Genomic DNA, 995,948 nt, shown 5'->3' on the forward strand with positions numbered 1-995,948 from the left:
GGCAATAGAGTGAAACGGCATTAGGTTTAATGACTTCAGTCTCATAGTACACAGACTTGTGAGTTTTGCGGGGATGTTTCACTGTGATCAATGGCATATTTTGTTGCATTGAATTAACACTTACGGTGCTGGTCTTGTACGTAGCTGCCATTACCTGTAGATTGGCTGAAATATGTGGTTTTTTCAAAGTTATAACTTGTGTGCGCGAATGTATTATTGGCATTTCAAAACATTTTTAGGTTTATTGGATTTTATATTTTAAATGTATATGTTCTGACATTGTTGGCGTTAAATCTGAATCCATAGATGAAGCTTCAATTTAGTAGTTATTAGAAAAAATTGGAAAGCAGTTCTGATACTCAAAAACATTTCTCGGTGAGCAAACAAGTGTTCTTTCTGTTTAAATTTCTTTTACAGCCCATTTACATATAAAGAGACATGCAAAACACATTAACAAACCAAAATTTAGCTTTCATAGTGTACAGCGTGATAGATATTGAAACATGCAGCGATAACACAGTCCAACATCACACTCACTTGAATTATAATTGAACGGATTGATTTCCTGGTTTACTTGCTGGCAAATCCTTCATAACAATACAATCTGTGAAAATAATACGATAAACGTGTAATCTGACTCATCAAAAATTTTTCTCATCATTCCAGACTCGTCAAGTATTTTGTAAATCATTTTCTCCAGAAGTTTCTCCATTTCAATTAATATTTTGAACACAAAATCAATAAAAAAGCAATAAACGCACGAAACAGAGAGAATTTGAAAGTCAACTAACGCCTGCGAATGACGAGACGATAACAAAGGTTTCAAAAACGACGAATTCTTACAGTGATACCGCTACTACCATTCAGCAAAAACTACGAAGCCTGCTCACCTAGCAGACTTTTACGGGAACGGTACACATACGTTTGACACTGCAGAGAATCGTCATAATTCGTGTGTCAAAATCGTCATAATTGATGTGTCGTAATATTACGTCCGCGCACATTCCCGTTTCCCGAAGTGCAGTGCTACAGTCGCAGATTCGAATCCTACCTCGGGCATGGATTTGCGTGATGTCCTGAGGTTAGTTAGGTTTCAGAAGTTCTACGTCTAGGGGACTAATGACCTCAGATGTTAAGTCCCATAGTGCTTAGAGCCATTTGAACCGTTTTGAACCGAAGTGCAGTAATATTACGTCAAGCGCATGTTAAGTGTTAAAAACAAATGTCTTTTTTCACCAACTGCGACATTGTCTTTTTGATTTTGCAATGTAAGGAAGACTACGAATATTAATGACACAGTGAAACTAAGAGCCTATTGCGTAGTGTTACTTGCGAAAACATGTTTCAATATCTTAGGCCATTCCTGAAATATCTGTGATGGCTACATTGCCTGAAAGCTTCTGTGTGAGCAGCACTTACAGGAAAGTATCATCGTTAGCCAACTCTAGATGGGATTCAGAACGAAGTGATTAAAACATACGCTGGGCGAAATAAGTGCCAGTTTCCTTCAAATGTGGACAAATACATGAACCTTTTTTTTTGATACATTGTTAACTATACGTTGCTGCATCCTGTCACACTTATTAAGTATCTAGGGGCAGTTCACCAAAATATTATGATTTAGGACGCACACACAAAAACAATTTCGTTGTTGTCATTGTTATGCTCTTCAGTCCATAGACTGCTTTGATGCAGCTCTCTACGCTACGCTATCCTACGCAAGCCTCTTCATTTCCGAGTAACTACTATAACCCACGGCCGTTGAAGTTGCTTGCTGTGTTCATCGCTTCCTCTCCCTTTAAAATCTTTAGCATCCACACTTGCCTTCATCACCAAATTGACGATTTCTTGATGACTTAAGACGCGTTCTATTAACCGGTCCCTTTTATTAGTCAAGTTTGCCATAATGTTTTCCCACATGTCGATTGAGTACTTCTTCATTAGTTAATCCACCTACCCGTCTAATCTTCAGCATTGGTCTGCAGCGCCACATTTCAAAAATTTAAATTCTTATTTTCCCTAAATTTTAACGTTGGGTCTTGCACATTCTTTGCGTGTAGGGTGCCTAAAGGATACTGCGTACTCGGAATGCTATACAACAATTCAAGCAAATAGCATTAGCATTTTTATTTCAATAAAGGAAATTGACAATAGTTAACTTTATTTACAGCGAAATTCACAAGCGATTGGCGACATGCAAACAGTAAGATTCTTCGTTATAGACGAAGTCCAAACCAGCAATGGATAGGATCACAAGTGACAGTTCTCGTAGCACTCTCTGCTAGGTTGTGCTGATGCTGTCCACTAATGTCCGGCGGAGGCTGTTTTTTTTTTTTTTTTTTTCTTTATTGTGATTTCATTCCCCTGCCCCATACGGGCAGGGGAGGGCTGTCAGCAGCACAATCCGCCGCTCTTCAGCCGAGTGATATGACAATTAAAACAAGAATAAAATAATACATACATAAGGAGGTAAAAAGGGGGAACATAAAACAGAGTAAGGGGAGAAAATGGAGGTAAAAATACACTGATATGTAGACGTTCATTGGGGACAGTTAAAAAAGTCACCAGAAAGTTAAAAAACACAATTGGTGATTCTTAAAACACATGGAAGTCGTGCATGTCTGACGCCAGTCCCGGCGTTTCTTTGCTGTAAGGAGGTTCCGGATATGTCGCTGTAATTGCCGGTGGCGGGTGAGAGTATCCCGGTCACGAGTGCGGAGGAAGGAGCGGTAGAGCCTGCGGGATTCACGCAGAAGAAGGACGGCCTGCGGAGGAAGCGTAGGGCGGTGAGGGTGGATGAGTTTGGTAGGGACATGAGCCTCCACAGCGTCAGTGATGGTCTTCTGGAGGAAGGAAGAGGCATGGGTGATGTCATCAGGGTGGTGGAAAGTGAGGGGGTGGCTGTCGACCTGTAAGGCAATGGATTCCCGGTAGGCATCCCAATTGGCACGGTGGTAGTCATGGACAGACTTTGGAGGGGCAGGGGGGCGGGTGGCTGCAGTGGCAGGACGGGTAGAGGAGATGGTGAGAAGGACAGGGAGATGGTCACTACCGACGGGATCGAGGACATCAACGGCAATGCGACCAAGGAGGTTGGGGGAAGCGAGGATAACATCGGGGGTGGAGTTACTTTCAGGACGGGTGTGCTGTGGGAGAGGAACAAGGTCACCATGGAGGGTGGCAAGGAACTGATGCCACCGCCGAAGGGTGGCAGGGTCACGGCTGTGGATGTTGAGGTCAGCGGCGATCACATAGGTGGAGAAGGTACGGTCAACATGGGAAATGAAGTCAAAGGGGAGAGGAGCTGCGGGGCGAATATAGATAGTGGCACAGGTGACGGTGAGGGAGGGAAAAAAGAGGCTGAGGAGAAGGTGTTCGGTGGGGTCATTGAGGAGGGGTTGTGGCCGGACAGGGAGATGCCGGAGGTGGCCGATAGCAACCCCGCCTCGAGCGAGGGGAAGGGGATTGTCAGTGCGGTGAAGGAGATAAGGGGAGATGCGGACCACATGGTGGGGTTGGAGGAAGGTTTCATTAAGGATGAAGGAGTCAACCTGGTGCTGGGAGAGGGTATGCATGAAGAGGTATTTGTTTGCAAGGAGGGAGCGAATGTTGAGGTAGAGGAGACGATACTGTTGACGAGCCATGAGAGTGGGTGCGGGAAGGGTGCGGGAAGGGGAGAGGGGCTTAAACGAGGGTGTCTAGACGGGTGAAGGTAAAGTGGGCCTGGTTGTGGGAGTATGTGGCGTAGGTGTTTAAGTGGAAAACAGAGCGGGCAGCGAGGGAAATCTGCTGGAGTGTGTGGGGGCGCTGGAAGGGGTGGATGTTCTGCAGGACGACGGTGAGGAACCGGATGATGTCTTCTGCCGTAGGGGGAGGGCGGAGGGAATTGTTAGGGTGGATAGGTGGGTCAATGGGGCGAAGGGGGACAGTGAGTTCAGGGTTAGTGGGAGGGGGCTTGGCTTTGCATTTGGAGGAATAGGTGGGGTGAGGTTCATTGCAGGTGTTGCAGGATGGGGGGGAGGCGAGGTTGGGACACTGTTTGAGGAAGTGGGAGGCTTTACAATGGGGGCAGGTGGGTGGGTTCTTGCAGTTCTGGGTGAGGTGGTCATTGTACAGAAGACAACGCTGGCAGCGGTAAGATTGAGGAGGGGAACGGGACGGGTCAACAGGGTGGCGGCGGTTGAAAATCAGGGCTCCCTGCGTGAGGAGGTGGTCGATGGAGGAGGCGGACTCTGTAAAGATACGCATGAGGAAAGTAGGGCCAGAGGAGTTGTAAATACGGCGGGCAGAGCGGATTTCCAGGGAGGGGTGGGCATTCAGTTCCGCCAACACCTCAGCCTCCGTGACCACAGGGCTGAGTTTTGTGATGACGGCAGTGAGGGTCGGCGGACGACGTGGCGGTTGGGGTTGGCGAGGAGAGGAGGATGTAAGGAATGGGGTGAGGGATGCGTGGGGCCCAAAGGTGATGCGGGGAAGGCGCCGGAGGAGATCAGTATGGAAGGATGGAGAGGGAGACTTGATGAGAACAGAGTCTCTGCGAGGGATAAGTTGGGTGATGGGTGCACTGGGGATGTACTTCCGGATTTCAAGGGTGAGGGTGCGGGCATCCAGGAATTTCGGATCAGGGTTTGCTAGGACAAAGGTATACAGGGAGGGGGCTGGAGAGGAGGGAGGTGGGGTGGTATCCATAGTGGGGTCAGTGGGAGGTGGGGGAGGCGGGGCAGGCAGTGGCCTTTTGGAGGAAGGAGTAGAGGAGAGGTCGCCACTGGGCCGTTTGGAAGATTTTTTGGCGGGTGTTGCCTGGGAGGAGGGATGAGGGACTGGATGGATGGGGAGGTGGTGGGAGGCAGGGCCCTCCTGTGAGGCAGAGGCACCGGATGAGAGGGTAGGGCGCTCTGTGGCGGCGACTGTGGCGCGGCGGGCGGAGACTCCGGTAGGGGAAGCAGCGGTAGTCGCAGGGGGTAGAGGGGGGAAGTCGTCTCGGCGGGCGACAGGAGTGGGAGGGGGGTTGGGAGCAGGGGCAGAGGCAGTAGCGGGAGAAGTAGCAGGGGCAGTAACAGGGGTAGGAGCAGGAGTGACGTACAGGTGGGGATACATCGATGGAGAGGAGATGGATGGGGAGGAGACTGTGAGTAGGGGAGGTGCATGAGACGGGTGAATCCCAGAGGAAGCACTCCATGACGTTACAATGGGGGCAGGTGAAGGAGAGGTGTAGATGATGGTGGTAGTTGGGGCGTCCATGATCGCAGGCGGCAGCGAACACCGAGAGACGGCGGCAGAAGAAGCGGCGAGCACCAAGAGACGGCGGCAGAAGAAGCGGCGAGCACCAAGAGACGGCGACAGCGGCGGCGGCGGCTGAAGAAGCGGCGACCAGGCGGCGGCGGCAGAAGAGGAAGCGGCGAGCACCGACAGACGGCGACCAAGCGGCGGCGGCGGCGGCGGCGGCGGCGGCGGCGGCGGCGGCAAGCACCGGGCGGCGGCGAACAGACGACGGCGGCGGCGGCGGCGGCGGCGGCGAGCACCGACAGACGGCGACCAAGCGGCGGCGGCGGCGGCGGCGGCGGCGGCGGCGGGCAGCAGTGACGGCGTGCAGACGGGCAACAACGCGACAAGCACGAGTGGGGCTCTTCCACGTCGAAGGTACACCCTGAGAGTAGCCCAGGCAGTGCGAGTCCTCGATGAGGAAGTGAGGGAATCCAACCCTCGAATGGCGGAGGCTGACAGGAGCGGCGCTTATATTCACTTCTTGCAGGTGTCGCTCCTGTCTTGGCGCGCTCCTAATCGGCACACCATTGGCCGACGTCGTTTCACCGCCTTCTCTGGTCTTGTGTTCTTCGTCTTCGTTCCGGCGCTTGTGGTTACGGCAGAACATTCCAAGTCGTTTACGTTCTCTAACAGAATTTAAATGTCATCGGTAAAACTAAAAGTTTTTATTTATTTTCGCTGGATTTACATTCTAGTTCTTAAGTTCTCCCTTGATTTTCTTTACTGGTTGCTCAGTGTAAGACAAAATACCACTGGGGAAGGGCTACAGCATTCTCTCATTCCCATTTAATTACAGTTTCCCTTTAATACCAGGTCTTATAGCGTCCGTCTCTGTTTAGGCAGGAACCATTTTAACAGAACATAGACTCCTCTTACATTCTACAAAGACGCAGTAGATACATGGTCTCTATGGAAATGGCATACTTCTTACAAGGGAAACTCCCCATCGCACTTACCTCAGATTTAGTGGTGAAATGATCCAGTGGATACCCATTAAAAACTGAACACAGATCAAGCATGAAAACTGGAAAAAGATGTACTGAACTGCGAAAAAAGAAGCAAAATAGAAGTAATGAACGATCCAAGCTCAAGTTGTGCAACATCGAGCGAACTACAAGAATTACATCTTCGTGGTTGTGTGGTGATGGAGTTGGACTGCAAAGTGTTCAAATCACCTTCGTATTCCATTTTCTTCGCAATATTATGAACTTTCTTTCTGGTCATTGATGTGTTTGTTCTCCTCTTGTAGTCCTTGCAACTGTAATACTATACATTAGCTATAGAAATTGAGTCGTGATAAGAATATGTTACAGTCGCAAGTAAGTGAGATGAATAGTGAAAGAAGGCGAGATGCCGCATAGACCTCTCACAGAAATGAAAACAGCAAACAAATGGGTGTGAACTGTGTTGCAACAAAAGAATTCAGGAATCGAAACTTCCAAAACAGAACTCAAGAGTCATAACATGTAGTATTTGTTTAGAACCAATAGGAGGTATGTAACCTCGCTGTTGCAAACGGACTTACACCACGACAAAGAGACAAATTTGAATACAGCGAACAGACACACCAGTGACCGGATGGACAATTCACAAATATGTGAAAAAAATGGGGAATGTGGGAGATTTGAACACTGACATCGTGACCACATGAACACAACGACATAGCTATTCAAATTCTTTCGTTGTTGCACAGCTTGAGCTAAGAACATTCGCTCTTTTGATTACAGTTCTTTTTTCACAGCTCAGTACAGTAGTAGGGTAAGGGCGATGCTAGGACACTTTTGATATCAAATTGATATGCAAATTAATGGTATTGATCACGTCGCCATGTCCTAGTTGGAGCACAGCTGCGTCGAGCAACCACACGCACTAGGCCCACCCACAATGCCTGCCATTCTGCTAGGAAAACACTTCACTGTAACAATTGTATTTAACGTCAACGCATCTCTTACAAGCGAGCACCTATTAAAAAACAAGAAAACACAATCGCGACGATAATAAATGTTCTGTTTCCACGAAAATAGGCGCAGTCCATTTTCTTTTAGTTTTATGAACAAAATCGCTAAAGTTTGAGAACATTCATTATGTTAAAATTATAAACTGTTGTGCATGAGGGCATTACATTCTTTTAAGATGGCTGACTTATCAATATAGAAAAGTATTTATACAGTCATTCTTTTACGTTCGATTGCAGGATACAATTCGCATATCTCCTCCCCCCACCTTCCGTTATTATGCGACATCGAATAAAGTGAAAAAAAAAACTGCAACACTGTCGCCTACTACAGATGACCAAACTGCAGAGGTCGGGGTACACACCCCCTACACATGTCCACTCTGCGTAATATCGGTAAAGAAACTTCCACTGTTTTTCTGCAAAAACTACCGATCACTGCCGAATTTCCTCATTATTTTGAAACCGTAATTGGAGTAAAGAAAAAGTGAGAATTGAATCTCTGAAGAATAAAAACTATCTTAAGCGATTTATTTCAGCTTGATGGACAAATTACATGGTTTCAGGCAGTCCCTCACGCTCAGAACAGTGTCCATAAGGAACTTGTCACACATGTGTGTATTACAAACACTTCAGAGACGTGAAATAGCATTACAGAATACAAACATTCATACCATTTGCTCACATGTCGGAAGAAACATAATCATTTTATGTTCAACAACAGGAAGCTATCATTTCAGAGGAAATTGCTGTTTTGTGCTCTATGGCAATATCCCGTTTTACCAATGTGATACTATATAACACTGGCGTTTATGAAACAAACTGTGAGTGCCGTCTGGTAATCAAACCCCCTATAAGACTTTACCGCACCTGTCTCTCTTACGATACACCGACAACAAATACCGTCTGCATGCTTAAATTTGATGTTTTTGCTCCATAATTTTCCTCAACCGACGTGCCTATAAAGTTTCTGTCATCCAGCAGAGAATCATTCTCAATAGTAGCAGATTCTTGTGTTCTAGTTTTGTAAGGTTTTGTAAGCAGTTTGATCATCACAGTCTCTTTGACGCAATCTTTTCGCATGTCGGGAAAAACAATATCATTTCTAGGTTCCACAACGAACTATAATTCAAGTGGTGTCTACTTTATAATTGGAGTTTATGAAGTATGAAATAGCGCACTACTTTTAGTAACACCTATTTTTAAACATATTAAAACGATAATAATAAAAACAGTTATTTTCCCACGAGAACAGATACAGCCGATTTCTACAGTTTTATGAGCAAAATTGGTGTAGTTTTGAGAGAACTATCTGCATCTAAACTTTAACCAGTTATACCACTCATTTTAATGGAACCTCCTACAAGATTTTACTGCATCTCTCTCATCTAATATATCGAAAATCAAATATCGTCTGCGCCTTGACATTGAGCATATTACATATACACTCATCACTCCACTGGAGCAGGTGGCCAGTGTTCGAAATCGCTTGCACAGACCTGTGTAAGGTTTTGTCGACTGTACTGTAGGAAGACCATTTCCAAAAGACTATCAATCACAAGAGATTGTTCCTGTATTGTTCATTTATAAGCAGTTTAATACATTGTTTTTCAGTTCTAACACATCTAAGCAGCGTATGACTACAGCTTCGTTCACTGCCATACACTTCGTTTCTCTACCATGACTTCGAGGTTTGTGTCAGGTGATAAACCGACATTAACACGTTTCGATCCATTGGCTCTCACAGAAACATCGCATGGTGTAAACTGTGCTGCTCCCACAACATACAGCTTGGCAGAAATGAAACACAGAGGCGACGTTTCTCACTGACAAAAATGTGAAAGGCGTCGCAACATATAGAAACTAGACGAGATTGCGGCATTATAGAGCGTTTCCAAACAGCTATCCGAAGGTGATGACGTATACAGTTAATCTCATCTTCCACAGTGATGAGAAGATGACGTTCTATTTCGAAGAGCACTGTTTCCTCATTTTGCAGTCATGCACATGATTACTGTTCTGGTGTTGACCAACGCCGGAAGGTGTTGCTCACAACAGGGACGAGGTAGTAGAAATAAAAAGAAGCACTGTTATCTTACTGGTGAAAAAATTATGGAGGGCATTGCAGCATATGGAAATAAGACGAGTCTGCAGCGTTGAGGAATGATTTCAAACAACCGTCTGAAAGTGATGACCTTAACATTTAATCCCATGCTCCACAGTGACAAGTAGCACGGAGGGAATGGGGAAGACACCATTGATACGAGACGATGCACTGTAATACACACCGCCGTTGACAGCGTGATTCGGTTTAGGAATTTTACCAGTTGTTCCGTAAATCCATTGCCAACCAGTTACACAGCAGAATGCTTCCCAATTTCTGTATCATTGTTAAATCACCCCCCCCCCCCCCCCCAGTACTTTGCAACTACCATATACTAGATTGAGAATGCACATAGATGACTGTGCAGTAAATTCATTCGGTTATATACACCAAGGTGTACCAGTTATTTCGTAATATCAACGTCGGCCAATGATACGGCAGAATGTTTCCTAGTTTCTGTATCACTGCTAAGTCAACCATCCACAACTTTGCAAGTACCATATACTACACTGAGAATGCAGGTAGATGACTGTGCAGTACGTCCATTTGGTCATATACACCAAAATATACCAGTTGTTCCGTAATTTTAATGCCAGAAATTTACACAGAGCTTTCTGAATACTGAAGGAAACACTGCGCGAAATACTAACCCCATAACCTCCTACTTCGTCACTGTAATAGTGTTTAGGAGAAGGTCCACCGATAGCATGAGCTTTTCAGCTACACTTAAGACATTTATTAGCACGGCTGGTTTCTTTTAAGCGGAGACAACAGATATCAGAAGAAGAACGATTTTCGGTAACCACGGAAATGGATGATGGTTCGATAACCACGCCTTCATTACTGTTTTGGTTTCTTCCATTATGGACTGCAGTCTCATCTATGCCTTCAGCAGGGAGTTGTGTGTCTCGCATTGATTCATTTCGTATTTCTTTCTGCTGTTGTGTTGTCTGATACGCTCTCTGTTATTTTTCCCAGCACTTTCTCAGTCTCTGCGTCTCGAAAAACTTCCTTAGGAAGGGACGACGTCGACAGATCTACTCAGCTTTGCAGCCGAACAGAGCTTCGTACGGTGGTGGTGGTAAATTCCTACGGGACCAAACTGCTGCGATCATCGGTCCCTTGGCTTACACATTACTTACTTTGACTTAAACTGACTTGCGCTAAGGACAACACACACACCCATGCCCGAGGGAGGACTCGAACCTCCGTCGAGGGGAGCCGCGCGAACCGTGCAGGCGCCCGAGAGCTTCGTGTGGTGACCTGGTAATCCCAGAATGAAAACCTCTGTTTTTCATAAATTGGTCGAACCGCAGTCCATCACTCGAGCAGCTATTTTTTTCATCTTGCATCCAACTGCACAGAATATTTTCAATGTCCCGCCTGATTTGCTCTTTCGACGCTTCTCTGACTTCGTGAGTGGAGCGGCTTACCATGGACGATCTTCTGGGTTGGCCAATACTCCTTTAGGCTGTTTACAACAGTTTGCAAATTCTCAACCGTTATCGGACTGTAGAATCGTTGGAGCACCAAGCAACATAAATATGTCGATGAGGTTGAGGCTGTAGACTACTTCTTCCGCTCTCTTTGATTTCAGGGCCCTGAGAACTATAAAGTTAATAAGAGGATCTTGGTAGAACATTATAAGCTTGTACTCTATATCAGGTAGGACCAAAAGTCGATGAGATTGACCTGACGACGGGAACTGAATTCCAAGAAAACCATCGGCTTGACCACAACACCTTTTTTAACACTTTTTCTTCTTCTTCTGGCAAGACTCACAAAGGTGAATGTGCAACTCAGCATCCCATGACCAATAGCCAAATGGAGGGGTGTGTCAAATAACATGGAACCTGCGACGTAAAATTGAATAGCATTCGTACCTTCTTCAACACGATAATTCAACTTAGTTTATTTCTTGACAATCACTACACTATAGTGTTTCAGAAGGCAACAGTCCTGTGGTTCCTTCTTCATAGTCGTCTTAGCCTTTTTCACATCTTTGACTAACTTTTGGTAATTATTTGAGATAATGCATCGCAGAACCGTCGTTGCATGTCAGCATGGCTTGATAGTGATTACTGTCCTGACACTACACTCCCTTCCGACATGGTGATACAACAACAACGGGAAAGGATGACGGGAGAGCTTCTGTGAAACTTCAGCCGGATTCTATACACTGGAGAACTACTGTAGCTGTGTACGTGGGGTGATATAGTTGAACATGATACAACTATACGCTGTCTTCCCAACCATTAAACAAAGACCTGAACGTTTGCCAGCAGACAATCCGGCAAAGTAAACAGTGCCTTTACGGTGTATATCACTCTTTTCATACTTTGACGTTCGATTTTAGGCATTCTATACATTACCTGAGCGTTATATAGAATGCCGGATTTCTCACAATCCCGGTAACATATAAGTGATATACTGGCTTTCGAAACGTGCCCATATAGCCATCTCTGTAATGGAATATCAGTTAAGACACTACGAACGTGAGGACAGCACAACACAACACCCAGCTACCGAGCGGAAAAAATCTCCCCAGTAATCGAAGGAGGACCCCTTCAATTAGTAATTCGTAGCTGACCGCGCAGCTACCGAGGCAGACTAAGTATATCTTGAGTCTTCGGAGTTCTCTCTTATATATGGAAGGATACCTAGAAAGCTCGTAAATAGAGTGGAAACTGTGTGTGGATAATCATTAGAATTAGTTCAGTTGGGAAAGTTTTCACATTTGCGGTAAACAATCTCATTTAAGCTTATTCATAACTTAAACATTATATCTCTTCAGATCAACACGTTCTAAAAAGGTGCAGTGACAACTTCTGCGGTTCCACTGACACTGATGTTTTATATTACCTCTATATCGAGTTAGTGAAAAATGTAGTTCAGACAACTGTGAGCAAAAGACGGTTAGAAGCCGTATTCCAAGTACGAACTCGTGCTGTACTATATGGAAATTTATAATTCTCAACATCACCCTGTAAGTATTTTCACACTTGTTTCATTAGTACTAAATATAAAGCCAAGGGAAGAACAAATGCAATAGTTACTACAGACAGTTTTGTTGGGATGAAATTTTCGCTGTCTCTTTCTCATGATTTTTTTTTTGATCATATAAGAACTGAGGAAGAATAGTTGCAGATAGTAACAGTTTCATTTTACGTAACTTCTTGTCAGCTTACCTCAGGCTCTAACAAAGTAATACCCATTGCAGACGAGAACATATCTCTTATGTTGTGTGTCAGGTTCAGTCGGTCGGATATAGCATTTGGCAGGTAGACTTAACAGTGCCTGTTAGTTTTTGCTTTGACTAATAAAACTGTAACAGCTACGGTGGTAAATAACAGCAGGAACATATTAATGATGATGGAGTGCAGAGTGATACAGGATGTGAATTCCTAAAACGTGATTTAGAATTGTAACAAATCAAAACAAAATAAATTCTAGGGAATAAAAGGACACACCAAGAAGAAATTGCCCGAATGGTACGAAACTGGTAGATGTGATGTACATGTACAGACAAGCAAGTAATTGGAGTTTCAGAAAACTTGGATGATTTATTCAAGAGAGATAGCTTCACAAATTGAGCAATTTTGGAACGCGTTGGTCCTCCTCTGGTTCTTAAGCATGCAGTTATTCGGCTTTTCATTGATTGAAAGATTTGTTGGATGTCCTCCTGAGGGATACCGTGCCAAATTCTGTCTAACTGGTGCCGAGCTGGTTGGTGAGTGCTGCCCATAATGCTACGAACGTACTCAACTGGGGAGAGATCCGGCTGTCTTGCTGGGCAAGGTAGGGTTTGGCAGGCACGAAGACAAGCAGTAGAAACACTTGTCTTGTGCGGGCTGAAACAGAAGCCCAGAATGCTTTGCCACGAAGGAACATGGAATATCGTTGATGTACCGCTTTGCTGTAAGCGTGCTGCAGATGATACCCAAAAGGTGTTGCATCGGAATGAAAAGGCGACCCACACATGCCGGGATAGTTCCTTTGAAAAGGCACGGCCGACTTCCTTCTCCATTCTTCCCTGACCCAATGGGACAGATGACCTTGCTCTTTCGTCCCCTCCCACAGATCAACCAACCAGCCAACCAGCCGACAACCCAGGCCGTCACTTCTGGTTATCGAGCCGTATGCTGGGCGACAGTTAGGTTTGTATCCCGGCGGCACTAGTCGTAAAAGGCGCCGTGAGCTCAGCCCCCGTTCTATGAACCACCTACTAATGATCGTTGTGGTAACTGAAGCACCAGTTGCACGTAGGATCGATGATAATGATGAATCTGGGACGACAGCTCGGTTCTCTCGTTCTGTCGTCTCTCTCGGTCGACCACTTCCTTCTTGACGATGTGCTCGGCCATTCACCCATTGCTGCCAACATCTTAGAATAGGGATTCTCCTATTACTCCAACCGGTTGCTTTGAGCCCAACTACACGTCCTCTCTCAACTGCTGACGTCTGCGTGAATTGTTCACTAGCCTGTGTGCGAGACATCGTTCCGGTACAACAGAGTACACGCAATTAAATTCGCCAAGACTTTATTCTCTGGTTTCGATATATCCCTCGTTTACTGTCCTTGCCAGTTACGTGGTGAAATTGCGCTGCAGCGTCACACATTAAACCATCGGCTGTCGAAGTTAACAGTTTCGGATTTTCTGTTGACATCTTTGTGAATATCAATTTATGGCCAATTTGCATAACTCCTTCGTCGTGCGTCGTTTTTTTTTTGTCTTAGAGTGTATACCAATTATATAAAAGTAAAATTAACAGATATCACAGTTATTGAAAAATAGCTCACAAAGTGTTCTACCAGTGTTTCCTGCAACAGAATTTGATGTCCCACTCATTGACCAACATCACCGAAAAATGGAAGTTAAATTCTTCCAGTGTTTCCTGTAACATAATTTGATGTGACATTCACTGACCAACTTCATGGAAAAATCGACGTTAAGCCTATCTCACGCGGGACGAGTTAGCTAACACTGACTTGGTGCTGTACGAGTTTTGTGACGTCACTAACTGGTATTACCTCGCGTGAAACACAAAATAATATCTGCGATTTTTCCGCATGATGCTACGAAAGCCTGAACCAATAAGACTCAAGGAGGCTCTGTACGTCACAAGCAGAACTTTCGAGACGCTGGATTGTAGTTGTCGTTTCCAGTTGGAGCCCATATTTTGGAAGATTTGGTATTGTGATTTACACCCTACGAATAAATGCTGTTTCTAGCACCAGCGAATTGAAGATCTCTCGAAAATGCGTCGTTATTACTACGACTTATTATAACAAAATGACAGGAAACGTCATACTGGTGATTAAAGTATTATCGTATTTAGTTATTCTCGTGTTATAATAGGAAACGTCAAGTTGAGTTGTTGTTGTTGTTGTTATGATCTCCAGTCCAAAGACTGGTTTGATGCATCTCTTCATGCTAGTCTATCCTACGCTAGCCTCTTCCTCTCCGAATAATTGCTGAAACTTACATCCATATGAATGTGCTTATTGTGTTGATCTTCCCTTCTGCAGTTTTACCCTCCAAACTTCTCTCCAGTACTAAACTCGTGATTCCTTGATGTCTCAGAATGTGTTGTATCAACTCGGGTTGCGCCACAAATTTCTTTTCTCCCCAATTCTATTTAGCACCTCCTCATTAGTTACTTGATCTACCCATATAATCTTCAGCATTCTTCTGAAGCATCACATTTGAAAAGATTCTATTCTCTTCTCGCCTAAATTGTTTGTCGTCCACATTTCCTTCCATTCATAGCTACACTCCACACAAATACTTTCAGAAAAGAGTTCCGAACACTCTAATCAATATTCGATGTTAACAAATTTAGGTTCTTCTGAAACGATTTCCTTGCCATTACCATTCTAAATTTTATATCCTCTCCCCTTGGCCATATTTGTTAAAATTGTCGCATTTAGTTATTTTCGCGTTATAACTATCGTGTTATGAAAGTAAGTCCCTATGGCGTTTTAAAGTGACGACACAATGAAGATTCATGAAAAACGCGTCGTTCTTGGTAGGATTTGTTATTATTAAATGTCAGGTAATTGGCGATTAAAGCCTATAGAATACCGTAGCATAAAACAGAAGGCCATTGTTTTGTACAAGTTCAGGTTAGTGTAGTTGGTAGAGGTTGCAATACAATGTGAAACAGGTTCCCGCCTTGCTGTATCGAATATAAACATATTTTTTATCTTTGCGTTTTCTGAAAAGTTTTGCGACTTATTACATTACTAGAAATATTTTCTGCAATATTATATGTTACGTAAATGTAAAGGCGCTCTCTCTCAGGAGTGTGTCCGTCCAGTTTTGTGAAGTCTTATAAAGTGATCTCCTCACCGACGGGGCATGGAACTTCTCTTTTTGTCTAATAAAATGTTCATAGAGATAAAAGTTTTCATTTAATTATTCTACATACAGATCAAAACGACTAACAAAAAAAAATGTGTGTGAAATCTTATGGGACTTAACTGCTAAGGTCATCAGTCCCTAAGCTTACACACTACTGTCCGCCGGGACCAGCCGCACAGTCCATGACTGCAGCACCACAGACCGCTCGGCTAATCCCGCGCGGCAACACGACTAACATACAGACAAGGAGGGAAATGAGTGTTTTGGGCACGTCTACTTTTATAAACAAACTGTGCAAATCTCGTTAATTAGCAAGTTCCATGTGACGTGGGCGCCGTGCCTAAGGATAGCGGTTATCGCTGAAATAACGAGTTTTCGGGGATATCGTTCTTTTTTTTTCACGTCAAATTAACCTGACTGTTAAAACCACTCAAAATAACCGGTTTCTGAAACAACCGATTTTAGGTGTTTATTCCTTTTATTTCCTGTAATGATCGTGTAAATCGAAGAAGGATTGAAAAATTATGACTCTCTCAGTTTCAAGAAACATAGAATCAAAATATTAAATTAAATAGGCAAAGAAAAGAAAAGTTAGTCCGTCCACCGTCCGCTGTTTTACTCGAAAAGTGAAAAGTGGGTGAAAGCTACTAAAAAAATACAAGATTTCTCATATTGATTCTAATTTTTTGAAACTCTACTCAATAATCATGTTTTAATCGGGGATCATATCACTATTTAGGCATTACGAATAGTCAGTGATAAATATTGAAAACTGGGAATGAAGAACTCTATTTTTCGTGTTAATTTGTCCGTTTTCAAAGTCGACAATAGATAAAGGCATATTATGTAGACACATGCAGCAGATCAGCTACATTCTATTTTTGTTCTATACTATGTTTGAATTGTTGTTAAGTTTTTAATTTGTTACTGGTACCATAATTCCCATTCTCTTTTATTACTTCACAGAAATGGCAGACAAATCTTTAATCTTTTGAGTCAAATGAAGCTCTTTACTTCCTTGAGACGTCACTTCGTAAACATATCTCCAGACTCGGATTTGTACGAGTCTGCATTACAACTGATGTCCGGCAACGGCAGCGAGAAATTACCGTACAGACCAGATGAGGGCAAGTAGACTACAAGCGTACCTCAAGCCACAACAAACGGCTAAAAGGATATTACAGTCCCAGCAATGATGTACCAAAACTTACGCCACGTGTTTGTTGCTCGTTTATGTCGGCATTGTTATTAAAATAATACTGATCGTTTTTCCCATTTTCTGTAGTAACGCAATATTTGAAACCAACGCACGTTCTACGAATAAAAATTACTCCTCTTTTAAAAAAGCTTTACTTAAAAACTTTTTAACACTGTTGCTGTGGCTAACTGATATTTCTGTTTTTTATTCTGTTCGTAGTAAAATTTAAAAAAAAATCTGTTGTAACCGAGATGAAGCAAATACTGAAAAATACGAGTTATTTAGAACTAAAACACTGGTATCGGTTTTGGCCGGTCGGTTATTACAATCCCTAACTGTGCCTCGTGAGGTTCGATTTTCCGTCGGCGTCAACGTTAGATGCCTCGTCCTTTGTGTATCAACGCTCGTGTGTCTGTTGTCCAAAGACCATCCTGCTTCAGGTAGATCGGCTGTTGCAAGGTATCTTTGCTTCAAAAATATTTCGTCAGCTGAAGACTGATGTAGCACTAGTATCGTGACGAAAGTTAATGTGACCAATGTTTATTCCCTTTTATACAGGCAACTCAGCTAACTTTCAGTGTAAATAGCGTATTAAATATGTGTAGCTCATTTATGAATGAAAGGTTTTTTATCGGAAGGGAACTTCGCAACTCCACCGCCAGTAAATATCGAAAGCCGCGTTTCCTGGTAGTGGCCTCAGGAATTCCTCGGGGGCGCCGGTGCGGGTGCTAGGCGGTACGCCGTTGACGAAGGCTTAGGGGGCCAGATATAGCCGGGGTTAGGGCAGGCTAGGGTAGGGGACAATTTGCAGCTTCATAACTCGCACAGCAACGAGGCCGGCGCCGGCTCGAATCCCCGCCGCAAATAGCGGCCAAAGTAAATAGCCGCGTGTTGACTCAAGCTTTATGGCCGCCGCCGTGTCCCGCCTCCATTTTATTCATTTAACTGCTCCTAAATTAATCCGACGCGCCTCGGCGCCGCAGCAGCCCGCCACATCGAAGGAGGTACTTCCAGCTTAATCCCCTGCGACGCGAGGTGAGGCGAGAACGCCGGAGACAGCTGAAAACAAGGTTCTAAACTGTCGAAATGGATAGCAGCACATTCAATCTGTGTTTCTAATGCGCTGGATTAGCGTCTCGATGTCGGAATAGTTCGCTGGATTACTCGCTTTCGAATGATGGTCGCACTAAGCGTTTGGCTGTACCTGTTTGTCCAGTATCGGCGCGTGAAATTTTTTCTGCCACTTTGCAACGGAACGGGTACGATTGAAAGATGGCTGTGCTTGCTTTCCAGTCGTTATATAGCCTTGAGCGCACGACAGTGGAGGTACACTTTTCCGGAACAGCAAACCATCGGCAGCTGTCACTATTCCATGTATAAACATAAGGTCGTCGTAAAGCATCCATTGGCTGAGAAGTAACACGAGGGGCGTTCTGTAAGTAAAGCAACACCTTTTTTTCCGAAAACAAGTTAGTTTTATTCATGATTCCAGTACACCATATTATTCCCCATTCCTTTCGCTACAAAACCCAATTTTTGAACATAACCTCCTTTCCATGCGACCTTGCCTTGCGACATATTTCTAGGAGGACCTGTATGCTCGCATGGTACCACTCCACTGGTCGACAACGATGCCAACGTCTTGCTGCATCATCCACGTACTACTTCCCCTGGAGTGCATACTTCTTTGGGCTAAACACATGGAAATCGGGAGGTGCGAGATCCGGGCTGTAGGGTAGATGTGGCAGAAAGGTCCAATGAAGTTTTGTGAGCTCCTCTCGGTTGCGCAGACTTGTGTGAGGTCTTACGTTGTCATGGTGAAGGAGAAGTTTCTTTGCATTTTTGTGGCGACAAACACGACGAAGTGCTGGTAGTACAACATATCTCCGAGTTGATCGTCACACCATAAGGGAAGATATCGAACAGAATAACCCCTTCAGAGTCCTAATTGTCTGTCACCATGATTTTAGCGGCTGAGGGTGCGGCTTTGAACCTTTGTTCGGAGGAATGGTGGTGTGGCGTCACTTCATGAATTGCCATTTTGTTTGCGGTCTTAGAACTGCAAACAAAATGGCAATGGTGATGAACCCGTTTTTTCACCTGTGACGATGTTCGACAAACAATTGTCGCTATCAGTCTTGAAACGTGCAAGCAATTCCGGACAGACGGTTCTGCGTTGCTCTTTATGATCTGCTGTTGGGCAGCGAGGAATGCAACTGATGGACGAGTGTGTCAGTACTACCAACGGAGACGTCCAGTTGTGCAGCTGGGTGTCCGATGGTGATCCCTCGATCAGTTCCAATAAGACTGTCTTCACGTTCCAACATTGCAGGAGTCACTGCTGTTTGCGGCCAGGCGGCATGCAGGAGGTCGGATAGGTTTGTGTGCCCGTGTTGAGTTGATGACAGACGCCTTGCCCAACGACTCACCGTGCTTTTGTCCATTGCCAGGTCTCCGTAGCCATTCTGCAAGCGCCTGAGAATATCTGCGATGCTCTAGTTTTTCCGCCAGAAGAAACTCAATGACAGATCTCTGCTTGGAAGGCACTCTCGTTACAGACAACATTTTGAACGATACTTATAGCGTGATCACCTATCGGAACTTCATGAAACTATAGGATGCTGAAGCGGGTATAATCCACGATATCCCATAACAAATTTCACATTGAAATTGGTGGAGAAAAAATGAGTAGCGTTACTTATTGAAGGCCCCTCGTACTTAATTCACAATCAACAAATTTATTGAAATACTTGTAAGGGCACTATTAGCCCATGCCAAATTCTCTGGTATCCGAACGGAAAACAGCTGCGTATTACAGTTTCGACAATGTAGGCTTTTCGTTCGAGCACGCACGCGGCTTTTACTGGAGTAAGGTAGTTTTGAATCGTTGTGCCACATGGGTTAGAGTCATGCAAGTGGCGTTGTGTGGGAGTCCACATTGAACAGTAACTGATATGAAATGTGAGAACAACGCAAATGGAGGATGAAAGTAAAGCAATTAGTGATATTGAAAGGGTATAGTACCGCCCGACATTGAAAATAGGTACAACATACTTCATTATTTTTGTCAGAACAACACATTTTTTTTGTAAAATAACTCAATTTCAATTAATACAGCGAAGCCGGATACCAGTGTGGGGAAGAATGACAATTTATTTATTTAATTGATCACATGTGCACTCCCACAAAGTAAATCCCTACATCCAGTTTGGTGAGATCTGTGAAATGAATGAATGTATGGTCGTCTGCTAACCGCAGATAGTGAATGTGAATATATCATCATCTTTGAGTCGATCCTTTGGCCACCTTTGGTGGGACCAAAGAGATGAAATTTACCTGAGCTTTGAGCGCCTGAAATGTGGCTGACCAATACGGTAGCTAGGTGCTCCCCCACTTCGACAGAGGTGTGAGAGAACCTAGAGAACGGCCATGTTTCAGCACTCTGCCGCTGGATCTTGTGCTGTTAAGACCTGTTTTAGTTGTGCTCCGTAATGACGAAAGAGTGGAGACATGGTATGCATGTGGAATATTTAAGAGTAGTTTGAAATAATAATTTCTCTATTTCAGGAACTTTTGTGGAGAGAATTAAATGTCAGGCAGGTAATATTAATGGGATTGTAGTAATCTTCGGAAGTGACCAACGGTCACTATGAAACCACGTGTAGCAATAAGTTGAAATACTTCCGTGTGCTTAAGTTAAGCTGAATTACTAGCGTGTGTACAATAAGTTGAAATATTTAAGAAATAGCGTGTGTACCATAAGTTGAAATATTTAAGAAATGGCGTGTGCAGGACTTGAAATTAGAGACGAGTACTTCCACGTGGTGAGTACTGTGTGAGTCTCAATCTGTGTATGAGACAAAGGATAAAGAGAAGTACTCGTCCATGGTATCAGTTGAGGACTCGCGTGTGGGATGAATATGTTCTTAATATTACTTTGCGTGATATGATTCCGTGTGACGCTAGATTCAAACTCTGAGAGAGAAGCAAGGTGAGTGGGCCGTCTATCCAGCAACGCCACTTGGCTTGCATTGCACAGGAAGACGTGCATATATCTCCAGAGTTCATAGTAGCAAAGTAGAATTACAAAGTGGGGCAGTGTCGTGTGAAACTGGGATAAATATTAATTGAAGTGGGAAAGCTGAAAGTGATAGTGTTGTGACTATTTAGTGTTTTGTATTTCATATTGTAGTGTGATGTATGTCATGTAATTTGGGTATGTGTGGTTTGCATGGGAGAGTAGCAAGGTAGTTTCAAAAGATTAGTGGGTTATGCTTGTTCCTTCTGTACTGCTCGGTCTGGAGGATAGTTTCGTGATGATGATTGTGAGAGTCGAAGTGTGATAAATAATAAAAGATCCACCATCCTATCCAGAAAGTGCACTGTAGCGTTAAATAATTACGAGACCATAATATAGAGATTCACCAATGTAAAGCCATGCCCACTGGGCGGAATTTCTCATGTGTTATTGTTGTAGGTTATAGAATTTGTGTGTTTAGGTTAGAGAATTTATCGGAATAAATAAGATAGTGAAAAGAAAAAGATTGGTGGACTTTTCCTTCGAATTGTATGTTGTCATAATGTCCCGAATTTATAATGTGTGCGCCATTCATATTCAGTGCGGTGGCCACGTGTTGACAAAAGCCGTTAAATAAAAGACAAAAAGAAAATGTGGTATTGCCAGTGCGTAGTGTACAGTCAGAGTTCTGTAAATTACTGATAGTCAGATGCGTGTTTCCGTTGCGTGTTAATCATATAGGAGGATAACTTGTAACTTAAGTGTGAGTACTAGAGTTCATGTTACTCGATAAAGAAGAATGAATCCACTCGCTTGGCAGACCACTCATCTTGCAGGTCTGACTGCATGATGCCACAGTATGAGCTAGGCATGTGGGTGCCTCTCAATATATGTGCAAATTTTGTGATAGGAAATTGTTAAAGATCCATCATTTTAATTAAAATTGAATCAAATAATGAAAGCAAACAGTAATGTGTGCATAATGAGAAACGGCTACATGTTTTTCTCCGTTACTTTTGTGGCGTAGAGGACAGTGGGAGTGGAAAATGCGTGTGGATTTTGTGGGCGTAAACCCTTAACAATATTTAAATACGTTTATTAACCAATTTCAACAACTCCGAGTACATACACAAGACAACATAAATAAGGAATTCAATGCCTAATTTACCGAAATGCAGATCTTAATGTCTGTCACAAAAGAACACTTGATACAATAATCTGCTCCTTTGAATTTTTGCCTACTCTATAAAAGGGGGTTAGAAACGGTGTACAAAATACAATAACAGTGAAAGCAGAGCGAGAAAACAAACAAAAATCAGTCATATCACACAATATCAAAGCCTATAATATACTCAATCAAAGCCAACAGACTACCTGACACTAAACAAGCAACTAACAAGAGAGCAGAAATCAGCAATAAAATACACCAGCCCGACGTATTTCTCTTCTGGGCGCAATAAATGAGAACAAAAAAACGGCGAATACCACCATCAAGGAAACATTAAAACTTGACTGAACTCACTAACAATAAAATAAAATTTTCCAGTTTTATTACACAAGGCCCTCAGTGGCCTCACCACAATTGAATATTGTGGTCTCTTGGTAACTTAATTTGGCCAACCAAGACCCAATTGTTTCCATTACAAGACTGCACTGATCGCAAGCAGCAAACTTCGTTTAAAGATTGGAGCCAAAAACGCACCGCAGCTGACAACACTAGTCTCCTTGCGTGTTGTGTTCTCTGAATCCACGAAGCCCAGCACAGACCTCTGCCTCAGACTGGGTCGATGCTCGTATTGACAGCACACCAGAGCCAGCCCTGACTGTGTCCACCAGACTGCATCCCTGCTTTGCTCCACGTCTCCCTGCATTGCCTCTTCCAGCGGGCTCACCTCTCTGGAGGTTGCTAGATGCGTTGCCATACTGGCTGACCGTTTCGATGCTGTCTTCATTCCACGGATGCCGCTAAGAGCGGCAGCAGCCACTCCGTCCCGCATACAGGGGGCTGCTGTCGTGGACAGTGTCCTGGGCCATCCACACCAGGGGATAAACAGGGTTAGCCCACGTGCCAGGCATGGCCCGGGGCACAGGGTGGACCTCACTATGGTCGCACAACGCTCCACGCCTCCTCGTGGCGGTAAGAGCGGAGATTTTGCTGTTCCAGGTGCATCCTCTCATGGCGGAACGCAACGGCAGCCGTGGCGTGAACACCCAAGCGAGATCAGAATACGACTGTGCTGTGAAACGCTGATTCACGAAAGACTTTTGAAGGAGAATTTTATTAGAAGTTAGTGGGTGGTTATACACTGAAGCACCAAAGAAACTGGTATAGGCATGCGTATTCAAATACAGAGATATGTAAACAGGCAGAATACGCCGCTGCGGTCGGCAAAGCAGTGTGTGGTGCAGTTGTTAGATCGGTTACTGCTGCTACAATGGAAGGTTATCAAGATTTAAGTGAGTTGGAACGTGGTTTAATAGTCAGCGCACGAGCGATGGGACACAGCATCTCCGAGGTAGTGATGAAGGGATTTTCCCGTACGGCCATTTTACAAGTATACCGTGAATATCGGGGATCCGGTAAAACATCAGATCTCCGACATCGCTGAGGCTGGGAAAAGATCCTGTAAGAACGGGACCAGCGACGACTGAAGAGAAACGCTCAACGTGACAGAAGTGCAACCATTCCGCTAACTGTTGCAGATTTCATCGCTGGGCCATCAACAAGTGTCATCGTGCGAACCATTCAACGAAACATCATCGATATGGGTTTTCGGAGCCGAAGGTCCGCGCGTGTATCCTTGATGACTGCACGACACAAAGCTTTACGCCTCGCCTGGGCCCGTCAACACCGACGTAGGCCGGTTGATGACTGGAAACATGTTGCCTCGTCGGACGAATCTCGTTCAAAATGTATCTAGCGGATGGACATGTACGAGTATGAAGACAACCTCATGAATCGATGGACCCTGCGTGTCAGCAGAGGACTGATCAAGCTGGTGGAGGCTCTGTAATGGTGTGGGGCTTGTGCAGTTATAAGGGACCCAGATACGTCTAGATACGACTCTGACAGGTGACACGTACGTAAGTATCCTGTCTGATCACCTGCATCCATTCACATCCATTGTGCATTCAGACGGACTTGGGCAATTCCGGCAGACAATGCGACATCCCACACGTCCAGAATTGCTACAGAGTGGCTCCACGTACACTCTTCTCAGTTTAAACACTTCCGATGGCCACCGAACTCACCAGACATGAAGATTATTGGTCCCATATGGGACGGTTTGCAACGTGCTGTTCAGAACAGATCTCCACCCCTCGTACTCCCACAGATTTATGGACAGCGCTGCAGGATTCGTAGACAGGTGTACCAGTTTCTTTGACTCTTCAGTGTAATTAACGTGCAGCTACCCACAGAGGTCCATTGTGGACAATAATACTTATCGTATGGCAGCGAAACTTGGTAGGTATGCTAATGCGTTAATGCGGAACCGATTGAAGTTGAAAAAAAATAGTTCCAGTTTTGGTCGCTAGGTGCAAATGTGATGCCATGAATGCAAGAAAGACGTATAGAAATGTTTCCCCATGTAATGGATTACGAACGGACATGGGTGGAATAGGTCAAACAAGTGAGAAGGCATAACATTGATTTTATTAATAAATGTTGTGTTTGTCAAATGACAGTACGGATGTCATATCGTCACAAAAATAAAGCTCTGAATAAAGAAAGTAGCGACAAGGTTTTGTGTTGGGATTGCCGACAACTGAGCACTGTCACTGGTCATTGCACGTCACATGATATAATGCAGCCATTTTGGACGTAAGTAGTACATGAGAGTAAACGAGATAATTGATCTAATTACCGGTTATCTCAGTATATAGGAGTGTGTGAAACATACAGACTGATTTTATATTAGCTTAAGAGCCTAACAGCCGACCGGAGTGAACGAGCGGTTCTAGGCGCTTCAGTCCGGAACAGCGCGACTGCTACGGTCGCAAGCTCGAATCCTGCCTCGGGCATGGATGTGTGTGATGTCATTAGGTTAGTTAGGTTTAAGTAGTTCTAAGTTCTAGGGGACTGATGACCTCAGAAGTTAAGTCCCACAGTGCTCAGAGCAACCTGAATTTTTTAAGAGCCTAACAATACGTGTCAACTTTTCTGTAAGGAACAATGCCGCAGACCTGCACAATTAACTGCTATTCGAGGGCAGAGGGTGTATCAGGTTTTTCCGAATTCTTCAGGGCGAAAGGACTGCAGAGAGATGCAAAACATGGCTGTATCGAGTTGAAAGAAAGATACATTTCCATGTGAGTCGGCTAGACTATGTGAAATAAATAAACATTTCTCATTGTAGACTACTTGACAAGGTGGTGTATGTTCTGCTACAGCGCATCTACAACGTGTAAACTCTTGTAGCAAGTTGAACTACAAATGCAACGTTCGCAAGATCGATCGTAATTCAAGCTTTTTTCTCCTTTCTGTTCTCTTCGCTTAATACTGCTGTCTTCCTAAGTTTACGTAAGAAATTTAAATTACATATCATATTACATTCTAATATCTATTTTCATTTATTGGCTTCATTTTATACCCGAAAAATTTGAAATGAATCACAAGGATTGTGTTAAGGAGTTATATTTCATGCCTGATGTAGGTTTTACTCTGAAGAATCTGAGAAACCATCTAATAATTTCCGATCACCTTATTCTTCACAAACACGTCGCTCAAGATAATAATTTTCCACCTACAATTGCCTCCATTGAGCCTGTTGTAAAGCTGTATCACTTTGACAAGAGCCTGTTGTAAAGCTGTATCACTTTGACAAGAGAAGAAAACTGAACATTGCTTAGAACCTACGAGAAAATGCTACAAGTCCAGGGCATTACGATTAAATGAGAGTGCTGCTTAAGCCTTATTCTTCCAGCAGCAGTTAAGTATGCAGTCGATCAACAAGTACTTCAATGTTCTGCCATGTCAACTGTGTAATTTTCCGGTGGTTTAAACTAATAACCTACAGGAACAGAAAAATTAAAACGTAGAAAACTGTTAAAGGCAAACACGATAATGCTCTGCCGTTCCTGAAGAGGGCTATTACGCTGTTTGAGAATTTTAAAAAATTGGAAAAGCGGTATCTGGAAAAACAGTAGTATTTCTAGCAACAACCACCCCAACAAACAATCAGAATTTACTTTTGTACGAAAAAGGTTTCCACTGTATTTTATTATGCTGGGTTTCTCAAGAGTCACTGGAAAAACTTTTCGGCCTGTTTCGAGCATATAATCCACTATCAGATTTCTTCAGTTTTACGATAAATTCTGCGGCTTATTGCTGTGTGACACTGTTTTAGTTTCAGTCTCATGAAGCTGACGATTAAGGAAGAAAGATTTGACTTTTGCTGGCCATCTTTTAGCGAAAGACCATCCATATGCTGTAGAACTGTAGAATGTGAGGTTTTACGTTCTGTTAATAACAATAATAATTAAAAAGCAGATTCCAGCTTATCAGACTGGCTGATGGCAGGAGTGATTGCTTGGAAATGGACTTGCGAACCAAAACTAGTCAAAATGAGAGAAAGATAGATAATAAAATGAAATAAACTCAGAGTAAGCTAAAGATGCTTTATTCTATGATAACCCTAATATCATGATAATTGGTACGACAGCCTGTTTAAGTGTTATGCTCCATGAGTGAATCTTTCTGTAGTGCAGAACTGGAAATCAGGTGACTTGGGGTATCTGTTGGATACTTTGAATGTTTTAACTCACAGAGCCTAACATCATGGCGCGCTGTTGTACCAATTATCACGGTAATAGGAGATACCACAGAATTAGCTGCAGAACACCCATTTCCAAAACAAAGTTATTAATATATGTTGTAATCATGTTCAAACAAAATCTCGTTGACTGAATCGTATGTTATTAAATAAAGATGAATAATTATGTAACTCCTGTAAAAAATCATGTGGAATAATCCAGAACGACACTGCCAGTAGTAATAGGTGTATTATGCGAAGAACGCAAGTGAAAACTTGAAATGTTATAGGTTTAGTTTTCATGATTTACAAATAAAAAACAACGTCATTACGTGCTCGATTCACTCCGAACTATAAACAGCCCAGGTAGCTGTGCATGTTAAAGTGCAGCTTCTGGGACGGGGAGGCGTGCTGGCCACGCACGGAATCCGCTCGGCAGATCAGTGATTAGGGTTGGTGTGGTGGGCAACCTGGATGTAGTTATTAGGCGGTTTTCCACATACCACTAGGTGAATACTGGGCTGGTGTCCACGTCTTGCTTCAGTTACACGACTCGCAAAGATTTAAAAACTTTCGCTCACTTTCACATGAGTAGCACTACACGCAGACATTTGGGGTACACACATTCCACCCTGGCAGGTAATAAAGGTACTAGGAACAAGTAACTTTTAAGCGTTTGCATTTACGTCTATACTCCACAGGTCAACTTACAGAATGCGGCGGACGGTACTGTGTGTACCACTCTCATTTCCTGTTCAGGCACGAATGGTGCACAAAGCGAACGACTGTTGGTAAGACTCCATGTGACCTCGAATCTCTCTAAATTTACCTTCATTGTCTACTCGCGAGATATACAAAAGAGACAGAAATAGATTAGTTGCCTTCTAGGAAAGTACGCTCACAGAATTTCGATAGTGAACCACACTGTGCCTCACTTGTAATGTCTGCTTTTGCACTTACTAAATGAACCTGTGACAGCACGCGCTATTCTTCTTTGGATGTTCTCTATTTCCTCTATAAGTCCCTTCTGCTACGCGTCCCAAACTTACGAGTAATATTCAAATATCTGTCGGACGAAGGTTCTGTCATTAATATCTTTTAGTCGCTCCACTTTAAATTGCTCCGTACGCTTACTCCCAGATAATTAACTCATGTGACTAATTCCAGTGGTTGTCCGACAACGGCAAATGGGTCTTCCGCCTACAAATGCGCAATTACATTTGTTTATGTTAAGTGTCAGTTGCCAATCCTTGCACCAAATGTCGATCCTCTACAGATCTTCCTGACTTCGCTACAGTTTTCTGGCGTTCGGGCTCCTCCGTATCTACAACAAACTATCCACGAACAGCCTCAAGGAGCTTCCAACGTGATCCATTAGATTATTTGTACATAGTGTTTTAGGGGTATAAGTGCAGATGTTTTTCTTGGTGACTGGACTAACAACATTGCATCACTACTTACTTCATCTTCAGACTAATAATTGTAGCTATTAGGAGTAATACGTTTTCACATTGGTTAGTAGTTCTAGCACATGAGGGAAGAGCAATCCTCTGGGCTCTAGGTCAGGTGTTGAAGTGTGGACGCATGGAAGCAAAACAGTTAGTTAGTCTGTACTGACAGCCGAAGTCCACTTAATGATGCAGTTACGACTGTGCAGAAAACATCAGGTAGTGCATTATGTGACGTGTTTGCGGGAAGACAGTTAGACGCAGAAAAGAAACAGTTAACACACTCATGTGGGTACATATTAAAGTACCAGTGATCACAATATTTGCACTTATACTCCTAACACCTTGTATAGTGCGTAGTAACAGTCCCACAACACTCCTTTCCCACATTGATTTGTGTGTTAGCTTTATCTCCAAAATAAATAAATTATGACTGCTTTTACGAAACTTGCGACCGATAATGTTATTGAAATATATAATGAAATGGGGTGGTGAGGGGAGGGTGAAAGATTACAACTAATTTTCTGCACAGAAGCTAACATCTACTGATGACTCAGTGAATGTCTCCTGGTGGCCTCGTGACACGTGGCGTGGTTAGAAATTATTCAGGGCGACCCAGAAGGAATGTTCAATGTTCAACGATACGAGAGGAATGCTCATTTGGAGCAAAAAACTTCATATGAACGCCTACTCCCTTCCGAATGGTTCCCGAGGTTGTTGTTGTTGTGCTCTTCAGTCCAGAGACTGGTTTGATGCAGCTCTCCATGCTACTCTATCCTGTGCAAACTTCTTCATCTGCCAGTAACTACTGCAATCTACATCCATCTGAATCTGTTTAGTGTATTCATCTCTTAGTCTCCCTCTACGATTTTTACCCTCCACGCTGCCCTCTAATACTTAATTGGTGATCCCTTGATGCCTCAGAATGTGTCCTACCAACCGATCCCTTCTTCTAGTCAAGTTGTGCCACAAATTTCTCTTCTCCCCACTTCTATTCAATAGCTCCTCATTAGTTATATGATCTGCCCATCTAATCTGCAGCATTCTTCTGTAGCACCACATTTCGAAAGCTTCTATTCTCTTCTTGTCTAAACTATTTATCGTCCACGTTTCACTTCCATACATGGCTACATTCCATACAAATACTTTCAGAAACGACTTTCTGACACTCAAATATATACTCGATGTTAACAAATTTCTCTTCTTCAGGAACACTTTCCTTGCCATTCTCATTCTACATTTTATATCCTCTCTACGTCGACCATCATCAGTTATTTTGCTCCCCAAATAGCAAAACTCATTTACTACTTTAAGCGTCTCATTTCCTAATCCAATTCCCTCAGCATCACCTGATTTAATTCGACTACATTCCATTATTCTCGTTTTGGTTTTGTTGGTGTTCATCTTATATCATCCTTTCAAGACACTGTCCATTCCGTTCAACCGCTCTTCCAAGTCCTTTGCTGTCTCTGACAGAATTGCGATGTCATCGGCGAACCTCAATGTTTTTATTTCTTCTCCATGGATTTTAATTCCAACTCCGAATTTTTCTTTTGTTTCCTTTACTGCTTGCTCAATATATAGATTGAATAACATCGGGGAGATGCTACAACCCTGTCTCACTCCCTTCCCAACCACTGCTTCCCTTTCATGCCCCTAGACTCTTATAACTGCCACCTGGTTCCTGTACAAATTGTAAATAGCCCTTTGCTCCCTGAATTTTACTCCTGCCACCTGCAGAATTTGAAAGAGAGTATTCCAGTCAACATTGTCAAAAGCTTTCTCTAAGTCTACAGATGCTAGAAACGTAAGTTTGCCTTTCCTTAACGTATTTTCTAAGATAAGTCGTAGGGTCAATATTGCCTCACGTGTTCCAACATTTCTACGGAATCCAAACTGATCTTCCCCGAGGTAGACTTCTACCAGTTTTTCCATTCGTCTGTAAAGAATTCGTGTTAGTATTTTGCAGCCGTGGCTTATTAAACCGATAGTTCGCTAATTTCCACATCTGTCAACACCTGCTTTCTTTGGAATTGGACTTATGAGATTCTTCTTGAAGTCAGAGGGTATTTCGCCTGTCTCATACATCTTGCTCACCAGATGGTAGAGTTTTGTCAGGACTGGCTCTCCCAAGGCCGTCAGTAGTTCTAATGGAAAGTTTTCTACTCCCGGGACCTTGTTTTCACTTAGGTCTTTCAGTGCTCTGTCAAACTCTTCACGCAGTATCATATCTCCCATTTCATCTTCATCTACATCCTCTTCCATTTCCATAATATTGCCCTCAAGTACATCGCCCTTGTATAGACCCTCTATATACTCCTTCCACTGTTCTGCTTTCCCTTCTTTGCTTAGAAATGGGTTTCCATCTGCGGTCTTGATATTCATGCAAGTGGTTCTCTTTTCTCCAAAGGTCTCTTTAATTTTCCTGTAGGCAGTATCTATCTTACCCCTAGCGAAATAAGCCTCTACATCCTTACATTTGTCCTCTAGCCATCCCTGCTTAGCCATTTTGCACTTCTGTCCATCTCATTTTTGAGACGTTTGTATTCCTATTTGCCTGCTTCATTTGCTGCATTTTTATATTTTTTCCTTTCATCAATTAAATTCAATATTTCTTCTGTTACCCAAGGATTTCTACTAGCCTTCGTCTTTTCACCTACTTGATCCTCTGCTGCCTTCACTACTTCATCCCTCAAAGCTACCCATTCTTCTTCTACTGTATTTCTTTCCCCCATTCCTGTCAGTTGTTCCCTTATGTTCTCCCTGAAACTCTGTACAACCTCTGGTTTAGTCAGTTTATCCAGGTCCCATCTCCTTAAATTCCCACCTTTTTGCAGTTTCTTCAGTTTTAATCTACAGTTCATAACCAATAGATTGTGGTCAGAGTCCACATCTGCCCCTGGAAATGTATTACAATTTAAAACCTGGTTCCTAAATCTCTGTCGTACCATTATATAAACTATCTGAAACCTTTCAGTATCTCCAGGCTTCTTCCATGTATACAACCTTCTTTCATGATTCTTGAACCGAGTGTTAGTTACGATTAAGTTATGCTCTGTGCAAAATTCTACCAGGTGGCTTCCTCTATCGTTCCTTACCCCCATTCCATATTCACCTACTACGTTTCCTTCTCTTCATTTTCCTACTATCGAATTCCAGAATTAAATTTTCGTCTCCCTTCACTATCTGAATAATTTCTTTTCTCTCATCATACATTTCATCAATCGCTTCGTCATCTGCGGAGCTGGTTGGCATATAAACGTGTACTACGAGCTTCGTATCTATCTTGGTCACAACAATGCGAGGTAGAATACATGTAATGCACGTTTGAGTTTGGGCTACTGGTGTGTGAATATACTTGTCTTAGCCAACCAACCTCTTTGACATCTTATGCTAGCCCAGCCCACTTTGTTGGTTTCCATCTCTCTGCTCGGGCGTCTTTCTCCGTAGGAATAGGAGCAGACCCGAAATTGAAACCTGTGGGTATCTCTGTGTGCTTTCTCCCCAGTCGCTAAAATGTTCTACGATTCTAACAGTGTTTGAATTATTTAGCGCAACTTCCTGCATTTTGTTTGTTAAGTACGATTCAAACTAGTTGTGCCTAAAGTTATCAGTTCCAGAGATACCATTTTTCTCGACCAATTTCGTTTTAAAAAATCCTAAATTTGCTGTGGAGCCATTGCGGAATATTCCCGCTTCAGCCCATATAGTTCATGAAGAATGCGGCTCTATACGTAGCCGTTCCAAGGAGAGATCACTGAGTTCCTTTTCGGGAAAACCATAGCAGCGCAGATATTCATAGGCGCTTGCGGAGATCTGCAGTGAGCAAAGGCACGGTGAGTCTTCGGAACAAGCATCTGCCATAATCGTAAACAAGGTCGCGCAAATTTGTCAGATCTCCCACTTGCTGGCCGGCTGCACACAGCTGTGATACCTGCAGTGTTAGAACGTGCAGACACTCTCATCCGAGGTAATCGACGAGAAACGATCTTCTCTTTCTCCGTGACAACGCAAGGCCTCACACTTGTCTCCACACCCAGGAGGAGCCTACGAGACTTCCGTGGACTGTTCTACCTTATCTACCCTATAGCCCGAATCTCCTACCTTCCAAAATTCATCCGTTTGGCCCAATGAAGGATGCACTACAGAGGCAGCAGTATGTGAATGACTGTGAGGTTATTGATGTACCAAGACGTTGGCTCCCAAGTCGACTTTTAGTGTGGTACCATGCGAGCATAAAGACCCTCCCAGCAAGGTGGCGTAAGGCCGTCGTATTCAACGCAGATTATGTTGAAAAATAAGGTTTTATCTAAGAATAGTGAGAAACAATATGGTGATTTTGAATCCTGAATAAAATCAACCTGCTTACAGGAGAAAATGTGTTGCATTACTCATTGAACGCCTCTCGTACACTGGATGTGTTTTATCTCGGAAATCATTCGGAATAGGGCCTATAACCATACGAAATTTTTTGCTTCAAACGAGTGTTCCTGTTATATCCCTGAATTTTGACCATTCCTCCTGGGACACTCCGTATAAGCGGAACAGAGACGAATGGCGAATCATTTTAGCTACGATACAGCAGCACATGAGCAAAACCACTGACATAAGCGCCTTTGACAAGGGACAGATTGTTGTGGCTTGGCGCTTGGGAACCAGCATCTCGAAAACGTTGAAGCTGGAAGGACCTTTCGCATGCTACTATGGTGAGCAACGATGGAAAATAGTTGTAGTACGCTGAAACCACGAGTAACAAACAACGCTATGGTTGGCCCCCTAGATGGCGCTGCTATAGGTCAAACGGATATCAACTGCGTTTTTTAAAATAGGAACCCCCATTTTTTATTTCATATTCGTGTAGTACGTATAGAAATATGAATGTTTTAGTTGGACCACTTTTTTCGCTTTATGATAGATGGCGCTGTAATAGTCACTAAGGTATAAGAACGTGGTATCACGTAACATTCCTCCAGTGTGAACGGTATTTGCTTCGTGATACATTACCCGTGTTAAAATGGACCGTTTACCAATTTCGGAAAAGGTCGATATCGTGTTGATGTATGGCTATTGTGATCAAAATGCCCAACGGGCGTGTGCTATGTATGCTGCTCGGCATCCTGGACTACATCATCCAAGTGTCCGGACCGTTCGCCGGAAAGTTACGTTATTTAAGGAAACAGGAAGTGTTCAGCCACATGTGAAACGTCAACCACGACCTGCAACAATTGATGATGCCCAAATAGGTGTTTTACCTGCTGTCACGGCTAATCCGCACATCAGTAGCAGAAAAATTGCGCGAGAATCGGGAATCTCAAAAACCTCGCTGTTGAGAATGCTACAGCAACATCGATTGCACCCGTACCATATTTCTACACTCCAGGAATTGCATGGCGATGACTTTGAACGTCGTGTACATTTCTGCCACTGAGCACAAGAGAAATTACGGGACGATGACAGATTTTTTGTACGCGTTCTATTTAGCGACGGAGCGTCATTCACCAACAGCGGTAACGTAAACCGGCATAATATGCACTATTGGGCAACGGAAAATCCACAGTGGCTGCGACAAGTGGAACATAAGCGACCTTGGCGGGTTAATGTTTGGTGCGGCATTATGGGAGGAAGGATAATTGGCCCCTATTTTATCGTTGGCAATCTAAATGGTGTAATGTATGCTGATTTCCTACGTAATGTTCTACCGATGTTACTACAAGATCACTGCATGACAGAAAGGCGATGTACTTCCAACATGATGGATGTCCGGCACATAGCTCGCGTGCGGTTGAAGCGGTATTGAATAGCATATTTCATGACAGGTGGATTTGTCGTCGAAGCACAATACCATGGTCCGCACATTAACTGAATCTGATGTCCCCGGATTTCTTTCTGTGGGGAAAGATGAAGGATATTTGCTATCGTGATCCACCGACAACGCCTGACTACACGCGTCAGCGCATTGTCAATGCATGTGTGAACATTACGGAGGGCGAACTACTCGCTGTTGAGAGGAATGTCGTTACACGTATTGCCAAATGCATTGAGGTTGACGGACATCATTTCGAGCATTTATTGCATTAATGTGGTATTTACAGGTAATCACGCTGTAACAGCATGCGTTCTCAGAAATGATAAGTTCACAAAGGTACATGCATCACAATTGAACAACCGAAACAAAATGTTCAAACGTACTTACGTTCTGCATTATGATTTAAAAACCTACCTGTTACCAACTGTTCGTCTGAAATTGTAAGCCATATGTTTGTGACTATTACAGCGCCATCTATCACAAAGCGAAAAAAGTGTTCCAGCTAAAGCATTCATATTTCTTTACGTACTACACGAATATGTAATAAAAATGGGTGTTCGTATTTAAATAACCGCAATTGATATAAGTTTAACCTATGGCAGCGCCATATAGCGGGCCAGCCATAGAACCATCTGGTTTCCCGTTTCAAGCTAGACAAGTTTCGTTCCTTCTAGTTTTTTCGTTTGACGCTTATTTCTTGAGATATTTGGCCCGGTCACGATCAATGGACCACCCTGTATACTGACTGGGTGTCGATATTATCCGATGACAAAGAGTCTTCATGAGAAATGTTAGTCAACGTTCTGTTGAATTTAAGATTATTAGTGAACGATCACTAGCTTTGGTAGATAAGGCTTGAGAAGAAGTAGGCCAGCATTTGCCTGGCGTGATTTCGAAAACCAAATAATTGTCTTGAGTCTTTGGTGAGATTATGATGGTAGCTAGTACATTCTTGACACTAATACGGTCAGAATGGATGTATAGGCTAGTAGAAGGATCTGTATCAAAGTTTAGACGTATACACAAGGTAACCAGTGAGGAAGTCGAGAGCTCTGGTGGCTCATTACCAAGTAATTGCATTTTGTTTGATTTCTTACAGCATCTCTGTTGCACTTAAAATATCTGCTCAACAGTGCACAGTATAAGCTCTGCCTTTTGTTAGGGAACAGAATTGTTGCCTTTACTGACGGTACTTGCTGTTGACAACAGTAACTTCCCCTTTGCTCTTCAGTCTCAGGCCTGCTTTCTACACTACTGCGTTCTTTCTCGTGACTGATTTTTCGGTAGTGTTAGCTTACATCAATATTAACAAGCGAGAGTACATACTTAGGTTTACTATGAAGAATTGGCCGAATTGGAGAATAGGTACACTAAATACAATGGAAGAGCGGTATAACGATTCTGTTACGGTAGCGACGGCAACCACGTCACAATACTTTTACATCTCAGTGTAGACGTATGACTCTGTGCTGTAAATTTGGTAACGAAGTATTACAGGCTTTTATTTATTGTTATGGAAATTAGTAGAACAAAATGAATGAATCATAATTACATTACTACTCTGTAACGACCCTCTGGAAACTATTGGTCCCTTATACCAAAATAGAAAATTTCAGTAAACAAGCTCCAAAATTATGTCAGTCAATTTCGAAAAATACAAGACGCACTTAAAGAGTCTGAAAGTAAAATTGTATCTACCGACCTGACACGCAACTCTAAGAAGACTTGATCTGAAGTTATCTCAGTAAACAGGTCGCAGCCATCTGAACAGACGCTCTGTGACGGTAATGGCATTGCAACGGAGGATGACAGAAAGAAGGCTGAAATACTAAACGTATTTTGCCACAAGCCTTTCCGCGAGGAAGAGCGTAAATGATTCCACCTTTAAATCGTCGCACGAATTTAAAATTGATAGATATAATAATAAGAGCTCCCGGGACAGAAAAAGAGCTGAAATCACTCACCAGAGCAAAGACAGATGGACCTGACGAGGTACCAACACGATTCTACGTAGAGTAATAGAAAGAACTTGCTCATCTTCCAGCAGAAGTCTTCCGTAGGTCACTGGGGGTGCGAAGCGTTCCTAATGACTGGAATAAAGTTCAGGTCATTTTCATTTTCAAGAAGGGTCGTCCAGTAGACGCACAGAACTATCGACCTGTATGCTGACGTCGGCCTGTTGAAGAATTTTTGATGTTTTATGTTCACATATTATAAGGTTTCTGGAGACTGCAAATCTCCTCTGTAGGAATCAACACTCGTAGATTGGAGAAATAACAATCATATTAAACTCAGTTAACTCTCTTGACCCAGGGGATATAGAAAGCAGGATCGTGTTGTTAACATTTGCGAAAATTCATTCCAAGTCCACAGTAGCACTCTCTGGTGGTGTCAATATGAACTAGGCTTCATGGTGAACACAATGTATGCCGCCATCTTAAATAACGGTAGTCGCGTCATCAGATGGCTTTACGGGTGACAGCGCCCTCTGGTGCCGGTACTGTGTACGAAGTCAGTTGGAGTCTGGAGCTCTTGTTGAACACACTGTCTGCTGCCATCTTGGATAGCGATACTTGCGTCATCACCTGATGTCACGGTAGCACCCTCTGGCAGTGGCGATGTGTTCTAAGTCAGTTGGGCTCTGGACCTTGTGGTGAACACACTGGGTGTCGCCATCTTGGATTAGGTCACAGATGAGAGCGCCCTCTAGTGGTTACGCTGTGTACTAAGTCAGTTGGAGTGCGGACCTAATGGTGAACACACTGGATGACCATACTGCATGGAATTGTTTAAATAAAGACTTATGTCCAAGTCCTTTTCCCATGAATCCTTAGGAGGAGGTGGCGGTCGGGTGACTGAGGTTAGTCCATGTGTTTTTTTCTTTCGCTCTTTCGCGCCATTTTCTTAGCTTAGTAGAGATATGCGAATTGTGTTTTGTTTACTGCCAAAATTCAAACTTGGCGCCAGTTCATAGGAAGATGTTACAGTCTGGTGACTTAGGTTAGTTGAGGTAGGCTAAGTGAGCTATCTTCCCACAATTTTCTTTGCTTTGTGGAGATAACAGTGGTGTGATGCATTATACTGTTGGAATTTGAACTTCCCGCCATTTTTTCTGGAGGAGGGGACGTGGCACTTTCCTGCCAAAAGCCGCGATCTTGGATAACGGTACTTGCGTCATCAGCTGACGTCATGACTGCCATCTTGGATGATGGTATCTGCTGTTGCCAAGTCTACACAACGCCATGTTGGATGACATCATCGCCGCCATCTTGGCTATATCTGGCAACAATGCAGAGTGGCTCAGAATTCGCCTTGTCCCAATACTGGCGGTTGGTTGGCTTTTGAGTAGTTACTTTTCAATAGCCAGAGTTCTAAATGGACAGCCCAGTAAATTACAATGAAGTGTACTAAGTGCTGGTTGAACACGGCCTGCGAGTCTCATATGTTGCACCCATTGCATTCGAAAATCCGTACTTCAACAACACGCATTGTTTTAACCTTGTAGAAAATAGGACTTACCGTGTACGGAGGTGACCTTGGAGTGAGAAAATAACCTTGAGCAGGGATATTGGCCTGTTTGATGGTGTGTCTCAGTATGAGACAATTTTTCATTGCTTCTTTACTTAGTATTCTTTTTATTTAATTAACTTTATTTCTGTTGTTTGAAACACATATATTTTATATATGTGTAAATGACGCACATGTAGATTTTTTTTTGTGTCATCAGTCTTCTGACTGGTCTGCTGCGGCTCGCCACGAATTTCTCTCCTGTGCCAACGTCTTCATTTCAGAGTAGCACTTGCGACCTACGTCCTCAATTATTCATTGTATGTATTTCAATCTCTGTCTCCCTCTACAGTTTTTATCCTCTAGTAACATGGAGGTTAATCTTTGATGCCTCAATGCATGACCTCTCATCCTGTCTCTTCTTCTTGTCAGTGTTTTCTGTATGTTCCATTTGTCGCCGATTCGCCAGAGAAACTCCTCCTCGTTCCTTACCGTATCAGTATACCCGATTTTCAACATTCTTATGTAGCACCACAACCCAAACGCTTCGGTTTTTTCCAATTAAAGTTTTTCCACTGTTAGTAATTTACTATCATATAATGCTGTGCTCCAAATTCCTCAAATTAAGGCCTATGTTTGCCACCAGTAGATTTCTCCTGGCCAAGAATGTCCTCTTTGCCTGTGCTAGTCAGCTTTTTATGTCCTCCTTGCTTCCAGCGTGGGTTATTTTACTTCCCAGGCCATAGAATTCCTTAACTTCGCCTACTTCGTGACCACGAATTTTGATACTAACAAGGGAACCTCCCCATCGCACCCCCCTCAGATTTAGTTGGCACAGTGGATAGACCTTGAAAAACTGAACACAGATCAATCGAGAAAACAGGAAGAAATTGTGTGGAACTATGAAAAAAATTAGTAAAATATACAAACTGAGTAGTCCATGCGCAGATAGGCAACATCAGGGACACAGGAAGGCAAGCTGCTCCGTGGTCTCGTGGTCAGCGAGAGCAGCTACGGAACGAGAGGGCCTAGGTTCAAGTCTTCCGTCGAGAGAAAATTTTAATTTTTTATTTTCAGTTTATATGACAAACTCTTACGTTTTCATCACTATTTTGGGAGTGATTATCACATCTACAAGAAAACCTAAATCGGGCAAGGTAGAAGAATCTTTTTACCCATTCGCTAAGTGTACAAGTTAGGTGGGTCGACAACATATTCCTGTCATGTGACGCACATGCCGTCACCAGTGTCGTGTAGCATGTATCAGACGTGTTTTCCCGTGGAGGAATCGGTTAACCTATGACCTTGCGATCAAATGTTTTCGGTTCCCATTGGAGAGGCACGTCCTTTCGTCTACTAATCGCACGGTTTTGCGGTGCGGTCGCAAAACACAGACGCTAAACTTATTGCAGTGAACAGAAACGTCAATGAACGAACGGACAGATCATAACTTTGCGAAAATAAAGCAAGTAAAATTTTCAGCCGAGGGAAGACTTGAACCAAGGACCTCTCGGGCTGCAGCTACTCACGCTAACCACGGGACCACGGCGCTGCTGAGTTCTGACTTTCCTTGATGTTGCCTATGTTGCCTATGGACTACTCAGTTTGTATATTTTACTAATTTTTTTCACGGTTCCACATAACTTCTTCCTGTTTTCTCGATTGATCTGTGTTCAGTTTTTCAAAGCCTATCCACTGTGCCAACTTATAACTAAATCTGAGGGGGGGTGCGATGGGGAGGTTCCCTTGTAAGTTTCTTGTTGTTCTCATTTCTGCGACTTATCATTACTTTTATATTTTTCCAGTTTACTCTCAGTCCATATTCTGTACTCAGCAGACTGTTCATTCCGTTCAACAGATCCTGTAATTCTTCTTGACTTTCACTAAAGATAGCAATTTCACCAGTGAATCTTGTCATTGATATCCTTTTACCCTGTATTTTAGTCCCAAAAATGTTCAAATGTGTGTTATTTCTTAAGGGACCTAACTGCTGAGGTCATCGGTCGCTAAGCCTACACACTACTTAACCTAACTTAAACTAACTTACGCTATGGACAACAACACGCACACCCATGCCCGAGGGAGGACTCAAACCTCCGACGGGGGGAGGCGCCCGGACTGTGACAAGACGCCTAAGACCATGCGGCTACCCCGCGCGGCCATATTTTAGTTCCTCTCTTGAAATTTTGTTTTGCGTCGTTGTTTTTTCGACATACAGATTGAACAGTAAGGGTGAAAGACTACATCCCTCTCTTCCACTCTTTTTAATCAAAGCACTTTGTTCTTGAACTTCGAATCTTATCGTTCCCTCTTGGTTGCTGTACATATTGCATACACCTGTCATCCCATTTAGGTTACTCTTTTTTTCAGAATTTCGGACAACTTGCACCATTTCACATAATCGAACGCTTGTTAAACATCGACAGATCCTTTGAGTGTTCCTTGGCTTTTCTTTAGTCTTGCTTACATTATCAAGCTCAAGTCAGAACTGCCTGTCTGGTGCCTTTACATTTCATAAAGTCAAACTCACCATAATCTAACAGATACTCAGTTTTCTTTTCCATTCTTGTGCATATTATTCTTGTCGGCAGCTTGGAGTGCGATAGTTTTCTCCCATGTCTGCTCCTGCACATGTATATGTTACGTGAAGTAAATACGACGCCCCTGCCTCCGTAGTTGCTCGGTCGGCACACAGTTGTAATCTGCCAGGAAGTTTCAATATTGCGCCGGCACGGAAGGTCAGCGTGTTCGGTCAGAGAGCTGGCTGGTCTCTGGAAAAACTGAGTTAAGGGATCAACAACGAACGTCAACGGATATCACGTGACGTGCGCTACGACCAAAAGCAACGAGCAGTAACTAATAAAATGTTTAAAAAAAAGGTCACCGTGGCTGGCTGCCATCCGGCGGACACAGGATCTGTTCCCCGCATTGCTAGCGATTTTTTTCTCGGTGGAAGGTCTGGAACAGGGTGCACTCAGCCTCGTAGGCCCGCTGAGGAGCCACTCGACTGATTAGTAGAGATTCCAAGTTCAATAAACCCGAAAACGACCGGGACAGCGAAGTTCTAACCACGTGCCCCTCAATACTGCACCAAATGACGCTGTTCATAGAGGATGAAACGGCGGTCGATAGGGCCCGAATGGCTCATCTAGGGCCAGAACGTGAAACTTTATTTTTCAGTACGATGCTCCGGAAAATTAATATCGACGTAAAAATCAGAGCAACAGGGAAATGGTGAGAATTGAAGTGCAGTAGAGTCGAGAGAGTATTAATGGCGTTCGTGAGACTGGTTTCGGACGCGTTGCACTGGAACCAGCTACAGTTGCAACAGAGGACGTTAAAAATTCCTCATGTGTGTGCGGCGTCGTTTAAAACGAGCGTAGACCGAGTTCGAAGGGAAACTTTTAAGAGGAACAGCTACAGAGCATGTGGACCTAGTGTGCTACGCATAAACAAGTAGTATCTTTACAAATAGGATAAAAATTGGCCTGGTCCGAATGGAGCTCGCGCACTGAGGGTTTCGTACAAACATAATTATCTATATAGACAGTTCATCCATTCCGGGAACCGAGAAACTCGACCATTTTTGCCTGATGTCGACGTTGATACTTGCGAGATATCGGTTCCAGGAATTCCAAGGTTTTCGATAACGTTTTAATTTCAATAATGTATGTAATAAGTAGTATAAATAACATAATCGAAGCGTTTGAAATGTGGTGCTAGAGAAAAATGTTGAACATCAGGTGGACTGATAAGGTAAAGGACGAGGAGGTACTCGGCAGAATAAGCGACGAAACGAACATATAGGAAACACTGAAAAGAAGAAGAAACAGGATGGGAGGATATCTGTTAAAACATCAGGGATTGACTTCTATGGTAACAGACAGAGCTGTAGAGGGTAAAAATTGTAGATGAAGAGAGGCATTGTGATACATGCAGCAACTAACTGAGCACCCAAGTTGCAAGTGCTATTCTGAGAAGAAGAGGTTAACACGGAGAGGACTTCGTGGCGGGCCACAGCGACCGTTATTACAATAATCAGTAGTTCGGCATTCGAGCTGACTGGATTGCAACGGCAAAGAATGTCTTTATTACTCACATGACGCTTTTCGGAATACGTTCATCAACAGATTTCCAAGAGCGATTGCTGCACATAGATATGGCGTTTCGAGTTGTATGTGGAACAAACATTTGTATACGGTTCATACGGACAATGCCATATGTGGGTGAGCACAGTCCTGTTGAAAAATGTCACCACGATACTATCAATCAGAGGATGCAGGATGTCTGTGACGTATCATTGTGCCGTCAGAGCTCTGTCTACCGGCCACAATCTGTAGCAATACCGCTACGCTTCTCCAAAGCATTAGAAGAATGAGACCCCTGCCCTTGGTAACAACCATATTCGACGACGATGAACATCGGGATAAATGAGGAACCACAACTCATCGCTGAACACAAGGCGATGTTATTCATCAGCTGTTCTTTTGACGGTCACAGCATGACTCCAAACGCAGCCGTTTGTGTTGTAGTTTTAACAACAGCCTTTGCATGTGACGGTAATTCCCTAGTACGGCTGCTGCTAGTCTCCGGTCAGCAATGTGGAACGACACAGAAAGTTGCAGTTGCAGGGAGTCCATTAATAGTTCTCGGATGGCAGCACAGATTTGAAGGATCTGCGATGTGCTTTGGTGCGCAGTAGGGCGATGATCCCTTGCAGTGGTCAGACGTGTTCGACTGGAACCTTGACATTGAGTACGCCTGCCCTCATATTCCGGTGTACTCCAACTTCGCGATCCGGTCGCATCTGAATGCCTCACAGATATACAGGGTGGTCCATTGATAGTGACCGGGCCAAATATCTCGAAATAAGGATCAAACGAAAAAACTACAAAGAACGAAAATAGACGTATTATAGGGCCTCGTTTCAAACTCCTTTTCACCAGCATATACTGTGTGTTGCATGGTGCTATGGTAAGTTTATTGGTTTCGCACCAATGATGCCTTTTCAACAGGGTGCTAAAGGCTCTGTTTTCTATCTCGATTCTGTATTTGGCTTATACTACTACTAAAATATCGTCTGCGTGTGCCACTATACCATGTGCATCACGGTCTTCCTTCATGAGGTTAAGTAAAGTTTCAATGGTCAAGTCCCAGAACACTGGTCCCAAGATCGAGCCTTGTGGACACCCTTTCGCTATCTTCTTCATTACCTGTCGGTTTCCTGCACGCCATTGTGTTACTGTATCCCGGCCGTAATCTCTCAGGCTGTGGTATAGTGACGCTGGAACCTGAAGCTCTCTAAGACGTGCAAAAAGTGCAGGCCACCACATATTATCAAAGACCCCTTGAATGTGTATGAACATGGCAATGAAATACTTCTTTCCTATGCTCTGAACTATTTGAAGCACTCGATTTATAGCGTCGTCTGTGGACTTTTTCTTCCTGAATCCATTTTTTGTTACATATTCGTGTAGTACGTTGAATGTTTTAGTTGGACCACTTTTTTCGCTTTGTGCTGTCATTCATTCCAGGTGGTATTTTCCAACAAGATGACGCTCATGCACACACCGCTGTTGTAACCCAACATGCTCTGCTGAGCGCTGACATGTCGCCTTGGCCTGCTCGATCACCAGACCTATCGCCAGTGGAGCATATATGGGACATCATCGGACGAATCCAGCGTCATTCCCAACCAGCACTAATCGTCCCACGCAACTCCATCCGGCGCCTGTATAACACAATGCATGCACGTTTGCATGCTTGTATCCAACGTTCTGGCGGCTACTCCTGTTATTGCTGTATCAGCGTTTCACATCTGCAATGGCTCATCTCGCGCTTAGATTAGCCTGTGACCTTGCAATGTTGACCACTTAAGTATGTTACCAATAAAAAATCATTCCTGAAATTTCATTACTCTACAATAATTCTTTTTTGGTGTTGCGATTTTTTCCGTCAGTTTATACATACCAGTGGTGTGTACTTGTATGAAGTTATACAGACATCCAATTACGTCTTCTGGGTTCATCTACATCTACATCTACCTTTATACTCCGCAAGCCACCCAACGGCGTGTGGCGGAGGGCACTTTACGTGCCACTGTCATTACCTCCCTTTCCTGTTCCAGTCGCGTATGGTTCGCGGGAAGAACGACTGCCGGAAAGCCTCCGTGCGCGCTCGAATCTCTTTAATTTTACATTCGTGATCTCCTCGGGAGGTATAAGTAGGCGGAAGCAATATATTCGATACCTCATCCAGAAACGCACCCTCTCGAAACCTGGACAACAAGCTACACCGCGATGCAGATCGCCTCTCTTGCAGAGTCTGCCACTTGAGTTTGCTAAACATCTCCGTAACGCTGTCACGCTTACCAAATAACCCTGTGACGAAACGCGCCGCTCTTCTTTGGATCTTCTCTATCTCCTCCGTCAACCCGATCTGGTACGGATCCCACACTGATGAACAATACTCAAGTATAGGTCGAACGAGTGTTTTGTAAGCCACCTCTTTTGTTTATGGACTACATTTTCTAAGGACTCTCCCAATGAATCTCAACTTGGTACCCGCCTTACCAACAATTAATTTTATATGATCATTCTGCTTCAAATCGTTCCGTACGCATAGTCCCAGATATTTTACAGAAGTAACTGCTACCAGTGTTTGTTCCGCTATCATATAATCATACAATCTTCCCTTAATTTGTCAGGCAGTATATTTACTACCTCAAACACGACATCAGGTATACTTTTATTTAATTGTAATCGATCTCATCAGCATGCAGTCGGGAACAGCGTGTTTGGGGGCCATGAGCACAGTGGGAGACGCGTCGCGAGCGCAGTACAGTGCGTGTGCCGACAGCGGCAGCGGCAGCGGCAGCCGGCAGGCGGCGGCGTCTGTGGGCGCTGGCTGAGCGCGTGCTGGTATTTCCGCCAGCCGGTGACGCGTCGCAGCCTGCCGCTAGACCACATCAACGGGATCCCGGCCACACGGGGAGGAGGCGGCATTCCTGTCCTCTCACACACCACTCCGCGCCCGGCGGTACATTTCAACACGCGACTCTAGCTAGTCGCCTTTATGTGAGACAAAACAAGCGACGGCGCGGTTCCAGCTGTCACAAACATGATGCATTATTGCAAGAACCCGATAAGGTAACTAGACTGCTGGCCATTGAAGTTCCAGCGGAAACCCTCGACCAGATGTTATCAGTGGCTCAGTGATCTCGAGATTGGGCCGCCCATGACAACAGTCGAACACCCTTCGTATCGTTCTGTTGGGATCATGCAAAAATTCGTTGCGTTTTTTCATAACTTTAATAAACAAAACTGATACACATACAGTGACTTTTGTCGTCAATAGTATATTCTCCTTCGCTATTACCGACAGTCTGCCAACGCTAGGGTAACTTTTCGATACTCCGACTGTAGGAACGAAGTGGTTTTGAGGCAAAGAGCCCTTCGGGCTATATTCGGAGAGCATGTTCATCCGGAATGGAAATTTCTTGAAGATTGTTCGATAGAAGTCGGAAAATTGAAAATATGAGGGAAAAAGATCAAGTGAATAAGTAGGACGCAGGATGACTTCCCAAACCAATTCCTGTATAGTGTTTATTGTCAGTCGAGTAAAACGCGGGCAGGCGTTATCGTGGAGTAGCACCCAATCTTCGTAGTCGATGTTTTTGGACTGTGTCTGCAGGACGTCGCACTTGTTGACAACAAATGTCAGCAGTAATGGTTACTCCTCAAGGAAGCAATTCGTAGTACACCATTTCTAAAGGCGTTCTGTATTGAAACGTATTTATCTTTGCTAATTTATGTATCACTGTGATTGCTTTCTCAGTTGTTATCCTTACGTGGTTGCTGAATGTAAGTCGGTCATCTAGTTGCACTCTGAGGCGATGTTGTTGTTCATGAGACGTATTATAGGGCCTCGTTTCAAACTCCTTTTCACCAGCATATACTGTGTGTTGCATGGTGCTATGGTAAGTTTATTGGTTTCGCACCAATGATGCCTTTTCAACAGGGTGCTAAAGGCTCTGTTTTCTATCTCGATTCTGTATTTGGCTTATACTACTACTAAAATATCGTCTGCGTGTGCCACTATACCATGTGCATCACGGTCTTCCTTCATGAGGTTAAGTAAAGTTTCAATGGTCAAGTCCCAGAACACTGGTCCCAAGATCGAGCCTTGTGGACACCCTTTCGCTATCTTCTTCATTACCTGTCGGTTTCCTGCACGCCATTGTGTTACTGTATCCCGGACGTAATCTCTCAGGCTGTGGTATAGTGACGCTGGAACCTGAAGCTCTCTAAGACGTGCAAAAAGTGCAGGCCACCACATATTATCAAAGACCCCTTGAATGTGTATGAACATGGCAATGAAATACTTCTTTCCTATGCTCTGAACTATTTGAAGCACTCGATTTATAGCGTCATCTGTGGACTTTTTCCGGCCGCTGTGTTCGAGCGGTTCTAGGCGCTTCAGTCTGGAACCGCGCGACGGGTACGGTCGCAGGTTCGAATCCTGCCTCGGGCATGGATGTGTGTGATGTCCTTAGGTTGGTTAGGTTTACGTAGTTCTAAGTTATAGGGGACTGATGACCTCAGAAGTTAAGTCCCATAGTGCTCAGAACCATTTGAACCACACTGTCGCTGTTCCATCAGATGAATAATATTATTTCTTATAGATGCATGCAGGTCTTTGTACAGGGAGTTGCTGCTTTCTTTGGGCTTAACCATTCCTTTCATTTCCTTATGTTAACGTAAAGACACCAGTTTTTGTCACCAGTGACGATACATGATAGGAATGGTCGATGTTGCTCACGAGCTAACTGATGACGAGACAGCAAAGATGCACATATGGCCACCCGCAAATTTTTTGTGATTTTGGCTTAGAGCATGTGGTAGCCGTATACCCGATTATTGAACCCTCCCCATTGCATGCCAATGTCGCACGATTGTAGAAATATAGTTCATCACATTTGCCAGTCCTCGAGTACTCTGGCGTGAATCATTGTGGATTAATGGATGTGAGCGATCGTCGTCAAACCCCAAAGGTCTTCCTGAACGTGGAGAGCCACTAGTGTCAAAACGATCCTCCTTAAAACGAGAAAATCAGTTTCTTCCCGTGCTTTGTCCAATGGCACTATCCCCATACACGGCAAAAATGTTTGCGGCTAACTCTTCTGCTGGCACCCCTCTATTGAACTCAAACAGTAGAATTATGAAACGTCCCCTTAGAACAATTTATACATGACTGTGCTTAAACTGACACACAATATTTTTAGCGCAACGCAATCTGACTATCAAAGATCCCTGCAAAAGAATGGCCCTGAGTAACGTTAAACTATACCTTTCACAAATCACTTACCTCACAAAAATCTTCATTACTCGAACTACTGCAATACAGCGAGCGCCACTACTGCCAGCTAAATAAAAGATTCAAACCACGGAAGGCACTAACTACTGATAGGGATAGTCAGCAAATGAAAGATATTCATAGAGAACAAACAATGTATTTACCTTAATAGTCATAATATATATAGCCGTTCATGACAAATTATAAAACTCCGCCATCTCTCTCCCCACATCCACCACTGCTGGCGGCTCACCTCCAACTGCGCAACGCTACGCGCTGTTCACAGCCAGCTGCCTAACACTACAATGGCGAGTATTACAACAATGCAAAGCAGCCACAGACTGCACACAGCACAGCCAGTGATTTTTATACAGAGGTGGCGTTACCAATAAAAAAACCTAAACAGCCTACTTACAGAATATGTTGGGAATGTTCCGATTTCTCCACTTAGACATCACTTTCTAGCTTCCACGGCTCCATTCACTATCTGCAAGTGACAAACTGTAAACTCAAATAGTAAACAGTGAACTACAAATAAAAAGTGATAAACGATAAACATACCCATAGCAACCGGAATACCGACATGCAAAACAAAAACGCTACGAACTTACGCATCAACCTAATAGGTTACAATAACGTGGACAGCATACTTCCCTGAGTTATCTTACTGAAAGAAGACCTCGAAAGTAGCTCACAGCCAGCGGTCTGAATACGTCAGAACTGTAGCGTCCGCCTTCCAAATTACCGTCTATGCGAACGTGTAGTGATCATGTTGCGTCTACTGCGGCACCGCACACCATAGCGCCAGGTGCTGGGCGCATACGCGTATGGCGTTGATGAATTGCAGCCATATGACAAACTTCGTCCTTCTCGATGCCTCCATCTATGGATCAAGAGCGAACAAAAATGATGGAAAAACAAGCGCATTACAATTCCTAATGCGGCATAGGAAACCCTTTGCCAGTCAAAACAGGTTACAGCTTACAATCACTCTTGCTCTCTATACAACTTTTTTTTAAATATTAGTTGATAAGGCAGGGGTAAAATACAGGGAGCGAAAGGCTATTTACAATTTGTACAGAAAGCAAATGGCAGCTATAAGAGTTGAGGGACATGAAAGGGAAGCATTGGTTGGGAGTGAGACAGGGTTGTTGCCTCTCCCCGATGTTATTCAATCTGTATATTGAGCAAGCAGTAAAGGAAACGAAAGAAAAGTTCGGAGTAGGTATTAAAATCCATGGAGAAGAAATAAAAACTTTGAGGTTCGCCGATGACATTGTAATTCTGTCAGGGACAGCAAAGGACTTGGAAGAGCAGTTGAACGGAATGGACAGTGTCTTGAAAGGAGGGTATAAGATGAACATCAACAAAAGGAAAACGAGGATAATGGAATGTAGTCGAATTAAGTCAGGTGATGCTGTGGGAATTAGATTAGGAAATGAGTCACTTAAAGTAGTAAAGGAGTTTTGCTATTTGGGGAGAAAAATAACTGATGATGGTCGAAGTAGAGAGGATATAAAATGTAGACTGGTAATGGCAAGGAAAGCGTTTCTGAAGAAGAGAAATTTGTTAACATCGAGTATAGATTTAAGTGTCAGGAAGTCGTTTCTGAAAGTATTTGTATGGAGTGTAGCCATGTATGGAAGTGAAACGTGGACGATAAATAGTTTAGACAAGAAGAGAATAGAAGCTTTCGAAATGTGGTGCTACAGAAGAATGCTGAAGATTAGATGGGTAGATCACATAACTAATGAAGAGGTATTGAATAGAAGCAGCGTGGAGGGTAAAAATCGTAGAGGGAGACCAAGAGATGAATACACTAAGCAGATTCAGAATTATGTAGGCTGCAGCAGGTACTGAGAGATGAAGAAGCTTGCACAGGATAGATTAGTATGGAGAGCTGCATCAAACCAATCTCAGGACTGAAGACCACAACAACAGTTGATAAGTAAAAGTGAGGAAGGGTGATTATAATGTTAGCGGGAGCAGTCAAATTCGGGGAAGCCTGTGTTTGTAGCCCGTCTTTAACACAATGATGCGTGACGACGAAAAGATAATTGTAAGTTTTTTATCGGTATTGAGATTGTAATAAGGTAATATTCTAAAAAGGAATCGGATTTCGTAGTGGAGCTCACTTAAGTAGGTTCTAAAAATGATCGCGCAATATGCACTTAACCGACGTAGAAAAATTACTCCGAATAATTTGATGAAAAACATTTTTAAAAATCAGATCAGGACAAGGAATGAATCAAATGACAAACGATTAAAGTAAATATTCTCAACTGTTTAATTTAAATCAAATATTACATCATAAAAAGACATACCTTTTATAATTCATCCGATCAGGAGGAACAGTACCAAGAAAGAGAGTAGAAGACGATGTTGAAGCACCAGCATTTGTCTTTAAAGCAAGCAACTAATGAAACACAGTCAGAAGACATAGATAATATTAACACTGTCTTTGAGATCGGGAAGCTGTGGGTATGATGACAAAATGTGGGACTTCAAGCCGTGTGGGAATGGATGAACATAGGCCGCATATTGTTTTCAAGAGGATCTTATACCTTTCCTCCTGCAAAATAGTGGCAAATCAGGCAACGACGATGAAGATCGATAGCGATCAAGAACGCTTCTCTCCAAAGCAGACCACAAGTGCTCTATAAAACTGAGATATGGTGACTGTGGTGGTCAGGGTAGATGTGATAATTCGTCCTTGTGCTCACAAAACCAGTCCTGGACGATGCGAGCGGCGAGGTCATGTGGTCTTGGAAAACTGCATCACCATTCGGGAACAAACATTGTACCTTGGGATAAACCTAGTCACCCAAAATATTGTTGAATATCGATGTCTGTTTGTTGTCATAGTTACGTGAATAAATGCTCTGTGAAAGTGATTGGCTTGTTCTTCCTTAGGCTAGTATAACACTATCAAATTTCTTTGTGCAGTATCTTTGTCAAACATCATTGTCAAAGAAATTTGATGGTGTAATAGGAAACTTTGTCAAATGTCGTCAAATATTTGATCAAATCTAGGGCCTCGCTGTAGATTTGATCAAAGAAGTCGCTTGTCTTCTGTTCCCCGCAATGTGACATGTTACCACATGGAGCGCTAGCATCACTGCAGCGTTCTGTTATCTGTAGTGTTTTTATAAACATTTCCGGTAAATACAATTGGTGTGTTCCGACTGCTACAAAATCAATAGAGATGTATGAAGCTGATGCGGCTCTTTACAACGTAAGGCACCCTGAATATAAAAATAGATTAAGAAGATTGGAGAAATGGCCTGACCTAACCTAACCTAACCTAACCCTCTCCCGTAGCAAGGAATCTTGAGTGTTACAGTGAGTCCGTCTTCTGCAGATATAGCAGTTCTTGAGTGAGTATTGTGCTTTGTGATATGAGGATACACTTCACTGAGCACATACTGAAATGCATGCTCATCCATTCTTAAGTAATTAATGTACGACTTGACGCCCTCCACTATAAGCTCTCATAACAAGGGTTGTTGAATACTTTTATCATGTCGTCGTAAAACCCACGGCTTCACCCAGGTACGTTCCCTTTTTTTTCCCCACTTCTCTTCCGCATATGCACACAATGCAATTGTGGTACATTCAACTGCTGCAGTTAATAACAAGTTGTTGTCCGCCATCGTGAACTTTGACGAAAAATATGATGACCGTGTAATATCCCTTTTTAGCGCCACGTCAAAGATCTTTGTCAAATAAATTTGACGAATATTTGATCACATCTTTGATCAAATCTTTGACAAAGAAATTTGATAGTGTAATACCGGCCTTACATCGGGAACTCGACGGCGACAACGTCTATCATGAAGCTGTACGCAGAACGAGGACTCGTCTAAAAAGTGCAAGTGGCACCACTCTTGTCTCCATTGTTTTTGGTTAGACGACTAAGTGCCACGCTTCTCTCTTCTGCCACGTCAAGGGAAGTCACAAACATGGTCGACGAGCCGACAGTCCGTGGTGCTCCGATTTTGTAGTACTTTCTGTGTGCTTACTCGTCTCGCTGCAGACAATCCCATTCTCAGGCTGAAGATACGTGACGTGGCTGTCCGATTTTGCACAGCGTACCAAACAATTTGTCTTCCTCTGCTGACTCATGGTACATGACATAACTGTACGTTTCTGCACTGCCAAGCTAACAGTTTGTCTGTCATATCAGGCCACATTCCCGCTGTCCCTGACGATGGCAACATCACTGCTTTTGTGTTCTCCACATGTGGCCGTGTTTTAGTGGTTTTTTGTTGATGTTTTCTTTTTGAAAGTGTGTGGATGAACCTAAACTGAAGGTACTGTATCCTGAGATGAAAATCCTGCAAAAATCTGTGGTATGTTGGTCCTAGAAGAGTAATTTATGTCTTTTGTATTGAGTGACGTTTCAGAGCTGTGTTTCGTGTTAAACCTAACAAATATAGTCTTCCTGGTGATTTTTGCTATAAATTAGGCTTAATATTTTCATTAAAATCTTGCTAAGTTTTTACAAAACCAGTGCGTTAATGTACATACTCTGAAATAGACTTTTTAGGAAATATCTGTAAATTCTACTTTTTTTTGGAGGGAAAATAGTGCTCTGATTGGCTATATTCGGTGTGTTGTTACAATGCTGGGAAATGGTGCGATTGGTTGACGTTTTGTTGAGAGGCGATTCGCTGCTTGTGCAGTGACGTCATCATGGAAGAAATAACATTCACTGGCTGAATAGTTGAAAGAATGTGATTTGTCGAAGGGATTCGGATGTAATCAAGGCGGGAAAAATTTACATTGGACAATACGCAGGATTCAGGTAATTCGCTGTATGCAGAAAGATGTGTCTTGGTAGAAGTCCACTATAGGCAGGACGAAAGCTGCTTTGGAGGGAAACACTCCAACTGACTGTTTGGCTGCCCTCAGATGATTCGCTGTATTTACAACTACGTAATTCTGGCGGTAAACATTGCTACTGGCTGAAAGTGATATTCAGAAACAGCGCAGTTAGAGTGCAAACAACACATAAAAGCTGCAGCAGAATCCGTAAGACATCGGCGGAGTAGACCAGAAGTATCGCCATACATCGCCGAAAAAATCTTAGGGTAGAGGATGGCAACCTGTGATACCTTGAGATGCACGACAAAAGCAGAAAAAATTGCCGCAGTAGAGAAAATACTAAATTAATTATCCCTCGAGCTTAAAAGTAAAAGAGTCTCAGGTACAGTCTCCCCTAATGTGAGGAGCAAAGTATGGTCGCTAGTATTAACTCAGTCGAGTCTCGAGGGACAAGTAGAGATACTGAGCACAATAAAATAAGACTGAAACAACAGGTAGAGGTATTGACTTCAACACATGCAATATAGGATTCACAGTCTTTGGAAGTCCTCCGTCAGTCAAGGCTAGAAGGTCAAATTGATATATTGAGAGAAGAAAACGAAAGATTACGTCAACAAGTTGAAGAACTCTTAAATAAAAGCGTACCTAATGCAAAAGAGAAAATCAAAGCCTTAGAAGACGAACTGATAAATCTCCAAGAGGAAAACAGCAAGCTGCACAACACTGAAAAGGCTAACCTTCCGCAGTCTTTCGCGACTGTAGCGCAACTGGAAGCTGGAAACAACGCAAAATTGCTGTGGAAATACACTCCTGGAAATGGAAAAAAGAACACATTGACACCGGTGTGTCAGACCCACCATACTTGCTCCGGACACTGCGAGAGGGCTGTACAAGCAATGATCACACGCACGGCACAGCGGACACACCAGGAACCGCGGTGTTGGCCGTCGAATGGCGCTAGCTGCGCAGCATTTGATCACCGCCGCCGTCAGTGTCAGCCAGTTTGCCGTGGTATACGGAGCTCCATCGCAGTCTTTAACACTGGTAGCATGCCGCGACAGCGTGGACGTGAACCGTATGTGCAGTTGACGGACTTTGAGCGAGGGCGTATAGTGGGCATGCGGGAGGCCGGGTGGACGTACCGCCGAATTGCTCAACACGTGGGGCGTGAGGTCTCCACAGTACATCGATGTTGTCGCCAGTGGTCGGCGGAAGGTGCACGTGCCCGTGGACCTGGGACCGGACCGCAGCGACGCACAGATGCACGCCAAGACCGTAGAATCCTACGCAGTGCCGTAGGGGACCGCACCGCCACTTCCCAGCAAATTAGGGACACTGTTGCTCCTGGGGTATCGGCGAGGACCATTCGCAACCGTCTCCATGAAGCTGGGCTACGGTCCCGCACACCGTTAGGCCGTCTTCCGCTCACGCCCCAACATCGTGCAGCCCGCCTCCAGTGGTGTCGCGACAGGCGTGAATGGAGGGACGAATGGAGACGTGTCGTCTTCAGCGATGAGAGTCGCTTCTGCCTTGGTGCCAATGATGGTCGTATGCGTGTTTGGCGCCGTGCAGGTGAGCGCCACAATCAGGACTGCATACGACCGAGGCACACAGGGCCAACACCCGGCATCATGGTGTGGGGAGCGATCTCCTACACTGGCCGTACACCACTGGTGATCGTCGAGGGGACACTGAATAGTGCACGGTACATCCAAACCGTCATCGAACCCATCGTTCTACCATTCCTAGACCGGCAAGGGAACTTGCTGTTCCAACAGGACAATGCACGTCCGCATGTATCCCGTGCCACCCAACGTGCTCTAGAAGGTGTAAGTCAACTACCCTGGCCAGCAAGATCTCCGGATCTGTCCCCCATTGAGCATGTTTGGGACTGGATGAAGCGTCGTCTCACGCGGTCTGCACGTCCAGCACGAACGCTGGTCCAACTGAGGCGCCAGGTGGAAATGGCATGGCAAGCCGTTCCACAGGACTACATCCAGCATCTCTACGATCGTCTCCATGGGAGAATAGCAGCCTGCATTGCTGCGAAAGGTGGATATACACTGTACTAGTGCCGACATTGTGCATGCTCTGTTGCCTGTGTCTATGTGCCTGTGGTTCTGTCAGTGTGATCATGTGATGTATCTGACCCCAGGAATGTGTCAATAAAGTTTCCCCTTCCTGGGACAATGAATTCACGGTGTTCTTATTTCAATTTCCTGGAGTGTAGAAGAAGCAAAAGAGAGACACGCAACGACACTTTTTATCAGCGAACAATCAGACGGCACTACAAGTCAGACACTACAAGTCCTACTTACGAAGGAAATCGATGCGAAACAAGAAAAATTGAAAATAAAAGGAATAAGGACAACGCCAACCGTTGTAATAGTTGAGACAGCGACGCAACAAGATTGCAAAAAGTTTTTGGAGATAGCAGAAACCATTCAGAGTATAAAATGTGAGGAAACGAAAAAGCGGAGACCTTTAGTAGTAATTCACAGAGTTCCAACAACCTTAATTCACAGAGTTCCAACAACCTTAACTGACGACGAACTGGTATCCCAGCTCTACAAATTAAACTTGGAAGGCCTCTTATCTACAGAGGAATTTTCGGAACACGTGAAAATTAATTTCAGAACAGCACCCAAAGGAAGAAGTACGACAAACTTGGTTTTAGAAGTGACACCGAAGGTGCGCACGCTGTTCCTGAAACAAAAGAGAATATTCATAAATTATCTAGCATTGAGTGTGGAAGACTTCGATACAGTCACCAAGTGCTTCAAATGTTGCGGTCTAGCCCACTTAACAAAATCCTGCAAGGAGACAACACAAAATGTGGGGATAAAGGCCACAAAGAAGCAGAGTACAGATCAACAGATTCTCCACTAGGGTGCATCCCGTGTTAACAACGGAACAAAATTTGCAATAAACGAGGAGGACCAGAGTGCCCTACATTCCGACAGCTCCGTGACAGATTTTTAGCTAAGACTGAGTAAGAGTAGTTACAACATCAAGAATGGCAAGATGAGGATATTACAATTGCACATGAGGCACATGAAGCTTGTGAGCTAGGAGCTTTCTAAAATTATGGCAGAAGAAACAACAGATACTGCGCTTGTACAAGAACCATACTCACTCAATAATAAGTTGATCTGCATTCCCGAAGGTAGTATGGCTATAACTGGTAGGCCAGAACCTATGGCGGTCATAATTGTCACAATGAATGTAACAGTCACCAAAATAACCCAGCTGTGTACCAGGCACACGGTAGCAGTCGAGATAAGGACAGGAAACAATACCTGGATAATAGCCTCACTATATGCCCATGATATAAACCCATATGCAAAATGTATTAAAACAGCAACCGAATATGCGACAGGCACCAAGCTGGGGGGTGGGGGTGGCGACGACATCCTAGCTCTCACGGAAAGAAAAAAAAAGTGTTGTTGTCAAGTGTTTTTGTTGCAAGAATGTGATTTAAAGGAGGGACTGGGACTGCTGAAGTTTCTAACATGGTCGGAACTGGAACTGTTTTATGGATACTTACAAATCGCCCCCCCCCCCTCGCGCCGTCTACAAACTGTTGTATGATGGGCGCCCTTACGCCTACATACTTTGTGCTGTTGCGCTGAAGTTCATTTGCAAGCATGTAGTAAACTTCATGCCAGTTTCACGTTTGTTATATGCTATCTTCATAAAGTAACTATTATAATCGTCTGCTGTGCGTCTGGAGTCTGGAAACTGACTCTGCATAGCACAACCACATTGCTGATGACACATATACCATCTGCCAAAAATATCCGGACACACCCGTGTAACGCGGAATTGACCACTAGATTTCAAGAGAGGCGAACCTATCGGTGTAAAACATGGCGGGGAGTATGCCAATTATGACGATACAAACATAAGGACAACCCAACGCCTAGTTTGCGAGCGGAGAAAATCTCCGACCCGGTCGGGAATCAAACCCGGGCCCTTTCGCTTGGCAGTCCGCCACGCTGGCCGCGTAGCTACCGACTTTTTTCCCTTCATTTTGTTCGGTATTGTTCGTTGCGTTTGGCCTGACTGAACGTCACAAGACACCCGTTCAAGGTAATCATTGATTCCTTTAGTCCCTCTGACCGAGCACGCTGAGCTACCGTGCCGGCCAAGGGTGGGCTCTTCAGTGACTTCGAACGTAGACAAGTATTGGACGTCAATTGACAAACAAATTCATCAAAGATAAGAACATAGGCTTCCACTGGCGGTGTCATAGTGATCAAAATTCTTCTGGGTATTATGCCGCGTCATTGCTAAAAACTAACAGGGAACCCCTGAGGAAGGCCGTTGCAATTCGGCCGAAACGTCGGATTTAGTTTATTATTGTTGTTAGTTTCTAGCAATGACGCGGCATAATACGCAGAAGAATTTTAATCACTAAATTCATCAGAGATATTTCTAAACCGACCCAGGTCGACTGTTGGTGACGTGACTGTGACGTGGTCAAGCGAAGGAACAACCACAGCTAAACCAGGACCAGGCAAACCTCACGTATTGGCGGACAGATACTACGGATCACTGCGCAGGGTGGCTGTAAATAGTTGCACGAAATCAGCGGAAGTAATGTCCGCGGCTCGTGGTCTTGCGGTAGCGTTCTCGCTTCCCGCGCACGGGGTCTCGGGTTCGATTCCCGGCGGGGTCAGGGATTTTCTCTGCCTGAAGATGACTGGGTGTTGTGTGTCTTTCATCATTGACTCGCAAGTCGGCGAAGAGGCGTCAGCAAAAAAGGACTTGCAATTCCGGCGGCCGAACACCCCGCTTGGGGTCTCCCGGCCAACAATGCCGTACGATCATTTCATTTCAGCGGAAGGAATCACTCATGAGCGGAAGGGATACAGTGGTTGAGAGGCTCCTCATAAGCCACAGATTCCTGTATGCAAAGCTAGGCGGCGCTTGAGATGGTATAAAGACCGATGCCAGTGGAAGAGGATGACAGAAAAAGAGTGATTTGGAGTGATGAATCACGCCATACCCTGTGGCAATATGATGGAAGAATATGGGTTTGGCGGATGCCTGTGGAACTTTATCTGCCTTCATGTGTAGTGCCAATAGTGACGGACGAAGGAGGTAGTACGAGGTGCGGCTAGAAAAAAACCGGACTGATGCTGGAAAAAACATTTATTTACAATTATTTACAATTTCATGTTATCTCCTTCAATGTGCTCTCCTCCTCGGTCTCTACACCGCTCCATACGAATTTTCCACTGTTCATAGCAATGCTGCAGATCATTTTCGGTAAGTCCATACATTACTTCCGTCGCTTTTTCTTTTACTGCTTCAACAGTCTCAAATCTAGTTCCTTTCACAGCTGACTTGACTTTAGGGAAAAGAAAAAAGTCACAGGGGGCCAAATCAGGTGAGTAGGGTGGATGATCTAAGATGGGAATGTTGTGTTTTGCCAAAAACGTCTTCACTGACAACGCACTGTGAGCTGGGGCATTGTCTTGGTGAAGGATCCATAACTTTTTTCTCCACAAATCGTTCCGTTTTCTCCGTACTCGTTCACGTAGGGTAGCCAGGACGCTAATGTAGTAATGCTGATTCACTGTTTGTCCCTCTGGTACTCAATCAATGTGCACAGTCCCTTTGATGTCAAAAAAATAATCATCATTGCCATGAATTTCGATTTTGACATTCGTGCTTTTTTTTGTCGTGGGGAACCAGGAGTTTTCCAATGCATCGATTGGCGTTTAGTTTCGGGATCGTAAGTAAAAAACGACGATTCATCGCAAGTAATAACATTTTGTAAGAAGGTGGGATCACTTTCAATGTTTTCCAGGATGTCAGAACAAATCATTCTTCGGCGTTCCTTCTGTTCAATTGTGAGGCACTTTGGAACCATTTTTGAACACACTTTGTTCATGTTGAAACTTTCATGAAGAATCTGCCTAACACTTTCCTTGTCAACTCCTGTTAACTCAGACACTGCTCTGATTGTTAAACGGCGATCTTGTCGAACAAGTTTACCGATTTTTTCAATGTTTGCATCAATTTTTGCTGACAATGGTCTGCCAGTGCGAGTGTCATCACTGGTGTCTTCGCGGCCATCTTTAAATCGTTTAAACCACTCAGACACTTGTGTTCGCGATAAACAATCATCGCCGTACACTTGTTGTAACATTACAAACGTTTCACTTGCAGATTTTCCTAGTTTGAAACAAAATTTGATGTTAACACGCTGTTCTTTCTGTACACTCAACATTTTCCGACGCACAGACAAAACGTCAACTACTTAAAACAGACGCCACGGGCAGACTGAGTGCAGGAGGCAGATGAAACTCGAGCAGTAGGCGGAGCGAGAGTCACGTGACAGGCCACGCGACTTTCAGCCTTATTGCATTCGTTTTATTGTTTCACCAGTACTAGTCCGGTTTTTTTCTAGCCACACCTCGTATTCCATGTGGGGGTGTTTCTTTGTGGTTAGGTGGTAATCCCTTTATCATGCTTAAGAAAATATTAAATGCTGAAGGATATGAATACATTTTACAGCACTGTGTATTGTATACAGCGTGGGAATGGTCTGGAGACAATGATGATTGTTTTATCAGCATAACAACGCACGCTGTCATATAGCAGCACTGTGAGATAACGGTTTGTGGATGGAGTGTGCTGGCCTGCCAAAAGTTCCAGCCTGAACCCAATAGTACCTCTGGGATGAGTTGCAATGTCGACGTCGATCGACCCCGACGTCAGACATAACTACCTTCTATAGTTTCGGCTCTTGAGGATATTCAGAAGCTTCGTTCAGTGTGCCCAGCAGAGTTCAAGCCATCATAAAAAAGGAGGGTGAACGCACCTTATATTGATGTCGACCAATAGATGCCCGGTTACTTCAAGATCAGATAATGTAAGAATACGACGCATGGTTGGCACCTCATTTCGGTACAAGGCACACAACTCAGGAATACTGAAAGGGCCAAGACAGATAACATTATCCATTTACAAGATGTCTCTCTTCGGCAAGTGAATCGTTCTATTGTCCATAAGCGTGAAGTGCTCTCCTCGAGCACCATACCGTAAGAAGGAAGGGGTACAAATACTGAGGCGAAGAACGCCTGCGTGGGGCGCTTGTTTTGACAGAAGTAGGCGCTGTGACGCGAGCTGTATGAAACGGTAACGAACGGCCTGGGAGAGTGACACCCTACCCTTCCCTTTCCACCCCCGTGGCCGCCGCTGCTTTTATTTTAGCACTCGACGCCGGCTGCCAGACAGCGCGGCCGCGTCGTGACGTGACGTCACCAGGTGCATTAAGGGCGCGCCGGCGCACAATGCGGCCAAGACAGGAAGCCGCTGACAGCTGAATGCGCGCAAATGAGGCGGCTGTCCGCGGGCGGCCAGCCCACGTGTGTCCGCCATCGCCGGCTCGTCCGTGGGAACGGCTGCACCTTCCCAACCTGCTATCTGCTGTTGTGACGAGATGGATCTGTTTCATTTTGTAATACAGGATGAATAAAAAGTCGCTATACATTTGTGTGGAAACGCACCTTTATTAATCACATGTGGTGATTGCTGCAACTTGTATCACAACAGAACCTCAGTTCAGTACATCTCGTTTTGATTGTCCTCCAAGTCTTAGCATAATTTTCACAGATCGAAACACTGTTCAACGCAGTTAATCTTCGGCTGGTAGATATTAGTCTTGATGAGCCCCTACGCAAAGAAATGTTTTAAATCCCTACACAAAGAAATCTTTAAGGCTGAGGTCTGGAGGAAGAGGGCCTCAAAGCCTATGAGAACCAAGTAACTTACAAACTCTTTACCAAAAGAAATTGCAGTCAGGTAATTACAGACATGAAAGGCAAAATGAGGTTCTGCCCCATCAGGCTGGAAAATAACTGAGTCGTTAATCCCATCTTATACCAACCGTGGCTTCAGAAAGATTTCTGATATATAGGGTGTTACAAAAAGGTACGACCAAACTTTCAGGAAATATTCCTCACACACAAAGAAAGAAAATATGTTATGTGGACATGTGTCCGGAAACGCTTACTTTCCATGTTAGAGCTCATTTTATTACTTCTCTTCAAATCACAATAATCATGGAATGGAAACACACAGCAACAGAACCTACCAGCGTGACTTCAAACACTTTGCTACAGGAAATGTTCAAAATGTCCTCCGTTAGCGAGGATACATGCATCCACCCTCCGTCGCGTGGAATCCCTGATGCGCTGATGCAGCCCTGCAGAATGGCGTATTGTATCAGCCGTCCACAATACAAGCACGAAGAGTCTCTACATTTGGTACCGGGGTTGCGTAGACAAGAGCTTTCAAATGCCCCCGTAAATGAAAGTCAAGAGGGTTGAGGTCAGGAGAGTGTGGAGACCATGGAACTGGTCCGCCTCTACCAATCCATCGGTCACCGAATCTGTTGTCGAGAAGCGTACGAACACTTCGACTGAAATGTGCAGGAGCTCCATTGTGCATGAACCACATGTTGTGTCGTATTTGTAAAGCCACATGTTCTAGCAAAAAAAATGGCTCTGAGCACTATGGGACTCAACTGCTGAGGTCATTAGTCCCCTAGAACTTAGAACTAGTTAAACCTAACTAACCTAAGGACATCACAAACATCCATGCCCGAGGCAGGATTCGAACCTGCGACCGTAGCGGTCTTGCGGTTCCAGACTGCAGCGCCTTTAACCGCACGGCCACTTCGGCCGGCCATGTTCTAGCAGCACAGGTAGAGTATCCCGTATGAAATCATGATAACGTGCTCCATTGAGTGTAGGTGGAAGAACATGGGGCCCAATGAAGACATCACCAACAATGCCTGCCCAAACGTTCACAGAAAATCTGTGTTGATGTGATTGCACAATTGCGTGCGGATTCTCGTCAGCCCACACATATTGATTGTGAAAATTTACAATTTGATCACGTTGGAACGAAGCCTCATCTGTAAAGAGAACATTTGCACTGAAATGAGGATTGACACATTGTTGGATGAACCATTCTCAGAAGTGTACCCGTGGAGGCCAATCAGCTGCTGATAGTGCCTGCACACGCTGTACATGGTACGGAAACAACTGGGTCTCCCGTAGCACTCTCCATACAGTGACGTGGTCAACGTTACCTTGCACAGCAGCAACTTCTCTGACGCTGACATTAGGGTTATCGTCAACTGCACGAAGAATTGCCTCGTCCATTGCAGGTGTCCTCGTCGTTCTTGGTCTTCCCCAGCCGCGAGTCATAGGCTGGAATATTCCGTGCTCCCTAAGACGCCGATCAATTGCTTCGAACGTCTTCCTGTCGGGACGCCTTCGTTCTGGAAATCTGTCTCGATACAAACGTACCGCGCCACGGATATTGCCCCGTGCTAATCCAGACATCAAATGGGCATCTGCCAACTCCGCATTTGTAAACATTGCACTGACTGCAAAACCACGTTCGTGATGAACACTAACCTGTTGATGCTACGTACTGATGTGCTTGATGCTAGTACTGTAGAGCAATGAGTCGCATGTCAACACAAGCACCGAAGTCAACATTACCTTCCTTCAATTGGGCAAACTGGCGGTGAATCGAGGAACTACAGTACATACTGACGAAACTAAAATGAGCTCTATCATGGAAATTAAGCGTTTCCGGAGACATGTCCACATAACATCTTTTCTTTATTTGTGTGTGAGGAATGTTTCCTGAAAGTTTGGCCGTACCTTTTTGTAACGCCCTGTATAGAAGTGTATGTCTTTTGTTAATTGCATAACAAAGGGTCCATAGAAGGTAATTCTTTTGTCATCCTTCTGCAGTTGTGTCTATTCACATACCCACATGTCTGGGACGTTGCTACTTTACAGAACAACAAATGTGTCAATATGCCGCGAGATTCACATTTCCCACAGACACAAAACATCACCTGTCCAGCTGCACAAGCCTCAGTTACGAGCTTATGCAGGATCTATGGTGGTAGGCACGTTTCTTCAATATGTACCGCAGGGTTTTCCGAACTGTGGATTGTGACTACCTACCTCACTTCTCAGTCTACGATAGCATTGTGTATGCGTCCCATAGCTTCTTGAGTTATGGATGGCCTCTCAAAACGTTCCTTATCACCAACATTGCCTCTGCGTTTCGGTTGGGTAACAAAGTACTTTTTTCCAACCTAGAGGGACCTGGCTTTCTAAATTTGTGGATGAAATCCTCCGGCACTTCTCGTATGTCAACCCTTGCAGGTGGGTACAAACAACAACGTTGTGTTCTTTTGTGCGAGCAATCTTCCAGATCACCTGCAGCTAAAATGGGTTTAGTTAAATCACAGACATATATACAGACGTTATTTTTACGCTGTACGTGTTAAGCTAGCGCCAGTCAGTGTTTTTATCTGAAAGTCAGTTTTTGGCTTTATAACAGGAGAATCCAGTACAGGTTGTATTTCACGTACATCACTCTCTATTCAAAAACATAAAGAAGTTGCAAAAACTTCGCTAACCTAGCCTATAACATTGCTAATTAAATTCAAACACTTCGCATATGAGCAGTGGTCTTCGTAATTTACAGATACACTGGCCAAAATCCCAAAACCATTAGACTGAGGGAGGCAATGTGTAATTCATCCTTGAATTTACCTCTTGAGAAAGCGGTTAGACATTCTCCCAACCTGGCCTGTGTTCAGATGATGTCCCTCGTAGTAACCAGTGCTGTAAAACAATAAAGCATGGGTTCTCGCGAAATCGGTGCAATTATCGTAAGTAAATGAAAAATGGGGCTGCTATCACAGTCAGTTTATTGTCAAAAAAGTGAAATGATCGTGTGGCATTGTTGGTCGGAGGCCCTATCCGGGGAAGTTCGGCCACCGAGTCTTATTGCGATCGACGCCACATTGGGCGACTTGCGTGACGGTGATGAGGATGAAATGATAATGAGGACAACACAATACCCAGTCCACGAGTGGAGAAAATCTCCAACCCGGCCTGGAACCGAACCCAGGCCCGCTGCATACGTGGCAAACATGTTACCACACAGGTAAGCAGGCGGGTGATTTAATATAAATAGCCGCTCTAAACTTTATGGAAGAATCCTTTTGATATTAACGAATGTAATTAACTCGTTAATGGAATATGTTAAGATCATAGCTAAGACGGAGATCTCAGATGATCCGTATGTAATTGCCGAATCTCAGTGTTGGCGAGCTACAACAACGAACTTTTTCGTACTTCTTCGTATATTTCGTGTGATTCTGTCCCTGTCATTTATTTGCGAAACTCGAAATTTCCTACAATGTAATAGTGGCACAATTATGGCCAATGATAGGCTTCCCATAATATCTTGCGTATCAAACATGAGTAACTTTCCTCAATATTTTTCTTTAACGTTTATAATTAAAATCATGTCTGCCCCCGGTAGCTCAGTGGTCAGCGCGAAAGAATGTCAATCCTAAGGGTCCGGGTTCGATTCCCGGGTAAGTCGGAGATTTTATCCACTCAGGGACTGAGTGTTGTGTTGTCCTAATCATCATCATTTCATCCCCATCGACGAGCAAGTCGCCGAAGTGGCGTGGAATCGAAAGACCCGGCGAACAGTCTACCCGAAGGGAGGCCCTACTCATACGACGTTTACATTTTTATTAAAATCATGACTGTCAGGCAGCATTTTCCGAATCATTCCCGCCCTACATTGTCTGGCAGAAAAAGTGAAGCATCCGAAGCACATGATCAGATGCATGAAGTTATCAATTTATTGGAACTTTTGAACATAATTCCCTTCGCTTCTCAACCCAAAATAGCCTCATGTGGAAAAAGAGCTAACTTCTGCGACATTTTGTTCTGTTCAGATTTAATAGACGGCCAGACAGCAGATGCATCTCGAAGCGTTTGTATTATGAATGGGGAGAGTGCATCGTGCCAATATAGAAAAGTATTTTCTTCATCAGCCGTCATCTAATACTGGCATTTTATTCTTCTTCAATCCTTGTTTGACAGCTTTAACTCAGAACAAGTTTTCTACATGGATGTAATCAATAAACTGCTTGTGCATTGTCAGACTGTTATAGATAACATCAGAGAATTCGCATGTATCATTGATGATTAATTTCTCTCTCATGTTTAGTATTTCTTTTACAACACTAAAAGAAATCTTACGAAAATTGTGGACTGTATTATAAGAAATGAAATAAAACTACCCACGATAACCTTATGACGAAAGTCTGTTTTAATAAGACTGAGTATCTGTACACAAGCGTGCCTCTATCGGCACGAATTAGTAAATTACTACTCACTTAGATTTCGATTGTGTCTGTGTTTAATTGCTATGCTGTGTCAGACTCAACAGGTATGCAAATGTGGCATTTCATAAATAAAGTTATGTATTCCTGGAAACCAAAAATTTGCTTGTCAGCAGCAGAAAGAGGTGTCACGTGTTGTGTAGCATTGTAAGTTTTTCACCATTGCAGTATGAGCTGAAAGTATTTAGTCACGATTTCCTTATCGATGTTTGATCTGTGTACTTTTAACTCTTTCGCAGAAGGGATAGAAACGTTACCCTCTGCGAGACTGGAACCGCGAACCATAACAGACGCTTATTCACAACTCAACACGTCACCACACAGCTAGCGAAGAGGTATGTGTTGGGCCTTTCTCTTACAAGGCCAAAAGGGAATCCAACTCGTAAACCGCTATTTAAAGGACGAGATTAGTTGCTATTTCCACTTGCAACGGCTTTCCTGGGCTGAAAATCGTAAATTTTTATCTTTTGTTACACCTCAAGCGATAATAAGTCAGATTATTCAGTGGAAATGACAGGAAATATCAAGGAAACTTTGAGGCTTAATTCCGTGCACACTAGGAAGTAACTCGTCGATCACAGAGTTGCCAAACATACCTTGCCTTGTTGCCAAATCTCAGTTACAGTACTAGCAGGAAGAAAACGAACCTATGTGATCCTACAGCGGGCTGGCAAGTGACAATAGCTGGCGTCTCAAAGACGCGGCTGCTACGGACTGGTATACGTAATGCGTCTGATCCGCATTTCTGTAACTAGGTTTAGGGTCTGGAGTGTATTTACTAATAATACTCAGAACTGACTGCAAACTAAGCATTATAAATCAGTACCTCTCATACCTGTTTTTGTATTTTATTCATAACTGTACTCAAAACTAAGAAACTGATTCACGGACGTTTTCGTGCCTCGCCGATAGTTGAGCACACCAAACAAATAAAAATAAAAAAGAACGTGTGTGTGTGTGTGTGTGTGTGTGTGAGAGAGAGAGAGAGAGAGAGAGAGAGAGAGAGAGAGAGGGGGTAAAAAATTGTTGTAAATGAATTGAATACCGCTATGTAAAGAAATCTTACATTAAAATGACACGTTCCACATCATTACGAAATGTCGTATTCATGATCTATGGAACAAGTATTAATCTAACCTAATCTAATCATATCATATTGCTGTCTAGCTGTGAACAGACATGAATTACCGTAATTTTCGCCAGTATCAGTAAACAAAACTAAATTTGAAAATAAAAGACGACAGTTTTTGTAATAAACAAGGACTCCTATCAAGACCCTTTCATCCCTGTTAACTAACCACGGAAGATGTCTGATATAACTCCATCCAGGAGTAACAAGACAACAGTAATGTGCTTATACTGACAACCTCACCGTTCGCTTTACCTGATTTTGTAATCATTTAAATAAAACAACATGACCTTCCAGTGGGAGACATTTCGTCCCCATTTTCCTTCTGTGAAATCTGTCAGTAAGCGTTTTGCTTTCCAACCAGCGACATGCGGCAGAGTACGGCCAGTAAATGATTCACAAACCACGATTTAATGCTGTTAAGACGATTTCTTTAATCATTGGCGTAGCTGAAGTAATTTAGTTTCTTCTTAAATCGTCTTATGCAGCAACATTCACAGATATCTCAAATCGGAAAAGCTCTTTACCCTGGTACGAACGTTGTAAAACAAACTTCCCACAGTTTATGTCAGGTTGATCTTCTCGTCTGATAGCACTGCGTAAGTATTTTGTGTAAGAGGTGTCACAAGTAGTGTTCCTGTAGCTGTGGGAATCATTGGTTGAAAACGAGTTTAACACTAGTGAGTACAGCACTGCTAAATATTCAAAATGATTATCAACATAAGTCTGAGTTCATCCACAAACTGAGGTGTATTTATATGATTGAAGCTAGACTGTGTGGAGGATTTTGAGGAAAGAGCACTCGACTCTGCCACTTTTAAACCGACAGTATTTTGGCGGTACGTTGACGACACTTTTATAGTGTGGCCTCATGGTCTGGACCGTCTCCAAGAATTTTTACGTCACATGAACTCCATACACGAAAACATAAAGTTTATCATGGAGATAGAGAGAGATGGTTGTCTGCCATTTTTAGACATCTTGGTGCGACGGAAGAGTGACGGCACACTTGGTCACTCGGTGTACAGAAAGCCCACTCATACAGACCTGTATCTACAAGCTACTAGTTGCCACCATCCAGCACAAACAATGGGCGTTCTCAAAACCTTGGTCCACCGTGCCCATACTATCTCTGACGCCGACAGTCTTCAAGCGGAACTGGAACACCTGCAAAAAGTATTTTTGAAGAATGGCTTTTCACCTAGGCAAGTGAACAGAGTGATGAAGACCTACAAACGACGGAACAAGGAAGAGGAAGAGGCCTTCAGGTCGACTGTTTATCTACCATTTATTGGGAATATTTCTTCACAGATAGGCAGAATATTGAGAAATTATCAAGTGAGAGTCATCTTTCGCCCTCCTTCCAAAATTTCATCACTGGTGGGATCCGTTAAAGACGACCTGGGCTTGCGTAAACCAGGTGTTTACAAAATTCCGTGTGAATGCGGCAAATCAAATATAGGGCAAACAACACGAACTGTGCAGGAACGTATTGTGGAACACCGACGGCATACTCGCCTTCTCCAACCCACCAAGTCCGCAATCGCCGAACATTGTATTTCCACAGACCATTCCATGAATTACAACGACACAAAAATTTTGGCCCATACATCAAACTTTTGGAGCTCGATTATCAATGAATCCGTGGAAATAAGATTGTCTGACAACGAGACTCTCATCAATCGAAATGGCGGTTATCAGCTGAACTCTGCTTGGAATCCTGTTATAGAGAAACTCGTAATCGACGTAGTTATCTGCATAAAGATGGAAATCGACCTGACACCGATACGCCAGGCTTTCACAGTGGAGGGCGCGAGGCGCAGCGCACGGAACCGTTATGAACGGGCACGCTGAGCAGCGCATGCGCAAAGTCACCTCAGAAGGCTTTAAATAGCGGAGCTCAGCACGTACTCGCCAGTACTACTACAGTGGCATTCACCTGAAGATGGCCAGAAGACTCTGCGCCGAAATATCGTGGCAGGAAGTTACTGATATCCGGCAGTTCTCCCGTGTTTTTATGGAACAACGTTGCTCTCATAAACTAATTTTGCTTCTTTAATTCTTCTTGTTCTTAAGCGTGCAATATGTGTTGTGGCTTCAGTCATAGAGAAAAAAACTGACCGCCGAGTCTTTCACGTAAGCTGAACAATACAGGTGTGCTCCCCTCAGAATTCTATGTCCGGCAATTTGCTCAATCTGGCAACATTGTAGACTGCTTCACTTCCTGGAGTAACTCTTGACTGCAGTCTGAGTACATCACTCTTGTGTACGACCCTAGTCTTGAGGTAAAACGCGAGAGTAGCTAATCCGACGTCTGGTAACCAAAGCACACGTCGACAAGATTTTTATCGCCTCTTTCCTCTCGGTGCTGAAGTTATGACTATAATTCAAGCGAATCTACAACGTATTTCACTTTCTGTCACATTGGTAGTAACAGTTTGGTTCAACAATATTTTAACGAGAGATTTCTTCACCGACCATCTGCCTCTGAACACCGCATGCGTCTGAGTTTTCTGGGACCCGTTTGCTGCCTACCGGCGGGGGCTGAGGCACTGCGCTGCTTCGCCTTCTGCGACAACGTCTGCTCCTCACTCTCAACGGTGTAAAGACTACAATCTTGTTGAGTGGTGACCCATAAAATCATTCTACGGTTTGTGTTTCATACTCGATAGCAATGGAGGCACAAAACCGTTTTTATTTGATGAGTTCTAAATGGCTCTGAGCACTATGGGACTTAACATCTGTGGTCATCAGTCCCCTAGAACTTAGAACTACGTAAACCAAACTAACCTAAGGACATCACACACATCCATGTCCGAGGCAGGATTTGAACCTGCGACCGTTTCAGTCGCGCGGTTCCCGACTGAGCGCCTAGAACCGCTAGACCACCGCGGCCGGCTATTTGAGGAGTATTTTATTACACTAGTATGCAATACATCAATGTGGCACAGAATTAATTTCATTGTTTCTGATCCAGTGCGCTATAATTAAAGCGTCACACCCAGTTCTTTTTCTTTTCACAGGAGATTCTGTAAACGTTTTATTTTTGTCATGGATTCATATGTGTTAGTCAAGGCACAGAGAGTAAATGCAATGTAATGTGTTTGGTTTCCTTCTTTTATTCGCTATGGTAAATGGATGTGGAACATTGTGTCAATACCTTTCAGAACCTGCTCTATAGCTACTAAGGCAAATTGCTTGTTTTGAGATCCATACATTTAATAATGGAGAAGTGAACGCTGCTCAAAAGTGATATTTAAAATATTCAATTGGATTTAAGGCGACAAAATTGCCCATATTTGAAGGTACCCAGAGAAAAAGTAAATTGTTGGAGCCGCTGTTAGCAAATGTCTGCAGAGAGTTCCTAATTGCTACTGTGAAAATTTAGCAGAAAGGCCCTATAGTAACCAAGACGTTCCTTTCCTTCATACTTATCACCCAGATATGTGAGTTTTAAGTGAAGAACAATATTGAATTTCATGTCGTTGTTGGTCGATTCGAATTTCTTCAGAGACGCTTGCATTGTGTAGCAGCTTTGCAGTCAGAAAGCCGAGATCTATGACCATTAACACAACTTACTGTGTTGAGCTACCAAGAGGATTTGATGTGTGAAGGTTTTCTCCTGATTTCGTTACAGAATTTTTTCTGGAAATTCGCAGCCCCATAAAATAAATCAGAAAAAAAGCTGGCAGATGCTGGCCCCTACCACGATTAGAACTGACGACTCATGGAGCTGCTGCGACACGAGACATGGGCGGTACCACGGGGCTACGGACACACTGCTGCAAGTATGCCACTCTCATCATGGTGTTGGTCGCTCAGCCTCATAATGCATCGTGAAAGATAATAAAAGTTGTCACTTAAGTGAAGAATAGCATTTCTTTAGCCAAAAAATTGAATTTTCTGTCTCAGTGTCTTAGATTACATGAGGATTATACAGCACGAGTCATTCAAATTGAAAGGGAATATCAAGTAAATTTAGCGAGTCAGTTCAGTACCATACGTGGAAGTGATTGCACTGTCACAGTGTTGCCAAATGTTTATGATGGTGGTGCCAATTCTCAACTGTGTTAGGAACAGCTCTGTAGCGTTATGGGAGGAGAATCCCGTGCTCGTGTAATAGGAGGATACGTAGAGGAGGTGCGGGGTTTGGTTAATAAAAAAAATGGCTCTGAGCACTATGGGACTCAACATCTACGGTCATCAGTCCCCTAGAACTTAGAACTACTTAAACCTAACTAACCCAAGGACATCACACACATCCATGCCCGAGGCAGGATTCGAACCTGCGACCGTAGCAGTCGCGCGGTTCCTGACTGAGCGCCTAGAACCGCTAGACCACCGCGGCCGGCGTTTGGTTAATATGTAGCATTTTCTCCTACCAGTAGTATCAAACACTCAGGCGTGTAATCTTCCATCACGATTACAGTTTCCCACAATATATATATACGAATAAAACACTTACCTTGTTAGTTTGTGACAAAAGATTATTTCAGTATAATAGAAAGTCTTTGGAAATCAACTTCGCCCGCACCTCGAAATCTATTGTATCTATGTGCAGTCTTGTGATCATACAAGTAGAATTTCATGAATTTCACGAGAATGTAGAAAAATGTTGGTGCAAATGGAAGCTGTAAGGAACACAGTTAACTAATTATTCTGTACCACGTAATAATCAATTAAATTGAAAATTCAGAAGAGAACAAACTAAAAAGACACAAACTAAAGTGCAGATGCGGGCACTGTGCAGACCTGCGCTTTCTCATCTTCAGATCTATACAAATAATGTATACTCACCAGCGTATTCATTGCTTTCGTATTGTTTCCCTGTTGTTTAGTCTTCTAGTGATGAACTGGATCCACACCCATGAGTCTGATTGTTTCTTTGTATCCTTCCATCTACTATCTTTGTGTGTTATTGTTCGGTGTTCCAAAAGCAAAATATTATGCCTGCTCGCACGAGTTATTAAAACGACGTCGCATGAAGGATAACGAATTATAATCAAAATACACTAAGACGCCAATTTGTTTGTCGTCACGGTGTTAGGTCGATAGAAATAGTTGGGTGTTATAGTCTGCATCACCGGCATTCCGATGTCGTCTTATCTTACTCAGATTTTCATATTACCCTGAACACAAGACGCCGAGATAAATGTGCATATTCTCCGTGACGAAACATCCCACATTCCATTCATCCTGATCCACTCTTTACGTGCACCGGCAGCAATGAGTGATAGGAAAGCTGTTGTGAGACGAATAACAGTGAAAATGGTAATAATAACAAATCAGTAACCAAGGATGTTTACTGCATTATAGACGATTAACAAAATAACCAAGAAAGGCTCAGTGTTTAATCGGCCCACTGCATAGGTGTTCTTACCACTTTGTTACTCAATTCGGTTCTGGTTGTTTGCAGAGAGAAAAGCCCTATAGCCATACATATCCCTATTACAACGAGATATTACCTATCAACTATCCTTGCTTTACATCACGAGACGAACATGGCGTCACCGAGCTGATATTTTAAATACATTTCTGTTTTCTCTCTCTGTCTCTCTCTCTCTTTTCATTTTTCTTTTTATATTTTGAGGAAAGCATCGGGAAGCGCGAATAATAAGCAAGTAGGAATATAACCTGTTTACAGTTATTTTCATTGGAATACATAATGTAAAAAAACAACTTCTAAGTGTATTATTGCGCAATTCCAGTTATTGACTGTCTATTCGTGAGCTTCCTCGCATTCAGTTGGGTGAAACCTATCAAAGAAGCAAGCAAAACACAGACATTTCTTGCACCATGCGCAACACACAAACGAAATGTCGTTGCTCTGACGTGTTGTCTGCTATATTGCACGGAAAACATATCTGATTCATGTTGCTAAATACAGCTCTATCAGATACCAATATGGATGCGTAACAAGTGTTTAAAAGTATACTTGAAATACGCAGAAAGTCACATAGAGGTATTCAACTGAAACATAGCCACGACCAAGATTGTAACTGGGGTCGACAGCATCGTCGTCTACCACCTTGACAACTCGAACGGTAACAGTGCTCGGCCGGTTAATTACGTTTACTGCTATCAAGGCTACAGCATGAAAGCACAAAAATGTTAATAACCCGAAGATAATTAACTTTTGAACCCACAGAAAGCAAAGCTGTCATCAGTTGGAAGAGTGGTTTGTACACCACAGTGCTTTAATAGGCACGGTCTTGTTGGAGGTGGTATGCCATTGCTTTCCTCCGACCTTTGAGTTGACTTACCTAGCCAGTTAATAGGGGTACCTACAGTTTAACGTGGCTTTTGGTCCACAGTGCAACCGGCCAGAGTGGCCGAGCGGTTCTAGGAGCTACAGTCTGGAGCCGAGCGACCGCTACGGTCGCAGGTACCAATCCTGCCTCGGTCATGGATGTGTGTGATGTCCTTAGGTTAGTTAGGTTTAATTAGTTCTAAGTTCTAGGCGACTGATGACCTCAGAAGTTAAGTCGCATAGTGCTCAGAGCCATTTGAACCACAGTGCAACTCGGCATTTTTCACATCAACAAACACTGCCCGATGGGAAATAAAAGTAAAATGGCACATAAATATCGTGGGCCTGGCGAGGAATTGAACTTCTTCGTATCCGTAGTCTTGCCATTTATGACTTTGCCACCATGCAGCTGGTACTATGGTTTCTGCTGAGCATTAAAATTAAGGATCTCTCGTTTGTGCCTGCGTTGGCACTTGGAGACCTTACTTTTGGGATTACTTTTGGGATTACCCTCGTATACGTATGTGTAAACGCCTTCCGATGCCCACTCAAGGAAGACAAGGATACACAGTCTAGCTTCAATCATATAAATACACCTCAGTTTGTGGATGAACTCAGACTTATGTTGATAATCATTTTGAATATTTAGCAGTGCTGTACTCACTAGTGTTAAACTCGTTTTCAACCAATGATTCCCACAGCTACAGGAACACTACTTGTGACACCTCTTACACAAAATACTTACGCAGTGCTATCAGACGAGAAGATCAACCTGACATAAACTGTGGGAAGTTTGTTTTACAACGTTCGTACCTGGGTAAAGAGCTTTTCCGATTTGAGATATCTGTGAATGTTGCTGCATAAGACGATTTAAGAAGAAACTAAATTCCTTCAGCTACGCCAATGTTTAAAGAAATTGTCTTAACGGCACTAAATCGTGGTTTGTGAATCGTTTATCGGCGGTACTCTGCCGCATGTCGCTGGTTGGAAGGCAAAAATCTTACTGACAAATTTCACAAAAGGAAAATGGGGACGAAATGTGTCTTACTGGAAGATCCTGTTGTTTTATTTAAATGATTGCAAAATCAGTTAAAACGAACATTGAGGTTGTCAGTATAAGTACATTACTGTTATCAGTATGATGTTGCATCGCCCAGGGCCTGTAATGATAAAGGGCCCGTTTAGGTCAGGCATATTGTATACAGACGTGTATGCATTGCATACACACAGAAATTACTGTTACAGTGTACTTATGGTGCCCTATGATTGAATTGCATATTTTCCGGTGAGAAAGAGCACGGGCAAACAGTCTTCGCTACATTAGGTTACATAAACTGGTGTCACTCTGAGCTAGAATTTATGGTCAGCGACTAAGTGTAAGGACAATGAGTCGGCTGCAAGTTTGGCAACTGTGAAATACTTTTCTACATTATAGAAGCGAATATTAAATGTGAACTAATACTGCGAAAATTTTCAACTTGGGTAACTTAAAATGAAAATCTCTCTGTTTATTGCAAAGGAAAACAACTGATTTTCTAAAACATTCTCTGTCATACACAACTCGAAACAGGTCACGTCGACCAAATCATATGGAAGAACTGACAGTGACGTATATCGGAAGGCAGTATGATCCCAAAGCTTTTGGTTTGGCAGTTTTCGACAGCCATTTCTAGGGGTAAGTAAATGAAGAAAGGGAGGACGTTTTTGTTATCAAGTAACGTCTTTATCAATTACTTTAGTTTTAATGTAATCTACGAGTAATTGCTGATGTTTGATATTAACGTGAAAAGGATTCCGTAGACAGGGAACTTCTTCTATAATGACCAAAAGGCCATAAATGATCTTCAAGCACATGTGTTCCAGCATCGGTATGAAGAAAATGATAGCAATAATGATGGTAATAACCGAATTATCCGGTAACTTCACACTTCATAGGAGATATTCTCGGACTAAGAAATTTCCTTAATTAGTTAAAATTTCAAAATGGCTTCACATCGAGGCTATGATGCCTAGAAGAGTCTTTACATCCTGCTGACGTGAGAATAGCATAATCTCCGCGCCAGAAGCTTGCTTCTACTTAACCATTTGATTGACTAGTATTTTTTCCAACGTGACTAATTTTGTAAGCTAAGCACATCATCCGTTACAGCACACTCCTGGGGCTGGGAAATGTGGCTACAATGGTCTGGTGGAACGAACTGTCACAAGTGCAATGCGTGGGTTCAGCCATTTACTTTTAAGAGGCACAAACAGATTTTCTTTACCTCTGATAACCTCAAGTGAAAGACGTTATAATCCAGAATCCGCATTAAACATCACGTTCATTCATTCCCAACTGGACAGAGCCGCTCTACTTTGGGAAATGACATAGGTGGAGGTCATGGTAAACAGATTCACTGTCGCCAGTAAACTTACTTACATTAGAAAATTTTATTTTATTTGATGAACCGATAGCCATTTAAAGGAACAGGGCTCTTATTTTACTTGTACTTGATTGAACTAGAGACGTTGAAAAATTTGGTGCTGGAGTGTGATTCGAATTCGTATCACCTCTTTCGATGATCTGAATATCTCGGAACAGTATAGTTCAATCATTTTGTTACTTTCTCCAAGACTTCAATCTTCTGTAGGTCTCTTCCAAAGGTGAGTATGTGGGTCCGATTCCTGATCCAGTACATAAATATTCATAATTTCATTTCAAGTTCTATCACGTGCACACTGGCGTGCTAGTGAAAATTACCGTGCATTTTTTATGTCTGTTCATGTGTTGCCAGCAATTTCTGGTCAAACACGCACACATCTTACTGTTGGTGAATAAGCAATTGATACTTAAGCTATATTCGTGGACGATAAAGAAGAACGATACGAGTGCGGTCCGATTGTCGCTCAGCCACCAAAATTTGTATCCTTATTTTAGATTCAAACACCTAGCACCTGGTAAGAAAAACCAATACGTGACATTTGATTTTACTTAGTTAACAATCCGATTACGTGTTGGGTTCGTATCTCTGTCACAGAACTTCACATCACGTGATTCATCTTTAAATGCAAACACACTTTGTTACTTCCGAATGGAGGTATATCAGACATCTTTCGTAGTTAGTTAACAGGGATGAAAGGGTCTTGATAGGAGTCCTTGTTTATTACAAAAACTGCCGTCTTTTATTTTCAAGTTTAGTTTTGTTTACTGATACTGGCGAAAATTTCGGTAATTCATGTCTGTTCACAGCTAGACAGCAATATGATATGATTAGATTAGGTTAGATTAATACTTGTTCCATAGATCATGAATACGACATTTCGTAATGATGTGGAACGTGTCATTTTAATGTAAGATTTCTTTACATAGCGGTATTCAATTCCTTTACTCAACTATCGGCGAGGAACGAAAACGTCCGTGAATCAGTTTCTTAGTTTTGAGTACAGTTATGAATAAAATACAAAAACAGGTATGAGAGGTACTGATTTATAATGCTTAGTTTGCAGTCAGTTCTGAGTATTATTAGTAAATACACTCCAGACCCTAAACCTAGTTACAGAAATGCGGATCAGACGCATTACGTATACCAGTCCGTAGCAGCCGCGTCTTTGAGACGCCAGCTATTGTCACTTGCCAGCCCGCTGTAGGATCACATAGGTTCGTTTTCTTCCTGCTAGTACTGTAACTGATATTTGGCAACAAGGCAAGGTATGTTTGGCAACTCTGTGATCGACGAGTTACTTCCTAGTGTGCACGGAATTAAGCCTCAAAGTTCACTTGATATTTCCTGTCATTTCCACTGAATTATCTGACTTATTATCGCTTGAGGCGTAACAAAAGATGAAAATTTACGGTTTTCAGCCCAGGAAAGCCGTTGCAAGTGGAAATAGCAACTAATCTCGTCCTTTAAATAGCGGTTTATGAGTTAGATCCCCATTTGGCCTCGTAAGAGGAAGGCACAACACATACCTCTTCGCTAGCTGTGTGGTGACGTGTTGAGCTGTGAATAAGCGTCTGTTATGGTTCGCGGTTTCAGTCTCGCAGAGGGTAACGTTTCTATCCCTTCTGGGAAAGAGTTACAAGTACACAGATCAAACATCGATAAGGAAATCGTGACTAAATACTTTCAGCTCATACTGCAATGGTGAAAAACTTACAATGCTACACAACACGTGACACCTCTTTCCGCTGCTGACCAGCAAATTTTTGGTTTCCAGGAATACATAACTTTATTTATGAAATGCCACATTTGCATACCTGTTGAGTCTGACACAGCGTAGCAATTAAACACAGACACAATCGAAATCTAAGTGAGTAGTACTTTACTAATTCGTGCCGATAGAAGTACGCTTGTGTACAGATACTCAGTTTTATTAAAACAGACTTTCGTCATAAGGTTATCGTGGGTAGTTTTATTTCATTTCTTATAATACAGTCCACAATTTTCGTAAGATTTCTTTTAGTGTTGTAAAAGAAATACTAAACATGAGAGAGAAATTAATCATCAACGATACATGTGAATTCTCTGAAGTTATCTATAACAGTCTGACAATGCACGTGCAGTTTATTGATTACATCCATGTAGAAAACTTGTTGAGTTAAAGCTGTCAAACAAGGTTTGAAGAAGAATAAAATGCCACTACCAGACGACAGCTAATGTAGAAAATACTTTTCTATATTGGCACGATGCGCTCTCCCCATTCATAATACCATCGCTTCAAGATTCATCTGCTGCCTGGCCGTCTATTAAACCTGAAAAGAACAAAATGTCGCAGAAATTAGCCCTGTTTCCACATGAGGCTATTTTGGGTTGAGAAGCGAAGGGAATTATGTTCAAAGTTCCAATAAATTGATAACTACAGCAGACAACAGAACTGCGTTTTAAAAAATGTAGCAGCAAATGTCATAGAACTGGCGACGTTTTATCTACAGTGCGCAACGCTTACCATTACGCTACTACCTTGCATGTGGCTACCTCAACTCTAGAAATCAACAACAGTTCTTCCAGAACTTCCTTATTCCACAGTGTCATGAGATAATGCGTATGGCCGGATCTAGACTTCTGAGAGACAGACAGTTACAGCTTTTCTTTTGCAATGCACGACGTTTTCAACAAACAGATAGCACAGTAGAGTAGCTCAAATGGAAAGGAACCCTTGCTATTTAAATTTCTGCGTCCTACACTGTTGACAGTTTTGTGTAGGTAGCAGTTACGTGATTTTATTGCGGTGATTACAAAATAGAGTCGAATGTATTCACTGGGTAGCTGAGGCAGCTAGTTCATAGCGATTCGGTCAACCAAGTAAACATGCTGCAAACCACTACAGGGAGCCTGTGTGTCAGAATTCTCATCGAGTGTGCCGCAACGGTGTTATGATAGAAAAATGTGTCGCACCGCCGAGGATTTCGTGGTCTGTTGGATTGATGATAGGTTGCTGTGCTGATGGTCTGGGTTCGATTTCCACATTTGCCGATGATTTTTAATAGGGAGAGACAGATTCTATTCCCTTCTGGCTACGCCAAGTGAAGAAGGTATAATGGCATTGTGGTCTGAAATTCACATTAAACATGATATTCCTTCTCTACCAAGTAGACGTCAGGTTGAACCACAATAAAGTCAGGAGTGGCGAAATGTGGGAACTCTATCACCAGTAACCTTTCTTATACTGGTTATTTATTTCTAGTGACGAAACAAACGCTATGTAGGGTCACATGACACTTATTCCATCTTTTATTTGAGCTTCTGTGTGTCGATGAAATTGGTTCTGAACTTGGAATGCAACTCAGACCGCCCTTAACGCGGAATTTGATCCCTTCGTGACAATACAGCTGGACTACTATTTGTTGTTTGTTCAAAACTGCAGATTCCTCAACATCTCCACATATTGCACGTGAATGGGTTCGAATCCTGGCCAGGCACTAAAGTTTTCATTATGCATTATCAATGTCTAGCATGAGAACATCTACCTGCTGGTGGATAATAATTTTGATTTGTAATGCATTTTCATTCGCTGTCAACACTAACGAAATCTGACGTTTTTGACTCCCAGTGGGACACAGAACTATTTGAGAGATCACTGTAAGTTCAAGGATGTTATTTTGAGCTGTTGGCGGAGAAAAATTCGGTAGCTGACGTCTCTTTGTGTGTAGTCAACAACCATATGTGTGGGGTTCGATTCCCAGTCAGCACTGAACTCTTCGTCATATTATTTCTAGTTCAAACATGCTCACATATCGCTGCTGGTGTAACAAACCCATATTTAACGTTCGTTTTCTCTAGAATACAACAGCGATAGGTGCCGGGTTGGAGTTCTGGGAAGGCAAAAAGTAATGTTTCATGTCGTCATTTCAGTTAAAACATCTAGCTACTGCCGAGAAATTCGGATATATCACAGTTGATTGTGCTTCGATAAAAATCCGATTAGGTTGTGGGTTCGAATCCCTGTCCAACACAAAGCTTTACCTCACAGCATTTCAAGTAAGTTACTTGTGAATGAGCGATATTTAACATTTCTCGTAGTTCGTTAACAGGGACAATAGATGCTGTCTAGGAATTCGCGTCCGTTAAAAATGTTTACGTTATGTAATTTAAAGTTGATATTTGCTAACTGATACTATCTAAAATCGAGGTATGTCACTCTTTGTACGTCTAGTCAGGAATTACTGTTAGTTTCCGTCAGTTGCGAAATCTTAGTCTGCATGACCTGGGTTTGAATCTATATGCAGAACGAGACGGTTCGGCGTGTCATTTGAAGTTCATACATATTCTCAACTACCTGCTCGTGAATAACTTAAATTTTTTATGTCATTTTGTGTTAAATAACAAGTACGATATGTTACTTTGAAGAGGAAATCATGAATATGACGAACTTACTACGTGCATTACGTATCTGACGTAATAATGGGAGTGGTAACATTTCAGGTATGTCATTTATTTCAGTAAATGTGAGCTTACAAGCCTTAGGGACAGTCTTATCTGTGATAAGATGTTCCCTGATATTTCTAGTATCGTGATATAACTTTACATCTTGAGTTATTGCGATACAGAGCAGTGTTTTCTAGTGGTGACTTGTTCGGACCATTTTCAATAGTCAAACGACTGTACCAAGGAGCGAGTAGAGGACCTGCTAGACAGCTACGTTATGTGGGTTGCATGCGAATCAGGCGAAATGCAATTCAGGTCGTTCGGATACTTTTGAGCATGAATGTACTTTTAAATGATTAGAGTTCTAGTTCGTTGTAACAGGCAGAACAGCCACAAGATTGCATTAATGTTAATACTGTTTAGTGTTCTTACCAGGCCTAGTAGGATATATAACGGGCGTGAATAGGGCCAGATAATGAGTGATAACTGTGAAGGACACGGGAATGCCTCGTACTCTTGTAAGGCAGTGTTATCAGCACCGGACGGAGTCTGAAGTGGGCCTCATTGTGAGTCTCCATTTCGCCGACTGGTCGAATCGTACGATATTAAGATTTGTTGGATATTCGTATGTGACAGTGACCCGATGTTGGACCGTATGGGAACGTCAGGGCGTCAAAGTTCCAGTCGAGCATGACTGGCCACCACAAGGGAAGACAGCTGTACGGTGCTCCAAACACATCGTAAGCTCTTCGTATTAGCACATGCCGTCCGAGAACAAATAATGGACTCTTTGCAACATTCCGTACCATTCTGCACCATCGTTCGGAGACTAGCAACAGCCGGACTATGGAGTTGGTGTCTGTAACACCACAACACAAACGGCTGTGTTGACGTGGTAGCCTGATCGCATAGCATGGGCTGATAATGAAGAGTGTCGCATTGTGTTCGTGATGAATCACGATTCTGCATTATCCCAGATGACCGTCGTCGGCTGGTATGGTCGCGACCTGGGAAGACGTTCCATTCTAACAGTGTTTTGGAGAGGCACAGCGGCGTTAATCTTGACGTAATGGTGTACAAAGTCATCGGGTCATGAATGGTAGTGGCTGAGGGTGCTCTGATGGCATAACGATACGTCAAAGACATCCTACGTCTTCATGTTTTACTTCACAAGTGATAGTAACGTGATGCTATTTTTCAACAAGACAGTGGTAGTCCACCGAAGACACTGTCTCTATGAACTCTCCGTCTAATGTTGGGTACTCCTGTAGCCAGTCAGATCCTCAGGTCTTTCCCTGATAGAATATGTGTGGTACCAGCTAATGTATTAGTTCCGTCACAGTATTAGTATCTAGGACATAAAGGACCAGTGAAACGTCCCCTTTGGAAAATTTTATAAATGACAGTGCTGGAAAACCTCTTGCGTTATTTGATTTTCAAACATCTGAACAGAACTGAACGTACTCAGACATTTCTCTCGTTACTTAATCTGATCAACACTAAACTGACACACAATATTTTTAACGCAACGCAATCTGACTCTCAATAATACCTACAAAAGAATGGCCCTGACTTACAATAACCTATACCTGTCATGAATCACTTACCTCACAAAAATCTTCGTTACTCGAACTACTGCAATACAGTGCGCGCCAATACTGCCAGCTAAATAAATCAGTTCATGACATCCAAAACTCCGCCATCTATCTCCCCACATCCACCACTGCTGGCGGCTCACCTCCAACTGCGCAACGCCCGCGCTGTTCCCATCCAACTGCCCAACACATCCAACAATGCCAACCATCCACAGACGGCACACAGCACAGTCAATAATTTTCATACAGAGCGCTACGTGGCGTTACCAACATAAAAACCTAAACAGCCTACTTACACCAGTTACAACATCTCTGGGCTGACTTCCCTCAGGAGAGGATACAACAGCTTTATGACACCTTTCACAACCGAATCAGTGAACCCATACAGACTAGGAGCGGTGCAACGTCATATTGGCAAGTGTGCTCATTCTACCAAGTTTTCTATAAATTTGACTCGATTTTGTAGTCACTGAAATAACATCAGGCACTCTCTCAACTTAGGAAGTTTCATTCCGCTTCCACCTCACCTTCTGAATGCTTCACTTTTTCTTTTTCAAGCCGCATGCACTCCTGTTACCGTTCTATAGCTCTTTAAGCTACAGCTTGATAAACTGCTGCTTTGTATAAATCGCCATAACATGTTCAATTCTAATTAAATAAAATATAAAGTGATCAGTTAGGCCAGGCATGTCACAAAGTCAATAGACCAAATTTATTACCTTCATAGACTACGTTAAAATTTTTGACAGAGTGGTTGAACGTAAAGTATGGGAAGTTAATAAAAGAGAAAGGAGTGTTAGCCCGCCTGCTAAATTCTGATAAAAGCTTTTATCGAAAATCAAACACTGAAGCGGTGATAAATGGGCAAACAAGCAAGAAAATAGCCGTAAACCGATGTGTCAGATAAGAGCAGCTGCATTATTTACGTTTTATATAGGTTACATCAGCCATAACTGAAAAAAATGCCTGTTTCTGAATATAAAATAGAGCTACCAAAAGCGAACTTATTTTTTACAGATGTCCAAGTACTTATAACACTGAAATTTCAAAGAACAGAACACCAAGATTCCAAGATAAACATAGAAAAAAGTTAAAAAATGTAAGTTTCTAGTCACAGATAGAGAAATTTACAGAATGTCCACAATGACCCATTGGGCCTTAGATTAAGAGAACAAAGAAAAAATATGAAGATGATGCACCGACTAGGCCCATAGTGAACTCCGTCGGTACCTCAGCACATTAGATATTGAAAATGTTATACACACTATTGACAACAGCATATACGTACGAAATAGTTCACACAGTTAAAAAGAGTTGCGAAGTTGTTTGAAGAAAATAGGAACATACAGTTACCTACAAAAGTCAAGCTTGAATCCTAAGGCATAGTCACACTTTAACATAAATTATTGAACTTACCGAAATTTTACAAATTGTACTATTCCACAATTGTTTCACACTCAATAATAAACTATACAAACAAGAAGAAGGACTAGGAAATGGGAGTCACTTAAGAGGCTTCCGTCCAAATATTTTCAGTAATCCCATTTGAACTACTGATTAATAACAAATGCTATGCTGCCAAAACAATTCCTCACTCAAGCTATGTAGATGACACATTATTTAAAGACTACGTGGAAGAACTCAATACGTTACTTCTAAATATATCAGTCTGCATAACAACTTTAATTCCATAATGTAACATCAAGAAAATCGAGCTAGTAATGATCTGGACACGACAATATCAACACACATTAAATCTTCCTTCAAAGTTTTAATAAGAAAGCCAACTACCACAGACATAACCATAGCCGCGAACATCGCACATCCAAACTTACATAAAGAAGCGACATTCAAGGCTTAACCCAAAGATACAATAAATTCCTTTTAAACCCAGGAAAATTTTAGCCAAAAAATGAAGGCAATTGGTAAGATACTTACAAATAATGGATGCAGCTAAACTAAGTTCAGCTCTGTCTACAAGAATGTAAAGAAAAATTCAGGTTAAAAACAAAAACGCACTTAGCTACACAACGAAAATAGTATAAATAAATATATAAGCATACTATATTTGTAAATAATTTCAGATAAAACTGGAAAACTTTAAATAAACTCTCACATCACAATACTCCAGTACTAGCATTAACCTTAGCAACACAATGGCGCACAAGATCAAGCAAACATAAAATAAACTTGATCAGCCTAGAGTGCACAAAATTACTTGCTCCCAATGGCAGTTCCTTTACGTAGGACAAACTGAGAAGAAATTCAAAAAGCTAATTCAAAAATATGTTGGTTGCTTCAGGCCTGATAAAGCTCACACATGCGCAGTAGCTACCTACATCCAAAGCAAATGGTCTCCAGTAACAGAAAGGGAGAAAACTACACCTGATGTAGAAACTGTTGATATACATTTTGTTCATAGTAATTCGCAAAACAAGAATATAATAAATGAAACGGTTTATTTCTGTAGGTGCAATTTCTTCAATAATTTGAGGGACCATATAAAGTAAATAGAAATCCGCACATGTCTTAATGGGCTGGAGAGAATCGTAGCTTGATATATTGTTAAATGCAATTCTCTTTATACGGGGTGTTCAAAAAGTCTCTCCGTAGTGCCGTATGATAGCCGTGCGTGCCGTATGATTGTTCGTCTGCCTGAGTTACTTCCCTTCAAGTGGACTCTCCCACCATTCCTCTGTTTCGTTTATCTCAGCCAGCGTCAGTAGTATCGTTGGTGTGTGTCGTTAAGTATTGACGTGAACGTTTAAGTTTAGTTCCTTTGTTCGTTTGTTTCGTTTTTGTCACTGTTAAAATGCTAACCATTGAACAACGTGTGTTTTTAGTCGAACAAGTGTTCAAAGCTGGCGGTAAATACTGTTTCAGTTTGTCAAACATTTAATTCAGTTTTCCCGGAGACAACACTCCCACATCGTGATACTGTGCAAGATTTGATTAACAATTTTCGAAGTACCGGTTCAGTGACAGATGCACCGAGAAGTGGTCCTCCTAGCGTTTTGTCTGAGGATAAACTACTCGATATTTCCGATAAAATGTCCATGACTCCGAACAAGCCAGTATGAAAACTCGCCCAGGAAATCAATGTTAGTGTCGGAACGGCCCACCAGCTGTAAGGAAAAAATTAGAACTTTTCCCATACAAAGTGACAGTCGTGCAAGAACTGAAAAACACTGATCGTGGCAAGAGACTGCATTATTGTCGATGGTTCACAAATTTCGTTCAACAAAATGGAAGGGATATTCTTAATGAAACGTTTTTCAATGATGGGGCATGGTTTTATTTATCCGGGTACGTGAACTCGCAAAATTCTCGTCTGTGGAGTACTGCAACTCCATTGTGTATTCATGAGGAACCACTTCATTCTGTGAAAATAGGAGTTTGGATTGCAATTTCTAAACGTCGGATTGTGGGTCTCATATTTTTCAACGAAACAATAAACGCACAATGATACTGCAGTGATATTCTGTACCCATTCATAGGAGAACTTGTGTTAAGTGGAACACTGAATTGTTATTTTCAACAATATGGTGCAACCGCGCATAAAGCTAGCGTTTCAATGTCACTGCTTGCTGATGTTTTTGGTGATCGCATAATTTCACAGGGACTCTGGCCTCCACGATCACCTGACCTAACACCACCTGAGTTTTTCTTCTGGGTGCATCGAAAGCAACTGTCTATAAAAACCGTGCAAAATCCATCGATGATTTGAAAACTGCAATACCCACTTTCACTGCTTCTGTTACAGAAGAAATGTTACAGCTTGTGTTTGGAAACATGATTAGACGAATTGAATTGTGTATTCAACAACAGGGAGGACAATTTCAACATTTAATGTGAAAATTTGTAAGTAGAAATGAATATTCAATAAATTAATAACTTGTATTTCACTGAGTTTCATTTCGGTATATTCACTGCGGCACACGGCACGCGCGGCTAACAATCATACGGCACTGCGGAGAGACTTTTTGAACACCCCGTACATCCTTCTGTTGCTCATAAATCCTAGTTTTTAAGAGAACATCAAAGAAGGAAGACTAAAGTCACACTGTTAAACGTCACATCTTTGATAAACTTAGGGATGCTGCCCCCATGATCTTTTGGTTGTAAAATATAACTTCAGTGTCATTATACTGATGATGCAGAATCAGCTGAAATTATACATCTGCTGCTACAGAAGAACAGACTTCAGCGACGGCAAACAGACAGCATCAGTAAGTTAAATTAGGATACGTTTAACTTCATTTTACATCATGGTTGCATTTTGTGTTAGCCTTAAGTAAATGAGCCACCGATGTCCAAAACGTGTAGTTCAATGCGCATGCAAGCTATAAAACTATTTTAATTAATGTTGTTATGTTACTGGTCGCAGTCATAAACAAACTGATGTATTTTCATCACAGTCACGGACAAACAAGAGCCAGTCCTGTAACTGTGTTATAGACCTATCTGTCTCCATTAAGTAACGCAAAAGATACTTACTAAAATTATCAGGATCGGTATAGAAGAAACGTTGGATTTTAATCAGGCAAAGAAAGAAGCCGCCGTTAAGGAGGGTGTATCATAGTGGGCCGTATGTGTAACTATATAATTAATTTATTACTGATGTAATCCATTATATTGGTTGCCAATAACATTCAAATAACACTTTTCAGTAATAAAACTACAGTAGTTATATCTAAAATAATTTAGAAAAATAGTAAAATATCTAACCGCATTCTTCAAGATAATGGGCAACAGCCAAGCAGGAACGACCACTGATATTTTCATTGATGACACCAAGAACAAATGCTCCCTAGGAAATATCAATGTATTGGAGTACACTATATGTGCAAAACGTATTTAGATTATATTTTTTTATTTTATAAAGGAAATGGATGGTAAATCAATCAGGTAGCAGAAAAATTTAAGTAGCGTAAACCCAAAAACGGAGATCAGATTTGGGCATGGAGAAGAAGAAGGATTAAATTTTTTGGATCTATGTGAGAAAAGGCAAGCATGAATCTAGAATATTTAAGAGGCCAACATATACAGATGCAAAAGTTATTGGCAATTTATGTCGCTTATAGCAACGAAAATGTTCCTAAGTTAGAAGGAAGGAAATGGAGGTGTTCAATCATGTTATAATAGCAAATAATCTCAAAATAGAACAGACTGAGAAACTTTAGAAAATGATTAAAACGTGTCTGAAGAGAGCGAGAAAATGTTGTAATCATAATTTATAGAGGCACATTTGCCAATAAGTACGTCTAACCTTAACTGATTTAAAAATGCAGACTTGAAGGTAGCTCTTTGCACTTTTGTAGAATAAAAAGTAAACTAAACAAAAACATAGAAAGGAAATACAACTGGACGTTTAAGAAATCCTGCAGATAAAACATTTTTTCAGTTTAAGAGAAACAATGCATCGGACAAAGGCGAAGAAGTTTCGCCACCAGCAATAAAGAGTGACATAAGGGGCGAGCGTCGCGAAGCCTGCTTTTCGTGTGTTCTTGAAAACACTATCACAAGCATTGATGGTAACCATAATAGTTTGGTTTTACAAAGGATTAAATATTGGTATTTAATGTAGTAGCTAGAAGGTATAGAAATTAGGTTGGATTCCTTTGCATTGTTAGTACTGTAAACAGGAAAAACGGCACCCTCTGCCGTAAGGGGTTTGAAATCATTTATTACCGAGAATCGGTTTCAGTCACTGTGTGACCATATTCAACGTTAAAAAACTGTAAGGCATAAAATCAGACTTGAAGACCATACAACACAGGCGTAAGTCACATCGAGTACATTACAGCTATGAAGTCTGGTATACACCAAATGTTAATGTCTTGAAGACTAAAAGCATATACTACAACTTCTTCATGGCGTCAACACAGAAGAACAAAGCAGTCAGCGAACAAATTTTGAACTGAGCTTGCAGATTACAGTCACATGCAGCCAGGCTCGGTACGTGGCGTAGGCATCACAGTGGCCTCTTTATTCAAACAACCCACTACAGAGGATATATTTTATCAAAAAAGGGGACAAATATTTTATGCAAAAGAACAGTAAAAACTAATGAAAAATAAAAACATGACCTTTTTAACTCGAAAAATCAAGAAATGTAAATGATATAAAAATACAATAATAAGATAAATTACTCCCTCTGACGTACCATTCACAGGTATTAACAAAATTTGCATGACTGTAGTTTAATTAATAAGTGGACACATCCAACAAGCAATAACAATTTGCACAGCACCATTTTATATTAAGATTCTTTTTGTTTTTGCTTTACCTGTAAATGACGACTTCTAAACCAAATGAGTGCAGTGAGAAGAGATTATGTGTACTAGTATTATGAGAAATCGTATCGTTTTAATAAAATATGTCCTGTGTTGTGGGTTATTTGGATAAAGGGGGCGTTGTGATGACTACGCCATGTACCGAGCTTTGCTGCATTTGACTGTAAGCTGCAAGGTCAGTTCAAAATCTTTTCGTTAGCTGCTATATTCTTCTGCACTGACACCACATTGAAGTTGTAATATGTCCTATTACACGAGCTTTCAAGAGTTTAATACCATACTTCATAGCTGTATGTACTCAATGTGGCTTACGCCTGTGTTATATATAAGCTTCAGGTCTTACACTTTTTTAGCACTCATGATGGTGAAGCAGGGACCGAAATAGATTTGCTGTAATAAATGGTTTCACACCTCTTACGCCCGACACTGCCATTTTATCTGCTTACGACAGAAGTAGAGATATTCAGTGCAGTGAAAGCAGGTTCCATTCTTAACGGACTATGGGAGGTTTATCACAACTCCTTTTGTGATTTGTTTCAAGAATAAATTTAAAACTTTGGTTTCCTGAATCTGGCTCTATTATTTATATATTTAATAATTGTATTGCCCATCTATTTTTTACATAACTTGGCTGGCTCTGAGCACTATGCGACTTAACTTCTGCGGTCATCAGTCGCCAAGAACTTAGAACTAATTAAACCTAACTAACCTAAGGACATCACACTCATCCATGCCCGAGACAGGATTCGAACCCGTGACCGTAGCGGTTACGCGGTTCCAGACTGAAGCGCCTAGAACCGCACGGTCACACCGGCTGGCTTACATTACTTATGAGATACTTTATCATATTCGGAGTGCAGATTAACGTACAAAGTAAACAGCCTTAACAGCGTACTATTGGTTTTCTTATGCTGGATTTTTTCTACTGTTCAGAGAATACATCGATCCTTTACTATTGGTTTTTTTCTACTGTTCGGAGAATACATCGATCCTTTACTAGAGTGTAAGCTGTTGAAATACACAGCGCGAGAAATATTGCTCATGGTTTATTCGCATGGATAGGTTAGTTACTCAAATTTCTAGAACTTCTGTCGACCGAGGACGAGGGAGCCGATGGAGAAACAAAATGACCGGAATGGTAGATACAAACAGCGTCGAATCGACGTAGTGCTTCTTGTCACGATGGTATACGCACTAAACGTTTTGCATTACGATTTAATGAGTGGAGGGCTGTTTTATCCGCTTGCGAGCCAGTAGTTTGTTCGCATGAGCCCGGAGCGAAAGCACAGCAATGCCATCACGCACTGCGTGTGGGTCGCGTGAAATGCAAAACAGGCCAGGCCATATGTGCTAATTGTCGCGTTAATGAGTACGTTCTCTCAAACAGTAAATACAACTTCTACTGTGTCACTAGCGATTCACCTGTTAAAGGGCGGTGGATAACCTAAGTGAAATCATGGCACAGTACAGAGAATTTATCGTATATACGCGAACGATAAATAAGTACTCAACAAATAAAGCACAGTACGTGCGTGTTATAGGTTGCAAATAAATATAGAAGGCGTTTTTCTAACTCCAGGAATGAGAGTTCTTGCAGTAATAAAAGTATGTAAAACATCAGATTTAGAAACAGTGGTGTTAGAAAAAATGTAACTTAAAACTAAAATTCAAGACAGGAGAAGATATTAATATAAATATATTATAAGAACGTGAAGCGGTAGACTACTTCTGCTACTTCTGAAAAATTATAGACCAAAAAGGCACAGGGGTCCGTGCAAGACGGAAGATCATGGGAAAATATCTGTAACATCAAATGTAAAATAAGTGCTTTTTTTAAACATCTATGCTAACAAAATACGTTTTGTTTGCACGACCACATTCCGTAGCAGCCATTCTGACGTATGAAATGTCGATATCAAAGCAGATACTATTAAAATATACTGCTGTTAATTTGCATTTTAAACTTGTTTTGGAGGCACTTCCGTAGTACGTTGATCATGATGACAATGGATGTAGTTAACAGCCGCGTCGTCAGCGCCCTTACACGATGTCCACATACACATCTCAAGCTTTGAAAGATGTCTGTCCTCACAAGCGAAATTGCTGGGACGATTCCCCAGGAAGCCATATTGGCAGTTTTTTCAGAATGTGGATCTAGACATTAGACACAAATACGTGGATCGTCACTGATAAAATCAATTTATCAGTTATTTTGTCATGTATTAAAATCCACCAATCGTTTGCAACAACGTCCTTATGACACACTAATTGTTTCCAATATAGTTGGTTAGTTGGTGGTGAGTTTAGTGTATCTAAAAGCTACGTTACCGGTTTCTAGCATACTTTCTTGAAAATATAGATAAAAGATTGCTAATCATTCAGTTAAAATGGAGGGTATCGCAAAAAATTAATGAGAGGCTTGGTGTCTCCACTCGCTCTGTCGGGTTCGTAGATGAATAAAAGTGAACTGGTCCTGACGTGAGATGCTACTTAATTGAACGAGAAGCAGCTGCGTAAAAAATTCTGAAAGTGCCTCTTAGACTGTACATACTTGACATTAATCCACTCTGGGGTGGCCTAGACTGATATGAAGATAGAGACAACAAACCTGAAAATATAGTGGTCGCTTTAGTAAATCATTTACAGAGATTACCGGTTTCGGAAAATTATGTTGCCATCTTCTAATTTTATGCACTACACTTCAGAGAATCTTGTTCATGTGTACAATAATTTATGTCACATAATAAACATAAATTTCAAGAACATGCATGGCACAATATATCGCCATGTCAAAAGTAAAACAAACAATATAAACGAGTAAAATATCATACACAGTACACCAAATATACATGCTCATTCTCGCTTAAAAGCCGTATGCAGACTCTGTATACAGAAATATGTGTATGATATTTTAAATAATAAATGTTGTATTTTCGACATGCCGACACATTATGCCATGCATGTCCTTAAAATATCCATTTATTATGTGGCACAAATTATTGTACACATGAACGAGATCCTTAGAAGTGTAGTGCATGTCAATGTTGGTAAATTGAATAAATGCTCTAATAAAGCGATCGTAACATTTTGAAGTTCTTTACTTCTATGTTCATGCTGGTTATATTTGGGTTGATGATCGCTTTGTATACAAAAAGGGCCTAGCCAACCACTCAGAGCTCATTGACTTTCTCTTCCAGACACCTTAGACAAGAGGCTCTGTGCTGTTTAAGATGGCGATCAGGTCTCCAACCCATCCATGTGTTGCGCTTATGAGAGCACGCGAAACACATGTAGTTGAAATAATGTGGTACTCTACAAGCTTCATATATTGGTGCATTGGCGCGACGGTGTCACCGCCAGACACCACACTTGCTAGGTGGTAGCCTTTAAATCGGCCGCGGTCCGCTAGCTTACGTCGGACCGGCGTGTCGCCACTGTCAGTGATTGCAGACCGAGCGCCGCCACACGGCAGGTCTAGAGAGACTTCCTAGCACTCGCCCCAGTTGTACAGCAGACTTTGCCAGAGACGGATCAATGACAAATACGCTCTCATTTGCCGAGACGATAGTTAGCATAGCCTTCAGCTACGTCATTTGCTACGACCTAGCAAGGCGCCATTACCAGTTTATATTGAGATTGTAATTATGTATCATCAAGAGCGATGTTCTCCAATTATGGATTAAAGTTAAGTATTCCAGCCGCTACGTTCTTTTCTTCATAGTATAACTCCTTTAACTGTTCCAGACCTCACGCCAGTCTGCCTGAGCTTAAACGCGTGCATTTCGGCCTCCTCTAGCAACACGGTGTTGGCTCTTCTGCCAACACATCAACATATATATATATATATATATATATATATATCTTAATTATATGCTCACCTATTATATGAAATGGAAGTAAAAAGCACATGACAACTTTATTCTATGATTATTCTGCTGGGGCAGCGGAAGAGAAGTCAATTTAGTCCAACTTGCTTGTTCACTTACGAACTATATCGTTTCAATTTTGGTAAACATTTTTGGAAACAGTGATCAATAGAGTATTATATTTCAACTAAAGTTCAGTCTTGATCACAACACTTACGTCTCGATAACATAGGTGACCGGTTTCGGTTGTATTTATATAACCATCCTCAGACCCATGGCTTCCTTGTAGAATGGTAGGCGGAGCTCTCCTCAGCTGCTACAAAGTCAACTGATGACAGACCACTCAGCTACCAGGGGCGGACTTTATCAGCAATAACATCTTTTCAGAATTATTATTTTCCTAACACAAGTACAATCACGTACATGTAAAATTAACATAAGCATTTTCAGAAAAGAATTGCTTTACAGGTTGGTTATTATCTACATCTACATCTACATTCATACTCCGCAAGCCACCCAACGGTGTGTGGCGGAGGGCACTTTACGTGCCACTGTCATTACCTCCCTTTCCTGTTCCAGTCGCGTATGGTTCGCGGGAAGAACGACTGTCTGAAAGCCTCCGTGCGCGCTCTAATCTCTCTAATTTTACATTCGTGATCTCCTCGGGAGGTATAAGTAGGGGGAAGCAATATACTCGATACCTCATCCAGAAACGCACCCTCTCGAAACCTGGCGAGCAAGCTACACCGCGATGCAGAGCGCCTCTCTTCCAGAGTCTGCCACTTGAGTTTGCTAAACATCTCCGTAACGCTATCACGGTTACCAAATAACCCTGTGACGAAACGCGCCGCTCTTCTTTGGATCTTCTCTATCTCCTCCGTCAACCCGATCTGGTACGGATCCCACACTGATGAGCAATACTCAAGTATAGGTCGAAGGAGTGTTTTGTAAGCCACCTCCTTTGTTGATGGACTACATTTTCTAAGCACTCTCCCAATGAATCTCAACCTGGCACCCGCCTTACCAACAATTAATTTTATATGATCATTCCACTTCAAATCGTTCCGCACGCATACTCCCAGATATTTTACAGAAGTAACTGCTACCAGTGTTTGTTCCGCTATCATATAATCATACAATAAAGGATCCTTCTTTCTATGTATTCGCAATACATTACATTTGTCTATGTTAAGGGACAGTTGCCACTCCCTGCACCAAGTGCCTATCCGCTGCAGATCTTCCTGCATTTCGCTACAATTTTCTAATGCTGCAACTTCTCTGTATACTACAGCATCATCCGCGAAAAGCCGCATGGAACTTCCGACACTATCTACTAGGTCATTTATATATATTGTGAAAAGCAATGGTCCCGTAACACTCCCCTGTGGCACGCCAGAGGTTATTTTAACGTCTGTAGATGTCTCTCCATTGATAACAACATGCTGTGTTCTGTTTGCTAAAAACTCTTCAATCCAGCCACACAGCTGGTCTGATATTCCGTAGGCTCTTACTTTGTTTATCAGGCGACAGTGCGGAACTGTATCGAACGCCTTCCGGAAGTCAAGAAAAATAGCATCTACCTGGGAGCCTGTATCTAATATTTTCTGGGTCTCATGAACAAATAACGCGAGTTGGGTCTCACACGATCGCTGTTTCCGGAATCCATGTTGATTCCTACATAGTAGATTCTGGGTTTCCAAAAACGACACGATACTCGAGCAAAAAACATGTTCTAAAATTCTACAACAGATCGACGTCAGAGATATAGGTCTATAGTTTTGCGCATCTGCTCGACGACCCTTCTTGAAGACTGGGACTACCTGTGCTCTTTTCCAATCATTTGGAACCCTCCGTTCCTCTAGAGATTTGCGGTACACGGCTGTTAGAAGGGGGGCAAGTTCTTTCGCGTACTCTGTGTAGAATCGAATTGGTATCCCGTCAGGTCCAGTGAACTTTCCTCTGTTGAGTGATTTCAGTTGCTTTTCTATTCCTTGGACACTTATTTCGATGTCAGCCATTTCATGTCAGTGATTTCATAGAAAAACTAGTAACCCAGGGACAGTTCACTTTTTGTGTTAGCCTACATAACATTTCTATTATTGAAAATGTAAATTTTCATGGTCGGAAACCACACACATTAAAAATTTCCACGCTATTATGCAGCGATCAAATGAATTTCTTATTAAAACCCGATGTGTCGCCACCGCCTTCAAGACGGATGGTACCTTTAACGAAGGTTCGATGCACACCCCGTCTCCATTGACTGAAGTAAAATTCTGTTTCCGCGTGCTCCCGTCCAGACGCATGACGTCACCTTACCGTAAACAGAAGTATCGGCACGTGGCTGCATGTCCGAGTCTTAACAAATCGTTTCCGATGACGTCGTTGTTATGAAGCATATTCCCCAACAGCTGTGTTTCTTCCCTTCTACAGTTGCCATCCTTTTAGTTGTTTTTTCGACTGTTTTCTAATAGCACCCACGTTCACTTCTCTACAAGTACACGGCGTTCTGTGGTTTCCCTCTTTTTTCCAGAGGGTTGCGACTACACTTGGGTAACTTTAGGTTTACCTATATCTTCTGGGTGGGTTGTAGATTACGAAGATAGTCTGTTTCGTCTAGTTCTTTCCTATGGAAACAGTAACGTATTTAATGAAAGGCATAAAAACCTCAGAATTTTTAGACGCCTATACATCAGTATCATCTTTTCGTGGCTGTCTTAACGCTCTGTAAATATCAGAGTTCTAATATTCACTTTTCAACAGCGCGTTGGTGAGATATTCCACGTTGATCAGTTCCGGTACACAGATGTTCCTCGCTCCATTCGCTAAAGTATTTTTTCTCTCCGTGGTACCTTGCTTTTTGTCCTTGTGGTTATCTGAATCATGATGTTGGTTCGTGCGCGTGGGTTTTCGGTATACCTTGTGGCCCGAGCTATCATCTTCTTCACTGGAAACTAGCACGCCAAGGAATTATAATGTATCGTCTACCTCCTCCTCCATACCGAGCTGAATCTTCCTATTAATCTCAATGAAGGGGTCATGAAAACTACATCGTCCCTCTCTTCCATGTCTACACAAAAGTATCATCCAGGTAAGGGAACAACACAGCCTAATTGTTTTTTTGTTGTTGTTCCTAATGTCTGTTCTTCAAAGCTTCTCGTAAAGAGATTAACTATCACTGGACTTAAGGGGTACCCCTTAGCTACGACAGGCGGTTGTTCGTAAATCTGATTGTTCCTTTCAAAGTATGTGCTAAAGAGACAATATTAATCAAATATGATCAATTTCTCTGTCTTAAGGTTATTGCTGCTAAAGTATATCATTCAGCAGACGCGTTTCACATTTATTTATAATGGATCTTCTGTGCTCATTCAGGAATTATGCACCATATACGTAGTACGTCGCTAGTCATTGAAAGGTTAAAAACAGGATTTGCTTATAAATTTGTAGAACAGTTTACTTATGGTGTTTTTGTCATTTATTACATGTATTGAAACCATCTGATTTTTCCTTAGTTCTTAACGTAGGCTGAAATCGAAAAAAAGTGGTTGCACCTTCAACTGAACTTTATACGCAAGCGATGGCATGTGATTTGTTGGATTACTTTACGGTAACATCACAGAAATGGCTCGTACTGAGGACGGTATGCTACGAGAAGCCTTCCTCTGTGCTCTTTCTTTATCAAGTGCAGGCGTCCATGCATTTCTAAGTGCATAACAGGCGTCGCTATTGAAGTTTTTATCACAGAGAATACTTTCCACGGCTTCTCTAATCACAGAGCGCCAGTAGTACGAAGCGTGGGACAGGATTCTTGTATGTTCAAACATAATCTTCTGTTTATTTTAACAGACTGTGCTCAGCCACCGATGATTTTTCAAAACTCGTGTACTTAAGGTGACGCCGATGTTTAACACATCGATCAGTCCCCATAGACTGCCCCACGTAACTGCTGCCACAGTCGTAATGAATATTACAAATCCCTGGCACTCTCATAACGAGATTATCTTTAACAAGTCGCAACATTTCGCTATTTTTTCGAGGTCTGCGAACAAACGGTATGATTCGTTGTTTGCTTATGAGACTACCTATCTTAGTAGTTGTTGCACGGCAGAATGGAAGCCACGGTATGTGTTGGTCCTCCAGGCTTTATTGAACGGAATCGCGTCTTGGTTTTGTCGACAGCGTTGACTTAATACCACTGGCTGAATATCTGTTCAGAATGTCAAATCAAACACCTTTCAGCCGTCTACTTTCCAGACTGTTACTTTATTGGGCTACCAGTTTCTGCGATTTATTACGGCATCATCAGGCCCCCTTACCGACATGTAACATTGCAACCTAAGTTCCAGTCAAAATGTGTCATATGTAGATTTCTGCTTGACACAGCGATCACTGTATCATGCAGAAATCTACAGATACCATCTTTGAATGCTGGCCCCTATGTTGACCGGAACCGAGATTACAATGTTCTTACACGTCGGTCAGGGAGCCAGAAGATGATGTAATATGTCTCCGAAATTGAAGCCCAATAAAATAACAGTTTGGAAATTAGACGGCTCAAAGATGTTTGATTTGGCATTTTGTACTGAACAGTCGAGTCCCGCAACCGTCTCTGAAAAGATGGACATACAGAGAATATCTTTTCCTTCTCAGCACGCCGTCAGGTGATTAATTTCTGAGTCGAGGTGTTCCGTGTTCGAAATAGACTTGGCTCTGTGAATTAGAGTGTTCAGCATAGCTCTCTTACAAGCCACATGGTGAAAGCTGTGCCCTTTAAGAAACAGGTCTGTATGTGTCGGTTTCCTATTCTCGTAATGGTCGAGTCGTCAATCTGCTTTCCGTTCCAACAACACATCAAAGAAAGGGAAGTTTCCGCCCTTCTCCATCTCCGTCGTAAATTGTGTTGGGACGCATACTACACATATGGTCAATGATCTGTTGCGGCTCCTCACATATCCTGAAAGATCAGGATAGACAGGGGGGAGGGAGGGAGGGCGAAGGGGGGCGCTATTCAACTCTCGTTCTTCTAAATCTTCCACGAAAAACATTCCCAACTAAAATGTATTACACGTGATCCAGATTTACGGAACAAACCAGGAGTACCAGAGACACAGATATGAAAATCATAACGATAAACAACAAGAAAAACCGTCTTACCCTACAAGTAAACTACCACATTCATAAAACTATATCGGAAAAGCAATAACTCATTCTTAGCAAGCTGCTAACTAAGTGATTACGTATGACCCTACCTGTACCTATGTCACATACTCAGTACCGCCATGACCATCCTGCTTTCAGCCCACTCATTTCCCGTTGCCCACTACCACCTCTTCGCAGTTGCCCTCCCTATAATCAGTGTTTCGCCCCACCCACTTCCCCTTTTTCACTTACAGATCTGCTAAACGTCTAACACGTCTTCTTTGATTCATACCCATTCAAACCCAAACACAAGTGCATCACACAGCGGCTTCATAAAAGGCAATAAATTACGAAAAGTCAACGTGTAACCCCTTTCTTTTCGATTTCAGCCTACGGTAAAAACGAAGGAAAAAGCAAATGGCTTCAAAACATGTAACGAGTGACGAAAACCCGGTAAGTAAACTGTTTGCCACTTTTATAAATAAATCGTGATTTTAATCCACAAAAACCTAAATGTAAAGAAGAATTATGTACATGGTATCATATTTACTGCATGACCACAGAAGATCCTTCATAAGTAAAAGCGAAATGCCTCTGCTGAAAGATATTCGTTAATTGCGATAAGCTTAAGACAGAGAAACTAACAGTATTTGCATTAGTGTTGTCTTACTACCACATAACTTGAAAGAAGCAATGAGTTTTACGAACAAACTGATGGCTTAGCTAAGGGAAAGTCCTTAAGCTCGGTGATAACAAATTTCTTTACGAAAATCTCCGAATAACAGGCATAGGGAACACACAACAAAAAATCCGATTAGGCTGTATGCTTCCGTTATGTGACTGATTGTACAGACCTGAAGGAGAGAGATTAATGCGAAGATTCAGCTCCCTGTGGAGGAGGAGGTAGAGGACACATTATATTTCCTTATTATGCTAGTCTTCAAGAAAGCAGAAGGTAGCTTCACCACACGATATACCGAAAATTCTTGTACGTGTACACCCGGAATCAAATCACCACCCACGACAAAAACCAAGGTATTATTAAAAAAAAGTTTGCGGATCCAGCGAGGAACATCTGTAAACCGGAGCTGCTCGACGTGAACTGCAATATCTCCCCAATGCATTATTGAAGAACAGATATTCGTACGCTGAGACAGACGGGGTGAACAAAAAATGCAGCACTTAGTGGTCGGCATGCGATTCTTCATGCCAGTACAAGACAAAAGTGTGTCTAGTAAAACTTAGTCCCGTCAACAGGTTTAATAGAAATGCAATTTAAAAAACAAGGCCCTGGCAACACTGTAATTGCGTGCAGCGTGGCCTAGAATGGGTAGCATGTACTCTACACCGCACCGGTGCTCTCCCAGTTGTTAAGTGAGACGAGATAATATTCGTGTGTCGTTCCAGCAAACATTTTTCTACGGTTAAGACATCAAATTGTATCCAATTTACACCTCCACAATACAGTAACTTGCGTAATTTTTTGTTATTATTATCTTAATTTAAACATTGAGAAATAGCATCAATTTCTTACAGTCGTAAACGACCCCTTTGTTTCATCCAAGGCACAAATAAAGGCAATAGAATTTAATAGTAGATGCAGTAACATCGTCTGTATCCAGTGAGGTAGAAGAAAACACAATAGGAAGGTTACACTAGATTGCACAATAATGCCACTCTGTAGTTATCTTCTCAGACCCGGTACGTAGTCGTATGAGAGACGTTCACATTAGAGAAGATGTTCAACGCTACCACCTTGCATTTGTAGACATGTTGCCACTCGCTGGGTCACGCTTTGTTCGACCCCACGCTACACACCTGCATCCATCATTGACGAACCGCCATGCACACGAGTTATTAGGTCGAGTATATCCATGACTGAAGTACTAAAACGTGTTCCTTTAAGTGTCCCCAAAAATAAAAGTCTAGTCGATTTAGGGCCGGGGAACGTGGAGGCCAAAACACTGGACCTCCACGACCAATCTATTTCCCTGGAAACGTTTCTTTTAAACAGTTACGCACGTTGATTCCAAAGTGTGTCGATGCATCATTATGCTAAACTATAGTTGTCGCCGAGCCCCAGGTGGAACCTTTTCTAATGCGTCAGGAAAAGTAATGGAAAGAAACGTGCGATATAGAGGCGCATTCAACTTTTCCAGCAATAGGTAAAGAGCTCAAAAGCACTCCTCCCACGATTCCAGCCCACAACTTCATCCCAAAGCGCGTCTAAAAGCTACGTTCACGGGTGAATTATGGATTGTGTTCTGAGCAATAATCGATGTTGTGGAGGTTGAATGCACCTTGACGAGTGAAGCTAGATTCGTCAGTCTATATCACGTCATTTATAAAATATGCGTTGGCTTCCAGTTGGTGAAAAAAGTCATTCAAAAAACTGTACTCGTCGAATGCGGTCTTCTGACCTCTGGTGTTGAGTTAACGTGTAATGATATGGTTGTAGTTCTTCATTGTCTAACTCTTCAACACCCAGTCTTTGGGACATTTGGAACTGCCTTGCAATATCACAGGTAATTCGTGGAGGTGACTAGAAAACCGTTTCTGTTCGTGGAGCCTGGTCCTTGGACGACCTCTCCATTACTTGTGGACGAAGATTAGCGGTTTTCCGACGGCGTTTTCCAAGCAACGAAAAAAAATTGTTATCTTGATGGTGCCTCTGATGGTACCATGCAGCATTCGCACGAGCAGCAGCAGCAGCTTGGTTATCGGACGCACCCAGCATCAAAAGCATATCGACGTATTCATCGTTTGTGTACTCCATCGGGGAGCCGCCCTACATGAACTTGACAGGACCAGGCACGGTTGTATACTGCGCGGTTAGTAGACACATGCATGCATATTAATGGGTCCCACTATCATGTGATGGGCTGTTTCCATGTGACAAAAAAATGCCCTACTTATAAACGACGAGGACTAGGGAACGGACGTCTAAAAAGTAAAAAACGGATCCGACGACGATTCGAACCATGGCTCCATGATGGATCTGGGTGTGATATGTCAGTAGACTACTCAGTGAGACGACGACTGATAACAGATGCCAACCGAATACGCTTTCCTCTGTACATTCCGATGCGATGCACAATGTAACTGCTGCCAGCTCCTCCTTTTGATACAGGTTTCAAAATGCACACGATATAATTTTGCTAGATAAACTTTTGTCTTGAATATGGATGAGGAATCGCAGGCCAACCTCCAAGTGCTGCATTTTTCTTCGTTGTATATGGAGCGTTAAGGCAGCCATGATAAGATGCCACCTATGAACAGGCGTCTGCAAATTCATAGGTTTTCCTGCCGTTCACTAAAGAGGTTACTGACTGCATAGGGAATATCTAGACGAAACGGACTATCACTGTCAGCCATAAATCCACCCGGAAAATACAAGAACACATAAAGCTGGCCACGGATGCTCGTAAACCGCTGGAGAAAGCGAGAATTTACGGGATACCGTTTGGGGACGTGTTCGTGGGTACTACCAAAAGAACGGTTGAAAATCGACTAGAAGAACACAAGGGCAACTGTGGGAGTCAGAAGCAGACAGATCAGCTGGTCGAAAAATGCTTTACAGCAAGAGGAATACCGGATTCTATTTAGTAAGACTCCGTAACGGCAGCCACAAGCGAATACTACAAAAGGCCATAGAGATTGCTACGCATGCGAGTAATTTTAGTCGAAAAGAGAATGGGTGGAACTAAATGGTAACTGTATTACGGGGCTGCAGAAGGCGGGTACCTGTCTTCCACCATGGGATGTTAGCAATAGCAGTCGACAGTAACCGACAACGATCAGTTTATCTTCTTCTTTTTTCTTTTGATTCATCAGTCTTCTGACTGGTTCGATGCGGCCCGCCACGAATTCCTCTACTGTGCAAAGCTCTTCATCTCAGAGTAGCACGTGCAGCCTACGTCCTCAATTATTTGCTGGATGTATTTGAGTCTTTTTCTTCCTCTACAGTTTTTGCCCCCTACAGCTACCTCTAGTACCATGGAAGTCATTTCCCGACGTCTCAACTGATGTCATATCATCCTGTCCCTTCTCCTAGCCAGTGTTTTCCATATATTCAAAAATGGTTCAAATGGCTCTGAGCACTATGGGACTTAACATCTGAGGTCATCAGTCTCCTAGAACTTAGAACTACTTAAACCTAACTAACTTAAGGACATCACTCACATCCATGCCCGAGGCAGGATTCGAACCTGCGACCGTAGCGGTCGCTCGGTTCCAGACTGAAGCGCCTAGAACCGCTTGGCCACACCGGCCGGCTCCATATATTCCTTTTCTCACCGATTCTGTGCCGAACCTCCTCATTTCTTACCTTATCAGTCCACCTAATTTTCAACATTCGTCTGTAGCAGCACATCTCAAACTCTTCGATTCTCTTCTGCTCCGGTTTCCCCATAGTCCATGTTTCACTATCATGCAATGCTGTGCTCCAAACGTACATTCTAATAAATTTCTTTCTCAAATTAGGGTCTACGTTTAACACTAGTAGACCTCTCTTGGGCACTAATGCCCTTTTTGCCAGTGCTACTCTGCTTTTGACATCCTCCTTGCTTCGTCCGTCATTGGTTATTTTGCTGCCTACATAGTAGAAATCCATATACTTCGTGACCATCAATTCTTATGTTAAGTTTGTCGCTAATCTCATTCCCGCTTCTTCTCATTACTTTCGTCTTTCTTCGATTTAGTCCCAACTCATATTCGGTACTCCAAAGCTCTCTTAAATTCTTATTGTAATACTGGATCCCATATCACTTCTAAATCGTCTTCTGTTTCTTCTTCTGTCACATGACACAAATCTTCTGTTACATCAGACAAATCTTCTCCCTCACAGAGGTCTTCAATGTTCTGTTTCCACCTATCCGCTTTCTCCTCTGAATTTAACAGTGGAATAGCCGTTGCAGACTTAATGTTACCACCTTTGCTTTTAATTATACCGAAAATCATTTCTTTTTCGATTTCTTCTCATTTTCCATGCAGCCATTTCGTCTTGGCTTTCCTGCACTTCATATTTACTTCATTCCTCAGTGCCTTGTATTTCTGTATTCCTGAATTTCTTTGAATATTTTTGTACTTTCCTTCTTTCATCGATCATCTGAAGTATTTTTTCTGTTACTCACGGTTTCTTCGCAATTATCTTCTTTGTACGTATGTTTTTCTTTCCAACTTCTGTGATTGCCCTTTTTGGAGCTGTTCGTTCCTCTTCAATTGTACTGCAAACTGAGCTATTCCTTATTGCTTTATTTACATCCTTAGAGAACTTCAAGTGCATCTTTTCATTCCTTAATACTTTCGTATCCCACCTTTTTGCGTATTGATTCTTCGTAACTCATCACTTAAACTTCAGCCTACTCTTCATCACTACTACATTGTGATCTGGTTAATTACGTTCGTGTTTTAAAACGTATGCCGTTCCTCGATTTCACAAAAGCATGCAGAATGGAACTTTAGGTCAGTCAGTAGTGAGCCAAGGTGTGTATCGGACCTTCGGAAAACGTACAACCCCTCTGAAGATGTCCTTCGCAGAGGGGAAGAAACGTTAACTTTCAACAAAAAATTCAATTCGACCACGGCATAATAGTCATGAATATTTTAATAAGAGTTCTTATTATCACTCACGCAGTATCCAAAACTACAAATCTAAATAATCCGTTTAGTACAATGCGGGTGGCTAATTGTGCTACCCGGTACACACCTCCAAGATGTTCCATTTGCAGGCACATATAATGCTTCCTTTACCTGTTTATCAAGTCAAAAGTAAGGACTATAACTAATGTGTTTTCTGTTCGCAAGTACATTGATGACCCCAAAACCCTGTAAAGACAGCAAATCTAAACTACTTCTTACTCACTGTATATTCAGCATTCATTTCGATGAAAATCATACTGGCCAGATAGTACACTGCCACTATTTCACTTTCATTGTTACTATTCGGTAATTCATCCGATACCTGATATCGCATGTCACTGGTTACATCAGCAGCTAGCAGATTCCACGGTCCCGTCACTGTATGGAGGAGATGAAACGATCCTTGCTTGCTACTGATTACTGACAGAAACCGCACTTGATAACCTTATTTAGTGCGAAAGGTGAACGTTCTAATAAACTGTTGCATACAAAATGTAATTTTAAGGGCACATGAATGCTTAGCATCAACAAAAACTGAAGTTATTTGAAGTGCATACTCAGTAAACAAGAAGAAATTTACGGACGGCGGAGCACATGTGAACCATGTGCTACTGTCATAATCTCAAAACTTTGAAAAAAGAAACATCTACTATTCAACGCCAAGTACAGGAGGTGGTGTCCAAAGGTCAACAGCTACCAATGTATATCATCGTGTTGCTATCACACTACTGGTACGCTAAGTACTTGATGTTGATGTTGTGGTCTTCAGTCCAGAGAATAGTTTGATGCAGCCCTCCATGCTATTCTATCCTGTGCAAGCTTCTTCATCTCCCAGTACCTACTGCAGCCTACATCTTCCTGAATCTGCCTAGTGTATTGTAACCTCCCCACAGAAAAACTAAAATAAATTAAATATGAATAATGAATGTGATTCTAATCTAGTGTAACCTCTCTACAGAAATTCATTCACATTTAACCTCCACATAAAATGTGTTTCCCGTTAATGTACCCACAAAATTCTTTTCTCATTTAATGTAAGCTCAAAACAGAAAAATTCCTAAACCTCGTAATAAAAAAAATAAATTCAGTAACCTGGTAAATTTTGGACGACAGCAGTGCTGCGTCATGGCCTTGTAAGATCATTCTGAATAAAAAACAAAAATTCTTACCTCGATAAAGTCGGCAACTATCTGCTCTTACAATAACTTTTTCCGGCACAGCTCTGTGCAATGCTGGCCTATACATTTGTCATTTATGAAAGGAAGCAACTGATTTTTCTTTTTGCAACAATCGGAATGATCAAGGATTGGAGAAATTAGTAAATTCTTTAAATTGAAATGAATGCTTGTTGGAAATTACTTTATATGACAAAAATTATTATTAGGACTTATTTTTAAAGATTTACATGGGAGCTCACATAACATTACTAGATATGCGCGAGGCTGCTTTTACCTTATACTATAACGCTCAGGCTCCGCAATTGCTGCACCACGACCGGCCCAGCCAACACGATACACCAGACTGCTCGCTAGCAACAACTTACTGCTACAGCTACACAGTTCCTACTCAGTCAACACTGCTCTCTGGTCAGCGATTCTCTTATACCTTGCATATCGCAGGCAGCGCATACCTCTTACATAACCCTCCACTGGGGGGGGCAAAAATTTGGCAGCGATGGTGAGTCAATTGGACTTGCCATGAGCAACAAATTTTTCTTAATTAACTAAGTTTACAGTCACAGAATATATACATATATATAAGTGCAGGACATGAAATGAAATAGAGTGCACATGCACTGAGTACAGAACATATCAAGAAATGACCAAATGTATACGCAATGAGTACAAATCATATTAACAAATGACATAAAGTGCATACACACTGTAGTACAGAACATATCAAGCAGTGACAAAATGTATACGCAATGAGTACAAAACATATTAACAAATGACATAAAGTGCACACGCACTGTATATATTTTTACCATTTTACAAGAACTAGTATACGCAATGAGTACAAATCATATTAACAAATGACATAAAGTGCACACGCACTGTATATATTTTTTACCATTTTACAAGAACTAGGATAGGAAAGGGAAGGATTGTATCATGGTTGTAGCACAGTAGGTTGCACGTAGCTGCACTGAAAGTCCATATCTTTCTACAGAAGCACAACACCAAGTGAGACAATCTGAAGTTCTCTTCCCTGAAGTATTAATTAGTGTAGCCAAGACACTGAAATGTCGTATTAATATTCAATGTTATCAATTTGGTAGTACATTAGGTACACCAAATAGTGCGACCATAATAACATCTCCGTCGTTCAAGGTGGTGGACAGCATGATGTGTCAACACCACACTCCTGCAGAATCCATACTCTTTCACCAACGTAGAATTAGTGCAAAAACCAAGTATAGTGCTCCATGATCATGAGGATGGACAGCACAAACGGATATTGCAGCAATTTCTGGTAATTAGGTAATTAGGTTAGAAGGTGAAGGACATTAAGTCGTATGCTAGTCATAATTGAGAATTACACTAGTCTATCAACCGATTTGAGTAATTGGTGGCACTCATCGCCTAGTTACTAAACATTTCTGTACTATGTATGAAGTATTACAGAATAATGTGCATAAATCATCTGATTACAGTGAATATTGGCACTCATTGGCCAGTTACAAACCATCAGAAGTCATCATTCAAAACAGGAGCTAATGAGTGTAGCATCAAGCTACTGGTATTCATATATAATAGCATGTAAGTGACATAATACAAATTTAAAATATAAGAAACAGTGGCATTCATTGGCCAGTTACTAAACACATAGCAAGTATTGAATATTACAAAACATTTTTCATCATTCAAGTGACATACGACATATTTAAAATATAACACACTGTAACTATTACTCAAGATCTGTGATTAGAAAACATCATTCAGTATTACTCAGAACTCTCTTAAACTGGTAGCATTATTTGGGACTGGTAATACATTTTTTTTGTGCTAGCAATGCATTGCGTTGGGATCGATAATTAATTGCTGGGGCATAAAAATATTTGCTTTTGACTTATTGCTGCAAATGAGGATAGGTAACGTCATTCGTCATGAGGCAGCTGTAGCAAGATTATGAAACAAGTAGAGTATATGTGATTACATTCATGAATGACACACATAAATGGGTAAAAAGGTGCAAGTACTAGAACAGGTTTAATGACTAACTGCTTATAGCACATTAATTTCATGAATAACTTCTTCTAGAAAAAATACAAAATGGATTATTAAGCTGAAAGAAAAAACGCATATTATGCTGAAAAGTAGTGAACTTCGAATTAACAGGTAATGAAACGCATACTCAATATGTATGTACTCTAGCTGTCATTTCCAAAACACTCAGTCATTATACCATGCGACATAAGACATACTGTCAAAACGAACTGCAACAAATACTTAAATAACTACATAGCATCTCTTAACTAACAGCAAATATATAAACTTCATCATTATTCTCATCTGCAAAGAAAAACTTCATTATTCATTTTACCATAACTTCGTTACTATCATCACCTACAAAGAAAAACTTCATTATTCATATTACCATATTCTTTATATAACTATTCATCGTCATTCAATATCATCTGCAAAAAGAGACTTCATTATTCATTATTCATATTACCATTTACTTCATACAACTATTCATAGTATAGAATTTCATATTTCTAGCATATTTCATCACTAAAACTAAGATGTGTAGTTCTGTCTGACAGTCTGCATCAATCGCCTCGTATTCTGAAAGAAAAATAATTAGTTAAGACTGCTATCATACGATGTGTATAGTATACTCTTGTTAATGCTTGTTAATTCTGATCCATTTACTTTTCGTGACGAGGTATTGCATCTTATTTCGTTCATTCCGAAGGTGAAATTACCATTTCATAGTAATCGACTGTGGTTTGTTTAATTTATTTCTTTTACACGTTATTGCTTTCTGAAAATGATGAATAAGGATTAAAATCTTGCATTTAAATCATATACCCATTAAATAAAAACTGGTTTCTAGTGATATAATTAAGCATACAGCATAGCATGACAGAAAACGTATTATGTCAAAAACATAGCCAGTGTTCAGGTGCAAAAATGTACACAGAGTATCATAATGTAGTAGCAAAAAAAAAAAAAATGTAAAATAGTCACGATGTTGAGATATCATAAGGCAAAATGTCAAAGTCAACTGGTGTTTGTTACATCTTAAACATTTCATAGTGCATACAAACAAAACAGGAAAACAATCATACATACACGAAGAATGCAAAATGTGCACGGTCTGATGTGTAACGACAAGAAAAGCGACCTGCTAACCTTACCTTGCCGGGCACTTGCCAAGAAAAAATATGATAATCATCAGTAAGTAGTCACATAAATATAATTGCATCATTGGTCATATAAAAATCAGGAAATGGCATTACAGTGTGATAAATCATAAAGTATGTTCATTCAATAAAGGGTTTAATATTGGAGACATGGTGATTGCCTTTACTTTTTCTGGTTCTCAAAGTTTCGACGTGTACTACATTAGGGTGAGGAATGCTGCGAATTCGATATGGACCTGCGTATAGAAGCTCAAACTTACTACATCTATTCTTTCCTCTGTTGGATAGATAGTGTGTACGTACTAATATCTTCTGTCCAATGTGAAAGTCACGGCGTGTACAAACCTGTTTTTGCTGTCTTCTCCGGCGCTCTGCGGCACGTTTGATGTTGTTCAGCGCAATGTCAATTATTTCATGGTGTCGTAGTCGACGAGATGTAGGAAAGGATACTAATTCTTTAATTTTGTTAGGTGGTTCAACATTTTTCAGTATAACAGTCGGAGATAGCATAGTAGATTCATTTGGTATGGAATTAATTACATCCTGGAATGACAGTATGTGTGTGTCCCAATCAATATGTCTTTTATGGCAGTATATTCTACACAATTTACCAATTTCTTTCATTAGTCGTTCACAAGGGTTCGAAGAAGCATGGTACCTGGATATATAGATCGGAGAAATGTTTCTTGCTCGTAACATACGTGTCCATATAGCAGATCGAAACTGTGATCCATTGTCGGAAATTACTTTCATTACATGTCCTACATGAAATAGAAAATGTTCTATAAATGCTTTCGAAACAGATTTAGCAATAGCTTTGCGTAACGGAGTGAAGGTAACAAATTTTGAAGTGAGTTCAACAGCGACAAAGATGTAGCAAAAACCTCTATTAGTTCTGGGAATCGGACCAAAAATGTCTACAGCCGCCATGTGTCTCAATTTAACAGGTACAATGGGATGTAACGGAGGAATATGTGAAGTCGCATCTGACTTAGCTTTCTGGCAGATTTTACATGACGCTAAAACTCGTCGAATACGTTTCTCCATGTTGGCAAAATAGCAGTTCTGTATCAGTATAAGAAACATTTTCTGGCTCCGTAATGTGCGTAACTTAAATGAGTATACCAAATTAATTTGTTAACAAGCTCGTCAGGAATACATAGTAACCAGTTGTTGCTGTCAGGGCGACAGCGGCGACACAGAATATTATTGCGTATAGTGTAATGGTTTCTAATGGTAACATTATTCCTATCTTGCCAAAGGTGTTTAATTTCTTTCCACGCGTTGCCTTTACTCTGCTCTTGCGCTATGTCTCGTAATGACGACGAAATGAAATTTTCAAATGCAACTTGTTGAATGTACATGAAGCTGAAATTTGCTTGGCAGATGTTGGTTGCGATGTCTTGCTGATTGTTGCTGAGAGAACGGCATAGTGCATCTGCTACAATATTTTGTGTACCGGGAATGTGAACAATTGTAAAATTAAATTCCTGTAAATAAAGTTTCAATCTGCTTAATCTGTCGTGTGTAAATGTAGCGGAAAGTAAAAACTGTATAGCTCTATGATCTGTGTAAACGGTCGTATGTCTTCCATAAAGAAAATGCCGAAATCTCGTAAATGCCCATACAACACATAATGTTTCAAGTTCTGTGGCAGAATAATTATGTTCAGCAGGTGACAGAATGCGACTCGCAAAGGCGATGATTTTAATTACTGTAGGACCATCTTCTTCAATTTCCTGAAAAATGTGTACGCCTAAAGCGGTGTTAGAACTGTCGGTGGCAATGGAAAAATTTCTAGTAAGATCTGGATGTGATAAAAGTGGTGCATTCAACAAAGCTTCATTCAGGTTCACAAATTCAGAATGTGCTTGGCTATCCCAGGACCAAATAGTGTTTTTACCCGTCAATTGACACAATCTAGGGGTGTCTAAAGCAGAGTAATGAATAAATTTACGAAAAAAGTTAATTAAACCCAAAAAGCTGCGTAGTTGTTTCTTCGTCGTAGGAACATTAATGTCACGTAAAGCTTGAAGTTTTTCCGGGTCAGGCGCAATGCCTTCTGCTGAAATTACATGTCCAAGAAATTTTATAGAAGTTTTGCCAAAGTGCGATTTACTGAGATTAACTGTGAGTCCTTGTGAACGAAAAGTTCGTAACAGTTGTTCAAGAATCAGATTGTGTTCAGACCAGTTAGCTTCTGCAATAAGAATGTCGTCTACATACGTTGTGATTCTGTCTTTAAGTTCTGTCGGGAGTATAGTATTCAAACCGCGAATAAATGCTGCTGAAGAAATAGTTAAATCGAACGGTAATTTACAAAATTGATAACAGTCACCAAAACAGAGAAAAGCTGTGTACTTTCTGCAGTCCAGATGGAGCTGAATTTGCAAAATCCCGATTTCAAATCTAATGTGGAATAAATAGCAGTACCATCAAATTTCTGTAGAAGTTCTTCTAGTGTCTGTGGGCGATCTGTTTCATTAATAATAATGTCGTTGATGTGACGCGAATCAAGTACGAGACGAAGTGAACCATCCTGTTTCTCAACAACATGGAGTGGGTTTATATACGGACTAACTGCCGGTTCAATAATACCTTGGTCAAGCATAGCTTGCAATTCTTTCTTAACTTGTTCTCTGTGAATACAAGGAATGGGATAATGTTTGGCTTTAAATGTGTCGTGCTGTTTAACTTGAAATTCATACATAAAACCGGACATAGTATCAGGCACGTTGTCAAAAACTGGAGCTTGCTGTAAAAGAATTTTGCATAGTTGCGTGCGTTCGTCGTCTGTATTTGCACTGCTCTGTTTAATTTTATCAGTAATCATCTGTATAACGTCATAATCGCCTTCGTCTGGAGAATTATAGTTGTGTACGTACGTATCTGTGAACAATGTGGAATGACTGTCTATATTACGTGATGCGAAAATGACCTCTGTACGATTAATTGTTTGTTCTTCTATAGATAAAGAGTGCTGAAATTCTGAAGCCAGTTGTACATTTTCATCCTTTAACATTAAATAAGAGTTTTGAAAGTCAATAATTGCGTCGTGTTGTACCAGAAAATTCGTACCTAAAATATCGTCTGTTGTCAATAAGGGAACAATCCAAAAATTTGAGTGAAATGTATGACCTGCAGTACAAAATAATAAATGTGTCTGTAATTTTACATCTACTCCTTTACCAATACTGCTCCTTTTACTTTAGTTTTGCCTAATGGTAACGTAGGATAGGTATTCTCTTTGTTACATTCGTTGAAAGTTTCCTCATTTATAACTGACATAGGTGATCCAGAATCGATTACTGCTGAAAATTTGGATGATCCAATCTTTACTTCAATGACAGGGTGTGAAATGGTTTTTTGAATAACTGGTCTTTCCTGCAAAAGAGTGTCTCGGATGTCGTCAAAAGTAATAACATTTTCGTGAACAAAATTCTCTGTGTCAAAAGTATTGCTTGCGTTGCTGGAAGATTCATTCTGCACTGTATCTAGTCAAAATCTTTCTGACGTGCTATTATTTTCGGGAGGATGCTGTGGCATTTCCACTATTTGTACTGTTCTGTTATTTCTTCCTGACGTATTACGTTCGGGATGATATCTACTGTCTGGTTCATTCAAGATAATCTGTTGTTGCGGATGATTTTGCTGCTGGTAAAACCGACTGTTATTAAACGTACGCTGAAAATTGTGCTCATTACTTTTACGTCTGTCATGACAGTCATTCCTATATGGCGCGTTGCGATAGGAATTGAAATGATGTGTTTTCTGTACCTAGTGATTTCCTTGTTGCGGTGCGTTACTATTTGGTGGAGCCGACTCTATACGTGTAGGCGGCGAAACATTAAAGCTTGGTTGACCTTGCACATTACATTGTTGGTTAGGTATGCTAACCGGCTGGTTTTGTTGCTGTTGTTCGGAAAAACCTCTATTGTTACCAAAATGTGGTTCCTGTTGCTGATAATTTTGACGATACTGATAATTAAAATTTTGTCTGTTATTAAAGTTCTGGTGGTTGTCGTTCCTGAAGCGTCTATTAGCTTTGCTATTGAAATAGCGTGGCTGATCGTAATTGCTGTATGCTTGTTGATCTTGGTTATAATGTGAAAAATTTTTGTTTATGAAGGAATAATCTGATTGCTGAACTTCCAAAAGCTGTAACAGATCTCTGAATGCCGAAAGATTTTCTTTCTGCTGACCCGTTAAAAGTGATACTCTTAATGATCGTGGTAATTTAAAAATACATAATTGAATAAGTGCAGATTCACTGTATGGTTCACTTAAGTACTGGTTTTGTTGGACCATGTGTTCAAAAAATTGCGTGACAGTGGAAAAATTTGAGTTCTCATAATTCGGTAAACTAATTAATTGATCCTTGATTCCACGCTGTGTCGTCTTCGACCAATACGCTGACAGAAAAGCATTCTGAAATTCTTCTACCGAATAGCATTGTCTCGCGATCGGTCGCATACAGTCGTGTGAAGTTAGCACCCTTTTTTTTCAGAAATCTATATTTTTTTCAGAGTTCTTGATAGATATGAAATAGTTCTAGAGTTCTTTGTACAAAATTTCAATGGTTCTGCAGAATTTAGCGAAAAAAAACAACAATACTCGAAAAAATTTTCGTATCGAAAACATTCTTTGTCAATTTCCGCAAAATGTAAATAAGTTCGACAGTTCTGAGCACAGTTCTGAATAGAGCTCCAAGAGTTCTATCGAAAATCCCAGTAACATTTTTTTGTGCAGCTAATAGTTTACGAGATAATTGCAATTTAAGGAGAAAATCTTTTCACTTACTGTGAAGTTGGCACCCTTTTTTTCAGAAATGTATATTTTTTTCAGAGTTCTTGACAGATATTCCATAGTTCTAGAGTTCTTTGTACAAAATTTCAATAGTTCTGCAGAATTTAGCGATGAAAACGACAATACTCGAAAAAATTTTCGTATCGAAAACATACATTCTCAATTTTCGCAAAAATTAAACTCGTACAACAGTTCTGAGGACAGTTCTGAACAGAACCCCAAGAGCTCTATCGAAAATCCCAATAACATTTTTCTATGGCTATAATAGTTTATGAGATAAATTGATTTAATGTGGGACACACTTTCTCTACAGAAAATATAAATATATTCGTACAGCAGTTCTGATGACAGTTCTGGACACCACGTGAAGAGTTCTAACGAAAATCCAGGTAGTCTTTTTTTGTGCAGGTAATAGTTTAAGAGGAAATTGCAACATAATTAAGAACTCTATAAGAGCTCCCACTGTGAAGCTGGCACCCTTTTTTTCAGAAATTTATATTTTTTTCAGAGTTCTTGACAGATATGACATAGTTCTAGAGTTCTTTGTACAAAATTTCAATAGTTCAGCAGAATTTAGCGAAAAAAACAACAATACTCGAAAAAATTTTCGTATCGAAAACATTCTTTGTCAATTTACGCAAAATGTAAATAAGTACGACAGTTCTGAGCACAGTTCTGAATAGAGCTCCAAGAGTTCTATCGAAAATCCCAGTAAATTTTTTTTGTGCAGCTAATAGTTTACGAGATAATTGCAATTTAAGGAGAAAATCTTTTCACTTACTGTGAAGTTGGCACCCTTTTTTTCAGAAATTTATATTTTTTTCAGAGTTCTTGACAGATATGCCATAGTTCTAGAGTTCTTTGTACAAAATTTCAATAGTTCTGCAGAATTTAGCGAAAAAAACAACAATACTCGAAAAAATTTTCGTATCGAAAACATTCTTTGTCAATTTCCGCAAAATGTAAATAAGTACGACAGTTCTGAGCACAGTTCTGAATAGAGCTCCAAGAGTTCTATCGAAAATCCCAGTAATTTTTTTTTGTGCAGCTAATAGTTTACGAGATAATTGCAATTTAAGGAGAAAATCTTTTCACTTACTGTGAAGTTGGCACCCTTTTTTTTCAGAAATGTATATTTACATGGCATAAAACAAAATCAGAATGCGTTTCAGCAGTAGCAATTTGTTTTAATGGTGGAGTAAAAATGGTTCAAATGGCTCTGAGTGCTATGGGACTTACCTTCTGAGGTAATCAGTCCCCTAGAACTTAGAACTACATAAACCTAACTAACCTAAGGACATCACACTCCTCCATGCCAGAGGCAGGATTCGAACCTGCGACCGAAACGGTCGTGCGGTTCCAGACTGTGGCGCCTAGAACGGCTGGGCCACTCTGGCCGGCCTGGTGCAGTAAAGATTAAAAACAATGAGCAGAACAGGCATCAAAACTAGGAACAACATGAACATTGTGCTGGTATGGGCGGACAGGCAACATGTCACATCAACTGAAAAAGCTGCTGAAAGCATGAAATGGAGGCCAGAATAACAAAGAAAAGAAGTAAAAATAAAGAAAATGAAAAGGACACGAAAGGTATCAACAAGATTATGGAGCAGGAATGGTTTGCAATGTCGTCATTGAGAAGAGAATGACATACAAATCTTTAGTTTCAGTTTTCAGTAATCAACGTTTTGCATACCGAGATACTGTTACCGGTATCTCATCCACTATTAAAGCTACATAAACAAAGCTATGGATGAATAATAATATAGTGCTTGCCTACACACTGAACCACATTATTCAACAATGGATTAAGTATTTTAAGCTGCAGTATCTCATATTATGTTCTTAAATCATTAGGAGAAAAAATTTACTCTTAAAATACATTTTTTTTTAAATAATCAAAACATGAAACGTAAATATTACTGGTTTGCTGTTTCAACAATGTAATAATTCAAAGAATAAAATTTGTTTTTTATCTTTTATTTGGAATAGCGTTAAGTACATTGAACCTAAAATAACATTTACGTGTAATTCAGTATGTAAGAAAACATCAATATTCATTGCACAGTGTATTCCACAGATTTACAATTTTCTTCACCTGGAGCTCACAATATACCAATTCTTTGATAAAAGTTTCATTCCTGAATCTATTGACAGTCTTGCATTATTAAATTTCAGAGTACCAGTAAAAACTACAGGCTGTGATGTACAGGTCCCGTTAACAGCTCTTCTTCAGGATACACTAAAACCTAGAAGGAAATACATATGTAGGGAATTCAGTAATAAATAAGCATAGAATTTATGAGGTGTGAAACAACTAAGAAAAATAAGTACAAAAAATATATACGTGAAATTTAGGGCACAAAATGCTCTTATTCTAGTAACCAAAACAGGAGGCTGTGATACCAGAAACAAAGATACTAAGAATTAACATAAGAGCTATATTTGTAATATTTAGATACCAACTTTTAGCAGTTGCTTACCTTATAAAGCAAAGTTCCTATGTAGGAACTACTTGTTTCGTCTCGTCGGTCTTGTAGCTGCCATTTGAAAATTTTCCTGTCGTGACATACATGAACAGGTGCGGAGAAATTATCGTTTCTTTTGAAACTTTCTGTACATCTTTAAACACGTCATCGTACTGCTTCCAGTAGGTTCCATCGAAGACATATGCCGTGTAGTGTTTGATGCAGATATTAGAATGAATGGCTCCAACGAGATTGTACTCTTGATTGTTGACTACGATTTCTTTCGTGATCGTTTGCAAAACACAGTTCTTCCTTTGATTCGGAGGAAACTGATCTTCAGTTAGTGGAAAAGTTGTTATACTAGTATCCATCATCAAGTAGCATCCGAATTTCTTTTCTTCGACTGCTTCTCCTTTACATTTCTTGCATTTTAAATAGTCTTTAGAACTCCATTTGTTGCATCTACAGCCTCTTGCATGAAATTATAACCAAGTCTGAAAAGAACATACGTATCAACGGAAATATAATGTCGTTTCACGTAGCATGAATTTAGGCACGTCAGACACGATATATTTTTGTTGCAAATCGGGATATCTTTTAATATTTTCTCGTATAATTCCTGCATTCAGAGACAATATTTTTCGAGACATTACTTTCTTTTTTTTAGGAGTATAAAATATCAAATCTCTGCTTAAAATGCTGGGAGTTTATAATTTTTTTGTCCAAAACATCCAAAGCCAGATCCAAAAATGGATAGCCCACCATTTGAATTTTACTTTTGAAATCATCACTGAGTGATATTGCTTGCATGAATAAGGTCATCAAAGAATCGAAACTGCACGTTCCCTTCAAGTTGTAGGTAGCAGATTTGAATTTGCTTGAGGACCCATTTAGGAAAAGTGGCAAATTAATATCTATGAATTTCTTAGTCGAATTCCAGTTTGGGCAATCATCTAAGTAGTTTTTTCTTGCTCTTAGCTTGTATGCTCGATGTGACAACGATTTCATTTTGAAGCTTTTTCAGCATTGCACTCTCCTCCATTTTATTGTTACAGGTCTCTCTGTTTTCTTCTGTTTTCGAACCACAGGATGAAATTTCAGTGACATCCCTGTTGAAGTATGATTCTTGATAGTCTTTTGTGGAATGAAATATCTCTTTAGAGTCCAAATTGGGCAGTAAATTATTATCTGAAGAGCGCTGAAAACACACACTATCACTCTTGACTGTTGTTCTACGCATTCATAATAAGTGAGCTCGAAGTAGGAGAAAATCTGTATTCAAAACTATTAAAATTTTGTCTAACTCTGTCTCATTGCCATCTTCGTGTTGGGTCTCACTTCGTAAGGTATTGTTCAGTGTGCTCTCAGAATTATCGAGTATATGATTGCTTTTGGGGTTTGTTATCTTCAGCTTCTTATTTTTTCCTCTCCAGTTTTCTTCTTCATGGTAAGGCAATGATGCTTCAGTTGGTTTGTGCTTCACAGTTTGCTTTGAATCTTCTTTTTCCATCATAAGTAGCGCTAACTGTTTTGTTTCCTCATGCAGCCACTTCAAATGTTGAAAAATCAATTTGTCTACTCGTAAAGGCAGCTTGTCAAAGCCTATTGTCTATAATTATGAAAATTGTCCTTCCATCGCTGCTGATGAACGAATAGATGAAGGAATACAGGAAGAAGGATACATCACAGCTGTCCACAGTCGTATATAGTTCATCAACTCTTTCAGCATCTCTGCAGCATTAGGAATGTTGTACTGATTCACATCAAAGAGATTGTCATCATTAGTCTGATTCGTGATGACTTCAGCTTCATTGTAGATACGTTTTGCCTTGTCAACCCACGAGTTTGCAGTAGATTCCTTAGAGTTCAAAATTGATTCCAAAAGCCAGTCATCATTGTTTTCAACATCATCAGTTTTCTTGTCATCATCTTTCTATTCGTCAATATATGAATGACGTGGACCACCTCTGATAGTGATATCAAGATGGCACTGATGTTCCATTGATGAATATTCTTGACCGCACTCATCAATACCAAGCGTTCACTCAACGCAACAACCAAAAGTGAGCGCAAAGCACTTTCAATATCACGAAAATGTATCATCATGCAAATATCGGCCAAAACTCGAAGATAAAGTTGTTTGACTTGTTGATTTACTTCTTGAGAAGCATTTCCACCTCGAAATCATGACCATAAAATGGTTTAAATCTATTCTCAAACAACACGAGGGTAGAATTACTCTTTCATGCATGACTATAACACCTATTCAAATAATCTGTTAAGTCCGAGCAATTGGCTATTGTTCTAGAAATGGCAACCAACAAAGCCTTACCAAAATCAGTTACCATGATTTTTGGTATGGGAGCTCCAGATCTGACGATTTCCATAAAGAAAAATGACAATAATTATGTGTCATGCCTAGAGGATATCATCTGATAAGTTGGGCAACTGATTGATGATCGATTGACGATATTTGGATCTTTACTAGTGACATTTACTTCGCGGATGCACATGTACTGGTACAGGCATATGTACTTTGACTTAATTTACACTCAGTCAGCCCTGTTTGACAGATCCCCAAATCGTGAAATAACTCGAATTGCAACGCCACCTGTAGCATCTATTGAATCGTATACACTGCTATTGATTTGATGACAATATTTGTGCAACTGACTTTGATCTTTCAGCCAATATATACAGAAGAATGGGTCCAGTTCGACTGCGTGAATTTCGTCCCGATGGGTTGTATGCGTTGCGATTTACAGGTTTTCAAAAGGCTTACTCGTTGTTATACCAAATCGTTTGTCCCTTTCACGTTCTTTAGCATTTCTCAAGACATCAGCATTTAGTAAATTTGGAGGAATCATGTCTCCGAAAGACATATTTTTCGCTTCATCATTTCGCCAAAGAGTTGCAGGCATCCTGTAATCAACCAGTTTAGCAGCTACCTGTTGACTTCTCGTGCCACGAAGTTGTCTTCTTTTCAGGTGATTACTATCATCTGAAAAGTTTGAAAGTCTGCAGTTCAGAATAATATCGTTGTCCTTTTTTCGCTTCTTCAGAGTAATCCCTTCGAAAGTGTCTCCGCATTCTGTACATCTTCCTTTGATCTTCAAGAAGTACTTTGAACATTCACACACTTTCGCATATTTGAAAGAAAAGGCACATGGAATTTTGTGATGTTCATAAATGTTATCACCCATCAAATCGGTCCATTTCCCTATTTCCAGTCTTGAAGGCTTTCAAAGTTTCCTCTTTGTTGGTTTTATGCAAGACCATTTTCCTGCTGACAGTAGTAAGTCAAATTGCTTTGTCATGTCCTTGTTGCACGAAGAACCAAAAACATTCCACGACTCATCTTTGCTGTCGTCGTCTTTTTCTTCAACGAAACATTCCAGCCTGAAGGTGTTTCTAACAAAAGTAAGCAGGCCATGGCGATCTTCTTTAATTGTTGTATAAATATGTTTTGAAGACATTTTCGAGCCGATGTCGGCCATGGCATCGGACAGTTTTTGGAAGACCGGATGAGACGGAGTGAATTGAATGCCTCTATCATCGATTACTTTAAATTCCTCCATGCTGAGAAGACGTTTCAATTCTGGTAAATTGTACATTCTTATGGTTATTACGGTTCATAAATATCACTTACACAACAGCACCGACTGCACAACAGGCACCGACTGCACAAGAGCTCTGACTGAACGAGCATAATGATAATTCGCATGAGAGTGAGTAGTATTGTTACGTATAGTAATTAGGGGCAGATCAAAGAGTGAAATGCAGCGCTGGCGGGCGCCTTCACACGACGCGGCGCGCGCGCCACCCAAAAAGTGCAGCTGTTGTTGTCATTAGCTTTGATGCTACCGCGAGAAGCTTTCATGCTACCTCTATTGTAACTGCTACGCTGACGTCATTTGTCGATTGTTTAAAAGACGCAGTTCCCGAGTTCATTGTTTCCAGATGTAGTTCCACGACTTTTGCATTGTTGGTGTGCTTTGTTTATGATTTTTTGGTCTTGAGAGGTCTCAGGGACGTATCATAGTTTTTATTATCCTTCCATCGGGCGCAGCTATTCAGATTGATACATGCCGAAATTTTCCGTAAATTGCTTTTCAACAATTTGCAGTATTGGCGCCTTCTCGTTAATAGCTTCCCTTTTCCGTATGCCTTTCATTGTTGTGTGATTCTGTAAATTACTTGTCAACAATTGGCAGCACTGGCGCCTTCACGTTATAGCTTCCTTTCTGTGTATGCCTTTCATTCTAGTATGATTCAGTATCGACGCTAATGCTCTCTTGATGAGATATGAGCCGATTGCTCGTTTTTATCCACTGTGCCCTTTCGTATTTCATTTCAGCAATTAATTTATTTCTTTATCAACGTAGTAAGTAGTACAAAGCTAATCCATAATGTAAAATGCACTTAAATTCTGTTTGAACTGTTTAATCGTCATTGTCCGCTGTCTGAATGTCAGATATCAAATTAATACACTGCGCCTGGTTGCGTTATGTAATAGGAATTTTATTATTTTAAGTGGGATGTACCAGATCATGTTGAAGAAATCCAAAGCATATTGTTCGAAGAGGATAATATTATTAGAAATTTACCTGGACAATAGGCGCAGCCAAAGCAGCCTTTGTGAGGCTGTAATTGCCTCATAGATGACGACATTTGTCTATAGTAGTTTTGTATTCCATTCAGCATTTTGAGAGCGTCAAAGCTTCATTTCAGCGTGAGAGAGCGATAAAATCAATAGATGTTATTGAATTGAAAGCCTTCATCAGTCTCTTGTTTTTAATTGTTGTTAACAAAAGTAACAGATAAAGCCTGGAAGATCTCTGTGGAATTGATATGGATGGAACTGAAAAATTTCACCTCGCAAATGAACTTAAAACGTTTCAAATTTATTCTGGAGTGCCTTAGATTTTACAGTCGCGCTATTCGTGATGAAAGGAGACAAGTAGACAAGCTAACAGCAACTCGGGAAATATTTACTGTGTTTGTACGCAACAACCAGAAATCTTATACCCTCGGGGAAAATGTTACAGTAGACAAGAAGCTGGAAGGATTCTGAGGAAGGTGCAGTTTTCACCAATATGTACCTATCAAAACAAACAAATATGGATTTAAAATCTATGATTTTGTGGATTCTTTAAGTATTTTACCTGTACAATTTGGAAATATACACTGTGTTGCAACCAGAAGGATTTACCAACTGAGCAATAAATATTTTGATGTTGTTCTGTGACTGTGTAACATATATATCAGTCAGGTCGAAATGCGAAAGCGGACAACTGGTATACTAGTATTGGACTGATAATAGAGCTATGAAGGGAGAATTTTTCTTTTGTTGCCACGATGAAGAAAAACAAGCGTGAGATTTCTCTAGAGTTTGCTATCAGTAAAAGAAGGGCTGCCCACAGTTCCCTTTTTGGCTTCCACAAGACTGAACTCTAGTTTCCTTTGTACCTAAAACAGGGAAGTGTGTGATCCTGGCATCACTTTTGCATGAAAATAATTCGATAGATGCTGACACTGTAGATAAACGGAAGCCATCCATCGTAAATTTTACAATACCGTAAAGTGTGGTATTTTCACAGCGGATAAGCTGAATGCTTTGTACAACGCTGCAAGAAATGTGCGCCGTTGGTCACTGGTTATATTTTTGTAATAATCAATACGGTTGGAATCTATGGACAAGTGTTTTATTGTGGCAACAGTAAGAATTGTACCAGAAGGAAAGGGCTCCTGAATCAGCTATGTTATACATTTTTGTTTTCTTCGCTAATTTCTGCAGAAATATTGAAATTTTGTACAACGAACTCTAGAACTATGGCATACTTATCAAGAACTCTGAAAAAATATACATTTCTGAAAAAAAGGGTGCCAACTTCACAGTAAGTGAAAAGACTTTCTCCTTAAATTGCAATTATCTCGGAAACTATTAGCTACACAAAAAAATGTTACTGGGATTTTCGATAGAACTCTTGGAGCTCTATTCAGAGCTGTGCTCAGAACTGTCGTACTTATTTACATTTTGCGGAAATTGACAAAGAATGTTTTCGATACGAAAATTTTTTCGAGTATTGTTGTTTTTTTCGCTAAATTCTGCAGAACTATTGAAATTTTGTACAAAGAACTCTAGAACTATGGCATATCTGTCAAGAACTCTGAAAAAAGTATACATTTCTGAAAAAAAGGGTGCCAACTTCACAGTAAGTGAAAAGATTTTCTCCTTAAATTGCAATTATCTCGTAAACTATTAGCTACACAAAAAATGTTACTGGGATTTTCGATAGAACTCTTGGAGCTCTATTCAGAACTGTGCTCAGAACTGTCGTACTTATTTACATTTTGCGGAAATTGACAAAGAATGTATTCGATACGAAAATTTTTTCGAGTATTGTTGTTTTTTTCGCTAAATTCTGCAGAACTATTGAAATTTTGTACAAAGAACTCTAGAACTATTTCATATCTATCAAGAACTCTGAAAAAAATATAGATTTCTGAAAAAAAGGGTGCCAACTTCACAGTAAGTGAAAAGATTTTCTCCTTAAATTGCAATTATCTCGTAAACTATTAGCTGCACAAAAAAATGTTACTGGGATTTTCGATAGAACTCTTGGAGCTCTTTTCAGAACTGTGCTCAGAACTGTCGTACTTATTTACATTTTGCGGAAATTGACAAAGAATGTTTTCGATACGAAAATTTTTTCGAGTATTGTTGTTTTTTTCGCTAAATTCTGCAGAACTATTGAAATTTTGTACAAAGAACTCTAGAACTATGGCATATCTGTCAAGAACTCTGAAAAAATATACATTTCTGAAAAAAAGGGTGCCAACTTCACAGTAATCGAAAAGATTAAGCACAAAAATGAAACAAAGACAAAGCAAAAATGGAACAAACACAATCACAACAAAGAGCAATAAATTGCCGATGATCTGTGAAAGAAAGAGTGACAAATTAGTAAATGCGTTGCGCCAGATGCAAACTACATTTAAGTAAATAAGCTCAAAACAGAAAAATTCCTAAACCTCGTAATAAAAAAAAAATAAATTCAGTAACCTGGTAAATTTTGGACGACAGCAGTGCTGCGTCATGGCCTTGTAAGATCATTCTGAATAAAAAACAAAAATTCTTACCTCGATAAAGTCGGCAACTATCTGCTCTTACAATAACTTTTTCTGGCACAGCTCTGTGCAATGCTGGCCTATACATTTGTTATTTATGAAAGGAAGCAACTGATTTTTCTTTTTGCAACAATCGGAATGATCAAGGATTGGAGAAATCAGTAAATTCTTTAAATTGAAATGAATGCTTGTTGGAAATTACTTTATATGACAAAAATTATTATTAGGACATTTTTTTTAAAGATTTACATGGTAACCATCACCTAGACTGGACTGAACACACAACTGCAGCCTGTAAGAAGGTGTCAGCACCACTTCATTCATTACAGAGATATCGCACAATATTTCCTCTCGAGTATGAGAAGAAATTCGTAGAGTAACTGATACTTCCTATTTTTGATTATTGTGACCCTAATCTCCAAGAACTTTCGTATGGGAGCTCACATAGGCTGAAAATGGCGATGAATATTTGTGTGCGATACATTTGGGATGTATGCTATTTCGACCACTGCCTGCGAGCAGTCATCATGGTTAGGTGCCTGTAAGCCTAGAAATTATCACACTCAGTTTGCTCTATCGTCTTCTCATTCATTGGGCTCCTTCCTATTTATCTTCATGCCTTACACTACTTTTTCCCAACAAAGCAATATTCTCTCTGCCCCACTACACAACACTACACTGTTCTCTAAATCATTTTCTGTACCAGGATCCTGACTTTGTAACAATATTCATCAAAATATTAGAGAAATTAAAAAACTTCAAAAGACAGCTAATGGCTCAGCTTCTATCACGACAGCTGTTTCTTCTTGTATCTCACTCTCGCCAACCGTCCCTCCCCCAACCTCTTTTTCCTCATCTTGTTTATTAAGTTCTCTATTGAAATTCTTTTCTAGCAACCATTGTTACTTCCATTTCAATCCTCTCCTCTTTCATTATCCGATCCACTTCTTCTAATACCAAACAAGGCTTCACAAGTGTTGAACTAATCAATATCATTCTTAATGTCTCCATAGTTTTATTATTTTTATTTTTATTATTATTATTTTCACTATTGTCATTGTACACTCCTGGAAATTGAAATAAGAACACCGTGAATTCATTGTCCCAGGAAGGGGAAACTTTATTGACACATTCCTGGGGTCAGATACATCACATGATCACACTGACAGAACCACAGGCACATAGACACAGGCAACAGAGCATGCACAATGTCGGCACTAGTACAGTGTATATCCACCTTTCGCAGCAATGCAGGCTGCTATTCTCCCATGGAGACGATCGTAGAGATGCTGGATGTAGTCCTGTAGAACGGCTTGCCATGCCATTTCCACCTGGCGTCTCAGTTGGACCAGCGTTCGTGCTGGACGTGCAGACCGCGTGAGACGACGCTTCATCCAGTCCCAAACATGCTCAATGGGGGACAGATCCGGAGATCTTGCTGGCCATGGTAGTTGACTTAAACCTTCTAGAGCACGTTGGGTGGCACGGGATACATGCGGACGTGCATTGTCCTGTTGGAACAGCAAGTTCCCTTGCCGGTCTAGGAATGGTAGAACGATGGGTTCGATGACGGTTTGGATGTACCGTGCACTATTCAGTGTCCCCTCGACGATCACCAGTGGTGTACGGCCAGTGTAGGAGATCGCTCCCCACACCATGATGCCGGGTGTTGGCCCTGTGTGCCTCGGTCGTATGCAGTCCTGATTGTGGCGCTCACCTGCACGGCGCCAAACACGCATACGACCATCACTGGCACCAAGGCAGAAGCGATTCTCATCGCTGAAGACGACACGTCTCCATTCGTCCCTCCATTCACGCCTGTCGCGACACCACTGGAGGCGGGCTGCACGATGTTGGGGCGTGAGCGGAAGACGGCCTAACGGTGTGCGGGACCGTAGCCCAGCTTCATGGAGACGGTTGCGAATGGTCCTCGCCGATACCCCAGGAGCAACAGTGTCCCTAATTTGCTGGGAAGTGGCGGTGCGGTCCCCTACGGCACTGCGTAGGATCCTACGGTCTTGGCGTGCATCCGTGCGTCGCTGCGGTCCGGTCCCAGGTCGACGGGCACGTGCACCTTCCGCCGACCACTGGCGACAACATCGATGTACTGTGGAGACCTCACGCCCCACGTGTTGAGCAATTCGGCGGTACGTCCACCCGGCCTCCCGCATGCCCACTATACGCCCTCGCTCAAAGTCCGTCAACTGCACATACGGTTCACGTCCACGCTGTCGCGGCATGCTACCAGTGTTAAAGACTGCGATGGAGCTCCGTATGCCACGGCAAACTGGCTGACACTGACGGCGGCGGTGCACAAATGCTGCGCAGCTAGCGCCATTCGACGGCAAACACCGCGGTTCCTGGTGTGTCCGCTGTGCCGTGCGTGTGATCATTGCTTGTACAGCCCTCTCGCAGTGTCCGGAGCAAGTATGGTGGGTCTGACACACCGGTGTCAATGTGTTCTTTTTTCCATTTCCAGGAGTGTATATTATTGTTTCTATTAACAACGAAAATTATTATTATTGAGTCTGTCACATAATAACTAATTAATATCATTCTTAATTCTTTTATCGCCGTTATTAGTGTCACTATTATTATTACTGCCAATTATTATTTTTATTAATAAAGTAAATTATTAGTATTGTGATTGTAATTAAGTAACTGTTGTACGTGTTGTTCCTGGTCTGAGTTAAGAGGGGGCCTGAAGGCCCTAATCTGGTCAGGCTAAATAAGCAAAAAATAAAATAAATATAAACTGAAAAAAATAGAAATACTTGAAAGACGATTTATTTCGAAAATAATGGGTGCAATATGATCCAAAGATATTTGGAAAATGAGAAGCAGTGGGGAGATCTACCAATATATACAGCAAGTATCAGAAGTAATGGCAAAGAGTATTTAACATTCCTTAGACACTCCTACTTAATGAACAAGAACGGGCTAACAAAACAAATAATCCTTTATTTCTGCAAAAAGAAACGGCTGCATTAATTACAGAAAAAATAAAACTAGAAAACAACATCAGATAATCGAAAATAATAAAAGAAACCTTTTCAAGAAAGTAATACAAAATTTAGAAGGTTTTCAGTGCAGAAGAAATAACAAATCACGAACAACGTGGACAGAAGAATGGTGAAGTCCTATTGGAAAGAACAAAGAAAGGAGAAGTTGTTACGTGATACTAGTTGGTCAATGCGAAGATAAAAAAAGTACAACTACAGGGAGAAATCGCCGACGAAAAACGACGATTGCATCATAATAGCATGTTGGTGCATTAGTTCGTAGTGTTTTTGTTTTGCATGTTGGTATTTCGGTTGCAATTGATTTATTTATAGATTGTCATTTTTTATTTGTAGTTCACTGTGGCTATTTGAGTTTATATATTGTCGTTTTGCATTTGGAGATAGCGAGTGGAGCTGTGGAGGCTAGGAAATTGAGTGCCAAATGGAGAATTCGGAATATCTCTGACATATTCTTATGTTTGAGTTCAGTAGAGGGGTGACAGCAGCTTAGGTAGCAGAAACATGTGTGGGGACCGTGCCATTGGACAAAGCACAGCAAGAGAACTGTTTTCTCGTTTTAAGGAGGACCGTTTTGATGTTAGTGGTTCTCAACGTTCATTAAGACTTTCGCTTTTTGATGAAGGTCATTTAAAACCTTTAATCACAATGATACACGTCAGTGTACTCGAGAACTGACATATGTGATGAATTGTGATCGTTCCATCATCGTTCGACATTTGCATGCAATGGGGAAGGTTCAAAAATCGAGTGTGTGGGAACTGCATGCTCTAAGCCAAAACCACAAAAATCAGCCAGGTGGCTATATGTACATTTTTCTGCTTGTTCGTCATCAATTGGCTCGTGAACGACACCGACCACTCCTACCCTGTATCGTCACTAGTAACGAGAAATGGTGTCTTCATGCTAACATAAGGAAAAGAAAGAAATGGTTGAGCCCAAAACAAAGCAGCAACTCTCCTACAAAGATATGTGCGTATTCACTAAATATAATCTTCTGTATATGGTGTAAGAGCGGCGGTGTGGTGCACTACGAAGTGCTTACCTGGTATGTAACTATCACTGAAATTTATTATAAACAACTGAGACGTCTAGCAAACGCAGTCCAAGAACAACGACCAGGTAGACTGCGTGACACGATGCTACATCTACATCTACATCTACATTTATACTCCGCAAGCCACCCAACGGTGTGTGGCGGAGGGCACTTTACGTGCCACTGTCATTACCTCCCTTTCCTGTTCCAGTCGCGTATGGTTCGCGGGAAGAACGACTGTCTGAAAGCCTCCGTGCGCGGTCTAATCTCTCTAATTTTACATTCGTGATCCCCTCGGGAGGTATAAGTAGGGGGAAGCAATATATTCGATACCTCATCCAGAAACGCACCCTCTCGAAACCTGGCGAGCAAGCTGCACCGCGATGCAGAGCGCCTCTCTTGCAGAGTCTGCCACTTGAGTTTATTAAACATCTCCGTAACGCTATCACGGTTACCATATAACCCTGTGATGAAACGCGCCGCTCTTCTTTGGATCTTCTCTATCTCCTCCGTCAACCCGATCTGTACGGATCCCACACTGATGAGCAATACTCAAGTATAGGTCGAACGAGTGTTTTGTAAGCCACCTCCTTTGTTGATGGACTACATTTTCTAAGCACTCTCCCAATGAATCTCAACCTGGTACCCGCCTTACCAACAATTAATTTTATATGATCATTCCACTTCAAATCGTTCCGCACGCATACTCCCAGATATTTTACAGAAGTAACTGCTACCAGTGTTTGTTCCGCTATCATATAATCATACAATAAAGGATCCTTCTTTCTATGTATTCGCAATACATTACATTTGTCTATGTTAAGGGACAGTTGCCACTCCCTGCACCAAGTGCCTATCCGCTGCAGATCTTCCTGCATTTCGCTACAATTTTCTAATGCTGCAACTTCTCTGTATACTACAGCATCATCCGCGAAAAGCCGCATGGAACTTCCGACACTATCTACTAGGTCATTTATATATATTGTGAAAAGCAATGGTCCCATAACACTCCCCTGTGGCACGCCAGAGGTTACTTTAACGTCTGTAGACGTCTCTCCATTGAGAACAACATGCTGTGTTCTGTTTGCTAAAAACTCTTCAATCCAGCCACACAGCTGGTCTGATATTCCGTAGGCTCTTACTTTGTTTATCAGGCGACAGTGCGGAACTGTATCGAACGCCTTCCGGAAGTCAAGAAAAATAGCATCTACCTGGGAGCCTGTATCTAATATTTTCTGGGTCTCATGAACAAATAACGCGAGTTGGGTCTCACACGATCGCTGTTTCCGGAATCCATGTTGATTCCTACATAGCAGATTCTGGGTTTCCAAAAACGACATGATACTCGAGCAAAAAACATGTTCTAAAATTCTACAACAGATCGACGTCAGAGATATAGGTCTATAGTTTTGCGCATCTGCTCGACGACCCTTCTTGAAGACTGGGACTACCAGTGCTCTTTTCCAATCATTTGGAACCCTCCGGTCCTCTAGAGACTTGCGGTACACGGCTGTTAGAAGGGGGGCAAGTTCTTTCGCGTACTCTGTGTAGAATCGAATTGGTATCCCGTCAGGTCCAGTGGACTTTCCTCTGTTGAGTGATTCCAGTTGCTTTTCTATTCCTTGGACACTTATTTCGATGTCAGCCATTTTTTCGTTTGTGCGAGGATTTAGAGAAGGAACTGCAGTGCGGTCTTCCTCTGTGAAACAGCTTTGGAAAAAGGTGTTTAGTATTTCAGCTTTACGCGTGTCATCCTCTGTTTCAAAGCCATCATCATCCCGGAGTGTCTCGATATGCTGTTTCGAGCCACTTACTGATTTAACGTAAGACCAGAACTTCCTAGGATTTTCTGTCAAGTCGGTACACAATAACGGCATTCTGCTAGAGTGACAAAAAGCACTGTACAGGAGTTGGGTTGAGGAAGTCATTCCACACTCACCTTATTCACCTGGCCTTGCGCCTTCAGATTTTCACCTTTTCCCCTCTCTATCGAACAACCTTCAAGGAACTTCCTTTCCGGATGAAAATGCGCTCCGAACATGACTCGACGAGTTCTTCGCGTCAGAAACATATGATATCTATAATCGGTGAATCGAAAAGTTACTCCATCAAAATGGTTCAAATGGCTCTGAGCACTATGCGACTTAACTTCTGTGGTCATCAGTCGCCTAGAACTTAGAACTAATTAAACCTAACTAACCTAAGGACATCACACACATCCATACCCGAGGCAGGATTCGAACCTGCGACCGTAGCGGTCACGCGGTTCCAGACTGAAGCGCCTTTAACCGCACGGCCACATCGGCCGGCCGTTACTCCATCGTTGCCAGACTGTTGTAAATAGTGAAGTGGACTATATTACAGATGACTGAAGTCTCTTTTATGCGAATTAGTTGTGTTTACTAAACTTGTGTAAAAATGCTACGAACTTATCGACCACTTCAATATGTCCACTATAACACCGTTATTTCTATTATTGGAGACTCATTTACTGTATATTTAAATTTAGTTTGTCTCTCGTAATCGTTCAGAGAGCCAAAAAGACGCGAGCGTGTTTGTACGAGGATTTACTTTGCTGGGGCGACCACCATTTTATTCAGTGCCTGGGCAGAGCAGGTGCCGCGACTGTACCTCGTGTGTGTGTGTGTGTGTGTGTGTGTGTGTGTGTGTGTGTGTGTGCACTCAGGGGACGCACTCGGCGCACGTTAGCGGTCGCCGGCGGCGTCGCGGCGGCGGAGGCGGAGGTGGCGGCGCGTGGCGGCCGGCGGCGCCATTTTGGCGGCGTCAGTGCGGGGGTGGTCGGGGCGGCGGGGGCGGCGGGGGCGGAGGCGCGCGCATCGATCCCGCGGCCCGGCCCGGGTAATCTGCGGCCGGCTGCCCGCGCCGCCTGCCGTTATTAAACCGCCTGTGTCAACACGCGCCTCTGGACAAACACACCGGCGCGTCGCCACGGCACGCCGCGAGGCCGCGCTGGCGACGACAGCCGAACCGCGAACAGGCGCCACTCTTTCTGTATACTCGTTTCCTACGTCTGGGATGCTCACAAAATAGGGCCACAAAGGAAATTTCAAGCTTTGTACGTGTGTTCAGGACGCATCTAACTGACTTACAGTCGGGCGATAGTAAACACTAGCTCTTACTTTTCACTTTGCAAACAGCTCTTGCAACTACGTTCTTCGTTTTGAGTATTTAAAAAATTAATTGCTTTCAAGATCGTTTCGTTTTGTTTTTCGTTTAATTTATCAGGCACATGACGTATGTGGACACCTTGCTCCATTCGAAATGGGTTTGGTTTGCATTATGAAATCTTAAATGAAGTGTTTGTTTTTTTATGAGCTACAACACGGCTTTGGTAGCTGTACTGCAAGACAAACAAACATGCTTTAATATGTCAGTTACGAACTCATTTTTTGATAAGTAAAAATTCTTAAAAAGTATTGCATCTACACAGGGTGTAAACGATAGCTGTTTACAACGTACCACGGTGGTGTAGACGAAGTTGCGTCGGACAATTTGATATAGGGCGCTTGTGATCTATCAAGCCTACAAAAGCCACGTAAACGTAAGCTCATGCACGTCAAGCAAGAGTTTACGACAAAACGAATCATTCACAAGAACAGGTTAGCTTTATCGTTATTGTCACACACACACCTTACTCTTCTTGATACGCCTAATAATGTAACTGTCACTGGAATCACCTCAGAACGATAAAAATATTCATTCGCACTGTCATCCGGATGCTCATTCACGTTAGGAACATCTGTAATCGCCGTCTAAAACGTCCAAAAGTATTTCATATTCGTTCATTTCCTTCCTTTTTCTGAACAGGGTTACCTCTAAAGGCAGGCAGAACCTCCAGACGATAACAGTAACTATTTGAAATATTAAAATACAATAAAAATGCTAAATAAGCAAACAGCACGTGAAGGCAATGAAGTCTGTTACACTGACTACTGGCGTAAACATGCAAATAGATGAAGTGGTTAAAATATATCAAAACAGATGCCATGTACAGACAACGTGTAGAAAACACGAATTTTCTCGAGATTCGTCCGTATTGTGTTAATATCGTCTTACGTCACTGGCTTATTCGGTCGTAACCCTTTGAAGCTCATTTTTTTTCTCGCTCGAATTTTAACAGCGTAAAATTAAAAACAAGTAGATTTGCTTCTCTGGCCTTCTTACTACAAGGATGCTGTGCTTCTAATGGTTTAGTACAGGTCGAATAGTAAAAGTAATTAGTTTTGCATAATCTTTACTCATGCCTTTTTTCTTTCATTACCCTCGTGGGAAACTTTAAATCGGTAACACAAACGACATAAGAAATTTCAAAAATCTGACCCTCTAAGCCTATGGAGTAAGAGGGCGAGAGAATATTAAAAATCTCGCGTAGAGCCCATGCGCCATACCATGGTGGCTTTTTTAGGCCTATTTGACGCTGTTTCTCGGATTAACGGACCACAAATATAAAGTATCAAATTGCTCGTTTCGACTTCCCTTACACCACGACGGTATGCTGTAAACAGTTATCATTTACAACCTGCATAACTTTGAGTGATTGTAACTTACAGACAGGAACAATCATCTAGTTATTTATTTATTTTTATTAATTTATGTGCTATCATATCTCTGGTTTGCTACCTAGATAAAAATGCAAACCGTACAACTGCTGCTACATTCGTATAAAGGAGGATAATTATACAGGGCCAGTCAGCTGCCCCTACTAATTATGCAACCCACAACGCCTTCAATAACCAGACACGACATCTCCATAATCTATCGCTCATTACGCATGAACTGTTGGTCCTACAAGAAAACATTAATACAGTTATGTTTGTACTGGGATACATTTTCGCTGGAGGCCACGGTTTTCGAGATATTAAACGAGTTTGAAAATCACTTTTGTTAGTTCTGCTTCAGTAATTCGAACGCTATGGACTCTAGCGAAGACATATACCAATACCAAATTTAATTACATTAAATTTCAAACATAGGAGTTACACTAGTCTGGTGTGAGACGTTCCCCAGGGGGGGGGGGGGAGTCCACCGGGGGCCAAACCGCACAATAACCCTGAAAAAACGGTTCAGTGTGGGGCGACGGAGGGGTGAAGCGGACTGTAGTAGTCGTCGTGGGGTTGTGGACCACTGCGGCTGCGGTGGGGACGGAGCCTCTCCGTCGTCTCTAGGCCCCCGGTAACATACCGTACAATACATTAAATTTCCTACAAAAATATCCTGTTAATTTTTCTGTGGGACTAATAGTTTGTGTGTAGCGAACAAGAGGACATGAAAATCCTGTACGTGGTATTTAAAGATGTTGCAGTTTGTATAAAACCCATCAGTAGGGGCAGATGAATCAGGCTGTGTAATGGAATAAATCCTAGCAATAAAAACTTATGGTCTTAAAAAAATTCAAATTAATCTATTTCTAAACAAACACTAACATTCATCTCCATCTGTGTATCAGCCTGCAGTTTAGTCGTTTTGTCATTTCATAGTCTCATGCTGTGGTTCTCTGTGCCGCTGTCATGCCGCTGGTTCCCAGATGTGCTACCTGTCTTTGTATACCATGTAAGGTGGCTATAATTTCGCACCTTACAAGCACTCATCTACATACTTTGCCATGATTATAGCCGGAATTAGGTATCATTTGATAGGTTGTACATGGTATATATAAATAATTAAAGAAGACTGTCATTGTCATGTACACCTTGTAAATAGTTGCTAACGCTTACTGCATGAAAGGTGATGGATTGTCTTTATTATCAAAACGCCCTAATGCCTATACTAGCAGAGGTTGGGATGCCAGAGGAACTGAAACAGGCGTAACTCAGGCCCTGGGTGGAAAAGCCCGCACAGGTGTGTTGGTTTGTTTAACACAGGAAGTATCCCAAGTCGGACGGTCGGGGCACCTGAGCGCTGGAGCACAATACAGCGGCGGCCGGCCAGGATTGTAGCGGGGCCGGAAGGATAACCGGATAACAGTTCGGAAATTCTGAAAATCCTCGACGTCACAGAGAGGATCGAGGAAGCGTTACCTCAGAAATCACGCAGGCTGGGTTATTTCCGAGGATTTTTACACTGACAAGCGTACCATGAATTTCCTCGTAAACTTTCCGCGCTGGACGACAAAAGTCTAAAATATGGTTGGTCGGCGTTTGGAAGGTTCTGTAGAGAGGGAAAATATTCCGTGGTTTCGAGAATATGATAGTTGGTCGGCGTTTGGAAGGTTCTGTAGAGAGGGAGAATATTCCGTGGTTTCGAGAATATGATCCGCCTTCTGCAGTTATGAGGGAGGGGAGCCGAGCTGTGCTGGGAAGCCAGCGGTGGAGAGAAAGAGGTCTTCCGTTTTGAGTGCCCGTGTCTGACGGTCGCTCAGTTGCAGTTTTGTTGCTACAGACGGACTTGCTGTCTTTGTTCTCAGGAAATTTTATAGTTAGAACAGCTAGGCACTGTACTGTTACGAACTTATACGATTCTGGACTTCACCTCCGGGTAGGGAGTCGTCATTGAGAATGCAGCGTTCAGTGATTGAGAGCACTTCTGCCTATAGTTACGTTGAGACGTTATCTGAACTCTGTCCTTGTGGCTGGGAGTTCGCGTTTCCCATCTGTAGAACACAGAGAGGAGAAGACAGTATTATATTATACTAGTCAGAGGACTGTCTTCTGCTGTCTTAGTGTCTGAATGGTTTTTTTTTTTTTATATTTTGTGGCTGGAGTTCTTCCGTCGTCGCGGACGCGTACAAGAACAATCACTCCGACGCACCGGACGCAGTACATACGGTGACATTGCTAATTCCTTCGGCTTAATAAGGCTATAAAGCTAAACAGCTGTGATCACGTAATATTTATTTCCACTGAGGTGGCACATCACTGTAGATCATCTTTGAAAGTAGTGTCTTCTAGTGTTAGGTATGTAGATGATGTCAGTCATCTCGCGTTATTTGTATTAGATCGTGTAACCATAAAAAGGGGCAGATTTGGGCAACTGATCAATCATATTAGTTAGAAAATTTATTTGTATCTCTTTATGTCCATTGAACATTGATATATCAACATTTGTAATATATAAAGGGGTTTTAATCTACGGTAAATGTACAAGCAGAAACAGCATGTATCATTTTGTAGTTACTAGTTCCCTTAATCATTCATTTATGCTTATGTTCTAATTTATATGTTAAAGAGCAAGAAGGAGGAGATAATATCACAATTAAGAGATCCTAATATCTGATTCAGGGGGTAGTCAGACAGGGCCAAATCTTCATTTTCGCGATCAATATTTTCCGTTGCACACATTCATTTTACGCCAGCCTGGAGTAGCATCTTGGAACCATATATCTTGTTTTCATATAAAAATAACTTTCTTGAACTTATGCGGTGTAATAAGATACATCATGGTGGTTGCCTTGCACATAATGTGGACAATCGAATTTTTTTATCAGCCCCCCTCTGCGTCTACGGGGGGCTCTGTTTTCATAGCACTCGCAGCCTGTTTCCAGAACGTGTCACAGCTCTCATGTTTCCCACTTACATCCGAAATGCGCGTGGAGCGATGACTGTTAATAATTAAGATTTCCTCGTGTTTTTCCCAACAACATAAACAGAAACACAAACAAAACAGTTAGAAGCACTGGTTGTTATTCGCCAACAGACGATGAAGGATGATTCCGACCTCTACCGACGAAACTACAGAGTTTGTTCAGCGACGTTTTTTGAGTATGTTGTTGTAAAGGACTCGTGGTCTCCAGGGATCTTTGTACAGTAATTACATTTCATGTGCTTCTTATCCTCATTTATCTCCTGTATCGGTTAGGCCCATGAACCCCGGACCTTGCCGGCGGTGGGGCTGCTTGCGTACCTTAGCGATAGAGATAATCGTGCCGTAGGTGCAACCACAATGGAACGGTACCTCTTGAGAGGCAGACGTATGGATCCTGGAGAGGGGCAGCAGCCTTTTCAGCAGTTGCAGGGGCAATAATCTAGATGATTGACTAATCTGGCCTTGTAACATCAGCCAAACCGGCCTGGCTGCACTGGTACTGCAAACGGCTGAAAGCAAATGGAAACTGCAGCCGTGATTTTTTCCGAGGTCATTCATGGTTAAATGATGATGGCGTCCTCTTCCGGAGGTAAAATAGTTCCCCATTCGGATCTCTGTGCGAGGACTACTCAGGAGGATATCGCCATTAGGGTAAACAAAACTGGCATTCTACAGATCGAAGGGTGGAACGTTAGTTCCCTTAATCGGGCAGGTGGGTTAGAAAATTTAAAAACTGAAATGGATACGTTGAAGAAGTCTGATATAGTGGAAATTAGTGAAGTTCGATGACAGGAGGAACAGGATTTCTGGTCAGGTGAAAACAGGGTTATAAATATAAAATGAAATAGGTGTAATGCAGGAGTAGGTTTAATAATGAATAAGACCATAGGAATGCGGGTTAGCTACTAGAACAGCATAGTGAACGCATTACTGTACCCAAGATAGACATGAAACCCTCCTCTACCACAGTAGGGCAAGTTTATGTGCCAACTATCTCCGCAGATGATGAAGAGATTGAATGATGAGATAAAATAAATTATTCAGATAGTTCAAGAAGAAGAAAATTTAATTGTGATGGGGGACTGGAATTCGATACTAGGAAAAGGAAGAGAAGGAAAAGTAGTTGGTGAATATGGGCTGGGGAAAGGTATGAGAGTGGAAGCCGCTGACGCTTGGTTCAAGAAACACAAAAGAAGGCTGTATACGTGGAAGAGACCTGGGGTCATCGGAAGGTTTCAAATTAATTATACAACGGTTAGACGGATATTTAGGAACCAGATTTTAAACTGTAAGACATTTCCATGGGGAGATGTGGACTCTGACCACAATTTATTGGTTACGAACTCTTGATTCAAACTGAAAAAAATTGCAAAAAGGTAGAAAATTAAGGAGATGGGAGCTGGATAAGTTGAAAGAACCAGAGGTTGTTGAGGGTTTCAGAGGGAGCATTAGGCAACAGTTAAGTAGAACAGGGAAAAGAAATACAGTAGAAACAGATGAAATAGTGAAGGCAGCAGAGGATTAAATAGGTAAAAATACGAGGTGCGGCTAGAAAAAACCGGACTGATGCTGGAAAAAACATTTATTTACAATTATTTACAGTTTCATGTTATCTCCTTCAATGTACTCTCCTCCTCGGTCTCTACGCCGCTCCATACGAATTTTCCACTGTTCATAGCAATGCTGCAGATCATTTTCGGTAAGTCCATACATTACTTCCGTCGCTTTTTCTTTTACTGCTTCAACAGTCTCAAATCTAGTTCCTTTCAAAGCTGACTTGACTTTAGGGAAAAGAAAAAAGTCACAGGGGGCCAAATCAGGTGAGTAGGGTGGATGATCTAAGATGGGAATGTTGTGTTTTGCCAAAAACGTTTTCACTGACAACGCACTGTGAGCTGGGGCATTGTCTTGGTTCTTGGTGAAGGATCCATGACTTTTTTTCTCCACAAATCGTTCCGTTTTCTCCGTACTCGCTCACGTAGGGTAGCCAGGACGCTAATGTAGTAATGCTGATTCACTGTTTGTCCCTCTGGTACTCAATCAATGTGCACAATCCCTTTGATGTCAAAAAAAAAAAAAAAAAAAAAAAAAAAAAAAAAAAACAATCATCATTGCCTTGAATTTCGATTTTGACATTCGTGCTTTTTTTTGTCGTGGAGAACCAGGAGTTTTCCAATGCATCGATTGGCGTTTAGTTTCGGGACGACCTCCGTTATTGGGTGGAGAACTGTAGGGCCCCCCTAGACAGGTCAGGCGTGCACTACACACCGGAAGCAGCTACTAGGGTAGCAGAGTACGTGTGGCGTGCACACGGGGGTTTTTTAGGTTAGAGGGACCCCCCCCCCCCTTGGGCGAAACGATAAAATACCTGACGGCTTACCAGAGAGAACATCATCATCGTTGATAAAGAACGTCCGTCCTCAGAGACCAAAAACAGGAAAAGTTAACGTAATATTGGTAAACTGCAGGAGTATCCAGGGCAAGGTTCCTGAATTAGTATCTCTTATTGAAGGAAATAGTGCGCATATAGTATTAGGAACGGAAAGTTGGTTAAAACCGGAAGTGAACAGTAACGAAATCCTAGACACAGAATGGAATATATACCGCAAGGATAGGATAAACGCCAATGGTGGAGGAGTATTTATAGCAGTAAAGAATTCAATAATATCCAGTGAAGTTATTAGCGAATGCGAATGTGAAATAATCTGGGTTAAGTTAAGTATCAAAGGTGGGTCAGATATGATAGTCGGATGCTTCTATAGACCACCTGCATCAGCAACCGTAGTAGTTGAGCGCCTCAGAGAGAACCTGTAGAACGTCGTGAAGAAGTTTCGTGATCATACTATTGTAATAGGGGGAGACTTCAATCTACCAGGTATAGAATGGGATAGTCACACAATCAGAACTGGAGCCAGGGACAGAGACTCTTGTGACATTATCCTGACTGCCTTGTCCGAGAATTACTTCGAGCAGATAGTTAGAGAACCAACTCGTGAAGCTAACGTTTTAGACCTCATAGCAACAAATAGACCGGAACTTTTCGACTCCGTGAATGTAGAAGAGGGTATCAGTGATCATAAGTCAGTGGTTGCATCAATGACTACAAGTGTAATAAGAAATGCCAAGAAAGGAAGGAAAATATATTTGCTTAACAAGAGTGATAGGGCACAAATCGCAGAATATCTGAGTGACCACCATCAAACGTTCATTTCTGAGGAAGAGGATGTGGAACAAAAATGGAAAAAATTCAGAAACATCGTCCAGTACGCCTTGGATAAGTTCGTGCCGACTAAGGTCCAAAGCGAGGGGAAAGATCCACCGTGGTATAACAATCATGTACGAAAGGTGCTACGGAAACAAAGAAAGCTTCATCATAGGTTTAAGAGTAGTCGAATCATAGCTGATAAGGAAAAGCTGAACGAAGCGAAAAAGAGCGTAAAGAGAGCAATGAGAGAAGCATTCAACGAATTCGAACATAAAACATTGGCAAACAATCTAAACAAGAACCCTAAAAAGTTTTGGTCATATGTAAAATCGGTAAGCGGATCTAAATCCCCTATTCAGTCACTCGTTGACCACGATGGCACCGAAACAGAGGACGACCGAAGAAAGGCAGAAATACTGAATTCAGTGTTCCGAAACTGTTTCACTGCGGAAAATCGTAACACGGTCCCTGACTTCAGCCGTCGCACGGACGCCAAAATGGAAAATATTGAAATAAACGATATCGGAATTGAAAAACAGCTGCTATCACTTAGTAGCGGAAAAGCATCCGGACCAGACGAGATACCCTTAAGATTCTACAGTGATTATGCTAAAGAACTTGCCCCCTTTCTATCAGCAATTTATCGTAGATCTCTGGAAGAACGTAAAGTACCTAGCGACTGGAAGAAAGCGCAGGTCGTTCCCATTTTCAAGAAGGGTCATAAATCAGATGCGAATAATTATAGGCCTATTTCGCTTACGTCAATCTGTTGTAGAATAATGCAACATGTTTTATGTTCTCGTATTATGACGTTCTTAGATAATACAAATCTCCTTCATCATAACCAACATGGATTCCGCAAACAGAGATCATGTGAAACTCAGCTCGCCCTATTTGTCCAAGAAATTCACAGTGCCGTAGACACTGGCGAGCAGATTGATGCCGTATTCCTGGACTTCAGGAAGGCATTTGATACGGTTCCGCACTTACGTTTAGTGAAAAAAAATATGAGCTTACGGAATATCGGACCAGGTTTGTGATTGGATTCAGGATTTCCTAGAGGAAAGAACACAACATGTGATTCTTAACGGTTCAAAATCTGCAGATGTAGAGGTAATTTCGGGAGTACCGCAAGGAAGCGTGATAGGACCTTTATTGTTTACAATATACATAAATGACTTAGTTGACAACATCGGTAGCTCCGTGAGGCTATTTGCGGATGACACGGTTGTCTACAAGAAAGTAGCAACATCAGAAGACTCGTACGTACTCCAGGAAGACCTGCAGAGGATTAATGAATGGTGCGACAGCTGGCAGCTTTCCCTAAACGTAGATAAATGTAATATAATGCGCATACATAGGGGCAGAAATCCATTCCAGTACGATTATGCCATAGGTGGTAAATCATTGGAAGCGGTAACGACCGTAAAATACTTAGGAGTTACTATCCGGAGCGATCTGAAGTGGAATGATCACATAAAACAAATAGTGGGAAAAGCAGGCGCCAGGTTGAGATTCATAGGAAGAATTCTAAGAAAATGTGACTCATCGACGAAAGAAGTAGCTTACAAAACGCTTGTTCGTCCGATTCTTGAGTATTGCTCATCAGTATGGGACCCTTACCAGGTTGGATTAATAGAAGAGATAGACATGATCCAGCGGAAAGCAGCGCGATTCGTCATGGGGACATTTAGTCAGCGCGAGAGCGTTACGGAGATGCTGAACAAGCTCCAGTGGCGGACACTTCAAGAAAGGCGTTACGCAATACGGAGAGGTTTATTACCGAAATTACGAGAGAGCACATTCCGGGAAGAGATGGGCAATATATTACTACCGCCCACATATATCTCGTGTAATGATCACAACGAAAAGATCCGAGAAATTAGAGCAAATACGGAGACTTACAAGCAGTCGTTCTTCCCACGCACAATTCGTGAATGGAACAGGGAAGGGGGGATCAGATAGTGGTACAATAAGTACCCTCCGCCACACACCGTAAGGTGGCTCGCGGAGTATAGATGTAGATGTAGACGTAAGTAAAAAACCACGATTCATCGCAAGTAATAACATTTTGTAAGAAGGTGGGATCACTTTCAATGTTTTCCAGGATGTCAGAACAAATCATTCTTCGGCGTTCCTTCTGTTCAATTGTGAGACACTTTGGAACCATTTTTGAACACACTTTGTTCATGTTGAAACTTTCATGAAGAATCTGCCTAACACTTTCCTTGTCAACTCCTGTTATCTCAGACACTGCTCTGATTGTTAAACGGCGATCTTGTCGAACAAGTTTACCGATTTTTTCAATGTTTGCATCAGTTTTTGCTGACAATGGTCTGCCAGTGCGAGTGTCATCACTGGTGTCTTCGCGGCCATCTTTAAATCGTTTAAACCACTCAAACACTTGTGTTCGCGATAAACAATCATCGCCGTACACTTGTTGTAACATTACAAACGTTTCACTTGCAGATTTTCCTAGTTTGAAACAAAATTTGATGTTAACACGCTGTTCTTTCTGTACACTCAACATTTTCCGACGCACAGACAAAACGTCAACTACTTAAAACAGACGCCACGGGCAGACTGAGTGCAGGAGGCAGATGAAACTCGAGCAGTAGGCGGAGCGAGAGTCAGTCACGTGACAGGCCACGCGACTTTCAGCCTTATTGCATTCGTTTTATTGTTTCACCAGTACTAGTCCGGTTTTTTTCTAGCCACACCTCGTACAAGGCCTAGTAAAAATCCTTGGCTAACGCAAGATATATTGAACTTAATTGATGAGAGGAGAAAATTTAAAAATGCAACGAATGAAGCAGGCGAAACGGAATAAAAACGTTTAAAAAATGAGATTGGCAGGAAATGCAAATGGCTAAGCGGAAATGGCTAGAAGACAAATGTAAGGATTTAGAAGAATATTTCACTAGGGGAAAGATAGATACCGCATACAGAAAATCTAAAGAGGCTTTTGGGGAAAAGAAAAGCAGCTGTATGAATATAAGGAACTCAGATGGAAAATCAGTCCTAAGCGAAGAAGGGAAAGCTGAAAGGAGGAAGGAGTGTATAGAGAGTCTGTACAAGGGAGATGAACTTGAAGGCTATATTATAGACTGCGAGAAGAATTTGAGGGATCTCTGAAAGATCTGTCGAAACAAGGCCCCATGGGTAGATGATATTCCGTTAGAACTACTGATAGCCTTGGAAGAGGTAGCCATGACAAAACCCTTCCATCTGGTGTGCAAGATGTATGAGACAGCAAAATACCCTCAGACTCAAGAATAATATAGTAATTCCAGTTCCAAAGAAAGCAGCTGTTGACAGGTATGAAAACTGTCGAAATATCAGTTTAATAGGTCACGGTTGCAAAATACTAACACGAATTCTTTACAGAAGAATGGAAGAACTGGCAGAAACCGACCTCGGGGTAGATCAGTTTGGATTCCGGAGAAATGTGAGGAACACGAGATGTAATATTGGCCCTACGACTTATGTTAGAAGATAGGTTAAGGAAAGGCAGACCTACGTTTAATGCAGTTGTAGATTTAGAGAAAAATCTTGACAATGTTGACTGGAATACTCTCTTTGAAATTCTACGGGTAGCAGAGGTAAAGTACAGGGAACGAAAGGCTATTTACAGCTTCTACAGGAACCAGGCGGCAGTTATAAGAGTCGAGGTCATGGAAAGGAAGCAGTGGTTGACAAGGGAGTGATACAGGGTTGTAACGTATCTCCGATGTTATTTAGTCTGTACGTTGAACAAGCACTAAAGGAAATCAAAGAAAAACTTGTTATAGGAAGTCAGGGAAGAGAAATAAAAACTTTAAGGCTTGCCGATGAAAAAATGTGTGTGAAATCTTATGGGACTTACTTGCTAAGGTCATTAGTCCCTAAGGTTACACTCTACTTAACTTAAATTATCCTAAGGACAAACACACACACCCATGCCCGAGGGAGGACTCGAACCTCCGCCGGGACCAGCCGCACAGTCTATGACTGCAGCGCCCGAGACCGTTCGGCTAATCCCGCGCGTCTTGCCGATGACATTGTAAAATTATAATATCATCAGCAGAGACAGCAAAGGACTTTTTCTTATCCATTGTTTCATATGTCCCCCTCTTCGCCGATTCTGTGGAGAATCTCCTCATTCCTTACCTTACCGGTCCACCTAATTTTCAACATTCGTCTGTAGCACCACATCTCAAACGCTTCGACTCTCTTCTGTTCCGGTTTCCCCTGAGTCCTTGGTTCACTACCATACAATGCCGTGCGCCAGACGTACATGCTCAGAAAGTTCTTTCTCAAATTAAAGCCCAGGTTTGATACTAGTAGTCTTCTCTTGGCCAGGACTGCCCTTTTTGCCTGTGCTAGTCTGTTTACGTAAGTCATCCTTGCTTTGTCCGTCGTGGATTATTTTGCTTATGAAGTAGGAGAACTCCTTGACTTTGACTATTTACTGAAGACCAATTTTAATTTAAGTTTTTCGACATTGCTATTTTTGCTATCTCTCATTACTGTTGTCTTTCGGTAGTTTATTCCCAATCCATATTCTGTAATAATTAGATTATTCACTCCATTGAACAGATTCTGTAATTCTTTTTCGTGTTCACTGTGGATAGCAGTATCTCAGCGAATCTTACCACTGATATCCTTCCACTAACCTTTAACCTCAGTCTTGAACCTTTCTTCTATTTCCATTATTGAAAGCACAATTAGGTTTTAGTTTTAGCCTATTTGTATTCGTCGGTAGTGGAGTGTTTTTACTGTAGGAGAGGAGGGATGCGTAAACTGATACTGAGAGCGGTCTTTACAGAAGGTGACGATCGTGTCCTGTTCCCAGTAATCGACCACGCTCTATGAGTCGGTACCATCAGTAGAGTATACGGAGATTATGGACGTTATCATCGATTATACCAGTAACGATAACATCTCCACATCTGACAGCATGGTCGACGGTCTCGAAAAAGAACTTGACGCTCGAGTGAGAAGAAGAGAAGAGGGACGAGCATGCAGGAGTCGCAATGGAACCAAGCAACGAAGTCGTGGAGAAGGCAGACTATCCCTGCAATCAAAGCGATATGTAACCTGTGGACCACTTCTGAATCAACATATATTATCTGGCCAAAAGCAGCCGGTCGCCCCTATGTATTGCGGAACTGATCAATAGGTTACCCGCCAGTGTAAAGGGAGGCGGAAGGTATTGTGTTGTCAATAGAGAAGCAGTACAGCAGACTGACAATGAGTCAGTTAGGAGAGCTCAGTGACTTCGAACGCGGACTGGTCACTAGATTCCACCCGAGTAACGAATCAATCACGGACATTTCAATCCTTCTAAAGTGGCCAAAGTCGACAGTTGGTGGTACGACCGTGAAATGGAAACGCAAAAGAACAACCACAGGTAACCAACAGACAACGTGACCGAGGGTGGCTGTAAAAAATTGCGTGAAATCAGCAGAGGGATCCATTCGTGAGATCCAAAATGTTACCAACAGTCCAGCTAGCATAATGACTATTCATAGGAATTTAAAAACAATTGGGTAGGGTAGTCGAGAAGCTCGTCATAAGTCACACATTTCTGCAGGTCAGAGCTAAGCGACGCTTGAGGTCGTGTAAAGAGCGAGGCCACGGGACGGTGGATGACTGGAAACTAGAAACTTGGAGTGACGAATCACGCTATCCTCTGTGTCAGTCCGATCGAAGGATTTGGGTTTGGCAAGTGTCTGGAAAATGTTATCTCCCATCATGTGCAGTGCCAACAGTGAAGTACGGAGAAGGTGGGGTAACGATCTGGGTGTGTTTTCCATGGTGAGGTTGTAGTCTAATTTTTGTCTTTAAGTGTGTTGCTTTAGTATAGTTCTTCTACGTATTTCGTTCACCTTTCATCCCTCTCTTCTCTGGCTGTTTTAACATACTATTTGAGCTCTTGATGTTCATACAGCTGGTGCTTTTTCTCCAAGATTATCTTTAGTTTTCCGGAACTCGCAATCAGGAAGTGGGCGGTTCAGATTCCCGTCCGGGCTGTCAGATTTAGATCTTTAGTGGTGTCATAAAGTCGCTTAAAGGGTATCCAACGATGTTTCCTTTGAAAAGAATATTGCGGTTCCTTTCTTCATCCTTGCGCAATTCGAACTTGAGATCCGTTAGAAATGACCGCATCATAGATGGGATGTTAAACCCTCGTGTTTCATCCTGACCAAATTTCGAATCTCTAGCGCTGGACAAATGTGTTCGTCTGCAATTTTTCATTTCATATATTGTCCATTTAAAGACCTATTATCCAGTGTTTTAATAACATGTTGTACATTTTACATTTTTTCGTGTAATTACGAGGGCCGTTCAGAAAGTAACCTCCGGTTGATTTAAAAAAATACACCAAGTTAAATAAAAATATTTTAATATATACATCTTACAACTACATCTTTGCACTATTTTTCTACATAGTCTCCATAGCGATTGAGGCACTTATCGTATCTCTTCACAAGCTTTGAAATTCCTTCTGCATAAAAATCACCCGCTTGTGCCTGGAGCCAGCCTGTGACCGCATCTTTGAGCTCTTCGTCGTCATCAAACCGCTGTGACCCGAGCCATTTCTTCAAATGCATGAAGAGGTGATAATCACTTGGCGCCAGGTCTGGGCTGTAAGGTGGATGGTTAATAACGTCCCACTTGAAGGACTCAAGAAGGGCCGTTGTTCTGCGAGCAAAGTGAGGACGGGCGTTATCGTGTAAAAAAACGATACCGGAAGTCAGCATACCACAGCGTTTGTTCTGTATAGCCCGTCGTAACTTTTTTATTGTTTCACAGTACACGTCTTGATTAATGGTCGTACCACGTTCCATGAATTCAACCAACAACACCCCTTTGGCATCCCAAAACACCGTTGCCATCAGTTTTCTGGCAGAAAAATCTTGCGAGGCTTTTCTTGGTTTGGTAGGCGAATTTGAATGTGCCCACATCTTTGATTGTTCTTTTGTCTCAGGGTTCACGTACTTAATCCAGGTTTCGTCACCGGTCACGATTCTGTTTAACAATGGTTCTCCTTCGTCCCCATAACGTGACAGAAAGTCTAATGCAGAGGCCATTCTTTGAGTTTTGTGGTGGTCGGTAAGAATGTTGGGCACCCATCGTGCACAGAACTTACAGTAACCCAATCTTGCTGTCACTATCTCGTACAAGAGAGTCTTAGAAATCTGTGGAAAACCAGTAGACAACTCCGACATTGAGAAACGTCGTTTTTCACGAACTTTTGCATCAACTGTCTGAACGAGTTCGTCAGTCACCAATGATGGTCTACCACTCCTCTCTTCATCATGAACGTTTTCTCGTCCACTTTTAAATAAACGTACCCATTCACGGACAACTCCTTCACTCATAACTCTTGGTCCGTACACGGCACAAAGCTCACGATGAATAGCTGCTGCAGAATATCCTTTGGCTGTAAAAAATCTTATGACAGCACGCACTTCACATTTGGCGGGGTTTTCTATTGCAGCACACATTTCAAACTGCCACAAAAACTAAACTAGCGCAGGTACGACGTTCACTCGACCACGGCTTGATGCCGACTGACCTGTTGAGTGCGTGAACGCACAGATGGCGTCGCTACTCCCCCCACAACCCGCACTGTGACCAATCGGAGGTTACTTTCTGAACCGCCCTCGTATATAGCTTGTTCCACATTACAGATGAATATTGTTTTCAGAAATAAAAAAGTGAGGCCGGCCGCGGTTGTCTCGCGGTTCTAGGCGCGCAGTCCGGAACCGTGGGACTGCTACGGTCGCAGGTTCGAATCCTGCCTCGGGCATGGATGTGTGTGATGTCCTTAGGTTAGTTAGGTTTAAGTAGTTCTAAGTTCTAGGGGACTGATAACCACAGCAGTTGAGTCCCATAGTGCTCAGAGCCATTTTTTGAACCATTTGAGCCATTAAAAAAGTGAAGGAAATGGCAATGAGTAACAAAGAAAATGAAATTAGCTAAACGAAAGTGGGGTCGTTATAAAAAAGTTAGTAATTTAGAAGAAAATATTGGAAAGATAGGAAAGGTAAGATTTGCAGCTTTTTCTTTCACTACTGGAACAATGCATAAAACATAAATTATATCTACTGTAAATTTGAAACTTTCAGTTTGCAGTTTAAAGACGATCGGAAAGATTAGAAGGTTAGATGTGAGACGTAGATTGCCTCCCACCACAAAGGTCCAGCAGCGGGGTCGTGGATGGGGGTGGGGTGGGGAAGGGAGATACCTAGGCAGGTCGGAAAGAAATCGAGTCATGTTCCTACCGCTGGCTCGTGTTGTTACTATGCTATATGGTGACTTGTACTTTACACGTTTTACGTGACTCTAGGTGCAATAATCTGCCACGGCTTATCTACCATGTGATTTCGTAAAGTAAATTGTCGTTATCACCGACTATACTGTTGTTTGAGTTAGTGTCGCCATCTTTCTCTGAGATGTCTGTCATATCGATTGATTTTGTGTCCTGTGTCTCACGTCGTGTCTATTTTATCATTCTTTTGTGAACTAAAGATGAACGGCGCTTGAGATCGAGTTCGCGGTGTTATCAGTTCATTTACATGCAGTTTCATCTATAATCTCATAAGTCCTCGTATGTGTACTCTATACGTCTGGGCTGTGTGAGTAGTGTGCAGTGTATTACACAGTGCTCTGAGGTGCCTCTCTCCCCACAAATACTTTCATCCCTTTCAGTGAGATGCATCCGGTGTAATTTCACTGGGCAAGGGCCATGTACAGTTGGGAAGTGTACGAGAGTTGTACAAAAAACAGCCGACATCATTTTTTATTGTTGAAACCTACAATGGTACCGGGGCACGCGTGCTCTGTTTGTAGGCACACGTAGTGCGCATGCCTGATTTTCTTCACGACTGTGGAACAACCAGTCTCTGGGTAGCCGTGGTAAGTGAAGACGTGTATGTGATAGTTGTCTGATTTTGTGTTCTGGGCAAACTAAAGAGTGGAAAAACGTTATCGCATCAAATTTTGTAATAAGCTCAGCTGTTGTCAAGTTGCAACAATCCGCATGGTTCTACAAGTGTTTGGGGACGAAGCAATGGATACGACACAGATGAAAGAGTGCTACAACGGCTTCAAATATGGCCGTTCATCACCGAAGAGTTCAGGTAGCCCCTCAACAATTTCAAGCCGGCCGGAGTTGCCGTGCGGTTCTAGGCGCTACAGTCTGGAACCGAGCGACCGCTCCGGTCGCAGGTTCGAATCCTGCCTCGGGCATGGATGTGTGTGATGTCGTTGGGTTAGTTAAGTTTAATTAGTTCTAAGTTCTAGGCGACTGATGACCTCAAAAGTTAAGTCGCATAGTGCTCAGAGCCACTTTTGAACAATTTCAAACTAGATTGTTATTGAAACTTCCTGGCAGATTAAAACTGTGTGCCCGACCGAGACTCGAACTCGGGACCTTTGCCTTTCGCGGGCAAGTGCTCTACCAACTGAGCAACCGAAGCACGACTCACGCCCGGTACTCACAGCTTTACTTCTGCCAGTACCTCGTCTCCTACCTTCCAAACTTTACAGAAGCTCTCCTGCGAACCTTGCAGAACTAGCACTCCTGAAAGAAAGGATATTGCGGAGACATGGCTTAGCCACAGCCTGGGGGATGTTTCCAGAATGAGATTTTCACTCTGCAGCGGGGTGTGCGCTGATATGAAACTTCCTGGCAGATTAAAACTGTGTGCCCGACCGAGACTCGAACTCGGGACCTTTGCCTTTCGCGGGCAAGTGCTCTACCAACTGAGCTACCGAAGCACGACTCACGCCCGGTACTCACAGCTTTACTTCTGCCAGTACCTCGTCTCCTACCTTCCAAACTTTACAGAAGCTCTCCTGCGAACCTTGCAGAACTAGCACTCCTGAAAGAAAGGATATTGCGGAGACATGGCTTAGCCACAGCCTGGGGGATGTTTCCAGAATGAGATTTTCACTCTGCAGCGGGGTGTGCGCTGATATGAAACTTCCTGGCAGATTAAAACTGTGTGCCCGACCGAGACTCGAACTCGGGACCTTTGCCTTTCGCGGGCAAGTGCTCTACCAAGTACACTCCGCTGCAGAGTGAAAATCTCATTCTAGATTGTTATTGATTACATAAGGACCTTGGTGATGCAGAATAGACGAATCACGAGCAGAGAAATTGCAGGTGAGGTTAAAATTAGTATTTGGTCCATTCATTCGATTTTAAAGAAACATTTGAACCTTAGGAGGATTTCGGAGAAATTTGTGTCAATGTTACTGACAACTTAGCAAAACCAATTTCTTTCGGAGATCGCATAAAAAAATGGTTCAGATGGCTCTGAGCATTATGGGACTTAACATCTGAGGTCATCAGTCCCCTAGAACTTAGAACTACTTAAACCTAACTAACCTAAGGACATCACACACATCCATGCCCGAGGCAAGATTCAAACCTGCGACCATAGCGGTCGCGCTGTTCCAGACTTAAGCGCCTAGAACCGCTCGGCCACAGAGAGCCAGCTCTGAGATCGCATAGGACATACTGGATAAGGTGAACAATAATCCCAACTTCCCTAACATACTGATCACTGGTGGATCCTGTGTTTATGGGTACGACCCAGAAATAAAGTTCCAGTCGTCGCAATGCAAGCGTCCATCATCCACGAGACCCAAAAAAGTAAGGAAGGTCGGCAGCAATGTGAAAGTCATTCTGACCGTCTTTTTTGTCTGTAATAATGATATTGCACTTGCTCATCGTTATCAATTAACTGTGAGGTTTTTGGGCAACCACAACACGGCTATGGTTTGTCTGACTCTCTGTTCTCCTGACCTAGCACTGGGTGATTACTGGATTTTCTATACTGAAAGACACTCTGATGGGAGCCAGATTTAAGAACAGGAAAGGCATTACGCAGAATTCGTCGGAGCAGCTACGCAGCATCCTAATGAGGCTTTCCAGCCATGCTCCCATTAGTGGCAGCAGCGTTGGGAAATCTGTGGAGAAGCTGATGGTGATTATTTTGAAGGTGACTAGTGTCAAACAATTGTATCTGAATAAAGATTGATGAGATGCTTTTTGAACAGCCCCTGTACCATGATTCTATTGCGATTGTAACACCCCACCTGTGACTTATCTGGTTTTGGTGTGTGTTCACCCCAGGTAATTCACTAACAGATCAACAGAGAGTGCAAAACTGCCGCAATGTCGGATAACGCAAAGAAAGTAATAAGGCCCTGTGACTCCTGATTGAACTGCGGTGGCAGTCTTGACATTAATTGATTCAGAATTGATCCCTTTTAATTAAAAAGGGGTGCACATTAATGTTATATTCAGCTATTGAACACCAGATGCAAATGTTGAACATAAAATTAATTAAGAAAGTGACTTGGGATTTCAACTACTTGATTGAAAACAGATGCAGTCGATTAGCACAGATTTATTTTGACTCCCGACCTTCAATCATCACATTACATGACTCTCGTAATGGGCAGTGGTAATAAATTGCGTTTGCGTGAAGTAAAGCGCGATAAATCAAAAGTAATTCCTATCGACTGACCTAGGCGTAATGCGAAGTGCGAGAAGAATTCTACAATACACGGCCCATGAAACCCTCGTGGCAACTTTGCCGACGTGATCCAACAAATTAGTGGCCGGAGCGGGCGCAATATCACCGAATTCAGCATGGCGGGGCGGCGTCGGTATGTGGACGTCAGCCGACCTCGTGGTGCTGCAAGGCTGCGCTCGTCTATTCACTTCTAGCTATCTTGCTCAGTAGATAGCTGAACGAAAACTTTCTATCTCCAAGCTCCATCGTTCCGTTTGCTAAGTTCTAAACTGCAGAGATGCTCACTCTCTCTCAGGCAAGCTGAGTAAAGAACGCCACGTCCGCACTCTAGGCAAGCTCGGAACGGAAGACTCTTACGGAGACTTCTCCCAGTCCGCTCTTCGCCTCGGTTTCCCCTCCAGCAAAATCACTTACGCCAATTGCAGCGCAAGTCGCGTTAATTATGCATCGCTTTCCAGCGCCGACCAATGCCTGCTCTGGGAAGTGAACAAATTCCCACAAAATTTCTCTTCCTCTCAACTTCTGCTATTTAGATCCTCCCAGGCTGTCCATCAAGGTTAGCTTCTGCACAAAACACCAATTTTTCCGGAATTCTGACTCCCAGGAGAGTACTTCAGATTCCTCGGTCCTACGTTCCCATCGGAGGCTGGCGTATTTCATTCTGTCGCTCTTCACCTGATTTACTTCAGACTCTGCGGACCGTGAATTCAGCGTGAAGTTGCTATAGTCACAAACACGCATATTTTGGCTTCTGTTGACTGCTCCACCGTAGCTTTGCGCGGCTTTCTCGCATATTTCACTGAAAACGGGACGACGGACATTTATCAACAGGCGTACAAGTTCTCCGTCTGCTTCCCGGTACACCAGCATGGGGTCAACCACCCACTCACTGTCACTCATCTTAAGGCGTCTGGAGGCCGTGCCCCGTTACCGCTTTCTCAGAGCCTGAGCCGCCCTAAGCTGCCTATTGTCACTTCCCTTCGCCGCTCCCCAGCCGACCACGGTCAATTCTGAATACTTCCCTGGGATAAACTAGCCTCCAGTAAATCGACGTGTTTCCACAAAGTTTTCATGTCGTGTGAATTACTTTAAAACCATCACCCGACATTAATTATTCCAATACGTCCATACTATACCCTCTACAAGAGGCATTGTGCCTTGTCAGTTAGTTTTGTTCAGCCCTACTGTTCGCTGAACGTGAGTTAGATGATCTTTAATGACTTCATGTAAGGGGCATAGTTCTTGCCATCTTACAAGATAAATTTGTCTCATCCCTAATTGTTCTCTGATATTGGTATAGGCTCCCAGGCCCTTACGCTGCGATTCTGTTCCCGTTGCCTGCTGTTTCACTGCCATCTCTTTAAGTGGTGTTGTTTCTTGTTTCCTCCCCGGTTATTTTGTCCAGTCTTCCGATCTCGAGCCAGTACGCTGCGGCCCGATAACTGGTGTTGACGTCTACTGTGCATATCCGCTTCTCCATGTACAGGTTTCCAATGGCAGGATGCAGTGGCAGCGAGTGGCGGCTTGGTGTGCCCGCTGCTACGGTGTAGCCGGCGGGTCGGCTTAGCCTGGCCGTGTGGCGCAGTATTGATTGCGTGGGCCACGCAGCCGCCGCCGCCACCGTCAGCGCCGCTAATTACTGAAACACAAGTGAGCTTTAATGAGATTGCTGTCTGGCAATCCGCTTTCAGTCGTCCGCCAGCTGCGTGCCCCCCCCCCCCCCCCCCCCCACCCGCACTCTGGCACGCCGCTTCGCTTCCCGATCGAACGGCCGCTTCTCCGGCAAGCGGCCAGCCAACCAGGCCGCGAGCACTCCCGGGGGAAAGCCGTGTCCAAAAGCTGGAAACATATTGGCCTACCAGCAACCGACTTTTTGTCTTTGCGCTACGTTGCCGGTTCAGAAAATTTCATCCCCGTTCATTAAGTGATCCTCAAACTACGCGGTCGAATTATTTTATATTTCTTACTTTTTATTTTTATTTGGCGAGGGCATATTAGTAATAACTTTCGACAAACGATGTTGATCATCTGCGTCAACACTTTCGGTTTTTGGAATTTGTCTGATGAAGTGTTGTTTCATGTAATCAGGATGACAGCTTCCGGTGTTAAGGTCGAATAACAGGTACACCGTTTTTCTTTTACTGATTTTTGTTTATTTCGAACTAGCATTCACCTTATTGGGCCATCTGCAGGAAACAACTCACTCTCGTCTGAAAAGGACACTAGTTCTTAGTTTCCAAACATATAAACGAAGATGCAATCCACTTGGATAAAGTGTCGTGCATCAAACTTGTTTCTTAACTTTGAAATTGTACGTTACACAGTGGACAATATAAACACAATAAATAATTAAACTATAAAATATGACAGGTTAAATGGTTGTAATTCTAAAATTTTCGGTATCTTGAAATTGCCTGAGAAGATGTTAAAATGAGCACTCTTTCTTTACATTGTGCAACAGCCACGTTTTAAACACAGAAAATTAAACTTTAGGCAATGGACAATGTTATATACAATAATTAAAATACACAATTTTTCTGCATTACAGTTCATATGGGTATGTTGCCATTGTCTATGAGATCGTGACATTGATAGAGAACTGTCTAACTGAGCGCTAGAAACTCAAGTTGTGCAAGAACAATGATTTACATTGTAAATTGCATTTTATACAATGGGCAATGTTAAACACAGTGCATGGTAAAAATATACCTGCTTTATTCATCCGAAAATTAATTAAACCAATTCTGTTGAATATCGAATGTGCATACCCTCTGTGCAATCAAGAGGATTACTGTTGTAACTTGTAAAAGTTTTATCCAGATAATGTGGGTGGCCCTATAACAAAATTTCTATAATAATATGGTAACTATACAGTCAATTTTCAAAAATGTAATAATTTAATCAAAAAGGCATCGAAATAAAAAGTTCTTTTTTATTTTCGTCTACATGCACTCCCACTTAAGTGCGGAAAATTACCTACACTGTCTCTGCAGGCAGTTACATTGACCTATAAAGTTCGTGATGACGCTTTCGCAGACATCTCTGTTGATGTCGTTTATAACACGTTGCTTTTTTTCTTTAACTGGACAGCTGTTTGTGGTTCGTTCTCCTAGACCTTAGACTTCATGTAACCCCATAAAAAGAAGTCACATGGTGTAAGGTCATAAGCTCTGGGAAGCCATTCCAAGGCGTCAGGAAGTGAGGTCACAGACAGAGGGAGTTTTTCATGGATTAGGGTTATTGTCTTGCGGAATGGGTGACACGTGGTCCCGTCCAGCCGAAACCACATATTGTTTGTATCCACTTCATCCAGAGCTGGCCAGAAGCTGTTTCTGACGATCTCAGCCGGCTGGAGTGGCCGAGCGGTTCTAGGCGCTTCAGTCTGGAACCGCGCGACCGCTGCGGTCGCAGATTCGAATCCTGCCTCGGGCATGGATGTGTGTGATGTCCTTAGGTTAGTTAGGTTTAAGTAGTTCTAAGTTCTAGGGGACTGATGACCTCAGAAGTTAAGTCGCATAGTGCTTAGAGCCATTTGAACCATTTGGCCATCTCACGATAAGGCTCACGGTTAACTGTTAGTGCATTACCGTCGAAATCTTCTTAAAAGAAGCGGCCTATCACACCACCTGCTCCGAAACCACACCAGACTGTGCATCGCAGTGGATGCATGTGGCTCTCTTGGATCATCTTACGCTTTTCTTGATACCAAATGTGGCAGTTTTGTAGGTTAACGAACCCACACTGATGAAAATGTGCCTCGTCGCTGATGAAAATTCTTTCTGCAAAATTGTTTTCCTCTTTTTGTTTTGTGAGAATCCACTCGGCGAAATTTCTCTATTTCAGTTGCTCTGTGAATATAAGATATTGCGTCAAATGAATCTTGTATGGGTGCATATGAAGATCCTTTATCAAAATTCTATGGAAACAGGCTGTCGAAATTCCCAGTTGTTGAGGATGACATTTAAGCGGCTTATGAGGGCTCACAGCCACACTACTCTGCACCAACGTAATTTTTTGTTCAGTAAGAACCGTACGGTTTCGTCTGGGCGATTTTATGGTTCCAACGGACCTGGGTTCCTCGAATTTCTTTATCGATAGCAGAACTGTTGATGCTGTAGGAGCAGTATTACGTCCGAAGATCGCACGTAGCCTACGTACAGTCTCTATGTAGCACTCGCCGGTTCTGTAATGGCTTTTCACAATGAGAATAAGCTATAAGGAAAGACGGGTAATGTACAAGAACCAAGAGGGAACCATACGGGTTGAATACCACCCGCTGTGGTCATGTGGGTAACTCTTCAATGAGAGGCATTTCAATCGAAGGGTCAGAACACATATATTCGCTAGTTAAATTCTTCATGTATAATCCATCACAATTCGAGAAGAATAGTGACGCCCATAACTACAACACAAGGGAAAAAATGACTATTATTACCCATTTAAAGGAGTCAGTATCTCATAATGGCGTTCAATATGTAATAACAAAAATTTTTGATCATTTGCCCAATAACACGAAACGTTTGACAATTATTATTCCACGACGAATTTCTATTTAAAGACTAGTAGCCTATATATACACGTATAAAAAATACCCTAATATTTAAATGTAGTTACATTAATAGGACTAATCATACACATAGCCTGACACATCATTTCGATAAAACGGTCGTTCAAATGACGTGTGGAACATGTAACTTGAAGCAATGATATATTGAATACTAACAACTTAGCTGCTCTTGTAAATAATTTATTTAGCGTCCGGTCTCGTAGCCTTGAAGCCACATCATCACGTTAGGCATGGTAAATCACGACATTAAAGTTTCAACACGGTCGGGACCGAACATACATAAGCGGATCGTCAGTTAAGCGGAAAGTACGGGTCGAACATAACCGGTTAACACTTGAGGAACAACAAACCTGTCGATGCTGAAAGTTTAATGACATGATTTACCATATCTAACATGATGATGTGGGTTCTGGACAACGAAACCGGTCGTTAAACGTTAGGTTGGTAAATAAGTTCGTAGCGCTTTTGTTTTGCATGTTGGTATTCCGCTTGTTATCTGTATATTTATCGATTGTCAGTTTTTATTTTGTAGTTCACTGTTGCTATTTGAGTTTTCATTTTGTCATTTGGAGCTGTGGACACTAGAAATTGGAGTGCCAAGTGGAGAAATCGGAACATTTTCGGTATATTCTTCTGATTGAGTTCAGTAGATGGATGACAGCAGCGGATACAGTCAGAAACATTTTCGCCTTGAATGGGGATAATGTCATTGATAGAGCAGGGCAAAAAAAAAAAAAAAAACAAAAAAAAAAACAAAAAAAATGATTGCCGGCCGAAGTGGCCGTGCGGTTAAAGGCGCTGCAGCCTGGAACCGCAAGACCGCTACGGTCGCAGGTTCGAATCCTGCCTCGGGCATGGATGTTTGTGATGTCCTTAGGTTAGTTAGGTTTAAGTAGTTCTAAGTTCTAGGGGACTAATGACCTCAGCAGTTGAGTCCCATAGTGCTCAGAGCCATTTGAACCAAAAAATGATTTTCTCGTTTTAAGCAGGATCGTTTGGACATTAGTGAATCCACACGTTCAAGAAGACATTTGGGGTTTGATGAAGATAGTTTAAACACATGAATCTACAATTATCCGCGTCAGTGGACTCGACAACTGGCAAATGTGATGAAGTGTGATCAATTCGCCATTTTCCGACATTTGCATGCAATGGGGAAGTTTCAAAAATTGGGTGTATGGATACCGCATGCTCTAAGCCAAAAATCAATAAAAGCATCTCTGCTTGCTCGTCATCAGTTGGCTCGTTAACATCATCGGCTGTTCCTACACAAGGAAAAGAAAGCAATATTTGAGCCCAAACAAAGCAGTAACTTCCTGTAAAAAGTCCTGCGCTCATCCACAAAATATAATATTATGCATCTGGTGAAACAACGACGGTGTGGTGTACAACAAATTGCTTTCGCGAGATGTAACCATCACTGTTGACATTTACTGTCAACAACTGAGACGTCTTGCAGACGCAATCCAAGAACAACGACAGGAAAACTGTGTGAAATACTACTCCACGATAACACCCGCCCGCATTCTGTTAGGCTTACAAAGAACACTCTACAGGACTTGAGTTAGGAAGTCATTCCGCACCTACCTTATTCACATGATCTTGCATCCTCAGATTTTCACCTTTTCCGCTCTCTATCGAGAAACCTTTCAGGAACTTCCCTTCCGGATGAAAATGCTTTCCGAACATTACTCGACGAGTTCTTCGACTCAAACTCACGTGTTTTCTGCAGTCGGGGCATCGAAAAGTTATCGCAGCGTTGACAGTCTGTTGTAAATAGTTGAGGTGTCTATGTTATTGATGACTAAAGTCTCTGTTAGATGTATCTGTTATGTTTATTAAGGGAAGTTGGAACGCCCTATCTCGACCATGTTAAATTTAGTGGCTTGGCTTCCCTGTATTTCAGGAACCACTGTGGCGATTGAGATGATTTTTTACAGGACATTAAACTGTATGTTCTACTGAACTACAATAATTGTATTTCAGCTACTGCTTTCGGAAACACAATTTTTTAATTACTCGGTTAAAATTTTGTCTACTTTTTTGTACGTTATCCTAAGTAATTTTAATTATACATAACATGACGTTCTTCTTTTAGTTCAGTAGACTTAGGATATTTATGTTATTACTCTCTGAAAATTTGAATACTCTACTCGAAGTGGTTTCTGAGATTTAGGGAAAAATGCAACAGAAAATGTAAATTTTCAAGGGGCGGCTTCTAAAGTTTCAAAAGACTGTAACTCACTTAATATATGCTTAATTTTTTATTTTTAGTCACTCACAGGCACCCTGTACCGTACTGTATACCATCCTCTTTATCTTTTTCCATGTTTTATCTTGTTTTCTTCTTTCTGGACTCCTCAGTGGCCAACTGTGATGCATAATCTGTTTTATCAATGCGAACCTCGTACATCAGTTCAAGTTCTCTGATACAGTTTGTTCCAGGATTAATTCCCATATGCTGTAACACTTTCACCTTACCAATGTTGCCATCATTAAAAGCGATAACAGCATCACTGACCACCGCCCCCCCCCCCCTCCCCACAAATTTAGTGTCTTCATTCCAACAAAAGCATTTTTTGGTAAGCGAGTCCATATAAGATTATTGAACGACTCATTGGGATTTTGAGTCTGACCATGCAGACACTTCTTCAGTAATTCAGGATTTGCCAGGGCTCTGTAAATAGGTTTTGTGATATCCATGACTGCTGCTGGGATGGAATGTTTATGGCTGTATGAACTGTTTGAGTACTGAGCATTGCGTTAATTGCACCATGAATCACGTCCAGGAGGGCAAAGGTGGTGTACTTGTTTTTCGTCAGTTGACAGTCTGTGGAAGAAGGTAGCCCATACTGCCTGCTTCATTTTCAACAAATCTCAGTATTATTTCTACTGGCCATCCCATAATACTGCTGTAGTTCATCAACCATTTTGTCTGTCAGCCTGTGTCTTATGGTATTACCATCAGAAAGTTTATTGTTTCTCAAACTTTGTTTCAACTTCCTCAACCTGGTGCCCGTCCTCTTCTGGACATGACCAACACATTCCAGTTTTGTGATAATCTTCTCACCATAAGGCTGAGCGGCTAGTACACTGTTATATGCTTTTGAGTCTCCATCACCTAAGAACTTAGTGTAACGCACTCCCCTCTCGTTCTAAGATCGAGTAAAAATTTCAATAGCTGCAGAGGCCTCCATGCTACCACTTGTTCCTTCATACTTTCTGTCACAGATATGAACTTCTTCATTCCCTGATTTACACTTATAACAATGTTTGGTTAAAGTCTGGAAATCTGTTACCTTTCCAGTATACACACTGGTCACCGTAGCAACAGAATTATTAGAACTGTAGCTGCGCCTCTACCACGTGCCATCAAAAGCTATTGGCATGTCAGTCATACCATCATTTATTTCAACAGCTTCGTTTGCAGCACCCTTCATTGACTCACATTCAACAAATTCCACAGCAGCTCCAATAAATGCTGCATACTTGTCGACTTAACAAGGTGGGAGTGGCATGTTCATCACAGCACACATTGTTTCTGCTGCAGTGGGGCCGCGCCGGATTAGCCGAGCGGTCTTGGGCGCTGCAGTCATGGACTGTGCGGCTGGTCCCGGCGGAGGTTCGAGTCCTCCCTCGAGCATGTGTGTGTGTGTGTGTTTGTCCTTCGGATAATTTAGGTTAAGTAGTGTGTAAGCTTAGGGACTGATGACCCTAGCAGTTAAGTCACATAAGATTTCACACATATTTGAACATTTTTTTGCTGCAGTGTGTACTTTTCCAATAGCTCTCAATCCATAAAACCACCTAGCATTTACTTCAAAATAATTGTTTTTACACTTATCAGAATTCCAAAATGAATGAGTATATTTACAACTGGCACAATTAATGATAAGTTTCCTGGCTAGTCCATTTGATACTTCACTGTCTTCATCTAAAGTAACTGGCCCCCCACACATTTTACGACACACACATTCACCTAACATCCTTGTTAGGATGTGTAAATCTATCAGAATATAACCTAACCTACCATTTACATCACTTTCGTTTTGAGAAAACTGTGTATCACAACGTTTTATTTTAATCTTCTAAGCACTAATGGGTGTTTCTCTAGATGCGGACGAGTTTGCCTGTATTTCACTGTCTGTAACTGCACACAGCATATGTCGAACACAGTGTTTCCCTTTATTCGAAACTCTATTACCATGAAACCCACGTTTCTTAAAAACACTTCGTTTTGACGTCATACTTTACTTTTTGAGAGATTTACCAATCTATTTGCCACTTCTCCTCTGAAAAATGTTAGCACTTCGACATACCCCGCGTGTTTACACTACGCAACGATACGGTACTGTTTCTGACAGTGCTACAAATACAAATATGTAGTTTAACCTTTTTAACACAGCAATCCACAGCCTTCTATATAAAAAAAATTGCCGATTTTATTAGACCTTTAAGTAATGAACGTAAATATTTTAACCTTTTCAACTGGCATAGATTATATTTTAAAAAATAAAATAAAATACTTCCCATGTGAGTTTATAAGTGATATATATATCATTTTATTCGGAAAATTGTAAATTTTATAATGAGATAAAAATCCGAAAACGTGAAATTTTTTTTCCGTTCTAACTATCCTTAAACGTGTGGAAAAACGCTACGATCTTGTGCACCAACCCAATAAATTATTTACAGGAGGAACCAAATGGTTATTATTCAAGATGTCTACTTATGGCTGTGGTTTTCCCTCATACAAAATAGTGTGTTCAAGCAGGGAGATCACACAGCGTTGAAATTTGTTGCGTGACAGCTTCAGGCGTTACATTTTTAATGACGACCAGCATATGTTCGCCACTTCTTTTCCGATCTAGACGTCGACGGAACCCAAAACTGGAACCTTTATCCGACAGCTACGCGCAGAATGTGGAAACTTGTGAGATATCGCCCCGGAGCAACAGCACTGTGCCTCACAGGCTGGCCAGTACAACGGCGCGCTGCAGACAGATACAAGTGCGCCAGGGGTGACGGTCGTGACAGCTGGGTTGACGTGTATGGGGCTCGTGAGCGGTGACACGCGGATCAGCGCCGACGTGGAGAGGCGCGCGGAATTTCGGGTCGGAGCAGAGCGGCCGCGCTGAATAGGAGGGCCCTACCGCAGAATGTGGCGACGAGGGCCCACCGCCTCGCCAGCGCCGGGCGTCGCTCGATTAACTGGCGCGCATTTCCATTCCCATTGAGGCGAGGCGAGGCGATGCATTCCCGCGCAGGTGCACACTAGGGCCCTGGGCTGGGGAGACGGGCCGCGGCCGTGGCTGTAGGCGTGGGTGTGGGTGTGCGAGGCGACACTCGAGGCGAGGCGACGAGCCTTTGTGGTGACCACGAGTGTCGGCCGTGGGCGCAGCTGCCGGTGCGCCGGGGCCCCCCGCGCCACACAGATTGGCGCTGTTTGCCCCTCCGGAATTAATGACGGGCCGAGCGTGCCGGCGCAGCTACTGCCGCGTCCTCCTGTGGGTGGCCACTGTATTCACTCAACCTACCAGCATAGCCAAAATGAAGCGTCCCCTTTGTGATTTCAAAATCTGAACTGGATAGTCCCCGATTTTCACGCACAGTGAAAATTCCTTTGCGTGCCACTGACAAGGGGACCATACCGACTTGATTCATATTGACAGACTGCGTGGTGCATGACTAAGACTTTAACAAATGTGAATTGGAAAGAAAATGAAGCTTAAAAATTTTACTCCTGCATGTACACTATGGCTACTAAAATTGCTACACCAAGAAGAAATGCAGGTGATAAACGGGTATTCATTGGACAAATATATTATACTAGAACTCAGATGTGATTACATTTTTACGCAATTTGGGTGCATAGATCCTGAGACATCAGTACCCAGAACAACAACCTCTGGCCGCAATAACGGCCTTGATACGCCTGGGCATTGAGTCAAACAGAGCTTCGATGGTGTGTACAGGTAGAGCTGCCCACGCAGCTTCAACACGATACCACAGTTCATCAAGAGTAGTGACTGGCGTATTGTGACGAGCCAGTTGCGCGGCCGCCATTGACCAGACGTTTTCAGTTGGTGAGAGATCTGTAGAATGTGCTAGCCAGGGCAGCAGTCGAACATTTTCTGTATCCAGAAAGGCCCGTACAGGACCTGCAACATGCGGTCGTGCATTACCCTGCTGAAATGTAGGATTTCGCAAGGATCGAATGAAGGGTAGAGCCACGGGTCGTAACATATCGGAAATGTAACGTCCACTGTTCAAAGTGCCGTCAATGCGAACAAGAGGTGACCGAGACGTGTAACTAATGGCACCCCATACCATCACGCTGGGTGATACGCCAGTATGGCGATGACGAATACACGCATCCAATGTGCGTTCACCGCGATGTCGCCAAACACGGATGCGACCATCATGATGCTGTAAACAGAACCTGGATTCATTCGAAAAAATGACGTTTTGCAATTCGTCGTTGACTACACCATCGCAGGCGCTCCTGTCTATGATGCAGCGTCAAGGGTAACCGCAGCCGTGGTCTCCGAGCTGATAGTCCATGCTGCTGCAAACGTCATCGAACTGTTCGTGCTGATGGTTGTTGTCTTGCAAACGTCCCCATCTGTTGACTCAGGGTTCGAGACGTGGCTGCACGATCCGTTACAGCCATGCGGATAAGATGCCTGTCATCTCGACTGCTAGTGATACGAGGCCGTTGGGATCCAGCACGGCGTTCCTTATTACCCTCCTGAACCCACCGATTCCATATTATGCTAACAGTCATTGGACCTCGAACAACGCGAGCAGCAATGTCGCGATACGGTAAACCGCAATCGCGATAGGCTACAATCCGACCTTTATCATATTCGGAAACGTGATGGTACGCATTTCTCCTCCTTACACGAGGCATCACAACAACGTTTCACCAGGCAACGCCGGTCAACTGCTGTTTGTGTATGAGAAATCGGTTGGAAACTTTCCTCATGTCAGCACGTTGTAGGTGTCGCCACCGGCGCCAACCTTGTGTGAATGCTCTGAAAAGCTAATCGTTTGCATATCACAGCATCTTCTTCCTGTCGGTTAAATTTCGTGTTTATAGCACGTCATCTTCGTGGTGTAGCAATTTTAATGGCCAGTAGTGTATATATTTTGTATGGCCGCTAGTACTGAAGAGCTCCACAGCTGAGCGTGTTAAGCGGGTAGTTTCAGGAACGCACAGTCCACGGATCGACTATCCCTGTCTGGACTTCCTTTTTTCTTCCCACGTAATTATTATGACTGTGCAAATTGTCATTACTGAATGATTAATTTATTATTTTCATCATAAGCATTCTGAAAATAAAACAGAATAAAATTTCGTAATGGAACTGGAAAAAATGGATACAAAAGAGCTTTCAATCAAATCTGTATACTTATTTTATTTATATTATTTTCTCTACATATGGGGCAAGTAACCTATGGAGCCCTGTAGGTTCAAATGGTTCAAATGGCTCTGAACACTATGGGACTTAACATCTGTGGTCATCAGTCCCCTAGAACTTAGAACTACTTAAACCTAACTAACCTAAGGACATCACACACATCCATGCCCGAGGCAGGATTCGAACCTGCGACCGTAGCAGTCAAGCGGTTCCGGACTGAGCGCCTGAACCGCGAGACCACCGCGGCCGGCGAGCCCTGTAGGAATCAGGATGATACTGATCATAGAAACATGGGAAACATTAATTATTGCGACATAGATCACTTGTAATGAGTTTTTTCAGTGTGTCTACATCAAAACATATTTGGGTTACATTCGTAAGCGGTGTTTGGTCATCACACACAATTTCGCGGCGTACCATGCATATGTATTGTTAGAATTACGTAGGGATTAAATTTAAAAAAGAGTACCATGTTCATATCCTATTCGATCCCTACACAGCCTGTCAATACGAACAAATTGGTGACGGGAAGTTCGTGCGGTCCCCTTGCGGCATTATGTATCAAGGGAATTTGGTTTTACTCTGTTAGTACAGGCTACTAGAACTTCATGTATCCATAAAAAGTTCGATGTACGAAGGATACTACATCTTTCACCGCCATATCTTAGCAAAAGGTATCCCGGTGAACGCACATTGGAAGCGTGTATTCGTCATCGCCATACTGGCGTATTACCCGGCGTGATGGTATGGGGTGCCATTGGTTACACGTCTCGGTTACCTCTAGTTCGCACTGACGGCACTTTGAACAGTGGACGTTACATTTCAGATGTGTTACGAACCGTGCCTCTACCCTTCATTCGATTCCTTCGAAATCCTACATTTCAGCAGGATAATGCACGACCGCATGTTGCAGGTCCCGTACGGGCCTTTCTGGATACAAAAAATGTTCGACTGCTGCCCTGTCCAGCACATTCTCCAGATCTCTCACCAATTGAAAACGTCTAGTCAATGGTGGCCGAGCAACTGGCTCGTCACAATACGCCAGTCACTACTCTCGATGAACTGTGGTATCGTGTTGAAGCTGCATGAGCAGCTGTACCTGTACACGCCATCCAAGCTCTGTTTGACGCAATGCCCAGGTGTATCAAGGCCGTTATTACGGCCAGAGTTGGTTGTTCTGGATACTGATTTCTCAGGATCTATGCACCAAAATTGCGTGAAAATGTAATCACATGTCAGTTCTAGTATAATATATTTGTCCAATTTATACGCGTTTATCATCTGCATTTCTTCTTGGTGTAGCAATTTTAATGGCCAGTAGTGTCGATGTACTGATAACGGCTTCAACGTCATCCGCCAAGAGATAGCGTAGGGCCATAGCTACCAGGGCGCCATCCGTTTGTACTCTTTAACAGGGAATGCTAATAGCTGGAAGGCTCAATTTGGTGCAGACGTGTGAAGCAAGCAGGCAACCATGCCACGGAGACGAGCCGTGGTTCCTACAGCCAACTGAGCGATTTTGAGATGAGTCAAAATGTTGCCCTCCGAGTGGCAGGATGGTCCTTTCGGAGAACTGCCACACAAGTTGGACGAGCCGCATCAGTCGTGCGATGCTGCCCGTCAGGATCACATTGTAAGGGCACCAGTGACAGATCGTACAGCTGCCACAGTACAGATAAGAGTGCTTGTGAGCCAAGACGTGTCAACACGAACTGTTGCGAACCGGTTATTAGCAGTGGGGACTACGGGCACGCACACCTCTAGCCCGTCTTCTACTCACGCCACAACATCGCCGTGCACGGCCCGACTGGTGCCGTCAGAAGATCACTTGGAAGATGGAATGTCACGGCGTTGTCTTCAGCGATGAAAGCAGATTCTGCGTGCACGCAAGTGATGATCGTTTTCCACGCACGACCTGGTCAGCGCTGTCTCATAGAGTGCATTTGTTCAAGACACATTGGTCCCAACCCAGGACTTACGGTCAGCGGTGCAGTAAGTGATAACTCTCGTTCACCATCGGTGTTACTGGAAGGAATGCTAACAAGCGCTCTGTACGTCTAGAATGTTGTTAGACCCGTTCTTTTACCATTCTCGAAACAGGAAGGCGATGTGTTGTTCCAAACAGGATAACGTTTGCCTACACTGCCAGTGCAAGTCAATATTCCCTGCAAGACGTGCAGCAACTTTCCTGGCTAGCAACTCTGGACTCGTCTCCAATGAAACGCGGGAGGAATGTGATGGGACGAGAAACGACTTGTGTGGCTCTCAACCAACAACATAACTACGTGAACAGGTCGAGAAGGCGTGGAATAACTTATCCTGGTACTGTAACCTCCCAGCAAAAATTTAATAATGAAAAATAGGAAAATGGAGCCAAGCATAATCTCCCCACAAAAATTAAGAAATGAAAATTGACCAAAAACCCACAGTAATATCAATTAAATAATGAACCATGAACGAAATGTAACCTCCCAAAAGAAATAATAATATCTGGTAAATTTTATAAGGACAGCAGCGCTGGCCTTCGGCCCTGTATTCTGAATAACAAAAGCAAAAATTCTTACCTCAATAAAAACTGCAACTATTTCTGCTCTTATTTATCGACACAGCTTCGTGCAATGCTGGCGTATATATTTTTTTGATTCTTGGAATCAATGATAATGCATTGGAAAAATTCTTTAAATTGAAATGAATACTTTTCTTTAAAAGAGTTACTTTATAAAAAATTATTATTGGGGCATTTTTTTGAACAAATTAATCACAATTAACATACATTATTAAATATGCGCAATGCTGCTTCTTTACCTTCTACAACAATACTCATCCTCCAGAGTCCTGACCAGAGTCGCGACCAGAGCACACAGCCGACGCATGCCGCCTCCCGCAGACTACTCCTGTCCACTCGCTACTAAAGCCGACCGACTACTACTGTATCCGACTGACTACTACTGCAGACTCGCGCAGACAAGCGCAGACTGACTTCCACTGTCGACTCGCGCAGACTAGCGCAGACTCGCGACAAGCAACAACTAACAATAAACTACTCTCTGGTCAGAGATTCTGTCATCCCTCGCCCATCGCCGGCGAAGCATACACCTTACAGTACAACATTCACCATGTGTGTAATTGACTGGAGGCCAGAGTCAGCGCCTGGCTACACTGCGTACTAGTAGGCATGTTTCAGCATGGGTCGATACCTGATACCTCTGAACCGTTTGTGCTGTTGATCTGTAAATGTAATCATTTCATGTGCTCCAAAGGTAGTGTTGCAACAATAAATCTTTAGTGAATTGGAAACCTCTAAAAGGATGCACTAATTTTTTGCCTGCAGTGTACATAGAAAAAAGTATGCGTCAAAAAAACGTAATGAAGAGCATTGTGAAGGAGGACGGTGACTTCCTAAATATCACAATTCTGGAAGACACAAAGAAAGAGCAAGTGAAAGAATTATGCTACCCAGAAAAGACACAAGAAGATAGGAGCAAGAAAGAGATTACAAGTTGATTGGTGGAAATCTTTGATGCAGTTCTCCAAGCTAGTCTACCCTGTGCAAGCCTCTACATCTCCGAGTAACTACTGCAACCTACATCGATTTCAATGTGTTTGCTCTATTTATCCGTTGGTCTCCCTTTACAATTCCTCTGCCTCCCCTCCCAGCTTCCCTCCATTACCATACTGAGAATCCCTTGACGTCTTAGAACGTGTCCTACCAAACGGCCCCTTCTTTTGATTTAGTTGTGCTATACATTTTTTTTCTTAGAATTTGATTCAGTACCTCGTTATTAGTCACGCCATCTACCAATCTAAACTTAAGCTTCATTCTGTAGACTCAAATTTAAAAACGTTCAATTCTCATCCTGTGTGAAGTGCATCTCGCCCACTTTTCACTTCTGTGCAAGGCGGCAATCCTGACAAATACCTCCATAAAATACTTCCTAACACTTAGATTTGTTATCGATGTTAACAAATTTTTCTTATTCAAAAATGGTTTTCTTGCTATTGTACGTCTGCATTTTACATCCTTTATACTGCGGCCATCATCATTTATTCTGCCCCCGAAATAACAAAATTCATCTTCAAACTTTTAGTGTCTCATTTCCTAATGTAATCGCGCAGCTTCGCATGATTCAATTCGACTACGTTCCATTACCCGTTTTATTTTTGTTGGTGCTCATCTTATAATATCTTTTCAAGACGCTATCCATCCCGTTCAACTGCTCTTCAAAGTCCTTTACTGTCCTTCACAAAATTACAGTGTCGTCAGTAAATCTCTAAATTTTTATTTCTTTTACCTGATTTTTAATTCCTGTTCCAAATTACTCTTTGGTTAGTCTATTGCTTGCTCCAAGTATTGACTGAATAACATTGGGGTTCAAAAATATCCAGACACTTATCAGTGGCCGTTAAACTGGGTTACATCAACCCGACGTCTTTAAGACGGCTTGAAATTTGCCGGGGAGAGTTTCAATGAGACATCTGAATGCCTTTGGAGGAACGACAGCCCATTCTACCTCAAGAGCCGGAGCCAGAGAAGGTAGTATGCCTGACGCTGGGGTGTGGAGCAAAATCGACGTTCTGACTCATCCCAAAGATGTTACATTGACTCCAGGTAGGGACTCTGGACAGGCCAGTCCATTTCATGGATGTTATTGCCCACAAGCCATTGCGTCACACATTCTGCTTCATGACATGGTGAATTGTCATACTGATACAACCATCGCATATCCTCTGTACTTTACTGCCGGTATTGCACATGATGGTAGCAACGTTCTCCAGTCTTTCGCCAAAACCAAATCCTTCCACCGGATTGCCGCAGGCTACAGCGTGATTCATCACACCAAATTACGATTTCCTGTCATCCACTTTCCAGTGTCGTCATTCTTTACACCACGTGAAGCGTCGCTTAACATGGACTACAGAAAAGTTTCCTCATGGGTCACTCCTTCTATTCTGTCGTAGAGTTCCTTGAAAAATTAAGCTGATTTTTGTTGTATTGTTGTTTGCGTTTATTTAAACTTATGGCTTGACTTTTTTCGGATTCATAAACATATCTGTTATTACTTTTATGTTGTAATTTCATGTACTGACATGTTCCATGACTTTGGAGATTTGCTCCTCAATTTTGTCCTACGGAACATGACGTGTAAAAAAAAAAAATGTGTGCCTTGGTGCTGCTTGACCATTGAAGCCATTCTTTTTAAGTCCCTATGACAGCAATTAGCTGTACTGCTGGCAGTACTTTGTAACTTACGAGTGATTCGTTCGCTGATTTAATGCGATTTTTGCAACCAACTTTCGCAATGCTCGTCGAAGTGTGTCCGTCGTGTCATGAGGTCTACCTGGTCTTAGTTTAGGTGTGCTCCTTGCTTCTCGTTTCCATTTCATAGTCGCATTATCAACAGTCATCTTGGGCTGCTTTAGAGGGGTTGAAATGTCCCTGGTGGATTTGTTATTTAGGTGACATCCAGTGACTAGACCACGGTCGAAGTTACTGAGCTCTCCTGACCGATCTATTCCACTGTTACTGCTGACTGACAACACAACACTCCCTGCCTACTTTCATACTGGAGAGTCCGCTTCTCGTGATAACTAATCGCCAGTTTCGCATCACGTTGGGGTTTGCGAATTCTTCTGATCAGATAATATGTATGTCCGGTATGGAAGAGTTGTCAGTTTTACTGACTTGCAAGTAGAATGTCCAGCGGTACAGAAATTCTGAAGTTGTCCTCGTAGACGCTCTGGAATCCAGAGGAGTGCGGGGGAGAGTACGAGCGCCAGCAGGGTGACGTCACGCGCCGCATTCTTTGCGTGGCCCTGAGGCGGGATCGGTTTGCGTTGGCCGCCGTGGCGCGGACCCAGACCCGGCCAGGAATGTTAAAAGCCGTGGGAAGCTCTACTTTTGCCGCTAATTTGTGTGTAAGGCAGCGACGCGGCTTAGGCGCGGCTTATGACGGAGTTGGCCAAACAAGTTAGAGCGCGTGACACGCATAATGAGCGGGCGTTCAGCGGCGGAGGCGGGGGCGGCGCGAAGTGGCCGCCGCCTAGGCCCGGGCATTTAGAGGTGAGCGCTTCCTGCACCCGAGCTACCGGCTGAGCAAGAGTGGGCGTGTTATTCACAGTTGTGGACAGCTGCTACGTCCTAAGGAAACTTCTTGCGCGACGCGCGCGTCAGAGATTATACACTATCTGAAAAAAATTGAAGCACCTAGAAGTCACTGCCGGAAGTCAATGTAACTTTGTAAACGTAGGAAAAACTCGGGTAAGTTGGCGATATTAAGGTACACTATGATTTTCCTGGCCTTTAGTCTGAAGTCAAATAGTTTATTTTTGGAAAAAACTATTGCTTCATCTATGTCCTTCAGATACTAGCTCTTGATCATTTCATAAGATTTTTTTTTTTTTTTTTTTTTTTGCAATAGACCATTTTTTGTTGGTGACGGTACCATTCGTCAACTTCCCTTTCAGGGAGGGTAAGATGACTTTGGGGTTGGGTAACATGACGAAATGAACATTTCATTTAGAAAACAAAGAATTACTATTGATGGTTGTCTATTTATCGCGAAAGTCACAAATATAACATTTCTGCTTTACTTCACTGTAATTTAAGCCCGTACACTGAGATGAGTCCAGTCTTGGCGTCGAGAACATCGAGACCATATTTCTGTCTTTCCAACCTCACCACAAAGGATGCGGTCTCTTCTACCTATATAATCGGAAGCACTGCCGGCCCACTCAATTTCGATGGATGAGTTTGAGCATGAGTTGCAGAAGACTCTCCTAGGATCCTTTCTTTGTTTCATTCCAAAACCTCCGCCGAACGCAACTTTACGTGTAGGGTCTTTGTTAATTTTTTTCTTGTCTTTGTATTAGGACTCTCTTAATTTTTTCTCTCTCTTCATTTGTCTTCCTTGTTTCTTCTTCTCATTGTACTATTTTCTTTGTCTTTTTTCTCCTAGAGCTATTTTCAAGGATGCGCTGGCTTATTTATTCGTTTCTTGGATCTTCTTTAAGTGCAGCGTGAGGTAACGGAGCTAAAACAGGGGTAGATGTGAGTTTAGAGATAGGTGAGGGCACTAATGATGCACCAAGTTCTACATGGGATAATGGAGATAAAATAGGGGAACGACTGGTACAGGTTCTGGTTGGGGTAACGGAGGTAAAATAGGGGGAGTTGTAGAGTTAGATGAAGGGCCTGGTTGTGCATCAAGTTCTGAAGTTGGGTTTGTTGATATCCCAAGTGGAGCATCTATTTCTGGCGAAATTTTATTGACGGCATTGTCCGTTGGTAGTGATGGTACGAAGTCTTCATCATGAAATATCTATGAATTTAATGCTTAAATTCTTGTGTATATAAACCCCTTGATCACATTATTTAAAGATGCAGCTTTGTTAAAGGCAATGTAAACAAGCTTGCAATAACTTCTACTGTTATCACTTGGCCTGGATTACTAACAATACAATCAGTACAAGCATTGCTATAGGCGGTCTTCAGAGGTCCGCAAAATCACACATCCAGTGGCTGCAGTCCGTGGCTTGTGTGAGGTGGGAAACGTAGAACAGTTACGAAATGAGATGTCAAATATGATTAACCGTAAACAAAAGGATTGGATTTCTTTCTGACGGTCTTTCTTGTTTAATGAACTGCTCCAGTCATTTTACAAAATTCTCAGCATTCATCCAGGCAAATTCATGGCCAATTCCAACGGATCCAGGTGTGTACCATTAAGATATGCTGGCTGCGTTATAACCCTCGGATGGATAAGAAGTGGAAGTATGAACTGACCTGTGACTGTCTGTATAGGAAACCTATATTTCCTTTCTTTTGCCAATAGAGCTCAGTACTGGTGGTACCTTTGTGGGAAAAGTTGAACGCCCTGACACATCAACATTAAAAATCTAGTGCTGCTCAAATTCGATTTAATGTGGCTGACGACGTAGGTCCTGGTTTACGAAAATAAAAATTGAACTGTGACATGAAATTTTGAATAAAATATTTCCCTCTCATCTTCTTAGCTTTGCTGAATCCGTGTCTATATTCTATATTTAGCGTAATCGTAGGTAATTGGAGCGAAGTCAGGGCTTGTAAGTCCAGAAGCTCTTCTGTCCAAATCGATGACATATTGAAAGTAAGCAGTGTGAGTTATTAGGTACACAGTGAAATTTTCGAAAGATTAAATGAAAAAGATTTTATTTTAATTTTACTTTTAATGAAATCTGAATAGATGAAATATTAATTTAAAATGAGATTTTCAAATATATTTAAATATGAATAAAAGCAGATCATGAACCATGGAGGAGAGAACTCGATCCGGTCTTGGAGAATATATTTGGTTTTGGACTGGGAGCCTGGGTGAGAAGGTGGATCAGAACGAGGGGAGGAGACAAGGGTCCACAGATCCTACGCCAAGGCGCACTGGACACCACATCTCGACATTTCTACATGCACATAGCAAGCATTCCACAGCATCGGCACGAGGAATCTCTACAGAGAATTTCATCTCGTGCTCACAGCAGCACTCGCTTTCCGATATAACAACATTGTGGTAGTTTGTTTCAGGGTACAGTTCACAATCACTGTCACTTGTATTAACCAAAATCAGATCGCGTTATCGATTTTTAAAGTCAGAATTAGAGTGAAGTCACTACCCATTGTTCGCTTTCATTCTATCAGAACAGTTTGCTTTATGGACATGAGGAAGAGTATAATCGAAGTGTTATGTTGACCTAAGTCCCATTTAATTCATGTATCTTAGAAATAATCTGTCGTGGTATCTGATCCTGTCTGTCATTTAAGTAGACAAGATACCTTGATAATGGTTATTAATTTTAATTTTCTGTGTGATAGATAATAGGAGTGGTCTTAGAATATAAATACAATTTGTCATCTTCAGTTGCACTACACATGGCCGCATTACTTGTCACTATCATTTAAAATACATTGCCTATAATTTTCACCGTAATATCAATGAAGAGGTGCTTCTGTGACTTAAGATATTGAGACGAAGAATGCCATTAGAGGTACGCACATACCTGTCCACCAGAGAGACACTTTGTAGGTCTTTTAGGTGATTCTTCAGCTTTTTTTGAACGTGATTTTCAAACGTCCTTCGTCGATAGTTTCAGGAGAGGAATCAACAAATGTGGCACCATTTTGCACACATCTTCTGCAGGTGCAGAACTTTATGCAGGATATTGTCTACGCTAATGTTATCCATTAGAGATTACTATAGTTCGTTTCGATTACTCTTAAAATGTCAGCGGATGCCAGGTTTGGCTGAAAATACTCCAGGTGTTACACAGTGTTGCTTCCATATCATCATTTGCCCAGCCGCAGCCTCATAAGTAGGTTTTCTAGGGGTCTATAACCCTACAGTATTTTTCCTACATAGTAAACCGTAAGTGTACAAGTTTCGTTGAAAATCCCCGACATATTCCAGATTCATGTTGTACACGGCGACTTCTTCCTCCCACCAACTACACACCTAATGTGAAATATCGTCACGACCGACATCAAATGGCGCAGGAAACGCAAAAACTAGGCATTCGCCACTATTATCGTTCATTTTTATTTTATTCTATTTTTTTGCTTGTGCCACCTTCACGCTCCCACAACATCCGTAAGTCTTCTAGGGGTGTCATATTGCAACACCAAATATTACAGACAGTAAGCCATGTGTTTTCCAATTTTGGTTGAAATTGCTTCAAGCATTCCATCCAGACTGATGCTGTGAACACACACACACACACACACACACACACACACACACACACACACACGGTTCGTTTGTGGATAGTTAAGATACGCCCTTGAGAGATCCTAAGCGAGCAGGCAATGATTCATGTAACAGGACAAGACTACGAGAAACATAGACACCGCCTACAGGAAAATTAGAGATCTTTGGAGAAAGGAGAAGCAGCTGGATGAATATTAAGAGCTCAAATGATAAGCCAGTACTCAGTAAACAAGGAAAAGCTGGCAGGTGGAAAGAATATATAGAAGGGCGGTACAAGGAAAATTAACCATAATACAATATTATAGAACGGGAAGAGGAAGTAAATTAAGATGAGATGTGTAGACGCCATCTTCGAGAAGAATTTGAAAGCACTAAAATACCTGAGTTGAAACAAAAGTCTGGAGTGAATTACATTTATTCATAATTATTCATATCCTTGGTAGAATGCACAACTACTAAACTATTCCATTTGGCAAGTAAGATTTGTGAGACAGGTGAAAGTATCTCAGACCTGAAGAAGTATCTAATAATTTCAGTTAAAAAAAAGATAGCTGCTGACATATGTGAATATTACCGAACCAACAGTTAAATAAGTCCAAGTTACAAAATATCGCCACGAATAACTTACAAAAGAATGGAAAAACTGTAAAGGCCGAACTCTGGGAAGATCTGTTTTTGTTCCGGAGAAATGCAGGAACATGGGAGGCAGTACAGACCCTACGACTTAGAAGGTGCATTGAAGAAAAGTAAACCAACATTTGTACCATTTTTATATTTAGAGGAATCTCTAGACAATATTGACTGGAGTACACGCTTTGAAACTCTGGTATCAGGGATAAAATACAGGGAGTGAAAGGTTATACGGCTCATATAGAAACGGGATTACAGGAACAACAGTCGAAGCACAGGAAAGAGACACAGTAGTTGAGAAGGGAGTGAGACAGGGTTGTAGCCTATCCTAGATGTTATTCAGTCTGGGCAAGCTGTGAAGGAAAGGAAGGAGGAATTAAGGGTCCGGGAAAAGAAATAAAAACTTTGAGGTTTGTCGATGATATTGTAATTCCCTCAGAGACGCCCAAGGACTTGGAAGAGCAATGGACAATGTCTTGAGAAGAAATTATAAGATGAACACCAACAAAAGTAAAACAATTAACTGTAAGAGAATTAGTAATAGAAGGGCGACATCAATGACATTGAAACTTCGGATCAGTCTTCGAGGCATGCTCGAATAATGCGAATAAAAAGAAGACTGATTACATAAGCAGGATATCTGGAATTAATTACGGTCTGTCAATAATTTTCATTTGTGAAGGCACAGTAAAAAGATTTTACTTCCAAAAATAGCACTTATCAATAGTCATTCTTTTAACAAAGTACCTAACTATTTTGTAGAATCTGTTACGTCTTAATTGTCCACTGAGGCATGGACTACTATAATAACTGATTACACTAAAACAGTTCGATTAATTCAATAATTTGTGCTCCATGTCATTAGTACGCGCCAAATAAACCATCTTCAGTGTGTATAAAATCTTACAAGAGTAAATGCCAGGAAAGTGATATGGAAATACAGGATTATCAGGCGATGAAAGAATAGAATTTATAAGGTTAGTTGATGAACCATTTCTAAAAAGCGGAAATAGCATCTTAAAACCTTTACAACGAATGCCTGACAAAAGAAAAACAAATATAGACTTGAATGAGACAACAAGTTTACTGTTACCAGTCACTGTTTATTTATATCTACAACGCAAGCCTCTATCATGACATGGATTTATGAGTGTTAGCGACGTGTGTGCGTTCTGTTACGACTTCGGGGTAACCTATGGCACTGTACATACAAGACGACTTAGACAAGATTTCTGGTTGGTGTGATAAATGGCAACTAACCATAAATGTGGAAAAATGTAAGTTAATGATGATGAGTAGAAGGTTAAAACTTGTAATACTCGGATACAGTATTACCAGTGTCCTACTTGACACAGTCAAGTCTTTTAAATACTTGGGCGTGACGCTGCCAAGCGATATGAAGTGGAATGGTTCAAATGGCTCTGAGCACTATGGGACTTAACATCTATGGTTATCAGTCCCCTAGAACTTAGAGCTACTTAAACCTAACTAACCGAAGGACTTGACACACATCCATGCCCGAGGGAGGATTCGAAGCTGCGATCGTATAGGTCACGCGGTTCCAGAGTGAAGCGCCTAGAACCGCACGGCCACACCGGCATGAAGTGGAATGAGAATGTGTGAACTGTGATAGGGAAGACGAATGATGGACTTCGGTTTATTGGGGGAATTTTAGGAAAGAATGGTTCACTCGTAAAGGAGACCGCATTTAGGACGCTAGTGCGTCCTATTCTTGAGTATTGCTCGGGTGTTTGGGATCCGTACCGGGTCGGATGGAAGGTACACATCGACGCTATTCAGAGGCGGGCTGCTACATTTGTTACCGGTAGGTTCAGGAACTCAAATGGGAATCCCTGCAGGGAAGGCGACATTCTCCTCGAGGAACAGTATTGACAATATTTAGAAAACCTGCATTTGAAGATGACTGGCGAACGATTCTACTCTCACCAACCCTACATTGCGTGTAAGGACCGCGAAGATACGAGAAATTAGTTCTCTTTCGGAAGCATATAGATAATCGTTTTTCCCTCGCTCTATTTGCTAGTAGAATAGGAAAGGAAATGACTAGTTGTGATAAAGAGTGCCCTCCGCTACGCACCGTACTGTGGCTTGCGGACTATCTATGTAGATGTAGACATTATGTATTACCATGCAGTTATTCTGGGTTATGCCGTAAGGGAAAGTTAGGAAAAGTAGTATCATTGGCAAGGAGCAAAAACTTAAGTAGGAGCACTGTCTCAGAACGAGCGTGTGACGTCAGAGCAGAGCGCGCAGGAGGCTTACTCAATTGTGAGACGTCGGTGTGAACACACGCAAGAGGCATGTACTGTAGAAAGTCAGGTCTATGTGAGCCGGGATTGTTACTAGCGAGGTACAAAGATCATGACAAGTGAGGGGAGATGTAAGCAGCTCCAATAACGTCAAGATTCTGCCCCATAATTGGCCATGGCTGATCAACGTGTGGCCACAATATTATGGTGAGCAACGGGGGCACTGTCAACGACAAAGAGGATGACGGCTTATCATCTGCATCAAAGTGTGAGATCGTCTGATTTGCGTTCATGTTGGGAACTTTCTGAGGCATTGCCCAGTGGCATAATTTGAGCGATTTTAATTGAATAATGAGTAACGTACGTAAAATCTGTAGGTATCTTATCTTGACAGTATCCTGAGTCTTAGGCACCAACTTATGGCTCAATTCTTTTCCAGTTAATTGAATACCCGAGTGTCGTTATTTAAAGCTAAAAGAAGACTAATAAAATACTATCATTGCCAGTTTTGATTGCTTGCTGAAAAGATAACTGAAAGTTATTGATGACGAAGCCTCAATAAGTTAACTATGTTGTTCAATAATACTCAGATGCAAAATTATTCTTGTCAATTATATGAAGACGAAGTTAAGTAAAGTAACCTAAATGAAAATAATTCTGGCAATCTTAAATCTAAAAAAAAGAATAATTTAAGTTTATGTATTTAATTTCTGAGTGTATTATAAAATGCTGCTGTGGGCCGGCTTAGTTCGTATTTCGGCGTTGTCAGTCTGTTGAAAGCCAATACGTAGCTGCAGTACATTTTCGTAGTAATTACAGTTCACTCAAAGTAAGTAGCCTGCGATGTCTAGGAATCTAGTAAGTGTAAGTGAACATTAATCTGAGATTACGCAAACTGTAGTCACAACGAAAGAGCTGTCGCCAGACAACCAATTGCTTTTCAATAACGAATTTAAATATCTTATTACAAAATAAAATATCTCAGTATTAATGATGGAAGACAATTTCTTTCTTTGCTCATTATTATTTCGTTCATGTCGTGTTGTCAGAAACCTACGTATTCATTGTTGTCTGCATCATCGCTTGGATGTTGACAGATAGTACCAAAACGGGCAGGCGAACATTGTTTCAGTTATACCCCGGGGTGACAAAAATCATGGGATACCGCCTAAAATCGTATCAGGCTTTTTTTGCCCGAAGTAGTGAAGCAATTCGACGTGGTAAGGACTCAACAAGTTGTTGGCAGTTTCCAGAAACACTGAGCCATGCTGCCTCTATAGTCTTCCGTAATTGCGTAAGTGCTTGTAGCGCAAAATTCTGTGTACCAACTGACGGCTACACTGTGTTCCATGTCGGGCGATCGGGGTGGCCAAATAATTCGCTCGAATTGTCCAGAATATTCTAAACCAGTCGCAAACAATTGCGGCCCGGTGACTATGGCGCATTGTCATCCATAAACATTCAATCGGTGTTTGCGAACATGAAGTCCATGAATGACTGTAATTTGTCTCCAAGTAGCCGAACGTAACCTTTTCCAGTCAATAATCGGCTCACGGGGAGATGAGGACCCAGTCCAATCCATGTAAACACAGCCCACACCATTATGGATCTTGCGCAGTGTCTTGTTGACTACTTGGGTCCTTGGCTTCGTGGAATCTGCGCCACACTCGAACTATACTATCAGCTCTTATCAAATGAAATCGGGACTCACTGACTAGGCCACAATTTTCCAGTCGTTTACGGCCCAAAGGATATGCTCAGAAGCCGAGGAGAGACGCTGTATGTGACGTTTCGTGCTGCTACCAAAGGCACTCGCGTCGGTCGTCTGCTACAGTGTAACCCATTACAGCCAAATTCCGCAGCGCTTTCCTAACGGATACGTTCGTCGTACGTCAACATTGATTACTGCGGTTATTTCACGCAGTGTCGCGTGTCTGTTACGACTGACAACCCTACACAAACGCCGTTGCTCGCGGTGAAAGCATCGGCCACGGTGTTGAATGTGGCGAGAGGTAATGTCTGAAATTTGGTATTCTCGCCACACTCTAGACATTGTGAATCTCGGAATATTGAATTCCCTAACGATTTACGAAATGGAATGACCCATGCGTCTAGCTCGAACTACCATTCCCAGTTCAAAATATGTTAATTACCGTTGTGCAGCCATAATCACGCCTGAAACCATTCACGTTAATCACCTGAGTGCAAATTGCAGCTGCGCCAATGTACGTGCATATCGCTGCCCCATGACTTCTGTCACCTCACTGTAGCGTCCACTAATAAGTTTTCGGATAATTTAGAGGGTGCATGCATCTTATAAAAACAAAAACAAAACAAAAAATAATAGTTATGTAACTAGATTTATCGAAGTGATCATCGTTAGCTTATGACTACTTCTGGTACGTTCACAACATTATCTAGGCCATGTTACAGTGTCGGGACGGAGGTGACGATTTTACGTGACTTGGCGGCTTTGCGTACGCACTGAGGCGCGCCATCGCGTCCCTGGAGCGGGCCCCGCCCGCGCATAGGGCAGGCCCTCTAATAGGCCAGCAGGTGGCCGGCATTCCAGGCCGTCGGCGCAAACAGCGGCAGAGCCAGAGGCCAGGAATGCACCTGGTCCGGTATTTGCCGCAGCCGTATCCATTACGAGAGCGCAAACAGGCGCGGGGTGGGGAGCGGCGGTTATCCGCCTCATCTGGCCGTGTTTGCTGCGCACACAGCGCGCGCAGCCGCAGGTGGGAAAACGGCTGTCCGCGGCCAAACCGTGGGAGCCGCGCTATTACAGCAGCACTCGCCACTCGCTACTTCGGCATGCGCCTCCTCGCCTGTGTACAGACTCTCGGCACTCCCGTGCGCACACCTCGCTCTCTTCCTTTCTCCAGCCTCCGAGTCCGAGACATCGACTCTGGTACGGCAGCGTCTGTGGAGTCCGAGAGGAAGCCAGAGCTACGGTATGAGGGGAAGACGACTGCAGATGCCAACGCTGCCGTGGGCAGAAGCGACCTCCGTAGCTTACAAGGGGAGGGTCTGGCATGTAGGTCAGATTTGATCTAGTTTCGCAAGAACGTTCTACACTGAAAAGAAAGAGATACTTCTTTTGGCGTTTAGCTAGACACTCCCCAGAGTTTGACAAAAGTCGAAGTCAAAGTTGATGACACAATAGCGTATTTTCAAAGCTAACGTCGAAAGATCGTATAAAAACAAACATTTGTTATTAATATAATACGGAGTCTAAAGTTAATAATGTTGGACTCATTAATATTTTCATGCCGTAGCTAGGGTACCGGCCATTCAATGTGTCTAGTAGAGCGATGTCGGTGGTCGAGCGGTCGAGACGGGAGACTATCAAACCGCTGGTCCGTGTTTGATTCTTGGTCACGGCTTTTCTTTTCAATCGATATTTTTTTCAATGCATCTGGTAAAATTCTGATAATGAGAACACCTCTCTTTACCTTTTTTCTTTTCGAATTAAAACATCAGGAAATGTGATTAAAAATCAGACAAGTGTGTATAATGTATTGACAGTTATTTTCATCGTTGTCATATCCCCCGACGTACTACGACAGGACTTCCACAGATATTGCTCAACCAACCTTCAACCTGAAAGTGGTACCCCCGAAAGGTAACTCTGTTTGTCAACCGCGTGACGTTTACTTTTCCCAACAGGAAAAGAATTTTATTGTTACGGCGTAAAGTTAAGCGCCGGCACGCCAGTCGGGAACGATAGGGAAGAGATGGCTGTGAGAAGACGTCAGCCAATTGCTCGTTCACCGACCCCTCTCCAGGACTACAACGCGACAGCAGCGGCTTCTATGTGAAGAGAACATAAGCGCCACCACCGACTGGTGACGGCCCAGTTGAATAGTAGCTTCGAGACTAGCGACTTGGGTAGAAATGTCAATGCTCGTTACCTAGCTTGTACACACTGTGTAGCATAAAAAAATGCTTCAAATGGCTCTCAGCACTATGGGACTTAACTTCGGAGGTCATCAGTCCCCTAGAACTTAGAACTACTTAAACCTAACTAACCTAAGGACATCACACACATCCATGTCGAAGCAGGATTCGAACCTGCGACTGTAGCGGTCGCGCGGTTCCAAGCTGTAGCGCCTAGAACCGCTCGGCCACCACGGCCGGCTGTGTAGCATATACTTGGAATTGTTTACACTGAAGAAGATTTAATATTTCGTATGCTGCACTTTGCTTGCGACACGTCTGTGTAATTGCAAAGCTAAATATTGTATCTTCTGCTTTAGTAACAAAACTCATTAAAACGAGGTGTTTGAATGTTGTCTAGCGATTCGAGTAAGCAGGCTTCCTAGACATCCCATATTTGACGACAAGTATGGAGACATAATATTTATTGTACGACTTCAAAATCCTGCGACACCACAGCAGAGTAGAGAACTACAAGGTAGGGTGGATGTTATCAAAATTCATCCGTTGTGCTGTCTTTCAAGATAGTCTTTTATACGCTTGGTAAGCATCCATGTCGATATTTGATAGGTCTTTTTTTAGCAACGTATGTTTTCCGCGAAAAAGTACGGGAGAACATGTCAATGTGGAGTGATTTCGTTCATGTGCATAGTGCGAGAAACACACTGAAGCGCCAAAAAAACTGGTATAGGCATGCATTTTCAAATACGGAGATATGTAAACAGGCAGAATACGGCGCTGCGGTCGGCAGCGCCTATACAAGAGAACTAGTGCGTGGCGTGTTGTCATATCGGTTACTGCTGCTAAAGTGGCAGGTTAATATTTAAGTGAGTTTGAATGTGTTGTTATAGTCGGCGCACGAGAGATTTGATGCAGCATCTCCGAGGTAGCGATGAAGTGGCGATTTTCCCGTACGACCATTTCACGAGTGTACCCTGAATATCAGGAGTCCGGTAAAGTATCAAATCTCCGACAGCGCTGCGACCGAAAAAAGATTATGCAAGAACGGGATCAACGACGACTGAAGAGAATCGTTCAACGTGACACAAATGGAACCCTTCCGCAAATTGCTGCAGATTTCAATTCTGAGCCATCAACAAGTGTCAGCGTGCGAACCATTCATCGAAATATCTGTATGGGCTTTCTGAACCGACGGCCCACTCGTCTACCCTTGATGACTGCACGACACAAAGCTTTACGCCTCGCGTAGGCCCGTCAACACCGACATTGGACTGTTGATGACTGAAAACATGTTGCCCGGTCGGACGAGTCTCCTTTCAAATTGTATCGAGCGGATGGACGTGTACGGGTATTGAGATAATCTCATGAATCCATGGACACTGCAAGTGAGCAGGGGACTGTTCAAGCTGGTGGAGGCTGTTCAATAGTGTGCGGCGTGTGCAGTTGGAGTGATGTGGGACCCCTGATACATCTAGATACGACTTTGACGGGTGACACGTACGTAAGCATCCTGTCTGATCAACTGAGTCCATTCATGTCCATTGTGCTTCCGACAGATTGGGAATTCCAGCAGGACAATGCGACACCCCACACGTCCAGAATTGCTACAGAGTGGCTTCAGGAACACTCTTCTGAGTTTAAACACTTCCGCTGGTCACAAAAATCCCCAGACATGAACATTATTCAGCACATCTGGGATGCCTTGCGACGTGCCGTTCAGAAGAGATCTCCACCCCCTCTTACTATTACGGATTTATGGGCGGCACTGCAGGATTCATGGTGTCAATTCCCATGCCATGTCGTGTTGCGGCACTTCTGCGTGGTCGCGGGGACCCTACATGGTATTAAGCAGGTGTACCAGTTTCTTTGGCTCTTTCTTGTATTTATGTTTCTCCTGTTTCTACGATAAGTTTGATCCCTTTCATTACGAGAACGCTCACGAATAGACGATCAATTAGTATTACGCAATAATGTACTTATGTTTTACTTTAAGGAAAGTCAAAGAAACTGATTCATTACCAGATATATCGAAAAAAAATTTGGATGAAAAGCACAACAAGGGATCAGATACGGTCCAAAAGTTTGGCAGTATAATACCTTGACCGCTAGACTGTTAACCTCCCTCTTCCAGACACCTCCAATGACGGGTTCCCAGTTTACACCAGGAAAATACAAAAACATTAATAACTCGAACAGTGTTAACTTTGGACCCGATATTATATTAATAAAAATGTTCGTTTATAGACAGTCTTTCGATGTATAACATTGAAAATACGCTATTGTCTCATCAACATTGACCTCAATTTTTTTCAAAAACTTGGGAATGGCTAACAAAAAGCGGAAACACGTGTCTCTTTATTTTCAGTTTATATCCTCCTTACAAAACTTGATCATAAACAGTGACTCGCATGTCAGACCATCCCCTTGTCAGAAAAGGTCGAGGAAGGGTCCACTAATCCTCCAACGCGAGCTCCGAAACTTGCCGTCCAGGTAGAAGAATGCGTTTTCCGCCAAGTAGGGGTGTTCAACAACGTCACCTTATCCCACCCTTACGCGGGACGTGCAAAACTGGCTTACATCGTGGTTGCTGCACACTTTAGACACAATCTGGAGCATCTCAGGGAACGTGTCACTCATCATAATTTGCGACCGCAGCGGTCTCAAGCGGCAGTTGACGTCCCCATCAGGACGTAAATCGCACGATTTGTTTATGAAAATGGACGCTTGCAAAGTCGCTTAGTTAGCTCCATTAAAATGCCCATTTCTTCCCTTGTTCACAACCTACCCATGTTCTTGTGTTTATAATATATGTAGATAAAATATTCAGTACCCTAAGGCAAAAAGGGAAGTTCTATGTCCTGTTAGTAAGGTCATCAACTTTTAAAAGTTCCATTATCTTGTGATACAAGTAGGATAAAAATTAGATCATCATTCTAACTTCTTAGCAAAATCTCTAAAGTCATTCTTACTAGATCGCTGCTTCTATTCAGTAGCAGAATTTTTAGAACATATGAAATGCAAGGATACAAAAAAGAATGTGCAAAGTATCCTACTGCAAGTAGTACAGTCTCTGTTGTATGTAAAGCCTAAAAAGTCATTCATTACTGCAATATTACTGTTAAATTTTCTGTATTTCATATACCTTTGTGTGCGTGCGTGCGTGTGTGTGTGTGGGGGGGGGGTGCATGTGAGTGTGGGTGGGTGTGTGGGTGTGAGGTGTGAGTGGGTGTGTATGTGTGGGTGTGGAGGTGCTGTGGGTATGAGGGTGCGCAGGTGTGGTGTGTGTATGTGTGTGTGTACACATTTACACATATCCATTATTGAATGCTTATGCACACAACCACAACACTTTTTAGGAAGGTATTATGTATCCTACAATCTTGAAAATTTTTTGAATGAATAAATGAATACTGATAGCAATCTTGCAATTTATTGGTCAATATTCCTTGGCATACTCAAAAAATCGAACAAACTCACGCCTGAGAAAGAGCACTCTTATATGTACATAACATCGAATATTAAAGAACATAATTCTATTAAATTAATAAAAAACAAAACCTCAAAGAAGTGAGACAAGGGTATCCTCAATCACTCACTTCTTTCAGCTTTTAGTTTCACGTTGGGCTTAGAAATTGTTATTCAGGTAATAATGCAGGAAATAAAATTAGGTACATTAACCTGTGTGCATTAGTGTTTTCAGACAAAGTAATAACACAAGAAAGTAGATTATCTCCAACTGTGTACACAAAACATGATTTTCAAAAATGTTCAAATGTGTGTGAAATCTTATGGGACTTAACTGCTAAGGTCATCACTCCCTAAGCTTACACACTACTTAACCTAGATTACCCTAAGGACAAACACACACACCCATGCCCGAGGGAGGACTCGAATCTCCGTCGGGACCAGCCGCACCGTCCATGACTGCAGCGCCCAAGACCGCTCGGCTAATCCCGCGCGGCCATAATTTTCAAATTTCATAAAGTAAGACTAAAGTTATGTTCTTTCAAGGTAAATACATCAATAGGGACGCAATAGTGATCAACAACAAAATAATTTTACGGGCATCACATTATAAATATCTGGGTTGCAACACGTGTTATAATTATCATAATTACATAAATAGAATGCTGCACAATTTTCAACCAACACGTGGAACAATGAACAGAAAGTTGAATTATAAACTCTAAAATATACAAAAATTCAGTTTTGTACAGCAATGGCGAAACCAATTGTTGTGTGGAAGTGAGAGTTGGATAAACAGGAAGAAAGATGAAGGCAAAATACAAACAGCAATAGGAAGATATTTGCCAGACTGAACCACCGAACAAGAAGAGTTTTAGGGGGAAAAAAATCGAAATTACTTGAATGTACTCATACTTGCTACTAATAAAAAACTGAGTACAGAGACAGTTGGAAACAACACATGAACAGAATGAGAGACTGTGTTGTTGTTGTGGTCTTCAGTCCAGAGACTGGTTTGATGCAGCTCTCCATGCTATTCTATCCTGTCCAAGCTGCTTCATCTCCCAGTACGTACTGCAGCCTACATCCTTCTGAATCTGCTCAGTGTATTCATCTCCTGGTCTCCCTCTACGATTTTTACCCTCCACGCTTCGCTCCAATACTAAACTGGTGATCCCTTGATGTCTCAGAACATGTCCTACCAACCGATCCCTTCTTCTAGTCAAGTTGTGCCACAAACTCCTCTTCTCCCCAATTCTGTTCAATACCTCCTCATTAGTTATGTGATCTACCCATCTAATCTTCAGCATTCTTCTGTAGCACCACATTTCAAAAGCTTTTATTCTCTTCTTGTCCAAACTATTTATTGTCCATATTTCACTTCCATACATGGGTCCCATTTCCTAATCTAATTCCCTCAGCATCACCCGAGTTAACTCGACTACATTCCATTTATCCTCGTTTTGCTTTTGTTGGGTGTTCATCTTATATCCTCCTTTCAAGACACTGTCCATTCCGTTCAACTGCTCTTCCAAGTCCTTTGCTGTCTCTGACAGAATTACAATGTCATCAGCGAACCTTAAAGTTTTCATTTCTTCTCCATGGATTTTAATACTTACTCCGAATTTTTCTTTTGTTTCCTTTACTGCTTGCTCAATATAGAGATTGAATAACATCGGGGAGAGGCTACAACACTGTCTCACTCCCTTCCCAACCACTGCTTCCCTTTCATGCCCCTCGACTCTTATAACTGCCACCTGGTTTCTGTACAAATTGTAAATAGCCTTTCGCTCCCTGTAGTTTACCCCTACCAGGAGAGACTATCCAACAAAATCCTGAACTGAAATCTGAGAGGCAGGAGGGACTCGTACAGGCCCACCAAGGACTCGATGGACATAAACTTTGTGAGACGGATGTGGCAGATGCCTAATCGTCGTATGCAAGTATGTAAGGCGAGGGCGACGAAACCAAATCACATCTTAGTTTTTTCTAATGTTACTCATAATCCGTCTTGATTGCAAAAATGTTTATTCACTTGACCGGTTTCGTTTCCTCTAGAACACTATGCTGCGTCACGCAGCATGTGATGGTTGCTGCGTGTCGACGGGTAACTCCTGTAACCGAAAATGCAGATCTGAAAAGTGTTCTAGAGAAACCGAAACCGGCCATGTGAATAAACATTTTTGCAAGCAGCACGGATTATAAGTAACACTGTATAACCAGTGATTGCGGTATCCCATCAGACATTATGTCTGTTTTTGCTTAGTTTTTTTCTGTCGCGTAAAGCTATACTACAGCATGACTTGGCTATAAACTAGAAATTAGCAATGTCAACGGAAACTTTTACTTAAGTGTAAACGTGGAAACACTTCATTATTAAATAGGAATTGAAAAACCTGACAGAAAACAGTGAACACCCAGAGGACATAGTCGGAGATCGATATAACTCCAATTCTCCGTCAGAGGTAGAGTGGCCACCAGACTGCATTAGTTCTGCTCGAGTTTAGTGTCGTTACTTGACCTGGTAAGGTATCTAAGAAGTTAGAACAGCGTCGGATGTTGAGCGATCATTGTGAAAGTCATGGAGATGCTGCATACTCGTATGAGACAGCGTTATCAGCACATGAAAGACATTGAAAGGTGCTTCGTTACGGGTCTCCATTTGACCGGCTGGTCGAATCGTGCAATTTCCAGATCTGTGAGGCATTCGTATATGACAGCGGCCCAACGTTAGGACTAAAAGGCAACGTGAGAGCAGACATACTCATCGTCAAGATTCCGGTCGACCAGTTCTGATCATTACAGGGAAGTAACGCCGTATTGTGTACTAGGCACATCGTAAACACCTTATGAGGTGTTTACGATGTGCCTCACGTGCACGTGTCACATGATAACAAGTGATACACTCCCTGCAACATTCTGTATCATCCCGAATCATTGATCGAAGACGTTCGGCGCCCGGAAAAGGAAACCGCTGTCCCACGAGTAGGTTGTCGTTAACACCACAACTAGCCAGCTGCATTTGGATTGGTACCGAGACTGGGAATCATGGACTACTGATGAATGGTGTCGCATTGTGTTCAATGCTAAATAGCGATTCTGCCTTATTCTGGATGACCAGCGTCAACATATGTAGCCGAGCCATGCGGAGAGGTCTCGTTTTCCCAATGTTTTGGAAAGGCACAGCGGTGTGGATCCTGCCGCTATTTTGTGGGGAGCCACATATGGCACGTGTGTCCCTAAACTATCTGCGTAATGCTGAGGTACTCCCGTGGCCAGTAAGATCCCCTGTTATGTCCTCGATAAAATATGTGTGGTACCAGCTCGGACGTCAACTCAATCATAGTGCTAGTACCCGGGATAACAACGCCCTGTTATAATAGTTGTGGGCCAGCTTGCTTCAGGAGAGGATACAACGACAGGAGACGATACAAGCGATTCAGTGCATGCATCCTCCCCAGGGTTGGGGGGAGGTGGCGGGGGGGGGGGAGAAAATCATACTGATAAGTGGGCTCATTCTGCCAAAGTACTTCGTAATTTGACTGCAGTTTGTGATCACTGAAATAATATCATATACCCTCCCAAGCCGTGAAGTTTCATGTCGTTTTCCCTCTACCCTCCTTTCTAGAGGCTTCCCTTTTTGTGTCAGGCAGTTGATACAGGGTGTTACAAAAAGGTACGGCCAAACTTACAGGAAACATTCCTCACACACAAAGAAAGAAAATATGTGGACATGTGTCCGGAAACGCTTACTTTCCATGTTAGAGCTCATTTTATTACTTCTCTTCAAATCACATTAATCATGGAATGGAAACCCACAGCAACAGAACGTACCAGCGTGACTTCAAACACTTTGTTAGAGGAAATGTTCAAAATGTCCTCCGTTAGTGAGGATACATGCATCCACCCTCCGTCGCATGGAATCCCTGATGCGCTGATGCAGCCCTGGAGAATGGCGTATTGTATCACAACCGTCCACAATACGAGCACGAAGAGTCTCTACATTTGGTACCGGGATTGGGTAGACAAGAGCTTTCAAATGCCCCCATAAATGAAAGTCAAGAGAGTTGAGGTCAGGAGAGCGTGGAGGCCATGGAATTGGTCCGCCTCTATCAATCCATAGGTCACCGAATCTGTTGTTGAGAAGCGTACGAACACTTCGACTGAAATGTGCAGGAGCTCCATCGTGCATGAACCACATGTTGTGTCGTACTTGTAAAGGCACATGTTCTAGCAGCACAGGTAGAGTATCCCGTATGAAATCATGAAAACATGCTCCATTGAGCGTAGGTGAAAGAACATGGGGCACAATCAAGACATCACCAACAATGCCTGCCCAAACGTTCTCAGAAAATCTGTGTTGATGACGTGATTGCACAATTGCGTGCGGATTCTCGTCAGCCCACCCATGTTGATTGTGAAAATTTACTATTTGATCACGTTGGAGTGAAGCCTCATCCGTAAAGAGAACATTTGCACTGAAATGAGGATTGACACATTGTTGGATGAACCATTCGCAGAAGTGTACCCGTGGAGTACAATCAGCTGCTGATAGTGCCTGCACACGCTGTACATGGTACGGAAACAACTGGTTCTCCCGTAGCACTCTCCATACAGTGACGTGGTCAACGTTACCTTGTACAGCAGCAACTTCTCTGACGCTGACATTAGGGCTATCGTCAACTGCACGCAGAATTGCCTTGTCCATTGCAGGTGTCCTCGTCGTTCTAGGTCTTCCCCAGTCGCGAGTCATAGGCTGGAATGTTCCTTGCTCCCTAAGACGCCGATCAATTGCGTCTTCCTGTCGGGACACCTTCGTTCTGGAAATCTGTCTCGATACAAACGTACCGCGCCACGGCTATTGCCCCGTGCTAATCCATACATCAAATGGGCATCTGCCAACTCCGCATTTGTAAACATTGCACTGACTGAAAAACCACGTTCGTGATGAACACTAACCTGTTGATGCTACGTACTGATGTGCTTGATACTAGTACTGTAGAGCAATGAGTCGCATGTCAACACAAGCACCGAAGTCAACATTACCTTCCTTCAATTGGGCCAACTGGCGGTGCATCTAGGAAGTACAGTACATACTGACGAAACTAAAATGAGCTCTAACATGGAAATTAAGCGTTTCCGAACACATGTCCACATACATCTTTTCTTTATTTGTGTGTGAGGAATGTTTCCTGAAAGTTTGGCCGTACCTTTTTGTAACACCCTGTATGTTCGTTGGCTTATACTGTGGACGCAGACGGTGTTAGCAACGCGTACATGAGGTTTAAGAGGGCACTGCTCTGGCAGAGCTGTCATTTATACCCAGGTGATTCACATGGAAAGATTTCCGATGTGATTATGGCCGCACACCGGGAATAAACACATTTAAAACACGGAATGGTGGTTGGAGCTAGACGAATGGAACATTACATTTCGGAAATCGTTACGGAATTCAATATTCCGAGATCCAGAGTGTCAAGTCAGTTCCCGAGAACATCCAATTTCAGGCATTAACTCTCACCACCGACAACGCAGTGACCGACGGTCTTCATTTAGCGATCGAGAGCAGCGGTGTTTGCGCAGAGTTGTCAGTGCTAACAGACAAGCAACACTGCGAGAAATAACCGCAGAAGTCAATGTGGGACGTACGACGAACGTATTCGTCAAATCAGTGCGGCGAAATGTAACGTTAATGGGCTATGACAGCAGACGACCGACACGAGCGCCTTTGCTAATAGCATGACATCGCCTGCAGCGTCTCTCTTGGGCTCGGTTGGACCCTAGACGACTGGAAAACTGCAACCTGGTTAGATGAGTCCAGATTTCGGTTGCTAAGAGCTGATGGTAGGGTTCGATTGTGTCGCAGATCCCACGAAGCCAAGTTGTGAACAAAACAATGTGCAAGCTGACCGTGCTCTATAATGGTGTGGGCTGTGTTTTTAGACGGGATGGGTTGGGTCCTCTGCTCCAACTGAACGGATCATTGACTGGAAATGGTTATGTTCGGCTACTTGGAGATCATATGCAGCCATTCGTGGACTTCATATTCCCAAAGTACGATGTCATGTCACTGGGCCGCACTTGTTCGCGATTGGTTTGAAGACCATTCTAGACAATTCGAACGAATGATTGGCCAGCCAGATCGCCAGAAAGGAATCCCATCGAACAATTTTAGGACATAATCGTGTCTGTTCGTGCACAACAACCTGAACCGGGAACGCTTTTGCAATTATGAACCCCTTAAGAGACAGCATGGCTCAATATTTCTTCCCACGACTTGTTGAATCCATGCCGTGCAAAAGGAGGTCCTACGCGGTATTAGGAGATATCGCGTGACTTACGTCACCTCAGTGTATTTCCCTTTTCTCTTCTTCTTACAGTGTCTAATGTATTTTCTCTTACGATGATTTACCTCTTGTATGTCTCAATGAAATTACCAGCAGTAGTCCCCTATCATACAGGTATTCCAATGTCTTTTCATCTTGATCCAAACGATCATTTTGTTCCTGACATAGGGCAAATTATCAGAAAGCAAATCACTTTGACTGTTCATCGTTTGAATTTTGCACCTCAACAAGCAACATAACTTCTTGACCTTTTTCGAAATGCTGTGGACAACAGAAATACAATATGTCCTTTCGGTTGCCTAAGAACTTAATAACAATTCCAACGAATTATTGTCAATCCACCCTCACATTCACAATAATTTTTGATTCAAATTTTCTATCAAACAACATGTTTCGAATGTTAGATCCAAGAAACACATTTAATTTCGCTTCTAATAGATGAGGAAACTTCTCACAGAGACATTTCAAGCATTCTATATATATCAATAAGATTTTCGTAAAGTATTTCATTAGGACCAACTTAATGTGTAGTGACGTGGTAGAAAATCAATTATTTGTTTCGGATCCAAGACATTCTTGAGGAAAAGGTTCTTCTCTTCAAGCCACAGAGTTTTCTTGTAGGCCAGTTTACTCTGGATCGGTGTTGATCACTTTCCCCACTATACTATTCGCATATGATTGAAAAAAAAATGATGAGTGATGCAGCATTTTCATCATATTAAAATTAAGCACAATAGAACTACAATAAACCACGCTTATTGAAATATTTTCACTCGCCTCTTTGGTCATTAGATTGTACAGCTGACGACTGGTTGATCTTGGCAGCTCGAGAGTGATAGTGCCCCCACACCTTCTCCCACCCCCGCTCCACCCCTTGCGATTATCAGTTTCCGTCTCCCTCCCTCCGTTCCTCCTGCCGTATCCTGAAGAATGGTAAAGGTTCAGTTGGAGGATTACACAAGTTTGATTGCGAGTTGGCAAGGCCAACAAACACGACAACTACAGTAAATAATGATTGTGGTAACACAATGATCTGCAGCGTAGAGTGAGGTCTATGTATATTGGTGCAACATTCGCTTCAGATTTAATACGCTTCAGTATGGCTGCAAGTGAGCCCTGCTTTGTAGATGGTTGACTCGTTCCTAACGTCAGACAGCGTCCGACAAGTCCACATCCAACGCATTTTTCTACAACTATATCTATACTCCTCAAGTCAGCTTCCGGTGTATGGCGGAGGGTATTTTGGGTGCCATTGTCTCTTCCTCCCTTTCCTGTTACAGATCGATTGCCCGTAGGCCTCTGTGTGAGTTTGAATATCTTTAATTTTGTCTTCAAGGTCTTTTCGTGAGGTATACGTAAGGTTTGTTAAATGTTATAGGAACGAACGCTCTCGGAACACTTTTCTTTGCAAATAAATAAACTCGCAAGATAAGTACAGAAACGTTGAGCTATTAATGTAGAATTCTCCAACGAGTACTTCGGTGCATTTTACGTCAATATATCTTACGTTAAATATGAATAATACAAGGTGGCCCACCGCGTAAATAGTACCAATATTTTTTGCAGTGTAATATTCCTTCGACGGATTAATCGAAGTGGCATTTTGAACTGATTTTATGGAAGAAATAAAACTTTTAGTAGAACAATTTTCACAACAATGATTATTAAACGTAACGTATTTAGCAAAACAATGTGCCATTTGTGATCCGTAAAGCATTTGACATTCAGATCGATGTTTGTTGAGCAATAAGCCACATATCCAATAAAAAACCTGGTTGCAGCAGTAAAATTATGCTTCTAATAATTACGTAATTAATTCTAAAGGTAATCTGTTCGGCAATTCCTACAGTCTATTATGAACAGTCACGACATTTAGTGACGTGAAATCTGTTATCGTCTGACAGTTGGAAAGACACTTGCGCCCCTGGCGAGGAAAAGGCAACCATAAGATTAATGTTTGTTTTTAATTATATTCATACTTAGTTAAAGACATAGTTATTATATTTTTCTGTTCAAAGCATAAGTAAATAATCATGAATGATCGTGAAAGAAATGTAAAAAGAGCAGACTCTCACTGATTTCGTGACAGAAGCTACAACTTATTCATGAAGAAATACTTTCGAATGTATGACTAACTGCATCTTACTCCGCTGAAAGCAACAGAATATAAACAGAGTATTTCATGCATGAGAAGCATATATTTCCGCTGCTGTCTGTGCTCATCATAACAGCCACTTTTTTTGGCCCGTAACAAAGTTTAATAATTTGAGCTTTGCTACACTTCTCTCGACTTTTTAATCACGAATATTTTCGTAAATCTATTTACTTTTTCTTCGAAAGACAACCGTTTAGAGGGATCTTGTCGTTTATGTCTCAGGCATAGCAACAATTGCAGAATTGATTTCTTTTGTGAAGGGAAACACACGATGTCTTTCTGCAAAAGGTCAGGGCTTGTGCTGTTTACTAGCCTGATTTTTTTTTTGAGGAAAACAATATTCCTTAATAAATAACTGTACGTTACATGAGATTCGTAAATTGCCTGACCTGCAATGTACCGTTTCATATCTCCCAGGGTACTTAGGAAACTAATGAAGAACGAATTTGATGTAATGTTTTGGTTATTGTTGATTTTTGTTGCTCCCTTTCGTTAAAACCATGTTACAAATCAATATAAACAACACTGTTCGCACTCAACCGATATCTTATTCAGAAGTGCAGAAGTGTAGTCTACGTCCGCTTGGAGCGCTGCTGTCGCAGTGCATAACACAAATGAGCAGAAGTGTCGTTACTGTAAGTTTTACACTGTGATATCGCCATTACAGAGACTGGACATGTTGAGTTTATACGTTAAAGACAGACTGAGAGAGAGAAAAACTTGTCGATACACTCGATTGTTTAGTTACCCACTGACCTCTAAACGAAAAATCTGCGGTATTAAGGTAAACATCATTTTATTCTCAGCACCTGAACACCTGTGCCGCAAAAATAGAAAAAAAACTGACTCTCTCTACCATCACACATTTACTTCTGACAGTTATTAACACTGCCATAGAGTAAAAGATCTTTGGAGTGATCATTTAAATGCACAAAACAGAAGTTTTGTGACCAACATAAAATGACTCCAAAAGTCACATGATTATGACGCGGCCAATGTTTATTGGCAACACCTCTGCAGATTGCGAATGCCATTACAATGCCAACATAGACAGATTACATTCAAGAAAGTATCGTCGCTTTTGTACTTATTTATAATATGCATCTTAATAATTTGCGTTCGTTACCTGGAACGTATTGCCGGCCGCGGTGGTCTAGCGGTTCTGGCGCTGCAGTCCGGAACCGCGGGACTGCTACGGTCGCAGGTTCGAATCCTGCCTCGGGCATGGGTGTGTGTGATGTCCTTAGGTTAGTTAGGTTTAAATAGTTCTAAGTGCTAGGGGACTTATGACCTAAGATGTTGAGTCCCATAGTGCTCAGAGCCATTTGAGCCATTTGGAACGTATTAGGCTTAAAGTTTTGAAGAGGTTAATGCAAGAGCATTCTGCTTGTTTGTGACAAGTATCAGCTCAGTTTTCGCTATTCCTTGTAAAAGAAGATGAGATAACAAACGCTGTTTTTAAATGTTGTACTGCTCTTTATCATATTTCAAAGTCTCTGTTTTAATAAAATATGCTGCATCGGCATTATTAAATTGCATCATAGTATGCGAAGGGGAAAGTATCTCGAAAAACAACGAATGTGGAGCTGTGAAGCGAACGAATTAGCGATTTATGTTTGTCAATTATTTTTATCGATGTTTCTTGTTCATTTTCTCTGTTTATAATAGGCACATTAGCTCCATTAATATGGTGTATTTTTGGTACACAGATGTCCAGTACATTGCAGAATAAATATCTCCCTCTAAAACATTCTTCTGTAAAAAATTTTTAGCACACTTTCAAATACTTTTACTGACGAAATGCGGATATATTCAACAAAACTGATGGCAGTACACCATCTAATTCATCTAGCGCCTCTCTCGTAAATGTGTAAGCGTAAAGCGACATAAATTACCCCGCGATGTTAACTACTTATTACAATGTGTCAATATTTTTAACACATAAAACCTCTCTTACTGGTGCAATAATTTGATCTTTGTGATACTTGCCCGTAAACAGTAACTCTTCCTCCACTGACTTCCGTAGCAACAAGAAGTCTGCACCACTACTGTTAATGTGTGGAAACAGGGCATTAGGTATTAACATAAAAGTTTCTGTCTTAGCGCCATAAGTAATCGACAACGTCATACCAACGCCAAGCGATATTTCGGATTGATGTTGCGCTGTACTCTATGCTCATTCCAAAGATATTCTTACTGCATGCCTACTAACAAAAGAAGAGAGGAGTATGAAATTACTAGTGAATCTGAAATACTATGGTTAACACAATAGATCCGTGTAAGTTATTCGGTGATTTAACGTGCTGTTTTCATAGTACTAAAGAACAAACAAAAGTGTTAAAAGAGTGCAAAATTCTGTTACACGCAACAACAAGCAATTTAAAATCTTTGAGTATCTCAGAGTCAACCTTAAACAAAACGGTAACAGTGAATGTTTTATTTTCCATAGATGCAGCCTGCATCGCAGAGTTATGCTGATTCAGGTAAGACATTTATTTCACAGTGTGATCTATGTGTCAATAAGTCCAAGCTGCAGCTTCTCAGGTGCCGTGTTAATACTGGTATCAACAATGGTGGGATAAGAGAGCAAATTGAACTGAGTCTCAATTTCCTTAACGTCCTGAAATATTCTAGTGAACGCATCCTCCAAACTCTGCAGATGATCCCCAATCACGGTACAAACACTTTCAATCGCTTTCTGTTTCCCTAATAAAGGGAAGTGACAAAAACTGCCTTCATCTGCTTGCGTTTCAAATAGACTTAGTTTTGATTTGAGCTATTTTACATGCGTCCACAGTTCATGTACAAACAAGCGCTTTTCCCTGCAATGTCACATTCATTTCATTCAGTTCCTCAAAAATATCAGCTACAAGCATCGTCTCATATCTCCATTTCACACATCCTATTTTTGTAACAAAATCATGAGATATCTCATTGTGTCCTGAAATAAGAGTTTTTCATTTTGCAATGCTAGGGTGACCATACGTCCCGATTAATCGGGATTGTCCTGTTTTTTTTTTTTTGAGTCTCAAAAATTTGTCCCGACTTTTTTTTTAAAACAAGCAATTTGTCCCGATTTTCAAGGATTATTTTCAGACATTTACAAAGTGGTTAAAATATTTTCTTAGTGTCGATTTTATAAACTATCAATTGAAACTGACATTCCGTACGTTGGTACCCCCTGATAATGTACAGCTGAAGCACTATAATTGTTGTGTACTCTTATTTTCTTTGCTTTTGCTTGCCATTTTTGTCAGCACTCAGTATCAGTTTCGTGAAGTGCTAGCATGTCGTTGCGATGCCGAAACGAAAATCAAAGTTTACGGAAGAGTTTCAGAGGAAATTTCCTTGCTTCACTGCTACAGACAATGACTGTTCAGCAAAATGTAACTTATGTAACTGCTGTATCCGTGTCTCATGGTGGTGCTGCAGATCTCAAGCATCATATGGAATCAGAAAAACCCAGGAAGAATCTTCGATCGGCAGGTTCCTCGAAAAAAAAATGACGAGATATTTTGTAATTTCAAATACACAGGAACAGAAAAACGTAGCTGCAGCAGAAGGAACCCAGTCATTCCATGTTATTAAACAACACCAAAGCTATCGTTCTAATGACTGCAGTGTTCAACTACAAAAAAAAAAAAAAATTATTCCTGATTCTAAGATTGCAGAAAATGTTTCGTGTGGAAGAACAAAGTGTGAAGCAATTATCAACAATGTTATAGCTCCACATTCCCAGAAACAGGTAATACCTGCTGTAAACAGTGCAAAATACGTTTCAATATCTACTGATGCTAGCAACCATGGGCATCAGAAAATTTTTCCCGTGATAGTTCAGTATTTTTCTGTAAGTGAAGGTGGACTGCAGACGAAATTGCTTGATCTTGATGAATTGCAGAACGAAAAGTCCGAAACAATTTCCAGTTATCTTTCTCATGTTATACAGTCATTCAGTATCATCTCAAAGTGTGTTGCATTTAGTGCAGACAATACTAACTGTAATTTTGGGGGGTTAATGAAGAAAGAGGATAATAATATTTTCACACATCTGAAAGAAAAATTAAAAAACTCTAACATTGTTGGCATAGGTTGTCCAGCACATGTTGTTCATAACACACTTCAAAGTGCTTGTAATGTTTTACCTGTTGACACTGACTGCATTGTCATGAAGTTGTACAACCATTTTCATATTTTTTCTCTTCGTGTTGCATAACTCACTGAATGCTGTGAATTTGTTGGTGTCACTTGCAAAAATTTACTTTCCTTTTCCAAAAAAAGGTGGCTTTCATTTTTGCCAGCCATAGAAAGGATCTTGAAAATGTATGAACATTTGAAATCTTACTTTTTGTCACAGTCTAACTCAAAGTGCCCTGCAATCTTAAAGAGTTTTTTCAGTGATCCTATAAATGAATGTTATTTATTTTTGTACATTCACAAATGAGTGTTTTCCAACAATCCATTCTGAGCATTGAGAAACAGAATAATTCCTTATGTGAAGTATTAGCAGTCTTAAATAAAGCTCTGACAAGTCTAAATTCAAGGAAACATGATAATTTTGTACCACTAAGTGTAAAAAAACTGCTGAATGATTGTGATGACCGGTCTGTTAAGAAATTTGACATAGCAGTATCAACGTTTAATGATGCTTCAGTAGACTATTTATCCTCATGATTACAGGGAATAGCTGCGTTTTCTGTATTCTCATGGATTATGCTCACAGAGCCACCAGAATGGTCAGTAGTTGAAAATACTTTAATGTGGCTAAATGAAAAGGGCGTTCTAGTAAATGACAGCCTCTTATTTGATGAAATATTTCATATACAGTCATTTGTAAAACAACAAGTGGAAACAGACAGTGAACAATGGAATCAGTTGATGGCAGATGAAAAATGGTGTAGGTTTTTCAGATCTTGCCAGTGTAATGAACAGTTCAGAGAATCGCTTAATATAGCGCAGTACTTCTTTTCACTCCCTGCCCACAATGCAAATGTTGAAACAGTTTTCAGCTTACTATCGTCACAGTGGACAGATGAGAGGAACACATTTACGGTGAGGAGCGTTAAGTGTATTTTATTGACCTGTTTAAACTTCAGGAAATACAGTTGCACTGACTTCTATTCGTACCTATTAGGCAAACCTGAGTTGCTGAATGAAATTTCATCTTCGAAGAAATATGATTGCACTGTGGAATCCACAAAACCATAAATTCCTTGTGTTCACTAAGAACTTTTTTTGTAGTGATTGTTACTGTATGTCTTTCTACATTCTGTGTTATAAATGTTACATTTCTTAATAAGTAAATTTCTGAAAACTTGAAATGTACTTCTTTCCAGTCTTTCCATTCTTTGTTTGGTTTGGTTTTGTACACACACACACACACACACACACACACACACACACACACAAATATCAGTGAAGGCTATATTTGCAGATGAAGAAGACATGTTAGCATCAAAAGTGATATTTAACGAGAAATAAAAATTGTCGCACTTTTTGGCCAAGAAAATGTATGAAAGTCCCACTTTTGTCCGAAGAAAATATGGTCACCCTATGCAATGCCCAGACTCTTTTTAACACTTTGTCCCAGCTCACCCACCTCACGCTGTTGTGGTAAATTACATCTTCGTATTCTGACCCACATTCATAAGAATAGATTCGAACTGTTGATAGAGGAATGCTATTGCTCTGATTGTGTTCACAAAACCAACAACAGGATCTGCAACAACAGGATATGCTCTAAGCCCAGCTTTACGAAGACTCTCCCGTGCAAAAAGCAACGAAAGGACAAAATTTTATTCTCTGTGTCTAGTCCTTGTAACACTTTTTTCAAAAGCTTTAACATAACTACATTTTTCCCCACTGAAAACTGTAACCCCGTCGTCTGCTGTAATGTTTACCATCTTTTCCAGGACAAGCCACTTTTCACCGCACAATCCACAGCCCACTCAAGCAAGTCCTCACCAGTGGTTCTATCCTTAATTGATACTAGACCAAGTAATTCCTCTGTGACGACGAAATTTTCTTTAATTTCACGAATAAAGATGGGTAATTGTGTAGTGAATTCGTTATCTATGCTCTCACCCATTGCCAAGGAAAACCAAACAAAACCTTTGCTCGCTGTCTTCAGTTCTATGTGAGTTCGTCACTGATTAGGCAACTGCGCCGCACTATAGTTCTTCTTGGCAATGAAATGCTTTCAAATTTACTTCTAACATCAGGACACAGTATGCTTGCACACTCTGACATATACTGTTTAATAGACTCGCCATCCGAAAGAGGCTTGGTGCGTTTAACAAGGTTATAGGCTACCACGAAACTTCCTTCTGTAGTGCTATTTTGAAATGTTGATTGCTTTGTAAATAATGTTTCTTGCTTCTTCAACCTTTTCACATGCTCTGCAGCTTTTTATTTTGAGTTTTTCCTGTTCTCCTTCAACATGGATATTGTTTCAGGACACGGTGTTTTCTTCCCTTCATTAAACACGTCATTCAACACTGATTTTATGTTTTTTCATGGCTCCACTGAAGTTGAAAATTTATATATTTACTGTTGCAATGGCAAAATGTAAATAAACCAGACCAACCCGAAAATCAGTGCGCGCCGTACTGTTCGCCCAAACCAAGTAGAGCGTACGTCGTAGAAGAGTCTAGTAATATTTTGTTTCTTCCTATATATCTCTCACGAAATGACCATCAAGGTAAAGTTTGAAAAAATCGAGATGGTACGAAGGCTTATCAACAGACGTCGTTGCCGCGCACCGTTCGTAACTGGAGCAGGAAAGAGGAAAAATGCCGGTGGAACATGAATTACCCTTCGCCACTTACCGTAAGATGGCCTGTGGAGTATAGACGTAGAACGAGTATAAGTCTGTATGAACGGAAATGAAGTTGACCCGATATCACTCTCATTAAAACTACTAAGACAAGAAACTATACCATTGTTAGTGAGGACTCTCCTATAATGTCCAAACAAAGAGATCTGTGGCACTAACTACAGGTTAGAAACCGTGCATTTTCCCACGATGAACGAAGTTCGTTATCAGTTTCAAAACAGTGTTTCACTAGATGTTCAGAGTGATCTGGCCGGTCACAAGAGTAGCCACATCGATGCCAAGCTACTGGAAGATTGGCCAAAATACTGGTGCACACAACTGCCTGCAAAGAAAAGACTGAATTTGAAGGATGTTATTGTGCTGCCCGCCGTTTACATCGACGCTCAGAAGTCGGACAAAACACTTGAATACGCCGAAGCCAAATACACTGATGGGAAAAAATCGCAACACCAAAAATTAAATAATGTAGAGTAATTAAATTTCGGGAATAAATTTGTGTAGGTAGCGTTTTTAAGTGATTAACAATTCAAGAACACAGGTTAATGTAAGCGCGAGATAAACCACTGCAAATATGAAATACTGGTAAATTAATAACCGATGTAACCTCCAGATTGTTGAATGGAAGCATGCAGACCTGCATACATTGTGTTGTACAGGTGCCGGAAGTCAGTTTGTGGGATGGAGTTCCATGTCTGTCGCACTTGGTCGGTCAATACAGGGACGGTTAATGCAGTTTGCGGATGATGTTGTAGTTCTCCGATGATGTCTCATATTGCTCGACTGTAGACAGACCTGGTGATCGAGCAGGCCAAGGCAACATGTCGACACTCTGTAGAGCAAAATTGTTAAGGCTTTCGTGGCCACTTGTTGACAAACTGCCTATTGGCTTCTGTCTCGGGTTCTTCGGCCGACGTTCAACTAATGATTTTTCTGACGTTTCGCCAGCACGAGTGGCTGGCATTGTCAAAGCTTCACCCTCCATTGCCGGTGGTGAACTGGAGGCGAGCTTTGTATAGAGATGGGGCCCCTCCACGCCCGCACCAACGTGGTGACCAAACCAAAAGTTCTACTGTCACCTCCGTAAAACATGTTAGTTATCTAGTAAGTGGATCACAGGATGCTGGGCTGTGATGTTGTCCGTGCGTCTGGGTAAGGCTACGCATTAACACGGTCCATCAGGTGATAGATAGTGGACGAAACGCGAGTGAGGGTAGCGATTTGAAGAGCAGAGGGAAAAAAGTGCCATGGCTCGTGCCGTGGGAAAAAAACCTCTGCGACAGTGGGATGGGTAGTAAGAGGAGTAGTGGCTTACTAGCTGCGATAGCTCATGCAAGGTTGGATTTGTTAGTATGGGTATCATGCATCATTACCGTGACAAGCGATGGCGATGTATCCCAGTGGCTGCAGCTGCTACATTCCTGGAACATTCAAGATCGTTATACAGTAGTGGGAGATCGGCCATAGATCGTCTCACTGTGTGGGGGATGTGTGGAGCTAGTTTGCATGCGGTGTACGGTACGGCTTCCCTGTGTGGTGCCAGTTATTCGGCAGTGTATTTCAGCTGGATATCCAGTAATAGCGTCTGATTAACAGGGGCTCGCCTGTGCCGTTATGTTTGCGTATGCTTGGCCATAGATGTTATGCCCTTACAAGTATGTCTTTTGGTCTTTTATGTTTCCATCTATGGTTATGGTCGTAGTTCCCCAGATTCAGAATAAACGGGTTCTGCGAATGTCTGGAGTTTCTGTATAGTCTTGTGGTGAGTTTGTGGATTACCTCCGTGAGAGTCTCAAGTCGGTATTCCCGGTGAAGGTCCGCGATGCGTGTGTATCGTGGAGCATTGCTTATGATTTTGAGTACTTTGTTTTGTATGAGCTGCAGACGGCGCAGGCGTGTAGGCGCAGCGTATCCCCAGACAGGAGCTGCGTACGTCATCAGGGGTCGGATAAGTGTCATGTACATGGACCTCGACACCCTTCTGTTCAGTGTGCTACGCCTGTTGAGCATAGGATAGAGCTGTTTGAGCCTCGCGCTAGCTCGGTTGGTCATGTGTTGTATGTGGTCCCCCCAGAGTAATTTCCGGTCCAGCCAGACACCGAGGTATTTGACTTTCTCGCGGAAACGTATTGGACGTGCATGTAGGGTTATTGGTCTGCAGTAACGGTGTTTGCGCAGTTGCTTCGGTCTTCTAGTGAACAGAACGGCTTCGCACTTGTCGACGTTTACTCTAACACGCCATTTCTCCAACCAAGGCTCGGCCACTCTGAGTGCAGTCTGTAGGCGTGACGTAATGTTTGATGGTTTCCAATCTTGCGCAAGGATGGCTGTGTCATCCGCGTAGATTGCCATCATTGTGTTGTGTGTGGTTGGGAGATCGTTTATGTAGAGGTTAAACAGTAGGGGCCCTAGGATGCTTCCCTGGGGTACTCCCGCGTGTATACCGTGTCGTGTTGATTGTTTTCCCTGCACATCAGTGTTGAAACTCCTGTCTGTGAGGTATGAGTGTATTAGACGCAGCAGCCCGTCGGGGAATCCCGCGTCGCTGAGTTTGCGGATGAGGCCGTTGTGCCATAGACGGTCGAAAGCCTTTTCGATGTCCAGGAACACTGCCCCTGTAGCTTTGTTTATGTTGAAACCATGTGTTATATGTTCAACGACCCGTAGGAGTTGTTGTGTTGTGGAGTGGTGATTCCTGAAGCCGAATTGCTCCGGTCTCAGGATGTCATTTGTTATGCAGTGCCTAGTGATGCGTTTGAGAATCACCTTCTCAAAAATCTTACTGAGCGAGCTCAGAAGGCTGATGGGTCGGTAATTTTGTGGGAGGCTGTGGTCTTTCCCCGGCTTCCTGAACATCAGGACCTTGGCCGTCTTCCAAAAGGCGGGGAAGTGTTGGTGTTTTAGTATGGCATTCGTTATGTGTGTTAGGTACTCAGTTGCTTTATCCGTGAACTCCTGGAGGACACGGTTTTGAATGCCATCATGACCAGGGGCTTTCCTAGCGGCGGAATGCATTATAGCCCAGGAGACTTCGGTTGTGCTAGCATGTCGAATGTCGTCGCGCGATGGTTGGGCTAGAATGCGTGTAACCTCTTGGTCAGAAGCAAGTGTGAACACTGGATCTCGCGGCCGCAGACTATATGTACCTGGCGCGCCAACGTCCGAGGGCTTCTCCGCGGTCATTTCCGGTGCGGTTCTCCTCTTGCTACCTGCGACGGTCGTTCACTGCAGTACGGGAAGCCAGGATCCGTTTACCTTAAGGCTTTCCTCTTTCTTGTAGAAACTGTTCGCGTGTTTTTTATTTCTACAGCTTCTCTGAACAAGCGGCATGATTAGTACGCTCGTAACGAGAGCAGGACGAATATGTGAGCCGCAACACCTCAAACGAGAAATGCAACACCTGGAAACTGTTCTGAGGAGCAATGGGTACTCCACAACTTACATTAGAAGTGTAACAGAGCCCAACACTCGGCGAAGTAAGGAACCAGAAAAAGAAATGTCGGGTACGGCCTTTCTGCCATACATTCCCAGAGTGACGGACAGAATCGGCCGTACATTGCGCAAACATGGCGTAAAGACGATTTTCAAACCGACAAGGAAGATCAAAGAGTGTCTTAGATCGGCGAAGGAGAAAAGAGACCCACTTGCAAGGTCGGGAATATACCGTATACCATGCACATGCGGAAAAGTTCATGTCGGAATGATTGGACGATCAATTAACACCAGGATCAAAGAGCACAAGCGACATTGCAGGTTGGGGCAGGTGGAGAAATCGGCCGTGGCAGAGCATGCACTGAATGGGACCGACCACGTAATAAAATTCTCCGACACGGAAGTTCTAGCTGTAGAGAAGCACTATCACACGCGCTTGTTCAGAGAAGCTGTAGAAATACAAAAACACGCGAACAGTTTCAGCAAGAAAGAGGATAGCCTTAAGGTAAACGGATCCTGGCTTCCCGTACTGCAGCGAACGACCGTCGCAGGTAGCAAGAGGAGAACCGCACCGGAAATGACCGCGGAGAAGCCCTCGGACGTTGGGGCGCCAGGTACATATAGTCTGCGGCCGCGAGCTCGCCTCCAGTTCACCACCGGCAATGGAGGGTGAAGCTTTGACAATGCCAGCCACTCGTGCTGGCGAAACGTGAGAAAAATCATTAGATGAACGTCGGCCGAAGAACCCGAGACAGAAGCCAATAGGCAGTTTGTCACTCTGTAGAGCATTTTGGGTTACAACAGTGGTATGTGGGCGGGCGTATCCTGGTGGAAAACTCCCCCTGGAACGCTGTTCATGAATGGCAGCACAACAGATCAAATCACCAGAATGACGTACAACTCTGCAGTCAGGGTGCATGGGATAACCACGAGAGTGCTCCTGCTGTCACACGAAATCACATACCAGACCATTACTCCAGGTGTAGGTCCAGCACGCAGACAGGTTGGTTGCTGGTCCTCAACTGATTTCATTCTGTCCAACACGGGGTCATCACTGGTACAGAGGCGGAACCAGCTTTCAGCAGAAAACACAACAGACCTCCACCCTGCCCTTCAATGGGCTCTCGCTTGACATCACTGAAGCCGCAGATGGCGGTGGTTTGGGTTCAGTGGAATGCACGCTACAGGGTGTCTGGCTCGGACCTGTCCTTGAAGTAACCGCTTTATAACAGTTCGTTGCGTCACTGTGGTGCCAACTGCTGTTCGAATTGCTGCTTCAGATGGAGTACTATGCACCAGAGCCAAACGCCGAACACGATGGTCTTCACTCGCGGTAGTGCCACGTGGCCGTCCGGAGTCCGGTCTTTTTGCGACCGTACTTTACCGTGACCACGGCTACCAGCAATCACGTACAGTGACTACATTCTTGCCAAGTCTTTCTGCAACATCGTCGAAGGAACATCCAGCTTCTCGTAGCCCTATTACACGACCTCGTTGAAACTCAGCGAGGTGCTGATAATGGCGTCTTTGTCACTTCAAAAGCATTCGACTAACTTCAACTCACCATGTCCAATCTCAAAGGTAACTAAGGTTTGCGACCGTTAGAGCGTGTATTTAAAGCAGACCTGATTTGCATCTTCATAGCGGCGCTACGAGCGCCTCTCTTTTGCGACTGGCGCGAAACTGGAACAGACATTACCTTTCAGATTTAGAAACACCCCTACCAAAGTTCGTTTATGACATACACTTTTTCTTGGTGTTGCAGTTCTTTTCCGTCAGTTTACATACAACATTTAACAGTAATTTGTTCCGTCTGGTGGTATCGTCAAAACAGAAACGGCAGTGTCTTCTCCTCCGCGTTCTTCATGCACTGACAAGCTCTTGTGGTCTGGAAACGTGTCCACAACTAAAACTGTTCTGTTGTGTTGTGTTATGCTGTCTGACGGACTGCACGACTGTGTCCTCGCCTTTCGTCCCTTTCTTGGCAAGATATCTACCGGACGATATTTCTAAGTTAAGCCCGCTCTGATCTACATTGCACACATTCTGCCTACCGATCGTTTCCATAATGGTTCTGGTGTTAGCGAAAATCTCTTCAGTGCAGTAAGAATGGCTGTGTCGTTACCCAACTTGTTAGTAAAGTAACATGGATTATTTTTCGTGTAAAAATACCATACTCCTTCTTGAAAGCGTCCACCCACCAAACAAACGGTTTAAACAGTTTTACGATCAGTCCCAGTGGGGCTCGAATGCTCCACTGCTGTATCTTAACGGTGTGGTTCGTCATCTTTTCCCTATATGCATTATTTAATTTATCTAACCAGTTTGTGCTCACCTTGGAAGACATTTGTTGTGCGTACGTATTTACTCCAAATGTACAGACCACTTTTTTGCCTTAATAATTCAAAGTTCTTCTTTATGGTTATGAAAGATAGATTTCAGTTCTTTCCACCATCACTTACTTCCTAGTTTTTACAACCCGATCCCATTGTACCAATGATGCTCTCACTGTGGTGAAAGGGCAGCCCCATTATGCTCCTTACTTCGTGAAGTTATCTACTGTTTTCGGCTTGAAATTTAAAAGTTTGAATAACAGCACAAAGAAAGCCCCATACGTTTTCGTTTACCTTGTATAAAAGTTAGTCGAATAGCCGCGTACTTGTAGTGATGCTTATAAGTCACGTATTTTCGGAACTCTCGTTCTTTGACGTTTAAACGTTGCTATTTGGTCGTCATGCCGTACCGCCCGTGGGGGTGCCTCACTATCACCTATTGTGAACACGAACTTCTTAGTCACTCCACCATACAGTACTTCGCGCTCGGGCATAAAGCGGATGGAAAGGAACGGAACGAGCGACAAACCACTGGTGCGTGCGCAGCTTTAAGCTTCATGAAAAACACAGGTTTTTAAAAGATGCATCAGATCCACAATTTTGAAGACACGGCAAGAAAATTTTGTACTATGCTTCAAATGAAATTAACACTTTTACTGATAAGTTCTTAGATTATATGGATTTAACGTTTTATACAATTCAAAAATTTAATTTTCAAAAAACAATATATGTACCTTTTTCCCAGAAAGTATTCAAGAGATTTCAACTAAATTTTCTCTGTTTAATTTCTTTGCATATAGTAAACTTCTCTCATGATGTTTTTTGAATATATAGAATAGGAAATTTTTTATATATTTTAATAATAAGTCTGAAAGTATTACATAAAATTCAAGCATAATTCCAAGCACTTTGCTCCATACCTCAGTTGACACTCAGAATTTCAAAACTCACCCCTGAGACAACATTTATTTGGGTTATAGGAATGACTGTACAAAATTTCATAGTTATATCCTTCACAGATTCTGAGAAAACGGTATATAAACTTTAAAAAACATAATTTTCAGGAAATGCAATTTGTAGTTCACCCTAACATCTTTTATTGCACAATCTCTTCAGAATGAAATTACAATGAAATCCTGACCATTAGCTGCTTACAGGCGTTAATAAATATCCACGGGGACAGTTGAAAACGTGTGCTTCGACCGGGAGTCGAACTCGCGATCTCCTGCTTACATGGCAGACGTTCTGTCCGACTGAGAGATCGAGGACACAGAGGATAGTGCGACTGCATGGATTTATCTCTGGCACGCTCCCCGTGAGACCCACATTCCCAACTTACTGTCCACACACTACATTTGTAGTGCCCCTGACTACTATAGTCACTACTCGCTCATTACTCGCGGCAGTCAATCTACCGATTCCCGTAAGAGTTTGAGCAATGTGAATGCTTTCGCACAGGAGAAGATCATTGGCCATGTACATCTCTTCAGAAGCCCTCAGATTTGTACTCAGGGTTCTCTGTCCCTTTAAGGTTTCTCTTCTGGTTTCTCGTTTTCTGTCTTCTTTTATTTACCAGGTCTTCAACTGACTTTCATCTGCAGAAAGCTGCTGTAAATCTATTTTTCTCAAGATGACTTGGTGAAATTTCCTATCTTAAAGCCCATTCTCCGAGTATCTTCACCCTCCCTACGTTTCCACCATTAAATACAAGAAATGCATCATAAGTCTCAATTCTGACACCTGCAAGTGATGAAAATGTGGTTTTAGGGCATCGTTTCCATATGAGTGAATTTAGAAACTCATTTGAATTCTGGATTTTGCCGTAAACACACCTTTTTAGAAGTTCAGGATCGGCCAGAAATCTGTAAGTGGGCTTGACAACATCCAGGATACAATTTGGAAGCCTCTCCTTGTGAATGTAGGGTTTGTTATACCTCTGAGCCTGTAGCTGCTGCGGAAAATGGCCACTGAAACAAAATTACACCAGTTAACGTGGCCAGCTGATGAATGATACGTTCATCTGTTGTCCGACCATGTGGAAATATGTATCCCATACCGCACTTTTCGTGTCACTTGCACTGGATATGTTCTATGTCTACGTCTGCGTTTTTACTCTGCTATTCACAATAAAGTACCTGGCAGAGGGTTTAATGAACCACCTTCAATCTGTCTTTCTGCCGTTCCACTCTCGAACGGCGCGCGGGAAAAGCGAGCATATAAATTTTTCTGTGCGAGCCCTGATTTCTCTTATTTTATTGTGATGATCATTTCTCCCTAAGCAGGTGGGTGCCAAAAGAATTTTTTCGCAATCGAAGGAGAAAACTGGTGATCGAAATTTCAAGAGAAGATCCCGTCGCAACGTAAAACGCCGTTGTTTTAATGATAGCCACTCCAATTCACGTATCATGTCTGTGGCACTATCTCCCCTATTTCACGATAATACAAAACGAGCTGCCCTTCTTTGTACTTTTTCGACGTCATCCGTCAGTCCCATTTGATGCGGATCCCACAGCGCACAGCAATACTCCAGAATAGGGTGTACAATCATAGTGTAAGCAGTCTCATTAGTAGACCTGTTGCACCTTCTGAGTGTTCTCCAGTGAATCGCAGTCTTTGGTTTGCTCTACCCACAACATTATCTATGTGATCGTTCCAAATTAGGTTATTTGTTATTGTAGTCCCCAAGTATTTAATTGAATTTACAGCCTTCAGATTTGTGTGATTCATCGCGTATTCGAAATTTAGCGGATTTCTTTTAGTAATCATGTGAATGACTTCACACTTTTCTTTATTCGGGGTCAATTGCCATTTTCTGCACAATACAGATATCTTATCTAGATCGTTTTGCAATTCGTTTTGGTTATCTGATGACTTTACAAGACGGTAAATGACAGCATCATCTGCAAACAATCTAAGACAACTACTCAGATTGTCTCCTATGTCGTTAACATAGATCAGGAACAATAGAGGGCCTATAACACTTCCTTGGGGAACGCCGGATATTACTTCTGTTTTACTCGATGTCTTTCCGTCTATTACTACGAATTGTGATCTTTCTGACAGGAAGTCACGAATCCAGTTGCACAACTGAGGCGATATTCCATAGGCACGCAGTTTGGTTAGAAGACGCTTGTGAGGAACGATGTCGAAAGCTTTCTTGAAATCTAAAAATATGGAATCCATTTGACATCTCCTGTCGATAGCACTCTTTACTTCATGAGTATAAAGAGATAGTTCTGTTTCACAAGAACGATATTTTCTGAATCCGTGCTGACTGTATGTCAATAAATCGTTTTCTTCGAGGTATTTCATAATGTTCAAATACAGTACAAGTTCCAAAATCCTCCTGCAGGTCGACGTTAGTGATATAGGCCTGTAATTCAGCGGCTTACTCGTACTTCACTTTTGGGTATTGGTGTGACTTGAGCAATTTTCCAATGTTTAGGTAGGGATCTTTCTGTGAGCGAGCGATTGTATATAATTGCTGAATATGGAGCTATTGTATGAGCATAATCTGAAAGGAACCTGACTGGTACAATCTGGACCGGAGGCCTTGCCTTTATTGAGTGAGTGTATCTACTATGTTTCTCCTCTTTGCAGTTGTTTTTGATTGGAATTCAGGAATATTTACTTCGTCTTCTTTGGTGAAGGAGTTTCGAGAAACCGTGTTTAATAACTCTGCTTTAATGGCACTGTCATCAGTGACTGCACCGTTGTTGTCGTGCAGTGAAGGCATTGACCGCGTCTTGAGACTGGTGTGCTTTATGTATGACCAGAATTTGTTAGGGATTTCTGCCAGATTCCGCTGTATTTCGAACTTCTGAAAGACTTCGCCAATCTTGGGGATTTTGCGTTCTTTTACATTTGGCATGTTGTTTTCGTTGCTTCTGCAACAGCGATCTGACCCGTTTTGCGTACCATGGGGGATCAGTATTATTAATTTATGTGGTATGCATCTCTCAATTGCCGTCGATACTATGTCTTTAAAATCATTCCACATCTTTTCTACACGTATATGATCAGATCGGAAGGAGTGAAGAGTGTCTTATAAAAAGGCGTTAAGAGCGTTTTTGTCGCCTTTATTTTAAATAGATATGCTTTGCGTTTCTTTTTGATGGTTGTAGGTGTTACAGTATTCAGCCTACAGCTAATTCCTGTATTTGTCACGATATTCCCTATTTGTCCTGGATTATTTGTTGCTAAGAAGTCAAGTATGCTTCCGAACCATTTAAGCTCCGACTGGGCTCCCGAACTAACTGTTCAAGATAATTTTCTGAGAAACCATTAAGTACAATTTCGGACGACGTTTTATGCCTACTGCCGGCTTTAAACTTATAATTTTTCCAGTATATCGAGGGTAGATTGAAGTCACCACCGACTATAATTGTATAAGTGGGATACCTATTTGAAATGAGACTCAAGTTTTCTTTGTACTGTTCAGCAACTATATCTTCTGAGTCGGAGGGTCTGTAAAACGATCCACTTAGTAGTTAAGTCCGACTGTCAGGTATAACCTCTACCCAAACTATTTCGCAGGAACTATCTACTTCAATTTCACTACAAGGTAAACTACTTCTGATCGCAATAAATACTCCACCGCCAACTGTATTTAATCTATCCTTTCTGAACACTATCAGATCGTTTGAAAATATTTCGGGTAAACTTATTTCCGGCTTTAGCCAGCTTTCTGTACCTATGACTATGTGAGACTGAGTGCTTTCTGTTAGGGCTTGGAGCTCTGGTTCTTTCCCAACACAGCTACAACAATTTGCAACTACAATACCGATCGTTTCTACAACAATCTTACTGTGTTTTACCTGCCCCCTTTTAGACAGACGCCCTTTCTGTGGTTTCCTGAGACCTTCTATCGTAAAAAAAGGCCCAGTCCCTTCCACACAGTCCCCGCTACCCGCGTAGTCGCTTCCTGTGTGTAGTGGACTCCTGTCCTATTAAGCGGCACCCGGAAACCCACCATCCAATGGCGCAAGTCAAGGAATTTGCAGTCTACAGGGTCACAGAACCGCTTGAGTCTCTGATTCAGACCCTCCACTCGGTTCTGCACCAAAGAACCACAGTCGGTTCTATCGACGATTCTGCACATGGTCAGCTTAATCTCGCAAGCAAGACTGGCAGTCTTTACCATTTCCGCCAGCCGCACGAAACGAGAGAGAATCTCCTCCGATCCAAAGCGACACACGTCATTGGTACCGAGATGAGCCACCACCTGATGTTGGCTGCACCCTGTACTCTTCATGGCATCCGGAAACACCCTTTCCATATGCTAGTGCCAAAATTATCCCGCCACCCCAGCCCCCTGGTGGTAGGATGGGAGGCAACCTTAAAATTTCAAATGGGAACCCCCATTATTTATTGCAGAATCAGATTCTACACAGAAAACTATATACATTTTGTCTTCAACATCTGTTTTGATTCTTGGTAGTTGGCGCTGTAATTCAAGAAATTCCATGTCCTCATTTTTGCGTGGAAAATGGTTACGGATAAATAAAAAATACTTATTTACTTCGTAAATTTTTATTCGCTAAAACTAAAACTCTCCCACTCTCCCCATAGGATAGGGTTTGAGAGAGAGGAATTACAATTTTACAAATGTTGACCCAAATTTAATTTTTTCCTTAGATTCAGATACGTTTTGTTTGTTTCGTGGTCATGAGGCTACTTAACTTTCAATTATCAAACAAATCATCTGCCAAGCTAACTAACCAACCTAACATTCTACTTACTAACGAGTGAACTCATTAACTCACAGAGTAAACAAAGTAAAAGATTAACTGCGGAAAAGACTAACCCACTCACTAACTAAAGATGAACGTATTCCCGTTTAAGATTTGGTGGTCCTGAAAAGGAACGATTGGTTTCGTTTTATTGTTGATTATCTGCAAATACTTGCAAGTAAATGAATTTCGGGGTGCTTGTTACCAGTGAGTCCCCTCGCCTCTCACTTTCTGCCTGCTTGTTGTCCGTAAATCCCTTGCACCTCACTGTTTTATGAAATCATATGTTCAAAGTGATGATCTCCAACCTCGATGCATTTATTGACTCGTGCTGTAAATCCCTGCACACATTTTGATAACATGTCCGGTGTAGTTGCAGCGCAAGCATCTCTTATTCTTTGCAGCATGTTTTCGCGAGTGGTAGGCGTTTCCTGATAAACGGTATCTTTTAGATAACCCCATAAGAAAAAAAATTGACGACTTTAGGTCAGGCGATCTGGCTGGCCAATTCACAGGACCTGCCATGCCGATGCAGCGACCATGGTAAAGTCGATATAGTACATCGCGCGCTACTAATGAATAATGCGCTGGACAACCATCATGTTGAAACCACATGTTTTGTCGAAGTTTGATGCTCAGGTCTTCAAGTAGATCTGGCAGTTCATTTTCAAGTAGGTTTCGATATTTGTTGCCATTCAGATTACCGTCGATGAAATATGGACCGATCAGTTTATCGCCAGTTATACCAAACCAAACATTGACTGGCCAAGGTCGCTGATGGTTGACTTCTCGAATCCAGTGTGGGTTCAGTTCACTCCAGTAATCCATGTTATGGCGATTAACTTCGCCGTGGTTTGTGAGTGTTGCCCCACTGGAGAAAAGTACTCTGGCAAAAAAGTTTTGGTTTGTTTGCGTCCGCTGAACTTCCCAGTGACAGAACATTAGACGGTTTTGGAACTCGGCACCATGTAGTTCCGGATGCATGGATACATGGTATGGATGAAATTCGTGTAGCTTCAGAATTTTCCAAACACTCATGTGTGAAATTCCTGATTGCCTTGAAATTTCTCTTGTGCTCGCATGTGGATTATGAGCCACAGCAGCTAAGACTGCCACTTGATTGTATTCTCCACAAACAGTAGCTGCACGAGTTCTTTTTTTCTGGTTCACACTACCTTCCCCAGTAAATTGTTTAATAACTCGAACAAGAGAGGACTATGATCGTACTTGACCACGAAAACACTGCGCATAAAGCGCGACTGCATCTTCAAAATTTCTCACATTTTCTCCATAAATGTACACCATCTCAATTTTTTCTTCTACAGAAAGATAATTCATAATGACGTATGCCACCTGTTAATGTCAATAGAGGATAGATAAGGGGCGTCGAGAAAGGCAGGGTTAGAATTTCTATGAGAGAGAAGCGGCCCGCTCGGCGTAATTCCGCCTAGCAATACTAACTCCGCGTCAAACGCGACTGGCAGCGAGCTAAAGCCGCGAACGCAGTCACACAAGACAATCGTTATAAACGACGTATTGCTGTCTGAATGATCAGACGGGTAAAAGATACAGTGCGTTTATTACATTAATACTTATAATTTCTAAAGCCCAGTCTTCTTACGAGAAAGGGCGAATTTCTCGTCCCTGCGCTACTTATCGGCGGCACTCCGAAACATTACGCCGCTCATCAGCAAGGGCTGGATAAGAGCATCGACTATCGATCAGGGCTGAGTGGGATATCGATTATCGCACATAATGTATGCGACGTAACAGTCGCGATATTCCGAAATAAAATAAAGGTGTGATCAATGTGATTTAAGTCAATAAATTTATGAATTTGTTTTTTACGTTTTTCCACCCTAAACTAAACGATTCAAATTAAGCAAGCAATCCAGTTGTAAGGCTTATCGACAAACAAAAGTGATTACTCCGAATCTAATAAAAATTAGGTTCGTGAGTCATTTAGTTTTTTAGTTAATGAGTTCACTCGTTAGTGAGTAGGATGTTCGGTGAGTTAGATAGGCAGATGATTTGTTTGATATTTAAAAGTTGTGTGGCCTCATGACCACGAAACAAACAAAACTTATCTGAATCTAAGGAAAAAATTAATATTAGGCTAACATTTATAAAACTCTAATTCCTCTCTCTCAAACCCCACCCTACGGGGAGAGAGGGAAGGTTTTAGTTTTAGCGAATAAAAATTTACGAAGTAAATAAGTATTTTTTCTTTATCCGTAACCATTTTCCACGCAAATATAAGGACATGGATTTTCTTGAATTACAGCGCCAACTACCAAGAATCAAAACAAATGTTTAAGACAAAATGTACGTAGTTTTTTTTATGTACAATCTGATTCTGCAATAAGAAGTGGGGGTTCCCATTTGAAATTTTAAAGTTGCCTCCCGCCCCACTCCCAGATTGCTGGGGGGGGGGGGGGGGAGGGCTAATTTTAGCACCAGCAGATGCCCCCCTCGAAAATAATCAACTTTGGATTCTACACATTTTTTTCGTGTGAAGCTTATTTTTCGAGTTATTCTGGTTTCTCAGCTTAAAATTTACACCCTGTATAACAAGCGAACGGTATACACCGCTTATTAGCAGCAGGAATTCTAAGTGCTCTCTCACATAACCGATGCTGAGCTACGCAAAGCTGGCAGCTGCGGCCGAGCGGTTCTAGGTGCTTTAGTCCGGAAACGCACTGCTGCTACGGTCGCAGGTTCGAATCCTGCCTCGGACATGGGTGTGTGTGATGCCCTTAGGTTAGTTAGGTTTAAGTAGTTCTAAGTATAGGGAACTGATGACCTCAGATATTAAGTCCCATAGCGCTTAGAGCCATAGCCATAGCTACGCTAACAGAAACAAACTGTCTGATAGCCTCGTCATAGTACACTTTAAGAGTATCTATCATCTTCTTTGTGAGTCTATTGTGTTCACCAATGCACTTCCCATCTTTCAATGGAAGAGTCACAGATGGTCTGTCAAACCACAGTGTATACATCACAACCTTCTATATGTATCCAGTGCAAGTTTGCTTGAAAGTAATCCTCGGGATCTTTGTTCACCGAGCTAATATTAATGTGTTGCTTCAAAAAGTAGGCGTGACAGGAAGGTCGGTTCACACATTTAATTCTTTTTCAGGCACTATGGATGCGATTTTATTTTTGGGAACTTATTGTCCGTGATTTCTAGTAATAAATAAAAAATAAATTGAAAATTTACGTTTCCGGTTAATTTCATGAACCTCCCCCTTAAAACCTGTAGCCTACTTTCAGATCATAAGTGCGTACAGTCAGAATTGTGACCCAAATTTTCGCGCGGTATCTATTTCTGGAGCTGAAAGCTCGCTGGTGTGCTTTTTTGTCCTTAAAGTATGAATTCACGTTGGTGTGATGGCTAATAGTGGCATAAAAAACAGAAATTGTATTATATTTTGAATATTACATATCTGTTGTGGTCTGTGAAAGTCTCTTCATCTCTGCATAATTACTGGAACCTATATGTGCTTGAACCTATTCGCTGCAGTGATGTCTTGCACTCCTTTTACAATTTTTGTTCTCCGTGCTTCTCTCCGTTACCAAATCAAGTATTCATTTGTGCCTCTGGGTGTGTCCTATGAACCGTTTCCTTATTTAAACAAGTTTTTATTCCCGATTATGTTTGGTACCTCTTCATTAGTTATTTCACCTGCCCATCTCCAGCACTCGTCTAAGGCACCATACTACAAAGGCTCTTGTCTGTACTGCTTATAGTCCACGTTCCGTGTCTATATGAGGCTATACCTTAGAAAAGACTTCCTGACACTTAAATTTACCTTAGATGTTGACATATTTACTTTCTTCAGAACCCCCCCCCCCCCCCCCCCCCACCATGGACCTTGCCGTTGGTGGGGAGGCTTGCGTGCCTCAGCGATACAGATGGCCATACCGTAGGTGCAACCACAATGGAGGGGTATCAGTTGAGAGGCCAAACAAACATGTGGTTCCTGAAGAGGGGCAGCAGCCTTTTCAGTAGTTGCAGGGGCAACAGTCTGGATGATTGACTGATCTGGCTTTGTAACATTAACCAAAACGGCCTTGCTGTGCTGGTACTGCGAACGGCTGAAAGCAAGGGGAAACTACAGCCGTAATTTTTCCCGAGGACATGCAGCTTTACTGTATGATCAAATGATGATGGCGTCCTCTTGGGTAAAATATTCCGGAGGTAAAATAGTCCCCCATTCGGATCTCCGGGCGGGGACTACTCAAGAGGACGTCGTTATCAGGAGAAAGAAAACTGGTGTTCTACGGATCGGAGCGTGGAATGTCAGATCCCTTAATAGGGCAGGTAGATTAGAAAATTTAAAACGGGAAATGGATAGGTTAAAGTTAGATATAGTGGGAATTAGTGATGTTCGGTGGCAGGAGGAACAAGACTTTTGGTCAGGTGATTACAGGGTTATAAATACAAAATCAAATAGGGGTAATGCACGAGTAGGTTTAATAATGAATAAAAACAATAGGAGTGCGGGTTAGCTACAACAAACAGCATAGTGAACGCATTATTGTGGCCAAGATAGACACAAAGCCCATGCCTACTACAGTAGTACAAGTTAATATGCCAACTAGCTCTGCAGATGATGAAGAAATTGATGAAATGTATGACGAGATGAAATAAATTATTCAGGTAGTGAAGGGAGACGAAAATTTAATAGTCATGGGTGACTGGAATTCGTCAGTAGGAAAATGGAGAGAAGGAAACATAGTAGGTGAATATGGATTGGGGGGAAGAAATGAAAGAGGAAGCCGCCTTGTAGAATTTTGCACAGAGCATAACTTAATCACAGCTAACACTTGGTTCAAGAATCATAAAAGAAGGTTGTACACCTGGAAGAATCCTGGAGATACTAAAAGGTATCAGATAGATTATATAATGGTAAGACAGAGATTTAGGAACCAGGTTTTAAATTGTAAGGCATTTCCAGGGACAGATGTGGATTCTGACCACAATGTATTGGTTATCAACTGCAGATTGAAACTGAAGAAACTGCAAAAAGGTGGGAATTTAAGGAGATGGGACCTGGATAAACTGAAAGAACCAGAGGTTGTAGAGAGTTTCAGGGAGAGCATAAGGGAACAATTGACAGGAATGGGGGAAAGAAATACACTAGAAGAAGAATGGGTAGCTCTGAGGGATGAAGTAGTAAAGGCAGCAGAGGATCAAGTAGGTAAAAAGACGAGGGCTAATAGAAATCCTTGGGTAACAGAAGAAATATTGAATTTAATTGATGAAAGGAGAAAATATAAAAATGCAGTAAATGAAGCAGGCAAAAAGGAATACAAACGTATCAAAAATGAGATCGACAGGAAATGCAAAATGGCTAAGCAGGGATGGCTGGAGGACAAATGTAATGATGTAGTGGCCTGTCTCACTAGGGGTAAGATAGATACTGCCTACAGGAAAATTAAAGAGACCTTTGGAGGGAAGAGAACCACTTGTATGAATATCAAGAGCTCAGATGGCAACCCAGTTCTAAGCAAAGAAGGGAAGGCAGAAAGGTGGAAGGAGTATATAGAGGGTTTATACAAGGGCGATGTATTTGAGGACGATATTATGGAAATGGAAGAGGATGTAGATGAAGACGAAATGGGAGATAAGATACTGCGTGAAGAGTTTGACAGAGCACCGAAAGACCTGAGTCGAAACAAGGCCCCGGGAGTAGACAACATTCCATTAGAACTACTGATGGTCTTGGGAGAGCCAGTCATGACAAAACTCTACCTTCTGGTGAGCAAGATGTATGAGACAGGCGAAATACCCTCACACTTCAAGAAGAATATAATAATTTCAATCCCAAAGAAAGCAGGTGTTGACAGATGTGAAAATTACCGAACTATCAGTTTAATAAGTCACAGCTGCAAAATACTAACGCGAATTCTTTACAGACGAATTGAAAAACTGGTAGAAGCGGACCTCGGGGAAGATCAGTTTGGATTCCGTAGAAATGTTGGAACACGTGAAGCAATACTGACCTTACGACTTATCTTAGAAGAAAGATTAAGAAAAGGCAAACCTACGTTTCTAGCATTTGTAGACTTAGAGAAAGGTTTTGACAATGTTAACTGGAATAGTCTCTTTCAAATTCTGAAGTTGGCAGGGGTAAAATACAGGGAGCGAAAGGCTATTTACAATTTGTACAGAAAGCAGATGGCAGTTATAAGAGTCGAGGGGCATGAAAGGGAAGCAGTGGTTGGGAAAGGAGTGAGACAGGGATGTAGCCTCTCCCCGATGTGATTTAATCTGTATATTGAGCAAGCAGTAAAGGAAACAAAAGAAAAATTCGGAGTAGGTATTAAAATTCACGGAGAAGAAGTAAAAACTTTGAGGTTCGCCGATGACATTGTAATTCTGTCAGAGACGGCAAAGGACTTGGAAGAGCAGTTGAACGGAATGGACAGTGTCTTGAAGGGAGGATATAAGATGAACATCAACAAAAGCAAAACGAGGATAATGGAATGTAGTCAAATTAAATCGGGTGATGCTGAGGGAATTAGATTAGGAAATGAGACACTTAAAGTAGTAAAGGAGTTTTGCTATTTAGGGAGTAAAATAACTGATGATGGTCGAAGTAGAGAGGATATAAAATGTAGACTGGCAATGGCAAGGAAATCGGTTCTGAAGAAGAGAAATTTGTTAACATCGAGTATAGATTTAAGTATCAGGAAGTCGTTTCTGAAAGTATTTGTATGGAGTGTAGCCATGTATGGAAGTGAAACATGGACGATAAATAGTTTGGACAAGAAGAGAATAGAAGCTTTCGAAATGTGGTGCTACAGAAGAATGCTGAAGATAAGGTGGGTAGATCACGTAACTAATGAGGAGGTATTGAATAGGATTGGGGAGAAGAGAAGTTTGTGGCACAACTTGACAAGAAGAAGGGATCGGTTGGTAGGACATGTTTTGAGGCATCAAGGGATCACAAATTTAGCATTGGAGGGCAGCGTGGAGGGTAAGAATCGTATAGGGAGACCAAGAGATGAATACACTAAGCAGATTCAGAAGGATGTAGATTGCAGTAGGTGTTGGGAGATGAAGAAGCTTGCACAGGATAGAGTAGCATGGAGAGCTGCATCAAACCAGTCTCAGGACTGAAGACCACAACAGCAACAACAGAAAAAACGTTTCTTACAACCGCCAGTCTATATTTTATGTCCTTTTTACCTCTGCCATCGTCATTATTTTGCTGTTCATTGAAAAACTCAGCTACTAGTTATAGATCTCACTTCCTAATCTATTTTCTCCAGTGTCATTTCGTTTCATAGGTACACATCATTTTCCATATTTTACTTTTATTGTTGTTACAGGCGTACTGCTCAGGTCAATAATTCTTGTCTTTGACACTGTATACGTCTGTTGTTGAAACTTCAAGAATCATAACATCAGAATTCGCCACGAGATGGCATTGCAGTTTGGAATTTCACACTGGCAGTCCTAATGAAACTGGGACACACTGTGTATTTTAACCTGTCTAGGGGGTTTTGTTCAAAAAAATATTCGCCATGCTCTCGTACCCTTACAGGAAATTTATTCCCTCTATTAATATGCTGTGCTTTTCTCAACATGTTTGTGCTCGGTGTTAATCAGGCCAAGTTTGTCGACAAGAGATGGCTGTGGTACATTAGATGTAATCAAAGAAGCTACGTAGATGGCAGCTTTTGAATACACATCTCGAGACAAATGTCGGGTAGCTCAGTGCGCTTGTCTGCTACCGGCTGAAGAGAGAGTGTGTTCTGATATTCAGAAGTTAGGGCGCAGAAAAACGAAATTATGAATGACCTCGCGGCGCTAAGAGGCGTGTTTGCGGCAATGGTCGGAATTCCGGCGGCCGGGCGGGCAGCCAGGCAGTGTAACGGAATAGGAAGGTATCGTGAGAGGGCATGCATGTATTTACCAAACACGTCAGGCGGCGTTTATTTTTGTGTGGCGACACGGCGCGCATGGCGTGGAGACCTACCCGTCCCGTCCTTTGTCCCGTCGTCACCACAGCGGAGCTCCCGCGTAGCCAGCACGGGAGGTCCCGGCACGGGCCTGTCCTAGCGCTGCGCCAGACCCAACTTCACACTAGACCAGACATCGTTTTACTATTAAGTAAAAGTGCTGATGGAGCATGTATCGTGACGAATATAGGGGGTCAGACAAGGGTATATCATTGCGCCCACGCATTTTAATATACACTCCTGGCCATTAAAATTGCTACACCACGAAGATGATGTGCTGCAGACGCTAAATTTAGCCGACAGGAAGAAGATGCTGTGATATGCAAATGATTAGTTTTTCGGAGCATTCATACAATATTGGCGCCGGTGGCGACACCTACAACGTGCTGACATGACGAAAGTTTCCAATCGATTTCTCATATACAAGCAGCAGTTGACCGGCGTTGCCTGGTGAAACGTTGTTGTGATGCCTCGTGTAAGGAGGAGAAATGCGTACCATCACGTTTCCGAATTTGATAAAGGTCGGATTGTAGCCTGTCGCGATTGCGGTTTATCGTATCGCGACATTGCTGCTCGCGTTGGTCGAGATCCAATGACTGTTAGCAGAATATAGAATCGGTGGGCTCAGGAGGGTAATACGGAACGCCGTGCTGGATCCCAACGGCCTCGTATCACTAGCAGTCGAGATGACAGGCATCTTCTCTGCATGGCTGTAACGGGTCATGCAGCCACGTCTCGATCCCGGAGTCAACAGATGGGGACGTTTGCAAGACAACAATCATGCACGAACAGTTCGACAACGTCTGCAGCAGCATGGACTATCACCTCGGAGACCATGGCTGCGGTTACCCTTGACGCTGCGATGGTGTACTCAACGGCGAACCTGCGTGCACGAATGGCAAAACGTCATTTTTTGGATGAATCCAAGATCTGTTTAAAGCATCATGATGATCGCATCCGTGTTTGGTGACATCGCGGTGAACGCACATTGGAAGCACGTATTCGTCATCGCCATACTGGCGTATCACCCGGCGTGATGGTATGGGGTGCCAATGGTTACACGTCTCGGTCACCTCTTGTTCGCATTGACGGCACTTTGAACAGTGGATGTTACATTCCACACGTGTTACGACCCGTGGCTGTGCCCTTCATTCGATTCCTGCGAAACCCTACATTTCAGCAGGATAATGGACGACCGCATGTTGCAGGTCCTGTACGGGCCTTTCTGGATACAGAAAATGTTCGACTGCTGCCCTGGCCAGCACATTCTCCAGATCTCTCACCAATTGAAAACGTCTGGTCAATGGTGGCCGAGTAACTGGCTCGTCACAATACGCCAGTCACTACTCTTGATGAACTGTGGTATCGTGTTAAAGCTGCATGGGCAGCTGTACCTGTACACGCCATCCAAGCTCTGTTTGACTCAATGCCCAGGCGTATGAAGGCCGTTATTACGGCCAGAGGTGGTTGTTCTGGGTCCTGATTTCTCAGGATCTATGCACCTAAATTGCGTGAAAATGTAATCACATGTCATTTCTAGTATAAAATATTTGTCCAATGAATACCCGTTTATCATCTGCGTTTCTTCTTGGTGTAGCAATTTTAATGGGCAGTAGTGTATATACAGGTTGCAAACGAACTGCGTATTCAGCATCTTACAATGTTCAGAGGACGTGAAAAGAAACACTTTTTTATGCGATAAGAATGTCAAGGGGACACATCTTCCCCTCTAGGGGTCGTTGAAGGATTTAGCGCTGGTCGTCCCTTAGGCGAACGTTGTTGTTTGCACTGCTTCGTATGCAACATGTTGAAATAGAATATGATTTCGAAAAACAATTACTTCTTACTAAAATGGAAGCTATGTCTTCATTACTGCTAGTAGTGTCCATCTCATTGTGCGTTGTCTTCTGCCTGACAAGCTAGGTGAAGAAAATCACGGTATCTGTCTTTGTGAAGTACTACTGCTAGCAGTCAGGCAACGAGTCCGTTTACTGTCCAGCATGACGGGGTTCCACCTCACTGTACCGCTGATATTAGAGAACATTCAGACAATATACTATATTTCCCAGTTATTGGATTGGAAGAGGCCGACCGATGTGGCCGAGCGGTTCTAGGCGATTCAGTCTGGAACCGCGCGACCGCTACGGTCGCAGGTACGAATCTTGCCTCGGACATGGATGTGTGTGATGTCCTTAGGTTAGTTAGGTTTAAGTAGTTCTAAGTTCTAGGGGACTGATGACCTCAGATGTTAAGTCCCATAGTGCTCAGAGCCATTTGAACCATTTGGATTGGGAGAGTACCTTTCGTCACATCAGAGGGGATGGGGAGTGGGAGTTCAGACAAAGATTTCGCCCACGATTTTAACATACGCTACTGGCCACCGTAAATGCAACACCCTGAAGCAAGCATCCGAATCGAGTGAAATTTACACCATGAGTTTGCAGCGAAGAGATATGCAACTGATTAGAATTTCAGCGCAGACGCACATCACGCGCGCCTGTGGCGCCACCTCAAAGCGCCATTTAAGGCTTGGCGATTTCGACGAGTGTACGTTCGGCACGTGTGTTTACCTTGTGGTTGTTTCACAAGACGATCAGTTATGCCTCGTAGACAACAGCGAACATCTTTTGATCAAGTATCCGAGTTCGACAGAGGAAGGATAGTGGCTTACCGAGAATGTGGATTATCATACAGAGAAATCGCTAGTCGTGTTGGACGAAACCAAACAACTGTAATGCGGATATGTGACCGTTGGATGCAGGAGGGTACGACGGACCGACGTGGTCGATCGCATTCACCTCGGTGCACCACTGCACGTGCTGATAGGCAAATTGTGCACATGTCAGTGACGGATCGCTCAGTGACATCCCGAACCATAGCACAGCACATTGCGTCTGTAATGCATCATCCAGTGTCTGCGCGTACCATTCGACGCCGTTTACAGCAGAGTGGTCTGTCCGCAAGACGTCCACTGCTTCGTCTACCATTGACGCAGAACCACAGACGTCTCCGTCGCCAATGGTGTGATGACAGACGGATGTGGACGGCAGAATGGAATGACGTTGTCTTTACTGACGGGGCACGCTTCTGTCTGCAGCACCACGATGGTCGGATTCGAGTGTGGAGACACCGTGGAGAGAGGATGCGGGACAGCTGCATTATGCACCGCCACACTGGTCTTGCACCGGGTATTATGGTATGGGGCGGTATTGGATATTACTCTCGCACGCCTCTAGTACGCATTGCCGGTACTTTAAATAGCCGGCGCTACATATCCGAGGTGCTGGAGCCAGTTGTCCTTCCTTACCTTCAGGGCTCGGCCACAGCCATATTTCAACAGGATAATGCGCGACCACACGTGGCACGCATTGTCCAAAGGTTCTTCGTCAATAACCAGATTGAATCGCTTCCCTGGCCGGCTCGCTCTCCGGATCTTTCGCCGATAGAAAACATGTGGTCCATGGTTGCTCAACGAGTGACCCAGATTACATCCCCAGCTGCCACACCAGATGATCTTTGGCAACGTGTGGAAGCTGCTTGGGCTGCTGTACCCCAGGAACACATCCAACGTCTCTTTGACTCAATGCCGAGACGTGTGGCAGCGGTGATCTCCAACAATGGCGGCTACTCTGGCTACTGATTCTGGCAGGAACCACATGTCACAGACGTCTGTAAACGTAATCATTTGATACTTGGTCAACATGTTATCTACAAAATAAATTTTGTTGTGGTACCTCTTGTCTTTCTTGGTGTTGCATTTACGGTGGACAGCAGTGTATATATGGGGGGTATAAAGAACTGTGTGAACAAAATTTCAGAGAGTTTAAAGGAGATAACTACTGTTTTACGTAACAAAGATGTCACAGGGGCACCGTTTCCCCGCTAGGGCTCCATGAAAGTTTTAACACTAGTGATGATCAGACGTGTTGTTCATTCTGCCATTTGATGAATATTGTTTTAGTGAGGCTGCTGAATATACCTTCCGTTTACTTTAATGCACAGCTGGTACCTGCGTGCTAATGATCGTGTAACATGCTCAAAACAACCAGGTATTTCACGAGTAATGGCAGCAGCTTCATTCAAATGGCAAATCAGGTGTTCTGGAGAGTCTGCCGGTGTTTCTTACACTGATGCTTCAGAGAAAGTCGTAGGACACAGTTTTGAAGAACGTGCTGGCCACAGTACAGACCCCCCCCCCCCCAATCCCACAGCTGGGCAAAGCACTGTCTACATATTATCTAAGAATAATTGCTTACAATAATCATTGCTTGACTGCTGGTGGGACATTTTCCAATAATTCCGATAGTGCTTCACAGTGGAAGGTACAGTAGTTTGGGCAGAAGATACAGCCCAATAAGATTGTCGCAAACAATACAATTATTAGAACACAGATGCCAGTTGCGCACTCATGTACACGTACGACATTTTCACTTACATGTCTAAAACAGTCATCACATGGCAGTTTGTAAACCGTATGCAGATATCACTAAGCTCAAAATCTTCACGGACGTTTAAGAGAGAAAGGGTGCAGCTATGAATTTTTGTCACATAAAATAAGTATTTCTTTTTATCTCCTCGAAGAAGTCAAAAAAATTGTACACGTAGGTTTTTACACTCTTAATTGAAGATCTACTTCGTGAGCGGGAAACAATGTTGCTGGCAGGTATTGTAATAGACAATGAGACTACTCTGAATTGTGTTTAATATGCAGGCGACGTCGCAATTTTTACAGAGAAAGAGAAAGAAATGCAAAAAGGAATTTACTTTATAAGCAAAATAATCAAAGTTTACAATATCAGTATACCACAAATAAAACTAAAACAACACCTTTTATGGAATTGGACCCCACAAGAACTGAAATACTAACGAATAATACAGTAGTACACAGAATCCTTCAGGCATTTTAATCATCTGGGACGTGATATTACATACGGGTATGACAAAGATATAAACTAGAAAGTCTGAAAATTTGGACACATATGTGGAACAATAAACATCACTTTAGAAACAGAAACTTTTGACACAAAAAATAGCACGAATTAAGCTGTAGAAGGTAACGGCCGTCCACACACTACTCTACGAAAGTGAGTCGTCAGTCATTTACAGACGAGAAAGTAAGAGCCAGACAGCTGAAATGAAATTTCTTAGGGCTGTGGAAGACTGAACCAGAGTAGACAGATTAAGAAACAGCGACATGAAGAAGGAATTAAACATATTTAACATAAGAAACAATATTGAAGACATCAGAAGAAAATGGAGTGAACACCTCGGCGTAAGGAACAGTGGTTGACTATCATGCAAAGTGAGAAACTATAATCCGGCAGGCCAAAGGAACACCTGGTGAGCTCAGAATTGACAATACCATTGTATTACATATTAAAAAATTTAGATATTTAGGTAGATCACTTCAAGCACAAAAGTTTTTGATGAGTATTAAATAAAAGATTTATTTTGTCACACTAACTTTCTTTTTATAGAGGACGAACCACAATGCCCCACAACAAAATTTCGGAGGTTGTACAGGAATATTTAGTGAGAACTTTGGCATAAAGGATCTTTTGTCTCTCCGGTGGGTCGTTACACAGTAATTGTATTTCGCGTGGACAAAAATGAATTGGACGTGGTGACACAGTTCACTGGCCTGCTCGGTCACGAGACATTACATCAATGTACTTCTTCTTCTAGGCCATGTGAAGAGACCTAGTCCACGAGATTCCGGTCAATACTGAAATGTACCTGGTTGCTAGACTTAGCACAGCCGCGGAAATAATACTCCAAACGCTTAGAATTCTTGAGCGTGTAAGACAGTCGACATTACATCTCTGCACACAGTACCACCATCCTGGTGGTCGACATTTTGAACAAAACCTGTAAGGCAATAGTTCAGCGTATGGTACTATCCGCACTATACACAGACAGAACAGAAAGGACACATTCTGACGGAAGTTACGTGTTTCGTCCGAGGGTTGTTTCATTACTTTGTGTCTTGTATCTGAATGTAGACTTTCGCGGCGTATACTGCTCATGAAATCGTCTCGGGCTTCCAAGTGTGCTGTGTTGTACAATTTGGTGATTGCATACTATGGACATTTTCGCTGTTGTTAAGGTACTTCACACTACAAAAGTAATTCAGGCAACAAACCGAATAAATCATACTTATATTATTACTCTACAATTAGCCACAAGAGATCGTGTGTCCATTATACCAAACTACTCAGATAATATCGTTGAAGGAGCTCCGATATTTTGAGGCGGAATTCCGGTTCAACCAGTATACTATGGTTGTAGTGTATTCCTGGAGATACAAGCTCTGGTGACGGTACGTGTAATGGTGGTAATCTGACTTTGAACTCATACTACACATACCTGGCGACTCATCCTTTACTTTCTGCCACAGTAGCCAAATACACACATAAAAAAAAGTTTTACATCACCTCGGTTTCCAGAACTCCTGAAGATAGACGTTGACTGTGGATATTGTACCACAGACACAGTCCCTTTGACTGTTCAGAAATGTCACTAAACCCGCCCACAGACGTAAACAACCAAGCTTGAGCAGTGCCTATTAGACAGAGAGGGTCCGACAGCCGATCAGTTCCAGTCATTCCACCAGGAAAGAGGTACACGGCTCGTGTTGTCTGTAGTTCAACCGTGCCTACACGGTCAATACAGCGGTTCGATCGTGTCCGCATTGTTACTTTGTGCCAGGAAGGGCTCACAACAAGGAAGTGTCCAGGCGTCTCGGTGTGAACCAGAGCGATGTTGTTCGGATATGGAGGGGATACAGAGAGACCAGAACTGTCGATGACATGCCTCGCTCAGGCCGCCCAAGGGCTACTACTGCAGTGGATGACCGCGACCTATGGATTATGGTTCGGAGGAACCCTGACAGCAACGCCACCATGTTGAATAATGCTTTTCGTGCAGCCACAGGACATCCTGTTACAACTCAAACTGTGCATAATAGGCTGCATGATGCGCAACTTCACTCCCGATGTCCATGGCGAGGTCCATCTTTGCAACCATGACACCATGCAGCGCGGTACAGATGGGCCCAACAACATGCCGAATGGTCCGTTCAGGACTGGCATCACGTGCTCTTCACCGATGAGTGTCGCACATGCCTTCAGCCAGACAATCGTTGGAGAAGTGTTTGGAGGCAACCCAGTCAGGCTGAACTCCTTAGACACACTGTCCAGCGAGTGCAACAAGGTGGAGGTTCCCTGCTGTTTTGGGATGACATTATGTGGGGCCGATGTACGCCGATGGTGGTCATGGAAGGCGCCGTAACGGCTGTACGAAACGTGCATGCCATCCTCCGACCTATAGTGCAACCATATCGGCAGCATAATGGCGAGGCATTCGTCTTCATGGACATCTTGTGGAAGACTTTCTTCAGGATAACGACATCGCTCGACTAGGGTGGCCAGCATGTTCTACAGACATGAACCCTATCGAGAATGCCTGGGATCGATTGAAAAGGGCTGTTTATGGACGACGTGACCCACCAACCACTCTGAGGGATCTACGCCGAATCGCCGTTGAGGAGTGGGACAATCTGGACCAACAGTGCGTTGATGAACTTGTGGATAGTATGTCACGACGAATACAGGTATGCATCAATGCAAGAGGACGTGCTACTGGGTATTAGAGGTCTCTGAAGGTCTCGCTGTATGGTGGTACAACACGCAATGTTTCGTTTTCATGAGCAATAAAAAGGGTGGAAATGATGTTTCTGTTGATCTCTATACCAATTTTCTGTACAGGTTCCGGAACTCTCGGAACCGAGGTGATGCAAAACTACCTCTGTAGCCACTCGTGTTAACACGACCGCTTACGGGACGATGAGGGATGCCGGCTCCGCATCGAATCTGCCGGGCGGATTAACGAACAGAGGATGGATGGATGGATATGGTGTTAACGAACAGAGGTCGGTGTGCCGGCCAGCCTGGCTGTACTTTTTAGCCTGTTTCCTATACCTCACTAGCAGAATACCAGGCCGGTTCCCATGTTCCGTCTCAGATACGTGCTACACAAACATTTAGAACACGCTCTCATACTTGCAGACAGGTTTTACTTTACAGGGTTGTTTTTTCCACCGTGCACAAACTCTAGGGATTCATCGACGAGAGGATGCTGAATAAAAAAAGGTCTAATGAACTTGCGTCCGAAAATGGATGGTTTCCATTCTAGAGACCATTACGTTGTTACAGAGACTACGGTCTAATACGCGCTGTTCCATGCAGCCACACAGTATGGGTTTCCACGTGCCTCAACGCATACGTGTACGCACCGTAGCATGTTCTGTCTCACGCGTTCACATCTGCCAGACTGCATCCGAACAGCATGAAAGGCAGCACGAATATGCTGCTCCAGAGTCTCCACATCTTGTCCGTGGGCCCTTACTATAAATTTGCACTCGGCACAGGTCGATAGGGCAAACAATCGATTGTGTCGTGTTGCGAGAGCGAGTGTGGAGTTGAGGGAGTGCCATGTTGCGGGTAGAAGTGTGTGGAGGGTTTTGTTGAAATACAACGCTTTTAACGGAGAACGGAGTCGCCATCGCCGCGGTTAGACCCCTTTGTACTAGAATAATACCGGGAAGGTGAAGAAGTATTATTACGAAAGTGATCAGTGATATTTCTAGGGCCGATATTTGGTTTCGCGTCTACCGCGCCGGCATCACCTTGGATTGCAGTGTTGGATTGCAGTGTTGGAAGCAGTGATGGATTAGCGTGTGACGATAATGGAAAATGAAGAAGCCTGTGCTGAGATTAGCCGTAATTAGATATGTATGACGAAGGCAGTGGCTGTCTCCTTTTTTTTGTGTTTTTTGAGATGAATATAGGTTCGTAATTAGTGAAACTGTGTTGGTGCTTTCTTGTTACCAGACATTTCATTATCACAGTATTGAACAGGACGAACTGGAAAGTAACAACTTCCGTAGCAACCAATTCCGATTACCAGCCCCATTAGGTACACGGTCATATTAATAATAAATATTGGGCTGCTATTCGATCAGATCAGGTCGGGATGAAACGGAGGTGCTACAATCTCCAATGGGCTCTACATACACGATACTTTTGAAATGGTCCCGTAACCAAAAATCGCACGGACTGAGATCTGGTGAACGTGCAGGCCATGCAACTGGGCCCCCTCGTCCGATCCATCGGCCAGGGAAGACTCGACTGAGATGCATCCGGAAGATAACGGCGAAGTGGGCTGGAGCAGCACCATGTAGCAGCCACATAAAACTTCATCAATGGCACTTCTTCCAGCAGGGGAGGCACAGTTACTGGCAAGAAACACCGATGGTTCCGGCCTGTTAGGGGACGTGGAAGGAAGACTGGTCCCAACATACAGTCGCCAATTATCTCGGCCCACACATTCCAGCTGCACCGTTGCTGGTGATTCGCTGTCACCATACCATGGGACATCTGCGTGCTATCCCACAGATGACTGTTACGAAAGCTGAAGATACCGCTGCACGTAAAGGTGGCCTCATCTGTGAATAGGATGGATGACACAAATTCCGGACTCGTGATTGCCTGGTGAAGAAATCAGTGACAAATCTGCTCCCGATGTGGAAAGTCTGTCGCTAGTAAGCCCTGCACACGCTGTAAGTGATAAGCGTAGTAGCAGTTGTGGAGAACGTTCCACACGGTAGTTTGGCTTACCCTGTACTGGCGGGGCAACTGCCTGGTGCTGACACGGCAGTCGCCTTCCGCAGTGTTAACCACATTTTCCTCCAAGTCTGGTGTCCGAGCATTTCCGGTACGTCTTTCATGATTTCCTGCTTCCTGAAACGACCCTGTCGCAGACAAACGGCGAAACATTGTTGTAAACATTGAAAACTCTGGCTGTTGTCGGCGGGGATAGGTCTCCTGGTACAAACTTGCTGCTCGCCGCCTGTTGCTATTTGCCTTTCCATAAGTAAACGCCATGTCGGCAAGCCTTCGATTCGAATATAGAACCAATGTGTACAACGTTGTACCACATGCTCTACAGGGTGAGTCAGCAAGAGAAGTGAATCTAACACAACATGATCAATTACTATGGCATGAGCGAGCGCTGGGGCATGACGTATGAGGAACGGTACCACGCTGTTCGAGGATACCATGCATACTGTAACTGTGGCTGCATGGTACAGAGCGTATTAGAGCGCAATCTCGTAACAAAATATGATTGAATAAATGGTCTCTAGCATGGAAACCATAAGTTCCGGACATAAGTTCATTGCCGGCCGCGGTAGCCGAGCGGTTCTAGGCGCTTCAGTCCGGAACCGCGCTACTGTTACGGTCGCAGGTTTGAGTCCTGCCTCGGGTGTGGATGTGTTTGATGTCCTTAGGTTAGTTAGGCTTAAGTGGATCTAAGTTCTAGGGGACTGATGACCTCCGATGTTAAGTCCGATAGTGCTCAGAGCCATAAGTTCATTAGACATTTTTTGTTCTGTATCCTCTCATCGATCAATCCCTAGAGTTTGTACACGGTGGAAAAAATGACCCTGCATATGCAGACAATACACTGCTTCTACCCTGTGGGGTGAAAAGGAGACCGATGACCTTAGCTGTTTGATCTCCTGATCACCTTAAGCACTTACTCAGCATCGTGCTCATTCTTCTTGACCGTGTCCCTCTGTGGGATTACAATGAAACGTTACAAGACCCAAATTACAGCTTCTGCGTGCTTCGTCTCTTCGATTTTGGGGAAGAGACTTCATTCTTTCCCTGTTTCTTTCTCCTCCTTAACTGTTGTTGTTTATCTAGTTCTCTGTTTCCATTTGAAAATACTCTAATGCTAGTGTCTTCCTTCTATAATATCTTCATGTTGTTCTTCCCTTCGATCTTCTCTTTTTAGTTGCAAAAGAAAAAAAAGTTCAAATGGCTCTAAGCACTACGGGACTTAACATCTGAGGTCATCGGACTGAAGCGCCTAGAACCGCTCGGCCACAGCGGCCGGCTGTTAGTTGCATTCCTTCTCGAAATATAGCAAGTAAACTTTCTCTTTGTTCTTCTGTTTCGTTTCCTTGCGGCAGCTTAACGCTTTCCAATTTTGCCTTAGCATGTACACTCCTGGAAATTGAAATAAGAACACCGTGAATTCATTGTCCCAGTAAGGGGAAACTTTATTGACACATTCCTGGGGTCAGATACATCACATGATCACACTGACAGAACCACAGGCACATAGACACAGGCAACAGAGCATGCACAATGTCGGCACTAGTACAGTGTATATCCACCTTTCGCAGCAATGCAGGCTGCTATTCTCCCATGGAGACGATCGTAGAGATGCTGGATGTAGTCCTGTGGAACGGCTTGCCATGCCATTTCCACCTGGCGCCTCAGTTGGACCAGCGTTCGTGCTGGACGTGCAGACCGCGTGAGACGACGCTTCATCCAGTCCCAAACATGCTCAATGGGGGACAGATCCGGAGATCTTGCTGGCCAGGGTAGTTGACTTACACCTTCTAGAGCACGTTGGGTGGCACGGGATACATGCGGACGTGCATTGTCCTGTTGGAACAGCAAGTTCCCTTGCCGGTCTAGGAATGGTAGAACGATGGGTTCGATGACGGTTTGGATGTACCGTGCACTATTCAGTGTCCCCTCGACGATCACCAGTGGTGTACGGCCGGTGTAGGAGATCGCTCCCCACACCATGATGCCGGGTGTTGGCCCTGTGTGCCTCGGTCGTATGCAGTCCTGATTGTGGCGCTCACCTGCACGGCGCCAAACACGCATACGACCATCATTGGCACCAAGGCAGAAGCGACTCTCATCGCTGAAGACGACACGTCTCCATTCGTCCCTCCATTCACGCCTGTCGCGACACCACTGGAGGCGGGCTGCACGATGTTGGGGCGTGAGCGGAAGACGGCCTAACGGTGTGCGGGACCGTAGCCCAGCTTCATGGAGACGGTTGCGAATGGTCCTCGCCCATACCCCAGGAGCAACAGTGTCCCTAATTTGCTGGGAAGTGGCGGTGCGGTCCCCTACGGCACTGCGTAGGATCCTACGGTCTTGGCGTGCATTCGTGCGTCGCTGAGGTCCGGTCCCAGGTCGACAGGCACGTGCACCTTCCGCCGACCACTGGCGACAACATCGATGTACTGTGGAGACCTCACGCCCCACGTGTTGAGCAATTCGGCGGTACGTCCACCCGGCCTCCCGCATGCCCACTATACGCCCTCGCTCAAAGTCCGTCAACTGCACATACGGTTCACGTCCACGCCGTCGCGGCATGCTACCAGTGTTAAAGACTGCGATGGAGCTCCGTATGCCACGGCAAACTGGCTGACACTGACGGCGGCGGTGCACAAATGCTGCGCAGCTAGCGCCATTCGACGGCCAACACCGCGGTTCCTGGTGTGTCCGCTGTGCCGTGCGTGTGATCATTGCTTGTACAGCCCTCTCGCAGTGTCCGGAGCAAGTATGGTGGGTCTGACACACCGGTGTCAATGTGTTCTTTTTTCCATTTCCAGGAGTGTATAAACACACTCCTACCTGTTGCCATTATACCGACAAAGGATCTGTTTGTATTCGCTGTTAAAATGATACTGACGCAATTGCGCCGAATTTCACAGTACCTTCGAGAATCAAATTTCGTAGAACATAGCATCTACAGTTTCTGGTTCCATTACATTTGTAGAGCATTCTGTAACCTTCTAGAATATTTTTACCCTCACGCGGGTCTTTGCCTTATATATTTTCGACAATCGAAATTTATAGTACATAGCGTCTACAGTTTCCGGTTCACTGTCATTTCTAAAAAGTTCTACAATTTTATAGAGCATTCTGGCCTACTCGCACGTCTTCTGTCTCGCTCGCACACCTCTGCCACTCACACGCACACTCCTCCACTAAACACATTTCGAAGCATTCTCGATCTTCTCTTAAGAGATCCAATGTGCTAGAAAGAGATAGATTCCATTCCACCACATTTTTTCACCACCCGCGCTCAGGCATCAGTACTAAACTTGCTAACTATCGATGGGAGGCCGATGACTATCTGCCTATAACTGATAGAGTTAGGAACCTCAGGCAACGATAAAAACTCTAAAAAAGTAAGAATTGATCAAATGAGGTATGGAAATGCCAGGTACAGTACTGATATTTTTCGACACTACCATAAATCCGATAGCCATGACTTCATGACGCTTATGGGTATTTCGAGGATAGGACAGAGCGGAGCCTTGGATCTTTCACGTATTGTCATCACGACAACAATTACCTGAAGATACCCTCGTTCTAGAGTGTAACTAGTAATAAAGGAAATAATAGGCGACCCGTGCCGGTTTATCTGTACATTGATTTCTAGCGATCGCTGTGTCTCCTGAGCTGTGCCTCATCGAAATTGACACCTTTACACGGAAATCAGCACTTCTTTTAAACACAACACTGCATTCTGCATAAATCCGCTATTCAGTAAATATCGTGCGTGACACATGCTGATCCAAAGGACACTTTATAACTTTACTATGCAGTACTGTGGTCTCCAGGAAATGTCGGACAGTCGTTAAAGCCCTGCTTTATGTACCAAATTGGAAATAATTGCGTATGTTGGAAATAACCTTAATAGAGCGTACTGGCTTCAGTATATGATTAGTGAAATGTGTGAAGTGTGTGCTGAAGCGACATCAGGTGCACCAGTAATACGAAATGAGAGTACCACTGGTACTGTGCGGATATTAAACATCATACTGGCTAGCCTGGAACAAGAAATAGCAACATGGACGTGATACAACTGCCTCTCCTATGTTCCACACAGTAACTTTTTCTGAGGGCTTCATGAAACTGCGAATCCTTCGTTCGAAAATACATAGTATTCCGAAAAGTCTTCTGTGAATCCCTTATTGACTGCAGGTACTGCAGATAATTGAAGAATGAAGGACAAAAAGACATTCAGTTTTCTGAGAGTGAAACTCTTCTACAGATGGAGACATTTCTTGGTAAGCACAGAAGTTTATATGCAACGTTGTCGCATGATTGATCACATCATCGGAACTTCAAAAAACGCGGCAGTCAATTTTGCACAGCATCTTGACATGATGGAGTTGAATCCGATATCTCAGTTAGCTGATAAGTTTTCGTATAAAATGGTGCATCCGCGATATATTTCTTTTATGGACACTTGACTGACCAGGTTCTCTGATCCAATAACCTGAATATTTTCTCTAATATTTTGTTTTATACAGCATTTATCAAACTCCTGTCAAAGTCGTCGATGATTTGAAGTTCATAATCAGCCATAAAAATACTTCCGTTGATGAAGGCATGTTGCGTCGAATGTGGACAGAATTAAAATGCAGATAAGGTGTTTCATATGCCACAACATCTGCACATATTGAAGTTGACTTGTGACGTAGATAACATTTAGAGTTGGTGCGTCAGATTACCTAAAGATTGTCCTACTGCTATTCGTATGATGTTACTGCATTATAAAGTTGTGGAACATTTTTAGGACATCCTATTGGCTGATGCATATTATAAAAAAACAAAACTCAACAATTATGGGTAATGGTAGCAATAACAATATCTGAGGGAACAGTTTAAACAGTGTTGCGTTGAAGAACTAAAATTTTGTAAGAAAGAAGAAGGGAAAATTTGGGTTTAACGCACTGACGACGGAAGCCATTATAGATAGAGCACTAACTCATATTGGAGAGGTTGGGAAAGGAAGTAGTCCGTGTTCTTTCCAAGGGAACCATCCTGCCACTCGCCTCAGGCGGATATCCTAAATCTAGATAAGGATTTGAACCTCCGTTTCTCAAACATGAGTCCAGTACGTTAACACTGCGCCAGGGCGGTCAACAGAAGGTTAGAAATTTACGCTTAGACGACATCGAAATCAGACAAGCTCAATTAGGCAAAAATTATGATGGAATTGTAGTGGTTTAGTCGGAAGTACGATACTGATATCCAGAAAAACCACAGACACTAAATTAGATTCGGCCCACAGAAATTTATACCTGCTCCACCAGAAAATGGTCATCGCACCATCACTCACTGATGGAGCAAAACTGATAATAACAACAGTAATAAATATATAAATCTATCTAGAAAAATATTACGTCTTGTTTAAAAACAGCACTGGGTGAGTTCAAAATTGATAATAAAAAGCATTCCGCGTTAAAAGGTTTCAAATATGTAGTCGTTCGACGGAATGCTATAAAGATAAGATGGCTATCGTATGCTGACTTCAGAAAATATAAACCGCGTTGCAACCACGAAAAAATGCCTTTCCTGGAATTGAATTCGATATCAGCTATCAAAAAATGTTCAAATGTGTGTGAAATCTTATGGGACTTAACTGCTAAGGTCGTCACTCCCTAAGCTTACACGCTACTGAACCTAAATCATCCTAAGGACAAACACACACAGCCATGCCCGAGGGAGGACTCGAACCTCCGCCGGGACCAGCCACGCAGTCCATGACTGCAGCGCCGCAGACCGCTCGGCAGACCGCGCGGCTATCAGCTATCGGTGATCAAACAGTCCGTATCAGAGATTTGCTCTCCAACACAAAACTTTAAAAGAGCAATAATTATTAGAAGCAAAAGAACGTGAAATTATGAGAAAAATCTTAGAATAAAAAACAATAGGTGCCGTTGTGTTGTGGTCTTCATTCCGGAGACTGGTTTGATGCAGCTCTCCATGCAGCTCTATCCTGTGCAAGCTCCTTCATCTCCCAGTACCTACTGCAACCTACCTCCTTCTGAATCTGTTTAGTGTATTCAACTCTTGGTCTCCCTTTACGATTTTTACCCTCCACGCTGCCCTCCAATACTAAATTGGTGATCCCTTGATGCCTCAGACCATGTCCTACCAATCGATCCCTTCTTCTAGTTAAGTTGTGCCACAAACTCCTCTTCTCCCCAATTCTATTCATAGGTGCCGTATGCCACCCAAAACCCAACGCAGAGACCTACAGGTAAATCACGGTTACAATGCCTATGCAAAGAAAGCAACCTATAGGACACACAGAAAGAATGGGACCAAACAGGCTTAACCTATGGGATTCATACACCCTTGAAAAACAAGATTACGAGGCACAGCTGGGACCAACAAATACAAGACCCTAAGGAGTTAGCGTCGTCAATTTTACAGGACCGAGATACAGTCAGGGAAGTCACACAAACATTGTTCGGAGAAGAAGAGAGAAGACCAATAACAGACGTTGTGGGAACAACGGAATCACATTCACTCGGTCCGTATAAAATAATAGTGCACTAAAAGGAAGGCAAACAAATGTCGATTTCGCATGGTCCTAAATGACCCATTCGTGAAAGAAGAAGGAGATAAAAGAAGAATTGTCGAATGGCGTTGTGGCGAAAGAAAAGCATGCAAAACGAAGGACAGGAACAGTAGAGTAGAAGAAGAAGATATTTGAAACAGGAAATTTGCAAGAGTTAAGAAAAGTATTTAGTGGGGTAACTGAATAGAAGAAGAAAGGGAAAACATTAAGGGCAGGGAGAGAAATCTTGCTGTTGTTCAGACTGAAGCTACTGTTAGTACGGCAAAAAGTGGTTCGGCCGCTTAATCAGTACTGTGAGAACTGGGTTACACGTATATTCTCCTAAGAGCGCCATTGCAGTAATCGAGAACTAATTCGGAAATGTTATAATATTAATCTAGAGATACGCTCAGAACTAAAGCCAGACCTTACATTGTGTTACGATTATAATACGTATTTCAAATATGAAGCGATATACCGGCAAGAATTTGGACAGAGCAAATGGTGTATGTAGGCAGTAGCTTTTGACACATTGCCTGTCTGTTCGCATTTACCGATCATGTAAGACCAGTGAATAGCCGAATAGGCATATTCTGCAAACATGCAAATATCCACGAGTAGCCTGAGTCGATGTGGACTTACAGCACATTTGAAATTCTTCAAAATGTCGCCTTCTACATCAGAAACGCCCCAGAAGTTTCTTGAAGCGATTTAGGTCAGTGTAGCACGCGGCGTGGTACAGGATGTCTGCGTTGTATCGTGACAACAGCTGAGCAAGCGCCGGATGCGGCCACATTTGTAAACACTGTGCACGCCAAGGAAACGACTGTAGTCATGTCACGGACACTGCATGCTTTCTCAGCTAGCTTGCTTATGTTTTAGAAAAATTTCACGCCCTTACTAAAAGTTTGCTGTATAGAAATGGACATGCAGAAGTATAATTGGTTGAGGCTAGGTTCCAACACGATTAACTGACGATCAAATGAGTTCGGTTACTTTTTTCGTGTGTTTGAAGCATAGAGGAGATACGAGTATCAAGCAGTACCATTTACATTCGTCCAAAATCAAAAATATTAGAAACTTAACTTACTGTGATAAGTTATTTATTTTAAAAAGTAATTTGCATTGAATCTTGTCAAATGGAAGGCACTTCGAAATACTTGTGTAATAGGAAATAGAATACAATATAAATAAACTACACTTGCCAAAAAAGGTTCAAATGGTTCAAATGGCTCTGAGCACTATGCGACTTAACTTCTGAGGTCATCAGCCGCCTAGAACTTAGAACTAATTAAACCTAACTAACCTAAGGACATCACACACATCCATGCCCGAGGCAGGATTCGAACCTGCGACCGTAGTGGTCGCTCGGTTCCAGACTGCAGCGCCCAGAACCGCACGGCCACTTCGGCCGGCTGCCAAAAAAGAATTGAATGGACTGACATACATTATATATAATACAATTAACAATGAAGTTTTACAGTTTGATAAGCTCATTTTATTTGGAGAAATCACAAACACAATCTTCTTTCTCTGAGGCAGCACCACCAAGGTAGACCCACACAGAGCAAGCCAAGCATTGCGCTCACATCTCACTTCGGAAAATTTTTATTCGCAGAAGAAAGAGTCAGCGTCGTTGTCTTCTGACACATGTTGTATAAAGATCATTTAGACGATACATCGGAAAGGAATGATTCGTCATCGTCGTTTGATTCACCTTTCGAACTGAATTGTAATTTCTTGAAAAATTTCTGATTCTCCTTTTCTTGTGTGTTTTTCGGTTTCTTGCATTTTAGGTTTTCGGTCTTAGAACCTCTTGTTGCCTTTGAGTTTTCCCTGCCTGTTAGTTCGACATCTAACTTACTTTTATGTGAAGAATAGGTTAGTGCAAATGATGTCCCAGCTTTTATAGTTTTATTGGACGTCTCTTTTTTGGTGATATTTCCAAGGACACAACAAAAGTTTTTGATGAACAAGGAGCGGATGCATAAGAACTCTTAGAACGAGGAACGGTTTCCTCAGAACTCGTACATGTTTCATATATCCTGAGTTGCCAGTTTCGAAAAAAATATGTTTCCTGCCGCTAAAGAAAAAGTCGCCTGCTCAACAACGGCACCTGCATAAGAAACTAATTTTCTTTGAATGAGCATTATACTTAATCTCAATGCCTAAATGCACATACAATAGCTGATAAAAATTTTGAAAAATTACTTGTACAAATTTCAGAAAACTAAACAGACCTTCTTGAATAACAAAAAGAAGGAAATATTGGAAAGTGCTCGAAACTCACCACAAAAAGACAATTCCATTTTAGAGCTTGACAGTTATGTAGTCACTGTCATTTATACCACGATCAGCTGATTTTAGCTGTTCTCCATTTGAAAGCGCATACTTCCGTACTCTGTACAACTGTACTTCTGTCATTTTATTACGTAACCGCCGTCGTAGTAAACACGAGGGAGAACAACGTTCCATATTCGTAGCGCTTTATAATAACATAGCTGCCGTAGTGGGGTACGTATCTAAACATGTACGCACCGCACGGCGCTTTCACTGACGATGAGTAATGTAATTTAATAAACAGAAACGCTAATGTTATGATGTGGATCGAGAAATGTAACACCGAAGATTCGAGAGGAGCGAGAAAAGCCTTGTGCATGGTGTGGCCAGTACCGTCCGACATATGGACACAGCAGCCAGAGCAGACAACTACGTATATTTCCATCAATCAAGATAATCACTAAAATAAGTGTAACAAAGAACGTTTTGTGCCGAATGTGACAAAACTTGGTTAAAATATTCAGCACATGACATGACATAAATTAAACATTATCGTATATTTCCACATAACAATTTTTTTGTTGGACCTTATAATGGGTTTGAAATGTACAAGATGGGTGTATCAGTTGCGCATCACAAAAGTAACGTCGATGTATACCGTAATAACCCCGAGCAGCACTGTAACATTATACAGGGTGATTAAAAATTACTATTACAGGACTTTAGGGGTTGTTGGGTTGACTTAGTAGATGAAGTTTTGGTAAGGAACCCACGTCCGGAAATGTAGCATACGGCTATAAAATAAGTTTGAAGATCGGATCACTTTCAAATCTCCTGCTTCACGGTATACACACAAGAAGAGAGGAGGGCGCCGTTGCCAGTCCCTGTTGTAATTATGACATCACGTAACACCTTCGTACGACTACAAAAAACAGTCGCAGAAACTGGTACGTTCGAAACTGTGAGGGTTGGCTGTGGTGTTCCACGGACGCACTGCTCTCTCGAATTCGAAAAGGACATCATTCACCTTGTAGAAAAGAACCTGAGGACACGTACTCGAAATAGTTTGCATGCCAAGTGCTCCTCTAGCACACAGGTCAGAACTGAGTGTTTTCGTCGTGTGCTTGCTGTGAAGCGGGCAAGCGGGAGATTTGGGAGTAATCCGATCCTCAAACTTATTTTACAACCAAACGGTACGTTGCCGGACATTGGTTCCTTATCAGAACTTCATCTACTACTCGTATGTCCTCTACAACTCCTAGAAGCCTGTATTAGGTATTCTGAAACAACCTGTAGTTGAGTTGATGCTACTGACAAGGGAAACTCCACATCGGAACTTCCTCAGATTTAGTGGTAAAATGGCCCAGTGCATAGCCTGTCAAAAACTGAACACAGATCAAGCATGAAAAGAGGAAGAAGATGTATTGAACTGTGAAAAAATAAGCAAAATGGAAACAGTGAACGGAGCAAGCTCAAGATGTGCAAAATTGAGCGAATGAGCAAGAACCACGGCCTCATGGTTGTGTGGTCACGGTGTTGGACTGCAAAACGAGAGATCAGTGTTCAAATCTTCCTCAGGACCAATTTTCTTTGTCACAAAATTATGAAGCTTCCATCCGGTTACTGACGTGTCTGTTCTCTTTATGTAGTCTTGGCAGTTGTCATACTATACACTGCTTACAGAGTATGTAGTAAGAATATACTACCGTCGAAAGTTAATGTGAAGAATAGTGGGAGCAGGCGAGATGTCATATAGACCTCTCACAGAAATGAAGACAACAAACTGATGTGGATTGTGTCACAACAAAGGAATTCAAGACTCAAAACTTCCAAAACGGAACGAATGGGAGGCGCGTACGTCTGGAGTTCCCTTCCAAACCGACGTTACACCACGACACAGACACAAATTTGAATTCAGTGAATAGACATGTCAATGATCGGACGGATAGTACATAATTTTGTGAAAAAAAAAACTATGGGGACACGAGGGAGATGTGAACATGTATCTCCCCTTCCGCAGTCCAAAACTATGGCCACATAACCACGACGCCGTGTCTATTCAAATGCGCTCACTGTAGCAGATCTTAAGCTTGAACCGTTCGCTGTTTCTATTTCGCTTTTTTTTTTCGTAGTTCAGTACACTTTTTTCCTGTTTTCATGCTTCATCAGCGTTCGATTTTTGACGGACTGGGTCATCTTACCACTAAATCTGGGGGGGGGGGGGGGAGGGGGGGTGCCATGTTGAGTTTCACTTGTGGGAAAGTGGATGTCACTCTTTTCGCAGAGCTGCTCTTAGAGCGGGAAGGGTCTACGCATGCAAACTGCGAGCAAAATTCGCCGCCACAACCTGTTTCGAACAGTCTCTATCGGACGCATTCCAGGAGTTAAAGATGGCTACTCTATGCGATGTATTGGTTGCTTCTAAGGTTTCTGACTTTTCGTCATTTCATAAACGGTCTTGGTTAACTTTTATAGAGCTACTGCTAGAAACTCAGCAAAAATTGGTTCTGCACCGATATACAGTTCAGAATAAATGCCAGTATGAGCACAGTAGTTCAACATCTCTGTTACACATCGCGTTTACCGATTCTGCTGCGCCCGTTACTGGATTATACTGTTCTTGTGGATGCTGTAGCAAGGACAGACCGTGTGTGGGATGAAACTGTGGATCTGTTGTTTCCTTCATATGACAATTAATATTGGTTATTTGGCGTGCTCTTGAGTTTTCTTGTTCTGTATGCCGAATCTGTGGTTATACGTTGGAGCCATGGCCTATGAAGTACAGCAGGACGAAAATCAAAGCGACCATCAGGCATGTTAACGACGGATTTTGATGAATCTTAGATATATTGCAGAGGGACCCGTTCTGAGCACCTGCCGAGCAGCTTTTCACGCAACGGTCCCTAATTTCCGACAAAATCGAAGTTGAAGTTTTATGCGTATCTCCTACATACGTGATGTTAAATCCGTCTCGACCTAGTGAGCGTAGTACAGGTGATAAGTTTTACGACTACCACACTGGCGGTACGGGTTCAAACCGGACTCGTGTACTTTTTCTTTGTTTTTACTTTTTAAATTTCATCGAACAGAATTTATTTAAATAGTATATGTCGGCAATTTTATTCAAAAGTAGTCATTTTCCAGTTAGTAACTTCATTAATAGATAAATCATTACAGCAAGCATCCTTCAGATTACGTTTGTTATAGAATAGATAAGAGAATCGTCTTGCTCCATGTCGCTTGCTTCACTTATTGTGATAGAACAGAATTCCGGATGGTACTTGTCGCAGAAGCAACCAAAATACAAATTCGAAGAGCATCACGCAAATTTAATGAAACCTACTGCCCTGGAGATACACGGATGTTTCAGAAGCGAAAGAAGAGATACCAATAAACACAGTTCATTTAAATTAAAAAAAAAAAAGTTCTTTCTTTAATCAGCTTCGATGCGAACCATGTGTATTTGATCATGGAAAAAACTAAATTTTGTCTATGGAGTGCGTGATTGATTATTTTGTAAAATAAGCGTGGTTAAATATTGCACTTATTTTTAGGTTTTAATGTAATTTTTTTTGTATTGTTTTAGAATCTGAAGATAGTCATTGTACGGCCGAAACCGGTTATGACTGTCTCATAAACATGTGACTGCGTCTTAAACAAATAAAAAAAAATTACGTATTTGATCATTCCTGTGACAGCAGGTGTACTAAATTTATGCAGAGTTTAAGAATTTATTTTTATAGAATCTTCCACTTGGAACGATTCCTCTATTAGTCTTTAGCAAGTCGGCAGCATTTTCAATTCTTTTTGTGAGAATTTTAATCTGTCTGTAAAAATAAACATCACAGGGTTAGCAAAGTGTGGTGCGTCTGGATGGGATAATTTACACGATGCAGGTGGATGTTTGTCTTTCATCTGCAAAGATTTGATCGTAAGTGTCTGATGAGTTTACTCTTCCCAAGAATCAATAATTTAAAGATTATTTCTTTTCCCACGCACGGAAGAAAGACAGATTTCAAAAAAACCTTCGATTAGCTCTTCCGTGAACTTCCTTGATTTCGTGCAAGTCACAATTACATATTTTAATTTATGACTCAACTCTTGAACTCTGTTTTGAACATTGCCACCAAATTTACCGGATGGTCCTTGCATACATAAGAAAACGTAATTGAACATCTTCCCTGGCCCAGTTATTGTGCACTGCGCAGTAAAGGAATGACAAATCTGATTCAAATCAGTTTTCGCTTCTTGCTTCGGAAGGGATCTATTGTACGTCGATTTGCACAGGCAGCCAGTTTGATCTGCACTAATTACGTAATCGAGGACAAAATTAGGGATGAGAACTTTCGTTTGCTCAAGGAATCCTTCCCCAGCTGCTAATATCTTCATCCAACGTTGAGAGGTCTATGGAGGTGACTAAATACTTTGAATTTTAACTACAAACCACAAACGAGATTCACGTTTGAAGAAAGTGTGCTGTAATGATTCATTTGTTAATGAAGTTATTGATGAGAAAATGATTATTTTTGAATAATTTTGCGTAACATGTACTGTTAAATGATATTCTGTATGACGAAATGTAAAGAAAAAACAAAAAAGTAAAAAGAAGTATACTTACTGATAGGGTTTGAACAAGTACCGCTAGCGTGGTAGCCGGGAACATTACTCTCTGCAGTTTCTCGGGAGGCACCCATACTTGGCAGAATACATTATTTTCTTGGCATCTTCAGGCGTTCATTGTGCGCTCAGAACTGAGCAGATCGACGTGACACTATCTACGGGCATACTTGAGACACTGCCCACCACATCTGAGCAAAGTTTCATCGGATTTTCAGTGTGGTTTCCATTTTGCGACCGATCGTTCCTTGCTTTCCAAATAGCCTCCATATTTCTTTTTGTTCTGTCATATTTTTTATCTTTGTTCCTATTATTATAACTCTGACATTTAGATAGCTAGGCCTATGCGCCAATAGATGACTGTCGAAATAGTTCCACAAAACAATGTCATGGCTAATTTCGTTCCCTATATTTATCGAAACCGATATTTCTCTCCACCTTTACATGCAGCTTTCCTATGGCATATTTTTTCACCCTCAAAAATGATTCAAATGGCTCTGAGCACTATGGGACTTAACTTATGAGGTCATCAGTCCCCTAGAACTTAGAACTACTTAAACCTAACTAACCGAAGGACATCACACACATCCATGCCCGAGGCAGGATTCGAACCTGCGACCGTAGCGGTCGCGCGGTTCCAGACTGTAGCACCTAGAACCGCTCGGCCACTCCGGCCGGCTTTTCACGCTCAGTCCGGTTTCTCCTTACTGCGACAGAAGAAAAACCATGTTGTTGTTGTCTTCAGTCCTGAGACTGGTTTGATGCAGCTCTCCATGCTACTCTATCCTGTGCAAGCTTCTTCATCTCCCAGTACTTACTGCAACCTACATCCTTCCGAATCTGCTTATTTGTATTCATCTCTTGGTCTCCCTCTACGATTTTTACCCTCCACGCTGCCCTCCAATGCTAAATTTGTGATCCCCTGATGCCTCAGAACATGTCCTACCCACCGGTCCCTTCTTCTTGTCAAGTTGTGCCACAAACTCCTCTTCTCCCCAATTCTATTCAATACCTCCTCATTAGTTATGTGATCTACCCATCTAATCTTCAGCATTCTTCTGTAGCACCACATTTCGAAAGCTTCTATTCTCTTCTTGTCCAAACTATTTTTCGTCCATGTTTCACTTCCATACATGGCTACACTCCATACAAATACTTTCAGAAACGACTTCCTGACACTTAAATCTATACTCGATGTTAACAAGTTTCTCTTCTTCAGAAACGCTTTCCTTGCCATTGCCAGTCTACATTTTATATCATCTCTACTTCGACCATCATCAGTTATTTTGCTACCCAAATAGCAAAACTCCTTTACTACTTTAAGTGTCTCATTTCTTAATCTAATTCTCTCAGCGTCACTCGACTTAATTCGACTACATTCCATTATCCTCGTTTTGCTTTTGTTGATGTTCATCTTATATCCTCCTTTCAAGACTGTCCATTCCGTTCAACAGCTCTTCCAAGTCATTTGCTGTCTCTGACAGAACTACAATGTCATCGGCGAACCTCAACGTTTTTATTTCTTCTCCATGGACTTTAATACAAACTCCGAATTTTTCTTTTGTTTCCTTTAGTGCTTGCTCAATATACAGATTGAATAACAAAGACTTGCCCTATTTAAATCATTTTGCCAAATTTTATAGGCATTGTCATCATCGACTGCTATTAGTACTGTTACAACAGCTTCTAGTGCTACCAGAATAACAAACAACGGTGGACTCATACTGGCAGAGAATCAGGCATCAAAGACGACAGTAACTCGCGTATACGCATCGTACGTTGGGTGCGTAGCGCTCGCTGTGTCCTGGGCGGCGATGCAACGGGACAACTCCGGAAGGTGCTTTGATGTCGGAGAGCGGCTGCAGCGGGTGGGCCACCTGCGATGAAGGAAGCCTCCGGCTCAAAGTCCGCCTTCTGGGAAGGCAGGGGGCAGTCCGCGGCGTTTGCTCCATCTGCCAACAGTCAAATAAACACTCGTTTCCCGAATAAGAGCCGCGCTTGCGCCAAAATTAACTGCTCCATAACAAATCATTAGAGGCAGCGAAAACCTCTTCCTGTGTCACTTGTCCGGTCTTCCTAGAATCCGATACAAACACTTGCCGTCGCACCACTGTGGCAAATGTTGTTCTCGGTGTGCGAGCAACGTGGTTCCACCCTTTGCGAAGATCAAACGATTGCGTGAACAAATGAATGAAAACGTCAGTAATGGTCTTCGTCTTAAACTCGTATGAAACATCATACGTAAAAAAGCAGAAAATATAAGGACCACCATTCCTATTTTCGATAAGCATGAGCATATCACGAATAAATGTCAGTATCGTTTTTGGGTTACTGGAATATTAGAGCTGTGTTTATCGCTAAAGAGAATGATGCACAAGTACCGACTGGGTCTGTAGACAAATTTTCTGTCGCAAGTAAATAAGAAAAAAATTATAAGCTAGGGGACTAGTGGCTGTGCCAAATTAAATGTCGCACATAAAACTTTTGCAAGTTTCTTGAATACGGGGCTACATTCAACCACAGAACAAAATCAGGAGAATTGGATTTAGACTGGGAAGATCGGGTACGAATGCCATCTGCTAAGGTAGATGAAACGTTTCCTTCAAGATCGTCGTCAAACTATTCATCATTGGGAAAAATGTATCGCATTTAAGGCTGAATATGTAGAGAAGGGCGAGCACTATCAGCGAGTGTCAAGGGCGCAGCTTGATTCTGGTAAGGTGATAAATAAAACTTCGTGACCAAACCTCATAATAATATTCACGAATTCCTTTCTGGTGAAGAAGGAGGCGTTAAGGAGAAACGACTTTAATCTACATTTACTGTCTGTCAGACATACTGATTACATAGCAAGATCATCAAAGAGTGTTATCGGTATGAGTTTCTCTCGTTTAAGTGATAATTACGTTCACTAAATGAAAATGAATGGGACTCAACTTCTGAGGTCATTAGTCCCCTAGAACTTAGAACTAGTTAAACCTAACTAACCTAAGGACATCACAAACATCCATGCCCGAGGCAGGATTCGAACCTGCGGTTCCAGACTGCAGCGCCTTTAACCGCACGGCCACTTCGGCCGGCTCCTTGTAGTTTTGTATTTACGAAAATTACCACTGCTGTCAAACTGCAATGAACTGAGGACAACAAATTCTGTTAATGGGTAAATGTATGGTAAGGCTATGTTTAATATTCCCAATTACTTAAACGGACACTTACGAGTTGTATGTGTGTGAATGCCACACATAATTACTGTCTTTTCTGCAAATGATACTTTTTATCTAAGTAGGGATTAACACCGGAAATTGTCCTGTGGAGCATCGGTAAATGGAACTACCCGGCGGTTATACGGTTAATTAAACAGCCGCGCGGAGTGGCGGCGCGGTTAGAGGCGCCGTGTCAGGGATTGCGCGGCCCCTCCCGCCGGAGTTCGAGTCCTCTCTCGGGTATGGGTGTGTGTGTGTGTGTTATTCTTAGTATAAGTTAGCTTAAGTAGTAAGTCTAGGGACAGCAGTTTGGTCCCTTAGGAATTCATAAACATCTGAACAACTTTGAACATGGCTGACGTTTACAGCAACCGTATACAAAAATTTGAAAAATATGTAAAAATCAACCAACCGGTTGCATAGGTTTTCTATATACCTTGACCAGGTTTCGTCACCACTAAGGGTGACTTCATCAGAAGGTAAGGTAATTACATGAAGAACATTGAAAGGTCTCTGTTGGATTCCTTTCGTGTTAGTTTCTGAAATCTGTTGTCATTTACGGCATAAATTCCTCTTCTAAATTTACTGTGGTGCTTCTCACTATCTGGGAGGAGACTGAGCAGTGAAACGTGTTACTTTTACACATAAACAAGAACGATCTGTCACACTACTACACTTTAAAACACAGTTTATATGTAATTCATGTCACACAGTCTCATACGGAACCTACATCTGCTTTCTTTTATATACTGTATATGATAAGATACTGTCATCCCCCTTCCCTTCTGTGTGAATGAATGAATGAATGACCAAATGTATTTCTAGTTGCATGCTTGAGGGTAGCTGACAAGCCTGTCTGCTAGAGAACAGTAGGACCAACGTCGGAACAGGTATCTACGCTTTCTAAAAGCAGAGAGGTTTCTATGCTTAGTATGGTCCTGTCCGTCCCTTGTCATGTTGGTATAGGAAGCTGCCTCTCTGGCCACTTCCGTTTGTATTTGTGAGCCGCCCTCAGGAAGGGGCCACGGCAGTCTGTCTGTGGCGAGCGTCTGAAATGGTAAGATCTCCGGCTAAGCGCGTGTCTACTAAGTCCGTAGGACAATGGATTTCTTAAGTTCAGCCTAACTGAAAATTTAATCACCTTTATTTCAGGTTTAGCTCTAAAATATCTAATGTTATCTTAAATTGCAACGCAGTGTAATTCGAGTGTGAAGTTCAGAATAATATTCCGGTAGTTGCTTTGTCACTACTTTGTGAGTAAAGCGGAACCACGTGTTGATCAGTAACTCTAACTAGCATCATCAATCTTCAATGCGAATGTGCGTGAGATTATAACGTCTCGTCTTGACAATACTTTTCAATATAGCAACTTTTCTTTATGTTCAACCCACGTGGGGTGTACTTTGTGAGACGAGTACCACGTGCTTATACAATTGTTTACCCATCAGGTTAATAGTAAGACGATAGTAACCAGTTCGAGGTTTTCTTTTGTAAATTGCTTTTCGATATAATTTATTTTAATTACCAAAATTATTGTGGAGTTACACTCTTTGTGTAAACCAAGTTGACCACGTGAAGCATGTGGTGTAATCATCAAAGTAGCCCTCAGCTATTCTTTTCGCGAAGATTTCACAGAGAGTTAGTATGAATTTAGTATACCAGTGTGTGGTAATTACATGACGGACAGGATTGCGCTACGAACGTAACTTCTTTGGGTGAAAATTGAATCGGTTGTTTGTGGTTAATTTCCTCTTGCATATGTTTCAACGTTCTTCGTGTGTTATTTTATGAATGCAGTGTTGTATGCAGTCTCCCAATCTTGGCTCCATATTTGATGTGTTCCGTAAGATTACAATCTCACATTTTCACAATCCTAAATAAGGCACCAGTTTAGTTATGAATCAAGTTTAATATGCTGAAATTTCAATGATCAATGTTAAAATAAATTTCCAAATATAAACTGATTTATTTCTTTTTATTTAAATTTTTTGTATACATATATATCACCGGTTATCGTATGACTATTAAAATATTATAATTAATGTTAGTCTGGTTGGGAATTTGGTAAGCTAGACTGGATACCTGGTGAAACAGTTGCGCAGTAATGCAAGGTTAACTTCCCCAGACAGCTCACAGCTTTTAACCCGCTTTTATTGAATATCAGCACCGTAATCAGAACAAATTAAAGCAACAACATTACAACATATAGTCAAAACCTTGACCAGGTTTCGTCACCACTAAGGGTGACTTCATCAGAAGGTAAGGTAATTACATGAGGAACCTATCGCCAAAGATGTACCTTCTGATGAAGTCACCGTTAGAGGTGACGAAACCTGGTCAAGGTATATAGAAAATCTATGCAACCGGTTGGCTAATTTTTACATATTTTTCAAAAATGAGTAGATTACGTTTCTATATTCAAAAGAGTGTGTTAAGGGGCAAAATTATACCGTCACCTTACAAAGTGTCATCTCCGCGAGAATGCAGGAGCTTGTTAAACCACATCACACAGCCACATAATCTGAGTGCAGTGGATGCCCCTGCACAACAAGTGGCGGAAAAGAACACCATATACTACAGTTCTGTGCATTCGTGACACGAAGCAGAGTAAAATGTGCCTTGTCTGTCCAAAGAATATTCCTCAGCTACGTGTCAACCATTTCCACGCGTGCCAAAAAACCGAAGGCAATGTCATGGCGTTGTAGCCTGTCTTGGATTTTCATTTGATGAATTTTGTAGGGATACCAGTGTAAAAAGGGCCGTAAAATCTTTTGAACTGTTGACCAGGTGAGAGGCTGCAGAATTACGAGACAAGTGCTGTATGGTCGAGTGTAGCTACAAGAACTTCATCAAAAACTGCCAAGGAAATGGGCCACATCCATGTTCCTGCTGCACCACCTAATTCAATTGTTTCTTCGAATTGCTTGATCTTATTCTTTGGCGCCTTTATTGACATGAGGCCCCTTCACAGCTCTTTCTGATATCGATATTCCCACAATGCAACAATGCTACTGCTGCCTTTCGCATAAAACAACTTTACCGGCAGCGCACGGTATTTCTCCTCAAACACCATTGCGTTTCGTGCAGAAAGCTTCAGCCTTTTTAACCCTTTACTCCAACAGTCATTTCACAAAAGAAATCAAGACACGTCACCAAGCGACAAACAGCATACTGACGCCAAAATAGGAAACATTATACATTCTGAATACTTACAGCGCCATAAATTTACCTGGTGGTAGAAAGTGGAACTATTATGTTTTCAGCATCCTACGATGTGTATAGCTTGCACTGCAGCACTTGGAACAACATCAGTTTAATTATTACTACCTGGTTTGTTACCTTACTGATTTCTAGAAATATTTTCAGTGATTATCTAAAATATTATTGTACCAGCAACAACAACTATGATAACTTTTATTACTGCTCTCTGTTTCTATTATTAAATATTGAAATCAACCACAAGACGTTGATCAATCGTAATTTCTGTGTGGATATACGTATAATGTTCCATTGCATCCAACCTGTAGGTACGTATAATGGGCCCGTCCTGTTAGCCGTGCGATCTAACGCACTGCTTTCTGGGCGGGAAGGTGTGCCGCTCCCCGGCACGAATCCGCCCGGCGGATTAATGTCGGGGTCCGGTGAGCCGGCAAGTCTGTGGATGGTTTTTAAGGCGGTTTTCCATCTGCCTCGGCGAATGTGGGCTGGTTTTCCTTATTCCGCCTCACTTACACTATGTCGGCGATTGATGCGCAAACACTGTCTCCACGTACGTGTACATCATAATTACTCTATCACGCAAACATTTGGGGATACGCTTGTCTGGTGTGAGACGTTTCGGGGGAGGCGGGGGGGTCCACTGGGGGCCGAACCGCACACTAATCCTGAGTTCGGTGTGAGGCGGCGGTGGGGTGAGTGGACTGCTGCAGCCTGTTATGGGGTTGTGAACGAGTGAGGGCTACGGCGGGGACGAAACCTCTCCATCACTTGTAGGTCTCGTTCCATACAATACAATACGTATAATGGGTAGGAAAGTCACTATTATACGTAGAAGTCGCGACACATCGGATCTTCTGAACGATGTATAAATCCTGTTGAGATGGACACGTCAGCTCCATTTTCCGTATTTTTCTGCTATTCTTTGTCATTCCTCTTTGGAATTGCCTCTATCTGTCCTTGAAGGTAACATGCCTCTCAGAAGGAGATAAGTTGTTTTTATTCTCAGTATATACATTAATATTTGGGTACCTGTGTCCTTCCTTTATGCTTTTCCTATTGCTTAATCCAATTTGTGTGACTGACATGGTGTAATCCCTGACACAGTACTCGTTAAAGCCTGTGGCGGATTTCACTTTATGAGAAAGGATTTTCGCATAGATATCGACCACGTGTACCTGGATGGTGGCAAATCAGACTTACATCCAGTCTGTAATAACAATGATCCGTCAAGTAAGTCCGAAATGCAATCACACGTCAGGATGGATCGAAAGCAAACCAGAAGATGCTACCAATGTGACAATAATACGATCGCCAGCCTAATTAGGCATTAACTGAATTTCTTCCCTGTACAAGTTGGTATATATTCATGCAAAACAACAAGTTGTAACACTGCATAATATAGTAGAATTTTAGAACCAGAAAATCTATTGAACTGATAGTTTCACGTTCTGTACTGATATGGAAAATCATGAATACATAACACTATACTATAATGTTTGCTGGAAAACTTTATACTGTCTATTAATCTGATTAAAATCGGGCATAGGTTACCTTACAAATTGTACTTTCATGCCACACACAAAATGTAAATTTTCATGAAGATAAGACACTGATAAATTTTGACTTTTATATTGACTTTAACTTTTGCTGGTCGAACCAATTTAGAACACTTCAGAACTCAAATGAATGAAGGAGGGACCCTGAAACTGTTATGATCGCTGTATTTAAAAAAAAAATGATTACTGAATTCATTATTCATTCAAGATTTGCAGTATATAAGTTACTAATCTTTTCATCTTATGTACTGCTCATTTAAATGCCTTTAAATCTGTCTCGAAATAATAAACTTCATTATTATATCAATACTTAAGTTATCTTTCGACTTCGTTAGACCTTCGCTATTTATTTACTGGTTCATTAACAAAACATTTCTTTAAACACCATTCTAATATAGCTAGTTCTGCAAATAATTATTATTAACACAATTTTTAATTTTCATTTCGGGACACTCGGATTGCACAACCTTTGGAAAGGACCCTGTCTAGGTTAGTTGTGAGGATAATTAAATTATGGAAAAGTTCTGGTAAAATTTAGGTTATTATTGCACCAAACAAACACAGTTCACTCTCTGATCCATACGAATACAGTACTAAAAGTTTCAACCTGGCTCTTGACGTATCGGCACTTTAATTCTTCTTAGCGTCGCAATACTTTTCCATTTCGTACCTATGGAATTTTGCCATGCTGTGTGGGCGTTGGAACGGCATACCCGAGGCTCAGTGAAGCTATGTCTTCCAGGAGAGCCTCCTCGCTCCAGAAGGTGTTGCTCAGACCAGTGCCAAACTCCAACTACAACTGTCCCGTCGTGCCGTGCAGTGCCCGCGCGCATTTCCCCGCGCTCGCCTGCCATCCTCCTTTTACCGCTCCCTGACAGACCGGGTATTCACCCGAGGTTTTGCATTCTACATATCCTAACACATTGCCTACGTATGGACCAGACACACAGTTATAGTTTTAAACATCTTACAACAGTTTCAAAATTTGTTACATTTCAATTCTATTACAATATTACTTGTCATTTGACATAAACATTAATATTCACATTGAAACTTATTTACGGTTTTCTTAACATAATGGCATGAAACAAAAAAGAAATGAAATCAGAACATCAATTACACAAGTATATCGTAAAATCAGATGAAAAGAATTACTTATATGTACAATAGTACAGAGTCGTTGTTGTTACAATGGGTCAGGAAGAGTTTGAGTCTCATTTGCACATTGTTGATAGAGGTATTCAGATGTACTTATTGTGTAATATTTAACCGTCTTTACTTCAGCCTTTTGGATATTAGTGGGAAATGTTTGTAGGGGTAGTTTCAGATGTTGATTTACCAGTATATTTGAAGGGAATATTTTGTGTGTGTGTGTGTGTGTGTCTGTGTGTCTGTGTGTGTGTGTGTGTGTGTGTGTATGGGTGAGTTGGTTACTACGTGATGTGGAGTGCGAAGAAATTGCTCCAATATAGTTAGTAAAGTGAAATTGTTCTCATCGTGTAAAGTAACTTGACGGAATGTAATTGTGTGAAGCGAAGCGTTTAACTATGCGTTTTTCATAAGTTTTCGGGACTTGAAAGTAGATGGATTTGTTCAGCTACTATGTCATGTAGGCAGTGGTAGGATTTGAGCCTTTTCCTTATTTAGATTTCAGTAAACGGTGTACCTCAGTGCTTATCTGAGGTATGTGGAGGTTTGTTTAGTATTTAAACCGATTTTTATGTTGAAAATAAGACAGTCATGGTTGAAAAGTCATTTTTCTTTCAAAATAACGCTTTTTGCCTTGGTTCGGCATAATCAGATTATGTAAAACTGTCAAATGAAGCTAATGGCAACTACCAAAGCACTCTGTCAACCACATACACATAAAACCGTCTGGATGATAATCCGGTCGTCAGAATAACTAAAAGGAACTGTGGGAACGTGGCTGCCAAACAGCTGGGCTGTCTAGCCGGTGGCGACACTCGTGTGAACCATGTGTCACTCAAAATCTATCAAAATTCAGTTCTTTGTTAATCATTGTACAGATATAAATTTACAGAGTAGAGCGAATAACTACATGGGTGATTTGGTTTTGTCATTTTGGAGTTGAGTAATTTAATGGGTTTTTCTTGGATTGGGGGCTTGTCCACATTACGTATGTTCCTTCACTACTTCGGTAACAAGCATACACCTTCAGTGCTCAGAAAATGCATGTGCATTTTTCCTGTTTCAGTTGAATTTTCTTGTGGAAGAGATACGGTTTCTTTGTATGCAAAGCAGTGTGTCTAATCACGTGTCACGTAGAATACTTTGAAATTCAGTTCTTTGCTAATCATCGGGCAGTTCTAAATTCATGGGATAGGTTGAATATCTGCATGTGAATTTTTTTTTTTTTTTTTTAAATTTGCGTCGTGGAATTCAATAAATTTTTCATGGTTTAACTCTAGCTCAGGGTTGAATTAAGACCGTTCTGCCGAGTCTGCAGCAGACTTCGTAGTGGCTATCAGTAGTAAAAAACTACTTTCTTGATGCATGAACAAGTGTATGATTAAGGGATTTCTATTCTAAATGAAATGTCCTATTGTAAACATGTCCCAGCTATCCCCTGTCACTATTCGGTATTGATATACTGATAAATTTAATTTGAATTTTCTATGTAGTAGGAGACCATGCCAATGTAGTACGTTGATGAGCGTGTTTTCATTTTGTACTTTTGATTCACATTTACTGATCATTTGAACTGAATGTTTAAAAGATAACCGTGGCTTATATATTAAAATAACATCTTGTCCTTCATGTATTCATGAAGTAATAGGATAAAATTTCTTACGAGTAAAATTAGGTGTGGTATTCTGATCTTTTGATTGAATGATTTACCACTTCCAGTGCCACACCCGTAATATTACGTTGTCTTCAGTGTTGGGAAGAATGTCGTGTTCGTAACATTTCGGGCACAACATCTTAGTGAGCCTTGCCGTGTCCATAATATTACTAGCGTGGCAGTCCTATTTAAGATGATGTGCCAGTAATGTTAAGACATTCTTTCCAACACTGAGGACAGACTAATAGTACGGATATTGCACTCAACGTGTTTATGAAATTCGGTTACCCACTGCATTTTATATTTGTTCTATAACGAGAGTGTAGAGTAAATACACTATGTGATCAAAAGTATCCGGACACCTGGCTGAAAATGACTTACAAATTCGTGGCGCCCTCCATCGGTAATGCTGGAATTCAGTATGGTGTTGGACCACCCTTAGCCTTGATGACAGCTTCCACTGTCGCAGGCATACGTTTAATCAGGTGCTGGAAAGTTTCTTGGGGAATGGCAGCCCATTCTTCACGGAGTGCTACACTGAGGAGAGGTATCGATGTCGATCGGTGAGGCCTGGCACCAAGTCGGCGTTCCAAAACATCCCAAAGGTGTTCTATAGAATTCAGGTCAGGACTCTTTGCAGGCCAGTCCATTACAGGGATGTTATTGTCGTGTAACCACACCGCCACAGGCCGTGCATTATGAACAGGTGCTCGATCGTTTTGAAAGATGCAATCGCCATCCCCGAATTGCTCTTCAACAGTGGGAAGCAAAAAAGTGCTTAAAACATCAGTGTAGGCCTGTGCTATGATAGTGCCACGCAAAACAACAAGGTGTACAAGCCTCCTCCATAAAAAACAGAAAAACCGAAAATTACAGGGACCTCGTGGTCGAACTGGTTCATGGTTATAAAGTCATTGGTTGCAAAATGACCCGAAGATGCTTTTCCTTTACTCCCACATCGATATTTTCCCGGAGATCAGTGGTGCATTCACTGATGACAATGACGAGCGGTTCCACCAGTACATTTCTCTGATGGAACAGTTTTACACACGACAACAGTCTATTTCTGTGTTGGCTGATTTCTGCTGGAATCTGCAGAGAGAAACTCCAGACATCACCAGCAAGAGGAAGGCAAAGAAACGGCGCAAATAAACTTGTCGACTGATGTATATATCCTGTTAACATTAAATAAATTTTCTGGTTATACTTGGAAGAACACGGTAATAATATTAAAAGGAAAAGCGCTTCCTAATGTTCTGTAAAATTATATTTATTTGGTCACGAACCGGCTTTCGATTTCTCAGGCCATCTTCAGGTGACAACTGAATGTCGCAAACAGAGATAAATGTGATGTGCAACTTACCGAGGTATTATATGTACAGAAGATAAAAAATGACAAAGTGTTTACATAGGAAAATATTACAGTAATTACATTAACTAAAAAAGGGCAAACCAAGTTTTTATGTGGAGATTCATGTAACAAATGATGAAAAATAAAATGAATTTACAGTCTGAATCTACTCTTTGTAACGAAAACATAATTTAACATGAGGGAGAATGGCAATTGAGTCTCATCATTTAATAAAATGGCTCTGAGCACTATAGGACTTAACATCTATGGTCATCAGTCCCCTAGAACTTAGAACAAACCTAACTAACCTAAGGACATCACACACATCCATGCCCGAGGCAGGATTCGAACCTGCGACCGTAGCAGTCGCGCGGCTCCGGACTGAGCGCCTAGAACCGCTAGACCACCGCGGCCGGCGATCATTTAATACTAGGCTGGGATTGTGTATCATGTGTTTGTTGATTTCCATTATTTATGGCAGGGCCACCTTTCTGCTTTTTTTGGCGGAGTGTACAACTTTACATTCTCCACCATAAGGATGGTTTTCTGCTAAAAGATAATCAGCAAAGGTAGACTCTTTCTCCCTTAATCACCAGCTTCTCTCGTATTCTCGTAGCCTAATTGCCACAGCTCTGCCTGACTGACCGATATACACTTTTTCATTCTGCTTGCAAGTGATTTTATGTAAACTGCTCTGTGTCAAGAGTTGCATTTTGTATTTACTATTGAATAAAAATTTTGATATGTTATTTTTATTATAAAATGTAGGTCTGTAGTTGCTAGACTTTACCGTTTTTTTGCAAAATTGCCTGAAATGTTGCCAATATACGGAATTTTGTGCCAGTCTTTGAGACTATCGAGTGATTGCTGTTGGCTAGCGTAGACAAGTGGTGTAATTTTATTAATTTTCTTTTTTCGTAGAATATTATCAATCAGTTCAGAGGTATAGCCATTGCTGGAAACAATTTGCTTCATGATTTGCAGTTCTGTTTGAAAGGCTGATTTAGATAATGTAACAGATATGAGGCGATGCACCAATGAATGGAAAGCTGTATGTTTGTGGCTGTGTGTATGCTGGGCGCTTGCTAGTATTAGTGTCTCTGTAGCTATGTTTTGTGTACTAATATAAGGTCCAATAAACTTATAGAAGAGCCTCCCAGCTCCATTGTAAACTGAATTTTCTTAAGTTGTGAATTTAAGTGCCGTAGTAATGCATCTACCTGTCTAGTGGTACCGGTCCACAAACACAGCACATCATCGACATATCTGAACCGTACTTAATTCTACAATTCAGTTGCTCTTTCTGTAAGAAATTTGGTTCGAAATTTTCCATGAAAATTGTGGATAATATGGGAGTAAGAGGTCAACCCATAGCTAGACTATCAGACTGGCTGTATTACTTGTTTTGAAACTGGAAGTAATTCTTTTTTACTCGCATTTGAGTAATATCAGTTATTTCATGTATTTCAACAGCATTTACTTTGGATTTATGCAAAAGATATGTTAATATGTTTATGGATTCATCAGTAGGAACATTTGTGAATAAGCTAGTGACTTCAAACTGGGTGGGATTTTCATATTTTTACTTTAGTCAACAAGAGCCATATATTTTTGATACCAAGCTTGTGTCTGAAATTGGGTTCTTTTTAATGATATAATCAAGCCCTTTCGCTCGTAGGTAACATGGAGCAGAAAAGGATGACACTACTGGGCGGTTGGAACCCTATCTTTATGTAATTTGGGTAAACCATATAACCTGGGAGCCATGGGATTCATATTAATTAGCATAAGATTGTAGCTTTCAGATATGATACTTTTACGTGATTTGATGGTACTTTTTTGTTAATTGAAAGCTGCAGTCGGATCTTTTTATAGATGTTGGAAATTGGAAGTGTCAAGGAACTGGTTCAATTTTGTAACGTAATCACTTTTGTTCGAAAGAACATGAAGTTTGATTTATCATCTTTAGTTGCGATGACATTGTTGAAGATTATTTTCTTCGTAAACTTGCTTAACGTACTGATTACATGAGAGTTCGTCACTGACAGCAACAGCAGTTTTTAATTGATGGGCTACCAAACGTTTCGTAGAAACGTCACCTAACGCGAGATCTAAATCTATTTTTAGCACATCTATCTGTTTTTCAAAAACTGTGCATGGTGGTGCATATTTAATACCATTATTCAACACTTTGAGCTCATACACAGTAATTACACTCCTGGAAATTGAAATAAGAACACCGTGAATTCATTGTCCCAGGAAGGGGAAACTTTATTGACACATTCCTGGGGTCAGATACATCACATGATCACACTGACAGAACCACAGGCACATAGACACAGGCAACAGAGCATGCACAATGTCGGCACTAGTACAGTGTATATCCACCTTTCGCAGCAATGCAGGCTGCTATTCTCCCATGGAGACGATCGTAGAGATGCTGGATGTAGTCCTGTGGAACGGCTTGCCATGCCATTTCCACCTGGCGCCTCAGTTGGACCAGCGTTCGTGCTGGACGTGCAGACCGCGTGAGACGACGCTTCATCCAGTCCCAAACATGCTCAATGGGGGACAGATCCGGAGATCTTGCTGGCCAGGGTAGTTGACTTACACCTTCTAGAGCACGTTGGGTGGCACGGGATACATGCGGACGTGCATTGTCCTGTTGGAACAGCAAGTTCCCTTGCCGGTCTAGGAATGGTAGAACGATGGGTTCGATGACGGTTTGGATGTACCGTGCACTATTCAGTGTCCCCTCGACGATCACCAGTGGTGTACGGCCGGTGTAGGAGATCGCTCCCCACACCATGATGCCGGGTGTTGGCCCTGTGTGCCTCGGTCGTATGCAGTCCTGATTGTGGCGCTCACCTGCACGGCGCCAAACACGCATACGACCATCATTGGCACCAAGGCAGAAGCGACTCTCATCGCTGAAGACGACACGTCTCCATTCGTCCCTCCATTCACGCCTGTCGCGACACCACTGGAGGCGGGCTGCACGATGTTGGGGCGTGAGCGGAAGACGGCCTAACGGTGTGCGGGACCGTAGCCCAGCTTCATGGAGACGGTTGCGAATGGTCCTCGCCGATACCCCAGGAGCAACAGTGTCCCTAATTTGCTGGGAAGTGGCGGTGCGGTCCCCTACGGCACTGCGTAGGATCCTACGGTCTTGGCGTGCATCCGTGCGTCGCTGCGGTCCGGTCCCAGGTCGACGGGCACGTGCACCTTCCGCCGACCACTGGCGACAACATCGATGTACTGTGGAGACCTCACGCCCCACGTGTTGAGCAATTCGGCGGTACGTCCACCCGGCCTCCCGCATGCCCACTATACGCCCTCGCTCAAAGTCCGTCAACTGCACATACGGTTCACGTCCACGCTGTCGCGGCATGCTACCAGTGTTAAAGACTGCGATGGAGCTCCGTATGCCACGGCAAACTGGCTGACACTGACGGCGGCGGTGCACAAATGCTGCGCAGCTAGCGCCATTCGACGGCCGACACCGCGGTTCCTGGTGTGTCCGCTGTGCCGTGCGTGTGACCATTGCTTGTACAGCCCTCTCGCAGTGTCCGGAGCAAGTATGGTGGGTCTGACACACCGGTGTCAATGTGTTCTTTTTTCCATTTCCAGGAGTGTATTATGCCTAATAAGTTCGTTATTCGATCAGCAATATACTGACTGTGAACATTTATTGTCAAAGGTTTCACTTCGTTAACTGCAACAGTTTTTCTTTTTGGCGTAGATACATTTGGCGGACAGTGGCATTTACGTCTTCGCGGACATCGCGATCAAAACTATCGAACTCGCACGGATGTGAGACGGTCGTAATAAGTATGTGGCGAACTTTTAAATGTGAACTTATGTTATCATGGATTCTGTAACAGTTTCTCATTTCTTCTCTTATGCACATTCTCTCGCCGACCTTGATAGCTTTCATTGCAGCTGACGAAGTGCACTTTGATTTAATGTTGATGTATTTCAGAGTAATGTTCCGATGTAACCACTCTCTGTTGAATCAAATATGTTGCGTGACCTTAGCCTCTGTTTCAGCTCTCTCCAGTAAGTGACGGTTAACTGCAATCTGTTAGCACACTTTATAATATTAACAGAATTTTCCGTTGGTGCTTAGGAGAACGTGATAATAGTATTGAAAGAAAAACCTTCCTAATGTTCTGAAAAATAGTCATAAAATAGGGAAGAATATTCCACATTTTTAGGTGGGCACCCAGATTAAGACTTGAAATAAAAGTAACATATTATATCTTATAAAATAATTTTCTGTATTAACTAATCACTAAATTATTGATTTCACAAAAGCGAGCAGTAAGAATAACACGAGTATTAGCCTACTTATGTAACCTGCATCTTACCCAAAACCACTCTGCATTTCAGAGGAAATTAAACCGTCATCTTTTGTCATCGTCGTATCTTGTCGAACAGGGGACCAGTGCTTGTGTCACATTTAAATCACTGTATCTGAGTTTTTCTAGTATCTTTGCTTTTTTGTTTTCTCTTTTCCATCTCGTCTTCTAATTTTACACTATTGTTTGTCGTGCTTCCTCTGCGCAGTCAATTTCTTCTCCAAGTTGATTTCTTTGTAATGTAGTCATTGATTTCCGTTAAATGCCACTACTCACATTCGGGAAGAACGAAATGAAAAGAGTTTTTCTCTCTTGCGTCCACGCCTTCCCTATACTCAGCTTCGGCTTTCCCTAGAAATCTTTCTGCGTTCATAGTTTCTCCTTAACACGATCACGCTCTTGGATAACGGTAGAAGAAATTTCCAGTTCTCGTAGATCATTTTTCAGCTTCTATACTCCTTTGGTTTTCGTATCTCGAATGTAGGTTAATATCCTTTTAGATATTCTTCCTAGGCTGATTCTTGTCCCTTGTCCATAAAAGGCAATCCTTTTCCAAATGGTGTCACTTTTCTTCTCCAAGTGCTTATACTGTATGCACTGATGGAAAAAATCGCAACATCTGAGACATGTTTCTACATCTGAAAAATGATGTATATTCAGAATTCGTGCCAGTTGCATAACAGTGGCGCTAGTAGCCCCACTATGAGGACGCAAATCAGGTTTGCTTCAAATACATGCTGCGACAGTGATGAGCATTAGTCACGGTTGAGAGTGGACGTGGTAAGTTGAGCTCAGTCAAGAATGCCTTTGAGGCGACAAATACAGCATTACCAACATCTCACAGAGTTTGAACGTGATCGTGTAAAAGGGCTACAAGAAGCCGGGTGTCGCAACTACGACACTGCAGAAGACTTTGCAGGAATGTAGACACTGTACATGTTTGCTGGAAGCGGTAGTCACGAGAATGTACGGTCCCAAGAAGGCCGGGCTCCGGACAGCACTACCGAGAGGGAAGACTACCATGTTCGGCTTATAGCTCTGATGCATAGAACTACATCTGCTGCAGCAATTCTAACAGCAGTTGGCACCACAGTGATACAACGAATTGTTACAAATCGGCTACTTCAAGGACATCTCCGACCCAGACGCCCTGTAGTGTGCATTCCACTGACCTCAAACCACCGGCGTTTGTGACTTGATGGGTGGCAAGCCAGAGCTCATTGGAAGGCAGGATAGTGGTCTGTTGTGTTTTCTGATGAAAGCTGGTTCTGCTGTGTGCCAGTGATGACCAGTGTTGGTTAGAATGAGGCCAATTGAGGGCCTGCAACCAACCTGTCTGCGTGGTAGACGCACTGGTGTATGATTTCATATCCAACGCACCTTGACTGCAATTTCGTGCGTCATTCTGGGGCTTCGACCTGCTGTGCTCCCATTCATGAATAGCATTCCAGGTAGTGTTTCACAACAAGATAACTCTCGCCCACATACTGCTGTTGTAACCAAAATGCTCTACAGAGTGTCGACATGTTGCCTTGACCTGCTCGATCACCAGATCTGTCTCCAAACGAGCACACGTGGGACATCATCGGACGGCAAATCCAGCGTCATCCACAAAAACAGCATTGATGATATTGGCCGACCAAGTATAACAGGCATGGAACTCTATCCCACAAACTGACATGTGGCATGTTTGCAAGCAAGTTCAACATTCTGGCGGTTACCCGGTTATTAATGTATCAGCATTTCACATTTTCCATGACTTATCTCGCCCTTACGTTAACCTACGATTTTGCAGTGTTAATCACTTAAATATGTTACTTACACAAACGTAGTACTGAATCTCATTACTCTACATTAAATTATTTCTTGGTGTTGCGATTTTTTTCCATCAGTGTATTTAATGATTGTGATGCCTTCCGTACTCAATGTCTGATGAGGCTCAGTATTTGTCTCAAAATCTGTCTTTATTTCCAGAAGGGTTTTGGACATTGTACCACACAAGCCAGTTGTAGTGAAATTGTGTGGTTACGTAATATCGTCTTAGTTACGTGAATGGATTCGTGATGTCCTGTCAGAGAGGTCACAGTTCGTTGTAACTGACAGAAAGTCATCGAATAAAAAATGAGTGAAGGCATTCCCCAAGGTACTGATATAGTCTTTTTGCTGTTTCTTTTCTACATAAATGGTTTAGGAGGCAATCTGAACAGCCGTCATTGGTTGTTCGCAGATTACACAGTCGTTTATCCACTAGTAAAGTTATCAGAAGATCAAAACAAATTGCAAAACGATTTAGAAAAGATATCTGTACGGTGCAAAAATTGGTGTGAAGTCATCCACATGAGTGCTAAAAGGAATCTGTTAAACTTCGGTTACACGATAAATCAATCAAATCTAAAAGCCGTAAATTCAATTAAATACCTAGGAATTACAATCACGAACAACTTAAATTGAAAAGAACACATAGAAAATATTATTGGGAAGGCGAACTAAAGACTGCGATTTTTTGCCAGGCACTTAGATGGGGCAGGGCAGGGAAGTGACCAGAGGCTGAATAATACTGCATTAAACATTTATTTATTTGGTTGTACGACGTAGCAAATAAGATCTGCAATAAGGATTCGCAAATGCTAGAATGCGTGGGTAGAACAGACGACAAAAATTTATGTTTTGCGAGATTAAGCCAGCCTCCTTTCTGACATTGTTTATGAAAACATTTACGTCACACAGTATACTCTTTGTATAGGTTGTCACTCTGATGATGGGCATTTGTAATAGTTCCCGAAACGTCGGACTATTTAAATTTTAACGGAGTCACACATCATAAAAAAATTGTTGAGACTATCTGTAGCCGTGAAATCAGAAGATGCAACAGATCAATTAAAGAGACTGCCTACACTACGCTTGTCCGTCCTCTTTTGTACTACTGCTGCGCGGTGTGGAATCCTTACCAGATAGGATTGACGGAGTACATCGAGAAAGTTCAAGAAGGGCAACATGTCTTCTATTATCGCGAAATAGGGGAGAGAGTGTCACTGAACTGATACAGGATTTGGGGTGGACATAATTAAAACAAAGGCATTTTTGGTAGCGGGGAATCTTCTCACGAAATTTTAGTCATCAACTTTCTCCTCCGAATGCGAGAATATTTTGTTGAGGCCGACCCACATAGGGAGAAACGATCAGCATAATAAAATAAAGGAAATAAGAGCTCACACGGAAAGATATATGTGTTTGTTTTTTCCGCGCTGTGTACGAGATTGGAATAATAGAGAATTATTGTGAAGGTGGTTCGATGAACTTCTGCCAGGCACTTAGATGTGATTTGCAGAGTATCGATGTAGATGCAGATGTAGATGTTAAGCGAAAGTAACACTGCACTGTAAGAGTAAGAACGTCTGCGTAAGAAATGAGATCTGAACTGACCCTGAAGATAATTATGAAATGCAAAACTTAAGTGTGAATAATCAAACTGTGTGCTGTGATATTAAACCTGCCCTAAAAAATTGTCATGACTTACCTTGCGGCTATGAAACTTGGTATTGCTCGAAAGTGTTTAATATTAAAATATAGTGAAGCAGCAAACTAGCTAAAGAAAAACCTTGGCAAGTCCAATACGAGGAATCACAGGTATGCTAAGCACATCATGCTTCACTCTGTATGACTAAGTTCCGCTCAGTGCGATATGGCGACGCACAAATACAAAACAAAATTTTCATGAATAATTGAAAAAAAGATTAGCATTTACGATTGTATTATGAAAGGCATTCCTTAATAGTTGTAATATCCTTAGAGAAATCACTTCTTCTGAAAAATATGAATCTGCTATGAAATTAGAAAAAAAAAATTGTTAAGGATTGGTGAATCCATAAGAATGAGTCCAACCTATCTGAGCAGATAAGTCTAATTAATCACGTCTCGATAGTCAAATTAACTAGCCCGAATCAACGAAGAAAAAATCATGCTAAATATTTGCCTTTTTCTAACTCATGATAAATTACACATCAGCAAGCAGTGCAGTGACAACGTTAACCGGAATGCCTTCACACTTTTTCAGTCGATCTTTTCAAAATCATATTTCCCAAAAGCAACGTCCTCTGCATTTGTAACTCTGTGTTCTGCTAATTATTTCAAGAGCGACTCTCTCTCTCTCTCTCTCTCTCTCTCTTTCTCTCTCTCTGATCTCTCAGTGAATGCTACACTGGCAACGACAATTCTACTGACTACCAAAGATCACATTACTTGTTCTCAGAACATCTGAGGCGTAACAAAGACTATTGAAGACTTCTGTTTGAAAAATATGCAGCGTACAAATATGAAATCCTACACATCGGATAAAAAGAGAGTTCACATCATATGTATTGAATAACAAAAATGAGCTAGAAACCTTACAGGTTCTCATCTGGTATATAAATGGCAACGTTTACTTACTGAATAGTTATATGTGAGATGGGGCCTGAAAGCGTAAATACTGACAGATGAAATAAATACATAAACACATGACGTAGTCAGAATAACTGCCGTAATTGGTGTCATAATGCTGAGTTTGCGTCCGTGTTTTATGTGAACGGGTCAGTTTCTTAGTATTTTTCATGAGATGTGGTCTACAATTTCCCGGCAGGTGCGATGAGATCAGTCCACTTGTTTTTGTCTTTGCCTCTGGACACTTTAAAAGGGGTGAGTAATATTGTGGGTTTCCAAAGATTTGCGAACACCGCAGATTTGCGGACATCCGAGAGTTGCAGACACCCACCTCTCAGCCGGTATTTTGCCTCTCTTCCCCGCCCCTCTACAGCTGTGTGAACGTCAAAAACACAAATCCAAGGGAAACAAATCCTATTAATTACTTTGTTCCTGAAGCAAGGGCAAGACAAGGTGCTGTTCAAATGGAAGAAGATAACATTTTCATATAATATTTCATGTTTTCTAGTCTATAAACAAGCAGAAAACATTGTTTGGCCTCAGAATATGCCCGAAGTCGCAGTATATGCACCCACGAAATAAAAGTGTAGCTCTTCGGATGACATTTTTTGAAACGTATTTTAATACAGAATTCATAGGCAGTGTACTTTTATGCGATTAAAATTGTATTCAACACTTCGGAATGTGGTTTATAAATGATTCTCTGAGACGTGGCTTTCGCTTTAAATATCGAAACACCGTTTCAGCTCGTCGAATTAAATCACAGCAGTGCTCCACATTACAGATACGGAAAACTGCTTGGCATGTAATAAATTCTTGGGGACGTCATGGTCGCAGACAAATTTATTTATGATGGCGCTTTTCGATACATCATCTTCAGAAAACTGTGGCAATAGAAGATAATACAAAAAATACCATTCAAACTACTATGACACTGCTTACACTTTACGGTGTCTGTATGCCATAATGTTCTAGGCGCGCAGTCCGGAACCGCGCGACTGCTACGGTCGCAGGTTCGAATCCTGCCTCGGGCATGGATGTGTGTGATGTCCTTAGGTTAGTTAGGTTTAACTAGTTCTAAGTTCTAGGGGACTGATGACCTAAGATGTTAAGTCCTATAGTGCTCAGAGCCATCTGAACCATTTTTTTGTATGCCATAATAAGCTTTTATTCATGACATATATGCTATTTATAAATGCTGATGTAACATTGAAAAGGATTTTTAAGATTATGTTTCACAAACTGTGAACTTTACTGTGTCGATATGTCATGCTTTCGGTCTTTGATATCAACGCCATCTAGCGCCTTCTTGAGTTTACTAGGTTCGCGAGGTTGCTGCTAAAGGCCGTTTGGCTTGCGATGTCTCATGGGTAACAGCTTTTGGAATTGCATTTAACGTGTGTATCTCAAATTAGAGTCTATAGTTACTTGTACTGCTTGCTAGCGTGAGCACTTAAGACCACTCTGTTCAGGTCGAGTTTCGTTATTGCTGTTACTTGATTTGTCTTTGGCATGTTCTGTTTATTGTTTTTGAATTGTCTTTGTCACAGTTTTCTGAAGACGGTGTATTGAAATGCGTCACAATAAATAAGACTGTCTGCGACCAAGCTGCCTCCAAGAATTTATTACAGGACGAGTCAGAAAGGCCGCATACCTTAAACACGGATGAATTCGTCAGTCAAATGGAGAAAAGAGTTTCCATTTCGAACACTTATCCAGAAACTAGTAGTCTAAAATATACGTCGGTCTCACGAAACTGTCACAAATGTTTAAGAAACCTTAACCTTCTGCTGTAGCAATACTTAGTTACCTGTTAACAAAAATCTAAATCTATATGTGTTTTAAGACTTTTGTCCCTATTTGTTCGTGTCAGCTGTTGCTCTATGGTAGCACTGCTCTTCATGGTATACGAAATAATAAACACAAAATAATTTGACAAACTGCCTATTGGCTTCTGTCTCGGGTTCTTCGGCCGACGTTGATCTAATGATTATTAGATGAACGTCGGCCGAAGAACCCGAGACAGAAGCCAATAGGCAGTTTGTCAACGAGTGGCCACGAAAGCCTTAACAATTTTGTACAAAATAATTTCTTTACTTTCCCTCGAAAGCTTAACTAATGCTGTGCAGCTTTTCGTATCAGTTACACTTCTGATTTTTGGTGATATAGCACACTAAGCGTCACACGATCGACATTCCCGTCGTCAGAAATTTCAGTTACTACTAACCTTTTATTGTCTTCAATTTCCTCTCTAATTACCATTTTTTCTTTCTCTATTCTGTCCAGTGACGTCGTTAATAGTTTTTCGTAAGCCACAAGAGACATCGGATTTCAGTAAGCAAATTCAAATGAGATATGTTGTTCTTTTTTCTTAAGCATTCATCTATCTATTTTTTCTGTTGTTATTATTTTTGGCACATATTGTTAATTAAATAGCGACAAACGCTTACCCGTTCTTAGGCTTCTTGAAATAGCGGTTCCAAATAAAAATAGCAACTAAAAATACATAACTATTGATGATGTGATGTGGCTCTAGTATATTGAAGAGCAATAGATTTCCTTGGTAATGGAAAGTCTCCAGATGAAGATTGGATCCCTGTAGAGGTTATTAAGTATAACAAGTCTGTCCTTCTGAAACATCTACACTCACTTCTCACAACCAGCAGGGTAGGAGGTTAAGTTACACCAAGTATGCGGAATTCGAAGATCGATATTCTGCATAAACAGAAAGGGGACGGAAGTGACTGCAGTAATGACCGAGGCATTTCACTGATAAGTTTAGCCAGGAAGGTATACGCGGTTACAAATCCTAGCTTTCAAAATCCACTCTTAATTTCAGTGCCACTTCAGACCTGGCCGATCAGCCGTGGGTATGATCTCTCTATGACAGGTACCGTGAGTAGCAGAGGCCACTTCATATGGCTCTTATTGTCCTTGTTAAAGTATTTGATTTAGCGAGCAGAAATGGGATCTTCAAGCTACTACAGAAGATAGGATGCCAACTACAAGTAACTATCTCGTTCCATGAGAAAACCCAAGTAACAATCTGCTTCAACGGTAAACATCGGAAGTATTCGCTGTCAATAGAGATGTAACGCTGGGATGTGTGTTAGTTCCTAATCTACTTAGGATTTTCTTTTCCCTTCTGCTGAGATTTACCTTTGAAGACTGTGAGGAGGGACTGTATTTACATACTAGGTCTGATGGAATCTTTTCAACGTTGCCGCCTAAAGGCCAAGAGCAAAGTAAGTACAGTCGTTAGTCGTGAGTAGTTATATGCAGAAGACACATCTCTACTAGCAAACACAAAAGATGAGCTTCAGTATCTAATCACACGCATGTGTAAAATTTGCTCTTACCGTCAATCTCCAAAAGGTTCACATCATGGAGAAGAGCACCAAGACCTTCCATCCATCAGCACTGGCGGAAGTTCTCTCCAGCAGTTGATCACTTTACCTACTTGGGATCTACAATATGTAGCAACCTGTCCGTGGACGCTGAGATTGCTAACAGAATCGCAAAGCATCATCTGTCATGGCTAGATTGAAAAACAGACTATGGAACAATGGACTGCTCACAATGAAAAATAAATTACAAATATACCACGCCTGTGTTATCAGCACCCTTCTATATAGCTGTGAGACGTGGGCAGTTCTTGCTAAGAACGAATCTCGACTGAACAGCTTTCATCTCTGCTGTCACAGGAAGATTCTTCAGATGTCTCGGAAAGATAGTGTATCCGACACCGAAGTCTTACATCTCGCATGCACGACCAGCATTCTGGCACTCCTGAGCGTCCGACATCTAAGGTGGCTGGGATATGTCAGACGCATGGATCCTGAGCGAATACCGAAAAACCTGCTGTAAGGAGAGCTTGAGGAGGGTGTGAGGCCAGTGAGAAGGCCGCAAGGATGTCTGCAAGCACGGACTGCCACTCTCGAGTGGCACACCAGATGTTGTATATTCTGAACCAAGTACGCTACACCATCATCCTCCGAGGGGGGACGGGTGCCACCGTACAGAAGAACTGACAGTGTATTATTACTAATAAATACCGAACGTCTGGAGACCCCTTACTGGCGGTGTTGGGAGAAAGGGATGTGTACCCAGACTACCTAACAGAAATGTTTGTCCGCAAATTTCCGTCATACACTGGAGTCCGTGTATATCCGTGTCCGCATTTCTCTGCCGTTCAGTATTTTGTCTGGTGACATTATGTAGAGTTACGGTTAGGAAGACAGGAACGCGGGAGTGAGAGCGAAGAGCCGGCGGCACTGAAAGAGAAGCGCGAACTGGCTACAGTTTTGTGAGAGTTGCAGGGAGGGGGCGGTTGGCCGGATGTCGCGGGGCAGCGTGTGACGGGCCGCAGCTGGCCGCAGCCACGGGGGGTCCTCCTTGCGTTACAGGAAGGCAGCAGGCCCACCGGCCGCACCCCGGCCCGTCCCCGCCCAGCCCTGTTTACGACAGCCGGGGGTGTGGGGGGCGCCCCGGGTAGTTAGCGTCGGCGTCCCTCACTCCCCCTGACAGCGCGCCCTCATCCAACCTCCCGCGGTTCGCCTCACTCGTCGAATGAAGCGTATCATTAAAACACAGTTCCATTTTCATTTTGGCTGGGTTGCGATCGCTATCATTCACCTCATTGTTGTTGTTGTGGTCTTCAGTCCTGAGACTGGTTTGATGCAGCTCTCCATGCTATTCTATCCTGTGCAAGCTTCATCATCTCCCAGTACTTATTGCAACCTACATCCTTCTGAATGTGCTTAATGTATTCATCTCTCGGTCTCCCTATATGATTTTTACCCTACACGCTACTCTCCAACGCTAAATTTGTGATCTCTTGATGCCTCAGAACATGCCCTACCAACCGGTCCTTTCTTCTTATCAAGTTGTGCCACAAATTCCTCTTCTCCCCTATTCTATTCAATTCCTCCTTATTAGTTACGTGATCTACCCATCTAATCTTCAGCATTCTTCTGTAGCACCACATTTCGAAAGCTTGTATTCTCTTCTTGTCCAAACTAATTATCGTCCATGTTTCACTTCCATACATGGCTACACTCCATACAAATACTTTCAGAAACGACTTCCTGACACTTAAATCTATACTCGATGTTAACAAATTCCTCTTCTTCAGAAACGCGTTCCTTGCCATTGCCAGTCTAAATTTTATATCTTCTCTACTTCGACCATCATCAGTTACTTTGCTTCCCAAATAGCAAGACTCCTTTACTAATTCTCTCAGCATCACCCGACTTAATTCGACTGCATTCCATGATCCTCGTTTTGCTTTTGTTGATGTGCATCTTATATCCTCCTTTCAAGACACTGTTCATTCCGTTCAACTCCTCTTCCAAGTCCTTTGCTGTCTCTGACAGAATTACAATGTCATCAGCGAACGTCAAAGTTTTTATTTCTTCTCCATGGATTTTAATAAAAACTCCGATTTTTTCTTTTGTTTCCTTTACTGCTTGCTCAATATACAGATTGAATAACATCGGGGAGAGGCTACGACCCTGTCTCACACCCTTCCCAACCACTGCTTCCATTTCATGTCCCTCGACTCTTATAACTGCCATCTGCTTTCTGTACAAATTGTAAATAGCCTTTCGCTCCCTGTATTTTACCCCTGCCAACTTTAGAATTTGAAAGAGAGTATTCGAGTCAACATTGTCAAAAGCTTTCTCTAAGTCTACAAATGCTAGAAACGTAGGTTTGCCTTTCCTTAATCTTTCTTCTAAGATAAGTCGTAGGGTCAGTATTGCCTCACGTGTTCCAATATTTCTACGGAATCCAAACTGATCTTCCCTGAGGTCGGCTTCTACCAGTTTTTCCATTCGTCTGTAAAGAATTCATATTAGTGTTTTGCAGCTGTGACTTATTAAACTGATAGTTCAGTAATTTTCACATGTGTCAACACCTGCTTTCTTTGGGACTGGAATTATTATATTCTTCTTGAAGTCTGAGGGCATTTCTCCTGTCTCATACATCTTGCTCACCAGATGGTAGAGTTTTGTCAGGACTGGCTCTCCCAAGGCCGTCAGTAGTTTTAATAAAATGCTGTCTACTCCCGGGGCCTTGTTTCGACTCAGGTCTTTCAGTGCTATTTACCTCATACGATCATCACTTGAAAATCGTAAATCGCCGAAATTAGCTGATTTACCTCATACGATCAACTAATTTCGGCGATTTACGATTTTCAAGTGATTACTTATAGCTTTAAGTCAGACATACGATGGGCGTTTGAAAAGTCCGCGAAAAGTCCGAGAGATGGCACCACCGGCGCATATCGAGGTCATTTTTAGTTAGTAGCATCTTTGGAAAGAACACACACCAAGCTTCAGCCATGTTTCAGCCATATTGGTCTACTTGTTTGTATTTGGCATTTGTGTGAATCAGGGAAGTCGAGTGATTGTCAAAAAAATGGACGAAGAAGGATTTAGTGTGGTGATTAAACATTACTTTATGAAAGGCAAAACACCTCAGGAGACTAAAGAGAAGCTTGATAAACATTACGGTGACTCTGAACCTTCGATTATAACAGTTTATAAGTGGTTTCAAAATTTTCAGAGTGGCCATATGGGCACAAGTAATGCTGAAAGTTCTGGAGGCCCTGTGGAGGTTACGACTCCAGAAATCATTGATAAAATCCGTGATATGGTGATGGATGACAGAAGAGTTAAATTGCATGAGATTGCTAGTGCTGTCGGCATCTCGAATGAACGGGTACTTAACATTCTGCATAAAAATTTGGACATGAGAAACCTATCCGCAAGATGGGTTCCTCGATTGCTCACGCTTGACCAAAACGGAACCGTGTGAAATGTTGCAAGAATGGTTTGCAGTTGTTCAGGAAGAATCCGCAGGACTTTAAGCGTCGTTTCGTCAATGTGGATGAAACATGGATACATTACTACATTCCTGAGACCAAACAACAATCTAAACAATGGGTTACCAAGGGAGAATCTGCACCAAAAAAGGCAAAGACCATTCCTTCGGCCGGAAAGGTTACGGCTACTGTCTTTTGGGATTCGCGAGGGATAATTCTCGTCGACTATCTGGAAAATGATAAAACTATTACACGTGTATATTATTAATCATTATTGGACCGTTTGAAAACCGAGCTGCAAGAAAAAGGCCGGCGATTGGACCGCAAAAAAATTCTTTTCCATCACGACAATGCACCAGCACACACCTCAGCAGTTGTGGTCGCAAAATTAATGGAAATACGTACGATTCCAACTCGTTTCAGTTCCCCCCCCCCCTCTATTCTCCAGACTTGGCTCCCTCGGACTACTATTTGTTTCCCAATTTGAAGAAATGGCTGGCGGAACAAAGATTTTTATTCAAACGAGGAAGTGACTGCAGCAACTAATAGCTATTTTGCAGACATGGACAATTACTATTATTCGAAAGGGATCAACAAATTAGAACAGCGTTGGACGAAGTGTGTATGTCTAAAACGAGACTATGTCGAAAAATAAAAAAGGTTTACCCCAGACACGTAAGTAGTTTTTATTTTTGCACGGACCTTTCAAACGCCCCTCGTATATACACTGCCAGAAAAAAATTAGAACACCTGGAAAGACGATGTCGATTTTGATCCGATGACAACAGATGCCACCTGGGAGATAGTAGATGTACTGATAATAGTTTCAACGTCATCTGCCAGCAGATAGTGTAGTGACATAGCTACCAGAAAAACCTTCTGTCTCTGCCCTTTACTAGAGAATGCTCACAACCAGAAGACTCAGTGTGGTGCAGACGTGTGAAGCGAACAGGCAACCACTCTATGGAGAAGCACTCGTACTTGCTACAACCATCTGAGCGAGTTTGAAACGGATCAAAATGTGGGCTTTCGACTGGCGGGATGGTCCTTTCTGATAACTGCCACACAACGTGGACGTGATGCGTTAGTTGTGTGACGATGCTGGTATCCGTAGTTACGTGAACATTCTCATTCCCGTAGAAGAGGCTCTGGACGTCCGCGCAGCACAGATGCCCACCAGGATCGTCGTATTGTAAGGGCAGCAATGGCAGATCGTACAGCCTTCACAGCATAGATAAGAGGGCTTGTGAGCCTGCATGTATCAACACGAACTGTTGTGAAATGGCTGTCACCAGTGGGATTATGGGCACTCACGCCTCTAGCCCGTCTTCCACTTATGCCATAGCATCGACGTGTACAGCTTGACTGGTGCCGTCAGAGGATCACTTGGAATGGCGCGTCGTGCTTTTCAGTGATGAAAAAGGTTTTACCTGTACAAAAGTGATAGCTGTTTACGCTTACGATGTAGACCTGGTGAGCACTGTCTCGTACAGTGCATTCGTCGGAGACACACTGCCCCACCCTAAGTCTTACGGTCTGGGATGCTTTAAACTACAACTACTGTTCACCTTTGTTGTGTGTATGGAGGGGATGGTAACCAGCGCTCGGTACGTGAAGAACGTTGTTAAATCCTTTCTATTACCTTATTCGCAACAGGAAGGTGATATATTGTTTCAACAGGATAATACTCTTCCACACACTGCCCATGGAGCTCAACGTGCTCTGCAAATCGTGCAGCAACTTTCCTGGCCAGCACGATCTCCGGGCTTGTCCACAATCGAGCACGTGTGCGATAAGATGGGACGAGAAGTTAGTTGTTCAACTCTTCAGCCGACAACTCTTACAGAACTACGTGAATAGGTCGAGCAGGCGTGACGTAACATACCCCAAGACAGTATTCGCCATCTGTGCGACAGATTGGGTGCCAGAGTCAGTACCTGCATTGCAACCCGTGGCTACACTGTGTAATAACACGGGTGTTTCAGCATGGGTCTATACCTGGTACCTCTGAACCGTTTGTGCCATTGATCTGAAAATATAATTATGTCATGTACAACATATTCATTGTTGCAACAATAAATCTCGAGTGAATTGAAAACATCTGAAAGGGTGTATTAATTTTTTCTCCGCCGTTTGGCTTAATTTCGGCTGTAACGGCGTTCCAGCACCTCCCAGGAAATTTGTTTGAAATCATTGCTACCAATTCAGCTGCTACGCGCCGATCTGCTGCTATGGTACAGATGATACACGGAATTTCATGAAGACGTATTATATGAATGTTCGTGTTCAAATGTGTTGCTTATTTGTACTTATGAATTTGCACTTAAATCAGTCCAACTGTAATACATCTCAATGAGTAGAGGAAAAATAAAATTTAAAGCATTTGCTAAATATCTAACTCCATGCCTCACGTCACATCGTGTGCTGGAAGTCAGAACTGCAAGCGACCCGATGGGGCAGGAATATTTTAATCGTTATTCATCGCTGGATGCTTTATTAAATAATACCGGACACACGTTCACAGAGCAACTACGAAGGAGCTGTCTGATGGTTGCAGCTAGCAGCTAGTTGAAAACATGACGTCATAGTCAAGAAGAGTATCGGCTTGTGGCGATATACACTCCTGGAAATTGAAATAAGAACACCGTGAATTCATTGTCCCAGGAAGGAGAAACTTTATTGACACATTCCTGGGGTCAGATACGTCACATGATCACACTGACAGAACCACAGGCACATAGACACAGGCAACAGAGCATGCACAATGTCGGCACTAGTACAGTGTATATCCACCTTTCGCAGCAATGCAGGCTGCTATTCTCCCATGGAGACGATCGTAGAGATGCTGGATGTAGTCCTGTGGAACGGCTTGCCATGCCATTTCCACCTGGCGCCTCAGTTGGACCAGCGTTCGTGCTGGACGTGCAGACCGCGTGAGACGACGCTTCATCCAGTCCCAAACATGCTCAATGGGGGACAGATCCGGAGATCTTGCTGGCCAGGGTAGTTGACTTACACCTTCTAGAGCACGTTGGGTGGCACGGGATACATGCGGACGTGCATTGTCCTGTTGGAACAGCAAGTTCCCTTGCCGGTCTAGGAATGGTAGAACGATGGGTTCGATGACGGTTTGGATGTACCGTGCACTATTCAGTGTCTCCTCGACGATCACCAGTGGTGTACGGCCAGTGTAGGAGATCGCTCCCCACACCATGATGCCGGGTGTTGGCCCTGTGTGCCTCGGTCGTATGCAGTCCTGATTGTGGCGCTCACCTGCACGGCGCCAAACACGCATACGACCATCATTGGCACCAAGGCAGAAGCGACTCTCATCGCTGAAGACGACACGTCTCCATTCGTCCCTCCATTCACGCCTGTCGCGACACCACTGGAGGCGGGCTGCACGATGTTGGGGCGTGAGCGGAAGACGGCCTAACGGTGTGCGGGACCGTAGCCCAGCTTCATGGAGACGGTTGCGAATGGTCCTCGCCGATACCCCAGGAGCAACAGTGTCCCTAATTTGCTGGGAAGTGGCGGTGCGGTCCCCTACGGCACTGCGTAGGATCCTACGGTCTTGGCGTGCATCCGTGCGTCGCTGCGGTCCGGACCCAGGTCGACGGGCACGTGCACCTTCCGCCGACCACTGGCGACAACATCGATGTACTGTGGAGACCTCACGCCCCACGTGTTGAGCAATTCGGCGGTACGTCCACCCAGCCTCCCGCATGCCCACTATACGCCCTCGCTCAAAGTCCGTCAACTGCACATACGGTTCACGTCCACGCTGTCGCGGCATGCTACCATTGTTAAAGACTGCGATGGAGCTCCGTATGCCACGGCAAACTGGCTGACACTGACGGCGGCGGTGCACAAATGCTGCGCAGCTAGCGCCATTCGACGGCCAACACCGCGGTTCCTGGTGTGTCCGCTGTGCCGTGCGTGTGATCATTGCTTGTACAGCCCTCTCGCAGTGTCCGGAGCAAGTATGGTGGGTCTGACACACCGGTGTCAATGTGTTCTTTTTTCCATTTCCAGGAGTGTATATCGAGGAGAACGGTGACGCGCAGTGACAGTGCCACGGGGACAGATGGTAGCACCTGTTGTTTGTATTAAATCTTGTGGTTTTATTGTTTTGATTGTAAGAAATTATATTTTAAAACTTGAAATTTCGGGACAGTATTTTGTAAAATATGATTTGCCATTGTAAGTTTTATCACAAGTTATCAAAAGTCGAAACATGCGATTTTTGTGGCTGGCAAGAAGGGGGTCGTGACTTGTGGAAAGAGGTTGTATAGTTGAAGACAAGCATTGCGGCATCTAAAAGATTAGAAACTAAGCACTATGTAACTGCTGCACTAGATCCAAACGAGATCATGATATCGCTTTTGTCATGCAGTATCAAATCAACCCATGGAGAGTAGTGTTCTGTGCAAATACACGGGGCATCCTTAGCTTGTACTTATGTGTTGTATGTTAACTGGGGGCCTAGAAACGACGGAGAGGCTCCGTCCCCGCCGCAGCCGCAGTGGTCCACAACCCCACGACGACTACCGTAGTCCACTTCACCCCTCCGCCGCCCTACACCGAAGCGCAATCCGACATAGTGTAGCCGAGGCGGAATATGGGGAACCAGCCCGCATTCACCGAGGCAGATGGAAAACCGCCTAAAAACCATCAACAGACTGGCCGGCTCATCGGACCTCGACGCAGGTCCGCCGGGCGGATTCGTGCCAGGGACCAGGCGCTCCTTCCTAATCCGGAATGCTGTGAGTTAGACCGCACGTTAACCGGGCGGGCCAACCTTATCTTAATTGCCCTCAGCGACGAGCTGTACTCGCATAAAGTTTCTACAGCATTTAAATCTTACGACGAGCTCAACTCGCGGATGAGCGGTTCACTATATGACTGCACGAAGTTTAGTTTCAAGCTAATATATGGTTCTTAAATGTATTCTAGAACGTAACAAAGGGCGTAGGTGTCACATGGGTAGCTGGTCTTAGTAAACAGCCTGTGACGGTTCTCCATTTCCTTACTGAAATCCCTTTTTTTTAACAATTTAAGTTCTAATGTACACTTGACAGCAAAAAAAGTGGGTCATTGCCGAATACAACCAACATAACGTAGGTGTGTTGCAGGTCCTCTAAACACCAAAACCCCGTGGGGTACAGTCGTTTGACTACACACAATGGGTACCGCAAGAGGCTACTAAGAGACCAAAGGTCTTTATGGCAGTCAGTCTAAGTGTCAACTAATATCGTCGTACAAAACATATTAGAAAACACGTTCTTAGCGATGAGACACCCCATAACACTCATAAACGAACCTTAATTACAACAAGTGACATTCCAAAAGTTCTGAGAAAACGGATTATTTTACATATATCGTACAGTAATCCTTAGTCAAAATTAAATACTTGAGAAAATATATGGAGTTACAAAGCTGTACGGCAATTGGAAAAAAGTTTTTTGCTCTCTAAAAGGTTTTCCATCCACGTGCTGAAGGTCGCTCAACGGCGAGTGGCTTTGGAAATTGGATATTGGACGAACCAGTAGAAAAACGCGATTAACGGCAACAAGCACTCTAAGGAAATCTCAACATTAACAGCGAATCACCAGTAGTATCATTGTTCTCGTAACACATCAACAGCTACGTGTACACAAATTTGAACTTTCAATCACATGACCAACGTCGTCGTTCTGGACCTGGATTCAAACCCAGCACCTATAGCCATTGCTAACCAAGCTAAGCTTTGTTTGTGCCTTATTGAGACCGGATCACTAGGCATAAAGAGACGTGAAGTATAGAAGTTTGCACCAGTATCAGTTATCAATTCAGATCCTGAAAATAAATGACGAAAATGTTTGTACTGCAATGGGAATCCTGTCATAACAGTTACCGTCCTGGGAACTACCCCCAACGACGTTTAATATGGTGTCATTCACAAGGAACAAGGTATACTCATGTTTAAAATTGAAATGCCATCATATAAAGCTTGTGACAGGGATGCGAACCCAGCAACTAATCGGATTGTTAACGAAGTACAGTCATGCTCAAAAGTATCCGAACGACCTGGATTGCATTTCGCCTGATTCCCATGCAACTCACATAACGCAGCTGTCTAGCAAGTCCTCTAATCGCTCCTTGATACAGTCGTTTGACTATTGAAAATGATTCCAACAAGTCACCACTAGAAAACACTGCTCTGTATTGCAACAACTCAGGATGAAAAGTAATACCACGATACTATAAATAACAAGGAACACCTCATCACAGATAAAACTGTCCTTAAGGCTTGTAAACTCGCATTTATTGCAATAACTGACATACCTGAAATGTTAGCACTCTCATTATTTCGTCATATAGGTAATGTACGTAGTAAGTTCGTCGTATTTATGATTTCCTCTTCGAAGTAACATACCATACTTTTTATTTAACACAAAATGTCATTAAAAATTACGTCATTCACGAGCAGCTAGTTGAGAATATGTATGACCTTCAAATGACACGACGAAACGGCTCGTTCTGCATATGGAATCAAACCCAGTTCATGCAAACTAAGATTTCGTGACTGACGGAAATTAACAGTCATTCCTGACTAGGCGTAAAGAGAGTGATATACCTCGATTTTAGACAGTATCAGTTAACGAATATCAACTTTAAATTACATAACGTAAACATTTTTAACGGTCGCGAAATCCTACCAAACATCTATTGTCCCTGTTAACGAACTACGAGAGATGTTAAATATTGCTACTTCACAAGTAACTTACTTGAAATGCAGTGAGGTAAAGCTTTGTGTTGGACAGGGACTCGAACCCAGAACCTAATCGGATTGTTATCGAAGCGCAATCAACTTTGACATATCGGATTTTCTCGGCAGTAGCTAGATGTATTAAATGAAATGACGAGACGAAACATTAATTTTTCCTTTCTAGGACTCCAACCCGGCACGTATCGCTGTTATATTATAGAGAAAAGGAACGTTAAGTATGGGTTTGTGACACCAGCAGTGACATGTGAGCATGTTTGAACTAGAAAAAATATGACGAAGTGTTCAGTGCTGACTGAGAATCGAACCCCAAACATATCGTTGTTGACTACACACAAAGAGACGACACTTACCGAATTTTTCTCCACCAGCAGCTCGGAATAACATCCTTGAACTTACAGTGATCTCGCAAATAGTTTTGTGTCTCACAGGGAGTCAAAAACGTCGGATATCGTTAGTGTTGACAACGAATGCAAATGCATTAAAAATAAAAATTATTATCCACCAGCAGATAGGTATTCTCATGCTAGCGCTTGATAATACATAGTGAAAAGTTTAGTGCTGGTCCAGGATTCCAACCCAACCATGCGCAATATGTGGAGATGTTGAGGAATCTGCAGTTTTGAACAAACAACAAGTTGTAGTCGAGCTGTATTGTCACGAAGGGATCAAATTCCGCGTTAAGGGCGGTCTGAGTTGCATTCCCAGTTCAGAACCAATCTTATCGACATACAGAAGCTCAAATAAAAGATGGAATAAGTGTCCTGTGACCATACACAGGGTTTGTTTCGTCACTAGAAATAAATAACTAGTATAAGAAAGGTTACTGGTGATAGAGTTTCTACATGTCGCCACTCCTTACTTTATTGTGTTTCCACCTAACGTCTACTTGGTAGAGAAGGAATATCATGTTTAATGTGATTTTCAGACCACAATGCTATTATACCTTCTTCACTTGGCGTAGCCAGAAGAGAATAGAATCTGCCTCTCCCTATCAAAAAACAACGGCAAAAGTTGGAATCGAACAGAGACCATCATCATATGAAACTATCATCAGTCCAACAGACCACCAAACCCTCTTCTCTGTAGCACTTTTTCTATCATAACACCGTTGCGGCACACAAGATGAGAATTCTGACACACAGGCTCCCTGTAGTGGTTTTGCAGGATGTTCAGTACATTCAATGACTTGGTTGACTGAATCGCCATGAACTAACTGCCTTGGCTACCCAGTGCATACATTCGACTCTATTTTGTAATCACCGAAATAAAATAACGTAACTTGCACCTACACATAATTGTCAACAGTGTAGGATTCAGAAATTTAAATAGGAAGTGTTCCTTTCCATTAGAGCTACGCTATTGCGCTATCTGTTTGTTGAAACCATCGTGCAGTGCAAAAGAAATGCTGTAACTGTCTGTCTCTCAGAAGTCTAGATCCGGCCATATGCATTATCTCACAGCACTGTGGAATGCCGAAGTTCTGGAGGACGTGTTATTCACTTCCAGAGGTGCTGTAGCTACGTCACAGCTAGTAGCGTAACGGTAAGCGTCGCGCACTGTTGATAAGACGTCGCGTGTTCTATTACATTCGCTACTAAATTTTTTTAAACGCAATTATGCTGTATGCTGAAGTTATCAATTTAATGGAACTTTCAACATAATTCTCTTCACTTCTCAACCCAAAATAGTCGCATGTGGAAAAAAGGCTAACTTCTGCGTCATTTTGTTCTTTTCAGGTTTAATAGACGGCCAGGCAGCAGATGCGTCTCGAAGCTTTTGTATTATGTATGGGGAGAGCGCATCGTGCCAAAATAGTCAGAAAAGTATTTTCTACATTAACTGTCGTCTGGTAGTGGCATTTTATTCTTCTTCAAACCTTGTTTTCCAGCTTTAACTCAGAACAAGTTTTCTACATGCATGTAATCAATAAACTGCATCTGCATTGTCAGACTGTTATAGATAACATCAGAGAATTCGCATATATCGTTGATGATTAATTTCTCTCTCATGTTTAGTATTGTTTTAACAACACTAAAAGAAACCTTACGATAACTGTGCACTGTATTGTAAGAAATGAAATAAAACTACCCACGATAACCTTACGACGAAAGTAAGTCTGTTTTAACAAAAATGAGTATCTGTACACAAGCGTGCCTCTATCTGCACGAATTAGTAAAACACTACTCACTTAGATTTCGATTGGGTCTGTATTTAAATGGTATGCTGTGTCATACTCAACAGGTATGCAAACGTGGCATTTCATAAATAAAGTTACGTATTCCTAGAAACCCGTGTCTCGTGGTTCACCAGTAGCGAGATGGGCGCATGTTTAGTTAGACATCGGGCGACGAAAAGTTCTGTGCTGAATGGAATTCAAACACCGCACACGTGGTCATGAAGAAACTTTAACTATCAATTTCTTTTCCAATAATAGCTAGGAATGGCATGTTTGTACTTTCAGTGATGTGATGGAAAATACTCTGCTGGCTAGAAGTTGAATCCACATGTCGTCGTTGGTGATCACAACGAACACAACGTCAAACCCAAATCCGTTTTCACCAGTAGGATGGAGAGGAATGTTTGAACTTCAAAAGATGTAAGGAAATGTTTGATCTTGTAATGTTGTGATAAAAAGCTCATCATGTGGCTGTGAGTTGAAACGAACACGTTACAGTCGACAACGCACGAAGAGACGTTGAAAATGCAACTATTTTTCACCAGTAGTTCGGAGTGCACATGCTAGGGCTTGAAATGAAATAATGAATATTTTGTGCTGATCAGGATTCGAAACCAGATAGGTGCCTTTCGAGGACGCCTAGAAGAGTTTGCAATCTTCGGGAACACAGTGAAATCGAATTCTAATCCCAGTCCAGCACCACAATTTTCAACGTCTCAGTTTCAAATAAAGTAAGAGCCTTGGAACTTACATGGCCATTGGTTCATTAAATGAAATACGTTTTCTAGTTTACGACGGCTTGTTGGTGACAGAGTCTCTGCCTTACGGGGTTTCTACATCTGTCACAGCTCAAACGAATGCCCAGTCGGCAGCGAAGGGATGTTATCTTCACTGCGGATATTGAACTACGGAGCTTACTGGCGTTCTGCACTTGGTGTTACTAGGGGTGAAGGAGAGCTACTTGTGTGTGTTAAAAATCTACGCCTGACGTGAGATGTGAACCTACACGTTTTACACATCAATACAAGATTAATCCATGAGACCACAGAACCCCCTGCCAAGCACATAATTATGAATTGCAGATTATTCATTTAGATGTAGATGCAGATGTCAAGGGACGCGTAACAGGAAGGAGGGCGGGATCTGGGAATGGATAGAAGTGTAGAAGTGCAAAATATAAGCGTGAAATGCTTGCAAAGTATTGCTTACTTAGATGTGTGCCACAGTTCGTTTTATCTTAGGACCGAGAGATAAGAAAGGACTGTTCTCAGAACGAATAATGGGTTATAGGGAAGGGGAGATCAAAGAATACGGTTTCATAGGTGGTGAGAGGAATGATAGAAAGACAGCAGAAATTAAAAGAGAAAATTTGACGTCATTGGAAACCGCTAGATTTGTTTACAAAGTTTTGGGGGAGTGCAATAGAAGGGCACTTGTGGCGATAGTGTCAGAGAGAGAGAGAGAGAGTGAGAGAGAATAGAAGAGATATTAACAACGAGTAAACATGAATATTCAGATGTGTGTGAAATCTTATGGGACTTAACTGCTAAGGTCATCAGTCCCTAATCTTACACACAACTTAACCTAAATTATCCTAAGGACAAACATACACACCCATGCCCGAGGGAGGTCTCGAACCTCCGCCGGGACCAGCCTCACAGTCCATGACTGCAGCACCTAAGACCGCTCGGCTAATCCCGCGCGGCTAGTAAACATAATATGAAATCGTTGGCGTATTGTGTGGAGGACGGAGGGTGTATTCATGGATGGAGGGGAACAGAAAGACGTATTTGAAATAACAAAAACAACTGTGACAGAGTCCATCTACGCTGATTTGTTTGTAAGTATGTAGATAGGGTATAAATGAAATCAAAATAGAATACTTAACAAACTGTATATTCAAAAGAAACCCCCTTGAATTAAAAGGGCAACTCAAAGGAGAGCTAACCCATATTGTATCTTTTCTGTTGCCACGCGATCTTCCACTAGCTCCCAATGAGGATAAATGACGAAAAAGAAGACATAACAAAACATTTTAAGAACTAATATTTTATCCAGAATCCTTCCTTATTTTGTACTTCTATCACGCGTCTTGACATAGACTGTATAAGCCGTCGGACGTAACAGTTTGAAGAAGCAACTTCCTCCCAGGCTTCCAGGACGCAGTCCCAAAGAGCGTCCGCAGTAGATGGTTGGTTTCGTGGCCAGTTCTCTGTTAATGTTCTGGCGACCTCAGCCCACATGTTTTCCATGGAGTTCATATCAGCCGCCCGTGGCGGCCAGTCCATGACGTTGCCGCCAATCGTGGTGAGCCGCTACTTAACAAATGCAGACTTGTGAATGGGAGAATGGTCCTCTTCCAATGTGACGTCCCCTTCTGCGTACAGCATTGGCACTGACGGAAGCATCACATTTTCCAATATGTGGGCAAACTGCGCGCTGTCCAGAGTTCCTTCTATCCTGTGAAGAATTCCCGCCCCTCTCGCAGAATTCCAACCCCAGCAGGTAACAGATAGCCGGCAACTTCTCGTCGTGGTTACATAGTCGCATCGATGGCGAGTCCCTTGCGGCCTGTAAACGATTCGTGGACCGTCGTTATTGGTGGAAAACACCTTCTCATTAGTGAAAATGACGTTGTCCCACGACGCCCTCAGATGGAGCTCCGCCAATGCTAGCCGGTATAAAACGTTGTCTTCGCTGTGCTCTTGTTTCACGGCGGATCGTCGTGCATGCAGTCCAGCGTCCCTCAGCCTTCCGCGAATCGTGTCACTGGAGCCGGGGAAGTTGGTCTCCCGCCGCAACTGCTTCGCGTTCAGAAAGGGATTTTCTCTGCTCCTAGACACTAGGTCCCTGTCTTCCTGCTGTGAGATCACTCTCTTCCTGCCTGAGCCAGGAGCCCTGTTGGTGGTGCCTCTTTCAAGGCAGATCCTCCACCATCTCGTTGCAGTGGTATGTGGTACGCCATACCGTCTGCCAGCTTCTCTGATGGAACATCCTCCTTCCTCAATGAGAGCGAAGACTCTACCTCGGCCGGCCGGAGTGGCCGAGCGGTTCTAGGCGCTTCAGTCTGGAACCGCGTTCTAAGTTCTAGGGGACAGATTACCTCAGATGTTAAGTCCCATAGTGCTCAGAGCCATTTGAACCATTTTTTGACTCTACCTCGAATAGACCTCTCCCAGTGAGCCATTACGGCAGTCAGCCTGATGTGTATTTCTGCTTGCCGCTCTTATACTGATTCCAGGAGAGGAGGTAAACATATTTACGTCAAACGGAGCGGCAGAGGCATGCGGCGCAGCCGTGCTGGCTCGTCCCGGGCTGTTGGCCCACCAACGCCACCGCCAGCTCGCTCACTTACGTCTCGCCTCGGCCAGCCTGGCTGGCCTGTAGCTCGCGAGCCGCGGCTAGTACAGACCCGGGCCGCATGGCCACGATCACCTCTTGAAGGATCAAAAGTTACACCTAACCAACCCAAGTCTGTAGTACAAACTAACGCAGCTACAGCTATTATGCTATAACATGTGCTGGCACACCTACAGTTACGATTTATTCAAATATTTGACGAACACTACTTTCAAAAATACATTCATTTTAAACATAGCTACCACAAAATATTTCACCTAGCTAGCAATAGCATGACGCAGGAAACTATACTTTCTTGTAAGCGCTGTGCATTAGATGTAGCCTTAAGAAAACCTGTATTCAACGACGACAACTTAGCGGAATGTAAAAGTAAACAGGTTTGGCGGCAGCTTCTCCAAACAGTAGTATATACTTAGTATATAATACACGATTTGTGCACTTATAACATGTACTCAGTGTCTCTGAAACAATACGTGCTGCACGTCGGAAATGACTTTCTGCTGAGGCACTTCATTTACATCTCAATGTTACACGACTACTAGAGAACATTGCTCTTTACGGCAGTCAATCCACTTGTAAATTAACATCATGATATCGCAGATATTAGGCAACACGTTACTAGGGATGAGTAAGGCCTTAAGGTTTGTAACTAAACATGCTACTCCTAGCTACTACTGAATATGAAGTTGATTATTAACGTGTCTTCGTAACCAAGTGTGCGGCGTTCGACTCTCAGTCAGCATAGACGTTTTCGTCGCCTTATTTCTAGTTAAACGTGTGCACATCTCGCTGATGGTGGACCAACATTGGACATTTCTCGTCTGTTCCTGGTTAGACAACGACGGCGGTAGGCGCTGGGTTCGAAACCCGGTCAGGCAATACAACTTCAGTCGTCATTTAAGGTTCCAGCCCCACTACTGGTGACAAACTGTGATATCTACAGTCTTATTTTACGTACTTATTCAACAATCCGATTAGGTGCTGGGTTCGCATCCTTGTCCCCAGCATTACATGATGGCATTTCAATTTTAAACATGTGCATCATTTATTCCTTGACAATGCAACACTATACAACGTCTTTCGAGGTTAATTACCAAGAAGGTAATTGTCATGTTAGGGTTCCTGCTTTCGTACAAACATTATCGTCATTTACGTTCAAATTGAGAACTGATAACTGATACTGGTGCAAACGTCAACATTTGACGTCTCTTTCTGCCTAGTGATCGAGCCTCGATAAGGCACATAGCTTTGCTTGGTTAACAATGGCTTTACGTTCTGGGTTTGCATCCGGATCCAGAATGAAGTCGTTGGTCATGTCATTTAAAGTACAACTTCGTGTACAAGTAACTGTTGATGAGTATTGTGAACAATGATATTACTTGTGATTCGCTGTTAATGTAGGGATTTTCGTAGAGTGGTTGCCGCCGTTAGTCACGTTTTCAGTTAACTGCTTAGTATTACATAAAGTTGATGCGAAACCACTCCCCGTTGAACGTTGAACGACGTTCAGCATGTGTTGGGTAAACCTTTTAGACAGCAAAGAACTTGTTTCTAATTGACATACAACTTTATAAATCCATATACTGTCCCAAATATTTAATTGTACCTAAGGATTACTGAACGATTTATGTGACAAAACTAGTTGTCCCATAACATTTGAAATGTCATTTATTGTAATTAAGTTTAGTTTACAAACGTTAAGGACTGTCTGATCTCTTCTGTACTATCGTGGTGTTACTTTACATCTGGACGGACTGTCATAAAGACCGGTGTTCTCAAGTAGTCTCTAGCGGTACCCATTGTGTATCTTACAATGACTGTACTGTGGAGGGTTGCGACTATGTGCAACACAGATATGCTATGTTGGTTGCATACATTCAGATGCAGCCTACACGTTCGAATTCAGGGGTGACCCACTTTTTTTGCTGTCGAGTGTACGGTTTCCGTCTGAGTTATTCTCTGTTTTAGCGCACTACACGTGGACTGTCGACCGCGTCTTACTTTTTATCCATCATAGCAGCATGGCGAAAAACATTTGAGCTTTGGTTCGGGATGTCTGCTGTCTCTATAGCGAATTTTATGGAGCTTTCTCCACGAGGAAGTCTTTGTTCTTAGCTCGCTTTCCTTCCGTCGATTGGTCCTAACGAATAGTCGCTTTTAAGTTCTTTTATTTCTTGATGATCTAAGGTTATCACGTGGGCGCTGATGACCTTCGTTATTTTTGCGCCCTAAAACAAACAAAATAAAGCGAAACAAAACAGCAACGGCTAGAGAGTGTACAGCTACCTGAGCACTCTGTTCACGGGCGACCATCAACGAGTACCACCACTATGAAACTGCAGGCAAAATCGTGGACTCATAGACTACTTCCCATTGAGAAGAAAAAAAAGTCACTGAACGGAGTGCTATATCCTACTTAAGAGGCAAAAGAAGTGAGACATCATGCCAGTGTAAAACGTGTGGTTTTGCTCTATATTTAGAAGATTGTTTTGAGGTCAACCATACCCAACAACCATAATAGATGATGTATAAAAAAATCATACTAGCCAGCAGGCTATTTAAAAGCGATGTCACTGGGTTACAATCCCATTAATACTACCTATTACAGGCAGAGCATCGTGGTGTGTTGTAAAACGTTTAGCAGCTCTAAGAGCTTTTTTTCTGTTATACCAAAATTTCAATGTGTGTCCCACTCGCAGCTCGTAGAACGTAAAAGCGATAGGCGAGTTTTGCGCATTTACAGGTCAGCATTACAACATCGACAGTTCTGCTTGCTTCATTCACTCGTGCACGGGGGTAGAAATGTCACTGACTGATGTTGTGCAGACAAGATCCTTCCCTCAAAAGGAAGTCTAATAACACGACATCGGGTGGCGCAGTGGCGTGAGATGGGACAATCATGACACCATCCAGCTCGCAGGAAATGTGTCATTCCGCAACTTGGCTTCTGGGGGACTGCATTGGAATGCAGCTTGCACTTTGTCAACACGTGACTTCAGACACAGGGGGACAGCCACACACAGGTAGGTCTTCGACGCTGCCTTTCTCTTTACAGTTTTTGAATCACACCATTATGCTTGTTTTTGTCGGCGGTGCCCTACCGTACTGGCTTAATAATTCCGATGTCAAGATCTGTATTCTGCAGGTTACGATTTTTAGAAATGATAGCAGCACTTGCGGGCTTCCTGTATCGTGAGTTTTTGTGTCCACACACGAATACCTGTTCGGTGGCAGCATTCCTTAAATCGTTGATGAGTATGAAACGTTGTTCTCGTCCGAGTCTACTTTTTTTCTGTATCGTAATTTCATCCATCTTTCACGGGGTCTGCTCTCAGCAGTTATAATTCGCCACTCTTCAGCCATATTGTCAAAATTTTAAACATTGTAAAATTATTTAAATGGCGTTAAAATTCAAAGTTTTCATAGAAATAAAACGCAGATGATGATCTGGGCTGGTTAAGAGATAAAAGCCTGATTTTTTATTGTTTAAAATATTACACAGAAGAGAATCTTCCCTTGTTGTTCTGTGTCCTGGCCATATCCCGTGTTCTCATAGTGTCTGCATGTTATTTTGCACGTGGCAATGTTAGTAGTAGAGAGCGTCTCTCTATTCTACGCTCTGTCCCCCACTCCACGACGGAATTTGTACCCCGTCTCTCTGCATCTAATGTTATCCCATTTGCAAACGTTCCCGAATCGTGTAACTGAAGCGCGAAGTGAGTACCAGCTCGGTATTCGCCTAGTTGGATGTGGGAACCCGCCTAAAAGCCACATCCAGGCTGGCCTGCATCCGTCTGGAGGATTCGATCCGGAACCGGCGAACCTCCCCGAATGCCGGAATCGGTGTGCTAACGCGAATAGCTATCCAATATTCTGGGACATTGCCATCGAACCTCTGATGGACAAAATCTGTGAAGATAACAAATCAGAAAGAGTGGTGGCATATGCTGACGACCTGCTGGTTGTCGTGTCAACAAATTCAAGACTAGAATTAGAAACAAAGATCACAAGTATTAACAATTGGTGTACAAATAATAAACTGTCTATAATAGCTAACAAAACAGTGAACCTATTATTAAAGGGGACTCTTAAAAGGAAGTCTAGAATGGAACTAAACAATATCTCATTTAAGAATAGGGATGCAACTAGATATCTTGGAATACATCTGGACAGTATATTTAACTTCAATGAAAATAAAACTAAACAATATCTCAGTTAAGAACAGGGAAGTAATTAGATATCTTGGAATACATCTGGACAATAAATTAAACTTCAATGAACATGCAAGACTAATTACTGACAAAAAGAGTGACAATCGTATATAAATTAGCTAGACTAAAAAGGACCCAATTTAGACTTCCACTACAGACTATGCGGATCTATCACATGGCACTCTTTGAGTCAACGTTTAGTTTTGCTGTGAGCACTTGGCCACACCGTCACAGACTCACCACATACAAAAACACTGTAAGACGGGGACAAAGGAGCGTGCTCATCAGAATATCCGGAGCTTTTAGAGCAACATTCATAGAGGCCCCATTGATATCACTATTCGTCACCGAATTGCGATATCCTTGTTAAAGGAAAGTAGACCAGACAAAATGGAAGACAACTGCACACAACATAGCAGATCGAAGGCTGACACTGAGACATTGCAGGAGGAATGGGACCAGACAGACAAAGGACGACGTATCTGCCCTTTTTTCCCTAATATACGAGAACGCATAAGACCAAAATACATTGACCTCACAAGGAGAATGACGCATCTCCTGACGGGACATGACCCATATGCTGTCCATCTCCATCGTGTGTGTCTAAACGAAATGTGTGAATGTGGTAAATATGTCACCGCTGAACATGTACTTCTCCACTGCAACACATTAACACACCTTAAGACCGAATGTAGAATTAAAAGACTTAGGAAATACAGTAAGAGATCAGAACAAATGGCACATCCTGAACAGACTAGCAGATGACGTATCTCAAACACTTGATGAAGGTTACAGACAAAATTGACCATACTTAAGAACACTACAAAACGCAACACATGCAAGGCAACAAAACACATGGCACGAAACAGACAGAGATACTGACACTGAATCGGATGAAACAACAGATACAGAGAGTGAACGTGACGCCGACACTGATTCTGACACTGAATCGAATAAACAACTGATATAGAAAGTGAAATTAACATTCAAATATTAATATAACGACCCATGAAAGATCAAAAGACGAATGTGATATAACAGAAATTAACAAAAGAACAAATAAAATATTGTAACAATGTGTAATTGACGTTAGATCAGGATTAATTCATAGCACAATTAATGAAGCAAAACTATTATGTGAAGCAAAAGATATCAGTCGTAAAAGCAAACACTTGCAACGCTGTTTCAGTGACGACAGGCTCGAAGTTTTCCCGAGACCTCCTCACTGAAACAGCTACGATGTTAGGGACAAATTTTCTCTTTCGCTAACTTTCCCCACACCTTTCTTTATTATTTGTATTCTCTTTAATTATTATTTATTTGTTTTCAAATCTTTGTATTTTATTTTATGACCTTCATTTATATTAACAAAGAACTAAAAATAAATTCTAATTGTTAACACATTATCGCAGAATTAATTGTATTAGTAATAATATTGCTCACAAACTGTTATATTGATAGTGGGCTAATTGTTTTAAATAAATAAATAAATATCCGGAGGGGGGGTGGGGGGGTGGGGTACACAGTGGAGAGTGATGTGGTGGCGATTGTTTTGTAAACTGCCAATGTTAAGGGCATTATGAGGTTTGCGACTCCGGGTCATGAAAACTGGCAACGGCCGATAGAGCGCTATACTGACCCCACGCCCTTCCATACTGCATCCAGTGACGCCAATGGCAGAGGATAAAACAGCGGTCGTTTGGTACCGATGCCCCCGCCAGGTCCGGTGGGCGGAGTTTTACGTTTAGTAGTATGGGCTTGATGTGGGTAGATGTTTGGGTGTTCGGGTGAGGGATTTGCGATGGTGGTGAGGAAGAAGTGTCGAACCAAGCCTTAGGTTGTGGGTGAAGGGGGATGGTGAGGACAGGAGCCCTGACGAAGGGAGTAGGGGTAGGTTCAGCTACATCTGGTACAACGGGTACATATCTGAGCGGATTGCATGGTCGGGTAAGGAGAGGTGATTAAAATTTCGTTGGGACAGGATGTGGAGAGCGTGTAGGTATAGTATTGGGGGAAAGTGTTGATACAGGGGCGGGGAGGGGGGGAAGCTTCTGGGTTCGGGCAGCAGTGGGAAAAACTATAGTGTGGCTAGTGGCAACTTTCCGAGTAATGTTAGGTACTTGTATGTCTACAAGATGGAAGGGAAGGATGGGAAATTTTAGGAGTTGGCAGAAGATTCGTGAGTTACTGATGTTAAGCAAGAAAGCAAGAATGTTTACAACAGACTAGACAATGTGTATCTGTTGACGCTGAGAGCGAAAAGCGTCTTAAGAAGTAAAAGCTAAGAAGAAATGTTGGCAATGAAGAAAAGAGTAATTTATTAGTAACAAAAATGGATCGCTCAAATTAGATGATGAATAATAATTTTAAAAGTGAAACACATTGCCAACGGAATAAAATAACAAACAATGAAATACAAATGAAGATAAACTTTTTGTCAGTATTTGTTGCATAAATGTATTAAATACAGAAGACCAACAGGAAAGGGCCGTCCACCCAACATGCGCACACGGCAAGCAGTCGTCAGCCCGCCCCCGCTGCTCGGCATTCGGCGAGCACTCGCATCGTGCTCTCACGTCTGGCATCTTCTTAATAAGTGGTAATGCCCGACTTTTTCACCTCAAATGGCTTCATAATCGTTAAAGATATTTGTAATCTATTTTCAGCTACATTAATAGCGATCAAGGGCTCATCTAACACTCTCGTCTTGCACGATGATAAGTGCCGTATTCACAGCACTGCACACATACTTTCATAGTTTGACAAAATCTCACTCAGCGTATCGCACTTCGTCGGGCAAGTCAAAACACCCGATCTTAATCCTGCAGCCTACATCTGCGACTATTTTGAACAGCAGGTGAAACGTAGCGGTAGCATCTCCGTCGTTTAGTGGTTCTTTGGGATCTAATCATCAATGATTTTCCGCAGCTCGGCGTGATAGCTGAGCGCGTTCAGTTAGCGTCGCTGTCTGTGGATCCTATGGTCCTGATTCCGATTCCCGACCTGGTAAGAAAATTTCTTCCCTCGGGGACTGTGTATTTGTGTTGTCCTCATTTCGTCTCATCTTCATCGACAGCCAAGTCGCCAAAGTGGCTTCAAATAGATAGCCTTGCACCAGACAGCCGAACCACCCCAGACGGGGTCTCCCGGCCAATACAGCCACACGATAATTTCATTTCCTCAACGAATGACTTCATCTCGGTATGGCACACCAGAAGAAACTTGTGGGCCCTCTTCCTCGTCGAACTGAGGCCATTATCAAAGTGTTACACGGAATTAGAGCGATGTCTCCTGGCAGTGACTTTTGTTTTGTGCGATGTTTTGAGTACCATTATTTTAGGCAACAGAATAACACTTAAAATCCACTCGCTTAGAGAGCAGATTGGACACTAAATACTCAAACCTTTTGCGAGGAGCATATCCTACTTTCCATGTAGTGCTGGGATGTAAAAACCACTTGAGATATTCGCATCGGCACTGTGGTGGGTCCTAGCAAGCCTGTACTTACCTCTGGAGGAGATCGTGCAGATACTACAACATAAACAAAATATTAAAATATTTTATTAAAGCCTAAAAAACCTTAAATACGAAACTTGAAAGCAATCCACCTGCTAAGGAACGAAAAATTTATATGTTACTGACTCTGCACACTAAAACATATCATTTGATGCAATTCAGAATGATAACCATCTCTCAGTGCACAATTGACTATAAAGTTCGAGTCAGTTATGACTTCTAACACAACTCACGCTGTTCTATCTGACTACGGTGATGCTGTCATCATAAGCGATGATTTCACACGGAGTTGGGCGACGCTGCGCTCTGACGTAAGTAGTCTTCCAGAAGCAGCGGCGTATGGAATCTCTTAATGGCGTGTCTACGCCGACGTTTCTCAGTCGTTACTGCGCGAAGCAGCGACTGTCGTTCTACTTGTGGTTCCATCGTGAGGTACCAGCGTTGACATGGGATCTCGTCCTTTCGACGACGCTACATATCGTAACATAGATTCAGTTTTAGACGTAGGAGTGAGGTCCCAGTAAGTGTTTCCCATAAGGAAACATTGCTGTTCGATGGAACATTAAACTCGATAAAAATTGCTCCTATAGCACAAACAGCCAAGTGTCCTAAATCCCGAGAAAATGAACCTTCTCCCTTATTCGTCTGCACTATCAAACATGCAATAATCAACTAGCTGCACATGTGTATCGGAACCGTTCTAATGAACGAAGTGGTTGAAAAACGGTATTTGTATTCTTCAAAAATAAGAGAAAAAGTGGGTAATTAGGAATTATCGTCCCATCGATGGCGAGGTCATTAGAGACGGAGCACAAATTCAGGTTGCGCAAGGACGGTGTAGGAAATCGGGTATTCCCTTCTCAAACGGATCATTCTGTTGTTTGTCTTAAGCGATTCAGTGAAAACAAGAAAAATGGATTCTCAGATGCGGTATGTTAAACATCTGGCTACCCTGAAGCAGATTTGAAGAAGGACACAATATACATTTCTATATATTTACATTTACACTTCTTGCATACATACTCATATACTCTATATCCTCATAATACTGGGCTAAAATTAGTTGGCCACCTACGATTTGTATTATCACGTTTTGCTGTCTTAATATTTTTAAATTTTTTCTTTCAACGCTTTATAGTTACTCCTGCGTATATTGTATGCAATATTTTTGGAATGCAACTTCCCTGACGTAATCATTTTACAACTACGACTACAGGTGCTAAACATTTGCTAATTTTGATTTTTGATAGAGAGTTTTTGTATAATTTTGAAACTGCGTTTATTATTTTTGAATTTATTCCAGCTGATTTCATAACCTTGCTCAGATTGACCTCTAGAATAATAATAATTACTTTTTTTAAGTTACTTCAACAAAGAAAGTCGGTTGCGTCCTGAGCTCCCCTGCGTTGCTGCCACTGCGCCTCACACCCCACAACTAAGCAATCCTGAGTGAACTTGGGAGCAGATTTATTGTGGATGCGTGTTTATTCCCGCAGCTCCGCGCAGTATAAATCGGGGTTACTGCCGACAGGCGGCAGAGAAATCGCTGCCAGCCATCTCTCTCTGGCGGCCCGGGCGTAAATTGTGGAAAACAAACAAGCGTCGCGTCGCGCTCTTCGCTCTTCGATACGGATGTGCGCTGGCGTCGGTTGAACTGTTTCGCAGTAAATGAAAGCCGGCATTAGCTGTTCAGTCCACTGCACAGTTCCATTTTTACTGATATTCGTACTGTGTTGTTGTGAGCCTCAGTCCAAAGACTGTTTTGATGGAGTTCTCTCTGTGCTAGCTACCCTGTGCGTAACTACTGCAACCCAGTACCCCACTGCACGCGGTCTTTATAGAAAAATCAAAAACATTCGACAGTATCAACAGGAATATCCTCATGCACAAGTTAGAGAGTATACAATGAGGTGACAAAAGTTAAGCGATACCTCGTAATATCGTGTCGGACCTTTTTTTGCCAGGCATTGTGCAGCAACTCGACGTAGCGTGGGCTCAACAACTCGTTGGTAGTCTCCTACAGAAATATTGAGCCATGCTGCCTCTGTAGCCGTCAATAATAGCGAAAGTCTTGTCGGTGCAGGATTTTGTGCACGAGCTGACCTCTCGATTATGTCCCACAAATCTTCGATGGGATTCATGTCGGGCGATCTGGGTGGCCAAATCATTCGTCAAATTGGGGCGCGGTGACATGGCGTAATGTCATCCATAAAATGCCATCGTTGAATGGCTGCAAATGGTCTCCAAGTAGCCTAACATAACCATTTTCAGTCAATGATTGATAGAGTTGGACAAGAGAGCCCAGTCCACTCCATTTAACATAGCCCACACACATTATGGAGCCATCACCAGTTTGCATAGTGTCTTGTTGACGACTTGGGTCCATGACTTCTTAGGGTCTGCGCCACACTCGAACCCTGCCATCTCCTCTTATCAACTGAAATCAGGACACATCCGACCAGTCTACAGTTTTCCAGTCGTCCATGTGTGCAGCTTAGGTACCTTCACTTTAGGACATCTGAATTCTCCGTGGAGCATGCCAAACTTTTATCGAGATAGACTGATTTGGTAGTTTTAAGGCCACAGTCTCTAAAATCAAATCACAGGTGCCTTTGAAAAAGAGAGCCTATTCTTTTTTCCGGTACTGTCGCCTCATCAAGGAAAATCAATCGTTAAGTAGTACAGAAGACTGAAGGTTCCTGAGCATTATGATGTGATTTCAGCCACCTAGAATGATCTTGCTATGTTTCCTAAGAGACACCACCATAGGCTGTAGCAGGTTCCCGTAGCTATGTTCTGAAGTAGAGTAGCTTTCCACAACATCTTGTTAAAAAATGTTCAGATGTGTGTGAAATCTTATTGGACTTAACTGCTAAGGGTATCAGTCCCTAAGCTTACACACTACTTAACCTAAATTATCCTAAGGACAAACACACGCACCCATGCCCGAGGGAGGGCTCGAACCTCCGCCGGGACCAGCCGCACAGTCCACGACTGCAGCGCCCTAGACCGCTCGGCTAATCCCGCGCGACTCTTGTTGTTCCTTTTGGCGTAAGAGTGATAACTACAGACTCTGTAGTTGCCAGCACGCCACTGCAGAGAAGTACGTGTGAATTTGGCTGCCCTATTCTTCAGCTTATTCCTCATTTTGCCATGTTTCCATAGAATGGCAGCCGCAGGGTCAGTGGCGGCTACCTGCACAAAGTATCGTTTTTGGTTGAGTTATGGACGTGACAGACAGAGAATAAGGTTGTTTGTACTGTTCTCGTGTCTCCAGCCGGGTGCAGTCGTTTTCAAACCACGATATTTCGACAGCGTTGTTTGCCGTCATCTTCAGGTGATACCTGCAGAATGAGCGTCTCTGCTGGATCTCCTCCCCTTTATATTCTGATCGCTCCCCACCTCTTTCCCCGCGTCCTTTCTCACGCGGTGCTGCGTGGAGGGGTGGTGGGGAGGGGCGCGCTGCTGGCCGCTGGATGCGAACTGTGGACTATCAGATGTCCTGTGGCCTCTGTCGGGCGCGGAAGTCGCTTCGGGTCGGCGCTGTGCTTTTAGTTGGCTGATTGCTGGGTCCCAGACTTTGCTGAGGTTGAACCCGGCGTCTGTTGATCAGCCCATCAGCTACACGTATTTCAATCGCCGCTTTCAGAACACAGTCCCAAAAAGACGAGGCCTGCCGTAAAACTTCCGTTTTCGCGTACTCCATAGTATCTCCAGTATCCATGTAATGTTCCGCAACCGCAGATTTTGTACGCTGCTTCAGTTCAGTGTGCCTTCTGTGTTCCTGGCATTTTTCCTCGATTGTCCGTACAGTTTGCCCGATGTATGCCTTACCGCAATTACACAGAATATGGTAAACACCCGGTTTGAGGAGCCCCAGGTCATCTTTTACTGCACACGTTTTCGGAGGTGGGCGGAAGACACATTTGATGTTACATGGAGCCAGAATTCTGCCGATTTTGTTGGATACTTTGCCGGCGTAAGGCAGGTACGCTATTGTCTTCTCGCCCTCTTCGTTCTCTCTCTGCTGGGCTTGTGCATCCTGCCTGAAAGCACGTCGAATTTGATTCTCTCGTTATATCCGTTCTTCTTGAGAACGACCTTAAGGTGGTTAAGTTCTCCTTGTAGGCTTTCCTCATCTGATATTACGCGGGCCCTGTGTACCAGTGTTCGCAGTACACCCTCACGCTGTGAAGGATGATGGCAGCTGGTAGCGTGGAGATACAGATCAGTGTGGGTTTCTTTCCTGTATACACTGTGTCCCAAGGTGCCATCCGCTTTGCGCTTTACTAGGACATCAAGAAACGGGAGTTCACCATTCTCTTCCATCTCCATGGTGAATTTGATGTTAGGGTGCAGACAATTCAGATGTTGGAGAAACTCTTGAAGTTTTTATCTTCCATGTGGCCATATCACAAATGTGTCATCAACACTAAGGTTATTTGAAGAAGACTTTACTGGTGCCTGGTGGATAAATCATACGTGGCTATTACTGAGAATAATTCCCTGTTCATTGTGTGGTTACTGCTTCTAACCAAGAGATTCATTCTCAAACGGCGGCGGAAGTTTCACTTCAAGGGTGACGAAGAGATGTCGCCAGGTCCTTCCTGATGTCAAAGTCTCTTAGAGTCGTGGGAACGGATCGATGTTAGACAATTCATCAATTTTCGCAAGATGCGTACGAACTATAACTACTGCGCTTTAATCACGTTCCTAGCTACACCAGGTCGACGGTCGCGTCCGGAAACGCCCTCAGCCAGGCCAATGGTTGTTCGAAACATTCACTGCACCACGGAAGCAAGCCGGTGGGAACAATACTATGGTATGGGACCTGTGATGGTAATCGAAGGCACCGTGACAGCTGTGGACTACGTGAGCATTATTGCGGACCACCTGCATCCCTTCATGCTTGATTTCTTACCTGACTTGGCATCTTCCAGCGGAATAATTGTTCGTGTCACAAGGCCAGAACCCCCGTACAGTGGTTTGAAGAGCATGATAGTGAACTTAAGTTTATCTCTGGCCACCAAATGCCACGATATTAACCCCGTGGAACACATTTGGGACGCTATCAGACGCTAGCAGCTTTCGGAGATTTTTGTTAAGCGACCTCTATTACAGAAAATGAAACAGGAATGATTTAGAAATACAACAGGTGCCGGTTTGTCGGAAACAGGATGCGTTTTTAGTTATGCGGAAAACCACGAAAAATATCGTGTTGCAATCTTTAGTCCCTGCATTTATCAACAAATCATCACTCACAATCTTCCGGATAAGAGTGCGTTGAAGGCAGTGAAGTGGAACTCCATTCAAATCACTAATAATAGTGACTTAGAGCATTTTTAATATTGGGCCTACCCCGTTTATTTCCATGCCTATCTTCCGCAGTAGCTGTTATACGCTGTTTTTATTGTTTCCATACCGCATGAGAACATTTAACACCAGATACAGAGAACATGTCAGAGCATGGAAGTACAGAATAAATCACTTAATTTTTCCTGGGCACTTACACCAACATCAGCATAAAACTACTACTAGAGACACCGACAAAGAAATAATAAGAATAAAAAAAGGGTGAAATCTGTGGCCCAAGGCCCATGGACCACAGCGCTAGGAGCGCGAGGGTAGTGGACCCATTATCCCGGCTGCCTTTTAATCCCGGTACTCTTCTGACATGCTGAATTGACCTGTGGATGTGTTTGAGCGATTGGAACGAGGAAAATTCCCAGCCCCTGTCGAGCGCTGAAATCGTAAGAATCAACAACAAAAAACGCCTTCTCATTCTACTAGAAAACAACACTCATAAAACCATAACAGGAAAAAGTTGGTAAACGATCGGGCCAACCTAGCAAACCACACACTTTATAAGGTAAAAGACCACATTCTGTAATATTAAATACGCTCGTGCTTCTGCCTGTGTCATCGAATCACTACCATCTACCCATCCCCTACCAAACCATACAATTCCCATTCCCCACTACCATCTCCTCCCAGTTGCTTTCCCCATGCAGATTGTCCTTCTCTCCCCTCCAATTGTAACCCCCCCCCCCCCAACGACACTCCCTTCCCTCCACACTCCACTCACATCTCTGCTGAAAATCTAACACAACTTCTGAGTTCACTATCTCTCTCCGCCTGCACCCGAACAATTTCACTGTTTCTCTCTCTCTCTCTCTCTCTGTCTTTCTCCTCCACACACACACATGTGTCTTTGTATTCACACACTTGAATACAAAAAAGAAATACATTCACAAGATTCGTTGTAGTCACAACGTACACACGAAACGAAATGAAGATACAGAGGCGCTGTACTGAGTGATGATGGTGATGATGATGATGTTTGGGTTGTGGGGCGCTCAACTACGCAGTCATCAACGCTCTTACAAAGTCCCAATGTTGACACAGCCCAATTTTTACACAGTCCAGTTAGCCACTGTCACGAATGATGATGATGGTGATGATACGATGAGGACAACACAAACACCCAGTCCCCGGGCAGAGAAAATCCCCAACCCGGGCGGGAATCAAAGCCCCGTGATCCAGGGGCAACAACGCTTGCGACTAGACCACGAGCTGCGGACGTACTGAGTGAGGAAAAGAGGAAACTGCAGTAATATTTCTGTGAAGACAACCTTTGTGAAATTTTACAAAATTGAAGCGAAGTGTAGGAAACACCAATCCAGCAACTGAGATAAGGCGAAAAGTCACGAAAGGTCAAAGTCAAGATGCAACAAAGCTGTCTTCGACTTTAAGTGCCATTAACAACGAGGGAAGAAGCTATTGGCTACAGAGACGTAATAAAGAGAAATACACGGCGTAAGAGTATTGTATACCAAATTTATGATCTATAAAGATCAGAATGTAGAAACGTATACCATCTATACTTTATTTACAGAATGACAAGTGAAGATGCTTTGTAAATAAGAAATTGGAAATTGTGGTAAGGACTTATAGGACCAAACTGTTGAGGTCATCGGTCCCTAAGCTTACACACTATTTAATCTAACTTAACTTACGCTAAGGACGACACACACACCCATGCCCGAGGGAGGACTCGAACGTCCGACGGGGAGAGCCACGCGATCCGTGTCAAGACGCCCCAGACCACGCGGCTACCCCAAACTGAAGTAAGTTTAAGACGGAATAAACAATAATAAATGATTGTTATTATCAAATATCGCACGTAAAGCAAATAGACAAAACTCGTAATACTGAGGTTGTCCTTAGACGTGTAACCTCAAAGTAATTACTATTGGTGGTACGTCCGCGGATGTCCGCATCGGCGAGAAACAACATACAAACGGCTAGAGCGCACAGGACTTGTACACGATTCGTTTACCGATGACGAAGGCCACCTTCCATCCCGGGAGGATGTGGCGGCTCTAAAGTTACGAGTCGCGGAAATAACATTACAACCAGATCCGTAATGGGTGACTGCCATCAGAAATCAAATTTGCTTCAGTAAAGAGAGATTAACATGCGAAATAAAGGAAACCTCTTTAATACTTGTCCTCTGGAAATACAGCACGGAAGTTCCCCACTTGCAGGAAGTTTGCGTAATGAAATTGCCCCCCTTAGAGCAACCTACAAGGACTGGAGGAAAATAGGGAAACACCGCGAGAAATGCTTGTTTGAACGTAAATGCAGATGCTAGCCAAGCGTTCTTGCGGCGTTGTATTTCAGCACGAACGGCGCCCGTACGCCTTTGCAGGTGTCAGTCGTCGTCGGAACAGCTGAGTCCATTATGACGGAACTGACAACCAAACCTCCAGATGTCAGACACTCAGATGCGTACCAAACATTGTATCTCGATCGAAAAAATGGTTCAAATGGCTCTGAGCACAATGGGACTTAACATCTGAGGTCATCAGTCCCCTAGAACTTAGAACTACTTAAACCTAACTAACCTAAGGACATCACACACATCCATGCCCGAGGCAGGATTCGAACCTGCGACCGTAGAGGTCGCGCGGTTCCAGACTGTAGCGCCTAGTACCGCTCGGCCAGTCTGGCATTCCCTCCATGCACAGTCAGCAGTTACACGGGCGTCGAGGGTCGACGGAACTCATCTAGCAGTGTCCATCCACCGCTCCGGGTATAATTTATTACTATTTATGTTATTTTTATATATTTTTCATATGTCTATTATAACGTCTATACTATTTTGGCAATATATCTTTACAGAGTCTGAAGATGGCTCTTTCATAGAGTCGAAACCGGTCACTTACTCCAATAAAAAAATATTTTAACAAGATTGCGATCGAGACTGTTTTAAGTTTTAATTTTTGCCTTGAGTGATTTAGGGAAATCACGAAAGCTAGATGTCGATGCCGGACGGGGTTCGAACCGTCATCATAACCAAGCGAGCCGAAGTGTTTGGTATTTAAAGAGGCACCATTTCGAAGATTTATGCCGCATACAGGGAAAGCGGAAAAACATCATCTGATAAGTCGCAACGTTGACGAAGGTGATAGTGACGAACGGTCATACAAGAGGATTTTGACTGGAAATAAGAGGACTACAGCTGCAAAAGTCACTGCAGAACTGAATGTGACAGTTGCAAACCCTGTCAGCACCAAAACAAGAAGAAGGGAAGCAAGAACCGCACGGTGCCATGGGATTTCAAAATCAGTGATGCAGATGTCCGCAATAGGAAAACGTCGTGCCGGATCCATAAAACCTAGGTTTTAGAGCATTGGAAGAAAATAATGTGATCGGAATGGTCTTGTTTCACACTGTTTGCGACTTTTCGCCGAATTTACGTCCAAGAGTGAAACAAGGCGGAGGGTCGGTGATGACTTGGGCAGCCGTATCGTGGTGTTCCTGTGCAAAGTCGAACTACTATCAAGGATTTTGTGACCGTTTTGACTGAACAGATCAGGCTCATTGTGCAATATGCGTCAATGGAGTGCTGCGTTCCAAGACGACAAGGCTCGCATCGTCGAGGACTGGTTTTGTGAGCACGCTTATGAGTTGCATCTCTCCTGGACACTACTTTATTATCGGGCCTTTATGATCTTTGAGTGATCGGTATCCACGTCCATCATTATTACCTTAACTTACCAATATTTTGCAGGAAGAATGGTATAAGATTCCATTGAAACCCGTACAGTATCTATATTTACCCGTGCCAGGACGACTAGAAGCTGCTTTGAATGCCGACGGTTTTCCTGTACCGATTAGGTATGATAATGTACTGTGCTTTTGGTGTTTCCATATTTCTGTCCAGCACCAGTATATCCTGCAGACGACTGCGCTTTAGTCGAGATAACATTGCAGTAGCTCCTGTCTTCTCAGCTCGCCAGAAAGCAACCAGACGGTAGTAAGCGACAGCAGGCTGCGGTATGCGGCGTGCGGTGTGCGCACAGCTGCGTCTAGGCAACAGACAATTTAAATCGCGTGCCTGCTGCCGTGGCGGAGCGGCGGAACACGTTTTCCCTACCAGCTGCCGGCAAGGCTGATGGGTCGTAGACGAGGAAAATTTTGTAGCAGATGGTAAAAGTAATTTTATAGGACGGAGAAAGTCACAATTATTTTTACACGTCACGTGCTGCAATCTAAACATTTATGCAGTGAACATAAATACAGATGGAAACTTCCTGGTAGATTAAAACTGTGTGCCAGGAAGTTTCATATCAGCGCACACTCCGCTGCAGAGTGAAAATCTCATTCTGGAAACATCCCCCAGGCTGTGGCTAAGCCATGTCTCCGCAATATCCTTTCTTTCAGGAGTGCTAGTTCTGCAAAGTTCGCAGGAGAGCTTCTGTTAAGTTTGGAAGGTAGGAGACGAGGTACTGGCAGAAGTAAAGCTGTGAGGACGGGGCGTGAGTCGTGCTTGGGTAGCTCAGTTGGTAGAGCACTTGCCCGCGGAAGGCAAAGGTCCCGAGTTGGAGTCTCGGTCCGGCACACAGTATTAATCTGCCAGGAAGTTTCATATCAGCGCACACTCCGCTGCAGAGTGAAAATCTCATTCTGGATAAATAAAATACAGATGACTGCGACCAGTACTAATGAGATTTTATTTTTATTTCCAGAAACTATGTTACGAGTCTTCTCATGTTCGCCTTCAGATGGAACATGCAGAAGTTAAATAATAAGTGTGCAGATACTCATAGAGGTCCAGTGTGGGCTGTAATTATCGTATGGCAGCGAAATTTGGTGGATGCGTTAATGCAGAGACGATTTACGCTGGAAAAAAATTGGTTTCAGTTTTGGCCACCAGGTGCAAATCTGGCGCTGTACAGCATCTCGTCGATGTCTCCAGTGCTCATATTGAACAAATTGCGTATAAGAATATTAACGTGACGCCTTCCTCACTTGTTTGACATTTTCTGCCCATGTCCCGTGACTAATCCATTAGGTATGGAAACATTTGTATATACCTTCCTTACATTCACAGCGTCAGATTTGCAGCTGTTGTCCAAAATTTTAACTAATTTTTTTCAGCGGAAATCGGTTCCGCATTAACGCATAGGAACATCTACCAAGTTTCGTTGCTATGATTATTACAGCCTGTATCGGACCTCTGTGGGTTGCTCCATTTTAACTATCCGATACTAATCTCCATAGTGTAGTGCTGGGCAGCAACAAGGTGGTTGGAACTGTTGTTAATACCCATCTGGTAGCTTCCATTTTAGTTGGATATTGGCCAAAGAATTAAATCCTGTGCGACTGAATACATAAGAATCGTTTACTTCACAGTGTGAATAACAGGAACTGAAAATTTTGCATGAGTTTTGGGAAGCCAAACCCTTATATTAATCAGCAATTTCACACCATTTTGAACGCAAACTTTAACGGAATATCGTGCAGCAGATATCTTACAATGTCCGAAAACCTCGAATATGTTAATAAAGAAAATTAAGGAATTCTGAGTTTTACCGGGCAGCAAAACTGAAATTTGGTGATAAAGATTTTTATTAGCACCGCAGAGCACTTATTTTTAGTGAATAATTCTTATTAACCCTTTATTTCATTCTGATTCAAAATTTCGAGAAAAAAATTATGTGACTGTTACTTTTTTTTTTTTCGAGGGGATGCGGTGTGAAACTGATTCTGCCTACACGTATTTACACAAATTTCTTTCTACTTGTTCAAGAAGATTAACTATAAACAAATAGGTGGCAACAATTAAGTCCTTCCAGTGATTAAAATATTACTTAATTTATGTCAAAACCAATGTGAAGCATTCATGCATATTGCACTGATTGACTGTTCCATCGGTTCTTGGTAGAATATTTTATACATTATGAATGAAATAGACACAACATTGGCGTAATATTCTACAATATCTATTATTTGTTACACGAACCGGTTTTTGACTGCTAAACCATCATCAGGTACAACGACAAATATGTGGTGCAGCGAAATTTTGTTGAATCAGAGATTTTAAACTAATGCATGTACAAAGAATCTCAATTTCCAGAGAGGCAAAATGTTAATCTTAGAATTACGAACAAGAAGCGGGATTATTTCAGCGTGCCCGCTTCAAGGAACACAACAGAAGTTGGAAACTTAGAAAAGGAAACTATACTTTCGTAGACCTCCTGCTTAAAGAAGGCCATAGTTACAGATGAAACATGAAGTACTGCATCACATTCATAAAGGAAGGAAGATAAACTATCTTGAAATAATGTAAATTAACACACACACGTCCATCAACCCGAACTTAATACCAAATGACCAGACACTACTCGCCACTTCTAACTGCAGATACTACTCATAATCCCACCCAGGCCATGCTGCAAATTACCCCTCTTATTCACACGGCCCATTTCCTTTATTTCAGTTACAAAATTCCTCTCGTTGTGTTAAGACACTTTTACTTTGCACAATCGCAGCTATTTCACTCACCTGCTTAATGTTACTATTATATATCATCTGTTTGTAATTTAGTATCTATTAACGGCAAGACTATTTTGTTCAGCAGATCTTTGGAAGATATCAAAACTTTATTGTTCAATTATGCTCTTCTATGTACAACAGTTGTAATTTTCTATAGTGCATCAGTTAATGAGTCACATATTTTATTTTAGTGAAATAAACTTACATCGCATTTGCATTGAAATAATCCTGCTTGTTTTATTCCTAATTCTAACATTAACATTTTTCTTCTCTGGAAATGAAGGTACTCGGTACATACACTGGTTTAAAATCTTGGATCCAACAAAATTTCACCGTACCACATGCCTATCTTTGTATCTGACGGTTGTGTAGCAGCCTAAAACAGGTTCGTGTAACAAATAATAAATATTGTAGAATATTACACCAGTGTTTTGTATTTCATTCATAATGTTCATGAAAATGTTTCATAAAAGTGAAGTAATACTTATAATGCCTGCATGACAGTCTCCTCTCATACGCGATCAAACGAAAAAATTATAATAATAAACAAATAAAATAAAGAAACAAGAATTGTCTCGTACCATCCGGACGCTGACAGTTTTCGTGTAACCCACCTTTTACGGGGATAGGTGCCTTCTGGTGATACGTGCTTTCTGGTGACTACATGCCGATGTGGAAAGAAAAGGCACCACCCCCCCCCCCCCCCCTTAGTATGAGTGGCTTAGCCCCCTTTAACACGATCGACTTTCTGGCCTGAGTTGACTACTCGAGACAAGTGAGTCTACTGCAGCGCCCCTGGCTCTTCATTCTTGTACTGAGTTCCATCCGTCTCGAGTGGTCATTTCCGTTTATAAATCAGCGCCAAATACGTGTGTGTTGTGAGAGCTATCTACGGTGCGGCCTGGTATCTGAACGGTGAAAGAGAGTTTATGAGAGACCGTCCTTTTTACGAAAAAATCGAAATATAATATCAAAATGTAAGAACAAGTAATGACAATAGAGTTTATTAGTAACCAAAGCAAAATCCACAGTTAAAGTTCTTATCAAAGGTTGTGTGGTAAATTCTCTACACTCCTGAGAACTGAATTAATAGGAGAAGTCTCATCCAAATATTTCAAAACATATGCATTTATTTGCAAACATATCGAGCAACATCTAGAAAGCAGTAAACAGCACCGCTTTTCTTTAGCATTTGTATCTGGTTTTCTTGCTAAGTGCCAAATAATATCGAAAACAAGTTTTCTCGTCGTATAATTAGACTTTTTCACTGTTGAAATAATTTTCATCAAACCACCTTTGCCTAATTAACTTCTTTGTTTATGCAGAGTGTAGGCTTTTTTTCTGAAAAATGAAGATACCTTTTTTCTTTCAGATATTTCGTCTCTCTTGTAGGAGAACACTAGTCGGCAAATATTAAGACCTCCTCCACCTTTTCAGTGTGTCACGAAAACAAAGGAAACAACGCAGGAACTATTAAGAAAAAACGAAAGCACATCAGTAGGCCAGAACAGAATAGGTTAACTTCTGATGTTAGCAGAAGGTGCCACATTCTCCTGTTATGAGCACGCGCAGAGTGCAGCATACTCGGATATTGAGGACTCCACACGGCACAATCTATCGATCATTGATGTCAGAGACGCATTCGCGAGGTGGTAGGCTGTTGATTTACACGTAGACACGGCAGGCGCACCCACATCGAAAAGTTGATTTTGACCAGAAAGTCACTCATGAAACGACCTTAGGGAATGACCGATAGAAACACTGTCTGTTAAAATATGTTATGATTATCAGTGTTCGTACAATGATAATTGGAAACCTGTCTTACTTGAGACTAATGTTGTCAATAAAAGACTTACGCGCTTTCATTTTGCGTTCTGCCTATAAATAGTTCACAACTATTTAAGAAAACTGTAATGATAAAAATTAAAGTGCTCGCTAAAATATATTCTTAATTTTTGAACTGTTAGGACGTACGTACGAGGAAGCGACTGTCGAACGGGAACTGTCGTCTCAACTTCTAATCCTACCGCACGCATTTATCCGAAGGCATGGACCTTTTGTACAGTGTCATCAGTGCTGTTCGGTTACGCCATCCACTTAACGGCTATTAAGAAGTAATTATTGGCTAGAAGAAAAACAGACAAATAAAGAAAATAAAACATTCGAAATCTTTTCGCTGTATCGGAGAAGCGCTTCTGTAAGAGAGATTGAGATCTGCTAACATATCTAAAATGGCTACAATTATGTCACAATGTGTTGTATTTATAGGTCACTGTGAGTTCTGACGCCTTGAATTCCATCTCATGAGGCACTTTTCTGACAGAACTTGAGAAAGCAGTCGGTTTTGCTAATCTCCGTAACATCTTACGGACGATCTGAAAAACCAAGAATGTCACATAAAGAGTGATTACGAAATACGTGGTGAACCCGAACTAATTTCGGAGGCTGTTCCATGTAATTTTCTAAGAAATCTGGTACAAGCGACCCATGGACTCTGATGATTCGCTACAGAGTAAAAACTGAGCTAAGATTTATTTGGTTTGTTACCCTATTTACCTTCGTGGTGCTATTGAATGGTGGGGGAAGGCTATTGCCTTCACTAAGTACAACCGCCTTCAAAGTTTTTAGTGACAGGCTAGAAAGTGGCGCCACTGTAGTGACGCCCTCAAAGACTAGGTGTTCGCACAGCACACATGCCAATTTTTCAAATATTGGAGTTCTATTGATGTATGTCGTAGAACTGTGACGTATTTGTGTGTTATGTGGAGAACATGGTACTTTTTGGTGTCAGTTGCCTCGACAAAGACAACTGTTAACTAGGGTACGACGTTTTACTTGTTGGCCTGTAGAACCAAGATGTTTTAAGTATAATGTCGATTTGCAAATCGTACTTCCTGCCCAAACTAGTTATCAATAGTCCGTTTACCAAAAGTAGCTCATGGTGGTAACATAAATTCATCAAAAACTGAAAGGACTGAATAAATACTTCTGGAAGTTGAAGCCGCGTCAGCTTTATCAGTGTCGAGCTCTGTACGAATTCCTCTGTCCTCATCGTCTGAAGATATTTCAGTAAGGCGTTATGTACGTACTTGTGTGAACCGAATTATGCATGGAGACGTCACGGAATCATGGAACTCCCATATGACACTAGAGTTTACGTCGATAGCGATGTAGATTTCATCAGATGGTGATGACTCACTTATTTATCTGTTGCCTTTCAGCGTCAGGTGCCCGTTTCCAAGCAGCAGATAGAGTGCAGCTGCAGTCCAGGTTAAATTTCTTGTTACACATTCTGATTTCAACAGCTCCAGTGTTGGCAGAAACGGAGTAGGTGGAAGCATGGATAATATTTCCTCTTCATCAAATATAACATTATGTTTTTCATGAGCCTGTGTGTGGTGACAGCAGATTTGTCGAGAAGTGCAGAAAATCGTGAAGCTTTTATTCAAGAATACATCAAATGGACAACCATCAGCTTTATAATCGAATGACGACGATGAAAATTTGTGCTGGGCCCGGAGTCGAACCCCGATATCTCGCTTATCGCAAGTGGTCGTCTTTCCATAGAATACACGAGCACAAGAGCGTGTCTCACAGCCGCACCCAAACTTTCATGTGATGTCAACCATATCTCTACAACCTGCACTCGTGCATTCATTATGTATGTTCCTGTACAGAGGAGACAGTTTAATTGAAAGTCGCTTGCCCGGTGTCGACGGATAAATACGATATTGCGGTGCCTATATTGTTCTTAAGTACGATGCAGTGCTCCTTGGCCGATGCATGCATGTCCGAAGAAACACTGCAGCGTATTTCTGAACAATACAGGCACTACAATATCTTATTTATTCAAGAATGTCGCCACGAACATTACGTTCGGAAACTGAAAGGATATGTCGCAACTGTCATCAATGATGTGACGCAATAACTGAAGACGTGAACTGGAAACAGTAGACGTAGAACAGCAGTTGAAGCGAAAAGGTACGGTGCTAGAACGGAGTGTGCAGCTCGTGGCGACGGAAGACGCGGGGCGGTACTGCAGCGGCCGTAAAGACGCGGCCCGCATTGTCTCCCGGCGCGCGAACCTGCCCCCTCTCCCGTCGCCCGCAGCCACGCCGCCGGTAATCGGGTTACGATAAAATTCAATTTAGATTTGGACGCGGCGCGCTCCCCCTCCTCGAGCAGTGTGGCCCGCCGGGGGGAGTGGCCTGCGCCGCGATTGGCGCGCAGCGGCGGCCCGGGGCGTGGCCCGCGCCGGCGCGGCCAACGGCGTGGCGCGGCGGGGCGCGGGCGCGGGAGCGGCCGGGCCGGGCGCGCTCAGTCGGTCGCCGCCGCCGCCGCCGCTCCACGGCTCGCGCTCGTGTTGTTGTTGTGTGACACAACAGGGCGAGAGCGGCGCACAGGCGAGGCCCAGCCAGCAGACGGCGACGCTATGCACGCGCTGTTCGGGGACCAGGGCGCCTACTACCGGCATCCGGGCGCCGCCTACCACCACCAGGCGGGCGCCGCGCCGCCCCCGCCGCCCACCTACCAGTACTCGGCGGCCGCCGCCGCAGCGGCCGCGGCGGGCGACCAGTACCCGCGCTACGGGTACGCCGCCGCCGGGTACCCGCTGGCGGCGGCGCAGCACCACCACCACGGGCCCGCCAAGGATATGGTCAAGCCGCCCTACTCATACATCGCGCTCATCGCAATGGCCATCCAGAACGCGCCCGAGAAGCGCATCACGCTCAACGGCATCTACCAGTTCATTATGGAGCGCTTCCCGTACTACCGCGAGAACAAGCAGGGCTGGCAGAACTCGATCCGGCACAACCTCAGCCTCAACGAGTGCTTCGTCAAGGTGCCGCGCGACGACAAGAAGCCGGGCAAGGGCAGCTACTGGACTCTCGACCCGGATTCGTACAACATGTTCGATAACGGATCGTACCTGCGCCGGCGGCGGCGCTTCAAGAAGAAGGACGCGCTCAAGGAGAAGGAGGAGGCGCTGAAGCGACAGCAGGAGCAGCAGCAGCAAGGGGCGGCAGCGGCGGCGCAGCAGAAGGCGGCTCTGGCCGAGCCGCACAAGCTCAAGACGGAGTGCGTCGTGGCTAAGGCCCCCAAGCGCGAGCCGCTCGAGCTGAGCACGTGCAAGTACCCCGACGTGAAGCCCGCCGTGCTCGAGCAGCAGCAGCAGCAGCAGCAGCAGCAGCAGCAGCACGAGGCGGCCGCCTTCAGCGTGGACAGCCTGATGACGGCCGGCAGCGTGGCCGGCAGCGCCGCCATGTACCCGTACCACCACCACCACCACCATCACCACCACCAGTACCACGCGCAGCCGCCACCGCCCGTCACGGTGGCGGCGGCCGACCACCACGACCAGTTCCGCACGCCGTGGTACGGCTCCCCGGACGCGGAGGCGGTCGCCGTGGCGGCGGCGTCGCTGTTCGACGGCGGCGGCGGCGGCGGGGGCGGCGGCGGGGGCGGCGTGGTGTCTGCGGCGCCCAGCTGCCAGCTGCAGCCGGCCGTGGCGGGCGCGGGGGCGGCCTTCCGCGCCACCTACTACCACCAGCCGGCGCCCGACTGCCCGGCCGCCGCCAAGTACTGAGCGGCGCCTCTCCTTGCGGTAGGTCGCCGCTGCAGCCACAGCTCTCGCTTTTTGCTTCACGCCGCTAACAGCGCAGAGGCTCGACAGTTCTCACAAATATCGTGTACGTACACGTCGAAGATGAAACAAAAACTCTACCGCCGTTACCTCACTTAGAACCATCACACGAGACTGATTAACCTAAAAAGTGAAATGGTGAATTGGTGTGACATCACATTCTCCAAGCACTTCGAAACAGCAATACTAAGTGCGAAATCGAAACAAACTGAAGAGGTCGATGAAATAGTGTTAACCCGAGAGAACGTCATTTTGATTTATTGTCTGTTCTACCTTGGGTAAATTCAGAGACAACATCGTAAATACGATAACACAATTTAACTAGTAGGCAGTTCTTTCTAGCGATAAAATGCAACTACTTGTTACTAGCTGTGGTGTATTCTAAAACACGAAGGATAATGTGGTCAGACTAAAACGATATTGACAGTTAGCAATTTTTACTGCCAACACCTTTCAGTCTTTCAGTTCCTGTAACGGGTCGTCAATATACACAGTGCCCCCCCCCCCCCCCCCCCCAAAAAAAAAAAAAAAGAAAAACCATCGACAGGTTCCGTATACAGAAACGTCTACTAAACATGCTGTCTAAAATGCATACCTTAAGAGATGTAAGCTCTTGTTCATCTTCGATACTATGAAACAGATCTCCTCTATTGCAAGATCTTTCCTTTCCATATTTCGGGAGGAGGAAGTATTGACCAAAACAAGAGAAAAAGTTTAGTAAACATGGGATGTGAAATGCATACTTCAAGAGCTATGAACACTTGTTCATTTTCGTTAGTGTGAAACATATCTCTTCTAGCGAAGAGATTCACGTAGCTCTTAAGGTACGCATTTCAGACCAAATGTTTACTACACCTTTTTTCTTTTCTAGGTCAATACTTCCTCCTCGCTAAAAACAGAAAGCAAAGATCCTGCAGTAGAAAAGAGTTGTTTCATACTATCGAAGATGAGCAAGTGCTCATATATCTTAAGGTATGTATTTTATAGACCATCTTTATTAGACTTTTTTTTGTAATGACAGTCTCGCTGACATAGACTGCGTGAAATAAAGACTGAAACGCTGAAACATTCTGAGTCAGGTCAGACGACAAAGTGAAGCTTTTTTTATTGAAAATGAACCGATCCATTGCAGATAAAATAGCTTGTTAATTAATATTACCGTTAAAAATGTAATAAACTTAATCGCAGTACACTCCAGCACAAACTAGATAATCAGCGGTTTCGATTGGCCAAGTGCGATCTGAAGATGGCTGTTGGTCAAGACTTTTAAAATTTTTAATGGTAGCCTAGTAATAAAAAAGTTATTTTACATCCAGTGGATTTTCTGTGCGTTTCTAACCGACTAGTCTTATAGAATGGTGGAGCGATTTCACTGTCTGTTCACGGTGGTGTTTCTCAGCGAGGCGATATATGTATAACGGGTGTCTCTCCTAACAGGCGTCAGGCGCATTTCCTCTGATGTTTTGGCAGATATTTGTAATCCAGTTTTTGCAGTATGTAGATGGAGTTGGCACAAACAGTTCCTACTCATCACGTCCTTCATGCGACGCACTGTGTCAACAAAAAGCGGCGGTTTATTTCCGATTACAAATAATATGATTTTTAAATAGGGATTTTACGTGCTCATTCGATAGAGCGCTCCCAAATTAGTCCAGTCTGATATTCGTTGCATCGACTTGTGTTGACAGGGTCAGTAAAAAACGAAAAATTTAAACGGCAATCCAGCAGTGACTCAGTAGTAGCGCTGCCTGTATGGCCGGGCCAGGGCAGAGCTATCCCTGCTAGAGTACCGGTCACTCTTCTGGTTTTACTGTCACTGTTTATACATCTCGATAAAACAAATATTGCACTAGACTAATGTGGGAGCGATCTGTCGAATGGGACGCAAAATTCCGCTTTAAAAGCAATTCTGTTTAAAAAGGCAAAAAAACCGACACTTTCCGCCGACACTGGAGGTCGCAGGAAAGAGGTGACGAGCAGGAATTGTTTGTGCCGACTCCAGCCACAAAATGCAAAAATAAATTCCAGATATCTGCCAAAACATGAGAGAAAATGCATATGATGTCCCTTAAGAGAGACACGCCCGTCTTATATATATATCGACAAACTGCAACAGTGCGCAAAAGATTGCAATATTTTACGATGTGGAACAGGGAAACTGTGTAACATGACATTCATAAAACTATCCAGGATAGTAGTAATAATGAAAAAAGTTATTTTATCTGCAATGAAGTGGTTGAATTTCATTGAAACTCCTCTGTGTGTGTCCTGACCGAAAGGGTTTCGCGTCCTCGACAACATGCAGTAAAGACCAAAACATTTCAATATTTTTACCACATGATACGTTCACAACCCCACAAAACCTATGCCGATTGTTAACGTCCTGTGCTCATATGGGTTGACAGAACGCCCGTAACATCTATAGTAAGCGATGAAATAGTTATAAAAAAGATGCCTATTGATAGTTTCATTCACTCAAGTAGATTTTTGATATGATACCCATACTTAGTTAATTATAGTGCTTCATTTGCATTTCTAGGTAGCTGAAAACGCAACAAATCTTTTCAGATGTGCGCCTGTCAGCTGTCATTACTGCACCGTGCAATAAAAAAAGTGGTGTCCTTAAGAATTAACAGTTCCTTATATACACAGTTCAAAATGCAGAAAAGTATACATACATAGGCCTAAGGTGAGCAGTTCTGACTTTCATAGTGCATTAATTTTGAGCTGTAATTCCAATGCCACCCCTAGGACTCCCTGCCATCTAGTGTGCTTCATCTCTTTGCTGTGAGACTTATACACGAATCGTAGTTGCTAATGTACTCATAAGCCAACATGTGTTGGTAGACAAAATGCTATGCGTATTGGAATACCAGCTCACAATAAATGTCAAAAAATGACTCCTTGAAAGCGAACTGATTGAAACCTATAGTCTATCGCTTTTTTCCTAGTGTTGTGCCTTCGGAATTATATTCTGATTTAGTTCTGGGCATTAACAAAGGATATTCTTAGCTCTAAAAACGATCGTCGCGATGATATGTGCTGTCAGTTCGTAAGATTCGTGTAGATCGCTGTTCAAGTGTTTTACTTTGTAACTCTGCTATCCAAATACATACACCACACAGTTGTATCAGTGGTTAATAAATGGACTGTTTGGAAAGGAACGACACTATTCACTTACTGGAAACTAGTCATAAAAATTATTTGCTTCTCTGAGTGTCATTTTTTTAACATTTGTAAAAAAAAAAAGTGTTCCATCAGTATGTAGGTTTTACTGTCAACAGACCTCCAGCACTAAAAGAAAAATGTGAATGATAAGCCTTTAATTTTCAAATTTAAATTCGAAGTTTTGCTTGAGGTACACGCCTTTTGTAGTGTACAGACGTTCCTCGAAGTTGTGTAGAGACATTCACAGTGTTGTGTTACTCATATGTATATATAATATATTGTTTATCGTTGTCTTTTTAATCAGTATTGTGTGAAATATGTATGTATTAACTCGCTCTGTGAGCGAGTATCTCTATCTCAGATGGTTCCATGGAACCTGAGAAAATAAATAAAGAATAAGTAAATGTATCTTTCTGTGTTTTTGACTGTATATATAATGAACTGTTATTCCAACAAAAGATTAAGGAATGTAAATTTGACGTGTCTGAAGTTATGATGATCTTACACGCATAGGGATCTGTTTATATTCTCAGTTCTTGTTTCGTCGCTATTGATTCCAAAATTTCTTGTTCCATGTCACTTAAAATTAGTACTCACTTATTACCAAGCATATTTTGTACCTACCGCCATATGCTTCTAGTATTATTTCATTACAAAGAGTTTACAGTAACACACATAATGTCACCTTATACAACTGTTGTGGAAAGTATTCGATTATATGCGAAACATATTACGCAGTTCTACGAATAGACATTGCTGTCGCTAGCTAAATTTTAGATTCTCTTTACTGTTCTCGGCATAACACGTTCGTGTATTGATTATCATTTTAAGGAGCTTAGCGTTTAATGTAAAATCCAAAATGCAAACACTTCAAGGAGACAGATCTCGAAACACATCATGTAGAGCATACTAAGCAAAACCTGAAAAGTGATTAGCGAATATTTATTGTGGTCAAAAACTTAATAACACATGTACAAGAACTTACTCAGCACACCTGGGAATTTATACACATTAACATTTTACGTTATAGAGTAACTCAGACGACTGGCGTGTGATTCAATATCATTTGGCAACGTCAAGAATGTTAAATTGATTATTGAATGTCATTTGGCGAACTTAAGAATATTAGATTGGTTCAAGACCACTGATGATTTTTTTAAACGAATCAAACGAGGCGCATATGATAGAATACATTAATTTTTCAGAAGTTCCAAACGCGATTTTTAAGTAATAATTATGTAATAAGTAAAAAATAATATTATTACGTAGTCGACTTCTTGCGTGACGTCTCGTATCAAAGCTGTGCTGCGAGAGACAGCAAATAAGTTTCAGTTATATTACATCAGCACGCTTTCTTTGGTGAAATCTACAGTTTTGGCCCGAATCAAGGTTTCTTACGGGAAGTCTTAAGCATTACGGGCGGAAGAAGAAAGAGTAACGGAAATCTTCAGTTAAATTTTTGCTCATCTAATGGGTTGTTTTACTTCTGGAGTGATACTGAAGCTTAAGACACGTAGTTTCAGTACGTGTCGATAATATTTTGTTTTCAAGCATGAACCTAATACCGTTTAGCATAAAATTTGTGATTTTTTCCGTCTCGTCGCTTCTCTCTCCTATCTGTGGTTTCTTATAAAAATTTCCAGCTTTTATTTAAAATATTATAAAGATGAAAATCCGAAATGTCACAAACACTGCTCGAGAGTTTCTGTCCATTTGTATACATTTAATTCTCACGGAATTTTCAAAAGAAATATTATTTTTTTCGTTGTCTGTAGCACACACAACAACCACACAACACCTGGTTATTTTCCCTGTAGCGAAAGCTTATCTCAGTTTTGGTCATACCAATGAAATACTGAAATACACTTTCCTGAGGACGGCCTAGAAAGCCGAAAGCCGCTTCACACCTAACTTTAAAATGAACATTATTGTGCAACATAAATACCGCGTATTTTAGTTTGTAATATGTCTAGGTTTCTCCAAGTATCGACGGAACATTGCGTACATGTTTAATCGCATCAGCGCAACAGAAAACTTATTGAAAAGTATCATAATCTTTATAACAAGGAAATTCGTTCTTCGAAGTATGCGGGAAGCAAATGCAATGATCCGTATCTTTGGGAAATGATTTCCATACGAATAGTTCATGGTACGTGAATAAAGGTTATGTTTTGTCAACACAAAGAATTAATTGAGAAGTGGGATTTAGTGATTGCAGCCTTTGTTCCTAGCAGACGTCGATGTTTATAGAACGTCTGTACGGTCTGAAAAAATTCTGCATAAATATTCAGTCAGATTTTGATAATATTTCAAAGGGGTTGCAACTCGATTCAAATTTTCGGGAATGTAAAATTATGTACTTCACAAAACGCAGTAAAGCAATGTCCGATGGCTACAAAATCACTATTGGAATCAATCAACTCGTACTGTCACCTGGATGCAACAATTTGTAGGGATATGAAATGGAACCTTCACATATAAAGTAGGTAGCAGTCTTCGGTTTATTGGCAGAATATTGGCGAAATGCAATTTTCCAAGGAAATTTCTTACGAAACACTCGTGCGATCCATCCATTGCTGAAGTGCGTAGGACCCGAACCAAATGGGATTACCAGGGAATATTAAACATATGCAAATAAGGGCTGAACATTTGTCACAGGTTCTTTGGTCTACTGGAGAGCTTCTCGGAGATGCCGAAAAATCTGAATTGATTTTCGAATATAGTACGCTATCAACCTCACTAAAGGCAAAATTTTGAGGACCAGATTTAAGTGAGGAATCTAGCGATATACTGCAATCTACTACGTATCGATCCCGCAGGGCTACGGAGATAGGATTAAACTTATAGAGCGCGAACAAAAATATTTTAGTAATGAATCCTTCCGCGCTTCACACGCGAATGGAGCGGAAATAACCTGTAATGAATGCTGAATCGAAAGTATCCTCTGCCATGTACTTCGCAGTGGCTTGCAGAGTACAGATGTAGATCTCCCAGCGCCAGTTGCGCTCCGACACCCCCAGCACTTGAGGCCGCCTCGTGTTTGAAGAGAATGTGTGACACGCGGTAACAAATCGGTTAAGAAGGCTTACACGCACGTTGCGTCTTGTAAACGAGAGCATCAGGCCCCTAACTCCGTCGCGAGTTTCCTCTTTTTCTGTTTGTTTTCCAGTGGCGCCCGTCACGTCCCGACATTAGGCGTTAATTTATAACTGACGCCGTACTTGCCTTATTTTAGAAGGGTGCGATCCTTCATTTCAAGACACAGATCGTAAAACAACGAAGCCTCTGTTTCCATAAAAGAATATCTAATTGAAAAAGGAGGAAAGCCACGTACGCACGGTTTGCATCACTAACATATTAGCACCAGTTCATCTTCTAGTGCAAAAATGTACTCTTGTGCCTTATATTAATTAAATAGAAATTCTTAAACTTGTACTTTTTTCAAAATCTTTCTTTCTAAATCGTTGCAAACAGACTTATCGGGACGGTTGAAGGCGACAATAAAAGCATTACGAAAGGTACTCATACATTGAAACAAATTTCTTATGCGAATACTTGCGGGACAGAGGGATTTCAGGCCGTTTTTGATCTATTACAATCTTTGTATTCAGGTCAGTGATCAGGTTCCTACTTTATTTACGGTAAAAGTACGGAATTTGTAAGTGTGATAAATGAATGCTGCTGGTCTGTTTGTAACGAAGTATATTCCTCGTTTACATGTTGCGAAGGACCAGGGCAGTGCGTATTTTGTCGAAAAAATTTGCTTATTATTTGCCAAAACGCGCTGCTTAATTGAAACGGCGACACACAAACTACATGGATGTACGTTGGTTAATGCCTACATTATTTTGTCTTTACATGTAAGTAGAACAAAGGAGGGCGTACGTAATTTCCCCTTTAGAATATTTTTGTCTGTTCTTCTCTCACTTGTATCATTTCCTTCACGCTATATGGAAAAGCTCACTGCAAGCTTAAAGAACGTGGAGTATCGTCTTATGCCTCTTAGTGGCAATGCTGGATTAACTATGACAAGTTTTACTGTCAACGTTATTAGTTTATATTAGTTGTTACTTGGTGACAATATGTCAAAGAATAAATTTGTAAGTAATATATGGCGCACTCGGATACGAACCCAAAAGGAGAAACATACTAGAAAATAAACAATTTTTTTTTCTCCAGCCTTCAGTATTATTTTCTATACATATACGGTTGCTGACGCGCTGCATTATGTTAAAGAAACATACTAGACCAGAATAAACTGAATAATCCAATACAGGATTGACTTCCTTTTTCAACTCAATATGTGTTACATGTTGCCAATTTCGCCTTTATCAAAGTACAGTTTCTTGAATTTCAGTACTTACCCATATATGTTACTCACGGTACACTATAAGCAGCAGTTTTCATTTTATTCTGCGACTCTTAACAACACGTTTAGTCACTCACGTACCTGTCTGTGTATGTAATATAAGGATTAGTTTCATAGATTTTATGATTGTTGCGGTTGCCGGTTTTCAAATTGTCACAAGTTTGTGAACAAAGAAACCATCACCAACAACAGCAGATTTATAGATGACAAATTGTATCAAAACCTTGTGTACAGAACAAGACAGATACCAACATGAACAACTGAATGTGCTGTTAAGTAGAATAAAGAGAAACCCACTGACGATGAAAATACCGGAAACGTATAGGCGATGGGAAAATAGTGAACGACAAGAAATTGTGTTTACCTCAAGCAGAATCTTCAAATTATAATTATTGATCAAGCGAACACTGACGAAGGTAGGAGCTTTCTGAAGAGAAGTACCTCATCATAAATGTACTGCAGTAGAAAGTTACCTGTTGTTATACTCGGCGTTAAATTTGAGCGTACTTTCTAAGACATGAGAGAAGATTGTTATTAATAAAGAAGCTCTTGTAACAATTTACTCACTTGAACCCTGAAACGCTTAATTTTGTGAATTTTCTGAGATATGATGAAATATTCCGACAAAAACTGTTTTTTTTTTTCAAATTTCATTACTTCCAAGTTCTCATATTGGCGAAAGGGATAAGTGTTTACACAAGCCATTAACAGCACGTTAAAAACATGAATTTTGACGGCGGTAGTTTCTTACTTGCAGCAACTACAAGGACATGTAAAATGTCTGTGGTGGTACGTCAACTATCCAAAAATCACTGGTACTGAAAACTGTTCCTGTCTTCCAACAGAGATCTCGCTCCAATTTAAAGCGCGAATGGAGAACGGGAAACACATATTCACGTTTCATTCCAAAAATTAACTCGTCCGACGCGCATTATGTTGCGGGATTGCAGAACAGAGCCGCGCTTGAAAACTGAGAACTGCTTTCATTTCAAGACATATATTTCTACAGAGAAACATTTTAATTTCAAACTAATACTGCGTTGTGTGCGTTGTGTGTCTACAAATACTTTTATTACACATAATGCTGGTTTTCTCATAGTACTGATTTCTACGTGAATAGTGACTCCTAGAAGATGTGCTAAATGTCATATTAACACGGTTACTGCATTAAAAATAGTGGTTAGCGCGAAAACTTTCTAAATCAAATTGGAATTAAATGCGATGAAGTTGTTTAGCAACTGCGCCGTTTTAGAACACCACAATAGACGCGAAACTCCATCGCGAGTTCATTGCAGGAAAAAAAAAATACTGGTATATTTTCTCCGAGACGTATTCAATTTTGCCCACAAGTAATACCGGAGTCTTACTAGTTAGTGTACCGAGTTGCCTGCAGATCTGCTGCATCAGGTATGTGATCATGGCGCGGAACATCATCTCTGTCAGGGTAAAACTTTAGTTTTGATGTTGCGGGGACAGCTTAGAAATACCATTCCCGTCATGGTCACATAGATGATACAGTTTTCTTTAAAACCATTGCGGGCTTATATCCATAAAATACCTGTATCAATATCACCAGAGACCGACAGCTGGCCGTCAATATAAACAAATATAATTCACTGTTCCTGAGTACAAGGAAAGTACCGATATTGTTTTATTACATTACAAACGATCAGTCTGGGCTTAGATTTTTCAAAAATTTCGTGGTATCTACACGGTTAAATGACTATCCACACAAAGTCTTCTAAGATTAAAAGAACACACAAATGTAGTTACGGTACGGGAAATGTGTATACCGCACTGAGATTCATGGAAAATCCTTGAAGAATGTAGGGATGTGAAAGGTCAGTTACGAAACATTCTTCTGATCGATTCTGAGAATTGTTGGTCAGTAAAAGGGTATGGAATGAAGACGGAACGATTTAACGAGAAAAATTGCCTGGTAATGAAACGAAGTGTTAAAATGATTGGTCATACGTTACGACGTGGGTAGTGGTTGAAATTCCAGGTGGGAGACAGAGCTAGATTCGAATACGTAATTTAGATCTCGATGTCATGGACATAGGAATGGAGAATTAAATCAAACCATCCTTAGGGTGGATAACCGAAACACATATGGATCTTCACGTGGTTAAACTACCAGAAAAGATAGCACTATCGGTAGCCGAAACTGATACGGGTGAAAATACACATTAAAAACAAGAACGTCAGTAAACATGGGTCCAAGAAGCAGCTATTTATGTGATTATTGTGGATGTGTGATTACGAACCGCCACTAACTTATAAATGGTATTTAAGTTATACTATTAGTTAGCAAAAATCAGTTTCAACTGTAAACTATCTAGTTGGAGTCCATTTTCATCCACAGCTTACCTTAACAAGTAATGTAATGCAGTTTCAGCACATAACATACTGAGGTTTAATGTATTATCCTATCTTTTAAAGCAGTAGTCATCAGACTAATGAAGTATTCGTGCGGCCCGCGGTTCTCAGACGTATTTTCATAGCAATATGTGTGTAGCAACTAACAGCCGAATCCAAAAAGTCAACTAGCTTTAAGAGCTTCTTAATTGTGTAGTTCTCCTACTCAGTAGCAAACATACATATTTACAGAGACAGCAGTGTTTTAAGATGTTATCAATTTTACGGTGAATTCGGCCCTGAACTAATTGAAGTTGGCCGCTTATATCAGAGGCCGAGGGGCAAGTAGCACGGCCACTGCAGGGTTAGTGGGTGTGAGAGGGGGAATGTTTCATTGTTTGTCTCGCTGTAATGACAACTTACGGGAGTAAGCGAATTGTACCGACGACTCGCAAGTAACATGTATTCGTAAATGCGCATCACGCAAACTGTCATCTTCAAATTCGGCACTTATTGTAGCAAGGACCTGTAATTAAGACTGTTGCAATGCAGTACAGTGAGTAGAAAAAAGTAGTATTTATATCATTTACGAAAGTCTTCTTATGGTGTCTTATATTCAAGAATGCATTTAAATATATTTACAAATACTATTATTAATCAGAGTCATTTGCACACATAGTAAAACCAACAATACTCCAGCACGCAACTGCAGTATGGCACGTGTTACATCGCTGAGGTTGGAAGCAGTCTGAAACAGAGAACAACCGACACGAAGTGTTCCGAATGATGACTTCTAACGGTCAGTACTCGAGGGCCAGCGGCCAACTTACCGCTCCCTTAGATAGTTAGTCTTTTGGAATTGATAATATTCTAATTTATTTAGGTTACCCATTAATAATAAGATCGGTACACGTGCGCCCCACAATGCCAGTACTGGTTGTTGGGCAAAATAAGTTTGACAAGCAGCGCGTTAAAGGAATTGTTCCACTGTCTTCATCTCATTTGGATGCAGTACAGCACAGGTCTCTCAAGTGAGATACGACTTTTCTTTTCTTTTCTTTCTTTTTTTTTTTTTTTTCAAACGTCTTCGGAACTTCTCGTGAGCCATGACAAGACCGTGCAATTTGCGCCTCCAGTTCGTGAACCGTATGAACGGTAGTGCGGCAAGCTCCACTTTTGAATGGACCTCAGAGAGAAAAATCCTGGGCATTGAGATCATGTGGCCTTGGAAGTCAAAGGACAAGTTTTGCTCAATCTATCCGTCTAGGACGATATTGACGCCTTCGATATCGTCTCAGATCAGTAGCAAAATGTGTCGGTGTCTCATCATGCATCTGTCACATTCCCAAATCATGGAAAATAGTTTAAATTTGAACGCATTTAAATAGAGGCTTAATCGAAAAGTGTAGATTTCAAAAACAATTTTACAGCCTAGGACGGTATTTCATATTGAAGTCGGTGAAGACTCTTACGCAGAAATTCGCTACTATTGTGGAAACGACTTGTTTGCGGACGTCTACTGGAAAGTTTTTGCCACGAGATAGGGATACTTCAGAAAGTAAGTTCCACATGCCGTTGCACACTAACAGCGAGACCAATGCGCAACACGAATGGCGCTGTCAGCAGGGAGTAGGCCTACATGTTCCTGACTTCCTGCAGACAGTTTTGCAGTGGTGTGGGTAATAGATGCATCACAGTGGTCGAGTGAAATGGCACGAAAACTGGAAAGGCACTCCAAAGCTGAAGTACAGAATCCGATTACTAATTTTGGAGTGTTTAGAACCTAGGATTTATCTGCTTTGGACATGAAACCGATTGCTGTCTTATCTGGAAATTCATGTTGTTATACGAAACTGTCACATCAAGCTCTTGGGGCGCTCTAGACTGGCGCAGCTAAGACGGTCAACTTATAAAAGCGGAATACTGCAGGAAAAGGTTAATTTAAAATTGGTACTAATCACACCTGGCTATATGTCTTCGGACAATTATTGCGTGAAAAACTTCTCAGTTGCGCTCAGAGTCGCATTAGAATTCTGACAGTCTGTGGACCAAATGCAATGTCACAGCAGCAGTGCAATATTGTCAACAGTTTGATGCAGGCCGCACAGACGTGGCTGATCTGGGGAGAAAGAAATTTTCCAGTGATTAAGCCGTCCACACAGTGGTTCTCGAATGGCTCGTGATCAAGGAGCGGATTTCTGTCGTCGAGGAATTGAACGATTTGTAGAACGCTCCGACCGTTGTTTACGGAGTCTTGGCGTCTACGTTTAAAACTAGTGTCTTGTATTTATGTCACTTTGACGTGTACTGCAGCATTAGTAAAAGTTACTTGTTTCACTCAGAGCCTTGAAAGAAACCTGTAGGTCAAATATAACTTACTTTTTGGAATCCCATCGTATTGTCTGCTTTCGCTATGAATTATAACACAATCCGCATGTGGTTCTCCCCGCACTGCATGTGAAAAAGATAGTACAGTGAACTGTGAACCACGGATCTATATGAGTGGTTAAGGAGCAGTCCTGAACGTCCTCGACGTATAGCATCTGTCCTGGGTTCGCCTCTGAACGGGGGCAGCGTAGGCAGTTGCATCAGGGGCAGATGCAGTGGCGGGGCGCTCTAGTAGGGGCCGTTACAATTTGGCTGGTAAAGGCTGGCACAGACCCTACGGCTACAGCTGGGATGCCCTGCGGGCGCATTCTGTGGCTTCGGGCGCTGTCAGCCGCCGTTCGAAGCTGACGATGGGGGGACGCGCTAATCGGAACGCCTTGTTCTCGTCCGCCGCGGTGTGGATCTTGGCGGAGCCGATGTTGTGCCGCGCCTCACTCCTGTTGTCAAGGCTCGGGACTCACCCACACGCGTGTTGTCCATTCTGTTACAGTGTGAAGAACAGGCGCAGCTCGCCCAAGACAAGTGTGTTTCTAAAACGACAGTAGCACATTTCGGAGCTAATTTTAAAAAAATCCAATATACAAGTGATACATCTGTTCCATATTATTTTATGATAAACTTTTTGCTGATGTTGCCGACGTAATTTTGCAAAGTATCTTGACACAAACTGATGACGTGGAGTTGATATTTAACAATGTTTATGCTCAATTCACTGTTTTATATTTGACATACAAGTTTCTTTCAGGGCTGTGACAGAAACAAGAATACAACGGTTGCCACAGATAACTGGTAGATTATTCTTAGACTCGATGCACACGAGTGCGTAAAAACCGTGCAAGCTCGCAGGGCAAGAAATAGTGCGATACACACACGGCGATATCGCAGCGATAATCGCGCAGCAGTGCTAGATTAGAAGCAACTGGCATGGAGGTAGGCAGAAGGAAGCAGGCGGTGTGGTTGCTGTATAATAAAACAGAGATTGCACTCATCCGGGTGAAATAAAAGAATATACGAAGTGGTCAAAACCAGTCTGAAAAGCTTGTAAGGCTCTTGCAGGGCAGGCTATGGTTAGAAGTAATTGTTAAGAAAAAAATCGATATGCTGCTCCGTTTCAGAGTTAATTAGCACTGAAGTTAGCCGATCAGGCCGTTCCGTTGCGCGCGCCAGTTGCAATTAGTGTCGGCTGTTCTAGTAGCATAGATGACAGCGCACGCGAATGCTCAGTCTTTGGCTGGGGTTCGATGCTTACTACCGCTCTATGTCCAATTTGTGTGTAGCTCTTTCGTTTGATTTTAGAAGGCCAAGAAGGAAGGCATTTGCTGATTAGGACTATTTGAAATTTTATATGACCACACCCGAGCAAAAACATCGAAACCGGACACAAACACATTCAACGCAGCAGTGATTCTATTGCATATGTCATTCCCCTCTTGATTCGATTTTGTTGCAAAGCCCTCACAAAACTTTGACGCACGTGAAACAATGCGGCTATTTGCTTGATATTATCGTGGTACTCCATGCGAAATATGTCTCATATTTCAGGGTATTTATTCACTTCCTCATTAGACAGTTCCACATCCGTACCAGCTGCTCACGGCAGGCTTATGGTAGCCTTTCCTAGGGTTCCGCACATGTCTGTACCGCCCGATTCTCTGACAATGACTGCTGTTTCGAAGCAATTCTCTGACGGCGCCCTCGGGACGAGTTCGCAGCTTCCTGCCGTAGTTGTATTGCTCCATTAATTCACAACTAATGCTTAAACGAGCGAGGAAATGACGTAGTCAGCTCGATGTGATAAATCGCTTGTGTGCATTGAGCCTTAGATGACGCGTCCTTTGCCTGATAGTAGGTGCTACGGTCCAACGACATGTAGCCCGGTGTGATTAGTACCAATTTAAAATTATCCTTTTCTCCAGTATGCCGCTTTTATAAGTAGACTCTCTTAGCTGCGTCGATTTAGAGCAGCCCAACAGCATGATGTGACAGTTTCGTATAACAACATGAATTTCCGGATAATACAGCAATCGGTTTCATGTTGAAAGCAGATAAATCCTAGGTTCCAAATACTCCAGAACTAGTAATCGGGTTGTGAAGATCGAAACGCCATTGAACTATGATACAAATTACTATAGCTCCATTTGAAAAAGAGATTTTGATACAGTTATCTCTCTAACTGATATAGCTATGAAAACTACAGGCCATTTAATCAGAACTTTTTCACAATTCATCTAGGTGGAAAAGAGTTACGATATCTTAACCGGCATCAGACATGTTTGAGGTAAACAGTTTCGCTGCATCACGCCTAGCCTGAAAGGATGAATAACACCGAAGTTTAAAGATTATAGTTAGCGGGAAGAGATCTGTTCGGATGTTATAAGAGGAATGATATCCTCATCTGCAAGTCCCTCAGTCTTACTTAAAAGTCTTGTATCCGCATATTTGGTCACTAAAATGTTTTAAACCATTTTAACTCGTTCAGTACGCTGGAGCTGTAACGGCACGACTTCTCTTGGTTTAAATTTTCGTCTGCTGAAGTCAGGCTTGGTAATTTACGTTCCATTGGCTAAGAATGTACAGGCCGATGATCACCACATTTTAATACGTCATAGGCTGTCATATTTTATTATTCCAGAATGAAATTTTCACTCTGCAGCGGAGTGTGCGCTGATATGAAAGTTCCTGGCAGATTAAAACTGTGTGCCGGACCGACACTCGAACTCGGGGCACTTGCTCGCGAAAGGCAATGGTCCCGAGTTCGAGTCTCGGTCCGGCACACAGTTTTAATCGTCAGGAAGTTTCATATTTTATTATTGTTAGGTGACATTAGACCCTATCGAATCACGCAAAACTATTACGTTCCAATCTTCGGAGTTTCCACACAGCTCTCATTATTTCTCCCTGAATTCTTTTTCTGTCTTCAGTCCACTTTTTTCCTGGTTTGGTGGTGACTTCTTTCCCTGGCGATACTACTCATCTGCTAATTTTTTAGCTGTATAAGTTTCTGTTGAAAATGTCAGGTGGGCCTATACGAGCCTGAAGGTTTTCAGTTATTCTATGTACGTTGCAATTTTGTGAGTGAGTCTTGTTCTTAAGAGTGAATATGCAAATAAAGTTTCAATCTTCTTCTTTTTATCACTGCCGCGACGTTTGATAGTTTTTTAGTTGTTTTTCAGGTTTTTAGTCTGTATTCCTCTTTTGTTGTTTCGTTGTGGAGTATCTTTCTTAGAATTTTGCGTTCTTTTTTTTAGGATGTATACCAAAACACCTTTTCGCCAGCGTGCAAAACGTCAGGATTGATAACTATGTTATAGTGTCTGATTTTTACCCTAGTGCAGTGCCTGTGTTGTCAAGAAGAACGACGCAGTGCTCCTTCGGACATGCATGCATGCCGTGCATGGACAGCCAAAGCGGATAACGCCACCGCTCGCGTGAAGCCCGATATCTGGGTTTGAGTCCCGGTCGAGGGCAAATTTTCACTGTCGACATTCTCTTGTGCAACTGGTGGTTGTTCGTATTCGCAATTACGAATACATTTCGCGTATTTCATAATGGCTGTAGTCACCGCAGTACCTATTCCTTCGGGCATGCATACGTGTCTTAAAGAAAGCTGCATTGTTCTTCTTAACAACAAAGGCACGGTAATATTGTATTTATCTGCCAAAATCGGGCAGCGGCTTTTAATTCAAATATCGTCACTTGTACGGGAATTACACAATGTGGGCACGAGTAAAGGCTGTGACGTAGGAACGACGACACATCGAAGTTTGGGTCTGGCGGTGAGTGGTGTACGGTTAGCTAAAGCGGTTAAAACGACTGCTCGCGTAAAGCGAGAATTCCGGGTTCGAGTTCCGGTCCGGCACAAACTGTCATTATCGTCATTATCTTATACAGCTGGTGGCTGTCTCATTTTTGTGTGTGTGTATATACATTTTTTTGTTGCTGCAGGTTGTAGGTTTTATCGTAAGCACTCGTAGGTTTTTGCATTCGAATTTCCTGTGCAAATTCTCCCTGTAGGTTGACGAATTTCGCCTAAACACTAGAAGTATGAAACCTTCTCCATTTGTCCATATTTTATAAGCGGGTTTTGAGTGGAATATTTTGAGCAGATGTTCTTAGCTCTTTGGAAGGAGATTTGGAGACCAACTCTTTCTGCACATTCCTTGCGAGTTTATATCTGTTAATTGCTGTTTCCTCGTTGTCTGCTACTATTGCCAGATCATCTACGAAAACTAGACAAGAAATCTGGATGTCAGTTTCAGATCTTCCTAACCGTATGTGTTTCCGACGGTTTTGGTTTTTAAGTTCTTTTTCCTACTATTATGTTTCTGATGAGATACATTCCATGAATTATAACTTTCTGTCGTACATACTGAAACGGGTTCATTCTGCATAACATTTCCGCAACATTGGGAAGTCAGATGAAGTGTTGAACGTTGTCACAAATTGCATCGTATTTAGATAGTCATGTAGTTTATTTAACAAATCTATGCTAACAGAACATAACGTTACATCGTGTTACGTTGCTACATCTCTTAATGTAACAAGTTTTGCATTGTGTATTTGTGAATTTATTGGTGGATTCACTCATTTTATAGCGAAAATTACTTATGATGTTAGTGAATGTATGTGATCCGCAAATAGGAGCCAGACAATTAAGCGAAGTTCCAATGGATACAGTATCATAGATGAGCTTTCAGTTGGCCTTGTGGCAGCTTTCGGCAACTGTTTAAGCTAACCTAGGTACTGCAAACGAAACAAAAATGACTCAGACGCAAGGCAGTTGCTGTTAGGGCAGAAACATTAAGGACGCGTAATTGTGCGAAAACAGGAGAGTATATCGACATTTTAGCCTTCGCAAGTGTTAGTACCACATCTTTCCTCTACAGAACGCTGCAGGTTGAGGCCAGTATATTATCACTCGGTCTCGAATGGGAAAAAATTGTAATACAAAGCAATAATAATTATTACTGCATGTAATGAAAATAGATAACAACCGTAGTACTGACACAGTCCTCTCACTTTTAAACAAAAAGTAATAATTATAACGGTTATCCGTATATATGTCGGCGTATATCCGAATCGGCGCAGTCTATTATCCGCAAAGCAGTAATTACTGCGGAAAGCCGTGCGACATACGCATCTGCGCAGCCGTTATTGATGGGGCTATTCACGCAGTATTAAGTGCGCAAACAGTTTGACTCCCTTTCGTACGAAGCACAACACGGAAGGAGTGCTGCAATGATTGCCATCACACGCTTTTCTTTATCGGGCAAAACATTATCGTCCAGTTGTACTCTAAAAGTGATTACCTGTACACGACGCCATACCGTGTATGTGAAACCCCTTACCTCCTTTTGTATTCTGAAGATGAGTTTACTCGAAACGCGTAAACAACGTTGATTTGTTTAACATCAAGTGACAAAATTTTTCTCCAGCTATCATAACGGCAATGTATAAATAAAAAAAAATTACATTTATAAAATGGTCGCATGCCTCTTACGAGGCTTTATGTCACACCGCAAAAGCTACATTAAGAACATACCACAAGAAGGAATTGGTTTGTGGGACGTCTCCCTCTGCGGCCAAGTTATCATTGCACTGGAAGCAGAAAACTAATATCAGAATCCATAAAATAGAGTTTTGAGGATTTTACATTTAGTGGATGAAATGAACTGAAAATATTAGGTTAAACAGGAAATCATGAAGAAACGTATTGTTCGGTAGTGACGCTCCTACACGATAGCTTCCCGTACGTAATTCAGTATATACCACTCCCAGAGACCAGAAACGCTGTTTACACTTCTTACTCCTACGCTACTCTTTAACTTGAACATTTGAGACACAGCGTATCAAATGGTTACTAATCGCTCGAGGAAAATACCTCTATATAATACTTTCATTTGGTAAATATTAATTGTCGTGAAGAACAAATCAGAATTCGATATCACCTTTGTTGGAAGCAATTCAAGATAGAAGCTGCATTTTAGGCCCATACCACGCTAATATTCTAGATGTCGCGATATATGCACAGCTTGGTCAATGTGTTCTTCATATACAACACCGCCAAAATAACGTTCCCTCGAGAACTGAAAGAAGATTCATAGGAAGCATCTTTGACATGCTTTACTCCGCATTTTTGGACAAGACTTAGTACTACTGTCCATCGTCTGATCATTGGGAAACTGAACACGAGAACAAGGAAATAATTTTGAAACTCGTAGTAGGGAGGAAGAAGAAAGTTTTATCAGAACTGTTAATTTCCGTGGACCAAAACGGATTTTATTAATTTTTCTAGAAAGTTTCAGTGTGTGTTTGGTGCTCACTAAGTTGTCATAATAACTACCAGGCTAACATACGACTTTGATAATTTTATGTTTTGTTATGGAGATAAAGTGTTGCTATTTCATGGAAGAACTCTGCTTTCGTGAATAAAGCCGTGGGGAAAAATGCTATTGCTACATTATTCGAAGCATGAGCTTCTATATTTTCAGTCCTTTTTGTCAGCTCGAACCTGAAATACTATTATGCACTACCTTTTTTTAATTCGGAAGATATCGTCCATATTTTTGCTGTCGGTAACATCGCAGCATAGACATAGAATACTTTGAGATCGGTGGAATTTGAGGTAAAACCAGCTCTTCCGAAACGCTAATCCAATCATCAGTTAGGCCACTCGAGACTTATGTTACAAGTGAAGCGTTAAAACTTTTCTTCCACCAAAGCCGTCATGTCGTTCATTTCCAGATGAGAAAGTTAGTCTTTCTAACTTCGCTACGTAACAGTTGAGGTACAAAGCTCTATTTCACACGCAAGTGTGTCCCTGGCAAATAAACCCAAATCCACTACATAGTGGTAATTAGAACACAAGCTGTGAGTTATGACAAATGATAAGAACACTGCGTATGCTTATAGATTGAGGCGTTTTTGTCAATATGACGCCAAGAAGGTTGTTTTCTTTCTGCTTAGAAATATTTGTGTGTAGAACATTCATTTAGAGCATTGGAAATGTTTGGACATTAAAATATATATTTTTTAAATATACGAGTATTTCTGACAATCATGTTCGTAAAGACCATAATTAAAGCAGTCATATGAATATCGTTGAAAAACAGTGCACAGCAGGATATAAAATTTTGTGGCACATTTCTAATGAATATGGGACGCAATTTTACCACCAAACACAAATGTCAGGGTGTTAGTATTGAAATGCACGGCCGATTTCTTTCCTCATCCTTCCCTACATCCGAACTTGTACCCCGTCTCTAATGACCTAATTGTCGACGGAACGTTAAACTCTAATCTTTCTTCCAGCAATTCGTATATTACTTTCTACTACGTCCTTCCCCCATCACACTAACTCAATTTTTTTTTCAAAGATAGTGGTCGAAAATCTGTCGTGTCTAAATATATGCCAAAAAGTGCCACTTTATAGCAGGTGAATGTAACTGAAAAAAATACGAGTTGTGATGCAAATGTAATTATGTTACTCCAAATCGCGGTTAAATTGCAGTATCACTCTCTTAAAGTCACTGTCCACAGTGTCTTTTATTTGGTTTAATATTAGTTTATGTGTGTTATATTAGAGGCAGTTTTTTATTATATTTCGATTTATTTCTCTACAATGTGGTCTTTGACGGCGGTCACCGTACAGTGGCATTGTAAGCAGGGATCAAGGCTGCAAAGTAAAGGAAAAAAAGCCATTAAGCCATTTAGAATTTTCGGATTCGTAAGTTATTTTACGCCGATAACTAATTGAGTGTGAATAAAAAAAGGGGGTGTTTTATGCGTATATTTGACGTTCATAACCGGTTTTGAGCTGACATATCTCTTCATTTTCAGGTGGATATTCCGATTACAAAGATAAAAGTCAGATTTTATGGAAAGTAAATATCATTTGGCGATGAAATCATTTGGCTGCACTAATAATATTATGCCTAAAATTGTAAACACAGCTGTGCCACCACTCTTTGTTTATTAACTCTTATAATTATGAACCAATGTTTAAAAATGCGTGTGATTATTGAAGCGACACAATCTCGGATGCACAATTCCCTGTGAAAATGAGCATATGGTATTTGATTGTGCAGTTACATTTTATGGAGCCTAATGTCGTGTGGAATAGAAAGGTCACCAACACTACACTTTGGTGCGCATTAATAGTGGAAGTGTACCACAACTAATTTCTCCTACAGCTCTAGTGCATTAGGTTTTTCGCCAGTGAAAAATCGTTACTCAAAAGCAGAGTATTTCAATGCTAAATGACGCGTGGCCCATACGAAAACTATCTTCGCTACTCGTAGCTAACGCTCCTTTTGAAGAAGACCCATTTCGGTCTGAAATTAAAATAAAACTAATAACATGTAGTATTGGTTTCATTCAGAGAATACCAACGAGTGCATTCATGAAATGAAAAGAAATGAGATACAGACAGTCTACAACGGCAGTAGCGTGGTTCATTTTTGTCCACTACGATGGAATAACGGAGCAATTGAGGCTAAGTTGAAAGCAGGCCGACACCATAAATAAACATTTTATTTTCCTATGCACGTATTTGCTACGTTATTAGTGCAGAACAGCAATGAGCGCATTTCTTTTAACAATACTGTTTATTGGTGTCAAATGCAAGCACAACATTTTAACGGTAGTTAAACCAATTTCAACAGATCGTTTTCTATTGCCCATGGAATTATACAATCTAGTGGTAGCAGTTATGCACATGTGGTGCCATTCAATACATTTCGAAGCAGCGTTAGACCAAGAATAATTCCGTGCGCTATTGTAAATGACTGATAAGTCAAAATTGCTTCAGCCACTGTAATACTTTATGGAAGTATCTGATCGTACTAAAGTTTATTATTAAAATTTATTTTATTTGTTATTTGATAGACGCATTACAATATTGGCAAGCGAACGTTTCAGTGGGATTTCCACGGTTTTGTCTTCCTCTTTCTTAAACGGGAGTTTATTGTACAAAAGCGAAATGGAAGAATGCACCAGAAACATAGTTTGATAAATCTAAAGTTGTGTGAAATAATACTTTGGTACTGATTCCAGCTCGCTTTAAGGGAAAGAGCAGAAATTAGCAAAATGGCATTAAAATTCCACCACTATATTATGTGGTGAGAAGCTTATTGTAAAATAATTTTTCACAAACAGATCAAGATGTCGAAATAAGTTTTTCGGCAAGTAAGGTTAAGCTAGAGAGGAGTAGCTTTCTTTGTCTTTAACACTGGTTACTTTCTCATCTGCTGAGATAATCAAACGAAAACGTTTCATAAACGTTACATGTTATTTAACAGCTTTCGATAGCCCTAGAAAATGAAGAGTATTGTGATACAACACACTACCACAACCGCATTTGTTTCTTCAGAATAAACGGTTAATATTTCCATGCGAGGGCGAATTTTGCTGACACAGTGTTGATGCAAATTAATCTACGATGTTTCTGTGGAACTGTAGGCGAAACGATACGAATGAATTTAACGTGACAATTTCTTTGGTAATACAGCATGACTAAACATGCATTTCAGGAATTTGTTTTAGCTTAATAATGGAGGCATATGAACGCTTACTTTTCATCTCCGTTTCGGAGACTTGGCAACAAAATCTTTACCATCACGGTATAAGACGTTAACGAATTTTCCTTCCAAATTTTTGAATTACCTCGAAGACAACGCTCTATTGACACACAACACGGATTTAGAAAACATCGTTCTTGTGGAACATAACTAACTTTTTACACACACGAAGTACTGAGTGATACAGACAAGGGATTTCAAATTGATTCCCTAGTCCTAGATTTCCAGAAGGCTTCTGTCGTACGACACAAGCCGCTTCTGGTGAAATTTCTTATGGAATATCATCTCAGTTATGTGACTCGATTCGTATTTTCCTGTCAGAGAGGTCACAGTTCGTAGTAACTGACGGAAAGTCATTGAGTAGAACAAAAGTGATTTTTAGCGTTCCCCAGGGTAGCGTTATAGGCCTTCTGCTGCTCCTTATCTATATAAATGATTTAGGAGACAATCTGAGCAGCTATCTTAGGTTGTTTGCAAATGACGCTACCGTCTAGTAAAGTCATCAGAAGATCGAAACAAATTGCAAAATGATTTAGAAAAGATTTTGGCAATTGGCAATTGACACTAAATAATGAAAAGTGTGAGTTCATCCACGTGAGTGCTAAAAGGAATCCTTTAAACTTCAGTTACACGATAAATCAGTAAAATCTAAAGACCGTAAATTCAACTAGATGCCTAGGAATTACAATTACGAACAACTTAAATTGCAAAGAATACATAATTAGAAAATGTTGTAGGGAAAGCAAACAAAAGACTGCGTTTTATTGGCAGAACACTTAGAAAATTTAACAGATCTACCAAAGAGGCTGCCTACACTACGCTTGTCCGTCCTCTTTTGGAGTACTGCTGCACGGTCTGGAATCCTTACCAGATAGGATTCAAAGAAGAGCAGTACGTTTTGTAATATCGCGAAATAGGAGAGAGAGTATCATTGAAAGGATACAGGGTTTCAATCACTAACTTTCTCGTCCGAAAGCGAAAATATTTTGCTGACGCCGATCTGCATAGGGAAAAAGAATCATCAGCATAAAATAAGGGAAATAAAAGCTCGCACGGAAAGATACAGGTGTTGGTTTTTACGCGCACTGTTCGATGTTGAAATAATAGAGAATTATTGTGAAGCTGGTTCAATGAACCCAGGCACTTAAGTATGATTTGCGGAGTAGCCATGTAGATGTAGCTGTAGAACTTACGTACTCGTGACGGTGTAGTGATATGAGGGATCGTGTTATTAGAATCTAATAATGAGTAACAAATGGAGGATAGGTGAATGCTCACCGTTTGGAGACTCCCAAAATGGGAATACTGCCGGGAACGGGAGAACTATTTATTGTTTAAATAAAAATGGAAAAGAAAAAATGCATAGGTATATGATTACACGGCCAGGAAAAAAGTTATAAGCTTGCAACAAAATACTGGCCCTTTTGCAAACTATTACCTGCCGAAATCTTTTTCAACATATCGAGACTTTAAACAAGTAGTAGCACTGTTGTAAGTGCGCGGGACCTGCTGCGGAATTAGTATCTGAGAAATCAGCTTACTTTCTCACTTTATTTGCTGCATGTGAGAAATCTGTGAAAAAAAAGAAAAAAGTAAAGAAAACAATGAGAAAAGATGCACAATTTATAAACAGGGTTTCCAGACGCCGCTACCAGTCATGACTGTTTGTTAATTTGTTTCAATTATTTAATATTATAACATGTTATTAGACCAAAACTGACAAAACATTTAACATGACATACAAATATCTCAAAGTAAAAGTTTTCTAGCCGGCCTCGGTGGCCGTGCGGTTCTAGACGCTGCAGTCCGGATCCACGGGACTGCTACGGTCGCAGGTTCGAATCCTGCCTCGGGCATGGATGTGTGTGATGTCCTTAGGTTAGTTAGGTTTAAGTAGTTCTAAGTTCTAGGGGACTGATGACCTCAGATGTTAAGTCCCATAGTGCTCAGAGCCATTTTTTAAAAGTTTTCTCTCTCAATATGTGCTGATGACAGCCTCTGTCGAGACAGAGAGCGTTTACTTCGTTTGTCGGTACATTGCTAAAAAAGAAAGTAAACAATCATTCACTCTCTTCGTATCAAATGGACAATAGAATCCAGGTAGCCACAGCAATGGATGAAATTGGGTACGACACAATTAAACAGACATTTGAGATGAACAGAGCGAGTTACTATTTAGTATTTTTTTTTTTTTTTTGTGTTAGCAGTAGACATACGAATTACATTTCTCTGTCTTCAGAACATATATTAAGACAGAAACTACTAAATTTAGATCTTTGTTTATTTCATTTTTAAATGTTTTGTATTGCCATTTTTTGCCTGACGTTGAGGTTACACTTCGAAACATGTGGTTTTCACTAAATAATAGTGCAAGTTAACAAACAATTGTGACTGATAGATGTCCCTGGAAAAGCCGGCCGCGGTAGTCTCGCGGTTCTAGGCGCGCAGTCCGGAACCGTGCGACCGCTACGGTCGCAGTTTCGAATCCTGCCTCGGGCATGGATGTGTGTGATGTCCTTAGGTTAGTTAGGTTTAAGTAGTTCTAAGTTCTAGGGGACTGATGACCACAGCAGTTGAGTCCCATAGTGCTCAGAGCCATTTGAACCATTTTTTGTCCCTGGAAAAACTTTTTACAAATTTTAAGACTGAATCATAGTCGAATAACAGGACGTCTTTGAAAAGTAGTACGGACCTGAACAAAGTGACGAAGAACTTTTACATTTCATGGCAGGACGATACGGCAATCAGCGATAAATATTTTGAGGAGATAAACATTCTTGGCTGCAAAACATGCTTTATCATTTTATATTTTGGCAATATCGCGCTTCGCTTTGTTGAAGACATCTTCAGTTTGGCCTACTTAGAAAATGCAAACTTTTGTTAGAAACGGCATGACCCCGATGTAGTACAACTTTGGTCTACCAAGAAAAATATTTAAACCAACTTATTGGCACAACAGGTATTAATCCATAGGCTGCCGTCCGTGCAAATGTCTTAGCAGGCAAAGACCGTTGTCAATATTTTAAGAACATTACATGATGCCTTTTTAAAATTAAAATAAATGGGATATAATAGCCGACAGTATTCAGAAGCCAGTAACTAATGTTGTCCATCGAGTACACCAATACACAAAACAGCAAAATCGACAGTAATGGGAAATGGGAGAAGACCGTGAACGTATGACACATATCGTACGAAAACTTTCTAAAATAATTGGTATTATCTAGTGTCTATTGTGTAAATGGAACTGATCAAAACTTCGTGTAAGCTGTACAGTGGTAGGTTGATGCACTGTTGATTAAGTACTTCGCTCACGAAGGATCTTAATTTTACTCGGAAGCAGCCACACGCGCCTCATCGTAATGTATGCGGGCTAATTACGAGGTGGTGAGCCGAGCGACCGTTTAGCCGGCAAGCGGAGCGTGTTTGTATTAGCGACTATTTCCTAGGTGGCGTCCGTTTCAGCACCGCACTAAAACAGCTCGGGACAAATTGAGGGGGGCTCGCAGTTGATAGACGACCTTCCAAAATATTATCATTGGCAAGAGCGGGGCGTCGGCCGCGCGCGGCGCGTCACGGCGCGGGCGGACGCTGCTCCGTGGCGGCGCGACGCCTGGCGACGCCGGTGGCCGGACGCCTCCGCCACCCACACCTGTCCGCCGCCGACGATCCATTAGCCGCCCGTAAACGTCGCCCCCGCCGAATAAATGCCTCGTAATTCTGCCGCAACCACAGCCGCCGCGGACAATTCAACACAACGCGGCTATGGTCGCTCAGGAACGTCCGCGCCGCTTAGTTAATACGTTGTTGCGTAAGTTCGTAGAGTTTTTATTTTGAATGTTGGCATTACGGTTACTATGGGTTCGCTTAGTATGAAACGTCTCCTTAGAAAAATTATACATGACTGTGCTTAAAATGACACACAATATTTTTTTAGAGCAACGCATTCTGACTTTCAATAATCCCTACAAGAGAATGGCCCTGACGAAATTAACCTATACGTTTCACAAATCACTTACTTCACAAAAACCTTCGTTACTCGAACTCCGGCAATACAGCGAGCGCCACTACTGCCAGCTAAATAAAAGATTCAAACTACTGAAGGCACTAACTACTGATAGGCATAGTTAGCAAATGAAAGATTTTGATAGAGAACAGACAATGTATTTACCTTAATAGTGTTCAAAAGTCATAATATATATATCAGTTCATGACATCCAGTATTACAAATTTACTGTCTCTGATGAACACACGTCCAGATCATCCGCTCTCAAAACTCCGCCATCTCTCTCCCCACATCCACCACTACTGGCGGCTCACCTCCAATTGCACAACGCTACGCGCTGTTAACAGCCAACTGCCCAACACTACAATAGCAAATTCCAACAATGCAAAACAGCCATAGACTGTACACAGCACAGTTAGTGATTTTCATACAGAGCGCTACGTGGCGTTACCAACATAAAAACCTAAACAGCCTACTTACAAGTATCCTGCTGTCATTTGGAGACTGTGAATGGAGCTGTGGACGCTAGAAAATGGAGTGCCAAGTGGAGAAATCGGAACATTACCGACAGATTCTTCTGTTTGAGTTCAGTAGACGGGTGCCAGCAGCGGAGGTAGCCAGAACATTTGCGCCGTGTACGGGAATAAATCCACTGGACACAGCAAGGCAGGAAAATTGTTTTCTCGTTTTAAGGAGGATCGTTTTGATATTAGTGACTCCGCACGTTTAGGAAAATGTCGAATTTTAATGAAGTTCGTTTAAACGCATTAATTCACAATGACTCATGTCAGTCTACTCGAGACCTGAAAATTTGATCAAAGGCGATCATTCCACCATCGAGCGACGTTTGCATGAAATGGGGAAGATTAAAAAATCGAGTGTATGGATATTGCATACTCTAATAATAATAATAAAAGAAATATGCAGGTGGCCATATGTGCATCTCTGCTGGCTCCTCATCTACATCTACATCTACATCTATACTCCGCGAGCCACCTTACGGTGTGTGGCGGAGGGTACTTATTGTACCACTATCTGATCCCCCCTTCCCTGTTCCATTCACGAATTGTGCGTGGGAAGAACGACTGCTTGTAAGTCTCCGTATTTGCTCTAATTTCTCGGATCTTTTCGTTGTCATCATTACGCGAGATATATGTGGGCGGTAGTAATATGTTGCCCATCTCTTCCCGGAATGTGCTCTCTCGTAATTTCGATAATAAACCTCTCCGTATTGCGTAACGCCTTTCTTGAAGTGTCCGCCACTGGAGCTTGTTCAGCATCTCCGTAACGCTCTCGCGCTGACTAAATGTCCCCATGACGAATCGCGCTGCTTTTCGCTGGATCATGTCTATCTCTTCTATTAATCCAACCTGGTAAGGGTCCCATACTGATGAGCAATACTCAAGAATCGGACGAACAAGCGTTTTGTAAGCTACTTCTTTCGTCGATGAGTCACATTTTCTTAGAATTCTTCCTATGAATCTCAACCTGGCGCCTGCTTTTCCCACTATTTGTTTTATGTGATCATTCCACTTCAGATCGCTCCGGATAGTAAATCCTAAGTATTTTACGGTCGTTACCGCTTCCAATGATTTACCACCTATGGCATAATCGTACTGGAATGGATTTCTGCCCCTATGTATGCGCATTATATTACATTTATCTACGTTTAGGGAAAGCTGCCAGCTGTCGCACCATTCATTAATCCTCTGCAGGTCTTCCTGGAGTACGTACGAGTCTTCTGATGTTGCTACTTTCTTGTAGACAACCGTGTCATCTGCAAATAGCCTCACGGAGCTACCGATGTTGTCAACTAAGTCATTTATGTATATTGTAAACAATAAAGGTCCTATCACGCTTCCTTGCGGTACTCCCGAAATTACCTCTACACCTGCAGATTTTGAACCGTTAAGAATGACATGTTGTGTTCTTTCTTCTAGGAAATCCTGAATCCAGTCACAAACCTGGTCCGATATTCCGTAAGCTCGTATTTTTTTCACTAAACGTAAGTGCGGAACCGTATCAAATGCCTTCCTGAAGTCCAGGAATACGGCATCAATCTGCTCGCCAGTGTCTACGGCACTGTGAATTTCTTGGGCAAATAGGGCGAGCTGAGTTTCACATGATCTCTGTTTGCGGAATCCATGTTGGTTATGATGAAGGAGATTTGTATTATCTAAGAACGTCATAATACGAGAACACAAAACATGTTCCATTATTCTACAACAGATTGACGTAAGCGAAATAGGCCTATAATTATTCGCATCTGATTTATGACCCTTCTTGAAAATGGGAACGACCCGCGCTTTCTTCCAGTCGCTAGGTACTTTACGTTCTTCCAGTTCATAAACAACACCGACCATTTCTATCTTCTATCGTTTCTAGTGACGAGAAATGGTGTGTTTATGCTAACATAAGAAAGGAATGGTTGCGCTTAAACAAATCAGCAACTCCCTGTACAAAGACCTACGTCCATGCACAAAGATAATGATATGCACCTGGTGGAACACCGACGGTGTACTGTACTACGAATTGATTCACCAAGGAGTTACCATCACTGCTAACAACTGAGACGTCTTGCAGGCGCAATCCAAAAACAACGACCAGGAAAACTGCATGAAGTGATGCTACTCCACTATAAGGATGGTGGCTATCGCTGAAACAACCGGTTTTCTGTTACGTCGGTTTTTTCCACGCCAGTTTAACGTGCCTGTTAAAACCGCCCAAAACAGCCAGTTTTCGGTTTTTTATTCCTATTATTTCCTGTAATAAACGTAGAAATCGATAAAAGATTGAAAAATGCTGATTCCTTCAGTTACAAGATACACACAGAATCGATATATTAAATTAAATAGGCAAATATAAGAAAACATAGTCAGTCTACCATTCACTGTTTTTCTCTAAAAGTGATAACTGGTTGACTACTACAAAAAGTTACAAGTATTCTGCTATTGACGCAAATTTTTTGAAACTCGGCCCAAAAATCATGTACTAGTCCGGGATCATTCCACTATTTTGGCATTACAAATAGTCAGTGCTAAGGTGTGAAAACAGTGAATGGCGGTTACCGCTGAAACTAACATTTTTCGATTATATTAGATTTTTTTCAACGCCAGTTTGACATGACTGTTAAAACCGCTCAAAATAACGTTTCTGAAATAATCGATTTTCGTTTTTTTTATTCGTGTTATCTTCTGTAATAAACTTAGATATCGGACAAAGATAATATTTTGACTCCAACAGTTTCAAGATTCATAGAAACAAAATATTAAAGAGATAATGAGAGAAAATTTGACTCTATCCACCGTTTGCTGGTTTTATCGAAAAATAAGTGGTTACCTATTACAATATAGACCAGATGGGACAAGTCTTGCACTTTACCTGTACAGTTGTAGCATCTAATAGGCGGTGCCGCGTTGTAACAGGTACATTATTGTCTCACCAACGCTGTACCAATTTTTATGCCATGTATTTTTAGCTCGCTTCTGTCGGCATTGTTATTGAAATAGCACTGATTGCTTTTCCCATTTTCTATAATAACGCAGTATTTCAAACCAATGCAAATTTTACGAATAAAAATTACCTCTTATCTTTTAACACAACGTTCATTTAAAAACAAAAACTGAGCACTGCTACTATGGCCAACTGATATTTCGGTTTTTTTACTCGGTTATTAGCAAAAAAATCTGTTATAACCGAGACTAAACAAACACTGAAAAATACCGGTTGTTAACAACTAAAATACAGGTACCGTTTTTAACCTGTCGGTTTCTCCCATCCCAGGAAGCTCAGGAATGACTGCGCTGCTTTGTTATTCATGCAGCGATTACATATATGAGCGAAAATCTCGGTAGGGAAAAAGTTTGCCCACGTCACCCTAAGATGTTTTTAATTTTACCCAGGGTGATTCAGTTGCCCCTACTGAAATTGTCTGATGTAGCCCAACAAACGTGTGAAGTCGTCATTAAGGTCGATATTCCCCTACCGTCTTACTGCGTGTACCTAACGCCCAGTTACCTCATCTTGCAAACGATTCTGAACACACCTGATAGACGGTATAGTCCGTTCGAAAAACATCAGTCTTTTAAATCGTTTATCTGCGCCCGTCTACTGCTAATATGTTGTGCCTAGTGACCAGGTTTAACAAAGAGCGAAATTGCTGCTAAAAACACGGTAATAGTGACGTAAATAATGTATTAAACATCGAACTGAGCAAGTATGTGCTTTAATCTGTTCGTAATACAAGCATGTTGCCTGCAGTGTTGCGTGGCGCTTGTGGTTGGGCGTTCGCCAAGCAGTCAACGAAACACTGTCAGGGCAGTTTTGTTCCCTTTACTTCTGTTACACATTTGTCTGGCCTACTGACAAGTCGGTCATTCTTTGGCACACAAACACTTTCACTCACACACAATTTGCATATAAAGAGGATATTTAACGTGCATTATGTGCATTAAAAGCTGAACAAACACAAAAATAAAGGGAAACCTCGACCCAGATTCGAACCTCGCACCTCAGACACAAAACCTCTTCGTAATGATCAGTCTATCTTTAAGAACTACACTACAGTTCAGTACAGCAAAAATGATGCTAATTATATCATGTATTAGTTGTAAAGTGGTCACAACATCACCTCAGTGTTTCGGTATGATATTCTTTAGAAAGCACACTCATGACATACAATGTTTAATACACTCCTGGAAATGGAAAAAAGAACACATTGACACCGGTGTGTCAGACCCACCATACTTGCTCCGGACACTGCGAGAGGGCTGTACAAGCAATGATCACACGCACGGCACAGCGGACACACCAGGAACCGCGGTGTTGGCCGTCGAATGGCGCTAGCTGCGCAGCATTTGTGCACCGCCGCCGTCAGTGTCAGCCAGTTTGCCGTGGCATACGGAGCTCCATCGCAGTCTTTAACACTGGTAGCATGCCGCGACAGCGTGGACGTGAACCGTATGTGCAGTTGACGGACTTTGAGCGAGGGCGTATAGTGGGCATGCGGGAGGCCGGGTGGACGTACCGCCGAATTGCTCAACACGTGGGGCGTGAGGTCTCCACAGTACATCGATGTTGTCGCCAGTGGTCGGCGGAAGGTGCACGTGCCCGTCGACCTGGGACCGGACCGCAGCGACGCACGGATGCACGCCAAGACCGTAGGATCCTACGCAGTGCCGTAGGGGACCGCACCGCCACTTCCCAGCAAATTAGGGACACTGTTGCTCCTGGGGTATCGGCGAGGACCATTCGCAACCGTCTCCATGAAGCTGGGCTACGGTCCCGCACACCGTTAGGCCGTCTTCCGCTCACGCCCCAACATCGTGCAGCCCGCCTCCAGTGGTGTCGCGACAGGCGTGAATGGAGGGACGAATGGAGACGTGTCGTCTTCAGCGATGAGAGTCGCTTCTGCCTTGGTGCCAATGATGGTCGTATGCGTGTTTGGCGCCGTGCAGGTGAGCGCCACAATCAGGACTGCATACGACCGAGGCACACAGGGCCAACACCCGGCATCATGGTGTGGGGAGCGATCTCCTACACTGGCCGTACACCACTGGTGATCGTCGAGGGGACACTGAATAGTGCACGGTACATCCAAACCGTCATCGAACCCATCGTTCTACCATTCCTAGACTGGCAAGGGAACTTGCTGTTCCAACAGGACAATGCACGTCCGCATGTATCCCGTGCCACCCAACGTGCTCTAGAAGGTGTAAGTCAACTACCCTGGACAGCAAGATCTCCGGATCTGTCCCCCATTGAGCATGTTTGGGACTGGATGGAACGTCGTCTCACGCGGTCTGCACGTCCAGCACGAACGCTGGTCCAACTGAGGCGCCAGGTGGAAATGGCATGGCAAACCGTTCCACAGGACTACATCCAGCATCTCTACGATCGTCTCCATGGGAGAATAGCAGCCTGCATTGCTGCGAAAGGTGGATATACACTGTACTAGTGCCGACATTGTGCATGCTCTGTTGCCTGTGGCTATGTGCCTGTGATTCTGTCAGTGTGATCATGTGATGTATCTGACCCCAGGAATGTGTCAATAAAGTTTCCCCTTCCTGGGACAATGAATTCACGGTGTTCTTATTTCAATTTCCAGGAGTGTATTAGAACATTGTGGCTTCCTGTTAAGGTGAAGCGGTAAATATCAGGAAGTACGTTTGGGCTTGCTGAGCCTATCAGATAAATGAGTCGAGAATGAAATTTTCACTCTGCGCCGGAGTGTGTGCTGATATGAAACTTCCTGACAGACTAAAACTGTGTACCGGATCGAGACTCGAACTCGGGACCTTTGCCTTTCGCGGGCAAGTGCTCTACCATCCGAGCTACCCCAGCACGACTCAAGACCCTCCACACAGCTTTAATTCCGCCAGTACCTCGTCTCCTACCTTCCAAACCTCACCAGACCTTGAAGGACTAGCACACCTGGAAGAAAGTATATTGCGAAGTCATAGCTTAGCCACAGCGTGAGGGATGTTTTCAGAATGAAATTTTAACTCTGCAGCTGAGTGTACGCTGACATGAAACTGTATATAAAGCTGTGAGGAGGGGTCATAAGTCGCGCTCTCTCGGCTGGCAGAGATCTTGCTCCCAAACAGCAAAGGTCCTGAGTTCGAGTCTCGGTCCGGCACATCGTTTTAATCTGCCAGGAAATTTCAGACAGATAGACGTTTTCGGGACAGATGTAATACTGCGGGTTGCATAAAGCGATATCGGGGCAGCTGAATCATCTCATATATTGGCATTTCCGCTACATACCATGCAACCAGCACCTTATGGCACAGGTGATACATCTGACGATAAACAATTGAGTAAGTGCATTCGGAGCTCATAGTAGTTGTTGTTGTGGTTGAGCTCCTCAGGTCGAAGACTAGTCACATGCAGTTCTCCACGCTAGACTATCCTAAGCAAGCCACTTCATCTCCAAATAACTCCTATAGGCTAAATCCATTTGAACCTGGTTACTCTGCTGATACCACGCGTTTATAATTTAAGTGCATCTACTCAGAGAGGTCCGGTATGACAGCTAAACTGTGTAGGTATTCCAATGCGTTAGTGCGGAACCGATCTGCGCTAGGAAAGGAAATTATTTCCAGTTTTGGCCAGAAGGTGGAAACTGGCTCTGTGAAAGCAAGAACGATGTATAGAAATGTTCCTATACATAATGGCTTAGAAACTGGACGAAGTTGGTTGGTTGGTTTGGGGAAGGAGACCAGACAGCGAGGTCATCGGTCTCATCGGATTAGGGAAGGACGGGAAGGAAGGCGGCCGTGCCCTTTGAAAGGAACCATCCCGGCATTTGCCTGGAGTGATTTAGGGAAATCACGGAAAACCTAAATCAGAATGGCCGGACGCGGGATTGAACCGTCGTCCTCCCGAATGCGAGTCCAGTGTCTAACCACTGCGCCACCTCGCTCGGTACTGGACGAAGTCAGAAAAGGTCAAACAAGTAAGAAAGGTATTATGTTGATGTTATTTTTAACCACCGCTTACACGCAGTTCGCTCAATATGAGCACCAGGGACGTCGACGAGATGCTGTATACCGCCGGATTATCGTCTGATGGTCAAAATTGGAACTAATTTTTTTCCAACGTAAACTGGGTCCACATTAACACATAAGAATATCTACCATGTTTCGCTGCCATACGATAATTACAGCCCACACTGGACCTCCGTGAATAGTTGCGCTTTAGTTATAACCTCTCGCTACATTGGTCCCCATCTAAAATGTCTGTTTCCTCCTTGATGCCTCAGAACGAGTCCTATCAACCAACTCATTTCTTTAGTAAATTGTACCATAAATTTCTTTTCTCCGCAAGTCGATTGAGTACTTCATCAATTATCTGTTCCATTCATTTTATTTTAGGCATTCTTCCATAGCATCACATTTCGAAATCTGGATGGTGTCCAATTACGACAAATCGTGAAAATTCTTCTGCCTGACAGAAAGACTGTGTAGCGACGAATTTTTTTTTTTTTTTTGCTGTTGTACCTGGTGCGCAAAAACAAAAGCAGCAACGTGACCATGTGATAGTTTTATTTATACAGGTTTCTCACAAGTGACTTGTGATGAGGACTTGTTAATAACGCATGTTTAGAATTTTTGACTCAGCCTACTTTATTTGTGACGTTTATATTTGCTTCACGTTATTGATATTGGAGTTATGCAGCTCCGGTCTTAGAATTCTTGTTGTGTTTTTGCTGACGTGGCCTTTAGTAAGAATAGGTGTTTGGTCCACTCACTTCTCCACGCTAGCCTATTCTGTGCAAGCAACTCTGCTTACAGTCTGCAGCCCACATGCGTCTGAACCTGTTTGCTGTAGTCAGGCCTTGGCCTCCAGCCCCCTCCCCCCCCCCCTCCCCGCTTCACGTCCCCGCCCCCGCCAACATACACTTACTTCCATTACCAAATTGACGATTTCTTGATGCCTCGTCATGTGTCCTATCAATCGATCCGTCCATTTAGTCAAACTGTCTCACGTACTTCTTTGCTCCCTAATTCAATCCAGTGCCTCTTCATTACTTCTACGATCTACCTATTTGAAGTTCAGCATTCGTTAGCTAATAATAACAACTGTGTGTGGCTCAATTTGAGGGAGTAAGATTTTCAGTCGGACGTCATTTCGGAGACTTGCGTGTCCTTGCTCTACCCCAGTTATCCATCCGGCAAAATGGGACCTACAGTTCAACGTGGAACCGAACGTGTCGTTCCTGCCACCTGCTCACGTCTTTGAGAGCTGGAGGCTGGATTGCGGCAGACTGAAAATTTCCGTGGTCCGACTGGGATTCGACTCAGCGACCTCTCGGTTTCCATGTAGAGCTTTACTACTGGACCAACTGGCCCGACATTTATTAGCTGACGAAAGGTAATGACACACGTGGTAACTTAACACTACTCTTTTCAATTACAGAGCAAAACAGATAAAGACACACGTTTTTAATTTAACTTAGCTTATACTGAACGCAAGATGTCGACTGTTCTTTGTCGTGGCTGATGTGTCTTGCGGTCTTGGCGGCACCGAAAATTCTGCATAATTTTATGGTACAGTTAACTGTTTCCGAAGAAGTTTATATTACATGTAATAATAAGGAAGATTCAACACTTTTCTGAATTTTGGGGAGACAGACAGTGTAGTAGAGCACCACACACACACACACACACACACACACACACACCTCAGTATTTCATGTGCGTTTGTATACAATGATGACGATTTGTAAAGACAAAACAGTCCCAAAGAACGTATCCGTCACAGATATAACAATATTGACATGCATGTTACAGCATTATGGCTTACCAAGTTTCAGATGTGACATTTATGAATATACTGTAACATATCTGACAAACACATTCTTTGCCAATGATATGTTTCTGTAGATAGCCATATTTGCATACATACGGCCTTGTTACTGATATATATATATATATATATATATATATATATATATATATATATATATATATATTGTGTGTGTGTGTGTGTGTCTATGTGGTGCTGTACACTGTCTGTGTCTATAAAGATGCTTTAAGTTCTGAGTCTTGCTTATTATTACGTTGAATATGATATGAACTTATTTGGAAACTGTTAACAGTGCCATAAAATGACGTGACAGCTTCTTCGAAAACTGTCAACATAGCCATAGAATGACGCAGGGTTTCGATGTCACCATAGCTCCAAGAACATTTCGAAACAACAAAAAACAGCTAACATATCGTGTTCAGCATAATCTAAATGATAATGAACAGTTCTAAACCGGAAACTGCACCATTTTTCATAAATAACATTATTAACAGTGGCTATTTCCTGTTTTTTACTCTTTTTGTGAATTAACCTTTATCGATACACAGCAACGGCCTCCCCATGGCAGCTTCCGACAAAATAGTAAAACGATAAAGCAAAGTACAAATACACAATTATGAAATATACTCTTCCGGTTTACCATATGACAAAGATTAAACAAAAAGTGGATGTGGTACCATACACTTTCAGACAGTATATGGTGTAGTAAAGATCCTCTCCGTGGGAACATTCAGATGTGTATGTAGGTGGACGCGAATTAGTTCTTCGGGTACCTATTCTGACTGATGTATATTCTACGGGTCCAGGTTACTCGTTACTGTTCTACAAAGCGAACTAAAGTTCCTGCTAAGGTGGAGACTGACGCGTCAACGTGGTTCTTACAAGGAGATAATAGTTCACGGTAAAAGTCTTACGGAGACGTAGGATAGTTGTAAGTTTTGTTATTTAACGTAATGACAGGTAGAAAGAAAAATAAAACTGTAACGCCAGCAGTGGAACCAACGGAATCTCCATACGAAGTATTAAAACTATTTAGATGCCGAGGGGAATCGGATGCGAGGATCTGCCACAAAGAAGGAGAAATGAACATTGCACTGCACAATGTTACAAGTTACTTGTAATTTTTCTCTTAGGAAAGTTCTTATCTCCGTGAATAATTCCATTGCCAAATTTATTTGCCACTCCACCCGTCCCTATACAAGATAACTTTAAAAAAGCTATACGAGCTTTTTCGTTTAGCGTTACACAGGGTGATTCAGCTGCCTCTAACGATGGGTTTTATGCAACCTGCAACGCTACCAGAAACCGGATGTTCATACTCTCGCTACACGCAAATTGTTAGTCCTACGGAAGAAACTGCATAGGACCTTTTGGTAGGAAATTTAACGAGTTAAATTTTGTGCTGGACACGTTTTCGCTGGTGGCCACAGTTTTCGAGTTATTCAAGAAAAACACGTTTGAAGGTCAGTTTTGTACTTTTTCTTGAATTATTCGAGAATCTCCAATACAAAATCCAGCTTATATAAATATAAACTAATTATCTGAAATAATGAGGCTAAAATGTACGTTTTAGCTCATTACCTCACACAAATGTACCTGTATCTTTACATAACTTGGTCCTGTGTTGCATGTTTACCTTTTGTGTCATATTGAATATAAAAGATATAATCGCGTATATTTGTACGTGTTTCTTTGTATTACATGGTTTTACGTTATACATTGTGCTTTATAGTTTGTTAATGAAGTCCGACAAATATCTTGTATCAAATGGGCGTTACTTAAAACGTGTATAAATGTGATGTCAGGCAATAATTTCAGCTGTACTATGAATAACATAACGAGATACTGATTTGAGAAAACGTGACAGATGTTGACGAATAGAACTAGGCTTCAAAGCCAGTGAAATTGGACGTCCGTCCGACAAGACAGCAGTTCAGGTGTCCTTTCCAAGGAAAAGTTTGACGAGAATTGCAGCCACAGAATTAATGCCGGCAAAGCTATAGTGGCAGGTTTGGTCAAAAAGAATAGCCAGCCAGCGTCTCACTGTTGCTAGACGTTTAGCACGCAAACTACACCTCATTTTTAACAAGTCTCGTATCGAAGTTTTCCCTGTTTCAAACGCCATCGCTTTCTCTCTCGTGCGTACGCTTGACAATGCTAGGAATTGAAATTCTGACTGGCTGAATTTGCTACATTTCTGGTTCCCATTCGATGATTTCGACATACAATTTGAAATTGACTGGTCACCTTTTTCGAGAGAGCTTGAATAATCTGTCCAGTTCCAACTGCCATCGTGAAGTGTAATACAGTGCTTCGAGAACACGGTGTTAAAAAGTAAAGAAAACCCACGATGTTAAGAGGTCTTTTCTATGTTATCAGTCCTTTCACTGTTTCGATACAACCCGTCACGACTTCTATTCCTGTGCCAACCGCTTCCTCCCAGAGTCGTACATGCTAGAAAAAAAATATGAGGAAAGTTGCATACGGAAAAAGTTACTAGAAGAAAAAAGAGATTCTAATACTGTCCATCTTAAGGACAGAAGGTAGCAGTTATGGAAATAATCATTGTAATTAAACTAGTGTACAACTACTAGTGTTAGGAACATAATTCTCAGCAGTGCATTTCGGCTGTCAAGCTCCCATCATCTGGCTGTTCGTGTTAACTTTACATAAACATGCACTTAAGAAGCACACAAAGCGAGAAAATAAAAAAAAAAATACAGTTATTTGGGTATGAGGTCTTCGTCGTTCCGGTGCACGGAGAGGAAACTGACAGGACTTGTAACTGGTGTGACCGGTGCTCCGCTAGACGAAAGGAACGCTTCCGTGGATGAGCTGTAACGTGGATAATCGGAACAGAGAATCTGGAGCTGCCGTTTTTAAAAGTAAGACGAGGATTTCTTTTCCGAATAACTTTATACGCACAGCGCGCTTTATATTGCGGAATGAAGCAAGTATTCGTTAGCCTTCAATTGCTCTGATGAAGATGACGCAGTTGCTTGATGAAATGTCGTGGAATGTAATAACAACGACCCGCTGCAACCCAGAATTTGTTTGAACATTCAGTTCGCCGGGAAAATTTTAAAATTTACAGCTTTGTTTTTATTTTTGGCTTTTTATACGTTTCAAGTCCACTTTGTGTACGTTTTAATTGCATGTTTATGTGAGGTTAACACAGACAGCCAGGTGATGGGAGCTTGACTCCCGAAACACTTTGCTGAGGATTATATTCCTAGCATTACTGGTTGTATGCTAAAGTAATTATGACAAGAAAAGACAGATCTGCGGTACAAAACGTCATTCCAAAAGAAAAAAGAAATTGAGACTGGATTAATAAAAAAACAGAGATAAGTTAAGATTGTGGTGTTAATGCTTCAGATGTTATACACAGTCTCGCCCTACTTGAGTACAACGCACAGAACGGTCATACAACCATATCAATCTGTAAGAAAAGTCCGTATTTAGGATGTCGCATTGGCTTGAATATCGGTTATGTCGTAAAAGCGTTGACCACTCATGTGAATTTCTGTACATCGTTTTGTGGGCGGTTCGTTATGATAACATCATCTCGCGCCACCAGTGATCATATTCTTCAGAAAAGAGATGTCCGCGTTCTGCATTTCGGTTATGTCGCGGGAAGCGACCGTGCGTCGACATTTTTGCTTGTAAGTCAAGATGTGAGGGACAGGTTTTGCACTTTTCCAGTACTCAAAACATACTGGAGAATATCTTCAACATTTAATTTAGACATATTCCTCCATTACGATTTGTGAAAAAACAACATTGACACATTACGGTCGCCCGTCCGCTACTTAACACCGCCTGCTTACAACTGACTGGTCAAATGCACGCCTATTTTTACATTTCTTAGTTCAAGCTTCCAATGTAGTTACCGTGCTGACGTCACTTATACACCAAAAATAAAATCAGTCTCGGAACTTTTTGATGGACACTGCATATTTCGACGCTTAGGAATAGTTGACTTGGCATCTGGAGAAGGGGTAGCGAAGACAAATTGTAAATGTGGATGAAGATTATATCATGTAAGCCTGGAAGGTACCTGATATGTCCGTCTAGCTACAGCGAAAAATCTTCAAGCTATTAGTGATATTAGATGGGAAATTTGGAAAAATAGGTGTCAATCTTTTCATAATTCAACTGAGCAACCAAGTGACTATGCCGTTTGTGGAAGTTTTCATATAATCTTCCACGGTGGCGTCGAAAAGAAAGACAAAGAGAAAGAGACAGAATAATACCTGAGAAAAATACCCTCCTCCATGCGTCGTATGATTCCATGCCGAGCGTGAATGTAGGTGAAAGCTAATATATATACATAAGCAGAGCGATTTTCTGATACCACCGAAATTGAAATTAGTGCAACCTTTTAGCGGTGTACCGTTTGTTCGAACATGAGGGCGTTCTTACTGATAGGAGCAATATTTTCTCACTGCATTTCGTTACTGCTCCGATAGGATGTCTTCATACGCACGCATATGGCTTATTATACGTTAGTGCGGAGCTTACCAACTGCTTTCACAGTCTAAAGTATACGACTGCACTTTATTCTATTTAATATTAGAATGTTAAAACATGGCACGAATAGGTTTTCACAGTTTCACTGATCACGGTTTACATGATTGTTGCATATTTTTTGATGAAAGACCTCAGAGCGAAACGTAATGGAATAACATAAACATTGTTGTTTGTGAATATGTTAGGTTTAAAAAATAATGATAACTCGGATTATTATAATTTCTTGAGATGAAAATCCTCAAGCCTTTGCTTTTATTGTCTCTTACGACCCATTTTCTACACGTACTGGCGGTCTGTTTTTCACATTCCTAAAAAAAAAAGCAATAGTAATAACTTTAGGCCATTTCAGTTAATTATTTATTTTACAAAATTACATTTACCATCTCGTCTTACTTCACGGCTAGAAAATTTTAAGATGATTGAGTTGCATGAGGCTCATAATAAATTGTGAAAGTGTTGAATAAAGCCAGAGAATCACAATAATGTTTTTCCCATTGTCAGATTTTCCTTTCAGTTCTGCAGCTTGTTCTCCATTTATATGAAACGATAAAGGAGCTTTCCATGAATACTCAACGCTTTTTCTGGTCTGCTATTTTAAAATATGATTGGCTATAGCAGCTTGTTCCACATGTTACGTAACTCACAAAAAGAAAGCAATATCAATGGTGTCTGCACTGAAGTGAAAGATGCAAAATCGTTGTAATGGTTAGTAACGTAAAACATTAGGCTACCAAAGTGAACAGGAAGACTCAGATAAGCGATAATTAATACTTGCATTCTCTTCCACGATTTTCTCCTTCTCTAAGTGATTAGATTATCTTGCAGCTAAGGAGTTCGTTAATGAAATCTTTTCAGTAAATTTCGTAAAAATAACATATAAAACGACAGTGTCTTATTCAAAACCCTGAACTAAAGAAATTAAGTCAGATTCCAGGGACGTTTTTCAATGTACAAAGATATCCACTGTTTACCCACCACATAAGTGACAGTAAACGGGGGCTGTTGTAGTAAATTTCATTAAGCACTCGCAAGTAATTAACTTATATGCAGCTAATGTCTATATGTATGGTTTTTCTGTCACCGGCTCTCTGATTGTTGCCATGTAGAGACCAAAGTATCACCAGCTTACTTGGCTATAGTCAATTCGGTTGTCTTATATTTACAGTAGCCTTAGAATTTTACAGACTGTTGATGTTAATTAAGTAATTAGAGTTAAATACAAACATATGTTTCACAGTTATTTGCAGCAGAGGAACAATTTTAGACCTTTTGAGGCACTACGTTCCACAACAAAATAAAAAGAAATTTATTATTTGAGTTAATTAATTACTTCGCTATGGTATTTTCACCAAGCGGAAAAATGTTCTGTTACAAATATACAAGTGACTGCCGAGATTGTGTGAGCAAAAAGCTAATTTTGATTGTGTTGATGTTATGTTCTAGAAAGCATGGGTGTCACAATAGCTAAATTATTCGGGGGAGGAGGACGACTCAGTAGATAGGGTACAGATCACTATAGGGTCTAAAAAGGAGGAAAAATAACATGTAAGAACGTAATGGGCCATATGCTACATTTAGATCAGCTTAAAAATCAGTTGATAAATTCCTATAAACAAGGTATTCTACTACATTGTAGTGGTAAAACTGAGTAAACTGGAATACATTTCGTAATTATTTAGTTACCATCATCCCTTTGTCTTTTTTTTAAAAAAAAGCTATGTTGATGAACTGCCTTAAACTCTCTTTATACTATATAACTGTAACTTTATTATTACATCGACCCCAGACAGTAAATGATTGTCGCATGGCGTTAGATTGTTAGCCGTCTGTCTCCTGGCCAATCCTCCTAGAAACTTGCAGAAAAACCAAGCAGATTACTTATCTACCCCCTCTTTCAAAACTCGTAGTCGTACCAACACTTAGAGTATTGTCCTCTTAGTGAATAACATAAGTGGATTTGATTTACTAGCACGTCAGTAAACCCAGCAAATCATTAATTCTTACTGCACAAGAGCTTTTTGTATGTGCAGTTAGTTAAGCTTGGATATATTCGTTCAACGAAATAATTTTTCGTCAACTAAGACTAAAAAAAAAAATGAACCTGATTTTAAAAAAATATTGGGGGTGACACGGCCCCCACCCTCGCCTTCCACCCCCGCCCAAACCAGCGGTGACGCAATGCTGGAAAGTGTTACTGTTGAATATCTGTACGTAAATTCCGAAGGGCTGAGACAAAACTTCTTCTCATTATAGGGAATGACGGATACCTCAATATGCAACAACCTAAGTCATTCACTTTATAGTGACTTACCTAGCTTATGTTTGTATCTAGATATGCATCCTACTATGCCAGTGAATAACGAGAGAAACACTTCCGGAAAAATTCAGAAAATAGTACCCGAAACAGGATGTAAAACAATTTTTCTGTATCTTTCGGGTGGAACAAAGACGACAGGACGCGTACGGGAGCACACACATTGCCTCACCTTCACCTGAATGTGTGGCGAGACGGGTTCAAAAATGGCTCTGATCACTATTGGACTTAACATCTGTGGTCATCAGTCCCCTAGAACTTAGAACTACTTAAACCTAACTAACCTAAGGACATCACACACATCCATGCCCGAGGCAGGATTCGAACCTGCGACCGTAGCAAGGCGAGACGGGAATGATAAACCATAGTACCTTCCACTATATACAGAATATTTATATAGATTATTAGACCTATGTCTATCGGTGACGTTTATGAATTTTTCTTATGTTTCTGTCCATGGAGGCTTTAGTCTAAATGCAAATCCTGTGGCTTGATTTTGGTTATTGGAGGAAATATAGCTATGAGAGATATCTATTTTTACATACTTCTTACACCAGACAGAAAACTGTAGGCATAAAACAAATGCGAATTCAGCGTTTACTAATTAAAGTAGTCTATATGTGCTGTATAGGTGTTACTTTATTCTGTGTCCGTGGTCGTCTGCCAAGTACCTTGTAGCACCTTTGATGTTCATGCCGGTTTGACATCACCGCTTTCAATTTCACTTCCGTTCTTGTAATTCACACACTACAGAAGCCGGCAGAGTGAGTTTTTTGTAAAAAGACTTTTAATCTCTTAAGAACTTGGAGATTTACCTGCAACGTTATTAATTCCAGCTGAAATTGGTGGATCTCTTTACCGAAGAAGGTAGATCGCTGTAATTTATTGTCTTTTGTAGCTTCCTGCTGTACACGTAACCATCCAGGACTACACATTCAAAATTTCGTTCTTTTCTGTAGGGGCAACGACCTCTGTGAATGACCTTCTTGCAGTCTGTATACGTATATGGATATAGGGACCGCGTCCTTTAAGGAAGAGAACTGTGCCACGACTGGATCAACTACAAACTATTTTTAAGTGGTCACTAATAATCAAAATAAAAATTTCTTTTATGAAAACAATATTATGGTGCTTGGCGAGGCCAAGTCATGTACCACTATCATCTCCCCTTCTCCTCAACACTATTCACCTACTCTTCCAGCAGCATTCGCGAATGGTACACAAAAGCCAACGACTGTTGGGAAATCTCTGCTTTTGCTAAAAAATATTTCATCTGAATTTTATTGTCGTTTGGTGAAATGTATGTAGGAGGAAATTATTTATTGCTTGACTATAGTGCCTATCTGGTCAGTAATGACCAGCCGCGGTTGCACAATTTTTAAGTCTGTGGACTCAAATTCGCGGAAGGAAGACAGATTTGGATTTTCTGTCATTTCCCTAAAACAAGGTGAGCGTCCCGATGTTTCCTTTCCAATGAATACCGCCGATTCCTTACCCGTCTTTGTAATATCCAAACTTGTGCTCCATTTCCAATCAGCTACTTACCATCCGAACGTCAAACTCAAATCATCCTTTTAAATGTGCGTCACAGTGACCCTCTCGCTTTGACCGAACGAAGCTGTCCCGTAACGCAAAATTCTTCCTTTAGTCCGCTCTATCTTCTCTTGTTACACTACGTGATCAAAAGTATCCGGACACATGGCTGAAAATGACTTACAAGTTCGTGGCGTCCTCCATTAGTAGTGCTGGAATTCAATATGAGCCCACTCTCGCAGGCATACGTTCAATCAGGTGCTGGAAGGTTTCCTGGGGAGTGGCAGTCCATTCTTCACGGAGTGCTGCACTGAGGAGAGGTATCGATGTCGGTCGGTGCGGCCTAGCACGAAGTCGGCGTTCCAAAACATCCCAAAGGTGTTATATAGCAATCAGGTCAGGACTCTGTGCAGGCCAGTCCATTACAGGGCTGTTATTATTGTATAACCACTCTGCCATTGGCCGTGCACTATGAACAGGTCCTCGATCGTGTTGAAAAATGCAGTCGCCATCCGCGAATTGCTCTTCAACAGTGGGAAGCAAGAAGGTGCTTAAAACATTAATGTAGGCCTGTGCTGTGATAGTGTCACGCAAAACAAGAAGGGGTGCAAGCCCCTACACGAAAAACACGACCACACCATAACAGCACCGCCTGCGAATTTTGTTGTTGGCACTACACACGCTGACAGATGACGATCACCAGGAATCAGCCATACCCACACCCTGCCATCAGATCCTTACATTGTGTACCGTGATTCTTCACTCCACATAACGTTTTTCCACTGTTCAATCTCCAATGTTTACGCTCCTTACACCAAGCGAGGCTTCGCTTGACATTTACCGGCGTGATGTGTGGCTTATGAGCAGCCGCTCGACCATGAAATTCAAGTTTTCTCACCTCCCGCCTAACTGTCATAGTACTTGCAGTGGATCCTGATGGAGTTTGGAATTCCTGTGTGATGGTCTGGATGCCTATTACACATTACGACCCTCTTCGACTCTGCCAGTCAACAAACGAGGTCGGCCTGTACACTTTTGTGATATACGTGCCCCTTCACGTTTCCACTTCACTATCAGATCGGAAACAATGGACCTAGGGATGTTTAGGAGTGTACAAATCTCGCGTACAGACGTATGACACAAGTGACACCCAATCACTTGACCACGTCCGAAGTCCGTGAGTTCCGCGGAGCGCCCCATTCTGCTCTCTCACGATGTCTAGTGACTAACCAGGTCGCTGATATGGAGTACTTGGCAGTGGGTGGCAGCACAATGCACCTAGTACGAAAAACATATATTTTGTGGGGTGTCCGGATACTTTTGATCACATAATGTATATTTTCAACTCGTTAAGGATCACAGGTGAAATGCTACGGAACACTATAATACCAAGCAAAACTGAACTAAAGAACAACGGTGCGTCCCCAATCGAAAATCATGCTTCGCATAAGGCCAAGCAAAGTTTTATGACATACATCCACGAAGTTTTCACTGAATCTGTTAATTTCTTCATCTGTATCTATAATTGTCAAGTCACTTTATGCTTTGTGGCGGAGAGTAATGCTTGTGCCACAATCAATTATCCTCTTACATGTTTCATTTGCGAAAAGTACGAGGGAGGAAAAACTTTGAGATCAATTGCTAGTCTCAGTGACAAGCCCCGATCCTCCGCCTGTCTACCTACACTTCACAGCAGTGTTCTGGCGTAGTGACTTACCTATATATGACAACATCGTCCGCGAAGAGCCCCACGGAGCTTCCGATATTAGTCACTAGACCCACATCTACATCTACGTAGTTACTCCGCGAGCCATTGTACAATGCGTGGAGGAGGGCACACTGTACTAATACTTGTAATTTCCCCTCCTGTTCCACTCGCAAACAGAGCGAGGGAAAAACGACTGTCTGTACGCCTCCGTATGAGCCCTAATTTCTCGTATCTTCGTGGCCCTTACGCGTGATGTATGTAGAATCGTTCGGCAGTCAGCTTCAGATACCGTGTGTTTCTCGAAGTAGTGTTTCTCGAAAAGAACGTCGCCTTCCCTTCAGGGATTCCCATTTGAGTTCCCGAAGATTCTCCGTAACACTTACGTGTTGTTCGAATCTATCGGTAACAAATCTAACAGCTCATCACTGAACTGCTTCGATGTCTTCCTTCAATCAGACCTGGTACGGGTCCCAGACACTCCAGCAGTACTCAAGAATAGATCACACCAGCGTCCTATGTGCGATCTTCTTTACACGTGAACCACTCTTACTAAAACTCTCCCAATAAAACGAAGTCGACCATTTGCCTTCCCTGCCACAGTTTTCACGTGTTTGTTCCACCTCATATCGCTTTGCAACGTTACGCCCAGATATTTTAACATCTTGACTGTGTCAAGCAGGACACCAATAATACAGTATCCGAACATTTACACGTTCCTGTTGCTGTTTTTTGTGGTCTTCAGTCTGATGAATGACGCAGCTCTCCACATGAGTTTGTTCTGTGCAAGCCTCCTAATCTCTGCGTGACTACTGCAACCTACAGCCATCGGAACCTCCTTACTGTATTCATCCCTTGGTCCGCCTCTGCAATTTTTACCCATCCCTCCCCCTCTCCGTCAAGCTTTCCTCCAATACTAAATTGGTGGTCTTTTGATGGCTCACGATGTGTCTTGTCAACCGATTCCTTCTTTTAGTCAACTTATGATGTACATTTCTTTTTTCTCTAATTTGATATAGTACCTCCTCATTACTTACTCGACCTACCCATCGAATCTTCAGCATTCTTCTGCAGCTCCTCATTTCAAAAGCTTCTATTGTTCTTTCCTCTGAACTCTTTATTGTCCATATATCACTTCCATACATGTTTACACTCCATACAAACACTTTCAAAAGAAACTTCCTTGTAATCAATGTTAAACAAATTTCTCTCTTCCAGAAACACTTTTCTTGTTATCGTCGAGCTTGACTCTCACCTCTACATCGGCCACCATCAGTTATTTTACTGCTCAAATAGCATCTACTATTTTCAGTATATCGTTTCGTAATTTGATTCCCTCAATATCACCTGATTTAATTTGGCTACATTTCATTATCATTTTCATCTTGTATCTTGCTTTCAAGACAATCTATTCCGTTCAGCTGTTTTTACAAGTCCTCTGATGTCTCTGACAGAATTTGTGTATAATCAGCAAACATCGAAGTTTTTACTCCTGCTCTCTGAGCTTTAATATTCTCCACGTATTTCTTCTGCTTACCTTTACTGATTGCTCAAAGTTCAGGTTGAACATAATGGAGAACAGTCTGCAAATCTGTTTCCAGTTACTTCTCACCTACTGCTCTCCTTTTCCTGTCTTTTGACTATTATAGCTGCAGTCTGATTTCTGTAGAAGTTTTAAACAACCATTCGCTCCCTGTGTTTCATCCATGTTACCTTCAGAATTTGATGGAGTTTTTCCAGGATCGGATAGTAGCACATAATAATTTTTTATCCCCTAGTATTACAGCTGGAATGCTGAAATTTTGCGACTGGATAGTTTGAAGTTCGTGGTACAGAGGTTTCTTTTCATGTGCAGCTCTAGCTAGAGAAGCCTGAACTACGAAACAAACATGGCGCGCATTTTACTGTCGTCAGCATATGAAGGGCGGCGAAGTGTAGTTTGATAATTGTGGGCCAAAGGGCATACATCTACATGACTACTCTGCAATTCACATTTAAGTGCTTGGCAGAGGGTTCATCGAACCACAATCATACTATCTCTCTACCATTCCACTCCCGAACAGCGCGCCGGAAAAACGAACACCTAAACCTTTCTGTTCAAGCTCTGATTTCTCTTATTTTATTTTGATGATCATTCCTACCTATATAGGTTGGGCTCAACAAAACATTTTCGCATTCGGAAGAGAAAGTTGGTGACTGCAATTTCGTAAATAGATCTCGCCGCGACGAAAACGTCTTTGCTTTAATGACTTCCATCCCAATTCACGTATCATATCTGCCACACTCTCTCCCCTATTACGTGATAATACAAAACGAGCTGCCCTTTTTTGCACCCTTTCGATGTCCTCCGTCAATCCCACCTGGTAAGGATCCCACACCGCGCAGCAATATTCTAACAGAGGACGAACGAGTGTAGTGTAAGCTGTCTCTTTAGTGGACTTGTTGCATCTTCTAAGTGTCCTGCCAATGAAACGCAACCTCTGGCTCGCCTTCCCCACAATATTATCTATGTGGCCATTCCAACTGAAGTTGTTCGTAATTTTAACACCCAGGTACTTAGTTGAATTGACAGCCTTGAGAATTGTACTATTTATTGAGTAATCGAATTCCAACGGATTTCTTTTGGAATCATGTGGATCACCTCACACTTTTCATTATTTAGCGTCAACTGCCACCTGCCGCACCATACAGCAATCTTTTCTAAATCGATTTACAACTGATACTGGTCTTCGGATGACCTTACTAGACGGTAAATTACAGCATCATCTGCGAACAACGTAAGAGAACTGCTCAGATTGTCACCCAGGTCATTTATATAGACCAGGAACAGCAGAGGTCCCAGGACGCTTCCCTGGGGAACACCTGATATCACTTCAGTTATACTCGATGATTTGCCGTCTATTACTACGAACTGCGACCTTCCTGACAGGAAATCACGAATCCAGTCGCACAACTGAGACGATATCCCGTAGGCCCGCAGCTTGATTAGAAGTCGCTTGTGAGGAACGGTGCCAAAAGCTTTCCGGAAATCTAGAAATAAGGAATCAACTTGAGATCCCCTGTCGATAGCGGCCATTACTTCGTGCGAATAAAGAGCTAGCTGCATTGCGCAAGAACGATGTTTTCTGAAACCATGCTGATTACGTATCAATAGATCGTTCCCTTCGAGGTGATTCATAATGTATGAATACAGTATGTGCTCCAAAACTCTACTGCAAACCGACGTCAATGATATAGGTCTGTAGTTAGATGGATTACTCCTACTACCCTTCTTAAACACTGGTGCGACCTGCGCAATTTTCCAATCTGTAGGTACAGATCTATCGGTGAGCGAGCGATTGTATATGATTGCTAAGTAGGGAGCTATTGTATCAGCGTAATCTGAAAGGAACCTTATCGGTATACAATCTGGACCTGAAGACTTGCCCGTATCAAGCGATTTGAGTTGCTTCGCAACCCCTAAGGGATCTACTTCTAAGAAACTCATGCTAGCAGCTGTTAGTGTTTCAAATCCTTGAATATTCGGTTCGTCTTCCCTGGTGAAGGAATTTCGGAAAACTGCGTTCAATAACTCCGCTTTAGCGGCACAGTCGTCGGTAACAGTACCATCGGCACTGCGCAGCGAAGGTATTGACTGCGTCTTGCCGCTTGTGTATTTTACATACGACCAGAATTTCTTCGGATTTTCTACCAAATTTCGAGACAATGTTTCGTTGTGGAACCTATTAAAGGCATCTCGCATTGAAGTCCGTGCCATATTTCGCGCGTCTATAAATTTTAGCCAGTCTTCGGGATTTCGCGTTCTTCTGAACTTCACATGCTTTTTCCGTTGCCTCTGCAACAGAGTTCGGACCTGTTTTGTGTACCACGGGGGATCAGTTCCATCTCTTACCAATTTATGAGGTATGAATCTCTCAATTGCTGTTGCTACTATATCTTTGAATTTGAGCCACATCTCGTCTGCATTTGCATAGTCAGTTCGGAAGGAATGGAGATTATCTCTTAGGAAGGCTTCTAGTAACACTTTATCCGCTTTTTTAAATAAAATTATTTTGCGTTTGTTTCTGGTGGATTTTGAAGCAACGGTATTGAGCCTAGCTACAACGACCTTGTGATCACTAATCCCTGTATCAGTCATGATGCTCTCTATCAGCTCTGGATTGTTTGTGGCTAAGAGGTCAAGTGTGTTTTCGCAACCATTTACAATTCGCGTGGGTTCGTGGACTAACTGTTCGAAATAATTTTCGGAAAAAGCATTTAGGACAATCTCGGAAGATGTTTTCTGCCTACCACCGGTTGGCCAACCTATCGAAGGAAGGTTGAAGTCCCCACCAACTGTAACCGTATGAATGGGGTATTTATTTGTTACGAGACTCAAATTTTCTCTGAACTGTTCAGCAACTATATCATCGGAGTCTGGGGGTCGGTAGATGGAGCCAATTATTAACTTAGTTCGGCTGTTAAGTATAACCTCCACCCATACCAATTCGCACGGAGTATCTACTTCGACTTCACTACAAGATAAACCACTACTGACAGACACAAACACTCCACCACCAATTCTGCCTAATCTGTCTTTCCTGAACACCGTCTGAGACTTCGTAAAACTTTCTGCAGAACTTATTTCAGGCTTTAGCCAGCTTTCTGTACCTATAACGATTTCAGCTTCTGTAATTTCTATTAGCGCTTGAAGCTCAGGGACTTTCCCAGCACAACTACAACAATTTACAACTACAATTCCGACTGTTCCTTGATCGAAGCACGTCCTGTATTTGCCATGCACCCTTTGAGATTGCAGCCCACCCCGTACTTTCCCGAGGCCTTCTAACCTAAAAAACCGCCCGTGTAGCCGCCAGCTGAGTGTAGTGAACTCCTGACCTATTCAGCGGAACCCGAAACCCCACAACCCTATGGCGCAAGTCAAGGAATCTGCAGCCAACACAGTCGCAAAACCGTCTGAGCCTCTGATTCAGACCCTCCACCCGGCTCTGCACCAAAGGTCCGCAGTCGGTTCTGTCAACGATGCTGCAGATGGTGAGCACTGCCTTCATCTCGTAAGCAAGACCGGCAGCATTCACCAAATCAGATAGCCGCTGGAATCCAGAGAGAATTTCCTCAGATCCAAAGCGACACACGTTATTAGTGCCGACATGTGCCACCACCTGCAGCTGGCTGAACCCTATGCTCTTCATGGCATCCGGAAGGACCCTTTCCACATCAGGAATGACTCCACCCGGAATGCACACGGAGTGCACACTGGATTTCTTCCCCTCCTTAGCCGCCATATCCCTAAGAAATTCAAAGTGACTCACTGTGCTAGGAAAGTGCTTGTGACAGTGTTCTGAAACACGCTTGATGCGTTATTGGCGATCTTTGCTGAACACAGAATCACTGTGAATGCTTCAGCCTAAATTAAAACTTTAATTAAGTTGCGTATTGCCCTTCGTGAAAAACCCCACAATATTAATGGTAACACTGTTAAACTTCTTCATGACAATGCTCGCTCCTATGTTACTGCCCCTGTTCGTGAAAAAATCGCCAAATTTGGGTGGGAGATGCTCCAGCATCCACCTTACAGTCCGGACCTCACACCGTCGTACTTTCACCTGTCTGGTCCCATGAACAAACTCCTAGCCGGCCAACGATTTGCGACAGATGCACAAGTGAAATCAGCAGTCCGCAGATGGTTATTCTCCAATCAAACGGACTTCCACGAACAGGGCATATTGAAACTGATACCACGGTGGAAGAAATGTGTTGAGAACGTTGGCGACGGCCGGCCGAAGTGGCCGTGCGGTTAAAGGCGCTGCAGTCTGGAACCGCAAGACCGCTACGGTCGCAGGTTCGAATCCTGCCTCGGGCATGGATGTTTGTGATGTCCTTAGGTTAGTTAGGTTTAACTAGTTCTAAGTTCTAGGGGACTAATGACCTCAGCAGTTGAGTCCCATAGTGCTCAGAGCCGTTTGAACCATTTTGAACGTTGGCGACTATGTAGAAAAGTGGGTAGAATATGTAAGTTCATTTGTGATTTTTGTTACCTATTACACTTTTTGGTAATGAAATCACTGTGCGTTACTTTCCGATCCTCCCTCGTATTTTTAAATCTACAAAATACTGTAAACGTAGGTTTGCCTGACTACAACCTATTTCCTAAAATAAGTTATAGGGTCTGTGTTGCCAAGCTTGTTCCTCCATTTCTTCGAAAGCCAAACTGCTCTCTCCCAAGGTCGGCTACCATCAATTTTGTTGACAGTATTTTGCAACCATGATTTATTAAACTGGTGCTTCCATAATATTCATACATGTCGACACCCACTTACTCTGGAATTGAAAATATTACAATTTTGTTTTAAAATTTTAGTGGTATTTCGTCTTTCTCATTATCTTGCTTACCAGGTGGATTAGTTTTGTCATGGCTGGCTCTCCCAAGGAGCTCTGTAATTCTGAGAGAATTTCGTCTCTCTCTGGGACTTTGTTTCAACCTAGGTGTTTCAGTACGCTATCACATTCTTCTCGCACCGTCATACCTCCCATCTCAGTTTCACCTACGTCCTGTTCCCTTCCTAGTATAATACTACCTTCAGGCTGAGTTTTCTCGCACAGCCCTTCTACGTATTCCCTCTACCTTTCTGGTTTCGCTTCCTTGCTTAATACTGGCTTGCCATCTGACATGCTTTAATTATCTTATTTGACCACAAAGACTGGTACATTGAGCAAGTCACGACGGAAGGGAGTTTTGGCTGGGACGTGTGTGTCGTGTTGGCGCAAAGTGACTAATAGCGGGGCGGGCCGCTATTTCTGTGGAGCGTGACACGTATAAATAGGCCCGCCAGCCTGGGCTGTCACGCCAGCCGCCGCCGCCGCCACTGCGCTATTGTCCCGTGCTGGGCGCACACGCCTACACCGGCCTTTGCAAGTCGCCGCTCGCTTATCTCTTCATGGAAGCTCTTTACAAGGGCAAGGCCAAAAGTCAGCCGTCTGCCAGGCAAAAGACTACTTTTTACAGAATTATTCTCTCGTACGTCAGTCTACACTCACACGTCTGCGTTGTGTCTCGTTGGCTCAGTGAAAAAATGCCCCACTTATACGTCTCCGGTTCTTTCTTCAGCCTCTACTACTATTTTATCTGCTATCACTTCTTTCACTTCCGAGGATGTCTGTTAATGTGAAAATCTGATTCTGAACTCAGCATTTCCCCTTTTTTTTTTAACGCGGGGTTGAGAAAAAATGGGATGTTTAAAAAACAGTGAGTAAAACTGGATTTTTATGGGTTTTGTTGGGTATTTGGGAATTTTTTTCGTATTGACGATTAAATAGTTGAATTAAAATTCCTCTGATTAACTTGTTTAAAACATTAACCCATTCTTACAACTATTTTATTAGAGCCTCACTTATGGCCCTGCCAGTGCTGCATCCATTGATAGAATCTTCTCCATCTATAGTTTTGTTTGGCCAAAATTAAGAAATAATTTAGGAAAGAAAAAACCCTGAGAAATTAATAAATTTATAAATTTCTTCATTTAGAATAAATTCCATTATTCCGGCCATTGCTGTTCTACGTAAAATCAAAGTTTTTCTTTTGGAAGTGTTGTTATTTAAGTGTGTTTCTTATATTGCGAGAAAAGTGAAAATAGATATTAATAAAATAAATTCTTGTGAATATAAATAGTAGTCTTCAATAAATATGGTGGCCCTTTTTAATCTGTGTAATGCTAACTATCTACCGTTTTATATGTTAATTAAACTTTCATAATGAAACATAGCTGGGTTTATTGGTTTTTAATTCTTTTTTTTAAATCAGGCGTTTCTTTGTGTCGGGTTAAATTAAAACAACCGTGCCCGTAACTGGGATTTTTCTGGTTGGCTTGATGCCGTTCGCCACGAATTCCTCTCTTGTGCCGACCTCTTCACCTCACAGTAGCACTAGCAGCCAACATCCTTAATTATTTGTCAGATACATTCCAATCCCTGTCTTCCCGTACAGTTTCCGTTATTGATCTAAGGTTGTAAACAAATATCTACTCGAATATACTCGAGCAATGGCTGGTGCCACAGCTTGATACGGATTACATTTTTGTACAAGACAGAGCGCCCGCACGCTGATGTATGGAGGTACGCATTTTTTAAATCAACACTTCCGACCATTTTGTATTAGTCATCATGTAGCTGAAGTTTTTTTTCTAACTTTTTAAGATATTGCATGTTTCGACTGAGAAAATGGCAGTACCTGAAGGGGATGGCTCGGTCATTCCTCTGGAAGCAACTCGGCAGAACACTTGGTAGCACTCTATTACATTAGACGTGTTCTCTATTACTCCACTTGGTCACACCGACAACATCTAAGCGATAATCCATTTCACGTCATACATCCTGAAGCATAACTCAAATCAGCGAGGCGACCGCAGTAAATACGTGCATTTTGAATTCTGGAATTGTTTTCGACAAAGGAGGCACAGGCATAATAGGTTTTGCTGTGGCCAAAAACGGAACAAAGCATCCACATGCCCAGTACGACTAGTCCAACAGTTTAGACGTGTGTGTGTGTGTGTGTGTGTGTGTGTGTGTGTATGTATAGTTTGTTCTCGCGCCGCTATTTGTAGCTGAGTTCGATTCCTACGGTTACTACATCCTTTTCGCTCTTTTTTCTTTCAGAGCTAGCGCTGACGTTCCCTGAAGCGCAACTTTTCTCAGACGCTTCCGGCTCTGGTGGATATGATAGCCGGTGACGTTTTAATAAACTGCGCGCTAAGGCCCAAGCGTAATTTAATCTGAAACTTGCGCCACAATTTATGTTTCCTGACGTCTTTATTTCCATAGACCAATAATAGTGCCTCTGAAACTTGGCGTTTGCACCATGATAATGATCTCGTCCATTTTATTTCATTATTATAATCGACCTCCCCCCATGAACCATGGACCTTGCCGTTGGTGGGGAGGCTTGCGTGCCTCAGCGATACAGATGGCCGTACCGTAGGTGCAACCACAACGGAGGGGTATCTGTTGAGAGGCCAGACAAACATGTGGTTCCTGAAGAGGGGCAGCAGCCTTTTCACTAGTTGCAGGGGCAACAGTCTGGATGATTGACTGATCTGGCCTTGTAACATTAACCAAAACGGCCTTGCTGTGCTGGTACTGCGAACGGCTGAAAGCAAGGGGAAACTACAGCCGTAATTTTTTCCCGAGGACATGCAGCTCTACTGTATGATTAAATGATGATGGCGTCCTCTTGGGTAAAATATTCCGGAGGTAAAATAGTCCCCCATTCGGATCTCCGGGCGGGGACTACTCAAGAGGACGTCGTTATCAGGAGGAAGAAAACTGGCGTTCTACGGATCGGAGCGTGGAATGTCAGATCACTTAATCGGGCAGGTAGGTTAGAAAATTTGAAAAGGGAAATGGATAGGTTAAAGTTAGATATAGTGGGAATTAGTGAAGTTCGGTGGCAGGAGGAACAAGACTTTTGGTCAGGTGATTACAGGGTTATAAATACAAAATCAAATAGGGGTAATGCAGGAGTAGGTTTAATAATGAATAAAAAAATAGGAGTGCGGGTTAGCTACTACAAACAGCATAGTGAACGCATTATTGTGGCCAAGATAGATGGTGGTGGTGGTGGTTAGTGTTTAACGTCCCGTCGACAACGAGGTCATTAGAGACGGAGCGCAAGCTCGGGTTAAGGAAGGATTGGGAAGGAAATCGGCCGTGCCCTTTCAAAGGAACCATCCCCGCATTTGCCTGAAACGATTTAGGGAAATCACGGAAAACCTAAATCAGGATGGCCGGAGACGGGATTGAACCGTCGTCCTCCCGAATGCGAGTCCAGTGTGCTAACCACTGCGCCACCTCGCTCGGTCCAAGATAGACACAAAGCCCATGCCTACTACAGTAGTACAAGTTTATATGCCAACTAGCTCTGCAGATGATGAAGAAATAGATGAAATGTATGACGAGATAAAAGAAATTATTCAGGTAGTGAAGGGAGACGAAAATTTAATAGTCATGGGTGACTGGAATTCATCAGTAGGAAAAGGGAGAGAAGGAAACATAGTAGGTGAATATGGATTGGGGGGAAGGAATGAAAGAGGAAGCCGCCTTGTAGAATTTTGCACAGAGCATAGCTTAATCATAGCTAACACTTGGTTCAAGAATCATGAAAGGAGGCTGTATACATGGAAGAAGCCTGGAGATACTGACAGGTTTCAGATAGATTATATAATGGTAAGACAGAGATTTAGGAACCAGGTTTTAAATTGTAAGACATTTCCTGGGGCAGATGTGGATTCTGACCACAATCTATTGGTTATGAACTGCAGATTGAAACTGAAGAAACTGCAAAAAGGTGGGAATTTAAGGAGATGGGACCTGGATAAACTGAAAGAACCAGAGGTTGTAGAGAGTTTCAGGGAGAGCATAAGGGAACAATTGACAGGAATGGGGGAAAGAAATACAGTAGAAGAAGAATGGGTAGCTCTGAGGGATGAAGTGTTGAAGGCAGCAGACGATCAAGTAGGTAAAAAGACGAGGGCTAATAGAAATCCTTGGGTAACAGAAGAAATATTGAATTTAATTGATGAAAGGAGAAAATATAAAAATGCAGTAAATGAAGCAGGCAAAAAGGAATACAAACGTCTCAAAAATGAAATCGACAGGAAGTGCAAAATGGCTAAGCAGGGATGGCTAGAGGACAAATGTAAGGATGTAGAGGCTTGTCTCACTAGGGGTAAGATAGATACTGCCTACAGGAAAATTAAAGAGACCTTTGGAGAGAAGAGAACCACTTGTATGAATATCAAGAGCTCAGATGGCAACCCAGTTCTAAGCAAAGAAGGGAAGGCAGAAAGGTGGAAGGAGTATATAGAGGGCTTATACAAGGGTGATGTACTTGAGGACAATATTATGGAAATGGAAGAGGATGTAGATGAAGACGAAATGGGAGATAAGATACTGCGTGAAGAGTTTACAGAGCACTGAAAGACCTGAGTCGAAACAAGGCCCCGGGAGTAGACAACATTCCATTAGAACTACTGATAGCCTCGGGAGAGCCAGTCATGACAAAACTCTACCATCTGGTGAGCACGATGTATGAGACAGGCGAAATACCCTCAGAATATAATAATTCCAATCCCAAAGAAAGCTGGTGTTGACAGATGTGAAAATTACCGAACTATCAGTTTAATAAGCCACAGCTGCAAAATACTAACGCGAATTCTTTACAGACGAATGGAAAAACTGGTAGAAGCCGACCTAGGGGAAGATCAGTTTGGATTCCGTAGAAATGTTGGAACACGTGAGGCAATACTGACCTTACGACTTATCTTGGAAGAAAGATTAAGAAAAGGCAAACCTACGTTTCTAGCATTTGTAGACTTAGAGAAAGCTTTTGACAATGTTGACTGGAATACTCTCTTTCAAATTCTGAAGGTGGCAGGGGTAAAATACAGGGAGCGAAAGGCTATTTACAATTTGTACAGAAACCAGATGGCACTTATAAGAGTCGAGGGGCATGAAAGGGAAGCAGTGGTTGGGAAAGGAGTGAGACAGGGTTGTAGCCTCTCCCCGATGTTATTCAATCTGTATATTGAGCAAGCAGTAAAGGAAACAAAAGAAAAATTCGGAGTAGGTATTAAAATTCATGGAGAAGAAGTAAAAACTTTGAGGTTCGCCGATGACATTGTAATTCTGTCAGAGACAGCAAAGGACTTGGAAGAGCAGTTGAACGGAATGGACAGTGTCTTGATAGGAGGATATAAGATGAACATCAACAAAAGCAAAACAAGGATAATGGAATGTGGTCGAATTAAGTCTGGTGATGCTGAGGGAATTAGATTAGGAAATGAGACACTTAAAGTAGTAAAGGAGTTTTGCTATTTAGGGAGTAAAATAGCCGATGATGGTCGAAGTAGAGAGGATATAAAATGTAGACTGGCAATGGCAAGGAAAGCGTTTCTCAAGAAGAGAAATTTGTTAACATCGAGTATAGATTTAGGTGTCAGGAAGTCGTTTCTGAAAGTATTTGTATGGAGTGTAGCCATGTATGGAAGTGAGACATGGACGATAACTAGTTTGGACAAGAAGAGAATAGAAGCTTTGGAAATGTGGTGCTACAGAAGAATGCTGAAGATAAGGTGGGTAGATCACGTAACTAATGAAGAGGTATTGAATAGGATTGGGGAGAAGAGAAGTTTGTGGCACAACTTGACTAGAAGAAGGGATCGGTTGGTAGGACATGTTTTGAGGCATCAAGGGATCATAAATTTAGCATTGGAGGGCAGCGTGGAGGGTAAAAATCGTAGAGGGAGACCAAGAGATGAATACACTAAGCAGATTCAGAAGGATGTAGGTTGCAGTAGGTACTGGGAGATGAAGAAGCTTGCACAGGATAGAGTAGCATGGAGAGCTGCATCAAACCAGTCTCAGGACTGAAGACCACAACAACAACAACATTATAATCGAGGCAATGCGTTTCAGGTATTTTGGCAGCTGGTATGTAGGTGCGCGAAAATTACTAACTCCGTCCTTGCAATGGCACCACGACTATATGGCCTTCCTAAGGACACAAGGAAGGAATTCCGCTGAGAGCCATAGTTAGTAATATTGGCGCACCTATGTACCAGATGGCAGAATACGTGAAACGCATTCTCAGCGAATATGTGGGAAGCGCGAACACCCCATTTTCAACTACGCTGATTTTGGACACCGCCTCAGTCAATTGCGGATCCACGTCACGGATCGTATAATCAGTTTCGATGTAGTCTCCCTCTTTGCGAGAGTTCGACTTCTGATACCTTTAAGCCGACAGCGGAAAACTTTGACGAATGCTTCACAGAACTTTTTAGATACGTTCTGACAGTTTAGTTTAGTTAGTTACGTGTTCCATTGATCAATAGCACGGAAAAACCGTTATGATGTGTAACGTGTCAAATGCACAAGAAATACTCACAGGAAACATTTTTTCTGTTTTGTTTACATTATTGTGTTATACCTAAATATTTCCATTATCCATCCCATTACCTTAAATGGCACAAAATACATATATTATATCTCCAGATTTATTTACTCATATTCAGGAATTCATCTATGGTGTAGAAGAAGTTGTCAAGGAGGTATGAGTTCAATTTGTTTTTGAAACTATTACTGTTGTCTGTCAGACATTTTATTTCATCAGGTAATATATCAAAAAGTTTTATAGCAGCACATTTCACCCCTTTCTGTGCCAAAGATAGGTTAAGTAAAGGATAGTGTAGTTCTTTCTTTTCTCTGGTATTGTAATCATGAATGTCACTGTTGATTTTAAACTGGTCCATGTTGTTGAGAAAAAATTTCATTACTGAGTAAATGTACTGTGAAGCAGTTGTAAGACTTCCTAACCTTTTAAACAGATGCCTACAAGATATGCGACTATGAACCCCACACATTATTCTAACTACTTTCTTTTGAGCAGTGAATACCTTTTGCCTAAGTGTTGAGTTGCCCCAGAATATTATTCCGTATGACATCAGTGAATGGAAGTATGCAAAGTATGTTGGCTTACTAATTTCTAAATCCTCAAAATTGGCAATTATTCTGATTGCAAAAGTTGCTGAACCTAGTCGTTTTAGGAGATCCAAAATATGAATTTTCCAATTAAGATTCTCATCTATATGTACACCCATATTTACTGTTCGACAGAAAATATTATGAACAAACTGATGGTATGGCGACGTGCAGTAGATTATCGGCCGTCGTGGTGAACCTGTACGTGGAACTCTGTGGTGCAAGGGCTCTAGGATTCGCCAAATTGTAACCAAGGTGCTTCTGACGGCACGTGGACGACACTTCTGTTGTAAGGCCTCATGAAGTGGAAAAACATCAAGGCTTCTTGCAATATTTAAACTTTATCCACCGTAAAATAAAATTCGCGATGGAACTTGGAAACCAGGGCTAACTACCTTAGCTCGACACGTTAGGTAAAGAGAAGAACGGACAGATCCCTGGGTCACAGTGTATATAGGAAACCTTTGCATCCTCACCTCTTCCTCCTCGCCTCCAGCCATCACCATCCGTCCCAAAGCAATTCGGTGATAAAGCCTCTGGTCCATAGAGCTCGAACCCCTTCACACAAAGATAGCCCCACCGAAGAACTAGAACACCTACGAATAATGTCCGGCACTCAGATCATCAAATTTAAAAGGCGATGCAGTCAAAATCAAGAACGCCCGATAGAGAGGTTGAGACTGCAACCAAGGAAGAGAACCAAAAATCGCTTATCTTACGCTGGCCTTATATCCGGAAAGATCAGTAGACACCTACGGAAACACGGCATCTTTTGTATGTCGTTCCACGTAACTGGGATAAAAAGTATTCTTCGCAAAGTTAAAGACGATCTAAGTCTCTGAAAACCGGGTGTGTATCGCATTCCATGCGAATGCGGCATGTCTTACTTGGCACAGACTATCAGAACAGTCGAGGAGAGATGCAAAGAACGTCAGCAACACCAGTCAAGCAAATCAGCTGACGCCCAGCACTGCCTCGAACACAATCATGAAATGAAATATGATGAGTCCAGTATCGTGGTGCAAACACCAAGTTTTGTACAGCATAATAAAGGAGTCTGTCGAAATAAAGATGTCAGGAAGCGTAATAAAGAGGGACGGAGGTTTCAACGTAAACAACGTTTGGCGTCTGGCACTCAAACGATTAAAATCTCACCGGCCATCATATCCACCAGAGCATGAAAATGCTGAGAGAATTTGGGTTTCACAGAATATCAATGCAACCTGTCAGAAACAAAAGAGTATCAAAGGGCGTAGGGAGGGTCGGCAATGGAACTCTGCTATAAATAGCGGCGCAACACCAATAGTTCACTGTCTGGTTGAAGACCAGGCAGCGAATACACATAACAGCAAAACTCTCTGCACCTGAGGAGGACTGTTGGCTAGGTCGTCGAAATATTTCACATAAACTGGAAACAAAAATCTAGCAAAACACGCCGAAGTACACGGTTAACAAACACGCCGAGAAAATCTGAAAGATCACCTATAAAGTAAGTAAAAGAGGTTTTTTTTTTGGACATTCAGTTACATTCTTTGTAGTTCGTATCGATGCAACTCAGTGCATTATAAAGTTACAGCCACTGATAGCCGCTATATTCATTGTAAAATGCCCTGTATTTCCACGGCATACGTCCACAAGATAACGGTTATGTACTACAGAACTGGGTGAGGAATTCGTTGAACACAAAGTACACGCATATACCAATTTTTTTCACACTAAGGCAATTATGAAATGATAGGGGCATCGTGTTTTTGCCTTATAGGTTTGGTTTTGTTGATATGAGGAACAAAGAATGTAAATATTGCTGCAAATGAAATCTTTACAAATGCCTTGTCTTCTGTTTCACCAGATATTTAGACGTAATAAATTTCCCAGATCACGACCGATTGCGATCAAACTCTCACACGAACGCAGCTCTAATCCTAGGAGAATTATTATGCATTTTTCCATTACCAGGGAAAGAATACTTTCTTTATGTCGAGAAATTTCGGTTATATTCTTTATGAGACTGCAAACTTGTGTACAATGCATACTGACAGTAACTGGTAAGAACATTCAGATAATGCTATTGTGATTCTCATTTTCAGATTCTTAATGCGTTATTTATTCATTTCAGTTAGATCGCCGACGCGTATTACCTCAAGATTGAGGCTCTGTATTTGCTGCTTCACCCTACTTTTACTGCACGCAGTGTCTAACTAACTATTAATAGGGCTACTCATTAAGTCATATTAAAAAAACGCTAAGAGCTTCTAATAAAATAACTTTTTATTTACTATTCGTTTCGAGATTTTTATCATTTTATTGTATAATAAAAGTATTCACATTAACCAGCATGGAAAGGTTCTTATTGTAACTGTAGGCTGTTGTAAGTAATTTAATGTTAGCTCAAAATTGTCAGATGATCAGAACTGCTCTTGGCCGTTTTATCAATTTTTTTCAAGTACTGAGGAGCTAGGTTACGCAAAATATATTGGTACTCATAAAGTTGCTGAAAACAAAAACAAATTTCATAAGAAGCGTTGTAATTGACATAAAAAACGATAAAGTAATTTTTGTTGTAAATGGGAAGTGACTATAGGCCTGTAATCAGCGTATTATTCCAAAAGTTCTTCGCTTCATCCCGGTAACGCAACACGGAAGATCCTGCAACAGATTTCTGTCCAGCAATAAAGCTATCGGTTTCAACAAATAAGAATGCATTTATTTTCGTCTTACAAGGCTATAATAAGACTTTAACTGTCTGTCGTCGCCAAAGAAGTTACAATGTTTGTAAACAACATTGGCAAACATGTTACTCAAATAGACTGAGGCATAAACACACGATAAATGTCATCTTAGAAAGTACGGTGGTAATGCAATTTAAAAAGTAAAAACTTGAACAATATAAGGGGAGAAAACCAGTAAAAATGTTACACTAAACGAGAGAAACAGTCCCTACATAACAGTTTGCATTAAATAAACAAGGCCAATAAAATAAAATAAAATTAGAGTTTGACAAGACTGCTTAAAGAGGTATTACACATGTAAAGTGTACTCAAACCAAGTTAAAGGAAGAATTAACAATTGTAACAACATAACATGCGGAGTACATAGGCATTTTACAATCAAATAAAAAAATGAATAAATGCGGTATAATGGTGGAACAAGAAGAGACAGACAATGTGAGAAGTAATGGAAAACTGAGAGGATTATGTGAAGTTTAAAAGAGGGGAAGTAATAAGCTGTATTGAGTCATTTAAGGTTAAATAATGACTTTGTGCTAGATGTTTTCGTCTTACAAGGCCGCCATTAGACTTTTCATGTACTATTATGTTGTTCCACCTAGAAGCGAAGTAAGAATCAGTTAAGATGGTACATATACCCTTGATAAAGCATTCAAGTACAAGCGAATTCTTGACTGTATTGTGCTAGCGACACACAGCGTGCTGCATATGTCGACTACAAAAATTGAAAACGATATTTCTCCTTGAGGTAACTCTGCAACTCTAATTGGGTTCCTTTCCAATTTGCTCCGATTTTCACGCTAAGGAAATTTCCGCGTTCGAATCTAAACCTCTACAAGACAGATACAATTATAGGCAGCCACAATAACGGACATCATAATACCTTACTTGTACGAAACGTAGTTCACAACTTTTTTTTCAGAGTAGGACCGAACAACTGTCAGTTCACTGACGACTCCCTGTCATCTCTTCGCATTGCGCGGAAGACAAGTCGCTGCGTGCTCGTCCAGCATTCTCCTTTCTGAAAGAACATATCTGCCTGCCAGTGGAGCTTGGAGCGTAAATACGCGCACTAGATTTAGATCGGCAAACAAACGGCTGTCACGGATTAATCTTCCCCATTGTTGACCGCGCTCGCTGACAGAGAGGCGCGAGCCGATAGCATAGATATCTGCTCGCCGCAGTGGCGCCGCCACGGGCGAACCGCCACCCAGCGGAACTACACGCCCGTTCTACTGCGTGCACGGCTTGAATTCCCATAGGGCAGAAAGAAAAGCAGAACATCCATTTGCTGCGCAACGCTAATGACAGTTGTCTCTTGTTGAATTTAATTTCGCATAAAATATTCAATACATCCCAAGATAACCGACCTGAGCTCACTGCAAAAACGTTTAGTTTACATCTGGATCGTAGGCTGTTTGACTTTATAGAAGAATAGTTACTTTTAATATGCAGAGTGTAAAACTAACAATTGTTCGAGGAAACTGTTTACGGGATGGAGATTCTGACAGGAGAGTAATAGACACTGTACAGTCTGCACATTGTCTATTGCAGACTAGAATTGGCATGTTTCGGATCCCACTTTATACTGTAGGTCTCCCTATAAATACCTGATAGGTCAGTTCGAAAATCGAAGGAAGGCTTCGGCGTACACCGTCCATGCCTAGTAAAGCATTGTGGGGTTCAAACCAACTTTCGCGTTGTTTACTGCTTTTACCTTAAATGCACCGAGCGAGGTGGCGCAGTGGTTAGACACTGGACTCGCATTCGGGAGGACGACGGTTCAATCCCGCGTCCGGCCATCCAGATTTAGGTTTTCCGTGATTTCCCTAAATCACTCCAGGTAAATTCCGGGATGGTTCCTCTGAAAGGGCACGGCCGACTTCCTTCCCCATCCTTCCCTAATCCGATGAGACCGATGACCACGCTGTCTGGTCTCCTTCCCCAAAACCAACCAACCAACCAACCAACCAATCCACCAACCAACCAATCCTTAAATGCAACGCAGTACTAACTGTTGGCTGTAGAATCAATACATATGAGTTCTAATATACATATCGATTCCGCCGAAGACAGGGACTGTTGTGTTTCACTACAGTGTTTGATCAAAAGTTCCTTGCCAAATAATCAGTCGAATGGAAGTAAAAATGTAAACGTTTTTCTCGTTTGGAGGTCACGAATACGGGATTGATTCCACGAGTACAATTCTCCAAAGTCTATACACTAGCTACACTCATGATTTATTAACTTACATTAGAGGCCTGGTAATAAAATATAATATACGCTAATAAATTTTGACTAGATTTCACCAAAATGTATAGTGAGAGATTTCGAGAAATGAGGACATACAGAACAGGTCCAAATGGCGAAAAAGAAACAAGGTGAACCCGAACTCTGTCTATAAAAATTATGACGTCGTTCAGCGAAATTTTCGTAATATTTTTTTGTAAGAGGCCTGTGTTATCTTGTGGCTCGTTACAAACTATTAGTGTAACTTGTTCAGTTTATTGCCCCAGCTACCTTCGTTTCTGTGAAAACATCACTATAACACTGTAAAAGCTTGTCATGTGTGATCGCCAAAACGTACAACACAAAACAGATGTACAAAAGTACTATGTATGATGTGGTTACCTTTTCTGCAGGAACATCTCAGTAGAGCATTGTAGTATTGATCTTCCTCTATATTCAGTAAATCTTACGTGAAGAACATATCGACCAACTTATTAACAGTAAACTTGAAGAAACTGATACCTAGAATCTTTTTTTTTTTGTTCCTTTGATGTACAATTCAGAAAAAACAGATGCCTTGTTCTTATAACTCTATGAGGTACAATATACGGTATTTCAATGAAACAGCTACAATTCCGCAGCGTACTCAAAGCGTAAGAGCAAATGCAACTGCTAACTTAAAAGCGTATTCCTTCTTGAAAGCAATCTGTGTTACAGTTCTGCTACTTTGCATTAGACGGTCAGTATAAGGCTAGCATTAATCGTGATGAAACTTCTTAAACAATTGTTCATTCAGTTAGAAAATGCATTTTCGTTTTCTCGTATGTTTCCAATTTCTCTTCTCATTCCATATTGGCTAAAGCCGTATGATCTTTGTTGATAGTTATTACAATTAGCCTTTGTGTTTCTCACCTTTAATATGATATCAATTTTTTTGAAAAGTTTAACATGTCTGTAACTTCATGGCAATATTACATTCTGTATTATATTTCATAAACTATAGAAACAATACAGCTCTGTAATGCCAATCTAGTGTCAGTATTACATTCTGTATTATATTTCATAAACTATAGAAACAATACAGCTCTGTAATGCCAATCTAGTGTCAGTTCTGTGTTTATACCTCATAAATTTTTTATATTTACGATAACGGAATATGTGAATGACTATGTTCTTCGAAAATAAACAAAGAAGAAAATGGTTCAAATGGCTCTGAGCACTATGGGACTCAACTGCTGTGGTCATAAGTCCCCTAGAACTTAGAACTACTTAAACCTAACTAACCTAAGGACAGCACACAACACCCAGCCATCACGAGGCAGAGAAAATCCCTGACCCCGCCGGGAATCGAACCCGGGAACCCGGGCGTGGGAAGCGAGAACGCTACCGCACGACCACGAGATGCGGGCTAAACAAAGAAGAATCTGATTGTGTATCTTAGTAGCACTCATGCATTGTAACGAGTGCTTCTGAATATATGGTAAATATATGTCACCCCCTCTGTAGACTGATACAAATAATTAACGGTACGTGGACGAAATACAAGCAAAAGCCATATTTTAAACAATGGGTTATGAACAGCGATAACATCTCAGGTAAATTCACATGAGACATGTACAGAAAAGTACACATGCAAAAGAGAAGGAAACCTATCAAAGATATGGCCAATTAGAAGTTTAGAATTTCTCAACTTATCTGAGAATGTTACACTGATTAATAGAACTAAAGTTATACAGTAAATAACTGGGGATCAAGAATCAATGGCAGATGGCGCTATTATCCCTGCTATTTCTTTATAAGAAAAGTATGGGTGAAATCGGAAGTCTGTTAGTGCATACAATTTTTTCATTTCATGCGTAAGGAAATCAGCGCTTTACACTGTAAAAAGGTGGTGACTGTTTTCAAGGTGTCCTGGCGCACTCTCTGATGCTGCAACTTTTTTTTACGTTGCTGTGCTCCATTCGAAACTTTTGCCAGCGTGCTACGTGCGGTAAATACGTCGCTGCTATGACACGACAATAAATATCGCACTGGGTAAATAATGCGTTGCGCGGGGCTATTATTTAAGCCACTCAATACTGGGTTTATGCTGCACAACGCAGCGTACCGCCGACACCTAAACAGCTAATAGACTGCACGTATCATAACAATTTTCGACTTGCATTTGTTCAACGACGAAACTTGCACAGAATTGTTAAAGGTGAACCTATTTCGGGTTTTCGCTTTTCAAAGTAAATTTCATGTGTGTTGAAACATTTTTCAAATTGGACACACTTTTCTTTATGGAGAATGTATTGTCTGATTTAATGCACAGAAAAGTAGTGACTTTTGGGTTAGTTTATAACTTCGGAGTGTACATTCTGTCCATCACATATGAATATTTTCTTTTGATGCGAGGAGGCGTCGAACTGAATACTGAAACAGTTTTCCTGATCATGGGAATCTGTAATTATTATTAGTCAGTGGTAAAAAACAACAATCAGATTGACAATAGCAGTGATGAGTTGTAAGAAAACGTTAGTAAGTTTATCAGTGCAATGCGAAAGAGGGTGTTAATCTTCTGCAGACATTAGAAGAAAGTAAAATAGGAAATATTGGCATATACACGATTCAGTCTTGGGAAAAGCGGACGCCCACCGATCGCAGGCTGAAGGAGGTATATGATGAAGCTATTGAATGCAAGCAGCATAAATGGGCAGATAAAGACAAAAATTACAATTTATCATGCCTTCATTTGTTCGTGATTCAAGACAGGCACGTTGGGTGTCGTTAATATGATCACAAAATCAGTCAAACTGACGGAAAACGTCTCAATAAATTAAGACTATTTCTGATATTTAGGCTTCCTTTAATGGAAATTTCTGCTAGCAGGAATAATGAGTATTACTTTGAAGTTTAGCTGTAGTTTGACATTATTTTCTCTTCGTCACATTCATCTCTGAGAGACACCCACCCACATACACACACACACACACACACACACACACACACACACACAAAATTTAAACTCGAGAAATCTAGAAAACTATCAACATAAACAAGTGGCTTAATTAACCAATCTAGACTGTCTGTTTACTTCAGTCTCCTTAGCTGAATGCTTTGGTCGGATGTGAGCGGTCAGTGACCTTGAATCCAGGTAGAGAAAGGATAGAGTAAGCCACCTTCCAATTTAATTATCCATCCTTGGTCACCCCAGTCGCCTATTACATCCCACGGAAGGTTTCAGATGTAGCCAGTACAATATCTTTGTCTTCAACTGGTTTAAGGTCGAAAAGTTATTTGCTCGGATATTAGTCGCATGAAATAACTGGAAGCCGAGCCAGAATAGCTCTGCTATTATTGGTGATTCATCACTTTCTGGACTGTCTTTTGTTTCTCCAGCGGCTACCCATCATGCATGGTGGATGGCGAAAGCTACTTATTACTTCAAAATGTTTATTTCCCTCCATAAACACGAATTATTTCCACAACAAGAGAGTGTAATTAGAGGGATTGTGTCCCTTCAGTAGCTGAAGCACAATATTTGGATTTCGAATTTCTTTTAAATCTTTATAAATATCTGGTTGTCGGTCGTGGTATCTCTCGTGTGGGTTTATGGAAAGTGAAAAATCATTTGTGGTACTTGCACATTGAATCCGCCGCCTTGGCGTTCTGTTATCCTAATTTATCTGCTGACTGAAAACTGAGAATGACCAGCGCATCGAATAGTGAGGCAGAAACATCAAATGAAATGTTAAAACAGTTCCTGCAGGAGATGAACAAATTCCATAAATTATCATTAATGTGATTGAATACACTAGAGTGAAGAATGACTTACTACTGATCCTTCACAATGGCCTGAAAGCGATGATTACACAGACGCTCCATGTGTAGCTAATGAAATGAAAGTCATCAAACTTATAGAAAACAACAATAAACTATTGACCAAAAATGAAAATTTGGAACACTATGCGCTTACCCGAGTATCACCTTTAGTTTCAAGTGCATAAAAAGGAGTCTTTATCAAAGACTTTTTTAAAAGTCATTGTGATGTTTTTAACACATTTGCCTCACAAACGGTATACGTAGTAATTTTGTGGATTTTATTAAAGATAATACCTCAGCACTAACAATTAATTCGGAAGTAATTTTCAACACTTTTACCTCACAAACGAAGTACGTAGTATTTTCATAGACATTATTAAAGCTAGTATACCAGTACAAATAATTAAGTTGGAAGTAGCCAAGTTATAGGTTAATCAGCCACTTCTGTATAATATTATTGAGAAAATAGTTGATGAGGGATCCCTGTGGCTTATTAATGCGAGTGCCAAGGAGCATTAGTTATTGAGCCCAAATGAAATATAACTCATTTACTCGAACACAGAGGCAAAGTGGAGGTAGAACAAAGAAATACATACATATTTCTTTGTGATACCCCGACCTTGCTAGTACGAACGAAAAAACGAATTACATCATTCTCATCGATCTCTTCATTAAAAATCTTAGCGCGTGCGAGCGTGTGTGTGTGTGTGTGTGTGTGTTTTTGTATGCAGAGGTAGAATGTAGGAGAGAGAAATAGTGAAGTACACTTGGAAGGGGAGAAGAAAGAGACAAAAAGACGCATGCTAATATGACGATTTGCTTTTAATACAATACGTCCTTAATTGTCTAATGATGTCCCAAGCATTAAGCTACTTGATATAATGTGAATTTTGACGTCAAAGTTCATACAACTCTCCACGCCAAAACAAACAGATCACTGTCGACTCGCTGACCACGTATCAACTGAGCTTTTCGGTTCGGCGGCCGGGCAGTATAAAAGCAATAAAAAAATGCCAAGAACAAACGGTTTGTCAACCATTCCGTGTTTCCGTTAGGCGAAGAACAATTAAGTCAACACTGTGCGACGCACGATGCTGTTTTTGTTCGACTTAGCAAAAACAGTTGCCCTGCTAACAGTATTTATTCATTGATTGATGCAGTGCCCAGGAAGCGGTATTTGGTCACACGTCGCGTTCATATTTTCTTTGACTTCCCTTGCTGAGCCGACAATAGGTCGTGTTATCTTTAAAAATATTCGTCTTGTTTATATCCTTTGTTTGTTTTGCAAATGCCTTTTAAAATATTCATATTGGGGAGCAGGAGGAGTAACCTGGTACAACATTGACAGAATGCAAGCTCATAAAAGCGTCGCCGAATTTTGTTTTTTCTTGACAACGCACAGTTCTTTGAACGTACTAGCAGCGTCAGATGTACAACCGTGCAACACGACACGGTCTCAATACATTTTACTGCCAAACAAGATACTGCTTCGTAAATAACATTCGCTTTGCCATCTGTGTTTTTTCTGTGAACAATCTGTATACGACACTTTTCATTAAACGTCTTTCTCCCTTGTTATGAATAAGTTACTTTGCTGTGGGGTGTACGACGATCGCTTACCGGAATCTCTCCGTGTTCTCGTATAAAAATGGCAGTGCTGTTATCATGCCCCATCACCCCATAATATTGTCGGCGGAGAGGTCATTTGGAAATATGCTACTTGCTCAGGTTCGAAGAACAGCCGGTAGGAAAATGACAATGTCTACGCTTCATGAAACATTGTTGACTTCTCGATCAGCGTTACGGCAAGAAATCACAATCATAGGACTCCTATTTGTTTTGTGGCCATCTGTATGCGAGGTAAGCTTCAAACCATTGTGTCAAATAAATGAAGGGGTCTGTGGTTGGAAGTGATAATCCACAAAAGCTTTAAATGTTCGGTTAAATTCAAAGACAAAAACATAAATACAGTAAAACGCAGAGTGTGTAGATTAGCAGTACAAATGGAACTACGTTTCCAGTGTGTTCTAAAACACAACAAATAGCGCGATCAGACTAATCCTTGCTGAATTGAGGGTTAGCACTTCATCCCTCTGATCTCATAAATTGCCAGCGGTGACCTTTGGCACTGGCTCCTATGCCGTCAAACAGCGCCTACGACAGACTTGCGTATGCAACCCGTGAAACGAGAGGACGCTTTGCGAAACAACTGCAGGATATCCCCCAGTGCCAGAAGCGTATATTTTCGGAAGCTTCAGTTGTCGAAAGTGGAGCTTTACAGACGGTATTCGCTCCACTCAATAACTGTAGCTAGAAAAAGATTTACAAATCTTCGTATTTTTTAAAACTATGTGTGCTACAGGTACACTCAAAAAACATTTACGTTCAAGATCTACTGAAAATTATTTATCGACACAATAGATAGTTTATAGTTAGAAGAGTAAACAAAGAACAGATGAATAACGAGAAGCATTTGTAATTTGTACACTCAGACCTGGAATACTTTAACAGGTCGACCCTACCGAGACTTGTATAGATGCCATCCATAAATAATAAATAGCTCGATTTTTTTCTACGATCAAACCCCTTCTTTAAATTATTTTATGCATACTAATTTGTAAATGTGTGGAATTGATAATTCAACTTTTAGCTTCATTTACCATTCACATTCGGTGCCCGAAATAAAACCTTTCTTTTCTACCGCAGTAATTACACTCATTTTCTTGGGTGGTTCTCATGTGATATGTATGGACGCGGGGATGACAGATCGTTAGAGCTCTTTATAAGGCTCAGTCCCCAGAATCTTAGCTGTCCGCGTGATAAATGTAGCTTTTGTTATACCATTACTCATTACAGATTATTGAAGAGTGCTGTCATAAATTGCGCACTACAATTTGTAATGCTCTTCAGCGCGTCTACATCGCTCATATTATTCCAATAAAATATTCAACAACAGCAAGAGAATTGTTGTTAATTTTTGTATGTAACCGTAACTGTTGTTTTTAAAATACTATAACACGCGGGGGGGGGGGGGGTTCAAAAATGGTTCAAATGGCTCTGAGCACTACGGGACTTAACTTCTGAGGTCATCAGTCCCCTAGAACTTAGAACTACTTAAACCTAACTAACCTAAGGACATCAAACACATCCATGCCCGAGGCAGGATTCGAACCTGCGACCGTAGCGGTCGCGCGGTTCCAGACTGTAGCGCCTAGAACCACTCGGCCACCTCAGCCGGCACACAGGGGGGATGTTTACGCGATCCAAAGACAGTTAGCTGCTGCAGACGACTTTCCTGTCTAAGGTTAACTTGCCGACTCTGGCGTCAGGAAGGGCGTCCGACTACGAAGTTAAATACTGATGTATAATTTTCCAAACGCTGAAAAAGCGGACCCTGTATTAGATGGGACAGACGCCAACAGAAAGAAGATCTGTTAATTGTTGTGTACCATAAGATTACAAACTGTTTTTATTGGATTTAAATTTTGTAGTGTGAAACCAATATTAAAAAATTTCGTCTGTCTTATAAAAGTAGTTCCAGAACAATTATTTTTGCAAATAGCAGTATCTCAACTCCACAACGTCATGTGTACTATCCTACGATAGGAAATGAAAACTAAAAAAATTATTTTATTTGGAGCAGAATAAATAATAACATAGCGGTGGGCTTGAAAAAGATAATCCGTTGTTGTAAAAACGATTATGAATGAACTCTCTATGCATGGACACTATGTGAAAATTTGTCGTCGTTGTTACAACGCCGCGTGGGATTAGCCGCGCGGTCTATGGCGCCGCAGTCATGGACTGTGAGGTTGGTCCCGGCGGAGGTTCGAGTCCTCCCTCGGGCATGGGTGTGTCTGTTTGTCCTTAGGATAATTTAGGTTAAGTAGAGTGTAAACTTAGGGACTGATGACCTTAGCAATTAAGTTGGTTCAAATGGCTCTGAGCACTATGGGACTTAACTTCTGAGGTCATCAGCCCCCTAGAACTTAGAACTACTTAAACGTAACTAACCTAAGGACATCACACACATCCATGCCCGAGGCAGGATTCGAACCTGCGACCGTAGCGGTCGCGCGGTTCCTGACTGTAGCGACTAGAACCGCTCGGCCACCACGGCCGGCAGCAGTTAAGTCCCATAAAATTTCACACACATGTGAACATGTTACAATATTTTGTAAATTATCTGATGACACTACAGGAAACAGTCTAAATGAATCGGTGTTATAAATCTCCATGAAACTTCAGAGTTGTCATGGCAGTGCGAATGTCAACAGAGCTAACTGCTGTCAGTTACATAATCTTGACGCAGCTCCTTACTCAAGGACAATAAAAAATAATTGTGGTATGGAGACGTATATGAATGATATAATATGTATAGGTGACAAATAAATACATTCTACTGTCCAGACTGTGAGCTGTTACCAGAGTTAATAGTGACGCGTACGCTTTACGTCTGTTACTCTGTAGCAAGTTATACCTAACTTAACCTTAGCAGTGAGCTAGCTGAATATCCTGAAGTGAGATGAGGAGACTTCACAGCACCTCTCACGCCCTTCAGCTGCAGGGCCTTTACATTTAGGATACGCCTATAACTGTCAGAAAGACTTATAATTTATGAAGTGTAGTTTCTAGTCGAATACAGCCTAAACGAAAAATATGAGAACAGAATGACGACATACTAACATACTCTTTCAGCTACTGTTTATGACATTAAAAACGGTACAACGTACTGTCGAAGAATCTGCTTACCTCGGGAAGCGACGCCAGTCACTCTCGTAGACAGATTCCAAATGCGAAGCTGCATCTCCTTTCACTGACTACTTGCTGCTTTCAATACGATTTTCTGGCGGCCACATGGGGCATTACGAAGTGGAATCGTCTTACGTCCAGCACAAATATCAACAACATGTGTCCTGTCTTGTGTGTTGCAGATGAATCAGTTCCTAAAGTTTGACATGAAACATACTTGTTATCACGGAGGTCGTAGGAAACAATTTAGCCAACCTTCTACACACATCAACAAAAGCTTTGTATCATCTCCATACGTCGTACAGGTGTGTTACTATTGTGACTGTTCCAGTACCGATCGTAAGATCATACCTGCCGTACTTTCTAAATATACACAAAGTTACTATGAGTGCTACAAACGGCTACAATGCCGCGCTCAGATGGATTGCAACATTTTAGCTGAAAGTAAAGCAACAGTAGGGATGCGTTAGAGACGTCCGTGGAGCAGTAGAGCGAACATTCATCACACCATGAAGGGCAGTCGCGACCACTGATCGGGTACGCACCGTCACGTTACGTACAGAAGGCTTGTCAACCAAGGAAGTTGTACAACGTGTGCATCGCAATCAAAGTACGTTGTCGGACACGGAAACGATTGTAATTGACAGGTACTGCTGAGGACGTACAGCGCACAGGCCATTGACGTTCGACAGGCACACAGGATGATCGATATCTACGACTTCTGAGTCAAATGAAACCTGGGGTGCGTGCACCACAACTGAATTCATCAAACTGTTAGGAGGTGATTGCATGGTGCGAATCTCCATTCCCGACGACCATGGCGAGCATCACGTCATACACTACAACACCATGGACTCCGTTACAGATGAGCAAGAAATCATGCGGAATGGACGCCTGGTTTGGCGTCGGGTGATTTTCTGAGGAGAGTAGGATATTTTTGTGTTCCGGCGTACCATCAAGTGTCGGCACGTCGGCCTAAACGTAACAGCTGAGAAGGCCGTGAGACGACGTCAGCCAATAGCACGCTGACTAGGACGACACCACGACAGGAGCGGCCGCTGGACGAAGAGGACAGAGACGCCGCTCCGCATAGCCTCTGGCGCACTAGAATACGGGCACTAGAAGACGAGCCGTCATCCTAACTCTTTAGTCGTGACTTACGTATTGCTTGCGTGGAAATGGTATAAGGGTGTCCCATTTATCTTGACCACCATAAATAAATGTTTGTCCAGACGCAAATTACAAAATGTTTCAAGCAAATGTTCTTTAACCATCAGCGGGACATCAATCAGCATGATTGCCTTCATTGTAGCTTTGTTTTTTTACAAAGATATGAACAGTGGTGTGACTTTTTTAAATGGCACCCTGTATTTTTTATTCGGTAACTCATTTCCTTGCCTAAAGACTTATTAAAAAATGTATAACAGTGTATCATTCACTGTGACCCAACGTTATTAACTACACAGCGTAACACTGACGTTGACGCTCCCAGCGCTTAGTGCAGGTACTCGGGGTAATGGAACGCATCCAAGTGCTGACGGTGACAGAGGACAAATGTAGTCATACGTAGAATGCACACCTGTCATTCCGTCAACCATCGTCAGTTGAAGAGTTGTGTGAGTAGAATGTACACCAACGAAGAGAAGGCGGAAATGCTACTCATCTATGGGGAATGTAAGTTAGCAGAACAGTAATTGCAATGCTGTTTTCTTATTTACGGGTACTTTTAGTAAAGTAGTTTAGTCCTTTTAAACACTGTTGTGTAGAGTAGGCTGTCCTTCCTACAAACTGCATCGACATAACGTTTCTCTTATTATTGTTGTTGTTCAAAGTAGGCGAAATGCTACGCAGGCAGCGGAACTGTACAGAGAGCGGTATGCTGACAAGAACCCACCTTACCGACGGATGTTTCCTCGTCTCGTTGCGACGCTTCAGGAAACGGGAAGTTTCAGCCCACGACAACGCGATCGTCGAAGCACTCACACAGACGAAGCTGACGAAGTTACTGTTCTCGCTTCCTTTGCTGTGAATCCACATGTGAGCACACTATAGCTTGAACCCGAGATTGGCATTCCTAAAACCATTTTACATCGTATTTTTACTCGTCACCCGTTCCATCCTTACCATGTACATCTACATCAAGAACTGCATGGGAATAATTTCTAGAATCGTGTACAGTTCTGTCAGTGGGCACAGCAGCAACTTCTTCTCCAATGTTCTATTTACTGACGAATGTTCCTTCTCAAACAAAGGACAGGTAAATACAAGGAACACGCATTATTGATCCATTGGCAACCCACGATGTCTTAGACAGGTGGAACATCAGCGTCAATGGAGAGTTAAAGTCTGGTGTGGGATGCTTGGCACTACAATTATTGGCCCTTATTTCATCAATGGTAGTCTAAACGGCACAGTGTATGCCAACTTCCTCAGACGAATTCTTCCTCCTGTTCTGGATGAAGTGCCGCTAAGAACCAGAATGCTTATGTGGTATCAACACGATCGATGTCCAGCGCATAATGCCTTGCGTACACGCCGTGTTCTGAACAGAAGGTATCCTGCCAGTTAGATTGGTCGAGGAGGAACAGTTACTTGACCTGCTAGGTCTCCTGATTTAAATCCTCTGGGCCTTTTTCTTTGGGGATGCATCAAAGACGTTATCTATCGCGGTATTCCAACAACCCCAGAGGACATGCAGGAACGTATCGTGCTTGCTTGTAATTCTCTTCAGCAGGCAACACTGGAAGCAGTAAATAATTCTTTCACTCAACGAGTGCACCGGTGTATCGGTGGCCAGGGTCACCACTTTCAGCACCTTTGAATGCTCTACTCCTGGGCAATGCTACAGGAGAGTCAAAGTCAATTTTGTGTTATGTTTTTACTTGGTTTTCATTTGTTTTCTGACAACTCCAGCAAGTGGACGTGTTTGTGATCCCGGGCTCAAACTCAATATTGTGTTGTGTACTTAATAACGTTGTGTTTCAGTGAATGGTTCACTGTGATACATTTTTGAATAGGTCTTTAGGACAGGAAATGAATTGCCGAATAAAAATACAGGGTGCCATTTACAAAAGTCATACCGCTGTTCATATCATTGTAAGAAACAAAGCTACAACGAAGACAATCATGCTGATTGATGTCCCCCTGACGGCTAAAGAACATTTGCTTGAAACATTTTGTAATTTGCATCTGGAGAAACAGTTATTTAGGGTGGTCAAGATAAATGGGACACCCTGTATATCGAAGGACATTAATTATTTGTATGTCACCAATTGCTTGCGACACCTGTTTGTGAAGAGTCACAGTTAAGTATCGTCAATTCAATTTATTGTAATAAACTCCTTTAATAAGATTTACTTGAATGTTGCCTAGCTATCCGAGAAAACAGCTTCCTAGGCACCCTATATTAGACGAGTGGGCAGGATCCCAAAGTTCGTACCTGCTATTTGTTTGGAAACAGTATCGTAATATCGAGCGCCTGCAACACTGTGTCTCACGCATGCAACAAGGTGGTGATGGAGTAAATTTTTAGGGTGCCATTACATGGGACCACCTCTGGTGGTTTTAAGGACAGCCTCGTTGCTCTTCGGTACAGGGATTGGGATTCTGCAGCCAATGGCGGGACCGTATCGCCGACGTTTTAGTGACAGTGCTCACTGTCCTTTTCTCGTGAACATGTTCATTCAACTTGCTAGGATTTCCAGTACACAGTGACCTACCTGTTCCCTGGACACGAACCCAACTAAAAATGTGTGGAATCGATTGAAACGACATTTTTGAGACGTCGACAAAAATCACGAACCCTGTGTGACTTACGCAGACTCCCCTCGAAGAGTGGAACAATTTGGACCAGAGCTGGCTTGATGATTTGATCGATGGTATGCCACGATGGATTCAAGACTGCATCCGAGTAAGGGGGCGTTCCACCACATACTGAAGTTTGGTCAGGTGTGCTGTGAGAAACCCTCATGGGAGCAGATGATTTTGTCTTTGCATAAATCTTTTTTTTAATCTGGGGGCATTGCAAAAGAAAATATATGCATGCCTCAGAATCAGTTTTTGTTTTCTGTGCCACAAATTTCGAAATAATGGGGTGGTGCAAAACTTATGTTGATGTGGATAGTTTGTACTTAGGGAAAAAAAGAAAACTTAAAGATAAGGTCGGAAGGAGATTCCTACAGTACAAAATCCTCGAAGTACAAGGTATTTCACAAAAGTAATCCGATTTCACAAGACTATATCTTCTACACTCCTGGAAATTGAAATAAGAACACCGTGAATTCATTGTCCCAGGAAGGGGAAACTTTATTGACACATTCCTGGGGTCAGATACATCACATGATCACACTGACAGAACCACAGGCACATAGACACAGGCAACAGAGCATGCACAATGTCGGCACTAGTACAGTGTATATCCACCTTTCGCAGCAATGCAGGCTGCTATTCTCCCATGGAGACGATCGTAGAGATGCTGGATGTAGTCCTGTGGAACGGCTTGCCATGCCATTTCCACCTGGCGCCTCAGTTGGACCAGCGTTCGTGCTGGACGTGCAGACCGCGTGAGACGACGCTTCATCCAGTCCCAAACATGCTCAATGGGGGACAGAGCCGGAGATCTTGCTGGCCAGGGTAGTTGACTTACACCTTCTAGAGCACGTTGGGTGGCACGGGATACATGCGGACGTGCATTGTCCTGTTGGAACAGCAAGTTCCCTTGCCGATCTAGGAATGGTAGAACGATGGGTTCGATGACGGTTTGGATGTACCGTGCACTATTCAGTGTCCCCTCGACGATCACCAGTGGTGTACGGCCAGTGTAGGAGATCGCTCCCCACACCATGATGCCGGGTGTTGGCCCTGTGTGCCTCGGTCGTATGCAGTCCTGATTGTGGCGCTCACCTGCACGGCGCCAAACACGCATACAACCATCATTGGCACCAAGGCAGAAGCGACTCTCATCGCTGAAGACGACACGTCTCCATTCGTCCCTCCATTCACGCCTGCCGCGACACCACTGGAGGCGGGCTGCACGATGTTGGGGCGTGAGCGGAAGACGGCCTAGCGGTGTGCGGGACCGTAGCCCAGCTTCATGGAGACGGTTGCGAATGGTCCTCGCCGATACCCCAGGAGCAACAGTGTCCCTAATTTGCTGGGAAGTGGCGGTGCGGTCCCCTACGGCACTGCGTAGGATCCTACGGTCTTGGCGTGCATCCGTGCGTCGCTGCGGTCCGGTCCCAGGTCGACGGGCACGTGCACCTTCCGCCGACCACTGGCGACAACATCGATGTACTGTGGAGACCTCACGCCCCACGTGTTGAGCAATTCGGCGGTACGTCCACCCGGCCTCCCGCATGCCCACTATACGCCCTCGCTCAAAGTCCGTCAACTGCACATACGGTTCACGTCCACGCTGTCGCGGCATGCTACCAGTGTTAAAGACTGCGATGGAGCTCCGTATGCCACGGCAAACTGGCTGACACTGACGGCGGCGGTGCACAAATGCTGCGCAGCTAGCGCCATTCGACGGCCAACACCGCGGTTCCTGGTGTGTCCGCTGTGCCGTGCGTGTGATCATTGCTTGTACAGCCCTCTCGCAGTGTCCGGAGCAAGTATGGTGGGTCTGACACACCGGTGTCAATGTGTTCTTTTTTCCATTTCCAGGAGTGTATATAGTCCTAAGTGAAAGTAAAAACTTGGGAAAATCCTACCTTACACAAAGTACTACAAGATTTGCATTTTCATACTAACCATCTGGTCTTACAAGGAGTGAGCATGCTGCAATATCGCAGCCTACACCACTGCAGTGTCGACAGGCGGCTTTGTCGAGAACGCAGAGCGTAATTGTTAGGAAATAGCACGTTTGATTTCTTGGCAGACGTGACATCCAGTGCCGAGTCCTGGCCTGCAAAATCGAAAACTGCCTTATTTGACGAAAGTAGTTACAGTCTTTGTAGTGTCGGCAGACTTGCCAACACTACGCACACTAATTGAAAGAGGCGGCCAAGATGCACGCGCTAACTCACGAAGTATGGAGTGAGGTCTGAAACAGGAGACTTAATGAAGGCTATAAAGAAAAGATACGTAGCTTCTGAACTACTTAACTTTTAATCCGTCCTTGTATACATCGTTCTTGATGAGACATCTGGAGATTGTGGCGATACAAGTGAGGCTCTTTAAATACAAGCTATCTAAGGCTAATGGCGCCTTGCTAGGTCGTAGCCATGGACTTAGCTGAAGGCTATTCTAACTGTCTCTCGGCAAATGAGAGCAAAGGCTTCGTCAGTATAGTCGCTAGCAACGTCGTCGTACAACTGGGGCGAGTTCTCGTACGTCTCTCGAGACCTGCCGTGTGGTGGCGCTCGGTCTGCGATCACACAGTGGCGACACGCGGGTCCGACATGTACTAATGGACCGCGGCCGATTTAAGCTACCACCTAGCAAGTGTGGTGTCTGGCAGTGACACCACAGTCTTCATCAGGAAAGTTGTGTGTCTTGCAACATTTACAACAGTTCAGTACAAGTGAGTTGTTATGAAGAGCGAAATTTTCGCATTTTGTGTCGCATATCGCGTGGTGAACCATCAGCGGTGTCGTGACGGTTACGGGACCGACAAACGTGAACTTAATCGTAATTCAGTGATCATTCTATTTACGAGAGACATATAATCTGCGTGACTGAAATTCACGATGATCAGTCAGCTGCATCGCGAACGGTCACACATGCACACGTGAAAATATTTTGTAGCACCGTTAGCATGAATTAATGTCAATCGCGGGAACAGTACCACGTATAAGAACTACACTATCCGAAAGTGATTTTGCGAGACTGTGGAGCAAGTAATCGAACTTAGTGACTAAACGCCACGACGATTGACCTCATTCTACTCCAGCCAGACACAGGGTTGAAGCACCAATTAATGTTTAGCTTGGTGTGTGATCATATCAGTTGGAACAATGTAATCGACATGATGTTGATCGTAGAATATATTTGGCTCTTTGTCAGATATGTGTGGTCATTGTGCGAATGTTTCCCCAACCTGCAACTAATTACAGAACCTTACGGGATTAATTTTAGTTGTCGGTGGCAGTAGCAAGAGAACAAGCGACGAGTGGAACGGTACGAGAGGTACAGGAGCACCGTTATAAATTATCCGATCCATGCGCCAATGTATTACGTAACATTTTGTACAGCAGTAGCGAGTTCTTGTTTGTTAAACCTCCGATACTGCCTACAACTTTATATCTTTTACATGTCTGCAAACTTGGGGCAACTTTTATAACTACATAAAGGTAGGATCGTTACCTAAACCTTGCGAGAAAGTCTGGAATTATTGCATTCCCTGCTGTTGCTATGCGGTGTCACAGCTGGCTCAAAGTATTTGGGTGGAGAGCCACTTAAATGGAGTCCTTCACAAAGAAATTACTCCGAGATCAGGCGATCTTGGAGGTCAATGGCAAAATATGAGATCGGTGCGTCCTTTAAGACCGATGCATGGTTGAGGCAGCCCATTGTTAAGAAAATGTTCTTACATACTGGTGTCAGTGTGGTGGTGCTCCATGTTGCTGAAGAGTGAAATTTGCAACAAGTTTTCAATGTTGTGGAAATAAAAAAACCAGATTAACATGTACAAGTACGTGTTTACTGTGAGCGAGCGAGAGGGCTAGCTGCACCAGACAGACCGCTAATGAAACTATGTAAACTGGCAATCTACAACTGGCACTAAGGTAAACTTTTAGTTTCGATGTCTAAGTTAAATTAACCTCAAGCTTATTTTAATTCATTTAAAGATACTGTTTTGCTGAGTAGTCTTCCTTATGCATTGTGCGTGTTGTTGGGGTGTAAATAACAATGCATGTTTATTACTCGTGAAACGCTTCTGCACAAGTAATACCGTCCCATTACATGCTACTCAACACTTGCACCGCGGCACAAGAATCAACGCGTCGGCACACAGTCACGCCAAACGTGGTAAGCATTGCGCAGTTCCCGTTTATGTAGTCACGGTACTGTTGTTGTTTACAACGGCAGCTAACTGTTGGCCTCGCAGCGGCATAAAACACTCTTATTGCAGCAAGTCACTGCAGTGAAATAATAACTATTCCACAGCAAGGCCGGTGTCTGCTTACAGTAACCTTACAACCGTTTCAGGGCTCGTACAAATCGCTTCTCAAAAACAGGGCCGGCGTTTTCACTCTCCTATGGTTTCAGTTTTCTCTGTGGAAGACTATAGAACACGCAGTGTTAAATATTTTATACCATCTTCAGTTATCTGAACCATCACCAAAACTCTCAGAATACAAGACCATGACATGTAGGATTATTTCGGATGTAGCAGGAGTGGAACGCTTACATCCCGATAGAAAAATGCCCACATCGTGAAAAGCGTCGCATATTTCTTTTCGATTTTTTACGTGCACATACCGTCTAACAGTTATAACTATCTTTATCACTACATTCGAATCCACATTTGCATTAAACAATGATATGATACAGGAAGGACGAACTTTCTTAGAATTTTGAGAGTAAAACACAATTCTAGGTTGCATTTTTACCTGTTCTGAGCACTTGACGACGTTCACCAGCTGATACCGGTGATAGCGTCCACTGCACATCTTATATTTGACGAAGAAACTGAACAATAAAATAAAAATGTGAGACCTTGACACCTAGCCTGCGTTTTCCTCATAAAATAGTACAAAATTTAAATTTAATGGCTCTGAGCACTATGGGACTTAACTTCTAAGGTCATCAGTCCCCTAGAACTTAGAACTACTTAAACCTAACTAACCTAAGGACATCACACACATCCATGCCCGAGGCAGGATTCGAACCTGCGACCGTAGCGGTCGCGCGGTTCCAGACTAATTTAATACAAAAAGAGATAAACGGCAGCATTTACGAGGTGTTTTCAAAAAGTATCGAAAATTTCTACTTTTTGGAAATAATTTCATTTATTCGTTTACATTACAGTGTTCTCCTTCAAAATAGGCCCCATTACATATCATACACTTATGCCAGCTCTTCTTCCAATCCCAAAAACACTTATGGATTTTAACTTTGGAATAGCTCTTTCAGCGATACGCTTTTAATCTCATCTGAACTTGCAAAACAGAAAAATGTCACACGGGGCTACATCTGACAAATATTGAGGCTAGTGCATTATTATAGAGTTGTTTTTCGCAAAACATTTACGAACAAGCAATGGGGTGCATGCAGGTGCATAATCGTGGTGCAAAAATCGTGCATTGTTTCAACACAAATCCGGGTACTTTTCTGATTGTTTCACACAAACGGCGTTGAACTTGTAGATAGTACTCCTTATCGATCGTCTGACTTTTGGCAAGAACTCGTGATGCACTATCCGTGGAAATCAAAGAACAGTACCTTCACATTCGATTGCACTTGCCGAACTTTTTTCGGTTTTGGTGATCCATAATGCCTCCACTGAGTCAAATGAGCCATAGTTTCGAAGTCATACCTGTACAGTCATGTTTCTGTATTTGTTATGACACATTACAGTAGTTCTGAATCATTGCTGACTTCATTTAGGGACAGTTGTGCAACTTGTATTCGCGGTTGTTTTTGCACGAAATTCAACACCTTTGGCACAAGTTGTGCTGTCACACGTCTAGTGCCCCAACCACCCATAAAGACTTCATGGAATGAGGCAACTGACATGTCAACATCACCAGCAGCTTTTCTGGTTGTGATTCGTCAATCGTTCATAATCATGTCTTCCATTTTTTTCCATATTTTTATCGGTTTTTGTTGTGCTGTGGCGTCCAGAACGTTCGTCATCATCAACTTCTTCATATCCATTTTGGAAACATTTATACCATTCGTAAACCCTTGTTTTACTCATAGCGGACTCACCGAAAGCAGCATTCAACATTTTTAAAACTTTGTTACGTTTTATTCCATTTTTATAGCAAAATTTAATGCAAATTCTCTGATCCGTTTTTAAAACATATCAGTAACAGCCACACGTAATGGGACTTGTGTATCCTTCTTGAGAACTGACGACAGGCTAAACATCCAATATTATTATCGTGTACAGATATGTTTCAGACGTGTTTACTAACACAACAACGAAAAATCGCGCGAATCGAACTAACACAGCCCGCGAAATTACAAAATTCCACATACTTTCTGAACTCGCCATGTTTTAAACCGAACCATTATGGACTGCTTGGACATGTTTAAATGTGTAACAAAAGGCTGAAAGTTATTATGACGGTCTATATTGCAGGGAGACTAAGACACTGAACTGATATAAACAACAACTAAAGTTCATATATCCCTTGGACCATCCAGATTTAAGTTTCCTGTAGTAGTTTCCGACGGCAAAGACGGTTCCTTCGAGCACGACACAGCCGATTTCGTCTCCCCACCGTTGTGTATTCCAAGCTTGAGCTACGTAATCCGACGCTAATGACCCTGCTTTCGACGGGGCGGCAAACTCTAACGCTTGTTAACTGTTAAAAAATCAAGAATAAAAATGTACTAGTTGCTACAATTAAATACGTAGTATGCACTGGATGAACAAAGAAAATAAGTGCAAAATAAAGATATATGTTACGTCAGTTTGTTTTATGCCTCGTCTGGACCTTGCCCTGTGTATACAGCTTACTGCCGCTAGGGTGTGTTCTGCTGTCTCACAACGCAGCTGCTACCCGGTTCCTCTCTCGCTTATGCTGGCATCAGCTGTCGGATCACACACCATCCTCTGTTCTGTGACGCTGAAGATATCCTACATCTTTTATTTCCTTTAAATTTTTCCATTGCGCTTCGTTTCTTGTTACTTTGTGTACATTGCTTGCTGCTAGTACCTGTCTGGTGGCGTGTGACCCTACACACCTCTCGATGTGGTTGAATCCATCCATCACCTCTTGTAAATCTTTTTATTTACCTTCTCAACTGCTCTGTTTTCCAGTTTACTTGCTGTAGATTGAAAAGCAAAATGACTCCATCTTCGAGAAGAAGGAGACAGGAATCGATATACACCATAACACATGCTGTGTCATCTGATAGAAAGCACCGATAGAGATGTACTCGTGCTTATTGTTACACGGATGGGTCATCAGTTTTCTCACGCTCTCTATGAGGTGACTTACATTGTGAACGTACATTTCTTCCAGCTAAAGTATTCCTGAAGATGGATCCATTTGGCTCTGAAATCCATAGCATGTAAACTGGGAAACAGTAAATACAGTGAATAAAGGAAAGGAAATCAAAAGTGGGAATTAAAAAGTATCAAGTTTTCTTCATAAACGTCCCAGCAGCTGACATCCCAAATCTTCCATCACTGTGAAAATAAAAAAAATAATAAAAGAAAATAGCAAATTAAGAATTTTGCATCTGAAAAATGCTGAAACAAATCCATGTTTCCTGGTAACATTCTGTTTCCGATTCGTATAACTTCCTGTTTCCTTTACCGATCGAGGTGGCGCAGTGTTTAACACACTGGACTCGCATTCTGGAGGACGACGTTTCAAATCCCCGACCGGCCAACCGGATTTAGGTTTTCCGTAATTTCCCTAAATCACTGCCGGCAACTTCTGGGATGTTTTCTTTGAAAGGACACGGCCAACTTCGTTCCCCCATTCTTCCATAGCCCGAGCTTGTGCTCCGCCTCAAATGGCCTCGCTGTCGACGCGTCGTTGAATTCTAAGCTCCCCCCCCCCCTCCCCTCACCATCCTGCTTCTCTTAATTTTTACAATGTTTGCAAAGACATGTTGAGAGAACTTGGCACGATTAGGATACCATTCAACACACAAACGCACCGCTGCTCTATGAGTTTGCCGATATTCGCCATAGATGTAGTGTCGTATACGCTGTGAAAGTGTGAACAACTTCATGAGTAAGTTGTCTGATGGCTGCAACAGCAGAACACGGACTAATGGGATTCAAGTACACAGGTAAACACACCGAACCGTACCTGCATTCCATGTTTGCTTACGTTTGGAACAGTAGGGCAGCCATTTGTGGAGCCTCTCCTCCTGACAACGGTACAGCGCTTTGCGACGCTATTATCTTGCTTCTCTTCGATCAGTTACAACGCATGTTATATCGCTGAAGTCCGCTTCGATAGCTCTTTCGAATTTCACAGAAAAATGATATAGTTCCATTCAGAAAAAGAGATCATTGTCTTATTTCGGCAGCTATAAACATTAAAAATACCTTCCATACGTCACAACATTCGCCACCTTGTCCGTTATAACGGAGCCATAATTTCACCTAGATAGAGTCTATATCTACTCGTTCCGGATGCATTTAGGGTGACCTCTCATAGCTGATTTACCCTATATATGGTGTTGTATCTGAGAGTTCAAAACTGGTATTTAGAGGTAACAGAATATATGTTAGTATTATTCTTTATTTTCTATTTTTGGTTATTTCATTAACTATTGAACATTGTATTATGTTTAACTACCCTATTTGTTTAAACTGTAATGGTCTTGTTGGTGTAAGAAAGAAAGACAAGACGAAAAACAAGTGAGTAAGGTGCTGTTATAAATCGCAGCAACGCAACACTGCGAGATATACTTCTTCTCTCCAGCGTTTAGATTTGGTTTCGTACGTTAAAAATCATACGACAGCAACAAATTAAAACAAGACTTTCGATTTAAACATATTCATTTCCTTTTTTCCGTACGGAGAAAACTTTGGTGGGTCCACGTTTGCAAGCAATCGACGAACAAAAATTTAGTAATATTGTGTGAGAGTTCTAGAGTTTTAAAATTAATAACAATAAGTAGGTGGGGATTCTGATGTAGTGGTTAGCATACGCGCCTTATGTTTAAGGAAGGGGTCGTGGGGTCGTATCTCGTCATGCGCACCACTTTTTTTTATTTTTAAATCTATATGGAGATGACTTCGACAGTTGTTTTTATTCAGTTAATTGGTTCAAATGTATTTTTTTATTTCTACTCCTTCATCATATCATTTTAATCACCGTATTAATTTTTTCATTTGGCCTCACTTTTTCTTCCTGTCATCTATATTTTCAACCGTGTTATTGCATTTACTATTTCTGTTCCTGAGTTTGCATGAATGCCGTTTTATTTATAATCTTTTCTTTCGTTTGCATGTTTATCTACGTCATTTTGCCCATAGTCCAACAAGAATTTATGTTTTAATTATTTGTATGACGATTATCATCCAAAAAATCTTATTTGTAACAAAAAATACATTTTTGGCAACATTGCACAACTAATACAAATAGATTATTTCGTATTTTGCTTCTTAACCGGTAGATTGTCCACTTTCAAACGTTTAAATAGTGTGATACATAGTTAAAAAAATAATCGACCAGTGTGGCCAGAGCGGTTCTAGGCGCTACAGTCTGGAACCGCGCTACCGCTACGGTCGCAGGTTCGAATCCTGCCTTGGGCGTGGATGTGTGTGATGTCCTTAGGTTAGTTAGGTTAAAGTAGTTGTAAGTTCTAGGGGACTGATGACCTCAGATGTTGAGACCCGTAGTACTCAAAGCCATTTGAACCATAGATAAAAATAATCAAAATCACATGCACAAAGATCCCAAATGAAAAAATGGCAAAAATAAAAAAATAGAAACAAATGGAAATGTTACAACGACGATTAAAATGACATGACAAAGTATTAGAAATTACAAAAATAATACATTTAAACCAATTATCTGAATAAAAACGAGAAAGTTACTCCTATAAATATTCAAAAACTAAAAAAAAATTGTGAAGCACCGTCACACATCGGGATAAGCATTACACCACAGCACCCATAACGTTATTGCCATTAGTTTAATGCTCTAGAACACTCACGCAAAATTACAAAAATTTTTTTGGCGCTTACTCGCAAGCGAGAGCCCACCAGCTGAATGGCTGCAGGGTAAGATACCGTGGAACCCTAACATACATCACTGTATATATGATTTCAACAAGTCGATCCCACCCCTGTGGACCTCCCCTTGTGAGCAAAAATTGGTGTAGCGTTGTTCTCCTTAAATGCAGAAAACGAATTACCTCACGATACTCGACTTTCTTAATGCGCTGCGCCATTTTGTTTCAATGTCTACCAGAAATACAGCCATCTGCTTGCAGACAAACAAGAAATTAATTACATGATTGTAATTTTTGAATGTGATAATTAAAACTTGATTATTATTGTTGTTGTGGTCTTCAGTCTTGAGACTGGTTTGATGCAGCTGTCCATGCTACTCTATCCTGTGCAAGCTTCTTCATCTCCCAGTAACTACTGCAACCTACATCCTTCTGAATCTGCTTAGTGTATTCATCTCTTGGTCTCCCTCTACGATTTTTACCCTCCACGCTGCCCTCCAGTACTAAATTGGTGATCCATCGATGTCTCAGAACATATCCTACCAACCGATCCCTACTTCTAGTCAAGTTGTGGCACAAGCCCCTCTTCTCCCCAATTCTATTCAATACCTCGCCATTAGTTATGTGATGTACCCATCTAATCTTCAGCATTCTTCTGTAGCACCACATTTCAAAAGCTTCTATTCTCTTCCTGTCCAAACTATTTACCGTCCATGTTTCACTTCCATACATGACTGCACTCCATACAAATACTTTCAGAGACGACTTCCTGACACTTAAATCTGTACTCGATGTTAACAAATTTCTCTTCTTCAGAAACGATTTCCTTGCCATTGCCAGTCTACATTTTATATCCTCTCTACTTCGACCATCATTAGTTATTTTGTTCCCCAAGTAGCAAAACTCCTTTACTACTTTGTCTCATTTCCTAATCTAATTCCCTCAGCATCACCCGACTTAATTCGACTACATTCCATTATCCTCGTTTTGCTTTTGTTGATGTTCATCTTATATCCTCCTTTCAAGAGACTATCCATTCCGTTCAACTGCTCTTCCAAGTCCTTTGCTGTCTCTGACAGAATTACAATGTCATCGGCAAACCTCAAAGTTTTTATTTCTTCTCCATGGATTTTAATACCTACTCCGAATTTTTCTTTTGTTTCCTTCACTGCTTGCTCAATATACAGATTGAATAACATCGGGGAGAGGCTACAACCCTGTCTCACTCCCTTCCCAACCACTGCCACCCTTTCGTGTCCCTCGACTCTTATAACTGCCATCAGGTTTCTGTACAAATTGTAAATAGCCTTTCGCTCCCTGTATTTCACCCCTGCCACCTTCAGAATTTGAAAGAGAGTATTCCAATCAGCATTGTCAAAAGCTTTCTCTAAGTCTACAAATGTTAGAAACGTAGGTTTGCCTTTCCTTAATCTAGCTTCTAAGATAAGTCGTAGGGTCAGTATTGCCTCACGTGTTCCAATATTTCTACGGAATCCAAACTGATCTTCCCCGAGGTCAGCTTCTACCAGTTTTTCCATTCGTCTGTAAAGAATTCATGTAAGTATTTTGCAGAAGTTCACATTAAACTGATAGTTCGGTAATTTTCACATCTGTCAACATCTGCTTTCTTTGGGGATTGGAATTATTATATTCTTCTGGAAGTCTGATGGTATTTCGCCTGTCTCATAAATCTTGCTCACCAGATGGTAGAGTTTTTTCAGGACTGGCTCTCCCAAGGCTGTCAGTAGTTCTAATGGAATGTTGTCTACTCCCGGGGCCTTGTTTCGACTCAGGTCTTTCAGTGCTCTGTCAAACTCTTCACGCAGTATCGTATCTCCCATTTCATCTTCATCTACATCCTCTTCCATTTCCATAATATTGTCCTCAAGTACATCGCCCTTGTATAGACCCTCTATATACTTGATTAAGATGGGGATTACTAAAGAGCGACTCAAAAGTCCGCATGGTGACGCCTCCTTTTCGGCAAGAAGTGTGTTCCGTGGAAGCAAAATATCAAGGCCGGAGGGACGCAACATCCTGCGCGCCACTGCGGGCAGGAAATTACGCAAAAGCTAAAGGTTAGCACAACAGGCGCGCGCGCACATGCGGCGGCGGCGGCTGGGCGAGAGCGGAGTGAGGCCGGCACTTCCTGCGCCAGACTGCGGGGCGCGCTGCAGCGGCCGCCTCGCCGCTCGCCTTGCAACGACAGCCACGGCCGCAAAAAACACGCGGCCCGGCAGGCGGCGCGTCTATAGGGCGCCGCGGCGCGGGCGGTCCATCACTGATGCGCATAATCGAGAACTTTTCCGAAAACTATTGGCTATTGTTCCCATTATGGTCTCGACACGAGCCCATGCGAAGCGTGAAACTGGAAGTATTACACTACTGGCCATTAAAATTGCTACACCACAAAGATGACGTGACACAGACGCTAAATTTAACCGACAGGATGAAGTTGATGTGATATGCAAATTATTAGCTTTTCAGAGCATTCACACAACGTTGGCGCCGGTGGCTACACCTACAACGTGCTGACATGAGGAAAGTTTCCAACCGATTTCCCATAAATAGCAGTTGACCGGCGTTGTCTGGTGAAAAGTTGTTCAAAAAATGGCTCTGAGCACTATGGGACTTAACTTCTGAGGTCATCAGTCCCCTAGAACTTAGAACTACTTAAACCTAACTAACCTAAGGACATCACAAGCATCCATGCCCGAGTCAAGATTCGAACCTGCGACGTAGCGGTCGCGCGGTTCCAGACTGCAGCGCCTAGAACCGCTCGGCCACCCCGGCCGGCGAAACGTTGTTGTGATGCCTCGTGTAAAGAGGAGAAATGCATACCATCACGTTTCCGACTTTGACAAAGGTCGGATTGTAGCCTATCGCGATTGCGGTTTATCGTATCGCGACATTGCTGCTCGCGTTGGTCGAGATTCAATGACTGTTTTCAGAATATGGAATCGGTGGCTTCAGGAGGGTAATACGGAACGCCGTGCTGGATCCCAACGGCCTCGTATTACTAGCAGTCGAGATGACAGGCATCTTATCTGCATGGCTGTAACGGATCGTGCAGCCACGTCTCGATCCCTGATTCAACAGATGGGGACGTTTGCAAGACAACAACCATCTGCACGAACAGTTCGACGACGTTTTCAGCAGCATGGACTGGCTGCGTTTACCCTCGACGGTGCATCACAGACAGGAGCGCCTCAGATGGTGTACTCAACGAGGAACCTGGGTGCACGAATGGCAAAACGTCATTTTTTCGGATGAATCCAGGCTCTGTTTACAGCATCATGATGGTCGCATCCGTGTTTGGCGACATCGCGGTGAACGCACATTGGAAGCGTGTATTCGTTATCGCCATACTGGCGTATCACCTGCCGTGATGGTATGGGGTGCCATTGGTTACACGTCTCGGTCACCTGTTGTTCGCATTGACGGCACTTTGAACAGTGGATGTTACATTTCAGATGTGTTACGACCCGTGGCTCTACCCTTGATTCGATCCCTACGAAACCCTACATTTCAGCAGCATAATGCACCACCGCATGTTGCAGGTCCTGTACGGGCCTTTCTGGATACAGAAAATGTTCGGCTGCTGCCCTGGCCCGCACATTCTCCAGATCTCCCACCAACTGAAAACGTCTGGTCAAAGGTGGCCGAGCAACTGGCTGGTCACAATACGCCAATCACTACTCTTGATGAACTGTGGTATCGTGTTGAAGCTGCATGGGTTGCTGTACCTGTACACGCCATCCAAGCTCTGTTGACTCAATGCCCAGGCGTATCAAGGCCGTTATTGCGGCCATAGGTGGTTGTTCTGGGTACTGATTTCTCAGGATCTATGCACCCAAATTGCGTGAAAATGTAATAACATGCCAGTTGTAGTATAATATATTTGTGCAATGAATACCCGTTTATCATCTGCATTTGTTCTTGGTGTAGCAATTTTAATTGCCAGTAGCGTATTTTAATTTTTTTATATTTAGCACCTGAGCAGGACTCATACGACAACCATTATACTCACTGACATAGCAAATATCGTGGGAAAGGCACCTAATATCGCATAGGGCCTCCTCTGGCCCTGCAGACTCCAGTGAGGCGCCGTGGAAGTAAGTCAACAGGTCCCTGGTACTCCTCTGAAAGCAGTTGACACCAAATCGTTTGCAGAGGAGCAGCCAAGTGTGGGTTGTTCGTGGGTGTAGAATCCATGGCACGGAGCCTGTGTTCCGTGACAACCCAGATATGCTCGACAGGGTCCAAATGTGAGCTCCGGGGAGGTCACCTCAGTCTTTGGACCTCACCTGTGTGTTCTTGGAACCATTCCCGGGCGACGTGTGGGCAATGTGGCAGCGCGTTATCACCCTGAAACACCGCAGAACCGTCAGGATGTTGTAGGATGTGTGGAGATGGTGCCCGAGCAGCTCAAACTACCGCAGACCATTCAAAATTCCTTCAGAGCAGCTAGGAAAATGCAGCCAGGAAAATGCAGCCCAGACCATAAGAAAGACACCACCTCCTAGGATCACACCTTTTAGGCAGTCGGAACCCATCGATTCGTGTGGTCTGCGCCACACACGGTGCCTACTATCTGGATGGTGCAGTTGAAATCTTGATTCGTCCGACCGTATCACATTTAACCATTGTTCCCGTGTCCAACCCAGGTGACTGGCGACAAATGCAAGCCGTTGTGCCCGATGACTTTGGGTTAACAGTGGCTCCCACATCTAATAGAACCCCTGTTTCCACGGATTATCCACTAGCAGACGTGTCTAGCACGTCCTGTGTTGAATTCAGTCGTGATTTGTCGCACTGTTGCCCTTCTGTCACTACCGACGGTCCGTCTTAGATGTCGCTGGTCACGTTTATCGAGGGTGTCTGGACGGCTGGTAGGTCGTCTGTTGTGGACTGCGACACCCTCATTCAACCATTCACGATACACCCTGGACACAGTTGGACGTGTGATGAATTTCTGCACCGCTGCCGAAATCGAAATACGCATACGTCGGGCACCGTCCGCTATACCCCGTTCGCACGGCGGCAGCACACGGCGACTTGGCGTGTTACACAAATCACTTACACAGCCTCTTCTCAGAAGGTATCTTATATGACCGCAACTGGCACAGGGGAAGTGTGCGTATACGACACACCTGCGACATCTGTGCACCATTATCCCACGACATTTGCTAAGTCTGTGTATATACAGGTTGTTCCAAAAGTAACGATTCATTTTCATGAAACAAGAGCACATACAAGGCATTATAAACCATTAAAATTTAAAGTGGCCGCCTTGCCTCTCAACAAAAAGAGCTCGCCCTTTCACCAACGAACAGAAAACCTTCCGTAGCTCATCTGGTGTGATACTGTTAACTACCTCCCCAGTCCCATCACGCAGTCTATGCAGGACATTGATTTTAATCCTATACTTCATGTGACCCCTGGCAAAAAGGCTAAGGATCGCACAATCGCGGTGAACTTCTGTCGATACGCCGTCCAGCGAGCACGTGGTTCTCGTAGTCTCGAACAATTGCAGCGAAATGAGTAGGAACGACGTCCTGATTGTACACAACGGAATTCAGAACTCTAGCAGACTCCAGTTTCGGTTTCTGCAAAAGCTCAAGCGCGTCAGGACAAGCGGTACATGTTATCGTTTGATCTGCAGAAAAGAATGGTCCTTAAATCTAGGTCTTGGTCATCCCTAGCCATATTTGCACTGCGGAATATTATTCTCCCTACCTGCACTTCATTAGACTGTTGTCGGCACACATCTGGAAGTTGTGACGGTTCAAAAAACTACAGAAGTGAAATGGGGGCTCCTGTGAGATGGTTATCTGACACGTTTTCATTTCCCACCTCCAAACCGTCAGCCTACGTTTCCATAAGGATATATAATCTTCCTCCTCCAGTTTGCGCTATGCCTCCTTCTTCAGCGTTAAACGTAGAGATTGGGACTGTGATTCCTGTGTTCGGATGAGGGCTGAGTTGGCATCCCTTCGCTCACAGCTACAAGCGGCGCTGACTTCGGTCGCGCAGCTTGAGGCTGTTGCCAATGGGCACCACTGTGGGGAGCCGGACTTGGGTATCACGGGGATATCAACCTCGTCCTGTCTGTCCCCAGATCGGTCTGCCGCTGTGGTTGCCCCGGTTGCTGCCCGCAGTAGGGCTGAGCCCTCGCCTGTGTTTGGGAGGTCGTTCCAAGGCGTGGCAGGCAGCAAAAGACGTCCCCGGAGGCTGATCAGAAAGCCTCCCCGGTGCGTCTGACAAACAGGTTTCAGGCACTGTCTCTGGCTGAGCCAGATGCAGCTGCCTGCCCTGTTTCAGAGGATGATTCTCAGTCTTCAAGGTCCGGGCAATCACAGAGGGTGGGCTTATTGGTAGTTGGGAGCTCCAATGTTAGGCGCGTAATGGGGCCCCTTAGGGATATGACGGCTAAGGAGGGGAAGAAATCCAGTGTGAACTCCGTGTGCATTCCGGGTGGAGTCATTCCTGATGTGGAAATGGTCCTTCAGGATGCCATGAAGAGCACAGGATGCAGCCAGCTGCAGGTGGTGGCACATGTCGGCACTAATGACGTGTGTCGCTTTTGATCTGAGGAAATTCTCTCTGGATTCCAGCGGCTATCTGATTTGGTGAAGGCTGCCGGTCTTGCTTACGAGATGAAGGCAGAGCTCACCATCTGCAGCATCGATGACAGAACCGACTGCGGACCTTTGGTGCAGAGCCAGGTGGAGGGTCTGAATCAGAGGCTCAGACGGTTTTGCGACCGTGTTGGCTGCAGATTCCTTGACTTGCGCCATAGGCTTGTGGGGTTTCGGGTTCCGCTGAATAGGTCAGGAGTTCACTACAGCTCGCGGCTACACGGGTAGCGGAGGCTGTGTGGCGTGGACTGGGCGGTTTTTTAGGTTAGAAGGCCTCGGGAAAGTATGGGGTGGGCTGCAATCTCAAAGGGTGCATGGCAAATACAGGACGTGCTTGGATCAAGGAACAGTCGGAATTGTAGTTGTAAATTGTTGTAGTTGTGCTGGGAAAGATCCTGAGCTTCAAGCGCTAATAGAAAGTACAGAAGCTGAAATCGTTATAGGTACAGAAAGCTGGCTAAAGCCTGAAATAAGTTCTGCAGAAATTTTTACGAAGTCTCAGACGGTGTTCAGGAAAGATAGAGTAAGCAGAATTGGTGGTGGAGTGTTTGTGTCTGTCAGTAGTGGTTTATCTTGTAGTGAAGTCGAAGTAGATACTCCGTGCGAATTGGTATGGGTCGAGGTTATACTTAACAGCCGAACTAAATAATTGGCTCCTTCTACCGACCCCCAGACTCCGATGATATAGTTGCGGAACAGTTCAGAGAAAATTTGAGTCTCGTAACAAATAAATACCCCATTCATACGGTTATAGTTGGTGGGGACTTCAACCTTCCCACGATATGTTGGCAAAAATACTTGTTCAAAACCAGTGGTAGGCAGAAAACATCTTCCGAGATTGTCCTAAATGCTTTCTCCGAAAATTACTGCGAACAGTTAGTCCACGAACCCACGCGAATTGTAAATGGTTGCGAAAACACACTTGACCTCTTAGCCAAAAACAATCCAGAGCTGATAGAGAGGATCATGAGTGATACAGGGATTAGTGATCACAAGGTCGTTGTAGCTAGGCTCAATACCGTTTCTTCCAAACCCACCAGAAACAAACGCAAAATAATTTTATTTAAAAAAGCGGATAAAGTGTCACTAGAAGCCTTCCTAAGAGACAATCTCCATTCCTTCCGAACTGACTATGCAAATGTAGACGAGATGTGGCTCAAATTCAAAGATATAGTAGCAACAGCAATTGAGAGATTCATACTTCATAAATTGGTAAGAGATGGAACTGATCCCCCGTGGTACACAAAACAGGTCCGAACTCTGTTGCAGAGGCAACGGAAAAAGCATGCGAAGTTCAGAAGTACGCGAAATCCAGAAGATTGGCTAAAATTTACAGACGCGCGAAATTTGGCACGGACTTCAATGCGAGATGCCTTTAATAGGTTCCACAACGAAACATTGTCTCGAAATTTGGTAGAAAATCCGAAGAAATTCTGGTCGTATGTAAAGTACACAAGCGGCAAGACGCAGTCAATACCTTCGCTACGCAGTGCCGATGGTACTGTTACCGACGACTGTGCCGCTAAAGCGGAGTTATTGAACGCAGTTTTCCGAAATTCCTTCACCAGGGAAGATAAATCGAATATTCCAGAACTTGAAACACTAACAGCTGCTAGCATGAGTTTCTTAGAAGTAGATACCTTAGGGGTTGCGAAGCAACTCAAATCGCTTGATACGGGCAAGTCTTCAGGTCCAGATTGTATACCGATTAGGTTCCTTTCAGATTACGCTGATACAATAGCTCCCTACTTAGCACTCATATACAACCGCTCGCTCACCGATAGATCTGTACCTACAGATTGGAAAATTGCGTAGGTCCCACCAGTGTTTAAGAAGGGTAGTAGGAGTAATCCATCTAACTACAGACCTACATCATTGACGTCGATTTGCAGTAGGGTTTTGGAGCGTATACTGTATTCAAACATTATGAATCACCTCGAAGGGAACGATCTATTGATACGTAATCAGCATGGTTTCAGAAAACATCGTTCTTGTGCATTCGCATGAAGTAATGGCCGCTATCGACAGGGGATCTCAAGTTGATTCCGTATTTCTGGATTTCCGGAAAGCTTTTGACACCGTTCCTCACAAGCGACTTCTAATCAAGCTGCGGGCCTATGGGGTATCGTCTCAGTTGTGCGACTGGATTCGTGATTTCCTGTCAGGAAGGTCGCAGTTCGTAGTAATAGACGGCAAATCATCGAGTAAAACTGAAGTGATATCAGGTGTTCCCCAGGGAAGCGTCCTGGGACCTCTGCTGTTCCTGATCTATATAAATGACCTGGGTGACAATCTGAGCAGTTCTCTTAGGTTGTTCGCAGATGATGCTGTAATTTACCGTCTAGTAAGGTCATCCGAAGACCAGTATCCGTTGCAAAGCGATTTAGAAAAGATTGCTGTATGGTGTGGCAGGTGGTAGTTGGCGCTAAATAACGAAAAGTGAGAGGTGATCCACGTGAGTTCCAAAAGAAATCCGTTGGAATTAGATTACTCGATAAATAGTACAATTCTCAAGGCTGTCAATTCAACTAAGTACCTGGGTGTTAAAATTACGAACAACTTCAGTGGAAAGACCACATAGATAATATTGTGGGGAAGGCGAGCCAAAGGTTGCGTTTCATTGGCAGGACACTTAGAAGATGCAACAAGTCCACTAAAGAGACAGCTTACACTACACTCGTTCGTCCTCTGTTAGAATATTGCTGCGCGGTGTGGGATCCTTACCAGGTGGGATTGACGGAGGACATCGAAAGGGTGCAAAAAAGGGCAGCTCGTTTTGTATTATCACGTAGTAGGGGAGAAAGTGTGGCAGATATGATACGCGAATTGGGATGGAAGTCATTGCAGCAAAGACTTTTTCGTCGCGGCGAGATCTATTTACGAAATTTCAGTCACCAACTTTCTCTTCCGAATGCGAAAATATTTTGTTGAGCCCAACCTACATAGGTAGGAATGATCATCAAAATAAAATAAGAGAAATAAGAGCTCGAACAGAAAGGTTTAGGTGTTCGTTTTTCCCGCGCGCTGTTCGGGAGTGGAATGGTAGAGAGATAGTATGATTGTGGTTCGGCGAACTCTCTGCCAAGCACTTAAATGTGAATTGCAGAGTAGTCATGTAGATGTAGATGTAGATGCCAGACATTGGATCGTGGAATGTTCAACTCACGGCTCAAGCGACGCACGGAAGCGTGTGGGTTCCTTTCAGTGGCCTCCTTAGTGCTCCGTACTCCATCGTCAGATGTTTATGGTTGTCCAAGACGTTACACACACTTCCTCTTCGTCTGAATTTGCTCACAAGAAGCTTGATAGTGGTCCTTGTGGTGGCTCTATTCCTTGTCTTAGACGTTCTATCTCATGCACCTCCTGAAATGTTTTACCACTAAGTTTCCAGGAAACAATGGCTATTCTTTCTACTACAAATGACAGACATGTGTAAGAAGAACTGATTACACTAAAGTTTTCATGAAAATGAATCGTTACTGTTGGGACACCCTGTATAAGGTTTAACACATTGTATACCAAAGCGCATAAAGGATTTAATATGTTGTACATCATCAAAATTTACCGTAGATTTATATTAAATGTTAACTTGCTCTTCTAACAAAAATACGTATTTCCAGTCACTCGCTGTACATTCTGCTGTGGCAGAAGGAAAGCTGAAGTTTTAAATTCCAAGTTGAATAAGAAATCATTCACGCAGGAGAATCGTACAAACATAAAATCGTTTCGCTGTGGCAGACACTCTATTATGGAGGACATAGTAATAGTCATCCCTGTTGCAGAAACGCAACAGAAGTATTTAAAAACAAATAAGTCGCCGGGTCCGGATTGAATCCCAGTTCGAATTCTCAGAAAGTACGCAAAATTACAGACCAGTATCTTTAACATCAGTTTGCTGCAGAATTCTTGAATACGTTCTAAGTCTGAATATAATAAATTTCATTGGGACGGAAACGCTTCTGTCCATAAATCAGTGTGGATTTAGAAAGCATCGCTTGGCCGAAACTCATCTTGCCCTCTTGTCGCACGATATCCTACAAACTGTGAATGAACCAACAGGCAGATTCCGCATTTCTAGATTTCCGGAAATCGTTTGACGCGTTGCGCCACTTCAGCTTGTTTATGAAGGTACGAGCACACGGTGTACGTTCCCGGATATGTGAGTGGCTCGAAGACTTCTTGAGTAACAGAACCCAGTACGTTTTCCTGGACAACGAGCGTCAATCAGAGATAAGGACAACGTCACGAGTGCCCGGTAAGGAATTGTCGTTGAGTGACTGTAGTAGAATGCAAGATGACTTAGACAAAATTCCTAGTTTGTGTGGTGAACGGCAGCTTGCTCTAAATATCGAAAAATGTAAGTTAACGCAGATGAGTAGGAAAAACAACCCCGTAATGTTCGAGTACAGCGTTAATAATGTGCTTCTTGACACATTCAGCCGGCCGCGGTGGTCTAGCGGTTCTAGGCGCTCAGTCAGGAACCGCACGACTGCTACGGTCGCAGGTTCGAATCCTGCGTCGGGCATGGGTGTGTGTGATGTCCTTAGGTTAGTTAGGTTTAAGTAGTTCTAAGTTCTAGGGGACTTATGACCACAGATGTTGGGTCCCATAGTGCTCCGAGCCATTTGAACCATTTTTTTGACACACTCAGATCAAGTAAATATCTAGGCGCCGACCACGTGAGGCCGGCAGTAAGGAAGGAGAATGAGTGTCTTCGGTTCATTGGAAGAATTAAAGCTCGGATTAAAGAAAGGCATCGAAGCAATTCAGAGGCCGGTTGCTAAAGGTGTTACAGTAGGTTCCATCAACATGCAAGGTTTACGGAGCTACTTCTTAAACTCAAATGGCAATTCCTAAAGAGAAAACGACGTTCTTTTTGTGAAACACTATTGCGAAAATTTTAGAGAAATGGCATTTGAAGTTGACTGCAGAAAGATTTACTGCTGCCAACGTACATTTCGCATAAGGTCCACGAAGGTAAGAAACGAGTAATTAGGGCTCATACAGAGGCATATAGACTATCGTTTTTCCCTCGCTCTGTCTGGGAGTGGCACAGGAAAGGCAGTGACTAATAGACGATACCTTCAGGCATGCACCATGCAGCGATCTTCAAACTTAGCAGTACGGTCACAACTATCGACAAATGCGAACCGATGGTGACCAGACGTTGTAGAATGAAGAAGCAAAGAAACTGGTACACCTGCCTAATATCGTGTAAGGCCCTCGCGAGCTCGCAGAAGTGCTGCAACACGACGTGGCATGGGCGTGACTAATGTCTGAAGTAGTGCTGGAGGGAACTGACACCGTGAGTCTGCAGGGTTGTCCATAAATCCGTAAGAGTACGAGGGGGTGGAGATCTCTTCTGAACAGCACGTTGCAAGGCATCCCAGATATGCTCAATAATGTTCATGCCTGTCGAGTTTGGTGGCCAGCGGAAATGTCTAAACTCCGAAGAGTGTTCCTGGAGCCAGTCTGCAGCACTTCTGGACGTGTGGAGTGTCACACTGTCCTGCTGGAATTGTCCTAGTCCGTCGGAATGGAAATGAACGGATGCAGATGATCAGACAGGATGTTTACGCACGTGTCACCTATCACAGTCGTATCTACAGTATCAGCAGTCCAACTGCACACGACCACACGGTTGCACAGCCTCCAACAGCTTGAACAGTCCCCTGCAGACATGCAGGGTCCATGGATTCATCAGGTTGCCTCCGCTCTATACAATTTGAAATGAGACTCGCCCGACCAGGCAACATGTTTCCAGTCATCAACAGTCCAATGTCGGTGTTGACAGGTCTAGGTAAAGCTTTGTGTCGTGCAGTCATCAAGGGTACACGAGTGGGCCTTCGGCTCCGAAAGCCCGTATCGATGATGTTTCGTTGAATGGTTCGGACGCTGACACTTGTCGATGGCTCTGCATTGAAATTGATCCCGTTCATGCAGGATATTTTTCAGGTCGCAGTGATATCGGAGAACTGATCTTTTACCCGACTCCTGATATTCACGGGACACTCATGAAATGTTCGTACGGGAAAATCCCCACTTCAACGGTGCCTCGGAAATACGGTGTCCCATTGCTCGTGCACTGACTACAACGTCACGTTCAAACTCATTTAAATCTTGATAACCTGCCATTGTAGCAGCAATAACCGATCTAACAATTGCGCCAGACACTTGTTGTTTTATATAGCCGACCGAAGCGCCGTATTCTGCCTGTTTATATGTATTTGAATACCCATGCCTATACCAGTTTCTTTGGCGCTTCAGTGAAGTAGACAACTTGTAGCGCAGTATGATGTGGCTGACATACTCTTCCCTACCGTAGTCACACAACTGGGATGCGACAGCTATATTTCAAAACGGGGCTATCTATAGTGTTCTGAAGTCTTCTGGAGTATCGACGTTAACCTATTCCAGAAGATAGTAATCTTTTACATAATCTTTGCCTTTGTGTTTGAAGTTTTCTTGCCATTCTGTGTTCTTCTTCTCTCTGATTACTGATTTCATAAGTTTTGAAAAATCTCTAGTGGTAATTCTCTCTGTCGTAGACGGCTGATTTGGCTAGCCTGTCTACTGTTTCATTGCCACAGTGTGCTTTTGCTCAGCACATGATAACCTCCTGATTCCTGGTTATGACCTGTGATACCAGGTTCGTGTTGTTATGCTTCTGGATAGGTGAGTCGTCCACTGCGCAGACGTTTCTGAACCTCTAGCGCTGGTCTGGATTCAAAAGGGATTACGACCTTAGAACCCGCGTTCTTCTTGGCTCGTTGTATAGAAAAAGTCTTGGTTGTCATAATCTTTAGGTCGTCAGACACCTTGAATTTAATTCCAATATAACAGCTGCTATCCCAGTAAGCGCAAAGTCATTCACCTTCATTTTTCGAAGCTTCAGTGTAGATGAACCTTGCGTTTCTGTGTTTGGACAGATACTCCTTCAAAATACAATCATCGGAATAATCAGAGTACAGGTGTTACAAAAGTGTGGTTTCCATAAATTCGTGCGGCCATCTACTTCAAGACAGAGGAATCTTTGTACAGAAAGGCTTCTGTTGAGAAATGGACTATATTCGGCAACAGAAGAGGGAAGATTTTTCTTGAGCTAGTATATGGACGTGTAGCATACTCCAGTTACTGTATAGCGTCTTGTAATACCTGATAGTGTGCGAACTGCGACCGTTTTAGTACTCGCGACGAAAGGAGCTCATTTGCTTCGACTAAGTGTGTGGCGTCCTCCGAGGAACGAGGTGCCAAGGCAAGTTTGGTACCTCGCGACGGAACCGCAAGTAATCGAAGTCGCTTCCAGAAGCAACTACTAATGAGAGACAATGGCGTAGACACGAACAGAAGAGTTTCCATACAACACCGCATCAGCTCGCTTACATACGACTGAGTGCCGTGCCACATCCCAGTCAACAGTCATCGTCGAAGACGACAGCATCGTCTGTCTACCGAGCCAGCAGTGCGACAATTGTGTTAGACAGATCTCTGCATAAGCGTTTGTAGACAATTGTATTCTGTGGGAGGAGACTAGAATCTTGTTCTGAATCAAGTGATACGTTAATGTTCAGTGACAATAATAAATAGTCGTGACAGTCCTGTAGACATGGCTTGTAACGAAGTTAAGTATTTGATCTTTTTCAATCTGTAATATAGTTATCTAATGTTTCGTATGTAATAGTATCATATCGGCTACCTCCTGCAGTAAAGCTAAGAAGCCACCAGTGTACCGTGTTATTTCGTCCCGTACAACAAAATGAGTTTTAGCCGGTATAGACTTCATTGCTTCCAGGAATACTGTAAGTGCTTCGTACCGACATTTGTCAAGTCGTCTTAGACACACATAAGGAGCCGACCCAAGCAAAGAAACGTACAATACATGTATGGACGTACGTAGTAAGGGACAATACAATATTAATCCAAGTCTACGACCGCTCCACAAACTGGAAATCTTGTACATTGCATGTCGACTTCGAACGTCGCAGTTCTCGGTTGTCGATGGCTTCCGTTATACTCTAAACAAAAAACCGGAACAATTAACGCAAATTTATTGGAAAAATCCTCACTTACAAATCTACACGAGATCGTGCTGAAAGATAATGTCTACGAGTCTCAAAGCTTTTGAAATAGAACAAACGTTATTAACGTTCTATATCTTTATTCTTCATGTATACATAGTTCTATTTATTTTCCAATGTAGTCACCCTGGAGACGAACACATTTCTCCCAACGAGAGACCAATTTGTTGATACCGTCACTGCAGAACGTTTGACATGTTGACGGAGCTAAAATCTTTGCTTGCAACCCCTGCTTGCATCGCTTCATGGCTATCAAACTGAAGTTATCGAAGGTGTCCTTGAAGTTTTGGAAACAGATAAAAATCGGATGCGGCCAGGTCGGGACTGTGTGGAGCATGACCGATGACGACGATCCCAAGGCGTCGGTTTTCTGCACCCGGACACGGTGTTTATCGCATATACGCTGACTATCTTGGCACGATATCCGGCGGACTACCACTCCCAACCAGGGCCACCTATCGACAGTCCCTGTCCATGTCCTCCATGCTCCCTAATTTGTAGATTCCCGGTAAAAGTCGGACGTAAATGACATGTTAGAAAGAGCAGACACCACATATTCATATAATTGATTCGCCTCGATGGACAATGAAGACACCACCTCCAGTGCGGTGAACATTTATGTTGCACACATTTTAACTGATTCCGCACAAAGTCTCTACGCAGCTGATATCATTAACGTCTTCCCTTTCCTTTCTCCCCCCTCTATCTTCAGTTTACGTAATATGTATACAGCTGTGATCTTGCGTGATGTCTGTTCTCTCAGACAAGGCCGAAAGAACAGACCCCGCATTCATATAATTTCTCACCATCGATACTCTAAGTGAAGTAACCTGTTGCATGTCAAATAGTGACTGTTCCGCTCGGCTCAATACTTCCCATCGTAAAAATACATCAAAACTGTAATCACTACCTGGGTAAGCGTCGTGTTACAGCCATGTATGTCAAAACAGTTCAGTATTTAGTCGTATTAAAGCAGAATCTATTTTCTTCCTTACTTTTTGGTGTTTCAGTATCAGGTTCTGTTCTGGACACTTGTAATTACTGTATCCACAATACTGGTTGCGTTCACCTTTGTACAAGATGTGAAAAGAAAGCAGACTTACAGCACTCATTACCGATACAGTTACTTCTGTGATCTTTTAAATCTACACTTTTATTCACTGTTTACATACTTATTGTTGTTGTGGTTTTCAGTTGAAGACTGGTTTGATGCAGCTCTACGTGCTACCCTATCCTGCACAAGCCTACATTCCTTCAAACCTGTTTACTGTATTCATTCCTTGGTCCGCCCTTACAGTTTTTACCACCGCACACTTCCCTCTAATACTAAATTGGTGATCTACAGACTCCTTCTGTAAGTCAAGTCCTTAATATAAATTTCTTTTCTCCCCACATATATTCAGTAACTCCTCACTAGTTACGTGATCTACCCATCTAATCTTCAGCGTTCTCTGTAGCGCCACACTTCAAAAGCTTATATTCCCTTCATTTTACAATGGTTATCACACACGTTTCACTTCCATACACCGCCACATTATAGACAAATACCTTCAGACAAGACTTCCCAAGAAATAAATCTATTTTCGAAGACAACAAATTTCTCTTTTTCATAAATGTTTTCCTTGTTATACCCAGTCCGCATCTCCTCTCTGCTTCGGTCATTATCAGTTAGTTTTCTGCACAAGTAGCAAAATTCATCTACTATTTTTAGTGTCTCTTCTCCCAATCCAATGCTCTCAACATCCCCCGATTTAATTCGACCACATTTAATTTTCCTCGTTTTGCTTTTCTTGATGTTCATTTTATATTCTCGTTTCAAGTCACGGTCCATTCCAATTAACAGCTCTTCCAAGTCCTCTGTTGTCTGTGACAAAATTACAAAGTCATTGGAAAAACTTAAAGCTTTTTATTTTTCTTCCTGAACCTTAATTCCTACTCCAAATGTTTCTTTGCTTTCATTTAATATTTGCTCAATGTACATATTGAATAACGTTGGAGATACAACCCTGTCTCACCTACTTCTCAACCATTGCTTCTCTGTCATTCCCCTCGATTCTTATAACTGCCGTTTCGTTTCTGTACAAGCTGTAAACAGCCTTTCGGTACATGTATTATACCCCTACTACCTCCAGAATTTCAAAGAATACATTCTACCCAACATTTTCAAAAATTTTATCTCAGTTCACAAATGCTATGCATGTAGGTTTGCCTTTCCTTAACCTATCTTCTAAGACCAGTCGTAGGGTCAGTATTGCCTCAAGTGTTCCTACGTTTCTCCGGAACCCAAAACGTTCTTCGTCGAGTTCGGCTTCTAGCAGCTTTTCCGTTCTTCTAAAATAATTCGTGACAGTATTTTGCACTCATGACTTCCATAATTTTCACACCTGTCACCATCTGGTTCCTTCGGAGTATGACATACTATATTCTTTTTGAAGTCTGAGGGTATTTAGCTTTTCTCCTACATCTTGCACACCAGGTGGAATAGTTTTGTCATGGCTGGCTCTCCCAGGGATAGAAGTAATTCTGAAGGAATGTCGTCTACTCCAGGTGCCTTGTTTCGACTTGGGATTTTCAGTACTCTGTCAAATTCTTCTCGCAGTATCACATGAGTGCCACTGTTGCAAAACCTGCTGATTGTAAAAAATATGAGATAGTGATAACCATATCTTCGGTTCGCCAATAGCTAGGAAAAGAACAACACTTCCGTTTCTGGGACCAGCTATAACACGTTTGAAATTAGAAAAGAAATTTGTTGACTGTTGCAAACACTGCTAAATGTGAGATGGGCTAAGTGCACCACGCGATGTTTACTTTTACAATACCATCTAAAGCCATTGAGACAAGATGTCCGTCCTTACAGTTTCAGATGCAAAAGTTGTTGCTTAACGCTTTATAAGGATTACATTGGCCAAACAAAAATACCATATGATGTGTTACTGCACGCTGATTATGTAGTGTTGGCAGAAGAGCCAACACCGTGTTACTAGAGGAGGCCGAAATGCACGAGTTTAGCTCACGCAGGCTGGCGTGAAGAGGGAAGAACTATACTGACGTGAGGTCTGGAACATGACAAGGGATGAGAATTCAGAAAGTGGACGTAATTAGTTTCATACTTAACTTTAATCCATTAATGATGAACGTCGCTCTTGACGGTACATGATTCACAGTATTATCTGTTCAGAATAGTAACTGAATATGGCGCCTTGCTAGGTCGTAGCAAATGACGTAGCTGAAGGCTATGCTAAACTGTCGTCTCTGCAAATGAGAGCGTATGTAGCCAGTGCACCGTCGCTAGCAAAGTCGGCTGTACAACTGGGGCGAGTGATAGGAAGTCTCTCTAGACCTGCCGTGTAACGGCGCTCGGTCTGCAATCACTGATAGTGGCGACACGCGGGTCCGACATATACTAACGGACCGCGGCCGATTTAAAGGCTACCACCTAGCAAGTGTGGTGTCTGGCGGTGACACCACAGATTATGAAGCTAGTACACTATGTGATCAAAAGTATCCGGACACCCGGCTGAAAACGACTTACAAGTTCGTGGCGCCCTCCATTGCTAACAGTGGAATTAAATATGGTGTTGGCCCACCCTTAGCCTTGATGACAGCTTCCACTCTCGCAGGCATACGTTAAATCAGGTGCTAGAAGGTTTCTTGGGGAATGGCAGCCCATTCTTCACGGAGTGCAGCACTGACGAAAGGTATCGATGTCGGTCGGTGAGGCCTGGTACGAAGCCGGCGTTCCAAAACATTCCAAAAGTGTTCTATAGGATTCAGGTCAGGACTCTATGCAGGTCAGTCCATTACAGGGATGTTATTATAGTGTAACAACTCCGCCACAGACCGTGATTTATGAACAGGTGCTCGATCGTATTGAAAGATGCAATCGCCATACCCGAATTGCTCTTCAACAGTGGGAAACAAGAAGGTGCTTAAAACATCAATGAAGGCCTGTGCTGTGATAGTGCCACGCAAAACAACAAGGGGTGTAAGCCCTCTCTATGAAAAACACGACCACACCATAACACCACCGCCCTCGAGTTTTGGCACTACACACGCTGGCAGATGAAGTTCACCTGCTATTCGCCATACCCTCACCCTGCCATCGGATCGCCACATTGTGTACCGTGATTCGACATTCCACACAACGTTTTTCCACTGTTCAATCGTCCAATGTTTACGCTTCTTACAACTAGCGAGGCGTCGTTTGGTATTTACCGGCGTCACTTGTGGCTTATGAGCAGCCGCTCGACCATGAATTCCAAGTTTTCTCACCTCCCGCCAGCTGTTATAGTACTTGCAATGGATCCTGATGCAGATTGGAATTCCTATGTGATGGTGTGGATAGATGTCTGCCTATTACACATTAGGACTCTTTTCGTCTCTGTCAGTCAACAGACGAGGTCGACCTGTACGATTTGTGCTATACGTGTCCCTTCACGTTTCCACTTCACTAACACATCGGAAACAGTAGACGTAGGGATGTTTATGGTTCAAATGGCTCTGAGCACTATGGGACTCAATTTCTGAGGTCATCAATCCCCTAGAACTTAGAACTACTTAAACCTAACTAACCTAAGGACATCACACACATCCATGCCCGAGGCAGGATTCGAACCTGCGACCCTAGCAGCCTCGCGTTTCCAGACTGTAGCGCCTAGAACCGCACGGCCACTCCGGCCGGCTAGGGATGTTTAGGAGTGTGGAAAGCTCGCGTACAGACATATAACACAAGTGACATCCAATCACCTGACCACGTTAGAAGTCCGTGAGTTCCGCGGAGTGCCCCATTCTGCTCTCTCACGATATCTACACTCCTGGAAATGGAAAAAAGAACACTTTGACACCGGTGTGTCAGACCCACCATACTTGCTCCGGACACTGCGAGAGGGCTGTACAAGCAATGATCACACGCACGGCACAGCGGACACACCAGGACCCGCGGTGTTGGCCGTCGAATGGCGCTAGCTGCGCAGCATTTGTGCACCGCCGCCGTCAGTGTCAGCCAGTTTGCCGTGGCATACGGAGCTCCATCGCAGTCTTTAACACTGGTAGCATGCCGCGACAGCGTGGACGTGAACCGTATGTGCAGTTGACGGACTTTGAGCGAGGGCGTATAGTGGGCATGCGGGAGGCCGGGTGGACGTACCGCCGAATTGCTCAACACGTGGGGCGTGAGGTCTCCACAGTACATCGATGTTGTCGCCAGTGGTCGGCGGAAGGTGCACGTGCCCGTCGACCTGGGACCGGACCGCAGCGACGCACGGATGCACGCCAAGACCGTAGGATCCTACGCAGTGCCGTAGGGGACCGCACCGCCACTTCCCAGCAAATTAGGGACACTGTTGCTCCGTGGGTATCGGCGAGGACCATTCGCAACCGTCTCCATGAAGCTGGGCTACGGTCCCGCACACCGTTAGGCCGTCTTCCGCTCACGCCCCAACATCGTGCAGCCCGCCTCCAGTGGTGTCGCGACAGGCGTGAATGGAGGGACGAATGGAGACGTGTCGTCTTCAGCGATGAGAGTCGCTTCTGCCTTGGTGCCAATGATGGTCGTATGCGTGTTTGGCGCCGTGCAGGTGAGCGCCACAATCAGGACTGCATACGACCGAGGCACACAGGGCCAACACCCGGCATCATGGTGTGGGGAGCGATCTCCTACACTGGCCGTACACCACTGGTGATCCTCGAGGGGACACTGAATAGTGCACGGTACATCCAAACCGTCATCGAACCCATCGTTCTACCATTCCTAGACCGGCAAGGGAACTTGCTGTTCCAACAGGACAATGCACGTCCGCATGTATCCCGTGCCACCCAACGTGCTCTAGAAGGTGTAAGTCAACTACCCTGGCCAGCAAGATCTCCGGATCTGTCCCCCATTGAGCATGTTTGGGACTGGATGAAGCGTCGTCTCACGCGGTCTGCACGTCCAGCACGAACGCTGGTCCAACTGAGGCGCCAGGTGGAAATGGCATGGCAAGCCGTTCCACAGGACTACATCCAGCACCTCTACGATCGTCTCCATGGGAGAACAGCAGCCTGCATTGCTGCGAAAGGTGGATATACACTGTACTAGTGCCGACATTGTGCATGCTCTGTTGCCAGTGTCTATGTGCCTGTGGTTCTGTCAGTGTGATCATGTGATGTATCTGACCCCAGGAATGTGTCAATAAAGTTTCCCCTTCCTGGGACAATGAATTCACGGTGTTCTTATTTCAATTTCCAGGAGTGTAATAACTAGTGAGGTCGCTAACATGGTGTATCTCACAGTAGGTGGCAGCACAATGCACCTAATATGAAAAAAATATGTTTTTGTGGGTGTCCGAATACTTTTGATCACATAGTGTATTTACTCTTGGAGATAACTTGACCACATTGCTTCCGTTGATAAATGAGCGTTGCGGATTTTTCCAGCTAATTATCGCGGAATTCTAACCTTTTAAGTTAGGTATGTTTATGTATAGACGTGGTCAGTTAGTTTATCCTTGAGATTCTTTGAATTTTATCGAACTGTATGAGTATGGGTATGGTGAATCCAGTTCGCATCCTTACAATGTTGAAGGAGAAGATACAATTAATGAAGAGAGTGGTGTAGGCGGAAAGGAAATTTTGTTGAAGTCGAACGCATGAGGTCTAGAAAGAGAAAGAGATTTTCAGGACGACGGAAAAGCTTAGAAAATAAAAAAAAGCAGGGTGAGTTTAAGAATGTAAAGAAACCTATAAACAGACAGATAATAACCTAATGATTATTTCATTCTGAGATAATGATGTGTCGGTGCAGCATTGATTCGTTAGCGTAAATTTTACGTCTAGTCCCCTGAAAGAGGAGGGTATGAGGTCAACAAATTGTTCATTTACTTGGTCCTCTTTTGTTACAGATTGGCTATCAACCGAAAGCAGTATCATATCTCCCTCCTCATTTGCATCTAAGTCCTCTCTCTTTTCATAACACTGTCTTCAAGTTCATTTCCCTCGTATAGTCCATCTATGTACTCCTTCCACCTATCAGCTTTCCCTTCTTTGTTTAGAACTGGTTGTTTGTCTGAACTCTTGATATTCATACAGCTGCTTCTCTTTTCTCCAAGAGCTTCTTTAATTTTCCTATAGGCGATGTCTGTCTCCAGTCATTCCTGCTTACTAATTTTACAGTTCCTGTCATCTCCTTTCTTAGACGATTGTATTCCCTTTCGCCAACTTCGTTATGTACTATACGCTTGAACAAATTTGTGACTAGCGCAGTGAAGACATAAAGATATTTACATTCACAACTTAGCTGCCTTTAGCCAGCTAAGAGCAAAACTACAGATATTTATTTTCCTGACAAAAAAAAAGGGACTGGATTTTCACTTAAGAACATTGCTAGATGTTAGATGCAGTAAATCTAAAAGAAAGTGTATTTGGAACTGTATTTATTTAAAGAAAAAAGACATAAAATAAGTGGAAACGACTGTGGACAGATCCAGCAATCCACGGTTGTAGTTTTCGATCAACTAATACTACTGGGAGAACTGGAGAATCTCGTCCGTGGACAGAATCCCCCGCTGCGATGTGAAACGCACCCTGCACACTGAAACAGCTCGTTCCGTAGTTCCTGCAGAGACGGGTATGCCGACAGCGCCTAAGGCGTTCCTGCTGCAGCTTCTGCTTGAAAGGTGACGTAACCATTGTGATGAGGCAAATTAGAGCACATTTAACCGTTAGCGAACGAAATGCTTCCTCAGAGTAACATGGACTTCTAGAAACTACCTTACTATGCTAACTTCGTGGACATTACTGGAACAAACCGAAAGGCACTAATCAAGAGAAAACATAGTAAAAATATTGCCTATCGATTTTGTATACTGCGAAAAATACACAATGTAGTCAACATTACATGAATATACGTTCTTTATGGTAGCGACAAACACATCTGAAACATTTACATCGGCCGCAGGATTGGATTATTTACTAATTTATTTTATTTCCTTGTTTCAGTAACATCCATATGCCTCCGCAGAGCATTCTATATCGAGTTATCCATCAACAATGATAACAGACTCCTTAATGTAAATATGGGAACTGTTAAATCGAAAAATCACCATATTCAATACGATTTTTATTTACTTCTTATTTAGTCTCAGGCATTAGCTTTTATGCGTCCTCAAGTGTTAGTGTGTTTGCTTAAATCACGCGGAAGTTCTAACATTTTAAGATGTAACCCACACAGCATCTCAAAAAATTTGGGATGTTACGGCCTTGGAGGCGTTTAATTTCTTACTATTTTGCCTTGGCTCAAATATTTTGTCACTGTGCCTGCAAACATCATGAGCAGTAGCCAGAATTTCTGTAACTTTGATGAGCAATGCCGGGAAATATGGTATTGCCTAAGTAACAAAGAAAATTCAGCAAGTAAATGTGACGAAAGCAATGAGTATTAGGCAAACGCTATACTAGTTTCAGTGAATAGATTATTCGTTCCTAAGAATCGAATAGAAAAGATTCAAATTACTCATTTCACAGTTAGAGAAAATCCAAAATGGCGCTGGAACTGTCGCTAGACGCTATAACAGACATGAATAAGAAGTAAGCCTTTCTTCCTCTATGTACTGTTATCGCCATCCTTAAAGAAGTCTAATTTTATGAAGTGCGGTGGTGAATAATAGAAGTAGTTGTATTTCACATTTAATTTTGTCTCCGGCTGTTCATAAAAGTAGGTGAAATATTCATTCTTCTATATTCTGCCTACGTAGTACTGTTAAGTTAAAAACATAAATACCAACCGCCAGACGCATTTTGCCTCAATTTATTACGGTGTCATCAGTGGCTGTGTACGCTGATTTTTCTTCTTCTTCTTCTTCTTCTTCATCTCTTCAGGTATTAGGCGAAATTGTCTGTTGCGATACGCGTCGTTGCCGAGGTCTTCCTCTGTCTCTTCTTCCTCGGCACCTATAATTTCTAATCTGTAAGGGGAGTCTGTCACTCTCCATTATTTCTAGATGTTCTTTCAGTTTCCTTCTGTACTCTAGAGTTTTATCATCTAAACTACAAATTTCTATTTCTTCCCTTCCTTGGTCTGTCTTCTATTGTGCAACCTTCAACTCGTCTCAGGAATTTCATTTCTTGTTCCTGAATACAACTTTCTTGCTTTTTGCTAACGACGCCCGTCTCGCTTCCGTAGATAAGTGTGGGGACTGCAAATGTTTAGAAAAATTTAATTTGGGTATGTTTCCTAGTTCTGTTTTTAAGTTTTTTTTAACTGTTTCACATAGGCCACTAAATTTACTAAGCTTAAATTGTATATCTTTGCTGTAACCGTACGTCTCCTGACATCCTAGGTAAGTGAAGTGGTTTACTTGCTCTAAAATCTTATCATCAACCCCTATTTTCGTCGTAATCTATTCTTTCACCACAAAGGCCATTGTCTTAGTTTTTTTCTATAAAAATCTCCATGTTAAATTTCGCACTTATTGTTTCAGTAAGTAAATTCCTTTCCGAAAATCTTCTTCTTTATCTGCTAGGATCACTGCATTGTCAGCATATAGTACGTTATTTCAGAGAGTCTTACTATCTAAATATATACCTCTTTGAAATTCTGTCGTCATACCTGCATCTTTTCACGTATGTAAATGTTAAAACAAAGCTTGGGAGGTACAGCAGTCTCGTCGTACTCTTTTGTTAGTTGTTATCTCATTAGTCATTTTTCTGCTGAGATGTAGAGTGACAGTCGTGTTCCGATAGAAACTTTTTATCGCATATATTAGATGTTTCGGATATCTTGTTTTTTTATTATTTTAAAATTTGTGACTTTTGGCCTGCGCTCTTGCTGAGATGCTGGTGAAGCTGGTGTTCTTGTTGGTCTTCAGTGATTCAAGCAGAAGATCAGCTTCATCAGCATTTCAGCAAGAACACATGCAGAACAGTATCAACATATACCGCCCTAACAAACTGAGGGGAAACGCGACTGGCAAAACAAATACTACCCTTATTCAGTTGATAACACAGGGTCCGAGCCCAAGACTCGTTAATATAATTTGAACTGTTACTTAAACAAAATCAGAATCTGTACATGGTTAATATTTGAAATGATCATCGAATGGTATTATTGTAATAACATTTCGCGAGATAAATGTTTGATGTGGTGGTGGTGGTGGTTAGTGTTTAACGTCCCGTCGACAACGGGGTCATTAGAGACGGAGCGCAAGCTCGTGTTAGGGAAGGATTGGGAAGGCCCGTGCCCTTTCAAAGGAACCATTCCGGCATTTGCCTGAAACGATTTAGGGAAATCACGGAAAACCTAAATCAGGATGGCTGGAGACGGGATTGAACCGTCGTCCTCCCGAATGCGAGTCCAGTGTGCTAACCACTGCGCCACCTCGCTCGGTGTTTGATGTAAACCACCTTCAGTAGAGAACATTATTGTTTTGCTGCTCTGCCAGTTTCGACACGTTCCGTGTCTCAGCTTTGAAGGTCATTGTGATCTATGGAATACGCTGCCTGCAAAACTAATCTTTAATAAGGTACAAATATTAAAAGGTCGTATCGGCTAACTAATCATTATAAGCAGTTCAAAATGTAAATATTTTCTTCTTTTTCCTTCTCACTCAAAAGCCGTTTTGTGGTTGTGTCAATCTTTTTTTGTGTAATTTGGCTTCCAGAGCGGACGTGGAATGTAAAAAAGCTGTCGTGCCCTTATGATGAAGCATTTTTGTGTTCTGAAGAATATTCGTAGTATCATCTACCAGTTTGTGTGCAGCGTCTTATGACCATCTAAATATTTGTTAACTTGCGGACTGGTTCAATTGAGAAATCTGATACTGACACCAGAAACGACTTCTGAGACGTTATCTACCTGTTATAACACTCTCGCCCCAAACATAATAAATTTTTATGGATAATGTATGCAATTATTTTTTAAATTTTTATTTCTCCCAGAGAAAACGAATTTCTTCATGCACTCCACAGAGAGCAGAATTTGTGATTGCGGTGGGTATTGCAAACCTCTGGACCACAAGCCACCACGTCGGAACGATCTCCCTCCTCGCAATACCGGATGAATCTAGAAGCAGCTGTACGGTCGGCATATAGGGGTTGGCCAAAAGTATCGAAACACAACAACAGATCCACGCCTGAACATAAATGCAGATGCCAGCGAAGCCTAAAGGTCGCGCTGTTGTGTTTGACCACGAACGGCACCTGTGAAATATCCTCAATAGGTTGCAACCGTTGTCAGAACAGTGTTCTGTGTAGCTGTGAGTGCATTATGTCGGACCTAAGTGACTTCTAACGTGTACCAATTGTTGTTCCTCGTCTGGTGGGTGCCTCCGTAAAGGAATCGGAAGTGTTAGGTGTTTCAAAAGGCACCTTATCAAAAATTTATACCATATACAGCGAGGGTAGGATAATATCATCCGCTAAGTCACACCGCGGAGTGATCGTGACAGATGGTCACTGAAGATGTGCTGTAAAATACACCGACGCGCCAAAGAAACTGGTATAGCCGGCCGGTGCAGCCGACCGGTTCTAGGCGCTTCAGTCTGGAACCGCGCGACCGCTATGGTCGCAGGTTCGAATCCTGCCTCGGGCATGGATGTGTGTGATGTCCTTAGTTTAGTTAGGTTTAAGTAGTTCTAAGTTCTAGGGGACTGATGACTTCAGATGTTAAGTCCCATAGTGCTCAGAGCCATTTGAACAATTTGAGCCAACTTACAGTCAGCAAACATCACATACAGTTTAAAACGTTTTAAAAGTATTCGTATTGTTTTAGTTTTACCTTTTTAATATTTCTGTTTTAAATTAAAAACGAAGAAAGTAAAATTTCTTACTTTCAGGGTGATTCATGTGAAATGTCACATCATTTGCGAGGTGGTTCTACGTGTGAAAACAAAACCGAAAAGTCCTATGAACATGAGTCCGATTTTAGATCATTACTGAACTGGAGCAGGTTGAAAACTACACATATCCACGAATAACTATGAGGACAATTGTGAATATTAGCTACCGAAATACTGTGTGAGCGATATGGTGGACAGAATGATGATAGGACTGATGCCATCCTACAAGAGGTGTTCAGAAAGTCCCCCACCGATCTCAATGCACTTTTCAATGCATTGGAGGGTGCGTTGTGTTGCACATCGAACATAATCTTGGCGGGCTTTAATATGGGCAACAGCGTCGGTAATGTGGCCACAAGTTCTTCACGTGTATCCACATTAGTAGCGTACACGTCCCCCTTTAACCAGCCCAATAAACTGGAGCCTAATGGAGTTAGATCGGGTGATCTGGCAGGCCATTTAATGCGTCCGCCACGGCCAATCCACCATACTGGGATACTTGTCTGCTGTAGTGAATAGGTCTTCCATTAAGCTTCAGGTACATTTTCGGTCGTTGCTCTAATGTCACATCTTCCAAAAGTGCAGGTAGGTCTTGTATCAGGAAATGTGCGTATGCTGCTGCTGTCATCTGATTTGGTGGGAACACACGCCATATAACCAGGTCATCGATAATACCACGCCAGACGCTCACGAGACCCAAACTTGGAATCTCGTTTTCCTGATATTGTGTGAGTTCTTTATCGCCCATGTACGAGAACTGAGAATGTTCATGATACCACTGCTTGCAAATGTAGCTCAGCTTTAAATAAAGTGTATTGCATGACATCTCTGAGTACAGCCAACGATTTACAAAATTGTTATCTGCTTACTGAGTCACCTGAATGCAAGTGTTGCACGGGATGCATATAAATAGGGTACAAACCCTCGGAACGTAACGTACGCCACAGTCACGCTTGTAGGACATCAAGCTGATGGCTAATGCGCGATGAATTGTTGGTGGGACTTCATTGAACCATTGCAATAGTGTCTTCCCTTTCCACAACTGATTGGATGGCGTCACATTCTGTTGTTACGTGAACAGTGGGAAATGTTCCGGATTCACGTAATGTTTGAAAAACTCTGGGAAATACTATGGCACAGTGGGTTCGTCGATCAGGGAAACGCCTCCGGAATTCTTCGCAGCCGCATGGGCACTTCCATTACAGTACCCATTCACAAACAACATGTCTGCGTCTTTTCAACATGTCTGCGTATTCTGCACGAATGAACGTATACGGCATGCTGTTATTCACGGGCACAATAGACTTGCTCAAATAAACAACTCCCAACCACGACATCCACGCGGTCTTATGATTGATTACTTACCCAACCCACGATTGCACACTGTATACACTTGCAGTTGTTGCTCGGTGCGGTGTCACAGTTCTGCCATCTGAGAATCGCCACATCTCTTGTAGGATGGATTAGTCATCTGCCCCACCATTATCTACATCTACATGGTTACTCTGCAATTCACACTTAAGTGCCTGGCAGAGGGTTCATCGAATCATTTTCATACTACTACTCTATCATTCCACTCTCGAACGGCGCGTGGGAAAAAGGAACACCTAAATCTTTCCATTCGAGCTCTGCTTGTTTTATTTAATTATGATGATCATTTCTCGCTACGATAGTGGGGTCAACAAAATATTTTCGCATTCGGAAGAGAAAGTTGGTGATTGAAATTTCGTAAATAGATCTCGCCGCAAAGAAAACCGCCTTTGTTTCAGTGACTGTCACCATAACTCGCGTATCATATCAGTGACACTCTCACCCCTATTGCGCGATAACAAGAAACGAGCTGCCCTTCTTTGCACTTTTTCGATGTCCTCCGTCAATCCTACCTGGTAAGGATCCCACACCGCGCAGCAATATTCCAGCGGAGGACGGACACGATAACACGAAACGAGCTGCCCTTCTTTGCACTTTTTCGATGTCCTCCGTCAATCCTACCTGGTAAGGATCCCACACCGCGCAGCAATATTCCAGCAGAGGACGGACAAGCGTAATGTAGGCTGTTTCTTTAGTGGGTTTCTCGCATCTTCTAAGTGATCTGCCAATAAAGTGCAGTCTTTGCTTCGCCTTGCCCACAATATTATCTATGTGGTCTTTCCAATTTAAGTTGCTCATAATTGTAATTCCTAGGTATTTAGTCGAATTGACAGCTCTTAGATTTGTGCGATTTATCGTATACCCAAAATTTATCGGATTTCTTTTAGTACCCATGTGGATGACCTTGCACTTTTCTTTGTTTAGTGCCAAGTGCCACTTTTTGCACCATACAGAAATTCTCTCTAGATCATTTCGTAATTGAATTGATCGTCTGATGATTTTACTAGACGGTAAATTACAGCGTCATCTGCAAACAATCTAAGGGGACAGCTCAGATTATCACCTAGATCATTTACGTAAATCAGGAGCAGCAGAGGGCCTATGACACTACCTTGCGGAACGCCAGATATCACTTCTGTTCTACTCGATGATTTACCGTCTATCACTACGAACTGTGACCTCTCTGAGAGGAAATCACGAATCCAGTCACACAACTGAGACGATACTCCATACGCACGCAATTTGATTAATAGTCGCTTATGAGGAACGGTATCAAAAGCCTTCTGGAAATCTGGAAATCTAGGAATCAATCTGAGATCCCATTTTATGTGCACCACAATGCCTACACAGCATTTCGGTAAGTAATATTCACACTTGTCTTTATATTCATTCATGGATGTGTGTAGTCTTCAACCCGCTCCGGTTTCATAACGATCGAAAATCGAATACATGTTTATAGGACTTTTTCGGTTTATTTTCACATGTAGAATCATCTCACAAATTATGTGACGATGCTCCTGAATTAACCTGTGTACAAAATCCCATTAATATTACCTTAAAAAATTTTTAATTTACTTTCAATTATCTCACATTTCAAGGTAGGGTTTTTCTGTCTTAGATTGTGTTTCTTTTCCCTTGGGTGAAGAGCAAGCTCAATGTACCGCTGGCAGTCCACTCTCCGCCAATATGGGCGAGACGGATTAAATAACAACGAAAAAAGAAAAAAAAAGAGGGGGGGGGGGTTTCCTGCGCCTTAAGATAGGCAACACATCTTACCTGCTCCAGGTGGGCATTATGTTAGTTGGGTTGCCTACCTTAAGTTGTATAAAGTATGTTCTGTGCTGGTTATATTTTGCCTGCTCTGTAGATGTAGATAACGTCCATCGCCGCCGACACCCAACAACGTGGGACTACTGCCGCGCGTCTACTGAACCAGTGACAAACGAAGAGCGGCACGGAAGCTGGTAGCAGCGGCCTTTCTGCTGTGTTTCTATTAGCCCGGGCATTGCATGGTCACATTTGTGAGCGTGTTGGCGGTGGCGTGGCGAGTGTAAAAAGCCGCGCGTTGTCTGCTTGCCGCGTAGCGTCGCGTGGTGCGGCGTGTAGCGCGGGCAGGTGCGAAATCGCCGCGGGCTGCGTGTGGCTGACCGCTCCTCGCTTTGCATCCCAAACGCCGGCTCGCCTGCCGTTTGCATTTCAAATGTCAGCCGCTGCAGGGGTGGGCCTGGCTGGACACTTTGTGGGGGACTGCGAGGCCGTGACAAGGGACCTGGGGACGGCCGGCTCGTTCCATACGGTACACCGCGGAGGCAGCGGCGCGTCCAGTGCTTTTTGTGTTGCTTGTTTCATCTTCCCCAGTGGTGGGCACTCTAACCGCGGCTACTCTCCGCTCTTCGGGCTCACAATTATCATAAAACGTAGAGGCTGGTACGAGCTGAAGACCTCGGGCTGCCCACCCTCTGCTGCGTCAACGCTGCCTGGATATTCTCCCCGCCAAAGTTGTATCACTCACTCCAAATCCCTGAACGCCACACACTCTGCCTTGCTTTCTGCTTTCGTTTACCCTCCCCTTGCTACTTCCCACTCAAGCGTAGCCCCTAATATTGCTATTTAGAAGCACCGACCGCCAGCAGCGACTTTACTATAGAACGTATTCACTGGGCAAATCCATTTCACTTTGATAGGTAAGGTGAGGTTAAAGTCGGATATGAATTAATCTCGTGAGCAAGCATTTACATAGCTCCGTGTTCTTCTGGTGGTGTCCCTCGCATTTGGTGGCGCTATTCGTGTATTTACTTATCTATCAACCATTTGGTTTGTATGACATCGCATAAGTAAAACATTTTAACGATACATATACACATATTTAACACATAGAAAAATTCATTATAAAACATTAGTTAAATTTTCACTATTTACAAAGCACATCCTCGTCGAGGGAGAAGAGGATGTATCCTATACAAGGTGGTCCATTGATAGTGACCGGGCCAAATATCTCACGAAATACGCATCAAACGAAAAAACTACAAAGAACGAAACTCGTCTAGTTTGAAGGGGGAAACCAGATGGCGCTATGGTTGGTCCGCTAGATGGCCCTGCCATAGATCAAACGGATCTCAACTGCGTTTTTTAAATAGGAAACCCTTTTTTATTACACATTCGAATAGTACGTAAAGAAATATGAATTTTTTAGTTGGACCACTTTCTTCGCTTTGTGATAGATGGCGCTGTAATAGTCACAAACGTATAAGTGCGTGGTATCACGTAACATTCCGCTAGTGCGGACGGTATTTACTTCGCGATACATTACCCGCGTTAAAATGGACCGTTGCGGAAAAGGTCGATATCGTGTTGATGTATGGCTATTGTGATCAAAATGCGTAACGGGCGTGTGTTATGTATGCTGTTCGGTATCCTGGACGACATCATCCGAGTCCGGACCGTTCGCCGGATAGTTACGTTATTTAAGGAAACAGGAAGTGTTCAGCCACATGTGAAATGTCAACCACGACCTGCAACAAATGATGATGCCCAAGTAGGTGTTTTAACTGCTGTCGCGGCTAATCCGCAGATCAGTAGCAGACAAATTGCGCGAGAATCGGGAATCTCAAAAACGTCGGTGTTGAGAATGCTACATCAACATCGATTGCATCCGTACCATATTTCTATGCACGAGGAATTGCATGGAAACGACTTTGAACGTCGTGTACAGTTCTGCCACTGGGCACAAGTGAAATTACGGGACGATGACAGATTTTTTGCACGCGTTCTATTTAACGACGAAGCGTCATTCACCAACAGCGGTAACGTAAGGCGGCATAATATGCATTATTGGGCAACGGAAAATCCACGATGGCTGCGACAAGTGGAACATCAGCGACCTTGGCGGGTTAATGTATGGTGCGGCATTATGGGAGGAAGGATAATTTGCCCCCATTTTATCGATGGCAATCTAAATGGTGCAATGTATGCTGATTTCCTACGTAATGTAAACCCTACATTTCAGCAGTATAATGCACTGCCGCATGTTGCAGGTCCTGTACGGGCCTTTCTGGATACAGAAAATGTTCGACTGCTGCCCTGGCCAGCACATTCTCCAGATCTCTCACCAATTGAAAACGTCTGGCCAATGGTGGCTGAGCAACTAGGTCGTCACAATACGCCAGTCACTACTCTTGATGAATTGTGGTACCGTGTTGAAACTGCATGGGCAGCTGTACCTGTACACGCCATCCAAGCTCTGTTTGACTCAATGCCCAGGCGTATCAAGGCCGTTATTACGGCCAGAGGTGGTTGTTCTGGGTACTAATTTCTCAGGATCTATGCACCCAAATTGCGTGAAAATGTAATCACATATCAGTGCTAGTATAATATATTTGCCCAATGAATACCCGTTTATCGTCAGCATTTATTCTTGGTGTAGCAATCTTAATGGCCGGTAGTGTATGTTTGTTTGTTGATTTGCTTTGGTCACTTTGAAGATGAATATATATAGGCATGCCTCAGAGAAAAGTTGTGATTTCTGTGCTGTGAATTTCGAAATAAAGAGGCGATACAAAATTTTTGTTGATTCGTATAGGCAACAGGCACATTTTTTGACCTTATCATCGTCGCTATCTGTGATAGCCTGGTGGGGGTCCCAAAGGTTACTGAACTGGATTGCCCGTCCCCGTCACCCCGGACCACATGCCGGAGCTGAAGCGTGCCGCCGCTGTTTGAGCTCCACTGCCGGCGACCAGCGCCGAGGGACTGCTCAGACGGCGGCAACGCGTAAGGCTCTTCCATTTGTCAAGCGGGCGGTTCAACAAATGGGAAACAAAGCCGCGCCATAAATCTCCGGCGGCGAGGCCTGTGATACGTCTGCCGCCTCGGGCGCGCGTCAGCTGATGAACGGCGCCACCGCCACCAGCCGCCCCTCACACGTGCTGCGTGTGGCTACTGTAGCCGGTGCTCACCAGTCAGGCCGTTTAGTGCCCGTCTTTCGGAAGGGCTGACGAATATTCAATACGTGTAAACGTTTCGCCAGCGTTGGTAAAGTAATTGCAGCAGAGTTCCCACAGGTGCTTAGGAATAAGAGATTAATGTAAATAAGTTAAACAAAACTGCAACCAGTCACTTTTTTGAATAATTATGTTTTATTCCATGAACAGGCTTTAGAACCTTTTCAGGTTTATTTTCAGATGGTTTCACGAAGTTACATCATTACTGTTAGCACAATGACAAAAAGATGGAACACACTTTAATGTATCGCCATGACTATAGCTTATCTGTTGATATGGATGTAAATTTAGTTTTTTACTTACTGCGACAGTATAGGTGGCTTTTTTCGGTTATTGCCCACCTGTCTGCCTCCATTTTGATGTTCAGGTGCTATATCACTACACAGACTTCCACACAAACTGACAGCGAGACTTTTCCACCATCCGGCATGCGCTTTACAACTGTTGCTTGTAACAAAGACCTTGACAGAAACATATGGAATAGGCCTACTTTGCACAGAGATGTAATTTGTTCTTCGTTACGTGTATTGAAGTCGATATAAGGGCAAATATTTTAATCAGAGTGGCGATAGCATGACAGCACAAAATAAAATAAATAAATAAATTACTACAAAACTAACTTCAGGTGATCTGATATCTTATATTTGTAAATTACGTATAATACAAGCAGTTTATAGCATTTTTTGTTTTGCTTTTATATCGTGATTGGCATTAACATGAATACCCAGGAATCAATGATGCAGAATTATTTTATCTGCAGTGAGATGAAGCTGTCTGTTAGACTAAGACCTTTATTTTCAAATTTAAATTAATAACAAACTTTCAGATGGACTGTTGACTTACTTCTGTTGTTATGTTAACATGATCTGGGGTATTAGCAAGAGTAGATTCTGTTTATTTTAGCTAAATGTATTTGTATAAAAGTTATAGTGATTGTAATGGACTAAAGCTGTTTGTATGGCTGTACACTTTATATTAAAAAAAAGTATAGCCATAGTCTCGCTGTCAGAGTGTACATTAATATAGTTTGTGTGGAAGTGAGTGTAGTGATATAACAACTGGACATCAAAATGGAGGCAGACAGATGGACACTAACCGAAAAAAGCCGCCTTTACTCTTGCAGTAAGTACGAGTTGCATTCAAGTTCTAAGGCCTCCGATTTTTTTTTTCTAATTAACTACTCACCCGAAATCGATGAAACTGGCGTTACTTCTCGACGTAATCGCCCTGCAGACGTACACATTTTTCACAACGCTGACGCGATGATTCCATGGCAGCGGCGAAGGCTTCTTTAGGAGTCTGTTTTGACCACTGGAAAATCGCTGAGGCAATAGCAGCACGGCTGGTGAATGTGCGGCCACGGAGAGCGTCTTTCATTGTTGGAAAAAGCCAAAAGTCACTAGGAGCCAGGTCAGGTGAATAGGGAGCATGAGGAATCACTTCAAAGTTGTTATCACGAAGAAACTGTTGCGTAACGTTAGCTCGATGTGCGGGTGCGTTGGCTTGGTGAAACAGCACACGCGCAGCCCTTCCCGGACGTTTTTGTTGCAGTGCAGGAGGGAATTTGTTCTTCAAAACATTTTCGTAGGATGCACCTGTTACCGTAGTGCCCTTTGGAACACAATAGGTAAGGATTACGCCCTCGCTGTCCCAGAACATGGGCACCATCATTTTTTCAGAACTGGCGGTTACCCGACATTTTTTTGGTGGCGGTGAATCTGTGTGCTTCCATTGAGCTGAATGGCGCTTTGTTTCTGGATTGAAAAATGGCATCCACGTCTCATCCATTGTCACAACCGACGAAAAGAAAGTCCCATTCATGCTGTCGTTGGGCGTCAACATTGCTTGGCAACATGCCACACGGGCAGCCATGTGGTCATCCGTCAGCACTCGTGGCACCCACCTGGATGACACTTTTCGCATTTTCAGGTCGTCATGCAGGATTGTGTGCACAGAACCCACAGAAAAGCCAACTCTGGAGGCGATCTGTTCAACAGTCATTCGGCGATCTCCCAAAACAATTCTCTCCACTTTCTCGATCATGTCGTCAGACCGCCTTGTGCAAGCCCGAGGTTGTTTCAGTTTGTTGTCACAAGATGTTCTCATTCTCGCCGCTGGCGGTAAAATTCCATCTGCCGTACAGTGCTGCCATCTCTGGGACATATTGACAATGAACGCAGCCTCATTTTAAAACAATGCGCATGTTTCTATCTCTTTCCAGTCCAGAGAAAAAAAATCGGAGGCCTTAGAACTTGAATGCACCTCGTACAAAACTAAATTTACATCCATATCGACAGATAAGCTATAGTCATGGCGATACATTAAAGTGTGTTCCATCTTTTTGTCATAGAGTCAGCACCCAGCATTATGCTAGCAATAATGATGTCACTTCCTGAAACCATCTGAATATGAACCTGAAAAGGTTCGAAATCCGGTTCATGGAATAAAACATAATTACTCAAAAAAGTGACTGGTTGCAGTTTTGTATAACTCATTTACATTCAATATACAGTAACGGTTCTAAAATATCCGTAATGGATAAGCATAATAAGAGGTTAAGTTTCTACCAGAAATGTTAAACCTTCTAGCAGAATATATGTTTGCGTAGCGAAGAGTATAAGTGTCAGTCCACAAATTAAAGGATTCCTGGATCAGTCCTCACCACGATTCAGACTCCACATTACTGTACTCTCTCCGTGCCCCCTTCCACCCAGCCTCTGACTGGATTAGATTAGATTAGATTAATCCATGGACCATGAATACAATATTTCGTAATGATGTGGAACGAGTCAAATTTTCCAATACATGACATAATTAAGTTAATTTAACAACATACTTAAGTTAATATAACAACTTTTTTATTTTTTGTGTTTTTTATTTTTTATTTTTTATTTTTTAAAATATTTTTTGCTTTTTTTTCTTTTCTTTCTTAATTTATATCTAAAAATTCCTCTATGGAGTAGAAGGAGTTGTCATTCAGAAATTCTGTTAATTTCTTCTTAAATACTTGTTGGTTATCTGTCAGACTTTTGATACTATTTGGGAAGTGACCAAAGACTTTAGCGCCAGTATAATTCACCCCTTTCTGTGCCAAAGTTAGATTTAATCTTGAATAGTGAAGATCATCCTTTCTCCTAGTATTGTAGTTATGCCCACTGCTATTACTTTTGAATTGGGTTTGGTTGTTAATAACAAATTTCATAAGAGAAAATATATACTGAGAAGCTACTGTGAATATCCCTAGATCCTTAAATAAACGTCTGCAGGATGATCTTCGGTGGACTCCAGTTATTATTCTGATTACACGCTTTTGTGCAATAAATACTTTATTCCTCAGTGATGAATTACCCCAAAATATGATGCCATATGAAAGCAATGAGTGAAAATAGGCGTAGTAAGCTAATTTACTAAGATGTTTATCACCAAAATTTGCAATGACCCTTATTGCATAAGTAGCTGAACTCAAACGTTTCAGCAGATCATCAATGTGTTTCTTCCAATTTAATCTCTCATCAATGGACACACCTAAAAATTTGGAATATTCTACCTTAGCTATATGCTTCTGATTAAGGTCTATATTTATTAATGGCGTCATACCATTCACTGTACGGAACTGTATGTACTGTGTCTTATCAAAATTCAGTGAACGTTCGTTTACACGGAACCACTTAGTAATTTTCTGAAAGACAGTATTGACAATTTCATCAGTTAATTCTTGTTTGTCAGGTGTGATTACTATACTTGTATCATCCGCAAAGAGAACTAACTTTGCCTCTTCATGAATATAGAATGGCAAGTCATTAATATATATTAAGGACAACAAAGGACCCAAGACTGACCCTTGTGGAACCCCATTCTTGATAGTTCCCCAGTTTGAGGAATGTGCTGATCTTTGCATATTATGAGAACTACTTATTTCAACTTTCTGCACTCTTCCAGTTAGGTACGAATTAAACCATTTGTGCACTGTACCACTCATGCCACAATACTTGAGCTTGTCTAGCAGAATTTCATGATTTACATAATCAAAAGCCTTTGAGAGATCACAAAAAATCCCAATGGGTGGTGTTCGGTTATTCAGATCATTCAAAATTTGATTGGTGAAAGCATATATGGCATTTTCTGTTGAAAAACCTTTCTGGAAACCAAACTGACATTTTGTTAGTACTTCATTTTTACAGATATGTGAAGCTACTCTTGAATACATTACTTTCTCAAAAATTTTGGATAAAGCTGTTAGAAGGGAGATTGGACGGTAATCGTTGACATCAGATCCATCCCCCTTTTTATGCAAAGTTATAACAATAGCATATTTCAGTCTATCAGGGAAAATGCCCTGTTCCAGAGAGGTATTACATAGGTGGCTGAGAATCTTACTTATCTGTTGAGAACAAGCTTTGAGTATTTTGCTGGAAATGCCATCAATTCCGTGTGAGTTTTTGCTTTTAAGCAAGTTTATTATTTTCCTACTTTCAGAGGGAGAAGTGGGTGAGATTTCAATTGCATCAAATTGCATAGGTATGGCCTCTTCCATTAACAGCCTAGCATCTTCTAATGAACACCTGGATCCTACTATATCCACAACATTTAGAAAATGATTATTAAAAATATTTCCAACTTCTGACTTTTTGTTTGTAAAGTTTTCATTCAATTTGATGGTAATACTGTCTTCCTGTGCTCTTGGTTGACCTGTTTCTCTTTTAATAATATTCCAAATTGTTTTAATTTTATTATCAGAGTTGCTGATTTCAGACATGATACACATACTTCTGGATTTTTTAATAACTTTTCTTAATATAACACAGTAGTTTTTATAATGTTTGATAGTTTCTGGGTCACTACTCTTTCTTGCTGTCAGATACATTTCCCTTTTCCGGTTACAAGATATTTTTATACCCTTAGTAAGCCATGGTTTGTTACAAGGTTTTTTACGAGTATATTTAACTATTTTCTTGGGGAAGCAGTTTTCAAATGCATTTACAAAAATGTCATGAAATAAATTATATTTTAAATTGGTATCAGGTTCATGGTACACCTCATCCCAGTCTAACTGCTGCAGGCTTTCCCTGAAATTTGCAATTGTTAAATCGTTGACTGAACATACTACTTTGGAGGACTGTTTAGTATTGCTGAATGGAGCTATGTCATACATTGTAATTAGCTGTGCACCATGATCAGAAAGACCATTCTCAACAGGCTGAGCATTTATCTGGTTAAACTTATCTTGGTCTATAAAGAAGTTATCTATCAGTGAGCTGCTATCCTTTACCACCCGAGTAGGAAAATCAATAACGGGTGTCAAATTGAAAGAACCGAGTAATACTTCAAGGTCATTTTTCCTATTACCCTCTTTCAGAGAATCTACATTGAAGTCCCCACAAATAATAATTTGCTTCCCCCTGTCTGACAGATAGCACAACAAGGAGTCCAAATTTTTCAGAAATAGATGAAAATTTCCTGATGGGGACCTATATACAGTTACAATTATAAATGTGCCTTTATTTAATTTAAGCTCACAGGCACATGCTTCTATATGTTTCTCTACACAAAACTTTTTTGTTTCTATACTTTTTGCACAATGCTAACTTTTGACATATATGGCAACTCCTCCTTTCTCCATATTTTCTCTCATTACATGTGCAGAGAGCTTATATCCACTTACATTTACCTTATCCATATCAGTAACAATGTGATGCTCAGACAGGCATAGTATATCTATTTCATCCTCAGCTTCTAAATCTTCTAAACAAACCAGAAGCTCATCTATTTTATTCTTTAAACTCCCAATATTTTGATGAAATATACTTACATTATTTTTAATTATACTTTTATGAGAACCTTCCTTATTCTAACATTTGCAGTACTCTCCTGTCTGAGTTTCTCATTGTGGTTAGGCCTAGTTCCTATACCAGTGGTCACATGGTGTTCAGAGAGGCAGATTATGTCAACTGGTTGGGTGACTTTAATTCATCAATGCAATTACCTAGGACTGAGATACAACCTGGTGGAGATAAAATTTCTGGTGATTGTTGAAAATTCATAATTGACAGCTGTGATTGGTGATCCAATGTGCTAGAATTGTGCTGTTTAGTTTCTTCCCTAAACTGAAGATTTGTTTCAATCCTGACCTCTCGTAGAACTTGACATATTTCTGTCTTGCCTATCCTAAAAAAGGTGCTGCTCCAACACCTGTAACCACTGGTATTTTACCATTCATGGCAGTGCCTCCCCCCAATAAATTTCCTGCTGTTACCCCAGCCAGTTTCCCCTTCCCTTTCCTGTTGAGATGTAGGCCGTGCCTGGTATAGTCCCACCTACTGAGAGAATCAACAGGAACCACACCAATATGAGCCCCCGCACCCGACCCAAGCAGCCGTTCCAACTCCAAATTAACTCTCCCAACAGAAGAGTTCAAATGAGGCCGGTCATGGCGTCTCAGGACAGATACAAATTCAACATTGGTGTGTCTCGATGCCGACGCAATCTTTACCAGGTCACACTCTATACTGTACCCAGGATCTCTGTCGATGCTGTTCCCTGGCCCTCCCACAATAACCACGGTGTCTTCTCTGGTAAATCCTTCACAGAGTGAACCTAAATCCTCTGTCACCTGATCCAGACTAGAACTTGGTTTGAAAAAATTTGTGACCTGGTATTCTGGTCCTAATTCCTCCTGCAGAAGATGGCCTACACCTCTGGCATGAGAACTGCCTAACAACAAAACTTTCTTCCTTTTCGATGACTTTCGCACATTCTTTTTAAATTTCCTATTGAAAGTTTGTTGTGTCCTGTCTACACCTACCTCTGCTTGAGGCTCATCAGTTTCTAACTGAAGCAACAGGTCAAACTTATTTTTGACATTCACCACAAAACTGTCAGACTTAGTTCTAGGCCTGTTCCTTCTGCTACCTGTTGCCACTTCCCACCTCTCTTTGCCCTTCTCCCTCCTCAACGTGTCCAGATCTTCCCTAGCCTGATCTAGCTCAGCCTGAAGGGCAGCAATTTTCCCCTCCTGTTCCACTATCTTCCTATCTCTGCTGCAAATCCTACATAACCACTGATGACCTTGATCCACTTTCCCGACACACACGCCACTGCAGTCCCCCCAGTGAAAAAAACTACTGCATCCATCACACCAAACCCCGGAACTAACAATTCTACGGCAAGTCAGGCACTTCTCACTCATGGCAAAAATAATACGTTAGCTAGAATAAATAAATTAAATTACAGAAAATCAAAAAAGACGTTACAAGAATTAAGCCTATTCACAAACGTATACAAGCAAGTTTCTGATTTAAAATTCCGCTGTTTTTCTGAGATCTGTATTAAAATAATGAAGGTATACGCTATGTATTATATATTTCACTAGATGGAATGAAAAAAAGGACAATTAAACGAGATACTTTAACTTTGATTCTCCAAAAACGTTACGAGAATTAGGCCTATAAACAAATGTATATAAGCAAGTTTCTGATATAAAGTTACACTGTTTTTCTGAAATCTGTATTGAAACAATGAAGTTATACGCTATTTACGGTAGTTTACTTATTTGTTACCGAGAAACTAGTTAAATTACCGTGAAACAAGAAACAAACACGTTTACAAAATTTAAGCCTAAGCGCGACTTCGCGAAGTTACGATCTTTTCGTGAGTTCTGAAAAAATACGCAAAGAAAAGTCAAACCTTTAACGGCAAGACTAAACGATACACTAATGCACGTATTTAATTTGTTGTCGGCGTTAAACTAAATTATATTCCTGTCTAAATCACTTAACTTTCTGGAAATGGTTTCTGGCGTCACTTACTCGGCGGCCATCATATAGCACCTGGATTAGTCAGTTCTAAAGTACGACGATGGCAAGGCCTACCGCCTCCAACAGGACCACGCTAGAGAAAATACCTGACAGTCAAAGTGGACTTGGCGCGCGTCTTCCACGACCAATCCGTAACAACTTTTGTGTACAGTTCTGTGGACACATCTCAGTGTTGCGTGGTATAAGGAAGCTACGGCTTCCGATCCGTGTTGCGGCAGCTCATTGTACTTGCCGGTTCAAAGCTAACTCTCAGGGGACTTCTTTCGCCGTAGAGAATTTAGTAAAGGACTGTTGTCTTCATCCCAAACTTCAGGTTGAGCAGAACTGACTTTTCAAATATCATTGGAACAAATCAAGAGCGGAACAGCCCAATGTTCTAAGTGCCAAATCTCGCATTTGTCAGGAAAATCAAAAAATAAAATATCTCGTTTTTACACAACTTTTTGTATCCAAAAATTGGGAAAGGTAATCCAATACCGCAGGATTCTACTGCCCACCTCATCACTGCAAAAAATAATCAAACTAATGAGAAAATAATAATTTATTAAGAACGTTCTAGGTGCCATTCCAGGGAACTGATTGGTTTTGAGTGCAGATAAGGAACTTTTTGCTCCAAGTGTCGTTAACACTGAGGTGCTACGTGTTATTTGTCGTAATACAAGTACAGAAATATAGCAGTAATGTTTTAATTAATGGAGCTGTTGTCAACAAAAACCATTTCGCATATCTTTTAAATTTTTTATGAGATTAAACTAAACCAAACTAAACTCCGTCCGAATAGATCTCGGAAGGCCCATCAGTACAGACCGACCGCCGTGTCATCCTCAGCCGAAGGCGTCACTGGATGCTAATATGGAGAGCCGTGTCGTCAGCACACCGCTTTCCCGACCCCTGTCAGCTTTCATGACAGGAGCCGCTTCTCAGTCAAGTAGTCCCTCAGTTGACCTCAAAAGGGCTGAGTGCTAACTACGTTCGCAGACCTCAATGGTCACCCATTCACCAGGCCGACAGGGCACAACTTCGATGATCTGATGGGAACGTGTGTTACCACTGCTGCAAGGCCGTCGGCAAATTTTTTGTAGGAGAATAACAGAATTAAATTGAAGAAAAAAATTTTCAGCATTCACTTCTGCTTCTAGACAACTCCATTCTTGCGATCAGATGTTTCCAAGTTTATTGTCGGACTTCCCGTGTTGTTGAGAAAGAAATGGTTTTTCGTAAAATTTTCCAGATATGCTCTGTTTTGTGTGTTCGCTTCAACTTTTACAATTTTTGAAACTCAAACTGTCTCTTTCCATTACAAAGATATTAACACAAAAGCTTTCATGCACCCTACTTACAACACAAATTATGCATCGACTAAACGGTAGTGACCTTGACGCACGGCACTTGGAACTCCACATGGAAGCACTGCTTGGCACAAATACCATCCACCATCCAGTAATGAATGTTTTAAACATTTTCTCCATGACGTGGCACTTGGCACAAGTCTAGGGGCCTGCAACAGAGCATTGAGAACACAATAGCTCTGAAAACGCGTTTTGTGAAAAATTGGCACCTAGAACGTTTGACATTTCACTCTTCAAACGTCATTGCAGGCAATCCACAGTAAATCTGACTAAATAGAGAACGATAGAATTTAAATTCCCGTCGGCAACGTAGTTAGGCAGAAAGTACCAGTTTAGCTGGAAGATAATAGAGAAGGCCGTTAGTTGTGCCTTAAATGAACATTTCTACGTTTTTCGCATGCAGTTTAGAAAATTTGGTAAACCTACACTGAGAGGTTAAAAGGTGAAACCGCTGACCGATACGCAGTTCAGATATTCAAATGTAACATTTTGCTTTCAGGTCTGTTGCTACTGAATAACATAACAGTGTGCCAACAAAAGATTTCATACTTCAGCTAATAATAATGCAATGCTACAATTTCATACGATATCTTCGCTGCTTTTTACTTCATCATCATATACACTTTTGAGTTGTTTATAATTTGATTGGCGAGAGTACGAGTGGTGTTCTTTTGATATTTTGTCAAGAAACCTCGGCGCCTACTTCTCCGCAGTCTACTTACTGTTCAGCACCGTAGTGTATCTAACAAGCTAATAGACTCCCTACTAGAGTTTCGCTCCACCAAAACTACGGCTCGGTGGTTTTGGCACACTACTTAAATGAAATACTGTAGTTGCGGGTAGGATTACCTGTAGTATCGGTAGCACTGGTAGGAAAAGAAACGTAAATGAATGTATGAATGCGTAAGAGAGAAACTGGGAACCGACAACTTCTCTTGATTTTTTGTTTGTTTTTTTGCACATAATTAGAACCGCACATTATTCAATGTTAGTTCATCATGTATTTTAGATTGCTATAGAATATAAAATGCATTTTTTAAGTAATAAAAATTTGCTGATCGCGTATTTCTGCGCTTTTGAGTAACAAAAATAGCTTTTTTGATGCAAGAGCAGTTTGCATCCACAAACTCTATACACACACACGTAATTATTGTTATTCTTCACGAAGGCCAAAGGCAAGGGTTTACTATTATTACTAATGAACGCCCATTTTTTTTAGTAACAGAAGCATGTTTTATGTAAATGAGATGAAGTATTAAATCGATGTTCGACATATTTTAGCTTTGCGCTTTTTTAATTTTACCTTTTTTTTTGAGAAAATTACGTTTTCTAGCGCTGTATGATACATCTGTGTACCTTCTTTTATTCTTACTACAACATCCATCTGTTTCACATTAAAAATCAGTTTTCGAATGAAACATTGACAATTTCAATTTTCCTATAACTGCTGCTTATTCTTAAGTAACAGACTTCTGGATAACTATGGAGAACAAAAATGTTCTGTAGGTTGCCCAGCCAGTTATATATCCTCACTCAGTTTCTAGAGGGTCACCGGCTTCCGGTCTTTAGGGGAATCTAGTAAGACACTGATCGCATACATAAAGAAAGAGATCTTTATAAGGTAATACCCGAGAGGTATGCAACACACCCAATGTAAAGGTAATGCGTGTACGACCTAAATTGACTAAAGCTACTAGGAAAACTACGGCAGCCTACGTTTACTTATGATAGTCTTGGGTAGCCTATAGGCTATAGTAGTTTCACAACTGTACTTTCTACAATCATCACACATCGTCTAAGCAATGACAAAGAGGGTCTTTACCACAGTCCAATAGCGACGAAATATTAGTTCCTTCTTACACAACTTTTCTCATTTCCTTCTCTTCCTCATCACTTTTCCAGTTGTGTAATAATGTATCCTATTTCACCAACTTTCTTTCTCCCTTCAGTTGTTGTACTCCTGATCGCCTGCATCTTGTGCATTCCTCCCGTTGATTGCCACCACAGTACGCAATCAAAATCTGCTCTTCTTGGTCAGTTATTAATATTGTAACCTTAACGTTGTCTTAACGTTAGTCTTAAGACTGTACTTTAGTCTCATCGTCAATTTTATTATCTGCATTTACCTATATTTACTACGAACTGTAATTTAATATAATATTTGTTTCCTATTCGTAGGCAAGATGTAACTTCATAACAGAAATTTATTCTTATACGTCATTCAGAACCCCCCATGAAACATGGACCTTGCCGTTGGTGGGGAGGCTTGCGTGCCTCAGCGATACAGATAGCCGTACCGTAGGTGCAACCACAACGGAGGGGTATCTGTTGAGAGGCCAGACAAACGTGTGGTTCCTGTAGAGGGGCAGCAGCCTTTTCAGTAGTTGCAAGGGCAATAGTCTGGATGATTGACTGATGTGGCCTTGTAACAATAACCAAAACGGCCTTGCTGTGCTGGTACTGCGAACGGCTGAAAGCAAGGGGAAACTACAGCCGTAATTTTCCCGAGGGCATGCAGCTTTACTGTATGATTAAATGATGATGGCGTCCTCTTGGGTAAAATATTCCGGAGGTAAAATAGTCCCCCATTCGGATCTCCGGGCGGGGACTACTCAAGAGGATGTCGTTATCAGGAGAAAGAAAACTGGCGTTCTACTGATCGGAGCGTGGAATGTCAGATCCCTTAATAGGGCAGGTAGGTTAGAAAATTTAAAAAGGGAAATGGATAGGTTGAAGTTAGATATAGTGGGAATTAGTGAAGTTCGGTTGCAGGAGGAACAAGACTTCTGGTCAGGTGACTACAGGGTTATAAACACAAAATCAAATAGGGGTAATGCAGGAGTAGGTTTAATAATGAATAGGAAAATAGGAATGCGGGTAAGCTACTACAAACAGCATAGTGAACGCATTATTGTGGCTATGATAGATACGAAGCCCACACCTACTACAGTATTACAAATTTATATGCCAACTAGCTCTGCAGATGACGAAGAAATTGAAGAGATGTATGATGAAATAAAAGAAATTATTCAGATTGTGAAGGGAGACGAAAATTTAATAGTCATGGGTGACTGGAATTCGAGTGTAGGAAAAGGGAGAGAAGGAAACATAGTAGGTGAATATGGATTGGGGCTAAGAAATGAAAGAGGAAGCCGCCTGGTAGAATTTTGCACAGAGCACAACATAATCATAGCTAACACTTGGTTTAAGAATCATGAAAGAAGGTTGTATACATGGAAGAACCCTGGAGGTACTAAAAGGTATCAGATACATTATATAATGGTAAGACAGAGATTTAGGAACCAGGTTTTAAATTGTAAGACATTTCCAGGGGCAGATGTGGACTCTGACCACAATCTATTGGTTATGACCTGTAGATTAAAACTGAAGAAACTGCAAAAAGGTGGGAATTTAAGGAGATGGGACCTGGATAAACTGAAAGAACCAGAGGTTGTACAGAGTTTTAGGGAGAGCATAAAGGAACAATTGACAGGAATGGGCGAAAGAACTACAGTAGAAAAAGAATGGGTAGCTTTGAGGGATGAAGTAGCGAAGGCAGCAGAGGATCAAGTAGGTAAAAAGACGAGGGCTAGTAGAAATCCTTGGGTAACAGAAGAAATATTGAATTTAATTGATGAAAGGAGAAAATATAAAAATGCAGTAAATGAAGCAGGCAAAAAGGAATACAAACGTCTCAAAAATGAGATCGACAGGAAGTGCAAAATGGCTAAGCAGGGATGCCTAGAGGACAAATGTAAGGATGTAGAGGCCTATCTCACTAGGGGTAAGATAGATACTGCCTACAGGAAAATTAAAGAGATCTTTGGAGATAAGAGAACGACTTGTATGAATATCAAGAGCTCAGATGGAAACCCAGTTCTAAGCAAAGAAGGGAAAGCAGAAAGGTGGAAGGAGTGTATAGAGGGTCTATACAAGGGCGATGTACTTCAGGACAATATTATGGAAATGGAAGAGGATGTAGATGAAGATGAAATGGGAGATATGATACTGCGTGAAGAGTTTGACAGAGTACTGAAAGACCTGAGTCGAAACAAGGCCCCCGGAGTAGACAACATTCCATTGGAACTACTGACGGCCTTGGGAGAGCCAGTCCTGACAAAACTCTACCATCTGGTGAGCAAGATGTATGAAACAGGCGAAATACCCTCAGACTTCAAGAAGAATATAATAATTCCAATCCCAAAGAAACCAGGTGTTGACAGATGTGAAAATTACCGAACTATCAGTTTAATAAGTCACAGCTGCAAAATACTAACACGAATTCTTTATAGACGAATTGAAAAACTGGTAGAAGCCAACCTCGGGGAAGATCAGTTTGGATTCCGTAGAAACACTGGAACACGTGAGGCAATGCTGACCTTACGAATTATCTTAGAAGAAAGATTAAGGAAAGGCAAACCTACGTTTCTAGCATTTGTACACTTAGAGAAAGCTTTTGACAATGTTGACTGGAATACTCTCTTTCAAATTCTAAATGTGGCAAGGGTAAAATACAGGGAGCGAAAGGCGATTTACAATTTGTACAGAAACCAGATGGCAGTTATAAGAGTCGAGGGACATGAAAGGGAAGCAGTGGTTGGGAAGGGAGTAAGACAGGGTTGTAGCCTCTCCCCGATGTTGTTCAATCTGTATATTGAGCAAGCAGTAGAGGAAACAAAAGAAAAATTCGGAGTAGGTATTAAAATTCATGCAGAAGGAATAAAAACTTTGAGGTTCGCCGATGACATTGTAATTCTGTCAGAGACAGCAAAGGACTTGGAAGAGCAGTTGAATGGAATGGACAGTGTCTTGAAAGAAGGATATAAGATGAACATCAACAAAAGCAAAACAAGGATAATGGAATGTAGTCTAATTAAGTCGGGTGATGCTGAGGGAATTAGATTAGGAAATGAGACACTTAAAGTAGTAAAGGAGTTTTGCTATTTGGGGAGCAAAATTACTGATGATGGTCGAAGTAGAGAGGATATAAAATGTAGACTGGCAATGGCAAGGAAAGCGTTTCTGAAGAAGAGAAATTTGTTAACATCGAGTATAGATTTAAGTGTCAGGAAGTCATTTCTGAAAGTATTTGTATGGAGTGTAGCCATGTATGGAAGTGAAACATGGACAATAAATAGTTTGGACAAGAAGAGAATAGAAGCTTTCGAAATGTGGTGCTACAGAAGAATGCTGAAGATTAGATGGGTAGATCACATAACTAATGAGGAAGTATTGAATAGGATTGGGGAGAAGAGAAGTTTGTGGCACAACTTGACCAGAAGAAGGGATCGGTTGGTAGGACATGTTCTGAGACATCAAGGGATCACCAATTTAGTATTGGAGGGCAGCGTGGAGGGTAAAAATCGTAGAGGGAGACCAAGAGATGGATACACTAAGCAGATTCAGAAGGATGTAGGTTGCAGTAGGTACTGGGAGATGAAAAAGCTTGCACAGGATAGAGTAGCATGGAGAGCTGCATCAAACCAGTCTCAGGACTGAAGACCACAACAACAACATCATTCAGAAAAACGATCTCACCGTTGAGATAACTTTTTATTCAGTAAAGTCTGCAGTGATGTTGCTGTTTGGATATCACTACCCACCAATGGAATGAAGATCTCCCCTTGCTAGTGTTATTCCCGTTTTAGGAATACGCAGACACTACGCGACCATCCATCCTGCATTTAACATTGTTATAACCGCAGTTAATGGCTTTTAAAGAAAAACACCCAGTACGTCCTAAAATAATGCTATGTGGAAAATCAGATGGAGAAGTATCTTACTTTCAACTGTAAGGACATGGTAGGGTGTTATATAAGATATGAGTAGAATATGGATAATAATTAATATAAGTTATGAATATGACACCATAATTAAGTCTTCAGTAAGTTAAACAAGTTTCAAATGATACGTGGCGCTATACATGAAATATTAGTCGATAAGGCCAGGAAAAACACAACGACTAAATTCTACAAAGTAGTGGTAACGCCCAAGTTCACATGCGAAAGAATACAGTCAGCTGAAATGTAATTTTTGAGAAAAGTAAAAGGATGTACTCCGAGGGATGAAATAAAGAATTCTGTACTAAGGACAGAATGAAATATATCTTGTATGAATGAAAGAATAGAATACAGCATAAATAAATGGAACAGGCATGATGAAATAATGGGGGCAGAAAGAATAGTCAGACTTATTTATAACAGACTATGGACCGAAATGAAAGACAGATAAAGGAAAACCGAGGAAAAATCGCTTTTTTGAAGCCTGATTAGTTGCGGTGGTCTAATGCTATTCCTTTCATTTCATCAATACATCATTTGCCGTGAGATGTAAGAGACTGTCCTTTACGCCATCGATCTGTGTATTTTCATGTTTTATGCTATTTGTATTGTGTTTGTGGGGCGACCATTGGAAAACATTGGTTGTTATTTGCCTACTTCCATTTACAAACGTTAACACTGTTCGCTAAAAAACAACTTATTTAAACGTCAGACTAGAGGTACTTGCCTTCGAAACGTGTTGTACACACATACTACATTAAATTGAAATTGTTACATTGTACAAGCTGTGCAATTCGGTGCCGGTGTTTGATGTAGGGCGTCTGTAGAGTAGATGCGACCGAATGACCATATAAAGTAAATGTAAAAGTGATGATAAAGAACAAGAAACACTGTTTAGTGGTGAACATCCGACGTTCTACGTTCTAGTGTTCCCTCATCACAACCTGGAAGTATGTAATATCGCGATAGTTTTCTGACTTGCCCTTGCCCTTGGTCGGCCGAGGTGGCCGTGCGGTTCTAGGCGCTACAGTCTGGAACCGCGTGACCGCTACGGTCGCAGGTTCGAATCCTGCCTTGGGCATGGATGTGTATGATGTCCTTAGGTTAGTTAGGTTTAAGTAGTTCTAAGTTCTAGGGGACTGATGACCTTAGAAGTTAAGTCCCACAGCTCTCAGAGCCATTTGAACCAACCTTCCCTTGCTACTGTAAGTAGGCAATACAAATGCCGCCATATTCTGTTAAGTCTGACTGAGTGTGGGCGGCGTTGGGATTCTCGTAGCAGGTAGGCCTACAGCTACAGCGTGCGGCATTTTTGCGCTGCGGCTGGCCTCTACGTACGGCAATGGGCTTCCGCTGGACGTGGTGCTGCCACCTTACCGCTTCTCATGCAGGGAGAGGCTTGCCCCATCAAGCGATGTGTGCTGGGCAGAAAAATACGAACGTTTTTATTGAATCACAGCACTAGTTGCCCCAGATTCACGTAGTTTACAGGATTTATTTGTACTCGTCTGCTGTTTAGTCCAACTTCTCCGCCTTGTGTTGCTCCGTAAACTTTCCCGGTGTAGTAATAGATGATATTCATATCAGGTTTCCAGCCGGAACATAATGTCATCTTGACACGATATTTCGGTGGTCCATCTGACCGCCATCTTCAGGTGAGTAAGCCGTCGCACTAACTCGCCGGAACTGGAATCAAACCGCATTGGCGGCTTCTTTACACACCGCCTGTAGATCCACCGCGCGTGTGCGAACGTAATTGCCCTCTGAGGCAAAGCGTGACTGCGCTCCGGTGGTGAAAACTCGCAGAAATGATAAATAGATATCAAACACTGTTGACACCTCTTGATGACCCAAACAAAGAACGTTGTTTTTTAACACAGAAAACAGGTTTCCAACTCTTGCTTAAATGACACATCTTATCTCTGTTTATAATATATTCAGATAGCCGGATTTCAGTAGCTTCTTTCATTATACAGTCCCAATAACGCGACACAGGGGCAGTCACTTGTGTCTCATCATCTAGCATTTTATGTCCTTCAGTAAAGCCCGGTCCACACGCAACGATCTGTCTGCGCAGACGTCGGCGCAGATGTCGGTACATGCAAAAGATCGCTGCAAATGTGGTGTGTTCACACGACACAAACGCCAATCTACGAGTACTACTCGCCCGCCATCTGTCGGTGTAGAAAAGAAATATCAGTGGCAAGCGACTACGCTCCCCGTAAACGTCAAAAATTTAATTCAGTTATTTTGAAATATAAAAATGGAGGAAGTTCTGTTGTGGTCTGTGTTCGCAACTTGTGTTGCAAAAAGCATTCAGACCAATCGCAGGAAACAGAGAAAGCGGTCAAAATGGTGTAGACAGTGGCTGCTAAAGCGAAAGCAGTTTTCTCACGTAAATTTACTGTGAGATTTGCAGGGCGAACCTTAAGAAAACCAAGCAGATCAAAATATCATAATGTTGGCTGGTATACTTGATCTATTCCTACACCAGATCTTCTAGATTTCTGAACTTTGGATAACTCTTTTCGGTAAACAGTTCGCAACTCTCGTCAAACAGAGAAACAGTAATAAAAAAAATTTATTACTGTTTCTCTGTTTGACGAGCCGCCAACTGCCAGCAAATTTTCAATTAGAGCATTGTATGGTGCTGTCTTTTTGTCTCGGTCACTATATTCTTTACTTTAAATCTTCCACAATCATGGGTGGTTTCTATATACACTCCTGGAAATGGAAAAAAGAACACATTGACACCGGTGTGTCAGACCCACCATACTTGCTCCGGACACTGAGAGAGGGCTGTACAAGCAATGATCACACGCACGGCACAGCGGACACACCAGGAACCGCGGTGTTGGCCGTCGAATGGCGCTAGCTGCGCAGCATTTGTGCACCGCCGCCGTCAGTGTCAGCCAGTTTGCCGTGGCATACGGAGCTCCATCGCAGTCTTTAACACTGGTAGCATGCCGCGACAGCGTGGACGTGAACCGTATGTGCAGTTGACGGACTTTGAGCGAGGGCGTATAGTGGGCATGCGGGAGGCCGGGTGGACGTACCGCCGAATTGCTCAACACGTGGGACGTAAGGTCTCCACAGTACATCGATGTTGTCGCCAGTGGTCGGCGGAAGGTGCACGTGCCCGTCGACCTGGGACCGGACCGCAGCGACGCACGGATGCACGCCAAGACCGTAGGATCCTACGCAGTGCCGTAGGGGACCGCACCGCCACTTCCCAGCAAATTAGGGACACTGTTGCTCCTGGGGTATCGGCGAGGACCATTCGCAACCGTCTCCATGAAGCTGGGCTACGGTCCCGCACACCGTTAGGCCGTCTTCCGCTCACGCCCCAACATCGTGCAGCCCGCCTCCAGTGGTGTCGCGACAGGCGTGGTTGGAGGGACGAATGGAGACGTGTCGTCTTCAGCGATGAGAGTCGCTTCTGCCTTGGTGCCAATGATGGTCGTATGCGTGTTTGGCGCCGTGCAGGTGAGCGCCACAATCAGGACTGCATACGACCGAGGCACACAGGGCCAACACCCGGCATCATGGTGTGGGGAGCGATCTCCTACACTGGCCGTACACCACTGGTGGTCGTCGAGGGGACACTGAATAGTGCACGGTACATCCAAACCGTCATCGAACCCATCGTTCTACCATTCCTACACCGGCAAGGGAACTTGCTGTTCCAACAGGACAATGCACGTCCGCATGTATCCAGTGCCACCCAACGTGCTCTAGAAGGTGTAAGTCAACTACCCTGGCCAGCAAGATCTCCGGATCTGTCCCCCATTGAGCATGTTTGGGACTGGATGAAGCGTCGTCTCACGCGGTCTGCACGTCCAGCACGAACGCTGGTCCAACTGAGGCGCCAGGTGGAAATGGCATGGCAAGCCGTTCCACAGGACTACATCCAGCATCTCTACGATCGTCTCCATGGGAGAATAGCAGCCTGCATTGCTGCGAAAGGTGGATATACACTGTACTAGTGCCGACATTGTGCATGCTCTGTTGCCTGTGTCTATGTGCCTGTGGTTCTGTCAGTGTGATCAAGTGATGTATCTGACCCCAGGAATGTGTCAATAAAGTTTCCCCTTCCTGGGACAATGAATTCACGGTGTTCTTATTTCAATTTCCAGGAGTGTATTTGAATGAATTCACTTACAAACTATCGAGAACACTGACGAGTATCAGGCATTTTAATGCCCTGTGCGCACAAATACAAACACTAGACTGAGCAAACAGCTGTTTCGCGCCAGATTTGCGGCGATCTCCTGTCCACACGCTCCAACTTGTCTGCACAGATGTGGTTTGAACCCACAGATTTGAGAGGTTTCGCTCAAACCTCCAACTCCAACTTCCAGGTTTGCACACACCTCAGGCTGGTGCAAATCTTCTGTCCACACGCAAAAATCTGTCTGCGCAGATGTGATGTGCGCAGACATTTGCGCAGACAGATCGTTGCGTGTGGACGGGCCATAAGACAATGTTCCGCAACCGCAGATTTTTCTGACTGAAATAAACGCGTGTGGCGATGGTGCTCCACGCACCGATCCTGGACAGTACGAAACATTTGTCCAATATAGGCTTTCCCACAATGGTAGGGAATTTTGCAGACACCGTGCTTCCTCAAAGCTAAATCATCCTTCACTGAGCCAAGCAACCCTCTAGTCTTAGCTGGCGGATGGTATACACTTTTAATATCAAATCTCTTTAAAATTCTGCCTATTTTGAAGATATGCTCCCCGCGAAAGGTAGGAATGCCACCGATTTGCTTGAATCTTCCAGTGTTAGCTGGCGGATGGTATATAGTTTTAATATCAAATCTCTTTAAAATTCTGCCTATTTTTGACGATATGCTCCCCGTGAAAGGTAGGAATGCCACCGATTTGCTTGTATCTTCTGTCGATTTCCGCGAAGGTCCGATATGTAGAGCATGACGGATCTGAGTGTCGGTATAATCATTCTGCTTGAACACTACTTTTAGATGATCCAGTTTCTTGTCAAAGTATCTGCATCTGAGATGGCATAAGCTCTTTTTACCAATGTACGTAGGACCCCTGTGCGTTGGTGCGATGGATGACAACTTGATGCATGAAGATATCGGCCCATATGAGTGGGCTTACGATAAACCCTGTTTCCTAATGTCCCATCATCCATCCTGTAGACCAAGACACCTAAAAATGGGAGTTTTCCATCCTTTTCTTCCGTTGTGAGCTTAATATTGGGGCGCAGACAAGTAAAACGATCTAAGAATTGATCCAGAGCATCCCTCCCGTGTGGCCGTACCATAAGCGCATCGTCGACGTATCTCCAAAAACAAGTTGGTTTTAAGAACGCTGTCTTCAGTGCCGTGTGTTCAAAATCTTCCATAAGCAAACTGGCAACTATGAGGGGGGGGGGGGAGGGGGGGGGGGAATAATGGACTCCCCATAGCTATTCCGTCAATTTGTTGAAAGTATTTGTCATTAAATAAAATATACTCGACGTCAACACATGGCGACAAAGCTTAGTTGTTGCTTCGTCCAAGCTTTGCAATAGCTTCGCCGATTCCGCCAATGTTCAAAATGTTCAAACGCGTGTGAAATCTTATGGGCTCAACTGCTAAGGTCATCAGTCCCTAAGCTTACACACTACTTAACCTAAATTATCCTAAGGACAAACACACAAACCCATGCCCGAGGGAGGACTCGAACCTCCGCCGGGACCAGCTGTACAGCCCGTGACTGCAGCGCCTCAGACCGCTCGGCTAATCCCGCGCGGCTCCGCCAATGTGTCTGGAGTAATCCGTCTGACAGTGTGGCTCCTAATGTGTTTTGTAAGTTTGCCTGTATATTTTTTACTTATGACAGGTTGCATATACCCTGCCCGACAAAAAAAAAAAAAAAAAAAAAAAAAAATTGAAGCTCCCAGAAGGGGAGGAGGAAACAAAATGAAACTTCACTGAGCGAAAGTATATGCGATGTTATTTCTGTGGCTACGAAACAGAGCCAAATTTACGAAGAAATTGTCAGTATGAGCCCGCTTACCAGTGTGATGCGGCACTACATCTGGCACGGATGTATGCACTGATTCAAGAGTGTCATAAAGTCACTGTATGCTCTCCTGAGGCGTGCACCGTACAGTTGCTGTAAGTGGTCTTTTTATCCCCACAATGGCACTGGGACTGAGTTGGTGTTCACGCTGGTACCGCACATCATCTAACGGGGAGAGGCCTGGTGATCTTGCCGGCCACGGAAATACCTTAACATCACGACATTTCGTAGCAACATGTGCCATGTCTAGACGAGCATTTTCCTGGTGAAAAAGTAGCATTCTATTAAGCCGTTCAAGTTCTCTCAGTCACTACCATTTTTGACCTGCAGTCATACCTGATTGCTCTTCACACCGTGAATCCAGGCCTCTCAAATACATTGGAAGAATGGAGCCTCTCCCCAGGTCGCCACCAAACTCGGCGGCGAAGGTCATCCGGAGTAGCACAGAACAGTGATGCATCCATGAACATAGTGCAACGCTGTTCATGAGCAGTCCATGCTTCCCGATCACAGCATGACTCGAAACGCAGTCGTTTGTATTGAGGAGTTAACGGTAGCCTGCGCATGGAACTGTAGTTCTTCGCCGTTGCTGATGGTGTGGGATGATACAGAATGAATATTGCATGGAGTCCATTGCCTTTCCTCAGATGGCAGGAGCAGATTTGAACTGGTTACACTGTGCTTGGTGGACAGTATGGCGGTCCTCTCTTATTGTAGTCAGGCATGGTCACCAGGAATGTTGGCGATGAGTACGCCTCCACTCACGCTCCCGTGCAGTCCAACATCGGGCCTCGTCCTTCACAGTAACCACTCATCTGGCGCTGTCGAAGCCCCTTACACAACCTACAACGCCTGGCATGAAAACGTATGCAGTCTGGTGGCCGTTTTACCTGTCACAGAGATCTTCAACTCTAATCATTCACACAACCGGCGATGGAGCATATGTGTACGAAGTTACACCGACACTTGACCATGTTTTCTTGGTGCTTAATTTTTTTTTTGTCAGTCAGTATATTTTAATTATGATGTGGTAGGTGTCCCTCCCATGAGCCGCCAGGCTCCTTTTCTCTAGTGCTTCGGCAGATAAATTGAATTTCATTTTTGCAATGTGTAGCGTGCTCTGGATCCGGAGGGCTATGCCGGCGGTAGCGTAGCTACCAGCAGGGTCACCCATGCCGGACAGGCAAAGGGGAGGAGCCGGACCAAGTGTGTCCCTCAACGACCTATCGAAAATCTGTCTCCTTTTACCATCCCTAGCCCATCCTTTTTCTTTATCTCCCGATTGCCCCCACATAACCGAAGCTGGCGGTTATACCATGTATATGGGTGCGGAGGAAATGCCAAGCCCATATGCCGAACATCTGGCAAATCGTCAGTGCCTGGGCGATAAGGTGGCAGCCCACCAAGGCAATTGGAAGCGGTGGGCCAATCACCCGCCCTTCTTAAAGAACCTGATTACTGAAACCGAGACGAGAGAGCTGGAGATAACCCAAACAAATTATGCTAATCATGTCTTTCATGCGTCGTCCACGACGGGAAGCGTCTGTTTGTTTTCCGTTATGAACAAAATTAATGTTAAAGGGAAATTTTACGTGCCCCTTCGACTGAGCGGTTCGTTCTATCGATATTTATTAACAGGCACGGTAAATAGGAAGAATAAATGGTACTACAGCAGCGACTGAGCAGCGCCCTGGCGTGCGCTGACTACTATTGCCATGTAGCAGCGCTTGCAATAGAGGTTTGACACATAAGTCAAATATTTCTGATCTGTGCCCCTTTTTTGCATGTGACGACATCTTGCTGTTTGAAGCGTCGCAGAGCCGAGCGCTGACGTCGCAGGACGCCATGCTTTTGTACCATTACAGAGGAGATTTGAGCCAAATTTCAAACTTAAGCACTGCAATGGGAAACAGTTACGGGTTTCGAAAAAGTGGTCATTTAATTTTGTTGCGGACTGTGTGATAAGGGATCAAGTAGAATAAAAAGTTGCGATGGGAAGGTGAAGCGTGAGAAACGAACAGCCCTCGCCCGAAGTGCTGTGAGGGCTTTCGGACCTAGAATAGCGCGCCGCGGCGCTACCATCAGGGCAACCTCGCGGCGGCGTCAGTTTCGTTCTCCGTTTGAAGTAAGACGAGAAGGATGTGCGCGGGATGGCGCAACGGCCGGAGAAGTCACACGATGTGGCGGCGTAAATATAGCGGGGGCGCCGGCGGCGGCGATGCAATTAGCGCCGCATTAGTCTGGCACGCAGGTGTTCCGGCTCTGCCGTGGACCGGGCAGATGTAAGAGGCGCGTGCATCTTCCGCCTCGTTCAGTTGTGACACACTGGAATCAGATATCGCGTAATTGCTCTCCCTCGCAGCTCAATAATTTTGAAATATAGGATAATTCTGCTCCATGCTTCGAACTATTGGGACTCTGTGATTTGAGAAACAATGGAAATTAGACTACTTGATAAAAACTTCAATAGAGGTGCCGGCTATGCACTTCCAAAGGAACATTTCCAAGTGTTGGTAAACCATCATGTTTAAACTAGACCGGCCTGGAGAGGGCGCAAAATAGTGCAATACGTATTTCGTTGTTCGTGCCCAGTTTCATTTCTAAGGAGTAAAAAGCACCCGGCAAGGTATGGTATATAAAAATATTACGAGGGTTGGAACTTTTAATAGTGGCAACTATTTATTTACAGCTCGTACAAAATAGATACGTGTTACTCACCTTCGAAGTAGTCCCCAGCACTGTGTATAAATCGTTGCCGGCGATGTGTAAGTCGTAGGATACTTTTAGCGGTGCCAGTTGTGCACCAGCAGAGGGCGACTGTAAACCCGGCGACAGTGCTAATACGCAGCCACCGACCACTATAATGCCCAGTCCATATACTGAGTCACAAAGAGAACTAGTAAACCAACAACGACTCTCAAAGTATCTGCACAACATATGTGGCGATTCAGCTGCCCCTACCGATGCGTGTTATGCAACCCGCACTACGTTTGTATAAGGAACGGTGTCCAGACAAGCTACAGCCACGTAATCGATATACGTTCCCTCTCACAACTTTGGGTGACTGTTAGCAAACGGAATCATACTGTAAAAAATACAAGTTAGAATTGGCCATGAGGTTTGCAGTATTTCTAGACCAAGATACATCTTACTTCTGCCACACTTATCCAAATTTCGTCCCATCTTCCTTTGTATGATTAGCGGTGTAACCATACAGATTTTGGATGTTTCTGAACTTTATTCCGTTTATAACGGAACATTCCTGGTGACCTTCGCAAATGTCAAGTTCGAGTGGCGCAGTCTATTGCCCGACGAATTTGCAGCACTTCTGAAGCGAATGCCGTGAAGTGTTTCCTTCATTTTAGAAATCGAGTTGAACTTACGAGGGCTTAAGTTCAGGGGAGTGCAGTATGTGGTATAGCATTTACCAGCCGCATCAGTTAAACAAATCAATAACAGCTTGCACTGTACGTGCTTGAGCATTGTCCTGCAAAATGATGGTCAGGTCCTGCAGGAAGTGTCATCACTTCTGTCTCTAAGCTGGTCGTAGGTTGTGTTCTAAAAATGAACATCATTAACAGCATGAGCCATGGTTAACAGCGTCTTCATTCTACAGCTGCATAGACATTGCTGTCTAAACGCGGTTAGATTTCTGCAAAATGGGACTGCAGCCCATACGACCCATAACTCAATGACTACACTGAGGCCCTCGTTTAACATCTATTACTTTCACGACTCAGTGACATCCTATGACCGGAGAGATCACTTGATCTTTCAGCCCCTGATTTTTTTCTGTGGAGTAAGCGCAGATACACGGCGACTCCAAAATATACGCCACACATAATAACCAAATGAAAGTGTACTACTTCTTGTGGCCCACATTATGTAACGTATACAGGGTGAAAAGTATTTAAACCGACATACTCTGAGAGGTTGTAGGGGACATCAAAACAAGTATTTTCCCCTGTCATTTTTTCCTATGAGGAGTATTTAAACCGGTAGAGGAAGATTTCTCTGGCGGCAAATTAATTAAACCAACAAACACTTTTCCATTTTTTATGATCAAGAGACAACACATTTAAACAACCCAATTTCAATTACAGTAGATTTTCAAAAACGCCTCCATTGAAACGTAAACAAAGGTTACACCGTCGGATCATGTTCTGTCTGACACGGGCAAAAGCCCCAGGAGTATCCTGAATTGTTCCTGCTGCTGCTACTATCCGGGCAACCAGATCCTCTTCTGATGCCACTGGAGTTGCGTAAACAAGGTTGCTCATCTCTCCCCGCACAAAAAAGTCCAGAGGGGACCGATCAGGCCATGGTACAGGACCACCTCTGCCAATCCACGTTTCGGGAAACCGTCGGTCCTGGAATCAAGGCACACGACGACTGAAATGTGCCGGCGCCCCGTCATGTTGGAACCACATTCGTTGTCTTGTAGGGAGCGGGACATCTTCCAGCAATTCTGGAAAAGCTCTGGCGGGAAAATTGTAATAGTGCCTGCCATTTAATGGCCTAGGTAGCAGATACGGCCCAATTAAACAGTCCCCAACAACACCGACCCACACATTAATGAAGAAACGCACTTGGTGAGCGCTAGCAACTGTGGCATGTGGGTTATCCTCACTCCAAACATGCGAATTGTGAATTTTGAAGACTCCATCACGCCCGAACGTTGCTTCATCGGTAAACAACACAGAGGATGGAAATGTGGGATGCATTTCACACTGTTCCAGGTACGACTGCGAAAACTGTGCTCTGGGTGGATAATCAACTGGTTCCTGGTTGTGGACACGCTGTAAGTGAAATGGACATAGCAATTGCTCTCGAAGGACTGTTCTTACATTCGTCTGAATCGTCCCCATGTTACGTGGAATTGCACGAGTACTGACTGACTGAAAGATCCCGCTCCACATGCTGCAAGACAGCTTCCTCAAATTGCAGCGTTCTTACCGTGCGACGGCGTCCCTGTCCAGATAATCTGCTAAATGACCCGGTCTCACGCAGACGTTGGTACACAGCAGAAAAGGTCGTATGATGCGGGATACGGCGATTAGGATATTGTTGTTCATAAACCCGTTGTGCAGCTCGTCCGTTGTGGTGCGCTACGTAGTACGCACCACCCATATCAGTGTACTCACTCCAGGTGTGTCGCTTCATTAGTAAACAAAGACAATGCACTACAACACAGGTGGACAGCAGTTGCCTACAATTGAAGAGCGTAATACGCCCTCTAACAACTGAAGATCGTAATACGGCCTCTAACAACTGAAGAGCGTAATACGGCCTCCACCGGTTTAAATAATTCTCACAGGAAAAATGACATTAGGGAAAAATATTTGTTTTGATGTCCCCTACAATCTGCCAGAGTTTGTCGGTTTAAATACTTTTCACCCTGTATATGTAGTATATATAGAAGCGCATCAGATTGCATGTTTGCATTCAGCTCCATTACGAATGTGGCTTACGCGTAGGTAGTATTATCAAATGGCTCTGAGCACTATGTGACTAACTTCTGAGGTCATCAGTCGCCTAGAACTTAGAACTAATTAAACCTAATTAAGGACATCACACACATCCATGCCCGAGGCAGGATTCGAACCTGCGACCGTAGCGGTCGCTCGGCTCCAGACTGTAGCGCCTAGAACCGCACGGCCACTCCGGCCGGCGGTAGTATTATCCTGTCGTCGGAATAGTACTCAGAAAGGATGTTTACACGAACTGTGCAAGTCACGACGATGGAAACGAACCAGTTTTGAACGTGTTCGACGAGTCAGGAAACAAACTCTGGGGACGAAGCGTTTATACCGATATGTTTACATTATTTTGTTCGAACCTCGTAAACTAGACCGTCTCAATGGAGCGGGTCCGCGGAGCCAGTGGAAGCCGGTCGCAGAGGGAATGCTCTTCCACGAAGCGGTGCCGGCGGGCGGATATTTGCAAGCGCAGGCGGCCGGGTCCCGGCCGGCGTGCTTTGCTTTTATTGGCCCCGCGCTTTCCGCACTCCTCGCGTCGCAGCTCGTCTCCTCCCTCACATCCAATTATTTGCCGCAGACGGCAGCGCATAGGCGTGTGCTACGCTGCGCCACACTTAATTAATATTTTGCTCGTCACTGCTGCCGCTGCTGCGCGCTGAAAAACAAAATGCTTTGTTAAAGGCGAGCTCTCACGGGGCGTGTCACAAATGGCGGAATGCTGCGTAACGTATTGTTACTGGGCACCAGCGGAGGGCACTGTAAACCCGGCGACAGTGCTAATAAGCAGCCACCGACCACTATAACGCTCAGTCGATATACTGCGTCACAAAGAGAGCTAGTAAACCGACAATGACTCTCAACGTATCTGCACAACATACAGGGCGATTCAGCTGCCCCTACCGATGCGTATTATGCAAACCGCACAACGTTTGTATCAGGAACGGTATCCAGACAAGCTACAGCCAAGTAATCGATATAAGTTCCCTCTTACAGCTTTGGGCGACTGTTAGCAAACGGAATCACACTGTAAAAAATACAAGTTAGTATTGGCCATGAGGTTTGCAGTATTTCTAGACCAAGATGCCATACTAAACAAGTTTCGTCCCATCTTCCTCTGTATTATTAGCGGTGTAACCATACAGATTTTGGATGTCTCTTAACTTTATTCCGTTCATAACGTTTAATCTTTCGCAAATGGCTCAAAAAATTTGACTTATAAAGTGAGTTTCACCATCAGAAACAACGAAATTAATGGGAGATATTAGAATGGCAGATGTAGAAGTGATAACTTTCCAGTATATAACCCAATGAAAAGATTAATGTAAAGGATGATTCACCTGCCCCTACCGACGTAATTTTATGCAACTCTGCATGACAGAACGATGCTGTTGGCCAGTTCACTTTGGAGATGTGAAGCATATTGTCAAATTATCGCAGAATGACTGGTAAAGTATACAAAGACATCTCAGACCTATTGTACAAATTTTGTTTATGAAACTACTTGTGCACATTAACGCAGTGAGTCATTATATTAATCTTCTCATTGGGTTGTATACCCGAAAACTGCTACTTCCAAGCTTCCCATTTTGGTATCTCTTGTTAATTTCGTTGTTTCTGATGGTGAAACACACATTATAAGGTAAGGTTCCTAAACATTTTATGAAATCTAAGTTATACAGACGGAATAAACTTACAGAGACATCCAAAACCGGCGTGATTACAACGCTAATTACACACAGAGAGGTTAATGACACTCGGATAACTATACCAGAAGTAAGATATATCTTGGTAAAAAAATGTGTAGTTCATGGCCAACACTCATTTTAAGTTTCTATGGTACGATTCCGTTTGCTAAGAATTACGAAAAGTTCTGACAGAGAAATTATTTATAAGGCTGTCGCCTATCTGGATACTGTTCCCGACACAGAGGTAGTGCGCGTTGCGTAAAACGCCTCGGTAGCGGCAGCTGAGCCACCCTGCATAGAAATACACACTGCCCTGCAAAGCTTAAGGACAAGATATTTAAAATAACATAACGTATTAAGAACTCGGTGGAAATGAATGAAAGTACAAGAGAATGTTGCTAGATATCTCACAGTCACGCACAAAAAGCATGGCATCATGTGGTGTGAAGTCACCGTGACTATAGCGCCAAATGGAGCTGGCACTACAACACAAGGCTGTTGAAGGAACCGTAGAAGACAGCGTGTGTCGAACAGGGAGCAGTTACAGTGCAGTGTAGTGTTATTCTTTTTTATAACATGACTTTTAGACAATATTTGGATGATTTCACACGGGGAAGAATCATCGGGAAACTGGAAGAAGGACGAAACGTAATGGATGTAGTCAAGGAGTTTGATATTGTCCACAGCATTGTTTCACGTGCGTGGGATATGTTCCAAACAACGCTGGCCGGAGTGGCCGTGCAGTTCTAGGCGCTACAGTCTGTAGCCGAGAGACCGCTACGGTCGCATGTTCGAATCCTGCCTCGGGCATGGATGTGTGTGATGTCCTTAGGTTAGTTAGGTTTAGTTAGTTCTAAGTTCTAGGCGACTGATGACCTCAGAAGTTAAGTCGCATATTGCTCAGAGCCATTTGAACGATTTTTTTCCAAACAACAGGCACTGTTGCCCAAAGAAGAAGAGGAGGTCGACCACAGTCGGATACAGCAGCAGATGATCGCTACATTCTGCGACAATTCATTCAAATAGCGGGCGTAACCGCACCACGAGTAACACGACTGCGACGCATTCAGTCTCAGTATCGACAGTGGCACGGTGACATCATAGCAGTAGTCGCTTTGCCCGACGACCAGTACGTTGTGTTCCGTTGATATCCTCACATCGCCCGCACCATTTGCGATGGTGCCAAGAGCATAGAGATTGTACGAGTGGGGAGTGGGATAGCGTGCTCTTAGAGTGGATTTAGTCGGAGTAATCATTCTGGACGTACCCTCATACGGCGAGAAGTGGAAACACGTAGTGCATCCAGGATCATTGTCGAACAGATTGTTTCGGTGATCCAGATATTATGGTGTCCGGACGAAAAATTTTGCATGGGCGTACCGACATCCATATCTTTGTAGACCATACACGCTCTAGTCAACGTTACTGTGACACCGTACTCCTTCCCCATGTGCGTCCTTTCAGGAGTGCATTCCACCTTGAAAAGGCATGGTGCCATGGTGAAGAACAGCTCGCTGACTTCCTAAGACACTGGAACAGCCTCCATACAAACATAAAATTTACCATGGAAGTAGAACAGGACAAAAAACTGCCATTTCTAGATGTGCTGGTCACAAGGGATGGCGAAAACCTGGAACACAGCGTGTATAGGAAACCGACACACACGGACCGATACCTGTACAAACTATCAAACCACCACCCGAGCCAGAAAATAGGCATGATTAATACGCTTGTAACGTGAGCAGGACGAATATGTGAGCTGCAATACCTCAGACGCGAAATGCAACACCTGGAAAGTGTTCTGAGGAGCAATGGGTACTCCAAAAATTATATTAGAAGTGTAACACAGCCAAACACTCGGTGAAGTAAGGAATCAGAAAAAGAAATGTCGGGTACCGCCTTTCTGCCATACATTCCCAGAGTGACGGGCAGAATCGGCTGTATATTGCGCAAACATGGCGAAAAGACGATTTTCAAACCGACAAGGAAGATCAAAGTGTGTCTTAGATCGGCAAAGGAGAAAAGGGACCCACTTGCAATGTCGGGAATATACCGTATACCATGCACATGCGGAAAAGTTTATGTCGGAATGACTGGACGATCAATCAACACCAGGATCAAAGAACATAAGCGACATTGCAGGCTGGGGCAGTGGAGAAATCGGCCGTGGCAGAGCACGCACTGAGTGAGACCGACCACGTAATATAATTCGCCGACACGGAAGTTCTGTCTGTAGAGAAGCACTATCAAACGCCCTTGTTCAGAGAAGCTGTAGAAATGCAAAAACACGCGAACAGCTTCAACAAGAAAGAGGAAAGTATTAAGGTAAATAGATCCTGGCTTCCCGTACTGCAGCGGACGACCGTCGCAAGTAGCAAGAGGAGAACCGCACCGGAAATGACCGCGGAGAAGCCCTCGGACGTTGGCGCGCCAGGTACATATAGTCTGCGGCCGCGAGCTCGGCTCCAGTTCACCACCGGCAATGGAGGGTGAAGCTTTGACAATGCTAGGTTCTCGTGCTGGCGAAACGTCAGTAAAATCATTAGATGAACGTCGGCCGAAGAACCCGAGACAGAAGCCAATAGGCAGTTTGATTCCACCTTGACTTCATTTTTCTGTATGAGAGTGCGTGACCACGTATAACAGCGCAGGTACGGGCAGTGATAAATGAACATGATCAAAAATATACATACGCTGGAAGTAACAGTATATTATATTTAAATGATAACAAGTAGTAATAATTTCACAAGTTGGGATAAGTAGTTAATGTAGTTGCTTTCGAAAACTGTATCCGCTTTCTTCGTCGTTATTAAATTCATTGTGTTGTCAAACCCTCTGTCAAGCTAATCAGACAGGGTCAACGACGACGTGAGGATTACCTCCCTCCTCCCCTCCGTGCTAACATTTAGGGGACATAGAGCTTGCCTCTTCTCGTTCACAGTCCACTTCGACGCTGCTCCTAGTAAGGACTTCCAGTGTCTGTGAAAGTAGTTGGAGCTCATGATCAATTGGTTCGAGGCTCTTTTTTCTGTCCGATAGTTCCGACGGATGACCAAATTACAAAGCCATCTCTGTAGAATTGTAGAAGTTTCTGGTACTCTATATGTAAGAAACGCCGTCATATATAGACTGTCAGTTTTTATCCCTCATGATTATGATAACGAAACTCATTGAAAACTCTCGATAAACAACAGATCTGACAGGATTTTCAAGCTGAGAAAGCGACGGAGTCACACAAGTTACGGATGCTTGTGGCGGAAATTAAGAGAGAGTTGGGAACAGTCGAAAGTGAAGGCTGAGTGCAGAAAAGTTCTAGACAACGATTAACGAAGTAAATAGAAAGGTAATTAGAAATATGCAAATTAGACTAAATTTGTGAAACACGAGAAACGGCAAAGTAAGACGCTGAGAGATTTAAAAATAAATGTGGTATTGTTCAGCGTCATGTTGATAATGTGTTTATAAGAAACATAGAACCTGTTCTGTTGGGCAAGGATGGTGAAAATCGGGAATCCTTCAGAAGAAGTGCGGAGAACCTACGAGAGACAGTGATTTGAGCCACACTTTTCTCGAATTAGATTCCTGTGCCTGCATCACTGCTCTGTTTCGCTCAGTCGTAAGACATTATACTGTATATCTAGTAAGAAATGTAACCGAGACATGAGAATAAAACTTCTTTCAGTTAATTAGATTTAGCGGTACGATACATCATTCTAGAATTGTGGAGTAACTGTGTGCAAATCTATGGCTTGATCATACTATTGTAAGAATTGCTATTAGAAACGTACATAGTGACCTTTTATTTGCATTTCTATTAGTCACATAACTATTGTATGTGGCATGGTGTAGTAATATTGACCATGTTAAGTATATGTATTTTATGTGCATGTTTTTATTATTTTTCTCGCAATTCGGAAGGAAGAAAAATTAGGAATTAACCTTTCGTCTACTTAAAAGTCATTAGAGATGGAGAACAAGCTAGGAAAGAAGCAGGAATTGAGATCTGAGATTGTACTTGGGGGAACTATTCCGCTGTTCGTGTGGAGTGGTCCAAGAAAAGCACAGATAACTTGATTTCTAATAAAGTACCACCATTCCTCGCACAGAATTTTGTGGATACATGACACGGAGTTTCACTTGTAGCATTTGTTAGTTACAATCGGTTTATTTTGCTTTTCAGTAGTTGAAATCTTTGGCGCTCACAGAGAGGTTCTGCTTTCACACGGCTGTGAGAGCTAAAAATCAGATTGTAATAACATTATGTAGTATCAATTGCAAGTTATTGATTTTAATTTTAACGATAAAAATATGAGTACTTTCCCAAGGAGCAACAAAAGATTCCATAAACGTATCATATTTATCTGCAGTGTCTATCTATTCGCCATTAACAGAGAATTACTGGAAGTACAACGTTTCCTGTGACAGGTTTGCTGAACAAGACTCTACAAAACGTAAAGAACAGTGATCTGTGAATAGCGAATCAAACTACTCGTTGTCAGTTAAGAAATTTCTTTAGAGTTAATATTGTAATTCTCTCCTAGCCAGAAGAAGTATATCTTAAATACATTCTAATTTAAAATTAACATTTTGCAGGAAAATTCTAAACCTTAGTTTTAGTCGTAACTCTCTTTCCGTAATATAGCCGGTGGAAAAAAATCACAATCAAGAAACGACATGCGTACAAAAGCATGTTTCGGTCAAAGATTAAATTGAATAACGTAATTTAATTCGCTGTGAATGGGCGAATATAACATAATTTACACAAATAAGCAGCGTTTGTAAATTAATACCTATCTGACAAAAGATAAACAGATAAATGAAATATGAAAACACTGATAGAAATAAATAAACAAAGAGGTTGTTACATGCCAATAAATTATCCACTAATATTTAAACACACACTGGTGTTGAGGTAATTAAGTAGATTTTTGTTTTAATTTTTGGTAAACAAGTGCGCTGAACGAAGCGATGGGTGATGAAATTCGTCCCGTGCTGGGATCCTCGCAGCTCGCCGAAGCGCACATAGCCAACAGATAGCGATAAGTTGTTTAATGCGTAAAGCAAGCAAACTGACGGAGATGAAATGTATTCTAGTACAGCATCATGCGCTAAAATTCCTGCTTCAGTTTCTTTAACTGACTGAAGTTGAGTTCTTAGGTCTTGCTGCAGACAATTCGTCTTGTGTGTCTACATACATTAGGAAAAGGATAACATCTTTCAAAGACCGAAGTTGATGAACTGAACTATAGAACAGGCACTGTTTGCAAAACTCACAGAAGAGACGTGTTGGTGAAGAAATTGGCCAAGTGCGACTAGGACTCGCGCAGTGTTCCGTACGGACTTAATTTATGTAGACAGGTAATCCATCCCGGGAATCGAGAATCAACTATTTTCGATTGCTATCGATATCGATACAAACTAGATATCGATCCCGGGAATTCCAAGACCGTATCAAAATCCCTGCAGTAATTCCTGAGGTTTAGTCCTGATATACAGAACGAAGGGAGCACAAGACTTCAGTTTATATTTGTCTAGGAAGAAGATTTAATAAAATATTTTTATTTACTTACTAAAGAAAATAGATTAAGGATAGGCAAACTTACGTTTCTAGCATTTGTAGACTTAGGGAAAGCTTTTGACAATGTTGACTGGAATACTCTCATAAAAATTCTGAAGGTGGCAGGAATAAAATACAGGGAACGAAAGGCTATTTACAATTTGTACAGAAACCAGATGGCAGTTATAAGAGTCGAGGGACATGAAAGGGAAGCAGTGGTTGGGAAGGGAGTGAGACAGGTTTGTATCCTCTCTCCAATGTTATTCAATCTGTATATTGAGCGAGCAGTAAAGGAAACAAAAGAAAAATTCGGAGTAGGTATTAAAATCCATGGAGAAGAAATAAAAACTTTGAGGTACGCCGATGACATTGTAATTCTGTCAGAGACAGCAAAGAACCTGGAAGAGCAGCTGAACGGAATGGACAGTGTCTTGAAAGGAAGATATAAGATGAACATCAACAAAATCAAAACGAGGATAATGGAATGTAGTCGAATTCAGTCGGGTGATGCTGCGGGTATTAGATTAGGAAATGAGACGCTTAAAGTAGTAAATGAGCTTTGCTATTTGGGGAGCAAAATAACTGATGATGGTCGAAGTAGAGAGGATATAAAATGTAGACTGGCAATGGTAAGGAAAGCGTTTCTGAAGAAGAGAAATTTGTTAACATCGAGTATAGATTTAAGTGTCAGGAAGTCGTTTCTGAAAGTGTTTGTATGGAGTGTAGCCATGTATGGAAGTAAAACATGGACGATAAATACTTTGGACAAGAAAAGAATAGAAGCTTTCGAAATGTGGTGCTACAGAAGAATGCTGAAGATTGGATGGGTAGATCAGATAACTAATGAGGAGATATTGAATAGAATTGGGGAGAGGAGGAGTTTGTGGCACAACTTGAGTAGAAGAAGGGATCGGTTGGTAGGACATGTTCTGAGACATCAAGGGATCACCAATTTAGTATTGGAGGGCAGCGTGGAGGGTAAAAATCATAGAGGGAGACCAAGAGATGAATACACTAATCAGATTCAGAAGCAAGTAGGTTGCACTAGGTACCGGGAAATGAAGCAGCTTACACAGGATAGAGTAGCATGGAGAGCTGCATAAAAGCAGTCTCAGGACTGAAGACCACAACAACAACAACTAAAGGACGACTGTAACTTACATTTTATGTTTGCGTACAACAATATTTTCTGTTATGCTTAATGCTGCTTCTGATGGCAAAAATATATTTTTTCAGTGACGCAATTAAACTCTAACGACTTTTAGATTTTAACCTTTACTTGCACTGTGAAACATTGCTTCATGATTCTAGGGAAGTGTCGTACAGGTTTTCATGAGTGAGTTTGCGAGTACCAAAATAGGACGCAAAAATGTCCGTATCTTTCAACTGCATTGACTTAGAGCCTTATTTTTTTTTATACCGCCAAGGGACCATAGATCTTAGTATGACATAAATTTCTAGTTGATACGTCTATCTGTTCATCAGGAAAAGGGTTCTTAACAATCTGACAGACAGACAGATGGACAAAAAAGCTATCCCATTAGGGTTACGTTTTTACAGACTGAGGTACGGGGCCCTAAAAACGAGGTTCTATTATAACAGTAGTCTTAGGAAAGGAAAAACATCATGCCGTACCTCTTTTACAAAAAAGAAGACGGCGCTGCAGACAACATGAGACCATCAAAGAGAAGCCTTGACTATGTGGCAGGCAGACACTAAGTCACTGGCAGAAAGAAAGAAATATTTTACTGGAGGACAAATACAACAAAATAGGTTACAAAATGACCACAGTGAAATCAAGTAATTCCAAGATAAAAGTAGCACATCACAATCTCACGAACAGAATAAAGTCCACCCAGAAAGAAAGGATAAAAAGGGACCACAAAAATTAATGCTGCTTAAAGTGATCGAAACAAAGAAGTAAACTTGTTGCTTGCAGACCGATGGTGTATTCAGTTATCGAGATACGCTACACGCCAATCCGTAGTAATCGTTTTAAATATTAATATTTTCATGTGGCGCTGCACTTCCCTCTGGATTAAGAATTACAGAATCTTACCATAAGTGTTAAATATGCTACGTGGAACTGATACGTTGCTTTTCTATCCAACTTGCGGTTATCTAGGAGGATATAACCTAAAATCATTTTTTCGCTTCTACTAATCAGAGACATGTCCGCCCCTCGTGGTCTCACGGTAGCGTTCTCGCTTCCCGAGCACGGGGTCCCGGGTTCGTTTCCCGGCGGGGTCACGGATTTTTCCTGCCTCGAGATGACTGGGTGTTGTTGTGTCGTCTTCATCATCATCATTCATCCCCATTACGGTCGGAGGAAGGCAACGGCAAACCACCTCCATTAGGACCTTGCCTAGTAAGGCGGTGCGGGTCTCCCGCATCGTTCCCCTACGCTCTGTAAAGAAGCATGGGACTTTATTTCCATTTTTTCAATCAGAGACATGCCTGTACTTTACATTTTACTGTTTTCTTAATCTTAATTTTGCATAGAATCTTTGCAGTTGTGTATGTTTTGATAACAGCATTCTTCTTTTCTGGTCTCACATTCCTAAAAGTGGTTTGCCTCTCGATTATTGTGCTACAAAAGTAGAAGCTTGGTGAAAGAATCATCTAAAAAGCAGGAAACGGAACAACACTAACATCTGAAAATTAATTTTACTTTTTTTGAGTGAACGTTTAAAAAGTTCTACCTTTCAGTAAGGACTTATGAATGTCAATGTGTATAGTAAATAACAGTGCTTTCAGACGATGTAATACACTCTTTTGTACCTCTTCAATCGCCGTAAGCCATTAAGTTAAACGATCGTGTGCTTACTGCTAGAAACGCGTTCTGTATTTGCGTGTGTACGTGCGTTTGTGTGTGTATTGGCGCTCGCATTCAGCCGACGCAGATCGCTGCCTTCGATTTTTAAACTGCCAGATAACCAAAGTCCCCCGGCTTCATGTTAACACCAGCTCTGTTGTTTTTCGTCTCGTGTTGTCGAGGTAGCTGAATTATTTATCCTTCCAAGCTATTTTTGGGTCTGTAAACAAAATACGAATGAATATTCTGTTAAAAAATATTTCACACCTCGTGAATATACACATTTAATTCTTCAATTTCCGACACACTTAAAAAAAGCTGTCGATTGAGTATTCGTTAAAAAAGCTGTCGATTAAGTGTACTTTATTATTATTTGCACGTGATATTATGTTGCGTTAGACTATACTAAAATTGATACGGTTCGATTTTATTGTTATCAAAAATTACGGCATGGCAGAAAAATTTGAGCTCTTTTACTATGGAATATGGTTGGTGAAAATGCTTTTATTTCTGTCATAAATTTCCATAGTTAAGAATACACTCAGCAGAGGTGAAAGCCTTTCTTAGAGAAAGAGCACACGTAACAAGGGGCTACTGTCTTTTCCTGCTGCAACGTTAGTGTCGCTGATCTCCACAAGACGTTTGAAAACGCAACTTTTCATCTTTGAAATTGCAACTGTAATATTTTGGACAGTCGACAACCAATTGAGATTAGCAGTAATAAAATGTTCAATCTTTGCAATTGAGCTGATTTATACTTCACACTAAACAATTCGGAATGTATCTCCCATTTGACAGCTAAAAACACCTGAAGATCAAAGATACTTTTAGAAACATGTAGTGAGGAATAAATTAACTCCGTGCAAAGCTCGAACAATTTATTAATACTTACGTAGTTTGCCATTGTCGTCAAGATTCCCTTCACGGTGATGGACAAATGTACAACAGGATTTAAATGAACAACCCTTAAAAACCCTAAAACAGTAAAATGAAGTGTAATTTAAAGACATAGACATATGTGGACTGAGGAGCTGCTTTTCAAAACGCATTATTTCCCAAAAAGGAAATTTTTCAGGAGAAGCGAAAACCGTACACCGCAAGAAATATTCGATTAATTTTTACGAATTTTTCACCACACACTCAGGTAGGGCTGTTGATCAAAGTGAGTTAATACAAGGAAACTGCTTTTTATACTTTCAAGCTATGAACACTTTAGTGATGAACAAAATGCGTTTTTTTGGTTTCTGTTGGGCAATCTGCCTTTTGACGTAAGTAGTTTTCAGTGACATAGAACTGGTAAAAAAACTTTTTATTGTTTGAAAATACATTTTTAGCATTCAGTAAAACATTTTAACACCAGAAGTAGGAACAAAAAAGAAATTGTGCTTCATTTAAAATAACAAAGTTCACAATGTTTTTCCCAAAACTGGCTCCTCTTCTAAACAATCACAAATAGTATCTTGAGCAGTAAGTTCGTTACATGGATGGTTGACAGACTAAGTGAAAAATTCGAGTATTTATTTTCTCTCCAGTTGTTTCCATATCTGAGGCTTAGTAGTTTTTCCACATCGTCTTCCTTTTCTCGTTTTAAGCTTATCAGTGATGACACTTAGGAGACATTTGATACTTTGTTCAAGCTGTATATACGTCTACCTAATGGCAAAAAGCGTTTTGAAGAATCACGCGTTTTGATTTTCACATCAGTTACTCTTTCACCTACTATATATTTCTTCAAATGGATCCTTTTCAGATCACTGATCCCATCTGCAGGCCCCAAAATTGTACTTAGTTCCTTGAAATCAAACATTTCCCAGTCCTTCCCTAAAATCCTTGTTTAGCCCACTTCTGCATAAACATCATGGTACATATTTTGGATTCAATATTTCTGAAATTTTACAAAGTTTCTGCTCTACTCGTCCAAATACTCTGTCAGGAGGTAAAAAGGTATATCCTCGGAATACATCAGTAACATGTACTGGACATTCTTTGAATTACTAGAAAGCAACTGCATGAATAACGTGCTGATTTTTGTTTTGTCCAGCACATCCATCCGCAAACAATATGAGAAATGTGACAGATGTGTGAAAATCGGTGATGGCCGAGGAAATTTCTTGCGACCCTCTACCTGCCTGCGTTTCATTCCAAATGTAAAATATAGGTTCTGTACCTGACACATTTGTTACACGAAAGGAGTACAGAGATATCTGTCTTGCATAGTATGCCTCACCAGTAGATAATTTGGGGAGAGGTTGTACCTGCTGTAAATCAAAGGCAAATGTCAGGTTACAATCATACGTTTGTTTCATTAATTTGTGAAAAGCTCTAGCTCTTAATTTATATGACCCAAGTTCGATCATTAGCTTATTATTTGTGTTGATGTCCGTTGCAGTTTTCATTAGGTGATACATTCTATGGCAAAAGTTAAAGGTATAAATTGCTGGAGTTCCGAAACCTAGATGAAATTCTGTATTAAATATTTTCGTATAAGGTGTTTTCTGTACTTTCAGATCAGATGTGACTGAAGTGTTATACAATAGGAAAAGTTTGTTTATACTCAGGTCACTTGGCAGATAAAGGCGCTGGCATTTACGTCAGGAGTAGTGACTCTGCCTTGCTTGTAGATGTGAAATGAATTCAATTACCTTTTTCGTTTTTGCACTTCACTTTCCAGCTTTATGGTTGCCTCTATTGTCAAGCACTCCTTCACCTGTTTTAAGGCCATAAGCGATGGTATGCACTCTTCTTTGACCAATGCCAAAAAGCTTCCTGAAGAAAGCAGCACACGCAGGAACCCTACCACCTTTTGAATAAACCTGAAAAGCATTAAAGGTAGCAATTACAATATTATTCCTCTAACACGTTTGACCAGAGTAATAAGTAATAAATTTGACGATTTTTGACTTACATGATACTGTACTGTTAGAGCAGTTGGTTTATTTTTCGGATCATTCCGTACTCTCCTGCTTTTAGGACTGCCCACATTGAGAAGGAAGGAAAGCCTTTTCTTTTGTTCCTTTTTGTCTGTTTTAGCAAATACTACCTTTTAGTTTTGTGTAGACTGTTAACAGGAATCGAACAACAGCAAAATCGTCCTACTTTATGCTGGCAAGGAGGTTCGAAGCTCATGAGATTAGTATCCTTATCCCGATATGTGACAGTAAAAGATTACAAGAGAAATAATTATACAGATAACTACAAATAGATTAATTTGTATGGTTTTGCAATAACAGTAATTTTACCTGTTTTCTTACTCTAATTCCCTTTTCCATTTGCTCTTCATTCGTTTTCTCGTTCCTCGACTCATTTCCTCTCCAGCAGTCACACATTCCCTCGCTCTAATACTCTCCATCTTAGCACAACAACGTTTTTACGTCTGACTTCTATAAGTCTAACAGACAGAATGATAAACGCTTATACAACAATGCTGTAATACTGAAAACGAATATTAACTGGTCATTGTTGGTCAGTTAAAGGGTTTCGCTTTAGTTCACCAGTCTTACATTGTAGCCAGCATAGCTTAATGAAACAAAATAAATTCAACTGTTGGACTTAATGCAGTTTAATTCAATCATACTAGAGGACGAAATGCTATTTGTTTCATCTGCTACTTTTCAACGCTCTTTTGGATGGTGTTAAAATGCGTTTAGCCACAACCTGATTGCAGGAGTGTGTAGAGCGGGTAATAAAATACCGGATTTCATAGCAAACTCAATTTTGTGGACATAATGCGTTTCTGTCGACATAATGCGTTTTGAAAAGTTGCTCTTCATATACTGTCTTCTGGATAGAAAGAACTATGGTGACGCAATGCCTTAGAGGCGGTTTCACAGAAATCTAGTGAGACAAATTTGTGAGAGACCGTCTGTCGCTAACTTTGTTTCGTACTTCATTGACCGAGGGATAGAATTTAATGAGACGTTCATATTCTTTCCGAAATAGGGAAATAGTCGAGAAGCTCTCAGCACGACAAGCGAGATAACGGTCTGCTTCGGAGCACAAACATTTCGAAGACGTAGCACACCGTAACAAATATTTCACTCCACTGCAGAATGAAAGATTTATTCTGGAAACATTCCCTTATATATGGTTAAATCATTTACCCGCAGTATTCTTTCAAGTACTGCTAGTCCCTCAAGGTATGTAAGAGAACGTCTTTGGAATTTGGAAGATAGGAAAGAAATAGTGGCGGAACTAAAGCTGTGAGAGAGGGTAGGGTCAGGCAAACGATTACACAAGCGGAGCAGAAGCAAATGGGAAATCATTCTAGCGACGATACGGGTCATAGATGGGAGATCTACAGACATAAGCCACTTTGACAAGGGGCAGATTATTACAGCCCAGCACCTGGGAAGAAGCATCTCAGAAATGGCGAAGCTGGTCGGTTGTTCGTGAGTTTCTGCAGTGAGCGTTCATGGTAAGTGGTTGATGGACGGTAAGCCACCACTAGGCGAGAAGGCTCTGGGAATCCACGCCTCATCACAGTACGTGTGTATCAGAAGTTCGTCCGCTCTGTAATTCAAGGTAGACGGCGATCTGTCGCAGATCTGACAGCAGTTATAAGTAAACTTCCGCTACTTTAGACGGCTCCCTTGAAATGCAATGAAACTTAGTGGAAACATCTGCAAGACGCGAGGACGATAAATGAAGAATAAACCATTGAAAGAAGCACATTTTAATTTCCACCTGAAAGACTGATATTTGTTAATTACGTAGCATGTTTATGTTGCGGGTTACAAACATTGCTCAAATGGACGAACATTAGCATTCACATCAGCCTGTTACCGCACTAGAGATACCATTTCGCATCTGTTCGAAGCACTTTTTGAACGGTGGATCATGGAATGTTCAGCTGCCGTGACACAGCTCGTGCTCTGCTCAAAAATCGCACGTAACGTCCAGCGTTCTGAGCCATGGTTACCACGGCTGAGAACGCTGGGCGTAACGTCTAAAACAGTCTGTGCCGCAGTTGACCGTCGGCCTCTCCCAAGAGCAAATCCCAAATCGCTAGTTAATTCTAATTTCCGGATCGTGTTCAACTCCGGTGCGGAAAGAAGGCCTCCCCATATTCCTTTAATCCTTCGATACTTTCTGTACTGTGGACACCTTTGAATGTACATTCTTGATTCATGGGGCTCTGCAGCAGACGACCCCTAACGTTTCCATATCGACCCAGTGACCCCGTAAATTACGGTTGCATTGGGTACAGAATCGTAGATATTGGACCGTAGATCAATGGAACCGTGTCGCCTGGTCGTATGAATCACGTTTCTTGTTACACCAAGTCGATAGTCGCGTCCAGACATGCCGTCATCCATGCGAACGGCTTTCGGAAAATGCACGGCGCAGGCCGCTGGGGGCATTGCGGCGCCGCGGTTCTTTTCGTCCCTTTAGGACGAACCTGCACCTACCTGTGAATATTGTCTCATCAGATCATCAGTAGGAAAGCCGAGCGAAACCTACTGTACTTCGACGTGAACCAGGCTGCAATTGAAGTCACTAATCTACGTTTCGGGAGAAATTTTTCACACGAAATGAAAGGTTGGAAATTTTGTCCTCAATTAATATATTCTGAAACTTAGGTGAACAAGTATCCCTGCCAAGCCCGTGCTAGTATTAACACAGTCACTTACAATCCCTTTCACTCACGTTAGCAAGTTTGTGGTGTTGCATTTCCCGAAAACGTAATAGCTACAAAAATACTGATTGTTTTTGATTGAGAATGCTCGCCAAATATTAAGTCTGTCGGTACCAAATGCAGTCACAGTTTTTAGCCACCGACCTGCTAAATACGCCACGCGGAACATATGTCTTTTCTCGTCACCAAATTCACTTAAAAATTCCGAAATTTCTACACGCCCATCGGAATAATTATGCCGTCACTTTACCACACTTTTGATGTATGAAACCCTGCTAGATCCGGCAACTTATCATTTCCATCGGAACTACTACTACACACGTCCGAACTGTTTCATGGCTAGGCTCCCACTCCTCTCTTGAATACTCTAAGTCTTCTCTACCAGCAGAGAAAGGCGCGCGAAGAATATTGCTTTACCATTGGTCAGTTTACTCAACAGCCAATAGCAAAATAACGTTCTCCCGCGTCAGTCCGCGCTTTTCATCAATAACCAGTCGCAAAATAGTAAACCTAACGACTGCACTTTTTACCGACGTAATTATCTTATATGCTGAAGTTTTGCTTATGCATAAAGTTATTTACTATTGTTATTTATACCTGAATTAACTTTCCCTTTACCATAAACTTACTTTACAAATCTATTCTACAAAATTCCCCTTTGTCCATATCCATACTTCTTCGAAATGTTCCCACACTGAATCCTACAACACAACTCGTTAAACACTTATCTTCATATTAACCTTAAACCACACTCACGCATCATTCATACTGCTAAGACACATTTATAACATTTTACATACACAAAAAGACATAATAACACTTTATGAAAATACTAGAATAGTTTATGAAAAACATTCTATTACTTTAGTGCACTCTAGTGGGCACAATCGAAACTACAATCACAGTCGCCCAATCCGATATTGTCCTCTATCGGCTGATATATAAACTACCTGCGCGTGCAGTCTCGCGTCACCATCTGTCACTTTCCGGCTCTGAGACACATCTCCCACTTAACCGCCTCCAAGGCAGGATCGGTATACGGCGCTACGCCTCAGCATTATCATGCAACTGGTGACATTCACCTTGCTTCATGAAGGCAGCATGACGTATGTGTACTGCGTGAACAATATTTCAGACCACCTGCATCTATTCATGCTTAATATCTTCCTCGACAGCGATGGTATATTCCAGCAGGATATCGTTCTGTCACACAAAGTCAGAGTTGTGGGACAGTTGTTCGAGGAGTATCATAGTGAACTCACGTTAATATTTTGACCACCAAATTCACCTGGTCTGAACTTGATGGAACACATTTGGGACACATCAGGCTTCAGCTCCACACTCACAAACACCAGTCAGGAATCGTGTAACCTGTTCGTAGAGATCTTGAGCCACACACCAGTGTAAACCTACCAAGGAGTTGTCAGGTCTCTACCTGGCATAACTGCTGTTCTAACGCGTTCAAAAGCTGGAAGCGTTAAGCAAGTGATCGTAATGTTTTGACAGCTCAGTGTGCGTCGTATTAGTAGCTAATGAACCAATACGAAATTCCGATGTGTCTGAGAACAGCATCTACCCTCACACCATCGCCTTAATTCGACTTTCACCGGTGGCTCGTTTGTTAATACATCTAAGAGGGGGGCTTACGAACTTCCCACGACCGATTTGATTCATATTGACGGACTGTCTAGCGCACGACAACGACTCCAACATACGAGGCGTGGTTTTTAAGTAAGGTCCGTTTGACCATAAGTACACAACGAAAGGTTATTTCAAAAAAAGTAAATTTATTTTCAGAAAGTACATACTCCACTCTGTTTTTGGACATAGTTGCGAAATTTGTTCAAACACGTATCATACCTCTCAACCAATTTTAAAATACCCTCTTCATAAAAACTTGCCGCCTGCTCCGATAACCAAGAGTTCACTGCCGTTTTCACGTCGTCGTCATCATTGTAACGGTTGCCACTGAGGTGTTGTTTGAGGTGGAGGAATAAATGGTAATGTTTCGGCGCAAGATCAGGACTGTAGCGTGGGTAGCCTAAAACTTGCCAGCCAAAACTGTCCAATAAATCGCGGGTCTGATCAGCAGTGTGAGGTCTTGCATTGTCGTGGAGAAGGACAACTCCCTTTGTCAGCATGCCGCGTCTTTTGTTTTGAATCGCTCTGCGTAGCTTTCTCAGGGTTTGGCAGTATGCTTCTGGATTGATAGTGGTTACTCGTTGCATGAAGTCGACCAAGAAAACACCATGCCTATCCCAAAACACCGACGCCATGGTTTTGCACTGGGACAGAGTCTATTTGGCCTTCACCTTTACAGGTGAGTGTGTGTGTGTCTCCATTCCATGCTCTGTTGCTTCGATTCTGGCGTGATATGCGAAACCCATGTTTCGTCTCCAGTTATGATCTGACTTAAGAAGCCGTCAGCTTCTTGGTGATAACGAGTCAAGAACTTCATCGCACACTCAAATCTTTGGTTTTTGTGGTCCTCTGTTATGATTTTCGGGACCCAACGGGAGCACAGTTTCGTAAACTTTAGGTGTTCAGAAACAATGTTGTAAAGCACTATTCTCGACACGTCAGGAAATTCGCTATAGACCTGTTATTGTGAAGAGCCTGTTCTCACGAATCCTCGCTTCAACTGAAGCCACCAAAACGTCTGTAATCAAAGAAGGGTGACTGGAGCGGTCCTCATCATGGACATTGTCACGGCCATCTTTGAATTCTCGTACCCACTTACGCATCACTTTGGTTTCACTCATAACAGTATCACCGTACACTTCGCAAATCTGTCGATGAATTTCTGCAGCAGACAGGTTCCTTGCTGACAAAAACCGTATCACTGAGCGAACCTCACCCGAGGCGGGCGAATTGATAGTTTTAAACATTTTGAAAGCACAGAGCAGAACCGTACAGGTTAGCTACAGAGCTGAAATTGAGCACAGTTGTTACCGAGGCATGCCGGTTGTGATGTTACAAAATAAAAGTGGTGTTGTTATTCAATGGAAAGTTGGAGCTCGAGATTTCGCTTACTGTTTTATCAATCACAATAGGCGTAAGAATCATGGATTGACCATTGTCATAAAATATTGCATTATGAAATGTGAATAGTTTTTACTTGCAGTTTCGCGTGGCTTGATGCAGTCACAGGTAGCGTGCTATTGATTAAGAAATTGGATTATCGTCTTTCTAATTACTTCATGATCGTAGGTACGATCATACCCGGTTGTGAAGTTATTGTTATTACAAAACAATTTCCTAAAGGACCAGAAAGACCTTAAGGGCGCAAAAACAACTGTCACATCACAAGAAAGGGAAATTCAATATTAAAACTGGTGCAAGGAGACGATCAAACAGTTTTCTTTTCGTCAATGTAACACGCACATTGGGCTGCTGATCTTGGTGTCTGTAATCTTAGCAAAGTGCATAATTAGAATGAAAATAGTACCGAGGAGATGATAGGAATGAGCACTGCTAAATGATTCAGTATTCCCAGAACAAATATTTATTATAACTAAAACATATATCGTACCCTAAGCTTAGTACTACAATGACGGTAGATTTTTATGTCCATGTCATGTCCATTGGAGGAGGAGATTAGTGTTTAACGTCCCGTCGACAACGAGGTCATTAGAGACGGAGCGCAAGCTCGGGGGAGGGAAGGATGGGGAAGGAAATCGACCGTGCCCTTTCAAAGGAACCATCCCGGCATTTGCCTGAAGCGATTTAGGGAAATCACGGAAAACCTAAATCAGGATGGCCGGAGACGGGATTGAACCGTCGTCCTCCCGAATGCGAGTCCAGTGTGCTAACCACTGCGCCACCTCGCTCGGTTGCATGTCCATTGAGCGCTCTTTTATATACATAGCCATTGTCCTCTTGAGTCGCTCGTGCGTCGTCACGATAAGTTATAACAGTTCTTCTTACACTTCACTCAAACTTAGACGGAACACGTTTTCATTTATTTTGTAAAAAATTAGATCAGACCGCCACAAATCTGCGTCCATCTTACTTAAGAAAAACAGTACAAGTCTTTAGCGCTCAAGGCTTCATTTGTTCTCCAGCGAACAAAATAGTGAAGGATCGCATATCTATCCGTATTTTTCTGTTTATACTGCCGCCCAAAGACGACGAATTACATTATTTAGAAAATTCCACCGTCGCTATGCGACGCCTTATTATACGTTAATCATTCTTTATAAACAAGTATTTGCCTTCTGGCTGAAAGTATTAACTATTTGCTGTTTTAATGAAGTCAAAAATAGCGAATATCACACGGTACATGACGCACGCGCTCGTTGCGGTATGCGCGCGAACTACTAGTGTCTACAACAAAACGGACCTTACTTAAAAAACACGCCTCGTATGTAAATAGCAAGACGTAACTCTAAATCGTCTTCGAAAAATTCGAATTTGAAGGTTATACGCGTGCTTACGTACTTCGTATTATTTGATGTTGAATGCCGTCCCGGGCGTGAGTTGTCATCAACATCTTCTTGGCCATCTTGGAAACTATTGAACCACCCCAAAAACTCACGTACATGATAAACAGTCTTCCCTATACATTACTTTTAGTAACAGATAGGTTTCAGTAGCAGTGTTTCCGACTTTCATGTTAAACTTCACGACAATTCTTCTATTATTACTCTTATAATTTTTCTGGCAAAACAAAATTACAGCTTTACAAAAACGAAGGTCACGACCACACTGGTTTGTCTGCAGATACCAGAGATACCGCATTCGGCTGAGAAGCTTTCACGCGTCACAACTATTGCTCTTTCATGTTTGGCGCCTGAGTACTTATTCTGTGACTGCCTCAGTCCCGTTAATTTATAGCCACACCTCGTATGTGTAGATGTAGACAACAGTACTCGCATCCGTGCGACTAAAATTGAGAGTACGTGCAATGTGGCACGTTCGTACATATTCTAGTCAGCTCACAAAGATTGTCGATGTGAGTCAATCTGAACATCTCTGGTATCGGCTGGAACGACATAGGCGCCATTCTTGCATTTTTCTTGTAGCTGGTTAGAAAACTCTTAGCGGTTTGGATGGCCAAATAAGGGTGACAATTACAAATGTTACCTAACAAATGGATTTTATCTGCATGTTAATAAAGACTGAATACTCTGTATATGCTCACCTAGTTCACAGAAGTCTCTATGCGACCTACAGCAGATGGTACCATAAGTACTCATCTTGCTTTATTTCCATCCGTGAGTATGGGAATATTTTGTTTTGTGATAAATAGTCAGCTAACAATCAGTTAGTGATAACTGCCTTAACAATGAAACTTCCTGGCAGATTAAAACTGTGTGCTGGACCGAGACTCGAACTCGGGACCTTTGCCTTTCGCGGGCAAGTGCTCTACCAACTGCGCTACCCAAGCACGACTCACGCCCTGTCCTCACAGCTTTACTTCTACCAGTACCTCGTCTCCTACCTTCCAAACTTCCAAATCTCATTCTGCCTTAACAAAGGTTAATTAATTTAACGTGTGTATCTGTAGACTTTCGCGCTCGGAATCAGAAGCCACAAGAGGCTTCTAGGTCGTAGACCATGTCATACAGTAAAAAGATGAACCAACTTTCCTGGTACTATTGCAAGTAATCTTAATTAGAGTATGTAACGCCCTGATTAAGTATATTGCTGGAGTGTTCGAAATGTGTGGTTCATCATTTAGCAATATGAGGCGCTCCTCACCTCAGAGGTGCGTCCATCTTCAAGAACGGGGCCGTACAAGAAGTATAATTTACTTTTCAGCCTAATGAAAAGAACATTGCAAATTTCGATAAACTCTTCTGTACAGCATGAAGTTAGGCAGGGCATACTGTGGTCCATATACCTTGCATAAACATTAGTTTACGCAAAAGTAGCGGCTATAGCATTTTGCTAACTGTAAATTGTAAATCGTGTACATAACTGAATGTGAATATAGCCACAAATCTGAAGTTACTAGTATAGCGTTAAACTAATTAGCATCATGCGACTAGCAACGTATCTGTGTAAATACAAATCAGTGGCTGCGTGTATGAAAGACCTTCACTTGAGAACGGCTCGGTGGATTTGACCAATTTTTTGTTGTTTTATGCGTAACTATCAGGACAAAGTTTGCGCGAAAGAAAATTTTTGTAAAATCCACTGATAATTCGGAAACTTGGGTGGTGTTTTTTTATGAAAATCTCAATCAAAGAAATGTGACAATGTGTTTTACAGTTCTACTGTTACATGTTTTCATGAAAAAAAACACATTTTGATGTTGTGGTGATGATTATATATTTGCTGTGTTGCTAAGATTGAATTGATGTCAATTCGTGGTAATATGGTCTGTTGCAAACAGTCAATCGATTTCAGTTCGTGGTTTATTTCTCTGAAAAAATGCTATCAGTGGGGAGTCAAAATATCGTTCGGTGTACGTAGGCCAGATACATGACTGTCGAATCAATGAGACTGACGAAGAGCGTAGACACCGTTTGGAGGCAAATCGAATAAGAATTTCTCCAGCGCAATCCATTATGACTCGGAGCAATGAATTCCGATTTATTTCATTTCAATAAATTCACGATCTTACTCAAATTATTTTGTTTTAATTCACTCAGATTCAAGGAAAGATTCGGTTGGATGAAAGCCTCCTCGACTGTCTGACGCAATCTACCATAACTCCGGTGCAGTGGATTCCGATTTGTTTCAAATGTTCTAATGTGTGTGAATTCCTAAGGGACCAAACTGCTGAGGTCATCGGTCCCTAGACTTACACAGTACTTAAGAAAATTTAAACTAACTTACGCTAAGAACAAGACACACACCCATGCCCCAGGGAGGGCTCGACCTCCAGCGGGAGGGGCCGCACAGTCCGTGACATGGCGCCTCGAACGCGTGGCCAGTCCGCGCGGCCGGATTTGTTTCATTTCAATAAATCCATGATCTTACCGAAATTGTTGTATATGGAGACCATCAAGTTAGTCCGGCTGAATGTACGATCCAAATAAACAATCGCCACACGTGACTGTAGCGCCCTCTCATGGGGTTTGCGATCCCCGGTTCCTATGTGATTCTTGACACTTGTTATATGCCCCATGTGCCACGTCAGTTTGTGAACGTTTTTTTGAATCACCCTGTACACAGACTGGTCAGGAACAATTTGAAGAGCTTTTAAGAGTGTTGCAGGGTATGATGTGCTCACAAATAATTGTTAACAAAAGAAATCGATACGTTGAGCCATTGCCGAATTCATTGGCATTGAAGTTAGCTAAACAAACGGTTGCGTGCGCAGATTCAAGCGGCCCGCTAGATACAATAAGTGTCAATTGTTTTCATAGCGTAGACCAGGGGTTCCCAACAAAATTTTCTCGAGGACCCCCTCATCGAACATGATTGGTACCTTGTCATATCACAGTATCAAGTACCTAAAAAAGCCATATTAAGTCTTTTTTGCGTTTTCTATTTTTGGTACTTAGAAAAAATATTGAAATATTCATTATTGTAAAAATATGGAGCGGCCAAAACAAAAAATCTGTTACCATACGAAATACACTCCTGGAAATGGAAAAAAGAACACATTGACACCGGTGTGTCAGACACACCATACTTGCTCCGGACACTGCGAGAGGGCTGTACAAGCAATGATCACACGCACGGCACAGCGGACACACCAGGAACCGCGGTGTTGGCCGTCGAATGGCGATAGCTGCGCAGCATTTGTGCACCGCCGCCGTCAGTGTCAGCCAGTTTGCCGTGGCATACGGAGCTCCATCGCAGTCTTTAACACTGGTAGCATGCCGCGACAGCGTGGACGTGAACCGTATGTGCAGTTGACGGACTTTGAGCGAGGGCATATAGTGGGCATGCGGGAGGCCGGGTGGACGTACCGCCGAATCGCTCAACACGTGGGGCGTGAGGTCTCCACAGTACATCGATGTTGTCGCCAGTGGTCGGCGGAAGGTGCACGTGCCCGTCGACCTGGGACCGGACCGCAGCGACGCACGGATGCACGCCAAGACCGTGGGATCCTACGCAGTGCCGTAGGGGACCGCACCGCCACTTCCCAGCAAATTAGGGACACTGTTGCTCCTGGGGTATCGGCGAGGACCATTCGCAACCGTCTCCATGAAGCTGGGCTACGGTCCCGCACACCGTTAGGCCGTCTTCCGCTCACGCCCCAACATCGTGCAGCCCGCCTCCAGTGGTGTCGCGACAGGCGTGAATGGAGGGACGAATGGAGACGTGTCGTCTTCAGCGATGAGAGTCGCTTCTGCCTTGGTGCCAATGATGGTCGTATGCGTGTTTGGCGCCGTGCAGGTGAGCGCCACAATCAGGACTGCATACGACCGAGGCACACAGGGCCAACACCCGGCATCATGGTGTGGGGAGCGATCTCCTACACTGGCCGTACACCACTGGTGATCGTCGAGGGGACACTGAATAGTGCACGGTACATCCAAACCGTCATCGAACCCATCGTTCTACCATTCCTAGACCGGCAAGGGAACGTGCTGTTCCAACAGGACAATGCACGTCCGCATGTATCCCGTGCCACCCAACGTGCTCTAGAAGGTGTAAGTCAACTACCCTGGCCAGCAAGATCTCCGGATCTGTCCCCCATTGGGCATGTTTGGGACTGGATGAAGTGTCGTCTCACGCGGTCTGCACGTCCAGCACGAACGCTGGTCCAACTGAGGCGCCAGGTGGAAATGGCATGGCAAGCCGTTCCACAGGACTACATCTAGCATCTCTACGATCGTCTCCATGGGAGAATAGCAGCCTGCATTGCTGCGAAAGGTGGATATACAATGTACTAGTGCCGACATTGTGCAAGCTCTGTTGCCTGTGTCTATGTGCCTGTGGTTCTGTCAGTGTGATCATGTGATGTATCTGACCCCAGGAATGTGTCAATAAAGTTTCCCTTCCTGGGACAATGAATTCACGGTGTTCTTATTTCAATTTCCAGGAGTGTATATATATAATATGTTTTTTATTCTAATAGCATCTTGCGGACCCCTCTGGCATAGCTCGCGGACCATGGGGGTCCGCGGACCACCTATTGGGAACCAGTGGCGTAGACGATAGCATACGAGACGGCTCAGCCTTTAGCTCGGTCGGTTCTATCCTTACTATCGTCCAAAACCAATTTTCGTATCCCTCTCTTGTTCAGTTTCAGAAAACCAAACGAACACGTTTGGTGTCACCGTCTCTGGCGGGCCGCATGAGTTTGCGCATGCCGCGCGGGATTCGCCGAGCGGTCTTAGGCGCTGCAGTCATGGACTGTGCGGCTGGTCCCGGCGGATGTTCGAGACCTCCCTCGGGCATGGTTGTGTGTGTTTGTCCTTAAGATAATTTAGGTTAAGTAGTGTGTAAGCTTAGGGACTGATGACCTTAGCAGTTAAGTCCCATAAGATTTCACACACATTTGAACAGTTTGCGCACGCAACGACCTGATTGGCTAACTGAACTGCCATTGAATTCTGAAACGGCGCAAAGTATGGAATTATTTCTTAACAATTATTTCTCAGCACAACGTACCTTGGAGCACCCTTACTAGTTTTTCAGATTGTTTATGACCACGCTGTATACCGTTGTAAAATGGAATGGTTTTTCTCGAAAATACGAACTTCATAGTCACAAGCGTAAGTTTAAATCCATCCTAAGTTTCGGTCTTCATTGTCGAACAAGTTATCGTAAAGTGGAAGCGGATGAACACCCTGTACTGCATATCGGGTACCTTCGATACGACATGCGCTCGCACCGTCTAGAAACATAAGTGGCACGTAGTTTAAAACCGTACGTACAACTTTGGCGTTTTGGTCTTTTGTATTAATACATTCTCGTAAGCAAAGTATTGGGAGTGTCATACAGTGGTGGACTTTCCGCAGCGTTCCGGCCTGCCTGGGCACGAGGTGCAGCGGCTGCAGTTTGCAGGGTTTCGAGGACGCGGCCGCTGGGCTGGGCTGCGTCCCGTTTAGGTGTCTGATGGTCGCCCAGCAGCAGAGCCAGCGTTAGCTGTGGGTTTATTTTTCTGGAAGAATTTAGGGCAGGCGGGCGCGCTGTATACACGCTGTGGCAGTCCCGTGCTGGGGAGGGGAAGGGGGAGGGGGGGAGGGGGGCTATTATCATTTTATAGCGCACCGCGGCTGCCACACCGCACTGCGCTCAAATGCTAATCGCCGGCTGCGCCATCACGGAACTAACTAAATCCTGCAAATGAGGGAACATTTTTTAACACAGGGACAATGCAGAATTTTTACTGCTCGGGGAACTTCCTGCCATCCGTATTCTCGCTGGCAGCGCTTACATATAATTACTCGTCGTATGTCTTTCTTTCCCTTGCTTTCTCACCCTTCCCAACCCTTCTCCCCCCAACTGTCTCCCCTCCGCCCTATTTCTCTCGCCTCCCACGTCTCCTGGCGCACTTACCACACTGTACTTCATTTTGGATAACTTACATTTTTATGCAGATTTATAAACGAACAACAAACCCGACAATGTTTCTCATTAGTCTCTCTATCCCCCCCTCTCTCTCTCACTCTCTCTCTCTCTCTCTCTCTCTCTCTCTCTCTATACAGGGTGAGTCACCTAACGTTACCGCTGGATATATTTCGTAAAGCATATCAAATACTGACGTACCGATTCCACAGACCGAACGTGAGGAGAGGGACTAATGTAATTGTTTAATACAAACCATACAAAAATGCACGGAAGTATGTTTTTTAACACAAACCTATGTTTTTTTTTAAATGGAACCACGTTAGTTTTGTTAGCACATCTGAACATATAAACAAATACGTAATCAGTGCCGTTTGTTGCATTGTTAAATGTTAATTACATCCGGAGATATTGTAACCTAAAGTTGACGCTTGAAACCTCCGACGTTCAGTTGCGTGTTGTAACAAACACGGGCCACGGTCGGCGAGCAGCATCTGCAGGGACATGTTTACGATGACGAGCGTGTTTACGAGTGTGGCTGTAGTGCACTGTTGTGATTTGGTCTAGCTGTCGCAGTGTCCGCATGTAGCGCTTGCTGCTATTGTTATTCTGCATTCGTCTCCGCACGCAGACCAACTGTAGTACACCGTGTTACCAGACGTCTGTGATAATGTAGTGTTGTAGGAACTGTGACCATGGTGTATTCGAACTCTGAAAAGGCGGAGGTGATACTCATCTATGGCGAGTGTCGATGAAATGCAGCTGAAGCCTACAGGGTGTATGCAGAACGGTACCCGGAGAGAGAGCATCCAACGTGCCGCACATTGCAGAACATCTACCGCCAACTGTATGCAACAGGTATGGTCGTAGCACGCAAACGGGTCCGTAACAGGCCCGTCACAGGAGAAGCGGGCGCAGTTGGTGTGTTAGCTGCTGTTGCCATGAAACCACACATGAGTAATGGGACATTGCGAGAGCCGGTGGATTGAGTCAAAGTAGTGTCATGCGCATACTGCATCGTCACCGCTTTCACCCGTTTCATGTGTCGCTACATCAGCAATTACATGGTGATGACTTTAATCATCGAGTGCAATTCTGTCAATGGGCATTAACAGAGAATGCGTTGCAGTTCTACCTGTTTACCGATGAAGCGGGTTTCACAAACCACGGGGCAGTGAATCTACGGAACATGCATTACTGGTCCGTGGACAATCCTCGCTGGCTCAGACAGGTAGAGCGACAGCGACCGTGGACTGTAAATGTATGGTGAGGAATCATTGGCGACCACCTCATTGGTCCTCACTTCGACGCAGGGGCCCAAACAGCTGCAACATGCATCGCGTTTCTACAGAATGATCTGTCAACGTTGGAAACTGAAAACGCGTCGACGTATGTGGTATCAGCATGATGGTGCACCTGCAAATTCCGCAATTAACACTAGGCTGACCCTTGACAGGATGTTCGACGGGCGTTTCATAGGACGTGGAGGACGCATAAATTGACCAGCCCGTTCTCCTGATCTTACACCTCTGGACTTCTTTCTGTGGGGTACGTTAAAGGAGAATGTGTACCGTGATGTGCCTACAACCCCAGAGGATATGAAACAACGTATTGTGGCAGCCTGCGACGACATTACACCAGATGTACTGCGGCGTGTACGACATTCATTACGCCAGAGATGGCAATTGTGTGCAGCAAATGATGACCACCACATTGAACATCTATTGGCCTGACATGTCGGGCCCACTCTATTCCACTCCGTAATTGAAAACGGAAACCACGTGTGTACGTGTACCTCACCCCTCATGGTAATGTACATGTGCATCAGTGAAAAAGACCAATAAAAAGGTGTTAGCATGTGGACGTAATGTGCTGTTCCAGTCTCTTCTGTACCTAAGGTCCATCACCGTTCCCTTTGGATCCCTACGTAATTCGGTGCTCTCCGATACACACGATCGAACAGTGGAGGAGTGGTACTCAAGCGTCAACTTTAGGTTACAATATCTCCGGATGTAGTTAACATTTTACAATGCAACAAACGGCATTGATTACGTATTTGTTTATATGTTCAGATGTGCTAACGAAACTAACGGGGTTCCATTTAAAAAAAACGTAGGTTTGTGTTAAAAAACATACTTCCGTGCATTTTTTATGGTTTGTATTAACCAATTACACTAGCCCCTCTCCTCACGTTCGGTCTGTGGAATCGATTCGTCAGTATTTGATGTATCCAGCGGTAATGTTAGGTGACTCACCCTGTATATATATAAATCTCGTATTTCTGCGAGAGGTTCTGCAGGACGTGCTGAATGATGTCCCCACGACTTTTCGTTGCAGCATTCGCTTTCAGCACGAAGAAGCCGCTGCGCAATTCAGCAGACAAGTGAGGGCACGTCTGTAGGCAATCTTTCCCGGCCGCAGGATTGGTGGGCCAGTCGCATTGTCAGCACGATCACCCGATCTGTCACCAATCGATTTCTTCCTGTAGTGGTAACCGGAGGACCTCGTGTAGGAAACACCAATTACATCGCAGGAGGACCTAGTGAAGCGCGGGATTAGCCGTGCGGTCTTAGGCGCTGCAGTCATGGACTATGCGGCTGGTCCCGGCGGAGGTTCGAGTCGTTCCTCGGGAATGGGTGTGTGTGTTTGTCTTTAAGATAGTTTAGGTTAAGTAGTGTGTAAGCTTAGGGACTGATGACCTTAGCTGTTGAGTCCCACAAGGTTTCACACACATTTTGAACAGGAGGACCTAGTGAGCAGGATTGTTGCAGCAGCAGGGTGTCTTTTTAGATACACCAGGCGCGACGTTCTAATGCAGCGTCGACATCAGGCGTTTATCAATACACATGGACAAAGCTTTGAGCATCTCCTGTAGTGAGCGTCCTTTTTTTTTTTTTTTTTTTTTTTTTGCAAGTGAGTAAATAACTGCAACGCCATTTAGTAGCCCCGGATGGCCTTTGCGACCCCCGGTTCCTATGTGATTACTGATCCCTGTTGTATGGCCGACGCGCCATGTCAGTTTATAAACTTTTTTTTTTAATCACCCTGTATTTTACATTCATGCAAGTACAACAGCGGGATGCTTTTTGCAATTACGCTTAAGATAAAAAAATTTATTTACCTTTTACAAGTGTCTAATGTGTCCTCGACTGGACCAACGGTGGACGTCAAAACGATAGACACCCTCGCCCCCATACTATTGCGAGCAGTTACTACTCTTGCTACGCTTGGTGAAAGATCACGCGGATCTCACGTAAAAAAAAAAAAGCACATGCCGTGAGATCAGGAGGTGTTTCAAGCTAGCAGGCCGCTGTGGCCGAGCGGTTCTAGGCGCTTCAGTCCGGAACCGCGCTGCTGCTACGGTCGCAGGTTCGAATCCTGCCTCGGGCATGGATGTGTGTGATGTCCTTAGGTTAGTTAGGTTTAAGTACTTCTAAGTCTAGAGGACTGACGACCTCCCATAGTGCTTAGAACCATTTGAACCATTTGTTGCAAGCTAATAGTGCAATGCGAGATTCGTACGTCCCTTAAGACTGATCCATCGTTGCACTGCCGTAAATAAATAAAATAAAATGAAATACGCTACAGTGAATTTCTCTCATTGAAACAGAGAACACAGACAACCTTTTGTTGCTCTCTCTCATTCCCATCTCGACACGACGTACGTTGAGTAACGAGTGAACAAGCGGCCCAGTTTGCTCAACACGGAGCCCCCTACCGGCAGCTACATGAACCATTAACTTAACAACTGGCGACAAAGTAAACTTCAGTTTCCAAGCGTAAATTAAAATCCAGTAACAGTTTCTGTTATGATGACTACGAACGAATGCCGGGATGGTTCCTTTCAAAGGGCACGGCCGACTTCCTTCCCCATCCTTCCCTAATCCGATGAGACCGATGACCTCGCTGTCTGGTATCCTTCCCCAAAACAACCCAACCCCATGACTACGAACGAGTCGTCGCCAATGTTGACTGGTGGTCAATGCTGGAACATATAAATCACAGCAGGTTTGTCAGTAATGTCGATAAGGTGCTGGATGCATGGTTTGGATCTGCAACGACTAAAATAATTAGAAGTCGTTGGTAAATAATATATATTGTACTTAAGTGGCTGTACAGGATTCTTCTTGGCTGAATACATATAAACAGATAGCTATAGAGGCCTCACTTAGGCCATACGTTACTAAGCGCCTGGTTAGAGGTTGTTTCCTATCAGCTGAAGGCTATGCTACTTCACTACTTGACGTCCCGAGCAAGAGTGGACGAGAGCTCGCTAGTAACTTGATGCAAGCCGCGGAGGGGCGCTAGAGGGTCCAACGATACTTACACGGACCGCAACTGATAACTGCAACCCCTAACAAGTGTGGTATCGAACGTTGATACCACAGTTTCTGTCTTCATTCAGCTAAATATAGAGTATTGTTCTCTAGCTATCCCCGCTTAGCCATTTTATACTTCCTGTCGAACTCATTTTTGAGACGTTTGTATTCCTTTTTGCCTGGTTCATTTGCTGCATTTTTACATTTTCTCCTTTCATCAATTATCAATGGTTGATGTACAATCGTGTAATTATACAATAATGTGTCTTTCTACTGTTTATGCGCTATGTTGATGGTCAGCTGCCAATGCCTACACAAAGCCTGTCCGCAACTTGTGGCCTGGCGGTCGCGTTCTCTCTTCCCGAGCATGGGGTCCTGGGTTCGATTCCAGGCGGGGTCAGGGATTTTCACCTGCCTCGAGATGACTGTGTGTTTGTGTTGTCCTCATCGTTGTATCATCATTCGTGAAAGTGGCGAGACTGGACTGAGTAAAGGTTGGAAATTTGTACGGGCGCTGATATCCGCGCAGTTGAGTGCCCCACAGTCCGAAACATCATCATCATCATCTGCACCAAGCGCCGGTCTCCTGCAGTTATTCCTCAATTTCACTACAACTAACTAGCGTTGCTACAGCAACATCCGCGAAGAACGTCATGGAACTTACGACGTTATCAGCAAGGTTATTTATACAGGATGATTTTTTCCACCGTGAACAAACTGGATGAAAGCACACGAACAAAAATTGGCTGTTGAACTTTTGAACTTATGTCCGGAAATGGATGGTTTCCATGCTACAGACAATTTATTCAGTCATGCCTTATTACAGAGACTGCGGTCTAATACGCAGCCGCGCGGGGTTAGCCGAGCGGTCTAAGGCTCTGCAGTCGTGGAATGTGCGGTTGATCCCGGCGGAGGTTCGAGTCCTCCCTCGAGCATGGATGTGTGTGTTTGTCCTTAGGATAATTTAGGTTAAGTAGTGATGACCTTAGCAGTTAAGTCCCATAAGATATCACACACATTTGAACATTTTTCTAATACGCACTGTACCATGCAGCCACAGTTACGGTATGTGTTGAAAATGGTTTCCATGTGCCTTAAGGCCTGCGTGTACGCGCCGTAGCATGTTCTGTCTCACAAATTCACATCGGCCAGGCTGCATCCGAACAGTGTCAAAGGCACCATGAATACGCTGCTCCAGTGTCTGCACATCTGGTAGGGCTCTGCATACACCATACTTTTAAGATGGCTCCATAACCAGAAATCACACGGATTGAATTGCATCGGCCAGACACGATTGAGATGCGTCCGGACGTTAACGGCCAAGTGGGCTGGAGCACCATCATGTAGCAGCCACACAACGCATAGAATCATCGATGATACATCTTCCAGCAGGAGAGCAAACTCACCCGCAAGAAACGCCGTCCCAAAATACGATCGCCAATTATCCCGGCCCACACATTCTGGCTGCAACGATGCTGATTATTCGCTGTCACCATACCGTGCAGGTTCTACATACTATCCCACAGATGACTGTTATGAAAGTTGGAAGACACCACAACGCGTAAAGGGAATAGGATGGATGACACAAATCCTGGAATCGTGGTTGCCTGGTGAAGAAACCAGTGACAAAACTGCTCCCGACGTGGAAAGTCTGTCGCTAGTAAGTCCTGTACACGCTGTTAGTGACAGGGTAGTAGCAATTGACATGGAGAATGTTCCACGCGGTCATCTGGCTTACCCTGTACAGGCGGGCCAACTGCCTGGTACTGACACGGTGGTCTCCTTCCAAAGTGTTAATCACATTTTCCTGCAAGTCTTTTGGGTCCGAACGTTTCGGGTACGTCCTTCACGATTTTCTACTTCCTGAAACGACCCTGTCTCAGACAAACGGCGAAACATTGTTGCAAACTTTGAATGCTGTGGTTGTTGTTGTCGGCGGGGATAGGTCTCCTGTTACAACCTTGCTGCCCGCCGCACTTTGTCATTTGCTTTTCCGTAAGTAAACACTATGTCGGCAAGCTCTCGACTCGAATACAGAACCATTGTGTACAACGCTGTATCACATGCACTACAAGGGGAGTGAGCAAGAGAAGTGAATCGGACAGAACATTATCAATTACTGTAACAGGGGAGGGCGCTAGAGCATGACGTATGAGGAACAGTATCACCCTACAGGAGGAAGCCATGAATACTGTAACTGTGGCTGCATGGTCTAGCACTTAGTAGACCGAAGTCTCTGTAACAAAGTATGATTGATAAGTGGTCTCTGGCACGAAAACTATACATTTCCGGACATTCATTCATTAAACGCTTTTTGTTTCGCATGCTCTCGTCCAGCAATCCCAAGAGTTTGTCCACGGTGGGAAAAATCACCCTGTATATGTTGTGAACATTAATGGTCCTATAACGCCATTTCGCAACGCACCCAAGTTACTTTTACGTCTGAAGATTTCTCTCCTTCATGAATGACATGCCGTGTTCTGTATGCTGACAGCTCTTCAGTCCAGTCAGAAAGCTGGTGTGATATTACATATGTTCGTATTTTGTTCATAGTCGAGAACGTCTAAAAAATATTAGAAAGAACTTTCTGGGGTGATAAATCAACGCTCTGAGACATTGGAAACAACAATAAATCACACTCAACACTCCATAAACATTCACATTATCATAAAATTATGTTGTTGTTGTGGTCTTCAGTCCTGAGACTGGTTTTATGCAGCTCTCCATGCTACTCTATCCTGTGCAAGCTTCATCTCTCAGTACCTACTGCAACCTACATCCTTCTGAATCTGCTTAGTGTATTCATCTCTTGGTCTCCCTCTACGATTTTTACCCTCCACGCTGCCCTCCAATACTAAATTGGTGATCCCTCGATGTCTCAGAACATGTCCTACCAACCGATCCCTTCTTCTAGTCAAGTTGTGCCACCAGCTCCTCTTCTCCCCAATTCTATTCAATACCTCCTCATTAGTTATGTGATCTACCCATCTAATCTTCAGCATTCTTCTGTAGCACCACATTTCAAAAGCTTCTATTCTCTTCTTGTCTAAACTATTTATCGTCCACGTTTTACTTCCATACATGGCTACACTCCATACAAATACTTTCAGAAACGACTTCCTGACATTTAAATGTATACTCGATGTTAACAAATTTCTCTTCTTCAGAAACGCTTTCCTTGTCATTGCCAGTCTACGTTTTATATCCTCTCTACTTCGACCATCATCAGTTATTTTGCTCCCCAAATAGCAAAACTCCTTTACTACTTTCAGTGTCTCATTTCCTAATCTAATTCCCTGAGCATCACCTGACTCAATTCGACTACATTCCATTATCCTCGTTTTGATTTTGTTGATGTTCATCTTATACCCTCCTTTCAAGACACTGTCCATTCCGTTTAACTGTTCTTCCAAGTACTTTGCTGTCTCTGACAGAATTACAATGTCATCGGCGAACCTCAAAGTTTTTGTTTCTTCTCCATGGATTTTAATACCTACTCCGAACTTTTCTTTTGTTTCCTTTATTACTTGCTCAATATAGAGATTGAATAACATCAGGGATAGGCTACAACCCTGTCTCACTCCCTTCCCAACCACTGCTTCCCTTTCATATCCCTCAACTCTTATAACTGCCACCTGGTTTCTGTAAAAATTGAAAATAGCCTTTCGCTCCCTGTATTTTACCACTGCCACCTTCAGAATTTGAAAGAGAAAATTATACGAATTAAAAAGTTGAAGAATGATGAATGTTTCCAAAAGCCACATATGTATATGAAGGTGCTTTATTTGCAATTACCGGTTTCACGTCAGTATAGACGCATTTTCATGTCCTGGTTAACGTATTTTCATAATGTGGATGGACAATTAACGAGTCCCAGCATCGGGGAAGTTACCTTCGTTGGTGGGCTGTCATAATAAAATTGAGTAGATCCAAAAGATGCTTTTCAGAATGTACAAAGCATGACCACTAAATGAGCTGGACCAGATAATATCTCGTAGGATATATTATAAGATTCGGTAGACACCAGATGTACAGGGCTATTACAAATGATTGAAGCGATTTCATAAATTCACTGTAGCTCCATTCATTGACATATGGTCACGACACACTACAGATACGTAGAAAAACTCATAAAGTTTTGTTCGGCTGAAGGCGCACTTCAGGTTTCTGCCGCCAGAGCGCTCGAGAGCGCAGTGAGACAAAATGGCGACAGGAGCCGAGAAAGCGTGTGTCGTGCTTGAAATGCACTCACATCAGTCAGTCATAACAGTGCAACGACACTTCAGGACGAAGATCAACAAAGATCCACCAACTGCTAACTCCATTCGGCGATTGTATGCGCAGTTTAAAGCTTCTGGATGCCTCTGTAAGGGGAAATCAACGGGTCGGCCTGCAGTGAGCGAAGAAACGGTTGAACGCGTGCGGGCAAGTTTCACGCGTAGCCCGCGGAAGTCGACGAATAAAGCAAGCAGGGAGCTAAACGTACAACAGCCGACGGTTTGGAAAATCTTACGGAAAAGGCTAAAGCAGAAGCCTTACCGTTTACAATTGCTACAAGCCCTGACACCCGATGACAAAGTCAAACGCTTTGAATTTTCGGCGCGATTGCAACAGCCCATGGAAGAGGATACGTTCAGTGCAAAACTTGTTTTCAGTGATGAAGCAACATTTTTTCTTGATGGGGAAGTGAACAGACACAATGTGCGAATCTGGGCGGTAGAGAATCCTCACGCATTCGTGCAGCAAATGCGCAATTCACCAAAAGTTAACGTGTTTTGTGCAATCTCACGGTTTAAAGTTTACGGCCCCTTTTTCTTCTGCGGAAAAAACATTACAGGACACGTGTATCTGGACATGCTGGAAAATTGGCTCATGCCACAACTGGAGACCGACAGCGCCGACTTCATCTTTCAACAGGATGGTGCTCCACCGCACTTCCATCATGATGTTCGGCATTTCTTAAACAGGGGACTGGAAAACCGATGGATCGGTCGTGGTGGAGATCATGATCAGCAATTCATGTCATGGCCTCTACGCTCTCCCGACTTAACCCCATGCGGTTTCTTTCTGTGGGGTTATGTGAAAGATTCAGTGTTTAAACCTCCTCTACCAAGAAACGTGCCAGAACTGCGAGCTCGCACCAACGATGCTTTCGAACTCATTGACGGGGACATGCTGCGCCGAGTGTGGGAGGAACTTGATTATCGGCTTGATGTCTGCCGAATCACTAAAGGGGCACATATCGAACGTTTGTGAATGCCTAAAAAAACTTTTTGAGCTTTTGTATGTGTGTGCAAAGCATTGTGAAAATATCTCAAATAATAAAGTTATTGTAGAGCTGCGAAATCGCTTCAATCATTTGTAATAACCCTGTATAAAACCGATGTAAGTGATATTTAAAATCCTGTGTGGTGTGTTTACTTCCACCGTAGTGTTAATTCGCCGACATGGTATAAGCGCCTGTGAGCCTCCCAGCTAACACAATGGTCGGCGAGCTGGTCGCGGTCTGTAGGCGACGAACAGGGTAGTGTGGTGCGGGGCGGTAAGGCAATGCTGAGGGCGACGCCTCAGCCGGAAGTGTGGGGTGGGCGCGGTGTCAGCGCCTGCCAGTCAGCCGCGGAGGCCCGCCGCTGCCACCTGCCGCCGCCACACCCAGCCGGCTTTTTGTGCGGCCGGGCCAGAAACGCGAGCTGCCTCGACAGTCTGCTAAAACGGATACCAGAAATATGACACTCGAGCTGACGTGCCGAGTAGCCCGCGTGTTTCTTCGCTGCAACGAAAACAAAGAACAATTTTCGACAGACACTAGCGTCTGATGCGGAGAAGATCCAGACGTGGGAGATTTCTTAGTAACTTGCCTGTCTGCTTTACGAGTTCTCCACAACTGGCTAGTAAAAGTCTGTTTGGTAAGTACATTCTAAATCCGTCTTTGACTGCAAATGGTATTCGGGTTGATTCATTTACAAGTTCTGAACTGTGAGGCCGTGTTCGGCGCATAAAACTACTAATTGCCAACGTTTCGTCCCCGTTCTCGACAGACATCTTCAGAGATAATTCGGCAATCTCACCAAAACGAAGAGGTCCCCAATTTATACACGACTGGCCATCAAAATTGCTGCACCAAGAAGAAATGCAGATGATAAACGGATATTCATTGGACAAATATATTATACTAGAACTGACATGTGATTACATTTTCACGTAATTTGGGTGCATAGATCATGAGAAATCAGTACCCAGACCAACCTCCTCTGGCTGTAATAACGGCCTTGATACGCCTGGGCATTGAGTGAAACAGAGCTTGGATGGCGCGTACAGGTACAGCTGCCCATGCAGCTTCAACACAGTTCATCAAGAGTAGTGACTGGCGTATTGTGAAGAGCCAGTTGCTCTGCGACCATAAACCAGACGCTTTCAATTGCTGAGAGATCTGGAGAATGTGCTGGCCAGGGCAGCAGTCGAACACTTTCTGTATCCAGAAAGGCCCGTACAGGACCTGCAACATGCGGTCGTGCATTATCCTGCTGAAATGTAGGGTTTCACAGGGATCGAATGAAGGGTAGAGCCACGGGTCGTAACACATCTGCAATGTAACGTCCACTGTTCAAAGTGCCGTCAATGCGAACAAGAGGTGACCGAGACGTATAACCAGTGGCACCCCATACCATCACGCCGGGTGATACGCCAGTATGGCGATGACGAATACACGCTTCCAATGTGCGTTCACCGCGATGTCGCCAAACACGGATGCGACCATCATGATGCTGTAAACAGAGCCTGGATTCATCCGAAAAAATGACGTTTTGCCATTCGTGCACCCAGGTTCGTCGTTGAGTACACCATCGCAGGCGCTCCTGTCTGTGATGCAGCGTAAAGGTTATCCGCAGCCATGGTCTCCGAGCTGATAGTCTATGCTGCTGCATACGTCGTCGAACTGTTCGTGCAGATGGTTGTTGTCTTGCATACGTCCCCATCTGTTGACTCAGGGATCGAGACGTGGCTGCACGATCCGTTACAGCCATGCGGATAGGATGCCTGTCATCTCGACTGCTAGTGATACGAGGTCGTTGGGATCCAGCACGGCGTTCCGTATTACCCTCCTGAACCCATCGATTCCATATTCTGCTAACAGTCATTGGATCTCGACCAACGCGAGCAGCAATGTCGCGATACGATAAACCGCAATCACGATAGGATACAATCAAAGTCGGAAACGTGATGGTACGCATTTCTCCTCCTTACATAAGGCATCAGAACAACGTTTCACCAGGCAACGCCGGTCAACTGCTGTTTGTGTATACGAAATCGGTTGGAAACTTTCCTCATGTCAGCACATTGTAGGTGTCGCCACCGGCGCCAACCTTGTGTGATTGCTTTGAAACGCTAATCATTTGCATATCACAGCATCTTCTTTCTGTCGGTTAAATTTCGCGTCTGTAGCACGTCATCTTCGTGTTGTAGCAAATTTAATGGCCAGTAGTGTAGGTCATTATGAGTTCTATAGAGGCCACCATCATTTGTCATGCAATGCTGAATGTCTGATAATGCGTGGTTGGCAACATTGTTCTCAGTCAAAAGTAATCGATCGTTACTCATCTATCGCGAAGTCTGCAGTTATATTTTATTTTATTGTAGTTCCTTTACTTTTCTTTTAAAGTTGTCATCCTATCCATAGATTTCTATTGGTGTCATATATTCCAGCAGGCAGTAATATTCAAAAGGAGGGAAATTTCTATAATGATTTATCCGCAAAACTAATACCTGTTGAGATTTGGCCAAACTGTCCTCTCATTTCCATCTCTGTTACATTGTAGTAGGCATTATCGGCAGTGCTGCGCGTGGTTACCTTCTTTCCAGCCCTGTAGACGGGACGAGGTTCTCCTCACTCGTCTTCGGATAGGCCACAGTCCCTGCTCCGGGGAGAGGACCCTCCAATGTGTGATACTTATGGCGTCCAGGTCACTGTGCGCCACGTTTTATTGGATTGCGTTTTATTTTCTGACCAGCGGGACGCGGCTGACTTGCAGGCGGATATGCCATCTCTTTTAGGAAATACTCAAATGAATGTGTTTAAAGTTTTAAAGTTCTGTGACTTGTCCAATGTTTTTACCAAGATTTTAGGGAGAGAGTCTTTATTTGTTCACAGGATGACTCGCTCGCCCATATTTTACGTAAGTGGCCAGCCAGTGACAATTTACTGTGGCATCCTTGACGGTCCTTTCTCGTTTTCCTTACGTTTTATTTTCTTATACAGCATTTTGCATATTTTCCCGCTTTCTTTGCGTGTATGCTTCCATTTTACTAAATTTATCCACATTCGTTTCTTTTTATATGACCAACGCTGTTGAGTCCCATAGTGCTCAGAGCCATTTGAACCATTTTTTATTGTGACGGCCTACACCACCGAATGCTATACATTATTCGTCTCGAGTAAAATTGTCGATATCTCAACAGTTATTGGTTTCCGCTTACATAATTATTTGAAATTTTCTTCTAGTTTTGACCGATTCTAACTCCTTTTTAGATCCACTATATATGTAGAAGTGAAAATGATAACACGTGGTCTTGGGTGAAATCTTGGCTGAAATCTCACAAAATTTTATTCCATGGACTCCATTCTGAAAAGCACTTTCTGTTACGGGGGATTAATCAGTTCGCCAAATGCGACAGTTCTTTTTATGTTCGCTTAAGTGAGTGTCAATATATCTTTTCGTCGTTCCAAACATGCACGGCGTGCCATTTATATCGCTATCAGTGTGACATTAACAAGCATGACTGTCTTTGGTGAAAACGGAGCCCTTGCAAGATCACTTTGTCATCCATCTGTCTTGTCTATCCGATTACTGAAAAACATTCTTCTCACGAATGTGTAGATGTATCAAGTTGAAATTTATGTCACTTACTAAGGTCTACGGTACCTAGACGGTATAGAATACTGAAGCACCTAAGTCACTACAATCTCAAGATACGGCCATGTATGTCACCTATTATAATACTCGCACATTCACTCATCAAAACCTATAGGGTATTTCCTGCTGGCCTAGAATCATGAAATTTGCTAAGAAACAATGTTTCGAAGTAAAACTATAGGGAAACATCAGAAAATTGTTAATGTGTGATTATACTACATGAAAAAAAATTTGGCATTTGTTATCCGAGTGTCTGTCTCTCCGTCCGTCTGTTAAGACCCATTTGACACGGAACAGGAAGACTTATCAAGCTGAAATTTATGTTACATAGTGCCTTGGCGGTATAGTAAACGTAAGCTTTTAAGTCACTGCAATCAAAAGGTACTGTCATTTGTGTCACATTTTTAGACACTCGGAAACTCACTCATCAAAACCTATAGGGTGCTTGCCGTTGGCGTACAATCATTAAGTTTTGCAGTATGAGTAACGAAGAAAAAATCAGAAAGTTTTTGACTTGTAATTATAACACACGAAAAACTTTTTTTTTTTTGCATTCTCGAAAGTTTTGTAATTCCCAAGACCGATATCTTGTCAGTATCGATGTCGATAACAGGTAAGAATCGTAGAGATTGTCGACTCCTGGTGTGGATGATTGTCTATAAAGACAGTTATGTTTGTACGGAACTCTCAGTGCGCGAGTCCTGCTCGCACTCATCCGGGTTTTTTAAACACCACCCTACAGTCTTAACTCGGCAGTCCACTTCCTCTCAGTTGTGTTTACGTGAATGGTACACTGTGATACGTTTCTGAACAAATCTTGAAAAGAGGAAGTGGATTATTGAACAAAAAAACACAGGTGCTATTTAAAAAAGATCTATTGCTGTTCATATCTTCGTAACGAACGATGTTATAAGAAAGGTAATGTTCCCCTAGTAGCTAAACCGCATTTGCTTGATATATTTATTATTCTGATTCAGGCATAAAGTTATTTTGAGTGGTCAAGATAAACAAGACATAATGTATACCAGCCTCAGATCTTTAAGTGACTAGAGGTTGGAATATACATGGTGTATCATAAATAGTAGCAAAAACTTACACAGGTGAAAGTATACGATAATACAGGCAAAAATGTTCCACCAAATACTGACTCGTTAATGAGCCTTTAATGAGAATGTATGCTGCCACAGAATAAAATGTGGAATATTGCCCTAGCTGGAGTAGCGTAACGTATTTCAATCACGTCTTCAACTAATTAGGTTCATATTTCCATCTTTTACTAAGATATAGACAACTACTACTTCTGCTCATTGTATGATACAATTTAGTGTACACTCGTACCTGTTTATGAAGGTGTTTCACGTGTCGTCATGGCATTTGAATGCAATATTGTACTCGTCTCTGCAGTTAGATACAAATTCATTCGAATATCCCATACCGACTCGTAAACACTGACAAACTGTACAATTCACTGTTCTAGTTTTTCAACCTTAACAACTGGAGTACTGTACACTTCAATTTTTTAATGACTCCAGACAGAAAAATCCAGAGGTTTGCATTCAGTTTGTGGTATCGTCCCAAGATCGCAGTGCCGTAACAAAGTCGGCATCTCGCATCGGCACCACGGTAGATAAAGAAGTCTCGCTGCATAGCGCGGCGAGGAATGGGCGGTACTGGCGAAGCCGCACCCTCTCTTTCGGCTCCGCAGCGTCTCCGAACGGAGACCGGCATACGGCCGAGCAGAGGAAGGCTCTGCATGGTTCCTGATCTCCGATCAAATAGACAACATATGAGTTACTCATGTCTCAGATTCAACAGCCATTCTGATCGTTGTGAAATTTGTACTTCGACAGAAGAGGTTAGGAAATTTGTGCATGAAGTAAGGAGTTAATATTTAAAGACAGTTGTGAATATTCGGCATATTACTGTGAAAATGGATTGTGTAAAGTCAAGTTAATATTGTTATCATTCTTGTAATAAAGTAACTACACTCCTGGAAATTGAAATAAGAACACCGTGAATTCATTGTCCCAGGAAGGGGAAACTTTATTGACACATTCCTGGGGTCAGATACATCTCATGATCACACTGACAGAACCACAGGCACATAGACACAGGCAACAGAGCATGCACAATGTCGGCACTAGTACAGTGTATATCCACCTTTCGCAGCAATGCAGGCTGCTATTCTCCCATGGAGACGATCGTAGAGATGCTGGATGTAGTCCTGTGGAACGGCTTGCCATGCCATTTCCACCTGGCGCCTCAGTTGGACCAGCGTTCGTGCTGGACGTGCAGACCGCGTGAGACGACGCTTCATCCAGTCCCAAACATGCTCAATGGGGGACAGATCCGGAGATCTTGCTGGCCAGGGTAGTTGACTTACACCTTCTAGAGCACGTTGGGTGGCACGGGATACATGCGGACGTGCATTGTCCTGTTGGAACAGCAAGTTCCCTTGCCGGTCTAGGAATGGTAGAACGATGGGTTCGATGACGGTTTGGATGTACCGTGCACTATTCAGTGTCCCCTCGACGATCACCAGTGGTGTACGGCCAGTGTTTGAGATCGCTCCCCACACCATGATGCCGGGTGTTGGCCCTGTGTGCCTCGGTCGTATGCAGTCCTGATTGTGGCGCTCACCTGCACGGCGCCAAACACGCATACGACCATCATTGGCACCAAGGCAGAAGCGACTCTCATCGCTGAAGACGACACGTCTCCATTCGTCCCTCCATTCACGCCTGTCGCGACACCACTGGAGGCGGGCTGCACGATGTTGGGGCGTGAGCGGAAGACGGCCTAACGGTGTGCGGGACCGTAGCCCAGCTTCATGGAGACGGTTGCGAATGGTCCTCGCCGATACCCCAGGAGCAACAGTGTCCCTAATTTGCTGGGAAGTGGCGGTGCGGTCCCCTACGGCACCGCGTAGGATCCTACGGTCTTGGCGTGCATCCGTGCGTCGCTGCGGTCCGGTCCCAGGTCGACGGGCACGTGCACCTTCCGCCGACCACTGGCGACAACATCGATGTACTGTGGAAACCTCACGCCCCACGTGTTGAGCAATTCGGCGGTACGTCCACCCGGCCTCCCGCATGCCCACTATACGCCCTCGCTCAAAGTCCGTCAACTGCACATACGGTTCACGTCCACGCTGTCGCGGCATGCTACCAGTGTTAAAGACTGCGATGGAGCTCCGTATGCCACGGCAAACTGGCTGACACTGACGGCGGCGGTGCACAAATGCTGCGCAGCTAGCGCCATTCGACGGCCAACACCGCGGTTCCTGGTGTGTCCGCTGTGCCGTGCGTGTGATCATTGCTTGTACAGCCCTCTCGCAGTGTCCGGGGCAAGTATGTTGGGTCTGACACACTGGTGTCAATGTGTTCTTTTTTCCATTTCCAGGAGTGTATATTTCATATGTTGTAGTCCACTCCACCATCCTCTGGAGCATTCAAAAAATCCACAGCTTGTAATTTCGTCTGGTCATAACACAGATGAACTTTGAGGCCAAGGAACAGGGCCTACTGTATATTTTTGGCACGTTAGATGTCATACTACATTAGCAGTAATAGGTTCCGGTGCCCCACCATTCATTTACCCCATTTCAGAGCCATGAGCCTTGGGAGAAATTTGATGATGACTTAATCGAAAAGTTTACACTTGAATTATATTTGAACTAACGAGAAAAATATATCGGAATGAAGTCAGTGGCAGCTCGTGACCATAGCTTCACAGCTATCTCGATAAGAGATGATTTACCGACCTATGTTTAGTGGAACGTTTTTGCTTCTTTTATCGTGAATTTTCACCAGTGTCAATTCTGTTGTTAACTATGCCCCATGTCATTTAATCACCGAAGGCTGGTATGGAAGGCGTCGCAGCAGGACGCAGCAGGAATGGCCAGTATCCAACATATGACACCAAACGACAATTCAGGGCAAAAAAAATCTAATAAATACGGGCACTAAAACTCATACCTTAAGAGCTAGGCGCACTTGTTCATTTTCGATACTGTGAAAACAACCTCTTCTAATGCGAGCTACCTGCCGGCCGCGGTGGACTCGCGGTTCTAGGCGCGCAGTCCGGAACCGTGCGACTGCTACGGTCACAGGTTCGAATCCTGCCTCGGGCATGGATGTGTGTGATGTCCTTAGGTTAGTTAGGTTTAAGTAGTTCTAAGTTCTAGGGGACTAATGACCACAGCAGTTGAGTCCCATAGTGCTCAGAGCCATTTGAACCATTTTTTTAATGCGAGCTCTTTGCTTCCTATGTTGTGGAAGGAGGTAGTATGGATCAGTACAAGAAAAAAATGCTTTGTAAACATGGGCTCTGAAGTACATACCTTAAGAAATATTAGCACTTATTCATCTTTGCTACTGCGAAACACGTATCTTTTACTGAAAAAGCTATCGTCGCTCTTAAGGTACGCAGTTTTGAGCACACGTTTACAGGAATTTATTTCTTGTTTTGATCCGTACTACCTCTTACCAAAATACGGAAAGCAAAGAGCCTGCTGTAGAAGAGGTTTGTTTCACAGAATCGAAGGTCAATAAGGGCATATACGCATCAAAATACGCGTTAAAGTGCCTACGTTTACAAGACTTTTTTTACTTCGAATGATCATTCCTGTCGTGGTTCAAATGGTTCAAATGGCTCTGAGCACTATGGGACTTAACTGCTGAGGTCATCAGTCCCCTAGAACTTAGAACTACTTAAACTTAACTTACCTAAGGACATCACACACATCCATGACCGAGGCAGGATTCGAACCTGCGACCGTAGCGGTCGCGCGGTTCCAGACTGTAGCGCCTAGAACCGCTCGGCCACTCTGGCCGGCCATTCCTGTCGTATTCCTGAATGTTGACCGCTCCTCAGGGGACATTCTACGCATATGACTGTGTCCACCAATTACATTAGGTTTCTAACATAACTAGGTGTCAGGAAGAGAACCCTCTACAACCGAAAGTAGTGGCCGTTATGGAATGGCTTGCCTGACGGAGCAACTATACAGGCTCGTCACAGGACCAAATAGGTTTAGGCAAGATGTATGGCAAAATAGCGGCACCACAGATTAGCAACAGTTTGCAATAATTCATTAACAGAAATATTACATTACATTGCTTTAGTTCGAAGATGGTGCGTGGCAATAGTTCAAAGTTCAGTTGCAGTGATCTATCCGTCTAGCTATGGTCTAGTTGTGAACACATCGAATGATAACTACGACCGCTTCTAGATTGTCCAGTGTGTCTGTTCTTTGCGGGGTCTGTAGACGCGGTCCTGGTGCTGTCCTGAGGTATTGCTGATACTGTCGATGATACTGATACTGTCGGAGAGGATCCCTGCGTCCACTTATCTCTTTCAGTCCCACCAATGTCAGTAAAATATAATTTTAAAATTTTTCGCATAATTATCTTTTATTTTCACAGTAACCAACGAATACAACAAGAAATTGCCAAAAAGTAAGTTCTCCATTGTTTTAAATATATTCTTTCACTTTGGAAAGTAATTTCAAAAGCGTTCAGAAAATTAACCTTTATTATCATAGTAAGCAACGACTATAAGAAGAAATTAGCGAAAAGTAAACAATCAATTGTTCTGACGAAGTGGATTTACTTTGGAACCATCGTTCCGTGCAACATATTTGACACCAAATTTCCTAGACGCAGTCCCACATCTCGAAACTCGCATGAACTCATACGAAAAAAGACTCCTCCCGGACAGGCCATGAAGATCCAACGGTACTAACCGGCCGCCTTGTCATCCTTAGCCCACAGGCGTCACTGGATGCGGATATGGAGGGGCATGTACTCAGCACATCGCTCTCCCGGCCGTATGTCACTTTACGAGACCGGAGCCGCTACTTCTCAATTAAGTAGCTCCTCAATTTACCTCACATGGGCAGAGTGCATCCCGCTTGCCAACAGCGCTCGGCACACCGGATGGTCACCCATCCCAGTGCTAGCTCAGCCCAACAGCGCTTAGCTTCAGTGCCCAGACGGAAACCGGTGTCACCACTGCGGCAAATGTTACATTGTTATTAAACGACCGTGAAGTTGCTACTCCATATTTTATTCAAAGGAAGCCATAATTTATAGTTTATGCGCTAGTTAATTACAATTATAAGGTGTTCAATGGTACGTCACACACAAATAAGTACAAAATGTCCTGTTTTACACCCTATAGTGGCGATACCAGATTGGCGGAAACCACGAATTGGTACCAACTGCAATCGTAAAGTTTATGAGAATTTAGTAACCTGTGGTTAATGACCCGACTACTTGCGTGACACTGTATACATTCTGCATTCTACACTTAGCTTCTCTTGGTTATTCTCTGCCTGCTGTTCAGGTTAGAAGGGGTGTGATGGTGTGAAGATTCAAAGACTGCTAACTGGTATCTTTTTATTCTCGACTTGGTTCCTTTGCACCTCTATCTTTCATGGTCTTGTACAGAAAGGTGTTAGGTCATCAGACGGGGCTACGTATGCTCATTGCATATGCTTCACCTAGAAGTTACGAGACTGCCAGAAGTAGCTATGATATTATTATTCACTGAAATATTCATTTGTTCTCAGAATTCTTCCCATTGCCCAAAGTAAGCTCTAACGCCTCTTGAAGGTGCTTTTGAAGTTTGGTCAGACTGCATTATAATTCATTGCTTGGATAAAAATTTGATTTAAATGTTGTTGTTATGCTCATCAGTCCGAAGACTGGTTTGAAGCAGCTCTCCATGCTATGAACGAATAATGCCTAAAACAAATTATACCCCTAATTAACAAGCAAAAATTGGCCTAAATTTAATAAATCTCGTATCCAAACTATATACTGCCCACCGGTCTGTTTCGATGCTACTCATAAGCGGTAGTACAAACTCAAATTTACGGTACGATATACTTTCCTTCACTGTTAGTGATCTCAGTATGGCCGCTATACATCAGATCTCCTACAATCACGTAGCACAATATCCGCCCCGAACGCTATAAGGGACTGCTACAACGCACTACATTCGTAGAAGTACCTGTCTTCCAACAGGTTTCATGCTGAAGACACTGATACTCAGAAAAAGAATTAAAGAAATGGTGGGTTCAGGCAGAAATCACTGGTACTGAAATGGTTACATCCACTTCTGGCTGATTAATGTCCACTTGGGAACTGCTTGAGCGATGTATGGAGAAGCATAAAACAGGCCTTGCCACGTAGTCTCCTCTCTGGATGCAAGCATTAACACACTTGCACCTGTGTAATAGGCAGCCCGGTCACGGTGTTTCCCCCATGTGTATACTAAGCTGAAGCTCGTGCGGAAAGGTTATTTATTAAGACGTTTCCATCTTACCCATCTCGTGAGATAACGATGTTCCATGTGATCGGAATGAGGCGGAAAAAAATGGCTAAAGTGATGACGCTGAGTTCGGTTGGAGGGCCAGGAAGACTGGCGGGCTGTGGGAGGCCGAGGCGGTGGCCGGGCCCGTCAAGAGACGCGCCCGTCCGGTTTACGCGGGGGGCCTGCTTAGCGTCAGGCGCGCGAGCGCTCGCCGTCACCCGCACAGATATTTATACACGCCGCGCGGCAGCGGCCGTGCGCCGGCGCGGCGCACCAGGTAGTTCAGACCACACTAGCCTGCCCTAGTCTAGCCTAGCCCAACCTTCTGTACACTTCTCTCGGCGTTCTAGCCGGCGCTGCAGGCGACACTGTTGTTGTTGTGGTTTCAGTCCAGAGACTAGTTTGATGCAGCTCTCCATGCTACTCTATCCTGTGCAAGGTTCTTCATCTACCAGTACCTACTGCAACCTACATCCTTCTGAATCTGTTTCGTGTATTCATCTCTTGGTCTCCCTCTACGATTTTTACCCTCCACTCTGCCCTCCAATACTAAACTGCTGATCCCTTGATGCCTCAGAATATGCCCTACCAACCGATCCCTTCTTCTGGTCAAGTTGTGCCACAAATTTCTCTTCTCTCCAATTCTATTCAATGCCTTCTCATTGGTTATGTGATCTACCCATCTAATCTTCAGCATTCTTCTGTAGCACCACATTTCAAAAGCTTCTATTCTCTTCTTGTCTAAACTATTAACCGTCCACGGTTTACTTCCATATATGGCTACACTCTATACAAATACTTTCAGAAACGACTTCCTGACAAATCTATACTCGATGTTAACAAATTTCTCTTCTTCAGAAACGCTTTCCCTGCCATTCACAGTCTACATTTTATATCCTCTCTACGTCGACCATCATCAGTTATTTTGCTCCTAATCGAATTCCCGCAGCATCACCCGATTTAATTCGACTACATTCCATTATCCTAGTTTTGCTTTTGTTCTAATAATGGTTCAAATGGCTCTGAGCACTATGGGACTTAACTTCTGAAGTCATCAGTCCCCTAGAACTTAGAACTACTTGAACCTAACTAACCTAAGGACATCACACACATCCATGTCCGAGGCAGGATTGGAACCTGCGACCGTAGCGGTCGCGCGGTTCCAGACTGTAGCGCCTAGAACCGCTCGGCCACTCCGGCCGGCTTTGCTTTTGTTGATGTTCATCTTTTATCTTCCTTTCAAGACACTGTCCATTCCGTTCAGCTGCTCTTCAGGTCCTTTGCTCTCGGCGAACCTCAAAGTTTTTATTTCTTCTCCATGGATTTTAATTCCAACTCTGAATTTTTCTTTTGTTTCCTTTACTGCTTGTTCAATATACAGATTGAATAACATCGGGGAGAGGCTTACCTTTCGTGTCCCTCGACTCTTATAACTGCCATCTGGTTTCTGTACAACTTGTAAATAGCCTTTCGCTCCCTGTATTTTACCCCTGCCAACTTCAGAATTTCAAAGAGAGTATTGCAGTCAACATTGTCAAAAGCTTTCTCTAAGTCTACAAATGCTGGAAACGTAGGTTTGCCTTTTCAGGCGACACATTGACGACTTATATTACATGATACAATCTGCGACCGCCTTTTCTGTAACTAATATGCTTTTCTTCGTCTGCCCACTAATTAACTTTGTAAACCAACTACTCTGTTGTTCTGATTGCATGAAAGTATGCCTTCAGAAAAATGTTGTGAATAAGTGTACTTTTTACATGAAGACTTAGAGAGAGCTTTTGACAATGTTGACTGGAATACTCTCTTTGAGATTCTGAAGGTAGCAGGGGTTTTTACAAGGAGCGAAAGACTATTTACGACTTGTACAGAAACCAGACAGCAGTTATAAGAGTCGGGGGGAATGAAAAAGAGGCAGTGGTCGCGAAGGGATCAAGATAGTGTTGTAGCCTGCCCACGACGTTATTTGAGCTGTACATTGGGCAAGCAATAAGTGAAACCAAGGAAAAATTAGCAGAAGGCATTTAAATACAAGGGAAGAAATAAAAACTTGGAGGTGTGCCGATGGCATTGTAATTCTGTCAGAGGCAACAAAGGACTTGGAAGAGCAGCTGAATGGAATGGACAGTGTCTTGAAAGGAGGATATAAGATAACCATCAACAAAATCGAAACAAAGATAATGCATGTAGTCGAATTAAAACATGTGATACTGAGGGAGTCACATTAGGAAACGAAACACTAACAGTAGTAGGTGAGTTTTGCTATCTGGGCAGCAAAATAACTGATGATGGTCGAAGTAGAGACGATCTAAAATGTAGACTGGCAATGGCAAGAAAAGCGTTTCTGAAGAAGAGAAATTTCTCCCATCGAATATATATTTATTTGTTAGGAAGTATTTTCTGAAGATGTTTGTGTGGAGTGTAGTCATGTGTGGAAGGTTTCACAGATCATGAACAGTTAGGCAAGAAGAGAATAGAGGCTTTTGAAATGTATTGCTACAGAAGAATGCCGAAGATTAGATGGATAGATCGGGTAACTAATGAGGAGGTACTGAATGTAATTGGAGAGAAAAGAAATTTGTGCCAAAACTTGACTAAAAGACGCTACGGTCGCAGGTTCGAATCCTGCCTCGGGCATGGATGTGTGTGATGTCCTTAGGTTAGTTAGGTTTAATTAGTTCTAAGTTCTAGGCGACTGATGACCTCAGAAGTTAAGTCGCATAGTGCTCAGAGCCATTTGAACCATTTTTTGACTAAAAGAAGGATCTGTTGATAGGAAAGTGTATGTGTGATGTGTGTGTGCTTGGGGGGGGGGGGGGGAGGTGGAAATAAATAATTGACGGAAACCGAGAGATGAGTACAGTAGGCATATGCTGGAGAAGAATGTAGGTTGTAGTAGTTATTCGGAGATGAAGAGTTTTGTACAGGATAGAGAAGCATGGAGAACTGCATCAAACCAGTCTTCGAACTGATGAGCATAACAACAACAACATCTAAATCAAGTTTTTTATCCAAGCAATGAATTATAATGCATTCTGACCAAATTTTAAAAGCACATTCAAGAGTCGTTAGAGCTTACTTTGGGCAATGGAAAGAATTCTGAGCACAAATTAATATTTCAGTGAATAGTAATATCACAGCTACTTCTGGCAGTCTCGTAACTGATCCACATTGTAGATGAAGCATATGCAATGAGCATACGTAGCCCCGTCTGATGACCTAACATCTTTCTGTACAAGACCATGAAAGATAGAAGTGCAAAGCAACCACGTCGAGAATAAAAAGATACCAGATAGAAGTCTTGGAATCTTCACACCGTCACCCCTTCTAACCTGAAAAGCAGGTAAAGAATAACCAAAAGAAGTCAAGTGTAGAGTGCAGAATGTATACAGTGTCACGCAAGTAGTCGGCTCATTAACCGTCGGTTACTAAATTCTCGTAAGCTTTACGATTGCAGTTGGTACCAATTCGTGGTTTCCGCCAATATGGTATTGCCACTATATGGTGTAAAGCAATACATTTTGTACTTATTTTGCGTGTGACATTCCATTGGCCACCTTATAATTGTAATCAAATAGCGCATAAACTATACATTATGACTTCCTTTGAATAAAATATGAAGTAGCAATTTCACGGTGGTTTAATAACAATTTAACATTTTCCCACCTTTGGTGTTCCAGGGTTAAACATGCATTCATCAGTGACTTGAGAATGTAAATAAATTATAGCAGCCGCAGTTTAATTTATAATGGTTACAAATCAAACCACTATCATGGATACAGAAAAGAATACAATTGTCCGTATATGGCCTGCGTTGCATACAGGGTCACCACGAAAACAATTCTAGACACATTAGAAAATTCTGGAACCATGTTAATAAATAGTGTAATGTATTCAACATCCCATTATTTGATAAATTAATGAAAACCTAAATCTGAACCAGGTGCATCAACAACTGACTACCACACTGAACATCGGGTGTTAAATATGAACGTAAATAAAGGCCCATAAAAATTTGAGAATGCTGCAAGAAAATATTATGTAGAGCTACCAAAATGGTAATCACAATCACATCATACTTGTATACGTCGTTGCATCAGAATTACCAGCAGAAAGCAACTTCAACGTAACTTACTACAGCTGTCACCCCTAGCAAAAAAAAATGGAAACAACAGCCAGCACCGATAACAGAAGACGCAGACAGGAACAGACTAGAATGCTTTGTGTCGTTCGAACAGGGGACAACGCTGGGACCTTGCAGTTGCGCTGGCGTGCCATTAGCTAGCATTTCTACTCGGCAAAGCAGCTCTTGTCAAACATGCCTTCTCAACTCGTCAGCGTGTACTTTCAATGAGCGGTCACTAGGGGCAGAACATTTTTGCAATACGCTTGGATTTAGAATACTTGGTTCAAAATGGTTCAAGTGGCTCTAAGCACTATGGGACTTAACTTCTGAGGTCATCAGTACCCTTGAGTTAGAGCTACTTAAACCTAACTAACCTAAGGACATCACACACATCCATGCCCGAGGCAGGATTCGAACCTGCGACCGTAGCAGCAGCGCGGTTCCGGACTGACGAGCCTAGAATACATGGAAGAAAGGATAATTCTGGAAATTGACATGGTGACAAACATCGCTAAGAATATCGCCAGTGTTTAACATTTCTGGCTCTTGAGTAGTGGTTACTGCATTACTGATCGATGTTTCCTACAGGCAATTGACGCCCTATTGATCTGTGTATGTGATCGTGAAGGGTAGCTGTTGTCCTCACACGGCACCATAGTTTGTTGGGCACATTATCTTATCTACATGGCACCAGTGGCGCCACCGTATGCTTCGACTGCCTGCTGGGGTGCTGCATTCGCACGAAATGTTCAAATGTCCGTACTTATTAGAAGTTAAATAAAACGCCCAACTGAAAGTAACGCTTGAAACATGAGAAGAGTTATTAACAGTCCAATTGCGAAACATGTCCCGAAGCAGTCAACAACAATATCGAAGAGTAGAGTTAAAGTAATGCATGGCGGCCAATGAAGTTGGATACTGGCGAGCTAGCCAGTTGTACACTGTCCAGCACATTAATATGTTCATGTGTCAAAAGCCTGAATAATCAGTTTTTACGGCGCGGACCGCTGCGAGACGTGCAGAAAGGGAGTTAATTATTGAGTTTCTGGAAGGTACCCGCAAGGATGTGGAGCCATACCGACTTGAGTGCCTTGGACAACTGTGCTAGCTTTCTCGGTTGAGGATCTATGGCGCGAAAACCCCGATCGAGGTGGTCCCACAAATTCTCGATTGGATTTAAATTCGGAGAGTTTGGTGGCCGGGGGAGTACGGAAAACCCATCCTGGTGCTCTTCGAACAACGCACGTACTCTGCCGGCTGTGTGACAGGTTGCATTGTCCTGCTGGTGGATGGCCTCGTGCCAAGGAGAAACAGACTGCATGTGGGGCTGGACATAACCCTCAGACGATTGTTGCAGGTTGTTTACTTTCAAACCTTTCACGCTGTGCACGCTATTGACCATCTGTCCGATGGAGCATAAGACGTGATTTAATGAGAAGGCCTCCTGTCGTGACTCAGTGGACATCCAGTTGCCGTACTGGCGCGCAAATTCCAGCCTTCGTCGCCGATGAAAAGCAGTCAGCTGAGTGCACGAACCAGACGCCCTCTGCAGAGGCCCATACGCAGCAACGATCCCCGAACGGTCGTCGAGGAGACACTGGTGGTAGTTCCCAGGTCCATCTGGGAGGTCAGTTGCTCAACAGTTGCACATTTATTCGCCTTGACACATCTCCGCAGCCGACGTTCACCAGTGTCACCTATGATTTGTTGTATACCACAGTTGCCTTGTCGCTGGTCCGCGCGGCGGCTACGGTCGCAGGTTCGAATCCTGCCTCGGGCATGGATGTGTGTGATGTCCTTAGTTAGGTTTAAGTAGTTCTAAGATCTAGGGGACTGATGATCTCAGATGTTAAGTCCCATAGCGCTCAGAGCCATTTGAACCATTTGGTTCTCCAATTCGGACATACACCTTACAACCGAGGAAAACGTCCTCAAAACCTTGGTCGGATCCGGAGGATTGGAACCATATTACTTTATTTCTGGGACATCATTCTTCGTTGAGGATGTTGTCCCAGCCAAATATTAGAGATTTTTATGTGCGAGGAGTGTAAGTGTCATATGTTTGTGTACGTGTTATTGAACAGAGTACATCTATATATACATCTACATCTACATGGTTACTCTGCAATTCACACTTAAGTGCCTGGGAGAGGGTTCATCGAACCATTTTAATACTGCTTCTCTATCATTCCACTCTCGAATGGCGCGTGGGAAAAAGGAACATCTAAATCTTTCCGTTCGAGCTCTGATTTCTCTTATTTTATTATGATGATCATTTCTCCCTACGTAGGTGGGTGTCAACAAAATATTTTTGCATTCGGAAGAGAAAGTTCATGATTGAAATTTCGTAAATAGGTCTCGCAGGAAAGAAAACCGCCTTTGTTTCAATGACTGCCACCCCAACTCACTTATCATATCAGTGGCACTCTCATCCCTATTACGCGATAACGCGAAACGAGATGCCCTTCTTTGCACTTTTTTGATGTCCCCCATCAATCCTACCTGGTAAGGATCCCTCACCGCGCAGCAATATTCCAGCAGAGGACGGACAAATGTAATGTAGGCTGTCTCTTTAATGGGTTTGTCGTATCTTCTAAGTGTTCTGCCAACAAAGAGCAGTCTTTGTTTCGCCTTCCCCACAATATTATATATGTGGTCTTTCCAATTTAAGTTGCTCGTAATTGTAATTCCTAGGCATTTAGTCGAATTGACAGCCCTTAGATTTGTGCGATTTATCGTATACCCAAAGTTTATCGGATTTCTTTTAGTACGCATGTGAATGGCCTCACACATTTCTTTGTTTAGTGCCAATTACCACTTTTCGCACCATACAGAATTGATTGTCAGATGATTTTACTAGACGGTAAATTACAGCGTCATCTGCAAACAATCTAAGGAGGCTGCTCAGATTATTATTTACGTACATCAGGAACAGCAGAGGGCCTATGACACTACCTTGCGGAACGCCAGATATCACTTCTGTTCTACTCGATGAATTACCGTCTATCACTACGAACTGTGACCTCTCTGAGAGGAAATCACGAATCCAGTCAGGCAACTTAGACGATACTCCATATGCACGCAATTTGTTTAATAGTCGCTTGTGAGGAACGGTATCAAAAGCCTTCTGGAAATCTAGGAATATGGAATCGATCTGAGATCCCTCGTCGACAGCACTCATTACTTCATGGAAATAAGGTTCAAATGGCTCTGAGCACTATGGGACTCAACTGCTGAGGTCATTAGTCCCCTAGAACTTAGAACTAGTTAAACCTAACTAACCTAAGGACATCACACACATCCATGCCCGAGGCAGGATTCGAACCTGCGACCGTAGCGGTCTCGCGGTTCCAGACTGCAGCGCCAGAACCGCGCGGCCACTTCGGCCGGCTGGAAATAAGGAGCTAGCTGTGTTGCACAAGAACGATATTTTCTGAATCCGTGTTGGTTTTGTATCAATAAGTCATTTTCTTCAAGGTGATTCATAATATTCGAGTACAGTATATGCTCCAAACTCCTGCTGCAAATTGAGGTCAGTGATATGGGTCTGTAATTCTGTGGGTTACTCCTATTTCTTTTCTTGAATATTGGTGTGACCTGTGCTACTTTCCAGTCTTTAGGAACAGACCTTTCGCCAATTGAGCGGTTGTACATGATTTCTAAGAAAGGCGCTATTGTGTCTGCATACTCTGAAAGGAACCTGATTGGTATACCATCTGGACCGGAAGACTTGCCTTTCTTAAGTGATTTGGATTGTTTCGCAACACCTAAGATATCTACTTTTCTGTCACTCATGCTAACAGATGATCTGGTTTCGAATTCTGGAGTATTTATTTCGTAAGTGGGGTTCACAACACAGTACTGCCCGCCTCCTTTTACACTGGTGGGTAAGCCTCTCGTCACATCTAGTGGTCAATTCTGCCTTACCATGGACCGCTAATACACTAGCAGGCTATGGTATTGCGTAGAGATGCTCGTATACTTCTGATCAAACAGTGTATTTAACATATATGACAGGCAATTATCGAATAAAGAAGCTATTTATGTCAATAATTCTAGACCTGTATCTTGCAGAAAATTGGCTTAAATCCCACCAAGTTTTCTATATTAATTCGGACGAAAGGTAGTGTAATTCCTTGATTCACCAGTGTCAGACTCCTTCACGTTTCTTACCCGAACGATTTTTCAATAATCTCACTGGCAAAAACTAGAAGGAATCGTATATCACATTTTATAGCAACTCACTTTACAAAGGGTTTTCTCCCGGATGAGTTCTAGAAAATGGCTCTGAGCACTATGGGACTCAACTGCTGTGGTCATCAGTCCCCTAGAACTTAGAACTACTTAAACCTAACTAACCTAAGGACATCACACACATCCATGCCCGAGGCAGGATTCGAACCTGCGACCGTAGCAGTCGCACGGTTCCGGACTGCGCGCTTAGAACCGCGAGACCACCGCGGCCGGCGATGAGTTCTAGAGAGTGACGTAAATGATTCCAGTGCTGGCCGCTATGAGGGATGCTAGAATAATGGCGCCGCCAGCGTGGGAACTGAATGTGATTTGTTTGCTCGTTAACATGAAAATGTATGACAAAACGAGAACGCTGTTCGTATTGCTCTTTCGGCATTGTGTATTCTAATTACACTTTAATATATTCGCGTAGTAGGAGGATTTTAAACTTACGCGGAATTTTGAAACGCAGACCAAACATTTAAATACTAATTAGTAATTACAATGTAGCGAAAGATTGTTCGCGCGCGGCGCGCGGGCAATCACATCCGAGGCATAAACAGCGCGAACGGTGGAGGTCCGGCAGGCCTGCAGTGGTGCGCTGAGGAGTGTCGCTCAGCGGCCGGCTGATTAAAAATGCAAGCCGCGCCGAAACAAAAAATAAAACGCCGACAGGCGGGCGAGATAAGCCGGCAGTGCGGCCGAGCGCTCGCGGATTTGGCAGGAACGGAGTTTTGTCGTGAATGAGCTTAAAAGTTTAAAACCGAAAAGAACGCCTGTGCAATGAAGCCGTTCATTTAACTACCTAAACATCCGCATCGCAGCTCGCCACATGCCGATACTGGTGATACGATGTCCTTTACTCTTCAAAGTTCCCTTGTTGAAGGATGGCTAAGTTCTTTGAGAAGCCAAGTTCGATAACCTGCTGGCAAGGGAGTAAAGAGCCGTCTCGCTGACATCTATGTCCCGGTTTCATCTAAGCTTCTCATTAAGGCCAGAACTTTATCCGTATCCTATACTCGGTCTTGTAGAAAATTCCGCGGAAGATTCTCAACCATCGAGAGTTAAAAAGATCTGCTGTCGACAACTGTCCCAATGTGTTAGTCACAGATATCTACTTCTGTCTTATAAGGGAAGTATACCCCTATCGATTTTTCGCATAATTGTGGGACATTACTAGCTGTAACATATGCTACTCTAGTACGATGCGCTTCTCAAGTGTCTCCAAGGACCCTGTTGCGTACCATACTACAGCATCTGACGTCGGGGAGCGACGTCAGTCTAGAACTCTACCGGCAGTGGGTAGGAGTCTCGTCAGTTTCTTTATTTTTCATTAAACACTCGCATGATGTAATTAATATACAAATTGCGTCTGCATCACAAGTTTTAACATCGACTAGTGGTTTCAGTCTGGGATGCAGATCATACTGAGGTCTGTCGCCGCAAAAAGCAGTTTGTAAACAGTAGTGCAAAATACAACGGCGACAGAACTGAAGATGATCTGCAGCGCAAACTGAAACCGGTAGTCGGTAGCAAAAGCTGTGATCCAGACGGTGTTTGTGTTGTGCCGGACGTAAATACAGCCGCCGGTACAGCGATGGGTTCTTTGGTTTCTTCCGGGAGGAGGTCGAGTGGATATTATAACGCATACAATATTAGTTCGCATTATTAAAACACAGATACGAAGAATTACTGAACTTTGTACAATCCATTTCCACAGGAATATCACGAGTATTTGCAACTGTCTCTGAACATTAACGTATCTTTTGATACCCACAATTTACATGTCTCTTCTCTTGATGTACAACTGACATAATTTCATTTATATTTCTAGGGTAGCCTAGAACTGAAGTAAAACATGGACGATAAACACTTAAGGGAAGAAGAGAATAGAAGATTTTAAAATGTGGTGCTACAGAAGAAAGCTGAAGATTAGGCGGGTAGTCACGTAACCAATGAGGAGGTACTGCATAGAATTGTGGAGAAGAGAAATTTGTGGTACAATATGAATAGAAGAAGAAATCGGTTGATAGGACACATTCTGAGATATCCAGTCATCAGCAATTCAGTACTGGAGGGAAGTGTTGGAAGCAAAAATCGTTGAGGGAATCCGAGAGATGAATACAGTAAGTAGATTCAGAAGAAAGTAGGTTGCAGAAATTGTCTGGAGATGAAGAGGCTTGCACAGGGTAGAGTAGCATGGAGAGCTGCAACGACCAGTCTTTGGACTGAAGGCCACAACAACAATAGAGTTTTGCCTAAGAATTTCATTCTGAAATGCTCTGAGGCATCAAGGGATCACCGATTTAGTACTGAAGGGCAGCGTGGAGAGTAAAAATCGTAGAGGGAGACCAAGAGATGAATACATTAAGCAGATTCAGAAGGATGTAGGTTGCTGTAGGTACTGGGAGATGAAGAAGCTTGCACACGATAGAGTAGCATGGAGAGCTGCATCAAACCAGTTTCTGGACTGAAAACCACAACAACAACAACACGAAATGCATTATACTGCTGGTCTATTAGAAGCCGATGCTATCGTTTGAGTCGATGATCGCGGACTGGGGCTGAGCAGTCTGCGTTCGGCCGTTAACAGATGAACCATCGCGGTGGCGTAGCGAAACGTTTATTGGTGTGGCTAAGCGGGCGTCGATCATTCCTTTATGCCTCTTGCATCGTCTATCATTTCTTGCGGCTACGTTGTGAGGTGTCAACCTTGCTTTGGCACCTCGCTCCTTGGACGGCACCACACTTTGTTTGTTTATTGTAACAAAAGAGCTCATAGTTCCTAGATATGGCGTCAGTTCTACCCCGTCATTGTTGTAATGTGGAAACGGGGCAATTTATCTGACGCCTGGAAGGGAATGATCATTGGCTTTCGGAACAAAGGTGGAAGAACTTCTCAAAAGGCTAAGTTTGTTAACTGTTTACGTGCTGCCTGCGTTAAAGCACACTGTGCAAGGCAAAATGGCACTGTCCAAAACCGGCGCCGGGGCAGTCATACATGACACGGGTGGACGACGGCTGCGGAGACGTATTCGAACGTATAGACGTGGAACTATTGAGGAATGGACTACCCAGATGAACCAAGGAACTACCAATAGTGTCTCCTCAACGACCGATCAGCGAACATTGCCGAGTATGAGCCTCTGCCGCGGACGCCTCGGTCATGCACCCGTGCTGACTTGTTCGTTGGTGATGAAGGGTGGAATTTGCAAGCCAGTATCGCAACTGAACAGCCACTGAATGGTGACAAGTGGGGTTTTCAGATGAATCGCGTTTTATACTCCATCGGACAGATGACCTTAGGCGTTTAGAACTCTGCAACGATCGTCGGAATGGTCCAGGCCTGAGGAGGGAGCGTTATGGCACCGTTGATCAACACAGTTATGCAGAGTTTCACCCCTATACGCAGTTTTTTTTTCTTCGGCACGATGCCATCCACGAACAGGACAATGCACGTGTCACACAGCTCGCAGTGTACGGGCGTGGCTCGAAGAGCATCAAGATGAGTTTATCGTAAATCTTCTGGCCACCAAGCCCCGCGGATTTGAACCCAACGGAGAATGTATAGGATCACCTCGATCGGGTTGTTCGCGCCACGGATCCACAAGTGTGAAACCCAGCGCTGCTGCCCACGGCACTGGAGTCAACAAAGCTCTTCAACATTCTCAGTACCTTCCTAAACTTCACATCAGCGCTGCAAAAAGGTGGCTATTCTGGCTTTTGATAGGTGGCCACATTAATGTGAGTGGACCGTTTATGACATGAGTTCGGACTTCAAGGAATAACTTCCACGGTACTAAAGGGAGCTGTGGGTGGTGAAAACTGCAGGGGAAGACCGACATTGCAGTACATCATAATTCTTAACGCTGGGGGCAAGTGCTACTCCGAACATGAATGTATCGACAAACAAATGTTCATTTCATCACCACTCCTTCACTTCACCTGGAGTATGTATCGTTACTAATGTATTATTATTATTCATTTCGGAAGAAAAATGATACATTGTAGTGATACAAGATCTCATATATAAAAGAAAACGACGCTGTATGTGCAGAATTCTTCTATACCGCTTTAGCCGGCTGCACTAAGGCCTTTGCTCCACAGCCAGCGCCCTCGTATGATATGCAACACGCTTGTAAAAACTTGAAACGTGATTTCTCGAAAATGCTTGACACGCGTATCGAACCAGAGCAGCATTTCTTACATCCAAGCATCTACTGTAATCGTACGAAAAATTAGCGAAATCGGTGACTTGTTGGCTGTCTGCTACCCTTCCAGTAGTTGTCTTGTTAGCTTCATGAAGTTACGCCTCTCCGTTGGAATTATCCCGAAATGAGTTAGTCGTTATAGTCTACCTTCGTGAAGTGTCTCGTAGAGTGAGGCGGAGGTCACGGAAAATACGGGTCCAGCAACGAACTTTTGACGTCACAGTAGTTGCCTTTTCCGACATACACGAATGCTCGGCTCCGTCCAGGACCTATTGGAAATCAGTATGCAAATGAAAATATATTCACTAAAGGTCTTAACTTTGCCTGCGTTATCGAAAGTTTTCGTGTATTTAAACGTGCAGTAGAAATTATTAAACTGGTCTGAAATAGTAATCCACTTCACGCCGGGGGTGGCCGCTGGGACTATGAAAACCTGTAGTGTCACGTGCTGTGACAGACTGCACAGGGTCCGTGTATCTCGTTGGAGGGTGAAGGCGCATGACGCAGTTGACAGTAACATGTCCATTCGTGGGGATATCAAGTTCGGAGGGTCACTTGCTCTTGGAGAGCAGCAATCTTGCTGTCGCACCGAATGTCATTATTTTCTTCCCCTTTCTCACTGTGAGCAATGACACAAACGCCACACCTCACTCGTCACCCACTCACCATGTACTGTACATGTAAGCCACGACGTCCACAGTTCGCAGTGCAAAAACAGGAACAAATATGACAAATATCTGCGGATAAAAACCTGAGGCAGTGTGGGTACATGCAGCAATAATTATATTGCGGTTAAAAGGTAAAAGACAGTGTATTTTCGACTATTTCTGTATTACAAGCGATCGATAATAATAATTACTATAAATTAAGTCATTATCATTATCTATGCGGAATGGTGTGATGCTGGATGTGCAATATTGTGGAAATGTGTTGTTGACTTCTGCAACTGTTATAGGTGGTGACAGAGCGGTCTTCTTGGTCTCTGCCGTACTTTTGGGTAATTCTTGTTTCAAAATTTCGAGGTTCAATGTACGGCAGTTTGTTAACATAAACAAATGTAACGTAGTGCGCATAGAGCAATTACTGTATGATTACATGTTTGCAGACTAATCATTCGAAGCAATGACACCCGTATCTCTGATAATGCGTATAGAATGATTGGAAGTGGAACGATCACATAAAACTAACCACAGGTCAGGCAGATGCTAGACTGGGATTTATTGGAAGAATTTACAGGAAATGGAGGCCAACCACGAGGATGTTTCCGCCAATACTTGAATATTATTCTTCAGTTTGGAATTCGTACAAGATAAGATTGACAGAGGAACTAGTGAAGATCCGAAGAAGAGAATCATGTTTTGGTACAGTTTCTTTTAATGGGCGCGAAAGCCTTATGGAGATGCTCATCCGCCTCCAGTAGTAAGTGCTACAAGAGAGGCGTTTTGCATCACGAGGTCGTTTGTTGTTAAAATTCCGAGAGCGTATGTTTCGTAGACGTGTCAGACAACATGTCGCTTCCTCCTACGTACATCTCGCGATAAGACTATGATGGCAAAATTAGACGGTCGAGCTAACCAAAAATCGTTCTTCTCAAGGACCTTTCTCGTCTGGAGCTGGAAAAGGGGAAAGCGATAATGGTACACCATGAGGTTGCTTAGATATACCGGGTATCCCTTCTAAGAGTCATCAGGCGCATTGTCTCTGATATTTCGTCAGATACTTCTATCTACATCTACATTTATACTCCGCAAGCCACCCAACGGTGTGTGGAGGAGGGCACTTTACGTGCCACTGTCATTACCTCCCTTTTCTATTCCAGTCGCGTATGGTTCGCGGGAAGAACGACTGCCGGATAGCCTCCGTGCGCGCTCGAATCTCTCTAATTTTACATTCATGATCTCCTCGGGAGGTATAAGTAGGGGGAAGCAATAAATTCGATACCTCATCCAGAGACGCACCCTCTCGAAACCTGGACAGCAAGCTACACCGCGATGCAGAGCGCCTCTCTTGCGGAGTCTGCCACTTGAGTTTGCTAAACATCTCCGTAACGCTATCACGGTTACCAAATAACCCTGTGACGAAACGCGCCGCTCTTCTTTGGATCTTCTCTCTGTGTCAATCCGACCTGGTAAGGATCCCACAATGATGAGCAATACTCAAGTATAGGTCGAACGAGTGCTTTGTAAGTCACCTCCTTTGTTGATGGGCTACATTTTCTAAGGACTCTCCCAATGAATCTCAACCTGGCACCCGCCTTACCAACGATTAATTTTATATTATCATTCCACTTCAAATCGTTCCGTACGCATGCTCCCAGATATTTTACAGAAGTAACTACTACCAGTGTTTGTTCCGCTATCATATAATCATACAATAAAGGATCCTTCTTTTTATGTATTCGCAATACATTACATTTTTCTATGTTAAGGGTCAGTTACCACTCCCTGTACCAAGTGCCTATCCGCTGCAGATCTTCCTGCATTTCACTGCAATTTTCTAATGCTGCAACTTCTCTGTATACTACAGCATCATCCGCGAAAAGCCGCATGGAAGTTCTGACACTATCTACTAGGTCACTTATATATATATTGTGAAAAGCAATGGTCCCATAACACTCCCCTGTGGCACGCCAGAGGTTACTTTAACGTCTGTAGACGTCTCTCCATTGAGAACAACATGCTGTGTTCTGTTTGCTAAAAACTCTTCAATCCAGCCACACAGCTGGTCTGATAATCCGTAGGCTCTTACTTTGTTTATCAGGCGACAGTGCGGAACTGTGTGGAACTGTATCGAACGCCTTCCAGTTTAGTCTTCGCAATATGTAGGTGGAATCAGCCATGATGAAAAGCTACTGCATATCACGTCTTTAATACGACGCTAAGGGTCGACGGAAAGTGACGATTTGTTTCCCGTTAAAAATAAACTGATTTTTAGTGTAGAATTTCGAGTGCCGATTCGATAGAACGGCCCCAAATTAGAGTAGAGCGAATTTGTTTCATCGATGTGTGCTGACAGGGACAGGAAAACAAGAAGAATAACGAGTACTCCAGCAATGACTGACCAGCGTTGTTGCATGGCGGTAGCAGTCAGCGTGGGCCACTGCAGTGCTGCCGCAGATGCCGTACTGGTTACTCTCCTGTTTTACGATCTGTATTAAAACATATCGATGAACAAAATATCGTACTAGATTAATTTCGGACCGCTCTATCGAATGGACAAATAAAATTCCACTTCAAAAATAGTTTTGTTTGTAACGGGAAACAAACTGACGCTTTCCGTCCGCCCTAATAGCGTGTGAGACACGTGATGAACAGTATTTGTTTGGGCTGACACCAGCTAGCGAATTTACAAATATCTGCCAAAATATCAGAGAAAAGGCGCCTGACGAGTCTTATGATGGGCACTCTATACTGGAATGTTGTGTGAGAACATTACAAACTTTCAAGAATAATGTCGCAAATTATAAGCCTAAAACGTTCTGATACCTCTGACAGTGGAGCTCTTCCTCTGCTAGCTCTTTGCTTTCCGTAGTTTGTCACCAGAAGAAGAAAAAAATGTTCAATAAACGTAGACTGTAAAGTGCACACCTTAAGGGGTGTATACATTCCACTGTAGTTTGATACAAGATGGCCTAGACAAAATTTGTAGTTAGTGTAATGAATGCCGGCCTTTGTGGCCGTGCGGTTCTAGGTGCTGCAGTCCGGAACAGCGCTGATGCTACGGCCGCAGGTTCGAATCCTGCCTCGGGCATGGATGTGTGTGATGTCCTTAGGCTAGTTAGGTTTAAGTAGCTCTAAGTCTAGGGGACTTATGACCCAAGATGTTAAGTCCCACAGTGCTCAGAGCCATTTGAACCATTTGTGATGAATGGCCGCTGGCTCTTAATGAAGAAAAATTTAAGTTAATGCCGATGAGTAGCTAAAACAAATCCGTAATGTTAGGATACAGCATTAGTATTGTCCTGCTGGACACAGGCAGGTCGTTTAAATAGCCGGGCGTAACGTTGCGAAGCGATATGAAATGGAACGAGCATGTAAGAATTGTGGTGGAGGAAACGAATGGTCGATTTCGATTTATTGGGAGAATTTTAGGAAAGTGTAGTTCATCTGTAAAGGAGACCGCATATAGGACGCTAATGCGACCTGTTCTTGAGTATTGCTCGAGTAGTTGGGACCCGCACTAGGTGGAACTGAAGGAAGACATCGAAGCAATTCAGAGCCGAGCTGCTAGATTAGTTACCGGTAGATTTGATCAGCATGCAAGTGTTACGAATAAGCTTCGGAAGCTCATGGGAATCCCTGGAGGGAAGAAGATATTCATTTCGAAGAACACTTCTGAGAAAATTTAGAAATCCAGCATTTGAAACTGACTGCAGAACGACCCTTCTGCCGCCAACATACGTTTTGCATAGGGACCACGAAGATAAGATGCGAGAAGTTAGGACTCATACGGAGTCACATAGACAGTCGTTTTCGCCTCGCTCTATCTGCGAGTGGAACAGGAAAGGAGCGGCTTTTTGTGGTACAGGGTACCCTCCGCCACGCACCGTTCGGTGCTTGTGGAGTATGTATGTAGATGTAGAAGTGTCCGAAGCTCTTAAAGTATGCAGTTTAGTACGCATATCTACTGGACATTTTTTCTTGGTTTGGTCCATACTATCTTCTCTCAAAATATGGAAAGCAACGAGCTTGTAGTAGAAAAAGTCCACTGTCAGAGGTATGAGAACGACTTTCAGTTATAACTTCCGACTCGTTCGCTTTCAGACCAGTATGCCTTGCCTCAGATTGATACATTTACCCTTCTCCACCGTCCTGGAAAGTTCGTAACGTCTTCACGCTGTATATGTAGACGTAGAGCTCCATGTCAGAGCCCACAGAACGTTAAACTCCATAACCTCCCTTGCTCCCGTTTTTCCTCGTATTGCGTGCGCCTGTTGCCTGCAGGAAGACAGAATGGCGGTGTTTATACTCGGCTGGGAGCGGGGAGGTGCAGGTGGTGAGCGCGCATGTGAGGCCGCCGGCGGGCTGCCACCTGCGCCAGAAAGAGCGGCCGGCCGCCGTAAACCATAACACAAACTCGCCGTAGCGCCGCCGGCGCCGGCGCCGCCACCGCCGTGTTGCAATTTCCGCTCATCCTCCCACGCCGACACGGCTGTCGAGCTGCAAAACGGAGCCCACGAAACAAATTAATTTGCGGGCTACTCCCAGCTCTTTCTCTCACAGCTCGACTTCATTGCATGAACGCAGAGGCGAACTTCTACGATTCAATAATCTCCAACTACTGTTGCATCACATCCTCGACAAAGGACCCGGTTATTTCACAGTGCCGGACATCTTCCAGTTTCGTAGTAGAGTAATAGTTTATCGCGTCTCGCAGGACACTGATCAAAAAAATGGCTCTGAGCACTATGGGACTCAACATCTTAGGTCATAAGTCCCCTAGAACTTAGAACTACTTAAACCTAACTAACCTAAGGACATCACACACATCCATGCCCGAGGCAAGATTCGAACCTGCGACCGTAGCGGTCGCGCGGTTCCAGACTGTAGAGCCTAGAACCGCTCGGCCACCCCGGCCGGCCTTTAAACAATACTCATTTACAGAATACGACAGCACCGTTTCTAAGTAGCACGATGATATCGCTTCTTAGAGTTTTCAGACAGGTAACTTGAACAGTTATTTCTAACATACATTTTGTACACCATTGTATATCGAAGTATTTACTACTAAAGCAAATACATTCCTTAGATGAGTCTGTGTACATTATGAACTTTTGCGTGCAATACCATCTAGATCGCTTAACGTCTTCTTCTTATTTCTCCAATACAGATGATTCAGCTGCCTCTAACTATGGGTTCTATGCAATCTGCAACACCTTCAACTACCACATGTAAGATTTTCATATTCTCTCGCTCACTACAGGAAAAATGAACGGGAACTTTTTATAGGAAATTTAATGTAGTTACATTTTGTACTGGAATAAGTTTCCGCTAGAGGCAGTAGTTTTCGAATTATTCAATAAAAATGCACAAAAGTGACCTTCAAAAGGTTTTTCTCGAATAACTCGAAAATCGTGGCCTGCAGCAAAAACGTATCACTGTATGAGAAGTAGCTACATAAAATTTCTTACAAAAAGGTCCTGTTCTTTTTTTCTTTTTTAAGGTGTTGCAGGTTGCAGAAAAGCAATAGGTTGGGTCAGCTGAATCATCCTGTGTAGGACGAGGTCCACTTTTTCAGGATTTCGCAATTTTTTGTTTTAATATTTAACTTTGTGGTCGATGCCTTTCATGACACCACAGCTGCCAGGGTAGGCTAAGCTGGTTGGTTTTGGGGGAGGAGACCAAACAGTGAGGTCATAGTTCCCGTAAGGTTAGGGAGGGATGGGAAAGGAAGTCGGCCATGCCGTTTGAAAGGAATCATCCCGGCATTTGCCTGAAGTGACTTAGGGAACTCACGGAAAATCTAAAGCGGGATGCGAGTCCAGTGTGCTAACCACTGCGCCACCTCGCTCGGTGGTAAGCTAAGTGAGGGAAGCTGTGTGCACACTCAGTCGGTGCTTTGTTCCTTGTGTTATCTTATTTTAACTGTTTGTGTACCATACTCTCTGAGGTGGAGTGTAGGAACCAGCCCAGTATTTGCCTAACCAGCTTGGGAAAGCACCTGCAAAACACACTCAGGCTACCACTTGGCCGATAATCAACCATGTGTATTTGATCCGGATCTGGCTTACTTCCTCTGGCTTACATCCTCTGGCAATCCTGTGCAATGGGTGTTATGCTATATGAGCAAGTCGTCTACATAGCTTATGTATTTTTATTTTGTGACATGATAGTCACATATCATTGATCGATATTTCATTATTTTCCTGCTAATTTGTCGGGTATTTTACAGAATGTTAAGAAACACACAGGCTCAGGTGGTCAATCCTCGGCCTGGCTTGATGACAGGAGGTCAGTTACAGAGGTTCTAGATCAGTGTTTTGTGTTCCACGGAATACGGGTATTCTGTGGGAAGAGAGTAAGTTGGGTTCAAATGGCTCTGAGCACTATGGGACTCAACTGCTGAGGTCATTAGTCCCCTAGAACTTAGAACTAGTTAAACCTAACTAACCTAAGGACATCACAAACATCCATGCCCGAGGCAGGATTCGAACCTGCGACCGTAGCGGTCTTGCGGTTCCAGGCTGCAGCGCCTTTAACCGCACGGCCACTTCGGCCGGCAAGAGAGTAAGTACTCCACGAAAAACTATACATAAGATGGCGGTTTTTTCGACATTTTGACGTTGCTAATTAATTTTTTTGCAATTTTATTTTGATTTCTGTGTTATCAGTTACGATTTGAAATTGACATAATCACTGAATAAAACAAATTCTTCTCATTTCTTTAAAATTTTATTAACTTTCAAAAAGAAACAAAGTATTCCATCAAAGTATCAGGATTCTCAAAGAGTTCCGTCATAGCAAAAGTTTGGGAACCCGCACTCTAGAGAAGGGAAGCAGGTCCCCAGAGCACTGCAGTCCACGGAAGCGGTTGCGTATGCCCCTACTCCACGCTTTGGCGGCCAATGCGGTTTTCTCTTTTGAAGGCAGCTGAAACTATACCACTACAGGTCCCTAGATTATAATTATGTGTGATGATTTCACCTTGCTGTACACAGCGCTAAGAACGAGCAGCCACAGCGCAGCTCGGCCACCATGATCAGATTCGTTGCCTTTTCCTCCAGATCCGGTTATCCAATCAAATGAGTCTCGTCTATCAGCGTACTTAGGTGTGAAGTGTTCGATCAATGAATGGAACAGTGCTAGCAGCCGACACCAACCTATTGCATGTTAATATGCGTTCTGTAAGCCAACAATGAGAAATTTCTGCAGGGTTCCCCTGCATTCACGTAAATAAAGCGAAATTGTCGCTGTTCACTATGGAAATAGCTCGATGGTCTCCTTTACATGATGAGGTTTCCAAAAAGTAGGAAATTAGTTTTAGAAGCCGATAATTTTGGTCACGTGGCGTCCTGACGTGGAGGGAGAGAGATTTCAGGTCCTGCTGCCGACTGGGGCGCACATTTGCTGAATTTTGAGTAAGTGTCGAATTTCAGATTAGCGCTACATACTTTCCGAACAGCTCATAATTTGCGGGATTTGCTACGCAACTTGTGTTGACTGATTAATTGTATTGTTTCGTGGGTCGTGAAATCGTTTACTTTGCAGTAGCGAGTAGCACATATTAGGGAAGCTTGTAGCGTTACCAAGCAGTCTTCCTTGTAGACGAGGTACCTCCTCACAATGTCACCGGATCATTCATGATTAACTGAGTTTCTAGAGAGCTTCGTGTTTCAGTATTTTAGGTGGCTTCACGCTCGATGCGTTGGAGCAATTTCTCGGTCAACATCATGAGACATTATATTAATAAGCTATTTGTGCGGTAAAGTAGTTTTCTGTTGCCTACTAGGTTTATTGTAGTGAAACCCCAGACAATCGAAATTCTTGATTTCGGTGGCCGCCCTCGAACACCGCCGCCAGGGTGGCTGATTTCGGTGTTATCGTCCAACCGCCGTAGCTGTCGCGCTGGCCTCTACGCAGCTTTTTTCTTTTTTTTTTTTTGTCATCAGTCTACTGACTGGTTTGATGCGGCCCGCCACGAATTCCTTTCCTGTGCTAACCTCTTCATCTCAGAGTAGCACTTGCAACTTACGTCCTCGATCATTTGCTTGGCGTATTCCAATCTCTGTCTTCCTCTACAGGTTTTGCCCTCTACAGCTCCCTCTAGTACCATGGAAGTCATTCCCTCATGTCTTAGCAGATGTCCTATCATCCTGTCCCTTCTCCTTATCAGTGTTTTCCACATATTCCTTTCCTCTCCGATTCTGCGTAGAACCTCCTCATTCCTTACCTTATCAGTCCACCTAATTTTCATCATTCGTCTATAGCACCACATCTCAAATGCTTCGATTCTCTTCTGTTCAGGTTTTCCCACCGTTCATGTTTCACTACCATACAATGCTGTACTCCAGACGTACATCCTCAGAAATTTCTTCCTCAAATTAAGGCCGGTATTTGATATTAGTAGACTTCTCTTGGCCAGAAATGCCTTTTTTGCCATAGCGAGTCTGCTTTTGATGTCCTCCTTGCTCCGTCCGTCATTGGTTATTTTACTACGCAGCTACTGGCGGAATATAAACCACAACCATTGTAATAGGGTAAAATGCCCGTGAAGTGATAATGACAGGTGCATCTGCCATGGATACTCATCGACGTCAAGCACTTCAGTGTTGAGAGGCAAGGGAATCCACCGAAATTAAGCACCCCAATGGTGAGAGGCAAAGGGGCTCACCAACGTCAGGCATCCTGATAGGATCAGAAAACTATAACATCCAGTTCGTTGTTCCTGGATCACGCTAAACGTAGTTTCTAACCTGACACTGAAACGGCTAACCATACTGCGCTATAGAATCAAATTTGCAACGCTAAAGTAAATTTCGAACATGAATATCAACCAGTAGACCACGAAGGTTTAAACCAACACCGTAAATGAAATGTAGTGTCAAGTCCGTCGGTTTCTAATTGCAAAAATAGACACACTTGATATCTGTCGCTTACAGTGCCATCTTCCGAGAATGGAAAACAATGGTGTGAGTAAACGTACGCAACCGAATATGCAATAATGATGGGTGATTTCCATTTGAAAATGCAAAGTTGACCCCGCCCACGCAGGACGGGTTGTAAAGATGTTGTCAGTTGTAGCACACAGAGATGTCCCATTTGCTAATAATAATGTTTCACCCAGAACATTTTTTTCGTACGGTGCATCGTTTTCGAGATTATTAGTTGTCTCAAGTTGAAACAAACACCCTGTATATAACACTTCCGACTTTTGTGTTCCGTTCATTTTAAGTACAGGAGCTCATGATGGCAGTGATCGATACATATCTCTAATTGAATAAAAAATACAATTATAATTTGCCATCTAGAGGGTATTATTTGCAAAAGGCTCAGAGTGTGTTACCGTGTCCGTCTCCATAGCTGAGCCTTCAGCATGTCTCACTGGCATGCAGTGAACCCAAGCTCAGTTCCCGGCTGGGTTGGGTTGGGTTGTTTGGGGGAGGAGCCCAGACAGCGAGGTCATTGATCTCATCGGATTAGGGAAGGATGGAGAAGGAAGTCGGCCGTGCCTTTTCAAAGGAACCATCCCGGCATTTGCCCGGAGGGATTTAGGAAAATTACGGAAAACCTAAATCAGGATGGCCGGACGCGGGATTGAATCCAGTTCCCAGTCTTCCATTAGTAAGAGGGCTGGAGCAGGGTACAGTAAGCCTCGTGAAGCCAACTGAGGAGTTACTTGAACGAAAAGCAGAAGTTCCAGTGCCCCTTCATACGGCAGCCCTCGGTAATGAAACGGTGGCTGGTCAGCATCACGTAGTCTACATACTGGACCTGATCGCGTAGTTTAGTTTTTCTGAGTACGTACATCTGTGAGTGTCACTTTTTCACATCTGACACAAGCACCGAGTGACTAGGTAAACTGGTAGTATCATCGTTACTGAATAAAAGAAAGCACTTCGAAATAAAGGTAAAGTGTGCCAGCAAATAGAACACAAAATGAGAAATACTTTCATTCTCTAAATATGTATGAGAACCACACTCACAACGACCGCTTCGTAAACATCACAATACAGCTATCTACCGAGCGAGGTGGCGAAGTGGTTAGCACACTGGACTCGCATTCGGGAGGACGACGGTTCAATCCCGTCTCCGGCCATCCTGATTTAGGTTTTCCGTGATTTCCCTAAATCGCTTCAGGCAAATGCCGGGATGGTTCCTTTGAAAGGGCACGGCCGATTTCCTTCCCCATCCTTCCCTCACCCGAGCTTGCGCTCCGTCTCTAATGACCTCGTTGTCGACGGGACGTTAAACACTAATATCCTCCTCCTCCTCCAGCTATCTAAAACACGACAGCGAAGTTCAAAAAGTAATAGGAAGAGTACGTCTGCTCTGCCCGTGAGTTGCGCGTGACGTGATTCAAATTGTGGATGCAAACGGCGCAAATGCCGGGATGGTTCCTTTGAAAGGGCACGGCCGATTTCCTTCCCCATCCTTCCCTCACCCGAGCTTGCGCTCCGTCTCTAATGACCTCGTTGTCGACGGGACGTTAAACACTAATATCCTCCTCCTCCTCCAGCTATCTAAAACACGACAGCGAAGTTCAAAAAGTAATAGGAAGAGTACGTCTGCTCTGCCCGTGAGTTGCGCGTGACGTGATTCAAATTGTGGATGCAAACGGCGCATCTAAGCGCCCAATTCGAAAGCAATATTCCGCCAACTATGACATGGATATTACAGCCACCAATTTGATTTCAGTGACCTGGTTATGTTTTTTCGGGGGTCTGTATACTGTAGTTAAGGCCAATGACAAAATGTTGAGACTTGCGTATTTCTTCAGCAAGAAATAAATCAACCTACCGCTCCCTGGCATACCAGTCACACAACTCGAATATGTAATACTTAAGAAAAACTGACTACGAGAACAGAACTAGACATTCATGTTAGTATTGTATAGAATATAACGAAATTTACTGCCCAAATTACTTACTTGAAATTAAAAGGAAGGATATAGAATTCTTAAGTCGATTTCTCTCAGACACTAGGTTTTTGAGTTGTCAGTATTCTTACCGGGATGCGATATGGCAAAATATTCTGCAAAACATGTCGACGCTAGACTCCAACCTGGACGCTTCGTGACTGACAACGCGCACTGTTGCTTCGTTTAAAACTTTGCATCCTAGGGCATGCAGAAGGGTCAACCACCATTCAGAATGCATGTCAACGCTACTTTCCATTAAACACCAGCCAGTTGGGCTACTAGAGGTGGACCTTTACCAACTCCAAATCTGGGCAAACGGTCTATGCTAAATTTCAAAATATTAACACCATTTGCACTTGACGAGATACTGTTAGACTTCATGGTAAACTGGAATATTCCCTTGCTTGAGTAGCTAAGCTTGGCGAGTCAGTTTTTACTCTGTACTACAATGTATTTCACGATCTCCCTTGCTTTTACTGCATATACGAGGGCTATTCGGACACTAACGTCCGATCGGTCGCGAAATGGAAAACACTGTGAAAATCAAAAATGTTTTATTTGCAACATTTAGTTACACCATACAGCTACTTTTCCACACAGTCGCTGCTCAGACTTAGACATCTGTCGTAGTGTTATACCAACTATCCAATACTCTCGCCATAGAAGGCAGCCACCTATGCTTTCCCCCCTACGCTGGTCTACAGTTCGTTTGTTCCAAAATGTTGTCTTCATAGCCAGTGTTTCATGTGAGCAGAGATGAAATTCAGGGTGAGCCAATGACGGACTATATTGAGGCTGATAGAAAACTACGCATCGAAATCGTTGCAAGTGGATCTTTGTCGCCCCTGCAGAGTTAAGCCGAGTATTGTCACGAAGGAGGAACCGCATGACAGTTTTGTTACTGGTCTGCAGTTCATTGCCAGATCTCTATTCAGGCCCTCATACTTGGCGGGAGACACAATTTTCTCGGCGTCTTAACGTGACCACTGTGCGCTCAGAACTGAAAAGAGCGACATGATGGGCTCGTCGGACACAGTGGAGACCCTACCCAACACGTCTGTGCAAAGCTTTATCAGATTTTCACTGCGTTGCTTCAAGAAACATCTTATGCGTCACGGAAAAGATAGCTCTTGAAATTCGGACGCTCTCCCTGAACTTGTCAAACAGTACATCACTACCTAAGTACAAATACATAGACACACACACAGCCATACTAATGGTCCGCTATATTGTGTTTATGATAGACGAGGGCTATTCGGAAAGTAATGTCCGATCGGGCGCAAGATGGAAATTGAGCATTTATGAATCAGCCCTTCGTTTTCGCAAATTACAAGAGAAGGATAGCAGTAGTCTTAGTTATTTTACACTGATAAATGTCTAATCGATTTGCGAAGTCAATTTTTTTTCTTTTTTTTTTTTTTTTTTGTCTACTGACTGGTTTGATGCGGCCCGCCACGAATTCCTTTCCTGTGCTAACCTCTTCATCTCAGAGTAGCACTTGCAACCTACGTCCTCAATTATTTGCTTGACGTATTCCAATCTCTCTCTTCCTCTACAGTTTTTGCCCTCTACAGCTCCCTCTAGTACCATGGAAGTCATTCCCTCATGTCTTAGCAGATGTCCTATCATCCTGTCCCTTCTCCTTATCAGTGTTTTCCACATATTCCTTTCCTCTCCGATTCTGCGTAGAACCTCCTCATTCCTTACCTTATCAGTCCACCTAATTTTCATCATTCGTCTATAGCACCACATCTCAAATGCTTCGATTCTCTTCTGTTCCGGTTTTCCCACCGTCCATGCTTCACTACCATACAATGCTGTACTCCAGACGTACATCCTCAGAAATTTCTTCCTCAAATTAAGGCCGGTATTTGATATTAGTAGACTTCTCTTGGCCAGAAATGCCTTTTTTGCCATAGCGAGTCTGCTTTTGATGTCCTTCTTGCTCCGTCCGTCATTGGTTATTTTACTGCCTAGGTAGCAGAATTCCTTAACTTCATTGACTTCGTGACCATCAATCCTGATGTTAAGTTTCTCGCTGTTCTCATTTCTACTACTTCTCATTACCTTCGTCTTTCTCCGATTTACTCTCAAACCATACTGTGTACTCATTAGACTGTTCATTCCGTTCAGCAGATCATTTAATTCTTCTTCACTTTCACTCAGGATAGTAATGTCACCAGCGAATCGTATCATTGATATCCTTTCACCTTGTATTTTAATTCCACTCCTGAAACTTTCTTTTATTTCCATCATTGCTTCCTCGATGTACAGATTGAAGAGTAGGGGCGAAAGGCTACAGCCTTGTCTTACACCCTTCTTAATACGAGCACTTCGTTCCTGATCGTCCACTCTTATTATTCCCTCTTGGTTGTTGTACATATTGTATATGACCCGTCTCTCCCTATAGCTTACCCCTACCTTTTTCAGAATCTCTAACAGCTTGCACCATTTTATATTGTCGAACGCTTTTTCCAGGTCGACAAATCCTATTAAAGTGTCTTGATTTTTCTTTAGCCTTGCTTCCATTATTAGCCGTAACGTCAGAATTGCCTCTCTCGTCCCTTTACTTTTCCTAAAGCCAAAGTGATCGTCACATAGCGCATTCTCAATTTTCTTTTCCATTCTTCTGTATATTATTATTGTAAGCAGCTTCGATGCATGAGCTGTTAAGCTGATTGTGCGATAATTCTCGCACTTGTCAGCTCTTGCCGTCTTCGGAATTGTGTGGATGATGCTTTTCCGAAAGTCAGATGGTATGTCGCCAGACTCATATATTCTACACACCAACGTGAATAGTCGTTTTGATGCCACTTCCCCCAATGATTTTAGAAATTCTGTTAGAATGTTATCTATCCCTTCTGCCTTATTTGACCGTAAGTCCTCCAAAGCTCTTTTAAATTCCGATTCTAATACTGGATCCCCTATCTCTTATAAATCGACTCCTGTTTCTTCTTCTATCACATCAGACAAATCTTCACCCTCATAGAGGCTTTCAATGTATTCTTTCCACCTATCTGCTCTCTCCTCTGCATTTAACAGTGGAATTCCCGTTGCACTCTTAATGTTACCACCGTTGCTTTTAATGTCACCAAAGGTTGTTTTGACTTTCCTGTATGTTGAGTCTGTCCTTCCGACAATCATATCTTTTTCGATGTCTTCACATTTTTCCTGCAGCGATTTCGTCTTAGCTTCCCTGAACTTCCTATTTATTTCATTCCTCAGCGACTTGTATTTCTGTATTCCTGATTTTCCCGGAACATGTTTGTACTTCCTCCTTTCATCAATCAACTGAAGTATTTCTTCTGTTACCCATGGTTCCTTCGCAGCTACCTTCTTTGTACCTATGTTTTCCTTCCCAACTTCTGTGAAGGCCCTTTTTAGAGATGTCCATTCCTCTTCAACTGTACTGCCTACTGCGCTATTCCTTATTGCTGTATCTATAGCGTTAGAGAACTTCAAACGTATCTCGTCATTCCTTAGTACTTCCGTATCCCACTTCTTTGCGTATTGATTCTTCCTGACTAATGTCTTGAACTTCAGCCTACTCTTCATCACTACTATATTGTGATCTAAGTCTATATCTGCTCCTGGGTACGCCTTACAATCCAGTATCTGATTTCGGAATCTCTGTCTGACCATGATGTAATCTAATTGAAATCTTCCCGTATCTCCCGTCCTTTTCCAAGTATACCTCCTCCTCTTGTGATTTTTGAACAGGGTATTCGCTATTACTAGCTGAAACTTGTTACAGAACTCAATTAGTCTTTCTCCTCTTTCATTCCTCGTCCCAAGCCCATATTCTCCTGTAACCTTTTGTTCTACTCCTTCCCCTGCAACTGCATTCCAGTCGCCCATGACTATTAGATTTTCGTCCCCCTTTACATACTGCATTACCCTTTCAATATCCTCATACACTTTCTCTATCTGTTCATCTTCAGCTTGCGACGTCGGCATGTATACCTGAACTTTTTGACAAGGCCGTTGGCAGAATGAGGCTGAGTCTTATGCCGGAAGTCTTCGGCCGCCAATGCTGATTATTTATCAAAATTTAGACAGTGGCGGGGATCGAACCCGGGACCGAAGACGTTTTGATTATGAATCAAAGACGCTACCCCTAGACCACGACTCACAAACACTGGAAATGGACAGTACCCCCGAACACTCTAGGAGTACTATGTCATTAATGATTTTAGGCTAGAGTTTTTTCTAGTTCTTGATAGTTTTCGAATTCAGCTTAGTAGGACCTGGATCTGTCATCAAGCTTTCAAAAATCCATAATCGAGTCCCCTCAATAGAAAATGACATTATAATTTTTGTAGACTTCAAGAAGTAAACCACGGCATCGTTCCCAGCGTTAATTTTTAACGAGATACTGCGCTTTAACGGAATTGATTTGATCCGAAATAGTCCGTCCCTGGTAGCTGCGACTGAATGTCATACCTAACTGCCCGGGTTTGATTCCAGGCTGGGTCGGAGCTTCTCTCCACTCAGGGACTGCGTGTTGTTTTTTCCTTAGCATCATCATTTTATCTGCATTGACGCTCAAGTCGCCGAAGTGGTGTCAACTCGAAAGACTTGTACCAGGCGAACGGTCTAATCGAAGGAAGGGCCTAGCCACACGGCATTTCCATTTGTTCCGGAACAAGGGAAGCTCTTTCATATATGTCACTGTATTCAGACAGATATTACAAAGTACGTTCATAACACTTACACTGTATTTTCTTTTCCTTTGCACGACTCGAAAAATTATCTATAGGCGGCACATTAGGTTATATAAATTAGAATACACTCCTGGAAATTGAAATAAGAACACCGTGAATTCATTGTCCCAGGAAGGGGAAACTTTATTGACACATTCCTGGGGTCAGATACATCACATGATCACACTGACAGAACCACAGGCACATAGACACAGGCAACAGAGCATGCACAATGTCGGCACTAGTACAGTGTATATCCACCTTTTGCAGCAATGCAGGCTGCTATTCTCCCATGGAGACGATCGTAGAGATGCTGGATGTAGTCCTGTGGAACGGCTTGCCATGCCATTTCCACCTGGCGCCTCAGTTGGACCAGCGTTTGTGCTGGACGTGCAGACCGCGTGAGACGACGCTTCATCCAGTCCCAAACATGCTCAATGGGGGACAGATCCGGAGATCTTGCTGGCCAGGGTAGTTGACTTACACCTTCTAGAGCACGTTGGGTGGCACGGGATACATGCGGACGTGCATTGTCCTGTTGGAACAGCAAGTTCCCTTGCCGGTCTAGGAATGGTAGAACGATGGGTTCGATGACGGTTTGGATGTACCGTGCACTATTCAGTGTCCCCTCGACGATCACCAGTGGTGTACGGCCAGTGTAGGAGATCGCTCCCCACACCATGATGCCGGGTGTTGGCCCTGTGTGCCTCGGTCGTATGCAGTCCTGATTGTGGCGCTCACCTGCACGGCGCCAAACACGCATACGACCATCATTGGCACCAAGGCAGAAGCGACTCTCATCGCTGAAGACGACACGTCTCCATTCGTCCCTCCATTCACGCCTGTCGCGACACCACTGGAGGCGGGCTGCACGATGTTGGGGCGTGAGCGGAAGACGGCCTAACGGTGTGCGGGACCGTAGCCCAGCTTCATGGAGACGGTTGCGAATGGTCCTCGCCGATACCCCAGGAGCAACAGTGTCCCTAATTTGCTGGGAAGTGGCGGTGCGGTCCCCTACGGCACTGCGTAGGATCCTATGGTCTTGGCGTGCATCCGTGCGTCGCTGCGGATCGGTCCCAGGTCGACGGGCACGTGCACCTTCCGCCGACCACTGGCGACAACATCGATGTACTGTGGAGACCTCACGCCCCACGTGTTGAGCAATTCGGCGGTATGTCCACCCGGCCTCCCGCATGCCCACTACACGCCCTCGCTCAAAGTCCGTCAACTGCACATACGGTTCACGTCCACGCTGTCGCGGCATGCTAACATTGTTAAAGACTGCGATGGAGCTTCGTATGTCACGGCAAACTGGCTGACGCTGACGGCGGCGGTGCACAAATGCTGCGCAGCTAGCGCCATTCGACGGCCAACACCGCGGTTCCTGGTGTGTCCGCTGTGCCGTGCGTGTGATCATTGCTTGTACAGCCCTCTCGCAGTGTCCGGAGCAAGTATGGTGGGTCTGACACACCGGTGTCAATGTGTTCTTTTTTCCATTTCCAGGAGTGTATGTCTGTGATCACTGAGCTTAATTAAAATTGTGATTAAGAAGAATTTAACTTGTCTCAAATCGGTGTTTAATAATACTTTATATTTTAATAAGTTTTACCTCGAGTTGATGAAAAATCGTACAAACGATAACTGTCGCACTTCGATGTCCCTCTGGGCTGTGAGATTTAAGCTGATGGTAAACGTTATACAGTAGGAACTCTACGGCAGAATGTCCTTAACGGATTGTAATCAATGTTTGTTTTTCTGTGACATAACAGTTTGGCAACTCTCTTTCTTTAAAAGATTTATGTGAGATTTCGATGTTTATCCCAGGTAAAAATTTCAACTTCCTCTCAACCAGTTTTTGATGTACGTGAAAACAAGTATTAGCTATCCAGTTTTCATGGCAACAAATTACTTCTTTTGAGTCTCCACTTCGCTTATTAGTAACTATTCCGACTTCAGCTGGATTTACAGTATTCTCAACAATCTTTAAATTACTGTATAAGACGCTGGAAATTCGTTCGTTACCGACGTCATCATCATTCTGTGCCATGCCATGTTACTGTGCAGCTACCTCAACTATATGAGGAACCCTCGCAGCATCAGGTTTCTAACTGCGATGCAATATCAACAGGCTTTTATAAAAAGGATGCATAGTGCTTCAAACCAGACAGTCTTCACATAATGGTCACTGATAAGATGAGGTTCAAATGGTTCAAATGGCTCTAAGCGCTATGGGACTTAACATCTGCCGGCCGAAGTGGCCGTGCGGTTAAAGGCGCTGCAGTCTGGAACCGCAAGACCGCTACGGTTGCAGGTTCGAATCCTGCCTCGGGCATGGATATTTGTGATGTCCTTAGGTTAGTTAGGTTTAACTAGTTCTAAGTTCTAGGGGACTAATGACCTCAGCAGTTGAGTCCCATAGTGCTCAGAGCCACTTAACATCTGAGGTCACAAGTCCCCCTAGACTTAGAACTACTTAAACCTAACTAACCTCAGGACATTACACACATCCATGCCCGAGGCAGGATTGAACCTGCGACCGTAGCAATAGCGCGGTTCCGGACTGTAGCGCCTGGAACCACTTGGCCACAGCGGCCGGCGATAAGATGAAGCAAGAGACAGACAGTCGACGAACCTACTACTTTCAACTAAAATTCGTAGAAAAGGAAACGAAGCCCGAACATTCAATGCCAATCTGCGAATCAAGTGTGTTCAAATATGGATCCAATTTATGTTTGTTTTAAATTTTAAAAAAGTCTTCGTTTTTGAATAAGTGAATTCACAGCTTCAGCGGGCGCTTGCTACACACAATCGTAATCACAGTCTTTCAGTGGGAAACGGACCTACAGCCTGATGACCCACGGGCAGTAATGATGAGCGGCGAAGTCGTAGAGTGCTCCGAAGGGAACCGCGATCGAGCAAGCACTACCACAATTCAGTGCTATTCTTCACCTTTCTTTCCATCACTACAGCTTTTGCTTTCGAAGCAGAATCTCAGTGTGGCTCGCAACAAAATGACTGGGAACACCTCTTTGAGTCAATGAATAGTGAAATTCTCCCGAGAACCTCTCAGAATTCTTCGAGTCTTTCGGAAATTTCATGAAAATCGTCGATTTTCCATGTTTTACACTGAAGTTGTCACCCTGCAGAACATTGCAAGAATGAAATTTCCCCTCTCGTTTAATTTTTTATTTGATTAACCCTTGAAAATTTGTATGGACATCAACGGGAACTCGAGAAGAGCACGAAATGAAAAAAAGGAAATGAGATGATGCAGTCCAGTCGAGACAATGATTGGGTGAGTGAGTGAGCGAGCGAGTGGTGCGCTGCCCACGAAGTGTGCTCGCATCTGTTCCGACCAGTGTTAACCGACCGACAAACTCCATTTTCCAGCCGGCCGTCGGTGATCACACGCTTCCCGCCCTTTTATATCGTTCTCTGCCTTTTTTTAACCTCTCTCTCTTTTTTTATTAACCGCTGCTTTCCCTGCCCCTCTACTAGGCCTCGTGTTTTTCAATTACGTAGTTCAATTATATCTGCAATTGAGGAGAGCCATTACAAAGCCCACGTACTTCTAATTAAATCGATAATTATGTTTGGACGTTATAAAAAGTCCGCGGGAGAGCGGAGCTGCTGCTGCTGACGCCGCCGCTGCGGCAGCGGCCCGCGAATACAAATGGAAAATTTGCGATGGACGACGCTGGCGGGGAGCGAGCGATCGATGGGCAGGCGATGCGTCGCGCAGCCCAGAGCGGGGATGGGACGGCGCCGACCCAGGGACACGTTACCAGTGTGCTGCCTGTGAGGAAAGGAAGGGCACGAAGGTTTGTTGCTCACTTACGTGTTCTTTAGTTGGAATGGGGGAGGGGATTAGGTGAGGTACCGAATAGGTGATCAGCAAGACGATCCTGTAATACTAATTTTTATTTTTCATTCACGAGACTCAGCGGTGTCTAGACTGTGGATCTGATACTACGAGGGGCGTTCTATAAGTAATGCAATACATTTTTCTTCCTGAAAGCGGGTTGTTTTATCCAGTATTCCAATACACCATATTATTCCCCACTCTTTTGGCTACAAAACCCTATTTTTCAACATAACTTCTGTTCAATGTGACGCCCTTGCGCCACCTTACTGTGAAAGCCTGGTCGACGTCGGAGCCTGTAAGGTGCATCTTACGTGAGGAAGACATTTTACCAGTTTTAATAAATTATTGTCTCTTTTTTATGTATTCACGATAGTTTGGAAGTGCTGTAGTCCGTAGCCGGCCATGAATCGGAGAGCATTTCCCACGCTGGCTGGCTAGGTGACGAAGCGACCATATGTCGCTCGTAGTGGGGTGGGGCTCGGCGCTGGATCGTAGCAACAAACGTTAGCCTGGGAAATATACATGACGGCAAGTACCGCAAACTTGGCGCCAAAGTCACCGATTTTGTTTATTTATATTTAATAATTAAAGTCATTTATGACAACATGAATAGTAGGAGGAGCCTCTGGATGTTTAAAACTATTTATCATAATTTTGCCTCGTTAAAATTCACACCCGTTCATTAACAAATGCATATCTTAGTAACTACGAACTTGGTCAGAAATCCACGAACTATGACGGAACTAGTAAGAAATACGGACTGCCCGCCAAAGTCGGCAGTCGGCGTTAAGAGCTCTTCCTGTCTTGTTCGACGGTAGCCACGCTCTCGGTTACGAGTAGTTTGTGACATGAGTGTTTCATTATTGATCTAATAGGAATAAAAGTGATATTGCGGCATTCTGAATGTTAGTTTCGAGTAAATAGATACCCCAAAGTTGACCGACAGCAATTTCAGATAAGTAGCTTCCACCGACAGAGACATCCAATGCGGCAGTGAAGAATCTGCACGGGACGACATTTACGAGAGCTGCACCGCGCACAGGTAGGAGGAAATTCGACGACACGACCCATCAAGGCGGATGCAGGAAGGTCCGACTTACACTCGCAAATTCCGGGTGGGAATGCTGACCAGTCATACTGTACGTCACATATACCACCCTCTACGGACCCGCGGCTAAGCTGAGTAATAACAGTATCAGTTTAGAAGTGAGGGGATCTTGCAAGCCAACGGCATCCTTCGTTGGACAAAACTGATGGAAAAGGGATGGTGTGAGATCCGGGCTGCAAGGTGGAGAGGAAGAACAGTCCAATGCAGTTTTGTGAGCTCCCCTCGTGTGCGCAGACTTGTGTGAGGCCTTGGATTGTCATGGAGAAGTTCGTTTGCATTTGTTGCGACGAACTCGTTCTTTAATTTCTTGAGGGTGGCACAATACACTTCAGACTCGATCGTTGCACCATGAGGGAGGAAATCAAAGAGAATAACCTCTTCGGAGTGCCAGAAGACCGTCGCCATGACTTTACTGGCTGAGGGTGCAGCTTTGAACTTTTGCTTCGCAGGATACGTGGTGTGGCAGTTTCCATCGACTGCCATTTTGTTTCCGGTTCTAAGTGATGAACCGATGTTTCATCGCCTGTGACGATGTTCGACAAAAAATTGTGACGATCAGCCATGTACCGCGCAAACAGTTCCGCACAGATGGTCCTCCGTTGCTCGAGGACGGCGAGGAGAAATGGGGATGAGCGTTTGGCGTCATTGGCCGTGAGGCCCCTTGCGGGGCAGGTCCAGCCGTCTTGGTGCAGATTTTATTACATTCGCCGCCACATTGGCCGACACGTGCGCCGCGTGGGGATGAAATAATGATGAAGAAAACACAACACACAGAGTCCCTGAGCGGAGAAAATCTCCGACCCAGCCGGGAATCGAACCCGAGCCCGTAGGACGGCAATCCGTCACGCTGACCACTTTCTTTTTTTTTTCTTTTTTACTCACTTTGTTCGATATAGTTCGTTGCGTTTGGTCGGGGCGGACGTCACAAGACATCCGTTCAAATTGATCGTTGGTTCCTTGACTCGAGACTCCGTTTTTTTTATTACAGAGAGCACGCAGCCCTCTGACCGAACATGCTGAGCTACCGTGCCGGCAACCACTCAGCTATTGGGGCGGACGGCGTCGAGGAACTCAGGGGTCACACACGCCTTTGAGTACCCCAACTGGTGGACGAGAGAGTCAGCACTGCCAAGAGAGCCAGGTCTCTGTACACATTGTGCAAGCGCCTATGACTGTCTGGATGCTCTGGTTTTCCTTAAAAAGAAACTCAATGACATCTCGCATCTTGGAACGCACCTCCGTTACAGATACAACTTCGAAGGCCACGTGTAGCGCCACCACCTATCGGAACTTCATGAGACTATAGGAGCTGATGCAGGAATATTCCACGATATCCCACAAAAAGTGTGTTACATTACTTATTCAACGCCTCTCATAGAGTCCCTGAATCCCGTGATGGTACCAGTAACACGCTTTGGCGACTACTAACGAATACGTGAATATCATAACACTAACGAGACCCCAATTAAGGACGCTTCAGTAGGTGATGCGTTCTATATCCGCATCTATACTCCACAAGCCACCTTACGGTGTGTGGCGGAGGGTACTTTGCGTAGCAGTATGTCTTCCCCCTTTTCCTATTCCAGCCGCCAATTGTCCACTGAAATAACGTTTTTTGGTAAGCCTCCGTGTGATTTAATTTCATGGTCTTTTCGCGAGGTATACGTAGGATGAAGTAATATATTGGTTGACTCTTCTAAGAAGATATGCTCTTGGAACGTTAACAGTAAGCCACACCGCGATGCAGAACGCCTCTTTTGCAGTGTATGCCACTGTTGTTGTCTGACACTCTCCCTGTCGCTCTTTCTCGCTTACTAAATGAACCTGTAACGGAACGCGCTCCTCTTCTTTGGATCTTCTCTGTTTCCGTTATCAATCCTGTCTAGCACGGGTCCCAAACTAGGGAAAGAGGATTCAGTAAGTTGCCCCCTTTGTTCCTCCCATATCTTCCGCGAGACCAAGTACTGCTACAAAATCTGGTTTGCATGGAGGACACAGCTCCCATGTGTGATGAGACTGTTGCGAAAGCAAAAACTATATGCCTTCGAAATGGTTACATTAACAAATACAATATAATTTTAAAATCTCGAAAAGAGTGGTACGTCTGTGGATAATATTTACACGCCAAACATTAGTTAGTTTCCTATGCAGACAGCATTTTCGTGTTCGAGAATTGGTTCTTTTCTAAGTGTGTATGATAATCTCATTTTATTCCTGCGCAAAATTCATGTGGGATCCACATTTGCGTTTTATTTTCCGTCTTACCACGACCTCCACGATAACATTTATACCCGCCCGAATAATCGCTGCTGATTTTATATTGAAAACTGCGCCATTGCGTAGAATTTGTGGTGCCTCTGTGAAGAGTAGTTCACGAATGCACTGCAATGCGCCTACGCCGCGAGCATTGGCGTCACTTTATTTGGGAAACTTACGACACGTAAAACAGTCCACCGTAACAACAAGGCCAATTCAAGTGATAGGCAAAAATGTTTCACTGAATTACGAAGGGAATGGAATAAGGGACTTTTTTTTTGTTCCTGAAGCAAGCTTTTGTTCTCAGGTATTACCACTGCCTTTCTAGCTACTTTCTGCAGTAAGACAAACACGTCCACGCGAAGGGGAACGGTCACGTATTGTGTGCTGAGGCACTCAGAATTGTATGGAGGCACGAATGAGCCGTCAGTGGCCCGCGATGACAGCGATAACAGGGGGGCTCCCGGTGGGTCCCCCGGCGGAGGGCCAGGGCGGCAGAGGAGCGGCTGGCGGCTGCTATTGGCTGTGAAACGGAGCGTGCGCCGGCCAATGGGGCGGCAGCGGGCCGCGTGAATCACACGCCAATGCATATGATAATTGGCCACGTCGCGCCACGCCGCATGTCGCCTGTTATTCCGGATTACACGTGCGGCCTGCGGTCTGCTCGAGTGCCCGCCGCCCCACCCCACGCCGCGCCGGTGCCGCAGCTGCCGCTTATACTGCGCTCTCAGTCCGCGCCACACACTATTACGTATTTGCCACGCATACCGGTCTCCTGATACCCAGGGAGGTAGTTGAGACCGAAAGAAATCTATCGGAAATACTCTGCTGGCCATAATCATGACGGCAGCATGCATCAAACGTCAAACTGGCAGAATCTTTACGACATGTTTGGAAACACAAATGATTAGCATCTCTCCATAAAACTACAAAGCAGGTTGGAATAATGATACATCCCACATATAAGGACTGATTACGAAGCGGATAACCTATCATGAAACTGCCTTTACGTATCGGTTGCGTGTAAGAAAATAGTGTTATACCCCGTGTAAGAAGGAGAAATCCCTTCTAGCACTTGACGGAATTCGACAGCGGCCTATCGAGACTGCCATTTATTGGCCTGTCATATTGCTGCTGACGTATCACGCAATCCCTCGACCGTCAATCCAATATGGAACCGGTTAGTTCAGGAGAACCGTGCATGATGTAAGTTGTCCCACGCAACGCCAGAGAGGACAAATGTATATTACTCGCTTGGCTCTGTGGAATCGTACACTCGTATCATGTCCAATGAGTCAGGAAATGGGCTTGTTGGCAGCAACATAAGTATCCACATGGACAGTCCGACGACGTTTGGAGCACTACAGAATGTCAGCATGGCAGCAAAGAGAGGTGGGCGTAGAACTGGTATCACATCATCTTTTGAGACGAATCTTGATTATGCTTTCAGCGGTACTATGGACGTATCCGTTTGTCAAGGCTCGGATTAGAACGAACGTTGTCAGATTGCATAGTGATCGTCCTAAGGGCCCAGCAACTGACGTGATGCTATGGTGTGCCATTGAGTACAGACCACAATCACATCTACTTCACATAGTCGATAATTTGGACAGTTGTCCTTACGTTCCTGACGTCTTAAGGCCAATGGTTTGCGGCAGGGTGGGGTAGTTCTGTCGTTCTTTCGTCTCCTTACTCTCTCTCTCTCTGTCACTTTCATCGAACAGTTCACCTACCTCGATATTTCTTCCTTCCGACGTCTGCAGTAGTAGATACACGCTAGGCAGTGTAAAGCAGCGTTGATGAAACCGTTACCTAATACCTTACCACATAGAGGTCGCGTAACTCAAACTGCAAATCAGTTCCTGTAAGTTCATTTTCACAAATTTCCGGTTGTAGGAGAATGCAGTTTAATTGCAGTAAGCATTTGAAAATTCTATTAACGTCTTTTGATTCATAAGGAAGCACATGAAATGGCTATCAAGCCCGTATTTAATGCAAAAGCTTTATCATTCCAAGTTCACTGTTTATCCAATATATTTCAAGCGTAAAAGCAGCCAGAATTCCTGCATGTCCGACCCGTTTAAATTTGCGATCTATCACTGACCCACCACTATTAGCGAGCTGAACATCCGGTCGTTTCAGTGGTCTTCTATGTTAGAAGTGCTCAGCAAAGTATTCCATCAAGAACACGGAATATGCCACGCGGAATTCTCCCTATGACCAAATGATCACACGCTTACAAAACTTCAACTAATTAGCTCCGTAACATCACACTTTCCTTAAAATGTTCGTAAGTTAAACCGCTTTAGTCACGACACGTTCTATCTGAAATGATATCACTAGCTCTTCACTTCAAATAGCATTTTCGTGGAGACATCTAGCATGGTGTTACTCGGAATCAGGTTAGCGAGCGACTCTCTCGATGCTCCTCTCTTCTCTGCCTATCTAACTATCTGCACGCGGGATCCGCTTAATTCTGGTTGGCTGTTGATCTGAATGATGAATCAGAATGATCCTTCCAGATCATTCTCGCGGGAAAACTTGCCTTAGCCAACCACTAATCAGATGGTCATTTCTGTCATTATAATTTCAGTTTATAGTATATTGTTTAATAAAATAGAACGAAATTCAAAATATTCTTTAAATTAATATAGAAACTTTTTCCGCTTCAGACTTATTCTGGCTGCTCTCTTACAAAAGCAAGAATCCATCGATATACATCATCAGCATCGTGGTTGCAACACAGTTTTCCCACGGTTCAATTTTATAAAGTTTCACAAAAAATAACATTAAGTTTTAACATATGTTCTGCATACACTCTCTTATTCATTCCCATGTATCCACACAAAAAATAGTAAGCAAGTAATAATTCTGAATGATTTTTATACTACATAATGTAGAGCAATTAAAGTTTGGAAAAGAAAATTCCAGTTAAGTGATTTTATATACTGTGAGCTTTGTTATGACTTCAGATGATAATAAAAGACATTTAGTTATTGTTCCTTTGTCGGTTTTAGGACAGTTAAGTTATTTTCTCAGTCTCCATAACTATAATAGATAAAAATCTGAAATTTTAACAGGATTCCTTCCTTAATAACAAAAGATTGCGTACCAAGTTTGAACAAAATCGGATGATAATTACTGTGGTTTATTTAGATTCTTAGGGGGTATGAATTTGCGTACCGACTGAATGTTATTTGAGACCATTCTCACGGTTGATAGCGTCAGCTGTGCGAAGAAAAAACCTAGCCATCCTGAAGCCACCGTGCTACATGGCTGCGTGCCTTATTGCATCGAATGTTATCTCGTAATAACTTGCTACGTTACAGGCTGCACCACATCTTCGGGACTTCTTTAACGTTCTCCTTGAAGAGAAAGGCGCAAGACCACAAGTTGGCTGTTCTGTAGCTGACATACTTCAACGCACAGGTTTTTCGACTCTTCCATGGCCAGCACTTTCTCCATATCTCCCATCCGTAAGAAGCATGTGGTCACGGATTTCCGAATGATTAGCACGCCACCACTTACTGAGCACTATAGCTGACGAACTCTGGCACAGAGGCGAAGCAACATGGAACAATGTATCCTTTAGAGATCAGAAATGAGCGCCTTATACACACTTTAAACTCGCGAACGAGTCCTGATACGTCATCTGCGAACTCGACGTCCCCGTGTGCTCGTAGACTCGGCTCGTGAGTCTTCGCCGCTCTAAACTCGTCGCTCGGGTCTGTTGTCGGACATACGCGGACTCGACTCACAAGGGAACCTCCCCATCGCACCCCCCTCAGATTTAGCTATAAGTTGGAACAGTGGATAGGCCTTGAAAAACTGAACACAGATCAATCGAGAAAACAGGAAGAAGTTGTGCGGAAGGATGAAAAAAATTAGCAAAATATACGAACTGAGTAGTCCACGTGCAACATATGCAACTTCAAGGGTGACATGCTGCCAGGAACGCCCTGGTCTTGTGGTTAGCGAGAGTAGCTGCGGAATAAGAGGTCCACGGTTCAAGTCCTCCCCCGAGTGAAAAATTTACTTTCTTTATTTTCGCAAAGTTATGATCTGTCCATTCGTTCATTGACGTCTTTGTTCACTGTAATTAGTGTCTGTGTTTTGCGACCGCACCGCAAAACCGTGCGATTAGTAGACGAAAGGACGTGCCTCTCCAATGGGAACTGAAAATATTTCATCGCAAGGTCATAGATCAACCGATTCCTCCACAGGACAACACGTCTGATATATTCTATACGACGTTGACGGCATGTGCGTCACATGACAGTAATATGTTGTCGACCCACCTAACTTGCACACATGGCGAATGGGTAAAAAGATTCTTCTACCTTGCCCGATTTAGGTTTTCTTGTGGATGTGATTATCACTCCCAAAAAAGTGATCGCATCGGACGGACAGATAATAATTGTCTGAAAACTAAAAATTAAAATTTTCAGCCGCGGGAAGACTTGAACCGTGCACCTCTTATTCCGCAGCTACTCACGCTAACCACAAGACCACGGCGCTCCTTGTTGTATGTCACCCTTGAAGTTGCATATGTTGCACGTGGACTACTCAGTTCGTATATTTTGCTAATTTTTTTCATAGTTCCACACAACTTCTTCCTGTTTTCTCGATTGATCTGTGTTCAGTTTTTCAAGGCCTATCCACTCTGCCAACTTATAAGTAAATCTGAGGGGGGTGCGATGGGGAGGTTCCCTTGTCAGAAACGAGAGTGATTATACCTGCGGCTCGCGGTGTTGCCGCTAATTACACAACTTTCTAAAGGAATTTCAGCCATTAGACTATAAATTATTGATCAGTTATTTCACACACTCATGATTTTACCTTTGTAGCCAGTTTTAATTGCAAGCCGAAATATTATAAAATGTCCGACCTGCCTAAATGAGATACACTGACAGACCATATCATTACGACCACCGGTATCCTATCGATATAAATCCGTCCAGGCGACAGCAGCGTCACCTGGCGAGGAATGGCTGCTAGTCAGACACACGCACGGTGTCTGCACTATTGGTGAGCGTGCTGTCCGTATGTAGAATGTGGAAAGCGCGCAATCTATCTGAGTCTGATCGAGGGCATGTTGTGATGGTCCGGAGGCTCGGCACGAGAACCTCGGAAATTGCACGACTTTCGGGAGTTCGAGGAGTGCTGTGGTGAGTGTTTTCAACACGTGACGAAACCAAAGTGAAATCACATCCAGACATCGTGGTGCTGGACTGCCACCTCTCATTACCGATGTCGGACGTCGTAGGCTGGGCAGACGTTAAACAGGACAGGAAGCAAACTGTGACGGGACTAAATCAGACTTTAATACTGGACAGCGTACAAGTGTGTCTGAACACACAGAGTACCGAACACTCCTAATGATGGGCGTCCTCAGCCGACGACCCATGCATATGTCTGTTAACACCACGACATTGGCAACTACGACCGGAATGAGCACGTGACCATCGGCACTGGACGTTGGCGCAATAGTAGAGCGTTACATGGTGCGATGAATCCCGATACCTTCGTCGTGATGCCGATGGGAAGGCGCGAATCTGTCGTCTTCTAGGGGAACAGGTCCTTCACACCTGTACGACGGGACGGAGACAAGCTGGCGGTGGCTCCATTATGCTCTGGGGAACATTCACACGGGCATTCATGGGTCCACTGGAGCTTGTACAAGGCACCATGGCGGCCAAGGAGTATCATACACTGGTTGCAGACCATGTACACCCCTTCATGACGATCATGTTTCCCAACGGCAACAGCATTTTTCAGTAAGATAATGCGCAATGTCACAAGGCCAGAAGTGTGGTGGAGTAGTTCAAATGGTTCAAATGGCTCTGAGAATTATGGGACTCAACTGCTGAGGTCATAAGTCCCCTAGAACTTAGAACTACTTAAACCTAACTAACCTAAGGACAACACACACATCCATGCCCGAGGCAGGATTCGAACCTGCGACCGTAGCGGTCGCGCGGTTCCAGACTGTAGCGCCAGAACCGCTCGGCCACCAGCGGCCGGCGGTGGAGTAGTTCGAGGAACACAATGTCGAGTTCCAATTGATGTGCTGGCTCCTCAAAACGCCTGGTCTGAACCAGATCGAGCCTATCTGGGATGTGATTGAACGTGGCGTCATAGCTCATCGCCTGCCCCCCTCCCCCTTTCGGAATTTACGGGAATTAGGTGACGTGGGTGTGGAACTGTAGCGCCAACTCTCTCCAAAGGCCTACCGAGGCCTCATAGTTTCCATACCACGACGCGTCGCCGCTGCTGTCCGTGCCAAAGATGGACATACCGGCAATTAGGTAGGTGGTCATAAAGTTCTAACTGATACGTGTATATGCGTATTCAAGGTGTTCGGAAACTCTCGTTACAATCTTCTAGGAACTGTAGAGGGGAGTGAGTACATAAAATTTTGAGTAGAAATCCATGTTCGGAAACGTACAGTTTCCATGCTACGACAGTTTCAGTTCAGATGCGTAACGCCTCCTTTTCTGCTGAGGGAAAGAGAAAAGTCTCAGAGTTGTCCTGGTATGCAATACTCTAGATACGTCGACGTGGCACTGAATGTCCGTCAGGAAATGTGTTTTCAGCATGATGGTGCACCACCTCACTTCTCGCGTGCGCTTCGGAGACGTCTCAACAGACGATATGGTGAAAGATGGACAGGCCTAGGTGGTCCATCGGCGGGCCTGCCGAGATCGGTTGGATCTGACTCCTATGGACTACTTCTTGTGGCGTCGTATGTAAAGTTTAATTTACAAGGCCCCTGTAGAGACAGAGGAAGATCTGCTGGCACAAGTTCTGACCGCTGCACTGGAAACTGAAGAGTCACCAGGTGGGATGGAGAGTGTGTACCAGAACATGCTTCGTAGGTGCAGTGTAACAACACTGGTGGTCGCCAAAGTGAGCCGCTATTGTAGTGCATCAATACTGTTCTGTACGTAAAGTATGGTGAGTTTATTTGTTTTGCAATAATATAAACACATAACGTTTGACCGTTAATACAAACAAATCTTCTTACATGATAAAATGATGTTTCGTTCCGTTTCCTTTCGAATTGATACATAATAATTGTACTGCGTCACATCTAATTCGGTTCCTCAGGCAGGAGTGGATGAGTTAAACATCTGAATTGGAGCCCTTGTAGATCGGAAACGGTACGTTTCTGTACATGGTTTCCTATTCAAAATGTTATATACTCACTCTCCTCTACAAGTCCTAGAAGTCTGTAACCGGCGTTTTCGAGCACCCTGTATACATAGTTTTTTTAAAGCCTGCTGTGAACTTATATTCAATATCTGTTCTGGGAATGTCTAACAATTACGTTGACAAACATACACTTTTGAGCCGTTACCGAGTCTATAAGATCAGTGAGAAAAAAAAAAGTATGAGGATGAAGTTCACTCTCTAAATGGTGGTTCATTATTAAAATAAATTTAAAACATTTTTCGAAAAATTTTGCGGAAGCGCCCATGAACGCAAGTCAAATACTACGGTCAAAAGAATATAGATATAGTGCGGTTTTTGGCTGTTGCCCATGAACGCAAGTCAAATGCGCTTCAGTCCGGAACCATGCGGCTGCTATGGTCGCAGATTCGAATCCTGCCTCAGGCATGGGTGTGTGTGATGTCCTTAGGTTAGTTACGTTTAAGTAGTTCTACGTCTAGGGGACTGATGACCTCGGATGTTAAGTCCCATAGTGCTTAGAGCCATTTGGACCATTTCAAACGCCATGGGGAAAAGAATACAAGTATAGTGCGGTTTTTGGCCGCAGGGATATAATAGTGACGTTGCTCTGTGCTCAGTTTTCGTTTGACGCAGCACATATGTGTTCTCATGGTGAACGTGGAATAAACGAGAATAAAACCATTTTGTTTGCATTGGACGAAATTCGTATGTTATTCTTCTGAAGCGTGGACTGTAGGTTGAAAATTATTGTAGATAGCACTCCTCCTGTAATGGAACTAAGTTGCAATTATGTACACTGAATCAATTAATTTTCGTCTTACACCTTCCACAGTCACACAAGAAGCAGCTTCGTTAATGGCCATTTGATCCCGAGAATCGATCATTTAGCTGTGTCAGTGCTATTTCACAGAAGCAAGATCGTATACGCATCTTCTATAGTAACAGTAATTCACAACCAGCCTTACACTCCTGCATGCTTCAGTAAGACAGAACGAGTTGACAAATATGAAGCGACCGCAGCGCCACAGTTCTCACAAGGGGAGACCACAACGTTGGGTTTATAGATTTACTTCAAACTTTGTACACCTTTAGTAGGCCATTAAAACAACTTAATATACAAGTAGTAAGGTGCACTACTCTGGCAATTCCGAGAAAATCGCAAGAGAAGTCTTACGCGTCTATTATTTAACTAACGTATCTATGGGTAGCTGCCGGACGTTAGAGCTCATGGCACTCAAGTGATTAGCTTTCGAGCTTTTTAAGACGAATGTGTAATGACCGAAAGATGTACTGGACTTTTGGAGCTACCTACAAGAAGGTCATTGCAAGATGGTGCGGAACCCAAAATTTGGACAACATTTTTCTAATTACTTAGGGAGTACCCTGCGCGACCCTCCGCACAGCTGGATCATCAACAGGTAGGACAAGACACCCATTGACTGGGCTGACGAGAACATGTCCGATTGTCGGTGGACTAACATACGACATGCGTGAAGATGTACCTGGATGAAGAAGCATAAGGAGAGTAGCGACACACTCTTCTGCATCGTGTACGAATCACATTTTTCGTTTCCAATATACAGGGTGATTGACGAAGACCATCATCATCATCATCATCATCATCATCATTTAAGACTGATTATGCCTTTCAGCGTTTAGTCTGGAGCATAGTCCCCCTTATAAAATTCCTCCATGATCCCCTATTCAGTGCTAACATTGGTGCCTCTTCTGATGTTAAGCCTATTACTTCAAAATCATTCTTAACCGAATCCAGGTACCTTCTCCTTGGTCTGCCCCGACTACTCCTACCCTCTACTGCTTGTAACATGACCCCACCATCTAAGCCTGTTCGCCCTGACTGCTACATCTATAGAGTTCATTCCCAATTTTTCTTTGATTTCCTCATTGTGGACACCCTCCTGCCATTGTTCCCATCTACTAGTACCTGCAATCATCCTAGCTACTTTCATATCCGTAACCTCAACCTTGTTGATAAGGTCACCTGAATCCACCCAGCTTTCGCTCCCATACAACAAAGTTGGTCGAAAGACTGAACGGTGCACAGATAACTTAGTCTTGGTACTGACTTCCTTCTTGCAGAAGAGAGTAGATCATAGCTGAGCGCTCACTGCATTAGCTTTGCTACACCTCGCTTCCAGTTCTTTCACTATGTTGCCATCCTGTGAGAATATGCATCCTAAGTACTTGAAACCGTCCACCTGTTCTAACTTTGTTCCTCCTATTTGGCACTCAATCCGTTTATATCTCTTTCCCACTGACATTACTTTTGTTTTGGAGATGCTAATCTTCATACCATAGTCCTTACATTTCTGATCTAGCTCTGCAATATTACTTTGCAAACTTTCAATCGAATCTGCCATCACAACTAAGTCATCTGCATATGCAAGACTGCTTATTTTGTGTTCACATATCCTAATCTCACCCAGCCAGTCTATTGTTTTCAACATATGATCCATAAATAATATGAACAACAGTGGAGACAGGTTGCAGCCTTGTCTTACCCCTGAAACTACTCTGAACCATGAACTCAATTTACCGTCAACTCTTAAAGGCGCTACAGTCTGGAACCGCAAGACCGCTACGGTCGCAGGTTCGAATCCTGCCTCGGGCATGGATGTTTGTGATGTCCTTAGGTTAGTTAGGTTTACCTAGTTCTAAGTTCTAGGGGACTAATAACCTCAGCAGTTGAGTCCCATAGTGCTCAGAGCCATTTGAACCATTTTTTACCGTCAACTCTAACTGCTGCCTGACTATCCATGTAAAGACCTTTAATTGCTTACAAAAGTTTGCCTCCTATTCCATAATCTCGTAGAACAGACAATAACTTCCTCCTAGGAACCCGGTCATATGCCTTTTCTAGATCTATAAAGCATAGATACAATTCCCTGTTCCACTCATAACACTTCTACATTATTTGCCGTAAGCTAAAGATCTGGTCCTGACAACCTCTAAGAGGCCTAAACCTACACTGATTTTCATCCAATTGGTTCTCAACTAATACTCGCACTTTCCTTTCAACAATACCTGAGAAGATTTTACCCACAACGCTGATTAAAGAGATACCTCTGTAGTTGTTACAATATTTTCTGTTTCCATGTTTAAAGATTGGTGTGATTACTGCTTTTGTCCAGTCTGATGGAACCTGTCCCGACTCCCAGGCCAATTCAGTTATCCTGTGTAGCCATTTAAGACCTGACATTCCACTGTATTTGATGAGTTCCGACTTAATTTCATCCACCCCAGCTGCCTTATTGCACTGCAATCTACTGACCATTTTCTCCACTTCCTCAAATGTGATCCTATTTCCATCATCATTCCTATCCCATTGTACCTCGAAATCTGAAACATTACTGATCGTATTTTCACCTACATTGAGCAGCTCTTCAAAATATTCCCTCCATCTGCCCAAGGAATCCACAGGATTCACCAGCAGTTTTCCTGACCTGTCCAAAATACTTGTCATTTCCTTCTTACCTCCCTTTCGAAGACTGCTAATTACCCTCCAGAATGGTTTTACAGCAGCTTGACCCAAAGTCTCCTACCTGTTTCCAAAGTCTTCCCAAGATTTCTTCTTGGATGCTGCAATTATCTGTTTGGCTTTGTTTCTTTCTTCAACATAACTTTCTCTGTCTACCTGAGCTCTAGTATGTAACCATTTTTGATACGCCTTTTTTTTCCCTTTTACAGGCTGCCTTGACTGTGTCATTCCACCAAGCTGTTTGCTTCATCCTACCTTTACACACTACTGTTCCAAGACATTCTTTAGCCACTTCTAGTACTGTGTCCCTGTACCTTGTCCATTCCTTTTCCAATGACTGACTACATTCAACTAACTGGTACCTTTCTGAGATCACTGTTATGTACTTGTGCCTGATTTCCTTATCCTGAAGTTTCTCCACTCTTATCCTGCTACATATGGACCTGACCTCCTGCACTTTCGGCCTCACAATCCCGATTTCACTGCAGATTAAATAATGATCAGTGTCATCAAAGAATCCCCTGAATACACGTGTGCCCCTCACAGCCTTCCTGAATTCCTGATCTGTTATTATATAGTCAATGACAGATCTGGTTCCCCTGCCTTCCCAAGTACACTGGTGAATGTTCTTATGTTTAAAAAAGGAGTTTGTGATTACTAAGCCCATACTGGCACAGAAATCCAAGAGTTGTTTCCCGTTCCTGTTGGCCTCCATATCCTCTCCAAATTTACCCATAACCTTTTCATACCCTTCTGTTCGATTTCCAATCCTGGCATTAAAATCACCCATGAGCAGAACACTGTCCTTGTCCTTTACTCTAACAACTACATCACTGAGTGCGTCATAAAAACTATCCATCTTATCTTGATCTGTCCCTTCACAATGCGAATATACTGACACAATCCTAATTTTCTTGCTAGACACTGTCAAATCTATCCACATCAGTCGTTCGTTTACATACCTTATTGCAACTACGCTGGGTTCCATTTCTTTCCTGATGTAAAGCCCTACACCCCATTGTGCTATTCCTGCTTTGACTCCTGACAGGTAGACCTTGTATTCTCCCACTTCCTCTTCTTTCTCACCCCTTACCCGAATGTCACTAACAGCTAAAACGTCCAGACCCATCTTACTTGCAGCCTCTGCCAGCTCTACCTTCTTCCCAGAGTAGCCCCCGTTGATATTAATAGCTCCCCATCTCATTACCATTTGTTTGCCAAGTCGTATCTTAGGAGTCCCTGGTTTGTCAGTTAGAGGTGGGACTCCGTCACCTCCAAAGGTTCGAGGCATTTTGATCTGATTGTTGCCAGCATCATATTTAAAGTACTAGGGAAGCAGGTTGCTAGCCTTACTTGCCCCGACTCCCATTGAGTTTTACCCCTAACGGTTGAGGGACTAACCGGTGGATTTGGTAGTCTTTGCCGTATGAGCACAAAGGTGACCACGACTCAGAATATGTCCGAGATGCCCAGCCTTATTCCAAAGTAACTGGTATCCCGACTGTCGGGACCACTTACTTGGCCACTCATACGTTGCCCGTGGTTCATGAACTAAGACATGACTACAGGAACCCACACCTTGAACCACATTGACGAAGATATGCAAATATTTTAATATGTTTTTTTACAAGTAAAATTAAACAACAAAGTTCATATAAACGTATGTCCGCAAATGTTTAGTTACGTAGTTACGTCAGTCTGGAACCGCGCGACCGTTACGGTCGCAGGTTCGAATCCTGCCTCGGGCATGGATGTGTGTGATGTCCTTAGGTTACTTAGGTTTAAGTAGTTCTGAGTTCTAGGGGACTGATGACCTCAGCAGTTAAGTCTCATAGTGCTCAGAGCCATTTGAACCATTGCACGTAGTCACGGCCAATAAAAGATTTTGCCTGAAATTTAGCAAATTCGCTAGTGTGAAGCCATCGCAAAACTGTATGAGGTTAAAGTAAAGTACGATTTCCATTTGTTTTGTTTTTTATTGATCTGGTGAATCTAATATTAAAATATTTGCATATCTTCGTGAACACCATGTATATTACCCCGGTGTTGGAAAGTACCGAGATTTTTGTTTTGTTTACTTAGTGCCCGATGCGATGTTAGGAACATTTCTTTTCGGTGTGGTATAAAGGAAATACAAAATAACAAATATATTAAAAAATTAAATTAAATTAAAAAATTTAAAGAATATACAATAAATAAAAAAATAAAGAAATTTCCACTACTGATTACCTCTCACCATCCCTAATACCTTAACGGGCGAGGGGGACACTGCGGCCAGGCCTCGGATTACTACCCCGGCCCATACAGCCCTCCCTGCCCTCCTTTCCATGCCTCCTCACGTAAAAAAAAGAAACAGAAAAAAGAGAAAAAAAACAGCTGTCTAGTAAGCAGACGATCGCGGGATCGAGACCTGGTTCGCGCAAAAAAAAAAAAAAATTTTTATGAGGGGACGGTTCGACTCCCTCTCAAACTTATTTACTCATCTATTTTTCCCATCACTGGCAGTATTATTTAATTTATACGACGTTTGAGATTCAATATAATGAAAACCAAGTGTGTTAGCATAAAGTATTTCCATAAAGTTTCAATTTATGTTTTCCATATCTGTACGCCAAATGCCATCTTGCAACGCGTGATGTGGAGAGCACATCCGACGAGTAATTATACTTACTTTTGTGGTCTTGCACATTGTGACTTAATGTATTATTGATTGTGAATAACGTCATTCACATCATTATTTATCGAGGTTTGACTTGATCTTTCGAAGACTGTCCTTCGTCCTTGTAAATTTAATTACAAATACTAAATAGTCAAATAACATATGCAGTTCACCGCAACTTTATAATAATGCACTTGCTTGTTTTTCATTATATTACCTCTAAAATGTCATATAAATTCAGTAATGTGACCAGTGATGAGAAAAAATATAGGTTGAAAGGTAAATGAATTCGAACTGCCGCCTCGTTCACGTCCCGCTTGCAGCGCGCGAACACTAACATCTTTTTTTTTATTTCATTTTTTTCGCTATTGGACGTTGTATTTGCTTGAGGCAGACGTCCCATGACGCTTGTTCAAGTTCATCGTTGATCCATTGACTCAGTTCTTTTATTACAGAGTGCAGCTATCCCTCTGACCGAACACGCTGAGCTACCGTGCCGACGAACTCTCGACCACAGCGACTTCTTACGATTAGCACCTTCGCACAGATACGTCACTTACATAACAGACGCCTAAAACTTCTCTTACCATTTTCTTGGAATTGTCAGAGTAGCGCACTTTACTACTTGCACATTATGTTGTTTTAATGGCCCACTAAAGGTGTACAAAGTTTGAAGTAAATCCGTGACACCAACGTCGTGGCTTCCCATTGTCAGCCGGCCTGTGTGGCCGAGCGGTTCTAGGCGCTTCAGTCTGGAACTGCGCGACCGCTACGGTCGCAGGTTCGAATCCTGCCTCGGGCATGAATGTGTGTGATGTCCTTAGGTTAGTTAGGTTTAAGTAGTTCTAAGTTCTAGGGGACTGATGACCTCAGATGTTAAGTCCCATAGGGCCCAGAGCCATTTCAACCATTTGAACCTCCCATTGTCAGACTCGTCCTACTCGAAGGACTACAACGGGAATGATGAATGCCCATTAGCACTGACGTAACAACGGCACCCTGATTTGTAAGTATGGAACCAGCAACATTCGCCTCGTACTCGCTCCGTTTATGATGTCTTGTGCCCCTGTTTGTCATCTGAGCTCAGATCGATCCGAAGCCCAGCCGGATTAGAGCCGTTGCTGCTGTCAGAATTGGCAGACCTGTGCACTAAATTTCGTACTCTAAATCATCTAATAATTTAATCATAGATTCTCCCTGCTACACCGTATAGACATAAGTAAATGTTTGTTATTTGCTATTCTTCCTGCGGTGCAACTTCATGAGCAGGCGTGTATTGCCTAAAGTCAATCGGCAACGCAGTCAGAACTAATTAAAACTCATCTTCGTTTGCGGTACATATGTGCTCACCTACAGATGATTATAATTTATGAGCAATATCTGTCGTGGTACAACAGCGTAGGTGGAAAGCTGAAAGGAAAGAATAGGGACCATGATAACCAGGTTTTTTGAAGACCTTGTTCACAAACCTTTCTATACGAATTCCAAATGTCAGGAGAGCAGTGAGAGAAGCGTTCAATTAATTTGAAAACAATGTATTATCTATTGAACTAATGATAAACCGTACGACTTTTTTGTCTTTAAGAAGTTACTCAGAGAATTAAGGTCATTTGTTCAGTTTTCCAATATTACACAGGTTTCCAAGGTGAGGATGACACTGAGAAGCCGAAATACTGAATTCTGTCTCCCGAAATTGTTTCATTGAAGTGAATCATATAACATTCCTTTCTTTTGTTCCTATTGCTAGAACTGAAATAATAGAGCTTAGTGAATATCTTATGGAAAAAGAACTAAAATGCCCCATTGGAGGGGAGGCATTCGCAGTTGATAGGATACCAGAACGATTCCACACAGATTTTTCGAGAAATTCGCAGTCTTCCGGCAGCTGAAGGAACAAAGCGTTATAGTGATGAGAGAAGGCGCACATGATTTCTGTTTCTATATACAGCATTGGAACATATATTATGCTCTCGTTTCATGACGACTCGAGAAAGCCTAAATGTCCTTTGTAGGCAGGGATAAAGATCACGTAAAACAGAATATAGGAAGCCATTCTCATCGGAGATAGATGCGAAATTAGATTTGATCGTACCTTACGGACGTTTTATAAAACCGTTAATTTCCATGCTTTACATAAATCGCCAAGGGATAAGGGAGACACGTGCATTCCGGTTTCCGTCGACAATTCTGTTTTATGATAACATAGTAAGGATGACTCCTTCAGCTGTATTTATTCAATGACAGTCGATTTCGCTGTTACATTACACCATCTTTGGGCCCCTCTGTGATTCTACGTGATCATGTGGATTCCGGTGACTCATCATTATACATCTCATAAAGGGTACAAAAAGATCCTTGTCCGCTATGCTTACCCTTCTTTCCTGCCAATGGTGTGAACGGCGTTTATCGCATCAACCTATAAATATAGCTGAAGAGGACATCCATATTATTGGAAGATATAGCGACATGTATCGTCCCACGATGTGCCGGAAGATGGACGTACAACGAATTCTGTTGTTTGTAGGGAGCTCACAACACGAAAAAAAAAAAAAAAATCACTAAAATCGTCGACGTTTAGTTAAATTATGGAAGATGATCATCAACAATAGCAATGAGTATTAAGCATAGATGGGTGGCTAAAGCCGTCGTTTGCTACACAATTATTGATCATTTGCTCGAAGTAGTCCACCCATTAATAGCTATTAGCGGCTTATACCAAAACGACCACAAAAAGTTGTTGGAAAGGTAGATGACAACCTGAAATGATTTTGAAAAATCCAAAGAAACTAACTCTTCAGGAAACAGGTTGTTTTCGAAACAATTTCCCTAGACTGACAGCGTATGATAACGGAAGTTATCCATTATAACAGGGGTACAGCGCAAGTTTTCAGATTGGAGAAGAAAGGTTGTAGCTGAACGATCTCTGCGACGGAATGGTGGATGCTGTGGCTAGACCCTTAGTAACGCATACAGTCATAACATGTAATGGGCGTGCGATCCAACTGAACTCTTTGAAGCAAGTACAAAATGTTAATCGATTACTGGAATAGTAGGTTACGGCTGAGGCGAGCGGTCGACTTCAGTTTATCGGGAGAACTCTAGCAAAGTATAGCTATTCTATAAAGGGGACCGAGTGCAAGACAGCTGTACGACCCATCCTTGAGTACTGCTCGAGTGTTTGGCATCCCAGCTGTGTCGAACTAAAGAAGACGTTCTTCTCGCGAGACAGTATAGAGGAAGCATAGAGAACCGCATTTGCGACGGCAGAAAGATCCTGCTACCGCTAATATACATTTCGCGTGAGGACCACAAAGATATGAGAAACCGGGGCACGAATGGGAGCACATAGAGTAGGCAATCGTTCTTCACTCCCTTCACTTGCGAGTGATACAGGAAAGGGACTGACTAGCACTGGTAGAAGGTACCGTGAGTATTTATGTAGATGCACGTATAGTATGTTGCTGATAAGCTCGTAACATTGTGTCCTGTCAGTGCTTTCGTCCGTTAACAGTGCAAGAAAACTGGCCCTTTACAATTGTAAGTATGTCTATAAGAACGTACAGCAGCTCTCAGAAGACGCGATAAGCAGCGAGAGCAAAAGTGAGGGCGGAGGGGTCTAAGGAGGAGAAATGGGAGGTTCTGGGAGTGGCAGAGAGATGGCGCGCTGGAGGCGGGCGAGGGCCCAGGCGGACGTCGCCGGGGGCCACGCGAGCGTCAAGAGTCAATATTGACTTTCTCGGCAAAAGCACAGCGAAAAACCCGGCCTTGAATCCGCTAGCCGCAAAGGCGCCGCTATTTCTAATTAAAATTCCAAACAGAATTAATTTGCAGCCTGCGCAGAATGGCTGATCCCACTAATGAGCTTGTCAGTGATGTTCCTTCAACGCCGTGCACCGCTTGCAGACAGACGTCACGGGAAGTTGAAACTGTCTCCCACGTAAGGTGCTCCTCCGTGGAAATGAGCTTCAAATCTCGGTCCTCAGTTTATTTACATCGGGCGATAAGTGATAGATACATTGTTATACACTACAGTGGCCCGAATTTAAGACGTCCTTAATCTTGATTTGCGGGGGGTAAACGCGGGAGGGGGCGGGGCGACAGAGAATTTCAGTGCAGAAACATTTATGTCACAATGCCTATTTAAAAAAACCGTTCACATTATGCTTATTCACTGTCACATGTTGTTAAGTTGCAATGTAAATAAAATCACAGAAATATCGGATTATGAATCACACTCTGCTGACTGCTCTATTAACTTCACGACACGTATTTGCTTCACCACTATCAACAATTTCGTAACTCTCCTCCCAGACTACGTGGTTCTTGCCACCACCCACGGCACTGGACACGCAGCACTTACTAAGCTCTTTTCTAATAGAACCTGGTGAAATTGTGGGCACAAAAAGGGAACTCATTCACCCATTAGCCTGACTGATGGCTTTTTAATCTTGCCAGATGAAATTAGAGTAAGATCATCTTCTCAGAGCAAATCGGAATAGTGTTTTCGAAAACAGTCTTTAAACTTAATAAACGTAAACAGTGTCCGTAGTAGGCCGTAATCCGATGTTTATTTAATCATGCATTAGCTACTTTCTCTAATCGGTATTGTCAAACACATTTGTAACATGTGTATTTCATGTCATTTTCAAATCACTCTTAATTACATGTAAAAATTAGCCGTATTCCGTCATTTTACGAAAGGATCCACAATCCAGTGACACCTTTTAGTGTAGATCTTTTCGTGATATGACAGAATATGGCTACCTTTTACTTCTAATTAAGAGTGATTTCAAAATGACATGAAATACAGATGTTGAATATGTGCTCGACAATGACGCTTAGTCGAAATTAGCTGACCGCACGATTAAATAAACAACGCATTACAGCCTACATAGATCATGTTTACGTTTGTTAAGCATCCCCCCAAATAAAAAATTTCAAGTCTTTGAAGTGCTTGCTTACGGTATCACGTACCGGCAGTATTGAAGTAATACCACCAAGTATAACGAGGTGATGCATTTCATCTTATACAAAGGTAAATTCTACGAATACAACTGCGACAATAATCACCATTTCTAGGGAATTTCGCAAGTGGTAAATTTTAACTGAACTGTTTGGCGAGAGATGAAAGTACCACATACCATTTCGTCCGGTAATAAGAAACGAAATGTAACTTCAACTTCAAGACATTTCTTAGGTTTCGGTCCTCTGCAGGATTTTACTGATGATTGCAAGTTACCCTACAGAGCAACTTACTGCTAAACCGAATTCCGAAATTTCCTGATAGTTTTCTTTCAACTTTTTCGCTCATGGAAGAAGAAACTAAATTTTATCTTTAGTTATAGAAAACTCTGTGTATCCTACCGAATAAAATAATGGAACTGTGAGCACGACGGTTAGCTGTTAGAACATGTAAAACATGTAACCTCCAGACACTAGCAATTTTGTTGATTGTGGGCTCTCAGTGTACCATTATGACGGTCTTTGAAAAAAATATTTGTTCATTATTTATATCTGCAGCTATAGTCTCGGTCCTTAAAAATAGCCTATTTTCCGGCACGTATAAACTACACTACTCGCCATTGAAATTGCTACACCAAGAAGAAATGCAGATGGTAAACGGGTATTCATTGGACAAATATATTATACTAGAACTGACATGGGATTAAATTTTCGACGCGCGGGATTAGCCGAGCGGTCTAGGGCGCTGCAGTCATGGACTGTGCCGCTGGTCCCGGCGGAGATTCGAGTCCTCCCTCGGGCATGGGTGTATGTGTTTGTCCTTAGGATAATTTAGGTTAAGTAGTGTGTAAGCTTAGGGACTCATGACCTTAGCAGTTAAGTCCCATAAGATTTCACACACATTTGAACATTTGAAGATTACATTTTCCCGCAATTTGGGTACATAGATCCTGACAAATCAGTACCTAGAACAACCACATTTGGCCGTAATAAGGGCCTTGATACGACTGGGCATTGAGTCACACAGAGGTTGAATGGTGTGTACAGGTACAGCTGCCCATGCAGCTTTAACACGGTACCACAGTTCATCAAGAATAGTGATTGGCGAATTGTAACGAGCCAGTTACTCGGGCACCATTGACCAGACGTTTTCAATTGGTGAGAGATCTGGAAATTGTGCTGGCTAGGGCAGCAGTCGAACATTTTCTGTATCCAGAAAGGCCCGTACAGGACCTGCAACATGCGGTCGTGCATTATCCTACTGAAATGTAGGGTTTCGCAGGGATCGAATGAAGGGTAGAGCCACGGGACGCAGCAAATCTGAAATGTAACGTCCACTGTTCAAAGTGCCGTCAATGCGAACAAGAAGTGACCGAGACGTGTAACCAATGGCACCCCATACCATCACGCCAGGTGATACGCCAGTATGGCGATGATGAATACACGCTTCCAAGGTACATTCACCGCGATGTCGCTATCACACGGATGCGACCATCATGATGCTGTAAACAGAACCTGGATTCATCCGAAAAAATGACATTTTGCCATTCGTGCCCCCAGGTTCGTCATTGAGTACACCATCACAGGCGCTCCTGTGTGTGATGCAGTGTCAAGGGTAACCGGAGCCATCGTCTCTGAGCTGATAGTCCTGCTGCTGCAAACGTCGTCGAACTGTTCGTGCAGATGGTTGTTGTCTTGCAAACATCCCCATCTGTTGACCCAAGGATCGAGACGTGGCTGCACGATCCGTTGCAGCCATGCGGATTAGATGGCTGTCATCTCGACTGCTAGTGATACGAGGCCGTTTGGATCCAGCACGGCGTTCCGTATTACCCTCCTGAACCCACCGATTCCATATTCTGTTAACAGTCATTGAATCTCGTCCAACGCGAGCAGCAATGTCACGATACGATAAACCGCAATCGCGATAGGTTACAATCCGTCCTTTATCAAAGTCGGAAACGTGGTGGTACGTATTTCTCCTCCTTACACGAGGCATTACAACAACGTTTCACCAGGCAACGCCGGTAAACTGCTGTTTGTGTATGAGAAATCGGCTGGAAACTTTCTTCATGTCAGCACGTTGTAGGTGTCGCCACCGGCGCCAACCTTGTGTGAATGCTCTGAAGAGCTAATCATTTGCATATCACAGCATCTTCTTCCTGTCGGTTAAATTTCGCGTCTGTAGCACGTCATCTTCGTGGTGTAGCAATTTTAATGGCCAGTAGTGTATATCATTAAAGCATCCGGACATCTATTAGTAGACATTAATATAGATTGTATACATTCTTCCCTTTACGACAGCTTGAACTCACCTGGGGTCACTTTCAAGAGAAGTCTGAATGTCTGTGGACGAATGGCAGACTGTTCTTCCTTAAGAGCCGAAACCCGAGAAGTCGGTGATGTTGGACGCTGCTGTCTGGAGCGAAGTCGGGGTTGTAACTCAGACCAAAGATGTTCCATTGGGTTCAGGTCGGGATTCTGCGCAGGCCAGTCAATCTCAGGAATGTTACTGTCCACAAACGACTGACTCACAGATGCTGCTTGTGGTCTAGTGGCTAGCGTTGCTGCCGCTGGATCAAGGGGTCCCGGGTTCGAGTCCCAACCGGGTTGGGGATTTTTCACTGTCAGGGGACTGGGTGTTTGTGTTGTCCTTATCATTTCATCATCTCATCATCATCATCATCATTAGTGACAGTGGCTAGTTTGGATTGTGTACAAACTGGACGGTGTAAATATTGGGATTTTGTACGGGCGCTGATGACCACACAGTTGAGCGCCCCACAACCCAAACATCATCATCATCATCACATATGCTGCTTTATGACAGGGTGTAATGTCATGCTGATACATACAATCATCGTCTCCGAACTGTTCCTCTACTGTTCACAGTACACGGTGCTATAAAATGTATTCACATCCTTCCACTTTATACATTTTCTTAAGTTCAATAAGTGGATCACACCCTAACCTTGAAAAACATCCCCAAACCGTAACACAATCACCTCTGTACCTCACTAATGGTACTCTGCACGCAATGAAGGTTGTCTGGAGGGGCCTAGATCCTGAATGTATGTAGCATTTTTAATATTTTGGAAGACGATTGGCGACTTGAAAGTAGGCATAAAAATGTTCCACGTACGACCCTGTTAAACATCTGCGTAATACCGACTTTTAAATAATTTTCTTGAAAGGAAAATACCTAACTACTCCGTTTTTCTGAGAGCTTGAGAGGGGGGAGGAGGATGGAACTGGAGGCGCAGGCTGTAGCCTGATTCATCACTCAGTCCTTTCCAGTTATTCGTTGTTCAGTAGCGTTGCTCTGTACACCAGCTCAAGCGCTACTGAGCATTGACTACAGAAATATGTGGCTTATGAGGAGCTGCTTGACATTTGCAGCTCATTCCTTTTAACTTCCCATGCGCTGTAGTTGTGCTAGCTGGACTGCTGGTAGCAATTTGGAACTCGCGACATCTCCCACCGATTCGATTCGATTTTGCACAACGACCTCCTGTAATGCTCGACTGACCTTGTCCGTCATTCCATTCACCAACTGTGGACTTACTCAGCTGACAGCGAACGACTAGTCCAAGTTAGATGTCACTGAACTCTCCTTACTGACCCAGTTACTGCTTTTCTTGTAGACACATAAAACTGTGACCACTCACTTTTTTGAATAGTTATTTCTTATTCCATGAACCGGTTTTCGGACCTTTTCAGCTTCTTCAGATGGTTTTCTGCAAGTTACATCACTACTCCAAGCATATTCCTAGGTGCTGGCTTGTGACAGTACGGGCGGCTTTTACTTGTTAGTGTCCATGTGTCTGCTTCCGTTTTGATGCCCAGTTGGTACATCGCTTCGCACACTTTCGCTTCCACAGTTTAAATGCATACAGGTTGTAAAAAAGCTATTCACTCTGCGCGCGCTTGGCTCAGCGATATCACTGTCAACATAGAAACAGAATCTTTTGATTCTACACAGTACTAAATTCCCTGACCTGCCAGAGTTTCTGCTACGAAGTTTTCAGAACATTTGTTTCAATAGTTGTTTCATAATCTTATTTTAGTTTATAAATAGTGAATACTGTCAAAATTACATTCATGTTCAGAAAAAACAGAACATCTTGAGCGACTACAGATAGGACATCTATATAAACGGGACGTGTACATTAGTATGTCCTGCAGAAATGATTAGCATTCCAACCATGTCGGCCCGCGGTTTCTCGGTCAACATCGATATCGTGGCACAACACCACCCACCGCTGCTGCTCTCGTTGTCGCTATAAACCGAACGCAATGGATCAGTGCACTTGAGCAGACGTGCTAGATGCCTCACAGGACTATGCGTGAACCGTACCGTCAATTTAGTAAGTTTGAAAGAGGACGCATTATTGGCGTGAGAGAATGTGATGCATCCATCCGAGAAATTGTTGCTCGTGTGGGACGAAGTGCTTCGGCAGTGCAACGGGTGTGCACAGAATGGTTCACGAAAGGCTGTAGAACACGACGTGATGGGTCAGGTCGCACCACCCAGGCCATCCCCCGAGAAGAACGACACCTCATCCGAATATCATTTAAGGACAGATCTACGTTCTCCTTGGCTCTGGCACCACAGTGGAACAGTATAACAGGTCGTACATTATCAGGGGCGACAGTCGTCCGTCGTTGATTATGGCATGGGTTGCGTGCGTGTCGTCCACTTCTCCGTCTAGTTTTGACGAATATGCAGAAACATGCTAGACGGCATGGAACGACGTCACTGAGGACAGGAATGGCGTCAGATAGTATTTTCGGACGAATCGAGTTTCTGCTTGTTTGATAATGATGACCGCGTTTTGGTTCGTCGCAAACAGAGGAGCGGCATCACAATGACTGGATTCGCACAGAACATGCAGCACCAATTCAACCACAAATAACAGTAGCTGCGTGTCCAGGCCACTGTGACCATTGTGACCTACGTCAATGACATCCTCCGACCCGTAGCCGTACCCTTCCTGCACAACACCCCAGACGACATTTTTCAGCAACACAATGCACGACCACATGTTTGCTGCACGAACGCGTGCCTTTTGGTGTCACAGGATGTCAGCCTTTTGCCCTGAGCCGTCAGATCACCAGACTTGTCACCAATCGAAAATATGTGGGACATGGTGAATAGACAGGTGCAGTGCTGTGACCCAATGCCAATCACCACAGATGAACTTCGGAACCAGATGAATGTAGCATGGATGGCTATACCACAGGACCATTCGCGCATATACGCCTCGAAAACATCACGCATGGAACAAGTTATCAGGGCCCATGGCGGACCCTGTGGCTACTAAGCAGCAGGACATATGCTGAACCGAGGTGACTGAGGTGCTAGCCATTTCTGTAGAACATACTAATGTACTTGTCCTGTGAATATGAACGTCCTATCTCTAGTCGTTCAAGGTGTCCTGTTTTTTATGAACGTGAGTGTAATAGATTATATACATACATAAGAAATTACTTCAAAATTGCGGAATTAATTATACTTAATGGGTAATTACGTAGTTCATGCGCAATTTTTACCACCAATAGTGGCATGGTTGAGGAAACGATGTCAGATTTCTTAAACAGGGCGCGCAGAAAAGAAAGAAATTTTGTTACAACATGGAGGCCACTAAATACTAGAATATTTGACAAATACAATCAGATAACTGTAGTTCAACAAGCAGATAAGATACAGATGACTGTTAAATGCGCAGTACGCAAAGAAGGCAGTATGAGAGTGCCAGCATAAGAAAGTACTCTTTACTATGGAGTTAGGCTGATTCACATTACTTTCAGACGCCAGCACATTCTGAACTGATCTTCTAAAGGTGCAGATAACGGTCGTCTGCTAACGAGCAGCAACAGCTTTGGTAGGTCGCGGAGGTATGCCGGCTGGGCTTCGAGTGAGTCTTCGAGGTACGACGGGTAGTCATACAGTTGCAATTATCACTTCAATAAAGACATGAAATCAGTCATATAATGTAGACTTCCATGGTCGGTTTTAACTCCATTTACAACTTTCATCCTGACATACCGAAGTCGATGTGTAAAACTTTCCCTTAATGTTTCATCTCTGGCTGCAGGAGACATTCTCGGAGATAAAGCGGGCTGCCAGCCCGGATGTTTTAAGTGTACAGCTACATGTCTATAGTTCTGTTACGCATTGCGATCCCCTTGTCTCTGCGCCATAGCACTCCTCTAGAAGATCCAAAAGAAATGGCGCAAACCATTAATAACTTGGAGTAATTGGGGGTAATTTTTTTTCTACAGCGGTGAAAATATTGCAGCTGTGCCAGGCCAATCCAGACGGCTAAAGACGTCACCTGCAGTGGCCTGAAACAGGTGCAACATTTCCGCTACCACCTTGGTTCGACGAACTTTTCGAACGGGTGCGAGGTAGTCACGCAGGCGGCGACCTTTGTCGCATTCAAAATGTCGCGCAAGGTTAAAAACGGACCCATGACTGATTTTCACTTTTTTTCACTATCGCCTCAGTTCTGATATATCAATCTTGTTTCAGGAAAAAATTAATTGCAGACGAGTGATACCATAAGGTAAAGGAATAGAATAAATGGTCTCGGGGGCAAAGTAGGCAGGGGTCATTTTACGAGACCTGGGCACGATGTCTCCATCGCCAAACAGGAACATATGGAAGGGGTAATTGGCCACAGGAGTATTCATTTATTTGCTGACAAATAATAATCCCCCTTTTTCATGACTTGTCTCTGAAAAAAGAAACATGAAGCTACATTTCTATAACACGCACAAGCGGCGCCGATACTCCACGGACGCCGCCGCTCCATTTCCATGGCATGTCTTCTCGTAGTGTCGTGCAGGTGCTGTTATCTGTTCATCTCCTTGTGTGAATGTATCAAATATAGGAGATGCGCTTTAGCTCAGGTGCCTTTTGTAGGACAATTTTAATTTGTTTCCTGGCTTATTAGAGCACAAGTGTCCTATGTCAAACCGTTCTCTCGACTTGTCCTACACCACTGTGGTATGTCGTAACCAATTGTTTCCAACACCAAGCTGATACTTCTTGCACTGATCACAGAATCACGAACTAACACTTGCCTTCAACCTTATTGGTTCTCTCCTTTTATACCGCCCTTGTGATTCGAAGGAATCATTTCCCTCTCGCTTTCACCTGAGTCCGACAGTGGGGTACGACAGGGATCTCCCAAACCCTACGTGTAAATAGTGAGGCGAAACAACGTTCATCCATTAGGTAATGCACGTAGGTGAGTGAAAACTTATGAATATTTAGATTTTGCGCTAGAAGAGTTACTTCGATATACGACAGAACTTGCATTTTCGTTGGAAAGAGCAAGGAATGTAGATGGTACACTTACCAGAAGAAGATGCATAGTTTCAGACGAGTGTGGATACATGTGCAGCTGTTCCTCCCAGCGGTTGGGGCAGGGCACCCGAGGCGCGGAGCTCCTTGGTGGGCTCATGCATATGCAGCACTGGGCGCGGTCGATGCCTAATGACTGACTGCCTTAAGGGCCGTGGGAGCGCCAGGTGCGCGCCTGCAAACACGCCACCCGCGCCGCAAACGCGTCCCACGCCTGCCCGCCTGTCTTTCGCCGTTCTGCAAACCCAGCCGTGTGCAATGTAGCGCCACCTTCCCAACTTCCTCTCCTTCAAAAATGGTTCAAATGGCTCTGAGCACTATGGGACTCAACTGCTGATGTCATTAGTCCCCTAGAACTTAGAACTAGTTAAACCTAACTAACCTAAGGACATCACAAACATCCATGCCCGAGGCAGGATTCGAACCTGCGACCGTAGCGGTCTTGCGGTTCCAGACTGCAGCGCCTTTAACCGCACGGCCACTTCGGCCGGCCCTCTCCTTCATTCACTGGACACTCTTCTAAGAAGTATATGGTCAAGACTCAAAGTAACTATGTACATGTGCACAGTATTGGCAGATGTGTGAGTTAGAGCTATAATTCTTTGTGACAGGCAGATTGGTCACCAGACTGCATTAGTATTGTTCCTATTCAGTGTCGTTACCAGAGTTGGAAGGGCATATAAGGAGTGTGAAAAAAGTCAGATGCTAAGTGGTCACTGTGAAGGACATGGAGATGCTACTTCCTCTTGTGGGACAGCGTTACCAGCACCCATTTGACTGGATGGTCGAATCGCGGAATATCCAGGTTTGTGGGGCATTTGTATGTGACAGTGGCCTGCTGGTGAACTGCATGGAAACTTGAGGGTAGTTGTACTTGTGGTCAAGGCTCTGGTCAGAAACGTCTGACCACCACAAAAGAGGTGTGCCACATTGTGCATATAGCTCATCGTAACCCCTTCATTTCTGCACCTGCCATCCGAGAATAAGTAACGGACTCCCTGCGACATTCTGCGATATTCTGGACCATTGGTCAGGGTCTAGCTACAACAGTATTAGGAAAGTACCGTCCCATGCGTAGGCCACTGTCAACACAACACAAACGGCTGCGCTTGGAATGGTGCCAAGTCTAGGAAGTATGGACACCTGATGAACTGCCTCGCATTCTGTTAAGCGTTGAATCAGGGTTCTGCACTACCCGAATGATCATTGTTGGCGAGTGTGGTGACGACGTTGGGAGAGATTCTATTCCCTCGATATTCTGGAGGAGCACAGCGATGTTATTCATGGCGTCATGGTGTGGTTCGAAATTAGTTATGATGTCAGTTCGTGGCTGGCAGTGACTGAGGGAACTCTGACAGCACGATAGAACGACTTGGTCATCCGGCATCTTCATGTGTTGCCTCTCATGTGACTGTACCATGGTACCATTTTTCAACAAGATAATGCTCATTTCCACATGGCACGAGTATCTATGTACTGTCTATGTAATGGTGAAGAACTGCCACGGACAGTAAGATCGCCATATGTTCCTAAGTAGCAGCTCGGACGTTATCTGTCCTTATGCAGGATACACATCGTCGAAACAGCCCTTAACCGCCCGACGGTACCGAACCGCTGCCGTGTCGTCCGCAGCCCCTAGGGTTCACCAGATGCGGATGGACATGTGGTCAGCACACCGCTCTCCCGGCCGTTGTCAGTTTTCGTGACCAGTGACGCTACCTCTGTCAAGTAGCTCCTCATTTGACCTCATAAGGCCTGAGTGTACCCCTCTTGCCAGAAGCACTCAGTAGACCCGGACGATGACCCATCCAAATTCTAGCCAAGCCCGACAGCTCTTAACTTCGGTGATCTGACGGAAACCGGCGTTACCACTGCGGCAGGGCCGTTGGCCAGTATCCAGGATATCATTGGACCAATACGATAGCTGAGAGCCACTTTGCCTCAGGAAAGGATTCAACGGTTTTATGACACCGTTCTCAGCCAAATCAGTGCACGCATCCAGCCCAGATTGGCGCAACGTACACTGACAAGCATGCTCATGCCGTCATATCCTTTGAAAATTTGACTCGAATTTGTAATCACTGAAATAACATCACCCACTCTCCAGACTGTGAAGTTCCTCCTCCCATTCTAAGTGTTCCACATTTTTCGTCGGGCAGTCCATTTCTCAGCCCAGTGCTTGCAATAATACTTCCAGAGTGCAATAACAAGCACACGAGGCAGAAAAAACTTAGTTATCTCCAGGAGATGTCACGGTAATATCGTGTCACACCGTCTGTAGCCTTGAGAATGGCCTCAATTCGGGGAATAATAGAATTCACACGTTTCTTCACGTATGGTATATCCAATTAAAGTCTTTCATTAATAATTATATGCAGTAGAGCTACGTAATTGCGGAAATGTTAATTAGTACGTTTCACTGCTGCTCGAAACAATCGCACACATTTTCTATCGGATGAAGACTGCGTAATTTAGCGGGTCATTTGAGAGGTGCCTGAGTGTTCGTCAAACCACTGTGAGCGCGGCTCTTGTAGTCGGGGAAGACGGGAGTGTTCACAGCGTACTCATCATGAAAGTGTAGAAAAAAGAGCAACCTTAATGAGTGGGCCCAAATAATAGTGCGAAAAACACTTCCAAAAACTTAAAGAACGACTTCCGGCCAGAACTACGTCCTAAATACTCTTCAATAGGGCGTAGGTGCAGTCGGCGCCTTGAATCGTTTCAAAAGAGGAAAAATCGAGACTCACCGGACCACACTACACGCCCCTAGTCAGTTACTGTCCAGCTTCTGTGTCGTTTGGCATTCTGAAGACGTGCAGCTCTATGTGCCTCTATAAACGCCTTTTACGGTGTACGCGACCCAGTGTCCTCTGCACGCAGTTGCCTTACCTGTCATCGCTCGCAAACTAGTTGAGATGGATCTGCATTCACCATAGCGGCAGTTCTTATAATGTTATAACTCGATTGTCTTTTACTAGATACGACACTCGACTCTGGTCCCTGTCGGCTGGGTTAATTTTACGACCACTGTTGTATAGCTCTTGCTGACACACCAACAAACCGGACAACTTGATTCACAGTGTAGTCATGCGTACATTCAAGCACGATAGCTCCATCCTGCGTATCTGTTAGTCAACCCATTTCACTGCGCTGATTCTATGCAACCGGTTGCCCAGTGATCACCCCTCCCGCCATGGTGTACGTCAGTGGTGACGGGTCACGTGGTCTCCTGTTATCAGTTAAACAATCTGCAGCTCTCCTTTAAGGGGGTAACCAATATTCTGTGCGGTGTCCTTGTGTCAAAGGCTATCAGAAGTACGTTAGCGCCGACGAAGAAAGCTTTCTTCGATAAAAATACTTTACTGGTATCAGGAATCGATGTGGAAATGAGGGAGAAGTTCTTGAAGATGTACGTCTGGAGCACAGCATAGTATGGAGGTTGTTGTGTAACAAGCAACAGGTATGCAACAAATACCGTGAAAGACCGTCTTCACACAGGTACAAACACTTGCCTGGCGTCTCTGTTCCATGCAGCAGCCTCCAGGACCTCTTCCTGCTTCGGAACGTCGTGTACATCCGCCGATAGTGTAAATAGTCAATAAGGAACGCTGTCAATCATGGAGTACTTCGCTTACACCTTGTACGAACGGGCATGAATATTCTTCTGCCGACAGGCTCGAAACATAACACACCACCGACTCTCACAAAGTTCCGTACAACCGTTACCTTCTGTGCCTGCAGTTAGCCAATCAGTACTCTAAAAACTACCTTCCAACGTTCAGTCACTATCTACAGAGAACTACGAGGGCCGTTCAATAAGTAATGCAGCACTTCTTTTTTGTCGACCAGTTTCGATTGAAAAAATGCGGAATTTGTTGTGGGACATCGTGGAATATTCAAGCTTCAGCTCCTGTAGCTTCATAAAGATCCGACAGGTGGTGACGTTATACGCAGCCTTCAGAATGGCGCCTGTAGCGGAGATGCGTTTCAAGCAGAGAACTGTCATTGAGTTTCTTTTGGCAGAAAACCAGAGCACCGCCGATAGTCACAGACGCTTGCAAAATGTCTACGGAGACCTGTCACGGAACAAAGGCATGACGAGTCGCTGGGCGATGCGTCTGTCATCACCACAAGGCCACGCAAACCTGTCCAATCTCCCGTGTGTTGGCTGGCCCCACACGTCTATGACTCCTGCAATGTTGAAACGTGCGGACACTCTCATTCGAGGTGATCGATGCAACACAATCAAACACCTCGCTGCTCAACCGGATATCTCTGTTGCTAGTGCCGACACACTCGTCCACGAGTGCCCACTGGGTTCTTCGCCTCCCGACTTCCATCTGCATGGTCCGATGAAGGAAACACTGCGGGAAGCAGTACGTCGATGAGGGAAAGGTTATTGATGCAGCAAAACGTTGGATCCGACGTCGACCAATAGAGTGGCACTATGTGGGTATACAGGCCCTGTCAGTAAGGTGGCCGAAGGCCGTCGCGTTGAACGGAGTTGAAAAATAGGGTTTCGTGGCCAAAAGAGTGGGGAATAATATGGTATATTGGCATCCTGAATAAAAGCAATCTGCTTTCAGAAAAAATGTATTCCATTACTTATGGAAACCCTCATCGTACACCCAGTAAAAGGCGTCTGTGAACATTACTATCAGTGATATTTAAACGTCATAGACTGCCAAGAGACAGCAAATTCACTGTATTAGGTTTACGACACCAAGTGCTACCTATCAAATTGTACCATAGTTAAGTGCCATTTCGTAACATCCTCTTAATAAATGTTATTTGTTATTTCTTACTGTGTTGCCATATCTTTGTGGCAGTGCACCCCTGCCAGACAAAAGTTTAATAATCATAGTGTGCAAAGACCACCGCTAAGGAACGTTAGTATGGAAACATTTTTCTGCTACCGTGGATGTTGGGGCTGAATTAAGAGCAGCATTCAATTACTGCATTCACAAGAGAAGTGAAACTGAGAACTTCGGAAATCAATAAAACGAAGCATTTGAAATGTGGTACACTCTTAGAATGTGAGAAAATTAAGCAAAGAGGTGAAAATGAGTAAATAAGCGAGGATACACTTCGACGGAAACCATTTACCAGAAGAAGGCACACGTTAGCAAGACGTCTGCTTCAGCATTCAGGAATAGTTAACCTGCTGCTGGTAGGAGCAGGAAAACGGAGAAATAATAGAGACAGATCAGGGCAAGAGTTACATAAAAAAGATTAGCACGAAATAGGTAAAGCGGGGTACAGCACGAAATCAGTCGAAAGATTAATGACTAAGAAAAGTGGAATAACTGTGTAAAGCAGTAAAGAATGTACTGATTGTACACTGTGAAATTTAGAACTTTCCCGGTATGTAGATTGTTGCGTGAAATTTCTGGCGATCTCCCCAATGCCTACAACTTGCCACCACGACATTTCTGCGTGGTCATCTCCAGATGAGTATTGACGAAAACACACTGTGCTCCCCTAACGCCACCAGCGAAAAAAGCTTGTGACCCATGTGTCAAACTTCTGGTCCTCCGGCATCAAAGAATCAGCGGAAATATGATTGACTGAAACCGTTATAAATGGGACGGCGGCTTCCAGCTAGATTCTGCATAGCGTCCTGTCATAGAGAAAGTTCGTGCTCAGTCGACGCCGTTCTGCGATTTTGCTGCTTGGAGATCGGTTTGATGTCAATGAGGCGAGCTTTCAGCACGGAGGTCGCGTGGTGCAGTTCAGTCTTGCAGCGGAAGCGCATGCGCTTGTGCAGAGCATGTGCAGTGACAACTGGGTAGTTAGGCATGTACCGGTGGCAATAGGCGATCTCTGCGCATTTCCGCTAGTATTCACCTGAAGATGACGAGAAGACACTGTGCCGAGGTATCATGGCAGCAGCTTACAGATATCCTAACGTTTCATGGAACAGATTCTGTTGTGCATGAATTTCGTGTTTCCTGCAGCTATTTGCTTTATGACTTCTTACACTTTTGGCCGTGTCACCTGAGAGCTTTCGCATCACTGCAGCGGTTAGGTTAGGTTAGGTTAGGTTAGTCATTCATTCGGTAATTCCTGCAAATTTATACTGTGTACTACGTGCAGTTAACCGTTGGGATTGTGTTGCTGATGGAAAAAGCTAGATTTAAATATGTACAAAAATAAAATATAGTGCTGTTTTTTGGTTACTTACATGTCATATAATCTAGGAAGGTGGGAACATAGGACTTTAACAGCACACATTACATACCAGCATGGAATGAAAATACTGATTTTCTAAACTCTGCCTCTATGCCACAGTTATTTTATGATGTAACATTCATCAATAATAAACTGAAAACATTAAATAATGACTTAGCAATTCATTGCTGATACGTAAAAGGTCCTTTTAAATTATCATGCTGACAGCCTTCTTGATTTTGTGACGATAAGAAGAACAGAACCAACCGACACGTATTTAGCACAACTACAAAAATGACTCTGAGCACTATGGGACTTAACATCTGAGGTCATCAGTCCCCTAGAACTTAGAACTACTTAAACCTAACTTGGCCGGCTGCGGTGGTCTAGCGGTTCTGGCGCTGCAGTCCGGAACCGCGGGACTGCTACGGTCGCAGGTTCGAATCCTGCCTCGGGCATGGGTGTGTGTGATGTCCTTAGGTTAGTTAGGTTTAAGTAGTTCTAAGTTCTAGGGGACTTATGACCTAAGATGTTGAGTCCCATAGTGCTCAGAGCCATTTGAACCATTTGAAACCTAACTAAGGACATCACACACATCCATGCCCGAGGCAGGATTCGAACCTGCGACCGTAGCGGTCGCGCGGTTCCAGACTAAAGCACAACTACAATTATCCCTAGAATTTTTTTATTGACTACTTTTTGCAACTGATACAGTTTCCAATCAGAACTTGTCAGAATATCAGTCTAGTGCAAAGAGTGGGAAGTACACTGCGCAACAGAAAAAAAGAATCACTTGTTCGAAGCCCCGTGATTGTCTCCAACTGAGACATTTAAGTTTGAAATTTGGCTCAAAGGTCCGTACAGCCTTCCCATCTAAATATACGAATGCGTGTCGCACTGTGACGTCACCCTCGGCCTCGACGACGCTTCAAACAACAGGGTGTCCACACATGCGGAAAAAAGGTCACAGCTCAGAAGTTCATGTAAAGCATATGGTGGACATTGGCACCACATTTCACCACAATTCTGCCCACTGCCACCGTGGACGTGTCACGGGATGGGAAGGTCGTCACACTCCATCCTACCCACATTTCACCCTTCTTTTGACGCCTCTGTGATGGAGGTTAGAGCAGCTACGCTCGTCATTGGAATCACGCCCTCTTGTTGTGACTGACCGAGGAAGACATTCCAGATACATCGCCGCTCGCAATCGGCACAAAATGCCGCGTGGGGTGGCGTAAAGGGCGTCAAAGGAACCACCCTTTCCCTGGGGCATTGATCCTTCACAATTCACAGTCTAAAACGACAGTTTACAGTGAGCAGCAGGAAGACGTTCTTGACAGTCTTTGACACTGCTGACATCTAGAGGCGTTTCAACTCTTATCTAAGGATACTATAGAGCTGCATGCATATCGAACATTATCGCACCCGTTTGCAACACAGCGCGACCACAATTTTTGCTCCTATATACAGGTTGGAACCACCAGGGACCGTGCAAAACCATTCGACGAAATATGAACGTGATCCAAGCAGAAAGGGATGCCGATACTTTTTCTGCGTTCCTATATGGGGACATGCGCCATTGACACAGGCTTGAGCAGGACACCAAAGGGACCCCTGAAACCCCCCACTTATGCAAAATCCTCTTTGATTGCCGCTCGCCTGTAATGAGAATTTTAAAGATATACCCGTGATGAAGTCCTAAGCCCTTGCAAACCGGCGATCCCTTCGGCACCCTCCGATTCCAGACGGCTTACTATCAGGCGCAAGAGCAACAGTGGAGCAGCGAAAGAGCAGCAACGTACCCTACCCGCAGACGCCTGGGGCTCTCGTCATGGATTCTGTATGTACAGGTACATGTTTAAGGTGCTCAAAAAAGGCGGATGGGTGGCACCGAGGATTTTGCCGAACTGGAAAGTCTGAGAAAGTCCGTTTTCCGTTTTTTTCACGCTTGTGTCAATGTCATCACTCGCCTCTCGCCCCCCCCCCCCCTCGCCGTGATTACGCCCCAGGAGGACGCGAGATACAGCGATGGAGAAAATAAGCACCATTTACTGCATCATATTACTTCAAATTTCGTCGAATGTTTCTGAACGAGAGCAAAAATTACAGAGGCGCTGCGCTCCAAAGCGGTCAGATCACGTTTAATGGGATGCAGCCTGAGAATGTCCTCAGAGAAGCCCTGAAACGTCCGAGCGTGTCAAAAGTGTCAAAGCTTGTCAAGAACGTCTCCCTATTGCTTGTTGCACCGCGAAATGTCCTTTCCGACCGCAAAACCTGTAGGACCAAGGCCTCAGGGAAAGCGTTGGTTTAATTGATGTACTTTATGCCACCCTCAGAGGCCTTTCCGTGTTGATTCCCAGTGGCGGTGTGTCTGGAATGGTTTTCTCGGCCACTCATAAGAAAACCCCGTGATTCAAAGCTGTCCCTGCGGTTCTAACCTCCGTCGCAGAGGCGTCAAAAGAAGGGCGTTACAGGGGGTGTGACGACCTTTCTATCGTGCGACACGACCACGATGGTGGTGGACAGACTTGTGGTGAAATTTGGTGCCGATGTGGCATCATTAGTCCACCTTACACGTCACATGAACTTCTGAGTTACGGCTTTTAGTTTCGCACGTGTGGACACCTTACTGCTAAAAGCTTCGTCGAGCCTGTGTGTGATGTCTCAGGGCGCAATACTTTCGTACCTTTACAGAGGAATGGTATACCCACGTTTGAGCCAAATTTCAAACCTAAACGTCGTAGTTTCGAAAAGCCATCCTTTAATTCCGTTGCATAGTGTAGTTCGAAATATGGAGAAATGTAAATTGTTCATTACATTAACAGTAAAAATATTGTAGCATCTGGCTGTGTGGGTAGTGAATTACATTCAGAATCAAATAACTTGTATAAATTGCAGAGCGTAATAACGTCTAGAGCGATGAACTGTTATGACCTGCCGACCAGTGTAGCCGAGCGGTTCTAGGCGCTTCAGTCTGGAACCGCGCGACCGCTACGGTCGCAGGTTCGAATCCTGCCTCGGGCATGGATGTGTTTGATGTCCTTAGGTTAGTTAGGTTTAAGTAGTTGTGAGTTCTAGGGGACTGATGACCTCAGATGTTAAGTCCCATAGTGCTCAGAGCCTTTTTTTGTTATGACCTAATTATCCGAGATATAGATAAAGCAGATGCCAGCCTTAGATTTTTTGCTACGAAGCTGAGAATTGCTGTATTCTGCTGAACTTTCTGGGATCACATGACATTCGGCTAATAGTAAAGAAAATCAGGATTACACAAAGAACGGCAGTGTAAAGGATCACATGTTACTTTCTGAGACAGAAATAGAAATGCCGCATCGAACTTAACTGGCAGGTACTAGAAGAAGAAACTGTAAGATAATGCAAGGACTGACTTTTAGGCAGTAAAATACTGCTCTCTAATGTATCGAGTTCATCACTACCATTAATTTTTTTCAGCGAAAATTTTAAAATTTGTGGTGAATCACATTGTTTTTACATCGCAACAGCCGATTCTCACCACTTAGTCTTTCATTTTAGTTCATTTCAAGAATAGTTTTTTTTAATTTCATGAGTAATATCAATGTACTCGTACTTTCAAGAGCTTCCGAATGCCATTAAAAATTACATCGCTTCACTGAAAAATAAAATGTATCTGTTTCAGTACCTCAGTTGTACGAGTTCTCTGCCCTCCATACTGGGGCGAGATACCTCGCCAATTCTGTTTGTAGGCTCTTTTATTTCACTAACACATTAAACAATGAAGTATTGCTAAGGAATACATACTTCTGAAAAGATAAGGACAATTTTAGTGTCGTTTTTATTTCACTACGCGAGGTTTGGCACGGGCGAACTGTATTTTTCCGGCACGCGGGACGTAAGTGGGCACCGGTCGTACGTCCAGGGTGGCTCTGCTACGTCGGAAATTTGAATTTATATACGTATACATACTTACTTACTTACTCATTGGTCATACCGGACTCGAGAGTGCATTACCGCAGCAACGTATTTTCGCCATCTGTCCCTGTCTTGGGCTATTTCCTTCCATTCAGCTTCAATATATACATATACGTACACATATGGTTGTATTTTATTTTATTTACTGCTTTTGTTGGGGAGGAGGTGGATTTATTCGAAATATGTTCAGGATTACAAATAACAACGTACTTTTATTGAATAAGTGAGCATGAACACAAAATACACATTGGTATCTTCCTACGAAATGAATGCCAGGATTTGCTACTGCTACAACTAAACTAATGCTAGGCTTTGATTTATTAAATTTTTACTGAATATGTGATCGTGTAAATATTTATGACTAAGTAGGATTATTATACACATAGTGTATCTACACGCTGATGAGCCAAAGCACCATGACCATCTGCGTAATAAGAGTGTTGGTCTACCAATGGAACGCTCTACCGCAGCAATTCTGTGTAGCACGGACACAATAACTCCCTGTTAGGCCGCCGGAGGTATGTTGCACCACCTCTCTATGCACAGGTTTGCAATTTGCATAAGTTACCTGTCGGTAGTTTGAGGGTGCGGAGATGGAGCGCGGTAGGGTCCCAATGTGTTTCACCGGGTTCAGGTAAGGCGAATTTGGAGCTCAGCTACGTGACTTCACTAACATGCTTCTCAAACCACTATAGTTCGATTTTTGAACAACATGGTTGTGGAGAGAAGCAGCGATTAGTATGATTAATCAATAATTCAAAAACAGTCTTAATCGCATTTATTATTATTATTATTATTATAGCGCCAACCGGTTTCACCCCGACGTAGGGGCCATCTTCTGGGCGTTTACACCATTGGTCGACTGCTGGTGGTGTCACTCCTGTCTACATAACGGCAGGAAACTAATAAATGCGATTAAGACTGTCTTTGAATTATTGATTATTCACTATAGTTCGATACTGTCCTGTTGGAAGATGCCAGCGCCGTCGGGGAAGACATTACGCATGAAGAGATACAGCTGGTATGCAATAATGCTCACACAGTCCACAGCTATCATGGTGCCTTCGACAACTACCAAAGGTCCTATGTAAGACCGGGTGAATCTCCCGCTTAGCATAATACAGCCCGCACAGGCCTGCATCTGTGGCACAGTGCATGCTGTGAGCAGCATATGATGACGGTCTGACGGATAAGTCCTATCCGGACACCACCATCGATCTGATGTGACAAGAAATGTGACTCATCTGACCAGACTACACGTTTTCATTGATCCTCTGCCTAATCTAGATGATCCTGTGCCCACTGCAATCATACGAGGGGCGTTCAACAGACAATAAGTAATGCAACACATTTTTTATCGACCAATTTCAGTTGAAAAAATGCAGAATTCGGTTCCATTGAGATACGAAGCAACAATATTCTCTAAATATTGAGATCAGGAATACTTTTGCCTCTGACTGCTACGATGATTTTCAATTTCCTTTTATTGTGGCATGATCATTTTCGTGGTTGTCAGCCCCATTCACGGATGTATCTGGTATTTATGCATCTAGTCGATATGAAGTATATTTTTCCTTTTTCCTAGGTCACAGCTGTTATTGGGGGACGGTGATGAAAAGTTGTCATGCTACGAAAACCATCCCATTAGTAGTACATATACCGGGTGCATCTGAGGATGGGGTTGGTGGACTCCGAGAATAGGGCTGTTAGCCCTGAAATCGATGATGAGCCACTAAAAAGCAACTGAAGATCATTTCTGCAGTTGAGACAAATTTATTTCTAATCTCAACTTATCATAGGATTCCGTTCCCGCATACCATCACGATGCAAGTTTTAAATATATTCTCTTAATATTCTTCATTTGTGGGGCCATATTGTCCGTAATTGCTTTAAAATTATTGAGGGTATTTTAATTCCTTCTTTACAAGTAGAATAAAACGCGTGTTTTGTCACCAAACGCATTTCGTTTTACTGAAGTAAAGCGTCATCCCTGGCGGTATTTTATGCCTGGTCTTTCGGTCATAGCTGGAGACGCCATCTGCTTGAACGTTTTCGGACTATTTTTTCGTTTGGCACCGTTGAGTCTGGCCTAATACCACACACTTCTCAGAACTACGCATTTTTTTATGTTAAGCGCTACACAATGAATTACTATGATTGGTAATACTACCCTGGCGTTTGCTAAAAAAACACGCACTTTTTGTAGTTGGAAAGACGGGATTAAAACGCCCTCTCTAAAAATGTTTTGAAGACGTTGCCTTCAGCGAAAACTAGTTCCTTGTATTATTTTGTTTTATTTTATTTTTGCGCTAACGCTTGTTTCGATGAAGTTAAAGAATCAGCAGTTGCTTTGTTTTTATTTTACTTAATAGCATCTTTTTTAACTCCGCTGTGTGTCTACTGCAGTACAGCTGATGTTTCAGTACACAGAGTGAACATTAATAGAAACGACCAACCTCCAGGGACGGACTTCTGAGTGGACATAAAGGGAAAAAGGTCTATGAACATGTGTCCGGAAATGCATCCGGTAGATGGCGCTGACGAATGACAGTTCCTCTGACCAACTGTCGTGTATTCCTTATGTGTTGCAGGCTGTGTGATTGAAGCAGAGTACTGTAAGCAGCAGAGTGGTCCGATACTCATATGGGGAACAAGCCGAGATGGTGTCTGTGTGCGGCCAAGGAGATGGAAATGGCCGAGAGGCTATACCAAAACAATTACCTTCACGAACATAAAACACATCACAGAATATTTCAATCCCTTTCTGGGTGTTTGTATGACCATGGATCCTTTCAGACAGACGAACGTGCAGGGAGGTGGCAGTCTGTGTGTACACTAGATTTTGAGAACCGGGTTCTGCATCTCGACCGTTTCCATCTGCTTGCTCGTACACAAACAGCATCTCGACTTGTTCGCGGCATGAATTTCGACGCAATAATGTTGCTGTTTATAGTACGCTGCGTCAATCACACAACCTGCAACACACAAGGAACACACGGCACGTGGTCAGAGGAACTGTCATTCGTCAGCGCCATCTACCGTGGCAACGACCCATTCCAGGACACGCGTATAGGACCGTTTTTCCACCATTTCCAGTCAGGGATCCATCCATCCAGTTTGTCGGTTTCATTAATATTCACCCTGTAATTGGGTAAATCAGTTGTTGCGTAGAGTTTCTAAGAGATCTGTTTTACGAGCATGCACTGTTTCACTGTGATGGTGTAATGTCATCGAAACTCGAAAGAGTGGAGAGGAGAGGGATAAAGTGTTGTGGATTGGCAGGAGAGCCAACCCACGAATTTTAGAGGAAGCCGAAAGGCACGCGTTTAAGCTCACGCAGGCTGGCGTGAGGTCTGGAACAGGACAAGGAAATTAGAACTTAGAAAAAAGGAGGTAGCTTGTGGAATACTTAACTTTAATCCATTAATGTTGAACGTAGCTCTGGTCTGTACATTATTCACAATATCAATAGTTACTGATAATGGCGCCTCGCTAGGTCGTAGCAAATGACGTAGCTGAAGGCTACGCTAACTATCGTCTCGGCAAATGAGAGCGTATTTTATCAGTGAACCATCGCTAGCAAAGTCGGTTGTACAACTGGGCGAGTGCTAGGAAGTCTCTCTAGACCTGCCGTGTAGCGGCGCTCGGTCTGCAATCTCTGATAGTGGCGACACGCGGGTCCGACGTATACTAACGGACCGCGGCCGATTTAAAGGCTACCACCTAGCAAGTGTGGTGTCTGGCGGTGACACCACATAAAGTATCGTGTTTCATTCATGACACAATCCTCAAATCACATTTATTTTCCAAGCTACCACGGACACAAGTAGTGCTTTTTCGAAGAGAAAAATGACTTCGATACGAAGAGTAGTGCGTTCGTTCTTGGTCTGGTGAACACGCAGGCGACAGGAGAACGCGGGGCCCGCTAGCTGGCGCGGCCCGGGAGGCGCCGGAGTTGGCTGGTCGCGCGCCCAAGTTGGCGTGGGCGGATTGGCCAACATGGCGGCAGCAGTTGCTCGCGTTCCCAGGGCGCGCCCGGCCGGAACAGATTCCCTCCGCCCCCGCGCCCGCCCCCACGCCGCCCCACGTCTTGCAGATTCCGCTGCCCCCAGCCTCCCCAGAGCGCTGCTGCTGCTGCTGCGAGGCGCGGCGACGTCACCGCCGCTGCACTCCCCTAAGGAAGGCGGAAATCTTTCCCTCCGCGTATGCAAACGTGCACAGACTGGCGGGCAGAGCGGAAAAGTGCTGCCGGGCTGCCGGGGGAACTGCGACTAGTGCTGCCGCTCTGAGAAAGCACACTCTCAGAGGCTCCTCGCGTGTGGGCCTCCCAGTCTCCGAAGCCGCTGCACTCTCGCGACATAGAGGTTCGATACAAACCATTTCATTATTCTTAAACCAAGTATGGGCAATGATGGAATTCTTACTCTACGCAAAGTGCAACACAATGTTGACTGGAATACACTCTGAATTTCTGAACCTAGACTACTGGCCATTAAAATTGCTACACCACGAAGATGACGTGCTACAGACGCGAAATTTAACCGACATGGAGAAGATGCTGTGATATGAAAATGAATAGCTTTTCAGAGCATTCACACAAGGTAGGCACCGGTGGCGACACCTAAAACGTGCTGACATGAGGAAAGTTTCCAACCGATTTCTCGTACACAAACAGCAATAGACCGGCGTTACCTGGTGAAACGTTGTTGTGACGCCTCGTGTAAGGAGGAGAAATGCGTACCATCACGTTTCCGACTTTGAGAAAGGTCGGATTGTAGCCTATCGCGGTTGCGGTTTATCGTATCGCGACGTTGCTGCTCGCGTTGGTCGAGATCCAATGACTGTTAGCAGAATATGGAATCGGTGCGTTCAGGAGGGTAATACGGAACGCCGTGCTGGATCCCAACGGCCTCGTATCACTAGCACTCGAGATGACAGGCATCTTATCCGCATGACTGTAACGGATCGTGCAGCCACGTCTCGATCCCTGAGTCAACAGATGGGGACGTTTACAAGACAACAACCATCTGCACCAACAGTTCGACGGCGTTTGCAGCAGCATGGACTATCAGCTCGGAGACCATGGCTGCGGTTACCCTTGACGCTGCATCACAGACAGGAGCGCCTGTGATGGTGTACTCAACGACGAACCTCGGTGCACGAATGGCAAAACGTCATTTTTTCGGATGAATCCAGGTTCTGTTTACAGCATCATGATGGTCGCATCCGTGTTTGGCGACATCGCGGTGAACGCACATTGGAAGCGTGTATTCGTCACCTCATCGCCATACTGGCGTATAACCTGGCGTGATGGTATGGGGTGCTACTGGTTACACGTCTCGGTCACTTGTTCGCACTAACGGCACTTTGAACAGTGGACGTTACATTTCAGATATGTTACGACCCGTGGCTCTACCCTTTATTCGATCCCTGCAAAACCCTACATTTCAGCAGGATAATGCACGACCGCATGTTGTAGGTTCTGTACAGACCTTTCTGGATACAGAAAATGTTCCACTGCTGCCCTGGCCAGCACATTCTCCAGATCTCTCACCAATTGAAAACGTCTGGTCAATGGTGGCCAAGCAACTGGCACGTCACAATACGCCAGTCACTATTCTTGATGACCTGTGGTATCGTGTTGAAGCTGCATGGGCAGCTGTACCTCTACACGCCATCCATGCTCTGTTTGACTCAATGCCCAGGCGTATCAAAGCCGTTATTACGTCCAAAGGTGGTTGTTCCGGGTACTGATTTCTCAGTATCTATGCACCCAAATTGCGTGAAAATGTAATCACATGTCAGTTCTAGTATAATATATTTGTCCAATGAATACCCGTTTATCATCTGCATTTATTCTTGCTGTAGCAATTTTAATGGCCAGTAGCGTATCTAGGATAAAATACAGGGTGTGAAAAGTAATCTGTAACTTGGGAAACCAGATTGTAGTTACAAGATCAGGCGCACGTTGAGACGCTGTCGTCGAAGCGCAGGGCGGGCGAGAGCAGTAAAAGTTTTTGTGACACGCGGCCGTAAATAACTGCGCAAATTGAGGCACAGCGCAGGGGAGGGCAGTACAGTGCCTGCTTCCACCTTCGCCGTACAGTGTCCGGGACACAATTTACTGCGCGTGCGCCACACGTGCTACCTTCGGGGTGGTGTCTGTCGACAACTGAAGTGAAGGTACTGGTAATACTGATAGTTACGAGGAAGTTACATTTCAAACTGAGGGTCCTAAATAATTGGGCATTCCCTCAATAATCAAGCACCGTTGTTGTAAAGAAGAACCAAAGAAAATGAAGAAACTTGATGTTCTCAGGCTTATACAACATTTCATTGTGATGCGTGAACGAAGGGCAGAGGAAAGAGCTATTGAACGTAAAACGATTGAAGACTCAAAATCTGCCAGTGACCCACTCTACCACTTCTTCATGCCGATGTACCAACCAACTAAAAATATGCTAACAACAAGTCATCACTGCATCCGAGGTAAAATATTTGAAGTGATTTCACAAACTGAAGCATCGCTCGTGGGAATTCACAGTCCTCCAGCTCAAAAATTTGAAATATTTCGGTATTATGACGCAACAATGCTTCATGACTAACGTACTCGTCGCAAGCCAGCGGTACGTCTTTGACACCTCTTCAGAGCTCAATGGGCGTATTTTCAAGCTGGATCTTATGCTCAGTTCATGAATAGTATCAACAATTTCCCTAATTAACTTTCTAACGTAGGTTATGTAACTCTTGTTTGTGACTTTGACTTTGAAAGAAATTTAAGTAAAACTTACCTCAAGAACACAGTGAGTTTTTCTGCGCTTCCAATTGGTTTTTGGACATTATACCTCTCAGAAATTATGTATTTCCGCATAAACTCCTGAACCTCGTGGAAATGATTCCGATCCAAACGGAAGTAGTTCGTGAACCTCCGGCCGGAGTGACCGAGCGGTTCTAGGCGCTACAGTCTGGAACCGGGCGACCGCTACGGTCGCAGGTTCGAATCCTGCCTCGGGCATGGATGTGTGTGATGTCCTTAGGTTAGTTAGGTTTAAGTAGTTCTAAGTTCTAGGCAACTGATGACCTCAGAAGTTAAGTCCCAAGTGCTCAGAGCCATTTGAGCTTTTTTGAGTTCGTGAACTGTTTATCAGGAAAACTCTTGACATCAAAGCGAATTCGCCATGAGTATTTCTCTTGCTTACGTATCCGCTTTTCCATGATGATACATTTCGTTTTCAAGTACTATGTAATAACATAAGAATGTCCTTTTCCTCATCAAAATCGGACTGTGAAATATCATTCTTTCACAAGGAGTGACTGTGCATTGGATAAATAAGGAAAGAGTGCATGACAAGGTTAAACTTCCTCCCAACATGCGCACAAACTGCGTCGTCAAGTATTTTCTTCGCCGCCCTGCCCTGGCCTGCCCTTCGTCAACTACGACCCAGTGGGCACCTGGCCAAAGAGTTGAAGAACGTGAATGGGTGGCAGTAATTGAGGAGGTAGTGTGACACGGCTGTAGCCTATCCCCAATGCTAATCAATCTGTACATTAAGAAAATAGCAAAGGAAAACAAGGAGAAATTTTGAAAGAGAACTGAAGATCACAGAAAATAAATGAAATCTTTAAAGATATCGATGACGTTATTGAGTCAGAGACAGCAATGGACTTGAAACATAAAATCAAGATTTATGGCAACTTTCTGGATCAGCCAAAGTTTGAGGTTTCATCCTCTTTTTGCTAGTGTTTATTTTGATTTTTGGCTACAAAGTGTAAGATTCATGTTTCTCAAATAATTACACTGTACACTATTGCATCTTCAAAATCTTTTGTCTTTCCAAATACTGTCCACATCATGATAATAATTTTGCACATTTCCATGACATAATGTAGTAATACGAAAATTAGTTATCCTGTATTTTCAACTTTACATGAGTTACAAAAAATGCTACACATTTTACATATTTTGCAAAATATTAGTTACGTAATTGTTCACGAAGATTATTCATTCACTAAATACAAAATTATCACTATGTATCAAAAACATACTTAAAATTTCATAAATACTTTCACATTACAGAAAAATTTAAATATTTACTGTGTATATTTCAAATTTTCAAAAGGGTTATCCCATACCTGTTTAAAATAATTTTTGTTGCTGTTTTTATCCTTACATTTTTTAAACTTCAGAAGATGCAGTCTTGTTTAAATTGTTCACTTACTTATAATCAGGAAGTCAATGTAATTATTAACTAGAACCACAACCCCTTCTAGAACATACTAGAAGCTCATATGTAATGTTGTTGCTTTAATTTGCTATGAAAGCTGTACTGATAAACAATAAAAGCGGTTTAAAAGCTGTGAGCTATGTGGGGAAGTTAACCTTGCATTACTGCGCAACTGTTTCACCAGGTATCCAGTCTAGTTTACCAAATTCCCAACCAGACTAACATTAATTATAATCTTTTAATAGTCAGACGACAACCGGTGATATATGTATAAAAAAGAGAATTTAAATAAAAAGAAATAAATCAGTTTATATTTGGAAATTTATTTTAACATTGATCATTGAAATTTCAGCATATTAAACTTGATTCATAACTAAACTGGTGCCTTATTTAGGATTGTGAAAATGTGAGATTGTAATCATACGGAACACATCAAATATGGAGCCAAGATTGGGAGACTGCATACAACACTGCATTCATAAAATAACACACGAAGAACGTTGAAACATATGCAAGAGGAAATTAACCACAACCAACCGATTCAATTTTCACCCAAAGAAGTTACGTTCGTAGCACAATCCTGTCCGTCATGACATTACCACACACTGGTGTACTAAATTCATACTAACTCTCTGTGAAATCTTCCCGAAAAGAATAGCTGAGGGCTACTTTGATGATTACACCACATGCTTCACGTGGTCAACTTGGTTTACACAAAGAGTGTAACTCCACAATAATTTTGATAATTAAAATAAATTAGATCGAAAAGCAATTTACAAGAGAAAAACCTCGAACTGGTTACTATCGTCTTACTATTAACCTGATGGGTCAAACAACTGTATAAGCACGTGGTACTGGTCTCACAAAGTACGCCCCACGTGGGTTGAACATAAAGAAAGGTTGCTATATTGAAAAATATTGTCAAGACGAGACGTTATAATTTCATGCACATTCGCATTGAAGATTGATGATGCTATTTAGAGTTACTGATCAACACGTGGTTCCACTTTACTCACAAAGTAGTGACAAAGCAACTACCGGAATATATTCTGAACTTCACACTCGAATTACACTGCGTTGCAATTTAAGATAACATTAGATATTTTAGAGCTAAACCTGAAATAAAGGTGATTAAATTTTCAGTTAGGCTGATCTTAAGAAATCCATTGTCCTACGGACTTAGCAGACACGCGCTTAGCAGGAGATCTTACCACTTCAGACGATCGCCGCGGACAGACTGACCTGGGCTCCTACCTGAGGGGTGCCTCACAAATACAAACGGAAGTGACCATAGAGGCAGCTTCCTAAACCAACATGACAAGGGACGGACAGGACCATACTAAGAATAGAAACCTCTCTGCTTTTAGAAAGCGTAGTTACCTGTTCCGACATTGGTCCTACTGTTCTCTAGCAGACAGGCTTGTCTGCTACCCTCAAGCATGCAACTAGAAATACATTTGCTCATTCATCCTCTCACACAGAAGGGAAGGGGGATGACAGTATCTTATCATATACAGTATATAAAAGAAAGCGGATGTAGGTGCCGTATGAGACTGTGTGACATGAATTACATATAAACTGTGTTTTAAAGTGTAGTAGTGTGACAGTTCGTTCTTGTTTATGTGTAAAAGTAACACGTTTCACTGCTCAGTCTCCTCCCAGATAGTCAGAAACACCACAGTAAATTTAGAAGAGGAATTTATGCCGTAAATGACAACATATTTAAGAAATTAACATGAAAGGAATCCAACAGAGACCTTCCACATATCTCAATACTAACGCCCAAGCGACCAAGCGACAACCGATGTATTTACCACAGCTGAGCGAGAAGGAACATACTGTACATTAGTGAGTTCAAAAATGGTTCAAATGGGTCTGAGCACTATGGGACTTAACTTCTTTGGTCATCAGTCCCCTAGAACTTAGAACTACTTAAACCTAACTAACCTAAGGACATCACACACATCCATACCCGAGGCAGGATTCGAGCCTGCGACCGTAGCGGTCGCGCGGTTCCAGACCGCAGCGCCTAGAACCGCTCGGCCACTCCGGCCGGCCATTAGTGAGTGCATTCTGCCAAGGCAACGACATGAGTGAAATCCAGTGTAGACTCCTTCCATCGCAAGCATTTACAGATGAACGTATATTATGAATCCAAACACGAAACACGAACTTGTTTTTATATTTTACACTTACGCGGAGCAACGCCTAACGTAAAATCAACGGGTCGGCGAACTATGGAGCTGCGAAATTTTTTATTTGTAGTATGGTTTGATAAGCAGGGTTAGTCGTAATTCTACCTTAAAACCTTCGGGACCCTGATCAGGACTGTATGAATAGTGTTTTTACATATAGAATTGTTGTGCTCTCTTATATAGTTACAAAATAGTCCATTCGGTTTAGTATTCGGATTCGGTGTGTGATTACATTGCACTGACGACGGATGTACGAGTGTGTAAATAAGTGTAGTACAAACTGTGTATCTTGTTTACGTATAGAAAGTTTTTATTGAAACGTGGTGCTCGTTGCTGAATCAGAATCATCTTGCCGTATCAGTCTTGAAATTCAACAAGGCAGGAAAATATCAGATATGCAGGAACAGATGACGCAAACTTACGAAACAGAGCGTTGCAAGAAATTTGTTATCAGAGAGTGTCACATAACATTCCAGAACGTTTTATATCTGGAGCTGTTCAAGATGTCGGCGGCCATGATCGCAACAGATTGTACAATATTTCATCATCGATTTTGCGTACACGTTCAAGAGTGCTACGAGATATTGCTAACTGACAACGCAGGAAATAGCCATCGACGAGATGTGGTAGTGCACACTCGATGTCTGAGAGTGAAGAGAAGAGCACGCGCCTGACTGTGTTCTGAGTGTCGACTACTTACAGCCAATAGAAAGGATTACCTTATCAGCGTAAGACAGATTGTGTGTTACACGTGTGCAAGCAGCAGTCGCAAGAGTAAATAACGTAACAAACCGAACGAATTGCTCCCTAACCAGTCGATAGAAATTGCAATCGCCCTGTATAGCAGAAGTAGATCCAAGGGTGGTGAAGGGGGTGATGTCATGACACCCCTCCACCCCCACGTCCTTGTAATATTTACTAAGAGCGTTTATATTTTTACACATCTAAACTTCCGGTTTTCCAGCTTACTTTGGGAGAATAAAGTATCGTGAGAACAAAGATTCTCGAAAAGGCAAGAAAACTGCAAAAAATTACAAGCTTCGTTTAATACAGGATACTTCCCAGTTAACCGACCGTAGATTGGTTCGCGGTCCAAGTCGCTGCAGACAACTATCCATTCAGGGAAAGCTGCCCATTCGAAGGCCCGCAGCACCTACTGCCGACAACAAATCCGGCACGAATAAATTTACCCTCTGCAGCCGAGTGCGCGCTGATTTGAAATTTCCTGCCGAATTAAAATTGTATTACGGACCGGGACTCGTACTCGGGACCCAGGTTCGAGTCACGGCCCGGTACACAGTTTTAATCTGCCAGAATGTTTCAGATTTGGTACGAATCCACAATTGGAACAGACAAATCACAAGAGGATAGCAGAAGCAAGACAGAAACGGAAATATGCTCTACTGGAAGAAAAAGGCAGAAAGGCTGACTGTCCCGAACACAGGTGGAAACGATGGAAAGGTACAGCATGCCACCATTTATAAGTTCGTACAGCATTAGTTACGGCCCTGACATAATCTACCGCCTTGCCTACGATCACAGTCTTACAGCTATATGAAACACTGATTATGACGAGCGCACATGCGTTTTTCTACCGTATAAATTATAAAGTTCTTAAAGTTTCTTGCTATTATAGTTCCAAAAACAGTTGCATGACGCATTTGCTTTACACAATTTTGAACAAATGCTTTTCAGATGACTGGTCTGATTTGCCATTTCTTGAAACTGATGCTGAAGCGATGTACTTAGTACTGGTATAAACAAATTGTATAAAATGTTTGAATACGATAATACATGACTATTCTGAAAATCTTAGGCACTTGCGACAGGTTAAAAGTGATGGTGATGGTAAGATACATTTGGACAGGGTGCCTACTATGTGGACGAATGTCAAGGTAGGAAGCAGAATTGGGACAAGAGGCTTCTAATCAAACTTCGTGCCTATGAAGTATCGTCCTACTGGATGCGTGATTTTCTGTCAGAAAGGTCACATTTCGTTGTAACTGACAGGAAGTTATCGAGTAAAACAGAGTTGTTTTTAAAGTTTAAAGTTGTGGTGAGTTCCTATGGGACCAAACTGCTGAGGTCATCGGTCCCTAGGCTTACACACTACTTAATCCAACTTAAACTAACTTACGCTAAGGACAACACACACACCCATGATCGAGGGAGGACTCGAACCTCCGACGGGGGAAGCCGCGCGAACCGTGGCAAGGCGCTGCAGACCACGCGGCTACCTATTATAGGGTTCCCCAGGAAAGTGTTCAAGGCCCTTCGCTGTTCCTAATCTTTATAAACGAGTTAGGACACAATCTGAGCATCCATCTTAGGTTACTTGCTGTCATTTACCGTCTAATACAGCTATTAGAAGATCCAAACCAACTGAAAAATGATTTAGACAGGGTATCTTTATGGTGTGAAAAGCAACCATTCAATTGACTCTGAACAATAAAAAGTGTTACATCATATACATGAGTACCAAAAGAAATCTATTATATTTCGATTATGCTATATCTCTATCAAATTCAATAAAGTACATAAACACTGCAGTTACGAACGACTAAAATTGGAACGATGACACAGAAAATGTTGTGGGGAAGGAAAAACAAAGACGGCGTTTTGTTGGCACAACACTTAGATGCTTCAGATCTACTAAAGAGACTACATACATTACCTTTGTTCGTCTTCTTCTGGAGTACGGCTGCGCATTATGTGATCATTACCAGATGAGATTGACGGAGGACACCGAAAAATTTCAAAGAATGGCAGTCCGTTTGTATCATCACGAAAGAGCGAAGAGAGTGTCATGAACATGACACCCAAGCTGGAGTGGCAAAGACTGAAACGAATGTCTTTCTCGTTGCGGCGAGATCTTTCCACGAAATAAACAAATTTCTCTTCCGAATGCGGAAATATACTTTGTAAACTTCCACATACATAGCGAGAAATGACCATCGCAATAAACATTAATGAACACATCATAAAACTACGCTTACAAACAAGTTGTTTCCGTTTTTGTTCGTCACTTGAAAACAGGGAGTTTTTTCAGGACAGATGATTTAAGTTAGATTTAAAATTTGCTTTCCTAACTATCAGACATGTTATGTTTTTGGGCAAATGATCAAACATTTTTGTCGCTGCAAACAGAACTGCTGGCTACAGCTTTAATAATGGGTAATAAAGGTCATTTTCTCTCTAGTGTTGTAGGTATGGGCATCACTGTTCTTCTCAAATTGTGATGGATTATTTATGTCGAATTTCATTAGCGAATATATGTATTGTGACGCCGCAGTTAAAATGCCTAGCTCCTTGAAGAGCTACCTGCTTGACATCCGTGAGTGAACACCACATATTCTTCTTACTGTTCACTTTTGTGCAATCAATATTTTCTTTCTAAGTCATGAAATACCCCTCAAAATTATTCCACAGTCTTGCTGAGTGAATATATTCAAAATGTCTCAAGAGGCTAAATCGTTTGTTTGGAAGTTTAGCAATTTTACGAAGACCAAAAGTAGCTCAACTTTATTGTTTGAGAAGCTGAGTAATATGCTTCTTCCAGTTCAAGTGTTCATCAATATGTACATCCATAAACTTGGAGCATTCTACCGTATTTACTGACACCTGCTCATGTGCTACATCAGTTGTTGGTATGAATCTATTTGTTGTACAGAACTAAGTATAGTGTGTGTGTGTGTGTGCGCGCGCTTTTTTTTTTTATTTAGAGAGCGTCCATTTTCTGAGGACCACTGTATAATTATTTGGAAAATATCTTTTGCCATCCCTTCCACAGTTTTTTCTCTAATGGGTTTTATTAGAACACTAGCATCGTCTGCAAAATGTACCAATTCTCCTTGTTGAATGTTAAGTGGAAGGTCATTCACATGTATAAGGAATAGGAGTGGAACCAAGGTTGAACCCTATGGGGCTGCCTTTGAGACTTCTCGTTAGACATTAAAATTTTTTACCCTTCCGACATTGTTTGGATTATTCAGCACAACCTCTTGCACTCTGTTTGCTAAGTATGATTCAGACCATCTGTGCCTAAAGGCATCACTTCCATGAAACTTAAGTTTTAACCCTTCCGCAATCCCGACTGTGATATGTTAAGTAAATTGTTTCCACTAAGTGCGGGACAACTCGAATACATTACTTTTTCGAATATTTTGGAAAAAGTTGTCAGCGAGGAAACTAGGTGCTAGGTCATCTTTCATATGATGAGATAATTGCATGTTTTACCTCGTCTCGAAAAAATTTCCTATGCAAGCAATGCATTGCATATATCACTAAGGACATTACTTATTAAGTTTGAACAACTTTTCGGAATTCTGTTTGGAATTTCATCAACGCCAAATGAGCTTTGTCTTTCAGAATTCGCGTAATTCTATTAATTTCAGTGAAGGTTGCTGGTGTTATTTCTAGTTGCTTAACGTTTTGTGAAATGAAATTTTTAACTAAACCATTTAATCCTATTTTTTGCTGCTAGATATACAAAGTGATCGTTAAAATTACAAACAAAATACAAAATACAAAAGAACATGGCGTAAAATAAATGCTCCTCTTGTGCTAAGTAAATTATAGATTCGGTTTCAGGCGATTTAGAAAGCAGTTCAAAACAGTGGTGAAAATATGTTCATCTGTAAGGAGTAATGCGTCAAAGCATTATTTGAAAATTGCGTGGCTGATCGCTGAGGTATATAACTGTTTGGTGATATAAATGGTAAATGATGCTTACATTTAACATTAGTTCGGAGTACGTAATTTCCTGCTATGTTAGAAGTGTGAACTAAAACAAATTCTCAGAAGACATTATCTCATAAAAGGTGTGCTGCTATCAACGTGAGGGCCTTAATTATCTGAAACAAGCAAAACAGAACTCGATCGATGCCCCCATAAACACCATAACACACTTTAAAGACTTATTACTGTAATTATGTATGGTTTTCAGTACAGAAAACATTAATGAGCGACGTATCCCACAAAGGTTTTTTCGAAACAATCACGTTTATTGTCTACGTGCTTATTGCCTGATTTTCCGTGTCGTGATTATAGGATCCACGAACATGTTCTAATGTGCAAGTAAAACGCACCTTAAACTTTTCCGCCCGTCCTTCAAACATTTAGCGACTCATGAGCTTCTCAGTCGCCGGCAGTTCTGTGGCGGAGAGTAAGCTTTCATCCGTTTCCAAAAGTTCCGATAAAGACTCCTGAGAACGGAAACTTATTAGTATCTTGCATTTCCTTTATCTGCACTCTTTTCCTCGCCCTCCGCTGTTCTTAACTTTCGCTGACAATAATTCTGAACAAACAGTGGATTTGCACATTTTATCACCTCGCGCGGGCGGGGTATCTTTGAGCTTAAGTTGGTGAAAAAAGCCGTCTCCATTTCGGTCGGTCCTCCGTTTTCTCTAATAACAAGCTGCGCGCAGAGCTGCCGCCGGGCGGAAGGGCTGCGGAGGGCGGGTGGAAGGGCTGAAGGGAAAGGGAATGGGAAGCGAAGGGCTCGGCTTGCGCTTCGCAGGACAGGGCGTGGGCAAGTCGGTGGCCGCCCCTGCCACCTGACACGCTCCGACAACTAAGTAGCTCCTCCTCCTCTTACTATCTTCCGCGTTTCTTTTATTCGCTTCGTTTTGTATTCCACTCAGATCTGTCCTGTGTCATTTGCTTCTCTTAATTATTCTTTAGGCAATTCCTCGTTTAGCGGTTTCTCACACGGAACCTTTTTTATGTGTAGTGCGCACTGTCACACATGAAGCCTATGGCCGTTTCTTCATTCCGGCCTCACGCACTTCCAATTAACTATACCCCACTTAATCATCTTGAGGTTGAAGATCTCCTGTCCGCGTTTGCTTACAGACATTTGTTTTTGGAGAGGATCCACCTTGACCAAAACACAATTTTTATCTTTAATTTCCCAGACATGTTCCGCTGAAGTTCCAAGATAATTAGTGGACTTTTTGTTGGCTTTCTATAAAACAGGAAAAATGCTCTTTACTAATTGTTCACATATAAATCTGAGTTTTTAAGGCAGTATTTACAAATTTGAAAAACAGATTAAGTTCTGTATACATACCTAGTTACCACATGCTGTGCTTTTCTCGGATTTTATTAGTTTTTCTTGCAGTCGTTTCCTTCCGCAATTTGTCGTCTACAGTCATATGGAACTTAATGTAGGACAGTTATTTACTTCGAAATTTTACGTATGGGAATATTATAATTGTCCCTAACATTAACTAATGCTGTGTAGAAGATTGTGCGTGTCTCTATGTGTTCGCAATATGTTTCACTTACTTTTTCTGGTTTCCCCCATTATCTCCACTGTGAAGTCCTGCATTAAGTAATTTTCGCTGTCACTGTTTACAAAAAACAAAAACAAGGTAGCGGACAGCTGAAAAGTTGAATGTTTTCTGAGTGAGACATTTGAATTTTTGTGAGGTGTATCTGCCGTTTTGTGTTTGTGTGTGTGTGTGTGTGTGTATCTGGAGAGGAGAGTTTGGGGTGTTTATGGTTTGGAGTTGTCCGAATTTTCTTTGAGGCTGAGAACAGAGTTCCGTTGCAGAGAACTGCGTATTCATTTATTATTTATTGTTCTTCAACTATGGCTTTTTGTATTTGATAGTTTTCCTCGATTATTAGTTTTTGTCGGAAACTGGTTGCATTTGAGAATTTTCAAATCAGTGTTTCATGTCTATATGGTGTTCAGCACATGTATGCTGTTCTGAGTTTCTTGTATCTTGTATTAAAGTTTTTGCTTGTCTGTTATATATAAACTTATTTGTAGTTCTGTCATGCCAGTTGGTAAATACCAGATGTGTTGTGTTTGTCTGTGCCTCTACTGGTTACCCTTAGTTTTTGTTGTTGTGAGAGTGTATTATTTGCTTGTTGTTACGGAGGTTCCTTGTAGTGTGTGTTTGTTTGTTTGTTCTGTGTTTGTGTGTTTGTCTTCTACGTGTTTATTTCTGTGTGTCTGTGCTAGTTGTGGGTGTTTCTTGGTCATGTGTGCTTGTGTGTGTGTTCTGTGTGTTTGTATTCTCTGTGTTTGTGTTCTGTGTGCTAATGTTCTGTGTGTCTGTATTTGCAAGTTGGTGGTGGGTTGTTTGTTTTTGTGTGGTATATGTTCACTTTATTTCTATTTTAATTTTGTTATTCAGTTTCTGTGCAATATTTGTATCATACCCATTTTCTATAGCTGTTCATTTCATTGTCTCTAATTCATTTTTGTAGTTGTCTTCACTGAGAGGAGTTTAGTTGAATCTGTGCAGCATATATTGGAAACTGGCTAGTTTGTGTGCAATCGGATGATTAGAGTATTTGTGTATGGCTGTGCTAGTGGTGGTGACTTTCCTGAATATGGTGGACTGAATTGTTAAGCTGTACACAAATTTGTTTCTGTAGTTTCTAAACGGTACAGTGAAAGTTACTTCACACTGTTCTGCAGAGTGAAGATAATAGGAAATCAGAAAAAGCAAGTGATACATATTGTGAACACACACACACACACACACTTATATATATATATATATATATATATATATATATATATATATATATATATATATATATATATATATATATATATTTGTGCATACACACACACACTCATATATATACAGGGTGAGTCACCTAACGTTACCGCTGGATATATTTCGTAAACCACATCAAATACTGACGAACCGATTCCACAGACCGAACGTGGGGAGAGGGGCTAGTGTAATTGGTTAATACAAACCATAAAAAGTGCACGGAAGTATGATATTTCATGTAAAAATACAGCAACCAGCCACTTTTTAAAAAGTGGCTGGTTGCTGTATTTTTACATGAAATATCATTATCCACGGCCACGGGGCTCAACAGTCCAAATAAAATGGACAAATTGTTATGCACGGAAGTATATTTTTTAACACAAAGCTACGTTTTTTTAAATGGAACCCCGTTAGTTTTGTTAGCACATCTGAACATATAAACAAATACGTAATCAGTGCCGTTTGTTGCATTGTAAAATGTTAATTACATCCGGAGATATTGTAACCTAAAGTTGACGCTTGAGTACCACTCCTCCGCTGTTCGATCGTGTGTATCGGAGAGCACCGAATTACGTAGGGATCCAAAGGGAACGGTGATGGACCTTAGGTACAGAAGAGACTGGAACAGCACATTACGTCCACATGCTAACACCTTTTTATTTGTCTTTTTCACTGACGCACATGTACATTACCATGAGGGGTGAGGTACACGTACACACGTGGTTTCCGTTTTCAATTACGGAGTGGAATAGAGTGTGTCCCGACATGTCAGGCCAATAGATGTTCAATGTGGTGGCCATCATTTGCTGCACACAATTGCAATCTCTGGCGTAATGAATGTCGTACACGCCGCAGTTCATCTGGTGTAGTGTCGTCGCAGGCTGCCACAATACGTTGTTTCATATCCTCTGGGGTTGTAGGCACATCACGGTACACATTCTCCTTTAGCGTACCCCACGGAAAGAAGTCCAGAGGTGTAATATATAATCTTCCACGCAGAATTAGTTAACGTTAGGCATAACCATGACATTTCCAGTCGTAAAATTTCAAAGTAAATAACTGATATACATTAAGTTCTGTGTGGTTGCAGAGGACAATCGTGAAAGAAACAACTGCAATAAAAAAAAATCCAGGAAAACTGCAGCATGTAGTAACAAGATGTATATATAAGACATTGTCTGTTTTTGATATTTGTAAATACTCTCTTAAAAACTCAAATTTATATGTGTACAAGTAGTAAAGACCACTTATTCTGTGTTATAGAAAGATAATAAAAAGCCCAGTTATGCTGTGGAGATTTCAGCTAAAGATGTCTGGGAAATAAAATAAAAGATAAAAATTGTGTGTGCTCAAGGTGCGCCTTCTTAAAAAATAAACCTATTTCGGCCTTATTGCAATCTTACAATATAATCGCTAATCCTTTGTCATTACATAACTTCCAGCCCACTGCAAGTGTGCCCCCAAGGCTCCGTCCTATCTCCTCTCTTCTTTTCTTTACACTGCCGATATGCCCAAACCATCTCCGCCAGTCCACCTCCTTCAGTACGCTGTTGACACCGCTTCCCTCGCGCTATACCGTACACTCCAGAAATCCCAACGATCCCGTCAAATCGACCTCAAATTATTTTACCTCCTTGCATAACCAATGGCTGCTCAAGGTCAATCCTTCCAGATGGCATGCAATAACTACAGGATGAACCACCAACAGCTTCCACCTCCATGACTTCTTCCTCGCGATCTACAACCATCCTATGCAAATAACTCACTAAAATACCTCGGACTAAAAATCGATTGTCAGCTGACAGGGAAACCTCACCTGATAAAGATTCAACAGAAATCCACAGTAAAATAAAACTGCTAACTGGCAGAAGTTCGAGATTACACTCCCTCCCCCATTATCCTGTACAGCTTCAAAACTTTATCTGAACCCATCCTCCGCTATGCAAATGTTGCATGGATACCTGCCCCTCTTAAGTTTTAGCAATCTCTCCAAATCTTAAATGTCATGCATTCTGCTTTGCTTTCCGCGTCCGTTTCCCCCCCCCCCCAACCCCACCCCCCCAAGTGGAACCTCTGCCATCTCATCAGATTCCCACCCCTCTTCATCCACATCGAACACGTGCACGTATTCTAAGCTATCCGCAAGCTTGATTCCAATAACGCCGTTGTTTCCCGTCTGATTACCAATCACGGTATGCTCCCGCGCCTTTACAAACACATTGCACCATTCATACACCTACACACACACCATATCATATCCTAAAGCAGCTTCACCGACTTCCTATCCCAGAAAAATCCGCTTGATGTTCATCCACCCTATCAACTACAACTCTTCCCCATCTATTCTACTGCTCCTCACCCCCTCTCCTCTCTCTCCATTTCTCCCCATCCTTTACCCTTCTTCCCATCCATCGAACACATCCTTCCTTTGCCTTCCCATTATCCATCATAACGCCTATCCTCGCTTCCTGATACATCCTTCTCCCTTATGGAACACCCAATGTTTAAGCTCTTCAAGATCTTTTTACCCAGCACAGATCCTTCAGCTTTGTAGTGAAAGCGCTGTGCTCATTTCTAACGAACACAAGCGTCCTTTTAACGTCTCAAATGTTTATTATGTCTTTTTATCTTTATCTACTCGCCTGTTTCTGTCTTCCCTCATTTTTAAACGGAGAAAAAACATTGTATTTTTGTAAATAGCATCAAACAATCTTTTCATAGATTTAAAAAACTTTTTTAAATTTAGCATGCATGAATCTTGTTGTTATGTTCTCCTTTATATTGTATACAAACTTTTGGCTGAAGAGCAGGGTATTGTAGGGCTGACAGCCCGTCACCAGCCCATAAGAGGTGAAGGGGATGAAATAACAATACAGAAGAAAACGTTTACACACGGTACACATCTATAACAACAAAAGGCTCCAACATTCCGGCTTTCTCCAGAGTGGCGCCACATAGACTGACCTGTCGCCACATACGTGGCGCCACATAACAGGAACCAAATTACTGAAGACATTGAAATTGTCCTGTCTATCCGCCGGCAGCTATGTCTGCCCTCACAGAGAGCGCTCACACCAGGGTTATTTCCTACATCCGCCAAACAGAGCGCAAATGACGAGTCGTCGGTAGATCTCAAATAAAACCGATGGCACAACTTCAGCCGGCCAGAGTTGTCACAGTTACCAACCAGTCAGAGTTACCGGCCAGTTGCTGAGTATTTATCTACAGCTGCGGCAGCTATAGCCTACGGCTGTCGACGAGTGATTTTTTTATCGTGCTGTCTGTCTTACTTGTTGCAGTAGTATTCGTTTTGTGACGAGTCTAGCTGCAAGTATGCAAGCACGCCATTTAAATAGAGCAACAACTTTTCTGTTGTTGGGGATTCACTTCCAGTTATCTTTCATGTTGGGCGCCAGACTTTTTGGTAAATACAAAACTATATAATTTCAAGCAAGGAAAACCGACCTGGTGGAAATATACAGAATGAGACAAATAAAAGTGGCCCTAGAACGGAGTTCCAGGGTACAAAGAAACGCAGCAGACGAAAGGAAATACAGTACTAATCTGACTATAGCATATGTTGGAAGTGACCGTTATTCATCTCTTGGCACTTTTGGGCCCTGGTCAGCAAGTTGCTGAAGGCGGATCGAAGCTGGATAGCTGGAATTGCTGCATTCTCATCCGAAATTTTCTGCTGCAGTTATTGAAGACTATGAGTGTCGTTGCGATACACCTTTGGCTTGAGGGCTCCCCGCACAAAGTAATCACACACTGACAGAGCAGATGACCTGGGCGGCCATCTGGAGCCGCAAACAGACTGACCTCTACTGACAACTCTGTCAGGCGTGAAGATTGTGTAAATGTGCTCCAAGTTTCGGCCGGCTGTATGGGCAGTTGCTCCATCCTGCTGGAAGTAACTCTAGGTCTTTTCCTCCTCCGTTAATGCTCCCACAAATGGTTTCTAAATGTTGGCAATGTAAAGTGGCGATATCGGTGTCTGATGAAAGAAGATGGGACCAATAATGCGGCGTGCAGACACCCCACAGCAAACACCAACCTTCTGATCATGCAGTGGTGTTTCGTGGAAGTTATGCGTATTCTTCGCTGCCCAGAACATGTGATTCCGTGAGTTGATTTAACCACTCAGGTGAAATTTGGCTTCATTAGATATAAAGAACAGATCCATGTCCTAGCCATTCATTGTTATCTCAGTGAGCACCCACTCACAAAACTAGAAGCGCTGAGGAGCATCTGTTGGTTTTAGGCCGGCCGGAGTAGCCGAGAGCTTCTGCATCGTCAAAACACATAAATATAATCAGCACAGCCATTATGGCCTTATCACTTTAGGACATGGTGTAGTAAAGATCTGAGGATGGTCGTTACGGACTGAGAACGGTCATCGTCTAAAGAATTAATATTTTGATCAGAGACTGGAATAAAAAACATTTGACAGCATTGGATCACTGTTTGTGTACGCGATTATGTCGCAGTTGGTGAAAGAGATTCTTTAGTTTTTTTCCGAAGATTACTTTTTAGTTTCTTTCCGAAGAAGACTTTTACTTCCCACTTAGTTGAATTGACAGCCTTGAGAATTGTACTATTTATCGAGTAATCGAATTCCAACGGATTTCTTTTGGAACTCATGTGGATCACCTCACACTTTTCGTTATTTAGCGTCTACTGCCACCTGCCACACCATACAGCAATCTTTTCTAAATCGCTTTGCAACTGATACTGGTCTTCGGATGACCTTACTAGACGGTAAATTACAGCATCACCTGCGAACAACCTAAGAGAACTGCTCAGAGTGTCACCCAGGCCATTTATATATATCAGGAGCAGCAGAGGTCCCAGGACGCTACCCTGGGGAACACCTGATATCACTTCAGTTTTACTCGATGATTTGCCGTCTATTACTACGAATTGCGACCTTCCTGACAGGAAATCAGGAATCCAGTCGCACAACTGAGACGATACCCCATAGGCCCACAGCTTGATTAGAAGTCGCTTGTGAGGAACGGTGTCAAAAGCTTTCCGGAAATCTAGAAATACGGAATCAACTTGAGATGCCCTGTCGATAGCGGCCATTACTTCGTGCGAATAAAGAGCTAGCTGCGTTGCACAAGAACGATGTTTTCTGAAGCCATGCTGATTACGTATCAATAGATCGTTCCCTTCGAGGTGATTCATAATGTTTGAATACAGTATATGCTCCAAAACCCTACTGCAAACCGACGTCAATGATATAGGTCTGTAGTTCGATGGATTACTCCTACTACCCTTCTTAAACACTGGTTCGACCTGCGCAATTTTTTCAGTCTGTAGGTACAGATCTATCGGTGAGCGAGCGGTTGTATATGATTGCTAAGTAGAGAGCTATTGTATCAGCGTAATCTGAAAGGAACCTAATCGGTATACAATCTGGACCTGAAGAGATGCCCGTATCAAGCGATTTGAGTTTCTTCGCAACCCCTATCTACTTCTAAGAAACTCATGCTAGCAGCTGTTCGTGTTTCAGATTCTGGAATATTCCATTCGTCTTCCCTGGCGAAGGTATTGACTGCGTCTTGCCGCTTGTGTACTTTACATACGACCAGAATTTCTTCGGATTTTCTACCAAATTTCGAGACAATGTTTCGTTGTGGAACCTACTAAAGGCATCTCGCATTGAAGTCCGTGCCAAATTTCGCGCGTCTGTAAATTTTAGCCGATCTTCGGGATTTCGCTTTCTTCTGAACTTAGCATGCTTTTTCCGTTGCCTCTGCAACAGCGTTCGGACCTGTTTTGTGTACCATGGGGGATCAGTTCCATCTCTTACCACTTTATGAGGTATGAATCTCTCAACTGCTGTTGCTACTATATCTTTGAATTTGAGCCACATCTCGTCTACATTTGCATAGTCAGTTCGGAAGGAATGGAGATTGTCTCTTAGGAAGGCTTCTAGAGACACTTTATCCGCTTTTTTAAATAAAATTATTTTGCGTTTGTTTCTGGTGGATTTGGAAGAAACGGTATTGAGCCTAGCTACAACTACCTTGTGATCACTAATCCCTGTATCAGTCATGATGCTCCGGATTGTTTGTGGCTAAGAGGTCAAGTGTGTTTTCGCAACCATTTACAATTCGCGTGGATTCGTGGACTAACTGCTCGAAATAATTTTCGGAGAAAGCATTTAGGGCAATCTCGGAAGATGTTTTCTGCCTACCACCGGTTTTGAACAAGTATTTTTGCCAACATATCGTGGGAAGGTTGAAGTCCCCACCAACTATAACCGTATGAGTTACTAGACTCAAATTTTCAAAAAAATGGCTCTGAGCGCTATGAGACTTAACATTTCTGGTCATCAGTCCCCTAGAACTTAGAACTACTTAAACCTAACTAACCTAAGGACATCACACACATCTATGCCCGAGGCAGGATTCGAACCTGCGACCGTAGCGGTCACGCGGTTCCTGACTGAAGAGCCTAGAACCCACGGCCATAACGGCCGGCTACTCAAATTTTCTCTGAACTGTTCAGCAACTATATCATCGGAGTCTGGGGGTCGGTAGAAGGAGCCAATTATTAACTTAGTCCATCTGTTAAGTATAACTTCCACCCATACCAATTCGCACGGAGTATCTACTTCGACTTCACTACAAGATAAACCACTACTGACAAACAGAAACACTCCACCACCAATTCTGCCTAATCTATCTTTCCTGAACACCGTCTGAGACTTTGTAAAAATTTCTGCAGAACTTATTTCAGGCTTTAGCCAGCTTTCTGTACCTGTTACGATTTCAGGTTCTGTGCTTTCTATTAGCGCTTGAAGCTCAGGGACTTTCCCAGCACAACTAAAACAATTTACAACTACAATTCCGACTGTTCCTCGATCCAAACACGTCCTGTATTTGCCATGCACACTTTGAAATTGCAGCCCACCCTGTACTTTCCCGAGGCCTTCTAACCTAAAAAAAAAAAAAAAAAAAAAACGCCCAGCCCACGCCACACAGCCTCCGCTACCCGTGAAGCCGCCAGCAGAGTGTAGTGAACAGTCTTACAGATTGTGTTGATGTGGTCCACGAAACAGTTTGTTCCCGGCCAGAGATGTGGACGTAACGTCAGAAACGAAAACGTTCAATGGACCACGACCACAGAACCCAGAAGATTCACCAGCATCAAGTAGCGAAAGCCTTTATTGAGCGTTCATAACGTTTTTGATCGCCTGTGTATTGGTTACTGATTGTTGTATGTAGAGAGCAGTAGGTGCTTTACGCTTTGGACAGTAGAACGTCACTGAAATGGAACCGAAACAGATAGGGAAAGCGAGGGAGAAGGAACTGGAGGGGGATTGGAAGGCGCAATTGTAGAGGCGTTGCGGCCGGCTGGCGGGGCGGGTGGAGGCCCAGCGAGGGGAATTCCGGCCGGAAGCCTCTCCCACGGGCGCGTGTTTATTTGGTTAGCGTTTTTCCGCAGATGGCAGCGGCGGCCGCAGCCGTGCCAGACTGGGCGGCGACAGAAGCTAGCCGAGCCGCGACGCCTGGCGGGCAGAGGACCGGCAGCGCGCTGACTCACGGCCGCTGCTGCTGCTGAGGTCGGCGCGCAGCTGTCCGATCAAAACTATCCGTCGATTAGATTAGATTAGTTTTTCGTTCCATAGATCCGTGCTGAGGAGACCCTCGTGGATGTGGAACATGTCAATTTTTTTTAAGCTGAAATAATACTAATAGTATGAATATATACAATACATCATTTGTTTCTATTAAAAAATTCGTCAATGGAGTAGAAGGAGTTGGCCACTAGTAAGTCTTTCAGGCTCCTTTTTAACTGATCTTTATTTGTAACTAAATTTTTTATGTTTACTGGCAAATTATTGAAGATGTGTGTGGACCCCTTTTTGAACTAAAGTAAGTGCTTTTAAGTCCTTGTGCAGATCATTTTTGTTCCTGGTACTGTATGTATGAACTGAGCTGTTTGTTAGAATAAGAGATATATTATTTAGGACAAATTTCATTAAGGAGTAAATATACTGAGAGGCAGTAGTTAGTATACCCAGTTCTTTGAAGAGGTTTCTACAGGACGTCCGTGAATTTACTCCACAAATAATACGTATTACACGCTTTTGGACTCTGGAAACTTTTGTTTGACTTGAAGAGTTACCCCAAAATATTATACCATATGACATTATGGAATGAAAGTAGGCAAAGTATGCAAGCTTTTTCATTTTTATGTCGCCTAGGTCTGCTAACACTCGAATTGCAAATACAGATTTGTTAAGGCGTTTCTGCAGTTCTGTGGTGTGCTCTTCCCAACTGAATTTATTATCAAGTTGTAATCCCAAGAATTTAAGACGGTCAACCTCTTCTATCTGCTCTTCTTCGTATTTTATGCATATGCTGGGTGGAAACCTCTTACAGGTTCTGAATTGCATATAGTGAGTCTTTTCGAAGTTTAATGTCAGTGAGTTGGCTTTAAACCATTTATTAATATCCATGAAAATATCATTAGCAGATCTTTCTAGAACTACACTTGACATACTATTTATTGCAATACTTGTGTCATCTGCAAGAAAAAGCAATGGCCCTAAGATGGATCCTTGTGGGACCCCACATGTAATTTCTTCCCATTCTGATGATGACTTAATTCATTAGTCGCTTGCACTGACACACTTTGTTTCCTGTTAGTGAGGTATGAGTTGAACCATTTTGCAGCACTGCCCGTGACACGATAGAATTCTAATTTACTTAAAAGGATGTTGTGGTTCACACAATCAAATGCCTTTGACAAATCACAGAAAATACCTGCTGCTTGTAATTTGTTATTTAATGAATTAAGTACATTTTCACTGTAGGTGTAAATAGCCTTCTCGATATCAGAACACTTCAGAAATCCAAACTGTGTTCTTGATAATATGTTATTTGTGGTCAGATGGTTGAGCAGCTGCCTGTACATTAATTTTTCTAAAGTTTTTGAGAATGCTGGCAAAAGTGAAATCGGTCTTTAGTTTGATGGTATCTCTTTATCCCCTTTCTTGAATAGAGGCTTAACATCTGCATATTTTAGCCAGTCAAAAATGTCCCAGTTATAATTGACTAGTTACACAAGTAACTTAGAATTGTACTAAACTCACAAGAACATGCCTTAATTAACTTTGTTGATATTTCATCGTACCCACTAGTACTCTCATGTAAAGCGGTGTTGACCATTAGATCTCACGAGAGACGGCCCCGCCAGTGTAAAAGTAGGGGGGGAGTATTGCGTTCTCAGTACAGTTAACATCGGTTTGTTGCAGGATTCTCGAACATATTCTCAGTTCGAATATAATGAATTTCCTTGAGACAGAGAAGTTGCTGTCCATGCATCTGCAAGGCTTTAGAAAGCATTGCTCCTGCGAAACGCAACTCGCCCTTTTTTCACATGATATCTTGCGAACCATGGATGAAGAGTATCAGACGGATGCCATATTCCTTGACTTCCGGAAAGCGTTTGACTCGGTGCCCCACTGCAGACTCCTAACTAAGGTACCAGCATATGGAATTGGATCCCAAATATGTGAATGGCTCCGCCCCACTGCAGACTTCTAACTAAGGTACCAGCATATGGAATTGGATCCCAAATATGTGAATGGCTCGAAGACTTCTTAACTAATAGAACCCAGTACGTTGTCCTCGGTGGTGAGTGTTCATCGGACGTCATCTGGAGTGCCCCAGGGAAGTGTGGTAGGTCAGCTGTTGTTTTCCATCTACATAAATGATCTTTTGGATAGGGTGGATAGCAATGTGCGGCTGTTAGCTGATAATGCTGTGGTGTACGGGAAGGTGTCGTCGTTGAGTGACTGTAGGAGGATACAAGATGACTTGGACAGGATTTGTGATTGGTGTAAAGAATGGCAGCTAACTCTAAATATAGATAAATGGAAATTAATGCAGATGAACAGGAAAAAGAATCCCGTAATGTTTGAATATTCCATTAGTAGTGTAGCGCTTGACACAGTCACGTCGATTAAATATTTGGGCGTAACATTGCAGAGCGATATGAAGTGGTACAAGCATGTAATGGCAGTTGTAGGGAAGGCGGATTGTCGTCTTCGGTTCATTGGTAGAATTTTGGGAAGATGTCGTTCATCTGTAAAGGAGATCGCTTATAAAACACTAATACGACCTATTCTTGAGTACTGATCGAGCTTTTGGGATCCCTATCAGGTCGGATTGAGGGAGGACATAGAAGCAATTCAGAGGCGGGCTGCTAGATTTGTTACTGTTAGGTTTGATCATCACGCGAGTGTTACGAAAATGTTTCAGGAACTCGGGTGGGAGTCTCTGGAGGAAAGGAGGTGTTCTTTACGTGAATCGCTACTGAGGAAATTTAGAGAACCATGATTTGAGGCCGACTGCAGTACAATTTTACTGCCGCCAACTTATATTTCGCGGAAAGACCACAAAGATAAGATAAGAGAGATTAGGGCTCTTACAGAGGCATATAGGCAGTCATTTTTCCCTCGTTCTGTTTGGGAGTGGAACAGGGAAAGAAGATGCTAGTTGTGGTACGAGGTACCCTTCGCCACGCACCGTATGGTGGATTGCGGAGTATGTATGTAGATGTAGATGTATTGACAGCCAGATACCGTCCACCATTTCCAAGGATGGCTGTAAAAAACTAGCATGAAATCAGTGCAAGGAATCGCTCGTGAGCACCAAAGTGCTACCAACAGTCTAACTATCACAATGACTGCCCTTAGGGAGTTCAAAAAAATGGGATGCAATGGTCGAGGAACCCCCTAATCATCCAACGTATTTTTGTAGTTAATGCTAGGCGATGCTTGAGGCGGTTAAAGAGCGCCGGCACTGGACAGTGGACGACTGCAAACGATTGATTCAGTGGTGAATCGTGCTGTACACTGTGGCAAGCTGTTGTAGGCTTCGGTTTGGGGAACGCCTGGAGAACGTAACCTGCCATCACGTGTACGCAAAAGTCTATGAACACATTTTACAGCGTTGTGTAACACGTACGGTAGAGGAACAGCTCGTAGACGATGACTGATTGCATCGTAAAGCAGTGTCTGTGTGGCAATGGTTTACCGTCAATAACATTCCTGAAATGGAGTGGTCTGCGAAGGGCCCGATCTCAACCCAATGGAACATCTATGGGATGAGTTAGAATGTTCGCTCCAGAACCAGCGTCGTAAATCACTATCTTTGATGTTTTCGGCTGTTGAGGAAGAATGAGCTGCCATTCCTTCACAGATATTCACACAATGAAAGCGTCTCCAGCAGACTTCAAGCTGTCATAAAGGCGAAAGGAAGGCACACCCGTTATTAATGTACATTAATAGCTGTCCAGATGCTTTGTACACACCACTTGGAAGGAGGATACACGGCTTGATGTGTTGCCAAGGACGAGCTCATTAGAGACGGAGCACAAATTCAGATTGAGGAAAGGAAAAGGTGTTCTTCTCAAAGGAACTCGACATTTGTCATAACTGATTTAGAGTAACCAAGGAAAACATACATTGAGGTGAAGTAAGTCATGGAATAGTGATAGGCATATACACAGATCAGCCAGAACACTATGACCACCTAAGTAATGGCCGGTATATCCACCTTTTTCACGGGTAACAGCGGCGACGCGTTGTGGCATGGAAGCAATGAACCCTTGGTAGGTCGCTGGAGGGAGTTGGCACCACATCTGCACACACCACTCACCTAATACCCTTAAATTCTGGGGAGGGAACCGATAAGCTCTGACGCCACATTCAATCACATACCAGTTGTGTTCGATCGGGTTCAGATATCACGACCTGAGGGCCAGCAAATCAACTGGGACTCACCAGTGTGTTCCTCGGAACACTCCATCACACTCCTGGCCTTGTCACATGGCGCATTATTTTGTTGCAAAATACCACTGCTGTCAGAAGACATCATCGTCATGAAGCGGAGTACGCAATCTGCCGCCAGTGTACGAGCTCCACTGGACCCACGGAGCCCATGCGAATGTTCCTCAGAGCATAATAGAACCGCCGCCATCTTGTCTCCGTCCTGCTGTACAGGTGTCACGGAGCTGTTCCCCAGAAAGATGACGGATTCACGCCCTCCCACCGGCATGATGAAGAAGGTATCGGCATTCATCAAACCACTCAACGCTCTGTCACTGCGCCAACGTCCAATGCCGACGATCACGTGCCAATTTCAGTCGAAGTTGCCGATGTCGTGGTGTTAACATTGGCACATGTTTGGGTCGTCAGCTGCGGAGGTCCATCTTTAGGAGTGTGTTCAGACACACTTGTACTCTGCCTGCCATTAAAGTCTGATGTTATTTCTGCCACAGTTCGCCGCCTTTCCGGCTTTATTAGTCTATCCAGCATACAACATCCGACATCTGTACTGAGGGGTGGTCGCCCAACCCCACGTCGTGCGAACGTAATTTCGCCTTGATTTCGCCACGGGATGAAGACTCTCCTCGAACACCCGACAAGTCGTGCAGTTTCCGAAATTCTTGTGCCGATCATCCGGGCCAACATAATCTGCTCTCGGCCAAACTCAGATACATCGCGCGCCTTCCGAATTCTACACACAGACAGTACGCTCACTGATACTACATCCACTGTCCTTGTGTCTGAGTAGCATTCATTCCCCGCCAGGTGAGACTGGCATTACCTCTCACCACCTCACCACGGAACAAGCAGTGGGCGACAGCCTTCGCTTAAAGGTCGAGAACAGCGGCGTTTCTGTAAAAATGTCAGTGCTAACAGACAAGCAACATTGCGTGGAATAACCAGAGAAATCCATGTGGGACGTATGACGAAACTATCCGTTAGGACAGTGAGGTGAAGTGTGGCATTAATGGGCTATGGCAGCAAACGACCGACATGAGTCCTTTTGCTAACAGCAAATCGCCTTTGGTGCCTCTCCTGGGCTCATGACTACATCGGTTATATTAAGAGATATTCCATGACGCGTAAATCTGAATGTCTGGATGGAGATTTCATCTATATCTACATATATACTCCAAAAGCCACCGTAAAGTGATAGGAGGGGCACCTTGCACCACCACTAGCCATTTCCTTTCCTATTCCATTTGCAAATGGATCGCGGGAAAACGACTGTCTATATGCCTACGTACGAGTCCTAATATCTGTTATCATGTTCGTAGTCCTTACGCGAAATGTACGTTGGCGGCACTAGGATAGTTCTGTTGTTTGCTGCAAATGACTGTTCTCTGAGTTTTCGCAACAGTGTATCTTCTTCCCTTCCGGGGTTCCCATCTGTGTTCATGGAGCATTTCCGTAATACTCATGTATTGATGGAACATGCCGGTTACAAATGTAGGAGTATGGCTCTGAATTGCTTCGATATCTTCCTTTAATCTGACCTGGTAAGGATCCCATTACTCGAGCAGTATTCAAGAATGGGTCGCACAAATATTACGAAGCCGATCTCCTATATAGTTGAGCTTCTCCTTCTTAGAATTCTCCCAATAAACCGAAGTCGACATTCTTCTTCCCTACAACCGACCTTACATGTTCGTTCCATTTCATATAGTTTTGCAACGTTACACCCAGATATTTTGTCGACGTGCGTCCATTAGAATACCGCTAATACTGTATTCGAATATTCAAATATTAGATGACTTTTTCCTTACTCATCTTCGTTAACTTACATTTCCTCACATTTAGAGCAAGCTGCCATTCATCACAGCAAATCGTTGTCCAACCGAATGTGAGCTCTTTGCTGGCCAGAAATGGCTGTTTTTATGTTGCTGTGTTTCCGATAGATGACTAAGGAAAAATCGTAACAGCATTGTATTCAGTAATTCTCTGCGCCGTTTCTCGTTTCGAATGTGACACGCAACCACTGGCAACCAGCTTATTGATTTATTTATTGTAAACAACTGTGTTACCAACGCACATCTACAATTTCTTTTGTTGGCAACAAATGCTAAGCGACTCTTGAGTGAGTAAAAGAGCGACTGGAAACGAGTGAATTTGGATTGATGAATCACTACCCTGTGGCAATCCGATGGAAGGATCTGGGTTGGGCGACTGGCTGGTGGACGTTGCCCGCAATCATGTGTAGTGTCAACAGTGAAGTAAGGATGTACGTCGATATTTTTCCTGGTGTGCATGTGATGCCCTTATTGCTCTTATGAAAACGCTAAATGCGGAACTATAGGAACAATTTTCACAGCAGTGTGTACTGCTTACAGTAGATGAACAGTTCGGAAACGATGATTGTATGGATCAGGATAACAATGCACTCTGTCATGTAGCAGCATCTGTGCATCAATATTTGATGGACAGTAACATTACTAAAATGGCCTGGTCTGACCAGAGACCCAGGCTAAACCCCATGAAAAACTTTTGGTATGAATTAGAACGTCGACTTCAGTCCAGACCCCTGTGTCCAACGTCACTCTTTCTGTTCCGGTTTCGACTTTTGAGGAAGAATGGGCTGCCATTTACGCACAGACATTGACACCTCATTGAAAGTGTCTTAGCAGAGTTCAACCCTTCAGAAAGGCGAAGCGTGGACACACCCTATGTTAATGGTCACTGGATACTTTTGAGCAGAGACCATCCGTCGGGCGTTTCTCGGGAGATCCTCCGACGTACTGTCCAGCCCTACAGTCAACATTTTGGCCATTAGTTCGTCTTTGTAGAGAATAATTCAGGTTCATATCACGCCCATCATGCGAATAGGATCAAACGAATGGAATGACATTCGGTATCCGCTGACAGGAATCCAATTCACACACTTGTAATCAGAATGAAACGTACAGTCTGTCGTCGCGTGAAACTTCTTCGCAAACTCGATAACCTCAAGAGCGTCGCCGTTGAAGAACGAGACAGGTCTGATCAACTACGTATAAGGTACAGTGGAGCTATTCCTCTCTTTTCAGCTGTAAGCCGTATATATAATATGATATGAAGCTTTTTTTTAAAAAAAATGTGTCATTGCTGGCCTGGCACTTCATCCAGAGGAGCTGCCTATAACAGTTGTTACTGCTTAGTTTATATCGTCCTCAGACCATGAAGCACTTGACTTTTTCTTTTGTACCTGCGGACCGTCTGAAAAGAAACCAAGAAAACGTATTCTCTAGGATTTCGCAGTAAAATATAGTTTAAACTAATAATATGACTGAGCGGAAATAGTCCCACATGTTCGGGGCGAAATAGGCCCTTGCGCCGGCATTTCGAAAGAAGCGGCAGATCAGATTTTTGCTGAAAAAGCCAGTGATGTTTGTTGGTATACACACTCCATACCCTCTGTGGTAATACAAATAACAATAAGTGTTTAAAACTTTACGTTATTGTGCGTGGTACATCTTAATTTGTTAGGTTGTATTCTTTTACTGTGGCAATAATTCATCACAGTTCGCTTACCCCTAGAGTACGTTCTTCTGTGCTGTCAGTAATATAATAGAAAACTCCCTTATTACAATCACATGCGGTGACGCAGAGATACTGGCACACACTGAAGGCAAAACGATCTTGACTATGCGAGGAACTAGGGCACTGTTGTGAAATTTCTAATTTTAGGCTGATTAGCCCCGTCAACGGAAAAGCATGACAGGAATTCAAGATAGTTACAATTGCACTGGGTGCAGTCACACAGTATTGAATGTAGATGTAGATGCACCCAACAGAAAATTTTGATTGCACACGTGTGCCAAGTGGCGCGCTTTCGAACGGAAGGCGTTTATTTTGATTATTGTTTTGTTTTTACTTCACGGTAATTGTTTTTAGTTTCGATCCTCGTTCCCCTTGAATCCCACGCATGTTCAGAGACGTAGAGATGGTACAAAATGTCTTTGCAGCAGTTTATATCTCCCACGCTAGGACTGTTACAGAATACAAGCAATACTATGATGTTATGCTGGTCTGCATTTGTTGCAGTGACTCGAATACAGCTGAAAATGTCGTGGAGGAGTATGCACATTATAATTGTGTTTCCTAGATTTCTAATGGAACTCTGTGCGAAGAGAGCAACCGCGAGCAGAATGAGACTGCATTTGAGCCGAGCGCCCGGTTCCCCAGCCTGTGAGAACAGAAGTGGTAGCGTGGCAGCCAGGCGGAGAGCTCCGTGAACTGTCAGCCGGCGGTGAAGGAGGGAGCCGGCTGTAGAGGGAGAGAGCCGCTGCCGCAGCCGCCGACGCCGCCTGGCCCCGGGATATTTTCGCAGGATGGCAAAGCCCGAGATGCGGCCTCTTAATTAATGGGTTTCTTTGTTTGCTTTGAAAATAGCGGCTGTATTGGGAGCCCCGCGGCGGAGCGCTAGCGCGCACAAGCGTATCAGGGTGCGCGTGCGCAGAGAGAGTGGCCCCAGTGGAGTCCGCAGTCCGGCGTCGCGTCGGAGGGATTATACTGCGGCTTCCTGCCTGTCACCGCAGGCGTGGCCGCGTGCTGCGCTGCCCGCCGCCCCGCAGCTGCCGCCACTCCATTCTCTCGCAGTGGTGTGCCAATTACAGGGGAAGCCGCCAAGCACGACGTGTCTCGAGGCTGCAACGAAGACTGGGTGTGTGGAACAGTGTACGAGCTTCCTCTGAAAAGATTTTAGCTTTGCCCTTGGATCGCACCGCTATGTGCGTAATTTTTTCCCTAGAGGTTGGTACAGCTTTTAACATGCCCCGTGTGAAATTCCATTTCATCCAGTAATTGCAGTAGGCAGCTGTTTGAACTAAGATCTGTGCATGAATTCTCGGAAATGGCGAAAGTCGAGTATAGCGCAGTGACAAAGTTTCTTTCTAAAAGACGTTTGGACCCCGACAGATATTCATTTAAAGTGTGTAGTGATTCTTCTCCTTCGATTTACACAGCGAAGAAATGGGCTGTCAAATTTGAACAAGGTCAGGAAGTATCGAAGATGATCCACGTAAGAGACGTACGAAAAGCACTACCAAACGAGAACTCTCCGGGAAATTGCACAATATGTTTCTCGAAGATCCGATTGCGAAGATGCGTGAAATTGACAAGATTGGACGAGGGCATCCTAAAAAGTAGTCTCCGATTTTCTAATGTGAAAACTTTTTAAGTTTTTAATACACTACTGGCCATTAAAATTGCTACACCACGAAGATGACGTGTTACAGACGCAAAATTTAACCGACAGGAAGAAGATGCGGTGATATGGAAATGATTAGCTTTTCAGAGCATTCACACAACGTTGGCGCTGGTGGCGACACCTACAACGTGCTGACACGAGCAACGTTTCCAACAGATATCTCATACACAAACAGCAGTTGACCGGCGTTGCCTGATGAAACGTTGTTGTGATGGCTCGTGTAAGGAGGAAGAAATGTGTACCATAGCGTTTCCGAGCCGGCTGGGGTGGCTGAGCGGTTCTAGGCGCTACAGTCTGGAACCGCGCGACCGCTACGGTCGCAGGTTCGAATGGATGTGTGTGATGTCCTTACGTCAGTTCTAAGTTCTAGGGGACTGATGACCTCAGAATTTAAGTCCCATAGTGCTCAGAGCCATAGCGTTTCCGACTTTGATAAAGGTCAGATTGTAGCCTATCGCTATTGCGGTTTACCGTATCACGACATTGCTCCACGCGTTGGTCCAGATGCAACGACTGTTAACAGAATATGGAATCGTTGGGTTCAGGAGGGTAATACGGAACGCAGTGCTGGATCCCAACGGCCAACGTCTCGGTCACCTCTTGTTCGCATTGACGGCACTTTGAACAGTGGACGTTACATTTCAGATATGTTACAACCCGTGGCTCTACCCTTCATTTCAGCAGGATAATGCACGACCGCATGTTGCAGGTCCTGTACGGGCCTTTCTGGATACAGAAAATGTTCGACTGCTGCCCTGGCCAGCACGTTCTCCAGATCTCTCACCAATTGGATATGTCTGGTCAATGGTGGCCGAGCAACTGGCTCGTCACAATTCGCCAGTCACTACTCTTGATGAACTTTGGTATCGTGTTGAAGCTGCATGGGCAGCTGTACCTGTACACGCCATCCAAGCTCTATTTGATTCAATGCCCAGGCATATCAAGGCCGTTATTACGGCCAGAGGTGGTTGTTCTGGGTACTGATTTCTCAGGATCTATGCACCGAAATTGCGTGAAAATATAATCACATGTCAGTTCTAGTATAATATATTTGTCCAATGAATACCCGTTTATCATCTGCATTTCTTCTTGGTGTAGCAATTTTAATAGCCAATAGTGTATAAATAAAACAAAAGTTATTAACATGCTACATGTTTATTCTTCATGTCGTCCGCCCCCGGTAGCTGAGTGGTCAACGAGACAGACTGTTAATCCTAGGGGACCGGGTTTGATTCCCGGCTGGGTCGGAGATTTTCTCCGCTCAGGGACTGGGTGTTGTGTTGTCCGAATCATCATTATTTCACCCCCATTGACGCGCATGTCGCCGAAGTGACGTCAAATAGAAAGACTTGCACCCTGCGAACGGTCTGCCCGTCGTGAGGCCCTCGTCACACGACATTTATTTATTTCTTCATGTCTACACATTTATTTCCCAACACGGTCACCCTGACGCGACGAGGGACCTGTTTGTTGATGCCGTCACTGTAGAATGTTTGACGTTGTTGGTGGAGTCACAGTCTTAGCTCTGCTTCTACCACGTCATCACTATCATAGTGAAGTCCTCGAAGGTGTTCCTTAAGTTAGGGAAACAGATGAAAATTGGATGAGGCAAAGTCGGTGCTGTATGTAGGATGATCGATGACAGTTACTCCAAGGGGTCGAATTGTTGCAGATATCGCAGCGCTCGTGTATGGTCTGACATAATTATGGTGGAGGAGAAGGCGCTCCAAGTGTGCATGAACTCTTGGAATTCGAAACTCGATTACAGTACGGTGTTTACATGCACGTTACACACCGCCATTTTACACGCTACAGTTCAGACTCCTCTAGCAGCGCCGGCCGTTGTGGCCGAGCGGTTCTAGGCGCTTCAGTCCAGAACCGCGCTGCTGCTACGGTCGCAGGTTCGAATCCGGACTCGGGAATGGATGAGTGTGATGTCCTTAGCTTAGTTAGGTTTAAGTAGTTCTAAGTCAAGGTTACTGACGACCTCAGCGGCAGAGGGCTGCAAATACATAGGCACGAAGAACAAAACCGTATAATGTTAAAAACGTTAGTTATATTTAAAAATCATTAAGAGTTTTCACGTAAAAAATTGGGAGACATTACCTTTCAGCATCCCTTGTAGATTTCGAAAGAGCTTGTCGGATACATTTTACGTGAAGATTTTCACATTAGAAATCTTTGTGCAAGATGGGTGCCATGCCTGTTCAGGGTGGATCACAAACGGTTTCGCACGATAATGTCTGAATATTGTTTGACGAATTTTCGTGAAAATGAAAGTGATTTTATGCGTCGGTACGTAACAATGAATGGAAATTGGATTAAGAAACAAACACCAGAATCCAAACAACAATCGAAACACACTATAGAAGCCAGTTCTTCAGCGCCTAAGAAGGCGTAGACGATATCATCAGCGTGAAAAAAGAGCTAAAACAATGATTAGCGAGTATTATTCTAACATTTTACCGGAAATGGATGCAAAATCTGTAGAAGAAAAAAATACATATTTCACCATAACAACGCACCTGGCACAAAAGCGTCTTGGCAAAGCAAAAATAGAGGGATCTGCGCTATGCACTGGTGGAACAGTTGCTCTATTCCACACAACGCGCTCCGTCAGATATCCATCTCTTCCCATAACTCAAAGTCCTCCTTCCTAGTCAGCGTTTTTCGTAGAACCAAGAAGCGCCTGCAGTCGTAGACTAATGTTTTTCTGCATTTCCACGGGAAATAATAAAATCACTGTAACATCGGTGGATGAAGATGATTAATATTAAGGGAGATTATGTTGACATATACAAGACCTCTTAAAAATTAACTCTGATTTTGGGCACTGTCAGGCCGAGAACTTTTGAGACCACCATACAAACTATGGGTGTTTACAACAATGTACCAGCAGAAAGTGGTAAAAATTGCAAATAGACGGCGTACTCATAGGTCCAGTGGCGGACCCTCTTATGTGACTGTTAACCACAGTGTTGCAGCACGCTCAGCTAGAGATGCTCAGTAATACGAAGCAGAAGGATGGAAGCAAATGTCATCAGCCCTGCTGAAGTCAAAATCTACATAATCAACACTTGACTGAAGTCGAACGGGGCAGAATTATCGGTCTCTCGGAAATGGGTCTGCAGATCGTACATCTACATCATACTCCGTAAGCCACCTAATGGTGTGTGGCGGAGGGTACTTTTTGTACCACTAACTGAACTATCCAATCCTGTTCCATTCGCGAATAGAGCGTGGGAAGAATGACTGTCGGGAAGCCTCTGTATTGGCTTTAATTTTATCGAATCTTCTCCTCATGGTCATCACGCGAGACGTATGTGGAGGAAAGTAATATGTTGTCTGACTCTTCCCGGAAAGTGCTCTCTCGAAATTTCAAAAGTAAACCTCTCCGTAATGCACGACGCCTCTCTTGTAACGTCTACCAATGGAGTTTGTTGAGCATATCCGTAACGCTTTCGTGCCGACTTAACGATCCCGTGACGAAACGTGCCGCTGTTCGTTGGATCCTCTGTATCTCTTCTATCACCCCTTTCTGGTAGGGATCTCAGATAGATGAACAGTACTCAAGAATCGGTCGAAAAAACTCCTTATAAGCCACTTTCTTCGTGGATGAGTTACATTTCCTTAAGATTCTTCCTATGAATCTGAGTCTGGCATCTACTTTTTCCACTGTTTATTTTATGTGGTAATTTCACTTAAGGTCGCTCTGGATAGTTAATCCTAGATTTTTAGAGGAGATACTGTTTCCAGCAGTACAGGAGGTGTTATCACTGCAGTGACATAAGTGGGGAACCAGAGGGTGAAGCGACAAGCGGGAACAGGCATACGCAGTGTGATCACGACACTAGATGTCAAGCTCACCGAACCAAATGTTGGTAACCTGTTGAAACAGCGCACTGGTCGCTTTGGAGAGCCGTAGGTGGTGTTCATGGTGTGACCATTGACTGCTGATGTAGATCATCGCAGTGAAGTTGTGTTTATGTGCCAGTTTGGTGTATGAAATCAACCCATTAAATTGACAGACAAGAAGACATGACAGAATGATACATGGAAGCTATAGTGTTTGGGCATTATGGTGACGTAGAGAATGAGGCCACCTGACTTGATGGTGTACCGACGTGGGGTGTCAAACGTGTCTAAAAAGAATGACAGCCGTGGGAAATGGAGTAATAATAGTTGTGGTAAAAGGATCCTAATCGACAGGGACTGTAACGAGTGTCACGCCTTGTCGATGACAATCCGCTTCAAGCACGACAGGAATTTCTGCTGTCAGTGAATAGAGGTCCATTTCAAACAGTTTCCGAGCGAAGAATGTGAAGAGAACGGCATGCAATGGACACTTGGAGTCGGGTACCTCGCAGCAGGTCACTGCTCACTGCAGTATATAAGGCTGCATTTCCTCTCTGTGCCGAAAAACACAGAAACTGGACAGTAGCTGGGTAGTGTCGTCCGTCAAGTGGCCAAAAGAGGCGTGTTACTCACAATGTGTGGAAGGTGTAGTTGAGATACGGGGTCTTTCATATAAAATGTATGCCTCTGCAACTCACAAAATAATAGGTAACTGAAATACCTTTTGAGTTAGGTCCACATTAGAAACGTTACACTTTCTGCAGAGTTATGAACAAAATTTATTGAGTTAGTTTACAGAGAGTTACAGCAACGAGACACATTTTTTTTAACTAGAACATAAGTCATTTTTTCCTTTTTCCGTCGTTCCTTAGTTGTTTCAGAATACATGGTCGTCCCCCTATGCACCTAAATGAAAGGCAGTTTGTTTCCTGCCATACGCGTTTCTCTTTTTTTTATTATTTATCAAGCATCTTCAGTGGCCTGTAATACAGTTTCTTATAATACCTTTCATGAATGTATTACATAGTAGTTACAATATGCTACTATATTACATTTTGTCACATTTTTCTCTTGTTTTTAAGATTATAAACAACTTTTGTAGCACAAATTTCATGATGTTCAATTATCGTTTAATGTTCATGACGATTTCCAGTGTTGTTAGTCCGTATGCGTGGTCCTGGAGATGTGCTCATTCGGTCCCCATGCTCCAGTTGGTTTATTTCAGGCATTTTAAGCTACGTTTATTACAATGCATCATTTGCACTTTTTATTTTGTTATCAACATGTGTGTGTTTACACTGTGTAGTGTTGCCAGCTGTCGCTGTGTGTTTATCTTTCGTCTTCTGTTCGTGTTTTGTGTGTGATTTGGTATTTTTCGTTTGTTTTGTGTGCATTTTGTTATGTGTGAATGTGTCGTTCCTCTGAGAGCGTTGTGTGTGTCTGTCTGTGTGTGTGTGTGTGTGTGTGTGTGTGTGTGTGTGTGTGAGGGAGGGAGAAGGGGGAAAGAGGGAGAGAGAGAGAGAGAGAGAGAGAGAGAGAAAGGAGACAGCTAATCTCTCTCTCACACACACACGCAAACACAAATATCCACATTTTTAAAAAAAAAAAAAAAAGGAAACGTTCTCACAAGTAACGTCTCATTTGCACATAATAAAATACACACATACACAAAATAAATTAAAGACAAACACACAGCAACAGTTGGCAACATTACACGTTGTAAACACATGTTTATCACAAAATGAAACGTGCAAGAGATGTATTGTAACAAATGTGGGTTGAAAAACGCCGGAAAATAGCCAGCTGGAGCATGGCGACCGAATTAAGCGCCTCCAGCACCGCACGTACGGACTAACAACACTGCAAACCATAAGTAACGCCAACGATAATTTAACACCAAGAAATTTGTGCTATGAAAGTTGTTCTAATCTGAAAAAAAACGAAAAACGTGACAAAATGTAACTGTTACACTATACTTTTATTATATGTATAAAAATAAACATGTATTGCAGGCAGTGAAGATGCTTCATAAATAAAGAAGCGAAACGCGTATGGCAAAAAAACAAATTGCCTTTCATTTAGCTACATAGACGGATCGTACCTCCATGAACATTAGCTTTTTTGTATCATGTATTTAAACTGGCTGTGTACAAATCAGTTCAAATCACATTTCTATCACGTGTAGTTCGGGGGTTAGAAACCTTTGAAGTGTTGAGGGCTGATGCAGCATGCCGTACATAATACTCTGTGTGTCAAAATATTGATGTAAGTGAGGCGCTCAAATGTGTGCCCAAGTTTCTCAATGCACAACGCAGTGACCTGCGCCCGTGATGTAACGTGTCATGTAGCTACAAACTTCCTCGATTTTCCGGCAACCATTTTGTTCTTACGTGTTGAACAACGGCTCCGAGAAACAAGTAGTTTCAGAAGGCGCGTCAGTACCAGAAAGAAGTGAGGAGTGTAGGTGTTTGTTTTAGCTGCAATACAACATGATCCTCATGTCGCCTTATGAGTTGCTGCTGTAGTCATTGGAATCAGCCTTATATCGGTGTGGCGTATATTACAGGGTCACAGGATTCACCCGCACCACCTACCACTGACACAGGAGGTGAATGGGAAAGATTTTGATCGGGGGTTGGTCCATTAATATGTGGTGTGAAACCCTGGAGATGAAATCAGTAGTCCACACAACTTCACAGATATGGTCCCGGCGGAGGTTCGAGTCCTCCCTCGGGCATGGGTTTGTGTGTTTGTCTTTAGGATACTTTAGGTTAAGTAGTGTGAAAGCTTAGGGACTGATGACCTTAGCAGTTAAGTCCCATAAGATTTCACACACATTTGAACATCTGACTTCTTAAGTAATAGAACCCAGTACGCTGTCCTCGATGGTGAGTGTTCATCGGATGTGAAAGTATCATCTGGAGTGCCCCAGGGAAGTGTGGTAGGTCCGCTGTTGTTTTCCATCTACATAAATGATCTTTTGGATAGGGTGGATAGCAATGTGCGGCTGTTAGCTGATAATGCTGTGGTGTACGGGAAGGTGTCGTCGTTGAGTGACTGTAGGAGGATACAAGATGACTTGGACAGGATTTGTGATTGGTGTAAAGAATGGCACCTAACTCTAAATATAGATAAATCTAAATTAATGCAGATGAATAGGAAAAAGAATCCCGTAATGTTTGAATACTCCATTAGTAGTGTAGCGCTTGACACAGTCACGTCGATTAAATATTTGGGCGTAACATTGCTGAGCGATATGAAGTGGGACAAGCATGTAATAGCAGTTGTGGGGAAGGCGGATAGTCGTCTTCGGTTCATTGGTAGAATTTTGGGAAGATGTGGTTCATCTGTAAATGAGACCGCTTATAAAACACTAATACGACCTATTCTTGAGTACTGCTCGAGCGTTTGGGATCCCTATCAGGTCGGATTGAGGGAGGACATAGAAACAATTCAGAGGCGGGCTGCTAGATTTGTTACTGTTAGGTTTGATCATCACGCGAGTGTTGCGGAAACGCTTCAGGAACTCGGGTGGGAGTCTCTGGAGGAAAGGAGGCGTTCTTTTCGTGAATCGCTACTGAGGAAATTTAGAGAACCAGCATTTGAGGCCGACTGCAGTATAATTTAACTGCCGCCAACTTATATTTCGCGGAAAGACCACAAAGATAAGGTAGGAGAGATTAGGGCTCGTACAGAGGTTCAAATGCTTCAAATGGCTCTGAGCACTATGGGACTTAACATCTCAGGTCATCAGTCCCCTAAAACTTAGAACTACTTAAACCTAACTAACCTAAGGACATCACACACATCCATGCCCGAGGCAGGATTCGAACCTGCGACCGTAGCGGTGGCGCGGTTCCAGACTGTAGCGCCTATAACCGCTCGGCCACTCCGGCCGGCTCGCAGAGAGGCATATAGGCAGTCATTTTTCCCTCGTTCTGTTTGGGAGTGGAACACGGAGAGTAGATGCTAGTTGTGCTACGAGGTACCCTCCGCCACGCACCGTATGGTGGATTGCGGAGTATGTATGCAGATGTATATGTAGATGTAGATTTGAACTTCGCAGATATACTGAAATGTGAAATGTACCGAGCTTTCAGGCACTGAAGATGCTTCATAAATAAAAGAAGCGACAGTTTACGTTCTCTCCTTCGAAATGCCTATGTTGATATTAGAGGCTGTATGTGGATGCAGCACTATGATCGCCCAATTCGTGCTGTGCTTGATGTCGTGCACGAGTTGAACAAAACATTGCCTGGAAGATGGTTAGGGCGCCATGGTCCTTATCAACGGCCCTTACGGCCCCCCGATTTAACACAGTAGATTTCTTTTGTGGGGATAGCCAAAGAATCGTGTTTTATATGCTTGAACCCACAACCCTAGATGACTTCAAAAGATTCATGGAGGAATCTTGTCGCTCCATGAGACCATCGATATTATATCTCGTCTGCCATTTAGAAGGAACATTGCGCTGTGCTTTCAAGAACATAGACACGCATTTGAACGCCTAACTTACATCAAGAACTGCGCCACCAGAACATCCATCTGTACACAGCCAACTATTGTGTTCGATATGTTGTACCTTCCCATAACACTTCGATTGTTTGTACCTACCAAATTAAACGTGATAGAAAAGTGATTTAAACTAATTTGTACGCTGCAATACTGGTTTAAATACATTAGCTACATGATAAAAAAACAAATGTTCTGTTTAAAAAAGTATTTGTATTGATGTAACTTCCTGGAAAATACCTTAATAGGTTGGTTGGTTGGTTGGTTGGTTTCAGCTGAATGGCACAAGTGAAGAAATGTGTGAACTCTCTTCCTCACGGAACTGAGGAAAAAAAAAATGTGTCTGAAATCTTATGGGACTTAACTGCTAAGGTCATCAGTGCCTCAGCTTACACACTACTTAAGCTAAATTATCCTAAGGACAAACACACACACCCATGCTCGAGGGAGGACTCGAACCTCCGCCGGGACCAGCCGCACAGTCCATGACTGCAGCGCCTTAGAGCGCTCGGCTAATCCCTCGCGACAACTGAGGACATTATCAAGGCTAGAGGTGGTGTTACACGGTATTAGCATGACCACCAGGGGATCACAAATTTTTTGCCCAATGTGCGTAGCAATTTATCCACACAGCCATCATGAACCATAAAGTTTCTTTTCCCACTGTCGAGCCGCCCGCGGTGGCCGACCGGTTCTAGGGGCTACAGTCTGGAACCGCGCGACCGCTACGGTCGCAGGTCCGAATCCTGCCTCGAGCATGGATGTGTCTGATGTCCTTAGTTAGGTTTAAGTACTTCTAAGTTCTAGGGGACTGATGACCTCAGATGTTGAGTCCCATAGTGCTCGGAGCCATTTTTTGAACCTACTGTGGAACCACTTAGTGTGACTCTGTCTGCGTCGACGGTCTGACGTCTTTTCCTGCGATCTGAACTCTTGACAGGAGTATCTTAGTACCAGCTTCCATTTTACAGAAACAATAGCACGTGACGGTCGTCGCTGGTGTTCTGACCATCAAACGGAAGCTTCATCATCTGTTCCAGTAATGACGACATACGACTTAACATTACTGTCGTCACCGAACTCTGGCAAAGTGCAGACGTCATGGGCATGTTGCCACTGACTATCGACTCTGGCGCCAGTGGGTTTTCCTAAGTTGAAGACCTCACGTTACACACTTGACACGGTAACGCTTGAAAAGCCTAGTGCCTGCACAATTCTAAGCACGCGTCTCATGCGTGTACTTCCACGATCATACTATCTCGAAATGTGCTGATGTTATGATTATTGCCATTCCTGTACTCTACTGTCATGCTGAGGCCAGATTTAGGTCTAAGAACATCAAATTCACGTGGTGAACTATTATTCCATCCACAGTGGCGATGAGGGTGTTCTCTCTGCAATATATAACTTACTTGTATCTCAATTGATCACTAGCGTTTTTTTTATTATTATTATATTCAATTTCAAATTTTGCGAAAGAGAGTTCATCTACAAGTAAACTAAAGCTATTTCTATAGTAACAGTGCGGATAACAACAGATGGTTACTGAGTGAGTAAATAAACTGACCATTCATTCGATGACTGTTCTTTTGTTCACACGGTTATTAACCGATACAAGAATCCACTGGAGTACAGTGATATTAGATTTTCTTAATAGTCTAGAGCTAGTGGGATGTAAAATACGTGCCGGCCGGGGTGGCCGAGCGGTTCTAGGCGCTACAGTCTGGAACCGCGCGACCGCTACGGCCGCAGGTTCGAATCCTGCCTCGGGCATGGATGTGTGTGATGTCCTTAGGTTAGTTAGGTTTAAGTAGTTCTAAGTTCTAGGGGACTGATGACCTTAGAAGTTAAGTCCCATAGTGCTTTTTTTTGTAAAATACGTGATGTTTGGATTGCCCAGTACTGAGTTGGCTGCGACCGTACACGAGGTGATAAAGGACGCATAAAAGAATTTGGACGCTTTTACAGTGTAAGCAATCTAGGCACACACGTAGACCACGGAAGTTTTATTTAAACAGTACAGAGTTTTCATTAAGAGCGTTATTCAAAGAACTGTTATTGCTTTTTGTATCTAAGCGTTTACTTTTGAATTTATCTTAAAACCTGTCCCGTTACTGTAATTAGTCACAAGATCCTGGTAGCTTAATCAGTAACTGTCGTAATTAATGTTATTATTATTATCGCTTATGCTGGCTGGATAAGTAGTTAGTGCATCCGCCTATAGACTCCTTCCTTATTGGTTGAAATCTACCTGATTTTGGGTAGAATTTTCTCGGATTCAAATCTCCTCCATTTGTATCCCATGTAAGAGTACAAGCTCTGAACTATTTTTGCGATACCTCTGATATATTCCCAGAAAAATTTAAGAATGAGATTTTGAGTCCGAAATGTTAATGGTAGCATAGATAGGGGACAAAAATTTTAAAAGTACACCACACCGTAACGCGCACGCTTCTCGTGTAGCGTTTGCCACTAGGGTTGGATGAGCATTTCCTTATAGTTCTCTCACTTACTAAACGTACTTATGACGAACCGTGGTATTCTTCATTGTATCTTTTCCACTTTTCTCTATCAGTCCTCCTTGTCAAAGGTCCCAGACTGAAGAAAATACTCAAGTATTGGCCGAACCAGAGTTCTGCATGCTACCTCTTTGGTGAGTGGACTACATTTCCTAAGAGTTCTTCCATTGAATCTCAGTCCGCCATCCGGCATCTACTTATCCTTCGATCAAATTGTCGTTGCACGTTAAAGCACTGCGTACGCATACGTCCAGGCCTTAAATGGCAGTGACGGCTTCCAGTATTCATTCGTCGACCGTGTGACCATACAGTAATTGGGATTTTCACCTATTTACGAGCGAAACGTCACATTTGTTTAAGATGAGGGTCATTGCAAGCACAGCCAGTTGTGTGGTAGAACTTCTTTGTCTCGAACGTTTCATTACCTTTCGAGCCTCTCTCGCCAGACAACGATGTCTTCTTCCGCGGTGACTGACGCGATGGACATTTATGTACAAAACTTTTAAAAGGAAGGACTACATTATTAGAGAGGAAGTAAAAACTCATATCTGACAAGGATGCGAAACTAAATCAGCTGTTCCTTCCCCAAAGAAACAATTCGAATTATTTGATTTATTTGTGCTCCTGAATATGAGTCTACAGCCTTAAACACTGCGCACTCTGCTCCAATTATGATACCTTAAAACCTTTGGTCTCCCTACAATATGGATAATATTTTAATAAACGCTTCTGTTAGATAAAAAAATCACAAGTGTGTACCCCTTCTATCAGTCGCGTACAAAATACCTTCAAAAATACTTTACTAAAATAGAGATAATCCTAGATAAACAGTTTGGGAAGTATGAAGGAGGGTTCCAGAAAGGCCGTTCCTGCGCCGAGTACATTCTAAATTTGAAGTCAATCATTCATCACAGAATGCTGAGTTCCAAGAAACTAGTGTGTCTTTCACAGGCTTTTGACTCGTTGGACAGAGAGACTCTGGATGGGGTCATCAGAGAATTCGGAGTCAAACCCAAATTGAACATATTCAAAGAAATACTAATAGGCACAACTTCCGACGTGAAGTTTGTGGGAGAACTCTCCCGGCCCTTTGAAATCAAGACAAGGGTGTGACAAGGAGACGGACTGTCAGCATTACTGTTCGACTGTGTTCTAGGAAAGACTGTGAGAATCTGGAAATCAGAAGTTGAAAATAAAGGAATAAGCCTGATGTGCTTAGAAATCGGAAAGACTTAAACTAATTTCGTGGACTTTACGGATGACTTCCCGTTACCCTCGGAAAGCCCGGAGGAAGCGACTATCCGCAGCAGTAACCTAGGAAGGGTCGCCAGTAGAACGGGGTTGAGGATGTCGCTAGCAAAGATTAAGTTCATGATGAGTGGCAAATATGGACTGGAATTCCTTCAAACAGAGATAGGCCAGATTAGGGGGGAAATGATATTCAAGGACCTCGAGGAAACCATAAAAGAAAGTGGACCACAAAAAGCGGCGACAGGCGACTGGATCTCGAAAATGGAGAGAGCATTTGGGCTAACCAAAAACTTAAACAATAATTGCACCATCTGGAAAGCCAAACTAAGACACCAGAACAACGTAGTCAAAGCAGAATGGTTTTGTGCCTGTGAATTAGAGTAGCAGGAGATCCTGGAAAGAAAAGTCATGTGTGTAATCCAGACTGGAAACTTCAGAGTAACAAACAAAGAATGTGGAGAAGGTCTCACAGACGATGAGGAATAGGAGGTTGATATTTCTAGTGAGTCTGTACAGAATGGACAAAAACAGATTATCCAAAGAAATATTCGTTTACCTCTGGAACGAGAAGACCACCATGACGTAGGCTAAATAAGCTCGGAAAGACCCTGAGAAGGACAGAACCCCAGAACCTCTCATGTTAGAACGGGTCTTATTTCGGAAAAGAATAGACTTAGAAGGGTTTCAAGTCGAAAGACGAACTACAGAGCTTGGAAGAACATGGACGGAAGAACAACAACAGTATAGCGACGGTGTAAAGGAGCATTGGAAACAGAGGAAACCCCAGACAGAGAGAAGAAATAAAGTTATACGAGGGGCGTTCAGTAGGTAAAATAGCACTTTTTTTCTGAAAGTCGCTTGATTTCTTCAGGATATCAGTACACAGTATTACTCCCCACTGTTTTGGCTACAACACGCTATTTTTCAACATAATCTCCGTTCAATGCGACGGCTTTACGCCGCCTTACTGGTAGGGCCAGTGTGCGCGCATGGTACCACTCTGCTGTTCGACGTCAGAGCGAACCTCTTGCTGTATCAGTAAGCTCCCTATCAGCCACGTACTGCTTCCCGAGGAGTAGATCCTTTATTGGGCCAGACAGATGGAACATGAAAGGTGCGAGATACGGGCTGTAGGGTGGATGACGAAGAACGCCGAATGAAGTTTTGTGAACTCCTCTCCGGTGCGCAGACTTGTATGAGACCTCGCGTTATCATTGAGAAGGAGAAGTTCGTTTGTATTTTTGTAGCGACGAACGCGCTGATGTCGTTTCTTCTATTTCATGAGGATAACACGATACAGTTCAGAGTTGATCGTTGCGCCGTGAGGGAGGAGATCAAACAGAATAATTCCTTCAGAGTCGCGAAAGCCGTCGCCACGGCCTTACCGACTGACGGTGCAGCTTTGAACTTTCACAACGTTGGAGAGGTGATGCGGCGCCTCTCCAAGGACTGGTGTTTTGTTTTCGGTTCGAAGTGATGGACCCGTGTTTCATCGCCTGTGATGATGTTCGAGAAAAAATTGTCACAATCAGCCTCGTAACGCGCAAGCAATTCGTTACCCTTTATGGTCTTCTGTTAGGCGACAAGGAACCCAACGAGCACAAACCTTTGACAACTCGAAGTAGTGGATGAGTGTGCCAGTACTACCAACAGAGACGTCCAGCTCAACAGTGAGGTGTTTGTAATCCGTTGATCACACTGAATGAGAGGGTCCGCACGTTCCAACGCTGCGGCCGGCCGGACAGTTTGCGCGACCTTATTACGATGATGACAGGCGTCTCGCCCAACTAATCACCGAGTTTTTGTTCACTACCAGACCTCCGCAGACATTCTGCAAGCGCTTGTGAATATCTGCGACGCTCTGGTTTTCCGCCAAAAGAAACTCAGGGACAGTTTTCTGCTTGGAACGCACCTCAGCGTCTGTAACGACGCCATTTTGAAGGCTACATATAGCGCCGTCACCTATCGGAACTTCATGAAACTATGTGGGCTGAAGCGGGAAAATTTCACGATATCCCACAGCAAATTCCGCATTTTGTCAACCGAAACTGGCCGAGAAAAAAAAAGTGTTTCATTACTTACTGAACGCCCCTCGTAGCATGGTCATAATAAAAAATGGATTCTGGAGTAATGAGGTGGTGTTACAATTTCCCAGCAATAAACCGAGATGCCGGTGTCGAGTAAAACGGTCGCGGTGTGGTGGAAGTGGGGGAGGCCAGTGCGACAATGTCGCCGAGCTCTCAGCGCTCAGCCCCACGGGCCGCCATCAATCTACGGCGCGGCCTGTGCCACCCGCGACCGCGGCGCGGGTAACTAACGCCAGCGTTGATAGCTGCTGCATTTCTGGCGAGACACCGGAATGCCAACCTCCCCACAAATCACTCCGGCAGGCCGGGCGGCGCCAGCGGCCGCGCCGGTTCGTGAAGTTCGCCCGCTTTGCTGCACTGGAGGTTTCCAAAAGCAGAGCTTAAATGTTCAACTACCATACCACCTATAGGTTTCAAACAGTATTATTGCTAGCGACTTCTCCCAATAAATGGAAGACGTTAAGCAAATATCTCAATCCTAAAATCTACTTTTCCTTAGGTTCTTCTTGTTGTTCCAATAGGGTTCCATTCTTTCCGAGAGGGCTTGTTTAAGCTCTTCCGACCGCTTTGGTCGGTACTGTTTTTTGTGGTTGCTCTGATGTAACTTCCCCTTTGTATTCTTTGTATATGAAGGTTCCTCCTTCTAAAATGTCGATTGGTCTTACCTTTACGTTTTTGAGATCTTTTCGAATTTCGCTCAGCCAAGGTGTTGAGTTCTTACGTGATGTTACATAGTCTATTATCCTTTTATCCTTTTTGTCAGTCGATTTTCTGGTAGTCCCTTGCGATGACCAAAGAATTTCATTCACCTATTCTCAAAGTCAGTTTTGATGTTTGAAAACTTTTCTGTTGTTTTGATTTATTGTATCCCGTAACCATCTTGGGTATGTCGTGCTACTAAAAGTTTCCTATTTATCTTTCTCTCTTCTTATTTGATTTCTTTAAGTTCGTGTTTTCTGTTAAGTGTCAATGTTTCGCTTGCGCAGAGGACTGTTGGTTTCATGACCGTGTTTTAGTGGAGAATTTTTTTCTGTCTTGGTATGGGTTTTTGTTGTACAGGTTTTCGACTAACCCTAATCCCTTTTGTGACTTTTTCGAGGCAATTTTTCTGTGATATTTGTTCAAGGCCTGTCGGTTCGATGATTTCTCCAAGGTATTAAAAGTATGCGACCCTGTTGATTTTACCGTATTTTGTTTCCAGGCTCGCGGTTTCTGTCCCGACTGAGATTTGTAACCTTATTTTTTTTGCACACAGTGTGTCTCGAGCTGTTTGAGGCGCTCTCTTCGTCCACTGTAAGTATCGCCAAGTCGTCCACACACGCGAGGTATGGTATTAGAAGTTATTTTTGGAAAAAAACCAGTAGGACTGGCTTCCAAATGCCACGTGTCATCACTTCTTTCTCCCACTATTATTATTATTATTATTATTATTAGTAGTAGTAGTAGTGTGATCTCAAGTTTTTCACAACGTACATTTCACTCCAGGAGTGCTAGTCTCGAAGATCTGTAGAACTTCTGCGAAGTGTGCAATGTAGGACTTGAGGTATTGGAGGAAGTAAAGCTGTGAGAGCGACTCGTGAGTCTTGTCTGTACAGCTCAGTCGCTAAGGTAGTTTCGAGTCCCGGTTCGGCGCGCAGTTTTAATCTGCCAGGAATTTTCAGATATTTCATTGCTACTTCAGGTTACTTCCAGCTTTCTCAGGAGTAGGCCTGGTGATTTTGCTACATTTTACTCAAGACAAGCGTGGTTCCGAGCAGTACTTCGTACTGTATTTCACTGCCTTTATTACATCCTGTGATTCTAGACAGAGCGCTCTTCGGGATGTGTGGTATTGATCCCAGGGCACCTGTGATGACGGGGGTGACATTAGTTTTAACGTTTCACATTCAACTGACCTCTGTGCTGGGATCATTCTGAGTCGCCTTTTCATTGATGTCCCCATTACAAGGGACAGGAGCATCGTATGATGAGAATTAATGAAAGAGCGGCTCATAAGATACTGGATTTATGTGTATATTATACGTACTCAATGGCTCTTTGATTTTTCAAAGTAAGTACCCTAAAGCATAATGATATTTCAGTTTTGAACAAATTTCGTTAATATATACCTAAATTTCCGTTTTTTTCGGCAGCACAATGACCCTAGCGTTTAACTGCAAATTTCCAAGAAAATAATGTTCCTGTAACACCTCCATCCAATAATGAGCCTGCAGTGGCTCGAAAACTAGTTAGCAGCAAAATAGATCGTACCCAAATACAAAAAAAAAAAAAAATGACTGGTTGTACATCACATCTGCATAAACTGTCAATTTAAATCACAGTAGCAGATCGTCATCCACCATGAATATAATGAGAGCTTCATCCAAAATTTTTAACATTGTTTAAATAAACATACAACATATACTGTTTAATGGAAACGAAACGAACACCTCTAATAAAATTAACTTAAGCAATATCGTATCAGTGTCATTGTTATTTACAGGCTGCAAATATGAAGTGTCATAGAACCCTTGAAGAATCCTTTTCCATAAGTTATTCACAGAATAGCCAATCTTAAGGTCTGACTCGGACTCGAGTAGGATGAGGGAAGAGAACTTGTCAGTAACGAATTATATTTGAGAGTACCCAATCGGTATTTCAAATCTCATGGAATACTCGTTGCTCACTAACAAATTCATATCATATGCAATAAAACTAGCGTAGCAAAACAGACGCGTACAGGTTAAGTCGTAGTGCAGTCGTTCTGCTATTGGGACACTATATGTCGATTCTATTTGACAATGAAAATAGAATTCACACGCAGTGTTGCAATCATGATGAGTAAATTTACTCACAGTTTTTCTATAATATGCTTTTAATATTTTCTCGCAAGATAAACAAATGAAGATCGTCAAGGAGTCGGCGCATGTGAGTCAAGATGAGCGTAATCATGAATAACAACGTAATAAATTATCTAATATCATATGATTTCTCTTTAGAAGCCGGCCGCTGTGACCGAGCGGTTCTAGGCGCTTCAGTCCGGAACCACGCTGCTGCTACGGTCGCGGCTTCGAATCCTGCCTCGGGCGTGGATGTTTGTGCTGCCTTAGGTTAGTTAGGTCTAAGTAGTTCTAAGTCTAGGGGACTGATGACCTCAGATGTTAAGTCCCATAGTGCTTAGAGCCATTGGAAAGTAATTTCCCAGTCAAAGAAGAATAGGTAGCTCTTAGTGTAGAAAAATATGAAGTGCATTTCACGAAATGCACAAATATTAGTACTATTTGTTCACTGTAAGACGACTCTCGGCCCGATGGCTGATGAGGACGGATGTATCGACTGAAGTCAAGTAGCCACGGCCGATAGCGACAGCTTACTTTGAGCAGGCAACCTAGTCAACCTCAGCTAGCAGATGACACTGCGTTCAGTGTGACTGTGTACTCGGAAACGTAAACAGACGCAACACGTGTGGTCAAGATCATTTTCTATGTAATTTAGTTTGAAATGGTTTAAGTATATGGATATGTTGAATGAAAGTACTCTTTGCACACATTGTAGAAAGCTAAGGGTATCAGCGAGCAGAAACAAATGAACATCAGCCCGAAGTCATAAATTATATTCCAACGTCTGTCCAAACAGCTATTCCCGTCAGCCACTGTGCCGAGTATCTTCTTAGAGTGAACGATTAACAGCAGGCAGATGGTTCAAATGGCTCTGAGCACTATGGGACTTAACATCTGAGGTCATCAGTCCTCTAGAACTTAGAACTACTTAAACCTAACTGACATAAGGACAGCACACACATCCATGCATGAGGCAGGATTCGAACCTGTGACCGTAGCGGTCGCACGGTCCCAGATTGAAGCGCCTAGAACCGCTCGGCCACATCGGCCTGCCAGCAGGCAGAATATGCGATTAACCAACTGCAACTGGAGCGATTTATGTCAAACAAATATCTGGGAACGTCTAGGAATAGGATGTAGAACGATCAAATAGATTGAATTGTAAGTAAATCTCATATTAGGATGTAATCTGTAGATAGTATATAGGAAAACATATGGTTTATAAAATACTTGTGTGGTTTCTACTTGAATTATGCTCTGATGTGCGGGAATCATACCAGTGTGGTCAACAGCGATGCCTAGAATATGAAAAGTTGAATAATATTACATACCACAGGAGCGTGCTAACAGAAGTAACGGAAGTACGAAGCTAAACTGTAAAGCACCGCAACACAGTTTTCTATTCTTGCAAGAGTTCTTTTTTTTAAGCGAAATATATGAGTATACTTCGGCGCCTCAAACGCTAGACTGCTTACAATTCTCACACTCCATCGGCAAAAGGATTAAGAAGAAAGCCTTAATAGGAGTATATAGAACAATTAAGATTAGCCTGTGTGACAAAAATCAGTTATTTACAGAGAATGTATGTAAATGTGGTTGTCTCTGAAAGCACACAGAGCACATATATTGATGACTATAAGGTTCACCAGTCAAAGCCCACCTAAATTTTGTAATGACGACACCGATTCCGGGCCGATGACATAGTTTATAAGAGAATAACGTTTTGGTTAAATATGATGTGCTCATGGCTGTTCTCCTCCAATAACAAGGCAAAGGACAAATTTATCAATGAACTCATCACTTTTTGATGCATACACGCAGACTGAAGCGACGAACCTGGTTCCCCTGCTCACTAAGCAGATGTGCTAGATCACTACGCCTTAGCTCAACTGCACGGACTATGCTAGCACGCCACCCTCCTCAGTCTGAATTCCCATGCACGTGTCAGCCCACTTGATATTTCCCCTAAACTGAAACTGGATTGACGCTTTTTATAAGGCTTTTGTATGTTCTTTTCCTGTTATTAGTTCATTCCTAAAACAAAAGGAGAGTTTCATTGTTAACACTGAGAATTCAAATCATCAGACATCACTGGTCTTAAATACACTTACACTTGCATGTTATTAAACTCAGGAGTATCTATCGATTATTGGCACAATGTGTTACCCAATAACAAACTAAAACTGAGCTATGTGAAATAGAAATGTTGCCATCTATCTTCTCTTTCATGAAAATGCACGATCTGTTATCATACTTAATCGGTCTTGTAACAAACAAATAATGTAGTTTCACTCCGTTGTGATTTTTCACTTTCCCTGTTCCATGGGACGCAAAAAATGTTAAACCAGGATAAAAACACAAGGTATAACTGAACTTTAAAAAAAACTCCGAAAAAAGGTCTGGAAACAGAGAAAATATTCCATTCTGTATATGAATGAAACAAGGGTCTTCTCGTCATAAGAAACTTGTGGAGCGTGGATGGAATTAGTGGACGGCACACATGAATCGAAACTTTACAAAGGAATAATGCTTGTAATAAGATCTGTGTAGAGAAGACACAGGTTAGCCTAAATAGCGGACAATAAAGCGACATAATTCATGTAATGAAACCTTTGGTCGTTGTCGAGCTTTTCGCGGCTATCGATTCACCAAACATATTAATCCTGTCTGAAAGAGCGAGACTCCACTCAGGATTTCTGCCCTCACAGCAAGTTATGCCATCTGAACAATACAATCTCGAATCAAAACTTCAACCTACAAGCACTGATCCAACAATGGGGATGAATGACGAAACGGGCGGAATTCGAATCTTGTTCTGATGTAGAGCTCTAACCTCTCTTATGAGTCTTGCTGCTTAGCGACAGCGGAAAAAGTAGTCGTTTTATAAAACATTATATGGTAGATCCGTACGATGTTATAGTTGACCACACCCTGGACTCGCATTCGGGAGGACAATGGTTTACATTCCCATCCGCCCATCCAGACCTAGGTTTTGCTTGATTTCCCTAAATCACTCCAGGAAAATGCCGAGATGGTTCCTTTGAACAAGGCACGCCTGATTTCCTACCCCATCATTTCGTAATCCGAGCTTCTGCTCTGTCTCTAATGATCCTTCTTCTTTTGCAGTTGTTGAAATTCCGCATTTTTAGATTTTTTTGTGACAGACAAATGAGCATTCCAAGATGAGATAAATTCTGGAAAGAAAATTAATATCATTCGCAACGCTGTCTTTCTTCCGATATCTTTTTCAGAGCGAAAAAAAGCTTCGTCAATGGCGTTCAGCTGTCGTTTCCGACTGTACTAGTAATATTACACAAAATCGTTGGTGGAATGCAAACAAGGGAATGCATATAAAGAAAAACTTGCAATATAGTGGAAACGTTGAGCCGGGGTTTCGTACATACACTAGAAGGTGAACACTGGAGGTCAACGTTGTTACTTGGGCAGACGCACACGCACATACACAAAAACACACACACACAGGCGTGCGCGCTCGCTTGTACATTACCCTCCGGATGTGTGTTGAATGAATGGTTCAAATGGCTCTGAGTACTATGGGACTTAACATCTATGGTCATCAGTCCCCTAGAACTTAGAACTACTTAAACCTAACTAACCTAAGGACATCACACAACACCCAGCCATCACGAGACAGAGAAAATCCCTGACCCCGCCGGGAATCGAACCCGGGAACCCGGGCGTGGGAAGCGAGAACGCCACCGCACGACCACGAGATGCGGGCTGTGTGTTGAATGAAGTAAGTGAAGTCAAATATAAGGGACTGTCAAATATAAACGAGACCGATGGGGAAAAGTAAGTAAACTGTTCATTATTTCACAAGTAATCACCGTAACTGTTAATACATTAATGCCATTGGCAGACAAGCCGGTCAGTGCCTTCATGGAAAAATTTTGCGGTTCCCTACGGAACCATATTGTGCCAGGCGTGCCCGTCTGAATCCGAAGCAAATCGACTGCAATGAATGTCTTTTTTCAGGATTCCAAAAACATGGAAATCGCATGGGGAGAGATCGGGACTGTATGGAGGATGTGTAAGGGCTTCCCAGCGGAACTTCTGCAGCGTAGTCGAACCAGCCTTGGGAAAATTGGCAACATGTTAGCGGATGGCCCACATATTGTTTTCCGAGTTTGGAGTACGCTGAAGAAGTTTCGCTAGAAAGCCCTTACACATCCTCCATACAGTACCGATCTCTCCCCATGCGATTTCCATATTTTTGGAATCCTGAAAAAAGACATTCATTGCAGTCGATTTGCTTCGGACGGAGAGGTGCACGCCTGGGTAGAATCACGATTCCATGAAGGCAACGGTTGTCTTCTCTCACAGTGGGACAAATTTACTTTTGAAATAATTAACAGTTTACTTACTTTTGTTTCATCTGTCTCGTTTTCGTTTGACTGTCGCTTAAAAATATTGTGGTAAAAGAAGTTGCGGGCTCCGTTACTTTGACAGCAACTGTAGAGCTGCTGTATGCCTATGAAAGGGGTTACTCGGGCAACTCTTTGCTACCCATCTGAAATAGTACTGCGTACATATTGGACCGGAATAAAAGTGGGCATCGAAAATATAGAAAGAAGTGCAGGGCGAATTGGTTAAATCTGCACGTCTGATTCACAAGACGGCGTCAGAAAGACGCTGAAACCCTGTACCACGTTTACTGCTTCAGTAGGTACCAAGAAATTAATGAAAAAAGTAACTGTTTCTCCACAGACGTATAAGAAATCCTTTTAACCCTTTCTCTATCAGCGAACGGAGAAAACAAATGCATTGCCACAAAATTTCTCTGTTGCGTATTCCAGTCTAATGACCACTTCGTCGACGGGACTTTAAATCCTAATCTTCCTTCTTTCTTTCCTCTAGCACATGGCATTTTTTCTCTAATGAACAATGTATTCTGCACGTCCTTCAAACATTCCGGTCAGCCCTGAAGAATAGCAGAAATACGACACGTCGTAGACTGTAAAAATGATGGCAACATTCTTTCTTGTCGTAAAGTTAGTCAGTCTGTTGAAGTGTTTTCTCTTTCTTATCTCATAGTGAATAGTTGTAATACATTAAAAATCTACGTTTCAAAACATAATAAAAAGGCTTAACTTTACAGTTCGCCAAAATCACAAAAGAATGACCGTGGTTGCCTAGGTCGAGTTATTTAAACGAACGAATTTGTAGTTTTGTGCCACATACCACATGATACTTGCGGCGTTGCTTCGAACAGTTTAAAAAACCAACATGCGTCCGCTGTCGGTTTGTTGCACACTGAGGGGACCGTCACAGGCACAACAAAACAGCGGTGCAGCCGGGAACAGGGGGGAGCAGCTGGCTACGGGGTTTGTTTGCCTTTCCTCCGGCCCGGGCGCAACCACTACATTTGCGGTTTGACTTCCTGCGCCAGTTTCTGTCCGGACGTCGCAGGGAACAGGAGCCACCGCACGCCGCTCTGAGCGCTTGTCGGCATCTAGCCTTGACAGTTCCGTGTCTCAACTAAATGACGCAAAAATTACACAGTATTTCGGAAGCCTAAAAAGAACAACACCTGTGTCATAGTCGGGAATATCGATGGAAAACTGCTACACAGACTAGAAGAAAGATCACGTGAACATTAAAATTGCAACACCAGGAACGAAAGCAAATAAGAAAAATTTAATTATTTTGTGTGGTGTCACCGCCAGACACCACACTTGCTAGGTGGTAGCCTTTAAATCGGCCGCTGTCCGTTAGTATACGGCGGACCCGCGTGTCGCCACTGTCAGTGATAGCAGACCGAGCGCCACCACACGGCAGGTCTAGAGAGACATCCTGGCACTCGCCCCAGTTGTACAGCCGACGTTCATAGCAATGGTTCACTGACAAATACGCTCTCATTTGCCGAGACGATAGTTAGCATAGCCTTCAGCTACATTTGCTACGACCTAGCAAGGCGCCGTATTCAATTGATATTGAGATTCTATTGATGTATCATCAAGAGCGATGTTCTACAAATGTGGATTAAAGTTAAGTATTCCAGAAGCTACGTACTTTTCTTTATACCATTCATTACGTATCCTGTTTCAGACCTCACGCCAGCCTGCGTGAGTTTAAGCGCGTGCCTTTCGGCTTCCTCTCATTGTGTCTAGGCTGTCTTGTCTAGACACAACATTTTGCATATACAGTACAGTAATAAGAAAACATTATTTAATTTGTAGATGATTTGGAAGTGTACTGTGAGATAAATTTAATACACAGAGCAGACATTTTAGGCAGCAGTAATAGCACTAACACTGGTGGGTATCGAGTCGAAGTGAGCAAGGATAACACGTAGGAGAACATGTGCTTTTACTCTTTACCAGAGTTCGCTGAACGTAGTGCCTGGAAACTGGTGGTGCGACAGACTCCTCGCAACCCACGACCAAAGGTTTGTTGCTGTTGTTGTTGCTGTTGTTGTCTTCAGTCCGAAGACTGGTTTGATACAGCTCTCCATGCTAGTCTGTCCTGTGCAAGTCTCTTCATCTCCGAATAACTAGTGCAATTCGCATCCTTCTGAATCTGTTTTCGCCGGCCGGAGTGGCCGTGCGGTTCTAGGCGCTACAGTCTGGAATCGAGCGACCGCTCCGGTCGCAGGTTCGAATCCTGCCTCGGGCATTGATGTGTGTGATGTCCTTAGGTTGGTTAGGTTTAATTAGTTCTAAGTACTAGGCGACTGATGACCTCAGAGTTGCATAGTGCTCAGAGCCAATTTGTATTCATCTCTTGGTCTCCCAATACAATTTTTACCCCCCACACTTCCCTCCAATACTAAGCTCTCTTGATGTCTCAGAATGTCTCCTATCAACCAATCCCGTCCTTTAGTCAAGTTGTGCGACAAATTTATCTTCTTCCCAATTTTCTTTATAGCCTCCTCATTAATTACGTGATATACCCATCTAATGTTCAGCATTCTTCAGCAGAACTTCATTTCAAAAGCCTCTATTCTTGTCTAAACTGTGTAATGGCGATATTTCTCCTCCGTGCACTCCAAATACCATCAGCAAAGACTTCCTACACTTAAATCTATATTCGATGTTAACAAATTTCTTTTCATCAGAAATTCTTTTCTTGCCATTGCCAACCTACATATTATATCCTTTCTACTTTGGCCATCATCAGTTATTCTGTTGTCCAAATAGCAAAAACTGGCTCTGAGCACTATGGGACTCAACATCTGTGGTCATCAGTCCCCTAGAACTTAGAACTACTTAAACTTAACTAACCTAAGGACATCACACACATCCATGCCCGAGGCAGGATTCGAACCTGCGACCGTAGCGGTCACGCGGTTCCAGGCTGAAGCGCCTAGAACCGCACGGCCACACAGGCCGGCTTCAAATAGCAAAATTGATCTACTATTTTAAGCTTATCGCTTCCTAATCTAATTCCTCCGCTTCTTAATCCAATTCCCTAATGTTCCATTTACCTTGTTTCGGTTTTGTTGATGTTCTTCTTATATTAGACTTCCAAGACACTATCCATTCCGTTCAACTGTTCTTCCACGTCCTTTTGCTGCCTCTGAGAGAGTTACATATTCAAATGGCTCTGAGCACTATGGCACTTAACATCTGAGGTCATCAGTCCCCTAGAACTTAGAACTACTTAAGCCTAACTAACCTAAGGACATCACATACAATTATGCCCGAGGCAAGATTCGAACCTGCGATCGTAGCGGTCGCACGGTTCCAGACTTAAGCGCCTATAACCGCTTGGCCAAAACTGTCAGTGAGAGAGTTACATTGTCATCGGCAGTCGTTATACTTTTTATTTCTTCTCAGTGAACTTTAGTCTCTAGTCGAATTTTTTCTTTGGTTTTCTTTTCTGCTTGCACATCGTATACATTGAATAAGAGCGCGGATAAGCTACAAACCTGTACCACTTCCTTCTCCATCACTATTTCCCTTCCACGCCCATCGACTCTTATAACTGCCGTCTGGTTTCTATATAAGTTGTAAATAGCATTTAGCTCCTGCTACCTTCAGAATTTCAAAGAAATTATTTGAGTCAACATTGTCAAAAGATTTCTCTAAATCTCCAAATGCAATAAACGTACATAGAGTATGTAACTTAACAGATTGACTGCTTCTCACTACCTGAGTGAATCTTCCAAAAACTGCTTACCAAAATTTCTGAAAAATACTACCAGACAAACTACACTACTGGCCATTAAAATTGCTACACCACGAAGATGATGTGCTACAGATGTGAAATTTAACCGACAGGAGGAAGATGCTGTGATATGCAAATGATTAGCTTTTCTGAGCATTCACACAAGATTGGCGCCGGTGGCGACACCTACAACGTGCTGACATGAGGAACGTTTCCAACCGATTTCTCATACACAAACAGCAGTTGACCGGCGTTGCCTGGTGAAACGTTGTTGTGATGCCTCGTGTAAGGAGGAGAAATGCGTACCATCACGTTTTCGACTTTGATAAAGGTCGGTTTATCGTATCGCGACATTGCTGCTCGCGTTGGTCGAGATCCAATGACTGTTAGCTGAATATGGAATCGGTGGGTTCAGTAGGGTAATACGGAACGCCGTGCTGGATACCAAAGGCCTCGTATCACTAGCAGTCGAGGTGACAGGCATCTTATCCGCATGGCTTTAACGGATCGTGCAGCCACGTCTCGATCGCTGAGTCAACAGTTGGGAACGTTTGCAAGACAACAGTTGGACGACGTTTGCAGCAGAATAGACTATCAGCTCGGAGACCATGGCTGCGGTTACCCTTGACGCTGCTGCCGGCCGCGGTGGTCTCGCGGTTCTAGGCGCGCAGTCCGGAACCGTGCGACTGCTACGGTCGCAGGTTCGAATCCTGCCTCGGGCATGGATGTGTGTAATGTCCTTAGGTTAGTTAGGTTTAAGTAGTTCCAAGTTCTAGGGGACTGATGACCACAGCAGTTGAGTCCCATAGTGCTCAGAGCCATTTTTTTTTAACCTTGACGCTGCATCACAGCCAGGATCGCCTGCGATGGTGTACTCAACGACGAACGTGGGTGCACGAATGGCTAAACGTCATTTTTCGGGTGAATCCAGGTTCTGTTTACAGCATCATGGTGGTCGCATTCGTGTTTGGCGACATTGCGGTGAATGCACATTGGAAGCGTGTATTCGTCATCACCCTACTGGCGTATCACCCGGCGTGATGGTATGGGGTGGCATTGGTTACACGTCTCGGTCACCTCTTGTTCTCATTGACGGCACTTTGAACAGTGTACGTTATATTTCAGATGTGTTACGACCCGTGACTGTACCCTTCATTCGATCCCTGCGAAACCCTACATTTCAGCAGGATAATGCACGACCGTATGTTGCAGGTCCTGTACGGGCCTCTCTGGATACAGAAAATGATCGACTGCTGCCCTGGCCAGCCCATTCTCCAGATCTGTCACTAATTGAAAACGTCTGGTCAATGGTGGCCAAGCAACTGGCTCGTCACAATACGCCAGTCACTACTCTTGATGAACTGTGGTATCGTGTTGAAGCTGCATGGGTAGCTGTAACTGTACACGCCATCCTAGTTCTGTTTAACTCAATGCATAGGTGTATCAAGTCCGTTATTTCGGCCAGAGGTGGTTGTTCCGGGTACTGATTTCTCAGGATCTATGCACCCAAATTGCGTGGAAATGTAATCACATGTCAGGTCTAGTATAGTATATTTGTCCAATGAATACACGTTTATCATCTGCATTTCTTCTTGGTGTAACAATTTTAATGGCCTGTAGTGTAATTCCTATCTTAATATGATTTGCTCAACACTGTGTATAAATTGAAGAAAACTGCTGCTTTAAAAATGGAGTACGACCCTGAATGTAACCCGACTTCTGAAATAAATGTGCAGCTGAACTTAGAAATAAATTCCTGGCCCAGACAAACTAATTCCAAACTTAATAGGGTTTGCTCAACACTGTATACAAATTGAAGATAACTTTAAAAATGCAGTGCGACCCTGAATATAACCCGACTTCTGAAATTAATGTGCAGCTTAACTTACAAGGAAATACCTGGTCCTAAACTGTATTTTGACTTACTTCGTATCTTGAGGTACATTTTGCAGATATCTCGAAATCAGTACAGAACATACAGCAGGAAAGCAACATTAAAAAGAACGACTGACAATTCCGTACCACAAAGTGCAAAGAGCGTACGTATGTAATAAATTGATTGAAGAGTGGAAGTTTTAACTGGTAACAAATGACTTCTGACAAAAATCAAATGAAACTTTATGTGCAAAAGCAACGCTTTAAAAATCCATTGAATGGTCACTGTAGTGTTTACACAATATGACTTTAAGAAATAACTTTAAGGAAGGGGAATTTCATCTTCCTATCAGACCTATTCATGTGACAATTCTACTATCTGAGCTTCGTTACTACAATCTCAATGGCACAAATCGACGCTACATGCTTGCGTGCCTACCTCAATCTCTCAACATTCTAGAAAACTCACAAGTAATCTCTTTAGCTACTCTCTCCATAACTGCATCAAAAATATTCATTCTCCAATTCCATCACTCTCATTTCTCACTTTTAATGAAAATTTTCTATCCATTCTTCACAATACGTCTGCTACTCAACACTTCTCAACTTTCAGTGCGAGTAACTTTGCTAGCGCTCTCAGGCAGAGGCGGTATGGTAACACAAAGACCTTGTTGCGCAAGTCAAAGATCATTCAGCTACATGGTTTTGCTCTGTGTGAGGTATGCATATCGATATTTACATATGAAACAGAATTTACAGAGACCAAAATAATATGCATACCTCAAAAGTAGGGTAGTTCTATGACTAATACCTGTAAAGTAGCTAAGAAATTTCGTTTTTCGTCAGGATATGTGGCACCGAGCTTCTGTGCACGGACAGGTCGGGCCTTGCACGTGTCTGGCCAGTAGCAGACAAGTGTCGGGGCAGGAGGTGGGCGGCGCCGCGACGCCGCAAGATGGCGGCGGCGCTGAGTAAACAGCCGGCCAGCGTCCGGCGCACCCCTCCCCCCTCGCCACTCCCCCTCTCCTGTCCGCCCCCGCCCTGTTTACACACAGCGCGCCGCTCCGCAGGAATCCGACGCCGACGCCGGCGCCGGCGCCGTAAACACGGCTTCGCGCCTCCGCCGCCAACCCTCGAGCTGTCACCCCTGCAGGGGGAGGGCCAACTTTCATTTCTGCCAGGCGAGAAATGTCTGCTCGCTACTCCGCCGCTACGTGTTTTGCTGCCACGTCGTCAAGCCGACGGTAGCGTCGATCGATTCAGTCAGATTGCAAGCCTCTTGCACTTGTAGTGTAACTTCTCTAGTAGTTTGTTAACATTTAGAACACTTTTGCATCTACATCTATTCTCTTTACCCGTAGAGGACTTTGAGGCGCAGGGCTCTTCTTTTGCCACTATGTCTCCCCTTCCCTGTTCTATTCACAGATGGCGAGCGGGAAGAATGGCTGTCAATAAACCACTATATGAGCTCTAATTTCTCTTATTTTCTCGTCGGGTGTTATTTCATCGGAAATAGTAACATGTTATCTGGTGTTTCTTGGGACATAGGACCTCGGGATTTCAACAGGAAGCCTCTTAGTGAAGCATAACGCCTCTCTTGTAACGTCTAACGATCTGTCGCTGACTACATAATCTCATGACAACACTCTACGTTGGATCGTCTCTCTCTCTCTCCTATTAACCCTTCTTTCGCGAATGAATTATTAAAGAGTCTCCCAATGCATCTCGGCCTCCGCATGGTTATTCGGAGTCACTTTACGACTGTCATTGCTGACATAATCGAACGGTAGTGGATCTCTTCGCCTATTAATTCTCGGTACGTCACATCTGTTTACGTTCAGGTCAACGGCCAGTCCTTGCACCAATCTTCGATCCTCTCCAGGTCTTCCTGGTTTTCGCTCCAGCCTTATGGAGCTGTAACTTTTCTGCAGAAAACGCCACTGGCCTCTTACGCTTCCAGCATCATCTAATAGATAATTAAGATAAATTTTAAACAATTACGGCCCATGAACACAACGATGTGCTGATTTATATCTCGGGGACCGATGACCTCAGTAGTTTCGTCTCATAGGGTCTTACCACACATTTCTAAAAAATTTCTGTCTCTTAGAAAAGTCCTGAATCCAATTACAAACCTGGCCTGATACTCGGTAAGCTCATATTTTATCCACTACAATGCGGAACTGTATCTAATGCCTTCCGGAAGTAGAACACGGCATCACCGTGGGCGCCATTGCCTATGACAATCTTGATCTCATGGATGAACAGAGTGAGCCGAGTTTCACAAATTCGTTTTGATTTTTATAGACAAGATTTTATTTCTCCAAAAAACTGATAACTGATGGGAATAAACATCAGAAATTTTTCTCCTCATTTCAGAGACTTTTCTTAAACCAACAAGTTGTGCATTCATTATCATCCGAAACAGAATCATTATTCTGGAAACTGACAGTATTATACGGTCTATTGATCCTACTTCCCGAAAGGTTCAGATGAAGTAAAAAATTGGGAAGAGTGCAGATCTAAGGAAAAAGAGGACACATTGTTACACTATGTGGAAAGTACTGCAATTCTCGCTTAAAGTAAAAGATGTCAGACAGAAACGTTGAATGTAATTGGACTCAGTTCTTAGTGTAGAGTGCACCGTGAAATGAATTTAAAAAAAAAATCAAGATACATGTGCAAAAGCACTGATAAAACTTCCACATAGATAGCTGGAAAATATGAATAATTTCATGTACCTCGGAAGCAAGAAAACAGCTGAAGGACACAGTCTAAATGACAAAACCTACATGAAGAATGAACTGGCCTAAGACAGCTATCAACAAAAACAAGGTCTCTTCGCCTCAAATCACATCAATATAATTTTCTTCGAACCTAGCTCCACAGTTGCTATGAATTTTTGGAACGCCACCATGACCCCAGAAAATTTTAATTTGTATTTTGTATTCGTACTATTACACAATTTTGGCGTACGTCATTTTCGAATAGCAAGACTCTTTAGTTAACTGTTAAGTGATACAGCCATAAATGATGGCAGATATTGTCAATTCAGCAATATTGGTGTCATTCAGAAAATTCATAGCAGCTGTGGACAAAGGCAATAAAATTAAGTTGATCTTATGTAGGACGAAGAGGCTCTTCTCTTTATCGATTGCGGAGCTTTGGTGCAAGGGTTCTCAGAGAATAAAGCATTATAGTGTGAAGATGTGTTTTTAAAAGACAAAGATGTTGCGTTATTGTTTACTTCTGTTACATTTTTATCTACCGCTACCAGTTGACTCATATACATAGGATGCATCACAATTAATAGTAAAAAATGAGAGAGGTGAATGTATACGATATTAATTTAACAAATATGAGTGTACGTACATTATAATATACATTCTGCTGAGGTAATATTGTATTTCTTGTTACAATATCTCATACAAATGAACGCTGCGAAACAGATAGTGAGCAAAACACACCAACAGTCATGGGACACGCTCATAAGTGTCTTGGAACGCGACGTACACTGTGGACAGTAATGTTCAAACAAAGACATGAAAGCCCTGAACAAGAAAGAAAAAGACACTGCCTCATTGAACATCATACCCAATGAGCAATCATTATACGGACTTGTGGTGTACGCAGAAGGTCGAAGATTACGCTGGAGAAAGTATGTACAATGAAACAGTAGATCCAATTACTACAGAGGAGCTACAAGAGGCTTTGAAACCAACGAAGAGCAGCAAAGCTACCGGAATAGATGGAACAAATATTGAACTAACCAAATATGAATACTTTTACAATTAATGTTGGAAGAACTGCATGGTCCCAGACCATTGGTGCACGGCTGATGTAATCTCTCTCTTTAGGGAAGGGAAACGCAATGACTATAAAAACTATCGGGCCATTAGTTTCCTAAACATTAGCTACAAACTACACTGAAAGAAAATAACCACAAGAAGAATGTCATAGAAACTCTCATTTCTGAGGAACAAAATGGATTTAGATATGATCATTCATGCACGCACAAAGTATTTCTAATTAAGAACATTGTAAAAAACACAGAAAATTTAATCTAGAAATTCATATGGCCTTTATCGATCTTCTAACGGCGTGAACCGTGATAGATTATGTTCGTATGTGAACATCCTTATCACCTGACGGAGGTAGCGAAAAGTCTTTACGCAAATACGTGCATTATAATAAATACAGGGAGGATTCAGTTACAAGAAATAATTATCAAATAAGGTGTAAACGAGAGTGTGGACTATCACTTACACTTTTTACTATTTAAATTGACTTCATTCCCCGTCAATGGAAATGTAAAGTAAACAGAGGAATTAAGACAGCGAATTAGGAACACCAGAAGGTATTTCTATTTGCAGATGATGTCGTTATTATCCAAAAGAACGAAGAGATCTCCAAAGATCAGTATACCAGCTGAATGAAATATGGAAGAAATACAATTTAAAATTTTCTATTAATGAAACGAAAATAATTGCATTCCAAAGAAAGTATCTAGTGAGATCAAAAACTGTTTCCGATAATTCAATTTTAGGATTATTTAGGCTGTGCTATAAATTTTGATTTTAACTCTTATATTGAAAACAAAATGCACAAATTTCAGGGTGTCTGTGGCACCATTAGCAAAACATTTGGCCATAAAGTACAAAAATAGACCGTAATGAAATTCTCTATAGTGTTGTCACTACCTGTGTCACCCTATGGGAACAAAAGCCGGGTTACCACAAAAAAGGACAAGAAAATTTTATTCAGGTAGCAGAGATGGAGTACCTAAGGAGGAGGAAGGGCTACACAGGAAGAGACATGATTAAAAATGGATATTAGAACAGAATTAAATATTTTCAACATTGAAAAAATTCAAAAGTATCGCAAAAACTGGAGACAACATCTCATGACAATGCAAGGTCACAGATCCACCAGAAGATCGTGGACTATAAGCCGAATGGCAAACGAGATATTAGAAGGCTTCGGAAAAAAATGGAAATGGTTCTTTTTATGAGTTCGGAACAGGCAACAGCCTAACTCTTGAAAGGAAGATGATGATGATTATAAGGATGAGAAAGGTCATGGGTGGAATTTGCGTTCAATATCAGATGGGTACTGCACCGAAAAGTGCGCGTTTCAAAGATATTTGTACTAACTAAACCAACATTTCGCAATATTTGTAATTATTTCCCCAGCAGATACTTTTTGTATTCATTTTTATTGGATTTAGGGAACACAGTACGTTACAATGGACGGCGAATGTTCTGAAGAAAAGAAGGTAACATCAGATATGGTTCACGGAAGCGAAGTAGGTTTTTAAATTGCTCAATTTATAGAAACGGCTTATAGACATGACTATAGGATAGGCAGCTGACGACGCTGTTGTGTACAGGAAAGTAGTTTCATTGAATGATCGCAAATGATTGCAGAAAGACTTGGTATAATGAATTTCAGCTTCCATAAATATGGATGAATGTAAGATAATGACTGTAATAAGGAGAAAGAACGTGATAGTATCTGATGACGTGAAGTTAGAGGTGAACATCTTGAGCTCATCATATATTGTAATCCCTTTTCTTTTTTTTCCTGCCCTTTATGCCATATCTTCACGGGGTCGGCATGTTAATGTGGATTTGGAAACGTTGGTAGTGTAGGGTGGCCGGATACTCTTTCTGTCTCCACCTCCCCTAATATCGACACTTATCTCTGATCAAAAGATTTGAGTAGACACTTTCTATCGGCTCCAATCTCATCATCTCTATTTTTAAAGTGTATCTACAGGGTGATTTTTTTCACCGTGTACAAACTGTAGTGATTGATCGATGAGAGGCTACGGAACAAAAGAGCTTTGATGACATGCATGGTTTCCATGCTAGAGACCGTTTATTCAGTCATACATTGTTACAGAGACTGCAGTCTAATACGCGCTGTGCCATGCAGCCACAGTTAGAGTATGTGTTGAAAATGGTTTCCATGTGCTTTAACTCATACGTGTACGCGTCGTAGCAAGTACTGTCTCACGTTCACGTCGGCCAGGCTGCGTCCGAACAGTGTCAAAGGCAGCATCAATACGCTGGTCCAGTGTCTCCACATCTGGAATGGGCTCTGCATACACGATACTTCTGTGATGTCCTCATAACCAGAAATCACACGGGTTGAGATCCGATGAACGAGGAGGCCTTGCAACGTGACCCCCTCGCCCGATCAATAGAGCAGGGAAGACACGATTGAAATGCGTCCGGATGTTAACGGTGAAGTGGCCTGGAGCGTCATCATGTAGCAGACACATAACCCTTTGAATCATCAATCGCACTTCTTTCAGCAGGAGAGGCAAAATCACCAGCAAGAAACGCCGATTGTTCGACCGGTTAGGTGACGTGGAAGGAAAACTGGTCGCCAATTATCCCGGCCCACACATTCCCGCTGAACCGATGCTGATGATTCGCTGTCACCATACCATGAAGGTTCTGCATACTATCCCACAGATGACTGTTATGAAAGATGAATATACCACTCCGCACAAAGATGGGCTCATCTGTGAACAGGATGGATGACACAAATCCCAGAATCGTGGTTGCCTGGTGAAGAAGCCAGTAACAAGACTGCTCCCGACGTGAAAAGTCTGCACACATTATAAGTTATAAGGGTTGTAACAATTGTCATGGAGAATGTTCCACACGGTCTTCTGGCTTACCATGTACTGGCGGGCCAGTTGTCTGGTACTGACATGGTGGTCGCCTACCACAGTGTTAATCACAGTTTCCTCCAGGTTGGTGTCCGAACATTTCGGGTACGTCCTTCATAATTCCCTGCTTCCGGGAACGATCCTGTCTCAGACAAACGGCAAAACAGTGTTGCAAACATTGAATGCTGTCCTTGTTGTCGGGGGCATAGACCTCCTGACATAATCTTGTCGCCCGTCGTCCATTGCCATTTGCCTTTCCATAAGTAAACACCATGTAGGCAAGATCTCAATTCGAATATGGAACCATTGTGTACAACGTTGTATCACACCCACTACAATGTGAATCAGCAAGAGAAGTGAATAGGACAGAACGTTACCAATTACTGTGGCAGGCGAGGGCGCTAGGACATGACGTATGAGTAACATTACTACCGTCTAGGAGGAAAGCATGCATACTGTAACTGTGGCTGCATGGTACAGCGCGTATTAGACCGCAATCTCTGTAACAAGCTATGATTGAATAAATGATGTCTAGCATAGAAACCATGCGTTTCCGGACATAAGTTCATTAGATCTTTATTGTTCCCTAACCTCTCATCCCTAGAGTTTATACACAGTGCACACGGTGGAACAATTTACAATTTTAGTTTGTCACGTTTTTGATGTGTTTCTGTATTGTTTTCATCTGCAACATTTGACAAAGTGTAATAATTTTTTAAAATAAAAATAATTTGAGGTTGAAGTGCAAATAAATTTTTTTTGTTCCGAGAAGAATGTAAAAATGATATAATAGAGGAGAGACTTGTTGGTGTCATCACCGGTTGTGACTGGCGGTGAATACTTCAGAATGGTGTCTTTGAGCTGTTGACGGCCAGTCGCAACAAAATAGTTTATATTTAGTAGTAGAGAAATGAAATTGCTATTTGTATGCTTTAACATCAGATACTCATCCGTGTACAACAGTGTGTGCTTTCTTGGCTACGTGGTCGTGCGGTAGCGTTCCCGCTTCCCGCGCCCGGGTTCGATTCCCGGCGGGGTCAGGGATTTTCTCTGCCTCGTGATGACTGGGTGTTGTGTGATGTCCTTAGGTTAGTTAGGTTTAAGTAGTTCTAAGTTCTAGGGGACTAATGACCATAGATGTTAAGTCCCATAGTGCTCAGAGCCATTTGAACCATTTTTTTTTCTTGGCTAGGTTGCCAGCACCTTACGCTACATTTACTCTAGTGTTAGCTATCCTTATTTATTATTTGACTGATATGTACAATTTGTCAGTGCATTTTGGCATGTTATGTCTGACTCATAATTCCAGGTGCCTTATTTACTGTTTCATGTTCCTCTTTCTCCTCCGCCTCTTCGGTGTAATTGTTTTCATTGTCAATCTAGGTGTCGCGGTCCACTCTCTGGAGATTGTTGCTACGTTACATACAGGCACGTCCATTATGTCGCGTCCGCAGGTAATCTTCACTGATCAGCCAGAACATTATTACCACCTACCTAATAGCCAGTGTGTGCACCTTTCGCGCGGATAACAGTGGCGACGCGTCGTAGCATGGAAGCAATGGGTCTCTGGTACGTCGCTAGAGGGAGTTCGCACCACATCTGCACACCCAAATCACCCAATTCGCGGAAATTCCGGTGAGGGGGCGATGAGCTCTAACGCAGGTGTGTTCGATTGGGCTCAGATCTAGCGATCCGGAAGGGTTGGAAGAGGGGGGGGGGGGGGGACAGCACATAAATTGGAACTCGCCACTATGTTCCCCAAACCAGACCGTCACACTCCTGGCCTCGTGACATGGCGCATTATCTTGTTGAAAAATGCCGCTGCTGTCGGCAAGCATGATCACCATGAAGAGGTGTACGTGGTCTGCAACCAGTGTACGACACTCCTTGGCTGTCACTGTGCCTTGAACGACCTCGATTGGACCCATGGATGCCCAGGTGAATGATCCTCAGAGCATAGCGCAGACGCCGCCAACTTGTCTCCGTCCGACAGTTCAGGTGTCAAGGAGCTGTTCCCCTGGAAAACGACGGATTTGCGCCTTCCCATCGGCATGATGAAGAAGGTATTAGGATTCATCAGACCATGCAACGCTCTGCCACTGCGCCAAGGTCCAGAGACGATGGTCACGTGCCGATGTCGTGGTACATAGATCGTCGAACCTATATGGATCGTCGGCCGCGGAGTCGCATCGTTAGGAGTGCTCCGTGCACTGTGTGTTCAGACAAGCTTCTACTCTGTCCAGCATTAAAGTCCAATGTTAGTTCCGCCAAAGTTCGCTGCCTGTCTTGTTTTACCAGTCTTCCCAGCCTACAACGTTCGACATCTGTAATGAGAGGTGACCGCCCAATCCCATGACGCCTGAACGTGGTTTCACCTTGGTTTCGCGACGTATTGAAGACATTCACCATAGCACTCCTCGAGCACCCGACAAGTCGTGCAGTTTCCGAAATGCTCGGGCCATCACAATTTGCCTTTGGTCAAATTTATATAAATCGCTATCCTTCCCCATTATACACACGGACTGCACTGCTCACTGCACCGTGCGTATGTCTGACTAGCAGCAAGTTCTCACAAGGTGGCACTGTTATCGCCTGGACGGGTTTATGTCGACAGTAGGTCGTTCTGACTGATCAGTGTATATCTGTTTGTGTGTAATCTAAGTGTAGTGTATGTCTATTGTTGGCGTATTGCCCGCACAAGCCCCATATTACTGTTCGCTAATAGGTTTCCGGATACTTTTGATCAGATAGTGTACACCATGTGTAGCTTAAAAAGAATTGGAATTTCTGTCGCCGATAACTTCGGCTGGGGGAATTGGCCCCAACGTGTATTCAGCCTTCCGTTTTGCCTCGCACGATAAAAACTTCGCGACGGCTGAAGACGCTCCCCCCGACACGCGCGGTAGCTGAGCTGCCGACCGCCCGCACATCGCCGGCGGCTTAGCGCCCGCGGCGGATTTCCCGTCTTTCAGGTCGCGTCTGGCGATGCGCACATCTCCGGCCCCTGCATTCTGCACGCCGCCCATAAAAAACGTGAACTCTTTGGAGTGAGAGCCGTCGGACACAAAGCGCCCCCTCTCCGGCCGCCGTTTTGTTGCGCGCTGACAGCACGCGAGCGGCCGCGGGCGTGCGGTCACCACAATGAACATCCTAGTTACTCCATTATACAAACTTAAAAGTTCACCGCGGCGCCACGGTATCGAGCCTATTGTGGCAGCAATTTCACAGGCGTCAAACTAAACAGAGGGGCGGCCGGGATCGGCGCTCCCCTGCCGCCGCCCCCTGCGCCGCGCGGGCCTTTGTTATTGCTGGGAGCTCGGCCGCCGCCGCCGTAATTGTTTGCGTAGCGGCGAGGTTATCACAATTGAATTGGGGCTGCGAGCCGCCGGCCGCCAGCCCAGCCGTGCGCTCTCAAGTATTTGAGTTACTAATCCAGCTCTTAGCTGCGCCGAATATTGCAACGATAACAGAGCGCGCACCGCAATTGGATTAGAGGCGGGGCTGGATTGGAACAACAACACGGCCCGGCGCCGTGGCCTAATTAACCGGCCCATTAAAATGCCATAAAATATGAAAACACTCTCGGATATCGAGTAGCGGCGGGCGTCTCGTAGCGCCTCGAGGTCAGATAGCCTAGAAAAGTTAACATTGACAGAGATATTGGCTAGCGTTCTGTACGGCATAGGACGCACAAAGGCGAGGGGCGAAGGTCTGGGCTTAATATAGAGGCTACGTTTTGACGTGAAAACATCTATTCGCAGATCAGTCGAACTTTCTTGTGTGACAAAATACTGTCATATTTGAATCGCTAATAACTGCGAGACTAACAACGTGTAATAGCCCAGAAGGTATGGATCATGTCTGTGAGTTTTTGTTGGTGTACTTTGATGACGAACAGAGAGCGTGGGATACAATACTGCCCGTCGTGACATTCGTATACGACACAGCGAAGCAAGACACTACATCCTTCCCACAGTTTTGTTCTGATTTTAATTTTGGTGTCAGTAATAAACGTGGCCGGCCGGAGTGGCCGTGCAGTTCTAGGCGCTACAGTCTTGAACCGCGAGACCGCTACGGTCGCAGGTTCGAAACCTGCCTCGGGCATGGACGTGTGTGATTTCCTTAGGTTAGTTAGGTTTAAGTAGTTCTAGGTTCTATGGGACTAATGACCTAAGAAGTTGAGTCCCATAGTGCTCAGAGCCATTTGAACCATTTTGAACCAGTAATAAACGTGCTTTCAGTGCCAAATGCTTTATTTCATCGACGACACTGTGATTTCGACTCCGGGATCCTCACCAAGAGGTCGAATCTAATTTGGTTGAATGGCGGTGCTGCAGGCGGGATTGGTACCAGATGGCCCTGAGTGAACTGAGGCACGTTGTTTCTACGTTAGCATTCCCTACAGTGGTTCACAAAGTTTCTAAGGAATCGTGTGGGTTCCATATTTTGGAATGGGGTGATTTGAATCCATTATTTGGGATTGGACGGATGGGGTAGATACTACTTAGTCGGATGTCTACATATCAGGGTTTATTTCATGGTCTAATACAGAGAGTCAGTGGAACTTGCACTGGGAATGGATTTGTGGCGTTTGGAGGCAGAAGGAACATGAGATCTGATGAAAAAGACGCAGCAACAGATTAGGGTTCTCAAAGACGGGGGTTCATCAGGATGCTGGAACTCGGCGGTGCCATTTTCAAAGGAAAAATACCGGCATTTGCCTGGAGCGATTTATGGAAATCACAGGAAACCTAAATATGGACACTGGATGGGGATTTGATGCTGCTACGGTCACAGGTTCGAATCCTGCTTCGGGCATGAATGTGTGTGATGTCCTTAGGTTAGTTAGGTTTAAGTAGTTCTAAGTCTAGGGGACTGATGACCTCAAATGTTAAGTCCAGTAGTCATTTGAACCATTTTGGGGATTTGAACCGTCGTAGTCCACAACGCGAGTCCAACTAGAGGCGCGTAGATATTCTAGATGTTTGATAAATATTCATTAAGTATCATTATCCTTACGGGACTGTTGAAATTGCTAATGTTAACGAAATAAAAACTTTCAAAAATCTGAACGACTGAACTGGTGGTGGAAGGACGCGAGAGGATATTTAAAATCACAAGTGGCGGTCTAAAGTTGCAGCTTAGGTGGCTTTTGAGGGTGAGATTTCTCCCCAGCTTCATAGACCACAAGCGTCTTATTTGAAATTGTTCGTCTCGGCGGTCCGGGGCGTTTTGTCCCGGTCCGGGCGGCTACCCCCGTCGGAGGTTCGAGTCCTCCCTCGAGCATGAGTGTGTGTGTTGTCCTTAGCGTAAATTAGTTTAAGTTAGATTACGTAGTGCGTAAGCTTAGGGAGCGATGACCTCAGTAGTTTGGTCCCATTAAACCTAACCACAAATTTCCAATTTCTCGGCGTCCCATGCACCTCTGTGACACGTTGTAAACAGTTATCGTTTACACCCTGTATTCTGATACTGCACGAGTACTAACACATGCATATTACAATTAGATAAGAGCGACGATCGCACATTCTTTGCGCCATATTTGATCACACTGAACACCCAGAAGTACACAGAGAGGTATCTGTGGAAGCGTAGTTCAAAGGAAAAAATATCGCAAAAAGGCCGCAGCTCTCAGCGGGATTGAAACTCCAACGCAGACAGTTACTTTATTACCAGCAACGTAGCGTTCAGTTCCTCACGGCTCTGTTTACAATGCTGCCACGGCCGTCTTCCGGTGCTGACATGAAAATCAATCTTTCAAGTAGGTATGTCCATTAGGGAAATGAGAAAAGAGTCGTTCCCTTCCGTATGACGCAAGAATGTAGCAAGCAAAGAAAAGGTCTTAAGAGCGTATTACAGCATGGCTGTGGCAATCTATTTCCTGAGGTGGAATACCCCGCTTTAAGGGAAGTGGCTAACGGGAGAAAATGTACAGTACCTTTGCCGATACAAAAGTGGACTTGTAACGTTTTAATTCCCTTATATATTTGCATGGAAGATGTTAAGTATGAACAGTATTCCCTACCACTTATTATAGCGCTCGTTTGTGTTCTCTGTCGGACAAACATGGCGAAATTCTCGGGAATTCTTATTAAAGCACGTTCAGAAACCTTCTGCCCTCCTCTTACGTATATTAAGCTGCTGGAGTATAGTAGTGTCTTGAAAGCTCTATAAGTGTGTGACAACGTTAAAATAAACTTAAAGGTTATTTTTCTGAGCAAATCTTCCAACTATTTTTTCGGAGCAGACACCATCGACTGACTTTTGTAGGTAGGTCAATGACCTCAGTCCAAAACATGAAGAACAAAATAACACAAAACGGAAGGGCCGAACACCATACTAGTTTCAAGCTAACATTATTATAACAAGTTTCTGCAATTCTATTTTCTGTAAAGGGAAGAAAGGGACTACGGTTGGTCGATGACGTGCAGAAATCAGATACTCAACAGCCGTAAATTTATAGAACAATTTTATTATGCTACCAGTTTCGGTGCATCCACCTTCAGGCTCCTATATACGAAACGATAAAAGCCATGCAGCCGTTTGTGCTTTAAAAGAATAGCTATATCAAACTGGTTTCCATAGATCGTTAGACGTGTGAAGTGTCGACGTCTGCTGTGAAGATATCTACGGAAACCAGTTTGATGTAGTGGTTCCTTTACAAACACAAACGACTAGATAGCTCATCTCGTTTGGAGAATAGGGGACTGAAGATTGAAAATGATGGCTTATCTCGTTTCGTGTAAAGGGGCCTGAAGATGAAGCTAATGCACCGAACATCGTAGCATGATAAAATTATTCCATACATTTACGACTGTTGGATATCTGACTTCCGCAAATTACCATAACATGTTTCGTGATCTCCGCAATCGATGAGTTTTATGGCGGTGATGCGATCCCAGGTGCTCACAGGACTCAGTAGGTGTGAAAATCCCAATATGCTAGTGGCCGAGTAGATGAATGTCAGAGCTCGTTTGTCTGTTTTTCCAGTCGAATGTAACTGTCTATGACGACAGATTTTTAAATAAATCCAGACTTCTACCTAAACCAGGCTTAACCGACGGTACTGTCTAACTTCTTCTGTTGATTAACTTTCTGAGAATAAGAATTATACCATCTTTTTTAAATTAATATTTGTACATTACTGGCCATTAAAATTGCAACACCACGAAGATGACGTGCTACAGACGCGAAATTTAACCGACAGGAAGAAGATGCTGTGATATGCAAATGATTAGCTTTCAGAGCATTCATACAAGGTTGGCGCCGGTGGCGACACCTACAACGTGCTGACATGAGGAAAGTTTCCAACCGATTTCGCATACACAAACAGCAGTTGACCGGCGTTCCTTGGTGAAACGTTGTTGTGATGATTCGTGTAAGCAGGAGAAATGTGTACCATCACGTTTCCGACTGTGATAAAGGTCGGATTGTAGCCTATCGCGATTCCAGTTTATCGTATCGCGACATTGCTGCTCGCGTTGGTCGAGATCCAATGACTGTTAGCAGAATATGGAATCGGTGGGTTCAGGAGGGTAATACGGAACGCCGTGCTGGATCCCAACGGCCTCGTATCACTAGCAGTCGAGACCACAGGCATCTTATCTGCATGGCTATAACGGATCGTGCAGCCACGTCTCGATCCCTGAGTCAACAGATGGGGACGTTTGCAAGAGAACAACCATCTGCACGAACAGTTCGACGACGTTTGCAGCAGCAGGGACTATCAGTTCGGAGACCATGGCTACGGTTACCCTTGACGCTGCTTCACAGACAGGAGCGCCTGCGATGGTGTACTCAACGACGAACCTGGGTGCACGAATGGCAAAATGTCATTTTTTCGGATGAATCGAGGTTCTGTTTACAGCATCATGATGGTAGCATCCATGTTTGGCGACACTGCGGTGAACCCACATTGCAAGCGTGTATTCGTCATCACCATACTGGCGCATCACCCGGCGTGATGGTATGGGGTGCCATTGGTTACACGTCTCGGTCACCTCTTGTTCGCATTGACGGCACTTTGAACAATGGACGTTACATTTCATATGTTACGACCCGTGGCATTACCCTTCATTCGATCCCTGCGAAACCCTACATTTCAGCAGGATAATGCACGACCGCATGTTACAGGTACTGTACGGGCCTTTCTGGATACAGAAAATGTTCCACTGCTGCCCTGGCCAGCACATTCTTCGGATCTCTCACCAATTGATAACGTCTGGTCAATGGTGGCCGAGCAACTGACTCGTCACAATACGCCAGTCACTACTCTTGATAAACTGTGGTATCGTGTTGAAGCTGCATGGGCAGCTGTACCTGTACACGCCATCCAAGTTCTGTTTGACTCAATGCCCAGGCATATCAAGGCCGTCATTACGGCCAGGGGTGGTTGTTCCGGGTACTGATTTCGCAGGATCTATGCACTCAAATTGCGTGAAAATGTAATCACATGTCAGTTCTAGTATAATACATTTGTCCAATGAATACCCGTTTATCATCTGCATTTCTTCTTGGTGTAGCAATTTTAATGGCAAGTAGTGTAGTACAATGACTGTGCACAGAGAGCTAAAATGAACAGGGTCTATGAGTCGAGTAGCTCTTCGTAAGCCACACATAGTACAGTATAGTGAGTGCTTGTCAACGCTTGGGGTGGGGTAAAGAGCGACTGGATGGCTGGAAACGAGTGATTTGCAGAGATAAATAACGCTTTACCCTGTGTCTGTCTGAAGGGTTTGGTTGTGGCGAATGGCTGGAGAGAGTTATCAGTCATCGTATAAAGATCAAAAGAAACTGGTACACCTGCCTAACATCGTGTAGGGCTCCCGCAAGCACGCAGAAGTGCCGCAACACTACGTGGCATGGACTTGACTAATGTCTGAAGTAGTACTGGAGTGAAGTAGTGCTGGAGAGAATTGACACCATGAATCCTGCAGGACTGTCCATAAGCCCGTAAGATTACAAGAGGGTTGCAAGGCATCCCAGATATGCTCAATATGGTTCATATCAGCGTACACTCCGCTGCAGAGTGAAAATCTCATTCTGGAAATGTGCCCCTAGGCTGTGGCTACGCCATGTCTCCGCAGTATCATGTCTTCCAGGAGTGCTAGTTCTGCAAGGGTCGCAGAAGTGCTTCTGTGGAGTTTGAAAGGTAGGAGACAAGATATTGGCAGTATTGAAGCTGTGAGGACGGGTCGTGAGTCGTGCTTGGGTATCCTAGTTGGTAGAGCACTTGCCCGCGAAAGACAAAGGTCCCGAGTTCGAGTCTCGGTCCGGCACACAGTTTTAATTTGCCAGGAAGTTTCATGCTCAATAATGTTTATGTCTGGGGAGTTTGGTGACCAGTGGAAGTTTAAACTCAGAAGTGTGTTCCTGGAGCCACTCTGTAGCAGACCTGGGCGTGTGGGGTGACGCATTGTCCTGCTGCAATTGCCCAAGTCCATCGGAATGCACAATGGACATGAATGGATGCAGGTGATCAGACCTGTGAGAGCCGTATCTTGACGTATCATGGGTCCCATATCCCTCCAACTGCACACGTCCCATACAGTTACAGTGCCTCCACCAGCTTTAACAGTCTCCTGCTGACATGAACGGTCCTTGGATTCATAATTTTGCCTCCATATCCGTACACGTCCATCCTCTCGATACTATTTGAAACGAGACTTGTTCGATCAGGCAACATGTTTTCCGTCATCAACGAGTCTAATGTCTGTGTTGATGGGCCCAGGCGAGGGGAAAAACGTTGTGTCGTTCAGTCATCAAGGGTACACGAGTGGGCCTTCGGCTCCGAAAGTCAATATTGATGATGTTTTGTTGAATGGTTCGCACGCTGACACTTTTTTGATAGCCCAGCATTGAAATCTGCAGCAATTTGCGGAAGTATTGCACTTTTGTCACGTTGAACGATTGTCTTCAGTCATCGTTGATCCCGTTCTTGCACGATCTTTTTTCCGGCCGCAACGTCGTCGGAGATTTAATGTTTTACTGGATTCCTGATATTCACGGTACACTTGTGAAATGGTCGTATTGGAAAATACCCACTTCACCGCTACCTCGGAGATGCTGTGTCCCGACTATAACACCATGATAACCTGCCATTGTAGCACCAGTAACCGATCTAACAACTGCGCCAGACACTTGCTCTCTTATATAGGAGTTGCCGCCCGCAGCGGTGTATTCTGCCTGTTTACATATCTCTGCATTTGAATAGCTATGCCTACACCAGTTTTTTGGCGCTTCAGTTTAATTCCAACAGTGAAGTACGAAGGAGACGGTGTTACGACATGGGGGTGTTTTTCATGGTTTGGGACATGGTCCACTTATTGCACTAAGAAAACGCTAAATGCAGAAGGATGTGCATTGTGTAAGGCTTACAGCAGAGAAATAGTTCGGAGGAGACTATTATTTGTATCAGCATGACACTACACCCTGACGTAAAGCAGCGTATGTGAAGCTATAGTTTATAGACAATAATATTCTTAGAATCGACTGGCCTGCCCAGAATCCCGACTTGAGCCCAATACCTTCGGGGTGAGTCAGAAAGTCGACTTCGCTCCAGACCCAGGAATCCACTATCATTACCTTCTCTCATTTCGGCTCTAGGGTTGCGATTCTTCCACAGACATTAAGACGCCTTATTGAAAGTGTCCCCAGCAGAGTTCAGTCTGTCATATAGGCGAAGGGTAGATATAACCCATATTAATGTCCCCTGAACAACTTCCGAAATTTTGTAGGTGTATTTCGGGTTCGTCCTGTATATCGACAGACAAGCATTTCCGTACAACAGAATACTGGGTCTTTCCGTACCATGACTTACCGAAATCTCTGTAGCGATGAGTTTATGTTTCAGGAACTATTCCGCAAGGCCGCTCGGAGTGCCGCACGGTCTAATGCGCCATGTCACGGATTGCCGCCCTCTTGCCGGTGGTTCGAGTCCTCCCTCGAGCTTGGATGTGTATGTTGTTCTTAGCATAAGTTAGTTTTAGTTAGATTTAAGTAGTGTGTAAGTCTAGGGACCGATGACCATGGCAGTTTGGTCCCTTAGAAGTTCACACACATTTGAACACACACTTATTCCGCAAGAGGAGTGGGGGGGGGGGGGCGTTAGATTATATTTCTGCAAGAGAGTAGTATTCACGCTGACGACGCCGTATGTTTTTCGACTTTGCGTTCCTAGCATTCTCGAGCATGGTAGGCCAGTAATGTCACAAGCCACTGAAAGGACCAGGGCGGGTGCAATGAACTGCGCGAAAGCTTGGAACGCGAGCAGCGCAGGAGCCAGGAGCCAGGAGCCAGGAATCCAGTTGGCGGCGTATCAATTGAAACATGGCAGACGGCTTAGCGGTGGCGGCGTGCGTGGGTGGTCCCGGCGGGCCTTTTGTCAGCCGGACGGGGATTAGGCGCACAATGTCGCCGGCGCGCGCTGCGCCACGCTGATACCGCGCCGCGCTACCCAAACACCGGACACCAGCCGCCAGCCGCCAGCCAACGCGGACGCCGCGCCGACACGGCGCTATCGCCGACCACCGCTCGCTCCTGCTTTACATAAACGCTCTCCGTGGTGACGTCCGCAACTATTCAATGGCGTTACACAGCTGCGCTAGAATAGGTAGCCATCTCAAACATGTCTTCTCGGCGCGTCATCGTCACTGTCATAATACAGGATGAGTCAAAAAGACTTTACAACTTTGGAATGATAGAGATATTTATTGAAATAACTTACATAATCATGTGTCATTTTGTAGCAAACAATCTCAAGTCTCACATAAAAGTGTTAAGTGTCATTTTGGTCCCATGTGACTACCATTTGTGGTGTGGCAAGCATCTCACCGGTAAACAGTTTCTTCCTACACAAGCAGCAAATAGGGCGTAACTTGTGCTACGGCAAAGTAGATTCGATTTCTTACGTCGGATAAATTGCCGGCTGGAGTGGCCGTGCGGTTCTAGGCGCTACAGTCTGGAGCCGAGCGACCGTTACGGTCGCAGGTTCGAATCCTGCCTCGGGCATGGATGTGTGTGATGTCCTTAGGTTAGTTAGGTTTATTTACTTCTAACAAGGGAACATCGCACCCTCCTCAGATTTAGTTATAAGTTGGCACAGGGACAGGCCTTGAAAAACTGAACACAGATCAATCGAGAAAACAGGAAGAAGTTGTGTGGAACTATGAAAAAAATAAGCAAAATATACAAACTGAGTAGTCCATGCGCAAGGTAGGCAACATCAAGGATAATACGAGCGCCGGGGACCGTGGTTAGCGTGAGCAGCTGCGAAACGAGAGGTCCTTGGTTCAAGTCTTCTCTCGAGTGAAAAGTTTAATTTTTTATTTTCAGACAATTATCAAAGTTCAGGCACTCACATATAATCAACTTCGCTCTCCAAAATTCCAGGACATGTTCAGATTTGCTTGGACATATGCAGGATTTGACGGTCTACACACGGAAGCATTTGAAAACGTAAAAAACATGTTTTGACAGAGCACAGGGAAAACTGTGCGACTGTGAAACTGTTGCATTCATTTGTTGCAGTTTATGTGACAAACTCTTATGTTTTCATCACTTTTTTGGGAGTGATTATCACATCCACAAGAAAACCTAAATCGGGCAAGGTAGAAGAATCTTTTTACCCATTCGCAAGGTGTGCAAGTTAGGTGGGTCGACAACAGCCGTCACCAGTGTCGTATAGAATATATCAGACGTGTTTTTCTGTGGAGGAATCGGTTGACCTATGACCTTGCGATCAAATGTTTTCGGTTCATATTGGAGAGGCACGTCCTTTCGTCTACTAATCGCACGGTTTTGCGGTGCGGTCGCAAAACACAGATACTAAACTTATTACAGTGAACAGAGACGTCAATGAATGAACGGACAGATCGTAACTTTGCGCAAACAAAGAAAGCAAAATTTTCACTCGTGGGAAGACTCGAACCAAGGACCTCTCGTTCCGCAGCTGCTCACTCTAACCACGGGACCACAGCGTTCCTCAGCTCACTTTGTCTTTGATGTTGCCCATCTTTCGCATGTACTACTCAGTTTGTATATTTTGCTTATTTTTTCATAGTTCCACACAAATTCTTCCTGTTTTCTCGATTGATCTGTGTTCAGGTTTTGAAGGCCTATCCACTGTGTCAATTTATAACTAAATCTGAGGGGGGTGCGATGGGGAGGTTGCCTTGTAAGTTCTAGGCGACTGATGACCTCAGAAGTTAAGTCGCATAGTGCTCAGAGCTCAAAAATGGTTCAAATGGCTCTGAGCACTATGCGACTTAACTTCTGAGGTCATCAGTCGCCTAGAACTTAGAACTAATTAAACCTATCTAACCAAAGGACATCACACACATCCATGCCCGAGGCAGGATTCGAACCTGCGATCATAGCGGTCGCTCGGTTCCAGACTGCAGCGCCTAGAACCGCACGGCCACTCCGGCCGGCTAGTGCTCAGAGCCTCGGATAAATTGTTTGGTAGGGGAGCAACACACACACACACAAACAGACTTTAACGAAACCCTAGAGAAAGAAATCCAGTGTGTGAAGGCAGGAGAGCGAGGTAGCCACGCAATTGGCCCTTCATGGTCAACTCACAGACCTGGGAACGATTATTGAGTAAACCGCGAATTTAAGTGAGTAAATGAAATGGTGCGTCGTCTTGCTGGTAGTAGACCATCCCATCTCGGCCATTTCATCGATCTGTGAAATTAAAAATTTTTGAATCGTATCAAGATACACAATACCAGTGACAAGTTTTCTCCATGAAGAAGAAAGGACCACACACTTTCAGTTTGCTAAGGGCACAAAACACATTAACTTTGGGGCTATCACGAAGGCGTTCCAGGGTTGCATGTGGATTTTCTCTGTCCCATATTCTGCAGTTGTGAGTGTTCACCAAGCAACTGATATGAAATGAGGACTCGTCGTTGAAGATTATTGTGTTCAGGAATGTCTCGTCATCCTCTATCCGAAACAACATTTACGCACAGATAGCCCCACGAGCAACCTTGTATGCATCACTAATGTGCTGTGCCGTTGTGAATCTGAATGGTTTCAAGTGTAAACGTCTACGCAGTACTCTCCAAACAGTCTTTAGCGTAATGCCAGTCTCGCGAGACGCACGTCGTACTCATTTTTCTGGACTGCGGGCAAAGCTCTGCCTAACCTATATTATAATCATCAACACGCGGGCGACTTGGTGATTTATCACGTCGCGTTGATCAACCCGTCTCAACAAAGTTCTTGCGCCAAGAGTAAATTTTAGGCCTCCTTGGAGGTTCTTTAGCGCATTCGGTGAGAAATTTAGGCCGAACAGTTGTTGCAGAGCTCGTTTCATAAAATCAACCGCACCAGTGAAAGTAACCGTTTTAACTGTGCACTACGCTGGCGCTCCTGGTGGTGGAATGGGGTACTAATGCACTATGTGAATCAAACCTGAGATGACACTTCTACCGGTTCTGTAAGTTATCTCAGTTAATTTGTATATCATTTCAAAGTTGTTAAGTCCTTTTTCACCCACTCTGTACAACAGACGTTGACAGAAAATGGACAAAAAATAATATTTAGTCCTAGGATAAATCACATAAGTACCCTATAACCTCGCCTCCAGACTTGATAATCCCTTGAATTCGACGTCCGCAAGTTTCAGCAGGTGTGCATTACGCGCAATTGAAGCTACTCTTTGATGATCAGGTAGTGTACAGCCACCAAATTTCTACACTTCGAACGGCGTTCCAAATAGTTACAGACATTTTCTATGGGGTTAAGATCGGGTTACTCAGCGGACCAGTCAAGGCGCGTTGGATGTTTAAGCGTTCGTCCAACCTGGAACGTTTGCACTCAGCACTGCGATCACGGCTGTCGTCTTCGGAGTGTCCATAGTCCATTCATGACGAAGATGTAGAAGAAATATCAACACTTGGACAACGAAAATGGTGAAATGAACATCCCTGGTCCACGTTCATGTTAACGTGAATGATTGGCCCTAATTCATCATATAAAACCACCCCTGAAGCATCATTGATCTACCTCTGACTTGGACCCAACCCTCCACAGATTGCTGGTCAAGCACCACATTGGGCCTTCAAAAGAAGCAGATCGTGATTCAGCGGGCCATGTTAGCCACTTCCAAGAGTCTACCGTACAGTTTATGTGTTTTTTGGTCCATCTAAGGCACGCGGCTTCATTAGCCACAGTGAGCAAAGATCTTGTGCAAGTTACCCGACTCCAGATGTCCATAGTAGTTTTATTCGCTCGGAAATTGTTCAGAACCACACACATTAACCAATTTTTGTCGGGTCTTAAACCAATTGTTACCGAGGAGGCGTCACACTGCCTCCGGGTATTGTCAAGATCTTTTTAGGACCACTGTTACATGGCTGCAAGGTGTACATTGTTTGTTGCGGACACGTCGGACAGTTCACGATGATACACCAACAAAAATTTGGGCAACTTCATTCACGATGTGGTCATAGATACCTCTATTCTCTCAAGAGCCGACGTTGACCTGTTTTCTATGCTGGCTCCATAGTATGCTGAGAGTCTGATAGATTGGCCAAGGATTTATTATTATTACATTCTGCGTCGACCTACTCGACCAGTCCGTGTGGCGCAACGCGGAGTGAACTTACTTGAAAGACTGGGAGAAGAAACAGATAGGGATCGAATGACAAACGTTGGTCTGGTACTTCAGCTTTCTGGCAGGTTTTCTCTTATTCTTCTTCAATTTGGAAAGTTTGCCATACCTTTGCAGGCAAATTCTTGATTGGTTTTCCACTTCCAGCTCCTCGCTGCCTTTCACCCCTTCCACATTTTAAGGTATCGCTGTTACAATCGATATGCGAAATACAGTGGAAAAACACAGAGAATCAGTATCTGATGTTCGTAAATCAGTATCTAATAATCTTAGTAGTCTACGAAGCGGTTAATTTGGTTTGTCGTATATTTCTGCGGATTCTATGGAACACCTAAGGGACGTAACGAAGCCTCGAGTCTCATATTTGGTGTATGGGTCAATTATTCTAGCACAAAGCGCCTCTGTAAACTACAATAAGATTTATATCTCCCATACTCCTCTTTTGAAGACCCTTCGAATCTTTATGAAATTACATTGGTCCTTTAGGGACAAAATTGCTTCAATATTTTGACCTCAAAGGTCTTGTAAAGGGGTTGCAAGAAATAACGAAACAGAAAAATATTCACGTGCTTCTCCTGCTATTAGTATTATATATTTTAGGCATCTAGAACAGTAATGAAATATTACAAGTGACGATGTAAATGGTGTCTGGGGTTTCCTGTGGTCTGCTAACAATTTTCTGTCCTTTTACGTATTCGTGGATTGTACTAACATAGGTTGTGGGATTCAGATATTATGGATAATACGGTAGCCTTTGCAGAGAAGTAATCCTGGCTCTTTTTTAAAAAAACAAATTGATCCTCTCTACCGAATATTTGTTTCACTACTTTTTGGAACGTAAGCTGGAAATACAGCATTGGTAGTAGCGGTGCGGGCACACGTAGTGCTCGTTAAACGTTATCTTTTCATCAGATTAAAATATTTCGTAACACTCGCTAAGAAGATATTTTAAATGAAGCGCGGGGGAAACAGTTACGCTGATAATTTCTAGAATTTAACGGGCTAATTAGTGTAATGAAACATAATTAAACGCAGTCTGCCCGCAAATTAACTGCATGACACCAAACGCAAAACAAACCTCTCGACGCGACCAGCCATAATCATCATACTCGTTGCTCAAACGCAAACGTATATTACTACTAACAAGCGACAAACAGCGGCCAACACACAAATGTGACAGTTTAAGTGTGCGGCGCTCTCTACAATTTACAAAACAGGTCTGCGCTGTTGGAGTTCCACGCTTTAACTATTTTTCTGGCGTCATCTGTAAAACGAAACTCGGGAACATGGTACAAAAGCTTACGCGTGTAACGTAAACCACTATATTCAAAATTACGCAGTGCATCCGAAAACCAAGTTTAACAGGAACGTTTTGTGGTGAACGTACACGGAATCAGAACAACTGTTTGAACATTCAGTTTATACTTTTTTCCACACTGACATACCTAATTTCTCCTTAAGGCGCCAAGAAACTACAACACAGTTTCAACCATATTTAGTGCCACAACTTTTGTCGTTCTGGTTTGGAAGCAGCTTTTGAGAGATGAAATAAAAATCTTTCTCTTTGTAAAAATAGTACAGAATGTGGCACAGACAGTGAAACAATGACATATTTTAAACACTTTATTTGACCATGAAGCAATACAGTTATACATTATTAGTGTGTATTGCACGTGAGAACTTTATACCATTTACTTAGACATGTACCTTTTTGTGAAATATGTCCTTTAGGTACCCACCATTGCTGATGATGCAATTTTGGACACGAACACAACATATTCGCTGTAATCTTGAGAAGAGTGCCGCTTGTCATGGCCTCGATTTTGGAGTGAACTTTTTTTCTCAGGTCCACAGTACTTATTCGCCTTTTACGGTACATTTTGGATTGCAGGAATTCTCACAGAAAAAGGTCACAAGCCGATAAATCTGGGGAGCGGGGTGGGCTGCTGAGGTCATTAAGGTGGTAAACAAGATAGCCTATGCAGCCAACATTCTGCGTAAGGCTGATAGCCTATGCAGCCAACATTCTGCGTAAGGCTATGATGGAGGTTCTGGCTGTGTAAGCGGTTGCACCGTCCTGTTTGAAGCACGACGACTTCTTATGGATATTCTAACTACACGTTTTTGCACTAAGAACTATTGCAACCTTACAACGTTTCCATCTCACGCTACTGTGGCAGTACCACCAGCAACATCCTCAAGTAACAACCTGCACAGATAAGCTACATTACACACAGCAACTTTTGCGCTGTGAAGTGAACTTCCGTGTCTTTTAAGAGGGTTGGTCGGTTCCTAGTACTTATAGTCTTGTTTGTTCATGAAGGCTGATAAATGAAAACGGGCCTCGTCAGACATAATGAAATTGTTGAGAAAATAAGGACAAGTATTGATAATGTTCGGAAGTGATGTACAGGCCTGGTGGTGGTGGTGGTGGTGGTTTAGTGTTTAACGTCCCGTCGACAACGAGGTCATTAGAGACGGAGCGCAAGCTCGGGTTAGGGAAGGATTGGGAAGGAAATCGGCCGTGCCCTTTCAAAGGAACCATCCCGGCATTTGCCTGAAACGATTTAGGGAAATCACGGAAAACCTAAATCAGGATGGCCGGAGACGGGATTGAACCGTCGTCCTCCCGAATGCGAGTCCAGTGTGCTAACCACTGCGCCACCTCGCTCGGTTGTACAGGCCTGTAACGTGCTTTCCGTTCTCTGAGCAATAATTGTTGCAACATATGGGCCTTATAGGAATGGAAAGGAATATCCAAATGCAACAGCCATTGCACACTTCTGTTCGAGATATTAAGAATTTGCGAATGTCGATGAACTGACCGCGTTGGACTTCACTGAATAGCAGCTGGACTTGGCGCAATGTTGGCCGGGATGCGAACCGTTTGTGATCTCTCCAGTAGCGACTTATTCGTTGCAGATACCGTTCCTTAGACCTCCTCAATCAATCCTGTAATCGACATCTTGGACAAAACTTGATAATTACGACCAATATCAAACTGTTGCCGAAACAAACACAGCATTTGTAGGACATTACCATTACATTTTAAAAACGTTTCGATTGCGACCGCACTACGTTCGCGACTTCAACAATGAGATATCTGAATTGAATAATGTACCGAAAATTCGAACGCATTTGTAAACAACATTCTTTGTCGTACATCTGACTTCTCTGTTTCTAGAAACTAAAATGATGCAAATAGCTCAGAGATTTTCCTTGTTTAGATATGTAGAGCATATGCGGCAAGTAAATTGAAATAAGAAAACGAATCATTCAAAAACAACACAATTAATTGATTCATAAATAAATACTATCAGTACAATAATATCACGTTGTTGATATTACGCACCATGCTCTGACGGCGCGGTTTGTCATGCACCATAATAATTTGGTGTAGTAAAGTTATATTTCAACTGCACTGCCTATTATTTTTATTTTGCGTACAGACTTGAATCACCTTATACGTTCTACAATGTTGTTCGTGGACTATCAGTGGATTTCACAATTATAAAGATAGAGAAAATTGTTTTGGGAAAGAAAGAGGGGAGACATACAGTTTTATATTTTTCCTGCTCTTCTGCAAGGACCGCCAATAACAATCAGGCTACAACTACTGTATTGATGGGATATACGAGTGCATTAGGTTACCAACAAATGAAAAGCGCAACTAAATTCATTGACTGTGGCTTAGAACCTGGCCAAGAGACTAAGTGCTTGGCTATGAGGTTAGCTGTGCTTTGGAGAGGCACCTTTAGGGTTGAAACTATACTGACAATAGAGGGTTATAAACAGAGTATTTTGAGGTAAGGAACCACTGGTCCGAAGAAAATGCTTCAGTGGTACAAAGAACAGCCCGTACTGGGCGCACGTTTGTAAACTGTTTATACAGGGTAAACATTAATGAAACCGACAAAATTGCAGGGACGGATTCCTGTCTAGAAATGGTGGAAAAAACATCGTGTAAACATGTTTTCGGAAATGGACAGTGTGCATGCAGTGACAATAAATTGTTCCGGAACACATCGCCTCCACGTCACCTGTTCTAAGTGGCCTCCATGGGATGTAATGTACGCGTTCACACGTCGCGCCATGGATTGTCGCACTTTGGCTAACACCACGTTGGCGGGTCACTTGCCTGGAGCTTGTACTAAGGTGCGTCTCAATATCCAGTAGATTTAGGTCTTCCAAATCGCTGTACGCACAGACCGGCGCCTCCCAGCACTTTCGTCTGTCTGAAAGGAGCCATGATTACACAAACGTCCAAAATGGGCTTGAAATGGTGTATGATGTGGTACTTGTTTTGGTATAGCCGTGTAGCCTCTCGACCGGTTTCTTCTGTTTGGCCGTACACAAACACCATATCGGCTTGTTCCGAACATGAATACCAAACCACTTGGTGCTTACAGTACGCAGCGTCGCTCACACAGCATGCAAAACACTAGGGACACACGGCACGTGCTCAGAGGAACTTTCATTTGCTAGTGCCACCTACCATGGCAACCATACATTTCCGGACACATGTTCATAGGACATTTTTTTTCGCTATTACCAGTAAGAAATCCGCCCCTACATTTTATCAAAGTTATTAATGTTCACCATGTATTTCAGCACTGACGTTCGTCTGAAAAACAATACAAAGTCGTCTGCGATGTGGCCATGCTGGGACTTGCCATTTGTTATTGCAGGGAATCGTTGGCAGTCATCTCAATTGAAAGTGAAAAGGAATGGGTTGGTATAAAGAAGAAAAAGGGAAAATTAGTTTTTAACGTTCCGTCGACGATGCACAAACGACACTCCTATCACTTACCTTCAGCAATTTAAGAGAACCATCGAAAATTTAAACCTGGGTTGGCCAGACTGTGATTTGAGCCGCGAATGCGAGTCCAATAGTCAGTACCGCCCGTATAATTTTGGCTCTTGAAGTTGGGATCACTCTGTATGTGCACGAAGGGCATTTAAAATAAGGAACAGTAGGTTTACATAACCCCTTGCAACCTATATTATTTACTCTTGCCGAGATGGTACACAATAGGCATGCTAGCCTCCAGTACTTCCTGGGAGTGCTTTCGTACAAAGCCTCCATTGGCCAGGCAATGCTGTTCCTTCAATATTTTTTTTTTTTTTTGCAAAGAAAAGGCACGCTCCGTAATGTACCCCTGTGTTCGTGTTGGCGGTCTTTTGGCGAGGAATAGGATTTTTGCGCTTGTCTTATTGTAAAAGGAGACTAGTCGTCGCGGATATCATACGCGAGATGAGGTGGCAGTTATTAAAACAAAGGCCTTTTTCGTTGCGGAGAGATCTTTCTACGAAATTTCAATCTCCAATCTTCTCTTTCGAATGCGAAAATATTTCGTTGACACCCACCTACGCAAGGGAGAAATGATAATTATAATGAGTGTTCATTTTCCCAGCGCTCTGTTCGAGAGCGGAAAGATAGAGAAACAGACTGGAAGTTGTTCGATGAGTCCTCTTTTGTCAGGCACCTAACTGTGAACTGCGGAGTAGCCATGTAGATGTAGTGAGGAGGGGGGCGGGTGGAACATGAGCGAGCGCTAGTGTCAATTTGTTTTCCTATGTGTGTAATGATTTCATCTTTATACTACTAGTCGCAGCCAATACAGTTTATCTGAATTTAAAATAACAAGACTTATCAAACTTTTCGTACGAAATTGTCACAATTTTCAATAAAGAAACACGAACAAAACACGAAAGTGGCAAAAAAAGGAAACAGTTAATCCAAGCTTTCAAAAGAAGACTGCTACATTTCATAAAAATAGCTTAAACTAAAGCACTCTAGAGGCCTCAGATATTGATGTGGAATTGAAGATTAAGTTCCTAAAAGTGAAGATGTAGAGCACGCCATTGTATGCAATTGACACGTGGACTATCCGAAAACCAGAGGGAAAGGAACGGAAAGGATCAGAAACGTCGTGCTGCAGAAGACTGTTGAAAAAGATAGATAAAGCAGGACATGAAGAGGTGTTAGAAAGCATAGGTAACCTCTTGGCACGAGAAGGTTCAAGCTAGCAGGTCAACAGCTGAAGCATCCCGGAATAAATAACCTTATTAACTTCTTGCAATATGTGTTCCCGGCCTGCATTAGTTATTTAAAGAACGTCATTTTACGCTTATGCCTAAAAGAGTTTTAATTGTGCTACTGCAGTTTCGAAGTTTCGCATAAATATTCGATGTCATGACGCGGCACAGATCTAAGTCATGGTAACCTTTTTGGAGTTGTGTCCCACTTCTTAACAATGGAGGTAACGGCTACGATCACTGTCACTAGTGACATAATGCCTAAACATGAATTACAACCTTATTTTCAAGTTTTTTCCTTTTTTTCTTCTTTTCATTGAAGCCCAAATTGTAGAAGTGTTACCTACTGCAAGAAAAGAATTTTATTGACCTGTAGACCATAGTACTTCCTGCAACTTCGTTCAGTCATATCACAAGAACTGAGTTCTGCCCGTTCCAGTAACCCAAAACTTAGTGCAGCAATGTTTAGCAAATATTCCTCTTGCTCCTCTGGCGACTTCTTTTTGCTATTTAGTTTCGATAAACTTAAATTCGGCACTTGGGTGCAGTGTACTAACTGCAGCACGTTCTGGTAAGACGTCAAAGAGTCTCCCTCAATCTTGCAGTTGCACCAACGAGTCTATATATTGTTTCACGCTACTTTATTATTCTTTGCTTTTAACTGCTTACCTTATGATATTTACACTATGACTTTCATGATATACAAACATATCTGAATAACAATGGAAATTATGTTTTCGTGATTAATAATAATACTAAATAGCAACGATACAACAATATTTTCATCTGCGTTCCTGTTTCAATCAAACTGAAAAATCTGGCGACTTTAAACACAATGTAGAAATATTTGACGTAAATTCAGCATAAATATAAATTTATGCGAAACTACGTTAGATCAAAACTAAAAACATAGTCATTAATCTTCCGGAGTCAGTCTTCAACTTCTGAAACGTTCTTTCTCATAGTTGCGATAGTGGTGATGGGATAGCGATATACACATATACAGGTGGGGGATAGCATCATTCTTGTGAAATGGTTTCCGACGTGATTATGGCCGCACGGCGGGAATTAATAAATGTTGAAAGCGGAATGATAGTTGAAGCTAGACGCCTGAGAGATGTGATAACGTAGATTTTCCCGGCGTATCAAATACTGATGATTTTCACGGCTTTGCAGCCGGGTTCCATCGTCCTGTCGTCAGGACGATGGAACCCGGCTGCAAACCCGTGAAAATCATCAGTAGACGCATGAGACATTGCATTTTGAAAATCGTTAGGGAATTCAATATTCTGAAGTCCACAGTGTCAAGAGTGTGCCGAAAATACCAAATTTCAGGCATTACCTCTCACCACGGACAATGCAATGGCCGACGGCCTATGCTTAAATAGCCGACAGCAAGGCGTTTGCCTAGTTGTCAATGCTAACAGACAAGCAACACTGCGTGAAATGGCCGCAGAAACCAATATGGGACGTACTACGATCGTATCAGTTACGATATTGTGACGAAAACTGGCATTAATGGGCTGTAGCAGCAGGCGACTGACGTGAGTGCCTTTTCTAACAGCCGACATAGCCTCCAGCACCTCTCCTGAGCTCACAAAATGAGAAAAAATCCACACGAAATGTTAAGAAGATCAGGAGCCGTAGTTTTATTTTGAAATAAGCACTTTCCTTCATAATTTATCAATTACCTAATTTCGCCCACTTGAGCGCTGTTAAGTCACATCACAGCAAACGCTCTTATGAATATAACATGATAGAATCTGCCAATCTGTGTGGGAGAACCAAGCGTGATGGTGTCCCTAATAAGAGCTTAACACAACCACAGGTCACAGCTATACCAGATATGAAATCCATATATAAAACGTAAAAAGCGCAACTCACTTGCTGGTTCTGTCACTATGCCAGAATACAACATATAAAAAATACAGTAGTCTGACTACTAAAACAACAGCCTATATAAGAAAACGACGTCCTTCAAGTATTTCTTATTGCGTCTATCCATTTCATTCCCAACACGCTGCCCATTCAAACTGAAAATTAAATTGTGGAATTCTGGAAAGGTCGTACAAACATACTAAATACCAAATCCGCCCTGATTTCCTTAAAACAGAGCGAGAATACCGAATGAAAAACGAGAGAAGTTCGTTCCAACAATTAGCGGATACGGTAACAGAGTCTTAGCAAATGTTTCAGCGTTGGACTTCAGAGCATGCTGGTGGCTGTCGGAGACATTCTTTTAGCCACCGTGCAGCCGATGGCTTCTGATAGTGCCTCACATAACGTATACTTCATCGTCAAGAACTTACAAAATGTAAACTACTGCCCTTCTTTCTTTTTCCTGTAACATTGTGGAACAATAGCATATTGCACGTTTTCTTACATAAATAAGTTGTAATACACAGGATGATTTTTCCACCATGTATAAACTCTAGGGATTGATCGATAAGAGGACACAGAACAAAATGGTATAGTGATGTCCGGAAATGCATGGTTTCCATTTGTTCAATCATACCTTGTCACAGAGACGGCGGTCTAATGCGCGCTGTACCATGCAGCCACAGTTACAGTATGCATAGTTTCCTCCTAGAGGGTCATACTGTTCGTCATACGTCATACCCTAGCGCACTCCCCTCTCATAGTCATTGGTAATGTTGTGTCCCATTCACTTATCTTGCTGACTCACCTTGTAGCGGATGTGATACAGCGTTGTACACAGTGGTTCCGTATTTGATTCAAATGGTTCAAATGGCTCTGAGTACTATGGGACTTAACTTCAGAGGTCATCAGTCTTCTAGAACTTAGAACTACTTAAACCTAACTAACCTAAGGACATCACACATCCATGCCCGAGGCAGGATTCGAACCTGCGACCGTAGCGTTCGCGTGGTTCAAGACTGTAGCGCCTAGAACCGCTCGGCCACCCCGGCCGGCGTATTTGAATCGAGAGCTTGCCGAGATGGTGTTTATTTACCGAAAGGCAAATGGCAACGGGCGGCGGGCAGCAAGGTTTTATCTGGAGAGTATCCCCGCAGACAGAAACTACAGCAGTCAATGATTGCAACACTGTTTCGCCGTTTGTCTGAGACCGTATCGCTTCAGGAAGCAGGAAATCATGAAGGACGTACCCGAAAAGTCTGGACACCAGACGTGGAGGGAAACGTGATTAGCACTGTGGAAGGTGACCGCCATATCAGTACCAGGGAGTTGGACTGCCAGTACAGTATAAGCCAGACGACCGCGTGGAAAGTTCTCCATGACAACTGTTACCACCCGTATCACTTACAGCTAGTGCAGGGCTTACTAGCTACAAACTTTCCACTTCTGGAGCAGTTTTGTCACTTCTTTCGTCACCAGATAACCACGATTCCGGGATTTGTGTCATCCATATCCATCTTATTCACAGATGAGGCTACGTTTACACAAGTAGAATCTTCAACTTTCGTAACAGGCATCTGTGATATACACTCCTGGAAATGGAAAAAAGAACACATTGACACCGGTGTGTCAGACCCACCATACTTGCTCCGGACACTGCGAGAGGGCTGTACAAGCAATGATCACACGCACAGCACAGCGGACACACCAGGAACCGCGGTGTTGGCCGTCGAATGGCGCTAGCTGCGCAGCATTTGTGCACCGCCGCCGTCGGTGTCAGCCAGTTTGCCGTGGCATACGGAGCTCCATCGCAGTCTTTAACACTGGTAGCATGCCGCGACAGCGTGGACGTGAACCGTATGTGCAGTTGACGGACTTTGAGCGAGGGCGTATAGTGGGCATGCGGGAGGCCGGGTGGAGGTACCACCGAATTGCTCAACACGTGGGGCGTGAGGTCTCCACAGTACATCGATGTTGTCGCCAGTGGTCGGCGGAAGGTGCACGTGCCCGTCGACCTGGGACCGGACCGCAGCGACGCACGGATGCACGCCAAGACCGTAGGATCCTACGCAGTGCCGTAGGGGACCGCACCGCCACTTCCCAGCAAATTAGGGACACTGATGCTCCTGGGGTATCGGCGAGGACCATTCGCAACCGTCTCCATGAAGCTGGGCTACGGTCCCGCACACCGTTAGGCCGTCTTCCGCTCACGCCCCAACATCGTGCAGCCCGCCTCCAGTGGTGTCGCGACAGGCGTGAATGGAGGGACGAATGGAGACGTGTCGTCTTCAGCGATGAGAGTCGCTTCTGCCTTGGTGCCAATGATGGTCGTATGCGTGTTTGGCGCCGTGCAGGTGAGCGCCACAATCAGGACTGCATACGACCGAGGCACACAGGGCCAACACCCGGCATCATGGTGTGGGGAGCGATCTCCCACACTGGCCGTACACCACTGGTGATCGTCGAGGGGACACTGAATAGTGCACGGTACATCCAAACCGTCATCGAACCCATCGTTCTACCATTCCTAGACCGGCAAGGGAACTTGCTGTTCCAACAGGACAATGCACGTCCGCATGTATCCCGTGCCACCCAACGTCCTCTAGAAGGTGTAAGTCAACTACCCTGGCCAGCAAGATCTCCGGATCTGTCCCCCATTGAGCATGTTTGGGACTGGATGAAGCGTCGTCTCACGCGGTCTGCACGTCCAGCACGAACGCTGGTCCAACTGAGGCGCCAGGTGGAAATGGCATGGCAAGCCGTTCCACAGGACTACATCCAGCATCTCTACGATCGTCTCCATGGGAGAATAGCAGCCTGCATTGCTGCGAAAGGTGGATGTACACTGTACTAGTGCCGACATTGTGCATGCTCTGTTGCCTGTGTCTATGTGCCTGTGGTTCTGTCAGTGTGATCATGTGATGTATCTGACCCCAGGAATGTGTCAATAAAGTTTCCCCTTCCTGGGACAATGAGTTCACGGTGTTCTTATTTCAATTTCCAGGAGTGTAGTATGCAGAACCCCCATGGTATTGTGACAGCGAATCATCGGCATCGATGCAGCCGGAATGTGTGGGCCGGGATAATTAGCGGCCGTATTTTGGGACCACTCTTCCTCCCATGTCGCCTAACAGGCCGAAACTATAGGCGTTTCCTGCGGGTGACTTAACCTCCCCTGCTGGAAGAAGTGCTATTGACGATTTGAAGGGTTATGTGACTGCTACAAGATGGTGCTCCGGCCCACTTCAGCGTGGGATGCATCTCAATCGTGTCTTCCCTGATCGATGGATCGGACGAGGGAATCCAGTTCCATGGCCTGCTCGTTCACCGGATCTCAACCCTGGGATTTCTGGGTATCGGGCCATTACAAAAGTATCGTGTATGCAGTGCCCATTCCAGATGTGGAGACACTGGAGCAGCATATTCATGCTGCCTTTGATAGTGAGGCATATAGAAACCATATTCAACACATGCTGTAACTGTGGCGACACGGTACAGCGCGTATTAGACCGCCGTCTCTGTAACAATGTATGATTGAATAAATGGTCTCTAGCATGGAAACCATTCGTGTCTGGACATTCTTTGTTCCGGGTCCTACCATCGATCAATCCCTAGAACTGGTACACGGTGGAAAAAAAAAAATACTGAGGTGACAAAAGTCATGGGATTCTTCCTAATATCGCATCGTACGTCCTTTTGTCCGGCATAGTACAGCGCCGGCCGCTATGACCGAGCGGTTCCAGGCGCTTCAGTCTGGAACCGCGCTGCTGCTACTGTCGCAGGTTCGAATCCTGCCTCGGGTATGGATGTGTGTGATGTCTGTAGGTTAGTTAGGCTTAAGTAGTTCTATGTCTAGGGGACTGATGACCTCAGATGTTAAGTCCCATAGTGCTTAGAGCCATTTGAACCATTTCGTTCAAATGGCTCTGAGCACTATGGGACTTAACATCTATGGTCATCAGTCGAACCATTTCGTAGTGCAGCACCTCAACGCAGAGTGCATTCAAAAAACCGTTGGAAGTCCCCTGCAGACATATTGAGCCCTGTTGCCTCTATAGGCGTCCAAAATAGCGGAACTGTTGTCGGTACAGGTTTTTGCGCACGAACTGACTTCTCCATAATGATGAAGTTCGTGAATGGCTGCAAATGGTTCAAAAATGGTTCAAATGGCTCTGAGCACTATGGGACTTAATTGCTGTGGTCATCAGTCCCCTAGAACTTAGAACTACTTAAACCTAACTAACCTAAGGACATCACACACATCCAAGCCCGAGGCAGGATTCGAACCTGCGACCGTAGCGGTCAGGCGGTCCCAGACTGTAGCGCTTAGAACCGCACGGCCACTTCGGCCGGCCTGCAAATGGTCTCCAAGTAGCCGGACATAACCATTTTCAGTCACTGATCAGTTCATTTGGACCAGAGGAGCAGTCCATTCCATATAAACACAGCCTACACCATTATGGAGCCACCACCAGCTTGCACCGTGTCTTGTTGATAACTTAGGTCCATGGCTTCGAGGGGTCTGCACCACATTGGAATCCTATCTTCAGCTCTTACCAATCGAAATTGGGACTCCTCTGACCAGTCACGGTTTTGCAGTCGTCTAGGGTACAACCGATATGGTCACGAGCCCAGGAAATGTGTTGCAGGCAATTTCGTGTTAGAAAAGGCGCTCGCGTCAATCGTCTGTTGCCGTAGCCCATTAATGCCACATTTCACTGCACCTTCTTCAAAGACACGTTCGTACGTCCCATATTAATTTCTGCGGTTATTCCACGCAGTGTTTCCTGTCTGTTAGTACTGACAACTCTAAGCAAACGCCGCTGCTCTCGGTCATTACGTGATGGCCGTCTGCCACTGCATTGTCCGTAGTGAGAGGTAATGCCTGAAATTCTCGGCACGCTCTTGACACTGCGGATTTCGGAATTTTGAATTCCCTAACGATTTCCGAAAAGGAGTGTCTCATGCGTCTAGTTGCAACCACTATTCCGCTTTCAAAGTCTGTTAATTCCAGGCAGGCGGCCATAATCACGTCGGAAACCTTTCCACTTGAATCACGTAAGTAGAAATAATAGCTCCGCCAATACACTTCCCTTTTATACCTCGTGTACGCGATACTTCCGCCATTTGTATAAATGCATATCGCTATCCCATGACTTTGTCACCTGAGTCTGTAGTGTGGTGTCATATTTGTGTTGTGTGATTGTGACAGAAGTAAGATGGTGAAACTCGGTGCCAGCATATAGCTTACTCCTTTCGAATAGTACCAAGGCTACCGTCAAGCTTAACGCCCTATCTGATCACCGTCAACAGCGTCACGTGTTCTCACTGTGGAGAGATTCGCAATTTAATCCGGAATGTTGGCGCAAAGCCTGATGACCAGAAAATTTATGCCACCCCTCTCCTCCACTTACCGTCCAAATACTGGCTGTGAAAATTGCGTTCACGTCAAGGAAGTGGGATACGTCTATTACTGTGTTAAATACATGTTAGTGATCTAGTGGACGACATTGGCGGGGCTGCTGTATATACAGAATGGGAGAAAAAGCCGCTCAAGAACACTGCTGCCATTCGATCACTGTGGCACTACAAGACTTTAGAAGAATTGTAGTGGCCACTTCCTACGTAGGTAATAATAATAGCAATTAAAACCGAAAATTCCACTTTAGCGCGACCTCCCAACTGTTGCTAATCCAGTTGCTCCATTCAAGTTGACTATTCTGGCTCATTTCAGGAGCATTATGAAGACGTGATTTGGTGCGTTGCTACAATGGATCACCGAAGATAACGTCTGCTGTTAGTTACAGTTACCTAGACGGTGTCTCGGGACAAATGGTCAATATTCAGGGAAGCAAAAAAGTCTAGTAAACGTGTGCTCTAAGAAGCATACATTAAGAGCTATGAACACTTCTTCTTCGATACTTTGAAACAAATCTGCTGCAAGCTCTTTCCTTTCCATATTGTGGGAGAACAAGTATGGTCTAAACCAAGAAAAATTGTTCGGTAAACATGAACTCTAAATTACATACCTCAAAGGCTACGAGTACTTGTTTAGTACAGTACAGTTTCACTGCAGCGACGACGAGCAGTTACTCGTAGCTCTTAGAGTACCTACTTTAGAGCTCATGTTTATTGGAATTTTTTTCTTATTTTGGTCCTTAGTACCATCTTTCAGAATATGGAGAGCAAAGAGCTTGCAGTAGAAGGAATTTGTTTCACAGTATCGAAGATGGTGACGTGTCCATAGCTCTTAAGCTAAGCATTTTAGATATTATGTTTAGTTGACTTTTTAGCTTCGAATGATCGTTGCCGTCATATCCCTGAGTATTGACCGTTTCTCCTGGGACATCCTGTACCACCTCAACGACAATGTATCTCACGTCATACGGTTCTAGGCGCTTCAGTCAGGAACCGCGCGACCGCTACGGTCGCAGGTTCGAATCTTGCCGCGGGCATGGATGTGTGTAATGTGGTGTCACCGCCAGACACCACACTTGCTACGTGGTAGCTTTAAATCGGCCGCGGTCCATTAGTACATGTCGGACCCGCGTGTCGCCACTGTCAGTAATTGCAGACAGAGCGCCGCCACACGGCAGGTCTAGAGAGACTTACTAGCACTCGCCTCAGTTGTACAGCCGACGTTGCTAGGAAAGGTTCACTGAGAATTACGCTCTCATTAGCCGAGACGATAGTTAGCATAGCCTTCTGCTTCGTCAATTGCTACGACCTAGCAAGGCGCCATTTATCCGTTGCTATGTATCTAATGAAGCATGTACAGTAACAAGACCAGTGTTCACCAATTGTTGATTAAAGTTAAGTATTCCAGCAGCTACGTACTTTTCTTTATAGCATTCATTAAGTATCCTGTTTCAGACCTCACGCCATCCTGCGTGAGCTTATAGCGTGCATTTCGGCTTCCTCAAACAACACGGTGTTGGCACTTCTGCCGACACATCATGTAATGTCCTTAGGTTAGTTAGGTTTAATTAGTTCTAAGTTCTAGGGGACTGATGACCTCAGATGTTAAGTCCCATAGTGCTCAGAGCCATTTGAACCATTTGAACCATCTCACGTCATTATTCAGCATACGTCTCGCCCTAAATTTAAAGGAGACAACGCTCAACTACACTACGCTCAGAATTTCGTTCCTTCCTCGCTGCGGTGTTTGAGATGTTTCTCTTTAGACCTGCCCGTTTACCAACAAGTCGCTGATTGGCATGTCGAACGGCAACTGGACCACCGAAGTCTCGCGGCGGAATGTCGAAATAATACTGTGGGGTTGGATCGATTCAACACTGACAAGGGGGGGCCGCCAATTGTGAAATTCAGATTCGATTCATCCTGCGCATAATAAAAGCTCATGGCCACAGGTGTAATGTGGCAAAGCACCAAGATGCACTTCTCAGCCATTGTCGAGAAAATCGACAGTTAAAAGAAACCGTTGCGGTGAAATACTCTCTACGATAAATAATTTTCTACAGCGTCGTGGCGCAGCGGTAAGCGCTCGGGTTCATAATCCGAAGGTCGCCGGATCGAATCTCGCGCCATGCAACCATTTTTTTTTTAGTATTTGTTTTTTGTAATTCCCGGCAATCAGTTGCATATATAAACTATTAATGAATTGCTTATGCATGTTGGTGAAGATGGATCGCTCTCCAGTTGTACCGCCTCCATTTTTCCGTTTTTTTAACAGGGTGTACCAAAGCTCTCCCGTCCGCACTGATTTTCGACAATGTTATAAGTTGCGCTAGGGACCGCATCTACCTTCTTTCGAAGTTAGCAGGCAACTACGCTGTTATACGGCGGCTCGTTTCGGCCCATTCAACATCTGTCCTTCAAGTGTAACGAGCGAGTAACGGAGTTTATATTTCATACCTGCCACAGCAAATTTGTGTTCGTGGGGTCTCTATTCTAATTCGAACGTTTGACTTACGCTATACGTATTCGTTTCGGAATATCGTTTCTACGTCTTCCGTTAACTATAGGTGGTTAAAATTATGAAGACAATTAATAACATTTGTGAAATACAATTTTGTTTGCGGAAAACATAATAATGTTCGAAGTCGCCAGTTTTTCCACGACAAACGACTTTCAACAACTTATTATATGCATAATTGTTGCAACTGATTGCCGGGATATATATACACCGGATCGAATCTCGCGCCATGCAACTTTTTTTTTTTAGTATTTGTTTTTTGTAATATATATATATATATATATATATATATATATATATATATATATATTACAAAAAACAAATACTAAAAAAAAAAGTTGCATGGCGCGAGATTCGATCCGGTGATCTTCGGATTACGAACCCGAGCGCTTACCGCTGCGCCACGACGCTGTAGAAAATTTTTTATCGTAGAGAGTATTTCACCGTTTTCACCGCAACGGTTTCTTTTAACTGTCGATTTTCTCGACAACGGCTGAGCAGTGCATCTTGGTGCTTTGGCATATTACACCTCTGGCCATGAGCTTTTATTATGCGCAGTAGGAATCGAATCTGAATTTCACAATTGGCGGCCTCCCCTTGTGAGATGTAAAGTCTACTCCAAGCTGCGACCTGAAGAAACTGTTTGTAACATTGTGCTAAGACCACAACACAGCGATTTTTGTGACGATAATTTGCTCACACTGGTCTGAAATTCTTATCATTTGTAAACCTTAAGCTTTTTGTGCCATCAGTTTTATACTCTCTGAACTGTTCCGTAGCGGCCGTGCAAAAATTTTGCTTCACATTGTACAGTTGATAGAAACATTGCTTTAGGTTGCCATAATCTGAGATAACGGTGTTCACAGAATATTTTATTCTTCGGGATTGTCAACTGTACAAAATATTTTAGTAAAAATATTAAAATTCAGTGGTAAATTGTGTTTTACAAAAGTTATCTGTATTTATAATTTATGAATGACAAAAAATGGATTTTGAGCACAAATATTGATCACTGCCTCTTACTGTATGCACAATTAGTCTTTTGCCTGTAGTTCTTTCACATACAGCCATTCAACTGCAAATACCCGAAGCTTAAATCGAAGGATGTTATTTTATTTATTCTTCCTCTCTAAAACTTTGGTCTACAATAGTTTCAGCAGAGGTGTCAACAAACCCTCATGACTGCTATTCTCAAAAATGTTTATGGTTATGAAATTGTGTTTTGAAAATTTTGCAGGACTGTAAAATTGGTAGAAGGAATAGTCTGTGACAAAACTTCTTATTGTAGGCAAAACTACTATAATACACGCTGCTATTTAGAATACCTCTTTTCAAACTGTAATAGTGTAAGTATACCCAACAACTCGTTATAAAAGCGTATTCCTGTAGAATTCCGTCACAAACTTTAAACAATTTTCTAGTAAAGTGGTCACTACAGTGCATCAGTAGAGGCGATATAGCGGTTATTCTACGTCAGGTTTTCTCGTGGAGTGGAACTGAGAGTTGCTAAGGCCTCCCTTCTTCGCAGCGGCCACGGAAGCCGTCTGCCGTAGGCAGGCTTCTTTCGAATAATACGCGTTAAGTTGCTGTCTCCCTGCACGATTCAGTGTGCATATTAGTCGTCCGAATTGCACACTTAATATCGATACCTATCCGGCTTTGTGATGGTCGTATTTCTCAGGTCCAGCTATTTCGCGACCTTGTACAAAAGTAAATAAATGATTTGTGACTTAAATTATCCACACCTATGACTTTAATTCTAAGCGCTGATGTTAGGGTTCGAGTGTGACGTAGACCTGAAGAAGCCAATGACCCATGTCGTGACTGGGTCCTCTCGTCGAACTGAACCGGTCATTGACTCGAAGGAGTCATGCTTTGCTGCTTGGAGACCATTTGAAGCCATTCAACGATGGAATTTTATAGGACGACAATGAGCCATGTCACCGGGCCACAGTTCTTCCCGATTGGTTTGAAAAACTTTCTGGATAGTTCGAGCGAATGATTTGACCGTCCAGATCGTCCGTCATCATGTGATCGAACATTTATGGGACATAGTCTAGAGGTCAGTTCGTACACAAAATCTTGCACCGGCAACACTTAAGCAATTATGGACGGCTATGGAGGCGGAATGGCTCGATATTTCTGCAGGGGATTTCCAACGACTTATTGAGTCCATGCCACGTCGAATTACTCCACTATGCCGGGCAAAATAGGTCCGATACGATGATACGATGTATCCCCTGTCAATTCAGTGTACTCATTTCCATTACGGTGACCTACACCCAACAAATACACATGAGACACAACTCTCCCTTATCCGCGAGGACAGTGGGCATCGTGCGCGGTGGAAGACATCCCTTTCTGATTAGGTGGCAGAACTTACCCGTCTTACTTTTACTTTACTTTACATGTGGCAAGGGCCTTATCGACCATACGCCTGCTCTATGAGCCTCTTCCACTTCCGCGTGTCCAATGCGCTGTTTGTCCAGTCGCTGTTGCTGTTCATCCTAGCTGTGCCCTCCCGAATGTTATACCGCCTTCTTATTCTGGGTCTCCCTCTTTCTCTCGTTCCATCTATTGTTCTGCTGCATGCCATTCTAGGTTGTCTATTCTCTGTCATTCTTGCTATACGGCCTGCCCAATTTAACCTTCTCCTCTTGAACACTTCTACGATGTTACGGTGTTTGTACAGCTCTCCTAATTCTTCATTTCTTCTTATTCTCCATTCCATGTTATTTTCGTCGTATACAGGTCCAAAAATTTTCCTTAGTACTTTTCTTTCGAATATTTTTTCCTCATCTTTCTTTCTAAATATTAATGTTTCACATCCATATCACATCACAGGCATAATGGTCGATTGATATAAGCGGATTTTGAAGTTACTGCTAAGTGATCTTTTTCTTAGAGTTTTGATGAAACTAAAAAGTGCCTTGTTTGCTGTTGATAAACGGGCATCTATTTCTATATCTGTTATGTTGTTACTACTAAAAAGACTTCCTAGGTACTTGGTCAACGGTCTTGAAATTGAATCCATATACAGTCAGAGGTGCATCTTTTATGGTTTTCTTACCTATGGGCAGGTATTCTGCCTTTTCTTCATTAACATGTAATCCTGGTTAATTTTGTAGTAATTTTGAATCATTCTGATTAATTCTGTTTTGGAAATACTTATTAGTGCTACATCATCTGCATAGGCAAGTCTTGTAATGTTCAGATCCTGTAGCTGATCTCTTGTGGACTGGTTTTAGAAAATTCTCTATCAATCTTCTCTAGGACAAGGTTAAATAAAATAGGTGAAATGTCATCCCCGTGTCTCAGCCCAGTGTACACCTTAAAATCTTCAGTTTCTCCTACCGGTTTCTTTATGCGACATAAAGTTTCATCTATACACATTTTAACTGATCTGATTAATTTTGATGGTATTTTAAATTCCTTCATTATATTTAGGAGCGTCTGTCGGTGTATGCTATCATAGGCCTTTTTAAAATCTACGAATAATATGTGGACATCTACACTGAATTCCCACGCCTTCTCAGTTACTTGTCTTAGGGTGAATAAGTGATCTAAAGTGGATCTGTTTCTGCGGAAACCGCATTGGTAGTCCCCAATCAGTTCTTCCGTTATTGGTATCAGCCTGTTTAATAGGCAGCTCGATAGGATTTTGTAGGTGACATCCAGTAAGGCAATTCCTCTGTAGTTATCACAAACAAGTGGATCATTCTTCTTAAATATGGGGCACACAATTGCAGTTTTCCAAGCTGCAGGAAAGGTTACTGTCTCCCATATTGTTTCTATTAACGCCTTTATTTCTAATTCCAGTTGTGGGCCTCCATTCTTTAATAACTGAGCGTATATCTTGTCCTCGCCACAAGCCTTGTTATTCTTTAATTTCTTTATTGCTTGCTGTATTTAATTTACTGATGAGGTAGTATTACCCTTCTACAACTGTCAATTTTTTTTCTTTTAAAAACGAGCCGGATTCTGTCTGAAAAGGAATCATGAAACGTTCCCGCTTAACAAAAGGTTCGGTTAATTTTCTGGGCGCCTCGTATACAGCAATGCTCTAAAATATATTTAGAATGCAATGATCCGTGGTTAAAGTACGCTGTCCCTGCGTGTGGTTAAGCATGTGGACCAGCACAGGGGGGAGCAGGAGGAGGAGCGGCCAGATGGGTGTTGACAGGGAGCGCTTGTCCGTGATGGCCAATTTGCTGCGCCGCACGGCGGGCCCTCGCCGCTTTCGCGCGCCGGTGCACACGCGAGGGCGGGCGCCGACATCTGGCCCCGCCGCGGCAAAACAGGGACAGGGACAGGGACCCCTGCCTGCATAACCGCGACGCCCTAATCCCAAGGGAGACACGCAGCGGCGGTCGGCGCGCTTATTCACCGCTTGCTGCACGCGCTCGTTTCTGACTTATCCCTTTAAGTGTGTCACGGCGCAACAGTAAGAACCCGAGACCAGCAAAAAGATCTGCTATAAGCAAACTCACAAAGTCGCTAGCACAAAATATTGCATACGATATGAACGAGGGCCATTCAATAAGTAGTGCAACAGATTTTTTTAAAAGGAGGGTGTTTTTATTCATTATTCCAATATACCATATTATTCTCCACTCTTTTGGCTGCAAAGCCTTATTTTTCAACAAAATCTCCGTTCAATGGGAGGGCCTTATGCCACCTTACTGGGAATAAATGATCTCTCAGTTACACGCGTATTGCTTCTTGCGGAGTACATCCTTCATTGGGCCAAATAGACGGAAGGCGAAAGGGCGAGATCCGGGCTGTAGGGTGGATGAGATCAGTCCAACGAAGTTTCGTGAGCTCCTCTTGGGTGCACAGACTTGTGTGAGGTCTTGCTTTTTCATGGAGAAGGAGAATTTCTTTTGCGTTTTTGTAGCGATAAACACACTGAACTCGTTTCTTCAATTTTCTGAGGGTAGCACAATACGCTTCAGAAATAATCGTTCAACCACGAGGCAGGACATCAAACGGAATAATCCCTTCAGAGTCCCAGACGCCACTTCTTGTAGGGTTCTAAGCGATGCAACCATGTTTCATCGCCTGTGACGATCTTCGACAAAAAATTGTCAAGATCAGCCTCGTAACGCGCAAGCAATTCCCCTGTTACGTTGTGGACGAGTGTGTCAGCACTACCTACAGAGATGTTCAATTGGGCAGCGAGGTGTCTGATTGTGAACCGTCGATAACCTCGTGTGAGAGTGTTCGCACGATCCTACATTGCAGGAGTTACAGCTGTGTGCGGCCGGCTGGCACGCAGAAAATCGGACAGATTCGCGAGATCTTGCTGTGATTATAGCAGACTCCTCGTCCAACGACTCAACGTACTTTTTTGTCCACTGCCAGATCTCCGTAGACATTCTAAAAGGGCCTATGACTGTCTGCTGGTTTTCTGCCAAAAGGAACCCAATGAGAGCTCTCTGCTTGGACTGCACCTTCGTACAGACGCCATTTTGAAGACTACGTATAACGCCGTTACATATCAGAACTTCGTGAAATTAAAGGAGCTGAAGCTGCAATATTCCAACCAAGTCCCACAACAAATTCACACTTTTTCAACTGAAACTGGCCACACATATTACAACAGCATGTCAGTATGAGTCACTGTTAGGGTCGTATTTAGGATCAACAGATCACCAAGCTGATCCAGTGGTGTGGTCCCTACAACGGGAGATTTTGTGAAAATTACAAGCAAAAATAGCCTTTCAGTGAAATTTTGGGTTAAGAACCTATAAAGCAGTATTTACGGTTTATTGTCCGCCTGCTTAGCTGAATGGTAACGCGCTTGCCTACTGCGCGGCGGGTCCGGGTTCGATTCCCTGCTAGGTTGGCAATTTTCTCCTCTCGTGGACTGGGTGTTGTATTGTCTTCATCATGAGTCATCATCACCGACGCGCAAGTCGGTCAGTGTGGCGGTCATCTGAAATAAGTCTTGCAACTCGGCTGCCGAACTTCCCCGAACGGGGCCTCCCGGTCAACAACGCCACACGATCATTTCATTTTTTACGGTTTATTATTTAATTGTATAAATTTTTAGTACGTGGTTGTATGATGTAATGTATTGTCGAGATCCTGAAAGGAAAAACACAGAATATATTTCACTAACATATCTCTCAAACAACTATTTGATAATAACATAATTATTATTGTAACTATAAAGATTTCACCGAGTGAGGTTGCACACTGGACTCCCATTCGGGAGGATGACGATTTAAACCCGCATCTGGCCATCCTCAGTGAGTTTTTCCGCGATTTCCCCAAATCGCTTCAGGCAAAAGCAGGGATGGTTCCTTTGAAAGGACACGGCCGACTTCCTTCTCCATCCTTCCCTAATCCGATGGGACCGATGACCTCGCTGTTCGGTCCTCTCCCCCAAATCAACCAACTACAACGATTTGCTAATAATATTGTAGCAAAAATATTTCTTTTAAAAATAGTTTCTTTTTTTAAGAAATTTGTTTAATTATTGACTTTTGAAATGTCGCTAAATCACTAACTGTGATCGCGTAACTTTGCTATGACATTACCAGTCAGTAAGCTACCTGTCAGGCGGTATGTATCATAAGACAGCTTGTACTCTTCCCAATGTACCTCGTTAACGAATAAAGTTACCTGAACATCTTTATCCTCAGCTTCAAGAGCTCCCATTAATGCGTCGAGACAGTCTCTGGATGTAGCCGCACTGCGGGACAACACTTGCAAGGGGACTATAAGGAGGATATGGAAAAGTTGTTATGGAATACGCAGGATTATTGAACCTATCGGATTTTTGCTACTGCACTAATAATATAGCATATGTTGTGCAGTGGAAATGAACTAATGGTGCCCAAGAAACCGCAACGCATTCCACATCGCGTCCTACCGGTAATACGAGGAACTTATAAACCAAAATTATCGTGACTGAAAAATAGAAGAAAGTACCAGCACATGAGTGGCGCCAGTATTTGTTGCACCAAAGAAGAGTTCAGATGACAGCAGGGTTTATAGATTCTGTTTTGGGTATAGACGTTTGAATCAGTGTACGATCACATATGTGTATCCAGTGTCAAACACAAATCATAAAACATTTTAATAACCTATGACAATGCCGTTATTTTACGACTGCGGATTTGTGAAGTGGGTACCTTCAGTTGGAGTTAGTGCCGGATTACATCCCCTTCAAGTTTTGTTGCTGCTGTGGATTATACATGTCGCTCACAAGTTTGTTTTTTCTAAGATATAGAACACTTTTGCCACTTAGTCTGCTACTGCAGTCCCTTAGTGCCACAGTTCTGTTGGTTTTCTCTCAGGGACTTACTAGGCATACATAAAATATTTAACTTACGATCATTAGTTTGGTATGTTATGTTTGTTAATGCAACAATTGCATTCATGCTTCTTATGTTTTACTTATTCAGAATTTAATGTTCTTTTTTCGTTTACGTTTCTTATATCATAAAGCAAGTTAGTCAGTAGTTAGTTACCGTGTTTATCCATGTATCTTCTCATCTATTTGAATACCATTAAGGCTCCTGGTTTTACGTGTGTGAGAAGTGGGCTTTCTATGGAAGTTGAGTCACTTATAACTGCCAAAATTCCCGTAACCATTTAAGTCTCAAACTCCGTTAACTCTACCTTTAAAAGTCTTTAATTCCGTTAACCATTCCTTTTAAGTCTTAGCGATTTTGCCAGCCGAAGTGCCTCGCTTTTGCTCGAGGGCCACGGAATTTGTAACGAGAGAATGCAGGGTTCTAGAAGTCAATGCCCAGTCAATACGCATCAGCTGTCTACTGAAAAATTCAGGCGAATAAGCCCATATAAAATAATTCTGTTTACTGTACCACAACGTTAAGACAAAGACTTATTTATATTACATATTTGTGGTACGTAAGAAATATCCTTACACCCTATCTCGGCTCTTTATTAGAGTCGAATTATGAATATATGGTTCAAATGGCTCTGAGCACTATGGGACTTAACTTCCGAGGTCATCAGTCCCCTAGAACTTAGAACTACTTAAACCTAACTAACCTAAGGACATCACACACATCCATGCCCGAGGCAGGATTCGAACCTGCGACCGTAGCGGTCGCGCGGTTCCAGACTGTAGCGCGTAGAACCATTCATACCGTCATCACGAGTTAATATTGTTGAGCAATATGCCAAGCGTGCAGCCTTGTGGTCGTCTGTCGTCATTCGTGGCACCCGCGGAACTGACGTCTGTCAGCAGCATCATCGTGAGATGTGACCGCCACGGGCACGAATACACCGTTGTACTCATAGTCATATGGAAGCAAGCAGCTTTCGAATGTCAACTTGCCTGAAACGCATGCTTTGTCAGTTCCTCAAAATTGATAGTTGGTGGCGTCTTCACATCGCACCACAAACATACTCTATGGGTGAGAAAACAGGGGACATGGTAGGCCAGTCAGAGACCTATACGTTTCTCAAGGCATCCCTGGTGTGAACTGCCGTGATAATAAGAGTTGGACAGCTGTGGGACTCGAGAGTCACTGCTTCCTGTGACTTTTCGTTGGTACCGATCTGACAGCCACAAACAGAGGCGGAACTCGTTGCCGAACGCGACAGAATTTTACTCAGTATCACAGTTGACTGGCTGTAGACCATAAAAGCCTCAGTCGTCTGTGGGGCGGTGTCAGCGGCAAACGGCGCATGGAAAGTCTAGATCTCAACCCAGCGTCCAGTAATCTGCTGGCGACGGTTTGAGATGACACTTTGCATGTAACCTCTGCCTGCACTACAGATGTTGTCACTCGTCTGTTCATCGGAGCCAGTCGAACAATCCTACGATCTTACTGTGGTACTGTCCGTCTAGAAGGATCCATGCCTGGTGTCCTACCCACATTATCGTCCTTTGTCCATCTCGTCACCACTCATCCTGCTGTAATTTCACGACAGCTAACTATGTATGCGATTTGGCAGTTTGTGCCTCAACCCAACGAGTCCGGCAGATGGTGTTAAGCTTTGGGCACGCTGGTTTGCGATCCCCACTTGAAAAGTGGCTCAAACCGTTCATTAAATATTGAGTCTTTCGATGTTACGTGGGATACCTTCTATAACGTTTGGTTTAATACCTCCACACACTTTTTGCGCAATACAATGTTCAGGCACAAAATTTGTAGCTATCAAATACGTCTTGCGTGTAATTCACGATGCTAATGACTGTAATGTGATTAAATATGCAGCGTGCCCGATTACCAAAGTTAGTTACTCGTAACAGAAACTTATAATCTCGACTGCTTTAGTATGGATGTTACACGTTAACAAGAAACAGTAAGTCAACATTACAGACGAATGTCCGACGGTACGGTTTATGTTCCCAGATATATGAGTGGCTCGAAGACTTTTCAAGTAGGCCTAACAGATCCTAGTACGTGGTCCTCGACGGCGAGTGTTCATCAGACACAAGGGTATCGTCAGGAGTGTTCCAGGGAAGTGTGATACGACCGCTTTTATTCTCTATATTTATAAATCACATGACGGATAGGGTGAGCAGCAAATTGGTGTAATTTGCTGATGACGCTGTGGTGTACGGTATGGTGTGGGGTAACGGTAGGAATATACACGATGAAAACATGACAAAATTACTAGTTGGTGTTAATGAATGGTAGCTTGCTCTAAGTGTAGAAAAATGTAAGTTAATGCGGATGAGTAGGTTTCAATAATGGTTCAAATGGCTCTGAGCACTAATGGACTTAACAGCTTGGGGCATCAGTCCCCTAGAACTTAGAACTACTTAAACCTAACTAACCTAAGGACATCACACACATCCATGCCCGAGGCAGGATTCGCACCTGCGACAGTAGCGGTCGCGCGGTTCCAGCCTGAAGCGTCTAGAACCGCTCGTCCACATCGGCCGGCGATAAGTAGGGAAAGAAGCCCTGTAACTTTCGAATATAGCACTAGTAGGTGGCAATTTGACAGTCACTTCGGTTAAATATCAAGGCGTAACGTTGCAAAGCGACATGAAATGAAATGACCACGTCAGGTTGGTAGTAGGGAAAACGAATGCTCGAATTCGTTTCTTTGGGAGAATTTTGGAAAAGTGTAACTTATGTATAAAGGAAGGCATCTACAGTGCTAGTGCGACACTTTCTTGAGTAATGTTAGAGTGTATCGGATCCCCACAGGAATTCAGAGACGGGCTCCTAGATTTCTTACTGACAAGCTAGGTCAGCACGCAAGTATTAAAAATGCATAACACTGTGCTGTCAGTAATAATGTTATTTTATTTTGCTACCGGTTTCGGTTCTGAACCATCATCAACGACAATTGTACAACATGCAGAAGTGGACAATGTGACAATGCCAAACGAAATAAGTAAAATAGAAAAAGTGCAGAATCGATCAAAATATCCCAAAAATTATCGCATATGTATGACAAGTCATGTTTAAAATAAGTTTTCACAGGAAACCATACTTTCCACGACAATATAAAATCGAAAATTGTAGCAAGATAAAAATATTATGGCACGTTGACACAAGGACAATAAGCGATGTACAGCAATACGAGTCAAAGGACTTCAATGACAAAAGATGACAATCTTTATCTTGTTTCGTTTGGCATTGTCACACTGACCACTTTTGTTTGTTGTACACCCGCCGTTGACGATTGTTCAGAACCGAAACTGCTAGCAAAATAGGATAACACTATTACAGACCACACAGTGTTATGCTGATTGGCGACTCCATAGAGTGCTGTGTGCACAACGACCATATACGTCAAATTAGAAGGGAGGTCAGCGTTGGCCGTAATGTTGATGGTTTATTGACAGCAAAATCGATTTTCAATCACACATTGATCATCTTCAGTGCTGTGGTGTACAAATTAAACTCATAGGCACTGGTGTCAAGTTATTATCAGTAACCAAAGTTACGAGACAATCACAACAACAGCGACTTCAGTCACTGTGATCGTTTCATAGCTTAGGTTACTGATAATAACTTGACACCAGTGCCTATGAGTTTACTTTGTACACCACAGCACTGAAGATGATCACTATGTGATTGAAAATCGATTTTGCTGTCAATAAACCATCAGCATTACGGCCAACGCTGACCTTCCTTCTAATTTAACAGTGTTATGCTTTTTTTTATTATTATTTGTACATGCTGTTGACCATCGCCTAAGCAAGATATTACGGAGATACTTCGTAAATTCAAATTGGAATAGGGAATACGATACTGAGTGCCTGCATTAAGAAGAACGATGCAGTATTCCTTCGGACATGCATGCAAGTTCGAAGGTTCACTGCATTGTTCTTCCTAACAACACAGGCACTGATACCAGGCGCGACTTTTAATTAAAATGCCCTGCCCTGTTCGGGAGTTAAAGAACGTGTCTGCAAGTACAGTTTGCGTCTGGCCGTGTGTCGTGCTCGGATTGCCAAGTAAATCGGGAAATCCGCGTTAGAATCCCGGTCTGGTATAAATTTTCATTGTCGTCATTCCCTTATACAGCCGATGGCTGTACATATACGCAACTGCGAATACGTTTCATGAACTAAATGGGAATCTCTGGTGGGAAGGCGACGTATTTGTCGAGGAACGCTTTTGAGAAAGTTTAGCAAACTTGCTCTGGAAGCTGACTGCTGAACGATTCTGTTGCCGCTAAGATACGTTTCGCGTAAGGACCATGAAGATAAGACGCCAGAAATTAGGACCGCTACGGACGCTTCTAGACAGCCGTGTCCCCCTCTCTCTATTTTGGAACAGAAGAAGAAATGACTAGCAGCGGCACGAGAGTGTCTCCTCTATGCACCGAACTTTGGTTTGCGAGTGAAATCTTATGGGACTTAACTGCTAAGGTCATCAGTCCCTCCCGGCCGTGGTGGCTGAGCGGTTCTAGGCGATACAGTCCTTAACCGCGCGACCGCTACGGTCGCAGGTTCGAATCCTGCCTCGGGCATGGATGTGTGTGATGTCCTTAGGTTAGTTAGGTTTAAGTAGTTCTAAGTTCTAGGGGACTGATGACCTCAGAAGTTAAGCCCGATAGTGCTCAGAGCCATTTGAACCATTCATCAGTCCCTAACCTTACACACAACTTAACCTAAATTATCCTAAGGACAAACACACACACCTATGCCCGAGGGAGGACTCGAACCTCCGCCGGGACCAGCCGCACAGTCCATGACTGCAGCGCCCTAGACCGCTTGGCTAATCCCGCGCGGCCGTTGGTTTGCGAAGTATGTACGTAAACACGGTTGTAAAAGTTCCGTTTTTGCGGCATTGCCTGAACGACGCAGCCTGCCAGTAATATCTGTAGAGCCACCTGATAGCAGCCCAGGAAGAACGGCTCAGAGACAGCCCCCTCCCTCTCCCCCCACCCAACCCCTTTCCCTGCTTAGGCTAAGCCGCGCTAAGCCAGCGCGCCTCGCCGCGGTGTTTAAAACCAAAAGGTAAACAGCCCGCTCCGTTTGTATAACACTGATAATGGACCCCACTCACTCGCCCAACTGATATACTTCACTTGCCCGCCACCACCGAGTAATTTCCTTAAGACGGCAAGGAGACAGCTCTTTTTTTATGGCCGCTTGCCGTACTTAGTGGCTAAAAGAGACAAGGACAGTTTCCGGTGTCCGTTGTTTACGGCGAAGGGGAGGAGCCGGTTGCATCTCATAGCCGGCGCACGGAACTCGCAGCCGTCTAGGCTGTGCTCTAACGTTTCCAACCTCCCTTACCGCCAGCAGTGCAGTGAGTAATTACGCAGCTAAATGTAATCGAACAAGTTATTTAACCGAGCAGGTAATTTCAATGATTTACAGAGCTTTAAATAAGTACCCAAATTGTACATATATATAATGAAGCAGAAAGTACGAGGTGTGGCTATGAACTAACGAGACTGATGATGTCGTAGAGTAAGTGCGCCAAAGATGAACGACCAATAGCTGTGAAGAGTGAAGCCTTCTCAGTCGAATGCGGCGATTTGATGTCTGTAGACACATCAGTGTGGCTATGGCCTTAGTGTCTGTAACAGCTTTTATTTTGTTTTGCTGGCAAACTGATAAGTGTAGTATAGAGCAATGAACTGTCTTGAAGTTTAACGTGAAACTTGGAGAAACTGCTGCTGAAACCTATCTGTTGCTAAGAGAAGTGTATGACGTAGATTGTTTATCACGTACGCGGGTTTTTGACCGGTTCAAGCGTTTCCAAGATGTTCGAGAAGATGACTCACACCATCAAAAACGGAAGAAAATTTAGAAAAAGTAGGTAATCAGATTCGATCTGATAGTCGGTTGAGTATTCAATCGATTGATGGAATTGTAGGAATTAACAAATAGTCAGTAAGGCAAATACTACATAATCAGTTTAACACGAGAAAAGTGTGTGCGAAACTGCTGCCGAAAATTCTCACGATCGAGTAAAAAGAAGCTCGTGAAAATGTGAATAATGACACTGCGTATCACTGAAAATGACCCCAATTTCTTGGAGAGAGAGTGATAACATGTAACGAATCTTAGTTTTTCACTTTCGATCTAGAATCTATGCTCCCAATTTCACCGGAATGAGAGTGAGAAAAACAAGATTCGGAGGGCAGATTTTTTTTCGATATTCATAGAATGGTGCATCTTAACTGGGTAATTGAAGGTCAAACTATTTATCAACATTACTACCTTAAGGTTCTTACTCAACTCCGTGACAAAATAATGAAAAAATTACCCGAATTGTGGAAGACCAAGTCAAGGGTTCTGCATCAAGACAACGCACTGGCTCATACAGCATGGTCTGTTAAGAGGTTTCTAACCAAGTACAGCATGCAAGTATTAGACCACCCACCTAATTCACCTGACCATGTGCCTTTTATCTAGTCCCCAAGATCAAATCTGCATATGTGCATTAAAAGGAACAAGATTTCAGTCCGTTGAAGCAATGAAACATAATTTGTCACGCATCGTCAAGCAGATCGCAGTGGAAGACTTGCAGTAAGTACTGTGCCCATGAATGGAAAATTCGAATGGAGAGTTGTAGGGGTAGAGGAGGGGAGAATATTGAGAAAACGTTAAATGTGTGTGAATGCTTGAGGAACCAAGCTGCTGAGGTCATCGGTCCCTAGAGTTACACAATACTTAAACTAACGTATGCTAAGAACAACACACATACCCATGTCCGAGATAGGACTCGAACCTCCGGCGGGAGGGGCCGCGCAATGCGTGACATGGCACCTCAAACCGCGCGGTCACTCCTCGCGGCAAGAGTATATTGAGGGTGACATTACCTATATATATATATATATATATATATATATATATATATATATATATATAATTTGAAACAAAATTTTCTCAGCAAAAGTACCGTTATTTTACAGCCACGCCTCGTAGATGGTCGTGTGGAATCTTCGAAACCAACTCCCGTACGGACAGCACACTACAGGATAGGTTTGAACATCGTGTGTTTAGTACATTTATTAAGAAGTTCAGATTCATCATACTCTGTCCTGTTAGTGAATTTACGTATCGCCAACATGGCTCGTTGGAGTGATCCCACGGCACTCAAATCTGTTAACTGTTTGGTTCAACTGGCTCTGAGTACTATGGGACTCAACTGCTGTGGTCATTAGTCCCCTAGAACTTAGAACTACTTAAACCTAACTAACCTAAGGACATCACACACATCCATGCCCGAGGCAGGATTCGAACCTGCGACCGTAGCAGTCGCACGGTTCCGGACTGCGCGCCTAGAACCGCGAGACCACCGCGGCCGGCGTTAACTGTTTGTGTGGAAACATTCCTACAATATGAAATCTGTCCAAAAATAAATCAGTCAAACAGTGATTTGCAGTGGGCGATAGGAACACAGGGACTGCGGCCGAAGAATAGCAAACGGAAAGTTGAAAAGACAGCCGCGCTGGGTAGCAAGCGGTCCCAGGCGTCCTGTCACGGTTCGCGCGGCTCTCCTCGTCGGAGGTTCGAGTCCTCCCTCGGGCTTGTGTGTGTGTGTGTGTGTGTGTGTGTGTGTGTGTGTGTGTGTGTGTGTGTGTGTGTGTGTGTGTGTGTGTGTGTGTGTTATCCCTAGCGTAAGTTAGTTTATGTTAGATTAAGCAGTGTGTAAGAGTAGGGACCTATGACCTCAGCAGTTTGCTCCCATAGGATCTACCACAATTAAAAAAAAAATGTATTTCTTGTACTTTGTACTGTACCTCTTCTGTCTAGTCAAAAAAGGCGTGTCAGAGCCTTTAAACCGCATCCAGAAGCTAGAAAGTATAACAATGACTCCAGGTCTGGTGTTGCAAGTGTTACCTTTCTTACGTTTAATCTTAGTCTCAACTGTTTTTCAAATGGAAAAGTAAAGAAAATTTCCAACTTTCCAAAGCTGAAATATATTCCTTTGCAATTTTAACTGCAAGTTCTCTGTGAAACACTTTGGAGCTTCCACGTAATTCCCATCGTCTATTCCCTTTTGCTAGCTATATTCAATTAGTTCCGTTTTTAATTTCTTCCTCCATCTCGTTCAAGATAATCCTTGCTATAATATTCACTGTCTGTTTACTTTTGTAATGAACTATCCATCGCATTAAATAGTTATCATCATAGCATAGTGTTTTAGACATTATTTCTATGTTTGAAACAAGTAAATGATTAAGGTTCAGACTAAAACAATAACATTAGCATTACCAAAACAACGACAGTCTGGCTAAACATGATGGAATAGTAAAATATCCAGCTTTAAAAGTTGAGTTCAGCTTGTGTAGAAGTACGTGATTACCATTAGACTAAGTCGTAGAGCCAGAAACCCATTACAATCACTAAAGGGTGACAACTCATTGCTCGTGCCTCGCAGCCTCTCGTCCGACTTGCAAAAATGGTTCAAATGGCTCTGAGCACTATGGGACTTAACTTCTGAGATCATCAGTCCCCTATAACTTAGAACTACTTAAACCTAACTAACCTAAGGACATCACACACATCCATGCCCGAGGCAGGATTCGAACCTGCGACCGCAGCGGTCGCGCGGTTCCAGACTGTAGCGCCTAGAACCGCTCAGCCACCCCGGCCGGCATCGTCCGACTCATTCGCGACTCCGCATGTAAAATTTCCTTCTGTGTGATTTGTGTTTACTAGCGCGAATAGAAAAATTGTTGACTGCTTGGTGAGAGAAAAATAATTTAATAATTTTGAAAATCATATACGCCCGCAACTTGAGGATGATTCTCGATGGAATCATTAAGCGCAGCACACAAACGGGATTTACATTAGCAGAGAGGTACAATCGGCTATTTCCTAGTGCCAAATTGATTATTTTTACGACCTAGAGAAAAATACCTGTCTCGCTTTAGATCGGTATGCAGGAGGCAGAAGTTTCTCTGATGAACTGACCTGGAGCAAACTGTTATTCCTTTTATGTTTAGACCATGAAATTGGAAAGTTAAACTCTACAAACTCTTGAAAAGAATGAGAATTAAACTCTTAATTTTTACGTAGCACGCAAGATGCCATTTTGACAAAGTCCAAGACAGCCAGGAATTAATCCGTTTTCACCTACCTCCTTTAACACACTCGAAAAACCGCTGAATTCCTTCGCCTTCTCTACGTTAAAAGGTACCAAAGAACGATAACTATTTTGTATACCGATTTCTTCACTTGAATTATTATTAGCCGGCCGAAGTGGCCGTGCGGTTAAAGGCGCTGCAGTCTGGAACCGCAAGACCGCTACGGTCGCAGGTTCGAATCCTGCCCCGGGCATGGATGTTTGTGATGTCCTTAGGTTAGTTAGGTTTAACTAGTTCTAAGTTCTAGGGGACTAATAACCTCAGCAGTTGAGTCCCATAGTGCTCAGAGCCATTTGAACCATTTGAACCAATTATTATTAATAAATAATGAATGGACACACTCACATCTTTCCTTTCTACTAGGTAAACAGCACAGCTTAATGTTTACTTGCATGTGCCATGCTGCCTTGAGATACTTTTACTGTCCACCGTTGCAAGTCGAAATAAGATTTTTTTCCACAACGGGGACAAAACTTCCTTAAACTACAGTTTTCAAAAAAAAAAATGGCTTTGAGCACTATGGGACTTAACATCTGTGGTCATCAGTCCCCTAGAACTTAGAACTACTTAAACCTAACTAACGTAAGGACATCACACACATCCATGCCCGAGGCAGGATTCGAACCTGCGACCGTAGCGGTCACGCGGTTCCAGACTGAAGCGCCTAGAACCGCACGGCCACACCGGCCGGCACTACAGTTTTCACTTCACTATATTTACGCTAGTCAAATGTTAGTCACTCGCCTTATAATCATTTTTTAATTTAAATACATAACAATTTTCCTTCATACTGCCCTCGCTCAGTAGCACAATCCTTTCTTGTTTAAGAATTTCACCAGCCACATACGCATTTATTTACAAATTGTTATTTACAATATAGTTGCCTGAGGTATTTTTCCCTCTCACTATCATACAGTGTGTAAGAAAAAACAGATTACACAGGACTGCCTTGTGCTGCCAGCATATCGAAACGTGAATAGCGTGTACACGTGGGTCGTCTGGAAAGCACGCTTTCTAAAGCTACAGTACTCATTTTCCTCATCGTAAATGCGCTTTGCTTAATTGTTTGGTTACTTTCGCATCGACGTTTCGGAGCATCGTCAAGTGTTCTCAACCATCTCAAATTTGAGTCGTCGATTCCTGTTTTTACTGCAAGTTTACTGAAGAGGGTGGCGGTGGGGCTTGGGCGTTCAATTTCATTTCCACGACAAAGGGAGCGCAACTTCGCGGTCATTATCAATTGATGGTTTCAGATCTTAATACAAACACTCATAATAACAAAAAATATATATACAAATCTAGACTAAAGAAGATTATTTAATTTTTCTTTCCTTATTTCTTCTTAGATCTAAGTGTGTGCTGTTTGTTATCCTCCTACTAGGTTCACAATATCCACTGATCTCGTTGTGTCAGTCTCGTTTGTGGTTAATGTTCATTTCATTGTGTCTTTTACTTACCTTTATGACAACTCGCCTTAAGCGGTTTGCTACATAGATCATATCTATTAATTAAAAACAATATGTGCTAATGCTGAGCTCTTGTCGTGCTGCTACATATAGTCATATTTATGTCTCTTCATTTGTTTGTGTGTTTCTGTCAGAGCGTCGGTGTATGCAAAAAATGTATAAACGTTTGGGTCCTGCCTCTCACTAAAAAACAAACTTCACTGCTGGTTCTTCTCAAATGTTTTGTACTTCTACTCTTCTTTAGGTTAGAAGTGGTTTTTCCCTCCAGTTCCAAAATTTAGACCTGGGCACCGATACATTTCTCTTAAAAATAAAGGTAAAAGTAAACTACTGTTCTTGATACTATTATTGCTTTTCTATATGTTCCGAACAAACAATGAAAAACTACTTATATCCATTCCTCTATTCCATTCCTTTCACGATGTCAGTTTTTTGTCCCATCCTTCGTCCATTCAAGCTCATCAGCCTGTAATAAAATACTTGGCGAGGTCCATGCCCACAGACATCGAGTTTCTCTATTACTTAACCTAATTTACAGCGATCAACATAGTACCTTACCTAACAGTTACATTTTCTCGCTTCTTATCGCTAATCACAAAGGTATCCCAGCCCAATTTCCTTTTTATAACCCAGCGTCATTTGCCGCATAAGTGTACAAATTTTTGTTTTACTAAGTACTTTTTAAAAGAGAGATAATTGTGATTTTGTTCTTTACATTTGTGCTCCGATCCATAGCCTTACTTTCTTCTTACAATTCTTTGGTCTTAGTATTACCCACACAAGCATTGTCTCTGCTGTTAATTTTCTTTGCGGTTTCCTACTGGAAGTATTTAAGTGGTTTCAAGATATGGATGTCAAAGAGTCAAAGAGGGCATCGAAGGGCATAATGTGACCAATTCTTGTTTAACGTATTCATAGCCACCGAATGTGTATTATCAGTGACCTCGATTACGTTCACGCCTGGATTTTGATTTCCCCATTGCGGTTCTCCATGCAGATTCGATTGCTGGTAAGCTTTTCTCCCTCGATTAAATGTGGCTGGTTTCCAGGTTATATTGTCTCTGTGTATTCTGAAAACCTCTTCGTCCGGTGCTGTGTGTGACTATTTGGCGGTGGTCCCCGTTGACTGCCATTGTCCTGGTCATTCCAGTTGCAGTTACTTTGGTTCGAAATAACCAGGATGATACCTGTCATCGTTCCCACGTCTCCTTTTGTGATTCGGAGAACTGGCGCCGGCTGGGCCAGGCACTGACTTCGATGCCGCCTGCTGTGTGTCAACAAACGCAGGACACGCGTCAGGTGCTCGCCCGTCATTGTTGCCGTTATACTGCGGCCGGGTGGGCGTAGCCTGCCCCCCGCCCCCACTATCAGATACTCATTCTAGTTATTATTGTTATTACTCACCTTCATATCTTCGTTTATAACGTCAATAGAATCAAGAACCGACAAAAAGTATTCTAGATAAATTTCTGAGACATGTACCAGTTTTTCTCTAACTTGAAATGGAAGTTTTCCTTTCAAAATGTGTAGAATATCACTAAGAGTAGATGGTAGAAGTAGAGAAGATATAAAATGTAGACTGTCAATGGCAAGGAAAGCATTTTCTGAAGAAGAGAAATTTGTTAACATCGAGTATAGATTTGTCAGGAAGTCGTTTGTGAAAGTATTTATGTGGTGTGTAGCCATGTATGAAAGTGAAACATGGACGGTAAATAGTTTGGACAAGAAGAGAATAGAAGCTTTCGAAATGTGGTGCTACAGAAGAATGTTGAAGATTAGATGGGTAGATCACATAACTAATGAGGAGGTACTGAATAGCATTGGAGAGGAGAGGAGTTCGTGGCATAACTTGACTAGAAGAAGGGATCGGTTGGTAGGACATGTTCTGAGGCATCAAGGGATCACCAATTTAGTATTGGAGGGCAGGATGGAGGGTAAAAATCGTAGAGGGAGACCGAGAGATGAATACACTAAGCAGATTCAGATGGATGTAGGTTGCAGTAGGTACTGGGAGATGAAGAAGCTTGCACAGGATAGAGCAGCATGGAGAGCTGCATCAAACCAGTTTCAGGACTGAAGACCACAACAACAACAACATCACTAAGAGCCACAGGTTCATCCCAGAAACGAATCTTATTTATGTACCTCTCGAAATATTTTGTTTACATCCCCTTCCTGGTGTTGTATAGCTCTGGACTAAATACTTATTTTCTTAATCTGTCGTGCGCACAACGGGATCAATATTTCGCAAGAAGTGCATTTTGAAGTTTTCGGATGCCCAAAGTGCGGCCTCACCTTCCGTGAAACCTAATACATAATGGATCTTTTGTTGTTCAGACTAAACTGTAGGCAATACGCTTCTAAAAGCTTTTACGAAAATAGCTGGATGAATATATTTCTTTTCTGGGATGAACACCTGGAATTGTCGGTTTTTTAAAGGACTTTCTTCTAGTATAACTGATGAAAGTGTGGTGTCTGTCAGCACATTTCGTGTAACAGCGTCTTGTGCTACTCTGTTTGTGCTTGCCTCTGTTCCTTACAAGTGCACATACATTTGCGTGAGGAACTGGACTACGACGTTCGACATTACTCCTACTATCATTCCTTACTTGCTCCTTAATGTTAGTCCATTCTTCTTCTAATTTCTCCAATTGTGTTCCAATTTATGTTTGCATATGATGTTTCCACTTAGCTGGATCCTGTGTAAGTGTTCTTTGTATCTGACCAAACTCAGTTTGTAAGTTTAATACTGACGTATTCTGCTCTGTGTACATATTGGTAATCGTTTGCTCAACTGTCTTCTGTAGCACTGTCTTCAACCGTTATCATTTAGTCTCTTTTTCTCATGAAAAATTATCAACTTGTTTTTCATGTTTTGTTCAAAATGGCTCTGAGCACTATGCGACTTAACTTCTGAGGTCATCAGTCGCCTAGAACTTAGAACTAATTAAACCTAACTGACCTAAGGACATCACACACATCCATGCCCGAGGCAGGATTCGAACCTGCGACCGTAGCGGTCGCTCGGCTCCAGACTGCAGCGCCTAGAACCGCACGGCCACTCCGGCCGGCATCATGTTTTGTTGTTAGGTCACTTGCTTGTCTGACTACATGTTGAACCGTGGACTGTGGTGTTTGTGTTCTAACCGCATTGTGTCAAAATCATTTGCCAATTTTTTAATCTGTTCTGGCATGTCTTTTACTGTAGCGCTCAGCGTTGAAATGTCATTACTTATTCCTTCTAAGTCGCCGCGTATCACTTCAGAGACGTAATTCGCAACGACTGTTTTCAAAGTGTCCTGCATCTGAGTAAGATTACTAACATCGTTAGTCAATGTCACTAATCTTGTTGAAGTGTTGTCAAGTCTTTGATTGTTCTCGTCATATCTTTTATCAACTTTTTGTTTGTTTTCATCAAATTTTTATCATGTTTTTGAGTAAACCTGTCCTTTGATACAGGTGTACAAATTGGTCAGGTATAGGGTTTGCTACTTCGCAACTAATACTGCTCACCGACTGTGACGGTGCTTCATATGGTGGCGCTACAACATCGCTTTCGTTACCCTGAACGTTTTCAACATTAGTCTCGGGTATACTATCTAAATTGTTCTCTTCCTCTGAACTTTCCATGGTTGTTGTTTCAAACTTAGTTTCAACCATAACAGCGTGTAAGAATTTCCGAAATTAATAACCTTCTCTTTCTTATTCGTCGTATGTTCAATACGTAAACAATTCACAGATGACGCCTAGCTGTAACCTAACCTCCGCTACTGAAAAATATTTCTTGGCAAAACAATTGCGTCACGCTAAGCGTGTTTGCGCGCTACTGTAGGAATGTTCCCGCCATCTTGTGAAACGTTTACGTAATGAAAAATTACGACAGAAATAATAAATTTTGAAACTACTAGAAAAGAAACCAAATTCTATGCATAGCACATCTCGTAAAAAATCAATTCTACTCCCAAATTTAATTTTAACAAGCGCTATGACTGAGTACTGATGTTCTTTACCTGACATGTTGTCGGGAAAATATTTCAGTCTCTCCTGTGTTCCAGATTATTCTGTTGTGGTTTTAATATCTCACAATACTGGAAAATATTTTCTTATTACTATAGTCTGCTCGGCGTCGTGCGCTCAGTTACATAGAGCATGAAACAAAGAAAGATTTATGTAACAATAGTATTGCTGTTTTGTACATTGAATACAATAAATATGTATGGATTTGTGTCGTGTTAACAGTTGTCTGTGTCAAGTCTCCTTCTGTGTGACGCGTTTAGTGACGTGGATAGAAAATTGTTGACAGCTCAGTGAGTTAGAAATAATATAGTAATCTGGAAATCAAATACGCCCACAATTTGAGTATGATACTCCATGAAATCGTTAGTCACAGCACACAAATGGGATTTACATTAGCGAGAGAGATTCGAACAGGTAATTTCCTTGTGACATATTTCATAATTATGGTTAAGCAAAAGAAAAATGTCTCGCTTTAGATCAGTATGCAGTAGTCAGAGGGCTTCTGTGATGAGCTGGCTGGAGAAAACTACTATTATTTTTATGTTTTGACCGTGAAATTGGAAAATTAAAGACTGCAAGCTCTTAAAAAGAATGAGAATTACACTCTTAATTTTTAACAAAGCCCAAGTCAGCCAGGAATTAATCAGTTTTCACTTACCTCCTTTTACAGCCTCGAAGACCAGGTAAACTCCTTCGCCTGCTTTACAGTAAAAGGTACCATTGAACAGTAGTAATTTTGTATTCCGATTTCTTCACTTTAATGGTTATTATTAAACAATGAACGGACATGCTCCCATCTGCCTTGGCTCTATTGAACGCTAAAAAGTTAAAGATACCAGAATGTGAGAAAACAAGATCAGACTTAATGTATATGCTGTTTTTCTACAGATATCATAATATTCCATCGGGCACCAAAATTACTAATAGCAATGTTTTACGCAAACCACGTACCTCCTTTAGGCCACTTTGAAGCACTGCCATTGGTGTCAGTGAACTTGACACCCTGCTGAGACCGCAAGTCTTGTTTGCGATTACTGGCCTCATACCAGTGAGTCCTCTAGGATCGTGATTCATGGCAACGCCGTCATAATAGGCGGGACAGGCAGACTGTCTCTGCTGGGCATCAGCGAGAATGTTCGAGTCAGTTTGTCGTGCAGTATTGTCTTGTTGAAATAAAGCTTTCGTTGTGTACTGAGGGAAGTGGCTGTTCCCAGGATTCGTGTTCCTCACAGCCCAGACAGTCAATGGTCACTGAAACAGTCTATATCACCATATCTGCCGTTCGTCCATCTCACGGAATAAGTAAACTTATATTGGCTACTAAGTACGTGGGCTCTTTTTTATCGCAGACCGTCGAAATATTTCCTTAGCGCAGCGTGCCAAATATTAGCAAGCCAATGTCTGCATTCGACAGTTTTTGGAACACTATCCAAATGTGATGTTATCAGTCACCGATCACTAGCCGAAGCCTTTTATTACGCAGTAGCCGCCACTAAATTCAAACCAGTGTCGAACCACAAGAGGCTCAGGATTTCTTCTCTTTTTCGGTGTACAGCATGGTAGTCTGTCCGTTTCCCAACAAGACGTCGACGTGCACGTCAGACTTAGGTTCAGTTGCTCATTGCCCGTCCAGTGTTTCTCTGCATGCACGTAACTGGAAAGAGGTAAACAAAAAAGGCTTAAGAACTTGTTGGTGCCATTTTCAGAGGAAACATTCCGGCATTCGTCTAAAGTGGTTGAGGAAAATAACGGAAAATCCAAATAAATGTATATATATATATAGCCTGAATGGGGTTTGAAGCACGCCATAATGCTTTAATAGTAGCTGCGTTGGCATCCGTCCACTTTAGGCACATATTAATGACCATAGCACCTCAAAATCCGCTGTTACTTTCTGTTTCCACAGCATTTTTGGTAAACGACAGGAAATCATGTCGCCTTTTGTAACAGTAATTTAAATCAGCACTCCCTGTATTTGAAATGAATCGAATGGTTGCCTGTATCTTCGCCATTTGTTACAACGGGTAAAGTGTCGCGAGCAGCCGTACCAAGCAAGTAAGGGCAACATGTAGCACATAGTATTCGTATTCCATAAAAGGCATGTGATGACAGGTGTGAATACTAGCAAACCCTCAGTTTAGTAAGTCATGTCTGCAAAATATTCATACAAATTATTTATGGAAGAATGGAAAAAATGGTGGCAGCCGATCTTAGAGAGAGAAATGTAGGAACTCACGAGGCAAAAGGGGTCCTGCTACTTACCTTAGAAGACAGCTGAAGAAAGGCTAACCTACATTTATAGCATTTGCAGATTTCTGGAAAGCTTTTGACAATGCTGACTGGACTAGAGCACTTGAAATGTTGGACGTAGCAGTAATTAAAAAGAGTGAGCATGAAAGGGAAGCCGTAATGTTGAAGGGAGTGAGACAGTGTTGTAGCTTATCCCTGATCTTATTTTGTTAATTCCTTACATTAAATAAGCCGTGAAGGTTACCAAGGAGAAATTTGGAAAAGTAATTGAAGTTCAGGGAGAAGAAATAAAATCTTCGTGGTTCGCCGATGACATTATAATTCTGTTCTTCTCCAGAGCAGATGGACGGTATGGATAGTGTTTTGAAAAGAGATTATAAGATAAATATCAACAAAAGTAAAACAAGAGTAATGGAATGTAGACGAATTAAATCAGGTGATAATGAGGAAATTAGATTAGGAAATGAGAAACTTATAGATGAGTTATGATATCTGGGCAGCAAAATAATTGATAATGGCCGACGTAGAGAGGATATAAAATGCAGACTGGCAGCACCAACTGCTGGTAAAACTTTTCTGAAGGTATTTATCTAGAGTATAGCTCATAGGGAAGTGAAACGTGAACGATTAGTAGTTCAGACAAGAAGAGAAAAAGGGCATCTGGTGCTACAGAAGAATACTGAAGTTCATTTGGGTAGATCGATAACAAATGAGGAGGCAATGAATCGAATTGGAGGAAAAATAGTGAAAATTATAAGGGGAGATAGAGGCTTGAAATAGTAGTAGACTCAAATGGATGTGCGTTGGGGTAGTTATGGAGAGATAACAAGATTTGCAAAGGGTTGATTAGCAAGGAGAGTTGCATAAAATCGGTCGTCGGACTAAATACCACAACAATAACAAAGATGTACTTGTAGTTCAAAATTCAAATCTAAGAAATGCCGATTTCTCTTGACTAAAACTTACATCGGACTTCGAGTTTTTCAAAAATACTTATGCGATTCACAAGACCATTTCTGCCACATGAATGAAGACGAAAATTTGGATGGTTTTTAACATATGTATAGGGCTGCAAAGTTTTTATTTCCAATAGAACCAAAAGATTTTTCAAGGGTATGGATTTTAAAGGCGTACACGTACAGACTCGGCGTAATTTTTATAATTACGTTACTTCTGAGAAATGTTCAGTGTGCTCTCCCCCGGACGCACGGCAAACATCCAGTTAATAGTCGGCTTGTCCCCTACTTTTGCTTCCTTGATAGCACATTCACTGTTGTTATTATGCGGCGTCAAAATGCTTCCAAAGCTGTTGCAAAGGGTGTTACAAAAACATGCACAAAAAGGGAAAAAAATCGCTTACCATAAGATCAGGCACCGCTGAGTTTAAACAGTGCAATGCGAGATCCCATGCCGCTTAAGGCGTATCCATTATGGGACAGCGCATTGTAAAATCACGCCGCACAGTTGTAACTGTACCGCATCTGTTGACATTGGTAATGCCAAAGTCTTTTGCTTGTGTGATATCACTATCTAGATACGAGGCACATTGGATAACGAGCGAGTGAACTAGATACACTGGGGAGTCCCCCAGGGAAGTGATCTCTATGTAAATAAACGATCTGACGCTTAGGATGAGCAGCAATTTGTGGCTGTTTGCTAATGACACTAATGTACTGGAAAACGTTATCATTGAGGGACTGTAGGAGAATACAGGGTGACATGGATAAAATTTCTATTTGGTGTAATGAATGGCAGCTTGCTTTAAATGTAGAAAAATTTAGATTAGCGGATATGAGTTAATGCAGATGAGTAGAAAAAAAATCCTGTAACGTCCGAATACAGTATTGGTGATATGATGCTAGACACTGTCACATCGGTGTTTGCGACCTCCACCAGGTCGGAGTAAAGGAAGAAATCGAAGCGATTAGCAGAAAACTGCTCCTATTGGAACATTAAAAAAAGGCTAATATGTTCCTTTTTAAAAGAATCTGACTGAAAAATAGCTCACCAACTGCCCCGTTCTACTGCCCTTAGCACTTTTAAAAATTTTCCCTAAAATTTTGGCAAACGGACATATTCGTGCTCTTAATATCCAGCTCGCCTATCACTCCCACAATATCCTCTAACTGTAACTCGCACACACCAAGGAGTCCGTCGCCGTAAATCGTTCATTCTCATCCACTCCTAACTGCCCACTCACACACACTCAACCAGCCCAGCATTTTGTGCCGGACGTTGTTACCGAGCGGTTCTAAGCGCTGCAGTCCGAAACCACGCGGCTGCTACGGTCGCAGGTTAGAATCCTGCCTCGAGCATGGATGTGTGTGATGTTCTTAGGTTAGTTAGGTTTAAGTAGTTCTAAGTCTAGGGGACTGATGACCTCAGATGTTAAGTCCCATAGTGCTTAGAGCCATTTGAACCCAACATTTTGTCATTATCTCTTTGTGCCTTCCTATCAGTCTCCGCCTCACAGCTCCCTTCGTTCTGTCCTGCTGTTATTATCTCCTCTCATGGTTTCTGTCACCCTCTTGCTCTCTCTTATTCCTATTATCTCATTCACTCCCTAAACACTGCTGCTGTCTCTTTTACTGTCACCATCACATTCTTCCTCATCATCACTGTCGTAGAGTCTGTCTCTGATTGTCAACCAATTCCACTGTCTCCTTCTCTTTATTCCTCTCCCACTGCCACTGTCTCCTTCACACTTTTCCTAGCACTGTTCTGTCACTGTCAGCTGTGTTCCACAGGCACAGCGTTTCTCTTTTTCTCTCACACTGCCATTGTCGCCTTCACTCTTTTTACGCCACAACCACTGTCTGCTACCTTCCATTATTTATTACTTTTCCGTCTGTTTCCCACTGCCTCTGTCTCCTTCTCTCTCAGAATTCAGAAGCACGAATATGTTCGTATGGCAAAACTTTTGAGAAAATTCTTATTGGTCTTGAGGAAGATAGAATGAAGCAGCTACTACCCCAACGGGAGGAATTAGGCTTTCTTAAGCTCTAATAGGAGCATTTTTCAGCGAGTTCCTTCCTTTTCCCTGCTACAACAGAGCGTGTCACTCACGTGGAAAGAACGTTATCGGACAGTAAAATTTTGATCATTCGCTAATGTGAAATTGAAATGACGCAAAACAATTTTGCACATCACACTGGATTTTATGTGTACGAAAATTTAGCATGTACTACAACGTGGTGTTCCCATAACCTTTCCGATTATAACGGATACATTTTACAGCTACGTCACTTTATAGATTACGTTTTCGTCTCACACCAGACTTTTTGCGCTTATTTTACGTCAACAGCTAAACTTCGAATTTTCAAGGTATTTCGAGATCGAGATCTTAGGAATACATCGTAAGAAATTCAACTATTTGCTGTCTATAGCCGTCTTGGAATCCGCGGCTCGATTTTGGTACCCAAAAAACCATTTTTTTCGAGTTTTCTCAATAACTTCCCGTGAACTAAATCGTGCCTTCATAAGCCCGTTAGGGTACACTACAGACCACATATAATGCAAAAAGAGCCAACCGATTTGTTTTATTTCCATAAGTTGGAGGAAGTGTGTCATATTCGAATTTTGACTTTGTACTGTAGGATAGTTAAGTAAAACAATTCATCTATTAGGTATAAAAATGGTGCCTAGGCCAACGGCTACCCAAAACACGTGAGCCCACCTTTCTATCACCAATAGAACGTGAAGTATGATTCCCGGAAAAATCCCGTTTTTATGTGCGACGTTTTTGATCATGTTAGATAGCGCATTCTGCCGCATTCGCACCGATTCAAGGGCGTGCTATTTCATTTCTTACCGGATGGTTCGATCAAAACCCAATTATTACGAAGATCCTCCGTGAACTGAAATGGGAATCCCTGGGGGCAAGACGATGTTCTTTCCGCGAAAAGCTATTGACAAAATATAGGGAACAGGCTTCTTCAGGTGACTGCAGAACGATTCTGCTGCTGCCAAGAACATAAGATAAAAGAAATTAGGTCTCGCTAGGAGACATATGGACAGTCGTTTCTTCCTGGCTCCGTTTGCGAGTGGAACAGGTAAGGAAATGAGTAGTAGTGGTACCAAGTTCTCTCCGCCATGCACCGTGTGGTGGCTTTCTGAGTATTTATGTAGATGTAGTGTAACCTCTACGGCTACCAAATCAACCGAGAACTTAAAAGTATCGCGAAGGAAAAATTCTAGTTTCGCTGCGTGCGTCATAATTTATCCCACGTAGTAGTGGTACCAAGTTCCCTCCGCCAAGCACCGTTTGGTGGCTTTTTGAGTATTTATGTAGATGTAATGTAGCCTCTAAGGCTACCAAATCAACCGAGAAATTAAAGCTATCGCGAAGGAAAAATTCTAGTTTCGCTGCATGCGTCATAATTTCTCCCACGTTTCTCTCTTCATTCACGTAGAAAGATGATCTGAGAAATTCGAAGAATCTTTTTGAAACAGCCTGTACGTTTCGCGCGCTAACGACCTGGGATTCGGGTTGTAAGCCAGGCATTCCTACAAGGCTGTGCCGCCGCCACTATTTTAGTCAGCGGCGGCCTGACGTCACGGCTATCCCCAAAAGCCCGCGGTGGGCCAGAGGCGGGGCCAGCTGGAAGCGACGGTCCTCCAGAGCCCCCGGAATCCCAGGCGGGCGAGTGCGCGCGGCGCGGCGCGGTACGTGTATTTCAGTGCGGCGAGCGAGCGGCGGCGGCCGGCCAAGGTACACAACATTCCTGCCGCCATCCGGCGCGGCAGCGGCCGACTGCCGGCCGATCACCTCGCGGCCGCCCCGGGGGAAAGGCACCACCAGCTGTGTCCACGATAGGCTCATTTACGACGACGAGTAAAAATTTTCTAGGCTTTTCGATGTACGATGTATTCACAGAAAAAATGATTCTAACTAAACTGAACGTGTTCTTGAGGTACCGGCTATCGGCCCTATTGGAAAACGTTCGCATAGAAAATACATTTTAGCCTCACTGTGAGTGATATGTCCGTATTTAGCTACCAGTGTTAATCATAAATGGGACTAAGAGTCTTCTTCAAAAAAAGATGCTACCTTACTATGTAGGCCGGCCAGAGTGGCCGTGAGGTTCTAGGCGCTACAGCCCGGAACCGAGCGACCGCTACGGTCGCAGGTTCGAATCCTGCCTCGGGCATGGATGTGTGTGATCTCCTTAGGTCAGTTAGGTTTAATTAGTTCTAAGTTCTAGGCGACTGATGACCTCAGAAGTTAAGTCGCATAGTGCTCAGAGCCATTTGAACTATTTATTATGTAGTTTATTCAGTTTTCAACCACATCTCATTCACAATGATGAGGTTCACTGTTCCAAATCCATTCACTCCGAACAGTCACGGACTGCTCAACCTTCCTATATCAATTAATTGTATCCCTCAGTATAATTATTAATCATATTGCACCTTAAATTCGCGTGTTCTGCCTCCCGACTCTTTCACCAGATCCACACTCGACCGACTCCAACCTACTATTCTCCTCGCGTTGCTCGCCATTAACTAGAGTTGGAGTCACGAACGGTGGCGTTCAATTCGACATAAAAGTTTTTTGGGTATGGCATCGCGTCATAATGTAAAAACTACTGCTGCTGGAGAAAAACCAACGTTTCGGCCACGTCGAGTCCAACCCAGAAGAAGGCCGCTGCAACCGTGACCGAAACGTTGGTTTTTCTCCGGCAGCAGCAGTTTTTACATTATGACGCGGTACTATACCCAGAAACTTTTATATCGACTGACTGGCCGCGGAAGCCTACGCAATTATATGATGGCGGTCGGGTTTAGGCTTCTTCTGCGCACCTACGTCACGTATTCTCTGACAGCCAATGAGCGCTCAGTAGTGCTTTGCTGTGAATGTTGTAGTTAATGCGAGCATTAAACGTGACCGTAGCGAGTTGTTCAGTGATATCGATTCCGTTTGTTGCGAGTGACCACTGATTGTGGCGGTGAGTGATAAATTCTGTTTAAGTAAGCGAGAGACATAATTTGTAGGATGTACGCTTTCTTCGAGCGGAAAGGACGTGCATGCGCGTACCGCAACTGTCGCTTGGTTCAAATGGCTCTGAGAACTATGGGACTCAACTGCTGTGGTCATAAGTCCCCTAGAACTTAGAACTACTTAAACCTAACTAACCTAAGGACAGCACACAACACCCAGCCATCACGAGGCAGAGAAAATCCCTGACCCCGCCGGGAATCGAACCCGGGAACCCGGGCGTGGGAAGCGAGAACGCTACCGCACGACCACGAGATGCGAACTGTCGCTTGGAATCGTCAACAATGCCCGTCTGTGCCTCGACATGCGCGAACCGCCATCGTTCGTGGATTGGGCTATAACATTGTCGATGCGAGACGACAATGCGCCCTTCGATGGAAAAAGCGCGAAACAATAGAAGATTCTAGAAGGCAAGGCTCGCCAGGTAACGCATGGTGTTAGTACTTAGCCGTTAGGTAGCTCGCTGGCAAGTATATCGCTTTTTTTTTTCCTTCAGAATATTCTCCTCGCTTTTCGGTTCACACGTTCTAGCGGTCCACAACCTTGTGCATTCCTGTCAAGAAGCAGCTTGTTTTCCAATAATTCATTGTAAGACTGTGTTGATGGTCGTTTTCTTTGACACATACTCTCCTTGTAGATGTCCATTTGGGCATTCAAAAAATGATTACCGTAAAATTTCCCGGTAATGACAGTGTTGAGGTTCTTTTGTCTTTGGTGATCCGGGGTGTTTCCAGTCCACACTGTGGCGTTTGGTTCAGCCTTATAGAGGCGAACCCACGTTTCATCAGAGGTGACTGTCCTATAGAAAATTGAGTTGTTATTCCCGTTGAAATGGTCGAGTAAGCGCTGATAGATACCAACATGTTTGACGTTGAGTTTTCCAGTAATCCATCCTAGTTCATCGTGACTGATTTGATAGGCAGAACCATGAATTATGTCGAAAGAAGATTTTATCATATCGGTTATAACTCGCCTGTCTGCTAGAACCATTTCTTAAGCCGGCAGATTCTTTTGGACTGTGGTGGATAATGACGGACGCCCTGCTCCCTCTCACACTCATCCGACCACTTTCAAATAGGTCGGTCCACAAGTTAACACTTTTATGTGACACAGCACGGTCCCCATATCAGCCCCTTTCACCCCATATGATCAAATAAATCGAATCATTGCTTGTTGTTCCTCCTTGGTACAAACTACTACCGGAGTATACACGTTTGCACTGTCACTGAAAGAAAGCATCTGAAATCGTCGGAGACGAATGACGCGTAATTGACTTCAGTGGTACCAATTGTATGCGTGAATGCGCAGAAAGCAGTGTAGGAATTATTGTTATCTTACACGAAAATGTAGACACCTTTCGACTATCCCTCGTAAATTAACTAGAACATAACGTTTAAAGTCCACACGTGCCAGAACACAACATGTTCTAAACTGAAATAAACTTTCAAACGTTAAAGTAACTTCGAGCGTACGTCAGGGTACTACGATCAGTACTTTCACATTGCAGGGTGTTCGGAAAATACCGTTACAAACTTCCAGGATTTGCAGATGGAAATGAGTACATAAGACAGGGTGAGAACAGTGTCTTGCTCTGATTGTAACAATTTATTACAGAATAACCGTTTGACATATTAAAGTTACATTTGATGTCGTTACATAGGTTAGTGTTACTAGTTGTTTTTAAGACCACTTACGTTAGTAAACCTCAACATGTGCTCTCTTGATAGCTCGGAGAATGTCGAGGCGGTATTCCAGTTCCCGCGGGGTGTTTCGTAACATGTGTTCTGTCACAGTACCCACAGCAGCTTGTATCCTAGCCTTCAGTTCGTCGACATAAGCAACTGGTGTGACAAATACTCTGTCCTTGATATTGCCCCAGAAAAAAAAGTCAAGGGGCGTAATGTCTGGAGAGCGGATCGATTGACTGGAAGAAATGGTCCAGTACCCTGGCCACTCTGCTCTCCAGACATTTCGCCCCTTGACGTTTTTTCTGGGGCTATATCAAGGTCAGAGTTTCCGTCACACCAGTTGCTGACGTCGACGAACTGAAGGCTAGGATACAAGCTGCTGCGGGTACTGTGACAGAACACATGTTACGAAACACCTCGCGGGAACTGGAATGCCGCCTCGACATTCCCCGAGCCACCAAGAGAGCACACGGTAAGATTACCTACCGTAAGTGGTCTGAAAAAAAAAAAACTAGTAACACTAACCTATGTAACGGCATCAAATGTAACTTTAATATGTCAAACGGTTATTCTGTTACATTTTTTTATAATCAAGGCAAGACTTTGTGCTCACCCTGTATTTTGAACTGGAGCCCATGTTCCGAAATTATAGTTTCCTTGCTATAACCACTGAAAACATGTTGGTAACGCGACCACTTTTACTAGTAATTAATTAGATGTGACTCACTAAATCACTTGTTTTCAAATTCTACTCATTAATAGCCAAAGAAATTGCTCGTATACTCGTTGACATGTTCTCTTCAACGTGATACAGTACGACCTCTTCGCCTCTTCCAGTTCGGGTATGCGGCTTCTCCTTAGAGCACCACAGTTATGTCTGCTGCCGGTGAAGTTACCCTTTCTCGAAGCCGTTACTCAGTTGTGGCGAAAAGGATATTGGACGGAGTCGGACGTTGTGGAGAACGATCTTGATAAAGGCCATGAGTAACTCTTCCATTAGCATGAGCTTCACCATTCAGAAGGATCATGTCGGTATATTCTGCAAACATGTACTCAACCATGTTGCTCTAACACTCACAAACTCGTGAATGAGGGTCGAACCAGTTCAAAAAGGTACACGACGGGCGTCAAATTATATCAGCCGATTGGACATAACCACCCTCCACAACGACTACACTGTTGCCTATCTACCTAGCAAACATTTTTTCAAACGGCTGTAGCACGGGAACAGTACTTTTCTGGACATGGGTTCCTATTCAAAATACTAGATGTTTGTAACAATAATTTCGGAGCAGTCTTTATACAGGGTGTCTCTCCTAACAGTCGTCAAGCGCTTTTTCTGTTATGGTTTGGGAGATATTTGCAATTTCATTTTTGATAATTGTAGAGGACTCATCCCACACATGCAATGCTCACTACGTCTCTCATGCGACTCCTAGTGTTGACAGTAAGTGTCGGTTTGTTCCCCGTTGGAAACAAAATGCTTTTTGAAGCGGAATTTTACGTGACCATTCGATAGAGCATCCCCAAATAATTAGTCTAGTGCGATATTTGTTAAAGTATTAACAGGAACAGTAAAACACGAAGAATAACGAGTACTCCAGCAGCGGCGGCACTGCCGTGGCCCGCGCTGACTTCTACCGCCATGCATAGCGAGTAAGAAGAGTACAAATTCAAATGTGTATGAAATCTTATGGGACTTAACTGCTAAGGTCATCAGTCCCTAACCTTACACACTGCTTAACCTAAATTATCCTAAGGACAAACACATGCCCGAGGGAGGACTCGAACCTCCGCCGGGGCCAGCCGCACAGTCCCTGACTGCAGCGCCCTAGACCGCCGTTTTTTTTTTTTACTCATTGTGTTCGATACAGGTCGTTTCGTTTGGTCGGGGCGGACGTCACAAGACATCTGTTCAAATTGATCGTTGGTTCCTTGACTCAGTTTTTTCTATTACAGAGAGCGCGCAGCCCTCTGACCGAACACGCTGAGCTACCGTGCCGGCTGACCGCTCGGCTAATCCCGCGCGGCACTCGTTAAGCGCCTTGCAGAAGCGTGTTGCTCAGTCGCTGCTGTAGTACCCGTTATTTTTGGTGTTTTACTGTTCCTGCTAATACATGTCGATAAAACAAATATCGCACTAGACTAATCTGGGGCTACTCTATCGAATGGACATGTAAAATTCCACTTAAAAATCATTTTGTTTATAATGAGAAAAAACTTATTTTTCCCGTCGACAATGTGAGTCGCACGAGAGACTTGGCGAGGGGTATTCGTTTGGGCTGACTCCAGCTACAAAGTGAAAAAAAAAGAAAACGAAATTGCAAATATCTGTCGAAAGACCATAGGAAATGCTGCTGAAAAAGATGTCCAAATGTGTGTGAAATCTTATGGGACTTAACTGCTAAGGTCATCAGTCCCTAAGCTTACACACTACTTAAGCTAAATTATCCTAAGGACAAACACACACACAGAACTCGAACCTCCACCGGGGCCAGCTGCACAGTCCTTGACTGCTGGGTGGATGGGGAGGGGAGCCGCGCGAACCTCCGACGCCGACGGGGGGGGGGGGGGGGGAGCCGCGCGCGAACCGTGACAAGACGTCTAAGACCGCACGGCTACCCCGCGCGGAGCACGCCGCAAAACTGTAACAGAGTTCTACCTCTTGAAATGAAACACGCAAAATGCTTTTTAATGCGGAGTTATCGCTAACTTGACTCGACGCGAATTGGGTAATAAAGGACCGAGTGAGCTTGCTGCTTTATTCCTGTGACTATCAGATGAACCGAAAAATAACAACTGGCGCCCAGGTACACGTCTAGTTTCGATGCGTAAGTTAAAATTCATATTCAGTTTCTATCTTCATCACTTGGAAGACATAGTCCAGTGAAAACGGATCAATGTTTTTGAAACACCCATACTTTCAATAACCGTAACCGAAATTGTAAGAAGTATCTAATAAGCAAGTCAGTAAGCACAGCGAGAAGTTGAGAGACTGGGGATCTTAATGTGAATGAAAATAGAATGAAAAATTTGCAACCAAGAGGTCAGGGTCGACTTTCTTGCATGGATAGATACTTAGGAAAAGGAGAAAAGGAATGAATAATATATAACAATAAAATATCTAGGAACACGAACAAAAAACAAGTAAAGGCAAGGAAAGGAAGAAGAGAAGAGAAAAATACATGACTGACAGCGAAAATGGGCAAATTTTAAAAAATAGGGAACTATTAGAGAGTTTACCGTTGCCTGAGATCAGCTAGTGGGCATATGTCTCAGGGCAGAGTCTCGTCCGTTAAGTACTGATGGAGATGTGCCATGGGAAAGAATCCAAATCGACGCGTGCTGGGGAACACTAAAATAGCTGCTACATTGTTGCAGAATGACTTACTACCGCCTAGAAAGTAAGCAGAAGGGAGATGCACGAAGGGTACTCCGTCATAATCAAGTGGAGAGTGGAACGAGGCGCAATCAAGTTTAACACCTCCAGTCTTGTTTTCCCCACAAAATAATCACACGAAAAGTGTGAAACTTATGTCCCTTCTCGACGTAATCTCTCCGCAGGAGTACATACACTAGTGGCCATTAAAATTGCTACACCAAGAAGAAATGCAGATGATAAACGGGTATTCATTGGACAAATATATTATACTAGAACTGACATGTGATTACATTTTCAAGCAGTTTGGGTGAATAGATCCTGAGAAATCAGTACCCAGAACAACCATGTCTGGCCGTAATAACGGCCTTGATACGCCTGGGCATTGAGTCAAACAGAGCTTGGATGGCGTGTACAGGTACAGCTGCCCATGCAGCTTCAACAGGATACCACAGTTCATCAAGAGTAGTGACTGGCGTATTGTGACGAGCCAGGTGCTCGGCCACCATTAACCAGACGTTTTCAATTGGTGAGAGATCTGGAGAATGTGCTGGCCAGGGCAGTAGTCGAACATTTTCTGTAACCGGAAAGGCCCGTACAGAACCTGCAAGATGCGGTCGTGCATTATCCTGCTGAAATGTAATGTTTCGCAGGGATCGAATGAAGGGTAGAGCCACGGGTCGTAACGCTTCTGAAATGTAACATCCACTGTTCGAAGTGCCGTCAATACGAACAAGAGGTGACCGAGGCGTGTAACCAATGACACCCCATACCATCAGGCCAGGTGATACGCCGGTATGGCGACGACGAATACACGCTTCCTATGCGCGTTCACCGCGATGTCGCCAAACACGGATGCGACCATCACGATGCTGTAAACAAAACCTGGATTCATCCGAAAAAATGACGTTTTGCTATTCGTGCACCAAGGTTCGTCGTTGAGTACACCATCGCAGGCGCTCCTGTCTGTGATGCAGCGCCAAGGGTAACCGTAGCCATGGTCTGCGACCTGATAGTCCATGCTGCTGCAAATGTCGTCAAACTGTTCGTGCAGATGGTTGTTGTCTTGCAAACGTTCCCATCTGTAGACTCAGGGATGGGGGCGTAGCTGCATGACCCGTTCCAGCCATGGAGATAAGATGCCTCTCATCGCGACTGCTAGTGATACGAGGCCGTTGGGATCCAGCACGGCGTTCCGTATTACCCTCCTGAACCCACCGATTCCATATTCTGCTAACAGTCATTGGATCTCGACCAACGTGAGCAGCAATGTCGCGATACGACAAACCGCAGCCGCCGAAGTGACCATGCGGTTAAAGGCGCTGCAGTCTGGAACCGCAAGACCGCTACGGTCGCAGGTTCGAATCCTGCCTCGGGCATGGATGTTTGTGATGTCCTTAGGTTAGTTAGGTTTAACTAGTTCTAAGTTCTAGGGGACTAATGACCTCAGCAGTTGAGTCCCATAGTGCTCAGAACCATTTGAACCATTTTTTTTGACAAACCGCAATCGCGATAGGTTACAATCCGACCTTTATCTCAAGTCGGTAACGTGATGGTACGGATTTCTCCTCCTTACACGAGGCATCACAACAACGTTTCACCAGGCAACGCCGGTCAACTGCTGTTTGTGTATGAGAAACCGGTTGGAAATTTTTCTCATGTCAGCACGTTGTAGATGTCGCCACCGGAGGCAACCTTGTGTGAATGCTCTGAATAGCTAATCATCTGCGTATCACAGCATCTTCTTCCTGTCGGTTAAATTTCGCGTCTGTAGCACGTCATTTTCGTGGTGTGTCAATTTTAATGGCCAGTAGTGTATTTTTCACAACGGCTACGCCAAGATTCCACGTCCCCTGTTAACGCTTTTTTAGAAGTCTGCTCTGACAACTGGAAAATCGTTGAATAGCGGAATGGCTAGTGGATGAGCGACCACGGGGAGTGTCTTCATCGTTGGAAACCGCGAAAGGTCGCCAGAACCCAGGTCAGGTGAGCAGGGAGCACGAGAGATCACTTCACAGTGGTTGTCATGATGAAAATGCAGCGTCGCGTTCGCCCGATGCGCTGGTACGCTGTCGTGATGAAACATTACAGGTGTAGTCTTTTCTGGCCGTTTTTTTACGCAAAGGAGCTTGTTCTTCAAAAGATCTTGGTAGGACGCATCTGTCACCGTAGTGCCTTTTGGAATGCAATGAGTAAGGAATACACCATCGGTGTTCCAGAACATGGCCACCATTCTTTTTCAGCACTGACAGTTGCCCGACATTTTTTTGGTAGCACTGAGTGTGTGTGCTTCCACTAAGCTGAGTGACGCTTCGTTTGAGGAGTGAAAGACGGCAGCCATGTCTCAATCACTGTCACAATCTATGAATAGAAAGTCCGATTCATGCCGTCACCACGCGTCAAATGACCTGGCAACACGCCAGGCGCGCGGCGTTGTGGCCAGCGTTAGACATCCGTGGCACCCACCAGTAGGACATGTTTCGTATTTTAAAGCCATCGTGCAGAGTTGTGCGCACAGATACTGCGGAAATTCCAATTTTGGAGGCGATGTGTTTCACACTCATTTGGAGATCGTCCAAACCGTCGTTCTCCGCTCACCGGATCATGTCGTCAGATTGTCTTGGTTTGTTGTGGCACGACGTTCTGCATTCTTTGAACTGGTGGTACCTCGAACACACATTAGACACACCCTTAACACCATCAGCACATGTCTCACTCAACTGGCGATGAATTTCACAACGAATGCACGCGTAGTTTAAAACAAACTGTATGTTTCTGTCTGTTCCCCATCCCTCAGAAAAAAAAAGAATCCACCTCGCAAGCGACACGTGCATAATTCTTCTAGTTATTCGCTAGAAAATTGGTAGTCGGTCGACGTGGAGAGGCACTTATTCCTAAACTAGCTGAGTACCTCGCATTGTCCGGGTATGTACTTATTCCAATTCTGTTGGTCGACAACCTCTTTCCTCATCTCTCTGTCCATCTCCGCATCTCCTGCTCCCACTCTATGAGTCCATTCCTCCTGCTCTCCAGCTCCATCCATCTTCTCCTCCCCCTCTCTGACCAGCTCCTCCTCCCCTCTCTCTCTCTGTCCATCTCCGCAAACAGTTCAGAAGTTTTTTTTTTTTTCATGTAGTTCAATAACTGTCACTCTGTGTATGGTGTCTGTTCTTTCGGACATATCCATTCGGACATTTCTATCAGTGGAGCAAATTGAAAATTTGCACTAGACTGCAATTCGAACCCGGGTGTCTTGCTTGCTGCTAGGGAAATGCGCTGACCACTACACAATCTGCACACAGTAGTCACCACACCTGTTTGGACTACCCCAGCACGCCTCCCGTCAGACCGAAATTTTCAACTTACACCACATAATATTGATGTAGTACCACTGCTCATTATCCAAACTCGAACTCTTACGAGAATCGACGAGATCCTGTGAGTAAAGAGGCTAATGAGCAGAGGCACTACATCGGTAGTGTGTGGTACGAGAATTTGCATCTGACAGGAGGCTTGCTAGGGTACACCGTGCGATCGTGATGACCACTGTGTCCGGATGGCACTGTGGTCAGAGCACCTGCCTAGTAAGCAAGAGACTTGGGTTCGAATGTCAGTACAACACAAATTTTCTACTTGCCTCGTTGATATAAATTAATGTCCGTCGGCAGATAATCTTATTCTTTTGTGTCTTGATAAGTAACGGGCGATCAAAAAGTCAGCATAAATTTGAAAACTTAATAAACCACGGAATAATGTAGATGGGTAAAAATTGACGCACATGCTTGGAATGACATGGGGTTTTATCAGAACAAAAAAAAAAAAAAAACAAGGTTCACAAAATGTCCGACAGATGGCGCTGGACAGCAAAACGTCAGTGACTGCGCATGATAATCGTGTATAAAAGGAACTCTAATGAGAGAGAGAATCAGATGCGCCAGCAGTCGCAGCATGTTGACGTTACCTGAAAAGGCGCTTTTAGTGAAGCTCTATTATCAGAATGGGGAATGTGCCAGTTCAGCGTTACGATCCTATCGCCATAGGAAGGGGATTCGAACGGGTAAAGGTCCGTTGACAAATGCAGCTGTGGCGAGAATGATTTCGAAGTTCGAAGCCACGGGTTGTTTAGACGATAGACCCCGTAGTGGCCGACCGAGCACAAGGCGTAATGCTGCTGAGACAGCTCAGGAAGAAATGGAGACTGTAGCGGGTTCGTCTACGCACGGGGAAGTCAGCGCTCGTGCAGTCGCACGTTGCACCGGCATTCCATACACTACTGTTTGGTTGGCACTTAGGCGTACCCTCCGATGCTATCCGTACAAAATCCATCGGCATCATGAACTGTTAGCTGGCGATTTAGTGAAGCGGAGGGCATTTGCGGTGTGGGCGTTTCGAAAGATGGCGGACGATGACGATTGGTTGAGTAACGTGTTGTGGACCGGCGAAGCTCATTTCACGCTCCGAAAGTCTGTCAACGCCAACAACTGCAGAATTTGGGCTACCGAAAATCCTAGAACTGTCGTGGAAACTCCATTGCACGACGAGAAAGTCACGGTTGGATTTACCACATCTACCATTCTCGGGCCTTTTTCCTTCGAGAAAATGCGTGATTCTGGTTTTGTAACTGCTACCTTAACGGGTGAGAGGTACGCCGATATGTTACAGAATCGCCTGGCTGATGAACACCAACTGGAACGTAGGATGTTTATGCAGGATGGCGCTCCACCTCATATTGCTAGACGCGTGAAAGATCTCTTGCGCGCGTCGTTTGGTGATGATCGTGTGCTTAGCCGCCACTTTCGTCATGCATGGCCTCCCAGGTCCCCAGACCTCAGTGCGTGCGATTATTGGCTTTGGGGTTACCTGAAGTCGCAAGTGTATCGTGATCGACCGACATCTCTAGGGATGCTGAAAGACAACATCCGACGCCAATGCTTCACCATAACTCCGGACATGCTTTACAGTGCTGTTCACAACATTATTCCTCGACTAGAGCTATTGTTGAGGAATGATGGTGGACATATTGAGCATTTCCTGTAAAGAACATCATCTTTGCTTTGTCGTACTTTGTTGTGATAATTATTGATATTCTGATCAGATGAAGCGCCATCTGTCGGATATTTTTTGAACTTTTGTATTTTTTTGGTTCTAATAAAAGCCCATGTCATTCCAAGCATGTGTGTCGATTTGTACCTCTCTATCTACATTATTCCGTGATTTATTCAGTTTTCAAATTTATACTGACTTTTTGATCACACTGTACGTACGTAGGCTACTCCGATTTTTGTAATACGTATGGATTACACAGCTGTGTGCGCGAGCATTGTTACGTAAGACACGGAAGTTAATTAGGGACGCGAGTGGAGGGGGTCGGAACTTGCGACTGGAGCGGCCGCCTTGCCTATAGCAGTGACAGAAGCGCGCGCAGGCAGTTTGTCAGGCGCGCAGACAGCTTCATCGCCGCAGCGCGGACAGAGGAATGGGGCGTCGACGGCCGGTCGCCACCTGCAGCGCAAAGCCACCAGCGCGGCCCGCCCGCGGCACGGTCCTATCAAGAAATGCAGCACCACTGCTCCCACATTAACACTCATTTGCCTACCGAGCATGACGGGAGCGAGCATTAGACCGTAATATGTTCCGAATTTTTTCAATAGTGAACGTGCATATACTTCTTATACCAGGGGGGCCCATACAGTTTTAATTATCACCGCAAAAAATCTAGCTGTTACCATTAAACTTTCAAGGGGAGCTCACGACGTTGGGATCACAGATTTACTTCAAACATTGCACACATCTAGTAGGCCTTTAAAACAACGTTATCTGAAAGAAGTAATGTGCGCTACTCTGGCGATTCCGAGAAAAACGCAAGAGAAGTTTTACGCGTCCATTATGTACATCAAGTACCTGTACAAAGCCCGCCTGTTTGGCCCGGCGGTCTAACGCACTGAGTCCGCAGCTCGTGGTCGTGCGGTAGCGTTCTCGCTTCCCGCGCCCGGGTTCGATTCCGGCGGGGTCAGGGATTTTCTCTGCCTCGTGATGACTGGATGTTGTGTGATGTCCTTAGGTTAGTTAGGTTTAAGTAGTTCTAAGTTCTAGGGGACTGATGACCATAGATGTTAAGTCCCATAGTGCTCAGAGCCATTTGAACCATCTAACGCACTGCGCCGGCCAGAGTGGCTGAGCGGTTCTAGGCGCTTCAGTCTGGAACCGCGCGACCGCTACGGTCGCAGGTTCGAATCCTGCCTCGGGCATGGATGTGTGTGATGTCCTTAGTTAGGTTTAAGTACTTCTAAGTTCTAGGGGACTGATGACCTCAGAAGATAAGTCGGTTTTCCATCTGCCTCGGCGAATGCGGGCTGGTTCCCCTTATTCCGCCTCAGCTAGACTATGTCGGCGATTGCTGCGCAAACAAGTTCTCCACGTACGCGTACACCACCATTACTCTACCACGCAAACATAGGGGCTACACTCGTCTGGTGTGAGACGTTCCCTGGGTGTCCACCGGGGGCCGAACCGCACAATAACCCTGGGTTCGGTGTGGGACCGCGGAGGGGTGAAGTGGACTGCGATAGTCGTCTTTGGGTTGCGGACCACTGCGGCTGCGGCGGGGACGGAGCCTCTCCGTCGTTTCTAGGTCCCCGGTTAACATAACATAACATAACCTGTACAAAGGTGTCTGTCGCAAGAGTTCAGTGTGGTTAGCCGGCACGGTAGCTTAGCGTGTTCGGTGAGAGTGGTAGCTCCCCTCGTAATAATAATAATAAAAAAAGTAAAAAAACTGAGTGAGTGGATCAACGATGAAGCTGAATGGGTGTCAGAAGACATCGGCCCCGCACAAATGCAACGAACGATAACGAAAAAAAGTGTGTTCGTTCAGAGCGTTACCTGCCCTCTGTAACAAAAAATAAAAAAGTAAATAAATAAAAAACTGCGTAAATGGATCAACGATGAAATTGGACAAGCGTCGTGAGACGGCCGCCCCGAACAATAAGAACGAACAATAACGAACAAAATGACATCAACAAAATAATGTGGTTATGTGGTTGGCGTTAGTGGGTCGCGTAAGAGGCGGCGGTTCGAGTCCCGCCAACACTTAATTTTTAAGCTGTATTTATTTCATCACTGGTCTCATTATTTAATCTACGAGTATATGACATTTTAGAGGTAACATAATGAAAAAAATACCATGCCTTTTCTTGAAGTTGTAGTGAATTTCATATGTTATTTGACTATTTACTGCCGGCCGGAGTGGCCGAGCGGTTCTAGGCGCTTCAGTCTGAAACCGCGCGACCGCTCCGGTCGCAGGTTCGAATCCTGCCTCGGGCATGGATGTGTGTGGTGTCCTTAGGTTAATTAGGTTTAAGTAGTTCTAAGTTCTAGGGGACTGATGACCTCAGAAGTTAAGTCCCATAGTGCTCAGAGCCATTTGAACCATTTTTTTTGACTATTTACTATCTGTAATTAAATTTTCAAGGACGAGAGACAGGTTTCGAAGGCCCAAGTCAAAAAAAGTTGGTAAATGATGGTGGGAATGACGTTATTCAAAATCAATAATATAGTAAGTAACGGTGTGCCAGAGCAAAAGAGTAATGAAGAATTACTTGTCCGATGTGCTCTCGACATCACACGTAGCAGGATGTTACTTGTCATACACTTCATGCAAATACAGGTGTTTTTTTCATTATGTTACCTCTCAAATGTCATATAGATTAAACAATGAGACCACTGATGAAAAAAAATTATATTAAATCATACGTGTCTGCGCGATTCGAATAGTCGCCGCATCCTCAACCCTCTTGCTATGCGCAATCTCTAAACACGTGACCACAATGAATTCTTTCTGCTGGAACATTTACACAGATACATGATTTACATAACAGACGCAATTTTCTCGGAATTGCCAGAGTAGTGCCCCTTACTACTTTCGCATTTTGTTTTTTTATTGGCCTTACATAGGAAATAAATCCACTACTGTACTACTACACTATTGACGACAGATTTTTGGAAACAGTATCTACCGTAAAGTATCATTTAGAGCGACCTTAAAAGTAATGACCATATGAAACAAACTGTACGAAAAGCAGATACCACACAGAATTATTGGAAGAATCTTAAGGAAATGTGACTCATCCACGAAGAAACTGGCTTACAAGGCGCTTGTTCGACCGATTCTTGAGTACTGTTCACCAGTCTAGGATCTTGACCAGGTAGGAATGAGAGAGGAGACAGAGATATCCTAACGCAGAGCGTTTAGTCACGGCATCGTTTAGTCGGTGCGAGAGCTGTTACGGAGATGCCCAACAGACTCCAATGGCAGATGCTACAAGAGATGCGTTGGGCATCACGGAGAGGTTTACTGTCTAAATTTCGAGAGAGCACTTTTCTGGAAGAGTCGGACAACATATTACTTTCCCCCACACACATCTCGCGGGATGACCACCACGAGAAAATTCGAGAAATTAGAGCCAATGCAGAAACAATCATTCTTTCCACGCACCATTCGCGAGTGGAATAGGGAAGGGAGATTAGTTAGTGATACCAGAAGTACTCTTCGTCACACACTGTCAGGTGTCTTGCGGAGTATGATGTAGATGTAGGTGAACAGTCTTCATGAAAGAATTCTCTGCAAACAACCATAAGCAGAGCACACACTTAAAAGAAAACAGGCAGTTATTAAATTACTAAGCAAGTAGTGGGTACAGAGCGGCGGACAAAGCACCGTTACTCTGTAAGTAACGCCTACACTCAACATATTGGTGGGAGAAAGCTTTCGAAATAAACCTAGGAGTTTAGAGACATCATTGCACCCAAGAGAGTTTGGTCGAGGCGGCATAACGAGGTAGTGTCCGCCCCCGGTAGCTGAGTGGTCAGCGCGACAGAATGTCAATCCTATGGGCCCGGGTTCGATTCCCGGCTGGGTCGGAGATTTTCTCCACTCAGGGACTGGGTGTTGTGTTGTCCTGATCATCATCATTTCATCCCCATCGACGCGCAAGTCGCCGAAGTGGCGTCAAATCGAAAGACTTGCACCAGGCGAACGGTCTACCCGACGGGAGGCCCTAGCCACACGACATTTCAACGAGGTAGTTTCGATGTCTTCTTACACACAGGTTGTTCATGATAGTCCTAGGCGACAAGTGCATGAAGCCGAATGGGATAGCCGCTGGCGTATTCCGAATGTGCCATCAAACTACTACCGCTCATATCCGAACAAGGAGAATAAGGCGAGAAGGCAACATTCTAGAGTTTTATATCCTCGAACTGACCGATTCTAAGTAAGCATCCGACCTCAAAATTGAACTGCTGAGAACAGTAACGGCCACGTTCTATCCAGGTGAGAGAAAACAAGTAATAGCTTCTTTCCCGAGGTGTTTCCCATCCTACCTAACCGCCAACCGACTCAAGGTCCCTCTGTAAAGAAGAATGAGTTTTTCAGATTTTCAGGGGATTCTAACGAAAACTATTTCGGAGGAACTACTAACCTGTCTTGTGATGCTCGTATCACCTGTATTACTGAATAGCTAATCCGGTTCATGATCCACAGTAACACTTCCAAGTTGCCTGTATAATTGCCCCCAGGGGCAACAAAAATTTGATTTTCAATATTTCATTACTTTTTTTACTGGATTTAAAAAATTAAAATGCTGTCACAGTCTATTCATTAAGAGGTACAATCTTTTGTTAAAGGTGTAACAAAGAATACAAGTACAGGAGCCCAGGGTAGAGGTACACAAGAACAGTTGTTTACACACACATCAGAAAAAGTTTTGCATCACCTCGGTTCCGAGAGTTCCGGAACCTGTACAGAAAATTGGAATAGAGATCAACATAAACATAATTTCCGTCCTTTTTATTGATCATGAAAACCACACATTGCAAGGTGTACCACCAACTGATCGACCTTTAGAAATGGTGGTCCAGATTCGTGTACACACGGGTACCTCTAACACCCAGCAGCACGTTCTCTTGCATTGACGCGTACCTGTATTCGTCGTGGCATACTATCCACAAGTTCATCAATGCACAGTTGATCCAGATTGCCCCACTCCTCAACGGCGATTCGGCGTCGATCCCTCAGCGTGGTTGGTGGATCACGTCGTCCATAAACAGCCCTTCTCAATCTGTCCCAGTCATATTCAATAGGGTACATGTGGGAGAACATGCTGGTCACTCTAGTCGAGCGAGGTCGTGATTCTGAAGGAAGTCATTCACAAGATGTGCACGATAGGGGTGCGAATTGGCGTCCATGAAGACAAATGCCTCGCCAATATGCTGCCGATATGGTTGCACTATCGGTCCGAGGATAGCATTAACGTATCGTACAGCCGTTACGGCACCTTCCATGACCACCAGCGCCGTACGTCGGCTGCACATAATGTCACCCCAAAACATCAAGGAACCTCCACCTTGCTGCACTCCCTGGACAGTGTGTCTAAGACGTTCAACGTGACCGGGTTGCTTCAAACACGTCTCCGACGACTGTCTGGTTGAAGGCATATGCGACACTCATCGGTGAAGAGAACGTGATGCCAATCCTGAGTGGTCCATTCAGCATGTTGTTGGGCCCATCTGTACCGCTCTGCATGGTGTCGTGGTTGCAAAGATGACCTCACCATGTACGTCGGGAGTGAAGTTGCGCATCATGCAGCCTATTGCGCACAGTTTGAGTCGTAACACGACGTCATGTGGCCGCACGAACAGCATTATTCAACATGGTGGCGTTTCTGTCAGGGTTGCTCCGAGCCGTAATCCGTAGGTAGCGGTCATCCACTGCAGTAGTAGCCCTTGGGCGGCCTGAGCGAGGTATGCCATCGACAGTTCCTGTCTCTCTGTGTCTCCTCCATGTCCGAACAACATCGATTTGGTTCACTCTGAGACGCCTGGACACTTCCCTTGTTGAGAGCCCTTCCTTGTACAAAGTAAGAATGAACCGCTGTATTGATCGTCTAGGCATGGTTGACCTATAGACAACACGAGCCGTGTACCTGCTTCCTGCTGGTATGACTGGAACTGAGCCGGCCTGAGTGGCCAAGCGGTTCTAGGCGCTACAGTCTGGAACCGCGCGACCGCTACGGAAGCAGGTTCGAATCCTGACTCAGGCATGGATGTATGTGATGTCCTTAGGTTGGTTAGGTTTAAGTAGTTCTAAGTTCTAGGGGACTGATGACCTCAGCAGTTAAGTCCCGTAGTGCTCAGAGCCATTTGAACCATTTTGAACTGGAACTGATCGGCTGTCGGACCCCCTCCGTCCAATAGGCGCTGCTGATGGATGGTTGTTTACATTTTTGTGGGGGATTAGTGACATCTCTGAACAGTCAAAGGGACTGCGTCTGTGATACAATGTCCACAGTCAACGTCTATGTTCAGGAGTTCTGGGAACCGGGGTGATGCAAAACTTTTTTTGATGTGTGTATTTCAGTACCAGTTATGGTTTATAAATATATTTGGCCAATGTTGTACACATAAGCACAAAGTTTTTTGAATTTTGGTGCTATTCAATGTGCGCTCCGTTCGTAGCTCGACAAATATCCTAAATCACTTAGGGCAAATGCCGGAATGGCTCCTTTCAATGTGCACAGCTGCATTCCTTTTCCGTCTTTAATCCGAGCTTGTTATGCTCCGTCTATAATGATCTCGTTGTCGACGGGACGTTGAACACTAATCTCCTCCTTCTCTTCGACCTCCTCCTCTTAGACAGATATCGGAACGGTACTCTACTTCTCGCCAAATGTTTGTATGCATGACAGCCGTTTTGGCCTCTACTGCGGCGTAGATCCATTGTGTCAAATATCTACCCTATGTACTGAAATCCAGCGGAGTCAGATTGGGAGACCGAGGGACCAGTCAATGGAACCCCTCTTCCGATAGAACTGTCTGGAAACGTCTCATTGAGAAATGTGGTAACATCCCCATGATAATGGAGGGGGCACCATTCTGCTGAAAAAATGACATCGGGAGGAACTGCATGATCCGCCGGCCGACATGTCGAGGTAGGTGTGCCTTGTCACCGGTGCGTTTACGCTATGCAACTCAGCGCAGCTGATGAAACGGTGAAGATCAAATCTCGGAGACTGTCTCTATTGATTGCATGTTTAGCCAAGAACATGTCGAGTTCTTTCATCATAAGGATTTGTTTATGTATGCCTCTAGCACCGACACACTGTATTTCAGTTAGAAAATGAGCGTAACGCACAACGCACAAGTTACTCGGACTCAAGTCATTCATTATTTGGGAATGAGGGCACTTAGCAACAAACTTTACACATAAATTTCAAACGCTTACGAAACTATTTCTCGCTGACATCTCCTACAAAATTACGTAAGGAAAAACGTTTATCGCTTGCAACATTTGCGCTGTTCATGCTATAAAACTTTAGCGTCAGGCATGACTCCATTCGCAACACATTTTGCAAACAGTATCCACATATACCACTGAATGTACCTGCAAAATAATCATTGTACGACACATAATTCAGGAAATATGAAGTTATAAAGATTGAGATGCATGTAAAACTAACTTCTGCTTAAAACGGAGCGCAAATTACCTAGATTCTATTCGTCCATTGTTTGGTAATGAGAGTACTTAACGACTTTCAACAAAATTTAAACATAATTTCAGATCTTTTCTAAACTTTTTCTCGCTCACATGCTTAACGACCATAGGAGTTAGGTACTTTAGAATCAAGGGTGAAGGGGTTTCTCTTTCCTCTCCCACTTGTCTTTGAGGGGAGTATCTGCATGTGAAGTTATGAAGACGTGAAATAACATTAATATTAAAGAAATGAATGTTAGTTGTTATGATGGTATTAATGTACAAGAGGAAGATGACTCGTTTTAATTAATTCTTTGTTATTTGGTCTCGCGCTAGCGATCATGTCAACGGTCTGACTCGTGGCGAGGTCGGCGTGGGCTGCACATTCACAAAGTATGAGACACGAGTGCAGCGACATACGGAGATACGTCATTGGCGCGTCTTACGGTACAAAAACAGTGGCTGCGGCAAGGAGAAATTTACCAATGCAGAGCGAACAAGACAAGAGTGTCCAGTTTCGTTTGGTAGAAGATGAGTATTGCAGTCAGAAATAGTGAGAGATATCTGGTAATGCCTGTCTGTCTAAATCACTCGCCTCGCTTCGCCAAACAAAACACGTATGCAGGGGCGGCAGCGAACGTACGGCCGCGGCACTGACCTCCAAACGGCTTGGCGTTCCTCCACCACCAACAGCCGCGTGTATCGGCTGATCAGCCGAGGACGTCGGCTGCTCCGTTGTGAATGGGAACATTCCTGGTCAGGGTCGCCTACGCGTACTAACAGGTAAACAAGTCTTGATGTATGACGACAGAAATAGGAGCACAATTCTTTTGCAGTGGCAAGTACTAAAGTCAGCGTGAAACGGCGAAATTTATTTTGTATAAATTTTCATTAAACATTTCTGAAAGCATAGATAATTTGACCAATTAAAAATGCGCTGACGTTAGGAAGCCTAGATATTCCTAATGGTATAAATGTTCCCTGCCACTTACAGCGTTGCATTTATTGCTAGCTTTATCTCGCGTTGTCAGGAAGCCATCCAAAAACTTCAAAAAAGAGCAAAATGGTTCAAATAGCTCTAAGCACTATGGGACTTAACATCTGAGGTCATCAATGCCCTAGACTAAGAACTACTTAAACCTTCCCAACCTAAGGAGATCACTCACATCCATGCCCGAGGCACGATTCGAACCTGCGACAGTAGCAGCAACGCGGTTCCGGACTGAAGCGCGTAGACCTGCTCGGCCACAGCGGCCGGCAAAAAAGAGCAGCTCGTTTCTTTGTATCGCAAAATAGGGAGAGACTGTCAGGAAATGACAGACCAGTTGGGGTGGTCATCAGTAAAATAAAGAAGTTATTCATTGCGGTAATATCTTCTCACGAAATTTCAATCATCAATTTTCATCACCGAATAGAAGTTGACTCCCGTCTGCATAGGAGGAAACGACCGCCGTTATAAAGTAAGAGAAATAAGAGTTCTGTCTGAAAGATTTAGATGTTATTCTTCTCACGTCATGTCAGTGAGTGAAACGATCGAGAATAGTGTGAAAGTGGTTCTATCAACCCTCTACCAAGCATTGAAGTGTGAACTGCAGAGTAATCTTGTAGCTGTAAATAAAGGTCTTACTTGCACAGATTTGGAGAAGCACATGAAATGGAACTGGCTGTGATCTTCATTGAACTAACCTTCATTCGCCGTGGAGGCTTAATCATTCGTGGCCATTACGAAACGTTAGGCTTACACGCGAGCAACATGCGAGAAGCTACAGTTTTACACTAGACAAATAGTTTCCCATATCTTCGATACTCAAAATCCTCTCTCTGTTTTACAAATAAGAATTACTGGAGTTTTTCAAAGAAAGTTTCATATTCAGTTTCGTACAGGCGAAACTATTATGGACAGTGTATTTATGAGCAGGAAGTGTACACGGTGCATAGAAACAGTCTGAAAAGCTTGTGAGGGTGCTGGAGGGTAGGTTGTGCTGAGAAAAAATTGTTCAGAAAAAAATTCAATATGTTGCACCGTTTCCGAGTTAATTAACATTGAAGTTAGTCAATCAGGCCGTTCCGCGAGCAAATTCAAGCGGCCCACCAATTAAAGTAAGTGTCAATCGTTCTCTGCTCCAACTTTGGCTAGGATTCATTCTCATGTACGATTTTTGTTATCGCTCACACGTTCTGTTTTAGGAATGCAAACGTAGGACACATTTGGTGACACCGTCCGTAGGAGGCCGCTTGACTTTGCACGCGCAAAGATCTGATTGGCTAACTCCAATGCTAATGAACTCGGAAACGGCGCAGGAGTATCGATTTATTTCCTTAACAGGTATTTCTCAGCAAAATCTTGTGAAAAGCGATACGGCAGCGTATAGTCAAGAAAAACGACAAAACTGACTTTTTAAGTAAATCATATCAGAGCTTTATCTTGACGGCTGCACGGCGGGGGGAGGGGGGGAGGGGGAGGAGGGGGGGATTCTGTGGTGTAGAGTTAAATACTGTTTACGGACGGATGAAAAAGTTTAAACAAGTACAGCCTAAGTGCAAGAATGCTGCATTCATTTCATACAATAATTTATAGACAAGTCTACCTCCATCGCGTGTTTGAATGTCTGGGATTCTTAAATATCACATGGTAATTATTAGGTCTACTACTGTGCAACACACTCCTTATTACACAGCCAATATGGATATACTGTAATCAGTTGGTAGTTCACAATTCCAGTCCAAGCTGGGTCTTCGTAAATTCAAGAACTCATCAACAGAATAATTCAGAGAGTCTACGGTCAAGCAAATCCCTTAAATAATCCATAGTACAGTCGGCCGAAACGTAGCCCTGTTAACAGCCAAGTCGCAAAAGTATGATGTAATTGAGACAGAGACTTCAGCACAGCACGATACTAGAGGGTTTAGCACAACACGATTCTGAGTCCTCTGAAGCAACACAGCGGCCGGGTTTTATCACCGGCTTGACGTCAGCGGCCAGGCCAGTAATTCGGCCTACTGCCGCCTCCTACCGGCCACCGGAGAAGTCATTGATAGCGAACATCGCAGGGTATTGATCTCGATTGATCTCGCTGCCGAATGACAGAGAAACAGCAGTAATACAGATGTTTGGACTTTTAGTCCTTGTTGGTTTTACTACTTACACTTCCCGGGCAGCAAAAACGTCTTCCTCCATAGTATATTCTTGTTTTACTTGCAATATTTCAATTCTACATTTGCACTATTCGATCAAAAGTGTCCGCACAACTATTAGCGGACATTAATCTGCAGTGCGTCCAACCTTCGCCTTTCTGACGGCTTGAACTCTGCTGGGTACACTTTCAATGAATCGTCTGTATGTCTGTGGTGGAATGGCAGCTTGTATACTGAATATTTCTCAATCCATACATTCAGGTGCCTATATCAATCTGTCGTACTGTAGTCATATCGTGTTTTTCGGACTTTGATTATCTGCGTTTTTAACATGCACACTATTTCTCATTTCTCGAAAAGTAAATGTTCATTTCGTCATGACTCATTATTATTATTATCTTCTTTCCATTCTCAGACCTTAGGTCTGGCTAAAAATGGAAAGTAACGCGGACCTTGATCAAGCGTGACTTCCTTTTAACTGTACGGTATATGTTACATTGCATTTAGGAACTTTCGGGTAATTGAACGTGTATCAATAATTACAGATTTCTGTAGTTGTATATATAAGTTTGGATGTAGCTGTATTGCGTTGATGTACTGGTGGATATTGTGTGGTATGACTCCTGTAGTTGATAGTATAATTGGTATAATGTCAACTTTATCCTGATGCCACATGTCCTTGACTTCCTCAGCCAGTTGGATGTATTTTTCAATTTTTTTCTCCTGTTTTCTTCTGTATATTTGTTGTATTGGGTATGAATATTTCGATTAGTTGTGTTAATTTCTTCTTTTTAGTGGTGAGTATGATGTCAAGTTTGTTATGTGGTGGTGTTTTATCTGTTATAATGGTTCTGTTCCAGTATAATTTGTGTTCATCATTCTCCAGTACATTTTGCGGTGCATACTTGTATGTGGGAACATGTTGTTTTATTAGTTTATGTTGTATGGCAAGTAGTTAATGTATTATTTCTGCTACATTGTCATGTCTTCTGGGGCATTCTGTATTTGCTGGTATTGTACATCAGCTTGTTATGTGATCTACTGTTTCTATTTGCTGTTTGCAAAGTCTGCATTTATCTGTTGTGGTATTGGGATCTTTAATAATGTGCTTGCTGTAATATCTGGTGTTTATTGTTTGATCCTGTATTGCAATCATGAATCCTTCCGTCTCACTGTATATATTGCCTTTTCTTAGTCATGTGTTGGATGCGTCTTGATCGATGTGTGGCTGCGTTAAATGATACGGGTGCTTGCCATGTAGTGTTTTCTTTTTCCAATTTACTTTCTTCGTATCTGTTGATGTTATGTGATCTAAAGGGTTGTAGAAGTGGTTATGAAATTGCAGTGCTGTAGCCGATGTATTTATACGAGTGATTGCTTTGTGTATTTTGCTAGTTTCTGCTCGTTCTACAAAGAATTTTCTTAAATTGTCTACCTGTCCATAATGTAGGTTTTTTATGTCGATAAATCCCCTACCTCCTTCCTTTCTGCTTAATGTGAATCTTTCTGTTGCTGAATGTATGTGATGTATTCTATATTTGTGGCATTGTGATCGTGTAAGTGTATTGAGTGCTTCTAGGTCTGTGTTACTCCATTTCACTACTCCAAATGAGTAGGTCAATATTGGTATAGCATAAGTATTTATAGCTTTTGTCTTGTTTCTTGCTGTCGATTCTGTTTTCGGTATTTTTGTTGGTCTTTGTCTATATTTTTCTTTTAGTTCTTCTTTAATATTTGTATATCTATTCCTATTTTTTGTCTGTATCCTAGATATTTATAGGCATCTGTTTTTTCCATCGCTTCTATGCAGTCGCTGTGGTTATCCAATATGTAATCCTCCTGTTTAGTGTATTTTCCCTTGACTATGCTATTTTTCTTACATTTGTCTGTTCCAAAAGCCATATTTATTTCATTGCTGAATACTTCTGTTATCTTTAGTAATTGGTTGAGTTGTTGATTTGTTGCTGCCAGTAGTTTTAGATCATCCATGTATAGCAAATGTGTGATTTTGTGTTGGTATGTTCCAGTAATATTGTATCCATAATTTGTATTGTTTAGCATGTTGGATAGTGGGTTCAGCACAAGGCAGAACCAGAAAGGACTTAATGAGTCTCCTTGGTATATTCCACGCTTAATCTTTTAGGATCTTCTTTGTATATTTCCAATATTTGTAGTAACCATGAATGGGGTACACTATCAAAAGCTTTTTGGTAATCAATGTATGCTTAGTGTAGCGACCTTTGTTTAGTTTTAGCTTGATATGTCACTTCTGCATCTATTATCGGTTGTTCTTTACATCCTCGTGCTCCTTTGCAACAGCCTTTTTGTTCTTCATTTATAATTTTGTTCTGTGTTGTATGTGTCATTAATTTCTGTGTAATGACTGAAGTTAATATTTTGTATATTATTGGTAGGCATGTTATGGGGCGATATTTAGCTGGGGTTGCTGTGTCTGCTTGATCTTTAGGTTTCAGATAAGTTATTGCATGTGTAAGTGTATCAGGGAATGTGTATGGGTCTGCAATGTAACTGTTAAATAATTTAGTTAGATGTGAATGTGTTGAGGTGAACTTCTTTAGCCAGAAATTTGCTATTTTATCTTTTCCAAGGGCTTCCCAATTGTGCGTAGAGTTAATTGCTCGGGTGACTTCATGTTGCAAAATTACCACTTCAGGCATTTGTGGTATCATCTTGTATGTGTCTGTTTCTGCTTGTATCCACCGTGCATGCCTGTTATGTTGTACTGGGTTTGACCATATGTTGCTCCAGAAGTGTTCCATGTCTGTTATGTTTGGTGGATTGTCTATTTTAATGTTTGTGTTATCTATTGTCTGGTAAAAACTCTTTTGGTTTGTGTTGAATGTTTGGTTTTGTTTCCTTCTATTTTCACTTTTTTTGTATCTTCTAAGTCGTTTGGCCAATGCTTGTAATTTTTGCTTCTTTTCATCTAATTGCTCTATCGCTTCTTATTGTGAGATTTTACCTAACATTTTTCGTTTTTTGTCTGATATTTCATTTCTTATAAATTGTGTTAGCTGTCCGATGTCTATTCTCAGTTTTTCTATTCTGATCTGTAGCCTGTGTTGCCATGCTGGTTTTGTGGATTTGTTCTGTGTGTTGGTTGGTTCTGATCTATGCCTAGTGTGTATATTTAGTGTAGTGAGTGCTCCTATATAAACCAGAAGTTGTAACTCTTCCATAGTTGTATTTTCATTTATTTTGTTGTGTATGATTGTGTTGATAGTTGTTATTGTTGTTTCGACTTGTGGGTTATTTGGTGGTCTATGCAAGAACGGTCTAATGTCTGTATTTGTGTCTTCGTATTCTATATACGTCAGCTGAAATTTTTCTTCTATATCTAACATGTGTGTCACTTCGTGTTGTATTTGTGTTTGTTCTGGTGGCTGTCTTAAGATGTCGTTTTCCTCTGATTGTTTAATTGATGCGTGTTGTTCTTGGTTTGTTTGCTCTGGGATGTTTGAGTCCATTACTGTATTTTCTTCTTCTTCTTCTGACTATACATTATTTTGTTCCAGTATTTGTTGTACTTGTTGTTTGATGTTTTCTAATTCTGACTGGGGCATCCTGTTATTTTTGATTATTACACGGATCTGATCAGCTAGTCGTTGTTCTGTTAAAAATTTTAATTCTGGGTATCTGGTAATAAATGTTGTGTATACTTGTGATCTGTATCCAGTTGTGTTGGTTCCTAAGTTTGTCGCTTGGTAATAACAGAACATGAGGTGTCGATTAACTTCATCAGACCATCTCATTCTCTGTCTTTGTTTTTCTTCTAGAGTGGTTGCAGGAAGCATATCCTGCAAAACACATCTATTTGGATTTAAATCATTTTCCGTGTGGCTAGCAGTGTCGTTACCGTTGTGGACGGGCATAGGGTTCAAGCGTCGTCCCCGACCATGACAGCGCTTGTCCGAGATTCATTAGTTCTGTCCTGAACCAACTAATCACACTAAAAGGAGGGTTAGCCCTATTAGTGGTTTGTTCTTTTCGTCGCCTTTTACGACTGGCAGAACATACCGGAGGCCTATTCTTTTCCCGGGCCTCCACGGGGTTTATTACTATTATTATTATTATTTACTATCCGTTTGCCCCAATTTCGCACGTATAGTAGTGAAGGTATGGGCCCGACGACTTGTCTGGCGTTGCGGTAATCCATACTTGTAGTATCATTGTCACAGATACTACTACAATGCCGCGCCAACACAAGGTTGGCAGACCGTCGTCTAGCGGGCTGTGCAGCTCGACGGAAATGGAGTGTGCCTCGTTCACTTCTTAGCTAGATTTCAACCTAGGCAGACGCACTTTCATAATCGGCCCTCAGCCAGTTCTGTAATGTTTGCATTGATTCTCTGAGAAGGGCCCATCAGGCTCAGTCCCTGAGAATATGTTGTATTGGTTCATGGTATTCCATGTTACAAGGTTGTCAGTTCATAGCCGCAGCTGCAGTCCTACAAACTACTGAAGATAAGTGATTTCATTGTACTTTGTGTTTCTTGAATAATAATCCTTCTCTCTAACAGTGTGCCGTACCGCATATTATTGCAACCTGGACTCCTTCAGCTCCTATCAACTCGGCCTCCTACTTATCTGCATTTAGTAACGAGCTGAAAACACCCACGCGTTTTGTGCCTGTAAACAGTGAGATCTAATAATACTACTATATAAATAAAGTAGTTTTAAGTTGTTACCAATAATCTCGAAAAGTTCTAGACCGAGTTACTTCAGAGTTTTCCACGTTTCCCTAATAAACGTTTGGGCCGTTGTAGGCTAAACGTTTCTTATTACGTATGGCATACAAATATATACACATCAAAAAAAGTTTTGCATCACCCCGGTTCCCAGAACTCCTGAACACAGACATTGATTGTGGATATTGTATCACAGACACAGTCCCTTTGACTCTTCAGAGTTGTCACTAAACCCGCCCAAAGATGTAAACAACCATGCATGAGCAGCGCCTATCAGACGCAGGGTGTCCAACAGCCAATCAGTTCCAGTCATTCCACCAGGAAGGAGATACACGGCTCGTGTTATCTGTAATTCAGCCATACCTAGACGGTCAACACCATGGTTCGACGGCGTCCGCATTGTTACTTTGTGCCAGGAAGGGCTCTCAACAAGGGAAGTGTCCAGGCGCCTCTAAGTGAACCAAAGCGATGTTGTACAGACATGGAGGCGGTACAGAGAGACAGGAACTGTCGATGACATGCCTCGCTCAGGCCTCCCAAGGGCTACTTCTGCAGTGGATGACCGCTACCTACGGATTATGGCTCGGAGCAACCCTGACAGAAACAGCATGTTGAATAATGCTTTTCGTGCAGCCACAGGACGTCGTGTCACGACTCAAACTGTGCACAATAGGCTTCATGATGCGCAACTTCACTCCCGACGTCCACGGCAAGGTCCATCTTTGCAACCACGACAACGTGCAGCGCGGTACAGATGGACCCAAAGACATACCGAATGGACCGCTCAGGATTGGCATCACGTTCTCTTCATCGATGAGTGTCGCATATGCCTTCAACCAGACAATCGTCGGAGACGTGTTTGGAGGCAACCTGGTCAGGCTAAGCGCCATAGACACACTGTCCAGCGAGTGCAGCAAGGTGGAGATTCCCTGCTGCTCTGGGGTGGCATTATGTGGGGCCGAAGTAGGCCGCTGGTGGTCATGGAAGGCGCCGTAACGGCTGTACGATATATGAATGCCATCCTCCGACCGACAGTACAACCATATCGGCAGCATATTGGCGAGGCATTCGTTTTCATGGACGACAATTCGCGCCCCCATCGTGCACATCTTGTGAATGACTTCCTTCAGAATAACGACATCTCTCGACTGGAATGGCCAGCATGTTCTCCAGACATGAACCCTATCGTACATGCCTGGGATAGATTGAAAAGGGCTGTTTATGGACGACGTGACCCACCAACTCTGAGGGATCTCCGCCGAATCGCCGTTGAGGAGTGGGACAACCTGGACCAACAGTGCCTTAATGAACCTGTGGATAGTACGCCACGACGAATACAGGCATGCATCAAAGCAAGAGGACGTGCTACTGGGTATTAGAGGTACCGGAGTGTACAGTAGTCTGGACCACCACCTCTGAAGCTCTCGCTGTATGTTGGTACAAGATGAAATGTGCGGTTTTCATGAGCAATAAAGAGGGTAGAAATGAATTTTCTGTTGAGCTCCATTCCAGTTTTCTGTACAGATTCCGCAACTCTCGGAACCGAGATGATGCAAAACTTTTTTGATGTGTGTATATACTAAATAAAGGGGAGAGCTTTCTAGAAAAAAATCTCCGAAAGCTCTTGATCGATTTACTTCAAATTTTCACACAATACTCTAAAATAACAATATTTGGAAGTTCATAGACAATATATTTTAAACATATGTAGTATATAAATATACAGGGTGTTACAAAAAGGTACGGCCAAACTTTCAGGAAACATTCCTCACACACAAATAAAGAAAAGATGTTATGTGGACATCTGTCCGGAAACGCTTAATTTCCATGTTAGAGCTCATTTTAGTTTCGTCAATATGTACTTCCACCTACGCTCAATGGGGCACGTTATCATGATTTCATACGGGATACTCTACCTGTGCTGCTAGAACATGTGCCTTTACAAGTACGACACAACATGTGGTTCATGCACGATGCAGCTCCTGCACATTTCAGTCGAAGTGTTCGTACGCTTCTCGACAACAAATTCGGTGACCGATAGATTGGTAGAGGCGGACCAATTCCATGGCGTCCACGCTCTCCTGACCTCAACCCTCTTGACTTTCATTTATGGGGGCATTTGAAAGCTCTTGTCTACGCAACCCCGGTACCAAATGCAGAGACTCTTCGTGCTCGTATTGTGGACGGCTGTGATACAATACGCCATTCTCCAGGGCTGCATCAGCGCATCAGGGATTCCATGCGACGGAGGGTGGATGCATGTATCCTCGCCAACGGAGGACATTTTGAACATTTCCTGTAACAAAGTGTTTGAAGTCACGCTGGTACGTTCTGTTGCTGTGTGTTTCCATTCCATGATTAATGTGATTTGAAGAGAAGTAATAAAATGAGCTCTAACATGGAAAGTAAGCGTTTCCGGACACATGTCCACATAACATATTTTCTTTCTTTGTGAGTGAGGAATGTTTCCTGAAAGTTTGGCCGTACCTTTTTGTAACACCCTGTATATAAGTAACATAGGCATATGTTGTTGGCAAAACTCGCGAACAGTTCTTGATCAATTTACTTCAGATTTTTTCACAATGTGTGACGGACATGGACTATTTACTTGTTTATACAACACTGTACTGGTTTTCTATTAAAATTGACTGCGAGAAACAAAATGCTATACTGTTTTATGCTGTGCAAACGAGTGGCTTAGTTTGCTTTTTTGCAGCCAGTTTTAAGTACGACAGCAGTATATTTTACCATTAGACAAACTGTTTCTCCTATATATATTCCTTCATCTAGTATATAGTCGGTTTCCACAAAAAACAAGAAAGTTATATTTACATGTTTTCGACTTGTGATTAGAGTGCTATCCAAAATTTTGTAATCATACACATTTGCAGATTAAAACCATGTGAAATACTGTCGTTGGAGCTACTGTCCTCACAGATCCCGCAGCTGGAGATGTCGCTCTCCTACCCCGTATACCAATAATCTCAACTGATTTTACCATTCATTTTAAGGGACTTCAGTTCCCAGTCAAGATTTACATTGATACCAATAAACTAGACTCCAAGTCATAGAGAGGGGGGAGAGGAAGTGGACAGAGAGGAAGAGTAAATGAACATAGAGAAGGGGGGAGGACGAAGTGGACAGAGGGAGGAGGAAGAGGGAGAATAAGAAAGATGAGGGGGAGGAAGAGGAGGAAACGATTGACATAGAATGGGGGGGGGGGGGCAGGAGGAGGAGATGGACATAGAATGGAGGGGGGGGGGGGCAGGAGGAGATGGACAGAGAGAGAAGGTGAAGACGGAGATTAGGGCATACATCCAATTTTTATACATATTTAGCAGTTGTGAAACACTGCCGAGTTCACTAGTAAATTATGTACTAAGCCCTTCTCTTGTGTCAGTCTACCCATCAATGTAAACTTTATCAAAATCACTACAATAGTTCATAAGATAAGATTAGCGACGTCGTCCAGACAGAAAAACACGACATCGGACTGCAATTTGTAATATAGACTTCGCTGCTCTCTGGAGATGTGGCGGCTGTTTACTGCTTTCATCACCAGATACGTCCCGCTCTGTAGCTACCCAGCTCGTAGTTCCGATCATTACCAAAATATGGCACAGCAAACGCAAATTAAATGGCGAACAGACAGCAGTACATGTATTACACACTCTTCGTGCTATTGCTCGAACCTGTTGTTGTTGTGGTCTTCAGTCCTGAGACTGGTTTGATGCAGCTCTCCATGCTACTCTATCCTGTGCAAGCTTCTTCATCTCCCAGTACCTACTGCAACCTACATCCTTCTGAATCTGCTTAGTGTATTCATCTCTTGGTCTCCCTCTACGATTTTTACCCTCCACGCTGCCCTCCAATACTAAATTGGTGATCCCTCGATGTCTCATAGCATGTCCTACCAACCGATCCCGTCTTCTGGTCAAGTTGTGCCACAAACTTCTCTTCTCCCCAATCCTATTCAGTACTTCCTCATTAGTTACGTGATCTACCCATCTAATCTTCAGCATTCTTCTGTAGCACCACATTTCGAAAGCTTCTATTCTCTTCTTGTCCAAACTATTTATCGTCCATGTTTCACTTCCATACATGGCTACACTCCATACAAATACTTTCAGAAACAACTTCCTGACACTTAAATCTATACTCGATGTTAACAAATTTCTCTTCTTCAGAAACGCTTTCCTTGCCATTGCCAGTCTACATTTTATATCCTCTCTACTTCGACCATCATCAGTTATTTTGCTCCCCAAATAGCAAAACTCCTTTACTACTTTAAGTGTCTCATTTCCTAATCTAATTCCCTCAGCTAAATAAATCTTTATTTCATAACAGTTCCTTATTTTGCCTAGGTTGTACAGGCACGTACGTGAAGTACATCCTATTAAGGTGACTTGCCTGTCAACGCCTGGGAAAATGCTAACAGTTTTTATAAAGTTTGCAAGGCTCTAAGTAAAAAGGGTGAACTCTTGGTATAATGAAAATTGTAGGACACTAGGAGTGATTTTTGCTGAACATTTTGATAATATTATTTCTGACGTTGACTAATTGCAATTTTTTGTAAAGTCACTAGATTATATTTGTATATGACGGTCCATACTTGGAATCTGTTCACTGACTAACTATCTTACTTCTATGCTCGTGACTTTAAATACACTTTTACATCATGTCTACCAAAAAAGTAGATTAAAAACACGGCATTTCAGAAATATATACGTCTGAAAGCAGTAATTAAGGCTACTTGTTTAGAAGTAAGCAGTATGTATTTTTCCTCCAAATAGTACCCTGAAACATCCCAAAAATTTCCGATCTATAGCTCAAATCGATTTCTTGTGGATAAAATAAACATGTCACAAAATTTCACACTTTAAAGCTATATTTGTTCTATGACTCACTCCTGTTGTTCCTATTACACTCCAGTTGCGTGATTTTCTTGGTTTACATATTCCTCATTTTCTCTCTTCCTTTTCTTGTTTCTGCTCATTATTCTGACGTCTTTAGTTGCCCCAAGGTCCCAATTTTTAACTTCGGCTACCCTCACTCTCATGGAATCAATTGCCGACAGTGAGTCCCATATTAAACCCAGAGTATATTCCTAGCAACTCTAGAACTTCACACCTGCCCCACATCAAAACAAATTATAAACATAATATCTTTCGCGAATGACATAATAACATCAGATTAAACTATAGAAAAGTTTACAAGGAGAACAAGGCTCGAAAACCAAAGATATACAAGGGAAACACAAGAGCGTCGCAAAGCGTATCTTGTAACAGGGCTGCCAACTTGGAAAGCGGTAGTATAGTATATGTTTCTCGAACAGGAGTGTAATGCCAACACTGAAGTGTGAACGGAGCGGAAAAGCGGGTGGTGGACGCGCACCGAGATTTCGTTAAGTTGATTTTTAAACAACTTCCTGAGATTCAATTCAGTTCTTTTAACCATCATTTCGTTTAAAAACCTCCCCTAAACATCGATTTAAGATGGAAATCAAACAACTGATTTTTTGAAGCGGATTCACAGACAAGTTATCTTAAAGCAGAATTTGTTACAGCGAAGAATATTCTACAACCGTGCGAAAAGTGAACAGAGTCACTGATCCGTTTTACTTGCAAGAGCAAAACAAAGACCGCCTCGGCCGCGGCAGCGGGATGAGGAGCACGCTGACCGTTGGCCGGCACGAGGCGCAGCTCAAACCCAACCCAGCCAGCACTGTGTATCGGCTCGGCCAAGTGTTTGTAAATGTTTACGCGGGCAATTGCGGCTGCGCATAATAGCCACATTCATTAGGAGACACTTCGGCGCCTGCCCTGCGCGATATCGCCTGCAGATCGTCCTCGATCGCTGACAGCGGCCTTCCCAACCCAAGACTCTCTCACTCTCTCTCTCGCACACGCACGCACACACGCACACACACACACACACACACACACACACACACAAACACACAGCTTGCGCTTTTCTCGCATGATATCCTGCAAACCATGGATCAAAGGCGACAGGCCAATTCCATAGTCATAAATTCCCGTAAAACATTGACACCGTGCGCCACTGCACTTTGTTAAGTCCAAGCATACGGAATAGCTTCTCAGATATGTGAGTGGCTCGAAGACGTCTTAGGTAACAGAAACCAGTACGTCGCCGTCGACAGCGAGTGTTCATCAGATACAAGGGTATCGTCAGGAGTGCCCCAGGAAAGTGTGATTGGACCTGTCTTGTGGTCTCTGTATGTAAATGTTCTGACGGATAGGGTGAGAAGCAGTGTGCGACTGTTTGCTAATAACGCTGTGTTAGACGGAAAAGTCTCGTCGTTGAGTGACTGCAGAAGGATATAGAATGACTCAGAATTATTTGGTGTAATTAATGGCAGGTTGCTCTAAATATAGCAAAATATAAGTTATGCAGGTGAGTAGGAAAAACAATCATGTAATATTCGAATACAGTGTTAGTGGTGTGCTGCTTGACAAAGTCAAGTCGGTTAAATATCTAGGCGTAATGCTGCTTACAAGGTAAACTCCCCATAGCACCCCCCTCAGACTTACGGTACGATAGCCTAGTGAAGAGGCATGAAAACAGGAAGAAGGTGTACTGAAATTTGAACAAAGAAGCGAAACAGAAACAGTGAATAACGCAAGCTGAAGCTGACCATCATGGAGTGAGTCTGAGTAGCCGGGGCTTCGCGGTTGTGTGCTCACGTTGTTGGACTGCGAAGTGGGAGATAGGTGTTTCATACCTCGTTGGCCCCTATTTTTTTTTCACAAAATTATGAAGTAACCTTTGGGCCATTGACGTGGCTATTTACTCAATTCAAATTTATTTCTGTGTCGTGGGGTAATGTCCGTTTCCAACAGCGAAGTGTAAGGAAGGGACTTCCAGATGTACGCACCTCCTATTTGTTCTACACAAATACTGCATTTTATAACTCTTGCGTTCCGTTTTGGAAGTTTTGCCTCCTGAATTCCTTTGTTGTTACATAGTTCACACCCATTTATTTCCTTTTTTTTCATTTCTGTGAGAAGTCTGTGGACCATCTCGCCTGCTCTCACTATTCAACACATTTACTTGCGACGATAATATGTTCTTACCACATGATTTATATTCTGTAACCAATGTGTTGTATGCCTATTGCCAAAACCACAGCAGGAGAACAGGCACATCAATGACCCGACGGACAATTCATAATTTTCCAGGAAAAAAATAAGAAACGTAGGAGAAATTTGAACAAGGATCTTGTCCTACACATTCGAACGCAATAACCACATATCCAAGACACCGTGGCTATTTTAGCTCCTCCGATGTTGCACGTCTTGAGCTTGGAAGTTCACTCTTTCGATTTTGCTTCTAACAGTTCACTACACCTTCACCCTGTTTTCATGTTTCATCTGCGTTCAGTTTTTGACAGTGTATCCACTGGGCCATTCTACCACTAAAGCTGAGAGGGGTGCGTTGGGGAGGTTCTCTAGTAAGTGCTATGATATGGAACGAACACGCAAGATCGGCAGTAGGCAAGGCGAATGGTCGATTTCGGTTTATTGGAAGAATTTTAAGAAAGTGTAGCTCATTTACAAAGAACTCAGCACATAGAACACTAGAGCGACCTGTTCTTGAGTACTGCTCGAGTCTTTCGGTGCCCAATCATGTCGGATTAAAGGAAGACATCTAACCAATTAATACGCGTTGTGCTAGATTTTTTACTGGTAGGTTCGATGAACAGGCGAGTGTTACACAGATGTTTCATGAACTCAAATGGGAATCACTGAAGGGGACACAACGTCCTTTTCACAAAACACTATTGAGAAAGTTAAGAGAACCAGCATTTCGTCAGACTGTAGAACGATGCTGCGGTCGCTAAAGGGCATTTCCCGTAAGGACAGCGAAGATAAGAGAAATAAGGGCCCTCACGGAAGCATATAGGTAGTCATTTTCCCTCACTTCATTTGGGAGTGGAACAGGAAAGGAAACGACTATTAGTGGTACAAGGCACTCTCCTCCAGGCACCATACGTAGACGTAGATGAATGCAAAAGTTGTACACCATGATTTCTTTACGAAAAACTATTTCAATCGGTGGTTTTCCTAATGGTATCTTGTTATAGGGGGTGTGCGAGGTAATGTGGACACACAAATGTTACCTGAACAGTTGAAAATAGGGAAACCAGTTCTTTCACAAATGATTCTACGCAAATGAACAAGTACTTTTCTCTATAGTTGACGTTTTCCTACCAAGTGATTATAACAGAACAATGTCTGTTCTTTAATGGCACTGGAAGGCTAATGGAAACGCTTATTAAGGTATCCAGTGAAGAATTCCATTAAAATAGCAGGGAAGTGTTTTGCGAGGGTTGACCGAGGCACTGACTAGATCCCCGTTAACCTCTCACACTCAGCACATCCTCCGGCTATTTTTGTCAAACTTTCTAATGAAAAAATTAATGAAATGTATACAATTATATTCTTCTTTCCATATACTGTGATATGTATAAAAGAGACATCTATCAATAAAAGAAAACTTCGTTTCTTTAATATCTCGACCCATAGCTACATGTTCACTTATTAAAACACTGTCGCTTGTCTTAAACGTCGTTTAGAAATGTTGGGGCGTTTCACTTCCAGTCGCATCGACTGGCTGAGTTAGATACTGATATTAGAAATGTATTGAAAGTGTGGAGAGGAATAAATGAAATTCAAGTCAACAGTAGATACTAAAATGATCACAGAATATAGACGATTAGTTACAGAACACACCGGAAAATTAAATGAAGAGAGAGCGAAAAGGGATGGGCACCGTGAAAGCCGTATGACTATATCACGAATTTTGTTAGGTTCGATTATTAAAAGGAACGTTTTGTAGTTATGTGTTCCAGAGTAAATGGAATCATAGTGATCAGTTTTATCATTTTTGCATGCAGTGTGTTTTATGTGTTTTGTTAGCTTAGGGATTTAAGAATTTGTTTGATTTGTTTGTGGGCAGTATACATGATAAGATTCTTTTGACTGGCCACCAGCCCCATTGGATAGAGGGAAATATAATTACTGTTTACACTATATGCTAACAATGAAAACAGCAGCAATTCAGACGTTGTTGATTGCTACTCCCTGTAAATGAATGGTTCTTTTGACGGACACAACTTTGTCGGTATTCTTGTGATAGATATCTCCATTCAGTTGATTTCTCAAGCAAACTGAACCCTTTCCATATATCCTTGCTACATAAAACCAGGAAGATAGATAAATGCTCGTATCGAAGGCCGATGCTTCTAATTCTTTTGCCTAATCACTCTACTGTTCCATACACAAGAGAATTGCAGCCCTGCACAGCACTGCGTCACAAAACCAACGACACTCCTGGCGTGGCTAAGAAACTATTTAACTGTCCCGTATTAGTATGTTATATCTTCCCGGCCTTGAACTGCATCTTGCGCTGTAATAAGTTTTATCAAAACCAACAACTTCTCGGCTCTGCACGAGTAAGTTACCACAGACATAATTATTTTTACGCTCCCGCGGAAGGCCAAAACGGCAGAACTCCCACACACTCTCACGAAATCGACATACATAAATATTTTCCTGCGGAGCGCATGAGTACGACTGCAGTACAGCGCTCCTCCACTGCCACCGATTAGATGATAGATCGATTCTGATGAAACTTCTGTCAGCGTATGGACACAGTTCAGAGTCAAAAATCAATTGCGCATAAATACATCTCGTCAAACACTTCCTTGATGATGCAAGCTGGCTAGTTACTTTCGGGTCGATATAGTTTAGCACTACACATCACTGAAAGCTTCGAAAGGTCCATTTAAGGAAATTATACATAAAAATGATAGCAGTTCTCAAAATTCCCACTGAATCTGCGTACATGGAATGCTGCTGACGAAATTTCAGGGGTTACTGAGTGATATTTTCGAAGTATTTTGGGATAAGAGACGCATCGTCACCATATGCCTCGTAACGGAATAATATAATTTTGATTTACTCGGTTTGTTACCCAAGATATCTTAAGTGAAATTTTCGGAGTATTTTGGGATAAGAGACGCGTGATCTCCATATGTTTCGTAACAAAGTAATATAATTCTGATTCATTCGATTTGTTGCCCAAGGTATCTTTGTTTCCGTGAAAGTACCTTCACAACAATCAAGAAGATATGCAATCATTTTAACAAAGAAACATCGAGTTTCTCTTAGGCGTGTTAGGTACAGCTGAAAAAGTACTGCGGTGTGGTTGCCGTCACTGCGGGAATACTTGCATATACCGTCGTATCACCTTCTACTGCATTCAGCGAATCCATACACGAGGTGCATATCGGAAAACTCTTCATCCGTAAATCTATCCATACTGCTGTCTCTGTCAACGTACAGCACAGCCCGAAAAGCAAATCCGAGACAGACCTGAACAACATTGAAAACAAGCAAGAGGAGGGAACAGCAAAGTCGGTGTTACTGTTGTTTACAGCAAGAACCGTGAGTCAATGTAACAAGTTTGTTTCCAGACAAGACGCACAGACAGCATAACATCGAAATTTGCGCTATTGCGTAGATATTTCCGGAACAATGTAGATACAAAGATAAATGAGGGTAAGAAATCAAACTTAATGCAGCTGAAGGCATTGGTGTGATAACCAGATAAGTCACGTTTACATACTTTGAGTAAAACACAAAAAACTGTCCAGAACTTGAAAACTTTATTAGTCGATCTTGTCTTTTTGCAACCTTTATTTAGCTCACCAACACACAGTATTAACGCTTGGGATTACTGAATATAACGAGGAGTCTGAGAACTAAAAGCAAGATACCTTAATAAAAATCATAGGTGTGGAAAGTTAATAAGTTCATTGTGTTTCTCCTTATGATGAACTGTGCGTAGCTTCCGTAACAGTTCTGTCACAGACCAGCTTATTATACCTATATGGGGCAGTCAAACGAAAAAGAGAAAAATGGAAAAGAGTAAATAAACTGTTTATTATTTCAAAGTAATCGCCGTAACTGTTAATACACGTATCTCACTGTGAGACAAGACAGTCAAAGCTTTCATGAAAAAATGTTTGTGGTTGCCTACAACTATGATTATACCCAGACGGGTACCGGCCCATATGTTGCCAAAGTTGTTTGGAGTACGCTGCAGAAGGTATGCTGGAAAACACTTACACATCCTCCATACGTCCGATATCTCCCTATTCCATAACCATTTTTTGGAGCCCTGAAGGAAGACGTTCGTGGCGTCGATCTGCTTCAGATAAAGAGGTGCACGCCTCCATACATTCAAGTTTCCGTAGGTAGCCGCAAACATTTTTCGAGTGATGGCACTGATCGTCTTATCTCACAGTGGAATAAATCTATTATCGGTTATGGCGATTACTTTTGAAATAATGAACCGTTTACTCACCCTTTTTACATCTGTCTCGTTTTTATTTGTCTGTTTCTTATAAAATACCAAACTTCTTGGCACAAATTTCTTGGCAAGCTTCGTGAAATCTTTATATTTCTCACATCTAACTGGCACAGACACTTCATGAAGTTATTCTTATGGAAAAGTCAATGTAGATGAGGCTTTCTCAGTGGTGAAATCATGATAGATAAGTTGTGACAATGATGCACTACAGCGAAATACATGCTTGTGTACAGTGGAGCACTTACAGGGTCTGTACTTAGTAAACTCTTCACTGTCAGAGTAAAACCGAATCAGCTATTTGGGTGGAATGATAAGTCTAAAAACAGAACATGTGTAACATCGACTACAGTGAACTTCTTGGATGTGTTTTCACGTACCAGAATCTGATTACAGGTTGGTCAGAGACGTAGCAAGGCCTGGTCGTGTGTGGTTCTTGCCGCAAACACGACAGTGCATTCCCTATGTTATTCTGAACTGGTCACAATGACAGGTCTCATTCTACCACCACACGCTGCAGCGCTTTTCAAACTACGTAATATCAGTAGAATCTCTTTTCAGCCAAAAGTGGACTATATCGTTATTGTAACAATGCCTCAATTACTCTGTAACGAGGCACCTGAGACCGTAGGTCTGTAACACTAAAATACTCAGAAAATATCCCTAACGAACCTGGGAGGTTTTTTTTAACGGAGTTCGGGTAGCCTTGTGTATGCTACTGTGAAGCTTCCTGTGTGCCAGACTAGGTTTGAAAATGAGTCTACTGCCTTTGGCCACTTACGTACCAGGGCCGAGCACCTACATGTCTCGACACGCAGCACTCTTCAATTTTGGCAGAAGCTCTGCTACAAGTCTTGATTGTCTAACAAGGACAAAGAAAACGTAGACACAGCTTGACCGCTGGTTCCAGTATCAGGCCTTCACTTTTCAGCGAAGAGTAGTCGACAACGAAACTAGGTAACAGCCGTAAGTATGAGCTGGACCAGTACTCGAACGTGCACGCTAAAGTATTTTCTCTTAAAAACCAAGCCCACATGAAGGAAGGTACTGTCAGAGAAGCCACAACTCAGCCTGCTATCTGTGCTCAGTTGATATAAGAGCTTCACACGGAAACGGAAATACACTGCGTCAGAAAAAACGTGAAGCACCGAGAAGGGAAGGAGGAAACGAACTGAAGCTTCACAGGTCGAAAGGGTATGTGATGTTATTGCAGCGATGACAAAATCGTGTCAAATTTGCAAAGAACTTGGAAGTATGAGCCTGCTTATCATTACGACCTCGCACCCTTGTGTGCACTGCTTCTTTTGGGAAAGGAGTCATGTAGCCGCTGTATCCTTTCCTGAGGAAAGCTGGCGCACAGCTGTTATAATACAGGGTGATTCAAAAAGAATACCACAACTTTAGGAATTTAAAACTCTGCAACGACAAAAGGCAGAGCTAAGCACTATCTGTCGGCGAATTAAGGGAGCTATAAAGTTTCATTTAGTTGTACATTTGTTCGGTGGAGGCGCTGTTGACTAGGCTCAAATGGAAACAGATGAATCTTTCGTTTCAAAGATTGTGTTTAGTGATGAAGCAACTTTCCACACTAACGGGAAAGTCAACCGTCACAATGTCTGTATATGGGGCACTGAGAATCCGCGGGAAACAACTCAGTATGAACGTGACTCGCCTAAGGTGAACGTTTTCTGTGCCATTTCAGCCAATAAAGTTTTTGGTCCCTTTTTCTTCGAAGGTGCTACTGTAACTGGACTACAGTATCTGGAGATGTTAGAGAATTGGCTGTTCCCTCAGCTCGAACAAGAAGCACAACAATTCATATTTCAGCAGGATGGAGCGCCACCACATTGGCACTTATCTGTCCGTAACTACCTGAACGTCAACTACCCGAGGCGATGGATCGGCCGCCAGGCAGCCCGTGACAGAGCACTTCATCACTGGCCTCCAAGAAGCCCTGATCTTACCCCCTGCGATTTTTTCTTATGGGGGTATGTTAAGGATATGGTGTTTCGGCCACCTCTCCCAGCCACCATTGATGATTTGAAACGAGAAATAACAGCAGCTATCCAAACTGTTACGCCTGATATGCTACAGAGAGTGTGGAACGAGTTGGAGTATCGGGTTGATATTGCCCATGTGTCTGGAGGGGGCCATATTGAACATCTCTGAACTTGTTTTTGAGTAAAAAAAAAACCTTTTTAAATACTCTTTGTAATGATGTATAACAGAAGGTTATATTATGTTTCTTTCATTAAATACACATGTTTAAAGTTGTGGTATTCTTTTTGAATCACCCTGTATAACACGCCCTTGATATCCTGGATACTGACACCAGGACGGTGTTGACATCCAAGCAAGTCCCACGCTTGTTCTTGTTCTATCGGGTACAGATCTGAGGAGTTCGCTGGCCACGGGAGTACCTTAGCGTTGCGTAGACAGTTCATAGAGTCAGTCCCATATGTAGATTAGCATCGTCCAGTTGAAAAATGACACATCGATACCGTCGCATGAGAAGTGACACATGAGGACACAGGATGTTTGTGACCCACCGTTGTGCTACCTGAGCTTCCTTAGTCACTCCCAGCCGTGTCCTAATGTCATATCCGATAACTCCTCACGCGATGACAACACCGCTGCGCCTGTCCAAAGCACTGGATGAATGGGCCTTCTCCCCAGGTCGCCATCACACTCGTCGAAGCTGGCCATACTGGGCAGGGAGGTACGGCGATTTGTTGCTGAACACAGTGTGACGCCATTTTAGTCCATGCCTGCCCGTAGCGGCACCATTCCAAACGCAGCCGTTTGTGTTGGATTGCTAAAGACAGCCTCTGCACAGGTCGCTAATTCCCTACTCTGTCTTAGGGCTGTTGATATCTTTAAAAATTCGGTAATCCGATATATCGACATTTAAAAAATATAGACATATAGATATATCAACGGAAAAGATATCGACGTACCAACCAAAAAGATATCGGCTGCACATTGTAAACATATTGCGAGTTGTAGAGCTGTGTATTTAAGTTTTGATTTATTATTCTGTACATAAATGAGATAGCAGTCAGCTTTTCCCCCTCAGAGTAAGAATTGAAAGGAAAACGATGCACGTTCACGCTTGGCGATAACCACTATGCAAACAATGGTAACTGCAGATAAGTGGCACAATAAAAGGTGTCTGATGGGTCCGTTTCGAGACATATCGGATTTGTCTGGAACAATTCATGTCCACTTCCCTACTATTGTTTCATTTCTGAAAACGCCAGCGACCTAGCAGTTGTAGTGTCAAAAATGCGTGGTGAAGGTAAACGTTGCAGCTCTGTTGGTAGAGCCGAGAACCGATTACGTCATCGCTTCCCCTCACATGTCTCCGCCAACCGCAAAGACCAGTCTTGTCATTTAGACTTCTGTTCGACAGTTTCAACAACTGTTCTTGAAGAATGCCGACGGGAGAAATAGCATACTAGTTGCGTTAAGAACTGTTTTTTCGTAACTGGTATCTATTTCTTCCCATCGGAAATGTTGTTATTCCATTCACACCGCGACCCCAGTCCAATCGCAATTCTTCTTTGTCGCATCTAAACTTGCTTCACACAGTCAAAGCCAAAGACTGGACGTGATGACAGCTCAAAAAGTAGTAACACTTCTTCACACAGTGAAAGCAAAATTGTGTTCTACTACAATTTCAAAACAACAACTTCAAATATAATATAAAATAAAAATATCGTCCATCGACCTTGCCATTTAGATATCGATATGTAGCGGAAGAAAATATCGTCGGTATATATCGATATTTTTAGAAAACGTATATGTATCGATATTTTATCAGCAGCCCGCCGGTCTGGGATAGTAGGCGTAGATATGCAGGATTTACGATGTGCCTGGTGCACATTATGGTGATCCTCCCTTGTGGTGGTGACACGTTGTCGACCGGAACCCTGACGACGATTATGGCCGGCCCCACGTCTCCATGCAGTCCAACACTGGGCCACTGTCACATCCGAATGCTGATCGATATGGTTCCATTAACAAGACCGCATACGATTTACTTTCCCATCCGTCTCCAGTCAGACCTGGTAGCACTATTTCTAATAATATAGGCGTCAATTGAAAGTTGTATTCTAATATTCTTCCCTTTTTAGGATCACTAATCAACATGCACATACACCAAATAATTAGCGGAAGATCTTCAGTGCTGTCGCTTTAGGGTACAAGGTAAGAAAGCTATTGAGTCTGTCCGAAGTGGAGAGGATATAAAACGTAGACTGCCAACACACAGATGACAAATGTGGAAAAAAAATTGCTAACATAAAATGTAGGTTTATAGTTAGGAAGTCTTTTCTGAAGGCATTTGTCTGGACTATAGCCTTATACGCAAGTGAAACACGGTCAATTAACAGTTCAGACAAGACGAGATTTAAAACTTTTCAAACGTGGATATTACAGAAGAGCACTGAAGATTAGATAACTAATAAATAGGCGCTGAATCTGTGTGGGGAGAAAAGAAATTTAACATGACTCATCCTGAGGCACAAGTTTGATAATGGAGGAAATGTGGGGGCTAGAGTTGTAAACGGACACTAAGATTTGACTACAGTAAGCAAGTTCAAATGCATAAGGGTTTCTGTAATTATGCAGAGATAGAGAGGCATGCATAGAAAACAGTGTGAAGAGCTGCATCAAATTGGTCTTTGGAATGAAGACCACAACAAGCAGAGAACGGTGCATTTCGTATTTATTATCAACGTTTGCTTCAAACTAACCCTTATAGAGACTTAGAATGGGAGACCTTGATGTAACAGTAATGAATAATAACAAATTATTAGAGCTTCAGATCAGGTCACCTGCAAGACATAGTTTCACACTTTCGTCGATTCTCGTTGTTTTTCGTTCAGCCTTTATCGTAAGGATTGTAATAACACAAGTCACTGATTGCAGTGCCCAAAAGTCCATCCTCAGGTTATAATTTTGAAAAGGAGGTAAAATTAAGGTTAGCTTTTCGTGTTACGGCTCAGTTGTAGACGATTTGTTGAATGAATCGACTCTGGCGTTTTCGAAAGAACCACCCCGACATCTGTCTCAAGCTGTTCTGATAGGCAAGGAAAGTCTAAAGCAGAATATCAGGAAGAATTTATATCCTCCACACCTCCTAAATGCAACTCGACTGTGTTAAGCACTGCATCATTTCGCTCGGTATTTGGTCTTTGAATAAGAATGTATTCACTTTTCAATAGTGTCTATTCACAACCAAATATAATTATCTTATATCTAGAGTATTCCTGTTAGAGCTGGTGAAATACATACGTGTTGCTTTCATGCAGCGACAGTTACCAAAATCTATCGTCGTCATCTTTTGGAGCTTTCGTTACTGCCGGAGCCAAACAGCTTGTATTGTTTTCTACAGTAGGGTCAATTTACGTTTCCCAAAAATGTTTTGCTTGTTCAAAAAATGGTTCAAATGGCTCTGAGCACTATGGGACTTAACATCTATGGTCATCAGTCCCCTAGAACTTAGAACTACTTAAACCTAACTAACCTAAGGATATCACACAACACCCAGTCATCACGAGGCAGAGAAAATCCCTGACCCCGCCGGGAATCGAACCCGGGAACCCGGGCGCGGGATGTTTTGCTTGTTGCGAGGCCATTAAATTTCGCAGTGTATAACATTAAAAAATATAAAAATACATGAAACTAATAGATTGCTTTTCTCTTTGACAGACGAAACATCGAAATATTGTTTAGCTACTTTATCCATAGGCAAACACTGAAGGATGACTTATTTAAGATACGTAAGCACGTTAAACGCTTTCATGTTATTACAAATACGCATCCCGAGGAAGTCGAGTATAAGTTTGCGCACCGCTGTATCCCTGAGAATTTCCGGATTTTGCAATATTTTTGTAGATTAAAGGAAACGTAACTTATTATACATTAGTTAGAACACACTTTACATAATGTCGAAATAGCGTCGACAGCCAAAAGTGTCAGTATTTAGGGAAAAAAAAAACGTTTTGTTGAAGCAAGGGAAGAGTTTCCTGTTATACTTAAAACTAAATTTTTACGCACACTGTCCACGGAGTTCCACTTAATAGAAACGTGTATCGACGCCACATGTTTTCTGATGTGTTTATTATATGCCTCGTGAAGTTAATTCAGTACAGAACTACTCGGTGGAGCTTCTGAGCTACTTGTATGAAACTGAATTAATTCACAAGGTATTTGACTTATTAAAAAATCTGTGTAAAATTGTACTGTGGTAGAAGAAGTAATTTTGATGGTCGAAATCGTTAGGAATAGTGTTTGCCAAAATAAATGGGTTTGGCCATTGAAGCAAGACATTATAATTTCCATAAGAAACGACCCGCCATTATAAAGAACCACGATGTCCATATATCAGTTGCCGACTAAACAACAAATAGCTCATAGCCTAATGAAAATTTGAAAGGAGGTCTCTTAGTACAGTTGCAGTAAGAATGAACTATTTATGTTGTAGTAATGAATTTGAAACAAAGTTATATTGCGATAAAATCTCGAAATTTGGCACACTTTCGCAATACATGGAAAAGAAGAAATTTGTAGGTTAGTATTCACTGTAAGTTGTGTGATAGACCAGGCAGCTCGTTTTAGAATTACACGCACTACGAGGCAAAGCGAAAATTATACTCCGCGAAAGGACATTTCAAGAAACCTGAATACTATAAAAATTCCACTATATTTTGCGCTGCAAATATCGAACAAAATCGAATTTGGGGAGTTCTCGTTCCCGGAAGACTGGAGAAAGCAGCACTTTTAACATAGTTTATTATTTTGTTAGACATCCATTTCCAATTAAAACCTAATTGTCAGTGAAAATATGTCGTCGTGCTTCTGGCCTCTTCCGTCTGTTAATTGTATTTTATTCATTAAAAAAGGTAAAGCAGCATCACAGGAATTCAGGTTGCCCGGTGGGCAGTGCTGGGGGACCAATTACCGAAGCGTAATTGAATTAAAATCACGGATTATGTCTTGATTTCTTTGAAAATGGTGCCTTTGGCAGAAGCTGCAGAGTACGCGCTACACGAAGGGTACAAAATGCTGCGCTCCTCTTACCACCATCGACGACTGCCGAATACTGCCGGGGAGCAAACAAGCCTTGCTTCGTCCCCTGCTGAGGAGTAACTCGAAGGTAGTATTGCAAGGGAAGACGATTAGCACACCCACATCTTTCTCCCTATCATTAATGTCTGGTTTTCAAATCGGAGTCGCTACTTCAAATGGGTCTTCTGTTATTCTCAAAAGGCATAGTAGAATTGAACAAACACTGATATAGGTCGGTTACTGAACTCACAGAGCATAGCAGTTGTCACTGTTCAGTAACATTCCGCAATTTGCCTATCGTTGTAGTGAAAGAAAGAGATGAACAGATAAGTAAACATCAAATGTATTTAGCGTAATGCGGCAGAATGACCTGTAAGTAGACAAAGCGTGGAATGAGATGTTACCGACACGCTATATGAGCTGCAAGTACTTCATCCAAAGCATCAACGACATTAGTATGAAAAGAGAAGTTAGAGTCTACCGAAATTAACGTGAAATTTCACAAACTCTGGTCCCAATATGTTAAACACTTCTCGGCTCTATATTGACAAGACACTCCAAATTAAAGAGCAAACGCAGTAGAGTTGATCGGAGTCAGTGCATATCTCAAGAATACTCTTTAATACATAAGCCTGAATTCCGCAATGGCGTTGTTATTGCTTTCACATGTTGTCTTTGTAGCAATGAGACAAATATTCAGAGTTGCTTAAAAAGAATAAGTATGTCAATTTCAAGTAAGAGACGTGGTCCAGAACGGACCTCGGCAGACATATTGTGGGGGACCCCTGCCTGTGTTAATAATTAAAACCTACGCTCGTTGGGCCTTTGAACGATAAGGGTAGTTGCTACGATCATTAAATGGACGCCCACATATACACTAATCTTTAAGCACTTGGAATCCTGACCATGGCCGGCCGCGGTGGCCGTGCGGTTCTAGGCGCTCCAATCCGGAGCCGCGCTGCTGCTACGGTCGCAGGTTCGAATCCTGCCTCGGGCATGTGTGTGTGTGTGATGTCCTTAGGTTAGTTAGGTTTAAGTAGTTCTAAGTTCTAGGGGACTGATAACCACAGCAGTTGAGTCCCATAGTGCTCAGAGCCATTTGAACCAATCCTGACCATCCCTAATGAAATTTCAGAAATCTTGTACTTAGGTGAAAATTAAATTCGGTTCATTCTTTACGGTTTAGGCACAGTTTATATTAAACCATAACGTAGCAAGGAACCGCAGGTGATCGCCTATTCATAGACGACTTAACGTAAACTACTCAAATTGATGATTCGTTAACAATTTGCTAATTGGTACTCTATCAAATGTGTACACTATGTCAGATTTTTAACGCTTATCGTGCGAGTCGTTCTGAGAATGCTGTTGTATTTGTGTTGTTATAGCGACCGACCCGAGTTAAAAACTTACAGCTAGTTCTTTATGACTGTTTGTGTGTTTTGACAGCCGGCCGCTGGTGGCCGAGCGGTTCTGGCGCTACAGTCTGGAACCGCGCGACCGCTACGGTCGCAGGTTCGAATCCTGCCTCGGGCATGGATGTGTGTGTTGTCCTTAGGTTAGTTAGATTTAAGTAGTTCTAAGTTCTAGGGGACTTATGACCTCAGCAGTTGAGTCCCATAGTGCTCAGAGCCATTTGAACCATTTTTTGTGTTTTGACATAAGGAATACTTCGTATATAGATGTTTGAAACAGAATAATTTATTCGATTTGCTAGCACAATTTCCTTCGTGATTTCGTTGATTGTAGAATATCTGCACACAAGGGCAAATAGTATATGTTATTCGTAATGCATGTTGCGTTTGTTCCGGAAGCGTTTTCATTTACTCGTGTTGCTCGTTGCTAATAACACAGCCATATATTCCCCTTCCACATTGGCTTCAGCCTTCAGTTATGTTTTGCTCACTCTTGTTTATTGTTTTCTATTGCAAGTTGTAGGTAGACAGCGCCATAATCAGTTTCCGGCATTTTCTACTCTTTTTGTTGTTGTTAGACAAGAGATGGTGTTTTGTAGAGCGTTTGTAAATATTCGAGTTATAAATATTGAAGTGCTGTCTTAATGTATAATCTCAGCGCCAATCACTTTATCTTGTAAGCTAGTCCACGGCGTGATGCTGTGCAGTCTGTTTTCACCATGGGGACCTCCATTTCGAACAGTTTCCGTCAATAAAAAGTACTTTTTGTTATGTACTCTGTTGCACGATGACAGGTGTGGCGTCTTGCATTTTGTTTTGTACGTAAAACTTGCAGTGTCCAGCTGTTATAAGCGTTGAACCGTGTAAGCTAAAATGACAAGTAACTTCGTTGTGAAAAGTGAGTACCATGATTCGATGGAAAAGTTTTTGCAGTAAACCAAACTCATGTTTCCTGTTATAATCATTTGCTCTTCTGTGCCAATATTCTGAATCCAATATGATTGCATAGATAATTAAGTAAGAAGCCAAATGAATCACTGTGCAATGAATCACTGCAGATGAATAGTCCTTTGTGTCAAAGCATGCAACAAACAATCTTGACCAAGCTTTAACAGTTTATCGGAAGAGTTCAGATAGATTCAACCTGTGTGCATATCAACAAGGAGCAACATTATTCACTGTTTACTTCTTTCTTTACTTGTAAGATAGATACGTGGAGAATAGTGTACCGAGGATCATATGATATTTCCTGTGCTTCAATCTAGCGACTGTTTTTAGAATTAAATGAAGGACTGCACACTAGAAACCACCATAATCGGTTTCCGGCATTTTCTACAGTTTTTGTTTTTGTTAGACATGAGTTGGTGTTTCGTACAGGGTTTGTAAATTTTAGAGTTTTAAATACTTTAGCACTGTCCAATATATTAAAGCTGTCTGGAAGATGTTGCTAATTATTCAGTTAGAGAGTGTTATGGTGACTAAAATTCTTATATTTTTAAAACTAGTGCATGGCATATGGATGGTTAAGCCATAGTTCAAGATTTATAATTGAAACAGCATCCAGCCATAAGTATGGTTCAATTAAATCTATTTTGATCAAATTCGGTTTCAGACTTTTTACTGCAGCAAACCAATAACGCATACAAAACGAGGCCCCAGCAACGACACAAAACGAAACGGGTAACAACCATCTGAAGGTGGATTTTTAAAAAATTCGAAACCAGCCATGATTTGATCCAAAGAAATCTTCTTAAAACATGTTTGTGACTGGTTGCTGTTTCAATTATTAACCTTAGAGTATTATAGCCACGGTTCTCAACTGTACGTTTTCGACAAAATAGCGTTAAGCGATACTTCGTTGGATGTGCACCTTCTTGTACCTAGAAGTGGGAGAAGACCTTCTATAATGAAACACGAGATTTCTGTAATGTACCAAGTTTCTTCAATGTCTTAACAAGTTTTCCTGTCTTGAAAATGGAAATTTGTATTAGTTGCCAACAGCTTCTGTTTCACCTTTTTAACTTATAACTGGTTTTTGATAATATTTCATCTTAATTTTATTATTGGTATCTAGTAGAGTAATTTATCACGTAGACTATTAAATAGGGCATAGACAAGGTTTTCTCGATTACGATGCATTTATATTTGAATAGAATATTTTTTGCTAAGTACGTGACCATACAGTCAGTGCCTTGCAACAATTTTCCACACCTGAGAAAAAAACCTTAATTTCCCAGAACAACGTTTGTAATATGAGGAAAAGAGTGCAGCAGGCATGTTAGTCATTTCAAAAAGGAATAACGAATTATATTAAATTTCTTTTACCAAGCTGGCTAGAGCCAAAAGTCTGAAACGTGTCTCAAAGGCCAACAATGCTTATTCATTCGTAGGGAGGTCGAATTTGGGGTTTGATGATCAAATATCGTGAGATTAATTGCAAAAATGGTCATGCTACAGAACCACAGTTCAATGTACATCTCAATATGGAGTTTTATCGGATTAGGTGTCTATGTCAGGTGACGGTGAGAGATTAGGTTATGAGACGAGAGGTTCTCATTTTCGGTCAGTAAACTAATTTACATCGGTAGGTGTAAAGAGCATAGAAAATGTAGGCAGGTAAGAATGAGAAATGATTTCCTGAAAAAAAAAAGGAATGTCTTAACTTTTTGAGAACATTTCTCTTGGAACACAGCGCTTTTTTTATTACTTAAAAATGAACATGGACAGTCGAAACCGCAAGACACTTCTTTTTTGTGAGGTTCAGATCTGACTGGACACGTCCTGTGGCATCATCAAGGAATAGTTAATTTAGCGATAGAAAGATGTGTCGATGTGTAAAAACTGTAGAGGGAGATCAAGGGTTGCAAACAGTAAGCAGAATGAAATGGATATGTAGTGCCGTCGTTATGCGATGAGGAAAGAATATCAAGGTTTGGTATCCTGTCGGCGACGAAGTCATTCCATAAGGAGCTGAAGCTTGGGTGGAGGAATGAGGGGAAAGGATATCTTTTGTGTACTTTTCAATGGATCCATTGTAATTTCTGGGTCGCTCTTCTGTGCTCGTCAGGTGGCTATTATGTCCGCCAGAAGCAGCATCCGGGGAAAGGAGATGTTCGCCGGCCAGGAGATTATAGGCTGGCCTTTTCCTAATCCTCCTAAATGGGCTATAGCCGAAGCCAACGTGACTGACTTCGAGGCTTCTGACTCCCCGGTGCTTCCCGACGTCCGTTGAAGAAAAGGTGACAAAGTTCTTACCAATAAGTACAACCTTCGAGTAGCTCTATTAGCGAGAGCGGGAAATGTCCAATGAAACTGCCTACATCCTGCTCCTGATTCTGATGACCGAATGGCTTAAACGTAACATAGCTTCGTGGAGCGGTTTGGAGCTCGTGAAATGGGTAAGTCGCCTGGCAGGCCTCGGGGTTGGAGACGTTGTGTGCCTTCTGAGGTGGAGGTGATGTTCTTGTTGTGTACTTCAACTGATCGACATAAGAAGGAAGTTCAAAAATCTTCAGGGAGTGTCAGGAGCAAAGTAATACAAGTCTCTTAAAAATGAAACAAATAGATAGCGTAGGGGAACCAAGGCAAAACTGCTGCAGAAAAATGTGAAGAACTTGAAAAATAAATAGTCGTCCGAGGGGCTGATCCAGCATAAAGCAGCATATGCAGCTTTGCTACATTACTCAATGTGTGCTGTATTAGCGCCACGATTACAGATGGATTTGGCGAAACGCATAGCAACGCATGGGCAGACTTGCCACATGCTTCTCCACATTAACTGCTGTGTGCTGTATGTGTTACAGTATTACGATTGGATTTCACATTTGGTTTATGACATGACGCTTGCTATAATTTTGATTTGTCATGTATTGCAGTAACGATGTCATTATATCTGAGAATGGTCCGTTTCTAACAGAAATTGTTTGTTTAATAAAGTGACAATATAGCTGTGTGCAAACCGTGATTTCCTAGAAATTTAAGAAACAGTCGGGAATGCATACATGCAATTCCAAAACAATTTTAATCGCCACGAGATTTCGGCAGTGATTGATATTTATCACTGCAAGGGAAGGACATTGGAGTTTACTCTTCCGTCGATACCGCGATCCTTATTCACGTTGCACTACCTGAGTTGGACAAGAATAGCAGGTACAGTCGACATGTGTTGTTTTGAATTAGGGATTCACAAAGTCACAAAAAGTGATTTAGAATGTCATAATCTCTGGACAGGAATACTAGCGCAATGTCTGCACCTCACACCTCGCTCTGGTGTTAGGCCTCTAATCAAGCGAATGATAAGATGAATGAAAACGTGAAGCAGTAATTCATGTTACATTTCTACAAAGCGTTGAGTGTAGGGAAAACTTTAATTTGTATGTTGCAGTTCCGTGGCGTTAAGTGACTGAACTGGTTTTAGGAACTCCTCCATCCAGCCATTCAAATTTATATTTTCTATGATTCCGCTAAGCAGCCTATGGCAAATGCTGGGATGGTGAAACTTTTTTTTCGTTCGTCCCTGGGAGCTTACATAGCGCCTAGTTAAGTTCGATTCTCGGCCATGGCCAGAGCATACACACCCTTTTACACCTTGTCCTATGTGAGCGATCTGATGCAAACGCGACACGGAGTGGGAGCACGCGAATAGGTGGACGATGTTACGCGAAGCGGTTGCTGTGTCCTATATGACAGCCCAGCCGCGCCGCTGATCCCAGATCACGAGAAAAATTAGTTTTCCTATTTTCTTCCTGTAACAAAATACTGAATGTTAATGAAAAATGTTCAAATGTGTGTGAAATTTTATGGGACTTAACTGCTAAGGTCATCAGTCCCTAAGCTTGCTTATTACTTAAACTAAATTATCCTAAGGACAAACACACGCACCCATGCCCGAGGGAGGACTCGAACCTCCGCCGGGACCAGCCGCACAGAATGCTAATGAAGCAAAGCTACATTAACTACTGGAGTTAGTTTTTCCGTAGACATTATGCTTTCCCTTTAAAAAGCTAAAAAGCACTTATTTCGATTTTGCGCGTTTTCTTCATTATGTAACACTTCTCATTCCATTCTGAGGAAACTAATTGGCATACAAAATTGATTTTTTTCTTATCTTGCACCTTGATATCAGAGCTTGATGCTGATGTGTCTATTTTTTCGATATTGGTCAAAGTAATTGTGATACGTAATTTGTAAATAGGTTATTGCATAAAATTTCAAGGGTTTACTGTAAAAAAAAATTGGGCGCTGGCTATTTTACGTTGGTTCGTTTTAGGTGAAACATTGTTGCATATTTAACGGAGCTTGCATGTCGAAATTGTTTTTAAAGCTGAAACGAAAGTCATATCTCATTACAGTCTATAGAAGTTGAAACACGTACTTTCAGTTTGGCGTTAGGTTTCATAATGTATGAGCTATTTTCAGTATCTTATGTGCCCACTGCTTTGTTGTTCGTTCCTGTATTTCTTTGCAAGTACTGATGCAATGGTTGAGTACTATGCACGCAATTGCTCTGTGTCAATTCCTATTGTAATTCTTCCTTTTATTCTTGACATAATTATGTTGTGATGACGATTTATTGATGTGTGAATAAAATTGCGAGCAATTCTTTCCACAATTGATTAAGTACCAATTTTATTTCTCTTGTTCCACCACAATACACAACAATCTTCAATAGCTCTGATCAAAATTTCTGACATTGCAAGTTGAACCACAAACTGCAAAACAGCGTCCACTTCGCGAGAAAACATCAAAACAACTGATCACGTCCGCTACTCCACATGTACGATGCCCAGCGCCTGCGCGCTCCCGTAGGACAACTCAACTGCTGGCCACTGATACCTCCGCGCGGTCGCCGCTCTGCGCTGCATTAGCAACAGTTCCCTCGCGTAGGACGACGACTTGGCGAGGCAAATCTTTCGACGAATTACTCCGTAGACTTAAATGAAAATGTTTCTTTTCGGACCTGTATAAATTTTCTCCACTGATACACATGTAACATCAGTCTAAATAACGGTCGCCAGCCTCGCTTCAGCCCTCGAGACAGAGTTCAAACTTCTTTCTATGTCAGAGTCAATAATTAAATACCCTCTTACGAAGATCCCAAGGTCCGAGCAGGGCAATGCACCGCCCCTAACTTGCTGCGAACAACTTCCGCACAGGATCTCCATCTCCGACATAACAATACAGGAGAAAGGTAGAGTTTAAAGTCAGCAGGAAGTAAACTGCACAAAAACACCACACTTAAATTTGCGCTGCAACAAGCGAACTTCATTGACACCAACGAAAAGCTCGTCTAGTCCTCCTCGTTCACTAAACACAACCGTGCCGCTAGATACAAGGATCCACATGTCTGCCTACTTAGCGTCAGCAGTTTCGGTTTACTGCTACACTCGCCCCAAGAACCGAAACGACTCGACTCGACTCTAAATCCATATCTGTCCAAGGAAACGCACTTCCGGATTCTCTCAATTTACCGTACTACGAGGGATAGTTCGGTTGATTATGAAGGATCATCTTCTCGCTACTTTTGTTATTGAAGGTTTCTTTGCACTTATCTTCCTCGTACCTATATCTGTGGCTCCAACTTTTGTGCTAGCCCTTTCTAGACATGCCGCTTTCACTTCAACCGAAGTGCCTGCTGTGATATACATCATCACAGTATCTACAGCCTTAGAAAACTTCAAACGTGGTTGATGCTGTGCAGCAGAAATGTACCAAAACAAATTTGAAGTACATTTCATTCAAATTAATTTCCTATAATTTCTTGTTACCAAATAAACATATTTGAAAAAGGTTTTTATCAGATTCGGTAGTTCGAGAATTCGCGTCTGGTGACAGGAAGTGCAAAGTTTTATGATAAATGTTTGGGTGAAATAACGCATGGAAGAAATCGGCTATCCGCAAAGTCGCGTTAACTTAAAACTGCTAAAATTCGGATAAGCATTATTTTAAATATGTTGGGTATTTTTCCAAATGACTTACAATGCGTTTCAACAGATGCCACAGTGATGTTGACTTTAAGCAGTGCGGGGTTTGAGGGGTGAACGCTCACTTAATTCGTGAAACATTCCAGTGAACAATTTAGCCAGATAAGCACACACAAAATAATGAAGTCTATGTACCTAATGATCGTAAGAGGGCTTGCAGTGCATTATTAACACAAATACTTTTTAACGGGGTGAATAAAGGCAAGGGATCACTGTCGTGCTGTAACTCCTGTTGCAGGACTACGTCACACAACCCTCCTAGGAACTACAGCACGACTGCCCAGTCAATGACCAACGAAGCTGTCGTAAACTCGGCTACTCCAGCAGTGTTGTGGCAAGTGGCGTAGGTCAGCCTGCAGCGACCTGCCTTGCCGCATATACTGAGGTGACAGAAGTCATGGGATAGCGGTATACACATAGACAGACGGCAATAGTGTCGCGTACGCAAGGTATAAAAGGGTAATGCATTGGCGTAGCCGTCATTTGTACTCAGGTGATTCGTGTGATAAAGTTTCTGACGTGATGATGGCCACACGACGGGAGTTAACAATTTTCGGCCACGGAATAGCATTTCGAACTAGACGCATGGGGTTTCCATTTCGGAAATCGTAAGGAAATTCCATATTCCAGATCCACAGTGTCACGAATGTGCCGAGAATACCAAATTTCAGGCATTACCTCTCACCACGGACAACGCAGTGGCCGGCGACCTTCACTTAACGACCGAGAGCAGCGGCGATTGCGCCATGTTATCAGTGTTAACAGATAAGCAACTTTGGTCGAAATAACGGCAGAAATCAATGTGGGACGTACGACAAACGTATCCGTTGGGATAGTGATGTGGAATTTGGCGTTAATGGGCTATGGTAGCAGGCGACATCTGCTGTGACCATATCGGTTGGACCCTATACGGCTGGAAAACAGTGCATTGGTCCGATGAGTCCCGATTTCAGTTGGTAAGAGCTGATGGTAGGATTCATGTGTGGCGCAGAACCCATGAAGCCATGGACCAAAGTCGTCAACAAGGCACTGTGCAAACTGGCGATAAGTTCATAACAGTGTGGGTGTTTTTATATGGAACGGAATGGGTCCTCTTGTCCAAGTGAACCGATCATTGGCTGGAAATGGTTATGTTCGGCTACTTGGAGACCATTACAGCCATTCATGGACTTCTCGTTCCCAGACAACAGTGTCATGCTACCGGGTCACAATTGTACGCAACTGGTTTGAAAAACATTCTGGACAATTCGAGCGAATGGTTTGGCCACTCAGATCGCCCGACATGAACCCCATCGAACATTTATGGGACATAATCGAGAGGTCAGTTCGTGCACGAAATCCTGCAGTAGTAACACTTTCACAGTTATCCACAGCTATAGAGGCAGCACGTTTCAATACTTCTGCAGGGTGCTTTCAACGACTTGTCGAGTCCATGCCACGTCGAGTTGCTGCACTATGCAGGGCAAAAGGAGGTCCGATGCTGTATTTGAAGGCATCCCATGGCTTCTGTCACCTCAATGTACAAGTACTAACCGCCTGGGCAGGATGGGGATCGAGTCTGCTCCCGCTATAGTGTTGGCTTCCACAGTGAGGCCGCCGTCACACAACCGTCATTCTCACAGCACCGCCTGCCTGGGCATCCAGTTGCAGCACCAGGCGGCTGACGCTCGAACTGAGGCCCATCCAGCCACCGGCCACTTGGCGTCCGCCGGTGCCAAACTCCGCCCCCTAGACATCGAAGATGGTGTTCACGTCCCGGATGTCTACGCTTCCAACAGTCACCGCGGCTGGGCAGGTCCCGCAGTCGCCTTACCAGGAGCATAGCCCAGCCAGATCCCCACGGCAGCACCCGACAACACACGCGTCGCCATCCTGAAATTCATATACCGCTACGTGGCTCCTCTCCTGAGTCGCGCAGGCGTTTTCACGACTGCGCTTCGTACTCCGTGGCCCGTGGTTTCGGCACGCCCATCACGCTGTGCCCGCCCGACGTGGGCACCGTCAACTGTAACAAACTTTGGGAAATAGGTGAGGACTTCAACTGTCTTCGAGCTGCTTGTGACTCGTCCTGTCAACCTACTTGCACCACAGAACGCCCGCACCCCCCACAGTATTTTCACTTAAATTTTTTGTGGTGCAGGTTCATTTGTGATGCGGGACTCTAAGCTGCAGCCTGGGTACGCTTAGTGTGAAAGCAGCCACGGTGCGAATTAGTTTGTCGAATACTGGCAGAGCAGTGATTACATCCTTATTATAAACAGTGTGTGCAAACAGCGTACTCAAACGAGCTTGGACTTAGTTCTCTTATATAATTATATTGTAATACACGGCTTTGAGTCTGGTACTTGTAGCTTTGAACAATTATTGCCGTGAACGTAATGCTGTTGCTATAAGGAGTAAGCTATTTATGTCAATAAACGCGCAAATATACATTTCCGACCATTAGTTGCTCACCGACTGTCCTCTAAGTCGAGTATAATTTCGACGTTTACGTTGTGGGACATCCAGTACGCTACACGCGTACTGACAAGGCAGGTGGTTTTTCGACACTGGCAGCTAGGACTGTGCCACGCCACGTCACGTCACGCAGCCTGGGGCAGGCAGGCGGGAGGCGGCAGACGCAGCGTTAATTGCGCGTGTAGCCGGGGCCGCCACCTCACGCCCCATCAACGCGCCCCCACACGTCAGCCTCCCTGCCAGCTTCCAGCCCACCCTCACCCTGCAGTCCTAGCCAGCCGGGGTGGACGAGCGGTTCTAGGCGCTACAGTCTGGAACCGCGCGACCGCTACCGTCGCAGGTTCGAACCCTGCTTCGGGCATGGATGTGTGTGATGTCCTTAGGTTAGTTAGGTTTAAGTAGTTCTAAGTTCTAGGGGACTGATGACCTCAGATGTTAAGTCCCATAGTGCTCAGAGCCATTTGAACCTGCAGTGCTAAAGAAAATGTCCACCCGACGCCCGACAATTTGGACATCGTCCATGTTGAGGAGATTTCTCGCATTTTTTTTCTGTAGACCTATCTTACTACACAGCATCAGATTATACGTTTCTCTGAATTCAGTTTTATTACAAGAAATATCTCTGTAAACTGAAATACTCTAAGAAAAAACGAAGAATTATTCTGATGGAACGGAAACCGGTAGATGCGATGTACATGTTCAGATAAACAAATGATCACATTTTCAGAAACATTGGATGATTTATTCGAGAGAAATAGCTTCACAAGCTGAGACAGTCAATAATGCGTTGGTGCACCTCTCGCCCTTATTCAAGCAGTTATTCGGCTTGTAGATTGACAGGGTTATTGGATTTCTTCCTGAGGGACATTGTGCCAAATTTTGTACAATTAGCATGTTAGATGGTAAAAATCCAGAGCTGGCTGGAGGGCCCCGCCCACAATGCTCAGTTGGGGAGAGACCCAGCAACTTTGCTGGCCAAGGTAGGGTTTGGCAAACAGGTTGGTTGGTTGGTTGGTTTGTTTGCATGGACGAAACAGCGAAATCATCGGTCCCAACGAATTATGGAAGGAAGTCCGCCGTTACCTTTCAAAGGAACCATCCCGGTAACTGGCCGAAGCGGTTTAGGGAGTCACGGAAAACCTAAATCAGGCTGGCCGGGCGCGGGTTTGGACCGTCGTCCTCCCGAATGCGAGTCCAGTGTGCCAACCACTGCGCAACCTCGCTCGATTGGGAAACAGGAAGACAAGCAGTAGAAACTCTCGCTGCTTGCGGGCGGGTATTATCTTGGTGAAGTGTAAGCTCAGGATGGCTTGCCACGAAGGGCAACAAAACAAGGCGTAGAATATCGTCGACGTACATCTGTGCTGTATGGGTGCCACGGACCAAAGGGGTCCTGCTACGATAAGAAACGACATCCCAGACTATCACTCCTGGTTGTCGGGTGGTATGGTGGGTGACATTCAGGTTAGTATCTCACCGCTGTCTGGGACCTCTCCAGACACGTCTTCGTCCTGGAATCTCATTGACTGAAGTACAACTGTCTTCAGTGATGAGTCCCACTTCGAAATGAGCCCCGACGACCTGAGAAGACATGTCTCGAGACACCCTGGAGAGCGGTGGAATACCAGCTTGGGGTTTTACCGCCGTACCGCCAGACAACCAGGAGTGATGGTCTGGGGTGCCATATCTTTTCATAGCAGGACCCCTTTGATTGTAATCCGTGGCACCCTTACAGCACAATGGTATGTCGACGATATTCTACGCCCCGCACATCATATCTACAGATTTCCGTCCCATTGCGATGATTCATTCGAGGTGTGTCCTTTTTATTGTCTTAGAGCGTATATCCCCCTGAGTTTCATTCGTGTTCCATTCCCACAATGGTGGCTTAAGTCTGCATTAATGAGTGTACAACAAATTGTTCATTGACACGTGGATGTAAAGTAGAAATTTAAAACATCGTTATCTCTGATGTAAATTTGAAATCGGTTGGTGAGAGAGTGCTCGTCTATTGATATGAGGGTCAGTCAGAAAGTAATGCCTCCTTTTCTTTGTCTCACTCATTAAGTTGGTAATGTAGTATACATGAATTTGGCCTACGATCGCAAACCTTATATAGCCCACTCCTGTAATAGCGTCCTACGTCAAACAGATGGCAGCACTAAATGGCCGACGTTGACGTACTTACAAGACAGTGTTACGTGGCTGAATTCCTTACTGCAGAAGATGAAACGCTCAATCGACTTCAAGAAAGGCTGGAGAAAGTGTGTCGAGATGTTACAGTGGGTGTCAGCACCGTTAAACGATGGATTCGTCGTTGTAGAGAAAGTCAGGGGCGGGGCGGCGGGCAATGACGTCACACAGCACCCAGCATTTCGATCAGATCATCCATGAGGACAGAAGGATAACAACATGCGAATTGCGTTGTCAATTACCCATCGGTAAAGGCGGTTTTATAGTCGTTATTGAAAAACAAAATTAAGATTCAGTTGGGATATTCAGCCGCCAAATAATTGTTAAAATTCATGGTGCAACCTTAAACTGTCCTTTAATTGGACAGTTCGATATTAGTTCCTGTCAATGACCATTATCAAGCTTAGCTGGCATAAACGGCAAGAAAGTTATACCATAATTTGAACAAAAGAGAAAAAATCAGCTACTCAAGGATTTCTGCACGTATGTTACCGAAAACGTTGATCTACCAGAATAAAGAGACGTTGCCCCTTCAAACTATCATCTATTCGGCCCACTCAAAGAAGCTCGTCGGGGGGAATCAGTCTGAAGATGTGGAAATCTTGTATAATTAGTCTGTGTGCCAGTGCTTGAGAAAATAAGACCGTGGTTTTTACCGCGCAAGTATACATGCATTAGTTTCAAGGTGGAAAAAGAAAACATTGGACAAAGATGGTGACTATACAGAAAAGTAATAAATTTGTGTTCTAGCCGTTATCCCATATATATGACAGTTACTTTTCTTGTAAAGTAAAAAAAGGAGCCATTACTCTATGACCCCCTCGCTCATTAATTTTCAGTTTTACCGTTGACTGATATGACTGTGCTGTATCAACAACGATTTTACATTTCACGGAAATCACACAATTAAAAGTAACCGATACACCAGTCAAATATCTGTACCTTGTCACTTCTTGATAATAATCTGCACAGGACATCAAAACAACAGAAGTGCAACGCAAACGGAAACTAAGAACGACAGCAGCCCTCCAAGTGGCGTGGTGGTGAACTTTGGAAATGAGAAATGCTTTTCGAAATACTAATATTCGGTGATAATACTTTTCATTTATACTTTAAGGTGTATTTATTTGTAAAACCAATATTGCAATTTCGGCCAAGTGACTGTTATCAAGTGGAAATGATGCTCCAGATTACCACCTTTTCGTGTGTATTGCACCCTTTGAGTTGCATTGTAAATATGTTGTTCGTGATTTGCCTGATTTTTGCTCTCATTTATAATATTGGATTGGGTAAATGATTCCATACTTGTTTTTGTTTCGTATGAAATAGAAACTGGTTTCGTAACATGGTATTCTGCGGTATCATGTCTATTTCTTACTCGCTACCGAGCGGGGGTAGCGCAGTGGTTAACTTATTGGACTCGTATTCGGGAGGATGACGGTTCAAACCATCGTCCTGCCAACCTGATATAGGGTTTCCCTATTTTCCCTAAATCGCTTAAGGCAAATGCCGATATGGCTCCTTCGAAAGGGCACGGCCGCTTTGCTTCTCTATCCTTCCCTTGTCCGAGCTTGTGTTCCGTCACTAATGACCTAGGTGTTGACGGGCCGTTAAACACTAATCTCCTCCTTGTTAATGGTTACGAATGAGAGTGTGAACAGCTAGACTTAAATGCACTGTAAGCACACTGAATCTCCAAAGAAACTGGTATAGGCAAGCGTATTCAAATACAGGCATATGTAAACAGGCAGAACACAGCGATGAGGTCGGCAACACCTGTATAAGACGAAAAATGTCTGGCGCAGATGTTAGATCGGTTACTGCTGCTACAATGGCAGGTTAGCAAATTTTAAGCGAGTTTCAACGTGGTGTTATAGTCGGCGTACTAGCGATGGGACACAGCATCTCCGAGGTAACGATGAAGTGGGGATTTTTCCGTACGACCATTTCACGAGTGTACCGTGAATATCAGGAATCCGATAAAACATAAAATCTCCGACATGCTGCGGCCGGAAAAAGATCCTGCAAGAACGGGACCAACGACGACTGAAGAGAATCGCTCAACGTGACAGAAGCGCAACACTTCCACAAGTTGCTGCAGATGTAAGTGCTGAGCCATCAACAAGTGTCAGCGTGCGAACCACTCAACGAAACATCTACATGGGCTTTCGGAGCCGTAGGCCCACTCGTGTACCCTTGATGACTGCACGACACGAAGCTTTACGCCTCGCCTGTGCCCGTCAACACCGACATTGGTCTCTTGATGACTGGAAACATGTTACCTGGTCGGACGAGTCAGTTTAAAAGAAAAAAAAAAGTTTAAATGTGTGTGAAATCTTATGGAGGACTCGAACCTACGCCGGGACCAGCCACACAGTCGATGACTGCAGCGCGTGAGACCGCTCGGCTAATCCCGCGCGGCAGGTCAATGTCAAATTATATCGAGCGGATGGACGTGTACGGGTATGTAGACAACCGCATGAATCCATGGAGCCTGCATGTCAGCAGGGGACTGTTCAAGCTGGTGGAGGCTCTGTAATGGTGTGGAGTGTGTGCAGTTGGAGTGATATGGGACCCTTGATACTTCTAGATACGACTCTGACAGGTGAAATATACGTAAGCATGCTGTATGTTCACATGTATCCATTCATGTCCATTGACCATTCCGAAAAACTTGAGCAATTCCAGCAGGACAATGCGACATCCCACATGTCCAGAATTGCTACAGAGTTGCTCCACGTGAACTCTTCTGAGTTTAAACGCTTCCGCTGGCCGGCAAAATCCCCAGACATGAAAATTATTGAGCACACCTGGGATGGCTTGCAACGTGATGTTCAGAAGATATTTTCATCCCCTCGTACTCTTATGGATTTATGGACAGCCCTGCAGGAATCATGGTGTCAGTTCGCTCCAGCACTGCTTCAGACATTAGTCGAGTCCATGTCACTTCGTGCTGCGGCACTTCTGCGTGCTCGTGGTTGCCTTGCACGATATCAGGCAGGTGTACCAGTTTCTTTGGCTCTTCAGTGTATATTGCTCACATGCCACGTTATTTTTTTACCATTGTTTTTCTACTCTCGCATTTCATGGAGACCATCGAAATTTTCATTGACTATTGCTAAAATGTACTGTTTGTGGTAACTGTTAATTACTGCCGCATTTTTAGCATTTTCAAGGAAGAATGCTATTTTCATCAGAAGTGCAAAACGTAAGGCCTGCTTATCTACGCCCACATCTATACTCTGCAAGACACTATGAAATGCATGACACTCAGTGGCAAGAAGCAACACCATTCGTAGAAGAATTACATTCTAATTTCTTGGCAAGATATAAGGTGAATACAAATACTGTCAAAACAAGCTAACTTGAAGTTTTGCATTAAATGTGAGGAGGTACAGAAAATGTATGCAAACAAAAATAACGTAGAATACGAGACATATACGTAACAATGCATTTCAATTGTGCTGTTCACAATCAGATACGCAAGCAATAACAGATAGAAGTAAGTCCGCAGATCACAATACAACGAAAGGAGCTTCTGTTTTATATGAAACAAAGGAAAATTGAGAATCGCTTATCCCACTAATATTACGGATGCGAGAAGAACGCAATGAGAATAATTACAAGGCATTTCAAAAAGTGCGATACTGTAATGTCGTAATCGGAAGCATACAGTGATGAAACCAACTTCTGTTAACTACGGAATGAAAACAAACATGGACGATTAAAAATCAGCCATAAAGAAAGAGAGATGATGGGATGATAAACTAGTAGCTCTCGAACTGGCGTCACAGCAAATCAAGGGCGCGTTACCAATAGTCCATTTAGAATTTCATCCCAGTGGTACTCAAGTCTCCAGATACAGTCAACGGAACACAAGAACAAACGCGAAAAAACCCTCACATCACAACCACCACATAGTTTACATTATGTAACAATCATAGATATTCCCTAACCAGCTCATATCTCTAGCAGAGAGCTAGTTTGTACCAAATTACTAACAATTATGTTACGCAGACTACAACAAGTTACTGTTCCTGAATTATTGTTAGTAAAATGAAGAAACATGACAAATACGCTGCAGAAAGCGATACTGTACTATTGACTAGTTAATCTGTGAGGTGAACGGATACGTTTTTGTTATCTTTGCCCCCATGTAATTTACTTTGTACGGTCACATTTGTATTTCAGTCTATTTGTAAATAGCTAGAGTTCAGGCATTATGTTATAGTTGTTGCCTCCTTCATTGTTCACACTACTGTTTTCGCTCTATTATTTTTTCCAACCCGTCGTTTTGTATGTAGATGCTTGGTAACGGCATGACGTCGAAATAGCAACAGCGGGACAAGAATTTTACAGCCATAAGTGGAATATGACGTGATTTAAATAAGTGTTATAATATTTCGTCAGTTAAAAACATACGGGTATGTTGTGTACATAGCTCTGCGTAGTCAGCGCGTACACAACTTTCCCAATAGAGCGCGCCCCGCTAAGCACAACATTGCAGGCGCAGCGCTCGTCCGTCTCCGCACTACGAGATGGCGCTGTCTTAGAGACGGACCAAATTTTGCTTCCGCCGATCCGCGTATTAATATGTAACGCAGCCAATGAGATTGCTGCTAACTTAGAACCTTTTCTCCTCGCGGATCACACTCGTGCAGTGATACCTGAACGCTCGAGGTATTATAACGAGTATACAGACCTCCGATTAGTCAGTCTGCATTAGTCTGTACCAGTCTGCATGAGTCTACAGTCAAGTTTCAGTCTGTGCCTAATAAGATTATCATACTCCTGTACATAGCCATGAAGATAAATGTATAGACACTTTGTCAAGTATCAGAGATATGTGGGAATACGATTAACATACCAAGACCAAAGGAACTTCAGATTGTCAATTGAAAATAGCATCCAGAAGCAAGTTAAGTAAGGTTTATGATTATTATTTTAATAAATGTGTGTGAAAATTAATCAAGTTCTGTTTAAAGTTGGTCACCGTCAATCTGCTACTGTAAGCGTGCAAGTGGCATTTCTATCGTCTGACCTAACGACAGAAGATAAACACGCCACGATAAGACCACGAGACACATTGCTGACACTCGCCTACTTCGCTAGAGCGACAAGTCAAATAATTTGATGGTGTGTGTACCGAAGGTCTTACAGTACGCACACCACAGGGTATCAACCAGGAACGACGTATTCGCCACCGTGCGAGCTATTGTTTGGTGAAAACGCCGTATCGATATCTCGTACCGTTAATAAAATGTAAGGGTTTTCATGTTATATGTGGACACGCGGTATGTAGGGCAACTTCTTGCGTCACCTTTTTTTCACTGCTTGTTGCTGGGTGCCGCGGTTTCCTTTCCGGCTGTCAGAGGGCGCGGGCCGGCTTCCTCCGCGTGGATTATTTCACTTTGATATTTCTGGGGCAGGAAGCATAGTTCACACTGGGAGCCCCAAACAACGCGGATCTGATTTGTCAAAGCCGGGCGGCTGCAAGGTTCCGAGAAGCGCATCCGCCGGCTCAGAGGGCCGCTGACGGACTGACGCCGTCTGCTCCAAACACACGCCATTGTTCCCGCCTGACACGGCGTACACACGGCCGCTCGCTCATCGCGCGCAAACAACCTCCGCAGCGCTCGGATCCGCTCGCCGGCGCTCGGCCACGTCCGCCAGCCGATGAAAGCCGCCGTCACGCCAGTGCCGCGATCGCTGGCGGGAGGTTGTGCTGCCGAGGAACAGCAAACTCAGCTCTCGAGTAGCTCCACCAGTTATTGCTATCCGAGGCGGCGACTGGTCGGCGTTGGGGTGCGTTACCCACCTGGAACAACTTCGAGGCTACTGGTATGGATATCGAAAGCACTGATCGTGCGGAATCTAAGTCACGGTCTACAACAAATACAGCCATAGCTACAATAAATACAGCACAGGAGTCAGTATCGGGGTACAATGTCCCCAATTTCTCGGTGTACCTACTGTTGGTAACTTAAAACTGAACAAAAGTTCAGTTACTTACGCTCTTCGTATAACTGCTAATCATGGAAACGAATGAATCATCCTCCTGACGTATTTTTTATGCTTCCACTCAATAATGTCCTAGGTATTGATTTTCTGGATTAACTCATCACTTAGCAAGAAAGTCACAACAACGAGCAATATGAATAATATGCGGTGTTCACCTGCCGTCATCTCTTATGTACATTTTTATGAAGTGTTGTGTGTGAGGGGCCTATGGAAAAAGGCTCTGAGTCACGCAATTTGACTCTTAGTATGATCACGAGGTGTAGCCATTCATTGCACGCGTTGATCAAATGGTTCAAATGGCTCTGAGCACTATGGGACTTAACTTCTAAGGTCGTCAGTCCCCTAGAACTTAGAACTACTTAAACCTAACTAACCTAAGGACATCACACACATCCATGCCCGAGGAAGGCACGCGTTGATCACGTAGGCTGACGTGAGGATACTTGACGGGTTGTATCTGGAACATCTTAGGTTATTAGAAGTTAGTAGACAGGAATACATTAAATACTTAGCTTTAGTTCAGCGTCAGGGGTGAACGTCGATCTTGACTTTGTACAATAATATTTACAAGTACAGTTATAGACTGAACTGCGAATACTTCTTTACAATTCTGATTGCTTCACACATATAGATCAATTGTCAATGCATAAACCGTATGTGGCTCCTGGCTAGCTCGTAGCTACTGAATTAGCTGAAGCCTCTGCTAACTAGCGTCCCAGGAATTGAGATCTCTGAAGCTATAACGAGTAAAGCATTCCTATTAAAGTCGACTGTAGAACTGGGCCGTACGCTAGCTTGTCTCGTAAGACCAGCGGAGTGGCGGCGCTCGGTCTGCTAGCGTCGACAGTGGCGACTCGCGGATCCGATGTGTACTGACGGACCGCGGCCGATTTGAAGCCTACAACCTATCCAGTGTGGTGTCTTGCAGTGTCACCACAAAGAGATCGTATCTTCAACATTATATAATCGATAATTAAACTCGTCATAAATAACTCATCACAATTTTAGTAGAATAGCGGTGATATGGACCTAAAATAGAAAAAAAGGGCAACTGCGAGTAGGACTTGCGCTCTGAGGATTCCGTATAAACTTAATTATGTTCATAGACAGTTCACCTGTAGGTTCTGATGAGCGAGTTTCTGAGAATCAAAGTATATGACATAAATGACCATATCAAACAGTGGAAAGTCCGGCTGGAATAGCAACAATTATGAAAAGGATAGATTGCTACTCGCCGTAAAGATGACTCACTGAGTTGCAGACAGGCACAACGGAAAGACTGTCACACACTTAGCGTCAGCGCATTGCAAGGCGATCCGAAAAAATACAGGAAATAAGAGAAAGAACAGATGATGCTGTGGTGTATCGAGAGGTTGTAACAATGGAAAATTGTACTGAAATGCAGGAGGATCTGCAGCGAATTGACACATGGTGCAGGGAATGGCAATTGAATCTCAATGTAGACAAGTGTAATGTGCTGCGAATACATAGAAAGATAGATCCCTTATCATTTACCTACAAAATTGCAGGTCAGCAACTGGAAGCAGTTAATTCCATAAATTATCTGGGAGTACGCATTAGGAGTGATTTAAAATGGAATGATCATATAAAGTTGATCGTCGGTAAAGCAGATGCAAGACTGAGATTCATTGGACTAAGGAAATGCAATCCGAAAACAAAGGAAGTAGGTTACAGTACGCTTGTTCGCCCACTGCTTGAATACTGCTCAGCAGTGTGGGATCTGTACCAGATAGGGTTGATAGAAGAGATAGAGAAGATCCAACGGAGAGCAGCACGCTTCGTTACAGGATCATTTAGTAATCGCCAAAGCGTTACGGAGATGATAAATAAACTCCAGTGGAAGACTCTGCACGAGAGACGCTCAGTAGCTTGGTGCGGGCTTCTGTTAAAGTTTCGAGAACATACCTTCACCGAAGAGTCAACCAGTATATTGCTCCCTCCTACGTATATCTCGCGAAGAGACCATGAGGATAAAATCAGAGAGATTAGAGCCCACACAGAAGCATACCGACAATCCTTCTTTCCACGAACAATACGAGACTGGAATAGAAGGGAGAACCGATAGAGGTACTCAGGGTACCCTCCGCCACACACCGTCAGGTGGCTTGCGGAGTATGGATGTAGATGTAGAACAGACAGTAAGAACGGTAATGCCTCAGAGATAGTAACGAAGGAAAACATCATCACAGGGTTGTGTGGCGTAAGACAAGCCATGAGGCAAAATCAAACAGTGGAAAGAGTCCTAGTTGAAAAATGGCTGTACCTTTTGATTTCACTGACTTAGAAGCTTAAACTTTTTATACCGTCAAGGGATCCTAGAGTATTTGGCATAAATTTCAATTCTATACCTCTACCAGGTCCTGAGAAAATGGAGGGACCGATGGCCTTTGTAGTCTGGTCCCTTCATCCCCCACAAACCAACCAACCAACATGAGAAAATGGGGTCTTAGCAGACGAAAAGCACGAGTAAAGAAATATTTTTTGTGACATTTAATTACAAATTAGAAATTTTCGGATTTTTTCCTTTACTTGTATTGTGAAACGTTACTTCTTGCCAAATTTCATAATTCTAGTTCAACAGGAAGTACCGCATAGCTTTTGATGAGAGACTTCGCGAATTTCAAAATATGTGACATAAATGGCCGTATCTTTTCAGAGGATTAAATTTTTTTACACCGCCAAGGGACCGTATAGCTTGGTTTTTGACATAAATTTCAAGTTGAGACCTCTACCCCTACCTAAGAAAATGGATCTTAATAGACCCACAGACACAGGGACAACAAAGTAATCCTATAAGGATTCCTTTTCTATCGGCTGAGGTACAGAACGCTAAAAATGACATTTATTACTCATTATGAAAGCTGTCACTGTCTCAGGAAGGAGTTTAGTTTGGACCAACAAAACTTTTTGACCATTCTTCGAGTAACAAAAAATGTCTGGGAGATAGTAAAATTAATCATTTGTATATATTCTTTAAACTCTCTGGTTCCACATCAGTTCGGTAAAAAGTCATTCGCGTGATATAGGGAACATATAACCAACTGTGTTCTGGGCATTTCACTGTGCAATTACAACATTCTTCGGTAGAAACTTAAAGCTTATGAGTAACTGATCCACTTCATATTTTAATGATAGTAATTAATAACGCAACTCACGCGGGTCTCGTGGTAGATTTTCTTCCGAAAGAGGACAAATGACTACTGGCGTGCCACGGGGCTCAGTTCTGGCTCCACCCCTGTTCTTGCCATCTTACACTTTACACCGACAAAGCAGAAGTTGTGCTCTTTGCTACTGATGCAAGCGTTATAATCAAGTCCAACAGAGCTGCAACAGCAGAACTAGCAAGTTGTGTAATATTTAAAAACGTTATTGATCGATTCGCGGCAAATGGTCAATCCTGTAACTTAGGAGATAGAGGCAGAAAAGCTGTTAATTCAGTTCTGTATATGGCAAGATATATCATCATCAATAAAAATAGAGCATACAGGAAAGGAAACGTTTAAAACTAATTGTCTACTATTCGTAGGAACATACTGGCCAATATTCAATTGTAAATCACATTTTGTACGCCATCTCAAACGCTTGAATTCAGTACCGTTTGCTCTTCGTGTAATTGCCGATTTTGAAGATGAGAGGATCAAACAATTAGCATCGCTAAAATACTTCTATTCTTTCATGTCATGTGGAATACTTTCCTGGAGCAATTTCACTTAGACACGAAGTATTCGTTGTACAGAAATGTGATGAGTGGCTAATATCTTGTGCCCATCCTCGAATTTCATGTAGGCAACTGCCTAAAAAACCAAACATACTAATAACAGTGACACAATACATTTGTTCCCTTACGAAGTTTGTTGCGAACAATCCAGTACCATTGGAAAATAAGAGTAGCATTCATAAATATAGCAATAGCAACAAAAATAGTCTCGATTGCCCATAAATTAATCCTTGCACGGAAAAGAGCAAATGACCCAGCCTTAAAATATATTTGACCACCTCCATTGTGAATTAAACACGCTGACAGGTAACGAAAATTTTAAAAACAAATTGGAATCATATTGTCTTAACAAGTTCTCCTAGATGAATAACTGAATAGGTACTAAATACGTGGTTGCGTTACATCTATGAAATTTTGTTGCATATTAAGACTAAAATTAAAAAATGCTCTGTAAGTACTTGCCCGGAATCGCTTGACAGCTCATATCAACGCAGAACGTCAACATTTTGAGCGCTTCATATGAGAGTCATAATAATAACTATACGAACCAAGCCTGAGTTCTGTTTGCTTACATCTGGTACTGTAGGGTCGGCGTTTGTGGGACCTCTTTGGTTTGTTCCGCTATTATTCCGTTAATATTTGACTGAATTTCGCTTTTGTTATGTCGTTGAAGTCCTCTTAGAATACTCTTTCCAATGTTACAGCAAAATAGTAAATAATTCTACTTAAACATTACCAGGTTAACCGGTATGAAATGAGCGCTTTTTTGTGAAAATTAAACACTAATTTTGAATTGAAAAGTGAAAACATTTTATTCAAAGTACTGTGCATTGCTTTCTATACATTTTGACCACCTTTCTGGCAATTTGTGGACACCACGCCAATAGAAATGTTCGTCTTTTGAAGCAAACCAACCAGACACCCAATTTTCGACTTCTTCGTAGGAATCGAAGTGTGCCTCAGCCAATGCGTGTCCCATTGATGAAAACAAATGGTAGTCGGAAGGGGCCAAGTCTGGTGAATACGGCAGGTGGGGTAGCAGCTCCCAGCCAAGTGTTTTGATTGTATCCTGAACCAGTTTTGCTTTGTGGGTAGGTGCAATGTCGTGTAAAAAAATTACTTTGCCATGTCTTCTGGTCCATTCTGGTCTTTTTTCGATCAATGCATAGTTCAAATTGATCATTTGTTGTCTGTAGCGATTAGTATTCACAGTTTCACCGGGTTTTAGAAGCTCATGATACACCACACTTTTCTGATCCCACCAAACACAGAGCATTGTCTTCTTGCCGAATAGATCTGGTTTTGCAGTCGATGTTGATGATTGTCCCGGATTAACCCGTGATTTTTCCTGTTTAGGATTCTTAAAATAAATCCATTTTTCATCGCCAGTAACAATTCGATGCATAATTGATTTTATTTCATGTCTTTGAAGCAAAATTTGACAAATGGTTTTTCGGTTTTCCATCTGTCTTTCATTCAATTCATGTGGCACCCATTTTCCACACTTTTGGATCTTTCCCATAGCTTTCAAACGGTCAGAAATTGTTTGTTGGGCAACATTTAGCATTGCTGCGATTTGCTTCTGACTCAAAGTATCATCTTCATCCAATATTGCTTGCAATTCGTCGTCTTCGAACTTTTTTGGTGGTCTTCAACGTCGTTCATATCTTATATCAAAATCATTATTTCTGACCGGTTGAAACCACCTTTTGCATGTTGCTTCTGATAGAGCATGATCACCATATGCCTCGACAAGCATTCGATGCGACTCTGCAGCACTGTTTTTCAAATGAAAACTAAAAATTAATGCTTTCCGCAAATCATCACTTTCTGATACAAAATTCGACATTGTTAACACTGTTATCAGCTTGAAGGTTGATTTACTATCTAACAACCCCATCTCGCATATAGATAACCGTACTGGCATGTCTTAGCTGCCTCACCCTAGACGTCCACCGGGGGATCACTTATAATATTTCCCATGATATGTCACCAGTGTGAAACAGCTCACCAGTGATGGTGGTGGAAGCGTGTACTTGTAAAGCTAGGTACATAGGTATGAGTTTGCACTCTCAGAGAGCTATTGCGAGTAATTGTGTCGTGTAAACAGCGGGAGAGTCAGCTCGCCGGCAGTGTTCGAGAATGGGGCAGGATCTCAGAGTGTTGCGCTGTGAGAGTTTAGATCTCTCGTGTAGAAGGCAACCTCCACGCTACCACAACTTGATAACATATTTCGCCGTACTTATGTACACATTAAATACGAATACCTACTTATTTTGACCCAAAATATGTGGCCATGGCATGTTTCTGAGGGAAGAAATCTCCTGTTTTACGTCCTAAACGAACAGCACAACCAATTAGCCTATTGCGTAATCTACGCAGCAAGTAAGATACAAAAACACCATAGACATATTACAAAGTATTAACAAACCAATATAAAAACGTCACTGTTCAGTCTTGATTCCACATTAATATGAAAATATGGTTGCAAAACTAGCGTGCTATCTATTGCATCACATCAACACTGCAATCAGACGCTCTGTAAACATGTAATGGCATTGCTGGGACAACTGAGACTATTGTCGAAATTGATAAGCATTAAGAGTGAATGTCAGCGATGTGTCGGCAAAAAGAGTAATGGGAAACGCTGCCAGGAAGTGGGCTCTGGACGAAGTTCTGCATTTAATTACTTTATATGAGGAAAGGCCAGCGTTATGGAATGTACTGTTACTGGATTACAGCTCAGTCAGTGTCAGTTAGACCGTCAGCGAGAGCGCATCGCTAGCTCCTGCTACTACTAAGGCGAGTACACCGTTTGCTTCTTACATATTTTACAAACAGCAGCGACTTATTTTCAGTTATCTGTGTAATTACTAGTTTATTTTTGTAATTTCTTGCGTGTTCGAGTGCTTACTAGGTAGAACCTTTTATTTCAATAACAGTGTAGTGTACAGTACCGCCATTGCTATCGACCGTTGTATCGACTCTCGTATCGTGCAGGCTTGTATGTTTGGTTAGAGCAGCTCAGTCAGTGTCAGTTAGACCGTCAGCGAGAGCGCATCGCTAGCTCCTGCTACTACTAAGGCGAGTACACCGTTTGCTTCTTACATATTTTACAAACAGCAGCGACTTATTTTCAGTTATCTGTGTAATTACTAGTTTATTTTTGTAATTTCTTGCGTGTTCGAGTGCTTACTAGGTAGAACCTTTTATTTCAATAACAGTGTTTTTGTACTTATTTGCTGCGCTTAGCTTTTAAATAGTTTTTCTGGGAAAACCTAGCGTAGTTTTCGCGTCTCGTATTTCAGTGAGTGTTTCTTGATTATCAGAGTAGCTCATCAGAAGATTATCTTGGGAATTTGTCACCGTATAGAGTAGGGTAAACATAGTCATGTGTAGGGACTGTGGTTGTTGTGAGCGGACGCAAGGAGAATTGGCCACTCTTCGGGGACAGGTGGAGGCTTTGTCTGTTAGGCTCATCGAGCTCGAGGCGCAGGCGTCGGCTCGTAGTGGCGTTGGGGCAACTGTGGTGAGACCTATGCCTACTTCGGTGGCCTTGGAATCACATGGAACCCCTGATGTCGCTGCGTCTTCCGGCAGTGAGCATCTTACCGGTCAGCCATCACTCCAGGGTGAATGGCGGACAGTGGTGGGCTCGCGCGTGCCTGGCCGAAAGGCGAAGGTGGGATCTGGCCGCGTGGCGGCTGCCTTACCCCTTTCCAACAGGTACGGGGTGCTTCCTAGTGGTGATGACATCGTTTCCGAGCCACCACAGGATGCCTCGCCTGTTGGGCCAGTGGCCGATTCTCCGGCAAGGTCCCGACAGTCACAGAGGGCGGGCCTATTAGTTATAGGGAGCTCCAACGTTAGGCGGGTTATGGAGCCCCTCAGGAAAATAGCGGGTAGGTCGGGGAAGAATGCCAGTGTGCACTCGGTGTGCTTGCCAGGGGGTCTCGTCCGTAATGTGGAGGAGGCCCTTCCGGCAGCTATTGAACGCACTGGGTGTGACCGGCTGCAGATAGTAGCACATGTCGGAACGAATGACGCCTGCCGCTTGGGTTCTGAGGCCATCCTTGGTTCCTTCCGGCGGCTGGCTGATTTGGTGAAGACAACCAGCATCGCACGCGGAGTGCAAGCTGAGCTTAATATCTGCAGCATAGTGCCCAGAGTCGATCGCGGTCCTCTGGTTTGGAGCCGTGTGGAGGGTCTAAACCAGAGGCTCAGACGACTCTGCGACTATAATGGTTGCAAATTCATCGACCTCCGTTATTGGGTGGAGAACTGTAGGGCCCCCCTAGACAGGTCAGGCGTGCACTACACACCGGAAGCAGCTACTAGGGTAGCAGAGTACGTGTGGCGTGCACACGGGGGTTTTTTAGGTTAGAGGGACCCCCCCTTGGGCGAAACGATAAAATACCTGACGGCTTACCAGAGAGAACATTATCATCGTTGATAAAGAACGTCCGTCCTCAGAGACCAAAAACAGGAAAAGTTAACGTAATATTGGCAAACTGCAGGAGTATCCAGGGCAAGGTTCCTGAATTAGTATCTCTTATTGAAGGAAATAGTGCGCATATAGTATTAGGAACGGAAAGTTGGTTAAAACCGGAAGTGAACAGTAACGAAATCCTAGACACAGAATGGAATATATACCGCAAGGATAGGATAAACGCCAATGGTGGAGGAGTATTTATAGCAGTAAAGAATTCAATAATATCCAGTGAAGTTATTAGCGAATGCGAATGTGAAATAATCTGGGTTAAGTTAAGTATCAAAGGTGGGTCAGATATGATAGTCGGATGCTTCTATAGGCCACCTGCATCAGCAACCGTAGTAGTTGAGCGCCTCAGAGAGAACCTGCATAACGTCGTGAAGAAGTTTCGTGATCATACTATTGTAATAGGGGGAGACTTCAATCTACCAGGTATAGAATGGGATAGTCACACAATCAGAACTGGAGCCAGGGACAGAGACTCTTGTGACATTATCCTGACTGCCTTGTCCGAGAATTACTTCGAGCAGATAGTTAGAGAACCAACTCGTGAAGCTAACGTTTTAGACCTCATAGCAACAAATAGACCGGAACTTTTCGACTCCGTGAATGTAGAAGAGGGTATCAGTGATCATAAGTCAGTGGTTGCATCAATGACTACAAGTGTAATAAGAAATGCCAAGAAAGGAAGGAAAATCTATTTGCTTAACAAGAGTGATAGGGCACAAATCGCAGAATATCTGAGTGACCACCATCAAACGTTCATTTCTGAGGAAGAGGATGTGGAACAAAAATGGAAAAAATTCAGAAACATCGTCCAGTACGCCTTAGATAAGTTCGTACCGACTAAGGTCCAAAGCGAGGGGAAAGATCCACCGTGGTATAACAATCATGTACGAAAGGTACTACGGAAACAAAGAAAGCTTCATCATAGGTTTAAGAGTAGTCGAATCATAGCTGATAAAGAAAAGCTGAACGAAGCGAAAAAGAGCGTAAAGAGAGCAATGAGAGAAGCATTCAACGAATTCGAACATAAAACATTGGCAAACAATCTAAACAAGAACCCTAAAAAGTTTTGGTCATATGTAAAATCGGTAAGCGGATCTAAATCCCCTATTCAGTCACTCGTTGACCACGATGGCACCGAAACAGAGGACGACCGAAGAAAGGCAGAAATACTGAATTCAGTGTTCCGAAACTGTTTCACTGCGGAAAATCGTAACACGGTCCCTGACTTCAGCCGTCGCACGGACGCCAAAATGGAAAATATTGAAATAAACGATATCGGAATTGAAAAACTACTATCACTTAGTAGCGGAAAAGCATCCGGACCAGACGAGATACCCGTAAGATTCTACAGTGATTATGCTAAAGAACTTGCCCCCTTTCTATCAGCAATTTATCGTAGATCTCTGGAAGAACGTAAAGTACCTAGCGACTGGAAGAAAGCACAGGTCGTTCCCATTTTCAAGAAGGGTCATAAATCAGATGCGAATAATTATAGGCCTATTTCACTTACGTCAATCTGTTGTAGAATAATGGAACATGTTTTGTGTTCTCGTATTATGACGTTCTTAGATAATACAAATCTCCTTCATCATAACCAACATGGATTCCGCAAACAGAGATCATGTGAAACCCAGCTCGCCCTATTTGCCCAAGAAATTCACAGTGCCGTAGACACTGGCGAGCAGATTGATGCCGTATTCCTGGACTTCAGGAAGGCATTTGATACGGTTCCGCACTTACGTTTAGTGAAAAAAATACGTGCTTACGGAATATCGGACCAGGTTTGTGATTGGATTCAGGATTTCCTAGAAGAAAGAACACAACATGTCATTCTTAACGGTTCAAAATCTGCAGATGTAGAGGTAATTTCGGGAGTACCGCAAGGAAGCGTGATAGGACCTTTATTGTTTACAATATACATAAATGACTTAGTTGACAACATCGGTAGCTCCGTGAGGCTATTTGCAGATGACACGGTTGTCTACAAGAAAGTAGCAACATCAGAAGACTCGTACGTACTCCAGGAAGACCTGCAGAGGATTAATGAATGGTGCGACAGCTGGCAGCTTTCCCTAAACGTAGATAAATGTAATATAATGCGCATACATAGGGGCAGAAATCCATTCCAGTACGATTATGCCATAGGTGGTAAATCATTGGAAGCGGTAACGACCGTAAAATACTTAGGAGTTACTATCCGGAGCGATCTGAAGTGGAATGATCACATAAAACAAATAGTGGGAAAAGCAGGCGCCAGGTTGAGATTCATAGGAAGAATTCTAAGAAAATGTGACTCATCGACGAAAGAAGTAGCTTACAAAACGCTTGTTCGTCCGATTCTTGAGTATTGCTCATCAGTATGGGACCCTTACCAGGTTGGATTAATAGAAGAGATAGACATGATCCAGCGAAAAGCAGCGCGATTCGTCATGGGGACATTTAGTCAGCGCGAGAGCGTTACGGAGATGCTGAACAAGCTCCAGTGGCGGACACTTCAAGAAAGGCGTTACGCAATACGGAGAGGTTTATTATCGAAATTACGAGAGAGCACATTCCGGGAAGAGATGGGCAACATATTACTACCGCCCACATATATCTCGCGTAATGATCACAACGAAAAGATCCGAGAAATTAGAGCAAATACGGAGACTTACAAGCAGTCGTTCTTCCCACGCACAATTCGTGAATGGAACAGGGAAGGGGGGATCAGATAGTGGTACAATAAGTACCCTCCGCCACACACCGTAAGGTGGCTCGCGGAGTATAGATGTAGATGTAGATGTAGATGTACTGAGATGAGAAACAAAGTTTGTTGGGTGACACGGCTGCAGTTTTTAATACTTCCACAGAAGAAATTTACCAGAATATCCACAATTCAAGGAATCAGGCAATGTAGTTCTATAGCATAGATTAATTAACATGGAGAAACAAGTAAAGTTCTGTTTGAAAGTAATGTTTTTGGAATTCAGAAAATTGCAATTTAACTCCATGCAATTCAGTTGTAGCTATAATTTTACATGGCGTCGTATCTATTGATTATATTATTACATATTGGGCGTTGAATAATAGAACAGACCTTCAGGAACGTACGAGTGGTCAATAAAACTAAAAACTTCAAATAAATGTATGACCAGAAATGCTTCATTTATTAGATATCAGACCAATTTGGCTTTTGAACGTCAATGGGTATCAAGATGACATTGGTGTAACGTTATTTCATCGTTACTGTTAATTTTTTGAAATATTAAAGAGCATAAACATAGATAATGCTAGAAATTTTAGTGTCACTAGCGATATCTCTTTAATGCTAGTAGATTTACGCCTAATAGCATCTACAATGGCAATTTTGGGTCAAATTATACAGAGTATTTCTTCCATCTCTATCGCTTTCATTCTCGTAAAATTTCAATGTTGTTGTGGATTTTTCATCACAAGCTCTACATTGAGATTTCTGAATGCTCCAAAACCATACCGTCGCCTAATCCGTTCCCTTACCAACACGAACGCGTTCGTTTAAGTTTTTTTTTTCTTTTCCACTGAAAGTATTAGATGTGCAGCTGCCGCACGACGCTCTTCCATCGCAACCTCTTCCTTCACGCACGGAACTGTGACAGAAAAATCTAGTGGAGAGTTTTCTCTCAACTCTCAGAGACATTCTCAATCTGCAGTATGTAAACACTTCCGACGTCTGCTCTCGCAGGACTTTCAGACAATCACAGAAAGTACTCGCAAGGAACTACCAGACAATAGGTATCAGCGAAAATTCGCCCTTACTGTAAACAATTCTGCTGCTATCTGCGAGTACCAAACTGTCTGAGAGCAAAAAATTCTCATGTATCCCAGTCGCAAATGTGTTCGAGTAACTCCGTAGTTCAAATGTTCAAATGTCTGTGAAATCTTATGGGACTTAACTGCTAAGGTCATCAGTCCCTAAGCTTACACACTACTTAACCTAAATTATCCTAAGGACAAACACACACACCCATGTCCGTGCAGCGCTTTAGACCGCTCGGAACTCCGTAGTTATGCAGTTCTAAATGCACCTAGCGTTCACTTCCTTCCTTCTTTTTGCAAGGGGAGTTCGTGCAGATATGTCCTTGAGACACCGTGTGTATTAGCAAAACTACTAATTTTGGGCCCTCTAAGAAGACTTTTGGCGCAATTGCTCACACTCCCGAATAAAGGCATTCGTGCCTTCAATTTGCTTCGGACGAAAAGGTGCACGTCTGAATGCAATCACTAGTCTGTAGGCAACCGCCAACATTTTCCCTTGAAGGCACTGACCGTCATGTCTCATAGTGGGATAAATGCGTTAACAGTTATGGCGATTACTTTTGAAAAAATAAACAGTTTCCTTCCTTTCCATCTGTCTCGTTTTCATTTGACTGCGCCTGTTACGAGACGATTCAGAGATCTACTACATGGCCATAGACTTTGTAGAGCGGCTCAGGACAGCAATGTCTGGCAATGAACCCATGTCCGGAAATTCACCATTTGGAAGATGAACGACTTCGAAAGGACGCGCGTGTGCATCACCCAATTCCCAGCTGCGTGAACTGCATCATATGATACAAGTGGCGACCACGAGTGTTGTTGCAAAGAGTGTTCCCCGAACAATTTTCACATACACACGGCCCAGAAGCCCTGAAGTGTCCTGAATGACCTCTGGTACAGCCATTACACGGGCAAGGGGATCGCCCTGTTACTCCACAGAAGTCTCGTAAACAATACTATTTATGTAGTCTCACAAGTAAAAGTCCAAAGCTGTTAAATCGGGCGACTTTGGTGACCAACGAATCGTCCCACCGCGACCTACCCACCAATCCTTGAATGGCTGTCGAAGGTATCGACTGACGGACGGACGTCGTGTAAAACGTGGACTGGCGCCATCGTGCCGGAGCCACATCGACCGACTGATACGCAGTGGCACATCCTGCAAATGCTGCGCCAGTACGCGTTGCAGGGGAGCCAGATAGTGATCCGTTAGACGGTCCAATCTGGCGACCATGGGTAATGCCAGCCCACACGTTAATACCGAAACGATGTTGAAATCCATGGGAATATGTGGCATGTGGATCTGCTTCATCCCAAACGTGGCTGTTACGGCGGCGGAGCAGACTTTCATTTGCGAAATGCGGTTCGTCTATGAAAAGAATTATCCGACGCAGTGGTGTAGGAACCATGCGCAGTAATCGACACGTGGTGCAAAATCAGCTGGACCCAATGGCTGCACCCTCTGGAGGTGGCATGGGCGAAGTTGCTGTTCATAAAGAACTCTGAAAGCACTACCATGGAACTTAATGATGTTGCGGGTAATCGTCGACGGTTCTATTCACCAGTTGGATAATTCCACCTCCATGTCAATAGCGCGGGACTTAAGTTCACGACCACAGTCAGTCCACTCTATTAGCCTTGAAGATGCCACTTTCCCGAAACCGTTGTTCCAATTTTGCAAAAATGGCGTATGATGGATGGGCACTACCCGGAAATCGTTCGTTATACGGGCATTGTGCTTACCGAATATTTCATCTACTTTCACCATAGATGAGCAATATGTCCATGGACTTGTAAAACGTGTGTGGGAGACAGGTGCACACTGAACACAGGGGCACGATGAACAATTTGTATTATTTCGTTAAACTGGCGTAGGATACGCAACCGATCAAGGAGAGTGAGAGTAACAGTACCGTCGTATTTGTACAAAAATGTCAATGCAGTTAAACTGTCAAGCGATGATGGGCACTCATTTGATGTTTTCTTGTTATTGAAACTAAATTTTGCTTCCTCAAGATATTTTGCTGTGTTCTTGAAGACAACGCTCTTACTAAACAAGTATATATAACGATAAAATTAATTGTTTCAGGTTTCTTTTGACATTGTTTACAGCAGTAAATATTTGAAGTGTTTTTGCAAACGAACTAAAATCATGCTAATAAGGCGATGACGCACAATGGCCTACTGAAAGAGAGGCACTCCGGTCCAAAAGGCCAGCCTACCGCGCTGTCTTTATGTACCTGTACTAAGTACTCTTATTTAATAGGTACATTCGTAATCAAAGTCTGAATCATATCTAATGCAATTTTTACTTAAGCAAGTTGTGTCTTGTAATGATTTTAAACCTGCAACATGTATGAGATTTTTATTTTTTTATTTTCGCCGATGTCTTCGTACATAACAGATAGACCGGATCCTACTGCTGTTGCTTGTGGTTTCATTGCTGAAGCTGGGCATTCAGTTGCTCAAGAACTTTATTTAAGGTCTATGTTCTCAAAATGACTAAGTCCGGTCATTTGAGAAACGGCAGCCAAGAAACAAGACAGGAAGCTAACGATAAAGAACTTCAGCAATTCTCACAGACACACCACTGAAATATGCCATGCAATGTGAACAACAAACCTCCACGGACAGAAGAGAAATTTCTTTATAGGCAAATAGGAATGTTCTGTGAAAAAATATATTTTCTAAAAAGGTGCCCATGATCTATTTAATTCACATGATAAAGCTTCTCAAATAAAACGCAGTAAGGAAGTTATCATTGCTAAGAAGGGTTTTCACTATGAAGAAGATGAGGATGCACTATGTCTTAGGTATTTTCTCGCAGCAATCTGGGTGGTGAAAGGATTCAGTGGACAAGTTGTAAGCGGTGAGCACATCCGCCATGTGTTAAAAACGACGCGAAAGACCTCTTTTTAAAGAATGTTTGAACTGTGAACATCCTGTAGGGCATTCAGACGAAGTCTGGTGAAAGCTCTGGACATACTTTTCTGTCAAACTGTTATTATAAAAATGATAACACAACTCATGATTGTTGTTTTTGTAACAAAACTGTTGAAATTTTATATTAATCTGAGTTTGAAGTCGACATATTTTCAGTTAAATAACCTTTGTCGTAACTAATTAAGTGAAAAATCATATGGACCAAATTGCCCAACTGCTGGGCCAACTTACCCCAAGGGTGGGGAAGGTTGGCCCAGGTGGTATTACTATGTTAAGTATTTCTTTATGAATAGACAATCAGTGAATCGTCATAATTCTTAGTTGTAAAGGTACTGAAACAATGTACCAATATATCCACATTAAAAGATGAATGGAAATATTTAAAATAGAAGATGGAAAAAAATCAAGAAAGAAAAGGACCACCGTGTCCCGGTCTCCCCTACTCTGCCGTTCTGTAATGCACCATTTTTTCGATCACTCAGTGGCTCCTGATGTACAAGCGCTTTAATTCATTGGGTCGTTATCTTACGACAACTGAGCTGACGTCACACGTGACACCGACCTCTGTCAATGTGTATTGCCTTCTATCGCTAAGAGTCGTTTATTTTCCAAACGGCGCATTTCAAGACATGAGTTTATTGACTAATATAGCTGTTCTGAGTCCCCTCTATAACGCATATAACTGTGTAATAGGTATTCTGAATCGCCCTCTTTCGTGCATTTTGCAGGTATAGTGTGGCCTGTGTAAGCTTTTCTGGCCAGTCGCTATAATCATTACTGGGGAAACAGTCACCGGTAATGTTTCCGAACATGAAGGTGCAGTTCGTCTTGCCGGCAACGTTGACGGGTAACATTGCCGGGCTTTATTGTCAACAATATGCAATATCTAAACGTACCTTTTGAGCAGCGCACGAGCAATACCACTACTGCCGTGGATGCCCGAGAGACTGTCCTCGAGGTGTGAGAGTGGACATCCCGGACACGGCTTGTCGCAGCAATGACGAGCCAACCATGCGGCCATCCGCCAGGCCATTCCTCGCCGGAGTTCCGGGGCGCGGAGCCGGCCGGAGTGGCCGTGCGGTTCTGGGCGCTACAGTCTGGAGCCGAGCGACCGCTACGGTCGCAGGTTCCAATCCTGCCTCGGGCATGGATGTGTGTGATGTCCTTAGGTTAGTTAGGTTTAATTAGTTCTAAGTTCTAGGCGACTGATGACCTCAGAAGTTAAGTCGCATAGTGCTCAGAGCCATTTGAACCATTTTTGAACCGGGGCGCGGAACGGTACGGTTCCGGTCTGGCCTGTCAGCCGCAGCCGCAGCCGCAGCGGTCCAGTAAACAGTGGCACGCACACACGCGGACACGCACGCAGTTCCCGGAAGGGCCGCCTTCCCAGAACTGGGGCTTCCTGTCGCACCGCGCGCATCATATACTCCCTACGCGTGGGTGGGCTCGCCGAAGATCCTAACTGCAGGGTCACCGGAAACAGAATGACGTGGGGCTATAGGCGTAGGAAAGAAAGAAAAACTAATCAGCTAATATGCTGTAGCCTTCATCGTGGTCGCCTGCGACCGAGCAGACGCTCGAAACAAGACATCTGTGGGGGTAGAGATACGTTGTCTGCACAAGAATGCATCAAAAAATAACGAGAGTTTTTGTGTTTTGGAATGAATTTTAGGCATTCGTATGCGTCAGTATTATCTTTTTCAAACAGTCCGCATTAGATATTATACACTTACGGCAGCCTTTTTTCCAATCCTCAGAAAACATCGGCAACTCGCTGTTTGGGGTGGCTTGTAACTATTTTAGCAATGCGTTTTAATCTGGTGTGTGCTTGTAAAATGACAGTTGGGGTTTGCTTTATTCTTGGGGAAAGAAAAAAGTTATGCATGTTTGACATCGCGTCACGCGTTGGGGGCGATTTGAAAGTTACATTATTCTTGAAGAATCAATTTTACCAGGGTCGCTAATAATTCGTTTTATTACTATTACCGGTTTCGACAAATACTTGATTCTTCAAGAATAATATAAAGAAACAAGTGACACTGCGCGTATGCGGCGAAAGTGGAGGTTGGGGCGTCATTACACTATTGTTTTTGGCAAAAAATTGACGAACAAGCAACGAAGTGTGAGCAGATGCTTTATCCCGGTGCAAAAGCCATGAATTATTTCACCACAGATGCGGCGGTCTTTTCGGGTTACTTCATGCAAACTGCGTAAATTTTAGATTCTGCTATTTACTGATCGTTCGATCCTGTAGCAAGAATTGATGGTACACTACACCTTTAAAATCGAAGAACACAGCGGACATAATCTTCACGTTCGACCGCACTTGTCGGGCCTTTCTCAGTTTTGGCAACCCAGAATACTTCCACTGGGTTGACTGAGTCTTAGTTTCGAGCTAAACCCACGTGTATTCATCTGTTTTCATACGTTTCGGTACTTCTACATCGCTGTAGGATTCATCTAACGACTCCTGAGCAAATTAGATTCGCCAATGTTTTTGTTCGAAATACAACAATACTGGAACAAACTTTTTTGTTCGAAATATAACAATACTGGAACAAACTTTGCTGTCACACGTTTCGTATCCAAAACATAGGAAAAAATTTCATGGCATGAGCCAGCTGCTATGCCAAATTCGCCACCGACTTCACTGGCTGTGATTCAGCGATCGTTTCTTTCACTTTTTCCACGATATCGGTTGATGGAGTGGTACGTTTATACTACTTATTATTCCTCTTTGCACACATTGCAGACTCATTAAAAGCAAAATTAACATTTCTAAATCTTTTCTGCTCTTTATTCCGTTCTAATAGCAAATTTTAATACTCCGTCTCTGATTCAATTTTACACAATATAAATAATCATCGATACTACCAATACAAATGTAATCTTTTTAACAACAGACAGTAGACTAAATATTCGATACGGCTAACACTGTGCATATACCCTTCAAAAATGACTGCCAACACAACAGAGAAATAATCGCACAAATCGGACCAATGCAGTGCACGAAATTACAAAACCCCCTTTACTTTTTGAATGCACCTCGTGTGTACTCCACATACAAGTTCTTTTTATTAAAAATGAAACTCCTCCAGCTGTACTTAAGATTTCATATTTATTTGGCTACTAGTTTCGACGTTGTGTCAACGCCATCTTCAGGCCCGTACACTTTGATTATATCAATTGTGTATGGCTGAGTACTAGAAGTCTGCGGTGAGACCAATACGTGCTCCACATGTGAGATTGTTTGGGCAATAGTCAGAATCAAGAGTGGGCATAAAATTGTAACAAGATCCTTCTACTGATTACCTGACTCATCTCCTGATGTAACCGAAAACCATACAGAAAACCAGTTCTTTTGTACGTTAATCCCCTAATCATACTGTAATCGTTCGAGGTGACTTTAATCATTCAACTATCAATTGGGATATTTATGGTTTTGCCTATATATACGATGGCAGAACGAGTGCGTCAGTATCCTGTTCGAGATCGATTAAAGTGAATAAAGTAAAAGTACAAGTGAATTCCTTAATGTAGTGAACAGAGCATTAACATTTAACATGGTGTCACTGGCCTAAAAACAAATAAATTTACATTAAATGTGTTCTATCTTGGATACCATTCGGAATAGGCGATATGTTCATATGAAGTTTTTTGCTTCAATAAACGTTCCTGTCCTATCCCTGAATACTGGCCATTTCTGCAGGGACACACTGTGGCTGTAGATATAAAAAAAAGCTGCGAGTTACAGAATCAAAGGCAGCTGTTGCGTTCAAAATGAAGTCGACAAAAACACAGTGTTGATGATAATGTAGCCTGAATGTATTACGCCAACTGAAGATGTGTGACGAACCTAAAAATAAAGCTTTATAAAAAGTGATGGTTATTGCAGTTCTGTAAGTAATTTTCTCTACCTGTTTCGGAAGGTTACATTTCAATGATGAGGTCGATTTACATCATTAATAAGGAGCCTTTTGGATAGCCTGTGGCACTGTCTGGTAACAGGAGGCAAGAAACTATTTTAGGAAGAAACTCAGCGTTACGTAGATGTTTGGATGGTATCGATGAACAGTAATATAAATGTGACAACTTTTCAGTGGTCATAGGTTGCATTTCCAGTCGTATTTACATCCCATATACCTTTTTTTAAACTGAACTACACAAAGGAGACTTATTAGGAACTAACAAATTGCAAAGAACAAACAAAAATATTAAAGCTATCAAAATAGCATTTTAAATAATTGTTATTTGAATCGAGTTGGTATTGTCTGACAACGTACAAAGGCACAACTCTCCATAATGAAACTGCTCTCTCTGTCTCTCTGTCTCTCTGTCTCTCTCTCTCTCTCTCTCTCTCTCTCTCTCTCTCTCTCTCTCTCTCTCACACAATATGTCATTTATAATTGATGACAGGTTTCTGTAAAATAACGATCTTCGGGTGAGAAATGTGAGTGATGTCAGTGTGGGCAGCAATGATGAAGTAATACCTTATACGACGCATCAGTCATTGTGTGCAGTAAACAAACTGTGATAACTTTGTTATTAAGCAAAGGAATCGTGGTACTGTCTTCTCACCAAAGATTAAATGACGGTCTCGATAAGGGGTACTACTTACGTAGGCCAATATATTCGTGTTGTGTGTCCAGAGAAATAACGTTGGCACAATCTTTTATTTTAGACCGGAGAATTTTAGGGAAGCTGCACTGCCCTGAGGCTATGAATTTAAGTACAGACTGAAGGAATAACAAGATTTGTGGGTCCTTAAAAGTCAAGAGGCTGACGCTTCCCCTAGCGAATAATTCACCGCCCAATAACCGCGATGCAGATTTGCATAATATTGCTTCGAAGAGTAAACGACTAGCTAATCGTGACGCGGATCCTGGGTCAGAGTGAAACGAGATTTTGACGAAAATCTGTTGATACTGATATCAGTCATAGCTGTCAGCGTTTTTTTTTCTTTCCCGCAACAACGAGGTAAAACTGAATTTCGTATCTTATTGATTTTCAGGGATACTGTATTGTATTGAACTGGGGACCCAGAAAGGACGGGGAGGTTTCGTCCCCGTCGCAGCCCTCATTGGTTCACAACCTCACAACAGGCTACAGCATTCCACTCACCCCACCGCCGCCCCACACCGAGCCCTTGGTTATTGTGCAGTTCGGTCTCCAGTGAACCCCCCTCCCGGGGGAACGTCTTACACTAGACGAGTGTAACCCCAAATGTTTGCATGGTAGAGTAATTATGGTGTACGCGTACGTGGAGACAGTGTTTGCGCAGCAATCGCCGACATAGTGTAACTAAGGTGGAATACGGGGAACCAGCCCGCACTCATCGAGGCAGACGGAAAACCGCCTTAAAAACTATCCACAGACTGGTCGGCACACCGGACCTCGACACTAAACCGCCGGGAGGATTCGTGCCGGGGACCGGCACGCCTTCCCGCCCGGAAAGCAGTGCGTTAGACCGAAAGGCTAACCGGGTGGCTTTCAGGAATAACTCCAATTCCTGAGCAACTCTAAGATAAAAGACAGCGTATTTTAAGATAATTATATAAAAACTCACATCACTTTCGAACTTCCAAACAAGCCATTGGTACTTGCACATACATTTACGTATGTGTATACTTTTACAAACCGCTGCACGGTGTCGCGCGGGGTAGCCGTACCGTCTACGGCGTCTTGTCACGGTCCGCGCGACTCCCCCCGTCGGATGTTCGAGTCCTCCCTCGGGCATGGGTGTGTGTGTGTCGTCCTTAGCATAAGTTAGTTTCAGATAGATTAAATAGTGTGTAAGCTTAGGGACCGATGGCCTTAGCAGTTTGGTCTCATGAGACCTTACCACAAATTTTCCAAGCTGCAGGGTGTGTGGTGGAGAGTGTACAAGGTGGTCAGAAACAGTCTGAAAAGCTTATAAGCGTGTTGCAGGGTAGGTTGTGGTGAGAAATAATTTTTCAGGGAAAAATTCGATACTTGCCACAGTTTCCGAGTTAATTAGCATTGAAGTTAGCCAATCAGGCCGTTGCGCGCGCAAATTTAAGCGGCCCACTGTAGAAGGTGTAGCCAAACGTGTTCTTCGTTTGGTTTCCTAGAACCAAACAAGTGAATGACACAGAAATTGAACACGATACAGTAGTAAGGATCGAATCCGAGGCAAAGGCTGAGCAGTCTCGTGCAGTGTCATCTGCACTATGAAAACATCTGACTCTAATTGCATCTGGCAGGCTGCTTGAATTTGCGTGCGCAACGACCTGATTGGCTAACTTCAGTACAAATTAACTCAGAATCAGCGTAACGTATCGAACTTTTTTCTTAACAATTATTGTCCGCAGTTCATGGTCTATTGGCTAGCGTTGCTGCCTCTGGGTCCCGTGTGCGAGTCCCGGGGACTGGGTATTTTTGCTGGCCTCATCATTTCATCATCATTCAGGAAAGAGGCGAGATTATACTGAGTAAAGATTGGGCATCTGTTCGGGCGCTGATAGCCGCGCAGATGAGCGCCCCACAAAACCGAACATCATTTCAGCACAATCTGTCCTGCAACATTCTTACAAGATTTTCAGACTATTTGTGACCACCCTGCATAATAAGCCTTCCTATTCCATTAGCTTATGGTAGACCGGACAGAAGACTATGGGTACCCCTCTGTCGTTGTGGTCTTCAAATTGAAGACTGGTTTGATGCAGCTCTCCACGCTAGTCTGTCCTGTGCAGGTCTCGTCATCTCCTAATAACTACTACAAACTATATCCATTTGAACCTTTCTTGTTCGGTTTCCTGGCCTTATCCTGTATAGTCACTGGGTCAGCATGTCAATCTGGATTTGGCAATGTTAGAGGTAGAGGATGGCCGGATGCCCTTCCCCAACAGGCTGCAACCCTGCCTTAAGCCACAATTTCTTTAATTGTAAAGTCGTGCTCACTGCGCAAGATATGTGTTGGAGGGAGTAGTGCGACGCTTGACTCGCTTCGAAACATAGGTTCTCGATGTTTTGGGGGTAGTGGTCTCGGCGATGCTTAACAACTTTGACGTAACGTCTCCCATTGCCACCCGCTCAACATCTCCGCGACACTGTTAGGGTGACTAAAGAAACCTGCGACGACTTGTGCAGCTCTGCTTCTAATCTTTCTGTCTCCTCTGATAGGACAGTTTAGTAAGGGACTCAGACTGACGAGCTGTACTCAGTAACTGGAAGTGCATGGGCTTTTTAAGCTATCTGAATCGTACGCGAATTACACTTTCTTAGGATTCTTCCAATAAAATCCGAGTCTGGCATCATCCTTTCCCGTGCGTTTGTTCCACCTCAAAGTTGTGAAGATTGTGACCGATCATCGAACAGGTATTCACGATATTCCGTCTATTTGCCTGCAACGCATGACATTTAATTATTTATGTTTTAAGTCAGATACCAGTTATTTCACAGCACGATGATCATGTGCGTACCTCTCTGCAATCCTTAATACGGTTTTAACGATATGAGTCCTTGAACTGAACTGCATCTTTTGCGAACAGCCTCACAGGGCTACATATGCTAACGCCAAGTCACGTGTGATGCTACAGCAGTGAATACAAAAAACTTCAGTATGACGTTGCATCCTCTCTCTCCTTGATGCATGCACTGATTCGGTTGGGATGGGTGGTGCCATAAAGCCATGATATCGTCTCCTAAGGTAAGATGACCCACGACTGTGGCAACTGATTTCAGTATCGTAGATAATGGCCCTGGAACGGAGTAAAGGCCCGAGCTGATCTAGCACATGTTATATCTGGAGATCTAGCTGTTCATAGCAACATGTGCCATGTGTCATTGTCATTCTGAAAAATAGCACCACGCAACTGTCGCGTGAGAGGTAACACATGAGGAAGTACGATGTCCGTGATGCACCTTTGTGCTGTCAGATTTCCCTACCAGCCTTGATCAGAAGTCACATCATAACGCCTGGAGTGATATAGTTGTGCCTCTTCAAAACGTTGCAAGAATGGGATCTCTCCCTATGTCGCCGCCATACTAGCTGACGATCGTCATCCAGGGCAGTGCTGAACCGCGATTCATCGCCGAACAGCAGTTCATCGGGAGTCCATGTTTCCCAGTTACAGCACCATGCCGAAAAAACGCAGCCGTTTGTGTGCAGCGTTAACAGCAGCCTACGAATTGGACAGCAATTCCCTAGTTCTGCTGCTGCTAGCCTCCGAACAATGGTGCTGGGTGACACAGAATGTTACGGGAATACCGTGTTCTCGGGTGGCAGGTGCAAATGTGAAGCTGTTACGATGTGCTTAGAGCACAATACGGCGATACTTCCTTGTGGCTGTCAGACGTGGTCAACCGGGACTCTGACGACGGATTATGCCTGCCCTCAGGTTCCCATACAGTCCAACGTGGGGCCACTGTCACGTCCGAATGGTCCACAAATATGGATTTCGCAAGATTCGACCGGCGGGTCAAATGGAGACCTGCAAATATTGTCACGTGCTGATAACGCTGTCTCAGACGCGTACGCGGCTTCTGTGTATCCTTCAGTGATTGCTCAACATCTGACACTTTTCACGCCCCTTGTGAAAGTAGTAAACAGGACCACCACTAATGCCTTTTGGTTGCCGCACTACCCGTCACCGGTGGCGCGTACGTGTACAATGTTATACTGACATCCTGCCACTTCATCTGTGTGCTTCACTTTTTTTGTCAGGCGGTATACACCATGAATAGTAAAGCAACGTTAAATATAACAAAAAATTGAAAAAACTTCTGTCCTAGACGACATTAATGCTGGATTAATCAAATACGGAGGAACCATTTTAGAATTTTGCTTCCTCCATTTTGAAATATGTGCTGGAAGAACTGTTCTGTATCTGAAGAATGGAGTACAGTTGAAGTAATTTCGGTGCTTAAAAAAGGTGATACGAAAGACACAGGAAATTATAGATAAATAATTTTACTAAATGCAGGATATAAAATTTATGGGAAATTTCGTAAACAAAGGCTAGAAACTATCCCTGTATAATAATTCCAGAAGAACAATCAGCCTCAGAAAGGGATGTTCGTGTAACGATAATATATTTATTATAAGACAAAGTATTGGAAGACGTCTGCAATCTGGCTTAGAAACGCATTTAGCATTTATTGATTTTGAGAAAGCCTTTGGCAAGGTTAAAAGACATCTTTTGTGGAAAATATTGGAAATGAAAGGTTTTCATAAACATCTTGTTAATAAAATAAAGAGTCTGTATGTAAATACAAAAATCATTATGTTCGAAAATGTCAGATGAAATTAAAAAAAAATGAAGGTATTCGACAATGATGCGGTCTATCACCCATTTTACTTAATTTATATACTGACGACCCAGTTATGAAGTGGAAAGATGAAATACACTTTGGAATAAAAACTGGATCTAGCGTGCCATTAAATACTGCTAATGGCCTGATAATTGTACAGGAAACAAAAGATAATTTACAAATAGAAGTACACAGATTAAGCCAAAATGCAAGATATGTCAACTTAATTGTATCTGCAAATAAGACAAAGATAATGGCTTTCAAAGAAAGAATCCAGTCAGATCGAAAATAATAATAAATGAGAAAATTTTAGAAATGGTTCAAATGGCTCCAAGCACTATGGGACTTAACATCTGAGGTCATCAGTCCCCTAGACTAATAACTACGTAAACCTAACTAACCTGAGGACATCACACACATCCATGCCCGAGGCAGGACTCGCACCTGCGACCGTAGCAGCCGCATGGTTCCGGACTGAAGCGCCTAGAACCGCTCGACCACAGCGGCAGGCAGGAAATTTTAAAACAAATATCCCACTTCAATGATCTAGGATTAGTTTCTTCTACGAGAAAGAAATTGAGGAAAAAGTTAATAAATATCAAGCTGTCTACGGAATAATTTAAAGAACTTTGGGAAGAAAAACACGAAAATAAACACAAATGAAATTCTATACAGTTATGACTGTAGCTACTCATACGATTCCGAATCATGGACAGTAACAAAAGAAAGAAAAATCACGTATACAAGCAGCAGAGATGAAGTTCGTGAGATACGTAAGAGGCTGTAATAACAAGGATAAAATAAGAAATGAAACAATAATATCAGATTTTAAAATCTTTTTAGATAACGACAAGACAGATGAGAACAGAATGACATGGAAAGATCATGTTGACAGAATGACATAAAACAGATTGCCGAAAAAGATATACCGGCCGACCGGAAAGAGATGAATGGATATATGACAGAGACCGGAACAGGTTATTACAACACCTAATCCTTGGAAGGAGGTGATTGAGATGACGATGATGATTATGATGATGATGACGATGATGATCAGTAACCCTTCTATCACAATATCTTCAGGAACGCCTCTACACTGCTATCACCTCTTCTATAAGAACAACACACAGAGTGCAGTTTGCTAAAATGTCTCAATTCGTGCCGTTTAAATGTTTCGATATTTCGTATTCAAGTATTCTGTTTACTGCGAACGGAGTAAAACTGTATCGAAGGCTTTCTGGAGTCAAAATTCCGCAAACGATACGCTCTTCTCGGAGGTTGGGGAACGAGAGAATAGAGAGAAACTGCTTCCTGCGTTTCCGTGGTCGTCGCTTTAAATATTAGCCAGCTGCATCCATATGTATTGGTAACTTTTACCCTTCAACGAGGAAATTCTTTCTCCAGCAGAAAAGCGATTTCAATATTCATAAGGTCCATTCGCCTATTGTTTTAAACACATGCATAAAACACACACGTGCGCACATACACAGATGGACAAAAACGGAGGGGGTCCGACGCAAGCACAAAGAGAAAGGACCAACAAAACGGCATCTATTGCTCGATTACTTCATGAAAAATGTACGAATAAACAGAATTCCAACTCAGTCATCTGGAGCCTAACTCCGTACAAACAGAAGAATGTCAAAACCATGGACATACATTTGCTTGATATGAATAATTAAAACTGAAAAGGCTACATGTTAAAACTGAATTCTCAGTCGCAACGTAAACAAATTTCTTCAACCAATAACATTCACACATCTTTTGAAATAACGTGGCCTAAGGAAAAGCGATTAAATAAACAATGATTACTCAGAATCAATAACAAGTATGCCCCAAAATTTCTGCAATGTCGTATTCAGTTGACTCATGTAAAGTGGACACCTTCCATATCTCGCAAACTATCAAAGTTATCTGTAGCAAAGTCCATCTAGCGACATTACAAAAACGTTAAATATAAAGCCCCGTTACATCGGTAAAGAGTGATTTTCGTCTTGTTAAGCAATATTTCCGAAGCAACAGAGGCGAAGTTCCATTTCACTTGAAACCATGCTTGCTTCAAAAGATGCACAGATAAAAAATTTGCGAATGTAACTGTGTGTGTTGTGGTCTTTATTCTGAAGGCTGTTTTTATGCACCCCCTCCACACTAGTCGATGCAGTGCAAGCCTCATCACCTCAGAATGCTGCTGTAGCCTACAGCTATCTGAACCGGTTTGCTGTATTTGCCCTTGATCTCTCACTACAACTTTTCCCCCTCCCCCCATATTTCCCCCCATTATCAAACTGACGATTGATGCCTTCATACGTGTCCTATAAAATGATCCCTTCTTCTAAAGAAGTTGTACCATAAATTTCTTTCTTCCCCAGCTCGATGTAGTAGCTCTTCATTAGTTACTCGATCTACACTTCGGTATTTTTCAAATGTTCTTATTCTCTTTTTGTCTGAAATGCTTAGCATCCATGTTCCATTTATGCAAAGGCTATGCTCCACACATACCTTGAGAAATGGCTTCTTAACACTTAAATTTATTTTTAATGCAACAAATTCTTTTTTTCAGAAATGCTTTTCTTTCTATAGCCGGCCTGCATTTTATATCCTTTCTGTTTCGGCCATTATCACGTTATTTTGCTGCCCAAATAGCTAATCTCATCTACTACTTTTCGTGTCTCATTTCTTAATCCAATTCGCTCGCCATCACTTGATTTAATTCGACGACATTCCATTACTGTTTTTTGCTTTTGTTGATGCTCATCTTATAACCTCTTTTCAAGACGCTATCCATTCAGTTCAAGAATTCTTCCAAGTCCTTTGTGTCTATGGCAGAATTGCAATGTCATCGGCAGGGAGCAGAGTTTTTATTCCCCGAGATCGGCTTCTACCAGTTTTTCCGATATTTTATTTTTAGACCATGTGCATTCGACCCGGAACGAGGAAAATACCGGTCTTATCCGTATAGCTACATTTACTGATCGAGCATTTCGGTCATGTAACCTCATCAACCAAACAATATGGTAGGCACTGAAACAACATAATTTCTTCGCTCTAAGAAGTGAAAGAAGATGCTTCCCTTCTAGCAACAATTTATCGTAGGTCGCTGAAGCAACGGAGGGTACGAAACGATTGGAAAGAAACCACATAAGCAACGTCGGATAGACGCACCGCTTTAGAAAAGGGTGCTGAGGTTGACGCAGCGTTCCTTGACTTCCAAAAGCCATTCGATAAAACTCCGTACTGTCGTTTGGTGAATAAAATACGGCCTTATCGAGAATCGGGACAGATTTGCAACTGGATTCAGAGCTTTGTAGCACATACAGTTAAACAGGTTGCTTTTAGCCGGAAGAAATCGCCAGTTACGAAAATATTTTGGGAGTACCCAAAGAGAGTTTTATAGGGCTGTCACTTCTTAAAGACATAAAAAATGGTAACGTGGATGACGCCAAAAGTCCCAGGGAGCTGTTATGACATTGTCTATAGGAAGCTTGCTATGCGAAAAGAATGTAGCTAATTGCAGGAAGACCTGCGGAGCATTGATGATTGGCGCAGGGACTGGCCTTTTCAAGCTGAACGTAAATCAATGTAACATATTGAATATAAATAGGCGAGGAGCCCCATTACTACTCGATGATACCAAATCACTGAAAACGGCAACCACCGTAAAATGTCTAGGTGTAGGCGTCTGGAACGACCTCAACTGTAATGAGCACACAAAACTAAAGGGGGGGGGGGAGCAGACCTGAGGGTGAGCTCCATAAGAAGAATATCAAGGAAATGTAATTATCCACGAAAGAGATAACGTCAGAAACATAATTAAAACAGGTACTTGAATACTGTTGATCAGTCTGGGACCCTTACCAGGCTGGATCACTGAAAGAGTTACATAAGATCCAATTAAGGTCGGCATGTTGCATCACAGGATAGTCTGATAAGCATGAAAGTATTACGAAGATGCTCAACAAACTCCAGTGGTAGACGATTTGCAAGAGATACGACGGGAAATCAGAGAAATGAGCGCTCATCCCCGAATGGAACAGGAACAGCGGAAAATGAGAGTGGTACAAGGAGAGCCCTCCGGCACACACAGTACGGTGGTTTACGGAGTATATTCGTAGATATTGTTGCAATGCAACTTCACCAAGTCTCACATACACATTAATCATAAGCAATTTTCTTCCAATGGCCCTTTCACAAAAGCCGCTCGCTAAAAGAATTGCAATAGCAAATTCACGGACCCTTGTGTCCCCAGTCCGCCAGCGTCTCTGGAGCACGCCTACAAAAACCACAGAATTGCAGGGACACTGACGTCCCTGCTTCGCGTCCTGAGTGACGACCAAGAAAATTCACCATTGGACTCTGCGGAAACTCCACTCGAAATCCAGACTACAGCGAGTACAAGCAGATGTTAAACAATTCAACAAGATAGCCACGGTTTAACTGGCTTTTGCCTTACCCATTACTTCTGCCCATGTTTCACCAATTCCAGCCCTCTGTAGGGTATGGTCTTTTGGCAGGGCTTCTAGTACTTTTGGTGTCTTAAACTTCAGAAATACTTCTCTTCTCTAATGGGAAACGTACAGACAAACGGAAGAAGAAATAATTCCTACAACAGTACGCCATTAACATTGAGAATCTACCTGAAGCAAATTGCGAAGAGAAGAAGAAGAAAACGACGACGACGAAGAAGAAGAAGAAGAAGAAGAAGAAAAAGAAGCAGCTCATCAAATAAGAAAACTTTCTGACAAGAGCATTCCAGATGCATGTGGTCCGCTTAGCCCCTCTTGAAATCTAGCTGATGCCCTCACTTGTCTTAAAAAGGTCAAAAGGATACCCAAAAATATGATGGTGGCCTTTAATGTTCACTCATTTCCACACATCCTTATTTACGAATTGTTACACTGTATCTCATCGACATAGGGGTCGTTAACCCTTACAAGACTTTACACTTAAACAAACAGTTAATTTCAGACTTTCCACATTGCAAATAACTCCCACGTTTAAAATAACTGAAATCAAGTGCAATATACTGGTGTCTTATTTTTAAGTTGTGCTCACCGTGTTGTTTGCACCTTTCTTCGGTAACATCTACATCTACGTGATTGCTATTCACAATAAAGTGCCTGGCAGAGGGTTCAATGAACCACCTTCAAGCTGTCTCTCTACCGTTTCACTCTCAAACGGCACGCGGGAAAAATGAGCACTTAAATTTTTCTGTGCCAGCCCTAACTTCTCTTATTTTATCGTAATGATCATTTCTCCCTATGTAAGTGGGTGCCAGTAGTATGTTTTCGCAATCGGAGGAGAAAACTGGTGATTGAAATTTCATGAGAAGATCCCGTCGCAACGAAAAACGCCTTTGTTTTAATGATTGCCACTCCAATTTACGTATCATGTCTGTGACACTATCTCCCCTATTTCGCGATATCACAAAACGAACTGCCCTTCTTTGTACTTTTTCGATGTTATCCGTCAGTCCCACCTGATGCGGATCCCACACCGCACAGTAATACTCCAGAATAGGGCAGACATGCGTGGTGTAAGCAATCTCTTTAATAGACCTGTTGCACCTTCTAAGTGTTCTGCCAATGAATCGCAGCCTTTGGTTTGCTCTACCAACAATATTATCTATGTGGTCGTTCCAATTTAGGTTATTTGTAATTGTAATTCCTAAGTATTTAGTTGAATTTACAGCCTTCAGATTTGTGTGACTTTTCGCGTAATCGAAATTTAGCTGATTTCTTTTAGTACTCATGTGAATAACTTCACACTTTTCCTTATTCATGGTCAATTGCCACTTTTATCACCATACAGATATCTTATCTAAATCATTTTGCAAGTCGTTTTGATCATTTGATGACTTTACAAGACGGTAAATGACAGCATCATCTGCAAACAATCTAAGACGGCTACTCAGATTGTCTCCTATGTCGTTAATATAGATCAGGAATAATACAGAGCCTATAACACTTCCTTGGGGAACGCCGGATATTACTTCTGTTTTACTCGATGACTTTCCGTCTATTACTATGAACTTGACCTTTCTGACAGGAAATCACGAATCCAGCCGGACAACTGAGGCGATACTCCGTAGGCGCGCAGTTTGGTTAGCAGAGGCTTGTGAGGAACTGTGTCGAAAGCCTTCTGGAAATCTAAAAATATGGAATCAATTTGACATCCCCTGTCGATAGCACTATTCTAAATACAAAAATATGTAAATATACTCAAACAGCGAACAGTGAGCAACAGAATCTGACCTGGGTCAATTGGCGTCAACTGCACACCAGTACTGTTACCCGCATGATTCACTGTCTCAGTCTCTACTGCTACCTACATTAGCGATGTCTGCTGCAGTTGACGTAAAATATGCTTTATAGTGCCGTTATGTATTAAAAATATATGAGGGTTGTCCAGAAAGTAAGTTCTGATCGCTCGCGAAATGGAAACCACAGTGAAAACCAGAAACATTTTATTTGCAACAGTTAGGTACGCCTTCCACTTACTTCTCTACATAGTCGCCGCTCCACCTTATAGTTTTGTCGTAGTGTTGTATCAACTTTCCACTATCCTCGCCATAGAAAGCAGCCGCCTTTGCTTTCGGCCAGTTATCTGCACTGGTCTGCAGCTCTTTGGCTGTGGAAAATTTTTGTCTTCATAGCCAGCGGTTCTTGTGAGCAGAGATGAGACTCAGGGGGAGCCAATGACAGACTGTATTGCAGGTGATTAAAAACTTCTCATCGGGGCTGCATGACACAGGCAAAATCTCTAACCAGTCTCTCATACTTGGCGGGAGGCGCTATTCCCTATGCGTCTTTACGTGCTCACTGTTCACTCAGAACTGAAAAGAGCGACGTGACTTGATCGACGGGCATACTAGAGACACTGCCCAACACATCTGTGCAAACGTTTACCGGATTTTCCCAGTGGTTTTCATTTCGCGACCGATCGGAACTTACTTTCTGGACAATCCTCGTACATGACGTGCACCATGAGATAGAGGACGAAACTAATCCAAATACAGTAGCTAGAAGTCGAGCGGTCGACTGGTACTTGGACGTCCAAGCAGTCTGTACGTTAGGCAACTAATTGGAGTGCAGTCACTAGTACACTATTTGATCAAAAGTGTCCGGACATCCTTACGTAACGCGGACATAACCATTATATGTCACGAAATGTGGAGTCGCGAGTATAAAAGGAGGCCAAGAGTACTGAGTTGTTTGTAGAGAAAGAGTGACAGCAAAGTGAGTCGGTTAGGAGAACTCGGTGATTTCGTTCCAACTTGGTTTACTCATAAAAATCCATCAGGGACAATTCAGCCTTCTAAATCTGCCCAGGCTGACTATTGGTCATCTAATTGTGAAGTGGAAACGCGAAGGAAGAACCACAGCTAAACCAGTATTAGGTAGACTTCATGTACTGACGGACAGCGACCGTCGAGTATTGCGGGAAGATGTAGTAAAAAATTGTTTGAAAAGCAAAAAGAACAACTCGTGAGTTCCATAGTGTAACTAACCTGTTTCTACGGGTAAAAAAAAAAAATGGTTCAAATGGCTCTGAGCACCATGGGACTTAACATCTATGGTCATCAGTCCCCTAGAACTTAGAACTACTTAAACCTAACTAACCTAAGGACAGCACACAACACCCAGCCATCACGAGGCAGAGAAAATCCCTGACCCCGCCGGGAATCGAACCCGGAACCCGGGCGTGGGAAGCGAGAACGCTACCGCACGACCACGAGATGCGGGCTGTTTCTACGGGTTATTACGTTAAGAGTGGGAATGGAAATTAACGTGAGAAGATTAGGGTCGCCACCGACTCTAACCGACAACTAATCAAAGGTTTGGCCGAGTCGGAAAAATAAATTAATTTGATCACAGACCAAAAACTCATAAAAATACGTACGTCGTGATATCGCTCATAGGGGATGCGGTGTAATTAATAGTATTTCCCGTGCACTGTCCACGAGAATCAACCATTTAAAATAAAGTAGTACATGCATGAACACTGTGCAGAAGATCAGCTCCCAGCAACACACCTGAAAATAAGACTTAATGTAAAGCATTTGTTTCAAAATAAAAGGGGAAACTAATCACTGGACCTGTGCGTAAGGAAACGCGTTGGATGTGCTTACAGGAAAGCTACGAGGTGAGTGGCTTAGGTACAAAAACGTCACCTCGGAATGCAAGAGAAAATTGTGTATAAAATTATTTATTCCTAAAATATGGATGTGAGGCATGTACATAATTCCTGATAACATGAATTCCTAAAACATTAAAGAAAAACATCGATACATACACCGTTATAATCTACGCCTAAAATCATTGGTGTGAATCATTCATACAACTGCTGTTGCCTGATAACTGATCGCAATAACTCGTGAAACGGTACACGTTTCGCAGTACACCCGCGTGCCCACGTGGTTTGTGGAGACGCAATTTCTAGGTATCGTGGCCAAGTTGCAACAATATCACATCACACAATCATGAACAGTTAACATTCTTTAAAACAAACATGAGACCGGACAGTTAGTGATGACGGTAACCCAACAAACTCAAATGTTCAACCACTTGGTCGGCTCCCCACGGACGAAATATACATAAAGCAAGGAAAATTTACGAGAAGGCAAAGCTATTAATATTTAGAAAAATGAAAGCTTATACAGGCACAGCTGAAGGCAAACAGACATTCATACAGAAGCGAGTGCTCACTTCTTATCGACACCTTTGTGTGGCGCTCTTCCGGTGGATCCAAGTCTGCTATAGAAATTTACTAAAAGAAAAATCTGCCAAAGTTTTGGATTCCTTGCTGCGACAAGGCAAAGCAATCTTTCAGAGTTGAAAAGCGAGACCAAAAGCTAACAGCTCTCCCCTCGCCAAGTAACAACGCGCCACGCGGTCAGTCCAACTCACCCTTCTTCGACTGGAGCACAGCTGTGGACGCTTCCCGTACCGGCGGCAGACTGCCTCCCTTTTTCATCTCCAGCCTACTCCACGCCTCGCGTGGCCCGGAAAACCCAAAGATGCCATTTCCGACACCAACCTAACGCAGGTGGATTTCTCACAAGTAGCGCAAACCTCTTTGCCTACTTGACCACTATGAGAGTTGGCTATTCTGTACAATTGCTGCTGAATCTGTATCACTATCGCAGACTTCCTGCAGCAGACTACGCCACCGTATAGCAGCGTGACACACAACCACATTCATTCAATCACACCACTATGAGAGTTATGAGAAAAGATAAACAAGGAAAAGAAAGAGAAATGCTAGTGAAAATGGGCTACCGGACTAATGAAAGGTGGCTACAGGACCCTTTCAATAGTGCTATCACAAGTCCAGGTAGCACGATGACAGTGCGTAGGGAGTTAAAAAAGATGGAGTACAACGGCTGAACTGCTCCTCTTAAGTCACAAAATTTGTACTCAGTGGTTGAGTGGTGCAAAGAGTGACGCCACTGGTCAGTGGATACCTGGAAACCAATGATTTGGAGCGATGCTTCACGCTGTACCCCATGGCATTTCGATGGATGGGTAGGAAAGGGGAGAACGTTATTTGTCATCATGTGTACTGCTAATAATGAACTGCAGAGGAGGTGCTGCTAAGGTGTGGGCATGTTTTTCGTGGTTAGGATGGAGTCCCCTTACTGCACATAAGAATACACTAAATGCGGAAGGATGCGAACACATGTTACAGCACTGTGTGCTGTGTAGACCTGAGGTAGAGAAACAGCTCAGAGGTGGTGATTGTTTCTATCTACATCTACATCTACATTTATACTCCGCAAGCCACCCAACGGTGTGTGGCGGAGGGCACTTTACGTGCCACTGTCATTACCTCCCTTTCCTGTTCCAGTCGCGTATGGTTCGCGGGAAGAACGACTGTCTGAAAGCCTCCGTGCGCGCTCTAATCTCTCTAATTTTACATTCGTGATCTCCTCGGGAGGTATAAGTAGGGGGAAGCAATATATTCGATACCTCATCCAGAAACGCACCCTCTCGAAACCTGGCGAGCAAGCTACACCGCGATGCAGAGCGCCTCTCTTGCAGAGTCTGCCACTTGAGTTTATTAAACATCTCCGTAACGCTATCACGGTTACCAAATAACCCTGTGACGAAACGCGCCGCTCTTCTTTGGATCTTCTCTACCTCCTCCGTCAACCCGATCTGGTACGGATCCCACACTGATGAGCAATACTCAAGTATAAGTCGAACGAGTGTTTTGTAAGCCACCTCCTTTGTTGATGGACTACATTTTCTAAGCACTCTCCCAATGAATCTCAACCTGGTACCCGCCTTACCAACAAATAATTTTATATCATCATTCCACTTCAAATCGTTCCGCACGCATACTCCCAGATATTTTACAGAAGTAAGTGCTACCAGTGTTTGTTCCGCTATCATATAATCATGCAATAAAGGATCCTTCATTCTATGTATTCGCAATACATTAAATTTGTCTATGTTAAGGGACAGTTGCCACTCCCTGCACCAAGTGCCTATCCGCTGCAGATCTTCCTGCATTTCGCTACAATTTTCTAATGCTGCAACTTCTCTGTATACTACAGCATCATCCGCGAAAAGCCGCATGGAACTTCCGACACTATCTACTAGGTCATTTATATATATTGTGAAAAGCAATGGTCCCATAACACTCCCCTGTGGCACGCCAGAGGTTACTTTAACGTCTGTAGACGTCTCTCCATTGATAACAACATGCTGTGTTCTGTTTGCTAAAAACTCTTCAATCCAGCCACACAGCTGGTCTGATATTCCGTAGGCTCTTACTTTGTTTATCAGGCGACAGTGCGGAACTGTATCGAACGCCTCCCGGAAGTCAAGAAAAATAGCATCTACCTGGGAACCTGTATCTAATATTTTCTGGGTCTCATGAACAAATAAAGCGAGTTGGGTCTCACACGATCGCTGTTTCCGGAATCCATATTGATTCCTACATAGTAGATTCTGGGTTTCCAAAAACGACATGATACTCGAGCAAAAAACATCAGCATGACAATACAGCCAGTCATGAAGCAGAATCTTTGAGGCAATAGTTTGTGGATAATAGCATTCCTAAAATGGACTGGCGTGTCCCGTGTACTGACGCGAAGGAACTGCTTCGCTCCAGACACCAGCACCCATCCTTCCGGCCCTTGGGGAAGAATGGACTACCATTCCTCCACAGACATTGAAACACCTCATTGAAAGTGCCTCCAGCAGAGTTGAAGCTGTCATAAAGGCGAAGGGTGGACACACTCCACACACTCCACAAGGACTACAGTGGGTCTGCATCTTTGATGACTCACCAATATCATTATTTCTACAAGGACTTCAGTGGGTCTGCACCTCTGGTGGCCCACCAATACCATAATCTCTACGAGGAATACAGTATGTCTGCTCTGTGATGACTACCTACCAATATGCTTCAAAACTTCGACTGACTCTGCGGTGGGTTTGCTCTGTTGTGGCCCATTACCTGTCTGACTGGTGTCCATTACAATTTTATAACATAAGAATACAATAACAAAGGTACAAAATACATCATTAAAGAACATAACAATACAGATAACATTTGTAGTAGTACAGGCTTTACAAAAGAATACAAATAAACAGATACATCAGTGTTACAGGGATTATGACATAATTAATATATAAAATAATGAGAATAGTTTTCGAAACATTAATTTCACACATGAGCATTAAAACAGAACAGAATTAATAATGTCTAAACATCTTTACAAAATGAATAACATATTATTAATGCAAATTATATTTGAAGATAACAGTATTCCTCATCATAGTGAATGTACCTTAGTACTAGAAAAATTCTACAACATAAATCGTATTAGCTAAACACATAAAGACAGGAAAAACACAAATACACAAGAGTACACAAACACATAGCAGAATAATACAAAAGGAATGACAGGGTTCATTTTCAGTGTAACATTTGGTACTGCAGTCCAACCCAAAACTTCATCCCATAGATCTTTCCTCTTATTTCAACATTTGTTTTCACGAAAAAAATCCTATCCAAGCATGCTTGCTGTATTTATATGTTCACATATTTCTTACCTCATTATTTATTTTCCATTATCTTACCTTATCATTTTTTTCCAAGAAAATCCTACCTAAACCTGTTGTCCCTAAACCCTACTTTTTTGTTCATATCCTCTTTCAAAATTCTTTTTTGGCCAACCCATTTTCTTATAGCTTCTCAATGCATTTCTTCCAATTCATCACAACTCTTTCTCTCATATAGCCTACCCCATCTTAAGCTAACTTAAATCTACTGAGCTCAGATGCTAAACTAAGGGACGAGGTAATGCAGCATCGCAAAACAATTAACACAAACAGCAATGATAAAAAATGCAAATTGGCAAAGCAAGCAGCATAAATTAGCAAAGCAAATGCAATATTACAACTAATATAAGGCAATGCACAGCAAACAAGAAAAATAAATCCGTAGTAAAACTGGCTTAACACAGTAATACAAAGTGAAATTCAGTAGCACTATGCCTGGAAAACAGCAGCAGCAAATGCAATAACTAATATCTAATCATGACAAAGCTCAAGCAGTAAAAATATTACAGTAAAAATTGCCATGTTTAATACCTATATCACATATTAACACTATAGTGATGCATCACCTAGGATTACTCTAGCAGACAAGTTACCAAGTCATTGACAAAAATTATGTATGCAATTCCTGTGAAGTGGAAATGTCTTTTTTTGCTCCCTCGTTTTTTTGGAAGTAGATGATAAAATTATTTACAGGATCTGTAGACATAAAATATCTATATTACGACATCTACAAAATGTTATTTTAACCAATGCTGCAGTGCAGCTAGAAACTAGATATTAAACAAAATGAGCAATCTCTCAACTGCAAAGACAACAGATGTAAAATGTTTTTCATCATTTCATTAGGCATTTTAGTAAATATCATAAATTAAGAGCTCCACAGTGTAATCATATGTTTTCAAGTTTGAGCGTGTCGTATTTGCGATGCTTTCGATAAAGAAATATCAATAGCGAGGATAATGGCCTCTTTTTTTTTCTCCACCTAATGGCTTTCTATTGTCAGACGACTATCTCTCAGCTGGGCGCCCAAAATGCATTACGTCAAGGTCACTTACCTTTCTTACTGAAATATTTACGACAGCAGTTTCCGCTACAGTGACAGTCTCATATAAAAATATTTTCACAGGTTGAGAATTTGCGTTACAGATGTGTAGAAAATAAAATCCTATAAATATAACAGTGTCCAAAAAATTTTCGACAGCATTGTAATACATTCACGCATGTACACACATTTCATAATTCTTAAAGTACGATTATTGGTTTCCTACATCCTTTTCCACAAATCAGAGTCCCTAACCACTGCTCATTATTCCTTACCTTATTATACATATACATATTCGTCGACACTTCTTCAATATTTCATCATAAGAAATACGTAGCATAATCAAATTCTTTATATACGGTAGCATCCTCTTATTGATCATAAACATATCTGAACAGCATAATACACATTGTCATCGTAATAATAACATCATAACACCTCAGTCAAATCTCAAAATCGTCGTAGCTTCCTCCAATAATTTCAAAACCTAAAAAAAATTCTCTTCTCATTTCAACAGTGTCTTCTACCTCCAATGTACTTTAAAAATCGTGATCCAATACCAAATACGACATTCAAAGCTCTCATATTATCACAATGGTTCCGAAAAATATATTAACAGTTCACAAAGTACATACAAAATACAATTTCATAAGTGTGAAATTATCCAACTGTGTAATTGCGTAAACATGTGTCACTGACATAGTAAAAAAAAGTTTGTTTCTCTGTTAAATAATCAGATAGCTGTGTAATTTATGTGTTAGAGAAATATGGTACCGATGTGTAAAGTTGTATAAGCAAATACCATATTAGCTAGGGCTCCTTGTGCTTGCCAAACACATGGTACACAAAGTAAGCGTGTACCCCCCTGAGGATTAATGAATAATACCCTCAGGTGTTACAGATTACAGCAATGGAATGAAATGTATCACGCAAAACCTTTGTATCATTGTACTTCAAATATCTTTAAAAATAAATGGTTTAAGTACAAAATTAATCTCTCAAATGCGTGTCCTGTAGCGCTAAACTGTGCGTCTTGTTGTAAGATAATCTCTGTGGAAGTGTCGTAGTTATCGTCCTCCGAAAGCTAAGTTTTGCAGAAGTCGATGTACTTACCTCATGATAAACAAAAGTGAAATGCTTTGCGTATAGATATCTTAGTTATTACGCTTATTGCCGTGATGAAGAAAGTACTGTGCTGTAACGTATAGTTGTGCTACGGAAAAGGCTGTCTCCTTATAGCTATACCACAAAAGTTACTACTAAAACATGTTTTACTTTCCAGGAAAATTCAGAAAAACTGTGCAGATATAAAACAGATACAGCGCAAAAGCAATAATATAAATTGTGTCACTCATTAGTAGCGTCGTGATATAATCGTGTAGCTGTCAAATAAACTAAACACTGTGTCGTCTGCTCACTATAACAATGCATTCGTAATTTCTGTTTAAATAAGTTCTCTTGGTTCTTGATTAGATATTTAACTTCAAACATTGTTGCATGTTAACAGTTTCTAAGTGTGACAACGCGTACTAGTAGCGTGAAGTGAAATATTTTATGGCAAAGACTAAGTTAAAAAGCAGATTATCTTTCAATAAACAGTTTTACATGTGAAATGTGGTGCAAGCCTTTACTCTTCCTACTATGCAGAGCTCCAGCTTCAACGGAATTATCATGTGGTATATGGTACATCGGTAAAGAATGCTCAAATTTTTCTCAAGGTTAGCGGCTATGTTATTTTCCTCTGAGCCAGCCGGAGCACGTGGCTGCCTGTGGTGCGAGTCATTGTCTGCTATCTCTTTGTTGGCGTGCGTCGTTATTGGGATTAGGAGACCTAACTTCTGCAAATTCACCTTGTCGAGAGGGCGCTGCCCTGTTTGAATCCCGCCAGTTCTGATGCAATTCAGGTCTGTCGTTACGATCATATCGTCTGTCGTTCAAATGGTTCAAATGGCTCTGAGCACTATTGGACTTAACATCTATGGTCATCAGTCCCCTAGAACTTAGAAATACTTAAACCTAACTAACCTAAGGACATCATACAACACCCAGCCATCACGAGGCAGAGAAAATCCCTGACCCCGCCGGGAATCGAACTCGGGAACCCGGGCGTGGGAAGCGAGAACGCTACCGCACGACCACGAGATGCGGGCATCGTCTGTCGTCATATCGGTAGATTCCATAGTTTCTTTCTTGTCGGCGCTGGACCGTTGCGTCTGAAGTTATTCTGTCTCCCTTGATAATAATTAGTTTGGTTCCCATATTGCCTGTTTCTATGGCTGTCTCTGTGATAGTCATTACTATGGAAATGCGATCATTCTCTGTAATTGTTATTACTCTGCCAACGGTTGTCATACGGGTGGTGCCTGTTTTGGTCACGATTTACGTTGTAAGAACAGCCTTGTCGTGTCCAGTTATTATTTCTTCATCGCGGAATTGCGACGGATGTGACCTGTAATTGTATGTTCCTGTTTTCGCGTTCCGCGATTGTCAGTGTCAATTTCTAATTCTTGTAAGAGTGCCTGAAAAGTTTCAATGTCGTCTTTGGAACGTCCTGCCAAAATAATGTGTCGTAAATGTTCAGGTAGTTTGATTAAGCAGATGCGGATGAGTTCTGAGGGGCTGTATGGGTTTGACAGGTACTGATTCATGTGCAACATGTCTTCAAAATATTTCACAAGACTGGAAAATTCAAATTGTTCGAAATGTTTCATCATTATGATGGTATGTTTTACTCGGTCTTGTGTAGCTTGAGACCAATATGCTGAGAGGAAGGCATGATAAAATTCTCCTTCACTGTGGCAATCGTGAATGACCCATCGCATTCTTACAGCTGGTTCATTCTCTAAATTGCCACACATAAATTCTAATCTGTGCTCTAATGACCAGTTAGGGGGGAAACAATGAGAGAATGGATGGAGCCATGCTTGTGGATGAATGTCGTTGCCAGAATTCTTAAATGTTTTGAATTTGCGTGTAGTAATGAACAGCTTATAGTCAAAATCGTCGTGTCGCGAGTCGCATGTCGGTCATTGTTGCGTCGTTTCGGCGGTTCCATTTCAAAATTCGGTGCACCTTGCCAATTTCTTTCATAATTTCCGAAATGCGCTGTGTTATTATTTTGCAGCTTTTCCGTATTTCTAAGTCCCTCTTCCCGTGTTGGAACGCGAGTGTCCTCTGAAATACGTAATTCTTGTATTACTTGTGCCAACTGATCTTGTGCTTCCCGGATTTCTCTTTTGTATTGCGTATTAATTTGATTCTGATTTTGTTTGAATTTCTTAATTTGTTCATACTCTTCTGTGTCAGTGATGGCTACAGGTCTTGTGTCATTCAGATCATCATCAACCTTTGCAGATAAGTTAGTGAACTGATCCGAAAGTTCGGCTACTTTCTCTGATAGTGTTCTTATTTCCTCAGTGTGTTTTTCTGAACCAAGTTTCAGTGTCATTTTTTGTGTTGAAATCGTATCTACTGTGTTCTTTAAGTTTTCCTGAGTTTTTGCAAGTAGCGTAACCGAATCGGTAGATGCAACTAAGTCAATTTTAGCCCACAAGGTCTCATGATTTTCATGAACAATGGTTTGCAGTTCTTTTATGGCAGCTTCGTGATTCTGTAATGCATTTTCATGCCGCGAAAAAATAGGTTGTAAATGCTCACAAATTTGTGTTTTTACGTCATTACAGACTTTTTGACATTTCGATTCAATGTTATGTAACTCAGTAGTTAAATCTTCAAGTGTTTGTTCAAGTGTGGTGTCTAACTTTTGAAGATTTTGTTCTATTGTGTGTAACTGTTGCTGTGTTTGTCTCTGGTGTTGTTCCATTGTGTCTAACTTTTGAAGATTTTGTTCCATTGTGTCTAACTTTTGAAGCTTTTGTCCCATTTGTTGCATTAATTGTAATAACAATGCACTGGTGTCTGAAACATGTTCCTCAGTGCTATTCGGCAATGCATTTTCACCGGCAATATTTGCATTTTGAAAAGCAGAAAATGTGTCTTGACTTATTTGAGAAAACGGCGAGGACGCAAAACCTGAATCTACAGTATTTGCAAGATTGTGTCCTGTCATTTCGGAATCCTGAGGCGAGTTGTTGCCGACCGATCGATCGATAATGCTTCCCTGTTCACTAATTGTTTCACTGCCTACCCCATTATTTGCAGTCCGCTCCATTTCCCTATGTAAAATTACCAATAGTACCAATATTAACCTGGCACTGCTGTTGTATTTGGAGCATGTCTTCAACCTGTTGGTTTTGGTGTGTTTCAATTTCTTGCAGTCTCCCTTCTAATTCAGTTTTGACACCCTCAACATCTCCCTCAGCTTTTCCAATTATTTGCAGCCCGCTCCATTTCCCTATGTAAAATTACCAAATTACTACTTTGAACATTAGTTAATTCATTACATGGTGGAGCTAACACACTGCTTTCGTCTTCACTGTCATTTCTCAGTTTACTTTGGAGCCTAGTATTACGTTTTTCACACGCCATTATTGTCACAATATTTCACAAGACAACACAGAAAAGCACAATTTGAAGAGCAAAATTAGAAAACACATTAACATAGCATTGAAAATAATTTCTCGTTAATTGCAAGCGCACCTGCGAAATACTTAGTGCAAATCTACACTCCTGGAAATGGAAAAAAGAACACATTGACATCGGTGTGTCAGACCCACCATACTTGCTCCGGACACTGCGAGAGGGCTGTACAAGCAATGATCACACGCACGGCACAGCGGACATACCAGGAACCGCGGTGTTGGCCGTCGAATGGCGCTAGCTGCGCAGCATTTGTGCACCGCCGCCGTCAGTGTCAGCCAGTTTGCCGTGGCATACGGAGCTCCATCGCAGTCTTTAACACTGGTAGCATGCCGCGACAGCGTGGACGTGAACCGTATGTGCAGTTGACGGACTTTGAGCGAGGGCGTATAGTGGGCATGCGGGAGGCCGGGTGGACGTACCGCCGAATTGCTCAACACGTGGGGCGTGAGGTCTCCACAGTACATCGATGTTGTCGCCAGTGGTCGGCGGAAGGTGCACGTGCCCGTCGACCTGGGACCGGACCGCAGCGACGCACGGATGCACGCCAAGACCGTAGGATCCTACGCAGTGCCGTAGGGGACCGCACCGCCACTTCCCAGCAAATTAGGGACACTGTTGCTCCTGGGGTATCGGCGAGGACCATTCGCAACCGTCTCCATGAAGCTGGGCTACGGTCCCGCACACCGTTAGGCCGTCTTCCGCTCACGCCCCAACATCGTGCAGCCCGCCTCCAGTGGTGTCGCGACAGGCGTGAATGGAGGGACGAATGGAGACGTGTCGTCTTCAGCGATGAGAGTCGCTTCTGCCTTGGTGCCAATGATGGTCGTATGCGTGTTTGGCGCCGTGCAGGTGAGCGCCACAATCAGGACTGCATACGACCGAGGCACACAGGGCCAACACCCGGCATCACGGTGTGGGGAGCGATCTCCTACACTGGCCGTACACCACTGGTGATCGTCGAGGGGACACTGAATAGTGCACGGTACATCCAAACCGTCATCGAACCCATCGTTCTACCATTCCTAGACCGGCAAGGGAACTTGCTGTTCCAACAGGACAATGCACGTCCGCATGTATCCCGTGCCACCCAACGTGCTCTAGAAGGTGTAAGTCAACTACCCTGGCCAGCAAGATCTCCGGATCTGTCCCCCATTGAGCATGTTTGGGACTGGATGAAGCGTCGTCTCACGCGGTCTGCACGTCCAGCACGAACGCTGGTCCAACTGAGGCGCCAGGTGGAAATGGCATGGCAAGCCGTTCCACAGGACTACATCCAGCATCTCTACGATCGTCTCCATGGGAGAATAGCAGCCTGCATTGCTGCGAAAGGTGGATATACACTGTACTAGTGCCGACATTGTGCATGCTCTGTTGCCTGTGTCTATGTGCCTGTGGTTCTGTCAGTGTGATCATGTGATGTATCTGACCCCAGGAATGTGTCAATAAAGTTTCCCCTTCCTGGGACAATGAATTCACGGTGTTCTTATTTCAATTTCCAGGAGTGTATATGCATGCCACAACTGTTTTACTGTACAAGAATGAAAACTACAACTACAAAGGAAATTCTCTCTACAATTACGCGCTAGCAATAATCAATAGCTACACTAATTACACAAACTACAAGAACAAAATCAGAAGATTCCAGTGAGGTATCGTCGGCTAAGGGTCGACATATATAAGACCGTGCTTAAACTGACACACAATATTTTTAACGGAACGCAATCTGACTTTCAAAAATCCCTACAAAAGAATGGCCCTGACTAACATTAACCTATACCTTTCACTTTCACTTACCTCACCAAAAATCTTCGTTACTCGAACTACTGCAATACAGCGAGCGCCACTACTGCCAGCTAAATAAAAGATTCAAACATACAGAGCGCTACGTGGCGTTACCAATAAGAAAACCTAAACAGCCTACTTACAACAGTAACTTGTAACGTAAAACATGCTCAAATAGTGTATTACACTGAGGTGACAGAAGTCACGGTATAGTGCTAATACAGTGTCGGACCCATTTTCCCCAGCGTATTGCAGCAGGTCGACGTGGTATGAACTCAAAAAGTCGTTGGAAGTCCCCTGCAGAAACTTTGAGTCATGCTGCCTCTGTAGCCCACCATAGTAGAGAAGGTGCTGCCGATGCACGATTTTCTGCACAAACTGACCTCCCTATTAAGCCGTAAGTTTTCAATGGGATTCGTGTCACGCGTTCTGTAGCGCCAAACGATTCGGTCTAACCGTCCAGAATGTTCTTAAAACTCCTTCCTAGCAATTGTGGCGCAGTGAGATGATATCGTTGTTTGAAAACATGTTCATAAATGGGTGCAAAAGGTCTGCAAGTAGCGAAACGTAACCATTTCTGGTAAATGACCAGTTCAGTTGAGCCAGAGCACCTAGTCCGTTCCACGTAAACGCAACCCACACCATAATGGGGTCACCACCTGCTCGCAAAGCGCATTGCTGACAACTTGGGTCCATGGCTTCGTGGGGTCTGTGCCACACTCGAACCCCATCACGGTCTCTTACCAACTGAAATCGGTTTTCCAGTCGTGTAGGGTCCAACCGATATGGTCACGAGCCCAGGAAAGGCGTTTCAGGCGAAATCGTGCTGTTAACAAAGGCACTCACGACGTTTATCTGCTGCCAATGCCCATTAATGTCAGATTTCGCCGCACTGATCCGCCTGCTTACCTGGGTGGTTACGTGCTTGCCTCCCGTGCAGCGGGCCCGGGGTCGATTCCCGGCCGGGTTGGAAACTTTCCCCGCCCTTGGACTGGGCGTTGTGTTGTCCTCATCATAATTTCACCCACATCACCGGCTCGCAGGTCGCCCAATGTGGAGTCGATTGAAATAAGACTTGCACTTGGTGGCCAAACTTCCCCAGACGGGGCCTCTCGGCCAACGATGCCATATGGATATTTCATTTCGCCGCACTATCCTAACGGATACGTTCGTCGAAAGGCCCCCCATTGATTTCTGTTGTTATTTCACGCAGTTTTGCTTGTCTGTTAGCACTGACAACTATACGCAAACGCCGATGCTTTTGGTCAAGTGAAGGCCATCGGCCACCCCATTGTCCGCGGTGAGAGATAATACCTGAAATTTGGTATTCTCTGCACATTGTTGGCACTGTGGATCTCGGAAAATTGACTTCCTTAACGATTTCCAAAATAGAATGTCCCATGCGTCTAATTCCAACCACCATTCCGCGTTCAAAGACTGTTAATTCTCGTGTGGCCTCATCACGTCAGAAACCTTTGCACATGAATCACCTGCGAGCCCCACCAATGCTCTGTCCTTTTATATCGTCTTTACTCGATACTACCACATCTGTATCTGTGTACATCGCTATCGTATGACTTTTGCCACCTCAGTGTATTTCTTATTAAAGTATGCCATGGGCGACATTTCAGGCACATTAGAGTGGCATTAATCAAAAAGCATAAATTTAAAATATTTTTGTACCAATATTTCATACTGATGAAATTAGTGGCGATTTGTCACCACACATTGGCAATTATCTCGCGAACGGCTCCTGTGCGGTCCAATGTTTACTGGAACATCTTCGGTTCTGTTATTCAGCCGTGCCAGTTCTTGCTTTTAATTACGATATATCCTGAAACTTCCTGGCAGATTCAAACTGTGTGCCACACCGGGGACCTTTGCCTTTTGCGGGCAAGTGCTCTACCGACTGAGCTACCAAAGCACGACTCAGGCCCCCTCCTCAGACTTTTAATTCCGCCAGTACCTCGTCTCCTACCTTCCAGACTTCACAGAATCTCTCTTGCGAACATTCTAGAAACATCCCCCAGGCTGTGACTAAGCCATGTCTCCGCAATATCCTTTCTTCCAGGGGTGCTAGTTCTGCAAGGTTCGCAGGAGAGCTTCTGTGAAGTTTGGAAGGTAGGAGGCGAGGTACTGGCGGAATTAAAGCTGTGAGGACGGGGCGTCAGTCGTGCTTGGGTAGCTCAGTTGGTAGAGCACTTGCCCGCGAAAGGCAAAGGTCCCGAGTTCGAGTCTCGGTCCGGCACACAGTTTTAATCTGCCAGGAAGTTCCATATCAGCGCACACTCCGCTGCAGAGTGAAAATCTCATTCTGGAAACATCCCCTAGGCTGTGCCTAAGCCATGTCTCCGCAATATCCTTTCTTTCAGGAGTGTTAGTTCTGCAAGGTTCGTAGGAGAGCTTCTGTTACGTTTGGAAGGATGAGACGAGGTACTGGCAGAAGTAAAGCTGTGAGGATGGGGTGTGAGTCGTGCTTGGGTAGCTCAGTTGGTGGAGCACTCGCCCGCGAAAGCCAAAGGTCCCGAGTTCGAGTCTCGGTCCGGCACACAGTTTTAATCTGCCAGGAAGTTTCATATCAGCGCACGCTCCGCTGTAGAGTGAAAATTTCATTCTGCGATACATCCTGTATATTTCTTGTCATAGATATATAAAAATTTGAACGTATACGTTATTAACTATAAGGTCTCTTGTCCGATATAAGGTAGGACCTGAAGACTTTAATATGGCAAAACTAAACAATCGAAGAAACAGACACTTATATACTAAAATCCTGTGGGAAGCTGGTAGTGACTTATTGCCAATTACTTAATACAAATTTTCGGATGTTCCTAGTTTGACTCGCCAATTTCCATTAGTTTATTGAGTGGCTAACAAGCTATCTCCTTTATTTGGAGTTTACTTAGCATAACCGTGCATGTTGAGTGCAGTACTGAATCGCGCTGCCGCATCGCTCGGCATCGCCTCGCAGTCTCTATTCCCTTTTGTTGACGTAGTGGTGGCCTTTTATCTCCTTACGTTATAGGTATGTAAATAGGCGGCCGTATTTAATTTGTAGCGGGTTGACCGTTGTGTGATGGAGTCCTTTGTAGCTGGCGGCTGTGGCGGCGCTATGCAAATGAAAGCCGTCGCCCGCCAGATAAGCGCTCGGCGGCTGCGCGCGCAGATAGCATGCAAATCGGGATAGGTGGCGCGACCTCTTAGGCAAATCCGGCCGCCGCATTAGCATGCAAATGCCGCCGATCACCTCCACTTACCCGCCGCCGATATATTATATTGGCTCTGATACCGCGCCGTATCCGCAACGCCACCTCTGGTTCATCCTTCTTACCACTCATCCGCCAGCTCTGGAGCCTTCCTCTAGGACCCGCAACACTGCGGCCGCTTAAAACGCCATCCCGCCTGGTCATCGATACTGTGAAAAGCACAGCTATAAAACTGAACTGTAGCTTCACTACAGTTTTGGCTTATAGATTACGTAGAATATTAAAGTTTCATTTGCATCACGCTAGGTTGTTATACAACTGACTTTGACTCACCATAATTGAGTTTTAGAAGTTCGACGATGTTGGATTTTGGGCGCTCAATAGTATGGTCTTCAGTGGGTTTTCTGGATATCAACGTATACCTCTAGAGATAACAACGACGCCTTTTCGGACAAACTAAATTGCTGCAGCAATTCCACGGGAATACGCATCAGCAGATTTCTTTCGTATGTCCGGCTATCTGACACTTGCGAGGACTGCCCAGAAAGTAACGCACCGCATTTTTTTTCTTCAACAGTTCTTTATTGAACATAATGAGAATTATACACACGAAAGAATGGTGTTATATCTACACACCCTATTTTTCCACGTAATCTCCACCCCTTTCTATGGCCTTCCTCCAGCGCGAAGCAAGAGTGTGTATGCCCTGAGGGTACCCATCCTTGTCCTTGTGGCGGAGCCAGTGCTTCACTATGTGGATCACCAACTCATCGTCCTCAAAATGTCTTCCACGAATGGTATCCTTTAATGGCGAAGGACAACATCAGGTTCCTACCAATAAGCCGTAATCCAGAGTTCGCCTTGCCCGTTACTTGTGTAATCTGATCATTTCATTTGAGATCATTTCGAATAGTCACACCCAGATACTTGACGGATGTTACAGCTTCCAAAGACTGGGCATTTATTTTGTACTCGTACATTAATGGCGAATTTCGCCTTGTTATACGCAGTAGGTTACACTTACTAATATTGAGAGATAACTGCCAGTCGTTACACCATGTATTTATTTTTTTTTTTCAAATCCTCATTGATTTATTCACAACTTTCGTGCAATACTACTTTCCTGTAGACTACAGCATCATCGGCAAACAATCTAATGCCGCTGTCAATACCAACAACAAGATCGTTTGTGTAAATCGTAAAAAACAGCGGACCTATTACACTGCCCTGGGGCACACCTGAAGTTACGCTTGTTTCTGTTGAAGTCACCCCATTGAGGACGACATACTGCTCTCTGTCTGTTAGAAAACATTCTATCCAACAAGATCTGTAATCGGATAGACCGTAAGCGCGCACTTTTTGGAGCAAGCGACAGTGCGGAACTGAGTCGAACGTCTTTCGAAGGTCGAGAAATATGGCATCAACCTGAGAGCCGGTAACTAGAGCCTGTTGTGTATTATTCACAAAGAGGGCCAGCTGTGTCTCGCATGACCGGTTTCCTAAAACCGTGCTGGTTTCTGCAGACGAGCTTCTCAGAGTCTAGAAATGTCATTATGTCTGAACACAAAATATCTTCCATGATTCTACAACAAATCGATGTCAGTAAACTGGCCGGTAATTACGTACATCCGATTTTCTACCCTTTTTATAGATTGCTATGACCTGGGCCTTCTTCCAGTTCCGTGGAACTTTTTGCTGGTCCAATGATCGCTCATAGATGATGGATAAGAATGGTGCTATATCTGTAGCATAGTCAATATATAATCTTATGGAGATACCCTCTGGGCCAGATGCCTTCCTGGCGTCTAAAGATCTTAACTGTTTTACAGACCCAGATACACTAAACACTACTTCAGCCATCCTTGCGTTTGTTCGATAATTGAAAGGGGGAATGATGCTGCAATCCTCTACCGTAAACGAGTTTTTGAAAGTTAGGCTTAGAATTTCGGCCTTCTGTTTATCATCATCCGTTACATTACCCGTACTGTCAGCAAGAGAAGGTATTGGATTATTTGTAGTGTTCATAGATTTTACGTACGACAAAAATTTTTTGGGGATATTTTTAGAATACGCAGATAAAATATTGCTTTCAAATTCGTTAAAAGAATCTCTCATTGACCTTTTGACAGCTGATTTCATTTCGCATCATTTCTTTTTGTCAGCGGGACAGTGACTACGCTTAAAACGACTGTGCAAAATTCTCTGCTTTCTCAGCAACTTCTTAATATGTTTGTTGTACTAAGGTGGATTCTTTCCCTCCCCTGTATTTTTGCTAGGCACATATTTCTCTAGCACGTGGTGGACAATACCTTTAAATTCCGACCAAAGATGCTCTATATATTTGTGTCCCGCGGTGAATGCTTGGAGCTGACTATGAAGATATTCATTAATGACACTTTTATTTGCTTTCCCAAACAAGAAAACTCTACGCTGTTTCTCTTGTTTTTTTGCAACTTCCACTCACATAGAAGCCACAACGAGATTATGGTCGCTAATACCGTCTTCTAGATTAACTTCCTCAAAAATATCAGGTCTGTTTGTCGCCAAGATATCTCATATGTCCCCATTTCGAGTTGGTTTTCTAACCAATTGCTCAAGGTTGTATGTTGAGAGCGCTCCTACAACAACTTCACACGAGTCTTTGTTTCTGCCCCCTGTGAGAAACGTGTAATTTTTACAGTCAATGGATGCCAGATTAAAGTCTCCACCTATAACTAATGGATAATTTGGATATTTGTTTCCTATGTACTCAAGACTTTCCCTGATACGTTCTGCGACGTTTGTTGCGAATGCTGGTGGTCTATAAAAACATCCTAATACAAGGGTCAATCCTTGTATAACTGACAACTTTATCCAGACTATTTCACAGTCCGACCCACTATCGATCTCAACTGCGTTTAAACAGCTTTTAATTGCAATGAACACACCACCTCCCATAGCATCAGTTCTATTCTTCTTAAACATTGTTCAATCCGTGTTCAAAATTTCACTGCTATTTATGCCTAGTTTCAACCAGCTTTCGGTACCTAATACTCTTTATTTCGGAGAGTAACTCTAGGATCTTGCTACAGACACTTCGAAAATTTACTAACATGAGATTTAGCACATTTAAATCCTTTGGGATACCTTTTTAGGCGAACTAACAATTTTTACAGTTGGCACACCCACATCAGTGTCATGAACCGGTAATTTTTCAGGCCAACGGTTTGTTTCCCGCGGGGAGGAACGTAATCTAAAAAAAAAACCATGTGCACGCCACAAGTACTGTGCTTCCCACGTAGCTGCCTCCTGTGTGTAGTGCAGTATGGGCCGCCGCGAGGCGTGCAGGAAGAGACTCAGTGAGGTTCTGGAAGGTGCCGACATAGATGTGGAGTCACTCTGCTGCCGTGACCAGCTGCGCAAGGCATCAGGGTTGCGTATCCATGGCGCGAACAGCTCAATCGGGGTGGTTCACAGAGTCTAGACTGGGTTTAAATCTGGGGAGTTTGGTGGCCAGGGGAGCACGGTTACCTCATGCTCTCCGAACGACGCACCTACACTGCAGGCTGTGTGACACTTTGCTGTTTCCTGCTAGTATATGCCATTGTGCTGAGTAAAGCTAAACTGCAAGCAGGGATGGGCATGGTGTCCAAGGATAGATGCACACTTGTTTTGATCCATCGAGCCTTCCAGATTGACGAGATAACCCTGGGAATGCCGCGAAAACATTCCCCACACCATAACACTTCCTTCTCCGGCCTGAACCCTTCCGACGAATGTTGCAAGACCGTACGCATCCAAGGTCATCTGTCCGATGGAGCAAAAATATGACTCATCTCGTTCAAATGGATCAAATGGCTCTAAGAACAGTGGAACATCTGAGGTCATCAGTCCCGTAGACTTAGAACTACGTAAACCTAACAAACCGAAGGACTCACACACATCCATGCCCGAGGCAGGATTCGAACCTGCGACCGTAGAAGCCGCGTGGCTCCGGACTGAAGCGCCTAGAACCGGTCGGCCACAGTGGCCAGCGGATTCATCTGAGAAGACCACCTGTCGCCAGTCATTGGAATTCCAGTTGCGGTACTGGCGTCCAAATTCCAGTCTTAATCGCCGATGAACAGCAGTCAGCATGGTGCATGAACCAGGCGCCTGCTGCAGATGCCTATACGTAGCAATGTTCGCTAAACGCTCGTTGAGGAGACACTACTTGTAGGCTCTTGGTCCGTCTGGGCTGTCAGCAACGGCGCGTCTGTTGGCCTGTACACATCTCCAAGTCGTCGTTCAGCCCTGTTATCTGCGGTTCACGGTGCTTCAGAGTTGCCCTGGCGCCAGTTTTGGATAGCGGCATTTAGCAACGAACGGTATACACCGGTGGCATGCCAACAGTTTACAAACTTAGCCGTTTCGGAAAAGCTTCCTGGTTCAAATGGCTCTGAGCACTATTCGACTTAACTTCTGAGGTCATCAGTACCCTAGAACTTAGAACTAATTAAACCGAACTAACCTAAGGACATCACACACATCCGTGCCCGAGGCAGGATTCGAACCTGCGACCGTAGGAAAAGCTTCCTGCCGTGGCTCGTTTTGGACGTCAGGACGTCAGATTAATCGCTCTGTCTCCGCATTACGACAACGACTGCGTCCCCCAGAGACAACTGAAACATAATCCACTGGTAGTGCTGCCAGCTGCCGTCTGTGAATGGTTATTGCACGTGGACGTCGTACATAGGGGGTGGTCACATTAATGTGACTGGACCGAATATCTGGTCGGGGAAAATTGATTCCCACGTGTCAGTTGACTCATTTCATCGAATTTTTAGTTAACTGATTTACAGCCCAGTGACTAGTACTACTGAACTCATGATTTCCTAAGCAATACGAATCAGGGACTGGAAACGTGATTTTCATTTAATTCAATTTTCTTTCTTTGGGGGGGGGGGGGGGGGAGGCTGGACAGTACAGCTGATGAGGGTGTCACGCGTTTTATAATTTCAGAAAAGTCTCCGGGTTACAAACACCTTACAGGCGAAATATAAATGACGAGTAAATATATAAAATAGTGGCAAGCAGTGCTCACATCAATGTCTGATCGAATATTGATTGGTTTATTCTGCGACTGGTTATGCTCGTTCGCCACAAGTGCGCTCGTAGTGGCTACCTACTGTAGACAACATAACAGAATGCAGCGAAAACATCTGCAGGCCGCTTCTCCTACGTTTGCGTAAAACAATCCCACGCAAGCGACTGCCACATCAGGACAACAGGGACGACGCGAACCTCCGTCGGTACGGAGCGACCCCGTGCGACTGCCTTGCTCGCCGACACAAGTGTACCTTCCAACTGGCGAGAGAAAACAAACGGGCACGCCGGCCCGAGGCTCGGTGAAAGCGCTGCCCGCAGCCGGGAAAAATCATTTTACCTCAGCTTTCGACGGAACAAGTTCTGCAAATCTAAATACACATTCAGCGCGGGGAAGCGCGCGGTGAGCTGTATCAATACGCGTATATTCCTTGTATGGGTTTTTTCGCGACCGCCCCTTCCCCGGCCGGCGTCCAGGTGTTTTTTCTTGCACGCGCTGCGCGGCGACGATCCGGCCGGCCCGGCGTCCTTGGCTGCTAGCGTGGCCGCCGCTAGCCGGTGCTCGTATCGGTTTGCCTGCGTGCTGATATTGGTTTGCGCGGGATTTATTATTCTTGGTGGTGGTGTATATTTAACGCGCAGTCAGCCCTGCTTGCAGCAGGACGGGTGGGGAAGGGAGGGCAGTGGGTGGTTGTCGCACTGTTTTCTCAAACGGCCCGCGAGCGGACACCCGCGACCCGCAGCTGCCACTAATTACCTAACCTCACCGACACGCAGATATCTTCTGACTTACTGCTGCCTCGGCACACGCCTCATCAGTGCCAGATTCAATCGAGAGTTGACTGAAGCGATGCCGTACCTAAAACCCTCCATCTGGAAGTTAAATATAAGATAAATCGTGATCAGAAATTATTGTACGAGTGTATGAACCTGCGGGTCAATTGAACACACAAAAAACTGACGTCGATTTTGATCTGTGATGTAATAATGTTGGAGTGTGTGACGTAAATAATTGTATTATATCTAAACTATCTGATCAAAAGTAACCCGACACTTCTAGGTAATGCGGAACTGGTCACTAGATGTCATGGGAGGAAAATCTACCAATATAAAAAAGGTAGGGGGTACTGTTTTGTCAGCAGAGAAGCACGAACAGCAAAATGGGTCGGCCAGGAGAGCTCAACGACTTCGAACTTTGACTAGTTGTTGGATGTCACCTGTGTAACAAATCCATCACGGACATTTCTACCGTTCTTAAGGGGCCCAAGCCGACTGTTGGTGATGTGGCTGTGAAGTGACAACGCGAAGGAACAACCACAGCTAAACCAAGATCTGCAAAGGATAGGGATCGTCGAGCATTGCGGAGTGTCGTTGTAAGGAATCGCCTCAAATCAACGGAAGGAATCACCTGTGAGTTCCAGAGTGATACCATCAGTGCAGCTCAGACTGCGCAGGGAGTTGAAAGGTATGGGGTAAAACGGACGAGTTGCTCCTCATAAGCCACGGATTTCTGTCGTCAGTGCTAATCGACGTTCGAGGTGATGTAAAGAGCGATGATTGGACAGTGGATGATTAGAAACAAGGGAAGTGGCATGCTGACTCATGCTGTGCCCTGTGGAAATTCGATGGAAGGCTTTGGGTCTGGCGAATGCCGGGAGAATGTTACCTGCCATCACGTGTTGGTTGGTTGGTTAATTCGGGGGGGAAGGGGCTAAACAGAGGAGTCATCGGTTCCATTGGATTAGGGAACGACGGGGAAGGAAGTCGGCCGTGCCCTTTCAAAGGAACCATCCCGGCATTTGCCTGAAGCGATTGACGGACCAGGATGGCCAAACGCGGGTTTGAACCGTCGTCCCCCCGAAAGTGGGCCCAGAGTGCTAACTACTGCGCCACCTCCCTCTGTCATTATGTGTAGTGCCAATAGTAAGGAGGAAGTATTGTTATGGTATAGTGTTCTTCGTGTTTAGGGTGTGAGCGTAGTGCACAGCATAAAGGAGAGGAACAGTACGACATTGTTCGTATCAGTATTACAATGCACCCCACCATGAAGCAGCGTTTGCGAAACAATAATCTTTGGACAGTAACGTTCCTGACATTGACGTGGACTGGCCTGCCCAGGGTCCTGACCTACACCAAATAGAATTCTTTTGGGATGAATTAGACCGTCGACTTCGGTCCAGACACCAGTGTTCAACATCACTACCTTCCCTGGTTCCGGCGCTTTAGGAAGAATGGGCCGCCATTCCTTCACATACACTGAGTCACCTCACTGAAAGTGTCGCCATCGGAGTTTAAGCCATTAGAAAGGCGGAGGGTGGACACATCTCATAATAATGTCCACCAACAGGAGTCCGTATACTTTAGATCGGATAGAGTATATTATTTTTTGCAATTGCTGTTATGGCGACAGACAAGTCAGAAGCGTGTAGATTGGGTTGGAAGGTGACAGTTTGGTTTTGAGTTCGTGAATCGCTTTCCAAAGCTTAAATTAATCCGATTTTATATCTGGTCGGAACTTAAGTAGATGATTTTATTACGAATCAGCGATGTTCGTAGATTTCACGTGGATTTTGTAGATGCACTGTGGTAATCGCCTACTCGACAACCTCACCAAACTACACGCGTTGCTCTCAGTCACTACGGTAACTTCCCTTCTCAGCTGATACTACAAAAGCAACAATGAAACAGATGAAATGATATTGATGAAATACTGTAACAGTTCTTGTAAAAAATCGTTATAATGTAAAATAAGACTGTTACACATTATTACTATCTAAATTTGGTTTTTGAGCACTTTATTTTGATTTTAAATGTGATATACGCAAAGAAAAGTCGGTACCTGAAATGCAGCATTCTGTTCTGTCGATGTAGTTGCGTAGGTGACTTTGTTCTTGAGACTAAACACATTATGTACGATCTTTACTTATCCACTGTTAACGAACACGATTTTTTGTAAATTTTGAGTACTGGGGTATGTAATTACAAATAATTCAATTTCCGTCACTTATTTTGTGAAAAAGGAATAAATCGATGTGATAAAGTACGTACATACCAATATTCAGAAATGAGAAATTTTAACATCGAATTCGAGAATTAACAGCTGTAATGCGATTTAGAGTTCGTTTGTATTTACGTCTAAAGATTTGTGGTAGTTGTACAAAACCTAGTGCATCAGTAGTCATGGAGTCACTTCGTGTACATGTTAGTTTAAGTACTTTGTAATGTGAAATGAATAGTTTGTCACAAGAGGTAGAAGTCGTGAAGGGCCACATCAAACCACTTGGCAAAAGAATACACTGTTATGCAAAAACTATGTTTTATACTTTAAATCACTTCACTTAAATGTTCAAAAGTTTTCGCTTCTTTTTTTTTTTGATCGAATGCTTTTGCGTAACACATAATTAAATTTTGAGTTTAATTATTGCTACTTGTTACTGTATTACTTGTCCCAGTAATGTTTTATTATATGTACAACTTCTTCCTTCTATGAATTCACATAGCTCTCTTCTTGTGATGGCATCAGCTATCTTAACATACAATCTTGACACTCTATTGGAGTATATAAAGGGTCTCCTCTTTATCTTGACGACACCAAATAACATTTTTCCACAAGCAAAATAAAAAATATATCAAGCGAATGCACTTTAGCTACCAGAGACAAATTAATGAGTGTTGTTACTATTATTATACAGGGTTATTCTTAATAATGGACCCATTTTCAAAACTACATATTTATTCAAGTACAAATCCAAAATGAACCAGCTTTATACCAGAATTTTGAAAGCTTTTTAAGTAATGTTGGATATCAATTTAAAAAAATTTAATAATTTATAATTAATTAGCTTTTAATAATTATTTACTAATTAGAAATGTAATAAATGTAACAAACGTTCAATGTGGCCACCGTTGGCTGTACGGAAAACATCGACGCGGTAGCCGAACTCGTCACACGCATGCGAAAGCGTATCTGCTGTTACTGAGAGCACGGCAGCAGCGATACGGTTCCGCAGATCGTTCAGAGTAGTTGGTAGAGGCGGGACGTAAACAGCTTCTGTCAGATAATCCCACAACAGATAGTCGCAGTGTGTGTGAGATCGGGAGATCTCGGTGGCCAGAAGTGCAGAGCCAGGTCCTCAAGTCCCCTGCGACCGATCCAGCGCTGAGGAAGGGAGTCATTCAAAACATCTCTTACATCACGGTGTAAGTAGGCTGTTTAGGTTTTTATATTGGTAACGCCATGTAGCGCTCTACATGAAAATCACTGGCTGTGTTGTGTGCAGTCTGTGGCTGGGTGGCATTGTTGTAATATTCGCCATTGTTGTGTTGGGCTGTTGGCTGTTAACAGCGCATAGCGTTGCGCAGTTGGAGGTGAGCCGCCAGCAGTGGTGGATGTGGGGAGAGAAATGGCGGAGTTTTGAAATTTTTAAGACTGGATGTCATGAACTGCTATATATATTATGACTATTAAGGTAAATACATTGTTTGTTCTTTATTAAAATCTTTCATTTGCTAACTATGCCTATCAGTAGTTAGTGCCTTCTGTAGTCTGAATCTTTTATTTAGCTGGCAGTAGTGGCGCTCGCTGTATTGCAGTAGTTCGAGTAACAAAGATTTTTGGTGAGGTAAGTGATTTGTGAAAGGTATAGGTTAATGTTAGTCAGGGCCATTCCTTTGTAGGGATTTTTGAAAGTCAGATTGCGTTGTGCTAAAAATACTGTGTGTCAGTTTAAACACAGTCATGTATAATTGTTCAAAGGGGACGTTACATATGTCGACCCTTAGCCGAGGATACCTCACTGGAATCTTCTGATTTTTTCTTGTAGTTTGTGTAATTAGTGTAGCTTTTGTTTATTGCTAGCGTGTAATTATAGAGAGAATTTCCTTTGTAGTTGTAGTTTTTCATTGCTGTACACAGTTGTGGCATGCATGTAGATTTGCACCAAGTATTTCGCAGCTGCGCTTGCAATTAACGAGAAATTATTTTCAATGCTATGTTAATGTGTTTTCTAATTTTGCTCTTCAAATTGTGCTTTTCTGTGTTGTCTTGTGAAATATTGTGACAATAATGGCGTGTGAAAAACGTAATACTAGGCTCCAAAGTAAACTGAGAAATGACAGTGAAGACGAAAGCAGTGTGTTAGCGCCATCGTGTAATGAATTAACTAATGTTCAACATAGTAATTTGGTAACTGTGCATAGGGAAATGGAGCGGGCGGCAAACAATGGCGTAGACAGTGAAACAAATAGTGAACAGGGAAGCATTATCGATCGATCGGTCGGCAACAGCTCGCCTCAGGAATCCGAAATGACAGGACACAATCTTGCAAATACTGCAGATTCAGGTTTTGCGTCCTCACCGTTTTCTCAAATAAGTCAAGACACATTTTCTGCTTTTCAAAATGCGAATGTTGCCGGTGAAAATGCACTGCCAAAAAGCATAGAGAAACACATTCCAGACACTAATACATTATTATTGCAATTAATGCAACAAATGGAACAAAATCAGAGACAAACACAGCAAAAGCTTCAAAAGTTAGACAAACACAGCAACAGTTAGACACAATAGAACAAAATCTTCAAAAGTTAGACACGACACTTGAACAAACACGTGAAGATTTAACTACTGAGTTACATAACATTGAATCGAAATGTCAAAAAGTCTCTAATGACGTAAAAACACAAATTTGTGAGCATTTACAACCTATTTTTTCGCGACATGAAAATGCATTGCAGAATCACGAAGCAGCCATAAAAGAACTGCAAACCATTGTTCATGAAAATCATGAGACCTTGTGGGCTAAAATTGACTTAGTTGCATCTACCGATTCGGTTACGCTACTTGCAAAAACTCAGGAAAACTTAAAGAACACAGTAGATACGATTTCAACACAAATGGACACTCTGAAACTTGGTTCAGAAAAACACACTGAGGAAATAAGAACACTATCAGAGAAAGTAGCCGAACTTTCGGATCAGTTCACTAACTTATCTGCAAAGGTAGATTATGATCCGAATGACACAAGACCTGTAGCCATCACGGACACAGAAGAGTATGAACAAATTAAGAAATTCAAACAAAATCAGAATCAAATTAATACGCAATACAAAAGAGAAATCCGGGAAGTACAAGATCAGTTGGCACAAGTAATACAAGAATTACGTATTTCAGAGGACACTCGCGCTCCAACACGGGAAGAGGGACTTAGAAATACGGAAAAGCTGAAAAATAATAACACAGCGCATTTCGGAAATTATGAAAGAAATTGGCAAGGTGCACCGAATTTTGAAATGGAACCGCCGAAACGACGCAACAATGACCGACATGCGACTCGCGACACGACGATTTTGACTATAAGCTGTTCATTACTACACGTAAATTCAAAACATTTAAGAATTCTGGCAACGACATTCATCCACAAGCATGGCTCCCTCAATTCTCTCATTGTTTCCCCCCTAACTGGTCATTAGAGCACAGAATAGAATTTATGTGTGGCTCTTTAGAGAATGAACCAGCTGTAAGAATGCGATGGGTCATTCACGATTGCCACAGTGAAGGAGAATTTTATCATGCCTTCCTCTCAGCATATTGGTCTCAAGCTACACAAGACCGAGTAAAACATAGCATCATAATGATGATACATTTCGAACAATTTGAATTTTCCAGTCTTGTGAAATATTTTGAAGACATGTTGCACAAGAATCAGTATCTTTCAAACCCATACAGCCCCTCAGAACTCATCCGCATTTGCTTAATCAAACTACCTGAACATTTACGACACATTATTTTGGCAGGACGTTGCAAAGACGACATTGAAACTTTTCAGGCACTCTTACAAGAATTAGAAATTGACACTGACAATCGCGGAACGCGAAAACAGGAACATACAATTACAGGTCACATCCGTCGCAATTCCGCGATGAAAGAAATAATAACTGGACGCGACAAGGCTATTCTTACAACGTAAATCGTGACCAAAACAGGCACCACCCGTATGACAACCGTTGGCAGAGTAAAAACAATTACAGAGAAAGATCGCATTTCAATAGTAATGACTATCACAGAGACAGCCATAGAAACAGGCAATATGGGAACCAAACTAATTATTATCAAGGGAGACAGGATAACTTTAGACGCAACGGTCCAGCGCGCAGATACGATTCAGGGAGAAATTCTCCACCACGTAACCGACAAGAAAGCAACTATGGAATCTACCGACATGACGACAGACGATATGATCGTAACGACAGACCTGAATTGCATCAGAACTGGCGAGCTTCAAACAGGGCAGAGCCCTCTCGACAACGTGAATTTGTAGAAGTAAGGTCTCCAAATCCCAATAACGACACGCGCCAACAAAGAGACAATAGGCAATGACTCATACCGCTGGCAGCCACGAAACGTACGTATGAAACTGACGACGCAGCTGCCGTAGCTAGTAATTACGTAAAAATGGAAGACATTAGGGACATCTTACTCCAGGAGCACGACGTACAACATAACAACATTGCATATCCTGTGATTCACATTACAGTAAATGACGTAAAATTTACGGCAGTACTTGACTCTGGCAGTCCCATTTCAGTAATTGATTGGCTCTCAAACCATGACGAGGAAATTAATCGGCTTTACCTTCTGTTAGACAACAGTTCGGAATTTTCTACGGAACTAGACACTAACAATCACTCTGCAAGTACTGACAGGGATGATATCGACGGCATATTTGAAACTAATGAGTTAATTCAGAACAAAATTCAAACAATTGACAATTGTAATGACAGTGATAGGCAGGACCTTTTTGAGATTTTACAAGCACATTCCCCAGTTTTTACTCACAAAACAGGAACAATCAAGGGATTTCAATACCAGTTTCGTGTTCGTGAGCATACTAAATTTTGTGTTAGACCATACGTAATTCCAGCACATTATAGGGACCGTGTTAGAACAGAAATACAATCTATGCTTGACGAGGGCATTATTGTGCCTGCAGTAAGCTCATACAACAATCCATTACATATTGTTGAGAAGAAAAATGGATCGATCAGGCTTGTCTTAGATTCGAGACGAATCAATACTATCATTATTCCTGAAACAGACAGGCCGCAAACGTTGGAAGAACTTCTTCAAAATTTTAATGGTGTAAAAGTGTTGTCTTCCATTGATCTCAGATCCAGCTTTTATCAGATCGAACTTCATCCAGAATGTAGAAAATACACAGCTTTCCTTTGTTTCGGCGTTTGTTATCAGTTTCGGAAACTTCCTTTTGGTTTGAACATTTCTTTGGCAGCATTCATTCGCGGGCTAAATTCCATATTACCTGAGTTCTTAAAACGTCACATCACCTTATATGTGGACGATATTCTAATAGCAGAAGCTTCATGGGAACAACATAATCGCATCCTCAACAGTTTGTTACGTATTTTTGCAGAATCTGGAATTACAGTTAACTTGGAAAAGTCTGAATTCGGTAGGTCAACGGTGAGGTTTTTGGGACATATTATTTCTTCTGAAGGCATTCAGCCAGATCCTGAAAAGGTAGAAGCAATCAGAGCCATTCCAGTTCCATCCACAAAAAAACAAGTCCGCAGTTCTCTAGGTCTCGTAAATTTTTACCGTCGTTTTCTGAATATGCAAATTCTTGTTACACCAAAACTTTGTTCTCTCACTGGAAAAAATACTATTTGGAACTGGGACGAACAAGCACAGTTGGAATTCAATTCTTTGAAAGAATCGCTACTTAACGCGCCAATACTAGCTCATCCAGATCTGTCACAAGATTTCTGCCTTAGCACGGATTCTTCTAAAGTCGGTCTTGGTGCCCATTTATTTCAAGAAGCAATAGAAAATGACACTACCGTTCAGAAAACCATTGCTTTTGCTAGCCGAGTGCTAACAAAATCCGAAAAAAATTATTCCGTTACTGAATTAGAAGCTTTAGCTATCGTTTGGGCATTTAACAAATTCCGTTTCTTTCTTTCTGGTAAGCACGTAAAAGTATACAGTGATCATCGTGCATTACAATTTCTTATGTCTTCAAAATTAAAGCATGACAGGTTAAAACGTTGGGCATTGTTTCTGCAAGAATTCCACTTCACAATAGTCTACATTCCCGGCAAGGAGAACATTGTTGCGGACGCACTGTCACGCGCACCGGCTGGGCTTGAGAAAAGTAACACAGAAGGCAACCTCGAAAAAAATTTCAGTATTCTTTAGATTCAGAAAGTTGCCTTTGAAAACTTCATCACCACATCTTTAAAGGACATTGTTCATGAACAAGATAAAGATCCGATTTGGAAAGACATCAAAAGCAAATGGCATGAAAAGACACACACACAGATTCGGCATTATTATCTGGTTAGAAACAACATACTGTTCAAACGCTGCACTGTTGATGACATGCTATGGGTACTTTGTATTCCTGACGATTTTGTTAATAAGCTCATTTGGTACATTAATTTCAGCTATGCACATTTTGGCCCACGAAAATGTTATCATATTCTTCGAACGACTTGTTATTTTAACAATATGGAAAAGAGAATTCGAAGAGTCTTGCCTATTTGTAAACTTTATCAAAATGCGAAACCATCTACTATCTCCCTTCGTGCTCCGCTGTTTCCTGTCATTCCTTCTAAATTAAAAGAATTTGCTGCTGTTGATCTCTTGGGACCGCTTGTCAGAACATCTAATGGATTTTCGTACGTTCTAGTCGTTGTTGCACTTACTTCAAAATTTGTTTCTTTCACACCGTTACGTAAAGCCACTGGACGGTCTGTATCCAACGCCTTTGTTAAAAATTTTTTACGTGAAGTTGGACCCGTTAGTAAAGTCATTTCAGATAACGGACCGCAATTCGGATCTGCTGTTTGGTCACGCATGCTTCGGAATCATAAAATCAAACCTGTATTTATTTCATTGTACTCACCACATTGTAACCCCTCCGAATGGATTATTAAAGAAATCAATAAGCTTTGCAGACTTTATTGTCACAGAAAGCATCAGCATTGGGACAGATATTTACACTTATTTCAAAACGTGCTGAATGAAATGCCTCATGACTCCACTGCTTTACCACCTATTCTTGTACTGAAGAATGAAGAACCATCGAACAGAATCAGAGAGCTTGTACCTTCCCGAATACACGTAAACTTCGACACAAAAACCTAATTGATTTGGCTATTAAAAATATAAAATCTGCAGCAGACAAAAGGAGTAAACTACACGGTAAAGCAAATGCAAAGAAATTATATATTGGTCAGAAAATTCTCATTAAAGCTCATTCATTGTCACATAAGAAGAAACACTTGAGTCACAAATTCTTTCTAGTTTACAATGGACCTTACAGAATCCGACGTATACCACATGATAATTGCGTTGAAGTTGAAACTCTGCATACTAGGAAGAGTAAAGGTTTACACCACATTTCACATGTAAAACTGTTTATTGCCCGCATCTCGTGGTCGTGCGGTAGCGTTCTCGCTTCCCATGCCCGGGTTCCCGGGTTCGATTCCCGGCGGGGTCAGGGATTTTCTCTGCCTCGTGATGGCTGGGTGTTGTGTGCTGTCCTTAGGTTAGTTAGGTTTAAGTAGTTCTAAGTTCTAGGGGACTTACGACCACAGCAGTTGAGTCCCATAGTGCTCAGAGCCATTTGAACCATTTTTTGAACCGTTTATTGAAAGATAATCTGCTTTTTAACTTTGTCTTTGCCATAAAACTCTTCACTTCACATTTCTAGTATGCATTGTCAGACTTAGAAACTGTTACCATGCAACAATGTTTGAAGTTAAATATCCAATCAAGAACCAAGAGAACTTATTTAAACAGAAATTACGAATGCATTGTTATAGTGAACAGACGTCGCAGTGTTATTGTGTGTGTACATACTTGCTTGTTAGTTGCACGATTACGTAACGACTATAAGGCTTACATACTTAGAACATTTACCAGTACTGCTAATGAGATTTTAATGCAACATTTTGGTTTACTTGAAAATACATTCTGGATTTAAAGTACTTTCTGTGAGATACCAGATGACACAGTGGTTAGTTTATGTGACAGCTACACCATTTTATCACGACGCTACTAATGAGTGACAATATAAAATGTTGCTTTTGCAGTGTTTCTGTTTTATTTCTGTACAGTTTTTCTGTATTATTCTGGAAAGTAAAACATGTTTTAGTAGTAACTTTTGTGGTATAGCTACAATGAGACAGCCTTTTTCGTAGCACAACAATACGTTACATTATAGTACTTTCTTGATCACGGTCAGGTACGTAATAACTACGGTATCCATAAGCAAAGCATTTCACTTTCGTTTATGATAAGGTAAGTACATTGACTTCTGCAGAACTTAGCTTTCGGAGGACGATAACTAGGACACTTCCACAGAGATTATGTTGCAACAAGACGCACATTTAGCGCTACAGGACACGTATTTGAGTGATTAATTTTGCACTTAAATCATTTATTTTTAAAGATATTTGAAGTACAATGATACAAAGTTTTTCCGTGATACATTTCATTCCATTGCAATAATCTGTAACACCTGAGGGTATAATTACATTAACCCTCAGGGGGGTACACGCTTACTTTGTGTACCATGTGTTTGGCAAGCACAAGGAGCCCTAGCTAATACGGTATTTGCTTATACAACTTTACACATCGGTACCATATTTCTCTAACACACAAATTACAGAGCTATCTGACCATTTAACTGAGAGACAAACATTTTTTTTTACTACATCAGTGACGCATGTTTACGCAATTACACAGTTGGATAATTTCACACTTATGAAATTGTATTTTGTATGTACTTTGTGAACTGTTCATATTTTTTCGGAACCATTGTGATACTATGAGAGCTTTGAATGATGTATTTGGTATGGAATCATGATTTTTAAAGTATGTTTGAGGTAGATGACACTATTGAAATGAGCACAGGAATTTTTTTTAGGTTTTGAAATTATTGGAGGAAGCTACGACGATTTTGAGATTTGACTGAGGTGTTATGAAGTTATTATTTCGGCGATGATGTGTATTATGCTGTTGAGGTATGTTTATGATCAATGAGATGATGCTATATGAGGAATCTGATTATGCTATTTATTTATTATGATGAAATATTGAAGACGTGTTGATGAATATGTATATGTGTAATAAGGTAAGGAATAAGGATTAGTGGTTAGGGACTCTGATTTATGAAAAGGATGTTGGAAACCAAGAATCGTACTTTAACACGTTCGCTGCGGTCGCCAGTGCGAGCCGCTAACGCGCGAGGCGGACGCTTGTAAGCGCACGTGCGCTGAGAGCTGAAATCATAGCCCTGCGAAACCTGTAAGTTTGTGGCGAATAAACTAGATGCCGCCAGCTGATTCGTTTGGAGTTCGTACGCTGGCTACCAGAGGCGCAGCGTACAGTTCGGGGCTAGCTGCCAGGAGCGCTGCAATCACTTCTCTTTGCAGCCGCACGGCCTTCTATGATTTTTATTTCGAGGAAATAACTTTACATAGTTACCGACTTAGCTCGCCACTGTATCTTTTCATAATTCTTATGGATGAATAAAACTTTGTTCTGCAAGGGAAGTCAGCAGTTTCAAGTTATAATAAGATACTGCTGGAATTTATATTTCGTAATCCATACCTGGCTGAATACAAATTATGAACACACCTAAATTTTGATCGCAAGACTAATGTCTAGTTTTGTGACAAATTCATGTTGTGCACGAACGTAATATTGGCAACGAATATAACGTCTGCGGAAGAGGTGCTAGATATAGAAATACAAGTACACTTTAGCTGCATGCCGATCATGTGATAAATGCTGCCTGCTGTCTGTCGCTTATAAGCGTTACATGCATTTATTGCAAACAATTCTAACAAAGCCCCTTATTTATTTATTGTATTGCTAACTGGACATAAAATGCAATTCACACAAGTGACAAATCCACTCCATTGAAAAAGAATTAGTCGGAAAACACCAAAAGATTTATAAAACGAAGAAAAAGAAACAGGACTCGTCTGCAATGTGGTGCTATGGAAACCCAATCACAAATATATACATATTATAAAAATGACTGTATGTGTATGTATGTATGTTCCACATCTCCTCCTACTGGACCGATTTCAACGAAACTTGGTACACATATTCCTATTATCGGAAAACTATCACTGTAGGGGTAAGAACCACATACGACACATACGTCAGGAGATATGACGTCATGAACAATGTAATTCGTCAAAAACGGCCGCATCATGTGACGATATTCCACATCTGCTCCTAAACTAGTACACCGATTTCAATCAAATTTGGTACAAATCTTCTCTAAGGTAATGAATCATTTGCTATGGTAGCAAAAACTACTTACGATATATAGTTCAGGAGATATGACGTCATAAACAATTCTGTTCTTGAATAACCGCAACATCAGGTTTGTGATTTCTATTTATTATGTCATTACTACTAAAGCTATTCGCGACGAATTTTGCAGAGGATATGCATATATACCACTAAATGTAGCTTTGAAATTATATCATAGTATGACACGTAGTACAGGAGATATGCCGGCCGAAGTGGCCGTGCGGTTAAAGGCGCTGCAGTCTGGAACCGCAAGACCGCTACGGTCGCAGGTTCGAATCCTGCCTCGGGCATGGATGTTTGTGATGTCCTTAGGTTAGTTAGGTTTAACTAGTTCTAAGTTCTAGGGGACTAATGACCTCAGCAGTTGAGTCCCATAGTGCTCAGAGCCATTTGAACAGGAGATATGACGTCAAAGCTATGAAACGCACGAAAATCCGTCCCACTATGCATGTGGTTGTAATGTATTACGTCTGTAATACCAACTCCATTCGCAACTCATTTTGCAGTTTCCTAATATTCTTCCCGGGGAACATGGAAAATTATATGCTTGTGGGACACATAGTACAGGAAATATTATGTCATGAAGATTGACCTGTGTGAAAACGGAACTGAGATGAATGGAAAATAGATAGCGATAGAACAGGAGGCGATGGACAGAGAGAGAAGAAGCAGATGGACTAAAATAAGACAGGAATGAATACACACCCGGGCAACGCCGGGCACTGCAGCTAGTAACAAATACGTTTTCAAGGTGTAGAGGTGATGTTTTTATAGCAAACCACAAATAAGTCCACATACGGTACTGTACAGAAACATCATATTCTGAGCAACCAATGTAACTATATTTACATGGCTATCAAATAAAACAAACACTTTACAAATCAAACACAAACAGATCTTCCTCTGTAGATACGACGTCCCATTACATTATGGATGTGTAATTGTGCAGCAGTTCAAACAGAATCCAGGTTGGTTTGGACACGTTATACACACGTATGGTGTATCCGTACGCTTGCCCCGTGCCGCGCACGTTTTACATCGCTTCCGCATAACTTGCTTCGTCCCTTCCGTTGCGTCCCGCTTTTGCACAACATGTGTGTCTTTACATTTGTTACGCACACCTTTTGTAACGTCCATTGGTGGAAGTAGTCCCTTTATTATTTGTATTCTATAATCATACAAAGTCATATTATGCCCTGAGTATTTATTATATAGGTAATGTGCATTGAACATTAGCATGTCAACTACATGGAAGAATAGTTTCTTTGGCCAGCGGATTGTCTTTCGTTCACATAAATAATAAGACAACATCTGGTCCTGCCTATCGGTCCCAGACATACAACTATTATATCTGATAATTGGCAGTGGTTTCGCGACTATTTGCTGGCGTGCATTCTGCACACGTTCCATTGTATTGGGGTATTCTGTGGAAATATAGGAGACCTCTCGTCTATCCTTCCATTTGCCGATCATTACCCCGTCCGAATATCGTGCTATGGTGTCCCCTTTCCCCAGCTTGGCGCATACCACGTCTTTAGGGGTATTTTTCCTATTTACCCTTAGTGTCCCGGTGCAATGTGTTTTTGCATTCAACAGGGTTTTAGCTAAGGCAAAGCTGTTGTAAAAATTGTCCATGTAAATGTGATGGCCAACATTCACCTTCTCTTCTAACAAATGCAATACTATCTTTTCAGCATGCCCTTTTCCCCCCATATCACCACGCATCCCCGTGTACACAGCGCATTTATTGATGAAGCCGTCTGGGTTATTTAGCATGTACAATTTGATGCCATACTTATTTCTTTTGTTTTTTATGTATTGTCTAAATGACAATCGTCCCCTCCAAAGAATCATTGATTCATCTAAAGAGAGATCCCTACCTGGATAATACACATTACACATTTTGTTGTTGAAATAATTCAATATAGGGCGTATCTTATACAGTCGATCATTTGGTTTCGGTTCTCCTGACTCTGGATTTTTTGCAAAATGCAATGCGCGTAAGATCAGCAAATATCTGTCTCTGCTCATACTCATCGTTATTCCTTTATTTTCGAACAGCGGATCCCTCTTCCAGTAGTCTTGTAGTCGGGCACATTTGACATTACCCATATGTAATGAAATCCCCAGGAAGACAAGTATTTCTTCTATACTTACGGGTTTCCAATTACTAATTCTAGAGCCCTCTTGTGTATTTGCGCTCGCAAATATATTCCGTGCGTTATCATTTGTTTCGTCAACTATGAGCTGCAGTATGTCATCTGTAACCAGTAGCCTAAAGAAATCCATTGGCGTATTGCCAGCAGGCTTCATCAGCAAACATTCTGCTTTCGTAAACGGGTGATACTGCATCCCATGTGGTTCTTCATGCCACGTAACACCTGGTTTGCTTACCTCTGCGAGCGCTGGTTCTTTATCGTCGGCGATTTCCTCATCATCGTCGCCCGTATCGTCCGATTCCGAACTGTCACGAAACATACTGGACAGTTCTGCTTCCACACTGTCATCACTGTGGTCTGTTTCTGCAGTCTCCAAATGCCAGTCACCCTCATCTGGTTCGTCCTCTCTGAACTCTACATCACTATCTTCTAACACACGTAGTAACTCATGGTCAGTATATTGGTCACTCTTCCTACACTTTTTCGCGTTCGAAGGCCCCGGTGTCGGTTCAGTCGCCGCCATTGCAAACAATGCACAACACAGACGACAAAAAACGAAAACACACAACTGCAGACAGGAACACGTTACGTGATATGTCGTTGGTTACTTGAACTAACACGAGTGCACAGCCGAACAAACTAAACTGAGAACTCTGCTAGTGAACACGCCGCTTATATGCGTCAGCCGCAGCGAACATGTTGACGGCGTAGCGTAATGGTCAAGCGCATTGCTCACGAAACAGTCGCCCTGGATTCAATCCCAGGTGCTTCCTAATTTTTTTCAATTGTTTTCATTCTTATTTTCCTTGGTTTCGTCAGATTTTTCAACTATTTACCGTAGAATTTAAATACATTCAAGTAGTATATTTATATAACTAGGCGAAAGTTTTAATGAAAATAAAGATTTTAAAGATTCTTGTGATTACGTGCGCTACTTTTTATTCATTACGACAGTAGAAGTTTTGCCATTTTTATGGTGACATATCATAGAAACATGTGAAACATATATGTTTCACTCTAGGCACATTTTATGAAGGCATTGTTTGAGCAGTTACATTTCTCTGCAACATGCTTCATTGGAAAGCACACTTAATTCAAGTTTTAAAACTAAGGTGTTTCCTCTAATAGTTTGGATGCAAACCAAGCGTACTAGATCATAGGGGTGTCCACAAGAGCACTGAATTGATGCAGCACGGTCGAATGTATTTTAATTGCATCTTCTCTTGATGATACCTCTCGCTGTTGTTGGAGTTATTCAGGGGCACTTTGTAATCTTTTAATTAGATTTTTGACTTGACGATAGAAATATACATCTACCGTAAATAACCGAACACTCTGAAGATACGAAGTAAAATAAAAATGAGAAAAAAAAATCAGGACGGACATGGGATTGATCCCAAGTCGCCTGTTTCGTGAGCAATGCGCTTGACCATTACTCTACGCCAATAACGACGAACAGAGCGCTAAATAGGGTATACCCTCCTATAGTGCTATCGGAACAACTTTCGAGAGCATGTTCTCCTTTCCTATGGCCAACTCAGGCGAAATATTTCGGGCACGTTATGTGGAGTCCCACCTCTTTCTAGAAACAATTCGGACGAAATCGGCGTGTCCCAGTTGGCGACCTCCCCTAGTGAGAACTCAGCTAGCGAGCGCACCGCTTATAAGTGTTACCCGCACTGGCTTGCTGATCGCGGCAACGCTTATGAGCGTCAGCCGCTCTGGCGTGTTGATCGCGGAAACGCTTATGAGCGTCAGCCGCTCTGGCGTGTTGATCGCGGAAACGCTTATGAGCGTCAGCCGCTCTGGCGTGTTGATCGCGGAAACGCTTATAAGCGTCAGCCGCAGCGAACGTGTTAAGTGTTATAAAATGTGTGTACATGTGTGAATGTATCATAATGCCACCGAAAATTTTTTGGACACTGTTATATTTATAGGATTTTGTTTCTACACTTTTCTACTGTAATTTCTCGACTTGTGAAATTTTATTTGTATATGAGACTGTCACTGTAGTGCAAACTGGTGTCGTAAATATTTCGGTAAGAAAGTTAAGTGACCACCTGCACGTAATGCGTCGTGGGCACCCAGCTGCGCGACAATCGCCTGGAAAAAAGCCACTTGTGTGTGCCTTTCAGAGGCACAGGTGAAAAAAAAAGGGGGCCATTATCCTTGCTATTGACATTTCTTTGTCGAAAGCATCGCAAATACGACACGCTCAAACTTGAAAACATATGATAACAATGTGGAGTTCTTAATTTATGATATTTACTGAAATGTCTAATGAAATGACGAGAAATATTTTATGTCTATACACCTGATTATGACTACTGTCTTTCTAGTTGAGAGATTTTTTTACTACCTTATGAAATGCCATATGGGTAATGAATGATGTTTCATGCCTTCCTTTGTACATATTTGCTCATTTTCTTTAATATCTAGTTTCTAGCTGCACTGCAGCATTGGTTATTATAAAATTTAATAGATGTACAAATATCATTATTTTCTGTCTACAGACCCAGTAAAGAACACGTTTCTCATATACTTTCTTAGTAAAGAGTGCACAAATAGGCATTTCCCTTCACAGGAATTGCATAAATAATTTTTTTAATGGCTTGGTAACTTTCTTGCAGAGTAAGTTTTTGTGCTGCATCACTCTAGTGTTAAGATGTGACATAGGTATTAGACATGGCCATTTTTAGTGTAATATTTTTTCTGCTTGAGCTATGTCATGTTTAGATATAAGTTACTGCATTTGCTGCTGCTGTTTGCCAGGCATAGTGCTACTAAATTTCACTTTACATTACTCTGTTAAGCCAGTTTTACTACGAATTTATTTTTCTTGTTTGCTGTGCATTGCCTCATATTAGTTGTAATATTGCATTTGCTTTGCAAATTTATGCTGCTTGCTTTGCCATTTGTATTTTTTATCATTGCCGTTTGTGTTAATTGTTTTTTTCTGCTGCATTGCCTCGTTCCTTAGTTTAGCATTTGAGCTCAGTAGATTTAAGTTAGCTTAAGATGGGGTAGGCTATCTGTGAGAACGAGTTGTGATGAATTGGAAGAAATGCTTTGGGAAGCTATAAGAAAATGGTTTGGCCAAAAAAGAATTTTGAAAGAGGATGTGAACAGAACACAGAAAGCATGCTTGGATAGGATTTTTTTTGGTGGAAAGAAATGTTGAAATAAGGGGAAAGATCTTCAGAACGAAGTTTTGGGTTGGACTTCAGTACCAAATGTCACACTGAAAACGAACCCTGTCTTTCCTTTTGTATTATTCCGCTATGTGTTTATGTACCCTTGTGTATTTGTCTTTTTCCTGTATTTAAGTGTTTAGCTAAAAATATTTATGATGTAGAATTTTGCAAATACTATGTTATTTACTTTGTAAAGATGTTTAGACACATTATTTATTCTGTTTTGTTTTAATGCTCATGTGTGAAGTTGATGTTTCAAAAGTAATTCTGATCTTTTATGTATTTACTTATGTCATAATTCCTGAAACACTGATGTATATGTTTATTTCTATTCTTTTGTAAAGCCCCTATTACTACAAATGTTATCTGTATTGTTATGTTCTTTAATGATGTATTTTGTACCTTTGTTATTGTATTCTTATGTTATAAAATTGTAATGGACGCCAGTTCATCAAATTAAGTAACTTGTGAGTTACATTTCACTGCACACGTTTCTGTTGGTCGTTGTATATGGACAATATGTGAGAAGTAGGGACTGATAGTGTTTGCACGTGTGTTAATAATTTAGCAAGGGACTGGTTAACAGCATTGCTGGTTCTAAGGACAATTCCAAGAACTTTGTGAGTGCACAAGTGGTTGTTTATTGACTTGCTATATTGTCCGCAAGACTCTTCGATGGTGATTGTGCACCTGCACAGTTGCAACAGATGGCTGCTGGCCGTCTCTACAAGGACTACAGTGGGTCTGCATCTTTGATGGCCCACCAATACCATTATCTCTACAAGGACTATAGTGGGTCTGCATCTTTGATGGCCCACCAATACCATTATCTCTACAAGGACTACAGTGGGTCTGCTCTGTGATGACCTACCTACCAATATTCTTCAAAACTTCGACTGACTCTGCGGTGGGTTTGCTCTGTTGTGGCCCATTACCTGTCTGCATGTCAAGAGTCAGCACTGTCTTTCCGTTGGAAGGACAACACTACTTCTTCAAGACTGCATGGAAATCCACTACTTTCGTGTGCATTTTCTTTTACTGCTCAGACTTAGAGAAAAAAAAAACACTGCAATTTTACTGTGATGAATGATCAGGACTGTCTTTATGGACTGTGAAAAAATTTTAGCTTTTGACCAACATGGTATCAATAAGTGTGTGCATTTGATTTCTTTGTTATTGTAATTATGAAAAAATTTTTCAAATCTGTATTGGCCAGTGCCCAAAACAATTTGTAAAATTTTTTGGGGGACCATGGGGGCTATGTAAGTAGGCTGTTTAGGTTTTTATATTGGTAACGCCATGTAGCGCTCTATATGAAAATCACTGGCTGTGCTGTGTGCAGTCTGTGGCTAGGTGGCATTGTTGTAATATTCGCCATTGTGGTGTTGGGCTGTTGGCTGTTAACAGCACATAGCGTTGTGCAGTTGGAGGTGAGCCGCCAGCAGTGGTGGATGTGGGGAGAGAGATGGCGGAGTTTTGAAATTTGTAAGACTGGATGTCATGAACTGCTATATATTTATGACTATTAAGGTAAATACATTGTTTGTTCTCTATTAAAATCTTTCATTTGCTAACTATGCTTATCAGTAGTTAGTGCCTTCCATAGTTTGAATCTTTTATTTAGCTGGCAGTAGTGGCGCTCGCTGTATTGCAGTAGTTCGAGTAACGAAGATGTTTGGTGAGGTAAGTGATTTGTGAAAGGTATAGGTTAATGTTAGTCAGGGCCATTCTTTTGTAGGGATTTTTGAAAGTCAGATTACGTTGCGCTAAAAATACTGTGTGTCAGTTTAAGCACAGTCTTGTATAATTTTTCTAAGGGGACGTTTCAACGGTGCCAATGGGGCGGAGCTCCATTCTGTTGGAAAATGAAGTCCTGGGACTCTTCCATAAACCTGAGGGAACAGCCATTGTTTTAACATGTCCAGGTACGTGATTCCAATTACAGTTCTTTCCGCAAAGAAAAATGGTCCATAAACCTTTGTACAGGATACGGCACAGAACATGCTGATCTTCGGCGAGCCTAATTCATGTTGCAATGGTGAATGTGGATTTTCCAAAACCTATATGCTAACACTGTGTCTGTTGGCTTCTTCACTAAGGTGTAACGTCGCTTCATCGCTAAAAATTACACGCTGTAGAAATGCGTCATCCTCCGTCTTTGCTAGCACATAACCACAAAAAGCGACACGCTTCTCCTTGTATTTCAAGTTCTCGACTTGGTAGACAAAACTTTCTTGAATCCGTCGGACATCATCCTCTAACACACGCGGTCGGCCTGTTCTTTTTTCCTTTCTGCACACTCCCTGTCTGTTTAAATTGCCTGAACCAAAGGATAACGCTTTTGCGAGTTGATGGTTGAATAACGAATTTAGTACGAAATGCTCGCTGCACTGCAATTTGCAATTCACTTTTCGTGAGCTCAAGGACGCAGAAAACCTTGTGCGCCAGCTTCCATCTCAATTACAACTGACAGTGAAACGGAATCGCGGGATTAGCCGAGCGGTCTCAGGGGATGCAGTCATGGACTATGCGGCTGGTCCCAGCGGAGGTTCGAGTCCTCCCTCGGGCATGGGTATTTGTGTTTGTCCTTAGGATAATTTAGGTTAAGTAGTGTGTAAGCTTAGGGACTGATGACCTTAGCAATTAAGTCCCATAAGATTTCACACACATTTGAACATTTTGAATTTGAAACGGAATGCAGCGCGAACTCTACTGCCCGCTTCTGAACCATCACCGCCTGCCTACCACAGCCCGCCAAAAACTTAGAAATTTCCCCTTTTCATTGGTATAAAGCTTTTTCATTTTGGGTTTGCACTTGGATACACACGAATTTTTGATAATGGTTCCATCATTTAGAATCCCTGTATGTTTATTCGATATGAAATGCAGTGCGTATTTTTTAAACACCATGCAATACTTTCTTGTGCGAAACTTGTTCAAAGACGTATCACACTGTATAATTCACTTAAATATGACGTCATTGAAAAGGTAACAAAACTGAGTTTCACTCTCCTGTACTGGGACACAGTGCAGATCCTGTTGTAATAAAACTCTTGCACTGGCTGAATTTGGTAGTATACAAATGCAAATACAAGGAAATTGCACACCAGTCTTTCAGTCAACCGTCTTTGGTTGGTTTGTGTGAGTACATTGTACACCAATGAAGAGAAGATAGAAATATATGTCTATATAGAGCAGTATTTATGTACATATGCCTGGGGTCTCCTCCCAAGCCACTAACTGTGGCTGCAATAGGAGCCAGAGGGTTCTTCCATAAAAGGTGACCTGCATGAAAGTCGTATTTTGTGGGATATCAGTCTGCCTTATCGCCCTGCTTTGCAAGGCACCCTCCACATCAGGAGTAAGAAACTGTTTTCCAGCCCCTTAAGTACCCTCCACAATAAGTGTGTTGTGTTGGGGTAGTATGTGCCTGCTTTATCGACCTACTTTACATGATAGCCTATAGGTCACAGGCAGAAAACGGTTTTCAGGCTCCTGACATGTAGGTTACACTGCATGACAGGCATGTTGTATCGTAACAGTATGTCTGCATTATCGGCAGATGGATAGAGGAGGGGATGGGCAGAGAGAGGTGAGCAGGAGTGGATAGACAGATGGAGAGGGGGAAGAGGCAAGGAACAGAAAGAGATGGGAGAGGAAGAGATGGATAGATAACAGTGGTGGGAGAAAATGGACAGAGAGGGGGGCAGGAAGAGAAGGACAGGGAGAGAGGCTGGAGGATGAAATGGATAGAGAAAGGGGAGGAGGAGATGGGTAAATAGTGGGGTGAAGAGAAGATGAGCAGTGAAAGTACAAAGGGGGAAGTGGGAAGATTAGTTGGACAGATATAGAGTGAGGAAGTGGGCATAAATAGAGACGACTGCAGGAGGGGAGAGAGAGAGAGAGAGAGAGAGAGAGAGAGAGAGAGAGGGTGGGGGGTGAGGGGACAGAGTGGGAGGGTGGCAGAGAGGATGGACTGAGAGAGGGGTCAGAGACAATGGATAGGGAGGGGGAAGGAGGAGGAGGCGGCATGGATGGGCATAGGTGGGGGAAGGAGGAAATAGATAGAGAGGGAATGAGGAGATAGACAGGGAGAGAGGCAAGATGGATAGAAAGAGGGGGCAAGAGAAGATGAATAGGGAGAGATGGAGACGAGGAGGTGGAGGAGAAGGAGATTGACAGGGAGAGGTAGGAGGAGGAGATGGGTAGATAGGCAGAAAGATGGGCAGAGATGGGAGAAGTACCAGATGAGTGTAACTGGGGGGGGGGGGTGTGGCAAGGAGGAGATGGGCAGACAGTGAGAGTGGTGAAGATGAACAATGAGAGGGGCAAGGAGGAGATGGACAGTGTGAGGGGAGGAAGGGATTGTACACAGAGAGGGGGAGGAAGAGATCAGAGAGAGAGAGAGAGAGGGAAAAGGAGATGGACAGAGTGGGGAGGAGGGGGAGAGGCAGGTGGAAGGTGTAGAGAGGTAATGGGCAACAGGAAAAGGAAAAGTGGGAGGAGGAGATGTACACAGAGAGGGGGAGAATGTGGACAGAGGGGGGAATGAAGATACCGACAGAGAGAGAAGAGGGAAATGGGCGAAGAGGGGGAAGGGGAAATGGAGAGACAGAGTGTGAAGAGGAAAAAATGGACAGATAGACACAGGAGAATGACGAGAACAGAGAGACAGGGGGAGAAAGGGGTGGATACTGAGAGGGACGAGGAGGAGATGTGTGCAATATACATGTCGGACAGGTATGTGAGTGAAACTGAGGGAAATGGTAGTAGGGTGATATTTGAAGATGTACAGCTGTTCGTATATTCGTCACGTATAAGGATACATAAAAAGCAATGAAACTGGTTAATGTCCCCACTGTGGCTAAATAACAATCTCAGTACTTTTACACTTAACTAAGGTTCAGTGCATTTGCACCGATTGAGATTTTCAATATAATCCCGCTCTCTTACCGCCGACTTAGTCGGATATTTCTGACTTTTGTAACCGTTATGCAAAACCCAATTACGTTTAACATTCGGCCTAAACTAACAAGAACAGTAGTTTCCCAGTAAAAAGGTCAGACAAACAAGAAGATTTATTGTTAATTTTACACTTTTAAAATTCAAAATATTTTGGGGCAAAACGTCACATTTACGTTCTGTTAAGTGCAAGAGGAAGGGGTTTTCTTATTCAAGAACGGTTTTACCCTAAATCTGCCGCGGAGCATGTCCGCTGTAGCTTAGGCAGCTTTGGTAGACCAGGTTGAGGCTGTTTGCCGGAATGATTGACCACAAGTGTCCCGTAACAATTTCTTCGTCTCGACTTCATCTACACCAATGTAGCACGTTCTAAACATTCATAATTTGGTTCAAATGGCTCTGAGCACTATGGGACTCAACATCTTAGGTCATAAGTCCCCTAGAACTTAGAACTCTTAAACCTAAGTAACCTAAGGACATCACACACACCCATGCCCGAGGCAGGATTCAAACCTGCGACCGTAGCAGCCTCGCGGTTCCGGACTGCAGCGCCAGAACCGCACGGCCACCGCGGCCGGCCATTCATAATTTACACGTTCTAGTTATCAGATAAATATAGTGATTCTTACCGAAATCGGTAACTGTACCTAAATGTTTTTGCGATCAAGTTATAAGAGCAGAAAAAAATCTATTAATCCCAGTTCGGTTTTATAGACGATACTCTGCGACAATGGCGTCTTCCTTAGCTCGCATTTGTAGCGAATCTCTCGTCCAGCGCCAAGTCCCAAACGACTGGAAAAAAGCGCAGGTGACTCCTCTGTGTAAGAAGGGTAAAATAAATGACCCGCAAAACTACAGGATAATACCCTTGACATCGGTTTGCAGTAGAACTCTTGAACACACTCTCAATTTGAATATAATAAAATTATTTGAGACTGAAAAGCTTCTGTCCACAAATCAGCACAGAAAATAGAAAGCAGCGCTCGTGCAAAATTCTGCTTGCCCTTTTCACACATTATATCCTGCGAACCTTTCATGAAGAACATATTTTATATTCCTAGATTTCCGGAAAAGGTTTGACTCGGTGCTCCACTGCAGACCGTTAAGGGAGGTATGAGCATACGGAATAGGTTCCCATATACAGGGGGTTACAAAAAGGTACGGCCAAACGTTCAGGAAACATTCCTCACACACAAATAAAGAAAAGATGTTACGTGGACATGTGTCCGGAAACGCTTAATTTCCATGTTAGAGCTCATTTTAGTTTCGTCAGGATGTACTGTACTTCCTCGATTCACCGCCAGTTGGCCCAATTGAAGGAAGGTAATGTTGACTTCGGTGCTTGTGTTGACATGCGACTCATTGCTCTACAGTACTAGCATCAAGTACATCAGTACGTAGCATCAACAGGTTAGTGTTCATTACGAACGTGGCTTTGCAGTCAGTGCAATGTTTACAAATGTGGAGTTGGCAGATGCCCACTTGATGTATGGATTAGCACGGGGCAATAGCCGTGGCGCCGTACGTTTGTATCGAGACAGATTTCCAGAACGAAGGTGTCCCGACAGGAAGACGTTCGAAGCAATTGATCGGCGTCTTAGGGAGCACGGAACATTCCAGCCTATGACTCGCGACTGGGGAAGACCTAGAACGACGAGGACACCTGCAATGGATGAGGAAATTCTTCGTGCAGTTGATGATAACCCTAATGTCAGCGTCAGAGAAGTTGCTGCTGTACAAGGTAACGCTGACCACGTCACTGTATGGAGAGTGCTACGGGAGAACCAGTTGTTTCCGTACCATGTACAGCGTGTGCAGGCACTATCAGCAGCTGATTGGCCTCCACGGGTACACTTCTGCGAATGCTTCATCCAACAATGTATCAATCCTCATTTCAGTGCAAATGTTCTCTTTACGGATGAGGCTTTATTCCAACGTGATCAAATTGTAAATTTTCACAATCAACATGTGTGGGCTGACGAGAATCCGCACGCAATTGTGCAATCGCGTCATCAACACAGACTTTCTGTGAACGTTTGGGCAGGCATTGTTGGTGATGTCTTGATTGGGCTCCATGTTCTTGCACCTACGCTCAATGGAGCACGTTATCATGATTTCATACGGGATACTCTACCTGTGCTGCTAGAACATGTGCCTTTACAAGTACGACACAACATGTGGTTCATGTACGATGGAGCTCCAGCACATTTCAGTCGAAGTGTTTGTACGCTTCTGAACAACAGATTCGGTGACCGATGGATTGGTAGAGGCGGACCAATTCCATGGCCTCCACGCTCTCCTGACCTCAACCCTCTTGACTTTCATTTATGGGGGCATTTGAAAGCTCTTGTCTACCCAACCCCGGTACCAAATGTAGAGACTGTTCGTGCTCGTATTGTGGACGGCTGTGATACAATACGTCATTCTCCAGGGCTGCATCAGCGCATCAGGGATTCCATGCGTCGGAGGGTGCATGCATGTATCCTCGCTAACGGAGGACATTTTGAACATTTCCTGTAACAAAGTGTTTGAAGTCACGCTGGTACGTTCTGTTGCTGTGTGTTTCCATTCCATGATTAATGTGATCTGAAGAGAAGTAATAAAATGAGCTCTAACATGGAAAGTAAGCGTTTCCGGACACATGTCCACATAAAATATTTTCTTTCTTTGTGTGTGAGGAATGTTTCCTGAAGGTTTGGCCGTACCTTTTTGTAACACCCTGTATATGAGTGGCTGAAATATTTCTTAACTAACGGAACACAATTAGTTGTCTTTGATGGCGAGTGTTCATCGGAGACAAGGGTATCGTCAGGTGTGCCCCATGGAAGTGTCATAGGACCGCTCTTATTTTCTGTACATATAAATGATCTGACAAACATGATGAGCAGCAGTCTGTGGCTGTTTGATGATGACGCTGTGATGTATGAGAAGGTGTCGTCGTTGAGTGACTGTAAGGGGATACAAGATGACTTACACAAAGTCTGAATTTGTTGTGATGAACGGCATCTTTCTCTAAATGTAAAAAATGCAAGTTGATGGAGATGAGCAGGAAAAACAACGCTGTGTTGTCCGAATACAGCATTAGTAGTGTACTGCTTGACACAGTTATATCGATTAAATATCTAAGCGTAAGACGATATGGGATGGAACGAGCACGTGAAAACGGTAATGGGGAAGACGAGTGGTCCAGTTCGGTTTATTGGGAGAATTTTAGGGAAGTGTAGCTCATCCATAACGGAAACCGCGTCTATAGAACACTTGTGCGATCTACTGCAGAGTATTGTTCGAGTGTTCGGGATCGTTACCAGATCGGATTCGAGAAGACATCGTAGAAATTCAGAGTCGTGCTGCTAGGTTTCTTACCGACAGGTTCGATCAAGACGCGAATGTTACTGAGATGCTTCGTGGGGTATCCCTGGAGGAAATGTTCTTTTCCCGAAATACTATTGAAAAAATTAGAGAACCGGCATTTGAAGCTGACTACAAGACGATTCTACTGCCGCCAATGTACATTTTGCATAAGGGGTACGAAGATAAAACAAGAGAAATTAGGGCTTGTACGATAACATACAGATAATTGTTTTGCCCACGCCCTGTGTACGATTGGAACAGGAAAGGAAATTACTTGGAGTGCTACAAAGCACTATCCTCCATGTAGCATACGGTGGCTTGTATGTGTGAAGATGGAAATCTAGATATATTACGGCTATTGGGTAAGTTAGTTCTGATCGGTCTCGAAATGGAAACCATTGGAAAAGCAAAAATGCTTTATTTGCAACAGTTAGCTACAACTTACAGCTACTTCTCCGCATAGTCCCAGCTCCGGCTTAGACATGTGTCGCATCGTTGTACTTTCGTCATAGAAGGCAGCTGCCTGTGCTTTCCGGTCATCTACAGCTCGTTGACTGTGGCAAAATGTCGTCTTATAGCCAGGGGTTCATGTGGGCTGAGATGAAACTCTGCATTGCTCCTGCACAGTCCGCCGAGAATTGTCATGAAGACAATACTTGACGGGAGACACTATTTTCTAGGCGTCTTTACGTGTTCACTATGCGCTCATAATTGAGAAGAGCGACGTGCCACGACCGACGGGTGTACTAGCGACACTACCCAACACTTCTGCGAAAAACTTCATCGGATTTTCACTGTGGTTTCCATTTCGTGACCAGTAGATCGCAAAATTCTCTGTTAGTCAAGTCGTTATTCGCAAACTGAAAGTGTGTCTGGAGATGATGGTGAGAACTACGCATACTGTAAGTATGTAGACAGGCCGTGGCGAGCACATAAAAGCACGTGACACTGTAGTCTTTACAAGTGCCAGCAGCCATTTCTAGCGAGGAGCGAGTAACTATTTCAGACGAGTTTAATAATTCTTGACTGCACGTTTAATTGCTCTCGATACCATGTGACATTGTTGAGTCCTATAGTCGGTGCCTTTTCATTGACGTATTGATTTCCAGTGGGTCGCACATGGAGCCGTGAGTTCGTGCAGTATGGCGGACAAGGCGACTAGTGTGACGTCATAAGTACGTTGCGGGGGCCCGTATTTCTAGCGGGCCCCTGCCGCATATGGAGCGGTGCCGCATATGGCGCCGTCGGCGTATCTGTGACAGCTTTACATGCATCCCCACCATGCAGAGAGTGAACAGCTCGGCTGCGTTCCACGGTGTCAAAACACGGCGATGTCCGCGAGATAATGTCTGTCAGGAAAGTGATACCGCATGTGTGCAGCAGGGCGGCAGTGTAGATCAGACGAGATGTGCCGGCACTGACAGGCGGGACACGGCAGGCGAGTTGCTGCTCGCCGGGGAGCGGCGTCTCCTACCGGCGGCGACACGATCCTGCGTGGGACGGGGCGAGCCCTATAAATCGGCGTGCTGTGCCGGGTTAATTATTTTACGAGCGCGACGGCGGCGGCGCGCTAATCCCCCGGGGCCGTGCCTCAGTGTCGGTGTCGGCGTCAGCGCCAGCACGTTTCATTAAGCGCGGCCCGCCGCCCAGATGGATGTCTTGTTTGTGTTGGCGCGCTCGGCCGCCCAGCCGTGACGCGGGCACGTGAGCCGCTCCGCTCAAATACCTGCCACAAGCGGGACGCAGCCGCAGGGCTCTATTCCTGGCCCGCTCCGGCGGCGGGCCGGCGCGCCGTCAATTGTCCGTCCCTCGGCAGTTACACCGTCATATTGCTGGGAAAGAGCCCCATAAATTGTATCGTCTGTAAGCAAATTATGCTTTCATTGAAAGTCATGAGGATGAAAATGTATCAACTAACAGCTGCTGTAACTGCTCCTGCCCCTTGACCCATTCCTCTACTCCTATCTACTGTCGTTTGATTGTGTACCACAAAGATCGATTTTAGGTTCTCTGTTGTTTCGGATATACATGAACTAGCTGTGTCCCTCGGTGTTAGCCACGGTTAAACAGTTAATACAAAAAAAGTTCACGTTTGTATTTCTTCTCATCTTCTGTTACTCCACCTCCTCCTCCCCTCATCTGTCCACCCACCTCTTCTCTGTCCACCTCCTCCTCCCCACACTCTTTTTGATCTCCCTCTTCCCTCTGTCCAACTCCTTTTCCCACATCTCCCTGTCCACCTCCTCCTCCCCTCTTTCTGTCTATTTCTTCCTCCCCCTGTCTGTATCCATTTCCTTCTTCGCCCTCTCTGTTCACCTCCTCCTTCCCCTCCTTTCTCTACTTTATCACCCCCACCACAGTAGAACGCTGGTTGTTCTTACACCCGCGGTATTTCTTTCCAAATCGTAGTTAATATGTGTACCTCCTCCTTCCCCTCCTTTCTCCATTTTATCACCCCCACCCCAGTAGAACGCTGGTTGTTCTTACACCCGCAGTATTTCTTTCCAAATCGTAGTTAATATGTGTACCAAATTTGGTTGAAATTGTTCCAGAGGTTTAGGATGAGCTTTTTCACCTGTGACTTTACCCTTGTACGCACATCTCTAACATATCTCATACGAAGGGGGACCCAAAAGAAACCGGATTGTTGTCATAGAAAAATTATTGATGAACCTTTTTACAAAATTACTTCAGTCACCTTTAAAGTACTCTCCATAACATGCGATGCACTTGTCAAGTCTCTTTTCCCACTGTTGGAAGCATGTTTGGAACTCTTCAAGTTTGATATTGTCCAGTGCCCTTTGCGAAGCTGTTTTTGCCGCCTTCACATCGTCATAATGCTCCCCTTTTAGCGGTTTTTTCTTCATTCGTGGAAATAGGAAAAAGTCGGACGGGGCTACGTCCGGCGAATACGGAGCGTGGGGAACGACAGACCACCTCTGAAATGCCAAATAGTGGGTCACTCGTAAGGCCGTGTGTGCTGGAGCGTTGTCGTGATGCAGAAACCAGTCACCTGATCGCCAAAGTTCCTGGCGTTTCCTCCTCACATCCTCTCGCAGGCGCCTTAAAACATCCAAGTAAAATTGCTGGTTAACAGTCTGGCCAGCGGGTACGAATTCCCGATACACAATTCCACACGAACATCAAAAAAGACAATGATCATCGTCTTCACATTTGACCTCACTTGCCTTGCTTTTTATTGTCTGGGAGAGTTGGGAGTCCTCCACTGGCTTGACGCTTGCTTGGTTTCTGGGTCATACCCGTAACACCAACTCTCATCCCCTGTAATGACTTCATTCAAGAAGTTTGGATCACGTGCAATCTCTGTTTTCAAGTCCTGATACACATTCATGCGGATGGTTTTTTGCTCCTGTGTGAGAAGGCGCGGAACAAATTTAACAGCAACGCGTCTCATGTGCAAATCCTCACTCAAAATCCGCTGGCACGAGCTCCAACTGAGTCCTGTCTCTGCTGAAATTTGGTCGATCATTTGGCGACGATCCTCGTTGATCTTTTGGCGGACCTTTTCAATGTTCTCCTCATTTCACGATGTTGAAGGGCGTCCAGAACGAGCTTGGTCTTCAACACACATCTCACCACGTTTAAAGCGCCCAAACCACTCGAAAACTTGTGTGCGGCCCCTAGCGTCCTCCTGGAAAGCTTCCTGAAGCATTTGGTGTGTATCCGTTGCAGTTTTTTTTTTTTAAGCAGGAAACAAAATTTCACACACACTCTTTGTTCTTTTAAAGTTGCCATAACGACTTCGCAGAGGTAACCCGCCAACAGTCAGAAAAACACAGTACCACACTTGCACGTTCAGCTCCACACTGACGCCGTCAGCACAGCTGTTTCATGAAGGTCTCTACTAACACCATCTAGCATGAGAACCCTGCACTACGTCTACGAGTGGCAGCGCCCTCGGAGTCCGGGTTCTTTTGGGTCCCCCCTCGTGTTCAGTAAGTTATTCAACACTTTTTTTTTCTATAAAGCAGGCTGGTTTAATTGAGGAGTTCAATATACCATATTATTCGCCACACTTTGGAGTACAGAATCCTATCTTTCAATATAACCTCCACTCAACGCGACGGCCTTACGCCACCTTACTGGGAAAGCCTGTATGGCCGCATGATGTGACTCTAGTCGACGTCCGAGGCAACGTCTTGCTGCATCAGTAACCTCCCCATCACCCATCTACTTCTTCCAGCGGAGTGCGTCCTTCATTTGGCCAAACAGATGGAAGTAGGAAGATGTGGGGTCTTGGCTGTAGGGTGGATGAGAAAGGACAGTCCAGTGATGTTTTGTGAGAGCTACCGCGTTCAGCTGTGCAGCGAAGCGTTTAATTGTGATTCGTAGATCACCTCGAATGAGAATGTTCGCACGTTCCACCCTTGCCGGAGTCACAGCTGTGCGCAGCCAGTCGACACGCGAGAGATCAGACAGGTCTGCGCGACCTTGCGATGATGACAGTCGCCTTGCTCAACAACTCACAATGCCTTTGTTCACTGCCAAATCTCCGTAGACATTCAGCAAGCACCCATCTCTGCCTGGAACACACCTTCGTTACAGACGCTATTTTGAATGCTACATATAGCGCTGCTGAAGCGGGAATATTCCATGATGTGTCATAACAAATCCTGCACTTTTTGAGCCGGAATTGTCCGAGGAAAAAGCCTGTCTTGCATTACATATTGAACGCCCCTCGTTAACATATTTCACATGTATTCGTACACATATTTCACCTCTATCTCTACCGAATCTCGCCCTGTAGTTTCATTGTCACGCAGCTCAACATTTATGACGTAGTATCTCCTGAAATATGTGTCATACAGTGACATAATTTTGCAGGCATATCCAGTGGTATACGTTGGCTACTCTCCCCCAAATGTGTTGTGAATATAGTAGTAAAGAAGTAATAAATTAAAATGTCATACGTGATGCGGCACTTACTCACGCATCTCAGTATTTGATGTGGGTATCTCCTAAATTACAAGTCGTACAACGATATATTTTTGTGGGTATAGGGGTTGAGTTGATTTGGGGGAGGCGACCAAACTGCGAGGTCATCGGCCTCATCGGATTAGGGAAGGATGGGGAAGGAAATCGGCCGTGCCCTTTCAAAGGAACTATCCCGGCATTTGCCTGAAGCGATTTAGGGAAATCACGGAAAACCTAAATCAGGATGGCCGGACGTGGGATTGAACCGTCGTCCTCCCGAATGCGAGTCCAGTGTGGTACTAACTGCGCCACCTCGCTCGGTGTGGGTATTTGCAGCAGCATATGTGTTTATTGTCTGTGAAATGTAACGCGAACAGAATTAGTGGAAAAGACGTAAAAAATTCAAACGTCGTGCATGTTGCGGCAGTTTTTCATGTATCTCAGTGTTTATGACGTCATATTTCCCGAACTATGTGTCGTACGATATAATTTTGCTGGTAAATTCAGTGGCGTATGTGAATACTGTCTGCAAAATGTGTCGCTAATGCAGTTAACAGTAAAGAAGTAATAAATTAGAATGTTATGCTTCATGCGGCAGTTTTACTGCTTGAACAGCGAAAATGTAGTGAGCGATAAACTTTTTTCCTTTCGTCATTTTGTGGGGATTACGAGCGAGAAAAAGTTTCGTAAAGGTTCGAAATTACGTGTAAAGTTTGTTGCAAGTCAGTAAGTGCTCTCATTCTAAAATACTGGATGAATAAAGTGTATTAGCGGAAGTCCAAATTTCTTCCAAATCCGTCCAGCCGTTTGTGCGTGAAATGAGTTTTACAAGATGTTAATTTTGATCTTTTTTCAGTAGATAAAAGTATTGGAATAAAAACAGTAGGACTGCAATGGGAATTTTGGGATAAAATCTGTCACAGTCTGTGCTTCTTTTCTTTGTATAAGTTCTATATCCTGGGTTGCCTACATGTTTACGACGGCGGTGCGGCAGGATTTCATCAATAGTAGAGGGCATTTTTTATTGTTTATTTACATACAAGTAAATTGTTTGTGGAAATTATAAATAAATGGCAGAAGTTGTTTCGAATATATTTTGGGTGGCAGAAGGTGCTCGTTTTACAGTGTATCCTGAGAACTTCTTCGGGGAAAAAAAATAAAAAATGTTGCCGACATTCAGGAGCACACGCATGTTCTAATTAATGGCGGAGGGTGTTTCTTATCAATGTTGTGTGGTGGAGACTGCTTCATACCAATGTTGCATGGTAGCGGGCGCTCCGTACCACTCAATGTTGGTCGCGGTGTACATTGACGATTTTTGTGAAGAAATTTTCTAAAGATTCTTGGCCTTTGCGTAGCCTATGTGCAGGAGCAATAATAATAATAATAATAATAATAATAATACTAGCAAATACAGAATACCCCAGAGGACATGACAATGTAGCAAAAATAATACATCAACAGCTTGCCTTACAACATAAACTAATAAAACAACACGTTCCCACATACAAGTATGCACCACAAAATGTACTGGAGAATGATGAATACAAATTATACTGGAACAGATCCATTGTAACAGAGAAAACGACACCACATAACAAACCTGACATCATACTCACCAATAAAAAGAAGAAATTAACGCAACTAATCGAAATATCCATACCCAATACAACAAATATACAAAAGAAAACAGGAGAAAAAATTGAAAAATACATCCAACTGGCTGAGGAAGTCAAAGACATGTGGCATCAGGATAAAGTTGACATCATACCAATTATACTATCAACTACAGGAGTCATACCACACAATATCCACCAGTACATCAATGCAATAGAGCTACATCCAAACGTATATATACAACTACAGAAATCAGTAATTATTGATACATGTTCAATTACCCGAAAGTTCCTAAATGCAATATAACACCTACCATACAGTTAAAAGGAAGTGACGCCTGATCAAGGTCCGCGTCACTTTCCATTTTTAACCAGACTTAACGTCTGAGAAAGTAAAGAATAATAATAATAATAATAATAATCAAAGACTAATGGTTGGTTCCATCTGAAAGGCATTACTTTACAGTTATTTATGTTGAAAGTATAGTGCCAGATCCTGAACCAGACATCATTCCTCTGCAGATCTTCTCGCTTTCAGCCGCTGTTTTCTGGGGATGCGTCTTTCAAGATTACATCTGCGGCTTCCACGAATAGCCTCACGAAATTTCCAAAGTTATACGCCAGATCATTTCAATGGCTAATTGACAAATGACACATTTCTAGTTGTGATGCGTGTAACGAACATAGGAGCTATTACTTGGGCATCTAATAAAATGATTATCGTTAAGCCCTCGTTCCTTTTTCCAGTATTAATATCTCTGCGGAAGTTTTTGTGCGCTAAAACACCAATCTGCAGCATTATTAGAATGATTTTCAAACATTTACTTTCTCTTTCTGTCTGGTTGTATGAAATGGTTCTCATGTCGGAGGGTGGCAACGTCGTACCATTCCTTGTAAGATCGTTCCCAGAAAAATAATGTCATGCTTAAGCAATCTCCAACCTTAGGGTTGTGTGATTGTAGAAGCGTTATCAAGCTGTCATTCGAGTGAAATTTCAGTTGCTAATTGTGAGATAGCACAGAGAGCAAAAATGTGGTATTGCAGCAGTTTCTAAATCTTAAAATTTTTTCAGCACAGTAGTATATTCTAAGACACAAAAACACGAAGAAAATGACGCCCCACGAAGGAGTTATTGGAAGGTACGATGTACTGAGCCATGTTGCGGCTGGCGTTGGTGACGTCGTTAGGTTGGCATCGTGTAATACGGACAGTGGCGTCTCATTTTCTTCTTGTGTTTACTGGTGCCACTACATTTGCTAGCATTGTCTGTCCGCAAGTGGCAGCAGCAGCAGTTATCGACATCTAGTACGGTGGTACTATCTTTGGAGGGACGTCAAGTGTTTTCCGGGTCAGAGTGTGTCAGCCAGTTCGGTTGGGACGGAGCAGCAGTGAGGTCCGACAGCATGAGGACTTGGCGGGACCGCTGGCGGCACACAGGCACTGCCGGATCGAGGGGCTGTAGTTGCGAGGGCCACAGCCTTGTTCTCCACCGGATACAGGACGTTTGAGTTGAGTGAACATTAACCCAGTAGTGAAACCTCCTCTATTTTGAGATCACGCCATTTGTTCGCACGTTGCTGCTCACAGGGTCACTGAGACGAAGAGCAACGAGTGGAGTGTTTGGAGTTGGTGAAATTAATTGGCCATCCTTCACCTTTTATTATTAATCATTGAATTCCTTGTGTTTATTGATGAATATCAACCAGCGATATTTTTCTGCCTAATGGCCGCTAACGCCCCAGTTACCTGCCCTGGAGGTTAGCGTATTTTCGCGGTAGTGTACCTTTCCTCACCTTGCCGCTGCTGTTCGGTAAGGCGTGTAGTTCGACAGCCTCCTTGATTGTGGTTCGGATATTTGTATCTTTTGGACTACTTTGGTCGTAGTGGGTCCTTCTGCTTCTGGATATTCTAAACACCACATTCAGAAGACGCAGTGCTGTCCGCCATTTCCGCCTTGCCTGGATTATTCCATCGTTGTGTTGGTTATCAGACGTTAGGCAGATGTTGCAAGTGTGTTGGCCAGCGCTTAAACTGTCACTAGTTTGAGTTGCCATCTGGTTAAGTGAATACAACTCTTGGCTGCCTATCTCGTCGTTTACAAAGTTGAGCGATTTTCCCAGGCCCCTTGGAGCACTGCCTGGGGCCACTTCTGTCTTTGTTTGGTCAGATTATGATGATTGTTTTTTGTTTTTATTTTGATTTGAGTTATTAGTGTTGGGGCCTTCAGCTGACAAGTAATTTGAATTTCTGGTCATAAGGCCTTCAGCCAGAATGCAATTTGTCTTAAGAATTTTTAATTAGATATTGTCGTTTAAAACGATTGTCCCTTTTTATAATATTTTAGTAGGAAATTGCTATCTAGGCCTCAGCTGTCAAATTATTGTTGAGTAATTACTATTGGGGCCTTCAGCCGACAAATAATTTGAATTTCTGGTCTATAAGGCCTTCAACCGTGATGCAAATTTATCTAAAGAATTTTTAATTAGACATTGTCTTAACAGTATAATTTTATAATTGTTCCTTATTGTCAACCTTATATGCAATTAGTTCCAAATAAAGTGTATGTGATTAAAAAAATTGAGCAACTAACAGTAACTGAGTAAGGCCTCGTCCACGCTGAAATCTGCCTTTCCCTTAGTCCCATGTCTCATGTACATTTACAGACAAACAAATGATTACGATTTCAGAAAAAATTCGATGATTAATTCAAATTAAAGAACTTCACAAATTGAGCAAGTCAATAACGCGTTGGCCCACCTCTGGTCATTATGCAAGCAGTTATTCATCTTGTATGTCCTCATGAGGGATGTTGTTGTTGTTGTTGTTGTTGTTGTGGTCTTCAGTCCTGAGACTGGTTTGATGCAGCTCTCCATGCTACTCTATCCTGTGCAAGCTTCTTCATCTCCAGTACCTACTGCAGCCTACATCCTTCTAAATCTGCTTAGTGTATTCATCTCTTGGTCTCCCTCTACGAGTTTTACCCTCCACGCTGCCCTCCAATACTAAATTGGTGATCCCTCGATGTCTCAGAACATGTCCTACCAACCGATCCCTTCTTCTAGTCAAGTTGAACAACTCGATGTTAACAAATTTTTCTTCTTCAGAAACGCTTTCTTTGCCATTGTCATTCTACATTTTATATCATCTCTACTTCGACCATCATCAGTTATTTTGCTCCCCAAATAGCAAAACTCCTTTACTACTTTATGTGTCTCATTTCCTAATCTAATACCCTCAACATCATCCGACTTAATTCGACTACATTCCATTATCCTAGTTTTGCTTTTGTTGATGTTCATATTATACCCTCCTTTCAAGACACTGTCCATTCCGTTCAGCTGCCCTTCCTAGTCCTTTGCTGTCTCAGACAGAATTACGATGTCATCGGCGAACCTCAAAGTTTTTATTTCTTCTCCATGGATTTTAATACCTACTCCGAACTTTTCTTTTGTTTCCTTTATTGCTCGCTCAGTATACAGATTGAATAACATTGAAGATAGGCTACAACCCTGTCTCACTCCCTTCCCAACCACTGCTTCCCTTTCATACCCCTCGACTCTTATAACTGCCATCTGCTTTCTGTACAAATTGTAAATAGCCTTTCGCTCCCTGTATTTTACCTCTGCCACCTTCAGAATTTGAAAGAGAGTATTCCAATCAACATTGTCAAAAGCTTTCTCTAAGTCTACAAATGCTAGAAACGTAGGATTGCCTTTCCTTAATCTTTCTTCTAAGATAAGTCGTAGGGTCAGTACTGCCTCACGTGTTCCAACATTTCTACGGAATCAAAACTGATCTTCCCCGAGGTCGGCTTCTACCAGTTTTTCCATTCGTCTGTAAAGAATTCGCGTTAGTATTTTGCAGCTGTGACTTATTAAACAGATAGTTCGGTAATTTTCACATCTGTCAACACCTGCTTTCTTTGGGATTGGAATTATTATATTCTTCTTGAAGTCTGTGGGTATTTCGCCTGTCTCATACATCTTGCTCACCAGATGGTAGAGTTTTGTCATGACTGGCTCTCCCAAGGCCGTCAGTAGTTGTAATGGAATGTTGTCTACTCCGGGGGATTTCGACTCAGGTCTTTCAGTGCTCTGTCAAACTCTTCACGCAGTATCATACCTCCCACTTCATCTTCATCTACATCTTCCATTTCCATAATATCGTCCTCATGTACATCGCCATTGTATAGACCCTCTATATACTCCTTCCACCTTTCTGCTTTCCCTTCTTTGCTTAGAACTGGGTTTCCATCAAAGCTCTTGATATTCATGAAAATGGCTCTCCTTTCTCCAAAGGTCTGTCTAATTTTCCTGTAGGCAGTATCTATCTTACCCCTAGTGAGATAAGCCTCTACATCCTTACATTTGTCCTCTAGCCATCCCTGCTTAGCCATTTTGCACTTCCTGTCGATCTCATTTTTGAGACGTTTGTATTCCTTTTTGCCTGCTTCATTTACTGCATTTTTATATTTTCTCCTTTCATCAATTAAATTCAATATTTCTTCTGTTACCCAAGGATTTCTACTAGCCCTCGTCTTTTTACCTACTTGATCCTCTGCTGCCTTCACTACTTCATCCCTCAGAGCTACCCATTCTTCTTCTACTGTATTTCTTTCCCCCATTCCTGTCAATTGTTCCCTTATGATCTCCCAGAAACTCGGTACAACCTCTGATTCTTTCAGTTTATCCAGGTCCCATCTCCTTAAATTCCCACCTTTTTGCAGTTTCTTCAATTTTAATCTACAGTTCATACCCAATAGATTGTGGTCTAGAGTCCACATCTGTCCCTGGAAATGTCTTACAATTTAAAACCTGGTTCCTAAATCTCTGTCTTACCGTTATATAATCTATCTGATACCTTTTAGTATCTACAGGGTTCTTCCATGTATACAACCTTCTTTCATGACTCTTGAACCAAGTGTTAGCTATCGTGCCATATGAGGGATATCGTGCCATATGAGGGATATCGTGCCATATTCTGTCTAATTGTCCCGTTAGATCGTCAAAATCCCAATCTGGTTTGAGGGCCCTGCCCATAACACTGCAAACGTTCTCAATTGGGTGGGGTGGGGTGGGGGGTGGGGGGGGGGAGATCCGAGGACCTTTCTGGCCAAGATAGGGTTTTGCAAGCTCGAATACAAGCAGTAGAAACTTTCGCCGAGTGCGGGCGGACATCTTTCCGCCTTAGGGTCCGATAACTAGGAGTGATGGTCTGGGAAGCCGTTTCTTTTCATAGCAGGGCGCATCCTTACAGCACAGCGTCGACGATATTCTGCGCTCAGTGTTGTGGCTCTTCATGGCAAGCCATCTTGGGATTACGTTACAGCAAGATACTTCCGGCCCGCACACAGTGAGAGTTTGTACTACTTGTCTTCGACCTTGCCAAATCCTACCTCGACAAGCAAGGTCGCCGTATCTGTTCCCAATTAAGAACGTTTGGGGCATTAGGGACAGAGCTCTCCAACCATCTCGAGACTCTGACAACCCAATGTGCCGATTGCACACAATTTGGCACGACATCCCTCAGATTCAGCAATTCTATCAATTAATGGCAAGCCGAATAACTGCTTGCATAAGGACCAGAGGTGCACCTCTGCTTTATTGACTCACTCAATTTGTGAAGCTCCTTCAGAATACATTTTAGAGAAACAACACAAAAGGTAATATATCAGGAAAGAAAGAAGTCTGCAAACGATAGGAAGTGGACCTAAGAAGAAAAGGAACGACGCTCAGAATGAAAAAGGAAGTATCGAAGCAACAAAAATTAAACACAAAGAAACAAAACCAAAGTTGATTGATCGTGCAACGGGATACCTTTACGCAACTATTTCTCCAGAATAAATTTGTTACTTCCATGAAAATGTTGCATTATTCGACATCAGCTGCAAATTTTGTGACATCACTGCATCTATAAATCATTGTTGCTTTATTTCAGTAAGCAAAGGAGCGATTGATTAGGATACCTAACAATCTGTGACGGTAAATTGTTATCAAAAAAATATGTAACTTACATTGTCTTATCTTCTTTAATTTATAACACATCATAATGTACGAATTTAATCCAGTATGTATAATCATTTGTAATGTACGAAAAATAATATTTTCAGCAGCTGTATCAGAGGATTTAGGTGTGTCAGACTGAGTATATACAACAAACTGGTGGAGAGGAGAGGCAGTGATTGATCAAATTTGCCTAGTGATACAGCTCGATAGTGAGAAAAACTATGTATGTCCGATTGGCAGGAAAAAGTTAAAGGTGTACAAAATAAAGTTAAACATCAGAGAAGAGAATTACATTTCCGACCAATGGGGTAAAGAATATTTCAGTCGAGATTCTTAAGAAGAGGTGTATAACAACGTGCACCAGGCTCATGTAATAATAATGGTCTACGATGAGAAATCTGAACTGGAAAAACACTTTAAGCTGTTCTAGAAAATATTAAAACCGTGCGGTTGGGTTTCCACTGAGCAATCAGCGATCCGTTTTATTTAAGTAAATAAATTAGATGTGCTTTCTCTTAGTGAAGGCGGACGAACTTTCCAGAAAATATTTTTGATAACTTTACGTAAATTACAATCCCGTCACTAAGAGTGAGTATTTTAACACCACAAATGGGTTGACATAATTTATTACTAAATTTGGAATAGCATAAATTAGGACTACCAGCTGCTATGAGAGAAGTTAAACTTGCTACTTAAACAAATAATACTGAAACAGAACAACATCTTTGGCCATTTAAAACTCGGTGCAGAGATTTTAATTTCCCTCGGAAGCAAATTTTATGCACTGGAGCGTTAAGCAAGTAGAGTATTGAACGACTTAAAACATTTTTCAAGTGCCATTCATGAAAATCCAAATGCTTCGCATGCAAAGGCAGCGCTTTGAAAATTATCTTGCGCGGTTACTTTATCAGTAGTAAACATGCGATAATGTACATTTACTTGACTTCTTCTAGGTGGGCTTCGTAGCCTACAAGATTGTTAGTTTAAAACAATACTTATTAAGCACTGCTACCCAAATTCAGCCTTCGCCCACTGTCACCTGCATTTACAAACATGACAACACATCAGAACTAAATGGAAGTCAAAATACAAAACGTTCTACAACTGTACTCGATATAACGTTTTCTCAAAAACAGTGTGATTACTTACAACAGATGTGGATACATCATTCTCGTAAGTGGTAAAACACGGAAGTCGCATACCACACATAATTTTGCATATCATCGTTATCAATGTGCACGATCTAAAATACAAAATGCATGGAGTAAAAGTAGGTGCAAGAGCAACAGTAATAATTGAGAGTAGAAAAACACACATAACTACGAACAACGGAAAGACAAATCTAGCCATAGGAACCCACAAATCACGTACACACAGCTGTTTGCAGTTTGCCACATGTGTAGTTTTTTTACCGGCGTATGCATGTGAACCTGATTTATTTGTTTGGTTGTGACCATAAAAGTCCAAATTCGAAAGAAGGATCGTAAATGAAACACAGCACTTAGTTGAAAGCCTGCTATTTATGAACACAAACGTAAACAGCCAAAACAGAAGTGAACTACTGGTCAGAGAGTGCAGTTATTTATACAGACATCGAAAATTCCAAAATATAAAACGTTGCGTACATAAGAAATTCCAAAACCCTTTCAGGAATGATAAATACAAAATAACAACGGCGTGTGGTCGAGTTTGAACCAGGGCTGCATTGCCCACAATTCGTGGCAACATTAATGAGATACGCTACTATATCTTACATATGCTTATAAATGTACGATGAAATATGTACTATGAGACTGTATGTCGACAATAATCTAAAATCTCTGACTGTACACACTTTGGAAGACAATTCCAAATTTTCCCGCTCGCACTTGCACACGAGTGTTGCAACTACAAACAACTGTCTGTATGAGGAATTTGTGGATAACTATTCAGAGGTTTTATTCCGATGTCCATGGCGATTTTTTAAAGTTTACTAGTACTGTTTTTTTCGCACATACTATTACCCGATGCATATTATTCGTATATATTAAGTCACCTACATTGACAGTCATCCTGTTGATAACTGTACATGGCATCCGAATGTGTTTTATATAAATTAGAGGAATTTTCTTTTAGGGAAAACTACATCTTTTGTACTTGTAAAACGTTTTACATTTTAACTTCCATTTAATTCTACTGTGCTATTATGTTTGTAAATGTCCTTGAGAATGAGAATCTCGAAACTATCTAGAAGCGATTCACACAGGTATACTTTAAATTAACATTCTGGTGAAAACAATGTGTTCTTCAAATACATTTATTCGTTATCAACGTGATTCTCGGCAGCAAAAACACAATTATTACAAGTTAACATATGTAATTTGCTTAATTACATATAAATAATATAATTCTATGATAGCGACGTACGAATTGTAGTGACGGTAGATAGGAGGTACATGTTGATGGTCACAAATCTAAAGTAAACAAAAGTACAAATTCAAACGTAAGTTTCGAACACTTTATTACGCTACTGGTTTCGACGTTACATTACATCTTCATCAGTCGCCTGCACAAATAACAAAATAATCAAGAGTAACAGTCAACAATAATAATGACGGCAATTATGTGATGAACAAACAATTGTTTGGGACAAGTAAATGTTGCCAACGGTCACATAATACGTGTATAAGAATCAGATAATATAACGGGGAGGTTAAAATAATAATTGCCAAAATTCAATCGAGCAGTAATCAAGAATGGGCCGCACTAGTATCTCATATGCGGTCTCCTTTACAAATGGACCACACCTTCCAGAAATTCTCCCGATAAACTGTAGTCGACCATTCGCCTTTCCCACTTCAGTCCTTACATGTTCGTTCCATTTCATTTCGCTTTGCTGTATTACGCCTGGATATTTATGCGACCTCACTGTGTCAAGTACTACACAGCTAATGCCGTATTTGATCATTGTGGGACTATTTTTCCCATTCACTTAAATTTTTCTACATTTACAGCTAGCTGCCATTCATCACTCCAACTAGAAATTTTGTCCAAATGATCTTGTATCCTCTTGAAGTCACCCTGCGACGACGTCTTTCCATTCACAACAGCAGTACTAGCAAACACTCACAGATTACTGCTTGCCTTGTCCGTCAGATCGTTTATGTGTACAGGAAATAGGAGCGGTCCTATCATGCTTCCCTGGGGCATACCTGACGATACCCTTGTCTCGAGGTATCAGTATGTTGTAGGTAACACGTGACGGTCAGTAACTGTTGGATTCAATGACCAATAATTTGAGGCCAGGACTCAGTCTGCTCAGTTTAAGCATACGGAGGCATAGATCTGGCGTCAGTTAGCAGATTGCCTCGCCACCAGACAACAGCCATCGGTTTATTCAACTTGCAGCACAGTTATCTTTCTCTCTGGCAAGTCGCATAACTGCAAAGGCTGCTGCAGGGACATACGACACTGAAAGTGCTATATGCCATCTAGCTGGATTGACCAAGTGTGTAGACATTCATAGCAGCGCTGTCAATCTGAACATGCTTGCACCTGATGATCATTACAGTTTTATTTGTCAGTTGAGGTCAGATATGCAAGAAGAGCAATACTAAATTCTATCGCATCTAAAGCAAATAATTATTTGAGAGACTTGCTGTGGTGGCTATAAGCAGCTATTGTAGTACTAACGTAGTGTTTTAATTTCATTTTTGCCGACTTAAGACTTGCTACAAATGTCCTGTTGCCACCAAAGATCGCGTATATTCTATATTATCTTTTAACGTGGAAATATTTACAAAATAATTCCTGTACATCATGCTTTATCGTCATTTTAACTAGAGGTGTTTGTTGTTTGTTACAGAATGAAACGTCATCGTCCTCATCATCATCGCTGTGGCCTGAACCCGCAGGTTAGTTGGCAGTGCCTTCTCATTCATCTTATTTAACCATAACATCGTCTTTCTGAACAGATACACTTTCGTAGAGTACTTTTGTTTGGCCCTCCCAATTTCTGGACAGGCGTTCTTTTGTTTATCTATTTTTTATGTTACTACTTTCATTCCGTAATTGTCTTTAAAAGCACGCTCGACAGATCTTTCTCGCACGTTTCACACACACACACACACACAAACATATATATATATATATATATATATATATATATATATATATATATATATATATATATATATATTGCGTAGCGCTCTTGATTATGATACTAAATCTTTTGCATTCTGGTTTTATTCAAGCTCATACGTACTTCTTTTTTAGTTTTAATTGCTTAATTTTTGGCACATTTAGGCATGTACATGGCTCCATGCTCACCATTATCTTTTTCCTTCTTAATCCTGCTCATTGAAAACGACTCATTCGGCTCTTATGTTCCATTTATTTAAAGGCAAATCCTGTAGGTTTGTTTAGGCCAACTGCTTTAAATTACCATACATTCTTAATCCAGGTTTAGCACAAATCAATACGAGACTGCTTCATTTGAAGTTGGTGTAATATCCCCTGTCACTACACGCTTCTTAAGCGCAATACTGACTTTCCTTGTAGAACAATTATCTCCTTACCGATAATATGCGTAGTCATGTATTTGATACATGGAACATGCATTTCAAAAGAACGCGTTTTTCCCAGAGGCATTTGCTTATGTTACTATAAATCTGTGTTCTGCTAATAATTTCTGCAGGTGAACGTCTGTCTGTCGCTATCACACAGCCAAGATATCATATTTGGTACAACTGCTTCCGCTTTATTCCATCTGAAGTATTTCTTTTACTGATGATATGATGACTAAACTGCTTATACTCCACTTATCGTGAGATAAATAATATGTTTGGATATAGGCTTCATGTTATTCAGTTTCTGTTATAAACATGTTTTATTATCACTATCTATCATCACATAATCTGCAGACAAAAGAGCTATAAATTCGATGTTTCTATCGTTCAACGGTGACGTATGAATGGGATACAGTGAGCTGCATTGTTTTGTATTGAATCATCTTGAGAATAATGCGTCATGGCCAATCTCTGGCAAGGCTATAATACTTTCCTTTCATTGTCTTGCAGTTGCTCTGTAGTATATGACTTTAGTTACTGAAAAGGGAAAAAGTGACCGAAAACTAGTACTAGACAATCCATCGGCGATCGCTTCAAAATCCCTGCTGGATATGCAAAGGTAACAAAATAAGCAGCGTCCTTTCCAAAGGTACTACCCTGCCGTATGCCGTAATCAATAAAGAGAAACCAATGAGGTCCGATATTTGGGTGGCTGGACGGAAAACCGAGCACCGCTATCACAGAACGCGAGACCACTGCCTTAACCACTGGGCCATCTCACTGGATGTTTGTCACTAAGGGAATATAGTAACTCGGTCTGTGCACATGCATAGGATTATTTTAAGGATACTGACAAAAGAATATGTGTAAACTATGAGATACAAAATTATGAATATATTTTTCTTAGGAATACAGCTTGTTTTTTCCTCTTCAAATACATGTTACTTGCGGTGACCTGCTTTGTAACACTTCATCAACATAATCAAAACTAAAGGAGCTGCTTTCTAGTAGGAAAAAACAACATTTTGCGGCTTATAGACTGTTTATTTATACAAATGGCAGAGTTTATGTTATATACAAAGATCATGACCGTCTTGCACGTTTTCTCCATTTGACGTCTGCGAACGCTTCAGAGATTCTGAGGGTCCTGCAGCCGCAACTGGTATCGTGCTTTAACTGTGTTTGCTATATTCTGAAATAATATGTATATATTGAACGAATATGAACGAATTTAGCGGAAGTGTGAAGAAATAAGAAAAAGAAATATCACAACAAATTATTTGGTCTGAGAACTTGTGTAGGAAGTATACAGAATATTTCCGTGAGAGCGTGCAAATATTTAACAGAACGTAAAGGTTGCTCCACCGAAGAATTTGAGGTAGAGTACCTGGGGTCGGAGAAGCCAGTTTAAGTACACATTACTGTGTACTTTTTTATTTATATTCGTTACAGTTAACTGTAAATACCGTCATTGACGCAATTAACGTATATTTGTGCTGTGTCTTACAAAATGTCCTCAAACTGACGGCCATCAACCTAAGTGCAAGTATGACATCGGCGAGCAAGATTCTGACGTACCCTTGTGTGTTTCGAATCACATCACAGGCAGTTGCAATTCTGGCAACTAATACCATCTCCGTATCCACTGCGGGGTTTCATACACAAGTGACATTTAGATATCCCCATAATAATCAAAGGGATTCAGGTCAGGCGACAAGGCCACGGAATAGGACCCACCCTTCCAACCCAGCTACCAGGAAATACGGTATTGAGATGGTTGCGGACATTCACAGGTGAGGCGGCGCACCTTCATGTAGTATCCACATCGTCTCACGAACAGCCAAGGGTACGTTTCAAAGTCCGTGAGTTCCGCGGAGCGCCCCAGTCTGCTCTCTCACGATGTCTAATGACTACTGAGGTCGCTGACATGGAGTACCTGGCAGTAGGTGGCAGCAAAATGCACCTAATATGAAAAAGGTATGTTTTTTGGGGTGTCCGGATAGTTTTAATCACTTAATATACACTCCTGGAAATTGAAATAAGAACACCGTGAATTCATTGTCCCAGGAAGGGGAAACTTTATTGACACATTCCTGGGGTCAGATACATCACATGATCACACTGACAGAACCACAGGCACATAGACACAGGCAACAGAGCATGCACAATGTCGGCACTAGTACAGTGTATATCCACCTTTCGCAGCAATGCAGGCTGCTATTCTCCCATGGAGACGATCGTAGAGATGCTGGATGTAGTCCTGTGGAACGGCTTGCCATGCCATTCCCACCTGGCGCCTCAGTTGGACCAGCGTTCGTGCTGGACGTGCAGACCGCGTGAGACGACGCTTCATCCAGTCCCAAACATGCTCAATGGGGGACAGATCCGGAGATCTTGCTGGCCAGGGTAGTTGACTTACACCTTCTAGAGCACGTTGGGTGGCACGGGATACATGCGGACGTGCATTGCCCTGTTGGAACAGCAAGTTCCCTTGCCGGTCTAGGACTGGTAGAACGATGGGTTCGATGACGGTTTGGATGTACCGTGCACTATTCAGTGTCCCCTCGACGATCACCAGTGGTGTACGGCCAGTGTAGGAGATCGCTCCCCACACCATGATGCCGGGTGTTGGCCCTGTGTGCCTAGGTCGTATGCAGTCCTGATTGTGGCGCTCACCTGCACGGCGCCAAACACGCATACGACCATCATTGACACCAAGGCAGAAGCGACTCTCATCGCTGAAGACGACACGTCTCCATTCGTCCCTCCATTCACGCCTGTCGCGACACCACTGGAGGCGGGCTGCACGATGTTGGGGCGTGAGCGGAAGACGGCCTAACGGTGTGCGGGACCGTAGCCCAGCTTCATGGAGACGGTTGCGAATGGTCCTCGCCGATACCCCAGGAGCAACAGTGTCCCTAATTTGCTGGGAAGTGGCGGTGCGGTCCCCTACGGCACTGCGCAGGATGCTACGGTCTTGGCGTGCATCCGTGCGTCGCTGCGGTCCGGTCCCAGGTCGACGGGCACGTGCACCTTCCGCCGACCACTGGCGACAACATCGATGTACTGTGGAGACCTCACGCCCCACGTGTTGAGCAATTCGGCGGTACGTCCACCCGGCCTCCCGCATGCCCACTATACGCCCTCGCTCAAAGTCTGTCAACTGCACATACGGTTCACGTCCACGCTGTCGCGGCATGCTACCAGTGTTAAAGACTGCGATGGAGCTCCGTATGCCACGGCAAACTGGCTGACACTGACGGCGGCGGTGCACAAATGCTGCGCAGCTAGCGCCATTCGACGGCCAACACCGCGGTTCCTGGTGTGTCCGCTGTGCCGTGCGTGTGATCATTGCTTGTACAGCCCTCTCGCAGTGTCCGGAGCAAGTATGGTGGGTCTGACACACCGGTGTCAATGTGTTCTTTTTTCCATTTCCAGGAGTGTATATCACTGAATGTATCTGCAAAATTATATCACTGTACGGCACACAGTGATAGACACTTAGACGTGCCAAAAACTAGCTTCCGCTTACATTAGCGTGCAGTAAAACTTCAGCATAAAGAGTGACGTTTTAATTTATCACTTCCTTACTACTAATCCCATTAGCATCACGCTTTGCGTATAGTATCCACGTAAACCACTGAATGCAGCTGCAACATAATATCACCGTACAGCAAACAGTTCAGGAGATATGACGCCAGAAATAATGAGATGCCTCAAAAACGCGCTTCTGCTTAAAATGAAGCGCAAATTACCTAACCTTAAATTTCCCAGTATTTCGTAATGAGATCCCTTAGTGACTTCCAACAAACTTTAAGTACAATTTCAATTTTTTAAAATTTTTTCTCACTTACATGGTCATCGTCAAGAGTAACTGAATTAGAGCGCTGTTGTGTTGTTGCAGTACATTGGGAAGAACTCGTGGCTGGTCTCTGTCGGGGCTTTATACTGGTACCACGTAAAAACTGGCGTGCTCGATTATTTCTCGTCAACATCTCCACATCTTAATTTTATTGATTTTTTTATTAGGAAACAATGCGTAAAAATTAAGTACTTTTCATAAAAGTATATAAAAATTACTTTGTTATTTGCTTACCTTGGAAGAAGATTTAAAAATGAACTGCATCGTCATCATCATCATCATCATCATCATCATCATCATCATCACCACCACCACCACCACCATATTCCTTCTCTGGAGGGTCAGGAACAGAGATACTGAAAGTAGATGGCTGCGAATATAACTACGTTTTCTTCATGCTAATGAGCCTATTTTCAGAAGGAACAAAATTTTTGCATGAGCTGTTGCTCCTCACAAACAGCCATTCATTGTGGGAGTAACGACCCTAACGAGCCTATTCCTCTTTTTCACTTTCATAAGATTCATCTTACTAAAAACTGACTCTTTCGCTGTCAGTATTTCAATGTGGAAGGGATAAAAATCACAACACAAACTCTGTTAGGGTTGGGAATTCTCTCTCGCCAAATAACATCCACTTCTTAGGACTATCTAGAAAATGGTTATGAATGTTCGTAGGTAGGTCTTCACAAGGTCTAAGAAGACATTTACGAGCTTCATTGGCACATATGTGAATCAAATGACATATAATTGAGAATAATTAGTTCAGGACATTTTTCAGTTAACCGAATAGCAATAGAGTTTCTTGGCCCCATCATAGAATTACAACCATCAAAAGCAGATCGTAATATTGTTTATAGGAACACTGTACTCAGGAAATGAAAGCACTAGATTAGAATAAAGATTTTTACCTGTTGTACCTTCTTTTGCGTTATTATACTCATCATGCTTTAAAATTTCACAAAGATTCCAAAATTTACTTTCAGTTTCATTAGTGTCTTTATCAAAATATCGTTCTTATGCATGAGTGCTATCACGTTTTTTAACATCTGGGAACATTTAGTGCGACACATACGTACAACATCGATGATTTTAGAATCAGAAAAGCAGCACGTAACTACGCTCTCCAGGTGATCTGCAACGTTAAAAGGGAGATTGTATTCTGCCACGAATCCTGTCATTTTAATTTCAGCAATGTCAGCCTGATTATTTGAAGACACATCAGCTGTAGCTGATTTCACGAACGCACTCAAAATTGTCTGGCTTTTGGATGACACCACCTTCATTTTTCTAACATGATTTTCACTTATAGAATTTTTCAGATTCTACATCCAGCCCTTTCACAGTTTGATTCATCAGCGCCCAACCGACCTTTAAATTCAGGATTAATTTTCCATACTTTTCCATATTTTTTTCGCCTCTTACGTTTAAACACGCCAGCTGTAGATTTCTTGGCAGTACCAGGACCACAATCCCCTTCTTCTATTTCCGTTGACACAATTTTGCTCTATTTAACACCTTATAAATCGCTCACTGTCCTCACCTGAGCCAACAAGTTAACCGTAATCTTTTTCATTTATGTATGAGCACCGCGCAGAAAGCAAAGCAGTCAATACGGTGAATTTCTCAGGGGATTCATCTGGAGGAATAACCTACGTTGACTTATGCAGCTATAGAGTAATGCAGTCGGGAATCCCACCGCTGAACAGACTGGCATATAGGCTGGTCAAAATCGTATTTGTAAAATAAACAGTCAAAAAGTAAATTAAAAAAAACTAAACTCGGTCCGAATAGTCTATGAAGGCCCAACGGTACCGACCGGCCGCCGTGTCATCCTCAGCCCACAGGAGTCACTTGATGCAATATGGCCGGCCGGAGTGGCCGAACGGTTCTAGGCGCTACAGTCTGGAACCGCTCGACCGCTACGGTCGCAGGTTCGAATCCTACCTCGGGCATGGATGTGTGTGATGTCCGTAGGTTAGTTAGGTTTAAGTCGTTCTAAGTTCTAGGGGACTGATGACCTCAGATGTTGAGTCCCATAGTACTCAGAGCCATTTTTGACGCGATATGGAGGGGCACGTGGTCAGCACACCGTTCTCACGGCCGTTTTGTAATTTTACGAGGATGGAGCCGGTACTTCTCAATCAAGCAGCTCCTCAGTTTGCCTCACAAGGGCTGAGTGCAGCCCGCTTGCCAGCAGCGCTCGGCAGACCGGATGGTCACCCATCCGCGCTTAAGTTCGGTGATCTGACCGTAACCGGTGTTACCACTGCGGCATGGCCGTTAAAATAATAAAAACATGAAATCTTAACAATGGTAAGCATTTCAAAAGATCGTACAATAGACGAGTGATCCGAAGGGTGGGTCTCATGTTTGTGCACCATCTTAAAATACCAGATCGTACGGTTAGCAACGCTGACTGCCGCATACGCTCATTTCGCAAAGCCAAAAGCTGTGCGAAGTGGCAGAGATGCGCACTACAAGTGATTGTCTCCCTTCTGACAAGGCAAAATTGCCATCGCACCCCCTACAGATTTAGTGGTAAAATGGCACGTTGGATAGCCCCGTCGTAAACTGAAATTACATCAAGCATAAAAATAGGTACAAGGTGTACTGAACAGTGAAAAAAGAAGCGAAATAGAAACAGTGAACAGTCGAAGCTCAAGATGTACAACACTGAGCGAATTGCAAGCAGTTCAGTACAACTTATTCCTGTTTTCATCCTTGATCTGTGTCCAGTTTTCCACTGGCTGTCGACTGGGCCATTTTACCACTAAATCTGAGGGGGTTGTGATGGGGAGCTTCCCTTGTGAGAACTGCCGGAGGAATTGAATGACGAGGGCAGACCGTAATATTACGGGCGCGGCAGTACTCGCCAAGGTGCAGCGAACGTAACATTACGGGCGCGGCATTATTCGCAACGTCGTCAGCAACGTAAAATTACGTGCGTGACACTCTTAAGTGTTAAGAATTTCACATTCTTTCGACGGAAAGATTTTAAGATTCGTAACTGAATAGTGGAAGGATGAGGATCGTCATTGCCTTACGGGATGAGAGATTTTTGTGCTCTAACATGAGATGTCCAGGGAACTTCAACGAATGAAATTCGTACAAGTGCCAGTAGCACTCGTGCTCTGAGGATTTTGTACAAAATTATATATATAGGTGATAATAATAATAATTTCGTGTGGCGAAATGGCCTGGTGCAAGTTTTTCTATTCGACGCCACTAAGACGATTTGCGTATCCCTAACATACCTCAGTTATCCAACTAGAGAAAGAGGACCTACAGTTTAATGTGGAATCCGAACCATGTATTGTCTCTGGCGACTTGCCGCATCCTTGAAATGTGAAGGCCAGGTTATACACTACTGGCTATTAAACTTGCTACACCAAGAAGAAATGCAGATGATAAACGGGTATTCATTTGACAAATATATTATACTAGAACTGACATGTGATTACATTTTCACGCAAATTTGGGTGCATAGATCCTGAGAAATGAGTACCCAGAACAACCACCTCTGGCCGTAATAACGGCCTTGATACGCCTGGGCATTGAGTCAAACTGAGCTTGGATGGCGTGTACTGGTACAGCTGCCCATGCAGCTTCAACAGGATACTACAGTTCATCAAGAGTAGTGACTGGCGTATTGTGACGAGCCAGGTGCTCGGCCACCATTAACCAGACGTTTTCAATTGGTGAGAGATCTGGCCAGGGCAGTAGTCGAACATTTTCTGTAACCGGAAAGGCCCGTAAAGGACCTGCAAGATGCGGTCGTGCATTATCCTGCTGAAATGTAGTGTTTCGCAGGGATCGAATGAAGGGTAGAGCCACGGGTCGTAACGCTTCTGAAATGTAACGTCCACTGTTCAAAGTGCCGTCAATACGAACAAGAGGTGACCGAGGCGTGTAACCAATGACACCCCATACCATCAGGCCAGGTGATACGCCAGTATGGCGACGACGAATACACGCTTCCTATGTGCGTTCACCGCGATGTCGCCAAACACGGATGCGACCATCATGCTGCTGTAAACAGAACCTGGATACATCCGATAAAAATGACGTTTTGCCATTCGTGCACCCAGGTTCGTCGTTGAGTATACCATGGCAGGTGCTCCTGTCTGTGATGCAGCGTCAAGGGTAACCGCAGTCATGGTCTCCGAGATGATAGTCCATGCTGCTGCAAACGTCTTCGAACTGTTCGTGCAGATGGTTGTTGTCTTGCAAACGTCCCCATCTGTTCATTCAGGGATCGAGACGTGGCTGCACGATCCGTTACGGCCATGCGGATAAGATGCCTGTCATCTCGACTGCTAGTGATACGAGGCCGTTGGGATCCAGGACGGCGTTTCGTATTACCCTCCTGAACCCGCCGATTCCATATTCTGCTAACAGTCATTGGATCTCGACCAACGCGAGCAGCAATGTCACGATACGATGAACCGCAATCGCGATAGGCTACAATCCAACCTTTATCAAAGTCGGAAACGTGATGGTACGCATTTCTCCTCCTTACACGAGGCATCACAACAACGTTTCACCAGGCAACGCCGGTCAACTGCAGTTTGTGTATGAGAAATCGGTTGGAAACTTTCCTCATGTCAGCACGTTGTAGGTGTCGCCACCGGCGCCAACCTTGTGTGAATGCTCTGAAAAGCTAATAATTTGCATATCACAGCATCTTCTTCCTGTCGGTTAAATTTCGCGTCTGTAGCACGTCATCTTCGTGGTGTAGCAATTTTAATGGCCAGTAGTGTAAAACGTAGACTGAAAAATCCTTAGTCTGACAGGGATTCGACCCCACGATTTCTCGGATTCCAGGCACGTGATCTACCGGTTGTTTTCGTTCATACTTGTTTGTTTCTTCGTTGTTTTTCGTTAGCCCTTCTATGCGGATATCGCATGACATTTATTTTGTTATATTGATGGAAACTTTCTTCAGTTTTTACGGTTCCACACCGCAATCGATAAAAAAGAAACCCTTGTAAGATCACTTTGTTGTCCGTCCTTCTGTTTGTCTGTCCGACAGTTAAGAAACCTTTTTCTCAGGAACGGGTACAGGTAACAAGTTGAATTTTATGTCACATACTAAGGTCTACTGTCCCTTGGTGGTGTAAAGAACGTAAGCTTCTAAGTTAATGCGATCAAAAGACACTGCCATTTATGTCAGTTTGACAGTCGAAATCTCACTTACTAAAACCTGTAGGGTACTTCCCGTTGATCTAGAATCAAGAAAATTGGGAAGAAGCAATGTTTCACAGAACAAGTAAAGGGAAAAATCCTAAATTTGTTAAATTCTAATTATATTACATTAAAAAAATATTTTGCCATTAGAACTTACGTTCCGTTCATCATCCATTAAAGGCGTAATAGAAAAATATTACTGCATGCAAACATAAAACTTAAGTAAATAAAAAATACTTCATAAAAATTTCTCACGCTACGTATATAAACTGAAGTGCCCTACTCGCTTCTTTTTGTATGTCCGGTCTAGCCTGAGGAACTACTGTAGAGAATTTGATACGGTCTTGGAATTCCCGGGATCGATATCTTGCCAATATCGATATCGACAGTAGGCAAAAATGACGACATTCCCGATTCCCGCGATGGATTAACTATGTGTATACATAATGAAATTTGTACGAAAACCACAGTGCGCGAGTGTACTCACATTTGACAATTTTTTTTTATTAGACAGAGTGGTCAGGTCACTGACCGAACACGTTGAGTTAGCATGCTGGCTAGACCAGAAGCACCGACGTGCGTATACATAGTTCATCTACAGGTTCTGATGAAAGAGTTTGCGAGTATTAAAATGTGTGACGTATATATGGTGGTATGTTTTGATTGAATTGACTAAGAAGCTTAAGTTATTTACGCCGCCAATGAACAATAGACCCAAGTATTTGACATAAATTTCAACTTGATAACTCTACCCGTTTCTGAGAAAAAGTGGCCTTAAGTGTCAGATAGACAGACAGAAGATGGACAACAAAGTGATGTTATAAGGGTTCCTTTTTTACCGACTAAGGTATAGACCCCGTGTAACTTATAACGTGTTCTCAAGTCTGCATCGTCAGTACTTGCTAGTTGTTGCCTTACCTTGTTTCATCGAGTATCTTCCCCTTGAAGCTGACTAATATTTTTACACATTTTCACATAATAGAGTCCATAGGTTCCATCGTTCTTCAGTAGAATCCAAAAGTCGGATGTTGGTTCTGTCAATTCTGGTTCCAATAGTTAAAATGGCTCTGAGCACTATGGGACTTAACATCTGAGGTCATCAGTTCCCTAGAACTTAGAACTACTTAAACTTAACTAACCTAAGGACATCACACACATCCATGCCCGAGGCAGGACTCGAACTTGCGACCGTAGCGATCGTGCGGTTCCAGACTGAAGCGCCTAGAACCACTGGGCCACATCGGTCGGCTGTCAATTCTGCATATTCAGTTAAACCGTGTGGAAGTCTACGCAGGGCATATGTCAAAAAATGTTCACCTTTGATATAAATTACCTCAAAATCGAACTCTTGAAGAAAAAGATACGTCTGGCTAATTTTTTATGCAACAATTTTCGTGTTAGTATGAATGAAAGTGCTCGATGATCATACTATACCTTGGTGTGGATTCCTCATCGTAAGCACTGAAATTTGCGGAATTCCCCTACTATTGCGGGTACCTCACGTTCGGTTACGGAATAAGCTCTTTCATTTTCTGTCAGTGTGCGAGTAGCCTAACTGATTATATTTAGATTTTAATTTTCATCATCATGACTAATCTGAAACAATATTGCCTGAAACAATAATTCCTAGGAGACAGTTAACAATTAGTTTTTATACCACTAGGAATGCACGAGTAATCATGATTTCAACGTGTTATTGGAACATAGCTTTGTAAGTTGACGCCTTTTGACTTATTTCCTATAGCTGTTAAAATATGGCAACTCTGCACAGGTAAAGTAGGTAGGTTTAGTTTTCCTTTTATTTCATTGAACAAACATTACGATACAAGATTCGTAGCCGCTCCTGTGTCTAGTATCACATGTACAACTGTTGTTCCTATTTCGGTATTAACCATCGCCTGTACTTCATCATTTATTCCGTTTATATCATAGGTATTATTTGTATATAGGTCATCTCGCATATCAATTTCTTTGTCATATCTTAGGAAATAATTATTTATTAGCGTCATGCCCCCACTCCAGTTTGCAGTGGGCGGTAGGGGGGGTCTAGGCCGACCAATCGATGTTTACCGTGTGAGCATGCGAGATGCTGTGATCAGTATTTCGCCATGTTCTATTCTTCGCATTACTGGGGGCGGCGTTTCGCTGATTTTGGTTTATGCCACTCCCATGGCCGTTGTTTTCATAGTTGTTATTTATACGTAGGTGTTCATTCCAGTTCCTATACCTTTGCCTATATTCGCCAGGACCGATCAATTATTCCCGTCGTTACTGTTATTTACTGATGGTAAGCCACGGTACCCTGAATTGTAATTTCTATTACTTCTCTCTTGAAAACCGTTACTTTGACGATTTCCGAATCCTCCATTACAGTCATTTCCTTGCGGAGTTGCATATGGATGCCAACCGCACTGTCTGTTGCCGTACTGGTTTCTGCTATTACTGACATGTTGCTGTTGTCGTTGTTACCGTTACCAAGATTATTAAGTCCTTCATTTTTCGGTACATCCGACTGGTTTCTGTTACACCCATTTCAGTTTTGACTGCTCTCATAAATGAGGTCAACCGAATCCTCTACCGTGAGAAAGTATTCCAGGTCATAATTTGGCATAGTTACTAGTTTCTCACAATGTTATTTGGCATACGACTCTTTACTATTCTAAAAATATCTACATGTGATAACGGATTGCTTCAGTACCTCTTCATGTTCAAGTATCTTTCGAAATAACCGGGCAATCCGCATTGTTTTACATTAAATGGCTGAGGGTCAAAAACTTCCATTCGTAGTCTTTCCTTAATTCCCTGCGACCTTTATTTCCCTAGGAAGGCCTGCTCAAATTTTTCATACGTTCGACAATGATCAGCCTCTTCGGCTGCCCACCACTGCGCATCACCTCGTATGAAACCAACAACGAACTGAATCTTTTGGATTTCGGACCGATGCCGAAATAAACCATTTCTAAAAGCTCTCACAAAGGCAACGTGGTGTGTTTTCTTGGATTCTTGTGAGAAGTCTGGGAACTGTATATGTTTTTTTAGACCATCGTCTATTATGACTCACTTATACGCTAGGCACTGCGTGATGAGTGAAAATTCAGCTCTAAGATAAATATTGTTGCTCGCAAAAAGGTTTCAAGCAGGTTAAGGATCGGGATATTGTGGCGAAATTCCTTTTGCCTGCTATTATCAATGACATATTCTCGATCCTACCTTTGGTTGACGTCCCTCTGTTCGCGTTCCGCAAAGTTCAGTTACTTGCCTCTGAGGAAAATTTTCTTCAGTTTCCATAATTTTATTCCGTTTTTATTGGTAACATTCTCCTTTTCTCATTGTATCTTCACCGTCGAATACGTGGAACAAAGACAGAATACACTTAGTATTTCAACAGTCACTGCTACAGTTACATTACTTTTTACTTACGATCAAAAAATTGCAGAATCTGCTCTTTGTTCCGCTGCCAGTGTGTTCTATTCTATTTATTTACTGCTTGCTGGCTGTACAATGAATTAGAGTTTTTGAATTGGAAATAGTTTTTTTGATTTTTAACTGCGAAGTCATAAATGGAAGTTATTGAAATGCTTTTGCGGCCGGCTGACGAACAGACATCATCAAACATAACTGAAATAAATTTTCGAGGAAATTTAATAATAAGTGTTCGCAGTTGTATTTTCTTCTCAGTGGGAAACTGTACCTCTTGTTTCTGTGGTGATAGTCGTCTCGAATACAGCCACCATAAAAGTCGCTAATTATTAACCGCGTCGCCTAATGAAAGAAAATTCTGTTTTGATGCAATAACATGAACTGCTTGTCGAACAAATAGACAGGCACTCTGTTTCACTTCACTTTTATATTAACCCAAAATACAACCATATTAAGAAAACTTCGCCTCGTCTCTTCATTAAGATACACCACAGACTTTTTGCCGACGTAAAAAAATTGACAGTCACATCTGCCTCATCTAGCAACATCTCTGTTGCAGCGCATAGATTCCTGTTCTTATCTTACGTATACCTCCTTGGAAACATTAAGCAAGTGCCGTAACGCGCTAAAACAGACAACGGGCGGAGGAGAAATCCAAGCCGGCTCCTCTGTAACGTCACTACATTCTTTCGAATATGTACCACATCGCACTGGAGAAATGAAAATAAAACTAAATGTAAAATCTTGTCTGTACGAATCAACAGGGATATGAAAACAACGATCGTGTGGAACCCAGTTCGGTCTGTTCGTCTGCGAGACCTAGAAAGCAGTAAGCACAGGTACCCAAGTTTGATTCCGTGTTCCTGGACTTCTGTAAGCCATTTGATACAGTCCCACACTGCCACCTAATGAACAAAATCGAGCTTGCGGAAAACCAGACCAATCGTGTGATTGGCTCGAGGAGCCTCTAACTAACAGAACACAGCATGCCATTCTCAATCAACCGAAGTCTTCAGACATAAAAGTGACTTCGCGCGTACCCCAAGGCAATGTTATAGGTTCATTATTTTTCACGACGTGCACTCATGTTCAGAAAAAAAGACAGAATGCCTTGTACGACTAGGTATAGGACCTTAATATTCACAGGACATGTACATTAGTGTGTTCTGCAGAAATGGTTAGCATCTGCACCATGTCGGCCAGAGGTTCAACATCGATATCGCGGCGCAACACTACCTACCGGCAAAATGTGCCTGCGGCTCTCATTGTCACTATAAACCGAAGGTAATGGATCAGTGCGACTTGAGCAGCCATGCAGGATGCCCAGCAGACGTAAGCGCGAACCGTACCGTCGAATCAGTGCGTTTGATGGTGGGCGCATTATTGGCACAGGAGTAGGGGATGCATTCATCTCGGAAATTGCTGCTCGTGTGGGACGAAGTGTTTCGGCAGTGCAACAGGTGTGAGCAGAATGGTTCGCAAAAGGGCGTAGAACACAACGAGATGGCTCAGGTAGCACCACCCAGACAATTCCCCTAGAAGATGAACACTTCATCCGAATGGCATTGCAGGACAGATCTGCGTCCTCCTCGGCTCTGGCGCAACAATAGTACGGTGTGACAGTCCGTCGCTGTTTATTACGGCACCGTTTACGACCTCGTCGTCCAATTTTTCGCCCACTTTTGACGAATGTGCAGAAACATGCTAGAAGGCAAAGGTGTATGGAACGACGTCATTGGGACCAAGAATGGTATCATATAGCGTTTGCGGATGAATTCAGGTTCTGTCTGCTTTAAAATGATGGCTGAATTTTGGTTCGCCGCAGCAGACAGGGGGAGCTGTATCACAGCGACCGCATTCGCGCAAGACGTACAGCAAGCACCACCTCAGGGCCCTATGGTGTGGGGTGCTATGAGGTCCAACCACAAATCACAGTTGGTGCGTGTCCGGGGCACTGTGACCAGTGTGACCTCTGTGAATGACATCCTGCGACCGTCAGCCATATCCTATCTGCACAAAATCCCAGACACCATTTTTCAGCAAGACAACGCACGATTACATTTTGCGGCACGAACATGTGCCTTCTTGATGTCACAGGATGTCAGCCTTTTGCTCTGGCCCCCTAGATCACCAGTCGCCAATCGAAAATGTGTAGGATATGGCGAAACGATGGGTTCAGCCCTGTGACCCTATGCCAACAACGACAGATGAACTCTGGAGCCAGGTGACTGCAGCATGGATGGCTATACTACAGGATGTTATTCTCGCCTTATACACATTGATGCCATCACACATGGAATAGGTTGTCAGGACCCATGGCAGACCTTGTGCCGACTAGGCAACAAGACACTAGCTGAATCGAGGTGACTGAAATGCTAATTATTTCTGCAGAACACACTAATGTATAAGTCCTGTGAATATGAACGTCGTATCTCTAGTAGTTCAAGGTGTTCTGTTTTTTTTTCTGAACATGAGTATATATCATTGACATATTAGATAACATCGGAATCTCATGGCCTTTCCGCGGATGATGCTTTCCGTATACAGAGAAGCCGCATCGCTAGAAAACTGTAGCAAAATGTAGGGAGACCGACGCTTGGTGCACGGAGTGGCAGTTGACGCTCAACATAAACAGATGTAACCTACTGGGTATACACAGACAAAAATACTCACATGAGGACCTACTGGTAATCGTTCTTCCCGCTACCTATTCACGACTGCAACAGAAAAAGGGGAAAGTGAGAGTGGGACACAAAATACCCTCCACTACACACTGCAAGGTAACTTGCGGAGTGTAATGCATATGTAGATGTAATAGGAGTATAAATGTATACGTAATAAGCTGTGGTAGATGTGTGAACGATATAATCTCCCACCTGCTATATTTTTGCAAATTATTAATTCGAACAGTTTTCTTTCCTTCGAACGGACATGGATAAGGGATGATTGATAAAGAACGAAACCTGTGTTACATAAACTAAAACGCGTCTCATTTCGTCACTAATATAAGTGATCTGTTTTAAGTGAAAAGCCTGCTTTGAAAGACGAACCTAAGCATTATTTTTACAAGGTAAGTTGATAATTGTTACTTTGGACCGTGTAATCACAACTGAATAAACTACACTTTTTGTGCCTTAGGCGTTTCGTCTTTTTTGTTTGCAAGGTCTCTTCAGTCGCCTGATTTTGCACATATTTTTGTTAAAACTATTTAGTTTACATTTATGAAGTTGTATATATAGCTTATAAACAGTTAAGCCAAATTTATCACATTCAGGTACTGTTTTTCCGAATATAGCATCTTAATTTCGTTTAGTTACTAGCACCTTCGGGCATATCATTTTGACTTCCGTGCCACAGCAGAACTGTTTTTAAGCTTTACATTAACGTAACTTGGATTTACGTTGTTCGTCTTGGAAGTCTGGTTGAATTTTATGGACCCCCAGACGCATTTGTTTCAACTTGAACAACAGGGAATGCTTGAGATACGTAACTGACGACGACAGGACTGTAAAAATTGAAGATGCAGCTACGCCTAGTATTCCCTGTCAATATGTAAAAGTAGATCAAGAACTTATATCTGAGGCTCCACGAGACGATACAGCACACAAAATTCAACCAAACCTATAAGAGGAACAACTTAATTCAAAGTTACATTAATATAAAGGTTAAAAACAATTCTACAGTCGCACAAAAGTCGAAATCATGTGCAGAAATATATTGTTTACTAAATGAAATTAAGATGATATAGCCGGCCGGAGTGGCCGTGCGGTTCTAGGCGCTACAGTCTGGAACCGAGCGAACGCTGCGGTCGCAGGTTCGAATCCTGCCTCGGGCATGGATGTGTGTGATGTCCTTAGATTAGTTAGGTTTAATTAGTTCTAAGTTCTAGGCGACTGATGACCTCAGAAGTTAAGTCGCATAGTGCTCAGAGCCATTTTTAAGATGATATATTCGGAAAAGCAGTACCTGAATATGATAAAAGTGACAGAACTGTTTATAACTTATACACGCAACGTCCTAAATATAAACTACATAGTGTAAACAAACATATATTCCACGCCACTGAAGGTGCCGTGCAAACAATAAAGGCGAAACACGTGTGGCACAACAATTACGTTTTATTCATCTGTGATTAGACGGTCCGAATGTAATAATTATGATCATACCGTAATGTTTTACGCAACTGAGGACCACCAGATTACAGAGGGTGAAGCTGTTACTACAGCTACTTCAACCATTTTTGTATTTCATTGAGTTCGTAAGCAGCACTGTTTGTAACAATGGCTAGGTTCAACCAAGCTCATACTAACTGTTAATCCACTTTTTCTTTCGCCCTGAAGTTTGTCATTGCTGTATTGCTTTCCCAAATGAGACTATCATTTTGCATAAGTTAAAGGTAGCCTTAATAATTGTTAAAGTAATTATATAGCCCGCGAACGGATTTTGGCGACTATAAATGACAATACTGATTCGTTCTCTAATTTCGGGTGTAATGACTACTTCCACCCTCATATTTCATCAATATGTGCAGCTTGTCTATATTTTTTTGTACGACTCGACTGCATACGATCGTTTCTGGTTAAACACGAACGACTGCCGTCGCTTCGCATAAAGGTGCATGGACGTCAGCGCTTGGGAACTGTTGAAGAAATCTCTAGATATTACTTCCTGCCGGAATAAGTCGTGCTCGTTTCCGTATCATGTACATAGTGTCGTACAATCTTAAGAGATCGTTCGTTCCTAACTCTATCTGGATCAGTTAATTCGAATCTTCTCTTGGTGGGATTTTGTGGAAGCAAAGTCAGTTCTTGTTTTGTTTCTCCTCGTTTAAAGAAGCGACAGCCAGAATCTGTCGGCATACGAGGAGAGCAGATTTAATCGATGTCTCGGCCTCTCTGAACCGTGTTTTGGCTTTCTTCACATTAGTCATACTAGAAGATACACAGCTTTCCAACTTCTGATTTTGACGCTTCAGTCAAAACACTTAGACAGGAATTTATAGCTCAGTACTGTTCAAAGCAGTCGTCGTAATCTACGAAGTTGGATACTGTTCCCGTATTTTGACGTGTGTTTCACCTTTTTTTACAAACCGCGTTAAAAGCTGCCATTTGTTCGACTCTGAATTGACAAACTTCAATTATTAAACACCATCTTCTTAACAATTTCTCATGCTGTGGTGTCATGACCTCGTTACTGAAAGCTGCTCAGTGTGCGTGTGTGTGTGTGGGGGGGGGGGGGGGGTTGAGCGTATCTACCTGCTTAACCACTGCTGTTCATCGCGACTAAATTAATAGATCATATTTAACAAAGTAGATTGCTGTACAGAGGAATGAACATTTTGAGTTCAATTTTCCAAGGCACCTGCATTCCAAAGAAACAAAGCTGTCAACGTGATCTTTCCAAAATTTATTTACCATTAAGCAGAAAATGGTATGTCCCGGAAAAGGCTTTCTGGGACTTCGGGATCCTGGAACTGTTAAAAATGTGACTCAATTCGACTACATTCAATTTTCCTTGTTTTGCTTTTGTTGCGTTCATCTCATATCCTCCTTTTAAGACAATGTCCGTTCCGCTGAATTGATCTTGCAAGCCTTCTGCTGTCACTGATAGAATTACACCGTTACTGGCAAACCTCAAAGTTCTTATTTCTTCTCCGTGAGGGATCCCTAAAAAAAAAAAAAAAAAGTTAAGGAGGGTGCTACAACTCAACCGTCTTATAGCGAAGGTCGAGAAATTTGCATCCGAAATCGTTGCAGAATCGTCTGAGGACCGCGATCGACTCTGGACACGATGTTACAAATAGTGGGATAAGTGTGCACCACACGTACTATGCACGCTGCCTTCACTAATTCAGCCAACCGTCAAAAGCACACATGTATGCCCGAAGCGGCAGGAATCGTTGGTGGCGACATGAGCGACCGTTCGCAGACGGTTGCACCCAGTGCGTTCAATGGCCGCCAGCAGAACCAGCTCCACATCTCAGACGAGACCTCCCAACAGCGCACTGGCATTCTTTCCCGACCTGCCTGCTATTTCCCTGAAAACCTCCATTATCCGCCAGAGATTGGAGGTCTCAGTGACCAAAAAATCCACTTTTGCGATTGTCAGGAAAATCGGCATCTGGCCCAACAGGCAAGACATTCTGTGTTAACTCTGAAATTTTATCAACACTGGTCATCACCCTGCACCTATTGCTGAGGCGGAAAGGGGTACACTTGTGGCCAGTTCCTACTTTCGCCTTCCGTCCAGAGGTATGCGACCCCACCACAGTCCGACGCTCACCTTCGAAACGACAAACTGTTCAGATGATGCACAGAGGAAGACACAATAACGTCGGGGATGCCAGAGCTACCAGATGTGTTGCAGCTTTCACCGCTGGCGCCCCATCAACGGCGCAGCTTAGGGCAGCAAACTGAAGCCTGTCAACCATGCTCAACGCAACTTCCAGCTGTGGCCAGCTCATCCTGTGTCCACATACAACAAACACCATTTTCTACTAGGTGCGTCCAAAACTAACACTGGACACATGAGTGGTACCAAATTATCCCTTTCAGCTGAGCCCCGGTTCTACATTAGGCATTCGGAAGTAATTTGTGGAGGCTCCGAAGAGACGAATGTCTCCACATTGCATTTGTTATCGTCACGATGCCCAACAACTGGTGTAATGGTATGGAGTGCCATCGAGTACACCAAATGGTTAACTCTGGTTCGCGTAGCCAGTAATTAGGACTAAACATGTTACATTTCTGACGTATTAAGGCCTGTGACTGTGTCCAATCTAAAAGATCTCCGTGATGTTATCTTTCAACAAAATGCAATATGATAGGCGTACTTTCCTGAACTACCTCAAAATAGAGGGTTTTCAGCTGTCGCCCTGGAGGGCACGACCTCCAGACCTTCTTCAAACAGAAAATAATCTGTGCAGGGGATGCAGAAAGACGCGCGCTAACATTTGCTAGCCATTACGATTGATGTTCTCTGTCATGGAGTTGAAGTAGCATGAAATGACGTACCCATATATTACCCAAGCTCAGTTCGACTCGATGCTCGGTCGGGCTAGAGCCGTTGTTGATCCAGAGGTGGCAGACGTGGGCACTGAATTTCTAACTGTTTATACCTCCAAATCACATACAAATGTAATCACTTATTCTTCCTACTACATTGTACACGCCCAGTGAGTAAAATTTAGTTTTTTGCTAACCTTCTTGCTGTTGTAATTTTAATGCTCAGCAGTATAAAAGTGTGTAGTAGTGTCTGTTACTAGTAACGCCGTAGCTCCATTTGAAAATTGTTCAGTGAGCCGCCTCTAGAAATATTTGGGCACAGGGTGGTCAGAACCAGTCTGAAAAGCTTGTAAGGGCGTTGCACGGTAGGTGGAGCAGAGAAATTTTCCGTTAGTTAGTCATGAAGCTAGCCAATCATACAGCTGCGCGCGACTTCAAGCGGCCCGCCAATAGCATTAGTTATTCTCATAGCGTGGATGATAGCGCACAAGGCTATTTTCGATCCTTACTACCGTCCCATGTCCAATTTCTGTATTCGGTTTTAGGAAACCAAACTAAGGACACGTTTGGCGACATCTTTTTTGGCGGGCCACTTGAATTTCCGCGTACAACGGCCTGGTTGGCTACCTTCAATGCTAACTAACTCGGAAACCGCTCAACGTATCGATTTTTTTCTTAACAATTATTTCTCAGCACAGCGAGACCGTTTCTGACCACCCTGTATACACGAAACCATCAGCAGCTGTGCGTAAATTACACAGAATGTATCATAATTCATAGCGAAAACTATCATGGTCGACAGAATACCATAATAGAAGCAAACGCGTTCCAGAAAACACGTACCCGCAAACGAACGGTATGCAAGATAATTTTGAATTTGCAGGTAGCAGCCGGCACTGACTTCAGTATGAAATATTAACCTAATTAGTACAAATGTGTTAGAAAGATAAACCTTTCCATTAAGTCTGCATCGATTTGCGCTCAAATTGCATCCATGCCCTTAGCGCACTGTTTGGGTACGTTATGGACACCGACAAATTTTGCTGCTAGTTACAGACATGAAACGCGCCAATACAGTCCAAAAAGGATAGCACGAGTAGGGCCTGTACCTATGCTTCCAAGATCACCTGACCTTCCTCGGGATATTTCTGTCTAGGCTCATCTCAACAGTAAAGCGTATACACTTCGTTGATACAGTAAACTGGAATAGCGAATTCTACAGTTTTTTTCAATCTCTGCGAGAAGACCTGGGTTATTAGGAAGAACTGGTCACTAACTGCAGAGAAGAATACAGCATTTCATCCAATGCAAGGACAACACGTAATGCCACCTTTAACAGGTTCCGACGTACAGTAAATTGTAATGTGTAATGTCCTGAAACAATATTACATTTATTGTTAAGGTAGGCCATGAATGAATGAAATCTTCAGTCCATTTAGATGGGAACTCAAGCAACAATTTTACATTTAAAATACACTTTAATGGACAAAAAGACAAACCACGAAAGAATTGACAAACTGCCTATTGGCTTCTGTCTCGGGTTCTTCGGCCGACGTTAATCTAATGATTTTACTGACGTTTCGCCAGCACGAGTGGCTGGCATTGCCAAAGCTTCACCCTCCAGCAATGGAGACAGAAGCCAATAGGCAGTTTGTCAACAAGTGGCCACGAAAGCCTTAACAATTTTGCACGAAAGAATTATCCGAATGAGACGGAAATCAGTAGATTAGATGTACATGCATAGACAAGCAAATAATTACAATTTCAGATAAATTAGTTGATTTATTCAAGAGCAAGAGCTTCACAAATTGAGTAAGTCAGTAACGCGTTGGTCCATCTCTGGTTCTTATGCAAGCAGTTATTCGGCTTCGTCATGATGTCCTCCTCAGAGACATCGCGTCAAATTCTGTGCCATTGGTGCTTTAGGTCATCAAAACCCTGAGATGGTTGGAGCGCCCGCCCGCCAACAGCTTTCATCAGCGGTTATTGATATAATTATTATTTATCTTTATGAAGATCGTGGTAAAACGGCTCTCGTTATCCTCCGCGGTATGACGAGTGGGTCCTTATTTGCAGGACACATTTCGCTTTCGATTTATTTTCTTCATGTGTCATTTGCTTGAAAATAGTATATGACATAATAACTCATCACATCACACTAAAAAAAAGACATTATATCACGAAATTTTTTCTACAACACTGACGTACGTTTTCTACAACACTGATGTACTTGTAAAAGGAAATCACATTCTTGCGCAATTATTGCGAACCAGAGACCTACAAAATACTTTCTGAGATGTATTACGTAGAGCTGTTCGTAGCGCCTCTGCAACATTTTTGGCAAGACATACATGATGTAATACTTCAATCTCATGCACACAAATGACAGTTTCATTATTTTCTAGCTGCTGCTAACGCTCTTCTAAGTTAATAACGTCCTCCTCTTTGTGCCAGAATATGCAATATGAAGTTCTTTATAATTGCGTACACGATATTTGTGAATCTTATTGATCAGTGGTTGCTCTACCGATTACGCGTGAAACACTGGGAATTTGCATGTTAGCCAGAAATTGTCGACTGGTGCCTTTTACAACGTATAGCAACACCGCCTACCGTCTCTACGTGTCACAGAGGTATTCACAAAACGTATTCTGTAACTATGTTGCTTACATGATATTTTATAATCTGAATACCTGTAATGTTCTTGGTATACTGTGTCAAATTCAGAGTTACACTTGATCTGAATAAAGTCTTGTATGACTGAAGACGGTTGACAGAAAAATAAACTACTGTTGCAATCTAGACTGACGGTTTTGTTTCGTTACATTGCACACAAGTGTGCAGTTTTGCGGTATCGCTTCTACTGTGCAAGTCATTTAACCTTTGTCATCCATAAACATGCTACCACACATGACCGTGTGACTTCGTTCTTTCCAGGACTCCCAAATCAAACAAAACTCGTTATCAGCAACGTATGATTTTTGTAAGTTTAACTCTTCTATCTCCTGGATTTAGAGTAAGTGAAGTAAAATTTTTTAACCAGTTGGTTGAGCCACTGACCTCTTTTGTACTCCGAGAATCAAATTAATCAGTTGTTTCTTGTAAGCACGCGGAAAATTTAGGCAACAATTGTGGGCCGCGTACGAATGCGTTATTTTATGCACACCATTAACTGCGACAAGGATTAATTTTTCTTCCTTATGCGATAACGTGCGTTGAATGCTCGTTTTCGTAACAGTCTTACTCGGAACTATTTTCAAGCAACGAAGCTTATAATTTTAATTCTTTACTATTCCAAATAGTTTGAGAAATTTTTTTGCCTACTTTATTATGATTCCTTATTGAGTTACTTACATTGTGAACCTTCCTACTCCTACCAGTTTCGAAACAAAAAAAAAAAACAAATTAAAAAAAAAACTGTAGAATGCAACTGGAAATCGAAGACAGCTTCCCAGCCAGATGCCTTGGTCGCTACGTCTGCGGCGCACTCGTTCAACAGACAATACATTATGCCTTATGGGTACATAACCGGCAACCGAAAAATTCTCTTTTCTCGAATTCTTAGAAAATATGCGTTTGCGGACCCCATATATGTTGAAGAAAAATGCTTAGTTTTTAATTATCTATCAATCTTGGCAATTCTGAGTCGATGGCCCGTCATGAACTGTAGGCGGGGTGGATTGTGTTGAGCCAAAATCCCTTAGACTTTCCCTTTAAGTTGCATACAAGCGACTTGCCAAATATAGGCCGAATAGCCGAATCTGTTGGCTGTGTCTGAGGACTTTCTCATGTGAGTGTACCTTTAGCCTGTTTCCGACGCTCTTGTAGGCAACTGCTATGTTGGTACCCAAATCCGCCCCAGAGGGCAAACAATTGAAATACGATAACACACGGAACAAAGTTTCCACGATACACAGACAGGTGGCGCACACGACTTCCCTACCTCCGGTTCTCTTGACGACTCTGGCGTCAGGAAGAGCACCAGCCAAAAAGCTCAATAATAGAGCAAAATTTCTCAAATCATAAAAAAAGCGGACGCTGTACTAGACAGAATAAACGCTAAGGAGAAGAAACAATTTTCGTGTACAGACAAGCAAACGGAAACTGTGGGTCCTTGAGAGATTATATCAAGCCACGTACCCCTGCAGGACCCATCCTACGCGCTCTATGTTTCGAGCACTGTTCCCATCGTTTCGGTAAACAGCGTAAATGACACCACAATAAGACGATCGAGGACAACGAGCTGTGCGGATTCTCCATTTGTAAAAAACAGCTCTTGTTCGCGTGGACGGAGAGCCTTCAATCAACACTCCATCAGTTGCACAAGAAGTGGGTTTCGAGCACAGTTCAACGTGGTTAGTAACACAGGAGTAACAGGTACAGCCCCACCATTCATAAAAGTACTGATTGCCGATCTCGGATTCTGTTGAGCCTATGAGTGACGCAGCGCTGTATTGCCGATATTCCATTGCTGAATACGTAGTTTTCTCGGATGATGTGTGTTTCACTGGTGACGAGATGTTATACGGGGGCCTCTGAGAATCCGACACTGTTGTGAAGAGCCATCGACACACATTTGAAGTGTGTGTATTTTATCCGTTAATATGCCAGGATATACTTCCTCATCGCTTAACCTGAAACGAAAGCAAACTTAGTTGCTCACGAAAGACTTATTACCGCTGAATTCAGAGAATCTCTCCCATCCTTAATGGCTAACAGCACGGAAATAAGTTTTTCTCCTTCTGAAAAGAACTTGGAGATGATTCTCGACCATCTCTTACTGAACAAACAGACGATGTTCAAAAAAATATGTGTGTGAAATCTTATGGGACTTAACTGCTAAGGTCATCAGTCCCTAAGCTTACACACTACTTAACCAAAATTATCCTAAGGACAAACACGCACACCCATGCCCGAGGGAGGACTCGAACCTTCGCCGGGACCAGCCGCACAGTCCATGACTGCTGCGCCTTAGACCGCTCAGCAGCTGATCCCGCGAGGCACAGACGATGTCTGTAAGAAGGTATCAGTATCACTTCATTCACTACAGAAAAAAAAAGTTTTTTCTCTCAAGTTTAAAAAGAAACACGTAGAATCACTACTTGACTCTGTGTCTTCAAAGACTTTCGTATGAGAACTCACGCCGGCAGGAACTAATAGTGAATGCGTGTGTGTGTGATAAATTTGTAGCGTTCGCTCACCATATACTCCCACCTACAAACAAGTATCATAAGTACATGCTGATAAGCGCAGAGACTGTGATACCCCGTTCTTGATCTATCGGCTTCTCAATCATCCCACTCTCTCCTAATTATGTTCAACTCTTTCGCTGCTATATGAACAGTACAGCAGAAATACTCGTTCTCAACAAAGTAAAATCCTCGATTTACCACTGCATAACGTAGCCGTGTTCACAAAATCATTTTCTGCATCAGGAACAAGACTTGCGGATAATCTTCCTAAAAATATCAGACAAATTAAATTCCTTTCAACCGTCTAAGGATAGCTATTGGACCAACCTCTTTGAGAATAGCTATCCCATCCCATATAGTAGTTGTTTGCACCTCATTCTTGTCAATCCCTCTTCGCCCCCCCCCCCTCCCTGCACTCCCCCTTCTCCCGCCCCACGTACCATACATTATTGAAAGACTGTTACTTCTTAACAGTTAGTGTCACGGCCATTTTCAATCATCTCGTCTTTCATTAGTCCTTCTGTTTCTTAGAATACACTCATGCTCATAGCCCGCATCTCGTGGTCGTGCGGTAGCGTTCTCGCTTCCCACGCCCGGGTTCCCGGGTTCGATTCCCGGCGGGGTCAGGGATTTTCTCTGCCTCGTGATGGCTGGGTGTTGTGTGCTGTCCTTAGGTTAGTTAGGTTTAAGTAGTTCTAAGTTCTAGGGGACTTATGACCACAGCAGTTGAGTCCCATAGTGCTCAGAGCCATTTGAACCATTTGAACTCATGCTCATAAATTAAGGATAATGCTGATTCATGGTGAAACAAACGCTCTGGTGCGCGGTTTGCGGGTTTTGAATCACCTCGTGGTATGGCCATGAGGTGCATTTGACCTGCGGTCGTGTTACGGTGGCGCTGGCAGCAGTTCACATATGCAGAGGTGTGTTGGTGCACGTCAGAGTACGGTGCAGCGAATAAGTGTGCAGACGTTTTCAGACGTGCTAATGGTGACTGTGTGTTGAAAATGGCTCAAAGAACACATCTTGATGACGTTATCAGAGGTAGAATACCAGATCGACTGGAGGCTGGTCAAACACAGCAGGTCGTAGCACGGGCCCTCCGTGTGCCACAAAGTGTGATTTCAAGATTATGGCAACAATTCCAGCAGACAGGAAACGTGTCCAGGCGCTACAGTACAGGACGTCCGCAGTGTACAACACCACAAGAAGACAGATACTCACCATCAGTGCCCGCACACGGCCACGGAGTATTGCAGGACACACAGTCTACAAGCGGCTGAACAGACATGGTTTATTCGCCCGGAGACCTGCAAAGTGCATTCCACTGACCCCTGGTCACAGGAGAGCCCTTAAAGCCTGGTGTCAAGAACACAGCACATGGTCATTGGAACAGTGGTCCCAGGTTATGTTCACGGACGAGTGCAGATATAGTGTGAAAAGCGATTCTCGCCGGGTTTTCATCTGGCGTGAACCAGGAACCAGATACCTACCCCTTAATGTCCTTGAAAGGGACCTGTTTGGAGGTGTGGTTTGATGGTGTGGGGTGGGATTATGATTGGTGCACGTACACCCCTGCATGTTTTTGACAGTGGAACTGTAACAGGTCAGGTGTATCGGGACGTCATTTTGCACCAGTATGTCCGTCTTTACAGGGGTGCAGGGGAGCCCACCTTCCTCATAATGGATGATAACGCACGGCCCCACCGAGCTGCCATCGTGGAGGAGTACCTTAAAACAGAAGATATCAGGCGAATGGAGTGGTCTGCCTGTTCTCCAGACCTAAACCCCATCGAGCACGTCTGGGGTGCTCTCGGTCGACGTATCGCTGCATGTCTTCAAACACTAGGACACTTCAGAAGCTCCGGCAGGCACTGGTGCAAGAATGAGAGGCTATACCCCGTAGATGCTCGACCACCTGGTCCAGAGTATGCCAACCCGTTGTGTGGCCTGTGTACATGTGCATGGTGATCATATGCCATATTGATGTCGGGGTACACGCGCGGGAAACTGGCGTTTTGTAGCACATGTGTTTCGGGACCGTTTTCTTAACTTATCACCAATACCATGTACTTACATATCTGTGTCGTGTGTGTTCCCAGTTTTGTGTAGTGCCACTTTATGTGGTACCACATTCTGCAATTATCCTTAATTTATGAGCATGAGTGTACTAAACACGACTTCAGATGTGCAAAACTGTATAGTCTATACTCCCTTTACTGAATACGTTCTTTTTTCGGATGATGTGTGTTTCACTAGAGGCAGAATTTTCAATAGTCGCATTCGTGATGCAGGGGACTCTGAAAATCCCGACAGTGCTGTGAAGAGCCATCGACAAAGATTTGCAGTGAATGTGTTTTATCCGTTAATATGCCCATATATACTTCCTCATGGCTTAATCTGAAACGCAAGCAAACTTAGTTGCCCACGAAAGACTTTTTGCCGCTCAGTTATTTTATATTATTGTTATTTTAATCTCTTATTATTATTAATGGCAATTATTACAGGTATTATATAGGTATGTACAGTGTTGTATGTGTAGGTGTATATCCTGGTAATTGTTTTTCCTGTTCCGATGGAACAGAGAGCCTTGAGGCGCTAATCTGGCTAAGCTAAATAAACAATAAAAGAAATAAGTAAATAATAATTTCATCAGTGAACGCTGTGTTCTAAGAAATATACTCCTCGCGAAGTAGGAAGATAGATCACGTGATCTATACGTACGTATTTGCTTCCACCACATCCCCCCCTCGCTCGTGAACGACTGCATCAGACGCTCCCTGAATGATAGAACCTGCCGTGACGCTTGGAAAAACACGGCAAATCAATAGATCAGCGGTAAAGATTTTTTTCCGTTCACGGTTTCATATTCCAACACATTCGTATCAGAATAAGGTTCCGTGTCTCAAACTGATGCAGCTGCGCTTCTGAATGTTTGTTTTATCATCACGGAGCCGCCCTTAATACAGGCTGATCAGTTGCACCCATACCACGTCTTATCAGAAACGGTATCCATACAGGCGACAGCCATGTAATTGACATAAGTTCACTCTCAGAGTTCTGGGTGACTGTTAGCAAACGGAATCATACTGTAAAAAACATAAGTGAGGATTGGCCATGAGTTACGAAGTACTTTTGGACCATACTTATCCAAGTGTCTCTGGTCTTTTTTGCGTAATTAGCGGTGTAGTCATACAGGTTTTGGACGTCTCTGCAAGTCTGTTCCATTTATAGCACTTAATATTTCGTAAATGCTTCAGAGAGTGTATACCGGAAAACTGTAACTTCAGTGTTTTCCGTTTTGATATCGCCTGTTGATTTTGTTGTTTCCAATGGTGAAACACACTTTATACGTCAATGTTTCTGAACCATTTACGAAAGGTTACGTATTACAAACAGAATAAACTTACAGAAACATCCAAAACACTGTATGACTATGCTGCTAATTACAAAAAGAAAGATTGGGGACCCTTGGATAAGTGTGACTGAACTAATATACATCTTGGTCCAAAAATACCCTATAACTCATGGCCAATTCTCGCTTGTACATTTTAATGATTCCGGTTGCTATGAGTCGCCCAAAGCACTGATAGGGAAATTACATCGATTACGTTGCTGCGCCTGTATGGATACCGTTCCTGATACAGATGTAATGGGGCTTGCATAAAACGAATAGGTAGGGACAACTGAATCACCCTGTATAGACGGCTGTGAAAAAGAGTCATACGACTTCACTACACTGTATCTTCTGCACGAATGAAGATAGAAACTAGGGGTGAATTTTAATTTACACTATGAAACTAAATGTTTACCACGTCGGCAGTCGTAAGTTGGCAGTTTACGTCGTATCCGGGACAGGTATACCTTGCGTAGCTAGTTCGCCCACTCGCTAAACTGTGCATTTCGAATTGTGTATCGAGTTGAGATGGCGATAACAAAGCAACAGTATAATTTTTGCTTCTCTGTTTCAAATGCTACAATTCAGTTACAACTGTGCGAGCCGGCCGGAGTGGCCAAGCGGTTCTAGGCGCTACAGTCTGCAACCGCGCGACCGCTACGGTCGCAGGTTCGAATCCTGCCTCGGGCATGGATGTGTATGATATCCTTAGGTTAGTTAGGTTTAAGTAGTTCTAAGTTCTAGGGGACTGATGACATTAGACGTTATGTCCCATAGCGCACAGAGCCATTTGAGCCAACTGTGCGACGTGATTTAACAAAGAGCTCGATTGAGTCACGTATCTCCCATTGCACCATTGGTCTCCAAGTTCTGAAAGACTTGATCTATACACCTCCCTTTCCAACAACTCTGTGTGAATTGTGAGGATGCAGAGGAGTAAGAATGCCCCTCTGCAGATTGTGAATTCAGATTCGAGCATAAGGAACCATCGGAAAAATGCTCCTATCGCAACACAAAAAAGGTGAATATGTTCCTTTCTAAAAGACTCTGACTGAAAAGTGGGGTAACATCTGCATTATTCTACCTTTTTCAGCATCTTTAAAAATCTTCCCAAAAATTTTTCCGTGCGGACGTATTCACGCTCTTAACACGCACTTCACCTGTCGCATCCACAACCCCCCATAGCTGTGACTCGCTCACACCCACTAGTTAATCGCTCATACCCATCCACTCCTTCTCGTCCATTCTCACTCAATCATTCAGCACAGCTCATTGTCTTTATATTTTTGTGTCTCTAACTGTCAGTGCCTCCTGTCTCACAGGCACGGTCTCTTTCGTTCTGTGCCACTACTACCGTATCCTCTCATAGTCACTGCTTCCTCTTGGCCTCTCTTACTGCTGCAATCTTTCGCACCTTCCCACCGCTGCTATCTCTTCTGTTACGATCTCTATCTTCCTCCTTGTAGCGGTCATAGGTTTTGTCTCTCATTATCACTAGCTCTCAACAACGTCTACTTTCTTCTCCTCTTTATTCCTCTCCCACTGACACTGCCTACTTCACTCTTATCCTTACACTGTTCTGGTACAGTCAACAATGTTCCACTGCCACTGTGTTCCTGCCTTTCTCTCATAGTACCAACGTCTCCTTCGCTCTTTCTATACCACAACCACTGTGTACTATCTTCCAGTACTTATTAGTTTTCCGTCTCTTTTCCAGTGACACTATATCCTTATCTCTCAACATAGAAAAGCGCAAGTATGTTCGCAAGCCAAAATTTTTGGGAAATTTTTTTAAAGGTGCTGAGTAAGGTAGAATGAGCCAGCTGGTACCCACGTGTTAGCCAGAATCTTTCAAACAGGAGAATATTCGCCTTTTTCTGCTCCAATAAGGGCATTTTCCGTTGGTTCCGTTATTTTCCCTGCCACAGCAGGGCATGTCACCCTTATGCACAGCAATTTATTGGTCAGTGAAATTATCATAGTTTACTTATTTGAAACTGAGATAACGCAAAATTAATTTTACACCTCAGACAGGATTTTACGTGCTTCAGTGCTACAACATGGAGATCCCCGAACGGTTCTGATGATAACGGAGACGCTTTACAGCATATTTCTCCATGATATCACTCTATAAACTACATTTGTGTCTCAACCGAATTTTACGTGCGTATTTTACGTGCATAACTAGGATAAATTTTAACCTCTGAACCTCGGGAACGAATAAAAACCAAGAACATTTTGAAGTTTGTTCGCGATCAGGATCTTAGAAATACGTCGTCGAAATTTTAGCCATTTGATATGCACAGCTGTTTTGGAATCCACGCCTCGATATTGGTACCCAAAACCCGTGTTTTTGGCGTATTTCTCGATAACGGATAAAGATTATTAAAAATGGGAAGATTGCAAATTCTAGATAAATGTATGGAGAGTATACCGCTAAAATTTGAGCAATTTGCTGTTTCTTTTTTTTTCTTTATATTTCGCTGCTGATGGCAAAAATCTTGAAAAACGCCTGTTTCGGGTTTTCTCATGAACGGTCCTTGGAGTAAATGGTGCCTGCACAAGCCCTGTAAGGCGCACCGTGGACCACATCTAATGCAAAAAGAGCCAACCGATTTGCTCTATTTACCTGAGCTGGAGGAAGCTTGTAATATTCAAACTTTGTGTTGTTGGATGATTACAATAAGACGATCCTTCTGTTTGGTTTACAAATGATCCAAAATGGTCGAAGGGTTACCCAAAACACTTAAGTCTACCTTCCTTTCACCAATAGACGGCGAGGTATGAGTTTCGGAAAAAATCTCGTTCTTATGCGCGACGTTTTGTAACATATTGGTAGCGCATGCTGCTGCATGCCTACTGACAGTTTCTCACACATGTGAGTGGTTCGAGCACGTCGTAACTAATGGAACCCACTACGTTGTCCTGGACGGCGAGTGTTCACAAGAGATGAGGATGTCGTGAGGAGCTGTCCAAGGAGATGTGATAGGACCATATATATACACTATCTGATGGATAGCGTGAGCAACAATAAGACTGTGTGCTGATGACGGTCGCTCTGGTGTATGGGAAAGTGTCGCGTTGAATGACTTTACGAGGATGGACGATGACTTAGGCTGAAAAACTAATTGGCGTGAAGAATAGCAGCTTGCTCTAATTGTAGAAAATGGAAGTTAATGCATATGACTAGGAAAAGCAATCCTGTAAAATTCGAATACACTTTTACTGGAGGGCTGATTGAAACATTCATGTCGATTATACATCTGGGCGTAACGTTACAAAGCTATGTGAAAAGTTACGAGCACTGAAGTCGGTATTAGGGAAGACGAATGTCGACTTCAGTTTATTGCGAGAATTCTAGGAAAGTGTAAATATTCTATAAAGGAGATCAGTTATAGAACAGTTGTGTGGCCGATCGTTATGTACTGGTCGACTCTTCGGGATTGCCAACAGATCGTATTAAAGGAAGACATGGAAGCATATCTGAGGCTTACGGGAACGCTCCGTGAATTCATATGGAAAACCCTAGCGGGAAGACGACGTTATATTCGCGAAACACTAATGATAAATCTTAGAGCTTCGACATTTGCGCCTGGCTGTTGAACGATTTTATTCTTCCTAACGTACGTTTCGCGTGAAGATCGCGGAAACAAGATAGAGAGATTAGTGCTCTTACAGAGGCACGTAGATAGCAGTTTTTCCCCCGCTCCTTATGCCCGGTATGGTGACTATCGAGGTATGTACGTAGCAGTCCGTCTTCAGGCCACAAGTGGCCCATCAGGACGATCCGACCGCCGTGTCATCCTCAGCTGAGGATGCGTATAGGAGGGTCGTGTGGTCAGCACACCGCTCTCGCGGTCGTTACGATGGTTTTCTTTGACCGGAGCCGCTACTATTCGGTCAAGTAGCTCCTGAGTTTGCACCACGAAGCTGAGTGCACCCCGAAAAATGGCAACAGTGCATGGCGGCCTGGATGGTGACCCATCCAAGTGCCGGCCACGCCCGAAAGCACTTAACGTCGGTGATCTGACGGGAACCGGTGTATCCACTGCGGCAAGGCCGTTGCCTATGTATGTGGGATGTAGAACAATAAATACATTGACGACAGAGGTACTCGTAAAAGTATGATACACTTCTGATTGTCGTCTGGATCAAATGAAAGTACAGGGTGATTCAAAAAGAATACCACAACTTTAGGAATTTAAAACTCTGCAACGACAAAAGGCAGAGCTAAGCACTATCTGTCAGCGAATTAAGGGAGCTATAAAGTTTCATTTAGTTGTACATTTGTTCGCTTGAGGCGCTGTTGACTAGGCGTCAGCGTCAGTTGATGCTAAGATGGCGACCGCTCAACAGAAAGCTTTTTGTGTTATTGAGTACGGCAGAAGTGAATCGACGACAGTTGTTCAGCGTGCATTTCGAACGAAGTATGGTGTTAAACCTCCTGATAGGTGGTGTATTAAACGTTGGTATAAACAGTTTACAGAGAATGGGTGTTTGTGCAAAGGGAAAAGTTCTGGACGGCCGCGAACGAGTGATGAAAATGTAGCACGCATCCAGCAAGCATTTGTTCGCAGCCCAGGAAAATCGACTCGCAGAGCTAGCAGGGAGCTGCAAATTCCACAATCAACTGTATGGAGAGTCCTACGAAAAAGGTTAGTTATGAAACGTCAACTACCCGAGGCGATGGATCGGCCGCCAGGCAGCCCGTGACAGAGCACTTCATCACTGGCCTCCAAGAAGCCCTGATCTTACCCCCTGCGATTTTTTCTTATGGGGGTATGTTAAGGATATGGTGTTTCGGCCACCTCTCCCAGCCACCATTGATGATTTGAAACGAGAAATAACAGCAGCTATCCAAACTGTTACGCCTGATATGCTACAGAGAGTGTGGAACGAGTTGGAGTATCGGGTTGATATTGCTCGTGTGTCTGGAGGGGGCCATATTGAACATCTCTGAACTTGTTTTTGAGCGAAAAAAAAACCTTTTTAAATACTCTTTGTAATGATGTATAACAGAAGGTTATATTATGTTTCTTTCATTAAATACACATTTTTAAAGTTGTGGTATTCTTTTTGAATCACCCTGTATATTATTCCAGACACCTATTCAAGTTTCAAACATCTATGATGTATATATGTAGACTGAACCGACGAATGGAAATCCGTACCAAGACCAATATTCGAATGTGGGTCGCCTGCCAACACGAACTACCCTAGCACGCCTTTCTCCTTATTCCAAATTCCCATTCGCGCCTTAGCCCACTTGGTAGTCCCCTTAAACTCGAACAGAATTGCAGAGCTCAACTGTATTGGAATAGCACCTTAGCATCCCACGAAATAGGTGATACTGCCTGAAACTTAGGCACAGGTTCTTTAATCACATAAAACTATGCAATTCGAGAGACCTCGTCAAGTCTCAGACATCTACGGTGTGCATGCGCAGATTGAAGCGACGAATGCATCGCTGTTGGAGTTTAGGGGGAATACCGAGTGGGCTGAGGCGTGAATGGGAATTGGATTTGGGAGGGAGGCGTGTGAGGGTAGTCCGTGGAGTTGTGCAAAAGCCACTGGGCCGGGGTTGTTAGCGCATCTGACCAGTGAGCAGGCGACCTTGGTTCGAATCCCAGCCTTGGTAGAAATTTTCATTCGTCGCTTCAGTCTGCATATATTTACGGTATGGATGTTTGTTGCACGTGTAGTGAAGATCACAATGAACATTAACTGTGAAATGTACAAGAAAATTTTATCTTAAAAATTGTAGAAAATACTAAACGTCGGATGTGCATACATTCTTTTCAAAATAAGTAGTCTGTAGACCTATGTTTAAATTAAAATTATCCCAAAATACTAATTTCATTCATGTAGAAGGCATAGTCTTGTGAAATCGAATGAACCTTTTCGAAACATCCTTGACAAGTGACGTAGTTCGCGTAGTTCTTACGGCGTTCCGGTAGGAATGCGCTGAGGGAGGCCGCGTGTGGTGGGTGGTGGCGGTGCGTGAGAACCCGGTGCGGCGCCGCGTCCCGTAATTCAGGCTGATTGCCGCAAACAGCCGTAAATACTCGCGCCGGCCGCCTGCCGGCCACCAGCCGTTGACGCAGCTGCGCCGCGCGCTTCTTATGGCAGGGATTACCTCCGCCGCGTCTTAATGGCTACCACCGCCGCATGCCAGCAATTTGACTCACACCGCCTGGCGTCCCGTACATCACGGGCAGCTACTGGGTTTCCTTGTTTCATCCACATACCATTATCACATTATCACGGTCGCCTTCTCACTCTGTTCAAAATCACTTTAGAATTGACAGCCACTACGGAGCTAGTCCGGCGAGACCCACTCGAGAGGCACGGCTCTCATTCGGCCAATCTCCCGAGACCTGTAGCTTCAGAAACCATTTGCAGTTTCGCACCCGACCGAGATATATATCCCGGACGACCCCAACAAATGTTTTCGCAATCGGATGAGAAAACTGGTTATCGAAATTTCGTGAAAAGATCCCGTCGCCACGAAAAACGGCTTTGTTTTAATGATTGCCACTCCAGTTCACGTATCATGTCGGTGGCACTATCTCCCTGTTTCGCGACAGTACAAAACAAGCCGCCCTTCTCTGTACTTTTTCGATGTCATCCGTCAGTCCCACCTGATGCAGATCCCACACCGCACAGCAGTACTCTAGAATAGGGCGGACAAGCAGTCTCTTTAGTAGGCCTCTTGCACGTTTTAAGTGTTCTGCCATTGGATCGCAGTCTTTGGTTTGCTCTATCCACAACACTAATCATGTGATCGTTCCAACTTAGGTTACTTGTAATTGTAATCCCTAAGCATTTAGTTGGATGTACAGCCTTCAGGTTTGCGTGACATATCGCGTGATCGAAATTTAGCGGATTTCTTTTAGTACTCATTTGAATAACATCACATTTTTCTTTATTCAGGATCAATTGCCACTTTTCGCACCATACGGATATCGTATCTAAATCATTTTGCAACTCGTTTTAGTCATCTGATAACTTTACAAGACGGTAAAGACAGCATCATCTGCAAACAATCTAAGACGGCTACTCAGTTTCTCCCCTATGTCGTCAATATAGATCAGGAACAATAGAGGGCCTATAACACTTCCTTGGGGAACGCCGGATATTAGTTCTGTTTTGCTCGATGACTTTCCGTCTACTACTACGAATTGTGACCTTTCTGATAGGAAATAACGAGTCCAGTCGCACAACTGAGGTGATATTCCATAGGCACGCACTTTGGTTAGAAGACGCTTGTGAGGAACGGCGTCTAAAGCCTTCTGGAAATCTAAAAGTATGGAATCAATTTGACATCCCCTGTCATGAGTTGAAAAAATGGCTCTGAGCACTATGGGACTTAACTTCTGAGGTCATCAGTCCCCTAGAACTTAGAACTACTTAAACCTAACTAACCTAAGAGCATCACACACATCCATGCCCGAGGCAGGATTCGAACCTGCGACCGTAGCGGTCGCGCGGTTCCAGTCTGTAGAGCATCATGACTTCATGAATATAAAGAGCTATTTGTGTTTCACAAGAACGATATTTTCTGAATCCCTGCTATGCGTCAATAAATAGTTTTCTTTGAGGTACTTCATAATGTTCGAACATAGTATATGTTCCAAAACCCTACCGCAAATCGACGTTAGTGACATGGGCCTGTAATGCAGCGGATTACTCCTATTTCCCTTTTTGGGTATTGGTGTGACTTGAGCAATTTTCCAGTGAAAACCTACGTAGGGAGAAATGATCATCACGGTAAAATAAGAGAAATCAGGGCTCGCAGAGAAAAATTTAAGTGGTCCTTTTTCCCGCGCGCCGTTCGGGAGTGTAAGGGTAGAGAGACTGCTTGAAGGTGGCTCACTGAACTCTCTGCCAGGCACATTATTGTGAATAGCAGAGTAATCACGTAGATGTAGATGAACACTTGAAACCACACTCTTTCCTATTACAATAATGATAAACGTTTGTTGGAATACACGAATGAAAAATGTTCATTTTCACTACGCGTCCTTATAGCAAGTGCAACGCTAATTCAATGTATTTAAAGCTTCTGTGAAAGTGAAACAGATTTCATCAGCGGTTATTGACATAATTATTATTAATCTTTATGCAGATCATGGTAAAATGGCTCTCGTTATCTTCCGTGGTATGATGGGCGGGTCCTTATTTGCAGGACATATTTATCTTTCGATTTATTTCCTTCATGTGTCATTTAGTTGAAAATAGTATATCTCATAATAACTAATCACATCACACTAAAAAAGACATCATTCGACGATACGTTTCCTACAACACTGACGTCCTTCTAAAAGGAAATCACATTCCTGCGCAATTATTGCGAACCAGAGATCTACAAAATTATTTCTGAGATGTATTACTAGAACTGTCTCTTATAATAAACCATGAAGCATTTCTGTTAGGGTGCATTAAGTGGTACATGTGATTTAGGAGCGCGCACAAGAATATTCCGGAAACCTCCGTGTCAAATCAAGTATTAAGTTACCACTCGTTTTATTAACAGTGAAAGCCGTATATTTTTATTATTAAAAAAATCTGTGAATCAAAATTGCTCTAAGAGAAAGTTTAAACAATCCTGAATTAGAAATCGAAACTTACAAAGCTTGTACGTGGAAAAGTTTGTTTACGTCTGGAAACATTGTGTTTGTGTGTCAAAAGTAACTGTTTCTATTGAAGTTAACTGTACGTTCGTAATAGCACTATGGCTAGTTATCAAATGAATAATAAATTACAGCTTGGTAGAAAAAATTAAATTTGGAGACTTGGTGACTACTTGTGGCATTCGTTATTAACTGTATGACTGAAATGAAAATAAATAACATTGTTTACAGATACGAATTCTCCCCAAAATTATGTTCCCGTTCACTCTAGAAGTGAAATAAATGGGATGGCTGTCTTTCTTAGATTCTGTGGTCATATATTCTAACTCACAAAATTGGTCTTGTAAATTATAAACAGATAGAAAAATGTAAGGACCGAAATTACTCCTGGATAGCGCGAACGTTCATAATAATTGCGTATCGCGTTTTTACGACTGAGACGGCATCAAAAACGTCGCAGGTGGAAGGGGTATCAAAGGATTAGTGGGTAATTAACACTTAATCTTGGTACGTTACAAGCTGCCAAAACCTTCGCTCCCACCACTGCAGTACTTCCCGCGTGCCCTATTACTATGCTTCAGGTTCAGACAGCTTGCTGTCCTGTCCCCGTTCGTGCTCGCTGCAGATTTTTCGTTCCGTACATTAGAACTGAGTATCGAAGCCCTTAGCTACGTCCTGTTGCTGCACGCACAGCAATTAGACGTGCTCGAAGTTGGTGACTGATAGTATAGTCATCCGCACGAGGGGCCACTCATCCCCACCCCTCCCCCCAAAATCAGTGGTACACTTTTTATTAATTTCAAACTGTCGTGTATTTTTAGAAGAGATTGTGTCTCATTCTGCTCAGCCGCATGCAAGGGGTAACAGTGGATTTAGTGAACAGAACATTTCTGTCTCACTTTACAGAAGTTTGCCGAAATAGAGTACCCGATCGTTTACCGGTCTCTTTTTCGTACAGCCCTTAATGAGCTGCAGAAAAGTGCAGTTGCAACACGTAGCGCAGAAGTAATATGGGAGCATTATACATGCCCGACACCCATCCCAAATTTCCTCGACTGCAGGCTCTTTGCTTGCACACATCCTAACCTCAATAGTAAGTCTGCATCTGATCCGTCACGGCTTGCTTGGACTTTAGGTTTACAAGGTAGAGCGATTGTAGTAGAATATGAAGAATACAATACGAGGGCGTGGAGGTCTCTTCTGAACATCACGTTGCAAGGCATTCCAGACGTGTTCAGTGATGTTCATTATGGGGAATTAGCTGGCCAGCTGAAGTTTTTAAACTCAGAGTATTGTTCTTGGAGCCACTCTGTATCAATTCTAGACGTGTGGGTTGTCACATTGTCATGCTGGAATTTCCAAAGTCCGTCAGAACGCACAATGGACATGAATGGATGCAGGTGATCAGATAGGATGCTTACATACGTGATGCCTGTCACAGTCACATATCACTCCAACTGCATACGCCCCACACCATTACAGAGCAACAGCTTGAAAAGTCCCCTGCTGACATGTAGGGTACATGGATTCATGAGGTTGTCTCCATATCCGTAGACTTCATCCGCTCGATACAATTTGAAACGAGACTCGTGCTACCAGGCAACATGTTTGTCGTCTTCAACAGTCCACTGTCGGTGTTGCCGAGCCCAAGCGAGGCGTAAACTTTGTTTCGTGCAGTCATCAAGGGTACATGAGTGGGTCAAAAGCTCATATCGAATGGTTCGCACGCTGACGCCTGTTGACGGCCAAGCGTTCAAATCTGCAGCAATTTTCGGTAGGGTTCCACTTCTGTCACGTTGAATGATTCTGTTCAGTCGTCGTTGGTCCGGTTCTTGCGGGATCTTTCCCCAACCGCAGCGATGTCAAAGATTTGTCGTTTTACCAGATTCCTGATATTCACGGTACACTCGTGAAATGGTCGTACGGGAATATCCCCACATCATCGCTACCTCGGAGATGCTGTGTCCCATCGCTCGTGCGCCGACTATAACACCATGTTCAAATTCACTTAAATGTTGATAACCTGTCATTGTAGCAGCAGTAACCGATATAACAACTGCACCAGACACTTGTCGTATATAAGCGTCGCTAACCGCAGCACAGTATTCTGCCTGTTTACATATCTCTGTATCTGAATATGCAAATGGTTCAAATGGCTCTGAGCACTATGGGACTCAACTGTTGAGGTCATTAGTCCCCTAGAACTTAGAACTAGTTAAACCTAACTAACCTAAGGACATCACAAACATCCATGCCCGAGGCAGGATTCGAACCTGCGACCGTAGCGCCTTTAACCCCTCGGCCACTTCGGCCGGCTTCTGAATATGCATGCCTACACCACTTTTTCTTTTGGTGGTTCAGTGTATATGGGGTGCAACCCTGCGCGACATCTAGCCACAGAATTATGAGTTCTCCGGTCTAGTTGCCATATATACACAATAAAGTGCCAAACCATGGAGATGAAGGCCGTTTTGAATGTTGGGCTGTTCATAGCTGATTCTACCGACCAATTTGATAGCTATTTTCGAAGGTTTCATGCATCCATATATTCTTCTTAATAATATAAAAATATGCACTTTAGATATACTAATGAAATGTATCTATAAGGCACAGCAGCAATCTACCTTTAAAAAAATATTGACTAGGTAACCAACAAACCTTTAAGCGTTGTGCACTTCCTGTCAAATTTTTTTTTCGGGGCACGACACGTTCTCAAACTCACCTAATCAGCTGAATCAAAAATAGAACTTTTGGAATGATGGCACCTCTTGGATAAATTTTTGCGGACGCTCATGACTGCTACAAGCGACGCTGTTTGCGGTGTTTCTCACTGACGTATGGTGCGTGGAGGACAGGTCAGATAGCAGGTTTGGAGATTGTTATAAAGACTCTGATACTTAGTTGAGTTAAAATTCTGAGGCACTCTAAAGTCTTGATCGTATTTTCTTAGCAATTTTCTGCTACTCTTGGCTAAACGAAAGTGATATTATTTTAAAATTCTCATACCATTCAGTTACGACTCTACTACACATGTGTAAACCTCGTCTTCCGGTAACTGATTTGTAACCAAATTAGCGGAAAGTGAGTTTTACCTCGATCACTGTTCCTAGAGAATGACAAGTAATCATTGTCTCGATCCCAAACATGACCCCAAAGCCTCGTATTCTCCATGCGCTGGTTTGGATACTGGATACCACTGAATTTTGTCACAAGCGTACCTCAGAGCTGTTCCTTTTATTTTACAGCCTATGACTGTGTTCCTTTTAAAGATATTTGACTTCTCACAACTCGTGATTAATAGTAGCTGAAGATGGTCATAAGTGATCGAAAATAGTTATCATGTATGAATAATTGTAACTGAGATTGTTGAAATAAATTATTTTTAAATAAATACGTGTGTTTATCACAATTACTTCTCTTTTATAAAGAGACGGCTGAATAGAAGTAAGTACTCAATTACAAACCTATAAACAATCAAAAAAGTGTCACATAAATATTACTTTTCGTTTAGAAATGTGTACCGTTCACGATGAGACGTATTCGCAGTAGCCTCCGGACGCAACCAGGTACAGCTCTGCCCATTTTTCCCATGTTCGTCACGCACGCGGCAGCCCGCGAGCCGAACGCATTCGGTGCTGCGTGGGTGGAGCCTTCACGTCTGTCAATGGCGGCGAACCTTTTCTGAAAGACGCGGAGCTGGCGGTGAAGGTGACTTGTTTGACTTAACACCGGGCAGAGACCGCTAAAATGCATAAACTGGGGAATCTAAATCCGTGTTAAGGGCCTCACCGCCCAGGCCAGTCCAGCGCAGGCGGGCGCCGATGGCGTGTGATTGTGGTTCTTATGCAGCCGTCTGAATATACCGGCCACAAGTGAGAGGAGCAGCAAAATAAACACTCCGACAGCCGGCCTGTCTGGAAGCTGTCCGGCTGCTCCGTGATTAACGACTATTATGTTTCTTTCGGTCATGTGCCTGCTCCGGCGCACCCTCTTCCCGGCTCTTAGTCGCTAGTTCATCTCGCCACTGGTCTGTGATAACAGCCTACATTCTTTGTTGATAATGATTATATAAAAACAGAGCCTTTCGTGCTGAACTGTATCTCTTCGTATTTTCTATTGTTGTTCGTGGTTAATTTTTGAAATTGCGTCTGGGTGGAGTCCAGACACCTAACATGATCGCTTGCAGAACCTTATGAAGATTAGTGAGACAGTGTTGTAAGTATTTTGCAGACCGAAAGTTCCGACTGAATCCTCCAAAATAATATTTCTTAATTATCGGATTGTGATATCTTTTTCGGAAATACACTGAGGTGAAAAAAGTCATGGAACACCTCCTATTATTGCGTCGGACCTCCTTTTTCCCGGCGTAGTGCAGCAACGCGACGTGGTATGAGCTCGACAAGTCGTTGGAAGACCCTGCAGAAATATTAAGCTATGTTGCCTTACAGCTGTTAGCGTGAGTGACATAAAAGTAGATGTCTTAGGTGTTGCGAAACAACTTAAATCACTTAACAAAGGCAAGTCTTCCGGTACAGATGGTATGCCAATCAGGTTCCTCTCAGAGTATGCAGACACAATAGCACCTTTCTTAGCAATCTTATACAACCGCTCACTTGACGAAAGGTCTGTTCCTAAAAACTGGAAAGTAGCACAGGTCACACCAATATTCAAGAAAGGAAATAGGAGTAATCCACTGAATTACAGACCCATATCTGACCTCAATTTTCAGTAGGATTTTGGACCATATTCTGTACTCAAACATTATGAATCTCTTGAAGAAAATGACTTATTGATACATAACCAACATGGATTCAGAAAATATCGTTCTTGTGCAACACAGCTATCTCTTTATTCCCATGAAGTAATGAGTGATGTCGACAGTGGATCTCAGATCGATTCCATATTCCTAGATTTCCAGAAGGCTTTTGATAACGTTCCTCAAAAGCGACTATTAATCAAATTGCATGCATATGGAGTATCGTCTCAGTTGTGTGACTGGATTCGTGATTTCCTCTCAGAGAGGTCACAGTTCGTAGAGATAGACGGTAATTCGTCGAGTAGAACAGAAGTGGTATCTGGCGTTCCGCACAGCCCTCTGCTGTTCCTGATTTACATAAATGATCCAGGTGATAGTCTGAGCTGCCCCCTTAGACTGTTTGCAGATGACGCTGTAATTTACCGTCTAGTAAAATCATCATACGATCAATTCCAATTGCAAAATGATCTAGCGAGAATTTCTGTATGGTGCGAAAAGTGGCAATTAGCACCAAACAAAGGAAAGTGCGAGGTCATCCACATGCGTACTAAAATAAATCCCATAAATTTTGGGTATATGATAAATCGCACAAATCTAAGGGCTGTCAATTCCGCTAAATATCTACGAATTACAATTTCGAGCAACTTAAATTGGAAAGACCACATAGATAATATTATGGGGAAGGCGAAACAAAGACTTCGCTCTGTTGGCAGAACACTTAGAACATGCGACAAACCCACTAAAGAGACAGCCTACATTACACTTGTCCGTCCTCTGCTGGAATATTGCTGCGCGGTATGGGATCCTGACCAGGTGCGATTGACGGAGGACATCGAAAAAGTGCAAAGAAGGGCAGCTCGTTTCGTGTTATCGCGCAATAGGGGTGAGAGTGTCAATGATATGATAGGCGAGTTGGGGTGTCAGTCATTGAAACAAAGGCGGTTCTCTCTGCGGGGAGATCTATTTGTGAAATTTCAGTCTCCGACTTTCTCTTCCGAATGAGTAAATATTTTGTTGACACTCACCTAGGTAGCGATAAATGATCGTCATAATAAAATAAGAGAAATCAGAGCTCGAACGGAAAGATTTAGGTGTCCTTTCTTCCCACGCGCCACTCGAGAGTGGAATTGTTGAGAAGTAGTATGAAAATGGTTCGATGAACCCTCTGCCGGGCACTTAAGTGTGAACTGCAGAGTAACCATGTATATATAGATAAAGATGTAAATGTAGACAGCAGTTCATAATTGCGGAAGTGTGGGCGCTGCTGGATTTTATGCACAAAATGACCTCTCGTTTATGTCCCATATATATTCGCCGCGGTTGGTGTCGGGCGATCTGGGTGCCCAGATCATTCATCAAACCAATAGCGAACAACTGTGACCCAATGAGATGGCGCATCTTTGTCTGAAAGTCCATGAACGACTGCAAATAGTCTACAAGTGGCCGAACAAAGCGTTTTGCAGTCTATGGAAGGAGAGGACCCAGTCCATTCCATATAAACACAGCCCACACCATTATGGAGCCACCACCAGCTTGCACAGTGCCTTGTTGACAGCTTGGGTCCGTGGCCTCGTGGGGTCTGCGCCACACTCGAACCCTGCCATCATCTCTCACCAACTGAAATCGGCACTCATCTGACCAGGCCACGATTTTCCAGTCGTCTAGGGTCCAACCGATATGGTCACGAGCCCAGGAGAGACGCTGCAGGCGAAGTCGTGCCGTTAGCAAAGGCACTCGCGTCGGTCATCTACTGCCAGTGCCCACTAACGCCAGATTTCGCCGCACTGTCATAACGGACACGTTCGTAGAACGTCCCACATTGATTTCTGTCGTTATTTCACGCAGTGTTGCTTGTATGTTAGCACTGTCAACTCTATACGCAAACGGGGCTGCTGTTGATCGTTAATCGAAGGTCGTCGGCCACTGCGTTGCCCGTGGTGAGAGGTAAAGCCTGAAATTTGGTATTCTCAACACACACTTGACATAGGAATTTTGAATTCCTTAACGATTTTCGAGGTGGAATGTCCTACGCGTGTAGCTCTAACTACCAATCCGCGTTCAAAGTCTGTTAATTCCCATCGTGCGGCCATAGTCACGTCGGAAACCTTTTCACGTAAATCATCTGAGAACAAATGGCAGCTCCGCCAACGCACTGCCCTTTTACACTCTGTGTACGCGATGCTATTGCATATCGCTACCAATGACTTCTGTCACGCCGGCCGGAGTGGCCAAGCGGTTCTAGGCGCTACAGTCTGGAACCGCGCGACCGCTACGGTCGCAGGTTCGAATCCTGCCTTGTGCATGGATGAGTGTGATGTCCTTAGGTTAGTTAGGTTTAAGTAGTTCTAAGTTCTAGGGGACTGATGACCACAGCAGCATAGTGCTCAGAGCCATTTGAACCAACCACTTGTCACCTCATTGTACATAGAAGCATGTTTCTCTCTGAACTCCAAAGACAGGTGCGATGTAAATGTGTGCAAAGGTCTGCAATTCTAAGTAGTTGGTCATTACACCCAGCACTGCTTTTGTAAAAAAATTTTCTTCCTAAAATTCAGTCTTGATCACACCACGTATGCTACCAGAACATGACCATCATGAGACGTGTAATTTAATTTAGAAAGTAATAGAAACCTTACTAGATTGACAATAAAATATGATAATATGCTTATAAGGATAAAATACAATAAGACTTGTTATACCCATGGCATCCTTCGAAGCAGAATCTAGTAAAGTTTCTATTACTTTCTAAATTAAATTACAGGTCTGATGATGGTCATGTGATATGACCGAAACCAGTCACCTGTGTTCTTGTAGCATGTGTGGTGCGATCAAGTCTGAATTTTCAAAAGAAAAATTAAAAAAAAAATTCTTTTGATCGCTGTTCCAAAAATGTTTATTAAACCTGTTTTTGTAGTTGTACGATTATTCCAGCATTAGCAAATACTCAGCATGACCGAAATGTTGAGGTACCTACATGAAGCTCTAATGAAAGATTATTAACGGATTATTCTAATGTAAGGTCCTCTGATGTCAACTGGATCCCAAGACACAGGTGAGAGGAACTTCGCTGATGAAGCCTCACCGCATGGAATACAATAAGACGTAAACAAATGCCAGCCAACACCCATCTGCTAGATTTAAAGTTTTCGGTAAAATCCACGAACTCTTTCGTTATTGGTCGGAACCAACTGGCTTAACCTATAGAGGGCAAAACTTTCTTTTCAAAAGGGAACATTGAAATGCAATTTGTTAAGATTGCTTATCACATCACATACATAAAAAATATTTAAAATTTGAAAAATTTTGTACTACTTATTTTTACAAATGTTTATGCTCGGCAAAATATCGACACTACCATTTTTTCTGGGAGTGCTATTTCTGTGGTCGATATGAAAATGAGGTCTCTTAGTAAAATAGCAGCAAATAGAAGAAACCAGATCTTGATTTGTTGTTATTTTTTGTTATTTTATAGACATACATAAACGTACGTACAAAATAAACATACGCAAAATCACAAATCGTAAACTTCATTCATTCTGTTGCTTAGTTCTGCTAGTAGAAGGATCCAAAGCATTGTCTGCACAAATCTACATAGCATGCTAACCTACTACGTCTAGGATTCCTCTGTGTGCTGTAAAATGCACACCTCCTTGATCTGCGTGCTGTAGGCCTATGTTCACTTGCATTTCTAAACTGCGTACCTTGGAATCCTGGACCTCTTTTCTGAAATTTTGACCAAATAATCATTATTTTTGGGCTTGATATTGATCATCTTCTCGATTTTTAGCAGAAATTTGTAATTAGCTCCAGAATATTTCTAGATTTTAGATGTGACAGCCTTTGGACGGACATAGGCTTCAATTTTTTAAAATATATGTCATATAGAAAGATATATTTAAAATCTATACTACTATACGGAGACAAGTCGATGTTAACCAAAAATCTCGAAACATTGTTGACCGATTCATTTCAGATTTTTAGACGATATTGTAATAGATATTTTTAATTTACATGTTACCTAAACTGAGAAAAATATTATTTATATTACTTGTTGTAGAAGCATGTAAAAATGCGATATAAAAGCAAGATAGCAGATAAAACTGTTTTTGAGCCCATGAGCGCAATATTGTACTTTTGAAACTACTTGCTAAAAGGGACAAGTAAATACTCAGTTAACATAACAACATAATATAACTTGTGGGGATGTATTCATTTGCGCCTGAAACATTAGGATAAATTCACGGGAAGTAAAGATTATGATCATATTTTTTTCCAAACGAGACATAAACCATTCTATAGTGATTGCACTAGGCACTGGTACAACGAAACTGGAGGCACATTATTGTTAACGTGTTTATATTACACTGCAGTGTCACAGTAAATCGACTTAATTTTGTAAACGTAAAGACTCACCAGCAAAATTCGACGCAATCATTGACTGAAAACTTCTCATCCGGCTTCATGTGCTCTGTCCAGTTAACTGCTCACCAAAAGCTGACCTTGCTAAACTAACGTGGGAGTCAGCTTCTGTAGAATTTCCTGTAATATCTGAGCGCAGTGCTATATTTTAGAAACTGCTTGATAAAACTGTCAAGTAAATAGACTGGTACGATAATAACATAATTTGTGCGGAAGTATTTTTTCGCACCTAATATATTATGTAAACTCAAGGAAAATTGAGGTTATGTACGTTTTCTTGCACACATGAGACAAAAAATATTATTCCACTGCGATTTTTAGTAGACAGAGTGAAACTGTAGGCCGATTATAGTCAACATATCTATACTACACTATAAAATCATAATAAATTGACTTAATTTTGGAAATGTAAAAACTTAGGAGCAAAATTACCATGCAGTCTGTGTACCGAAAATTGAGATCGCTTTGCGATTAAGACGTTCCAAGGTTTGAAGAACATGCGGGCCATGTGTAGTAAGCTCTGAGGTGTTCAAACCAACCATGAAACTACTTTATTATACGCTTCATTTAGATGAGACGTGGATTCACACACACACACACACACACACACACACACACACACACACACACATATATATATATATATGCTGCCAAAATGACAGTGTACGAAGATGCTGTCGAATAGTGACGATCAACGTGGAACTGTTCTCGTTAAAAGTGCGAATTGACTGCTGTTGAGCGCTGTAGGTGGTGTTGGACTGGTAGCAGGTGGTTACGTAATCCTCCACCACTGACATAAGTCACGCCATGAAATAGTGTGTGTGTGTGTGTGTGTGTGCGTGTGTGTGTGTGTGCGTGTGTGTGTGTGTGTGGGTGTTTGCACGAGAGTTAGTCTGTTTTATGGAACCAGTGCAGTAAGACAGCTTGGCGTCACAGAACGTCATAAATGATTTGTCTTGTTGGGACGTGCCCATGACCACACCTTGAGTGAAGTTCCCTGATTTCTTCGAGTCTCAGAACGGACTGTCCTATTTGGTTACAAGCAACGGTGCAACATTCACAGCCATCAACAAGGTGTATGAAAAGTGATCGTGAAAGATCATAACCGAGAAAGACCGGAGATGAGTGTCACGGCATGTCAATGACAATCGGTTTTAAACCGGACAGGAAATACTGCTATCAGTGAATGATGGTCTATTTCAACCACTATCCGAGGAAACATTACGAAGAGAACTGCAGCAATGGACATTTGGAGTCGGGAACGTCGCAGAAGGTCATTACTCACAGCGAAAAACACAGAAACTCGTCGATAGCTGACTGAAAGTGTGCAGTGTGGTCGGAAGAGCAACGATTTTTCAAATGACGTAAGGCCTCCAGAACACCGACGGCACAAGCGATGAACTCACAGTGCGTGGAGGATGTAGTTCAGGCCAGATGTGATTCTGCGATTTTTGCGGGGATACCGTAAACATGAACCAGGATGTAAGTCTGCAGGCTATCAATGCCATTAGTACCTTCTAGTTTGTTAGGCCGCTTCATGTCAGACTTTAATTGCAAACGGCGAAAAGGGGGTGTAAACTAATGTTTGTCCAAATGAGACTAATGTAAATGCAAATGAAACGGTCTGATAGTAAATTAATACGTATATGATCCTTATAAATGTATAAATGCGATGGAAATTTAATATTATATTTAAATATAAATGTGCACGTAAATATTTTGTGACTGTTGCAGACAGTGTTACTGTCCGCGCTGTTATGCTCACTTCAGTCACATACTGGATGTTTTAATATTCGCGACAGGTGATGAACAAGAGCGCCATAAAATCGTTATAGTTTAGCAAACATGCATAATAGTAATCCACAAATCAAATGGCAGAAGTTTCATTCTCAAAAAAACGAAGATGGTTCTTGCTGGAGTGGAACAATCAGGATGTTTTAATATTCGCGACAGGTGATGAACAAGAGCGCCATAAAATCGTTATAGTTTAGCAAACATGCATAATAGTAATCCACAAATCAAATGGCAGAAGTTTCATTCTCAAAAAAACGAAGATGGTTCTTGCTGGAGTGGAACAATCAGGAGTGAAAAAATGACGAACCAAAGTTAACGAAATCTAAGCTCATATTTAAGTTATGTATTCAAAAAAACCGGATACGTAACTCACAGATAATGCAGAAAACCGTAGGATAGAATGTCCTACATTCATTTGCCACGGAGGCGATGATTTTCTAGAATTAGAATGAAAATGCAAACTTTTCAAAATTAAACCACGCTGGCCGGTAAAGCAACAATATCTCGTGAAAATGGAATAAATCAGATCAAACAAAACACTTCTTAGGTCTCTAGCTACCACGTGGTATGCAAATCCATGAAAGTAGTAATATTTTGTCTTACGGGAAGTTAAACATTGACAGAGGCTTAATCAGTGATAAACTATCAACTTTAATTTCCAAGATTGATAGCGGTGACGAAGAATAAGAAGGGATATGAAAACCACGTATGGAGTAAATTCTCTCTCCCGCGCTCGCAAGCAGAATATAGACTGTGCATTGCAGCCTCAGCAGAGACGCAGTCTGTGACAGGCACCAACCCAGCCATACCTCCGAGGGCACCGCTAGCTGTCTTTACCAGTCCCCAGACATTACGTGATTACGGACAAGTGAGAACGGGATTTAAAATGGAGTAAACGAACTTTTCACCCCTAGTTGGACCCTTTCACAATTTCTTCTACTCGAGGTTTCGACCCTTCTACTGATTTCTTCTTCACGGTTGTCTGAAGAATGTCAACGACCAGTGGTTCGTCACTTATAAAAGGACATTACCCTGCACTGGGGTTATTAGATAAAATTCCTCCGGCTACTATTGGTGGGGCATCGTCATTGGATAGAAGGTGAAACGGGTTTATGGTGGAGGAGTGGAGCTACTGAGTAATATGAAGCTTATCAAATATACTGAACTTTTCTTTAGACTTGGGTGGAGTTCTCTATCTTTCACCAAGATCGAGAAAATTGATATGACGTAGCGCACGCATTTGCGATCGCACCCCAACAGCGATAAAGCCAGAATGAAAAATCCACAACATTCCTCATATTTCATAAAGGGTTTGATACATCTAAATGAGATTTTGGCAAATAATACTACAAAAAGAGAAGAGTACTTTGCTGTGTGGTTATTATGCAAAACTTCATTATCTACCGTGTTATTCCACTAACTACAGACTTTTGCAATGAAAGAATGTAATTCGTAAGGGTCATCGATAATTGGTGACACGAGAAATGTTATGGAATAAGTGAAGTTATTATATGTTTGTTTTGTACCGAGGATATTCTTTTTCATAAGATGCTGACCTTACTTTTCCTCATTTAACAAACTACTGTTTCAGAATTCTCTCGCAATTGCGTCTACAAAACATGTTAGTGAGGTGAGTTTTGGCAAGAGAAACAAATTTTAACATGGCAACAGGAGTAATGTGTAGCTTTTACTCGAAATTCCCCACTCATGACACTTCTCAGAAAGTTGCAAATGGTTAACAAACCAGGCGAAAATAAATCGCTGCATTTTCGGCGTAATCATTTTTAGGTGCTAACCAAAGAAGAGGTGACAGGTCTTTTCGATCACCATGTAAGCGTGGGTTTGAAAGGACCCTGTTCAATATTTAGCAAAAAAGTGTTAAATTAAATGTTCCCTGAGACATTTACATCTCTAATTTATCCAGGATAACGTTGGAAGCTGAAGAAGTGAATTAAAATTTGTGTTGCGACCGGGACTCGAACCCGGATCTTCTTGCGTACTCGCATTTTGTTCGTTTTCGTTCGTTGTATCTGCTCGGGGTGGACGTCTCAAGACACCCGTTTCACTTCGTCGTTGTTCCATTAACTCCGTTTTTTTTATTCCAGAGAGCAGCTAACCCTCTGACCGAACACGCTGAGTTACCGTGCCGGCGTGTACCAGGCAGGTATGCTGACCGTTACACCACCGCAGCATTGTAGTCAACAGAGATGCACGAACTACTCAAGTCAAGTACACCCCCCTCCCCCTCCCCCCCCCCCCCAACACGAACTCCAATTCACATCTCCTCTTATATTGTCACTATTACCAGGGCTCTCTTCAGCTTACAACGTTATCATAGACTTAAAATGTCTCAGTGAAAATTTAATTTTAGATCCATACGATCACATATAGTACAGCACTTCCCCATTACGACCAATGTTGGGGTGCTATTCCAATGTCGGATAGCGCTGGTAGTAGTGACAATATAAGGGGAGATGTGGAGTTTGTGTTGGGGAGGGTATTCGACTTTAGTAGTTCGTGCAGCGATGTTGACTATAACGCTGCAGTGGTGTGATCGTCAGCATATCTGCCTAGTAAGCAAAAAAAGCCGGGTTCGAGTCTCGGCTGCAGCACAAATTTTAATTCACTTCTTCAGCTTCCAACGATATCGTAAAAAAAAATGCGTGTTGAGAACGGCACTTTCCCTCCAGCGCTCGGTATTTCCCCTAGAGCGCCTGCCCACAGCCGCCACCATCGGAGCCCTTCGCACGCGTGCCCTGTCGTCTGCACGTCTATCGGCCACGGTATTCTGCGTGCACTGTTGCAGTATTGTCTGGGTCTAATCATCAATGTCTTCAGCTAGGTATGCCGTACCTGAGGAAATTTGTGGAGTCTTTTCCTCTCTGAACTGAGTCTCTCATGGAGCGCAGAGGCGGTGTTATACGGTAATACCGTGATGTCTTCTGGAAGTGGAAACTTTTTTATCCTTTGTGCTTATTAGATGTGGGTGCTGTAGGCCAGACAGGAGTAGGAAGACGGATAGCTAGCATTTGCTCTCACGAGGCCCAAAGGGATCGCACCTCGCGGGAGAGCGTGCCGCCTGCGGTATCCCCGTCGATTATTCGGCGGCCGTTCTTAGCGGTGGATCCGCAGCATCCGGCCGGACGGCGGGAGGGTGGGAATTGTAATTAAGTCTGCCGCACCCTGCCGCGCTGTCCCCCACGTGTCGTCAAAGCGAGCCGGCGCAGCCCTTAGCACCTGCGCACGGCTCGGCGCTCCTCAAAGGGCCCGCATTGTGGGCTGAGTGATGGCGCGCCAGCTGCCGCTAATGGCGTGTGGAGTCTACCTGTCGCCGCCTCGCCGCCGCCCGGTGACGTCTCAATGCGCGCGGCTTCCGCAGTTATTTTAATGCGCGCGTCCAGCCGCGCGAATTAATATCGCCCCTCACTCGTACCGTCAACGCCGTATTCCGCAGTGACTGAACTACATGCGCGATAACACACGACCGACAGTCTAGCAGCTGTAGCTTTCCCTGTTCTACTACTCTGCTGGCAGTTAAAAATTGTAATACCATGAAGGTAGCAGGCTGCAAACATCAGACTGGAATGCAGTTTACTGGCTCGAGTATTCAAATCGTTAGCACTTCGATGCACTCTCACAAAATAGATACGAGTAAGATCATCTACATCACCTTTTTCTATCCTCTATCTCCTATGCTTATAAAAGTCCCCCGCCACACTTTCTGTCTGTATGTTCTGGCTTATCTCAGGAGCTATAGTAGGGATTTTGATAAGCTTTTCACTAACAGACTGATTCTCTGGGAAGTTTGTGTACATAATTTATAAATGTTTCATGCGAACTGGATGAACTATGATGAGTGTAAGTCCACCTTCACTGTGAAAACGATGTCCGTACAACCTAGCAGTGAATGGCATTAGGGCGTCTAACCACAGCGCTAGACCGGCACGAACTACCGCAGACTTTTGAGGGAAAATGGAATGACGAGCATTTCACTAACGGCTGTTGGTAGTTATGTAAATGAAGTGTCAGTAAGTTCATCGCTTCAAGCTCTAGTCATTCTAGACACAACAAGTTACATTGGTGTGATATTTAACAATCAAAATAGTGTCCGAATCAAGTACTGCCGGCGTTTGTGGTCCAGCGGTTCTAGGTGCTGCAGTCTGGACCCGCGCGACCGCTACGGTCACAGGTTCGAATCCTACCTGGGGCATGGATGCGTGTGATGTCCTTAGGTTACTTAGGTTTAAGTAGTTCTAAGTCCTAGGGGACTGATGACCTGAGATGTTAAGTCCCATAGTGCTCAGAGCCACTTGAGCCAATCAAGTACTAAATTCAGAACATATCGAGAATAGAAAACGATAGGAATGCAAATGAGATGTCGATAAGACATCTTTCTGAAAAAAAAAATCTTGGAAAAAAAACAATTTTGGAAAAAAATCGACCAAATGGTTTTCAATTGGTTTGTCTAAAAGCAACAAATAAAACATATTAGAGAAACATTTGACGTGCCCTTCAGCAATGCTCGAAGCAAATTAGGCGCGTGAAATGTTTTCTGATCTATTTTGTTTCTTACTTTTAGAGAGATCGTTTCACAAAACATTTGACAGACATTTTTGCAAACGATGTGATATCAGAAGTGATCGAAACCGTAGTGGAAACTGTTGCAGTGTTCTAGCGCGAATACATCATAATTGGTCGTTAGAACGCTTTACTATCGTTGGCCGCTCTGTTAGAATCAAGAGAGCAAGATTGCTGTGGCTACCACAGTTGCGTACGTTCAGGTGAGTCATCATGATGCCTGCTAGCTGAAATACACTCTTCTAGTGTAACATGAAAACATCGCTGCACCCATCGTAGCAACAGAAACATTTCCGTAAGATGCTCGAATTTTGTCCCATATCATCTGACGTACTTAGAATGCACACGAAAACAACATCCCTTAACTCTCTGCACATGAAAAAAAAAAAATAATCGAGTGTGATCAGGTCGACGAATCGTGTTGTGCAGCAACCATGCCCTTAGGAACTTAACTAAGTTTGTAGCATTTAGTGGCCCGACAGTGGAAAAGCGACTTCAAGAGATGATCACTCGCTGTTTTACACTACATACAAGCTACAGATCTCGCTGACGCATTGAGGATTGTTTACTGTTTGAAACAATCATAGTGCTGGTGGTGGTTCTATTGAACTCGAAAATGCTCATAGAGTGTAGTGATGATATCACATTTTTCGGTGGTCTCACTGTTGTTAGACATACGGGCGTCGTTCTACTGAGAAAACCAATGAGTTTTGTATTAAACAACTTTCCTGCCATTGTTTGTATCAATTTAGAAGTTAACATTTTGGGCAAGTGTGTGTACTTTTGTTCTATCGAAACAACATTCGGTTGTTATGATACATATTCGCGATGGCGGTTATAGGTGATTCATCCTGGTATTAAGGATTTTTCTCTGTGCTATCCTAGAATGGGTCGTGGAAAGGAAGTTTACATAAATGCCCCCACGTGGTCTGTTATTAAGCTAACTTATCTACAGGATTTCTGCGAGACTGATACGCAGGGCACTGCAAAATAATCTTAGGTTTTGGCCTCAAAATCATGTGTTGGAATTTTAAGTATGTTTTCTGGTCATAAAAAAATAAACGTTCGTCTCACTAGCACTATTCTCCCAGCCGGTACTCTTAACTGGGTAAACTATGGAGAGAAATTATCAGTTGACATCTGGAATCGGTATGCATGGGACAGCATACACTACCAATGTATTCCAAAACGCCGCGCATGGAAATAAAATTTTCCAGGGCTTATACCTCGGGTTCTGTTGGTGATAGAATGGCAGGGTCAAGCGTTTTGGATAGCACTTTGGCTAGGGATTATTTGTATACCCAACAGAAGGATCGTCTTACTGTAACTATCCTTCAGTACGGGGTAAAAGTCTGAATATTACACGCTTCCTCCAGCTTAGATAAATGGAGCAAATCGGTTGGCTCTTTTTGCGTTAGATATGGTCTATGGTGGGCCTTAAGCGGCTTGTGTAGGCACCATTTATTCCCAGAACCGTTCCTGAGAAAACTCGAAACAGACGTTTTTCACCATTTTTGCAGTCAGCAACGGACATCTAAAAGCCTAAGGACAGTAAATTGCTCAAATTTTAACGGTATTTTCTCTAGGAATTTACCTACAAGTTCCAACTTCCCGTTTTCAAAAATTTTTATCCGTTATCGAGAAACACCCAAAAATGGTTTTTGGGTACCAAAACCAAGCCACGGACTTCTCTTGGCCAGAAACACCCTTTTTACCAGTGATAGTCTGCTGTATGTCTTCCTTGCTTCGTTCGTTTTGGGTTTTTTTGCTGCCTAGGTAGCAGAATTCCTTAACTTCATCTACTCCGTGATCCCCAATTATGATGTTAAGTTTCTCGCTGTTCTCATGTCTGCTACTTCTCATTGCTTTCGTCTTTCTTCAGTTTACTCTAAATCCATATTCTGTAGCCATTAGACTCTTCATTCCATTCAACACGTTCTGTAATTCTTCTTCACTTTCACCGAGGATACAAATGTCATCAGCGAATCTTATCATGGATATTCTTTCCTCTTAATTTGAAATTCACTCTTGGCGCCTGTACGTATTGTCTATTACCCGTCTTCCCGATAGCTTACCCCTATTTTTCTTAGAATTTCGAACATCTTGCAACATTTTACATTGTCTAACGCTTTTTCCAGGTCGACAAATCCTATGAGCGTGTCTTGATTTTTCTTTAGTCTTCCTTCCATTATCAACCGCAACGAGTCAGAACTGCCGCTCTGGTGCCTTTACCTTTCCTAAAGCCAAACTAATCGACATCTAAAAAGCCTCAGTTTTCTTTTCTGTTTTTCTGTATATTATTCTTGTTAAGCTGATAAAGTTAGATATAGTGGGAATTAGTGAAGTTCGATGGCAGGAGGAACAAGACTTTTGGTCAGGTGAATACAGAGTTATAAACACAAAATCAAATAGGGGTAATGCAGGAGTAGGTTCAATAATGAATAAAAAAAATGAGTGCGGGTAAGCTACTACAAACAGCATAGTGAACGCATTCTTGTGGCCAAGATAGACACGAAGCCCACGCCTACTACAATCGTACAAGTTTATATGCCAACTAGCTCTGCAGATGATGAAGAAATTGAAGAAATGTATGATGAAATAAATTATTCAGGTAGTGAAGGGAGACGAAAATTTAATAGTCATGGGTGACTGGAATTCGAGAGTAGGAAAAGGGAGAGAAGGAAACATAGTGGGTGAATATGGATTAGGGCTAAGAAATGAAAGAGGCAGCCGCCTGGTAGAGTTTTGCACAGAGCATAACTTAATCATAGCTAACACTTGGTTCAAGAATCATGAAAGAAGGTTGTATACATGGGAGAATCCTGGAGGTACTAGAAGGTATCAGATAGATTATATAATGGTAAGACAGAGATTTAGGAACCAGGTTTTAAATTGTAAGACATTTCCAGGGGCAGATGTGGACTCTGACCACAATCTATTGGTTATGACCTGTAGATTAAAACTGAAGAAACTGCAAAAAGGTGGGAATTTAAGGAGATGGGACCTGGATACTGAAAGAACCAGAGGTTGTACAGAGTTTTAGGGAGAGCATAAGGGAACAATTGACAGGAATGGGGGAAAGAAGTACAGTATAAGAAGAATGGGTAGGTCTGACGGATGAAGTAGTGACGGCAGCAGAGGATCAAATAGGTAAAAAGACGAGGGCTAGTAGAACTCCTTGGGTAACAGAAGAAATATTGAATTTAATTGGTGAAAGGAGAAAATATAAAAATGCAGTAAATGAAGCAGGCAAAAAGGAATACAAACGTCTCAAAAATGATATCAACAGGAAGTGCAAAATGGCTAAGCAGGGATGGCTAGAGGACAAATGTAAGGATGTAGAGGCTTGTCTCACTAGGGGTAAGATAGATACTGCCTACAGGAAAATTAAAGAGACCTTTGGAGAGAAGAGAACCACTTGTATGAATATCAAGAGCTCAGATGGCAACCCAGTTCTAAGCAAAGAAGGGAAGGCAGAAAGGTGGAAGGAGTATATAGAGGGTCTATACAAGGGCGATGTACTTGAGGACAATATATGGAAATGGAAGAGGATGTAGATGAAGATGAAATGGGAGATACGATACTGCGTGAAGAGTTTGACAGAGCACTGAAAGACCTGAGTCGAAATCCCCCGGAGTAGACAACATTCCATTACAACTACTGACGGCCTTGGGAGAGCCAGTCCTGACAAAACTCTACCATCTGGTGAGCAAGATGTATGAGAAAGGGCGAAATACCCTCAAACTTCAAGAAGTGTTGACAGATGTGAAAATTATCGAACTATCAGTTTAATAAGTCACTGCTGCAAAATACTAACGCGAAATCTTTACAGACGAATGGGAAAACTAGTAGAAGCCGACCTCGGGGTAGATCAGTTTGGATTCCGTAGAAATATTCGAACACGTTAGGCAATTCTGACCCTACGACTTATCTTAGAAGAAAGATTAAGGATAGGCAAACCTACGTTTCTAGCATTTGTAGACTTAGAGAAAGCTTTTGACAATGTTGACTGGAATATTCTTTCAAACTCTAAAGGTTGCAGGGGTAAAATACAGGGAGCGAAAGGCTATTTACAATTTGTACAGAAACCAGATGGCAGTTATAAGAGACGAGGGGCTTGAAAGGGAAGCTGTGGTTGGGAAGGGAGTGAGACAGGGTTGTAGCCTATCCCCGATGTTATTCAATCTGTATATCGAGCAAGCAGTAAAGGAAACAAAAGAAAAATTCCGAGTAGGTATTAAAATCCGTGGAGAAGAAATAAAAACTTTGAGTTTTACCGATGACATTGTTAATTCTATCAGAGACAGCAAAGGACTTGGAAGAGCAGTTGAACGGAATGGACAGTGTATTGAAAGGAGGATATAAGATGAACATCAACAAAAGCAAAACGAGGGTAATGGAATGTAGTCGAATTAAATCGGGTGATGCTGAGGGAATGAGATTAGGAAATGAGACACTTAAAGTAGTAAAGGATTTTTGCTATTTGGGGAGCAAAATAACTGATGATGGTCGAAGTAGAGAGGATATAAAATGTAGACTGGCAATGGCAAGGAAAGCGTTTCTGAAGAAGAGAAATTTGTTAACATCGAGTATAGATTTCAGTGTCAGGAAGTCGTTTCTGAAAGTATTTCTATGGAGTATAGCCATGTATGGAAGTGAAACGTGGACGATAAATAGTTTGGACAAGAAGTGAATAGAAGCTTTCGAAATGTGGTGCTACACAAGAATGCTGAAGATTAGATGGGTAGATCACATAACTAATGATGAAGTATTGAATAGAATTGGGAAGAAGAGGAGTATGTGGCACAACGTGACAAAAAGAAGGGACCGGTTAGTAGGACATGTTCTGAGGCATCAAGGGATCACAAATTTAGCATTGGAGGGCAGCGTGGAGGGTAAAAATCGTAGAGGGAGACCAAGAGATGAATACACTAAGCAGATTCAGAAGGATGTGGGTTGCAGTAAGTACTGGGAGATGAAGAAGTTTGCACAGGGTAGGGTAGCATGGAGAGCTGCATCAAACCAGTCTCAGGACTGAAGACCACAACAACAACAACAACCTGATTGTGCGATAATTCTCGCACTTGCCGGCTGTTGAAATCTTCGGAATTGTATGAATGATGTTATTCCGAAAGTCAGATGGTACATCACCAGACTCATACATTCTACACATCAACGTGAATAATTGTTTTGTTGCCACTTCCCTCAATGATTTTAGAAATTCTGACGGAATGTTATCTGTCCCTGATGCCTTATTTGATTTTAAGTCTTCCAGAGCTCTTTCAAATTCCGATTCTAGCAATGGATACCCTATGTCTTCTACATCGACTAGTATTTCTTCTTCTGTCACTTAATCAGACAAATCTTACCACTCATAGAGGCCCTCAATGTACTCTTTCCACCTATCGACTCTTTCCCCTGCATTTGACAGTGGAATTGCCATTTCACTCCTAATGTTACCACTCTTATTTTTAATTTCACCGAAGATTATTTTGACTTTTCTGTGTGCTGAATGAGTCCCTCTTAGAATCATTTCTTTTTCGATTTCTTCACGTTTTTCATTCAGCCATTTCGCCTTAGCTTCCCTGCACTTCCGATTTATTTCATTCCTAAGTGTCCTGTATTTTTATTTCCGTATTCCTGAAATTCCCTGTATTTTTGTACTTCTTTCATCTATCAATTGAATTATATCCCCTGTCACCCATGGCTTCTTTGCATTTACCTTCTTTGTACATATGCTTTTCTATCGTATTTCTATGATTGTCCTCTTTAGAGTTGTCCATTCCTCTTCAGTTGAACTGTCTGCCGAGCTGGTCATTATAGCAGCATCTATCGGATTAGAGAACGTCAAACGTATCTCTTCATTCCGTAGTACTTCCGTATTCCACTTCTTTGCTCGTTGCTTCGTCCTGACCAATCTCTTTAAACTTTAGCCTATTCTTCATCACTACTAAATTGTGATCTGGGTCTATATCTGTTCGTGGGTACGCCTTACAGTCCAGTATCTGATTTCTGAATCTCTGCCTGACCTTGATGTGATGTAACTGAAATCTTCCTATATCTCCTGGGCTTTTCCAAGGGTACTTCCTCCTCTTGTGATTCTTGAACTGAATATTCGTTATTACTTGCTGAAATTTTCTGCAGTAGTCAATGAATCTTTCTCCTATCTCATTTCTAGTACCAAGTCCAAGAATTACACGATCTGCTGAATGGAATGAACAGTCTAATGAGTACAGAATATGGGTTAAGATTAAATCGAAGAATGACGAAAGTAATGAGAAGTAGCAGAAATGAGAACAGCGAGAAACTTAACGTTAGGATTGATGGTCACGAAGTAGATGAATTTAAGGAATTTACTACACGGGAAGAAAAATAACCGATGATGGACTGAGAAGGAGAACATCAAAAGCAGACTATCACTGGCAAAAAGCGGATTCCTGGCCCAGAGAAGTCTTCTAGTACGTAGCATAGGCCTCAATTTGAGGAAGAAATTTCTGAGAATGTACTTCTGGAGCACAGCATTGAACAGGGTGAAACATGGACTGTGGGAAAACCGGAACAGAAGAGAATCGAAGCATTTTACATGTGGTGTTACAGACGAATGTTGAATATTATGTGGACTGATAAGGTAAGGAATGAGGAGGCTCTGGCAGAATTGGAGAGGAAAGGAACATGTGGAAAAAACTGTCAACGAGAAGGGACAGGATGATAGGACATCTGTTAAGACATCAAGGAATGACTTCCATGGTACTAGAGCGAGCTGTAGAGGGCAAAAACTGTAGAGGAAGAAACAGATTGGACTACATGCAGCAAATAACTGAGGACGAGAGTTGCAGGCGCTACTCTGAGATGAAGAGGTTGGCACAGGAGAGGAATTCGTGGCGGGCCGCATCAAACCAGTCAGAAGACTGATGACTCGAAAGAAAAAAAAAAAAAAAAAAAAAAAAAAAAAAAAAAAAAAAAAAAAAAAAGGAGTGCGACCTCCGGTCAACGTATGGCCCCCTCCCTCCTACCCAGACTTCCCCTACTCTCTCTCTCTCTCTCTCTCTCTCTCTTTCACACGCGCCTCGCACGATGTCGGAAAACAGTGGCGCCACAGGCGGCGATCAACGCCGCGGCCGCGTCGTTAGGTGAGAGTCGTGGGTATTAATGAGGGGCGCCCCCGCCCCCGCCTGCCGGTTCGACGCAAACGCACACACGTAGACGCGGGCGCTCTCAATCCCGCGCCATCCATCACTGCGGCTAACGACGCGAGGCCCGGCGCTTCTCTGCCTCAGACTCGCGCAGTCGTTAGGCCCGGCGCTAATTGCAGCGCCGTGTCGCCAGGACGCGAATAACCGGGGGCCGCACAGTTGCTGGAAGCGATACACGAGAAGAAATCCTCTCCGGCGAACTATTCTGTTGTCATTGTCGGCACACGATCTAACCTCGAACTTCAGAGGTTGTGTCCTTCCAGAAGTCTGCCTTTCTTCTCTCAGTAACTTCCGTGACTCCCATCGTCGACGTACGGGAGTGCGGTATCACTTCACTCGGATGTAGTTGCTTCGAATGCTGGGAGGGCGGGGGCCAAACTCCTCTGCAATGTCTTGTAGTCAGTACATCTCATTGTGTCTGACATAACTGACACACGGAATCTAAAATGAAAAGCGTCTCTTGACACCATTAAGTTGAACACGCACAGTTCTGAGTCTTTAGCTAAATATTAAGAACAACGCAAAAAAAAAAAAAAAATGCTTTTTGAAGTGTCTTTCAAAACTAATCAATTAACACCATAGAAATTTTCTGAAGTAGTAACACTTCAGAAACTTTACTATGACAACAAGAGCTGCAGTAAACGGTCCTATTAAACGTCATTAACTGGAAAAGAAATAATCAAGTCCCGATCGATATAACCGGTAGAACAAAAGCTAAAGTTCCGATAAGCCACAGAGCAGCACACTCATCGTGAACGCTAAGTCGTGCCGAGCACTAATAATGAAAAAGCGAATGTTCCTAGCTTTTATATCATCTTGTTGTCTCTGGAGAGCTGTGCTATAGGAGCAAGGAGAGGATGTTCTCTGGTGGTCGGTATTCTCTTTCTATAACACAAACTGCACGCAATTATCAACTGGGTCCTTTATTAACACAAACAAAGAGCTACTTAAGCTTCCATGTGCTGTGGTACAAGCTGTCTATTGTAGTCCACTTTAGCCCCACAGCAGGTGAAGCACAAAGTCAGCTACGTACACTATTCTGATTGCTGTGTGCTGCCTCATTCTGAGCTAGAGGCTGAGACTGCGGTTCCGACTTGGTGACACACTGGAACTCTCTCGGTGCGACTGATTCGAATGGAACTAACTGAGGCTCCGGTCCTCGGCGCCTCTCTCAATACTGGTGGCCGAGAGGGCGTTGGCGGCGCGTTTCCAGCGAGTCTGTCGTTTGTCTCGATCTATCTTCTTGTGACCACTATGCTTTATGCTATGCTGGCGCCAGCTTATGCCAGCACACTAGCTACAGTCACTGAAACGAGAACAAAGTCCAGACGCGCCGAGCTAGCAGAGTGCTGTCCCCGGTGGCGCGACCTCTTGGTTGAAGAGCGGCAGTTGTTGTGTCGGTGGCGGTGGCAGCTCAGATGAAATGCATTGGTGGGCTGGCGATGTCACTGCCTTCTGCTGCCTCAGCCTGAGGTTAAAAACAAGGCTTGCGGAGTACGCATCTTTCTGATTGGCTGCTTGGCTGGTTCTCGCTAGCAGAACATACTCTATATCGGTGCACACCGATGCTAACTGCGTGCGACGACTGAGATTTTGGAGCGACCGCCGGCTTCACCCTGTGATGGTCTACTCACTGACTTCTCTGCCCTGTTGTGGTTCAAGTGGAGCCGAGGAAGTTTGCATTGTGCGGCCGGCAGAAAAAAATGGTTCAAATGGCTCTGAGCACTATGGGACTCAACTGCTGTGGTCATAAGTCCCCTAGAACTTAGAACTACTTAAACCTAACTAACCTAAGGACAGCACACAACACCCAGCCATCACGAGACAGAGAAAATCCCTGACCCCGCCGGGAATCGAACCCGGGAACCCGGGCGTGGGAAGCGAGAACGCTACCGCACGACCACGAGATGCGGGCTACGGCCGGCAGACATTCGATCTCTGGCGCTCCGCGGTAAGCGCGCCACAGCACATCTTACTTTGTTCTCATGAAATCCTGACTTCGTAAGCGCAATCAAGTCCGACTGTGAAAGCAGGATCGTGAATGAAGTACAACACTATGCACTGAAAGCACATTTATTATGGACATCAGCCTAAAGATGGAACAGGACCACGCACCGAAAGTGCTGCAAAATCGAACATTCCAGACTGTGCAAACATTATAAATGTAAGAAATTTCGAGAACCTTCTAGCCGGCCAGTGTGGGCGAGTGGTTCTAGGCGCTTCAGTCTGGAACCGCGCGACCGCAACAGTTGCAGGTTCGAATCGTGCCTCAGGCATGGATGTGTGTGATGTCCTTAGGTTATTTAGGTTTAAGTAGTTCTAAGTTCTAGGGGGCTGATGACCTCATATGTTAAGTCCCATAGTGCTCAAAGCCATTTGAACCATTTTTGGGAACTTTCTAGAAGCGATTAAGTAATAAATAACAGATTTTTCCCGGTGATCGGATTTGAACTGGTGACCTGCAGAACAACAGACAACGCCGCTAATTACCACCGCTCAATGCGTGCAGCACCGCTCGCCGAAATAATACGTTAAGCTCGACTGCCCAACTGATGTTATTCAGGGGAGTAGGCTATGTTTCTGTCTCGAGTTTCACTCTTTCCCATTTCCATATTTGTGCATGGCTACTGAAATACAACATTGCACCACACAAGCTCTCATCGACGTTATCCACATGAGACGTACACACTACTACATGTTATCTACATGTACTTACAGGGTGTTAAGGATGTAGGTACAGATATTGCGATGACTGATACCCTCTCTCTTCATCAGTCTTCTCGCAAATACACTCCTGGAAATGGAAAAAAGAACACATTGACACCGGTGTGTCAGACCCACCATACTTGCTCCGGACACTGCGAGAGGGCTGTACAAGCAATGATCACACGCACGGCACAGCGGACACACCAGGAACCGCGGTGTTGGCCGTCGAATGGCGCTAGCTGCGCAGCATTTGTGCACCGCCGCCGTCAGTGTCAGCCAGTTTGCCGTGGCATACGGAGCTCCATCGCAGTCTTTAACACTGGTAGCATGCCGCGACAGCGTGGACGTGAACCGTATGTGCAGTTGACGGACTTTGAGCGAGGGCGTATAGTGGGCATGCGGGAGGCCGGGTGGACGTACCGCCGAATTGCTCAACACGTGGGGCGTGAGGTCTCCACAGTACATCGATGTTGTCGCCAGTGGTCGGCGGAAGGTGCACGTGCCCGTCGACCTGGGACCGGACCGCAGCGACGCACGGATGCACGCCAAGACCGTAGGATCCTACGCAGTGCCGTAGGGGACCGCACCGCCACTTCCCAGCAAATCAGGGACACTGTTGCTCCTGGGGTATCGGCGAGGACCATTCGCAACCGTCTCCATGAAGCTGGGCTACGGTCCCGCACACCGTTAGGCCGTCTTCCGCTCACGCCCCAACATCGTGCAGCCCGCCTCCAGTGGTGTCGCGACAGGCGTGAATGGAGGGACGAATGGAGACGTGTCGTCTTCAGCGATGAGAGTCGCTTCTGCCTTGGTGCCAATGATGGTCGTATGCGTGTTTGGCGCCGTGCAGGTGAGCGCCACAATCAGGACTGCATACGACCGAGGCACACAGGGCCAACACCCGGCATCATGGTGTGGGGAGCGATCTCCTACACTGGCCGTACACCACTGGTGATCGTCGAGGGGACACTGAATAGTGCACGGTACATCCAAACCGTCATCGAACCCACCGTTCTACCATTCCTAGACCGGCAAGGGAACTTGCTGTTCCAACAGGACAATGCACGTCCGCATGTATCCCGTGCCACCCAACGTGCTCTAGAAGGTGTAAGTCAACTACCCTGGCCAACAAGATCTCCGGATCTGTCCCCCATTGAGCATGTTTGGGACTGGATGAAGCGTCGTCTCACGCGGTCTGCACGTCCAGCACGAACGCTGGTCCAACTGAGGCGCCAGGTGGAAATGACATGGCAAGCCGTTCCACAGGACTACATCCAGCATCTCTACGATCGTCTCCATGGGAGAATAGCAGCCTGCATTGCTGCGAAAGGTGGATATACACTGTACTAGTGCCGACATTGGGCATGCTCTGTTGCCTGTGTCTATGTGCCTGTGGTTCTGTCAGTGTGATCATGTGATGTATCTGACCCCAGGAATGTGTCAATAAAGTTTCCCCTTCCTGGGACAATGAATTCACGGTGTTCTTATTTCAATTTCCAGGAGTGTATATAACATATGAGGCGCATTCAGAAAGCAGGTCGATTGCATTGAAGATTCCAATACATCATATTATTCCCCACTCTTTTGGCTACAAAACACTATTTTTCATCATAATCTCTATTCCGTGCAACGGCTATACGCCAGCTTACTGGAAGGGCCTGTATACCCCATGGTATCACTCTAGCGGTCGATGTCGGAGCCAACTTATTTGTGAATCGATAACTTTCTCATCATCCATGTACTGCTTCCCACGGAGTGGGTCAAACTCGTTGCTCTTTATGGTCTTCTGCTAGGCGGCGAGGAACCCACTGGTCACACACCTTCCAGTACCCTAGCTAGTGGACGAGTGTGTCAGCACCACGAACAGAGGCGTCCAGTTGTGTAGTAAGTTGGATGATTGTGATCCGCCGATCATGTCTGAGAGTGTCCGCACGTTTCAACAATTCAGGATACACAGCTATATGCACCTAACCGGCACACTAGAGATCGGACAGATTTCGTGACCTTGTTGCGATGGTGACAGATGCCTTGGTCAACGACTCGCCATGCTTTTGTTCACGACCCTATGAATATCTGCGATGCTCTGGTTTTGCGTCAAAATAAACTCAATGGCATCTCTTTGCTTGGAACGTCTGTTACAGACGTCATTGTGAAAGCTACTTATAGCGCCACCACCTGCCGGAACTTCGTGAAACTATAGGGGCTTAACCCGGAACATTCCACGATGTCCCACAACAAATTCCGCATTTTTTTTCAACCGAAATTGGACGAAAGAAAGTGTTGCATTACTTACTGAACGTCCATCGTAATGTACAACTAAAGTTTCCTGCACGGTCACCATTGTGCCGTGAAGTGGACGCTTGTCAGTGTAGATTATCCGTTTTGTACCCCCGAGTCCACACTTCAATATCTGACTTACTGCCCAGAGGAATATATCATTAATGACTTGCTTGTGCAACGCGTACTTTGAAGTGCTAATCAACCCAAGTAAATTCTGATGCAGTGTTGTTCACTACACTGTTCAGTGCCACCAATAGAAATATCTGCACTAGTACCCCTAACACCCTGTATGTACTCCGCAATAGACTGTACAGTGCATGGACGAGGGTGCATTGTACCAGTACTATGTATATTCTTTCCTATTCCATTCGCGAGATGGCCGAGGAAAACATGACTGTCTGCATGCCTTTGTACGCACCATAATCTCTTTTATCCTATTCTCGTGGTCCGTGGACGATCTATATGATTATGCCTGCATAATGTCAACACAGTTCTAACGGTATTCCAGCTGAATAGCATTGCCTTTCTTTCAAGGATTCCTATTTAAGTTTTCCCAAGCATATCTGTTGCACTTGCACACGGGCTTTACCACTGGTCTGTTACGATCCTAACAAAGCGTCTCGATTTTGTTGTCACGCCTACTTGATAAGGACGCCAAACACTGATAGAGTGCTCCTCTATGCGATTTCCTTTACAGATGCATCCCATTTTCCTGAAAGGCTTCCATAAATCTAAATCGTCCATTCGCTTTCCCAGCAGGCCTACTGATTTTACAAGATCATTCCATTTAATATCACTTCTTACTATTACCACTAAATATTTATATCATGTGGAATGTTTAAAACATTCACCATTAATATCGTTCGTCATCAGATACAATCGGATTCGTTCTTTTTGTCACGTCTTACAATTACTCTGGTGTGCCGGCCAAGCGAGTCTGAAGGCCCGTCGGGAGGTCTGGAACTAGATGACAACCGCTAGACTATGCGGCTACATATGTGGGCACTTCTGCCACCGCTGCGGGCGCCACTATGAATCTTTCTTCAGATCGTTGTCTTGGTTCTAAATTCGTTTCAGTTTGCAAGAGGTGGTCACGACATTCGGATCACGGCTTTACTTCAAACTTTGTACAAAAAATATTCCATTAGGACAACATACTGTGCAACTCACTTCGGCGATTTAAAGAAAATCGCAAGAGAAGTTTTACGCGTCAATTACGTACCAGTGCGTTACGACCGTGAGCACGAACTGGCAGCGATAATATGGTTAGCGTTCAAGCTACATAATCGGTGGATCGCTGAATCGAGTACCGATCATATTTTTGTTTTTTGTTTATGTCTTTTCCAGCACTTATCATATTATTTCACACCTATTACATTTCAACAGTAACGAACGTCGTGGCTCCCCTTGCTGGTTTACTACCTCACCTTGTGAGTCTGCAGTGCTGCCACCATTGCTGTCGTTCTCTAGCTGTTGTTGTCCAACTGTTGACTTTCAGGCGATCGTGACGCCCTCGACCGGTCAGACAGTACTACAGTTTTTTTGTTATTTTTTTGTCTCGGTCTCGTTAGATAATCCTTTAGCGCTGCTGATCATATCGGATAAGTCATTTATGTATACTGAGAAGACTACAGGTCTTACTGCGCTGTCTTACGGCACTTTCTACGTTATTTTCCTTACGGCGTCTATTACAAAGGACTGGCTTCGGTTAGTGAGGTACTCCTCAAGTCTCACTAACACCCTTATAAATGGGACACTATGTTCGTCGCGGGGCACGGTAGTAGTGTAGGGTACTAGCTTGGTTACAGTTGTAGGCGAGGAGCTGCCTGTGGGAGCACGGAAGTTCAGCTTTAAGAGCTTGAATCTCTGCTTGATGAAGTAAAACTGCAATCAACTACACTGCACTCAATTTGGTTGTTTTTCCTTTGTTTTTCTTAACTCGATGTTCGAGAATTACGTGTACAGACTCCCTATCAGACCGACATCTTCTACCGCTCCTACCACACGTCTTCTACCGCTCCCACCACACAAAACACGATTTATGGATCTAGCTACAAGAGCTGAGCATTTGCATCGGGGTAATAAAAGTTTGTAACACGACTTTTTGATAGTAAGAATAAACATTCATCTTCGAGAAATAGGCTAGGGGCTTGAGGTTGCTAAATCAAAGTGCCAACGTGGCAGATAACGGAGAGATAGTCGACTCGAATCATGTTTACAGCAGAAATTTTGGTCTCTGGAATTAGACAAGAAATGAAAGAGTACGTGCTGTGTTATTCGAGGTGGTAGTGGGGGAGATAATAATAATAATAATAATAATAAAACCCGTGGAGGCCCGGGAAAAGAATAGGCCTCCGGTATGTTCTGCCAGTCGTAAAAGGCGACGAAAAGAACAAACCACTAATAGGGCTAACCCCCCTTTAGTGTGATTAGTTGGTTCAGGACAGAACTAAAGAAGCCTCGGACAAGCGCCGTCATGGTCGGGGACGACGCTTGAACCCTATGCCCGCCCACAATGGTAACGACACTGCTAGCCAACTGGAAAATGATTTAAATCCAAATAGAGGTGTTTTGCAGGATATGCTTCCTGCAACCACCCTAGAAGGAAAACAAAGACAGAGGATGAGATGGTCAGATGAAGTTAATCGACACCTCATGTTCTGTTATTACCAAGCAACAAACCTAGGAACCAACACAACTGGATACAGATCACAAGTATACACAACATTTATTACCAGATACCCAGAATTAAAATTTTTAACAGAACAACGACTAGCTGATCAGATCCGTGTAATAATCAAAAATAACAGGATACCCCAGTCAGAATTAGAAAACATCAAACAAGAAGTACAACAAATACTGGAACAAAATAATGTGCAATCAGAAGAAGAAGAAAATACAGTAATGGACTCAAACATCCCAGAGCAAACAAACAAAGAACAACACGCACCAATTAAACAATCAGAGGAAAACGAAATCTTAAGACAGCCACCAGAACAAGCACAAATAGAACACGAAGTGACACACATGTTAGATATAGAAGAAAAATTTCAGCTGACATATATAGAATACAAAGACGCAAATACAGACATAAGACCATTCTTGCATAGACCACCAAATAACCCACAAGTCGAAACAACAATAAAAACTATCAACACAATCATACACAACAAAATAAATGAGAACACAACTACGGAAGAGTTACAACTACTGGTTTATATAGGAGCACTCACTACACTAAATATACACACTAGAAAGAGATCAGAACCAACCAACACACAGAAGAAACCCACAAAACCAGCATGGCAACACAGGCTACAGATCAGAATAGAAAAACTGAGAAAAGACATCGGACAGCTAACACAATTTATAAGAAATGAAATCTCGGAAAAAAAACGAAAAAGGTTAGGTAAAATCTCACAACAAGAAGCGACAGAGCAATTAGACGAAAAGAAGCAGAAATTACAAGCATTAGCCAAACGACTCAGAAGATACAAAAAAAGTGAAAATAGAAGGAAACAAAACCAAACATTCAACACAAACCAAAAGAAATTTTACCAGACAATAGATAACACACACATTAAAATAAACAATCCACCAAACATAACAGACATGGAACACTTCTGGAGCAACATATGGTCTAACCCGGTACAACGTAACAGGCATGCACGGTGGATACAAGCCGAAACAGACACATACAAGATGATACCACAAATGCCTGAAGTGATAATTTTGCAACATGAAGTCACCCAAGCAATTAATTCTACTCACAATTGGAAAGCCGCTGGAAATGATAAAATAGCAAATTTCTGGTTAAAGAAGTTCACCTCAACACATTCACATCTAACTAAATTATTTAACAGTTACATTGCAGACCCATACACATTCCCTGATACACTTACACATGGAATAACTTATCTGAAACCTAAAGATCAAGCAGACACAGCGAACCCAGCTAAATATCGCCCCATAACATGCCTACCAACAATATACAAAATATTAACTTCAATCATTAAACAGAAATTAATGACACATACAACACAGAACAAAATTATAAATGAAGAACAAAAAGGCTGTTGCAAAGGAGCACGAGGATGTAAAGAGCAACTGATAATAGATGCAGAGGTGACATATCAAGCTAAAACTAAACAAAGGTCGCTACACTACGCATACATTGATTACCAAAAAGCTTTTGATAGTGTACCCCACTCATGGTTACTACAGATATTGGAAATATACAAAATAGATCCTAAATTGATACAGTTCCTAAACATAGTAATGAAAAATTGGAAAACCACACTTAATATCCAAACAAATTCAAATAATATCACATCACAGCCAATACAGATTAAGCGTGGAATATACCAAGGAGACTCATTAAGTCCTTTCTGGTTCTGCCTTGCTCTGAACCCACTATCCAACATGCTAAATAATACAAATTATGGATACAATATTACTGGAACATACCCACACAAAATCACACATTTGCTATACATGGATGATCTAAAACTACTGGCAGCAACAAATCAACAACTCAACCAATTACTAAAGATAACAGAAGTATTCAGCAATGATATAAGTATGGCTTTTGGAACAGACAAATGTAAGAAAAATAGCATAGTCAAGGGAAAACACACTAAACAAGAAGATTACATATTGGATAACCACAGCGACTGCATAGAAGCGATGGAAAAAATGGATGCCTATAAATATCTAGGATACAGACAAAAAATAGGAATAGATAATACAAATATTAAAGAAGAACTAAAAGAAAAATATAGACAAAGACTAACAAAAATACTGAAAACAGAATTGACAGCAAGAAACAAGACAAAAGCTATAAATACTTATGCCATACCAATATTGACCTACTCATTTGGAGTAGTGAAATGGAGTAACACAGACCTAGAAGCACTCAATACACTTACACGCTCACAATGCCACAAATATAGAATACATCACATACATTCAGCAACAGAAAGATTCACATTAAGCAGAAAGGAAGGAGGAAGGGGATTTATCGATATAAAAAACCTACATTATGGACAGGTAGACAATTTAAGAAAATTCTTTATAGAACGAGCAGAAACTAGCAAAATACACAAAGCAATCACTCATATAAATACATCGGCTACACCACTACAATTTCATAACCACCTCTACAACCCTTTAGACCACATAACATCAACAGATACGAAGAAAGTAAATTGGAAAAAGAAAACACTTCATGGCAAGCACCCGTATCATCTAACACAGCCACACATCGATCAAGACGCATCCAACACATGGCTAAGAAAAGGCAATATATACAGTGAGACAGAAGGATTCATGATTGCAATACAGGATCAAACAATAAACACCAGGTATTACAGCAAGCATATTATTAAAGATCCCAATACCACAACAGATAAATGCAGACTTTGTAAACAACAAATAGAAACAGTAGATCACATCACAAGCGGATGTACAATACTAGCAAATACAGAATACCCCAGAAGACATGACAATGTCGCAAAAATAATACATCAACAGCTTGCATTACAACATAAACTTTTAAAACAACAAGTTCCTACATACAAGTATGCACCACAAAATGTACTGGAGAATGATGAATACAAATTATACTGGAACAGAACCATTATAACAGATAAAACAACGCCACATAGCAAACCTGACATCATACTCACCAATAAAAAGAAGAAATTAACACAACTAATCGAAATATCCATACCCAATACAACAAATATACAAAAGAAAACAGGAGAAAAAATTGAAAAATACATCCAACTGGCTGAGGAAGTCAAAGACATGTGGCATCAGGATAAAGTTGACATCATACCAATTATAGTATCAACTACAGGAGTTATACCACACAATATCCACCAGTACATCAATGCAATACAGCTACATCCAAACACATATATACAACTACAGAAATCCGTAATTATTGATACATGTTCAATTACCCGAAAGTTCCTAAATGCAATATAACACATACCGTACAGTTAATAGGAAGTGACGCTTGATCAAGGTCCGCGTCACTTTCCATTCTCAACCAGACTTAACGTCTGAGAAAGTAAAGAAATAATAATAATAAAATAATAATAGTGCATATTATAATAATGATTATGATGATGGTGGTGATGTTAGTTCAGAGTGCAAGATAGCCGAGGTTTTGGTTCTCAATTAAAATTTATTGGATGAGTATGTACAACATTTATAGCAACATGTCAATGAAGGGCCTCTAGAATTCACTAATTATAAATCTGCAAATCGTTCGCGGTTGTAAGACTGTGAGCAGTTGTCCCGGGATTAATTTTGTACAGTGGTTTAGTGAGCGACAGCATAATGCACTGTCGGTGTTAATTCGCCCTTTCGATGGGCAAGTTAAGCTTATGGGCCATTTGTGCTGTTAGAGAGCTTGGTGTCTATGCGCAAGTGTTGGAGAGTGACGTGAAATTTTAAAGATAAAAATCCATAATCTTCCCCAAAAATCATGAAACTGCTTTTACGTTTACCTGCAATGCGTTAATACGTCAGGCGTTCTGTGCTTCAACTGTAATCACGGTCCTTCGTTGTCCAGACGCTTTGCACTGACAAACTACTCTCTTTCGTTTCATTCTTCCGCTACTGCTATTGTTTTCAATCGCACAAATCCATCTGCTCAGAGTTTCCAACTTGCGTAACCGTGGGCTGTCGGGTGCTTCCAACGGTATGGATCCTGGGAAGACAAATAGAAGACCTTTGGTGTCACCAATTCCCGGTTGTTAGTGATGCGTACAAAGTCATTCGAGGTTTTTTTTTCTTTTTTTTTTTAGCAAACTGTGTCAGGAAAAATTTCAGAAATTCGGATTATTTGTCGGACGTGCTGCCAACAATGTTTTGAGAATTTCTCCGTTGTGATCTTGTCTCTATTGAGCTGGTACGAAATATGTATGATTTATTCTGTTGAATGAAATCTTATTAGTTTGTTTAGTACTGCGTGGTTCATTGTTGGCTTCCTAAACCACTGGAACAGGATTCGAACCCATTTTGTCCAACGAATTTTCCCCGGCAGTTAACATGAGATTTGACTCTGACTTTTCTGTGGAGAAGAAAAAGTTAAGTTGCAAAATGGGTTTGAATGCACGTTAAACAGTTGGTGGCCCATAACTGACATATATATCTGATTCTCGAGCTGGAGGAAGGTAAATAAATTTTACCCACCACTGAACCAGGTCTCGTGAAAGACTGACGTTCAAAGTCTCCTTCGGGTTGAGGAGGTTCTTACTAGTTTTTAGGGTTCCGTGCCTCAATTTGTAAGAGCGGGCCCCTTATATTATCACTTTTTGTTCGTCTGACTATCTGTCTGTCTGTCTGTCCGACTGTTAAGAACCCTTTTTCTGAGCAACAGGGAGATGTATCAAGTTCTAATTTGTTGCATAGTAAGGCCCGTGGTTCCTTGGCGGCGTAAAAATTTTAAGCTTCTACTTTAATGCAATCAAAAGATACCGCCGTTTATGTCACATATTTTGATACAAAACTCACTCATCAGAACCTATAAGGTACTTCCCGTTGAGCTGGAATCATGAAATTCGGCAAGGTTTAATAGCGCAAGTTAAGAAAAAGAATTGAAACTTGTTAAATTGTAATGATATCGCATAAAAATATTTTTTTACCATTCGAAAACACATTGGATTCATCGTCCGTCGAAAAGTATAACAGACGAACATTACTGCACGCAAAAATAAACTATAAGTTTCAGTAATGTTTTAGTAAATAAATAAAAAATGTTTTAATAAACCCTCTCTCTGTTGATACATAATTCCTTTTTGTAATGAGAAGCTGTAGTTTCACCGCAACAGCTATTGACTGCTTCTATAAATGTTGGACTAGTGGTTAGGAACAGCTCATCACGTTTCGCAGGTAGCCCGTTCTTTTCCTGTCTTATTTTTGGATTGCGGTTCCGACCGCTTCTGCTTTGGTGACGTAACGCTTCTTTCGTGAAGACGGCCTTGAGGTGCTTCAGAAGAAAAGTCCTTTCACTGTGGCGGAAGAGGCGGCAGTGGTCGGCAGCTTCCAAGCCGCGTTGCTCGTCGCCCTGGTCCGTCTGTCAGTCGCATTGGTTTTTCCGCTGCTGAGAGCAACCCTCTGTTCACATTTCTCCTCGGAGCCGTTTTTGTGCGCATCCTACATCTGTCACCGGTGTCGGTCTCACTTTATAAAACTTCTGCTCCCCTCTTTTTAAGGTCGTATTTAATATTTGAGTCGTCAAGAGAGTGACTTTGTCCAAACCGCAAATGACTCTTATTTACATCGCGCTGTTCAGTACCGAATGAAAGTTGCACAAACCACCAATGTTTATTTCTAGTAAATAATCCGAGAAAACATCCATCAACAGTGGACGTTTAAGTCAGCGACTTTCTTTATCAAAAACCCAACTTCAATCACAATATAGTTTGCTTTTAATTAAACGAAAGTCCGCAGCTCGTGGTCGTGCGGTAGCGTTCTCGCTTCCCACGCCCGGGTTCGATTCCCGGCGGGGTCAGGGATTTTCTCTGCCTCGTGATGACTAGGTGTTGTGTGATGTCCTTAGGTTAGTTAGGTTTAAGTTCTAGGGGACTGATGACCATAGATGTTAAGTCCCATAGTGCTCAGAGCAATTTGAGCCAATTCAACGAAAACTGTTCAACAGCTCTTTAGCTTACCTGAACCTACTAAAAATATTCAGTTTCTTGGGGCTTGCAGAACAGTTTTTGGCTGTAATTAACTCACCATGAATTTACTATCATGCAGGAGAGTAAGTGAACAATTTTGACTATGTTATATGAGCGAGCGTACTGTGGAATGATCTTTCCCTTTCCCATTCCCTCACAAAATTCCGTGACAAATATGTGCAATGGTTTGGGACCCCAACCTGGTGCCAACCTCTCAAACCTGACTCCACTTCATCGCCTCCCGAGGCAATTTCGCTTCTTTACCCACATAGTTTCCGATTGCTCTTACGAGGGTGAGTGGATACTGATCAAGACGTCCTCAACACAGAAATAATCGATATGTCCACCAGGAACCGAATTCGGAATTTCTGTGCGAGTACTCAACCACACTGACCCTGGAAGACATCATGAATGATGATTATAGATGTGCTCAATTTCAGATTGTGACTGGCAGCGGTTCTTAAGTTGCAAATCATTTATCTGACTCGTTGTTCTCTGTCGGCTACAACGAACAGCATGACAGCTATAAACAAACGAAACACATCCGGTACTATACAGGGTGTATCAAAAATAATCATCCGATTTTAAAAAATCAAACTTATTATGCTATTTTAGATATGTGCGTGAAAAACATACTATTGGGAAGAGCAAAGTCTCGTGTTTTACATGGTTCCCGCAGTGTAGCAGCAGTGTGCTCCCACTTAAATTGTAGTAAAATTGGTTTCGGACAACAGAAAGCGTTTTGTGTTCTACGTTTTGCGCAGTGCGGGTGAGTAATAAGTGTTCAGTGTGACTTTCTTACTAGGAATGGTGTGGATCCTCCTACACCACAGAGCATTAGACGATGGCATGAACAATTCCGAGAAACAGGTTCTTTGTGTAAAGCCAAATCGCCGGGCCGACCCCGAGTGTCTGACACAGACGTCGAATGCACCCGCCATAGTTGCACAAGGAATCCTCAGAAATCCGTTCGCCGTGCAGCTCGACAGCTCAACATGTCTCCGATGTCCGTTTGGCTTGTGTTGCGTCGACGTTTACACATGAAACCCTACCAAGTTCAGCTGCTGCTGCAAGATCTTCGTGAAGGTGACAAACAACGTACGGAGTTCTATAATTTCGTTCTTGACAAGATGGAGGATAACAGTTTTCTTCCGCTTAGTGTTTGGTGACGAGGCAATATTCCATTTAAATGGAAAGGTAAACCGTCATAATGAGACAATATGGGATATGGAACAACCACATGAAGTTGTGCAACATGAGAGGGAGTCTCCAAAATGTAATGCGTTTTGTGCAGTTTCACGAGAAAAGATGTATGGACCAATTTTCTTTGCCGAGAACACTGTTACAAGAAGCATATATCTCGATATGCTTGAGGACTTTCTTTTCCCACAGTTGGAGACTGATTCGATAGATTTCATTTAACAACAGGATAGGGCACCGCCACACTGGCTTCTGGAACTGTGGGAATTTTTAAATCAAAGGATTGCTGAACGATGGATCGGTCGCACTGGACCAAATGGTTCAATCTTATATCACTGGCCTCCAAGGTCACCGGACCTGACTGTGTATGATTATTTCTTGTGGGGGTTTATAAAAGTCTCTGTTTATGTGCCTCCGCTACCAAGAACAGCGAATGAACAGAGTCGTCACATAACAGCAACTGTGGAAGCTATAGTGCAGGACACGCTCGCTGCAATGTGATTGTGTGTGTGTGTGTGTGTGTGTGTGTGTGTGTGTGTGTGTGTGTGTGTGTGTGTGTGTGTGTGTGTGTGTGTGTGTCGAGGGAGGTGACCAAGTCTTGAATACATTAAGCAGGTTCAAATGGCTCTAAGCACTATGGGACTTAACATCTGAGAACTACTTTAACCTAACTAACCTAAAGACATCATACACATCCATGCCCGAGGCAGGATTCGAACCAGCGACCTTAGCAGCAGCTCGGTTCCGGACTAAAGCGCCTAGAATAGCTCGGCCACAGCGGCCGGCTTAAGCAGGTTCAAATGGATGTAGGTTGCTGCAGCTATGCAGAGATGAGGAGGCTTGCGGCTTCCACTGGATGAAAACCAATCCACGACAACAGATCTTATTACGGTAATTACTTGTTAGCATCAACTGAAAAACAAGTTTATGACTGCCGAGACTGATCCAGAACTTTGACAGTGCTTTGCAGCTCGAAGAACTCTGGATCGTATATTTCTACAGGTATTAACCATACATAAACACGTCGTGACCTATGGAAGAGTGAGAAAGTAACCGTGGTAGAACAAGTCATGTGTTGTATTGGTCGGTAGTGCTTGTCTTGTGCTCCTTGATATACTGAGCCACATAATTTAAAGAGGTTTGCCGGTAGCACTTCTACCATGAATCTGTTAGTTGAACAGTTCTCATTTGAATGGTTTATGTGAAACTGTGTTCTCTAGGCCTCTGTCCCAAATTTTGTGCCAATAAAGATAATAAAGGTCATTCAGATTGCTATGTGTATCGAAAAGTTTAGTTGTTCTTTTTGTAGCTTGTCATACACTGACGAAAATCTAAAGCGTTATGCCATGAACATGTTGTGCGAACGCTTCCAGACTGATTCTGAAATACACAGGGCGGTCAGAAACAGTCTGAAAAGCTTGTAACGGTGTTATAGGGTAGGCTGTGCTGAGAAAGAATTCTTAAGGAAAAAATTCGTTACGTTGCACTGTTTCCGATTTAATTAGCACTCAAATTGGCCAATCACTACGTTGCACGCGCAAATTCAAGCAGTCTGACATACAGTTTTGCAAAATGTGTACTTCGTTTGGTTTCCTCAAATACAAAAACTAGACGTTCGAAGGTAGCAATGATCGAAATCGCTACCATCCTATGGTATCTTGATCGAAATCGCTACCATCTGATGGTATCTTTTTTTTTTCAGCTAACCAAATAACATTAATTCTCGTAGGCTGCTTGGAATTGCGCACGCAACGACCTGATTGGATAATTTCAGCGGTATTTAAATTGGAAATGGTGCATTGTTTCGAATATTTTTCTTAAATGTTATTTCTCAGCACAACCTACCCTTCAACTCCCTTAAAAGCCTTTCAGACTGTTTCTGACCGCCCTGTGTACGTACGGATGAATATTTTGATTAAAATTTCATCCTTATGTGAGCTTAGCTTTAGTATTTTCAGAACCGAAAAATTCCATTCTTTCAGTTGATGAACGATGTGAGGACAGGATAGCTATTAGGATTCGTCCAATGTTACCATAACTTTTGAATCGGAGATCGCAACACGCAGGATATGCAAGTAAAGCTTAAAGTTATCTTTCGAACTTTGAGAATGTTGCAGTCACTGGCATGTGGACCATTGGAGCATCACACGGACAGATCACTGAGACAGTTGTCTGTAGTGCGACGAGGTGGACTCAGGAGAACGGTGTGGGAAGAAGAGTAGACACAGTTCCTACAGCGCAAGGAGACTGTGGGAGTGGCTCTGACAAATGGATGACAACAGCCGAATTCAGGTCAGAAGATACAGGCAGTGTGTCACCACAAATCGTCGAGACCTGGTTACTGGAAGCTGCGTTGAGTTCTCGAGTTACCGTGGGTCGTTTACATCATGGCACAGACAACGGAGACTTGCACGATGTAGACTCAGTCAGCTAGGACATAAAGTGGCATTCGTTGATGTTCAGCGATGAGGCGTGCTTCTGTTTGTGGCTGTCAGATCGACACTAACGTAGACGACCAGGTGAAAGGTCGCAGGAAGCAGCGACTCCCTGGACCCACACTTATCCAACCACTAGACTAACGATGTGGAGAGCTATTGTGTATAACCACATGACTGGTTTGGTAACTGTCTGAGGGAAACTGATCGCTCGCTCCAGCAGGATAAAACGAAACCTCATAGACGCATTTAGGAATTTCAGTATATCCATTAACCAACGGTCTTGCCGCTGTAGTAATACCGGTCCCCATCGTATCACCGAAATTAAGCACTGTCGGACTTGGCTAGCCCTTGGATGGGGTCCATCCGAGTCAGCCGTTGTGAGAGCTTCGGTTTCAGAGATCAGATCGTTGCCCTGGACACCTTAGCATTAGCTCTTAAGTGCCGATCTCAACCCGTGTGATTATTTATAATGGGGTTTTCTGAAGGACGAAGGTTTCAAAGATGCATCTGCAACACACCATGATGTCGGAACTGGAATTTCCAGAGAGATTAATGCAGTCTCAAATAATTTTCCCCAGAACGTCATCAAAGAATTCAGTTCAAGGCCCTACACATTCAATACTACAGAACGAAAGCACTTTGGAATCCTTCTGTAATAAATTTCTGGTTGTCTGCTATAGTATAAACATGATAAAAAGGTTCTATCACACCATAATACGTTGTTATAGAACAACACTTCCTAACACCAATTTAGCACCACCCTCTATCTGACACGAACTTCCACTTGATACCTCTGTCCGTTTCTGGGAAAAAGTGGTCTTAATAGACGGATGGACAGACAGACAGTCTACTAACAAATGACAGAATTTTTTTTGTCATATAGTTACAGATTAACATTTTTCAGATTTTTAACTTTATTTATAGCATGAAACCTTACTTCTTGCCAAATTTGATGATTTTAAGTCAATTAAGCCAATGGGGATTTGCCGGCCGCGGTGGCCGTGCGGTTCTGGCGCTGCAGTCCGGAACCGCGGGACTGCAACGGTCGCAGGTTCGAATCCTGCCTCGAGCATGGGTGTGTGTGATGTCCTTAGGTTAGTTAGGTTTAAGTAGTTCTGAGTTCTAGGGGACTTATGACCTAAGATGTTGAGTCCCATAGTGCTCAGAGCCATTTGAACCATTTGAACCAATGGGGATTTGATGAGTGAGTTTGCGAGTTTCAAAATATGTGATAAACCTTTGATTGCACTGAGTAAAAGCTAAAGTTTGTTATGCGGCCAAGGAACCGTAGACCATAGTGAGCGTCATAAATTTCAACTTTATACTCATGACCGTTCCTGAGAAAAAGGGGCTCTTAACAGACGGACGGACAGACACACAATCTAATAATCGACGAAAAAATACTGTGGTATAATTACAAATAAATAATTTTCGGATTTTTTTTCCATTTGGTTGTAGTGTAAAACCTTGAGGAGCTACTTGATTGAGAAGTAGCGGCTCCGGTCGCAAATGCAGACAATGGCTGACTGGGCCTTCGGACACCTTTGCGGATGGAGTTTAGTTAGTATATCCAACGTGGCTGGCGAACTGGAACTGTGATTTAAATTGACTATTTATCTGGAAATAAATATGCAACCAGTCGCTCTTTTGGGTTTTAGGTACCATGTATTGAACCATAAATAGCTTTCGAGCCACTGCAGGCTCATCACCATATGGAGGTGTTACTGGAACATTGTATCGTGGATCAATTGTAGCTTGGTGCAGTGGTGCTGTTGCTGGTGAAAATTATGGAAATTTAGCTGTCAGCAAGGGAAACGTTATTATGTTTTGGGTACTTACGGTGCACTGCATCATGGAATCCGTAGCAAATCTGCTCCCATAATGTAAATTATCAGATAATGCACACAAATATACACAGTATTTATCTGCAGTTGTTTTCACACTTATTCACAGAAGGTAAACATTCGATGTTATTACAAAGAAAGTGAAAGTCATAGATATCACACTTTATGATCTTTGACCTGAGATGCATTGTATTACAGTATAAATATTACAAGTACAGATCGTATATTTAAATGAATCTTGCTAGCTTCAGGAGTTTTTTTATCATGACTATATAGGCCCCATGGGTTGAAAGTTATAGAAAAGGTAAACAAATAGAATGGAATATTAACTATGTAATTATATACTGAAGAAAAATTACACTTTCGAAATCAGCTTTTCAGTTAACAACAGTTCTGAATTAATCAGCAATATTAAGGATCCAATAGTGCCACACACAGCAACATCTGTTTCCTTTGAAATCGTAAACCTTCACACATATTACATGGAAAGACATTTCTCAATATTACAAAAGAATTCAATCAAATAAAGAAAGCTAAGCAATGCAGAAATATATGAACTTATGATACTGCTTGAATTAATTCCCTTACATAACTGTTTTGTACTCAGTGGCGCGTTTTACAAGCAAAACAGTGGTCAGGCAGTAGGCAGCAGCCTTTCAGACTTGCTTGCTGACATATTTATACATAACCTAGAACAAGAATTGTTCTTGACTCATCCACAATTTACTGTCAAAATTATATACATAAAATACATGTGGATGACACAATAATACTTTTCTGCAGTCCAAAAAAAGAAATAAATAACCTAGCAGATGAAATGAATAAAATGTACCCAAATATCAGATTCACAGTTGAAAAATCAGACCACTGAAAAGATTAACGTCCTTGATACGAACATTTCCAGTCACCATAACAAGCATACCTTCAAAATATACAGAAAAGCCACTACCATTGATTCTGCCATTAACAATTCCTCATGCCAACTGAGCCAGCATAAAATTACTGTCTTCAGGTCGTCTATAAGCCGCATGCCCACGTCCCATCAGTGAAGCACATGCATGTATAGAAAAGAATATAATTCAATCTATAGCGAAAACAATGGATATAAAACTTCCCTCGAAAACACCACAGTTGACAAAATCAAAAGTAAACTTTAGCAAACACCGTTACACAACCTAAGAAAGAAATACCAAAATTTACCAGTCTACCATTCCTTGGCAAAGAGTCATATACTGTCGCAAATCTTTCCAGATCACATATCGTAAAAACATCTTTCTGCATTGAGAGTAAACTAGAAAATAATATTCTTCACAATAATAAATCCACCGGAGAGCTGCATGAAAATTCCGGCATATACAAACTCACATGTTCCTGTTCTTGCTTCTATAAAGGACCATCAGGAAGAAATTTGCAACTCACTACAAAAAACGTATGGATGCTTTTTTACTCAAAAACATAAATAAGTGCAGTTTTGCGTCACATATTGCTAATCAAGAACGCTGTGTTGGTATCACTGGCAATCTTTCTGTTCTACATGTTGCTGAGAAAGGTTTACAGATGGGATGCCTTGAACAATTAGACATTTACATTCAAACACGAACAAACTGAATCAATGCAGAACTTTTTCTTACAGTATTTGTTTCTGGCACCAAAACACCAAATCTGACGACAATAAGACATATTCATCCATGTGCATAAAACCTAGACATGTAACAACTATACCATTCTGTAACTCATTCCTTCTTTAATTACGTCGTAAACACTTGTTTAACTTGTATATAACATGTACTCCATATTGCTTGTAATGCAGGGTGTCCCAAAAAGAATGACCCGATTTTAAATAGAATTATTTATTAGGATGAAGGACTTAACACGAACAAATTGCATACTAAATTACTCAGAAAAGACAGAAGTTTATAAAAATCCATCATAAATGTTCAATATGTCCTCCATTGGCTGCACGGACGACATCTAGCCGATAGCCGAATTCGTCCCAAACTGAGCGTGAGGTGTCTTCTGTCACTGAAGCTACAACAGTGATATTCCGGTTTTTAGTTCATCAATTTCACGAGGTAAGGGAGGAAGGTAAACACATTGTTTAACATACTCCCACAGGAAGAAATCACGCGGTGTTGAGTCAGGGGACCTAGGAGGCCAAGAATGTAAAGCCTGATCTCGCGGTCCTGTACGCCCTATCCAACGTTGAGGTACGTTGGCATTGAGGAACCTGCGCACGTTGCTGTGCCAGTGTGGTGGCGCTCCATCTTGCTGATAGATGAAATTGTCAGAGTCAAGTTGTGAGAATAACCAGTTCCGTAGCATTGCAAGATATGACTGTCCTGTTACGGTTCCTTCCTCAAATTTGTTCCACTGTTTGTTCAGAAACGTGTGGCCGGCCAGGACTTTTGCCTTTACAGAGGCACTCTGTTTCTTCAAACTGTTTATACCGCCGTCGAATGTTCTTTGGTGATGGTGGTTTAGCACGAATCGAATATGAAACGCTCGCTGAACTGCGATCACAGATTAAGTACGACTAAATTCAATAACACAATACGCGGTTTTTTAGGTTAGATGGCCTCGGGCAAGTACAGAAAGGGCAACAGCCTCAACGGGTGCGGGGCAAAGTCAGGACATGAGGGGACCAAGCAGCAATCGGCATTGTAATTGTCAACTGTCGAAGCTGCGTTGGTAAAGTACCGGAACTTCATGCGCTGATAGAAAGCACCGAAGCTGAAATCGTTATAGGTACAGAAAGCTGGCTGAAGCCAGAGATAAATTCTGCCGAAATTTTTACAAAGGTACAGACGGTGTTTAGAAAGGATAGATTGCGTGCAACCGGTGGTGGGGCGTTCGTCGCTGTTAGTAGTAGTTTATCCTGTAGTGAAGTAGAAGTGGATAGTTCCTGTGAATTATTATGGGTGGAGGTTACACTCAACAACCGAGCTAGGTTCGTAAATGGCTCCTTTTACCGACCTCCCGACTCAGCAGCATTAGTGGCAGAACAACTGAGAGAAAATTTGGAATACATTTCACATAAATTTTCTCAGCATGTTATAGTCTTAGGTGGAGATTTCAATTTACCAGATATAGACTGGGACACTCAGATCTTTAGGACGGGTGGTAGGGACAGAGCATCGAGTGACATTATACTGAGTGCACTATCCGAAAATTACCTCGAGCAATTAAACAGAGAACCGACTCGTGGAGATAACATCTTGGACCTACTGATAACAAACAGACCCGAACTTTTCGACTCTGTATGTGCAGAACAGGGAATCAGTGATCATAAGGCCGTTTCAGCATCCCTGAATATGGAAGTTAATAGGAATACAAAAAAAGGGAGGAAGGTTTATCTGTTTAGAAAGAGTAATAGAAGGCAGATTTCAGACTACCTAACAGATCAAAACGAAAATTTCTCTTCCGACACTGACAATGTTGAGTGTTTATGGAAAAAGTTCAAGGCAATCGTAAAATGCGTTTTAGACAGGTACGTGCCGAAACCCACCGTGGTACAACAACAAAGGAAACTATTGCGAAAGCAAAGAGAGCTTCACTCCAAGTTTAAACGTAGCCAAAACCTCTCAGACAAACAGAAGCTAAACGATGTCAAAGTTAGCGTAAGGAGGGCTATGCGTGAAGCGTTCAGTGAATTCGAAAGTAAAATTCTATGTACCGACTTGACAGAAATTCCTAGGAAGTTCTGGTCTTACGTTAAATCAGTAAGTGGCTCGAAACAGCATATCCAGGCACTCCGGGATGATGATGGCACTGAAACAGAGGATGACACGCGTAAAGCTGAAACACTAAACACCTTTTTCCAAAGCTGTTTCACAGAGGAAGACCGCACTGCAGTTCCTTCTCTAAATCCTCGCACAAACGAAAAAATGGCTGACATCGAAATAAGTGTCCAACGAATAGAAAAGCAACTGGAATCACTCAACAGAGGAAAGTCCACTGGACCTGACGGGATACCAATTCGACTCTACACAGAGTACGCGAAAGAACTTGCCCCCCTTCTAACAGCCGTGTACCGCAAGTCTCTAGAGGAACGGAGGGTTCCAAATGATTGGAAAAGAGCACAGGTAGTCCCAGTCTTCAAGAAGGGTCGTCGAGCAGATGCGCAAAACTATAGACCTATATCTCTGACGTCGATCTGTTGTAGAATTTTAGAACATGTTTTTTGCTCGAGTATCATGTCGTTTTGGGAAACCCAGAATCTACTCTGTAGGAATCAACATGGATTCCGTAAACAGCGATCGTGTGAGACCCAACTCGCTTTATTTGTTCACGAGACCCAGAAAATATTAGATACCGGCTCCCAGGTAGATGCTATTTTTCTTGACTTCCGGAAGGCGTTCGATACAGTTCCGCACTGTCGCCTGATAAACAAAGTAAGAGCCTACGGAATATCAGACCAGCTGTGTGGCTGGATTGAAGAGTTTTTAGCAAACAGAACACAGCATGTTGTTATCAATGGAGAGACGTCTACAGACGTTTAAGTAACCTCTGGTGTGCCACAGGGGAGTGTTATGGGACCATTGCTTTTCACAATATTTATAAATGACCTAGTAGATAGTGTCGGAAGTTCCATGCGGCTTTTCGCGGATGATGCTGTAGTATACAGAGAAGTTGCAGCGTTAGAAAATTGTAGCGAAATGCAGGAAGATCTGCAGCGGATAGGCACTTGGTGCAGGGAGTGGCAACTGTCCCTTAACATAGAGAAACGTAATGTATTGCGAATACATAGAAAGAAGGATCCTTTATTGTATGATTATATGATAGCGGAACAAACACTGGTAGCAGTTACTTCTGTAAAATATCTGGGAGTATGCGTGCGGAACGATTTGAAGTGGAATGATCATATAAAATTAATTGTTGGTAAGGCGGGTACCAGGTTGAGATTCATTGGGAGAGTGCTTAGAAAATGTAGTCCATCAACAAAGGAGGTGGCTTACAAAACACTCGTTCGACCTATACTTGAGTATTGCTCGTCAGTGTGGGATCCGTACCAGATCGCGTTGACGGAGGAGATAGAGAAGATCCAAAGAAGAGCGGCGCGTTTCGTCACAGGGTTATTTGGTAACCGTGATAGCGCTACGGAGATGTTTAATACACTGAAGTGGCAGACTCTGCAAGAGAGGCGCTCTGCATCGCGGTGTAGCTTGCTCGCCAGGTTTCTAGAGGGTGCGTTTCTGGATGAGGTATCGAATATATTGCTTCCCCCTACTTACACCTCCCGAGGAGATCACGAATGTAAAATTAGAGAGATTAGAGCGCGCACGGAGGCTTTCAGACAGTCGTTCTTCCCGCGAACCATACGCGACTGGAACAGGAAAGGGAGGTAATGACAGTGGCACGTAAAGTGTCCTCCGCCACACACCGTTGGGTGGCCTGCAGAGTATAAATGTAGATGTAGATGTAGCCTTCTGTTGCGCGGACGCCATATTGCGCGAGGTTAGCTGCACGCTCAAAGTCAACGCTCGTAGCGACATCTAGCGAATTTTTGCGAAGCTCTAGACCATGCCGATTACATCTAGAGCTGTTGCAGTTACCTAGTAACATTTGTCTCAATTTTATTACAAGTTAAAATCGGGTCATTCTTTTTGGGACACCCTGTATTTATACAGTAATACAATGCATCTCAGGCAAAAGATCATAATGTAGCCAAGTGTGGTATCTATGATATTCACATTCTTTGTGATAACACCCGGTGTTTACCTTCTGTGAATAAGTTAAAACCATGTGGAGATACAGTGTGACAGTTATCGAACTACATGAATAAAATCGTCTTAACTTCTGAACAGTTTGCGTCAGGACTTTCAAACTGCACGGCTGGCCGCAGGACATAATGGTGACTGTATGCGTATGCGCAATGCGGTTTAGCGACGAAGCCCACTTTCATTTGGATGGGTTCGTCAATAAGTAAAATTGGCGCATTTGGGGGACTGAGAATCCGCATTTCTCGATCGAGAAATCTCTCTTCCCCGTCAGCGGGTGACTGTGTGGTGTGCAACGTCCAGCCACGGAATAATCGGTGCGATATTCCTTGATGGCACGGTGACTACCAAAATGTATGCGAAGGTTTTGGAAGATGATTTCATCCCCATTATCCAAAGTGATCCTGATTTCGACAAGATGTAATTTATGCAAGCCGGAGCTGGACCCCTTCCAAGCAGGAGAGTGTTTGATGTCCTGGAGGAGTCTTCTGGGGACTGCATTCTGGCTCTGGGTTACCCAGAGGCCACTGGCATGTACCTCCATTGGCCGCCATATTCTTCAGATATGAACATACTGACCTTACGACTGCAATACTGACCTTACGACTTATTTTACAAGAAAGATTAAGGAAAGGCAAACCTACGTTTCTAGCATTTGTAGACTTAGAGAAAGCTTTTGACAATGTTGACTGGAATACTCTCTTTCAAATTCTAAAGGTGGCAGGGGTAAAATACAGGGAGCGAAAGGCTATTTACAATTTGTACAGAAACCAGATGGCAGTTATAAGAGTCGAGGGACATGAAAGGGAAGCAGTGGTTGGGAAGGGAGTGAGACAGGGTTGTAGTCTCTCCCCGATGTTGTTCAATCTGTATATTGAGCAAGCAGTAAAGGAAACAAAAGAAAAATTCGGAGTAGGTATTAAAATCCAGGGAGAAGAAATAAAAACTTTGAGGTTCGCCGATGACATTGTAATTCTGTCAGAGACAGCAAAGGACTTGGAAGAGCAGTTGAATGGAATGGACAGTGTCTTGAAAGGAGGATATAAGATGAACATCAACAAAAGCAAAACAAGGATAATGGAATGTAGTCTAATTAAGTCGGGTGATGCTGAGGGAATTAGATTACGAAATGAGACACTTAAAGTAGTAAAGGAGTTTTGCTATTTGGGGAGCAAAATAACTGATGATGGTCGAAGTAGAGAGGATATGAAATGTAGACTGGCAATGGCAAGGAAAGCGTTTCTGAAGAAGAGAAATTTGTTAACATCGAGTATAGATTTAAGTGTCAGGAAGTCATTTCTGAAAGTATTTGTATGGAGTGTAGCCATGTATGGAAGTGAAACATGGACGATAAATAGTTTGGACAAGAAGAGAATAGAAGCTTTCGAAATGTGGTGCTACAGAAGAATGCTGAAGATTAGATGGTTAGATCACATAACTAATGAGGAAGTATTGAATAGGATTGGGGAGAAGAGAAGTTTGTGGCAGAACTTGACCAGAAGAAGGGATCGGTTGGTAGGACATGTTCTGAGGCATCAAGGGATCACCAATTTAGTATTGGAGGGCAGCGTGGAGGGTAAAAATCGTAGAGGGAGACCAACAGATGAATGCACTAAGCAGATTCAGAAGGATGTAGGTTGCAGTAGGTACTGGGAGACGAAAAAGCTTGCACAGGATAGAGTAGCATGGAGAGCTGCATGAAACCAGTTTCAGGACTGAAGACCACAACAACAACAATGAACATACACGGCTCCTTTTTGTGGGGCTTTGTTAAAGACAAGGTGTACAGCAATAACCCCAGAACCATTGCTGAGTTGAAAAGAGCCGTTCAGGAGGCCATCAACAGCATGGATGCCCCAACACTTTAGCTTATCATGCAGAATTTCGCTATTCGTCGGCGCCACATCATCGCTAATGATGGCAGGCATATCGAACATGTCATAACCTAAATCCGGATATCTGTAGTGACGTTTACGTGTTGAATAAAGTGTTGTGCACGCTGTAGTTTGTAACTAATTTAAGTTTTTTTCATATAGTTCAGTTAATGTCACCCTGTAAATACTGTGCATATTTGTGTGTATTACCCGATACTGCAGATTATGTGAACGGATTTGCAAGGGATATCATAATTCAGTTCACTGTAAGTACCCAAAATGTTACAATCTTTCATTTCAGAAACGTTTCGTAGCGACAGCTAAATTTCCTTCATTTTCGCCAGCACATGTACTGTTTCTGTAACACCTCCACCTGATTCCGAGCTTCCGGTGGCTGGAAAACATGTTAATCGTATCAGAAATAAAAAGAGCGACTGACTGCATACTTATTTCCAAATAAATATCGCGTTTAGGATTGAACAGCTCCTTCAGTGGACTAATTGCTCCCCTCATGACAGCCGGCCGAAGTGGCCGTGCGGTTAAAGGCGCTGCAGTCTGGAACCGCAAGACCGCTACGGTCGCAGGTTCGAATCCTGCCTCGGGCATGGATGTTTGTGATGTCCTTAGGTTAGTTAGGTTTAACTAGTTCTAAGTTCTAGGGGACTAATGACCTCAGCAGTTGAGTCCCATAGTGCTCAGAGCCATTTTTTTCCCCTCATGACGCCTGTCTGCAGACGACATCCGTCGATAGCGAGGTAGTATCTGGGAGGCAAGTGAACGATAAACAGCTGGTATGATATATCTGATCAATCAATAGACTATTAGACAAGTCCGAGTCAGCAGAAAAAGGAAACCGAAAAGAGAGAGAGAAAAAAAAAGCAAGGACGAGAGCCGACATAACAGATCACGAGATACTTCGACAACACCTGTGTTGCCGAAATCGCACTGATCATTTAACAACTGTTATAGGTATTTTCATCTATCCTGCTTCTAGTGCATGTCCAGCTAATTTACAGCAGTAGTTACGTAGTTTTCTTTTTACTAGATTTCACGTTGAGAAGGCTCTCTCTCTCTCTCTCTCTCTTCCTCCCTTTCCCTCTCAGCAATACAGTGTGAATATTTTGATCTCATATTTGCAATTTGAGAGTCACCAACTTCGCACTACTTTGTTGCTAACTGTAGTCTACAGTTCTAACAATCAGAGCCCACATATTTTTAAACTATAAACCAGTCTGCTGGCGTCTTCCGTTGGTGAGCACTATGTATCGCATTCAAGTACGTGTAGTTATGTGTAAAAGTTAGTCTGATCCGTAACCTAATTTCCTAGTATTTCATTGTCTCCCTTTTTCTTCCTTTTTTTAAAAACAAATTGCATGACGTTGATTTAGTAATAATGCGATGGCAAACCACCTCCACTAGCACCTTGCCTAGTAAGGCGGCGCGGGTCTCCCACGTCGTTCCCCTACGCTCTATAAAGAAGTATGGGACTTCATTTCATTTCATATGTTAACCTAAGGCACTTTGAGTCGTCTGTATATATTTTACTTCGTCTCTTCCTTCACTTCAGATATTAAGCAAGTTGCCTGACCCAGTACTACATTTCTTGTATGGCCTTCCTACGTTTTTTCTTCCAGTGCATTTGCAATTGAAAGCCTACACCAGTAGTCCTTCTCCACCCGCACTGCATATATTTCCCTATTTTCTTTTACTTATTTGTTTTAAGCTATACAGTGTGAGTCAGGAGGAAATGTACATGTTCTGAGGGGTGATTCTGACCAAAGAGCTTCAAATGAACGTATACCCTTTTTTAAATCGTATCTGACATACAGCTGTTTGAAATCACAGGCGTCAGTTGCAAGTCCTCCTCCACCAGCATTCAAATGAGAACACAACCAAAGCGACATAGGCCTACGTAGTGTTGTCTTTACTCACAGTTTCAATGCGCACTCCACTGTAACGTTCCCCTCTAAAACGTATCCTGGATAGGTTAGGTTGCCGTGAAGTATTTTCTTGGCCACCAAAGTCACCCGATTTTACTCCATTGGATTACTGTTTGTGAGGTTGGCTTACGAGGGAAAGATACAAGAGAGTGGACACAAATGAGGATTTTCTCGCTCGTATTTTACACGTACTTGCTCAAATAAAGGACATCAGATCTTAATGTTTACTAGCAAATTTGTCCTGTTCCATACTGTTTTCATTAGTTTCCTCGGGAACTGTTAAGAACAAGACATATGTTTATATGACATTTTTTCTTCACTAACACTATCACACATGAAAGCATTTACCTTTCCTCCTCACTCACACTGTATGTTTCTAAATCTTTCCTTGTATACTCATAATTTTTTAAGATCTTCTCTTTTACGTCTTACGACTCTTGTTAGAAACGTTATTAAGCCTGTGGTCCACTGTTGGTGTCTTCTTGTCACCCATGCTTCACATCCACATGTAAAGGGTGACACTGCTATGGTTTTGTAAAACATCGGTTTCTTTCCTGGCGACATTCTGCAAATCTTTGCACAAATTATGGAAGTAAATTTACGAGAGCAGTTCGGGAAGGAAGGAATGATTTGTCGCGAAATGTAAATCACAGTGAAAATAAAAAAATGTTTTGTTTGCAACAGTTAGCTACAACTTCCATACACTTCACTACACAACAGCCGCTCCGACTTACAGATCTGTCATAGCGTTGAACCAGCTTTCCAATAACATCACAGAAGGCAGCTCCCTGTGTTCTGCGACAAGTTTCTAAGCTGGACTGCAGTTCTGAGTCTGTGCCAGAATGTTGTCTTCGTAGCCGACGGTTCATCTGAGCAGAGATGAAAATCAGAGGGAGCAAATTCCGGACTGTATGGTGAGTGATCAAACACTTCCCATCGAAAATCTGTCAGGAGCGTATTCATTGCCTCTGCAGTGTGCGGGCGAGAACTGTCATGAAGATGGAAATGTATGACAGTTATGTTATATGAGGTTGCATGAAATCAGCCGAAATCGCTCGGCAGGCGTCTGTACTTGGCGGGAGGCACTAATCTCAAGGAATCTTTAAGCGCTCACTCTGCACGTAGAACTGAGAAGAGCGACGTCACGCGATAGGCGGGCATGCTAGAGACATTGCCCAACACATACATACATACAAAGCGTCGTAGGATTGTCCATGTGTTTTCCATTTTGCGAGAGATCGTTCCTTACTTTGCGAATAGCCCTTGTATTTAATTTTTGGTCCACGTCATGGTTCTATTCACATGTGATGTCTTGTTCCAAGATTATACACTACTGGCCATTAAAATTGCTACACCACGAAGATGACTTGCTACAGACGCAAAATTTAACCGACAGGAAGAAGATGCTGTGATACGCAAATGATTAGCTTTTCAGAGCATTCACACAAGGTTGGCGCCGGTGGCGACACCTACATCGTGCTGACATGAGGAAAGTTTCCAACCGATTTCTCATACACAAACAGCAGTTAACCGGCATTGCCTGTTGAAACGTTGTTGTGATGCCTCGTGTGAGGAGGAGAAATGCGTACCATCACGTTTCCGACTTTGATAAAGGTCGGATTGTAGCCTATCGCGATTGCGGTTTATCGTATCGCGACATTGTTGCTCGCGTTGGTCGAGATCCAATGACTGTTAGCAGAATATGGAATCGGCGGGTTCAGGAGGGTAATACGGAACGCCGTGCTGGATCCCAACGGCCTCATATCACTAGCGGTCGAGATGACAGACATCTTATCCGCATGGCTGTAACGGCCCGTGCAGCCACGTCTCGATCTCTGAGTCAATAGATGGGGACGTTTGCAAGGCAACAACCATCTGTACGAACAGTTCGACGACGTTTGCAGCAGCATGGACTATCATCTCGCAGACCATGGCTGCGGTTACCCTTGACGCTGCATCACAGACATGAGCGCCTGCGATGGTGTACTCAACGACGAACCTGGGTGCACGAATGGCAAAACGTCATTTTTTCGGATGAATCCAGGTTATGTTTACAGCATCATGATGGTCGAATCCGTGTTTGGCGACATCGCAGTGAACGCACATTGGAAGCGTGTATTCGTCATCGCCATGCTAGCGTATCACCCGGCGTGATGGTATGGGGTGCCATTGGTTACACGTCTCGGTCACCTCTTGTTCGCAGTGACAGTACTTTGAACAGTGGACGTTACATTTCAGATGTGTTACGACCCGTGGCTCTACGCTTCATTCGATCCCTGCGAAACCCTACATTTCAGTAGGATAATGCACGACCGCATGTTGCAGGTCCTGTACGGGCCTTTCTGGATACAGAAAATAGTCTACTGCTGCACTGGCCAGCACATTCTCCAGATCTCTCACCAACTGAAAACGTCTGGTCAATGGTGGCCCAGCAACTGGCTCGTCACAATACGCCAGTCACTACTCTTGATGAACTGCGGTATCGTGTTGAAACTGCATGGGCTGCTGTACCTGTACACGCCATCCAAGCTCTGTTTGACTCAATGCCCAGGCGTACCAAGGCCGTTATTACGGCCAGAGGTGGTTGTTCTGGGTACTGATTTCTCAGGATCTATGCACCGAAACTGCGTGAAAATGTAGTCACATGTCAGTTCTAGTACAATATATTGGTCGAATTGATACCCGTTTATCATCTGCATTTATTCTTGGTTAGCAATTTTAATGGCCAGTAGTGTATTACTAAAGACTGGTTTTATTCTTAGCGGTTGTATGCTCCGAAACGTGCGTTTTAATATCGGTATTAGAAAAATAAAGCAGACGTATTATCGTATTCTGCGCTGTACAAAAGGAAAACGAAACGCACGCCAGTGCGTTACAGAGAAGTCGCGGAACCAGATCCAACATCGACGCGCTCATAGCTGGCTGTTGATATAATCTGCCGTACTGCTTCCGCTGCTGCCAGGGATGTGCAGATGCACGTGGGTTCGCGCGGCCAGGACGCGGGTGACGAGCGCGTGGCACGGAGCGCGGAGCCGCCGTCCGCGCCTGAGCTGCGCCCGCTGGCGGTGACGGCCACCCCCGCGGCGCCAGATATATCCGGGCAGTATTTTTACGCGGCGTGGCGTGGCGCGCCGGGTGATGGATGTGCCTAATGACTTACCTGGCTGGCAGCGCACCAGCAAGGCGCCGACGTTTGAAATCTGCCGCGGCGGGCGCTGCTCCGCGAACGAACGCAGCAATCCCTTCTCTGGGTCACTGTGATCGGGCCTCGGGAGATGAGTGCACGCATCTAATAACCTTACAGCCGCTCTGGTTTGAATTCTAGTTGCCTCCCTGAATGATTCTACGTCATTGCTCCCGAGTCAGAGGGTAAACATCCCCTTGAGAAGTACAATGTGTCCGTAAAGTCTTTCACTGATTACATAAACTGATAACTCAGGCTAGAAGTAAGATACAAATATGAAACTGGTGTCTAATTGTTTACAAACTATCAAAGTTCTTCTCACACACAGTAAACTTCCACATGAGCACCCTTGGTAGCACGTAGCACATCTAGGCGATATTCAATTTCCGTCCACACATTAGCCAACATCACTGGAGGGATCGATTCAACGACTGTGATTATACGTTGCCGCAGGGTTTCAAGATCTGGTACACGTGTTCGGTAGACCTCGTCCTTGACATAACCCCATAAAAAGAAGTCTAATGGTGTTATGTCAGGAGAGCGTGGAGGCCAAACCGTTGGCCCATCACGACCAATCCATCGCCCAGGAAAGGTCATATCGAGATAGGCACGGACGTCCAAACCCCAATGAAGCGGTGCACCGTCTTGCTGAAACAAGACATCGGGGTGATACTGAAGCAGCTGAGGAACAACATACCGTTGCACCATGTCCAGATACACTGCAGATGTGATGGTAGCCTCAGCGAAGAAGAATGGCCCGATAATTCGATCGTGCAATAGCGCGCACCTAACATTCACCTTTGGACTGCCTCTGGTGCACTCCATGACCTCACCAGGGGTTTGTGAACCCCAAATGCGCACATTATGGCGATTCACTACTCCACTGACAAAAAAGGTCGCTTCGTCGGAAAAGGCAATTCGTCTGAGATAACCATCATCGTCCTCAATACGTGATAGCATTTCGACCGCAAAGTCATATCGACGTGTACTGTCATTGGGCAACAAGGCCTGAACGATTTGCACTTTGTATGCACGAAACAATAAACGTTTGTGTAAAATGTCGTGAAAAGAGCTTTTTGGCATCTGTAATTCACGTGAAGCCCTGCGCACCGATTTCTTCGGACTTCGCAGAAAAGACTGCCTTACAGCTTCCACCCGGTCTGCCGAGGTTCTTGGTCGACCAGACCTCGGAAGGTCAGCAACCGATCCTGTATTCTTGAAGTTCTCATACCAGGCTTTAATGCTCTTGACATCGGTGGATTCCTTCCAAATGTTGTCTGGCAGTCTCTCTGCACTGTGGTTGGTGATCATGTCTCATGGTAACACAGGACACACTGTGCCTTCTCCTGATTGGTTAACATGGCTTCTTGGGCACTGCACCTCATCCACTACTTACGTACTGCGAACCTAAAACAGAAAAAAACTTTGATAGTTGTAAACAATTCGACACAAGTTTCATATTTGTATCTTACTTCTAGCCTGTTTTCAATTTATGTAATCAGGGAAAGTCTTTTCGGACACCCTGTAGATGAGGGGAAAAACGGAAAACGAGGGTCACTCCTAAGGAAACGCACAATTTTTCTAAACATCCAATTTATTTTCCATACTTTTGATATTCTGATGTGAAAACGCCTGTTCACTTGTCGGCTGACCTTTCTTGTGTTCCATAATACCGTCAGATTGGAATCGCTAATAACTGCGAGGCTAGTAATGAATAGATGTGCACGCCGCGCATTATTTGTTTTGCTTGTGACGTCATCGTAGCAGTGTAAGCGCATGCGCCTGATAATTACCAGTTAGCTTTTTATAATATTGATAACATTTTCATACCGGCTTTTCCTGTTGTCAGACTCAGTATGAAAAAATATATTCTAAATTTTAATGAAACCGGGATGCAAAATGCTTGCCGCGTTTCAACCAGATGTGTCGCAATAGGTTTGAATGTTACTGAGCAGTTGTGATTGCTATTGGAAATACTCCTTCAGCAACTTTAATGAAATTGTAGTAGTTTCTTCGTTAGGAATGGCATGAAACCCCATTGACCATGATTCGGGATTCGTTGCACCGACTCCCTGGACGTTGCAAGCTACCTTCCATAACAAAGTTGGTACAAGGTGTATTACATCTACAGTGTATCTGTTCTCTGAAGCCACAATACCTTATGTGGAGGACGGTATTTCGTGTATTTTTTCCTATTCCAGTCGCGAATGCTGAATGCTTCGAGAGAAGAATAATAGCTGATAAGCTTCCGTATAAGCTCAATCTCTAATTTTGCCTTTATGGTCTTTTGCGAGGATGTATGTCGCTGGAAGCAATAATATGTAGCTTGTTCTCTTTCAGAAACGTACGCTCCTGTAATTATAAAGGTAAACCACACTATGACATACAGTGCCTGTTTTGAACCATCTGCTACTGCAGATGGATAGTGATCTCCGTGACCCTGTCGCAAATACTAATGGAGTACGTGACGAAACGGAACACTATTCTTTGGTTTTTCTTTGTTTCCTACATCAACCTCTCATTATAGGGTTTCCAGACTAAGGAGCCATAATCAAGCACTGATGGAACGAAGTTTTTGTTAAGCTACCCGCTACGTGGTTGGTATAGAATTCCAGAAGGTTCTTCCAATGACTCTCAGTCTGGCATCTGTCTTCCCGGTGATTAGTTTCATGTAGTCGTCCCACTCCTTTAGTGTACTCTCAAATGTTTAATGACACTGGTACTTTCAAGCCTGTCCAACCATGCTGTCAGACTACAAATGTGACTTCAGCATACTGATACAAGCACTTTGCCTTATGTTCTATAAAATTTAGGGCGTGCGGCCGCATAAATTTCACTTCTTCTGCTACTGCACGCCCGTAATTTTATGGAACAATCATTGCACTCATACTTAAAATGCTTCAGTTTTCCCATCGTTAAGTCTCCTTTCTGTGCAAGTATATTTTATTTCCGCTACTTCTTTGTTAAAATTTACGCCTCACCCAACAGTACTTTTCATTCTTATCGATGCTGCCTCTGAGCCAAGCCGAGAAATTGTTTTTTTGGTTCGGTACTGAAACAAAGCAAGATGTATTCTGTTGATAAAATCCTGTAGCTCGATATGGCGCTATTTTCCAACTTCTGAACGCAAACCTTCAGTTGAAGTACGTGTCGACGATTCAAGTTTTATTTTCAGTAACTGCTTGCACGTGCACAAGGCACTGTCATTCACGCACAGTGACTTCAAGCCGCGGAGCTGCCTCGTCACGGTAAATAACTACGTACGGCATAATAACAGGCTCTCTCTGGGCTTACATAATTAATTATGCAACATTTTTGCAAAACCAAGCACTTTAGTGTTACGAAACTAGAATGTAGAGGTGTTGAAGTACACTTGAACTTTGTCTCATAATAGGTGCAGAAAATAAGTGGCGGCTGAATCGTCACGGTGAGCTCTGTCGGCCGTTCCTCTCCACTCGGCCGCCGAGCCGCTCGCGGGCGTTCGCCAACTGTGACTTGGCAGTCTCTCTGGCGCTGCTGAATTATTAAATAGTCGAGGGGAAGCACGGGGGACACGGATTGGCTGGCAACTCATATATCGGTTCCGCCACGCTTCGGTAGAAGTCAAAGTAACTTTCACCGTCTTAGTAAAAGCTACGGACAGCTTAAGAAAGAAGAAAAAAAATTGTGTGTGTGTGTGTGTGTGTGTGTGTGTGTGTGTGTGTGTGTGAGAGAGAGAGAGAGAGAGAGAGAGAGAAAGTTCTCAGGATCGACTCTCTCCCTCGCACTGGCCGAAATGGTTAAAGACGTTCCACTTCTGAAATTAGTTCTGCTAACACTGCAAGATGCGCTACTTCAAGCGAGCTCTTTATTCCCAGAGCCCTAGACGCGAAGTGACCTTACTTCTCCACGTACCATACTTCTATAACTGCTACGTGCCGATAAGGGTAGAGATTAATACCCTGTATTTGCTGCATTGTATTCTCAATCATTGCATTCCTTCGTATTTATCTTCAACCCTTACACTACCATCCGAACAACACAGCAGAAGTACTCATTCCCAACAAGGGTAAATTCTCTCTGCACCACTACATAACACTACCATGTCTTGTAGATCATTTTCTGTATCACCACCGAACCCGCCTTTGAACAATCTTCCTCAGAACGATTGAGAAATTAAAAGCTTTTGAAACTTCAAAAGACAGCCTTCTATCGCAATAGCTAGACATATTTTCTTGAAGGTCACCCTCGTCAGCCCTCCCTCCCTCACCACTTTCTCCTCCCTTTGTCTACAGGGTTCACTATTGAAATTTTCTTTTTTCCTTGCAGCTACTGTCACTTTCATTTAAATCCTCTCCTCTTTCATTTTCCCTTCCACTTCTTCTAATATGAAACAAGGCTTCTAAAGTGCTGAACAAATAAGCATCATTCTTAATGCATCCATGCTTTATTATTATTGTTATTATTATCATTGTCACTATTATTTTTGCTTTTATAATACAAATTATTATTATTATTATTATTGAGTTTGTTATGTAATAACTAATTTATATCATTCTTAATTCCTCCATTACTTTATCATCCTTATTAGTGTTACTATTATTATTACTGCCAATTATTATTTTTATTAATAATGCAAATTATTATTATTGTGATTTTATGTAGTATATTTTGTTGGTTGGTGGTTGGTTGATTTGGGGGAGGGGACCAGACAGCGACGTCATCGGATTACGGAAGGAGGGGGAAGTAAGTCGGCTGTGGCCTTTCGAAGAAATCATCCCGGCATTTGCGTGAAGCGATTTCGGGAAATCAAGTAAAACCTAAATCAGGATGGTCGGACGTGGGTTCGAATCGTCGTCCTTCCGAATGCGACTCCAGTGTGCTAACCACTGCGGCAACTCGCTCGGTAGTATTTTTGTTTTTGTATGTGTTGTTCTTGGTCAGGTGTAAGAGGAGGCGCTAAGGCCCTAATCTGGTCAGGGTAAATAAGCAACAAATAAATTACAGAAGAGGCACCTACAGGAAACGTCTGTTATCGAAGTAAGGAAACAAGCGAGGGTAGAACGCAGCGCTTCCACAATATCGGATAGAACGTTAAGAATGAAATAGGAAGTTTGTCCTGGACTGTAGACCGACTTTAGTATTCCTCGAAAGTTATTCATCAAAATTGCTAATCTACATCCGCGCAGCTAGAGACAGCGATAAAACTTTACGCTCCTTAATACGCAGTTTTAGCCAATGTGAAAGCTCTTTGGGTGAAATCAATGGAAACTTGTTTTTATGTATATGTATGTAGTATATTCTGGAATAGACTTCAGGTGTTGCTTATGCAAAAAGAGCAAGAAAAGTGTATCCTACAAGTTGTACCCATAGATGGACAGCATTAACCCTATCAAATTTAAAATAACAAGATCCCGTTCGATGTACTGCAAACGTCCATGTGTTGCTTCATGGGTATCTCACCAATTCGAATCTTCCTGGTTGTATCAGAACAGCGCCACAGACAACATGTCTATGTTGCTTAAGTATCTTCAGACAAGCCACATTAAGTCAATATAATTTACCGTCTTTATCGCTTTTAGGGTCCTTACCCCTATCTGTTAGAAAGGAATCCTTATATGATCGGTTTGTTGTCCGTCCGTCTGTCTATCCGAGTGTTAAGAACCCTTTTCTTAGGAACATATTCACGTATCAAGGTCAAATTTATGTTACGTATGAAGGTCTATGATTCCTTGCCAGCGCCAAAATTCTTTGCTTCTAAGTCAGTTCAATCAAAAGATACGGTCATTTATGTCACATACTTTGATACTCCAAAATTCACTCATCAAAGCATACAGGGTTGTTCCCGTTGACATAGAATCAAAGAATTTGCAAAGACGCATAGTTTCCCATTACAAGCAAAGGAAAAATACAAAAAATGTTAATTTGTAATTGTATCACATAAAAAGAATGTTTTTTATCATTAGGGTTACATGTCTCAGTCAGTAAAAATGGAACCTTTGCAAAATCGTTTTGTTGTCTGTCTGTCCGACTATTAAGAACCCTTTTTATCAGGAACGACTCGACAAATCAAGCTTAAATTTATGTCTCACATTAAGGCCTATGGTCACTTCGTGGTGTAAAAATTTTAAGTTTCTAAGTTAATTAAAGCAAAATATATAGCCATTTATGTCATATTTTGATACACAAAAACTCACTCATCAAAACACATAGAGTGCTTCCCGTTGACGTAGAATCATGAAATCTGGCAAGGAGTAATGTTTCATGCTACAAGTAAAGGAAAAAATGCGAAATTGCTAATTCGTAATTACATTGCACGAAGAAATATATTTTTGTTATTTTTTATCAGTCCTTCCATTTGTCTGTCCGTCTGTTAAGATCCTTTTTCTTTGGAAGAGACTGGAGTGTCTACTTCATATTTATTTGCATATCAAGATCATAGTCCCTTGGCGGTGTAAAACATTGAAGCTTTTAAGTCAGTGCAATCAAAAAGATACTACCATTTATGTCAACATTTCGCAATTCAAAAACTCAATCATCAAAACCCTTAAGGTAGTTCCCGTTGTCCTAGAACAGTGGTCGTCAATCTGGGTGCGCGGGCCTCATGCGGGCCACCATAAACATGACTGATCACTGCACGCAACTGCACAACAATTTTATTCGACGAAGGTGTCAGGTATAGTCACTGCAAAGTTAAGTATTTCTTCTTGACCAATGTCAAATATAAATTTATATTTGTAACAGGTGTTAATATTTAATAGCTTCTGAAAAAGGATAATTTATAAACAGGTGAAGAACAAGCACCGAACACAGGCAGCTGTTGGCTGTACTTGGCTCCTTCGTCGAAACCAAAAATAACTTACTTCTTCTTCTTCTTCTTCTTCTTTTTGCTGCAATCTTTGTGCTTATGCATGTCATTCTCGAATCAGAAGTACACTGAAGGAATTATAGTAGACGTGCCAAAAGCTGACCGGTAATCTCAGATGTGCAGAGCAGATAGATTTGTCGTTGCTGGGAGAGGAGACGTGACAGGGGGAATGATTTCTTCTTTGTCGTCCAGTGATGTGAACTCATGGGCTTCCGTGGATCGTACCTATCAGTTGCTATGGCATAATCGTCAACCATAAGTAACATGGATTATTGAACGCACATTATAGAGACGCTCATCTTCATACGCGGTACATACTTGTAGCGAGGAATACAATGTTAAATTAATACAATACAATGAGTACAACATAAATGACATTCACAATACTTAGTAAATATTTGTAATCGTATCTCATAACGCTTCTGAATATAAGTCCAGTTACCGCTATTAATCAATCATCTGCTCACATAGACAACACAACACTTCTAAATGGCTCTGAGCACTATGGGACTCAACTGCTGAGGTCATTAGTCCCCTAGAACTTAGAACTAGTTAAACCTAACTAACCTAAGGACATCACAAACATCCATGCCCGAGGCAGGATTCGAACCTGCGACCGTAGCGGTCTTGTGGTTCCAGGCTGCAGCGCCTTTAACCGCACGGCCACTTCGGCCGGTCAACACAACACTTCGCCAGGCAATTACAGTGTTACAACTCTGGGTCGCTAAGGATGGCAGCAGTTCGAAATAGACAGTCGACACGAAGTGTTCCGAATGATACCGACTTTTAACGATCAGTACTTGGGGCCCGCGGCCAACTTATCGCGCACTTAGGTACAGCTAGTCTATTGGGGGCTCATAAAATACTAATTTATATAGGCTGGCAATTAATAATGAGATCGGTGCACATGCGATGTGCCACCACACAATGTCAATATTGGCTCTTAAGCAACAACATTTGACGACCACTGTCCTAGAACCATGAAATTCGGCAAGTAGGATTTTACAGTACAATAAAGTAAAAAATATGAAACTTATTTAATTGTAATTGTATCACAAAAAATATCTTTCTGCCATTTGATCATACATTGTCTGTTATGCTTTTGATGGATGATGAATGCAATCATTACTGCCTGCAAACATAAAATGTAAGTTGCTGTCATGTTTTAGAGAGTAAATAAAACATGTTTCATTAAAACTTCTCTCTCCAAATATAGAAAATGAAGTTCCCTGTATGCTTTTTTTTTTTGTATGCCCGGGCTAGTCCGAGGCACTACTGTAGACACCTTCATACGGTCTTGGAATTCCCGGTGCCAATATCTTTCCGTTATAGATATCGACAACAGACATAAATCGTTGAGATTCTTGATTCCCAGGATGGATGAATTATCTGTATACATAATTAAGTTTGCACGGAACTTTCAGTGTGCGAATTCTATTCGCACTTGGGTAGTTTTTATTTATTTTCTTAAATCGTGCAACTTAACATCTTTTAGTTATAGCCGTAATCAGAATCACATTTGAAAGGAGATTGAGGTACAGTATCTCGTCACATTCCTATGTACCTAGAGCACCATCGCTTGCGGTACGTTTCGTACATAATAATTTGGCACTTCTGATGTTATCAGCTTCCATAAACGATTTCTTAGGTAAGATCGGCAGCACTGTGAGACTGTTTGTTGACGACGCTGCGTTGTTCTGGACAATTACGTTGTTGTACAACCATAAAGAACTGCTGAAACATTTGATCCCCAATTCTACTTCGTGTAATGAATGACAGCTCCTTTTAATTGTGGATAAATGCAAGATAATGCCTACAACAAAGAGAAAAATTCCAATTACAAGATTAGTGGTGGACATTTTGAGCACATCACTTCGGATAAGTAATACTACGAATCGATATGAAACAGTACGATCACATAAAATTTATACAGAAAAAAATGAACTGAGCATTTAGATTAGTGGGGTGTGTTCTGCGAAAGTACAATCCATTTGTAAGGGAAATCGCATAGAAGACATTAGCGGTACCAGTTCTATGGTATTTATAGTGTTTAAACCCCTTATCGCTTAGGCATGAGAGAAATCATCGAACGAATTCAGAGGTGCGTTGCTAGGATCGTATAGGTTGGAAAGTCCCTTAAGAAAGTGTTCCAGAAATTATTTTGCCTACGTTGGGGACCACAGTCACTTAGAACTTTCTGAATGAAATTTCAGCTATTTAACAGTGTAATACTCATTTGTTCCACACTATCGCGATTCCGGCTTTATAGACAATAAAGTGCAAAGGTGAACTGAAAATCAGTAAAATGTAAAGATCATACAATGGAGGGCATAATGCTAATAACGTAAAAATCATTACATATTTGATGAATCATTACTTAAATGCTACAAAATGTCCAACATACCTGGCTGACATGTCATCGACGAAATATGCAAGATATGTCTGGTCTCACAAACCAGTCATCGCATCACATGATACGAGTACAGATCAAAAACATATAATATGGCTGACATCGTGTACAACAGACAAACTTTAACACACACACACGTGTTTGTGACGGACGATAATTGCTATGACAACTATGAACAGCGCACATTCATCAAATAACGTTAACATTTGTCAAAATCACATCGGAGGTCGTTACAAAGTAGCACTGCTGTGTGTGCCACACGATCTCTGGATTGCCAAAGTCATTACCAGGACAAGTGAATCAAGATTAATTATTTAGTTTAGTGCTTTACTAAGTTGATAGCTATAAAAGACAAATGTGTCAGCCTGTTACGTTCGAAACAGGCTTATGTCTGTTGAAGTTATTTTATTGGTCTTGAAGCAGCCGCTGGGCTAAGACATTTTTCATTTATTAGTGTGTATGACTTCTGAAGAAGGCTATATTATTATAGCAGAAACCATGGTCAAGGCTTAAAATAAGCAGAATTTAGTGCAACTGTGGGCTGTTTTTCATTGGAGACAAATACATTTCAGTTGAACAGAGGCAATTATGAGACATGTGAAAAGTTCCAATACCTGAGGGTGCTGGTTACGGAGGATAGCAGAATAAGAGAAGAAATAAAATCTAGGGTTGCTGCAGGAAATAGAGCTTACTGGGCCGTGATCAAGATCCTTCAGTCACGTAGCGTGAACAGAAAATCGAAGGTAACTGTCTATTGAACAGTCATAAGACCGGTGGTAATGTATGGCTCAGAAACACGGACAATGACTGTAGCAGAAGAAGAACTCTTGAGAAGATTGGAGAGGAAAATATTAAGAAAGGTTTCTGGAGCCGTGTATGAGGCGGGAAAATGAAGATCAGGAGAAACAAGGAATTGGAGGAACTGTATGGAAATCCTGACTTGGTGGCTGAATTGAAGTGTAACAGATTGGGATTTCTGGGCCATGTAGAGTGAATGTCGAAGGATCGAGCTGTCAAAACGGTTTACACAGGAAATCCAGGTGGCAAAAGGAGCCAAGGGAGATCCTGGAAACGATGGCTGGAGGGTGTTTAAAATGATTTGATAAAGACTGGAGTCTGGAGACGGAGGAAACGAGCAGAAAATCGTAGGGATTGGGCTGTGATCATCAGAGAGGCCAAGGCCCTGCATGGGCTGTAGCGCTAAAGAGTGGGTAAGTATGGTCATATCACAGATAGGTAGAGCAGGAAGCGGTAGCATAACGAAACAGCTTTATATACAATCATAAAACATCCTAAAATGACCATTTTAAATTCTTACGGTTAGTGAAAAATCATTATAATGTCCTAAATATATGTGGTTGAAGTAGGAAGAATGGGTACCTTAATAGTTACTTGATGTATATTTCGCTGCTACATCTAAGGAGGACAGTCATTTATTTAATAATATTACTGCTTGAACAATAACCACCTGAAATTATCTAAAAACACTTTTTTACACAGTTCTCTCTGATCATTCAGCAGATCATTCGGAGAGTTGATCACACAGTTGTACTAGTAGCGCCACTGTGAGGATGCAAGACAGGTTTGCTTTAATTACGCGCTGTAACGGTCTTGAGCGTTAGTTATCTTTAAGATTGGATAAGGTGAGTCCATGTTAGCCACAAAGACGCCATTATCAGCACCTTGCTGAGTTTGAACGAGATATTGTAACAGGGCTACGAGAACCCGGATGTTCCTTCTGTGATACTGTAAAAGACTTGGTAGGAAAGTGGCCGTTGTACATGACTGCTGGCAGCGGTGGTCAGGAGAATATACGATCGCTAGAACACCTGGCTCCGGACGGCCACGTGACACCATCGATAGGGAAGTTGGGCGTGTGGCTCTGGCGCATCCTACTGCGTCTGCAGCAGCAATCTGATCACCTGTTGGCACCGTGGTGACACAACGAACTGTTATAAATCGGCTACTTCAAGGGGAGCTCCGAGCCAGGCGCCCTGTATCGTGCGTTCAGTGGAATGGCCCCAAACCACCGCCATTTGCGGCTTCAGTAGTGGCAAGGGAGAGCTCATTGGAGGGCAAGGTGGAGGTCTGTTGTGTTTTCAGATGAAAGCTGATTCTGCGTCGGTGCCACTGATGGCCGTTTGTTGGTTAGGAGAAGGCCAGTTGGAGGTCTGCAACAAACCTACATGCGTGCTACACACACGGGACCTACACCTGGAGTTATACTCTGGGTGCGATTGTGTAGTGACTGGAGCAGCACTCTCGTGGTTATCGCACGCACCCTGGCTTCAAATTTGTACTTCAATCGCATTCGAGTGGGCGTTTTCCAACAGACTAACGTTCGCCCACATACCACTGTTGTAACTCAGTATGCTCTACAGAGTTTCGACTTGTTGCCTTGGCGTGCTCGATCACCAGATTTGTCTCCAGTCGTGCTCATATGGGACATCACCGAACGACAACTTCAGTGTCATCCACGAACAGCATTAACCGTCCCAGTATTGACCGACCAAGTGCAACAGGCATGGAATTTCATCCTGAAAAATGACATTCGGCACCTGTACAATGCAATGCGTGCTCGTTTTCATGCTTTCATTCAACATTCTGAAGGTTGCATCGGCTATTAATGTACCTGCATTTCATGATTGCAATTGACTTATCTCGCGCTTACGTTAACATGTTATCTTGCAATGTTAATCACTTAAATATGTTACCTAGACTAACATACACTACTCGCCATTCAAATTGCTACAGACGCGAAATTTAGCCGGCAAGAAGAAGATCGGTGATATGCAAATGATTAGCTTTTCAGAGCATTCACACAAGGTTGGAGCCGGTGGCGACACCTACAACGTGCTGACATAAGGGAAGTTTCCAACCGATTTTTCATACACAAACAGCAGTTTACCGGCGTTGGCTGGTTAATCGTTGTTGTGATGCCTCGTGTAAGGAAGAGAAATGCGTATCATCACGTTTCCGACTTTGATAAAAGTCGGATTGTAGCGTATCGCGAATTCGGATTATCGTATAGCGACATTGCTGCTCGCGTTGGTCGAGATCCAATGACTGTTAGCAGAATATGGAATCGGTGTATTCAGGAGGGTAATACGGAACGCCGTGCTGGATCCCAACGGCCTCGTATCACTAGCGGTCGAGATGACAGGCATCTTATCCGCATTGCTGTAACGGATCGTGCAGCCACGTCTCGATCTCTGAGTCAATAGATGGGGACGTTTGCAAGACAACAACCATCTGTACGAACAGTTCGACGACGTTTGCAGCAGCATGGACTATCAGCTCGGAGACCATGGCTGCGGTTACCCTTGACGCTGCATCACAGACAGGAGTGCCTGCGATGGTGTACTCAACGACGAACCTGGGTGCACGAATGGCAAAACGTCATTTTTTCGGATGAATCCAGGTTCTGTTTACAGCATCATAATGGGCACATCCGTGTTTGGCGACATCGCAGTGAACGCACATTGGAAGCGTGTATTCGTCATCGCTATAATGGCGTATCACCAAGCGTGATGGTATGGGGTGCCACTGGTTACACGTCTCGGTCACCTCTTGTTCGCATTGACAGCACTTTGAACAGTGGACGTTACATTCCAGATGTGTTACGACCCGTGGCTCTACGCTTCATTCGATCCCTGCGAAACCCTTCATTTCAGCAGGATAATGCACGACCGCATGTTGCAGTTCCTGTACGGGCTTTTCTGGATACAGGAAATGTTCGACTGCTGCCATGGCCAGCACATTTTCCAGACCTTTCACCAATTGAAAATGTCTGGTTAATGGTGACCGAGCAACTGGCTCGACACAATACGCCAGTCACTACTCTTGATGAACTGAGGTATCGTGTTGAAGCTGCATGGGCATCTGTACCTGTACACGCCATCCAAGCTCTGTTTGACTCAATTCCCAGGCGTATCAAGGCCGTTATTACGGGCAGAGGTGGTTGTTCTGGGTACTGCTTTCTCAGGATCTATGCACCCAAATTGCGTGACAATTTAATCACATGACAGTTCTCGTATAATACATTTGTCCAATGAATACCCGTTTATCATCTGCATTTCTTCTTGGTGTAGCAATTTTAATGGCCAATAGTATCGACCCGATATTTTATTACTCTAAGTTAATTGTTTTTGGTGCTGCAATTGTTTTCCGTCAGTGGATTTCCATTTCCTCTAATATATCCATTTACTTCCTTTTAGTTAGCACATGCATGATGCGTAAGGCCACATCAATCTCTTTCGCTTGGTGATCATTCTCTCTTCTAGATCTGCATCTACACAACTATTGCGCAATCCAAAATTAAGCACCTGGCAGAGTGTTCGAACAATCTGTAAGCGATTTCTCTATCGTTCCACTCTCGAGCAATGCGGGGAAAAACGAACTGTTATCTCTTTCCGTGCAGGCTGTAATTTATATTTTTTTATTACACTGATCATTTCTCCCAATGTAATTCGCGCTAACCTAATATTTTCGTATTCGGAGGAAAAAGTTTGTGATTGAAATTTCCTGCACAGATCCTGCCGCAACGAAAAATGCCTTTTGATTAATCGTGTAACCGAAATTTAACGTATTCCTTTTAGTCCTCATGTGTATGAATTCAGGCTTTTAATCATTTACAGTCTACTGCAACGTTTTTCACCATACAGATATCTTGTCTAAATAATTTAGCAGTTGGTTTTGATCGTCTGATGCCTTCACGAGACTATAAATGACAGCACACGATCTAAGAGGGCTGCTCAGATTATTTCCTTAATTGTTTGTACAGACTAGGGTCAACAGATGGCCTGTAACACTTCCTAGGGGAGCGTCCGATGTCACCTCTGTTTTACTCGATGACTTTCCGTCAGTTACTACGTAATGTGCCTTTTCTGACAGGAAATCACGAATCCAGTCGCACGACTGAAACGATACTCCGTAAGCAGGCAGTTTCACCGCTTGCGAGGAAAGGTGTCAAAGGCCTTCTTGAAATCTAGAAATGTGGACTCAGTTTCAAATCCCGTCTCGATACCACTCATTCATTACCTCGTGAAAGTTAAAGAGCTATTTGACAAGAACGATATTTTCTGAATCCGAGCTATTTGTCAAAAATCGTTTTCTTCTAGGTAATTTCTAGAGGTCGATCACAGTATATGATCCAAAATCATACTGCAAATCGACGTTAGTGATATGCGTCTGTAGTTCAGCGGATTAACCCTGTTTTCTTTCTGGAGTATTGGGTTGACCTGTGCAACTTTCCAGTGTTTAGGTACGCATCTCTCGTCCAGCGAACAGTTGTATAAGGGAAGTAAGATGAAACAGAGACAGATGGAGAAAAAGTAAGTAAACTGTTTATTCGAGAACGAGATTTTCACTATACAGCCGAGTGTGCGCAGATATGAAACTTCCTGGCAGATTAAAACTGTGTGCTTGACCGAGACAGGAGCTCGAGACCTTTGCCTTTCGCGGGCAAGTCCTCTACTTTTTTTTTTTTTTTTTCGTTCCTTGTATTTGGTCATAGCGGACGTCACTTGTCATCCGTTGAAGTTCGTTGTTGATCTCTTCACTCAGTTTTTTATTACAGAGGTCAGCCAGCTCTCTGATCGAACACGCTGAGCTACTGTGGCGGCAACCAACTGAGCTCCCCAAGCACGAGTCACGACCCTTCCTCACAGCTTCAATTCTGCCAGTACTTCGTCTCCTACCTTCCAAACTTTACAGAAGCTCTTCAGCGAACCTTGCAGAACTAGCACTCCTGGAAGTATTGCGGCGACATGGCTTAGCCACAGCCTGGGGGATTGAACACTTGCCTGCGAAAGGCAAAGGTCCCGAGTTCGATTATCGGCCCGGTATACAGTTTTAATCTGCCAGGAAGTTTCACACAATTATTATTGCAAAAGTAATTGCCATAACTATTAATACAGTTCTCACTGTGGGACAAGACTTGCAGAGCCTTCATAAAAAAATGTTTGCCTTTGCCTACGGAAGCATAATTCTAACCACGTGTGCACTTCTTCGTCCGAACAAATCGACGGTTACGAATGTCTTTCTTCAGGGCCCCAAAGATAAGGAAATCACATGGAGAGGGATCAGAATCGCATGGAGGATGTGTAAAGGCTTCCCAGCGAAACTTCTGCGGCGTAGTCGAAACAATCAGCCAATAAAATGCCCGCCCACCTGTTTCCACGGTTGGTTCAAGTATGCAGCATAAATTCCGGTGGGTGACCCTTACACAACCTCTGTACTGTCCCGACCTCTCCCAATGCGCACTTAAGGAAGGGATTTGTAGCCATCGATTTGCTTCAGACAAAGAGGTGCACACCTGGGTACAATCATGGTTCCGTAGGCAACCGCAAACTTTTTCCATGTAAGCATTGACCCTCTTGTCTCACAATGAGATACATATATTAACGGATACGGTGATTGTTTTCGCGACAATAAACAGTTTACTTACTTTCTTCCATATCTCTCTTTTCGTTTGACTGCCCTTTGTAATCGCTAAGTATGGAGCTATTGTATCAGCATACTCTAAGGGGAATCTAGCTGGTATAGAATCTGGACCGGTGGCCTTGCTTTTATTAAGTGATGTAAGCTGCTTCGCTGCACCGTAGATATCTGCTTGTAACTTACTCATGTAGGCAGCTGTTCTTGATTCGTATTCTGGAACATTTACTTTTTCGTCTTTGATGAAGGAATTTAGGAAAACAGTGCTTAGTATCTCCGCTTTAGTGGTGCAGTCATTGGTGACATTACCATTGCTATCGCGCAGTAAAGCTAATGACTTTGTCTTGCCACTTGTGTACTTTACATGTGTGACCAGAATCTCTTTGCATTTTTTTATAGATTTCGGGACTATTAAATGCATCTTGCAATTAAGTCCGTGCTAAATTTTGAGCTTCAGTAAAACATCTCCAACCTTTACGTTGTTTTAAATTTGGCGTGCTTTCTTCGTTCTTTGCGCAACAACGTTTTGATTTGTTTTGTGTACGATGAGGGATCAGTACCAACTCTTCTTAATTTGTTTGGTAAATATCTCTCACTTGCCGTCTATCCTATTTCTTTGAATTTAAGCCACATCTGATCTAAGCCTACATCGCCATTTAGGAAGGAGTGCACTGTCCCTTCGGAAGGTAGCAAGAGAATTTTTATCTGCTTTTTTTAATATACGTGTATTTTACGTTTATTTTTGGTGTATTTGTATGTTACGGTATTCAGTCTTGCTACAAAGATCTTATGGTTATTAATCGCTTTATTCGTCACGATGCTCCCTATTTACTCACGATTATTTGTTGTTAAAAGTTGATCAAAATAATTTTCGGACAAAGCATTCAGTGCGATTTCGAACGACGTTGTATGTCTACGATCAACTTTAAACATGTACTGTCGCCAACATATCGAGGGTAGATTCAAGTCACCACAAAATATCATTTTATGCCTGTATACCTATCTGAGATTAAACTCAAGTTTTCTTTGAACTGTTACAGCAACTTTATCATCTGAGTCGGGTTTAGGTAGAAGAAACCAGTTATTAATTAATTCTGTCTCTATCCACACTAACATCAACCATCTATCTCAATTTTACTACAAAGTAAAAAATTAGACAGTTATTAAAACGCGGAACTCTGTTAAATACACAAACACGAAAGAATTCAAGCTAAAACGCACTCAAGAAAACCAAAATAAGTCACTTCTTATTAGAAGCTATGTCAGCTAAAAAAGAAAAAACAATGGTGAACTCTGATGCAGGGACAGAAGCTACCACCCAGCCCTTAGGTGCATACAGAATGTTGAAGTGCAATTATTTGTTTTCCTAATCCGTTCTTTAAACTTACTGTGAAAAAAGTGCGCCATTTATCCAATTTAATACTTGTCACTTGGTTTTTTTTTTTTAACCTACTGTGAAAAGACCTCACCGTTTGTCCAATGTAGTACTTGCTGCATGTGCCACATAAAATCTTATAGATATCGAATTTAGTCGTAGAGCTGTTTTTACTCACTCTATGTTTAAGGATGTTGCCTAAGTTATCGTTGGTGTGGAAACCTACCCTGGTATTTGCTTCAAGGAACCCTTTAGCAATTTTTTCATGGACAGTGCCTGGTATGGCATGGCAGTAAAGTTGTTATTTTTCGTTTTTGCTTCTTCTCTAATCAGTGTAATTTCCAGTACATCAAGATCCCAGTGGACTCCTAATTTTCTTTACATGTAATTTTATGGCTATAAGTCCCATTCTGCTCAGAGCCATTTGAACCATTTTTTTGTCCTCTACTGGTTTAAATACAGTTTAACGACAAACATCAGTAATTTTAATCAAAGCTAGCGATTGGCATTAGTAACAGTCAATATTTACAACACAGTAAATAGTTGTGCTAGTGTCAAAAATCACAAACTAGTAGAACATTATCAAACCACATATTCCGCATGTCCACGCAGTTATTACCAAGTACATGATGTAAAAGTACATAGATGTAAGCTAGGTAAAAGTTCTTGCAAATAAAACGAGTAACACATTAGAAAGACAACGTTTGTGTCTGAAAAGAAAATATTATATAGTAACAAATTTATATGCTTTAAAACAGTACCACAACTGGCATTTCTCTCAGCAAACCAAGCCAACGTGCAAAGTTGTTGGTAAGGGAGTATCTGAAGTGTAACCATATTCCAACAGCACTAACGTGATCGTACACTCCAGAGTCACGTCTACGGAGCCCTAATTACTTCTTCTAAACTCTTTGGTGTCTTGGAACACCAGTCACTGCAGAAACAGCTTCACTGCAATTATATGAAAGTTGCACAGCACCTGTTTATGCTAAGCACATGTATCTTACTCTGTCTCTTGTTTGTATTGTCTCCTACGCTTTCAAACTGAATGATTAATGAGCTTTGATATTATTACATATTATGCGTTTTAATTGGCAGGTAAGCTGAAAACAGTGTAAATTAATTAGTGGCAGTAAAAGGACAGGAAGTCTGAATTCAATGACAGTTAGTTACAGTTATTCAACTTCCAGACACAGTTTTAAGATGAGACTGCAACTGATAAAACGTAAAGCAAGTCCTTTTGATCAGTAAACACGCAACTGACGGATATCTATTAATAACTGCACCAAGTGTACCGCTAGCTCTGTTGTGTTGTAGGTGATTTTGTTTACCCAGTAGTTCATTTCCATGAACATGTCCTCTTCATAACATTTTTGTGGTAATATTAATCTCCTCCAATTCCTGATCATCTAAATCATTTCAGATTCACCTTTTCCTCCTCTATTCAATGCACTGAACAGGTAGAATAAACTTTCTTCGTTCATCAAAAACCTGTCGTACGTGCCATCTATTTTGAAATATAGGGGGCCAGTCTCCATCAGTGAAAAGTACTGCAAAAAAGTTTGTTTCAGTACGCTATAGAGTCTAAGAAAGAAAAGCACCCACCACAAAGGAGTTATCGGAATGGGACAAAAACCGGTTGATGTGATACACATGTATAAACAAAAAAATGATGATAAATTCATACAAACTGGATGATTTATTGAAAAGAAAGAGCTTCCAAGCCCATAAAGCGTTGGTCCAACTGGTCCTTGTGCAAGCAGTTATTTGACTTGACAATGATTGACAGAATTGTTGGATGTCCTTCTGGGGGACAAATTCTGTCCAACAGATGGTCAAAGTCCCGAGCTGGTTGAAGGGCCTTGCCCGTAACGCTCGAGACGTTCTGAATTGTGGGGGAGATCTTGCGACATTGCTCGACAAGATATGGCTTGGCAGTTAAGAACAACAAAACAGGGCGTAGAATATCGTGGACGTACCACTGTGCTGCGTGCTGTAAGGGTGCTACGGATAAAGACCAAAGGGTCCGGCTATGAAATGAAAAGGCAATCACTCCTGGTTGTCGGGCAGTATGGCGACCGACAGTCAGCTCGTATCCCACGACTGTCCTGGACGCCTCTAGATACGTCTTCACTGGTCATCGTGGCTCCGTTCGAAGTGAGACTCAGTTCCCAGCCGAATGTACTGGACATCACCGCAAACGCGTTTGTTGGTGTACAGAGGTCAATGGTAGACGGCAGAAGAGGCGCCTTGAGCTCAGGTCCTTGTCTGTGAGACGCCTGTTAACGGTCCTTGTGGTCACTGAAGCACCAGTTGCACGTCGCATCGATGATGATGATGAATACGGGGCTCTGAGTTACTCAGTCGTCACGTTCTGTCGACTCTCTCGGTCCACTACTTCCTTCACGACTCTATGTTCAGGCATAGTTCACCCATTCCTGTCAACATGGTCGAATAGTGGCATCGCTCCTATTGAAATGTCGATCGATTCGCCAGTTACTCCAACTGCTCGCTTGCAAACAACAGCTCACATCTGGGTGTATTGTTCGCGCTCCTGTTTGCGAGACACAGTTACTGTTCAACTGAGTAAAGGGAATGAAATTCGCAGAGGCTCTGTGCCGTGGTATCGATATGTCTCCTGTTATTTTCCTTGCCAGCTACTTGGTGAAATTGCGTAGTAATTCATCCATCGGCCACCAAAGTTTAGAATTTTGCATTGTCCGCCGATACCTATATAAATATCAATTTGTGAAGAAATTACATAACTTCTTCGTGATGCGTCTTTTCATGTTTTTGTTATTTTTTTAGTGTATAAACCCAAAACATTTCAATCTCTCTCTCTCTCTCTCTCTCTCTCTCTCTCTCTCTCTCTCTCTCTCTAGGGCCTCTCTCCTAAGAGAAGTAATGAGAGGCACCCGCATGCCTTGCTCATACTGTGGCATCAAGCAGTCAGGCCTGCAAGATGAGTGGTCTGCCAAGCGAGTGGACTCATTCTTATTTATCGAGTAACATGAACTCTAGTACTCACAATTAAGTTACAAGTTATTCTCCTGTTTGAATATTACGCAACGGAAACGGAAACGCACATCTGACTATTAGAAATTTACACAACTCTGACTGTTCGCTACGCACTGGCAATACCACATTTTCTTTCTTATTTAACGGCTTTGATCAACACGTGGCCATCGCACTGAATATGAATGGCGCACACATTATAAATTCTGGGTATCATGACAACATACTATTCGAAGGAAAAGGCCACCAATCTTTTTCTTTTCACTATCTTATTTATTCCGATAAATTCTATAACCTAAACACACAAATTCTATAACCTATAACAATAACACATGAGAAATTCCGCCCAGGGGGCATGGCTTTACATTGGTGATTCCCTATCTTATGGTCTCATTATTTAACGCTACAGTGCACTTTCTGGATAGGATGGTGGATCTTTTGCTATATCTCACACTTCGACTCTCACAACCATCATCACGAAAATTTTCTCCAGACCGAGCGGTACAAAAGGAACATGCATAACCCACTGCCTCTGTACCTATCTTGCTACTCTCCCATGCAAACCACACATACTTAAATTACATGACATACACCACACTACAACATGAAATACAACACAGGGAATAGTCACAACATTATCACTTTCAGCTTTCCCACTTCAATTAATATTTATCCCAGTTTCACACGACACTGTCCCACCGTAACTTTTCTTTCCTACTATGAACTCTGAAGGATATATGCACGTCTTCCTGTGCAATGCAAGCCAAGTGGCGTTGCTGGATAGACGGCTGACTCACCTTGCTTCACTCTCAGAGTATTATAGTTTGAACCAAGCGTCACACGGAAACGTAACACGCAAAGTAATATTAAGAACATATTCATCACACACGCGAGTCCTCAACTGATACCATGGACGAGTACTTCTCCTTACCTTTGGCTCATACACAGATTGAGACTCGCACAGTACTCACCACGTGGAAGTACTCGCCTCTAATTTCAAGTCCTGCACATGCTATTTCTTAAATATTTCAACTTATAGTACACACGCTAGTAATTCAGCTTAACTTAAGCACTCGGAAGTATTTCAACTTATTGCTACACGTGGTTTCATTGTGACCATTGGACACTTCCGAATATTACTACGATCCCATTAATACTACCTGCCTGACATTTAATTCTCCCCACAAAAGTTCCTGAAATAGACAAATTATTACTGCAATCTACTCTTAAGTATTCCACATGCATACCACTCTCTCCAATCTTTTTGTCTTTGCGGAGAACACCTAAGACAGGTCTTACCAACACAAGATCCAGCGGCCGAGTGCCGAAAACATGGCCGTTCTTCAGGTCAGCTCACACCTCCGTCGAGGTGGGGGAAGACCATGCTACCCATTGGTCAGCGACATTTCAGGCGCTCAAAGCTCCGGTAAATTTCATCACTTTGGTTCCACCAAAGGTGACTAAAGGACCGTCTCAAAGATGATCATATATTCACATTCACTATCTGCGGTTAGCAGACGACCATACATTCATTCATTTCACAGATCTCACCAAATTGGATGTAGGGATTTATTTTGTGGGAGTGCACATGTGATCAATTAAATAAATAAATTGTCATTCTTTCCTACACTGGTATCCGGATTTGGTGTATTAAGTGAAATTGAGTTATTATTACAAAAAATATGTTGGTCTGACAAGAATAACGAAGAATGTTGTACCTATTTTCAATGTCGGGCGGTACTGTACTCTTTCAGTAAGACTCATTTTCTCTGGTGTTTCAGTATTTAGCAGATATCTGCAGTTCCATTTTTGCATTGTGTAGCTGAAGTCAGCCCAAGTGTTGATCATGTCTTCCATGGGACGCCCATTGTCAACGGAAAACGTCTGTTAGTTTCCTGTTAAAAACAAAATTATCTGTAAAGCGGCGTTATACGTGGCCATTCGTTAGAGAGGTCCCAGAGTAGTCTAGTGCGATATTTGTTTCAATGATATGTATTAACAGGGACAGAAAAACACGAAGTATGAACAGCATTCCAGCAGCTACTCAGTAGCACTGTATGGTTGGCGGTAGCAGCCACGCAGGCCAGGGCAGTGCTGTAGCAGCTAGAGTACTGTTTATTCCTAAGAGTTTTACTGTCCCTGTTAATACATACTGAAAAAAACAATATCACACTAGACTAATCAGGAACGGCGCTACAGAATGGGCATGTAACATTCTTGTTTAAAAATAATTTTGTTTGTAACGGGAAACCGTCGCTTTCCGTCGATACTGGGGTCGAATGAAAGACATGGAGAGCAGTATTTGGGCCTACTCCAGCTACTCAGTGCAAAAACGAAACTGCAAATATCTGGTGAAACATCACAGCGTATGAGCCTGAAGATTCTTTGGAGAGACACTCTGTGTTTCTCTTTTTCTTTGCTTTTCTTACTTTTTTTAAAATTATTGTTTTTACAAAGAAGTTTACAATATATCATAATCACAAAGTCAACATTCGTGCAGTAACAAATGCGATGGATTCTTGCAAAATTATATAAATAAAATCTCTGAGCCCCATTGACCATTTAGCGTTATAAAATACCAGTAGTTCCATTTTGTGGACTTTCGCAACAGCTATAGTATTACTCTAAACTGTGGATAGGTGGCTTCACATTACGCCCACGGTCGTGTAAAGTATAGTTTAGCAGACAGATTAGAGGTGCCTCCCCCATACACTCCCAGCCACTGCAATTCTTATTTAGGCTCCTGATACGCCGTTACTTCACAAAGTGAGGAAAGTGTGCCGCCCAGAAGCAGTCGAAGATGGTTCGGGGGAGTCCTGAGGTGGGGGGGTCAACTTCCGCACCCGAGGAGCAGTTCCTCCAGTCACTGCAGACCAGTGGTTTCCAAACTTTTCCTCTCACGGAACACACTGAGAATCCCGGTATTCTGATGGCGTACCTCGTTTATTTCGACATTCAATACATTTTTCAAAAACTGACAAAAAATCGTTTTAGTTAGTGATTACTTCAATTTTAAATTATAACCAATAAAACAGAAAAATATTAAAATTTTTAATATTAATTAGTGTCAGAAGTCAAAAAAAGAAAACGCCACGTTATTAATAGTTTTTAACGGAGCACTTACTCGTTTCCTGAGGAATACCAGCGTTGTACAGAACACTTCTTGGGAAACCCTGTTATAGAACACGGGTAGAGGGCTCAAGTCACAGAATGTTAAAAATGTGAAACAACAGTAATTAAAGCTGCGGACTGTGCTGCACAGTTCGTTAAAGCTATGCGATGGCATTGAGTGCTTCACTTTTCTGGTGGGCCTGCGTGCACGCCATTTCTCTGGAGTCCCAATCACTATTTCCTGCTACACTAGTGTATACGTCCTCCAAGTTTGGATTGCTGTTGGGCAATACTCTCAGGCGATGGAGTATTGCAACTGTGTCGAGTCGTACCGTGGGGCGAAATTTATTGTCAGAAGCAAATTTATGAAGAAAGTGTTTTGCGTGTAGCGCCCTATAGTTTTCTGTGCTGAGGCTGCTGGCTCGCTGGGCAAGAGTAGGCTCGTGGTGCGGGTGTGACGTTGGAGGTAGATGGGGGGGGGGGGGGGGGGCGTTCGGAGGACGGATCAGCCGCGAACACGGCCCGGCTCTCAGCGGCGAGTGCTGGCAGCACCCCAGCGGCCGCGAAGCTCCGATACGGATACGGCAGTCTCCAGCACAGCACACCCACTCAGTGTGGATAACTCGAAATCAAATCTCCGACAGAGGTCTGAGTACTACGTTCCAGGTTCACATGCGCGATGTTTAGCTAGAGCTCGCGCGAAAGAACGTGGCACCCGTGCAGAAACGCATTCTCGTCGTGAGCGCAGGACTCTTCTCTCTCCCGTTGTTCCTAATGCCGTCGGTATACGGACCATGCTTCCGAGCGTTGAGCGTCACGAGTTTCTGACGTCACAGGGTGGGAAACGATCGTTGGGGAGTCTTTTCAAGCGTGGAGAACAATACTAGCATGTCCGATATTCTGACTGTGCGTTCGAATGTAGACCAATGAGGCGGAAGAATGCCATCTACGTGACATGACGCCATCTCTTTTCAATACAGGGCCGTGAGACACCATATTGGCTTTCAGTTGAAGCCCATATGTATATACATTACACACAGAAGCGTCAAAGAAACTGGTATAGGCCTGCATAGTCAAATACAAAGATATGTGAACAGGCAGAATACGGCGCTGCCGTCGGCAACGCCTATGTAAGACAACAAGTGTGTGGCGCACTTGTTAGATCGGTTACTGCCGCTGCAATGGCTGGTTATGAAGCTTTAAGATTCATATCAGCGCACACACACCACTGCAGAGTGTAAATCTCATTCTGAAAACATCCCCCAGGCTGTGGCTAAGCCATGTCTCCACAATATCCTTTCTTTCAGGAGTGCTAGTTCTGCGCCGGCCGAAGTGGCCGTGCGGTTACAGGCGCTGCAGTCTGGAATCGCAAGACCGCTACGGTCGCAGGTTCGAATCCTGCCTCGTGCATGGATGTTTGTGATGTCCTTAGGTTAGTTAGGTTTAACTAGTTCTAAGTTCTGGGGGACTAATGACCTCAGCAGTTGAGTCCCATAGTGCTCAGAGCCATTATTTTTGCTAGTTCTGCAAGGTTCGCAGGAGAGCTTCTGTAAAGTTTGGAAGGTATGAGACGAGGTACTGGCAGAAGTAAAGCTGTGAGGACGGAGTATGAGTCGTGCTTGGGTAGCTCAGTTGGTAGAGCACTTGCCCGCGAAAGGCAAAAGTCTCGAGTTCGAGTCTCGGTCCGGCACACAGTTTTAATCTGCCAGGAAGTCTCATATCAGCGCACACTCCGCTGCAGAGTGAAAATCTCATTCTGAAGATTTAAGTGAGTTTGAATGTGGTGTTATATGCGGAGCACGAGCAATGGGACACAGCGTATCCGAGGTAGCGATGAAGTGGGGATTTTCCCGTATGACCATTTCACGAGTGTACCGTGAATATCAAGAATCCGGTAAAACATCAAATCTCCAACATCGCTGCGGCCGGAAAAAAAGCCTGCAATAATAAGACCAACGATGATGATGAGAATCGTTGTTCAATGTGACAGGACTGCACGGCGCAAAGCTTTACACCTCGCCTGGGCCCGTCAACACAGACATTGGAATGTTGATGACTGGAAACATGTTGCCTGGTCGGACGAATCTCGTTTCAAATTGTATCGGACGAATGAACGTGTACGGGTATGTAGACAACCTCAGTAGTCCATGGACCCTGCAGTCAGTTAGGGACTGTTCGAGCTGGTGGAGGCTCTGTAATGCTGTGGGGCGTGTGCAGTTGGAGTGATATGCGACTTCTGATGCGTCTAGATGCGACTCTGACAGGTGACATGTACGTAAGAATCCTACCTGACCACCTGCATGCAAGCATGTCCATTGTGCATTCCAACGGACTTGGATAATTCCAGCAGGACAATGCGACACCCCGCACGTCCAGAATTCCTACATAGTGTCTCCAAGAACACTCTTCTGAGTTTAAAAACTTCCGCTGGCCACCAAACTCCCCATACAGAACATTATTGAGCATATCTGGGATGCCTTGCAACGCGCTGTTCACAAGAGATCTCCAGCCCCTCGTACTCTTACGGGGTCATGGGCAGCCTTGCAGGATTCATGGTGTCAGTTCCTTCCAACACTACTTTAGACATTAGTCGAGTCCATGCAACGTCGTGCTGCGGCACTTGTGCGTGCTCGCGGTGGCTCTACACGATATTAGGCAAGTGTACCAGTTTCTTTGGCTCTTCAATGTGTATGCCGTTTCTAACCCCAACCAAATCTGAGGATCTCTCGAAAACCCGTCGTACAATCTATTATAATAAAATGACGGGTAAAGTCATATTGGTGGTTAAAGAGTTATTGCAACTTGTTTATTATGGAAGTATGCCATTTCAAGGCAACGGCTCACTGAGGATCAATAATAAACGCATTGTTCTTCTTACAATATATTATAATTAAATGTCAGTTAATAACATATCTACGATTAAAGCTTTCAGGAGCTACTAAGACGCAAAGTATTGTGCAACGTCATGCATGGCCGGTATAGCGCAATTTGTAAGGATGCAGAACTATAAAGTGAGACACTTGATACGTCGCTGGATCACGTCCCACTGGGCAAAAAATGTTTTTACTAACCTTCGCGTTTTCTCATAGGTTCTGATACTTCCTTATTAAGTTACAGAAGTAACCCGTCCAAATCCAGCAACTTTCACATGCTGCGTCACAGTATGTGAAAGTTGCTGGATTTGGACGGGTTACTCCGGTAACTGAAATATTAGATCTGAAGATGGTTCTGAATGAACCGAAACCGGTCATATGAATAAAAAAATTTGCAATCAAGACGGATTATAAGTAACATTGTAACCTGTACTGTGAGTTATGGTGTACACCTACTACAATGACAATTTTTATAGACAGCCATATTTCGTGAAAGGCCGTCGTCCTTCACAGTACCCAGAGGAAGTACTGTTTAGCCATGAGCGAGAATCATTGTCACTTAATGTTTCTTCACAATTTTAAGAAATGTTTTTCGCATAATGAAGGAAAGTTATCGATATTGCAAAATCTCTTTCCTCTTTCTGAGGTTGGTCTGGCGTTTCACTTGAAATAACCTAATTTGAAGTTTTGTAGATTTTTTTTAGAATACAAATTCTAGTTATAAGACTTCGTTCTAAAGGCTGTCAGCTTCAAGCACTACAGTAACATTGTTAACCATAGCCCTAAGATACTAACAGTCTGCGAAGGATGGTTGCAGCTGGTCGCCTGCCTATACGCCCAAAGACTTTCAACACTCTTCCTTCTGCCATTCATTGATAAAGTTAGCATTCCCGTGAATGCATGTGCGAGTGTCCAAGAGCTCTACGAATTCACCTTCAGCATGGGACCACACTATATTGTATCTCCAGATCACTGCCGGTTTTAGAACATCGTTATTAACTGCTCTCTTTTCAAAAATCTCCACAAATAAATTAACCGCTAGGGGTGGAAATGGTTTACTTGTGGCGACGCCGTTAGTCTATTCAAAATTCTGGTTGTTAAGTAAAAAGTAAGTGCAGATTAGCGCATGTGTAAATGACGACGTCATTTCCCACTCAAACTAGCTGGTGGCACATAACTGACTATAGGTACCTTACCAAACAAGGAAAAGTCATCAAAGCTAACTATTAAATCAGAGCTGTTAAATTTATGCGCTTCGTCCATAAAAGGATTCAACAACGTTCATAAATTTTTGGTTCCTACCTTGCTCCTTACAGGTCTACAAGGCAATGCTTTAACGAATTACTTCAAGTGAAGTTCATAATTTTCCATTTCTCCTTTATCAGATTTTTGTTTCCCACTTAATGATAGCTTGAGTTCACTTACTTTGGCTTCTATACCCCGTGTTCTTTCACTCTTACATATTTCTGTTGGCCTCGATCCAGTATCAGCTTTTGTATAACTTCGTATATTTTGGGAAGGCCATATAACCTGGGAGGCACAGAACGACGTGCGTTCAACGTATTGGGTAACAGAAGTTCAGGAGCGAACTGTTATTGGAACAGAAGCAGTATGATCCATATTGCTCCAAGGATTCATTGATTCATTAAGCAGGATATTCATCTTTTATGTGTTGACGTTTCTCGGTAGTAAAATACGCGTGGTTCACGCCTACTTTCTTCATCAGATCCACTAGGCAGCTTTCTGACAATGTGATGTAGCTCCGGTAGCAGATGTTAAAGAGATCTTTGGAATGACTGTTGCAACTTTGTTTGGGTCTCCTAATGCATGTGATCCTTTGCAAACTATTTAGAAAGCAGTTTTTGTAGAAATCAGCAAAAGGAAAGTTGCTGTTTTGTCCAATTTAGACCGAAGAGACATACAGAAATATAAACAACCTCTAGGTTTACTCTATTATAGCACACATAAAGCGTTTTTAACCACTACAGGTTCGATAGCCAAACATAACGCTTCACGGTTTACTTAAAATTCTCAAAGATCTGATACAGCTGATGAATACACCATACGTATAATTTCCACGTTCGTTGATGAGTTCATTTTAATACAGCAAGTACATAAATGGTGTTCCCAAATGTAAAGAGAATATATATGAATCTCAGTAACTACTTAATTCAAGAGATTTTACATACTTATGAAGTACCTGACATTGTGTTTTATTATGCTTATGATGTGTTTCTTTCAGTAAATTTAATTACTTGAAATGAATGTAAACGATTTTGTCTACTTTGTATCACAAGCTGCCTTTGAGTTTACGTCTGGACTAACTTTACCTTTTTTCTTTTCTTTCAGGTTACTTCGGAACGATCTCCTACACGAAAATCGTGTTGCTGTCTACAAAAGTGTATATTATACATAAACAAACAATCTGGAGTCAGTTGGTGATTACTTTTTGTGGTCCACTGTTTATGTGTAAATGTATTTCAAAGAATACTCTATTATATTCCAAACTTAGTGGTGTTTTCGTGTAAACGTTTACGTACATATGTTGGGCAAGTGTAATGATGTATAGATGTATAAGTTTTATATATACATAGTCGTATGCCGCATGTTACTATGCATTAATTAAAATGGCAGCAATGAAGGATTTAAAGTAAAAGAAGATGGAGAAGTGTGTGAATGTTGTTTAGCTTATAAATGCACTGGACGGCGGATGGAAGTCAGAGTAATATCCTGTGTTATCGACAACATATCTGTTGCAATATGGTGTGTGCCACTGCCTCACAGGACTTGCTGGATTGTAACTTACTACTGTGATTGTATGTATAATTAGGATAATTTAAACAAAATGTACTTGTTTTTTTGTAAATTTATAATTCGAATGATTTAACTCACTGGAACAAGTTTTCACGTGAAAATAAAGTTGCAAGTGGGGAAAATTATCATAATGACAGTGGAAGTCGTGCTGCTGTACAGAAAAGTGTTAAGGTTCGCTCTACAATGCAGCTAACGGACCTCCGTTCTTAAAGCAAGGGTAATTTCTGTGCGCTTTAGAAGCAATAAAACATGAATTAATTGTACTACATAAATAAATATATCTCAGTTCTACTGTTGCTTAATTCGAAATTTGAGATGCAATGGCAAAAGTCGAGAATAAATGATTTATGTATTCAGTCTGTGTAAGCATTCATAGCATATTTTGAAAGAACCTGTAACATACATAGGAAAATAAATATTCATTTAAATCGTTGATAAATAAACCCAGATTTATATGTAATTTAACTGTGTCGTTACAATGGCTAGACAATAGTATATACAAAATATTTTTATCTTGGGGAAGAAATTTCAGGACAACGTAAAACCAGCAGACAGTTTAACAAAGTTTAAATATTAAAAGCTGAGAACTGTTTCTTCGTTTTAACTTCTGTTGGAACTGTAATGGACTTCTAAAGCTACAGGTCTGTATTTAAATACGTGATAACTTCAGAAACGTAGAAATTCAAAATTCAGGAATATGCAAATTGCAGAAATTTAAAGCAAACCACGCCAACTGTGACCATCAATTATTTCCTTATGGTGTGGAGCCCTTATCACGAGGTTATAAACTATCACACAAGGAAGTGGTATTTCTGAAAATGACAGAACAAAATGTAAATAAAACTTGTATGGTTGCTGTGTAATCGCAAACGATAGCCTACTATGATACATAGTCATACATACTCTATAATACTGAAATGCTATTGAGAGTAGAATTACGTAATGCCCAAGAGAACGAAATTACTAACATTATTTGAATGGAATATATATAGAAAATCGTCCACACACAAGAATTCAGCACAACGAAAAGAATGGGCTTGCATGTCAAATACCGGATGTATTACAGGAATAATTAGTTACATGCGAGCAGCAGATTACTTTGAATGTGTGTGTTAGCTTTCAACTTACAGCGTCCAGCCATGCCTGGATCAGTCTCACGGGTTGCTTAAGTATAAATTCAGAATGCTAAGATATAGTAGCTGAAATATCATTCAATAAATGATTAACTTCCTATTAGATATTATAAGAGTAAATCAGTGAAGCAGGAGAACGGTAAGTCTCATAGGAGTGTTCAGCAGCACATGATGTGTAGACTTATCTTATGTCCTTTTCTGAAATATAATTAGCATGTGTGGAGTTTCAACTGATTATTGTTTATAGCTCTCAGTGCCTACACTGCAGTTGAGTGGCAAGTTATGTAAGTGATTCTGAATAACATATTTCAGCTCCGTAGCAAAACAAGATAGCACTCCACTGGCGTGACACATTTAAATAAACTAGTATACACGATACAATGTTCCTGGTAAATAAGATTGCAACACTTAGTTTCAGTGGTTGATATATTTACCTCTAAACACAAGTGACAAAGTTAACAACCTTGTAGTGATAATTAAACACACACTTATTCGTACAAACCAAGACAACTTCGTCAGAAATGTAATCCAGAATCACCAGAAGAAAAGTAACCTTACCCTCCATGAGCATTTAACAACTAATAAAAAAGTTTGCACGGAATAAAATGAAATGTTAATTGATGCAGTAAGCAGCTTCCAAGATATAATGAATTTGCAACCTTTGTGGACCCATTCCACTGTGTGGAATCACGACTGAAACGAACATGTGGAGCGATGCTAATGGAAAACACCAGCTAGCTTCACACCGAAATCTTTACTTCAGCACTGAATATAAACTGGATTGGTGTTACCAGACATCTTGCATGTAGTAATGACTATCAACAACAAGGCTCTCCATCACACAAAGTTTATTTCATGAGAATAGAATGCAACCTCGAAAGTAGCTCTCCAGCTTACGATCCAAATCAGCGTAGATGTAGCTCTCGAATGTAGTTTATGTATTCGTGAACTTCCTTTGAACAAGGGAGCCACGTGGCTTCAAAACGGCAATGAATACAATTTGCAAAACTGTCTATAGCGATATATACTGGAAGTGGTCAGTGCAATGTCTTGTGCATTGGCACCCACCTCAGGACATTCCAAATTGTATCATGGCATCCTAACAGAGCTAAAATGACCAAACAGTTAAATAATACGAAATTTACGTGTAAATTCTAAGAATCATGAAAGAATAAAGTAAGCCTTGGTAACTGCTTATGGCTGATTCAGTTATAATCAATGATGGTCAACTGGATGCCTAGAAAAAGATTATAAAATCAAACATGAGAAGTCTGTTAAGTTAACCATTAGCAAGTTATAATGGAACAATACAACCCATGTCTGTGTTCCAATAAGGAATAAAAGTGTGGTCCTTTGAACTAAAGAACGGAATAATAATAATAATTTTCTGAATTGACTTCTGCAAGTACAATATTAACACCAATTGTTCATGATATAATCTTGGCATTGAGTATTGTACTAACAAAAGTAGAGAGAATTCTAAAATAATAATTCTTTTACAAATATGTTAAAGCACTAGTCACAACTAATTTAATTACGAATTCCTTTGGAAATGAGAGTAAGTAGAATGAGCAGAATTTGAAGTTAACGGTGCACCAGATAAGGCAAGGCAAAATTTGTTTTAAAGACACAGATTCTATTTACAATTTGAAGAGGATCTGCTCAGGTTGTTAGATATTTCATTTTCTTCCGTCACAATGAATAAACTGTAGAACATATGGGGGATTGACGAACAGCTTTTTTTCCAGATTTAGTAACCATGTGAACACTTATCCACTACTATATGGTCGGAGCTTGTCGTAAGTAATGTCCAGGCAAAAATGAAGTTCCTTGTGGTTTGGCTATATGTCATATTCCTGAGTGCTAAACACATTCTTGTTAACACACAAAAATGTGTTTCCCATGTAGATATTTGTAACTTGTTCTGCAGATCAGAGCTTTCGTGTAATCTCTGCAGATGGCTGATTGTTGATACTGTCAGATCCCTCAGTCTGTTTCCCTTAGCGGTTCTTAATCTTGGTCGTTGTGGCCATGAGTCTCAGTACTTATAGGTCTGCCATCACTGTGCTTGGAGAGCTTCTCTCGCCTTCCTCTAGCCTCTTTCTATCCATAACAGTACAAAAGTAGATACAAATTATCTTTACTAATATATAAGAAACTCTAGAATGAGATTTTCACTCTGCAGCGGATTGTGCGCTGATATGAAACTTCCTGGCAGATTAAAACTGTGTGCTGGACCGAGACTCGAACTCGGAATGTTTGCCTTTCGCGGGTAAGTGCTCTACCAACTGAACTACCCAAGCACGACTCACGCCCCGTCCTCACTACTTTACTTCCGCCAGTACCTCGTCTCCTACCTTCCAAACTTTACAGAATCTCTCCTGAGAAGCTTGCAGAACGAGTCTCGGTCCGGCACACAGTTTTAATCTGCCAGGAAGTTTCATATAAGTAACTGTCAGCCTCGATTGCGGTAATGAAACCAACCTTTACCTAGGTTTCAGCCCAAATAATTGAGCCTTCTTCAGAAGATATACCTGAATCTATAATTTGTCTAAGAGGGCATGGTCTAGAAATGAAACTAAAACAGCCTAAATAGGCGTAGTCACATTTTAAAAATGCGGTACATAAGTACTAATCAACACCAAAACTTAAGCTCTGGCGTGCGCCTCGTCTCCATGGACGCCGTGCGGTGGGCCTCGGGAGCTAACGTGAAACTAAGTAGGACTAGATAAGGCGCTGCAAATCAACATGACGGGGAACATTGCGCATGTCTGACTGAGACCATGACTCACGCGTTATTTTTAGTAATAAGATAAAAAAATTTAATCTTCAGAAATAAGAAGTATGTTTACAACAACTGATAAAAACACATACTCGACCATATGCGTACAGCTTAACCGAGATTATTGCATTATGGCGTTTACGTACTACAGTTTCGGTGTTACATCCTATGTCATCTTTCATTAATGACGATGGGTGCGTTATGCAGCATTCGTTGTGAAAGGGCCGATATATTCTAATAGTTAAAGTTGGGGTAGTGTGTTCGAACTTATATAAACCCTTGCATAGTTTGTTACAGCTTTGCCATAACCTGATGCAGAGGCTTTATGTTTAAGATTTTTAACCATTCTGTACGTTATTTGTTTTAAGATATAACTGTGTTGATATTTTATCTTTGACAGTCATGGTCTCAGTCAGACATGCGAAATGTTCCCCGCCATGTTGATTTGCAGCTGTCATCTAGTCCTACTTAGTTTCACGTGAGCTCCCGAGGCCCACCGCACGGCGTCCATGGAGACGAGGCGCACGCCAGAGCTTAAGTTTTGGTGTTGATTAGTACTTATGTACCGCATTTTTAAAATGTGACTACGCCTATTTAGGCTGTTTTAGTTTCATTTCTAGACCATGCCCTCTTAGACAAATTATAGATTCAGGTATCTTCTGAAGAAGGCTCAATTATTTGGGCTGAAACCTAGGTAAAGGTTGGTTTCATTACCGCAATCGAGGCTGATAGTTTCTTGTATATTAGATTATCACGATAGCTGACTGTGCTACAATGTTGAAAGTACAAAGATTATCTTTACCCTTAAACATCATCAGAATGTCGAGGTACATCTGTAAAGCATATACACTAAGGAATCAACTATCTAAGCAAACAAGGTTGTGATCAGTAAAAGTCAGATGGAGTTGTCACGGATTTACGAAATCAATTCAAAAACACAATTAACATGAGTCAGCACAGACAAATCATAACGACAAAACATTTTAACGGTAAGCTAAACTGAAAAAGTAAGTGGCTCACAAAATACAATCCTAGCTTGTCGAGTAAATCTTAATTCATACAGTAACTCATTAAGGTGTAATTTAAACCAGAACAAGTATGTAATATATATGTGTGGGTGTGCATGTTATGTACAAAATTAACTGGTTTCTGTCCTCCTGTAAGGAATGGTCAGTCATTTTATAGACATTTATGTCTTCAATTTCCTGACAAAATCTTTGAAATGTAGACACATACCTAATGATTAGTACACAAATATATGCTTGAATACATCACTTCCTTTTACACGGCCAATCTCTTGATTTATCTTCTCCTTGACAGGATTCACGTCACTTATATTGAGTGATTCATGTTAAACACATTACACATCAAGACACATAAAACAGGTTACAGTATGTAACAATATGAAAACTACAAAATGAATATAACAATAATGCCTATTCAAACAATACTACCTATTACACAAGCAGTAAATTATCTCTGACAATACTTCAAATCATCATTGTTAATATATCACCTGATGGAGACTATGGAATTGTTCAATGAGATATTACCTATCACCACTCTTGATAGGTCTGCCTATTCCATTCTATATCAGGAATCATATTTCTGTACTAAATTCTCTCCTTGGTTATCCCTTTCCATCCACACAGAAGATGTAATTGCAAAAGGGACTGAGTGTCTCAATCTCGTATTACTATTTTATCATACAAAAGCAGAGAAGATGGATTTTTTTGACCACAAAGCCTAATACGACTACTAACATAACAATTTCTGCTCTGAAGGGCGATGCAATCCCTTTGATCTGTTGGTCTTATGTTTTATACTTCTATTGCATGCAGATCTGCCACACATCATATCCTGAACAGGCTGCCCTAGTAGGGAAAAGATCACCTAACAGTGTATGTCTTTTGTGGAACAATTTGTAGTGTTTCACTGGTACCTTCCGCCAGACCATAAACAGTTTTGCTGATGTAAGACATCTGTCATATCTCTCTGCAGCCTTCCTAATATTTCATCAATAAAACCATCTGGGTCACTTATTAAAAATTCTTTATTTACTATAACGCTTCAGCTACTGCAACCATCAGATGTATGCAATTAAGATTCAAGGAAACTGAAGAGATATACAACAACAAGCTAGCAATAGATAAAATAAAAAGTTAGAAAGAATTTTTAAAGGCACACTCACCAAAGAACTTAGAAATTACGAAAGCAGGTTGTGTATCAGTACTAAAACCTAAGCTTAATCAAGGCATCAACTAAGAACTTGGTTCAAAATTTTTCACAAAGACGTAAGTTTCACTTGATAAGGGACACTTGTGTCGTGGGCATTGACACCAAATTTTGTTTTATTTTATATTTTTTGTCTCTTCATACTTATTACAAACATGAACATTCAAATTATAAAATGTGATTTAAATGAGTACAATTCCAGACTTGTCTAATTACAATCCAGTTTGTGCCAATTAGTCCACATGGAGTTCTCCCAACTAACGTCAAGTATTCCTTAAATCTGCTATACAGTAGTGTCTATGTAACGGCAGCATGGATTTTAATATCAAACATATTTTTTCTATAAACATGATGTATGAATTCTAAAAGTAGCACCTGCTGTAATAATTACACATATCTGAAAAATAAACAGCTGTGCCCTGTGAACTAAAACATAGTCAAACAAAGGATTCAAATCTATAAACTTTCGAAACATAGCATAAAGAATGATACAAGCTAACTGTTCAATTAAAATATTTTGGATGGCAGCGCCATCTTGCGGAAGTAGCGGCAACTTGCTCCTTGAGATAGGTCATTTGGCATGTAACAGTGTGGGCTCCAACAACGCAAGGTGTGGCCCCAGTCACCAGTAGGTGAGCATGCCACAGTCAGCAATGTCACACTACCAATTAAAATGTCAAGAAACCAGTTACAGCTAAACTCACTGTGCTTATTCAAATTGTTTGTGGAGATCTGTTTTTTTTTATAGTAATTTTAGGTCTTCCAGCATGTTGAAGGCATTTCCCTTTACTGCTCTTGCAATACTTCCATGCTTTCACTTATCTGGCCAAACTCATGCTTCTGAGTTTAAAGACAACCTGTGGTTTTATTAGTATGAAAGCAAACCATCTATAATAAATAAAATAAAATAAAAATCTAAGGTTACACTAGCGCCACGTGTCGACTAAAACTTGTATCATCGTAAAATGCTTTGAACCAATCTCATAGTCGATACCATAATTAGGCATGGATTTTAGGTCTTATTAAGAAAATGGTTCAAATGGCTCTAAGCACTATGGAACTTAATTTCTGAGTTCATCAGTCCCCTAGAACTCAGAACTACTTAAACCTAACTAACCTACGGGCATCACACACATCCATGCCCGAGGCAGGATTCGAACCTGTGACCATAGCAGCAGCGCGGTTCCCGACTGAAGCGCCTAGAACTGCTCGGCCACAGCGGCCGGATCTTATGAAGAACTTTCTTTTAAAACTTCTAAGCTTGTTGATGAGTGTACCATTAAAATATTTTTAACCTTTTAATTTATGTATTATCTTTTATTAGTCAGTTTTTGTATAGCAAATGCCAGTCTCTCCTTATGTTCCTTTCATCCGAATAACAGGTATATGATGACAGTAGCCAACACATCGGAATAATTAAAGAAACTTTAATGTGCAGTCCAGAGGGTTTTTTCCCAATATAATCACAATGATCATGGACTCATGCGGGAAATTCATTTCCTTTATGAGTAGGTTCCTAATATTTTTCAGTTCTAATCTCACCATATTGCTGTCCCACAACTTGGTACAAGGTACATTCTCTCATATCTTATCTGACAGAATCTAGTTATGCAACACTAAGACAGGAGGAAAAGATGTTGAATAATTGGACAATAAGATGATAAATCCCTCAAACACATATAAAAATGAAACCCAAGACCCATGATACTACTATCAATACAGCCTGAACAGTTTGCCAACGTCCTACATGACACACAAAGGTGGATTAGATGCTGGATGGCACAAAGAAATGTAAATCCACTGAATCCTTCAACTGAGCAGAACACAGTGTAGGAATAACTTTCAATTGCTTTTGGAAGAGGACCAAACCAATCAAATGCGACAAGTCCACACAGTCTAGATGCAATATTTGGAAACGAAGGTGCAAGGTGTGACGCTATCGACGGTTTCGACTTTTGAACTGGCTAGCATGAAGTCAAAGCTTTGTGAATCCATTTCGCCATATTGAGGAAATATGTATCATGGGGTTCGTTAAAATATTTCCTTGCATCAAAGCGTGCATAACTCAAATGTGTCTGCCAAATTAATTTGTTGACTAATTTGTCAGGAATGCAAACAACTCACGGAATGGTCTCCAGTTCTCTTGTTAAACAAAATATCATCTTTCACCAAAGAAAACTGCCTAATAGCAATGTTTTCCTTATCCCTCTTTGACTTTCTTCCACAATGGATCTTCCTCTTGTTCCTTAGAAATGTTCTCAAGTGAATCCATCCTTAAATAATCAAAAGCAACATTCTGTAAATACATGACACTGAAATTGTTTTTTTTTTTCATTGTCATCCTCAGTCCTGTTTCAACCCTAGAGGAGACCTTGAAAGAAAATCAGCAATGACATCTTTTCCATGAACATCAACATTCTTGAGACTAAGTGGTATAGTAAGAAAATGATACGCCTACAGCCGTCTGCATAATTTTATTTATTGTGTATCTACCAGTTTCAGCGACTCAGATGAGTCAGTTGGCAGTTGATGGATGGTGTGCTGACATCACAGTTAGAGATAGTTGCGTAAACCAGTTATATTGGCCACTGATTCAGCGAAAATATGATTCGTGATAACCCATTCAACATCAATTAAGGCCTGAAGACGGGGCATTGAAGTGCCGAAACTGGTAGCTACATAATAAATAAGATCATAAGGACTGCTGTAGGTGTATCATTTTCTTACAATAGTGAACGGCTGTGGTCCCCAATATCTCCAGCTGAAAGGATGGACATACAAAAACATGAGTGATGTAGGTTTAATGCCCACCTGGCTAAACGACCAATCTTGCAGTCGTAAAAGATTCCAATGCCTGATGATCTATATGAAACCTAGTCATTTGACCAAACAAGTAGCAACTGAACGCAATAAAACTTCACACAACAGCTAGAGTTTCAAGCTCAGTGACTGAATAGTTGCATTTACATTTAATGAGCAACTAGCTCACAAAAGCAATAGTATGGCGCTGAAAGACTCCATCAATCTCAAATTCTTAAAAGGTGCTCAACACGAAGAGCCACCTTAGAACTGTCTGAGTTGAGGCTAAAAGCTTTAAATTTGGATGAGTTGTTCCCAAAAGGGATAGTTTCACACACTCACAGTCATGCTAATGCCAAGCTGTTTTCCTCTCTGTTGGTGTGGCCTCGCCAGAATATCCACATTTTTAAACGTTTTGCTATTGTTGTATTCTTCGGTCTGAAGACTGGTCTGATGCAATTCTCCATGCTATTCTATCCTGGGCAAGCCTCTTCATCTCGAAATAACAACTGCACCCTTTATCCTTCTGAATCTGTTTACTGTATTCACATCTTTGTCTCCCCCTAAGATTTTTATCCCCCACACTCGTTAATTACATGATCTACCAATCTAATCTTCGCTATCCTTCTGTAGCACCACGTTTCAAAAACGTCTATTCTCTTCTTGTCTAAATTGTTTATCGTCCGTGTTTCATTTCCATACATGGATGCACTCCATACAAATACTTTGACGAAAAGGCTACCTATCAAATCTATATTTGATTATAACGAACTTCTCTTCTTCAGAAACGCTTTTCTCACCATTGCTGCTAGTCTACATTTAATAACCTCTCTACTTCAGCCATCACCTGTTGCCCAAATAGCAAAATTCATCTACTACTTCAAGTGTCGCATTTCCTAAACTAATTTGCTCAGTATCACCTTATTTAATTCGACTACATTCCATTAGTTTTATTTTTGCTTTTGTTGATGTTCATCTTACGTCCTCCCTTCAAGACGCTGTCCATTCCGTTCAGCTGCTCTTCCAAGTCCTTTGCTGTCTCTGATAGAATCACAATGTCATCGATAAAGCCCAAAGTTTCTGTTTCTCTCCCTGAACTTTAATTCCTTCTCCAAATTTTTCTTTTGTTTCCTTTAGTGCTTGCTCAGAATACAGATTGAATAACATCGGGTATAGGCTACAACGTTGTCTCACTCCCTTCTCAACTACTGATTTCCTTTCGTGCCCGTCGACTCATATAACTACTGTTTGGTTTTTTTACAAATTTTAAATATCCTTTCGCTCTCTGTATTTTACCCCTATTATTTTCAGAATTTCAAAGAGATTGTTCCAGTCAACATTGTCAAAAGCTTTCTCTAACATCAGTCATCGCGTCAGTATTGCCTCTTGCGTTCCTACATTTCTCCAGTATCCAAACTGATCTTCTTCGTGGTCGGCTTCTACCAGTGTTTCTATTCTTCTGTAAAGAATTTGTGTTTTTATTTGCAGTAGTGACTTTTAAATTGTTAGTTCGGTAATATTCACATTTGTCAGCACCCGCTTCCAATGGAATTGGAATTATTATATTCTTCTTGAAGTCTGAGGGTATTTCGCCTCTGTCACACATCTTGTTCACCAGACGGAAGAGTTTTGTCATGGCTGGCTTTCCCAAAGCTATTAGTGGTTTTGACAATGTTATCTACTCCTGGGGCCTTGTTTCGAATTAGTTCTTTCGTTGCTCTGTCTCATTCTTCCGACGGTCTCACGTCTCCCAATTCACCTCACATCTACGTCGTCTTCCATTTCTATAACATTGCTCTTAGATATATCTCCCTTGTATAGACCATCTGTATACTCATTCCATCGTTCAGCTTTCCCTTCTTTGCTGAGGACTGGTTTTCCATCTGAGCTCTTTATCTTCATGCAGCTGGTTCTCCTTTCTCCAAAGGCCTCTTCAATTTTCCCATAGACAGTATCGATCTTATCCCTAGTGATATATGCTTCTAAATCCTTAAATTTGTCCTCTAGCTCTGACGCTCATCAGACAAAAATGAACGTTGTTCAGAACTGATTATTTATGATCAGCAGTCAGGATGCACACACGTCTGGTCCTGCATACATATGTACTGAGAGAAATTATTTCTGCAGAAATTATCAGAAGAGGTGCCACTTCCAGCAAATGATAAATTTCCACCTAGCTGATTTTACCACACATGTGTAGTGAATTTCTGCGGAAATTGTTGTTTCCAGCTGAACTTTCAAGAGGCAGAAATCATCACGTGTGCTGTCACTGTGACAAATGTTGCATTCCCTTGGAAATTATTCTACTACATATGTGCAATGCATTTCTGTGGAAATCGCTACACAATGCTTCTGACAGATGTTGCGTCTAATTTTCACTGCAGATGTGTCACTGTTTCTGTTACACATTTCCGCAACTGTCAGTGTGTGCATATGTGGCCGCTTCTGGTGAGACTGAAAGCTTTTCATGCATTCCCAAGCTCAAAAATGGCTCTGAGCACTATGGGACTCAACTGCTGAGGTCATTAGTCCCCTAGAACTTAGAACTAGTTAAACCTAACTAACCTAAAGACATCACAAACATCCATGCCTGAGGCAGGATTCGAACCTGCGACCGTAGCGGTCTTGCGGTTCCAGACTGTATTTCCCAAGCTCACATGTACATCTATGGATAGCAATTTAGTACAAACGATAACAGAGCATGCAGTGGTCTAATATACTCACAATTCATGTGACTTCTGTTAGCGTATGTTGAAGGTGCATCACGGGTTTGTGAGCATTACATTAATTTTTATTGAACCCTGTCAATAGTTGGAGTAGGTGGCAGAGGGGGGTTGTGCAGAGAAATCATTTTATAATTTTTTTCGACGATTTCTTCAAATCATAAGGTAGATCTACTGGGAACAGTTATGTATGTCACCATCAGAAGCATTATGTATAATTTGCGAGACAATATATGTTGCTGCTGGGAGCGAGTCAGTAACCATGGCAAATTCTCAAATTAGAGTGCACTGTGTCATCAGATGGCTGCAGGTGCAGCTGATTGAGCTGGCTGTTACAAGACAGAGGCTAGAGAGAGATTTCAGTTTCCAGATGTGTGTACATCAGTTCACGTATTGGACGACTGCCGTTTTATCACTGAGATCACCGAAGCCAGCAAGAGCCCACAGATCCAAGCAGCTGTTGACTGCTTGCACTTCCAGTGTTTCTAGAGGATATGTACAAAATTATGCCTCGAATTCTCCATGAGGAGCATCGAAGACACGCATTAAACACCTGTAAGTGTGGAGGCGTTGAAAAAATTTTAAAAAATTGTTTATTAGTAAAGCAATTCAACAGTAGCTGCACGTTTTCTGAAGTGTTCATACAGCCACGTTGTCCATATTTCCCCTTCAGCTAGCTGATGCCGGCACATCCATCTGATTCAGGATTCTGAATAGCAGCATTTTTATAAATTTCTTGAAACCAAGACATCCCCTCACAAGCTTCAATATTAACTATGCCGTCTCAATGGTCATATATTAGCAGCGATGACAACAACTTTTCAAATGCCACTCGATCATCATCCCAGTATTTTGCATCGTAAAATCGTGTTAACCACATCGCTATTTTTCGAGTTTTAGCACACTGTACTGACCTAAACAGTTTGGGTGAGATGACAGTTGTGGAATACCTCAATACTTTTCGTGATAAATGTGACAGCTTTAAACATAAGTTGACTAAGCTCACTGTAAAACCAATGTGTGTGTGTGTGTGTGTGCGCGATGAACTTTTTACTTTGAGCCATCATTGTTAACGACTCTACATATTGTGTAAAGTGTTTACACTGCATGTTGTACAATTCCCATTAGTGATGAGTAGTTTATGAGACAATCGCCTAGCGATAATACGAGTGTTGCGGTCCCTGGAGTAAAGTTTTCCAATGATTCGCTATAAATATGTATATCCACAGTCCAGTCTTCGCCGCCTCCCATTATTTTGAGCAACATGTCGCCACTATGGATGATAAATCCTTAAACTTCTGTGTGTTGAGTGTGCATCTCAAGCCATCATCAGTCTTCTTATAAGGTAACACTTTGTGTACATGTCATACACTAGTTCCTGCACGTTTTTGTCCTTGTCAAGCTGTTAGTCATTTGTACTCGAAATAATTGGGAATGTACCTAAACACTAGTTAGTTTACAGCTGCCAAGTACACTCAAATCGTTTTTCAGATTCCTCTTCCTGCCTGTTAGCAGCACAAGAATAATATATCATGCGTCTATAGCTGAACAGACGTCTTAATCATCCACACTTTTCGAGATGATTGTGGAACGATTGGATATTCAAACAGCTCCATGAGCAGGAAGTTAATGACAGTTGAAATCTGGAATTCACTACATGTTAAAGTTTCATATATACACTCCTGGAAATTGAAATAAGAAGACCGTGAATTCATTGTCCCAGGAAGGGGAAACTTTATTGACACATTCCTGGGGTCAGATACATCACATGATCACACTGACAGAACCAGAGGCACATAGACACAGGCAACAGAGCATGCACAATGTCGGCACTAGTACAGTGTATATCCACCTTTCGCAGCAATGCAGGATGCTATTCTCCCATGGAGACGATCGTAGAGATGCTGGATGTAGTCCTGTGGAACGGCTTGCCATGCCATTTCCACCTGGCGCCTCAGTTGGACCAGCGTTCGTGCTGGACGTGCAGACCGCGTGAGACGACGCTTCATCCAGTCCCAAACATGCTCAATGGGGGACAGATCCGGAGATCTTGCTGGCCAGGGTAGTTGACTTACACCTTCTAGAGCACGTTGGGTGGCACGGGATACATGCGGACGTGCATTGTCCTGTTGGAACAGCAAGTTCCCTTGCCGGTCTAGGAATGGTAGAACGATGGGTTCGATGACGGTTTGGATGTACCGTGCACTATTCAGTGTCCCCTCGACGATCACCAGTGGTGTACGGCCAGTGTAGGAGATCGCTCCCCACACCATGATGCCGGGTGTTGGCCCTGTGTGCCTCGGTCGTATGCAGTCCTGATTGTGGCGCTCACCTGCACGGCGCCAAACACGCATACGACCATCATTGGCACCAAGGCAGAAGCGACTCTCATCGCTGAAGACGACACGTCTCCATTCGTCCCTCCATTCACGCCTGTCGCGACACCACTGGAGGCGGGCTGCACGATGTTGGGGCGTGAGCGGAAGACGGCCTAACGGTGTGCGGGACCGTAGCCCAGCTTCATGGAGACGGTTGCGAATGGTCCTCGCCGATACCCCAGGATCAACAGTGTCCCTAATTTGCTGGGAAGTGGCGGTGCGGTCCCCTACGGCACTGCGTAGGATCCTACGGTCTTGGCGTGCATCCGTGCGTCGCTGCGGTCCGGTCCCAGGTCGACGGGCACGTGCACCTTCCGCCGACCACTGGCGACAACATCGATGTACTGTGGAGACCTCACGCCCCACGTGTTGAGCAATTCGGCGGTACGTCCACCCGGCCTCCCGCATGCCCACTATACGCCCTCGCTCAAAGTCCGTCAACTGCACATACGGTTCACGTCCACGCTGTCGCGGCATGCTACCAGTGTTAAAGACTGCGATGGAGCTCCGTATGCCACGGCAAACTGGCTGACACTGACGGCGGCGGTGCACAAATGCTGCGCAGCTAGCGCCATTCGACGGCCAACACCGCGGCTCCTGGTGTGTCCGCTGTGCCGTGCGTGTGATCATTGCTTGTACAGCCCTCTCGCAGTGTCCGGAGCAAGTATGGTGGGTCTGACACACCGGTGTCAATGTGTTCTTTTTTCCATTTCCAGGAGTGTATATTTATTATCAACAGCACTTCACTTCACTAATATCAGTTCCTGCTTAGCCTTCACAATGGTGCACTTACTATCCTCAAAGCACCGGTTAACATGGCCACTGGGCTAGCCGCACAGTCAAATGCGCTGCTTCCCGAGCGGGAAGGCGCGCCGGTTCCTGGCACGAATCCGCCCAGCGGATTAGTGTCGAGGTCCGCTGTGCCGGCCAGCCTGTGGATAGTTTTTAAGGCGGTTTTCCATCTACCTCCTACCTAGTTCCCCTTATTCTGCCTCAGCTATCCTGTGTCGGCGACTGGTGTGCAAACACCGTTTCCGCGTACACACACACACACACACACACACACACACACACACACACACACACACACACACACACACCACCCTTTCCCTACCACGCAAACATTTGGGGTTACACTCATCTGGTATGAGACGTTCCCGGGGAGGGGGTGGGGGGGGGGGGGGGCAAACCGCACAATAACGCTGAGTTCGGTGTGGGGCGGCGGTCGGCGGTGGTCGGGTGGGTGGGTGGACTGCTGTGATGTTGTGAACCACTGAGTGCTATGGCGGGACGAAGCCTCTCCGTCGTTTTTAGGTCCCCCCAGTTAAATACAAAACAATAGCCATTAACATTTTGTGTGGGACACACATACTAAAGGAGCTAGCTGTCGATCCATCTGTGAACAATCTAGCGTTTTGTAAGGCATTCAGATCGAATGTCCGTGCAGAGACATAGGTCTGGCGAGTCAATGTGATCTCAGTGTTTCTTGAATCAGAAAGATGAATGCATTACATATAAGGTGCAATGTCACCGCTGCTGCTCAAGTGCGCCCATCCATCTTCTTCTTCTTCTTAGGTATAAATGTTTCTTACAGATACTGAATAGATAACCCTTGCTTACAATTATCAATCCATCTTGATGTTGAGCAAGGTTTCTTATCTCATCGTTATTATTAAACATTGTTGAGGGAAAATGTTTGTGGGAAAAATATTACTGACCAATGATATACTACTCATTTAAGTAGAGTTGTTATACTGAGTGACGTCATTGTGAGCATTCAAACTTGTCGATTTAAGGAACTCTAAATTCTTGTATGTTAATACTGAAAGGGTACAGTACCGCCCGACATTGAAAATAGGTACAACATACTTCATTATTTTTGTCAGAACAACACATTTTTTTGTAAAATAACTCAATTTCAATTAATACAGCGAAGCCGGATACCAGTGTGGGAAAGAATGACAATTTATTTATTTAATTGATCACATGTGCACTCCCACAAAATAAATGCCTACATCCAATTTGGTGAGATCTGTGAAATGAATGAATGTATGGTCGTCTGCTAACTGCAGATAGTGAATGTGAATATATGATCATCTTTGAGACGATCCTTTGGCCACCTTTGGTGGGACCAAAGAGATGAAATTTACGTGAGCTTTGAGCGCCTGAAATTTGGCTGACCAATACGGTAGCAAGGTGCTCCCCCACTTCAGCCGAGGTGCGAGAGAACCTGAAGAACGGCCATGTTTCAGCACTCTGCCACTGGATCTTGTACTGTTAAGACCTGTCTTAGGTGTGCTCCGTAAAGACAAAAGAGTGGAGACATGGTATGCATCTGGAATATTTAAGAGTAGTTTGAAATAATAATTTCTCTATTTCAGGACCTTTTGTGGGGAGAATTAAATGTCAGGCATGTAATATTAATGGGATCTTAGTAATCTTCGGAAGTGAACAATGGTCACAATGAAACCACGTGTAGCAATAAGTTGAAATACTTCCGAGTGCTTAAGTTAAGCTGAATTACTAGCGTGTGTACTATAAGTTGAAATAGCGTGTGCAGGACTTGAAATTAGAGACTAGTACTTCCACGTGGTGAGTACTGTGTGAGTCTCAATCTGTGTATGAGAAAGGATAAAGAGAAGTACTCGTCCATGGTATCAGTTGAGAACTCGTGTGTGTGACGAATATGTTCTTAATATTACTTTGCGAGATATGTTTCCGTGTGACGCTTGATTCAAACTATAATACTCAGAGAGAAACAAGGTGAGTCAGCAGTCTATCCAGCAACGCCACTTGGCTTGCATTGCACAGGAAGACGTGCATATATCTCCAGAGTTCATAGTAGGAAAGTAGAATTACGAAGTGGGGCAGTGTCGTGTGAAACTGGGATAAATATTAATTGAAGTGGGAAAGCTGAAAGTGATAATGTTGTGACTATTCCCTGTGTTGTATTTCATGTTGTAGTGTGGTGTATGTTATGTAATTTAAGTATGTGTGGTTTGTATGGGAGAGTAGCAAGGTAGTTTCAGAGGTAGTGGGTTATGCGTGTTCCTTTTGTACTGCTCGGTCTGGAGGAAAGTTTCGTGATGATGATTGTGAGAGTCGAAGTGTGAGAAATAATAAAAGATCCACCATCCTATCCAGAAAGTGCACTGTAGCGTTAAATAATTACGAGACCAGAAGATAGAGAATCACCAATGTAAAGCCATGCCCACTGGGCGGAATTTCTCATGTGTTATTGTTGTAGGTTATAGAATTTGTGTGTTTAGGTTATAGAATTTATCGGAATAAATAAGATAGTGAAAAGAAAAATATTGGTGGCCTATTCCTTCGAATAGTATGTTGTCATGATACCCAGAATTTATAATGTGTGCGCCATTCAATTCAGTGCGATGGCCACGTGTTGATCAAAGCCGTTAAATAAGAAAGAAAATGTGGTATTGCCAGTGCGTAGTGAACAGACAGAGTTCAGTAAATTACTGATAGTCAGATGTGCGTTTCCGTTGCGTATTATTCATACAGGAGGATAATTTGTAACTTAATTGTGAGTACGAGAGTTCATGTTACTCGATAAATAAGAATGAATCCACTCGCTTGGCAGACCACTCATCTTGCAGGCCTGACTGCTTGATGCCACAGTATGAGCAAGGCATGTGGGTGCCTCTCAATATGTCTGCCTTCACTGTGTCATGGTGATGTGAGTGTGTTTGCATTGATTTTATACCCAATACCTATGATGCTTCAGATAAAGACATACTATAATTTACTCTCTGTGAAAACTGAACAGATTCCCTTTATGATCTACTATACTCAATCTGAGATGGTGTAACGTCTGAACAGTGGCTGGGAGGTGTATTGGATTCCTATGTACCTCAACAATTTTATAACCTGGACTCATTGCAGGTAACAATCTGTATTTCATGGATTAATCTCTCATTAAGACCTCAATTTGCCATGATAATACACTCCATGTGTACTGATTGGCAATGTATCTACTTGCTGATTTCACTCGTATATTTTATCAGTAGTATTCTTCATCACCTGCACAATCCCCCCTACAGAGGAATGTAGTAGCGATCCTATAAAACCTTCTTAGCTTCAGTCCACTGTCTCTTCTGTTGGTGCTATTTCAGTTTTCAACGTATCAACGTTGGCATTTAACTCAAACCCTTTTACACATCGTTTTATGTGCGCATTTAAATCGTCAGTACCTTAAGAGACAATAGCTATTACCAGAATTTTTCCACCTCCTAGATCTAGTTTATGGTGACATGAGCTACTATTGCATGTTTCCATACCGGTCAATTCAATACTCCATTCCCCCCCCCCCCCCCCCCTGCTTAGATATACTGGAGGAAAGTAGTGTGGTTTTAATGTAAACGAACGTTCTTTTACAGATTTAGTGCACGACATCACTTTTCAACCACAACTGATGCAGTGAAGTATATACTGCTTGTTTGCATGCAATCGCCACGAGAAAAATTAGACATAGATGACCGCAGGGATGTGAACTGACGTCTTGGTAGCAACGAAAATTGCAATACATCTATTCTTGTCAATAAAGTAATGAGACAGGTCTTCTGCTGGTCTTAAATCGCTGAATGAATCAAAGTAGTAGATAGTATTCAGTTTCTTTTAACACACACAACCCAGTGACTCCCATATCCTCCCACAAAAAATCCAATTTTACAGTCCCACATTCTTAGATTTTCAAATCATATTTGGGAATGTATTTTGCATAAGTGAGTTTTTGAGTTTTCTGATGAGTTTAAGAAGGTCTGTGTCAGTAAGCAGTCTGTCCGGTAGTATCGCTATGAGATTTTTTAATGAACAGTCCAAGCCATTTCCTTTGCGGTTTTATACATGGCCCTTTACCGAAAGTTGTGACATTCCATTGTTTTATTACGTCTTTTAGCCTCCTGTAGTTGCCTCCACGCGTTTTGTGCATTCTTTACTACTTGAGTAACGGCGGCAGCTCCTCCTACTAATGAACCAATGGCTGACAGCCCAATAAATGCAGCAATTTGAAACTGCATTATTTCACCAAATGAATTAGGTATTGCAAGAACCATGGTCATTTTAAGCCGTAGTTTTCTTCCTCCTTTATGCCTGAAGGTACCTTTCACCACTGCCACAGCTGAATGGATGCAATTTTTTAAACTTCACGTAAATTTTTCTTCTTCTTTAGTGTACAATGAGCTGCATTCGTAATTTGCCTGAAATTTTGTACAACACCTAATTTAAGTTTGTTCTAGTGGCCGCAAATGAAGTATTATGTTATCCTCAACACATCTGCTTAGTTTTATCAGCTACTATTCGACCCACAATGTGACGTTCCGCTAACCCTCGAGTTGCAGTGTGTGCGATATCATGAATCTTGCATTCATTGTCTAGTATATTAATTCCCTTATCGCCATGAGCTAGATGCTTTTTCAGCTACATTCCAGGTCCAGGATATGAACTTCGAGTGGTAGTTCTGGTACTTTATCGAGAATACCAACTCCATCCCTGCTGATGCATTTCGTAGCATTCAAGTCGTGCTACTGTGTGGTTTCAAGTTTGCATGTTGTATTACACAGCAAATCGCAAGCGTCCACCGCACTGTTGTGCTTTAATGGTAAACAGGCATTTCACTAGGCCTTGCTCCCTCTGTGAAGAACACGTCCAGATCAGAGTTAACTCTGTGTAAAAGTTCCCCGCAATTTCTTCATGATATAAGTTCTCAGATTTGTGGGCTGCATTTTGGAAGCTGCGAAAACTTCTGTTTACTAATTTGGCGGCTAAGACTTTTCAAATACAAATTTGTATTTCGAAACAAGCACCAAATCACCTACACCAAACTTTTACTTGCATGAATCCACCATCTTAATACAATTGTGTACTGTACTTAGTACCCCGTTAATTTGTGGCAGAATACCTAGCCATTTGTGTGAGCCTCGAAGATTAAATTTATTCACATCTGGTTTTTGATAGTTCTCTTCAACTATTCAACAATTCTAGCTTTCGTATGGGAGGATATTAAAGGTAATAAAAAGGTTTTGAGACAGCATACACCTTTTATATATTTTGAGACTACTAGTGGTAGTTGGATACAAAATTTCATAGCTATTGTCTGGATAAAGCTGAGCATTTCCGACAGTTTCATGTTGACTTCTTCAGTTTATTCACTGACATACTGCTCACATTGCTGGATTCAACTGCTCCAGTATCTCATCATATCAAGCTACTGTCTTGGCAAGACCATCGATTTCCATTAATTTTGTGTTCACTGCCTGCACGTTTGACCAGTGCTTCACACCCTCAGAAAGCTTGCACTGAATTCATGTGAGGTGGTCCTTAGTCTACTGTATGCTGATACAGTTAGCTATTTCACTTGCTGCACTATCCAGCAGGAACACCTGGATGTTTCATTTATATCTACCATCACTAAGTTTCCTCGTTTTATCTATAGCCACTAAGTCATACTGAGCGTGATTCCAGCAATCCCCACATACGTTAACACATTCACTGAATGTCATGTCCGATCAGGTCTTACATGCGCTTGGTAAAATTGTTTTAAATTCTTATTATCTTGATTGCCAGTGATTATAAGGGTTGCATTACCTCTTAACAACTGCTTCGGAATCTAGACTATATCTGGGTCAATCGAAAGACATAACTTACATAAGACGACTGAAACTAATATTTTCGTATATCTGATCCTGGTTTTCCATTATATACTAATGTACTGTACTGTTTTACCTTCTTATGTTGTTGAGTATCGCCGCTTTTACTAAATGTTTGGCAGGTTACTCTCTCTATGTGATTTAAAATTCCTGTAATAGTTGCTATTTTAGTTGAAATTGAGTTTTAGAAAATATATATACATGTTCGAAGTAATGTATTAACAGTGACAGAACATGAAAAGCCTTCCCACAGTCTGATGCCCCAACAATCAAAGCAGGTAAATTATTAGCGAATAATGAACCTTTCCTCTTCCGCTGGTTTCCAGTATCATTGCAGGAGCAGTCGGTTACAATAATAGCCTTGTGGTGAGAATGCTTTGTTTACTGTGCCATGTTGGCAACTGTTTGGTCACATTAGTATACAGGAGATTTTATTGAGAAAAATTAACAACACATATGTTGTTGTTTTTTTGGGGAAGGAGACCAGACAGCGAGGTCATCGGTCTCATCGGATTAGGGAAGGACGTGGAAGGAAGTTGGCCGTGCCCTTTGAAAGGAACCATCCCGGCATTTGCCTGGAGCGATTTAGGGAAATCACGGAAAACCTAAATCAGGATG

At 42.8% G+C, this 995,948-nt stretch overlaps 1 protein-coding gene and 1 long non-coding RNA gene across 2 annotated transcripts; both read left to right on the forward strand.

The window, feature by feature from the left end:
* Window positions 1-299,614: 299,614 nt before the first annotated feature.
* LOC126260523 (fork head domain-containing protein crocodile) lies at window positions 299,615-300,747 on the forward strand (the record flags this gene model as incomplete). The annotated part of the gene is made up of 1 exon (XM_049957855.1): window positions 299,615-300,747. A coding segment is annotated over exon 1 (1,035 nt), but the record flags the coding sequence as incomplete, so codon positions are not given.
* A 2-nt stretch (window positions 300,748-300,749) lies between these two features.
* On the forward strand, window positions 300,750-974,917 carry LOC126260127 (uncharacterized). Its single transcript, XR_007546606.1, has 3 exons — window positions 300,750-300,885; window positions 853,716-853,764; window positions 974,151-974,917. It is a non-coding gene; the product is annotated as an uncharacterized LOC126260127 (long non-coding RNA).
* Window positions 974,918-995,948: the final 21,031 nt, after the last annotated feature.

Source organism: Schistocerca nitens, chromosome 5 (assembly GCF_023898315.1).
Source record: "Schistocerca nitens isolate TAMUIC-IGC-003100 chromosome 5, iqSchNite1.1, whole genome shotgun sequence".
Taxonomy (NCBI): domain Eukaryota; kingdom Metazoa; phylum Arthropoda; class Insecta; order Orthoptera; family Acrididae; genus Schistocerca; species Schistocerca nitens.